General features: G+C 41.1%; 7 protein-coding genes across 17 annotated transcripts in view; 4 read left to right on the top strand and 3 right to left on the bottom strand.

Annotated features, from left to right (window-relative positions):
- Positions 1–3,985: 3,985 nt before the first annotated feature.
- LOC132404079 (E3 ubiquitin-protein ligase DTX1-like) lies at positions 3,986–298,659 on the bottom strand. Of its 2 annotated transcripts, none has more exons than XM_059988088.1 (9): positions 298,197–298,659; positions 163,881–164,565; positions 42,766–42,950; positions 40,481–40,642; positions 33,366–33,427; positions 17,901–18,059; positions 12,889–13,050; positions 11,070–11,159; positions 3,986–9,412 (listed from the first exon to the last, which is right to left on the bottom strand). In XM_059988088.1, the coding sequence occupies exons 1-9, from the start codon at positions 298,453–298,455 to the stop codon at positions 9,188–9,190; spliced, it is 1,989 nt and encodes a 662-aa protein (XP_059844071.1). In that variant the 5' UTR covers positions 298,456–298,659; the 3' UTR covers positions 3,986–9,187. The 2 variants fall into 2 exon arrangements, with proteins under 2 accessions (XP_059844071.1, XP_059844072.1); XM_059988089.1 differs by having other exon boundaries at positions 42,889–42,950.
- An 89,387-nt stretch (positions 298,660–388,046) lies between these two features.
- On the top strand, positions 388,047–540,939 carry LOC132404077 (ABC transporter B family member 1-like). 3 transcript variants are annotated; one of them, XM_059988085.1, is made up of 20 exons: positions 388,047–388,226; positions 389,313–389,460; positions 393,657–393,937; positions 395,895–395,977; positions 400,113–400,218; positions 402,385–402,496; positions 412,075–412,249; positions 422,575–422,635; positions 425,183–425,318; positions 430,034–430,222; positions 437,385–437,419; positions 458,006–458,096; positions 460,233–460,400; positions 460,892–460,953; positions 463,947–464,073; positions 471,851–471,984; positions 487,241–487,294; positions 495,403–495,519; positions 523,536–523,658; positions 536,280–540,939. In XM_059988085.1, the coding sequence occupies exons 2-20, from the start codon at positions 389,349–389,351 to the stop codon at positions 536,508–536,510; spliced, it is 2,397 nt and encodes a 798-aa protein (XP_059844068.1). In that variant the 5' UTR covers positions 388,047–388,226; positions 389,313–389,348; the 3' UTR covers positions 536,511–540,939. The 3 variants fall into 3 exon arrangements, with proteins under 3 accessions (XP_059844068.1, XP_059844069.1, XP_059844070.1); XM_059988086.1 differs by lacking the exon at positions 388,047–388,226 and adding an exon at positions 388,255–388,449; XM_059988087.1 differs by lacking the exon at positions 388,047–388,226 and adding an exon at positions 388,255–388,493.
- Positions 540,940–544,091: 3,152 nt separating this feature from the next.
- Positions 544,092–1,011,074, top strand: emid1 (EMI domain containing 1). Of its 5 annotated transcripts, XR_009515419.1 has the most exons (16): positions 544,096–545,597; positions 559,173–559,289; positions 561,420–561,523; positions 766,902–766,988; positions 838,803–838,864; positions 849,368–849,512; positions 902,662–902,733; positions 921,953–922,117; positions 973,038–973,127; positions 980,750–980,802; positions 981,074–981,136; positions 983,935–983,979; positions 989,979–990,023; positions 997,106–997,190; positions 997,779–997,869; positions 1,008,874–1,009,009. XR_009515419.1 is itself a non-coding variant. In XM_059988082.1 (15 exons), exons 1-15 carry the CDS (start codon positions 545,398–545,400, stop codon positions 1,009,002–1,009,004), a joined length of 1,470 nt encoding a protein of 489 aa, XP_059844065.1. In that variant the 5' UTR covers positions 544,092–545,397; the 3' UTR covers positions 1,009,005–1,011,074. The 5 variants fall into 5 exon arrangements, 4 of the variants coding, with proteins under 4 accessions (XP_059844065.1, XP_059844063.1, XP_059844062.1 ...); XM_059988082.1 differs by lacking the exon at positions 997,106–997,190 and having other exon boundaries at positions 544,092–545,597; positions 1,008,874–1,011,074; XM_059988079.1 differs by lacking the exon at positions 997,779–997,869 and having other exon boundaries at positions 1,008,874–1,011,074.
- Positions 1,011,075–1,011,217: 143 nt separating this feature from the next.
- On the bottom strand, positions 1,011,218–1,044,311 carry rhbdd3 (rhomboid domain containing 3). Its single transcript, XM_059988084.1, has 5 exons — positions 1,043,831–1,044,311; positions 1,028,423–1,028,818; positions 1,025,809–1,025,965; positions 1,016,239–1,016,637; positions 1,011,218–1,014,287 (listed from the first exon to the last, which is right to left on the bottom strand). The coding sequence occupies exons 1-5, from the start codon at positions 1,043,991–1,043,993 to the stop codon at positions 1,014,131–1,014,133; spliced, it is 1,272 nt and encodes a 423-aa protein (XP_059844067.1). The 5' UTR covers positions 1,043,994–1,044,311; the 3' UTR covers positions 1,011,218–1,014,130.
- A 168-nt stretch (positions 1,044,312–1,044,479) lies between these two features.
- On the top strand, positions 1,044,480–1,070,832 carry LOC132404072 (RNA-binding protein EWS-like). The gene is made up of 17 exons (XM_059988071.1): positions 1,044,480–1,044,698; positions 1,047,759–1,047,795; positions 1,052,264–1,052,315; positions 1,052,441–1,052,564; positions 1,053,897–1,054,074; positions 1,054,782–1,054,946; positions 1,055,432–1,055,628; positions 1,061,557–1,061,737; positions 1,066,569–1,066,603; positions 1,067,208–1,067,243; positions 1,067,404–1,067,585; positions 1,067,661–1,067,790; positions 1,067,873–1,068,064; positions 1,068,359–1,068,479; positions 1,068,571–1,068,665; positions 1,068,925–1,069,147; positions 1,069,331–1,070,832. The coding sequence occupies exons 1-17, from the start codon at positions 1,044,686–1,044,688 to the stop codon at positions 1,069,368–1,069,370; spliced, it is 2,001 nt and encodes a 666-aa protein (XP_059844054.1). The 5' UTR covers positions 1,044,480–1,044,685; the 3' UTR covers positions 1,069,371–1,070,832.
- Positions 1,070,833–1,087,842: 17,010 nt separating this feature from the next.
- gas2l1 (growth arrest-specific 2 like 1) overlaps positions 1,087,843–1,153,433 on the top strand; it is a 101,784-nt gene continuing 36,193 nt past the window's right edge. Inside the window, exons 1-4 of the mRNA XM_059988070.1 lie at positions 1,087,843–1,089,039; positions 1,134,476–1,134,583; positions 1,140,609–1,140,705; positions 1,152,908–1,153,298. Of these exons, the coding sequence (XP_059844053.1) occupies positions 1,088,428–1,089,039; positions 1,134,476–1,134,583; positions 1,140,609–1,140,705; positions 1,152,908–1,153,298 (1,208 nt within the window). The 5' untranslated portion in view covers positions 1,087,843–1,088,427. The remainder of the gene's footprint in view (positions 1,089,040–1,134,475; positions 1,134,584–1,140,608; positions 1,140,706–1,152,907; positions 1,153,299–1,153,433) is intronic.
- Positions 1,119,977–1,153,433, bottom strand: part of rasl10a (RAS-like, family 10, member A) — a 99,687-nt gene continuing 66,230 nt past the window's right edge. Inside the window, exon 4 of one of the 4 annotated variants that reach the window (XM_059988077.1) lies at positions 1,119,977–1,120,042. In XM_059988077.1, coding sequence (XP_059844060.1) covers positions 1,120,002–1,120,042 — 41 coding nt within the window. In that variant the 3' untranslated portion in view covers positions 1,119,977–1,120,001. Of the gene's footprint in view, positions 1,120,043–1,146,582; positions 1,146,832–1,148,003; positions 1,148,186–1,153,433 lie in introns of those variants that run through there. The other 3 variants (XM_059988076.1, XM_059988078.1, XM_059988075.1) reach the window with 3 other exon arrangements.

Raw genomic sequence — 1,153,433 nt, 5'->3', positions numbered from 1 at the left:
GCTGGCCAGTGGCATAGTGGTATCAGCACTGGACTTTGAGGCAAATGGTCCCAAGTTCAAATCCAGCGGCTCCTTGCATTCCATCTGTGCTGGATTGAGCATTGAGCTTAGCAATTTGGCCTCGTGGACAAACAGCCAAATGCTATGGATACGGCAAAAAGGCTGCCCAATATGCCACAAGGTGCAAATAAGAACAAAAACATAAGAAACGGGAAATATGAGTATCTTAAGAAGAAAAAGAGGTAGCAAGATGAAGTATTAGATGCTTGCAAAAATTATGTGCATCAATCACCTGAAAGTTTACTTGTTATTTTCAGTAGCAATTTACTTTCACATCATCTTTCTGTATTTTTAAATGTGTCTGTAGATATTTGGCATGGAATTCCAGGTGGCAATGACAGGAAAGCTGAGAATGCTCTCTTCTTTACTACGTAGAACTTCAGTGGAAGTCTGGAAGTGTTCATTGGAGGCTGCATTGTTGCTTATTTTGTAGACATTAAATGATGTATCTTTGACTTAACATGATGCTCATAATCAAATCAGGTTATTTTGCTTTTAAAAATGTTGGAGAAGTCCTCATGAATGAGCACATTGAGTTTTAATGGATTACTAAATTATTATTGCTATTTAACAACTTCTTTGACCCTGAAAAAGTTTTAAATGTGAATTGAGGATGACATCATTTTAGTGAGTTTTGTCTCAGATGTTTCTTTCTGCTGTAGCTAAATATGCCTGCCCTAATTCAAACTGTGTCCAAAATTGGGTAGCTTTTGTGATCAGTGGTGTACCACAGGGCTCAGTGCTAGGATTTTTGCTGTTTGTTCAATAAGTCAATGATCTAGATGTGAATGTGAAAATTGGTGATATTTATTTTGAAGAGCAGAAGGTCCCAATCTTTTTTTATGCCAAGGACCCCAACCATTAATTGAAGAGTCTGGACTCCAGGTTGGGAACCCCTGGAGAACTCTCGGGCTACAGGGTGACATAAGTCAGTTGATAAGTTGTGTAGGGCATGGTAGATCCTGATAAGTGCGAGGTGATTTTTGTTTTTGGGGGAGTGGGTCAAATATGAATAGGGCATTTATCGTGAATCTATCATCAAAAATCCTCACCACCCTGGCCATGCTCTTTTCTTGCTTCTGCCTTCAGGTAGAGATACAAGTACCTCTGGACTTGCACCACCAGGTTCAAGAGCAGTTACTACCCCTCAACCATCAGGCTCCTGAACAAAAGAGGGATAATTATGTTCTTCTATTCAGATGTTCCCACCACCAATGATCTCACTTTAAGGATTCTTTATCTTGTTATTTCATGCATTAGTTATGTATTGCCATTTATTTATAGTTGCATTCCAACAGTTTGTTGTCTTCTATGCTTTTGCTCTCTCATTGATCCTGTTTAGTTACTAGTCTTTAGAGTTGTTGAGTATGCCTGTAGGAAATAGAACCTGAGGGTTGTATGTGGTGACATTTATATACTCTGGTCATAAATTTTACATTGAACTTTGAATGGAGTACTGAAGGAGCAAAAGGCATTAGCAAGTCCATGCCAAAGGATCACTGAAGGTAGTAGCACAGGAAGAAGGCATTCCGAATGCATGACTTCATTTGCCAGGCTACAGACTGTAAGAGCAAGGAATTATTTTACCTTGGAACAGAAATGGTGTGCGTGGGTTGGTGGAGGCAGACAGATGCATAAGATTTGATACCTAAATAGGAAGAAAGCTGCCTCACTGGCAATATGTCAAGAACCAGAGGGCAGTGTTGGAGGCAGGTACACTTCCAGCACTTAAGAAGCATCTGCATGAGATAAGGCATTGTAGGCTGCCTACAAAGTGCTGGTATGAGTATACATAGGTACTAGATGGTGGGCTGAAGGGACTGTTTCTGTGTTGTATGCTTTTATTATTTCAGATGATAGAATGTTACTCAAAATGTTATTCCTATAGTTAAATGTTTTTTGTCCATAAATTTGCTTCAATTGTATTGGCTGCTCCATCATCTTTATGATTGTCCCCCATCACTACAGAACCTTGTTAATGTTAGATGAAAGATCAATAAGAACTAACCCTATTGAAACTCTGTCAATGCCCCTCTTTGAAGTCAGTGGTGAGTCCCTATCCCATTCTGTTCCAAAGTCTTTCAGGTGGACTCCACCAGGCCTGCAGTTGATTGTGAATGTTTAAATGTGCCCATCACTGGAGAAATGTCTAACTCCCTTTTAAAAATTGTTTATTTATTTTTTGAGGTGGACAGATGTTGCCTCACTCATGCAAGCTCAATGGCTTAATGATATTATGTCCTGTTTAGACCTTGAAAAAATTCACTACTCACTTCTTAATTCGGACATAAAGTTTCATAAGGTGTGGGGACCTTTTCCTGAATATTTTTGTAACTCTTCCTTAGACTAAGTGGTTTTTTCAGTCCCTTACTTTCAGCTTTTTTTCTTGGTAGTAGGCATCATTATCTTTTGCTCTTATTTTCATGTACAGTTTTGGGGGTTTGAATGTTCTGATTTGTATTTCCTACATTTTGTTGTGGTTGGTCTGGAGTTTTTTTTCTTGTGGGGGGTGGGAACTTTATATGACTTTAGTTTGGGTGCTTTTTTATCATTATTTTGAACCATATTATCATTGGTTATTTTGCACTGTATTAATCTCTTATTTTGGGTCTTTTTTTGTTGTAGTGTTGTAGAAATGCATAAAAAATTCAATTAAAAAAATAACTCTGGTGGTAGTTCCTGTTGAAGAACAATGCACGTTAATTTGCATCTCATTTACTTTATCAATCCTTTTGAAGGCACTCTTTCTATTAGTCCATCTCTATATGTGTCTGAATTAAAACAATGCACTTTTGATTTCAAATTATCTGGTAGTGTTGAGCAATGTTTTGCTACGTCTTATAACAAACAACAATTAACAGTGGATCAATCATATTTGTCTTTATTTTACTTGCAGCAAGGGAAGATTAGCACCATACAAGAGCCGGTGATAGCTTTAAAAAAACATACAGCATAGTCACACCTTTATACACAAGTATGGCTACCGCACCTCAATTCAAGGACAGGGTGCGTTGTTTTAATCTGCTTAATCAGTGTACTTGACCTTCTTCCAGTATCTCATCTGCTGGCCTGCAGTTTGTCAAGGAGTTGGGTTCCATTGGTATAATGTTGCACGAACACTATTAGCAAAGAACTCTGGTACAACACAGGTTCCATTTTGTTACAGACAAAAGTGCCATTTTGTTACTACAAGTACATTTCCACAGTAGTAATTTGATACTTTTTCCGTAGTTGGAAGATGAACAGGTCCTCCTCAGGTTATGTTTGAGAGACTGCTACGATGGATGTGAGTGGCTTTGCTGGTGGCTGCAGTGTTGCAAGCACCTTCTGCAGGATGGGAATGAGGACCTGGCCTTCTCTCCCCATTGAGTCACACAACTAGGCTGGGTTGAGCAGAGTTAAGGATTGGGGACCAGGGTCATTCATTCACTTGCTCAGTAAGCCAGCTGGTAGCTGCACTTCACATGTCTAATGTTTCTGTGATTGTCCTAACCCTGGGGATTGTCTGTAATGAACAGTCTCCAACCTGGTTATCATTCAGTTTTACATCTGGATACAAATGACATCAATAAAATGTCATACTTGTACCTCTGCATTTTGGTTTCAGTATCTGCCTAAATCAAATTCCAACCCCTTTGAATCAAAAAGTAGCCAGTCATCTTGAAGTGAAATCTGTAGAAACCTTACACAACTAGGTCAGGCAAGTCCTGTAAAACAATTGGCTTTGTACATTACTCCATGGCATCAATATTTTGGCCTTGGGAAATAGAAAATGAATTAAGTTGTTCGACCACTGTTGTGGAATGATTCATCATCCAGGAAATCCTAGCGAACCACTGAGATTAATTATAGAATATAAATTTATACAGTAGTGAAATGTAGGTTGAAGCTTCTGTAAATAAAAGCACTGGCAAAAGTAAAAAGCTATCCTCCAAATAAAGTTTATTCATTATTTAGTACTAACAGTTACAGGCAAATCCAATTGTTTATACATATTACATGAGTTTGTTACATAAATTCAGGATATGCTGGTGAGTAAATAACAACACAAGACCTAGTTATGGATGACTGTTCTTGTGATCACTCTCGCATTCTGCAGTATCAGAATCCACATTGACACTCTCCAGAGAACCAAACCACATGAAATATAACACATCACATTTCCCCCAAGGCAATCTCTCCTTAAAACTGGAAAAGGACACAAGTATTTACAGACCTCATCCTTTTTCAACATGACACAGCTGATATGTTCTGTGGTTCTATGTTAACCAGATTTGGGGTCATAGACCCCTACTGTTAATTGGCCGGGTTTAATGTTAAAAGAGATTTTAAATCCAGTAAAATTATTAAATCATCTCATAAAACAATTCTTGGTGTCCCCATTACTGTGTTTTGAGATATTAGGTGCAAACTTGTTGATTTATACCACTTAATTAATATGGTTTTATTTATGGCAATTCATACTGAATATTACATTTGGAACCCAGAACAAATGGTCAGGCCCAATTGAGTCATTGCTACTTTGGGATATACACAATTCCATAATGGCTTCTTCTAAAGTGCGATAGTTAATTTCATTGTTCACAAAATGGCTAGAAATTGTAATTTTCCAGCAAAAAATTAAGAATATGTTAAAACTTGTGACATTGTTCTATCTAGATCTGTTACAGGGACTGTTGTAGAATTTATGATTCAGTGAATCTGCAGCACACAATTCTGTATGTTTGGGCTGAATGGAGGTGCTTACTTTGTGCATTTCATTTTTTTTATATAGCACATTGCAATACTCACATTCAGTAGCTTTGTTGTGCTGCTAATGGGGGAAAAACTGGCCATGCCACGCAACTAGCTCTGGCAACAACTAGTCTCAAAGCAGGAAGTCTCGTCTACATTTTGTGAAGTGAAGTTCCCTCCTTAGGAGGTTGTGCCAGACTGATTTGAAAGAAATATCTGCTTTGTTATGGGAACGCCCTGGAACTCCCATTGCCATTTACAGTAGTAACACAGAGTAAACATGCGTAAGCAGCTTTATCTAACAATATTGGTGCTTTACTGCAATGGCATCACATCAGGTTGCCTGTTTTTCTTGTTTCCTAGCAAGAAAACGGCAGTGGTGGGAGCTGTACAGTAGGTCTAACATCTGAAGTGATTCTTCAGAGTATAAGTCCCATCTAACAATCTGGAGTTATTACCAACGTGTACTCCAATAGCAAAACTAAGTTTGTATCAATGCACACTTGTCCTTCACTTTAATAAAAGCTACATGAAGCTACTTTGAAACGCACAACTTTTCAATACCATTTTCTGTTGTGGCTTCCTCTAACTTCCAAACTTTTAGAACACTCCTAAAATATGAGGTTAAAATGATTCTGTTATTGAGAAGGTTATCAAAACCATTCTTGACCATCATAGATACTCTCTGAGACCACATGTTGCAGGGAGCAATTGCAATCTTATCTTGGCCAGAGGAAAAACGCAAGTGTCAGGTGGAACTCTTGTTTTATACCCTGCCTGATTTCATTCACTTAAGTAATTAACAGCATGTAAAATCATTGTTGACCCCATCCTTTGAGATGACATGGGTTAATACCACCTCTGTGGGTGTCATTAATCACATTGTCCGTATTTTGAATTGTATTTCAGTATCTCTATTAGCTGCATCCTAACAATGATTTGAAAGATATTTAGCCTTGTTACTTATCGCACCCTTCTGCCTATTTTCAAAGCAGTGCTATCTTTGGCAAATTGTGTCTGAAATATATCTTGGGCAAAAGTCTCAGTCAGTGGACCTGTGGGTTTCTGAGGACATTATGTAATTAGGTAGGCTGTGTAATTAGGAAAGCCAAGCTATGGGGCATTTATTCATAAAATGAGCTTAAATAAGCTTTTTCCCCCCCACTCCTTAATTGCCATTTTAGAACAGCAGACAATACAAACTGCTGTCCTAGGTGGGGGAATTTAATAATTATTCAAGTGCAATATTGAAGTGGGCTGTAATTTGAGCTTTGAATTCTATCTTAGCATATCCTGATGAGAACAAATAAATTTGTATATTACAAAGTATGAATCAAACTATCATCAAAGCTTGTCTTTAATACCCCAACATGTTAATAATCTTGTGTATGTCATACTACTTTCTTAAATACATTTCATTTTTAAATTTTTATTTGCAAAATGGTCAACATTGCAGGATCTCTTTTTCCCTCCCCTGTACATTAGGTGTAGGAATATGGGCTGTAAATTCTATCACTGCTGTTGGTAACTGCAGCTAAGTTATCGTTAATACAAAATGAAATCCAATTAATTGCTTAATACCAATTTTTAATTTGAATCCATTGCTGACTGTAGTGGACCTGTATATTATCAAGAATGGTGATTATTTTGGATTTTTATCCTATGCATTACCATGGCTAATTTCACTAATCTGACCCTTAAAAAGAACACGTTCCTTTTTTTTTAAACAAAATTCTCACCTGCACCTTACAGATATGGAAAGCAGGTTTTAAATCTGTAGCTAGTTCATCAGCTCTGTAGAAGTGATAGTGCCATTTTGGTAATAAGCCCTTTGATGGTTAGAATCAAGTTCAGTTTGTTTTGCAAATACAGTTGTAAAATTAATATTCTGTCACCTGCATTAAAACTTCAGACATAAATTCCTAAAATAGCTATGATTATATTCAGCTTTCCAAATGAGAGTTAATGAAATTACTGCACCTTGCATTTTCCAATAGCATGAGGATCTGCACAATTATACAAATTGTACCTGCCTTGCCCATTATAAGATACCGTTCCCTACACTGTTTGAAACACATCACATCAATACACTATTTACACATGCTTTGTTAATGTTTATTTCTATATAAAAATGGATTTGTTTCAGAATCTTCTACACTATTTTGCCAGTAGCTGTATGGGTGCTGCTGACTCCTATACTGCCAGATCAACATTGGCAAATTTAGAGTAGGCTCTGCAGCTAATGCATTTAAAATTTAACATACATTCTGTAATATCAAACATGGTACATTTGCTGCTCTTCTGGTGCTTTTCTACAGCAGTTCTTAGGTTCACTCATGGATTTTGACTGCAAGAGCCAACAGAACAAATGATCAGGATAGCATTCTCTGTTAGACAAACTGCTGATGTAAGGCAGCTTGTTTTCCATCTTTTTTTGCCTATTCCTGCATTGCCCCTTGTTTACCTATACTTGTATCAGTTTTCCCCAATGATAAAATACATGAACAGCCCTTTATATTTCTTTTTAAAAATTCTTAAAATTTAGTTTTGCATGTTCTGTTGAGATAGGTTTCACATCTGAATCAAGCTTTCCCCAGTTTTGGGTGAATGTTTATTTTAAAACAAAATAACAATTTCAATTTGCTGCTTTTCCCAGTTTGTCCTATAAATCAGGAAAGATTGCCGTCATACCCCATGTCTTTCAAACACTTAGACTACTGAGTACATCTTTGCATCACACCTTTTAACAGCTGCAACAAAACTTAAGGGAACCATCACTATCCTCCTCCTCCTCCTTTTCCCTCAATATTTATTTCCTCTTTGGATTTTTTTGGCAATAAATCTTGTAAGTTGAACATCATACAACTCAGCAACCAGAACATAATTTGCAGAAACAGCATTTGTTGAATATTACTTTTGCCAGTAATGACTATGAACATAATGGATTTGAGAGCAATTGTCAGGATAATGTTGAATATTTCTACAGCTACCAACACTTTGCAAACTGTTCATAGCTTTGCAACATTCCATCCTGTGTAGTTTCCCATTGACAGAACAGTCCAAAGCAAATGTCAGTAGACATTCATTTACTGAGCCGGTGACTGTTTTTGGCAGGATTATAATCCAGTTTCTGTCTCTGGGCTGGAAGTATAATTGCTGTGTCTTTGAAATCCTCTTCTTTACTTAATAAGGTCCTGCAGCCCAGGATTTCCCTTAGTGAAGTAATCCTCTCACTTCATCTGACAGCTAAGTATACTGAGTTTCATTTAGAATGTGGGAGTCATTTTATGAAATTAAAAACAGAAACATCCACTTTGCGGGGGGAAAAAATCAAAAGAGATTTAACTACTTCTTGGCTTCAGATGCATTCACTACCAAACTCATAAACCGATTAGAGAGAGTCTTGAACACAGACATAAATGGTTTGGATAAGACACTGACATATTTCGCTATGAAGTATAGCAACATCTATAGATAGAAAAGTTAACTTTAAATAAAGAGCCTCATCTGAGAATGCATGTATTCATTGTCACTGACATGCAGCATGGGTCACCAGGACACTAATACTCAGCTGGACTAATGGAGTAACGAGACAGACCTTTAACACAGAACAAGCCCTTAGTTATTTCTGAATAAACACTTTAATAAGCAGTGTTTTTAAATTTAAACTACCTTCGTCAAAACTTTTTAAAATGCTCCATGGTGTTGCTGTCCTTGTGATAAAGAAAGTTAATATGGGCACTTTTTTTTTTAAAAGCCAAACAGTTTTCACATGCAAAGCTCCTTTCCTCTTCGTTCTGTCTACTGTACACCATTTACAGTGACACATCCAAGCAAAAAGACTAACATCCCTGAGAGATGTGGACACCTTATTCATGAAGATGCTGCTGCATGTTTTACGGGTTGTGACCTCTAGAAAGCATCTGATGCCAGCGCTCCTACAACTAACCAGGCGTGCTTAGTATTTTTGCCTCTATGTGCACCATTAGCTGCAACACAGCAGGAGGTGCACTGTATATAACTCAACCAAATGGGAAACATCTTCGCTCTTATTTTAAGGAATGACCAGTGCAAGCAACTGTCAACTCGACAGCCCTTTCTCTCTCTCTCTCTCTCATTTTTTTTTCTTCATTTACCTGCCTCTAATTATTTATATTGAGTGGGTCTTTCCATGAGGAATAACAGTTGCAGACTGGCACAGTATGTCACTGTAACTTGCCACCAATAGACTGAATCAGGCCAATGCAGTCTGCTTTTAACTAGCCCGAACTGGAGTTAACAAAGTAGTGGCCAAGGCAGTAAAGCAAAGCATATTTGAACCCTAGTAATGTACTTTACAGGGTGTAGTCTTCATTGTCAACATCCTTATTTGCTGCTTCTTCTCATCTCCTCCTCAGTCCTTTATGCTGTCCTCCATGACCCCTTGGGCAGACAACTCTGCCAGCACGTTTTCCAAATAGTTGGGATCTGGGTAGCCATGTCCGGTTAAATTTGATCCAAACTCTGTTTTGTGATGAATTTCGTTCCACACTACTGTATCTGTCTCGCCAGTGGTATTGGACGTTCCAATGGTGAATATCAGCCTGCGATCCCAAGCCACAATCAAGAGCTTCAGAATCTAGAAAAGGACAATTAAACATTCAACAGTGAAAAGATATTTGGATTGGGACTTTTCAAATTCTTCACAAAAAAAAATTTCAGTCATGAGAAAGACTGGAACAGAGATTCCTAAGTTCTTTTTATAGACCCACTAGATTTATCAGCTACTTATGTACTCTGATCAACACATATCATACATTTAACCCTTTAAATGACAATTATTCTTCCCTGATCCACTACCATGTCTAATCTACTGGCATCCCTGAACTACACAGTGTTTCTTCCCCAATCCATAGTCCCATCTTTCTGCCTTGGTAAATATCCATGGTCTTGTATGCATGACTTTTCTTACTTGACCCCAGGCTATCTGAATACATCTCCCAGGTTGAAAACCTCTGGCCTGATCCAGTTTCACTAGGTTCCTTCCACTGCAGTCTCTTGTGCACCGTGTCTGAAGTGTGAATGGAAACTTGTGAGACTGGGTCCTGAGCCTCCACTGAATGGACGAGCTGCGGGAGTCTTATGCAAATGAGTTTTCATTAGTTACATTAAATATTGCCCTCTTTCCCCCCCTCCATGTCACTGCCACCTCACATGATGTTTAGTTGCTCTTTAAATTTTGCAAAGATGGATGACAAAATACCAAGCTACAGTCAGAAGATGACAAGAGATTTACAAACTCAATTCAGTCCTTGTATAACTTACTGAGCTCAATATACCAAGCTATGACAAGAGAAATCTCATCAACCAGGGTTTCTGATCCAAGTCATAAATGTGTAGCAAAGCATATTCTGGACTTTGGGTGCACAACAAAATATTTAACTTCAGCCACCAATCTTCAGATCTGTATATGGACTGTAGATTAAATTTAAAATGCACTTCTGGACAATGGGTTCCTAAGCTATGAACCAAAATTAATTGGAAGACCAGGCAGTACTAATTTAAATTAATTTGGGTGTCTGAAGTGTGGGTGCGACGGAGGGGTGAAAGTTACATGTAATCCAAAGGGATGCACAGTAGATGCTTTATAAATACAGAATTGTCCTTTGATCTTTAGCACATAAAGTGTCATGTAATGTTGGGATGATCAGGCCTCTTCCTCCAAAAGGGTCTCAAAATGATGCCAGCTGTGTCTCATTTTGTCAATTAAAGAGACTACTTCATATTTACTACCTATGCCTCTCATTGACTTAGTTCACATGATAACAGTGTGAATGATTTATATACCACCTGCTATCAGTGCACTGATTTCTAGAAGCAATCTTTTCTCTTTAAAATTCTTTGACCAGGAAGTTTCAAGAGCGAGTATAGTTTGCCCTATCCACATTGCCTTGATTAACACAACCTTATACAGTCCTAACGTTCCTAAACTCTGCTCCAAAGAGTACTGGCTGTTGGGAGCCTTGGTGTGTACTTGAAAAGCTGTGGGTTCAGTGCTTAAAGGTGGGATTTGGCCAATTAGTTGATTTTTAGAATGGCAGAGATGTGGACCTAATGCCTTTCTGTATTGTGTCCTGTCATACCAAATCTCTCAGAATCCACGGGCAAGCAAGAACTTAGTTCAATCATCTTAATAAATATATAAAGTACTGGTTGTTTCTTGAGCTTTAAAATTTATTGGGACAATTAGAGTTTTTGGTAATGTTGGCACAAAGATGACAAGACGTTCCACTTACCTTGCGGCCTTTCTCGTTGTCAGGCAGGTAGCAATGACGTGGAAAGCCTCTGGCGGTGAATTTCTTTCCTTGATTGGGGTGCTCAACACCCTTTGAATAATGAAAAAGAATGATAAAGAAAACTGGACTGACAAGTGAAATATGATTTCATGCAAATAACAGAGCAACCGAAGTAATTTTACATGCCCACGTTGCCCGCAATGTCTTATCCACTAAAATACAGGAGTGTGCTGCCACAAAATCACTTAAATTGTGGTTTTCTTGTCTCTTTTGTCTGTGGATTCCTTTGTGCTTACCTAGCTTTTGTTGGTCAGTTTCTTCTTCATGTCTATGCATCATTTACTGATATTTTTTTCCCCCTCCTTCTTTTCAAGCCTGCCTAGCGCCCAATTTCTGAACAACCTCATGCCCAAATTCATTTTCTGGGCCACCTGCTTTGGGACTTGAGCCTGCCTTTGATATAAGTGCCATAATTCTCACTTCTAAAACCTTCCTTTATTGACAGATCTTTGCTTTTCTCTGCCATTTCCTTGACCTTGCCTTAATACCATCACTACTTACACTTAGGGTGAAGATATGTCTCTACCAAAGGAGTTGTAAAGCACTCCTTCCCTCTATTAGCCCGCACATCACCCTTGGACAAGGTGTAGCACCTGCTTAGCCCTCCGATCAGGTTTGCATGAAGCCATGGGAACAGGTGGTGGATGACGGTATGAGCAGCTAGTGCATATCACAATTCCTGGTTATGTGACCCACTGACGCCAGCCACACAATCTCTGAAGAGTATTGATAAAGACCGGTGTCACCTGTCTTGTAAAGACACTGCCCACAAGAACGTAATAAAAACCACTTCCGTCGGAAAATTTGCCAAGAACAATCATGTTCCTGGACAATGATCGCCCATGTCATACTACACGACACATAATGATGCTGGCTAGCTCTTAATGTGGCTCAACACAAAATGTCAAGTCTTTCATGTCAAGCCACTTTTTATTGTCATTTCGACCATAACTGCTGATACAGTGCACAGTAAAAGCGAGACAATGTTTTACAGGACCATGGTGCTACATGAAACAGTACAAACACTAGACTGAACTATGTCAACCAACACAAAAACTACACTAGACTACAGACCTACCCAGGACTGCATAAAGTACACAGAACAGTGCAGGCAGTACAATAAATAATAAACAAGACAACAGGCACAGCAGAGGGAAGTAGGTTGGTAGTCCGATGGCTCGGGGGGAAAACCTGTTACATAAATAAACAGCTGAATGGCAGCGTCCGGGATTCCGTCTGTATCTGTACTCCCGCCGAGTATTTCATTGCCACAGATGTACTCCAATTTAATGTCCGTTGGAGAGCAGAATGGATGGGAGAGCCGGCCGGCTCGGGCTTGCTTTTCAGCAACATTTCATTCAATTTGTGGTATTTATGAAAATGAAATGACATAATTAAGGAAAAATTTTGTAAAAGCATGAAGTCTTTTGAACAGATCTAGCTTTACAATCAGCTTCTGTAAAGCTTTTTAATTGAGGTTGTAAGTGGCTTACTTTCTACATTATCACCTACGCTCACTGGATTCCATTATCCTCAGTGGTTCTGAATATGCCGAAGAAGAACCAGAGGCTGATACTCTGCATGGCCTTTTGTATATTCTCTTCCATTTCTGTACTAAATGTGGGGAATGGTATGTACAGCCATTTGTACCATGGAAATATATAGCCTACTTTCTCAATACTATAATCTGTAAATATTTTTCAAAAATTATACCAAAATGAGGAAGTCTATGATATTGAGCATAGTTAAAAGCATTTACCTGTAGTCCTGCTGGGATGTCATAGACAATGCGAATTGTTTTGACTTCGGGATATCCAGGCAGTGAATGTGGGATTACGTGATATTCCATCTTCCCGGGTGGCTGTGTTCCAGTTTTCTCACCGTAGATAGCCTTGCAAGTGGGACACTGCAGGCTGCCATCCTGAACGAGGGAAATTACAAAAATATCAATTTTTTGCACTTGCTAAGTCACTAAATATTCTTCTAAGTAACGTATTTAACATTCTATATTTTACTCCAAGTACCAAATGCTTACAAAGGTCTCTGATTGTAAAATAAGTTCTCTTGGTACTATATTGCAGGCAGGCAAAAACTATTCAATTTTCATTTACCTTCTTAACCTCTCTTCTACTTGATCGATACCACAAACTGTAGCTCTAGCAGCTACGATTCAAAGTGCCTTTTATTATCAAAGAACGTATACAGTCGGCTCTCCTTATCCACGGGTTCCACCCAACCACAGATCGGGAAAACCCGGAAGTTCTCTCTCCAGCACTCACTGTTTGAGCATATACAGATGATTTTTTTTCTTGACATTATTCCCTAAACAATATAGTATAACAACTATTTACATAGCATTTACATTGTATTAGGTATTATAAGTAATCTAAAAATGACTTTAAACTTCAGGCAGTCCCTGGGTTATGAATTGAGTTCCGTTCCTGTGTCCGTCTTTAAGTCGGATTTGAAATCAGAACAGGTACATCTGGTATTATTTAGCGTCAATTAGTCAAACGTTTGTCTTAGTGTATAGTATATATTTTACCTTTCTCTGCATATAAAACACTTAAGAAACATACCTATTTCAATAATTAAACCACTGCATTGCTTAGTAATACTTGTAGCTTTCATCGGGGCAGGGCCTTTCACATGCTCCATTAAAATTGTTCGGATCGTTGACCGACTGTAGCCTAACACTTTTCCAATGACTGTTAGCGTCTCACCTCTTTCTGATTGCTTTATTACTTCCACCTTATTTTCAAGCGTGATCGTGATTATTTTTGTAAACAGAAACATTGCCGATTCAGAGCAACACCAGGTCCTAATGCCCACCGCACTGAGACAGGTTAAATAAACTCTGGGGTTCCGCTGGGTCCTAAAGACCACTGTATTCAGACAGGTTAAATAAGGGACTTGAGCATCCGCGGGGGGGGGGTCCCAGAACCAATCCCCCCCATGGGTAAGGAGGGCCGACTGTAAATTATACAACCTTGAGATTTGTTTGCAGCCACAAAGAAACTCGAAAGAACCCAATTTAAAAAAAAAAGACCAACCCTGAGTGCGCACAGAGAAAGGGGGGGGGGGGGGGAAGAAAAGCAAAACAAATCATGCAGATCATAGAAATGAGTTCTGAACCAAATTGAGTCCTTAGACCCAAATCTCTCGGAGTAGGCCCAAAGCCTTGGTATTCAGTTCTTCACATTAGTGGGGCATATTGCCGCAAAGTTCACAGACACTAAGCACAGCAGAAACCTGGATGAAAACTTCTGATTGAGTCTGGCTTCGACAGAAATTTTGGTGCAAATCAGACAGTACAGGATTGTCCTGTATTATGAGGCAGCACCGTAGCATGATGGTTAGTACAATGCTTTACGGTACCACCTCCAAGAGCACCAAAACCTTGTCATACGGTTTGGAGGCTTGCGTAATACATGTCTATTAACAACACAGAAAACATGTTACACTGAAGATTGTTGCTGCTTTAAGAAGTCTGTACTGCATGGTAATTCCATGTAAATTTGTTCCGTGCTTGTAAGACCATAGAACATCAGTGCAGAATTAGGCTTTTCAGCTCATCAAATCTGCTTCACAATTCCATCATGACTGATCTATTACCCCCTTTTAATCCCATACTCTTTCTCTCCGTAACCTATGATACAACAGCAACACCTGTGGAATTTGCATTCTGTTTACAAGCCTCTCCTTGTTAAATATTTTACTAATACCAGTCTATATTTAGATTTCATCAAAGAGCCTTTGGAGGGTACTTCAAACCTCTACTCATCTTTGCAGGGACATGACTGAAAAATGACATTATGGCAAGCGCAACTGATTAATAATTTCATGATAGCTGAAGGAAGTTGGAACATACAAATTAGGAAAAGTGGCAGGTCTCTCAGCCCCTTGTGTCTGTTCTCCCATTCAACAAGGTCATAGCTAACTGATGGATAACTTAGACTCCACATTCCTGTCTATCCTTGGAACCTGACATCCTATCACTATGTATCTATTTAACTCTACCCTGAAAGTGTTCAAAGATTACTTCCATCTACCCCTGAAGGAGAGAGTGTGAAGACATGCACACTATGAGAGAGAAAAATATCATCTCAGCTCTATATTAAATTTTGTTTGAGATCTTCCCATAAGATGGGACATCCTCTCAACATCCACTGTGTCGATATAAGAACTCGACAGGCAGGTAAATTAATCTAGAGCCTAACTATTGATGAACAGTTAATAACAAGACTACGCAATGGGTTTTAACGTACCATGACTTGTGATTTATTTAAAATCACAGGTGTGAGCAAGTATTAAATCTTCCCATCTGATTTACAGTAAAGAAAGTACTTTTCAAAGTGAGGTCAGTCTCATTATGGGGAAGTGACAGCTAATTTACTTATCAAAATGCTCCACAAATAACAATACAATACTGTTCTATAATTAGTCCAAGTAGTGATTGCTGAGGAGTGATACAGGGGAACTTCCCCCCTCTTCTACAAAGCATATGGAGGTTTCTTGGAGGAGCAGGCGGTTACTTGGTCTAATACGGCCATCTCTGAGTGCTGCATGGATTGAGAGCCTAGATATTTGTTCAAGTCTCTGGAGATGCATGAATACTACTGGCTGAATGGTAATTGACACAAGGTAAAACAATAGTAGGGTAATTGTATAAAGTGCTCTGGTATCTGATCTCCACTAAAAATCTTCAGATCGATAAAAAGAAAGTCACTTGCACTAGACAATAAGACATTATTTACTTACTTATTGAGATACAGCATGGAATACACCCTTCTGACCCTTCAAGCCATGCTACCCAGCAACCCACAATTTAATCCTAGCTTAATCACATGCCAGTTTACAATAACCAATGTATTTGGCCCATTAAGTCTGCTTTGCCATTCCATTATGGTTGATTTATCATCCCTCTCAACCCCATGCTCCTACATTCTCCCCTTAACCGGTGATGCCCTGACTACTCAGGACTGGATTTATCAAATTCTGCTTTAAATATACCCAATGACCTGGCCTCCACAGATTCTCCACCCTCTGACTAAAGAGATTCCTCCTTATCTCATCCTTGTATTTTGAGGCTGTGCCCTCTGGTCCTAGACTCATCCACTACAGGAAACTCTAAGGCCACTCTATCCAAAGCTTCAAATATTTGATAGGTCTCTATGAGATTCCACCCCCCCCCCCATTCTTCATAATTGCACTTATGCGTTGGGCCCAGAACACGTCCTCTGCAACCATTAGGTTCTTGAACCAAAGGGGATAACTTCACTCAACTTGGCCCATCATTGAAATGTTCCCACAACCAATGGACTCACTTTCACGGGCTCTTCATCTCATGTTCTTGATATTTATTGCTTATTTGTTTATTATTATTATATTTTTGCATTTGCACAGTTGTCTTCTGCACTCTGGTTGAATGCCCAAATTGGGTGGTTTTTCACTGATTCTGTTATGGTTATTATTCTATGGATTTATTGATTATGCCTGCAAGAAAATTAATCTCAGGAAATTAAATGAGGTGACATATGTACTTTGATAATACAATTTACTTTGAACTTTTCTTCTTAAGTCCAGTGAGTACAGGCCTAGAACCATCAAGATGCTCCTCATACCTTAAACCTTAAATTCCCAATATCATTCTTGTGAACATTCTCTGAACCCTCTACAATGCCAGCACATCTCTCCTGAGATAAGGGGCCCAAAGGTGCTCACAATACCTCAAGTGTGGCTGACCAATGCCTTATAAAGCCGTGAACAAAACATTTTTGTTTTGTAATACCAGTAAAACTGACTGAATGCCAACCATTATAGCAGAGTTTTCAGGCAAAGTTTGCCAGTCTTCTAGTTTGTTGTCAATGGCCAGCTCAAGCCTTTATTATAAACGCAAGAGATTCTGCAGATGCTGGAAATCCAAAGCAACACACACACACTGCTGGAGGAACTCAGCAGGTCAGGCTGCATCTATTGAAATGAATACAGTCAACATTTCAGGCCAACTGAAAGTTCATCAGCCCTTCTTCAGGACTGCATTTATTGTTCAGCCCAATTGTGTCAATTGCAATTGCAAAGTTCTTAAAAAGTTAAAAAGTAAATTTTATTATTAGAGTACATATATGTCACCACATACAACCCTGAGATTCATTTTCCTGCAGGCATACACGCCAAACCTATAGTATAGTAACTATAACAAGGATCAATGAAAGATCAAGTAGAGTATAGAAGAGAACAAACTGTGCAAATGCAAGTATAAATAAATAGCAATAAATAATGAGAATATGATAATAAGAGCCCTTAAAGTGAGATCATTGGTTGTGGGAACATCTCAATGGATGGGCAAATTATCGGCTTTTGTTCACGAGTCTGATGGTTGAGGGGTAGTAACTGTTCTTGAACCTGGTGTTAACACACGTTTGCTTTCAACTAATGAATTAATATTTTTTCCACACAGTATGCCTTTCATTAACTCTTGGTCAACCAATAAGTGGTCATGATTACAGTATCACTGAATTATCTAAGGAGTGTTATTGATTCTATTAATTAATTCATGTCATATTACACACAATATTATGTGTGCATGCAGGTTAATGGCTTCCTCTTCATTAAACAAATCTTTCTGCCTTTTTTTTGGAACTTGCTGAGTCCGTTTTTTTTCATCCCATGCTAGTTGAGGTTAACTCTAATGCAAAAGAAAACTTTAACTTCAGGTATTAGTCAGTTGTTGCTTCAGGTGTACGGTCTCAGCTGGCTGTCTGATCTTACCTTGTTGCCGTTGTTGTACATGGCTACAAGACACAGGAGATGATACATGTGGCTGCATTTACTGAGTTTCCCCACCAGCTCCGGCTTCACACCTTTCAGATTCAGAACTCCATCGTAGCCTGATGAGCTGACCAGCCTCTCCATACAGATGGTGCAGTCCTGGTGGCAGAGCAAAAGGACAATTAGAGATGGGGGAGAAAAACACAGGAAATGAAAAGCAAGAAACTGCAGATGCAGACAATCCCCAACCTTTTTATGACGTGTGCCAATACCGTTAAGCAAGGAATTGTCCGTAGGAGCCCCTGATCTAAAATATAAACAGGAATTGTTGACAGCATCTCCAAGAAAGAGAAATAGAGTCTATGTTTCAGGTCAAAGAATTCCATCAATTCCTCTGATAACTATCAGGAACTAAATCTGGTGGGAGCAAAGTGTGTTGGGAATGGCGACAGTGGAGCACTGCGAGAAGAGTGCATGATAGGTTGTAGAGGAGGAGTGCCTGAGGTAGGTGGCACGGGTGCAGATGCACCCAGCCCTGAGACACCAGGTAAGCTCATTTGATCATTATAGAATATTCCACTGGTGCTTCCCACTTCCTCCCTCTCCATTCCCCTTTTCCCAATGAAAATTCCCTTCTCCTTGCCCCCTTCCCACTCTCAGTCCACTATAGAGACCCATATCAGAATCAGCTTTTTCATCACTCACATATGTCATGAAATTAGTTTTTCATTGCGGTAACAGTACAGTGCAACAGATAAAATTACTACAGTACTGTGCAAAAGTCTCAGGCATCCTAGCAATATATACGTGCCTAAGACTTTTGCATGGTACTATATATGTACTTTGATAATAAATTTGCTCTAAACTTTGAAGCAGTAACACATTTTAAAACCTTGTTAAAGGCACCAGTGTGAAATAATTATAAATCCAATTAAAGGGAAAATTAGAGAAAAGAAATATTAATGAATTAGGGTCATATTTTTTAATGAAAAGAAAATACTTCAGTGAAAACTATTAAAAGGGATGGATGGCAAACAAAAATGAGGCAAGTTAGGTGGTTTGTGTTAAGAAACATATCAAAATGGATATGGATGTAATAGGTAGAATGTTCTGGTTTTATGCTGTATGACCCCCCCCACTTTATGATTCATTCTGGGGGGGTGGTGGTGGGAAGAGAGGTAAAATCGAACATTAAATCTTCGCAAATTCCATGGGACAGTTTTGACAACTGGTAGATATAAATGACTAACTTTTATAACAAAGCAACACACACAAAATGCTGGAGAAACTCAGCAGGTCAGACAACATCTACGGAGATGGATTGAGAATTAACGTTACAGGTGAGACCCTTCAGGACTGAGAGGGAAAGAGGAAGATGCCAGAATAAAAAGGTGAGGGGAAGGGAAGAGGATAGCTAGATGGTGATGGGTGAAGCCACATGGATGACAAAAGTGAAGGGCTGGAGAACAAGGAATCAGATAGGAGAGGAGTATGGACTGTAGGAGAAAGGGAAGGAGGAGGGGACCCAGGGAGAAGAAGTGGGGAATAAAGGAGGGCGGGACAAGTTTGTTTACTGGAAGGAGAAATTGGTATTCATGCCATCAGGTTTTAGGGTACCCAGACAGAATACATGGTGCTGCTCCTTCACTCTGAGGGTGGCCTCACTTTAGCACAAGAGAAGGTCATGGAGTGCCTGTCAGAATGGTTGTAGATTGGAGCAGTGAAGGGATGTAAAGCTTTTTATCAACCAGTGGGTGTTATGGTCAGAACTAACCATATTAAAAACTCTTATAACACTAAAATATAACCTTCAACTGAGAGCTGGAGAAAGCGATAAGGCTAAATCCATTAGTTGACATTGAGAACATTCCTGAACAGCCACCTCCTGTGCGATGAATTAATGATTTCTTGATAAAAGGCTGGATTAACTAATCATGTTAGGAGATAATGGCCCAGTTTTAATTGCCCTTGCTTTGTTACTACTTTAATTCCTTTTCAGAAACTGCCTGTAGTGAAGAAATAAATGGCTGATAGAACCTAAATTTAGGGGTGGAGTTTCAAGATGGCGACGTAAGCATCTGCCTTTTAGGCGCTCTTTATTTTTTTAACTATAATCACCCTTTAATTAGACCTTTTCGAACTTAATCATATGAGTTGCTACCTTTGATTGACCCTTTTTTCCTAAAATAATAGTTGATCTAATCTTGTCAAACCTAAAATGGCTACAAGTAAGAAATCGGCTAAGGATCCTTTATCCATCGACGCAATTGTTGGTCTTTTGGACACTAAACTGGATGTTAGATTTGCGGCTATGGAAAGTAAATTGGACAATAAACTGGATGCTAAATTTGCGGCTCTGGAAGGCAGACTAGAAGGTAAATTGGACAGTAAACTGTTAAGTTTGGAAAGGAGGATTACTTCGAAAATATCCGATCTTGAAGGAGTTGTTAAATCGCTTGAAACTAAGTTTCAGTCGCAGGCGTTAGAGGTTCAACAGCATGGAAATAAGATCGCGACTCTTGAACAATCAATTTGTGAAAAAGCACGTACAATTGAAGTGTTAGAGAAGAAGATAGAGTCGACTGCTAAAACTTTAGATCAGTACAAGTTTAAAATTACTGATCTTGAAAATCGTTCTCGCAGACAGAATTTGCGCATCATCGGAATTCCCGAAAAAGTTGAGTCCGGTGATTTAACTGAATTTTTCTCTAAATTACTGTGGGAAATTTTCGGTGGTGAAGGTTTGAAAAATGAACCTGTTATTGACCGCGCTCATAGAGTTGCGAGGCTTTCGTCTGTGTCTGATAAACCACGAGCGGTGATTGTTCGCCTTCATTATCCTCGTGAGAAAGAGCTTCTAATTCGATTAGCTCGTAAAAAAGGTATGATCTCCTACAGAAATTATTCATTTCGAATAGTTGAAGACTACTCGTATGAAGTTATGAAAGCCAGGATCGCTTTTAAACCAGTGATGGCAGAGATTCATTCGCTTGGTTTTAAACAAGCTTTAATGTATCCAGCGAAACTTAGAATGGTGCTGCCCGACAACAGTCTACACTTTTTTATCACTCCTGAAGAAGCGAAGAAATTTGTTGAAGAATATCGATCCTCTAGTGCAACTTGAACTATGAGTTACATTGAAGATTTTTTTTTGGAGAGAGGATGTTATTTCATTTTAAGTTTTAACCCTGGAAGTTGGGTTATAACTTCTTATTTTGAACTATGGGTCTGGGTCTTTTTTTTTACTATTATTATCGCTTATAGATGCTGTTTTAATCTTTATAATATCCTTTTTTTATATACGTTTGTATTTTGTAATAATGAATTATTTTTTTCAAAATGTCGTTTCTTCTTCCCATAAGTCTTTACTTTTTATAAGCGTTTATTTGCTTGCCTGTATTTAGAAATGGAACAAAGGTTTTGAATTCTTTTTCTTTAGTTTTTTTTTTAAATATGTTGTAGTGTCTGTTAAATCTTTTTTTTATATAAAAATATTCTATTTTGATAACTTTTTTTACTATATTTTCTCATTAGATTGCTGAATTTATATTCATATTTTGTAATATGGCTTTCTCAAAATGTCGTTTCTTCTTCCCATAAGTCTTGGCTTGTGAAACGTCATCTTTGTATCTGAATATGGAAATTCTTTTTTAAAGGTGTATCACATTTTTAAACTTTAATGTGCATTTTTTTTATTAATGATCTTTCTGGTTTTACTATTTTAGTTTTTTTTTTGATTTGTCTGATATGGGTGTGTATGTGTATGTATATATATATATATATATATATATATATATATGTAGGTATATATATATATATATTTTTTTTTTTGCAACTCTATATTTTAATTGGGGTGTTATATAGTTTTTTCTTAAAAAATTTTCTTATGGAGCTGCCATCTTGAAATGGGGGTAATATTAGTATTAGTTTATGCGCCTGCCGCTTGGCTTTCTTTCAAAGGGTGGGGGGAGGGGGGAGGGATCTTTTTTCATGCTTTTGCTTTTTATTTTTTTGCTTTTAGTTTATGGGCTGACTTTAAATTGTTAATATTGTTGAGGTGTCAGGATCTCCGGTTGCTCCTGAATCAATTTTCCTTCTTCCTAAATTGTGGGTTATGTGTTTTTTTAACCTTTTATGATACACACAATTAATATTGGTATGATGGATAAATCTATTAACTTTATCTCGTGGAATACTAATGGTTTAAATCATCCGATTAAACGTAAAAAAATATTTAAAGTATTCCATAGATTGAACGCTAATATTATTTTTGCACAGGAGACCCACATTAGGAGGGAGGATAATCAACGTTTTTTTAGGTTCTGGAAAGGTCAACAATTTCACTCAAATTGTACCGCTAAAATTAGGGGTGTGTCTATTTTTATAGACGCCTCAATTTCGTTTACACATTATGAAATTATTTCTGATCCACAGGGTAGATTTTTGTTGATAACTGGTTCACTTTTTAATCGGAAAGTTGTTTTAGTTAATATTTATGCTCCAAACTTTGATTGTCCTGAATTTTTTAAACGGTTATTTACTTCTCTTCCTAATTTGAATGAATATATGTTGATTATGGGTGGAGACTTTAATTGTTGTTTGAATCCTTCGATGGATAGATCTAAACCTATTCGAACCCTTCCGAATAGATCAGCTTTACTTATTAATTCTTTTATGGTTGATTCTGGAATTACTGAAATATGGCGGTTTTTGAACCCTAAAGGTAAAGAATTTTCTTTTTTTTCACATGTATATCATAGTTATTCTAGAATTGATTACTTTCTTATTGATCATCGTTTATTAACAGATGTTATTGATTGTAAATACGATTCTATTGCTATTTCGGATCATGCACCTCTGAAGTTATCTATCAAGATTTCGGATTCTTCTATCAATACTAGATCTTGGAGACTTAATGCTACTTTACTTCAAGATCCAGAATTTATTACCTTCATAAAACAACAAATTGACTTATTTTTTTCAACAAACTATAATGAAGAGATTGATAAAGGAATACTTTGGGACTCTTTCAAGGCTTTTATTCGTGGACAAATTATTTCATATTCCGCTGGTAAAAGAAAACAAAGATATTCAGATATAGCTTTATTGGTGGATAAAATTAAAGAAATTGATAAGATTTATTCTGTTACTCCTACCAAAGAACTTTATAAGAAGAGAGTTGAGCTTCAAATGGAACATAGTTTATTATTATCTTCTTCAATTGAGAATCAATTAATTAAGACTAGGGCTCAATTTTATATTCATAGTGATCGAACTGGTAAATTGTTAGCTAATCAATTAAAAGCTATTTCGACTAAGCGACAAATTATTAAAATTCGTAAACAAGACGGTAATTTAACTACTGATTATAAAGAAATCAATAACACTTTTCAAGATTTTTATAAATCTTTATATCAATCAGAATTTGACGGTGACCGGTTTACGATGGATAATTTTTTTAATAATTTGAATATTCCTAAACTGATAGATGAAGATTGTAGCTTGCTTGATGCTCCTATTTCTATGGATGAAATAAGAGAGGCTATCTCATCAATGAATTCAGGGAAAGCTCCTGGTCCTGATGGTTTTATTGTAGAATTTTTTAAAACTTTTTCTTTATTGCTTTCTCCTTGGCTATGTGAAATCTTTAATGATGCGTTTGTTAAGAAGAGATTACCTCAATCGTTTTATGAAGCTACTATCTCTCTAATTCTTAAAAAAGATAAAGATCCTACCTTATGTGCATCTTATCGCCCTATATCATTATTAAATGTAGACTCTAAGATTCTTACAAAAATTTTAGCCATTAGATTAGAAAAGGTATTACCACAGATTATTTCAGAAGATCAAACTGGTTTTATTAGGAATCGATATTCCTTCTTTAATATTAGAAAATTGATTAACATAATTTATACTTCATCACCTACAACCCCAGAATGTGTTATCTCATTAGATGCTGAAAAAGCCTTTGATAGAGTTGAATGGACATATTTATTTAATGCATTGAGAAACTTTAATTTTAGTCCTAATTTTATATCATGGATTAAATTAATATATTATAAACCTGTTGCTTCTGTTCTTACAAATAATTATAGATCCTCTTTTTTTCAATTATCTCGTGGTACGAGACAAGGTTGTCCTTTAAGTCCTTTATTATTTAATATTGCATTAGAACCTTTAGCTATTGCTATTCGTGAGTCTCCTAATATTTTTGGTATTACCCGTAATGAGAAGTTATACAAATTATCGCTTTATGCTGATGATTTGTTGTTATATATTTCTAATCCTAGTAGGTCTATTCCTGCTATTTTATCCTTGTTGGCTCAATTTGGTAGTTTTTCTGGTTATAAGTTAAACTTAGATAAGAGTGAGTTATTCCCTTTAAACGCGCAAACTTTATTGAGTGATAGGATGCCATTTAAAGTTGTTACTGATAACTTTATCTATTTAGGTATAAAAATCACCAAGAAATATAAAGATTTATTTGGACTGAATTTTTTACCTATGCTTCATCAAATTCAGCAACTTACTACTAGATGGTCTCCCTTATTTTTATCATTAGTTGGTCGGATTAATGCTATTAAAATGATGATTTTACCGAAATTTTTATATTTATTCCAAGCTTTACCAATTTTTATTCCTAAATCTTTTTTTGATAATATTGATTCAAAGATTTCCTCATTTGTTTGGCAAAATAAAAATCCTAGGTTAAGCAAAAGGCAATTACAAAAGTCTAAAAAAGATGGTGGTCTAGCTTTACCTAACTTTAGATTTTATTATTGGGCGAATAATATTCGTAACCTAATGTACTGGAAACTAGATTTGGATTCACCTGTGTGCCCACAGTGGGTAAATTTGGAATGTAGTGAGGTTAAGGGATATTCTATATTTTCCGTTCTTGGTTCTTTTCTTCCTATTGATTTAGCCAAATTCAATAAACAGATATCTAACCCTGTTGTTAAACATACACTACGAATTTGGTTTCAATTTCGCAAATTCTTTAATCTGAAAAACTTTGCTTTGGACAGCCCTATTTTATGTAATTTTTTTTTTAAACCTTCATTGACAGATCAAGCTTTTAGTATATGGAAAAGGAAAGGTATAAAATGTTTTCGTGATCTTTTTTTTGAAGGTACTTTGATGTCCTTTGATCAACTATCCAACAAATTTGAATTACCTAAATCTAATTTTTTTAGATACTTACAAATTAGAAATTTCTTACATAAAATTCTTCCATCTTTTCCTAATTCAACTCCATCGGATTTTTCAGATTTGATTTTTACTTTTAATCCTTGTCAGAAGGGATTAGTAGCTTTTATTTATAACATGATTATGAAGACACAGCCAGAAATATCGGATAGAATTAGACAAGAATGGGAAAAAGAACTTCGATGTAATATATCAACAGATAAATGGGAAAAAATTTTACAAATGGTTAATTCCTCCTCTATTTGTGCTAAACATGCTTTAATACAATTTAAAATTGTACATAGAGCTTATATGTCTAAAGATAAACTTGCCCGATTTTATTCGCATATCAATCCTCAATGTGACAGATGTCACTTAGAAGTGGCTTCATTGACTCACATGTTTTGGACATGTCCCACTTTACATAACTATTGGAAGGACATTTTTGATGTCATTTCCTCAGTATGGAATATCGATTTACAACCCCATTTTATTACTGCAATTTTCGGTATACCAAATGAAGATGGCAATCAACTTTCCCCTTCAATCAGACGAATGATTGCCTTTGTAACATTAATTGCCAGAAGGTCTATATTACAAAACTGGAAAGAAGTAAATCCTCCTACTACATTTCAGTGGCTCTCCCAAACTATTTCTTATTTGAGTTTGGAAAAAATCAGAAGCACTATCTTTGATTCTTCAATTAAATTTGAAGAAACCTGGGGACCATTTATTCGACACTTTCATATGAATTAATTTGGCTTATTTCAGATCCTTTTCTCTACTTATACTTGTTCAGGTATGGAGTTCTGGAGTTCTTTTCTTGACACCTTTATATATTTATAAAGTGTTATTATTGCCCATGTTAGTGTTAGTTTAGTATTTTTTTTCATTATATATTTTTTCTCATATATAATTTCAATTTTTTTTTTTTCTCTTTTTTCGACGATTATTTTTGTTTTTCATATATATTTACATAGACTTGATTGATTTATGCACCTTTTGTTGATGGATGTTTTAATAGGATATTATTATCCTATTACTAATGTAATCTCAAGTTTATTGAATCTGTAATCTATTCATTATTTTGTGTTGTTTTTTTTTATATATGAAATTTAATAAAAAGATTGAAAAAGAAAGAAAAGAACCTAAATTTAACTGCATTTGTTCGTATCTATATTAAAGATTCCACAATAAAATCATTCCTGAAAATGGATGACCTCCAAGAGCACCACAGCCTTGTACCCCTCCACGTCCTGGAGAGCTGTGTTGGCTGGAGTCAGGGCTTTACGCTTTGGCTCTTGGTAGGGTCACCCATGCCAAAAAGGTCAAAGAGTAGAGGCCAGACTGAGAGAGGTCCACCAGTCCTCTAGATTTGGGTGTTCAGCTCAGGGCTGACTGGTCAAAAACAAATTGTTATGGAAACGGAAATGAAGAATCCTTCTATATAGACAGAAATGGAGGGCCTATTTTGCTGCCCTAAAAGTCATGAGCAGTAAATAAGTAAAGATTGATGAGTGTTTTAAATATAAAACTATAGGTGGAAGTAGAAGTTTTTTTTAAAAAAAAATCCCTCTGCCTCTGTTGCATTTATTTCCACTCTTTGTTACACTGCCCTATATAACATAGGCTCAACACCTGCATTTCTGTCAACTGCATGGACCTCTGGAACTCTTGGACATCTATGCGTGTGACCAAGTGTGAAGGTCCAAGATGTCCAGAAAGTCTGATGCTGGTCAATTTGGCTTCCCATTCCTTGCATAGCTCACCAATACATTCAGAGACCCTTTGAGGCACAGGCCTCCACACACTTCCATCAGAGTGGATATGAGGAATGGTAACCCCATACACATGTAAATTTAGGTAACTTTAATACATAATCTTAAAGTTTAAAATTTTTGCTGTGCTTAAGTTTGCTTGTTTATGATTATTTAGATTTATTTGCCTTGCTTTCAAATGTGACCAATGATCAGAGTCATTTAAAGTTTACAAGCTTTTTACAGTTGATGAGTAGTCAAGAGACCATGCCAGCGAAGCACATTAACAAAGATCAAAGTAAATTTATTATCCAAGTACATATATGTCACCATATACAACCCTGAGATTCATTTTCCTGTGGGCACACTCAGCAAACCAATGGAATAGTAACTATAACAGGAACAATGAAAGATCAACCAGAGTGCAGAAGACAATAAACTTTGCAAATGCAAATATAAATAAATGGCAATAAAAATGCGAATATCAGATAATGAGATAAAGAGTGCTTAAACTGAGAACATTGGTTGTAGGAACATCTTAATAGATGGGGCAAGTGAGTGTAGTTATCCCCTTTTATTCAAGAGCCTGATGATTGATGGGTAGTAACTGTTCTTGAACCTAGTGGTATGAGTCCTGAAGCTCTTGTACATTCTATCAGATGGCAGCAGTGAGGAGAGAGCAGTGGGTATCTCTGATGACAGTGCCAGAGACTTTAGTCCAATTGGCTTTGCTGACCATGTCAGCTTTTCTGGCTTTCTGGAGAAGCTAAGTGTGGTAGATGGGAATTGTGGGCAGTGGACTGGAAAGGACCTGGCCCATTGAAGATATTGGAAGGCCAACTTAAAATATCATGGAGTCTGATTCAGGAATGTTTCTTTTCATGTTCACACTTATTAGTGCTAAGTTTTGATCCTCACAGTAGGCACTACAACTGCATTTGTGAATCCAAATTGATACACAATATGCTTGCAGCTAATGTCCATTGGAAGAATGTAGAGTGGGATGATCATGATGACCAGGCCAAGAGTCTTGCACAACTCTGACTTCGCTGTTCTTCAGAGTTTAACATCGGAGTTCTCTAAACTTGCTCGGCCAAAGGATCTACCTTGGATTATTTCTTTGCAACAATTCCATCAGAGTGTTGCTTCTTGAGTAAGTATTGCTGAATTCAATAGGATATATGGCATACTAGGCACTAGAGGTCTCTCTGTCCAGACTTAAGGTTTCTGTTCTAACCAGCTGTTCCATAAGTAGGCATTTCCCAATGAGAAGATCATAAGAGAACAAGCAGACTGAAAGGAGAGTAAGACAAATTGCTGTAAACCTTGGAGTGGGGGGAAGTTGTGGTGTATTAGGTCAGTGATTACTTTTCTAGACAATAGGTGCAGAAGTAGACCATTCGGCCCCTTGAGTCTGTAATATTACATGTTTATTTGTAAAACTTGTTGACTGGGCAGTTACAGTTGGAGAGATGGCAAATTTTCTGACTAAAGGGCCATTAGATCATAAACACCAGAAATTCGCTGCAGATACTGGAATTCCAAAGCAAAACACATGAGATGCTGGAGGAGCTCAGCCGTCAGATCAGTTGTAAATGTCAATTACAAGCCTAGTGCCCCCTATCAACACTTGTCCCTGTTTGCCCCTGTTGCCTGGGGCATAAACCTCCTTGAACTCAAACCTCCTCCCCACTCTCTCTCTTTCCACTGCAGGCCAACGTTACCACAACTGACAGGCAGATTCTGGGTCTGGATGGCCGATGTTCCATTACTATTTGTTATATTTTATTTTTTGAGATACAGCGCCACCCAGCAATAACCAATTAATCCCTCAACCAGCAGGTCTCTGGACTGTGGGAGAAGCACCTGGAGGAATCCTATGTGGTTATGGGAAGAACGTACAAACTCCTTACAGGCAGCAGTGGGAATTGAACCTGGGTCACTGGGACTGTAAACTGTTGAGCTAACCACTATGCTATCGCGCCCCCCCCCCCCCGCCCCCAGCTAAAAGCACTTAGCTAATCATATGGTATCTGTGAAAAGCGTATCTTCCCACTGATGCGGCCTGACATGCAGATAGTTTCTGGTGGTTTCTGGTTCTACATCAGATCTCTGCATCTGCATGTTGTTTTGATTTTTATTTTCTATTTACCGATGCTCCACTGCACTTGATAATAAGTTGCCTGACCAGGCTCCCTTTGTTCCCTGTCAGACTTTTCCATTTATTTTTCTAACTGATAAACTTCACAGCCCACAGTACTAATTTTGTGATCAGGCAGTAAACTGGTTCTGGAGGAGAAGCTGCTCAGCTCACTGTAAAGAGTAAATCTGAATTATTAGGTGTCAATTTTAATTCTCCAGCAAAATGGTTGGCTGTATCCCGTCACTACTATATCCACAGGTTAAGTGATTCAGTTATGCTATTTACTGTCAGTTTTAAAAATTGCGGTTTTGCTTTCTTACCGTTCTATTCCAAATCCCACTTAGCAGCAGAAAACCAACTGCGCTGTTAATGACAGAGGATAGAAACAGACTGAAGCAGTTAGATCAGGAAACAGGAATAAGGAAAAAGGTGAGCAATTTTCAGATGAGATGGTAAAAGCTTGATGTTTATCACAGATATGTGAACTTGAAGTACTTAGTACAGCAATTAGTTAGGACAGTACACTACAGGAGATTGAAACCAGTCTGCAATGTCCAAAAGAGCATAAATTTAATTTGAATTATTTTAAGTGAATTGCAACTTGCTGACTGGCTTCAACAAATGTCAGAATTTGAAAGTAATGTACGATGAAACCGCATAAATTATACCAGATACTTCAGCCTCCTTAAGTAAGCTCATCCAAAAGCCCACTTCCATTTTCTCCATACTCAGAGGCTCTCCCAATTCTGCTCCACTTCACTATCATAATTCTATTTTGTTTTACTGATTTTTCAGGGTGTGGTTATTGTCTTTGTCTTACTGAGGTGATATCTTCTGGAACCTCTGCTGTCACTCCAGCTGTTGGGAAAGAAGTTTCAGGACTTTGACTCTGTGATGATGAAGAAAGGTGGTATAGGTTGAGGTCAGTATGGTGCACAATTTGAAGACAAACCAACAAATGTGGTTTTCTGAAGGTTTTTTTTGGTGTAGACTAAATAATTGCAATGCAACCCCATAGCTGGCAGCCACTGGCAAAGCAAATAAATATTTAAGATACGATAGTGAAACCATCCAATAAACTTTGTCCTGGATGATAGTGAGGTTCCTGACTGTTGTAGAGCTGCATATTTCCAGGTAGGTGGAAAGTCTTGGTTCATCTGTTTTGTGCTTTGTATATGGTGGAAAGGCTTTGGGGTGTCAGTACTTGAGTCATTTGCTGCAGGGTATTCTGTCTCTCTCCTGCTCTTGAAACCATAGTTTTTAGATGACTGATCTAGTGAAGGGGTTCGCAACCTGGGGTAAAGGAACCTTTAGTTAATGGTCGGGGTTTATGGCAAAAAAAAGGTTAGGAACCCCTGATCCGAGTGAGTTTCTGATCATTAGTGACCCCAGGAAGTTGATGCTTGAAGTCTTGACAATGGTAATCACATTGAATGTCAATGGAGTTGGTGGTCAAACTTTTTCTTGTTAGAATAGTCATGCAAATGTTATTTGCCATTTCTCAACTCACACCAGTACAGGATAAGCCTTGCTTAATGCAGACGTGGACCGATTCCTTTGTGGGGTAAGCCTTGCTTAATGCAGACACGGACTGATTCCTTTTCACAGAAGTTGGGAATGGAATTGAACACTGAATAATTTGCAATCCAGCCTTGCAATGGATGAAACATTATAGATGAAGCATCCGATAGTGTTTGTGCTTGGCACCTTTCCTACAGAACCCCGCTGTGGGTGGTCCCAAGCCTGGCTGCGAAAGGAGGGTTGGGCATGGGGTTAGCAACCCCATCCTGTAAAAACCCAGAGCTACAGGAATGCTAACAGAAGCTCCAATGGCCTTATCCCTGGGAGAAAAAGTATCTCTGAAGATGTGCTAAACCTTGGGACAACTTGAAAGACTGGCTAAGGACAGAGACTCTGGTAAGCTCCAGTCATTGGCCTATTGCCCAGCAGAGGTGATGGGCTTAAGCACCCTTCCTACAGCAACGTCCCAAGGTGGAATCATTGAATACCAACAACCATAACAATCTTCTTAGTGTGAGGTATGGCTCCAACCATTCTTTCTTGATGATCATTTATTTCACTTGCGCTCACAAGAGCCGCTTGATTCCACACTCAGTTACGTGATGCCTTGATATCAAGGGGTGTCATTCTCACCTCACCTGTGTAATCAGGCTCTTTGGTCTACATTAGGATAAAGGTTGTGATTAGATCTGAAGTAGAGCAGGGGTTCCAACCTTTTTCATGCCCATGAACAAACACCATTAGGCCAGGGTTTTGTAGACCCCAGATTGGGGACTCCTGCAGTAGAGTAACTCACAAACAAACTAGGCTATTGACACTCTTTGCCACTTTGATTATTTGTAGACTTAATGGGTTGGAGGGGTAGGATTTGGTAATAATTCAAATTGAATTTGTCCTGCCTTTTAGTAGATGAGATACCTGGGCAGATTTCCTGTATTGCTAAGCAGTATTGTACCCATATTGTACTGTCTCAGTATTTTATATCTGTGTGCTGTAGCACTTACTTTTTATTTGCAGTTATTTTGTAAATAACACTATTGTTTTGCACTTCTGGTTAGATGCTAATTGCATTTCACTGGCTTTGTATCTGTACTCAGCACAATGACAATAAAGTTGAATCTAATCTAGTTTGAAAGATGCTAGTTTTTAACTAGCAGAGCTTGGTTAGATGTAAAGTTGGTTCTTGAGCAGAGCTCTTCAGTACTTCAGCCATAGTGCAGTCTCAACATGTGGCCTTTGTTGTACCCAGTGTACACAGATGTTTATGTAATATCCTGTAGGGTCAACTGAACTGGCTGAAAAATTGCTCTCTGTTGGTGGGATCTCGGGAGGAAGCAGAGATGGATCATTGGTTTGGCTTTTTGGCTAAAGTGGTTGTGAATTATTCAGACTTAACTGTGGTAATAGGTCTTGAAATCCAATTCAAAAGACATGAAATATTCCTACGAAGCCTCTCAGCCTCACCCTTATCCTTAAAGCTGTTCTCCAAACTCATAACTTTGACCATATTTTTAGTTATGACTCTTAAAATCTCCTGAATGGCTTTAATTCCATTTGTTTGACAATGAAGTACCTTAGTATGTTTCACCAGGTTAGAGATCCCATTATAAATACAAACTTGTAAAAAATAAATAGGAAGTGACTTGGCAATTTTAAGTTATTTGTGATCTAATACTGTAAGATTATTGAAATCTACTTTTTCCGATGGTTCAAATAAGACACAGATATACTATACCCATAGATTGAAAATTAAAATTAATCAATTTCTTGCATTGCCTCAATGTCATTATAAGTCCAACCACGGCTTTGATCCTGATGATTACTGAAAATTTATATCTTAAAAAACTAAAGAGTTAGAAATATCTGCTGTCATTTTTTTTCTCCTTAAATTACAATGATGACTACATTCCCTCAGGTACAGCAACAATGACTATGACAATTGGCTATGCAATGCCTGGAGCATGCTCCAAAAGACACGTACTCACAAACCCCCGTAGGCTATCTCCCTTAGCCGGAACGGTGGCTAATTGTGAGCCGGTTCGGATGTGCCAGGAAATGGGGTCTCCACAACGTTTTAAGATTGAACAAGATCACCATAATCATCAAATTTCGAATTACATTTCAAAAACTAACAAACCACGGGGAGCCGCAGCACAGAGATGAAAGAGCCGCATGTGGCTCCAGAGCCGCAGGTTGCCGACCCCTGGCCTAGAGGTTGTGAAAGCCATTGTTTTAAAAGCAAAATCTATCATTCTTTGGTGAGATCAGCAGCATAGGAACACTAGGAACACTATATCAGTATCTGCCGTTCCTTTGGGTTCATCAGATGTGTGGAGTGGGAGAACTTGCTACATGGGTAACAGCTTGCCCTCCATACGGTGCTGCCCAGGCTTGCTAGGACGCAATATCCATGGTAGACCCTTACTGACGGAGGTCTCACTCCCGCATTCACACTACAGGATGTGGGATAGTTTACAGCAAAGATAATTCAAACAGTGATATTCAAGAGGGCAATATGAGCCAAATGAACGATGAACCAATGACAAGCACACACAAATTAAAGTTTAAATTTGGAAACAGTTACCATTTGTGTGTGCGTGTGGTTTCTATCTTAGTTCAGGCCAGATTTCTACCCTGTGTTGCATTTTCTTTAAAAAAATCTTGTTTCAAGGAAGCAGCACAAAATCACAGTTGAATTTTGTTCAAGTGTGACCATTGTAATGAACATACATTTTCTTCCTTTGTGAAAAGGGGAGTAAAGAAGGGACCCAGTGAACTGATTTGCCCTGGCCACTCATCTCCTCTCAGTATTTCTATAGTACTCTGACCAAGAGATTGTCTGATAGTGACCCTCACCTCATCCGGTGGATTCTTGACCTTCTGCATGTATCTTCGCACCACATCCTCCGGAGATTTTACTGTAAGAGACAAAAAAATATTGTACATCCTTATTAAATGTGCACTGGGAAGAAGGAAAAAAATCCCTCATTCTAAACATTCAGGTGCTGTATGTAGGTCAGCAAACATCATTAGCAGAATTCTGCAAAGGCAGCATCTCGTACTCTGAAACGAAAGGTTCAGGATCCCAAATTAAATTTCCAGAGTCTCCAATGCTTTTTTAACATGGCAAGTGTTCCCTTGTACAGTGTAACCTTATTAGTGGTCTGTATCACTTACAGAATCTAATCCGGCTCCAGAGTCTGACTGTCTTTTCCTTTTGTTGCAAAATCTCCCAACGTTGCTTTTTTTTTTGCTATTCCTCTCCACCATCCTCTGTCCAAGAATACATTGTGAAATACTTTTATGTTTATTCCAGTCATTGGCCAATCCTGAAAGCCCAGTACCAAGATTATTTAAATAGGGAATTGGTAAAAGCAGAACATCAAGTGAAAGGGCAGCTTAAAGGATCAACTGAAATACATATTAATCATGACTACAGTGTTCCAGAAAACGTTCAACAAAGAGTTGCTTCATCTTTATCCCGTGCTTTTTTTTAATTCTCCCACTTTTTTCTGTAAGGGAGCACAGGTCAAGAGAGAAAGGAGCCTTTAAGTAATTGGTAAATGGTATGAGAAGAAACATGAAAAAATATTGCATGCAATAAATTATTAATGATCTAGACTGCCTAAAACAATGGAGGGAGCAAGCTCTTCATTGGAAACAGATTGTTCGTTCATTCGTTCTGTGCCTTATCATAGGATGTGGGCGATCATGGTCTTTCCATGACCATAACTGTTCTTGCAAATTTTTCTACAGAGGTGGTTTGCCGTTGCTTTCTTCTGGGCAGTGTCTTTACAAGATAGATGACCCCAGACATTATCAATACTCTTCAGAGACTGTCTGCTTGGCGTCAATGGTCGCAAAACCAGGACTTGTGATATGCACCAGCTGCTCACCTGCTCCCATGGCTTCATTTCACCTTGACTGCAGGTGGCTAGGAGCTACACCTTGATCGAGGGTGACCTGCAGGGAAGGGGAACTTTACACATTGGGAATAGATATGAGGGGTGGTGGGGGAAATTCACATGGGCAAGAGGAAGGAGCAGGGTTAGGGAGCATATTGCACAGCAACTTTGAAGAGGCAGGGTTTGCAGATGGTCTTTGTGCTCTGTAATGCCATGGCCTGGTGGGGGCAGTGTCATTTAACTTACACTGCCCCTTTGCTCTTTACTACTCCCACAATGATACCAAGAAATTGTGCGCTCTCTCTCCAATGCTATGGCTGAATGTGAACAAGGTGTGACACCAGTGGGTTTCGTGAGTTGGAGACGGTATAAAATAAGGAAGTATATAGCAGTAGCAAATAATGTCAGTAGAATTGTTAGTAGAAGAGCAAAAAAAAAATCCCTTCTAGCCACACAGTGCACACAATGTTAGCAAATTCACACTAAATGCTGGAGGAACTCAACACATCAGACAACATCAATGGAAATGAATAGATAGTCAATATTTTGGGCTGAGACCATTCTTCATGCCAAAACATTGACTGTTTATTCACTTCCATAGATGCTGCCTGACCTGTTGAGTTCCTCCAACATTTTACACGTGTTGCTTTACACTTCCAGCATCTGCGGAATCTCGTGTTTATGCTGACAAATTACTTGTTTAAGGATAGGAGTGGTTGTGAATACTTGGCTCAGATGGTATTGCAAAAGTCCTGAATGTTGGCTTTTTCTTCAGCTTTGCAGACATCCTCCAGCCTATCTCCTTTGGCCACATCTCTTCTCTTTTTTAATCATTACCAAGCTTGAATCCTGCTATTCCCTGCCTAATTAATAGCTTTTGGTGACTATTAGTTGCATAGAGACTTGTAGCTTAGGATGAAGGATATCTGTTGAAATACATGTTGAAACACTTCAACTTGCAACAGAGATTAGTGTTGCACAAATAACAAGTTAGCGTTTGATGAAACACAGACACTGTCATTGGGTAGATTTGCCAGAGTCTGCAAAGGTTTTAAAATTTTGAGTGATGTGCTCTTTTTTTAAAAAAAAATGTAGAGTGATCTGAAGACGAGGGAGACAGTCTCAGGGGAAAGACTTGGTGCGAAGGGCACAAGCATAAATCATTTTCCAATCAATCAGACTGAGTGAAGTAAGTGCAAAGACTGAAGTTCAAGTTGAAATGGGTGACTGCGATATTAAATCAGGTCACGAAAGAAAAACAAGGAACAGCGTTGTATTAACAAGTAAAGAAAAGAGCCAGAGGAATAAATTTGAACTTTGTATTTCAAAATATGTAATGATTAAAACTTGAAAGAATGAGATCCAAGTTTTAAATTTGATTTCAATTCAATAAGTTTGTCCCTATCATGTAACACTTTTGCCAATCAGAGGTCATTATTTTGAAATACATGAAGTGAGATTTCATTTGCTCAGATGCCCAATATTCAGCTTTCACTGGTGTTTGGGTCATGAGGTAAATGTTGCAAGTCTAATTGGGGATTGCACATTTAGAAAAATCCATAATTAATTTTGTTCTTTGAACAAATATACTATTTGCACATTAATAAAAGCAAGTGCCATCAGACTCCATTTTGCGTCAAATTCAGATTCAGCCTCTTATTGGTGACACTGATGTACTGGATAAAAGTCAATTAAATGCAGTAGGATTCTTGAAAAAAATTGTGTGTGTAGGCCTAGTGATGTGGAATTATCATTTGCTAAGTAATCTGCTTATCATGACAGTTAAAAGTAAGTTTGTTATCAAAGTACATTTGTGTCATTGTATTCAACCCAGAGATTCACTTTCTTCTGAGCATTCATAGTAACTCCAAGAGCCGGAACAGAAGCGAGGAAAGAGCACACTTAACAAGTCAGAGAACCAACCAATGTGCAAAATACCACAAAATGTGCAAATACAGAAGAGAGAAAATAATAAATAAACAAACATCGAGAACATGACACGGAGAGTCCCTGAAAGTGAGTCCATAGGTTGTGGGAGCAGTTCAGCGATGGGGGCCAGTTAAGTTATCCCCACAGTTTCAAGAGGGCTAGTAACTGTTCCAGAATCTGGCGGTGTGAGTCTTGAGGCTCCTGTACCACCTTCCTGGTGGCTGCGGTGAGAAGAGAGCATGGCCTGGGTGGTGGGCGATCCCTGATGATAGTAGCTGCTTTCCTATGACAGCGTTCCTTTGAAGATGTGCTCAACAGAAGGGAGGGCTTTACCTGTGATGGACTGGGCCGTATTCACAACTTTCTGTAAGATTTCCATTCAAGAGTTTTGATGTTTCCACACCAGGCTGTGGTGCCACCAGCTGGCATTGATTTAAGGTGAGTGGGATGAGATTTGAAGGGTATATTTTTCCACACGGTAGTCGGTATCTGGAATGAGCTGCCAAAGATGGTGGTGTTCAATGTTCCCACTAAGGTATGCATGTGTTCGTGTGCACACACCATTGGCTACTAGTGCACAAAGGAACTCAAACTATGCACAAAAGGTTGTCACCCTCTACCCTGTTGACAAGTATATGTCACAATTTTACATAATCACATTTCCTTTTCTGGTTTCTGACCTGGATGGCGTTGACAACATGGAGTTCACGATTTGTCTGCAGATTTTAGAACTGCCTTATTTATATTGTTTTTACTGAAGAAGTTATTGATTCACTGTTGAATTCCGAAGAAGCAAAGGGCGTGAAGTGTAAAAACTACTAGTTAATTTAAAGCAGAATGGTTTCATGAGACAGCAGAAACTGCTACACTGAAAGGTCAGAAACGTGCAGCTACGAGAAATATTTCTGTACAATACAGGAACTGGTGTTACCTGCGTGTATTGTCACAATGCCAAAGTTGCTGGAGAATTTGCAAGTGGGAAGAAGTGGAGTGATATTTGGAAACTTGACTTTTTAGAAGTGTCATTTAGCAAGCAAATCACATATGGACGGTGTGCAAAAGCTCTGGCGAGAAAATCCTTCATTACCCACTACAGGCCTGCTATTGTATGTTTTGTGAGAGTGCAGATGAACGACAGCAAAAACCATCAAACCCAGAGGAGATCAAAATCTTATCGATACTGTTTTGCTAGGTGTTAATATGAATACCTCTATATATAAAATTCAGTGTGCATGTGTTATTGTCACTGGGCAAAAAATTGCACGGCACAAGATTTTTGCACACATTGGTCATTACTAATTAGAGGAAACATTGGTGGTGTTGTCAGGAACAGAAACAACATTTACCACCTGGACAGATTATCTGAAAAAGCAAGGCATAGGGGTTTATGAATCTACTGCAGAGGGGTGGGGTTAGGGCAAGATGACTGGCATAGATGCAGCAGGGCTACACAGTTCTAAGTTAATCAAGAAATAATTGTTTCCAACAAAGGTTAGAAAATGGTTTTAAATAAAATGTATATACCTAAAAGCAAGGAAACCAGTACATAAAGTAATTGCACTAATGATACAATCCCCATCTTTCCTATCTCAGACATCCTCTCCCCCAACCTTCCTACAGCTTTCCAAACTTCTCATTTCCTTCCTAAATCCAACAAGAGCTCTTTTTCCTTTGACCTTTTCTCTTCCCTTAGATGCAGACTGACTTGCTGAGCACTTCTAGCTTTTTTTTAAACAATTTGAGTCGGACACAGGTGGACAAGAAAATGAGGTGTGAAAGCAGGTAGTTTAAGGAGGACAGGGCTAGTGGCTGAATGTTTCCTGTTGAGGGGGTTTTCAGACAAGATGGAGATTGGGATTTTAAAAAAGGTGTCATGAAATGGCAATAATTTTTTTAAACTAATAATCAAAAGAATGAATTTGAATTGACTTTATTGCTTACGTCCTTCATATACATAGGAGTAAAATATTTATGTTACGCCTCTATCTAAATGTGCAATTTATAGTAAATAGTATGTACAACAGGACAGTCAATATAACACAGAAATACAATTGTGTCAGCATGAGTTAATCAGTCTGATGGCCTGGTGGAAGAAGCTGTCCCAGAGCCTGTTGGCCCTGGCTTTTATGCTGCGGTACTGTTTCCTGGATGATAGCAGCTAGAACAGTTTGTGGCTGGGGTGACTCGGGTCCCCACTGATCCTTTGGGCTCTTTTTTACACACCTGTCTTTGTAAATTTCCTGAATAGTGGGAAGTTCACATCGACAGATGCACTGGGCTGTCCGCATCACTCTCTCTGCAGAGTCCTGCGATTGAGTGAAGTATAGTTCCCATACCAGGTAGTGTTGCAGCCAGTCAGGATGCTCTCAACTGTGCCCCTATAGAAAGTTATTAGGATTTAGGGGCCCGTACCAAACTTCCTCAACCGGCTGAGGTGAAAGAGGCGTTGTTGTGCCGTTTTTCACCACACAGCTGGTGTGTACAGACCACGTGAGGTGCTCGGTGATGTTTATGCCAAGGAACTTAAAGCAGTTCATCCTCTCAACCCCAGATCCATTGATGTCAATAGGATCTAACCTGTCTCCATTCCTCCTGTAGCCCACAACCAGCTCCTTTGTTTTCAACATTGTGGGAGAGGTTGTAGATAAAAGGTGATAGAATGATTATCAAATTAAGCTTAATTGATTGAAATAAAGATTTTTAAAAACTGCTGAACTGTAGATCCCAAACAGTGAAGAAGATAGAAGAAACTTCTGCTGTCCTGTAAATACAACCAATGAAATGCCTGCTACTTTCTGTACACGGAGACCTCCCAATTTTATTTGCCACATGTACAGCATTTTCTCCCATAGTTATTCCTGTAACAGTCCAGACCAGCTGCTAATCCTCACAATCCCACTGCTCCCTCCTGTATTATTTCCAACTTCTTCTCTTTGCCTGTTGCTTTTTAAAGTTTTTTTCAGAAATTTGGATCTTGGATCATCTTGTGTTTTAGGTCCACTCTGCTGTCTAATCACTCTATCTAATTACCTTGGAGGTCCTATAATTTATGGAACTCAGCCATAAATGTTCTCAACAACTGAATAACCACACCCTTTTGGGAGGGAATTGCAAAAATATATAACCATTAGTGTCAAGATCTTCCTTGTAGGTAGCCAACTCCTCTTTATAAGCTCATATCCTCATCCAAGGATTCCCAATCCGGGGTCCATGGACCCCTTGCTTAATAGTTTTGGTCCATGGCATAATGAAAGGTTGGGAGCTCCTGTCCTAGGTTCTCCAACAGAAGGAAAAGGGTACTCTAGGTTCCCTGTCAGTCCTCCATCAGCATCTTGGATGTCAGGGACTATGGTGAACATGGGTTAATTGTGTTCACGGCCCTTTATAAAGCACCTGCATCCCAGGAGGCACGTAACAAACTCACTCTGTTCTGATGGCAAGGCATACACATTTTAACTTACCACCAGACCAAATGCCCTTTAACTAAAACCCTGTGCAGTCTCTGTAAAACTTGCTCTGTTCAAGAAACATTGTAATAAGGACCGACTGACATCAGTACATAGTGTGGAAGGGACATGAAAGTGTATCAAGAGTAGAACACTTCCTAAAAATACCATTGTCCCATGACTTTTCAGTTTGTGTTGTAGTCAGTCTAGTTTATATGTAAATTGCGCATGTGACCAGCTCCCTTTGGTGACACTAAATGCAGTGATGAGAGATGTGTTGCAGCTTTAAAAATCAAACTTCTTCGTGGTTCTTCGGAAATGGAGGCTTAACCTCTTCTCCACATTCCTGTTAACATTCTTAAACGGACTGCAGTGCTAATCTCATCAGGGGACGGACCAAACTGAGAGAAACTACTAAATATGACCGCATGAAAGGAATGAATAAACGGGAGCAGAGACAGCATGATAAATCAGCCGCACTGGGCGTCCATGTCATTTCTAGCTGTGTCCTTTAATACAGTTTCCTCAGAATGGCTTCACCAGAAATGAAACTGAAATGTTTAAAGCACTGGCACATGGATGGAAAATCTCCTTGCTTTGTTTCTGAAGGACTTACAGTAATGAGTCTCCCTCATTATCCAGTCGTTGGGAAGCAGGCCTACAGACTGAGTAGCACCAACTCCACACATACCTTTTTTCAGATGCTTTTTCTTGGTCTTCCTGCAGATACCAGATATCCCAGGCACTGGCTTTATATCACTCTTATTGACCGGCGGAGGGTGAAGGATGGGTTTGGGAGCCCGAGTCAAGCACACTGGAAGCCCAGCAGCACACATCAGAATCCCAGTCATACCTGCGCAGAATGCCAAGGAAGATAATTTAGCCAGTAAATCGATTTCAATGTAAATCGTAAAAGTCACCATCTTGAAGACAATTTTAGTATAATGTTAGTCGTTCCATGGGTATTATAATCCAAAACTTCCCACCATTCCTTTGCTAACTTGAAGATATTGAATTATTTTTAAATAGCATTTCAGCTAATCAGAGCACTTGCTTGTTCTTGACATCAAATCTCTCAGGTAAAATCCTACTTAATAATGAAGACTACACATGCACTCATTCTTAAGGTTTATCCTTTGTGGATTTGCTTAAGTCAGACTTCCTGAATGAAAACCCACACAGCTATTTAGTAACACTGTACAATCCTATCAGGCAGAAGCATCATTAATAGTTCCGTCACCATGTTCCTGTATTAACTCACAGCTGCCATTTCCCTTTTTGCTCAGTGGCGAGCTAAATGACTCGATACTCAGCTTACAGAAGACGTAACTACTTTCAGCTGTGTACATCGTTCTCTGATCCCAGCCAAAGGCTGCATAATGGTAGGAAAGCTAATACTGCATGCTAAAGTTAGAGAATGGGTGGTGGGGTGGAGATTCACCTCTACCAAAGGAGGTGTAATGCACTCCTTCCCTCCGCTAGCCTGCAGGTCACCCTTGGGCAAAGTGAAGAACCTGCTTAGTCCCAGATCAGAGTCACATGAAGTCATGGGAGCAGGTGGTGGATGGCCATGTGAGCAGATGGTCCATGTCACAAGTCCTGGTTATGCGACCACTGACGCCAGGCAATTGCTGAAGAGTATTGATAATGGCTGGTGTCACTTGTCTTGTAAAGACACTGCCCAGAAAAAGGCCAACCACTTCTGTAGAAAATGTTGCCAAGAACATTCATGGTCATGGCAAAACCATGATTGCCTATGAGATGACATGGCAGATAATGAACAAGTGAACGTTAGAGTCTAAAAAGACTGATCAGACAAGGTTTCTTGACACTCGATGAATTCTTAAAAGCTATGTGCCAATAGCTCGCTCAGCGTATTAAAATAGTCTGCAACGATCACTCTTTTTGCTCAATGTCTATTCATTGGGATTTGCAATTTGCTTGCAGCTGCCAAAATGGAGCTCAACGTACAGTAAGTGTTTAAAGGAGACTGTGATAGCATAGGACACATATACTTCCTCCGGAAATGCTGATGCATTCCTTTTGACTGGGATTAATAACACGTAAGGTACTGCAGGATATTGCACTGTATTTAAATCCTCAGCCTCTTGATCTCAAATAATAACATACTCGTCATTAGCAGCACTATCTAATGTTCGCGCAGAGATGGTGAGGTTACTATATGCCAAGTGAACAATGTCACCAGCTGGGGCTCTCACTTCCCATTCATCCACCCCACCCCTGCCAAACCCCTTTATCACCTCTCACTCTCTCCCCTTAAAAACAACAACACTCTGGTCAAAAGAATGCAAGGTCCAAACATGTCACAGCCCCCTCCAAGTCTCTCAATTAAAGATCCCATACTACATCCGTGAGACTTTATAACAAGAATGAGTGAGAACTTAAGATGTTTTAGTGAACACTGCACCTCAGCCTGGACAATGAACCTGGGGCTAATTGTTTTAGCAACACCAAGGGCTGCAGTAAACATATAGAACCCCAAAAGGCCTCATAGCACACTAGTGATAGCCATTGGTCTCTATTTTCTAACTTCAAAATGACCATATTGATTTAAAATTAGGATGATCAACATCAATAAATGAAACTACTTTCTGATGAGATTACAGTAATCCTGTAGTGGAACATAAACAACGGTCAGTTTCTGTCCCTGACAGACACCCTTGGGTATCAGCCATTAAAGACCGCCCTTAATATCTGCAATCCGTCATGTTAAGGCAAAAGCACAGGCATTCCAACTTGGCCACTGCTCAAGTTAAATTGCGAGCGATTACAGAGTTGCATACATACAAACTTCCATTGACAGGGTAATGTGGAGAGATTAATTTCCATCAGCCCTCTTTTAAAAAAAAATCTGGTGAATATGAAGTAGCACACAAGACACACAGGCTGCTCGGCTAAGGGAAGGGGGTCAGTAGAGAATAATTAAAATGTTTTAGTGGATTGTGCACAAACTACCTATTTCTGGCTTCATCGTTGCTTGGGTGTTAGGATCAGTTGTTGCTGGTACCACACATTGCATTGGGTCTACAGCTTTTTGACTACTCTTCTGCAGAGTGAAGGGAGCAGCTCGCTTCATACCTGCAAGTGCTGGGTGAACGGGGCCAGACCCATTTAAGTTTTTCACTGGAAGGGCAGGTACCCTGTAAGAAAGCAAATAGAGACCATTAGCGTCCTTAACACAGATTTCATTCACTGTCAATACATTTATTACATTTTTTTAAGCCAGTCTACATATCAGAATTGCTGTATACATTATGCATTTGCAATCTCAGAAGAATTTATTCAGGCAGTGCTTGAAGTCCAACATTGTGATTCGTCAAATACTGTAAGTTGAAGCCAGCATTGATCAAGGATCCATCAAAAGATCCTTTCCATGCTTGAGTAAGTGTGAACTAAATGCTCCCGTTAGCTTTTGTGTGCTGATTTTCAGATCTATCATGTTACTTGTAGCCGATAAAGAGGCTCATAAAGTGTCACAAAGGGTTTAAAGAAAGTTGCTGAAGCCATGACTGATTAGCAATAAAAGACTGTACTGTGAAAAGGGAGGAAAGCAGGTCAAAGCAAAGTCACAGCTGCAGTCTTCAGATTCCTCCAATGTTGCTGGGCCTCGACTCCAGGAACTCCTTATCTAACTGGGAGGAGGCTCACACTCTGCATCGACTCAGCAGCTTTGAAGTTGCTGTATGTGGCAGCGGATATCAACAGCACTAAAGCATTCTACACATTCTGCAAACTTTTTCTCCCCAAAATTTGAGGAATTAAATAACTTAGAAAGCTTAGTATTCCAAATGTCAAACTGAACAACCAATCATGGCTTCAAGCTTCAATTTACAGCATAGACCAATCAAAATGGTTCAAACACACAATAAACTTCACAATATTGTCCTGCTTGCTGTTGGATCACAACAGTATGGTCCATTATACTGAATAATTATCAGTGTTACAACTACCTCCTGTCATCCTTGAAATTGCACTAAATGGGCTCCAGGCAATACTGAGGGTATTAAAATTTCCTATAAAAAATTTCGAAGCAGATTTATCAAGAATCAACTTGAGGTGACAAAATTAAACAACTTGATCGCCAAATATGAAACTGAACTACTAATCAACTCCATTAAAAATAAATTATTTCTACCAGAAGATTGAAGGTATTAAAAAAGGGATTTATTTATCGAGATACAGTGCGGAATGGGCCCTTCCAGCCCTTTGAGCCATGCTGCCTAGCAATCCTTCCATTTAATCTAAGCCTAATTTACAATGACCAATTAACCTTCCAACCAGTAGGTCTTTGGACTGCAAAAGGAAACCCATGTGGTCACAGGGAGAATGTACAAACTCCACTCTTTCCAGATAGTAGGTTAAGGTCAGTTACATTAACATTAAAAAAAAGGCACAGCTTTAAAAAGTCTGCAACACAGTACACTTCTTCGTGCTGAAATATTCCTCTAATTAGGATAGAACAGCTTAAAGGCAGAAACTACTAACAGGCAACATGTTTTTGAAACAATAATTTTAAACTAAATAATGTTTCACTGCATTCGTTTACATGTAAAGTCCATTTATCAGCAGTAATCTCAAAGAGTTAATTGAAATGAAGAATTCCTGATTCAGATATTAATATTTACTGGGAAACTGTCCACACAAAAAAAATCACAGCAAGTTCCAAGAATGAAAAGAAAATCAACACTGGAATTCCCCAAATTAAAAAAAAATGTTTGATAAGCACTTCACTCTGACCTGACCCCACAAACTATTCGTAGAAGCAACCCTTTAGGTTGGCAGCCTCTGGCAACCCCTTAAAGGATGCTCACTTGGGTCAGCTGGTATGGTGCCAACCACATTTGAGGTAGTGAAATGTGGCTGGTACTAGCTACAGGAATATACAGGCCATTGGCAGCAGAACATTTTTGTTTCCAGCATGGGGCCTGGATGTGAATGTTTTTGCCTGTGATGAAAGGAAAGTGGAACGTTCACAAACGCAGCACTTTTGACAGTTTCTGGATATCCAAAAGAACTAATCTGATAATGGTATAATTTGCAATGGTATCAGCCTAATCGTGGAGGAACATGTTGTATACACTGAGTCCTCCTCAGACAATCCACTTGCAACTACAAACTCCTCACTGAATTTCTCAACAATGGTGTAAATGGCATAATTCAGACTGCTATTACTATTGAGTCATAGACCTACACAGCATAGCAACAGGCTTCTGGGCCCAACTAATTCATGTCAACTAGGTTGCCTACCTGAGCTAGTCCAATTAGCCTGCATTTGACCCCTATCCCTCTAAACCAAGGTTCCTAATCTTTTTATGCCATGGATCTCTACCATTAACTGAGAGGAACTCCTGCTCTAAACGTGTCCTATCAATGTACTTGTTCAAGTGCCTTCAAATATCATAACTTCACCTGTCTCTACCACTTCCTCTGTCGGCCTGTTCCATATACTCACCACCTTCCATGTGGAAACTTTCTAACTTAATTAATTAAGTGAATGCAGAATGAAAAGCCAGTTCCAGTAATGACAACTACTGATCTCTCATAAAAGCTCATCTGGTTCACTGAGTCCCTTTCAGGGAAGGCTATCTGAATTCTTACCTGACATAGTCCATAATGGAGCAGGATGACTGACTCTCAGCTGCCCCCTGAACTGCCCAACGAAGGCAGTCAGCTTAGAAAAAATTACAGCCTTCCAGTGACATCACATTCCATGAATCAATAATAGCAGTTCTGTTTAAAAGCACAGAACCACTGTATTATGGTCCAAGCCTTTCCAAAACTATTTACAGAATGGGTTCCCATCATTTTTGATGCCATGGACCCTTACCATTAACCAAGGTGTTTGTGACACCCCTGATTTACAGGAACAGTGGGACACAAGGGGCTTTTTCCAAGCAGCTGTACAGATATCCCATGGGGTGGTGGGCTTAGGCGTCATACAGGAAGATAGAAATTCATCCCTGGATTAGTTAAATGTGCCAATCTGCCTGCTGTTCCTCAGTGACTCTCTGCAGGCAGCATCTACCTGTACACCAATTGCACCATCTCCCCCTACCGTACTCCCCATCCCCCCAAACTAGTTTTCACCCTCAACAGCTCTAGCAAAACCTGCCCACAAAGATATTGATTCCCCTCTAGTTCAGGTGTAACCTGTACTTTTTGTCCCGGTCATACCTTCCCCAGAATCCACAAATCCACAGAATCCCAATGATCCACAAATTTGAAACCCTGCCCCCTGCACCAATGGCAAAAAAGAGAAAATCTGCAGCTGCTGGAAATCTGAGCAACAAATGCAAAATGCTGGAGGAACTCAGCAGGTCAGGCAGCATCCGTGGAATGGAGTAAACAGTCGATGTTTCAGGCTGAGACCCTGCACCAATTTCTGAGCCATGCTACATCATTCTATTCTTACCTTCGCTGGCGTGTGGTACAAGCAGCAATACAGAGATCAATTCCCTTGAGCTTTTGTTTATCTTGCTTTTCCAACCTGCCCCCCCTACCCTCTATCTTCAGGACCTCACCCCTTTTCCTACCTGTTTCATTGGTACCAATACGTACCACGACTTCTAGCTGCTGACCCTCCCCCTTCAGAACGCTGTGCAGTCAATCTGAGATGTTCTAGCATTTTCTGTTTTTGTTCAGATTTTGGTGCAAGTTACACCAGCATCTGTTCCAGAGTTTTGGATGACCTCAAGTTTCCAAAGGGTGAAAAAGGAGAAGACAGGTGGGTGTTGATTGGAATAGTCAGAGCCAGAGATAATAGCACAGATGAAGGTTCTAGCAGCAGATAATCTGAGGCAGGGGAACAACCGGGCAATGTTGAAATGGTTCGGATAGGACTGAAATGCATAGAGGTGCTGTCTGTGGGTCACATACCACAGCAGAGTTGAAAGCAGTCTGCTTCAGTGACCTGTGGCTACCAGGGATAAGAGAGGAATAGAATTAGACATGATGAAACAGTTTGTGACTGAGATCAAAGGCAGTACTAGGTTGGAGGATATTACTGATTGTTCCATACTGTTACTGAACAGGCAAGTTTGATGGTTCAGAGACAGCAGAGAATGTCCGTGTTTGCAAGCAATGTTTTGTTAGAAATTAGAGTGGGAGGAGGGAGAAAATCAAGAGGTCAGGCCATGGCTAGATCTCTGAGGGGAAGCAGGGAATAGTGTAGGTGATCTTTTGGGTAGATATGCATGGAACCAGACCAATGCAGACCGATTCAGAAAACTGGCAATCGAGGAAGTTCACTTGTGAGTCTGTTGGGGTCATCTACTGTATTCAGTGATCCCAGTGACGTCTCCAGTATATTGGTGAGTTCCAATTTCAATTCAACTTCCCATTCCCATTCCAACACCCCAGTCCATGGCCTCCTGTTTCCCTCTCTCACCTTATCTCCTTACCTGCCCATCACCTCCCTCTGGTGCTCCTATCCCTTCCCTTTCTTCCATGGCCTTTCATGCTCTCCTATCAGATTCCCCCTTCTCCAGCCCTTTATCTTTCACCAATCAGCTTCCCAGCTCTTTACTTCACCCCGCTCCCTCCCCTGGCTTCACCCATCGCTTACTACCTTTGACTTCTTCTTCCCCTCCCACCACCTTCTTACTCTGACTTCTCATCCTTCTTTCCAGTCCTGATGAAGGGTCTCACCCCAAAACATCGACTGTTCACTCTTTTCCATAGATGCTGCCTGGCCTGCTGAGTTTCTCCAGCATTTTGTATATGTTGCGATAGTGGGAGTTATCATAGTCACGTCAAAATTTGCAGAGAAGTTTAGGAAGAAACAGGATGGATTATCTTTGTCAATGGTCACGTCAAATGCCATTGTGACTTGCATAAGAGCAGGAACAGAAAACTGGCTGGAAATATTTGGAATTTCTAGGGAACACTTTAATGGATTTGGGGTATTTGAGGACTTGGAAATCAACAGGATGTGTGACGATAGAGAAAGCTAGCACTGCTTTTCTGAGGCAAAGAGTGATAGGGGCAGATCTGAAGAGAGGGAGCTACTGGCCAACACTGCATTCATTAAAGAAGGCTGGGTTATCATTCTGTGGGAATAAGATCAAGGAAGTAGAAAGCAAGAGGTAGGCCATGTAGTCAAGGTGGGAGGGAAAGTTGGAGGGTGGGTTGCACATTTTTGAATGGTACAGAAGAGACCGTAGACTAGCTTCAGGCCTGTGGACTGGAAAGAATGAGGCGACAGCTTGATTAGCTGTTCTCAGTCACAAAATTCCACAGACTCCTTGCAATTGGAGCTGAGGGTGGATAAACAAGGGGAAGTCGCTGTTCTCCCTGCATGCATTAAAATTTTTGAATTAGCGATTAATCAGACAAATGACCGACCTTCATGCAAGAAAGCCTCATCCACGCATTATCCTGATTCATGCAGACAATTCCTTGGCATAAGATTTACCAGTGTTTAATCTTTCCACTGAACAAGACTTCAACAACATAATTGTTCTTCCAAGGCAAGGACAGTCCGCTATAAACAAGCTCCTTGGGCTTGACTGTACCTTGGTGGTTTCTGTCATAACAGCCTGACTTTTCTCCACATCTTGGGGTCACCCTAGAGCCCAGAAAGCCTCTCATCAGAATCTGAACACTCACAAACTCTTCCCAAATAATCAATTTCGTGGCTTGAAAGAATGCATTCTGCAAAGGTCCTTTGCAGACAGCTGGGAGTACGACAGTGGTCACCACTGAAAGCACTTACCCCCTTCGCAAAGAAATCTTCATCTTCCTTAAAGCAGCAGTCTGGAATTGTGTACTAATGTTCCCCTTCAGATATGGCACTTTCCTTAAATGGATGCAGGTATAAAAGAAACCACCCTGTGAGTCATTGGCTGTGTCCAGATTAGTTGTATAAAGCAGTTTAATCCCGTCCATCACCGTAACTTCAGTGACATCACAACTAGCCTTGTGCGTAATGTGGCACGTGCAGAGATTAACTTGGGAATCAGCCACGTTTTCAGTCATAAACAAGCCGCTCCTGCAGGCACGTACACACGTATTAAGCCCGGCTTTTCCATTACTACATGTCAGACAGAAACAACTGACCTTCTCCATTCAAAAAAAAATCAAACATAAACAAATACAACCGGATGCTGTCGGCTGGCAGCGAATCTTCCATGATTCAAAATCCACCATTGTTTAATGTCATTCCCAGTACAGGAGTGTAAAGGAGAATGAAATAATTGTTAATCCAGATCCGAAGCAGCACAAAAAAAAACACGATAAAATAAAGAACACAATAATATAAAAAAACACAATAACTATAAATGCATAAGGTAGCTTATATACTTAGACTGATTGTATGTCTGTAAAGTTACGTTGGGCACAGGAATGTCTGTATATAAAGGTGACAAGGAATGATAAAGTAGTGGCGGTTGGGAATGTGGAGAGGTGGGCTAGTGGGTGAAAGTGTTGGTCAGCTTTATTGCTGGGGGAAAGTAACCATTTTTGAGGCTGGTGGTCTTAGTGTGGTTGCTACGTTGCCTCATCCCTGATGGGTATGGGTCAAGCAGTCCAAGAGTAGGGTGGGTGGATCCTTCATGATGTCACTGGCCGCCTTCTCATCTGTCCTTGATGCCAGGTAGGCTGGTGACAATGACGCGCTGTCATTTATTAGCTTATTTAATAATACTCCCTTTCTTCCATCAGCTGGGCACCTCACACACCACTCTTTGAGGAGCTAACAAGTCGCCTGCACTCTCTCCAGTCTGGAACACTAAAATGTCTGCTCACTGTGTGGCCTCCTGGGAAGACTTAACACTGTTTGGTTGATTGATTTTCTGTATTCCTCCTCTATGCTCACAGTGGCCTTTTGCACAAACCAGAAATCCCTATACCTGCGTGACCATACTGCTCTTGGCCGCGTCTAGTGCCTCTAAAAAAACAATAAATCTTTGTTTATTTGCTGTCCGTGACTGGTCAAGTTTCAAAGAATGTTTGAGGGGGCAGGGGAGGATGTTATTATAGAGCAATATGGAGCTATTCCTTACTGAAAATTGCACATCTGGGCTAAACCAGCTTGTGCATAAACATTCGAAGCAAATAAACATATATTTCCAAAGCCACACACACAAAACGCTGGAGGAATTCAACAGGCCAGGCAGCTTCTATGGAAAAGAGTACACAGTCGACATTTTGGGCCGAGACACTTCATCAGGACTGTTAGAAAAAGATTCCCAGAGCTTGCAACATGAATAACTGAGACATCGTCACTCCAATTATAAGTGCACAACAGGCAAGATTTCTCAACCACCGCAGGAAATCTTGTTTAATAAACCGGTCCAACTTTAAAATGAGTTGGTGTCAAATCTGATTATTTATACGCAAATTTGGATTACTGAAGTTTATTTTGGGGTCAAGACTTTGCATGATGGATGGTTTCACTATGATTATTTATTGATATATATACATTATATCATAAATCAACAATTGCTGAGATATCAGAATCAAACAGAGATTATAAGGAAAATATTTTGCTTGTTGTTCCAAAAGGCATTTTACTTGAGGAGGACAATGAGAGCCTACACTAGAACCCCACATTGCATTTGGTTGATTGAATTGCCAGCATTTGTGAAACAAACAGTAAGTCTGGCTCATTGAAAAGGGCCATCCTTGTGTTTTCTCTGCCCTCGAGCAAATAGTTCTGATGACATTTACACATTCTTCATCTATCCTCGCTTCAAATCTGATTCTGAGCACAGTGGTCAGCACAACGGTTTACTGTACCAGCGACTCCGGTTCAGTTCCCGCCGCTGTCTGTAAGGAGTTTGTACGTTCTCCCCGTGACCATGTGGGTTTCCTCTGGGTGCTCAGGTTTCCTCCCACAATCCAAAGACATACAGGTTGGTAGGTTAACTGTTCTTTGTAAATTGTCCCATGATTAGGCTTGGATTAAAATAGGGGAATTGCTGGGCAGTGTGGCTCGGAGGGAGGAAACGCCTATTCAGTGCTGTATCTCAATGAATAAAAAAATATCTAAATCTAAATTCCACTGTCTTGCTGCTCTCTGTGCAAAGATGTTCCTCTGCTCTGAATGTTGGGATCCGGGGTGAGAGATGAATTCACTCTTCCTCTGCAATGGTCACTCCTCTCTCCATGACGCTGGGGCTGTAAAGACTGCACCAGCTGCTGCGCCTCGTGCCCACTAAAATGACTAACTGATAGGTGAGGCTTTAGGCCTACTCTGGGGTTCGGATCTGAGGAATCAATCTGGTTTGGAATGTTGCTCGCTTCAATTGCTTACATGATTTGTGTTTTTTTTTTAAAACTTCCTTGAGCATCGGGTGCTGTCTTTTGTTTTTATTTTTATTCTTTTTCTTTAATTTGGTTCCTTCGGGTTTCTTGCTTTGGGGCTACCTGTGAGCAATCTCAAGGTTGCATAATTTATGCTCCCTTTGATAATAAATGCACTCAAATCATTTCCTGTTCTCAGCCCCACCAGTAACAACAGACTGCTTGAACCCAACCTACCCCATCCTTTCTTGATTTTAAACACTTTCATTATACTGCCCTGTGATCAACGCCATTCTAATTAAAAACAAATCTTCCGTCTTAATATCCTTCTTGGGGACGTCACTTGATGACATAGGATCGAGACGTGGAAATCCAGCTCTCCCGTAAAAAAAACAGTAAAATAATGTTTAAGTGAAGAAAAGTTAGTAAATACTTTTAAAAATTACTCATAAACTACTCAGGATTGTCTTAAGATATGTCTCCTAAACAGAAGCAGAAGAAAACTACTACTTTGAAGACAACACAAGTTGGAAAAGAATCAAGGCCGGTCGCTATGAAAGAGCTTCGGGCTCAAGAGCAATTTACCTCCGGCGATACAGAACAGGAAACTGCGGCAACATCAACCGTTTCCAAAAAAAAGAGCAACAGGAATTGCGCATGCGTGAAGGAAGGGGCATGCACAAACACGAGCAACCCAAACTACAAATCCCAGCTATGAGCGGAACTGAAAGTGAAAGTGAATATGAGGTGGAATCAGATTCTCTGGATAAATCAGTCAAAGATGAAGAGACAAACAAAGAAGAGCAACAGGAAGGTGATATTGGAGACAAAAAAATCTTTGGTGCAAATAATGCATGAATTAAAAGCATTAAAAGTAGTAAAAAGATATTAAAAATATGAAGATTATGTTTGATAAAATGATGAAAAGACAGGACAAAATGGACAAGAAAATTTAAAACTTGGAAGAAACAACAGGAGACACCATTGATAAGAGTGAATAAAATGGAAGATAATATTTCTGCCTGCACATCAGAAAGAAAATGGTTGTTGGAAAAACTGGATGTACTTGAAAATTTTAGCAGACGAAATAATATTAAGATTGTTGGACTTAAAGAAGGCATAGAGGGAGAGGATCAATAAATTTTTTCAAAAATGGATTTCAGAAATTTTGGAAATGGAAGAAGGAACCCAGTAAATTGAAATTGAAAGGGCTCACAGAGCCTTAAGATCAAGACCTCAAGTTGATCAAAACCCACGATCAAGCTTGATAAAATGCTTAAGATATCAAGATAAAGAAAAGATCTTGAAGGCGGCTGCCCAATGTGCCAGAAAGAGAAATGGGCCATTGACAATAGAAGGGAAAACAGTTCTTTTCTATCCTGATATAAGTTATGACCTTTTGAAGAGAAAGAAGGAATTTAACCCAGCGAAAAAGTTTTATGGGAAAAGGGTTATAAATTTATATTGCGCCACTCGGCAACCCTGATAATTTTTTTGGATGACGGAAAAAGAAGATCTTTTACTAATTATCGGGATGTGGAAGAATTTGCACAAGAACTCCCAAATAACCACAGCCAAAGATTTAAAAGTAAAATGGATTAAAGATGAAGACAGGGATAGTGAATGGAGTTGATGGATGTTTAAGGACAGAAGAATATTTAAATATATTCTTAATTATATGATACAGGGGGAGAAAGGTAAAAATTTGAGAAATATTAATTGAGAGTAGTGATATTATTTTTTTTTCTCTTATATATACCTTTTTATGTTACAGGGGAACTTCGGATCGATTGCTACAGGATTCACGTGTGTAATCACGGCGATTGCCATGATCCGTACAACGGAGGGGAGTAATGTGTTTTTTTTATTCACAACATTAGTAGGGGGTATTTTGTTTTTTTTCTTTATAATCTATTTTTCTTTACTCTTTCTTTCTTTGCCTGGACAATCGGGGGTGGGGGGGGGGAGAGACACATAGCAACACGGAGAATTTTAAAAAGATTCCCCAAGGTACTACAAAAGTTGTAAAGTTAGGTATTACTATAGACTGGAGTAACCCTGTTAAAAATAATGACTAATTCACTGAATTTTTAAAGTGTTAATGTTAATGGGCTTAATGGACCGGTGAAAAGAAAAAGAATTTTAACATACATTAAGAAAATGAAAATAGATATAGCTTTTAGCTGCATTCCATTTGAAAAAATTACTTATAATTTAAGAGATAAAAATGAAATATTTCTGAAAATTTGGTGCCCTTATTTACAAAAGATAGGATTAAATACATAGGTGCTCCGAAGATAAAATTATTGGTTATTTGGGGAAAGAAATAAATATATATACTAAAGCTATTATGAACTCCATGGAGCATGTGGGGATCTTCCGATCTCCAGGCATTCTTTCTTTCTTTCTATTTTTTTCTCTTTCTATAGGGATATGTTAGGGGGGAGGGGGGGAAGGGTTGATAATTTTTTTTTCCTTCTGTAACCATTTGAAAATTCAATTAAAAAATTTATTTAAAAAAATATCTTTCTTCATACCAAGCTGCATTTTAGTGAATCTGTGTTGCGTCCTTTCTAAATTCTTTATATCCTTCCTGTGGCTGACAGCCCAATGCAGGCTACCGTAATCTAACTGACAGCTTATTAATTGTATAAATAGAATCTTCTGAGGCTTGCATGCCACTGACCCACTTGACCAATCCAGGATTACAGGGGGAGAAAGCTAACAGACATTCAGATGGAAGACAAATGAGGACTGATAGATCACAGCAAGCAAGAGTATGTAGCAGCACTGGGAGTACAAAGCATTTGAAGGCAACAGAGCAAGCTGAGAAGTGTTTAAAAACAAAAGAGTACAAAATTCTTGACTCCACAGGTTGATACCTGGTGAAGCTGAAAGTTTTAATGAAGCTTTATAAAAGATGGTTGAGGTTCAAGTGCAACACCATCAATTATAGGCTCTATATTCCAGATTTTTTGGGGGTGACTACCAAAGGAGGTGCAAAACACTCCTTCCCTCCACTAGCCTGCAGGTCACCCTTGGGGAAGGTGTAGAGCCTGCTTATCCCCTCCCCCCCACCCAATCAGGGTCAGGTGAAGCCATAGGAGCAGGTGGTGAATGGTCGTATGAGCAGCTGGTTATGCAACCACTGACACCAGGCGGACAACCTCTGAAGCATATTGATAAAGGCTGGTGCCTCCTGTCTCATAAAGACACTGCCCAGAAGAGGGCAATGGCAAATTACTTCTGCAGAAAAATTTGCCAAGGACAATCACGGTGATGGGACCATGATTGCCCACATCATATGACATGGCACATAATGGTGATGTCAAATGACGTGACACATAATAGTGATGACGATATTCCGGGAAATGTATCAAGAGCACTAAGATGTAAAGCCCTGGTATCAGGTGTACAATACTTCAGTTAGATAAAGAGTCTACAGAAGTCAGTGCTTCTGAAGAGCATGATGAAGATTAAAGTTTACCAAATCAGAAGCTTCTGGTTTAAGATGGCGCTACTGAACTTGTGCGACAGTTCACTGGTAATTCAAAAGGCAAGAAATTTGACTAAAAACATGTTTTCTGAAGTAAATTTTGGTAAACTATCACCCCAAACAATGAAGAAGCAAGCAAAGGTGAAGCTAACTTGAAGGATGGGCTGTGCAGGTGCATCACAAAGCTGATGCGCAATGTGTTCACAGGGTCGCAGATGGATTTGGAGAGGAGTCAAAGCGGAAGAGGTTTGATGCTCGTCCACTTAATCGGGGTGAAAGGCTGGAACGCTACAAGTGCTGAGCTGATTTGACAATATCGAGAATGGCTTCAGGCTGTGCGGCCCAAGTGTGTCGCTGTGCCAGGATCTGGGTCCTACAGCGAGGCACTACCCAGTGCTTGGAAAATTTAAACTCTGGTCCAGATAGGCGGGAAAGCCCGAGTGTCGGGACCGGAGGTGAGGGTCGGGCTGGTTTCGCTCTCTCTGCCGTGGTGTTCATTCCTCTCTCTGTGGCGCTGAGACTGTGAAGTGCTCCGACAGCTGTCGTCTCGGCAAGTTTCACCGCGATTTTGTCCCGCTAATACTGTATGATGAACTGAGATCACAGCTCGGGCCTGCTCCGGCTGCAGATCACAGAAATCAGTCTGTTTCAGAATGCTGTCACTTACTCCTATTGTTTGCAGTGTGTGTGTGTGTTTTCCCTCTTTCACTGTGCAGTGGTCATGGTAAACAAATCTCAAGGTGTATAACTTATGCGTTCTTTGATAATAAATATACTTTGAATCTTTGCATCTTTGAAAACTAATGAGAAACTTTCCAATTGGCAGGAGAGGATGATACCTGAGGATATAGCTTTAACGTATTTGATGAAAGCATTTTTGAGCATGTTCTTACAATCAACAATGGCCTTGTCTAACAGGGTGGCAGAAATACTTCCGATTATGTCTTTTAAACAGAGCTGAAGGGAAATGGTATTTCCTGTTATCTTCATTGCCATTAATAATGAAATTCAACAATGTCTAAGCAGACAGAATCTGTGCACCAGCTATACATAGCCCTGGTTTGATCAAACATTCAATAGTTTGTCCAGTTCTGAACAGCATATCTTCTAAAGAGATACACTGGCCTTGTAAGAAATACAATCAATCAATCAATTACTTAAGTGATACAGTGTGAAATAGGCCCTTCCAGACCTTCAAGCTGCTTTGTCACAGCAACCCTCAAGAACCCCGATTTATCCCTAACTTAATCATGGGACAAATTACAATGACCAGTTAACCCACCCAGTATGTCTTTGGGCTCCAGTTTCCTCCCACAGTCCAATTGGTCATTGTAAGTTAATGTACCTGAAGTCATAAGCTGACTATTTCTTGAAGTTTAAAAAGCTACAAACATATGAATTAGAACCAGCACAGGACATATGGTCCATCTGGCATGTTCCACCATTTAATGAGTTCATAGCTTATCTGATAGTAACTTGATCAATGTTCCAGCCTTTCCATGATAACTTTGCCTTCTATCTATCCCTGCCTGAAAAATATTCAAAGATTTTGCAGAAAAGCAGAACTTAAAAGGATCATACCCCTCTAAGAGGATACAAGCTGTTTCATATTTGCTGTAAACAGACTGCATTTTAATTTTAAGACTCCTGGTTATGGATTCATCTATTGTTATCTTCTCTTTCACAATGATGTGTCACCTTATCCAATGCCTTCTGGAAATCCATATTATAGCATTCCCTTTATCCTTAACACATAGAAAACTATATCGTGTGTGTGTGTGTGTGTGTCTTGTATGTATACAAAAGTCTTAAGCACGTACAAAAATAGTATATAGCTAGGGTGCCAAAGACTTTTGCACAGTACTGTATTCATCAACATTGAGCACAGAGCGAGTCTTTAGATTTGCTAGGTGTTGGGAATGATGAGGGTGGAGAACTGCAGGAGGTGTGTGGGACAGGTGGCAGAGGAGTACTGGGGCATGGGGGGGGGGGCGGAAAGAGCAGCATTAGTGCAGACACATCTAGCCCTGAGACAGCAAGCAGAGGGTCTTTCATTTCCAGATAACTGGTCTATTGATCATTACAGAACGTCTCTCTGGTGCTTCCTGCTCCCTCCCCTCTCCTTCCCCTTTTCCCAACCATGATTCCCCTTCTCCCTGCCCCCTTCCCACTCTCAATCCACAATAGAGACCCATATCAGAATCAGGTTTATCATCACTTACATATGTCATGAATTTTTTTTGCAGCAATACAGTGCAATACAAAAAATTACTACAGTACAGTGCAAAATATGTATATATGCCCAAGACTTTTGCACAGCACTCTGTCAATTCCTCAAAGAAATCCAATAAATTGGTCAAACACTAATCTGTCCTGCTGTGATACTGCAGAATTCCATTCACATGGGACCAACCAAAATACTGCCCTCAAATACAGTAAACATGATGACAAGCATGGTGCTGTTGTTGTTTGGTGACATTTACTTGAATGTCAGCTCTCTGACTCCTCTTCAGACTTCCCAGAAAACCATGATCGTCACTAACATCAGTTTTTCAGAACTTCTCTCCATGAACTGCAGCTTCCTAGTCTATCAACCATTGATTTATATATGATTTCTGGTTAGCTTTATCTCATTCTAATTTATCTGCCTTTTTCACCTTTGAGTTATTTGTTACTTGCTGTTATAAATTCTGTCCAATCATCTGACCTAGCACCTAGCATTGTACGATTGCATGCTGGCAAGTTTGTAATTTAGTAGAAATTTTCAAATTAGCAGTTTCACCGATCGAAGACGACGTTGTTTGGGGATTCCAGGACGTGCAGTTAAATTTCGAGCCATGACTTTCAGGAGTTCTTTATTAGTAAGGGTGTCAAAAGTTATGGTCAGAATGCAAGAGAATGGGCTGAGAGAGAGAAAAAAATCAATCAGCCATGATCAAGTGGTGAAGCTGACTTGAAACACCAAATGGCCTCATTCTGCTCCTATCAGAATCAGTATCAGATTTAACACCACAGGCATATGCTGTGAATTTGTTGTCTTAGCAGCAGCAGTACAATGCAAGAAATAATAATAGAAACAATATGAATTGCAGTAAGTATACACACATTAATTAGTTAAATTAAAAAAGTAGTGGAAACCAGAAATAAAAGAAGTTGTGAGGGTTCGATGCCTATACTGTAAGTCTTGGAGTTAACTGACGGTGGGTCAATTCTTAACGTTGAAATTGATTGAGTTTCCTGACTGCACTAACTGATGTGGAAATTAGGTCACGGATCAGTAATAGTTGATCATCAGTTCACATTAATAGCTGAACAGACACAAGGGTTTAAATAGCCTCCACTCCTTCTGTTTTGCCTCATCGTTCCTTTCTTTAATTACAGTATATAGTTGTTAAAAAATAAAGAAATGGCTAAACCCTGATGGTCCCCTGATAATGATTTGCATTTTTAGGTGTCCCAGTTGTTATATTACAAGCAGTATGGGGGTGAAGATGTACATAACCACATCACATGAATGGTTTCACATGACATTACTAAATCTAGGTAATTTTCCATTGTTAGGTAACTGCTCTATTTGCCTGAAATCAAAGCTCTGTACTAGAATTTGGAAGTCCATTTCATAGAAAGGACAGAAACAAGATTTCCCCTCCAATACTTTAAAAATCCCAATTTATCTAGATCTCTTCCTCTGTCTCCTCCCTCGTTCAGGATCCACCACTGGGATGACATCCCTCATGACGAATTTTCCACAGCCTTCACCCATTCTGATCTGTCCTGCTCCGACTCACATGGGACCAACCAAAACTTTGTCATCAAATACGTATGATGACAAGGGTGGTATCGTTGTTGTTTGATGACCTTTACCTGAAAGATGACTCTCTGACACCTCTTCAGACTTCCCACAGAACCACGACCCCACCACTGGTCACAAGATAGTCATTAACATCAGTTTTTCAGGAGAACTTCCCTCCACAAACTGCAGCTTCCTAATCCATTAACCCTGCACAGTCTGCTTCTAACTTGTCTCTATTATCCACCATCAGGACTGTCAAATCAGACTCGTTAATTCAACCTGCCCAATACCATAGAATTTACTCCTTTATACTTTAATTCAATTCTTCTTATCCCTCTCTGTATTTCCCCCAATTACAACCATGTTCTTTGTTCATCGTCTCTTCACTCAATCCTGGAACATCTCGACAACAAGATGCATGTATCAGATTGCTCTTTATTGACTACAGCTTTCATCCCTTCAAAACTAATCAACAAGCATCAAGACTTAGGTCTCATTACCTCCCTGTGCAATTACATCCCTGATTTCCTCACTTGCAGACCCCAGTCAGTTTGGATTGGCCAGAACATCTCCACCAGCACGGGTGCACCACAAGGGGAGCTGTGTACTTAGCCCCTGCTTTACCCACTTGACACTGGTGACTGTGTGGCTAAGCACAATTCCAACGCCATATTCAAGCTTGCTGATGACATCACTGTCGTTGGCCGATTCAGAAGTGGTGACAAATCAACATATAGGAGGGAGATTGAAAAATCTGGCTGAGTGGTGCCACAGCAACAACCTCTCGTTCAATGTCAGCAATACCAAGGAGCTGATTATTGACTTCAGGTGGAGTAAACTAGTGGTCCATCAGCCAGTCCTCATCAGGTGATCAGAAGTGGAAAGGGCCAGTAACTTTAAATTCCTTGGTGTTATCATTTCAGAGGGGCTGTCCTTTGCCCAGCATGCAAGGGCAATTGTGAAGAAATCACAGCAGCACCTTTACTTCCTTAGAAGAGTTGACATGACATCTAATACTTTGACAAACTTCTGTAAATGTGTAACCCTCTCACCGGGGCTTGTACATAAATTGAGCTCGTTGGCTGTCTTTGCTAACAGCCACATGACAGCAGTGAGAAGGTCACCTTTCATAAACAATATATGACTAGGATCAGTATGATCTGGGGTTCAACCAAACAAGAATGTTAGGATATTCCAATTAAGGAACTCAGGTTGCAACAAATGCTGTGTAACTACTGCCCATACAGATATCGGTAACCAAATTTTCAACTTATTGTAAACAGTTACAGAAAAATAAAAGGACCCATTACTGTTAAACCAGTCCAACGTGCACATAAACAATGGAGCTCATTTCTTGAATAGTCAGGGGACTATCACTTTACTCTCGCACTGGATCCAGGGTCTGCATAAAAGCACCTGCACATTCCAAACTTCTTTCAATGGACGAACAGGCTCCCTCAGGAGTACTGGCCCTTCCTGCTTGGAGCCATTCATCTGCACAAAGCACATCTCGCAATGGGGACTCTCCTTCCAGCAGCATCTTCCCTTGTGCCCCACCACCCAGGTCACGCTGCTGTCGTCAGGTCTCACACCGCCAGCTTCAGAAACAGTTATTACCCCTCAACTATCAGTGGGGATAAATTCATTCAACTTCCTTTGCTCCATCATTGAACTGTTCCAATAGCCTAAGACTCAGTTTTAAGGACTCTTCATCTCACTTTCTGGAAAGTTATTGCTTATTTATTATTATTTATATTTTCTATTTGTACAATTTTTTTTCCTTTCATGCATTGGTTGTTTGTTCTTTCTGCTTGGTACGATCTTTCACTGATTCTATTATGGTTCTTGAATTTACTGAGTATGCCCGCAAGAAAATGAACCTCAGGGTTGTATATGGTGACATATGTGTACTTCGATAATAAATTTACTTTGAATCTTGAACCTCTCTCTGCCCACTGCCACTTTGACAGTTTCCAGCTCACTGGTCCGTCCTCCTCCCCTCAGGTGGCCGAATTCATTCGACGCTGAACTCCGCTCAGTCTTTCCATTTCATTAGTGTAGCTATGCAAACCCACCTGATCCCAAGCCAAGCCACTTTGTGGGATACATAGAACAGTCCCTGTTCGAATGCTACTCAGGCTCCCTCTCTTGCCTCTCATTTCAGTAGCTGATAATTACTGCTGTTGCTTTCTGAAAGCTTCCTCACCTTTGTGGATTATCTTCACTCTGCTCTCAGTTTGGTGTTCATTGCGCAACATGGTAGCGTAGCAATTAGCATAACGCCTTTAACGTGCCAGAAACCTGGGTTCAATTCCACCGCTGTCTGTAAAGAGTTTCTCTGTTCTCCCCAAGGCCACACGTTTCCTCAAGGTGTTCCAGTTTCCTCCCACATTCCAAAGACGTACGGGTTCATAAGTTGTGGGCGTACTATGTTGGCAGCGGAAGCACAGTGGGTTGCGGGCTGCCCCGAACACATCTTCAGACTGTGTTGGTCATTGACGCAAACAATGCATTTTAGTGTATGTTTTGATGTTTCAATGCAAATATGACAAATAAAGCTAATCTTTATCTACTCATTATCCATCTCTGATTCTTCCCTTCCCTTTCCCAATTTTTCTTGTCTCCATCAGAGCTGTTAAGTTAGCCATCAATATGCAACCCAGGCCCACAAAAATGCACAGCTATCTTGATGGTATTTAACTTTCTGCATATTATCTATTGCTTTCAAAAGTTACGAATATGGCAGCTATTGCACATCCTAAAGGAGAGACAAATAAACACATCTTGGGAACTAACTAAATCTTGAACAGAATTGACTTTAATTCTTACATCCTTCATAAACACAAGGAGTAAAAATATTTATGTTATGTCGCCATCTAAATATGCAATGTATAGTAATTTATAATAGTATGTACAACAGGACAGTCAATATAACATAGAAATACAGTTGTATCAGCATAAATAAATCAGTCTGATGGCCTGGTGCAAGAAGCTATCCCGGAGCCTGTTGGTCCTGGCTTTTATGCTGTGGTACCATTTCCCAGATGTTAGCAACTGGAACAGTTTGTGGTTGGGGTGACTCGGGTCCCCAATGATCCTTTGGACCCTTTTTATACACCCCTGTCTTTGTAAATGTCCTAAATAGTGGGAAGTTCACATCTACAGATATGCTGGGTTCTCCGGACCACTCTCTGCAGTGTTCTGCGATTGAGGGAGGTACAGTTCCCATACCAGGCAGTGATGCAGCCTGTCAGGATGCTCTCAGTTGTGCCCCTGTAGAAATATGCAATATGATTTCAATCATTAGCCCAATCTGGAGCCAAGAAGAATCACTCACATCATGGACCAAGGAATTTTTCTGATGGTTGACTCTAATGTCATCATTCACTGAGTACCCTAACCCTTGCCTGCCCATAAACAGGTCTGAGATAGGATGTGGCAGGATATGAGAAGGAAGATCTACCTGACCTTGTGTTATTGAGACATCCATGTGTGCTGTACTTGCCAGGCTGGAGTTGACTGCACTGCTACAGCTTTCTGCTAACTACACCAACGAAGAAAGGCTCGGCAGCAACATGCCCATCGCTTATCAAGAGGATTTACTTATAGCTTAAGAATCTGATAAGTCTGGTGACAAATTCAGAAACTAATCTGGATTTTGGAACAGCTGTGAGCCATTGGTGTCATACTAAATTGTTAACTAGAAAAATACAAAGCTGCCTTTGTACTTTTCATGTACTTTTGACCTACTTAAGATTTCAGATACATCTCCTTTTATTAAATTCTCACCTGAACATTAATGACAAAAATGTCACTGTGACTATTAATCTAGGTTCATCAGTTAGTAATTTCTTCAACAAGTCATGATAATGTAAATATGAAATACACTGATAAATATTTAATAACAGAAAGTGATCGATTTGATCCTCAGTGTTGCCAGTTTTCATACTTTTTGCATTATAGCACTCACACCCCCAACAAGTCCATGCTACAGAAATGTTGATGAGTCAGTCCTTTTAGAATAATGATGCTGTTTCATACTGTTCTCATTAACCAGGTTGGAAATTCATCAGACTGTATCTAACTATGACTCAACTAACAGCTGTGCAAGACCATAAGCAAAGAGGAGCAAAATGGGCTCTATGACTTTTGCTGATGCCCAGTCAGATTTGTGTCCCTCTCGCTCTCCTAGGGTGGAGATTAGGGAGAGTTAGTCATGCAGTTTTAAAGCAAAAGTGAGGAGAGTACTTTGCAGATCAAAAGAACAAACCAATCTATTGGACAAGACCAATATGGTCTACAGTTTCCAATGAGGGCACTGCAGCAAATATTATGTTGGCTAAACTGGGAGAAAACTATCCATGAGTAAAACAGCATGACCAACTCTCCCTAGTCTCTACCCATGAAGATCAAGAGGGGCACAAATTCGACTGGGCATCAGTGAGATGCAAACACGCGGCACGCTAGAGAATTCCTAGAAGTGTGGTTTTCCGCGAACAATCCTGGAAACTCGTAGACCTTGATCCTATTTATGAGCTGGTGTGGGCAGAATTCCGGACTACTCTACATGAAGTTTGCCACACAGCCGATCAGTGACAAGATTTCCTCCCCACATCACGACTGAGTTTCAGAAAAGACATCCAGTCAGCTGAGTGAAAAGTATATAAAGGCCAAGCATTCGGAGGACATGCAACAATCAACAGCGCACTGACAATGTCTCCTCACATAGTGACAAAATGTTTGCAAGTAAATTGCCAAGATTGAAATAATGTGGTTGAGATGGATGGAATAAATGATTTCCCTCAGGTATTCTGAGTAAAAAAAAATGACTGAATGATTAGAAAACAAAACACAATTGTTAGGAATAAAAACAGAAATTGCTGGAAACATTCAGCAGGTCAGGCAACCTCTGTGGAAAGAGAAAAACAGTTAACCTTTTGAAGAATGTCTGAGTGAAAGGTTAACCTTATTTCTCTTTCCGATTCATTTAGAAAGTACGTTGGTGAGGTTGAGTAAACACTCAATGACCAAACAGTTTCAACTATCAACACCTATCCAAATTGCAATATCTCCAGCACTAGATAATGAGGATGTATAAAGATATTCCAAGGGATCCCAATCTGGGGTCCACAGACCCTTTGTTTGCTTAATGGTATTGGTCCATGACATAAAAAAGGTTGGGAACAAACCCCAACTCTTTTTTTGGTTTCTACTTAAGACATAGCTTCTAATAATTCAAGGCATTGAGACTAGTCATACTGTATCAGAGAACTTCATAAAAGTCATTGAAAACTTAGCATCTACAAACTTTTCATATAATAAGTCAAGGTCATAGAACACTACAAGCACAGAAACAGGCCCATCTGCTCCATGCCAAACTATTAATTTGCCTACTCCCACTGACCTGAATTCAGACCATAGCCTTCCATACTGCTCCCATCCATGTATCTGTCCAAATTTCTGTTCAATGTTGAAACTGAACCCACATCCACCATTTCTGCTGGCAGCTCATTCTACATGATCACTGCCCTCTGAGTGAAGAAGTTCCCCCATGTTCCCCTTAAACATTTCATCTTTAACCTATGGCCTCTAGTTGTAGTCCCACCCAACCTCAATGGAAAAAGCCTGTTTCCATTTACTCTATCTATACCACTCGTAATTTTGTATACCTCTATCAAATCTCCCCTCAATCTTCTATGCTCTAAGGAATAAAGTTCTAATCTATTCAACCTCTCCCTATAACCCAGGTACTGGCAAAAACCTTGTAATTTTTGTCTCCATCTTTCAATCCTATTGACATCTTTACTGTAGGTGGGTGACCAAAACTGCACACAATACTCCAAATTATGCCTCAACAATGTCTTATACAACTTCAACATAACATCACAGCTCCTGTACTCAAGACTTTAATTTATGAAAGCCAAAGTGCCAAAAGCTTTCTTTGTGACTCTACCTAACTGTGATGCCACTTTCAAAAAATTATGTATCTGTAATCCCAGATCCGTCTGTTCTACTGCACTCCTCGGTGCCCTACCATTCACTGTATAAGTTCCACCCTGGTTCGTCCTTCTAAAGTGCAGCATCTCACACTCGTCTGCATTATGTTCCATCTGCCATTTTTCCAGTTGGTTCAGATCCTGCTGCAAACTTTAAGTCTTCCTCACTGCCCACTAAATCCCCAGTCTTGGTATCATCCACAAATTTACTGATCCATTTTATCATATTATCATCCAGATCATTGATATAGATGACAAACAACAAAGGACCCAACACTGATCCTTGTGGTACACCAGTCACAAAGACAGCCATCTTCCACCACTCTCTAGCTTCTCTTGCAAAGCCAATGTCCAATCCAATTTACTACCTCATCTTCAATGCCAAATGTCTGAACCTTCTTGACTAACCTCCCATGTTAGCTTGTCAAAGTTTATGTAGACAACATGAAAGTTGCCTTCCTCAAAAAACTTTGTAAGACTGATTAGACATGACCAGCCATGCACAAATCCATGTGGATTCAGTCCCCATCTATCCAAATATCCGGTCCCATAGAATACCTTCCAATAACTTTCCCACTACTGTTGTCAGGCTCACTGGCCTATAATTTCCTGGTTTATTCCTGCAGCCTTTCTTAAACAAGTGAATAACATTAGCTATCTTCCAGTTCTCCGGCACCTCACCCATGGCTAAGGACATTTTAAATATCTGTGCTTGGGCTCCTGCAATTTTCACCACTGGCCTCCCACGGGGTCTGAGGGAATACTTTGTTCTGCCCTGGGGATTTATGCACCCTAATTTGCCTCAAGTCAGTGATCACCACCTCCTCAGTAACCTGTGTACTGTCCATGATCTCGCTGTTGCTTGGCCTCACTTCTACAGACTCTGTGTCCATAATGGGACCACCCTCATTTAAAAACATGGAGCAGAAACTCTTTTGATTGAAGTTGTCTACTTTGATACTGGTTAGACTGATAATGAAAAATGACTTGTTCTTCACTAGCATTAGAGTGCTAATGAAAAACAAAGATCTGTGCAGGAGATCTACTTGCAGAAGCCCTGAATCCCTTGATTTTGATCTACCATTCAACCCTGCTTCCCACGTTATTCCCAAAACCTGTCAGCCCCACTCCTCCATATGATGAAAGGTCATTGACATGAAATGTCATTCTTTTTCTTGCTCCATAGCTCTAGATCTCTTTTCCATAGCTCCATACCACATTTAGTATCCTTCAAAAATACAAAAATGAGGAACTGCTATTTAGACAATATTTTGTGACTCATCCTATCTGAAGCCACAGAAACAAACGGACATCCAGGGTATTGGTGCTCAGAGAATTACACGTTTTGTTTCAGGCCAACATTAAGCTTTGAGGTTTGATTTGATTTAGTCTCCAGTTTGGAAGCTTTAATATAATTGAAAGTAGATCAAAAGTAAGCTAAAACATGCTTAGGTTCAACGTTTGAGGGAAAAAATAGACACAGTTTCACTTCAGATCATTTATGGGACTTTTCTGAAACGTGTAGCAAACAGTCACCTCCAAGTCAGAGGACTGTTGTTGGTTCATGTCCCAGATGAATGTATTTCCAACAAAAATTGGGGCTGGTAGTTTAGTGCAGGAAAGATGTCAATAAGATTGAAAAAGTACAAAGAAAATTTGCAAGGCTGTTGCCAGGACTTGAGAACCTGAGTTACAGGGAAAGGTTGAATAGGTTAGTTCAGTTTACTGGTTAGAGAGGTTCCTTTTCCTGATGTGATAGTGAACTTGTCATTCTCCCAGGCGGACGCAAGAGATGCCACGTTGCTAACTATATATAAGCAAGAGATTTATTCATAGTGTCTTGGCCAATATTTATTTCACTATCCACTTCACTAAGACAAATGATTAATTCATCATCACAATGCTCTTTGCAGAAGCTTGATGTACACAAATTCCAGATGTGACTATTGTTAAAAGGTGTTTACTCAGCATCCATCATTAAGGGCCTCCATACAGCTTCTTTTGGGGGGGGATGGTGGGGAGGAATCAGCGACGCTTAGGGTCAAAACATTGCATCAGGCCTGCAATGTATGCACACACACTTGTTACTCCAGGTGGTGGGTTGGAGATACGTCTCTACCAGAGGAGGTGGTAAGGTTCTCCCTCCCTCCACTAGCCTGCAAGTCACCCTTGGGCGAGGTGTAGAACCTGCTCAGCCCCTGATCAAGGTCACATGAAACCATGGGAGCAGAAGGTGGATGGTCGTATGAGCACTGGTGCATATCACCAGTCCTGGTTATGTGACCCCTGATGCCAGGCAGACAATCTCTGAAGAGTATTGATAATGGCTGGGGTCACCCATCTTGTAAAGACACTGCCCAGAAGAAGGTAAAGGCAAACCACTTTTGTAGAAAAGTTTGCCAGGAACAATCATGGTCATGGAAGGACCATGATCACCCATGTTGTACGACATGACACATAATGATAATGATGATACTTTTTACTGCACGGGTTCCCAACCTTTTTAATGCCATGGACCCCAACCATTAACCGAGGGTCTGTGGACCCCAGGTTGGGAACCCCTGTCTTACTATTTAAAGTTTTTTAAAAATTATGTATTGCAATGTACATAACAACATAACATAACAACAAATTTCATGACATATGCCAATCATTAAAACTGATTCTGATTCTGGTCATTGTCAGAACAGTACAATGCAATTTTTTCCTAACCAGTAACCAGAAGGAGTTTGGTGGCTATATCTATGGAATGGCTGTGTTTATAGAGGGACAGCTGCAAAATGCCTGGTCTTCAAAAGGCATCAAAAGTTCTAAAAATTAAACTATGACCTCTTATAAAGTCACAAGTATCAATTACTGCAGCTGAATATGACAAACACATGGCCTTGCTGGTTTTACTGATGTAAAAAAAAACATCCTTGCAGCAGAGATGCAAGACTCCAGATGCTTGATCCCTGCATATATTGCAGGTCTGATGAAACGTTTTGACCCAAAACTTCGCTGATTCCTCCTCACCGTCACCCCGAAAGAAGCTGCATGACCTGATGTGTCCCCAAGTCAGACTGCTTGTTAATTCATACATAAAAACTAACAATGTCTCCACTGAAAAAGACATCTCCAGCTGCACTGTACTCTCTCAACCCTGTACTTAAGTAATAACCAGGATTTTGATGCTCATGTCTCTGGAATAAGATTTAAAGAACCAACTTTCTGCATAAAATAGAAACAGAAAATGCTGGGAATGCTCAGGCAGTCAGCCAGCTTTAGTAGAAAGAGGAATAATTGAGGAGTTGCACCATATGACCATAAGATGTGGGAGCAAGATGAGGCCATTTGGCCCATTGAATCTGCTCCACCATTTCATCATGGCTGATCCACTTTCCCTCTCAGCCATAATCTCCTTCCCTCTCTCTCTATCCTTTCATGCCCTGACTAATCAAGAATCTATCAATCTCAGCCTTAAATATACTCAAAGACTTGGCCTCCACAGCCAAGAATTCCACAGATTCACCATTCTCTGGCTAAATAAATTCCTCATCTCCTTTCTAAAAACACATCCTTCTATTTGTAGGCTGTGTCCTCTGGTCTTAGACTCCCCCACTATTGAAACATCCTCTCCACATCCACTCTATCAAGGCCTTTCAACATCCGATAGGTTTCAATGAGGTTTCTTTTGAATTCCTGTGAGAAGAGGCCCAGAACGATCAAACTCTCCTCATATGAGAAGCCTTTCAATCCTGGAATCATTTTCAGGAACCACCTTTGAACCCTCTCCAATGTCAGCACATCCTTTCTTAGATAAGGGACCCAAAACTGCTCACAATGTTCCAAGTGAGGCCTCACCAGTTGCTTCATAAAGCCTCGACATTACACCCTTGTGTTTGGTCTGGTAGGTTATGTGCAGGAGTATAAGAAGCTGTTGTCGGTAGTGGACTCTGCCCAATACGTGACTGCAAGGCAAAATCCACTGAAGATTCCTACTATTTAGGTCATGCCATCTTTTCACAGCTCCCATCAGATAGGAATCCCACACCACCAGATTCAAACACAGCTACTTCCTGTCAACCATGCAGTCCTTGAACCAACCCTATCACTGGAGCACAACACCAAGGACCCTTTAACTACCTGGCACTAAAATTGGACCATCTTGTTCCAAATGTGTGTGTTCTGCTAAAAATGTTTATATTTTATGCTTAATTTACATTTTTCTTGCGACTGCTGCGTATATGATGGTTGTAATGCTGCTGGAAGTTGTGTTTGTACTTAAGAATTTAAGTTTCAGACTCTTCATCAGAACTTTCCACGCATTCAATAGTCTTGGAATGATCTGCCCAGGGAGCACAGGTTTGGGAAATGCATCAGAATTTTACCGAAAAGATGGAAAACTTCAATAAAATCGATCGTATTCCATCATCAGGAACTTTAAAAAATGCGCAGTTTTCTTATCTGACTGTATTTTTATGGAAATTACAATCTTTAAAATAGTTTTCAACTAGTCACATAAAAGACTTTCTCTCCGCTTGAAGTTGACGAGACTGCAGCTTCCGGTTACTGGGGAAAAAACCCAAGTCATTAACTTTCCATCCTGCCACAAACTCAGACGAACACAGGTGATCTAACCAATCCACTGCAGAGTTCACAAGGCAGCTCGTTTTGCACGCATCACCCGAGGCGACTCGGGTGCAGTTAGCACTAGACGAACCCAAACCTCACCAAGTTTTGATTCCATGATTGATTTGTACCCCCGCCTCCATTTAAAAGAAATTTCTCGTCTTCTAGCGAGCAAGGTCCTGAGTCAGTTATTGAGCTCTACTTACAGGATCTCATCCATCTGTCAGTGAGCGCTGCGCTGTGCTCCCACTGCTAACCAAACCAACTGCACAGTTGCAGAAGCCGAACGAGCTTCCCCAGCAAAGAGAAACTTAACTTCCTCTAACTGACTAAGACGTCAGTTTGTCACGTTCGCGTTTTTCTCCCCCTGACCGAACAGTTATTTTGTATAAAGTAGCATTTATGTAAATACAACTACGTGGCGGTCGTTCTTTGGTATCTCTCAACCTTCCGTTTTGGCAAAGTGCTCTACGTCAGAATCAAGTTTAATATCACCGCCGTATGGGGTGAAATGTGTTAACTTTGCGGCAGCGATACATGATAATATGTAAAAAAAAGTGAATTAAAGTGTGTGTGTGTGTATGTATATACATAGTTAAGTAAATAAATAGTGCAAAAACAGAAATATAAAACTTAGTGAGGTAGTGTTCAATCACAAACGAGAAAATCTGCAGATGCTGGAAATCCAAACACCCCGCCACCCCCGGCCAGGCAGCATCTAAAGGGTACAGTGGACGTTTCGGGCCGTGACCCTTCAGCAGGAGTGGCGTTTTATGTGTTGTTAGTGAAGTAGTGTTCATAGGTTCAAAGTCTATTTAGAAATCGGATGGCAGAGAGGAAGAAGCTATTCCTGAGTCATTGAGTGTGTGCGTTCAGGCTTCTGTATCTCCTCCCTGACGGTAACAATGAGAAGAGGGCATGTCCTGGATGCTGGGGGTCCTTAATGATGGACTCCGTCTTTTTGAGGCACCACAGGTCATTCTCGTTTAATGGTACTTCACGGAGGAATGCAGATACAAAACCAAAGCGACTGGAAATGCTCTGTTAATTTCATTCTTAAAGGTATCTCAATCATCGGTTGCAACCTACAGGCAAACTGGATGGAACTTTTTTTTGTGTGTTTAACCGTAACTTGTGGGAGAGAGCAAGCTCGCTGCAAACTGCCGAAACCCATACTGGTTTGCGAGTTATTTTTCAAACATAAAGCCCCCGGCGATTCGAAGGTGTCGGAATATGTGAGACGGACGGAAGTTGGGTTTGGGGTGTGAATCAGTTTGCGTGGTAGGCGACCGAGAACAATTCACGTTCTGCTTTCTCCGGTGTGGCTGGGAAAACTCGCGCCGCAGCGTCGGTGCGAGCAAAGCGGAGACAGCAGGAGAGCAAAACGCACTGTTCTTGACTCTAACTCATTTCCAAACACGGTGGCTACGGGGTCCATAGCTGTTTCACGTTTCAGATGTTGCTGAGTGATAGGTGGCTGTTCAGTCATTCAGATTGCGCCGACGCTTCAGCGCTTCTCCCAGCCTTCCTCTGGACACCGAGTAAGGATGTATTTTCCCTGAGCCTGCCTCTACCACCAACATGGTCTCCGCCACGATCAGAGCAATTATTACAAATGTACAAACACGAGAAAGTCTACAGATACTGTTAATCCAAAGCAACGCACACAAAATGTTGGAGGAACTGAGCAGGTCTGGCAACATCCATGGAAAAGCGTAAACAGTCAACATTTTGGGCCGAGACCCTTTTCAGTCCTGAAGAAGAGCCTTGGCCCAAAACATCGACTGCTTATTCCTTTCCATAGCTACTACCTGACCTGCAGAGTTCCTCCAGCATTTTGAGTGTGTTATTATAGATGTAGATTTCACAAGATATACCACCACCATCACACAGACCGTGGGCCATTCGCCAGTAGGCTGGCCACATTCTTCACGATAAACTAAAGGACAACACAGACAGGACAAAAAAAAGACAACACATTCTTCAGGATAAGCTAAAGGACCACACAGATCTGTAACAACTGAACGTCCTGCAAACACTCACAGGGATGGGCAGCATAACTCCAGTAAAGAAACATCTTTCTGTTCATCAGACTGGATGATTAACCTTTCTCTTTCCTCCTGCTGAGTATTTCCAGCCCTAAATCAAAAAGACAGCAGATGCCGGAAACCCGAGACCAAGATGGTAAAATGCAGGAAATGCTCTGCAGGGCAGACATCTTTGTTTTTCTTTCCACAGGTGCTGCCTGGTCTGAGGGTTTCCATTTTCTGTTTGTTCCTTAGTGGAAGGGTCGGTTGGGAGTAGGGTGGAAGTGTAGTCCACACTGAGCAAGGCCCACCTACCTTGTGGCTGAGTAAACCTGAGGGTTTATGTCCACTTACTCGATGCTAGGAGTCAGAGAGATCTGTACAGTGGGTGAGGGAAGAACATAGGACATCAAGCGCAGAAGAATACAGGGCAGATACTTCGGCCCACCATATCTTGGCTGCACGGAGGCCGAAGCTGTGGGTCTTCTCCAGCTGCTCTGGGCTTTGTGCGAGCTCCATGACGTCTTGCTCCGTTGTGTGAAGACCTGAGGCTGGGGCCTGCTCTGGCAGCACTGGGCTTCGTGTCTATGGACTTAACTTTCGTTTTGAATGCGTTTGCTTGCTTTTACTGTTTGCTCAACTTACTTTTAAAAAAAATTTCTCTGTGCATTGGGTGTTGGATTTTTTTTAATAGGTTCTTTTGGGTTTCTTGCTTTGTGGCTGCCTGCAAGGAGACGGATCTCAAGGTTGTATAATGTATCCATACTCTGATAATAAGTGTACTCTGAACTTGATCTATGCCAACCATGATACTAATCTAACTAATCCCATCTGTCTTCATTTCATGCCTGTCTGTGGAAATGCCTCTTAACGTTGCTCTTGTATCTACTTCTAACAAACAACCCCCCCCCCCGTGGCAGTGCATTGCAGCCTTAAACACTACCTCAATATTCCTTGTTTTGCATTATTTTGTAATTTTTAGTAACTTTGTCTTTGCACTGTATTGCTGCCACAAAATAAATTTTACATCATCTAAGATAGTGATAATAAACTTGATTCAGATTCTGCCTCACACAGTTCCATTGAACCTTCGCCCTTCCATCTTATGTCTTCCAGTATTAGACATTCCCCCCCCCCCCGGGAAAAAACATCTCCAACTTTCTATCTTAACTGTGCTTCTCTTAGTTTTACATACTTCTATCACATCACCTCTCAGCTCCCAAAGTTCCAGAGAAAACAATCCAAGTTCATGCAACTTCTCCTTACGACGAATACTTTTCAATCCAGGTGACATCCTGGGGAACCTCTCCTTCATCTTCACATCCTTGCTGTAGTGTGGCAACTAGATCTCCACTTGGTAGCCCAAATATGGCCTGCTCTATATAGCTGTAAAATCCTTTGCCAACTTATATACTCAACACCCAACTAGTACAGACAAGCATGCTAACTGGGGGTGGAGTTTCAAGATGGCGACGTAAGCATCTGCCTTTTAGGCGCTCTTTATTTTTTTAACTATAATCACCCTTTAATTAGACCTTTTCGAACTTAATCATATGAGTTGCTACCTTTGATTGACCCTTTTTTCCTAAAATAATAGTTGATCTAATCTTGTCAAACCTAAAATGGCTACAAGTAAGAAATCGGCTAAGGATCCTGTATCCATCGACGCAATTGTTGGTCTTTTGGACACTAAACTGGATGTTAAATTTGCGGCTATGGAAAGTAAATTGGACAATAAACTGGATGCTAAATTTGCGGCTCTGGAAGGCAGACTAGAAGGTAAATTGGACAGTAAACTGTTAAGTTTGGAAAGGAGGATTACTTCGAAAATATCCGATCTTGAAGGAGTTGTTAAATCGCTTGAAACTAAGTTTCAGTCGCAGGCGTTAGAGGTTCAACAGCATGGAAATAAGATCACGACTCTTGAACAATCAATTTGTGAAAAAGCACGTACAATTGAAGTGTTAGAGAAGAAGATAGAGTCGACTGCTAAAACTTTAGATCAGTACAAGTTTAAAATTACTGATCTTGAAAATCGTTCTCGCAGACAGAATTTGCGCATCATCGGAATTCCCGAAAAAGTTGAGTCCGGTGATTTAACTGAATTTTTCTCTAAATTACTGTGGGAAATTTTCGGTGGTGAAGGTTTGAAAAATGAACCTGTTATTGACCGCGCTCATAGAGTTGCGAGGCTTTCGTCTGTGTCTGATAAACCACGAGCCGTGATTGTTCGCCTTCATTATCCTCGTGAGAAAGAGCTTCTAATTCGATTAGCTCGTAAAAAAGGTATGATCTCCTACAGAAATTATTCATTTCGAATAGTTGAAGACTACTCGTATGAAGTAATGAAAGCCAGGATCGCTTTTAAACCAGTGATGGCAGAGATTCATTCGATTGGTTTTAAACAAGCTTTAATGTATCCAGCGAAGCTTAGAATGGTGCTGCCCGACAACAGTCTACACTTTTTTATCACTCCTGAAGAAGCGAAGAAATTTGTTGAAGAATATCGATCCTCTAGTGCAACTTGAACTATGAGTTACATTGAAGATTTTTTTTTGGAGAGAGGATGTTATTTCATTTTAAGTTTTAACCCTGGAAGTTGGGTTATAACTTTTTATTTTGAACTATGGGTCTGGGTCTTTTTTTTTACTACTATTATTATTGCTTATAGATGCTGTTTTAATTTTTATAATATCCTTTTTTTATATACGTTTGTATTTTGTAATAATGAATTATTTTTTTTTTCAAAATGTCGTTTCTTCTTCCCATAAGTCTTTACTTTTTATAAGCGTTTATTTGCTTGCCTGTATTTAGAAATGGAACAAAGGTTTTGAATTCTTTTTCTTTAGTTTTTTTTTTAAATATGTTGTAGTGTCTATTAAATCTTTTTTTTATAAAAATATTCTATTTTGATAACTTTTTTACTATATTTTCTTATTAGATTGCTGAATTTATATTCATATTTTGTAATATGGCTTTCTCAAAATGTCGTTTCTTCTTCCCATAAGTCTTGGCTTGTGAAACGTCATCTTTGTATCTGAATATGGAATTTCTTTTTTAAAGGTGTATCACATTTTTAAACTTTAATGTGCATTTTTTTTTATTAATGATCTTTCTGGTTTTACTATTTTAGTTTTTTTTTGATTTGTCTGATATGGGTGTGTATGTGTATGTGTATATATATATATATATATATATATATGTAGGTATATATATATATATATATATTTTTTTTTTTTGCAACTCTATATTTTAATTGGGGTGTTATATAGTTTTTTCTTAAAAAATTTTCTTATGGAGCTGCCATCTTGAAATGGGGGTAATATTAGTATTAGTTTATGCGCCTGCCGCTTGGCTTTCTTTCAAAGGGTGGGGGGAGGGGGGAGGGATCTTTTTTCATGCTTTTGCTTTTTATTTTTTTGCTTTTAGTTTATGGGCTGACTTTAAATTGTTAATATTGTTGAGGTGTCAGGATCTCCGGTTGCTCCTGAATCAATTTTCCTTCTTCCTAAATTGTGGGTTATGTGTCTTTTTAACCTTTTATGATACACACAATTAATATTGGTATGATGGATAAATCTATTAACTTTATCTCGTGGAATACTAATGGTTTAAATCATCCGATTAAACGTAAAAAAATATTTAAAGTATTCCATAGATTGAACGCTAATATTATTTTTGCACAGGAGACCCACATTAGGAGGGAGGATAATCAACGTTTTTTTAGGTTCTGGAAAGGTCAACAATTTCACTCAAATTGTACCGCTAAAATTAGGGGTGTGTCTATTTTTATAGACGCCTCAATTTCGTTTACACATTATGAAATTATTTCTGATCCACAGGGTAGATTTTTGTTGATAACTGGTTCACTTTTTAATCGGAAAGTTGTTTTAGTTAATATTTATGCTCCAAACTTTGATTGTCCTGAATTTTTTAAACGTTTATTTACTTCTCTTCCTAATTTGAATGAATATATGTTGATTATGGGTGGAGACTTTAATTGTTGTTTGAATCCTTCGATGGATAGATCTAAACCTATTCGAACTCTTCCGAATAGATCAGCTTTACTTATTAATTCTTTTATGGTTGATTCTGGAATTACTGAAATATGGCGGTTTTTGAACCCTAAAGGTAAAGAATTTTCATTTTTTTTCACATGTATATCATAGTTATTCTAGAATTGATTACTTTCTTATTGATCATCGTTTATTAACAGATGTTATTGATTGTAAATACGATTCTATTGCTATTTCGGATCATGCGCCTTTGAAGTTATCTATCAAGATTTCGGATTCTTCTATCAATACTAGATCTTGGAGACTTAATGCTACTTTACTTCAAGATCCAGAATTTATTACCTTCATAAAACAACAAATTGACTTATTTTTTTCAACAAACTATAATGAAGAGATTGATAAAGGAATACTTTGGGACTCTTTCAAGGCTTTTATTCGTGGACAAATTATTTCATATTCCGCTGGTAAAAGAAAACAAAGATATTCAGATATAGCTTTATTGGTGGATAAAATTAAAGAAATTGATAAGATTTATTCCGTTACTCCTACCAAAGAACTTTATAAGAAGAGAGTTGAGCTTCAAATGGAACATAGTTTATTATTATCTTCTTCAATTGAGAATCAATTAATTAAGACTAGGGCTCAATTTTATATTCATAGTGATCGAACTGGTAAATTGTTAGCTAATCAATTAAAAGCTATTTCGACTAAGCGACAAATTATTAAAATTCGTAAACAAGACGGTAATTTAACTACTGATTATAAAGAAATCAATAACACTTTTCAAGATTTTTATAAATCTTTATATCAATCAGAATTTGACGGTGACCGGTTTACGATGGATAATTTTTTTAATAATTTGAATATTTCTAAACTGATAGATGAAGATTGTAGCTTGCTTGATGCTCCTATTTCTATGGATGAAATAAGAGAGGCTATCTCATCAATGAATTCAGGGAAAGCTCCTGGTCCTGATGGTTTTATTGTAGAATTTTTTAAAACTTTTTCTTTATTGCTTTCTCCTTGGCTATGTGAAATCTTTAATGATGCGTTTGTTAAGAAGAGATTACCTCATTCGTTTTATGAAGCTACTATCTCTTTAATTCTTAAAAAAGATAAAGATCCTACCTTATGTGCATCTTATCGCCCTATATCATTATTAAATGTAGACTCTAAGATTCTTACAAAAATTTTAGCCATTAGATTAGAAAAGGTATTACCACAGATTATTTCAGAAGATCAAACTGGTTTTATTAGGAATCGATATTCCTTTTTTAATATTAGAAAATTGATTAACATAATTTATACTTCATCACCTACAACCCCAGAATGTGTTATCTCATTAGATGCTGAAAAAGCCTTTGATAGAGTTGAATGGACATATTTATTTAATGCATTGAGAAACTTTAATTTTAGTCCTAATTTTATATCATGGATTAAATTAATATATTATAAACCTGTTGCTTCTGTTCTTACAAATAATTATAGATCCTCTTTTTTTCAATTATCTCGTGGTATGAGACAAGGTTGTCCTTTAAGTCCTTTATTATTTAATATTGCATTAGAACCTTTAGCTATTGCTATTCGTGAGTCTCCTAATATTTTTGGTATTACCCGTAATGAGAAGTTATACAAATTATCGCTTTATGCTGATGATTTGTTGTTATATATTTCTAATCCTAGTAGGTCTATTCCTGCTATTTTATCCTTGTTGGCTCAATTTGGTAGTTTTTCTGGTTATAAGTTAAACTTAGATAAGAGTGAGTTATTCCCTTTAAACGCGCAAACTTTATTGAGTGATAGGATGCCATTTAAAGTTGTTACTGATAACTTTATCTATTTAGGTATAAAAATCACCAAGAAATATAAAGATTTATTTGGACTGAATTTTTTACCTATGCTTCATCAAATTCAGCAACTTACTACTAGATGGTCTCCCTTATTTTTATCATTAGTTGGTCGGATTAATGCTATTAAAATGATGATTTTACCGAAATTTTTATATTTATTCCAAGCTTTACCAATTTTTATTCCTAAATCTTTTTTTGATAATATTGATTCAAAGATTTCCTCATTTGTTTGGCAAAATAAAAATCCTAGGTTAAGCAAAAGGCAATTACAAAAGTCTAAAAAAGATGGTGGTCTAGCTTTACCTAACTTTAGATTTTATTATTGGGCGAATAATATTCGTAACCTAATGTACTGGAAACTAGATTTGGATTCACCTGTGTGCCCACAGTGGGTAAATTTGGAATGTAGTGAGGTTAAGGGATATTCTATATTTTCCGTTCTTGGTTCTTTTCTTCCTATTGATTTAGCCAAATTCAATAAACAGATATCTAACCCTGTTGTTAAACATACACTACGAATTTGGTTTCAATTTCGCAAATTCTTTAATCTGAAAAACTTTGCTTTGGACAGCCCTATTTTATGTAATTTTTTTTTTAAACCTTCATTGACAGATCAAGCTTTTAGTATATGGAAAAGGAAAGGTATAAAATGTTTTCGTGATCTTTTTTTTGAAGGTACTTTGATGTCTTTTGATCAACTAGCCAACAAATTTGAATTACCTAAATCTAATTTTTTTAGATACTTACAAATTAGAAATTTCTTACATAAAATTCTTCCATCTTTTCCTAATTCAACTCCATCGGATTTTTCAGATTTGATTTTTACTTTTAATCCTTGTCAGAAGGGATTAGTAGCTTTTATTTATAACATGATTATGAAGATACAGCCAGAAATATCGGATAGAATTAGACAAGAATGGGAAAAAGAACTTCGATGTAATATATCAACAGATAAATGGGAAAAAATTTTACAAATGGTTAATTCCTCCTCTATTTGTGCTAAACATGCTTTAATACAATTTAAAATTGTACATAGAGCTTATATGTCTAAAGATAAACTTGCCCGATTTTATTCGCATATTAATCCTCAATGTGACAGATGTCACTTAGAAGTGGCTTCATTGACTCACATGTTTTGGACATGTCCCACTTTACATAACTATTGGAAGGACATTTTTGATGTCATTTCCTCAGTATGGAATATCGATTTACAACCCCATTTTATTACTGCAATTTTCGGTATACCAAATGAAGATGGCAATCAACTTTCCCCTTCAATCAGACGAATGATTGCCTTTGTAACATTAATTGCCAGAAGGTCTATATTACAAAACTGGAAAGAAGTAAATCCTCCTACTACATTTCAGTGGTTCTCCCAAACTACTTCTTATCTGAGTTTGGAAAAAATCAGAAGCACTATCTTTGATTCTTCAATTAAATTTGAAGAAACCTGGGGACCATTTATTCGACACTTTCATATGAATTAATTTGGCTTATTTCAGATCCTTTTCTCTACTTATACTTGTTCAGGTATGGAGTTCTGGAGTTCTTTTCTTGACACCTTTATATATTTATAAAGTGCTATTATTGCCCATGTTAGTGTTAGTTTAGTATTTTTTTTCATTATATATTTTTTCTCATATATAATTTCAATTTTTTTTTTCTTTTTTCGACGATTATTTTTGTTTTTCATATATATTTACATAGACTTGATTGATTTATGTACCTTTTGTTGATGGATGTTTTAATAGGATATTATTATCCTATTACTAATGTAATCTCAAGTTTATTGAATCTGTAATCTATTCATTATTTTGTGTTGTTTTTTTTTTATATATGAAATTTAATAAAAAGATTGGAAAAGAAGAAGCATGCTAACCAGCTTACTTACCACCCTATCTCCTTGTGTTGCCATTTTGAAAAAGCCATGGGCTTGCACTGCAATATCTCTCTGTATGTCAGTTCTCCCTGGGCCCTGCCATTCATTGTATCCTTTCCTCATACATTTGATCTCCTCAAATGCATCGCCCCACAAACAACAGAGGTCCCAGTACTGCTTCTTGCAGAACAGCCCTAGTCACACACTCCCAGTCAGAAAAACACTTCTCCGTCAGTAGCCTCAGTTGTCTTATGACCACGCCAATTTTCTTGAAATTTACAAAATTGTGATCATTGTTCCCAAGATGCCCCCCCACTGAAATTTTAGACACAGGCCCGCAATCATTCCCCACGACAAAGTCTAGTACCCTGATTGGTTAGTTTAAGTTCAACATACATTTATTGTCAAAGTATGTACAGTTGGCCCTCCTTATCCACGGGTTCCGCATGTGTGGATTCAACCAACCGCAGATCGGAAAAACCCGGAAGTTGAGCATTGTTCACCTTGCGTCTCGTTTGTTCATTACTTGTGTGTTGTGAGCGAGAGGAAGGAGTTTAAGGCCAGTAAGGGATGGCTGGCTAGCTATGTAAAGCGCTATAGCCTCAAGAACTTAAAGATCACAGGAGAATCAGCATTGGCTGATACCGAGGTGACATCAGCGTTCCCAGAAGAGCTACGATGGTTGCATCTGTACTGAACATGTACAGACATTTTTTCTTGTCATTATTCCCTAAACAATACAGTATTGACAACTATTTACATAACATTTACATTGTATTAGGTATTATAAGTAATCTAAAGATGATTTAAAACAAAGAAATGCAAAAGGACCCATATAAAAAAATCTGTCAAACACCCAATGTGCAGAGGGAGAGAGAGAAAAAACAAATTGTGCAAACAATAAAAGTATGCAAATAGCATTCAGAACAAATGTGAGTTCAGAGGCACATAGCCTGGCCACAACAGAGCAGAGCAGGCCACAAGCCTAGCTTGACCAACACCAGTAAGCAAGGGGCCTGTGGACCTCTGGTTGGGAAACCCTGCACTGGCAGCAAGCTATTTCCTGTTTTTACATCTTCCATTCTTTTCGATATTTGACAAGCTAATCATTTGGTGCTGTGGTCTGGGTGTAAAGTGCAGCTGGCCCAGAAGATCAAATCGCATAGGATCCACGCTGAATTAGGTCCTGCACAAAACTTGCTTGGTCATAGACATGACCTCCCTAAATATCTGTTCCTATCTCGTCAACTAGCTATTGGGAGACAGATACTCTCACAACACTGAAGAAAGAAAGAGGGAGGAAGAGATTCAGTTTTAGAATGTGGTTTAATATCACCGGCATATGTTGTGAAATTTGTTGTTATGCAGCAGCTGTATTATGTAATAAAAACTATAATTATTGTTGTAAATTACAAGTATATATATGTGAAAAGTTAAATAAGTAGAGCAAAAAGAGAAAAAAAAGTAGGGAAGTAGTGTTCACGGGTTCAATGTCCAATCAGAAATCAGATGGCAGAAGGGAAGAAGCTGTTTCTGAATCATCCCAGGATGTTGGCTGGAATGAAGGAGTTTAGTTATAAGTGAGGTTATATAGGCAGTTTTTTCTTTCTCTCTCACGAGAGAATAAAAGGCGAAAAAAATAGATGGTATAGAGCAAGGAGAAATACTTTCTTCCCCCCCCCCCCCCCCATGGTTTGAAAATGGAACACGGCACCTGAGGAAGTGGTGAAAACAGGTACTTTATAACATTTGCAGAGATACAGAGACAAGAGAGAGATACAGAGACAAGAGGTAGAAATCTTTTTCCTAGGGCAGGAGAGTCTATGAGAGGGGAGCAACTTAAAGCAGATCTGCGTGGAAGATTTTGCACAGAGATGGTGGTGGTTATCTGAAATGAACTGCTCGAGGAAGTGATGGAGGCACATACAATGCTGAAAATATGTTTGACAGGCACTCGGATGGGAAAGGCACAGAGGGCTACATCCTAATGCAAGCAAATAGTACCAGCATAAATTGTCATGGCAGTCAACATGGACAAGGGTGGGCAGCAGAGCCTATTTCTGTGCTGTACATTTCTAAGTATCGACACAAGCAGTTGAATTGCCAAGGCATCAGAAGCTACAGACCACATGTGATAGGTTTTCAGTAGTTAGCTATGGACACGGTGGGTGAAAGGACGTTCTTCTATGCTCTGCAACTCTATGAGATTGTTCAGATGTTAGTGGAGGCTCCATTATGCACCTCCTTACCATCTTTTTCAGCTGGAAGATCCTCAAATATTGGTCCTACACATGCAGAGCAGAAGAAAAGCAGAGTGCAAACAAAATGTATTGGATTTAATCTTCTTTAACATGAGACAGCGTGAGGAGGCTGTTCAAAACGCTGTGAGAAGCAGGAAAGCTCCGTATGAGCTTGAAAATCCTCATGTGCACCTAACAAAGAGATTCATAGATATCCTGATGAAAGGTCTCAGCCCAAGATGTTGACTGTCCATCGCATCTATAGATGCTGCCTGACCTGCTGAGCTCCTCCAGGACAATGTGTACATCACTCTAGATATCCAGCATCTGCAGTACCTCTTGTGTCATAGATGACTGTCTAACCTTCAGTTTTCCATGAAAAGCAATCCCAGCATCACAGCGTCAGTGTGTCAGGAGCTGCAGTAAGGCAAGGGTTAAAGACCAGACAAGGACAGCCTGGGGCCGTTGTAGTCAACCCATAACTTTGAAGTGAGACCACTAGGATCAATCTTGCTTGCTGTAGACAGCTAGGTGGGATTGACTGTGGCAGTGTGTGATCAACGTAGAGAGTGCATTCTCTGAAGACCATTTCTAGAAAGGAATTTGAACATTTCTCCCCATTACACAGTAGGGACTTGGTGACAGATGAGATGGGAATAATGGAACGATGTGAAATATAACCCAAGAAATAAGAGACAATGGTTTTAATAATATCAAAGTACCACAGGCTGTCAGCTTGTAGTTTCTATTGACTTTGTGAATGAGCTGCCTGAGAAGCGACTTGGATCCGCTCCAATGAGCAACAGACCACAGCAGATACTAACTCATTGGCTCTTGACTCACCCCTGGAATATTTGGAGAGCAAAGATGCATACATCAAGATGCTCTTTATCAACAACAACACTGCATTCTAAACCACCATTCCCTCAAAACTAATTAATAAGCTCCAAGACCTTGGCCACAACACCTCCTTGTGCAATTGGATTCTCAATCTTCTCACTTGCGGTCCCCAGTCAGTCCAGATTGGCAACAACATCTCCTTCATGTTCTCCATCAGCATAAGTCCACCACCAAGTGGTGTGTGTAGCCCCCTTCTCTACTCACTTTACACTTACAATTGCGGGGTTAAGCATAGCTCTCGTAGGGCGAATTAAAGGTAGTGACATATCAACATATCAGAGGGAGATTGAAAATCTGGCTGAATGGTGCCCTAACAACAAAATCTTACTCAATATCAGCAAGAACAAGGAGCTGATTATTGATTTCAGGAGGAGGAAACCAGATGTCCATGAGCCAGTTCTGATTGGGAGGAACAGATGTGGAAAGGGTCAGCCACTTTAAGTTCCTTGGTGGTGTTATTTTGGAGAACCTGTCCTGGGCCCTGCATCTATGTGCAATTACAAAGAAAGCACGGCTGTGCCTCTATTTCCTTAGGAATTTGAGTAGATTTGGCACGACACCTAAAGCAAATCTCTATAGATATGTATTGGAGAGTTTATTGACTGGCTGCATCGCAGCCTGTATGGAATCATCAATGACTTTGAATGGAAAATTCTACAAAAAAAGTGAAGGGGATAACTTCACTCAACCTCACTTGCCCCATTACCAACAGACTCGCTTTCAAGGACTCTTCGTGTCATATTCCTGATACTTATTGCTTGTTTATTTACCATTAGTGTTCCTTTCCTTTTGTATTTGCACAGTTTGTTGTCTTTTGCACAACGGTTAAATGCCCAAGTTGGTGTGTTGTTTCACTGATCCTATTATGGTTGTTATTCTATTAGGGATTATTGAGGATGCCCACAAGAAATTATCCTCAGGTTTGTATATCCGTAATTTGATAATAAATTTACTTTGAACTTCGAATGGCACAAAATAATTAAAACATACACAATTTACCAAATGGTCAATATCTGTAACTGATAGCCAATTCTGTATAAAAATAGTATTTTTCTGTCCTGGCTTCAGAACAGTGGGGTGACAGGGCCATGCTGTTCTCCATCTGTACAAGTATGTTTGAGTCATGTGCATGTGTTCTGGGTACAGTTATTTTATTTAATTTTGGATGATGACAAGTATTTCTTAGCTTTTGAAGCAGAAATAGTTGACTCAATTTATGGTCCCACTGTAACAGATGAGAATTACCAAAATTCAATATCACCAGCAATTTGTCCTAGGAATCCATATCTATTGCTTTTGAGGGAAATTTCAGGCTAACAAAAGTAATCAAACTCTTTGCTGGAGAATAGAGCAGGTCCTTCATTGATTCAACATTGGCACTGCATTTTTTACAACTTTAATCACATAGTCTTACGTGAACTGTCTACGCAATTCTCATTGGCTGCATGTTGTTGGCAATGCTTTTCTAAGCAAAGTATGTGTGATCCAGTTGTTTTGCCTAGTGATGTCTCACCGTAAGTGACTAAGATTGAACTGAAGTATGTTGTATGTGTGCCATCAAAATCATGCGGAACAGTAGAGTGTATAAGAAGCTGAGCTGTCCCAGGTTCAATATCAAGAGCCTAAAAGGCGCAGCAAAGGTACAGCATCTCCAGGCTGTCCTTTCTGAAAGACTCCCAGAGCAATATCCAGAGGACACTGAAGCACACTGGACCACACTGAAGATCACCATCCTTGATTCTTGTAAAAACATCATTGGGTACAAGTCCAGGAAAAACAAAGACTGGTTTAATGAAAATGACAACAAAATAGAAGAGCTAATCAACAACGAAAAGAAAGCTTTCTGTGCCTGGCAGAAGGACATCAGCACCAAGACAAAAAGAGAAGCCCACTCCAAAGGTGAATTCGTAGTTCAGCACAGAGTAAGAGAAATAAAGAATTAGCGGTGGGCTGAGAGGGCCCTTGAAATACAGCAGCCTGCTGACTCTGGTGATATCAAGGGTTTCTTTATTGCCACCAAGGCAGTGTATGGCCCAAACCATCATGGCCTAAACCCTGCTGACTCCAAAGATGAACAGAGGCTGCTAAAGGACAACGATGCCATCAATTCTTGATGAAATGAACATTTTCAGAGGCTACTTAACTATAACACCACTGTGGACACAGAAGTCATCAATCAGCGCCCAGAATGACCCATGGAGGAGGACAAGAATAAGCCTCCTAGTATCAAAGAGGTGCAGATGGCTTGCAAGAATCTGGGGAACAACAAGGCCACTGGGCCTATGGAGTTTGCAGCAGAACTTCTCCAGGACGGTGGCACAGAACTTTTAAATACATTCATGATCCGTTTGTCAAGATCTGGGACAGGAGAAGATTCCAGCTGAACTCAGGGATGCACTGATTGTCACTCTCTTCAAAAAGGGTGACAAAGCTGACTGTGGAAATTATAGAGGCATCTCCCTCCTCTCTACTACAGGAAAGGCACTCATCCGAATTTTATGTGACGGGCTTTCACCTCTGGCAGAAAATCTGCCTGAGTCTCTCAGTGTGGCCTCTGTCCAGCCAGAGGAACATCTGACATGATTTTTACAGCAGGAGAAGGCCTGGGAACAAAATCTCCCACTTTATATGGCCTTCAAAGACCTTACAAAAGCATTTGCCTCTGGAAATCATGCTGCCCTTTGGTAGGTACTGTACTATCCAAAATTGAGTACACAGAGAAGTACCTCAAGATCCTGCCGCTCTTACACAACGATATGAGTCCAATCGTCATCAGCAATAGCAGCTCTGAAACAGCACCTTTCAAGGTTGAGACCAGGGTCAAACAGAGGTGCATCGTTGCTCCAATGCTGTTAGCCTTTTTCATTACAACCATTCTTCACTTCACAGGCCATGACTGCCCACAAGGAGTCCAGATTCTCTGCAGAACAGATGGGGTTAGGGGCTGTTTAATCATAACAGGTTCAAGGCAAAGAGCAAGGTATCAACTACTTCCATCATGGAGCTCCAAAATGCAGACAACAACGCCAACTCAGCTTGCTCAGAGGAAGATCTACATTGCACAATGGATGCTTTTGCCAGAGCATGCAAGCTCCTGGGACTTGATCTAAGCACCAAGAACACCCAAGTCCTGAAACAACATGCTCCAGATCAAGCTCTTAAACCTCCAACCATCCAGGTTGGCAACATCCCTCTGGAGAACACTGATCATTTCCCATATCTTGGCAGCCTTATTTCTTCGACAGCCAACACTGACCTTGAAATAAACCACAGACTAGGCTGTGCGAGTGGAGCTTTTGCAAGGCTGGACTAGAGGGTTTTTGAAGATTGGGATATCAAGAGCAACACTAAGTTTCTGTTCTTCAAGTTCTCCTCCCCTTGCTATAAGGAGCAGAATCATGGACAAACATACAGGAGGCACATAAAATCCCTAGAAACTTACCATCAAAGATGCCTCCGAAACATTCTGAGAGTTAGCTGGAAGAACAAATGTACTAACTTCAGCATCCTGGAGGAAGCTAACATTACACTCCATAGATACAATCGTGACTCAACACCAATTGCAATCCGTATGCCTGATTCCTGCCTCCCTAAACAACTCCTGTTTGACCAATTCAAGGATGCAAAGTGCACTCCTGGAGGGCAGAAAAATTGGTTCCAGGACAATATAAAGACCCACCTGAGGAAGGGCCACATCAACCTGAATGGATGGGAGAAATTAGCATAGGTTAGGAAAAACTGGAGAAGGACTGTCTACGAGGGGACTGCACACTTCAAAGAATACTTTTGGCCAGAAGAAACTGCAGTCTGATCAAGGACAGGGGAAGCAAACAAGACAGTTGTCTTTGTTTCCCTGCCATTTTGCGGACTCTGAACAGTTTCTTGCTCTTGGATAATCTATTCAGAGCAACTGAATGTGGACACAGGAAGCTTCAGGTAATGATCTGCTAAACCTGAGACCTTTCTCAAACAGATAGCCATCTGTGATGTAAACTCTGAACTGATCCTTGCTCTGGGACAATCTAATCAGAGCAATATACCCAAAGCCATTCTCAGAGGAGTAGCTACTTGTTTTGTAAAATGCCAGACCTGCAATCGGTAATCTCGTTAGACTCTGTCTGGGTTGCTTCATACCTATCATTACCTATTATGACTGGTTTGGACCAGTCAGAGTGTAAAGACACAAATACACAAAGCTGTGGGCAGAGCCATGGAACAATGTTGATTGTGGCCCATTCAATGACCAGTAAGAAGGTGACCCAGGTAGGTCAGGCGACCTTGAGCCAATGGGATGGAGATCTGATGGTTCAATTGATGAGGAACAGTACAAGACTCAGGAGCTCCAAATACTCAGGGGCGATAACTCTCCAGCAGCCAGAGACCAACCATTGCGGATAAGGAGGACCCCATGGACACGTGGAGATCGGGACCACGAGGGATGCCTGGCCAGCGTAGACTCCTTTCCCGGGTTATATCTTTTTCTCGTCACTGACTGTTCAAGGAGTGTCAGGGGTTCTAGTAGGGAGCACACAGAGTGTGAACCCACATGCTTTTTTAGTTGAAATAATAAAAGTTACCTGTCAGTAAATACAGATTCTCTGTGCCTCACTGATCATTATTACAAGGGGTGATTCTTGTAACAATACCTTCGCTGTGCCACTGAGAATAAGTGGCTTCAACATATGGAGAGACTGAGACAGACCCAACCAGCTACATCCGCCACCATTTCAATGACCTGCACCTGCCAGTACTGCAACAGGACATGTGGATCACAAACCGGCCCCTTCAGTCATCTCAAGGTCCACAAGTGACCGGATCAACCACCAGGAGAAGAATCATACTCAACTACGAGTGATCACAGATGATGGTGGCACCTATCTTCTGCTCCTTCTTCAAAGTTCAAAGAACATTTATTATCAAAGTATGTACACATTATACAACCTTGAGATTTGTCTCCTTACAGGCAGCCACAAAACAAGGAAACACAAAAGAATCCATTAAAAAAAGACTGTCAAACCCCCAATGTACAGAAAGAAAAATAACAAATCATACAAACAATAAAAGCAAGCAAATAGCATTCTGAACTGAAGTCCACAAAAGAGAGACGGTCCACAGACATGAAGCCACAGCCTCGGTTCAGCTCACAGCCCCAACTCCCTGACCTTTTCAACCTGGCCCACGCTTAAATCATCATTCTTGTGTTTGTTTTCATTAAATTACCTTGCTTAGATTGAGAGAAATTGTAGTTTAATTCCATTCTTTAACCTGATTATATTTTGATATCCTACCAAAGGGTTTCAGCCCGAAAACATCAACTGTACTTTTTTTCTTCCATAGATGCTGAGTTCCTCCAGCATTTTGTGTGTGCTGCTTGGATTTCCCAGCATCTGCAGTATTTCTCTTGTTTGTGATACTTTGAGTAAACTGTTAATGTTATCAGTACATGCGAGTATTTACTATGAACTCAGACATACAATCCTTAACTGTGTTGATTGAGATACAGCATGGAATAGGTCCTTCGAGCCTTGCTGCCCAGCAACCCCCGACTGAAGCTTAGCCTAATCAAGGGACAATTACCCCTACCAAGCAGTACGTCTTTTTGGAATGTGGGAGCAAACCAGAGTATGTAGAGGAAACCCACACAGTCACAGGGAGAATGTACAAATGACAAGAGGTTTGTCGATAGAGGATCTGATTTTAATTTAGCACTGTTAATAGTAAAATGTTGTTTAATACAGAACACAAAAGGAAGTAAAACTTTAAAATTATCATGTAAAGTTGGGATTAAAGTTCTTTGTATTTCCCCTGCACCACCATACCCAGTCAATCACACCCTTCAGTAGAACTCCATATAATGAATAGACCCATAGATGAAACAATACAGAATCCAATAAGCTAATTACAGAAAAGAACACAAATATCTGGTTAGAAAATAGACTACTATAATGGAATATAGCTAGGTAAAATCAACTTCTGTATGAGATATTGTTATGTGTGGAATTACATTGGCCACAAAGGACTGCTTCATACAGTATAGACTTTGAAGCTCTTTAACTTTACTTTTGTACACCAAATGTGTTGTTGACAAGCTCCCCTGTTTTATTTCAAAGTAACGTCACTAAATGTCTGCCTGAGGAAGGGGCTTGGCTTAATGTCTCGTCCAGCAATCCACGGTCCTATTTCTACAGCACTGTATGATCAAGTAGGTTTTTACACTCAAGTCTCTAGGGTGGGATTTGAACTGACATATGGATCAGAACTGTAGTGACAGAACCACAGCTGACACATAGCAAATGTAGAGCATATTCAGATATAGAACTGGACTATTTTAAAGTAGTGATGTTGCAGGCATTGATTCTACATCCATTATCTCAACTCACTTGCTGTGATAAGAATGCACCAAATTATTAAAGTCTAATTTCTTGTTGTATTCTGATCAGTTTTGTTTCCTTGGAACTCTTCCATCACACATGTCCTCTAGTTCTTGTCTCACTGAATCTGTCCTTCTCTTAATTTAATATATACCTCAATGAGATCTCTCCCTCCCTCCACCACCCAGTCTCTTATGTTCCAATGAATAAAGTCATAACCTATTCAACTTTTTCCTATAACTCAGGTCCTCAAGACCCAGCAATGTTTTATAAATTTCTTATAATGTTACTAATGGAGCTAATGTTGCTCTTCCCTCTCATTTACATTCCAAGAAGCACACTCCCACTCTTTGTTCCTCTTCCTCGCTGTTCCAGATTTTCCCTCTTCACCAGTTCCTGGCTTTATGAACATCTTGCACAAGAACTAATGTTGCAAAACTGTGTGCTGAAGTATTCAGCAACAGGCCAAGATCAATGTAACACAAATGTATATCACATCAACAACATTGTTTAGTCAGTAACATATGGTCAATATCTATCTTTTTATATAAATCAGTTATGTTTTGTCGCTCCAAGACATAAAAACTAATCGAAAGGAAAACAAGGTTGACAGGGGATAAGTCATGTATGCCATTTTTACTTTAAGTGAGGCATGCATGGATCAAATGGTGGCAAGATGACGTATGCCATTTACGTACTTTTACATATAACTCACAATTTATTACGTAAACAACAAAGAATGCTTACTGAAACAATATATTTAGAATATTACTCAAATACCTCCGAAATATTAAATACACAATACTCCTCCCTGCTTAGCTATAAACTCCAACTTAATATGGAATGCATCTTAACTAAATACATAGACTACTATATCATATAACTCTATATACAGACATCCACAGCATAGTAAATTTTAAATTGTCCCACTTAGACCAAAATATCTCATCGCTGTGGAGGATTTCTTATTCTTGTGGGATAACAGCTTTCCTGACAAGGAGGTTCACTCTGCTTGGCAGGTGGGGCTTGAATTTGCTAATTTCTTAAGAAATTAGGTCTAATTTATCCTCTTCTGTTTCAATAGCACTTATGCCTTCTACCTCTTTCTTTCCTTTTTCATCTTTCTTGATCCTGGGGAGGTGCACTTAGTTCACTGGAGTATTCTCTTATTAATCCTTCTATTGCTCCCTTTATGATCTGATCTCTCCTCTTAGCTTCCTCATCCACATCGTAATCTGCTTTCATATCTCCACTGATTCATCTAGATGGGCTTCGGTTTTTTCTTCTACGTTTACAAGCAGTATTTTGTCTCCCATTAGAAGTTCATGCAATAACCTTAGTGCACGCAGGGAAGATTCTGGTTCTTTATACAGTGCTCACAAAAGCCGAATGCTTGCAACTTCCCTGAAGCTCCTTGAACTCTCTTCCAGCCTAAAACCAGTCCATCCTTTGCAAGTAACTGCCTGGTTAACACATCAGAAGCTTTCTCAAATACGTAGCCTATAAAAACTATTTTAGTCGGACCACTGCTTTTGTTTCCTCTGATTCCTCTGAGCATGGTCCTTCTTTGGTCTAATATGCTTTCCAGCCAGAGGCAGAGGTTGGCGCCAACATCTGTTTGCCCTCTGTTGGGCAACAGTTCATTGTGTACTACATGGAAATAGTGTGGTACCATCTGGTATCTTTCTTAATTCTCTTTCAGTTGATACTGTTACAGGGAATGTGGCATCGTAGATAGGTCTCCAAACAAGCTGTAGTTGTCTCAGCCAATCACTCGTCCACAATGCCGGCCCTCCTGTTTTCACTGCACACAAGCCCAATGTGTCTTGTTGGTTGTTGAACTTCACTGTTACCAAATCATTCCCATAGGAATGATCTTTTTTCCAGTATAAGTTCTTAGTTGGATATCTGGAGGCTTCAGTTCGGTATCCTTGAAATGCCATTCAAATTTGTTTTGTGGAATAACTGAAAAAGCGAGCTGGTGTCTAATTCCATTTTAATTAATTTGCTGTACACTTCTGGTGTAAGCCGTATCGCTCGTCTATTATTAATTTTCAATTCAATTCAAGGTTACTCACTCCTGTCTCACTCTCATCATTATCAGCTTTTCCATCAGCAACGTGCAGTTTAGTGCTCTTTTTGAAACAGCAACTTGACTTTTTATCTTTTTCTCTTCCCCATGCAGTCCATTTCATTTGTCTGCCTGGCACACTCTTTGAATGTGTCCTACTTTGTTGCATTTCCTGCAAGTTTTAGCCTTTAAATCTGCGTTGATCTGGTGTGTATGAGCCCCTGCAACAATGATAATACAGCTTGTTCGGTCAAGCCAGTTTCTGTTTATACATTGCAATTTTGTTCATGCTCTCTTTCATTCCTGACTGCAATTCAATTGTGTGTCTCTCTCTTGTTTTCATTGATACAGCTATTTCAACCGTTCTTTTACATGCCAGTTGGGCTTCAGTTAGGAGCCATTTTTAAATACTTTATTGTGAGATTCCATAAACTAAACTATCTCTCAGTGCACCATTAAGCCCATTACTGAACTGACAATGCTCAGACAGCTTTTTCAATTCAGCCATGTATGCTGAAATGGATTTCCTTTCCTTCTGATTCCACTTATGGAACCTAAAACATTCTGTAATCAACAAAACAAACTGTATACTTTTCCACTCAATGCACTCAACAAAATTGGTACTTGCTATATGGCTGTTCCATTTACTTTAAACTGTTGCTCAATTAGCTCAGTGTACATATTCCAGTTATCTGTTATGTAATCAAACCCATCAATCTTTCTAATGTCATTAGCCATTTTTGCTTTTTTTAATGATTATTATCACCCAATACTCACTGCTTATGAACCCATAAATTCTTCTATTTTCTGCCTTTATTGAAATTGACTGTGTCTGTCCCTTCAATAGAAGCTCATGCTGTGCTTTTTCTTTACTCAACTATTTCTCGCTATGCTTGTTTTTTACTGTAATTCAAATGTCTTGCTACACTTCCACATGTAGGTAGCTGTCTTTACTTTGTTTAAAACTTCCTCATCACCACTGTTTTATTTTGTAACTCCAAAGCATAAAAAAAAAACTAATCAAAAGGAAAACAAGGGAGCCGGAATCATGTGGTGGCACGATGACGTATGCCGTTTACGTACTTTTACATATAACCCACAAAGCATGATGGAGACAATAAAGAATGCCTAAACAAACAACAGATTTACAATATTACTCAAATATTAAATACACAACAAAATCAGGAGAAGGTGAGGAGCAAAGTGGTGCCTGTTGAGAACAGAGTTTACACAACCACACCTTGTGGTGTATACAAGGATCCTCTCTATAGTTAGAGGATAAATATTGACTGGTTATAAGATTATCCATCTTTACAGGGTGGGCAAGGTCAGACACATTTACAGCTTCCAAGTTTACAGCGAAGGCTTTTCCTTACTGATGATTCACACCCAATATGACAGTCATAGAATTACTGAGTTACTGTTGTTGTAGCTGTCTCAAACATTTCCTCCGGCAGCTGATTCAACACAGATACCACCCTTTATGTAGAAAAATAAAACTTGCCCTTCAAGACCTTCCTCAGTCTTTCCTCTCTCACTTTAAACCTACGCTCTCTTGATTCCTCAATTCTTGGAAAAAAGACTGAATGTATTCACCCTATCTACTGTGTCACTTACTGACCATTATGCTGTGGGTGTTTAGCGCAGCAATGGAGATCCTCCATCTCTGTCAGTATAGAAAGATTCTTCATTGCTGTTTTTGTAACGATTTTTTTTTCCAGCAGACCACTCTTAGCCTGGCCTCTACCCTTTGACCTGTTTGGCATGGCTGACCCTACCAAGAGCCAAGGCCCTGACTCCAACCAGCAAAGCTCTCCAGCTCATTGAGGCATGCAAGCCTCCAAACCCTATGACAAGTTTGTGGTCTTCTTGGAGGTATGTACTGTATGTTCTTCATATTTTCATTCACCTCCATATGATCACTGCCTCCAATGCTCTAAGGAATAAAGTAAAAATCTGTCCAAGCTCTCCACTTAACTCAGCCCCTCAAGTCCTAGAAGCATCCTTGTAATTTGTTTTCAGTACTCCTAGTTTAATAACATCTTTCCTACAGCAAGGTGGCTCCAAGTGCAGCTTTACCAGCTCAATGGTCTAACGTATACAGCTCAGTGTGGCAAAACCTTCCTTCACCAGTTGTCCATCAGTAATTCCACATTCAGTGAGCCACATACTTGTACTGCAAGGTCACTCTGATCTACAATACTGCCCAGGTCCATGCCGTTCTCTGTGAAAACGTTGCATGCTTTTATTCAAAGAAAATAGTCAGTGAGTCTGTAGCAATCTTTAAGCAGCAGAATTCCAAGTGCCATCCAGAGTAATATTTTGACCTCATTAAAAGCCTTTTAATAAAGCAAGAACATCGCTTTATCTGGAACAGTGGTTACACAGCTTTATTAAAAATGAAGGTAATTTTCATGAAATTACTCAATCAAAATGAAGCCACTGTTCCAGGAATAGCAGTGTGCTGGCTCAAAGTAGTTCACTTCAATTGATCGACATTGAACAATTGAGGAGCAGAATGCAAATGATGCTGTGCAGCTCCATCAAATTGATCCCTTTCTGCTCTGTTCGTTTGTTATGTGCCGTGTCATATGACGTGGGCGATCATACCATAATCACGATTGCTCTTGGCAAATTTTTCTACAGAAGTGGGTTGCCATTCTTATCTTCTTCTGGGCAGTGTCATTACAAGACTCAATGCCATTATCAATACTCTTCAGAGATTGTCTGCCTGGTGTTAGTGGTTGTATAACCAAGACTTGTGATATGCAGCAGCTGATCATATGGCCACCCACCACTTGCTCCCATGGCTTCCAGTGACCCTCATCAGGGGGATAAGCAGGTGCTACACCTTGCGCAAGGGGGATCTGCAGACTTGTGGAGGGAAGGAGCGCCTTACACCTCCTTATCTCTACCCTGCTGCACCTTCTGCTCTGTAAGGTGATAAATAAGAAAATTGAGGAACATACAACTGTTTTTGATAGTATTCTCTTGTGTCTTGTGCCACTCAGAAACATTTCCGAAAGCAACTGCAGAGTTAAAGAAAAAAACGCTTTTGTGATTTGAATGCAATCAACGTCAACTGAGTTAATCGATTTTACTGCCATTGTACAACACAGTCGGATTGGCCATAAATTTCTAACAGGCCTTATCGCTCAGGTAGCCACCACTTAGTAAAGTAAATTTATTTCACCATAAAATTTGGGCTTGCATTATTGAACAAAGGCATTAAATGGATTTACTGAGGTTTAGGTGCAGTCTCCACAGGGTAGCTGGCAATGACAGACAATAGCGAGTAATATTGACTTCTGACAAGTAGAAAATGAGAGCAGGCAAAAGAGCACTGCAAACAAAGAGTAACAACTGCACACTAGCTTCCTTCTGTGGTGAGAAGTCTGCGATTCTTATCAAGGCATGGAGTATGGGAAGTACATTTTTGTTACAGAAAACCAAGTCTGGAGTTACACACAGTGGCCACTTTATTAGGTACACCTGCACACCTGTTTGTTAATGCAAATATCTAATCAGCCAATCATGTGGCAGCAACTCAATGCATAAAAGCATGCAGACATGGTTAAGTGGTTCAGTTGCTGTTCAGACCAAATGCCAGAATGGTGAAGAGATGTGAGCTAAGTGACTTTGACTATGGAATGATTGTTGGTGCCAGATGGGGTGATCTGAGCATCTCAGAAATTGCTGATCTCCTGGTACTTGCACATACAACCATCTCTAGAGTTTGCAGAGAATGGTATGAAAAACAAAACAAAACAAAACATCCAGTGAGCAGCAGCTCTACGGGCGAAAACAACTTCTTAACACAGGAGGTCAGAGGAGATTAGCCAGACTGGCTCAAGCTGACGGAAAGGGGACAGTAACTCAAATAACCATTACAACAGTAGTGTGCAAACAAAGCACCTCAGAATGCACAACAAGACAAACCTTGAAGTGGATGGGCTACAGCAGCAAAAGAACACAAACATACACTTGGTGGCCACTTTATAGGTACCTGATAAACTGGCCACTGGGGTAATGCAGGAGTTGTCCTCCACTTGGAGACCCAATGGGAATGCAACGGTATAGCAGATGCTTTAAAGATCAGTGCAAAGAGAAGGTTGATTCCATTAGACAGGTGGTCCTTCTGTCAGCACATCTTGATTATTAGTTAATTTTAATGGATGGAAAAATTACAGTTTGCATTCTTATACCATCTGAGATATACTCTTCTTGAATTCATAATATTATATGCAAAATCCTCTCTAGGCACTCCAGTTTTTGACACCCTAACTCTTTAATCTTTCTTCATCTACTTGTGTGCAAACCTCTTTCCGCTCCATCATTGTGTCAACGGCTTAAGACCCTGTTGTGGAATTTCTCTTTTAAAGAGTTCAGCCCTTCCAGGCCATTCTTTCCTTACAGAATCTCATTAAAGCTACCAGTTTGACCATGCTTCTCGTTTCCTCCAAATAATCTATCCTTCTTTGGCTTTGTATGTAATTTCAAGATAAAGTTTATAGTAATTCAACCATTCACATGTATATCACCAAATGAAACAATGTTCCTCCAGACCAAGGTGCACAACACAGTACATATAACTCACACACAACACAAAGTAATATTACCACAAATAAATTAATAAATAATAAAATATATTTCAGAAGATTGACATTTAGCATAAGGTGCAGTAAATAGTCTAACGCTACTGCACTTCATAAGTGATGAGATCTGGGTAGTGGCAGGGAGTTCAGTCGACTTACAGCCTGGGGTAAGATGTTGTTTCCCATCCTAGCAGTCCTTCTCCCAATACTATGGTACTTTCTTGCCTCTACTTTAAACCGATGAACTTTTCTAGATCTGAAAAAAGAATATGCCCACAGAAAAAGAATCTCAGGGTTGTTTGTGGTGGCAAGTGTATACTCTGGTAATAAATTTACTTTGAACGTTGACATGTCAAATTCCTTGAACAGATTACTATACATGAAATAACCAGTCTGCTGAAATCAGACAAGTGTAAGGACTGAGGTTCTCAGACAGGGATATCACAATCTATTTGGATGAATCACAGTTATTTCCTTTTTCTGAAGAAAGTAAAAGCCAAGTCAAGAAAGGGCTGCACAACAGAAATCTATGTGTAAGAAGCAATGAAAATCTATATTAACAACAAAGATGCCTACAAAATGCCACAAGTTGCATCGCAAAGGTGAAAAGAGCAGGGTACACAAACTAAGCTTAAGTTACTCAGGCCTTTGTTCTGATGCACATGTAGTTAAGGAAGTGAATTGCTGCATTTGGTGTGAGTTGCAGAGCAATGACGGAATAAATCATTTTAAAGATATGCAATAAAACCTGGCCGTATTGCAAGATGCTGACTGAATTTTCAAGGCAATGCAGCACTGAATGGATTCTGTAAGTATCAAAGGATCTTTTCAGAAATGCCAAAAATCACCTGTCCAGTACCAATTATATTCTACCTCATACAGGTACCAGAAAAACAGAAACATGTTGTATGCAGTATGTGAGACTTCTGAGCAGCCTGCTGCCACTCGTACACTTTATTTATGACAGTACCAGCAACATTATACTGTTGTATATTTAACTATATAGCATATATGCACTTGATGTCAAATTGTATATCTACAGAATTTTGTAAAAGTTATCTGTTAATATTATACTGGCTGATGGTGTAGTGGCATCTGCACCAGACTTTGATGTGAGTAGTCCCGAGTTTGAATCCGGCTGGCTCCTTGCATGTTTTTTCATCTGTGTTGGGTTGAACATCAAGCCTGAAACTCAGCCTCATATAAAACACACAAAAATGCTAAAGAAACAGCAAGGTTGCCGTCCAATGCACCACAAGACATGGAGAGGAACTAACTGTTAATGTTATTGTTCTAATATTATTTTATGTGCTGAATATGATAGATGTACTGTAGTTTGCACCTTGATCCGAAAGAAATGTTGTTTAGTTTCTTGAATTTCTTGTTCAAAGTTCAGAGTAATTTTAATTATTTGATCTATATGTGTGGGTGTGTGTGTGTGTGTGTGATCACGTACCACCCTGAGATTCATTTTCCTGTGGGTGTATTCAGCAAATCTATAAAATAGTGATTATAACGAGATCAATGAACAATCAGCCAGAGTGTAGAAGACAACAAACTGTGCAAATGCAAATATAAATAAATAGCAACAGATGATAAGAACATGAGATGAACAGTCCTCAAAATTGAGATCATTGGTTGTGGGAACATTTCAATGATGGGGCAAGAGACGTTGAGTGAGGTTATCCCCTTTGGTTCAAGAACCTGATGGTTGAGGAGTAGTAACTATTCTGAATCCAGTGGTGCTAATCCTGAGGCTCTTGTACCTTCTACCTGATGGCAGCAGCGAGAAGAGAGCAAGACCTGAGTGGTGGTGGTTCCTGACAATGGATGCTGTTTTTCCAACAACAGCGCTTCATGTAGATGTGCTCAGTGGCTGCAAGGGTTTTACCTGCGAAGTACTGGGACAAATCCACTACCTTTTGTAGGATTTTCAATTCAAAGGATGAGGATAAGGTTGTAAAAGGTTGATCAGCATGAGCAAGGTAGCAAAAGACCTCTACAGTGAGATGCTTCTGACCACCAATCTGCAGGTTTTCAAATGTCTGCTTTCATCCAAATGGTTGCATTACATGCTCCCTTGCCGATGAAGTTAGCACAAATAGTTTGGCTGCTCCAGTGTCCAGAGAGCCTGTACAGTCTTCTACAAATTCAACAAACTGCCCCAGAGCACCCGAGAACACCAGCAGTACCCTGTCACTCTGGCGATATTGCTATTGAGATGAAAACACGTACAGTACACTGGGAAACACACACTGGCAGTGACATCAGAGGTAACGGCACAATTTATTTATTCTTACTGAGATACGGTGTGGAATAGGCCCTTCCAGCTGTATCACCCAGCAACCCCCGATTTAATCCTAGCTGAATCACTGGACTATTTACATTGACCAATTAACCTACCAACTAGTACGTCTTTGGACTGTGGGAGGAAACCGGAGCACCTGGAGGAAACCCATACGGTCACGGGGAGAACGTACAAACTCCCTACAGGCAGTGGCAGGAATTGAACCCGGATCTCCCGTACTGTACCATGTAGAGCTGAGGGAGCTCTGGCACTCTGTGCTCCCTCAGCCCACACCCAGCGTTTAGTCCAAGTGCACTCAGTTCCTGAATTCAACCATGTTCACACCACAGTCTGGACAAGTCAGCAGCTGATAGGTGTTGAGCTGTGTGTCCAGCAGAAGAACCCCGGGCATTTGCACCCAGAAAAGTCCCAACACAAAGTGAAATGTTTGTACACTGACTCACATGTAGCTTGTTCCAGCGCACAAATGGGAGTTTGCCACACATGGCAGGCTAACACACAGACAGCATGCCCCAACAGCATAGCTATACACATAGATGGAAACATTACCAGTGTTGTGAGACAGCTTTGCCACAGTAACAGATTTACATTAAAATGAGCCTCAAAGGGTAAGATGTCTGATTGGGATTGTGCACGTCTCCAGCGTCATTTCTAAGAAACAGGCTGCAGGAGATTAATATCTATCCCAATGACATATAGCATGGAGAATGCTGGCACATAATAAGCATTGCAACACACACAAATTACTGGAGGAACTCAGCAGACCAGGCAGCATCTATGGAAAAGAGTAAACAGCTGGTGTTTTGGGCCAAGACCTTTCATCAGGTCCTGGCCTGCTGAGTTCCACCAGTATTTTGTGTGTGGGTTGCCTTGGATTTCCAGTATCTGCAGATTTTCTGGTGTTTATGACACAGAAAGCATAGTTCAACAGAGAGTGAAAACACTCCTCATTAAAAACCTAAACGTTAAATAAAGCATAAATAGGAACTGAAATCCAAATGGTATGCTTTGTAATCACAAACCAGCAAGTTTACAAACTACTGTACGAAGATGTGAAAATGCAATGCAAGAACATTTGTATCCAAAATATCTACCATAAAAATTAATAACTCAGTTCTTCTCTGAATTTGGACATGAGCTGGAACAGTTCACTATGTCTCACATGAAACAGAACTAGCCTCTCTCTATTTTCTCTGCTATTCATGTAACTACTTCTTCACAATGTGAGGACTATATCACAGTGCTGGTTTCCTTAATTAAGAATACACTTGTCTTGGAGACAGTGTAAAGAATGCTGACTAGGCTAACTCCTGGGATGAAAGTCTTGCCTTACAAGCACAAATTCTGTAGAAACATAGAAACATAGAAAATAGGTGCAGGAGTAGGCCATTCGGCCCTTCGAGCCTGCGCCACCATTCAGTATGATCATGGCTGATCATCCAACTCAGAACCCTGTACCTGCTTTCTCTCCATACTCCCTGATCCCTTTAGCCACAAGGGCCATATCTAACTTCCTCTTAAATAGAGCCAACGAACCGGCCTCAACTGTTTCCTGTGGCAGAGAATTCCACAGATTCACCACTCTCTGTGTGAAGAAGTTTTTCCTCATCTCGGTCCTAAAAGGCTTCCCCTTTATCCTTAAACTGTGACCCCTCGTTCTGGACTTCCCCAACATTGGAAACAATCTTCCTGCATCTAGCCTGTCCGATTCCTTTAGAATTTTATACGTAGAACAGAGCTTTATTTATTTCCTGCTTTTTTAAACTATTCTCATTATTTCTTCTAGTTGCATTTGCACAGCTTTTGTCTTCTGCACTCTAGCTGAACAGCCTCACTGGGCAGTCCTTCACTGATTCTGTTGTAGTTACTATTCTGTAGATATATTGAGTATGCCCACAGGAAAATGAATCTCAGGGTTGTATGCAGTGACATATGTGGACTTTGATAATAAAATTTACTTTGAACTTACAACTTTATTCTCAGGAACTGAAAAGAATGAGCAGTGATTGGAAAGATGTGGCAAGGAGTTCATAACTAGGAGGCATAACCTTAAGATAATAAAGCAAAAATTAAGTTTTTTTTCCTTTTAAGAGTTGTGGGATTTTGGACTTCCCTTCTCCATTTGGATATTGAGTCATTAAATATGAAAAAAAGGTTGGGATAATTTTTCTTTTACCCTTTGAGTTGCAAAGATCAGATCAACCATCAAATCAGGTGCTCCCAACCTGGGGCCCATGGACCTCTTGCTTAATGGTATTGGTCCATGGCATAACACAGGCTGGGAAACCCCTTCTCCAAGTTAAATGGTTCAGGTTTAAGGAACCATATCATGAACTGTCGCAACTATCCCTTATGTTCTTGTAATTGAGTTTTATGGCTTGTATTAGTATTGCCTTAATCCCATGAACTCAATAAACTTTGCACTGACTTACTTCCTAACAAAAAGCAGGAACATTAATAATTCTCAGAAACCTCTCGTGATACATAATTAAGCAATTATTTAGATGCTTTGATTTTCTTTCTAATTATTACACAAGGGTAAGCCCAAAACAATTTCCTAAACCATGATTCATATTCCCTTCCAATTTAATTGTCGTTTCTTCATAGTTTTCAACTGACTTCATCAGAACTCACAAGTGCATCCTCTTCCCCTTTATCCTCCCTGGTCTCTGCTTCTGACTCGGTACCTTCTCTGAGCTACTACATCTCTTCATCAATTGAATAGCTTTGTCAGCAAACCTAGGGATATTGATGTAGATTTAAGCCTCATATCCATTTCCTTGGTTTAAAAAGTTTTCTATTTATCAATTTGGTGTAAAAATTAAGTCGGCAACTCTCATTTGATCACATTTGGACAGTACACAGATAGAAAACAAGTACAAGGTGATATTTCTTACATGCAATCCTGATGAAGGATCACGGGTCGAAACATCGGCTGTTTATTCCAATCCGTAGATGCTGCCTGACCTGCTGAGCTCTTCCAGCACATTGTGTGTATTGCTCTAGATTTACAGCATCTGTAGTACCTCTTGTGTGCATGATTTACATTTCTTACAGTACAAGATCAGTACAAATGGTCAGTATTTGATACCCATTCATACAAGAGTTCCACTACCTAACAGGACATTCTCTGCTCAGTTTACACATTTTATTTTCTTAAGTTTTTCATGACATCTGCTGTTTCAGAGCCCTTTGACATTTCAGCAAAGTATACTACTTGACAACATGCAAAAAATTCATTTGGGAAAATCATTTGCAGCTTGCTAAAATTGCATTGCCTCATCTAATTTCATGCTGTTTAGGATTATGTCGTTCTTCCAATTTATGTGGGTCTTATTTAATTCTGCTTTGCACATGGTGGAATTTGAAATCTTGCAGGAATTAACAGCTCCATCGCTCTTTCAATTTAATTCAGTGCTGGGATCAGCAGGGACTCATGCCAAATCAAGTACATAGATTCATCCCAGGTCAGGAGTAAACTTTATCTATATTACAAAAGATGTGCCCGCTGGTGGTGTATTGGCATCAGCACTGGACTTTGAGGAGAATGGTCCTGAGTTTCAATCCGGCCAGCTCCTTGCACACTTTCCATCCATGCTGGGTTGAGTGTTGAGCTAGCAACTCAGTCTCGTAAAAGTAAAATGATATGGGAAATGGAAAAAATGCCGCCAAGGCATGAAAAGGCACTAGAATTACAAAAGATAATAGTTCAAAGAGAACTCACTGTGTGTATAGTATTTAGGAATGTCCTGAGAACGTAAATGGTGATGTGCAAATGGAAGATATTTCTTCTTCCTCTCCTTTTTTTTTCTTTTACAGCTGTTTTGGTTTGCTTGGCTAATTTAAAGTGTATTAGAGGTCAGCCATGCCTCTCAGGGCTGGAGTATAAGTGAGGTTGGATAGACATTGCAAGCAAACTTTGAACCAGAAAGCAAGAGGCATTTTTTGCAAGAGCAATTGCAAAAATCGGCCAATAAGCTGAATTTAATTTGATAATTTCATGTGGGAGTATCTGAATCACTCATCTACAGATGTGCCTGTTGGCAGAAGAGACAAACCATTCAATTTAATAGCTTCTGTACACATAGTTTAGTTAAGATCGGTTCTATGTCAATGAAAACATTGCAAGGGTAGCACAGGGTCCATAATATAGACAACAGACAATAGGTGCAGAAGTAGACCATTCGGCCCCTCGAGTCTGCACCGCCATTCTGAGATCATGGCTGATCATTCACTATCAATACCCAGTCCCTGCCTTGTCCCCATATCCCTTGATTCCCCTATCCATCAGATATCTATCCAGCTCCTTCTTGAAAGCATCCAGAGAATTGGCCTCCACCGTCTTCCGAGGCAGTGCATTCCACACCTCCACAACTCTCTGGGAGAAGAAGCTCTTCCTCAACTCTGTTTTAAATAACTGACCTCTTATTCTCAATCCATGCCCTCTGGTACTGGACTCTCCCAACATCTGGAACATATTTCCTGCCTCAATCCTATCAAATCCTTTAATTATCTTAAATGTTTCAATCAGATCCCCTCTCAATCTCCTCAATTCCAGCGTGTACAAGCCCAATCTCTCCAATCTCTCTGCGTAAGACAGCCCTGCCATCCCAGGAATCAACCTAGTGAATCTACGCTGCACTTCCTCAATTGCCAGAATGTCCTTCCTTAAACCTGGAGACCAAAACTGTACACAATATTCCAGGTGTGGTCTCACCAGGGCCCTGTACAAATGCAAAAGAACATCCTTGCTCTTGTATTCAATTCCCCTTGTAACAAAGGCCAACATTCCATTTGCCCTCTTCACTGCCTGTTGCACTTGCTCATTCACCTTCATTGACTGGTGAACTAGGACTCCTAGGTCTCTTTGCATTTCTCCCTTACCTAACTCGACACCGTTCAGACAATACTCTGCCCTCTTGTTCCTGCTTCCAAAGTGGATAACTTCACATTTATTCACATTGAATGACATCTGCCAAGTATCTGCCCACTCACTCAGCCTATCCAAGTCTCCCTGTATTCTCCTAACGTCCTCTTCGCATGTCACACTGCCACCCAGTTTAGTATCGTCAGCAAACTTGCTGATATAGTTTTCAATGCCCTCATCTAAATCATTGACATAAATCATAAAGAGCTGTGGTCCCAATACAGAGCCCTGTGGTACCCTACTAGTCACCTCCAGACAGTCTGAGAAACACCCATTCACTGCTACCCTTTGCTTTCTATCTGCCAACCAGTTTTCTATCCATGTTGAAACCCTGCCCCCAATGCCATGAGCTCTGATTTTACTCACCAATCTCCTATGTGGCACCTTATCGAATGCCTTCTGAAAATCTAGGTACACAACATCTACTGGCTTACCCTCGTCTAACATCCTTGTTACACCCTCAAAAAACTCCAACAGATTAGTCAAGCATGATTTGCCCTTGGTAAATCCATGCTGGCTCGGCCTAATCCTATTTCTGCCATCTAGATGTGCCACTATTTTGTCCTTAATAATGGACTCAAGCATCTTCCCCACGACTGACGTTAGGCTAACAGGGCGATAGTTCTCCGTTTTCTCCTTCCCTCCCTTCTTGAAAAGTGGGACAACATTAGCCACTCTCCAATCTTCAGGAACTGATCCTGAATCTAAGGAACATTGGAAAATGATTACCAATGCATCCGCAATTTCCTGAGCCACCTCTTTTAGAACCCTCGGATGCAGACCATCTGGACCCGGGGATTTATTAGCCTTCAGTCCTACCAGTCTACTCATCACAGTTTCTTTCCTAATGTCAATCTGTCTCAATTCCTCTGATATCTTATGACCCTGGCCCATCCATACATCTGGGAGATTGCTTGTGTCCTCCCTGGTGAAGACAGATCTAAAGTATGCATTAAATTCTGTTGCCATTTCCCTGTTTCCCATAACAATTTCTCCCAATTCATTCTTCAAGGGGCCAACATTGTTCTTAACTATCTTCTTTCTCTTCACATAGCTAAAAAAGCTTTTGCTATCCCCTTTTATATTCCTGGCTAGACTGAGCTCATACCTGATTTTTTCTCTCCGTATTGCTTTTTTAGTTAAGATCTGCTGTTCCTTAAAACTTTCCCAAGCATCTGTATTCCCACTCATCTTAGCCCTGTCATACTTCTTTTTCTTTAATGCTATACAATCTCTGACTTCCTTTGTCAACCACTGTGGCCCCTTCCCCCTCTTTGAATCCTTCCTTCTCATTGGAATGAACTGTATTTGCATCTTTTGTATTATGCCCAAGAACATCTGCCACTGCTGATCCACTGTCTTTCCTACCAGGGCATCCGCCCATTTAACTTTGGCCAGCTCATCCCTCATGGCTCCGTAGTCTCCTTTATTTAATTGCAACACTGACACCTCTGATCTGCCCCTATCCCTCTCAAATTGTAGATAAAAACTTATCATGTTATGATCACTACTTCCTAATGGCTCCTTTACTTCAAGATCACTTATCAATTCCTGTTCATTACACATCACCAAGTCCAAAATAGCCTCATTCCTGGTTGGCTCAAGCACAAGCTGTTCCAAAAATACATCCCTTAGACACTCCACAAACTCCCTATCCTGGGGTCCAGCACCTACCTGATTCTCCCAGTCCACCTGCATGTTGAAATCTCCCATAACGACTGCATTACCTTTAGCACATGCCAATGTTAACTCCCTAATCAACTTGTACCCAATATCCACGCTACTGTTTGGGGGCCTGTACACAACACCCATTAGGGTCTTTTTACCCTTACTGTTCCTCAGCTCAATCCACACAGACTCTACTTCCCCTGTTCCCAAGTCACCTCTTGCTAAGGACTGAATCTCATTCCTCACCAACAGGGCCACCCCACCCCCTCTTCCCATATTTCTGTCTCTACGATAGCACGTATACCCTGGTACACTCAATTCCCAGGCCTGATCCCCTTGCAGCCATGTCTCCGTTATCCCAACAATATCGTAGTTCCCCATTTTCATCTGAGCTTCAAGCTCATCTGTCTTATTTCTGACACTACGCGCATTCAAGTATAGAATTCTTAGCCCATTCCTCCTCTCTTTGCTTAAAACACTGTCTACTGTACCTAACCCAGCTCCTTGAACTTCCATCGGGCAAATAGCACCCTGAATTTTGATGACCTTCTCAAGATCACCCAAACCTTGTACACATTTAACCCCATGCACCTTCTGACCAACCCTCTGGATCTGGATCCCTGCCCCCTGCACATCTAGTTTAAACCCCCCCGAGCAGCACTGGCAAATACTCCTGCAAGAATGTTAGTACCCCTCCGGTTCAGATGTAGACCATCCCTTCGAAACAGATCCCAATGTCCCTGGAACAAAGACCAATTATCCAAAAACCTGAACCCTTCCTTCCTGCACCATGCTCTCAGCCTCGTATTAATGTGCATAATCATTCTATTCTTCGCCTCACTCGCACGTGGCACAGGCAGCAATCCCGAGATTGTCACCCTGGAGGTCCTGCCTTTCAGCTTCACTCCTAACTCCCTGAACTCTCTAAGCAGGACCCCCTCACTCACCTTACCTACATCATTGGTCCCTACATGGACCACTACATCTGGGTTCATGCCCTCACTCTCAAGAATAGCCTGCACCCGATCTGAGATGTCCCAGACCCTGGCACCAGGGAGGCAACATACCATCCGAGACTCCCAATCTGCCCCACAAAATCTCCTATCTGCCCCCCTAACTATAGAGTCCCCTAAAACTATCACTCTCTTCTCTTCCCTCCTCCCCTTTCTAGTTGAGGGTTCAACCTCTGTGCCAGAGGCAGGACCACTACAACTCATTCCTGGTAGGTCATCCCCATCAACAGTATCCAGTACGGTATACTTATTGTTAATGGGAATGGCCGCAGGGGTGCTCTGCTCTCTCTGCCTGCTCCCCCTGCCTCTCTGGACCGTCACCCATCTGCCTACTTCTTGGTTTTTTGGTGTGACTACCTCCTGATAACTCCTATCTATCTCTGCCTCCACCTCCCGAATGATCCGTAGTTCATCCAGCTCCTGCTCCAACTCCCTAACTCGGGCTGATAGGAGCTGCAGCTGGACGCACCTCTTGCAGGTGTGGTCATCAGGGACAACTGTGTTGACCCTGACCTCCCACATACTGCATACGGAGCACACCACTGCTCTGACTGTCTCCCCCATACCTGAACTGGATTAATAGAATGTCTAAAAAGCACCTAGCGACCTTACCTTCTTCCTCTCAGCGAGCAATCACACAAGCTTACCGAAGTCCCCTTACGCCGAAGCCCACTTAGCCAAAGCCCAGGACTCTGCTTCCACGGACTCCAAAGCCCGCTCTGAAAAGAAGTCCTGCCTTTTAAAGTGCGCGCTCGACGCTGACGTCACTCGCGCCTGCGCAGTTCCCCCTCCTCCACAGGTATTGACCAGGTAGGCTTAAATCCTACCTACACGGTCGAATTCTCTGAGCTCCCAGCTGAATCACAAGCTGTATCTTGCTCCCGATTCAAATTGAGGATATACTATAGTACTACCAATACAAAGATGATTTTCTCCCTCACTGGCTCTGAGCTAATTGAACAGCAGCATAAGTACAACCAGTGATGTGAATCAGACTGAGTGACCCCTTCACTAAAATAGATACATCCTCATAGAGGGATCAGAAGTGGAGAGAGTGAGCAGCGTCAAGTTCCTGGGTATCAAGATCTCTGAGGATCTAACCTGGTCCCAACATATCAGTGTAGTTATAAAGAAGGCAAGACAGCGGCTATACTTTATTAGGAGTTAGAAAAGATTTGGCATGTCAACAAATACACTCAAAGACTACAGTTGTACTGTGGAGAGCATTCTAACAGGCTGCATCCTGTGTGGTATGGAGGGGCTACTGCATATGACTGAAAGAAGCTGCAGAAGGTTGTAAATCTAGTCAGCTCCATCTTGAGGATCTTGAGGATGAGGATCTAACCTGGTCCCAACTTATTGATGCATCATAAAGAAGGCAAAAGACAGCGACTATACTTTATTAGGAGTTTGAAGAGATTTGGCATGTCAACAAATACACTCAAAAACATCTATAGTTGCACCGTGGAGAGCATTCTGACAGGCTGCATCACTGTCTGGCATGGAGGGGCTACTGCACAGAACCAAAAGAAGCTGCAGAGTTATAAATCTAGTCACCTCCATCTTGGATACTAGCCTACAAAGTACCCAGGACATCTTCAGGGAGCGGTGTCTCAGAAAGGTAGCGTCCATTATTAAGGACCTCCAGCACCCAGGATATGCCCTTTTCTCACTGTTACCATCAGGTAGGAGGTACAGAAGCCTGAAGGCACACACTCAGCGATTCAGGAACAGCTTCTTCCCCTCTACCATCCAATTCCTAAATGGACATTGAATCTTTGACCACTACCTCACTTTTTTAATACACAGTTTTTCTGTTTTTGCACATTTAAAAAAAAATCTATTCAATATACATAATTGATTTACTTGTTTATTTATTATTATTATTTTTATTTTATTTATTTTTTTCTCTCTCTGCTAGTTTATGTATTGCATTGAACTGCTGCTGCTAAATTAACAAATTTCACATCACATGCTGATGATAATAAACCTGATTCTGATTCGGAATAGTGGACAATCTTAGCAGTGGTGTTATCTAATCCATTTAATGGATTAATCTTGGTGCTAAATGTTATATAAATATTGATCTGCTGACCTCATAGTTAACAATTAGTTCTAAAATCTAGGTTTTTTATTTTGTAAGTTTTAGTAGGAGGAATTGAGAGACTTTTTCCCATAAATTCTCATTTCTGTTAAAAGTTTTCTGTGTAGGCATATAGGACTGTAGTCAACAATGGCCTCAAAATGACTACACTGGCCCAACTGGGAGCATTCTGAAATTGGCTAAAACATTGTACAAATCCAAGTGTTTCTCTTTTATTCAATAATAAGCAAAAAGAAAATTCAATTACAATGTCATACAATGGGCAAAGAAACCTGGATCAATACTAATCAAAACTTGAGGCCCAGAGAACACTCAAAATGCTGGAGGAACTCAGCAGGCCACGCAGCATTACTGGAAACGAGTAAACAGTTGATGTTTCAACCTAAGACCATTCATCAGAACTGGAGAAAAAAGACAAGGTCAGAGTAATAAGGTGGGGGGGGGGGAGAGGAAGAAATACAAAGTAGTAGGTGATAGGTGAAAGAGAGGGAGGGGTAAAGAGCTGCGAAGTCAATTGGTGAAAGAGCCAACTCCAATGGGATCCCATCACCATGCACATCTTTCCCTCCCCCCCACTTTCTGCACGGATCGCTCTCTACTCAACTCCCTTGTCCTTTCGACCCTCCCCACTGAGCTCCCTCCTGGCACTTATCCTTGCAAGTGGAACAAGTGCTACACACAATAACTTAAGAAAATAAGGATAAAATCTACAGATGAATTACACAGAAATAAACAACTAAAGTGCATAAATTAAACATTGTAGGGTACAGAACCGATTAACCGGTGACACTTTGAATGCGATGCGGTGGGAAGTTCAGAAGCCTAACGGCCTGGGGGAAGAAACTGTTTCCCATCCTGACCGTTCTTGTCTTTATGCAGCAGAGTCTCCTGCCTGATGGTAGAAAGTCAAACAGGATGTTGGCTGGCTGGGTGGGATCCTTTTAATATGAAGAGCTCTGTGTATGCAGTGCTCCTGATGGTAGGGAGACCCCTATGATCCTCACGGTCCTTTGTAGGGACTTCCGGTCCATGCTTGGCTACTCCCACACCAGATGGGGCCACAACTTGTTGGGATGTCCTAAATGTGGATTCATGTGGAAACCCACATGGTCAGGGAAGGACCAAGCAAACTGCATGAAGTAGGCAGCCCCCAGGCCAGATTGCCACACCAGCAAGGAAGCAGTTATAACAGTTGAGCTTCTGCTCAAAAAAGTTAGCACATCACCAAACAATCATAGGGGAGCACTTTGAAAACAGGATTATAGATTTTAGAATTGATTTAGAATATTTAAGAGTGTTGTGGGAGAAAAGTTCACCACATCAATCCACTAAATATTCAGTGACACAAATCAAATCACTTAATGTTATTTTGTTATAAAATATCCAGAACCAACTACTAATTATTATAGTGAATAATAAAAATCAAAATGTGATAAATTTGAGAACTTTTAATGCTTGCCTGTTATTTATTGTGCACCCAAAGATTCTAGCTCGATTAGCTTCTTTGATTAGATGAAACTCCTGAAGCCCTGAGAGTATGTCCAGTTTTTCATGAAGGTATGTTATTTATTAATTTATTTACCAATACAGTGTGGAGTAAGCCCTTCTGTCCCTATGAGTCACAGCACACCAACAACCCCTGACAATCCTGAATTAACCCTAACCTAATCACAGGACAATTTACGATGACCAATTCACCTATCTGGTACGTCTTTGGACTGTGAGAGAAAACCCGAGTGCCCAAGGGTGATCCCAGGCATTTCACAGGGAGGACATAAAAACCTTCCTGACAGAGGATGCTAGGACTGAACTCCAAACTCCAGTGCCTCGAACTGTAATAGCATCACGCTAACCACTACGCTACCGTGGCACCCACAGATAGGTTCCATTAATAGGTACTTCAGCCAGGGTAGAATGGTGGGATGCACAGTGAGTGCTGCCACTGCCCCAGGGGCTCGGGCTTGATCTTGACCTCGGCTTTCTGTGCACAACCCGATTTCTTTCCAAATCACAAAGTCATGTCAACTAAACAACATACAATTAAAGACATTAACTGGCTACGGTAAATTACTCTGTGATGTAAGTGAAAAAAAGGCAAGTTGATGGATGTCTGAGAGAGAATTAGTCGCATGGGTACGAGGAAATGAAAGGAGAAATTGAAACTGATAGCAACTGGGGGACTTGAGAGATCCAGTGGCCTCCTGCGTTGTTACATTTGTAAGAAGAATGCAGAAACCTGGTTTGCGTCTAATGTCATTTCCTTATGTTAAATTCTAAGGATTTGTACATCAAGGAACTTTAAATATCTGAACAGAAACATCTCTCCTTGGATTGTGCAGGAGCCAGGTATTTATTTTCTGTCTGCGTTGTACTTTGTGTTGTACGGTTACTTTGGGTAACTTGTCACGTGGGTTGTGGTGTGGTAGAAGTGAAGAGTATAGTTACATATTTATGTTTTGTCTTTAGTCTGGTTAGAGCAGCAGGGATAGAACAGGAAATGATTTTTTTTGTTGACCGTTTAACGCTAATGTTTAAATACGCTAAGACTGCAGACGCTTAAGAATGTTTGAACGCAATTCGACTGCTTATTTCGTTATTTTGCTAGTTTTAGTTTCATTCATTTTTTATCGCTACAAGACAGGTCGTCTTTGCTGGTTTCTTAATAAGGGATCGAACGTAGTTTTTTCGACTTAGAACTTCGTTATTCTTGGAGCGTGTCATAGTCTCAACTCCCTGTGGTTACTCTCCGAATGGTTTTGGTTTGTCTTAAAGTAACCACTACAGGTTGCTTGTTTTCATTCGGTCACAGGATTTGGACATCCCTGAATGCTGACCGTACAGAGGCACACACACTGCCACTGCAGTGGGCATTTACGAGTTCGCCACTTTGGTGGATCTGGAAGTCACATACGGGCCAGGTCAGACAAAGATGACAGATTCCCTTCCTGATGAGTATTGGTGAATCAAATAGGTTTTCTTGAAAATCCAGTACTTCCATTGGTCAATGTTTAAAGTTCCAAGTTTAAAATCACATAATGAGATTTATTTTCAACAAATCTATAGAATAGTTACTATACCAGGATCAAGGAAAGATCAGCTGGAGTGCAGAAGACAACAAACTGTGTAAATGCAAATATAAATAAATAGCAATAAATAATGAGAGTATGAAATAACAAGATAAAGAGTCCTTAAAGTGTGATCAATGGTTGTGGGAACATCTCAGTAGATGGGCAAGTGAGTGTAGTTATCCCCTTTGTTCAAGAGCCCAATGGTTGAGGGGTAGTAACTGTTCTTGAACCTGGTGATGCAAGTCTTGAGGCTCTTGTACCTTCTGCTTGATGGCAGCAGTGAGAAAGAGCATGGCCTGGGTGGTGGGGATCTCTGATGATGGATGCTGCTTTCCTACGACAGCTTTTCATGTAGATGTGCTCAGTGGTTGGGAGGGTTTTACCCATGATGGATTGGGCTAAATCCACTATCTTTTATAGGATTTTCCATCCAAAGGCACTGGTGCTTCAATACCAGACCGTCATGCAGCCAGTCAACACACTTTCCACCACACATCAATGGAAGATTGCCAAGTTTTTGATGTCATGTCTAATCTCCAGACTAATTTACTTTCTTGAATTACAACTCTCCAGCCATTGTGGCTTAAGTTAAAACCTGTGTCTTTAGATCAAAAGTCCATGGCTCTGGGTAACTGAATAAGTCTGACATAATTCATTCCACTGTCTTTAGCAATGACAACATCGGGGTTGCTTCCATGCAATAGTTACTGAAGTCAAACACTGCACCCAAGATTTGATGCAGGTGAGATGGGATGAAGCATCAGAAGAGATTTAATACTGACAAAATCACAGCTAATTTTGGGCTGTTGTTAGAGTAGAATGGAGTCTCGAGGAGATGTAGGTAATCTTTATCGTGCCTCTAAATACTTTACTACAGAGAAGATGATACTTCAATGAAAGTTACTGCTTCTGACTTGAGGACATTCAAAGCAAAGCCCTATGCATATTTAAAAGTAAAATCCTTTTATGTGAAAAATAAAGAGGATGTTTATCATTCAGGCACATGAAAAGGGGATAATTTTGCTTTTGCCTGTAGAGAGAGGGCTGATGTGTAATAAAAAAAACAGTCAGAGATATTAGGCACTAGAAAGGTTTACAAGCATCAAACCATTTAAAAATAAAAAGAGGGTTAGATTAATCTTGCAATATAGAAGCTTAGATAATGAAAATCAATTGTTACCATGGCAACAGAATATAAATTATATATTTAGTAAACTCCCACTGAATAAATCTAATTGCAAGTAGCATTAAAGTTGGGCTGACATGAGAAGATTTGCTCCTCATATATTATTCTGTGCACACGTCAATGAATCCTCAATATCAGAACCGTAAATTACATTTGTTACGGAAAAGTGACAAGTACAATTATTTTTTTGCTTATAATCTCCTGTTTGGATCATGCAAGGGCTCTCACACCAGCAATATTTTATAAATATGAGCCCTATATAGCATCATTTCAATCCATAGCACGTTTCAGTTATTATAAATCAGATCCTACTTTCATTTTCCATAATAGTTTATGCTCTCAGAATCAGTCAATGAAAAATAATAGAGATAACATTTTATTTACAACAAACCAAATTCTTACAAGTTATGGCTGATCACGTTACTCTCACAATATTTTAACTTGCTCCCTGGTTTGAAATTAACTGGGTATCTTAACTTGAAAATAAATTAAGGGGTAAAGGTCAGCAACTACACTTTCAACGAATCATGCCGTTTTAACTCTGCACCATTAAAAGTGCGCTATAAAAGGAATTAAACACATATTGGAGTCCATCAAAAGGACGTTAAGCAAATCTGAGTAAAGGATATCAGGGACAGTTTTTCATTGATTTTACCCTACTCTTCGTTTTACTGTGGATGTCCACAAGAAAGTGAATTTCGAGGTAGTATATGGTAGATGGGCGGAGATATGTCACTGCCAAAGGAGATTTAAGGCACTCCTTCCCTCCGCTAGCCTGAAGGTCACCCCTGGGCACCAGTCAGGGTCACGAGAAGACATAGGAGCAGGCAGTGGATGATCATGCACATCATATGACGTCACACGTAATGGACGAGCGATATAACCATATAGCCATATAACCACATAACAATTACAGCATGGAAACAGGCCATCTCAGCCCTTCTAGTCCGTGCTGAACGCTTACTCTCACCTAGTCCCACCTACCTGCATTCAGCCCATAACTCTCCATTCCTTTCCTGTCCATATACCTATCTGATTTTTTTTAAATGACAAAATCGAACCTGCCTCTGCCATTTCTACTGGAAGCTCGTTCCACACAGCTACCACTCTCTGAGTAAAGAAGTTCCCCCTCATGTTACCCCTAAACTTTTGCCTCTTAACTCTCAACTCACGTCCTCGTTTGAATCTCCCCTACTCTCAATGGAAAAAGCCTATCCACGTCAATTCTATCCCCCTCATAATTTTAAAAACCTCTATCAAGTCCTCACTCAACCTTCTACGCTCTAAAGAATAAAGACCTAACTTATTCAACCTTTCCCTGTAACTTAGGTGCTGAAACCCAGGTAAGATTCTAGTAAATCTTCTCTGTACTCTCTATATTTTGTTGACATCTTTCCTACAATTCAGTGACCAGAACTGTACACAATACTCCAAATAAACTCCTTACAGTGGCGGGAATTGAACCCGGGTTGCCTGTGCTGTAAACCGTTATGCTAACCACCATGCTACCATGCTGCCCAAATGATATGTACTGTCATAATAGATTTACTTGCAGGGAAACAATTATCACACCTGATTATTAGATTTCTGAACAGCCCACACACCTAGGATCACTACCTCACTTTCCTTTTTTAGCACCATTTATTTTTTATACATTTCTTATTAAAATGTAACTTTCAGTAACAGTTTTGTGCATTGCTGCCCCAAAACAACAGATTTCACAACATATGTCAGTGATTAAAAAAAACCTGATTCTGGTCACAAACAAGAGAAAATCTGCAGACGCTGGAAATCCAACCAACACACACAAGATGCTGGAGGAACTCAGCAGGCCAGGAAGCATCTATGGAAAAGAGTACAGTCGACGTTTCGGGCCGAGAGCCTTCGGCAGGCTTGATTCTGATTCCTGGTTGCCACACTACAACCAAACTACAACCCATTGATGAATCCCTGGAATCCTGCTAACAGAGTCATCTGTTAACACTGCGGTGTTGCTGGTACAGAGCAGGTAGTGATGCTACCTTGTAACTCCAGGAACCCATGTTTAATCCTGGCACTGGATATTGTCCATGTGGACATTGTATTTTCTTCCTGGCATCACCTGAGATTCTGCTGGGTGCTCCTGTTTCCTCCCTGAGCCCAACGAAATGCTGGTAGGTTAAATGGTACTGTAAATCACCACTTTAGTGTGGCAGTAATGGCAAAGGAATTAAAGAGGAGATGATGGGCCTTTGAATCAGTGTAATTTGCAGGGGGATAAAGAGGTGGAATAATTGCGTAGGAATTTGCCGTAGATCTGATGGCCCGTGTGGCCTCTGTCTGTACCGATGTGGATGATAGCAGCTCCCGGTTCCGGCAAAACTGGAAGCATTAGGGTTAGGGTTAAATATAACTCAGAACAGTACAGCACAGGAGCAGACCCGTTGGCCCAAACTATCAATAATAGTGCCTGACTAAACTAGTTTCTTCTGCCTATACAACGTCCTTATCCCTCCATTCTCTACACATCGTGTCCTGGGCCCAGAACATTAAGAAGAAAGCACGCCAGGGCCTCTGCTTCCTTAGGAGTTTGTGAAGATTCAGCATGATATCCAAAACTTCGACAAACCTCTATACGTATGTAATAGAGTGTGTAATGATTGGCGTCACAGCCTGGAATGGAAACACCAATGCCCACAAACAGAAAATCCTACAAAAAGCAGTGGATACAGCCCCATCCATCATGGGTAAAGCCCACCCTACCACTGAGCACATCTACATGAAACGCTGTCACAAGAAGGCAGCATCCACCTCCCAGGAAATGCTCTCCTCTCACTGCTGTCATCAAAAAAAGTACAGGAGCCTCAGGACTCACACCACCAGGTTTAGGAACAGTTACCATCCCTCAACCATCAGGCTCTAAAGGGGATAACTTCCCTCAACTTCACTTGCCCCATCATTGAAGTGTTCCCACAACCAATGACTCCCTTTCAAGGACTCTTCATCTCATGTTCTTGAAATTTACTGCTTGTTTACTTATTATTATTTCTTTCTTTATGTATTTGCATAGTTTGTTGTCTTCCGCACTCCGGCTGAACACACAAGTTGGGCGATCTTTCATTGATTCTGTTACGGTTATTATTCTATAGATTTATTGCGTATGCCCACAAGAAATTGAATCTCAGGGTTGTATATAGTGACACATATGTACTTCGATAATAAATTTACTTTGAACTTTGAACATTCACATGGTTCTTTAATTCTCTCTACTAGCCGTAGAGTCACTGGCGTTTAGAGCAGCAAAGAGGATCCTCCATCTTTGACAGTGCTCAGGGCTTCCTTCATCATGTCAGGAGCTCAGTTTTCACTACTGTCAGTCTTGCAAGTTCCGGGTGGAGACTCACAAATACTGTTGCATACAGATGTAGAAGGATTCTCCAGAACTATTTTGTTTGACCAGTCAGGGCTGTTACCCCTGAACCTGGAGGATCAGTGGACCACTTTTGGGCCTACCCTTTGACCTATTTGCCATGGGTGACCCTACCAAGAGCCAAAGCATAAAGTCCCGACTCAGCTAACATAGCTCTCCGGGTCATCGCGGCACACAAGCCCTCAAAACATAACAAGGTTGTGGTCCGCTGGGAAGACTTTTTCAACACATCTATCGTATTTAGCTCCATCATCACAGCAGGAAGCGCATTTCAAGCACCCACCATTCTCTGTGTAAAAATTAAAGTTGCCCCTCAATGTCCTTTGAACTCGCCCTCTCCCACCTTAAAAATATGCTCCCTGGTAATAGACATTTCAACACAGAAAATTAGATTTGTTTTACGTCAAAGAACTATAAATATTAATTTTACTGTCTATCTATAATGAATGAAGGATGGCTGGTGTTCTGCCTGGAACTGTAGCAAGCTATTAACATCCTAATGTTGAGATAAATCATGAGACTTTGCCCCTACAATTTCTGATGCCACTACTGTAACAACACCTCAGGGCCTTAAGTTATTACCTAATTATATTGGCTGTAGAGAAATACAGACCATCAAATAAATCTTTAATTTCAATGATCGTAATTACCATAATTTATGTAATTTGAGGAGCAGAGAGCAAGTTTCTTTCATCTCACTGGGACCCCAGAGCAGCCTCAGACACTAGTCCAAAACAGTTTTTTTATTTTATATCTTTTGTCTGGGCCGGCTCGAAATTTCTATCCCCATGATTCACTAACCATATAAATGTGAACAGATAGTCACTATCATCTGCTGAGGTGGGTCACTGCTCTGGCACCCCAGCTTACCATGTGCAAGATCAGGCTAAACATCGGGTGGCTACTTAGTCACGGTCAGAAGATGTGGCCACAGTGACGGGATGGTTATGTGACGGGACTAGTAATCCTGGGCTAAACAGCCAGGAGAATTGAGTACAAATCCTTTAAGGCACAGGGCAATTTACAAATCAGAAAATTAAATCAATCTGGAAGTGAAAAGCAGTCATACTGAATATAGTAACGATAAAGTTACTGGCATGGTGATAAGTCCCCAGAGGTGGTACGGTAGCATAGTGGTTAGCACGACACATTTAGAATGCAGGCGACCCAGGTTCAATACCCGCCATTGCCTGTAAGGAGTGTGTACGTTCTCCTCGTGACTGCACAGGTTTCCTCTGGGTGCTCCGCATTCCTCTCACATTCCACAGCACAATAACATACTGGATGGTAGGTTAACTGGTCGCTGTAAATTGTCCCATGATTAGGCTATGGTTAGATTGGGGGATTGCAGAGCGGTGTGTCTCGATTAATAACTACCTTTTCCATTTTGAAGCATTCTGGCCTCAGAGATAGTGTAGCACGCCAGGCAAAACAATAAAGAATAAAATCAGACAGAGATCCGTACTTCGATCCAGGTGCCAGATGTGACAGCCCACCTAAGCAGAGAGTGAGAGTCCGCCCTCACCGACACCCGGGGATCGATGGCAAAACCAAACCAGCTACCTCACAGACAAATGATTAAACGCCGGGCCAGATCGAAATGGTCAGGGTGTCGGGGCCAGAGGCAGGGGCGGGACTGTTCAGCTCACTGCTCTGTGAGGTTTACTCATCTCTGCACAGACCTGAGACAGTGGCCTGCAAGCAATGGGCTTCTGAAGCAGCTGCAGTGATGACCGGATTCGTGGCTATGGACTCACTTCCATGAACTTCAGTTCTGAATGTTATTTGCTTAACTGTATTGTTTGCACGACTTTTTTTTGTCCTGGGCACTGGGTGTTTGATGGTCTTTTATAATGTTTTCTACTGGGTTTCTTTGTGTGGCTGCCTGTGAGGGGACGAACCTCAAGGTTGTTTATATACATATTTTGATAATAAATGTAGTTGGAACTTTGAAGCAACAAGATGTTGCTACTCTCTCCAGTATCCTGGGTTAACCATTCATCGCTCTGGGTGTGCCTCACTCCACCAGGAGGAGGGACATTCCACAGATGGTAGGTCTGCTGTAGTTCGGAGGAACGACTCAGACGTAGGCAGGGAAATCATTGGACCGTCACTTTGATCTTGACCTCACCATTAGCCTGCTACAGCAACACCTGTCCACTTGAGTGAAGGTAAGTGTAACTATCCCATTCAAAGTTCAAAGTAAATGTTATCATCAAAGTACATAGATGTCACCATATACAACCCTGAAATTCATTTTCTTGTGGGCCTACTCAACAAATCTATAGAATAGTAACTATAACAGAACCAGCTAGGGTATTCAACCAGAATGCAGAAGACAATAAACTGTGCAAATGCAGAAAAAAAATAGAAATATATAAACAATAAATATTGAGAACAAAATGAAGAGTTCTTGAAAGTGAGTCTATTGCTTGTGGGAGCAAGTGAAGGTGAGTGAAGTTATCCCCGTTGTTCAAGAATCTTGAACAGAGGTCACATCCTCAGTTGGAGGACACCTTCCGTCACTCCATGTGTAATGACTGCAGTGCTAACCGTGATAGATTCAGAACACATGCTGCAGCTCTGAAGGGTGTCCGTGCAAAGCTGGGAACCATAAACAGCAGCAGATTTGTATTTGTGCTTATGGACTGTCATATCTCCTACTGTGCACCATGGTTGGTCCACTGGCTTGATGCTAAGTGGTCTGTAGAACAGATCGCTAGGATAAGCCTACTTAAGAGGTAGAACTACATTTCAACAGAACCTGGTTTTGAAAGATGTTCAATGGCTCTAGAACAGTTTGGGACTTTAGAAAGGAAAGAAATCGTCACTTCTTCTGCCACTGTCACAGAGAGATACATCCCCAAAAGGTTCAGGTTGGTGAGGTCAAGATCCTGTAAATTTATCTGCTCAGGTGATTTCTCCAACAACCTGTCTGAGGTCTTGTCTCACAGCTTTGATCTTCAGGAGTGGGTTAGTCTAGGTGACAGACACTAACTCTTTTTCAGTGCAGACTGTTGACAACATAGACTATGTCTCACCCCATCTTTCTGGAGTCTTTCCTACTACATCTGCTGCTCATGAAGTTGCCTGCTAATCTACAAGACTGATTGGAATCTGCTCATCTACATCACCTCCACTTCAGCTTCAGTCACTGAACTGCAGAACACAGACAACGCTTCTGTTGCCATACATTCAGGCACCAAGCTCCAAATCATCTTTGGCCTTATTCACCCAGAGGATGCTTGAGACAATCTTCAAGTACTCTTACACTTCTGGTGGAGAGACAGTTGCTTTACAGATGCGTGTCTGAAGATGCACCACAATAAATCCCTGGAGCAATTATCAGAGTGAGGCAAAGAACATTGAACAGTACAGTACAGTACAGGCCCTTTGGCCTTTTATTGTTATCCCAAAGAAGGTCCTCGGCCTGAAACATTGACTGTTTACTCTTTTCCACAGATGATGCCTGGCCTGCTGAGCTCCTCCAGCGTCTTGTGTGTATACACTGAGGAGGCAGCTAAGCAAATACATTGGTGAGCAGAACAGAGCTGAAGAAAATTGAAAATTAAGATGGACGCACACTTACTAAGTGCTATTAAAATGGAATAATTCAAAATGAACAGAAGTCCTATTGGATACAGCGTCACAAATAGGCAAGCAATTAAGTTTAGTTATTGATGGACTTACACAGTCAAAGCAGAAAAATTGCACACACAATGTGTGTGTGAATGTGTGTCTTGGGGGGGGGAGGGTGGGGTGGGAATCTGTTCACACTGCTGCTTCTTAAATACTTTGCCTAGTTCTTTGCTCGCCACAGGACTTGAATACTAATAGAAAAATGGTAAGAGCAAGAAGTCTGCTCTCTACCTTTGTCATTTCAGTTGTGAAGAATAATAGCAGAACCATCTGAAATTGCTCCTTCTGGCCGATAAATCTTCATAATGTGGGATAGGCGAATATAGAAAAGTAGTTTCACAACTCAAGTGTGGAAGAGCTTGAGAGGACATGGGCTCGAAGTTAAAAAAAAAGCAGTTCTTAAACATTATTACAAGTTATAAAGACAGGACAACTAATTTATGGAGGAGACCACCAGTGAGAGCTGGGAACAAAAGTTCCAGAATTATTTGCAAATGAAATAGATTTCACGGTAAGGGGCCCCAGACTCTTTCTAGTTGAGTGAATTAAAATGGGATGAATAGACGTCCATGTCTATAGTTGTTTGGTGTTTAAAGACTTTGCCTAAATGTGCGAATTGTTTATCAAAAAATGACATCTCTTAAAAAAAAGTGGGAGAAATTAAAGAATCCTTCCCTTAAACAACTTTTCTACAAGCTTATCAGAACTATTTTCTGTTCAGGCAGTGCAACACGAAGATTTAACAAGAGAGGTAAAAAAAAAGACTTAACGAGATACTCATTATAAATTTGACCTTGGGAACTTGGAAGGTTAAGAGAAATGGCTTGGAAGGGACCCCAGCAATCTGTCCTCCCCAAATAAATATCCCACCAACAAGAGTGGAGCTTGTAATTGTTAATTGTTTAAATTCTGATATACCAGTGGCTGTGAGGGGCTTCCACAGATGGGAGTACTGAGCACAAAGGCATGCCACTGGTGTAACTTATAGAGAATGTTCGCTACTTCAGGCATGAATATGGTGTTCACTCCCTGAATGGTCATGGGAGACTGGGACTTGAAGGAAGGGAAAATGTAACAGAATTTAAGCTTGCTGAAATTTGAAGCCCGATAAATGGAGGAGTTTTATATTGAGAAAAATTTTCAGGTCAGCACAGTTTAATTATGCCAGCCAGTGGTGGAGTGGCACCAGCACTGGATTTTGAGGCGAGAGATCCTGGGTTCGAATCCAGCCGGCTCCTTGCACGCTTTCCACCCGTGCTGGGTTGAGCGTCGAGCTAGCAACTCGGCCTCATGAAAAAAATAGACAAAAATGCTAAAGAAACGGCAAGGTTGCTGCCCAATGCACCACAAGGCGCGGAGAGGAGTAACAACAAGAAGTTAACTAGTAATGCAAATAAGGCCTTAAGGAAGGGTAACATTTGTAAGTTGCTCTACAAAATGGCAAACAATTCCCATGCTATGATGAGGGAAGAATAAATCATAAATTACAGAATATCTAACCCTATTAAATAACAAGATGGAGTGAAATAATTCTCTTGCATCTGTAATATTCACCAGAAATGGTCAGCTTCCTTCAGTGGTGAAAGAATTATTTGAGAGGTTTCTGCAAATTACTTTCATATACTTTATTTTTAATGCATTGGAATATATTAAAGTAAGTGGCAATGTTTCATTAGGAGTTTGAGGAGATTTGATATGTCACCTAAAACACTTGCAAATTTCTACAGATGTACTATGGTGAGTATTTTGACTGGCTGCATCACCATCTGGTATGGGGGGGGGGGGGCTACTGCACAGGATCGAAGTAAACTGCAGTGAGTTGTTAACTTAGTCAGCTCCATCATGAGTACCAGCCTCCATAGTATTCAAGACATCTTCAAGGAGCGGTGCCTCAAAAAGGCAGCGTCCATCATTAAGGACCCCCATCACACAAGACATGTCCTCTTCTCATTGTTACCATCAGGAAGGAGGTACAGAAGCCTGAAGGTACACACTCAATGATTGAGGAACAGTTTCTTCCCCTCTGCTATCCAATTCCTAAATGGTCATTGAACCCATGAAAACTACTTCACTACTTGTTTATTTCTGTTTTTGCACTACTTCTTCAATTTAACTATATATATATTTACTGTAATTCAGTATTTTTCCTCTATATTATGTGTTGCATTGTACCTCTGCTGCTAACTTAACAAATTTTATGACATATGTGGGTGATATTAAACCTGATTCTGATTCTGACTCTGAAGTCAAAAACCGCTGTCAGGAATAACCCTGTTGATTGATGTTCCTGATTGAGTGACGTTCATGAACATTTACAGACTTTTGCTTATATTCCCAGCTGTTTTAAATCCTTCCATTCCTGCTATCTTTGATAACTTCTTTGCACTGAAGGGACATCTGTTTCAATTATTCCTGTGCAGTTTTTGATGTTAATGTCAAATAGCTGTTTGCACCAATAGCACCATTAATTACAACAAACCCTTGGGCAGTTTTTGTTTCGATAGAAAGTATTTTTAATCTGAGTTTAAAGATGAAGTAGTGTAGTGGTTGGAACAACACTTTACTGTATCAGTGACCCAGGTTCAATTCCCACCGCTGTCTGTAAGGCGTTTGTACACTCACCCTGTGACCGTGTGTGTTTCCTCCGGGTGCTCTGGTTTCCTCACAGTCCACAGACTTACTGGTTTGTAGGTTAATTGATCATTGTCAATTGTCACATAATTAAGCTGGGGTTAAATCGATGGCAGTGACTCGAAGGCTAGAAGGGCCTACTCCGCGGCTGTATTTCAATCAATCACTAAACCAGTCAATCAATCAATCAATCAATCAATCAATCCACAGATCAATATATTTTGGGGCTCCCTACATGAGAAGAGGCCATAAGAACATAAGATATTGGAGAAGAAGTAGGCCATTTGGCCCATCAAGTCTGTTCCACCATTTCATCATGGCTGATCCTTTTTCCCTCTCAGACCCAATCTCCTGCCTCCTACCCCTATCCCTTCATGACCAGTCAAGAATCTATCAACCTCTGCCTTAAATCTATGGAAAGACATGGCATCCACAGCTGCCGGTGGCAATGAGTTCCACACATTCACCACTCTCTGGCTAAAGAAATTCCTCCCCATCTCCATTCTAAATCAACGACCCCTCTATTCTGAGGCTGGGTTCTCTGGTCTTAGACTCCCCCACCATAGGAAACATCCTCTCCACATCCACTCTATCAAGGCCTTTCACCATTCGATAGGTTTTAATGTGGTCACTCCCCCCCCCCCCCAACCCCTGGACAAAAGATTTCTGGTCAAGATTGAAACATGCTTAAATTGGAATAAACAGTGGTATCTGTTTGAACCCACAACTCTTCCACAATAAATCCAGGAGCCAGGTCTACAACTGACATACATTGTGCAACATCTTAGCTGCAGGTCATCAAGAACATGAAAGAACAGGATGCAAGGACATAAAGCTAAAGAATATTTTTAGAATGGGAAAATTAGGTTATTAGGAAGTTCGAACTGTTATTTTTGGATTAAGTATGTACAATTTTCTAGTGTACTCGTACAGCTCCTGCTTTTGCTTTATCTTAAACTTCCTCTACCATGGACACGTGATTAGGGTGTGTTGCATCAACTGAGGGGCATTTATGTTGACATTTTCAGAATGGGAATCTAACTTTGCTGTTTCACTTCTGCTTTAGTTAATCACAAGGAAGTTGTTACAACATGGTCCCTGTTTTCACCAGCAAACAACTGTGCCTCTTAAGTACTTCACTATATATCAAGAGCTTGGACGCTTGTTGGCGAAATGACAGTGCACACCATAAAACAAAGTGCATCCTGCTTTATGGTTTATCTTTATCTTTTGGATCACTTCGTTGAGAGTGTTGTATTTGTTATTTAAACTCAAACATGAGGTTTCCTCTGTATACATTTCATATTCTTTTCTCCTTTTCTGGGTTCATCAAAGCAAGGGATGTTAGGTCAAGGTGATGGGATATTTACCCATCCCAGCATCGGCTGTGAACAATTCCAGAAAATGCACTTACACTGTAGTGTACTCGGAGCCAATTCTAGACACAGTAAAAATCTAAAATTCCGGTATCCAATTGTTTAGAAAACTGAGCATCAAGCTTACTCAATGGCATCATTGAAACGGCCCAGAAGATATTGACATCGGAACAGGGTCTCTGCTCCCATTGTTGCAGGAGCAACCTCTTTCTCCTTTGCAGGAGAGAGAGCCTGTCTGAGACACTGAAGTGTTGGTTTGCGGACTGTAGTTTGATGGAATCTAGAACGAGAACTCGTTGGGGCTTCTGTTGTTGCTGGCATGATTTGGAATTGGGATCCAGTACCTCTGCTGTCGTGGTGTCGGGGGGGGGGGGGGGGGCGGGGAGGTCGATTTTTTTACTGGTGCTTGTGCGAAGGCAGAGGGAGGCAGGACTTCTATGTTTTATCCATTTTATGGGGTTACTTGTTTTGTGGATGTCTGTGAAGAGTACGGTTTTCAGATTCTTTATTGTAGACATACTCTGATTTTAAATGAACCTTTGAAATAGTCTATTCTAGTCCAGTGTGCCTTTACTAAATTTGAATAGGTATTAAATTGAAATAAGTAGCTAAATGTGATTTACTTAACATTTTATTCAGCCACTTCCGAATCATAATAGATTCTATTGTCTGTTATATTAGTTTATTGCTTCATTAATGAAAATCTATAACTTTAATGTAGACCACATTAACTAATATTATATACATCTACTTACTCTTATTTCTGAATTAGCAAATATATCACTAGGTGAAGTATATAAGCATGTTGGGGTGGCATAGTAGCATAGTGGTTAGTGCAATGTTTTACAGTGCCAGTGACCCAGGTTCAATTCCCGCCGCTGCTTGTAAGGTGTTTGTACATTCTCGCCGTGACCGCGTGGGTTTCCTCTGAGTGCTCCAGTTTCCTCCCACAGCCCAAAGGTGTACTGGTTGGTGGGTTAATTGGTCATTGTAAACTGTCCCATGATTAGGCTAGGGTTAAATTGGGGGATTGCTGGGTAGCAAAGGGCCGGAAGGGCCTATTCCATGCTGTATCTCAATAAATAAATAAATAAATAGATAGATAAATAGATAAATATTAATGATTAACATCCCCTAATCCAGAAAATATGCCAGTCCAGCATCAAAATCCTGAGTGTGCTGGATCATTGGAGTTCTGTTTTATGAACTACTGCAGAATGAAGCTCCCCCTACTGTGCATTAACATTGTGCTTGAATCCAGGTCAAACCAGCAATGATTTGGTACTCCTCCTCTTCCTCAGCTGTCCTGTCCTTCTAGACCTCAAGAAACTGGTTTCACAAGCCTTGTTAGGAATATTAAGAAAAAGCCTGTTTCTCTTTGCAATAAGTGATCTATCAAATAAATTGCAGGAATCTCATTCGTTAAAAAGAGATTTTTTCACAGCTGATAAGTTCTGACATTTCCAGCACAAACAGAATCTTATTTGCTTTGGAAATTGTTTAATTTTATTATTCACATCAAGTCAAGTCACTTTTTATTGTCATTTCAACCTAAACTGCTGGTATAGTACACAGTAAAAATGTGACAACGTTTTTCAGGACCATGGTGCTACATGAACAATACTAAAACTACACTGAACTATGTAAACCAACACAAAAACTATACTAGACTTCAGACCTACCCAGGACTGCATAAAGTACACAAAACAGTGCAGGCATTACAATAAATAATAATCAAGACAATAGGCACAGCAAAGGGCAGCAGGTTGGTAGTCCGATGGCTTGGGGGAAAAAGGTAAGCATGCAAGACAGCTATCCCAGAAGTACGAATGTCAGTGTCTTCACGAGATTTTCACAACATTCATTTTCTGCTGTGCAAGATGAAAAATAGCAATTGTAAGCACAGTGCACTCCCTGTGGATGTCTATCAGACCATAAAGTATAAGAGAAGAATTAGGCCATTTGGCCCATCAAATCTGCTAAGCCATTTAATCATAGCTGATCCATTTCCCTCTCAGCCCCAAACTCCTGCCTTCTTCCTTTAACACTTCACGCCCTGAATAACCAAGAATCGATCAACCTCTGCCGTAAATATGCCCAACGGGATGTCCCTTATGGGATATGGTCTCTCTTACAGTTTTATTATTATTTGCAGATGCAACTTGGGCAACATTTCCCAAATGTCACTAAAATTATTTTAGCAACTGACATGCCATTTGAATCTTGTTTTTAATTTTTTTGGGTCTCTCACTGAACTTTACCAAATGAACAATTTCATTCACAAACACAGACACCGCAACACAACACAATTTGAGTCCATTTCCAGCATCATTTAAAGGAGGCAACATCAAAGAGCTATTTTTTAAATGTTGTGAAATGCAAACAAAAATGACTGCAGAAAAATTATACGTCCAGTCACATTGGACTACTCTTCATGGGAATGGGGAAGTAGGGGTTTGTTTGCTGTTCAGGTGTAAAGTTATTGGTCTGGATTGGAGATGACTTGGAGAAGAAATGTACTTTGAACTTTGGTGAAGTCATTACAGAAAACACCATAAGTTATGGGGAAACAACTTGAAACATATCTTTACAGAGTCATGGAAAAGTGCAGCTCAGAAACAGGCCCTTCAGTCCCTCTAATCCATGCTGAAACCATTTGAACTGCCTTCTCCTATTGACTTTCACCGCAACTATCCATGTACTGAGCTTAAATGTTCGAATTGAGCTCACATGCACCGCTTGTGCTGGTCTCACGACCCCCCGAGTGAAGAAGTTTCCCCTCATATTCTCATTAAACTTTTCACCTTTCACCTTTAACCATGGACTCTGGATGTAGTCCCACCCACCCTCAGTGGAAAAACCCTGCTTGCATTTATCCTATCTATATACCTCACAATTTTGTATACCTCTATCAAATCCCCTCTCAGTCTTGTACATTCTAAGGAACAAAGTCCCAAACTATTCAGTCTTTCCTTATAACTCAGGTCTTCCAGACCCAGCAATGTCTTTGGAAATTTTCTCTGTACCTTATTTACATCTTTCTTGTAAGTAGGCAAGCAAAACTGTACACAATACTCCAAATTAAGCCTCGCCACCGTCTTACACAACTTCAACATAACATCCCATCTCCTGTACTCAATACTTTCATTGATGAAGACCACTACAGATGATCTGGTGTAAGAGTTTACCAACGTGCCAATTCTGCTCCACAATCAATTTAATTTCCCCTTAACATCAATGAAAAGGATTTGGTTGTTGTGTATTACAGCTGGCAACTGCTTGGTAAAGATCAGTTTCTATCTCTGAAACCTCCTAATGGACAACTTGTTCTGGGTCAATGAGGCCCAAGCTAGCACCTATGGAGGGAAGAGGGCAGTCCAAATGATCTTCTGCCATGGCTCACTCTCTGCCTCCTCCTCTTCAATCATGTCCTCTTCTAGACTGACAACAACAGACTGGCTATCTCCCCTCTGTTATTCAGTCTAGACAAGAGGTTCCCAACCTGGGGTCCATGGACCCCCTGGTTAATAGTAGGGGCCCATAGCATGAAAAAGGTTGGGAATCCCTGGTCTAGATGAAGAGCCACAGCCCAAAATGTGCATTGACCATTTCCCAACACAACTACTGCCTGACCCACGGAGTGCCTCCCGCATCTTGTGTGTGCTCCAGGTTCCAGCTCTAACTCTGAATACCAACACAACAAACATCTGACTAGAAGAGGCAGTAGAGGCAGGGATTCCAACAACATTATGCAATCATCAAGATAAGAGCTTGAGGTCCAGGGCACTTTTTATTTAGAGATTCAGCATGGTAACAAGGCTCAACGAGATCACACTGCCCAACTGCACCCATGTAGCCAATTAGCCTACTGACCTGTACATTTTTGGAATGTGTCAGCCGGAGGAAACACAGGGAAAACATACAAACTCCTTACAGACAGTGGTGGGAAATGAACCTGGGCCACTGGTGTTCTAAGAGTGATATGCTTAGGATGGTGGTGAATATTCGCAGCTTGACTTGAGGCACGGGCAGTTCTCTTCTAATAACTCCATAAATAAACATGTCAAAATAGACGCCATCTATGAACTCCCAAGAGCCAAAGAAGTGCAAGCCAATGGAAGGCAAAGGTCAACAGAAGGGGTAGCCAATCAGGACTGAGGCAAGCGAATAGGGGCCAATATAAATGCGAGCACTCCAAGAGAGAAACATCAACAACTGTGCACTGAGGATGTCACCTCAACAGGTGAAGAAACGTCTATAAGCTAATTACCCAGCTCGGTGAACACTGCAACATCAACTGACTGCTTTGCTAACCGTTACGCTACCACACCACATTGAATGCAACAGACTAGATGCTTATAAATGGGATAAATCTTTGCCCGAACACAGGAGGTTAAATTGATTTTGAAAAGACCAGAAAGCTGAAGAATTAGCCTCATCCCCAAATTTCTCAATATTTTCTCCTCATCGAGAGCTTCACCAATTCCCGCACACACAGGCAGCAGCTCACTAAAACGTTTGCAAAGTCAACAAGTCACTAGACTTGGCCAAAGAATGTCTGTTTATAGAATGTTTCTAGCATGAGGCAGAAACAGAAAAAACTTTGTTGAATTACCGGAAAGGGGCTCTGCAAATGAGCAGATTCTGGGGGGACCAGGCAGGACTTTGGAGCGTATCGCACAAACAAGCAATTCGTAGAACTTTCAGCAATGTTCAAATGCATCATCTGTCTTACTGGAAAGTGTACTTACAAGTAAGACTAACAACATAATTGTACAAAAATGATTAATTCTTTGAGGCCCACTTCCTTTTCTGCTCGCAAACTCTGAAGCATCTTGCGCAACTCAGCAAACAAACAAGCCCCGTAATAGGATCTTGATCATCAAAATATGATCTGGGGGAGAAAAAGTCTTAGCAATACCAGCACCATGAAGAACAGTTCAACGGTCTGCTGATGAGGCATGTCTGAGCACCTTTAACTAACCACCATAACATATCTCTCTGAACTCATTATTTACAGTCCTGTTCCAAGTGCTTTTCTTCAAGTTTGGGCTGGGAGTTTTAGCAACTTTGCCAATGCAATTCAGATATCTTTTCCCCCAGCCTTGTCTCTTTCACTTGCTTTATTATGTGGTTGAAGAAACATATGTAGTCTAGTAAACAAATTCATTTTGTTAGAATGAAAGAATAAAATAAACATTAATGACAACCACTCCTGCCCTCTCATTGTCAGAGGGAAGATGTTTTCTGCCAAGCTCATTTACAAAGTTTTATTTGGATGGGAATATAATCTGTGGAAAAGTTGACCACTCAAAGACACCTTTGCTGCATTTTACTGTCGTATTTACCTCTCATTGTGGGGCTGTATGGCCAACGATATGTTTAAGTTTTGCAAGCATTTTGCATGCCTGGCATGTCTTTTGAGCTCACCAGATTCAGCAGATGCTGGAAATCCTGAGCAACGCACGGCAAATTCCATGAGGAAGCCAACAGGTCAGGCAGCATCCAAGGAGAGAAATGGGTGGTTGATGTTCCGGACCGAGACCCTTCATCGGGACTGGTGGAACAAGCCAGAGGACCAGGATGGCAGGGACTAGATGTGCCAAGGAGCCTGTTTCCGCACTCTCCTGTGTGGCTTTCAGCACAGAGGCAACACTGGAAAAGACTGCACCATCCCTTGTGCCTTAAAGATTCTTATGTTACTAATGCTTAAGTGATAGTGGCACAGCCTGCAGACCCTTCACATTCTGTGGGACTCCATTAGGATACTAAAGTGCCTTCCAAAGAACAAAACCCTGACTTTGACCTACCGCACCCCTCCAAAGCAGCTTTGACACTCCCAATGGGGTTGATGTGAAGAGTGTGTTGTGATGGAGGTGACCCCTTTCCCTAATGGAAGGGGGAGGGAGGGACGTGTCAGCGACACAGTATTGGAAGCCCTGCAGATGGACGCTGCCTTTTAGGGGTATCACTTTTCGAAGGTGAGCGTGATGACAGGGAGCCTGTGCCCGTGATGAGTCTAAAACCCTCTGCAGCTTTTCCCGGTCCAGTGTAGTGGCCCCTCCATATTAGGCAGTGAAGCAACCAGCTAGAGTGCTCTCGACAGCACATTAGATCAGCAAGTCTAAACTTCATGCTTTTTTTTAAATTAAGCACTGAAGAAAATGTCTGGTTATCCTATTCTCTATTAAATACGTATTTTTCCTGTTATTTTCTTCCTATTTACCAGAAATCCATGATTGGGCCTTTGCCACTGTTCCGTTCATTGCTCTCTGATACTTCACCAATGTAGTTTTTCAGCCTAAGTGGTTGGTAGCCGCAGGTTACTTGGCGAGGGGAGGGACGTAATCCAAGTCTGGTCTGACCCATACCTGCTAACCATTGGGAAAGACCTAAAAGTTCATTGAAAACTTCTGACTTAGGAGGAGGCCATTCAGTTCATTGTACATTTTCAAGAAAAAAACAGTGAAACTAAGCCCAATTGCACTTGCAGCACAAGGTCTCCAGCTGTCAAGACCGTGGTACTACAATAAACATCCAGGTACTGCTTAAATGTAATGAGGATTTCTGACTCGATCGCCCTTTCAGGAAAACCATTCTTGATTCTAACATTCTTTTTTTCTTATTTCCTTTCTAATAATAACTTTTAATCCCCTAGTTTTTAAAAATGCTACATGTAGTGAAAATAAGACCTAATCTAGGCCTCTGGAAATTCAGTACTGTTAAGCCTCCATTCTGTTTCCAGGCTCACGGCTGCTCGAGCCTATTTTATTTCCAGCCCTACTGCTCCTCCCCAGCTGAGAACAGCTAGCTCTGCATAAAAACAGCAATCAGACCCCATACTTCCATCAATACTGGAAACAAATGAGGCATTTTCTTACAAAGCTGCAAGGCAAATGAATATTTCAGTTCAAATTGTTTTGGCATATACCTTTGCCACCAACTAAGAGAAAGGAAAAAAGGGACAAAAATGCACAGAAAGTAAGGAGCATTCAAAACTGTTCCCAGCTCCACTGACCCCCTTCCCCTTCACACCGCAATCTCTCCCACCCTCCCACTTCAAGCCACTAGTACACCCCCAAACCAAGCACAACTCTATCAACTATCTGATAATTTGTAAAATGAAAGCCAAATGTGTTGGCAAACATTGATGTGGGCCCTCACTAAAAATAAATAAAATAATGCCACCAGCTTTTGCTGCACCTCCTGCTAGGAATTTTGCTTGATGTGATCTCCTACTAGGTCGTGCTTGGTGCGAAGGAACAGCTTAGGACCCTGACTGTTTGATGTGCGGTATATATTAATGATTTGGATACTAATGCTCAGGAACATCAGAGGATGGAAGAATACATAGGCCACTCGGTCTATAAACCTGTGACGGACCCATGCTGCCTTCAACCCAAAGTTCAAAATTCAAAGTCAAATTTATCATCAGACACATACGTGTCACCTCAAACAACACTGAGATTCTTCTTCTGCAGGCATACTTAGCAAATCTATAGAATAGCAACTGTAAACAGGATCTGTAAACTTTAAACAAACTGTGTAAATGCAGATAATAAATAAATAGCAATAAATAACGAGCATGAAATTACAAGATAAGAGAGTTCTTAAATGAGTGTAGTTCAAGAGCCCGATGGTTGAGGGGTAGTAACTGTTCTTGAACCTGGTGGTGCAAGTTGTGATGCTCCTGTATGTACCTTCTACCTGATGGCAGTAGCAAGGATAGAGCATAGCCTGGGTGGTGAGGATCTTTGACGATAAACGCTGCTTTTCGACGGCAACATTTCAGGTAGGTGTGCTCAATAGCTGGGGGGTGGGCGGGGGGGGGAGAGGTTTACCTGTGATGTACTGGGCCAAATCCACTACCGTTTGTAGGATTTTCTGTTCAAAGGCATTGGTGCTACCATATCAGGCCGTAACGCAGTTGGTCAGCACATTTTCCACCATAATCAATAGAAGTTTGTTGTTTTTTTGATGACATGCCTCTGTCAGTTTGCCAGAAATCTCAATTCCTCAATCTTTCCACTATTTATCTACTTCCACCTTAATTACATCCAGTGATCAGGCCATCACCACCTCAGAGACAAGAATTCCAGAGAGAATAAATTTCTATGCTCCTTGATTTAAAGCACTGGCCCCTATATTGTTGCTATGTCCCCTTTTTCATGACTCTCCCATTAGTGAGAACATCTTAATATCTACCCTAAACACGAGAAGTACTGTAGATGCTGGAAATACAAAGCAGCACACACTAAACTCTGGAGGAACTCAGCAGGTCAAGGAGACTCTATGGAAATGAATAAACAGTCAATGTTTTAGGCCATGACCATTCTTCAGGATAGTCCTTCAAGATCTCAGTTGGACTTCCACCAACGCTACCATATCCTTTTATTAAGCTAAGGGGTCCAAAGCTGTGCACAGTATTCCAAGTGTTGCCGCAACAACAAGCTGTATAACTGTAATAAAACCTCTCTCTTCTTAAGCTCCACCTCCTCAACAATAAAGGCCTTTATAATATTTCAAACATGAGGGAATCTGTAGATGCTGGAAATCCAAGCAACACACACAAAATGCTAGAGGAACTCAGCAGGCCAGGCAGCATCTGTGGAGAAGAGTGAACATTTGGCGTCTGGGTCAAGACCCTTTATCAGGACTGGAAAAAGAATGAGAAGTCAGAGTAAGAAGATGGTGGGGGGGTGAAGAGGGGAAGAAGTGCAAGGTGGTAGGTGATGGGTGAAACTGAGAGAGTGGGGAGGGGTGAAGTAAAGAGCTGGGAAGTTTACTTGTGTAAGAAATAAAGGGCTGGAGAAGAGGAATCCGAAAGGAGAGGGTAGGAGATCATGGAAGAAAGGGAAGGGGGAGGAGCATGAGAGGGAGGTGATGGGCAGGTAAGGATTTAAGGTGAGAGAGGGATACAGGAATGGAAACTGATGAAGGGGGGGGCAATCACCGGAAGTTCAAGAAATTGATGTTCATGCCGTCAGTTTGGAGCTATTCAAAAAGAATATATGGCATTTACCTTCTAAACTACTTATTAGATCCTGCTAACTAGAATACCTAGATCCTTCCAAACATCACATATTTTCAGTCACTCCGAAAATAATCCACATTTTCATCCCTCTTCACATCAAACTGTGTGACCTCACTTTTCATCACATTAAACCCTATTTGCTGAGTTTCTACCTAATCATTCAATGATCTACCTCTCATAACAGAATCAAGATATGGATCTCTGCCTACGTTTTGTTTCCTGTTCCAGGTCATTAATGTAAAAAGGAAATGATTAAGAGTCAAGATCTGATGCATCCCTTCAGCCTTAAGGGATATATTTGTTCCAATTCTGTTTTTGACGTGACAGACCAATTCTAACCCATGTTAACACACGTCCATCAATTCTCAATTTTCTTTTATGCACCAGAATCTTAGATGGCACCTTGTCAAGTGCATTTTGAGAATCTAAATACACTACATCAACAGGCTTCCCTCTATCAGTTCTCACGTCCTCAAAGAAGTTGAACAAGTTTGTTAAACATGATTTATTTTACATAAAATCAGGTTAACATCTGAATATCTTCAACTTAACAGAATGATTAGTTGTTTTACCCTAGGTTATTGATTCAATTATCTTTCCAAGAAACATGTTGAGTTTACTGTCCTATTGTTCCATCTTCCTTCCTTTTTGAGAAAGGGAGTTGCTTTGGCCATTTGTGATTTCCTGTTACCCTCTGGGATTTTTTCAAGGTATGCTACTGAGTATCACACTAGTGATTCATCATGTGCTGCTTTGGCAAATCTCCAAGAGGACAACAACCTTGCCATAGGGTTTGGGGGCTTGCGGGCCTCAATAACCCAGAGAGCTATGTTGGCTGGGGACAGTGCCTGGTGGTTTGGCTCTTGGTAGGGTCACCCGTGCCAAACAGGTGAAAAGGTAGAGGCCAGGCTGAGAGTTGTCCAATGGCCCTCTGGGGTCAGGGGCTCAGCTCAGTGCCAACAACCCTGACTAGTCAAAAAGACAATTGTTACAGAAACAGCAATGAAGAATCCTTCTATATCTGTGTGTAGCTGTGGACCCTGAAGTACACCTGGGGTACAATAGAGAAGATAGCCAAGGACAGAGAGAGATGGAGGATCTTCATTGCTGCCCTAAACTCCAGAGGCGTAACAGGCTATAATTGAATAATAACTGCTTTGGTCAAGTGTGTCACTTGACTGAAATATTTAAGAGTGGGATCGTTTCTCTCTGCAAGTACGTCAGTTTTCGTAGCCACCCCAAATCATTGCATAAAATATAGTCTATGTTGAAAGCAGTTACGGTTGCTTTTCAGGGAAGGTTAACTGTGTCATTGCTATAATTCCATCAATAAATTGGTATTGGTTTATTATTGTCATTTGTCACCAAAAAAAAGTGAAAATCATGTCCTGCAAACTGTTTGCACAGGTCAAGCATTACACAAAGCTTTGAGCTTGAGTCCAGTAAGGGCAGAGGTAGCTTTGCAATGCCAGCAATCAAAAGATGGGGGTTCAATTCCTACCACTGTCTATAAGGAGTTTGTACATTCTCCCCATCATGACGTGGGGTTCCTCAGGGTGCTCTGGTTTCCTCCCACATTCCAAAGACATATGGATTAGGTTAGTAGGTTGTGGGCATGCTAGTTTGGCAATGGAAGCATGGCGATGTGTGTGGGTTGTCCCCAGCAAAATTACTGCATCTCACTGTATGTTTCAATGTACATGTAACAAATCAGTTCTAAGTACACTTACTATTAAAGTCTGTATACATTATATAACCTCAAGGTTCATCTCCTCCAACAGGCAGCCACAAAACATAGAAACCCAAAAAACAAATTTTAAAAATACCATTGAACACCCAATGTACAGATAAAGAAAATAAATCATGTGACATCTGCGGGCTGCCCCCCACCCAAATCCTGTGTTGATCATTGACGCAATTGATGAGTTTCACTGTATGGTTCATGCTTCGATGTGATAAGTGATGAATAATCATGATCTTTATCAACAATAACAATGCAGAGTAAAGTGTGAAGGCTACCAACGGAGTGCAGTACAGCTAAGTGTAAAAGTACAAGATCCTAATGAGGTAGTTTGTGAGTGAGGTACATTCAAACCAACACAATGCTATATGTAATATTGGATATTTAAAAGTTTGATCTAATCTGCATTTGTCTGGACTTTTTGTGGATTCTTTTGGGTGAATGTCCATACAACTGGTATCATTTGCAACTAAGATCTTCCATTTGTTGTTCTATGGCAAAATCAGTTTTGTTCAAAGCAAAATCTCAGGATATAATTATATCAGGAGAAAACAACTGAACAGTGATAATGTGCTCCAAATAATAAAGACAATTAAGATCCTCTGCTACTTCCATATGATGCAGTCGATTAAAATCTGGGCAGCATGGTGGCATAGTGGTTAGCACAACGCTTTATAGTACCAGAGACCCAGGTTCAATTCCTGCTGCTGCCTGTAAGGAGTTTGTTTGTTCTCCCAGTGACCACATGGGTTTCCTCTGGGTGTTCTGGTTTTCTTCTACAGTCCAAAGACATACCGGTTGATAGGTTAATTGGTCGCCATAAATTGTCCTGGGACGAGGCTCGGATTAAATCAACAGATTGCGGGTTGGCGCAGCTCGAAGGAGCCGGAGGGGCCTCTTCTGTTCTGTATCTCAATAAATCAGTAAGAGTCAGCAGAAAACAAAATAAAACATAACGCAGCCATATAGATGTCAAGTTACTGGGTGAAAACCTGGAAGTGTCTTATATACTGTAAGGACCAACTTCTAAGTTGCATCAAAAGATAAGAATTTCGCTTCTGGGTCACAGCAGACATATGAATTAATATGTGAATATATGAATTAATTTTAGCAAGTTATTTCTACAGAACTTTGGATGAAATTTCTTGATGCTCGCACGCTCTCTCTAGGCCTGGAGGAACAATGATACAAGGACTGTGCATTTAACACGGTAACTCCAAGGTACGACATACACAATGTCACACTTGTTGCTCAGAAAAGTATACACAAACGTTTGTAATTCTAACGTCACCGTTCTGAAACTATTTGCGGTCTGGTTCGTAATGAAGTCAGCATGAGGCTCCACGGCATTACTCATTGAAAATTCCACCTGAAAAACATGTGGAGTTGAAGAGACAATCTTCTTGTTACCCTCCAGGAAAGTTAGAAATCCGTTAACTGCTGGCCTTAGCAAGGTTCTGAACCATATCTAGACAATGCACAAGCAGTGGGCTGATTAAAACATATTGCAATATCCATCTCTCCCAGCACTTGGGCTTTGTCATTACCTGGAATCCAAGACACAGTGGTGACTTCCATGAGGTCCACTTCTTCTCTGCCTTTGTTCTGCCTAACTCCACCAAAGGAGAATCCAAACGATAGCCCTGAGAGCCTTTTTAATAACTACTCCTGTGGTTCCCATTCACTGAGTTCGCCTCTAACAGTGGAAGGGCCCTTCGGTTCTAGTCATGGGTCAATGCCACTTTCAGCATGCACATTCATGAAATTGTGCTAGAACTGGGTCAAAGTTCCAAGCCACCTCCACAAGCAAGGTTGGCATCAAGCACTTGTAAAATTAATCAGCTCCGTCATGGATGCTAGCCTCCGGAGTATTCAAGACATTTTCAAGGAGCGGTGCCTCATAAAGGCAGCGTCCATCATTGAGGAACCCTTCTCCCCAGGTTCTCATTGCTACCATCAGGAAGGAGGTACAGAATCCTGAAGGCACACTCTCAGTAATTAAGGAACAGCTTCTTCCCCTCTGCCATCAGATTTCTGAATGGATATTGAACCCATGAAGACTACCTCAATACCTTTTTAAATCTCTGGTTTTGGATGACTTAATTAATTTAACTATTTAATATACATATACTTTAATTCAGTATTTCCCCCTATATTTATCATGTTTTGCATTATACTGCTGCCACCAAGTTAACAAATTTCATGACATCTGCGGGCGATATTAAACTTGATTCTGATTCTGACTACTCATGCCTATAAAACATGCATTTGCATCACACGCACAAAATGCTGGAGGAACTCGGCAGATCAGGCAGAATCTATACAAAAGAGAACAGAAAGAACACTGCAAATGCAGTGGTCAAATCAAGACGTACAAAAAAGCTGGATGAACTCAGCAGGTCGGGCAGCATTCGTTGAAAGCAGCAGACAATGTTTCGGGCCGAGACCCTTCGTCAGGACCGAGTCACCTCTGTGATTTCCGCCTCTCTTCGACAGTCCTGATGAAGGGTCTCGGCCCGAAACGTTGACTGCTCCTTTCAACGGATGCTGCCCGACCTGCTGAGTTCATCCAGCTTTTTTGTACATCTTGAGTTGGAAAACAAAAAATAGTCAATGTTTTGGGCCGAGACCCTTCACCAGGATTGCATTCGTGTCACCTTGTTCCCAGGGAGTAACAGTGAGACTGACTGAAAGCCTGCACAGCCACGAGGTTATGAAGCTAAGCTGGAAGTAATTGCACTGGGGAAAAGCAAGTGAAGATTTGCCAGTGGCCTGGAAATCAGTTTGGGTTTGTTTCCGAGGCTATCTATTTTGCTCAGAACCATGAACGGGAACATTGTTTGAGTGTGTAAAAGTTGGACCACCCTATATACTAGCACTCAGATCAGCTAGGGAAAGATGGAAATAAACCTTGCAACAATCTTGGATGACCTCTGAAATGGTCCAGCAAGGACAACGGGGGGAGAACAATAACTGCCTGACATTATCAGCAGTACTCTGATCCTGAAAAATGAATTAAAATAAACTTGACTTTACAACACAGGCTATTTAAAAATAATAGCCTTGTAGTAACAGTGGTGTAACGCTGAGCTGCGCCTATTGCAGAATGGCAAAACTCCCAATCACTCATGCACTTCAGAGCTGCTGAACAAGCTAAACTAAGTAGTTCCTCGGAGACAGAAGTTGAGAGATCATTTGTCTAAAGTCTATTTTTTAATGTGCACTTAGTCACGAGTGAAAATATATAAATATTCCATGAAGACTGACAGGCACAGCCCTCTGATTGACTTTCAGCTGAATCTGAGAACATCTGGCTACAGGTGACCCGCAGGCTTCTCTCCTGAGGGGTTGCAACAATAAAATCTGCGTAAGACCAGGCGCCAAACACTTCATAAAGATAACATCCAAACTCCAGAGACTAGATTGCAGGACTGAACTAACTTCCTTGTACCTCTTATACAGTTTAAATAAGGTGCAAGGATAGGGTACATTCCCTCTCGAGACTGTTTTGCCTTTTCAATAAGGGCAGTTCCTTGTGTGAGTGCCCCAAAGCAGTTCCCCATTGGAAATTATCATCTCCTCCTACTGCTCTACCAAATTTCCTCTCTGCTTTAAGCAGCACAACGCCAGTTTGTCCACTCTGACATCATACCTGTTTACAATTCTATTGACCTCAAATCCTGAGTACACTCAGTTTTCACACATCATCCTATGCATCGCAGAATTCCAAAGAAGTAACTTAACTTCTGGTTAAGATGGCACTACCAAACGCATGTGACAGCTCACTGGCAGTTAAAAATTAAACTAAAAAAACAACTTTTCAGAGGTAGACTGTGTTAAATTATGGCTGCAAACGGTGAAGGGGCGAGCGATGGCAAGGCCAGCTCGGGGGATGAGCCAGGATGGTGTGTTGCAGAATCGATGTGGATGGAGAGAGCCATTTGGAGTGGAGAGGTCGGGGCAGTGGAGCTCCGATGCCCGTGCAACTAGCCCAGCTGCAAGGTTGGATCGTGCTGGGTGCCTAGAGGAGAGGTTGGGCCAGAGGAGATTTGATGCCCGTACAACTGGCCAAGGAGTGAGGTTGGATTGCTCTGGGCACCGAGCTGATTTGAAGAGCTTGAGAGCGGCTTCGGGCTGGGTGGTGGAATCTGGGCCCAGAGTGAGTTGCTGGGTGATATGGTCTAGGCCCCTAGCCCTTCACAGTAGCCAGGTTCTAGTGCAAGAAATGATCCACTGTTTGGACAATTTAAACAGCAGGCCAGATCGTAGAGGAGAGCTAATTTTGTTTATGTTCACTCCTCTCTCCAAGGTGCTGGAGCCTTTTGCTGCTCTGTTCTTTGGTCAATTTAAACACTAGCCCAGACAGACTGAAAAGATAAGGTGTTGGAACCCAGGTTAAAGTTGTTTCACTCGCTCTCCGCAATGGTCACTCCTCTCTCCATAGCACAGAGGCTCAGAAGATGGTCCTAGCTGCTGTGCTCCGTGCCTGCTAATATGATGAACTAATAGATGAGGCTTTGGGCCTACCTTGAGTGCTTGGGGGCTCGGCTCGGTTTGGTTTAGAATGTTGTTGTTCACTTCAATTGTTTGCAATGATTTGTGTTTTTTTCTTTCTCGTGCATATTGGGTGTTGGTCTTTTACTTTTTTTCTTTAATTGGGTACTTTCAGATTTCTTGCTTTGTGGCTACCAGCAAGCAAATGGATCTCAAGGTTGTATAATTAATATATTTTTTGATAATAAATATACTTTGAATCTTTGAAGACAGACCAAATGAGTGGAGATTCCTCTTCTTCTCTGTTCTAATGGTTGTTGCCTTAATCTGAGGCAGGATGTTTTTGTTCTGAACTGAAACACAAATGGAAATACACCAAAAGCTCCTGGGATTCCTTCATTATTCTGGGATCACCCCTGGGAAGCTACTCCCACATCTCAAACCTACCCAGTACTTACTTTCACAAATTTGGAATCAACATTTGCAATAAGCAAATGCATGGTGGCTTTCAAACTGGGAAAATAAAAAGGAGATGCCAGTGGATTACATTTTCCAGTACTGAGTCCGTAATGTTTTAATAACAGATGTAGTTTCAATAGAATGTTGAAAATAAGTAGAGACAAATAAAAATACTTGGCATTCTGACTCCCCTGGCCTATTAGTTTCCAGGGATCCCTGGGCTTGTCTTGACTCCTTAATGGAGCTCGCCAAGACATCAACAAATGTTCACAAGACTTAGGCCACATCATATCAAATGTGAACTTGTGATGCTTTCACTCGTAGAGCTTCTGACCCAATTTGCAAGTGATGTTAGGTAGCTAGCACCACACAATGTTGCTGAATATTTGCAACCAATGATACACCTCATGAGGGTGTCTTGCTACAGTTTGCTTTTAGAAAGAACTATTCAATTCTCAGTGCATTCTTCTTTTCTCCCCAGCCATGTATTTCTTTATCTCCTGCTGTTTCCCTTGACCTCTAAATAATTCCCCTCAAATGCCCAATCCCTTTGACTTCACCAACTGTCTCCAGCACCTTGTCAATTAGGGAATTCCAAAACCAGCATTGGTCTTTGTATGAAGTATTTTCTTCTTTATACTCCCTTAAACCTTTTGCACAAAACTTTGAATCTGTGCCCTCAGTCGCTAAATATCAGCTGAAGGAACAGCGATCCCATTTAGCTGTTGTTAACTTTTCCCCTCTGGCAATTCTCCTCATAAATAGATGAACTGCCACCATCTCCATTCTAACCTCATAGCTAAAGTAACGAATAGATGAAAAATACTCAAACGCCGAGCATCTCAGACTTGTAGATAAATGGATAACTCTCTCATTATGAAGAGAATGTTAACCCGCTGGCTCTGGTCCCCTTATGATGTTTCTCAGACAATTATTTTTGAATTTTCAATTCCATTTTAGCCATTAATTTTCACAAAACTATTATTTGACATTTTAGGAACAATTTCAGGACAGCCAAAAATGAACTCTGTGTGTCACAAGATGATGCCAGTGGAGGACACAGCCAATGAGACAATTGGAACACTGCACTTTAAGTTCAATTAAATGGGCACCATTAAAAGAATATCAAAATATCATGCAGGTCTTTAACACGTAAGGAGGACAATCAGCTCATTAAGTCAATATCAGCCTGCTGTAACACGAACAAAGTCACCAGAGAGACATAGCTGCTAGATATGAAGTAGTTTCTTTATTCAACAAAATGAGACATAGCAGGCATCCTATTGAGACCCTTTCACAGGAAGAGGCCTGTTCAACCCAATATTACATGGGATTTTATATGCTTAAGATCAAAGGACAATTCTATATTTACAACTTATCTACAATGCTTCCTTTGAATTGCATATAATCTTCACAGCTCCTACATTGCATATACAGTGAAGGTCTCCAAAATTAATGTTATATCAGTACTGTCTGGTTTTCCAATTCACTGCAGTTCTCAGCTGTAGGATCCTATTGTCCAGAGCTGCATTTTAAATTTAATCTACAGTCCATATTCAGATCTGAAGTTTGGTTGCTGAAATTAATATTTTGCTATACACCGCAAGCCTATGCTCTAACACAGCCAAAAATGGACTTTATATTAATCCCATTTTCTGGCGTTTGACTCATAATCATGTGGTTATGGCTTTTCAAGGAATTATCCAGACTCTTTCACAATGTTCATCCAGCTCCTTTAAAATGTGAGCTCCAGGGCTTCACTCCCCCCGCCCCCCATCCCTTCCAGTCTCGATGAAGGATCTCAACCCACAATGTGGGTTGTTTATTCCTTTCTGTAGATGCTGCCTGACCTGCTGAGCTCCCCCAGCATTTTGTATCCATCATTCTGGATTCCCAGCATCTGCAGAATCTCTTGTGGTTTATGAGCTCCATGTCATTGAATGTAAACATTTAACTAAGTTCCCTTCTGATCCTACCTCCAAGTAACTGACAGACTGACTTCTTTTCAAAGAGAAATATGAAGTTATATGAAGATAAAGTTCACTTCCAGTAATGTGACTGCCCCTTTGTTGTTCCCCAATTCAGTCCACATGACATTTCATTCCTTCTCACAGCAGCTAATAGCTTCCATCTCCTATTTAATTTTCCTGACATTAAAAACTTCCACTTCTCTGGCCTGTGAATGCTTCCTGCTTAGACCACAATGACACCAGGAAAACTTTCAAGCCTGGGAGGCGACGTGGAGAAGAGTTGAATCCTTAACACTGGAGTATATTATTGACTGGCTGCATCACAGCCTGGTATGGAAACACCAAAGCCACAGAAGGGAAAATCCTACAAAAAGTAGTAGATACGGCCCAGTCCAGCTCGAGCAAAGCCCTCCCCACCTTTGACAACATGGAGTGCTGTCGCAGGAAAGCAGCATCCACCATTAGCGTCCCTCACCACCCAGGTCATGCTTTCACTGCTGCCGTCAGGATGAAGCTCAGAACCCACACAGCCAGTTTCAGGAACAGTTACTACCCTAACTACCAAACTACCAAAGGGATTAAATTAATTCAATATCACTGAACACTTCCAACAACCTATGGACTTAGTTTCAAGGACTCTTCACCTCATGTTCTCAATATTTATTTCTTACTTATTTACTGGTATTATTATTAATTTTTTTCTTGGTTTTTGTATTTGCATAGCCTTTTGCATACCGATTGTCTGCCCTTTTGGTGCGGTTGTTCATTGATTCCATTATGCCCCCTGGATTTATTGAGTATGCCCGCAGGTTTGTGTGTTCAGGGTGTGTACGGTGACATATACGTACTTTGATAATAAATTTACTTTGAGTAGTAAGGAAAGCAAGATGATGCACTTTTCAAATTGAAGTGAGTTGACTGAGAAGACACCTCTGCTTAACAAGGTAAATCTGAAACATTACTTCACATTGAACTGTGAGCTGAATAAAGGATTACAGGATCAAACTGATATTAATTGTAAGTTAGAATCATAGAGACATAGAGCACTAAATTAGGCCCTTTGGTTTACAAGGTCCAAGCTGACCACCATCCATCCACTTACACTAAACCTGCGTTAATCCAAGCCATGCCTTGTTCTCATTGCTACCATCAGGGAGCAGGTATTGGAGCCTGAAGGCACACACTCAACGATTGAAGACCAGCTTCTTCCCCTCTGCCATTCAATTTCTGAATGGACATTGAACCCATGAACACTAGCTCACTACTTTGTTATTTCTATTTTTGTACCACTTAGTTAATTTAACTAATAAATATGTATATAGATACTTAATATAATTCACATTTTTTCTCTATCTTATGTACAGCATGTACTGCTGCTGTGAAGTCAACCAATTTCATGACATGTGCCGGTGATATTAAACCAGTTCCAGACACAGGTTTCTTGCTCTGCGAGGCATCACCTCTACGACCCACACCACTGTGAGGCTGAGGGCTGCTTCATTGACGAATGCTGGCAAGGAAATGTTCTTCATTCAAAGACTAAGTAGGACTGCACTTGGGTTTCAATTTGAAACATTAAGCATCCACTTCCCTCCGGAGGTGCTGTCTGACCTGGCCAGTTTCTCCAGCGTCTTGCACGTTGCTCCATATTCCAGCAACTGCAGCCTCTCATGTCTCCTGCTCACAATCATTGTTTGCATGAGCACAGACGGTGGCACAGAGTGAGTGGGTCGGGAGAAGGGACCTGTTCTTATTCTCTAACTTCTGTGCACTTGATTTTGTGTAGTTTCCTGACATCCCATTACCTATAAGTGCCAGCTCAACCAAAACCCCAAAGCCCTACGTGAAGGATGTGTGTCCAGAAGTTCAGTCAGACAGTGAACTTTTTCGTAGGACGTTAAAGGACAGGAGATTAGTGAGGAAACTAATGAGGCCCACTAGTGGCTAGAAGCTGGCCAAAGAGAAGGGGGTTGGTTTGGATGAAGCAAAATCCAGATTCTGGAGGAATAGCAAGCTCAGAGAGATTGCTGAACTAGGTGAACTTGTATAAACAGCAGTAGGTAAATTTAGAGGTGACTTACACAAAGGCATGAGTATTTTACATAGCAAACTTGAGAGGCACTAGCCATGAATATTGTTACGGAGAAACTAGGTGATGTGGGATCAAATCACAGTAGCTCTTTAAAGGTCTCAGATAATATTCCCTCTTGCCTTTTTATAAGCAGACTAACTTTGAATACTATACACTTCATGTGTATACTGTTGCTTTGGTTCTTTTCTTAAGCAGAACACTGAGCAGCGCAGGAGAACAAACAGAAACAAGGTTGTGGTATCTTTATATGAAAAGGGAGCAGCTGAGAAGCTTGGCATGGTTTCAAGGAGACTTGGACTCGGTCCCAGGACAGCAAGACCCAGCAGTGCTCAAAAGCCTTTCTTGACAGCGTTGCAAAATATCAGATCACCCGTCCAATTCATTTTTAATAAATCTGTGGGAGAGGTCAGCGTAGGTGCAGAGAGATCATCGAGTTGGAAGGGTGCGACTGTCAACTGAAAAGTGATATTGCACTATCTACAAGTCACAGGAAATGGAGGCATTCTCGTCAGCTGGCGTGCACATCGGCACAGCTCTGTGAAAGACTGCCTCCAATAAAACAAAAGTTTAACATCCAGGACTGGCTGGAATATTCACTTGAAGCTCATCCACATGATTTCAACCGTTTGCTTCTAATCTCCTCTTTAGTCAATTTCTTGCTCAAGAATATTAGAACACATTGCCGTGGTTATACAGTAGTTATATATCATCACACACTCTATAGCTTGGGTGTTGATTGACATTAGTGGAGAGCGTATTGACTGGCTGTATCACAGCCTGGAATGGAAAATCCTACAAAAGGTGGTGGATTTGGCCCAATACATCAGGGGTAAAGCCCGCCCTACCATTGAGCACATGGAATGCTGTTGTAAGAAAGCAGGCTCCATCATCAGAGATCACTACCATGCAGACTAGACTCTCTTCTCGCTGCTGCCATCAGGTAGAAGGTACAAGAGCCACAGGACTCGCACCACCAGGTTCAAGAACAGTGACTACCCCTCAATCATCAGGCTCATGAAAAATGGGGATAATTACACTTGCACGCCCATCTATTGAGGTGCTCCCACAACCAATGATCTCACTTTCAAGAACTCTTTATCTCATGTTCTTGTTATTTATTGCTATTTATTTATACGTACATTTGCACAGTTTGTTGTCTTTTACACTCTATACTCTAGTTACTATTCTATAAATTTGCTGAGTATGCCTGCAGGAAAATGAAATCTCAGGGTTGCATAAGGTAACTTATATGCACTTTGGTAATAAAATTTACTTTGAACTTTAATACAGACAAGGCTTAAGCAAGAGCATCTGTGGGTCCCTGGAGCCAATATTTTGCACTAAGTACTAAGGGATCTCCATTGGTTTTGCTTATGGGCCTTTTGCATTATTTCTTTATGTCCATTAGTAGAACCATTGAATCATGCACCTGAGCCTTTATCATACAATATTATTACACGTGGAATCTGTCTGTATATCACTCAATTTTAAGAAGCTCTAATGAAGTTGTTTCCTCATGCACTCTAAAGCATTTGATGTGTGAGCTAGTGGTAAATTCACCATATGTCACAGGAAATGCTGAGTGGTACACATTGGTTAACTAAAATATTGAATAGATGATAAATATATAAATGGACTGAACCACAACAAATGATACACATCAAAGTACACACACCAACAAGTAACAATGAGGTTAATCATATTCCAAAAAGAAATAATGACAATCAAAACAACTGCTAGTCTTTGATTAATCTGACATCCGTTCAATGTGGACTGTCAACATGACAAGGAAGCATAGAGGAGTGAGGTAGATTGGCTGGTTGAGTGGTGTCGCAACAACAGCTTGCAGTCAATGTCAGTAAGACCACGGAACAGATTGTGGACCTCAGAAAGGAGAAGTCCTGGGATCACACAGCAGTTCTCACACAGAGGTCAAGAGCAGAAAGGACGACAGCTTCAAGGTCTAGGGTGTTAATATTTCTGAAGATCTAACTTGGACCTGACATACTGATTCAGTTATGAAGAAGGCATGCCAGTGGCTGTATTTCATTCGGATTTTGAGGAGATTTGGTATGAGACCAAAGTTTCTAGCAAATTTCTATGGATGTGTCTGAAACACTTCAACTTGTTGTATCACCATCTTGTATGGAGGGCCCACAGCTCCATCAGTGGCACTAAACACCCTATCACCAAGGACATATTCAAAAGGCGGCATCCATCATTAAGGACCCCCAACATCCAGGACACAGCCTCTTCTCATAACTACCATCAGATCAGAGGTACAGGAGCTTGAAGACGCGCACTCAATGTATCAGCAACAGCTTCTTCGGATATCCAAGTGGACAATTAACCCCTGAACCTCACCATTTTTGCTCCCTTTCTGCAATACTTACTTAATTTTATATATACAGTATGCATATCAAGGAGCATAGAATATAAAAGCAAAGAGATAATGCTGAGGCTTTATAAGACACTAGTCAGGCTGCACTTAGAGTACTGTCAACAGTTTTGGGCCCCATATCTCAGAAAGGACACATTGTCATTGGAGAGAGTCCAGACGAGGTTCACAAGGATGATTCTGGGAATAAAGTGGTTAACATATGAGGAAGCTTTGGGACTGTGCTTACTGGAATTTAGAAGAATGCGGGGGGTGGGAGGGTGGTCTCATTGAAACTTACCAAATGTTGACAGGACGAGGTAAGGTGAATGTGGAGAGGGTGTTTCCTGTGGTGGGGGGTATCCAGAACTAGAGAGCAAAGCCTCAAAATTGAGGGGCAACCTTTTAGAACAGAGGTAAGATAGAATTTTTTTAGCCAGAGGGAGATGAATCTGTGGAATGTTCTGCCACAGACTGCGGTTGAGGCCAAGTCCATGGGTATATTTAAAGCTGAAGTTGATAGTTTCCAGATCAGTCAGAGCATCAAATGATATGGCGAGAAGGCAGGTGTATGGGGGTGAGTGGGATCTGGGATCAGCCATGATGGAATGGTGGAGCAGAATAGATGGGCTGAATGGCCTAATCTTCTGCTCCTATGTCTTATGGTCTTAGATACACAGTATTCTATATATAAAATACTATAATATATATAATTTATAAAGTATTTTATATTTCATGACAGATGTCAGTGATAATAAAGTTGATTCTGATTCTGAATTAAATTCAATTAAGGACTTATGGTACCTAGGAAAACACTAAGAAACAAAGGACCTCATTATAAAGACTTTTACTCATCAAACCCACTGCTGCCACATGTCACGTCTTACTCGTATTTTCGTAAGAAGCTATTCTTTTCAAAATGAAACACAGGTTTTGATGTGAAACTTTAAAAAAGCAGAACACATTTAAGATCTTATTGGCCAATTAATCAGGATGCCAGTAGATTCAATTTCCAATTAATTAGACATCAGAAACTGGAAATAGAATTTATTGGGCAATATCTTGAGCACATTATTGTATAACACTTGCACAGGGAGCAGTACACTTAGCTAACAGAAGCCATGTTCACATTAGAAGAATTTGACCTGAGGGAGTTTGAAAGGTTGCTCAAGTACTGGAAGAACATTGCAGAGAATTTTAAATGGCTTTTAAGGCCTCTGGAAAGAAATCAACTCTTTTGGTCAAAAACTTCGCAGAAATTATCTGCAACGAGGTGTTGGTTTAAGGAAAACCCTCCCTGGATCTATCCAAGTCAACATTGTCACTTTTGAAGATTCTCATCCATGCTGACATAAGACAACATTGCTACCATATGATTCTGGGGCAAGTAAAACATGGATCAAGACCATGATTATCTACCAACTCTTCTCCTAACTACCTGGTTGTAGATGACTGATTTACACAAAATTGCACACAATTGTCATGGAAAGAATGGTCTCAAGTAACACTGAGGTGTATCCTTAGCAGCATCTCTTCCATTAACCACAGAGAAATACGAGGAACTTCAAACCAAAGCCAGGAGTCACAGCGCCATACTCTAAAGAGCAGATGCTTACCCTAACTTCTATCACATGAATAAGAGTCCTAACTCTTTATCTAGAATCATAGAGTTATACAGCATGGAAACAAACCCTTCAGCTTAACTTGTCCATGGCCACAGAGTTAATCATCCTAATTGCCCATGATAGAATTACTTCTTTTTAATATGGGGCTTCGTGTCTGCAGGCTCCACAATGATCTACACTGACTTGAGGTTGTGACTGTGGCCTGCTCTGGCTTGGTGTTTGAGGACTCGCTTTCATTCTAAATGCTATTTGCATGATTTGTTTTTTTCTCCTCTCTGCATATTGGGTGTTTGCTGTTCTTTTTTTCATACCAGTTCTTTTGGGTTTCTTTGGAGTCAAAGATGTTGACTTTAGAACAGTGCTTAAGACCCACCATCACTTTGATCAAAGGTAACTTAAGTTGAGAATAAACTGCTTTTTTTCTCCCTTTTTGGGTGTTGTATAGACATTAATGAATGTGATTGTAGCATGGTCACATTATCTTTGAAGTTATGTAAATACCAATTTATAAGGTTAAATGAAACCTTGTTTACTGCTGAGGTGAAGATTTGAGAGTCTTTTTCTAAGGAGACAAATCTCAAGGTCGTTTAATGTATACATCGACAATGAGTGTACTTTGAATGAATTTTAACACCTTTTACTGGAGACTTGGCATAAATTCCCTTAGGTTCAGAGGGTTGTGAGAGCTGACAGCGTAAGTGGTGTAAGTGAACTTGATTTCAGTGTTAAAGAGAAGTTTGGATAGGTACTTGGATGGTAGGGATAAGGACGGCTATGGTCCCGATGCAGGCCAATAGGAGAAGGCAGTTTAAATGGTTTCGGCATGGACTAGATGGGCCAAAGGACCTGTAAAAAGTGTTGTAATTTTCTATGACTCTAGTACCGCAAGTTAATTCTAATTTTACCAGAAATTATCAGAAGACCGGAGGCTTGTGGTGTGCCAACGAGATTGGTGTTGGGTTCGTTTCTGTTTATCATCTACATTAATGATTTAGATGATAATTGGGTTAACTGGACCAGCAAATTTATAGATGACACCAAGATTGGGGGCATAGTGGAGAGCGAGGAAGGCTATCATGGCTTGCAGCATGTTCTGGACCTGCTGGGAAAATGGGCTGAAAAGTGGCAGGTGAAATTTAATGCAGAAAGTGAAGAGGTATGGCAGTTTGGGAGAACAAACCAGGGTAAGATTTGCACAGTGAACAGTAGGGCTCTGAAGTTATGTGGTTGAACAAGGTCACCTGAGAATACAGATGCATAATTCCTTTAAAGCAGCATCACCTAACACTTAACACAAAGGCCTTCATGAATCAGAGCAGTGAGAGCAGGAGTTGGGATCTTATGTTGAAGTTTGTATAAGATGGTGGTGAGGCCAAATTTAGATTATTCTGGTCACCTATCTATAGGAAAGCTGTCAGGAAGTGTGAAAGTGCAGAGAAATTTTGCAAAGATATTGCTGGGACTTGACGACCTGGTTAAGATGGGAAGGTTGAATGGGTTAGGATCTTATTACCTAGAGTTCAGAACGGCAGGAGACCTTATAGAGGCTTAAAAATTTTTGAGGAATATAAAGAGGTTGAATAATTGCAGGCCTTTCCCCCTCAGGGTGGATGAGACTAGAACTAGAGGTCATAGGCTTAGGCTGAAAGGTGAAATATTCACGGGGAACCTGGAGGGGAATTTCGTCTTTCAGAGGGTGCTGCGAGAGTGGAATACGCTGCCAGCAGAAGTGGTAAATGTAGGATCGATTGTAGTGTTTAGAGAAGTTTGGATAGGTAGATGGATGGGGAGGGGGGGGCTCGGAGGAATGTGGTTCAGGTGGAGATAGATGGGACTATGCAGAACATCAGGTCTAGACTGGCTGAGGGGCCTCTTTCTGTGCTCTATGACACAATAATACCTGAATTTACTGACTTCTATGAACAACTGCCTGCAGTACCTCACAATTATATTTTTGAATTTTAAACTATTTTAAGCTGCACTGGATTACATCCTCACAACCTTGCTTAAATAGAAAAAGACGTGTATATGTTCAGGCACAGAGGGCAACCATTGTGCACATATGAGCTCACGGTTGGCACCTACAGACCCAAATGTACCATTTTTTAGTGATGGCAGTGAGAAGTAGCTCTGGATGTCTTCCTTCAAGGTTATACATGAGTAAGCACTACCGTTTTTGGATTTCGGTGCTCTGGTTGTTGTTAGCTGGAGATTCTAGCTTTCACGAAAGATGCTAACCAAAGTTCTTGATTGGCGCCTTGTACTTGTAAATATTACCTTAAGCTTGTTGACAAAATGGAATGAGTGTTCCTCTGTTCCCTGCCAGTTTTTATTCACTGTTTGCCATCCTGCAGAAGTCGTTTATGGGATAGCCAATGAAGAACAAACCCTACCCACCAAGCTTCATCCATAACACAAATCTTAGCTATGGTATTCTGGCTGTCCAATAAGCACATTTTTCTTTGCTGTTGTGACAGGAAAACAAATCTCTCCTTCCTTATCAGCCAGCTGCAGAAACCATCAGGCATGGTCTCCTCTCACTGTCATTATAAGTGCTTGTGTTTATTATATCTGATTAGCATTTAAAACACCAGATATTGCTGGTGTGAAAGGCCAGAAGGGTAACAGATGACATTAGTTGGTGTTTGAACTGCCTTATCAGGCAAATACATTAAAGACTCTCAAATCTTCTACCTCAACGGTAAACAGGGTTTCATTTAACCTTATAAATTGGTATTTACATAACTTCAAAGATAATGTGATCATGCTACAATCACATTCATTAATGTCTATGCAACACCCAAAAGGGGAAAAAAAGCAGTTTATTCTCAACTTAAGTTACCTTTGATCAAAGTGACAGTGGGTCTTAAGCACTGTTCTGAAGTCAACATCTGCTTAAGTGGGACATTAAACCCTCCTCACCCTCTTATCAGGTTGTGCTGAAATTATCTGTAATGGCATTTTTAATAGCATTTTACAGTTCAACAGCACAAGTTAATGTAATGGAACCAGAGGATTTTAAATTCCTATTTCTGATGGGTTCTAAATGCTGTGTTGAATTCTCAAGCCCAAGGGTTAACACTGAGCCAAAGAAAGAAAATGTAAAACATAACACAGGCAAATTATTATATCAATTGAATAAAACAGTTCAACTTGAATAATACACTAATGTAGGCCCAGAATAATGAACATTACTAATTTAATCAGCTCTTGGAATTATAATTATGCCTGTGTAATATGGTTTTGCATTTGTGACTTTGGGGTTATAGACACCATTTTTCTCTAGACTTAACAAAATCAATCTTATATTAAAAGAACTCCTCTGATCTCAGATTCGACTGTAGTTCACATTATGATGTGGTTTTCCGGGCCTCAAATTGGGGCGGCCTGCAGATAATGAACACTGAGCCGAACTGAATATGGACTCTTGATTTTTTCGATTTTGATTTTGTGTTTTTTGTTCGTTCTTTCTTTTTGTCATCTGCGTGAATTGTTTTTGCATGTGGGAAGGAGACTGATGATTTTCTTTGAACAGGTCCCATGGTTTTCTTTGTTTCGTGGTTGTCTCTGGAGAAGACAAATCTCAATGTTGTACACTGCATACTTTGATAATAAACATACTCTGAATCTCCAAATTGTTTCCAAATCAATGAAACTTGTAGCCCAGATAGCAGTTCACCTGAGAAAAGGTTTCCATTTTCAAATGGCTTGCACAACAAGACATTCCAAAGAGCTTTAAGGACGGACAACTAGTTACTTGTCTAACTTTGGATGGACAGTAAGTAATTTGCATCTGGTTAGATCCCACAGAGAGCAATTAAATATTTTTTGTTATTTTTCATACTGGTTGAGAACTATCTAATGGCATTACATCTGGGTGAACTCCTCCGACTCTTCTCTGAATGGCAATGTGCAATTATTTATATCCACATCTGGGGTCAGATAGGACTTCAATTTAAGCAGTTTTAACAGTGTAGCACTCCCTCATCACCGAAGTAAATTTATTATCAAAGTACACATACATCACCATATACAACCCTGAGATTCATTTTCTCAAGGGTATACTCAACATACCCAAAGAATTATAACCATAACAGAACCAATGAAAGACTGCACCAACTTGGTTGTTCAACCAGTGTGCAAAAGACAACAAACTGCATAAATAGAAAAAGAAACAATAATAAATAAATATGCAATAAATAGCAGAACATGACACGAAGAGCCCTTGAAAGTGAGTCCATAGGTTGTAGGAACTTTTCAATGATGGGGCAAGTGAAGTTGAGTGAAGTTTTCCCCATCAGTTCAAGAGCCTGATGGTTGAAGGGTAGTAACCATTCCTGAACCTGCTGGTGTGAACCCTGAGGCTCCTATAACTTCTTTCTAATGGCAGCAGTGAGAACAGAGGTTGTTCTGGGTGTGGGGGTCCCTGATGACGGATACTGCTCCATGTAGACATGCTCAATGGTGGGGATGGCTTTATCCATGATGGATTGGACCATATCCACTACTTTTTGTAGGATTTCACCTCTCAGAAGTGCCAGAGAATAGGTATTAAGTGCACAAAGTCATACTTGATCCCATTGTTTCTCACCTCAGATGCATCCATTGAGTTAAGGCAAGCTCTTTAGATTTACCAATGCACAGAAGTCCACAACTTTGGATGACAGAGTCCTTCGTAAGTTTCATATGATATATTGGGCTATCAAGGGGTTCTGAAACTCCCGTGCTTGCCAACAGGTGAAGCTGCAAGCGTTATTACTTCAGACAGGATTCCATTGCTGAATATTGTTCATTACCTGAAGAGTTCATAAGTCAGCAACTTAGCCAACTAGCAATAGATTTAATGAAAGCTCAGGCCAACCAAGGGAAATGTGTCATTAAAACAGGTTATTCAGATACAGAGGATTCCAGTTAATTGGACCTTCAGTTAATTTAGCTTATTTGGGACAAATCTTTAAAAACTGAAAATTAATTGAGAAAATAGCCAGAATTCCCTTCATTTATTTTGGATACAGTGCCACTTAATTGTGGCAGGAGACTGTTGCAGAACAGTTTCTAACAAGCATCAGGTACTTGCACTTGTGTGGTCTTTAGACATAACACTGTGCTTACAGCAAACAGTCGTGTGCATTTGTGTTAAAAAAGCAGCTATTTTTTCCCACTGATAGTTGACAACAAATACTCAGTACGACAATTGAGATCGGTTTAGCTCACTGCGGCTTCAAGCATTCAGGCTTAGAGATACAGAAACAGCCAGGAGTGAAAAGGAAATGGTTCGACTACTTCAACAAGTTAGGAACTACGAAGAACTTGAAGGTATTGACAATCATATTGAATGTTACAATGAAAATGATGATTTGCAGGATGCAATCGTTGATATCATTGTATGAAGACATTCCATAATCTACACTAGGTATCTGCACTGATTTTGTTCATGTAATCAAAAGAACAAGGCATACACTTGATGAATTCTTCTGTTGATAATTAGGAACAAATACACAGTTTCACAATACCAAAGTAGGATTGATAGTGTTTTAATTTGTTCTGTATTCCATTTAAATATATAATATGTTGCTCAGTTAAATGGTAGTTTGTCTTTTTTTTATATAGCTTTTTAATTATTACCATGAAACTTGGGCCAAAACATTACTGGTTCCGATGTGTCCCAATTAAATGGAATACACTGTATAGTCCAGAACTGAGTGCACCCACAACAGAAGCTGCCTGCAGCCCCATGGCAGCTGGCAAGTCCATCCCACTTGCTTCCCAAACATTGATTCAGCAATAATCTTGGAGAACCTCGATGTCTTCAAGAGGTCCTACAATCACTATCGGCAAATCATAAAATTAGTGGTTAATTAGTTATTAACTTAAAGGCAAAGTGACATGTCAAAAACACTCCCTTAGGCTGTAAATATAGTAAGAGAGCTAACAGTACACCAGAAAACTCATTCTGAAGTTTTATTGCTTTGAAACAAGTGGACTAATGTATAAAGTACAATGATGCCACCCGGTATTTGCAGACCTAAGGTCATGGAGTGCTTTTGAACCTGGGTTGTTCAGAGGTCTAGATTAGGAATAAATCAATTGTAAATTAGTGAGTAACTTCCCGGTGGCCGACCATCTTAACTCCTATTCCTGTTCCGACGTGTTGGTCCATGGCCACCTTCAGGGTGGACAAGCAACACCTTATATTCTATCCGGGTAGCCTCCAACCTGATGGCATGAATATCGATTTCTCCTTCTGGTACAAAAGATCCCTCCCCCCTCTATTCCCCACTCTGGCCTTCTCCCTCTACTCACCTGCCTCTTGCGGTCTGAGCTGGGCTTGGGTATCTGGAACATCAGGAGTGGGTCGTATCTCAAATAATAGGTCAGAGTACAGGAAGGAGATCGAGATCTTAGTGGCAATGATGTCATGACAATGACCTTTGCCTCCATGTCAGGCAGCATCAATGGGCGATGTTTCAGGCTGACGCTCCATTAGGACCATTTGCAAGCTTTCACTGGACCTTGGTATATGTTGCAATAATAAACCAGCATCATCATAGGTAGATTTATGGCCAGAGCCAGATTGGAGTACTTATATGTTTACTAACATGTAAAAATCTGCAAATTTCTTGAAGTTCCAGTAATTGCCCTCCCTCCTCTCCATCACCATTCCCTCTTCTTGCTTCCTTGACATACCTTATCTCCCTACCTGCCCATCTCCTCCCTCTGATTCTCCTCCCCCTTCCCTTTCTTCCATGGTCTTCTGTCCTCTCCTATCAGATTGAGTCCCTACAGAATTGTGTGTCTCTGTGTGTTGCTTATACATTTGCTGTTCATTTCCAATTCATCAAGGTTATTGGAAAATTTATTAAACAACTGTGTAATCCAATTAAAAAAACAAAATAAAGGTGTGTCAAAGTATCAAAGTACATATATATCATAACATACAACCCTGAGATTGATTTCCTGCAGGCATACTCTATAGAACAGTAACTGGAACAGGATCACTGAAAGATCAGCCAGAGTGCAGAAGACAACAAACTGTGCAAATGCAAATAGAAATAAATAGCAACAATGACAGCATGAGATAACGAGATAAAGAGTCTTTAAAGTGAGATCACTGGTTGTACGGGCAAGTGAGTGTGGTTATCACCTTTTGTTCAAGAGCCCGATGGTTGACAGAGATTAACTGTTCGTGAACCTGGTGATGTGAGTCTTGAGGCTCCTGTACCTTCTACGTGATGGCAGCAACGAGAAAAGAGCATGGACTGGGTGGCAGTGGGCTCTGATGATAGATGCTGCTTTCCTACAACAGCTTTTCATGTGGATATTCAAAGTTCAAAGCAAAATTTATTATCAGAGTACATACATGTCACCACATACAACCCAGAGATTCTTTTTCTGCGGGCATACTTAGCAAATCTACAGGACAGTAACTGTAGACACCATGAACTATAAAGTATAAACAAACTGTGCAAATGCAGATATCAATAAATAATGAGCATGGAGTAACAAGATAACAGACACCTTAAGTGAGTCCTTAAGGGAATGTAGCTGTCCCTTTTTTTTTGAAGAACCTGATGGCTGAAGGGGAGCAAGAAAAGAGCATGGGCTGGGTGGTGGTGATCTTTGATCATGGTTGCTGCTTTTCTATGGCAATGTTTCATGTAGATGTGTTCAATGGTTGGGAGGGTTTTACCCGTGTTGTACCACCTTTTGCAGGATTTTCTGCTCAAATGCAGCCAATCAGAGTACTTTCTATTGAAGCTGCCAAAGTTTTTGATGGCATGCCGAAACTCCGCAGACTCCTGAGTAAGCAGGGGTATAGTTATGTTTTTTTTGCAATAATATTTATATAATGGGTCCAGGACAGGTCCTCTGAGATGGTGACACCCAGGAATTTAAAGTTACTGACTCTCACCATCTCTGATCCTCCAATGATTACTGGCTTATGGACCTTTGATTTCCCCCTCTTGAAGTCTACAATCAGTTCCTTGGTCTTACTGACATTGAATGAGATGTTGTTATTACACCACTCAGCCAAGTTTTCAATTTCCCTTCCATATATTAATTCACCACCAACTTTATACAAGTTTGCTGACAACACCAATGTTGTGGGGTATATCAAAGTGTTGGAGCTGAAATTAGCCACATGGTCACATGTGAAAAGTGAGTAGAGCAGGGGGCTAAGTGCGTATCCCTGCAGTGTGCCTGTGCTGATGGAGACTGTGGCAGGGATGCTTTTGTCAATGTGAACTGACTGGGGTCTACAAGTGAGGAAATCCAGGATCTAATTGCACAAGGGGACATTGAGGCCCAGGTCTTTAAGTTTACTGATTAGCTTTGAGGGGATGATGGTGGTAAATGCCGAGCTGTAATCAATAAAGAGCATCCTGATGTTTGCACCTTTGCTGTCTAGATGTTCCAGGATTGTGTGAAGAGCCAATGAGATAGCATCAACTGTAGACCTATTGCTTTAGCAAATTGGAGCAGATCCAAGCTGCCATTCAGACAGGAGCTGATGTGCTTCAATACCAGCCGCTCAACTTCTTCACTGTGGATGTAGGTGCCACTGGGCAATAGTCATTTAGACATGTTACCACACCTTTCTTAGGCACCAGTATGATTGAAACCTGCTTGAAGCAAGTGGGTAGCACACACTGCTGGAGTGAAAGGTTGTGTGAATACACAAGCCGGTTGGTTGGCACGGGTATTTAGTACTCAGCCAAGTACTCTGGCTGGACTGCATGCTTTCCTTGGATTCACTCTCTTGAAGGCAACCCTCATATCATCTTCAGATACTGAGACTAAAGGATTATCTGGAGATTATCACGATGGTTCCTTCCTGTTCTGGTGGTCAAAGAGAGCATAGAAGGTATTGAGATCACCTGGAAGTGAAGCTCTGCTGTCCCCTTTGTCACAAGATTTAACTTTGTAGGAGGTTATGGCATTCAAATCGCACCACAGCTGTTGAGCAGCCCTCATTGATTCCAGTCTAGTCTGGAATCTCCACTTCATCGGAGAGGTGGCTTTCCAGTAGTCAAACCTGAACCTCTTGTAGCATACTTGATCTCCAGACTTGATTGCCTCTGATCTGGCTCTCAGCAGGTTCTGGATTTCATGCTTCATCCAGGGCTTCTGACTGGGGAAAACCCTGAATGATTTTGTGGGGACACACTCATCCACAGCTGTTTTAATAAAGTTTGCAATGACCCCGGTGTAGTCATTCAGGTTCTCAGATGACGGCACAGTCCACTAACTCAAGGCAATCCTGTAACCATTCCTCAGGGCTCCCGCGACCAACTCTTAGTTGTCTTGATCTCCGGATGTGCTCAGTGGTGGGAGGGCCCATGATGCACTTTTCCATTCAAAGGCCACTCTAGAAAATATACTAGTCTAGCAGTATCAAATTCCCAAAGGTGGTGGAGTATCGGAAATTTACATTGTGGTGTCTGAAGGGCAGACTAACACGATGGCATGACTCTTCCCGAGGTAGTGTACAGCTGCTGCTTAAATCAACACGGTCTTATAGGACTCATTAACTATGGCTCATTTACAAAATTAGTTCATGGCAGAATAAGTCACTGTCTTGTTAAGTGTCATTGTCATCACACAAGTGTAGCTTCCAAGAAAGCACATTAATAAAAAGAAAACTTTTTAAAAAATCTTCCAGTGATTCAAAATAACAAGCTGTGACACTGCTCTGATCTCTAAGGATTGAGATTTTACAGAGAATTGATTGACTGCAGTGTTATTTTACAACTTGGAAGTTGAAATGAAAACAAAATGCTACTATTATTCAGCAGGTAAGGCAGCGTCAGTGGAGAGAGAAACTGAGGGATCACAAGCAGAATGAGTGAGCATTTTCAAGTTCTTGGATGTTAATATGTCTGAGGATCTATTCCGTGCCCAACATATCGATACAGTTACAAAAAAGTTACGACTGTGGCTACATTTCATTAGGAGTCTGAGAAGATTTGAGATGTCACCAAAGGCACTCACAAATTTCTACAGATGTACTGTGGCGAGCATTCCAGCCGGCTGCGGGCTGCGTGGGGGGGGGGGGGGGGAGAGCTGCAGAGGGATATTGCAGGGGATCTAAATAAGGTGCAGAAAGTTGTAAACTCAGTCGGCTCCATCATGGGCACCAGTCTCCCCAGCATCCAGGACATCTTCAAGGAGGTGGCATCATAAAGGTGGTATCCATCATTAACGACCCCCCCCCCCCCCATCACCCAGAACATATCTGCCACCGTCAATGAATCTGGCTTTTTTTGTTAACTATATCCAGCATTTATCAGCTTTTTCTATTCAATATAGTTTGGTCTTTCAAAGCCAGGTATACAGGTACAAGGGAGTGGCAGGGAAGTGGAACCACTCACCCAATAACCCCACCCTCTCAGACAGGCTGTACTGTTCAGTGTCTATAAAGGGGACTAGTTTAGATAGCTACAGCCCACTCTCTCAGACGTAAACGTCGCCTCTCCAACTAAAATGTCATCATTTTCTCTCCACCCTCACACCATCTAGCACTGTGTCCTAGGCCACACCCTGCAACGTAATTCCTGACCCCCCCCCCCTTATTTCTGACTGACAGAACTCTCTGCTCTCTGTTTCCTTTATTTCATGGACCCACTGGGGGTGAAGAAAGGGAGGAAAACACACAGCTTCTGGAATCACTGAGAGGAGATGCTTCACATGTGATTGCCGATGGGGTACAGGCACCATCAGCGATATAGGCGTGTGGCCTCCACTGGTTCAACCCTCTCCCAATACTTCAATGTGGACGGCTCTGACTCTGCAGGAGCCATCTGTCCCACTTGATCTTAGTTAGTTAGTTAGAGTCAGTGAGTGAGTGTGCCCACAGTGGAGAGGGCTAGCTAAAACTGAAAAGAGAGCCTGTCTTGAGATGTCAAAGTTAGAGGTTGCTAGTTTGTTGACCGCTAATTACGTTATTAGATCGCCAACTTCCCTAAAAGACCAATTAGACTATTACATCACTAACTAGACGATTACATCACTAATTCAGTTTTGTTAGTATCTTATCACCATAACATCATTTGTCTTTGCTGGTATTGTAATAAAGGAGTGAATGTACCTTTATCGATTTGGAAATTCGTTATTTGGAAGCGTGTCAAACACTTTCAATTATCCTGGCTCAGTCTCTCAGTGGTTTTGGTTTATTTTCAAGTAACTGCTACAGACTACTGTTTATCCTCTCCCTTTCAATGGTTCAATTTAATATCAGAGAATGTATACAGTATACAACCTGAAATCCTGACTCTTCACAGACATCCAATAAAAACAGAAGAAAAACCCTAAAGAATAAATGACAGAAAACATTACAACTCCGAAGCACCTCCCTACACTGAAACACCATCTATAAATTTGCTGACGAATCAACCGTTATTGGTAGAACCTCAGGTGGTAACAAGAGGGTGTGCAGGAGTGAGATATGCCAACTAGTGGAGTGGTGCTCCAGCAACAACCTGGCACTCAATGACAGTAAGACAAAAGAGCTGATTGTGGACTTCAGGAAGGGCAAGATGAAGGAACAAATACCAATTCTCATAGAAGGATCAGAAGTGGAGACAGTGAGAACCTTCAAGTTCCTGGGTGTCAAGATCTCTGAGCCTCTAACCTGGTCCCAACATACCAATGTAGTTATAAAGAAGGCAAGACAACGGCTATACTTGATTAGGAGTTTGAAGAGATTTGGAATGTCAACAAATACACTCAAAAACTTCTATAATTGTAACGGGGAGAGCATTTTGATAGCTGCATCACTGTCTGGTATGCAGGGACTACTGCACAGAACTGAAGGAAGTTGCAGAAGGTTGTAAATCTAGTCAGCTCCATCTTGGGTACTAGCCTACAAAGTACCCAGGACATCTTCAGGGAGTGGTGTCTCAGAAAGGCAGTGTCCATTATTAAAGACCTTCAGCACCCAGGCCGCGCCCTTTTCTTACTGTTACCATCAGGTAGGAGGTACAGAAGCCTGAAGGCACACACTCAGTGATTCAGGAATAGTTTCTTCCCCTCTGCCATCCGATTCCTAAATGGACATTGAATCTTTGGACACTACCTCACTTTTTAAAATATACAGTATTTCTGTTTTTGCATGTTTCTTAAAAAATCTATTCAATATACATAATTGATTTACTTATTTATTTTAGCTTTTCCTCTGCTAGATTATGTATTGCCTTGAACTGCTGCTGCTAAGTTAACAAATTTCACGTCACATGTTGGTGATAATAAACCTGATTCTGATAAGCATCAACCACCACCACCTACTCTGAAAGCAACAGCAAAGCCCACCCTCCACCCCCAGAGACTATCAAAAACTACTGTCCGTCCCAACACTTCGACATCTCAGAGAAATTCTCTCTCATTTCATCTGGTCCCCTCCCCTGTGGGCTTACTCACTCGCTGCTCTAGTAATGCTGGCAACATCCTTGACTCCACACTCTTCCTTCCACCGCCAATCCTGGCTTGAACACAGGTCCACGTTTTCATACAGTCGTACAACCTGGAAACCGGCCTGCCAGCCTAACTTATTGATTATGAACAAGGTACCTGCCTAAACTCATAGAACATCGAGGCCCTCAGCACACAATGCTATGTCAACGAAATTAAATACCTAACTAATCTAGTCCCTTCTGCCCAGACTAGTCTGTGCCCCTCCATTCCCTGCGTATTCATAAACACAGGCAATTCTGCAGATGCTGGAAATCCAAAACAGCACACACAAAATGCCGGAAATACTCAGCAGGTCAGGCAGCATCTCTGGGAATGAATAAACAGCATTTTGGGCTGAGACCCTTCTTCCCCTTGCCTCTTGGTCCTGAAGAAGGGTCTTGGCCTGAAACATCGACTGTTTTTTTTCCATTTTTTTTTCCAGCATCTTGTGTGTGTTGCTCTGCATATTCACCTCCCTTTCTGCTTGTTGTTTGCTTCAATTGTTTGCATGATTTTTTTTATATCTCTTGCACATCGAGTTTTGGTCTTTTATTTGTTCTTTAATTGGGTTCTTTCGGATTTCTTGCTTTGCGGCTACCTGTTATCAAGGAAATCTCAAGGTGGTATTAACTTCTACATTCTTTGATAATAAATGTACTTGAATCTTGAATCTTTCCAACAGCCTCTAAAACTCTTACGTTGCATCTGCCTCCAATACCATCTCTGGCAGAACATTCCAGTCACCCACCATTCTGTGTAAAACAAACTTTCCCTGCATGTCTTCTTTGAACTCTCTCCCCCTCTCACCTTAAATACACGCGCTTGAGTATTAGATGTTGTGCCCATTCATTTGCAATCACCATGTAGGGTTGAGCAATGCCTCCCCAAAACCTTGCAATATTCCTATTGAAGGTATTATTGCCTAAACATCTGAAATTGCAGTGTCCTTGGGCTAAACTACCTGGCTTCATGCTAATTTACATCAACTGCTTTCTTGTTGGGGAAAAATCAGTTTTGGAAACATCTGCACTCAATTTAGCTTGTAATACCCACAGGGAATTCTGCTCAAAATGTAAGCACAAAGGTTATCTAGATCAGAATATTCCTTTGTGTTTTGGTCTGGGACTTTTTGCTGATAAAGCCACTGCAATAATTCCACAAGGAGTAATAGAACAATTTGTGATGTGCATAACACTGGGAAAATCAAATTATTTCAAATCCAATACTTACCATCTAACATTCTGGTTGGTATATTTACTGCCTGCATCACAGACTGAAATGAAAACACCAATGTCCTTGAACATAAGATCCTACAAAAAGTTGTGGATACAGCCCAGTACATCATGAGTAAAGTCCTCCCCACCACTGAGATCATCTACATGGACAGGAAAGCAGCATCTATCATCATGGATCTCCACCACCCAGGTCATGATCTCTTGCTGCTACCATCGGGAAGAAGGTACAAGAGCCTCAAGACTTGCACCACCAGGTTGAAGAACAGTTACTACCCCTCAACCATCAGGCTCTTGAACAAAAGGGGATAACTTCACTCAACTTCACCTGCCCCATCATTGAAATATTCCCACAATCAATGATCTCACTTGAAGGACTCATTATCTCATGTTCCTGTTGTTTATTGGTACTTATTTATAATTGCATTTGCACAGTTTGATGTCATCTGCACTCTGGTTGATCTTTCATTCATCCTTTTATTGTTACTATTCTACAGGTTTTCTCTGCCCACAAAAAATGAAGCTCAGGATTGTAGACAGTGACACCTGACAATAAAAATTTGCTTTGAAATTTCATCTTGGCTATCAACTGTGGATTTCTTGACTGACACCTGATATCTCTTTCACTTACTTACTCAAGGGTGAACTATTTCACAAAGCAGAATAATCACCACAGAAACAGATTCATGCTGGTAGAGAGAAATAGCAAGTGCAGTCATGTTGGAAAGTGGAAAGATAAGTGGATATCTATAGATGGAAAACCTTCTTCAGAATGGAGCTAGAGCCTGCAGCATTACATACACTCACAACAGGCCAATCTCAAACACTCACAGTAGGCTAATCCCAAACACTCACAACAGGCCAAACCCAAACATTCACAGTAGGCCAATCCCAAACATTCACAACAGGCCAATCCCAAACACTCACAACAGGCCAAACCCAAACACTCACTACAGGCCAATCCCAAACACTCACAACAGGCCAATCCCAAACATTCACAGTAGGCCAATCCCAAACACTCACAACAGGCCAAACCCAAACACTCACAGCAGGCCAATCCCAAACATTCACAACAGGCCAATCCCAAACATTCACAGTAGGCCAATCCCAAACACTCACAACAGGCCAAACCCAAACACTCACTACAGGCCAATCCCAAACACTCACAACAGGCCAAACCCAAACACTCACTACAGGCCAATCCCAAACACTCACAACAGGCCAAACCCAAACACTCACTACAGGCCAATCCCAAACATTCACAACAGGCCAATCCCAAACATTCACAGTAGGCCAATCCCAAACACTCACAACAGACCAAACCCAAACACTCACTACAGGCCAAACCCAAACACTCACAACAGGCCAATCCCAAACATTCACAACAGGCCAATCCCAAACATTCACAGTAGGCCAATCCCAAACACTCACTACAGGCCAAACCCAAACACTCACAGTAGGCCAATCCCAAACACTCACAACAGGCCAAACCCAAACACTCACAGCAGGCCAATCCCAAACACTCACTACAGGCCAATCCCAAACACTCACAACAGGCCAAACCCAAACACTCACAACAGGCCAAACCCAAACACTCACTACAGGCCAATCCCAAACACTCACTACAGGCCAATCCCAAACACTCACAACAGGCCAAACCCAAACACTCACAACAGGCCAAACCCAAACACTCACTACAGGCCAATCCCAAACACTCACAACAGGCCAAACCCAAGCACTCACTACAGGCCAATCCCAAACATTCACAACAGGCCAATCCCAAACACTCACAGCAGGCCACAATATCTGAAGCATGAACCCACTTTTTCTTCTGGTACCTGATGACTACGTTACTTTACTTCAGTTCTGCTGGTGACAGATCCACATTGTTGCTATGCTTCTCTTCACAAGCAGTTGTTACAGTGAACTTATAACCAAACTGAAAGGACTAAAAAATGAAGAAGCATTTGGACACGTGGCCCTTTGTTACAGACACAAGAATTCACAAGTCTGATCACTGAGCCCTACCTTTTTGAATCTGGTCAGTTAAACCTCATTAATGTCACCTCCCCCACCCCTCACACCACTGACTCTTCTCATTTAATTTCAATCTATGATTCTCCTCTTAATGTGGCTGGTTCCAGCTGTCCACTTGCCCTGCTAACATTTCCTTACCTGATTTATACCACAACACATAGCAGCAGAATTAGGCCATTCAGCTCATGGAGTCTGCCCCACCACTCGGTCATGGCAGATTTATTTTCCCTCTCAACCCCATTCTCCTGCCTTCTCCACATAATCTTTGGTGCCCTCACTTATGAAGAACCTATCAATCTCTGCTTTAAATATATCAAATCGTTGGGTGTCCACAGCCACCTCTGACAATGAATTCCAAAGATTTGCCATCCTCACCCTGAAGAAATTCCTCCTCATCTCTGTTTTCAAACGATGTCCTTTTATCATGGTGTTGTGCCTCATGGCCCAAGAATCTCCTTCTATTGGAAACATCTCCTCTCCATCAACACTTTCAGTATTCTATACGTTTCAATGAGATCTCCTCATTCTTCTGAGCTCCAGCGAGTACACACGTCTCATACATTAAGCCTTTGTTCCTGTATCATTGTCGCAAACCTCCTGTGGATCCTTGCCAAAGCCAGCGCATTGGAATGTGGAAGACTGAGAGGAGACTTGATAGAGATATACAACATTATGAGGGGTATAGGTATGGTAAACGCAAGCAGGCTTTTTCCACTGAGGTACGGTGGGATTACAACTAGAGGTCATGGTTTAAGGGTGAAAGCTGACAAGTTTAAGGAAAATATGAGGGGGAAACTTGTTCACTCAGAGGGTGGATTGAGCTGCCAGTGCACGTAGTGTATGGTGAACTCAATATCACTGTTTAAGAGAAGTTTGGATAGGTACATGGATGGCTGGGGTATGGAGGGCTATGGTCCCAGTGCAAGTCAATGGGATTAGGCTGTTTAATTTGTTTGGCATGGACTAGATTGGCCGAAGGGCCTGCTTCAGACTCTATGACTCTATCCTTTTCTAAGTATGGAGCCCAAAACTGCAAATATGGTTTGACTGATCATATCTGTACTTTCATCCATTACATACGATTCCAGCTTTCTCTCTATCCCACTTGTTTTTAATTCTAAGAAATTCTAGTTCTGTCTTCACTGATACCAACCATCCAAGGAAATGAATGGCCTGTTATAGGTAATGTTTGAAAACCTAAACCGTCCTGACTTGCCTTTAGCTCCGAGTCCACACTACAGGGCTGGCATTTCCTGGATGAAGATATTAACCCCTCGTCTATGACGTCAGATGGTTTACATGAGGGCAGATACTGATTCCTGGTCTGTGATGTCTGATGGCTTACTGGGAAAGCCACTTTTAAACACTGGAAAGACTAAGTATCACCTTCAGTCCCTCTCTTACACATTAATCTCTCACCACTGAGTCCATGACTCTCACTGCAACTGCACGAATCTAAACTGGAGAGTCTGCAAGCTTTTGGCTCTGAATTCATATTCCTGTCTGATCATGCTCTTGCAAGGAACCCTGGGATGTTGTTGCCGTGGTATCAAAGGCTGTAGATAAATGGAAGTTGTTGCTGGTTTATTGTCCTGTGCTGTTGTTTGCCACAGCTTTGTCTGCTGAAAGGAGCGGATTTCAAAGCCCCAGTTCGAGAGAGAACCCACATCAAAATCTCAACCTTCACAACCGGCTGCACGTGACATGGCTTCTGAAAATGAGAAGGACCTGTCACGGCAGCTGTTTTCAAGGAAGGATAATTGTCAAAACCACTGCAGAGCATTCAGCATCAACATCTGCAATCGAACAGGGCTGGCGGACATCAAACACACAGATCCACAACAAACTACATTCAAATAGCTAAATTTTGATATGTTAAACAGGTGTTAGTCCATTGCATTTCTTGCAGTAGCAATCTGCACCTACAAGGCCAGTGTTTCATTAAATGGTACTAAGCATCTGCAATGTGCTGCAAACACTAAATGCAACTGTATTGTTAAAGTCCCCTACCAAATGCTGAGGCAGGCTGAAAAAAAACTCATACAGATATCTCACTTAAGCAAAGATTCGACTTTTCTCTTTTCCCTTTCAGTTTATAAGCAACATGTCAAGAATCTTTCCCCCCCCCCATTTGAACTTACCCGGGAGGGATGGAAGCCCTTGTGCTGACTACCGCTGATCTCTGGGTTCCAGGCCTGTTCAGGTTGTTCTGGCCTGGGATCGGAGTTGTGGTGGTGCTGGTGGTGCCCTGGCTTTGCGAAATGGGAGAAAGCTGAGTGGCTGTCGGCGAACGGGCCTGCTCGGGCTTCGGAGGGGTGGTCCCGGCTGTGCCCACGGTCGACCACAAGGCCGTACCGTTGTAGGAGTTGCTCTGGCGGACTGTCAGAGTCCCATTGGTGGCGGAATAGATTTTCCGTCGCTGGGATGCCAGGATGGCATTGGAGGCTGCCCTCGTGCTGTTGACCAGGACGCACTGCTGGCAGCTGCACGGTTGCCCCGACTGCGTTCCGATGGGCCAGGACTGAGACTTGGGGATGGAGCCCATGGTTAAAGGATAGGCCAAGTCCATGCGCCTGCGCAAGCGCCGTTTCCGCTGTGTCTGCCTGTTCATCTGGCACATACTATTGAAGTCAATGATATAACAGAACCCTAGGGAAGTCAGGTCCAGCCACGGATGCTGTTTCTCATACGCGTTCTGAATGGTTATGCAAATATCCATGTCGTACGGAGTCCAGGAACAACTGTCATTTTCCCATTCCCAAACTATGCCTTTGCCCGGAGCCGAAGAAGGGTCATAAAAATTTCTTCTAACTGGACGCATGGTTCCTGAAAAAATGAAAGATAACAGTTTACTCAATAGCAGATCAAACAGAATGCAACCCCCACCCCCCAGCAATTTCACGCAACGAATGGAAGCAGCCCGCTGATAGACCCTCCCTCCAGCACACACTGCGCTTCCAGAGCCCTGAATGGTGACATTTCTCTTTTTGTGAAGCTAGGGATCAACACATGCCCGGGTGGGGAACTTCCCACAGTCTATCTGTAACACATCAAAAAACTGCATGATGGAACCATAAACAAGCTGCTGCAATCTCATCAACAGCCCACAGTTCAAAAATTTACCAAAAAAACACATTTTGAAAACCTGACATGATCATCTGTAGATCCTTTATTTAGTTACAGTGGTGTCATGGGGCTAGACATTGTTCCAACTGCTTAGCTGGTAATTTAAACAAACACAGATGTGTGAAATGTCGCGGCTTGGGTTGTGAAGAATTTCTTTGGATCTGACTTGGGTTAAAGGAAAATTTATCAACATGTAAAGTCTGAAAATACCTAAAGCAAAAACCTTTAATCACAGCAGGAACTTTTCATTTAAATGTCGGCACAGACAGAGGAACAACACTGAAATTCTCCTGCCTTAGTGCCAATGAGCCAAGTTATGAACCCATGAATTAAAGTGTGCTTACCTCTGCATAGCATGCCTCATGAGCCAGTGTTTCTTTTGTCAAAAATGTGTGAGTGTGAGTGTGTATATATATAAATAAATAAACATTTCACAAATGCTAATTATTTTTGAACTGTGTCACTTTTATATGCAGTCTATGTTCTGGGACTCCATAAGATAATGAAGAAAAATTACTCAAGAGGCGCTGGGATTTCTGGTTGCAATGATCTTGGAGAAGGCCTTTATTTAAAACATCGACTCGCAGGACATAGCAACAGCAGAATTTATTGCCCGTCTGTAATTAGCTGGCAACCTTCAGCATTTATCGCCCATTCCTAATCACTCCGACATTACTGGGCAGAATTTTTATTTGGAGATTCAGGACGGTAACGGGCCTTTCCGACCCAACGAGCCTTTGCTGCCCAATTGCACCCATGCGACCAATTAACCTACTAACCCACAAGTCTTTTGGTATGTGAGAGGAATATGGAGGAATATGGAATGTGGAGGAAACCTACATGGTCACGGGGAGAACGTACAAACTCTCACAGACAGCGGCGGGAATTGAACCCATGTCAGTGGAGCTTTAATAGTGTAATATACTACTGTGCTGCCTTACTGCCTTCTCTAACTGCCCGGGCATTGTCACTGTCATGTATTGTAGCTTTGAAACATTAACCTAATGCATATATATAAAACACACTCATACACAAGACTACTCAAATATTACTGAAATATTAAATACACAACAGGCACCCAGCATTTAATGCCCATCCTTAGCATTGCCGAATCCCCAGATACCCTCGTCTGGTTTGTTTGCCACTTGAGAAGGAAGTTAAAAGTCAACCACATCACTGAGTGCCAAGAATCACTTCAGGACAGCAGTTCCCTTCTCTCAGGATCTCTGGCATCTGCCGATTCTCCTGTGTTTCTGATTCCCTGCCCTCCGGAGCTTTGGTAAGTGAAAATCAGGCACTTCTGCAGAAATTAGCTTTACATTTCAATAATAGGTCTATCTGCATTTAAATTTCCCAGCAGCAGTGAAAGGAGCAGGTCTTCTTGGGCCATCCACTAGGGAGTTCAAGCACGGGATTCACAGGATCCAGCTGAAACAGTTTTCTTCAAACTCCATACATAAAACAACTCCATTTCACATCCTGCTCCAGATAACAACAAATAACCTGCTGCTGCTTATGTGTGGGCAAGAGGGATTATCTCCCAGTTAGGCTGTGAAAATTTTACGCTGACCAGTGAAGCACTCAGCACCCCAGGATCACCTTCATGTGCTTTTTTCTCTGAATTAGAACAGTTCAAGTTGAACAAGAACTGAAATGAAAGGGTTTTGATGTCACATGTTCAACACTGGGATCTGGAGGAGGAGGAGACTTCCTCAGTCTCTCAAAGAATGACATTCTCCATCGCTTATACTGCTGAGAAAAGTGGCTTATTTGCCCTCCTCAACTATAAATGGAACATTTGGTAATTCTTCCTCCGTATTTGTAAACGATTCCTTCTGAACAGAAATGGGATAATTTTTTTCTCTCTAATTGTATCAGATATAAAGTAACCAAATAATTCATGGCTTTGGTTGCACTGCATATCATCAAGCACATCATTAAGTTCGCAGATGACCCAACAGTGTTGGGGCTCATCACCAGCAACGATGTGATTGGCCTACAGAGAGAGCGTGGAAGAGCTTGAGAGCTGGTGCCAGGCAAGTAACGTCTTCTTTAAAGACAACAAGATTAAGGAGATGGTCATCGACTTCAGGAGAGCTCACACCACTCTCTCTTCCTTTTATATCTCAGCAGTTTCAAACTCCCAGGAGTGAACATCTCACATAACTTGTCTTGGTTGCAGAATACATCCTACACAGTCAAGAAAGCTCATCGATGCCTGTACGTTCTGAGGCTGAAGAGAGCTGGCCTTTGCACGTCCATACTCACATCGTTCTATAGATGCACAGTGGAGAGCGTCCTGCAAGCTGCATTTTGCTGCTTGGTATGGAAACTACACTGTGGCAGACAGGGAGGATCTACAGTGGGTAGGCAAAACTGCCCAACACATCACAGCAACCACCTTCCCATGATCGAGCACATATGTACAGAAAGGTAGCCGAAAAGGGCCAGTAACATCGTGAAGGATGCCATCCCTTCCTGCCCATGAACTGCTTGTCCCATTCCCATCAAGGAGGAGGCTACATGACATCCACGCCAGGACCACCAGACTCAAAAACGGTTACTTTCCCGAAGCAGTAAGGCTGATCAACACCTCCGCCCACAAACTCAACCACTACTTTGGTACAGCCTTGCACATCACTTTATGGACATAAAATTAATCTACTTATATAAGCTATTATTTGTGTTTATATTTATTGTATTTTTTTTACTATTACTGTGTCCTTTATCTTTCGTGTGTGTTTTTTTTGGGGAGCTGCGGATCCAGAGTAACAATTATTTTGTTCTCTTTTATACCAGTGTACAGGAAACGACATGAAGCCATCCAGATTCTTGAAAATCCAGTATGTAAAAGGCCATCTGATCCATTAAGACTACTCTCAAATTTATCTACAAACTCCAGTTCCAAAGTTGTGCCTGTCAAACCCCTCTTTCCCAAGCAAACCTAGTTTGTTCTGTACAGATTTTCTTTAAAATAAAACATGGTGGGGAATTGCAATCAATCTGGTAGCTTGTTGAACAGCGAGGCAGGGGGAACATTGTTGGCTGTGGCCCTGGGTGTATTGCTGAACCTTCTCCTGAATGACGAAGTATTGATTTTAATTGTCACTGTACAGAGACAGAACGGACTGTCAAGGAGTGGTTTGATGAGTCGGGAAGTGGAGAGCTTCCCTGGCAGCTAAACAAGGATAATGAAAGGCCATGTGCCCAGCCCCCAGTGTGCTATCACTAGGAACAAAATGGAGAAATCTTAAAAAACAAATAAAATGTCCTAAATATATAAACGCGAGGAAATCTGCAGATACTGGAAATTCAAGCAACACACACAAAATGCTGGTGGAACGCAGCAGGCCAGGCAGCATCTATAGGGAGAAGACTAGTCCTGACGAAGGGTCTCGGCCCGAAACGTCGACTGTACTTTTTCCTATAGATGCTGCCTGGCCTGCTGCGTTCAACCAGCATTTTGTGTGTTTCCTAAATAAATATCTCTCTCTCTCTCTCTCTCTCTCTCTCTCCGAAGTACCATGGAGAGCATTCTGACTGGCTGCATCACCATCTGGTATGGGGGGGGGGGGGGTAGGTGTGGGGGGATGGCTACTGCACAGGATTGATGCAAGCTGCAGAGAGTTGTAAACTTCCTCCATCATGGCCACTAGCCTCTGTAGGATCTTGGATATCTTCAAGGAGCGATACCACAAAGAGGCAGCATCCATCATTAAGGACCCCCATCATCCAGGACATGCCCTCTTCTCATCGCTACCATCAGGAAGGAGGTACAGAAGTCTGAAGGCACACATTCAGTGATTCAGGAGCAGCTTCTTCCCCTCTGCCATCAGATTTCTGAATGAACATTGAGCCCATGAACACCACCTCACTACTTTTTCTCTTTTGCACTACATATTTAACTAATATTCAACTTTCTACAAATTTGACCAGCCTGCTATGCACCAACCTCTACATCATCCAAATACTACATAATGAAGCATATGTGAAAAAAAGGCTCATAAGCTTGATTAGGGCTTAATTCTAAAGAAGGATATTTTTGATGGATGAGTAACACATGCTTACATGTGTTTTCAATCAAAATAGCGAGTTAGCCAAATACTTTGAGAATTTGGATGACGTTTTTTAGTGTAATCTGGGAATAAAAATGGACAAACACACATCTCACACAGTGTGTGGACATATCATAAGCAGTTTTTTTTTCATATTTGTTTTCTGTGAATCACCAACCCCTTTCTTGGAAGGGCAGACTGATGATCTGATAGCCTGTAGTCTGCCAAACCCTCTGGAATTCATTTCACCTGAAGGCAATGGTTTGATTCAGCTGTGCTGGATTTCAACGAGGACTGCAGAAATGAAAGTTCGTGAGTATGGGATTGCTGATTTCCAGCTTCCCTTTCCACCCTTCCTCTTTGTCATGCTTGTCTTATATCAGTAACCCTTCAGGGTACGGCAACTTTAATGACATTTCAAATGCATTATCCAAAATTCCCTTGCACAAATTCAACTTAATTCACCAGAAATCAGTCACAGGCACATGGTGTACCCCAAGGAGATGGGATTCGGTAGAACATTGACACCACAGAGAGAATCCTCTACCTCTGGTCTTTCTTTGTGGGCACGTGCCGGGGAGGCAGCATTTATTTATTATTTTTACTTTATTTTATCTTGCTGAGATACTGCCCTTCCAACACTTCAAGCCTCACTGCCCAGAAATACCCTGATTGAATCCGAGCCTAATCACAGTTCAATTTACAATGACCAATTAACCTAGCAACCGGCAGGTCTTTGGACTGTAGGAGGAAATCAGAGCACCCGGAGGAAACCCACGCGGTCACAGGAAGAACGTACAAACTCCTCACAGGCAGAGGCGGGATCTCTAAATTCCCTTGAGAAGGTGATGGTGGGGGCACTTTCTTGAGCTGCTGGAGGCTTTAAAGTTCAAAGTTCAAAGTAGATTTATTATCAAAGTACTCTTATGCTGCCATATACGACCCTGAGATCCATTTTCCTGCAGGTATACACAACAAATCTAGAGAATAATAGCTATAACAGCTGCTGCTAACTGAACAAATTTTGCAACACATGCCAGTGATAATAAATCTGATTCTGATAACAGAATCACTGAAAGACTGCTCAACTCGGGCGTTCAACCAGCGTGCAGAAGACAATAAACTATACAAATACAGAAGAAATAATACTAATGCTCCAGATTTGGAAGTCCTGCTTGTACTCTTAGTTAAGTATCTGTTTGTAAATAAACAAGATTATTACTAGTTTATAATCAAACCCGTTTGGTGTCTCACTCATGAACCTGCTTCCAGGTTACAGAGGTTGATATAAAGCAGAATATTTAATTTCCATTCTTGGGCTGAGTGGCACTCCTCCCTGTCCAGTGATGCAGTGAGCCCAGCTCTCTCAGCCTCGCCGTCCTGGAATGATACACAGCAGTGACAGATGTGTCGGCTCTCAGACAAACAAGTTGACTGTCAGGCTGATGTAAAATGTCCCAAGTTGCTATTCAAAAAGCAGGAGGGATCTCCAGCTAGGAGACCCTTCAACCAGCATTTAAAACAACTAAACTGGTCATTCACATTCTTGCTACTCGTGAAAGAATGAAGCATGTAAATTGGCTGTTATGCTTCCAATTATTAAAAAAAAAGATTCCTTTGAACTCAAAGCATTTTAGGAAACCTAGCATATAAGCAATGTTATATAACTGCACGTATTACTTCATTAGCTGGCCAGTGGTGCAGTGACTTTGAAGCGAGTGGTCCTGGGTTCGAATCCGGCCGGCTCCTTGCACACTTTCCATCTGTGCTGGGTTGAGCTTTGAGCTAGCAACCCAGCCTCATTAAAAAACTCAGTAAGTGCTGAAGAAACGGTAAGGTTGTTGCCCAATGCACCACAAGGCATAGGGAAGAACAACACAGTTAGTTCATTACCAATATTATTTACCCTTGGTTATCTGATAGAGCGATCTGACTTTTCAGAACCAAGTAAACAGCACAGTCACATAGACAGTTGTGGGTTTCTTTCATAATCTGCCAGTATTCATATCACTAGATTACCTGGCTGACTAATGCAGTTGCAACCAACAACCTTGCACTCAGTGTCAACAGGAACTGATAGTGGATTTCAGGAATGGGAAGTTGGGAGAACGGACACCAGTCCTCTCTGATGGATTGGCAGTGGAAAAGGTGGAAAGTTCCTGGGGGGGGGGGGTCGAATCGATCCTGATCACAACAAATGGATGCAATCATAAAGGCAGCATGCCAGAGGCTCTACTTTGTTACAACTTCGAAGAGACTTGGTATGTCATCAAAAACTTATATTTTTTTATAAGCTTTGTAAATTTTATGTTGGAAAAGACTTGGTATACCAGCAAAAACATTTACAATTTTTTATAAACTTACAGCGGAGATTGTTCTGACTGGTTGCATCACAAGGCTTCAATGCACAGGATAGCAAGAGGCAGCCCCATCACAGGCAGAATCCACCCCACCGCTGAGGACACCTTCTAGATGACATCTATCAGTAGGGATCCTCACCATCCAAGACATACCCTCTTCTCTTTACTACCATCAGGGAAGAGAGGCAGGAACCTGAAGACCAACACTCATTTAGGAACAGCTTCTTCCCCTCCACCATCAGATTTCTCAATAGTCCTTGTACCTTTGACAAAATTTATTGCTTATATTGCACTATTTAATTTTATAATTTATAAACACTGCTGCTGCAAAGCAAACTTAATGTAATATGTCAGTAGTTATGCACCTGATTCTGAGGTAATCAGACTCTGCACTGCCTGTTCTGTACCCTTATCGTTTACCAACACAACCAATCAAAATCCTTGTTCTTAAAGCTCTTGTTCTTAAATTTGCTGTCTAGGATGTCAGTCATATTTGGTTATCTCTCATTGGTGGGGGCTTCCATGAGGATGACTTTGCATGCAGTAAGATTGGAGCAATCTGATTGTCAAGCAACATAAATCATTGGTGTTACCATAAAGCCCATGTCACATGACACCAGCTGGAGGAGGGCACAGCAACAGAATGATATGGAAGCAATTCTGTACAAATGATGTACAAAGAAAGCAAAATGATTGGGAAGGCATGGCAAATTAACTGCTATTTCAAGGAGACAGTGAAGTTATCATCACAGGTACAATCTTATATTTGGTAGGCCCTGATCGAGATTTCTCAATTAGAATCTATAAATTCTGTCTCTTGTACAGGTGGTAAGCATGAAGTATTCTACAAATCAATTCTAGAAGGTCTGCAGCAAAGACAGAAGTCACTTGCCCCATTATGTATGTTGTGTTTCTCCACGCCAGAGAAACTTATGTTTCAGCCCCTCCCTCCCCACCCTGTTCTTTCTTTGTAGAATTGTAAATGTTTTTCCTCACCATATGGGGGTTTCCTCCGGGCGCTCCTGTTTCACCCGACATTCCAAAGACAAAGGCTTTGGGTTAGTGAGTTGTCGACATTGAATGTTGCACCAGAAGCACAGCAATATTTGGGCTGTCCAGCAACATCCTTGCTGGTTTGATTTGATGCAAACAACGCATTTCACCGAATGTTTCAATGTACAAACGACAAAGATAATCTTTATTTTTTTACCCATAAACACATACTGAGTGGGGGGAAAAATTTTTCCTCAAGCCACTTTTAAATCTCATTCCCCTTATGAAGTATTGTGACCTCTACTCCTTATCCTCTCCACCAAAGGGACAGACTCCCAGCATGCACTCTACACCGAGCCCACATTTCCTTTAAGTGGATAACAGAGTTTTACATTATGAAAACTGGACTTTCAGCCTCCCACTGTGGGCTGTTTGCTTACACTAAGTATATCTTATTTTCACCGCACTTTCCTCAACTCTCCCCACATTCTACCACTCACCTACACCACCTGGAGTAATTTACTGGCAACCAATTTACTTTGGAATGTGAAAGAACGCAAAAGGATTGGAAATGTATGGGAAATTCAAATGCTATTTCTAGGAGATGGAGTTACCATGAAGCCACTCGCACAAAATGCTGGAGGAACTCAGCAGGTCGGGCAGCATCTATGGAAATGAATAGAAAGTTGACGTTTTGGCCTGAGACCCTTGTTTAGGACTGAGAAGGAAGGGGGCAGATGCTAGAATAAAAAGGTGGGGGGAGAAAAGAGACTAGCCGGAAGGCGGAAGGTGAAGCCAGGTGGGTGGGAAAGGTCGAGGGCTGGAGAAGAAAGAATCTGACAGGAGAGGAGGGTGGAACTTAAGAGAAAGGGAAGGAAGAGGTGAACTGGAGTTTGGATTCTTAAAAATGCACCATGGGAATTTTCAGGATTTGTGGATTTTATAGACAAATGTTCTTCCCCTGTCCAAAGTTGAAAATTATAATCCTTAAATTATATCTGTCTGATCTGCCTCTTATCCCTCTCAAAAATAACATTCCATGTCAAAGCAGAGATCTCAACATTAACTATAAAATAACAAACAGTATGGAACCCAGAGCCCCTTTATGGTTTGTATCAACACATCTTTCGCTTCCTCTTCAGCTCAGGAAGCATGAGTAATATTTCCAAAGGAAACAGATTTGAGTTTGGAAGTGAAATTTGGACTGAAGCACCTACAAAGAGCAAGTTGGTGAATTGTTGCTTAGGATACCAGTGAAAACAGAGAGCAAAGAACCCAACAGTTTTTTTTAAACACCAAAATCAGGAACTGAGACATTAAAGAAAGTGAGAAGTAAATTCTGTCTTGGCGGGAGGCACAGTAGCTTACTGGTTAGCACAACGCTTTACTGTGCCTGAGATCCGGGTTCAATTCCCGCTGCTGTCTGTAAGGCGTTTGTCTGCTCTCTCCATGACTGTGTGGGTTTCCTCCTGGTGCTCCGGTTTCCTCCCACAGTCCAAAGATGTACCAGTTAATAGTCAAAACAAGATTATTGTCATTTAGCTACATACATGCATACTGTCAAACAAGACAAAATTTCTCCAGACCAGGGTGTAAGGCGTAGTAGTGCATATAACACACAATAACTTGGGAAAGTGAGAATTAAATCTACAAATGAATTACGCAAAGAGAAACGGAATTTGGTCATGACGAATATTCCTGTGATTAGGCCCAGGTTAAAACAGGGGTTGCTGGGCAGTGCAGCTTGAGGGGCCGGAAGAGTCTGTTTCGTGCTGTATCTCAACAAGTAAAAAAAAACCAAATAAATATGGCTGTAAAATGGCAAATCCATTTTGTATTCAATTTGTCTGGGTAACATTCAACCTGCTGGCATGAACATCAATTTCTATAACTTTGGTAATTCCTTCTCCCTTCTCCTCTCTTTTGCCATTCCAGCTCCCCTCTTAACCCTTCTCTTCTCTTCAGCTGCCTATCTCCTTCCTCTGGTGTCCCTCCTCCTTCCCTTTCTCTCATGGTCCACTCTGCTATCCTATCAGATTCCTTCTACTTCATCCCTTTACCATTTTCCCCTATCACCTGCCAGCTTCTTGCTTCATTCACACCCCCCCCCCCACCTGGTTTCACCTGCCAGCTTGTACTCTTTCCTCTCCCCTCACTTTCTTATTCTGGCTTCTTCCTCCTCCTTTTCCACTCCCTTATGAAAGCCCAAAACATTGGCTCTTTATTCCTTTCCTCAAGGTTGTGTAACTTATACATTCTTTGATAATAAATGTACTTTGAATCTTTCCATGGATGCTGCCTGAGCTGCTGACTTCCTCCAGCATTTTGTGTGCGTTTACAACTTTCATATTTCTCCCAAGCAAATGGGGATCACTGGAGTTACAAAGCAATCTCTTTATTAGCCCACCTTTCACAAACAAAAGTTCCAAAGAACAGTACAGCACAGGAATAGAAGCTTCGGCCCACCATGTCTGAGGCAAACAGGTCTATTCTGGCTGCACATAATCCATAATTTACCAATAAAAGAGCAGGATCTTTTTCAATCAAATGCACTGCTAGATAGGTTCTGCACTGGATATCTTTACTACCATGCATTATAGTTTTCTTTAAATTGAAGCAGAGGAAAGTATGCTTCTTGATTTAGAATACAACTTATATGCTCTGGCCTATGAGTCCTAATTGCTGCCTTCTTGATGTACAGTATTCTCTCTTCTTCCTTCCTTCTGTCAGGCTCTCTCGTTTTCCTGTCTGCTTCATCTCACTGAGGCAACAACCAACAATTACAAGCATACTGCCAAAGATTCACAGCCTGTCTTTGAAGTGTCAAAACACAATCCTTGGGTCTGCTTCGCAGGGATTCTTGAACATGGAAAGACACATCCTGTTGTCTTCAAACTGACATTAGAAGTGTCGCAGGTTACAGCTGTACAGAAGATCCTCCTGCCTGACAGCGGCCAAGAAAAACAGGGTGGGGGGGGGGGGTGACGGTAGAAATGGAAATTGGTCAACTGTGTGCACTGGACTCAGAGACATGAGTTAGTTCCGTGCAGAACCAACCAAAGAAAAATGATTGAGTGCTTGTTATCCACGGCAAGTAGCAGCCAATAAAATCAGCACCTTAAGGATTTTGAGTGTCAAGTGAGGAAGGAATTATTCTCAAGAGGAAGTCTGCAGATGCTGGAAATCCAGAGCAACACACACAAAATGCTGCAGGACTCAGCATCTACGGAAATGAAATAAACTATTGAAGTTTCAGGCCGAGACCCTTCTTTGGCACTGAGAAGGAAGGGGGAAGATGCCAGAATGAAAAGGTGGGGGGGTGGTGAGGGGAAAGAGGCTGGCTGGAAGGTGATGGGTGAAGCCGGCTGGGTGGGAAAGGTGAAGGGCTGGTTAAGGAATCTGATAGGAGTGGAGAGAGGACCATCAGAGAAGGGAAAGGACAAAGTGACCCAGGAGGAAGTGATAGGCAAGAGTGAAGAGGTAAAAAGCCAGGGGAATAGAAGAAGAGGGGAGCAGGAGGGATTTTTTTTTTTAACCAACAGGAGAAATCGATATTCTAGCCAACACGTTGGAAGCTCTACAGACAGAATATAAGGTTTTGCTCCTCCACCCTGAGGATGGCCTCATCTTGGCACAAGAGGAACCCTTGGACCAACATGTTGGAAGGGGAATGGAAATTAGAATTAAGCCTGCTTTTGGCCAGTGGTGTGGAGGTACTCGACAAAGCGGTCCCCCGAACTACGCACCGGAAAGTTCTGCTTTTGGCCTGTCATATTAACCCGATTTATGACAGGTCGTCAATTGAGAGACCTGATTTCACTACCGTCTGACCCAGAACTAAGTGTGCCACCAACTGAGCCATGACTGACACTAATTACAGAGACACGATCGGTTATATCTACTCATTCTTCAAACTGACAGTCAGCTCGTGTGGGCCATCCTTGGCAGGGGATCAAACATTTCCTCAACTTAATCACAGCCTCATGATGGCACAGCATGTTAATTCATTCACTCCCTGTGCCAAAGTCTGGGTTATTTTAACAACTCCACTAAGCATCTAATCACACTCCAACAGCTCTCACTCTCCCTCCATATAAGTTAATAATCAGTTGCATTCCCACCATTTAATCACACCAGGCTGATTTCATTAAGTATTAGTCTTGTGAACACAGCCAGAGTTAGTGGATGGCGATGAAGATAACTTCCACGAGTAGACCAGGGTGAGTGGGGATCAAAGTTCTGAAAGACCTCAAGTGAAAGAGAATGGAAGGCAAGTGCATTACAGTGGAGTAACCAAGTGAAGAATGTTTCTTGTTGAAGATGAACTGAGACATGGTAAAGAGCACAGACTGATAACCCGGTGAAGAGCACAGTGATAGTTGGAAGTTTGCCTGAAGCCCGAGTACTGAGCCAAGCTGGTGAACAGTCAGGTCGAGCTTCAGACAAGAAGTGACATGAGATGTGTGGCAAAGGAATGGAGCTCAGAGTGGATCAAAGTCAAGGGGGGGGGGACTTCTCACTACTATAGTTGGAGGAAATGTGTACTCATCCAGTGCAGGATGTCTGACCATTGAGAAAGCAGAGGGAGATGAAGTGGATGGGCAGCAATACCTGAGTGGAAACTGGCACTGTGTCTTTGGACATGATTGCTGAGAGGTAATGTGCAGGAGGGGCCACAGACTGCAGCATAATGATACAGGAGTGAGGAAAAGGAAATGACAGGAATTTTGATGGTTCAGGCAAGGTAGCTAAGGAGAAAACCTCCTTTCCATATCACGTTCCTTCTATTACCACCAAAAATTTATCATTCTGAGTTTCAAAAGTCCAAATAACATTTATTCTCAGTGGCCACTTGCCACTGACTGTATGTTCAGGGTCTTCTGCTGCTGTAGCCCATCCACTTCAAGGTTTGACATGTTTTGTATTCAGAGACATTCTTCTGCACACCAATGTGTGTTTACTTGAGTTATTGTCACTTTTCTATCAACTAGAACCAATTTGGCCATTCTCCTCTGACCTCTCTCATTAACAAGAAATTTCTGCCCACAGAACCACCACTCACTAGATTTTTTTTCACACCATTCTCTGTAAACTCTACAAACAATTGTGCATGAAGATCTCAGGAGAATCAGTAGTTTCTGAGATACTCAAACCACTCCATCTGGCACCAACAATCATCTGATAGTCAAAGTAATTTGGTCTGAACAACAACTGAACATTTTGACCACGTCTGCATACTTTTATGCATTGAGTTGCTGCCACATGATTGGCCAATTAGATATTTACCTTAACAAGCAGGTATACCTAAAATGTCAATTGAGTGTTTATAACAGTTACTAGTGCATTGCATTTTTATAGGATTGTTTTTATATTTACATTGTGTTCTTTGTGCTTATCTTTTATATATGCTGCATCAGATCCAGAGTCACAATCATTTTGTTCTCCTTTGTACTCAGGCACTGAAGACTGACAATTAACACACTTGAATGTTGAGCTCCCTTTATAAATGCGGGTGTTTACACTGGGCACACACTCCAGGAACATACAGTATGTACAGAGTGGAATTGGCAGTGCTGTGCATCAGCAGTGTTATCAGCCAAAAAGCCTATCAAAACAGACTTCCAGTTGAGCATTTGCTGGAAAACTGTTTAAGACTGTCGCCCTTTTCACCTCCTGGGACCATCTCTGGAACATCGCCTGGCCTGCAGAACGCAGCCTGCTGCCGGTTCATTGCCCTCAGTGAGAGCACAAGTTCATGTGAAGGCTTGGAGATTTCACAACACTTGCAAGTTTTCCAACAACCAATATTAAAGAACAATGAAAAATCATTTCCCCTTCTTTAATTATTGCTTTCTGCATAGAAACAGATTCGATTTTTTTTTGTTTGTTACTTTATATCATGGGAGCCCTGAAAGAATTCCAAAAACTTTTGACATTCGGCTTTTAATAAGGTGTATTGTCACTAAATACTGGAGATTATTGGCAGCTTAAGGTCTTGCAAGTGGTGGTGGATTATGGTCGGAAGCTTACACTAAATCTTCAGTGGTTTTCAATGTAGCTGCCTTAACCACTGTGCACAGAGGTTTTATTTTATTCATTTCTGAGATAGAAACATTCCTGGCTAGCCCAGAAACGCCTCTATTGTTGCTCAGCTGTGCATTCCTCATCTGTAATTCCTCCTTCTGCAACCACAGCCCTCTGCTGACTGCACTTTCTCAAAGCTATATATACTTACTGTAATTCACAGCTTTTTTTTCCTCTCTGTTTTCATGAATTGCATTGTACTGATGCCGCAAAGTTGACAAATTTCATGACATTTGCTGGTGATATTAAATCTGATTCTATTGCTTAAGAGGTGCCAGGACTGAGACCAATCAATAGCAAAGGAATGGTGCTGTATTGCTAAGGTAGATTCCAATGGGAGATCCCATGCACGTGCTGTTTTTATCCTTGGCAGTAAATGGTGTGGGTTTGGGAGATGCTGCCAGTGACTTGCCAAGGCTTTTCCAAGGTGTATTATGTAAATAATAGGGATGAGAGTCAATGTGTGCCTATGGTGGAGGAAATTAAAGTTTTAGGGAGTCAAATAAATGGTTTATTTGACCTGCTTTGCCCTGGATTCTTGAGTGTTGTTGGAACTGCAAATGGAAAATACCATTGAAACTCCAGACTTAGCTTTGTCGGTGAAAATACTTTTTGGGATGTCAAGAGGCAAGTCAATCACCATGAGGTACTCTCTGTCTCACCATGATGATTTATCAGTCTTGGAGGGAGTGCAGTGCAGATTTACGTGAATGGCAGTGGAACCTGGTCATCCTGAACCTGCCCTCTTCTTGTTACTACCATTGGGGAGAAGATACAGGAAGGAGTCATAGAATACTTCAGCTTTCATCAACTTTCCTCGTAACTTCCTGAAAATGTTCTATAAGATTGATTAAACACAACTTACCACACACAAAGCCCTCTTGACTATCCCTGATCAGCCCTTGTCTATCCAAATACTTATATATTCAGTCTCTTAGCCTTCCAATAACTTTCTCACTACCAATGTCAGGCTCACCGGCCTATAATTTCCTGGCTTATTCATAGAGCCCGCCTGAAACAATAGAACAACATTAGCTAACCTCCAATCCTCCAGCCCCTCATCCATGGCTAAGAACATTTTAAACACCTTTGCTGGGGCCCCTGAGTGCGAGGGAACACTCTGTCATTCCCTGGGAACTTATCCACCCTAATTTGCCTCAAAATGGCAAACACCTCCTCCTGTGTAATCTGCTGCATTGCCTCATATCTATAGACTCTGTCCATATTCCGAGTAAATACAGATGCAAATAAAATCCATTTAAGATCTCCCCCATCTCTTTCAGATTCATGCATAGATTACCACTGTGTTCTTCCAGAGGGCTAATTTTGTAATTTTGTCCATTGCTATCCTTTTGCCCTTAAGATTCTCCTTTACTTTGTTTGTGAAGAAAAAGCATTTTCAGGATATATATTGAATGCATTTCTCTGACTTTAAATTGGACCTTTGAACCTTTGCTAGAGCAACCTCATGACTTCTTTTCCCCCTCCCGATTTCCTTCATAAGTGTTCCCTTGCATTTCTTACACTCCGCAAGTACCTGATTTGTTCCTGTCTGCCTACACCTGTTATGCACCTCCTTCTTTTCCTTAACCCAGGCATCAATGTATCTCAAAAACAAAGGTTCCCTAAACCTGTTATCCTTGCCTTTTATTCTGACAGGAACATACAAACTCTGTACTCTCTAAACTTCACTTTTAAAGGCCTGTTGCTTACCAAGTATACCTTTGCCAGATCCTTTCTGATACCATCAAAATTGGCCTTTCTCCAATTTAGAATCTCAACCTTATAAGGAGAGGGGAAGGCCTGCAGCATGGGCAGCTGCCGGTCTCCCAAACAACCCTGCCCAGGTCTGTGCCCTGGAAACCTTCCAAGGCGCAAATCCATGGTCTAATGGATGCCTATCTCTGTCTATCTGATCCATACACTAAGCTCACCCGCCTTTCGTACAATACTCTTTGCATCAAAATTTACACAGATCAGAACACTAGTCCACCATGCTTGACCTTTTGATTCCTGACTTTATGTGTAGGCTTAACAACATCTTTCTCCACAACCACTGCACTAACTGTTCTGGCACTCTGGTTCCCATCTCCCTGCAACAACAGTTTACACATCCCCCCCCCCCCCCACCCACCATGTAGCACTAGCAAAAGTTCCTGCCAGGATATTAGTCCCCTTCCAGGTCAGGTGCAAACCACTCCTGTACAAGTCCCACCTTCCCTGGAAGACAGCCCAATGATCCAAAACCCTGAAGCCCTCCCTCCTGCACCAACTCCTTAGCCATGTGTTAACCAGTATGATCTTCCTATTTTTGGCCTCACTAGCACATGGCATGGGTAGCAATCCTGAGATCACAACCATACAAGTCCAGTCTTTAACTTAGCACCCAACTCCCTGAACTAACTTTGCAGAAATTTGTCACCCATCCTACCTATGTCATTGGTACCTACAGGGACCACAACCTCTGGCTGCTCACCCTCCCGCTGAAGAATGCCATGGACTCGATATAAGATGTCCCTGACCCTGGCACCCAGGAGACAACAATCCATCCCAGAATCTCGTTTTAATTCATAGGACCTCCTTTCTGTTCCCCTAACTAACGAGTTCCCTATCAGTTCAGCTCACCTCTTCTCCCTCCTTCCCTGAGCCACAGATCTAAATTCAGTGCCATAAACCTGACTGACGTGGCTTTCCTCTCTCAGATCATCACCCCCCCACCCAACAGTATCCAAAGCAGTAGACTTGTTGTTGACAGAATGATCACAGAAGTACTCTGCACTGGCTGCCTATCCCCTTTCTCCTCCTGACAGTCACCCAGTTACCCTTTTCCTGCAACTACAATACAACTACCTCCATGTATGTCCTTTCTGTCAACCCCCAGCCTCCTGAATGATCCAGAATTCTTCTAGCTCCAGCTTCAACTCCTGAACACTGTCTGTTGGAAGATGTCGCTGGATGGACTTCTTGCAGGCGTAGTTGCCTGAGACACTGGAGGTCTCCCAGCCTTCCCACATCCTACAAGAGGAGCATCCCAATGTCCTGTCGAGCATCCCCACTGCTCCAAATATGCAATAAGAAAGCAATAAAGAATAAATAACAAAAATAAAATCTACCTATGACTTTTGTCCCTCCTCAGCAGGACAGGCAGCATCCACAGAAATGAATAAACAATCAACATTTTGGGCCAAAATCCTTCTTCAGGATTGGAAAGGAAGGGAGAAGTCACCAGAATAAAAAAAAGTGGGTGAGGGGAAGGAGGATAGCTGGAAGGTGATAAGCGAATCCAAGTGGGAAAGATAAAGGGCTGCAAAGGGAGGAATGTATAAGAGAGGAGAGTGGATCATAGGAGAAAGGGAAGGAGGAGGCGACCCACAGGGAGGTGATAGGCAGGTGAGAAGAGGTAAAAGGCCAGAGTGGGGAATAGAAGAGGTGAGGGGGAGGGAAGAAGTTGATATTCATGCTGTCAGGTTGGAGGCTACTCAGACAGAATACATAATGAGGGTGACCTCAACATGGCACAAGGATCTTCGTTGCACTATCTATTTATTTTCTGATTTACAGTCATTTTTGGTTACTGCAGGTACTGCAGCTGTAAATTTCATATCATCTGAGTCAGAGATATTGAACCTGATTCTGATTAGTGGTGATTGAACTGAACGGAGAAGAAACTCAAACTGCTGAATGGCCTACAGGCCGTCTACTAAGTTCATGGTAAAATAAGCAGTAGATAGTTATGGAAAATACACAACAAGCAGATTAAAGTAGCAGATTCAAAAAGCATTCATTTCACAATTACTATAACTATCTTTCTGTGAATGAAGAACAAACAAATGTATGAGGGTCTTCTGCCCACCCCTCCCTCCCACTCTTCTCCATCCTCCTCCTCTCTCTCTCTCCTCCCTTCCCTCTCTCTCCCCACCCAGTCCCCCTCTCCCCCTTTTCCCCCTCTTGCCCCTCCCTTCCCCTCTCTCCTCCCCCCTCTCTCCTCTCCCTACTCTCTCTTCCTCCCTGCCCCCCACTCTCTCCTCCCTCTCCCCTTCCACTCCCCTCCCTTCCCGTCTCTCCTCCCTTCCACCTTCTCCCCTCCTTACTCTCTCTTCCTCCCTGCTCTTCTGTCTCTCTCCTTCTCTCTCAGTCATCCCACTCCCTCTTCCCTCTCTCTTTCTCTCCCCTCCCTCCCCCACTTCTCTTTCTCCTCTCCCTCCCCCCCTTTTCCCCCCGATGACTGGAATTGAGTAGCATTGTGGTTAGCACAGCGTTTGACATAGCAGGCAACCCAGGTTCAATTCCCACTACTGCCTGTACAGAGTTTGTATGTTCCTCCCATGACCGCACGGGTTTCCTCCAGGTGCTCTGGTTTCTTTCCACAGTCCAAGGACATAATGGTTGGTAGGTTAATTGGTCAATGTAAATTGTCCCTTGATTAGTCTGGAATTAAATCGGGGAGATTGCTGTATACTGCAAATATACTTTGATAATAAATGTATTTTGAATCTTTAAAACCACACATGCACCTAGTGTCACTTTATGTCCATACATAGCATCAGTCTATGCATATTAACTAATCTCATCTACATACAGCCACACACAAACAATTACTTACCTTTGACCTTTCCCACCCATCTGGCTCCTCCTATCACCTTCCCGCTAGCCCAGGCATGGGCAAACTACCTTGATGAAATTATATTAATAAACCTTGTTAATGTTTTTTCCCCGCAATTCTGGCGTTTTCCCAATAGATGACGCACTCTATATACATTGACCTTTGTTGAGGTGCAGCGTATTACTCCACATTTGCGCTTTACTCTTTGTTCGGCTCGACCTATTTGTGTGAACAGGCGTTCAGCGTCATGAACATCAACAAAGCCAGCCACAGATCCAAGTTAACTGACCAACACCTCAGATCCATCCTGAGAATCGCCACAACAAAACTAAATCCAGACTTTGATGCGCTGGCTAAAAAGGGAGACCAACAACACTGTTCCCACTGAAATTAAAAATAAGTTTCTTCATTGTGTTATGTAAAAAATGCATTTGAGAATATTTTTTTCAATAAGCCTTACATGTTACATGTCATTTCTGTTAAGTGATGGACATGAGTAGTGCGCGGGTGCACGTACGTTCTCAAAATAAAAAATGCGCTCCAGATCAAATAACGCGCTCCGCATACTGGCGCGCTGTCACTGTTCTGTCCTTGTGCTGGTTGTTGTTGAGTTTTGGCACAGGGGACAATTGAATAAGAAGGAGCAGGACAAGTAGACCTGCATCTCCTACCGTTTTTGAAATAAAGACAGTCAGGAGGAGAGTGATGATGATAATTCTTGAAGGATAACAGAATTTTCAGTGCTTTAAAATAATAACCGTTACTATTAAAAAAGCTGTATTTTATTCATTTAATTTTCAGTGTTTTAAAAGTCATTTCAATAAATAGCTAAATACCATGGGACTTCAAAGACAGATATTTTGTTGTAATGCATTTGTTCATTTTCAATTGAAATTAAAGCACGTTTTCTACATATCCCATGATATTTTATTTTCTCTTATGAGGTGTATTACCAAAACACTCCATCCATCTGCTCCTGGTCCGGCCCCCCTGTCAAATTTTAGAACCCTTTGTGGCCCACAAGTCAAAAAGTTTGCCCACCCCTGCGCTAGCCTCTTTCCCCTTCAGCCATCTCCCCTCTTCCTTCTCAGTCCTGATGAAGGGTCTCGGCCTGAATCATTAATCTCTTCCGTAGATGCTGCCTGACTTGCTGAGCTCCCCCAGTATTTTGTGTGTGTTACTTGTACATGGTGTATTTTAGGATTACTTTTACACTAATGGATTTTATACTTTTTTAGTTTTTTTATGCAGCATCAGATCCAGAGTAACAATTATTTTGTTCTCCTTTATACTCATTACTGAAGAATGATGAGAAGCCATCTTGAAATTTTGAGCTTTGCTGTATTTCATGAAATCAGAGAATTGTGACTGCACAGAGGCCTTGCGGCTCATCAAGTCTGTGTGTGATAATGTCCAATTTTTTGACAGTTGAATATATCACTGGAATCAGAAATAAATGTACCTTCAAACTTTTGTGATACAGTGCATTAAATTAACCAGCGCTAAGGTGCCTGTCGTTTGATTGTGATGCAGATGAGAAGGATGAAACACCACACTGATAAAAATGCACAGAGCAGGTTTCATGCTGTGTGTGGAGAAGCTTTGTGTGGCCTCAGGCAAGTCATTCAATACCACCTGAAGTGGATCAGGCCAGTCATCTCCCTTCACCCTGGGAGGCAGGGTAGGCTCCTATCATCCCCAGCCAAACTCCATCTGATCTCCACTGGTTGAGAGAGCACTGTTGCAAATGGAACGCCACAGATCTGTTCCGTGATCTTCACGCGGCCTTGGTGACCCAGCCCTGTACTGATTCAGTGTTAGAGCTCTGCTGCTGATTTAACCATCCGGCCGAACTGCGTGGTTATTCAAGGCCTGGCGCCCCATCCCCGGAAAGAAATTATGTATTTTATATCAACCGAGATGGATTGTTTTGCAAATTTGTCAGGGACAATTTAAAGTTCTGTCGCTTTTTCTCGGTCTGTCGAGCGGAGACAGGGTGAGCTCGTGGGAAATTAAAATTATCTGCTGCTCTTAGACTCCTGCTCCCTTCAACACGTGAAAGAAAAGGCTAACCCAGGCATTTTTTATTATGGATTATGTATTCTTTATACTACTGCCGCAAAGACAACTTTCACAACATATGCCACTGATATTGAAATCATAGGGAGAAATTGTTTGGAGGCCAGATTACAAGTACTTTCATTGAAGGAAATACTGAGTTACACTGGAATGTTTGCTGAGATTTTTCTTTGTCCTGTTTGTGCACTTGACAACAAAACACAGACTGCAACTCTAAGGGTCAACAATCAAAGTGTCTCCCACATAATCAAGCCTGTAGTCAGTGACAAACAGGGCTTCATGCATCATTGCGATTTGAGAGGAGGAATACCACAGTACAGATTATGTCAGGGACCTTCTCCAGTCCTATATTACTACACATTTAGAACAACACACACAAAATGCTGGAGTACAAATTCTTCACAGTGTTCACTCTGTTGTGTTTGACCGACGACTTCATTGGGCTGGGGGTGTCTCGACTATTTACACATATATTCTGCATCGTTGTATTTTAGTAATATTCTGTATGTGTTTGTTGTCTTGTACGTGCGACGACTGGGCCTTAAGCCCCTGTGTTGCCAGGGGGTGGGGGCACGGCCTCCAGGCTGAATTCTGAGTCATGCCCCCTCCCAGCGTTCAATGGCATAACTCAGTTATTGCGTGGTTGTTGTACCGTTTGTGCCTGCTATCTCGTGTGTGCTTTGTGCCGTGTTTACTGTTGGTACTGTGTTTTGCACCTTGACGCCGGAGTAACGCGGTCTCGTTTGGCTCTATTCATGTGTACTTGAATAACAATTAAACTTGAATTGAATTGAAATGAATAATCATCTCTCGATTACAGTAACAATACTGTAAAGCACACAACAAACCACAAGAATCCTTCCCTGGTTGTGAGACAGCAAAACGTACAGTCATCCCTGCTTCTTGTTTCCAATATGATGGCTTACTTAGCTTCCCACAATCAGATCCAACCCTCCGCAGCCACTTCATTTCCTCCGCTCACCAGCACTCAATGCTTAAGCAAAGGCAGGGTGTGCACAGGAGTTTAAAATGTGGCCACTTCTGAAGGGTTTCAGTAAATAAACGTTAACAGTCAGCTACACAGCACAGAATGAGGCCTTTCAGCCCTTTGTATTCCTACCAGCCATCAAACAGCCACCTACACTAATCCCATTTACCACCATTTAATTGACAGTCTTACATACCATGTGATTCATCCACTGCCCAAAGCTATTTCCAACAAAGTAAATTAAGAGTAAATTAAATTTTATTATCGCAATCTGAGATACATTTTCTTGTGGACATATTCAGCAAATCTATAGAATAGTAACTATAACAGGATCACTGAAAGATCAGCCAGAGTGCAGAAGACAACAAAATGTGCAAATGCAAATATAAATAAATAGCAATAAGTAACAAGAATGTGAGAAAATGAGACAAAGAGTCGTTAAAGTGAGACCACGTGTTGTGGAAACACATCAACGGATGGGCAAGTGAGTGCAGTTATCCCATTTTGTTCAAGAGCCTGATGGTTGAGGGGTAGTAGCTGTTCCTGAACCTGGCAGTGCGAGTCCTGAGGCTTTTGTACCTTCTTCCTGATGGCAGCAACGAGTAAAGAACATGACCCAGGTGATGAGGATCTCTGATGATGGATGCTGCCCTCCTACCACAGTGCGTCACATAGATGTGCTCAATGGTTGGGAGGACGTCACCCATGATGTACTGGGCTGAATTCACTACATTTTGTCAGATTTTTCATTCTGGTATTTCCATACTCAGGTAGTGCATTCCAGATTCCAACCACCCTCTGTGTGTAAAGATTCTTGCTCCAATTCCTCTAAATCTCTTCCTCTTTTTCCTGAATCTATATCCACTAGTACTTGATGCCTCTGTTCTGGGAAAACGTTCACTCTCTATGTCATCATTATGTGCTATGTCATATGACATGGGCAATCATGGTCTATTGACCATAATTGTTCTTGGCAAACTTTCTACAGAAGTAGTTTGCCATTGTCTTCTTCTGTGCAGTGTCTTTACAAGCTATTATCAATACTTTTCAGAGATTGTCTGCCTGGTGTCAGTGGTCGCATAACCAGGACTTGTTATACGGACCAGTTGCTCATACAACCATCCTCCACCTGCTCCCATGGCTTCATGTGACCCTGCACATTGGGGGGGGGCTAAGCAGGGGCTACACCTTGCCCAAGAGTGACCTGCAGGCCAGCAGAGAGAAGGAGTGCCTTACATTTCCTTTGGTAGAGATGTATCTCCACCCCGCCACCTATTAGCCACACCATTCATAACTTTTTCTACCTCAGTCAGCCTCCTCTATTCCAGCCTGAGGTTTCTCAATAACTCCTCATTTCATCCCAGACAACATCTGACTGCACTCTCTCTAATCATGTCCCTACACTTCAGTAAACAGAATTCCACACAATGCTCCAGCAGTGGCCGAACCTTATATCATAACATACCCTCTCTTACCTAGTTACTGAAAGTTTATGCCCCACACACCTTATCAACTCATTACCTACTTGTGTAGCCTGCCATCTTGCAAGATGTGGACGTGGATATCTAGGTCCCTGCAGTCCTCAATACTGGACTGCCACCATCCATTGGTGCAGGAGCCTCAGGAATCACACAACCAGGTTCAGGAACAGTTATTACCCCTCAACCACCAGGTTCTTGAACCAGAGGGGATAACTTCACTCACCCCAACAGAGAACCATTCTCACAAACAATGGACTCACTTTCAAGAACTCCTCTTCCTCTCATGTTCTCCATACATTATTTTTTTGTATTTGGACAGTTTGCTAAATTTTGCACAAGGGTTGCTTATCCACGTTGTGCATGGTTTTTCATTGATTCCATGGTGTTTCTTTGAATCTACTGGGCACACCTGCAAAAATCTCAGGGTGGTGTATGGTGACATGTACATATGTATTTACTTCAAACTTTGAACTAGAACCCTACCATTCATTGTGCAAGACCTATCCTTATTTGTCCTTGCAAAGTGGATCACTTGGCACTTATCAGGATTAAATTCCATCTGCCATGGCTCTGCCCATCGACATTCATATTCCAGTCTAGTCTTCCATCCTCACTGTCAACATCACAAACAACTTCTGTATCATCTACAAACCTACTGATCGTGGTTCACAAGAGCAACCGTCCAACTATCAACCATCACCAAACCAACTTCGGATCTAACTTGTCGGCTTGTTTACAATCTCATGGGCTCTAATATCTGGGACTAATTTCCCACATGGAGTCTTGTCAATGCCTTACTGGAGTCCAAATAGACTACACAATGATGTTGTCCTCATTTTAGTGCTTTGAAAATTTCCAATTGGTCAGACAGGATATCCTTCTAACAAAATCACGCTGATTACATTGGACAACAAATATTTTGCTTCCTGAATACTTTTGGGTGTATCTTTTGGACTTTGGGTTGCTGATTATAAAATCACCATGAAATTTCCCTATCACACACCATTCTTTTTGACATCACCTATATTTGTTATTTCAATTCAGAATTCAAGTCAACTAAAATGTTGCCCACAATGTAAGCTGAAAAACTTTCTATCTTGTCCAGGCTTGCCTGGGCATGTTTAGGCAGGGTGGATGCTACATGGCAGGACAGGTTTTACAAAGGCTCTCAAGGCATCATGAACACACCGTTCTAAGCATTGCACTTATATCATGTTGATGCATATGCTAGCTCTGATTAATTCATGCCTTTGCAAGTGTTGATTAATTTTTTTCTTCATCACCATTTCCAATAACTCCTCTGAAGATGAAGAAGCATTTCAGGCATGGCATCCTCACTCAGCTGGGGCCTGGCCTCTCTAGTCGGTGTTGATCTCCCATGTTTGAGCAGTGGAAATGCAGGCTGAATTGGGTGTGTCTGCACACTGCCCAGAGATTGTCCCATCGATTGCCAGAAATTGTCGCTCAGGGTCTTGGACTATATATATGTCTTTCTGAGTGAATAAGCTTCTTTACTCACTATTTTGAATGTTTGCTTGCTATTTTGAATGCTTTGCACCTTGGTCCCAGAGGAATACTGTCTCATTTAGCTGTATCTATATATGGGCTTAAATGATAATCAAACTTGATTTGATTTAACCATTTACACCAGGCTCACAGGCTTGTCATTACATGGTCACCCATGCTACCTTATCTGCATTTAAAAATACCAATTTTTTCTATCCTGTCATTTGGCGCCTCCTGTCACGAGTGGGCCAATGAAGATTTAAACGTGTCTTGTCTCCCCAAAAGGCTGGGGTCCATCTCATCAGGTCTTAGGGATTTGTCCACCTATAGCTCTGCTAAGACAATTACTTCCTCATTAATGTTAATTTCATAATCCCCCCCCCCCCCGAATTCTCCAATTACAACACACACAGAATTATTGAAAAGGAATGGAGAGAAATAAACAATCGACATTTCAGCCCAACACCCTTCATCAGGTCTACTTTTGTCCTATGAGATAGAATTCAATCCTAATGAAGGGTCTCAACCTGGAAAGTCGACCGTTTATTCCTGCTGGGTTCCTCCAGCATTATGTGTGTATTGTTCTGGATTTCCAGCACCTACAGAGTCCCTTGTGTCTCCAATTACAGTGACCCATTCCACGGTGAATACACATGAGGATTATTCATTTTAGCACTATGACTTCTGCTTTCACATCCAGTTTGGTCCCTCATGGACCCGTCTCTCCTCCATTTACCTTTTGACCTTTATATACCTGAAAAAAAGACTTGAGATTTTCATTAAAGTTTCTCAGAGATATTTCGTGTTCCCTTTGCCTTCCTGATCTCCTTAAGTATCACCCCCCATGCCTGTACACTTTCTATACTCTTAGTTTCAGTGCTCTGTTTTCCATAAGCTTCTTTATCTAGCGTTCAATATCCATAGTTTCAAGGACATGCTAAATCTGCTTTACAGGACATACATTATCCAAACTTAAGTTCTTTCCACTTGTCAGCAGTAGATCTACTGGCACATAGAACTCTCAGTCTACTTCAACCCAGTCCAGCAAGTTGAATGGTGTTGCATTCAGCATCAGCAAGACCAAGGAATTGATTATGGACTTCAGGAAGGGAAAAACACAGCCATCCTCACTGAGGGGTCAACGATGGAAAGAGTGAGCAGCTCTAAAGTCCTCGCCGTCGACATCTCGGATAATCCAACCTGGGTCTCGAGAGGAGGCAGAGAGTTGAGACACAGCCGGCTCCATCACAGGCACAACACATCCCACTATCAAAGACATCTTCAAGTGGTGACACAAGAAGGCAACATTCATCACCAAGCATCCTCACCATCTAGAACATGCCTCTTCTTGCTGCTACCATTGAGGAGGTGATAAACAAAGCTGAAATCCCACACTCAACGATTCAAGAACAGCTTCTCCCCTTCCACTATCAGATTTCTGAATGGTCCCTGAACCCATAAACACTATCCTATATTTGTTTAATTTTGTAATTTATAGTAACTTTATGTCTTTGCACTGCACTGCTGTCACAATCCTGCAAATTTCACAGCATACAGTCAGTAATTATCTATCTGACTGATTCAGCTCAGTACATCACCTGCAAAGCCCTCCCAACCATTGAGCACATCTACAGGAAACACTGTCGTCGGAAAGCAGCATCCATCAACAGAGATCCCCACCACCCAGGTCATGCTCTCTTCTAACAGCTGTACAGGAGCCTCAGGACTTGCACCAGCAGGTTCAAGAACAGTTACTACCCCTCAACCATCAGGCTCTTGAACAAAATATGATAACTACACTCATTTTATTTCTGGTATTCCCACAACCAATGGTTTCACTTTAAGGACTCTTTATCTTCTTATTTCATGCTCTCATCATTTATTTTCATTTATTTGTGTTTGCATTTGTACAGTTTGTTGTTCATTGATCCTGTTTACAGTTACAGTTCGATAGATTTGCTGAGTATGCCTGCAGGAAAAAGAATCTCAGGGTTGTGTGTGGTGACATGTATGTATTCTGATATTAAGTTTTACTTTGAACATTAGCAAGACCAAGGAGTTGATTATGGACTTCAGGAAGGGAAACACATACCAATCCTCATTGAAGAGTGAGCAATGTAGGAAGTACAAGAGTCTCAGGACTCGCACAACCAGGTTCAAGAACGGTTACAACCCTCAACCATCAGGCTCTTGAATAAGAGGGGATAACTAAATTCACTTGCCCCATCATTGAAATGTTCCCACAAACAATAATCTCACTTTAAGGACTCTTTATCTCATCATCTCAGGTTCTTGTTACTTATTGCTGTTTCTTTATATTTGCATTGCATAGTTTGTTGTCTTCTGCACATTGCCTGATCTTCCATTGATCCTGTTATAGTTACTATTCTATAGATTTGCTGAGTATGCCCACAGGAAGGTAAACCTCAGGGTTGTATATGGTACTTTGATAATAAAATTTACTTTGAATTTTGAACTCCCTCTCAAGAGAAAGCTAATTGCAAAAGAGACTGCCCAAATAGATTGGTGTCTCTGATCCAACCTGTGCAGTGACTCCTTGCTCTCTGTCTCAGTTGGTCTATTATTGAGAAGGAGATTAATGATAGGCCGTCACTATAAAGCCCATGCCTTCACTTCTCAATTTCATGGTTCATATTTAATGTGAACGTTGCCAACTCCATTTCCCAAGTGCTGTAAGTTTAGCCAGCTGTAGTTATCAAATTCTGTAAGGAGAAACACACTTTGCACTGAGGCAAACCTGAGGTTGGTGTCAGGACAATGGATGCTGAAACAAAAAGAAATAACACACAGAAAAATGGGGGCAGATTATTTCTCAATGAGTTTCCAGGATCTTCTCTCCTTGGTCAGGAGCACATTTACAGAAACCCTGTAAAAATACCGATATAAACCACATCTGAAGGTGTGGTTTAGAGAAATCTGAAAGATCTTAGTGCAATTTAGGAGGAATGACTCTCTCTGAGTAATACTCTAATGTCTCTAAAACTGTCTCTAACTTATCTAAAGTTTCAATGTCTCTAATATTGCATTGGATTGCTCATGTATTCAGGAGGAAATAAACAAAAATGTGCATATATTAAACAGTTGAAATGAGTGCAGATATAAAGAGGAAAGATAAAGGGGGTGGTAGTGGGGAAAATGGAGCACCAAAGGTTGAGCTTCTATTGAGGAAGGCTTTTAATGTCGAGGAGAGCTCGAGGAGTTTAAGGAGATGGAAAATGGAGTTTTAGTTGCAAAACCACAGTCGCAAGGTTGGACCGGTGGGTTGCTGTGCAGGATGGCAACAACCAAGAAAACAGAGTTGAATACATAACTGGAGACTGGGGAGGGAGAGGGGAACAATATTATGAAACCAGCAAAGTCAAAGCTTTGACTTTGAGGCATTTTAGCCAGGCAGCTAATGTGAGGACAGCTAGTGGGCTAAGTGGGACAGTCAACAAACGAGTACAGAGCTCTGGACAGTCTATGATTTATGGAAATACTAAGTTAAAGGTTGACTCAGGAAATTTCAGAGCATTAAAGTTTTAATAGGAAATTTATAGGTGAAAGCCTCAGCTGGAGATCGACTAAGAGCTGAATGACGATCACTGGTCTAGCAGAGATCGAAGAAGATGCTGAGGTATATCCTAGGATGTGCTGGGACTCATCGTCAGCCATGTAACCTGGGATCATCTGGTGTTTTTGGTCTTTCAACATCAGACGTTCTTGCCCAGGTGACCCAGCCAGGGTTGATCAGGACCTGGCTTGTGTCCCAGCAGCACTGGTCACACCTCTTGACCCACAGCCACTCAGCAGCCTCTGTGACGGTCCTGATGGCTCTTTTCTTTGCAGCCCCCATGAACTCTCATAGGTTCTGCACAGTAAGCAGCCAGCAAAGCCTCTACACCCCACTTCTGTAGGCTCACAACATGCCCTTCACCCCATCTCTCGAACTGCTCTACCAGCTCCTGGTATTTGGCTTACACTCAAATGCTTCCTCAATCCAGTCTCCCTAAGGACCGTCAGTTCTACCATGACCACCTGCTTCAAGATTTCTGTCAGACCATTCTTGGGAATAGGGAGGATATTGGTGTGGCAATTATTAATGCAGCACGGCAGCCAACAGTCTGACCCAGGCGAGACCAAAGGATAGAGGGACGAGCAATGTGCAGCTCTGGGAAATGGCAAGGACGGTGACAATCAACCTTCCCAATAATTCACTTAATAAGTTCAAGTTCAAGTCACTTTTATAGTTGCTGGGCTTTCTTTGCTATGGAGCTGGTGTTGAGGGAGCAGGTGAGATTCTCCACCAGGTGAACACCAAGAAATTTGGTGCTCTTAACTATCCCTTTGTAGAATTAAAAATACATGCTGCTATAGAAATGAAGAGAACAGCACGTTCATACAAAGATAGAAGTGCTTCATCAATGTTATTCCGAACTAACTCCATGCAAACGGCGTCCTTGCTTTTTTATGACTGATTGTGAAGTGAGGCAGTTTGAAGCAGACAGCGGAGGGATCCTCCTCCCAAACCAGAGTCCACCGCCTCCAATTCCACTCATGGAATTCCAAAGGGAGTAAAACTTTGAGAAATCCCTCATGTCACCACTGGGTATATGCTGAAAAGGGGGGGAAATGCCACAGAATTGACCGGGTGTTTTGACTTTTTTTTAATATCTCGGCTATCAAATCAGCTGACACCACATAGCTGGACGGTGACACAACCTGATATACAAGGTTACAACCCTTCAATAGGTTCAATAGGTACATTTAATGTCAGAGAAATGTATACATTTGTGTGGATTACATTAAATAAACCTAGGGTTTATTACTGTCTCTCATTGTTCAATGCATGTCAAACATCAAATGCTAGAGGGCATGCACTTAAGGTGAGGAACAAGTTCAAAGGTGTGAAGGCAAGATTTTTTTTACACATGCTGACATATGCCTGGAATGCCAGGGATGTTCGTGGGTACACATATGCGGTAGAGACATTTAAAATGCTCTTATATAGCTGTGATGGAGAGCGCTCGGTAAACACACTCCTTGCATGTGTGCATTTACACACACACACACACTGTGCCTCGTCATTCTGCTGTCATTGCGCTGTGTGTGCACTTCAATGTCTCCCCCAGTATATTCAATTAATGGGTCCTAATGATTGGTGTTATGGTGCCTTTCCTACCAGACATTCCTTTAGTCTCAGGATATATAATTGTGTATATGTTGTTTGTATACTCTGTTGAAGATTGATAGTGCTGTACTACATTGTGCAGTGCATCATATTCTAATTCATGTGCTGCCTTAAGTTAATTTTGTGGGTAATTAAAGATGGTATGTCTTGGTGCCAAGTAAAAGGGGCTCATCGCTCTCAGTGAGAGAGAGAGAGAGAGAGAAATCGAGGCTGCCAGAAGTTAACACTGGACAAAGTATGCAGCTATTACTCTGTTTTCTGGTAGATATCTTTTTGTAAATAATGGCAGTTTTCAAATTCACTATTCTCACTAATTTTTGTAAGTTTGATTTTTAACGCACTTAATAAACACCCTTGCATTAAAATGCTTAGCAACTCAGCCACCTTTTCCCTTTGGTTGTAACCCACGTATCTAACAATAACCAAATGAATGTGCAGAGAATTGAAGGATTTTGACATTGTGTAGGGATTAGTTAGATGTTTAATTCATGTTCTTGGTATATTTCAAATTTGTACAACTATCGTTTGCTCATTGGTTGTTAGTCTTTGTTTACATATAGTTTATTATAAACTCTATTGTATTCATTTTTCTCAAAAGGCCTGCAAGAAAATACCAACCTTGACTTTACTTTAACTATTACTTCAACTTTTAATTACTTTGGCAGAACTTTGTGGGCGAACAGCCTGTGCTCCTCCCCTCCTACATTCTTATACAATTGATGTTTTGAGCTAGACAGGGTATCACATGGTCATTCAGATAATTTAATTGTTGAAATAGCACATTTGGATTCTGAACTTTCTGAGGAAATTAAACACATGCATATTTTCATATTGTGATAGATGCCCTGGCTATTTCCCTCTGACTGGATACAAATTGCCAAGAGGGCTTTGTCGAATTTCGAAAATAGTGTATTTCTGAGAAAGCCTGCAGTCTGGTTGATAACATCTACAGTTGCTCTAATATCTGTATAAGGCAAATATTTTCTAAAGGCCGAATTCAGCAAAAGCACTCAGATATTTCAAAACAATTTATTCTTATCACTGTCTGAGGAAATAGAAGGTGAACCATTCAGGCGTACTGCAGAGCAAAGCTGGACTGGTGTCGGGATCTGTATCCCGGGCTCAAGCTGAAACTAATGCAAGGCAATGCAGCAGGACCCACGTTTTTGCTAATTCTAGAGACTCCAATGAAAGCAGTAATTCATCACACTATTATTGCAGACTGTTTGTTTTAAAAATATCAAAAGGAAAAATTTCATTTCAAGCACTTTTATGCCACACAAGGAATTAAAAGTTTCTTTCCTTTCAATAGCAGCTTTGTCTGCAGATATTTCCTTTGCAGCATGTTTTAAAGATAAAGATTAGCTTTGTCTGTCACAAGTACATCAAAAATGTACAATGATATGCGTTGTTTGCATCATATCAAATCAACGAGGATGGTGTTGGGCAGCCCACAAGTGTCACCACACTTCCTGTGCCCACACAGAATGGCCACAACTCCCTGACCTGAAATGTTCATCCCTGGAATGTGGAAGGAAACCTGAGCATCAGCGTAACCTTGGGAAGTGTTAGGATGTATCCTGGACTTCTGGAATTTAGCAAATACTAATTTCTAACAGCTACCAGTCTTTAGATCTGAATGTGGATAGCACACTGAAATTTAAAATGCAGCTCAGAACATTGGTGTTCTTGGAGCTGCAGGCTGGGGTTGATTGCAAACCTGGAAATACCCCATTGACCTGAGATGTCTGCATATGCATGAATGCAATTCAGAGACAGGTGATTAACATTCAGTTTAGGATGTCATTAGTGTTGCTCTGAAAATCTAGGTGTTTGAATCAAAGGAAGCGGTATGAATGCACTGTAACCACAGAATTATCCTGCTGTTACCATTGATCTTTAGCATATAAAAATGTGATGTAATGTTGGGTCAGGGAGCTTCTCTCCAGAGCAACTCCAAATGCTGCCAGCTAGTGTGTGCTGAATAAATAACTTTTCTGTTGCCAGCAGCATGTCTCTCTGTTGGCTTTCATTGCTAGTCACAATGGGGAGAACATAAAAACTCCTTACAGACTGCAGCTAGAACCCAATTTCAATCTTGCAGCTGGCCCAGTTTTGTGCTAACCACTATGCTACTGAGCCATCCAGCTTTATGCTACAGCATTGGTCAAATATTCCCAATTTCGGGAAATGTTTCCAAAGTTCACTCCAAACAGTGTAGTACCAAGGTGGTAATAACCCAAAAACCCTCAGAAATATTAGACAATACTCTCGTCTGGAAGTTAAAAATTATTTTTCTCATCAGCTCTAATTTGATTAATGTGAAAACAGCCTTTGAAGATTCCTGAATGTTCTTCATCATTGAGGATCAAAAGACTTGATTCTGACCAGGAAATTGCTGGATTTGAACCAAAACCTCAATATAAAAGATTCAAAATAAAGTGACATTTAAATAGATCATTTCTAGTGTTTAGAATGAGTAATTATAGTGAGAAAAAAACACCACAGATGTTTTATAAAGCAATTCCCATGGGAAACTTCAGAAGAAAGTCAACTTTTTACAACTGTCAGTGATTTTCACTCAGCTTCAGGCCTGACTAGGACCAACTCGGACAAAGTTGAACAAACATAAATAAGACTTAATTGCATGATTCTTGAAGTGATGGAACAAGCAGTCCAGCTTTCTGACAGATCATGAAATCTTCCATCAAATTTATTTCCTGATTATAAATAAGAAATCTGTAGATGCTGGAAATCCAGAGCAACACACACAAAGTGCTGGAGGAACTCAGCAGGTCAGGCAGCATCTATGGAAAAGAATAAACAGTCGGAGTTTTGGGCTGAGACCCTTCTTCAGGACTGGAAAAGAAGGGAGAAGATGCCAGAGTAAGAAGGTGGAGGGGAGGGGAAGGGGGACTGGCTGTAAGGTGATGGGTGAAGCCAGGTGGGTGGGAAAGGTAAAGAGCTGGAGATGAAAGTATCTGACAGGAGAGGGCAGTGGACAATAGGAGAAAGGGAAGGAGGAGATGACCCAATGGGAAGAGATAGGCAGGTGAAAGGCTAAGTAGGGAATAGAGGAAAAGGGTGATTCTTTCCCCTTCCTTTCCAGTCCTGTAGAAGGGTCTCAGCCCAAACCGTTGACTGTTTACACTTTTCTGTAGATCAGAATCAGAATCGGGATAATTATTATCAGCATGCATTCTGAAACTTGTTAACTTAGCAGCTCAATGCAATATGTAATATAGAAAAAATAAATTAATCAATTTTTATGTATTTTTATATATATTGAATAGATTAAAAATTGTGCAAAAACAGAAATAATGCATATTAAAAAGTCAGGTCATGTTCATGCGTTCAACTTCCATTTAGGAATTGGATGACAGAGGGAAAGAAGCTGTTCCTGAATCACTGAGTACATTCCGTCCCCCCCTACCCAATGGTAGAAGTGAGAAAAGGGCATGCCCCAGGTGCTGGAGGACCTTAATAATGGACACTACCTTTCTGAGACACCGCTCCTTGAAGATGTCCTGGGTACTTTATAGGCTAGTACCCAAGATGGAGCTGACTAAATTTATGACCCTGAGCAGCTTCTTTTGGTCCTGTGCAGTAGTGCCCCCCACCCATACCAGACAATGATGAAGCCTGTCAGAATGCTCTCCATGGTGTATCTGTACAAGTTTTTGAGTGTTTTTTGTTGACATACCAAATCTCTTCAAACTCCTAATCAATATAGTCGCTGCCTTGCCTTCTAGATAGTTGCATCGAACTGTTGGAACCAGATTAGGTCCTCAGAGATCTTGACACCCAGGAACTTGAAATCTCCTAGTCTCCCCCCCCCCACCCCATCTGATCCCTCTATGAGGATGCTACCTGACTTGCTGAATTCCTCCAGTATTTTGTGTGTGTGTGTGTGTGTGTGTGTGTGTGTGTGTGTGTGTGTGTGTGTGTGTGTGTGTGTGTGTTTTGCAACTGATACACTGTAAGCTAATGAATCCAGTTTATAAGAAATACTATAAATCTGCTAACATTGATGGGAATGATGACATTAATAATGTTGATAATCATGCATCAATCTACAGCACGGAGAGTTGGGTTTACACAGGGACATTGAAAATACAGTCTAAGCACTTATTCAGGTTTATTCTGTTAAAACTGATCAATTAGACACTCACATGGCCCATTATAGAAAAAAGAACAAAGGCAGATTACCTTCACTCAGTCCAGAAGTGAGACTAATTTTCAGTCACTTTAATTCTCCACTCCACATGAAGGGGAAACTCCACACAGACAGCAATGAAGTTTAGGATTGAACCTAGGTCATTGAAGCTGTGAGAATAAGGTAGTTAATGTAATACAAGGGTTGCCAGCTTTTTATGCCATGAATCAAGACCATTAAGCAAGGGGTTCTTGGACCCCCAGGTTGTGAAACTGATATAATAGATGCTCTGATGAAGGGTCTCGGCCTGAAACATCGATTGTTTACTCTTTTCCATAGATGCTGCCTGGTTTGCTGAGTTCCTCCAGCATTTTATGTGTTTTACTTGGATGTCAGCACCTGCAGATTCTCTGCTATTTATAACAGATGCTTGTCTACTGGTATCGAATATGGGCCTCTTCAATTGGGTACTTTGAACCAAAGATGCTGGAAATCCAAAGCCACACACACACACACACACCCCTTCCCCCCAAGCGGGTCAGGTTGCATCAATGGAAAAGCGTAAACAGTCAAAGGTTTGGGCCAAAGCGCTTCTTCAGGACCTGAAGAAGGGTCTCAGCCCAAAACATCGACTGTTTACACTTTTCCATGTATGCTCTCCGAGTCATCTTGGTCCTCATTACCACAGGATCGAGATCTTGCTCTATGAAGTCCATGTCATAGTTGATGCACAATGTCTACCTCACATTCAAAGAAACCATGCCTACTCTATAGAATGAAGTTCAGGGCCTTGAATGTCTGTGCCCTTATAGAGAATCCCAACAGGAAAATGGAGTGAAAACAAGTGATCTCAAACATGAGGGATAAATCATTTACACCAGAGTCTGCAGATCCTGGAAATATTGAGCAAAGCACACAAAATGCTGATGAAGCAACTCATCTTGAAACATCGACTATTAATCGACTCTGAGGCTTCCAGCAGCCAAGAACAGTGGAGATTGTCAAATCCACGTTGTGTTAATTGTTGCTTGTTCCTTTCCATGCCCGGTGGTGCATCGGCCGGCAAACTTGCCGTTTCTTTAGCATTTTTGTCTGTTTTTTTATGAAGCTGAGTTGCTAGCTCAACGCTCAACCCAGGATGGATGGAAAAGGTGCAAGGAGCTGGCCTGCTACATTTGAAGCCGGGACCATTTCCCTTGAAGTCCAATGCAGATGCCACTAAGCCACCGGCCTGATATGATGGGAGATAAGAAAAAGGCAATGGGATGACTATGCCTCAACTCCAACCCAAATAAATAAAACTTCTTCAGAATTTCCTTTAAAGGTACCTCAAAACAACTATCTTTTCACCACAGCTTACAAAATAAACAACTCACATGACTGAAAAACTGTTACTTTGAACTTACTGGGCATGGCAGAGGGCCAATCTGCTCCTAGGTGTCAACCAGTGGTGCCTGGTAAATAGGATCGGAACTGAGAGATACTCCTGAGGCTTTTACACTGGTCGATTCAATACTCTCCGCTCATTTGCAGTGAGGAGGCTTTTGCCAAATTGTAGAAGCAATAACTCAGGCAGTGGTTCGCATAAAGTTTTACAGCACGAGCAATCTGCCGCTGTTCTCCCCATGACCATATTGGTTACCTCCAGGCGATCTGTCTTTCTCCCAATTTCCAGAGTTGGAATAATATCACTGACATATGTCATGAAATTTGTTGTTATGTGGCAGCAGTACATTGGTATACATAACTGTAAATTACAATCACACACACACACACACACACACACACACACACACACACATTATATATATATATATAAAAGAGAGTGCATGCCCCTTCAGGCTCCTGTTCCTCCTCCTTGATGGTAGCAATGAGAATAAGGCATGTCCTGGGTGATAGGGGTCCTTAATGGTGCATTCTGCCTTCTTGAGGTATTGCTCCTCAAAGATGTCCTGGATGCTGGCAATGTCTGTGCCCATGATGGAGAGACGTATGGGTTCAGAAGGGCAAGTTGGGGCATGCAACGTTGGTGCGAGATGCGTGACGACACTTGCACATCTTGGACTATGTTTTGATGCATATGTGAGAAATAAAAGTAATCATTAATCTATAAATAATACCACAGATCTGTCAAAGTTACCTTACCCTATTGTATACCATCTTCGTAAAAAACCTTTTCTGGTGTCTGGTGTCCATTGCAATCAGCAGGTCATGTACAACATTCTGCTTTAAAGGGGACCCATTCAATCAGGATGATTAATACAAAAGTACTGCAAATGGTGCATGTACAGAACAGCTCAGGCTGCAGATATGGCAAGGAGAGAAAATCTGAACTATCATTTCAAACTGGTGACCTTTTGACAGAGCTGGTAGAGAAGTAGAAATTGTGAACTGCAGAGAATGGGGGATGGGCAAAAGAACACGTCAACTGGAGAGAGATCAGGGTGATGGAAGAGGGAAGTAAATGCATTTACTGGTCCCTTCCTCTGTCAAATGCTTCAATTTCCCACAGCCTAAGCCTCGATGTCACTGAAAGGGGTACACATGTCTCACAAGATCAATGCAAGACAGTTTTTAGCTGCCAGTGTGAGCCACTCACAGCTCAATCCTCTATGTGTTTCAAAACGTCCATCCAGCTGGCTGCAGAGGGATGGAATGATTGGAGCAGCCTCACTCATCCCACCACATACGATGCGATGCAGTCAGCTGTTACCATGAGGCCCGAATCAATGGCTGCTAAGCAGAATAATCCCCCCAAACCCACAGTCAATGGCTCAAGAAATTAGATGTGATTGTTAAAACAATACAGAATCAGATTTAATATCACCGGGTCCGTTGTGAAATTTGCCTTTGCGACGGCAGTACAATGCAATACATGATAGAAAAAAACCTGTGAACTACAGTAAATACACACACACACACACACACACACACACACACACACACACACACACACACACACACACACACACACACACACACACACACACACACACACACACACACACACACACACACCTGCCCCCAAGGGTATGAAGCTGTTCCTGTATCATTGAGTGTGTGCCTTCAGGCTTCTGTACCCTGATGGCAGCAATGAGAGGAGAACAAGGCATGACTTGGGTGATAGAGGTCCTTAGACACCATTTTTTTGAAGATGTTCTGGATACTACAAAGGCCAGTGCCCATAATGGATCTGATTAAGTTTACAACTGTCTGCAGCTTTATTTTGATCCTGTGCAGTGCCCCCTGCCTTTCCCAGTCCAGACAGTTATGTAGCCAGTTAGAATGTTCTCCATGGTACATCTGTAGAAATTTGCAAATGTTTGGTGACATACCAAATCTCCTCAAACGTCTAATGAAATATAGCTAGTATCATGCATTCTTTGTAGCTACATCAATATGTTCGGCCCAGGTTAGATCCTGGGAGATGTTGGCACCCAGGAACTTGAAATTGCTCACTCTTTCCACTTCTGATCCCTCTATGAGCTGGTGTCTGTTCCCTACACCGAGCGAACTGATGTATCTTGCTCCTGTACGGCCTTTCATCACCATCTGAAATTCTGCCAGCAGCCGCTGTTTCCTCAGCAAACTTATAGATGCCATTTGAGCTGTACCTAAACACACGGTCGTGGGTTGCAAGCCTTTTTAATTTTAAATGGACTTAGAATCACTGTGGGCACAATTAACACATGCAGAATGTCATGTACATATGTAACATACACCAAGCATGGTGCACACATGCAACCAACATACAAACAGTATTTTGCATGAAGATAATCCCATTATACACCGTGCTCTGTGTACACCCATGACTCCATGTCACTTTCTAGGAGTTACTAGGAGTTAGTCCTTTCAGTCTCGCACCAGTTGGGTTAGGCTTGGGTTGAAGTACTGTACACGAGTCAGACCTCCTCTGGAGCTCAGTACCATTACAGCATGGGCAGCTGTGAGGGTTCATATCCCACCTATTAACACGGAGGAGGAAGAATGGGCCTTTTGCTCTGAACACAAATAACCAAAGAAATCTCCAACAGTTCCCTGAAGAAGCTACTTTCTAGAGCAAATGTGATTGACGTAATGGGTTCACAAACCAAGATAATGTTGGGAAACTGGCACATCCTAGTATAGCACAGGCAGCTCAGAGTAGCATTCTTTCAGCATCCAAATGGGGCAAGGCTTGCATCCAAAATTCCTTCTCCTTGACACTTCTGTGTTGTTCTCCTTTACCAATGTCAGATTCCTGCATTCTTTCATGCAGGAGACATGCACAAATCACCGTACTTCAATAGCGTTCAATGCATTGAGAACAGGCCCTGGGAAAGATCTTACATTGTTTGTGAAACCGGTTGGAGTGATTCCACGTAGCTTTATGGAACAGGCTGGATCAGAGGCACGGACGCAGGTACATGGGAGTGAAGCGAAAAAGATAATTCTATTTTTAATGTGGCAAGAATGAAAATAAAAGGCATACAAAAGAGAAAAGGCCCTGTTTCTCTAAAGGGGAAGAGAAGGCAAATGGCTTACATTCAAAGATCTGCTGCCCATAACTCCCACCTCATCACTTTTTTTTCTCTCTTTTTGTATTAATTATTTAATTTATCTTTTATGTGATATATGTGTGTAGATACATACATACTGGACAAGGAAAATAAAAAAGCAATAGTGATAGATGTGGCAATCCCGAATGACGGTAACATCAGGAGGAAAGTATATGAGAAGCTGGAGAAATACCAGGCTTGAAAGAGCTGATAGGAAGGGCGTGGAAGGTTAAAGCCAGAGTAATCCCAGTGGCGACAGGAGCACTTGGAGCTGTGATGCCTGGACTGGAAGAGTGGCTCCACCAAATCCTAGGAAAAATGTCTGAGATCTCGGTCCAGAAGAGCACACTACTAGGAACAGCAAGGAAACTGCACAGAATCCTCAAGCTCCCAGGCCTCTGGGATGATACACATCACCCGTAAAGGGTGAGAAAAAAGAATGTACGTGTGTGTGTGTGTGTGTGTGTGTGTGTGTGTGTGTGTGTGTGTGTGTGTGTATGTGTGTATATGTGTGTATATCTCTCTCTCCACTAACTCTACCAGAGACCTGGGAGCTTGAGGGGTCAGTGCAGCATCTTATTGGAATTTACAGTTTTTATTTCGTATTGCAATGTACTGCTGCCACATAACAACATATTTCACAACATATGCCAGTGATATTAAACCTGATTCTGAGTCGGAGATGTTGATGGCAATCATTTCTATAGCGACCAGAAAACACAGGCTTTCCTCACTGGAAATGGGCATCATGAACAAGGACACACACCAGTGCATCAACTCTTCCACTCTAACGGTGACCACTTGTGGACTTCTGCATCCAGCACAATCTTCCGTCCCCTGCACCCACCGCCCACCATCTTGATCTTGGGGTCATCAACCTGAGACAGGGTAATGAAAAGCAGGAGTATCCACAGGCAACTGTTACATCGTTAGTGGGCAGATGCTGTGCATTGGGAAAGAGATACCACTGTGTCAAAGCTCCAGCCTCTGTAATATTCACTAGGCGAGCTGCAGGATATCAACCAGACTTCCTATTGGAAGGCAAAGGGGCAGTCATTTAAAACTGGCATTTTTTAGGAATTTCTTTTCACACAATCAATGAACTTCTTAGATTTGAGACTCTTAGGTGGGCACATAGATAAAGGAAAAATGAAGGGTTATGTGAGATGGAAGGGTTACATTGATCTTAGAGTAGATTAATAGATCAGCACAACATCATAGGCCAAAGGGCCTATATGGTGCTATAATGTTCTATGTTCTATCTTTCACCAAGTTTAGGTAATCTTTCTTGTTTCAAATGCTTAACTCCAATCGGAAATATTACTGAAGGGATATGGGGCAGTTCATGTAGGATCAGTGTACATACAATGCGACTACAGGAATACTATTCCTTAATTGAAAGCTTTGCTATTTGTTTATAAGTGATGGAACACACACACATGTGCACCAAGTATGAGTAATAACCCCATCACCTTAGCATATTCATAACCATAAACCTTAAAATTTATGCAAGGAGGAGGAAGATTCAAGTGTTGGGCCTGGTTAGTGAAGGCATGGACCAGATCAAAGTGGCAGGCCCATGGGGCACTGAATCTCCATTAATGAGATCAAGAAACACTAGATTCTTAAATAGGCAATGGAATAGCAGAGAATGGAGGAACAGGGACCTCATCCATGCAGAAGGGATTTGTCCAGTTAGGCATTTCATTTTGAGTTTAAATGAGTTGGGTATAACATTGAGGGGCTTGTTCCTGTGCTCTTAGATGTTCTATGTACATCAAATGATTGTTTGAAAATATTATAAAGAGAGTGCAGAGGAGATTTTAAAGCAAGTTGCCTGATTGGTCTGGTGAACTCAGCCTTTTCTTCTTGGAGCGACGGAGAATGAGAGGTGACCTGACAGAGGTGTTTAAGATGATGGGAGGCATTGATCGTATGGATGGCCAGAGGCTTTTACCCAGGGCTGAAATGGCTAACAAGAGGGGGTGCTTGGAAGCAGGTACAAGGGGCATGTCAGAGTTAAGCTTTTCACACAGAGAGTGGTGGGTGCGTGGAATGCACTGCCAGTGAAGGTGATGGAGGTGGATGCAATAGGATCTTTTAAGAGCTTCTTAGATAAGTACATGGAGCTTAGAAAAATAGAGGGCTATGTGATTGGGAAATTCTAGGTAGCTTCTAGAGTAGGTTACATGGCCGACACAACATTGTGGGCCAAAGGGCCTGTAATGTGCCGTAAATTTTCTGTTATGTAGCATGCCTACAACTTACTAAACCTAACCCATATATCTTCATAATGTGATGGGAAACTGGAGCATTCATTCAGAGAAAATCCACGCATTCACTGGAAGAACGTACAAACGCCTTACAGTCTGTGGTGGGCTTTGAACCCTGATCTTACAGTTGACACTGAAAAATGTTACGCTACCGTGTCACCAGTGGATTGGTAAACAAGAGAATGACAACATTCTGTCTCCAAAGGCGTTTCAATGCAGCTTGACAAGTCATTAAAGGTAATTAACAGCTTGAAATGTGTGCTGACCCCACAAGTGTGACCCATACTGTGCACAGGAACTGCTTTTCTGTGACTTACAAATTATACATCTTTGAAGCCTGTGAAAACAAGACGCATCTTCACAATTCTCAAGGAAAGAGGACGCTAGCAGACTTCAACAACACATGCCACAAAGACAGCTCACTAACAGAGATTTCATCAGCCAATTGCTATTCAGCTTTGAGTGTCACTAAAGAGCAGGCAAACTGTTTCCAGAGGCCTCCTGTGGGTCAGGAGCATCTTCCTTTGGAAAATAAGGCCCTGTGGCCTTATGACCCACTTCCTAGCTATAGCCTCATCAGTGGTGAGCGGGATCTTCCACTGAGAAATCAACACACAGTTGGCCAATCCTGTGGATGTTCTTTTATGTGTTAAAAAATAATTACCGGAATTAATGTGCCTATGTCATTGTAGTCTGATTATTTCTGTGAATTGTCTCTTCCCGACATGTTGATTTGTCTGACAGAAACAGTAACAACTGAAGTTTGAGAGATGACACTTGGCATAAATACACCACAGCTCCTTCCTCACTAACCTACCTCCTTCCACAATACAGTCAGTGAAGAGGTGAGTGGGGGACTGTAAGAAATATAACGCCAAGGTTTGCTTCACCTTCCATCAGCTGGGTAACAACATGTTTGCACCAATAATGAAGCGTTGCCACATTACAACAAACAACTTCACACCCAAGAGGTGAGAAAAATTCCTTGATGGAAAGCTGGAGCAGACACTGAAGACATGTCATCTTTCCAATCATGCAAGGCAACCACATACACTTAGCAGCCACTTTATTAGGTGCACCTGCTCGTTAATGCAAATATCTAATCAGCCAATCGTGTGGCAGCAACTCCATGCATTAAACCATGCAGGCATAGTCAGGTTGTTGTTTGGGCCAAACATCAGAAAGGGGAAGAAATGGAATCTAAGTGACTTTGACTGTGGAATGATTGCTGGTGCCAGACGGGGTGGTTTGAGTATCTCAGAAACTGCTGATCTCCTGGGATTTTCAAGAATGGTACGACAAACAAGACAAAAAAAAATCCAGTGAATGGCAGTTCTGAGGGCAAAAATGCCTTGTTAACGAGAGAGGTCAGGAGAAATTGGCTAGGTGCATTCAAGCTAACAGGAAGGCACCAATAACTCGACAGGAGTAGGCAGTTTAAGTTTAAATGGTGTCAGCATGGAGTAGATGGGCCAAAGGGCCTGCTTCTGTGCTGTTCCTCTCTACGACTATGACTCTAACTCAAATAACCACACAATTCAACAGTGGTGCACAGCAGAGCATCTCTGAACGTACAACCCATCAAACCTTGAAGTGGATGTGCTACAGCAGCAAAAGGTCATGAACATAGTCACTGTGGCCTCTAAAAGGTACAGGAGTCACCCACATGGCCACTCAGTGCACTATGCATCCTTTTTTTTTAAGGCCTTCATAGGATGAGGGTGTTTAATCCCCCCTGAGAAGATGGTGAGCTGCCTTCTTCAACCACTGCAGTCCTTTTCATTTTCGTTCTGGATCTGGGCAAGGCCAGCATTCAGCGCTCATCCCCCACTGCCCTTGAGTTGTCTTCTTGAACCACCGCAGAACCTCTGGTAGACAGAGCCAGCCTCAAGATAGTGAAGGGCTGACAACTGATACATCGCTGAGCCAGAGTAGTTCATGGCTTGGAGGAGAAGGGAGACATAATAGCTTCATTTGTCACATGTCACATCAAAACATACGGTGAAATGTGTTCACCAACAAGAGAAAATCTGCAGATGTTGGAAATCCAAAGCAACACACACAAAATGCTGGAGGAACTCAGCGGCATCTATGTTCGACATTTCAGGCCTTTGAAGGGCCCCGGACCGAAATGTCCACTGTACTTTTTTCCAGTGAAATGCCCGTGTAGCACGCCCATAATTCACGAAGCCGAAGCATACATCCTTGGAATGTGGGAGGAAACCAGAGACCTGGAGGAAACCCACATATTCACAGGGAGAACATAAGCACTCCTAACAGACAGCAACAGGAAACAAACTCTAATAAGAATAAAAGATAGAGGAAGAAATTAGGCCTTTCTGCCCATCGAGTCTGCTCTACCTTTGAATGAGTGAAGCAAAGAGTAACTTTATCAAGTAATTATGTTTGGAGAACCAAATCACAATGGATGCCATGTTAAGATCAATGTGCCTTGAGTCAAAAATGTGCTCCACTAGTTGTAATGCTTGTCGCGAATTAATATAATCTCTTTGCATATTTACCAGTTCAGTATCAATATTAAAGAGACAAGAATGTTCCTCCACAACAGACTTCCTCTAATATTATTCCACATGGTAATTCTGGTTGGAATCAGGAAGAGCAATGAGCATGGTCTTTGAAACAATTCTTTACAAAAATCTCTTCTCGCTGCTACCATCAGGCAAGGGAAACCTTAGGTGTCACACCGCCGGGTTCAGGAACCGTTATTACCCTTCAGCTGTCAGTCTCCTGAACCAGCATGGATAACTTCACTCAACCCAACACTGAACTGATTCCACAACCTATGGACTCACTTTTAAGGACTCCACAACGCATGTTTTCAGTTTCATTTATTTACCTGTTTGTTTACTTATTTACTTGTTGTATTTACACAACTCATTGTATTTTGCACATTGGCTGTTTGTCAATCATTCTGTGCTGTTTCACATTGGCTGTTGCATTTATTTGTTCTACTGTGAATGCCCAGAAGCAAATGAATCTCCAATTTCTGTAAGGTGAAATATATGTACTTTGTTAATAACTTGACTTTAAACTTGGAACTTTTGCAAAGAGTACAGAGAAGCATTAGAAAACTAAACAATAAAATTCTGTTTTTGAAGAATTAATGAAAATTAGAAAAACAAACTTCCTGTCACTGGGCAACATTATCTACGAGCATGTGATACACAGTGAGCATTCCCAGTTCTTCCCAGCAAAACTCTCCACCCACCCTCTGGTCAGGCTCTACATGACACCCATAATATGTCTCAGTTTTGTTCAATTAAAAATGAGAATGAGTGGATCAATTTACTCTGAGCCCACCATAAATTGTGTTAATTTTTCATCTCACATCTACCAACCCTGAACAGTTCTGCAAAACCGATATCTACCTCCGTATCTCTCAGTACCAGAGAGGTGATCTATTACCATATGCCTACCTTCAACCTATCTACTGCTGAATTCTTATCCATGTTTCTGTCCTTTCCAGCCTCAACTACTCCCAAATTCTCTTGGACTGGGCTCCCATTCTTGATTCCGCCCTGCACCCTATTCCAAACAGAATTCTGTCCCTGCACCCTCTTCCAAACAGAATCATGCCCCCCACCCTCTTCCAGTGAGAATCCTGCCCCACACCCTCTTCCAAACAGAATCCTGCCCCTCCGCACCCTCTTCCAACCAGAATCCTGCCCCTGGACCCTCTTCCAAACAGAATCCTGCCCCCATCCTCTTCCAAACAGAATCCTGCCCCTGCACCCTTTTCCAGTCAGAATCCTGCCCCCTACCCTCTTCCAGTGAGAATCCTGCCCCCGCACCCTCTTCCAAACAGAATCCTGCCCCTGCACCCTCTTCCAAACAGAATCCTGCCCCCTACCCTCTTCCAGTGAGAATCCTGCCCCCTACCCTCTTCCAGTCAGAATCCTGCCCCCTACCCTTCCAGTCAGAATCCTGCCACCACCCTCTTCCAAACAGAATCCTGCCCCCCCACCCTCTTCTAGTCAGAATCCTGCCCCCACCCTCTTCCAACCAGAATCCTGCCCCCCACCCTCTTCCAGTCAGAATCCTGCCCCCCACCCTCTTCCAGTCAGAATCCTGCCCCCGCACCCTCTTCCAGTCAGAATCCTGCCCCCACCCTCTTCCAAACAGAATCCTGCCCCTGAACCCTCTTCCAGTCAGAATCCTGCCCCCCACCCTCCTCCAGTCAGAATCCTTCCCCCACCCTCTTCCAAACAGAATCCTGCCCCTGCACCCTTTTCCAAACAGAATCCTGCCCCCACACCCTATTCCAGTCAGAATCCTGCCCCCGCACCCTCTTCCAAACAGAATCCTGCCCCCACCCTCTTCCAAACAGAATCCTGCCCCCACACCCTCTTCCAGTCAGAATCCTGCCCCCACACCCTCTTCCAAACAGAATCCTGACCCCGCACCCTCTTCGTCAGAATCCTGCCCCTTCAACCTCTTCCAAACAGAATCCTGCCCCTGCAGCTTCTTCCAAACAGAATCCTGCCCCTGCAGCTTCTTCCAAACAGAATCCTGCCCCCACACCCTCTTCCAGTCAGAATGCTGCTATCCATATCCGGCCCAGCACCCTTTTCCAGTCAGAATGCTGCTATCCATATCCGGCCCAGCACCCTTTTCCAGTCAGAATCCTGCTATCCATATCCGGCCCAGCACCCTTTTCCAGTCAGAATCCTGCTATCCATATCCGGCCCAGCACCCTTTTCCAGTCAGAATCCTGCTATCCATATCCGGCCCAGCACCCTTTTCCAGTCAGAATCCTGCTATGCATATCCGGCCCAGCACCCTTTTCCAGTCAGAATGCTGCTATCCATATCTGGCCCAGCACCCTTTTCCAGTCAGAATCCTGCTATCCATATCCGGCCCAGCACCCTTTTCCAGTCAGAATCCTGCTATCCATATCCGGCCCAGCACCCTTTTCCAGTCAGAATCCTGCTATCCATATCCGGCCCAGCACCCTTTTCCAGTCAGAATCCTGCTATGCATATCCGGCCCAGCACCCTTTTCCAGTCAGAATGCTGCTATCCATATCCGGCCCAGCACCCTTTTCCAGTCAGAATGCTGCTATCCATATCCGGCCCAGCACCCTTTTCCAGTCAGAATGCTGCTATCTATATCCGGCCCAGCACCCTTTTCCAGTCAGAATGCTGCTATCCATATCCGGCCCAGCACCCTCTTGCAGCCTGCTGTATCCTGGCAGTGCGCATGGGCTTATCATCTCGACTGGTCTCATAAAATTCTCATTCTGCATGCTGCCCCATCCTACAACCAGCAACATGCAGTGAAGAGAGGAAAAGAACTTAGGCCACAAGTTCACTTCTTTCTCACCATATGTGAAGCGACGAAAGGTTAAAGTGACACTTGAAGACTTGCATCTGGATTAACCACAACTCTCCCACTATTTCCAAATATTCAACACTCTTTGTGCTGACTGGAATTTTAGCCTTGTGTCGGATAATCCTGCAACTATTTGTAACTTCTTAAAGAATAAGGTACTTGAAAGATTTTCAAAAATGTCCTGAAGGCATGAGCAATGCTTATGAAAGAAGCATGGTATAGACAATATAGTACAGCCGCAATTTTCTCAGAAGTACTTTGAAAAAGTAAAGCATTGCTGGGAGTTCGACAACTAGGCAGACCTCTGACAAATTAACCATTTTGACACAGAAGGTTCAATTCTTTTCTCCCCGACAAAGACCAAAACCAACGATTTGGAGAAATACATATTTTTCTCTGAGAACTGAGAATACCAAGCCTAACTTGCGAACCAAATAAGAACCAACATTTCTGTGGAACTTTTTAGTTTTGTGCTTTCCGAGCCTTAGCGCAACACCTCAGAATCACAACAGTGAAACACCAGTATGTACTCTTAGGGAAAAAAATCACACGTAATTCATGTAGCAGATTTCACATCCGTTCCGGAATATTGCAAATATTTACAGTTATTGAATCACTCTTTATGTGTTGTCTTTGTGACAACGTAGGAATCAATTTACACACAGCAAGCTTGTCATGCTCAGCTATTTGTTTGAGGAGAGTAAATAGTGTTCAGGATGTCGGGGATAACGCCTTTGGCTTTTTTGTTGAAATACCTCCATGGGATCTTTTACATCCATGTGAGAAAGCAGGCAAGTCCTCAGTTTAACTCCTCAGCTGAAAAATAGCAACCCCTACATTGCAGTACTCTCCCCATACTATACTTGGACAGACGGGTGGAAATACGCCTCGACAAAAGGAGGTGTAAGGTGGTCCTTCCCTCCGCTAGTCCGCAGGTCACCCTTGGGTAAGGTGCAGCACCTGCTTAGCCCCCGATCAGGGTCACACGTAGCCAAGGGAGCTGATTGTGGATGGTTGTCTGAGCAGCTGTTGCACCTCACCAGTCCTGGTTATGTGAACACTGACATCAGGCAGACAATCTCTGAAGAGTATTGACAATGGCTGGGGTCACCTGTCTCGTAAAGACACTGCCCAGGAGGAGGCAATGGCAAACCACCTCTGTCGAAAAATTTGGCAAGAACAATCATGGTCATGGGACCATTATTGCTTATTCGACACGACACGTAACAATGATGATGTCTGTACTCCGAGTACAGCTATTCTCCAAGGGTTTCTTCATCTAGCAACAAAGACCAACAGTTCCCTCTCTTTCTCATCAATTATAAACTGAAAATCGGAAGTTTTGAAAATTGTCCCTTGAAGTCAAGTTTTTCCTAAACACGGAGACAATAAATAGATGGAATAAATAATGATTAGCACACCTTATGCAATGCCACTTACTCTGGTCCCAGTCGATGAGAGACTCCAGCACTGCTTTACTTAAACATAGCTCAGATTTGTTTTTAAGGTGAAGTAGCATTTGAGGGTTGACGATGTTTAGGCATTATTGGCAATGACAAATAGAATTACGCGCAGGGCAATAATTCAAAATAAAAAAGCCCCAGTGGATCTCTGAGCAAATGCAGATCTCATTTGCAGCATCATATTGACACTTGTTTGGAAACAGCGTGTGTTGGATAGGTATCAAGTGAACGGCAAAATCAATTCCAGCTAAGTGAAACATGAACGCTCTCATGCTGACTGTATGGATGTTGTAACAGTTTGCAAACAGATGCTTCCTAAAAGCTTGCCATCACCCTTTTCTTCCTTCCACTACGACGAGGAGGATGCTCCACCTGACCTCCAAGCGTTAGAGATCCAAATCCCCATCCTACCTTGGCCAAGTTATTTTTAACCAGCAATTGCTCAGCCGACACATCCCTTACCCTTAATTGCTAAAAGGACAGAGTTCAAGAGTGTTGAAGATTCAAAGTCCATTTATAATCAAAATATGTATGCAGTATACAAACCAGAGGTTCATCTTTTCCGCAGACAACCAGAAAACGAAGAAAAAAATATCACGGGACCCACTGAAAGGGAAATTTCAAACCCTCCAATGTGCAAAAAAAAACAAATCACGCAAATGGCAAAAAAAGCAAGGTAAAAAACACAAAATATAAAACACCAAACCACAGATCATTGAACCAGCCCAGGTAGATTCAGTTCAACTCTTTTCAGTTCAATCTTGTACTGTGTTGTTCATTAACTTCAGGCCTCAGAGCCAGTCTGCCCTGATCAAAATTGGTCAAAACAGCAACCGAAAACAGGAGTGACCAGAAACCAGAAACACAGCATAACACGAGCTACAGAGTGAAATCCACAAACTGTGTCGACGAAACCTTGCCCAAGACCCAGGAGTGTGTCACCACCCTCCAGCAGCAGGGACCCTACTCCGGGAGCAAAAGGCAAGAGGGAGAGAGATGGGCCGTCATAAGCAGACACCTTCCTGCGGCAGCCAGAGGGTGAGAGACTAGTCAATCACAGGTAGACGGCGCTGAATGAATGCTTGCCATCCACCCTCACCCTCCAGGATTTAATCAACGAGATTGGTGAGAAATGGAGTCGATCATGGGCTCACACTCCATCTCTAGGCCACTCACTTCTCTCGGAACTACCCACAAACTTCCCATAGCAACTTGGCTTAAAAGTCAGGCAGTGGTAATAGAATCCCACAGGGGAGAAAAGGCCACTCGGCCCATTATGCCAGTGCTGACTCTTCAAATTAGTTCCATAAGGAGATTGAGCACCTGCAATCTGCCAAATGGACTCCATCTGTACTGTGTCTATGATTTGCTCCCCCTTTTCTCTTTGTCTCTAAATTAGTCTCTTATTGAGTCCAAATACTGATGCTCACAGGGAATTGGTCAGACTGCACTTGGGAGCATTGTGAACAGTTTTGAGTCCCTTATCTAAAAAACAGTGTATGCTGGTGTTGGAGAGGGTCCAGAGGAGGTTCATGAGAACATATTAAGAGCACTTGTTGGCTCTGGGCCTGTACTCGCTGAGGTTTAGAAGAATGAGGGCAGATCTCATTGACAGGTGAAAATTGAAGATTGAAAGGTCTCGATAGTGTGAACGTGAAGATGATGATTATTATTATTGTGGGGGGAATCTAGGATCAGAGAGCACAGCTCCAGAATACAAGTACGTCCCTTTAGAATGGAGATGAGGAGGAATTCCTTAAGCCAGAGCGTGGTGGATCTGTGGAATTCATTGCCACAGACAGCTATGGAGGCCATGTCATTGAGTATATTTAAAGCAAAGGTTTGCGATCAATATGGATGTCAAAGGTTATGGAGAGAAGGCAGAAGAATGGGGTTGAGAGGGCTAATAAATCATTCATGATGGACTGGCAGAGCAGACTCAATGGGCTGAGTGGCCTATTGCTGCTCCTATGTCTTATGCAGTTCCAGATGATCAATAAACTGACAATGGATCACATGTAATATACACTGAGAACCCCACAAAATAAAACAGAGCATAGAACAGTACAGATTGGGAAAAATGGCACATTTATCAAAGAAATACTAACACAAACATTATTTTCCCCATTTATTTTGTTCTCTAGTGAAAATTCTCCTTGTGCTATTCTTCCAAGAAATGTCCAATTGACAAGAAATTGACAATCTGAACAAAAAGTTTCAGCCGTAGATTGGAACTGAATGATGCCATCATGAAAGTTCAGGTATTTTAAATAGCTTGCAAAAATCACAGTTGACAAAGACTGCTTCCAACAGGTGGGTCTTTGTTAAGTTCATTAAATCTTTTCCTAGACTTCCTCCATCTGCCAAGCAGCCACACTTCACAAAAGCTTTATTTCAATGAGGAGAACAGCAAAGTGAAAGCCCCTGCCTAGCTTGCAGAGACTCTGTCTGAGGAAGGTACATCTGTTAGATTTCTGTAACTGTAGTCAAGGCAACAAAAGTGATTAAGTATGCATGAACGCTCACCGTGGGAGACCCTACATAGACGGCACCACAGCCTCCACACAAAATTCTCCGAACGACCCCCTGCGCACACGTTGGCGACTTCTGATCCAAATGCTGGGCTGTGCTGTCCCCTGAAAAATCAAGCGTTTCTAAACAAGCAAACCCAGCCAGGGGCAGAGCCATGTTCCCATTCTGCTGTCTCCACCTCATTTCTGAGAATATCCCCTCCCAATGATCTACTTACATACCAACCGAGTAATCACCAACACAACCAAAGCAAATATAGGAGAAATTATTCCAAAGAGCAGGTTAACAACATTCAAATGCAGTAAAAAAAATACAATGTGCAGTCAACAAAGATTGTGAAAGACAAGGATTGTGCTTGACAAATATTAACATTCAAAATACAGTACTTGGTGACTTCAAGACTTTCAAAACACTTGACAAATTGCCAAGTGCAAAACTCCCACAGAAACAGAACGGGGACCGGCCATTCAGCCCCTCATATTCATTTTGCCATTTAACTGGATTTTATCTCCACCCACTTGCCTTCTGTAACTACTAACACTTTAACTAATAAAGAAGTATCAGTTTTGGCATACAGTTTAACCCTGACCTTTTCTTTAAAGGGGGTGGGGGGGGGATGTCACTACTCCAGATTTTCATTTGAGTCTTCCACAGGCACACCTCATCTGCTGAGTAACGGCAGCATTTTCTGTTCTCACGCACAACCATTTCTCTGCAACCATTCTAGTAAACCAGCCCTGTGTCCTTTCCTATTTCCTCTACTCGAGCACTGTTCCTTCTAAGCAGCAAGGCTGCACAGTAACTCAAACGCTCCCGTGCACATAGCCTTTGTTACCACGCAGCTGGAATTTTCTTCTCTATAACATTAATACAATTTATGAGTTATGTTAATATAATTTTGAAACACGTTAATATAATTGTGAAATACCCTGCAATTAATTATGCGTTCATGAATATAATCCATAAACTTTCTAAATAATAGATGTACCATGCCTTTACTTTGAAACATTTTAGAACTTCAATGTATTTACCTTGACAGTATCTCAAGTTACAACACTGTAACAATGAACACAGAATGGAAGTCGGTAGCTCCTTGTTAATAAACCGCCAGCCCTATGGCTTATTGTTTATAAAGTGCCTTACAGTTTTCAAGCAGTGTAAAAATTTCTTGCTCAGAGCAATGGTTGGTCTGAGCAGGTATAAAAAAACTAGAGAGAATGTTGTTCTTGAGGTGTGGTATTCACAAATAAAATCAATTCTCTTTGCCCTAACTCTACCTGTTAGGATTTTGTGAACTCATTCTATCTATCAATGTCCATTTGGAATTTTCTTTCTCCCATTTACTGTTTGTCCAAACTTAGTGTTATCATAAGGGTGAGGTGCACAGCTGGTAACACAAAAGGTCAGCAGCATTATGTGGAAAGATAAATAAATTGCAGGTCAAGGTGCAAAGATTTTGGCTTCGTGGTCACAGCTCTGGTCAATAGTCAGACAAAAAGCGAAGAACAATTCCATAACATGTCTAGCACAGAGCAGTGTAAGTTTACAGGGGTTATATTTTCAGAAGACAATGGTTAGGCAATACAGGGAGTGGTGTTCTACTTCGATGCAAAGTGTGCAAAAGTGTTCACTGAAGGAGGATTAGGGGAGAGAAATAAAAATGATTCTAAGTAATGATTGGGTGGTGGGGTGGAGATACGTCTCTACTAAAGGAGGTGTAAGGTCTTCCTTCCCTCTGCTAGCCTGCAGGTCACCCTGAGCAAGGTGTAGTACCTGCTTAGCCCCTGATCAGGGTCAGGTGAAGCCATAGGAGCAGATGGTGGATGTTTGTACAAGCTGCTGGTGCGTATCACCAGTCCTGGTTATGTGACCACTGTCGCCAGGCTGACAACCTCTGCAGAGTATTGATAATGGCTGGGGTCACCCATCTGTAGAAGCCAGTGGCAAACTACTTCTGTAGAAAAACTTGCCAAGAACAATCACAGAACACAGAAGAGTACAGCACAGGAACAGGCCAATCAGCCTATAATGATGTGAAAAGCTTAAAAACAAATTAAAATTAAACCCTCCCGCATTCACCATGTCCATATCCCTCCATCTTCCTTCCATCTATGTGCCTATCCCAAGGTGTCCGAAAAGCCTCTAATGTATTTGCCGCTACCACCATACCTAGCAGCACATTCCAGGCATCTACCACTCTCTGAGTAAAAAGACTTACCCACACATCTACTTTCAACCTACCCCTTCTCACTTTCAATGCATGCCCTCTGGTATTATACATTTTCACACTGGGAAACTGATACTCTCAACTATGCCCCTCATAATCTTGAAAGACCATGATCACCCCATCATACAGTACAGCACATAATAAATGAACAAAATAATGAAAGATAGGATAAATGTGCGTATCTGAAACTCCAACACCTTGGCAGATAGCTGCTAAGCAGGTCATGACTGAAACATACAAACTAAGGCACAGATCAGATAGAATCTAAATTTTATTCCAAAGTGACTCTAGATAGCAACACAACTCTAAGACAGTATAGAATAAAATTTAAGGCAAATTCCATTATGTTCGAGCCACTTTGGAATAATATTTAACTTGATATTGTCTTTTTCCATTAGATTGTGTTCAGTCAGGCTAAGATTAGTGTAAAAAGATGATTCAATTCTAATACCAGTATCAAAGGTTCACAGGACATTATCAAAGATGTGTTGACAGTGCTTCTTCCTATAGATGCTGCCTGGCCTGCTGCATTCCACCAGCATTTTGTGTGTGTTATTTATGCAGGATACCACTCTGAGATTCATTAGCCACGAAACAAAGAAAACCATACGTTGGTTCAAAGAAACCCCCCCACCCCACACACATAAAACTTACAAATTGCCCCAAGTTTAAATTGCAATGGCATCAGGAGCATCAACATCCCCCCTCCCCAATCCCACAGATAAACAAATAGGTGAACTGCGATATCTAGCAATGTTAAAACATTTTCTTTAGTGGCAGTTTGACAGAAAGGAGGAAGTTACAAAAGCTAAAAATGTGTCAAAATCAGAGAAAAGAAAAGAAAATGCTAACTATGGCACTAAAAGATAGTTTCCTTTTAAACTCAAGGGTTGATACTCAAATGGATTAATCAAGCAGGGCAAGTTAAAACCATGAGGGATTGTTCTAAAGGGTGGATGCTGAGTTAGAACTGCAGAATTTTAAGGTGCAAGAGTTCAGCTGCAACAGCTGGGTACTATGTTGTAAGAATAAATGACAAGCACAATGTCTGTTTTATATCCTTTGGGGTCTCTCTGTCAATACTGAAAAGGGATATAATATGGCTTTCTAGATAAGAGGAAAATATGTGAATCCAAGTCAAGCAATGTCCTTAGGGTGGGGGAGAGAGAGTTTCATTCCTTATAAGCTAGACTGTAGCCTTGATTTAAAGGGAAGAAAAATCTCCAATTCCTTATGGTATCCTAAGTGTAAATAGGGGGTAGATCAAAGTGGATTTGTTTCCACAACAGGGTCAATGACCATAAATTATGAGTTAACTCTCCCTCCCATGAGGTAATGTAATCCACTTGAAATGTGCACTTGTAGCATCCAATATTATGACATCTATTGCTAACTGCCAAGTTTACCAATTACATTTATTGTTGTTGTTTCTTTCCGTGCCTCGTGGTGTGTTGGGTGTCAACCTTGCCGTTTCTTTGGCAAGTTTCGGAGGCCAAGATGCCAGCTTGACGCTCAACCCAGCACGAACGGAAAGCGTGCAAGGAGCCGGCCGGATTCAAACCTGGGACCACTCACCTCGAAGTTCGGTGCTGATGCCACTACACCACCAGCTGGCCAATTACATTACTAAATACATGGAAGTAAAGGTGAAAATGGGCAAATGTACTACCTTAGAAAACTTGGTTGGCAGGTTTTTAAAAAGGACAATATCACTGTTCAGATATTAAAACCAGATGTTCCTTCATGTAATGGAAACATCCTCCACAAATTTTAGAAATCTACCAAACTCAAAAATCAGTTTCTTCATATTTTGAGTATTTACTGCTTCATGCTTCATCCAGTGTTCCAGTTTGATTTAAGTGAACAATTGAAGCAAAGCCCTGCGACTTCTCTTAGCGTCTATAATTACCCTCCAATCTGGTCATAAACGTCAATGAAATAGACAGAGACAACTTAACACACTCAGCATTTCAGGGACAAACTTTGAAGCTTTCTTTTACTTTAGACATTTCATATTGAACATTTACTTTAGTTTCATGTTAGCAGGGAGTTTTATATATATATATATATATATATATATATATATATATATATAGTTATAGGGACCCCTCCTCTATCTCTATTACTGGGCTTTGGCCCGCTCTTCCCCCGCATTTCTGATGAAGGGTCTCGGCCCGAAACGTTGGCTACTCTTTTCTCACGGATGCTGCCTGACCTGTTGAGTTCTTCCAGTGTTGTGTACGTATTCTTTGATCCACAGCGTCTGCAGTTGTATTTTTGTGAACAAAATTGACCGTTTGACTGCTTTTTTTTAAATGCCTGTCACGCCGCTGGCGTTTAGGGCAGCAATGAAGGTCCTCCATCTCTCTCTGTCAATACTGTCACACACAGATGTAGAAGGATTCTTCATTGCTGTTTCCATAATAATTTTTTTTTGACCAGTCAGGGTTGTCAGTCGAACCTGGAGGACCAGTGGACCACTTTTAGTCTGACCTCTACCCTTTGACCTGTTTGGCATGGGTGACCCTACCAAGAGCCAAAGCACAATGCCCCAACTCCAGCCAACATGCCACTCTGCATCATTGAGGCACACAAGCCTCCATTGGGGAGGGGGTGTGAAGAGGGGGCAAGAGGGAGAGAGAATTTTTTTTATTCTAGTGTTTTATCACACAGTACAAGAGGTTTGTAAGAATTTACTTCCTTTAACTCCAAGCCTAAAGATTTCCATATCTGATTTAATGAAAATGATAATAATGTTTCCAAGCAGAAGTTCATTTTTATGTTTATTAATAAAAATGGTCCACAGCTTTCAGAATAATCTATTACATACAAACCACTATCATACCACTCTGGTATTATAAGTTCAAAACGAATAAGAAATAGCGCTCAAAGACATAGCACTTGTCTGTTATCAAGCCTGTGAGTTCACTTATTTTTCAACCAATTACTTAGAACCTGCTGACAATGGGACATAATGTAACTTGATTGTTATTTGACCTGAATAATTTGACTGTAATCTTTTGAACAAAACAGAGTGAGAAAAAAATTAAACTCTATATCATTTATTCAAATGATCTGCACATCACTCGAGGTACTTTGGATAGAAAGTGAAAGGGAAAAGAACATGCTGAATACATCTCACACCTCGCAGCACGTCCCACCAGAACTTCAGACGCAACACATTACTTTCTAGTGTTGTTAGTATTTACACACAGATCAACAGGACAACCATTTTGCACAGAGCTGAGTTATCCACTTTGGCAGTATGAACTGAGGGAAGTATTGGAACCAAGGTCTTCCAAACTCATCTGAACTAAAACATGGAGGCTGAGTGAGTGAAAAAGAAAAAGACTTTTACAATACAGCAATCCCTCAGTACTTCATGAAATGCTCTGACTACTTAATATTTATTTACTGAGATACAGTGCGGAGTAGGCCCTCCAGTTCCTTAAGCCACACCACCCAGCAATGCCCCAACTTAACCCTCTCCTATTCAAGGGACAATTTGCAATGACCAGTTAACCTAGCAACCAGTACGTCTTTGGAGTGTGGGAGGAAACCACAGCACCCAGAGGAAGCTCACGCGGTCACGGAGGTAATGTACAAACAGCAGCAGTAATTGGACCCCAGCCGCTGGAATTGTAAATCGTTGCGACTGCCGAGCTGCCCCAACTCTGTTTCTGAGATACGTGAAGTACCTGACTATCCATCAAAAGGTGGGTGTGCACACTTTGTTAAATCATTTCACACGTTGTTCTGTTGTCTGTGCAAGCGGACCCATGCTGAAAACATTCCTGCAACACACTGAGCTTCTATTGCTCAAAAAAATTCAGATATGGGAATGCACGGTTCTCCTTTTAGACAGCTTCTTGAAATTATGTACCAAGCAATTAAAAATCCTGGGATTATGCCAACTTCGCCACTTTTTACAACTTATCTCCATTCACCACCCCCCCCCCCCCCACCTTTATGGCACTGAGTCATGTATCTTCCTCTCCTCCTCCTTCATTTCAAAGCTATTGACTATCACAATTTCTTGCTTTGATCAGCATTATCTGAGCAAAATAGTTCTCAGGTCCTGTGTTCTGAGGTGAATCCAATTGCAGATACATTCCTGATGATGCTTTGCTCCGACCTATATTCACTCATAGCTCTTTCATTTTCCAAGTCTGAGTTCTATAGATACTTCTAATGTTACTTGATCTCCAAGCATTCTTCCTTGCTGCCAATATCAGCTGTTGTAATTTTTAGTCCAGGAGTGAAATGCTGTGAGTCTTTGACTATTTTTGTGCTCTGGGCAAGGTCTGGTAAGGAAAGGGGTAACATTGTTTTACATAAGTCAAGATTTCTGATTCACCTTCAAAAAAAGGACAAAGGTCTTTGCTGTTAATAAGAACTTTCATGAGCCTGTGAAAACACAGTTAGCTTATTCCTAGTTGCCTTTGTCCAGGATAAGTTTTTAACAATAAAATATTTAAGTACTTACTTTATCACAAGGTAGTTCGACAACTAAGTCCCGTATTTGCTGAGGTAAATCGAGGTTAACGTCCAAACTTTGTGAACACTAAACAGCGGCTACACATAAATAGTTACTGTATAAACACAAGAAAGTCTGAAGATGCTGGAAATCCAAAACTTCTTGAGCTAATGAAAGATTAACAATGTCTCATTGGAAGAGGGTCTCTTTAAGTAGAATTAGTTTTGCTCTTATTTGTCACCTTTTGTTAATTTCAACTATTGGCCAGTGTGTTCTGTAAGATTATACAGAACCCAGCGATTTCCACCAGGAAAGATGCGAAAGAGAACATAGATTTTAAGGTGCGAGGGGGGGTGTTTAAAGAAGATATGCAAGGCAAGTATTTCTTTTTAACGACAGAGAGTGGTTGGTACTTGGTACACACAGCCAGGAGAGGTGGTAGAAGCAGATACAGTAAAGATGTTTAAAGTTCAAAGTAAATTTATCATCAAAGTCGTTAAATGTCACCTGTACAACCCTGAGATTCATCTTCATGTGGGCATATTCAGTAATATGTAGAATAATAACCATAGAAGAATCAATGAAAGACCGCACAACCAGGGAGTTCAACCAGAGTGAAGTGCAAATACAAAATAAAAGAAAAAATAACAATAATAATAATAATTAATAAGTACTCAATAAGCATCGAGAACATAAGAAGAGTCTTTGAAAGTGAGTCCATTGGTTGTGGTAACATTTCCATAATGTGGCAAATGAAGTTGAGTGAAGTTATCCCCTTTAGTTCAAGAGCCTGATGGTTGAGGGGTAATGACTGTTCCTGAACACATGAACAGGCAGAGAAGGTAAGTATATGGAGCATGTGCAAGAAGATGGGGCTTGTTTATTTCAGCATCATGGTCAGTGCACAGAGTGAGCCAAGGTGCCTTACAGGTTATATCAGACGGCATTAGAAGACTATAGACCGGCTGCAGACCAGGTTTACGGATATGGCCATGATACACATTGAGTGCAAGACAAATGGAAAATTTCATAGACACTAGAGATAAGTTACTTTCCCAAGAAAAGTTTCGACATAGATTAAATCTGTAGCTGTTGAATTTAGGTCAAGTAAAAGCATCAAAATGGTGGCTGATTGACTGAAGTAACGGGATTGAGGCAGAGAGCAAGATCTGAGATTAAGCAAGCAACTGTAACAGAAAAGCAACACAAATTTGAGGAACTGAATGGCCTACATCTGTTCTTCTGTGATATTTTGGGAGTGCTCAGGGTTGTTGGAAAAAAAAGGGTGGTATAAAGATTCAGTTATCTCTTATCCTTACAAATATTACTGTAACACAGTCATTTCTTTCTATTTTTTACTCATGACCGAGACTATATTTTCTCATTAATTCCATAAAAGAATTATCACATCTAAATCTTTATACAGTTTGCACTAAAACTCTCAAGTAATAAACATAAGAATGGTTCCAACTGGAAAAACAATAATTCCAAGTGAATGATTGGGTAATAAGATACTACAGAGAGAAATAAATATTTTAAAATATCTGATAGATTTGGAAATAAGCACAAAAGAGATCCATTGATTAAATTAAAGTACTATTCAGCCTCAGGATCTGGGTAACATTGAGAAGAGGCCATGTCCTGGGTGATGGGGTTCTTAATGATGGAGGCCACCTTTTTGAGGCATTGCTCCTTGAAGATGTCCTGGATACTATGCAGGCTGGTGCCCACGATGGAGCTGAGTAAGTTTACAACGCTCTGCAGCTTATTTCAATCCTGTGTTGTAGCCGCCCCCACCCCCACACCAGACTGTGAACCAACCAGTTAGAATACTCTCCACAGTTTATCTGTAGAAAGTTCTGAGTGTCTTTGGTGACATAGCAAATCCCTTCAAACTCCTAATGATGGAGCTGACTAATTTTACCAGTTTGCTATACTGATAAACTGATGTATGATACACTTAGGATGACTGTTTCAAACGATGTCTATCCTTCTCCCTCAGGATCAAAGATGACTAACTTCTACTCTGGCCTTGTGGGTTCTGTGGTGAGTAATGAGGCCACAGATCCTTCTGAGATCTTTGGTGGTGAGATGGTGGTGAACAAGTAGTACAACTGATGAGAGAATGCCAAAATGTTCTGCTCCTTGCCCTGCTTTTGCAGCTCCCCTCTGTGCTCCTGAATCATGATCTTGAGGGTCTCTATACCACCCTGAATGCTCCTTATCCACTTGAATAGCCAATGCCATCAAGTAGGAGATGAATAACATGCTGTGCTGTGATCAGTTAGTAATGTATTGGCAAAATACTGAGGTCTTTGAAGCTCCATGTAATTCAGCAATTGTATTTCTTAGAGTTACAAGCGTAAGGAAAGCTGGGTCACACCACAAAGCGGTGCCAAACACATGTTACTTGATCTCCCTGTATACAGTTTCCCTGAGGTAACACTTTGTAAAAACTTTAACCAACCTTATTAAATGTCATGTTAATTTTTACTCAGTATCAACTACGTGCCACTTTTGCTTAATTTTTATTGAGCAAAAATTTAATTTCTATTGGGAGAATAGCCATGAACTCATGAATACAATACTTGAAAAATCCAATACGGTGACTGCATTATTTAACATATATTTTTTTGAAGTTGTATTGTGGACACTCTGCAACTCTGCAGAGACACTGACATTCTTCGATTAACAAAAAGACTTAATGAAAGGTCCAATATTTACCCCCCTATTGAGGATAGGCCACCTGACCTATAATTCATTCTTTGCTCCCTTTTTTCTTAACAAGATATTTTCTTTCAAACAGCCAGACTTTTTTTTTAAGATCATAAAGTTTCTAAGATCACAATCTGTGCAGCCAGTTCCGCTAAAATCCAAAGGTGTAGGCTATCAAATGTTTGGGTTTTGTCAGCATTAATCCCACTCATTTCCCCCATACTTCTTACTTACTAGAAACAAGTTAACAATTTACTTTTGTGCTGTGCATGTTAAGTCCCAGAGGACTCAAAGGAAGTCTCAAATAAAATTTGACACAAACCACAAAAGAAGACAGCAGGGCAATTAGCTCAAGAGCCTGACAAAACAGTTGGTTTGGAGGACACTTTAAAGATAAAAGAGCAAACTCAGAAGGTTTGGATCTTTGTAATTACTATTAAGACACTCACTGTCACTACACCCTAGATTCTCACAATTTCCAGTTTGTTCTTTGGATTTTCAATTGGGAAGATACCTATATAATAATTGCTCATTATCTCCACTTTTTCAATTTCCAAGGCGGCCATGATTACTTTTTTCCCTTTTACAGCCTACCTACTCCATAAAACCTGTTGTAATACACCGTGCTATTTTACTGAGACATTTAATTTTCTGCTTCATCATTAAATGCTTTTGCCATCCTTTGCTAAGTCTTAAAACAACTTAATCTTCAAGGGTGCAAATACGAGGGAATCTGCAGATGCTGGAAATTCAAGCAACACACACAAAATGCTGGTGGAATGCAGCAGGCCAGACAGCATCTATAGGGAGAAGCACTGTTGTCGTTTCGGGCCAAAACCCTTCACCTGTACTTCTTCCTATAGATGCTGCCTGTCCTGCTGCATTCCACCAACGTTTTATGTGTGTTGCTTAATCTTCAAGGGTGGCAGGGTGGAGATGCATCTCTACCAAAGGACCATGATCGCCTCAGTCATGACAAGGAACATAACACACCTCACGCTCACTATTTATTGGCGAAGTTTCACAGTCTCCTCTTTTTCATCTGAGCCTTTCCCCAACATCACTGAAAATGCAGCATAGCCAGAGTTTGTACTCATTCGGGAATGAATATTTGCAGTTGTTTAATCTGATTTAACTATCTTCATCCCTGTATTCTTGCCCTTCTTAGATATTCCCTTGGGAACAAGGATGACTTCCTTCTGCCTTGGTTTTGTGGATTTTGGAAAGAGGCCGATGGATGTAACCACCGTCTCTTCCAGAGAAGGGGCAGGAACTCCTGGTGGGTGGGCAGGAGAGCAGTGGTTGTGTTGTGTTCCTGAAACATGGACTTGTAGATCTTAATCCCACCCCAAATACTGCTTTACCACTTTCAGCTGTCATGTGCCAGGAATTCCCAGAATATCAAAGCTCAAAGTTTGAAGTAAATTTATTATCAAAGTACTTATATGTATATAAGTACACATACTTTGATGATAAATGCAATTTGAACTTTAAACTTATAATAGAATAATAACCATAACAGAATCAGTGAAAGACCACACCATCTTGGACAGTCAACCAGTGTGCAAAAGACAGCAAACATGCAAAATACAATAAAAGAAAGAAATAATAATAATTAATAAATAAACAATAAAGATTGAGAAGATAAGATGAAGAGTCCTTGAGAGTGAGTCCATTGGTTGTCAGAACATTTCAATGATGGGGCAAAGAAGCTCAGTGAGGTTATCCCCTTGTTCAAGAGCCTGATGGTTGAGGGCTAATAACTGTATCCTGAACTTGGTGAGGTGGGCCCTGAGGCTCCTGTACCTTCTTCCTGATGATTCTGTGGAGATGAGCATTTTACAAAGGAAATTTTGAATATATACTTGATTATTTTCTTCTGATCAGTAGAAAACTTCTCCCAACCTCAGAGTTTGGAATAGAGCACCTGTTTTGGGAATCTGGTGACAGCTATGTCAATGCCTTCTGAATCTTTGAGCATAATTGGAGTGAAACAGAGACATTCGGCAAAACAGACAGCATCTATGGAAAGAGAAACAGTTAACATTTCAGGTTTGTGACCCTGCTTCAGAAAGTACAATCAGGTGTCAGTGTTGGGGATGTTGGCCCATAGGACAACAATGACAATGATTGCTTATTCCTCCAGTTTTTGAAGCCTATCAAATATTGAACAGCCTATATCAAGTCAAGTCAACTTTTATTGTCATTTCGACCATAACTGCTGGTACAGTGCATAGTAAAAATGAGACGACGTTTTTCAGAACCTGGTTTACATGACACAGTACAAAAACTAGACTGAATTACATAATAAAAAAAAACAGAGAAAGCTATACTAGACTACAGACCTACACTGGACTGCATAAAGTGCACAAAAACAGTACCGGCATTACAATAAATAATAAACAGGACAGTAGGGCAAGGTGTCAGTCCAGGCTTCGGGTATTGAGGAGTCTGATAGCTTGGGGAAAGAAACTGTTATATTGTCTGGTCGTAAGAGCCCGAATGCTTTGGAGCCTTTTCCCAGACGGCAGGAGGGAGAAGAGATTGTATGACGGGTACATGGGGTCCTTCATAATGCTGTTTGCTTTGCTGATGCAGCGTGTAGTGTAAATGTCCGTGATGGCGGGAAGAGAGACCCCGATGATCTTCTCAGCTGACCTCACTATCCGCTGCAGGGTCTTGCGATCTGAGATGGTGCAATTTCTGAACCAGGCAGTGATGCAGTTGCTCAGGACGCTCTCAATGCAACCCCTGTAGAATGTGATGAGGACGGGGGGTGGGAGATGGACTCTCCACAAAAAGTAGAGACGCTGCTGGGCTTTCTTTGTTATGGAGCTGGTGTTCAGGGATCAGGTGAGATTCTCCGTCAGGTGAACACCAGGAAATTTGGTGCTCTTTACGATCTCTACCCAGGAGCCGTCGATGTTCAGTGGGGAGTGGTTGCTCCGTGCCCTCCTGAAGTCAACAACCATCTCTTTTGTTTAGTTCACATCCAGAGACAGGTTGTTGGCTCTGTACCAGTCCATTAGCTGCTGCACCTCCTCTCTGTAAGCTGACTCGTCGTTCTTGCTGATGAGACCCACAACGGTGGTGTCATTGGCGAACTTGATGATATGGTTCGAGCTGTGTGTTGCAGCACAGTCGTGGGTCAGCAGAATGAACAGCAGTGGACTGAGCACGCAACCCTGGGGAGCCCCCGTGCTCAGGGTGATGGTGTTGGAGATGCTGCTCCCGATCCAAACTGACTGAGATCTCCCAGTCAGGAAGTCTAGGATCCAGTTGCAGAGGGAGGTGTTCAGGCCCAATAGGCTCAGCTTTCCAATCAGTTTCTGAGGGATGATTGTGTTGAATGCTGAACTGAAGTCTATGAACAGCATCCGAACATATGTGTCTTTTTTGTCCAGGTGGGTTAGGGCCAGGAGGAGGGCGGTGGCAATGGCGTCATCAGTTGAGCGGTTGGGACGGTTCGCAAGCTGCAAGGAGTCCAGTGAGAGGGGCAGCAGGGTCTTGATATGCCTCATGATGAGCCTCTCGAAACACTTCATGATGATGGATGTGAGTGCAACGGGACGGTAGTCATTGAGGCAGGACACTGAAGACTTCTTCGGCACAGGGACGATGGTGGCAGCCTTGAAGCACGTTGGAATGGTGGCGCTGCTCAGGGAGATGTTGAAGATGTCAGTGAGAACATCTGCTAGCTGGTCTGCACATTCTCTGAACACTCTACCAGGGATGTTGTCTGGTCCAGCAGCCTTCCGTGGGTTGACCCTCCACAGGGTTCTTCTCACGTCGGCCACGGAGAGACACAGCACCTGGCCATTCGCAGGAGGGGTGGACTTCCTCGCTGCCACGTCATTTTCCACCTCAAACCGGGCGTAGAAGTTATTCAGCACATTTGGGAGGGAGGCATCACCTGCACAGTCAGATAGAGTTGATGTGAAGAGAATGGGGTTGAAAGGGATAATGAAATCAGCTATGATGGAACAGCAGAGATGTGATGAGCTAAATAGCCTAATTTGTTCTCTAGTCCAATGGTGAAACCAATGATACATCAATCTATGAACTGATGATATGCCTGCTGCAGTGATTTTTCTGCACTGATTTTCTTTAACATAAAGATTACAGAATATTTTACGAGGCTATTTTGTATACAAGATGGAGATAGAGGGAAGAAACGCCCATTCATGTACTATTCCTTCCTGCCAGAGTGATGTTTACCTTATTCAATTGTGAGCTACTTAATTCTGATGGAATTTCTATTGTTAAAGTAATTAAAACAAATGGCATGCATTGATCGAATAGTCCTGTACATGAAACAGAACAGGAAAGAGAGCCAGGGTTAAGGAGTAGTGCACATTCCAATTTCCTGATGGGTAACTTTCCAACAAGAATTGGGCACAAATAAAATGTGCACAAAGTACCTTTGATGCACAATATATAAAGGTCATCTTCAAACAGGTCTGACTTCTAAGCAATAGTAACTGGTTCATGTTTTTCGCTTTCAAACACTGCAACAAACTCAATACTATTGATAGTGATTAATTGATTGAGATTCAGAGTGAAATAGACCCTTTAAAGTCCCAGTGCCCAGCAACCCCCGATTTAATCATGGCACAATTTACAATGATCAATTAGCCTCCCAACTGGTATATCTTTGGACTGTGGAAGGAAACCAGAACACTCAAGAGAAAACCCACGCAGTTATGGGGAGAACAAACAATCTCCTTACAGGCAGCAGCAGCAGCCGTTGCCTGCATTGTATTGTGCTAACCACTATGCTACTGTGCCACCCCATCAGCAACATACTTACATTTAGTTTGTTAACTACAGTTGGCTCAGTGCCAAATCAAAATGGCTGCTCAGTTGTTAATGTTACAACACACTGTAGTAGAAAGCTATCTTGTACACACCCAATTAATCCACAGGTGTCAGCTTGTCCACATCCTAATCCACAAATTTCTCTACCCCCGAATCCTGTTTGTATTAACTTCTGCACGTAAGCCTTCCACTCTCTTACTGTTACCAAGGGGCAGGTATACTAATGTCGCTGAAAAATCCAATCAGGTCAATCAAGAACCATTCTACTTTCTGCTTAACTCTTATCGATCTGCCTCATCATTGTGTGATCCTCCATCGACCATGGATATCGTGTCCTACTTGATACGCAAGCCAAAGCAGTACAATATGGACAGCAAGCTGTTCCCCATGCAGCAGGCTCCCCCCTCTCCACACAGCTGATGAATTCAAAGGAACGACTGAGACCGATAAAGTTTGGCACCAGCGGCATTGCAGGAATTGACAGTCAGCATTAAACTCAACGTAGGACTGCCTTAGGGACCCCAGTTCCGGATTTTCCCTCCGAGTTTACTCCTGAAGCCTTCAATTTGAGTGGGTAGTGGAGGGTTGAGATCAAAGCCTTCCTTCCACTAGATGAACTGCCAAACATGGCTGACGAACCCCATCTGCCTGAAGCAATTGGTTAAAAGGCACCAGTAACCTGCCTTTGCCCCTCCTCCTGTCAGTAAAAACAGTTCCACTGGGCTTAGTAGCTAAGCCGCACGTGAAAGCCAGGAGCTAGACTTAGCTGTCAGAGGCTATTTGAGATGCACTCCATTGGGAGCATTTAATAGGCAGAGGGAGCTTGTCTCTGCTCTAACAATCTTCAGGGACCACCTCATCATTAAATTCATTATTAATCACTAATGTTACCCCTCTTTCTTCAACATCTTTCCTTAGCTTGTGGACTCCACAACCTGGTATATTTAGTTCCCAATTCTGCCTGTGATGCTTTCACAATGCAATCCCCACACTGCATTTAGGCCTTCCATTCATCCCAGCTGCTTTGAGCATTTGCTGAAAATAGTTTCATCCCATATAAACCTCATATTATGTTCTACTGTGAGGTTCTCAAGTGACAGAAAAGCATTCAACATCTGGCGCTGAGATTCCAAGCTGCCATTTGGATTATGTGTGCGATGCTCCAAAACACTAACAAGACATTTTAGTCTGGGATTAACCTCAATTTGCATTATGTTATTCAACATGTACATCAGCCAAATGGAAGCTTATAACCAACACGAGGATATTTTGCCTGCCCTCTTGCTGTTCACTTTTAGCTTGATCAATCTTCCCAAAACATCTCACACCCTGTCTACCCAAATAACTCCATTTCGCTATTTATAATTTAGTTCGTTGTGATGAATGAGCAAATGCTCTTAACTTCCATTATATCTCTTCTACCAAGCGATTCTTCCAAGAGTTTGGATAAAGTTGGCTAAAACAAAAATTCAATACTGCTGGGTAAAACTGCAACTTTATTGAGTTCCTGCAAAAATTCCTCCCTCCACCTGTCTATGTGGTCTGGTAATATTAGAGAAGTTTCTCCACAACTCATTTTGGTGCCAGATTTTGGAACTACTATCATATATACCTACTTTTTTTAATATCGTAGCAAAGAGCAAGTTGAGGAAATCATGTGCTTTAGACCACCTAGACAACACAAACACCTATGTCAGGATGCTGTTCATCGACTATAGCTCAGCATTTAATACCATCATTCCCACAATCCTGACTGAGAATTTGCAGAACCTGGGCCTCTTTATCCCCCTCTGTAATTGGATCCTCGACTTCCTAACCAGAAGACAACAGTCTGTGTGGATTGGTGATAACATATCCTCTTCGCTGACATTCAACACTGGCGCACCTCAGGGGTGTGTGCTTAGCCCACTGTTATACTCTCTCTATACCTATGACTGTGTGACTAGGCATAGCTCAAATACCATCTATAAATTTGCTGACGATACAACTATTGTTGGCAGAATCTCAGGTGGTGACGAGAGGGCGTACAGGAGTGAGATATGCTAAATAGTGGAATGGTGCCACAGCAACAACCTGGCACTCAATGTCAGTAAGACGAAAGAGCTGATTGTGAACTTCAGGAAGGGTGAGATGAAGGAACACATACCAATCCTCATACAGGGATCAGAAGTGGAGAGAGTGAGAACCTCCAAGTTCCTGGGTGTCAAGATCTCTGAGGATCTAACCTGGTCCCAACTTATTGATGCATCATAAAGAAGGCAAAAGACAGCGACTATACTTTATTAGGAGTTTGAAGAGATTTGGCATGTCAACAAAAACACTCAAAAACATCTATAGTTGCACCGTGGAGAGCATTCTGACAGGCTGCATCACTGTCTGGCATGGAGGGGCTACTGCACAGAACCAAAAGAAGCTGCAGAGTTATAAATCTAGTCACCTCCATCTTGGATACTAGCCAACAAAGTACCCAGAACACCTTCAGGGAGCGGTGTCTCAGAAAGGCAGCGTCCATTATTAAGGACCTCCAGCACCCAGGGCATGCCCTTTTCTCACTGTTACCATCAGGTAGGAGATACAGAAGCCTGAAGGCACACACTCAGCGATTCAGGAACAGATTCTTCCCCTCTGCCATCCGATTCCTAAATGGACATTGAAGCTTTGGACACTACCTCACTTTTTAAAAAATATACAGTATTTCTGTTTTTGCATATTTTTAATAATCTATTCAATATATGCAATTGATTTACTTGTTTATTTATAAGTTTTATTTTATTTATTTTTTTCTCTCTCTGCTAGATTATGTATTGCATTGAACTGCTACTGCTGAATTAACAAATTTCACGTCACATGCCAGTGATAATAAACCTGATTCTGATTTTGTATTTTCTGTTCTCAGCTCAGTTTTGCCCTGTTCTGTTTTCCTCTTGAAAACCCGATGTTCATACGTTATCTAGTCTCCATGGATTTGTGTTCTCTGGTCTCAATGTACTTCAAATTATAACCCTGAAGTAAACCAGGAACTATTTTTAGTGGGTGAGGTTTTCAATGCTTATTTTGCTTCTTATTGAGTTTGTGCCTGGTGCCACAGACTGACCTTCATCATCTCTCCGCTAAAAATGTCTTGAATGGAAAGGACGTAAACATGGATTAAATGTTTTACTGATTTGGATTGTCTGGTGTTTAGCCTCATTCCTTTGGATGGAATATGCGTAATTCTGCTTTGACAGATGGTTCTAAATTAGGACAAGAAAATGGAAAAACTAAGTATGACTCCCTTCTCGGTCATGGAATGTTTCCTGTGGCATCCATGCATGGCTTGGAAAAGTCCAAGTCGCAATTAGCTGAATACTTTGTATCTGCAACACCCATGTATGATTGACAATAGAAACATATGCATGGACTAAATTGTGAACACATGGAATGAATCATTGCTCCCTAACATACTCTGGATAGACGGCAGCATGTGATTTCCTAAGTCACCGATGATTATTATCATCTTTGAACTTCCAGCGTTGAGGCAGACTGCTTGGATCAGGCAAAGCACGAGGAGCATTCAGGTGATCCAAGAAGCTCTGCAAAGCTCACTGCAATTTTCCCACCACAACATACTGCAAAATCAACACCGTGCAAAATTCAAATCACCAGTCACCCCAACACTGCAAGTTGGAGATTCCCTTCCTCTGGTAATGTGAGCTGAGAAGTCACTATTGGACTGAGAAGGGAAAATACTTCCTATCATCAAAAGGGAAAAAGTGCCTAATATATTAACAAAAATGATGTTAGAATTTTGAAAATATAACTCAAGGGATATTGACACAAGTTGAATACCCCTTAGTCGAAAATGATTCCAGGATTGAATGGCTTGTCATATGTTTGATGGCTCTGGAAGTTAATTCGCTGGAATTCAGAAGAATGAGGGGTGACCTCACTGAAACCTATTGAATGGTGAAAGGCCTTGACAGAGTGGACGTGGAGAGAATGTTTCCCTATATTGGGAGACTCTAAGACCAAAGGACATAGCCTCAGAATAGAGGGACATCCTTTGAGAACAGAGATGAAGAGGAATTTCTTTAGCCAGAGAAAGGCAAATCTGTGGAATTCTTTGCCACAAGCAGCTGTGGAGGCCGTCTTTAAATATATTTAAGGCAGAGGCTGATAGATTCAGGGCATGAAGTGATATGGGGAAAAGGAGATAGGGGCTGAGAGGAAAATTGGATCAGCCATGATAAAATGGCAGAGCAGACTCAATGAGCTAAATGGCCTAATTTTGCTCCTATATCTTATGGTCTAATAGACTGGAAGAGTTTTGGCTTTTAGTATATATAATGAGATAGCTTGAAATTGCCATCAATTCCAACACTGAATTTACATGCTACTGGTAAGTAGTCTTTGACTTACATTTATCCATCACACATACAGTACATACTTAACAGTGAAAAATTATTACACTATCTGCTGTTTTGCATGACATCATCATTATGTGCTGTGTTGTATGACGTGAGCAATCGTGGTCTTTGACCATGTTTGTTCTTGGGAATTTTTTCTTCCAGAAGTCTTTTGCCATTGCCTTCTTCTGGGCAGTGTCTTTACAAGACAGGTGACCCCAGTCATTATCAATACTCTTCAGAGATTGTCTGTCTGGCATCAGTAGTCACATAACCAGGTTTTGTGATATGCAAAAGTTACTCATTCAACCATCCACCACCTACTCCCATGGCTCCACGTGACACTGATCGGGGGGCTAAGCAGGTGTTACTCCTTGCCCAAGGGTGACCTGCAGACTAGCAGAGGGACGGAGTGTCTTCCACCTCCTTCGGTAAAAGCATATCTCATCACCCATACTTACCATTAATATAATGAAAATATAATGTATGCATTGTAACAAAGGCAGCACAGAAGCATCAGCTGAATCAGCTGTTGAACAATAACACACAACGGCAGGCTTTCTGTTTCCACCCACGATGCTGTGTTTTGATTAAAAGGTTACAATACACTGTATTTGTATTTTACTTTTTTTTTAGGTTTTATGTAAGTTATAAAAACGATCAGCATTGTAGACTTATTCTAGTGTTATATTTTCATGATCAGCAGATGCTTTAAAAATTTAATGCTGTTCCTTTTCTTAAATTTCTGAAACCAGCCTGCTGAATATTCACAAATACTTGCAATTTTCAGTTCACTGTGATAGATCTTTGCTTGTTTCGTGATCAGCATATCGTTAACTGGCTAATGTTCACATCAACGCTGATGAATCCACTCTTTCAATACATGATCCTGATCGCCATTTCTCGCTTTATGCAGTGTTTTTCGATTGGTTATTAACTTCTGTTCATTGTCCATGTGAGGCCACTTCTCAGAAGTGTCTGTGGTGCACAGAGACATGTGCATTGCCTGGGAACTTTCTCAGTGTCTTGTCAAATTCTCCATTTGTGACGTCATGTCAATGCTCAAAAAAAATTCAGAACTTGGAGATTTTCAGATTTTGGAAGTTCAAATAAGGGGTATTCAACATGTGCTATGTTTTCTTTCCGTTGAAATGATTTTGATGCATTAAAGAACAGTTCATTTCTTCTACTCATGCTCTTTGCCGATGATGTTGCTATAACCTCACTCACCAAACAGCAACTACAAGCTCTCATGGACCGCTTCTCTAAGGCATGCAAGGATTTCGGACTCACCGTCAGCCTAAAGAAAACAAATGTCCTTGCCCAGAACTTAGTGGAGACGCCAGTCATTTCCATCGACAATTATGATCTATAAGTGGTCAACAAGTTCACATACTTGGGTCGACCATTAGCGACACTCTCTCCCTCGATGCTGAAGTCAACAGGTTATTGACAAAGCAACATCGATCCTTGCTTGACTGATCTGGGAGAATCCAAAACTCGCTACAAAGACCAAGACTGCTGTGTACAATGCATGCATTATCAGCACCCTCCTGTATGGTAGTGAGACTTGGACCATCTACTCCAAACAGGAGAGGAAACTCAATAGTTTTCACCTGCGCAGCCTTCGCCACATCTTCGGCATCACCTGGAGAGACAAAGTCCCAAACTCTGAAGTCCTCTCCTGCACTGGACTTCCCACAACGTTCACGCTTTTAAGACAACGCAGACTGCGCTGACTGGGCCACTTCCGTCCTATGAAGGATGGTAGACTGCCAAAGGACATCTTCTACAGAGAACTAGCAACAGGCAAGAGGAATGTTAGTAGACCCCAGCCTCGCTTCAAGGATCTCTGCAAGTGCAACATGAAAGCCTTAAAGATCAACACAGAGTGCTGGGAGAATACAGCAGATGACGGCAACAAATGGCAAGGCACTCTTCAGCAATACCTAGAGCAAGGCGAAAGTGTCATTCTGAGTCAGTTGGAGGAGAAGAGAGCTAAACGGGGAGCACAGCAGACAGCAATTCCATGACGCCCTACACGTGCAGCAATTATGGCAGAGCCTACCATTCCAGATTGGCCTCAATAGACACAGTCAATGCTGCTCGACAAACCAGTGACTACCAGAGGCGCAGTACCCACGGTCAACCACAACCGACGGACGCCACTCACATTTATCCAACTCTAAACAAAACAGCGCAATCTCATCCAGAGAATCAATACTTACACTAGTTGAAATTTCAAAAAAAAAATCATCAGTCTAGTATCCACCACTGACTGGTAATGAAAATTCTCATGCTCCCAGCTATTACACTTCATACACTTGTCATTTTTTCCTTCTTTTTTTGATTTTAAGCTCTTAAGACCTATTTCTTAAAACTCTCATTTAGAATCTAAATAACTTCCCAACTTTTCCCATCAGTCAGTGTCACCAAGTTGTGAGCAATTGATTTCATTCATCTTCTCCATCAACACTGGAAGTTCTTCCTGATTTCCCACAAAAAAAAGACCCACATCTTAACACGAGTGGTTGTTTTGTCATCTAGTGCCTCATCTATATCCCGAGCTCCACAGAGATCTCATTCAGATTGGATAAGGTAATCACAACTCTCTGTGCCATTCTTCGGGGCTTATCCAAACACAAAGACAGCGATCAAACAATAGGGAGTATTATGCTACCTTCTGAACCATGTGCCCATGTTTTCGCTCTGGGTGAAACCGCACAGCAGGCTGTCATAAATGTCTTCTCCATCTGTGTGCAAAAACATTGTTTCAAAAAAACAAATATGTCTGACCTACAGTGTCCAGCACTTGGGTTAGAGATAAATGCCACAGAATAAATCTCTCATGGCCAAATGGGCACTGTCTGCGTTTTCAATTCAGCCAAATTCCAATCTCGCCCAGGGAACAACAGCGCTAACATGACAACATTTCAAACTGCTATTTAGACAGTGCAAAATAAATATCAGTAGAAAAATAACAGCTTGCGTCAGAAAATGTTTGAATGAAACAGGGGGTCAGTACGTTTAGAGAAAAAAGATAGATTAATTTACTAAGCAGAATCTGTCGTTACGTTTTGTAACTTCAATACATTAAATTAATTCAAATGAAGAAGGAAGTATGGGAATACGGTGCAATTTTGAGTTTCCTTTAAGTGAGGTGTGCATGTATCACATGGTAGCATGATGGCATAACCAATTAATGTACTTGTACATGTAACCCATAGTGAATTATTTAAAGAACAAGAATGCTTAATCTAACTATATTTCTATATACACAAGATCACTCAAATACTATTGAAATATCAAATACACAACAGAACCCTTCATATTAGAGGTGTGGGTTAGTAGTAGGTCTGAAGTGGTCCAACACAACCTGCAAGTCTGATGAAACTAACAATTAACTTGTCATTTAATCCAGCAAGTAAAAAGAATGCCAAGGAAGGTTGAAACAATGATTACAAATATATATGCAATCAAACACATTCTCTAATTTGGGTTTAGCTTGAGGATTAGCTTTGTTTTCTTGGAAAATAAATGAAGAAACATCATTCCATTAATAACTCAATAAACAAGACGTTTTCAACTCCATTTTCTGTAGGTAAAATAAACCAAAGTATAATTACTATGTCAAACTGATAAGCCTAATCCTATCAGGTTGCTATCCAATGTTAATAAACGCAAAGGAATGTTTGCATAAAATCACCTGAATTCAGAAAGTGAGCTTTGATCATCACTTCCAGGTCCAGGAAAGTGACTCTATATTAAATGCACAATTCAAGTTCAAAGTTCAAAGTAAATTTTATATCAAAGTACATATATGTCACCACATCCAACTCAGACTCATTTTCCTGCTGGCGTTCTCAGCAAATCTCTAGAATCAGTGAAATATCAACCAGAGTGCAGATGACAACAAACTGTGAAAATGCAAACATAAATAAATTGCAATAAATAACGAGAACATGAGATAATGAGATAAAGGGTCCTTCAAGTGAGATCATTGGTTGTGGGAATACCTCAATGGGTGGGCAACTGAGTGAAGTTATCCCCTTTTGTTCAAGAGCCTGATAGTTGAGGGGTAGTAACTGTTCCTGAACCTGGTGGTGCCAGTCCTGAGGCTCTTGCATGTTCTACCTGATGGCACCTGTGAGAAAGGAGCTTGGCCTGGGTGGTGGCAATTTCTGATGTTGGGTCAAGTTGTTTGTTGTCATTTAACTATATACATGTATATAATGTATATAATTGTATAACGTATAGAGAAATCAGACAACGTTTCTCTGAACTAGGGTGTTAAAACACATATAACATACAATAATTTATGAAGGCAAGGATAAAATCTACAGCTGAATCACACATAAATAATCAACTGAAGAGCATAAGTTGAATTCTGTAAGGTATGGAACAGATTAACCAATGATATTTCAAATATGATGCAACAAGGAGTTCAGAAGCCTAATGGCCTGAGGGAAGAAACTGTTTCCCATCCTGACTATTCCTGTCTTTATGACTCGGAGTCTCCTGACTGATGGTAGGAAGTTTTTCTTTAACAGCCTTTCATGTAGATGTTCTCAGTGGTTGGGAGGGCTTTACCCGTGATGTACTGAGCCAGATCCACTACCATTCAAAGAAGGACTTTCCATTCAAAGGCATTGGCGTTTCCATACCAGGCCGTGGTCCAGCCAGTAAATATTCTCTCCACTGCACACCTATAGAAGTTTGTCAAAGTTTAAGATGTCTTGCCGAATCTCCGCTGACTCCTAAGGAGCCCTTTTTTTTAAAAAAAGAATTAAACTGAATTTAGCACCATTATCTGCAGGGATTGTCTCGAGACATTTCGTGGCAAATTACAGTTACGTAAGCACAACTAAATAACTGAAGCAGCTCAGCATAGCTCGACAAACCACAGCAACTGACAAGCTAACATGTTGTGGCAGTATAGATCAAAAAGCAGCTGCTGATCAGGACACCTTGCCCTCAGCACCAAAACCAACGAATGATTTTAATTCAGAACAAAAAAAAACACAATATGCTGTGAATACTCGGCAGGCCAGGCAGCATTGATGGAGAGAGGAAAGAGTGAACATTTGAGGCTTTTGATCTCATATCATCATACAAGGTATTTCCTTTTCAATAAGTCCCAATAGGCACATTTAATGTCAGAGGAATGTATACAACATACATCCTGAAATTCTTTTTCTTCGCAAACATCCACGAAAACCAAGGAGTGCCCCAAAAATAATGAATGACAGTTAGAACCCAAAGCCCACCCAACTCCCCCCCATGCATAAGCAGCAGTAAAGCAATGACCCCCACTCCCCCACCAGTAAAAAAGCATCAGCCCCCCCCACCGAGCACTCAAGCATGGAGCAAAGCATCAATAAAGACACAGACTTGCAGTACGCTAAAGACTATTCGTTCACCTGGTAATTCGACAAACCACAGGCTCTCTCTCTCTCCCCTAATAAGGGAGAAAGAGCTGTCCCCGTTTCACAGAACAAAACAACTCACTGATTTTCAAAGCAATACTAAAATACAGCTTATCATGAAACAATTATCTGACTGGAAGGAAAGAAAATATAACTGTTTTTCATGGACTACCCTAGTCTATCCTGACGAGAAGCACAGCATTGTTCCAATCACTCAACATTCTTCACAATGCCATTTTAATTTCGGCCAGAGCTTCAGACTGTTTTTTTTTCTCTCAGCAACTGTACGAGTCACAATGTGTGAACAGAACCATAACCACACACTGTTTATAGAAAAGAACATTGTAGACAACAGTACTAACTACCTTTTAGTTGTTTTGAAAGGATGTGGGGAATTTTTTTGCACTACTTATTAATTTTTTTGATACATTTCTTATGATAATTCATGGTAGATTTTATGTATTGCACTGTACTGCTGCTGTAAAATAGCTACTTGTCTGTCGGCAATAAAACCTGTGTCTTACACCACACTCTACAAAAAACCGAGCTCTCACTGATGTGATGAGAGTCGCTCATTTGGATGAGCGAGGGGTAAACACCGGCCAGGACACTGTGAGCTCTCTTCAAAGGAGTGTCATCAAACCTTTTGTGCAATGGTGCAGTAACCCTGTGGAATTTATTTGTGCCAGGGTTTGTCACAGCTGCCCGGCTACAGGCAAGGGTGAGATTTCACCCCTTATGAATGAGAGGTTAATATATCCACAGAAGCACAAGAAATAGAGGCAGGGGTAGGCCATTCAACCTATTGTACATGCTCAATCATTCACTAAGATCTTGGCTGATCTTTTACCTCAGTACCATTTTCTTGCACTAATTCCTTTCTCTTTGATTCCCTTGACAGAGCACAGCCTTTGTTCAATGCCTCAAGAGCTCTCCCATTTCAGCAACCAGTCACTATACCAACAGAATGCCAGTGACGTTTTTTAAAAAACATGTCACATTGAACAGGACTGATGCACCATCAATAACTCACTCTGAGACGTAAAGGCGAGATATCGGCTTTTATTGACTGGAAGAAAGAACAAGCAGTAGTTGACCACCATACTACATCCTGGAGACAGCGAGGCTGGGCTCAGACCTCAATCACCTTTATACAGGGGTCTGTGGGAGGAGCCACAGGAGCAGTCAGCAGGGGGCATGTCCAGACAGGTATATGTAGTTCACCACAAGGGCAAACGGGCAAGACTGCTGAACATTTAACATGAAGGTACACGACCATAAGACATTAGAGCAGAATCGGGTAATTTGGTCTGCTCCACCATTCAATCATGACTAATTTAGTTTCCCTCTCCTGCCTTCTCACCATAAATTTTGACACCCTCACTAATCAAGAACCTATCAACCCCTGCTTTAAATATACCCAATGACTTGGCCTCCACAGCTAACTGTCGCAATTCCACATATTCACCACTGTCTGGCTCAAGAAATTCCTCCTCATCTCTGTTCTGCATGGACTTTCTTCCCAATGGAGACACACACACAATTCTGGGGATAGGGGACAGCCACTAAGCATATTACAACCTGTGTGTGCATAATACCATTTACCATTGAACTGCTTTCGTGTGTTCTCTCTCTCTCTCTCTCTCTCTCTCTCTCTCTCCCCCTCCCGAAGGTGTCAGAGGATGTTGCCAAGGTTCTGCGCTGATGGACTGGACTGTGGACTCTTTCAGTTTTATGGTTTTTATATTCTGTGCTTCCACCTGTTCTTTCCATATGGTGCGCTTTGTTAGTTTTTTTTGTGCAAGGGGAGGGGGTTCAGGATAGTGTTCTTGTTGTGCTTTGTTAACTTTCTTTTTGTGCAGGTAGGCAGGGGTTTGGAGCATCGGGGTGAATGCAGAAGGCAAGCAAGGGTTCAGCGCCGACTGCCTGCCTTTTGAATCTCTGATACCGGAGAAAGAGCCTGTGGATCTTGTCACTCACTGTTGCCACTGCTTCTTGTTGCACTTAGTTCATTTTTTGTACAGGTGGAGTGGTGGTTGGGGGCTGATGTTATGTTCCTTTTTTTGTGTGGGGTGTGGGTTTGATGTTCTTCTTTCTGTGGATTTCTTGGTTTCATGGCTATCTGAAGATGACAAATCTCAGAGTTGTATAATGCATACATGCTTCGATGATAAATTAATCTTTGAACCTTTGGAACAGAATACATTAAACTTAAATTGCTGCATCTGAAAAATAGGCTCAACTGAAGCAGCAGAGTCATAGAAGTTGAAGTTTAATGAAATAGACAAATGGACATTCATAGAACAACTTTGAAATTGGGTGAGGATCGACACTGAGATACACTGGTGATGTTAGAACAAATGAGCTTGATTAAAAGTGAAGGTATAAGCAGAATCTTAAGGGAGGATAGGGAAGTAGGGAGAAAGAAAGGCAGGTAAGTTTAATGTGAGAATTCTTCAGTTCAGAACTCAAGACAGCTGTATGCCTACATGACAGGGAAGAAAGAGCGAACATCTGGCCAAAGGTTTACCACACCAAGCAGATGAATGGGAGTATGCTTGTGTACTGGAGGTTTTTTTTAAAGGGACTAATTGAGTAAGATCTGTAATTGCAAAAACACATTGCAAACATGAAAATGAAACCCAACAAACACCAGTGAAATCTCTGACTGAAACACAAAAAGCAGCAACCCACTCTGGTTTCAGGAAAATCTCCCCATTAAACTGGCCTTTCATTTCCACGAAATTAGCTCACTTCTGCACAGACCGGTCCCCGCACATCTGTGGTTTCCCTTCGCTTCCTGGATGCAGCAGAGATATTTTGGTGGTTGAAAGTATCACTTTACAGTGTGGTGCAGGAAGCTAAAGAGGTTGTTGAGCAAACTGATGTCTGGGTGCCTTTCACTGAAAACATCTGAATGGAGATCATGAGCAGAGGAAAAAGGTGCTGAACTAGAATGCAACACATCCAAGATGTGAATAAATCAACATCTTTCCCTTTATTAACTCCCAGGAATGATTTTGGAGACTTGCTGAAGAACTGCACAGATGAATTGCACCTTCAACAACTACTGAATGTATTGACATAAGTATTTATCCAATTCTAATATCAGCTAAATACAGTGTAGTGGCAAAACCAAAATAATTGCCGCTGCCTGTGACCCTACGGAGTTGTTATTCTTCCATGACATTCCCCCAGCTCCAGTGATTGCTCCAAAAGCCAAATCCTTTATTAGCAATAAGCAAACATATGATCCTGAAGTGACGAAACTTAGCCATACCCAAGTGCAAGCTAAGCATAATTGAGCCTTATTGAGCAATCAGCAGAAGATATGGCATGCACAGGTCCCAAGCTACAAACTACCACAAAATAAGCAAGAATACAGAACTTATTCCCTTCATTTTTACCCACCCACTCATGTGACTAAATCACCTTAATAAACACGCACCACAGAATACAATGCAGTAAGAGAACTGATGCATGGCTCCCACAAAGAGTTTACTTTGCCGTTGCTTCTGACATCGGAATGTGTCCCGCAAGATATTTGTTGGTACACAAACACCCAAACTTCCAACAGGTTTACGATCTCAGGTTCACAACCCGTGCCTCCCCAACACACAGCCATTCTGGCAAACATCTCTTCATTTTAGTGACAGTACCCAGGCCTAGAAGATGTCCTCAATGTAAACTGAGTTTGCAACCCTCTGCCACCCAAGGCAGTGAGTGTTGCAAAACAGTTAGAATGCTCTCCACAGAACATCTGTAGAAATCTGCCAGTCTTTGGTGACATACCAAATCTCCTCAAATTCCTAATAAATATAGCTGCTGACTTTGTAATTGCATCAATATGTTGGGCCAGAATAGATCTTCTGAGATATTGACACCCATGAACTTGTAACTGCTCAGTCTTTCTACGTTGGTGTGTGTGGTGTCTGTACACATTTCCAATGCCTACAATGATGAGGAAACTTTTCATTCTCACTTGACGCCAGGACTTTGTATATACCTCTACTGGCAAAGTGCAACATTTGATTTTAAAATATTTGCCATTGTAGCCTTCTGGTTACAAATCAATAACTCCCAATGAGTGTGCTTTCTATTTTCTGAACTCTTTTCAATTTCTTACTTAATACCCAGCTTTTGCAACCTTTGGGTATCCGAGCCACTCGACTGAACTTTGGTTGCATGTTAACACTGATTAGATCTGTGTTTATGCACAGCATCCATCAAAATGTTCTGTCCTTGTCACAACTAATTTTTCCCTCCCATCTCACCACTCAGAAATTCAAGGTTGCTAATTGTGCAAGTCAGTTTCACAGACCTGGGGCTTTGATTGAGCATGTTTTCCCACCAAACAGCATACAATGCATGCATTATGTGAAGTGGTGATTGGAAAATCCAAACACAGCTTTTATTGCTTTTTTTTTCCTGATTTTAGCTCTTGCCCTCCTGCAGACAGATGAGCTGGGGCTGAACAGACAAGAGTGGAAAAACGGCTAGAAGGGGAGTGAAGGGACAAAGTGGCTCAACCTGCTCTGCCAGTGCAAAAAGCTGCATTTTCCTGCTCTAACATGCAATGCTATATCACTACACCGAGGGACAGAGAGGGAATTGGTTTATACTAAATCTAGCAACAAGCAGGTGACAGTAAGATTAAGGTTCATGTCAGTTCCCACATTTTCACCAAATGTCAGAGCGTGCCTCATTTTCGAGTTGGCTGAACAACTATTTATAAACCACCCTGTTCCTGTTAGTCAGTACTTGGTAGGAGCCTATGACAAATCTATGAACGAGAAAGAACAAGATTGCATCTTCAGGAAAGTCAGAGGCATTTTTAAACAAGGTTACTCCAGATAAGTTTGACAAGTGATACCTTAAGCTCCCCGATGTGGGTGAAGACTGAAAACTCGCCCTAAAGGAATCATTATACTGATAGTTGTTCGTTATGTGCCATGCTGTATGCGATCATGATCTCTCCATGTGGTTTGCCATTGCCTTCTTCTGGGCAGAGTCTGTACAAGACAGGTGACCCCAGCCATTATCAATACTCTTCAGGACAATCAGGACTTGCGATCTGCACCAGCTGCTCGTATGACTATCCACCACCTGCTCCCGTGGTTTCACGTGACCCTGACTCGGTGGGGGGGGGGGGGGGGGGTAAGCAGGTGCAACACCTTTCTCCAAAGGTGATGGCAGGCTAGTGGAGGGAAGGAGCGCCTTACACCTCCTTTTGTTAAAAATATATCTCCACCCCGCCACCTTGTACTGATTGTGGACTACCCAGTCTGGTGTTCGGTCACAAGGTGACCAGAACCCCACCTCACTGATGAAGGTGGTAACTGCACTGCTGGGAGCTCAGAATCTCTCTTAGGAAGTGCCGATGGGCCGCTTGCACTGCTGGCAGAAGTAGTGTGGTGCACTCCGGAAAGGATCAGGGAAGTACAGAAGAGGTGTATGGCACAAAGTAATTGTCCACAGTGAAAACAATTAAAGATTACTCAAAATACAATCCCAGCCTTAGCCACGTTTACAGTCTTATGAGCATGGCGATTTTCCTTCTTATTAAAATGTTTAACTTTACTAAAACTCACTCTGTTAATTCACCTCTCTGATCCTTTATGACACCAACACTTTTAATAAATTAACTTGCTGAACCACTCCGCTTCTTTTAACCGCGGATCATACCTCCCCCTTTCAATTCCAAATGTCAAATTACAGAATCTGTACTTTGCAAAACCAGTATCAGAATCAGAATCAGGTTTAATATTACTGGCAGATGTCACGAAATTTGTTAACTTTACGGCAGCAGTACAATGCAATACATGAAAAATAAATATAGAGAAAAAAACTAAGTTACATTAAGTATATGTATGTCTATTAAATAAAGTTAAAAATAAGTAGTACAAAAAAGTGGTAATATTCACCAAAAATTGACCAAAAATCAGAGCACTATTCAGATAACTATTTAACTTAAACACATTCTAAGGCATAGCTGGCTACCAGCAACATGTGTATTTGCTGGGCTTGATTTATACAATATGATCAATGAGAAATAATGAATGCAAATTTAATGTTTGGATTAGGCCTTACTCTACGGGAGTAGTGAGTGGTTTCTTCTTTAGTGTACTGAAATGTTGTCTTCACAGTTATTCCCTTTCTTTCAAATTTACTTTGATTTGTGGTCAAACTTTTAAAGTCAGAAATTAACCATTGTATACATGTTAATGTATACATCTTTTATGTATAAAATATTTTAATCAATTTTTCCTCAAAAGAACTCCCTCATTGCTGTGTATTTAATATTTCAATAATATCTGAGTAATCTTGAAAACATATTGGTCTGTTTTTTTCCTTAAATGTGTTTCTGCGACCATTAGAGTCTTTACAGTTTGGATATTGTTTGAGTGATCCAGCACTTTGGTGTCTCCCAGAAGATTCTGGAAAGTGAGTGCTTACTCAGACAGCCTCGATGCGAAGTCGGTGTTCATCTCCATTTTGCCAGTTAAAGCGTCCCTTGGTCGACAATTAAAGCATCAAGTAAGACAGAGACATTGCAGAAGGTGAGTGAGAGTTTCAGCACTGACCACCTGACTTTTGATCTGAGGAGGAGGAGGAGTCTGTGAGCGGCCTATCACCGCATCGCTCACTGTGGCAGGCAGGTAGACCTCTCTGCTTCTTGTGGTGTCCTTCTCTTTCACTGAATGTCATGGGATGCTATCATGGTTCTGCATTGATGGCCTGGACTATCGCGTTTATGGATTGTGAACTTTCTTCAGAGTCATGGTTTTTTATACTCCCTGTTATTTTTATTGCCTGTTCCTCTTCTGTTTTGTTGTGCGAGGAGAGAGTGTTTGGGGTTTGATGCTTTGGTAGTGTACTGTTAGTTTTTTGTGCGGGGGAGGGTGTTTTTCGGTGGTGGATGTTCCTGTTCTGCTTTGTGTGTGGGGAGGGGGTTTTGGGGTGGTTGATAATCTTTTTTGTACGGGGGTGTGGGTTTGATGTTTCTGTCTGAAGAACTTTCATGGTCTTTCTTTGTTTCGTGGCTATCTGGAGCAGACAAATTTCAGAGTTGTATATGGATACATCGATAATAAATGAACCTTTTCTGAAGTTTTTATTAAGCATTCATGTTCCTTAAATAATTCATTATGGGCTATATATAAAAATACATGACTGCATACATCAGCACACTATCATGTGATAAGTGCACGCTTCACTTGAAGTAAAAGTCCTGTGTCTTCCTTTGAATCAGTTATATGTTTTGAAGTTACTAAACATAACACTCATGCTGATCTCCTGTTATATTGTTTTGAAGACAGGGTTCCCAAAAGCTGTTTGGTCATTGGAAGACATAACAGACCATCATGATGCTGGCCAGAGTCACCAATGTGGGCATTTTCTAGCAAATAGTTTGAGTTATTATTAAGAATAGAAACTCCAGTTAACTATCTTTGGAAGCTGTACTGAGAACCTGTATCTCAGCTTGTTCCATCATCTGCAATCTGTTGGTCTTTGTCACCAAGTCTCAAAATTTTGGAACTTTTTTGTTAGGAATGCACTTTAAGACAAAAGTTATCATCATGTGGATACAAATGCACTGAGCACTGTGTGGGATTCACGGTTATGCCAACTGCCATTGGCATGGCTATGAAGGATTTATCAATGGATAGGCTGTGACCATAACAATAAGGTGCACAGACAGTAAATGGTACTTCAAAGTAACTAGAACACGACCACTGCAGACTTAATTGAACACAAATACAGTTAACCATCTGCAATGCCAAAGACATACAGAGCTAGGGTGAATGGTATTCTAGAGTGTCGTTAGTAAAGGCAATACAAATGGTTTCCTCAAAGAAAGATTCACCTTTTAAGAAACAAGTTGTCCCAAGTAAATAACTGACAAAGTCCAACTAACAGCCAACTGTCAGATCGCCACATGCCCAGGCAAAGCTTGTCTCTTGGTGCTTGTTGTTCCCTCCCTCTCCCCGGTGCTGTTGGAAAATGGTGCCAGAGGTTTGTGGATTGTGGACTCTAAGTCACATATGATGCGACTGTCATCTTGTGGTCACTCTGACTTCAGTAGCTAGTTTGGCCAATTCTGAATCATGTCCTCCTGCAGGTAACGAACACTGAGCTGAATTGTGATTTTGTGTTTCATATTCTGCATTTTTGCTCATTTTTTTGTTGTTGCTGTTTTGGGCAATTTGTGTTTTTTTTTAAATGCATGGGGAAGGGGTTTGATATTTTTTCTCCCCGAACTGGTTTTATGGTTCTTTGTTTCATGTCTGTCTGTGGAGAAGCTGAAACTCCGAGTTGTACTCTGCATACATACTTTGATAATAAATGTACTTTGCATCTCTGAATCTTGAATCAGAGCCAAACTACTGTTTTAATTAATGTTAATTAGAACTGATTCTGCTAATGAAACATATTAGCACCAATTGCAACGTGAACATCCTGTGGTCTTTAAATCTGCCAAAGTAGCTGGACCGGTACATTTCTGCATCAAGATTCTGTGAACAAGCTGAAAACTTCCAAACAAATTAGAAGAGAATTATTGATTCTTAAGAGGAAAGATCACAACCTACATGATTCTGGATACATTTTACATTTCTTCCTCTCATTCCCTGGTGCATTTCCCAGTGCCTTCCTCTTTCACACTGATTCTACCTCCATGCTGTAGAACACATACAAGATGGTGTCATCAATATGCTCTGCAGGGAGGTGGACAGTGGTCTTCGAACTTAGAACAGTACAGCACAACACAGGCCCTTTGGCCCATGATGTTGTTTCGACCCAACATCAATCTAACCCTTTCCTCCCGCACGGCCCTCCATTTTCCTGCATGTCTAAGAGTCTCTTAAGTGTTTTGAGTGGTTTTGATGTGGTTTTACAAACTCTATGCATACATCTCATGCCAGTAAACAGAGCTTTCACAGCCAGCCTCGGCAATATCAGTACCTGCCCCGGGCCTTTCTCGACATCTGTTTTACAGTGTTCAAACACTCAATAGTTTCTCAGTGCTCAGGTCCTGGTGGCTCAGTCAGTATTGTCCCTCCCCTTCTATTTCGCAAAGGAAGCAATGGGCTTTCTCCGCATCTGGCTGCACTGGTTTGAAACAATTAGCTAGTTGGGAAAATGAGTTACAAAAATAAAAACTGAAATGACTGGAGACAGCCAGAAAGTCAGACGGCACCTGTAGAAAGAGGAGCAGTCAGTGGTTTGAGCTGATGGCCTTTGTTAAGGACTGGGAAAAATTTGGAAACTCTGTTAGACTCAGCAGGGAACAAAGGAAATGACTCTGATAGGTCAGAGAAAATGAGCAACGCAGATCCGCGTGGACCAGAAGGTGCTGAAGGTTTGCCATGGCAACTAATTTGCCTGGAAGAGAAGAAACTAGAGGACAAGCAGAGTTTACAAAAATAAGACAACACTGGAAAAATGAGATACAAAATACCGCAGATTCTGGAAATCCAAAATGGAGATTTAAACCGAGGAAGGCCAACAACCCTTTTACACCTAAATTGGTGAGCTCTGACCCAGACAGGAATGGCTGGTTATCTACAACACTGAATATTGAGGTTGAAGTGTGCCGAGACAGGTGATGAATGCTGCCCGTCAAGCTGAAGCTGGACTTTGCTGGAACAGCATCAGTGGCCTAACACACAAAAAAAAGTCAGCATGTGGATGGACAGGGAAATTAAATAACAGATAACTGGAATGTCAGGATCATCCATGCAGGCTGCAAGGAGGGTTTTGCAAAGTCACCAACCAGTCTACGTTTAGTCAGAGTGAAGGGCAAAAGAAAACAACAGAGAAACATGGCCTTCAACCCATCAAGCCTGTGTCAAACATCAACCACGCACATTACACTGATTCTCCCATTAATCCCTTGTTAAAAAGATTCTTTCCACATTCTCACCGACTTCCCCTGAGATTTTACCATCAGCCCAAGGCCAAAATATACCAGCCAGTTAGCATATCTTTGAGACTCGAAAGGAAACCAGGGCATCTGGAGGAAATCAACACAAGAGAGCCCTAAGTCTGGATTGAACTCATGTCACTAGTACTGTGAGGTAGTTTGTTCATTCATTATGTATATTTGTTCTTTCCATGACCATGATTGTTCTTAGCAAGTTGTTCTACAGAAGTGGTTTGCCATTGCCTTCTTCTGGGCAGTGTCTTTACAAGACGGGTGACCCTAGACGTTATCAATACTCTTCAGAGATTGTCTGCCTGGCGTCTGTGGTCGCATAACCAGGACTTGTGATCTGCACCGGCTGCTCGTATGACCATCTACCACCTGCTCCTGTGACTTTACGTGACCCTGATCCGGGGGTGGGGGCTAAGCAGGTGCTACACCTTGCCCAAGGGTGACCTGCAGGCTAGCGGAGGGCAGGAGTGCCTTACCCTGCCTTGGTAGAGACGTTTCTCCACCCTGCCATCCAACTGTTGGTAGGTCTCCCATCTGTAACACCTTGCCTACTCTTTCGCATTTGGTTTCTCCAACGTAGAAGAGAACACATTATGAGCACAAAAAGTACTACACTACATCAGAAGATATCCAGGTGAATTACTGCTTCATCTGGGGGATCTCTTTAGGTCCTTGGTTGATGGGATGAGACAAAAGGGCAGAAGTTTCAATTCCTTCAGCTGAGAGCCAATTGTGTGGAACTGGAGTTCAGATGACCAGATGAGGGTAGCAGGTGTCTTTCTCATTGTTTCACCTGACACTTTGTCAGAAATACGACAGACACAACTCTTTCATCTCTACTTGTCTGTCAACAGATGCTCCTCGTCACGCTGAGCAGTTCCAGGAATATTTTAGCATGACTCTGATTTTGATCATCTGTGACATTTTGACTGATTCACTTCAGGAATGAAGCCACATGCAAGGGACTGCAGAAGGCCTCCTCAGTGCAGAACATTAACGTGCTTGCAGTTTCACCATCCTCTGCAGTGGCTACACCAGCATCAGGGGAGATTTGCACCACCAGTGAAGCCCACAAAGACAAGCAAGTGGAAACTCCAGTGAGGAGGAGCGCGTCCTTGGTTGTGAGCTGTAAATGAGTGCAAGAATGTCAGCTGTACATACGCCCACACATCCAGTTCCACCGAAATCAAAATAACCCTTGTGCGGGGGAGGAGTACGACAAGCAGCTGATAGTCTTGTAATCACTTACCCTAGCAAACAAAGACACCCTCCAAGCCTTTATCTCTACAGTTCTTTTCAACTCATTTCAAATTCTAACCCATAGGCTTTTGCTTCAATGCCTCGAGACTGCTGGTTCCATGAAATAATCCCCAAATCAATCATGTTCCCTTTGCTTACTGACCCGCCATAGTAAAAAACTGTTTCAACACTAAAATCCTTTAATGTCAGTAAAATAGTTTTCTCCCCAATAAGCAGATGAATTTATTTATTTATTCCGTTATTTACCAACAACAGGCTCTTCTGGCCCAACCTAATAATCCGCCGATTTAACACTAGTCCTGATCATGGGACAATTTGCAATGACCAATTCACCTACTAACTGGCATATCTTTGAACTGTAGGATAAAATGTTACAGCTATTAGTTCTTAGTTTGACCCCTCTTGGAGTACTGTGTTCAGTTCTGGTCACCTCACTACAGCAAGGATGTGGATACTATAGAGAGAGGGAAGAGAGATTTACAAGGATGTTGCCTGGATTGGGGAGCATGTCTTATAAGAATAGGTTGAGTGAACTCGGCCTTTTCTCCTTGCAGTGACAGAGGATGAGAGGTGACCTGATAGAGGTGTTTAAGGTGATGAGAGGCATTGATCGTGTGGATAGTCAGAGGCTTTTTCCCAAGGGCTGAAATGGCTAACACAAGGGGACATAGTTTTCAGGTGCTTGGAAGTAGGTACAAGGGGGATATCAGGGATGTTTTTTTTACACAGAGGGCGGTGGGTGCATGGAATGCACTTCCAGCTACAGTGGTGGAGGCAGATACAATAGGGTTTTTTAAGAGACTTCTGGATAGGTACATGGAGCTTAGAAAAATGGAGTACCATGTGGTAGGGTAACTCCAGGTAGCTTCTAGAGTAGGTAACATGGTCGGCACAACATTGTGGGCTGAAGGGCCTGTGATGTGCTGTAGATTTTTTATGATTCTATGTCTAAACCGGAGCACCTGGAGGAAACTCACATGGTTCATGGGGAGAACATCTAAACTCCTCACAGACAGCGCCGGAACTGAACTCCAAAACACCCTGAGACGTAGTACCGTCACGCTAGCTGCTGCAGCCCAGATGAAGTGTGTTAGTTTAATTACAGTACGCACAATGTTCTCCCTAGTTATAATTCTACCATGCATCAAATAAAAGAGTGATCATGCACGGCAAATTATTCTTCCAGCTATAGAAGACTCAGAAAAGTACAACATAGTAACAGGCCCTTTGGCCCTTCTAGCCTATGCCAAACCATTTAAAGTACCTACTCCAATCTATGTACCTATCCAAACTTCTCTAAAACATTGAAATCGAGCTCGCATGCACCACTTGCACCAGCAGCTCGTTCCACACATTCTCACTACCCTCCGAGTGAAGAAGTCTCCCCTTATGTTCCCCTTAAACGTTTCACCTTTCACCCTTCACACATGACCTCCAGTTGTAGCTCCACCTAACCTCAATGGAAAGCTTTATGGACACATTCAGCAGCAAATATATCTTCTACACTTAATACTTGAAAGGACATGCACAAGGTAATGCAAGACTCAAAGATGAAGAATTGCAACACAGGTATTATCAACGTTTTCCTAATTGCATTTTGCTGAGGTTTCCTCTATGCTCAATAAACAGCAAAGTGCCAGTCCGAAGAGCCAGGTGTCTTAACATAAATCAGATTGAAGATTTGCAGTTCTGTGTTCTGTACTATTTTGCATAAACCAAAAATGGTAGAGGCATTGATTTAGCTTTGAAAAAATTTCACTACTTTGAGCTGAGGATTTGGGATTTGTTGACAAAGGACTTCGTGTTGAATTACTCGATGATGGTAACATGGAGCATATTCTTTATTTCTTGTGCAATCCACGTTCTGCTGCAGCTTTGCCTTTGAACTCCACCATTCTATAGTTTCCTTAACACTGGAGAACCGAAATGCAGATTGAGCGATTCTTCTCGGGGGCATTTTTGATCAGTTCACAGCAGCAACCCTCTCACTCAGATCTGTCACAGTGCATGGGTCTTGAAATGATTCAACAAGGCCCGATGTAAACCTGAGGAACGTCATTTAACTTTTATATAGGCACATTGCAGCCCTTGGGACTAAATATCAAATTCAACAATTAGGGTAACTCACCTTATTTGTTTGTATTCATACTGGCTAGTTCTATTTTAAGGTAATCTATTTGTAATATTACTTCATCATGGTACCATCATGTACTGCCTGATGTGCAGCTTTTCCATATCATTTTTATGTTTCCTCCAAATTGCCTCATTAATTAACTGTGTAAACTGCAGAATTAACCCTTCATAGATATTCTCTTTGTCTAATTGTCCCTTCCTCGCTCTCTCCACAACTTAAAAATAACCTGTTTTTTTGTATCTTTCCGTGCTGAAGCAGGGTCTACAAGAAGTAATGTTTCTCTTTCTGCAGATGCCGCCTGACCTGCCGAGTAATTCAGTTTTTATTACAGATTTCCAGCATCCGCAGACTTTTCTGATTTTCTGTAAAGGAAAAATATTCATCTCTGTACCACCTTTCATGGAGGTGTACACTGTAACTTCAAAAACTAATCCAAAAATAACATAGGAACCGGAAAAACGTGCCTACCTAGCTTTTCTTTAGGTGAGGCACTCACATACAATGACATATGCCATTCACGTACTTTTACATATTGTATAACCCATAATGAATTATGTAAAAAAATGCTTAATCAAACAATATATTTACAACTCAAATATTAAAGGAATATTGTATATACTACGCATAACTCATAGCTCACACTCAATATTGTCACTTTTGCAACCCAAGCAGTCCTCTAAAATGTGAGGCATAGCAAAACAATTGCAGACAGGAGGCTGCAATGAACAGCACTCTGATTCAGTGATATTGGTAGAGGGAGAAATACCAGGTGGAATGCAAGGGCTCCCCAACTGCATTTTTTTAAAAAGTTTTTACTATTCAGCCTTTTGCATTCATCCCACAACACAAATGGAGACTCAGTCTGAAGCTTCATCTAACGGGACAGCGGTAGAAAATCAGTCCAGGCTTTAAGCTCACCCTTCCAGAATGGGACTTAAACCCGGAACCTTCTGATTTTGGAGGTGAAAGTTGGTATGTTTTGTAGCTTTGAAAAGTTCTCATTTGAGTATTTCCTACATCTGCCAAGCTCTGTACCTGTGGCGGATCCACCTAGGCCTGCGCTCACCACAGTGTTCCTCCTACTCGGCTCAGTATAGCTACCAAATGAGTTCTGGCTTAAATAACAAGGCTAAACACAGCCTTTGTCAGGCACAAACAAAATTCTAAGTCTCATGCTAAGTACACTGGAAAAACAATACATCAATAACCACATTTTAACATTTTCTTGACCTTATCTTACACAGCCATCTACCATTTCTATTTCACCCAATGTAGAACAAGTCTATTCATTGAGAAGGGGTTGAGGATGTTGTTCAAAAGATAAAGATTAGCATTATTTGTCAAGTGTATATCAAAAAATACATTGATAAAGCGTCATTTGCGTCAAATCAAATCAGCAAGGATTGTTACACTATTGTACACTATTGTATTGAAGATTCCCAACAACTGCACTTTCAAGCTCACACGTTAGGAACGAGCCTCCTCTTTGCTTTCCACTTCACTCTGCCAGAACCAATTTTAATCAGAATCATGATTCAGAGTGTTTCATTGCATTAGATGGAACTGCGACAGAACCTGAATGTATGGAGCACCCTTCAGCACAACGGATATCCTGAATTACTTTATAGTCAATGAAGGACTTTTGAAGAGTAGTACTAGAGATAAAAGGCTTCTTTCTAAAATTCGAAGCCCTTGTCGCGTTATTTAATGCAGAGACTCTGATGAATAACTTTCACTATTTTCATAACTTCTGAGGTCGAGGCGTGGTCGAGATGGAGTGTGAAGGCAGAGAAAAGTCGGAGCAGAGGAGCTTCTGAGCCCGTCCACCTAAATTAAGAGCAAGGTCTGACCTATCTAAGCACTGGGCTGATTTGGAAAGGTCAGGCATGGGCCAGAATGAGGCAGCAGTGTCCAGACCCAGAGCATATCGAAGTGGCAGACCCGGGTCTTAGTGCGGGGAAGGACAATTTAAGTGCCAAGCCAGTTGGACTGAAAAGGTAGCGTGTCGAGACGGGAGGCGAGGGTCAGGCCAGTTCTGCTCACTGATCTGCGACGTTTACTCCGCTCTCCATGCCACTAAAGCAGAGGCTGTGGCCTGCTCTGGCTGTCTCAGGCTTTGGGTCTGCAAGCTCCGTTTCATTCCACTGTGTGATAAACTGGGGCAGAGGCTGTGGCCTGCTGCAGCTGCCTTGAGCTTTGGGTCTGCAAGCTCCGTTTCATTCCACTGTGTGATAAACTGGGGCAGAGGCTGTGGCCTGCTGCAGCTGCCTTGAGCTTTGGGTCTGCAAGCTCCGTTTCATTCCACTGTGTGATAAACTGGGGCAGAGGCTGTGGCCTGCTCTGGCTGTCTCAGGCTTTGGGTCTGCAAGCTCCGTTTCATTCCACTGTGTGATAAACTGGGGCAGAGGCTGTGGCCTGCTCTGGCTGTCTCAGGCTTTGGGTCTGCAAGCTCCGTTTCATTCCACTGTGTGATAAACTGGGGCAGAGGCTGTGGCCTGCTGCAGCTGCCTTGAGCTTTGGGTCTGCAAGCTCCGTTTCATTCCACTGTGTGATAAACTGGGGCAGAGGCTGTGGTCTGCTCTGGCTGTCTCAGGCTTTGGGTCTGCAAGCTCCGTTTCGTTCCACTGTGTGATGAACAAAGGCTAAGACTGTGGGCCTGTTCTGGCTGATCCAGATTTAATCTCTAAGGACTCACTTTACTTCTGAATACTGTTGCTTGCTTTTGTCGTTTGCACAGTTTGTGTCTTTTTCTCCTCTCTCTGCACACTGGGTGTTTTGCTAAGTCTTTTTTTTTTACTGGGCTCTTTTAGGTTTCTTGCTTTAGAGGCCGCCTGAAAGGTGACAAACCTCAGTACTGGGTCAGGAGGCTTCTTCGTCCAAGAGCGTCTCCAATATGATGCCTCCTTATGGTGCTAAACGAAGTCTTCTTTATCACCAGGGACTTCAATCACAGTCACAACACACACTCCAGACAAGGTGTGTCAGTGGTGGACAAGTGAATGATATTGTTCCTTTTAACAGCGTAAGGCTGAGCTGGAATGACGCCATGATTTAAGCATCGATACAACATTAACCATCCATATTTGCTCAAGAGAGTAGAGATAGATTGGTTTTAGGGCACTTTTGGGGGTAGCACATGCAACAAATAACTTTGGCCACCCATCATCAGATCTGAATATAGACTGTAAATTAAATTTAAAATGCAGCTCTGAACAATGGGATCCCAGAAGCCATGAATCACAGGGAAGACCAGACACTGCTGATAAAAATGCATTCAGATGTCCATGGTGTGGGTACAAAGTGGGAGGTGTGAGGGTTATGCGTCGTTCATTGTGGATGTATTGTAAATATGGAATTGTCCTTTGATCTTTAGCACATAAAATGTCACAAAGTGTTGGATCGAGAAGACCTCTTCTTCCGAAAGGGTCTCCACATGCTGCCTGCTGTGCCTTGTTTTGTCAAATAAAGACATTACTTCATGTTCATCAGCTAAATCTCTCCAGTGACTTTGTTCACACGACAATATTTGGCAGCCATGGAACTTCAGTTCAATATACAGTAACACCTATGGGAGTAGACTGGAAAAAGTTATGTAAACAGTTCCCTAAAGTTACAGAGCACCAAATTATATTGAAATAAATAACCTGCTGTTATTGATTCATTACCCATAGTTGATTTAACTGCATGTTTCATTTGGAGTTTGAGGAGATTTGGTTTGTCAACTAAAACACTCTAAAACTTCTGCATGTGTACTGTGGGGAGAATTCTGACTGGCTGCATCAGCGTCTGTTATGGGGGGAGAGGGCTACTGCACAAGATCAAAGTAAGTGGCACAAGCTTGTAAAATTAGTCAGCTCCATCATGGGTATTAGCTTCTGTAGTACCCAAGACATCCTCAAGGAGTGGAGCCTCAGAAAGGCAGCATCCATCATTAAGAACCCCCATCACCCAGGTCATGCCCTCTTCTCATTGCTACCATCAGGAAGGAGGCACAGGAGCCTGAAAGCACACAGTCAACAATTCAAAAATAGCATCTGCCAGTCTGCCAACTGATTTCTGAATGGACATTGGACCCATGAACTACTTTTTTTATTTGTTTTTTTTTTGCACTACTTATTTTTAACTTAACCACACACACACACTTATAGGCAGTCCCCGGGTTATGAACAAGATCCGTTCCTAAGTCTGTCTTTAAGTCCAATTTGTACATATGTAGGAACAGGTACATACTCTTTTTATTAAGCATCAGTTAGTAAAATGTTTGTCTTAGTATATAGCATATATTTTACCTTTCTATGCATTAGACCCCAGCGCCAATTCCCCGCCACCTGCACCTCTGTGATGTGAATCCCTCTGATCTCAGTACACAAGCCCAGGTTGTGAACCTCCTCCCGGTGTCAGTGAGGTCCCTTTGTGTTCCGGTACATCACACACTCCTCCGACACTCAGACACCGCCATTTTCCAATGCATTGCTTCAACATCCAGAGCGACAGATGGGGAAGAGACTCGGGCAGCACGGCCTACAGGACTGGGGAGAAGGCCGCTGAGCCTCAGGCACAGTCGGGTAGCCGACAGGAACTGTTTCCAGGGTTTTATCTAACTACAGCAGATAGACAACCAGTATCTCCCCGAGATTTATCCTTCCAGATGGAGAGTGGATTTCCCAATCAACAGACACAAAATGCTAGAGGCAGAGAAGGACAAGCTTTATGGCAGTCCGTTCGTAAGTACGAGTTATCTTTAAGTCGGATGTTTGTAACCCAGGGACTGCCTGTACTGCAATTCCGTTTTTTCCCTATACTTATCATGTATTGCATTGCACTATTGCCATAAAGTTAACGAATTTCATATGCCGGTGATATTAAACGTTGTTCTGATTCTGTCATCCATTAACTTGCTGTCACAGCATCACAGAAATTTATATTTACACAACACCAAGTTGAATGCTGTTAAGAATATTTGTCAAGGCTGCAAACAGTGGCGGAACATTTCAACGTTTGTGTGCAAAGGAACATATGTAGGTCGAACAACATCCTCATTACAAAGGCAATCAGTCGAGGACAGAAGTGGGAGGAATGAATGAAACAAGAGCACAACAATCAATCACAAGTTTACTTGGCTCTCTGAAGAATTTGGAGAGATAAATTTACAGAGCAGTGGTGAAGCGGCACATTTTTCTCTGTCAATGGAACAGATTTCAGAATATTTTTTTAAATTAAGAAAATGTTTGTTCGTCAGTTTTACCTGCTCAGAGCTCATGCTGTATACTCAAAGGTTCATTTTATTATTAAAGAATTCAACTCTGAGACTTGTCTTCTCCAGATAGCCATAAAATACAGAAAAAACTATAGAAGTGGCTGAAAGAAAATACATCAATTCCCCCCCCACACACACAAAAAGAGGAAAAAACAAGAATTGGCAAGCCCCAAACCTCCCAACTCCTCCCTCGCACAAAATAAACTAATATATCGCCCCACACAGAAAAACAGCAACAGGAACATCAAACCCCAAACCACCAACCCCCAGCCTACTAATCGACAACAAGAAAGACTGGGTGAGAACATGAGAAAAAAGAACATAACTGAAAGAGGTCAATATGAACTACAGTCCAAGCCATTAACCTCAGGATTTCGATAACATCTCTGAGAGCGTCGGGGAGAGCAACTGCTCGAACCCAGCTGTTTAATTAGTGAGTGGCTCGCTCGCTTTTACAGTGGACAACTGCCAGATTCATATACACACTGAAATGAGTTAAATATAATGTCAAATTTTGCTGGCAGACTACTTAAAAACTAGCATTCAAAAAAAAAGTATATCTGAAGATGCTCCATTGATTTCTTCTCATCAAAAATGCAGGATTCAATGGGGATGGTTCTTCAAACGCCTTGGTTTGCATAATGATGAAGAGACTAAAGCAAAGGTTCCCAACCTATCTTATACCATTAATCAAGGGATCCGTGGATCCCAGGTTGAGAGCCCCTACATTAAAGCCTCAAAGAACAGACCACTATACCCAGGGACGCCTTCTAAACCCATTATCAGACTACTGAGCAGGCCCTGAGTATGATAAAATGGAATCTTTACCCCACAATCAACCCTATGACCCTACACTTTGTTGTCTGTCTGGACTCTCCCACCCACCCCCCACCTCTAAACAACCTCAATGTACTCGTTCAATGAAATGATGATTTATTTACACGGAGTAATTTCTTTGAGCCACACCTCCCAGCAATTCCCCAGTTTCATCTTAGCCTCATCACAGGACAATTTACAATGACCAGTTTTCTCCAAAGACTGTGGGAGAAACTGGGGCACCCAGGGTAAACCAACATGGTCATGGGGAGAGCGTAAAAACTTCTTACAGGCAGCAGTGGGAATTGAACCCGGGTCACTGGTACTGTAAAGCGTTGTGTTAACCACTAAGCCACCATGTCACCCTCTATATGGATAGTACATGAAACACTGCACATGTTCACTGTTCAAATTATATAAATGTCACCATACACAACCCTGAGATTCGTTTTACTGTGTACGCCCTCGAGGAATCGACGAACCATAATAGAACCAACGAAAGACCACACCAACAGGGCAGACATCTGACGAGAATGAACAAGTTTACCAATTAACCTTCTGAACCACTGAAACCCTGACAATGACAAAATTAGAAGGAATGACCAAAATCTAAGTCAAAGGATCTGGACTTCATCTGGCATCGTATTGATGTGAGTGGTAAAGTGTTTGGATTTTTGAAGAACGAAAGATAAGTCCCATTTTGAAGATTATACTGTCAACAAGGTTTTTGGTTTGAGTGTAAAATGCAGGCGGGTAACTCGCACTTTCATTTCTTTGCCCAGTACCTCTTTTCTCATTACAGTTTCATAAGTATTTCATTTGGTGCCTGCATTTCACTGGATGCGACTTCTGTTTGAAAATGTTTTGTGGAGTTCTTTTCTTCTCTCTGGAATTACTAACTGCATACTAACATTCCCAAGCAAAATAATTAATAGCCCCTACTTCATATATATCGTTTTTACAGCTTTAAAATGCATTTTAAAGTAAACCAGATTATACACTCAGTGGCCACTTTATTAGGTACAGCCGCACAACTGCTCTTTAGTGCCAATATCTAATCAGCCAATTATGTGGCAGCAATGCAAGACAGAAAAGCATGCAGACATGGTCAAGATGTTTGGTTGTTATATAGATCTAACATCAGTGTGGAGAGGAAATGTGATCTACGTGACTGACCATGGAATGACTGTTGGGGTGGTTTGAGTATCTCAGAAACTGCTGATCTCCTGGGATTTTCACACACAGCCGTCTCTAGAGTTTACAGAGTGGTGAGAGAAACAGAAGACATCCAGCGAGCAGCAGTTCTGTGGCCAAAAATGCCTTGATAATGAGGGAGAGTTCAGAGGAGAAAGGCCAGACTGGTTCAAGCTGACTGGAAGCTGACAGTAACTAAAATAACCATGTGTTACAGAGGTGTGCAGAAGAGCATTTCTGAATTTCTGAACACGTTGATGGGCTACAGCAGCAGAAGATCAGGAACATACACTCAGTGGCCACTTTAATAAGTACAGGAGGTAGCTAATAATGTGGCCATTAAGTGTACAGTCCTGCTTTATAGTTTGAGCCATTATGTAACTAAGATAATTAGTAATGTTTTTAGTCAGTGAGAAAAACAAAAATTAAATTGTTACAGCCAAGTGCGATGTAAGTCTGAATTAATTATTAAAAATTAACCCATTAGCAGCCCTAATGTCATTTGATTACTAATTAAAATTCATTGCAAAACATGAAATATTTTCACCAACTTTGAAAAGCCAGGATTGCCACAGAAAAATAGAGAATCAATCAGAAGGGATTTGCGGTGATTGCCCTACGTATGGGTCCGAGGAAGACAAAGTCAGATCACATGCAAATTAGGTATTCCTGTTTCACAGTGAGAGGGGAGACAAGACAAACAGCTTGCTGATTTGTGATGTTAAAAGTCTGTTGCACCGCTTTTTCCAAGCTCTGTGCCCAGAGAAACAGCCCTGGAAAGGCTCAGGTCTCTGGACACGCAACCAGCAGCTATCCCGCTGCTCCCAATGTTCCACGTTTTCCCGTGACGCCTCAGTCAGGGGCAGTGGCCCTGAATCAGCCCGTCTCCGGAGCCTCGAAAATCTGGCACCCAGAAGGCGCACTAGTCTTCCAAGCCGTGCCCTTGGGATATCAAAAATCAGCTGGTCGTGAGACCCTGAGAGCAGGTCCCATTCCCACAGAGAACCCAAGTCAGAGTGTTACTCCAGGTCAAATTTGATATTAAGTTTAAGAGAAAGTAAGATATTAGACCAGGCTTTTAATTCTTACAAGGAAATTTCCAGATAATGCAAGATTTGTCCTGATTACAAAATACTACACTTACCATCAATCTACAAAACCCAGTGGGAGGAATTCTCGGGTGTTACCTGGACAATTTAAGACCAGTGGCCATCCCAGGATGGTGAGAACTTAAGGTAAGGTCAACCTGATTAGTTACTTGTTTTAATATGGGCTTCTCGTCACCAAGCGTCTCCTCTGGGCATTTGGCAGGAGCTCAGGATTCCAAAAATTTCCAGAATTCCCTGCTGTGGATACGACTCCCTCTCTCTTTGTTACTTCAGGAGCCATACCAAGAATGGGGGTGGGGGCAACGTGGGTAATGCGCAGGTGTCCACAATTGATCAATAACGGTGATTTCAGGGTTAATTTCAAAAGGATGAAAACCTGGAATGCTTAGCAAAGGCTTCACTATTCATGCAGACAAATCATGAAAGGCCCGTGTGTAGGCATCAAAAGCGATCAGAAAGGCCTTTATTTCAAGGTGACCCTTACTTCAAGGACACTGAAATAGAAAAGGAGAAGAAGACAACTTTCCATCAGTGACCTATCGGGCTCCATCGCTTTCGACATCCAAGGAGAAGCTGGTTTTTTGGGACTGTGGCACAGATACACCAGAATGATGTCAAGGCTAAAAGGATTGGTTTTTGAGGACAGGTTGTGTAACTTGGCTTACAGTCTCCTGAGTGCAGAAGATTGATGAATGTTCAAATGAAGTTGTATTTAAAAACAAGGTAGATATTTTAAAGAAAGCTATGTCTTTGGTCTCCATCACAAACTCCATTCCCTAACCTCTGACTCTATCTGTTCTGGAAAATGTCTGAGTTTCCATTGATACACTGGTATCATGGTTGATCTCAAGGTAAGCCGAAGACCTTGTACTGCAGGGTACAAAAGTCTTAGGCACACATATATATAGGTAGTCTAAGACTCTTGCACAGTGCTGTAGTAATTTTATGCATTGCACTGTACTGCTGCCACAAAAACTAATTTCATGATATATTGAGTGATAATAAACGTGATCCTGATTACAGGTCTGTACAGTAGAATGAGAGTGAGAAGGGAGCAGGGAGAGGGGAATCATGTTTGGGAAAGGGGGAAGGGAATGGGAAGCACCAGAAAGACATTCTCAAGTGACCTTGCCTGGCATCTCAGGGTTGGATGTGTCTGCACCCGCACCAAACCCCACCCTTAGCACTCCTTCTTGGCCACCTGTCCCACGATCCTCCCGCGGTGCTCCACCCTCACCATTTAAAGATCTACCATTTTTAGACACAGATAGTGGTGGGTGCCTGGATGTTCTGGAAGCAGTTACAAGGGAAATGGATATATTGTTTAAATTGGCATTATGATAGGCACAGAATTATAAAGCAATTTAATGAGTATTATTTCAAAAATAAAGTTAATCAAACTTTTAAATACATTTTCACATTAGCGGTGAATTATTACAGCAAAGTTATTTACCAAATACGTCCGTAATGAATTGCTGCTCAATGATTTTATCTCACTTTAAATCAGATTTATTTTACTATTAGTTTATAACAACATCAAAGTGGCGTCATATTTCCCAAGAAACCACTGCAATTCAATGTCATTATCTAACTACTTAACAGAAAGGCAAAACATTTTGCCATGATAGAAATGGGCACAGTTATATTGAGGCGAGGGATACAATAGTTGATAGAGCGGTTTGGGGCGGTGGGGGGGAGGAATTCTGGATAGAGCTTTAAGGAATGATGCTGGCCAGGGAAACGAATATCAGAGGGGGAACAATTTTATGACCATGATCACAATTCAGTCAAACACAGCACATTTAAGGAAACAATTAAAATGCTCTGAATTATAGTCAAAAGTGTCTGGAAACAGCTTCTGTCGGGCAAAGAAGCAACAGGAGGTATTTCGGATGGAGATTTCAGGAGTCTGGGGAAAAGGTGTTCCTCCAATAAAAAGGGAAGGGTCGGCAAATCATTTTACTTCAGAAAATCATTCTTTTCCACACAGGCGTAATGTTACCAGTTTTATCTCCACAGACTTGATCAATGTGTATCAAACTTGATTATAGTTATAGTTTAATTCAGGATGAAATGACACATAAGAGAGCAAGGGGTAGAAGGTAATTTTGTGATAATTAAACTCACAGACAGGCAATTGATTGGCTTGGACTGGCAATTGAGGTATACAAGCTAATAGCACATCATGCAAGCCAAAATATATCAGAGTACGTAGAATGTCACCACATACAACCCTGAGATTCTTTCAGGGCAAGCATACTTTACAAATCTACAGTACAGTAACTGTAAACAGGAGCAATGGACAACAAACTCTGAAAATGCAGATATAAATAAATAGCGAGCATGAAATAACAATATAAAAAAGTCCTTAAATGAATGTAGCTATCCCCTTTTGTTCAACAGCCTGATAGTTGAGGGGTCGAAACTTTCCTCAATCTGGTGATGAGAGTCCCGAGGCTCCTGCACCCTTAACCGGACAGCAGCAGTGAGCAAAGAGCACGTCCTGGGTGGTGAGGATCTTTGATGGTGGATGCTGCTTTTCTATGGCAATCTTTCATGTAGATGTGCTCAAAGGTTAATTAGTCATTGTAAATTGACCCGTGATTAGGCTAGAATTAAATTGGGGGCTTGCTGTGCGGCTCACCTCGGAGGGCCAGAAGGGTCTATTCTGCATTGTAAAGCTCAGTAAATAAATAAATGGAAATTTGTGGTATATTGGACTGAGCCGCTCGTTATCGCTTCAAGATGAAGTCTCATTTTATTTAAGAAACTGCTATGATCCAATACCAAATGAGTGTGCAGTACATTTTTAGACATATCCCAGAACTAAACCCAGGAACTCTTGTGCACTTAAAATGTGAACAAGTCCACCCCCTCGTTAAACATCAGTGGATACACCTGCTCCAGCTCAGGGAATGCACAGAGAATGGCCTGGAGACTTCTTTGTAGAAATTATGAATAAAGTGAGTTAAAACTAACTAGGGCCCAGAATTCATTTATTTTACAAAATGGAATACAATCCATTTGTGCTCCATGTGCTTGGGCTGCATTAAGTTTCCCATGCTAGCCCAAAAGGGCATACACAAGGATGTAAGGGACTTGGCAGAGACAATTTATTTAGAGAAATTAAGGGGTTCATAGCCCTGGTTTGAAATGTCCTGACATCAACTCTCTCATTTGAATCAAGGATATGGAACTGCTGCGAAGGACAGCCCATGCACTTTAGTTATCAGTGAGATTCCCCAGGTAAGCACCTCGAAACTAGTTCACCCCGTCAATTCAAAATATGGACTTCCTCCACTGCTACACTCAGTGCTATTCTTTACTCGACCTAATTAATTGATTCCCCTAGCCCCTCATCACATGATAGCTTTCTGATAGCAGTTTATCTGGAGAAATTACTTGGCTTCAATATACACTTACTAGATTAGTATCTATTTACGCCATGTGCAGCAAAGAAAACACTCTTGAATAAAGGTCAAATTTATATCAGATTTTTCACAAGTAACATCATCACATTTAACTGTTTAGTGAAAGGAGTCCAAGCTGTAAGAAATAACGATTTAACGAAAGCATCAGTTTTAGAAAAGTGTGTCAGGAACATTCACCATCTCCTCCAAATCCACTAGTTCTTTGCTAACTGACTGTGTGCCACTATCACTAAACCTGCCTCATTGGAGCAGCTCCAATCTGCCTTTTAGATCCCAAGTTAGTCATTGACTACTAAAGAGCTTATCATTCATAATGCTTGAGGCTCACAAACATACAGCTGAGGTTTAAGAGATTAACCAGCCAGCATCTCACCACCTCAAATCTGCAACAGCCACATGATGTCAAAACTATCAACTAAATGGTCTGGGCTCTGTAAGAATGCTAATGGCTGTGTTCTACTCAAAGTCCAACCTGGCTGGAAAGAAAAAACAAGTTTAAATTGAAATTCCTCAGAGGAATTAAATATCTTGTCATCTCATATTCTTTGAATCCTTTAATAGAAAGATATTTCAATCTTTCAGTCTTGGGTATACTCAATGACTAAGCCTACACAGCCATCTTGGGCACAGAATGCCAAAGATCTACGAACCTCTGGTGTAGCAATTGTCATTTTCCATTGGAATCCTGAATGGCCTACACCTTATTTTGAAACTATTTCTATATACAGGGGCCCAGGGAAGGAATTGTCTCTATATTCCTGTCAAATCCCATATGAATTTGGAATATCAATGAAATCACTGGTAATTCTAAATTCATTGCAGTATAGCCCAGTCTTCCAATCTCCCCTCATAGAACAATCATTCACATCCCAGAAAGCAAGCTGGTAAATCTCAGTTGCTCTCTACTGCAAGAACAAGTTTTAAATAGAAGGACCAGATATGTATTCAATATTCCTGGTATGGTTTAATTAGTCTTTTGTAACTGCTGTGGGACATGTTTATTCTTGTGTTCAAATTCTTTTGAAATACATAATGTTTGTTTCCCTAATTGTTTGCTGAACCTGTATATTAACTTTGAATGATAGCTTTTTCAACGATATCCAGGTGTCTCCGAAAATAATACCGCAAGTCTGTAGGGTCATCTCTTGTATCCGGTACTCCCGGTGTGGCCTCCGACATAGATTGGGAGACCGCTTCATTGAGCACCTTCGCTCCATCCGCCACAAAAAGCAGAATCTCTCAATGGGAGAGATTAGTTTTACTTCCCATTCCGAGATGTCAGTCCATGGCCTCTACAGCCGCAATAAGACCACACTCAGGTTGGAGGAGCAACACCTTATATTCCATCTGTGTAGCCTCCAACCCGACAGCATGAACATCAATTTCTCAAACTTCCGGTTATTGCCCCCCTTCCTTCACTATTCCCGCTTCCCTCTCACACCTTCTCTTCTTGCTTGCCCATCGCCTCCCCCTTTCCGTTCTTTCATGGCCTTCTGTTCTCTCCTATCAGATTCACCCTTTATTTCTTCCACCAGTCAATTTCCCAGCTCTTCACGTCACCCCTCCCTCTCTCTCCTGTTTCACCTTTCACCTTACACCTCATACTTCTTCCTCTCCTCTCCCCTACTTTCTAACCCTGACATCTTCCCCCTTCCTTTCCAGTCCTAGCTCCTCCAGAACAATGTGTGTATTGCTCTAGATTTCCAGAAAACTGCAGTACCTCTTGTGTCTTAAAAATAATACCTTTTCTTACCTTTTTCCATCATGTTCTCATTCAGTTTTGTAGTCTATCTATATGTCTTTGAAGTCTATTTGCTACTTCTCATAGTATCTCCCAGCTCTGATTCATCAGAAACCTGGTCTTTCATCCAAATAACTGATGTGAACTGAACACTTGAGACCACAGCATCAATCCCTCAATTCACTGAAGCAACCTAGCACAAATTTATGAAAAACATTTAACCACCATGTAAAGCTTGCCAACACGCGAATTTTCGGAAAGTCACACATTAGATTTTAAAACACCTCTTAAGAATGGCCTAGCTGACTTTTACATCATGTGATAAGATTTCAGAAACAGTCCTTTTCCTCACAATGAGCTTTAATCCAGAAACTTCCCCTCACAGAGTTTCTCCCACAGAGTTCCTTACTTAACCTGACCTTTTCAGTTTCTAAGTACATTTGAAATCCCAGTACAGTTCATATGGATTATGTCAGAGCATGTCACACAGAGCTTTCAGAAACACTAGCAGACATCCAAGAACCGAGACTGCGCTCCTGACAGCTGATGCACAAGCTTACTGAAACGAGCACTGCCGCTCTGCATTGCTGTGTTAATCGCTAACGATATTCCAATACCTTACCAAAGAATTTGAAAATAACAGATGATATTAAAATTAGTTTTTAAAAATTGTAATTTATTCTATGTGAGTGCATTAAACTGATACGAAGGAATGCTGTGGTTAATAAGCATTCATTTGCATCAGGATAATATTTGCCGTCAGTGTGCAATTAGAAGACAAAGATTTCAAGCAAATGTTATTGGAGTCTACAATCTTAAATGGGACTGCATTCTGTACTAAAGACCTTCCAGCTGTGCCAAGACATCCCTTACATGTTAAAACGGCCAGCTGTCCAAAAGACACTTTTTAAAAGTGTACCAAAATAGATAATTCCCATCTTACAGCCACTTAGGCTGTTACACAGATTTAAGTGGCTGATTGAGATGGCTAAGTATATTGCTTTGAGAAAGTGCTGTGATCTCGACAAAAGGGACAATTTTAACCTGGCCCATCTGTCTGTAATTTGGTGGAGAATTAAAAGTGCCGAAGGTCCTTCACGATGTGGTCATACAGCTTCCTGTTTTAGCATGAAGACAAGAGCATGCGGTAGACCCGGTGATTTAAAACCTGGGTGAGGCTATGGATAATCAGCATGGATTGTTGTTAAGTATGTGGCCAAATATTCCCTAACAGGTTCCTAGAATGCAAGGAGAACAACAGGATTCCACAAACAGTCATGCCAGTATCACCAGTTAATCTAATCTGCGGCCTGCCACCACCACTCCAACTCCCCAATTCACAGACACACTCTCATATTGTACTGATCACTTTAATTTTTTATTGATCTGCTTCTTTTATTATAATAGTGCCAGGAACATTATACTGTCTTACATAAACGTGCAATTCACACTTTACGTCAACCTGCCAATCTTCAGGCCTTGCCTCTCAAGGGCTTCTGCTAATTTTATTTTGTGGCTTCCCGTGTGGGTAACATGGACTGTGTTTTTACCTTGGCCCCTGAGGAATGATGTTTCATTTAGTTGTGTACATGTATATGGTTGGATGACAATAAGCTTGAACTTGAACCTGATTATTATCTGAGGGTTAAATATCATTTACAAGAGTAGGGAGAATCTCTATCTTCTTCTTTAAAATAAGGCTACTTCATCTTTAATGATCATCTGGGGGAGCCCCATTTTAATCTGAAAGATAACATCTCTGATAATATATCACTACCTCCTGCCTAGACAAGAGTCCACTCAAATGTCTGGAGTGGGACTTCTATCCATGACACTTGACCAAGAGGCAAGACCACATAACAGTTAATACCCAGGGAAGGCAGAACTTCATGAATGACTGCAACTCCTGTAGCTCTACTGCAGTTGACAGACAATAGGGGGCTATAGCAACAATATTCAGGTAAGACATCTTGAGTTCATGGAATTTTTGTGAACTTCATTTTTCTGTTTTAATGAAAATACGTGTTATCGGCTTCTCTTTCCACAGATGCTGCCAGAGCTGCAGAATTTTCCAACCACATTCTGATTGCATCCAGATTACCAGCATCTGATGACTTTTTGATTTCCACAAATTTTATGAACTCTTTGTATCAAGTCAGAATTCTACTTAATCTTGCTATACATCTAAAGGAAAAAGTGTTAATGGAAAGTACACCGTGCCACGGTCCTCAGTGATAAGTGAATAGGAACTTAAGTATCATTGGTTAGATACAGTGAAGCTCAACTCTCTACCTTCCTTTCACAAAAATAAAGGAGCTGGTTGTGGATTACAGGAGGAATGATAACAGACATGAAGTTCCTCAGCATACACATCACCGAGGATCTCTGTACATTCCGGCTTTGTGGTGAAAAAGGCACAACAGCACCTCCTCCAACTCACACACAGTTAAGAAGTTTGGTATGGGCTCCCAAAACCTAATAACTTTCTATAGGGGTATGATTGAAAGCGTCCTGACTGGCTGCATCACTGCCCAGCATGGGAGCTGTACGTCCCTCAATCGCAGGACTCTGCAGAGAGTGGTGGGGACAGCCCAGCACATCTGTAGATGTAAACTTCCCACTATTCAGGACATTTACAAAGACAGGTGTGTAAAAAGAGCCCGAAGGATCATTGGGGTCTCAAGTCACCCCAACTACACACTGTACCAGCTGCTACTAACTGGGAAATAGTACCGCAGCATAAAAGTCAGGACCAACAGGCTCCGGGACAGCTTCTTCCACCAGGCCATCAGACTGATTAATTCATGCTGATACAACTGTACTTCTATGTTATACTGACTGTCCTGTTGTGCATACTATTTATTACAAATTACTATAAATTGCATATTGCACATTTAGACAGAGACGTAACATAAAGATTTTTACTCCTTATGTGCATGAAGGATGTAAGTAATAAAATCAATTCAACACTCAGTGCAGGGAAGAGGGTCAAGTTGCTGGGGACATGTGAGGTTACAGTGAGAAGCAGTGAAAAGAGCTTTCCTCCTCTGACAGCTCCAGGCCATTGAATTATCAGACACAAAGTAGGGGAGAGAACAAGAACGTGAAGAAAGAGTTTCACAATAAACTTGAAAGTTTCTGAAACAAAGACTAAAATTGTTGCAACCTGGCCGTAAAAAGCACTTAATCTACATGCCGTGGTCACTGAGTCCTCTGGTACCAGAGTAGAACCCAGTGCAGTCTTCTGCTGCTGTAGCCCATTCATTTCGTGTGTGAATTTGTTGTGTGCTCATAGATGTTGTTCTACACACCTCTGTTGCAAGGTGTGGTTATTTGAGTTGCTGTCGCCTTCCTGTCAGCTTGAACCAGTCTGGCCGTTCTCCTCTGACCACTCTCATTAACAAGGCCTTTTTGCCCACAGAACTGACACTCACTAGATGTTTTTGTCTTTTGCACCATTCTCTTTAAACCAAAGGTTCCCAAACTTTTTCAGGTTACCGTCCCCTTGGCTCTTCATGATGTTGATGCTTCTCAACGTCAGGCTGTATGCCACTCAAGTCAAGTCAGTTCACTTTTATTGTCATTTTGACCATAACTGCTTGTACAGTGCATAGTAAGAATGAGACAACGTTTTTCAGGACTATGGTGTTACATGACATAGTACAAAAACTAGACTGAACTATGTAAAAAAAAACAGAGAAAGCTACACTAGACTACAGACCTATACAGGTCTGCATAAAGTGCACAAAAACAGTACCGGCATTACAATAAATAATAAACAGGACAATAGGGCAAGGTGTCAGTCCAGGCTTCAGGTATTCTGATAGCTTGGGGGAGGAAACTGTTACATAGTCTGGCTGTGAGACCCCAAATGCTTTGGAGCCTTTTCCCAGACGGCAGGAGGGAGAAGAGATTCAAGCTGACATGAGGGAATCTAAGATCCACATTCAGTCATTTCCAGTCTGTTTCATTGATTTGAAAGAAGTTGGGTGACTGCAGTGAAACTGCGCTCCACCAAATATGATGTTGGAAAGGCAATAAAGAAAATCTAGACATTTTTTCCACAATGCAGGATCACATTCAGAGATTTCCTTTCTGCAACCAAAAGTCTTGAAGTTAGTTTTTGAACCTCAGCTTTAGCTCAAAGTTATTTTGTAGTGAGATCTGTTCTTCCTGCATATTCCACGTTACAAATGTTCAAGAATGGATTTATTACGCGAGCTGGAATTTGGATCAAGAGAAGATCCTGAAGTCTCTCTGACATGTCCTTATGCAACTCAGCTGGGTGGGTGGGCACATTCTCCTTGAAGATTATCATCTGGTATTCTTTCTTCCTCTTCCAACTCAGAGAGGCTCCAACATTGGAAATGGTCAAGGGGGTTAATGTTGCACTTAAATAGGGTTAACTTGGACAGAAATGTGGAAAAGACCTATTTAACTTTGATACGATTCTTATTATTTCCTTGCAATTGATTTAAACCACAAATAATTCTGACAAATAAGCAATGGTATGCCTGATATTCTTGAGTTGATTACTGAATGTGTTTGAGTCTTCAAAGAATTTTACAGTATCACAGTTTTAAAAGGCACATAAAAACATCTCAGGCAGTTTCTTTTTGAGAGCCATCTAACCTCTGCGTGCCAACAGTAGGTGTTCAATCTGTTCATCTTTCTCAATACAAAGCCTTTGAAATAGTTGAGAGAGAGCATGGGACTTGATTTTATTTACTACTGTGATAACAGTATTTAATGTTTTGTGCAGCCGATCACTTAGGCGTTTTGTGACAAGATGTTGTCTGTGAATGGTAAATATGTTAGCTACAGCTTTTTTTTTCAAGAAAGCAATAACCCCACGATGGTGTCCTGTCATTGATGGTGCCCTATCTGTGGTACAAGCAAGAAAGCCAGTGAGCGGAATGTCCTCCCCTCTGAGGAGGACATTGCTCAACAACACAAAATATTGACTCCTCCTTTGTACCCGTTTTGAGTCCCCTTGCAAATAACAACTCTTAAACCACACATTCATCTTTTATGAAGCAAACATAACCAAGAAGCAAAGATTCATTGCTTGGCATAGTTGGCTCAATGAACTGCAGAGCAAATTATGTTGTCCTAAGTATGTTGCACAATGCGGCTTCCACATTCTCAGACATTTCATCTATTCATCTTTGAACAGAGTTATCACTTAGTGGAATAATTTTATTTGGTCTGGTGACTTAAGCAAAACCGTACTCAGAACCTCCCATACTGCTGGCAGAGTCAGTTCTTCTCTAATTGTCTGGTGCTTTCCAGATTTGGCAATGAGCAGCGAAATATATGGAGCATGCAAAGCTTTGTTGAACACAGATCACTGGGAACTGCAGTCTGGCCCAGAACAGACGAGACTTGGCCTTGGATTGAGTTTTGTCAGCTCTGCATTTTCCTGGTCCAGATATTTCCACAGTCTCAGCAACTGTTTAACAGAGAATGAGAAAATCCTTCCACATTCACCCTTCTTGCACCTTCTGGGGGGAACATGGTTGGGCGCTTCTGATAGGTACAACAGTGCTTAATTTCACTGGTGAGAGGTAATGACCCTATTGGAGAATTGCCTTATTCACCAATCAGCACTGACAGATGCTTATAACTTTCCACTACACTGAAATTCGAAAATACTCACCAAAAGAAATCTCTTATTGAAATCTAATATAAAATCAAATCATTGCAGGTCAGTTTGTCGACTCAGTCTCATTATTTGCTCCCATTACTGATGACCGACACATTAACACAAGCATAGTTAACATTAGAGAGGTTCAACTCATAACCAATCAGAACAAAACCAACTCTCATCTTCTGCGCGCTATTGACCATTGTGTAAAGTTTAATTAGGTGCTGGCATAAATCTATATTTCAGATACGTTTGCATTATGGATTAATAGCCACAGACAATCACCTATTGTTTGAGTCCAACCTCAAATGCTATGATTCAGAAAGGGGAAAGTTATGACATCATGACATCTCAGGCAAAACTCTGTGCCTGAGGGTACATGAAGTGGGGCAGTGATGTCTCAGTTGGTCGTGGACTAGAGAAATGTGATCAAGACCGTCCAAAAGGGAAGTTTCTGAACTTTACCCTGTTGAAAGCCATATCCTAGTTCACAGGACTTGTGTCACTGCACAACAGGAGTGTGGGAATTGTACTAGCTAACACTCTACAGTGGCAAACAGCAATAACGCATGGGCCAGCACCAGAAATAACACAATTTCTTCAGTCCAGACCTCATCATATGCCAAAAACAGAAGCGTCAAATGCTCTTCAACAACTATAATGCTTTTCAAGCAAATTCTAAGAGAACAGTGGATTAGCAAGAGAGGAGGCAATTAGGTAATCATTGTAACTACTGAGGACCAACTGCTTATAATAAGTAATTTATTTCTTAAAGTGAGCCTGTAATCCCTCAGCTGCCCCCTTGCTACAAGTACCACCCCCAATGCCCCCTTTATCTCTATGTCCACCTTAGAAACTCCCACTTTCCCTGGGAGGGTAACATTGCCCACTTTGGGAACCACTGCTGTAAACTCTGGAGATTGTTGCGCCTGAAACTCCCAGGAGATCAGCAGTTTCTGATACTCAAACCACCCACATCTGGCACCAACAATCACTCCAAGGTCAAAGCCATGTTAGATCACATTTCTTCCCCAGTCGGATGTTTGGTCTGAACAACAACAGAACCTCTTGACCGTGTCTCCACGCTTTTATGAATTGAGTTGCTGCCACATGATTGGCTGATTAGTTATTTGCATTAGCAAGCAAGTGTACAGGTGTACCTAATACAGTGGCCTCCAAGAGTAAAGGAAAAGGTGAAGAGTCTGCAGGAAGGTGGCATCGGTGAGCTATTGAAGTTATCTCATTGGGTTGCAACAACCATTCCTGTAGCGAAGACAAAGAGCACTTTTTGGATCTGCAGACAATCTATAGCAGAGGTAAACCAATATCTCTTATTTCTGACTGATGACTTGCTTGCTTTACTAGGAACAGGTGGCCGGATACGATAAGGTCTTTTAAGAGACTCCTGGATAGGTACATGGAGCTTAGAAAAATAGAGGGCTATGGGTAACCCTGGGTAATTTCTATAGTAAGTGCATGTTTGGCACAGCTTTGTGGGCCAAAGGGCCTGTCTTGTGCTGCAGATTTTCTATGTTTTTTGTGTTTTTTTTCTAACCCCTGGCCTAGAGTGTTTCAATACAACCTTGACTGCATCATTTCTGACTATCTTCTGGAAATCTGAAGTTCATTCAGAGTTCAAGATTACCAAGGAATATTCTGGAAGGGCAGACTCAGAACACAAGAAAAACCTAGAAGGTATACTTGGACCATTTTGAGGAAAGGAGCAAAGATGAGGAAAGTCAAGGGCAACTCTACTGCCTTGGAGATAGTCCACCTTGGTTGTGAGATAGCTGGTGATGGACTCCACACCACTGGATGCACCAAGTTGACCAAAGTGACAGGGTTGAGGACTACTTAGGATTCCTCAACTTCACTACGCGCTTCCTGCCATTCTTAAGCAAAGTGTAGGAGCTCTAGCTGAACTGCAGAGTTATAACACAGTACGGAAGAGGACCAAGAGTTCCAAGATTTGAAGTGGTTGCTTCACGGGTTCTTGTTCATAATGATCCGAAGCTACAAGGAACCTCATCACTAGCTTTACTCATTGTGGTGGAAAAGGAAGTTCAAGCTATGAGGAATGGAGTGAAAAAGATGATGTGACGAGACAGAGTTCTACTTTTCTTCTTTCGTTATCAGGATACACAAATTGCAAAATAAATATCCCAGATACAATGCTGAGACTGATGATTGAGAAAGAGCTGGAACACTAAAGGCAGAAAATGGAGGAAAACAGATTTCAAAACACAGAGATGAAAAAACAGAATTTTTTAAACAGCCTCATCAAGCCTTGAAGTGTAAATGTTCTGTACTCAAACACCAGGAAAAGCTATACAATTACAACTGGGGTTGGTAAACTAGTTTTAAAACAAGCATTTTATCTCAAAGTACATCCTAAGAAATTCAAATGATTAATTTACAGGGGCAGTATTACAAACAGCTTGTGTGAAGCAGAGAGAAAGAAATTAAAAAGAAATGGAATGTAAAAACCCCATTACTCTGCCTATAATCTGGAGTATGTGGCAGGTTCAGTAGTTAGAATTTAAAGGAGCCCCATGGCCCATCAGAGGTGTGTGGAAGCAGAAGGGAGAGGTATAGTTCTCTAATTCTTTTCCCTTGCATGCACCCATTGGCTTGGTGCAGGTGGGCAAAATGCTCCCAACCAAAGGTGATTACTACTAAAATGGTAATTACAACCATTTTACATTTCCAACATAGAAAAAGGACAAATACATAAGAATTTCATTTGTATCACAGTGAACGTATTAAGTTTGGTTATTGTGAAGTTGTTAAACTGGTAAATTTTAATGTGAACTCTTTGTAGATCTCAGATTTAATACCTATTCAGTAATTTTTCACATAAAAAGGATGACACAGAGGCATAGTGGTTAGCACAACGCTGTACAGTGTCAGTGACCTGGGTTCAATTCCCGCTGCTGACTGTTCTCCCCGTGAGCGCATGGGTTTCCTCCGGGTGCTCCAGTTTCCTCCTACAGTCCAAAGATGTATCCGTTTTATAGGTTAATTGGTGATTGTAAATTGTCCCATGATTAGGCTAGGGATAGGTCAGTTACCGGGCAGCACTGCTCAAAGGGCAGAAGAGCCTATTCTGTGCTGTATCTCAGTAAAGAAAAAAGTAAATAAATGTATTATGTTTCTGTATAGAGACATTATAATAGAGCATTGGCAAAGCTATTCTAAATAACATGCAGTGTAAAGTTAAACAGTTTTACAGTTCAACAAGTTCCTTTCCCCTTCAGTCTTGCAATGGAACTTGTATGTTAAGTAGGTTTATAAAGATATCCATTATTTTGGATCAAACCAGGCTTAACATACTGCACAACAGCAAGTCTCAGGTTAGGCTGAAAGCTGAAGGAATCTGAAGGAATCACTGGACTTCGGTAAAGCATGCAGCTGGAAAAGGAAGAGAGTGATTTCTAGTACTCAAGCAGCAAGCCTATAGGCAAACTGGTAATCAGGTTGGCGCAGTGCAGAAATCAAATCTGCATATTCATGAATTTTTAATCAGGGTGCAAAGAACGTAAATTGATGTAACCCAGTTCTGTATAAAACCTTGTTTTATTTGTCTGTGGGGGTGTTCCTTTCTGTAAGTTGAGGAGGAATCTTTTGTTAAGCCATTATAAATAATTGCCCCTCAGTTAAGCCATCCAAAATTCTCACACACTGGCATAGATCAGCCCAATTACACACTATTGGGTCATCATATTTGAGAATGTAACATTAATACTCAGTACCATTCCTCTTGTGTAAATTTCAGCCCAATTAAAAATAAACCTAAGTGGGTGGTTTCCTGTAACGTGTCTACTTTCAGCTGGGAAGTTTACACAAGTCCCATGTCTTTCTGATCCTATATTCAATGAAGCAAAGAATAGTACTATGGAATGGAATGCTACTAATTTCTCTTGCACTTCTCCAGCCACACACAGTTCAATCTTAAAGTCATCATCATGGAAATGAATGGGCACCAGAAATAACAAATAGAATCAAGGCATCTATTCAATGACATAATTACAACTTGTTTACTTTGGTGTTGTCATTGTTGCTATTTTTTTCTTATTGAAATTATGCACATGTGTAGTTTACTAGAGCTTATAGGATCAAAAACTAGAATTTTCATGTACTGCTGTGAAGTTACATGAATTTCAAACATCCATAGGTAATGTTTCTAAACAATTCTAAGAGTTTTATGATTGAGAAAAGTATCAACTCTATGAATATGGTTATTCCAACTTGCCAGCCTTGTCAGGCCTGTATGGGTAGGCACCTCCCAATTTCCACCCGGCTGACATAACTCACCTGCCAATGTTTCCAACTGATTACCTGCAGCCTATTTAAACCCAGTTCTCATCCACAGTCCTTGTTCACCCAGCGAACCAGCTGGCTTCAACCAGTTGCTCCTAGCCTCCAGTTACCTTGTTGTGTGTTGTGTTTAGAATCTGTTCTCTCTTGTTTTGTGGCCCCCTTGTGCCTTGTTACTTTGTAGTCCATTATTAAAGTTAGTGTTCACTGTTAAGTTGCCTCCGCTGTTCTCCTCTCGGGTCAAGCCTCCTCTATGTTTCCTGATGGGATGAGTAAACCAGCGATCAACCCAGCAGAGTTTGCTCGCCTCAAGGGAGTCATCCAATGACACAAAGACACCATCCAGAAGCAGCAGGAAACCACTGAACATCTGCTTGCCACCCTCGACCATCTCTCTGCCTCACTACGGCAACCATGCACCAATCTAAACCTTCCCTCAGAGTCCCAATGCTCAAAATGCTTCAACAGATCACCAATTCAATGCCAGAACTTCCTATCCCAGTGCCTCTTACCCTCGAGCTCCACCCATCTCTGTATTCTATGGACGGAGCCAGGATTGCCTTTGTCACCTCTCTCTCCTCTGGACAAGCTCTGACCTGGGCTGCCAACAACCAGGACAAAAAAGCCAATAAATAAGAGGCATTCACCGCTGAGGTGTGCTGGGTTTTTGGCCACCCGGGAAGTGGAAGAGAAGCAGAGGAGTAGATACTTTGCCTACATCAAGGCTCACGCTCTGTGCTGGATTACACGGCTGAATTCAGGACCCTCGTGGCGGAGTGTGGCTGGAATGTTAAAGGGTTGCTGGCCCATTACCACCATGGCCTCTCAGCGTGCTCGAAAGGCAAGCTGTCTACCCAGGAAACACGTACAAAATGCTGAAGGAACTCAGTGGGCCAGGCAGTATCTATGGAAAAAAAGTACAGCTGAAACGCTTTGGCAGGACTGGAGAAAACAGGCTGAGGAGTAGATTTGAAAGGTGGGGGTGGGGAGGGAGGGCAGAGTTGTCTGCCTGAGAGATGCCCACTGACCTCAAAACCCTCATCACTTTGGCCCTCTGATATTGTCAAGCATCTTATGGAACAATTCTCTGGATCATCAGTCAGAAGCCCAGTTCATTTCCCAGGACCATTTCAGGCTGCAGAACCCTCATCAGCAGTGCCTCCAGAACCAATGCAGCTGGGGGGAGCTCCCTTAACCCCCAAGAGCCCGAGTGTTGGTGGAGAAAAATCTTGTGCTCTTACTACGGAGCAGCCGATCACTAACACCCCAAATGTATCCAGGTAAGGGCACCATCAGATCAAGACAAGGGGTTGTCTATCCAGTAAGCTCTCCACCAGCTCCTCGTTCCACCACCGTTGCCTGGCTCATTCTTTCTGTCCTTCTCCAGACCCTGACGGCTCTACACGCACAGGAGGTTCTGTTAGATTCTGGACTCCGTTTTGCAATTTGGACTCCCTACCAAGTCTATTTGTCATGCCTTCTGCATCATGGCCGTTGATGGACATCCTTTGGGGTGAGAGTTGGAGGAAGCCCTCGACTTCAATCTCCCACAGGAATACCATGACTCAGTGAAAAGGAAGTCAGCACCCTGCCGCCTCACAGACCACACAAATGCACGATCAACCTCCTCCCAGGGGATCACCCCTCCGAGATCATCAGTTCTCTCTCTCTCTCTCTCTCTCTCTCTGTCCCCTCCTGAGACCCCCGCCATGACCGACCACATCACCAAAGTGTTGAAGCGCTCCTGTCAGGTGTGGGATCTCAGGGTACCTAACGGTCTCCATGATGACTACACCTGCAGGAAGTGCACCCAACTTCAGCTTCGGACCGACAAGGTCAAGAATCTGGAGCTGCAGCTGGATGGCTGAAAACTTCATAGGTGAGACTTCTACCGAGATAGTTACACCCAGTGTGCAGGCCACCAGGAGATGTAAAGGGAGTATGCAGTCAGTGCAGGGGCCCCCTGTGGCCATTCCCTTCAGCATCCAGTATACCCCTTTGGATTCTGCTTGGGGGGGGGGATGAACTTTCAGGGCACAGCAGAAGCAGCCAGACCAGTAGCACTCTGACTGGCTTTGAAGCTCAGAAGGAAAGGGTAAAGTCAGGCAGAGTGATAGGGGATGGACAGAAGATTCTGTGGCCATGAATGAAAAGCCAAGATGGAAAGTTGCCTCCCAGGTGCTAGGGTCCAAGGTGTCTCAGAGCGGCTGCAGAAAATTCTTGAGGTGGAGAGTGACTAGCCAGAGGTCGTGGCGCACATTGGCGCCAATGACAGATGTAGAAAGGGGTAAGAGGTTCTGGGCAGTGAGTATAGGGAGTGAGCAGCAGAACCTCCAAGGTAGTAATCTCTGGATTCCTCCCAGAACCACAGACAGCAATAGGATAATAGTACAGGTGACTATGTGGCTGAGGAACTGGTGTAGGGGGCAGGATTTCAGAATTCTAGATCATTGGGATCTCTTCTGGGGAAAGTATGACTGGGACAAAAAGCCTAATGGCCTAATTCTGCTCCTATATCTTATGGTCTTATGATGTGGGAATCATGGAGTCATAATTGAAAGAAGATCATAGTTGGGAACTCAACATTCAATGATACACAACGTAATGAAAGGACAGGCAGGTAGGCAGAGGGTGAAAGGGTGGCTCTGGTGATGAAAGAAGAAATCAAATCTTTAGAAAGAGGTGACATAGGATCAGAAGATGTAGAATCCTTGTAGAATGTAAGCAATTACAAGGGTAAAAAGACCCTAACGGGAATTACACACAGACCCCCGAACAGTACTCTGGCTGTGGGATATAAATTACAATGGGAAATGGCAAAAGCATGTAAAAAGGGTGATGTTATGATAGTCATGGGAGATTTCAATATGCAGGTAAATTGGAAAAATCAAGATTGCCACCAGAACTCAAAAGAGGGAATTTGTAGAATACCTATGAGGTGTCTTTAGAGCAGCTTGTGGTTAAACCCACTAGGGGAAAAGCAATTTTGGATTAGTATTGTGTAATAAACCTGCAGTTTGAGATGGTGAAGATAAAGTCAGATGTACCCATATTACAGTGGAATAAAGGTACGAGAGAGGAGCTGGCCGAAGTTGATAGGAAGGGATAATGACAGAACAGCAATAACTGGAGTTTCTAGGGGCAATTCAAAAAGCACAGGATAGATACATCCCAGAGACAAAGAAGTATTCTAAGGGGAGGAGAAGGCAACTGTGACTGTCAAGGGAAGCCAAAGACAGCATAAAAACAAAACAGAGGGTATATAATACAGAAAAATCGAGTGGGAAGTTCTAGGAAGTCTTTATAAGCCAACAAAACGCAACTTTAAAAAAACTATAACGAAAGAAAAGATTAAATATGAAGATAATCCAGCCAATAATACCAAAGAGGATACAAAGAACTTTTTCAGATATATAAAGAATAGAAGGGAGATGAAAGTAGATATTGGACACTAGAGAGTAGTAATGAGGGACAAGGAAATGGTGGACAAATATTGTATTTCACTGTGGAAGGCAACAGCAGCATGCAAGAAATTCAAGAGTGTCAGGGGGCAGAAGTGAATGTAGTTGCTATTACTAAGGAGAAGGTGCTTGGGAAACTGAAAGGTCTAAAGGTAGATAAGTCACCTGGACCAGATGAAATACACCACCTACCTCTTTCAGAACCCTGGGAAGAGATTGTGCAGGCATTAGTAATATCTTTCAAAAATCAACAGTTTCTTGTATAGTTATAGAGGATCAAAAATTTGCAAATGACATCTAAGCAGAGAAAATACCTAAAAAATTTCTATTACTCTATTTAAGAGGATACTAAATATCCAAGAAAGTATGGATTGCAATTGTTTTCGATTTTTAGCATTGCAATCAGAAATACACTTATCATCATATCATTATGTCTACCTCACAAAGTATCAATCATTTACATAATTATTGTTTCATATTCTACCTGATTAATACTTAATGCACCACAAGTGTTTGCAATATCATTTCAAAATGAACATTCAAAATACTTTGAGTGCACTTCCAGTAAAGTTTTAACCACAAAGGTGCAATTGCGTTGAAGAAAAACAGAATGAAAATTTCAAAATATTTCTATATATCACAAAAGTCAGTTTAATCATATTTGATTGAAAACCTAAAATGCAGATTCTGTTGTACATTTATTTCATTATGTTCGAGCTGCATAATTTAACCAAATTACACGCTGCATTTTTAAACTGATGATCTAATTCCAGTATGACTTCATCATAAATGCACTTTTTTAATATAAATATTGATCGCTTCATCATCATCCCTGAGGCCTGAGATGGTCACTCTGTCAGAAACCTCAAAGCAGGTGGCTATGGTAGAACTGAGTTCCTTGGAAAGACCGAATTGAGGGGGCAGTTGTGCAAGAAGGCCAAATACCCAGAGCTGGTAGAGCCATGCCCGAGACAGGGGTGGAGGGCACATTGTGAGCTTAGAGAAGTAGAGTGTAGAAGTATTGCTGGCTGCTTGCTGTGCAGAACCTAATCTCTCTTTGGCATTGTGGGGGCTGCAAAGAAAAGAGCCATCAGGACTGTCACAGAGGCTGCTGAGCAAGCCTCCAGATGGTTGTGGGTCAAGAAGTGTCATCCATGGACCAAAGCTACTGAAACACAAACCAGGGCCTGATCAACCCTGTATGGATCACCTAGGTGAGAGCAAAAAAACCTAAACACCTGATGACCCCAGGTAACATCACTGATGATCTGTCCCAGCACATCCCAGGACATAACTCTGTATCACTTGTAGAAGAATGCACAAGTCAATGGAGTATTCATGATATAGTTCACAATATTATCAATATTGTATAAAGAATGCATAGTATGTATCTGTGTTATTCACTTAGCATTCATAAGTGTTATGTTTCTGTATTTTAGATACAACATTGGACTACTCTCAGTTTTGTAAACTTCAGTCGCATCACTGCTTAGTGCTTTTGAATATCTTGTCATGCATAAATATCTTCAAGTCATTTTTATTGAAGGAAGTAAGCACTGTTTTCATTTCCAGAAGATTATTATCTCCACAGTTACTTTGCAAGGAATAATAACCTCAAAGTATTGGCACTTTTGATCTAATTTGTGATTTTCCTAAGATTGAAGGGATTTTTACTTTTAAAATCATCAAAGCCGATGCAGGAATCAATGAATACAAAAATAATTTTTTAAATTATAGTCAATGGAACTATAAATTAATTAATAACATACTTAGCCACCCAAAATTCTCATTTCAACCAGATATATTATCCTTTCAGCTTCTACAATTGGTTCTGACTTCATATACATCAGCTGCAAGCCTTCTGCAGTTACAATTATATGCTTATGTACCAATTCCCATTATGCACAATAAATAATGTTTCACTTTCAGAGAAGTGTAATTACAGGAATTCCTAAATGATACAGTACCTGCGACACTCCTGCAATATTAATATTGCTTTACTGAAAGCTCAAGGCTGGCAAAACTTCATAATACATATATACGCCCACATCTACTGTGACAAAGTGGTTCAACAGATTGGTGATGGCAAGAACTAACTCCAGCCTGAACAAGGACCCGAACTCACGGCAATGTTCCTACTGTCACAACAGGTTTACAGCTGGCACTATCTCATTGGCTCTCCATTCTAGTTTAGAACACCTATAAACAGGAAAGCATGATGCTCCCACAAACACGAGAAAATCTGCAGATGATGAAAATCTAAAGCAATGCGCACAAAATGCTGGAGAAACTCAGCAGGTCAGGCAGTGTTCATGGAAAATAGTAAACAGTCGATGTTTCAGGCTGAAGGAGGGTCTTAACCCAAAACGTGGACTGTTTACTCTTTTCCATAGATGCTGCCTGGCCTGTTGAGATCCTCCAGCATGTTGTGTGTGCTGCTTTGTATGTCAGGCTGCTGTTAATCAATTACAGCTCAGCGTTCAATATCATCATCATCTCAATATTAATCACCCAAGCTTTTAAATCTTGGTCTCTGTACTTTGCTCTCCAAATGTATCCTTGACTTCCTCATCAGGAAACCACACAGTGCAGATCAGTGCTTACATCTCCTCCTCGCTGACAATCAACACTGGCCCATCTCAAGAATGCATGCTTAGCCCACTGCTCTACTCCGTCCACAGTCATGACTGTGCGGCTAGGCACAGCTCAAGCACCACCTACAAATTCGCAGATGACACCACTGTTGGAAAAATATCTTGATGGTGACAAGGAAGTGTACAGGAGTGAGACAAGAGTGGTTGGTTGAGGGGTGTCGCAGCAACTCAAAGTCAGCAACACTAAGGAATTAATTGTGGACTTCAGAAAGGGGAAATCAGGAGAACAGACACATTGGGTAGTCTGCAGTTGAAAGGATGTGCAGCTTTATGTTCTTGGGTGTCAACATCTCAGAGATCTGTCCTCCGATGTACATTACAAAGAAGGCATACCAGTGACACTATTTTGTTAGGAGTTTGAGGAGATCAGGTATTCACTGAGGCATCTAGCAAACTTCTATGGATGGATGCTGGAGGGCATTCTGGCTGTCTGGATCAAGCCTGGTATGGAAGCTCTAATTCAAAGAGGCTGCAGAGGTTTGCAGACTCAGCCAGTTCCACTGTGGGCATAACCTGCTGACCACCTTCAAGAGGCAGTGCCTCACGAAGGAGGCGCTTATAACCAAGCACCTCGCTATCGAGGACATTTCCTTCCGTTACTGCCATTAGACTCCCACATCAGATTTTGTGAATGGCTCATGAACATGTTCATTTTCCTTCGGCACTGTTTATATAATTTATTGTAATTTTGTGTCTTTGCTCTATACTGCTGACACCAAAAAAAAAACTCACATCATTTAAGAGAGTGATAATAAACAATCCTGATTTTGAAACAGGAAGAATCGAGGACATAACCATTAAAGTCATTTGATATTGCTTTGGGAAAACCATGAGTAGCACAAAATTGGAATAAGCTGATTGATATGGGATCACTGGGAACAAATTAACAGGTATGAAATTTGTCAAGCAAGTATTTTCTAAACACAATAGTCAACAGATATATTGAGACACTAATCTACTAATCTCAACATGTAAATGAGAATGAGATAGAGTCGTAAAGACAGCGTTTGGCACATTGGCCTTCATAAATCAAAGTATTGAGTACAAGAGATGGGATGTTATTTTGAAGTTGTATAAGACATTGGTGAAGCCTAATTTGGAGTCTTGTTTGCAGTTTTGGTCACCTACCTACCAGGAAAGTGTAAATACGGTTGAAAGACTACACAGAAAATTTACAAGGATGTTGCGGGGTCTGGAGGACCTGAGTTATAAGGAAAGATTGAATAGGTTAGGATTTTATTCTTTAGAATGTGGAAGACTGAGGGGAGATTTGATAGAATTCTGAGGGGTACAGTAAGGGCAAATGCAAGGAGAGTTTTTCCACTGAGGCTGGGTGAGACTACAACCAGAGGTCATGGGTTGACAGTGAAAGGTGAAAAGTTTAAGGGGAACACAAGAGGAAATTTTTTTCTCTTAGAAGTTCATAAGAATGTGGAACAAGCATCCAGCACAAATGGTGCATGTGAGCTTGATTTCAATGTCTAACTGGTTTAGATAGGTACGTCCATGTACAGCAGGGCTATGGTCCAGGTACAGGTTGATGGGAGTCTGCAACTTAAATTATTTCAGAATGGACTAGATGGGCTGAAGGCCAGTTTTTGTGCTGTACTTTTCTCTGACTTTATGACTCTAGAAAGCAGAAAATAAAAATACTAACAAAACTGAAATGAAACTTTAATGAAACAACAAGATCTAGGAAAGCATGCACTTCCCATCAACCCACCCCATTCTAAATTGTTACATCCACATCTACAATAGAAATTGCTTTTGTAAACTCGTCACAGTAATTGAACCATCCCCTGGTGTATGACCTGCATGGGAATTGAGAGACTGCACTTCCTGGTCCAATTATCCCTCAGCCAATTACATCTGAAGTCTTGACCTTCAATCTGCAGAATGACAAAAGATTTTCCAGAGCTCTCGATGGATGGGACTGTTGACGGAAAAAGGCAATTAAACACCACAGATGTGGAAACCATAGAAAGGGTGCAAAGGAGATTTACAAGGATGTTGCCTGGATTGGGGGAGCATGCCTCATGAGAATAGTTGAGTGAACTCGGCCTTTTCTCCTTGGAGCGACGGAGGATGAGAGGTGACCTGATAGAGGTGCACAAGATAATGAGAGGCATTGATCGTGTGGATAGTCAGAGGCTTTTTCCCAGGGCTGAAATGGCTGACACAAGAGGGCACAGTTTTAAGGTGCTGGGGAGTAGGTACAGAGGAGATGTAAGGGGTAAGTTTTTTACTCAGAGAGTGGAATGGGCTGCCGGCAACGGTGGTGGAGGCGGATACAGTAGGGTCTTTTAAGAGACTTTTGGATAGGTACATGGAGCTTAGAAAAATAGAGGGCCATGGGTAACCCTAGGTAATTTCTAAAGTAATCTCATGCCTGTATTGTGCTGTAGGTTTTCTATGTTTCTATGTACATAGAATTCTGCATCAGTAAACAGGAAAACTTGTACACAACCATTGGCCCTAATTTTAAGTACTGCTTTGCGTTTTTTGTCCTCCATATTACTTCAAAGAAAGGATATTGGTAGATAGAGAGAATAGTGATGTATTACCAGAATGGTGATACTAGATACCAGCAATGAAAAAAACAGGTACGAAAAGAGAGATCAAGGTCATTCACAGGCTTTTAAATTTCAAGATTTTGCAACATTAACATGCCTTCTGATGGCCAAATAGGTGATGAGGAAAAAATAATTTTTTGAACACAAGTTACTTGATCATGAAAATCAGAAAACTGCAGACGATGGAAATCTGAAATAAAAACAGAAAATGCTGGAAAACCTGAAATCATTTGGCAGCCTCTGTGGAAAGGGAAATTGCTAACACTTCTGGCCTGAGATCCTTCATAAGAACTGGAAGAAGGTAAACAAGTCCATCTGAACTTGAGAGAACTTACCTTGAGGAACTCCTCTAACCACAATCTTCTTATTTTGTACGACTCCAACCACTAGAACCTTTCCCATTTATGCCCGTTGATTTAAATTAAGTGTTTGCATTTAGATGCACAACCCCAACCAAGAGATTCAGCAAATGCTGGAAATCTGATGAAGGGACTTAGTCCAAAGCGTTGACTCTTTATTTTTTTCCGTAGACACTGTCTGACCTGCTGAGTTCCTCCAGCATTTTGTGTGAGTTACTTTGCATTTAGATTATAGCTGCACAGATGGATATTGAAGACAGAAAGGATGATTTGTAATTTTAATAACACCTTTCTCAGCCTCAAAGCATTGATTACTGTCCACCTTAGTGATAGATGAGGCCAAGAGGATGCCATAGAAGATGTCATCAAACAGCACTTATTCACCAATAACCTGCTCACTATTGCCCAGTATGGATTTCACCAGGAACACTCGATGACAAATCTCACCAAAGCTTGTAGTCCAAGCACAGACAAAATCACTCGATTTCAGAAGGAAGGTGAGAGTGGTTGCCCTCAACACCAAGGCAGCATTTGATTGAGTATGCCATCATGGATCCGTCAAGTAAATGGGCATGAATGAGCATCACGGGCAGCCAAATTTCATTTAGTGGCTGCTGGATACAATTGAAAAGTGCACTTGGTCTTTATTGAAATTAAAAGATTACATCATGAAAATGCATGTTCAAGATTCTTCTATTAGATTGTTTGTTCTCTAGATTAAATTTATATGGCACAGTCACTGTTAGAAGTGCTCATCTCAGTTACCATGCAGTGATGATAAATGTTCAGATTATTTTATATAGCGACTGCTGTGCCTTGTCAATTAATAAAACTTTATGTCCAAATTATCATCATTAGTAATTCTCTTCATAGTAGATTCTAGTTGGAAAAGTACAGAAGATGTTTATGATCGCCAGATGTTAACATTCCCACCACAGGAGTTCCTCAGCACAGTGTCCAAGGCCAACCCACCTTCAACCGCGTCCAAGGCCAGCCCACCTTCAACCGCGTCCAAGGCCAGCCCACCTTCAACCGCGTCCAAGACCAGCCCACCTTCAACCGCGTCCAAGGCCAGCCCACCTTCAACCGCGTCCAAGGCCAGCCCACCTTCAACCTCGTCCAAGGCCAACCCAACCTTCAACAGTGTCCAAGGCCAACCCAACCTTCAACAGCATCCAAGGCCAACCCAACCTTCAACACGTCCAAGGCCAGCCCACCTTCAATAGCATTCAAGGCCAACCCAACCTTCAACCGTGTCCAAGGCCAGCCCACCTTCAACCTCATCCAAGGCCAGCCCACCTTCAACCTCGTCCAAGGCCAACCCAACCTTCAACAGCGTCCAAGGCCAACCCAACCTTCAACAGCATCTAAGGCCAACTCAACCTTCAACAGCGTCCAAGGCCAATCCAACCTTCAACAGCGTCCAAGGCCAGCCCACCAACACGTCCAAGGCCAGCCCACCTTCAACCTCATCCAAGGCCAGCCCACCTTCAACCTCGTCCAAGGCCAACCCAACCTTCAACAGCGTCCAAGGCCAACCCAACCTTCAACAGCATCTAAGGCCAACTCAACCTTCAACAGCGTCCAAGGCCAATCCAACCTTCAACAGCGTCCAAGGCCAGCCCACCAACACGTCCAAGGCCAGCCCACCTTCAATAGCATTCAAGGCCAACCCAACCTTCAACAGCGTCCAAGGCCAACCCAACCTTCAACAGCGTCCAAGGCCAACCCAACCTTCAACAGCGTCCAAGGCCAGCCCACCTTCAACAGCGTCCAAGGCCAGCCCACCTTCAACAGCGTCCAAGGCCAGCCCACCTTCAACAGCGTCCAAGGCCAGCCCAACCTTCAACAGCGTCCAAGGCCAACCCAACCTTCAACCACATCCAAGGCCAACCCACCTTCAACCGCATCCAAGGCCAGCCCAACCTTCAACTGCATCCAAGGCCAACCCAACCTTCAACAGTGTCCAAGGCCGGCCCACCTTCAAAAACTTTCCTTCCCCCCCCCCCCCCACCCCCAGTGGCAGAACTGCTAATGCGAACTGACCATTACACGAATTTTGATTTCCATTCACAACTCCTCGGCAAATGAAGCAGCCCTTATGTGCATGCTGCAAGACCCAAACATCAAATAGGCTAGAGATGTTAAGTGGCAAGCAACACTGGTACCACAGACGTGCCAGACAATTACCACCCCCAAGAAATGGGAACATAACACCGTAACCATGATATTCAATGATATTATCATTGTGTACTCCCCACCATTGGCATCCTGGCAGTCACCAGTAGTTCAATATAATACTAATGGTTCAGGAGTGGATCAGAGATTTTTTTTTTGCTGGAGGAGCTCATTTCAATTTCTACCTCCTGCAAAGCACAAGTCCGAGAATCATGGAATACTCTTCACTTGCCTGGATGAGAGCTACACCAACAGTGTTCAAGAAACCCAAAAACTGCCCACACAAATGGCACCCAATTAACCACCCAGTGCATTAATTCCCTGTACAAAGTGAAAAGGGTGCAGGGTGTACTATCCAGAAAATGGAGTGCTAAAGAATAGAAACAGGCCATTCAGCCCATCTAGTCCATGCCAATCATTCCGCCTAAACCCACCGGCCCGTACCTGGACTGCAACCCTCCATAGCTCTCCCATCCTTTTACTTATCCAAACTTCTCTTAAATATTGAAAATTAACCCAAGTCCACTAATTCGACTGGCAGCTCAATTCACACTGTCACCACTCTCTAAGTCAGGGGTTCCCAACCTTTTTTAATGCCTCAGACCCCTACCATTAACTGAGAGATCCCCGAACAGCAGGTTGGGAACCCCTGCTCCAAGTGAAGAAATCTCCATTCATGTTCCTCTTAAGCATTTCATCTTTCACCCTTAACCCATGACGTCTAGTTCTAGTCTTACCCAACCTCAGTGGAAAAATCAACACTCAAAGTGCTGGAGGAACTCAACAGGTCAGGCAGCATCCATGGAAATGAATAAACAGTTGACATTTCAGGGCGAGAACCTTCATCAGGACCCTTCTCAGTGGAAAAAGCATGCTTGTATTTATCGTATCTATCTAAAATGCTCTCATGCAAAACCCATGACCACCACTAGGAATGATATGGGTGGCACAATAATCTGCAGGTTCCCCTCCGAGTCATGCAACGTCCAAATTGTAAATGCAACATCTGTCCTTTATCATTACTGGTATTAAGTCCTGAATCTCAGTCGCTGAGAGCACTATGGAAGAACCTCCACTCAAAGGACAGCAGTGGTTCATTACTACCTTCAAAGTCATTTAATCATGGGCAATAAACAGTGTACTTGCTGATGATACTCAGGCCCTGCAAACTGTGCACAAAAAGTACTGTTCAGAATGTGACAGCTTTGTGAGCGACCATGCATTACCCCACGTCATGAAAATCAAACAAATTTAGCACTGCTGGAAATCTGAGATTAATATCAGAAAATGGATAACTTCCTGGTGAATGTTTACAGCATCTTCTATCCTTATTACCTAGCAGGGTAGGGTGTTAGAGGTTTTGCTGGCTGCTCACTGTGCAGATCCTACCCTCTCCTTGGCAAAGAGCTATCAGGACCGTCACAGAGGCTGCTGAGCGAGCCTCCAGATGGCCAAGGATCAAGAGGTGTGGCCCGTGGACCAACACTGCTGGGACACAAGCCTGTTCAACCTTGGCTGGGTCACCTGGGTGAGGGTGACTGACATCTGATGACCGCAGGTTTCATCACTGATGATGTGTCCCAGCGCATCCTAGGATGTACCTCAGCATCACAAGACACCACAACAGATTTGGGGATGATTATAGTCAAACAAATAAAACTTCAAGATTATTGCAGAAATATTGATGACAAATGACTGAGGCAAAGTGAAATCAGTGCCAATTACTGATAAATAATGATAAGAAAACCACAACACAAAAATTATAACCACAAAATGAAACATTACATTGTTTCAATATAATACCAAGCTTAAAAGCCCTCCTACAGGACCACAGCCTTGTCGTAGGGTTTAGAGGTTTGCATGCCTCAATGACCCGGAGAGCTGTGCTGGGTGGAGTCAGGGCTTTATGCTTTGGCTCTTGGTGGGGTCACCCATGCCAAACAAGTCAAAGAGTAGAGGGCAGACTAAGAGTGGCCCACCATTCCTCCAGGTTTAGGGGTTCAGCTCAGGGCTAACAACCCTGACTAATAAAACAGAACTGTTACGGAAACATCAATGAAGTGTGTGACGGTATTCCTGAGTCTCCACCCGGGACTTGCATCACCGACAAGAGCGAAAACCGAGAGAAAGCTACTGACACAATGAAGGAAGCCCTGAACACCGCCAGAGATGGAGGACCTTTATTGCTGCTCTAAATGCCAGTGGCAAAACAGGCATTAAGTAGTAAGCTTGAAAGTAGAGAACATGTCGAACAACCATTAATACACAAGTATCCCAGTGATTTTGAACACATTGTCAGTGACCTATCAATCCATACACTAAAGCTCCAGCATCTGTTAGCCCAATGAGTGCCAACGAGTCAGCATCTGAGTCAACAGTTGCTGTTTCCTGCTCTCACTTTACACTCACAAGGGTCCTGCTTCTCTTTCAGCTCACTGGAGTACTGTTTCCTCTGCTTAATTTACTGATCATCATAAAGTTTCTAATGCTACTGTGTAATAAGTGGATAAAAAAAGTAACCTAAAAATGTGCTGGGGTTATTAATAGGAATAACATCTCCTATGGTCTGGAACAAGGGTTCCCAACCTTCATTACGCCATGGCTGGGCTAGAAAATCTGCCACACCAGCACAAATGTCACATTATTTTCTAAGTAATGTGTGCTTCCAAGCAGATTATGGAAAAGGATTTGGGACTATCTACTAACATAATAAGAAATATAGAACATTGAAACAGGTCACTTGACTCAAATGGAAAATGATTTGCTGTTCCACCAGAGCTCGGCTCCTCAACTAGCCCTGATGGCACGAACACTTTATTTCTTCCCCCACTCCACCCTTGGTTGCTCTTTAATTCCCCATTAATATCATGTGGCAATTATGCAAAGGTTGTTTACAATCTACAAAAAAAAGTGAAAATAGCAACTCGTAATACATCTGCAATTTCTTAGTAACAAAATATGTTAGTCTAATCTTTTAAAAAAGGGAAAATAATCATTTAGTATTCCTGGGCTCTGACCCAGAATAAACAAATTGATGGATTTTCCACCTTATCTTAATGGTTGAGTTGATAAGAAGAAATGACCACAGCAAAAATACCCCAATTTTCATTGAGCAAGAGTTAAATGACAGCCTGGCATTATCAATTCTTTGCATTAAGTTACACATTAACAACCATTAACAACCACAAAAAGTAATTCTGAAAGGTCAAGGAAATAAAAACATATTTATAAAGGAAAATAATTGTAGAAACCATTCTAAACAAATTCAGCCATTCTGAACAAAATGATAGGGTTACTAGAACAGGGTGAACATGCCGAACCAGTCACACATAACCATTTCCTGGGAATTAGCCAGATATGTGCTTTACAGCCTGGTTTGAAGAAACATTGTCTTGCTTCTACATAGATTATATGGTTATATACATGTATTTAGTTAAATAGCAATAAACTTGACTTGATATGCCTGATGTACCTTTTTTTCTGTAATGCCTATGCCCTGAGAAACTTCAGACAAAGATAATAACTTAAAAGACAGTTGTAAACAATAAGCATTGATAGATGTGACGACCCATTTGGTGAACAAATAGAAGATAAAGGGATTGAATTTAACCACAAATAATGATTATCCTGTATCTATATAAACTGAAACAAGGGAATATCAACATTCTTCCAATGTGTCATGAAAGATATCTTGGAAAACTGAACACACATTCCAGATCTAATTTACTGAAGGAGAAAATTATGTTTACTGAACAGGGATATGCTCTCCATACGTTTACAACATGGAATCTTGGCAAAGTATAATAATCCTCATAAATTTATAATTGAGAGTTAAAGAATCCATCATAGAAACAAAGGAAGACTATGTTTTGTTAGCACTTGGAACAATTAAATTTGAGGAAGGATTCCATTCACTTCCAAATCATTTCCTTCAATCTACTTGCACTTGTTTACACAAAAGATTAGTTTCAATTCATTAAATATCCTGTAAATGTCTGGCCTTAGAGTCAAGCAAAACCTTCTATCTACATTACTAATTTCAATTCAGTAAAGCCTCAATTATGGAGCAGAACATTACGCTGCTTGAGCACTTGGGATCTACAATAAAAATGTAAAAATATCTTTGCAAAGTGACACAATTCCAACTGCAAAACAAATAGCTCCAGCTGTGTTCATTATTACAATTCCAAAAGTGCTCACCACCATTTTGGTCAGACTTTGTTTGCTCTGTTTTCATTGGCTGAACAACTCATTACATTTTTAAAAGAACACACAATCCTGAAAAATGTGATTCAATAACAATTACTTTAGATTGGAATTCATCATTTGATACTATAGTTATTAGTTTGCTTGTTCATTTGAATTTGGTTCACAGTATATAAACCTAAAGGCTGGACCAAAGAAAGTTAGTCTTGATGTCGTCAATGTAAGCTGCTTTACTAGCAGGCAGCATTCCTTCTACATTGTCTCCAAGGATCAAAACAAATCAGCATTACCTTTTACACGAGAAAATCTGCACATACTGGAAATCCTGGTGAAGGGTCTTGGCCTGAAACATCGACCATTTACTCTTTTCCATTGATGCTGCCTGACCTGCTGAGCTCCTCCAGCATTTTGCACATGCAGCACCTTCTTTCCCACAAAAGTAATCCTATTTATCTATAGACTAAACCATTGGTGCTCCAAGTACTAATGGTTTTTTAAAAATCCTCAAGAATTTCACAAGCTACCACACAGAAAGCAAATGTCCTTTACTCATGGCCAGAGCATTAAGAATTATTTGCACTTTGAGCCTCTGTTACACAGGCACCCTCAATCACCATCTGCAACATTTCATGGGTTGAGAAAGCAAACAGATTCAAGCAGTGGGGAAACATATCCACAAACTGATCTTTATACTCTTTCTTACAGTGATACATTTGACTGCCTAAACTTATGCCTGAAATCCCTTATTTTCTACAGCTTTTGTTTGAGAAAGGGGTGCAGCTTCAGTTTGGCGTGGCGCTTCATATGACACAGGAGTGAAGTTTTGGGGCACAAGTATTCAAAGTTCAAAGTACACTTATAATCAAAGTTTGTAAATAATTTCACCGCATACTACCCTGAGGTTCATTTTCTTGCAGGGATTCACAGTAGAACATAGAATTTGAGTTGATTCAATGAAAAACTGCATACGATGATTGAAAAGCAATCAATGTCCCAAAGAAGACAAAGACAAACTGTGCAAATACAAAAATAATAATAAATAGATTAAGTAGTTCTTGCCATAGATACTTTAAACAAATGTTGTAATTATAATCTATGTTTCCAGTCTTAATGAAAAATGACTTTAATTCTATGATGGGATTTAGGAAGAGTTAAATACCTGTTTATACATACTTTGATCACCAAAGCAGCGTAATTGCATTGAGCATTAATTCCATGTTATTGAATGTATCAATCATTCCTATGTTATTACTCAACTTACTTTTTAGTAGGTGTTCAAGCACAAAATAGGAAACATAAATATAGAACAGCAATCAGAAATGCATGGTTCAATACACTGGTCACTGAGAGTCCCAGTACCAGACTTGACATTGGGCCACTCTGATACACTCCATTTGCCAAACAGGATGTTGAGTCACACACACACAACATTTTAAGGCAATTTCAGTTGCCGTGTACACTCAGTGGTCATTTTATTAGGTATGCCTTCTCCTTAATGCAAATATCTAATCAGCCAATCATGTGGCAGCAACTCAATGCAATAAAAAAGCATGCAGGCATGGTCAAGACACATTAAGTTGTTGTTGCTGTTCAGACCAAATATCAGAATGGGGAGGAAATGTGATCTGAGGAACCTGGACCATGGAATGATCATTGGTCACAGACGGGCTTGTTTAAGTATCTCAGAAACTGCTGATCTCCTGGATTTTCACACACAACAGTTTCTAGAGCAGGGTTCCCAACCTGGGGTCTGCCGACCCCTCGGTTAGTGGTATCCATGACAAAAAAAAGGATCGAGAACACTTCTCAAGAGTTTACAGAGAAAAACATCCAGTGAACAGCAGTTCTGTGTAAGAAAACACCTTGTTACTGAGAGAGATCAGAGGAGAATGGCCAGACTGGTTCAAGCTGTAACTCAAAAAATCACATGTTACAACACTGGTGTGCAAAAGAGCACTTGTGATCACACAACATGTCCAGCCTTGATGGGGATGGCTACAGCAGCAGAAGACCACACCAGGTTTCACTCCTGTACCTCATAACGTGGCCACTGAGTATAATTTGATCTGGTGAGGAAAGAAGCAAAACTACGAGAACAGCACTCACAAAATGCTGGTGGAACACAGCAGGCCAGGCAACATCTATAGGGAGAAGCGCTGTCCACATTTCGGACCGAGACCCTTCGTCAGGACTAACCAAAAGGAAAGATAGTAAGAGATTTGAAAGTAGTGGGGGGAGGGGGAAATGCAAAATGATAGAAGAAGACCAGAGGGGGTGGGATGAAGCTAAGAGCTGGAAAAGGTGATTGGCGAAAGTGATACCGAGCTGGAGAAGGGAAAGGATCATGGGATGGGAGGCCTCAGGAAAAAGAAAGGGGGGAGAGCACCAGAGGGAGATGGAGAACAGGCAAACAACTAAGTATGTCAGGGATGGGGTAAGAAGGGGAGGAGGGGCATTAACAGAAGTGAGAGAAGTCCTCCACTTCTTACCCCATCCCTGAAACATTGAATTCTCTAACTATAGATGCTGCCTGGCCTGCTGTGTTCCACCAGCATTTTGTGTGTGTTGTTGTTTGAATTTCCAGCATCTGCAGATTTCCTCGTGTTTTCTCTTTAAGAACAGCACTCGATAGTTGTTCCAGTAAAGCCAGAGTCATATTATCCTTTCAAAGTATTTGGAAGCTTATTCAGCAGCCATCAACCACCAATTCTGTCCCATCACCAGGCCCAGTAAAGTCTGCCTGGAGGAGACTTGGCTAAAAAGAGTCCCTTGGTGATAAAGCTTGCTATTACATTTACACAGATGCAAATGCAGAATCAAAGGGCGCACAACATTATGTCCCGGTTTTGTACCGAATTCCGTCCTACTGCATACAATAAATAAACATATCAAGTCAATTGATGGCTGTCACAATAACAACTTGCTGCATTTATCTTGGAATAGTTTTATCTTCAAATGAAGTCTGCTATGACCATTTCTCACTGAAGTAATACTGCACCCTTCAGAACAATTTCCAACCAAAATTAATAATAACAAGCACTCTGGCCTCATAAGCATCGTTCAAGAGTTTAATATTCAATTTTAATATGAAGTTAATATTCGAGCCTCGGTTATACCAGAATATTCTGACTGTAACAACATGCATCAAAATTTGCCTACAGTGCCTTTTCCATGGTATTGTCTGCTTACAGGGCACATAAAACTTTAAAACAAAATGCCAATACTGTCTACAGTGTAACTCAGAAAGTTAGATACATAATATTAAATAGTGCCCATTTTTAAAAGTACTTGTGATTTCCACAATGAATATTAAACTGTTTCGGACTGTTTACATGTAAAACTGGTAGCTAACTTACTGACAGGCATTGTGGAGTGATCATCACTTCTATCATATTCACTGTTTGCCGATCTGAATTCTAAAGAGGTTCTAAGGTGTTTCTTTGTTTTGTGGTTGTCTGCAAGAAGACTAATCTCAAGGTTGTATACTGCATACATATTTTGACAATAAATGTACTTTGAACTCTGAATTTAAGATGAAGAAAGCTACAGTCTGTTTTTTTTAAATTGGAATCAAAGCCCCAAGCCAACCTTGTCTTGAGTTCCAGGTTTCACGTTGAAATGATAGTGGCATAATGTTTGAAAATGGCATCAAAAAAATTTACTTTGAAAATCTTCCAAGTTATTTAAACAAATTGTTACCAATGAGGAATACTTCAATTTCAGCTTTTACAACACTCTTTAGTATCTGTGCGTAGATGGATTAATCCTGTCAAATCAGAATCAGTGGTTAAGAAAAATAAATTCAATGTTTTGGTATGAACCTCAAAATAAAAGTGATGCTCTAATAATTTTTCTTAAAACGCTAGAGTGTATTTGAGTAAACTCCCCCCCCCCCACAAGTATTAAATGCCCAGATTTTCTTTTGAAAGGCAAGTTACTGAATGTTTATCTGCGAATCAGGATCCTTTGACAACAGTAATCCCGTGCTAGTAAAACCCAGCAGAATGAATCTGCAGGGTATGAAGTTAAGGAAAATCTCCGAATAATGTGTCAGCATGTCCCTGAAATGAATTTTCCTTCTGCAACGTGTTGCTAACATTGGTCATTCATATTGCGAGCAACTAATACAATGCAGCCCTTCCTCCCCTCACTACCTTCTCACTGCTTCCTTTAATGCCCTTACTAGTCAAGAACCTATCAACTCCACTTTAAAGATACCCAATGTCCTGGCTTCCACATCCATCTTGGCAATGAATACCATAGCTTCACTAACCTTTGGATAAAGAATTTCCTCATCTCTGTTCTAAAGGGCCATTCTGTTCTGAGCCTGTGCCCTCTGGTCCTTGATTCTTCCACCTCTCCATGTCCTTTCAATATTTGGTAGGTTTCAATGAGATCCTACCTCATTCTTCTAAACTCCAGTTGAGTACACCGAATGCCTCTCATACATTAACCCTTTCAATCCTGAGATAATTCTTGCAAACCTACTCTGGACCCTCTCCAACGCCAGCACATCCTTTCTCATACAAGTGGTCCAAAACTGCTCAAAATACTCCAAATGCAGTCTGACCAATACCTCAGCATTATGTGCTTGCTTTTATATTCTAGCCCTCTCAAAATGAATGCTAACTTTGCAGTTGCCTTCCTTACCACCAACTCAACCAGCAAGTTAACCTTCAGGGAATCCTGCACATGGACTCCCAATTCCCTTTGCACCTCTGATTTTTTTAAAATTTTCTCCTGATTTAGAGAATAGTCTATGCCTTTACTCCTTCTATCAAAGTGCATGACCATACACTTCCCTGCACTATATTCCATTTTTCCCCATTCTCCCAATCAGTCTAAGTCCTTCTGCAGACCCACTGCTTCCTCAACACTACCTGCTCATTCACCCAGATCTGTATTGTCCACAAACCTGGCCACAAAGCCATCATTTCCATCATCCAGATCATTAACATACAGTGTAAAAAATAGAGGCACCAACAACAACCCCTGTAGAACACCAATGGTTACCGGCAGCCAACCAGAAAAGTCCCCCTTTATTTCCACTCTTTGCCTTCTGTCAGTCAGTCCATTTTTAATCTGTACTAATTTATTTCCTGCTACACCATGGGCTCTTATCTTGTTTAAATGACTCATGTGTAGCACCCTTCCCCTTAACATTAGAATGTCCCTTGATTCTTCAATGGGTTTAGTCAAAACATGTCAGAGATTATATATCTGGGCTGAATATCAAAGTAACACCAAAGGAAGAAAGGGAGATAGAGAAGCAGAGAGACCTGTGGAAGGAACATTGGTGACTGAAGACACACAACTGTCGATAGTTAAGCATGACAGATATTTCACTGGGTTAGGAAGCTGGAGAAAATTAAAGGCTTGGGTGGGGTGAAGAAAAGTTCAAAGTAAATTTATTATCAAAGTTCATATATGGTAGCCCAAGATTCATCTTCAGATCCATCACTATCTGAACATATGTTGCATTACCAAACCTCTGGCACCTATATGGTATCTTGCACTCTGCTGTTAACAAAGTGAGGTCATCAGATCAGTTCAGTGATGAAGACACAAGGTTACTTCACCACTGTGACTTCCAATCCAACAGCACTGGAGGGGAGGCATTGTAATGGGAAAAAAAGAAATGATGAAATGAGTGGTTTCTCAGAGCTGGCTCATAGCTGTTACTTATTGCTACTCTGGGCAAAATCTGGAGATAAAATCAAGACTAGACTCATTGTAGCTCTGAGATTCATCCCCCAGTCACTGCATTATCTATTTGACATGATCTGATAATCACCTGCATTTCCTTGAGAAGATAAGCTACTTGCATGCATCAACTGTATCAGAAAGATGACTTGGCATTCGATAGGCTTCACCGTGGCCACCACATCAGTGCAGTCAGTGGCAGCCACATTACTTCAGATTGTTGTGTTATTGGGTTATTTTGTTTTCAGCATCAGGGTAAAACAAAGGCAGCCTCTATCTATTCCTGTAGTAAATCAACTAACCTTGCCAAAAATATTTCATGCGATGTGATGGCATAAATTTGGAAGACTTATTCCTGTCTCTGCACAGTAAACAGGGAGTACAGTGCTGCTGGAATTATCGTCATATAAACAGTTTCAGAATGAACTTCAAATATTTAGAGAGTGTCAACTCTCAGTCCAAAATCCAAAAGAATGCACGGCATTTTATATGTTTAACACTATGCCTAGATTATCCAGAAAGCTGCACATATGTCGCCACTCTATCATGGGAGCAAAGATAGATCAGAAGAATGCGTTTCAATTGTCTCAGGTTCTTTTGACAGCCTATTCACCAACTCTATCGAGGTCAGACACGGGCCATTATCCGTCACTTCAACTGAATTAATCTTCGGATGACTTTACTGAATATTGCGGTGCCGCTGCGCCAGATTTCTCAAGAATGGATCCAGTACCCGTAACGCTAACTGGCGCCCGTCTCTTTCACCCCCGAAGCCCAAGATTACCCGGGTGAGCAACCACAACCGCACATCGCGCAGAACACCATTTTGTTGAGCGGAGTTCTCCAACAAAAAGGGCCTGGGCATGATAATAATATTCGGCACGCAACGCAACCAGAACATTATCTCCTCACTTATCGAGCCTGCAGCTCTTGCACCTCCGAGCAAAACCCAGCGCAACTAAAGTGGAAACACGCTGACATTACTGCAGATGTTGGACGGATGGCCAACTCAATCTGAAACACGACTCGCGGTGTGTGTGTGTGTGTGTGTGTGTGTGTGTGTGTGTGTGTGTGTGTGTGTGTGTGTGTGTGTGTGTGTGTGTGTGTGTGTGTGTGTGTGTGTGTGTGTGTGTGTGTGTGTGAGAGAGAGAGAGATAGAGAGAGAGCAAGCGACAGATAGGGTATGGGAAAGGGGGGGGCTTCATTTTGGGATGGCGGGCGGGCGAGGGGCTGTGGGAGGCTAGAGAACCCTGCAATTGATATTTTGCCGCACTAAGGACATAAATCTCACCCACAGACACATGGAATGTGTCATATGGGAAGCTCCCTTGAAACTCGATACCCCCGGGGAGCCGTGTTTGCCATTGTACGCGGGAGCAGCTCGTATGTTGGGTGTGAAGCCACATTGATCGCACGCCCATTGATCTCCCTCGTATGCACTGCCAATGCTGCGTTGGAACCACTTAAGCACGGTCTCCGATTGACACCGGCAACCACTTGTATTTGGTACCCGTGCATAAAATGAATGATAAAAAATAAAACATTTTCGGGTTTCCAGGGGGAGAGGGATGTCACAGGAAGTGGGTGTGGTTATTTGTGTGTGTTTTTTGAGGGAGTTGTGACAGCAGACGGAAGGTGAAAGTGTCACTAACCTGTGTCCTGCCTGAACTGATGCATGGATTGCAAGTCGATGATATAAGGCGAGAGCTGAGCGTCCGCCTGTCCCAGCACAACGCTCCCCCTGGCATTGCATTTGATGATGTTCTCGATGTGGTGACACACGGTCGCGCCATACGGTCTCCAGCGGCCGTGCTCGTTCAGCCATTCCCACACCACCACCCGAGCGAAATTCTGCGGCGGGAAGCCGAAGCCGTTCGCCGACAGCATCGCCGGGGCGGCGGAGCGAGCCATCCTGCCGCCGCCGCCGCCGCCGCGGTCCCCGGGAGCTGGCAGGCTTTATCCAGGAGCGGAGGGTGTGGGGAGGACGGTGTCTTGCCTCTTGTCTCTCCTCTTGCGCTTTCTCAGGTGTGAATGCTCAGTGCCGAGCACCCCTCCCGGCCGGGTCACAGACGCGTGCACTCAACCCTCAAACAGCACCACCTCTCTCCTTGTCTCTCTGACTGTCTGTTTGACTGGGGAGCCGCATGTGACGCGCCGGGGCGGGACTCCGGTCAAATTGATTGGCAATGTGTGTGTGTGTGTGTGTGTGTGTGTGTGTGTGTGTGTGTGTGTGTGTGTGTTGCCGCCAGCGACAAAGTAAGCATCGGGTCGGATTTTATTTCAAAACGGATTCGCCATGTCAGACATCAGCCCCTGTCCACCCCTCTCCCTCCTTGCCTTTAAAATAAAACAAGGATCACAACCGTCCCTCGTGCGGTCGGAGAGACAATGCGATCGCGAGCCGTGCGGCAGCAAAGCGTGAAGTTGCGCCTCGTTCACCGCGGGCGTGAGCACGGGTGTCAAAGTGGGTCTTGCTTCCAAAGCGGTAGCAACGTCGACCTGATTGTATCCCAGGGACTCGGGAGGTGAGATGGTCGTGAGCGGGAAATCTGGAGGAGATAACAGAGTGGCAGCCCACTAAGCGAACTAGGTACCAATTGAAGCTGGCTCGAGCGGCTTAAGACCATGCCTTCAACTCTTAAAGGGAGGGGGTGCTTTTTCGCTGCCAACGGTAGTTGGGTTTTCTCCACAGCGTTTAGATTTTGCTGGAAGCCACACTCCGAGATCCTAAACTGCACAGAATATTCTCCCATCAACTAAGAAGGTTGTATCACCAATTCACACTTCAGCCACGTGAAACTATCGCTTTTCCGTTTCACCTTGATGTCACACCTACACCCGTGGAGGGAGCTATTCAACGTTGTCTTACTCAAATTCCAAGTTCCAGTTTCTCGGGAAGGGCAAGAGCAGTAATCGTTTTCTCGTTCTCTGTGAACACCTTGTTGCAGCCGGAGCCAGTAACCCTAGTCTGGCTCAGACACAGGGCTCCAGCCGTCTTGCGGCTTCGAGTCTACCTGAACAGTGGTGTGTTCAGGTAGAGCCAACACACCCCGCAGCTTGAGTGGCACCCTTCACTGCCCAATGCCCCCGCTCTCCGAAAGATGCAATCACTTAATCCAAGTTATTTCATCCAATGGAAACCCTGGTAGATGGTTTAGTCATAAAACCAGAGCAAGTGACTGGACCCATCTGTCTTTATAAGCGGTTGTCTCTCTCTCCTGGAATGTCTTTCATGAAGCCCCAAGACCATTTCAGTCTGTCTCAATGAAAAGTGTGTAAGGTCTACAACTTTGTCTACAACTGACTGACTTCCTGCAGTTGGAACATGCATATTGATCACAGAATTCTCAGTTAATCTCCACTTCAAATTTACAATGAACTCCAGTGAACAAACATATTTTCACCTCTTCATTCTGTAATACTGCTCCAAGAGGATCACAGCCTTCGGAGGCTTGCGTGCCTCAATGACCCAGAGCGCTATGTTGGCTGCAGTCTGGGCTTTATTCTTTGGCTCTTGGTAGGGTCACCCATGCCAAACAGGTCGAAGTATAGAGGACAGACTATGAATGGTCTACCAGTCCTCCAGTTTCCAGGGTTCAACTCAAGGCTAACAACGCTGACTGGGAAAACAAAATTGTTACGGAAACAGCAGTGAAGATTCCTTCTACATCTGAGTGCAATGGTATTGCTTAGTCTCCGCCCAGGACTTGCATGATTGACAGCAGTGAAAACCGAGAGGAAGCCACTGACACGATGGAGGAAGCCCTGAACACCACCAGAGACGGAGGACCTTCATTGCTGCCCGAAATGCCAGCAGTGTAATGGGCAGTAAGTAAGTAAGTAAATCCTCGTATTCTAACACAATTTATATCTTTGTCCCCTACCATCCAAGGTAAACAAGCCAACTGCCACTACCAACATTTACCTTCTTGCAATCTCTGTTCTGCACGATTGTAAACACTGGGTCTCCTTAAACTGGCACTCTGAGAACTGGTAGTTCCTACGACTCAGATTTCCTGCCTTCACAGACCCATCACTGGCAGCCCTCCTGCCTCTGACAGGCAGGTGATCTGCAGGATTCTCACTCTTTTGGAGGTATCTACATGGCTCAACCATACAAATGAACAGCATGCCTCTCTGGATGCTTCTGCAGGCTTCTAAGTGACCTGCCCCTCAGAGCTACAATCTAGATGAAGTCGCGCTGAATTTCACCACTACTTCCATAGCACTGTCAATGGGATCCTTTCTCAATGATCAATCATATCCAGGGTGTCAAACAGCATTGTCTGAATTCGCTCATTGTAGCATGCACACTAAATCTTCCACACCAAACAGTGTACATCTGTTAGCCTTTCTCTTTAGCCTGGCAACCATTTCTCCTGGTCTTTGGCTGCACTTGCAAACTTGTAACTTAAAAATTTCCAAAGGCAGTGGGTTAAAATGTTACTACAAGATGATTATAATCACATTCTAAGTGACCTTGTCTGTGGTTTGTGGTACAAGTAGATACCTAAGCATTTCATATATTCTCAATATTTTTTGTGAACATGTAACTCTAAATTCATCTATATACACTCAGTGGGTACACTTTATTAGGTACAGGAGTGGAACCTGGTGTTGTCTTCTGTTGCTGTAGCCCATTCACTTCAAGGTAGAAAATTCTGTGTATTCAGAGATACTCTTCTTCACACTACTGTTGTAACACATGGTTGTTTGAGGTACTCTTCATGTCAGCTTGAACCAGTCTGGTCATTCTCCTCTGACCTCTCTCAAGAAGGTGTTTTCCTACAGAGAACCACTGCTCTCTATAAATTCTAAAGACTGCTGTATGTGAAAACCTCAGATCAACAGTTTTTGCAATATTCCAACCACCCCATCTGACACCAACAATCATTCCACTGTCAAAATCAATTAGATCACATTTCTTTCCCCTTCTGATGTTTTCGATTTTGTGCTTTATATTCTGTCTTTTTCACATTTTTTTTTGCTGCTTGCGTGATTCGCTTTTCTTTTTGAATGTGTGTGTGGGGGGGGGTGTGGTTTGATGTTTTTCTTTGAACGGGTTCCATGGTTTTTCTTTGTTTCGTGGGTTTTAGTGAGAAGGCGAATCTCAGGATTGCATACTGCATACATATTTTAATAATAAATGTACATTGAGTCTTTGAATATTTGTTCTGAACAGCAACCGAACCTCTTGACCATGCCTGCATGCTTTCGAGTTGCTGCCACATGATTAGACATTTACATTAATGAGCAGGTGTACCTAATAGAGTTTGCACTGAGTATAGTTTGCTTTCTGGATCATCGCTCCTTATTTTGTGTTCAGGGCAAATGTCTCAGACTCTCGTGGATCGCAAGCTCCACATATCCGCACATCCATTGCATAGCATGTTCACTGCACTGCATCCAATGTCATCCATTGTCTCACTTTTGTTACTGTTCTGCTATTTCCTCAAGCAACAACACCACAGCCTCATTGCCAATGTAGACTGTAGTCCCTTCACCAGAAAAACCACAAGGTATTAAAGGAACACCCCTTATTAAAAACATTTCAGTTTGGTCAAACCATCTGGTAAACATATTTTTTCAAGATATATTAACACTTATGTAAACTACAGAGGGATACATTTTCAGTATTTTCTGTTGGTGCATGGGTACCGGTCACTTAAGAGGATTGTTCACCAAGAAATCTTTACTGCAATGGTGAGTCTTTCTGCAAGTGTTTAAATTGCTGGTGAATTAAAATGAATGGCTAGTTCAGTCTGCTCTTCTTTTGGTTGGCAAGGACATTTGGAGTACCCACTGTTCTTTTGCAGACACTGTTGAAAATGCCCTCATGGTGACCTGAGGAATTGACGTCAAAATCACACTCCCAACAGTACAGCTAGATCTCATTTCTACCCTAAGTACCAAAAGCAATGGTGCTCTTAAATCCTCGAAGCACATCTGATCTCCAACATTCTGACCGGGGGGTGAGGTAGTTGCCAACCGGTAAACTCAATGAATGCTGGTTGCCCATCATGTCCAGCGATGACAGGAAACCTGTGCAGGAAAATTTTTCAAGAGGAGAAGCTGTTGCACTGGAGCTGTCTCTCGATCTCAGAAGTATTGGTCGAATGCTACGACTAGGTGTCACAAACCAGGGTCTTCCTTGGGTGCAGTTGATGATTATGACACCTTCTGTGCCTTGTCATGCCCCTCGCTCTCCATGGAGCGTGGCAGTACCACCTTCCTGACCGTCGGATCTCACTGTTGATCTCATCCGCCCAGTCCGCCGGAGCAGACTTCGCATGCTAGGACAGGCGTGTCCCTCTCTCACCGGGGTCTGAGGCCCACCAGCTATCCTCACCTGGTTTAGCCCACCTGTCTGTGCACCGGGGTGAGGCCGCTGTCGCATGCAAACAGCTTCTTGGAGCCACAGGTGAGAGCTGAGTGTCCGGTGGGGACCAAAGGTGAGTGAGCTGCCCCAGAATGGGCACAATGAGCCCCTTCACCACAGGTGCTCCCCTCCCTGAACAACCAATACACCTCAGACTCAATGAATAAACATTCCAGTTCATCTTGCTTTGAACTGTTTGAGATTATGTATGAATGGACAAAAATGAAAGCATCAATGGGAACCTAATCACAGAAGTCAGGTGTTCTGTATATATAAGGGAGAGGATCGGAACATTTGCATCCATTTCCCCAATATGGCTTATATCACAAGGGAGCTCTGATAATGGAAAGCTAATTCATTACATTCAGTCTGGAGGCAGTCCCCAGGTTATGTAGGGGTTCCATTGCTGACAACTGTTCGTATGTTGGAACTGAATCAAAGCAGTGTGTGGCAAAGGATTACAGAAACAGAAACAACACACACGAAATGATGGAGGAACTCACCAGGCCAGGCAGAAACTATGGAAAAGAGTACAGTCAACATTTTGGGCTGACACTCTTCGGCAGGACCTTCAGATATGGACTAAGTAAATTTAAGGGCAGGATCAGAAATGGGCCAAGCGAATTCAAGGGTAGGGTAAAATCTCTCGAAGGAACAGTATTGAATATGTAGTGCATTAAATATCCTTAAGGTCTATTTGCTCTATGTGGTGTGACTTTGATATGTTGTTGCACCACAGCAGTCTCCTACCGAAGGGTCCCAGCCTGAAACGTTGATTGTACCCTTTTCCATAGATGCTGCCTGGCCTGCTGAGTTCCTGCACCATTTTATGTCTGTGTTGCTCTGGGTTTACAGCATCTGCAAATTTTCTCTTGTTTGTGACAGAAACAGAAACAATGGGAGAGTGAGCAGGTCCTGGAAGAGTGGCCACCAGTCAGGCCCCACTTACTGCAAATTCTCCCCCACCAATGCCACCAGTCTTCCAAATACTCATTCTTATCTACTGGCTGTCTACAGCAAGTGTTCTCCACCTTGGGAGGACCAGCTCTGTGTTTTATTACACATCTTCTATTACTTATTGTGGAGAGGTGTAACATCTTTCCCAGCTCCATAATTAAATGAGACAGGACAGAAATGTTGAACCCAAGTTATGCAGAAAAGGTGAAAGAGTAACAATGAACATATTTATACCATGTAACTCAGAAATAATTCATTACCTGACATGGGTTAGCAACAAATCCTGCAGTGAGTTAGCGACACGTCCATTCACCTCAGTTTTCCTAAATTCAAGCCCTGCCCTCAGTGTTGGGATAAAAATCCCTTTTTTCTGCTGGTTCATTTGTGACCAAGTTAAAATGAGTTTGATAATCCTAGGTTCCATTTCCTATTGGATATGAAATTTCAGTCCAAACCTGTTAGGATCTCATCACAGTGATAGTCAATGGCCAGCCTCATCCAGAAACCTGGAAACACTTTAACATAGTAAACCCTTTATTGGTTTAAAACATTCATACATAAAAGCAACATTTCACCATGAAGAGCATTATAAATTGAAGTTGATGGGAATCAAGGAGGGAGCTGACAGGCAGCAGGATTTGCACATCACACAAAGTTTATTGGAGGTCAAAGCCGTACTTTATGCTGTGCTAACTTAAACTTAAAATGCCCCACCATGCTTTTTGCTCATCATATCTGAAAAGTTCACTCATACACCTGTCATTTTGAATCCAAAGTTGTAACTGTAATGTGGAGTGTGAATTATCACTGAAGAGTTGTTATAAGCTATATGCCAATGATTGATCTGACTCTGAAAGGCACAAAACTTAAATGGTGTGATATCTTCTCCCCTTGAGCAGAGTGTGCTTGGATTTATCAAGCATAAGCAGGAATTATCAACAGAAAATCTTTTATTGAAGACTATCTCTCAAATAAGCAGCTTTGCCTGAGTCATACCACAGAAAGCAAATAGTCCTTAAGGATATTTAATACACTACCTATTCAATACTGTTCCTTCAAGAGATTTTACCCTACCCTTGATTTTACTTGGTCCATTTGGGACCCTGCCCTTAAATTCACTTGGTCCTTTCCTGACACCTCTCTCCCCTTTCTCGATCTCTCTGTCTCCATCTCTAGAGACAAACTATTGACTGATATCTTTTATAAACCTACCCATTCCCATGGCTACCTTGTCTACACCTATTTTCAACCCGTCTCTTGTAAGCATTCTATTCCCGTTTCTTAGTTCCTTCATTCCTGCTGCACCTGTTCCCAGGATGAGGCTTTCTTTTCCTGGATATCAGCGACGTCCTCCAACTTCTTCAGAAAACAGGGTCTCCCTTCCTCCACCATTGATGCTGCCTCACTCACATCTCCTCCATTTCCCAGACATCTGTGCTCATTCCTTCTTCCTGCTGCCTTAACAGCAATAGAGTTTCTCTAGTCCTCATCTACCACCTCCTTCACCTCCATTCAGGGTCCCAAACAGTTCTTCCAGGTGACACAACATTTCACCTGTGGATCTGTTGGGGTCGTCTATTGTATCCGATGCTCTTGATGCAACCTCCCCTAAATTGGTGAAACCCAACGTAAATTGGGGGATGACTTTATTGAGCACCTCTGCTCCGTCCGTCAAATGCTTCCCCATTCCTGTTTCAAAATGTTGGCCCATGGACTCCTATTTTGCCACGATAAAGCCACTTTCAGGGTGGAGGAGCAAGACCTCATATTCCATCTGGGTAGTCTCCAAGCTGATGGTATGAACACCAATTGCTTCTTACAGTAACTTTTCCCTCCCCTTCCATATTCACCCATTCTTCACACTTGCCCCTTACCTCCCCCATGATGCTCCTCTTCCCTTCCTCACATGCTCCACTTTTCTCTCCTATCAGACCCCTTCCTCTCCAGCCCTTTATCTTTCCCTTCCACCTATCACTTGCTACCTGTCCTCCTTCCCCTCTGCCCCACCTTTTTATTCTGGCATCTTCCCCCTGCATTTCCAGTCCTGATGATGAGTCTCAGCCCAAGAGTTTGATTGCTCATTCATTTCCATAGATGCTGCCTGACCTGCTGAGTTCCTCAGCATTTTGTGTGTGTGTTTCTCTGGATTGCCAGCATCTGTAGAATCTCTTGTGTTTTTATTAAAGCTGTAAAAGATTTTTGCGAAACATGCCTGAGTCTGAAGAAAGGGTCTAAGTCCATTTTACAGGATGTGGCTGCCAAGGACGTGGTAGATGCTCTCAGCCCTGCGAAAGGAGGAGTTTAAAGCCGTCGTTTCTTTTTGGAACTGGTAACACTTTCGCAGAGCTGAGCAAATTGGATGAAGGAAGGGTGAGTCTCCTGGCGAAGGATTCTGGAAGGAAGGATCACCAACATCAAGTGATTGCTGTCTCCTGTCCATTAATGAAGTTCACCAGGATTGGTTTCTACAACTCCCTGCTGAAATCTTGTGTAAGGATATTAACTGGAGATGGTAAAATCAAACATGTATTGAGAGCAGGAGGAGACCAGTTAACTCCTTAAGGTTACACTGCCAGTTAGATCATATCTGATCACCAACATTATGTCTGATCTAACTAATATCTCCACTCCACCTTTGTTTCTTTCCACAGGAACCTTTCATACAAGGGAGACTATTTAGGATGGAGATGAGGATAAATTTCTTTACTTAGAGCGTGGAAAAGATCTGGAATTCTCCAGTCAGGAAGCTGTGGAGTCTCAGTCACTGAGGTTATTAAAAACAGACTTTGATAGATTCAGGTTCAGATTCATTTATCACGTGTACATCAAAGTTTAAAAGTTCAAAGTGCTTTCAATTTCAAAGTATGTATACGTTATACAACCTGGGGATTGATCTCTTTACAGGCAGCCACAAAACAAGACACCCAAAAGAACCCATTATAAAAGGAGACCAACAAACACCCAAGGTGCAGAGAAAGGAAAAAAATTAGATCGTGCCAACAATAAAATTAAGCAAATAGCATTCAGAATGAAAGTGACTCCTCAGATACAAAAGCCCAGAGCAGCTTGAGCAGGCCCACAGCACACAGAGGAGTAAACGTCGCAGACACAGATCCTGGAGCAGGCCACATATCAAAACACACAGTGAAATGAGTCATTGCTGGGGGCAGCCCACAAGTACCACCACATGTCCTGGCACTAACATAGCATGCACACAATGTTCAGTAGAACAGCTCAAGCAGTAACAACAAAACAAAGCAAGACAACAATAGCAAAACAGGTTGTTTTAGGCATTAAAGAATTCAAGAAACATATGGACTTTATTAGAAAATGGTGCTCAGGTAGATCAATTGAATACTCAAAGTACATTTATTGTCTAAGTATGCATGCAGAGTATAACCCTGAGACCTGTCTTCCTGCAGACAGCCACGCAACAAAGAAGCACGACGGAACCCATTCAAAGAAAACATCAAACACCCAATGCACAAGAAAAAAACTTAAGAAACATAAAAAAATAGGAGCAGGAGTGAGCTATCTGGCCTGTTCAGCCAGCTCCACCATTAAATAAAATCTTGGCTGATCTAGTCATGGAATCATCTCCACCTACCTGCCTTTTCCCCAAACCCTTAATTCCCTACTATGCAAAAATCTATCCTACCTTGTCTTAAATATATTTATTGAGGTAGCCTCTACTGCTTCATTTGGTAGAGAATTCCGCAGATTCACCACTCTCTGAGAAAAGCAGTTCCTCCTCATCTCCGTCCTAAATCTACTCCCCTGAATCTTCAGGCTGTGTCCCCTAGTTCTAGCCTCACCTACCAGTGGAAACAACTTTCCTGCCTCTATCTTTTCTACCCCTTTCATAATTTTATATGTTTCAAAAAAATCACACAAACAGCAAAAAGGATCGAATAATACACAAAATATTACATATCAAGCTGCAGAGTCCTTGAAACAGTCTAGGAATATTCAGTTTAGTTCAGATCAATTTAGTGTGTGCAGATCCTGTCCACCCCAATCAGAACTGCACAAAATAGCAATAAAAGGAGTAACCAGGAGCACATATAACATGAATTGCAGAGTCCCCTGACAATGAATCCAATCCACAAACTGCACTGATCAAACCTTGCCCTAGACCCAAGACTCCCGCACCTTCCTCGAGCTGCGGTGAACGAGAGAGAGACTGCTCAAACACAGGCAGATGACACTGAACACAAGTTCATATTCTGCTTTCATCCTTGTGATTTCAATCTTGCTTGACGCTTTAATCAGCAAGTTATCCGAAAACTGGAGCCGATCATGGCTTTGAGCTCCACTATCAGGCTGCACACTCCATTCTCAATCTCGCTCTCAACCACCCCCAATTCTCTTGGAGAAAGCAAAAACCCTAGCTCGCTCAGTCAGCCCAAAAACACAATATTAAGATGTAATTTACAGGCTCTAATCACACATAGACTAGTAGTAGAATTATATTTAAGAGAAGAGGGAGAAGTAGAATACTTTGTACAGGAGAAGTACAGCATACAGGAGGGAGATTGAAAATTTGGCTGAGTGGTGTAATATCAACAACCTCTCACCCAATATCAATAAGACTAAGAATTATAGACTTCAGGTGAGGAAATCTACAGGTCTATAAGCCAGTACGCATCGGCGGATCAGAGGTGGAGAGGGTCAGTAACTTTAAATTCCTGGGTGTCACTATTGCAGACCCAACATATAAATAGAATTGCAAAGAAAGCACAACAATGCCTCTACTTCCTCAGGAGTTTGTGAAGATTCTGCATTTATCAAAATTCTTAGCAAACTTCTATAGATGTGCAGTGGAAACTGTGTTGACTGGCTGCATTACAGCCTGGCATGGGAACATCAATGCCTTTGAGTGGAAACTCCTACAAAAGGTAGTGGATTTGGCCCAGTACATCACAGGTATAGCACTCCCAACCATTGAGCACATCAACGTGAAAGGTTGCCATAGAAAAGCAGCATCCATCATCAAAGATCCTCACCATCCAGCCCATGCTCTTTTCTCGCTGCTGCCATCAGGTAGAAAGTACAAGAGCCTCAGCACCCACACCACCGGGTTCAAGAACAGTTACTACCCCTCAATCATCAGCGTCTTGAACAAAGGAGATAACTACACATTTGATTTCTAGTCTTACCACAAATGATGCTCTCACTTTAAGGGCTCCTTATATTGTTAATTCATACTCTTTTTTTAATGCTATTTATTTATATTTGCATTTCCACAGTTTGTTGTTCATTGATCCTGCTTACAGTTACTGTTCTATAAATTTGCTAAGTATGCCTGCAGGAAAAAGTATCTCAGGGTTGTACGTGGTGATATGTATGTACTCTGATATTAAATTTTACTTTGGACTTTCAACTTTAGAGGTAGTTTTGTGAACTGTCTGCTATTGGTCAATGTTAGTTGCTTACTCATACCATCATGGTTACGATGGACAGCAGAGAAGGCCTAAAGGATGATATGACCTCCTCCTGTTCCTATCCTTAATATTTTTATGTCTCATGCTACCAGACCATGAACTCATCATTTTAATAGGCCAGCTAGACCAGAGCTGCTTAGCCCTTCCACCAGCTGGCCACCAGGGATTTGAAATTCTCTTAAAAGTACAATTCAAACAAGTAAGAGAGCAAGGCACTGTATGTACTGACACTGCAGGCAAAGAACCAAAGTGATCTATTGCTCGGCCTGACCCTTTCTCAACAGAAGGAACAGTTGTGACGACAATGACAAATCAGTGAAGCTATAATCTCATACAGGTCAGATTATGCAGGGCCTTTTCCATTCTTGTCCAATGTTTTCAAATATACTCATTTAATTGAAGCCTTGGACCATCGAGGGAATTGATAGCTAAATTTGCATAAACATCTTGTTATAGTTTCATGCCACAACCTGTGCAACTGAAGTATAATGCAATACCCCAGCAATAATGATAGAACTGCAGAACTAAGCACAGCCTGCACAAAACAAAGCAATTTCAAATAAAAATTAGACACTTTAAATATCTTTCACTCCAACCTTTTGTTTGCCATCATCACTTCTTTAGCTCTGCCACTGTTGTATTTTTGTTCTTCTATAAAATAATCAATATATTCTACGTTAAAAGCACTCCTTTGAAGTCCTTTGCTCACATGGTATCCCTTGAAGTAGGAAATAGCTTCCAAAACAACATTAAGTCTTAAATTTGCTGCCAATTCCATGCCTAAATGTACGCTTGCATTTAAAGTAATCTTGAGATTTAAGTCCATCAGATGGACTGGGTTGATGCCAGTTAACGAGGTTGCTGGAGTTTGAAAATTGCACTGTTTAAATTTTTGAGAATATGGATCCAATAATGAGGTGTTTTTTTTTCTAACCAACCTGGCTGGGGGAGCAAGGCAACTGGGCAATAAAGCCTTGAGTGGGCATTTTCCCCTTTACATTATTCACTACATCCAACACATGGTGTTTGACTTCATATCAGAAATATTTAGGTAGTTGTGGTTGATCACAAACATTCATAAATTGGAGAATAATGGTGCAACTGGAATCAATGCCATTGCTGTGCCCTCTGCAGGAAAACTGAATCCACCAAGATTGGTCCCTCCAACTCCCTGCTGAAGTCTAGTCTAAGGACATGAACTGGAAATAGTGAGATCACTGGCTTCCATTTTAAATGTCTCTGCCTGTCATGAATAGGTTCACAGAAGGAACGGTTGACATGAAGTGAGCCACTTGTCCCTCCTGACCCCAATGCCTTCTTGTCGTGTCCCTATAAATACTCTTAGCAATCCTGTACTGAGAGCAGCAGGAGGCCCCTTAGTTCTTTAAGGTTACACCACCAATTAGAACATGTCTGATCTAACTGATGTCTCAACATCTTCATTTCTCTCCCAAGTAAGCTTTCATACAATCCCCTTATCTGACCTAGCAAGTAAAATTCAGGCAATATCATGAAAATATTCAAACAGCTTGCTTTCAAACGAATTGTGAATATAATACTTTTCTGGCCCATGATGTAGTTCCTGGTATGTCTTGCTTTTGAAGATACAACATTGCTACCATCTCTTTCACTCATATAATGGACAACATTACTTCCATCTCTATTTGTCAACTCATGGACAACATTACTTCAATCTGTAATTGTCATCTAGTGGATAAAATTAGCTCAATCTCTATTTGTCATCTACTGGACAACATTATCTCCATCTCTATTTATCATTTACTGGAAAACACTACCTCCACCTCTCTTTGTCATCTAGTGGTCAACATTACCTCCATCTCTATTTATCAACTAGTGGACAACATTGGCTCGAACTCTGCTTCAGTTATTAAGTGGTCAAAATTTCCTCAATTTCTATTTGTCATCTAGAGGACAACATTACCTCCATCTCTATTTGTCATCTAGTGAACAACATTACCCCCATCTCTATTTGTCATCTAGTGAACAACATTACGTCCATCTCTATTTGTCATCTACTGGACAACATTACATCCATCTCTATTTGTCATCTAGTGAACAACATTACCCCCATCTCTATTTGTCATCTAGTGAACAACATTACCTCCATCTCTATTTGTCAGCTAGTGAACATCATTACCCCCATCTCTATTTGTCATCTAGTGAACAACATTACCTCCATCTCTATTTGTCAGCTAGTGAACAACAATATCCCCACTTCTGTTTGGCTTCTACTGGACAGCATTACTCCCATCTCTATTTTTCATCTACTGGACAACGTTACCTCCATCTCTATTTCAATTATCTAGTTGACAACATTACCTCCATCTCTGTTTATCATTTACTGGAAAACATTACCTCCATCTCTGTTTATCATCTAGTGGACACCATTACCTACATTTCTATTTGTCATCTACTGGACAACATTACCTCCATCTCTATTTATCATTTACTGGAAAACATTACCTCCATCTCTGTTTATCATCTAGTGGACACCATTACCTACATTTCTATTTGTCAGCTACTGGACAACATTAGCTCCATCTCTATTGTCAGCTAGTGGACAACATTGGCTCCAACTCTGCTTCAGTTATCTAGTCGTCAACATTTCCTCAATTTCTATTTGTCAGCAAGTGGACAACATTACCTCCATCTCTATTTGTCATCTAGAGGACAACATTACCTCCATCTCTGTTTGTCATCTAGAGGACAAGAACATTAGCTCCATCTCTGATTCAGTTATCTAATGGTCAACATTACCTTTATCTCTATTTGTCATCTACTGACCAAAATTATCTGCATCTCTATTTGCCATCTAGTGTACAACATTATCTCCATCTCTATTTGCCATCTACTGGACAACATTACTTCCATTTCTATTTGTCATCTAGTGGACAACATTACCTCCATCTCTATTAGACTTCTAATGAACAACATTACCTCCATCTCTATTTGTCATCTAGAGGACAACATTACCTCCATCTCTATTTGTCATCTAGAGGACAACATTACCTCCATCTCTATTTGTCATCTAGAGGACAACATTACCTCCATCTCTATTTGTCATCTACTGGACAACATTACCTCCATCTCTATTTGTCATCTAGAGGACAACATTACCTCCATCTCTATTTGTCATCTAGAGGACAAGAACATTAGCTCCATCTCTGTTTCAGTTATCTAATGGTCAACATTACCTTTATCTCTATTTGTCATCTACTGACCAAAATTATCTGCATCTCTATTTGCCATCTACTGGACAACATTCTTTCCATTTCTATTTGTCACCTAGTGTACAATAATACCTCCATCTCTATTTGTCATCCACTGGACAACATTACCTCCATCTCTATTTGTCATCCAGTGGACAACATTACCTCCATCTCTATTTGTCATCCAGTGGACAACATTACCTCCATCTCTATTTGCCATCTAGTGTACAACATTACCTCCATCTCTATTTGTCATCTAGTGTACAATAATACCTCCATCTCTATTTGTCATCCACTGGACAACATTACCTCCATCTCTATTTGCCATCTAGTGTACAACATTACCTCCATCTCTATTTGTCATCTAGTGAACATCATTTCTTCCATCTCGATTTGTCACCTATTGGACAACATTACCTCCATCTCTATTTGTCATCTTCTCCACAACATTTCTTCCATCTCGATTTGTCATCTGCTGGACAACATTACCTCCATCTCTATTTGCCATCTAGTGTACAACATTACCTCTATCTCTATTTGTCATCTACTGACCAAAATTATCTGCATCTCTATTTGCCATCTAGAGGACAACATTACCTCCATCTCAATTTCAATTATCTAGTTCACAACATTACCACCATTTCTATTTGTCATCCAGTGGACAACATTACCTCCATCTCTATTTGTCAGCTAGTGAACAACAATATCCCCACTTCTATTTGGCATCTACTGGACAGCATTACTCCCATCTCCATTTGTCATCTAATGGACAATGTTACTTCCATCTCTATTTGTCATCTAGAGGACAACATTACCTGCATCTTTATCTATCATCCACTGGACAACTTTACTTCCATTTCAACTTGTCATCTACTGGACAACATTACCTCCATCTCTATTTGTCATCTACTGGACAACATTACCTCCATCTCTATTTGTCATCTAGTGGACAACATTACCTCTATCTCTATTTGACTTCTAGTGAACAACATTACCTTCATCTCTATTTGTCATCTAGTGGACAACTTTACTTCCGTCTCTATTTGTCATCTAGAGGACAACATTACCTCCATCTCTATTTGACATTTACTGGACAACATTACCTCCATCTCTATTTGTCTCCTAGTGGAAATTATCACCTCCTTTTCTATTTCAGTAATTTTGTGGAAATTACAAACTTTTATTTTGATTGTGTAAAGCAAATTTATGAGAGCACATCTGAAGCACTGTGTACGGTATTCTCCTGTTTAAGGAAGCAATTCAGAGATGGACTGCTACACTAATAGGTGGAGTGTGTGTGTTGTCTTCTAAGAAAAGGTGAAATCATCTTCTGAAGCTGAATGAGAGAGATGCAAGATCACTTCAAAGATTTAATTATCTGAGTGGAAGGACTTCTCATAAATGAGCGATCGTTGGAGAATAGATTGTGATCCCTAGGTCTAGATTTCCTTCCACAAAGAAACATTCTCACCAAGCCAACCTTTTTATGGCCCCTCAGTAATTTTTTTCCCTATCTCACCCCATGGAACTCCAACAGTTATAGCCTAATCTGTTTCCTCATAGTACAAAGCACAGAAAAAACAAAGCAACACACACAAAATGCTGATGGAATGCAGCAGGTCAGGCAGCATTTATAGGAAGAAGTAAAGTTGACGTTTTGTGTCAAGACCCTTCGTCAGGACTATAGAAAAAAGAGATAGTATGGGATTTGAAAGGGGGAGGGGGAGACCGGAAATGATAGCTGAAGACAGGAGGAAGGGGGATGAAGCTAAGAGCTGGGAAGTTGTTTGGCAAAAGGGATACAAGGAAAAAATAAATTTCTATTTCTCCAGCAGAATGGATATTCTTATTTCTCACTCTCCAGGTCTGATGACAAGTCCTACAATCTTTCTTTGGGAGAGTAGAGTCCAGAATTACCCTGTCATCCAATGTTATGCTCAGCAGAAAACCAGGGACAGTTCTGTAATTACTGTCTAAACAATTTTTTGTGCATTGTTCCAATGAAAATTCTCAGTGAAAGTGGGCAAGATGTGAATACTAAAGGGTAGGGGTTCCTAACCTTTATTATGCCATGGATCCCTACCAGGAACAGCAGGGTCCGTGGGCCCCAAGTTGAGAACTCCTGCTACAGGGCATAGGTTCAAAGTGAGGGAGAGGAGGGAAAGTTTAAAGGGGATGTGCTAGATGCCTGGAATGTGCTGCCAGGTGTAATGTAGAAGCAGGTATGACAGTGGCATTCAAGAGCTTTTTAGGTAGGCATAGGAATGTGCAGGGAATGGAGGGGGTGGATTATGTGATGGGAGAAGGGATTAAGCATGTCATTTTGCTCTGTATAGACATAATGGGCTGAATGGCCTCCGCCTGTGTTCTCCTCATCTATGTTCTATGTGACATGATAGGCTGGGCACCCAGGCAATTATAGTGCAATAATCCTCATCATCCCAGCCTCGTGCTCACACATCTCAAATTCAACGTACATGTATTATCAAAGTACATTCAATGTGTGTCACCATCTTGTGAGGTATTTTCTCAGGGTGATCTTGTTCACACTGCATGACCACTGCCTTAATTCAAATCAGGACTTAAGTCTAGTTTCCAGTGATTCATGTCATCATCAAGTAAGCATGGGCATCTGCATCTCCCTTACTAAGGCAAAGCAGAGCAAAACCAATGTGTGCCATAATTGTGTGGCAGAAAGGCCAACTAGGAGTGATGAGATTCCACATCTCCAATGGAAGCAACAATGATATTAGCTGCTGGTAACTAGACTTAAGACCTGATTTTAATTAAGGCGAGGAACATAATATGTGAACAAAATGATCCTGAGAAGATAAATCACAAGGTATTACATAGTGTACAGAAGTCCCTCCAAAGGACTGTGACTACAGCCAAGAGGATCATAGAGGACTCTCTGCCATCCATCGGATACATTTATCAGGAGCACTGCATGCACAGGGGCCTGAGTATTATTTAGGATCCCACCCATCCATCCAGCATCCTCTTTGACTTTCTACCATCAAGCAGAAGACCGTGATGCATAAAAACAAGAATGGTCAGGATGGGAAAAATCTTCTTCCCTCAAGCCATTAGGTTTCTGAAGTCCTTGCTGTATGGCATTTGAAGTGTCACCACATAATATGTACATTACCCTACAATATTATGCACCTTACTTTGCATAACTCATTTGTAGATTTAATTCTTACTTTCCAAAGTTGTTGTCTGTTATATGTACTACTGTGCTTTATACCCTGTTCCGGAGAAACATTGTCTTATTTGGCAGTATATACATATATAGTTAAGTGGCAATAAATTTGACATAGCTAGGGCAAATTTTGGACGTTGTGTGTATTGCGAAATATTAACTTTCATAACTAGCTTCAGCAACCAATCTTTAGACCTGAACATGGACTGTAGGTTAAATTTAAAATGCAGCTCTGGACAATAGGTTCCTGGAGCAGTGAAAAACAGTTCATTGAAAAACTAGACAATGTTGATTAACATTGATCTTGGGTATCTGGAGTGTGGGTGGAAAGGAGGAGATGTGGAAGTTATATGTAATTCAAAGGAAGCATTGTAGATATTTTGTAAATATAGAGCTTTCCTTTGATCTTTAGCATGTAAAATGTCATGTAAAATTAGATCAAAGAGGCGTCTTCTTCTGAAAGAGTCTGAGTATGATGGCTAATATTCATTCTGGCTGAGTAAAAGACTACTTTATATCTACCAATTGCATCTGTCCAAGAACTTTGTTCACATTACAATCGACTTGACTGTATTCAACTGAAGTATGTTGTACCTGCATATATTATAAAAGCACAAGATATAAAAGCAGGGCTTGGCTAAACAGCTAATCAATAAGATCATAGTTGATTAAATAGCTCAGTCCATTTGCTATTTAATTTCCCTGGCACCCCAAAAATCTATTGCTCACACTCTGATATATTCAGAGACTGACTAATCCAGAATCCTCTGGAATGCCAAGGATAAAAAGATCTGCAATCTGCTGAGTGAATCAACTACTCCTCACCTCATTACTTAGTGATTGGCTCTGGAGTACAGAAGATTTTAGCAGTGGGCTGGATTGAAAAGCACGGTGTGTCGGGGCTGGAGGCGAGGAATGGGCCAGGTCAGCTTGCTGCTCTGCGATGTTTTCTCTGCTCTGCTCTGAAATGAGGCTGTGGCCTTGAATCTGTGGACGGACTCACTGTCATACATTTCAGTTCTCAATGCTACCTGCTTACTTTCATTGTTTTTTTCCTCTCTCTGCACTTTGGCTGTTCGACCGTCCTTTCTTAATGGTTCTGTTGGGTTTCTCTATTTTGTAAGGATTTGAATCTCAATATTGCATGATGTATACCTTCTTTGATAATAAATGTACTTTGAACTTTGTCCAGGCTGGCGAAACAGTGCCTTGGCATCTGCTCTGTCAATCCCTCCCTCTGAATCTCATAGGTTTTGTTGCCCCCAGTTGTCAGTCTCCTAAACTGCAAGTGCAGTCATTCAGCTTAACTTATTATTCTATCAAAGGAGAATTTCCCTATTCAGGGAATAAAATCTGTAAACTTACAATGATAATTCTAAGGCAGCTGCACTATTCCCTTTGTTTCTCATATGGTTGCTGATACTTGTGGATATCAGATGTCGAATTACTACCTAGCTAAAATCTGATCCCTTCACGATTGAAATGATTGAGCCTGAAATTGAGCCAATCAGATTAGATCAAAGCATGTTACCCTGTACTACCCTGAGATTCATTTTCCTGTGGCCATTCACAGTAAATGCTAAGAAACACAATAAAATCAATGGAAAACTGCACACTAAGACAGATAAACAACTATTGTACAAAAGACAACAAATTGTGAAAATATTAACAAATAATAGTAATTACAAATAATACAAAATACAGGTAATGAGAACATGAGCTGTCGAGTCCTTGAAAGTGAGTCCATAGGTTATGGCAGCACACATAAAATGGTGGAGGAACTCAGCATGCCAGACAGCATCTATGGCAAAGAGTATAGTTGACGTTTTGGGCCAGGACCTTTCATCAGGACTTAGGTTGTGGAATCAGTTCAGTGTTGTGTTCAGTGAAGTTACTCACTCTGGTTCAGGAGCCTGATGGTTGAGGGGTTATAACTGTTCCTGAAACTAATGGTGCAGGTTCTGAGGCTCCTGTACCTCCTTCCTGATGGCAGCACCGAGTATTTTCTGGATGGTGGAGGTCCTTGATGATGAATGCTGCTTTCCTGCAACAACGCTCCTTGTAGAGGTGCTCAGTAGTGGGGAGAGCTTTACCTGTGATGGCCTAGGCTGTATCCACTAATTTTTCCTCATCTTTTCCATTCAAAGGTGTTTCCATACCAGGCTGTGATGCAGCCAGTCAGTATACTCTCCACCATATACTGCACTCTAGAAGTTTGCGTAAGTTTTAGATGACATGCTGAATCTTTGCCAACTTTGAAAAAAGTAGAGATAACTTATCCATTTTAGGTGGATACAGTTAAAATATTATGATGTAGTATTAACCATTCAGATTTACAAATAAGACCTGGAGGAGTAAATCTATCAACAAGAATTAACTATCTTCAAATTCTGTTTTAACACGTTGCTGAAACAGACAATGCAAAATGGGCTTAATCGGTTCCCAGTGGTGATCATCTAAATAGATTATATACTAGCATTTCCTGTTTGCTAATATATGTGTGGGCTCAAATGTGAATGTATATCTTGGTTTGGGTGTGTCACAAAAAGTAAACCAACTTTTCTAAGTTTTTCAATGGTTCAGTTAGAACATTATTATCATCGTGATGAGTTTGCACTTAGCACAGAAAGGCAGTTGAAGAAAACAAGCTTTAGAAAGGGCATTAAAAAGCTTTAGGAAACATTTGATAGAACATGTCTTAACTACTAACCTATCTTATAGTTTTGAACACTCATCTGAGGACAACATATATTCCCATGAGGTCTTCGATCCCAGGCACAGATTTTCATGGCCTGTACAAGATACAAATGAAAGTTATTAGTCCAAATTCCCTCTCCAATTCTGAAGACAGTTTGTTATCAAGCCACAAATCAAGTAGCTGGGGGACAGTGGGAGCTTGGGTGGGATGGGGACAGTATGTGGTCAGTGTTGAAATAGGCATGAGATGCTGGGGGAAGGTCTTTCTCCCTCTCACGTGATGCTGCTGGAGGATTGTGCTGGAGTTCTGGGTCTTGGGCAAGGAATAGTCAACGCAGTTTGTCGATTGGTCTCTGTACTTCACATTATGAAGCGTTTCTGGTCACTCTGCTTTTTGTTGCTACTTTGGATGATTTTGATTGTGGCAGCCCGCAGATGATGGGCAACACAGTACTGGATTGAACTGGGCTGGGCTGAGCTAAATATGCCTGCTCTCTTTTGATTTTATGCTTCATATTCAGTGTTTTACACTTTTTTTTACCGTTTGCAGAATTTGTTTTTTTTGTCTGCGGGTTTGGTGTTTTTCTTTGTTTCAAAGCTGTCTGTGTGAAGACAAATCTGAGGGTTGTATACTTTGATAATAAATGTACTTTGAAACATTAAAACTTTGAGGTTATACAAGGACCAATCTGACAGGCTCAAAAACTTCATCTATCCAAAAAATAATGGCCATTATCTTTGCAGTCACCTATAAAATTCAGCAATTAATTGCCGTATTTCTCCTAAAGGATATCCAAACAAACTTGGGAAGCATTGTCACTTCACTTTGTAAAGGATTAGGTTTAAAGAACATAGGAAAATTATATTTAAAAAAAAGGACTCAATAAATAAATAAACAAAGTTCAAAGCACTAGATGGATATTATCAACTCTCCCCTTCAAGATCTTCTAAATTCACTGGAAATATAGATGTTTGTTTACCTGTTTACTGAGATACAGCACGAAATAGGTCCTACAGCACGATACAGCACGAAATAGGTCCTACAGCCCCTTCGAGCAGCACTGCCCAGCAACACCTGATTTAACCCTAGCCTAATCATGGAGCAATTTACAATGACCAATTAACTTACTAACTGGTATGTCTTTGGACTGTGGGAGGAAACCAGAGTATGTGGTCACAGGGAGAACGTGCAAACTCTTTATAGGCAACAGTGGGAATTGAATCTGTGTCGCCTGGTACTGTGAGGCATTGTGCTAACCACTATGCTATTGTGCCCCCCCCCACACAAATCTACAACAGTGAAGGCAGCTCTGACTACAGTGTTGTCAAACACCAAATTCCCAAGTGCCAGCCGGTGGTGTAGCGGCATCAGCACCAGACTTTGAGATGAACGGTCCTGGGTTCAAATCTGGCTGTCTCCTTGCACGCTTTCCATCCCTGCTAGGTTGAGTGTTGAGCTAGCAATTTGGCCTCGTTAAAAAAAAACTGAAAAACTGCTAAGGAAAGGCAAAAAAACCCCACCCAATACACTACAAGGCATGAAAAGGAACAACAACGTTCCCAAGCAGATCTTCTGGAGCTGCAAAATTAGACAAAGGAAACAATTCAGGAGTTCAGGACAAAAAAAACAATCAAAGCCTTTATTTTATTAAGAGAAAATGGCATAGCAGTGCCTTCTGACTCAACAAACACACACCACACAATTACACCCAGTTACTGGTTACGCAATTACACAATTACTGGTTACGCAATAACCAGTGTATCTTAGGGACTTAGGAGAACCCAGAGCATCCGGAAGAAACCCATGCAGTCACAGGGAGAGTATACAAACTCCTTACAAACCATGGTGGAATTGAACCCAGGCACTGTAATAGATCGGGTGGCAGGCTGGAGATACCAAAGGAGGTGTAAGGTGCTCTGTTGCTTTGTTAGCCTGCAGGTCACCCTTGGGCAAAGTGTAGCACCTGCTTAGCCCCCTGATCAGGGTCACGTGAAGCCATGGGAGAAGGTGGTGGATGGTCATATGAGCAGTCGGTACATGCAACCGCTGATGCCAGGCAGACAATCTCTGAAGAGTATTGATAATGACAATGGTGATAGGTCACCCATCTTGTAAAGACACTGCCCAGAAGAAGGCAATGGCAAACCACTTCTGTAGAATAATTTGCCCAGAACTATTATGGTCAAGGAAAGACCATGTTCGCCCACATCATACAATATGGCACATCATGAACGAACTGTGATATGTATACAGTAACCGCTACGGTACTGTGGGTCATGACCTTCTGAAAGAAGAGCAATATATTTAGAGACGTGTGAGAATCTCTGGCTCATGACCAGTCAAGATGGAGGAGGAGTATTCTGAATGATTTTGAGGTCCGTGACTCTGTTATGTTGGCAGTCACAGAAGCTGAATGCGAAGGGGACAAGAAGTGCACGGCTTCCAAACTCTGCTGCCTGTTGCTCCATGAAGCCCTTCCAGCTCCACAGATGGCAGAATCTATCAGCTCTACATTGACCTTGTCAGGCACCTCAGGCACTGTGGAACCTAGGGGACTGCCAGAGAGGAAGAGTGACACCTGTGACAGGTTTTAACCACGTAAGATGTCACTGTGGTTAGATGTACAAGAAATAAAAAAGATAGTTATGAAACTAAAGCTGGTAAGGAAGACAAAAGAAATGCAAAATCTACTGATTTTACCCTTCTTAAGAGCGACCAAGTTTATACACTTTAATCTTTCTTCTGATTTTCCACATTTCATTTATTTTATATAAGAAGGCCTATGAGGCATTTATCTTTCTAATTTCTCTGTTGCTTTAATGAACTGAGAAAATTTTAGTACAACATCTTGTGCTACAAGAGTAGGTTGTTGGTCTTCCCTTTATCACAATGTTCAAAAAGGAACAAGCATCTCATTAGTCATTCTCAGTAAGTTTTAATAGCTTTAAGCCTGAGCTCCTTTCTGTACTGGTTTGAGTTATAGGCACATAATGACCTAGAGGAGAAATGGGACTATAATGAAGGTAGGAGCTAGATCTTACCGTTTTCTGATACCTTACCAGCAAAATCCTTCCAGTAGCAGTTAAAGTGAAACTCGAAACTTCTTACAGCACTGAACAAAATGGCAATTTTTAAATGTTATATTAACAGAAAGTGACACAATTTTGAAAGCGTTTTGTTTTTAGTAAAACAAACTGCTCAAGAAAAGGGAAGAACAGTGAAGTCATCTGTTGGTTGTGCCATTGTAGTTGAAAGTACACTTACTAACGAAGTATGTATATGCTATCATACTCCACCAAGATTCATTTTCTTGCAGGCATTCACAGTAGAACAAAGAAATACATTATAATCAATGAAAAACTACACAAAACAAAGCCTGACTAACAACCAATGTGCAAAAGAAGGCTATCTATGCGAACACAAAAATATAAATAAATACATAAATAAATAGTTTAGTAATTAATACTGAGAACATCCCTTTTAGTTCTTGGAAGTTTGATCTGAAGGAAATGTTTATTTTTCTAACTATTTATGAAAGTACACAGAAGTATATATTAAGCATTCCTGGTTCCGCAAACTATTCTGTAAACCTATGTGAAAAATTGTTAAACTCAGATTAAAGAGTAAGCTTACTGCATTTTGCTAAGCTTTTTTCAGGGTAAGGGCCAACTTTAATGCAGAAGAAAGACTCTGTATTTACATAGTATCGAATCACACAGCATGAATTGGTCAAAGAGTAGCTTTGAACCTTGATTTGTAATCATTGTTGCAAAGTAGTCAAACATCATGTCACACTTGCATACAACTAGTCAGCAAACAGCAATGTAAGGAATGCCATTTCAATCTCTTTTGGTGATACCGTTTGAAGGAATATTGGCTAGAATACAAGGTAGCTTTCTGATTCTGAGAAATGGGTTCAGCCTAGTTTTCACACGTAAGGAGGCACTTGCAAATATACAGCTCAGTATTGTTACTCTCAGTGCTTTACAGAAGTGTAAGCCTACACTAACCAACTTGGAAAGGGGCTTGAACCCATTAATTAATAATAGGGGATGCTATTTATTTAAGCAGGCATTCAGGGGAAGAATGTGTAGCTCTTTACCAAATAATACATCTTAGGTTTGCTGTTTGGAGATCGGTTGCAAAATATTTTACCACTTCATTGCTCACCTGAAATCACTACCGACTAGCACTGTTAAACTTGTGCTGAAAGTTATCAATAATAGCTTGCTACATTTTTGAGCTCCCAAACTAATTCAAACTAAGCAACCTCCCAAGTCAAATAAAACATGAACTCTTTCACTCATCACCATTGCCATTGTTGGAAAAGAGTGGCTAACGAAAAGAATATTGTCATTTAATATACAAGACTATTAATGTCATATCTTATAATGTATTAACTTAATGAATAATAATGATAATACAGAAAATGGATGCTTGCGGTCACAATCCAATGCAAGATGCTCTTCTTTAAGAATTATTTAGCTGTTTGCATCAATGATGTACTCACTACTAGTAGTATTGTTGTATTTAAAACTACTTGTTAAAAGTCCTGGAATATTTTCAGTACTTTTAGTTCTATTATTCTGTTTATAATTTACAAGTTGGAAAAATAATCTTTGTCCTGTTTTTAGCAGTTTTTAGAGTCAGATGGGTATTAGTAAGATTTCACTTGATGTAATGATAAATCTATCATACCTACATCAGAGGGGACTTCAAAAGTGTTATTTGCTCAATAATGGTCATCATTTAATCTTATTTTCACTCGGAACACACACAAAATGCTGGAGGAGCTCAGCAGGTGAGGCAGCACCAATGGAAAATAGTAAGCACTCGACGTTTTGGGCCGAGACACTTCTTCAAGACTCGGCATCTGCAGTTATTTTTGTTATTTTCACCCGTCGTAACTTACATCACTTTTATAAACATGATAAATCTTAGAAGCTTATTTTCTTTTGCTAAACATTAGCACAAGTTCCTATATTACTGGGTGTATTTAAGGTGGAGGTTGGTAAGTCAGGGCGTGAAAAGTTACGGGAGAAAGCAGAAGAATGGATCAGCCATGATTAAATGGTGGAGTAGATTTGATTGGCCAAATGGCCTAATTCTGCTCTGATGTCTTATATTCTTATTACTAACGTCCTCCAGGGAAGGAATTCTGTTGTCTTTGCCCAATGGGCTTTGCGACTCACAGCATAATTGAATCAATAGCTTTGCTGATTAAGGGATAGATGATAAATGCTAAGGAACATCCACTTTTTGTGAATGGATAGTTAAATTAAAGTTCAACATAATGCAGAAGTCATACATGGGTGGACTCATGAAGGCAAGATGTTGTTGAGCTTTACGTGAAACATAAACTGACTCAGAAATGGTCATTTTGAAAGAACATTGGGGATCTTGAAAAATTCAAGTTCAAATTAAATTTATTATCAAAGTACATATATGTCATTATTTGCAACCCTGAGATTTGTTTTCTTGTACGCATATTCAATAAATTGAATAACCGTGATAGAATCAATGAAAGACCACAACAACAGGGCAGACAACCAGTTTGCAAAAGATAACAAACTGTGCGTACTGTACAAAAGGATGGGAAAAGGAAACAATAATAATAAATAAATAAGCAACAAATATCGAGAATATGAGACGATGAGTTATTGAAAGTGAGTCCATAGATTGTGGGAAAAGTTCGGTGAAAGGGCAAATGAAGTTCAGTGAAGTTATCCCCTCTGTTTCAAGAACCTGATGGTTGAGGGGAAATAACTAGTGGTGTATCCAAAGGCTCCTGTACCTCTTTCCTGATGGCAGCAGTGAGAAGGAAGCATGAAGTTGGTGGTAGGGGTGCCTGATGATGGATACTGCTTTCCTGTGACAATGCTCTGTGTAAATGTGCCCAATGGTGGGGAGGATTTTACCGGTGATGGACTGGGCATCAGCAGTAAGTGTGACTGACTTGTTAGTCTGCTTGAGGACATCAACATGGCCTGACACTGTGAACTAATGCTTGATATTGGGGAAAGGGAAGTCTAGGCCAAGGCTATCACCTGATTTTTTTTGGGCAGTGTACTTCACTTTGCTGTAGACTTCTAGATCCATGGCAAAGTGCTATGACTTTGCTGAACTTCTTGTTTTCAATATGTAGGAAAGATAAAAAGTCAGGTGTTTATGGAGGTGAACTGCTTGACCTTAAGGTTAATGTTTTAATAGGTTTCAATAGGTGCATTTAATGTCAAAGAAATGTATACAATATACATCCTGAAATTCTTTTTCTTTGCAGACATCCATGAAAACAGAGTACCCCAAAGAATGAATGACATTTAAAGCGTTTGAACCCTCCCCCTCCCATGCACAAACAGCAGCAAGGCAACAACCCCCCCACCACCAAAAAGCATCAGCAACCCCCACCGAGTGAGCAGCAAATCATCATTAAAGACACAGACTTGCAGTACCCAAAAACTACACATTCACCCAATGATTCAACATACCACTGGTTCTCTCTCTCCCTCATAAGGGAAAAGGAAATGTCCCTGTTTTATCATGAGAGGGGAGACATAGCAATAACTCACTGATTTGGGATATTAAGAGTCTGTTCTGTCGCTTTTTCCGAGCTCTGAGCCCCTAAAAGGTGCAGCTGTCTGGGCTCACAACCCCCGGCAGCTAACCCGCTGCTCCCGATGTTCCGTGTTCTTCCGTGACGCTTCAGTCGGAGCACCAGAGCGGCGGAATTCTGGAACCCAGAAGGTGCACTCATCTTCTAGGCCGCATCCTTGGGATATCAGAAAGTGGCAGATCGTGAGGCCTTGAGAGCAGGTCCCATTCCCGCCAAGAACCAAGGTCAGAGTCTGTAAAGGAAAAAAAGAGATATCGAAGGTAGAAATAAAGCTGCTTCCAAAGATGCAAGCAAAGGAGTTGCTGTTCAGTGCTGTCTTAACTTTGCCCTGCCTTCAGTAAAACTAATTTTGTGTAGTGTCAACTTCTGTGACACTTCAACATCCATGTTTTAATCATCAGAATGAGAGTGCCAAATTGGTACTTTAGAACATGAGGACATGAGAGACAGAAATAGGAGTAGGCCATCCCAGCCTTCTTGGCTACTCCATCATTTCTCAAGATCGCAGATGATCTTCAACACCAGTTATATTTGCCTGCACCATCTCTATGTGCCTTGATTCCTTTAGTGTCAATATATCCATTAATCTCCACGGACAGAACAGATGAACTTTCATAGCTCCCTGGGCTGAGAATATCAGAAGTTCGCCCCACCCCCGCAACTTTGAATTAAAAAAATAATTCTCCTCATTTCAGTCCCATATGGCCTAGCCAATGGTTCTAATGGTTAAATTTAATATCAGGGAATGTATACAATATACAACCTGAAATTCTTACTCTTCTCAGACATCCACGAAACAGAAGAAAAATCCCTGAGAATGAATGACAGGAAACGACAGACCGAAAAGGCCCCTTCCCCCTCCCTGTCCCACGCACAAGCAGCAGCAGCGCGTTAATTCTCCCCCCACCTCCCTCAGCAAAAGCATCAGCCCCCTCACCACTCACCATGCAAGGAATAGCAAAGTCTCCAAAGAGACCCTGATCTATCAAAAAAACTACATTCCATAACCCAGCACTTTGTTATGCAACAGACTCTCTCTCCCTCCCTCACTCTCTCACACTAAAGAGGGAGCGAGGCGTATCACCCTGCCACAGTGAGAGAGAGATCAATAGCTTGCTGTTTTGATCTTTGGTTCTGCAGTGTCACTTATTTTGATAGCAGCGAAGACTGTTGTCTTGATGTACTGATCTCCCACTAAGCTTCAGCTGGCGTCACCGTTGAGGAATAGGGTCATTCTCAGGGCCACAGTGCCGCACCCTGAAGGTCCATGTCTTCCAGGCCGCTCCTGGAGATATTGGAACTGCTGGGCTGCTCAGCGAACTCCAGGGACGGGAACCCACTGGCATGGAGAACTGTAGCTTAAGTGCAGCTGTAGATCACGGACTCCGGCAGGACTCCAGCCACCTTGAAATGGGAAGAAGAAGCATTAGAGAGAAGAACTTAAGCTGTTTTGCAAATGAACCAGAAGAAGTCACCTGTGACACCATCTTTAGTTCCCTCCCTTATTCTGAAACTGTGCCCCTGGCCCAAGACTCCTCAGACAGGGTAAACCCCTATATCTAGCTTACCTCACCCTTTAAGAGCTCTGCAAGTTTTGCTGACATCACTTCTCTGTCTTCCATACTCTGTAGTATTCAGCCTATCTTCATATGGTAATGATACTATCCTCAGAACCAGTCCAGTGAATCTTCATTCCACTTCCTCAGTGAAACGTAGATGCTTTCCTTTTAATCATCATCATTATGTGCCGTGTCGTATAACACGGGCAATCGTGGTCTTTCTGTGACCATGATTGCTCTTGACACTTTTTTCTACAGAAGTGGTTTGCCAATGCCTTCTTCTGGTCAGTGTCTTTACGGGACAGGTGATCCCAGCCATTATCAATATTCTTCAGAGATTGTCCACCTGGCATCAGTGGTCACATAACCAGGACTTGTGACGTGCAGCAGCTGCTCATACGACCATCCACCACCTGCTCCAGTGGTTTCATGTGTCCCTGACCAGGAACCTAAGGAGGTGCTACACCTCGCCCCAAAGGTAACTTGCAGGCTAGTGAAGGATAGGAATGCCTTACTTCTCCTTTGGTAGAGATTTATCTCTATTTAGCCACCATTTCCTTTCAGTAGTGTAAACAATTCTCTTAATACTGTACACAATACAATATGATCTCATACCAAAACCCTATGCAATTTCAATATGGTGTTCTGCCTTTATTCAAATGCTCTCATTAACAAGTGAGGCTTCTGTTAGTCAGGGTCCACCATGGATGTCGTGTCCTAGCTGTCTAGATACACAAGCCAGGGAGTACGTTACGGAGAGCAAGCTCCCCCTCTCCACACAACTGATGAACCCAAAGGAACGGCAGAGACCAGTACAGTTTTGTACCAGCAGTGTTGCAGGAGTTGCCAAACAACAATAAGCTCAACATTGGACTGCCTGAGGAACTCCAGCTCTGGAATTTTCCCTGGGGGTTTACTCCTGAAGCTTTCTCCGTGAGTAGGTAGAGACACAAGGCAGCGGAAATTTGACATCAGAGTTTTCCTTCTCCTAAATGGGCTACCGACCGCAGCTGATGAGCCCCATCTGCCTAAAGTGACTGGTTTTAAGGTGCCAGTAACCCACCTTGTCCCCTTCTCCTGTCAGTAGAAACAGTTCTGCCACATGTGAAAGGCAGGAGGAGAATTTGGTTGGCAGAGGCTATTTGAGGTGCATACCAATGCGAAGATTAGCACAGAATTCGCCTACCTAGTCACTTGCTGCATGTTAGCTATCAGTGACTTTTGTACAAGCTCTAAGTCCTTTTGAACATCAAACTCAGCATTTAACAAGTACTCTGCTTCTGTTAACTGTGCAAAGGTGGATATCCTTACATTTTTTCCATTTGCCTTGTTCTTGTCCACTCACACAATTTTTTCATATCCCCTCGAAGCCTCTTCACATTCTCGTCTGCACTCACATTGTCAGCAAATGTGGAAGCACAACACTTTTCCCCCAACTAAATCATTGGTATGGACAACAAAAAGTTGGGTACCAAGCACTGATCCTTTTGATATTCTTGAGAAAGATTTATTTCTCCCTGTTAGTTATTTTTTAATCCAATAACCAATTGGACGCATGTCAACATAACTGATCCAAGATGGCAGTGCGATGCAGCTTGCAGCGGCCACTCCGGAGCTGATTATCAGTTATTTGTGAAGTGGGGTGCTGTGCGCAATCATAATCGATTGAAAACAGATGTGGGAGCACGGAGGAACATCTAGAAATCTCCAGGAAGACCTTCTTCATTGCTACTGCTGCTGTGAGGTCCAGGACTCTGCTGGGAAGAACAGGCCGCCAGTCTTCGGGGTTGCATTGCCGATGGCTGTTGGCGGGGGCGTCTTAATACGCTCGGCAGAGGATGGTGCTCGGAGAAGCTGTGCTGGAGGAGATGGTCGGAGGCTCGGAGGTTCGGCGGACCGGAATCTGCTGCGGTCAGGTCGCTTTTATTGTGTGCTACGTCTGCAAGGCTGGGTCGGGCGGTGCCGTGGAAGTCCATAGCAAGGGTGTTCCCTTCTGCTGCTGGCATGGGATGGCGAGTCTGTCGGGACCCTGGGGACTTGTGGAAACTGCGTGGTGATTTCTTTTGAACTTATAGTCCTTTAACATCTTTAGATTATTTTTACTGTGCCCATGGTCTGTTTTTTTTTATCAATTATGCTATTGTTTACACCGTTATAACTATATGCTGTAACTATGTGGTTTTGTGCTGGTCTTGTAGCTTTAGTTTTTGGTCTTGTTTTTGTCTGGTGGATTTGGAGCTGCTTTCCAGGGAACGTGCTAAGATGGTAGCGCGATATTAATACGTAGCAGCCTCTCCGGACTCTGGATTGGGGATTGCCAAACGTTATGTGGATTTTCTGGTGTAGTCTGTTTTGTCATATGCTTTTGTGATATCATTCTGGAGGAACGTTGTCTCATTTTTAACCGTATTGCACTTGTGGTTTCTAAATGACAATAAACTGAATCTGAATCTGAAGCTGAATATTACTCCTTGTGGTGATATCACATGCAATGATGTGCCAGTACATGATTGGACAAAGCACTGAGCATGCACAGAATTGCTAGAATATTCCAACACGTGGCTGGGTTAAGACATGTTTGTTTATTACTGTAAATAAAAGTTCTCTAATTCTTCCAGAAAATGATTGTTTATTGTTAACCCATGGTACATTTAAACAGAAGTAACATAACATGGTGTCAGGAGTGGTTTTGGAAGAATAATACGGGAGAATCAAGAATGGAAGATAATTGAAAAAAAAAGATGTAAGGTTTACAACCCCCATCAAAACTTCAGCTGACTGTCAATGTAGCTGAGAACTGGAGGATATTCAAGCAACAGTTTGAAGTGTACTTATCAGCGATCGATTATGAAGAAAAATTGGAAGAATCCAAAGCTGAGCTTCTGCTCCATGTAATCGGGAATGTCTCAGTAGAGGTATCTAATAATTTTGTCTTTGAAGATGGAGATAATTTCAATTTAAAGTCAATAATGGACAGATTTGAAGTATTTTGTATACCTAAATGTAATTTAATGTATGAGCGATATAAATTCTTCACATGTTCGCAAAGAGCTGCTGAAACAATTGATCAGTATGTTACTGAGTTAAGAAAGTGTAGTAGAACATATGAGTTTGGATTGCTCACGGTCTTTCTCATTAAAGATAGAATTGTTTGTGGCATTCAAAATAATGCTTTGAGAGAAAGGCTATTGAGAGAGCAAGATTTAAATTTTGAAAAAGCTTTGGTGCTTTGAAAAGCTTCTGAGACCTTGATGTTGCAGGTTGAAGAGTTTTTTTGTCAAAAACTGCAATGTAAACATTGTAAAAAATCGCAAATATATCAAGAAATATAATAATACATCAACAAAACTGACAGAGAGTGAGACGGCATTTGAAAGAAAAAAGTCATGTGATTACTGTGCGGGAACATCATCCAAATCAGTGTCCCGCATATGGTAAAATCTGCAATGGCTGAGGTAAGATTAATCATTTTTCACACTGCTGTAAAAGTAGAAACAAAGAAAGTAAATTGAAACAAGTAAATGCTGTGCTTGAAGATGAACGTGAGGAATTTTATATCGATGTGCTTTGTGAAAACAAACAAAGTAAGAATGACTGGACTGTTCCGTTGCAAGTGAATCAAAACAATACTGGAGTTTAGACTTGATACTGGAGCACAAGTAGATGTTCTTGCAGAATCTGAATTTAATGCTGTAAAGCCAAGACTAGAGTTACATCAGACAAATATAAAAGTGACTGGGTATCCAGGTGCAGACATTCCAGTTAAAGGAACATGCGTGGCAAAGATATCACACAAAAATATTGTGCACACGCTTTCATTTGTGGTTGTGCCAAAAAATGTACAGTCAGTTCTGGGTTTATTTGTCTGTGAAAGACATAATTTGGTGAGAAGCGTTTTAGTCTTGGACAGTGACACAGAGCTGAGGTGACAGAATGTTGTTTTACAGTTGGCAGAAGGTGATGTAACTCGACTGCAGGTCCAGCTCATGGAGGCAAATGCTGACATAGAGAATATAAAAGCAGTAGCTGCAGTGTCTGAGATGACCAAACAGGAGGCAATTGATGATATGAAAAAGCAATGGCAGGAGGAGGTTGCTTCCATGCAAGCGATAATGAAAGAGACGCTGAGAGAATATGAGATTCAGTTTCATCACCGTCTAGAGCAAAAACGCTCACTGTAGGCACAGTATAAGGAAGAAGTGAAAGCACAAGTGAAGGAATTGAGAAGTTTTATTGAAATGATGAAGTCTCAGCACAAAAAAGGGATTACACAGTTAATGAATGAATTAGATGAAGGAGATTCGTACTTCATTACAAATGGAAGTGGAACGTGAATTGACAGATCTAAGGAGACATTTGTCTAAAGGACAAGGAGACAAAGTGAGGATACAAGATAAGATGAACACATGGACACAGACCAGATCATACATGGTCCAAACAGAGCAGAGAGCAGTGTTAAGAAGAAATTGCAAAGACCTTAATAAAGAGCCAACTTCAGAGTTTCAGTTATCTGATAGTGATGTGTTTTGATTAACATTGTTAATTGTTTTTTTCTTTTTAAGGAAAGGAAGATGTGGTGATATCACGTGCAATGATGTGTCAGTACATAATTGGACAGAGCACTGAGCATGCACAAAATTGCTAGAATGTTCCAGCACTTGGCTGGGTTAAGACTTGTTAGGTTTATTACTGTAAATAAAAGTTCTCTGATTCTTCCAGAATACGATTCTTCATTGTTAACCCATGGTACGTTTAAACAGAAGTAACATAACACTCCCAATTCCACACACTCTAATTTTTCTGACCAATCATCTTCAAAAATCTAAACATATCTATTAATTTTTAAAGGCATAAAGTAAAATGTGCATTGATACCTGTCACTGCTATCTACACAACAGCTTTCGATCGTCCCTACCCACCTGACTTCAACTATCACTTTCTAACTATCTTCCTTCCCCTCCCTCCACCTTTTTATTCTGGTGTCTTCCCCCTTCCTTTCCAGTTCTGAGGAAGGGTTTCAGCTCAAAACATCAAATTTTTATTCATCTCCATGGATGCTGCCTGACTTGCTGAGTTTCAGAATCAGGTTTATTATCACCGGCATGTGACGTGAAATTTGTTAACTTAGCAGCAGCAGTTCAATGCAATACATAATGTAGCAGAGAGAAACAATAATAACAAATAAAATTAAAATAATATAAATAAATAAGCAAGTAAATTAATTACATATATTGAATAGATTTTTTAAAATGTGCAAAATCATTAAAACTGTATATAAAAAAAAAATGAGGTAGTGTCCAAAGATTCAATGTCCATTTAGAAATCGGATGGCAGAGGGGAAGAAGCTGCTCCTAAATCGCTGAGTGTGTGCCTTCAGACTTCTGTACCTCCTACCTGATGGTAACAGTGAGAAAAAGGCCTTGATAATGGACGCTGCCTTTCTGAGACACCGCTCCCTAAAGATATCCCAGGTACTTTATAGGCTAGTACCCAAAATGGAGCTAACTAAATTTACTACCTCCTGCAGCTTCTTTCAGCCCTGTGCAGTAGCCCCTCCATACCAGACAGTGGTTCAGCCTGTCAGAATGCAGAATTTCTCCAACAATTTGGATGTGTAGCTTTTGACCTCGACTGGGTTAGGATGGAAGTAATTGCAAATGATTTAAATTCATTTGAGATATTACAGCTTGAGTTAGTACAATGTATTTTTTGTTTTCATTCCGTTTCCATGACAACCCTTTCTGTAACATACATGGATAGTGTGCTGTTATATTTCCTGCAAACTGCTCCACCAAGCTTTTGCATTCTCTACTCATAGGGAAATTAATTATTGACTGTAGACACCATAACCTCTGAAATGTTTTGTTCCCATATTTGTGATTGTATATCGACACAGAAATAATGCTTTGGGCAATCATCAAAATAAATCAGTTACGCTTGCGTTACAGTCAACAGGTTTTAATAATTAAGGGCATTTCATCAGTTTGTAGAAAATTACACAGGGGAGTTTCCTACAGGGAAAAATGCCATTAAAGTTGTAGCAAACCTTTTGTACAACATCAGGACTCTCTCTGGGGCAATGGGTTCACAACCCCATTGATAGTGTTGTCAGATATTTTTGGCAGTTTTCTTTTCAATTGAACAACATTGTTTGTAATTGAAAGTCAATAAAACTGAAGCCTATTAATAACTGCAAGACATACTGTACGTGCACAACATTTTACTGTAAGTTATGTTAGCCTCACAAAGCGTGACAATTTCAGAGCTCGGTATTTTTATTGTATCTTTATTCAGCATATATGAGTTAGGGAAATTTTGGCTTGCCAAGCGCACTGGAATGAGGTAAGATGAGCAGGAGGGTGCAGAGGGAGCAGCAATGAAACTCTTGGCAGGGGACATTAATAATGAACATCTTGAGCAGTTATACTATGATGTCCCTTTCATTCCCAATGGAAGCTCTTGAACATAGTTGATTACTTCTCATCATGTGCAATGGTAGTTCTCTTTAAATTCAAACTGTGCCAATGTGGCTACATTGTCCATTAGCAATTTGGCTTCTTGAGTTACTGTTTATGTGGACTGAAGCATCTATTTAGGAAGATCAGTTAGTCTGAAGGCACATTCTACCAACAGCAAAATCAAAAGGATGTCCACTGTGACCTTTCTTTCTTTACCTATCCATCCATCTGTTTATTTATTTATTTATTTATTTATCTATCTATCTATCTATTGATTGGTGGATCACCTTACACTCCATCTGGGAAGCCTCCAACCTGATGGTATGAACATTGATTTCTCAAACTTCTGGTAATTGCCCCCTCCCCCTTCACCATTCCCCATCTCCATTTTCCTCTCTCTCCTTATCTGCCCGTCACCTCCCATTGAAGCTCCTCCCCCTTCCCTTTCTTATGTCCTCTCCTGTCAGACTCCCCCTTCTCCAGCTCTATCTCTTTCATCAATTGACTTCCCAGCTCCTAACTTCAGCTCTCCTCCACCTCCCGGTTTCAACTATCAGCTACTACCTTGTACTTCTTCCTCCACTCCCCCCCACCTTTTTACTCTGACTTCACATCTCTTTTTTCCAGTCCTTATGAAGGGTCTTGATCTAAAATGTTGACTGTTTACTCCTTTCCATAGATACTGCCTGCCCTCCAGCATTTTGTGTGTATTATTATGATCGATTGAGATACAGTGTGGAATAGGCCCTTCGAGCCAGGTTGCCCGGCAAACCCTGATCACGGGACAATTTACAATGACCAATTAACTCATTCAATATAAGTGGAATTGTTTAAATTAATTGACAGTTGTACTATCTGTTTCAGAAATGAGATACCTCACTGAAATATCAAAATGTCCTTACCAATTTTTTCTTCATGACAGCAGTCATGAATTAATAATTGATCACATTTTCCATTGTATTGACTGAACACTTTATCGCTAGTCCTTCACTTTGAACTTAAAATATGCAACGTGATGTCTGTTCCTCTGTTATATTTGTCTTTTGAAGATAGTAGAAGGGTGGCCTCTCCCCAGCAGTTTGCTTCTACCCTGAAGCCCATATCCAGGAGTACAATAACTAAATAAACATTTTAAAGTTCTTGTGTTCTTTAAAAAGATTTTATTATGTGTAAGGATAACCAGAGTAAATGCTCTGAGGTAAAAAAAAAAGTAGAATTTAATGAGAAAGTTTCATTGAAGAACGTTACAAAGTTTCCCTTTTCTTCTGGAAGGAGGATTTCATACTGGGATACAATTTGTCAGGATACTCAGATAGTCAGGATGTACAACCACTCATCCCTCTCCATAACTGCTCCCCCAGGGCTCTGTGCTGATCCCATTGCTGTACACTTGTCTCAAACGGCCAAACACCCGAGTAATCACACTGTCAAGTTTGCCGATGACATGACAGTGGTGGGGCTCATCACCAACAATGATAAGAGGGCCATCGGAGAGGAGGTGGAATTGCACCAGGCCTGGTGTCAGGCAAATAACCTTCCCCTCAGTGTCAGAAAGACAAAGAGTCAGAATCGAGTTTAATATCTCCGGCATATGTCGTGAAGTTTGTTTACTTTGTGACAGCAGTATAATGCAATAGATAAAAGGAAAAAATGAATTACAGTAAGTATAAAACAGCTAAATTATAAGTAGTACAAAAATAAAAATAAAAAAAGTAGTGAGGTAGTGTTCATGGGTTCAATATCCATTCAGAACAGATGTCTGAGGGGAAGAAGCTGTTCTTGAAACATTGTGTGTGAACCTTCAGGCTTCTGTACCTCCTTCCTGATGGTAGCAATGAGAACATGGCCTAGGTATTGGGGTTCTTAATGATGGACACCACCTTTTTTGAGGCATCGCTCCTTGAAGATGTCCTGGATACCACGGAGTCTAGAGCTCATGATGGAGCTGACTAAGTTTACAACTCTCTGTAGCTTATTTGAATCCTGTGCAGTAGCCTCCTCCCCCCCATACCAGACAGTGATGCAACCAGTTAGAATGCTCTCCACGATAGATCTGTAGAAATTCGCAAGTGTGTTTAGTGACATACCTCAGACTCTTAATGAAATATAGCTGCTGTCAAGCCTTCTTTGTAGCTGCATCAATATATTGGGTACAGATTAGATCCTCAGAGAAAATGACACCGAAAAACTTGAAATTGCTCACTCCTTTCACTTCTGATCCCTCAATGAGGACTAGTGTGTATTCCCTTGTCTTACCCTTTCTGATTTCCACAATCAGTTCTTTGGTCTTCCTGATGTTGAGTGCAAGGTTGTTGCTGCAACGACACTCAACAAGCTAATATATCTCGTTCCTGTACCCTCTCGCCACCATCTGAAATTCTGCCAACAGCAGCTGTGTCATCAGCCATCTTCTAGATGGCATTGAGATGGTTCTCGACCGCACACCCCTCTTTACATCAGCAGCAGAACAGTGCAAACCGTGAGCAGTTTCTAATTCCTAGGAGTGCGCATCTCGCATAACATCTCATGGTCCCAGAACACATCCTACACAGTCAAAAGTCCACCAATGCCTCTACTTTCTGAGGAGGCTGAAGAGAGCTGGGCCAGGCACATCTATACTCATGTCATTCTACAGATACACAGTAGAGAGCATTCTTACAAGCTGCATCAGTGTACTGTACAGAAACTACACTTCAGTGCATGGGAAGTCTCTACAATAGGTAATCAAAACTGGCCAACACATCACCAACACCAGCCTATCCACTATCAGGGTCATATATACAGAAAGATGGCAGAAAAGAGCCTGTCACATCATAAAGGATCACAGCCACCCTGCTCATAGATCCAACAGGGAGGCTACGTAACATCCATGGCGGGACCAGCAGACTCAAAAACAGTTACTTTCCCCAAGCAATAAGACTGATCAACACCTCCACCCACTAACCCCAACCACCACTACTTTATCATTTCCTGTCAGTTGCCTTATGTACAGACACTCCTGTGCCTAGCGTCACTTTTTGGACAGACAATCAATCTATGTACATAAGCTATCGCATATATTTATATTTATTGTGTTTTTATTATTATTGTGTTCTTTAGCTTATTGAATTTTCTTTTGTGCTGCATTGGAGCTGGAGTAAAATTGACCTCATTCCTCTTGACACTTGTGCACTGGAAATGACATTAAACAATCTTGAGTCTTGATTTAGACAATTATCAAGAACATCCAGTCTTTATTGGTAGTCCTGGCCATGATGTTCCAAAGGATGTGTGTCCCACCAATGATAATGAAAGCTTTCCATTACACCTCGACATCTTCCCCAACATAACCTTCAATTTCTGGAAGGGATCTGTAGCATTCATCATTATCGTCATCCAGCAGACTGAGACACATTGAGAATCAGAATTTTCACAAGCAGCAAATCTGAAGATAAACAGGAGAGATTTAAGTAAGATTTGCAGTGCATTATATAGAGAAAAATACATATTTATATCAGGGGTTCCCAACCATTTTAATGCCATGGACCAATACCATTAAGCAAAGGTCCATGGATCCCAGTTTGTGAACCTCTAGTATAGATATTCAAAGTACATTTGTTATCAAAGAACATATAAACTTTGCAACCTTGAGACTTGTTTGCTTACAGGCAGTCGCAAAGCAAGGAATGCAAAGAAACCCAATCAAAGAAAAAATAAGACCAACCCTCAATATGCACAGAGAAAGAGATAATAAAACAACTCATGCATACAGTGGAAGCAAGTAACGACAGTATTCTGAACCAAATAGGGCCCTTAGATCCAAATCCTTGGAGCAGCCTGGAGTAGGCCCAAAGCCTTGGTATTCAGTGAAAATGGAGCTTTGCTTGTATCTTTGGAAACAGCTTAATTTCTGTCATTGCTATCTCTTTTTTTCCTTTACAAGGTTCTTTTGAAGACCCTGATCTGGAGTTACACTCTGGCTTTGGTTCTTTGCGGGAATGGGACCCGCTCTCAGGGCTTCACAATCTGCCACTTTTTGATATCCGAAGCAGGTGGACTCGAAGGCGAGCATGCCTCGGCTCTGGGAACATGCTGATTCTAGGCTGATGTTCCTGAAGCATCGTGGGAGAACAGAACATCAGGAGCCTCCGAGAGCTGTGTGCTCGGAGAGCTGCACCTTTTTGGTGCCGACTCTCTGGGTGCAGAGCTCAGAAAAAGCGACACAACAGACTTTTAACATTATAGATCAACAAGTTGTTTGTTCTGTCTCCACCCTCGCTGTGAAATGGGGACACCTCTCTTTCCCTCATTAGGGTGAGGGAGAGCCTGTGATTTGTCGAAAGACCAGGTGAATGAGTTCTGCAAGTCTGTGTCTTTATTGATGCTTTGCTGCACACTTGAGTGCTCGGTGGGGGGGTGCTGATTTTTTTTGCTGGTGAGAGGGTGCAGGGGCCATTGCCTTGCTGCTGCTTGTGCATGGGAGGGGAGCTTGGGGGGGGGCTTTGGGGTTCTAAAGTTTTAGCAGTAATTCATTCTTGGGAGCACTCCTCCATTTTCGTGGATGTTTGCAAAGAAAAAGAATTTCAGGGTGTATATTGTATACATTTCTCTAGCATTAAATGTACCCGTTGAAACCTATTGGTCATATTAGTGGGGCAAATCCACAGACATGAAGCGCAGCTGCTGGGGGTGGGGCAGTCTTACAGCCTTGGTACTGTGGAGAGAGAAGCCCCCGGTTAATCTGGGCCGGCGCTTAAATTGTCCGAACAGCAGTTCACACCTTGCAGTAGGACCCGGGCCCCGCCGCGGCGTATCGCTCCGGACCTAGATTTTGCTGCCAAAGAAGCTGTTCTTGACCTCAGCATCGAGAGTGATCATGCTTATCCAACTCTTGACACCCTGTCTTTCCAATCTATCTGGACCGGCATTTAGATTGTCCAGACACCGGATTGTACCTCACATTAGGACCCGGGCCTCACAGTGGCAAATCGCTAGGCCTAGATTTTGCCATTAAGAAGCCGATCTCAACCTCTCATGGCACTAAGGGCAATCCACACTTGCACCCAGGTCAGCCGGACGGGCATCAGAACTTCACTGTCCCGTCTTCTCCCCTCTGAATCGTCCACTTCAACCAGCACAGCTGCAACTCTAAGTGCGTAAACCTTGCAGCGCACCAGTGTGGCACATCTCGCAAATTTGCTCTGCCTTCACATGTCTCTTTATTGTTTGCCATAACAGTTCACCAGAATTCACCTCAAAAAAGTGTTACTAGTAACGCTTTTAATTGAATTGCCTTGGTTTTGAACTATCAGCAAACTGTCACACACCTTCAGTGGCAGCATCTTAAACCAGATGTTTAAGGTGTATAATTCGAATTAAAATAGGAACTCACAAAAGCATAAGCAAATGGGAGCAAGTGTAGACCACCTAGACCTTCAAGACTGACCAATCACTTGGTATAATCATGTCCAATCTGCCACAGAACCAGAAATATCACCAACAAACTAGCAAAAAACAATGAATTCTGTTATCTTTAAATAAGGGCATTTCATGGTAGGGAAGATGAAGGAATAGACCAGTTGAAGCTCAATTCTCTCAGCAGCAATTACCGGCAAAAGTCACTTCTGTGTTTTTCTTCTTTTCTCCCAAACCTAAAGGCAAAAATGTACCTTGACTCAGGCAACACACTCAAAGTGCCGGAGGAACTCAGCGGGTCAGGCAGCCTCTCTAGAAACGAATAAACGGTTGATGTTTCAGGCCAAGACACTTCTTCAGGACTGAGAAGGAAGGGGGAAGAAGCCAGAATAAAAAGGGTAGGGGTGGTGATGGAGGAGAGCTAGAAGGTGAAAGGTAAAACCAGGAGGGTTGGAACCTTGCACTCCATCTCCATCACAGTTACTTGGGCAGTTTTGTGTTCTTCCTCACTGCTCCCAAACCTAAACACATAACTCCATCTCCATCACAGTTACTTGGGCAGTTTTGTGTTCTTCCTCACTGCTCCCAAACCTAAACACATAACTCCATCTCCATCACAGCAAAATGCAAGGACTGAAACTAAAGTTTTCATTGTAAGCTCGGTAACATAGCATTGAGAACATGCATCTACTGAATTATTGGGAACGATCAGAATTAGTTCTAGCTTGTATTCCTCTCACGGCATCAATACAGTTTGAGAAAATTGGTTTTGTTTGGAATCAAACCAGGATCCTTGATTAGTCACAAGAGTTTCTGCAGATGCTGGAAATCTTGAGCAACATATACAAAGTGCTGGAGGAACTTAGCAGGTCAGGCAGCATCTGATGAGCTGGTGATCAGAAGAGAAGGGGTGAGAGGGGAACCAGAATGAGGAATGGAGAAAGAGTGGAAGGAGGGAGTAGAAATGATTGGAAGTTAGAGAAATCGATGTCCCTTGATTAGCCTTCGGTTTATTGGTCGTCAGGCCATGAATTATGCTTATTACATCAGAGCAATCCACAGTGGACATTGTATTTGATTTCCCATCTGTGCATTGTCCTTATCCTGCCAAATTGACACAACACTACATTCCTTTTCAGCAACACATGGTTGCTAGTGTCCCATTTCAACTACAATAACATTATCGATTCACTGAATGATTTGACACCAATGATGATAATAAAATGTCCTGTAAAATTTGATACCTATTGTCTATTCATTTAAACATGTAGGCAGGGCCTTATTAAGACCCTCACTGTTTCTAGATCAGGCCATTGCTATTAGCTTAATCCTTTCAATTTCTTTTTGCTTGTCAACTGCAAGATTAAAATTTCCATCAGCTCTACCATTTAATCATGATTATAACGGCCTCCATTTCCACGTGTAAATCCATCTAAAGACCAAGCAATATTCTTGAATGATTACATTCTCTTGCAGTGGCTAATATTGCAAACAATCTTCAGACTGAGATTAAATTGCTCTTTCACCTCTTAATGCATTTGACTCATTTGACTGTTTAAGACTTCAATCCCCTTTGGGCGGCATGTTCTTGAATTTTCAAATATATGTGCATTTTTCTAAATACTCAGATAGATGTTTCCTAATTAGCCATATCGATTTTGAAGGGTGTAATTTGTAATTAAACATCTGTCAGGATTTCTGTTTCTACGCTGCAATGAGGCAGCTGTCATGGTATGACTGAACATATTTCTCCAACTCATGGCCCAGTTTGCAATGAAAAAAAGAACACAATATCACGTCTCAAAGTTCCTGCCAACATTACATCAAGACTATTGAAATAGCCTGCACCAACCCCTGCTCCACAACCATTGGATCAGGGTACTTCATACTCAATAGGCTCTTTTCAGACTTCCCACATATAGTAGTAGGCAGGCAACGATCCCAGGGGATCATAGATTTGTGCCTCTGGTGGTCTGTGTCCTCTCCAGGGTGCAAGCCTGGGTGGGAAGATTTGAAGTACCGGCTGTTGCCCATGCAGTGGGATCCCCCTCTCCACATCACCAATGTAGTCCAAGGGAAGGGCAAGTGCCGATACAGCTTGGCACCAGTGTCGTCGCAGAGGTTGCCAGAGTGAAGTTGTAAGCAACAGTGAACTACCTCAGGGATCCCGACTCCGGATTTCTTCCTTGGGGTTTACTCCTGAAGCCTTTCCCGAGGTGGGTATGGCCGCGAGGCAGCAAGAGGTTTAAAATCAGAGTTTTCCTTCTCCTAGGTGAGCTGCCGAGCCCCACCTACACAAATCCCACATATATATATATATGTGTTTATCACCATGGTGTGTGGGTATGCAGCTGCGTAGTAACTGAAATGCTCCTGTGCACATAGCTTTTCTTGCAGTGCTGCTGGAATGTTCTTCTCTCCGTAACGTTAATCTAATTTTGAAATCTATGTTAATATAGTTCTGAAATACCCTATAATTCATTATATGTAATGAACATAACCTGTAAATTTTCTAAATAATAGATGTACCACAACCTTTACTCTAAAACATTTTAGACCTTCAACGATTTACACCGTCAGTGTTCCAGATTACGACACTGTCACAAATTGCAACAATAAACTCAGAATGGTAGTCGGTAGCTCATTGCTAATAAATTGCCAGCCTGCTAAATGCTAACGTCGTCTAGTCAAAACGTTTTACTTTTACCATTGTGCCTGTATGTTGGTCTGACTGTGTGACATTGTTTATTTGTGTTGTGAATTGTTGTTTGTGTTTGTTTGATGAGCATATTACAAAAATAAGTTTGAAATGCCGCGCAGTTTTCAGTCCGTGTAAAAATTTCAGCGCGATGGTTGGTCCAGACAACTATATAAAAAAAATCAGAGGGACCATTGTTGCTTGTCCTAACCGCAAATTATAACACAATTTCCATGCTATGGGATAAAAGGCTGATTTTAAGGACAATCCAGCTGCTGTGTTGTCATTTTTCACTAGGATTCCAGATTATGAATCAAATGTAAACTCCATGGCTCCTCTGTTGGTATTTGAACACATATCCATGGATTGTTCGTCTAGTTGACTGCATTAGTAGTCTAACAGTTGAACTACTGCACCATCACCATATCACTGTCTGAACCTTCAAAGCATTAATCACTGCAATTTATTCAGCCCAGTGAATGGTGCCTTGTTTCAACATTCTGAATGGTAAATGATTAAAGACATATATAATTTTGACATTTATATGCTGCTTGCAGCATATCATTTTCGGAAGAGAAACGAGTATGTTGCTAACCTTTATTATTGTAATAGCAGACAATTGCACATTACCTTCATAATAGTAGAGATCTACAAGAAGCAGGCATTGTGTGTCAAAGCGAGAAGCTCATTGAAATAAACACCCATATTGCAGCAACAGCACAGCTTCAGACAAAAACAAAAATACTTCATATCCGAGCATGGCAAATGTAATTTTTGAGCTATTTTCTAAACTATGATCTGTTAGTATTGACTCAATGAGCTTCCTTAATGAATTAAACATCTAGCTAATAGCTCTGGGCCAGATTAATTTTCTGCCAATGCTTCCCCTGTTGTCAGTGATTGATCTTTCAGCCTCTGGAGGTGAACTAAGAATCTACAGTCAATCTAGATTTGAATGGATCTACACCTCATGTTTGATAAAGTGTGAAAAATAAAAGTTAGCAACATAGTCTCTTCTCTGTGGGGTCACAATAAATATTGCAACATCTAATAATCATTTAAGCGGGCCAATTTCTGAATACAAACAAGCACCATCAGCATTACTGTGGCAATGCACTTCTGACAAGCAAGATATTACATTACTGAAAATTTAACTGACATGTACTGTATGGTTCATGACATGTTAACTTCAAAGATTCAAAGTACATTTATTATTGAAGTATGTATGCAGTATACAACCCTGAGATTCGTCTTCCCATATCAGGCACAAAACCTGGTACCTGTAAGTATTTTTATGAATGCTCTCATCTTGTTCATTAGAAAGCTTCTGCAGTTGATAATGCTGTTCTCACCAATCAATAGGACACTACATGGGTAGTGCTTTCACTGTCTGCAAAGGGGCTCGGGAAAATGTGTGTCTGATATGTTTGCTCCTGAATTTACTTTCACAAGAGTTTACACAATCCTGAACTGGAGCTCCCCCACAACCGCCATTTCTGTTTAAGCCTGCGCCCAGCAAAACACAGTGGTAGTTTTGAGGAGATGGAAGCATGTTGCACTGTTTTGGGATTAGTTATCCAAAAGTCTCGACTAAAGATCTGGAGATAGATATGTATTCAAATTCAGACAATTTTGACAGTTATGTACTTGTTTTGGTTGGCCAATACGTGATTTTAGTCATAGGATCAATGGCAACTATCATACCAAATCTCACATTTATATTAATCCCATTCTCTTCAATTATCTTCAGAATCTATCACTCACCATTATCTTAAATTAGGGGTTCCCAACTTTTTTAATGCTGTTGAGGCTTACTATTAACCGAGGGGTCCGGTGAGCACCCCCCCCCCCACCGAGGTTAGAAACCTCTTCTCTATAGGTAAGTGACAGTGGCAATTTAACTGATCAACCTGCATGTCTATGGGATACAGCAAATATTGGTGGTAACTTTTATTGCACAGATGTAAAAAGTGAGAAAGAACTCAGCTGCCCACGATATAACACCTTCAACCTTCTACTTTCACTTGACTGAACGTAAAGGGAGATATAAAATAGGGTTTGATTCCTCATCGCTCACAATCTAAGATGCTGTTTCATTGCTTGTTTCTTATTGAAAATCAGACTAACAACACCCCTGCCAATATTGAAGATGAAGAGAGAAATGAGCCAAATGTCCAATTCTGGCATTAATCTCCTCACATCTATGAGACAGAGAAAGCTAAAAATTCTAAAGTTCAGTAGGAGTGAAGAAAGCCTGGCAAGCAATTTCTGTAAACAAGATTACCAGGTAGCTGCTCTATATTGGGACTATAGACAGTATCACTTTGAATAATGCTGGACAACAAAGATCTTGTTTCCAAAATACTTTTGGGTGTATCTTATGGATTTTGGCCAGCTGGTCATGAAAAGCATCATGAAATTTCCCTATCACACACCATTTTTAAAAAAAATCATCTAAATTTGTTATTTCAATTCAGAATAACTGATGCCAAGATTAAGGAAGCCAAATCAAACAGGTTATCAATCACAGGCAATTTGAAGAACATCTAGCAGGACCGGAGAAAATCGCATAGAAGGATGCTAAAGATTTTCTAGGCAGCTACCAAGCACCAAACTATGCAGAACTGGTTGACAACATGCTCCAAACATACAAAACCATGAAGTGCAACATGTCACTGAAGATTCATTTTCTGCATTCCCATTTAGACTTCTTCCCTGCAAATCTTGCTGCTGTCAGTGACGAGCACGGTGAAAGGTTTCACCAGGATGTTGCGCACATGGAGAAATGGCAACTGGAATCCATTAGTGCAGGCTGATTATTGTTAGACATTTAAGCAAGAATCTTCAGACGCTGGGTACAAATGAAAATTATCAGCAAAGCAGTTTTAGCTGAACTATTGCAAAGCATCAGCACCATTGTGCAATTAAACGCATTATATTCAATAGAAGTTAATTTCTTGTTTCTCCAAATTTCTACATAATACAAGTAGTCTGAAATTATACTTGTGTTCAGCTTTAAGTAGTCTATCATAAACAAAAAAAATTCTGAAGAAGAAACACCTCTGAAAAAATTTGTTGCCCAGTATTTGTTATTTGTATTATTTCTGTTATTTAAACTTTTCAGACTATACACTCAGTAACCACTTTATTATATACACCCATACATTGGCTTGTTAATCGGCCAATCATGTGGCAGTAAGTCAGTGCATAAAAGCATGCAGACATGGTCAAAAGGTTCAGACCAAACATCAAAATGGGGAACAAATGTGATCCCTGTGACTTTGACTTTGGAATAATTGATATTGCCAGATGGGGTGGTTTGAACATCTCAAGAACTACAGATCTCCTGGGATTTTCATACACAACTGTCGCCGGAGTTTACAGAGAATGGTGCGGAAAAACAAAAAAAAAGTCAGCAGCAGTTCTGTGGGTGAAGATGCCTTGTTAATGAGAGAGGTCAGAGGAGATTGGCCAGACTGGTTCAAGCTGACAGGAAGGCAACAGAAACTTAAATAACCACACGTTACAATGGGAGTGTGCAGAAGAGCATCCATGAATGCGTAACACATTGAACCTTGAAGTGGATGGGCTACAGCAGCAGAAGAGCACGAGTCAGTGGCCACTTTATTAGGTCCTGGAGGTATCTAATAATACTGCCATTGGGTGCAGGTGAAGCTTCGATTCCTGTTGGTTTTTGTTTCTCTATGCCATAATAAAATGTTATCTGTCCGACTCATATGCTTCAAAAAAACTTCTACAATAATCTATGAACTTAATCTAAATCTGGAGACATATAAGGGGGATAAGACCATAAGAGACAGGAGCAGAATTAGGCCACTTGGCCCATTGAGTCTGCTCTGCAATTTCATCATGATCAGCCCCAATCTCCCCCCTGTATCCCTTCATGCCCTGACTAATCAAGAATTCATCAACCTCTGCCTTAAGTATACCCAATGACTTGGCCTCCACAGGCACCTGTGGCAACAAATTCCACAGATTCACCATCCTCTGGCTAAAGAAATTCTTTCTCTTCTCCATTCTAGATGGATGTCACTCTGTTCTGAGGCTGTGTCCTCTGGTCTTAGACTCCCCCACAATAGGAAAAATCTTCTCCACATTCCCTCTATTGAGACCTTTGGACGTTCAATAAATTCTAAATTAAGCATGGTAGAATAAGATTCTCTTGATTTTGATTTATGGATATTATAAAGAAGCATTATGCTTACTAAAACATGCTGATAGTAGTGCAGAATTTGAAAGCAGTTGGCCATTTTAAACTTCTTGACATTTAAAATGAAATGTGACTGATAGTGGTTATTCATCCCTGATTTTACATCATCTGAAATTTAAAGCAGTTCTTAAAGCTTTCAGTTTCAGATTTATGCATAAAGCATCAGAATTGTAATTCAATCCTTGGTGACTATTAATGCATAAATGATTGAAGAATTATTATTCATCCTGTAGCGTTCAAGAACTTTAGAGAGAGTGGGGTTAATTTTGATTGTATGATGCTGGATGACAAACAGATGATAATTTATTACATATTCAATCTTTGGGACTTGTGCATTGTTGGTAATGCTGGCATTTATTAGAGAAGGACCTCTGGGGAAGGCAAACTTAGAATGTTGTTGGGAAGGTAGTTTCAGGGTGTTCACTTACTGCCGTTGGTATTTAGGGCAGCGATGGAGGTGCTCCATCTCCCACCGTGTAGAAGGATTCTTCATTGCTGTTTCCATAACAATTGCTTTTTGACCAGCTGAAACCCTGAACCCAAAGGACTGGTGGACCACTCTTAGTTTAGCCTCTACCCTTTGGCATGGGTGACCCTACCAAAAGCCAAAGCGCAAGGCCCTGACTCCAGTCAACATGGCTCTCTGGGTCACTGAGGCACGCAAGCGTCCAATCCCTCTGACAAGGTCGTGGTCTGTTTGGAGGTTCAGGGCGTTTGCTTGGAGGGTATTCAAAAGGATTCAAAGTACATTTATTATCAAAGAATGTATAAATGATAAACCTTGACACTTGTTTGCTTACAGGCAGCCACAAAGCAAGAAACCTGAAAGAACCCAACTAAAAAAAAAGATCAACACCCAATGTGCAGAGAAAGAGAAAAAAAACACAAATCATGCAAACAATAGAAGCAAGCAACAGCATTCTGAACCAAATTGAAACCATAGACCCAAAGAGCAGCTAAAATAGGCTCATATCCTCGCTCTCAGTTCATCATAGATAGATATGTCATATCCTTCCGTGCCGCTCTGACGTATTGGGAAATTGCATACTAGACAAGTTACAGCAGTGGCTTGCCATTGCCTTCTGCTGGATGGGTTTTTTTTAAGAGATCACAGGAGACGGCTAGATTTGAACTCGGGACCTCTCACCTCGAAGTCCAGCACTGATGCCACTACGCCACCAGTCAGCAACAGTTCATCATATAGATGGCAAATTGGTGCAAAGCTCGCAGACACAAAGCGCGTATTCAAGCAAGGAGGTTTCGAAAACTAGGAAAATCTCTGGTAACTATGTAATTCTGAGCATCAAATTCAGGAAGTATGTCAATTCCAACAAGTTGCCCAAGCAGCTGTAGAATTCACTGCGACGTTTGTGTCTCCAAGCCACGCTCTTATTCTCAATTTTGCAAAGCGTTAATTTCATATTTACATCATGACTTTTATATGTGTTTTATTTTAATTATTGATGAGCTGAAATATTCCTTAGTGAATAAACAACATTAATATTCATTATAATGGTTGGATAATTAATCTCAGGGAACGTGTCTGGACAATCCCTTGTTGCGCTATCACAGTCCATGAATAAATTAAAAATAATGTAATAGTAACTGGACTGAAGTGCCCAATAATAAGACAACAAGTGAGTTTTTTTAAGCAAGCTCATGTTCTTTGTTAAGTGATCTTTTGGGAACACTTTACTTTTGAAAATGCTACTTCAATTACATTCTATTTGGTACAATGGACAAATCATATTAAACACTAAAGCGCCAGATATCAATAATAGTGACTGTCCTGTTAAGTCTTCACAATAATTTGCATTTATATAGGACTTTAACAGTGTAATCAGATAAGAACTGGCATGCAATCAAAGAAGGAAACATTAGTGCTGGTAATCAAAAGCTTTGTCAGAGGAACATCTTTGAGGTGAAAGAGATATGCAAATAGCAATGCTTAGGAAGGGAAACCTTGTAGTTATGGTTCAGACAGTTGAATGCATGATTGCTAACAATGTTCCGCCAAATTTCTTTTATTGTTCTGTGGACCAACCACTGCTCAGAGAAGATTTTTACATGGCCTGAAAACGGCGCAGCACTTAAAATGTGTTTTTTTTTGTAATATGCACATCAAACAAACAGAAACCACAACTCACAACACAAGTAAACAACGTCAGATTGTCAAAACAACTGACAGGCAGAATGGCAAAAGTAAAATGTTTTGACTAGATGGCGTCGGCATTCAGTGGACCAGCAGCTTATTAACAATGAGTTACCAGCTTCCTTACTTACTGCCTGTTACACCGTTGGTGTTTAGGGCAGAAATGAAGGTCTTCCATCTCTGACGGTGTTCAGGGCTTCCTTCATTATGTCAGTAGCTTCCTCTCAGTTTTCACTACTGTCAGTCATGCAAGTCCCGGGTGGAGACTCAGGAATACCGTCACACTCAGATGTAGAAGGAATCTTCATTGCTGTTCTTGTAACAGTTTCGTTATACCAGTCAGGGTTGTTAGCCCTGAGCGAAACCCCTGAATCTAGAAGACCGATGGGTCACTCTTAGTCTGTCTTCTACCCTTTACATGTCTGGCACGGGTGACCTACCAAGAGCTAAAGCATAAAGCTCTCACTCCAGCCAATATAGCTCTCCAGATTATTGAAGCATGGAAGCCATTAAACCACATCAAGGGTTGTGGTCCTCTTGGAGTCACCAAGTTCCATTCTGTATTTATTGTTACAATTTGTAACAGTGTTTTAAGCTGAAACACTGACAATGTAAATATGTTGAAGCTCTAAAATGATTCAAAGTAAAATTGTGCTAAGTTTATTATTTAGAAAATTTACAGATTATATTCATTAATATATTAACATTGCATAAACGAAAATTCCAGTAGCACAGTGACAAATGCTTTACAGTACTGTGCAAAACTCTTAGGCCAGGGGTGGGCAAACTTTTTGACTTGTGGGCCACAAAGGGTTCTAAAATTTGACAAGGGGGCTGGACCAGAAGTAGATGGACAGAGTGTTTTGGTAATACACCTCATAAGAGAAAATAAAATATCATGGGATATGTAGAAAACATGTGCTTTAATTTCAATTGAAAATGAACAAATGCATTACAACAAAATATCTGTCTTTGAAGTCCCATGGTATTTAGCTATTTATTGAAATGACTTTTAAAACACTGAAAATTAAATGAATAAAATACAGCTTTTTTTAATAGTAACGGTTATTATTTTAAAGCACTGAAAATTCTGTTATTCTTCAAGATATTATCATCATCACTCTCCTCCTGACTGTCTTTATTTCAAAAACGGTAGGAGATGCAGGTCTACTTGTCCTGCTCCTTCTTATTCAATTGTCCCCTGTGCCAAAACTCAACAACGACCCTCACAATGACAGAACAGTGACAGCGCGCCAGTATGCGGAGCGTGTTATTTGATCTGGAGCGCATTTTTTATTTTGAGAATGTACATACACCTGCGCACTACTCATGTCCATCACTTAACAGAAATGACATGTAACATGTAAGGCTTATTGAAAAAAATATTTTCAAATGCATTTTTTACATAACACGACAAAGAAACTTATTTTTAATTTCAGCGGGAACAGTGTTGTTGGTCTCCCTTTTTAGCCAGCGCATCAAAGTCTGGATTTAGTTTTGTTGTGGCGATTCTCAGGATGGATCTGAGGTGTTGGTCAGTTAACTTGGATCTGTGGCTGGCTTTGTTGATGTTCATGACGCTGAACGCCTGTTCACACAAATAGGTCGAGCCAAACAAAGAGTAAAGCGCAAATGTGGAGTAATACGCTGCACCTCAACAAAGGTCAATGTGTAGCGGTGTGCTACATGCAGCGCTAAAATTACGACATGGAGTCGGTAACTGCAGTCGAAGAAAAAAACTTTATTCGAAATCCCCAGCCTCACTTTTAAGCCTCCCTCAACCTGCCCCCCCCCCCCCCCGTGGCTCAGAGGCTCCAAAGCTCTGTGCTCGCAAATCCCCGCAGGCTATCTCCCTTAGACGGAACGCTGGCTAATTGTGAGCCGGTTCGGATATGCCAGGAAATGGGTCGCCACAAATGTATATAGAGTGCGTCATCTATTGGGAAAATGCCAGAATTGCAGGGAAAAAACATTAACAAGGTTTATTAATATAATTTCATCAAGTTCTGCGGGCTGGATTAAAAAGCTTAACGGGCCGCATATGGCCCGTGGGCCGTAGTTTGCCCATGCCTGTCTTAGGCACATATATATACCTAGGGACCCTAAGACTTTTGCACAGTACTGTAGTAATTTTATGCATTGTACTGTACTGTTGCTGCTGCATAAAACACATTTCATGACATGTAAGTGATGATAAACCTGATTCTGATATGGGTCTCTATTGTGGACTGAGAGTGGGAAGGGGGCAGGGAGAGGCGAATCATAATTGGGAAAGGGGAGAAGGGAGAGGGAAGGAAGCAGGAAGCAGCAGAGAGACGTTCTGAAATGATCAATGAACTACTTGTTTGGAATGAAATGACCACGCCTGGTGTCTCAGGCTGGGTGTGTCTTCACCTCTGCCACCCCGTGTCCCTGGCACTCCTTCTCTCCTTCCTGTCCCACATTCCCCTTGTGGCACTCCACCCCCTTACCATTCTCAATATCCTTTGCTCCTGCCAGATTTACAGATATGCTCTGCACTCCACACTGTCAATACAACACTGTGCAGAGTCTTGGCGCACCCTAGCTGCAGTATGCATATGTGCCTAAGGCTTTTGCACAGTACTGTAAGTGCAGGAGCATTTCATTGGCTGTGTGACCGTGAACCCGTGCAGCTGAGATGAAACAGTGACTGCCCATGGTGGAGAGAAGGGGTGATCTTCCAACCTAGATGGAGTAGCTCAGGCATAATTGTTTTTATGGTCTTAGGGATGGTTGTGGAATGGTCAGTTTAGGGTTTAGGGTCAGGCATGATGGAGAGTCAGGGTTAGGAGTCACTGTTCAGGAATGTTCCTCAGTCAAGAGTCAGCGATCTGGGAGCTTGGGAGGAGACTGGCGATCCCCAGTTTGGTGAGTCCATGTTCAGCGTTCTGTTCAGGCAGGAGCCATGAGGGTCACTATCACCAGAATTTGAGGCCTCGGGGTCAAACATCAGATCAGCGAGACCTGTAATCAAAGCCTGAAGGTCAAAGTAGCATGATCAGCAAAATCTGGCGTCTATATCTAGAGGTCAGTGAAGTCTGGAGTGCAAAGCCAAAGGTCAAAGTCCGGAAGTCAGCCAGACTGAAGATAAAAGACCAAAGTTGGGAAGTTTGGAGTTAGAAGCCTGAAGGTTGAAGCCCTGGGTCAACTTGTCCAGAGGTCAGACACCAAACATCTGTGAGTCTGAGAGTCTGGGCCAAGGACGAAAGGCCAGAAGTTGTCCAGGGGTTGAGGTGTGTGTGTGTGTGTGTGTGTGTGTGTGTGTGTGTGAGAGAGAGAGAGGGGGGGGGGGAGGTGACTGTTGCAGTTGTTTTTATTGCTCTGCTTTCCAGTATCTGCAGAATTAGGAGTACGTTGTGAACTCACTTATTTCTGCCTCATCTTGAAAGTGGCAATTTGGTCAACAATAATGCTTCAGAGAGAATGATTCACTGATAAATCAGCACTTATGAATTATTTTCCAACTTCTTGCCGATGGCAAAGAAATGAAAGCATACAATGGAAGTGCACAGGCAAATAGCGGTCAATTTTCTGATCAATAATTGAAGCGGACAGAAGGTAGTGAAAAGCTCTCCTGCATTCTCAAGAAGGGAGCAAAAAAACTAAATACCAGATATTGGAAATCTGAAATGAAAACAAGAACTTTTGAATATTTATGATTTTTTTCAATTCAAGATCATCCTTTCATGTCCATTTATGAATAAAAGAATTATTTTGGAGCCCTAAGAGATATGGGTAAACAACAACCACTTGCAACATAGACAAAATGCTGGAGGAACTCAACGGGTCAGGCAGCATCTGTGGAAAAGTGTAAACAGTCAACGTTTTGGGCTGAGACACCTCTTCAAGACTGGAGTCGAAGGGAGAAGATGCAAGAATAAAAAAAGTGAGGGAGGGGTTGGAGGAAAGCTAGAGGATGATAGGTGAAGCCACGTGGGTAGGAAACGTAAAGGGTTGGAGAGGAAGGAATCTGATAGGAGAGGAGAATAGACAATAGCAGAAAGGGAAGTAGAAGGGGATCCAGGGGTGAGTGATAGACGGTTGAGAAGAGGTAAAAGGTCAGAGTGAGGAACAAGGGAGTGGGGCAGGAGAATTTTTTTACTGGAAAGAGAAATTGATAGTTGTGCCATCAGGTTAGAGGCTACCCAGACGGAATATAAGATGTTGTTCATTCACTTTGAGGGTGGCCTCATCTTGGTACAAGAGGAGGCCATGGAACCGGTATTCATGCCATCAGGTTGGAGGTTACCCAGATGGAACAACCACTGCCAAGAAAAACAGGAAAGATTACTCATCTTATTTTGGAATATTTTCTCTGCCAGTCAGGGCACTGGAAGTGCAGGGTCAATGTTCTGCATGGGGCATTACTCCAAAACTAGATGTGCAACTCTTCACACAAGCTTATTGGCAATATTTTTTAAAGTTTTCCTCACGTTAAAGCAAAGGCTGACTTGGACTACTTCTTTAAAATGTACGTCCACTTGAACATCCATTAAAACAAATGCCTCTTCTGATTTGGGTGTCTTTTGACAAAGGACATGATTTGACGTACCTACGGTGGGGTGTATGGGGTGTCCAGAGAGGGGCAGCACCTCTAGGGAATGGGCTTGTCGTGTCCATTCCAGGGCAGCTCACTCACCTTTGGTCCCCACTGGACACTCAGTTTTCACCTGACCTCCAAGAAGCTGTTTACACGTGACAGCGACCGCAACCCGGTACACTGCTTCGACAGGCAGGGTAAACCAGGTGAGTGTAGCCAATGGCCCCATGCCCTGGTGAGATAGGGACACGCCTGTCCTAGCATGCGAAGTCTGCTCCGGCGGACTGGGCGGATGAGATCAACAGTGAGATCCGACGGCCAGGAAGGTGGTACTGCAACGCTCCATGGAGAACGAGGGGCATGACAAGGCACAGAAGATGTCATAGTCATCAACTGCAATGAAAAAAGACCCCAATTTGTGACATCTTTTCGTACCTGGTCTTCTCAGGTCAAATTAGTGGAACTGCCCCAGTGCAATGGCTTTTCCACTTAAATAAAAAGCTCTCCTGTCATCGTTGAAAATGATGGACAACCACCACTTATACAGTCATCAAAACACAACATTAATTACCTAATTTTTCTATCCACAGCTATTCTAGCTGTGCCTGACCACTGATATTCAGCTAAACGGGGTTCCCAATTCTCTTCAGGATTGGTGACATACCTGTTCAGTAATCCCAGTGGAAGATTTTGGCAGATTTGGGAACTGGGATAGGAACATGTTGCCTGGGCCTCCACCTCAGGAGGAAGCAGAGCTCAGGTACTCCTTCTTGATGGCTTACTTAAGTGGTGGATTAATCTACGCACAAGAACTTGGTGGACAAAAACAATGTAATGGCCGATGACAACACCTGTTGCCTGCGAGAACAACACACACAAACACCTATGTCAGGATGCTGATCATTGACTATAGCTCAGCATTTAATACCATCACTCCCACAATCCTGGTTGCAGAACCTGGGCCTCTGTACCTCCTCTGGAATTGGATCCTCGACTTCCTAACTGGAAGACCACAATCTGTGTGGATTAGTGATAGCATATCCTCCTCGCTGACGATCAACACTGCCGCACTTCAGGGGTGTGTGCTTAGCTCACTGCTCTACTCTTTGTACACACACGATGATGTGGCTAGGCATAGCTCAGATACTATCTATAAATTTACTGATGATACAACCATTGTTGGTAGAATCTCAGGTGGCGACGAGAGGGCATACAGGAGTGAGATATGCCAACTAGTGGAATGGTGCAGCAGCAACAACATGGCACTCAACGTCAGTAAGACGAAAGAGCTGATTGGGGACTTCAGGAAGGGTAAGATGAAGGAACACATACCAATCCTCTTTGAGTGGAGAGAGTGAGCAGCTTCAAGTTCCTGGTTCCTGGGTGTCAAGATCGCTGAGATCTAACTTGGTCCTAAGATATCAATATAGTTATAAAGAAGGCAAGACAGCGGCTATACTTCATTAGGAGTTTGAAGAGATTTGGCATGTCAACAAATACACTCAAAAAACTCTATAGTTGCACTGTGGACAGCATTCTGACAGGCTGCATCACTGCCTGTTATCGAGGGGCTCCTGCACAGGACCAAAAGAAGCTGCAGAAGGTTGTAAATCTAGTCAGCTCCGTCTTGGGTACCAGCCTACAAAGTACCCAGGACATCTTCAGGGAGCATATATTATTAAGGAGCTCCAGCACCCAGGGCATGCTCTTTTCTCACTGTTACCATCAGGGAGGAGGTACAGAAACCTGAAGGCACACACTCAATGATTCAGGAACAGCTTCTTCCCCTCTGTCATCCAATTCCTAAATGGACATTGAAGCTTTGGACACTACCTCACTTTTTTTTAATATACAGTACTTCTGTTTTTGCATGCTTTTTAAGTCTATTCAATATACATAATTGATTTACTTGTTTAATTATTATTATTATTATTTTTCTCTGCTAGATTATGTATTGCATTGAATTGCTGCCACTAAAGTTAACAAATTTCACGTCACTTGCCGATGATAATAAACCTGGTTCTGAGTCTGGGGAAACTCTGCAGGTCAGGCAGCATCCATTCAGATGAATAAACAGTTGATGTTTTGGGCCGAGGCCCTTCTTCAGAACTGGAAAGGAAGGGGTGAACACATTAGAATAAAAAGGTGGAGGAGGGAGGAGGAGTGGAAGGAGGCTAGCTGGAAGGTGATTGGTGAAGCCAGAAGGGTGGAAAGGTCAAGGGCTGAAGAAGACGGAATCTGATAGAGGAGAGTGGATTATGGGAAAAAGGGAAGGGGGGCACCGAGAGGCAGGTGAGAAGAGGAGTGTGGAATAGAAAAAAGGGAAGACGGAGGGAAAAAAATTTGCCATAAGGAGAAATCAAAGTTCATGCTATTGGGTTGGAAGTTACCCAGATGGAATATGAGGTGTTTCTCCTCCACCCTGAGGTGGCCATGGACCAACACGTTGGAATGGGAATGGGGGATAGGAATTAAAATGTCTGGCCACCAGGAATTCTGCTTTTTGGAGTTTCTCAACAAAGTGGTCCTCCCAATTTATGTTTGGTCTCACCAAAGTAGAGGAGGCTGCATCGGGAGCACCGGAGACAATAGATGACATGTTGTTCACGATGGCAAGCTCTCAGCACCTTTGAGAAAATGGCCACCATAGTAGTGTCTTTGCTCAGGTTCACAGCCATTTCAAAAGACCAAAGGGTCTTAAAGGAAAGCATTGCCAATTTAAATGGAGCAAGTTCAGCTTCACTGAGGGTGAATAAAACCCTACGATTTCTTCCAAACTGTCTATTACAGGATGCGATTCTGAGGCTTTATAAGGCACTGATCAGGCCACACCTGGGGAATTGTGAGCAGTTTTGGGCCCCTTATCTAAGAAAGGATGTTCACGAGAGTGATCCTGGGAATTAAAGATTTGATGTATGTATGATGATCTTTTGATGGCTCTGGGGGAATCTTATTGAAGCCTATTGATTATTGAAAGCCTAGACAGAACTGGTGTGGAGAAGATGCTTCCAATAGTGGCAGAGTCTTTGACCAGAGGGCACGGCCTCAGAACACAAGGACGCCCCTTTAGAAAAGCGATGAGGAGGAATTTCTTTAGTCAGAGGGCAGTGAGTCTGACTTTTCCGTGGATTGTCACCTTGTCATGGTGGAGAAGCTTGTATGGTCCTGAGATCCCGAGAGCGATGCCGTCTGGAGCTATGCTCCTGGTAGGGTCACCCATGGCGGTAAGGTCGAGGGTGAGGTCCCTGACAAAGAACAATTCAACCAAGACCTCAATGGTGGAACAGGCGGACAAAGTTACTCGAACTCAACGGCTGTGAAGGTGATGAAGGCTGCAACAAATCCATCAGCTCCAGTCGTCGTGGTTTCCATGCCACTGGAATCAGTTGGTTGACTTGTGAAGTATCGTGTGCTTCTTGGAGTACAACATCAAGTGCACATTAAACAAATACACACATAGGCATCTTCGCTCTGTGGAAACGGAACGAAGCACATCATCCTAGACCTCGAGGGATAGCCATGGTGAGTGAGACTGAGGAATGCACTGCCACACAGGCCAAGTCATTGAGTATGTTTAAAGTGGCCATTGATAGGTTCTTGATTAGTAAAGATGTCAAAGGTTACGGGGAGAAGAATAGGTTTGAGTAGGATAATACACCAGATGTAACGGAATAGTGAAGCAGACTTGATGGGCTGAATGGCCTAACTCTGCTCCTGTGTCTTATGATCCCATCTTCATGTTGCTTTCACCAGACTTAATATTGATTTGTAGCCAGTGGAAGAGCTGAGGAACTGCAGTGTAATTATTACTCCACAATTTGTAAAATAGCGGTATTGACTTTGGCCGTGCACAGTTGATTAGGGTTGCATTCCTCCATCCCCCACCAAGAAGTGAAGTAATACGCACTCGCACTGCCCAGCCACTCAGGCGATTTAGTGAAGTGTTGTGATGTTCGAAGCTGCAGTGTCAACAGCTCCAGAAAGGGTGGCACAATACCGGAACAATGGCTATCGAGCCCCATTCAGTCTTGCTTTGCATGGATTTCATTCAGTTCATAATTTTTTTTTCTCTCTTTCAGCATCCTTCCACAAAGCATAGACAAATTAATCAGGGCAGTGAGGTTACTCACTGCTGATGCTGCAGTTGAGACATCCAATGGAGCATCACCGTGCTGGTGCACTGATATTCCATTCCTCCCCGTGGGGAAACACCTGTCCCTGCAATGAGTTGGACACTTCCCCTTGGTAGCACAACTGAGATCAAAACATGTTGTGTGGGAAATGATAAAATCAAAGTGGCATGATAACACAGCACCAGAGAAACAAAGAAAATTCAAGCCGTTGAACTATGATCTGTGCGAGAGTACCGTCCAATGAAAAGTAAATTGCTTTCCATTGTATTAGATAATAGTGTCATATTTTAACAAGCTTCTTTTTATGGAATAATTTGTTTTTTATCCCCCAGATGCATTGAAAAAGGAAGCAACGGCTATTTCTTAGGTCTTTATGTTATTTCCATTTTGGGCCGAGACCCTTCTTCAGGACTGGGAAGGAAGGCAAAGACATCAAAATAAAAAGGTGGAGGGAGGGGAAGGAGGAATGGCTGGAAGGTGATAGGTGAGGCCAGGTGTGAAGGAAAGGTAAAGGCCTGGAAAGGAAGGAATCTGATAGGAGAGGGAGAGGAGCAGAGTGGGCCATCAGAAAAATGGAAGGAGTAGGGAAGCAAGGGGGAGATAAAAGGCAGGAGAGAAGAGGTAAACAGCCAGATGGGGAATAGAAGAGGGGAGGGGGAGGGAAATTATTTTTTACTGGAAGGAGAAATCGATGTTCATGCCGTCAGGTTGAAGGCTACACAGACGGAATATAAGGTGTTGCTCCTCCACCCTGAGGGTGCCTCATCTTGGCACAAGGGGAGGCCATGGCCAACATGTTGGAATGAGAATGGGAATGAAATGTTTAGCCACCAGGAAGGTCCACTTTAGTAACTGTTTGTCTTTATGATTATAATAGTTTTTCCTCAAACTAATACATTTAGGAAATGTGTAATTTATACACTCTTTTAACCCATAATTATTTCAGAATTTTAAAGAATAGGAAATGTCAATAACGTGACCTCTTTTAATATACAAATCTAAAACATTATAGATATAGATTTTCAATTTAGATGGATATTTAATCAAAGAATCTTTAAGGTAAGAATTAAGAAATAAAATTATAATATTTTTCTCTGGACTGAACCCACTAATATGCTGTGTTGATTACAGGAAAGGCTCCGTAATATAATGTTCCTGTCTCGTGAAGTTGGAAATACTGCCTCATTAAATAATTCTAAATCTCTAAGTTAATGATTTGTCTAGATTTAATTAGTTCACTTGGGAACCAGAAAAGGGATTATAAATCATTTTAGATCTAAATATGCTTATACATAATTCTGCCCTCTTAAATATCCCCAATTTATATTGCCTCATCATCTGTACTCATGCCTTTTTCTGCCCAAACCCCCAGACTCTCTAAACTTCTCGAGCTCTTCTGCCTCATTAATATATTCCTTGAAGCTCAATTTTTTTGACCGTTTTGGCCATCCATCCTTATATCTGATGATATGTCAAATTGTTTTTGATGATGCTCCCACAGAGTACTTTTATCATTTTAATGCATTAAATTTACAAGAAATACCATTTGTTATATAGCTCCTTATATAGTTGCCTTAAGGTCAGAACATCTGAAAGTTCTCCTTTTGATTCTATTGAGAGAGATTTCTATTTATATAGCACCAACCATTGAGCACATCTACATGAAAAGCTGTCGTAGGAAAGCAGCATCCATCATCAGATATCCTAATCACGCAGGCCATGCTGTCTTCTCACTGCTGCCACTAGGTAGGATGTGCAAAAGCCTCAGGATTTGCAACACCAGGTTCAAGAATAGTTACTACCCCTCAACCATCAGGCTCATGAGTAAAAGGGGATAACTACATTCGCCCATCCTTTGAGGTGTTCCCACAACCAATGGTTTCACTTCAAGGACTCTTGATCTTGTTATTTCACGTTCTTTTGATTTATTATGTATTTCAGGGGTGTATATGGCAACATATATGTTTTTTTGATCATAACATTTACTTTAAACTTTGATTTACAACCTCTGGTCAAACCAAAGATCAAATCCCTAGAATGGGTTTTAATCCCCTATCATTTGTCTCAGAGAATTGAATTTTACCATTAATGACACCATGGTAAGTATAGATGATTCATCATTGTCATTATGTACCATGTTATATGACGCAGGGGATCATGGTCTCATGACCGTGATTGGTCTTGGCAAATTTTTCTACAGGAGGGCTTCTCACCTTAAACCTGAGTCCCCTTATTCTTCATATCCCCACCCGGAGAAATCATCATCATTAAGTGCCATGTGATATAACCTGGGCAATCATGCTCTTTCCATGACCATGATTGTTCTTGGAAAATTCTACATGTAAGGTGCTGTAATGTTCACTGCTGAACTAATGGTTTCTCTGTAGCAGCAATGTTTGGGTTATGTCCAGAGATAACCAGACTGTTGATGCATGTTAGCCAATCAGGATTTTGTTGTTCTGACTCGTGATCCTGGAAGCAGTTGTTTTTTGCGGGCTTTTGGAGCGGGAGAGAGAGAGATGAAGAGAGAAGACGCGAATGGAGAAATTTGGTAGACCGCCGGACTCGGAACAGGGGTCTGAAGGTCAGCGACACTCGGAGGAGATCAATGGTGGAAGAAGAACTACTGAAATGTGTAAGCTCCAACTTTGTGTGCACAGACTGTTTAATAAGATTTGGGCAACGTGTACAACACGCTGGAGGAACTCAGCAGGTTGGGCAGCATCTGTGGAAACTAGCAGTCAACCTTTTGGGCCGAGACTCTTCATCAGGACTGAAGAGGGCCTGGGCCCCTATAAAAAAGGTGGGGGGAGGGTGGGAAGGAGAAGGCTGGTGGGTGTCAGGTTAAAAACCCAGCAGAGGAAGGATCAAAGGGTGGGGGAGGGGAAGCAGGGAGGGGATAGGCAGGAAAGGTGAAGAAGGAGTGTAAGGGGAAAGCACTGTGTAGTAGAAGAAGGCAGAATCATGAGAGAGGTGATAGGCAGCTGGAGGAGGAGGCAGAGTGAAATTGGGAAGGGTGAAGGGAGAGGGAGGAAATTACCGGAAGTTGGAGAGTTCAATGTTCATGCCAAGGGGCTGGAGACTACCCAGACGGTAGATGAGGTGTTGCTCCTCCAACCTGAGTTTAGCCTCATGTTGCTTTGACCACAGCATCTGCAGTGTACTTTGTGTTTATAATAAGATTTGGGCCCATTTTGTTTTATATTTTGTTTATCTACTAACCATATCATCAAAGTAAGAGTTACAAAGCTCAATCGTCTAATCGCATGCTGTGTACTGTTTGTTATTTGGGGTACCGATTTGTAACAGGGGACACATCGCGCAGCAACTACCCAAATGAGATTTCTTAAGTTTGGCCTGGCAGAGGGTTATCACCCCCTCTATTAAGCCGCTAAGCAAAGCGTGTGTTACATACAGAAGTTCATTGCCATTGCCTTCTTCTTAGCTCCCTCTTTACAAGACGGGTGACCCCAACCATTGTCGATACTCCTCAGAGATATTGTCTGCGCCAGTGATCGCAAAACCAGGACTTGTAATATGCACCAGCTGCTCATACGACCATCAATCACCTGCTATCACCATGGCCCTATGTGACCCTGATCAGGGGGCTAAGCAGGTGCTGCCCCTCACTCAAGGGTGACAGGTAGGCTAGCAGAGGGAAGGAGTGTCTCATACTTCCCTTGGTGGAGATGTATCTCCACATCACCACACATTTATGATTAGGATTCTCTAAAAACAGCGCAGTGGTTAGCACAACACTTCACTGTACCAGCGATTTGGGCTAATTTCCCGCCACTGCCTGGAAGGAGTGTGTATGTTCTCCCCGTGGCTGCGTGGGTTTCTTCCCACATTCCAAAGATGTACCGGTTAGTCGGTTAATTGGTCGTTGTAAATTGTCCTGTGACTAGGCTACGTTTTAATCAGGGGTTGCTGGGCAGCATGGCTCAAAATACCGGAAAGGCCTGTTGCTTGTGATATCTCAATAAATAACTAAACAAATTCAGACTTGAACGTGAACAGACAGAAATTGATTCATGCAAGTGGTGCTTGAAGAATTTCAGGCAAACTGGAATAACAGTGATTTGCATTCAGACCCATCTTTAACAGACTAAGATACTCCAAGAAATATCACAGGAAGAGCCCAATCAAGAGACAGAATGATGCACCATCAATAACTCTTGGAGACATGAGGCAAGAGATAGGCTTTTATTAGCTGGAAGAGAGCAGTCAGCAGCAAGAGACCATCACACAACATCCTGGAGACTGAGGGAGGAGCAGTGCCTCCAATCACCTTTATACAGGGGTCTGTGGGAGGAACCACAGGAGCAGTCAGCAGAGGGGCGTGTCCAGACAGGTATACACATAGTTTACCACATTCACCCCCCCCCCCTTTGTTTTAAAAGAGAGTCCCCATGGGGCGAAGTTTCTTACAAGTACATTTACAGGTTAAGTCTATTGGGTGGTCGAATCTGTCGCTGCGATCTATGTAGCACCGGAGACAGTGGTTGTGCTGGTTCCGGCCTGACTTGAGGTGTCAGCCCATTAGGCGTCAGTGATCCCTCATGCGTGTGCGAGGCGCCCGGTATGGGAGTGTCGTGAGGAGTCTGTGTAGGGCTTGGTGTGCGCGGTGTCAAGGGGGTATACACCTCGGTGGGTACAGGGTTCATAGTTACCGTGGAGTGTTCGGGGTAGTGGTCTGCTGCTCCCGCGGGCGCCAGGTCGCGGACGGAGACCGTGTCCTCCCGCCCATCAGGTAAGACCACATAGGCATACTGGGGGTTCGCATGAAGTAGGTGAACCCTCTCGACCAGTGGGGAGTATTTATTGCTCCTCGCATGTTTCCGGAGCAGCACTGGCCCTGGGGATGTCAGCCAAGCCGGTAGGGTGGTCCCAGTGGCAGACTTCCTGGGAAAAGAAAAGAGGTGCTCATGAGGGGTGGCATTGGTGGACGTGCATAACAGGGAGCGGATGGAGTGGAGTGCCTCGGGGAGGACCTCCTGCCAGCGAGAGACCGGCAACCCCTTTGACTTGAGGGCGAAAAGTGTGGCCTTCCACACAGTGGCATTCTCCCTCTCCACCTGTCCATTCCCCCGGGGATTATAGGGTGAGGGCTGAGTACAAGAGGGCAGAAGATTGAGATCAGAGGTGAGAGATTTAAATGGGACATCAGAGCAGCTTCTCACAAAAAAAGATGTGTATTGGGACTGAGCTTCCAGTAATGGCTGAGCACATTGAAGTCCAAAGTCAAAGTACATTTACTATCAAAGTATGTACTATAAACATACTTGGGATCCGTCTCCTTACAGGCAGCCACTAAACAAAGAAACCCAATAAAACCCATGAAAGAAATAAGACCATCAAACACCCAATGTGCAGGAGAAAACAACCAATTGTGCAAACAATAAAAGTAAGTAAATTATTTTCAGAATTGAAGTTCATGAAAGAGAGTCCATAGACAAAAGGCCGGTCATCACTGCAGCCGATCCAGGAGCCGGTTCGTTGCAGGCCACTTCCGCAGTTCAGTGCAGAGACGAGTAAACCTTGCGGAACAGCCAGATGAATGCCGGCCCGTCTCTCGCCTCCAGACCCGACACCCTGCACTTTTCGCTCTGGCCCAGCGCTTAAATTGCCCAAACCTCGGGTCATTCCTCACTCGCAGACCTGGGCTCTGCCTTGCCTCTCCTCACCTCACCCCGGTTTGGCCACATCGGATCACCTCCGAGTCTGTTCCAGCAGTGGCTCATTGGCTTATTCCCCACCTTCAGGCCCGGGCACTGTCGCCTCGATTCGGCCCATACAAGTCACACCGCTCGTGTCCCGCTCCTTCGAGATTTCAGTTCTCACGGCAAAAGTGCCAGGTCGTACTGGTGGTTTAAAAACTCAACTCTGAAAGTGCAGTTGTAGCCTATTGACTGCAGTGATCGTATCTGAGAAAAAGAGTGACTAATACAGTAATTCATAGTTTTGCTTATTTTGATTGCTACCAGCAAGTTGTCGCTGTGCTTCACCAGAGCCATCAAAAGCTGGAAGTTTAGCAAAATTCAGAACCCACCTACCTAAGTACATCAGTTTAGAATCAGATTAGGAGAGTTTAGAATGCTACAGGTATTCAGATGGGATTAGTCCGCTGGGCAACACAATCAGCATGGATAACTTAGGCCAAAGAGTTTGTTTTCATCTGGAGGAACTCCACAGGCCAGACAGCATCCATGGAAAAGAATAAATAGTTGACGTTTCTGGCCGAGAGCCTTCTTCTGGACTGAGAAGGAGAAGGTAAATGCCAGAATAAAAAGATGGGGAGGGGAAAGAAGCTAGCTGGAGGTTGTGTGGAAAGGGTCAAAGGCTGGAGAATAGACAATCTGATAGGAGAGGAGAGTGGATCATCGGTGAAAGGGAAGGAGGAGGTGATCCGGAGGGGAAGTAACAGGCAGGTGAGAAGTAGAAGTTCAGAAAGTGGAATAGAGGAAGGGGTGGGGGTAGTTTTTCTACTGGAAGGAGAAACAATATTCATGGCATCAGGTTGGGGGCTACTCAGACGGAACGTAAGATATTGTTTCTCCACCCTAAGGTCAGCTTCATCTTGTCACAAGAGGAGATTTGTAAGTTCCAGCTTCAATCTGGACTTCCGATCAACTTGCAGGCTTTGATCTGCAGGATCGGCTGAGTGGTAAACAACAGTAAACATCTTAGAAAGGACTGAGGTAACCCAGTAGATGCTGCTTAAGCTCTCAGAGTGAATGCGCACAGGTAGATGGGACTTGCATTCTGTCAACACAAGCCTGTCACCCACAGTTCTGCCTATTCTGCTGTTCCACTGGCAATACAGCAGTAGGGCACATTGAAAGCTAGTGCAACAAGTACATGTAAAATTCCCAGGTGCTGGCATTTAGAGGAGTTTCAAATGTTCAAAGATTCAAAGTACATTTATTTAATTGTACAAAGTACAAAAGTACAAGGTACAATTATACAATCTTGAGGTTTGTCTACTTACAGGCAGCCACAAAACAAAAAACCTGAAAGAACCCAATTAATAAAAACATAAGACCAACATTCAATGCGCAGCAAAAGAGGAAAAAAAGCACACGAATCACGCAAACAATAGAAGCAAGCATTCCGAACTCAATTGACTCCATAGATCCGAATCCCCGGAGCATCCGGAATCGGCCCTGTTACATACCCCGTAACTGGGTGTCTTACCAGCAAAGATAGAAGTGTCCGTTGGAGTCTGGTGATACTATTTTCAACAGTATTTATTAGTAAAAATATACAAAATAATATCAATGCTAATATACAGATAATATACGTCAGCAATACTAAACCTAAAAGTGCAGGTATAATAATAATCAATAAGAAACAAGCTCTATCGTTGTCTAGGGGATAATGAATTGTCAGATGGAAATATAAAGTTCAGTTTAGTTCATGCAGGCTGCGGTAGTTGTTGGTCATTGTGTTGCAATTGTTGGAGAGAGAGAGAGAGAGAGAGAGAGAGAGAGAGAGAGAAAACAGTAACAGCTATTATCTTGCCAACCTTCCTTTATGATTTTGATCCGTCGATGGATTGTTGTTGGTGGCCATTCACGTATGACCCCTCCGTCCTTCAGCTAGACCGTTCTTCTGTGGTGGACTCATCACCCAGGCAAGGGTGGACACACACACAAGCCCCCACCGGTCTCCCTATAAACACTGTGAGTTAAAATTTACCAACCCTTCATTCGGTCTCTGATGTCCCGCACTGTCTCGTGGGTTTCTGCTGCTCACTAGTGTATCTCCTGGTGCGTCTCAGGGGTGTTACCCCAGACCTCACTTTTATCCCCACTCACGGGGTCTCAGGTGTCAATCAGGTTGGGATGATGTAACCCATCAAACCAGCCCACTCTGGTTGCCCCCTGAGGGGTTTCAATGAATAGAACAGTACCAAGTAAACAATCCTTCTCCAAAAGACAATAGCAGTAATCAATGGTTCCGCTCCTCTTTTGTTAGTAGGAGCCATTCACCCTGGGTAACTCTTAGCTTTGTCTCTCTCTCTCATTAACTTTCATGAGCTGTTATCAATAACAACTGCCCTGGCAGATTTCCTTTGTCTCTCTTACTTCCTTGATAACAGCATCGAACTAGTAGTGATTTGTGATTCTCCAAAAGGGGGGGGGGCATGGGCCACTCTGCACCCTTCTGCCCATCAGAGTTGTTCATCCTTTGTAACACCCCCATCCTTCTAAGAATTTTCACCAAAGTGGAAAATTAACTAATACAGAGTCTTACAGATTTACAGAATCCAACAAAATACAGAAGAGTTTTTTTAACTACAGAGCAATACAGATATACATTCAACTTAGCATCTAGATAAGCAGTCAGCGAGTGCATTATCACTTCCTTTAATATGTTGTATCTTAATAAATTTCTGTAGCATCAGACTCCAATTTAATAACCACCTATTTTTATTCCTTTTCTTCAGCTAAACAAAACTAAAGAGTTGTGATCTTAGCTTAAGTGTATATTACAAAATGTGAACCAATACATGTGTGATTATTCTGCAAATACTAATTTTTATTTTACTTTTAAACTCAACAGTTAATCTTCTGTGGTGTTGTCTTTATTATTTACATGCTTTGTCGAAATCCCTCAAAACCAAATCCTGTTATTTAAAGTGGCATTTTGTCAACCTTTGCCTCTTTTCCATTTAACTCTCACGTGGTTAGCTTGCTCACCAGTGTGGAATAGGCTTTCACATGCTCCTTTCATAGGAGTTATTTTATCAACAATGTTTTCCAAACTTAGCCCATCTTCTGAACTTCCACACAATTCTTTATTTTTAAGCAAGTCATTAGTTTTATCTTCAGTACCCTTCATTCTATTAGTTTTCAATTTAACATCTGCAAGTTGTTTACCTTTAAATTCCAAAACAAACTGTAATTGATTCACAGGCACCTTGTTACCAAGCCATTGTTCCTTCAGCCTGGTTACTGCTTCTGAAACCAATCCAGACTTTAAATTTTCTTTATTCAATTTAGGAACTACACTTTCCCCTTCACCTTCAATAATAATATTCACATCACCAGCTCCCATCTCCTCACTAACTTTTAACACACTTTCTAACACAAACAACTGAGAATTCTCACTTCCCACTGGTACCAAGGTTAACCCTTTCTTCACTGAACCAAGTCCATCTGATCCAAAAGGACTGCATTCCTTTTCAACTAAATCAGATACCTCAGACTTTTCCTGAGTTTCATTACTAGGTTCAGTACCATGTGCATCCACATCTTGAACACACTCAAACAGGACATCTTCCTCTTCCAGGCTTTCCATACCAGTCGCTTTTTCAAATTCTAAGTTCCCCTGATCCTCCCAGTTACTCTCTGGGCAACTCCCATCCGGAGTAAACTCAACCCTGCGGGTTAAAACAATTTCATCTGCTAACCCAGCAGACGCCTTCAAGGTAACGGCATCCTTTTCATCTAGGACTGCCCTTATATCATTATTGGGAACACATTTCAATTTTTCAACTTCTTCAAACAGTTCCATCAAGCCAGACAGATCATCCATGTCCAACCCTGGACCTTCTAACTGCCTTATCTGTTTCTCATCTTTACTCTGTGCCTCTATAAATTCCCTCTTGGCTTAGGTCTACCTCCTCTCCTTTACTCTCTTTCACCTCCCTATTCTCCGTTTTACCATCCCCTAACCCCTCTTGGTACAGGGTTGGTAAAAACGTCTCAGCCAAATCGACACTGGACTGTTTTAAACTGGTCTCTTTCTCAGCTGCCTTTCTCGACGTGCTACGAGTGATCACGCATGCGGGATAGATCTTGGAATCTAGGGGTGGGTCCTCAACACTTACAGGCTTGCTCGTCAGCTGCACGGCTGAACACACCTCACCCCCGCTAAATCATTACCAAGAAGGACGTCCACGGCGCCTATCGGTAACTCTGACCGTACCCCTATTTCAACTGGTCCAGATACCAGGTCACAATTTATAATGATCCCTTGCAAAGGTATAGCTTCTGTCCCTTTTCCTATGCCTCTCAAAACTACCTCTCCAGTCTCAGGACCAAAATGTGGTACCTTACTGAGAATCAATGACTGATCAGCTCCAGTATCTCTCCAGATCCTCACTGGAACTGGTGTTTCTCCCTCTTTCACAGATACGGTCCCTTCTGAAATAAATTTCTCACGGCCCTCTCGTATTTTATCTACCTGGGCATTTCTCGTTGATTTGCTGATCGACACAATACACCCTGTAGGGACTGCTGCGTTTCCTTTTCCTGTCTCCTTCTTCGGAGCAAAGCACCTAGATGCAATATGACCCATCTTTCCACAATTAAAACAGGTCAAGCCAGGAACCCTCCTGCCAGCTTGTCTTTCTTCCTCCTTATTTTTACCACTAGCTCCCGGCTGAATCTCTGCCTCAGCCGGCGGGCTTTCTGTACCGTTCCTACGGTCTTTCTGGTAACTCCTATTCAAGGAAAACTTTGTCTTGTGGGTTAGGGCATATTCATCTGCAAACCTGGCAAATTCTGATATAGACTTATTCGGCTTCTCGTTCAAATACGTCTGGATATCATCTGAAACACAACCTTTAAATTCCTCAATCAGAATTAACTCTCTGAAATGCCAGAAATCTTCCTCCACCTTTTCTGCTGCACACCAACGATCCAAGAGCACAAAACTCTGCATACGTCTGATTCCACACTTTCTTTAAATCTCTGAACTTTTGTCTATATGCTTCAGGGATTAACTCATAGGTCCGAAGGATGGCCCGTTTTATTTCCTCATAATCCACAGACACGTCCACGGACAATGCCGCATATGCCCGTTGAGCCTTCCCTTTTAACACACTTTGTAACAACACCACCCACTGATCTCTGGGCCACTTCTGATTCACTGCCACCTTTTCAAAATGCAAGAAATAACTATCAACATCTGTCTCCTTGAACGGAGGTACTAACCTGAACTCCCTACTAACATTAAACTTCTCCTCTCGGTCTGCCCCTGGGACTCTTCCCTCTTGCTTTAACTTCTCCATTTCCAGCTCATGCTGCCTCTGTTTCTCCTTCTCCTCATACTTCTTCTGTTTTTCAGCTCTTTCCTTCTCCCTTTCTTCTGCTTCCAGCTGTTTTAAACTAAATTCATGCTCCCTCTGTTTCTCTTTCTCCTGTACCTGGAGCTCATACTTCCTTTTCTTCTGTTCCAACCTTAATTTTTCCAACTCTAACTGAGCCGTCCCAATTGCTGGTACCTTTTCAGGGATATGTTCCAATACCTCAGCCAAAAACACATCCTTCTCAATATAATACTGAGCTATGGCCCTCTGCATCTCCCACTTTTTCATCGACGACTTCACCTCTGTGAGATTTAATCCTTTCGCAATATTTACCAAGTCCGTCTTTGTAGCATCCTCTAGCGCCTTCAAAGTTGGGTTTTGTGGAAATTCATCTATGCCCATCTTTGCTGGTTTCCCGTCTGGTTACCCATGCAACCAGATCAAAGTCTGGACTTATAGCCCGATTCACTGGCCCTCCAATTTGTTACATACCCCGTAACTGGGTGTCTTACCAGCAAAGATAGAAGTGTCCGTTGGAGTCTGGTGATACTATTTTCAACAGTATTTATTAGTAAAAATATACAAAAATAATATCAATGCTAATATACAGATAATATACGTCAGCAATACTAAACCTAAAAGTGCGGGTATAATAATAATCAATAAGAAACAAGCTCTATCGTTGTCTAGGGGATAATGAATTGTCAGATGGAAATATAAAGTTCAGTTTAGTTCATGCAGGCTGCGGTAGTTGTTGGTCGTTGTGTTGCAATTGTTGGAGAGAGAGAGAGAGAGAGAGAGAGAGAGAAAACGTGTGAACAGTAACAGCAATTATCTTGCCAACCTTCCTTTATGATTTTGATCCGTCGATGGGTTGTTGTTGGTGGCCATTCACGTATGACCCCTCCGTCCTTCAGCTAGACCGTTCTTCTATGGTGGACTCATCACCCAGGCAAGGGTGGACACACACACAAGCCCCCACCGGTCTCGCTATAAACACTGTGAGTTAAAATTTACCAACCCTTCATTCGGTCTCTGATGTCCCGCACTGTCTCGTGTGTTTCTGCTGCTCACTAGTGTATCTCCTGGTGCGTCTCAGGGGTGTTACCCCAGACCTCACTTTTATCCCCACTCACGGGGTCTCAGGTGTCAATCAGGTTGGGATGATGTAACCCATCAAACCAGCCCACTCTGGTTGCCCCCTGAGGGGTTTCAATGAATAGAACAGTACCAAGTAAACAATCCTTCTCCAAAAGACAATAGCAGTAATCAATGGTTCCGCTCCTCTTTTGTTAGTAGGAGCCATTCACCCTGGGTAACTCTTAGCTTTGTCTCTCTCTCTCATTAACTTTCATGAGCTGTTATCAATAACAACTGCCCTGGCAGATTTCCTTTGTCTCTCTTACTTCCTTGATAACAGCATCGAACTAGTAGCGATTTGTGATTCTCCAAAAGGGGGGGCATGGGCCACTCTGCACCCTTCTGCCCATCAGAGTTGTTCATCCTTTGTAACAGCCCAAAGCCTTGGTCTCAAGTTTATCATACAGCGGGGCAAGCCTTTGCAAAGCTAGCAGACACGAAGCGCGTAGCAACGGGAGCAGACTCACAGCGCTGCACCACAGAGAGAGGAGAGAACATCGCGGGAGAGAAGAGAGCACATCGCGGGAGAGCGAGCAAAGGTTTTCCCACCCTGTACTTCCCGACACAATCTGGCCCATTAACCTACCAAGAAACCACTGTCCAGTGAACTTATTTAGGAAACTGTTTATTCTGAGAAAAGAAGATTACAGTACCCAGAATTCTGTCCTGATATGATGCTCTCTAAGCTAGCTATTTTATATCAATTCTGCTGTTTTAAAAGGTGCTCTTTATCTGATTGAAACATTATCAATACTGAACAGTTATCGGAGAAACCAATTTAATTACAAAAATTTATTAAATCTTATAATGATGAATATTTTGAAACTAAAGAAACATCTTTTTAGTTACTTGAGTAAATAATCTTAAGTCTTTCATCTTTATCATTAAAGCACCATGCATATTGCTTGATGTTCCAAAATTTTGATTAGAGCGCCATCTTGTGATTCTAGTGAGGTGACAAAACTACTGATAGGGAATTAGTCCAACTCAGACCATATTGCTTTACTAAGGAATTATAAAGGAAATTTCAACTGTCTGATAATCCTGGAAAACTGATGCTAACTGCATTATGGCTCCCTGCCCATTGTAACAATAAGGAACACAGATGAGAAATCCCTGCAGTCAATTCCTGGTCTGGGTTGAGTTAGTTGGTCTCAACTGGGGTTGCAGTTAGTGTTTCATAAATTGCCGTTGGGCCTCCCAAGTTAGAGAAAGGAGCATTCATCCAGGATTCTTCATCATAGCAGCTATCCTTCAATTCTTAACATGTGTGCATATTGGTTCAGAATTGAATTGGGAATGACTGAACAGCTTCCTGAAACTGACTCATCCACAATGATCGTTTCTGTTCATGTGAACTACCAGACAACTGCCCAGGACACAGAGCCTCGCTAAAGTGAGACTTAGATATTTGCTGAAGTGATATTAAGGAAAGGAGAGAATACTGGGCAGCGTGGTAGCGTAGTGGTTAGCACAGTGCTTTACAGTTACCCAGGTTCAATTCTCACTGTTACCTGTAAGGAGTTTGTACTTTTTCCCTATGACTGCCTGGGTTTTCTCTGGGTGCTCTGGTTTTCTTCCACAGTGCAAAGGAGTAGTGCTTGGTAGTTATTGTAAATTGTCCCATGGTTAGGCTAGGATTAAATCGGGGTTAGTGGCCTGTGCGGCTCAAAGGGCCAGAAGGGCTTACTCCAATAAATAAATCGTATCCAAGACATCTTCAAGGAACGGTGCCCCAGAAAGGTGGCATCCATCATTAAGGACCCTCACCACCCAGGACATGCCCTCTTCTCATTGTTACCATCAGGAAGGAGGTTCGAAAGCCTGAAGGCACAAACTCAATAACTTCACCATCTGATTTCTAGATGGACATTGAACCCATGAAAACTCCCTCACTACTTTTTAAAAGAATTTCTGTTTTGGCACTACTTCTTTTAATTTAACTATTTAATATATAAATACTTACTGTAATTCAGTTTTTTTCTATATTTATCATGTATTGTATTATACTGCTGCTAGAAAGTTACAGATGTCATTATATATGCCAACCTGATTCTGTTTCTCAAATAAATAAATAAAATTGTTCCCGGATGCATTGCTTGTACCTATATAGAATATTGAACATATTGGTAAAGGTTATTGATATTCATTTATAAATATTTACTTCTCCTCCCCGACTAGCAACATTGAATAATTTGCCAGTTTTGCTGTCCTTAATTACCAGAATTTTTAATGCTTATCATCCCATGAATCATTAAATGCAAACTAGCAAATTAAATAATCTCAGAACCCAAAATGAGATTGTAAAATACGCGTTGGTAATCTAAAGCTAAATTAGCATTCCTGACAAGGTCTAGGGGGCATGACAGAGATCATTATCTTTCAGTGCAAGGAGTAGAATGAGGGAAGATCCATATCACATCTCTAATCATCATGCAAACCTATAATCAGATGTTCCAAAAATAACCATAACGTTAATGCAACATTAAGCTTGCTTCAAGAAACAAAGCATTTGCTATTTCAAATATTGGAAAACCGATTAAACAATGCAATTTCCCTAATGAATGAGGATTCCTCTACAAAAAGAATCAAGATAAAATCAAGCCATGTGAGACGGGGCAGTTATTTACCTTACTACATAATTCTACTTCGAGTTTCATTATATTTTATTTATCTTTTACAGCAGCTATCAGCAATGTATTGATTTCACCATAGGAATATAGTAATTAATTTTTCCTCATAATTCAGACCATGAACAAGTTGCCTTAAATGAACTGAGCTGTAGTTGTAGAGAAAGAATCTACCTCAGTACTAAAAGAACAAAAGAATGCTTACCTCTGTGAACCTTTGTTGTATCTACTTACTATAAACATGAGAAAGTCTACAGATCCTGGAAATCCAAAGCAACACACACAAAATGCTGGAGGAACTCAGCAGGTCAGGCAGCATCTATGGCAATGAATGAACGGTTGATGTTTTGGGCCGAGACCTTTTTTCAGGACTGTGAAGGAAAGGGGAAGATGCCAGAATTAAAAAGGTGAGGGAACATTTTAATTCTCATTCCCATTCCTATTCCGATGTAATATTGCAGGGCATCCTCTTGTGCCAAGATGAGGCCACTCTCAGGGTGGAGGAGCATCGTCTTATATTCTGTCTGGGTAGCCTCCAACCTGATAGCATGAATATTCCTTTCTGCTTCTGGTGAAAAGATTCCTCCACTCTTTCTCTATTCCCCACACTGACCTTTCACCTCTTCTCACCTACCTTTTACTTCCCCAAGGTCTCTCCTTCCCTTTCTCCTATCCACTCTCCTCTCTTTTCAGATTCCTTCTTCTCCAGCCCTTGACCTTTCCCACCCACCTGGCTTTGCCTATCATTTTCTAGCCAGCCTCCTTCCCCTCCCCCCACCTTTTATTTCTGGCGTCTTCCCCCTTTCTTCTCAGTCCTGAAGAAGTGTCTTGGCCCAAAATGTCGACTGTTGATTCATTTCCATAGATGCTGCCTGACCTGCTGAATTTCTCCAGCATTTTGTGTGTGTTGCTTTACATTCCAGCATTTAGCATTTAGAGCAGATATGAAGGTCCTCCATCTCTGTCCTCGGCCATCTTCTCTATTGCGACCCCACATGTGGTTCAAGGTCCTCATTCACCCCCCCCCACCTCCCCACGCTACACTGCAAAGTTGTCTTTAGCCTCCTGCGTTTCCTCTGCCCTTACATCAGTTTGTAATCTTTTGCTAAGGCTTAGAGAATCAACAAACACCGGAGGTCTATGAAAGTGGCCAATGACTTCAAACAGTATTCTTCGTTGGTTATGTGATGTCTCATTCACAGGGCTTTGTTCCTCAATTGCACTTTGACTCAAATCTGTAGCTTAAACTACAAGATGTGCTATCAGAAGTACATAGTTCACCAGTTAGTAATGTATTATAATAAGCCCAAGTAATACACATGTGCCTGTAACAATATTTATCCTGATTCATTCTTGTGTTCGTTGTCTGTTGTCCCCGAGAAAGTATTTCCGACGGAGAAAAGTTCCAACCCAACCGTACCAATTTTGGAAAAGAATTACTTGACCGTCAAATATTATAATATGTTTATAATATTTCCTGTCACCTTATTCTAAATATTTATGAATTTTTGTGTTGCTAAGAAGACACCTAGGGAACTTTCACTGTCAGATTTGGTTTCCACTGAGCCAATCAAATTCCAGCTGTGTAATGAGAGCAGTTGATTGGGGAAATGCTGACACAATTTACCATGACAGATGTTAATAGAAAACTATGATCAAGAAATAATTGTTATGGTCAATTAGGATAATGTAAATAATTACATGCAAATATTTATGATAGATTCATGATTTCAAACATACAGATGTTTGGATTTTTCCTGGGATGTGAAAATAAGGAAATTTCGTTACAAGTGCACGAGTGTCAATTGTAAACTGACCGGCAAAAACCTGCGACGCACCGCTGGTGCAGAAGCCTGGCGCCTCAGGATCAAACAAGTATCAAACGTGTATTGAACAGCTATGGAACGACTGCAGAACAGAAGTCCTTCTTTCCTAGTTTGACTCATTGAACAGTATTTTAAAATTGAAAACAGATTAGTGTGAAAGAAGATAACATTCACCAAAAGATGTGCAGGAAATAATAAAATTGCTAAAAATAATTGCTAAGTTTTAGATTTATTCTCAGTAAAGCCTATATCTGGCTCTAAGCTACTTGCATTCCTGTTAGGTTTTTTTCTCTACAGATCCGTTTTTGGTTAATATGTTTTGCATGAGTAGGCTTACTTTTTTATTATTATCACTGGGGTGCAATGCGCCATAGGTTGGCCACCCCTGGTCTAGATGTTGATAGTGATGAGTCTACCAGGACACCAAAATCCTTCTCCTACAGTGCACTTCCTAACTCAAGACCCCCCATTGTACAAACGTATATTTATATCTAATATTTCTACTTCCTATATGTAATATTTTACACTTACATTAAATTTCATCTGCCATTTATCTGCCCACATCTGCATTTAGTTTAGATCTAACTGTACTGATTCTGCTGCCTGAATGTTACCAGCATGTCCCCCTAATTTTGTGTCATCTGCAAACTTTACTAGTTTATTTGTTATGTGCTTATTCAAATATTAATGTAAATTAAAAACAGCAGCTGCCCCAAAACTGATCCCTGTGGAACTCCAATTTAAGATCTTTTAACATTGCAATATAATGGTGAATCTGTGGAATTCATTGCCACAGGCGGCTGTGGAGGGTAATTCACTGGGTATATTTAAGGTAGAGGTTGATAGGTTCTTGATTAGTCAGGGCATGAAGGGTTGCGGGGAGATGAAGGGAGAATGGGGCTGAGAGGGAAAATGGATTAGCCATGATGAAATGTCAGAGAAGACTCAATGGGCCAAATGGTCTAATTCTGCTCCTATATCTTATGGTCTTACAAGAACTAGCAGTGAGATTCAATCATTTGTCCACTCAAGCCTATATTATAATTCAATAAGATTGAAAGATTTGATCTTGGACTCAAGTTCTACCTTCCTAGCTCTCCTAAGATCAAAAATCTATCTGTCTCATACTTTGAATGACTTAGAACTTCCAGAACTTGGTAAAGAATTCCAAAGATTCACAACCCACTGATGCACCATCAATAACTCTCAGAGACATGAGTCAAGGTAGGCTTTTATTGGCTGGAAGAAAGCACCATCAGCAGCAAGAGACCATCACACAACATCCTGGAGACTGAGGGAGGAGCAGTGCCTCCAATCACCTTTATACAGGGGTCTGTGGGAGGAGCCACAGGAACAGTCAGCAGGGGGACGTGTCCAGACAGGTATATGTAGTTCACCACACCCACTGAGAGACAAAGTGCCTCGTCATCTTCTCAAATGGACAACATCTTGTTGTGTATTTAATATTTCTGTAATATTTGAGTAATATTCTAAGTATTTTGTTTGATTAAACATTCTTTGTAGTTTAAATAATTCATTACAGGTTATGTGTAAAAGTTTGTGGATGGTATACAGTACTGTGCAGAAGTCTGAGGCACATGTATAGAGCGAAGGTGCCTGAGACTTGCGCAGCACTGTAGCAACTTTATGCACCGCGTTGTACTGCTGCCACAAAAAAACCCACAAATGTCATCACATTTGTGAGTGATGATAAACCTGATTCTAATATGGGTCTCTACTATGGACTGAGAGTGGGAATGGGGCAGAAAGCGGGGAATCACAGCTGAGAAAAGGGGAAGGGAGAGGGGAGAGAGTGGGAAGCACCAGAGAGGTATCCTGTAATGATCAACTATTTGGAATCAAACGACCTTGCCTGCTGTCTCAGGGCTGTGTGTGTCTGCACCAACACCACCCCTGACCCCCCTTCTCTGCCATCCATGGAGTTGCACCCTCAGCATTCCCCACATCCTTTGCTCCTATCAGATTCACAGACTGGCTTTCCACCCTGTGTTGATGAATACAGTACCGTACAAAAGTCTTAGGCACCGAGTTATATATATGCACCTAAGACTTTTGCACAGTACGTTATTACGCCACCACATCATACGTGTTTTTACTTTGACTGATTTTTTTTTTGGAATTACAAAACATAACTGCGGAAACGAGGAAGTTTTTGGATGAACCCAAGCTGACTACTTACCTGTTGAAATGCAGCGAGATGTTTAAGTTTAAAAGAAACGTGCAGAAGGAAAAGGTTGATCAAAAACCACTGCATGTGCTTCTTCAGGAAAGGACAGAGACGTCCGAGTTAAAAATAAAGGCAGAAAATGGACAAGTTCAGAGGTTCATAAACAGTGAGTACTGGGTGATAATAATCATAAATTAAAAAATAGAGCACCTCTTATTCCGCAACTGTGTCTCCAAGTTGTACTTTCTCCATGAGGGGAAACCTCTCAACATCTGCTCTGTCAAGCCCTCTCTAATGCTTCAAAAAAATCTTTCATTCTGCTAAACTCCAATGAATATGAGGTCATCCTTGCCAACTTTCCACATTAGACAGCTGTAACATCTTACCACTCAACTTAATGAACCTCCTGCGCACAGCCCCCAATAAAAGCACACACCTCTTTAAATAGAGAGACAAGAAAACTATACAGGGTATTCCCGGAGTGATCTTGGGCAAGTCATCTTAATCTCTATATCCACAAGGCCAACAATCAATTTGCCTTTCTAATTATTTGCATTAAATGCACGTGAACTTTCTGTGCTTCGAGCAAAAGGAGACGCAGATCTCTGTCCAGCAGAGGGCTTTTTCAGTGATATTTCTGACAAGTTGATAATGGGCATAAAAGCTAGGGATATAAATGAAACACTGAGGTTTTATGAGCAACCCAGCCACTAATGAATTTAGACCAGATGTAGACTGAAAAGTGAACCACATCTGTTTAACAGATCAAATGTAATAGTATAAACAATGGTATCAGTGTTCAAAACTGCAGACTAGAATAATTGGTTTCTTCAGGGTCACACTCTTCTCCAATCTGCTTAGCCAGGCCGTACTGGTGTTTAGTGCAGAAGTTAGATTCGATCAGTCCACTACCTCGTCTAATATTAATCAACAAAGACAACTACTGCAGTGAATTTATAAATAGAAACAAAAGTGGGATTATAAATGGAAAAATAATACTTAGGATTTCCAGTAGTAACTTAAAATAGGTTATACCATCAGTGTTAGGTTACAAAGAATATATAAAATATTTCTATTTATGTGTGAAATATTGAGTTGGGAAAATTGAACAAAAATGCTAGAGGAGCAGTATTATGAAAAACTAGTGCCTCAGGAAAAGAAAACTGCGTCCAGTTAATTGATTGAGATGGTATGTGCAACATGATAAATTTTAACAATTCAAATTCAATTTCCTTTTCAGGACAAGTAATAGGATGATATGGTTGGTAATAAGATCTGTAAAGATGGCTGATTGTAGCAGTCTTATAAATTAATAGATTTCAAAGAAAACTGTTAAAGCAGGAAATAGAATCAAAAACAGAGAGTGCTAGAACACTCAGCAGACCAAGTAACACCAGAGGGAAGAGAAACAAAACTGATTCTTGGGGGTCAAGGAGGCTCCATAAGAAGTAGGGAAGTCAAAAAGTTACAAAGATTGAGAGGGGTTGAGAGAACAAAGGAAATGTTTGTGAGGGACTGCAGGCCAAAGTTGCCAAGGCAACAATTGCTTTAAAAGGGGGGGAGGGGGGAGAGAGAAGAGAGAGAGAAGAGAGAGAGAAGAGAGAGAGAAGAGAGAGAGAGAGAGAGAGAGAGAGAGAGAGAGAGAGGGAGAGAGAGAGAGAGAGAGAGAGAGGGGGAGAGAGAGAGAGAGAGAGAGAGAGAGAGGGGAGAGAGAGAGAGAGAGAGAGAGAGAGAGAGAGAGAGAGAGAGAGAGAGAGAGAGAGAGAGAGAGAAGAAACAAATCGGAAAAGGAAAGTGCAGACATTTTTGTGTAAAGAAAAAGAAATCAGGCAAATTAAATGTTGAGCTGGTGGCAAGGGAAATTGGGTGTAAAATACAGAAATCTTGCAATTCCTATACAGCTCACTGGTAGGATCAATACTAGAGTACTGCGTCCTCTTCTGGGTCTCCTTATTTTATGATGACTACTTGAGATTTAAATATTAAATTGTTATTCAGCATTAACTCTTGAATGTTGCAACAACCCAAGAGAGAAGATGTTACTTTGAGCTTCCGTTGAGCATTGTTGGAAAAATGTGGGAGTTGAAGATAGAAAGAATAAAATGGGGAGAATTAAAGAGACAGGAAACTGGATGCTCCAGATCTCTCTTGTAGACCAGATGGAGGTTTTCTGCAAAGTGGTTGCCCAGTCTGAGCTTGCTTTCTGCAAATTAGGGATGACCATATCATAAGCACCAAGATAAATTATAGTCAAAGTAACTATTCATTCTCAAGGTCAAATGTTACAAATTAATTTCACAAAATCATCAATTGTTCTTACAAGATCAAATAAGGCAACGATTCTAACTCTGTTAAGAAAGAATAAAAGGTTAACAAAATTTAGTAACCAATACCAAAGGATTACAAAGTCAGATTATCTGTCAAAATGAGAAATGTATTCTAGCAACACTGGTTTGAAAAGAAATGGATTCAAACCAATAAGTGGATTATTAATCATTGGTGTCTAATTGATTACATAATACTTGGTGGTGATTTGTACAAAGTATATTTTTAAAATTTTTTAATTTTTTTTAAAAAGTATATTTTCTGAAAGAGGCATTTGACTGCAAGATTTTACAAACGATTCCTAGTTCTCCAGAGAGGATCATTGGGGTCTCTCTTCTACCCGAGATATTTATCAGCAACACTGTGTATGCAGGACCCTTATCATTGTCAAGGATCTCTCCAATCCATTCCAAAATCTCTTTGACCCCCTACCATAAGGCAGGTGATACCGTAGCATTAGGACAAGGACTGATACGGTGGGGTACAGTTTTCTTCCCCCAGGCCATGAGACTAATGAATTCCCTGCCACCACTGAGGTCTCATCATGTACGAAAGACCAGTAGCATTATACTGTTTATCTTTTCACTTGTATTGTAAATGCACCTTATGCTAAATGTCAATCTGCTGTAAATATTATAATTCATTTGTCCTCCAAGAGGACCGCAGCCTCATTCTGGTTGGAGGCTTGAGTGCCCTCAATGACCCGGAGAGCTGTGTTGGCTGGGTCAGTGCTTTGGGCTTTAGGCTTTGGCTCTTGGTAGGGCCACCCATGCCAAACAGGTCAAAAGGTAGAGGCCAAACTAAGAGTGGACTACTCCTCCTCCAGCTTCAGGGGTTCAATTCAAGGCTAAAAACCTTGACTGATAAAAAAAAATTGCTACGGAAACAACATTGAAGAATCCTTCTACATTTATGTGTGACAGTATTCCTGAGTCTCTAGCCAGAACTTGAAAGACTTACAGTAGTGAAAACCGAGCCACCCACACGATGAAGGAAGCCCTAAACACCCCCAGAGATGGAGAACATTCATATCTGCCCTAAATGCCAGCGGCCTAACAGGTAGCAAGTAATTTGTTTGTGGTATTATTACCTTATGTGTTGCATGTGAGTAATATGTACTGTGTTGTGCATCTTGGGCTAGAGAAATGGCATTTTGTTTGGCTGTATCTAGGTGTACAGCTGCATAGCAATAAACTTGAACTTGAGTATTAACTCATTACAGCCTTAATTCAAAAGGCTGGAGATAACGCAATACAGACTGGGAACAATCCTCAGCTCGAAACATTGACATTTTATTCCTCTCCACAGATGCTGCCTGACCTGCCGAGTACCTCCAGCATTTAGTATGTATTGATCTGGATTTCCAGCATCTGCAGAATCCCTTGTGTTTAAACTTTTGCTTCAACTCTTCCTTTACTTGAAACAGTAGTTGATTGAAATTTGAATTGTGTTTCCTCAGAAGGATGTTAGATGTAAGGTGGGGACTAAAAGCCAAATACTAACAGATGATCTCCATGCACAGAATTTGTCCAGCAAGACTGTGCTTATAGGCTTGGCAACTGCATCACATATCTAAAAATTTACATCTTGTAAGGTAATAAAGTGGATTTCAGTGCAAATACACAGAAGTGACGGGTTACACTAGGCAACAATTTTTTTTTGAAAGTGCTGCGTCACAGTGTTTTTTTTTGCTTATGTTAGACCACTTGAAACTGAACATAAATATAATTTCAGTCTACTTGAATCACATAGGAATCTGGAGAAGCAAGAAATTAACTTTTATTGAATATAACACATTTAATTGCATAATGGTGCTGACACTTTGCAATAGAGCTAAAATGGTTTGTTGATGATTTTCATTTGTACTCAGTGTCTGAGGCTTCTCTCTTAAGTGTCCAACAATAATCAGCCAGCACTGATGGATTCCAGTTGCCCTGATACCGTTTCTCCATGACTACAATGTCCTGGTGAAACCGTGCTTGTCACTGCCAGCACCAGAATTGGCAGGGAAGAAGTCTAAATGGGAATGCAGAAAATGAATCTTTAGTGACATGTTGCACTTCAGGGTTTTGTATGTTTGTAGCATGTTGTCAACCAGCTGCATGTAGTTTGTTACTCTGTAGTAGTCAAGAAAATTTTCAACAACATCCTCGAATGCCTTCCATGTGATTTTCTCCAGTCCCACTGGAAGTTCTTCAAATTGCCTGTCATTGATGACCTGTTTGATTTGTGGACCAACAAAAATGCTTTCCTTAATCTTGGTATCAGTCACCGTTAGGAAATACTTGTGTCAAATATCGAAATCCTTCACAGAAATTTATAGCCTTACCAAAACCTGTCCTAACATGCAGCATCTGCCCTCCCAAGCATGCCCGGACAAGACAGAAAACCTTTCAGCTTGCATTGTGGGCAACATTTTAATTGATTTGAATTATGAATTGAAATAACAAGTACACAATTTCAACAAAAATGGTGCATTATAGGGAAACTTCATGGTGATTTTTATTATCAGCAGCCCAAAATCCATAAGTAGCACCCAAAAGTATTCAGGAGGAAAAATTGTTGGTGTCCAGTGTTATCAATAAAAGATATGAATAATGAAATGGCTGCTGGCATTGTAAGGGAAGTGATGTAGTAAGTCAGCTTTGTTGTATAGCTGTGGGGAGGTCCTATTTTGCATCTAGTATTCTTCTTGAGAGCAAAATCTTGGAAAACCATCGTTTTTTGGAAGGCAATAACAATAAGCCAAATGGATTCGCTTTGGGATAATGCATTTGAGGATTCTGCTCCCCTGCATTATCATCACGTTCTATTGGATCACCGTCGAGAGTGTCCTGACCAGCTGCATCACTGTCTGGTATAGGGACTGCAATGCATCAGAGCACATGACCCTGCAAAGGATAGTGAGGACTGCTGTAAAGATTATCAGGGATTCTCTTCCCCCTAGTTAGGACATATATCAGGAGCACTGCACACGCAATACCTCCAGCAGTGTCAAAGTAACCTCCCGTACTTGTCAAAGTCTCTTTGAGCTACTGTCGCCAGGCATTATGGTATGGCAGCATAAGAACCAGAACTGTCAGGCTGGGTAACAGCTTCTTCCCCACCCCCTCCGGCTGTTAGTCTTCTTAACACCCTGTTGCCACCCAGCACACATGTACACCCTGTCTTAATGCCCTGCCGCCCCCTAGCCCCCACCCCCAAACTCACTCCACAGGGTCATCTTGCTCTGGTCACTACAAAATCTACAAAAGGAATCATGAGGGAGCTATCCCTACGGAAAGCGGAGAGTGGGGGTGAGGGGAAGTAAAGATGTGGTTGGTAGTAGAATCCCGTTCCCGTTGGCGATGGTGGAAATTGTGGAGAATGATGTGTTGGATACGGAGGCTTATGGGCTGGTAGGTGAGGACAAGAGGAACTTTATCCCTGTTAAGGCAGTGGGAAAATGGGGTGAGTGCAGATGTCCAGGAAATGGCGGAGATGCAGGTGAGGGCAGCATCAATGGTGGAGGAAACCCCATTTTTTAAAGAGGGAGAACATTTCTGATGTTCTGGGAAGGAAAGCCTCATCTTGGGAACAGACGTGGCAGAGATGAAGGAACTGAGAAAAGGAATTATAATTTTTACAGGAGACAGCAAGGGAACAGGTATAGTCAACGTAGCCATGAGAATCGCTAGGTTTATAAAAGATCTCAGTAGACAGTTTGTTTCCAGTTCTGGAGACAGAGAAATCAAGAAAGGGGAAGCAGGTGTCAGAAATGCACCAAGTGAATATAATAGCAGCGTGGAAGTTGGAGGCAAAGTTGATGATGTTGACGAGCTCAGCTTGAGTGCATGAAGCGGCACCAATGCAGTCATCAACGTAGCGCAGGAAGAGTTGGGGAACATTACAACTGAAGGCTTGGAACATGGTCTGTTCTTTGTAGCCAGACATAGTTGGGGCCGATGCGGGTGTTCATGGTCAGCCCTGAGTTTGGAGAAAGTGGGAGGAGCAAAAGGAGAAACTGTTAAAGGTGAGGACAAGTTCTGGTAAATGGAGAAGAGTGAGGGTGCAAAGGAAATCATTGGATCTTTTGTTGAGAAACAAGCTGAGAGCTTTAAGACCTTCTTGATGGGGGATAGAAATGTATAAGGACTGGACATCCATGGTGAAAATGTAGCTGTCAAGGCTAGAGAATTGCAAGTTTTTGAGGAGATGGAGAGTACATCGCTGATGTAGGTGTGAAGGAACTGAACTAAGGGGAGTAGAATGAAAAGATGGTATGTGAACATGGAACCAAAATTCTATGCCATGAATCCAAATAGTTTGTGCACAAACATTCAACTTCTTCCCATGCATATGGTTGCATTAACTTTTGCAATAGAATGATCAATCAATTAATCAAATTACATTTATTATCAAAGAATGTATAAATTATACACTTGGGATGTGTCTGCTTACAGGCAGCCACAAAGCAAGAGACCCGAATAACCCAACTTAAAAAAAAGGCCATAACCACTGTGAGTAGAAAGAGGGAAAACACACACACACTCACACACACACACACTCTCACACACACACACACACACACTCACACACACAGGCACACACACTCACTCTCTCTCACACACACACACTCACACACACTCTCACACTTACACTCTCTCTCGCACTCACACACTCTCAAAATCACACACACACTCACTGTCACACACACACACACAGGCACACACACTCACTCTCTCTCTCACACACACACACACACACTCTCACATGCTCTCTCACACACACTCACTCACTCTCACACTCTCTCACACACACACAGACACACACACACACTCTCACACGCTCTCTCACACACACTCACTCACTCTCACTCTCTCACACACACACAGACACACACACACACACACACACACACACACACACACACACTCATACACACAGACACACACACTCACTCTCACACACACAGACACACACAGACACACACACACACACACACACACTCATACACACAGACACACACACTCACTCTCACACACACAGACAGACACACACACACACACACACACACACACACACACACACACACACAATGACAGCATTCCAAACCAGACTGAGTCCTTAGATCTCAGATGGTGTGGTTGGCCCAAGCCTCGATCTTGTTCATCATATTAGCGAGGCAAAAATGCTGCAGAACTTGCAGAGACGACAGCCACCAGAGGGAGGAATGAACATCACGGAGAGCGAGCCCAGCCCTCGACTCCGGTCTATCTGGACTGGCATTTAAATTGTCCAAGCACCGAGCAGTCCCTCACTCTAGGACCCGGATCCCAGTGCAGCGACACACCCTGACCGCACAGCACGCAGCCATTCTCCATCTCACTAAATTGGTTCAGCACTTGGGGCCACCCAACCTCACACTCGGAGTTGGTGGAGGGGCATCAAAAACCTTCTGCATCAACTCGTCCTCAAACTCCTCACTTCAACAGCGACAGCGATACTAACTCTATCTGTGGCTACGTCCTGAACGCGTTTGCAATACACAAGTACCTCTCATCCTTGGAATCAGCTTCATCTCCACTTGCTTCCTCATCGCTAGCATTGATAGCTGACCACAATGTACTTCAGAAGATGTATTGTTAATAATGTTTCGGTCATATTTTTTGCCTTCTGATCTACAGTCAGCTGTTGCATGACTTCAGTAGTGCTATCTTAAACCTGAGAAGACTGAGGTCCTTGGGAGTATGCAGGCCTCTCCTTCACATGTTCTACCAGTCTGTTGTCACCAGTACAACCTTCTATGTGGTGGTGTGCTGGGGCAATGGCATTAACATGGGTGATGTCAACAGTCTCAATAAACTGATTAGAAAGGCTGGCTCTGTTATAGGAGTCAAAATGGACACACTGGAGGCTGTGGTAGAACAAAGGACCCTGCGGAAAATCCTGGCAATTCTGGGCAATGTTTCTCACCCTCTGCATGCCACCTTGGCTGGACAGAGGAGTGCTTTCAGTAAAAGAATAAGACAACTGCACTGCTCCATAGATGAGGTCATTCTTAACCTCGGCCATTACGCTCTATAATGATTCAACCGATAGCCAGGGAAGTGATGACCCCCTCCTGTTAGGCTGTTTAAGATAACTTATTTTCTATTCTTTCTTTCTTCTCTTCTAATATTTGTATATCTGTGCACTTGTAATGCTACTGTGTCACTGTAATTTCCCTTGGGATCAATAAATTATGTAGCTTTCTACAGTATAAGCTACCAGCTGAGAACTTATCCAAGAGCAAAAACTGCTTACATCTCCAAATTGCATATCAGTTATGAAATCAAGACAAGGTGTGTGTCACGGTCCCTTCTTGCAATCGCCCACCTGGCTATTTTCCTCAGGAATTGGGCCTCAATCACCTTGTTTAGTTTCCAATCATTCTCATGTTCCACTAACTATAAGCACGTGCTTTCCATCAGCAAATGCAGTATAAAGACCCCGTGACCACAACAATGAGCTGCCAGTTTTTTGGTTGACTTGTGTCCGAGTAACCTTGTTCCGTGGTTCTTAGGACTAGCAGTTCTAAGTCTAGCATTGTTCCTGAATTCTCTACTAAAACCAAGACTCTGGGTAAAGACTCCCCTGGCACCAATTCCACGCTCGCTGTAATGCCTCCTGACTCGGCCTCCATGCCCGTGCTCAGCACTTGGGTTCGTTCCACCGCCATGTCCTTGCAACTGAGTAATATTGGGTAGGTTAGCGTGGCTGTAGAAGAGGGAGATGATGGTAGGAGAAAGGAGGAAATACATTCAGTGGCCACGTTATTTGCAACCCTCTGCACCTAATAAAGTGACCACTAAGTGTACGTTCGTGCTCTTCTGCTGCTGTAACCCATCCACTTCAAGGCTCGAGATGTTGTGCGTTCAGAGATGCCCTCCTGCACACTGCTGTTGGAATGCATGGTTGTTTGCGTTACTGTTACCTTCCTGTCAGCTTGAACGAGTCTGGCCATTGTCCTCTGACCTCTCTCATTAACAAGCCATTTTCACCCCCAGAACTGCTGCTCATTGGATGCTTTGCTTTTGTTTCTCGCACCATTCTCTATAAACTCTCGAAACTGCTGTGTGGGAAAATCCAAGGAGATCAACAGATTCTGAGGTACTCAAACTACCCCATCTGGCACCAACAATCATTCCACGTCACAGTCACCTCGGTCGCATTTCTTTCCCATTCTGCCGTTTGGTCCAAACAACATCTGAAACTCTTGACCACGCCTGCATGTTTTTTTTTGCTTTGAGTTGCTGCTACATTATTTGCTGTTTAGGTATTTGCATTAATGAACAGGTGTACAGTGTAGCTAATAAAGCAGCTTCTGAGTATACACGGGAAATATGCGGAATATAGATGGTAAAGATAAATAGAGATAAGAGAAAGGAGTAAAAGGATTGGGAAAGATAATGGTGAGAACGAAATAAGAAAGGGAAAAAGAGGAGCAAATTAAGGACAGAGAAAAGAAGCAAAAGCAAAGTGAATGGATTTAGTGGATTATGGGATTGGCACTTCTTTCCTCCTTTCAGTATGGAATTTTATCTTACTTGGTGGAATTCTTTCTGTGTCATCTCTAAGAATGTTTCCTTCCCAGATGGGGACTGTCAGCACATTTCTTCAGAGCTAAATTTCCCTTTTAGCAATAGAGGTCTGAGTCTTTACAACCTCCTCCTGCCAGTGCTGCAGACAGAGTTTTTTAATCCTTGCTACTTATTTTGTGACCAGAAGTGTTGGAAGGTCTTCTCTCAGCGGGCTGGTAGGTGAGGTTCTGTCAGCAGAGTGGGAACAGAAGACTGGCACGTGGACCATCATCCAGAAATGGCCACCTCAGAAATCCAATAACCTTCACCTCAAAATGTTGAAAGAGCTGAAAATGTCCATGTCAGCTGTGACCATCCAAAATCCGAATGTAGTTCTGGTAAATTGGAAAGTAGTACATGTAATAACAATATTTAAGAATTAAAGAGATGAAAATAAACTACAAACCACTGAGTCTGGCAACATGGTGTTGGTGGAGATGCTAGCATCTGTAACTGGTTGAGCTCAGAGCCTCTCCTCTGCTCCAGGCACCAGCCTGAGTTCCATCGGTACTTTTCGTAAATCTGGAGCTTCACCCTCTGCACCTGATGCAAGCCTGGAACTCCACCTCCGGAAGGACCTGGGGTGCCATTCTCTCCCACATCTGAGCTCACAATCTTCTAATCTTTTCAACAGTATCTTTGGATTTTAGAGATGCCTCTCATCATCCTTTCTGGTAATGATGAAGTCATCCAGTTAACACCAAGTGCTTGGACGGCCTTGCGGCACCTGTCCCATAGCTTTCTACCAGAGTCCAGGCGTATATGCCACTCCAAGAAACAAGCCTTATAGCAGTAAAGCCCTTTGTGAGTGTTTATGGTGAGAAACACTTCGGACTCTTCTTCCACCTTCATCTGCTGACAGGCGACAGCTAAGTCCACTTTGCTGAAATGATTCCCTCCAGAAAGGTTTGCAAAGGTATCCTCTATCTTGGGCAGAGGGTATTGATCTACTTTTAGAACTGGGTTGATGGTGACCTTAAAATTACCAGAGATCCTGACAGACCCATTCTTCTTAGTTAGTGTGACCACTGGCATTGCCCGTGGGCTCCACTCAACCTTGGAAAGAACTCCTTCAGTTCACTAGCTACTTTATCATGGATGGTGTAAGGAATCGAATGGGCTTTGTAAAACTTGGGTGTGGCATTTTCATTTAACACTACCCCTGATATGTTTTGAGTTTTCCAGTGCCATCCCAGAACACTGCTGTGGTGTCACCCAGTACCTTTCTTACTATGCTTTCAGTTGGCTATTACAAGGGATGTGGCATGCAAATGGTGGATGGGTACCCAATCAAGTTGTAGTTGTCTCAGCCAATCACATCCTCACAATGTTGGGCCTCCTGTTTTTACCGAAAACAAGCCCATCGTGGCTTGTAAGTTGTTGTATTTCACTGTTACAAATGTCATTCCCTCTACGGTTATCTTTTCTCCATTATAAGTTCTTAACAGGCTATCTGCAGACTCCAGTTCAGCATCTTTGAAATGCTATTCAAAAATTATTTTGTGTAATGACTGAAACAGTCAATCCAGTGTCCAATACCTTTTTAATTAATTTGCCGTTCACTTCTGGTGTCAGCCATATTTCTGGTCTCTTGTTAGTTTTCACATTGTAAATCTCAAGGCTACCCAGACCAGTGTCACTCTCATCATTATCAGCTTTTTCATCAACAGCTTAGTGGTCTTTTTTTGAATCTGCAACTTGACTTTTTATCTTTATCTCTTCCCTGCGCATTCCATTTATCTTTGTCTGCCTGATATGCTCTTTGTATGTGTCCTACCGTGTTACATTTTCTGCAAGTTTTGCCTTTAAACCTGCATTAGTCTGGTATATGTGAGCCCCTGCCACAAAAGTAAAACAATTTGTTTGGCCAGCCATGTTTCTGCTTAGACATTGCAATTCTGTTCATGCTCACTTTCATTCCTGACTGCAACTCAGTCTCTGTGTGCTGTTTCCATTCACACAGTTATTGTGACTGCTCTTTTAAATGGAAGTTGTGCACCAGTTAGGAGCTGTAGTGGAATGCTTTCTTGTAAGATTCCACAAAATAAATAATCTCTTAGTCCATCACTAATCCCATCGTGGAAATGACAATGCACCAACCAACTTCTTTAATTCAGCCATACACACTGAAATGGACTCCCCTTCCTTTAAATTCTGCTTATGAAACCTAAATCATTCTGCAATTAACAATGTTTTTGGTTCTAAATGTTCCTGCATTACTTTCATAATATCAGTAAAACTCATTTTGGCTGGTATGGTTGGAGCAGTCAAGTTTCTAAGCAAACTCTATGCCTTTATACCCAATGCACGTAGCAAATTTTTCACTCACTTTTCTTTGGCTATTTCATTTCGTTCAAAATACTGCTCAATTTGCTCAGTATACAATATCCAGTTATTTTTTGTGTAATCAAATGCATCTATCTTTCTGATGTAATCAGCCATTTCTGGTCTTTTTTTACTTATGATTATTATCACCCAGTACTCACTGTTTATGAACCCATGAATTCATCTGTTTTCTGGCTTTTTAAAAAAAAACTTGTACATGTTTCATTCACCTCGTGAAGAAAAAAAGTGCTGTGATTTTTAAAAACTCGAATGTCTCACTGTACTTCAACAGGTAATTAGTCATCTTGGCTTCATTTTAAATTTACTTGTTTAAGCGAGGAGTGTGCATGTGACGTGGCGGCATGATGATATATGCCATTCATGTACTTTTTATATAACCAGTAATGAATTATTTACATAAAGGATGCTTAATCAAACAATACATTTGCAATATTACTAAAATATTAAATACACAACAGCTGCACATAACTCCGCCCCTGCACCTGACAGGAGCCTGTATCTCTGCCCCTGCACCTGGAACGTGCATAGAACTCTGCCCCTGTACCTGCACTTGACATGAACCTGGAACTCCTCCCCCTACACCTGGAGCATGCTTAGAGCTCCGCCTCTTGCACCTGACACAAGACTGAAACTCCGCCTCCTGCATCTGAAGCGCCTCCTGTACCTGGCGCGGGCGTGGAGCTCCGCCTCCTGTACCCGGGACGAGCGTGGAGCTCCGTCTCCTGTACCCGGGACGAGCGTGGAGCTCCGCCTCCTGTACCGGGCGAGCGTGGAGCTCCGCCTCCTGTACCTGGCGCGAGCGCGGTGGAGGTTTCCGGTTCATCTCCATGGGCTGCCGGAAAGGCTCGGAGTGGAGCCGAGCAGCGTCGGAAGCTGGTGAGTGAGTGTGTGGGTGCGGTGAGGGCGGTAGCTGCCGTCCCTGGTCCCTTCCATGCGGCCGTCCCCTGCTGATTGTGGGAGTGCAGCGGCGGATGCCGAGCGCCTGAGACCTGCAATATCGCCTCGGCGTTCGGTGCCATCAGGGCCGGCGCTTGAGGACGGGTGAAGGACAGCGCCGTTATCTGGATTGGGTCTTGTAGGGGTTGCACGATAATCTACGGTACCGCAAATCGCAGTATTTTGTAGCGACCTTCCCGATCGAGGGTACGGTTTGTTCGGCCGTAGCATGCAGATTCTGCCAGCATCACTGGTACTGTCACTGGGGGATGGATGGGTTTCCAGGCTGACGCGATGTAGCCGTCTGAAGGGCTGCATCCGAAAATCAAATTAATTTGCTGAATTTATTGCTTGACAACTATTCAAGCAGTATATTTTGAATGTAAAGTGTCTTAAAGTTATCGCAGTCGCTAAATTATTGAGTGTTTTCCTTTTTCCTATCTACAGTTTGGGAACAGTTTCATAATTAATAGGTGTTTGTATAACTGCCTCTCAATGGGAATTTCGTTTTTGCACATGCTTTTTGAACTGCCATTTTTTATGTCTTTTGCCGTGGTATCTTCTGATCTTGTCTTACTGACAAAGCTGTCCAATCTCTTGTATAAAATCCTCTGTGCTTTTTGTAGAATGCAGTCAAATGGTTTTATTTCCTTTCCAAATAGATTTACAATGGCTTCTCTGTATCTTCAGTGAGAATATGGTGATGAAATCTCTTGGACTTTAAATATGGATTATTTCTGGAACCTCCGACAATTGATTAAACAAGTGAATCCTAAACTAAAATGATAATATTTCAGTAGAATGTGCATTGTAATGCTGAAATTTTGCAACAGAAATAGACCATGCAGTAAGGAACTATGTTGCATGTGACTTACAGATTTGCTTAAAACAAAACTATGGAAGCTGAGAAGAATTACAAAGTAATTTTCCTTATGATGACTTTCAGCCCCCAAAACATGTTTGTGTGTGTCTGCAGACCGTTGTTTAAATCATGTGATGTTGACTATTGTTTTAATTTTGTTTCAGGTTGGTGTAAAAAGAATAGGAGAGGCTGCAAGAAAAATGGCGCAAGATAGTATATACTATTACAGATTGCCTGCTGTTAGATTCATCCCTCTTATTAATATAATTCTATTTGTGGATGGAATATCTACCATCATGCTCTGGATTTTAGGTAATGTATTTTTATCATTGTTGTTGGCAAGAGCTAATTGATTTCAAGAAGTTTTTTATTCCCACATAAAGTGGGAAATTAAAAACATTTCATTTGCATAAATAGAATGATAGCTTTTGATAACATGACTATATGATACTATACTACATAGACTCTATATGAATATAGACTGACTCTTCAAAGGTTCAACGGTCCAATTTAATGTTAAAGAAATGTATACAGTATACATCCTGAAATGCTTTTTCTTCGCAACATCCGTGAAAACAGAGAAGTGCCCTAACGAATAAATGACAAAGTAAGAACCCCAAAGTCCACCCCAGCTCCCCTTCCTCCCGCGATAAGCGGCAGCGAGCAACAATCCCCCCCCCCCCACCAGCAAAAAAAAGCATTGGCATCGATACTGCCATCGAACACCCAAGCGTGAGCAAAGCAATAGCAGTACCCCGAAGACTTCACGTTTCACCTGGCATTCAACATACTGCAGATTCTCTCTCTCCCTAATAAGGGAGAGGGAGGTGCCTCCATTTTCCCAGTGAGCGGGGAGACATAACAAACAACTGTTTTATGATGTTAAAAGTCTGTTATGTCGCTTTTTTTGAACTCTGTGCCTGAAGATCGCAAAGATCCGGGGTCTTTGGGCCCACAGCAGATATCCCGACTCCCCCGACAACACACGGACCTCCTGCCGTGACACCGACCCTTGAACTCCCGTCTCCAGGGCCCCAAGATCTTGGGCTTCCGAATTCAAGCCGGACTCTCAACGGCCAGTCCTGAAACCCTGAGGAAAGGTCCCATTCCCACAAGGAACCGTAGTCAGCATGTAAATCCAGGTCAGGGTCTTCAAAAGAGCTCTGAAAGGGGAAAATAAAGATATTAAAGATGGAAATAGAGTTGTTTCCGAAGATGCAAGCAAACGAGTCACCGTTTAGTGCCATGTTAACCTCACTCCACCTCCCGAAGACTCTTTGATGACACTTTAAGAATTTCTTATTAAGACTGAAAAATAGCTTCTTCTCTAGCGCTGTTGTGTAGCTAAATAATGCTACACCCCAGCTTGCCAATAGCCTTTGAGTGTTATGGACTATCAAGGTCACATATTGCATGTAAATATGGGATTATTTTTTGAATTGAGCGGCACCACTCACATTGTGAATGTCTGTTTTGCATGGACTGGAGTAGCACTGCAATCTCGTTGTCTTGAGCAAAGACAAAGTTCTGTTCGAAAGAATCATACAACATGGAAACAGGTCCTTTAGCACAACTGACCAAGAGGCCATCCAGGCTTGTCTTATTTGCTTGGGTTTTGGCCCATACCCTTCTAAACTGCTCCAATCCATATACCTGTCCAACTGTCTTTTGAAAGGCATTATTTTACCTGCTTCAAGTAGCTTGTTTACACTCTGTTGCCCCTCAAGTTCTTAGTAAATCTTTCCCCACTCAACTTAAACCCTTGCCTTCTCATTCTTATTTCCCCCAAATCCACAAATGATACTAAATGCCCTCTGTATCTATGTCCCTTACCTCTGTATGCCTCTATAAGATCATTGCTGGCTTCTGTACTCTGTACTTGGGAGATGTGCAGTGGATGTTGCTAGCAAGGTTGGTATATGTTGCTCATTTTTCATCTTCGACCATGATTGCCCACGTTATATGACATGGCACTTAATGATGGTCATTACTAGATGTCTGCTGCAGAGGAAAATTTCCTGTTCCAAAGGTGCTTGCCACCTTGAACATTTTGGAGTACAGAAGCTACCAGTCACAGTGAGGTATATTCTGGAGAGGTTTGACAAGTTTTGACAATGCATTGTATGAGTGCTGCCCATTGTGGCCACACTGGGTTGTGGTGGAAGGAATCGATGTTTAGGGTTGTAAATTGAGCATCATTCTACTGATGCTGTTTATGTCCCATCATTATTTTCGTAAGCTGGTTATTGGTTGCTTAATAGCACAGCTGATGAGATCGTCCTTCCATTCCTTCACTAATGATTGCAGGTAATGAAGAGGTATTAATGGCCAAGATTAGAATTGTTCTACATTTTATGATAGTGCCATTCCTGGGTAATTTTCTACATTGTCATGTTGATCAGTGTTGTACCTGTACTAGAGACGGGGTTAGTCTTCAAATACAATTGAACTATATTGTGGTGAAGATTGACAGCTAGCTTTGCATCCACTATATCAAGCCTTTCTTTTGCATTAAGTTGGTTTAAGAGGTTCAGAAAGGTTCAAAGGTTCACTTATTATCAATACATGTCTCCGTATACAACTCTGAGATTCATCTTCTCCAGTTAGCCATGAAACAAAGAAAAACCATGGAAGTTCTGCTGGTAGGTTTATAGAAAAAGACAGATTGATCAGTTACCTTGCTCTTCGAGATGTAAGTGATTGCAAATGTCTCAACTGTGACTTTTTAGACTTGTATTTTGGCTTTGTTTGATGGAGACATTTACGGGCCTATTCTTCTTTTAACAACACACACAAAATGCTGGTGGAAGATGCCAGGCAGCATCTATAGGGAGAAGCGCTGTCAATGTTTCGGGCTGAGACCCTTTGTCAGGACTCATTCTTCTCTTGTTTATTTATCACTGGCTACTTGTGATTGGATGTGGTGGGACAGAAGAGTTTCAATTTGATTGTTGTAACGTTATCATCTTAAACATTCTTTCAGTAAACTTTTGATCCTATTCAGTGTTGACAAGTTAAATAAACTTTCAAAGCAAATGCAGATTTCCGGAGTTAATGTGTTATTCCTTATCACGATGAGGTAAACACAAAAAATGCTGGAAGCATCTGTTGTAAGGCAGAGTTAATGTTCTCAGATCAGTGACCTTTCATCAGAACTACAAAACTAGACTTAAGTGAATGAAAATCTTAATTAATGAGAGCACATGGATGCAAAAAAAACAATACCTGTCAAAGTCTTTAGTAGACCTAATTAAATAGAAACTTGCTTTGTTTCTTGTTCTTGATAATGCTGCCAGTTTCTGGGTCAGATATGGGTAATTGCTAAGTTTGGAATTAATGGTTGACAGTTACTTTTTAATCATGCCCTAGATCAAAATTTTGAACTTTTTCAGATGAGTGTTACAGCAAAGCTGCATGGTGGTGAAATGATTAAAATTTTTGAGCTCCATAAGTTAACAATTTGATTATTCAATACATCTGTGCAGACGGGTTGTTTTTTTAAATAACATTTTATCTTTGTGTCCTGGGCACCAAGAGGAAAAATCTCATCCTTCTGCTTGTGTTTCGATGAGTAGTGTCACTGGCCATCTAATAGAACGTTAAAGGTAGTAAATGAGTAGAATAGGGGTGCACTTGGAATTGGGGGAACAAATTTTGAGCAGTTGTCTTGACATACTGTATTTTCAATAAAGTAATATCTGGGGAGTGAGGTTCTGGTAGTTTACCTTGAATATGTAGTGCAGGAGCTATGTATCTATTTTCTATCTGTATTGTATTTTGTTGTGTGTTTATTATGCATAGTTAGTCATGTGGGTTGGGGCATGGTAGAAGTGGAGAGTTCAGTTACATATTCATGCTTTGTCTTTGGGCCAGTGGGTGGAGCTTGAGGGTGGGCTAGGGCTGGTATCATCTTTGACCATTTAATTCACTCAAATATGCTTGAATATTTTTGAATACATTTAAGAATGCTTGATTGAGGTATGTTTAATACACTAAGTCTGTTTATTTCATTATATCACTAGTTTTAGTTTAATTCATCGTTATCTTTTTTTCAGATTGTTCATTTTGTTGATTTCTTAATAAAAGTTCGAATGCAGTTTGAAACTACTGAATGGATAGTGAGCGTATCATAGAGTATTCCCCCCCGCCACCCCCCCAGTGCTTAGTTCAAGTGGTTTTGATTTGTTCAAAAGTAACTGCTACATGTAGAATTATCGAACAGGAGAAGAAAATTTCAAGTTAGATGTTCCATAAAGTATTTTAGATACTTAAGAATATTTAATTCTTTTTCATGTTTTAAAGTGGTAAAAGCTTTTAGGTATCAATAAGAAATGAGAATATTTAATTTCAGTTATGTTGAAATGTAGAAGTATGTACGTAGGAAATTTTCAAAGCTTAGAATTGACTTTAAAAAATACATACATTTCATACTTAATTCTGTTTTGTGGCGTTGCCTTCCATTCATTTTGACTGACCTTTTATTTCACCTGTTTACTTTTTTTTCCAAGGTGGTCGCTCTCACTATTTGGAAAACGATGTACTTAAGTGGTGCTTCTGGAAGTCAACTTTTGATCTTGCAGCATTTTGCACAATGAAAACGTGTATTCTTATAGTAATTTACTTGACAATGGAATCTATTGCCCTGAAACAGATTGATGATCTTAACAATTGCAATCTTAAAAGGAAAAGGGAATTCCTGCACCTGATTAGTTTCACCATCTCAGGTCTCTGGGTTGCATATACAATTGCCAAAGGAATTACAGTTCTTGTCACGCAGAGTTATAAAGAGGTAAATGCTGCTTTTGATCAGTGTAATTTTTTAAATTTGTATTAAACATTGCTTTAATAATTGTAAGGGATATATGATTATATATTTTGGACAAGTGGGAGCAAAAGTGTATTGAATCTTCCTTGCTTTGGAACCACCACAGTTGGACCATAACCTTAGGAGTAAATATTGGCTAAATACTGTATGTTTGAGACTGGCGGGTTAAATGTGATAATGCCTATTTTGTAAATTACTTCATATGTCCTTCTAACATAGAAGGCGGCTGCTTGACCCATTGCGCTTATGCTGGTACTTGGAACAATCTCTTCCTGGAAAGCTATTTTCTTTTACGTGCCTATGACATCCACGTTGATTCTCATACCACCTATTACAGCAGGGTAATTGGCTATTTTAAGTTTCCCATCAACCAGCCTGTCCTTATGATATAGGAGGAAACTGAAGCATGTAGAAGAAATCCATAAGGTCACAGAAGGAACATGCAAACTCCACATGGAAAGCACTGAAGCTTAGAATTGTACCTGAATTATTAGAGGTGTGAGGCATTAGCATTACTATCTATTATGCTCTGCGGATGGAATCCGTGTGGAGTATATTGGCAGAGCTTGGCCTAGGTGGGATATTGATGAATTATCTTACCAATCCCACAGTGGGTTAAATTGGCCAACTATTGAAGATCCCACGTGCTACATTGGTAATTCTTGTCCAGTGGATTAGAAAAGGTATATTATTTATATTTTTCCCTTTAAAGCACTTGCTGATCAGTAAAGATAATGTGATTTAGATTAACTCTATTCTTTTAGACATTTAGTTTTAAATTATTTACATCAGTTTTAAATGTTTTTAAATTCCCTGAATATTGGCTCTATTTAAAAGTTATTAAATCTGCTTCACAGCATTAACAAAAGTTATGGATGTCTGGCTCAAAGTTGTGTGAACTAAAGAAAATACAGGACACCCCTAATTTATGGCCATTTGGTAACAGCATTTCACCCTTAGGGAATTCACAAAGCACAACATAAAGGTTTAAGATAAGGAATAAAATGTAATCTTACAGAATATGTGTATGGTGGGAATAAAAGTAAATAAAGCACAGTTTTAAAAAAAATCATGTTTTTTCGTGACTTTGCTTTATAAAAAGTTGTGATAAGATTTGTATGAACACAGCGTACTCCTGGAATGCAGAACTCTGTAGAAATTACTTTTTTCTTATTTTTTTGATTGAGGCATCAGTTCTGTTATTGTTCTAGGCTGAATCAGGTCCACATCCCACTATCCTTTGTCACATATCAATTTTAATCAGAGACTGGCTGTTGGTTTATTTTTTAAAACCTACTGTATGAAATAAAGTAACTTCACATCCCCAAACAAGATAGTTATACAGGTATTTTCTGTTCATCTTAATCTAACAAATAATCTTTACAATGTTTGCAAATACCCTGCAAACTGAGGAACAAGACTTAAAATGGCTTTGATTTTAGTTATTTAGGTCTGTTTATAGGTAATAAGCTTCACATTTTCTGTCAAAAGAACTTCCTCTTCTATAGAAATAGTTTAAAATCTTACTTTGCATATAGTATAATGATCAACTTTATGGGTTCTATTGAGAAATGATCTGTAACTAGGAGCCATCAGAGTTGGACTGTTTGATCTCTTCTTTCATCAGTGTTCTTGGAAAAAGGAATCTTGTCATTTCAGATTCCGTGGTTTCTTTTAATATTCTTCTTCTAGAATAGGATCCACTGTACATTTTCTATATTTAAAAGTGCATGATTTGTAATCTAGATAACCTACATGATATCCAGATCTGTGTTTACAGTCGTGTAATAGTTACTGTGCAATGTTATCCCATATAAAATAGATTATATATCATACTGTTTTTGTGCATGAAGATTAAAAACTTATAAGATTATGTTAACTGAATTGTTTTTAATAAGACCTTTTCTCCCCCCATTGACAGATGCATCTAACTTTCAAGATTGTTTGTATTTCTACCGTGGTATTCAGCCTGGTTGAGTTCCCCTTTTGTGTTTTTTGTAACAGGTAAAGGACACTGAAATTGTTGAATAACTCTAAATGCATCTTACTAAGCAGTTATACTTTGTTCTGTTGCAGTTTAATTGCTTCTGAAAGTTTTTATGTTCTGGATGTAACTTTAGCAAGTAATACCTGACAAGGTGATCAGATAAAACTGAGAAAACATGAATGTGATGAAGGTTAAGGTTAAAGCTTTGGTTCATCTGTGAAACATCCAGGGCTGACTTAAGTATGAACTTGACTCTATTATTACTGGACTGAATACTAGTCTAGAATGTGCTGAAACTGTGTGATATTGTTACCTGTAGCTAGATGTCGGGATCTGTGGCAATTTCCAGGAAAAGCTGCGGAATTTCTTGGTGCTTCTGCCAGCAATCTTTCCTCACTGACACCACCAAAATACAGTGGCATGCAAAAGTTTGGGCACCCCTGGTGAAAATTTCTGTTACTGTGAATAGTTAAGTGAGTAGAAGATGAATTGATCTCAAAAAGTCGTAAAGTTAAAGATGAAACATTCTTTTCAACATTTTAAGCAAGATTAGTGTATTATTTTTGTCTTGTACAATTTTAGAGTGGGGGAAAAAAGGGAAGGAGCACCATGCAAAAGTTTGGGCACCCCAAGAGATTTGAGCTTTCAGATCTCTTTTACCAAGGTCTCAGACCTTCATTAGCTTGTTATGGCTATGGCTTGTTCACAGTCATTGTTAGAAAAGGCCAGGTGATGCAATTTCAAAGCTTTATAAACACCCTGACTCCCCAAGCCTTGTGCCAACAACCAGCAGCCATAGGTTCATTGAAGCAGTTGCCTAGCACTCTGAAAATTAAAATAAATGATGCCCACAAAGCAGGAGAAGGCTTTTCAGGTAGCTGTTACCTGAGTTCATAATGTAATTAAGAAATGGCATTTAGCAGGAACGGTGGAGGTCAAGTTGAGATCTGGAAGACCAAGAAAACTTTCCGAGAGAACTGCTCGTAGGATTGCTAGAGAGGCAAATCAAAACCCCCGTTTGAATGCAAAAGACCTTCAGGAAGATTTAGCAGACTCTGGAGTGGTGGTGTACTGTTATGCTATGCAGTGACACCTGCACAAATATGACCTTCATCTAAGAGTCATCAGAAGAAAACCTTTCCTGCATCCTCACCATAAAATTCAGCTTCAGAAGTTTGCAAAGGAACATCTAAACAGGCCTGATGCATTTTGGAAACAAGTCCTGTGGACCGATGAAGTTAAAATAAAACTTTTTGGCCGCAATGAGCAAAGGTACGTTTGGAGAAAAAAGGGTGCAGAATTTCATGAAAAGAACACCTCTCCAACTGTTAAGCACGGGGGTGGATCAATCATGCTTTGGGCTTGTGTTGCAGCCAGTGACACGGGGAACATTTCACTGGTAGAGGGAAGAATTAATTCAATTAAATACCAGCAAATTCTGGAAACAAACATCACACTGTCTGTAAAGAAAAAAAAAGCTGGAGATAAAAAGAGGATGGCTTCTACACAATAGGATAATGATCCTAAACCCACCTCAAAATCCACAATGGACTACCTCCAGAGGTGCAAGTTGAAGGTTTTGCCATGGTCCTCACAGTCCCCTGACCTAAACATCATCGAAAATCTGTGGATAGACCTCAAAAGAGCAGTGCATGCAAGACGGCCCAAGAGTCTCACAAAACTAGAAGCCTTTTGCAAGGAAGAATGGGGGAAAATCCCCCAAACAAGAATTGAAAGACTCTTAGCTGATTACAGAAAGCGTTTTGCAGGCTGTGATACATGCCAAAGGGGGTGTTACTAAGTAGTGACCATGCAAGATGCCCAAATTTTTGCTTCGGGTCCTTTTTCTGTTTTGTTATTTTGGAACTGTAAAAGATGAAAATAAAAAAGTAATCTTGCTTAAAATATTAAAGAAATGTGTCATCTTTAACTTTATGCCTTTTGTAAATCAGGACATCTTTTACTCGCTTAGCTATTCACAGTAACAGAAATTTTGACCAGGGGTGCTCAAACTTTTGCATGCCACTGTATATATCAGTTGGGCACTTTTCCTTGAAGCATTGTTGTGGTTAAAACAGTTGTTGTGCCAATGAAGTAGAGGACTGTGATTATACGTTGACATTAGTTGTTTAGAATGGTGGAGCAGACTCAATGGGACAAATGGCCTAATTCTCCTCCCATATCTTATGCTCTAGTGTTTGTTAGTGAATAGATTTGGAACAATTTAAGAGAGATGCAAAAATAATAGATGACTGCTTTTTCCAGTTGTATCAAAATTAGGATAATTTTAATATTTATCATCAGGTTTGAGTAGTATGACAGACTTACCGTTAGACAAGGCAGATCATTTCCATAGTGCACATATCAAAATAACTCTGGTAAGCTACAGTTCAGATAACTGCAAAGGATTATTATATTGTCACAGCATAATTCCTACCTCAGGATAGGATTAATTGCTAAATTTTCAGTGATTCAAGTAAGGAAGAAGACATGTAATATTACTGATTAAAGGAATAGTGCTCACTTGGGAAGAGACATTTTATTAAGCTAGAGTTAAGAAGTAATAGACGTACCATTATCCTTTTGGGTATACAGTATTCAATAGACTGTTGGCCTGTGGGAAAGATAGAGAGCTATCGAAAAGGAGCAAATTCAAAGGTGCAAGAGTTTTAACTTAAGAGTACAGCTTACTTAGGACTGTGCGAAAGACTTAGGCTCGTATGTACATGTGCTTAAAACTTTTGCACAGTACTATAGTAATTTTATGTATTGTACTGTACTACTGCAAAAAAATCCAAATTTTGTGACATGTGAGTGCTGATAAACCTGATTCTGACGTGGGTCTCTATTGTGGACTGAGAGTAGGAAGGGGCAGGGAGAGGGGAATCATAGTGAGAAAAGGCGGGGGGGGGTGTTGAGAAAGAAGCACCAGAGAGACATTCTGTAATGATCAATTGTTTGGAATCAAATGACCTTGCCTGGTGTCTCAGAGCTGGGTGTGTCTGCATCCATGCCACCGCCTTCCCCTGGCACTTAGTCTTTGCCACCTGTCCCACACCAGTCCCATGATGCTCCATACTCGAAATTCCTAACATCCTTTGCTCGCATCAGATTTACAAAGTCTTAACACACTAGCCATATATATATATGTGTGTGTGTGCCTAAGACTTCTGCACAGTACTGTAGATAGCACAGTGATGTCTCACAGTTCCAAAGAACCAGGTGTAATCCTGACCTTGGATTCAATATGTGTGTGGAATTGCATATTGTTCCTGTGATTGGGTTTCCTTAGGTGCTCCATTTTTCACCCACGCATCTCAAAGACATAGGTGTTGGTAGGTAAATTTACCACTGTACCCAGGAAATAAAAGATGGCCACTGTTTAATATGCATTGTATGTTAATAAGCTGGGTTCTGTTTCAGAATTTTCTGAACTTGTATGGTAAATGGTGAGGTAAACAGTGAGAAGCATGGTGGTAGACTTCAAGGATATAAATAGGCTGGGTGAGATTGGGGGATGAATGACAGAAGAAATGTAATTGAAGCATTTAGGTAAGAAGAATGATATATAGACTAAATACAAGGAACTTATGTTGGTTCAGCTGCCACTAGGAATATTGTATCCATTTCTGTTCACCATGTGATTGGAAGGACTTTTAGAAGTTACAAGAAGATTTATCAGAAAGATCTTGGGAAAGATGGATTTAAGTTACTAGGATATGAGATGTTTGTGTTATTCTTCTGGGAGCAGGAAATATTGAGAAATGATTTAAGAGGTGTTCAAAGCATGAGGCATCTAGACATTGTGGAAAAAGAAGGAACTGTTTCTAATGGTGGAAGAACTTAAAAGCTTAAAATATAATATAAGAAACAATGGAAGTGCAGTGAGTAGTCATAAACTGGAATCCGCTATATGAAAAGTTGTTGGGAAAGGATTCAATTATTGGATAAGTATGCAAAGGAGAAAAATGGAGGTGGGGAGTGGAAATAATGATCTTGCAGAAAGATTGTCAAATGGTCTTGCATTCTGTAATGAGTTTTTGGGATTGTATCTGCTCTATGTATTCGGTACACAGGGAATGTAGGATGATCTGTTAAAGTTTCTAGTTGAAATAATTGGATGTTATTGTCTTTAATCACTTTCTGTCTCAGGTTCCTGAGAAGGTTGCAGATATTCCGTATTGTGCAAAGCATTGAAGAAGAAAGGGACCAAAAAAGTAAAGCTGATCTTAAGCGTCTCTTCTGTTTGGCCAAAGATGTGAGTGCTGTTTATCATCTTCTCAATGAGTATTTTCACATTAAAAGTAAGAATTTTGTATTTGACATGTAATCCTATTTTGCATGCTTGGAGTTGTTTATAAGTAATATTGTTCGATTAATCAGGAGTTTTAAGAACTTTTGCTTGATTGTTTAAATAAATTATATGTATTTTAATTAAGTAAGTGATAGGTAAAATATTGTGTTTATATACTGAATTACAGAACTGCGGCCTTCAAAGTGAGATCTTCCTTGGGCACTGTAACTTTGTAAAAGAGGTGGTTTTTTTTAAATAGTGGATTGTTTGCCTTAACTATTATATTAATCTTTGTTCAGGTAAATAGTGGATTGTTTGCCTTAACTATTATATTAATCTTTGTTCAGGTAAAGTTGTCTGGTGCTTCTCCTACTACAATTGGTAGTGTTACAGATTCAAGCAACAATAAATATATGAGTGAGGCAGGGGTTTTTATAACAAATAACACGTTTGTTAAACACTGAAAACAAACCCCCCAAAAGTAAACAAATCACTAACATAACCGGAAATCAGCTGCTGTGCGGCAGCTTAAAAAGTTCTTAAAGCAAGGAAGCTTAAACAGTTCTTAAAGCGATGTTGCAAAAACAGTTCTTCAAAGTAGTATTGCAAAAGTTCAAAATGCTTACAGTCCATTTGAGGGAGAGACTTTTTAAGACGATTTAAATTCTCTTTCACGTTGTGTTGCCATGGTTCCAAATCGAACTTTTCCCATGAAGAATTTTACGAAGATGAAATGTAAAGGCTTAAAGGCACTGACCTTTCCTTTACAAAACTGTTCCCAATCCTTTCTGCTATTCACAGGGATTAACATGGGCACAGTCAGCGAATTCCTTCTGAATGAGGATCAAACAAGGTCGAACCTGTTTCACCATCGAAATCGAATTCCCTCGATCTTTTAACTCTCGAACTCTGATCTTCACTCTCCACTGATTCTCAACTAGCAGTGTTATACAGAAACTGCTGGCAATGACCTTTTAAACTTTAGGCATTAAGTAAAACTTCACCTTTCAACTAAACTGCATCGTAACATTAAATCACGCAGTGGAATGAAGTCAACATGGCAAATCCAGCCACGAACGGCCCCTCCTCACAGGGAGGGGTCCTCCTTTTATACCCTGTAAAAAAAAACCTGTCACATGACCTCTACTGGCGGGAAAATGACGTCACTGCACCATCACAAGACCATTAAATCAAGTCCAGTACAGCTTCAACACCAGTCATGTGACAAGTACACCACTGTCACGTGTACGTAACAGTAGAAGCCTCATTAAAAATTCACAAACAATTTAAGCCTGTTTTCAGATATTCTACAGATATTACATGATTGAAGATGTGAGAAAACAACTGTGGCAAATTGCCCCATGGATGTTTACAAGCCACCAAATTCTTTAGTTCTGTTGCTAAATGTTTGACTCTTTTGAGTGTCAATTCTTCTTCATCTCAATTAAATTGAAAATGCTCATTATTGGAAGAGGTGAACTTGGTGTTAGTTAATCTAGAAAGTAAGTTATAACTGTTAGTTAAGTATAACTGATAGAAAAGATTGAGCATTGAGACTCTTGAGCTTAATCATTGATTGTATTACTGAGTTAGTTACTGCCTGTTGCACACTGCCATTTGGGGCAGCAATGAAGGTTTTCAACATTGCTGTTTCCATAACAATTTTTTTTGACTAGCCGGGGCTGAACTGAATACCCAAACCTGGAGGATTGATGGACAACTCTCAGTCTGGCCTCAACTCTCTAATCTGTTTAGCATGGGTGACCCTGCCAAGAGTACAAGCACCTGACTCCAGCCAACATAGCTCTCTAGGTCATTGAGGCATGCAAGTCTCCAAACTCTGTGACAAGCTTATGGTCCTCTTGGAGGATATTACTGAGGTTTCAATTTTAATATCAGAAAGATTGGAGTAGTATTATGATGTTAAATATATTTTGCACCATTTCCACATTGCTATAACTGAAGCATTTAAAGAACCAAATAAACTCCAACCAATCTCTGCTTTTTTTCTGTTTCTTAGTTATTAATTTATGTAAATTAAATATTTCCTCACAGTAAAATTACTTGTTGGAAATTACCACATGTATATCGTACTTACGAGTAACCAGGAAGTATTTTCTTTTACCACAGGAAGTTTTGATTTGTCTTGGTGGGATGCTGGCACTTGTTGTCTCCTGTCTTTCACAGATAGTGGCTCCATTTTTCTTTGGCAAGGTCATTGATTCAGCAATGGAATCAATGGGTATGTGAATTATTTTCTTTTGTAGCAGTGAAATGCATGATGATGTAGAAATGGTAGTGTCATAAATGAATGAATTTGAGCAAATTGGTAAAAATTGTGATTTGAAGGCTAATTTATGATAAAGTATCATCTACTGTATATAAAACTTTTCATACTTGAGATAATGTCAATAGACCACATCTTGTTGGGTCATGCTGGCAGTTGCAAACAGAACAGCCTGTGTTTAGTCCTTTTAAAAGGCAGTCAGATCAAAACTTTGATGCATATATTATCACATGTTGAACACATAGAGCCCAGCAGCAGAGTTTTACCTTGCTGTGGTCCCTAATGTTATGCTGGGAAATTGCTTCTTGGATTTTGTGCCAGGTTTAATCTGGTGCAGGATCCGACTCCCAAAGATTTTAGTGGAGCTTTTCGGTTGTTGATCAGAAGGCAAATGATGAGATGAGATTTAAAAAAGATAATTATTTTGAATAATTTAGTTATTTAGTTTTGTATGTATTTTGGTGAACTATTTTTGATAAATGTTCCTATTTATTTACCTTTTAGCTATAAGATATTTTTAAAATGCTAATTAAAAAGTCACATGCAGATTTTACAATTGGGAAAGCTGTGCAGGTTTTGTCAGCTGTTAAAGCTTTGAGTGGAGCTTTGGATTTCCTTCATTACAACACAAAATGCACTACTGCTTTTGAGACCACACCACCGAAGTCAAGGATGGCAGACTTTATGCATCTGAACAAGTAAATGCAAGTGTGGGTATACTTTGTGTTAATTTTGTATGTCGTGATTGGGTGCAGGCAGTATGACCTCAGTGTAAACTTCTGTTTCCAAACTGAAGTGTGAGAGTCAAAGCTATCCACCAGAGGGTGCATTGATGCTGTTTTCACAAGAAAGTAAGCCGCTAAATTCTTTCTAATATGTCCAGAATGTGACAGATGTATTTCATGGTTAACCTTTGGCCTTGATCTAAGACGAAGGCCTTTATGTGTTAATGGTTTAAATGTATATGAAAGTTACATATTAATCACTGACCTTAGACATGAACTGTTGCAGTAATCCTACTGAAAACTGAGTTTTCTGCTTTGAGGTTCAGTAAAACTTCATTACTTAAGTGACTAGGCATAAATTGGTTCTTCATTTTTAGTTTTCATTTCTTTAACAGTAAATTAATTTAACTTAATTTTAATACTATTTTCCCATTGACTATAACAAAATTCCATCTGTTACTATCGTATCTCACCTGCCTTTCCACAGTTCATTTGATGGTATTACACATAAGAGGCTCCCTCATCTATTTTCTTTGTCCTTGGTTTCAAACTGAGGGTGGAAAGACGTGAGCCAAAATTTTCAGTAGAATGAAACATTTTAAAAAATCTTTTTCTGGATCTGGGAATCAGAAATTAGCATTTGCTTCCCATGCCTAATTGCCCTTGAGTGGTGATGTGATGTCTGCCTGAATCACTGTAGTTGCTGTCCTTTTGGTAAACATACTCCCATGTTAGTGTTAAGGGGAAAATTCCAGGAATTAAATCTAATGACTGAAGGATTGTTTATGTACATGCAAATGAGGGCACAGTGCAGAACTGGGAGAAAAATGTAGAACTATGTGCCTGTCCTTCTCTTCACTATACCAACCCCTCCGCCAAATAATTTAAAACACTGATGTGCACATTTGCTGTGTTCCCAAACATTACAAATCTCATATTAAGCATTATTTGCTTTATTCAGTGATTTGCAAATAAGCAACTAATGTTCTATGTTAAACTATTAAAGGCTGTCTCCTCCAACTGTCAGTGAGCAAAACCATGGAAACTTTTTTTGGCTCGAGAATAGAAAGCATAAGGACTTGGAAATTGGAAATAATTTCAGAAAGTGCTCAGAAGTATTCAGTGAATCAGACACCACCTTTTGTGTCTCGTCTGTTGAGCTCTGGGTTCATGAACGATCAAAGACCTGAAAGGTTAGCTGCCTTTCCACAGATGCAGCGTGATCCATTGACGCTTTCAGTGTTCCCTAATATTATTGCAACTTTTCAGTACTTTTTTTGTTCATCAGTGTGGTATCTATTCCCTCTACTCTATCTGAGATGAGATAATTTCAATAAAGGAAGAGCCACATGCTGTTCACTTAACCTTCAGGAGGGCACAGAGCAACCACTCTCCGCTGAACATCGACAGCTCATCGGTAGAGATCGTAAAGAGCACCAAATTTCTTGGTGTTCACCTGACGGAGAATCTCACCTGGTCCCTTAACACCTGCTCCATAGCACTGTTTTTGTGCACTTTATGCAGTCCTGTGTAGGTCTGTAGTAGACAATAGACAATAGGTGCAGAAGTAGACCATTCGGCCCCTCGAGTCTGCACCGCCATTCTGAGATCAAGCCTGATCGTTCACTATCAATACCCAGTCCCTGCCTTGTCCCCATATCTCTTGATTCCCTTATCCATCAGATATCTATCTAGGTCCTTCTTGAAAGCATCCAGAGAATTGCCCTCCACCATATTTCGAGGCAGTGCATTCCACACCTCCACAACTCTCTGGGAGAAGAAGCTCTTCCTCAACTCTGTTTTAAATAACTGACCTCTTATTCTCAATCCATGCCCTCTGGTACTGGACTCTCCCAACATCTGGAACATATTTCCTGCCTCAATCCTATCAAATCCTTTAATTATCTTAAACGTTTCAATCAGATCCCCTCTCAATCTCCTCAATTCCAGCGTGTACAAGCCCAATCTCTCCAATCTCTGTGCGTAAGACAGCCCTGCCATCCCAGGAATCAACCTAGTGAATCTACGCTGCACTTCCTCAATTGCCAGAATGTCCTTCCTTAAACCTGGAGACCAAAACTGTACACAATATTCCAGGTGTGGTCTCACCAGGGCCCTGTACAAATGCAAAAGGACATCCTCGCTCTTGTACTCAATTCCCCTTGTAATAAAGGCCAACATTCCATTTGCCCTCTTCACTGCCTGTTGCATTTGCTCATTTACCTTCATAGACTGATGAACTAGGACTCCTAGGTCTCTTTGTATTTCTCCCTTACCTAACTCTACACCGTTCAGACAATACTCTGCCCTCTTGTTCCTGCTTCCAAAGTGGATAACTTCACATTTATTCACATTGAATGACATCTGCCAAGTATCTGCCCACTCACCCAGCCTATCCAAGTCTCCCTGTATTCTCCTAACGTCCTCTTCGCATGTCACACTGCCACCCAGTTTAGTATCGTCAGCAAACTTGCTGATATAGTTTTCAATGCCCTCATCTAAATCGTTGACATAAATTGTAAAGAGCTGTGGTCCCAATACCGAGCCCTGTGGTACCCCACTAGTCACCTCCAGCCAGTCCGAGAAACACCCATTCACTGCTACCCTTTGCTTTCTATCTGCCAACCAGTTTTCTATCCATGTTGAAACCCTGCCCCCAATGCCATGAGCTCTGATTTTACTCACCAATCTCCTATGTGGCACCTTATTGAATGCCTTCTGAAAATCTAGGTACACAACATCCACTGGCTTACCCTCGTCTAACATCCTTGTTACACCCTCAAAAAACTCCAACAGATTAGTCAAGCATGATTTGCCCTTGTCTAGTGTAGCTTTCTCTGTGTTGTTTTTTTACGTAGTTCAGTCTAGTTTTTGTACTGTGTCATGTAACACCATGGTCCTGAAAAACGTTGTCTCATTTTTACTATGTACTGTACCAGCAGTTATGGTCGAGATGACAATAAAAGTGACTTGACTTGACTAGCCAGCATCTATACACCTCTAGTAATCATGCCAAGGATTTTAACAATCGAAGCTTCTGATCAATAGTGAATGGCAGGCTAAATAGTGTGGCTTTGCATATAAAGAAAATTACTTAGCTCCTTTTCATTCTGAAGTGGAACACTGCCTGGTGTATATGTGGCATGAAGCTAGCTGCCATTCGCTGATGCCTACATGAGATCCAGGCCCCTTTATATGGGCCTTCACTTTAACCAGAGAAGGTGCAAATGAAGGGAACAATGAAAAGGTTGTAAAAAGGAAGATTAAGATCAACATGTGGCCTTATAACTGATGCAGAGGGCAATAATTCTTTCTTTTCCTCCACGTCAAATTGAACAGCTTCAAATGAAAACATCAATAACCTCACCAAGCAGATGAACTAAATGTTAAGATAATTAGCGAGATGAATTAGTAAGATAATTAGAGTAATGATTTGAGAATGATGAATAAAAATAGGAAATGGAAGATGAAGTCTTAATTGAAAGAGTAAAGAAAATATGACTTGGATATACTCGAGTATTAAGATTTAATATTTTCAGAATACTTTCCCAAAAGAAAAAGAGAAAGGATTAGACATTCAATAAAAGATCAGGATTCTGTGGCAAACAAGCAAACATGAAACACATTTAAAGCATAATTGTTGATTTAGAGATGAGCAGTGATACAATTTAATGTTGTACAGTACCAAAAATTGAATATTTTGGTTATAAACCCAAAAGGGATTATTACAGTGAGCTGACAGCATTGGTAATTCAGTTCTTACAAGGCATGGTGGTCTCATCTGAACTCAGTATTACTTAAAGGAAAAAGAGAACACCATAATTATGTTTTTGCACTTTTATTTCAGATACTTATCTTTGATATCCTTGATATCTTCTTTGTGTGAATAACAAACAGATTCAGGGGAGAAAAATCATTTTACACATGGACTTTTGTACCATTACAAGATTATCACTGGAGTCCATTGAATAAAATATTATTTTACAATTTAAAGGAGTAACAAGTTGAATAGAAAAATGCTTTAAAATGAGAAAATAAAAGTAAAGGTTTTGTCTGAGCTTTGAGAAATACAAATACCAAAAAACACATGAAGTTGAATAGTTTCTATAAGATCAAAAGAGATTGTTACCTTGTAGAGATAGACAAGGGGCAGAGAATATAAAAAGACTTTTCAATGTTTCAAAGCTTAAACAAATGAGCATGCCATGGCTTTGAAAGGGTGTAAAAGAAACTCTTGCTTTATCAAGGCTATGGGAAGAGACATGTCAACATTAATATAGATTAAAGGAACAGAAGAAAGAAAGAAAAATAAATGGAATTCAAACACCAGTTTATGTGGAGGAACACAACAATGAGACCAATTGCTACAACACATTTTGAAGAAATGGTCAGACTTTTAAAATTCAGAGAGTGCCTTTTTTGTGCTGCAAAATTATTTATTAAGATACAGCAAGGAAGAGGCTCTTCTGGTCCTTTGAGCCGTGCTACCCAGAAATCCCCCAATTTAACCCTAGCCTATTCATGGGACAATTTACAATAACCAACCAGTACTGTGGAAGGAAACTGAAGCATCCAGAAGAAACCCACATGCTCACGATGAGAATGTACAAACTCTTACAGGTAGTGGTGAGAATTGAACCCAGGTCACTGGTACTGTAGAGCACTACACTATCATGCTGCCCCAAATGAAGATCACACATCAATAAAGTTGGGAGAGAGAGGGACTCACCTCTATCATCATCCTGTATCCTGTGATCTGTCACTACCTACTAAGCCCTCACCGCATGCTCCCTCCACCTCCTTGCAAGCCCCAAATTGTGTTTGTTATATCAAAATTTCAGCCTAAACAAGCTGTGAATGAAAGTTATTGTTGGAAAGAACTTATCCGCAGGATCCATCTGGCTAAGTTCAGATTACTCACTCCAAGTATGGTGTTGCAAGATGTCACCTACTCACACTAGCTGAAAATATTTCAATTTACATCAACAAATTTATGACTGTAATTAACATTTCTAGCTACCTCATTGGTACTGCTATTGGTGATTAAAGACAAAACTAACAAGCTCAAACTTTTGAGAAAGGTAAATGCTTCCAACCAAAATAAAACTGCTCAGAGCTTTAAAATCTAAATTGCTGCCAGATTCAAACTGACTTTTAATAGGAAGTTTATTACTTTTATGATACTGGAATTATCATTTTGATTTGGGCCAGCAAGCAAAATGGAAAAACAACATTGCATAGAAGTATGGAAGAAAATGATGAGCAAATAGTAATGAACAACTGTATAAATCAATACATAGAACTGAAGTTTAACAATCAAGCATAAAGATGAATTTTAAACAAGAAATGCAGATTAAAGAGAAAATGCCAACAGTGACTGACTTTTAAGGTCAAATGATCAAATGAGCATCAGTGGTGTCAGCTTTGCCCCTTTAGACCATGTCAAGTCAAGTCACTTTTATTGACATTTCGACCATAACTGCTATGTACAGTACACAGTAAAAATGAGACAACGTTTTTCAGGACCATGGTGTTACATGACACAGTATAAAAACTAGACTGAACTACGGAAAAAACAACACAGAGAACAAGAAACAACTACACTAGACTACAGACCTACCCAGGACTGCATAAAGAGCACAAAACAGTGCAGGCATTACAATAAATAATAAACAGGACAATAGGGCAGTAAGGTGTCAGTCCAGGTTCTGGGTATTGAGGAGGCTAATAGCTTGGGAAAAGAAACTGTTACATAGTCTGGTTGTGAGAGCCCGAATGCTTCAGTGCCTTTTCCCAGATGGCAGGAGGGAGAAGAGTTTGTATGAGGGGTGCGTGGGGCCCTTCATAATGCTGTTTGCTTTGCTGATGCAGCGTGTAGTGTAAATGTCCATAATGGCGGGAAGAGAGACCCCGATGATCTTCTCAGCTGACCTCACTATCCGCTGCAGGGTCTTGCGATCCGAGATGGTGCAATTTCCGAACCAGGCAGTGATACAGCTGCTCAGGGTGCTCTCAATACAACCCCTGTAGAATGTGATGAGGATGGGGGGTGGGAGATGGACTTTCTTCAGCCTTCACAGAAAGTAGAGACGCTGCTGGGCTTTCTTTTCTATGGAGCTGGTGTTGAGGGACCAGGTGAGATTCTCCTCCAGGTGAACACTAAGAAATTTGGTGCTCTTTACAATCTGTACCTAGGAGCCGTCGATGTTCAGCGGGGAGTGGTCGCTCCGTGCTCTCCTGAAGGTTAAGAGACAGGTTATTGGCTCTGCACCAGTCCGTTAGCCGCTGCACCTCCTCTCTGTAAGCTGACTCGTCGTTCTTGCTGATGAGACCCACCACGGTCGTGTCATTGGCGAACTTGATGATATGGTTCGAGCTGTGTGTTGCAGCACAGTCGTGGGCAGCAGAGTGAACAGCAGTGGACTGAGCAAGCAGCCCTGGGGGGCCCCCGTGTTCAGTGTGGTGGTGTTGGAGATGCTGCTCCCGATCCGGACTGACTGAGGTCTCCCAGTCAGGAAGTTGCAGAGGGAGGTGTTCAGGCCCAATAGCTTCAGCTATCCAATCAGTTTCCGAGGGATGATTGTGTTGACTGCTGAACTGAAGTCTATGAACAGCATCCGAACGTATGTGTCTTTTTTGTCCAGGTGGGTTAGGGCCAGGTGGAGGGTGGTGGCAATGGTGTTATCAGTTGAGTGGTTGGGACAGTACGCAAACTGCAGAGGGTCCAGTGAGGGGGGCAGCAGGGTCTTGATATGCCTCATGATGAGCCTCTCGAAACACTTCATGGTGATGGATGCAAGTGCAACGGGACAGTAGTCATTTAGGCAGGACACTGAAGACTTCTTCGGCATGGGGACGGTGGTGGCGGTCTTGAAGCACGTTGGAATGGTGGCACTGCTCAGGGAGATGTTGAAGATGTCAGTGAGAACATCTGCTAGCTGGTCTGCACATCCTCTGAGCACTCTACCAGGGATGTTGTCTGGTCCAGCAGCTTTCCATAGTTTGACCCTGCAAAGGGTTCTTCTCACGTCGGCCATGGTAAGACACAGCACCTGGTCATTTGTAGGAGGGGTGGACTTCTTTGCCGCCATGTCATTCTCCGCCTCAAACCGGGCGTAGAAGTTATTCAGTGCATCTGGAAGGGAGGCATCACCTGCACAGTCACGTGATGTTGTCCTGTAATTGGTGATGTCCTGGATGCCCTTCCACATGTGTTGTGTGTTGCTGCTGTCCTGGAAGTGGCTGTGGATTAGCTGGGCGTGTGCACCCTTTGCCCCTCTGATGGCTCGGGACAGTTTGGCCCTTGCTGTTGTTAGAGCTGTCTTGTCGCCTGCTCTGAAGGCCGAGTTGTGGGACCTCAACACCGCACGCACCTCTGTGGTTATCCATGGCTTCTGGTTAGCGTGTGTAGTGATGTTCTTGGACAGAATAATATCATCAATGCACTTGCTGACGTAGCTGTGTACAATGAGCACTTAGCTCCTGATCCCTTATAGTTTATCTTGCCATCAACAGATCTTGTGTTCGGAGTGTCTTGCAATAGTTAGGATTCTTTTTGATGGATACATCTGTGATGGTCAAGATGGTCTCTTTTTAAACCAGTGCATTATACTGTATGTGATTGTTAGTGAACCACTAACTTTAGTAATTGTCTTTTTCACTGCTGGAGGACTACTGGTGAGTAGCTTGCCAGAACAATTGCACAAGCACTTTGTAACTCATCAAAAAGGCTGCCACATGCAAAAGAAATCAGGAAATTTTTAGCAGTAAGGCAGCAACAGTGGGGAGAGAAATAGTTAATATTTCAGTTTGATGGCTTTTAATTAGAGCTAGGGAAAAAAAAGGTGGAAGAGGAGTGTGGCAGGTTCAGAAAACAGGAGGTGGCGATCAGGAGGGTTTCAGTGACTCAAGTGATGGTACTAATTTGAAGGTGATTTAAAAACTTGTGAATAATGAAAGGTGAGTCCAGAGGTGGTGTAAATAAAGAGGCAGTGTACAAAATCTGACATCTCTCCAAGATGAGGGAGTCGGAAAAAATGACTGGGCTGTTAGTTAAGCTTAGTGTGGAAATTTGCGATTGTTTGCTGATAGTGTAATGACATTTTTAATAAGGTTTATAATCCCTCAAAAACTGTCTGATAGAAGAATTGAAATTTACTGAATAATCGAGTCTTAATTTGCATATGCTAAATTATTTCATATATTAAAAATACGTTTTGATTTTTCTTACCCCTTCCACAATCTTAAGTTTCCTTTCCTCATTTTATTTCTCTTTTTGTGACTGATTTGACCTTGTGAATTTATTAGTTCACAATTTTAACCATTTACACCCAAATTATAAAGGTGAAAGGAATTTTGCAATGAAGCAGGAGGTGAGGTGCTGCAATTTGGAAATATAAGGGTATTTTTGGTTTCTAGATCTGATTAAAATTCATTCCATGAAATATTTTATTGCAAGGAATGAACAGAAGAAAACATGAACAATGAGATGTAAATTAGAAGTATGTTGCAAAGGATCTTTCTTGACTTGATTTCAGTCAGCTCTGTCATGGATACACGTAGTGTTTGGAATAATATAGTAAAGCTTTATCATAGTTGATGAATGGCAAATGCATCTGGTTATTCTACATGATTAGACAAATATTATCCCCTTTCCATTTTCTATGCAGTAAATGAGAGCCAAAAACATGGAGGAAAAGAAGCATTAGAAGTCTTATTATAACTCTTCAATAGGTAGTACTTTGAAGTCTATCTAATCTTCAATTTAAGAATATCAGATTGTATGATTGCTTTTCGTTTCCCTTTCAGCGGAACTTGACAGAATGATTCTTATTCTCTTCGGCATATATGTTGGTGGTGCTGTTTGTTCATTTGTCCGTGCCTACTTTTTTGTTCTGGCGGGTCATAGGCTGGTGGCCAGACTGCGGAAAAGACTTTTTGGGAGCATTATAAAGCAAGAAATTGCATTTTTCGATGAAAACAGGTGGGTGCCATGGATTTGGAAAATGAGCTTTTTAATTGTAATAAATCAAAGGTTTTAAATGCAGAGGCTTGTCAAGATTAGCTCTTTGGAATTTAGGTGGTACACAATAAACTCTGATATCATATTTTTATGATATTTATTTTTCCTTTCGTTCCTTTAAGTTGCTGCTCAGCTTAAACTGGTTCCTGGGTATAATTTGTGAATTCAGTACTGTCTTGAATGAAAATGCAAACGTGAAAATCATTTAATTGGATACTTGGATACATTTCTTCCTTCAGTGAATCTTAACAGGATGAAAAATGTAATGGACATGGCTCAAGACTTCTTCTCAACTGTCGTTCATATTGTAAAAGGAGATGGACACACCTTACAGAATCCCTCCCAATGGTTAAAGATCAATCATACCGTAGATTTCAATGTCTAATGTGCTATCTCTCCTAATGATGAAAAGTACCTACATGATTTAAACATTCTGAGTTTAGTGGTAATTTGTGATATGGCTGTGAAACAAATGTTGTATGGTTACTGAAGAAAGCATTCTTAACTATTATTAATTCAGTGTGCATCAGACAAGGAACACTAGCTTTAGTGCATCAGAATTTCAGATAATGCACATAATAATTGGAAAACTATTAAATCCAAATCTAAAGAAAATTTGGTGTTTCAGAAATGTGTCCTTATACAATCGGAACAACTTAAATAGTGATATTGACCATGTAGATAATGGACTGATGATTTTGAAGTTTTTCTGTTTATGATGAGAGAATTATACTCAATTTTCTTGTATTTAGTGTGAGAAGCTATGAAGTTACCATCTTGCATACTGAATGATTACAAGTATAAAACTCATTTCATACTGAGGAGTTGCAAATTGAGTGAGAAATATTGAAGACTGGTGTGATGCCAAGCCTTTACAAGTGCCTAGGGATATGCAAGCATTGGTTACTATCATTTAACATCTGGACCACTTGACATAATGGTTGTGGACTTAAAATGATGAATGTTAGTTGTAAGATACCTATGGACTCACCATGGGAGATCATCTTAAAATTTTATTCTATATTTCTAAATTTATCTAATCCCTCGAATTGTGATACATCAGATTGTGAATCTCTACTGGTTCCTTATTCAATAATTGGAAGGATGATGTCCTTAAGTAAAATATTTTGGCAGGTTTGTTTCAGTTGATTAGGTAGAACAAGCAAACACTTGCATATTTACAGAGTGGTTATAATTTCAGGAAGAGATTCATCATTTGAACAATTTTCTTGTTTTTGCAAAATTATAAGATGAAACTTTAGATGCACTGAGCATTTTAAAACAGAACAGTAGGACTTGTTGCACTAGTTAGGATGAGGAATATATTTCTATAATAAACGCTGTCTAAACTTATTTTAAAATAATTTAATTTTCAGACTTATGGCATCTTTCTGACTTGTGCCGTGATGGGCATCTCCATGCTAAACAGCTGCTGCAATTGAAGGAAGTGGAGCAGGTTTTTTGTTTTGAGTCCTAGTCCTCTTTTCAACTAGTTGAGCTTTCTGTTTCTCCTTTTCTTTTATTTTCTCTGGCACAGTAAGCCTCTGGAAGTTCTGACCACCAGCGGCTATTTTTGGGTCTATTTGTGTAAGTGCTCTCCATCTTATCTCACTGACAGTTTTATTTGTAGCGGAGATAGAACTGCAGCAGATTGTGACTCAATCCCAGTTCAGTGATAGAATGTCTATGTGAATATGGTAGTCTTGCATCTGATGAATATGGCCAATCCATTCCACGTGCTGTTGGCTAAATAGCACATATGCTGGTGATGGTAGTGCACTCCAGCACTCCTAAATTGGTGACCCTGTCTCAAAAGATGAGTAGGATATGTGTGTGAGATCTAATTAACGAGTCAGCTAAGCTTTTTCCCTTTGTCTTACGTATCTATATACTACTAAAACTCTCATGCTCTGTTTGTGACCTCCAATTAGCGCAAACGGTGTATTGCAGCGGCACTATTTTTGGCTAAATCAACTTAACATGCGCTAACTTACAGAATGCAGGCAAAGCTCAACGATATATATTAATATAAAATTGCTCATTCACCAAAATCAACAGCCCTGTTTTCACCCGAGCACTGATGTCAGCCATGATGGAAACAGTGACGCAACACCATGACGCATGTGCACGGCCAGCCGCAGAAGCAACTCATGATGCTCACAGCAGCGACACCAAACTGAGCAAAAGGGCAGGGTAGCTCTATTTTGAGCGGTCACATTCTGCTAATCAGCATCAGAATGTGCAGGATTGGGACAGATCTAACTGCCACCCATCAATAACAGATTATTAAATCTTATTGTAATGATGTACTTCGAGACACCCATCAAACCCTTTACTACAGTCAAAGGACAGCGGTGACTATATCACGTCCATTTAGGAGAGCGTAAACCACATCATCAAGAATAATCAGCATCCTGGAGGCTTTGGTGTTACTGCTTCTCATCTTCTATCCAGCATTGGGGTAAAAAAAAATATGGTCAGCCTAATTATGCCGCATGGAAAGAGAAGGGGGACATTATGGTCAAGAAATGACGCCACACGTCGTCGGGAAACAGCAAGGAGAGGGAGAGAACAAGAATCGGATGAAGCCAGGGCTGCACAACGCTAGGATCAAAGAGTCAGGACAAAAATGATGAGAGAAGAAGAGACAGAGGAGGAGAGGCATGTACCTCTCCAAAATGACAACAGCTGGCATAGAAGGAGGAGAAAGGATGAGAAAAAGGAGCTGAGAAATGCACATCTCCAGGATCAGAGACAAACAACAAACAGCAGAAGAGATGAAGAGATGGGGTGAAAGGGCTGCACGTCTCCAGAATAACAAAAACAGGCACAGGAAGAGGAGAGAGAAGGAGACAGGAGAAGAGAAATGCAAGTCTCCCAGATCGGAGACAAAGAATAAACAGCAGAAGAGATGAAGACTCAGCGGATGAAAGGACTGCACGTCTCCAGAATGACAACGAGAGTCACATGGGTGGCAGATCAACCACAAATAATGCCATCAAAAGTGTCCTTCATTAAACGAGGAGGAGCTATATTTGCCCTGTGTTATGAATGTACCACAGCTCTGAGGGGCGGAAGGGTGCGGGGTAGCCCCCTCCTTTTTGAGAATCACAGGATCGCTATTGATTTGGGTCAGGAGACCCAGGAAATGAGAGAGAGACGTGCGGAATGTCTTGGCGCCCCCCCCCCCCCCCCCGGCGATATAAAAGCTGCGGGAAATGGCCATTGTCTCTTGGAGACAACTTGTGTATTACAATACTGTGCTATGTGGAAGCCCTCAGGCAAAGTGGGCTGGTTGAGGGAGGGATTGCATCACCCCCAACCTGATTGACATCTGAGACCCTGTGAGTCAGGATAAAAGAGGGTCGGTGGGAACAGTCCCTCAGACGCACCAGAAGAAACGCTAGCGATCCCGTAATAGCGGAAGCCGGTGGGAGGAGGCCACGTGCGTTCGGTTCCATTTGCCCCGGAACCGGTGGCTTTTACCACGGGAGAATGGCTTTTAGCTAACAATGGGGAAAACCAACTCCTAACGACTCTCGAAGGATTGACATCATAAAAGGACCAGGCAAGTTTTAACCCGTCTTTCTCTCAAACCAAAACGCTGCAGCTTGAACGAACTAACAGTGACTTTTATATTTCCATCGGACAATACATTATCCCCTAGACAACGATAGAGCTATTTCTTATTGATTATTATTATACCCGCACTTTTAGATTTAGTATTGATGACGTATATTATCTGTATGTTTGCATTGATATTCTTTTGTGTATTTTTATCAATAAATACTGTTAAAATAGTACCATCAGACTTCAACGGACCTCTCTATCTTTGCTGGTAAGTGACCCAGTTACGGGGTACGTAACACCTGCTATGTGTCGTTCTTTAATAAACTGAGGTTTTCTTCTTCAGTTTCCAAAGCAAAGCAATACCAATAGCATTCAGGAAAATTTAATGTTCATTCTGATCACACTACCCTTCTTGCAAAGGATGCCCCAACAGGTCACCCTGTTGTCTAGTGCAATTTAGTCCTCACTATGGTCGAGGAATGTGCATGAGGCACATTGGGAAATTGCTTATTTTGTGTTTTGTTTTGGTCCACACTCCTTTCCTGAGCTTGAACATAACAAATCCAGTTGCTGTAATATTCATTCATTTGTTCATTTCCACATTGAGTTGATGACAGTTATGGACTCTAGATATTTGATACCGTCACTAATCTCTAGGAATACAGTGCTGCATCCTGTCATCCTTCTTTCTATGCTGATGATCTGAGTGCTTTATAGCCACTGGATAAGTCCCTTGCAAGGGATACCAACATGGCATTGTTAAAGAGAAGCAACTTTCTGATGTACTTGGTTCTCAGATGGACAAAGCTAACAGGCATTTTAGTACCTGATAGTTTGTTGGATTTTATTTTCAAGCAGCTCTTCTCATTTGGGTCTCTCTTTTCATTAGTAAGGACAAATTGTTCAGCTTCAGTAACAGGTTTCAAAACAGAAGGTTCCCATTCCAGTTTCTCATCCAGTGTTGAAAATAGTGATTTGACATATATTTCAACTCCATTTGGAAATGTGAGAAACATAGAATAGTATTTGTTCTGTGGAATTGAAAATCTTATTTCAAAAGACAAGTAGACTTGATAATTTTGCAGGAATTGCCTTTGTGCTTTGAATAGAAAAAACTTGAGGAGTTGTCTCCTTACCTTGGAACACAACAGAGGGTAGTTCAAATCACTGTCTATACTTTTGTAGCTGAATGCATTATATATCTTGTCAAGAGACTTGCCTGTAGTACTGATCAGATAATTGCTTAGATCCAGCTGATGTCAATGATGTGACTTTGGATGACACCAGGGCACCATATGACATGGGGACATATGAAAGAATATTATTTACACAAACCTCATAACAGCAACATACAGTGTCTATAAAAGTATTCACCCCCCAGGAAGTTTTCATGTTTTATTGTTCTATAACATTGAATAACAGTGCATTTATTTAGGCTTTTTTGACACTGAATATCAGAAATGACTCTTTCATGTTCAAGTGAAAACAAATTTCTACAAATTGGTCTAAATTTATTACAATTATTAAACAAAATTGATTGCGTAATTACTCACCCCCTTTAAGTAATTTTGGCAGCAATTACAGCCTTGAGTGTGTGTGCATAGGTCTCTATCAGATTTGCACATCTGGACTCTGCAATTTTTCCCCATTCTTTACAAAACTGCTCAAGCTCTGACAGATTACATGGGGATCGTGAGGGAACAGCTCTTTTCAAGTCCAACCACAAATTCTCAATTGGATTGAAGTCTGGACTGTGACTTGGCCACTCCAGGATATTAACTTTGTTGTTCTTAAGCCATTCCTGTGTAGCTTTGGCTTTATGCTTGGGGTCATTTACTTGCTGGAAAATGTCTTCTCCCAAGCTGCAGTCTTCTTGCAGACTGCATCAGGTTTTCCTGCAGGATTTCCTTGTATTTTGCTGCATTCATTTACCCTCTCCCTTCTTAAGTCTTCCAGGGCCTGCTGCAGTGAAGCATCCGCACAGCATGATGCAGCCATCACAATGCTTCATGGTAGGGATGATGAGTTTCAGATGATGTGTGGTGTTTGATTTACACCAAACTTGGCATTTAGTCTGATGGCCAAAAAGCTCAGTTTTGGTTTCATTAGACCATAGAACCTTCTAGCTGACTTAAGAGTCTTCCCCATGCCTTCCAGCAATCTCTAGCCAAGATTTCATGAATCTATTTCCAATGGTGGCTTTCTCTTTGCCACTCTTCCATAAAACTGTGACTGGTGAAACACCTGGGTAAGAGTTGTTTTATGCACAGTCTCTCCCGTCTCAGCTATTGAAGCTGGTAACTCTTTCAGAGTTGTCATAGGTCTCTTGGTGGCCTCACTCACTAGTCCACTTCTTGCAGTCACTCAGTTTTTTAAGAATGGCCTGCTCTAGGCAGATTTACATTTGTGCCATATTCTTTCCATTTCTTGATGATTAACTTAACTGTACTCTAAGGAATATTCAGTGACTTGGAAATTTTCTTGTATCCATGTCCTGACTTGTGCTTTTCAATAACCTTTACGTGGCATTGCTTGGAGTGTTCTTTTGTCTTCATGGTGTAGTTTTTGCCAGGATACTGACTCAGCAGCAGATAGACATTCCAGATACAGGTGTATTTTTACTATAATCAATTGAAACACCTAGACTGCACGCTGAACTCCATTTAACTAATTGTGTGACTTCTAAAACTAATTGGCTGCACCAGAGATGATTTGGTGTGTCGTATTAGAAGGGTGGGGGGTTAATACTTAAGCAATCAATTATTTTGTGTTTTTTATTTGTAATTAATTTAGATCACTTTGTAGAGATCTGTTTTCACTTTGACACAAAAGAATCTTTTTCTGTTGATCAGTGTCAAAAAAATGTCAAACTAAATCCACCATGATTGTAAAACAATAAAACACGAAAACTTCCAAGGGGGGGGGGGGGCTGAATTATGGGTATTCTAGCTCCATTTTCTTTATATTCCATGGTCTATGGTGCTTAATGAAAATGGTCCACAGCTCACAATCTGCCTGCACACTTGCATTGAAGTCCAGAAGCAAGAGATTTGGGTGATTAAGCTCCTTGTAGAGGTTTTTATTTAACTTATTTTACACTTTCAGGTATCTCTTATAGTAAAGTGTGCAAAGCAATAGTATTTTAACTAAAAATGTTCAGCTACATTTGCCTTCTAATTGCAGATTATCTGATTACTCGGAGAAGTATGTAGGCAATATTTAAAATGATGGATGGGAAACAAGGGAATTAAGTTACAGTAAATGAAGAAAGTTGCATCCATTATATTAACCAAGCTAATTATATTTTGGAATGAAACATAACAAAGTTTCTAAGATTTCCCTCAATGTGCAAGTTTCAGAGTTCATTGCTACTATGAAAATGTTTGCTGCTTTACAAAGATGTTTTACTGTTTTTAATAAAATGGACAATGTGTATGACTGCACTTATTTGTCACATCAACATTAGGATGAAACAAAAAAAGTTATCTTCTGAGTAAGCTAATCTTTGTTGCACTTGATTTAAAAAATGATCTAATATACATTCTGGGAATTGTGTGTTTCAAATGAACTGTTCTTAACCCTCAAACTTCTTCAAGAATTCTGAGTTAATGGGTATTGTGGTAATTTAATTTACCCCCCCCCCCCAAACTTGGTTTCTTGCTCTGTCTTAACTTTTATCAAGAAGTTGATATGTGGTGAAATATTTTGTGCATATTTCAACAGCTGAAAATATTTTGAGATCGAAGTGTTGATCTACGAATTATACCTCCTGATGAAAGAAGGATTGTTTACTTGTTATTGTACATGTCTAGTCAGGAAATGGAACCTTCCAAATAGTGTTTGAAAGAACAATGAATAATGGGGATTATGATTTCATAAAAAGTTACTACACCACAAAAATAATTCAGTGTGTCCTTGCTGCTGGGGTTCATTTCAATGCATTTTGGGGTTCCTGGTCTTTGGGATGGAAAGTAATTGAGGAAACTTAATAAATGGTTTATTATTGCAATTTAAATAATGACTTATTATCTTCCATGTACTTTGTTATTATGAAATATGATAATTCAAAGTTCCTGACTAAACATGAAGATCAGGAATAAAACTTGTGCTAATGATTTGTAAAGTATCTGGTCAATTTAAACCAAAGATGGGTAGCAATTCTTTGAACAACAGGGATGCTTACCCTAGTGCTTGCAATAAACTTGTAAATTAAGAGTGAATACTTCTGAAAATGTTTCAAACCAGTAAACCTTTTCAGTGTAAAACTTAAAGGAAAATCATGATATCTCATACCTTCATAATGGTAGTACTAAGAATTTCTGAAATACTGCTAGTAAAAACTGAAAAACATCTATTTGCTTAGTTTTGGATCAGGAGAACATAGAAGGAAAGATCTTAAATATGAATCTTTTAAATCATCAAGCTGTTAATTTCAATATGGCTTTACTAGAGGAGAAACGTGCTATATTTGACAATAACTAAGAGCCACTAGATACTTCTCCAGTAAAGATTTATTCCAGATGTCTTTATTTTAGAACAAATCTTTCAATACTTTGATTTTGTCATTCATGACTATGTATGTAAAATGTAGTGACAATTCACCTTTGTTAAGCCTTGTTAGACTTTATCTTGAATCTTCTCACACAATGGTATCTGATACAGTAGCACGTATTGGAAAGAGAATTGTAGAAAATGACAGTAAAGAAATTCAAAGGCAGTTGGCACAGAAGTGGGATTGATAAGAAAATGAATGGAGACACAAGCAACTGAATAATGAATGGTAGCCTTAATAGGAAGGAAACCACATGCACGTCATGTCAAATTGCAAAATTGTGATAATATTTGCTTTTCCATCTTAAGTACTATATTTAGACTGACTCTTTTGTGTATCATGTAAAGCATCATATATACCATCTTTCAGATAAGGTATTCACCAAGGGTCCATCTGATCCATCAAATGGGCATTAATAAAAAGCCATGCCTCCAATTCAAAGAAAAGTAGAGATTTTGAATTCAGGTCATTATGTCCCTTGCTTAATGTTGGAAATGGACATACCTGTGTACTTTTAACCATTTTTGGGTGTTCATATTATATAAGTTTATTTGTTACACTTTATGCAGTATCAGTGCAAAATAGTAAAAATATTTTTGAGCAAACACGAGGAAATCTGCAGATGCTGGAAATTCAAACAACAACACACAAAATGCTGGTAGAACACAGCAGGCTAGGCAGCATCTATAGGGAGAAGCGATGTCGACGTTTCGGGCCGAGATCCTTCGTTTGAGGCGTTTTGGGTCTCCTGAAAGATATGTGAAAGGTACTATCGAAATGGAAGGCCAGCTTTTTAACTTTCTTATTTAAATTCAAGCAGATTGTTTTAAAAAGACAGTGAAATTGAAGTTGAGAAAAGCTGTAGATAGGTGACTACTGCTTCTATTACTGTTGTTCTGTAGTCAATTTGAAACTTCCTATTTATGCATTTTTTGGGTCAGAGAAATTGGAGAAACAGTTGTCTAATGTGCACAATTGTGAAGCTATAACTTTGACATAATAATGAATATTGATTGCCATAAAGTAATAGAAAATTACTGTGGTTAAAGTTGTTCTTGTTTAAGTTTAGATGAACATTAATAGTACTAAATTTATTTTCTGATTTAGTACACAGATGACACTTAAATAACTGTGGTATGTTTTAATGGAAAAAGTCCCAACCCTAAAACCATCAATAAACCCTTACTTGCATTTAGGCAATATATGAAATGTGTATTTGTTTTATAAATCTGATCTATAGTTTTCCTTCCTGACTTTGTTGGATGCAGTGTTTTTTTTTAATTGACTGCTACTGCACTGGCAATAACATTACGTAGTGACAACAAAGAATTTCCTATTTCTTTTCATTTTTCTCCATTACTTTTGTTTCCTTTCTTTTAATTCTGGCCTTGCATATGGACCATGCAATTAGTGGCCCAGTCTAGTCGCATGATTAAATTGCTAAGCTTATTAGGAATTCACTTTTTGTCCCATTGATCACTTAATTTATTGTTCATTTTAGGCAATTATAGTGTTAGTACGGTTAGGGTAAGATATTTACAACAATTTTATAATCAACTGGAGAGGCATTTAGTTCTAATATTCTTGATTTAGTATTTAAAAACTGAAAATTATTTCCTTGCAGAAGAGTAATTGAACTTTTGCAGGCTTTCAGAAACAAGATATGCCACCTCTAGTTAGAATATAATTTTAATTTACACCCAAAATTATGAATATTATGTACAGTTGCAATGTAATCTGCTCTATGTAACTGTCAAGGTACCAAAGACTCAAATGAGGAAATGTACTGTATATTGCTGAGTTATAATATCTTTTCTTCAGTTAATTTCTTTAACTGCCAGTTTTGTTCCCAGTGAAAACAGCAAGTACATTTTGAAATTGGCAGTTCAAAGCTCCAACTTTTTTATTTATATGATAAAAATATTTTTTAAAGAACAGAAGTCCTTTCTGCAGTGAACGGCAAGAGTATGGAAATTTTATTAACTGAACATTATCTTTTAGTTATTTTTATTTGTGATCTGTAATTGATGTTCACAATTCATGCAAAGATTTACTGAGTCAATTTGATTAACATACTGTAAATATGTAATTAAACTTTAGCATATTTTCAAATAGTTTATGGAAGTTCAGCCAAATTTTAATTAAAAAATTTCTCTTCCAACAGAACTGGTGAATTAACTAATCGCTTGTCATCTGATACTCAGATCATTCAGAATACCTTAACAGTAAGTACAAGAGCAAACAAAAGCATGTTGTATCTTCGCAATAAAAATATCATGTAATGTTAACAAAGCATGGAAATAAAAATTTGAATTTTTTCCTCTGTGATGTACATATAGATGTACACTACTGAAGTGCTTAGATGCCTGATTAAAGGAATTCAAATTATCTTTCCACTACCGACTTGCTGGTGTTTATGTATGCATTGGTTGAAATATAAGAGGAATGAATGTCTGTGTTAATGATACATATAAACTAATTATTTGATAGGCAATTACTACAATATCACCAAAACTTCTTGTTCTAAAGATTTCTTAAAGGTAAAAATGGAGAAGATGCAATTTTTATTGTTGATGAAGCTTCTGTATAATGAAGGATGTTTTATCATCCAGAGAACCATAGAAAATTACAGCACAGAAACAGGCCTTTTGGCCCTTCTTGGCTGTGCCGAACCATTTTTCTGCCTAGTCCCACTGACCTGCACCTGGACCATATCCCTCCATACACCTCTCATCCATGTACCTGTCCAAGTTTTTCTTAAATGTTAAAAGTGAACCTGCATTTACCACTTCATCTGGCAGCTCATTCCACACTCCCACCACTCTCTGTGTGAAGAAACTCCCCCCTAATGTTCCCTTAAACTTTTCCCCCTTCACCCTTAACCCATGTCCTCTGGTTTTTTCTCCCCTAGCCTCAGTGGAAAAAGCCTGCTTGCATTCACTCTATCTATACCCATCATCATTTTATGTACCTCTATCAAATCTCCCCTCATTCTTCTACGCTTCAGGGAATAAAGTCCTAACCTATTCAACCTTTCTCTGTAACTCAGTTTCTCAAGTCCGGGCAACATCCTTGTAAACCTCTGCTTTCTTTCAACCTTATTAATATCCTTCCTGTAATTCGGTGACCAAAACTTCACACAATACTCCAAATTTGGCCTCACCAACGCCTTATACAACCTCACCATAACATTCCAACTCTTATACTCAATGCTTTGATTTATAAAGGCCAATGCACCAAAAGCTGTCTTTACTACCCTATCTACCTGTGGTGTCACTTCTAAGGAATTTGGTATCTGTATTCCTAGATCCCTCTGTTCTACTGCACTCCTCGGTACTCTACCATTTACCTTGTATGTTCTACCTTGGTTTTTCCTTCCAAAGTGCAATACCTCACACTTGCCATTTTTCAGCCCATTTTTCCAGCTGGTCCAAATCCCTCTGTAAGCTTTGAAAACCTTCCTCACTGTCCACTGCACCTCCAATCTTTGTATCATCAGCAAATTTGCTGATCCAATTTACCACATTATCATCCAGATCATTGATATAGATAACAAATAACAATGGACCCAGCACTGATCACTGTGGCACACCACTAGTCACAGGTCTCCACTCAGAGAAGCAATCCTCCACTACCACTCTCTGACTTCGCCCATTGAGCCAATGTGTAATCCAATTTACTACCTCACCATGTATACCTAGCGACTGAATCTTCCTAGCTAACCTCCCATGCGGGACCTTGTCAAAAGCCTTACTGAAGTCCATGTAGACAACATCCACTGCCTTCCCTTCATCCACTTTCCTTGTATCCTCTTCAGAAAACTTGATTGATTTGTTAAATATGACCTACTATGCACAAAGCCGTGTTGACTCTCACTAATAAGTCCCTGTCTATCTAAATACTTGTAGGTCCTATCTCTTAGTACTCCTTCCAATAATTTACCTACTACTGACGTCAAATTTACCGGCCTATAAGTTCCTGGATTACTTTTAGAGCCTTTTTTAAACAACGGAACAACATGATCTATCCTCTAATCCTCCAGCATCTCACTTGTAGATACCTACATTTTAAATATATCTACCTCTGCAATTTCAACACTAGTCTCCTTCAAGGTCTGAGGGAATACCCTGTCAAGTCCTGGGGATTTATCTATTTTGATTTGCTTCAAGATAGCAATCACCTCCTCCTCTTCAATCTGTATAGGTTCCATGACCTCACTACTAGTTTGCCTTATTTCCATAGACCCCATGCCAGTTTCCTTAGTAAACACAGATGCAGAAATCCCATTTAAGATCTCCCCCATTTCTTTTGGTTCCATACGTAGCCGACCACTCTGATCTTCAAGAGGACCAATTTTATCCCATACTATCCTTTTGCTCTTAATATACCTGTAGAAGCTCTTTGGATTATCCTTCACCTTGACTGCCAAAACTACCTCATGTCTTCTTTTAGACCTCCTGATTTCTTTCTTAAGTACTTTTTTGCACTTTTTATACACCTTAAGTACCTTATTTGCTCCCTGTTTCTTATACATGTCATACATCTTTCTCCTCTTCTTTATCAGAGTTCCAATATCCCTAGAGAACCAAGGTTCCTTATTCTTATTCACTTCGCCTTTAATCCTGTCAGGAACATGCAAACTCTGCACTCTCTAAATTTCATAATATGACTGTAACTGGGAAAAATATGGAAAGTGTTCTATGAAAATTGTATGACAATGGAAGTAGAGCTTTTACATGTTTAGTCACAATTTGGAATTCTTTTTACTGCAGGTAAACCTATCCATGTTACTGCGATACACTTTGCAAATAATTGGATCTATTGTTCTCATGTTTGTTGTAAGTCCAGCTTTGACTGGAGTACTCCTCGCTTCCATTCCAGTTGTAGCAATTGGGGGAGTGCTTTATGGTGAGTTCAAATTTCGTATCAATTTGCAGGTTGAATTTTTGGAGAGAGAAAACATTTTATTAACTCATGCTCGCTTATGAAAGCTGCAGCAGCAATTGTTTCACTTCTATAAAATAAGTTGGTACTTTTTCTCTTCCTATATTTTTGTCTATTTTAATGCATTTTCCATGTGTTTAAATATTCTCCCAATCCACCATACCCATTTCACAGACTTCTATGTTGGCCAGTGCTTTCGCTCCCTCCAATTGCTATAGGAGTAAGATCAGCAGTTGGCTGAAACCTTAGCCAATATTACTCCTAATCCTTTGTTCTATTAGGCCTAAAAAGTTTTCACAGCACTTGTTACATACACCTGTTAGGGTGAATTCTCCAGATACCTTATGAGGTAACCGTAGCCTTCAGCCAGGAGCAGATATCATCAGGTGGTTCCCAACCCTAACAGAGTGTTTCAACCCTTAACCACGACACACTCCAGCTGGTGGGCCGGCAGTGGTGACTAAATCACTGCCCATCTGCTCCTGGCTTCCAGCTTCCCTCCTCTCGCTTACTCCAAATCCAACAAGAGGTTTGTTCTGCCTCTTCCCCCATCCTGCAAGCTGCTTGTTTTTTGCTCTTTTCGTCCCGGCCAAGAGCTGACAACAACCGCCATGCTGATTTGGCTGGGAAACCTCTGCAGCCGACCTCCACAGGGAACATCCATGCCTGCCATCCCTTGTCTTTGCACTCCTGCACTAAGGGCTGATGCTTCAAGGCCTTCCTCTCATGAGCCTCTTCCCATCCCTCCTCACACGGCACCATCAGCTCAACCAGAATTATTTTCTGGTCTTCAGTTGACCACAATACAATGTCTGGGTGGAAGGTGTGTGTACCATCTCCGGGAACTGCAGCCTTCTTCCCACATCAACCCTCATCTCCCAGGACCTTGCTGTTAGCAACAGATTTGGCTTTGGTTGTTTGGTTACGAAAGGCCTGGCTCCCTCTTTGATGAAGGTGATGGCCTTCCTCAAATCTGTGCCAGCTGTCCTCTTCTTGCATCTCTCTCGCTCTAGTGTGTCAGCAAGAGCCAGCAGCACCTTATCATGGCGCCGCCTGTACTGTTCTTGAATTAGAGCTGTTTTACACCCGGACAGTATATGAGCCAGTGTCCACCTTTGACCACAGAGCATACAGTTCAGGTCCTCTCTCATCCCTCATGTGTACGGATGTAATGGCGAAGGAGTCATACATGGACCGCAAGAGGATGGAAATACGGAAGGGCTCCAGTCTCCATAACTCTGCCCATGAGATCTTGCGCTTGGGCAGATCCCATTTTGTCCAGGCACCCTGGGACACTTGTTCCACTGCCTTTGACATCCACTTCTCTTCCTCACGGATCCGTACTCCTGCCTGTACCATATCTCGCCTGTTCCTTATGCCTGCGTTTCCCCACTGCTGGAAGTGAACTGAACCGAGGCCTTGCCGCCCGACGCAGGGGTTGCCGATGATATCCCGCAGCTTCAGAAAACACACTGCCTGCTTTACTGTTGCATTGGCTGCCCACTTGTGCCCAGATCTGGTTGTAACACCTGCTTGCTTTACCAGGTTGTCATTGGAATCTCTGCAGCTTGATAAGGCTCTGCATTTAGCCACCTTGAATTCTTCCACAACAGATGACAGGGGAAGCTGCAGTTGCCAGGATCGAATATAGAGGCCCACTGAAGAGGAGCTTGGGGGAACTCCTAACCATCTCTGCAGGTGCTTGTTGGTTTACCTCTCGATGCCCTCTACGGCAGTCATGGGGAACTTGTAAAGTGTGAAGAGCCAGAGAAGCCTGGGCAGAAGGCTATATTGGTACAGCCTGGCCTTGAACTTACTGGGAAGTCCAAATTTGTCAATCTTCTTCAGCCATTCGTCTGTCTGCTTCACGGTGTTGGTGACATTGGCCCCATCTGTCAGTGACGCATTAAACCACTTCCCCAAGCACTTTATTGAGTTATCTTCGATGGAAGGGATAACCTCACCCTGAACTTGGAGGCTAAACTTTCTAGTTACTTTGCCCTTTCTGATCACTAAACAGCCTTGAAGGAGATCCCTGCCCAAGTGGCTACATTGTCCAGTGTTTCCAATACCCATCTTGCTTGGACATGTGACACAGTTGTTATAGTGATGTCGTCCATGAACTCTTGTAGAGCTGGCTGGGCAATGCCGGACTCCAGTGTCGGGCCATGAGTTACGTCTTCTGCTGCTGATATTAGGATGCTCACTCCCATAATAATAGGGTGGAGGAGATGGTGCACCCTGTTGGAATCCCCTTCTGGAGGTCCTGCCAACTAGTTATGAAATGAGCTGATGTAAATCTGAGTCTGAATCCTCCTAGGTAGCTGGTGATCATGTCTCGAATAGCCACTGGGATGTAGTAGTGGTCAAGTCCTTCTAGGATGAGGTCACGTGGAATAGACCCGTAGGCGTTCGCGAGTTGCCTTTTTTCTGCTTGGCATCATGGATCAAATGGCTAATCATTGAGATGTGTTCCAGACACCCTGAAAAGCCTGGAATGCCGCCTTTCTGGATGGATGTGTTGATATAGTGGTTCTGCGTCATGTAAGAAGTCAGTCTTCTTACAGTACAGAAAAGAAAATCTTACAATCCACATCCAGGAGAGAAATTGTCCTAAACTGGGCAATTGTGGAAGAATCCTCTTCCTTTGGAATAAAGCTTCCCACTGCCAATTTCCAACTTGATGGAATAGTACCTTTGGCCTAGATCTTTCTCATGACCTTCCAAGCCTCCAAAGAAGTTTTGGACATTTCTTATACACCTTATAAGGTATGCTGCTTGGGCCTAGGGCATCTGATGCTTTAGCTTTCTGGATGATGTCCTGGATTTCCTGCCGTGTAGGCTCCTTCACATTCAGCTCAATTGATTGTTTTTCCGGTCTACGTGCAGCCCGATCGGCTCCTAGTCCCTGACCCCTCTGTGGGTCGATGTGTGCCTCCCGCAGGAACTCCTCTACCTCTGGCTTCAAGCTGGATAGTATACCAGATTTTTGTTGGCCGAGAAGAGCCCTGGTGAAGCTGAATGGATCTCTCACAAACTGTACTCACCTTTTCTCTTTCTTCCTTCTTTGCTGTTGAAGATGTTCTGCCCTCCGGAGTTTACACAGCTGTTCCCACAGCATCCTGGTTAATTTCCTGATACCTTCTTATTTGGCTGGTGAGCTGGTTTTAAACCTCTTGTTGAGCATCTTTAATTCGCTTCTCAAGCGACGAACCTCCCTTTCCCTCCTATTTGGTTGCCGCGGTAACTTGGGCTGACTTCTCCGCTCCATTGGACCAAATTGTTCCTTAGTTAGATTGCACGCTCTGGCTGTGAGTGAGTCAATCTTTCTGTGTACTGGACCTGCTAAGGCAACTTCCAGGATGCCGTCTAGATCATCATCGAACTGTATCCAGGCAACATTGTCTGACGATCTATGCCATTTGATCCTGTCTTTCCTTGACAAATGGATTGGGGTCATTGGACACAGCAGATCTATTTGCCAACAGTATAAAGATCATTGTCCCCACTTTTCTCCATCTAATCCAATAAAAAATTCCTTCTAGCTTTTTCATAAATGCGAAATTCTGCAGATATGGGAAATCCAGAGTAATACACTCACAAAATCATAGAGGAACTCAACCGGTCAGGTAGAATCTACGGAGGGGAATAAATGGTTGACATCTTGGGCCTGATGAAGAGTTGTGGCCTGAAACGTTTATGCCCCTTCATAGATGCTGCCTGACCTGCTGAGTTCCCTTTGCTCTTTCTCCCTCTATATTTCTTAGTTTAATGCTAAAAGCATTCATATTTTGAATTGTCTTGTGTTAATGTGTTACACATTCTAACTACTTTATGGATTAATGAGTCTCTTGAATTCAGACTTTTGCACTTATTAGTGACTGAAGGTTAAGCCGTAAATAGAACATACTCTCTCCTCTCTGTTACCATCAAATCTGCACTTGCTGAAAATCCTGAAATAACAAAAAAGGGAAAAAAGAAACCCAGATGGTGTCTGTTGAAAGAAACAATTAACATTCCAGTCCTGTAAGACCACCACCACCAAAACCCCATGTTTCAAAGGAACACCCTCAACTTATCAAGAAATGAACCCAGCATTCAGTTCTATGTTAGATGAGATCAGTTTTATTGTTAATGATAAAGGTTTCCAATGTGAAGCATGTTGAGGTGTTCTGTTACTCTGTTTAAAATCCAGAGTTCAGCTGCAAAATATCAGTTACCTCTGATCAGTCTCGCTGATTATCTGTACTGGCCGAACCAAATTGTTACTTTAATCATGTCTTTGCATGAGTGTATTTTCACTACTATACTAAGACTTTTATGTACCCACAGACAACCCTGATGTTCTTTGCACTGTAAGAAATAATATGTTATTGTAAAACATTGCACAAGTTTATACTTTCAACATGAATTGGGAACTTGTTTTTGGAGACTCTTCGATTCTATTATGGATTTGAAAATCTAGTTTTCTAGTAATGCATAACTAGTCCTTGTATTTCAATCAGTATTTCTCAGTGGTAAATTGAAATCAACAGAAGGCTGTGAAATTTGATTACATATTTCAATATTTTTCAAAATATAGCTTTTAATAATTGGCCATGTAGCACTTCGCATTTGCTCAGTAAATGCTCGTTCTTCAAGATGGTGGTAACATTGTTTGGTTTATGCTACTTACCCAGGAGAATTTGTGAAGAGACTACGAAAACAATTCCAGGATGAGTTGGCAGCCGTTGGCTCAACAGCGGAAGAGACTATTTCTAACATACGTACAGTGAGAACTTTCTGTAGCGAAAAGAAATCTGAAGAACTGTATGGCAAGGGAATAGATAAGAGCTATCAGATTGGGAAAAAGCTAGCTCTGGCCGAAGGTATAATTCCCTGTTTAATGCATTTTAAATAACTTGGGTTGTAGTAAATAACCCAACTAAAAAACTAAATAGTTTTTATTCCAACTATGGATTAAGATTTCATGTTTTACTCCATTTTTGTGTACCCATCTACCTTTGAATTCATTTTTCCCATGGGGTGGTAGGGAAAAAATTAAGAGCACCAATTGCTACTGCAGTGTATTAAGACATCTTACTTTGTTTAGCCAATAGGCCCTTCCAGCCCTTCGATCCGTACTTCCCAACAACTGCTGATTTAGCCCTAGCAATGATTAATTAACCTACTAAACAGTAGATCATTGGCATGTGGGAGAAACACATGCGGTCACAAGGAGAATGTATAAACTTACAAACTGTGGCGGGAAATGAACCTGGGTCATAGGTGCTGGAAAGCGTTGTGCTAACCAGTAGGCTACCATGACTGCTGAAATCAAGAATAAAATTTTGATAATATTTTTTCAAAAAATTTGATAAAATAATTAAAGGTTAGACCTCTTGAAAGTTGGGCTCAGGTCTCCATGGAATACATGAATTAAGAAATCTGGTCTTGTCATTTTCTCATGAACTAGTTTTATGCAAATAGATAGAATTCATGTATTCAGAAGTGTGTTGATTTATGACATGAAAAGCACTATATAAATGTAACTATTCATGTTTTTCTCTTCTTTGATTATTGGTTTTACTTTTGCATTTTATCACTGATGAAAATGCCCTGTATTATTATTAACTCTTCATTTAAAAGAAATAGCACTGCATAGGGAAAGATCTGTTTGGATCCACCCAGATTTGCTGCCAGATGAGGCTAACTGTGCTATTCCAGAGTAGAGACAGAGTAGTGGCCTGGGCACATCTTAATGCTGCCAGCTTCTGTAGATTTCCCAGCTCCAAGGCTGGCAAACTGCCTGCCCTTTGGATCTGGTGCAATAACAAAGGGATCATGAAAATAATGGAGAAAACTTAACTACTGGGAGAATGATGGATATAGCCGCCTTTTGATTTTTTTTAAATAACGTAATATTTTTCTTACATGAATGCTTTGTTCAGTAGTTCTTTTAAAATGTAATGCTTTCATTCAAGTAGAGTAATTATAAATGTTATAATGTGATGAAGTATTCTATAATTTTGACAGCTGGTGAATCTGAGGGAAAGCCTCATCAGCTGTCTTAGCAATTCAGTCAGCCAGCTGTTCAGTTACACTGGCTTAGGCCCTGTGCTGCACTATGTTAGGATGGGAGACATGGATGTGCTGAGAGCCCGATTTCTTAGTAGCCAACCACGTCCATGACTACTCTGGAAGAAGAGCGTAGTCTAGGGGCTGGTGGATATCATGTTTTTCCTCCTTTTCTCCAAGCTAATTTGCTACAGTAATTACCATAATGCCAATCAGAAATATGACCCATCTGTGGGAGAGGTAGGCTTTCTTTGAAGTATTTATGGGTTGTGTCTTTTGTGCCTATATTTATAAAATTGCAGTTTGCTGTGTTTAATTAAACTTGAAGCTACTGGTGCGTAGGACCCATTGACAGTCTGGGAATAAGCCCATTTTGCTGATGATTCAACTAGATTGAGTACACAGTTCATTTGATACAAGGAAAGACTCTTGGTCAAATAAATTACAGCTTGACAAGTTAATGATTTGTTAATTCAGTGAAATAGCTAATTAATTCTAGAAATTGTCATCCTTGTTTTAACTACATGGCCCAACCTCTTTGGTAACCTCCCCTAGTTCTGAAAATATCTGAAATCGCTGTTTCCTCAAAGCTGCCACCTTACTGATCAGAGATTTCCACTTCATTCAATTGCTTGGACATTCAGTTGTGGAATCCCCTCTCTTAATTTCTCCGCTCCTCCATTTAGGATGCTCTTTAGAGCCAATTTCTTTGACTACGGTTGATATTTATGTGAGTGACAGTCAAACTTTGCTTGGCATTGTACTGTATAAGGTCGATTGTGAGAATGTGGCAGGTGAGCACGCGGCTGTTTGCTAGCACGGTGAGTCGACTGAGACTCCTATATGTGGAGGGTTCTCTTATGGGCGCAATTGCGCATGTTTTCATCATCGGAAGCCTGGTTCATCGCTCCCACACAGTAGGATGGCCAGGGTGTACAGTTACCCACATGAGTCAGTAATAATCATACTACTCTGTTACCATTCTTGCTCTGTGTGTAGTAACATTTAAATGACTGCATGAGCACCTGGCACATTCCTGCAATTGATCTTGCATGGTACAGGCATGTTTCTTATTGTTGCAAAGATCCATGAAGTAGTTAACCATATTATTGAACCTGTATAAATGAAGTAATATTTGTAGTGCTAAAAAACAGTAATTCATCATGGGCTTAAAGGTCATTAGGCAGTAAACTTATATTAACAAAATTAATCAAATACATTTAACATTAGACATTCTGCAACATGTGAGAAATTACATCAAATGATCTGGACATGCATGTATCCTTTCCTGTTCAACCACTGACTGCAGAAAAGGCCGTTCTATGTGTATTTTGTTCTGGTTAGCATTTGTTTTAATAATTTATTTAATGCTCTGAGAAAACACAGTTTTACAAATTTTGTGTGTGATGTTTTCTAGCTTTTAAAACTTGCATTCTGTGGCACAAAGCCCAAGTTGGGTGCTACAGTAACATAGCGGTTAGCGCGACACTTACAGCTCAGTGTCAAATTTCACTTCCTTTTTTCTTTTTCAATCTTTTTATTGAATTTCATATATATAAAAAAAACATAACATAATAATGATAGGTTATAAATGCATAAGACTTGAAATTGAATTAATAATAGGATAACAATATCCTATTAAAATATCAACAGAAAAACATAGTACATTATCAATCAAGCCTATAATAATTATATGAAAAAAATAAGAATAATCGTCAAAAGAAAAAGAAAAAATTGTAAAAATACAAGCAAAAAATATATATTGAGAAAAAAAAATACTAAACTAAACTAACATGGGCAATAATAACAGTTTATTTGTATATGATAGTGCCAAAAACTCCGGAACTCCATACCAGAACAAGAATAGACAGAGAGAAGGTCTGGGAGAGGTCAAATTAATTCATATGAAAATGTCGAATGAACGGTCCCCAAGTTTCTTCAAATTTAACTGATGAGTCAAAAATAGTGCTTCTAATTTTCTCCAAGCTCAGATAAGAAATAGTTTGAGAGAGCCACTGAAATGTGGTAGGAGGATTTACTTCTTTCCAATTTTGCACTATAGACCTTCTGGCCATTAATGTTACAAAAGCAATCATTCGTCTAATTGAAGGGGAAAACTGACTACCATCCTCATTTGGTATACCAAAAATTGCAGTAATAAAATGAGGTTGTAAATCGATATTCCAAATTGAGGAAATGGTAGCAAATATGTCCTTCCAATAATTATATAAGGTGGGACATGACCAAAACATATGGGTCAATGAAGCCACATCTGAATGACATCTGTCACATTGAGGGTTAATATGAGAGTAGAATCGAGCAAGTTTATCTTTAGACCTATGAGCTCTATGTACAATTTTAAATTGTATTAAAGCATGTTTAGCACATATAGAAGAAGAATTAACCATTTGTAAAATGTTTTCCCATTTTTCTATTGATATATTATATTGAAGTTCTTTTTCCCATTCTTGTTTAATTCTACCTGATATTTCTGGTTGTATCTTCATAATCATATTATAACTAAAAGCCACTAATCCCTTCTGATAGGGATTTAAGGTAAAAATCATACCTAAAAAGTCCATTGAAGTTGAATTGGGGAAGGATGGTAGAATTTTATGTAAAAAATTTCTGATTTGTAGATTTCTAAAAAAGTTAGATTTAGGTAACTCAAATTTGTTGGAAAGTTGGTCGAAAGACATCAAACTACCTTCAAAGAAGAGATCACGAAAGCATTTTATACCTTTCCTTTTCCATATGCTAAAAGCTTGATCTGTCAAAGAAGGTTTGAAAAAAAAATTAAGTAAAATAGGGCTATCAAGAACAAAGTTTTTCAGAGTAAAAAATTTACGAAATTGAAACTAAATTCGTAATTTATGTTTGACAACAGGATTGGATATCTGTTTATTGAATTTAACTAAATCGGCAGAAAGAGAAGAACCCAGAACGGAGAATAGAGAATATCTCTGTGCCTCACTGCATTCTAAATTTACCCACTGTGGGCACAATGGTGAATCCAAATCTGATTTCCAATAAATTAAGTTACGAATATTATTCGCCCAATAGTAAAATCTAAAGTTAGGTAGAGCTAAACCACCATCTTTTTTAGATTTTTGTAATTGCCTTTTACTTAATCTAGGATTTTTATTTTGCCACACAAATGAAGAAATTTTTGAGTCAATGTTATCAAAAAAAGATTTAGTAATAAAAATTGGTAAAGCTTGAAATAAATATAAAAATTTCGGTAGAATCATCATTTTAATAGCATTAATCCGACCAACTAATGATAAGGATAAGGGAGACCATCTTGTAGTAAGTTGTTGAATTTGATGAAGCATAGGTAAAAAATTCAATGTAAATAAATCTTTATATTTCTTGGTAATTTTTATACCTAAATAGATAAAGTTATCATCAACAACTTTAAATGGTATCCTTTCATTCAATAAAAGTTTGCGCATTTAAAGGGAATAAATCACTCTTATCCAAGTTTAGTTTATAACCAGAAAAACTACCAAATTGAGCCAACAAGGATAAAATAATGGGAATAGACCTGTCAGGATCAGAAATATATAATAACAAGTCATCAGCATAAAGTGATAACTTGTATAATTTCTCATTGCGGGTAATACCAAAAATATTAGGAGATTCACGAACAGCAATGGCTAAAGGTTCTAATGCAATATTAAACAATAAAGGACTTAAGGGACAACCTTGTCTCATACCACGAGATAATTGAAAAAAAGATCTGTAATTATTTGTAAGAACAGAATCAACAGGTTTATGATATATTAGTTTGATCCATGATATAAAATTAGGACTAAAATTAAAATATCTCAAAGTGTTAAATAAGTATACCCATTCAACTCTATCAAAAGCTTTTTCAGCATCTAGTGAAATAACACATTCTGGAATTGTGGGTGATGAAGTATAAATTATATTAATCAATTTTCTAATATTAAAAAAGGAATGCCGATTCCTAATAAAACCAGTTTGGTCTTCTGAAATAATCTGTGATAGTACCTTTTCTAACCTAATAGCTAAAATTTTTGTAAGAATCTTAGAGTCTACATTTAATAGTGATATAGGGCGATAAGATGCACATAAAGTGGGATCCTTATCTTTTTTAAGAATTAGAGAGATAGTAGCTTCATAAAAAGACTGAGGTAATCTCTTCTTAACAAATGCATCATTAAAAATTTCACATAACCAAGGGGAAAGCAAAGAAGAAAAAGTTTTAAAAAATTCTATAATATAACCATCAGGACCAGGAGCTTTCCCTGAATTCATTGATGAAATGGCCTCTCCTATTTCGGCCAAAGAGATAGGAGCATCAAACAAGCTACGATCTTCATCTGTCAGTTTGGGAATATTCAAATTGTTAAAAAAGTTATCCATCATGGACAGATCGCCATCAAATTCTGATTGATATAAAGATTTATAAAAATCTTGAAAAGTGTTATTGATTTCTTTATGATCAGTAGTCAGATTGCCGTCTTGTTTACGAATTTTAATAATTTGTCGCTTAGTCGAGATAGCTTTTAATTGGTTAGCTAACAATTTGCCAGTTCGATCACTATGGATATAAAATTGAGCCCTGGTCCTAATTAATTGATTCTTAATTGAGAGTCAATTGAGAATCAAATTTCAGTTCCGGCGCTGCCTGTAAGGAGTTTGTACATTTTCCCTGTGACCATATAGGTTTCCTCCAGGTGCTACAGTTTCCATCCACAGCCTGCCGGTTAGTAGGTTAATTGGTCATGGTAAATTATCTTGTGATTAGGCTCAAGTTAAATAGGTGGGTTGCTGAGCTGGAAGGGCCTGTTTTCACAGTGTATCTTTGAATTAAAAAAAATCACATGTTGAAAGTTTCACATGTATGGTGAGATAAGCAACAAGATTTGTAACTGCACTATCTTCACAAAAATAGAGTTTAACACCATTCTTGATGGGAGAAATGGCAGACAAAATACGTTCAAAGGCAAGGTGACAACATGGATAACGTTCTGACTTCATGCTTCAGTGGAACCTCCAACCAGAAACATATAAATTTGAAGGGTCCTAATGAAGGGTGTTGGCCCGAAACAGTAACTGTTTATTCACACCTATAGATTCTGCCTGACCTGCTGAGCTCCTTCAGCACATTGTATTGCTAGTGATGTTTGTCCGCCTTTGCAACAATTAAGTTAAATAGTTATAAAATTTATGTCAATGTTGTAATTTTAAAACCAAGGTTCCCTAGCTTTTTTATGCCATGGACCAATACCATTAAGCAAGGGGTCCTTGGACCGCAGGTTGGGAACCCCTGTTTTACATGGCTTCTGGGAACAAATTACACATGGCCTCCCTTGCCTTATTTAAAACCCCGGTCATATTGTAAACAGAAAAAACACTTCAGTGTTTTTAGAAACTTGCAACTGCAAAAGTACTGAGTCATGTGTCCTAAATCTTGACATAAAACTGAGTTTCTATGAGTTTTAATGTATTAAAGATTTGATGTTACACATCAGCAACTTTGCAGACAAGAGTAAAACTGAGTTTTATAGGCTTTGATTCTAAAAGACCAAGATTTAAATTTCAAAGCAACAAAGTGAGAAGTTAATTGGAATAAAACATTTTGCTGTGTATATAGTATATTCATTGACTGAAGCCACTCACTGCAAGATACAAAGGCATTTTTAAAGTACTGATGCTATTTCTTTTGTAATGTAGTCAAAGCCATCTACCTGGATTACAGGATAAAGTTTTTGTCAGATAATTCAACCTTTCTTGTCCTTGTCCTTGAAAGTTATAGTTAGTACTTTTATTGTTTTACTGAAGCACTTTATTGATTCATGCAATTTTTGGAGTTACTTCATAGTTAATTTTTAGGAGTAAATTTCCATATTACTTATTTATGTTTGATGAAAATGAGTGGGTAATAGTTTCTTTAAACTGAGATATAATTTTATATATTTTTTTTACTTTTTACGTTTTTAGGATCCTTCAGTGGGCTGGTGCTAACTATCTCACAGGTAAGAGATGACTTGCTCCGAGAAAATGGAGTGAGAATTTGTTCCTCAAAATTCATTTCCAAAAGATTGTACGTGACTGTAAAATTTTATGTTTCTGCTTTTCACCCAGTCACAATATGTGTCTACCAAATGCAGCAGAAATTCATTTGATTTACAAGGTCACCTTGGAGTAATAGTGTATATCACTCTGTTGATGGAGGAGAACAGGAACAAATACAACCTAATGTGAGACACATTTTTCAAAAGCAAGTCTGACGTTGCCACTAGTCCAGACCTTCAAATGATAAATTATGCTTAACTGATTTATCAACCAGTCAAAAAGACCGCAAGTTAAACCACAATCCTTATTGGTGTTGAATAGCTTGTATCCAGGTTCCCATAATGGCGTGTCTGTTGTGTAAGGGTTCCAATTAATGAAGGCTTACTAACAGAATGAAATAGAGTGATTCATAATGCAGTATGAGAATTTCTCAGACTTTGGACTGAAGCCACAAGATAACTGCCCTGTGGGGATATTGGTCTTAAAAACACTTGAGCTGCCTATAGAATGTATTGCAGCAGGAATTACTCAGTTGCTATTGTCTGCAGAGTTATTGTGATTTATGAACCCATTCAAGGTTTTTCCTAGATTTGTGAATGTACTAAGATTTGAATTTTGGATTTGTTGACTGATTAACCCTTGAATGTGAATCTTAAGCTTGATGACGAAATCCATCCTCTTGTGCTTTTTTAATAGCCTTTAAAGAATACACAGTTTCAAACGTTCTGGCTTGCATTGGGGCATTCTGTTTCCTATATCCATATAAGTATATTCAGTATCCATATAGGTATGTTCAGTGGAATGTACATGTAAATACAAGGGGAAAACAAAACTCTAAAACTGGACAAATCTAAAATCTTAATAGTTTTCTTTTTAACTGCAAATATAATGGGAGTCACGGGTGCAGCACAGTGTAGAAAGAGGAAGGTGACTACCCTGTAAGCAAGGACAATCAAAAATATAAATGGTTTAAGAAACTTTCTGAAGGTAATCATCAGTAGTGCATCCTCATTTTCTTTAAGGTATTGTAATGCATATTACTTCTCCTTATCTAAGTATTTTCTTCTGCTCCTGGCCACATTTTTTTCTGAGCTGTGACAGGCTGGCTTGAATTGATTAATTCCATATGTTGCATCTGTTTTTAGACTAAAGAACCATAGCTAGTTGTCAGTATCTCAATCAACACTCTCCATTGTATGTGAGTGGATGCTCATGCACAGATGTGCTGTCTTCACTGCAGCTTTATTTTCTGTGTTAGATGCCACTGTTGTAACCCTTTAAGTATGTACTCGAAGTAAATGAGAATTCCGGGTTGTTTTGAATGGATTATACCTGAAAAGTCTATCAAGGATTCGTCTGCCTTTTTTGATATAATTGTCTTTTACAATAATCAATTTTACTCATGTATGAAATGGATTATGTTTAATACGTTCATATTTCATCTATTTTCCCATGGTTTGTGAAAAAAAGCTCTTCAAATCATTCTACAACTGTTGTCGGTCTTTGGTTTTTAACTTGGTTGAATTTTAAAAATTTTGCCGTAGAATTTTAACTCCGTGCCTTGTACAGATTTGGCTTTAATTATATCAACACTGCCTAAAAAAAAACTGTTATTCTTACCTTGAGTACATAAAATACACCCTAATTTTAAGGCAGAATATGAGCTACAAAAGTTGATCCAAGCTGGATTGCTGCGAATTTCTGTCAGCCTTAGCATCACCGAGTTCCTGCTTCCAGCATCTCTTGCTGGAAGTTTGTATTGGCATGATTGGACTTAATTGTGATGCTTTTCAGGCTTCCCTTTTTTGCCAACACCTTGAGGTGGAGAATGAGTACTGCTTAAAGCTTTTTGAGTTCTGAGCATACTTTTGAGGTTGGGGTACCTGGTCTCTGACTTGGAAGAAATAGAGATACTTGGTGTTCATATTTTATTTGTTTCCCCATTTGGTTTGCTACCCTGGTGAAGGATCTTGGCCCAAAACGTTGACTGTTTACTCTTTTCCATAGATGCTGCCTGGCCTGAGTTCCTCCAGCATTTTGTGTGTGTTGCTAAGAGATACCCCTTAGGTTAGAAGGAGAAATGATATGGGAGGTCGTTTCTCCTTCCACCATTTTCAATTCTGCAAAAATTGGGGGCTTTTCCACTGCCAACTTGAATGCACTGCATCAGCGGTAAAAATAGTTGATGGCTGAGCAGACTTAAGGGGACCTCCTGTTCTTAAATTTCTTTATTGTGTTAACTGATCTAGTGGTTTGAGGTTCCTTCTGTGGGTAGTCATTGTCTCAAAACAACACAGAAGAGCAGCAACAACTACTGCCAAGTAGACCATGATCATTGTGCCACATTCCAGGTTTTGAATTTCCCTTGCCAGCTAGAGGTTTTTCTGGCACATCAAAATTGATAAATTTCTTTGATATTTGCCATGATTCACAAATCTTGTTATGGCCTTTATTGTCAGAGAGTTACCTAATCAACAAAGCCTGATTTCAATAAGATCTTACTGAAAAATATAAATTAATAAAAGGGCATGACAGACCACTGTTTCCCATTCACATTCTCATTCTGATATGTCAATCTATGGCCTCCTCTACTGTCAAGATGAAGCCATGCTCAGGTTGGAGGAACAACACCTTATTTTCCGTCTGGGTAGCCTCCAACTGGATGGCATCAACATTGATTTCTCTAACTTCCGTTAATGCCCCTTCTCCCCTTCTTATCCCATCTCTGATTTATTTATTTCCCCCTCTCTTTTTTCTCTCTCTCTGCCCATCACTCTTTGCCTGTTCTCCATCTCCCTCTGGTGCTCCCCTCCCCCTTTCTTTCTCCCATGATCCTTTCCCTTCTCCAGCTCTGTACCCCTTTTGCCAATCACGTTTCCGGCTCTTAGCTTCACCCCACCCCCTCCTACATATCATTTTGGATTTCCTCCTCCCCCCTACGTTCAAATCTCTTACTATCTTTTCTTTCAGTTAGTCCTGATGAAGGGTCTCGGCCCGAAACATCAAACAGTGCTTCTTCCTATAGATGCTGCTTGGCCTGCTGTGTTCCACCAGCATTTTGTGTGTGTTGCTTGAATTTCCAGCATCTGCAGATTTCCTCGTGTTTGCGTTTTTAAATATGATCCTCTTGCATCCTCTTTCAATTCTGAGCATTGGAGCCACCATACCAGGTTGTGATACAACCAGTCAGAACGCCCTCCACCATATATCTGTAGCAATTTGCAATAGTCTTTGGTGACACATCAAATCTCCTCAAACTCCTAATGTAGTGTCAAGAAAAATAAAAGCAAATGGGTAATGTGGAAACAAGAATGTACAGATTTTTATGCAATTATCAGACAAAATATCCTAAAATGCAGATGTAAAATGGTTTATTTTGTGTTTGACGATAGTAATGTGAAAATAGGTGTAATTTATAATGATTTATTATGATTTATAATTTAAATTTTTATTATATTTACTTTGATTTGTACTTCAGGGAGCGCGAAGCACAGAATCCAATATCGCGGTGATGATTGTACACTCTAGTATCAATTGTTTGGTGATAATAAAGTAAAGTAAATTTGGGGATTTGCATGCATGTTAAATTTAAAACAAATTCCAAAGTTGCTGCCAGTGATTCAACACCTGCACCCTCAACTAGCTACATTGTTTTGCAAACTTTACTAGAATCTAGGGGTGATTTGATGGAACTTCGGTTTTTTTGATTTGGTCTCATTGCAAAATGTCATAAAAATACAATTTTTGTTATACAGGGTCACAAATGAATTTTTGATTAAATAGTTATAATTTCTAGGCTCCTCTCTAAGCCTAAGAATATTATTTTTGTCAGTGAATTGTAATTCTCTCTCAAATATTGCAAAGTATATTGGATTTAAACATTTTTATAATATTAGTGTGAACCCAAGTTTTGTTTTATCTTTAGGTTCCAATCTTTATTTGGTGTCTGTAAAATGTTTTCCCTTAAATAAAAGGAATGACAATTTCCCCTTACCCTACCCCCACACCATTCCGTGTCTTCTCCCAGTTGGATTTCTTAATCTGATACACAGGCAGCATGGATAACATCACTCCTGGTCCACTGTGGGGATTTCCTTGTACTGATGCCTGGCAGCAGCTAATGTCACAAAAGACAAAGTCCATTCAACAGGCACTAGATCTTTTTGGACAACCTTTTTCGAGGTCAGTAGCAAGTGCTGTTGCTTCACTGCTGTCAGGAAGGTTCTGGCCATAAATTGCTCTACTAGTATTCATTGGTACATTCAAAAAAATTAGGGCTAATATAATATTTTGGAGTTTTGACAAAGTCAATGCGGTTTTGTTTCCTCACCCTGCACATTGTCACACAGAGCATCACACAGAGGTCCTTTAAACCCAGTATTAATCATAGAATCATAAAATTCAAGCTTTTAAATCTATTGCATCCAAGTATATTATCTCTGTGCTCCTGCAGAAGTGTCTGGTATGTCAGGAAATTGTTTTTTTAAGTTTACTTCTAGTGATGATTTTTTTCAATTCACCGTCTTAAGCTGACAACTCATCAGCCATCAGATATACTTCAGCTTTAACAGAATAATTTGTACTACCTCTCCATGATTTAATGCTCTACAAATCAATGAAACTTTGGTTAATTCTTAAAATTCGTCTGCTCATTGTAGTTTTCCATGTGTTACTGTTCTAATGCTCGGTGGAATCAGGCACCCAAAATTGAATGCATCATTTCAACTTAGGTGTAACTAGTCACCTGTTTTTCATAGGCTATCCTCAGTGTGTGGGTGTTGTTGACAAGGCTGATATTTATTAGGTTGTTGCTATTTTTAGAGTTGTATACAATCCCTCAGGTGTGGTCTCACTCAGGTCATTTCTAGTTGTGGTAAGACTTATTTAGTCTGGTACTATGTTGACTACATTTACATTAAACCACTTCTGTGCTAAATATTTAGGGTTAATGCAATTTTGAGTGTTAATTTGCAAAAAGGATTACAGAGTAAAATAAGGATTTCTATTTTGTTCAAGCTCTATACAGGTTGAAATATGCATAGATTATGTAATTTTAAAGCACCTCAATTTACCTTAGTTTCTTGCAAGCATTTGTTGGAGAAAAAATAGAAAGAAAAATCTCAGAAGCAAGGGAATATTTATTGTGATGCAAACAGTTCTGTTTTATTAATGGCTATTAATAGAAATTGAATTTTAGACTATATCTTAGGTATGAGATAAATATTCAACCATAGTTAGAATTCAAATAGGGGAAAACCCAAGCACAACTGGTACTGAAGATGTTAACCATCTCTTTGCCTCCAGAGATGCTAATTAACCCACTGTTTTTTTGAGGAGTAAAGCCAATTGTAGTAATTCACATTGTAGGTCCAGCTGGGACCAGCCAACGTTGTGTAGCTCTTATTAGTGCTAACCAATAATGATTTAATGCCCTAGGCTATCGGGAAAACTATTAGTTTTCCTTTTTAAAATGGAGTGAGCAGTAAGTTTATGTAAGCAAAATTCTACTTCTAAGATGCTTTGTTAGCAATTGTTCTGTTTCATTTTGTAAACTTTAAAAAAATAGTTTATCATATATTTGTGTAAAATTATTTCAATATGGTGACCATAAAATGTTAAGTAACATTTTAGTTTAAGATTAATTAGTTCAGACTGAGAATATTTAGCAGGAAATATTCTTACACTGTTGCCTTGCGCTGTTTAATTCAAATTCACTAATTCCAGTTTATTTTGCACAAAAGCAAAATCTTAATTATCAAGAATTCTATGATTTTGTAAAAATAATTTTGCATTGTTTTTACAAAATCATGGAACTCTTAATGATAATTCAGAGTTTGCTTTTGTTCAAAATAAACTGGATTATTGAATTTGAATTAAATTGTATAATTAAACAGTTCGACTAAGTTTGGCCGAGGGAATCCTCTCAAGCAGCTTTGTATTGTTTTTACAAATTCTTGGAAATCTGTTCAGTTTTTCTCCCCATAATATGTTTGCTGTATTTATATTTTGCCTGAGATAATTTTCTGATATGGCATTGTGGCAGCATTTGCAGTGTGGTAGTAAGGATGAGTGGAGCTATGTTGGAATCCATATGGGAATAATTGGAACTGGATTCTAATGCAGCTTGACTTGCTGAATATTTTCTGTTTTTATAGCTGTGCAGCCTTCTCAATATTTGCACCGAAAACTGGCCAGAGAAATCCTTGCAATTTTCTTGAAGCAACTTTGGCTTTGTTTTAGAGAGTAAACAATTTGATTCAAAGCAGGGCATTTGACACTTGTAATACGAGGAAATGCTGCAGAAAATCCATATGCAACACTGCAGGTAAGAAGATGTATTTTGGAGTTATTGCGTTCTAGCGTAGAATGCCCATCCCCAAAAAAAGGCTGGTCAGCGTTTGCTTGAATGTTTTTAGCATCAGTGACATCCTGTGTCTTCATAAGAAATCCCCATTGTTACTCTTCATTTTCACTGCATTTGCCATTTGCACTTTGATCTAAACCTGTATCCCAATCATTCTGTGATGATCTGCATCTGCTGCAAACTGATCACTGAGTCATTTATTGTTAATGCCAATTCTGAGAATCATGAGGGGCATGGACAGGGTAGATTGTGAAACGTTTTTCCTCATATCACATGGAAGGAGGAGCTACCTCACACACTCTGACAGCTGCCTTCTGACTCATCATTGGAGGAGATTGTGCTGATGTGAATCACATCAGAACCCACTGAACCAGAGCGGCAGTAAGCCATCATCTACAGAATAAAAACAAGAGACTGCCTGACAAGAGAAAGTTAAAATCCATTACATTTAAAAATATTTCTGTGAGGTTTAAAATTCATCTTAGTGTCATCTTTTACTTAGAACCGGAGAGTTTACACCATTATGAACTCTTTCAGACCTTGTAACTTCTTTGTACTGCTTTCCAGACTCCTCCTCACTTCTATCTGCCCTTTTCTCTGTAGGCAGCCCAGGACAAAAATTCTTTCATACTACCATTTGCCAGTTTTAGCCCTCCATTTGACAGGGTACTACTGCAATCATTGATCTATTAAATCATTCACTCACCTTCCTCCCCAATGCATTTATCCCAGCAGAGTTATTTGTTATTTTGAACATAGAACTAGAACAATAAAGCTCTGGAACATGACCTGGAGCACATAATGCCAAATTGAAATAAATCTCTTCTGCCTTCATCCCTCCATTCCCTGCATATCGTGTGCCTACATATATGCTTCTTAAATTCCACCAGCATTTCTGGTTCCATCATTCAGTATTTCAGCTTTTCCAGTTAAACTGTTATTGACCATTCAAATTCAAATAGATTAGTCTGGTGTATAGCCGATGTAAGGTAGCTTAGGCATTCAACTCTGGATCTGGCTGGACCTTATCCAGTATTACAGGGTCTCTGACATTGTAGACGTCACTTAGTTGGAGACTTGACAAATCCATTCAGCAACAAGTAGAGAACAGGTAGTTTCAAGAGACTGAAGAATCAAAGTCCTTGTTTACCTTTCTCTCCAAATTGACTTAGAGCTTCATCAAAGATAATGTTCCGCAGGCAGTGGGTAATTACATTTAGTTAATTGTACAAGATCCTTCAAAATGGCTGTTAAATGGGTCATTCTATATAGCTTTGTCTCTCTATTGGATCAACATAAATTAGGGTCACAGCTAAGGTTCTCCTTCAAAAAGTTGCCACAGAGTTGCACATCTTATTGGAAAAGTTGGGAAGCTTAATGAGCTTTATTTTAAGTGAAGATTGTTTTTAATATTAAAGTCTCAAAGCTGTGCTAAGTTCTGAAAAAAAAATGGCATTTTGAAAACTACTACTAAGTGACCTATAGAAAATGAAACCCTATAGTGGAGAGGACTATATTTTGATTTTTATAATAAATCCCTTGAAAAGCATTTTAAATGATTGCCTCATTGCAACCGTAAGTGATGAAAAAACAAAATATACTGTGGTTGATAAAATAAACATGTTTGGGACTGCATGGTAGCATAGTAATGCTATTCCAGCACTAGCAACCCAGGTTCAATTTCTGTTGTTATCCGTAAAGGGTTTGTACGTTCTCCCTGTGATCACATGTGTTTCCTCTGGCTGCACTGGTTTCCTCCCACATTCCAAAGATGTGTGGATTTGTAGATTAATTGGTCACATTGGTAATTGGGCAGTGTGGGTTCTTTGCACAGGAAGGGTGGTTACTGTGCTGAATAAAATAATATTAAATACTCAGCAGGGTAGGCAGCACCTGTGGACTTCTTTTCCGCCTTGCAGCCTTAAAATCTTTTAAGATCATGAGCTTCACTATTATAAGCTCAATCTAAGCTACTGCAGGTTTCACAATCTGAATCCAGACCCTAAATGCTAAGGGAGTCTAGCAATTTTTTTGGCCAGGCAGAGTTGAGCAGTGGAACAGCTTCAATAGCAGGAGCCAAGAATTCTGCCTGTGTGCTGAAGCCTTGAACCTACTACAATATAAAGTGATAAATGCTGTGAGTTTCATGATAAACAGCGTATTCACATCCTATCTTCACTTTATCAAAGTTTAAATTACTATAATCCCATCAACTGCTGTTGTAACGGACTAAAATTGAGCCATATAGTTGGGAAATATAAAAGTCTTCATTCATACGGCAAGCCTGCAGGAGAATCCAAAAGAATCTCACTCTCCTGACACAACGGTAACAATAAACAATTAACTACACTTTCAATTGCCATGATCATCTACTTCAACATTTGGAATTTAAGGTAATTTTACAGATTACATATTTAGAATGGGTGTTCATCACAACTATCAGAACCCCTTTGAATATTCAATACAGGTGTCTGTTGCAGAAGCCTCAGTACAAACTTTTCACACCCAAAATATAAGGATAGTTCCATGAATATACATCTAACTAGCATGATAAATGACAAAGCAAATCTGCCCTGAACTGTGCCTTAAGTGGCAGGTTATACACCTGTGTTAATAACAGGAACATTCATCTATTGTCTCCCTGATGTAGTTTCAATTGGGCAGAGAATGTCGCACACTTAATGATTGGTTTTACTAGCCATGAGGTATCAATTGTCAAATTCTGTGCAGGCTCTTATTTCCTGAAGACTGGATCTCACTTTAGTTAATCCATATTATGCTGTCCGTAATTTCATAACTCTAGAATGATCCCTAACACCTGAGTGCTGAAGCCTTGAACCTACAACCATGTGAAGGGATAACATGTGATGTACAACATCCTCAAACATGTCCTTGTTTGATCATACTAAATACCTGTCAACTGGCTTAAATAATACTTAATGTTGGTGTTGTCCAACAGTGCAGGTAGAATTATAAATATTCTTATGCATTGCTAAAACTTCCCAAGCATGCTACTTGCCATCATAGTACCAGAGAAAGTTAGGAACTAGAATAACACTAGAGAACTCCAGCTAAACAATGTGAACCCAATGCAGTATTACCTCAGGTGCAGCTCTTGCCTATTCGAGAAAATTCCTCCTTTTTTCAGCATTCAAATAAAGTTACAGGTAGCTTTTTAACTTGTCTCCGTTTGATCGTTATTAGTTTCTAAACCGCTTATTTCAGATGTATCATTCTGTGATGTTGTATTTTCTTCATATTGCCTCTCTACATAACTACTCATGGAAATACAAGTTAATTTTACATCCTTAGTCAGGCTAAACTGTTCTTTAATTGGAAAAAGAAGGACACCCAGCAACCCATCTTGTCCAAATATTTAGGTCAAGCTGATCAAGTACATACCATAACCTAATCCTATCAAAGTAGAATAATTACAGTAGTAGTGTTATTTTCTATTTGGTTTCTAATTAAAGTAATATAAAGTTTACTGATGAAGAATTAGGAAGAAAATTTGCATTTGTATGCTACCTGTCCTGAATTTTATTGAATCGATGTCACTTTGAATATACACTGACAAAATGCTGGAAGAACTCAGCAGGCCAGGCAACATCTATGGAAAAGAGTAAATGTCAATGTTTCAAGCTGAGACCCTTCAACAGGACTGGAAAGGAAGAGGAGGTGGGGGGTGGATTAGGTGGGGAAGGAAGAAGGGCAAGGTGGTAGGTGATGGGTGAAACTGGGAGGGGGAGAGGGGTAAATTGAAGAGCTGGAAAGTTGATTGGTGAAAGAGATTTGTATACAGATATGTTGGCCAAAATAAACAGCAAGATAGACAAATGGCTAGTTACTCTGTACTGCAAAGCTTTCTGATTGCCATAATGAAGTATGAGCCTTGAATACAGTTGGAATCCAGAACACGTAGACTCCATGCTGCCATGAGGAGACCTTTATTAAATCCTTTGGAAAGCAAGCAGTGCTGCATTGGAATAGTGAACATGAAATCTTCCATGAAAAGCCATTCCATTCCAAGAATTTTTTCCTGGCACTCTATTGAGCTACAGGTGGCTGAAAAATGACTGCATACAGCATTTTCTACAGGGATATAATTAGGTGGGTCTTTACACATTTATGTAAAGTTCATATTCTCAATGACACAAACTAGCTACATTTTAATTTTTTCCAGATGTGTAGGTGCCAACTTGGGTAATATAGAACAAGAATATCAGTGATGGCTTGTTTTTGGCTGTTGATGTGCAGCAGGGATTCAATACTTGGCTGTGAAAAGTCTGTGACATATCCATTCCTCATGCATGCAGATTTAATTTATTGAGAATATTGTACTGAACTACATTTCGAGTCAATTTGTTTAAAAAGCATTCTGTTGAATCAGTAGCATAGATAGAAATTATATTGTATTTTCAATCACAGCCAAAGGAAATTCGTAATATAGTGATTTTGCCTGCTGAAAGAGATTGTTTTCAACTGAACTTGACATTGCAATTTATCTGAAGATGTCAAGCCAACTTTGTGATGTCTTCAGAATGGTTATCTTAAATACTCTATAATGAAATACTTTTTTAAAGCAATTATTTATTATACTTAATTCCATTCAAGACCAGTAAAAGGCTGTGGGCATGCAGATGGAGAATAAAACTAGAAAATGTTGGAAATACTCAGCAGGTCACTTATGTATTGTAACTCCAAAACATAACACTAATTGAAAGCAAAACATGGAGCTGGGAGATGTGTGTCTTAGTTTCATTTTTTATTTTAGCAAGACATGTGCTTATGGTGTGTTGGAGTGATGGCACATGCCATTCATGTACTTTTACATATAAACCATAATAAAATATGAATACAATATTACTCAAATATTACATATACTACAGTCTTCCCTGCTTAGCTAAGCAACACACACACACAAAATGCTGGAGGAACTCAGCAGGCCAGGCAGTGTCTATGGGAAAAAGTACAGTTTTGACCTGAAACGTCAACTATACTTTTTCCATAGATGCTGCCTGGCCTGCTGAGTTCCTCAAGCATTTTGTGTTTGTTGCTTGAATTTCCAACATCTGCAGGTTTTCTCTTGTTTTACCCTGTTTAGCTGTCTGGTTCAATGGTTCAATTTAATATCTGAGAATTTATATAGTATGCAACTTGATATCCTTAATTTTCACAGACATCCACAAAACAGGAAAAAACCCCAAAGAATGAATGACAGAAAATGTTAGAACCACGAAGTACCTCCCCCACCCATGCAGAAGCAGCATCAAAAGCATTGATCTTCCCCCTGCTCCCTCCCCCCACTTGCTCCAGGAAAATCATTAGTCCCACCACCCACCATGCAAGCAATAGCAAAGAGACTATGATCTATAGTCCATAAAAAGTTACTGTCCGATCCAACACTTTGACCTCTCAAACAGGCTTGCTCTCTCACTTGCAAGGAAGAGAAAGAGAAAGGTATTGCTCCAGCAAGAAATGAAAGGGAGAACAACAACTCACTGTTTTGATGTTACAATCTGCAGCATTGCTTATTTGTGTTCCCATGACTCGAGGGCCGCCTTTTGACCATAGCATGCTCTGCTGTCTCAATGTTATAATTTCCTGTGACACTTCAGTCAGCAACATTGGTGAGGAATCGGGTCATCTACAAGGTAGTACCCTGAAGGTATATATCTTCCAAGCCACACCTGGAGAGCCTGAAATGCAGGCCACTTGCGAGTTCAAAGATCAGGAACCCACCGCCGTGAACAACAGTTTGAATATAGCTGCAGATCACAGATTCTGGGATCCATCCACCTTGAAAAGGGAAAAAGAGACATTAAAAGAGAATACATTAAGCTGTTTCATGACCAAACTGGAAGAAGTCACCCAGGTCTGCAAACTCAACTCAATATAGAATGCATCTCAGCTTACATACTGTTTATGTACGTAGTACTGTGTGAAAGTCTTAAGCAGCCTGGATATTTCATTTGGTTTCTGAGGGTATGGCCTTCATAGAGCCTTGATCTCGGCATCATTGAGGCTGTTAAGGATTACTGCGACCATTGGCATTGCCCATGGGTTCCATTCAACCTTGGAAAAAATCCCTTCAGCCTCCATGCAATCTGGCTCACTGACTACTTTATCATGGAATTGAATGGGCTTTGTAAAACTTGGGTGTGGCATTTTCATTTAGCATTATTTTACCATTGACCATCACCCAGTACCTTTCAATTCATTCTATTTTAGGGTATGTGGCATGCAAATTGTTGATGGATCGCCAATCAAGTTGTTGTTTTAGCCACTCAGGATCCCACAATGCTGGGCTTTCTGTTTTTTTTACCACATACAAACCCAAAGTGGCTTATTACTTGTTGTTTCAGTGTTTCAAATGTCATTCCCACAGGAATTACCTTTTCTCCAATACAAGTTCTTATTTCAATATCTGCAGGTTTCAGTTTACTATCTTTGAAATGACATTGAAACTCATTTTGTGGAATGACTGAAACAGCTGAGCTAGTGTCCAATTCCCTGTTAATTATTTTGCCATTCAGTACTGATGTAAGCCAGATTGCTTGTATATTAGTTTTCACATTGTAAATCTCAAAGCTACCCAGTCCCTTATCACTCTCATCATTATCAGATTTTCGTTAGCAACATGCATAATAGTGCTCTTTTTGAAACTGTAACTTGACTTCTTAGCTTTTTCTCTTCCCTGTACAATCCATTTATTTTATCTGCTGGGCATGCTCTTTGTATTTGTCCTAATTTGCTGTATTTTCTGCAAGTTTTGCTTTTAAATCTGCATGGTCTAGTGTATGTGGGCCCCTGCCACAATGGTATCAGAATTTGTTTGGCCAGGTGGGTTTCTGTTCAGACAATGCAATTTTCACTTTCATTCCTGACCGCAACTCAATTGCGTCTGTCTGCTGTTTCCATTGATACAGCAATTTCACCTTCTCTTTTAAATGTGAGTTGTGCTTCAGTTAGGATCTGTTTTTGAATGCTTTGTTGTAAGATTCCACAAATTAAACTTATTTCTCAGTACATCATTAAACCTGTCACTGAATTGGCAATGCTCAGACAATGTCTTCAGTTCAATCACGTACACTGAAATGGACTCAACTTTCTTTTGATTCTGCTTATGAAACCTGAATCATTCTGCGATCACTATTGTTTAGGTTCTAAGTGTTCCTGCAATACTTTGACAATATAGGCAAAACTCATTTCAGCTGGTTTGGTTGCAATAGTCAAACTTTCTAAGTGAACTGTATACCTTTCTAACTATTATGCTCAGTAAAACTGGCACTCGCTATTTTGTTGGTTTAAAATACTGTTCAATTTGCTCAGTACACAATATCCAGTTATCAAATGCATCTATCTTTCAAATGTATCCAGCCATTTCTGCTTTTTTATATTATTATCATTATCATCATCTAGTACTCACAGTATATTAACCCATGAATTTTGGCTGGTTCTGCTGCTTTTAAAACTCTACTGTCTCTATACCCCTTCCAAGTGCTACACTGATTTTTTTAAACTCTTAACATCTCACTGCACTTCAGTAGGTTCATCTCAGTGTTGTTTAACACTTCCTTGTTGCCACTCCAAAACATAAAACTAATTGGAGGAAAAATAGCGCACAGCCAGGCGGTATAGGTTTTAGTTTTGTTATTTACACCAGCAAGATGCACGCTTATGATGTAGTAGTGTGATGGCGTATGCTATTCATGTACTTTTACATATAACCCAAAATGAACAATGTAAACAACAAAGAATGCTCAATCAAACAATATTTATAATATTACTCAAATATTACTGAACTATTAAATACACAAGTCCGATTCAAACAGCAAAAGAATTCAAACCTCTCACGTTGAAGGTATATGTGGAGTTTAGTTATGGTGTTGGCAGTTTCAATCAGCAGTATAAATTGACAGCTGTTGACTGTTTTCTCTAATGAATAGAATGTTATAAAAGAGTATTTCGTGAGCTGTGAATGAATTATATGGTTCTGAGAATTACTGAGATATGGTATAGCAAAGAAATTGATTCTTATAAGTTATGTCACTTTGCTTCATTATTTTAGAATAACATGTTCAATGAAATTTTTACTTAACTAGAGGAAAGTTAAAAGAAAGAGTTAAATTGCTCCAAAATAAAAATGAAAATGAGAAAAAAAATCTGCTGATCATTTAATACATTTAATTCTTGTTTCACTTCTTACCCTTTGTGCAATAGAGAGCTTGGTATTTATGATTTGACAATGTCCAGAAGAACCAAACTGTCATAATAGTAAATTTAAAATTGCTTTGTTATTCACCAAATGGCTGGTTGAGTAGATGTACTGTGTGCTACTGAGCTATTGCAGACCAGGAAGAGCACAACTTCGATCATTGCTGAATTAGCTGATTTGTGCTATACACTTGTTCCAGGTTTTGAATGGCAAGGGAAATATCATTTGGTATCCCTGCTGAATTTATCAAAATTCATCATTCTTTGGAGAGTTGGAGAAAAATTGAGGTTACATCAAATTATAAGCAAATATATAAGTTTATACTTTATTTTCTGAATGAGTCACTTAGTGAAGTTGTGTGTGTGTGTATAAAATTTCCATCCAGATCAAAATAGAATGGAATAAAAAATATTCATTTTTATTATGTTTCTAAATATCAGTTTCTTGTAGATAAATTTCACTTATTTTATAGCCTTTTATTTCATACCTCATCCCCATCCTTTAACTACTACATTTTATACTATCTATACTGTCCTTCTTTGAATCTCTACTCCCGTTTGTATTTTTTTCCAGGAATAGTCAAATTCTCAAGATTATGATCTTTATGATTAACTTAATTTTGTATGTTCCAGGATGCTTTGAATTGGAAGCACAGCATAATATGTAACAATATGCAGAAGCCAAGGAGGCTTGGTTCAGGAAAGATTTATACCTGAGTTCTTATGACTACTTTCAAATTAGACAGCAACTGTAGTACTCATTGAACTTAAATTTGAGTGCTACTGTTTGCTTAAGTGTACTCCTAGAAGCAGCAGCATTCCACATGGCATGCACTTGAATAGACTGTAAAAGCAGTAAAGGCAAGAATTAGAGGTACTGTGTGGAAGCTATTCCTAAAGTTACAAATGCTTGGAGAATTAGGATATTCAATGGGCTGAATGGCCTAATTTTGCTCCTATGTCTTATGTCCTATGATGGCAGGAGAATGCAGTTGAGAGGGATAATAAATCAGTCAAGATGGAATGGTGGAGCAGACTCAGTGGGCCGAATAGCTTGTCTTGTGGTTTTATGGAGTGTTCCTGGAATATTAAGGAACAGTCAGGCGAAGTAATGATTCTAAAAATTGAACATGTGTGGAATGACATTTGAAAACTGGTTGTAATCATTTTCAAACATTTGTGTCCGAAGTGCCACATGTTTAACATAAATTTTTGTTAAGCTGCTGATTTGGTGCCTTCGGGGCTTAAAGAACCACTGACAAAGTAAGAAGCTGGTTGTAAGATTGCAATGTAAACTAACACAAGACGTTAGGTATTACTCTAATTAAATATTAGATGTATTATGAATAAAATTGATACACAGACAAAAATATGATTGATTTTAGTGCTTGTTAGCTACTATACAATTTGAATTTTAAATTGGAACACACTTTTCTCTTGACTAAGTAAAAGGAGAATTACTGTAAGTACAGGTCACTAGGGAATGATCAGCATAAATTTGTGATCGTGAAATGGCAAGGAGTTTGAATTACTATTTTACTGTGGATTTCTCTGGCAAGACTAGCAGTGAAAATTGTAGTTGTGTGAGTCGTCATCTAAATGTATTGCATCCCCAGGGTCAACTAATTTATGGAGAATATAGCCGAGAGTACAGTGTCCATTTACAAAAGTTCAAAGAGAAAGGAAGAAAACCAGAGGATTCATGAATCTTTAATGCCATTCCTGTTTGTAGGAAGAGAAATTAACCTGTTTCATGTAAATATAAGCCAGATAGCCTGACAATGGTTGTGGGCAAGAACATTCTCTAAAATGTTAAATTATCTCGATGGGGGGAGGGGGTGGTAGGGGAAGAGATGCCTTTTTAAAACAACTTGTTTAATAAATCTTGAATGGACTTAAATTAGAATTGACAAGATATGGTGGAAAGCCTTTGCTTGCATGCCAGCCAGACAGATCCTTCTGTTTCATCGAAGGATGACTGCATATGATTATTAGCAGTATGTGGGAAATGAAGTTCTGAAGACTAGTGCTTTGATCAAGGTAAACTGTAGAATTGGAAGTACAGTGTCTAAATTAATGGATTTGATTGGTAGACAGACGGTGTATTTTGATAACAAAATTACATTAAGAAGTAAGCAGGCTTGTCGGATGGGCATATAACCGGCAAATAAATTAGTAATGGCAGAGTTGGATATTTCAACTTGACAGATTGCATGTTCCTTAGAATATTGGAAATCAAATAGGGTTGAGGAGCAATCGAAACTAATGACTGACAGTTCCTTAATTTGTGCTGTGACTTTTAGGGCTGTACATACTGTATAAACCAAGTATTGATATTTATTTCTAGATGAAAAGCAAACAAGATAATGTTTAAGATGGTGCTGGTGAAGCACAGTGATAACTTGTTGTAAACAGAACAAGAATTACTGTATTAATCACACTTTAACTTGAATATGATCACTGCAATCAATAACCTGTAGCTTTGCTTTTGGAGTTGAGTTGTTGAATCGCCCGTATAATCTGGCATTTTTATGGAGTGAACTGAAGACCCTAAGGTGCAGCATGATTGTGCAGGCGATACTATCAAAGTTACAGGCTTTGGTTGCATTGATTTGAGGTAGCGGAATCCAGGCCTGAGAGTGGGGTATCAACCAATGTTTGGCCAATGCTGGAGTGGACTTGGAGGCGATTCGATGTGGCAGAATGGAGGCGATGCACAGGGGAGCAGTGGAGCCCAGGCCCAAGCTCGAACTTTGAAAGATCCGAGGTTTGATCAGTTCAAGTGTTGGGTGGAATTGGAAAGGTCGGTTATGGGCCGAATTGAGATGGCGGCACCTGGGCCCAAGAGTATATCAAAGTGACAGGGCCCGGGTCTGAGAGCAAGGAATGACCTGAGGTTTGGATGATTTAAGAGCTGGGCCAAATTGTAAAGGTCATGGTGTCGGGGTTGGAGTTGAAGGACAGGCTGGTTCAGCTCAGTGCTCCGTGAGATTCAGTCATCTCTGTGCTGAACTATGGCCTGCAACTAATGGGCTCCTGAATCAGCTGCAGTGGTGACTGACTTTGTGGCTGTGGACTCACTTTCATGGACTTCAGTTCAGAGTATTATTTGCTTACTTTTATTGTTTACAGAGGTGTATACTTTTTCTGCACATTGGGTGTTTAACTATCTTTTTTTTAATGGATTCTATTTGGTTTCTTTTGTTTTGTGGCTGCCCATAAGGAGATGAATCTCAAGGTTATACATAGTATAACAAACACAAGAAAATCTGCAGATCTCTTGAAATCCAAAGCAATACATACAAAGTGCTGGAGGAACTCAGCAGGCCAGGCAGCATCTGTGGAAAAGAATAAACAGCTGAGGTTTCAGGCCAAAACCCTTTATCGGGACAGGTGAAGCATCTTGGCCCAAAATGGCAACTCTTTTCCATAGATGCTGCCTCACCTGCTGAGGTTCTACGGTATTATGCGTGTTGCTTTGTATATAATGTATATATTTTGATAAATATACTTTGAAATTTGGAAGTAGTTCAAAAGAGATTTACTAATTTCTGGGATAAGAGAGTTATCCTGTCAAGAGCCTAAGCAAATTGAGCCTACACTCTGTGGAGTTTAGAACAATGAAGAATGATTTCGTTGGGATGTACAAGATCCTGAGTGACCATGAGAGGGTAGCTATTGACCTGTTCTCACTCAATGAAGATTCTTATAAAAGCAAACATGACTACAAGATGAGGGACTGATCGTTTAATGTTGAAGTGCATATCTATGTATTTTCACATAGGGAGCAAGGTTTTAGAATTCTATGCTCCAGATGGCTGTGCAGGCTATTAGAAAAATTTAAGGTGGAGGTAAATCAATTTATGAAAAATCGGAGAATTTAAGGGCTTTTAGGGACTGGCACAGAAGAATTGTAGAGGTCAGAGTAGATTAGCCTGATTGAAAGGTTGGGTAGTTTTGAGATACCAGATGGCCCATTCTTTCTTCTATTTTCCAGTATGTTGTGTTGAGTCTGTTGATTAGTGCACCAGAGGAAGGAATGAAGATTCAGGATGGTGTACCACACAATGAGGCTGCTTTATCAAGCTGCTTGAATGTTGTTGGAATTGTACTTGCCTTGACAAAGAAGGTATTACAGTTTTACATTTGCCTAGAAATATTCTGGGAATTGAGCTGTGCCTATCACTAATGAATATCTAGCCCATGACTTCTGTAATATTTATGTGAATAGTCCAGTTGATTTTCTGTCACAAGTGACTTCCAAGAATTATGCAAAGGAATTTGCTCACTGACCATCAAGATGAATGATTAGACTTTTGTTGGTGGTGGTCATTGTCTGGCATTTGAATAATTTGCTTCTCTCACTCCTACCTAAGTGTTATGTTGGTCATTATTTGTGAGATGGTCTACAATAAATGGGCATAGTTATTAGGTAGTTTAAAAAAAAATGAAGAGAAGGAGGGGGATATATCGGGGAAGAGAGAAGAAGCAGTGAGAAGGAAATAGACATAATACAAAGTGGTAAGAGCGGATGGGAGAATGATTGTATTGAGCAAAAACTGGCATAGAGCCATTAGGGGTGAGCGTCTCCCTGCGTGAAGTGACTTTGTGGATCACAGCTTTAGTCAGAGAACGTGGAGTAAGCAAAATTAACTGCAGAAATTTATAAGAGGATTCTTTGGAATGATCAGCACTATTGTGTGTGGAAATCCTGTAAACAGAATTGTTAAAGTGGAAATGAATGTTGAATTGGAAATATGGGGCAATTGCAGGCCCAGCTTGGGATAAGCTTGGTTGAAATGGCTGAGTTAGGCAGAGGGATCGGTTTCCATTTCATATTGCTCACAATAGGATGTAGTCAAAAACAGCATTATTTTCCTGAGGGATAATGCTTCAAACATAAAATCTAAAATGTTGATGCATTATTTACTATTTTCATGAGAAAAATTGCAAACTCTCCTTTAAGAATCTTGACATTAAAGTAAGTTCCAATGTATAACAGCTTAGGTGTGAGCACAGGTGCATCTTAAGTAACTCAATTCCATTCAGGGTGTCACAGTAGCATAGCGATCAGCAAGATGCTCTTACGGCTCGGAGCATTGAAGTTCAGTTCCAGCATCTCCAGTAAGGAAATCTGTATGCTCCTTCCTGTCTGTGCATGTGTTTTCTCCCACAGTCTAAAGACTTACCAGTTTAGTAGGTTAATTGGTCATTTTAAATTGTCCTGTGATTAGCAAGGGTTGCTGGGCGGCACAGTTTGGTGAGACAGAAGGGCCTCTTCCACGTTGTATCTCCAAATGAATAATTCTCTGTTAAACTATAACATTGCTCTTACACACTAGCACAGACTTCAGTCTTCCCTCATGGTATCTGCAAAGCAAGTATAGCTTCGTAAAATATAGTTTAAAAATCAAATATTTTTCTACCTTCTCAACAGATAATATAAGTGGTATTATTTTTAGGGCTGATCAATCAGTTACCACCACCCTCACCAGAAAATAAAGCAAGTCATAGTGGAAAGCACTGTTTGTATCAAATGCAAATCTTTGGGGACAGACTGACTCCATGCTGCTCCCAATGCTAGTTCAAGTTTTCCAGTTTGATGTTTTATGCTTCATTGTTCCTTTACTGTAAGTTCTTTAATTTTTTTTAAACAGATCACTTTTTTCAATTCTGCTATTAAGTAGTAAATTTGTGTATTTTTTATTTTTAACATTTCTAATTTTTCATTTAACAGCAACAAAAATTTGCACAATTAACTGTACTTTGAAATGATATTTGGAATTTTAAAGGAAAATGTCACTTGAAATAACTAATATTTTATTGACTGCATAGATTTTTTAACCATTTAATATTAAGATAAGGAATTTTAAAAAATTGGATTTATAATAAGTTGTTCCTAGTATGTAGTTCTCAAATCTCAAAACATAGGTAAACAATAAGATCAATTATTTTAATATTGCAGGGTGCTATTGTGCTGGTGTTATGGTATGGTGCAAAGCTCGTGTATGATGGAAGACATGGGAAATCTGGAATTTCTTTTGGGACTTTAGCATGTAAGTGACAGAAGGTGAACTCTTCACAATGAATTCATGCATGTAGATTACCTGAAATAGTTGTACTGTTGTAATTGGCTCCAGAATAAATCAATCAACACATTGCAGTGCTCCTGAACAGAAGGAAGTGTTGTTGATGAGTGAAATGCTTTATCCTAACATATTGTTCCATTAACAGATGAGGGGAGCTCTTTAGTTTACAATAAATTATTTCTAATTGAGATTTTGTTTTCTCTGTTTAATAATTCACATACCTATTAAATGAAATATATACTTAAATTATATTAATGAGTAGGTTTTCTTATTGCTTATTTGCCTCAGTTAACAGTTATTGTGGAAAATATAGTCTAAGTTCGGACTTGTTTGACTTCATAACTTTGTGGCTTTTGCTTTAATGATGATTTATCATGATTAAATGTAAAGAGGATGTTTGGCTCAGCTATTTAGTTGATTTTTATCTGAATTATTGAAGAGGTCATTAATAAAATAGCTTAAGATGTTTGTGTCGATCACTGAAGGGCCCCAGGCTGACATCATTAACCTCTGGCAATCACAACTATTCCTTTTATGTATGATTTCAACCTGTGGAGATTCTCAATGACTTCACTATCAATCCTTGATGACAAACTTAATCATTGTTGCCTTGAGCATCATTCTCTCTCGTGCAATTTAACTCATTGATGCATGCTCTTTGGAGGTATAAACAATGTCTCCTTCAGTAACTGTATGAGAGCTATTTGCAACAACTATCAGAAATGTTTGTTTTCTTTTACATACTCTGCCACTCAGCAAAGTATTTCCATTCAGAGAATTTGCAATAAACATCTTTTTTTCTTCTCTTAGCCTTATGCACTTTGTTGATGTAGCTGTAAAAAATGCTTCTGAAGCATTTGGATCCCTATGATGCAATTTTTTTAAAATCATAAATCTAGTCTTCAGATCACATTGACATACAAATCCCTTGAAATACTAACCCAGCGTCTTTATGGTCATGCAAATCATTCCCTTTAATTAAGCTGATGTGAATCTTCCCATTTTAAAAAAGTAATTGTTTTGTAAAGTTGAGTATGGTGTAACCAGAAATGCTGCCATTATGGGAAATGCTGAGACTTAATGGATCAGCATTTCTAACTTTTATTACTAATCCATTACTTTGCCTATTACTCACCTCCCTCAATTTTTCCCTTGCTCATGTGAGCAAGGTTATCTGACACTAGAACAATTGATCTGTGAACAGACCTGGATTCTGTTATAACCTACCCAGCATTAAAGCTGATCTGGAATTAAGGTACCAATCAAATATGATCCCCACCTAGACCATAGTGCAAAAACTTGCAGGCAATTTTCACTAAAATGCGTCTCAACTGTTACTAGATCCGTAATCTTTGCAAGTTTATCTGTTCAAAATGATCCTGTGTTCCTGTATTGAATTAAGTGTTGAAGTCCATTCTGGTCACTAGCACACAAGTTAATGTAACTAGTCAGGGTAAATTTAGATATATGATGTGGCAGTTCCATGGCACAACTTAATTAAAAATAAATAGCTTTTCATTTGCTGACATTGTTGGAATAGTACAAGCAAATGAAGAAGTAGGTGGTAGCAGCTGACTCCTGCTAGACCCCCTCCCATTCAGTAAAAACTCCTCCAATGGAACCTGCAGGGAGCAAGCACTGCTAAGAGCTTCAGTTTCCATTGTAATCATTATCTTGCACATTTTTTTAGAGTTTAACTTTAATTCAGAATATGATAGCAACATTACTTCTTGCTGAGGATGTTGTGCAAGATTTCTTGGTGTTGACAGATTTGAAACAGATTTGGGAAAACCTTCAAGTCATTTATTGTTTTGGTCCTTCTCCAGTTTTAATGGGAAAAACTTTTATCCCAGTTTCAGAATATTTGAAAGCTTGTAGCGTACTTTTTAGTAATGACTTCATTTCCTTTTCCTAATACTGAATTGTGTGCTCCAATTCTTACCTTTTTCAAAATAAGAAATAGTTCTGTCAGTATGTAATGTCTAATAGTACCCTACAAATGTGGCAAGATGATAGTGAACTAAAAAGAATGATTTTGTTTACAAAAGATAACTTTAAGGATCCTCTTTTAATTTTGCATACTTTATGACTTTTCTGAATTAGCTTTTATGGTCTACTCGATGAATGTTGCTATGGCATTTGGAATGCTGGCATCTCTTTATGGTGATTTCATGCAAGCTGTTGGAGCCTCTATTCGTATCTTTGAGCTGCTGGACCGTAAGCCAAAAATCCCCTGTGTGGGTGGAAGTCGCCTTGATTCTCTGGAAGGCAGTAAGCAGATCTTTAATTCTCTAAGTCAGTTCTTTGATTGCTTTGATAAGGATCTTTTTCATTTACAAATTAGGGTTTTGACCAATTAAAATAAAATCTGTGAGCAAAGTGGAAATTAACCATAGATTGAAATTGTTCCTGTACCTTGACATTCTACTGCATTGTCCAATTTCAAGCCTCAATAACCAGAATTAGAAATAAAAATAATTTGTAGATAATGGACATCCAAAGTAGTGAAATATTCTGGTGCCATTTGTAAGATGAATATAACTTATTTACTTGCAGGAATTTGGTGCCCCTGCTCATTTTGTTAAATGAGGGAAGAAATAATTTGTTGCATTTGAGAACGATGTTTATACAGACTCATTTTTCTGGACTTCACAATTCTTAACACCTAAAAAAATGATCAGTGGTGAAATATTGAAAACTTGAATTTGTGCAAATGTCTAAGATTAATTTTAAAAATAACTATTTTTGTTTCCAAAAAACAGGACTCGAGTTCCAGAAGGTCAGTTTCACATATCCTACCAGACAAGCTTTTCAGGTTTTAAAGGTCAGTATTTTGTTTTGTAATAACTTCTCAAACTTACAGCTTCCTACTTTTAATGGAGTCTATTCAGAATTGCAATCAGATGATCACTTGTGCCTTGTAAGGAGGCTGTGCATTTTATTTAAACTGCTGGATGTGCTTAGGGGAATGAGGCTGAATGAAGAAAGCATCAAGAGGAATACATTTAAGGTCCAACAATCATAGTATTGTGAAGTTTCGGGTAACTGTGCGGAAGGCTTTGGACCACTCCAAGGTAAAAATACAAGTGCAATTTCAGTGGGTGACATCATTTCTGGACAAGGCAAATTGAAATCAAAGATTGGCAGGGAAAACTCTAATTGAATGGTGGGAGGTCTTTAATGTGGAAAGAGTTCATCTACAGTCATGGTACATTACCCCGAGGGAGAATGATAGGAAATTAAAGTTGATTGGGGAAAGTTCAGGGGAGGGGGTGAAATAGGAAGTAAGAGAGGTAAATTTGATAAATTGGTTTATTATTGCCACATGTGCTGAGGTACAGTAGAAAAACTTGCTTTGCAAGATCATCATGCATTGTTGTAATGAATTGATCTGCATTGAGATGGTGGATGGTAGAACAGCAACAGAATATAAAGTAAAGTGTTACAGTAATGAGAAAATGCAGTGCAGCTAGAAGTAAGGTGCTTGGTCACAATGAATTAGATAGTGAGGCTGAATACATCTTGCCATACTAGGGAAAACTTACAGTAGTCCTATAACAGTGGGATAGAAGCTATCCTTAATCCTGGTAGCACATGGTTTCAGGCACCAGGATTGATGGGGGCTGGGGGGGGGGGGGTGGCGGGTGCGGTGTGAGAAGAGAGAACGCTTGGGTGTGTGGCATTTTGGATTATGCTGGCTGCTTTACTCAAACAGTAGGAAGTGTAGACGGAGTTTGTGGCGTGTTGGCTAGTTTCTGAGCTGTGTCCACAGCTCTCTGTAGTTTCTTGGGGTCGTGGGCCAAGCATATACCTTGCTGTACCAAGCTGTGGTGCATCCAGATAGGATGCTTTCTATGGTGCAACAGTAAAAATTGGTGAGAGTCAGAGGGGGTGATGCTAAATTTATTTTCTTGCCTGAGAAAATAGAGACACTGATGAGCATTAGTGGCTGTAGCTTCAATGTGGTTAGGCCAGGACAAGCTTGAGATGTTCTCTCCTGGGAGCCTGAAACTTAACATTCTTGACTGTATGAGAAATGACTGATAGCAAACATCAAAGTGAATATTGAAATATTGTATAAGTTCACAAAAATCGAAAGGTTGGAAGATGAGAGAAGGGACTGACTAGAACTAACGAAACAAATCTACTCAAGGAAGCAGAGGTACTGAATAGACGTCACATAGTTAAAATGTGGATGCTGGAAGTCTGATGTAGTGGTCCAAGAGGATGTATCCTTGGTTGCTGAGGGAAAAAGTGGCCATAATCCTGAGAATTGTGAAATTGCTGATTTTAATCCCTGTTCAAAAAAGAATGAAGACTTTTAACCCATCAATATTGATGGCGAAAATCTTAGAAATAATGATTAAGGACAGAACTGGCAAGCATGTGGATTAATCAGTAAAACATGGCTAAAGGGGTGGATTATAGGATTGTCGTCAAGACTGAAGTCGGTGGGATAAAAGGAACAGCATCTGCTTGGATCCAATAATCTTAGTGATAGGAAACAGTGATAGTCAAAGGTTGCTTCTGAACTGAAGGAAAATGTACATGACTTGAACTTGACCATTCAGAGCAGAACTCCCAGGTTTTTAAAAACACAAAATATCACAAAATAAAATACAAGAAAAAACCTTGAGGAGGATAATGGAGATGAAGGCAGACTGATGGGTTTTCACCTGGCAGATGAGTGCCAGGAAAATACAAAATGTTACCTTTTGGCAGGAGGAATTAGGAAAAATGTTATAAAGTACAATGTATAGTTTTAAATCTCTCCAAGATTGGATAGGACTGAGGATGTGTAATCCCCTCTCCCTTAATTGTTCCCATTATCACATTTAACAAGACTTTAAGGCATTCATCAGGCCACATTTGGAGTAATTGTGAGCAGTTCAGGGCCCCTTACCTCAGAAAGGATGTGCTGCATTGGAGTGTGTCCAGAGGATGTTCACAAGAATGACCCTGGGAATGAAAGGGGTTACTAGAAAGTGAAAAATAGAAATAGAAATAGGGGTTACTAGAAGTGAATAGAAAGTGGGGAAAGCCAGGTTAGCTGGATTGCCTTGATGTGACAGACAAAATGTTGTCTTTATTTGCTATAACCGTTGTGATTTCTACTGAATTAAAATATTGGGGCTATTCTGTTTCTTCTGTTTAGGGACATTTGCACATTGGTATAGGCATATAATATAAACACATACTATGTTAAGAGTTTTTGTTATCATCAAAAGCAATGAAATCCAGATTTATTTATTCTTTGGTCTAGATTTAACTGAGAGATGCAAAATCTCTGAATATGGATTTGTGTTTATTGCACTTATGCCACTATCATTGGTATTAGTGTTAGACAGTCTACACTGGTACACCACTCTGAGTTCATTAATATAGCAGTTGAGTTTTTGCAGCAGTCCAGCAGTTTTCGTCATAACCATCTTAGGGTAGTCTACATTCTATTGAATTATTTGATCATTTCAACTCAGGCCCGAAAGTTCTGTTGTTAGAAAACTGCTGTCTGACTGCTCTGGTGCAAGGCAGAGGTGCTGCATAAGTAAAAGAAACAATTACCATTTCTATTACTACACTTCTCTCCACCCCATCCAATAACACAGCATTTACACATAACTTGTTTAAGGATGTTCTAATGGAGAGTGGTTAAATAATTGTATCTTATAATTTGCCACAATACATATGAGTTATATGTGTGGTTCTGCTGAATCGGAAAGCTTTGCAGTGTTAGTATCTGACTAATATAACTAAATCTTTTTGTCACCAATGTTATTCTTAATGTCTCTGTGATGAATGGAAACATCCTCTTTGTAGGAAATGACATTTGAAATTGAACCGGGTAACATGGTTGCACTGGTTGGTCCATCGGGTGGAGGAAAATCAACAATAGTCAACCTGATTGAGCGATTCTATGACCCAGACTCTGGAAGAATATTACTTGGTATGATATTTATGTACTTTTTCTTGGCAGAAGACCAGATTACTCAATTGTATGCATCTTTTTGCCACAAATGTTTAAATTGACAAGCTGAATCTAATTAACATTTTATGGCAAACCAATGAAAGGAACTAAATATTCTCCATGATTGAATATTTTTGCAAAAGATCTGCTAATAATGGAGGATTAATCACTGGTTATACTGAAAGCCAAGTTCTACAGAGCTAATGTTTCTCTGCCAATGGTACCTGTTTACCTGAGAATTTCCAACATTTTTGTTTTCTAAAATATAGTTATACTGTTTGTTGTACTATGCTGATTTTTCTTTCAAGTATGGAGAAAGCTGTATTAGACAACAGAAAATGTAAAGATCATGGTCCTAGAGGATCTTCAACAATAGACGTTCAAAGTTAGAGAATTCTGCCAAAACTTGATTTATCAGAAAATATTGCAATAATCAAAGTCTGGACGACCAATGTTTGCTTTTATGGTGAAATATAGACCAGCATTCCCTACCACATGCAGTTTGCCGTTAGAGGTCCACTGTATTTTGGAGCTGGTTTTCAATAATTTTAAATGTGAGGTCATGAACTTTTGATCTACAAAGGAAAGAACAAAGTATTTTCAAAATTGAAAAGCTGGAAGCAGTGGAGTGTCTTGAGAACCCATAAGCAGAGAATACTAAAATATCTGGAACATCAGTTTTTTGAACAAAAGTAGAAAGGATTCTGGCATTTACATCTTGAGGGTTGGAATTTAGTGTTTTGATATTGTGCTCCAAATATTAAAAAAAAGGGAGGTTCTGACCATTACATGTAAGCAAAGAGATGCTAACTTTGGAAGAATTGGATTCAGATTTGCCAGAAAGACGCCTGGATTCTGAGACCTAAATTATGTGAAGATGGGGACAGAAGTAAGAATTTTCTACCCTGGAACTGAAAAGGTTGATGGGTGGTGTGATTGAAATTCCCAGTTGCTCCGATTGTGAGAAACCACTTTAACTCAAAAGGAAATCTTGGGTTCTGCAGAGGGTCGCAGAAATCTCAAATCCTGTTCTGCAAATGTTAGCAGATGCTAGGTTAAATGTTAACTTTGAACCTGATTTTTATGAACCAAATGTAATTAGGAATTTAGGGTAAAAGCAATATGTATATGGAGTTAGATCAAAATAAAGACATTAGCTCAATGAATGCTGGGGGCATATTGGAGTGGCTGAAATGTCAGCTACTGCCCTGATGCATTGTGCACTGAATTAATCCTCATGATATGGGTGCACTATTTAATATTGTAGCTCCAAGAAGTTTAGTTCAATGAAATTTATAATGAGACACTCATTTTAGCTTAAGCTAGAAGAGGCTTTGTTATTTAAGATGTCTTTCTTCCAACAATTTGTTTTTGTATTGTATTACATTCTTTACAAAAGAGTCTTATTCATTTGTCTTGTGATGAGTATCCTCTTTCAAAACTAATGTTCATTTACTCTAAATACAGTGTGGTGTGTCACTAAACCAGCTAAGTGAATTCAGTGTGATAATTGGGAGACTTTCGTACCAGCATTTGACTGAGAGACCTGGAAAATAAATCCAAGCCATTTTGCTTATAAGTTTGCATTGTGCAAATCTGGAGAGTACATTCACTGGTTTCTCTCTTCCATCCACTCACACATGATCTCACTTAAAATTAAGGAACTAAGAGTTGAGAATACAAATCTAACATAACAATGACTACATTGAAAACTTGAAGTTTGTGCCTCCTTGATGTACTGTGCTCCAGAGCCACTTTTGACCTTGCAAATGTAACCTTACTTTTCCTTAGTCTAACAACCCAACCTTCAGAGTTACTGTGCTGTTTATTCAATGTTTATCAATATCTTGTGTCGCCATGGTAGCTTTGTTACAAGCTGGAAAACGTAGGCTTTTTCACATTCTGGAATGACTATTAAAACAATCTGCAGTCTCTACTTTCCCCAGTCTCCTTTAATGACATTTCTATTTTTTTAAAGAAAGCATTTTCACACTTTGTGTGAGAACATTTGTCTACATGCCACTAGTAGATTTTAACACATCTGCATTCTTGTTCAAATTCCAAATTAAGAATGTGCTCTTTACAAGTGACTTTCAAGTGTAGGGAGAAGAAAGGTAGAAGGATGACAGTTTTCTACAATTTAGTTGCTTCACTTAATCGTATCTTGTATCTCTTCCAGTCACCACAGGATAAGATGTTTGGAGTGTGTAATTATGCAATAATAACATATGGCATTTGAGAGAATATGTAAACTATTGGCTTTGGGATAAAATTTAAGTCACTTATTCTTTTATTATTCCTGCTTTCCTAACTTTGCAGATATTTTCTGTCATTCAACTATTAAAATTTTTTTAGAATAAATATTAAAGCAACACACTCAAAATGACACTCAGCAGGTCAGGAAACATCTGTGGAAATGAACAAACAGTCTATTTTTAGGGCTGACACCTTTGTTCAGGACCATGGATGCTGCCTGGCTTACTGAGCTGAGTTCCTCCAGCATTTTGTGTATGTTGCTTTGGATTTCCAGCATCTGCAGAAAATTTTAAGAGTACAGCACCTCTTTTTATTTTAAAGACTTTTATTTCTACTCGCAGTTATCTGCAAATTAAATAAAATCTTTGGAATTTAACTTTGCATCAGATCATATCACAGTAAGAATAGAAACAAGGTTATTATCACTAGCGTATGTCATGAAATTTGTAGTTTTGCAGCAGCAGTACGGTGCAATATATACAACGTTACTATAAATTATGAATAAGAAATATATAAAAATAAATAGTGAAAAAAGAGCAAATTAGTGAGGTAGTGTTCATAATTTCATGTCCAGAAATCTGATGGCAGAGGGAAAGAATCTGGACCATAAGACATAAGAGCAAATTAGGTCATTCGGCCCATTGAGTCAGTTCTGCTGTTTGATAATGGCTAATTTATTTCCACTTTTAAATCCATTCTCCTACCTTCTCCCCAGAGCCTTTCATGCCCTTGCCCTTCAAGGCACCCTGCTTTAAATATCTCCAGTGACTTGTCTCCATAGCAATCTGTGGCAGTGAATTCCAGATTCACCACCCTTTAGCTGAAGAAATTCTTCCTCATCTCTGTTGTAAAGGGACGTCCTTCTGTTCTGAGGTTGTGCCTTCTGGCCCTAGATGCTATGTTTTGTAACTTTAGAAACTAATAGAAGGAAAAACACGGGAGCCAGGACTCGTTTTCTCTTCTTCATTTTACTTCAGTGAGTATTACACGTATGACATGGTAGTGTAATAACATATGTCATTCAGGTACTTGCACATACAGCCCGTAATGAATTATGTAAACAATAAAGAATACTTAATCAAAGAAAATATTTGCAATGTTATTCAAACATTACTGAAATATTAGTGCAGTACACTCCTTTTCCTGCTTAGTTGTAAACTCCAGCTCAATATAGAATGCACGGCTTATATGCATATGTAGTGTACACACAGTATACTATATAACTATTATATAGATATCCACAGTATAATATATTTTAAATTGTCCCAAATACATTGCTGTGAAGGACTTTTTGCTCTTGTGGGATAATGTCTTTACTGACAGAGATTTGGGGTGGGACACTGCTTGGCAGGAGAATCGAGGCTGTGAAGCAGTCTCAGGTTCTGGGGTCTCTTGACATTAGGATTCTGACAGCTCTGCCCACCTTTCTTCATCAACAATTGACTCCTCTTTCCTCAGCTTCTTAATGAAATATAGCTGCTGGCAGGCCTTCTTCAATCTGTTGGACTTAAGATAGATCCTCTGAGATGTTGATGCCCCCCTTTCCACTGCTGACCCTTTGATGGGGACTTGTGTATGTTCTCCCAACTTACCTTTCCAATGCCTTACCAATGTGGAGTGCAAGATTATTGCTGTGACACCACTCAACCAACCAATCTATCTCCTTCCTCTATGCCTCCTCATCACCATTTGAGATTCTGCCAACAAATCTTGTCATCAGTGAATCTATAAATGATGTTTGAGCTGCGCTTAGCTGCAGAGTTATAAGTGTAGAGAGAGTAGGGCAGTGGGCTAAACACGCAGCCTTGAGCTGTGCCTATGTTGATTGTCAATAACTGTAGTCTCCCGATGAGGAAGTCAAGGATCAGGTTGCAGAGGGGCTTACAAAAGCTCAAGTTTTGAAGTTTGTTGATTAGTGCTGAGGGAATGATGGTATAGAACACTGATATCATATGAATCATATCATAGGCTAATATTAATGAAGGTCTCGTGTGTATTTTGGCTTAAGCTAGATTCAAACCACAATATAAATAAACAAAATAGTTTGTATGCATTGATTGTATGTCCTTAAAGTGATATTAGCATGTACATAAGATGACTGACAGGAAATAATCAAGTACTGGTGGAGTTAGTGGGTGGAGGTGTTGATGAGCTTTACTGCATAAAGAGTTTTTCAATTTTAATATGTGTCTTTCAACAACTAGTCTATTTTCAATTGGATCTTAAGTACTAAGTGAAATATTATCCTCCGGTTTCAGTTACTTTAGTGGGCTTCCCACTAAAGCCAGTTAATCACCGCTGTACTGTAGATATAATTAGGATATATTTCTGTTTGATTCTGTTGTACCAGTTCTTCATAATGTGTCCCCAGAGTCGATGTAATCTGCTGAGAAAGGTCACAACATTTTGAGCAGAAATTCTTTTCAGCCTAGCTAGTGTTTCTGTAATCATTTGCACTAATTTAATTGGCTTAATGCTAAAAGTTGGGTCTTGCCACAGGATCTGTTCGTTACCAATGGGAGTTAAAGCTGATTGCACTCGTCTTCTTGTCAGTTGCTTTTGAACATTTGAGCTGATTGTCTTGGAGCCAACACTTCAAGAGCATTTGAAAGTTTTCCAGTTTATTAAATGAGTTCTGTACCCCAAAATACCTGTCTGTATTTTTAAAATCAAGTCATCCGGGCATAGTGGATTGACATTGATTAAAAGTGTTTATTCTGTGTGGCAACCATATGTATTCAATCTGTTTCAAGATATCACTTAAGTATTTTGAGGAATATTTGTAAAGCTAACTTTTAAAATTGCTCTGCACAATTGTACTGGTTTGTCTGCTGCTGTGCTGATGAGTTTCATCAAGAACCTGAGAAGAAATGCTTTTGAACAAGCATAATTTTGGATACAATTTACTTCAGTCAAAGCAATTGGATAAAGTATTTAGTAGATTAACAGCAGCTAATGGAAAAAGCAAACAGGGTGAATGTCCGATCAGAAACAAGAGAAAAACTGCAGATGTTGGAAGTCCAAGCACAAAATTCTGGAGGAACTCAGCAGGCCAGGCAGCATCTATGGAAAAGAGTACAGTCGACATTTCGGGCTGAAACCCTCCAGCTGGACTGGAGAAAAACTGCTGAGGAGTAGATTTTAAAAGTGGGGGAGGGGCGAGAGAAACACAAAGTGATAGGTGGAACTTCGAGGGGGAGGGATGAAGTAAAGAGCTAGGAAGTTGATTGGTAAAAAAAGACAGAAGGCTATGGAAGAAAGAAAAAGGAGGTGGGGGGGAAGCACCACAGGGTGGGGATGGGTGGGCAAGGAAATAAGGTAAGAGGGGGAAAAGGAGTTGGGAAATGGTGAAGGAGATGGGGTGGGGGGGACATTACCGGAAGCTTGAGAAATCGATGTTCATGCCATCAGGTTGGAGGCTACCCAAACGGAATATAACGTCTTGTTCCTCCAACCTAAGTGTGGCCAATTATGACAGTGGAGGAGGCCATTGATGGGCATGTCAGAATGGGAAGTGGAATTAAAATGGGTGGCCACTGGGAGATTCCACTTTTTCTGCTGGGTGGAGCATTGGTGCTCAGCGAGGCGGTCTCCCAATCTATGTCAGGTCTCACCGATATACAGGAGGCCATAATGGGAGCACCAAACACAGTATATAACCCTAACAGACTTTCTGGAGAAGTGTCGCCTCACCTGGAAGGTCTGTTTAAGGCCTTAAATAGTAGTGATGGAGGAGGTGTACCACTTGTTCCACTTGCAAGGATAAGTGCCAGTAGGGAGATCAGTGGTGAAGGACAAATGGACAAGGGAGCTGTGTAGAGAGCAGTCCCTGCGGAAAGCAGAAAGTGGTCCCATACTGTTACTTGTTTTAAAAAAAACACCATCTCTTTTTCTCAATTCCTCCACTCTGCCGCATCTGCTTTCAGGGTGAGGCTTTATATTCTAGAACAAAGGAGATGTCCTCCTTTTTCAAAGAAAGGGGCTTCCCTTCTTCCATCATCAACGCTTCCCTCGACCGCATCTCTTTTCATGCATGTCTGCTCTTACCCCATCCTCCCACCACCCTACCAGTGATAGGGTTCCTCTTGTTCTCACCTACCACTACACCAGCCTCAGTGTCCAGCACATAATTCTGACACTTCTGCCACCTCTAACTGGATTCCACCACCAAGCACATATTTCCCTCCCCTACCCTCCCCCCAGCTTTCTGCTTTCCGCGGGGATTGCTCCCTATGTTCATTGATCCCTCCCCACTGATCTCCCTCCTGACATGCACCCTCACAAGCAGATCAAGTGCTACACCTGCCTCTGTACATCCTCTGTCGCTATCATTCAGGGCCCTGAACAGTCCTTCCAGGTAAGGCTACACTTCGCCTGTGAGTCTGTTGAGGTTATGTACTGTGTTCAGTGCTCCCGGTATGACCTCTTATATATCGTTGAGACCCGATGTAGATTGGGAGACTGCTTCGCCAAGCTCTTACACTCATCTGCCAGAAAAGGCTGGATCTCCCAGTGGTCACCCATTTTAATTCCACTCCCCATTCCCATTCCGATATGTTCATCCATGGCCTCCTCCACTGTCATGATGAGGGCCACACAACACCTTATATTACATTTCGGTAGCCTCCAAACTGATGGCATAAACTTGATTTGTCAGACTTACAGTTGTGCCCCCCCCCCCCACCATCCTCCCGTCACCATTTCCCATCTGCTTTTCCCTTTCTTATCTCCTTGCCTGCCCATCGCTTCCCTCTGGTGCTCCTCCTTTTTCTTTCTTCCATGGTCTCTGTCTCTTTCACCAATCAGCTTCCCAGCTCTTTACTTTATCCCTCCCCCTTCAGGTTTCACCTAACACCTTGTGTTTCTTTCTCCTCTAAATCTTTTAAATCTAATCCTCAGCTTTTTTCTCTCCAGTCCTGCTGAAGAGTTTCGGCCTGAAATGTCGACTGCACTGTTTTCCATATATTCTGCCTGGCCTGCTGAGTTCCTCCCAGCATTTTGTGTATGCTTCAGGGTGAATGTCCTAAGTTCATGATCTTTTGTTGGAACTGGAGTATTTCTACATCAATAAAATTGATGATGTTGGCAAGAAGTGCTCACCTCCACTTCAATTTTGTGATGAATTAGTGGAGCTCAATTTGGCTCGCAGCCAGAGTGCTACAGTTGGCTTCTGCTGTAAAAGGGAATATAATAGCCAAATTTACTTCACTTCTCGTTTGTGGCTTGTGCGCTAGTTTTGCTTTAAGCAGGTATCTGGAGATATGAACACTGTCATTCTCAAATGAGGTTGAGTCATAAAAAATTGAACATCATGATCATGGTAATAGAAGGAAATCATTATGAATCATCATTTTTGGGTATAAATATGGGGATTAAGAAAAAAGCCACTGCTTTCTATGTGCATTTGTTATTTTGGAATGCTTGCGGTAATTTTGTTGATTTGGAGCTTTACTACATAGAATAATAAACTTGTGTATAATTTTATGCATTCTTTGATTAGGAAAATATGATCTGCAAAATTTGGATCCTCAGTGGTTTCGGCAGAAGATTTCAGTTGTTAGTCAGGAGCCTACATTGTTTGCAACGTCTATTAAGAAAAACATCACATATGGAAGAGAGGCGAATATGGAAGAGGTACGATATTACAAATGGTGTTGTGGTTCAATTATGATGTAGTAACCTACAGAGTTTGGGGAAACATAGAAATGATCTGAAACATTATGAAATCTACAATTATAAAGTTTGTGGTAACTCCAGCTGATTCCTATGAGTTTTGATTTTCCAAGATGGAAAGCATTACAATAGAGAGCAGAACTATCTCTTCTTGTTTTAACATTTTTTTCTGACAAGTTTTTTCAAGGCAGATAGAACCTTTGGATACGGATAGTCCTTAAAATGTGAAATAAAATAAAATCCACTGATTTCATTATCTGATTTACAGCTAAGTGAAATTTTTAGTTTTGATCATTGCTGTAACTGAGAAGTTTAAGGCTATAATTCTTCATTTAAGCTTTTTTTTTTCAGCTTAAGCAGGTTTAAAAAGGTTTGTTCAAATTCTGTAACTCCTGACATTGATATATTAATTCCTCTTTTGGCTTGACCAGCCTTGAGCTGTGAATTCTCTTTGCCATAAGCTGTTCCACTCCATTAGCAAGTTTGCAAGGGAGTAGAAAGGAAACAATAAAAATGAAATATGGATTTTAATGAAATGTTGATTAATACAAATGTTTTAAAATAGCCAGCAATATTGCATCTAAGGGCTGTGGGAAGTTGAGTTTGTTTAGACTGGAGATGATAGAGAGCCTTGCTGAGCTATTAAAGATCTTGAGACCATCAGCACTTTATGTACTTACAATAAATCCAGGAAAGATGACAAAGATAGCATGCAGTGAAGTTCAGAAGAAATGGGTGAATGAACAGAACAAATTACCTTCAATAGTACAAAGCTGATATTTGAAATGGACTAGGAAAGGCCTCATTGGAGATAACATCAGGAACAGCAATTTTAAGGACAAGTGGTTGATGATATCAATTTAAAGTAGCTAAAACTAGCGAAAACTGATTTGACATAATAAGAGTCCTTTATTGGTTTTTCACATATTTGTTTCCATCCTCATTTTGGAAATGCTTGTAATAAAGAAAAGGATCATCCACCAGAAAAACAGCAATAGATTTGTTAGATTACTTCTAAAGTGATGTTTGTGTTCTGGGCTCACCATATAATTTTACACAATTTGTGTACTGAAGATGATATCTACAGAGGCTGTATAGTTGAAACAGCTGTTAGTTATGAAAGAAGAATTACAAACTCAGGTATGTTTGAGCTTGTTTTGCCATTAGGGGCTTGTGTTTATTGGAGATTTTCACACATATGTAACATTGTGAATGAGGAAAATCATTCACTGATCTATCCAGCTTGTCCCATATGACTGCAGTGCCTTCTCCATCCTAATCAATATATTACCACTCCAGCCAAAAACCCAAGAGCAGGGGAAACAAGTCATATAAAGCCCAGACCAGTTGAGGAAGGATGGGAAATTAATTTGGAAAATTCCAACTCTCCTCCCTCAAGCCATCAAAACTAGCCCAGGCGATGACTCTGACCTTTACTAATGGAATCCAGTAACTTACCACTGTGTGAGAAAGTATCTTATTCAGCCAGAAACAAGTCAGTTTTTTTGTCTGAAAGAATTCAGTGACTCAGCATTCATCAGAAAGGCCAAAAGTTGTAGTGTACTTTTCTCTACAAAAAGAACCAGTGCCCACCTTTAAAATTAGCCTACCTATCTGGATAAATCTTTCATTTGTCTCACTTTTGATTTTTATCATAGAAAATTGGGCCAAGGAATATTTTTCCATATCTCTAAAAATTTAAGTCAAATTTATTATTTAAGTCAGCGTTAAGGTTATTATAGCTAAGGGATGTAGTGGGGACAAGGTCCCACTGTGTATTAAATACTTCCAATGGTGTGTGTCTCAAATAGCCTCTGACAACCATCTCCTGGCCTTCATGTGTGACTTAAGCCACAGAGCCTGACAGAACAGTTTCTACTGACAGGAGAATGGGCAAAGGTGGATAACTGATACCTTAAAACCAGTTGTTCCTGGCAGATGAGGCTCATCAGCTGTGGCTGGCAGCTCATGTAGGAGAAGGAAAACTCTGATCTCAAACTCCTGCTGCCTTGTAGTTATACTTACTCATGGGGATGGCCTCGGGAGTAAACCCTGAGGGGGAAAATATCAGGATCTGGAGTCCCTAAGGCAGTTCTACCTGGAGTTCAATGCTGACTGGCAACTCTTGTGATGCCAATGGTGCCAAACTGAACCGGTCTCTGCAATTCCTTTGGATTCATCAGCTGCATGGAGGGAGAGCCTGCTGCATGGGCAACAGCTTGTTGTACTGTCCATATTGTACTGTCCTGGCAAATACCGACTTGCATATCACGTAGACAACTAGAATACAAAATCCATGGACAACACTGAGCAATGTGTGTGTGTGGGGGGGGGGGGGGGTCCTCATATCTAGGTCAGGTCATTAGTAAGCAAAGTGTGGATATCAGTTCGTTTGCCAGATTTGTTTCAAAATAAGATTGCATGACTAATTCTTTGTTTTGAGATACTTTAAAGGAAAATAAAATTCAAAAGTTGCTCCGTAATAATAGAAAAATCTCACGTGGGCCTTAGATGATCAAAGGCCAACTTTAACAAGTGGCTCATTTCCTAAAATGTAACTCAAATGCATGTCTCTTTTTTTAAAAAAAATTAGGTGTTGGAATATTTAGCACAATAGAATGCTATAATGTTACTATGAGGTGATAATATTTGCCATTAATTATAAAACAATATTACCTTTGCCCAAAGAGGGAAGTTGTTGGCTCATCAGCACTGCTTTTTGTGGAGAATTGACTAAAGAATGAAATCTTAAATTAACTGTAACCTTCCTTTTTAATTCTTTCTTGAAAATTTAGAGAGATTCTATTATAATGTGAGAGATGATTTGAAATCAATACTGCAAGACGATTGCCATTTCAAGAAACTATTGAAACCAGATGAATATCATTGGTTAGTTCGATGATAGCTTGAATTAACATTTTTAACCAAACTATTTAGTTGGTTTAACTTTTTTGATAATGGATCTTGACTCAGAACAATGTCTAACTCTGTGCCTCCATAGATGCTGCTTGACCTTTGAGTTCTTGCAGCATTTTGTTTTTTTTCCTCCAATTTCCATCTGTAGCCTATTGTGTTGCCATTTCAACTTGACTAGCTGTCTGAATGATACATTTATTTTGGAATTGTCATTTCCCACTGCAGGTAGAGAATTCTTTATTTTTAATGGTAAATAGCTTGCCAGTATTTATTTTTAAACACAGTCCCATGTCTTCTGTCTGTCAGTGAATTTGAAATATTGTTATTAGTATTTCTTGTAATGTTAGTGATGACTTTCTGAGCTCTCAAAGTTCATTATTGATGGGAAGACTTCATGATTCAGTGTAGAATTAATAGTGGTAATGAATGAGTTTGAATATGTCCAGAGCCAGGAAGAGTTACTACCCCTCAACCATTGGGCTCTTGAACCAAAGGGGGTAACTTCACTTGCCCCATCACTGAACTGTTCCCACAATCTATGGACACTCTTTCAAGGATTCTTCATCTCATGTTCTAAATATTTATTCTTCCTTTTTTTTGTATTTGTGCAGTTTGTCTTTTGCACTGTGGTTGTCTTTCATTGATCTTATTATGGTTATTGGACTTTTTGAGTCTGCGTATAAGAAAATGAACCTTCAGGTTTATATATGGTGACATGTGTACTGTGATAATAAATTTACCTGAATTTTATAAATGTCTCCCAGGAGCAATATATAGGGCTATTGATAGGGCTTTAGATACAATTCTGGGAACAGGATTTTGAGAGGAAAGCTTAAAAAACTGGCGAAAGGACATGCAATGTAGCAAAATATTGCTAGTCAGAGTCCTAGAAGGGACAAAGCATGTATGAAAATAGCACTGTAAATAGTGGGGAATTAAAAGGTGGTGACTTTCAAAATGACCTTGGTGTTCTTGTAAAGGAATCATAGAAGTTAATATTTAGCTGCAGCAATTATTCAGGAAGCCAAATGGTATGTTGGCCATTTTTGGAATAAGATTTGAGTTGAGTGTAAAGATACCCTGGTGAAATTTCATATAGCTCTTGTGAAACAGCGCTTGGAATTGTGCATACAGGATATTTAAGACAAATGTATAGATTTTGGCTATTGAAGGAATGATGAGACTTGGGAATGGTGCAGGACGGAGTGCAAAAATAGTAGGTTGGCCATAATATTAAATAGTAGAGTAGGCTCAAGAGGCTGAATAGCCATCTCTTGTTTAAACTTGTGTTAACTTGATTATGTAACCTTTGCTAATGTGCCCCTTTGGAATCAGTTGCTAATTGTCATTGCTGCTAAGATAAATGCTGCTATTTATAAAATGATCGTGTTTACTAATTCCTATGTCCTTATACAATTATTTCCAGATGCTTAGTTTTTAAAGTAAAGTGATTAGGATCTGCAGATTTTGAAATGTACTGAAAATTTTTTACATGTGTTTGATGCTAAATGTCAATTTGACATCTGGAAGGAATGGTAGCACTGGCTGTTAAGCATGAACTTGTAATATGGGCATAATGTATAATGAAAACAGATATATTTTCTCAAGTTGAGATTATTTCTGTCTCATGAACCTGGAACTCTTGTATTGTTCTATCTCTGATGTACTTGGGTGCCACAGTAGCGAAGCAGTTAGAGCTCAGGGCATCGGAGTTTAGAGTTCAATCTGGCATCCTCTGTAAGGAGTCTGTATGTGCTCTCCGTGGAATGCATTGGTTTTCCCTGTGCATTCCCATTTCCTCCATCGTCCAAAGGTGAACCAGAATAGGTTAATTTGTCATAGTCTAAAGTTTACAATTTTGAATGCATCCATATTCATATTGACTGCAGTAACAAAACTTTCATTCAATTCTTATATCTTTTTCCTCCATATCAATTTATTTTACATTTTTAAAGGTGCTTTTTGGGTCACCTCTGCATTTTCTGTGATGAAGATGCTCTTAGGCAGGGAGCTGTGTTCATATTGTCAGCTTCCAGTTTTGGTTAGGCCAGCTGCTGGCCATAGGTTAATCTGTCATGTGCAGAAGAGAGGTTCATGGCTGAGTATCCAGCTGTTGGTAGAACAATATTGAATGAATTCCCACAGTATCATTTTCCTAACATCTTAACTGGAGGAAGTCATGGTGATGGGTAGAATCTCTCGCCTTGAAATCAGAGTGATGTAGAAATAGTATTACTGTTTTATTGTGCTGCTTTCTATTTCTGTGGCATTAACTAGTGTTTTCAGTGAGGCATGACCTTCTCCATTAACGCCTTTTTGCAGTTGGATATTCTTGTGAGAATTACTCATGTTTTCAATTATGTTTGTCAGGGGTATACTCCAGAGAGAACTAGGTGTTAAGTATGCTGTGGTGCAGAAATGAAGATGTATTTACAGAGCAACTTGAAAGAAAGGATGTAAACCTTAGTATATTTGCATTAACTAGTCATTAATAAATTAATGACAAAGTTGTAACTGTTAAATGATAATGGAATAGGATACAGTTTGCAAAACCAATCTTGTTAATAAATATGCAGGCACATTTTCAATTACATGTTTAATTGGAATCAGCTGCATGAATTCAAGTAGTGACTGCTTTAAATGAACAAAAAGAGCCCAGAAGCAAAAACCTAATTAAATTTCTTTCTTTAGTAGATAACACAAATGTAGATCATAGATTGCATAGAGCCTTCAGCTAAATTATAAAAAAAACACCTTTATTTTAAATATAGGCTGAGTACAAAATAATTGTGCACAGTAAGTAGATTTAGGTACCTCACTAAACACCACGTTTATTAATGTTTTCATGTATAAACCAGTTACTAGGATAATATATAATCCTCATCTTTTATGGTCACTCACTTGGAGTCTTTTTTTTATTATCTCACTAGTTAATTCTTACTGTGGATATGTTAAAATTATAGTACTCTGGTAGAGTACAAAGAAAATCAAATCTTGCATTTATAATGAGGCCTCCAATTGAGTTGAATGTTTTTATTTGAAAACACTCTTTGAATTCATATTGATTATTTATCTTTGCATTTGCTATTGTATACAAGACTTCCAATTTATGCCATTGTAAATCTATTGGTGGGGAGAGTAAAATAACAAAAGCTCTTTGCTAAAAAGAGGCAAGAGGTTGCAGATAAGTAATCTGGAGAAAAAAATCAACTGCTGGGGGAACTTGGTTAGTCAGGCAGCATCTGTGTAGGTCGAGAGGTGATTCATGTTTCAAGTTGAGACCCTGCATCATGACTGAGAGTGTGGGGGGCTGGTTTCCATTTCTACAATTTCAGTCATGTTGCACCAAAGTTTTACTGGCAAAATGCTGCTTAGGCACGAGTACTCACATAGTTGATCTGTAGATTAAATGTTCGCCATGCAAGTTGCTTTATTGTTTTTGTTTTCACTCCTTTTGGCACATTGATGTATATGCCATTTCTATAGCATTTGACTTTTTTTTATGAGGCCAAGTTGCTGACTCCAACAGCAACCCAGCATGGATGGAAAGTGTGCAAAGAGCCGGCTGGGTTTGAACTCAGGACCATTCACCTTGAAGTCTGGTGCTGATGCCACTTCACAACTGGCTGGCTATGCAAGTTGTTTTATTGGGTGATAATTTATATTTTTGATGATGAAAGTATTGCAACATGGAATGGTTGCTCAGCTCTCAGCATTGTAATCAAATGACGCATTTGAGAAAAGGAGTCAAATCTTGAGACTGAGTAGGAACAATTGATGAATCTGATTAGGGGAACAATATCTGAGAAATATTTGAAAATTGTAGAACAGTGACTTTGTGGAGACCATACTTGCAAGTTTACTGAGTCTGGGACTAAATTACTACCCCCACTTTTCTAATAATAATGATTTAGTGTCAAGCCATCACACTGTTCCTTTATTGTTGTCTTACAATTCTATTGTATGGTTCCGAATTTCATTTGCTTATAGATGCTATTTGACAACTGAGGAACTGTCAACAGCTGTGTAATTGGTTCAGATTCTGTGACCAAACAGTTTCCAGCACAGCTGTAGTTTTGTGAGACAATGTTTCTTGTGTTTTGTAGGATCAGTTTTATATTGGGTAAGGGCCTTATCGTAGAGCTTTCCTCTTGATGTTGCTGTGTTACTTCTGCAAAACTGAAATATCATTACCTGCCAACAAACAGATGGCCAGCAAAAAGCACATTGGTTGTTCATATCTCAAAATTATAAATTGTCTTAGTGTTATTTCTTTACTCATGGAAAATTGTATGATTTACACATATTTGTGATGCATTTAATTACAGCTCATGAATCATTTACTTAGTTAGATTACTTGTGTAGATTTCTCGTTATGCTCTCAGTAGAAATTTCTGTCAATTATGCATGATTAATAGCAGAACAGTTGCTGATCAATTACTTGCTGTTAGGTGCATACAATAAACTGAGTAGGAAACTTTCATTTTAATTGTATTTGTACAGTAGCAGGGAACAAGGTTAATGTTCAGTTTTTACCACCAAGTCATCAATGCTTCATAATTCATAAAGCAGATTTATATAAATGTCTAATTAGTCAAATGCAAATTCACGTTAATAAAAGAATTTGAAACACTAAAACAGAGTAAAAACATAGAACGTCATGGCAAGCTTCTTACTCTAGTGGTCATTCTTGTTAAATTTAATTATAGAAGAACGATTAGGCGAGAAAACAATCTGAATTATTTCAGTGGAAAAAGCTGAAGCAGATGTGTTGAGCGAAGATTAGAATGTATAGCAACATACAAACTGCTGGAGGAACTCAGCAGATCAGGCAGCATCAATGGAAAAGAGAAAACAGTTGACTTTTTGGGCTGAGACCCTTCTTCAGGATTGAGAAGGAAGGGGTGAGATGCCTGAATTTAAAAAGCTGGTGGGGATTGGGGGCAGAGGCTAGCTAGAAGGTGATAGGTCAAGGGCTGGACAGGAAATGATCTGATGGGAGAGGAGAGTGGACAATAGGGGAAAGGGAAGGAGGAGGGGATCTGGAGAAGTAATAGGCAGGTAAGAAGTGAAAGGTCAGAATAGGGAAAAGAAAGGAAGTGGAGTGGGCGGAATTTGTTCACCGGAAGGAGAAATCAATACACGTCTTATCAGGTTGGACGGTATCCTGTTTTCTCATATAGTTTATGGCTAATGATTGTGTAAGTACAAATTGAGTTCAAAGTTATAATCAACATGTACAAAAGCTGGATGAACTCAGCAGGTCGGGCAGCATCCGTTGAAATGAGCAGTCAACGTTTCGGGCCAAGACCCTTCGTCAGGACTGAAGGAGGAGGAGGCAGGGGCCCTATAAAGAAGGTGGGGGGAGGGTGGAAGGTGCCAGGTGAAAAACCAAGGTCAAGGAAAGATCAAGGTGTGGGGGAGGGAAGCAAGGAAGGAATAGGCAGGAGAAGTGAAGAAGAAATGTAAGGGGAAAGCAGTATGGGTAGTAGAAGAAGACAGAATCATGAGAGAGGCTATAGGCAGCTGGAAGAGGAGGCAGAGTGAAAGTGGGATGGTGGAAGGGAGAGGGAGGAAATTACCGGAAGTTGGAGAATTCGATGTTCATGCCAAGGGGCTGGAGACTACCCAGACGGTATATGTGGTGTTGCTTCTCCAGCCTGCGTTGGGCCTCATCATGGCAGTAAAGGAGGCCATGTATGGACATATCCGAATGGGAATGTGAAGCAGAGTTGAAGTGGGTGACAACCGGGAGATCCTGTCTGTTGTGGTGGATGGAACGGAGGTGCACGACGAAGCGGTCCCCCAATCTACGCTGGGTCTCGCCGATGTAGAGGAGGCCGCATCGGATGCAATAGATGACCCCAACAGACTCACAAGTGAAGTGTTGCTTCACCTGGAAGGACTGTTTGGAGCCCAGAATGGTGGTAAGAGAGGAGGTGTAGAGACGCTTGCAGGGATAAGTATCAGGTGGGAGATCTGTGGGGAGGGACGTGTGGACCAGGCAGTTGCGGAGGAAATGATCTCTGTGAAAAGCAGAGAGGGGTAGAGAGGGAAAGATGTGCTTAGTGGTGGGGTCCTGTTGAAGTTGGCGGAAGTTGCATCTACAGTGTACTTTGTGTTCAAAGTTATAATGTACCCAATGTGAAGAAAACTGCAAGTGCATCATCAGAACAGAGCTTATTTAAAATCAGAATCACCTTTACTGATGTAAATCAAAAAGCCCATGATAAAGTGAGGTTTGTGAATTAGGCATTGATATTTAGGAGAAAAAAAATAGCTCCAGAAGAATAAAAAAAATGAAATTTTAGTTACAATTGTAATTCTACAGTGTCTATAAAAAGTATTCATCCCTTTAGAAGATTTCATTTTTTTTGACACTGATCAACAGAAAAAAAACTCTTTTGTGTCAAAGTGAAACCAGATTAATTACAAATTGCTTTAAGTGTTCATCCCTTTTAATATGACACACCAAATCATCACTGGTGCAGCCAATTGGTTTTTGAAGTCACATAATTAGTTAAATTTGCAGTTGAGGTGTTTTGTGGTAAAAATATATCTGCATCTGGAAGGTCCAACTGCTAGTGAATCAGTATCCTGGCAAAAACTACACCATAAAGACAGAAGAACTCTTCAAGCAACTCCACAAAAAGGTTATTGAAAATCACAAGTCAGGAGATGGGTACAAGAAAATTTCCAAGTCACTGAATATCCCTTAGTATACTGATAAGTCAATCATCAAGAAATGGAAAGAACATGGCACACCTGTAATTCTGCCTAGAGCAGGCAGTCCTCAAAAACTGAGTGACTGTGCAAGAAAGGGACTAGTGAAGGAGGCCAGTATGACAACTCTGGCAGAGTTCCAAGCTTCAGTGGCTGTAATAGAAGGGACTGCACATATAACATATGTTGCCCGGGTGCTTCACCTGTCGCAGCTTTATAGGAGAGTGACAAAGAGAAAGCCACTGTTGGGGGAAAAAAACTCACATGAAATCTCAGCTATTGCTAGAAGGCATGTGGGAGACTCTAAAATCAGCTGGAAGAAGGTTCTATGGTCTGATAAAACCAAAATTGAGCACTTTCACCATCAGGCTAAACACTGTGTTTGGCGTCTGTCAAACACCGCATTTCATCATCAAAAACACACCATACAAACCATGAAGCATGATAGTAGCTGCATCGTGCTGTGGGGATGTTTCATTGCAGCAGGCCCTGGAAGGCTTATGAAGGTATAGGGTAAAATGATTGCAGCAAAATACAACAAAATCCTATTGGAAAACCTGAAGCAGGCTGCAAGAGATTTGTGACTTGGGAGAAGATCTGTTTTCCAGCAAAAAAATGACCCCAAGCATAAAGCCTAGGCTACACAGGAAAGGGTTAAAAACAACAAAGTTAATGCCCTGGAGTGGTCAAGTCAGAGTCCAGACCACAATCCAATTGAGAATTTGTTGCTGGACTTGAAAATGGCTGTTCACTCATGATCCCCAAGCAATCTGACAGAGCTTGAGCAGTTCTGTAAAGAAGAATGGTGAAAAATTTCAGTGTCCAGATCTGCAAAGCTGTTAGAGACCTATACACACAGACTTCAAGCCCGTAATTTCTGTCAAAGGTACATCTACTAAATACTGACTTGAATGGGGTGAATAATTATGCAATCAATTATTTAAATTTAGAGCAATTTGTAGAAATTTGTTTTCACTTTGATACAAAAGAGACACTGTGATTCAATGTGGTAAAACAATAAAACATGAAAACTTCCTGGGGGAGGGGGAAGGTGAATGCCTGTTATAGGCACTGTATATAGCCTTGGTACTTGTTTTAGAAAGCTGTTTTTTTTTAAATAAGATTACAGTATCGCTTGGAAAACTCTTGCTTCACAATAGATGTCAAATATGTACTGCCTGCAGCACAAGTGTCAGAGTTTGTTTAAAAAGCACTAACACAAAAATGTTGTGTACCTGGACAAGTACTAAAGACCTGTGCTGAGCAACTGGCTGGACTGTTCCTTGATATCTTTAACCTCTTGCCTTGGCAATCTGAGGTACCCCCTGCTTCAAGAATAATGTGGTAACCTGACTTAATGACTATTGTCCATTTACCACAGACATCAGCTGTAATGAGGTATTTTGAGAGGTTGATGATGAAACTTATCAACTCCTGCCTGAAAAGCGGCTTGGATTTGCATCCATCATCAAGGACCCCTACCACCCAGATCATGCTTTTTTTGTTTTTGCCTTTCGGAAGAAGGTACAAGAGCCTCGGGATCTGCACTATCAGGTTCAGGAACAGTTATTATCCCTCAGCCATCAGGCTCCTGAACCAGCATGGATAACTTCTCCCAGCTTCACTCGCTGCATCACTGAACTGTTCCCACAACCTACAGACTCCCATGCAGGGACTCTTTATTTCATGTTATTGGTATTTATTGCTTGCTTGCTTATTTATTTATCTGTTTGTTTATTTGTTTGTTTATTTTTCTCTTTCATATTTGCAGAATTTGTTGCCCTTTGCACATTAGTTGTTTGTCTGTCCTGTTGGATGTGGTCTTACATTGATTCTATTATGTTTCTTGGATTTACTGTGTATGCTCATAAGAAAACAAATCTCAGGGTTGTAGCTGGTGACACATATACTTTGATAATAAATTTACTTTGAACTTTGAACCTTTGGATCGATTTAAGTATTGCAGTTTTGGGGTCTATTTCCTTGAAAATGTAACTTGAATGAATGCCTTCCTAAACCAGACAGGATGACTGGTTTTGTTGTTAAAGAGAGCTTATCCCTCTTCCTGCCTATGTTAAGGCTCATTCTCTTCTTTCCTTCCTATCCACAATCTTTGCTAATATCTTGAAAATAAATCAGTCACAATTTATATGTAGACTGGAGAATGTTGGTCTGGGAGCTGGTGGTAAGAAAGCAGAAAATGTTTAAGCGTCTGCAGTTTAGACAATAGTGTAAATGTTTCTACAAGAATTTCAACATAATATAAACTGTCACTTGTTTCTTGTTTAAGTATTGCTTTGAGAACTTCATAGTCACATGCAAATGTTCTGCCACAACCATGCATCATTTGATCAGCTGGCACATTTAGGTGCAGAATGCTTAGCAGTTTTTATTTCATTTTTAAAGCTGATCTCATGGTTTCTGGAATTATACTGGTATTTATTATAGAATGGGATGTTTTGGCTATGAGATTGTGGGAACAGCAAGACATTGATACCTTGCTGCTGATTTCATGCCTGACTCTCTGGTGGTTGCATTAACCATTGCTTTGTACCATGTTTTTTCAAGGATCATTGTTGCACTATGCTTCAAAAAAGGCGATTTAAAGATATTCTGTAATCTTACTGGAGACCATTTTAACTCCATGGCTTGCCTTGCTTTTGCAGCCAGGCATTTTGTCTGAGTATGCAGCCAATATGCTTCATGCAATGTGATTACAGGCGGATAAAATAAAATACTGCTCCCATATTCTACTACTGATAAAATTCGCATTATGATCTGAGATAACAAATACATAAGCAAGACATTAAAATATATAAGCTGTTATCAGTCTTTAATAATACATGAACCATGTAAAATTAGATGACACTTTATTCTTATTTCTATGAAAAAAATGGAGAAAACTGAAAATAATATGAACAATTTTTATATATAAAAAATTACAAGAAACTTTGCTCAACTGTATCATGATGGGAGTACCAGGTAATAACTTAATCTTGCATTCTAACAATAATGACAGAAATTATGTATACTATTACTCTGCAAACTGACCATCCTACTGGGAACATGGTAAATTTATAGGAATGAGTTATAAAAATGAGTCATTTTTATTCATTATTCATATTTAAATTGGAGAATGTTGGTGTAAGGTAAGAGAAATAGTTAACAACTTTGGTTTAGATAATGGTATAAAAGTTTCTACACAAATATCAAATAATACAAACAAAATTTAAAGGATCTAACTGGACCATGGCATATCTGGGTGTTGAGATTCATTTTGAAATTTTTTGAGGTGTATCTTTAAGGTGTGCTGATAGGGTGAGAAAGCCTGGGTTAATGGTGGAGGCAACATTATTGATCAACAATGATGAAGGTTTAAGAAAGACAAGAATGCAGTGACATAGCACAAAAAATCAACTGAGAGATGAATGTAAAATAAGTTTGAACAATTAATATCCTTAAAAATAACTATTAACTGCATTGAAATTTGGATTTTTTTTTTGCATCCTTTTTAGGATGGAGAGGTTAATTGATTTTTTTACTGATAGTAATCACTCTTTTAAGTACCAATCATAAATTTCAGCAGCATATTTAATGGCAAATTTAGTAAATCAGATCTCGGCATTGAAGGCAACAATGCAGTTTGTTGAAAGCATTTGGCAAAGTGGATTCAGTAAGCTGGTGAGCTCTAGAGATTTGAATTCACGCAAATTTCCTAATCCATGAATTTGTTTCTTGATGCACTGTTTTGTCACAAAATGTGGCTCAATGGAGGTTGTCTTGGTTGTCTTGTTGGAGTTTCAAAGGCTAGTTCCTTAAAATTGTAATCACTCAGGTTAGAGGAATGACACCTGTGTAGCATCCAACCTGATGGCATGAACTTCAATTTCTTAAATTTCTGGTAATGGCACCCCTCTCCCCTTCACCATTCCCCATCCCCTTTTCCCTCTCTCACCTTATCCCCTTACCTCCCTCTGGTGCTCTTTACCCCCCTCCCACCTTTTCTTTCTTCCATGACCTTCTGTCCTCTCCTATTAGATTCCCCCTTCTCCAGCCCTTGTATCTCTTTCACCAATCAACCTCCCAGCTCTTTATTTTACCCCTCCCCCTCCCAGTTTCAACTATCACCTTGTGTTTCTCCCTCCCCTCTTCCCCCCCCCCCCTTAACTCGACTCATCTTTTTTTTCTTCCAGACCTGCTGAAGGGTCTCAGTCAGAATCATCAACTGTACTCTTTCCATAGATGCTGCCCGGTCTGTTGAGTTCCTCCAGCATTTTCTGTGTTATCTTAATCACCAAATGTTTTCCATGTTGCTTACAGAGTGCTTTGCTGAAAAGAGGAAGATTCAATGGAGAGAATTAATTCAAACTATTTTAATTGTAAATGAATTACTGATGGTTAAATGGATCTAGATAGGATAATTGAGCTCCCCGTTAATGCATAATGCTGGCACAGTCTTAATTTTCCCTTCTGGGATTTCCAAAATTTGTGCTTTGATTTTCAGGGGTATGGTTTTGGACTTTTGTTTTCATTTGTAAACTTTAATCCATTTTCCACAGAATTTGAGTTGATTTTAAGTTGATACCAGTTTTGTTGAGTGCAGTTCAACCAAGAAATTGGTTTATGGGCAAACTGTGGAAAAATATTGCACCATTTTAATTTAGCTTTAGATCAAATTACACCATTTCCTGGATATGACTAATAAGCTTGTATCATTGATATGAACAAAATGGTTAGTGCATTTGTGGATATTAATATTTAGCACGTGCATTCGAAAGGTGAAACGCATAGGATGCATTTCACTGCATTAGTCCCATTGGTATTCTCAGTGTTGGTTACAGACATCTTAGTATCTGGGAATATATTATTTCAAAGGTAGCTAGTGAATGCTTAGTGAACCAGAAAGTAATGTTAGAAACCAGATATTTGCTTCTCAATTTCTGTCACCTAATCAGACAATTGACCTTGTTTCTGTGTTTGCCTCTTCTGTAGGATTAAATGTTCCAATTTAAGAAACCTTTGTATTGACCAGACTGTCTGAATTTATTACTCAAAAAAACAAATTTTAGTATTAATGCATGTTATATAGAAGTGTGGTGAGCTTTCTTTTTTCATTCTGTATTGGATCCGAGGAAATCAAGTAATACTTCATTGTAGTATTGGATAAATTGTCCTAATTTGCCCAGTGCTTCGAAATACCATGTGAAGAAAGGGCACCACTGATCTAGAAAAATTAAGTATACTTTCTTATTTTGACAGGACATTGCCTTTCAGAGGGAGTGCTTATCTTCTTGTATAATTGCATTCTTGCTTTAAGTTCAAAAGTCATCTTTTCTATTTAGCTAATGCTTAATATCTTGCTGATATCTGAGCACTCTTATGTTCTGCTGTTGTTATTGCTTAATTACCTTTGCCTATTATAAGGACTTACCAAGTTAGCTTCCTTTAAAAATCTTAATTCTTGACTACATTTTATTCTCCTTTCTAAAATACTCTTAACAAAAATAAGTGCAAAGCCTTAATAAAGCCTGGTCAAATTTTAGCTAAATGTGATTTTTTTTTCTTTCCTTTTAAACAGGTGATTGATGCAGCCAAAAAAGCAAATGCTCATGATTTCATTATGTCATTTGAGGTGAGGATATGGATGCATGAAATAATATCAATTACTGATTCAATATCCAGTTTTGAATGTAAACACTAAGTGCTTTGTGAAGCATGATTCTATTCCTAGTTTCTCCTGAGAAAAAGGATGATTTAAAAAAAAGACAATGATCTGATGGTTTTTATTTGCAATAAAGCAGTAATGTTGAGCATGTGTATATTAGCGTGTTAAGATTTTACAAAGATCAAAAAACAGTTAAATTAACTACTGCCAGAATAAAGATGCATATTTGATTTGCCATGAATATTGCAGGCTCAAAATAAGAGAAGCAAAAAGCTGCTTTTCCTTGTGTGCTAAATTAAGAATGCTAATAGAAAACCTTCCCAGGAAGTCTTGGGACAACCTGGATCTTTAGTTACTTAAAGGAAAAGGATTGTTTGGTGTATAAAGGAAATGTTGCTTTGAATGAAGAAGCCATGGTTAAGGATTAATTTTATTTGTCACATATACATCAAAGCATCCAGTGAAATGTGTCGCTTATATAACAATCGACACAGATCGAGGATGTGCTCGGCAGGCTCCGTGGTCATGGGGAGGGCATACAAATTCCTTATAGATGGCGGCAGGAATTGATCCCGCATTGCTGGTGCGGTAATAATTCAGATTAACCAGTACACTATAGTGTTGCCCGGCTATGATTTCATGGAGCTATTGACTTCAAGAATGATTGTAGAAGGGTTAATAGGTTTAAGTTGTTACCTGCTGGTTAGATTTGAAAAACATAAAAGAGTCTGCCTTTATGGTTGAGGACAAATTTTGAATAAGCTGCAACTGGCGTAAATAGAATATTAATCATAAGTTGAAATTTTGAGAGTTTGATTTTTAAAAGGAAATTTCAGCAACACATGGAGAATATTGCCAAGTCACCTATTGCTCAAAGAACAGTAATACTTTTCACGTAAATTAAGGTACTACCTTTCTGGAAAAACTACATCCCTCCCTTTTTCAAGGTGGTGGGAAATACTCATCAAGATTTGAATGCAAAAATAGTTTTTAAAGTAAACTCAGTTGTAAAAATGGTTAAAGGGATTGGTGTCTAGGATTTATTAAAAACAATCCATTTGGAGGATTTTTGCATTGTGTAAGTAACTTTGCAAGTTTGATAAGGAAATAAAAAAATTATTTATTTCCTACATTGCCTTTCCATTACCATTACCTGTGACACTGATCGTGGATAAAGTTTTGCTGAGCAATGTAACAATTCAGTAAAACAGACAGAATGGTAATCATAACTCTTTGGAGTAGCCCTCCAAAAGGAAGTGCATGAGAAACATAATGTGATGGTTGCAAGGAATTCAATAATTAAGAGACAGAAATAATAATATGTAATCCAATAGATACATGGCCTGCTGCCATATTAAGAAACTTCTTGAAACAGATTGAAGGGATCTAGAGAAGAGAAAGCAGGATGATCCATTTCTTGTTCAGTGTTGGGACAGCAAATTGGGGAAAATGTGGACTAGATGTCATTTCAGGGGAGTAGCAGTTGATGGGAGCTAAATCAGAATCAGATTTATTATCACGACTTGTGTCATGAAATCTGCAGTTTGCAGTACAGTGTAATGATTAAATTACAAAAGAAAATATTTTTTAAATGTGAAAAAGGAGCAAAATAGAGAGGCCATGCTTATGGATTATTCAAGAATCTGATGGCGGAGGGGAAGAAGCTGTTTCTAAAATACTGAGTGTGTGTCTTCAGGCTCCTGTATCTCATTGATGATAATTATGAAAAGAGGGCATGTCCTAGATGGTGAGGGTCAGTCTCAATGGATGCTGCCTTTTTGAGACATCACCTTTTGAAGATGTCCTAATGGTGGGAAGCTAGCAAGCTAGTGATGAAAGTTGGCTGAGTTTACAACTCTCTGTAGTTTTTATTTACGATCGTGTGCGTTGACGCCTCCGTACCAAACGATGATTCAGCAAGTCAGAATGCTCTCCATGGTGCATTTGACGAAATTTGTTAGAGTCGGTGACATACAAAATCTCCTCAATCTCCTAATGGAATTTAGCAACAGGCATGCTTTCTTTGTAATTGCATCAATATGTAGGGCCAAAGATAGATCTTCAGAGCTGTTGATATCCAGGAACTTGAAGCCATTAAATTAAAGAATAGGTTCTTGAGCATTAGAATTTCTGGATTATTATTCAAGTTAAGCATAAATTGATGTAGAGAAACTGATGAGAGAAGTTAACACATAGATGAGTGGGAAAGACTGGATCCATTTCTAGGGACACTAGAAACATTTATTGAACATGAAGGAATTGTATAAATGAAACTTGAACTCCAAGAGTTAAATATAAGAGGGGATTAGACAAACTGAGACTGACTTGGTTTTCAAGATATTAAAGGGAGCTGACAGAGTTGAAAGATGCTATTTATTTTATTTTTGATGATTGAGAAGTCTAGAATGTTTGACCTTACTTTGCTATAGACTAAAAATTAGAGCCAGAGTTTTGAGGAATGAAATGAGGAAATATATACAAAGAGCAAAAAAGTCTGGAATTTTGTTCATCTTGGTAATAAATACCAGGTCAACTGTTCATTTTAAATCTGATACTTCCAGAGTTGTTAACCACCGATATCCAGGAATAAAGGACAAAGGTGGTCACGTGCACTTTAGTTTGAGATCAGGCATAATTACACTGAATTGAAGAATAGGATTGAGAGCATGTGTACCCTTCTGTGTTTCACCATTAAGAATTTGAAATGGGCAAGCTGTTCATCACATAAGTTCACTAATGTCTTACTTAGTTTTTGTTTTGTCTCCCAAGTACTTTGCATTTAATCTTGTATCTGTATTCCATTGTGTTAGACTTCCAAACACAAGAAATGGCCTGATTTTGTCTCCTTTTGTTTACATTATTTTACACACACATTAACAAAAACTTGTTTATTAACTAAACAAACCAACTATTCATGAGAAAAATCTATTAGCTACCTTGATGTACTTCGAAGCAACACAACATTAATCTTTTGTAATTATAGTGCTTTTAGCTTGCAAAGTAAGGTCAAAAATCAATTTTTTTCATCATAATGCCATGTACAGCATTTTCTTTATCCTTCATGTGATCATCTATTTTTTTTCCTTAAAATTCCAGACAAACTGAATAGTAAATGGAAACCATGTGTTGTTTTTAAGTACCTACTAGTTAAAAGCAAAACATGTCCATTGTTATTAAATGAATACCAGACAGGCTGAATCAAACCATATTGAGCATTCAAAATGCTGATCAGGCTAAATCTAACAAAGAAAATTAAATATGGCTTTTAAGCTTTACTAGTTTCTTTATTGCCAAATCCACAATGTGGCAAAATTACCCTGACTTGTCATTTTTCTGTTTACTGCAATAGAAAGTGATGGTACATCAGTGCTTTCACACATGATATGCTCATTGCATCAATGTAGTTTGCAATATCTTTAACATGTGCTATTCTCATCTACTCTGCAGTAAAGTAAAATCTCTATTACTGACTTCAAATGGCACTTCATATTGCAATTTGATCATGAGACACTAGTATTTGCTTTTGTTATTTTTTTCAAATGCCAATGGCTAACAAGTTGAGAATCCAATAAAACAGTCTCAACAAACTCAGTTACATTATCCAGAATAACAAGGCTGAAATTTATTTCAAGGTTCCAAGCAACTTGGATACTAATTGGATCCTTGTTCTTCCTGATTGGTGTGGATCTCTATAGCTGGTCAGGTCAATGAAATGCTTCAAAATTTGTGACAACTTTGTCAGTAGTGGTCACAAACATCACTAAGTATCCATTTCTCAAGGTTTTTAGCAAGGGCAATTAGAACAATATTTTATCATTTATTACCAATTGAGGTGTTAATTGTAATCATAATGGAATATCTGATTTTCAAGGGAATTCATTAGGCAGAAGTGTTCTCTAATTGAATTCAGAATGAGGTAAAGGTTTCACTGCAGACTCAAACTCCCTGCGATGAATGTAAGCAGTGATAAGAGGTTTTGGTTATTCTGTTGCTCTGGCTTGTTTTCTTTTTGAATCACCCACACTGTAGGTGCTGTTAGTGATGGTTACAAAGTGAGTACATACTTCATTATAAAGGCTTACATTTTTGTAATATTGAAACCTTCTGTGTGTTCTAATTACCATAATTTATCCACTTAATCAATGCTCTACCTTATTTAAAAAAGAAAACGTAGAAAAGTGAGGCCCAAGTAACTTTGAGATTGGAATTCTGAAGGAATAAAGTACCCTAACTGCATTAATGAGTCTACCAGTGTTTCAAATTGCATTGTTCTGGCAGAGCCAGTGGCAAATTGGATGCTACTTCAGATTCCTGATTGAAATAGTTCAACATCAGCCTTGCAGTAAGAGCATGACTTTAGTACATCTGTAGAGATGAGATGGATCCGTCTAGTCTCAGAAACTTGTGCTGAAACATTCACAGTCTAAGAGTCATTGATTTCATGCTGACCTGATGTTGGCTGACTCACCAAAAGGAAAACCGAAAGGCTGATTGGGCTAAGAATATTGAACTTAAAACTCTTGCTGCTTGACAGCTCTAAGAACTTAAAAGGGATTGATAACTCTTTGATTCCCCAGTGTAGTCAGGGTTTCCTCATCCTCATGGACGTTCAGAAAATTAGCCTGTCAGTTCCAAAATAGCTTCCAGGTTTGTTCATGTTGCAGTCAATGGGGGTGGATGTCAAGGAAGATCTCCAAGAAGTAAAGTGCTAGCAAGCCCCACTCTTTGAAGGCAAAAGAGACTGCAGATGCTCAAACCTAGAATGAAAACAAAGCTGGGTCAAGCAGCACCTTTAGAGGTGAATTTTATAAGACATTTTGAAGTGAGATTCTGCATCAGGACTCATGGGGTGGGATAGAGGCTAGTTGGTGTTGGAGGAACCAGATGGGGAGGAGATTATAGGTGGATGGAACAGATGAGGCAGGGGTGGATCGGTCAAAGGCTGATAGGTGGACTAAATGGTGAGGGTATGGTAGGTAGCTAGAACAAGGTAGGGAGAGGTAATAGGAGGGATGACATAACAAAGGAAAAAAATGTAGACAGATGAGTGTTTATGGAAAGAGAGCACTGGGATTGCGCATTACCTGAAATTCAAATAATCAGTAGTCATACCATTGGATTATATGTTGCTTAAGTGTATTATGAGATGTTGTTCTTCCAATGTATATTTGACCTCTCTTTAATAATGGAGGAGACTGAGGACAGACAGGTTGTTGTGGTAATGGAAAGTTACTGTGATGGTTACAACTGGAAGCTTAAAATCGCCATTGCAGACAAAACACAAATGTTCCTCAAAATGGTTGTCTGGTCTGCACTTGCTTCCACTTGTGTAGAGGACAACACGTACCATGAATTGAAAGCAGTAGACTAGGTTGGGAGGGGTGTTGGTGAATCTCTGGAGAGCTGTTTGGGGGAGCAGGGAATGAAGGGGCAGAAGCTAAGTTCTACTTGGCTTTGTGGGACTGAATTGCTCCAGAACTGCTGGAGGTGCACAGCATAATATTTCTAACTGTTCAGAATCCTTGAATCATTACCATCAGAATGGGGAGTTGGAAAGAGAAACAACATTGGCAATGCATCTGGCAGTTTAATGTGGATTACAATTGACAAATGTTATCAAAAATTAGGTCGCCAACTCTGGGGATGGTGGTTCACCTGAAGTAGACTTGTGCTACGTTAATAAGGAATATGATTCCCAATATGTTGGGCAATGAAGATGTGCTTTATCAGTATGAACCAGGAGAAGATTTTTTTGGAAAGTTCCCTATACAAGCCTAACTGCCATAGCAGCTCATACTCAAAACTCTGCAGCCTAACCTCTCCCAACCAAATATACATCCACCAGCCCTACACTCAAACCTAATCTTAAGGTCCAAAAGGGGCACACACCCCTACAAACCCTAGGCACTTCCCGATTAGCCCTGGCTTCAGCCCCACAAACCCTAAGCACACCCCGATTAACCCTTCCTAAACCCCCACAAACCGGCTATATACATCCACCAGCCCAACACTCAAACCTAATCCTGAAGTCCAAAAGGGGCACACACCCCCACAAACCCTAGGCACTTCCCGATTAGCCCCGGCTTCAGCCCCACAAACCCTAAGCACACCCTGATTAACCCTTGCTAAACCCCCACAAACCGGATATCCTATGTCAAGAGGGGCAAGATTCAACAAAGGCAAGTGTTGGACCTGGTTAATGAAGGCGTGGGCCAGTTCAAAGTGGCAGGGTCGCGTGAAACTGAATCTCAAGTGACGAGATCAAAAAGCACAAGAGGGCTGATTCGCCCACTGCCCGCATGATAAGTGTGTGTGTGTGTGTGTGTGTGTGTCATGGCAAGCTTTTTGCACCGATCTTTTTGGTGATTGCTCATCATATGGTGTATCATGGGCATCTGTTGTTTTTTTTTATGAGGTTGAGTTGCGTTGAGTTGCTCGCTCAACACTCAACCCAGGCACAGATGGAGAGTTGGAGAGTGTACAAGGGAGCCAGCTGGATTCGAACTCGGGACTTCTTGTGCTGATGCCACTATGCCACCAGCTGGCACTGCAGTTGGATAGGAGTTCTTAAATCAGGCGTAAGTTGCACTATCCAGTGATGAAAGATTATCACTTCAGCAATATTTGCTGATTCACTTTCAAATTCACGAGTCTCCCATTTGATGGCTGGTACTGTCTAAGACACAGGACTTGTGTGCCAAGAGATACACTAAGAGCTGCCTAAGAGTGCCAAGAGCTGCTTTACTGAATGAGCAATGTAGAATTCTCCCAGAGCTGCATATTGAGAGAATGGAGCCATGGGTTTATTCTTTCTAAAAGCCCGTCAGAGTTGACTCTAATGGAATGTGTGTGAAATAAAAGTGGACCGCATGCTGACATGATATAAATATTTTATGGCATTGGTGTGATACGCTTCATACTGTGAAGTGACACAAGACTATCTTGTATTATCTAGTTTTAAATTTTATGAAGAAAATGAAGTTAGTTACCCTGTAAGAAAAGCACTAGAGCTGTCTAGTAAATCCACTAAAGCAGATTCTCTTCCCAAAACCCTTTTCCTACCTTGGCCTTCTCCCCATGTCACACATCCCATCCTCTTAGCTTCTGAGTGTATTGTTTAGTTAAGAAAGGATGTGCTTTCACTGGAGAGGGTTCAAAGGAGGTTCAGAAAATAATTCTGGGATAAAAAGGCTTGTCCAATGAAGAGTGTTTGATGGCTATGGACTTGTACTCATTGAAATTCAGTAGAATGAGCAGTGACGCCATTAAAACCTGTCAAATGTTGAAAGCCCTCAATAGAGTGGATGTGGAGAAGATGTTTCCTTTGGTGGGGGAGTCCAAGATCAGAGGACACAGCTTCAGAATAGAGGAGCGTCCATTTAGAATGAAAATGAGGAGGAATTTCTGTAGCCAGAGAGTGATGAATCTGTGGTATTCGTTGCAACAGGTGGCTTTGAAGGCCAAGTTATTGGATATACTTGAGTTGATAAATTCTTGATTAGTCAGGGCATAAAAGGATACAGGAAGAAGGCGGGAGAATGGGGCTGAGAGGAAAAATGGATCAGCCACGATGAAATGGCAAAACAGATTCGATGGGCCAAATGGCCTAATTCTGCTCCTATATCTTCTGGTCTTATGTGTTGACATTGTAGCTCGAGTATTGGACTCAGTCATCTCCAAATACCTGTTTGTGAAGTATCTTTTCATCACGCAGAATCTCCATCACACCCAGAACTGATAGTGGGTAGGACAGTAAGCCACAGCTAAATTCTTGACGATGCACTGATAGTGTTGCACTTAAGAATTTTGTTTATGGATCACTGAACAGGAACTCACCTGAAACTTTTATGGATCTGGAATTTCAAACAAATATTTTGATTAAATATGAGGAATTATTAACCATGAAAAGTGCACTAGGCTCAACCCAAGTTTATATTGGTTTAGCAGCACAGGTGTTGAGAATTGATATTTGCTGCTACTAGCAGAAACCTTTGTGCGTGCTATTTTTTTCTGTTCTGGTACTTGATCATAAATTGCAATGTGTAACAACAACCAATTTTGATTTGTGCTTTTAGAATGGTTATGAGACGATGGTGGGAGAGCATGGAATCAGACTCTCAGGAGGCCAGAAACAGAGGATCGCTATCGCCAGGGCGCTTATTATGGATCCCGTGTTGCTGCTACTGGATGAGGTTAGTACAAAGCAAAGAAAAATTTTAATCTTAGTGCAGATTAATTGCTGATGGTTTTAACTTCATAGTAGAAACCTACTCTAAGATGTCTGTGGTATTCCAGTACAGATCATCCCCATCTTACAAGCGTCCAACTTGTGCACAGCCCATAGATACAAACAGGTATTTGGGAGATTGTTGGGATCAATATTCCCTCTAAGGAACATTTTTGCTGCTTGCACACAAAGGAATTTAAATTGTGCACAAGAGGTTGACACCCTCTACCACGGTGGCATGTTAAATATATTTCATGATCGTATGACATAACATTTCCTTTTCCAGTTTCTGATGTGGATGGTGTTGACAGTGAGGAATTTGCGATGATTTGTCTGCAGATTTTAGAACTGGCTTATTTATATTCCTTTTATTGAAGAAATTATTCACTGCGCACATGTTGTCACTGGGCAAAAAACTACACAGCACAAGATTTTTGCGCACATTGGTCATTACAAATTATAGGGAGCATTGGTAGGGAGGGATTTGCTTTATGCTGCCATATTGAAATCTGGTTCACTGTGAATTATCTGTGCTGTGAGCAATTCACAGAAACAGAAAATTATCTTAACCTATGGAGGATCTGTATTGTAAATTATCTACAGTTGCAATATTCTTACATCCATCATGTTTTGGTTTGGAGATGTATGAAATATCACTGAGCAACTTACATCATGCCTGTTCTGAAATTTTAGGTTTTGACATTAGTTCTATATACACACTTAGACAAACTTAGTTTCTACTCAAATGCTGTGGGGCAGTGATCCATTGCATTAATTAAATACTGCTTTTTATTTTGGTACCAAATCAGAATTTTAATTTTGAATGTCTTGAATGTTTATGTCATTTGAATTTGGAATGGAATCGTTCTGATCTTTCAGAATTAATGGTCAGATCTAATTAATGCAGAAACATTGGTGCTGCCATCACAAGACACATTTTTTCCTCTTGCCTCAACAGACGATTCATTTTTGGTGATCTGCAAAAACAAATGCAGGTTATATCAAGGACTTTTGACAGGTGCTGTGAAGGGATGCAAGTAAATCAAGTTACTGACAAATCAAGCATAATCTGGGAAAATGCAGAATTGTTCATTTTGACAGGAAAAAGATATGAAAAGATTATGAAGAATCTGAGTATCTAGATACATAATTGATAAAGGGCTAGTCGCTTTGGGCCAATATGGCAGCATAGTGGGTTAGTGTAACATTATTACAATGCTAGTAACCCAGGTTCAATTCCACTGTAATCTATAGGAAGTTTTTATGTTATTCCCATGACTGCATGGATTTCTTCCAGATACTCTGGTTTCCTACCACATTCCAAAGATATGGGGTTAGTAGATTAATTGGTCACAAAGATGTAATTGGGTGGCATGAGCTCATTGGGCCAGAAGGGTCTGTAACTATGCTTTCTTTCTTTCTTTTTCAATCTTTTTATTGAGTTTCATATAAATATAAAAAAAACATAACATAATAATGAATAGGTTATGAATACAATAGACTTGAAATTACATTAATAAGATAATAATATCCTATTAAACATCAACAAAAAAAAGTACATTAATCAATTGAGTCTATAATTATATATGAAAAAAAATAATCGTCAAAAGAAAAAGAAAAAAAAATTTGAAAATATATAAAAGAGAATATATATGAAAAAAACCACTAAACTAAACTAACATGGGCAATAATAACAGTTTATAAGTATATGATAGTGTCAAAGAACTCCGGAACTCCATACCTGAACAAGAATAAGCAGAGAGAAGGTCTGGAAAAGGCCAAATTAATTCATATGAAAATGTCGAATGAACGGTCCCCAAGTTTCTTCAAATTTAATTGATGAGTCAAAAATAGTGCTTCTAATTTTTTCCAAACTCAGATAAGAAATAGTTTGAAAAAGCCACTGAGACGTGGTAGGAGGATTTACTTCTTTCCAATTTTGTAATATAGACCTTCTGGCCATTAATGTTACAAAAGCAATCATTCGTCTGATTGAAGGAGAAAACTGATTACCATCCTCATTTGGTATACCAAAAATTGCAGTAATAAAATTAGGTTGTAAGTCGATGTTCCAAATTGAGGAAATGGTAACAAATATGTCCTTCCAATAGTTAAGTAAAGTGGGACATGACCAAAACATGTGAGTCAATGAAGCCACTTCTGAATGACATCTGTCACATTGAGGGTTAATATGAGAATAGAATCGAGCAAGTTTATCTTTAGACATATAAGCTCTATGTACAATTTTAAATTGTATTAAAGCATGTTTAGCACATATAGAAGAAAAATTAACCATTTGTAAAATTTTTTCCCCATTTATCTGTTGATATATTGTATCGAAGTTCTTTTTCCCATTGTTGTTTAATTCTATCAGATATCTCTGGTTGTATCTTCATAATCATATTATAAATAAAAGCTACTAATCCCTTCTGACAAGGATTTAAGGTAAAAATCAAATCTGAGAAATCCGTTGAAGTTGAATTGGGAAAAGATGGTAAAACTTTATGAAAAAAATTTCTGATTTGTAAATATCTGAAAAAATTAGATTTAGGTAATTTAAATTTATTGGAAAGTTGGTCAAAAGACATCAAAGTACCTTCAAAAAAAAAGATCACGAAAACATTTTATACCTTTCCTTTTCCATATGCTAAAAGCTTGATCTGTCAAGGAAGGTTTGAAAAAAAAAATTAAATAAAATAGGGCTATCAAGAACAAAGTTTTTCAGAGTAAAAAATTTACGAAATTGAAACCAAATTCGTAATGTATGTTTGATAACAGGATTAGATATCTGTTTATTGAATTTAACTAAATCAGCAGGAAGAAAAGAACCAAGAACAGAGAATAGAGAATATCCCTTTACCTCATTGCATTCCAAATTTACCCACTGTGGACACAATGATGAGTCCAAATCTAATTTCCAATACGTTAGGTTACGAATATTATTCGCCCAATAGTAAAATCTAAAGTTAAGTAAAGCTAAACCACTATCTTTTTTAGATTTTTGTAATTGCCTTTTACTTAACCTGGGGTTTTTATTTTGCCACACAAATGATGAAATTTTTGAATCAATGTTGTCAAAAAAAGATTTAGGAATAAAAATTGGTAAGGCTTGAAATAAATATAAAAATTTCAGTAAAATCATCATTTTAATAGCATTAATCCAACCAACTAATGATAGGAATAAGGGAGACCATCTTGTAGTAAGGTGTTGAATTTGATGAAGCATAGGTAAAAAAGTCAGTCTAAATAAATCTTTATATTTCTTGGTAATTTTTATACCTAAATAGATAAAATTATCAGTAACAACTTTAAATGGAATCCTGTCATTCAATAAAGTTTGCGTGTTTAGGGGGAATAATTCACTCTTATCTAAGTTTAATTTATAACCAGAAAAACTACCAAATTGAGCCAACAAGGATAAAATAGCGGGAATAGACCTATCAGGATCAGAAATATATAACAGCAAGTCATCAGCATAAAGTGATCATTTGTATAACTTCTCATTACGGGTAATACTAAAAATATTAGGAGATTCACGAATAGCAATGGCTAAAGGTTCTAATGCAATATTAAATAATAAATGACTTAAAGGACAACCTTGTCTCGTACCACGAGATAATTGAAAAAAAGAGGATCTATAATTATTTGTAAGAACAGAAGCAACAGGTTTATAATATATTAATTTAATCCATGATATAAAATTAGAACTAAAATTAAAATTTTTCAAGGCATTAAATAAGTATGTCCATTCAACTCTATCAAAGGCTTTTTCAACATCTAATGAGATAACACATTCTGGGACTGTGGGTGATGAAGTATAAATTATATTAATCAATTTTCTAACATTAAAAAAAGAATACCGATTCTTAATGAAACCAGTTTGATCTTCTGAAATAATCTGTGATAGTACCTTTTCTAATCTAATGGCTAAAATTTTTGTTAGAATCTACATTTAATAGTGATATAGGGCGATAAGATGTACATAAAGTAGGATCTTTATCTTTTTTAAGAATTAGAGAGATAGTAGCTTCATAAAAAGATTGAGGTAATCTCTTCTTAGCAAACGCATAATTAAAGATTTCACATAACCAAGGGGAAAGCAAAGAAGAAAAAGTTTTGAAAAATTCTACAATATAACCATCAGGGCCAGGAGCTTTCCCTGAAATCGTTGATGAGATAGCCTCACCTATTTCGGCCATAGAGATAGGAGCATCAAACAAGCTATGATCTTCACCTATCAGTTTAGGAATATTCAAATTGTTAAAAAAAATTATCCATCATGGACAGGTCACCATCAAATTCTGATTGATATAAAGATTTATAAAAATCTTGAAAAGTGTTATTGATTTCTTTATGATCAGTAGTTAAATTACTGTCTTGTTTATGAATTTTAATAATTTGTCGCTTAGTCGAAATAGCTTTTAATTGATTAGCTAACAGTTTACCAGTTCGATCACTGTGAATATAGAATTGAGCCCTGGTCCTAATTAATTGATTTTCAATTGAAGAAGATGATAATAAGCTATGTTCCATTTGAAGCTGAACTCTCTTCTTATAAAGTTCTATGGTAAGAGTCACGGAATAAATCTTATCAATTTCCTTAATTTTATCCACTAATAAAGCAATATCTAAATATCTTTGTATCCTTTTACCAGCGGAATACGAGATAATTTGTCCACGGATAAAAGCCTTGAAAGAGTCCCAAAGTATTCCTCTGTCAATTTCTTCAGTATAGTTTGTTGAGAAAAAGAAGTCAATTTGCTGTTTTATGTAGGTGACAAATTCTGGGTCTTGAAGCAGAGTAGCATTAAGTCTCCAAGATCTAGTATTATTGGAAAAGTCCGAAATCTTAATAGATAACTTCAAAGGTGCATGATCCGAAATAGTAATAGAATCATATTTACAATCAATAACATCCGTTAATAACCGATGATCAATAAGGAAATAATCAATTCTAGAATAACTATGATATACATGTGAAAAAAATGAAAATTCTTTATCCTTAGGGTTCAAAAACCGCCATATTTCTTTAATTCCCGAATCAACCATAAAAGAATTAATAAGTAAGGCTGATCTATTCGGAAGAGTTCGAATAGGTTTAGATCTATCCATCGAAGGATTCAAACAACAATTAAAATCTCCACCCATTATCAACATATATTCATTTAGATTAGGAAGGGAAGTAAATAAACGTTTAAAAAATTCAGGGCAGTCAAAGTTTGGAGCATAAATATTAACTAGAACCGATTAAAAAGTGAACCAGTTATCAACAAAAATCTGCCCTGTGGATCAGAAATAATTTCATGATGTGTAAACAAAATTGAGGGGTCTATAAAAATAGACACACCCCTAATTTTGGCGGTACAATTCGAGTGAAATTGTTGACCCTTCCAGAACCTAAAAAAACGTTGGTTATCCTCCCTCCTAATATGGGTCTCCTGTGCAAAAATAATATTAGCGTTCAATCTATGGAATACTTTAAATATTTTTTTACGTTTAATCGGATGATTTAAACCATTAGTATTCCAAGAGATAAAGTTAATAGATTTATCCATCATGCCAATATTAGTTGTGTGTATCATAATAGGTAAAAAAGACACATAACCCATAATTCAGGAAGAAGGAAAATAGATTCAGGAGCAACCGGAGAACATGACACCTCAACAATATTAATAATTTAAAGTCGGCCCATAAACTAAAAGCAAAAAAATAAAATGCAAAAGCGTGAAAGAAGATCCCTACCCCCTCCCCCAACCCTTCGAAGGAAAGCCAAGTGGCAGGCGCATAATCTAACACTAACCTTACCTCCATTTCAAGATGGCAGCTCCATAAAAAGATTTAAAAAAACTATATAACACACAGATTTAAATATAGGGTTGCAAAAAGAAAATATATATCAATCAGAATGAAAAAACTAATATAATAAAACAATCATTAATAAAAAAAGTATAAACATTAAAATTTAAAAGTGTAATATACCTTTAAAAAAAATTCCATATTCAAATACAAGAAAGATGACGTTTCAGAAGCAAAGACTTATGGGAAGAAGAAACGACATTTTGAAAAAGCCATCTTACAAAATATAACTGTAAATTCAGCAATCTGTTAAAAAAAGTTTAATAAAAAAAGTTATCAAAATAGGATTAAAAAAAAGATTTAATAGACACTACAATATATAAAAAAAAGACTAAAAAATTCAAAACATTCATCCCATTTCTAAGTACAGGCAAACAAATAAATGCTTATAGAAAGCAAAGTCTTATGGGAAGAAGAAATGACATCTTGAAAAAAAATAAATCATTATTACAAAATATAAATGTGTATATCTGAAACAGAAAAAAGAATTAAAAAAAATTATAAAAATTAAAAGAGCATCTATAGAACAATGATGATAGTAAAAAAAAAGAACCAGACCCGTAGATCAGGATAAGAAGTTATAACCCAGCTTCATAGGTTAATTAAAATGAGATGGCATCCTCTCTCCGAAAAATCTTCAACATGACACATAGTTCAAGTTGCACTAGAAGATCTATATTCTTCAACAAATTTCTTCGCTTCTTCCGGAGTGTTGAAAAATTGCTGACTGTTGTCGTTCAGCGTAATTCTAAGCTTCGCTGGATACATTAAAACTTGTTTAAGTCCAATCGAGTGAATCTCTGCCATCACTGGTTTAAAAGCGATTCTCGCTCTCATTACATTGTATGAATAATCTTCAACAATTCGAAATGTGTTAGTGTTGTAAGAAATCATACCTTTTTTACGAGCTAATCAAATCAAAAGCTCTTTCTCCCGAGGATAATGAAGGCGAACAATCACTGCTCGTGGTTTACCAGACAGAGCTGAAAATCTCGCAACTCTGTGAGCGCAGTCGATAACAGGTTTAGATTGCAAACCTTCAGCACTGAAAGTTTCCCATAGTAATTTAGAGAAAAATTCAGTTAAATCACCGGACTCAACTTTTTCGGGAAACCCGATGATACGCAAATTCTGTCTGCGAGATCGATTTTCGAGATCAGTAATTTTAAACTTATACTGATCCATAGTTTTAGCATTCGACTCTACCTTCTTCTCCAGCGCTTCAATTGTACGTACTTTTTCACAAATTGATTTTTCAAGAGTCGCGATCTTATCTTCATGCCGCTGAATGTCTGATGCCTGCGATTGAAGCTTAGTTTCAAGCGATCTATCAACTTCTTCAATTTCAGATATTTTCCTGGTAAGCTTATTTTCCAAACTTGTCAGTCTACTTCCCAATTTACCATCTAATCTGCCTTCCAGACCCGCAAGTTTAGCATCCAGTTTAACGTCCAAAAGACTAGAAATTGCGTCGATGGATAAAGGATCCTTAGACGATTTCTTGCTTGTAGCCATTTTAAGTTTGACAAGATTAGATCAAATATTGTTTTAGGAAGAAAAAAAAGTTAATCGGAAGTATCAACCCATGTGATTAAATTCGAAAAGATTTGATTAAAGGGTGATTATAGTTGAAAAAATGAAGAGCGCCTAAAAGGCAGATGTTTACGTCGCCATCTTGAAACTCCACCCCCGTAACTATGCTGTATCTCTTAAGTATATAAAGATAAGTATATAAATAACTTGGAAAGCTAACAATGTTATTATTTACTACCAGGGAAAATTAATCAGTAAGAACAAATTTGGAATGTTGTATATAGCATTGATTTTTTTTTAAATGCTGTGGATGCTTTGGAAGTACTTTGGCAAAGGCTATTCAGACTGGTGTGCGGAAGGGACTGGTTACCTTTTTAGAAAAGGTTGGATGTGCTCGGTTTATATCTGATACAGTTTGGAAGAGTGAGAGGGGAGTTAACGGGAGAATCTTGACCAGGTGGATATAGAGGTTATTTTCATTTTTGGGAGACCCTCAAACTAAAGATCCGCGTTTAAAAATAAGTGGTTGCTTATTTATGTCGGGATAAAGCAAAACTTTTCCACAAAGATTTGTGGGAATTTGGAACTCTTCTTTTAACACTGAAGAAGAGAATATTTGAATGCTCTTAAGCACAAGGATGAAGTATTTCTGGGGATGAAGCAATGTCAGGTAATAGGAAGAAGCCATTCAACCTCTTCTACCTGTTCAATATTCAATAAGATTATGACTGATCTATACAATTGGATCAGTCATAATCTTATTGAATGTTGAGCAAGCACAAGAGGTTGAATGGCTTATTCCTATTACCTTGTATCTTCATCAAATCTAAAACTTGGATTCCAGAAACGCATTTTTTGGAATGGGCAAACTTTCAAATGAAAGTCCAGGGTAAAATTGGGAATTGCCTTGAATGTGGATTGATTGGTGAGGCCAGCAAATCATGTTTAACTAACCTGACGTATATTTTGATGTGGTAAACTGGAATGATTGAGGGAAGTCCACATGGACTTTCAAAAAGTGTTTTAGAAAGTATGGCTTAACAGGCATCGTCAGGGCTGAAGCCCGTGAAATTATAGGGGCAGTATCCAGATGCTGGGAAATGGGGAGTAGACATGAACTAATGCTTCTCAGACCAGTGGGAAATGTACAATGGTTTTTCCCAGAGGGCATTTCTAGGACTGGTGCTTTTAATATACATAAATTACTTCACAATTTCCACCTGTGCATCAGGCTCAAAAGTTGGAAATTAATGAACTGTGAGAGTTAGTACAGGGCTTCAAGAAGATGTAGACAGGTTGGTGAATTGAATGGACATGTAGCATATAAAATTTAATGCAGAAGGTGAAAATTTAGTTTCCTTAAGAAGGGTGAAGTGAACTGGAAGGCGCAATGTTAAAGTAATACGAACACAGATGTGGAGATATGTGTATATAAATCATTAAAAGTGGCATGATGGTTTGAGAGAGCAGTGATGGAAGCATAGGATCATGGGACTGACAGGTAGCATGGGCACCACAGTAACATGGTGGTTAGCATGACGCTGCTACAGTTTGGGGTGTCAATTCCGACATCCTCTGTAAGGAGTCTTTGTACATCCTCCCTGTGGAATGCATGCGTTTTCTCTGGGTCCTCCAGTTTCTTCCCACAGTCCAAAGACGTACCAGGTAGGTTAACTGATCATTGTAAATTGCCCTGTGGTTCAGGTAAGGTTAAATTGGGGTAATCAGGGAATGCTGGGCAATGTGGCTTGAATGGCTGGAAGGGTCTATTCCATGTTGTATCCCTAAATAAATAATAAAGGCATTAAGCACAAGAGTGAGAAGGTAGAATGAATCTATGAAACACTGATTAACCCATGAGTTTTATGTCGAATTCTGGGTGCTGTGCATGATGAAAAATACGGTAGACTTTGGAGAAGATACAGAAGACTTTTACTAGAATGTTTCAAAGATGAGGGACATTGGCAAAGCAGATGCACTGGACAATCTATAGCTACTATCCTTTGAAGAGAGAACTGGATCTGATAAAGGATTTTAAGTTATAATGATGAGTCCAACTAGATGGAAAGGTCAAGAACCAGATGCCACAAAATGGAAGTAATTGGTAAAAGTTGCATTAGGAAAAATGTTTTAAACACAGTGATTGTTGTGTCTGAAAAATACTGACTCAGATGTTTAGTGGCAGGTTGAATTATGCTGTTCCAAAATGAACTGGATAAGCACTTGAAAGGGGGAAAGAAAAGTGCACAGAGCTGTCATGGACTTGCTGACAAAATGTCTGCTTCCTATTCTATAACCTGTTCAGTAGTGTAGAATAGAGCTGCTGAAGATGAAGTTGTGTAGTGAGAGGGGTTAACAAAAGATGAAGAGCCTGAGGAGCAGAAGATCAGAGAAATGACAGTTGCATTATTTACAAAAAGCTGGGCAAAGTTCAAAAGCTGCATATGTATTGACGATGCATTTAACAATGTACAATCCAGGTTTAACAAAATAATTTGTCAAGGTAGATGTGTTACTTATTTATCCCAAGTAAAATAGTTGTAATTAGTTTTTCCACATTATGAAATTAAAACTAAAATCTGAGAATGTTTTAAAGAAAATTCCATGAAGTATCCCTGGCAAAGTAATAGTTTATGGGATCTAAAAGGATGAATTCCCCTTGACTTGTATCTCCTTCTGTTTTCAGTGACAAAATAATATGACAATTGCCAAGCTTTAAGGCTGACCAAGTGATGAAAGAATTAAGTACTCTTCTGTCACCATTTGCCAAAGCTGGTCACAACATGTTATTAACTAAGCTTATCCTGATCACTACTAATGCATCTGATGCATAGAGGAAACTTACTCTATTATGGCAATGCATCTACCACCACAGCTCCCATGAGCACACGAAAAAGTTGTCTTTCAGAAATATTCACAAATATTTTGAGCAAGACTTCTATTCATGATCTCCCTTGCTTTAGGTGTTACTACGATGTGGCCTGTCAGATGCAATAGCTGTTACATGATGTAATTACTTAATTTTGAATTGTCTTTTATACGGATGTAAATGATGTAGGTAGTCGTGTGGGGATTCTGAGGACCCTCAGTTAGATAGGAGTGCACTCTCTAATGGTTCTATGAATCTGGGTTGTTTTTTTAATGTTTTATTAAACAAATGCTGATCATAATCCACTATGATTCTGGGAAGGATTTAACCAAACTCATATATTTTCAGATTTCATCTGGTCACATATAAAATCATAAGAATATATGAATCTGTTTGTATCTGTTCATTCAGCGCTGACAACCTTTGCTAATATTAAATTAATATTAAATCTTCTTTAACCCTTCAATAAACCCCCCCCCCCCCACCACCACCACCACTCCACCACCTTTTTAACACAATCTGTGGCAGGGAGAACTGCTTTTATAGTTTTGGAAATCTTCAAGGCGGGATTGGCTTCTCCACCTGCTCCAACTACACAGCCTTTTAATATCCTACAGGGTAAATTGCACAAATGAGAAATAAGCTGGGGTGGAGTTTCAAGATGGCGACGTAAACATCTGCCTTTTAGGCGCTCTTCACTTTTCTAACTATAATCACCCTTTAATCAAATCTTTTCGAATTTAATCAAATGAGTTGATATTTTCGATTGACTTTTTTTTCCCTAAAACTATATTTGATCTAACTTTGCCGAACTTAAAATGGCTACAAGTAAGAAATCGTCTAAGGAGCCTTTATCTATCGATGCAATTTCTAATCTTCTGGACGCTAAACTTGCAAGTTTGGAAAGCAAGCTGGAAAGTAAAATGGCAAGTTTGGAAGATAACCTGGAAAGTAAAATGGCAAGTTTTGAAAACAAGCTTACCATGAAAATGTCTGAACTTGAAGGAGCTGTTAAATCGCTTGATACTAAGTTTCAGTCGCAGGCAACGGATATTCAGCGGCATGAAGATAAGTTGGAGACTCTTGAAAAATTAATTGTTGAAAAAGCACGTACACTTGAGGAGTTGGATAAGAAGGTACAATCGACTCTTAAAGCTGTAAATCAGCATAAGTTTAAAATTACTGATCTCGAAAATCGATCTCGCAGACAGAATTTGCGAATTAGCGGGTTTTCCGAAAAAGTTGAGTCCGGTGATTTAACTGAATTTTTCTCTAAATTACTGTGGGAAATTTTCGGTGATGAAGGTTTGCAAACTAAACCTGTTATTGACCGTGCTCACAGAGTTGCGAGGTTTTCGTCTATGTCTGATAAACCACGAGCGGTGATTGTTCGCCTTCATTATCCTCGTGAGAAAGAGCTTTTAATTCAATTAGCTCGTAAAAAAGGTATGATTTCTTACAATAACTTCAAATTTCGAATTGTTGAGGATTATTCTTATGAGGTTATGAGAGCCAGAATCGCTTTTAAACCAGTGATGGCAGAGATTTATTCGATTGGACTTAAACAAGTTTTAATGTATCCAGCGAAGCTTAGAATTACGCTGAGCGACAATAGTCAGCAAATTTTTAACACTCCGGAAGAAGCGAAGAAATTTGTTGAAGAATTTCGATCTTCTACTGCAACTTGAACTATGTGTTATGTGGAAGATTTTTCGGAGAGAGGATATCTTTCTATTTTAAGTTTTAACCTATGAAGCTGGGTTATAACCTTATTTTGATCTATGGGTCTGGTTTTTTTTACTATCATCATTGTTTATAGATGTTCTTTTTAATTTTTATAATATCTTTTTTTTTCTTTCTGTTTTGGTTATATACATTTATATTTTGCAATAATGATTTACTTTTTTTTAAGATGTCGTTTCTTTTTCCCGTAAGATTCTGTTTTTTGTAAGCATTTATTTGTTTGCCTGTACTCAGAAATGGGACGAATGTTTTGGATTTTTGGTCTTTTTTTATATATATTGTACTGTTTATTATATCCCTTTTTTTTTAATCTTATTTTGTCTTTTAACAGATTGCTGAACTCACATTTGTATTTAGTAATATGGCTTTTTCAAAATGGCGTTTCTTCTTCCCATAAGTCTTTGTTTTTGAAACGTCATCTTGTATTTGTACACGGGATTTTTTTTTAAAGGTATATTACACTTTTAAATTTTGATGTTTATACTTTTTTTTATTAATGATTGTTTTATTATATTAGTTTTCTTTTATTCTGATATATATTTTTTTTGCAACTCTATATCTTAATTTGGGTGTTATATAGTTTTCTTTTAATCTTTTTATAGAGCTGCCATCTTAAAATGGGGGTAATATTAGTATTAGATTATGCGCCTGCCGCTTGGCTTTTTTTCGAAGGGTGGGGGGAGGGGGTAGGGATCTTTTTTCACGCTTTTGCTCTTTATTTTTTTGCTTTTAGTTTATGGGCCGACTTTAAATTATTAATATTGTTGAGGTGTCATGTTCTCCGGTTGCTCCTGAATCAATTTTCCTCCTTCCTGAATTGTGGGTTATGTGTCTTTTTAACCTTTTATGATACACACAACTAATATTAGTATGATGGATAAATCTGTTAACTTTATCTCCTGGAATACTAATGGTTTAAATCATCCGATTAAACGTAAAAAAATATTTAAAGTATTCCATAGACTGAATGCTAATATTATCTTTGCACAGGAGACCCATATCAGGAGGGAGGATAATCAATGTTTTTTTAGGTTCTGGAAGGGTCAACAATTTCACTCAAATTGTACCGCTAAAATTAGGGGTGTGTCTATTTTTATAGACCCCTCAATATCGTTTACACATCATGAAATTATTTCTGACCCACAGGGTAGATTTTTGTTGATAACTGGCTTACTTTTTCATCGGAAAGTTGTTCTAGTTAATATTTATGCTCCAAACTTTGACTGCCCTGAATTTTTTAAACGTTTATTTACTTCCCTTCCTAATCTAAATGAATATATGTTGATAATGGGTGGAGATTTTAATTGTTGTTTGAATCCTTCGATGGATAGATCTAAACCTATTCGTACTCTTCCGAACAGATCAGTCCTACTTATTAATTCGTTTATGGTTGATTCGGGAATTACAGAAATATGGCGGTTTTTGAACCCTAAAGATAAAGAATTTTCATTTTTTTCACATGTATATCATAGCTATTCTAGAATTGACTATTTTCTTATTGATCATCGGTTATTAACGGATGTTATTGATTGTAAATATGATTCTATTACTATTTCGGATCATGCACCTTTGAAGTTATCTATTAAGATTTCGGACTATTCCAATAATATCAGATCTTGGAGGCTTAACGCTACTTTGCTTCAAGACCCAGAATTTATCACCTATATAAAACAGCAAATTGACTTGTTCTTCTCAACAAACTGTACTGAAGAAATTGACAGAGGAATACTTTGGGACTCTTTTAAGGCTTTTATTCGTGGACAAATTATCTCATATTCTGCTGGTAAAAGAAAACAAAGATATTTAGATATTGCTTTATTAGTGGATAAAATCAAGGAAATTGATAAGATTTATTCCGTGACTCCTACCAAAGAACTTTATAAGAAGAGAGTTGAGCTTCAAATGGAACATAGTTTACTATTATCTTCTTCAATTGAAAATCAATTAATTAGGACCAGGGCTCAATTCTATATTCACAGTGATCGTACTGGTAAACTGTTAGCTAATCAATTAAAAGCTATCTCGACTAAGCGACAAATTATTAAAATTCGCAAACAAGACGGTAATTTAACTACTGATCATAAAGAAATTAATAATACCTTTCAAGATTTTTATAAATCTCTATATCAATCAGAATTTGATGGTGACCAGTCCATGATAGATAATTTTTTTAACAATTTGAATATTCCTAAACTGATAGATGAAGACCATAGCCTGTTAGATGCTCCTATCTCTATGGTGGAAATAGGAGAGGCTATCTCATCAATGAATTCAGGGAAAGCTCCTGGTCCTGATCGTTATATAGTAGAATTTTTTAAAACTTTTTCTTCTTTGCTCTCTCCTTGGTTATGTGAAATTTTTAATGATGCGTTTGTTAAGAAGAGATTACCTCAATCTTTTTATGAAGCTAATATCTCTCTAATTCTTAAAAAAGATAAAGATCCTACTTTATGTACATCTTATCGCCCTATATCACTATTAAATGTAGATTCTAAGATTCTTACAAAAATTTTAGCTATTAGATTAGAAAAAGTACTATCACAGATTATTTCAGAAGATCAAACTGGTTTTATGAGGAATCGGTATTCCTTTTTTAATGTTAGAAAATTGATTAATATAATTCATACTTCACCACCCACAATCCCAGAATGTGTTATTTCATTAGATGCTGAAAAAGCTTTTGATAGAGTTGAATGGATATATTTATTTAATACATTGAGAAATTTTAATTTTAGTCCTAACTTTATATCATGGATTAAATTAATATATCATAAACCCGTTGCTTCTGTTCTTACAAATAACTATAGATCCTCTTTTTTTCAATTATCTCGTGGTACGAGACAAGGCTGTCCCTTAAGTCCTTTATTATTTAATATTGCATTAGAACCTTTAGCTATTGCTATTCGTGAATCTCCTAATATTTTTGGTATTACCCGTAATGAGAAGTTATACAAATTATCACTTTATGCTGATGATTTGCTGTTATATATTTCTGACCCTGATAGGTCTATTCCCGCTATTTTATTCTTGTTGGTTCAATTTGGTACTTTTTCTGGTTATAAACTAAATTTAGATAAGAGTGAATTATTTCCTTTAAATGCACAAACTTTATTGAGTGATAGGATACCATTTAAAGTTGTTACTGATAACTTTACCTATTTAGGTATAAAAATTACCAAGAAATATAAAGATTTATTTAGACTGAATTTTTTACCTATGCTTCATCAAATTCATCAACTTACTACAAGATGGTCTCCTTTGTTTTTATCATTAATTGGTCGGATTAATGCTATTAAAATGATGATTTTACCGAAATTTTTATACTTATTTCAAGCCTTACCAGTTTTTATTTCTAAATCTTTTTTTGATAACATTGATTCAAAAATTTCCTCATTTGTGTGGCAAAATAAAAACCCTAGGTTAAGTAAAAAGCAATTACAAAAATCTAAAAAAGATGGTGGTTTAGCTTTACCTAATTTTAGATTTTATTATTGGGCAAATAATATTCGTAATTTAATGTATTGGAAACTAGATTTGGATTCTCCACTGTGCCCACAGTGGGTAAATTTGGAATGTAATGAGGTAAAGGGATATTCTCTATTCTCTGTTCTTGGTTCTTGTCTTCCTGCTGATTTAGTTAAATTTAATAAACAAATATCTAATCCTGTTATTAAACATACATTACGAATTTGGTTTCAATTTTGTAAGTTTTTTACCTTGAAAAACTTTGTTCTTGATAGCCCTATCTTACTTAATTTCTTTTTCAAACCCTCTTGGACAGATCAAGCTTTTAACATATGGAAAAGGAAAGGTATAAAATGTTTTCGTGATCTCTTTTTTGAAGATACTTTGATGTCATTTGACCAACTTTCCAACAAATTTGAATTACCTAAATCTAATTTTTTCAGATATTTACAAATTAGAAATTTCTTACATAAAGTTTTACCATCTTTTCCTAATTCAACTTTGGTGGACTTTACAGATTTGATTTTTACCTTAAATCCTTGTCAGAAGGGATTAGTAGCTTTTATTTATAATATGATTATGAAGATACAACCAGAAATATCAGTTAGAATTAAACAAGAATGGGAAAAAGAACTTCGATATAATATATCAACAGATAAATGGGAAAAAATTTTGCAAATGGTTAATTCTTCTTCTATATGTGCTAAACATGCTTTAATACAATTTAAAATTGTACATAGAGCTCATATGTCTAAAGATAAACTTGCTCGATTCTATTCTGATATTAACCCTCAATGTGACAGATGTCATTCAGAAGTGGCCTCATTGACCCATATGTTTTGGTCATGTCCCACTTTACATAATTACTGGAAGGACATATTTACTACTATTTCCTCAATTTGTAATATAGATTTACAACCTCATTTTATTACTGCAATTTTTGGCATACCAAATGAAGATGGTAATCAGTTTTCCCCTTCAATCAGACGAATGATTGCTTTTGTAACATTAATGGCCAGAAGGTCTATATTACAAAATTGGAAAGAAGTAAATCCTCCTACCACGTTTCAATGGCTTTCTCAAACTATTTCTTATCTGAGCCTGGAAAAAATTAGAAGCACTATTTTTGACTCATCAATTAAATTTGAAGAAACTTGGAGACCGTTTATTCGACATTTTCATATGAATTAATTTGGCCTTTTCCAGACCTTCTTTCTGCTTATTCATGTTCAGGTATGGAGTTCTGGAGTTTGTTGACACTATCATATACTTGTAAACTATTATTATTGCCCATGTTAGTTTAGTTTAGTGTTTTATTTTTCTTAATATATACTTTTTTTCACATATTTTCAATTTTTTTTTCTCTCTTTTAATGGTTATTTTTGTTTTTTTTTCATATATAATCATATGGACTTGATTGATTAAGGTATTTTTTTTCTGCTGATGTTTAATAGGGTATTGTTATCTTATTATTAATGTGATTTCAAGTCTATTGTATTCATAATTTACTCATTATTATGTTATGTTTTTTTTATGTGTGTATATGAAAATCAATAAAAAGATTGAAAAAGAAAGAAAGAGAAATAAGCTAAACTGTTGGTTAAGATGCTACTGGTGCTGCCCATACTCCATGGTAAACGTTTTCAATCAGAATCTCCCTCTATAGCTCTTAAATCTGCCAATGGTTTCATGTTGATTCTCAGAAATGCTTAGTGAATGCTCACCATTTGTGGAAATAACCTCTGTAAGGTAGGTTCCAAACTTCTTAGCAGGAATTTAAAAAGAACTTCACAAAATAATGGCTGTCATTAAATTAATTACAAACCATAATGCAATTTTAGGGTTTTGTGATTGCAGTAGAACTTAGTCAGTCTGTTAATCATCTGAGATTGGATATCTACACTAAAATTCTGTATGTTTTTGTATCAGTTATAGTAGATTTCAGATGCAAACTTTTTTTGCCATTGTTAATAGTTTAAAATACCTGTTTTAAATGACATGTATTTAAAAGTTGGATGTGGAATCTGATCACACACTTGTTCAAACAGCAGAATTTGCATCATTACTTCTGCCCATTACATTACATTACAGGGAAACTCTCAATACTGCATGTTTGAAGGATAATGGATAATTAAATCCCAATTTATTACTCATTAATTTACTAATTACTACGGTAATTACATTTCTCAAGCACTAAAAACAATTGTGAAGAATTTCAATTCTGCTACTTTTATTTAATTTCAGATGCATTTAGACTCAGAGTTGTACAGCAGAGAAACAGACTTTTGGGCCCACTGCATTTCTGCTGACCATTGTGCTATCTATGCTGATCCCGTTTGCCTGCATGAATTCTGTATCCCTCTGTGCCAGGGGTCCCTATGCCATGGACTCATCCCAGGTTGGGAACCCCTGCTCTATGCCCTGTTCATTCAAGTACTTACCCAGTTGTATCTTAAATATTGTTACTGTTCCTGCCACCTTCACCATGTATGGAGGCTCATTCCAGATATCAACTACTCTTTGTGTGAAAAATCTATCCCTTCTCTCGCATTAAACTTGTGCACTCTGTAGAGTTGCTAGCTACTCTATTTATGCTTAACATAATTTTATATTCCCCTAATATATAACTTCTCGACCATCTTCTCTTCTGGGAAATCAAACTCAGCCTATCCAATAATTCAAGCCGGCCAAACCAGGCAACGTGGTTTTGAATCTTTTCTGCCTCCTGTATATGATAATTACATCTTTTTAGAACTGCTTCTTCTTAAAACTACTCTTAAGTGCAACCTAACCAATATTTTTGTACAATTGTAACATGATATCCCTATCTTCCACTCAGTGCCTCAGTCAAGAAAGGCGAGCATGCCATACCCCTTCACTGCTAAACCTGTGTTTGCCATTTTCAATGAACTATGTACTTTTAACCCGAGGGTCCTCTATTCAGCAATGTTCTCCAGGGTCCTATCCTGGTTTAACTTCTTACTTTGCCCTTATCTAAGTTAAACAGTTGCAGCCCATTTTCCCAGTTGACTGAAACCCTGTTGTAACTTAGAAAACCTTCTTCACTGTCCAAAGTACAAGCATTTTTGATGTCATTTGCAAACCTTGGCACCTACTTTCTCATTCAAATAGCTAATATACATTTTGGCCCAATTAAGCGGTTGCCCCCAATGACTTAAGTTTCATAGAAATAGTTAAGAAGATACATATTGTTAAAAAAAGACAAGCTACTGTTTAACTGAGTGAACAATTATGTATTTAAGTGAAATACAGAACAAATTAGAACAGTGGCCCAATAGTAATATCGTACAATAAAACTAATAGTTCCAAACAATTATTCAGGGGGGAATTAATCCAGTCTTCGCTGGATTTGATTGAGTGTAAATGAACAAAATCACCACGGAGGTGTGGAACCGAACAGCCACACAAATACAAACAACTGATGCTAGTTAGAAACTGTTCGGCAGCACTCTCCTGTCCCATTTCAGTGACATAGAGTCCCAAATAAATTAAGAGAATCCCAGCTGGTTTCTTGATTAGTTTTTGTTCTTTGAGTTGTCCCAAGTAAGCGGCTGTCCAATTTAACTGATGCTCCAATTAACTGGAATCTATTGTATATTATGAACAGCAGAGAATCCAGTACTAATTGCTGTGGTATATCACTGATCATGAGCCTCCAATCTAAAAAGCAACCCTTCACCATTACCCTCTCCATCATGTCACCAAGCCTTTTTTGTATCTAATTGTCTGACTTACCTTGGGTCCGATGTGTTCCATCAGTCTACTGGATTGGACTATTTTCTAATGGATCGGTCTACTGTGCAGGAAAAGTTCAGGTAAACAACTTCTGCCACCTTGCCCTCATCACTCCTCTTGGCACCTCTTCAAAAAAAACGTAATCAAAATTGTAGAAGAGATTTTCTATGCACACATGCAAATAAATCCAATCTCTCCAAATGCAAATAAATCCAATCTCTGAAAACCACTTCCAATAATTTTCCCTTCACTAATGTAGGGCTCACTGCCCTATCCTTATTGTCCTTAAATAAAGATACAACATTAGCTATTCTCCAGTCTTCTGGCACCTCGCCTGTGACTAACAAAATTTTTTTAAAAATCTCTGCTGAAGTGCCAACACTCTCCTCCCTTACTTTCCATAAAAGCTTTCGAATACACCTGGTCAAACCTTGTGGATTTATCCACTTTTACGTTGCAGAACCTTCAGAACTTCTCTTTACTTAATGGTTGTCTACGCAACCTACGGCATGTGTGCCTAAGTGCAGAAATTTTGTTGGAACACAATATGCAGTGCTGCCCTTGATTCTTTAAATAGTAAAAAAAGAACCATGATGATTACCTTTACTGCCGAATAAAGCAATGAATGATTTTTTTCTTTACAACTTGAGACTTTACAACAGTGAGATTTTTCACAAGGAACTTCTCACCCAGGCTTGGTGCCAGCTATGCAGATACGAGAACACACATTGTTGGATGATACATTTTGAAGCCTGGTGTGCACATCAGTATTTGCATAGTAAATGTTTGGGCCAATTGACCTTGGCTTTGCTATGTTTATATCTGTTTAACTGGGAAACATCAGGACCAGTACATTTTGGCCCAGTTAAGCAGCTGTCCCAATTAGGCAAAGTTTCATAGAAATAATAAAGGTATTTAAAAAAAGCCAAACTACTGTTAACTGAATAACCAATTATGTATTTGTGAAGTACAGAACAAATTAAAATGCTACTAATGCCTCTACAGTACTTTAAAACTGTATTTGTTCCTAATAGTTATTGATGGAATACTTCATCTGCTGTGTTCTTCTGATTGACTGTACATGAACAAAAGCAGCGCCTACCACAAAAAATGGACTGCCTCCATACAATGCTTTAGACGATTGCATCCTCCAAATCTTCATTTTCATTGTAATATTCAATACGATTGTCCATACCTTGAAATTCTTTGTAATTCCTAACTTGTTGAAGTAGTGAATCGTTACATTTTCATTCCCAGCTGTTTGGCATTTCCAAGCTTGAACGTTTGAAACCACTGTGAGCAAAGCAGTTCCAAATTGTCTAACTGTTTGCCAGCTATCAGTGACAAAAATCACTGCTTTTTGAACACATGCACACGCAACTAACGCAATTTTGAAACTGATTGCTCTAAACAGGCTGTAGTATCTAACGGCCCCTCATGTGTTCAGCTAATGCTATTTAGAAGCTGTTTGGCACCAGTCTTCTGCCCCAATTAAGTGGCACAGTGTCCCAGATAAACAAAGGGAATTCTGGCTATTTTTAGTTTTTGCTCATTAGGAGTTGTTCAAAATAAACTGCCACCCCCATAAACCCATTGCCCAGTTAACTGGAATCTGCTGTATTTTCTTCCATTGTTTGTGAGTAAACACTGGATATTCAGTGATAATGGTAAATACTGGTTAGTGTCTACATCAATATTCACACGAGTTATTGTTTTCTGTGATGAACTTAGTCAAGTCTAAATATGGAACTAGACTTACTGATGATAAGTGAATAATGCTTGTCTCTGTCTGAGGTATAATATTTTAATATAATAAAGCTTAGTGCTGAATGATGGTGGGTATAAACATTAAATCTCAAATTATGCTGCTAATAGTTGTATCTTTCTGTGCTTCAGAAGTTTTAAATAATGCAACCTACTGTAATTTTTTTGCCATGCATAATTAAAATTGGGGGGAAGGCTCCAAAACTTTTGGAAAGATGTATAGTAGCTGTACACTGAATGTTTCCCACATATAGAAGAAAAACAGTTGCCTTGAATCAGAAATATCAAAAAGACATCAGTTACAAGAAGGTAGAGCTAGTGTTTCTTAAAAATATCAGCTACCTTTCTGAATGCATCTTGAAAGTTGTCAGCATTCCTGCTTGTTCATTAATTTCTTTAATAGATTACTTATGGGCATTTTTGATGAATAATCAATAAATATTGACAGGCTTGAGTGGCCTTTCAAAGATAACTTGCAAATTGGCTCAACAGTTAGAGGTCATACAGATTCTGAAAACTTGATTTTGCATTTTCTGTAAAATAAGAATTTTGATGGTTGGAAGTAATCGTTGTATTCTGTTTTAGTAAATACAGTCTAAGATTAATAGGGTGAACTCTTGAGCACCACAATAACAGTAAGGTTGATATGGAAGTTCTCCAATTACAAAACATTTGATGTCAATTCAAATTTCATGGAGTTTCTATTTAAATAGGTTTATGGGATACTATGATTTTCTTTCTCTATAGTTGTTGAGCAGATCTTTAAGTAAAAGTTTAGTCTTTGTAACCAAAAGAATCATCACATTACAGGTGCGTCTTTTAGTTTTAAAGAAAATCCTAAAAGTATTTTACCACATTAATTTGATAACAGATGTTAAAAATGAAAATTAATAAAGGGGCTATTTAAAGCTTTGTTCAGATTAAATGCAAGTCAGATTTCTGTGCAAGGCATTATCAACAATAGTCTTTGACTTTGACATAAAAATCCATTTTTAGAATTCTGTGTTCAGACCTTCACCTGAAGTGGATTCAAAGTGGTTTTTGTATCGACTAAAAGGGAAATTATTGCATAACACAGTTGTTGATAGCTAGTCAATAATCTGCTCATGTTGGAAAATTCAATATGTTGACATGTTCTTGTTTCATGGATGCTGTGCAGTCTGAATGGCACTATTGGTATTTATGTCTTTTCTTTCACTGCCCCCATCAACACCCAGCCACCACTCCACTCTCTGTATAAAAACCTTGTGTGTCAGGTACACCCTGTATGACATTCTGACACTTGGTAAGGTTATTACTATTATTGATCATTAATGAAAAACTTTACCAGCTCGAACAGTTGTTTTTTTACCAGGCATAGCACATACTATTTTTAATATAAATTGGATTGATTTTGAAATGCCATAAATTTGTATATAAGATGTATGGAAGGTGAGTCTTACATTTGCATGGCAAACAGTCTGGCACAAACTTACTAAACTTCAAACTTCCAACAGAAAATATTGATTCATTGTGCAGCTGAAGGTGTGTTGGCTTTGATTTCTATTTGTTTGATCCAACTAATACATTGTAAAATTCATATTTTGGATCAGCAAACGTTTCCAAAATTAAATCAAATTTAATTGTGAGAAGAGATGAAAGTCTAGTTCAAATATTAGTAGCACTAATGAGAAGGATGTTTGGACAGGAGCGATCAACTTCACATAAGCTTGCTCATTGTTGATGGAATATTAAAACATTCCAATGGAGTTGTTTTTTAACTAATTTTTAAAACCTGTAAGTAAATACAACTTGTAGAGCAAGTTGTCTGGAATTTTTGAATTTGACCTGATGTCAGATAAGACAGCATCATATAATGCTGCATTAAGTATATCAGACAGCGAGGTGGTTTGCTTTCCTTAATTTGTTTTCCTCTCCCCAGTGGAAAGTTCAATTATATCTTATTTATTCAAGAACAGATGAACTTCTGTCTGTACTGTCACATTCCAGTTTAAGATGGCACTGGTGAGGCCCAGCAACTACTTACTGTTGGCAAAAAACAAAACAAAACTGCTAAATAGTTTATTAATAACACTTTTTTAAAAACGATCAACGCTAACATTGGAGAGGCGAATTGTGTCAGAGGCGCAGGGAGAAATGGTTGACGAAAGTGGAGACCAGTGGTGGATGGTCAAGGTAAGCAAAGGCGGAGATAGGGTCAAGTCCAGAGAAAAGGCAGAGTTGTAGTATTCTCAAGAGTGAGTGAAGTCCCAGAGTCTGATTAATTTAAGTGCTGGGCAGAATTGTAAAGGTCAGGTACAGGCCAAATCGTGATGGGGTTCAGGCTCCAGAACAGTCCAAGAGCAATGAATGACCCGATGTTTGGACAATTTAAGCATTGGGCCAGATGGAAAAGGTCAGGGTTTTGGGACTGGAGGTGAGGCAAGGCAAGGTCCTGTTTACCCATTTCTGCTCTCCACTCCACAAAGTTTACTCACTCTGCACTGAACTGAGGCTGTGGACTGCTCAGCTGCAGTGGTGCCCTATTTTGTGTCTTTCATAAAACTTCAGTTCTGAAGCTACTTGCTTACTTTTATTGTTTGCACAATTTCTTCTTTTCTCTCTCCATGCGTAATCTTTTTTTTAAACGGGTTCTTTTGAGGTTTCTTTGTTTTGTGGCTGCCTGTATGGAGATGAATCTCAAAATTGTATAATGTGTACATACTTCAATACTGTACTTTGAACATTAATTTTGTAGGCATGATTACTTGGTTAACCAGAGTTGGGTTCAGTAAAGATACCTTGCATCTATTTGCGTAATTATTGAAAAAGAAATGATACACTACTTTCAATACTACTTAACTGTACTGCTGATTTGATGGATAATGCTCTGAATGATGTGATACTCAGCATAAATTTGTAAAGTCCAGTGATGTCAGCCTGGATTTCCATAAAGTAAAACTGATCTGAATCCTTGAGCAGAATACAGGTGAACACAAATATAATTTTAAATCTCTGTTCAATGATTTGTTGCTTAACTATCTGCCATTCCATTATTTCATCAGTAATGTTTCCTTTGCTAAATGCTTTCAGTGTCGTGTTAGTCAATGTAGTGAGTTTCTGAAATTAAATTCTTGTAGAATCTTTGTATCAGCACACAGATTTGAGTTCATGTACTAGAAGTTTAAAAAAACCTACAGTCTAGCCCACTTCATCCTGCAGTTACCCAATTAAATAAATTGTAAAAGTTTTTTAAAAATCTGTCTGTTTCTCAGCTTGTAAGTGACTTATGTGAAAGATTTCCCGGAATATCAAATCGCTGTCTCAAACAGAAAGGCGATATCCTTTCACAGGATTAAGAGCTATTCCATTTAGAAAGCCTTCTCTCCCCTGCATCACAAGATAAACAGTGACCACCAAGAGTGTTTAAATTGGTTCACAAGATAGATATGGAGCACAATTTAATCTTCTGCTTAAGGTTTTAATCATGAATTACAAGCTGTGGCTTTGATCTTCATGGCTGCTAGAGGGAAAGGATAATGGCTTAGAGCTCTGCTTGGTTTGGCCCTGATGTTGTTGTTTAATTTTCTCAAACAGCTAAATCAATGCAAAAAATGTTGAAATTTCCTTGACCTTTTACAGTCGTAGTTTTCAAGCAGTTCTTTATGAGAATAACTAACCTCAAAACTCCCAAATTGCGTTAATGATTTTCTGTTCATTGAACCTATTTTCAGACCTTCATCGAGGCTCTTAAAATTATGTTTTGAACAAAGCTGGCAATGCACACATATTAAACTTTTTTACTGTCAAAATAAATTCCCATACTGACAACGTATGCTGACAAATGTAGTATGTATATCACGTTTAAAAGTAATTTTCTTTTATTTAAAAACATGATAATGAAATAGAAATTGACTAAATATTTTTGATAAATTTAATGTTAGCTGTATTAATAAGTCTACAGTAAACCTATTAGACTTATTCTTAAACATGCAATGGAATATTCTCTATTACAGTTAATGTTCTAAAACAATTTGCTGATTTGGGGAAGATTTTGCATTCAATAATTTGCAATTCACTGGTAAAAAATCTCAAGAAATTGGCAAAATTTTGTATGGAATTTACTCTTAAGATTGCATCCCAAATAGAAACTTAACTCGTGCAGCCTTACTCCCTAACCAACCACCACCACCCCAACTCAATTCAATCCGGATTTCATTGTTGCTGGTTCAGAATTAATTTGAACTTCCTAATATAGTTTCTAGCTGAGATAATATTTCCAATAATTTACATTACTCTCTCTAGCTTTGTTGCAGACTACTTTCCAACTTGCAGTTCCTTGAGTGTGACTCCTTGCATAGGATTTCTAGATTTCGTCTTTTTTTTTGTAATCTAATCAAACCCAAGTTCTTATTAATCCAAAAACTATTTGGGATTTATTATCATTACAGGTGATGTGATTGATAGTGAGGGTAAAGCCTTCGACTTCAAAAAGATATGCATTGAAAGGTTGGATGGGAAGAGCAACAACTAGAATTCAATCTAACCAAATGACAGTGCATTTGGGGAAGGCAAAGTACACATTAAATGATGGAATACTGGGAAGTGTAAGGAAACTTTGGAACACAGCACTGAATCCTGGAGGAGCTGGATAACATGGGTTAAAAAAAATGCATGAGATAATTTTCTGAAATAACTAATGCATAGAATATAAAAACAAGGATATCAAGTTCAAGTCTATTGTCATCTGACTGTATATATATACAACCATATGAAACAGTGTTCCTCCAGACAACGTGCACCCACACAACATGTATAACCCACAGCACATAAACCAGAATATTATTATATAAAAATTTAACAAAATATAATTCAAAATACATGTAGTAAGGTGCAGCATAGGCAAACACTAAACAGCTCGCTGTCCTAGTAATGAGTCCTCGTTGGTTACAAGGTATTCATTACTTTCATAGTCTGAGATAGCAAGCTGTTGCCCAGTCTGGCAGTCATAGTCCTGATGCTTTTGTACCTCCTTCTTGATGGTAGTGGGTCAAAGAAATTATGGGATGGGTGGTAGGGATCCTCAACAATGCTTTTGACCTTTTGTCTGCAATGCTCCTGGTAAATGACATAAATAGCGGGGGGGGGGGGAGATCCTGATGATTCTCTGTAGCGTATTGCGGTCTGATGCCTTGTAGCTTCTGTACCACACGATGCGGCTGGACGGGACACTCCCGATGGTGCTCCTGTAGAAAGTTGTTAGAATTGGGGGGGGGGGGGGGAGGGTGCAGGGAGCCTTGCATGCCTCAGTCTCCTCAAAGTGTAGATGCTGCTGTCCCTACTTGACTAGTGAAGTGGTGTTCCAGGTTAGATCATCCATTATGTGCACACCAAGGAATTTTGTGCTCTTCGCTCGCTCTTTGGCAGAGCCATTGATATGCAATGGAGAGTGGTTGACCTGTGCCTTCCTGAATTCCACCATCAATTCTTTTGTCTTGTCCATGTTAGAACTCCAGTTTTTGTTCTCACACCATTTGACAAGCCTCCCTACCTCCTCTCTGTATGCCGACTCATCATTGTAGCTGATGAGGTCAAACACTGGCATTGTCAGCAAGCTTGTTGATGCAGTTTCAGCTGAAACTGGCAATGCAGTCCTGAGTTAGCACCGTGAACAGCAGCAGACTGAGCACCCAACCTTGGGGAGGGGGCACCAGTGCTGAGCATGATGGAGCTTGAGATGTTGCTGCCAACTTGGATTGACTGGGGTCTTTCTGTCAAGAAGTCCAATTGCAAAAGGGGGTACTGAGTCCCAACAAGGACTGTTCACTCACCAACAACATCTTGGTATACAAGACATCACTTTCCAGGTGGGACAAGATGAAGTGGAGAAACAGGGCTATGGTTTGAATAGTAAGAGAAGTGGAAAAGGTCCAGTGTAGCTGGAAGTTGGATTTTATATGATCCACTACTAGCCAAGATCCAGCTATACCTGTGGAAATTGTTAGTTAGGCAATAACTAATGTACTATATTTGGTTCCAATCACACTATATTAAATGCTGTTATAGCAATTGAGTAATTATAGGATTTTTGTGTAGAACATCAGAACTGAAAATTGTTAGTTGCAATATTTTAGGTGAGATTTTCTTTAGAATAAGGATGAGAAAAAATGTGATAATGCAAAGTCTATTCCTTTAGCAGCGATGTCGGTAAGGGGGTAAGTTTAATTTAAGGTGATTTATAGAATGATTACAGGGGTATTGAATGAAGTAATCTTCACCTATATGAGTGGTGGTGTTCTGGAGTACCCTAGCTAATAGGGTAATAGAAGCAGAATCTATAATGAATTTGTACTTGGATGAGGGCTTGGGATACTGTAACCTATGAGTCTCAGTGTTGAAAAATGAGATGTCTGTAAAGGGCCTCAGTGGCTGGCATGAATGCACTGGGTCAAGTAGTTATCTTCAAAACCATTAATTTCAAGGATTCTCTGACTTTGGTCCTGGGATAATTGAACTTAATACCCTCCCTGCCAAATTGTTCTTTCCTTTCCATAACCAAAAGATGATCTTTGATTCAGAATATTTTTTACTTTATTAGATTAAGTAAAGAATTATGTTCCATTACAAACTTGGAATAATCAGCAATAGTTAAATGTTGTAAGAGTAATTTGGTAGAACTGAATGAATTTCTTTCATCATATCCAATGGCTTACTAAATACATTTAATTGCATGTTGAAGGTGACATGACATTTGGTGACACAAACAATTATGTGGGTTCCAGTTGAGAACACAATTGCATTGGCAAAATTTTATGGAGTATTGGTGAAGTTTTGTTTATCATCCTAAGTAAAATAGTTTTCTTATGCCATTGTTAAAGGATATAAAGCAAATCTGACTAAATGGTCCATTTAACTCTGTTTTATATTAACCCTGTGGAGGCTATTGAAATAACTTAATGTTGAGAGCTTTACTGAAACATAACCAGGTTCTCTTGTGTATTTTCATGGATTAACAGGCTACCAGCGCTCTGGATGCAGAGAGTGAACACTTAGTACAAGAGGCCATTGATCGGGTTATGCAGGAGCGAACAGTTTTGGTAATTGCACACAGGCTTTCAACTGTAAGAAATGCCTCCAAGGTAAGCTCAGGGAGAATTTTGGTTTGAGGAAGAATAGTGTGTCAAATGCCTGCTTTAAAAAAAATTAAAAGTCATGTCAAGTTGCTATTAACTATCAGTTTCTCACAGCTGTGAATTGAGGCCACACATAAGAAAGTAAATTGGCCCACATTATGTGTGAAGGCAACGTATGAGAAACTGAAATAGTAAATGATCAAAGGTTTTGGTGAGTTCCAACATTTATTCAATGATTTTGATTTCAAAATTGTTGAAGTACAGGAAACGTTTTAGCTCATTGAACCTTTTTCATCTTTTTGAACAATCACTGTCACCTTCCATTTCCCTAACCTATTAACCTTTCCCTTTAATATTTATGCACTTGCTCTTTTCCTTAAACAAAAGGCTTCCTCTTTCATCATTATTTGCGTTTAGTGAACTGCTCTTTATCCCTAAGAACTCACTGTATTTATAAATTTTGAAAACTAATCACTGGGTAGAAAAGAAACCTTACACAGTCAGTTAACAATCAGGAACATGCTGCTGAAAAGGCAGTAGAAGTAACTTCCATGAGGGAAATTTGGTTTTGATATTTCTGAAAAGGGAATTTACAGGACCATGGAGAAAGCAGAGGAATTGTCCTAATAAGATAAACTTCCAGTGAGTTCACATCAACAATAATTGTAATCTTTGACCTTCAGTGATTTTAAATTTATCCCTAGGTGCAGACATGCTAATAATTTTGAACACTTTTATTTCCTAGTAATCCTTGTTCCTTTTCCCCTCCCCATTTGCTCTTATTTGCTGTGATATAACTGAAGAGTTTTGTCCATAGCTGATAGTGTTGAACTTGTGTTGGTTTTTAAAAAAACATGCATCTTTGAAGGTTTTGATTTCAAGGTATAGATATATTTGCTTCTGACTTCCTCCATTGCCTTTTTTTTTTTGCACAGTTTTCCCATCTGTAGCATTCCCCTCTCAAATTGAATCACTTCATGTGGAACTTCATCTACAATCTATCCTGGTATAATGTATAATTGAATATTATGTGAAGCACAGAGTTCAGGTTGAACAGACACTATGACACTGAGAATTTCTCAGTATTTTGGCAAACTGGAAAAGATCATTAGTGTAAACCAACAGAAGAATCATTTTGGATTTAATCCTGGTGCAGCAGTTTTTTTTTTGCTACCTATAGTATCTATATAATGTATTTTATATATTGCTTTTGCTAGAATGCAATATCAATTTGACAAAGATGGTTCTTTTTTAATAAGCAAAATAGATCTCGAAACAGACTAAACAAGCTGGCGCTAGTGATAGAAAGCATATGCACTCCACAGGGATTCTCTTGGTTTAATTCACTAGGACATGGTTGCTTTACTTTATAACCATGTTAAATGTGTGCATGCACAATTCTGTTATGGGGAGCTGCAATATTTTATGCATTCTTTTGTAATGGTGTAGATTCTTTTTTAACTCTGAAGAAGAAAACATGGATAGCAGTTTATGAACTTTGTTAACAATGTATTTTCCAAAACTAGTTCCTAGTTTTTTCGTACAACATGATCCTTTAAATTAATGCATTCTTGTGGATGTTAAATATTCAGTCGCTATGGGGGAAAAAGCAGCCATTTTTTTCCTATATATTGAATTCAAGTATTCATCTATGTCAATGCCATGTCATGAGATTTTCTGTCAGAGACAGTTAAATACCAGCTCTCTGAGAGAAAATAGCTGATATTTGGATAAAAGGATTGTGAATGTCTTGCCTTTCACCATGTTGATTGTACTTTCAGTTATACTGAAGGGAATACCTACATTGTGCATGATATTAAAAGAAGGAGAACATTACTTGAATTTCTGTGCTATTTGTGGGGCAAAGGTATAAGTACAAGTTTTTTTTTTATATACTGGAAACTTTCGTTCTAAAGAGGACAGGGGGAAACAAATCAGCCAAAGGCACTTGAACAACTTCCAAAAATTCTTGTTGGTTCTTGCAGATTTTCTCTTGTCATCTTATTGGATTTTGAATGATGTACTGTTGATGAATAATAGAATATTGTGGATTTACTTATTCAACTGTATTAAAAACTACATTATTATAGTAGGGGAAGTAAATTTACAATCCAAACCAATATAGATTTGCCTTCTGCGCTAAGGCATTGAATTCTTTGGTGTATAATCCCATCGTGTTGTACAACTTTTTTTTATACTCTCAGTAGCCATCCTTTTATTTGCTTTGTCCACACTTCCCATTCCCTGAAGTTTTTGATTGTTTACTGAGATAGTTCTTCTGGTCAACTTGTTCAACATGTAACATTTTAGCTGGTCCCAGTTCTGTTCTTCAATGTGCACTTCCAACAAACTTCACCAAATGCATTTTCTCCCTCCTAGTTCCAGGCTGGTGATAACTTCCCCAACTCACAAATTCAGCTGCCATCACTAAAACATCTTGTTTCACCCCAGCAACATCAACCATCTCCGTTCCTGCTCTAACGTTTCTACCACTGAAATCCTCATCTACAGTTCTCCTGAATGTCTACATGAGTTTTCCAGCACTCTCCTGGAAAGCCTCCCATATTTTCCAACTTGGTAAACATTAAATTATCCAAAGTTCTGTTTCTAATTTCCATTAAGTCTTGTTTACCATCACTCCTATGTTTGTTTACAATGCAATTTTTAAAAGATTTTGTTTCCAGTTTTTAGCTTCTCTACTTGTATAACCACTTCTAATCTAAAAATTATTCACCTACTCTGCACTCTCTTATTCAAGCCTCCTGCATGTCCCAGTATTTTTTCTTGCAGCACTATCTGTAACCGTCTTTTCTGGTCCCACATAGGATTCCCCCCCCCCCCAATCTTTCTGCCTTTTAACTGTTTGGTTCTCCAGTGATGTACTCCTTAAATGTCTTTTGATCAAGCTTTTGATCATCTCTGATATCATCACCTATGCCACCACCTGGGTTAGGTTTTATTTGATAACATTATTATGCCCCAACCATAGGAATTTCTTCCTTGGATTTTTCAACTTTGCCGCCACTGCATCTGGAACCACCTCTGACCAGCTTTTGGTTACCAATGTTAGTGACATATGTTGTAAAATTCCACTTGGTAGCTCCCGTGTCTTGAGTGCTTTATTTCTTGAAAGGCGTCATACTGTATAAGTTGAAGTGGTTAAATGATGTATGGGGCTGCCAGACCTTAAATTTCCCATCAAGTGTTGAACAGATTTCTCTCATAAATGTATCGTGTTTCTTCTTTGGCTCAAAACACTCAGATCCGATATTATCATGGGCATATCTTAGCAGTGATAACATCAGTTCAATAAATTGGCTCAACTTTACATATGTGCAAATATAGATATCAAAAAATGCTGGCCTTGCTACTGATGCCTGAAAATGAAATTATAACAAAAAATGCGAAGCTGATATTGGGAAACATTACCAACAACTGGAACATGGCCAAAAACAGGGTTGAAACCAACTCGTACGGCTATTTTTTTTCTTTGTGAACATTGCCAGGTGCTTTAGTGGGAAAATAGTAAGAGATGTTACACAAAAAGGATGAGGTCAAATAGATTGAAGTGATTTCTTCATTCTGGACCCTGTTTTAAGAGAGGAGGCAGCTGTACTTTTAAGGATAAACTTGTAGAAATTTAGAAACAAAGTAAGTGAAGCAGGACAGACAAAAAATGGTCTCTGCAAAATAGCTTTTCAGTGGAATTGCTGTGATGTAACCCTCCCCCCCACCCCCTCCCCACCATTCAGACTTGCCTCCCCCTATGGCCAGGGGATTTGAGTTGCTAATAATTTCCAACAAAGATGATCCTTGCACTGCTGATAAAAAGCCTCCTCTGTCCCTCAGGACATGCAGACAGCTACTTGTGGATAAAAGACTTAAAAGAGCCTTTTAACAATTTTGTAAAAGTATAATTCCTTAAATCAGAGCTAAGTTAAGCTGGCTGAAGGTTAAGATGAAAATCATTTTAATGAGCTCCCAATGTTTCACCAAGCGCAAAAGACAAACTGGAAACCCCAAAGTAGGGAGTAACATGGAATGTAGAAAACAGTTAAGTGTAGTATTTAGATCAAACCTCGTGGCCAATTGAGGACTGGACCAGCACATTTGTAGTTTAAGGCAAACATTTACATTTACTACCAGTTCAAAGATACTCTCGTTTCTTGAGCAAGCACATTAAGTTTAAAGTTGTGGGTTTGCAGAAATTGTTGTTTAAAAGCACATCTGTATTTTTGGATAAAGGTACCTGTCATAGAGAAAAAAAATAATTTGCTCTTTTTTTTCCAGCCAAAAATTCCAAATAGTTGAATGTTTTCAGTTTTTGATGTTTAGTACAGACATTGGAGCTCATGTTTTGAAAAATTAAGTGAAATTATGAAGTAAGTTGTGATGCTCTTTAACACAAGAGAATGTGCAGATGCTGGAAATCTGGAGTGACCCATAATACTGGAGGAACTCAGCAGATCAGGCAGCATCTACGGAAATAAATATAGAATCAACATTTCAGGCTGAGAACCTTCATCAGCCTGACCTGATGAAGAGAGAAGAAACCTGAAAGAATGGTGGGTCAAGGGGACGGAGTACAAGTTAGAAAGTAATAGGTAATGGGCACGAAGTGAGAAGCCTGGGAGGTGATAAGTAGAAAAGCTAAAGGGCAGGGGAAGGAGGAATCTGGTAGGAGAGGAGAATTGAGGCAGCAGGGGTGTGATAGGCAGGTGAGAAGAAAGGAGGTAAGAGGGGTAGCCAGAGTGGGGAATTGAAGAGGAGGAAAAATGAAGAAAATTAACAGGTCAGAGAAATCAATGTTCATGCATCAGGTTGGAGACCGAGTTCCTGTAGCAGTTTGAGTCTGTTGCTTGTGATGTTCTTTGCTTGTCTGATTTATAATCCAGTGGGAATCAAAGCTGTTACATTAAATTTTTAGTTAATGTGACCCAAGTAAGAATGAGAACTGCCAAATATACTGGAAATACTGAGGGCGATGCTGGAAATGATTATTGTTTTACTGTACTTTCAGAACAGCACCACTGAATTCCTAATTAAACTTGCCCTGAAGAAAGCTGCCCAGAAATTATGCCAAGCTACTCATGCTGATAAACATAATTTGCCCTCTTAATAAGGTGTTAGTCCTGCCAGTAAGGTGTGAGTAAGGATTTGTAGGCAGGCAAACAATTTTAACTTTTCTTTATCCAAATTCCAGAATAAATAAGAATTATAAAATTATTTCAACATAAATACCTCAGCAGATTTAAGCATCACTGAATAGATGTTCTTTTTAGTCACATTATTCCTTTAGAAAATGAGTAAGTTCTGAATTCTGAGTATTATGAAAGCATCACATCTGTTGTTAGAAGAAGACATCAAAAGGAGGGAGGGCTTGCTTGATGTCCTGGCAAACAATTATTGCATAAACATCATTTCTACAAGCATTCATTTGATTGTAAGATCTCAGCAAAAGCAACATATGTATTGGCTGCCACCTTCAACTCCAACACTTAATAAATTCTTCATTGACTTTAAAGGGCTTTAGTATGCTCATGGGTAATAAAAATGCGGTTCCTTCTTTGTATGCCTGCCATAATTAAACTGTTTAGATTTTTGACAAATAGTGTATGATTTACCTATCCTTTATTACTTCCCAAACTCATATATTGAAACCATGTGTATCAAGAATAGTGTCTTTTAAAAAAAATTGAACTGTTGCCAACCAAGTTATTTTTATGAAATGTATCGAACTTTCTGCTGATTACTTGTTTAGTTACTAATTTATGAAGTAAAATGTAATCAAGGAAATTACAAAAACCCCCAAGACCTTAAGAGCAAAATAAAATTCTGGCCATTGATTTTGTTCAAAATATTGGGTTCTCATAATAGTGGATTTGTTGTAGTTCTAGCCAACATTGATAAATTTAAAACTATAAACCTAAACTTAATTATTCTTGAGTATCTCATCCAAATTTTTGTTCCCAATGAACGCCTTAACTGTTTTGTATTAAGTAATTGTGGGTCCATATATAAGTTTTCTTGAGTGCCTTCAAGTTCTAAATTGATTGATGGAAGACTGAAGAACTTCAGATAATGCAAAACTAAATGCTTGCTGGAGAAAGTTAAAGCAAGACACACAAAATGTTGGAGGAACTTAGCGGGTCTGGCAGCATCTATGGAATTGAATAAACAATCGACATTTTGGGCTGAGACCCTTCGTCAGGACTGGAAAAGTAGGGGGAAGACGACAGACTATAAAGGTGGGCGGAATGGGAAAGAGAATGGTTAGAAGGTGATGGGTGAAGCCAGGTGAATAGGGAAAGTAAAGGACTGGAGAGGATAGAATCTGATAGGAGAGGAGACTGGACCATAGGAGAAAGGGAAGAAGGAGGGGACCCGGGAGCGTGGCAGGCAAGTGAGAAGTAAGGGGCTAGAGTGAGGAATAGAAGAAGAGTTGGGGAGAGGGGAAGAGTTTCTTTTTATCGGAAGGAGAAATCTTCCTGTTAAGGCGGCAGAAAGGTCGAGTGAGCACGGATGTTCAGTACATGGATGAGATGCAGCTGAAGGCAGCATCAATGGTGGAGGAAGGGAAACACCATTTTTTGAAGAAGGAGGACATCTCTGATATTAAAAGATAACATTCTTTTGTAGATGTGTGTAACTGCTGCTACAAATGGTAAACAAGATGGCTGGTATTGTGTATGTTCAACTGTGCTGTGGCAAACTGGAAGATGTAAAGGTTAAATTTTTACTGTTAACTCAGAAAATATGCTTAATTGAAGCAGGTGCTGGTGGCCAACATGAGTTGCCAAGCTAACGGTATGTTATATAAATTCATGCAACTAATGGGCCTTTGTTCTTAACTAACAACAGAGTCTCTAGTAAATGAGATAGCATTTTGAGACTATTTTTGTCATAGCAACAAAAACTTCCAACTGCCCTAAAACATTTTGTAACAAGTTATTTGTTACAGAAAGCTTTCCTGAAATTGACTGCAGTTAATATAGGGATGTTCTGGAGGGTGTTGGTCCAGCACCCCATATCCTGGTCAATATCAGAATCTGAATCATGTTTAATATCACTAGCATATGTCATGAAATTTGTTTTGTGGCAGCAATATAATACAATACATAAATGAAAAAAAATCTACAAATTACAGTAAGATATTGAGTGCAAGGTTAAGACACCACTAAACCAGCTGATCAGTCTTACTCCTGTACTTCTTGTCTTCACACTCTGAAATCCTGCCAACAATAGTTGCTCATTGATAAATTTATAAGTGGCCTTTGAGCTGTGCCTTCACACACAGAGAGAGTAGAGCAGTGGGCTGACCATGTATCCTTAAGATCTATTAGTGTTGCATGACAGTGAGGAAGAGATGTTATTTCTGATCTACACTGACTGGTCTCACAATGAGGTTGGCGAGAATCCAGTTGCAGAGGAAGGGACAAGCGCTCAGGTTTTGGAGTTTGTTGATTAGTACTGAGGGTAGGATTGTGTTGAATGCTGAGCTGTGATCAATAAACAGCAGCTTGACATAGGCATTGATATTGTCCAGGTGATCCATAGTGAGTGAAGAGCCAGAGAGCTTGCATCTGCTGTAGACCTATTGTGGTGATGGACAAGTTGCAGTGAGTCCAGGTCTTTGCTTGGACAGGAATTAACTCTAGCCATGACAAACCTCTCAAAGCACTTCATCACCATAGATGTGAATGCCACTGGGTGATGGTCATTGACGCAGCTTACTCTGCTTTTCTTGGACGTTGAGATGATTGTCATTGTTTTGAAGCAGGTGAGAACCTCCAACTCCAGCAGTGAGAAATTGAAGATGCCCTTGGAATACTCCTGTCAGTTGATTGGCACAGGTTTTCAGTACCCTACCAGGTGCACCATCAGGGCCAATTGCCTTGTGAGGGTTCACCCTCTTGTAAGATGTTCTGATGTCAGCCTCCAAGACAGAGATCACAGGGTCGCTAGATGCTGCAGTAATTTGCACAGGTATAGTTTTATTCTCCCTTTTATAGCATGCATAAAAGTTGTTCAGCTCATCTGGGAGTTAAGCATCTCAGCTATTCATGATGTTAGCTTTCGCCTTGTAGGAATTAATGGCCTGCATAAGCTGTCAGAGCTGATTTGCATCCAATTCTGTCTCTAATTTCATTTACAATTGTTTTTTCATTCTTAATGTAACCTTCTGTAGGTTGTACCTGGACTACTTATATAGTTCAGAATTACCAGTCTTTAATGCCATAGATACAGCCATCAACAGATTCCAGAAATCCTGGTTCATCCACATCTGTGGTTTGGGTATGTCTGATGTGTTCTTGAAGGCATACACTCATCCACACAAATCTTGATGAAGTTAGTGACAACTGTGGCATATTTATTCAAATTTGAAAATTAATCCCTGTATATTGTCCAATCCACTGATTCAAAACAGTCCTGTAAGTGCTCTTCCACCACCCTTAACAATGCCGCCTTGGTCCTCACCACTGGCCTTTCATCTCTACCTTTATGCCTGGAGTAGATGTACAGCCAGGTAAGGAGACTTTCCCAGGTGCATGTGTGAGAGGGCATTGTAAGCGTTCTTGGTGATATAACAGTGGTCAATTGAGTTAGCTCCTTTGGTTCTGCAGGTGTGTTTCAATACCTCCTTGTGCTCTTTATCGACTACAGCTCAATATTCGATGCCATTAAAAGTATCAAAACTAACGAATAAACTCAGAAGACCTTGGCCTCAATACCTCCCTGTGCAATTGGATCCTCAATTTCCTCACTTGCAGACCCCAGTAAGTTTGGATTGGCAACAACATCTCGTCCACGATCTCCATTAGCATAGGTGCACCACAACACTGTATGCTTAACCCCATGCTCTACTCACTTTACACTAATGACTGTGTGTCTAAGCACAGCTCCAATGCCATATTCAAGCTTGCTGATAACACCAGTGTTGTAGGCCGAATCCAAGATGGTGATGAATCAGCATTAAAACGGAGATTGCAGATCTGGCTGAGTGGTGCCATAACAACCTCTTACTCGATGTCAGCAAGACCAAGAAGCTGATTATTGACTTCAGGAGAAAGAAACCAGAGGTCCATGAGGCAGTCCTCATTGGAAGATCACAGGTAGAGAGGATCTGCTATTTTAAATTCTAAAGTATTATTATTATTTCAGAGGACCTGTCCTGGGCCCAACATGTAAGTGCAATTTCAAAAAAAATGCACAGCAGTGCCTCTACTTCCTTAGGAGTTTACGGAGATTTGGCTTGACATCTAAAATTTTAACAAACTTACATAGCTGCGTAGCGGAGAGTATATTGACTGGCTGCATCATAGCCTGGAATGGAAATACCAATACCCTTGAACAGAAAATCTTATGAAAGGTAATTGATACATTCCAGTCAATCACAGATAAAGCCCTTCCCACCACTGAGCACATCTACATGAAGCACTGTTGCAGGAAAGCAGCATCCGTCGTAAGGGACCTCACCACTCAGAACATTCTCTCTTTTCACTGTTGCCATCAGGAAGGTACTGGAGCCTCAGAACTCACACCACCAGACTTGGGAACAGTTACTACTCGTCAGTCGTCAGGCTGTTCAATCAAAAGGGTTAACTTCACTTGCCCCATCATTGAAATGTTTCTACAACCAATGGACTCATTTTCAAGGACTCTTCATCACATATTCTCTATTTTTTGCTTATTTAATTATTTATTATTATTTCTTTATTTTTCTGTTTGCTCAATTTGTTGCCTTTTGACTCTGGTTGAACTCCTGAGTTGGGCAGTCTTTCATTGATTCTGTTATGGTTATTATTCTGTAGATTTATTGAGTATGCTCACAAGAAAATGAATCTCAGGGTTGTATATGGTCACATATGTACTTAGATAATAAATTTACTTTGTACTTTAGAACATTGATATACTGGTGGCAGTTAATCAAAGACTTCTTCAAGCAAGCCTGGATGAAATCCTCCGTAATGATAGGGAAGCCATTAGGGTGCACTGTTTTGTGACTTTTGATCAGTGCTCAGTTCCTCCAGTACTTGCCTGAAGTTGGCCAGAGGTGGAATGTACACCTCAACCAGAGTGATGGTGCAAAACTCCCTTGGCAGATAAAATGGTTGGCTCTTGACCACTAGGTGTTCCAGATCAGGTGAGCATAACTGAGAATGGCCATGTCCATAAAGCATACTCTGTCTCTTCTCCCTTTAAAAGACTGAGCTGTCCTGTCTTTGTGGTGAAAGGTGAAGCCATCAAGCTGTAGCGCTGCATCTGAAATGGCGGGGGATAGCCATGTTTCCATGATGCAATGTACACGGCAGTTGCTGCTTTAGGTACACCTTCTTGCAGACATGATCGAGGTCTAATTGTTATACCAAACATCAGAATGCAGAAGAAATGTGATCCAAGTGACTTCAACCATGGAATGATTGTTGGTTCCAGATGGTGTGGTTTGAGTATCTCAGAGACTGCTGATTTCCTGGGATTTTCCTGCACAACAGTCCCTAGAGTATATGGTGAAGGTGCGAAAAACAAAAAACATCCAGTGAGCAACTGTTCTGTGGGCGAAAACGCTGTTTTAGTGAGAGGTGCCAGAGACGATTGACCAAACTAGTTCAAGCAGACAATAACTCAAGTTCAAGTGACAATAACTCAACCACTTACTGGTGTGCAGGAGAGCATCTCTGAATGCACAATGTGCCAAACCTTGAAATGGATGGGCTACAGCAGCAGAAGACCACACCTGGCTCCACACCTGTACCTATAAAAGGTCTCCATTCTGCATGTTGTTTTCCTCCTCATTGATCTCTGTGTACGCAGTAATTGACTTTGTTTTCTAAATTCTTGAGTTTCTTTCCTTCAAGCAATTGAACTTCTCGTATAGCTCCTCATATATTTTACAGAGGTTATTGTGGTGAGAAACAAAATTTCTTCTGTCTCTTTGGAGGCAGCTTAAATTGAGTACATGAATTAGCTTTTTCAAACTTAAGTGAAGATCAAATTGACATAAGCTTCATGCTTCTGGATAGAGAATGATCCTGCTGCTAATTCCAAGGTCCAGAAAGAAATATAGGTTAAGAAAGCAAGAAATGAAAGCTCAGGGCACTGCACTACTGATAAGCTAGGCATACAACAAGTTTTGTGGCACAATAGCTGTAACAAACTGAGAACACTTCTCAGTATCAATTATTTTGTTGTATATTGATGGAATTTAGAGAGGTGTTGCCAAATTGTCCATTTCGATTTGTCTATACCAAGAGGATTCATTCTTCTCCATTTGGTCAAAACTTGAAATTTTTAATTGCAGGTCAGTAATTAATTTTAAATCTGATACATTTTAACAGAAACCTATCCAACATATTAAGATCCAGACAAGAGAAAATCTGCAGATCCTGAAAATCCAAGCAACACACACAAAATGCTGGATATTTAAGGGACTAGATAGATAATTGCTAATTCAATGTTCCTGATGTACCTATGATCTGACAAATATTTTACCAAATTTATATGTCCATAAGACACAGGAGCAGAATGGGGCCATTTGGCCCATCAAGTCTGCTCCACCATTTTATCATGGCTAATACATTTACCTCTGAACCCCATTCTCCTGCCTTTTCCCCATAACCTTTCATGTCCTGACTAAATGAGAATTTAACAGCTTCTGCTTTAAATGCAGTTAGTGACCTGGCCTCCACAGTCCCAATTGCAACGAATTCCACAAATCTGCCACCTTCTAGCTAAAGAAATTCCTCCTCATCTCTGTTCTAAGTGGATGTCCCTCTATTTTGAGGCTGATCCCATTGGTCCTAGACTCCTTCACCTAGATACATCCAATATATCTAGGCCTTTCAATATTTGAAATGTTTCAATGTGATTTCCCCCTTATTTTTCTAAATTCAGTGAGTACAGGCTCAGAGCCTTCAATTGTTGCTCATATAGAATCTTACAACATGTCCCATGGATTCCACAGAAACCATCATGCACCCTTTTACATTAATCCCATTTCTTCTGATATTTCTATCAATTCCTCCTAGATGTCACCATTTGCTTACACTGTAGGACAGCTCACAAATAACCTACCAACCCATGTGTCTTTGTGGTGTGGGAGGAAACTAAAACACTATGGGAGTCCCATGTGATCTTAGACAACATGATCGGCACCAAAGGTCAAGATTAAACCCGGAGCCATCGACTCTACTTGCTGCACCACTGTAACTGAGGAAAACCAGTAAAATATCATCATTATGTGCTGCGTCAAATGACGTGGGTGATCATGGTCATATCCATGATTGTTCTTGGCAAATTTTTCTACAGAAGTGGTTTGCCATTGCCTTCATCTGGGCAGTGTCTTTACAAGAAGGGTGACCCCAGCCATTATCAATACTCTTCAGAGATTGCCTGGTGATAATTGTTGCATAACCAGGACATGATGGAACCACATGACCCTGACAGTATGGGGTGTGGGGAAAACTAAGCAGTTGCTACACCTTACCCAAGAGTGACCTGCAAGATGACGGAGGGAAGGAGTGCCTTACACTTCCTTTGGTAGAGACTTGTCACCCCCCCCCCCCCACCCACGTATCACCCTAGTAAAATACATCTTATTGTAACTTGCAATGACTTATTTCATTTCAGGTAATTGTTATTGATAAAGGAAGAATAGTGGAATGTGGCACTCATAGAAATCTGCTGGAGAAAGGAAGAATCTACAAGAAATTAGTTTTGCACCAACTGACTGCAGGTGCTGTACGGTTTGGACGTGGTGGTTTCCAGGAAGATGATGCACAGGGGGAAGAAGCCGCAAATCCCGAGAGAGAACGTTGGAACAATGCGGATATTGACGTGAGAGAACAACAATGTGGCTAGTCTATAATGGAGAAGTTTGTTTCACATTATTTGTTCATAAGCAAATTAAGTTAATATGATCACCATTTTGATGTGTAAAATGCCTTTCAACATTTGCAACTCATTTTATAGTGAAGGTGCAAGTTTACAGTTATTTATTACAGATGTTTACCATGTTGGATATCCAACCAAAGTGAATTGCAAATCGCAGTCCTATTGAGCTGATGCTCTTTCAGTCCCTGGGCTTAGGTCCAACTCCTACTCTGCAGCAGAAAAGTACAGAACAGGAAACTTGTGGAATTCAGATTCACATCAACTTGTCTAATGTCAGACGCTCAGTCTTGTTTTTTTGTGCGTTATGTATCAGCGAAAGTTTGAAGTGTTAGCAATGAGAAAATAACCTAAACCAGGATCACAGCATTTGTTACCATTAGTTTTATGATTCATGGTATATATAGTCAGAGTACAGCACATAGCAGTTTGCTGCTGCTGCATGGGTTCCACAGAATTTGTAAGCACTTATAATAAATGGCTAATAATTGCATCTTGTAAAAGGAGACTAACATTTTGTATATTTCAAGACTATGAATATTGCACTTGAAACCTACTTTATTTTTATGCCCTCTTCCACTATTTCTCCAACCTCCTCCTCTGATCCCCAACTAGGGCACCAATTCTCTCATACTAAACTAACAATACAGAAAATATTATGTCTAATGTTATCAACCTAACTGTAGACAAGGGTATCATAAGTAATTATTCACATTTCCTGTAGAGCCCACTGAATTGTGAGGACAGAACTGCTTCCCCAGTCCCTGTCCATCACCAATTTTCTTCAAATTTGGGATGAATTGTAGCAATCAATGCAGAGCACCCAAGTCACCAAAAAAACACGACGTAATCTATAATCAAACTGGTCATCACAAAAGCCACTTGGCTGATTTTCGGTAAAGTTTAGTTGTGCTTTTCTGTTAACTTTCTACTTTTGATTATTTGTAAAGAACTGGGTTGATTATTATTTAGAAAATTATATAAAAACATAAGCAGCAACAGCTATTTTTATTTTATTAGTCCCTTTTAAGCCTGTAGTAGAAAGAAACAGCAGAAATAATTTGTAATTAACAATTTAATGAGCATTTATATTTATTTTCATCATTCCTTGGTAATTTTGGCTCCATGGCCACATTGCACTCCTTTTTATTGAATTTTCCACTCACTGATTATATGCTGGGTTTATAACTTACTTTCCTCAATAAGAATTATACAATGAAATTAAATTTCTCATCATGACAACTAACTTATTTTGTCTTTCTTTATATTTAAATCAAGAGAATTTTAAGGTTATGTGGTGACTTGTGTAAGATTATTTGATGTGCTCTTTGTAATATAAACTAACAGAAAATTATTCTTGCCATTAACTGAGTTGGTCAGGTGCAAGTTTTACAGTTTAATATTTCAAATTGATAAACTATTGACCTTTAGTGATGAAAAACAATATTTGTTCAACATCTAATTTTTTGTAAAGTGGCTGCAGAGTTCCTTGAATTTATTGCAAGTTTTTTAATTTAATGTGAAAGAATTTGAATGTAGTTTATCTCTAAATATTGTTGAACATCATACATTAACAATTTTATGTATATTTAAGGGAAATCATTTGAACTTGTAATAGGATTTTTAAGAAACTGTGGTAATGAAATTGTATCTATTTTGAAGAAAGCTGTCTATAATTGTGTAAATATACCAGAGGCATGTATTTATTGTTAACTTGCATTTATTCTTGACACGTAAGATGCAAACTATGTAACTTCTCCTCACAAAGCTTCTTTTAGAATTGTCTTGCCTTCCTTCTGGTCCTTTTATCTTTGATATTAACACAGTACATCAAGCTCCGAAATACTTCGTAGTCTCTGTCACTTTGCAGCTCTTAAAAGCTCCATCTTAACTACTCTCATAAAACTGACCATCTTTTGTAAAATGAAGGGAGATATGAAGAAGAAACATCATTTGTGCTGGGAATTACAGATGTTACTGTTTAGTAACAAATTACAAGACCACCAAATTTATCCTGTCTTAACTATTACAATTTATAGAGTATTAAACTAGCAGGATACATCTGGAGAGAAGTTGCTTAACCTTTTGCAGTTTCTTCATTGTTTTTCTCCCCATTCTCCCTTCTTAGACAGTAGGTGTGAGACACATTTAGTGTTCAGGAGGTTTGAAATTTTGTTCATTGATATAAAATTCTAGTCCCCAACTAAGTAAATTCCCACTATATATTTATCTGAGCCAACAGAACAAAGTAAGTAAATTTATAGAATTTTCTTACCCACTAAGAAAAAACGTTCATTTTTGCTGGCAAACAAATCCAGTCTTGTGCAGGTCACAATAAATCTTTCTTTTGATTGAGGAGTGATACACTACTGAACTTATTTTGTAGGCAAGAATAATCTTTCACACTGGCAAACTAAACCCAGTATTTGTTAATATCTATGTTCTGAAAATTACATCTGTGAACATTTTTCTATGTTGCGTTGTGCAGACTAGAAATTGATATGCCCTTCCTTTGTGAAACATTATTAATTATTTGAGGGTATATAACATGAGGCACAATTTGTTGGACTGCTGAAAACATTTCAACTACATGAAAGAAATCCACTTTGTGTAACTTCTGCAACATAGTTGGTTGAATAATTATAAAGCTGTGGAAATTATTTTAAAACTTGGTGATTGTATGGGTTCTTCTGTACTAATTAAAGCCACGTCAACTGTGCAACTTTGTGCCATCCCTGTCAACTGTTCTTTGAAGTATTTATATTCAGAAACATGTAATATTTAATTTATGTAATGTTCTCTGGGCCATATTTCTTACTACTAAGATCCATATATATCAAAGTTTATTTTTCAGATTTAATATACTGTGACAGTACTATTATTCATGTAAGTGTATTGAATAAACTTAACTATTCTGTTACAAAATAAATATCACAGAATATGTTAAAATGTGCCAACTATAATGAATATGTGCAATAACTCAGTAGATAATTGTGAAGGAATAAAGCGGTTTACCATATCTTAGTATATAGGGGTGCTACAGTAGCGTGGCAATTAGTGTGATGCTAATACAGCTTGGGGTGTTGAAGTTCAATTCCATCGCTGCCTGTAAGGTGTTTGCATATTCTCCCATGAACGCATGGGTTTCTTTTGGGTGCTCTAGTTTCCTCCCACAGTCCAAAGACCTACTGGTTAGTAAGGTCATTGTAAATTGTCCTGTGATTAGGCTAGTGTTGAATAGGTGGATTGCTGGGTGTTGCAGAAGGACCTGTTCCACACTGAATCTCTAAATAAGTAATCTATGCAGAAGCATTGTATATTCTTGCAACCACTGCCTATATCTGTCAAATAGTGCCAGCTATTTCCTGTTACCAGAGGTGTCAACTACAAAGACACCTTTTAATTAATTAAGCAGCAATGGAACACTTGGAGAATCAGGGAAAATAGAAATTAAAGTTCCCTGTGTTCTCTCAGAGCAGCCAGATGTGCTGGGACTGTCATAAATAATTTTGAAACCCTTGCTACTAACTTAGTCTGAAGTCTTCCATGTGTCTTTATGGCAAAGTATGAAGAGGAGCTTTCAGATTTTATCAGATTAATCAGCCTTTTGCAAAGCCATAGTTTCCTTGAAACTGTCTCTGAAATAGTTGATTTCCTTTTGCTGCAGCTCAACAGAGCACTTAATGTGGAAAGTTTTAGATAAATTGCTAGTTGTGATTATCTCTTTCACTTTGGTCATTTTATAATTATTAATATTGTTGATAAAAATTCCCTTTATTTAGTTTAAAAAGTGATTGTAGCATAAGTAGTATTTTAAGCCAGTTTCAGTAATAGCATAGTGGTTGGAGACGAGAAGAATGTATATTAATTATCCTTTGAAGTCGGAGTGCTTAATCCAGGTTTACATTTGAGTGCTGTACTATGCGACAAGGGATCCTCTGTTTCACGTTCCATCTTGTGCTAAAGCCCTACCTTCACAGGTGGACATCAAAAATCCCTGGTGCTATTTGAAAGAATAGACTGTGCATGTTTTGTCCAGCTCTCAGTCAATGACCAACATCATTTAAAGAAATGGTAATTTAACTCATCCCTATTGTGAGATCTTGTTTTAAGCAAATTGGGCTTGCCATATTTATCCCCACTGTGAACCTTTAACACTCTTGTGTTTTCAATTGTGGAATACAAGAAAAAATAATTTCCTCAACTCTGCAGTCCCAATGTTTGAATACTGTCATATATTCACTTGTAATCTCTCTTTAACTTTTAGTAATGAAATTTCACACCCTGTTTAAGCATGAAATTGATATCTATGGTATGTAAACATAACATCTATAATGTTTAAATTCATCAAGACTGCATAGAAACGGAAAATGATGAAATGTTGCCAATAAAGCTCAATTTCCATGACTATACCTCTGTGAAAAGCATTTTATGTATCCTAAAATGTTTATGAGTAGATAGCAAATGTCATAAAGATGGCCCAGTGTTTTTCATCAATGTTGGTATAAGGAAGGGGCGCTCAACCTTTTTTATGCCACGGACCAATACAAGGGGTCCATGGACTCCAGGTTGGGAACCCCTGGAAAGAAAAGTGGATTGGGAAAGCAAATTTTTAGGGCATTGGAAAGACCATATGTGGGGTATTTTGGACAGAACCTGTCTCTTTATTAAAAGAAGAATATTAATGTATTAGAAGCCATCATAGAAGATTACTAAACCAATGCCTGGAATGGGTGGTTTGCATTATGAGGGAACGTGCTAGGCTTGCCTCTGTTGGAATTCAGAAAAGCAAGGGGGACCTGATTGAAGATCTTGAGGGGTGTTGACATAATGGGTGTGGAGGAGATGTTTGTTGTTATAGGGGAATCTAGAACTGAGGGCTGCAATGCGCCAAGTTAGAGGATGAGATGCTGCTTACGGGCTTTGTTGAAGTAGTGTAATAGGTCAAGGCAGAGGTCAGAGAAGCATTCCTTACTCACAGTGTGATCTCCTCAACACTGACAAAACTAAAACAAAATACTGGGTGAGAGCTTTACAAAACATCTCTGCATGGGTTACTCTGAGCTTTCCACTTGCCTGTCATTTTAATTCTCTAATCCACTCTAACTCTCTTTGGCATCATATGTGGGCTGGATTGGAAAATTAAATAGTAAACAATAAAGCCTCAGAATTCCAAGCAGATGACAGTGGTCTTTTGTAGTCTAATGCAAAAGGTGACCATTTGGCCCATTGGGTGAATACTGGCTCCTATTTCCCACTCTTTACCATCACTGAGAATCAGTTACACAATATGGAAACAGGCTGTTCAGCCTAACTTTTCCATGCCAATAAAGGGGTCTTCCTAAGGTAGTCCATTTACCTCCATCTCTCTGAACATTTCCTCTCCATGTACCGGTCCATCTATCTTCTAAACATAATCATTGTACCTGTCTGTATTGCTTCCTGTGGCAGCTTCTTCCATATACCCACTAGCCTCTCAAACTGTGAAAATCCATCTTGTATACAGTACTGCACTAAATTCTTAGGCACATAATAAAAAAAATCTGTAAAGTGACGATGCTTTACAAAAATAAGGAAATGAACAAGTTTCTAAATGTCAAAAAGTTTACTATAAAAAGCAGTAAACAGTAAAACACTAAATCTAATCAACCTTTGGTGTGACCACCCTTTTCCTTTTAAACTGCATCAATTCTCTTAGGTACACAGTTGTGTTTTATAAAAATTGACCAGAAGATTGTTCCAAGCATCTTGCAGAACTTGTCATGGTTCTGCCAGGTTTTGCTGTCTTCCTTGCTTCTGTCCAGGTAATCTCAGACAGCCTGAATGAGATCAAGGCTCTCTGAAGACCATACCATTTGTTGCAGAACTCCTTGTTCTTTTCATTGAAGATAGTTCTTTGTGGCCTTGGCCATGTGTCTGGGGTCATTGTCATGCTGCAGAATGAAGTTAAGGCCAATCGAACGCCTCCTTGATGGCATTGAGTGATGGATGAGAACCAGCTTTTACTTTTCAGAATTGAGGATTCCATTAATTCCGACCACCAACCCTATTTGCAGTAATGCAGTTCCAAACCTGCAGAAAACCTCAGCCATGCTTCACTGTTGGCTGCAGACACTCATCCATGTAGCCTCCTGCTTGACACATCAGTCTGGAGGACTTACTGCCACTGTTCAGTGCCCCAGTCCATGTGTTTTTGGGGATAGGTGAGTCTCTTGGCTTTGTTTCCACTTTGGAGAAATGGCTTTTTTTGGCAGCAATTCTTCCATGAAGATCACCTCTGACAAGACTTCTCCAGACTGTAGAAGGGTGTACTGTGTGCCCCTCACAATGTTATAAACCTCTAAGGTTACCTTTCAGCCTCCTTTGCACCACGAAAAACAAGCCTGCCTGTCCAGTCCCTCCTCAGTATTCAAGCCTTGGTGACATCTTTGTGACATCTTCTCTGTTAATGATATCCTTCCTATGGTAAGGCAACTGGAACTGCACACAATTCCAGCTGTAGTCTTGTGTGTGTCTTAAATAGCTGTCGCATGATATCCCAACTCTTGTATTCAGTGTTCCATCCTATGAAGCCAAGTGTGACTTGCTCCACGTTGTCTACCTCTACTTGGGAGACCATGTACATGTATTCCCAGTTGTCCCTGTTCTGTAACACTCCCTGTCATTCACTATGTATGCCCTGCAGTAATTCGGTTTTCCAAAATGCATCTCTTCACACTTAACTAAGTTAAATTCTGTTTGCCATTCCTCTGTAACTTTAGACAACCTTTGCTGTCCACCACACCATCAATTGTGCTGTTATCTGCAAACCTAACTAGTCATGCCACATAATTTTTCATCCGCTCAATTTATTTTCTTTCCAATGTGCCTTTATTTACCAAGTCCTCCACAGACCCTATGTACTTAACAGCATACCTTTGGCAGGTAGGAGAAAGCCAGTGCAAATCCACATAGATGGCAACGGGGGTCAGGAGCTGTGAGGTGGCAAGGATGACCACCCCACCACTCCGGTAACAAAGGTTTTGCTTCCTGAAAACTTTCCGGTGCATTTTATGGAGTTTGGGTCATGAAAATCGCCAAGAAATTTTCCTGTCATGCATCTTTCATTTGAAATCGCCTGTCTCTGTTATTTCAATTCAGTATTGAAGTCAGAATTAACTGATACCAAGATTAAGGAAGGCATTTTTGTTGGCCCACAAATGAAGCAGGTCATTAGTGACAGGCAAGCTACATGCCTCAAGTATACAAGGCCATGAAGTGTAATATGCCCCTTAAGATTCTTTATCAGCCATTCCCATTTAAATTACTCTGCAAATTTTGGTGCTGGAAGGTTTCACCAGGACATTGTAGTCATGAAGAAACGGTATCAGGGCAACTGGAATCCATCAATGCTGGCTGATTATTGTTGTCATTTAGACGAGAAGCTCAGACACTGAGTATAAATGAAAATCAACAAGACATTTTTATCTTTTTAGCAAAGCGTCTGCATCATTATGGAATTAAACACATTATATTCAATAACATTTATTGTTTCTCCAAGTCCCTAAGTGATACAAGTAGTCCGAAATTTGTATTCAGCTTCAAGCGGTCAATTATAAACAAAAATAAACCTGAAGAAGCAACACTTCCAAAAAAAAGTTATCGTCCAGTGTAATTGGACCAGCGATTAAACCGTGGGCAACCGTGCTGTGGCCACTTTGATAACCAATTTACTGGCCCAGTGGTCACCCTGTCACCCGGATAACGATTTACTAAGCAGTCCAAACCACCAAAATGTTTGGCGGCACTGCCGTTGTAGCACGAAGCCCTTTATAATTTAAAACTTTAATTCGTCACAATAGTGTTCCCTGGAACACATATTTGCTTGACAAAACTTTTTTTTTAGCATAAACCTCCCTTTAAATTTGACGATGTAGTTTCATAAATGCAAATCACCCTGCCTTTGCTTGTTACCAGGGAACGTTTGAAGTAAATGTTCCCACAATCTGGCAGCGGGTTTAATTAGATTCTTACAACGGCTCCGGTAGCAGCCAGAAGTTGAGAAGAATCCTTCAGCTGTGGCCCTATGATTCTGCCGTCACTGAGGTAACTGGTCTAGTTATCTCACCCTGTCACGCAGGAAATGGGCCCGGTGATCACCTCGGCATCTGGCTAACTGGACCAGTGATCACTTGTCACCCGGATAACTCACGCCCGGGTAACTGGTCCAGCGGTCAACCCTCGGACAGGCGTCCTTCCCTGACTAAACACTGCCCCCTGCCGCTCCTGCAGTAAATGCCCCCTGTTGCCAAAACCGGAGCCGCTAAAGTTTTTAGCAAGGTCCACCTAAACTTTCAGCTCCTTCAGTCAGTTGTCGGGACCACCGGTTCCGTGCGAGCTGCCTCGGCACGGAGCCTCCGCCTTTTTGTACAGGGTTGAGCATTTCCAGCCGACCTGACCCTGCGTGCACAGGAGGGCGGGATTTGCCGGGGTGTGCAGGACCTGATTGCGCCGCCTCATTAATCCAGTGGGTGTGGGATAGAAGGGAGAACAGCCCCCCTCCACCTCCCCAGCCTTGCGCGTCCGACTCCTCGCTGCCAGCAATCCATCAACGAGACGTCAATGACATTCCTCCGGGGAAGCGACGAACGCGCGCTGCCCTGACCAAGAAAGAGCGAAGGCACCAGGGGCGCAACATCAGTTGCGTCTTTCTCATCGCAGCGGTAACTCCTCGCCCCAAACCTTCATCCGGCACCGAATCTCTCGGATATTTGCAGCACCGGCGCTGATCCGTTCTGAAGCGGCGGCAGCGAAGTTTGCCACCGGTGTGGGTGCGCGGTGAAGGGAATTCAGCATCACCCGTTCAAGTGTGCAGGGAATGGCCGGGAGCGGGCACGTCAGCTCTTTCAGGGATCTGCAAAGGTGGAAAGCCTTCCAAGTAACTTTCTTCCTGGTGTCTTTAATGCCTCTGGTGTGCACTTCATGGGGGACCGGATTTCACTACAAGTTCCCAGCTGCTCTGCAAAACAACAAGGATCATCAGCACGGAGTTGTGAGCAATGGGTTTCTCAGTCGAAGGTAACGGGGTGGCTCCGCTTCACTCGTTTTTAACAATAGGAAACGGGTATCTTTTCTAAGATAGCGCACAGAAGGCTGTTTGTGATTTGCCGCAAGTGGTGCGTGCCGTTGGTCAGTGTGTATGCTTTGGTTTGAACGGATGTGAGGAAAGTTTATCGGAGTGAATCGGCTTGGCCGCCGGGAAGGTGAATGAGCACGTCTTAGTGTGCCTTATTTTGAAAGGTTGTTTGGACCGGAGATTCGCGATTTACCGAGCGGTCCATCAACCCCAGTGTTTGGCGGCACTGCCGTTGTAGCGTTAAAGGAACACGAGGCAATTAAAAAAAATAATTCCCCACAATAATTTTACCTGGAACACGTGTTCGAGAGACAAAACTTTTCCCTTTAAATATGTCAATGTAATTTCGTAAATACAAATCAACCTGGCTTTGCTTGTGACGAGGGAGGGTTTGAATTGAGTGTTCACACAGTCTGTCAACGGGGTTAGTGAGATTCTTACAGCGGCGCGGGAGCGACCAGAATTCAGGCAAGCATCTTCCTCCGGTGTTACAAATGAGTGCCCAAAGTCTTTCCTGCTCTAGAAACTCATTGCTTCGGCTATTGCTGTAAATCAATTGCAGAGCCGGTGCAAACTAGATCCTCATACCGTGGATTCGGTCGTCTTATTCATTCAGTGGATCGTTAAGATACTATATTAACATGTCCAATTTCCCCTTCCTAAAGCGGCTTATTGCTTCGTCCGCCTGTCTGCATTTTTCAGGGCAAGACCTTTGTGTTGGGGCAGATGAATACAGGAAGGTTTGTCTCAGTGCAAAAGAAGCATCTACTGTTCCCAACTTTATTGCCGGAGCAGCGAAAAATCGCACCACGGTGTAAAAAGAACCTGACGCACGGGGTCGTGTTAATCTCTCAAACAACTGAGCGGCTTTCCCACTGAAGATTCGAGACCCCGTTGCCTCTGTTCGAACAAATCTCCAGAACAAATGGTTCTCTCGATCCCAAATCGACCCGTGTCCTGCCTCATTCATTTTGCGTTTCTGAACTCTTGGGAGTATGTGGGTGTCTGCGGTGGAGGTGCCTTACCAAAGAAAGCTAATAGTAAACCAGCCCTATTCGTCTGACAAGCTAGCGCTGCACCAGAGACCGCTGAAATCCGACTTTACCTTAAAATGGCGTTTCTTTGATGTAACAATACACGCGTTCGATTAATTGGAAATTACCGGTTAGCAATTTGTGGCTGTTTTGAATAATCTTATCATCCCCTTTCTCTAAAATGGGATTAACCAAAACGTGACTCTGTAAGGAGTCTGCGAAAAATACAGGATTTCCAACAGTTTCACTCGCTTTTGAAGTGCCCAGTATGATCAGACTCCTTCACAAAACGAGGGCGGAGTCTTTAGTGAGAAGGGTTGAGAAGTCAGTCTGGTTGGTACATCACTGGACACAGGCTCGGCAGTACCCGAGTTGCGCGGTGGTCGGATAGTGTTCCCGGGGGTCAGGCTAGTCAGCAAGCACGCCATTGTTATCTTTTTCAAGGAGGAAAAACTCAGTGTTAGTTTTGCAATAGACTCCCGTCAGGCCTGACAGGGAGCTTCGTACCTCTTCCCTCCTAAAGGTGTGTACATCCAGGGGACAGCGGCTGAGCGCTCTCACCGTGCCGCGGATGGTCCAAGTCCCGCGGCTCTTGGTGGAATCTAAACATGAACGACCACTTCTATAATTTTTCTAACTTTCAAAGGATCGTTCACTGTCGGAAATGAATAAACTGGAAGAGCCGGGGGCTGTCCCGTCACACCTCCGGTAACGGGTGTAAACCGATGGCTTACCGACCTTTGTAAGCAGGACCACCATGCACGCTGCTTTCAGCGGACTAAGAAGTTCAAAAGTACAAAGTACATATCTGTCGCCAAATACACCCCTGAGAGTCATTTTTCTTGCGGGCATACTCAATAAATCTATAGAGTAATAACCATAACAGAATCAATGAATTCCGCTTTGGCGCAAATCCCATCTCTATCAGTGACTGTGGTTTGAAACTCTAGTCCCGATTTTTCAATAATCAAACACCAGGTGTCTCGGTCAAGGAGACTCCAGTTGGAGGCTCTATTTGATTAAATTAACTACGGATGCCATAGTTAAACTAACCCCATTAACGCAGGCGCGCTTTGGGAAACTTTGCGATTGAGTCCCGTAACAACTCCGGGCTTCAAAATCAAAGTCCATTCGACTGAACGGCGATCACTAGGTACAAATCCACATAGTACACTAGTTAGGACATTGGATATCCGCCCCCCACCCACACATTTACTCGGGGGGGGGGGGGGGTTGAATGGAAGGGCCGGCATGGAAGTTTGTTTTCAAAGGCTTGATTGTGTGGCACATGGTTCCTGTAGTATCTGCGGATTGGAAAGCAAGCGTGAAGACTTGACGGAGCACTGTGTATCGATCTCTAGCGGGTCTTACCTTGGTTTAGAAAAACTTTAAACTGACCCTGATACTTTACGCTTTTCTTCTGAGATGATAGTGAGACAATGCAGTGATTTTTAAAATAGAAAAACACGGCAAAACGCACGGCAGGTCCCGAGGGGGTGAGTTATGTCAGTCCGAAGACGGGTGTTCATTTCCTGATTAGCAGAAACCACAATAGCTTCGCGCGCTAGATAATTGACATGATTAGTCTTGGTATTTGTTTAAATCTTTGGGATCTCGATGAAAACTATTTTTTAAAAAAACGGTTAACTACTTTAAGGTGCTGGTTTTAACGCTGTTCTTGGTAAGGTAGTTGTGAACTGTCCAATTATCTGACACTGGAATCTACCGGGAAGGAGTTGCTGCGGGAGCCCAGGGCAGAAGGACATTTGAAGATTAACTGTTTTCCAATGTGGAAATAAGACTAAACTGCATAAAATGGAAATTTTAAGTTAAAACAGAAAGTACTGGAAATAGTCAGCAGGTTAGGCAGCATCTGTGGGACGAGAAACAGGGTCAAGGTTTCAGGCTGAAGGCACATGGTTTCATTGGTGGTGTTATTCCTGACAGCCTTAATGGCTTCGTTTGGAAAACATGTTCTGGAGTCAAAGCAGGAGATTTATCAGAATCTTCAAGGACCTTTTCCAGGTCCATGCTGAGTTAACTGATTTCAGCAGTAACTGAGAATTTCAAAGGTTTTAGCTCAGCATGCAGCTGAGTGTATCAGTCTTGCCTTTACTTAGCAAGCCCTAAAGAACAGGGTTTGGATAGTCTTGAGTTATGATACTGCGCATTGTCAAGAAGCTGTCTGGATTGCCTCATTTTGCACATCGAAACGGCCTAATGGAGTGGGCTGACAGGAACAATCTCCTTGGCTATTGGCAGAGCAGGAGCACGAAGATGGGGGTTAAGTGGTAGACAGGGCAGCGTTGTCTTGGGAAGAGAATTACCTACACACATGCTTGCATTCACATCTGCATTTTGGAAGAGATTTGAACACGTATTGTTAGTATCAAACCCACCTCCATCCTGTAAACACAAATTTAATGTCACAGCTCCATGATGGCATGGTTCCTGATACCTTTCTTTTTTTTTAAAAAAAAAAGAGCATTAACGACCTCCTATTGGATCGGAGGGCAGCCTCAGAATAGAAGGATGCCTCTTCAGAACAGAACGCAGGGGTGCCTTTAGTTGGACAGTGGCGAATCTGGAATTCACTGCCGCAGACGGCTGTGGAGGCCAAGTCATCGGGTATATTGAAAGTGGAGGTTGATAGGTTCTTGATTTGTATAGGTGTCAAAGGTTACGGGAAGAAGGCACGGGGAGTGGGGCTGGCTGGGAGGGAAAATAAGTCAGTCATGATCGAATGGCGGAACAGACTTGATGGGCCAAATGGCCTACTTCTGTGTTTTATGGCATTCCGATGATGGAAGTTCCTTGGGAGCAGGAATCGGGCTTCATCCATGCTGAGTCAGACCTGGTATCCATAGGGGAGGGTCACCTCTTAGGCGATAAAAGCAGATGAGCTTAGAGTGTGGATCAGTACTTGGAGCTATGATGTTGTGGCCATTACAGAGACTTGGATGGCTCTGGGGCAGGAATGGCTACTTATAGAGTACCAGGCTTCAGATGTTTCAGAAAGGACAGAGAGGGAGGCAAAAGAGGTGGGGGTGTGGCATTCCTGATCAGAGATAGTGTCATGGCTGTAGAAAAGGAGAAAGTCATGGAGGGATTGTCTGCTGAGTCTCTGTGGGTGGAAGTTAGAGACACGAAGGGGTCAATAACTCTATTGGGTGTTTTTTTATTGACCACAGGGGCATTGAGGAGCAGATAGGGAGACAGATTCTGGAACAGTGCAGTCCTAACAGGGTTGTTGTGATGGGAGATTTTAACTTTGCCACTATTGATTGGCATGTCCCGAGAGCGAGGGGTTTAGATGGGGTGGAATTTGTTAGGTGTGTTCAGGAAGGTTTCTTGACACAATATGTAGATAAGCCTACAAGAGGAGAGGCTGTACTTGAACTGGTATTGGGAAATGAACCTGGTCAGGTGTCGGGTCTCTCAGTAGGAGAGCATTTTGGAGATAGTGATCACAATTCTATCTCCTTTACCATAGCGTTGGAGAGGGATAGGAGCAGACAAATAGGAAAATGTTTAATTGGAGTAAGGGAAAATATGAAGCTATGAGGCAGAAACTTGGAAGTATAAATTGGGAGCAGATGTTCTCAGGGAAATGTACAGCAGAAATGTGGCAAATGTTTAGGAGATACTTGTGTGGCATTCTGCATAGGTACGTTCCAATGAGACAGGGAAAGGATGGTAGGGTAGAGGAACCGTGGTGTTCAAAGGCTTTTGAAAATCTAGTCAAGAAGAAAAGCTTACGAAAGGTTCAAAAAACTAGGTACTGATAGAAATCTAGAAGATTATAAGGCTAGCAGGAAAGAGCTTAAGAAAGAAATTAGGAGAGCCGGAAGGGGCCATGAGAAGGCCTTGGCAGACAGGATTAAGGAAAATCCCAAGGCATTCTACAAGTATGTGAAGAGCAAGAGGATAAGACATGAGAGAATAGGACCAATCAAGTGTGACAGTGGAAAAGTGTGAATGGAACCGGAGGAGATAGCAGAGGTGCTTAATGAATACTTCAGTATTCACCACAGAAAAGGATCTTGGTGACTATAGTGATGACTTACAACAGACTGAAAAGCTTGAACATGTAGATATTAAGAAAGAGGATATGCTGGAGCTTTTGGAAAGCACCAAGTTGGATAAGTCACTAGGACCGGACGAGATGTACACCAGGCTTCTGTGGGAGGCGAGGGAGGAGATTGCTGAGCCTCTGGCTCAGGTAATTTCTAAAGTAAGTACGTGTTTGGTGCAGCATTGTGGGCCAAAGGGCCTGTATTGTGTTGTAGGTTTTCTATGTTTCTATAACACAATAAGACACCTTGGCTCATTAATAACTACTAGGTCAGAAAGTTGTGCTTTTGGGATTTCAGCAAATTTTGAGGATGTGCAGAACACCTTTGGGTGTCTAAAATGCTAACAAGTCTAACTTGGACACCACCAACCAAAAGCAGACCAATTATTTGTGGGATTCTGCTGTGTTTAACACTTACAGTGGGTCTCTGAAGATCCTTAAAAACTGTGATTCTAGCCTATAATTTGTTTTTTTTTTACTGCCATCTTCAGTATCATAGAGTTGTAGAAAAATACAGCACAGAAACAGGCCCTTCAGCCCATTTAGTCCATGCTGTACCATTTAATCTGCCTGCTCCCACCGACCTGCACTGGGACCGTAGCCCTCCACACCCCTAATGTCCCTGTACCCATCCAGGCTTCTCTTAAATGATGAAATCGGGTTCGCATGCACCACTTGTGCTGGTGGCTCTTACCACACTCTTACCACCCTCTGGGTGAAGAAGGCTCCCCTCATGTTCCCCTTAAACTGTTCACCATTAACCCATGACTTCTGGTTGTATTCCCACCCACCCTCAGTGGAAAAAGCCTGCTTGCATTTATCCAATCTGTATCCTCTCACGATTTTGTATACCTCTATCAAATCTCCTTTCAGTCATCTACGTTCCAAATAATAAAGTCCTAATCTATTTAATTTTTCCTTATTTAAAAGCCACTTGGTGCAAAATTTGGATCAATGATATAAGAATCCAAGGATATCAAACCTTCTTAAAAAGAGCACCTCGAAACACTGGAAACTCTCAAATGAAGCAGACATTCTGGGAATCACTGTTCATCCCTCTATTGATAAAGTCTGTAGGAGTGTCCGCATCGGACAAATCCAATCAGTAGTTGCTTCGAGACTTGAAGTACCATGTATAGTTTTGAGGTCCCTTTCATAGTTTGGGTTCAACTCATATGTGACAATACAGCAGCAAAGGAAAGTTGGCATCAGTATTGGCACAGAGTTGTGGGCCGAATGGCCTGTCCAGTGCTCCAGAGAGGTTGCATCTCAGAGGACCGGGGAGATACCCTTGACACTGTCTCCTGCAACTTCACTGGAACTTCCATGTTAGTTCAGGTAACAGACCTACACAATTCTGCTGGAAGCTTTTTTTTCCCCTTCCTAGGAAGTCCCTCAGGATGGAGGGTGACTCTTGTGTGGTCAGAGGTAGAGTGACTGATGAGACCTGTGTTAGAGCAACAAACTCTTCCACAAATGAGCCAGGGGGTGACTGACAGAGTTGCAAACGGGTACTTGGTGCCCTCCTTCCATCACTTGAGTCTTCACGCTCTCCAAGTGACCTCAAGGTTGTCAGTATCATCCTGAATCTTCTTTCTCCATTTCTGAGTGGTCTTGGACCAGAGATTTCTGGGAGGATTTGAAGGTCTTGTTACGTCTGCTGCGTAATCCTCTCCAATGACTGAAATTGGAATAGCATTTGTTTCAGGAGTTGGACGTCGGGAATGGGAGTGATGTGACCAGTCCAATGACCATGTTGACCATGATCAACTAGGCTACGTTGACCAGCACTGAGAATGATGACATTGGTTCAATATTCTTTCCAGTGAGGTTGCAGGAGGCAGTGTCGGGGGTATCTTTCCAGTCTCCTGAGGTGCTGCTTGTGTGCATTTCGGATCTCAGAAGCATGTAGGAGGGAGGGATCACTACTGCCTGATAAAATTATAGTGCCTACCCACCAGAGTCAAGGCTACTCCCACCTCAGTCAGTGTACTGCTGTATGAAGACAGTATTTCAAAGTTCAAAGTAAATTTTGCTGTCAAAGTACATATATGTCACTGTCACGCCAATGAGGAGTGTGTAACCAGTTGAGAAAAAAATGGATGATAAGCTGCAACAGCACATTAGTGCAAAAGTTTTATTTAGTGTCAGGAGTAAAATTGCAAAAGCTGCCCAAAAGTTGTGAAGAAAAATGTATTTACAAGTAGATAAATGAAAAACAAGCATGCATGTACAAAAATGTACAAACATACAGAGAGAGGCCTTCTCCACGACACACTTTGTCTTTAACTTTCCAATATAACTGTCACCAACTGTCAACTCCAACCTCTAGCAAAGTCAGACTGAGGGTGTAAATCTGCCTCCACCTGGCCTAGAAGGACCGGGAAATTCTGCTGTTGATCTGGGGGAGTCGGGGGAGATAATCACATGACCAGACCGTAATAGTTATTTCAGGTGCAGAACTGGAGCATTTTAAAGAGGGATTCTAACTTCCTAGTTTTATTCCACAACAAATGCCTTAGTTAAACCCATAGATCAGTGTCCACATGCTCAGATGAATATAAAAGACTAATGCCTCCCCACCAGTGGTGTTGCCTGCATAGGGTGTAGTGCACCTGCTCCCACTAACCCAGGTATTAGTTTAAGATGCCCACAAACTGTCCCTTGGGTCATTTGGGGCCATTCTGCTGTCTACAAAACGATGTAATGTTGAGAGTAAAAATAAATTAAACCGATTGAATACCTGTGTCTAGAATCCTTATGTTTTTGAGTTATAAACCAGTAGAGCATGTTAACTGAAGGGATTGATTTGATTAGCCAAGCTAACGATTGTTTCACTGTTGGGTGTGTGCATGGTGAATCCCCAAGAACTGCAGAACGGGAGGGCAAAGTGTGTGAACTGCTGGGGAAGCTAGATCAGGGACAGAACGAGGAGGAGTGACTAACCAAGCAAAGGGGCAAGGTTAGCCCAAAAATGAGCGTTGCCAACCAGTTCTGTCACGTTACCATAAGCCAGCCTGAGATTCATTTTCCTGTGGGCACACTCAGCAAATCTATAGAATAGTAACTATAACAGGATCAATGAAAGCTCAGCCAGAGTGCAGAAAACAAAAGACTGTGCAAATGCAAATATAAATAAATAGTAATAAATAACAAGAACATGAGATAAAGAGTCCTCAAAGTGAGATCATTGGTTGTAGGAGCAGTTATCCCCTTCTATTCAAGAACCTGATGGTTGAGGGATAGTAACTGATCCTGAACCTGGTGATGTGAGTTCTGAGGCACTTGATGACAGCAGTGAGAAGAGAGTGTGACCTGGTTGGTGGGTGTCCCTGATGATGGGTGCCATTTTCCTACCACAATGTTTCATGTAGATACGCTCAATGCTTGCGTTGGGTTTTATCCATGATGTACTGGGCCAAAATTTGTGCATGCCAGAGTTAGAGCTCCAAGACAGTGTTGAATTTTTCAACAAGGTCTATGAAGGGATTAGGGTTTCAAAGTCTTCTGTCAGCCCGACCCCACTGTGCCACAATATCCTGACAATAACAGTTCACAAGAATGGCAATGTGGATCAGTTCCCATATCTCAGGAGCCATCTCTTGGTGAAGACAGATATATAAAAGAATGAAATTCTGCACTGATATCAATGCACAATCTCCAGGAATAATTTGAAGAAAAGGGTAGCTGAAGATCAAGACCTCAGAGCTGACACATAACTCGTGGTTTACCAGGCCTTGGTGAGCTCTTTCTTCCAGTATGCTGGTAGTGCATAAACAGGTATTGGTTAACAACTTGTTTCTGTTCAGTAATGGTCTGGCTGAGATTATTGTCCAAACTCACGTGTAAAGAAGATTATTGAGCTCAACCAATGGTTGGTGATTTTATTTGCCAACTACCTTGGCACAAAAAAAATCAGTGCCATTAACCTGGAGGAAAAAAGCAACACTCTTTGAAAGGGGCTTTGCTGGATGTGCTGGGGTCTGTGAATACCTTGCTTTCTTAGAGGGAAATTAGCTTGCCAGGAAGTGTGGGTTTGTTCAGCTACCTCTCCACCAGATCTTCTCTCCTGGGCACCTCATGGTCTCCTTCACTCTCCTCTTGGTTTGTAGGCAACAGCCAACCTTCCATACTCTGCGGCTCTTCTTAAAGGGTCTTGGCCTGAAGCACTGACTGTTCATTCTCTCCACAGATGTTGCCTGACCTGCGGAGTTTGTCCGGCACTTTGTTTTCCAATAGACAGCTTTATGGTCATCAGCTGACAGGCAGGAAATGGAGAGAATAATTCAAAGCAGTTCCTGTGTTTGGATTCAGAATCTGATTTATTTAATATCTGTACATTGAAAGATACAGTGAAATGTGTTGTTTGTGTCAGCAACCAACACAACCTGAAGACGTGCGGGGCCAGCGGGCAAGTGTCGGAACACATTCTGGCACCGGCACAACATGCCCACCGGGTTCAGCAGAACAGCACAAGTAACAAACAGCAAAACAAACCCCTTCCCACCCGCTCACTGGGCCTCCACCTCCCGTTCTTGGACACAGACTCCCAGATGTATGCAGTGTGTGTGTGTGTGTGTGTGTGTGTGTGTGTGTGTGTGTGTGTGTGTGTGTGTGTGTGTCTAACCTCCAGTTCCTGGCCTGGAGTCATAGACTCACCAGGGGACCAGGGGATTTGAATTTAGGGCAGTGACGTTTGGATTAGCCTACTTTGGTCTACAACCTTTGAGCTTCAACCTCTGAACTCGTTGATCCCTTGATTTCAGTCCCTGACTTCGATCTCAGGACTATGGTGCTTTGACCTCCAACCTGACCTGGGGGTCACTGGCCTTTGTGCCCCCTGCCCACATGGAGTTCTGACCCCAGGACTCAGAATTCACCAATGTTTGGGGAGGGGAGTGATCACCAGTTGTCATCCTCAGCACCCATGGTCCTTGACCACAGGGATCACTTTCCTCATCCTCAGCATCTGATGACCCCACCAGAAGTTGCTGGCCTTTGACCTCACAGTACTCCAGTCTGGACTCTGACCTGTCTCTATCCCTTCATTTAGTGCTGTTGACTTGTCCCTAAACACTAACCTGACCTCTAACTCACTAAAATCCTCCATACAAACCTAAAAAAGCAATGATGTCTGAGCCAAGACCTCGACGGACATCGCAGCCCAGTGCCATTTTGTCCAGGAGTGTAAGTGTTCAATGAACTCTAGTGCTGCACTCTTCTCCTGAGAACGGTGCTGTCTTTACACCTCTGCCTAGACATTCTGATTACAAGGGTGAAAAAACTGTCACCAGACCCGACCACAATCTCTTTCAGCATCCAAGATCCAAGCTCTTCGGCTGAAGACACTGGATAGAAATCAGTGCTGGTTGGAGTTCCGCTTCCCAGTCCAAAAACTGCTCTTTGCTGTCTGCTACAGACCAGATATACTGATGAAAGTGATTCTGTCCAACGTGAATCGTTAATGGAGTCAAATATACTGTTCTGATTTACCTGTTTGCCCGAATTTAGGCCATGTTGTAGTTTTCTAAAGTTCCACTTTCGAGAAGGGTCCTTGGAGAGAGGGTGCGATTGTCCCTCTGCTACTCCATCCCCAGTGATTATTTCAGTGGAGTTAATATGTAATTTGTTCATCTCTTGTGTGCTGACTTACATACTCACTTAACGCCCATTACACCACTGGTGCTTAGGGCGGCAATGGAAGTCCTCCATCTCTCTTTGTCTTTGGTATGCTGTCGCACACAGCTTTAGAAGCTGTTTCCATAATAATTGTTTTCTGACCAGTCAGGGTCGTTAGCCCTGAGATGAACCCCCGAACCTGGGGGACTCTTAGTCTGGCCTCTGCCCTTTGACCTGTTTGGCACGGGTGAACCTACCAAGAGTCAAAGTATGAAGCTCCTGACTCCAGCCAATAGAGCTTGCTGGGTCATTGAGGCACGCAAGCCTCCAAACCCTACGGCAAGGTTGAGGTCCTCTTGGAGGTATTCTGCTGACAGTGACGCCAAAATGCACTTAACCCTATATAGGAAATGTTAACAGTCATGCTAAGAGCTGGAAATAGGATGCTATCAGCAATTTACCACCTCAGCTATTTTTCAGAACGTTTGCTTGATATTTTTATATTCATTCACAGGTGTACTGCATCTGCTCATCTATATACTTTGAAGAGAATGGCAGTAATCTGCCTTAACTGTTATGGATTTCATCAAAAATATACAGATTAGAGGAAGTTAGTTCCAAAATCTTCACTCATTTGAAAAGATTTTACCTCCAGGTCATGTTGGGCTATGATTCGGAGTGGCACAGATAGCTGGTAAGTCTCCACAATCCTGGATTCCCTGGGCAGTAAAGGTTTCAGGTCTGGGGAGTGCTGGTGGAGAAACCTGGATGAGTTGCGGCAGTGCGCCTTTGAAATGATTCTCATTGGAGCCAATCGTGGTCAGAGAGTGAATGTTCAGGGCATTGGAAGGAGTGCAGACCAAGTGGGCTGGATTGTCTTGAATGATGTCGGGCTTCTTATTTGTTGTCAGGGTAACACTTAACTTAACAAGGGAGTATTCCACCACACACCTGCCTTGTTCAAAGTACATTTATTATCTAAGTGTGTATGTTATATCCAACCTTGAAACCCTCCTCCCTACAGGCAGCCGCAAAACAAAGAAACCCAGTAGAATCCATGAAACACAAAGGCGGTCAAACACCCAATTTGTAGAAAAACAAAAACCAATCATGCACGCAACAAAAGAAAGCAAACAACTGAGAGTTCACGAAAGTGAGTCCATAGCCTTGAAGTCATTCCACACAGCAGCCAATCTGGTAGCCTGTTAGTTGCAGGCCACAGCCTCAGTTCAGTGTAGAGATGAACAAAACTCGAACTGAACTGGCCCAACCCTTGCGCTCAGCTCCGGCACCCTGATGTTTTCATTCTAGCCTGGTGCTTAAGTTGTCCAAACTGTGGGTCATTTTTGGTCTTGGACCTGGCCCTACCACTTACATACACTCTTGGGCCTGGGCTTGGCCTGTACTCGACTTTTCCAATTCAGCCCAGTGCTTAAATCAATCAATGGCTTGTAGTTACTCTATAGGTTTAGGAAAGGAGTGGCCAGTTGTTCACTACAGGATATCCAGCATCTGATTGGCTCTTGTGGCAAAAAGTATTTTGTGTGGTTAGTAGCCTTTCTGGCCAACAGTAGCCCACCTTCCCCTGTCCCTAGGATGGTGATGGTGAGGCTATGGAAGGTCAAGAGAGGGAGTGTAGACTCTCTTGTTCAGGATGAGAATTGCTTGGTAATTATTTGGTACAGATATGACTTGTTACATATTAGCTCAAGCTTGAATGATGTCCAGCTCTTCGGATTCCACAAATAATTTTTCCGATGCCACACAGTCATATGAAAGCTTTGATGTCAAGGATTGTCACTTTCCTGTCTTCTGAAATTCTGTTGTTTCATTTGAGACTGAACAAAAGCTGTGATGGTATCTCTTGCTGGGCATTCCTGCTAGAATCCAGCTGAGCATTAACGAGCAGATTTCTGGTGAATAAGTGAGGCCTTGGGAAGACTGGATTGAGGATGCATTTGAGTATGAAAAAGCCAAATACCAGGAGCTGGTAGAGCAGTGCCAGAGATGGGGGGGGGGGGGGGGGGGTGATGTGAGCCTATACAAGTGATGTGTAGGGCTATTGCTGGCTGCTTGCTGTGTAGAACCTACTCTCTCCTTGGCATTATGCAGATGGCAAAGGGCCATCAGGGCCAACACAGAGGCTGTTCAGTGAGCCTCTAGATGGCTATGGATCAAGAGTTGTGGCCCATGGACTAGTGCTGCTGGGACACAAACCAGGGCCTACTCAACCCTGGCTGGGTCACCTGGGCAACAGTATCTGATGTTGAAAGACCCAAAACACGCGATGACCCCAGGTTACATCGGTGATGATGTGTTCCAGCGCATCCTAGGATGCATCTCGGCAGCTTTCAGCCCTCCAGGATGCCTTCCATTGTTCTGCTGACCTCTGAGATCTGGCTGAAGGAGCTTGGTTGCTCTGTACCTGGGCAATTCTCCACATTCTCAGTCCGATGCCAGCGCTACGGCAGTACTGAGACGATTTGGCTAGAAACACAGCTGAATCCAGAGGGAATCTCCGAAGCACCAGAACCAGGATATCGCCCAGCCCTAAAACTTTGCTGAGCCTCAGTGATCTCAGCTTCATTTATGAGGACGAGTTTAATCGACTGAACCCCATCTTCTACCGCAGTTGGGAAACTGATTGGAGATCAATCCTGGGGTTGCAAATGCTTTTCATTGTTTGACAAGATACAATTTGTGAATAGCGCTGATTTATTATTTTAGTAATATTGTTCTTCTTATTTATTGCAGTGATTGTTACCTTATTTTCTTTGCTTTATTGAAAGGAACTGGTGTCCTTACACACTGACGAAGACGGTGTCCTGCCAAGTGCAGAATGGGACCTACGTGCAGAGGGTTTATCAGGGTTGCAGATGGCCACTGGGGTGTCCCGGTGGGATAAGGTAAGGCATCAGTGCTTTGATTGGTCCACTGATATGTCACCTTACTGACCCTTGCATTGGTCTCCCTAAAGACTGCCTTCAAACTAACAGTTACCTTTGGTTTTGCTCATTTGAGTGCTGCTGTTGCCACATATGCCTGACTTGCTGCTGTGTTTGGCATGGTGCTTTGGGCCTTCTGGAAGTGCGCCTCGATCTGCTGGTATCCAGCCCCTGATCTGCCGCCTTCTTTGCACCATTTCCGTGGCTGATCCATGGAGTTCCTGAGTTCCAGATGATGGAGGTTCAGGGATGATCAGACTGATTGATAAATATTGTGAACCGGTAAATTGAAGATGGAACTTGAATTTATAAAGCAACCCCTCAATAATTATATTTATTTTACTTTAGAGATACCAGCATGCAAGCACACTCTTCCAGCCCAATGAGACCAAAAGTTCAAAGTAAATGTATTATCAGAGTACATATATGTCACCATAATAGTAATAGACTAAGACAACTGCGTTACTCCAAAGAGCACTATATGAGGTTGTTCTTACCCTTGTCCATTAGGCTCTATAATGAGCCAACCCATAGCTGGGGAAGTGAGTTCCCCCCCCCCACCTCCTGTTAAACTGTTTGAGGCAACTTATCTTTTATTCTTTCTTTGATCTCTTCTAATATTTGTATATCTCTGCTCTGGTAATGCTAGTGTGACACTGTAATTTCCTTTGGGATTAATAAAGCATCTATCTACCTATATACAACTCTGAGATTCAATTTCTTGTGGACATGTTCAATAAATCTATAGAATTATAACAATAATGGAACCAACGAAAGACTGCCCAACTAGAGAGTTCAATCACAGTGCAGAAGTCAACGAACTGTGCAGATGAAAAAAGAAGAAACAGCAATAATAAATAAATAAGCAATAAATATTGAGAACCTGAAATAAAGAGCCCTTGAAACTGAATTCATTTCAGTGATTGGGCAAGTGAGTGAAGTTACCCCTCTGGTTCAAGAGCCTGACGGTTGAGGGGTAGTAACCATTCCTGAACCTGGTGAAGTGAGTCCTGAGGCTCCTGTACCTTCTTCCTGATGGCAGCAGCGAAGAGAGAGCACGTCCTAGGTGGCTGGGGTTCCTGCTGGTGGATGCTGCGTTCCTGAGACAACGTTTCATGCAGATGTGCTCAATGATTGGGAAGGCAGTTGCATCCATGTGACCAATTAAACTACTAACCTGTACGTCTTTGGAATATGGGAGGAAACCGGAGCATGTGGAGGAAACCCATGTGGTTATGGAGAAATCGGACAAACTCCTAACAGACAGCAGCAGGAAACGAGCCCAGGTGGCTGGCGCTGTAATCACATGCTACCACGATGCCCAGAATTTCCCTCCTGAACCCCATTCCTTCTCTTCCCAGTTTAAAAAAGCTCATAAAGTCTTCCTCACTTGCCTTGCTGTGACTTCTGATTATGTTTTGCTGAATCGGTGTGAAACATTTTAACGCCCTAGAGCTGAATTAAACTCGAGGTGCAGCATTCACCTGGGTTCTGTTGAGACACTGCTGCTTAGTACAGAAGAGGGAGGGAGAGAGAGAGAGAAAGAAAAAAAAGGAAGAAAAGAATAGGAGTAAATGTGCAGGTTGAGTTCTCCACTCCAGAGAAGCATTCTTTCTTTCATGCCTCTGGACCTGTACTCATTGGTATTTAGAAAAATGACGGGGTATCTCACTGAAATCTCTTCAATATTGAAAAGCCTAGATAGGATGGACATGAGGAGGGTGTTTCTTATAGTGGAGGACCTGAGGGCATATTCTCAGAATAAAGTACGCCCCTTTAGAACAGAGATTGGGGTAAATACTTTAGCCAGATGGTGGGGCATCTGTGCAGTTCATGGCCACAGATGGTTTTGTTGGCCAAAACCTTGGGTATATTTAAAGTGGAGGATGATGGGGTTTTGATCAGCAAGGGTGTTAAAGGTTAACACCTATTCAAAAGGGAATAGGCAGGAGAATGGGGTTGAAGAGGATAATATATCAGCCACTATGGAATGGCACAGCAGAATCGATGGGCTGAATGGCCTAATTCTGTTCCTATGTCTTATGGCCTTTACTTACCCGTCTTTTTCTCCCCTTTTTAAACACTTCCCAGTTACAGGGCCGTGATTCGACCGACGTACAGACTGACTTACAAAACGGTGACGGCCATCGAATGGAAGTGCTGTGCTGGATTCCGAGGGAGCAGCTGTGAGGAAGGTGAGACAGGGAGGCTCTTGTCAGGAGATGAATGCCTAGATTGAGATTGCCTTCATGTGCTGCCCAGTGAGAGAGCCTCCCAGTACAACACATGCCGTCTCCACTGAGGCAGCGATTAAATGCCAGATCAGATTTTGGAGCAGAGAAAATTGATTCTGAAACAAAACCATCAGAAGTGTTTTCAAAAGGCCGGGCCTACTGAGATTGAGGTTTTCATGTTTCCTCCTTCTAAAGGTTCAAGTATATTTTTGGGTGCTGGCTAAATTCAGACCAGAATGGCTCAGATCTGATGCAAATCCACCTAGACGGGAAGTGTACTAGCCGTAAGCAAATCCTTTTGTGCAGTTCATTAACATAATCATTCACAGTCCTGTCTGCAACATTAGCCTGGTACATGAATACGATTTAAGAGATATTGTGAATTAGGTAGAATTTAAAGATACATTAATACCCAGAAGACTTCTTGTCTCTCAGCACTGGTGGCTTCTTTATTTACTTATATTCTTTTGAAGGATTGAAAATACTTTCTAATTTGTTATACTTACTGCCTGTTAAGCTGCTGGTGTTTAAGACAGCGATGAAGGTCCTCCGTCTCTGGTGGTGTTCAGGGCTTCCTTCATCGTGTCAGTGGTTCCTCTTGATTTTCACTGCTGTCAATCATGCAGGTCCCAGGTGGAGACTCGGGAATACAGTCACACTCAGATGTAGAAGGATTCTTCATTGCTATTTCAGTAACAATTTTTAAATTTTCAGTTAGGGTTGTTAACCAGGGTTGGACCACTTTTAATCTGGCCTCTAACCTTTGACCTGTTTGGCATAGATGACCCTAGCAAGAGCCTAAAAAGCCCTGACTCCAGCTATCATAGCTCTCCGAGTCATTGAGGCACGCAAGCCTCCAAACCCTACGACAATGTTGCAATCCTCTTGGAGGTAATTTGTTATAGTTGTATCAAAACTCAGGGGATTCCTCAGTGTTGACAATCTCTATGTGTGGACACAAAAGGAACGCTGGACAACTGGCAGACTTGGGCAGCCACCATACTCTGATAGTTGGATCTGAGGAAGGTGATCCACTGAGGCACTCCTGGAGATATAGGATAAGGTAAAAGATGGCAAACAGCAATGTCTTAGCAGCCCACAGGTCTCTGTTGAACGTCATCCATGCACAGCCGTTATAAATGCTGACAAAGCAAGCACTTCAGCTGCTCCCTACTGACCTGGAACTATTTGAGGAAGTTGGGATGTTGGCCTCCTTCATTAGTTGGGCTGGAGGCCAAGGACTGGAGGTCTGGCAAGTGTGGGCGACTGAGCGTAGGTATGTTTAATGAGAGGCAGAGCCGAACTTTCCCAGATTCTAAATGTCTTTTTATTCACTTTGAAATCAGGAAATAAGTGTTCCGTTGAAAATAGACAATCATTTGTTTAATTTGTTTGACTACCAATGCTGTTTATTTGATGATAAACAGTTAAGAAAAATGTTCCACTCTGCATAACAAGGTTCATTATTTTAAAAGACTGCTGCTTTTGAAATTGATGTGGTGCAATTTCAGTGCGCAGGCACAAGTGAAAGTACGTTGCATCAGAAAATATCCCTCCCCCGATCTGTGCACTTTGAAGAAGTTGTAGTTTGTACCTTGTAGCCAATTATTTTGACTTTCTGTAATTTTCTGTAATACAACAAGATCTGAACAACAGATTGTAATGTGTATCAATAGGGAAGCCCTTCGCCTGAGGCTTCTTACTCTAATCTTGACTTCTTTTAATTTGATTCTGAGAATTTGTTCCAGCCTTTGTTTCATGTTTTAAGAAAAATGGTGCTGCTTAGTGTCATAGAGTCACAGAACAGAAACAGGCCCTTTGGCCCATCTGGTCTATGCCAAACCTTAAGCTGCCTTGTCACATCGACCTGCATCAGAACAAAGTCCTCCATAACCCTCCCATCCATGTACCTAACCAAATTTCTCTTGTGTTGAAATCAACTCCACATCCTGCATTTGTGCTGGTAGCTCGTTCCACACTCACACCACCCTCTTAGTGCAGAAGTTCCCCATCATGACCCACTTAAACATTTCACCTTTCACCCTTACTCTATAACCTCTAGTTGTAGACTGAAAGTCAAAGTAAATTTTGTACATACGTCACCACCTACAACCCAGAGATCTATTTTCCTGCAGGCATACTCAGCCAAAATATAGAAAGCGACTATAACAAGATCAATGAGAGATTAACCACAACAAACTGTGCAACCTCAGTTCCACCTAACCTTAGTGGAAAAATCCAACTTGCACATACCCTATCAATACCCCTCATAGATGCAGAGCAGACTCAATGGGCCAAATGACCTAATTCTGCTCCTATAGCTTATAACTTTGTATACCTCTATCAAATCTCTTCTCATTCTTCTACGCTCTAGGGAATAAAGTCCTAACCTATTCAACCTTTTCCTATGACTCAGGTCCTCAAGTCCTATCAATATCCTTGTAAACTTTCTCTGCACTCTTTCAATCTTATTTACATCTTTTCTGTGGGTAGGTGACCAAAACTGCAGATAATACTCCAAATTATGCCACACCAATACAGCTTCAACATAATGTTCCAATTTATTGTACTCAGTACATAGATTTATGAAGACCAATGTGCCCAATGTACCTGTGAGTCACTTTCAAGGAATTGTGGATCTGTATTCCCAGATCCCTCTGTTCTGCCACCCTCCTTAGAGCCCTACCATTCACCGTGTAAGACCTACCTTGGCTGGTGTTCCCAAACTGCAGCGCTTCACACTTGTCTGCATTAAATTCCATTTGCCATTTATCATCCCGTTTTTCCAGCTGGTCCACATCCCGCTGCGAGCTTTGATAGTCTTCCTTGCTGTCCACTACAACCCCAATCTTGGTGTCATCCAGGTCATTGATATAGATGACAAACAACAATGGACCCAACACCAATTCCTGCGGCACACCACTAGTCACAGGCCTCCAGTCAGAGAGGCAACCATCTACTACCACTGTCTGGCTTCTCCCACAAAACCAATGTCTAATCCAATTTACTACCTCATCTTGAATGCCTAGTGATTGAACCTTCTTGACTGAGCTCCCATGTGGAACCTTGTCAAAGGCCTTGCTAAAGTCCATATAGACAGCATCCACTGCTTTGCCTTCATTGACGTTCCTGGTAACGTCAAAAAACGTGGTCCTGACAAAGGGTCTCGGCACAAAACATTGACTATAGTCTTTTCCATAAATGCTGCTGGCCTACTGAGTACGTCCAGTGTTTTGTATGTGTTCATAACATTGGTTAGACATGACTTACAATGCACAAAGCCATGTTGACAATCCCTAATCAGTCCCTGCCTATCTGAATATTTATATATCCATTCCCTTAGAATACTTTCCGATAACTTTCCCACGACTGATACCAGTCCCACCAGTCTATTATTTCTTGGCTTATCCTTGGAGCCTTTCTTAATTGATGGAAGAAAATTAGCTATTCTCCAATCCTCTGACATCTCACCCATGGCTAAGGATGTTTTAAATATCTCTGCTAGGATCTCTCCAATTTCTGCACTAGCCTCTCACTGGGCTTGAGGGAACACATTGAACTGAAGACCCCCTCCAGTTCAGGTGCAAACCGTCCCTTCTGTACAGGTCCCACCTTCCCTGGAAAAGAGCCTAATGATCAATGAGTTGTGATTATCTGCCAGTTTTCAAATTTAATGAGAATTAATTAGATTATATATATGAGACAAACTTACATTTCTGTAAGTAAGGTCTTTGAGTAGTTGTGTTTATATAAACATTACCTGTGCACATTTACAAATTAAATGCTTTGCTGTTATACTGATCATCTCTTTAAGAGATTCCACCATGCAAGCATCTTCAATTATACTTATATTTAGATATGAAACTCTCCATTTTTATGATCTAGTTTATGTGTGTTGTTTATTTGTTTTGTAACATTTACCCAACTGAAAAATGTGTTTCATCATATATTATGCCAGTTTCCTCTGTTGAATATAATTGTTCCCTCAGAGGCTACTTGTAATTACTCAGCTGTTTCATTCACCTCTTGTTATAGGTACTAGATTATTTATTTGCCCTACCTTGCTCCACTTTAACTAAGTCCAGATAGTTGCGTTACTGCATTTTTGGGCAATTGTCCCATTCTGACATCATCTAATAACTCCACAGTACCGTGGAAATCATTGTATTTCAGTGGCCTCTACTTCTGTTTCTTCTTGCTTGATGAACACACAACAAATGCTTTGCTTTAGTGATGGGGGGTTTCTATATTCATAGCTAAAATTTAAGTCTGCATTGTGATTAAAAACATATAAAGGAACCACAGAATCGCCACTGGAAATTATTTGATACAAATCTGTTTTGTTAAGTCAAGAATTTGGTTGTTGGCCCATCTGTGGTAAATCTTTGTTTTCATAACAATTGTGTTCCCTTTATCTGCACAATTTGTTTCATTTGAGTTTGGAAAGGTATTAAGATAGACAGCAAAATAGATATTATTATGGGTGAATTTGATGCATCTCTATGATCTGGACACAATTGACTTTTTCTCTCAGATTAAGTCATCACACAAAATAATGGCATTTTCATAAATTTCAATCCTGCTTTGCAGTAAAGAGTACGAAACTCCACATTGTTGCTTTCCATGCCTTATGGCACGTTGGGCGGCAACCTTGCCATTTCTTTCACATTTGTCTGACTTTTTTATGAGGCTGAGTTGCCAGCTGTGGAAAGCATGCAAGGAGCCGGCTGGTTTCGAACTTGGGACCACTCGACTCAAAGTCCAGTGCAGATACCACTAGACCACAAGCCAACGTAGTGACCCAGTCTTGTTTTGATTTGTATTTGCCTGAGCTTATTTATACTCCCAGGGGCTACTTCATTAGGTACACTTGTACACCTGCTTGTTAATGCAAGTATCTAATCAGCCAATCATGTGGCAGTGACTCAGTGTGTTAAAGTATGCAGACATGGTCTAGAGGTTCATTTGTTGTTTGGACCAAACACCAGAACCAGGAAGAAATGTGATCTAAGTGACTTTGACCATGGAATGATTGTTGGTGCCAGATGGGGTGGTTTGAGTATTTTAGAAACTGCTGATCTCGGATACTTATGCACAACAGTGTCTAGAGTTATAGAGAATAGAGCGAAAACTAAAAAATAACATCCAGTGAGCAGCAGTTCTGTGGGTTATAATGCCTTGTTAATGAAAGAGGCCAGAGGAGAATGGTCAGACAGCTTCAAGCTGACAGGAAGGTGACAATAACTCATATAGCCACATGTTATAACAGTAGTGAGTAGAAGAGCATTTCTGAATATACTGTTACGTCTGTAGCCCCTCCCTTGTGAGAAGCACAAGATCACTGTCTGGTTGGGTCAAGGGGCCCAGGAAATGGGAAAAGAGATGTGCAAAATGCCTCGTTTTCCCGGCGATGTAAAGCTACCAGACATGGCCATTGTCTCCGGAAGACCAATTTGTGTATTGAGTACTATACTATTCATTGAAGCCCCTCAGGGGATGACCAGAGTGGGCTGGTTGAGGGATTGCATCATCCCAACCTGATTGACATCTGAGACCCCGTGAGTAAGGATAAAAGAGGGTCTGGGGAACAACCCTTTCAGACGCACCAAAAGAAACGTTAAGCGACCACGTAACAGCAGGAAGTCATCTGAAGGAGGCCACGTGCGTTCAATTCCGTGGCTGGAATTGGTGGTTGGAACCACGGAAAACAGCTTTTAGCTAACAACGGGGGAATCCGCTCCCCTGACCCAACGGATTGGCATCATAAAAGACCTGGGCAAGTTTAAACGGCATCGCTCTTAAACCCAACAACGCTGCAGCTTGAACGAATTGATAGTGACTGTTATCTTTCTGTCGGACAATACATTATCCCCTAGACAATGATAGAGCTATTTCTTATTGGTTATTATACCCGCGCTTTAGATTTAGTATTGACGACGTATATTATCTGTATGTTTGCATTAATCTTATTTTTGTGCCCTTTATTAATAAATACTTTTAAAAATAGTACCATCAGACCTCAACGGACCTCTCTATCTTTGCTGGTAAGTGATCCAGTTACGGGATTTCGTATCAATACAACATGTTGAAACTTGAAATGGATGGGCTACAGTAACAGAAGACCACGAGCATAAGCTTAGTGGCCACTTTACTATCTATATTAGGTACCCAATAAAGTGGCCACTGAGTGTATACAGAATCATAACAGCTCAACCGATAATTCAGCTACTTCAGAATAACTTCTTTGTCACTTGTAGATAGAAACATGCAGCAAAAAGTGTCATTTATTTCAAATCGAAGCAGCAACGATTGTGCTGGGCTGCCCACAAGTGTCACCACACTTCCAGCACTATCATAGCCCACCCACTGACTAACCCTAACCATACGTCTTTGGAATGTGGGAGTAAATCAAAGTAACCAGGGGAAACGCACGCAGTCATGGGGAGAACGTACAAACTCCCTACCGACAGCCGCTGGAATTGAACCCAGATCATGCAGCTGGACCTGTAATAGCTCTGCATTAGCCACTACGCTATTGTGCTGTCCCCAGTATCTTACAGCACTAGTTAGCAGAATCATACAAATCGGTCTTCACTTTGGATGAAATTCTCTGCAGTAAGGGTGGTATAATTGGAATGAGGATCCCAGGCTGAGGAGATTAAAAATTGGTTATGTTTTATCCCCCTGATCACTCTGCATTGTAGCTCATATACAATGGAAACTGGGCAATGAAAGGATTGCTTTAGAAATGGAGCTTCTGCAACCCATGTTAAATTGTGCACAGTATTTAAACAAGCGGGTGCACAGTCAAATCTTTGATAGCTAAGATGACTAATTCTTCAGGGGTAGGAGATTGACAGCAGTTGTGGGAAAAGAGCAATCAAATAGACTAACGCAGAATCGGAGGAATAAGGTTTTGTTATGTGTTAAACTGCTGTGCTTTCTCATATTTACACTTACTGAAAAAATAATTTGTATTGTGCAATAAATAAGTATAATACAGTACTGTTTTAAAATCCATTAACTTATTTGCATATTTTATTTTTGCATTATGTATGTTTGGACATTCTGAATTTTGATCGTGTTATCTGATGTTAGTGTGTATAGTTCTTGTAATGTTGGATTGATACCACTTTAAGAATTGTACCCTGTAACCAATAATTTGGGTGTTTGATATGTGCACTATCGTATGATGTAGGCGATCGTGGTCTTTCCATGACCATGAGTATTCTTGGGAAATTTTTCTACAGAAATTTTTTGCCATTGTCTTCTTCAGGGCAGTGTCTTCACAAGATGGGTGACCCCAGCCATTATCAATACTCTTCAGAGACTGTCTCTCTGGTGTTAGGGTCGCGTAACCTGGATTTGTGATATGCACCAGCTGCTCATACGACCATCCACCACTTGGTCCCATGGCTTCACATGACCCTGTCTGGGGGGCACTAAGAGGTGCTACTCCTTGCCCAAGGATGATTTGCCGGCTAGTGGAGGGAAGGAATGCCTTGCATCTCCTTTGATAGAGATGTACTGCCATGCTGTCACCACAGTGGAAACTGCAGTAGCATCTCTCAGGGATACAGGCTTTGGGCTGCTCCATTTCCTCAAGCACTTAGAAGCTGGGGAAACAAAAGAATTGAAGTTTAAGCCTCCCACAGATGTCATGGAGCCTACTCCACTACGAATCAGCAGGTGGTAGAGATGTGCCTTCACCCTGCCACCCTGTTAACAATAATGACTCTATAATCATAGCAACAATATTCTGTGTAGAATATTCCCAGAGACTCTGTTTTTAACTTTTGTTTACCAGAGCTCTGTTTACCACACCCCGTTATCGCGGACATCCTGTGCAACACTACCTTCACTTCTAATCTGGGCAGTGTGAGTGTATAATACTTTGTTAATTCTTGCACTACCATCTTGTCAGCGCGAACTTGGAAATCTTGTAATCCTTGACTTATAATCTTGTACATTTTATTTTTAAGGTTCTTATTTTTTTTAATATTCCTTCTTACATTTAATTATAACTTCTCTTCTAATTTATTCCTTCTTATCTCTCTTCTGCTTATTCACATAATTACCTATATTCCAGCATGTTAGTGTGAAGGAGTGAAAGGTTCTGAGACAATCCAAGTGATGGCATATTCTTGCTGATCCAGTACTGGAAAAGGTAGAGGCTCTTGTCATTTTGCCCAAGAAACAGTAATTTTGAGTACATTGTGATACACTGCTCACTCTTTGTATGTGAATTTTCCCATTTCCCACTTCCCACGTAATTCATTGTTCTGACACTCCTGACTGAAAGTGCCAATTTTTTTTTTGCTGAATTGTGGGCAATTCAGTGGTTTGCTCCCCTGCTGGCTGGGGTTTCTGCAATACTTTAATTGCAGGAGTCCTCAAGTCAGCAGAGGGGAAGGCTATCACGTCATTAGTCTGGACTGGACTCAATCACAAGCCCCAGAGCGAAAAAGGAGATACTTGTCAACACCCACTGCTTTTAAACAAAAGCATTACTGTGGTTCAGGGGCAGAGAGATTGGTATCTGGACTCTGAAAATCTGGAGTTTTCAGAAAGAATTTTATAGTTTTAGATAACACTCATGACTAGAAACTGCATGTTCACTTGGACTGGAAAAAAAAAATCAGTAATACCTCATGATTAGCATCCTGTTCCTTATGAATTCCCCTATCAAGATATTGCCAGCGTTTTATTAACATCCCAAAAGCATTCAAATATTCAGTATAGATGAAATCACCAATAGTTAAAGTTAATGAAGTGTGTGGAAAATATTCTGTTGGATTAGAGTACATGTCATTAGTGTCAACATGGTGGCAAAGCATAATATAGTATCCAATGCTCCCCCTAACTTTTACAGCTGTGTGGATCAATCATTTCTCTGAGTCAGGAAATTTTTCCATGGCCTGAAAACTCTGCAGCTCTTTAAATGTTTTTTTTTGCAATACACATGTGAAACAAACACAAACCACAACTCATAATGCGACTAAACAATGTCAGGCAGTCTAAACAACTGACAGACACAGTGGCAAAAAAAAAATGTTTTGACTAGATGGCGTAGGAATTCTGTGGGCTGGCGGTTTATTAACAATGAGCCACCGACTTCCGTTCTGTGTTTATTGTTACAATTTGTAACAGTGTTGTAACTTGAAACACGGAAAATGTAAATGCTTTGAAGCTCTAAAATGCTTCAAAGTAAAGGTTGCGGTGCATATATTATTTAGAACATCTGTGGATTATATACAGTAACACATAATTACAGGGTATTTCACAATAGTATTAAAGATTTCAAAAGTATATTTGCTTAAATCCAAAATCATATGAACATAATTTCAAAATTTTGTTAACATTATATAAAAGAAAATTCCAGCTGCGTGGCAACAAAGGTAATGTGCACGGGAATATTTCAGTTACTGCGCGGCTGTGCCCGTGCTGAACAGCTGTAGTATCAGTACCACCTCATGATTGAGGGAGATTCCTTGTCTTTCTCCTGTCTTTCTAATTATCCCTCCTGTTATTGCAACTTCGACATTGCATGGCAGAACAATCCAAGGGAACCATGGCCAGTAAAGTACAGGCATAATTCTGACTCAAAGTGGCAGTGGCTTCGAGCTGATAATGAATTGCCTGAATTTCCATTTGCAACTGGAGTGCCTAGAAACCAGACAAAATAAAATCTGTGGAAGAATAATGAAAAGAGGAAGCAGGTAACATTACGTATCCATCAACTGCTTAGCCATGGATTTGGATCTGTTTACGTTGAAGGAGAAAATACAGTTTAGGAGCAGGAGTAGGTCACTTGGGCTGCATTACTACTCAATAAGATCATGTCTGATATGATGGTAATTGAAACTCTGCATTCCACTGACCTCTAGAAACTTTGCACCCCAGTTTAATAGAATCCATCTCCCCATGTCTTAAAAACGACACCAAGGTTCTTCCTCCACCATTCTTTGCAGAAGAGAGTTCTAAAGGTTCATAACCCTCAGAGCGAAAGTAATTGCCTTATATCTGTCAAATACTTCCTTTTCTCACTATCCCACCTGTTCCACACTTCCTATTTTTGCTTAGTTTCTTGTTTTTAAAATGGTAACCACCAAGTTCTAGAAGAAGCATCCCCTTTAGATCTGTCAATGACAAAATCTCTCAGGATCAAGACTCCTTTCACTTTTCAAACTCCAGCACTTAGTACATTCGATATTTCTTCATAAGACAACCCACCCATTCCAGGTATTAATCTGGTAAACATTCTCTGAGCTGCTTTCAATGCTTTAATATCCTTCTGTAAATAAGGAGACCAAAGCTGTGTGCAATACTCCAGATGTGGTCTCACCACTTCTCTGTGTAACTGAAACATAACCTCCCTACATTTGTATTCAATTCCAAAAGCAATAAATGAAATATGTGTGGCATTGACAAAGAGAAAATATTAATTTAAATTTACCGGCAAAGTAAAAAGAAATGTTTGGTGCATAACGATCCTCTCAGAATTCCTTTAAGTGTTTCTTTAGGAATTTAGTTACTACTGTAGGCGGAGGATGTTGGCATTTTTGGGAAGGCTAGGAAACTACCAGTATTTTGCAGTCTGGATTTTGATTTAAGTAGATTAAACCACAGAATATTGCTTTTATTAAACTAATGTGGATGACTTGCAAAATACTTGCAACTTAAGTTATAATATTACGCACTTTTATGAAACCTAACAGTTGAAAGCCTACAGTTTTGATTGTAAATATGTTTACACATAAAGGGATATGGAATATATTCTGGAAAACAATTATGACTAACAGGCTGAATATTAACTTCTCCTCAAATGTACTACATTTTGTCAGCCAGCGCCAGCCTTTGCTGTGGATCTGTCACAAGTCCTAAACAATTTCCTTTTTGAGCAATCTACACTACACATAAGTTCTATTTTGACTTTGTTCCATGCTTCTTTAATTCTGAAAGTGGGTGGTAAGAAAATAATTCAAGTGTTGTCCTTGGTGAAATTTTGTCTGTGGGAAGCAGGGAAACATTTCTGCCTTGAGCTGAAACCAAAGAGGTGCTGTTGGTGTTGTTTCATTCTGGGTCAAGAGGGATAACAGAAATTACTGGAGAAACCACATACAAATCCATAAATATTGCTCGAGAAATATATATGATTGTCATAAACCTTTGGTTACTCTGAGAAGTCAATACAGGACCAAAAACAGAAATGTGAACCAAGGTGGTATTAGAATTTATTACCATTATTTTAGGACGATTTGCAGTTTTGTTTTGTTCTACTAGTGCAAGCTTTGCTGTTTTTTTTTGTCTTCTTACCAGTTAAAGAGTTCACGCAATGTGTTGCTATTTCTTATTTTTTCCGTAGTATAATTTTGGAGTAGACTTCAAGTTTTAACTAAATTTTAAGGCAGCATTCAAGTGTTAAATAAACTGGAAAGCCGTTTAGAAAAAAAAAGTCAAATACAAGTTCCCATAATGTAATCGCTTCTCAGTACTTATAGGGGTAGTTCCTGTATGCAGTGCTTAACCCAAGAGAGCAGCACTTGTTGTCTCTTCCTGTAGTAACACCCTCTGTCTCTACTTCTGCCAGACTGCTTTGTTACTACAGCAGCGTTACTGGAAATCTTCCTGTTTGAAGATACATGGGTGTTGCCAACTCAAGTTCCACTTACTTAGTGCCCACCCTGCCTCTGGCACTCAGGGCACCAATAAACGTTCTGTTTCCAGAAACAAATTTTGGTCCCAGTCTTTGTGGTGTTCAGGGCTTCTTTTATTGTGCCAGTTGTTTCCTTTGATTTTGAGCCATGCAAATCCCGGGTGGAGACTCAAGAATACCGCTGTACAGAGGTGTAAAAGCTTTCTTCATTGCTGTTTCCTTAACAATGATGTTTGCCCAGGTAGAGTTGTTAGTCCTGAGCTGAACCCCCAAACCCGCAGGCCTGGTGGACTACTCTTAGTCTGGCCTGCGCCCTTTGACCTGCTGGCATGGGTAAACTTATGAAGAGCCAAAGTAGGAGGTCCTGACCAATAGCTCTCCGGGACATTGAGGCACGAAAGCTTCCAAAGCACGACAAGGTTGTGGTTTTCTTGGAGTGAGGCTCAATGCATAGAAAACTCACCTCCGAGGCAAAGGCTGTGAATTTATTGCTCTGTGTAGCACTGTATTAATAGAGAGGCAGTCAGCAAGAGTTTTGTTGGCATAAAAGCACATTGGGACAATGTGAGGTTGCAAAGGAAGCTAAACCTAGGGTGGGGGTTCCCAACCTTTTTTATGCCATGGACTTACCATTAAGCACCAGGTCTATGGGCCCTGGGTTGGGAGCCCCTACTCCAGAAATAGTTCCTTCCTTTGTACCTTCCCAAATTTCTAAGGGAGAATAAATCTCTTAAATCTGTAAAAAGCTGCAGGTACTAAATATATAGGAATGCAAAATTTAATAATGCAATTTCATAGTTGAATGCTTAGCCCCTTAGCTGGGATTCAGGGATTTTGAGCTTTTAATGACTCTCAGGGTCATCCATTCTATGTGGAAATATTGGGCAGAAGCTGTCCAGTATCAATGTGATGGCTATGGAGCTTGTCGTAGGGGCCAGAGGCTCAGCTGTCTTGTGTTAGCTGGTGTGCCTGTAAGTGCTGCTACTGGTCTCCTTAATTAGTTTGGCATTTCTTTACTTCCTTGAGTGAAACCTATAGTCCAGATGTTCTCTGCTGAGGGAGAACAACTTGTTAAACTGCCAACTGCAGGCCAACGTTGGTTCTGCGTGAGAGGCTGCTGCTGCCGTGTTCCCTTCTGCAGTGGATGCAATAAAAGACACCCTGCCTGTCTAGCGTGCGCGAAGGTCTCCCACTCACTTTAGAGAAAAGATACCAGGGAAGCCTGGAGGAAAGAATGTGGCTGACTCGGCGCTTGGGGGTGATTTGAGGCAGGATCTCGAGGGCTGCGTGGGAGTTGTGGTCGGGCCCTGAAGATGGTGACCAGGATATATATATTACACACACACACACACACACACACACACACACACACACACACACACACACACACACACACACACACACACACACACACACACACACACACACACACACACACACACACACCACCTTTCATCAGGACTTCTGGCTTATGCTCTGGTAGTTGGTCTGACGGAGACCAGAAAGAGATGTAACTGGTTAAACTAAAGGGCACCCACTTTCTTGTAGATCTGAGGTCGACTCCACAACGATAGACCTTAATAAGCAGGTCAATATCCACGAGTCTCGCTGTGGCTCTCACCTCCTGTTGGCCAAGCACACACGAGTGACTTTCCCAGAAGTTGGATTTAGACCTGTAGTGTGGACTGCTGGATGCCATTGCTTATGTCTGGGCATCTCCCTGTGTTGGCTCGTGTCCAGCCAGGATCTGGGAACAACTGTGAACTTCACAAATATCAAAGTCAGGACTAGGATCTGTTTCCTGCTAAGCACTTGGCTGTAAAAGATGGTAACAGCACAAGATAGGATTCCACTAATTGGATGCATCTGCTGGAATCCTTCACAACACTCATGTTTGAACAAGGGAAGCTGGACCAGCTGTATATTCAAGTGAAGGCCACAGGCACATCCTGTCAGGTTCTTGTGCTGTTCAGTGGCATTGTGCATAACATTCAGGAAAGGGGAGGCAGCTGTTGTTTCTCTGTCTAACCAGCTAACTGCAGACTAGGGTAAAACTTGCCACTCCGAGGGTCAACCACATATTAGCCTACCCCTGTAGGCACTTTATGATTTTCATGGGGACTTCAGAGATGGTTTAACACCAGTAGTTTCCTTTAGACCAGTGTTTACCCCAAACTTTTTTGGGTTACTGCCCCCTTTTCTCTCAGGATACATCCCCAGTGTCCCCTCTCCCTTTCTGGCCATTACATAAAAACTATAAAGAATTTTGATTTACAGTGCACAGTGAATGAAAATAGAAACTGCAATTTCAAGACAGACAAATAATTGCAAAAATAATCATACCTATTTAAAGCTACAAAAAAATATTTATTTTATTTTATTTATTTTTAGCCAGAGGGTGGTGATTCTATGGAATTTGTTGCCACGGGCAGCAGTGCGGGCTAAGTCATTGGGTGTATTTAAGGCAGAGATTGATAGGTATCTGAGTAGTCAGGGCATCAAAGGTTATGGTGAGAAGGCGGGGGAGTGGGACTAAAGGGGAGATTGGATCAGCTCATGATGAAATGGTGGAGCAGACTCAATGGGCTGAATGGCTGATTTCTGCTCCTTTCTTATGGTCTAAAAGCTATTTTCATAACATTTTTAATGTGTACATTAGTAGTCCAAGTTTTCACTACTTGGTTGCTTTTTTTCCTTTCAATGAGATGGATGGGCCTGGTGCAGTGATATCAGCTTTTCAACACCATCCTGAACATCACTCAGAAGGAGGTTCAGATCCCCATATTCAGTACTTTGCAGACTTTTTCGTTGCTTTGAAAGAAATTGGGCAATTGCACTGAAACAACAGGCAAGAAGTCACATCGAGACCTTTTTACCCAGTAAAGGGTAGCATTCAGAGGTTTACTTCTCCAACCAAAAGTCTTGCATAATCTTTTGAACATTGGCTTTAGCTCAAGGTCATTTTTGTGGTGAGATCAGTTCTTCCCACATCTTTCCTGTTAATTCCTCATTACAAGAGTTCAGGAATAGATTTATTGCCCAATCTGGAACTTGGATCGAGAGAAGAAACTGAAATCTCTCTGACATGCAAGTGGGCACAGTATACTTGAAGGTCATCATCTGGAATTCTTCCTTTCTCAGCTCAGAAAGACACAGAAATCTGAAAAGATTGTGATGGCTGATGTTGAGCTAACTTGGGCAGAAATGACTTTGATAAGATTCACATCATTTCCTTGCAATTGAAGATTGATTTCATTAAACTTTGCAAATAATTCTGACAAATAATCAATGCCACATCTAATATCATGTCAACCCCAAATATTGACTCTCCCTTTGTATCTGTTTTTAGTCCCCTTGCAAAGAACAACTCTTGGACTATGCCTTCATCTTTTATGAAGAAAACATAACCAATAGGCAAAGATTATTTGCTTGGTAAAGTTGACTTATCCAACTACAAACTTTTCATCTATTCATCTTTGAGCAGAGTTGTCACTGAGCTGAATCACTTTAATTATTTGGTCTGGTGACTTGTACAAAACCGTACTCAGAACCTCATTTTCTGCTGGCAGAATCAATTCTTCTTCAATTATATGGGGCTTTCCAAATTTAACAATGAATGTTGTATGAAGCACACAAACCATCACTGTTTTGTTGTGAAGTGCTGGCAAACAGTTTTTGAAATGTTTTCCATTCCTGAAAGTTTTCAGGACAAGACCAAAAATGAGCCAAGTTCTTGTTTGCTTTACAGAGAGAATTCTCTTCAAATGTTTCAGGAGACTGGATAGTTCAGTTGCTTTATTTAAAAGATCTTTTTCATACAACAGATACTTTGGCTGCTATTGGTTGTTTGGTGCTGGTTGGTATAAATCCATATTTCAGATACTCTGCAGCAAACTGTCTAAATCTCTTTTCCATTTGGTCTGTTTCTGCCACTCTCGTTATGGATTAATGACCACAGTCCATCGCCTATTGTTGAACTCCAACCTTAAGTGCTACAATCAATAAAGTGGCAAGTTATATCACCATCGTGGCTCAGGCAAAACAGGACTCTCTGCCGGAAGGAACATAAAGTGGGACTGTGCTATCAGTTGGGCCATGGGCTAGAGATGTGCAGTGAAGACCATTCTAAAGGGCAGTATCTGAACTTTACCCCATTGAAAGCCATACTCTGTTCACAGGAATTGTGTCACTGTGTGATTAGAGTATGGGAACTACACTAGCTAACACTGTACTACAGTAGTGAACAGGGTATGAAGTGGATGAAGAGAAGGCAGTGGATGTTGTATACATGGACTTTAGTAAGGCCTTTGACAAAGTCCTACATGGGAGGTTAGTTAGGAAGATTCAGTCACTAGGTATACATGGTGAGGTAGTAAATTGGATTAGACATTGGCTCAATGGAAGAAGCCAGAGAGTGGTAGTGAAGGATTGCTACTCTGAGTGGAGACCTGTGACTAGTGGTGTGCCACAGGGATCAGTGCTGGGTCCATTGTTATTTGTGATCTATATAAATGATCTGGATGATAATGTGGCAAATTGGATCAGCAAGTTTGCTGATGAGACAAAGATTGGAGGTGTAGTGGACAGTGAGGAAGGTTTTCAAAGCTTGCAGAGGGATTTGGACCAGTTGGAGGAATGGGCTGAAAAATGACAGATGGAGTTTAATGCGGACAAGTGTGAGGTATTGCACTTCGGAAGGTCTAACCAAGGTAGAACATACAAAGTAAATGGTAGGACACTGAGGAGTGCAGTAGAACAGAGGGATCTGGGAGTACAGATACATAATTCCCTAAAAGTGGTGTCACAGGTGGATTGGGTCATAAAGACCTTGGTACATTGGTAATTGGTACATTGGCCTTTATAAATCAAAGTATTGAGTATAAGAGTTGGAATGTAATGGTGAGGTTGTATAAGATATTGGTGAGACCGAATTTGGAGCATTGTGTGCAGTTTTGGTCACTGAATTACAGGAAGGATATTAATAAGGTTGAAAGAGTGCAGAAAAGGTTTACAAGGATGTTGTTGGGACTTGAGAACCTGAGTTACAGAGAAAGGTTGAATAGGTTAGGACTTTATTCCCTGGAGCGGAGGAAAATGAGGGGTGATTTGATAGAGGTGTATAAAATTATGATGGGTATAGATAGAGTGAATGCAAACAGGCTTTTTCCACTGAGGCCAGGGGAGAAAAAAAACAGAGGTCATGGGTTAAGGGTGAAGGGGGAAAAGTTTAAAGGGAACATTAGGGGGCTTCCTCACACAGAGTGGTGGGAGTGTGGAATGAGCTGCCAGATGAAGTGGTAAATGCGGGCTCACTTTTGATATTTAAGAAAAACTTGGACAGGTACATGGATGAGAGGTGTATGGAGGGATATGGGCCAGGTGCAGGTCAGTGGGATTAGGCAGAAAATAGTTCAGCACAGGCAAGAAGGGCCAAAAGGCCTGTTTCTGTGCTGTAATGTTCTGTGGTTCTATGGTTCTAACAGCAACAGTGTGCGGGCCAAGCCTGAAAATACTATTTGTTCAGTCCATATTTCTCATGATATGCCAAATACAGAAGTGTCATATTGCTTCTCAACAACTATAATGAGGTTGGAGCAAAGTCTAAGAGAGCAGAGGCTTAGCAAAAGATGAGGTGATTATGTGATCATTGTAATCAATTATGATGTTCAAATGCTTATAATAAGTAATTAATTTTTCAAATTAAGCCTGGAATCCCTCAGCTGTCCCCTTGCTATTGAGTGCTGCCCCCTTAGAAACTCCTACCACCCACAGGGGAGCGATACCACCTGCATTGGAAACCACTGCTTTAGACATTCAGATGTTGAACAGCAACACACACAAAATGATGGAGGATCTCAGCAGGCCAGGCAGCAGCATGGAAAAAAATAAAGTCGATGTTTCAGGTCAAAACCCTTTGGCAGGACGGGCGGTATTGGATCAATTGTGAGATTGTGACAAGTGCTCATGCGGGCCAATTGATCTTGCGGTGGATCGACTGAGCTTCCTACATGCGGGGGTGGGGGGGCACTCTTTTTTTTGCACGGGTTAAAGTGCGCAGATTATTTGTTTTGGCGGGCCTGGTTTGACGCTCCCACGCTGTAAGTTACCCAGCGTGCACCGATACTAACATGACTCAGTGAAAGTGTTTATTCCCACTGCTTCGATGTCATTCCAGCCTCATGCATAGGTAACAGTTGTTACAGGGTAAAACATTCAAACTAGTGAAATATATCTTATAACTTTTGCCAAGAACAAACATGGTCATGGAAAGACCATGTTCGCCCACGTCATACGATACAGCACCTAAAGCATGAATGATTCTTATAACTGTACGCACTGATGCCAGTACAGTACTGCATAAAGCACGTTCTCATTGAAATAAATACCCACTACTAGTGAGCAGCCCAAATCACAGTCGTTTAGGAAGTATGATGCTCAGACCAGCTTTCCGTGGTAGTCAAAGAAAACATAATTAATTTCTTCCTGATATAATTCTCAGCAATCCAACCCCTTTTCCCTTCCAGGAGGATTGTTAAGGTCTGGTATTACAGCTCAAAATGCATTAAGCTTAAATATGTGGTTAAGACTAAGTGAAGTTGAAAACTCCAGCAGCCAAAATTTATTAAGAGCATTCTTTCATGGGTGTGTGGTTCTCTTCCCGTATAGGAAACAGAGTCATGCTGCTTGTAGGCAATTTCACTCCTGCCTGATTGATGGCACATACAGCAGTTAGTAGGATTGGAGGAGAAACCATAAATAAAACATGATGAATTTAAGATGCAATGGGGAGAAAACAATTACAAATCAGGTAAGCCTGTAACAACGAGAAAGAGAAGTGAAGGGGTTCTCACAAGAGAGCAAGAACCGTGACAATTATAAAATGTCTGTAAATGTGTAAGTCATTTTGGATTTTATGCTCTTCACAGAATGAGTGACATGGTAACATAATGGTTAGATCAATGAATTACAGTACCAGCAACATGGGTTCAATTCCCACTGCTGTCCGTAAAGAGTTTGTACATTCTCCCCGTGACCACGTGGGTTTCCTCTGGGTGTTCTGCTTGCCTCCCATAGTTGATAGTTGACAGGTTTATAGGTTAATTGGACATTGAAAGTTGTCCCATGATTGGGCTAGCATTAAATTGGGGGATACTAGGCATCGTGGCTCGAAGGGCTGGAAGTCTTAGTCCCCTGACCCAAACAAGTGTTTGCTTTTGACTTGTGTCTTCTTGAGGGAGCAAAATCACAACTTAAAAAATAGAAATCATCTCAATAGAATCTCATGACCTAAAGTGCGGTTTTAAAAATAAACAGCTTGCCATATAAAACTGATCTTTGCAGATTATAGTTGTCTAACATTAGTGCAAGGTATAGCCCAGTCAGAAAGTTAGGAGAAGTTTTGGTGGATGGAGTTTGGGTAGAATTTGGATAGATAGAATTTAGTCACAGTAAATACAAGATGAAGTCAAATAGAGGTAGGACAGCAAATGCCAGTGCTTAAAGGAATGTTGATGAACAGAGGAATTTTGTGGCTAAAGTCCTTGGATGGTGAAGAAGTATTTGGCAAGGAAAATAGGCATCAGTTAGTCTCAAGAGACCATGGATTTACGCCTTGAAAGTTTCCAGAGTTTGTATGGGAGATGCTGCAAGTCTCCCCTTTCCATGCCACTGATGTTGTCCAAGGGAAGTGCAAGGGCCAATACAGCTTGGCATCGGTGTCGTCGCAGAGCAATGTGTGGTTAAGTGCCTTAGCTGAGGCTCGAACTAGCGACTTTCAGATCACTGGACTGACGCCTTAACTACTTGGCCACGCGCCAACACATTGGCAAGGATCTGGCATAGAATGTAACAGTTGGGACCTCACATTGCAACTTTACAGAACACTGGTTAGGCTGCACTTGTTGTATTGAGTATCGTGTGTCATCATGTTGTGATTGCTCTGGAGAGGGTGCAGATGAGATTCACCAGGAATGTTGCTTAGACCGGAGATCTTTACTTGTGGAGAGACACTAAATAGGCTGGAATTGTTTTCCTGAAGCAAAGGGGGCTGGGAAGTAACCTGATAGACATATATAAGATTAAAAGGAGCATTAATAGGGTAGATAATCAAAATCTTTTTCACCTGGTTCGGTGTCAGGGTGGAGATAGATCCCTACCAAAGGAGGTGTAAGGTGTTCCTTCCCTCCCCTAGCCTGCAAGTCACCCTTGGGCAAGGTGTAGCACCTGTTTACTCCCTGATCAGGGTCACATGAAGCCATGGGAGCAGATGGTAGGTGGTCATATGAGCAGCTGGTGTATATCACGTCCTGGTTATACGGCCACTGATGCCAGGCCAACAATCTAAAGAGTATGGTTAATGGCTGGGGTCACCCATCTTGTAAAGACACAGGCCAGAAGAAGGCAATGTAGAATTTTCCAAGAGCAATCGTGGTCATGGACCATGGTCACCCATGTCATATGACATGGCACATAATGATGATGATTTCATCTGGGGGGGGGATATCAAAAAGAAGAGGGCTTAGGTTGAAGCTGAACACAAATATAATGTCAGACTGCTTGTATCAAATAGGAATTTGGAGAAACAAAAAATTAGCTTTCATTGAATATAATGTGTTTAATTGCATAACACTGCAGGCACCTTGCAATAGCTCAGCCAAGTTAAAAATATTCTGTTGATGATTTTCATTTGTGCTCAAAGTCTGAGGTTTCTCACTTAAGTGTTTGAGAATAATCAGCCGGCATTGATGGATTCCAGTTGCCCTGATACCGTTTCTCCATGACTGCAATGTTCTGGTGAAGCCTTTCAGCACGTTCGTCACTGACAGCGCCACAATTGGCAGGGAAGAAGTCTAAATGGAAACGCAGAAAATCAATCCTTCATGGCAGGTTGCACTTCATGGTTTTGCATGCTTGAAGCATGTGGTCAACCAGCTGTACATAGCTTGGTGCTCTGAAGTTCCCAAGAACATTTTCAACAACATTCTGTAATGCCTTCCATGTGATTTTCTCCTGTCCCACTATAAGTTCATTGAATTGCCTGTCATTGATGACCTTTTTTGATTTGTGGACCAACAAAAATGCCTTCCTTAATCTTGGCATCAGTTATTCTGACTTGAATTATGAATTGAAACAACAAATATAGGCAATTTCAGAAAAATACCGTGAGGTAGGGAAATTTCATGGTGATTTTCATGATCAGCAGCCAAAAATCCATCAGATGCACCCAGAAGTGAATTCAAGAAACAATATCTTATTGTCCAGTGTTAATGCTTGTAGATTTTAAGATTAGCTTTAAATATTGCTTGAATACATTAGAAATCTAGTACTATAGCTCTGGTAGTCCAGGGGGATTTGTCTTTACCTAATAAAGTAACTACATCATTTCATTACTCTAATCTTGTGCAAAGGAACTAATTAATGTTCTCGGTACCAGAAAATGCTTCAAATCATCTTCTTCCTGGTCTGCCGGATCCTTTTCTTGGTTTATTTGTGTCTGTTGTTAGGGCCTTATCATGAAAGTTCTGCTGTTTGCACTTGATGTCTTGATAAGTCTGGAAAGTAGTGAGCTGACTTGCAGTCTCTCAAAATCAACTATTAGAAGTCAGAATGCAACATTGTTGAAAGGGCATTTCTTTTTGCTGCCCCAGGGTCCAATTATTGTTTAATCTTTTATAAAGTTCTGTTTCAGGCGCATTATGTCTCGGTAGCTACTCCAGAGGAGCCTGCATTTTGCATCTTGTTTCTTGGCCAACTTTGATCCTGTTACATTGATTATTATCAGTAACAAAATTAAACAATTGGCTTTATCTCTGAAATTCATCTCCTGGACTCCAGAATGTGATTAATTCGAAATACTTCTGCCATTCAGACTAAATCCTCTCACTGTTTCTTCTCTTGTCCCGCTTCCTCTTTGATTGTTTTTGTCTAATTCTATGAAATTTGTCTCTTGTCATTAAAGTCATCAACTTGTTGCTCCTAGCAACACACACAAAATGCTGGAGGAACTCAGCAGGCCAGGCAGCATCTATGGAAAGAAGTACGGACTCCTGCCAAAAGGTCTCAGCCCAAAACAGGAATTGTCCCACACCCCTCTTGCGGTGCTCCACGCTTGCCATTTCAAACATCCTTTCCTCCCACCAGATTTATAAACTCACTTTCCACTCCACGTTGACAAATATAGGGCTCTGCAAACTTCTTCAGCATCCAAGGTGCCTAAGACTTTTGCACAGTACTGTATGTTTCAAGTGCATTCGCTGTCACCCAGTACATCTCTAAGGGGTTTGGCATCTTGCTTATTTTCTCTATATCTTTAGTTATTTTGGAGATTCCTTGACTATTTTCTTGCTCCAGCTCTGATTTTGTCTCATATTGATGAATTTCTCCATTCTTCATCTAACCATTTCTTCTTGCTGATAATCCCACTGAAGATTTTTTTGAGATCCTTTACACTGTGCACTCTTAGAGTACCTGAACTTCTCTTCTTCTGCAGTAGTCACATGTTGCATTGTGATGCTACTTTATGCTGGTTGTTTCAGCCACATTTTCCCCAAATAGGCATTTTTATTGTATTTTGAAAATTCATTTGACAGTAGTAAACTTGAAGAATAAATTCTCTTTGTTAGCATTTCCAGTACCTTCAAGTAAAAATGTCAAAAAAATAACTCTAGAAAAAAAAGCTGGAATGTTCAGTCGGCATCCACGAGAAGGATTCAGTGCTGTCTCTGCAGAGTTTGCATGCTCTCAAAGCTCAGAAGTTCAAAGTAAATTAAAAGTAAGTTCATTATCAAAGTTCATATGTGTCACCATACACAACCCGGAGATTAATTTTCCTGCAGGCATACTCAGTAAATCCATTGAGTAATGACCATAACCGAATCAATGAAAGACCTCACCAGTGCAGGCGTTCAACCAGTGTGAAAATGTTAACAAATTATGCAAATACAATAAAAGAAAGAAATAATAATAATAACAATTAATAAATAAGCAATAAATATCAAGAACATGAGATGAAGAGTCCTTGAACGTGAGTCTATAGGTTGTGGAACTTTTCAATGATGGGGCAAGTGTTGCTGAGTGAAGTTGCCCCTTTGGTTCAAGGGCTTGATGGTTGAGGGTTAGTAACTGTTCCTGAAGCTGGTGGTGAGAGTCTTGAGGCACCTGTACCTTCTTGTTGATGGCAGTAGTGGGAAGAGAGCACGTTCTGGATAGTGGGGGTCCCTGGTGATGAATGCTGCTTTCCTGCGACAACGCTTAGTGTGGATGTGCTCGATGGTGGGGAGGACTTTACCCGTGATGGATTGGGCTGCATCCACTACTTTTTGTAGGCTTTTCCCTTCAAGGGCATTAGTGTTTCCATTCCAGGCCATAATGCAACCAGTCAATAAAACTCCTCACGACACATCTCTAGAAATTTGTCATAGTTTTAGATGTCAGAATCTCTGCAGTCTCCTCAGGAAGTCGAGGTGCTGCCACGTTTTGTTTGTAATTGCACTTTTGTGACCATGCAGTTTTCTTTGAAGCATTTCAGTTTCCACCCACGTTTCAAAGGGTTAAAATATCAAGTAGTGGGTCAAAAGGCCTGTTTCTGTTCTCTGTTTCTCTCTGATTCCATTGAATGTTTCCAGTATTTATGATTTTCATGTCAGTTTCTGACTAAAACTAAGCATTGTGAGATTCCTATCAAATACGTGCAGAAGCCAATCAGAAACAAAAGCAAATGTGCAGATGCTGGAAATCCGAAGCAACACACACACAAAGTGCTGGAGGAACTCAGCAGGTCAGGCAGCATCTATGGAAAAGAGTACAGTTGACATTTTGGGCTGAGTCCCTTTGACAGGACTGGAGAAAAAATGATGAGGAGTCAGAGTTAGAAGGTGGGGGAGGGGAGGAAGAAACATAAGGTAATAAGTGAAACTGGGATTGGAGCGGAGGGGTGAAGTGACGAGCTGGGAAGTTGTTTGGCGAAAGAGAATCAGGGCTGGAGAAGGAGGAATCTGATAGGAGAGGAGAGAAGGCCATGGAAGAAAGAAGAAGGGGGAAGAGCACTTGAGGGAGGTGATGTACAGGTAAGAAGGTGAGAGAGGGAAATGAGAAAGGGGAATTGTGAAGGGGAGTGCAGCATTACTGGAAGTTTGAGAGATTGGCATTCATGTCATCAGGTTGGAAGCTACCCAGATGGAATAAAGAGTGTTGCTCCTCCAACCTGAGTGTGGCCTCATCACAACAGTCAGACTGATATGTCGGAATGAGAATTGGAAGTGGAGTTAAAATGAGTGACCACTGGGATCCCACTCTCTCTGACAGATGGAGAGTAGGTGCTCAGCAAAGCAGTCCCCCAATCTCTGTCGGGTCTCACTGATAGAATGGTGGCCACACCAGGAGCACCGGATACAGTAGATGACCCCAACCGACTCACGGGTGAAGTGTCGCCTCACCTGGAAGGACTCTTTAGGGCCCTGAATGATAATGAGGGAGGAAGTGTAGGGGTAGGTGTACCACTTGTTCTGCTCAGCAGCCTCTTTGTTTGGTACACACGTATGTACACCTGCTTGTTGATGCAAATGTGTGATCAGCCGATCGATGCATAAAAGTGTGCAGACATTATCCAAAGGTTCAATTATTGTTTAATCCAAACATCAGAATGGGGAAGACATGTGATCTAAGTCACTTCGACCATGAAATGATTGCTGGTGCCAGATGGGGTGGTATGAGTATCTCGGATACTGCTGATCTCCTGGGATTTTCACGCACAATAGTTTCTAGAGTTTACAGAGAATGGTGTGAAAGGCAAAAAGAAATCCAGTGAGCCTTGTTGAGAGAGGTCAGAGGAAGTTAGCCAGACTGGTTCAAGTTAAGAGGGAGGAGACGGTAACTCAGATAGCCATGTGTTACAACAAAGGTATGTAGAAGAGAATATCTAAACACAAAACACGTTTGAGCCTTGAAGTGGATGGGCTATAGCAGCAGAAGACCATGAATGTAAACTTTGTGGCCACTTTATTAGTTAAAGGAGGTACCTAATAAAGTGGCCGTTGAATGTTTATTCTCTTATCCCTGCTGTCTTTTGTCCTCACTTCCCCTTGACCAACATCAACAGTCTTCTGACGTATCTTTCTCCTTCTCTTGCAATGGTCCACTGTCTTGTTTCTCTACTAATTATCTTCCGTATTCTTTCTGACATGGAATTAGTCCAGTTTTTGTATTGCTCATTTTTCCTGTTTTTCTCCTGTGTTGATTGAGGAAATATCGGGCTTGGCAGTGAATATAAATATTTACATTCAGGAACAAAATGTTCTTGAGAAAGGAAGATATAAAACATTCTGGTTTCTGCTCCAGTTCCAAAGATGTGCTGGTACATTAATTCATCATCATAAGACTTTAAGGCATAGGGGCAGAATTAAACCATTTGCCCATTGAGTCTGCTCCGCCATTCCATCATGTCTGATCCTTTTTGTTCCCTCCTCAACCCCACTCCCCACCTTACTCCCTGTAACCTATGATGCCATGTCTGATCAAGAACCTATCAAGCTCTGCCTTAAATACACACAATGGCCTGGCCTCCACAGCTGCCTGTGGTAATAAATTCCACAAATTCACTACCCTTCGGCTAAAGAATGGTCTTATTATCTGTGACCATGATTGTTCTTGGCAATTTTTTTTACAGAAATGGTTTGCAATTGTCTTCTTCTGGGCAGTGTTGAACCTGATTGGGGGGGGGTGCTAAACATTGTTTAGGGTGACTTGCAGACTTCTGGAGGGAAGGAGCACCTTACACCTCCTTTGGTAGAGACGTATCTCCACCCCACCACCCACGTACATTAATTGGCTAATGTAAATAACTATGAAATAAAAAGGTGACAAAGGAATCAAAAAGGAATTTAGTCGGACTGTGAGTAAGAAAAAGGTGCAGTGCGTACAGAGAAATAAGGAGAGAGGGGTCAGTGCTGGGATATTTATAGGCAAATGGATGTGAAGGTAGCAACTGTGTTTAGTAAGTCTATGGACACAGAAGTTGGTGGTGTGAATAATGAGGAAGATTGCCTAATGCTACAGCAGGATAGGGGCCAGATTAAAGTCAGATGGAGCATTGGCAGATGGAATTTAATCATGATAAGTGTGAGGTAATGTATTCTGTGAAGTTAAATTGGGGTGGGATGTTTATGGTAAAAGGAAATTTGTTCAATGATTGGACTTTGGGAGCTCAAGTCTATAGTCAAGTCAAGTCACTTTTATTGCCATTTCAACCATAACTACTGGTAAAGTACATAGTAAAAATGAGACAATGTTTTTCAGGACCGTGGTGTTACATGACGCAGTACAAAAACTAGACTGAACTACGTAAAAACAAACAACAGAGAGAAAGCTACACTGGACTGCATAAAGTGCACAAAAACAGTGCAGATATTACAATAAATAATAAACAGGACAGTAGGGCAAGGTGTCAGTCCAGGCTTCGGGTATTGAGGAGTCTGATAGCTTGGGGAAAGAAACTGTTACATTGTCTGGTCGTGAGAGCCCGAATGCTTTGGAGCCTTTTCCCAGACGGCAGGAGGGAGAAGAGATTGTATGAGGGGTGCATGGGATCCTTCATAATGCTGTTTCCTTTGCAGATAGAGTGTGTAGTGTAAATGTCTGTAATGGGGGGAAGAGAGACCCCGACAATCTTCTCAGCTGACCTCACTATCCGCTGCAGGGTCTTGCGATCGGAGATGGTGCAATTTCCGAACCAGGCAGTGATGCAGCTGCTCAGGGTGCTCTCAATACAACCCCTGTAGAATATGATGAGGATGGGGGGTGGGAGATGGACTTTCCTCAGCCTTCGCAGAAAGTAGAGACGCTGCTGGGCTTTCTTTGCTATGGAGCAGGAGTTGAGGGACCAGGTGAGATTCTCCGTCAGGTGAACACCAAGAAATTTGGTGCTCTTTACGATCTCTACCAAGGAGCCGTCGATGTTCAGTGGGGAGTGGTCGCTCCGTGCCCTCCTGAAGTCAACAGCCATTTCTTTGGTTTTGTTCACATTAAGAGACACATTGTTGGCTCTGCACCAGTCCATTAGCCGCTGCACCTCCTCTCTGTAAGCTGACTCGTCGTTCTTGCTGATGAGACCAACCACGGTCGTGTCATTGGCGAACTTGATGATGTGGTTCGAGCTGTGTGATGCAGCACAGTCATGGGTCAGCAGAGTGAACAGCAGTGGACTGAGCACGCAGCCCTGGGGATCCCCCGTGCTCAGTGTGATGGTGTTGGAGATGCTGCTCCTGATCCAAACTGACTGAGATCTCCCAGTCAGGAAGTCTAGGATCCAGTTGCAGAGGGAGGTGTTCAGGCCCAATAGGCTCAGCTTTCCAATTAGTTTCTGAGGGATGATTGTGTTGAACGCTGAACTAAAGTCTATGAACAGCATCGGAATGTATGTGTCCCTTTTGTCCAGGTGGGTTAGGGCCAGGTGGAGGGTGGTGGCAATGGCATCATCTGTTGAGCGGTTGGGACGGTTCGCAAACTGCAGGGGGTCCAGTGAGGGGGGCAGCAGGGTCTTGATATGCCTCATGACGATCCTCTCGAAACACTTCATGATGATGGATGTGAGTGCAACGGGACGGTAGTCATTTAGGCAGGACACTGAAGACTTCTTTGGCACAGTGGTGGCCTTGAAGCACGTTGGAACGGTGGCACTGCTCAGGGAGATGTTGAAGATGTCAGTGAGAACATCTGCTAGCTGGTCTGCACATCCTCTGAGCACTCTACCAGGGATGTTGTCTGGTCCAGCAGCCTTCCGTGGGTTGACCCTGCACAGGGTTCTTCTCACACCGGCCACAGAGAGACACAGCACCTGGTCATTCGCAGGAGGGGTGGACTTCCTCGCTGCCACGTCATTTTCCGCCTCAAAACGGGCGTAGAAGTTATTCAGCACATCTGGGAGAGAGGCATCACCTGCACAGTCAAGTGATGTTGTCTTTTAATTGGTGATGTCCTGGATGCCTTTCCACATGCACCACGTGCCGCCGCTGTCCTGGAAGTAACTGTGGATTTGCTGGGTGTGTGCACGCTTTGCCCCTCTGATGGCTCAGGACAGTTTGACCCTCGCTGTTGTTAAAGCTGCCTTGTCGCCTGCTCTGAAGGCGGAGTCGCGGGACCTCAGCAGCGCACGCACCTCTGCAGTCATCCATGGCTTCTGGTTGGCACGTACAGTGATGGTCTTGGACAGAGTAACATCATCGATACACTTGCTGATGTAGCTGGTCACTGATGCTGTGTACTCCTCTAAGTTGGTAGAGTCACCATCGGTTGCAGCCTCCCTGAACGCGTGCCAGTCAGTGAGCTCAAAGCAGTCTTGAAGAGCAGAGATGGCTCCTGCTGGCCTGGTTTTCACCTGCTTCTGAACTGGTCTGGAGCGCCTGGCGAGCGGTCTGTATGCTGGGATTAGCGTAACAGAGATGTGGTCTGAGTATCCGAGGTGGGGGCGGGGCTCTGCCCGGTACGCGTCGGGAATGTTTGTGTAAATCAGGTCCAATGCATTCTCCCCCCTTGTTGCAAAGTCCACATACTGATGGAAATTGGGGAGCACTGACTTAAGGTTTGCGTGGTTAAAATCACCGGCGACAATAAACAGGCCATCAGGGTGTGCGTTCTGCAGTTCGCTAATAGCCCCGTACAGTTCACAGAGCGCCTCCTTAGCATTAGCGCTGGGGGGAATGTAGACACCGAGTATAAGGACAGAGGTGAATTCCTGTGGCAAATAAAATGGTCTGCATCTAACAGCCACAAACTCCACTAACGATGAGCAGTGTCTGGAAACCATCACAGAGTTCTTACACCATTCCGTGTTGATGTAAATACTCACACCACCACCGTGAGTCTTACCGGAGAGAGCTGCACCCCTGTGTGCACAAAACAAGGCGAGCCCATCCAGCTGAATGGCAGCATCCGAAATCCCATCAGTGAGCCATGTCTCTGTGAAGACATACGCAGAGCAAACTCCCGCCGAGTATTACGTTGGAGTCGGATGTAGTCCATTTTATTGTCCAGGGAGCGGACATTGGAGAGCAGAATGGACGGGAGAGCCGGCCGGCTAGGGTTTGCTTTTAGCCTGGCACGAACCCCTGCCCATTTGCCTCGCTTCTGCTTCCTCGCACATCGCTTTCGACGTCTCCATCTCCGGCTACCAGCATCAGGCGAGTCTGAGTAATATAGGCCCGTTCCCCTCAGCAAGCCGAGCTTGCGTAATTCAGCCAGCAGATCTTTGTGAAGGCAACACGAGTGAATCTGCAGATGCTGGAAATAAATAAAAACACAAAATGCTGGCAGAACTCAGCAGGCCAGACAGCATCTATGGGAGGAGGTAGTGACAATGTTTCGGGCCGAAACCCTTCATCAGGAGGGTTGAAGGGTTTCATCCTGATGAAGGGTTTCGGCCCAAAATGTCGTCACTACCTCCTCCCATAGATGTTGTCTGGCCTGCTGAGTTCTGCCAGCATTTTGTGTTTTTATAGATCTTGTGAAGGTTTGTTTTTGGGCGATCTCTGTATTGTAGTAGTATCTGGCGATGGTAGATAGCTGCTCTGTTATCCATGTGCCCTAATCAAAAATTGTGTATCAAACTTAAAATAGAAAATTAAATTACAGTAACACCAGGTCTGAAAGGCCGCTGCTGTCGTGCCATGCCGCCACATGGGACATTGAACATTGATAGCTCCCTATCAATAGCAATGCAGGTAGTTAGGATGTTAAAGAGTGCACAAGGCATACTTACCTCCAGAAATCAGGGCATAGATTTACAGGGGTTCTAAACCTGGGTCCACTGGACACCTTGTTTAATGGTATTGGTCCATCGCTAAAAAAAGGCTGGGAATCCCTGTTACATTGCAACTTTACAAAACACTGGTGAGGCCACAGTTGTGTGCCTGTCTGGTCAGCAGACTATTGGAAGGATGTGCTTACATTGGAGAGCATGCAGACAACATATTGCTTGATCAGTTATAGGGAAAGATTGGTTAGATTGGGCTTGTTTTTCCTGGAGTGAAGAAAGCTGAATGGTGTCCTGATAGAAATAGAGAAAATTATAAGAGGCATAGAGAGGGTAGATAGAATATATTTCTCCTGGCAGAAATATAAAAAGGGCACAAGTTTATGATGAGAAGAAGAAGTTTTGAAGGGAGTTTGAGGGGAAGTTTTTTTTTACACAGAGAGTGGTTGATGTCTGGCACTTGCAGTCAGTCGAGATGGGTAATTAGGCTCTCCGTACTTTACGGCCTGTAACACCACTGCTGTTTAGGGCAGCAATGAAGGTCCTCGATCTCTGGTGGTGTTCAGGGCTTCCTTCATCATGCCTGTAGCTTCCTCTTGGTTTTCGCACTGTCAGCCATGCAAGTCCTGGGTGGAGACTCAGCAATACCATTACGCACAGACATAGAAGGATTCTCCATTGCTGTTTCCATAACAGTTTTGCTTTACTAGTCTGGGCTGTTAACCCTGAGATGAACCTCCAAACCTGGAGGAGTGGTGGTCTGTCCTCTTCCCTCTGACCTGTTTGGTATGGGTTGCCCAACCAAGAGCCAAAGTGTAAAGCCCTGACTCCAGCCAACATAGCTCTCCAAGTCACTGAGGCATGCAAACCTCCAAACCCTATGACCAGGGGTCATCCTCCTGGAGGGAATCAGTCATAATCAGTCTGTTTAAGCACTGATACGTATACATACATTTGAGTAGGCATGAAATGATACAGACCTAATGCTGGCAAGTGGGACTAATGTCAATGGCGTGGACTTGGTGAGGCAAATAAACTGTTTTACTGCTGTACGATACTGTAACTCTCTGACTCTATTAGCCTGTTACATTTCAGTCCTTAGTAAGTGTAAGTATAATCACACATGCTGCTAGAATTTCCTCCAGATATGCTCATCTGCTCTTGCACTCAACACTAATAAGACTGCTTGTGGACTTCAAAAAGGATAAGCCGACGGGACACACACCCTCATAGAGGGATCAGAAGTTGAGAGCGTCAGCAATGTCAAGTTCTTGGATGTCAATATTTGAGGACCTAACCTAGACCCAACATATTGATGTAGCTATGAAGCAGGCATGATGGTGGCTATATTTCATTAGGAGTTTGAGGAGATTTGGTATGACATCTAAAGCACTCGCAAATTTCTACAATTGTACAGTGGAGAGCATTCTAACTGGCTGCATCACTGTCTGGTACGGTGGGCTACTGCACAGGATCGAAGTAAGCTGTAGTGAGTTGTAAACTCCATCGTGGGCACTGGCCTCCATAGTATCCAGGATAACTTCATTGAGCGATGCCTCGAATGGGCAGCATCCATCATTAAGCCCTGGTTCTCATTGTTACCATCAGGAAGGAGGTACAGTGGCATGAAGGCACACACTCAACGATTCAGAAGCAGCCTCTTCTCTTTCATTGAATTTTTGAATGAACATTGAACTCATAAACACTATCTCACTTTTTTAAATTTCCGTTTTTACGTGACTTATTTAACTACTTAATATATATATACTTACTGTAATTAGCAGTCTTTTCCTGTTATTATATATTGCATTGAACTGCTGTTGCAAAGTCAACAAATTTCACATATGCCAGTGGTATTAAACCTGATTCTGATTCTGTCTTCTGCACTGATGGTGAAGAGGAATGTTTTGCTAACCACTAAGTAGACCTGCATAACCTGCCTTTAGGCTTCACAGTAGATAGCGATAAAGTATGTTTCCTGTAATTAGGGGCTATCTTGCGCTGTTATTTGAACTGCTAAAAAGTAAAAATGTCACAATAAAGCAGGGAATTACTAAAACACCTCTTCAAAATTGTATACTATTTAGCAAATCTTGAACAGCTGTGATATTCCATTGCAAATTTAATGGCAGAGAAAGCCAGGTATCTAGTCCAGAGATCTTGGCCTTTTAAGACATTTGGAAACACTGCCTCACTGTCTACATCCATCAGTCTTCTACCATCTGTGCTGCGGTGCCGACTGCAATCCCTATCTGTTTCCAACTTGGATAATTACAGGCACTGTAAAATTATTGGTGTTATCCATAACCATGCTGGCAAAAAGTCTGCGCACACATTGAAACCATTTGATTACTTGAATCCTTCTCCCAAGTCAACTGACTATAATCATCAGATCAAAATAAATTGAAGACAGAACCAGATTTTTAGAGTGCAAACATCTTCTGACCCTTTGCTTGTTAAGCAGCTCCAAAAATATTAAAGGATCTTTTATTCATTTCCCAAAGCCTTCACTCATTTCCACTTAAAAGGTAATGTGTTTTAATTTAACATTGCATTAATCTACAAAGTGTAGTGCATCCATATTGTGTTGTAAAGACTTTTTTCCAATATTTTGTTTTATTTATAATATCTTAGCAATCTAATATAACTGAATTGGAAACCATTATAAGACCCTGGTGTGAAGGTGTATGTCGAGCTGGAGTTCCCAACTTTTTTTATACCATGGACCCCCTACCATTAATCAAGGGGTCTGTGGACCCGGGTTGGGAACCCTTGATATAGAGGGTCTAAACTTAAATCATCAGCAGAAAACGCTGTTCAGCTAGAAATCGTTGTTTTTGTTCCTGACTATCAATCTTGGTGATTCAGCTTGTAAAGGCCACGTCAGTCTCTTGTCCCACGTGAAGCAACCCTTTGCTTATCTTGGCTCTGGTTGAATATTTTTCTTGGACAATCCCTCACTGACTTTATAATAGAAACCTTATTTGGGGCACAACAGTTTTAAATGGTGATCTGAGAAGAGAAGCCAGAAGATAGCAGGAAGAGGGGTCATACTCAGAACAGGCCCAAGGATTCGATTTTGGACTCCTTTTTCATTTTTGTTAATGTACACCACCTCTCTTTCTCCTGGACCACAGCAGGCTACTTTTAAATCCTTGTTTTAACCTGCTTTATGAGAACTCTCCTGTCAGTCTTTTCCAATGACTTTTGCTGCCTGATGACATTTTGTGCCTGGTGACTTACTAGAGACATACGGGTGAGGCTGAGGAGCTAAACTTCCCTAGGCCACAAAATGCCAAAGTCAGGCAGGTAAGTCTCCTCATCCATCCAGTTCCCAAGGTCCAAAATCAGCAGCATCTTTCCATTTTCTATGTTTCATTATTGCACTGATGGTCCAAATTCAGTGGTCATTGGTCAAGGAATTTTGTTTGTGGTTAGCCTTTCCGAACACAAACCTGAAGCAAAGGTTTAGGATTAAGCCCATGGAGTCCCTCAGCTCTGACTTGACTTTGAAGTTGGTACCATTTTTGACATTTGCAGCAAAAGAGTTGTTCTCCAAAGTCAGCAAAGAATGAAATATAAAAAGCATGCATTTTAATATACATTTCATTAATTTTATGGATAAGTGCTGATGAAACTCTTTGGCCCATGATGCTAAGTCATTTCTTTATTCATGGATGCTATTTGAAAGGTTGTTATTTCAGCAATTTTCTTTTTATTGGAGATTTCAGCCTTTGTAATTTTAATTATTTTTCCTATCAGACTTCCAAATAGGTTTTTATGAATTTAGAGTTTTAAAAAATGCACATTTTATTCTGTGAGACTGAGTTCTGCACTAGTTAAATTCTTTTTTTATCATGGACATTTTTATCAGTAACTTTAACTATTTGAGAAACAAATCGGTACTTTAAATTGAAAAGAAGTTGAATTTTTTTGCCATTTTTATAGAGTATCAATTATGCATCAGGAGTTTGTGTTCATGTCAAATCACTGATCCAATGTTTATTGCGTTTGTGACAGCACACCCTGTAACAAAGTTTGGTACCTCTAACTCTACATTTTGGATATGGTGCATCCACAGATCCCAGATGTGGCTATCCATTTTATTAATTGCATTAACAGTCAGATGTGGTATCCTTCCAGCTGTAAGCCCCTAGCCAAAAAAAGCCTTACTAAATAGTTTAACATCAATGAATTTACCGTCATGGAAACAATGTTCTTGCATCCTGTCTTATAAGAAAGTTGATATCTTATTTCCTTATTAATTAACTCTGAAAACCTTTGGGGTAGAAATTCATCCAGCTGTATGTGCAAAGCATACTGTGAGTGTATGAACTCTGGCATTGACAATGGAGGATGGATCACTACTTATTCAAATTTCTCAATGCCACCAGTATAACCTTGAGGTCATGATCAAGGCAAAAATTGAAAGGTCAGCTCTGATGGTAATCACAGCTAATAGAGAGGAGTGAAAAAAAGAGAATTAAATTGAACTATATCCATAATCCCAAATATCTATCTTTCCATGTGTACAGCTGCCGGAAACAATTATGAGAACTGCTAATTTTATCTTTAAATAACTTGTGCAGCTGTGTCCAACTGTAGGTGGATGCACAATTATCACACAGAAAATTATTTTTAACTGTTAAGATTTTATTAGTTGAACTTGCTGTTTGTTTCATTATCAAGAAAGCAATTTTAAATCTTTAGCAATTATCTTGTCTACAAGCAATACCAGGATCTATTCCATTAACATTTTAAATTAATAGTCAAAAGTTAATTGCAGTCGATTTTAAATATTAACGTATTTGTTTGACAATCGCTTGATGAAGTTAATCTTGGAAGATAGCATAGTGTTCAGCATGAACATAACATTGGATGGTAATTGATCCAAGTCATGGTAGTGTAGTGGTTAGTGCTTTACCAGCGACCAGGGTTCAATTCCTGTCACTGCCTGTAAGGAGTTTGTATGTTCTCGACATGACCGCGTGGGTTTCCTCCCACAGTCCAAATACGTGCTGGTTGGTAGGTTGATTGGTCAGAGTAAATTGTCCAGTTAGGCTAGAGTTAAATCAGGGGATTGCTGGGTAGTGTGCCTCGGCGGGCCGGAGAGGCCTATTCTGCACAGTCTCTCAATAAACATATAAATAAATAAATTGCCTTGTGTATGTAGAAATCTCTGATTACATCCGCACTGGTGATGGTTTACTTGAGATGTCATGGTAAGCTGGAAGCTAGTAGATATTTAAATTGCTTGGTTGGCTGAACACATTAAAAATAGAGAAAGCTGAAGAGCATTTACCGAATGCTGAGCCACGTTTACCTGCTTGGAAGCACATCTCCACATGCAGCTTATTAGATAAATCAATGAAAAGAAATGGTATTTGGAGGAGGAATTATTACTGTGAAAATAAGCAGTACTGTTCCCTCAAAGTTGTGTGGGTGTGTGGCCACGCGGCAACGGAAATGGTCCCGTGCACGTAGCCTTTGTTGCCGTGGAGCTGGAATTGTCTTAACATTTTAACTCTTAAAGAGCTATGCTGTTTACAGGCCATGTAAAATTTCCTGCTCAGAGCAATGGTTGGCCTGTGCAGCTATAGAAAAAAATCCTGTCAAAAAGAATCAAGTGATATTCTATCAAGGAAAATTAACTTCTATGAAACTAAGGATCGGGTACCTCTATAAGGTACCCTATCCAAGCACAGCTCAGGCATGTTCACAGATGTGGTGAGAGTTTACCAGAGCTGGAAAAGTTGATATCAATTCTTTCACTCAAATACTCTCAAAAACTTCTATAGATGTGCTGTGGAGAGCATTCTGACAGGCTGCATCACTGTCTGGTATGGAGGGGCCACTGCACAGGACCGAAAGAAGCTGCAGAAGATTGTAAATCTAGTCAGCTACATTTTGGGTACTAGCCTACAAAGTACCCAGGACATCTTTAGGGAGTGGTGTCTCAGAAAGGCAGCGTCCATAATTAACAACCCCCAGCACCCAGGGTATGCCCTTTTCTCACTGTTACCAACAGGGAGGAGGTACAGAAGTCTGAAGGCACACACTCAGTGATTCAGGAACAGCTTCTTCCCCTCTGCCATCAGATTCCTGAATGGACATTGAAGCTTTGGACACTACCTCAGTTTTATTTTAAATATACAGTATTTCTGTGTTTGCACATTTTTTAATCTATTCAATATACTTAATTGATTTTCTTGTTTATTTATTATTATTTTTTCTCTGCTAGATTATATATTGCATTGAGCCACTGCTGCTAGTTAACAAATTTGACGTCACATGCTGGTGATAATAAACCTGATTCTGATTCTGTTTGTACATGACCTTAGACAACCTTTTAATGACGCATGAGGTTATTGATTATGGAGTTTTGTATAGCGCTGATTTAATAAACAATTCTAACGTGCTTCAGTTGTTGAGAGGGCATGTAAATGACATCAGTGCAATATTTGCTGGACTCATTCTTTAATATTTAATTTCTATGGTACATGATATTAACTACGAATTTGGTAACTAGCCAGCAGTATGCCGTACAATCTGGGAACAAGGAATTAGAAATTTGTAGCATAGACACCCAGGGCTTTAAAGAAAGCTGGACAACTTCCAAATATTGTTTTTGGTTGTCTGCCAATTTCAGCGAGCTCGATTTTACTCCAACACATTTCAGTTTATAGTTTTTACTTTATTTGTCAAGGTGCAAAACCAGAACGTCTGCAGTGAAGATTTTTCATTTATTAATATCAAATTTATTCTTCTTGTTTAAAGCAGTGTCCTTTAATTGCACTCTCTTTAAGAATGCTCTTCTATGGTGACAGACATGCTAAATTCATAGGCATATAATTTTTGGGTAGGTGTTACGGCATGTTTTGATGGGGAAGTCCGAAGTGGAGATTGCAATAGAGTAACTTCAAAGAGCATGCTTTTCAACTGTCAGTACATAACTGATTTCTTGCCGTTAGGAGTTGTTAAGCCAACAGTCATCACTGTCTTGAACAAACTATACTTGCGTTGAACTTTTGCAGCATATTTGCAAAGATTTATTGCTAAATGATGATCAGGAATTGAGTACAAAATCGTTAATATCTCTTCTCTTTGTGCCTGTTATGCTGCTGGTGTTTGGGACAGCAATGAAGGTCCTCCATCTCTGACATTGCTCATCATATCAGTAGCTTCCTCTCGGTTTTCATCACTGTCAGTCATGCAAGTCCCGGATGGAAATTCAGGAATACTGCCCCACTCAGATGTTGAAGGATTCTTTACTGCTGTTTCTGTAACAATTTTGCTTTACCAGTAGGGACCGTTAGCCCTGAGCTGAACCACCAAACCTGGAGAACTGGTTGACTGCTCTTAGTCTGCCCTCTACCCTTTGACCTGTTTGGGTGACCCTACCAAGAGCCAAAGCATAAAGCCTTGACTCCAGCCAGCATAGCTCTCTGGGTCATTCATTGAGCCATGCAAGCCTTAAAACCCTACGACAAGGCTGTAGTCCTCTTGGAGGAAACAACTTTCATTACTGCTCCTAAATATCAGCATGTAGTAAATTAAGGATTCCTGTTCTATTTTTCCAATTGAAGCAGTAGAAGTTTACTTAGAGATTCAAAGCCATCCTTGCAAGAGGAAAAAAAATGGCTTAAAATTCAAAGTAAGGATTCAGAGTACACCGTGAAAATGGCCTAGATTTAAAGATGTTTTAATATAACTTAAAATTTCTGGTAATTGTTAGTTTAACAGTCAAAAGAATGTGACACTATACACTGGACGAGTTCCTGTTGATAACGATTAGGGACTAATACACAGTTTTATAGGACTGTAGTAGTCTTTGAATTTATTCTGTATTTCATTTAAATATGTAATTTATTATCCAGTTAACCAGTAGTTTGTCTGTTTTCATACCTTTTTAACTATTTCCATGAAACTTTGGCTAATTGGGGCAGCCACTTAAGAGGTGGTTGGCACATGGGGAATACGGGTTGTCAGGCAGGAGGTATGCCTCACCTGCAGTGGCGTCACGCGTTCTCTGCCAATGGACGCTCAACGATTCAAACACTGCAGATGCCGGGAGACCTGAAGTAAAATGTAACTTGCTGCTGCCCTGTAGATAGGCAGGCAGCATGGGTGGGGGGGTGGGGGGGGGGGGAGGGGGGGTGCTGGTTGGATCATAATAAACATGGACTAGCTAACAGCAGTCCCTGCTTCAATAACTCCACACTTCTGTTTTGACTAGCTGTGTTTTGTGTGGATAGATACCCGAGCCAATACTTTTCCTTGTATATTTTTGTAGGGATCTGCGGCTAGATAACTGACAGCTCTGGGAAAAGTATTGGGTTTCCCACTCTCAAAGCATTCCACGTCCCTGTGCAGGAGGTGCCCCAGAATGAGAGTAATTCTCCTGGCGATAATGACATAAAATTGGCCAGACTTTTTACATTGTGTTGGCATCATGTGGCTTTTACTGAGCATTTATCAGGTTGATGTGGCAGTGACTTGTTTGGTGACCAGGTGTATTGTATTCAGCTTCAACAGATATGGTTCTGAAGGATCACCTGACAAACGTTAATCTGTCTTTCTCAGCTTACCTGCATAAAATTTTACAAACACTCTCTGCAATCTGTGTCCCCCCCAACCACCCTATAATGTTTAGAAAAGTAATGTAAGAATGAACAAATCTTGTTCAATTGTGTTGCCGTCTGTAAGGAGTTTGTATGTTTTCTCCATGACCGCGTGATTTTCTTTTGGATGCTCTGGTTCCCCCCCAACTTCCAAAGACATTTTGTGTAATGTTGTGTAATTGGCCACTGCAGGCTCATTGGGCCAGAAGGCCTTGTTACCATGCTGTATTTCTAAAACGCTGCCAGCCGGTGGTGGTGTCGCGTCTGCGCCGGACTTTGAGAGGAGTGGTCCCAGGTTCGAATCCGACCGGCTCCTCGCCCACTTTCTGTCTGTGATGGGTTGAGGTCTGAGCTAGCAACTCAGCCTCGTAAAAATACAAGACACAAGTGCTAAAGAAACGGCAGGGTTGCTGCCCGATGCGTCACAAGGTGAGTAGGGAAACAACAACAGCAATCTCTAAAACAGGGGCTCCCAACCTTTTTTATGCCATGGACCCTTACCATTAACCGAGAGGTCCACGAACCCCAGGAATGTAACTATTCGCATAACTGTTTTCTGAATCATTTGATCTAAGTCGGAGTTAACATCTCCTTGATTGTTCATGAAGGAAAAGAGAGTCACTTTAACTGTATATGGGTAAGAAGGATCCAATGGAGGGATAGCTCCTATTACAGGTTTTCAACTGTGCTGTTGTACTCATGGTACCTTACACTGGAACCATTAAGAAAATTGATCTTGTGGGGCAGGCATTAATTATCTTTAAAAATGAAACATCCGCATATTTCAAATGGAGCAGATATTTTTATAAGTAAGATGAAAATGTAAAAATGCCTTACACATTTGACCTATTTGTTGAATGTAGACGTGTTAGGAGTAAGAAAATATGAGCTATTAAATTATCACCTTCAAAAAGAAAATTTCTTTTGATCTATATGCATTAATGCTTTGTTATTCTTCTATGAAGTAATAGGATTGAATTGAGTTAGCACAAAAAATGGTTTAAATTATCACCTTTTAAAAGAAGTTTTCTTTTGATCTATAATATGCATTAATAGTTTACATTTCTTCTACAAAGTGATAGGGTTGAATTAAGTTAGCACAGAAAATGGCAAAGTCCCATTTCAGTATTAGGTTTAGTTTCCCAATCCCATGTCAGAGAAGCCCAAGGGCATGAATTCCATGTACTTGCATGCTTTTATTAAATGTGCGGGCTCCAGTGTTGGTTTCTTTCATACAGACAAAAGTGAACAGTGCCGCTTTTGTCTGAGTATTCACTAAACCTTTCACATTCTCCATTTGTTATTCTTTATAACAATAAGTAAAGCAGGACGTCTCTTGCCTGTTTAAAATGTATCTTTCCATACTACAAAAGTTTTATTCCATTGTACCAAAACATTTTTCTCTCACATGGTATTCTTCTTCATTGTTTTTCCCCATGGCTGTCATCAGTAGTATTAGCAAGAATCCTTAGGGAGAAAGCATTTGTCTTTCTACATAAAAGTTTTACCTGGATTAATGAGGACTTGAGGTTCATGCCTAATGCCCGGTATTTGATATTTTATCTACTCTTCAGTTCATTCTATGGGAGTTATGGTAGCTACCTCCTTGTTAGAGGAGATGGTTACACTGGATAACAATTTTTTTCGAAAGTTCCTTCTTGAGAATTTTTTTTGCTTATGATAGACCACTTCAAGCTGAACACAAATTAATTAATGCCTTCTTGTATCATCTGGGAATTTGGAGAACCAAGAAATTAACTTTTATTGAATCTAATGCATTTAATTGCATAATGGTGACCATGCTTTGCAATAGTTTGACTAAGCTAAAAATGTTTTGTCCGTGATTTTCATTTGTTCTCAGTGTCTGAGACTTCTCGCTTAAGTGTCCAACAATAATCAGCCAGCACTGATGGATTCCAGTTGCCCTGATACCGTTTCTCCATGACCGCAATGTCCTGGTGAAACCTTTCACTGTGCTCATCACTGACAGTACCAAGATTTGCAGGGAAGAAGTCTAAATGGGAATGCAGAAAATGAATCTTTAGTGACATATTGCAGTTCATGGTTTTGTATGCTTGAAGCATGCTTTCAAACCAGCAGAACGTAGCAGAATGTAGTTGCCGAAAAAAAAGTTTCAACAACGTGATTTTCTCCAGTCCCACTAGAAGTTCTTCAAATTGCCTGTCATTGATGACCTGTTTGATTTGAGGACCAACAAAAATGCCTTCATTAATCTTGGCATCAAGAAGGGGAATTCCAAGCAGGGTAAAGTACAAGGGACAATTCTGTAATTTTAAACCTCTCCTTGTAGGCATAATATACAATACTTAATTAGGTGATTAATGCTGCAGGGACACCAATTTAAGATGTTTACTGGGAAGTTATGAAGGTAGAATTATTTCTAAATCTTGAAGTCATACACTGTCATCTGAACTTATTTCAGAGTTAATATATGAATCATGTTCTTAACCTAAAGGATGGCAGAAACTCTAGAAGGGCTGATACTGCCAAAACAGAGAGGATATGCCACAGGTGTTGGACTTGATGAATTTGAAAAAGGAAAATAGCTGATCTTTGTGCCAGAAATTGAGGTACAAATTTAAGATAATTGGCAAAAAAATCAGCTTTTTATGAAGTGGAATGCATTGCCTGAAGTGAATCAGTTATGGCCAACCTAAAAAACATGAATGGGATATGAATCTAAAGGGTTAGGTGTGCAGAGTTACAGAGAAAAAGCAGATTTCAGACACAGAGTGGTAAGTGGTTTCCTTCAGTGTGTCTTCCTTTAAAGATGCATAAAATACTAAACCAAATTTTTCGCGTTTTAGTAAATTTCTATATGTTAAAAACAAAAATGGAAAAAAAAGTCCATGAGTAAGATTCCTTTACACTGGACATGTTTGAAATAGAATCCCAGGAAGTTTAGGACATAGAATGAGATCATTACAAGGATGAAAACAAAACATGATTTCCAGCCTAATCCCACTTTTCCACACAGGATCTGCAGCTCTCTACATCAAGTGCACATTAAAATGTGAGGTGTGTTTCTGCCTCTACCATTTTTTAAATGAATTTGAGATCACTTCCACCCTTCTCTTTTCTTAATTCTGCCACTAAATTCTTGCTGCCCAGTTTTTGAATCTTCAGCTCAGAGAAATAGGGGGCCTTCCTGTATAGGAAACTCAAAATTTTGCACATCCTAACCAAATCTCCCTTTCTTTTTTTTCCCATTCCAGGGAAAACAATCCTAGATATTCTGATCTTTTTTTCAGTCTCTGTTTTCCAGTTCTTCTAATGTCTCTGTGAATCTTCATTTTGTCATCTCTGGGACCATGATGTTTTCCAAAAATATGTGACAAGGTGTTCAGTACTCAATCTCGGGCAGAATAGAAATTGGATAAAATTACTCTGCTCTTAAATTCCATGCCTCAGTTAATAAAGAGAAAACATCCCGTATGCCTTTCTAACCACCTATTCTATCTTCTGCTACCTTTAAGGATCCATGGACATACACTGCAAGGTTATTAAGCTTTTCCATTCATCTCAACATTTTCCCATTTACTGTTCTTACCCTCACCTTGTTGCTTCCCCCTAAATTTATTACCTCATACTAATCTGGATTAAATTGAGTTTACTGCTTTTCCAGACCATCTGTATTCTCCTGAAATCAGATGTTTTACCTCCTTGTACAAAGTTCAAAGTAAATGTTATTATCAAAGTACATATATGTCACCATATACAACCCACCATATACAAGGAATATTCATTTTCCTCTGGGCCTACTCATCACATCTATAGAGTAGTAACTAACAGGATCAATGAAAGATCAACCAGAGATCAGAAGACAACAAATTGTGCAAATGCAAATATAAATCAATAACAATATGCAAATATAAATCAATAGCAGTAAGTAATGAAAATATGAGATAATGCGATAAAGAGTCGTTAAAGTGAGGCTATTGGTCTTGTCTTGTCCATATTGCACCAACTGCCACCACTGGACTATAAACCTGTGTGATTAAGTGCCTTGCTCAATGACACACACGCTGCCTTGGCTGAGGCTCGAACTAACGACCTTCAGATCACTAGCCCAAAGCCTTAACCACTTGGCCACGCGCCAACACATTTCAGTGGGAACATTCCAGTGATGGAGCAAGTGAGTGTAGCTATCACCTTTCATTCAAGAGCCTGCTAGTTGTGGAGCTGTAACTGTTCTTGAACCTGCTGGTGCAAGTCCTGAGGCCCTTGTACTTTCTACCAATAGCAGCAGTGAGAAGAGAGCATGAGCTGGGTGGTGGGGATCTCTGATGATGGATGCTGCTTTCCGATGACAGCATTTCATGTAGATGGGCTCGGTGGTTGGGAGGGCTTTAGCCATGATGTACTGGGCCAAATCCACTACCTTTGCAGGGTTTTCCATTTGAAGGCGTTGGTGTTTCTCTACCAGACTGTGATGAAGCCAGTCAATACACTCTCCTACACACCTATAGAAGCTTGTCAAGGTTTTAGATTTGCATTTGTCAAAATTCATGAATGAACCTGTGCGGATTATACAGAACGATGTCATTTTTATTTGGAGATAAAGAAGTAGTCTCAGAGCTGCAGATGTTTTCTGGAGTCATGCTTAGTTACCTTAACATCCTAACTTGCTTTTCTCATTTCCTCTGTAGTTTAGTATTTAATAGATGCAATGTTCCCATTTCTTGGACAAAACTTGAGGGGAAAAAGGACAGCATTTTCTTCTGGATTGTGAAGGTATCTGTTGACTGGAAAGCAAACCTGACTGAAAAACAAGGTTATAATGTTGTATTACATGGTAATTTCCTGTCGCCGACCTACAGGAAAGGTATAAATAAGGTTGAAAAAGTACAGGGAAAATTGACAAGGATGTTGTCAGGTCTGGAGGACCTGGGTTATGAGGGAAGGTTGAATAGGTTAGGATTTATTCCCTGGTATGTAGAAGACTGAAAGAAGACTTGATAGATGTATACAATATTATGAGGTGTATACTTAGGGTAAACGCAAGCAGGCATTTTCCACTGAGGTTGGTTGGGACTACAACCAGAGGTCATGGGTTAAGGGTGAAAGGTGAAAAGTATGAGGGGAACATGAGGGGAAACTTCTTCATGCAGAGGGTCGTGAGAGTGTGGAGTGAGCTGCCAGTGCAAGTGAGCCTGACTTCAATGATAAGAGAGAAGTTTGGATGGGTACAGGGATGGTCGGGGTGTGGAAGCCTACGGTCCGGGTGCAGGTCGGTGGCAGTAGGCAGTTTAAATGGTTAAACATGGACTAGATGGGCCGAAGGCCGGAGTACTCTAAGGCTATTGTTTGCTGACAAATGGCAGCTTGAGGGGTATAAATCTCTGCATCTGTTTACAATACGCACTTAAGTATTTTCCTGCCTCTGTAGAAAGGTATTTCAGGATGAAGAAGACTGTTATTTATGTCAGATTAATTAAGGGTGCATCGACTCCCCTCCCGTTAAAATTAGCCACAAGGATTTTTAAAATCGTAATTTATGTTTTCTTTTTGATGATGCAGCAAGGGTTGATGAAGGAATTGATTGGGAATGGGGAATGTTACTGAGTCTGAGCAGTGTGAAAGCTGAATTATTAGAAGATTCATGGATCAGCTGTCAAAACATTTTAGCTCTGTTTATTAATTCACCTCTTTTGCAATTGTCTCGTTCATTAACTCTTTCAAGTAAGCCCTCTGGGTTTACACCAATCTGGCACACTACACAAACAAATATAAATCAAAGTGTCAGATTAAATAAGAGGATGTTCCAGCTAATCATATTTCTATTAGTGTTCTTAAATTAATACTTGCGGACTCCTTTAATCTTGTAATCAACATCTGGTTCTTTTTGAACAAGGAAAAAGCTTTAAAGTGTATTTTTTGTTCTGTCTTTTCTTTTATTGCTTGTTAAAATGACCTCCCATGTCATGCCATGAGGGCAGAGAATCACCCAGCCCTGAATTGGTTAACAATGACGGTGCAAGAATTACTCAGGCTGACCTATGTCACACATCGTCCCTCTGTACATGGAAGCACAAGACCCAAACTGTCTGCCTGTCATTAATTACCCAGCAGAAGCTTGAGAAACGGAATGTTTTCTCTGGACTGTATGTTCCTGCTGAAACTGCTTATTGATCTGGTGGATGAACTTAATATACCCCACTAACACAAGATATCAGTTTCTCATTAGCCCCCAAAAGCATAATTTTTCTTTGATAATTTCTTTAAAAATTGATGGTGGCTTAATCTCAACCTCTGCTGATTTAAATAGAGTGGATTCCAGTTCATTGGGCCACCGGTTAATCAGGGCAGCTGCTTATTTGGGGCAATTTTTAAAGAACAAAAACTAATGGAGAAAATTCTCTTTGTTTATGTGGGACAATAGGCTGCTTAATTGGGACAGGAGACTGTTGGCGTACCTTTTCTAACTAGCGTCAGTTATGTACACTTCCGTGACCTTTAGACACTACACTGTGCTTTACCGAACAGTTTTTAAATAGTGTCAGTTGTGCGAGTGTTCAGAAAGCAGTGATTTTTGTCACTAATAGTTGTCAAGCAATAAACAGTAAGACAATTCAGAACTGCTTTGCTCACTGTGATTTCAAGTATTCAGGCTTGCGGATGGCAGAAATGAGCCGGAGTGAAGATGAAATGATTTCATGACTTCAACAAGTTGGAAACTAGGAAGAATTTGAAGATTGATAATCATCTTGAATGTTACAATGAAAACGAAGATTTGGAGCATGCAGTCATCGAATATATTGTATGAAGGTAGTCCATTTTCTACACTAGGTGTCTGTGTTGATGTTGTTTATTGACATTCAAAAGAAAGCGACAACATACAATGGATGAACTCTGTTGATAAGTATAAGGAACTATAACACACTTTTACAGTACTGTAATAGTATTGGTAGTGTTGTGTCTGTGCACAACTACATATCAATTGAGTAAAGCACACACACAGAAGGTGGCTTTAACTGGCATATTCACATTGCAGTGAGAGAGAGAGAAAACAATGTGTGTGTGTAGACAACAATGCATGCACAGACAGCAGATTAATATGTAATGCTAAGGGGGGGTTATTGCTCTAAAGGGAAAAGATCATACATTACTCTTCCTCCCCCTGTAGATTAATGCAACAGGAAACTGTATATGTACAAAACATTCAATTCCCTGTCATAAACCCAGATCCAAAATAAACGTGCTTTCACAATAACAGTCTGTCACTAACTTCACAGTTCTAAAGGTTCAGTCTTTGGGGTGGCACTCCGTTTCTTACAGGATAGTGCCCCTGAACCTGTGGAGTGGCATCGGTTTGGCAGGCGTCTTATCAATGATAACATTCTCATCATGCCTCTGAACCTGTGGAGTGGCTTCAGGTTTGGTAGGTGCCTTCTCTAAGGTAATATTCTTGATTTCTGGTGTCATGTAGTGGCATCATCACTGAGAGGCAAGTCTGTCTTGTTCGATGCTGACAAGGTCCCACACAGGAGATTAGTGTGCAAACTTAAAGCACACGGTATTAGGAGTATGGTATTGATGTGGATAGAGAATTGGTTGGCAGACAGGAAGCAAAGAGTGGGAGTAAACGGGACCTTTTCAGAATGGCAGGCAATGACTAGTGGGGTACCACAAGGCTCAGTGCTGGGAACCCAGTTGTTTACAATATATATTAATGATTTAGACGAGGGAATTAAATGCAGCTTCTCCAAATTTGCGAATGACACAAAGCTGAGCAGCAGTGTTAGCTGCGAGGAGGATGCTAAGAGGATGCAGGGTGACTTGGATAGGTTAGGTGAGTGGGCAAATTCATGGCAGATGCAATTTAATGTGGATAAATGTCAGGTTATCCACTTTGGTGGCAAGAACAGGAAAACAGATTATTATCTGAATGGTGGCCGATTAGGAAAAGGGGAGGTGCATTGAGACCTGGGTGTCATTGTACACCAGTCATTGAAGGTGGGCGTGCAGGTACAACAGGTGGTGAAAAAGGCGAATAGTATGTTGGTATTCATAGCAAGAGGATTCGAGTACAGGAGCAGGGAGGTTCTACTGCAGTTGTACAAGGATTTGGTGAGACCACACCTGGAGTATTGTGTGCAGTTTTGGTCCCCTAATCTGAGAAAAGACATTCTTGCCATAGAGGGAGTACAAAGAAGGTTCACCAGATTGATTCCTGGGATGGCAGGTCTTTCATATGAAGAAAGTCTGGATCGACTAGGCTTATACTCGCTGGAAATTAGAAGATTGGAGGGGGATCTTATTGAAATGTATAAAATTCTAAAGGAATTGGACAGGCTAGATGCAGGAAGATTGTTCCCGATGTTGGGGAAGTCCAGAACGAGGGGTCACAGTTTAAGGATAAAGGGGAAGCCTTTTAGGACCAAGATGAGGAAAAACCTCTTCACACAGAGAGTGGTGAATCTGTGGAATTCTCTGCCACAGGAAACAGTTGAGGCCAGTTCATTGGCTATATTTAAGAGGAAGTTAGATATGGCCCTTGTGGCTAAAGGGATCGGGGGTATGGAGAGAAAGCAGGTACAGGGTTCTGAGTTGGATGATCAGCCATGATCATACTGAATGGCGGTGCAGGCTCAAAGGGCCGAATGGCCTACTCCTGCACCTATTTTCTATGTGACTATGATGCAGTCGACTCAGGTTTGTTCTTTGGTTGAGCATCCAGTATCTGGTCCACATGAAGTCTCCATGTCTGATCTCCCACATCTATTGTGTACATCAATGGTCCAGTTATTGTATCTATACTACTGGGTATCCACTTGTCTTCTTGATAATTATGCGCTAGGACTTCCTGTACAATCTTGAACCTTTTTGCAGCTTCACTTGGCAGCTGACTGAACTGTTTATTCTGCACTTCCCTCTGGAAGTCTGGTTTCAGAATGTCTATGCAAGATCTCAGATTCTTGTAGATGTTTGATTTGTTGGTGCATGAATGGGGTTTTGACACACAAAAAGGAAATTGTACACATTATGCTGTAGAGAAGTGTTCTCCTTGTCCATTGCTTTGATGGACTTCTTGAAGGTTTGGATAAATCTTTCAGCCAACCCATTCATGGAAACATAGAAAATAGGTGCAGGAGTAGGCCATTCGGCCCTTCGAGCCTGCACCGCTATTCAGTATGATCATGGCTGATCATCCAACTCAGAATCCTGTACCTGCTTTCTCTCCATACCCCCTGATCCCTTTAGCCACAAGGGCCATATCTAACTTCCTCTTAAATATAGCCAGTGAACCGGCCTCAACTGTTTCCTGTGGCAGAGAATTCCACAGATTCACCATTCTCTGTGTGAAGAAGTTTTTCCTCATCTCAGTCCTAAAAGGCTTTCCCTTTATCCTTAAACTGTGACCCCTCATTCTGGACATCCCCAACATCGGAAACAATCTTCCTGCATCTAGCCTGTCCAATCCCTTTAGAATTTTATACGTTTCAATAAGATCCCCCCTCAATCTTCTAAATTCCAGTGAGTATAAGCCTAGTCGATCCAGTCTTTCTTCATATGAAAGTCCTGCCATCCCAGGAATCAATCTGGTGAACCCTCTCTGTCCTCCCTCTATGGCAAGAATGTCTTTCCTCAGATCAGGGGACCAAAACTGCACACAATACTCTAGGTGCGGTCTCACCAAGGCCTTGTAGAACTGCAGTAGAACCTCCCTGCTCCTGTACTCAAATCCTTTTGCTATGAATGCCAACATACTATTCGCCTTTTTCACCACCTGCTGTACCTGCATGCCCACCTTCAATGACTGGTATACAATGACACCCAGGTCTCGTTGCACCTCCCCTTTTCCTAATCGGCCACCGTTCAGATAATAATCTGTTTTCCTGTTCTTGCAACCAAAGTGGATAACCTGACATTTATCCACATTAACTTGCATCTGCCATGAACTTGCCCACTCACCTAACCTATTCAAGTCACCCTGCATCCTCTTAGCATCCTCCTCACAGCTAACACCGCCGCCCAGCTTCGTGTCATCCGCAAACTTTGAGATGCTGCATTTAATTCCCTCGTCTAAATCATTAATATATATTGTAAACAACTGGGTTCCCAGCACTGAGCCTTGCAGTACCCCACTAGTCACTGCTGGGTGGTGAGGAGCTGACTTGAAATGTCTGATGCCATTTTGCTTCATGAACAGTCGGAATACTTTTGATATGTATTGTGGTCCGTTGTCACTCACTTTTGTTCTGGTAAGCTGTTTCTGGCTCAGATAGTCCTCAGGGTGGAGACAGCCTTTGCTGAGGTGGTTGACTTCATTGGTATGACCTGTGGCCACGTTGAAGGAGCATCCACAGCCATCAGAAACCTGGAGTCCATGAATGTCCCAGCAAAGTCAATATGTGCTCTTTGCCATGGTGAAACTAGCCATTCCCATGAGTTGTAACAGGGCCTATGGGGTGCATTTTGAACTTCTTGGCATCCTGAACAGCTTTTAGCAAAGTCTTCAGTCTGGTTATCTGTTTCCTTCTCATTAGCATGTGACAGTCTCTGGTTAGTGCTACCATTTGGACAGTAGTTACCTGTTGATGCCATGCTGACAGCTTTGATTGAGAGCCATTCACATCCGAAACGTCCCTCCACTTTTCACACATAAAGCTCTAACGATTGAGTTTGGTCTCCATATGTCACATTTACCTTCAGTTTGTCTTTGGGAGACACTTGTTTACCTGTGCAGTTTTTTAGCATCACTGAGGTCTTCTATAATGGTATCTTAGAAAACAGGCTGTTGTAGTCAGCCTCTGGAATTATAGACAAAGCTGACCCTGTATCCACTCCAGTTTCAGTTTTACACCAGACACATCTATTTTGTGATCTGATTCAGTTAAACTATGCAGATCTAGGCATGACATTTCACCTTTGTCAGTTTCTGCGTTGTCCAATTCTGTTTTACATTCAGTAACTTTATGCATTTGCTTAGATTTGTGTGTGAAACTCTTTACTTGATGTGGTTGTGCTTTGTCTGCCTTGCACACTCTCTCCATGTGACCTTGTCTCTGACACTGTCTGCAGATTTTTTCTTTGAACCATCAGTCATTTGCATCATGGAAGGACTTGCCACATTATTAATTTCTTTGGCATTTTACACTATTCAAGGACATTTTGTGCATTTCACATTCTAACCTCTCTATCTGTAGTTCTGCTGCATCCTTTGCTGCAGTCTCTCACAATACTGAATTGGTCAATGCCCATTCTAAGGTTAGGCCTCTTCTGGGTAATAGCCTCTTTTGAGAGTTTTGACTATGCAAGCCAAATACAAGCCTGTCCCTTAATGCATCAGAAACTCCATTTCTAAATCACAGTACTGGGGAAGCTTGCGCTGTTTTGCAGTGTATTCAGAAATGCTTTCATACTTTGACTGGTTCCTCTTGTAAAATCTAAATCTCTCAGCTATTGCCAGCAGTTTAGGGCTCAAGTGATTTTGTAAAATTGTAACAATTTTGTCGAATGTCTTGTCTGCTGGCTTTTCAGGGGTTACTAGGTTGCATAAATGACTGTACGTTCTTGCACCCATTAAGCTAAGATGTGCAGGGGCTTTCTTTTGCCCCTCCACGTTGTTCGTGCTACAATACAGTACAGACCTCTCAATACATGACATTAGTACTATCAAATTTGACAACTTTCCCAATTAAAGCCATTGCCATGTTATTTTCACTCTAAATTCAGTGCATTTTTCACTATTACTCAGGCATCCTTTGGCTTTCTCATGCTGCTTCCCTCTCTCTGTTTCATCCCGTAACTGTCTGTGCAGTGCATGATATTCTCTGACGTTCAGATTCCATCCTCGTCGCCAATTTGATGTGTCTGTGAGCAAGTACATATCAATTAAGTAAAGCACGCATGCAGAAGATGGCTTTAACTGGTGTATTTACATTGCAATGAAAGAGGAAGCGAGAGAATAATGCATATGTTTAGACAATAGCGCAAGCGTAGATGACAGATCAATATGTATTGCTGGGGGTGGGGGCATCATTGCTCTCAAAGTAATAACTCCATACATTACAGGCAGTGTTCAAATATATTCTGTATTTCACTTAAGTACATAATTTCTTACTAGGTTATAAAGTAGTCTGTATTTTATTATACCTTTTTAACTATTTCCATGAAATTTCAGCTAATTGGGGCAGCCACTTAATTAGGCCAAAGTGTTTTGGTCCTGTTGTGTCCCAATTAACTGGAATCACTTTTAAAATCAGTAGGCTCTGGAGTTTTATTTTTACTGAGGGGCAAGGCGAAGCAATTGGAGTGGGAATTATTTAGGATTCCCCAGGTTTGAAACAAACCTGTTGATTGAATTTCCAGCATCTGCAGATTTCCTCGTGTTTGAAACAAAAATTGCCTTCCGCAGCACTAAGGAGGCAAAATGTCTGTTGGTCCTTGTTAGATCACATGTGTTTCCAGGCAGTTATATCTTCTGCCTGACAGAAGAGTGCAGAAGAGATAATGCCTGGGACGGGTGGGGTCTTTGGTTATGCTTTATTGAGGCAGCGAGAAGTGTAAACTCAGTCTATGGAGGGGTGGCTAGTTCCATGATGAGCTGAGCTGTGTCCACAACCAGTGTAATTCCTCATAGTCACACGAAGTATGGATAAAGATCAATGGAACTAGCTAGGTGCAGAATAGTAAGGACCCTTCCATTTTTCCTAACATAGAACAACTGATGAAAGAGATGAGGCAAGAAATATTCATTATGGGAATTAATGAATGGCATAGATTATAAAAGAGCACCATTCATAATGCAATCTATTTAAAGAAATGAGGAAGATGAGGTTTTAAGTAAACTACACATGTGGAGTAGGAATTTTATTCACTCTGCTTCAGTACTCAGTAGAAGGAACTGCAATTCTGAAGGCACACATCTGGAAGTTGAGGGAAATGGAAGTTCTGACCACAATCTTTCAACTGTCTTCACACATGGGGGCTGTGCCAAAAGACTTGAGGGTTGTTGATGCACTGCCGCAGATTAATGGGTAAATGCTCTAAGCCTTCAAGAGTTGAGCTGCCTAAGATTTCAAAGCCAACAATTCTGAGTATAATTAATGTTCCGTCAGGAATACCTGCAATTACTGAGAATATGTGATTAAAGAAAACAATTATACAGCAAGAGGAATAGAGAGTTTCATTTAATGATATAAATTAAGCTACAATTAAAAAAAGGTTTGTGAAAATAAGAACCTTTTTGTTAAGATAGAGAAGGAAGATCTATTTCCACTACCTGGTGAGCCAGAATACAAAGGCAATAAACATAATTACAAAAAGAAGGGAGATGTGCTTTTCACATCAAAACAAAGCTTTAAATTCTCCCAGGTTATGAATTGTTATGGCTGGCAAGGCTGGCCTTCAATCCAGAAGTTTTGGAGAACGATTAGCGTGGAGAGTTGGCCTCACTCCAGAAAATCTGGTGCTATTTAGCTTCCTATCAGAAGCTGTGGACAATCTTTTTAGCTATTAAAATAGGAAATAAATAATTAAGAAAAATAAACTAAAAAATAGGAGAAAAGACAACGAAGAAAGTTCATTTAAAACAGATACATAATAGATTGAGTTACAGAACTTCGTTATTTTTTTCAACTGCAGAGAACATTAAAACTTTTTTTTAGCTGTTTATTTGTTCTCTTGACAACCATGACCAGACAAGTGGCTCAGCCTTCCTCCATATAGATCACAGAATCCAGGCTCCAAACTGACCTTTGTTCCAATTTTCTCCAACAATGTGTTCCCGGTAAGAATAAAGTGAATGTGCGAGTCCTCATTTTCACTTCAATGAACTAAAACAAGGGGCTGTTATCACCTGGGGAGTGAAGTAAGAATTGCCTAACCATTAATATTCTGCTAATGGTCTGATTTGTAGCAAGTCCCAAGCAACACAAGGTTCCAGAGACAAGGCTGAAGTAATTCAATCCCTCCTGAGTTACAACTCCCAATAAACAACCGGCTTCACATCAACTATTTTTGTTTTAATAATGGGTCTGGCACGTCTCTCACTGCTCCCCATCTAGAATTTCTTCAGCCCCTTCAACTTTTCAACCACCATTTTGAACCAGATCTGTTACTACAGCTCCTGTCTTCTCCTATCATTTAAGATCTCCCCCTCCCCTCCCACTTTCTAATCTCTTACTATCTCTTCTTTCAGTTAGTCCTGACGGAGGGTCTCGGTCCGAAACGTCGACTGTACTTCTTCCCATAAACGCTGCCTGGCCTGCTGCATTCCACCAGCATTTTGTGTGGGGTGCAGCTATTTTTGTTGTCTGTTTATGGGTAAGGCTAAATACACAATATGCAGGATGGTGGGGTGGAGATAGGTCTCTACCAAAGGCATTGCTTCCCTCCGCTAGCCTGCAGGTCGCCCTTGGGCAAGGTACAGCACCTGCTTAGCCCCCTGATCAGTGGAGCCATGGGAGCAGGTGGTGGATGGTCGTATGAGCAGCTGGTGCATATCACAAGTCCTGGTCATGCAACCACTAATGCCAGACAGAAGAGTTTTGACAACGGCTGGGGTCACCAGTCTTGTAAAGACACTACCCAGAAGAAGGCAAGGTCAAACCACTTCTGTGGAAAAATTTGCCAAGAACAATCATGGTCATGGAAAGTCCCTGATCGCCCACGTCATATGACACGGCACATAACGAATGAGCAAAATACACCTAGAAGCTGCAGGTGGAATGGTCAAACTTACCACAGCTGGCCACAGAACTCTCAATGAAATTCCAGGGGGGAAAAATGACCATTTCAATAAGATTGCTAAACTATTGTCACTAAATGTCACAAATATATGTCTTCAGTTGAAGTATGCCAAAGCAACACTCTTGACTCATTTAACTGCACAAAGAACCTCTCAGATTATGATGGAGTATTTATTCAGGGAAGAGACAACACTGAACTATTGATTCCCCAGTGAGTTGTTAATTATATACTAAGTCTATAAAAGCACACAGGAACTTTTGATTAACATTGGTCTACTTTGGCAACTCTATATCCTTTCAGAATTTAAAGAGAGTTAAGAGGCTGGCTTTAACAGAATTCTCTGATCCTGAAATGCAAAGAACCAAGAAAAAGCTGTACTATCAGATCATTGTTTCAAAACTTCTGAAGGCAGCCTGTTGGTGACAAGAGTTTAGTATATTAGAGATTACACTAAATCCAACAGAGTTCCACTGGATTATCAGTTTAAGTACAGTGTTTTGAAACTAAAGATTGGAATTGCCTGAGCAATTCTATTTGCTCAGTTACAGCAAGAAATAGTTATTGGCAATTACTTATGCCTCTGGAGTTTAGGGCAGCAATGAAGGTCCTCCATCTCTCTCTGTCCTTGGACATCTAAATGTAGAAGGATTATTCATAGCTGTTTCCCTAACTGGTTTGTGTGACCAGTCAGGATTGTTAGCCCTGAGCTGAACCCCCAAACCTGGAGGACCAGTTGGCCACTCTTAGTCTGGTCTCCACCCTTTGACTTGTTTGGCATGGGTGACCCTGCCAAGAGCCGAAGCATAAAGCCCTGACTCCAGCCAGCGTAGCTATTCAGGTCATTGAGGAACGCAAGCCTCCAAACCAAGGCAAGGTTGTGGTCCTCTTAGAGGTATTGACAATTTGCGTAGAAGTATATATGTTAAAGATATATCTTCCTTTCCTCACCATGAAAAATTTTAAGCACACAAACAGATATTAGGAGTTCCTTCCTTTAGTTATACTACTTGGCCCAATATTTAACTCAGAACTTGTAGGAATGCACACAAAAATCACACCCAACACTCAACACACAAATATACATGCATGCTCCTTCAAAATCCTATGTTACTACCACTCAAACACTAGCTTTACCCCAACCCATCCAACAACTCGCCACTCATCCACCTTCTTCAGCTACGTTCCTCTGCTCTTAATGTGTTGCTTCTGCCCATCAGAACCTTGCACACTGCACTTGGTTAACTTGTTTCTCAATGCTCAAAGCAAATCTTATTGTCAAAGTACATTCTTTTCTCACTGCCGCCATCAGGTGGAAGGTACGAGAGCCTCAGGACCCACACCGCCAGGCTTAAGAATGATTGCCATCCCTCAACTATCAGGCTCTCAAAAAAAAGAGGATAGTTATTAAGATGTTCTCAGCAACCAATGATCTCACTTTCAGGACTCTCTACAAACACGAAAAGATCTGCAGCTACTAGAAACCCACGCAAAGTGCTGGAGAAACTCAGCATCTATGGAAAAGTATAAACAGACAATGATTTGGGCTGTGACCCTTTATCAGGACTGGAAAGACAGAGGAGGGGTCACAGTCCATTAGGGACTGTCTCTTTATCTCATATTCTCATTATTTATCGCTATTTATTTATATTTGCATTTGCATAGTTTGTTGTCTTCTGCACTCTGGTTGGTCTTTCATTGATCCTGTTATAGTTACTATTCTATAGATCTGCTGAGTATAAATGCAGGAAAATGAATCTCAGCGTTTATTAGGTGACATTTATGCACTCATAATAAATTTTACTTTGAACTTTTGAACATATATGTCACCTTCTTGCGGCTATCTTGTGGGATTCATCTTCTTGCAGGCATACTCAGCAAACTATAGTAACTAGAACAGGATCAATGAAAGATCAACCAGATTGCAGAAGCCCTTCCAACCATTGAGCACATCTACATGAAATGCTGTTGTAGGAAATCAGGGATCCACATCACCCAGGCCATGTTCTTTTCTCGCTGCTGCCATCAGGTAGAAGGACATGAGCCTCAGGACCCACACCACCAGGTTTCAGGACAGTTACTACCCCTCAACCATCAGGCTCTTGAACAAAAGAGGGTAACAACATTCATTCTATTTGTAGTGTTCTCATTTGCACGGTTTGTTGTCTTTCGCTGAACCTGTTTACAGTTATTATTCTATAGATTTGCTGAGTATGTCCGCAGGAAAAAGAATCTCAGGGTTGTATGTGGTGACATGTATGTACGCTGATAATAAGATTTACTTTGAGCTTTGAACCAACTGTGTAAATGCAAATATAAATAAATAGCAGTAAATAATGAGAACAAGAGATAAGAGATGAGATGCTATTGTGAAGGATAATTCCAAGCTTCTGTAAAACTGAGAACTCAAAACTTACAATTGGTGCATTTTTGTTGTGAATTTGCGAACATCCACACTTACTCTGTTTTGTCTAAACTCATTGAATACTTACAGCAGATAGGATCAATTTCATTATCTTGGTCTGGAATGCAAGCCACTTAGTTCCCTGGTATACATATTTCAATCAACTGCCCAGAGACCTACAGGGCACATAGTTTTCTATTTCTCTGTCTGCCTCTCTCTCTCCCTGTCTCGGTCTGTTTGTTCCTCACTCCATTTTTCACTGCTTATCTCTTCCTCCCTCTCTCTCTCCCACTCTCTCATTCAGTCACTCAATATCTCTTTCCCTTCCTTTCCCTCTGTCTCTCTCTTTCTCTGTCTGTCTTTTTCTTGCTCCTTCTTTCCATGTCTCTCTCTGTCTCTTTTTCACTCACTGTTTCTTTCTCTCCCTCTTTCTATCTTTCTCTATCTGCCTGTCTTTCTCTCTCTCACCCTTTTTCTATGCCTCTCTCTCTCTGACTCTCTTTCTCTCGCTATCTCTCTCTCCCTTTCCCTGTCTATGTCTCTCTCTGACTGTTTCTGTTGCTGTCTCTCTTTCTGTCTCTGTCTCCTTTTCTCTTTCTATGTCTGTCTCTCTGTCAATTTCTCTCTTTCCCTGCGTACATCATAGGTTGAAGATGTTCTGCATTAATTACATTGTTACTTTTATTGCAATGAAACTATCATTTATTTTAATACATATGTAAATTATTGCAATTTTCAGAGAAATTGACATGAATTTGATGGGTGAATGGCCTCTGACTGTGCCATAACCTTTGAGGTCTGTAGAGAGTTTGTCATTGAAATGTCAGAAGCCTGAGACGAGTTTAATTGTTCAATAATGTTTACGTAGGACCCTCCAGGTTGAAGGAGGATTTAATAGTTTACAATAATAATTTTGAAGATTTTTGTGGATTTATCCAAATTACGGTATTCCTGTTATATAGTTCATTAAGATGTGCGTTTGTGCTTTATACGCAGGGTCTTGCTGGTCATTGCCACTGTTCCTACTCATGCCTGCCGATGTTCAGCTATTTAAACTGGACCATGTCACACAGAGGTCAATGATATACACACATATAAATGTGTGATTTAGGTGCAGGTGTGGATCTTCAGCTCCTTAAGCTTGCTCCACCATTTAATAAGACCTTGGCTGATCTGACTGTAACTTGTACTCTACGTTCTCTTCTATTCACCCCACTCCCTCCTCTGTTAACCTTTCTGCTCCTTAATGATCAAAAAACGATATACACCTGCCTTTAAAATTCATCAAAACTCGTTTAGCACATACTTCCTTAGAGTCATAACTCAGTGAGGGAGAAATTAAATCACCTCGTTTTTGTCTCAGATAGGTAACCCTTATTTTAAATGGTGACCCGCTGATTCTAGATTCTTACATATCTTCTCCACCTCCATTCTATAAGCATGGCCTGGGATCCTCCATGTTTCCGTTAAGCCATCTCACCCATTCAACTAAACTGAAGCAGATACAAACCAACAAATCCAACCTTTCCTCATAAGACAACCCATCCTTTCCAGGTATTAATCTGGTAAACATTGTCTGAACTATTATCGATGCATTAACATCCCTTCCTTAAGTTATGCGTTTGAGGAGTTTTGGTTTGTCACCTTAAACACACGAAAACTTCTACAGATGTATCATGGAGAGCATTCTGACAGACTGCATTACTGTCAGGTACGTGGGGAGGTGACTGAAAGAAGCTACAGAAAGTTGTAAAATTAGTCAGCCTATGTTGGGTACTAGCCTCCATAATATCTGAGCTATCTTCAAGGAGCAGTGCCTTGGAAAGGTGGCATCCATCTTTAAAGATCCCCATCACCCAGGACATGCCCTCTTCTCATTGTTACCATCAGGAAGGAGGTACAGAAGCCTGAAGGCACACACTCAATGATTCAGGAACAGCTTCTTCCCCTCTGCCTTCCAATTTCTAAAAAGACATTGAACCCATGAACTCACTACTTTTTTATTTCTGTTTTTGCATTGCTTATTTAATTGAACTATTTTATATATATATATAAAAATGTAATTCAGGGTTTCTCTATATTATCATGTATTGCAAAGTTAACAAACTTCATGACATATGCCAGTGATATTGAACTTGATTCTGATGAAAAGTTGGAGAAACTGTTCTTTACAACTTCATAAGTAGATAATTTTAGAACATCCATCAAGAGATACAGTATAGGGAAAACTAGTATGAAAGAGATGAACCTGAGAGTATGTTAGCCTGAATTGCGAGACAGGCACAATGTTTAATCTGCGAAAATAAGTTAAAGAAATAAGAATACAACTTGGGAAAACTTATGCATATTAATGCAAGCATAATTTTGTACAGGGATGATTAGTGCTCTGAAAAGGCTTCTACAGAAAACACTGGAGGCAAAACTCAATGGTTATCCAGGGACAAGTAATAAGAGAGAGACAGTAACTTCTTTACAGATAGGTGAGCCAAGGGAAGCCACATAGCAGCCTTCAACCCATGAAATCCAAAGAGGAGCAGTGCTTTGAATCCTCCTCATTTGCAAGTTTACCTGTGAATAGGTTTCGCCTTCAGATTTATGAGTTAAGTTTAAAATCTTGGTTTGTTTGTTGATTGATTGAGAATAGTCCTTTCCAGGTCTTCAAGCCATGCTGCCCAGCAAGCCTCTGATTTAATCCTAGCCTAATCACAGGGCCATTTACAATGACCAATTAACCTGCCACAATAGCCCTTTGGAATGGGGAGAACATACAAGCTGCTTAAAGGCAATGGCATGAATTGAACCTGGATTTCCTGTACTGCAAAGCGTTGTGCTAACCACTACGCTACCGTGCTGACAGATCTTCACTCTCCAGTTGCCCATAAAGTAAATAGGGATTACAATGTTCCTGTTACTAGTCAACTAGACTGTTAACTAGTTCTGGTTTATTCCTTGTGGCCAAGGAAAACAGATTTTGGTTAAGTTTGCATATGAGAAAGGGCAGGAATCAATTTTAGGAGCTGCTGAGTGCAAAAATGCTCTAATAAAAATCTGGAGTTGTAAAGAGATCATATTTTCAAAGTTTAACTTGTCTCCAAAGACTTTTTTTAATATATTTTAAAAGCCCCAGAATAAATCCCAACAGTAGCCATGCTTTTTGTTACTTAAAGAAAAAAGTTGGAGCTGAAATTAATTGGAGAAAGGCATTTCCAAATGTTTTTACACCAGCCCATTTCTGCTGAATTTCATCCCCCACCTCCCCCAAAAAATCCACAGAATTCAATAACGGCCACAATAGACTCAGGATAACTTTGGGAGAATATTCTTGAGAATTTGATGTTCCGTTGTCAATTTCTTGCACCACAGTAGTGTAGTGGTTAGCACAATGCTTTACAGTGCAGGCAACGCAAGTTCATCGTCGCACTGCTGCCTGCAAGGAGTTTGTACGTTCTCCCGGTGACCACATGGATGTCCTCACACAGTCCAAAGTAGCACCAGTTGGTAGGTGAATAGGTCATTGTAAATTGTCCCATGAATAGGCTAGGGTTAAATAGGGGAATTGCTGGGCTCTGTAGCTTGAGGGGCTGGAAGGCTTATTCTGCACTGACATATAGGGCACTACATGTATTTGGCATCAGGCCCTGTGCCTAGACTTTCAGTTGAAGCACTATATATTTTCACGATGTTAGTCTTTGTAGAACGCTGCTTATTTTTCCCAATTTATGAGAAATGATTTTCCACTATTTTATGGGATACGTTTGGATTATGTTTTAACTTTAAAAAAAAATTTGTGTGTAGATATAATTCCAGCGATAAAAAGTCATAGTTGCCATTGCGCCAGTTAGCTGAAGAGCAATTGAAAATGTAAATGTTGGATTTTGCCCCCCCCCCCTGCCCATCAGCTCCATTACATGCAGGATTGCAGTGGGGATTAAAGGATGCAAACTTGTCACCCCATTAGTCAGTACTTCACTGCATGACCTTCTTCATCGGTAGATCTGAGCTACACTGAACAGAACAATGCATAGAAGTGTTTTAGCATTTCCTGAATTTCAAATTCCATGCCTCGTTGGATGCAATGCAAAAATGTTACAACGGAACTGCTTGTTGCACATGATAAACAAAACTGTCAGAACTTGATCACGCTCCAGCAGAACCATGTATCCATTATTAAACAGTGATTTAGCTCTATATCAAGGTCCTTTAAATGATGAATTAGTCTTCATTACTGCCCTGCATAAGGCTCTTATTCATAGTCAACGGAGACAGCTGAAAGGCAAACCCTTCTCTCAAAATTATGGCATTGTCAATTTGAACCAAGCAGCTGACCCTGATCTGGGTGGGCTGGATCTAAATAGTTCTGCTAAATTCTCCAGATAACGAGCCACGTCAATATTTTTGGGTAGGGGCAGCTCAAAGAATGGACATCCCTTATACCAGGGATTCCCAACCTGGGAACAACAGACCCCCTGCTTAATGGTATTAGTCCATGACATTAAAAAAGGTTCTGAACCCGCCTTATCTCCTTCCTATCTGTAGGTGGATTGTTGCAAATTTTTTTTTTTTGTTTAAATTTTAGAATCAGGGAACTTTCACAGATTATACAAGCTCTTAGTGTGAGAGTCATGTCTGAAAATGTAGGCTTGAATTATCCTGGGCAATCCAGTATGCTAGTGTGCCAGAGGTTATTTAAAGACATTATTTCTGATTCCTCAACTGAATTAGTGAATTAGTGGGATTGAAGTACCTGTTTATGTCAGGACGCAGGAGCAGGGATCCAGTCGCAGACCCAGTACTATGCACACAGTGATATTAATTGAGTAACAAATCCCAGAGTTGACATCAAAGTTCAGGCAGAGATCAAAGCATCCAGAGAAATCCAAAAACCAGAATCGGGAAACAGGCAGAGTTGACTGACTGCAGATACAAATGCTGAGCAGGCTCAGGAAAACTCATTGGCACAATCTGGCAACAAATAGGTGAAAACACAGGACTGAAATACACTGAGCAATGAACAGGGAGGCAGATGATAGGTGGAGCACAATGAGACACGGGTGGCAGCAACACAGGTAATAATGAGAAACAGATGAGAGACGGAGTACTCAGTGATACAGGGGCCGGAGTAGAGCAGGAGTGGGGACAGGAGGATGTGGCAATACAAAACCACAGACTGACGGCTAGGGGGAAAACACAGAAAAAGACAGAGTTCAACTGGAGGTACTTTGGAGTGGTAAAGGTCAGGCAGGGCACTTCTGATCACTTTCCTGTGAGGTCTACAGGAGAATGTCCATGAATGTGTACTGGATGAGGGTGGGATTGCATTCTTCTCCACTTGGTCAAGTATTCTTTTCATTCATTCATTTGTAGGATGAGAACGTTGCAGACAAACTCAACAATTACTGTCCATTCTGATTACCAACTTCCTTTCTAAACCCATATCCTTTTAGAACTCCAAACAGGTTCTCCAAAGTTCTGAAGGGATCACTCACCAGATGACAAGGTATCCATCTCCCAAATATACAAAGCGAGGAAGCACCTGCTATTGCCACCTTAAATACCAATTCATTCCATATTCATCATCATCATTATATGCCGTGGGTAATCAGAGTCTTCCATCTGCCCTTCGTCTGATTATTACCTGTGGGGAAGACCCCTTCACACTGTTGTTCTTATTCCTTTCTCTGCCCATGACCATGATTGTTCTTGGCAAATTTTTCTACAGAAGTGGTTTGCCATTGCCTTCTTCTGGGCAGTGTCTTTACAAGATGGGTGACCCCAGCCATTATCAATACTCTTCTGAGATTGCCTGGTGTCAGTGGTCATATAATGAAGACTTGTCATATACACCAGCTGCTCATACAGCCATCCAGCACCTCCCATGACTTCACTTGACCCTGATTGGGGGCTAAGCAGATGCTGCAACTTGTGCCTAGTAGAGGCTAGTGGAGGGAAGGAGTGCCTTACCTCTCCTTTGGTAGAAACATATCTTCACCCCGCCACCTATCATATCATATTGTAGCATCTTATTCAGACACACTTCAAAGATACATTTAATGCCACAATACACATCCTGAAATGCTTTTTCACTTCACCCATGTCTCTGAAACTGCTTGAGCAAATGACATCTTGATCACAGTATTTTTCTCTTCATTGTGACATCCACATGTCGCCTTTTCCCATTGTTGTTAATTAAACTACACATTTCATCTCAAGTTCAAGTTTACTGTCATTACATGTATACCACAAAATGAAACAGTGTTTCTCTGGACCAAAGGGCACAACGCGGTACATATAACTCACACACACAACACATGAAGTAATATTACCACAAATAAATTAGCAAATGACACAATATATTCCAGAAGATTGTAATTTAGCAAACAGTGCATTTATGACACAAGTTGAAAAGTAAACAGTATAACATTACTGGGGCTTCATTCGTGATGAAACTTGGAGCAGTGGCAGGGAGTTCAGTTGTCTCATGGTCTGGGGGAAGAAACTATTTCTTAACCTAACTCTCCTTGTCCTAATGCTATGGTATCTCCTGTCTGATGGTGGGGGTTAAGGAGATTGTGGGTTGGATGTAGACCATGAACACAGTGCTGAATTCTGATGGAAGGTTTACATTTGAAATGTTTGCCCAGGCAGTCATTCTGTGTATTTCTATTATATCGGGTTTCTCAGCAGTTGTAGATTTTGATTATGCTTTGACCAACATCATCCTGTTCTCTCGCCATCTTCCCTGCTGTGTTTCAAGCTCTTCCATTTCTCTTCCATACTTCCTCAGAGCCCGAAACTGGAAAGCAAAATAAATTACTGGCGGGAGCTTTATTGCTACATGCCATTCCATTTATAGAAAATGAAAAGAAAATATTTGTGGTTGGCCCAGGAAGGGGGAGATGAAACTCAGTATTGAGGACGAGCAGGCTTCACCAGAGTTTGATGTCTTACAGAGTTGAGAGTAGGTCATGGCAATTTTTCATGGATTGACTGTGTGTGGAAGTGTGTCGTGAAGAGAGAAAGAGAAATTAAAAAAATAGAAATTGGAGTTTTAATCTTGACCTAGTGATTCTATTGTGATGGCCTAAAAGCTAATCTTGTGTTCCCTTCCACACACCAACCAACATTTTGCTCATCGTTCTTAGGATGTTATCATGAATAGTCAAGTTGTTGATTAACTAACTCCCTGCTGAAGTATGTTAGAACAGCTAGTCCAAGAAAAGTAATGGACTTGGGAGGTAGAATGGGGCATATGGGATTGATCTTTAGGGAACTGATGTAGACCCAATGGACCAAACAACTTCCTTCTGTGTCATAGTAACAAGGAAGCAAGACATTATCTGAATCCAGACATGATTGGTGAATGTGATGAATCTGTGGAATACTTTGCCACAGGCAACTGTGGAGGATAAACCTTTATGTATATTTAAGGCAGAAGTTGATAGATTCTTGATTGGTCAGAGCATGAAGGGGTATGGGGGGAGGAAGGCAGGAGATTGGAGCTGAGAGGAAAATTGGATCAGCCTTGATGAAATGGCGGAGCAGACTCAATGGGGCCAAATGGCTCAATTCTGCTCCTATATCTTATGGTCTTATGATTGGTTTATGTTCTACTCTGAGTGAGTGAATTGTAGCTGATATTTTTATTTATTTTTACCTCTGCTAAGTATTGATACCTAGATAAATTTCTCCAGTCTCTCTCGCTCAGCTGATATTAATAATCGCAGTACAAATGCATTTTTTTGGTGTTGAACACTGAACCTGGAACTTAGTTGCTGTTACTGGGTCTTATATGGTGCATGCATCCTCAGAGGGATCAAGGGTATCTCTAAAAGCAAACTCCATAGTTTGAATGAATAGTAGCTTATAAAATCTCTCAACAGTAGAGTTAGAATTCTGAACTTGATTTAGAGGTGTTACAAGATGTAGTTTACTTGATTGAATTGCTTTGTTAATTAAATAAGCATACACTTGGAAAGGTCACAAATTTTCCCAAGTAATTTTTTTAAAAAGTTGATAAAACAGTTACAATTTTGTGTGTCAAATACATTACTTTAAGGAACCTTAAATAATCACTAAGTATTAGAAGCAATTAGAAGCAATTTTTAACAGAACTAACATGATTTTTATGTGAGTCTGACTTTGCTTAAAGATATTACCCTGATCCTGTATGGGCTGTGACTTTTAGTGATACAAAATTACACAAACTGTCAGCTTATTCCACATGGTCGGCCTCATTTCCTTAAGCTGACATAGGAATATTTAACCAATACTCCTGTCAACTTTAATCAAGCCTCAGGTAGTGTTTAGGCTGAAGATCTTGTGACCATTACATTAAAAGCATTCTTTCGTCAATTAAACTGATCCTTCGGGCATGTAATATAAACTTGGTATCATCCAGGCAAACTTCACTTCTATTTGGACTTGCACTGATAAGTGATAAGACATTTCTTTCATTTGAAATGGCATTGTCTCAAACCACTGCATCAACCAGACATATAAGTGAGCTCCAGGCATTAAATGAAGATTTTCCAGTTAAATGTAACAAGACTGGATGTCATCTGTTCCAGCTTTTAATATCTATCCAAAGTTATCCTTGACTTTGTTTCATTCCAATTATATTGAATTTCAGTGTACAGCTTTACTGAATGTAAAATTAATTGGATGCAGACAGGACTATTCATCTCGACAAAGGTCATACATAATTATAACAGTCTCTGGGTCTACTTAAATTGTTAAATTGACTGTTTCATTTTCTTGTGCATTTTACGTGATTTTCTCAACAGCTATTTCACTATCAACTAGACCTTAAATTACACCGCAAAGGTGTTTCTAGAAAGAGCAACACACAGAAAATGAAGTAGGAACTCAGCAGGTCAGGCAGCATCTACTGGGAATGAACAAACAGGCGACGCTTCAGGCCGAGACCCTTCTTTAGGACTGACAAGGAAGGGGGAAGATGCCAAAATGAAAATGTGGGGGGAGGGGAAAGAAGATAGCTGGAAGGTATCGGTAGAGTCAGGTGGGTGGAGAGGAAGGAATCGGGTAGGAGAGGAGAGTGGAGGAGGCGCACCGGGGGGGGGATGATAGGCAAGAGAGGAGAAGAGGTAATTGGCCAGAGTGGGGAATAGAAGAAGAGAGAAGGGGGAGGGGAAAACTTCTAGAAGGGGAAATCAGTGTTCTCAGGAAAGATATGTGGCTGAAGTCGCAAGGTTGGGTGAGTTTTTAATATATTTTACTTAGAATGATGAAGATCCTGCAATTTGTATTTAATTAGTGACACTGAGTTGGTACTGCCTCTGCGATCAAACATCATGTACACAAGTTCCATTCTGTACGTATGGCATGCAGTAAAGATACCCGTACCAAACGTTCAGCCTAAGGGCTTCAGTCTGAAGACCCAACTGTACTCTCTTCCATAGATGCTGCCTGGCCTGCTAAGGTCCTCCAGCCTTTTGTGTGTGTTGCTCGGATTTCCAGCATCTGCAGATTTTCTCTTGTTTGTCATCCCAAATGTTAGCAGGTTGAAGGCCATCGTATACATCTGAAAGAGGTATGTAATGAAGGAAAGCTTTGAGAAGTTTCGATCTTGGCCATCTTCTATCTGTAGGAGCCGCTGATGTTTAGGGCAGCAATGAAGGTCCTCATTTTGGGCTTCCTTCACTGTCCAAATGCTTCCTCTCGGTTTTCACTACTGTCAGTCATGCAAGTTCCGGGTAGAGACTCAGGGACACCGTCACACTCATATGTAGAAGGATTGTTCATTGCTGGTTCTGTAACAGTTTTGCTTTTCCAGTCAGGGTTGTTGGCCCTGAGCTGAACCCCAAACTTGTATGACCAGCTGACTGCTCTTAGTCTGGCCTCTACCCTTTGACCAGCTTGGCATGGGTGACCCTACCAAAAGCCAAAGCATAAAGCCCACATATCTGTTTGGGTCATTGAGCCACACAAGCTTCCAAACCCCAAACAAGGTTGTGGTCCTCTTGGAGGATTTTGCTAAGGAAATTTTCATTGCTGGAGATTCCATCTTATGGATTAAACATCAAACCAGGTTGGGTCTGGGAGATTTATTTGAAGTCATATAGTCATAGAAAAGTACAGCACAGAAACAGGTTCTTTGGCCCATCTATGCAGCTGCTCATCTTCCCCATTTGCCTCGATGTATCAATCTCCATCAGTCACCATCTAAGGATTAACACCTATTTTCAGCACAAGCCCTCAGGAACTCTGAAGTATATTTTACATTGGCACTTGTGCAGCTGAAGTAGTTAATTTAAATTAGACTTTGGATAGATCATTATACTAGTCCTCTAATTTTTCATGCCTCACTGTATTATATTGCTACCACTGACCTTCACAATAAGGTCTTTAAATCTGTTGCCATGGTGACATCATATTCATAAAAGTCAATAATATTTTCCCCTGATCTTTTTGGACTTTTCAGTGTGCTTTACGCTTGGCTTTAGTTTGTCAAGCCTAAATATACTTCTCTTAGGGGGACCATTTACAGACAATTTGCATTTCAGAAGTAAGTTACTCTGACCTGCTAGCACTTCCCTGGGGGCTTCAGGAATGAATAGTTCATGCACGTTTATTCATGTCTTACGTTCACATGCTAACTACCATTTCCGCACTGTTTTGTTTTTAATGAAGCAGTTCCAGAACTCATACAGCTCCGTGTCTGCAGAAAATCAAAGTGACATGGATGGACATTATTTATAGGAAAGAATGCATTTCTGAGGGAACTGGAACTAAACAGAAATAGATATCTTAATGTCATCCAAGGGCTCTGTGAGGATATCTAGCGAGCCACTGAACCCCAAACTTGATTTTGGGGACGTGGCGTCAGCCGATATTCACTGAGGCAGAGCTTGTGGCTCTGTAACTGGCCTCAGTGGCGCCCTGGAAAGAGAAAAGAAAATCGGCTGGTACCCCACTATTGGTAATTGCCTTCCTGGTAATATGTGCAGTACCTGCGAACGTTGTCATGAGGGAGATCTCGTTTTCAACTGAATCACTCAGTTTACACACTGTTTGATTAGAGAGATTAGATTCGATTAGTTTTAACATCGAAACGCAGGGAAATGTGTTGTTCACATCAAATCAACTGTGCAAAGATTGTACTGCACAGTGTGGAGCAACATGATATGTGTAGATTGCATCAAATCAACTCCATGGTGATTGCACTGGGCAAACCCCAAGTGTTGAAATGCTCCTGATCCCAACATACCCACAGCTCGGTAAATGGGAAGCCGTGACTTCTCCCTCTTGTACAGTAGGTGAAGCAACAGTGTTTGATAGCTGCACGTGTCTGGTTAATCAGTGGCAAGGAGAACTGGCTGTCTGATATGCCCTAGTTCTCCACAAGCTTTGCTTCACCGGGACCTTGCTGGAAGATTTAATATTAAAGCACACAAACCAGTAGCGTACCGGTTAACGCGACGCTATCACACCTCAGGGAATTCCGGGGTTCAAAGTTCAACTCTGGTGCCGTCTGTAAGGAGTTCGTACGATCTCCTCGTGAACGTGTGGGTTTCCTCCGGGTGCTCCGGTTTCCTCCCACATTCCAAAGATGTGCCGGTTAGTAGGTTAATTGATCACTGTAAATTCAGCTAGGGTTAAATAGGTGGGTTGCTGGGAGGCATGGCTCAAAGGGCTGGGAGGGTCTGTTCCATGTTGCATCTCTAAATAAATAATATTAGTAATAATCTTTCTGAGAAAAGACAAACTTTTAACCACATTATAAGTCTTCGTTACAACCTCCCTGGTGGTAAAGATTGATTGATTGAGATGCAGTGCAGAAAAGGCCCTTCCGACCCTTCGAGTCGTGCCACCCAGCAATCCCCCAATTTAACCCTAGCCTAGTCACGGGACAATTTACAATGAACAATTAGCCTGCAAATCTTCGGACTGTGAGAGAAAACCAGAGCACCCCGAAGAAACCCACACAGTCACGGGGAAAACATACAAACTCCTTACGGATAGCAGCAGGAATTGAACCTGGATCATTGGTACTACAAAGCTATTACATTACCATATACAAGATGTGAACCTCTAATTCATTCCAATTTTAGCTAATGTTAGAGATGTTCCTTAAATATTTCTTTGCTTCTTTTGTCCCATCTTTTAATCTTTTCCATTCATTTACTTTCTGCAGGTGATTCTTACATTAAGCTAAGTACTTTACAACTCAGTGTAGTTCTCCATTTTGATTTTTCCTGGTTCTCTGATCACTTGCGTAGGGCTCTGAACTGTCTTCAGTACCCAGTGACTAGCATTTGGACATAATCGACATTATGCCTGGTCTTGAGATGCACACAATGAAGATGTCTGGAGAATTTGCATTCTGATTGGTTGACAATCTGGCACAATGATGACATCTGGAGAATTTGAATTGTGATGGGTTCTATGGCAAAAGCTTCAGCCATTTGTCACATTTGTGCTGCTTCATCTAAAGTTCTGATTCAATTGTTCAGGTCTGGGTCAGAAAGACCTGGAATTTTCTTTGAATAGCAGTGCAATAAGAGTCAGTAATAAATCTGTCTCGTCTACATATGGACTATTTTCCACGATTGAGAACAGCAGGCAGATGGACTGTTGAATTAGCTTGAGGCAGTAAGGAGAAGGCAATCAGTTAAGCAGTGGCCCTCAGAACTTTCTTGGGCTTATGCCCGTTATAAAAATTCTCCAAGTCTTGCACATCCCATTATTTCTGGCTGTAAATAATTTCAGCACTAAAATTTAAAATTGCCACGATTATGGACTTGCCCTTTGTCTGAGTATCAGAAACAGCAACACTTCTACTAGTAACAGCAGCTTAATAATTTTCAACAGTCAATTAATTGTGGTCATTTTACAGTCTAGTTGCACTGATCATTACTCAAAGCAAGCGTGCATCTCAAGAGCACCTTCCACATTCTCAAAACTAAGTGCTTCACAGCTAATAAAGTAATACTTTGAAGTAAAGTCTCCAAGCAGACAAGAAACAGACTGCTGGCCTAGAGGAACCTTTCCGCAGATACTGCAGACCTGCTGAGTCATTTTCTGTTGTTATTGCAATGTTCATCCAAGCATCATCATGGCTTTCCGCGCCGCAGGGCCCAAACAGATCCTGCGACCACAACATTCCTTAAGTTAATTTAAATCTGGTTGCTGCCTTGTTTTAACAAATAATTTGGTAAAAGTGCCAGTTTGAAGCATGCATACATCTCAACTGTGATACTGAAGAAGAGTTGTTTGAGTGATGTCCGTATTGATTGTAATACCACTGAATTCTGAGCCTTGTGTACACTAGGTGGCCAAACTGATCAGTAGTACAGGATTGCCTGAGCCAAGTTCTACTCCTGTCATGTCTGCTTTAAGTGCTGACTAACTTACAGAATTTGCCTAAAGTCTTGCTTATAAAACCATAGATGTAGGAGCAGAATTAGGCCCATTTGGGTCTTCAAGCATGCTACACCATTTTATCATGGCAGATCCATTTTCCCTCTCAGCTCTAAACTCCTGCCTTCTCCCCTTATCCCTTCATGCCCTGACTATTCAACGATCTATCAACCTCTGCCTTAATGACCTGGCCTCTGCAGCTGCCGGTGGCAACAGGTTCCATAGATTCACCACTCTCTGGCTAAAGAAATTCTTCCACATCTTCACTCTAAAAGGACACCCCTCTGTTCGGAGGCTGTGTCCTCTGGTCTTAGACACCCCCACCATAGGAAATATCCTTTCCACATCCACTCTATCAAGGCCTTTCACCATTCAATAGGTTTCAATGAGGTTACCCCTCATTCTTCTGAATTTCAGTGAGCACAGGCCCAGAGCCATCAAATGCACCTCATATGACAAGCCTTTCAATCCTGTAATTGTTTTCATAAAACTCCTTTGAACCCCTTCGGATGTCAGCATATCCTTCCTTAGATAATTGGCATAAAACTGCTAACAATACTCCAAGTGAGGCCTCAGCAGTGTGTTGTAAAGCCTCAACGTTACTAAGCAATTAAACTGTTGTAGGGGGAAACATGGCTTTCTTTCTGCATGATGCTAGTTCCAGGTCATTAGCGTTTCTATAAGTCTTGTTCAAGGTTGATATGAAAATTTCTGCTAGCTACTTCCTATTTCCTTCAAAATGCTTATGTTTTCTGCTTCACTTATTCTGGTAAAATGTAACACCAAGCCATCAGTGAACTGTACGGTGAAGTAAAATTGGCTTTCAACACTGAGATAATGTTGCACTTTATTTTTCCATCTTTGGGGTTTAAACATCTGGAAACATCAAAGTCTCTTCTAGAAGTTGTGGCATTTGGGAAAGCAAAGTGATTTGAGAAAATTCACATTTTTTCCCCCAGAAGTTGGGTTTACCATTGCTGTTCTATGATTTTAACCATGTTCCATGACTTTTTTTCTGTTATTTATTGGCTCTTGGGCTTGTCTGAGTGGATAATGGTGCTGTTTATGGCAAAGGCCTTCCATGAGATCTTCCTCCAGGATTCGGTCAGACTCTCTCTGTCACTAAGAGACACTTGAAAATGTTAACAATCTGTCAAGAGTTAATTTAGCTCAAGCTATTATTTTTCTAATTAAATTTGAAGCAAATATATGTGCATAAAACCTTTTTAATTCTATTTTTCAGTTTTATAATGGTAGTCTATCTGAATGCAACTGGAGTGTACACACGAGGAACCAGAACTGAATGGGTTGACATGGAAGTGCAACAGTTAGTGCCACTGGCTCACATTTGGTTTTGATCCAGGTTCTGCTCTCTCTGACCTTCAAAGTCACCTGTGGTCCATGGACCCCTTGTGTAATGGAATTGGTCAATGGCATAAAAGTGGTTGGGAACCCCTGATCTAGGTTATCATTCTGTGCCCTGCTTTCCTCTCCAATCTCACGGAAGTGCTGATAAATTAACTGTATAAAATAAATTACTCCACAATATTGTCGTAACCAGGGGTCGTTCTTAAGAAGAGTTATTTTTTCATCAGTTAGTACGTAGGGACTGTATTTTCTCTTTTTCTTGGTATCACCTTGTGCATATGCATTGTCTTTGGACTGTTTACCTTTTTATGCCTAATTGTTTGTCTTTGGACTAGCTCTGCTTTTTTTTCGCTTTGTTTTACAGGTGTCTCAGATGGGATCATGGGGATTGTTAAGCTCTCTTTGTATTCATCACTTTATTTAATTTGGGATATTTTAATCAGCATGGAATTTTCAATGTCCAGAATTCCTATGTGCTCCAGGGTGTTTCTCAGGGGGGGGCATGCCAACCCCTCTTTGTTGGGTTGTTGTGGTTCCTTGTTGGGTGAAACTCAGACCAAGTTCTTCTGTGTATCTTAATTAATTTCAGTTCATCAAGATTTTGTACCTTATTAGATTTTCTAGTTAGTTTTTGCAAAGTCTTCAATTTTCTTTGAATCACCGAAGTGTCTGTGATTCCTGCACTTGGGTTTGCTAGTGCTCCTCACAAATATAGATTGATGGCAAAAGAGCAAAAGGAAAATTGATCTGCAAGTGACAGGAAGAAAATTGCAGGAGTTCATGGAAGTAAGAAGAGGGGTCAAAGCTAGGATATTTCTTGATTGTGATATATATCAATGACTTGGGTATGAATATAGGATGTGATTGATAAGTTTGTGATTGACTTGGAAGCTGCTGGTGTAATGGACAGTGAAGAGGGTTGTCTAAGGATATATATATATAATGGAAAGTTAGGCCAAGCTTTGGCAAATGGAATTTAATCCCAAAAAGTACAAGATGATGCATTTTGGGAAGTTAGATAACGACGGGAATTTAGAGTAAATGGGAGGATGCTGATGAACAGAGAAATAATGGAATTCAAGTCCATTGTTCCTTAAAAGTGGCAACAATAGATAAGGTAGTGAAGAAGATGCATGGATTGCTTCCCTTCATAGGTTTGGGCATAGAATATAAAAGTTGGAACATTATGTTGCAACTTTGAAAGTACTGCTGAGTGGAATGTGGGGTATTCCATGCAGTTCTGGTTATGTCTCTATTGGAAGCCCGTGTTTGCACTGGAAAGAGTGTAAAGGAGATTCAACAGGATGTTCTCTGGATTGTTAGATATGATCACCACATGTAAGAGATGTTTGCGCAGGCATTTGAATTAGTAAAGCAGAGTTTGATATGGACTTTATGCGGGCAAATGTAACTAGTATAGATGGGCAAGAAAGATTGGTGTGGGCGTAGTGGAACCACAGAGCCCATTTCTGTGCAGTACAACACTGCAACTCTTGGGAACAGGACATCGTGGATGGAATGGGCTTCCCTTTGTGTCACAAAAAGCCAACAACTGGATGTTGTTGGATAAGTTAGAATTTTCTGGCTAATGAGAGAAGGAGGCTCTGTGAACATCCCCAATCTCAATGGTTCTGGTGTCTGGCATGTGAGTGCTAAAGGCAAGGCTGGATCAATCACAAACAGACTCCACCAGAAGTCTGCAATTGATCATCCAATTTGACTTATTCCTGAGATTGAAATCTATCACAGAAGCCAGAGTAATGCTAATTAATTTCATTCCACATAATTCCACGTAAGAAGACACAATCCTCTATCACTCTTCTCAGTACATGAAGACCAAAGAGGACACAAGTTCACCTGGGAAATCACAAAACAAAAAATCAAGAGAATTCTTGGAAGCTTGGTTCTCAATGGAAGACTCAAATGAACTGGACACAATTGGCGAACGTATGCGTCTGTGGGATCGTGGCCAAGGGGTGAACTGCAGATACCCAAGGAACCAACGCTCACCACAACTGATAACCAGGGGACACAGTGGAGATTATCGGCCAACGTGACTGCCAACCAATCAGAACGACGAGTCAGACCAATATAAACGCAAACACTTGACAGAAACAACACTCAATTGTGCACTGATGATGTCACCTTGACTGGTGATGAAAGGTCTGTGACCCAATAAATATTACTAGAGAGTAGAAAATTATTTAATTCAAAAAATCTACGAAACTGAAACCAGAATTTTAAAGTATGTTTAGCAATAGGGTCGAGAGCTTGTCTACCTATTCTGGAGAGCGAAAAAGGAAGGGGAGCTCCTAATAAAGAAGCTAAAGAAAACCCCATTACCGAATTTTCCTCCAAATGTAGCCATGGAGGGTGATCCTGGTTGTCTATGTCATAAATCCAAAAAGTAATATAACGAATATTAATTGCCCAATAATAAAATCTAAAATTTGGTAAGACCAGTCCTCCATCTTTTTTTGATTTTTGCAATAAAAGTTTATTCACTCTAGAGGTTTTGTTATTCCAAATGCAAGACGAAATCATAGAATCTATTTTATCACAAAATGTTTTTGGAACAAAAGAAGGAACTGCTTTAAATATATATAAAAATCTCAGTAAAATAACCATTTTTATAGCATTTAGTCGACCTATCAATAATATCGACATAGGCGACCATTTAGAAAACGCTTGTTGAGTATATTCAATTAGAGGGGAGAAATTATACTTATATAGGTCTTCAAAAATTTTAGTAATTTTGATACCAAGGTAAATGAAATGGTTTTTAGCAATATTAAAAGGTATTTGATCATAATAATCAGAATAATTATTAATAGGAAATAATTCACTTTTATGTAAATTAAGTTTATATCCAGAGAAAATACTAAGTTCTGTAAATATAGATAGCATAAAAGGAATAGATTTCCTAGGGTCTGAAGCCAGCTCCTGATCAGTTGTCAGAGATTAGCTTTATTTGTCACATGCACTGTACATCAAAATGCATCAATTTGCGTCAACGCTCAAAATAGTCCAGGAATTGTGCTGCAGGGTTCTCCGCGCTTCCAGCGCCAAAATAACATGCCCGCAACTCACTGACCCAAACCCTACCCATGCGTCTTTGGAATGTGGGAGAAAACCCGAACACCCAGAGGAAGCCCACGCGGTCACAAGGAGAAGCTACAAACTCCTTCTGCGCAACGGCAGGATTTGAATCTCGATAAGGTGCTTGTGCTATTCACTCCACCACCGCCCCACCCCAGTGGTGTCACGATCACCAGTGGTGTGTAACTCACCTGTTTCTCTGTCATCCTAGAAGATACAAAACTGAGAGCATTGTGTTCTTTGACATATTGAAAGAGTGAGCACTATTTCCCCTTGTACAGCAGGCCACAGTTCTCAAGCTACGATTCAGCACACCAGCTGACCCATGGTGGAATAGGCTCCATGATGTCTATGAGTGGCTTCTTTGTCTCTTTTGTAAATGGATGATGAAATGGAGAGTCCAGAAACTGTAGCCCCGAGAGAAGCTATTGCAGTGGCATAGATTGTTCAGCTATGGTGGTAGAGTGGAGATACATCTCTACCAAGAGATGCTCCTTCCCTCTGCTAAACTGAAGTTCACCCTTGGGCAAGGTGTAGCACCTGCCATTCAGGGTCATGAGAAGCCGTGGTGGATGGTCGTATGAGCAGCTGATGCATAGCACAAGCCCTGGTTGTGCAACCACCGACGCCAGGCAGACAGTCTCTGGAGTGTTGATAATGGCTGGGGTCACCTGTCTTGTAAGGACACTGCCCAGAAGAAGGCAATGGCAGAGTAGAAAAATTTACCAAGAATATTCATGGTCATAGAAAAACCATGATCACTCGCATTATATGACATGGCACATAATGAATGAATTCTGCCTCATAGGAGATCACCTTTACCTGAGAATGAGGATATATTAAATTGGACAGAAATAATGGTTGTGTGCCAAGGAAGATTGAAGAACTGATTTACCCTTTGACAATAAAAAATCAGCCAGAACAATTATGCTCAAAGACCATGATTGCTTAAGTCATGCGACATGGACATGATGATGATGATGATAGATTGTGGGTGACCCAAGGTGCAAAGTCCATTGAGATGAACGGCACTATTCATGTTCAACTGCAGACTACTAATGTCATGCATCAGGACATTATATGAATTATACGCATATTGTAGAGGATAATCTGATCTACTCATGAGTTGCTGTGTTTATTTTTCTCTTAAAGCTTTGGTTTCTATGTACGTTCCTGAACTCTTCATTGGTAAGGGAACATAGGTTTCTCTTCAGTGTTTTTTTAAATTTAGAGATACAACACAGTAACAGGTCATTCCAGTCTAATAACCCCCCACAGTGTACAACTGTACCCATCTGACCAATTAACCTACTAGCCCATCCGTGTCACGATCTGTGCTCACAGAACTGGACTCAAGCTCACTGGACTATTTTTGTTTTCACCCCATTCCCTGTTAGCTCTAGAGACTGCTGTGCACAAAATCCCAGGAGATCAGCAGCTTCTGGGATAGTTAAACCAACTCTTCTGACTCCAACACTCATTGCACAAAGTCACTTGGGTTACGTTTCTTACCCACTCTGATGTTTGGTTTGAACAGCAACTGAACCACTTGACCACGTCTGTATGCTTTTATGCACTAAGTTGCTGCCACATCATTGGCTGATTAGATATTTGCATTAACGAGCAAGTGTACCTAATAAAGTGGCCACCTATTATGCAGTGCATGGTGTTGTATGTGTTAACAGCCAACACACCCAAGAATGAGTTGGGGGCAGCCCACAAATGTTGCTGCACAATCCAGTGATAAATCTTTCTCTCTGTTCCTCTGTCCACTCTTTTGGCTTAGAATGATAGGCTTCAACCTGTGTCTCATTTTCAGTATTAAGCTGGAGTTTAGAAGAATGAGGGGTGGTCTCTTGGAAACCTATTGAATATTGAAAGGCCTTGATAGAGTGGACGTGGAGAGGATGTTTCCAATAGTGAGTGAGTCTAGGACCAGAGGACACAGAATAGAAGGATGTCCATTTAGAACAGAGATGAGGAGGAATTTCTTTAGCTAGAGAGTGGTGAATCTGTGTGATTCATTGCCACAGATGGCTGTAGAGGCCAAGTCATTGGGTATATTTAAAGGAGAGGTTGATAGGTCAGGGCGTCAAAGGTTACTGGAAAAAGGCAGGAGAATGGGGTTGAGAGAGATATTAAATCAGCCATGATGAAATGGCAGAACAGTCTCAATGGGCTAAATGGCCTAATTCTGCTCTGATATTTTATGAAGATGAAAGTGTGGAGGAATGGCAGATTCATTCTGTCATGGTGGCCTCTGGCTATGATTCAACGCAGGTATGGAGGACGACAGACTCTGTCATGGTAAGCACTGGCAACAGCCTGACCCCAGGAGCAGAGGAACAGTAGACTCCCCATCAGGAGGTGGAACCAGGAGGCGAGACGCTGGTGTACCAGCAGAGCATGGGAGGCATGACAGAGCAACCCCGCGAAACAAATCATTCTCCCTGATAAACAGTCAGACTCCGCTTACAGAGCACAACGAGAGTCCCCTTTGATTAATCATAGCATGCAGGGCAACACGTGCCGAATACAATTAACTTGACGAGATCAAACAGAAAGGCTTAGCAGTCTTAACAATTGGTAAATACAGGTGTTCGAGAAACCCAACATTCTACAGCAGCCACAAAGGCCTGCAGGGCTTGTGACAATATGGCTTTGGATATTTTTGCTACAAATTCCAGCGTCTGGAGCCTCCTGAGTCTCGTCTTGAGGCAAGTTTTGTCTCATCTGAGCTAGGTCTGATAAGGAATAGGCAAGTGTAGGAATTTGGGAAGAAAACCTCGGCTCTGTTTAAGTTGCCATTAGATGTATTTGTGATTTGGGTGATTTTTTATTTTCAAGGTCAAAGTAGATTTATTATCAAAGTGTGTATATTTTATATAACCTTGAAATTCATCATCTTTCAGCCAGCTACAAAACAAAGAAACCCATTAGAACCCATTAAAACAAAAAAGGAAGGCTGTCAATCACCCAAGGTGCAGAGAAAAAGTAATATGTAAACAATAAAGGTAGGCAAATAGCATTCAGAACTGAAAGCTCACAAAAGTGAGTTCATGCTTTGATAGTTGCAGGTCACACTCACAGTTTGGTGTAGAGACAAGTAGAATTGGAATTAGAAATTTATTTCTTGCATCCGCCTCACAACACGAGGGAGTAAAATTCTTCATGTTGCGTCTCCGCCACTATGTAAGCAATACAGAAGGGAGATGTGGGAGGATATTGCCCAAACAGTAAGGTTGTATACGTAATTGTTCTTGGTACGTATATGTTCAGCCCGATACAATGTACAGTCAGATATGCAATCAGATCAAATCAGCAATCAGTAAACCTCGTGGAGCAGCGAGACAGAAGTTCAGTGCGGAGTGGAGTAAAAGTCACATAACAGTGATTTGAACTGTCCCATCCTCCTTTGGCCCCAACACCCTGTCCTTTTCAATCTGGCTCAGAGCTTTAATCGTCCAGATCTTGTGGAATAAACCCTCTGTCTGATAGGATCTGTGCGTTTTAACTGAGATAAAGTGTGTGAACTCGATTCACCAAGGTGGCGACAACAATTATTGCCTAACAATGTGTAACGTAACTGACAGTTCATAAAACGTGAATCGCCAATGGCTTTATACTGATCCTTTTAAAATGCTCCCATTTCAACTGACTGCAAAATGATTAAACATATGTTTCTTTTTCTTTCATTTTGAGCCTTGTGACATTTAATAATATACTATTTAAGTTGTGTTGTCAGTAAGACACCCCAGTAGCAAAAAAAACTGAAACCAATGAAGTAACTTTAGTCTCCTTATAGAAGGAATGGTAGCCAATTCCTATTCCCTTAAGTTTACAATGCTTGAATGAACATGTCATGGATACTTAGAACCTTGTGCACCCTTTTAATTGGCTCTAGATTAGTTTTCAAAGGTGTTGTTAGAATATCCTGTTTCAATTGTCATCAATCCACAATGAATGGCCCTCTGCTGAACCCAAGCAAATTTGTTTCTTAACTCCTGGACAGTGGAAATCTAATTCTTTGAAAGAATACTAATCTACTTACTGGTGTAATTAAACAAAATACATCTGGTCTAACATCAGTATACACTGAATATATGATAAATGAGAAAGAGATGTGAATTCTGAATGCTTTGGTGGAATTCCAATTCAACTGAATATCAAGTTTGGAATTTATCTTGCAATAAATCCCAAGGATTTACAATAGCACTGTTTGATTTCAAGACCAGAGTATCAATACACTCAAGGTTTAAGGTAAGAGAAGAAACATTCAAAGAGAATCTAAAAGGGGAGGTTTCTTGCAATGGCAAATGGTGGGTAGATGGAGCTGCAGGTTATTGCAAATAAAATAGTGTGAGGCATTTTATTTTTAAGAAAAACCATAACAACACATTTACTGTACTTAAATACTAAACACCAAGTGCAGTAAAATTACTTCATCACGTCATCACTTTAGGCCAGTGAACCCCAACTCAATGTTGATGATTGTGAATTACGTACATTTCCACATTACATTACCCTGCGTAGTGTCCTGCCAGAGGTGCTGGTAGAAGCAGGTACAATTACAACATTCACCAGTGAGGACCAATTTAAAGTATTGGATGCAGCTTTGGTCACCTACTGACAGGAAAGATGTAAATAAGGTTGAAAAAGTACAGAAATATTTACAAGCATGTTGCCGGGTCTGTAGGACCTGAGCTATAAGGAAAGACTGAGTAGATTAGGAACTTTATTCATTGGAAGGTAGAAGATTGAGGGGAGATTTGATAGAGGTATACAAAATTACGATAGAGGCATAGATCGGGTAAATGCAAGCCGGCTTTTTCCACTGAGGTCAGATGGGACTACAACCAGAGGCCATGGGTTAAGGGTGAAAAGTTTAAGGGGAACGAGAGGGGAAACAACTTCACTCAGAGAGTTGTGTGAGTGTGGAGTGAGCTGTCGCACAAGTGAGGCATGCGAGCTCCATTTCAATGTTTAAGACAGGTTTTTGTATAGGTACCTGTATGGCAGGGGTATGGAGGGCTGTGGTCCCGGTGCAGATCAATGAGATAAGGCAGTTTAAGTGGGTCAGTATGGACGGGATAGACCGAAGAGCCTGTTTCTGTGCTGTACTTTTCCATGACTCTATGAAGAAGGTTCTCAGCCCGAAACACCAATGTTTGTTCATTTCCATAGATGCTGAGCTCCTCCAGTATTTTAAGTGCACACCATTCTACAAGGCCTTATTGGCTAAATACTGGTGAATAGGATTGGCATTGATAGACATCTTGTCAGCATGGATGATGTGGGCCAGTGAAACAAGTTTCTCTTAATGTATGTTGTTGAGTTAACCTTTTGAACCCGTGTAAGGTTAGAAATGTGGAACATTTTAATTAGGAATGCAGGTAAGAACAGTTCAGCTTTGAAGTTTGGTAGCTGATGTGACTTTAAAACGTTATTAAAGAAGGAATAAAATTTCCCTGGCTACCCTTCCTCACATTATAGTTCCAAACAAACTGGGGATTATCAGAAGTTTGGGTATGTGATTTCTGCTGAACCAGTTTAAAGATTTTAACCATGCCCAGCATATACTCTAATTTTCTAATCCGAACTTCAAACAGTTGAGATTTGTTGAAAATTTAACGAATGGGGCGCAAAATCCCCTTTATCTCTGGTGTCTTACACCACCTATACTCGGCACACTCCTCTTTTTCAGCTACACACTGCCCCATCATCTCCTACAGCCAAGCCACACCAGGAGAAAATCTGCAGATGCTGGAAATCTGAGTAACACACATAAAATGTTGGAGGAACTCAGCAGGCCAGGCAGCACCTATGGAAAAGAGTAAACAGTTGACGTTTCAGGCCGAGACCCTTCATCAAAAGACTGAAAGAAAATAGATGAGAAGTCAGAGTAAGAAGGTGTGCAGAAAGAAGCACAAGGTGGTAGGTGATAGGTGAAGCCGGGAGGGGTAAAGTAAAGACCTGGCAAGCTGGTTGGAAAAAGAGATAAAGGGTTGGAGGACGAGGAATCTGATAGAAAAGGGCAGAACACCACAGAAGAAGGGGAAGGGGGAGGAGTACCAGAGGGAGGTGATGGGCAGGTAAGGAGATAAGGTGAGAGAGGGAAATGGGAATGGGGAATGTTGAGGGGGGGCCATTACAAGAGGTTCAAGAAATCGATGTTCATGCCATCAGGTTGGAGGCTACCCATACGGAACATAAGGTGTTGCTCCTCCAGCCTGAGCGTGGCCTCATTGGGGCTGTAGAGGGAGTAGGTGAAGTACGGTAGATGACCCCAACTTCCATCCCTCACTGATGTCCCTCCTGGTAATTACCCTTGCAAGTGCCACACCTGCCCCTACACCTCCTCCCTCACTACCATTCAGGACCCCAGACAGTCCTTCCAGGAGAGGCGACACTTCACCTGGGAGTCTGCTGGGGTCATCTACTGTATCTGGTGCTCCCGGGGTGGCCTCCTGCATGTTGGTGAGATCCAATGTAGATGGAGAGACCGCTTTGCCACGCTCCATCACCAGCAAAAATGGGATCTCCCAGTGGCCTTCCATTTCAATTCTACCTCCACTTCCCATCCCAACATGTCAGTCCATGACCTCCTCTACTGCCACGTTGAGGCCACACTTAGTTTGGAGGAGCAACACCTTCTATTCCATCTGTGTGGCCTCTAACCTGATGCCATGAATACCTGTTGAACTTCCAGTAATTGACCCCCTTCCTGCACCACTCCCCATTCCTGCTTCCCTCTCCTTATCTCCTTACCTGCCCATCACTCTCTCTAGTTTTCCTCCCCCTTCCCTTTCTTCATGGTCTTCTACCCTCTCCTATCGGATTCCTCTTCTCCAGCCCTTTATCTCTTTCACCGACCAATTTCCCAGCTACTTGCTTCACCCCTGCCCCTCGCCCAGTTCCACCTTGTACTTCTTCCTTCACTCCCCCCAGGTTCTTTCTCTGACCTTTCATCCTTCTCTCTAGTCCCGATGAAGGGCCTCAGCCCAAAACGTTAAATCTTTTCCAAAGACGCTGCCTGGCCTGTTGCGTTTCTACAGCCACTTATATCTCATTTACCTGTGTGATCCCTAAGACATCATACCAAGTGATTGATACTCAATACCAGGAGAAATTTCCATCCACTATCCAAGAGACGACATGAACATCAGCTTGCTGTAAGAAGACATGATCCTCTGTCACTTGTCTCAGTACATGAAGACCAAGTTTATTCATAAGTTTGTCTGGCAAACTACAAAACTCCTGGCTGATGCGCAAAGCAAGAAATCAAAATAATTTTTAAAAGCTTGGTTCTCAACGGAGGACTCTAATGAAGTGAACGCAATTTACGAACCTATGCAACTGTGGGATCGGGGCCAAGGGGTGAGCTCTGGATCTCTGAGGAACCAATGGACGCTAACCAGGGAGATACAGGCCAGCATAGATCACTCAGCTATCTGGCTGGTCAGGACTCGGCCAGCGACAAAACATTTGTGACCTCACCTCCAGGCTCAGCGAACAACCCGAAAGAAAAGAAAAACTTCCATTCACTAAATTTTAGGAGCCTGAGTTCAGTGTATTCTATCAGAAAGTCAGTTCCCTAACCACCGACTCTGTCCCTCCCCTTGGCAGCTGTCTGGAACAGGACCAGACTGCCCGTAACCTTGTTGTCATATTTGATTCTAAAGCATGGACCCTACGTGACGAGAGACCTGAATGAGAATAGCTAGGGCCCAAGTGTTGGAGTATCTGAGACCAGAATCGAGACACAATATGAGACTGAAGTGATGACACGGTTCTAAACTAGACGCTGGACAAGAATCCAAAGTTGAGTTGACAATGGAGCCCCAAACCTCAATTCAGGTAATGTTAAAATCCTGGTGCCCAAACATGGCTGCCAAATAGCCAGGTGGTCCTGAACCTTGAAAAGGGCCTTACCATCTGTCCATATCCTGGAGAGTTAGAGTCTAAGCTCCAGAGGCTGTCGTGGTCAGGTGCATGTCAAAACTCCCTATCTCAGTTCCGCTGTCAGGTTTTGCTGTTCCATCACACTCCTGTCTGTTGTTTCTGATTCTCTCTCACAGTTGTGAAGCACCTCTAAATATTGAAAGGCATTTCTCTTTCATTTCTTGATTCCTAAATTTTAACAACAGCTCCCATAAGATACAAATTGTACAGGATTGTGCCTTTGAATTGTTCCAGGCAAACAAAGTGAAGCGTTTGTATAATAACAGTTTCTCTGAGTTAGAAAGGCATAAAACTTTTGTCCACAGGGGTGTATTAAACACTGTAAGCCAAGAAACCTGTACAGTTTATATCTATTCAAAGGAACTTTTATGTGGTTTTACTCTACCTGAGGGAATATTTAAAATGGAAAGACTATACGCTTGTGAGTTGAGAGGATTAGGAATTGAGACCCATCTCCTACCTATTCTCATATCCTGTCTCTATCTCAAAGAAAGTAACAGACACAATCACACACCCATTATTTCTGTCAGAGTACAGCCTCAGGGCATTGATCATGACTAGAGCTCAGGTGTTGGTATTACTTCACCTGTTGCTTAGGAGTACCGCTCTCTTTGCCAAATTAGTACTGGAAATTAACAATGATGAATTTCTGTGATAACAATGGCTAACTGCAGATTCCGGCTTCTATCAGGTAGCAATAACTTCAGCTACTTGGCTGCCTTTAGTTTCAAAAGTTTGTGTATTTTGTCCTCAGACATCGGAGCTGCAGAGAGACCCGTGGAGGACTCCCTGTGGTGGCATCCGTCGGTCTCGAGAGACGATGGATCCGCGCCTGGAGTTTCCAGGGCGTGGGCCTGGGCAGGGTTGTATGGGAGACCGGCTGTTGCCCAAGCTGCAGGCCTTCCCCTCTCCACGCCACCGATGTTGTCCAAGGGAAGGGCACTAGGACCCATGCAGCTTGGCACCGGTGTCGTCGCAGAGCAATGTGTTGTTAAGTGCCTTGCTCAAGGACACAAACACGTCGCCTCAGCTGAGGCTCGAACCAGTGACCTTCAGGTTACTAGTCTGATGCCTTGCCCACTAGGCCACGCGCCAACAAGACTCCCAGAAGGCTAGTTTACAGGTTGAGTCTGTGGTAAAGAAGGCAAATGCAATGTTGGCATTTATTTCAAGGGAGAATAGAATATAAAAGCAAGGAGGTAATGCTGAGCCTTTATAAGACACTAGTCAGGCTGCACTTAAAGTATTGCCATCAGTTTTGGGCCCCATATCTCAGAAAAGATGTGTTGTCATTGGAAAGAGTCCAGAGGATGATTCTGGGAATGAAGGGGTTAACATGTGAGGAATTTTTGACAGCTTTGGGACTGCACTCACTGGAATTTAGAAGAATGAAGGGGGTAGCTCATTGAAACTTACCGAGTGTTGAAAGGACTAGATAGGGTGGATGTGGAGAGGATGTTTTCTGTGGTGGGGGTATCCAGAGCTAGAGGGCACAGCCTCAAAAATGAGCAGTGACCCTTTAGAACAGAGGTAAGGAGGAATTTTTTTAGCCAGAGTAGTAAATCTGTGGAATGTTATGCCACGGACTATAGTGGAGGCCAAGTCAGTGGGTCTATTTAAGGAGGAAGTTGATTGTTTCCTGATCGGTCGGGGCATCAAAGGATATGGCAAGAAGGCAGATGTATGGGGTTGAGTGGGGATCAGCCATGATGGAATGGCAGAGCAGACTTGATGGGCTGAATAGCCTAATTCAGCTCCTGTGTCTTATGGTCCTTATTTCAGGACCTAAGATGAACCTCTAGGCTAGGCAATGAATGCATTTACCATGGAATTGGGAGACGTGCTTATCAGGTGAAATGTCAGACAGATGTTCATACTACAACACAGGCACAAAACACTGGGCAAACTCAGAAAGTCAGGCAACATCTATGGAGGGGAATAAGTGTTCATGTTAAAGGCTGATACAGCATATAAAGCAGTGATGGATGTTACAAGAGAACAACCCTGCGCGAGGTTCAAATTGTCTCCAGTGGGGTAGACTGCGTGATCCACTCGGACGGCTGACTATGAAAGGTGTAAAAATGAACAATGCAGGCAAAATGCTGTTGGAAATCCATGGGGTGGTGGATAGAATAAACGGTCAACGTTTCAGGCCCAAACCTCTTCTTCAGGACTGGAAGGATGATGGTTGAAACCAGAATAAGAAGGAAGAAGGGAAAAGGGTACAAGCTGGAAAGTGATAGGTGAGACCAGGTGAGGTGGGGAGGCTGGTGGGTGGGAGAGGGGGATGAAATAAGAAGCTGGGAGGTGACTAGAAGAGATAAAGGGCTGAAAAAGAAGGAATCTGATAGGGGAGGTCAGTGGACCCATGAGATAAAGAGAAGGAGGAAGAAAACCAAAAGCAGATGATGGGCAACTGAGGAGAAGACAAGATGTGAGAGGGTAACCAGAATGGGGAATGGAAAAGAAGAGAAATGGGGAGGAGGGAGAAATCAGAGAAATCGATGGGCATGCCATCAGATTGGAGGCTAAGCAGACTGAATAAAGCAAAGCACCTTCAGCTGGTCATACCAGCTATTGGTTCAGAAGGCACTCACTTAAGTCCCATCACAATATTCAAAATAAAAAATATATATTCCTTTCACCACCACTATGAAGTCCCAGTGACCATCAATGAAGCTGAAAAAAGGTCTTTTCCAAATTATCATGAGATGCATTTTGCTGAGTTTCTTTTCAAGACACGTGATGTTCTCAATATCCAGAGGTGCCTTACGATCGCACAAAAGATGGAATGGATGAACAATTAAACCTCTGTTTGGAACCAGAGAGGCCGCTGTGACCGAGCGCAGTGCCATTTAATCAGAAGACTAAAGGAAAGTTAATCGGAATTAGAGCCAGGCTATTGTCCCAAGAGCAACAGGATCAGACTCCAGGCTGACTGTCTATTCTGATGGAATAGTTAGGCTCAATTCTTCCATGTCAGGACGATTTTCTGCAGTCATGTGTCAACTGTCGAGCGGCATTTAGGGCTTCATCCTCAATCACATCAAAAGATTGCTTTATTTATAGCAAGTAATGACTCCCATTTTCACCACATTGGAATTAGACCTCACCTGGTCCAATGTGATTTCAGACGGTGTCCTTACTACTGGTTCGTCCACGTACCACACATGCCCAGTACACGTTTGTCGCACCTGATAGGCACAGATGAAGCACACCTGGTATTATGTAATGCCTGAAATCACAGTAGTTCAATAAACTGCTACTTAATCCAAAAACAAAATACCAAAGCCTTAGAAATTGATTTTGTATTAGTGCAATGAGGAATAGTGGGGTCTGGAATGTGCTGCCTAAAAGGACGGTGCAGACAGTAGCCCTTTTCAACTTCAAAACCCCAACCATTTAAGGAGTTCTAACAGACCAGGCCATGAATGAAGAATGGGGAATGAGATTAACCTAGAGTCCATGTTTTTCAGGATAGTTGATTAAGCAGCTTCCATTGATGCCTTAGATTTCTAATACTGTATGCTTTTAGAAGAAACTCGGCAGAATGGAGGGCAGGTTTTGGAGTCGAGGAAATGTTAACCTTTTGGCATGGATTCTTGAACTGAAAACTAGGAGCCCAATAAGTGTAAACACGAGGAAATCTGCAGATGCTGGAAATTCAAACAACAACACACACAAAATGCTGGTGGAACACAGCAGGCCAGGCAGCATCTATAGGGAGAAGCGCTGTCGACGTTTCGGGCCGAGACCCTTCGTCAGCCCAATAAGTGTATTCATTTTCAGAGAATATTGTCTTCTGTGTTATGTATCATTAAGCATGGAACTTACTCTTGTCACTGGGTTTGTGTGTGTGGTGGTGGTGGGGGGAGGGTGTACGTGTATGACTGTGCGGTTGAATTATCCCCTAGGACTTCAGAGTCATAGAAAAGTACAGTACAGAGACAGGCTCTTTGGCCCATCTAGTCCATGTCAAACCATTTAAACTGCCTATTCCCATCAGCCTGCACTGTGGCCAAAGCACTCCATGCTTCTACCATCCATGTACCTATCCAAACTTGGCTGAAATGTTGAAATTGAGCTCGCATGCACCACTTGTGTTGGCAGCTCGTTCTCCACTCTCCTGACCCTCTGTGAAGAAGTTTCCCCTCATGTTCCCCTTAAATTTCTCACCTTTCACCCTTAACCCATGACCTCTGGCTGTATCCCTCCCAACCTCAATGGGAAAAGACTGCTTGCATTTACCCTATCAATACCCCTCATAAATATGTATACCTCTATCAAATCTCCCCTCAATCTTCTAAAATGTCATATAGCTCCTTCTTAGGTGGTCTCGATAATTAGATTTTCAGTGAGTTATAAGGTCATGACATGGAAATGGTAATAACAGTCTTTTTTGTCTTGTAAGTAAGACATCATTTCTATTTTGAACTTCTATACCATGTCTCAATGCATGCTGAACACATTGCACATTGGAGACAAGGACCAATATATCATGTGCACATCCCTTCCCAATATCATTTGTATCCACAGGAGGCACTGCCTCAAGAAGGCCACATCTATCTTCAAAGATCCCTACCATCTGGGCCATCCCACCTTCTCACAGCCACCACCAGGAGGGACAGAAGTCTCCAAATCCAACTCCAAGATGGATTTTGCTTATTGTATTTTGTGTTGCTCTGCCGAGGATTGTGGGATGCTATATTGGTGTCAGAATGTGTGGTGACACTTGTGGGCTGTCCCCAGCACATCATTAGGCCTGTTGTGTGTTAACGCAAATGATGCGTTTCACTGTATGTTAAATATAAATCTGAATCTGATTCTAAAGTGCCAAACCACAAGATTCAAGATCAGCTATTTTCCTTCAACCATTCGGCCTTGAACCAACAGGCTTAACTCTCAATCCCCAGAGTTCAGCAACACTATAACCACCTTGATAAGTTTGCACTAAAATAGACATTTTTTGTTCTAATTTTGTTATTGTAAAAACTATGTTCAGTTTATGTTTTTCTTGTGAATGCTGCTGTGTGATGTCAAGTGCCTGTGATGCTGCTGCAGGTAAGTTTTTCTTTGCACCTGTACAGACCATGGGCCATAAGACATAGGGGCAGAATTGGTCCATTTGGCCCATCGAGTCTGCCCCACCATTTCATCATGGCTGATCCATTCCCCTGCTTTCTCCCCATAACCCAGGCATTCCCAACCTGGGGTTCAAAGACCCCTCAGTTACAGGAAGGGGTCCATGCATACAAAAGCTGGAATCTTCTGCCATAACAGTTCACACCCTGACTAACCAACAACCTATCAAGCTCCATCTTAAATACACTCAATAACCTGGCCTGCACAGCCGCTTGTGACAACGAATTCCACAGAGTCGCCACCCACTGGCTGAAGAAACACCTCCTTATCTTCATTCTGAATGGACATCCCTCTATTTTATCCCTCTGCTCTCTCTGGTCCTGGACATCCTCTCCACATGCACTATCTCAGCCTTTCAACTTTCGACAGGTTTCAATGAGATACCTCCTCATTCTTCTAAATTCCAGCGAGTACAGATTCAGAGCCATCAAACGCTCCTTATACATAGTGTTGCAAATGACAGTAAACTCAACTGTGACTTTAACCTTGAAGGACATTAATGACTCTCGCATGCAAGGTTTACATGAGTTTGAAGCACAAATGCTGACTTTTCACGGTACTTTCCTAAGACCATTCACATGGACTCTTGTTAGTTGAAGACCCGCTAGTGTATCGTGTAAAGTATAGAACGTAGTGCCAATGGATAGGAGTGTTGGCATTTGTGGTCAAGCTCAGTGTTAGTTATGTCACTTCTGATAGGGATTGGACACCATTGCTCAACAGGAATGCACAGTTTGAGAAAATGAATGGATATGTCATTTAGAGCAAACCATCAGCTTGAGATTGAGAAACGCAATGATGAGATATCCAAGCTCTTTAAAAATCCTTAAGTGTTTTTATAGCTGGGGATGGTAGTGGACATAAGCTCCCCCTACCTATTTAATGCTCCCAATGGCATGCATCTCAAAGAACAAACAACAATCAAGTCCAGTTCCTGGCCTTCATGTGTGGCTTTGCTACAAAGCCTGGCAGAGCCACTTCTACCGACAGGAGAAGGGGAAAGGCGGGTTACCGACACCTTAAAACCAGTTGTTTCAGGCAGATGGGGCTTGTCAGCCATGTTTGGCAGCTCATCTAGGAGAAGGAAAACTCCGATCTCAAACCTCTACTGCCGGGCGATCAGCAGTTTCTTCGATACTCAAACCTCCCCATCGGGTATCAACAATCAGTCTAGTCAAAGTCACTTGGATTACATTTGTTCTCCATTCTGAACCTCTCGACCATGCTTTTTAGCACTGAACTACTGCCACATGATTGGCTGATTAGATATTTTCATTAACGAGCAGTACAGATGTACCTAATAAAGTCGACATTGAGTGTAAGTTGGACATCTATAAACTGGGTTGATTTCATTCAATGAACAAGGAATTGGAATTGCACAGGATCAATATGTTATGTAGTAACGATTAGTTAAAAAAAAGCAGACTTCCTGGTAAATGCTGGTCCCAGTTTCAGCTTGCACTGATTGTAAGTAAGTTTAAGCACTTATGCAAACAGTATGGTTGTATGTCTATGATGGAAAGCACCATCAAACTGAGCACCAGCTCTGCTGAGTTTTGAAGGCATTGGAGCTAATAGAGTATATTGTGCATCACAATGGACAGCTACAATCATCGTAGCAGACTATGCAAGTAAGGTAATTTTAATGGGAGCAACAGGTTGAAAAAACTCAGGCTCGATTAGAAAGTTGTTTCCTGAATTGAATTGACTTTATTTCTTATATCCTTCATATACATGAGGAGTAAAAAATTTTACGCTACGTCTGTCTAAATGTGCAGTGTGCAATTTATATTTATTTATAATGAATAGTATGTACAACAGGACAGTCAATATAACATAGAAGTACAATTGTATCAGCATGAACCGATGCTTCAAAGTCATTGGTACGTACAAAGACAGTTCTACTGGTGTAACGTGGTGCATTAGACAATATGCAGAAGCAGTCCATTGAAAACCATGCAGGTTTCCTCTAAGGAGTAAGGTTGGAAAGAAACTGGAAAGGCTAGAACAAAGTGCACAGAGTGAGTGGTCAATACTGATAATAGTAATATTTAAGGCAAAACAAATGGGGTGCTGAATGAAGACCGTACTACAAAGTCTCATTAAATCAAGCTGTGGACGATGAATAACTCCTGCTATAACTTCATAATACTGCATGTAGAGAAAAATTGCTGGTGCTACTCAACAGGCCGGGGGCATCAAATAAGTTAATGGTCCTGGCCAATGACATTTCATCAAAATAAACACAGAGATGAGCAATCTTTCTATCAAATAGTCATGAGCACTTGTCTTCCCAGTTGTTACAAATACTCTACTGTGCTGCTTTGATGTTGGTTTAAAAATATAGGATGTGCATTTTCAGTGTATCAGTGAGGATTTTCTAGTATATGTATCCAAAATCATAGACTAGACCCAGGTGCGGTAAATGTTAATGAAAATATGTTAAATTTTGTTGTTCCTTTTAAAGAGTGCTCAAACTAAGACTATTATCATTGTCAGAGTGTACTTTGGGGTTATGGAATATAGTAAATTTTAATTTCAACAGCAACCAGTCTTCAGATCTGAATATGGATTGTAGATTGAATTTAAAATGCAGCTCAGGACAAGTGTGGTAATACCCTGTACTGTGAGGGAAAACCTTCTGGTTGAATTTCATGCTGAACACATCAGAACATCAGGAATACAAGCAATCATAAGAAGTTTTGTATTTACTGATCTCCTTTTGACAGTGACCTTAAATTGTTAATAAGCAAATGTAGTATTTGTCATGTTTGTTTAATTGTTCTGTTGCCCACTTTCAATTCACATTTCTGTTCTTCTTCTTTGTGACAATCATATGTTCAGTCTTATTGCAGTTATGGTCAATCCTCTCTTTACGCTTTCTTCAATGACCTTTTCTAGTGTTTCTTAGAACTTCTCCTTTGAAGTAGCTATCGGCACTGTGTAATCTGCGCATCGTAGCTGTTTCAAATTGTATCCACCAATTATCATGCCTGGAATACTGCTAATTTCTCTCAGAGTCTTCTCGCTATAAAGCTTGAATATTATAACATCTGATGGTAGGGCTGATGTTTAAATTAGAAGAAGGATTGGGATTGCTGAATGCACGTTCAAGAGTTTGAGGAAGATACTAAAGAATAACATAATTTCTATAGGTATGAAAATCGTGTCACATGCCGGTGATAATAAACCTGGTTCTGATTCTGAGTGTTGTGCTACGTTCATTCCACACTAACAGACAGAAGCGAATGTTGGACAATATCAAAGCAAGATGAGGGAAGACTCGAAGCTGCAGAGATGATGTTTTTGAGAAGAATGATGACAACATCGTGGAAGGACAGAGTAACAAGTGAGGAAGCGTTATGAAAAGCTGGAATAAGAAGAGAGTTGATATCATCAATCAGGAAATGGCCGCTGGAATTTCTGGCACATGTACTGAGGAAAGAGGAGCTCGGACATTTGCAGTGACGGGAAAGATTGATGGAAGAAAAAGTCACAGTCAGTAGCACGTGACATTCATGAGTTACATCACAAGATGGACAGACAAAAGTTTTGAATAGCTTATTAGAACTTCACCAATTAAAGACAGATGGATGACCACGACTGCCCACACCATACAGCACAGCACATAATGACATAATTAGATTAGATTCAACTTTATTGTCATTGTGCCAAGTACAGATACAAAGCCAATGAAATGCAGTTAGCATCTAACCAGAAATGAAAAGAATAGTGTTATTTACAAAATAACTGTGAATAAAAAGTAAGTGCTACAGCACACAAATATAAAAGTACTGAGACTGTACAATACGGGTGCAATACTGCTTAGCGCTGTGACGTGAGGTTCAGCAGGGAAGAAGCTCTTCCTGAGTCTGCTGGTGCGGGAGCAGAGGCTCCTGTAGTGCCCACTGGATGGGAGGAGAGTGAAAAGTCCATGGTTAGGGTGAGATGCATCCTTGATAATGCTTTTTGCCCTGCCCAGGCAGCGTTTATGGTAGATGTTCTCAATGGTGGGCAATTGGGTGCCAATAATCTGCTGGGCAGTTTTCACCACCCGCTGGAGTGCTTTGCGGTCCAATACGGGACAATTGCCATACCACAGTGAGATGCGGTTAGAGAGTATGCTCTCAATGGTACAGCGGGTAAAAGTCCGTCAGTATCCTGGGACAGAGGTGAGCTTTCTTGATGCTCTGCAGGAAATAAAGGCGCTGTTGTGCCTTTTTGATCAGGCTGGAGGAGATCCTCGGAAACGTGACCAGCAAGGAATCTGAAGCTTGATACACACTCCACTACAGCTCCATTGATGATGAGAGTCATAACTTGTTGGAACAAGCCATCGAGCCCTGCTGCTGTCACAGTCACGGGTTTGCAAAACTTTTTCAGGTGATACATTGTAGACGTTTGAATTGAATTGATTTATTGTCACATGTACCAAGACAGAGTGAAAAGCTTTAGCTTGCCTGTCATCTGGACAGATGTTGCCATACCTAAGTACATTAAGGTTGGAAAATGAAAAAGAGAATGCAAATATTTGTGAAATGGGGATTGAAAATTTCCTGGTCCTGCTCAATAGTCACTCAAAGTGTATTGAACTGAAACAAATTGATTCCTGTACACGCATGAATTAAGTCAGTGTTAGCTGAGAGCTATATATGCAAATAATAATTTACACAAAGAGCTTCCCATGGATGCTCCGATTCCTTCCTCCAACTCGAAGGCATAGGCATAAATTGCCCCTCATCTGTGGATGAGTGGTAGACACAGTGTCTGTGCTGACCATATGCCAGTTTAAACTGCACAATCGCCTGCTCGGTTTCTTGCCTGCCCACGTGTCTATCAAAATGCCTCTGAGACCCATTTTAAAAATTGTTTTAAGACCACTTTCTGTGATGTTTTGACACATTGTAGCATGTTCCTAAATAACAAATTCTCTAATTATTTAAAAAATTCCTTTCAATGAAGTTGAACAGATGTTTATCTAAATCTTGACAGCTGTTTCGGGATGAAGCGTTGATGTGTCAAGGGTCATTGTAAAAACATTTACATTCCAAAAGATTCAAAATCAAATGGAAAACCGACAACAATTGAAATTATTCAGCTGAGTGATTCCAGTCATCTGATAGGGAAGCAGACTTTTAGCAGATTATCAGTCTTTTGCAGAATCCTGGACTGTGAGTATTTTGGGGCCTCTGTTGGTCAGGGTCGACCATGGATGTTGTCTCCTAGCGGTCTAGATATGCAAGCCCAGGTAATGCAATATGGAGAACAAGCTGTCTTCCTTGTAGCAAGCTCCCCTTCTCCACGCATCTGATGAACCCGAAGGAACGGCAGAGAGCGATATATAGCACCAGAGGAGTTGTCCATCAGCGCTGACTTCTGTTCATTTAGACAATGTAAGTATTCAGTATGCGCGTGCATCTTCCCTGTTACGCTGTGCGCATGGGAAGTGGAGGGGCAATTGTGGGATGTAAAGGTGGCAACCTTCAGGTATTGAATGGATACGTTGAAAGTAAAGTTGTTTAAACAAAAGAAAAACGTTGTCTGGCCGTTCACTGTCAGCATTGAACTCCGCGTACTACTGCCTTAGGGACACCAGCTCTGGATTTTTCCCTCAGCGTTTACTCCCGAAGCCTTCCCCGTAAGTAGGTATAGCCACAAAGCAGCCACAGGTTTGAGATCAGAGTTTTCCTTCTCCTAGACGAGTTGTCAACCTCGGCTGCTGAGCCCCAACTGTCAGCAGCGATGGGTTTTAAGGTGCCGGTAACCCACCTTTGCGCCTTCTCCTGTCACTAGAAATGATTCTGCCAGGCTTAGTGGTGTGACCCTGAGGTTCGGCCGATGTACATTTGTCCGGGGTAAGATAGCCTCTGGCCCAGCCAAACTGAGAAATCTCGATCGTGTGGACGCTGCGTGATGTGTTGTCCAGTTACAAATCCGAACCGTAAGATATCAGACAGTACACCATATGCAATTAAACGACTGAACTTTATAAATCTTAATCTGACTATAGGATTAGTAAAGAAAATAAAAAGGAAAAGGGCCCATTTTATTGAAACAGTCTGAAGTGCATGTTGGAGCTCCCAGATTCGTCCTCCTCCGAGCGTCGCTGACCGTTGAACTCTTGCTCTGAGTCCACTCTGTCCGGCGGTCTACTAACTCTTTCCACTCGCGTCTTCTCTCTTCATCTTTCACTGACAGAAGACCGCGAAATCCCTGCTCCCAGACCCACAAGAAAGAACAACGTGCCTCTCATTGGATGGCACACATTCCAAAGCCCCCATTATCTCTAGTCATAACCCAAACATTGCTGCTATGGAGAAACTTAGCACTGAAACATTCCATAGAGGCCATTACATAGAGTGGCTAAGCCACATGTGAGGGCCAGGTGCTGGACTTGATTGTCAGAAGCTATTCACGGTGCACACCATTGGGAGCATTTAATAGGTAGTGAGAGCTTCCCCATTACTGCCCCCAGCCACGATGACCGTAAGGAACCGTGAACCATCAATAAATATGGTAATATGCTGATTACATGGTTTTTATTTCCCCTAGCCATGTTGTATGAATTTACTTACGATAGGAAAAGGAAAGTCAGTTGAACCTCCTTTCCTTATTGACAGCTGAGAACGGAAAGCTGCCTTTTTAAACCATTGGTACCTACACCGTCCTCTTTCGAGAGAGTGGCAATAGTAGTAAGCACCTTAAAACACAAAAGGGTCAATAATGTATTTCAGAGCAGTGTCTATGCAGGAAATAGCACAAGTTGTAAACTAAACAGACATTCACCACAACACTGGCTCCCTTTATTTATCCATTAGCCTTAAGGTTTTAAGATATTTAAAGATTGTTGTCCTGCTTCTATGTCTCATGATCTTATGGTCTTACACCGGGCGTACAACAATCAGGCTCCTGAACCAATATGGGTAAATTCAGTCAAGCTGATTCTATGACACACGACTCACATTCAAGGACTCTTTACAGCTCGTGTTCTGACTGTCATTTTTACTGATACGGTTTGACTTCTACTTCTCATTGGTTCTTTTCGCTCTTTGTCTCTTCAGTTCAAAGTTCAAAATAATTTTATTATCAGTGTCACCCAGGCAACGCTCTATTCTTGCTGCTGCCATCAGGAAGAAGGTACAGGAGCCTCAGGACTCACGCCAACAGGTTCAGGAACAATTACTACCCCTCAACAATCAGATTCTTGAACCAGAGGGGATAACCTCACTCAACTTCACTTGCCCCATCACTGAGCTGTCTCCACAACCAATGGACTCATTTTCAAAGACTCTTCATCTCATGTTCTCGATATTTATTGCAGATTTATTTATTATTATTATTATTACTTCTCCTTTTGTAATCGCACAGTTTGCTGTCTTCTGCAGTCTGGTTGAATGCCCTAGTTGGGCAGTCTTACATTGATTCTGTTACAGTTATTATTTTATAGATTTATTGAGTATGCACACAGGAAAATGATTCTCAGGGTTGTATAAGGTGACATAGCTTTCACTTTGAACTTTGACTATATATGTCACAGTATACTCCCCTGAGATTCATTTTCATGTGGGCATTCATATTAAATACTAAGAAACACAACAGAGTGGATGAAGAAGTACAGACAAAGCCAGCCAAACAACCAATGAGCAAATGACTACAAATTGTGCAAATACAAAAAGAAACACAAAACAATAATAACAAAGTAATAAGTAATAAATAGTATAGAGAGCACAACTTGTAAATTGTTTGAAAATGAGTTCATAGGTTGTGGAATCAGCTCAGTGTTGGGGTGAGTGAAGTTATCCACTCTGGTTCAGGAGCCTGATGGTTGAGAGGTTATAACTGTTCTTGAACCTGGTAGTGTGGGTCCCTGAGGCTTCTTTCCTGATGGCAGCAGTGAGAAGAGAGCATGGCCTGGATGGTGTTTCTAAATAATGGATGCTGCTTTCCTGCAACTATGGTCCTTGTAAATGTGCTCAATGGTGGGGAGGACTTCACCTGTGATGGACTGGGCTATATCCACTAGATTTAAAATGTTTGTAAATCCGACTGTGTTGCTTTTTTTCTCGTAAATGCCTGCAAGACAATGAATCTCAAGATAGTATACGATGACATATATATTGTTAATTTATTTATTTTGGAGATATTTCCTTTTGTACTCAATAGTATACGCTAGTGACTCAGTAAAAGTAGTGACCAACAAAGGGTGGAAGAGATGTAATTGTAATATTTATCAGTTAGTAGTTTTGCAAAGACTTTGTAAGCGGGATCCTCATTCAGCAGTAAAACACATAGGAATCTAGAAAGGCAGAAGTCAGCGGGACTGTCTTCAGTTTGTCAACCTTGAAAATGTTTGTTCAGCTGAAGAGATATACACAGGGTCATTGTGTACCACTGTTTCAGCCAGAGATGCACTTTGGACAAGTCTAGTAAACAACGTTTAATTGTAAAGTTATGTCAAGTATTTAAAATATTTATTTAACTTTTTTGAAAGCCTTGCTAGTTACTAAATTTAAAATCAAAGTTAAAAATGCTAATTAATACATTTATTTATTTCCTTTTAGCTTTCCTCCTTTATTGTTTAAATCCTTCCTCATTATCTTCAACTGTGAAAGGAAATGAACTCCAGGCCCTGGCACAGCACTTGACACTAATGCAGACTTATCTGTGGCCGGTGAGATAAAGACGAAGAGGCAGCTGGAGTTTGTAGGGGGATGGGGATGGAGAATTGATTTAGTGACTGATAACAGTGAAGCAGATAGACTAGTAGGCCGGGGTAAAGCCATTAAGCACATCTACAAGGAGTGCTTTTGCTGGAAAGCAGCATCGGGGGCACCCACCACCCCCCAGGCAATGCTCTCTTCCCGCTGCTGCCAACAGGAAGGAGATACTTGACCCTCAGTGCCCTCACTTCCAGGTTCAGGAACAGTTATTACCCCTCAACCATCAGGCTCTTGAACCAGAGGGGATAAATTCACTTACCTCATCACTGAACTGTTCCCACAACCAATCGACTCACTTTCAGGGACTCTTCATCTTACGTTCTCAAAATGTATTGTTTATTTATTAATTATCTTTTGTTTTAATATTTTCTTTCTCAGCTTAGGCTGGTAAAACCTGAGGTACAATTATAGCCGAGCACACTCATTTCTCAACTGCTGGGAAATTTCGGACTATTCCAGTGGTGTTGAGTATTGCGGTTTTCTGGAGATTTATATAGATATTGCTCTGTAGTTACCGTTCAATGCTATTGCGTTGTGACTTTGGGATGATACCAGTTGTAGACATTACTCCTGGGACAATGTATACCATGTTCATGTTCCATAGTCTTTCAATTTCCTTTTCATGTTCCATTGTCTTTATTATTTCTCTTTCTTTTTGTATTTGTGATTTGTTGCTTTTATTCACATTGTTTGTTGTCTGCCCTGTTGGGTGGAACCTTTCATTGGTTCTATTGTGTTTCTTCGTATTTGCTGTGATTGCCTGAAAGAAAATGAATCTTGGTAGTGGATGGTAACATATATGTACCGATTAAAAATTTACTTTGAACTTTGAAGCTCATCTTCAGTGTAAGATTAGGAGAGATAGTGTAGTGCTGTTGTTTAAACATGTATGATTGCAACAGTCCAGTAAGCCCCATTAGTGCATTCCTTCAGGATTCAATCCAGTAGTTCTCACAGGAAACACTTCACAATATTAAAATTATTCCTCCCTGTGCCTCTGTACAATGCTTCTCTTTGTTTCTCTACCTTAGCAATGATATACAAACACAACCAATACTCTCTTGAACACCTTCCCACTGGGCACCGTCATTAATGTGAGTTCAAGCAAAGTTCTGCATCTCATGCTGAACTTGCACCCGGATTTGTTCACCTTTCAACCTTCACCCCTGTGCTTCGTGACCTACAGTGGTTCCAGGCCTGACAAATCATTGCTTTTTCAAAATTCTCAGCATGGTTTAAGATCCCCCAAAGGTGAAACCCTTCTCTCTCTCAGCAACCTCCCCTAAATCTACAACCAACACCACACACACACACACTCTCTCTCCCTCTCCCTCTCCCTCTCCCTCTCCCTCTCTCTCTCCCTCTCCCTCTCCCTCTCTCTCCCTCTCCCTCTCCCTCTCCCTCTCCCTCTCCCTCTCCCGCCTTTGAACCGGTTCCCTTCTCTGTCTCTCACCCATTAAGGCACTTCTTGGAAATTAACATTTTAATCAAACAGATTATTTGGTCATCAGAATCAGATTTACCAATCACTGACGTACAGTACTGTGCAAAAGTCATGTGTATACTGTATATATTAGACCATTTGATTCTAAACAATTGGTTTGTTGATCATTACAGAATGCCCCTCTGGTGCTTCCCATTCCCTACCCTCTTCCTCCCAGTTTCCCAACCATGATTACCCTCTCCATGCCCCCTTCCCACTCTCAGCCCACAATAGAGGCCTTTATCAGCACTAGGCTTATTGTCACTCACATATGTCAGGAAATGTGGGTTTTTTTGCAGCGGCACAGTGCAATATAAATTTACTACAGTACCATGCAAAAGTCTTAGGCATGCTGGGGTTTGTGTGTGTGTGTGTGTGTGTGCCCACACCAAAGCCTTTTGCACAGTATGTATGCCATGAAGTTTGTTGTTTTGTAGCAGCAGTACAGTGCACAACATCAGAGTTACTATAAGTCACAAACAAAGCAGCGGAACAGTGCGGTAGTGTGCGTGGGTTCACGGAGCACTCAGAAATCTGATGGTGGACAAGAAAGATAAGGCTGTTTCTAGAACATCGAGTGTGGGCTTACGGGCTCCGAGAGGGATGTGTGTCTCAGGTGGTAATGATAGATGCCACAGGTGTCTCATTGTTGGGGGTGGGGGTTGTGACTATGATGGAGCTGGCTAATTCTACAACTCTCTGCAGCCTCCAAATTAGGCAGTGATGTGACCAATCAGAAGGCTCTCCACTGTACAAATGTAGGTATTTTTTGAAGAAATACCAAATCTCCTCAAACTCATAATGAAGAATAATGTGCTTTCTTTGTGATTGCATCATCGTGTTGGGCCCCGGGTAGACCATTGAGATGTTGACACTCAGGAACTTGAAGTGGCTCTTCCTTTCCACTGCTGACCCCTTAATGAGGACTGGGGTGCGTTCTCCTGACTTCCTCTTCCCAAAGTCCCCAATCAGTTCCTTGGTCATACTGATTTTGAATGCTAGGGTGTGATTTTTACACCATTCAATCAACCTGACCCTGATATCTCATTTCTGAACATCTCCTCGTCACCGTCGAAGATTCTGCCAGCAATGGTGGTGTCATTGGCGAATTTATAGATGGTGTTTGTGGGAGCTTTCTGAACGCCAATTAGCAGCTGTATTTCTTGTAATGCAGTGTGACCTTGTTGGCAGTAAATCAGCTCGAGGTTGTGAACTTGAATGCATGCATTTGACTTCTGTCATTGAAAGCTAAGATAATGACCGCTGCGTTTTTCTTTAAAACAGAGTGGATGGTTGTTTTAAACCAAGGAAAATATTGAACAAAGCAGCACACACAAAATACTGGAGGAGCTCAGTAGATCGGGCAGCATCTATGGAAATGAACTTGGGCTGACGATTTGCGCCGAGACCCTTCTTCAGAACTGAGAAGGAAGGGCGAAGACACCCAAATAAAAGGGCGGAGGAGGGGATGGAAGATAGCTGGAAGGTGATTGGTGAAGCTAGGTGGGAGGGAAAGGTCAAGGGCTGGAGAAGAAGGAATCCGATTGGAGAGGAGAGTGGACCATAGGAGAAAGTGAAGGAGGAGGCGATGGGCAGGAGAGAAGAGGTAAGAGTGGGGAATAGAGGAAGGAGCAGGGAAAAATATTTGACTCCTGATTGGGTACAGGGCAGTCAATTAGTTCTGGCTCTCTTTATGAAAGACTTACTTCATGCAAGAGAATGAAAGACTTTTCCATTCACAAATGCATCTACTTATCTGCACTTTAATTTGGCTAGTGACAGAAAGTTGCAGCTCCCTGCGTGTGCAAAGCTGCAGTTTGCTGTGTAAATGTTTCTCATAATTGTGGTGCAGTAACACAGAGGCAAAATAAATAATTCCTTTGTTTGGACTGTTGCTCAAGGTGGAGATCTTATCTGGGCAGGAAATCAGATCTGATCAGTTTGGAAGTGGCAGCTGAGCATTTTTGGACCTCAGCTGTACTTTTACGATTACCATCCCCTTTATCCCTTCAGGTATCTCTGATTAAAGAACAGACTTTGGCCAGGCAAATGCAGGTCATGGCCCAATTCGTAATGGACACTGTTACCCACAATTTTCCAGTTGCTTGCAGTGATCTCATCAGCTTGACATATTCGAAACGGGAGGGCAGGGGAAAGTGGAGCAGGCCGGAGAGTTGTCATTAATTACCATTGGTGCGCAGACTAGACAAACAGATGAGTCAAAATTTGTACTTTTAACCCTACACCATATTGATGATGCCAAAGTAGGAAAATGATAGTGCCCTAGAGCATTAAACCTTTGCATTTGTCTTGCTGTATAATTGAATGCAGGGTATTTGCTCATGAATAACAAGCAAATGAAAGAAAGGCAAGGGAATACGTTAAGAGGATGACATAACAAATTGACTTAAAGGCTTTCATGGTTTAATTTATCTTCTATGGTTCGAAATATAACAAAGGTGGAACTGTTAATCTAGAACCTTGCATGTTCCAATCCTAAATCCAAATTAATTCCAAATCCATTGATCATTTCAAGAGGGCTAAAATGTATAAGTAAGGGTATAATGCCAATGTTTTATAAAGCACTGGGGACTCCTCACTTGGAGTATTATGAGCATTTTTGGACCAACTAATCAAAGAAGGGACGTGCTGACACTGGAGAGGGTTCAGTGGGGGTTCATGAGAATGATTCTAGGATTGAAGAGTATTTGATGGCTGTGGGCCTGTATTCACTAGAATTTAGAAGAATGAGGGGTAACCTAATTGAAACCTATCAAATATGGAAAGGCCTCGATAGAGTGGATGTGGAGAGGATGTTTCCCATGTTTGGAAAGGATGTTTCCTGTCTAGAACCAGTGGATATGGAGGGGTGTCCTTTTTATAACGGAGATGAGAAGGAATTTCTTTAGCCAGGGTGTGGTGAATCTGTAGAATTTGTTGCCGCAGGTGGCCGTGGAGGTCAAGTATTTATGTATACTTAAGGCAGATTTAAGTGTGATAGATTCTTGATTGATCAGGGCGTGAAGGGATAAGGGAAGAAGGCAGGAGATTGGGGATCAGCATGATGAAATAGCGCGGCAGACTTGATGGACCAAATAAATAAATTTTGCTCCTATATCTTATGTTCCTATGATTTTACAGCTATAACGGCAAAACTAAACCAAAACAAAACAATTACCGCTATCCTGTGACTGCTATGCAGTTGTTATACTTGCACGACTTGCCCCCAAGCTCCAGTGATTGTTTCAAAAGTCAAATTCTTGATTCAGTCCTTTATTAGCAATTAGCAAACATGTAATCTTGAAGCGACGAAAACTTAAATGTACCCAAGTGTAACCTAAATAATACTGGGCATTATTCAGCAATATCTCAGATATGACCTCCGTCAGTCTGAAGCTACGAACTGTCCCAAAGTATGCAAGAATAGGTAGCTTATTCCTGTTGCTCTTACCACCCTCCCCCACTCATGGGACTAGTTACCATAATAAATGCGCCACACAAAGATCATTGAAGATAGTAAACAAATACATGGGTCAAACAAAACCCTTGTGGTAGCAAATGGTAGCAAAAACCAAGGTATGCACTTATGGCGGCTGAAAGAAAAATGCAACAGCCAGCATCTTCAGTGCATTGAAACATCAGAAAGTGTTTCTTAGAAATTGCATTGAAACAAAATTTAACACAAAAATGCAGGACATTCCCGCAGTTGGCAGGCACTTCTGCCCAAAATATACAGCGTCATTAAGTCATTCCAAAGGAGTCTGCTGTAAGACTGGGATGGGAGTCTCATAGGAGTTGAGGGAAGGGAACAGTGTGGTTAGAGTTCTACAAGGAAATCTAGCAGAAGAAAGCACCACCCTTCATCAAATGCCTACCCACCCCAACCACCACCACCCAGGCTATGCTCTCTTCTTGCTGCTGCCATTGGGACAGAGGTACAGGAGCTTTAGGTCTCACACCTCCAGACTAAGAAATAGCTGTTACCCCTCAGCCATTAGGCTCCTGGCCCAGAGTGGATAAATTTACTCATTACAACAATGATCTGATTCCATCACCTATGGAATCACTTTCAAGGACTCCACAACTTAAATTCTATCCATCCATCTACCTATTCATCTAATTATTTTATTTGCACAGGTTGTCTTTGGCACAATGGCTGGTTGGTTATCTTTGTGTGTAGTTTTTCCATAAATTCTATTGTATTTCTTGTTCGATTGTGAATGCCTGTAAGAAAATGAATCTCAGAGTAGTATATGGTGACATGTACATGCCTTGAACATAAATTAACTTTGACTCTGGATAAATTTTCTTTGAGAGTTGAGATATGGTAAAGGGCTAACAGTGCCAGTGTGGAGATGTAGAGGGAAATCAAATGTAATGTGAGAGATCTGAAATAAGGTATTTTGGCAAAATGAAGAGGAATTACATTTCTAAAATATGTGCAGAAATGAAGCAAAATCCTTGTGTATATAAATCTTTGAAAATGGCTACAAATCATGAAACAATAGATTGTATTGGGCTTTGTTGACAGAATAAAAAGCATGAAGGTAATGTTGAATCTTTTAAATTGCTGGTTACACCACAGTGGGACTATTGTGTCCATTTCTGACCACCATATTTCAGGAAGAATGATTCTGCATTCTCTTCAGGGCTTTTACAATTTATTGAAATGATCTCACTGATGACATATTTTGGCTACAGTGTTAGAGTGGAGAATTAGAGTTGTTTCTTAGAGATAGTACACAGCTAAGATGTTAAAATAGGCTTTTTTGATGAGTTAACAAAAAGGATTGCATGACGGCCTGGGGACATAATTGGTGAATAAAAGGTACAAGTAATGTGTGGAAAATACTTGCTCCACAAAGATATGTTCTGTATATGTCTATCTCCTCCCTGAAAACCAAGTCAGTGGAGACTTCAAAAAAAGAGAAATAATTTTCAGAGCTATGGGAAGTGGGAGGCAGGAAGGGGATCAATTAGATTTGTCTACAAGCAGCTGTCATAATATCAGATTATACAAGTTATCAAGTCAGCAGTACCATTCACAATTAAAGCTAATCTTTAAAAATATTTATCTTTACTTCCACGTGGGGAGTTCTACCTTCTGTCTTAGGTTTCCATCATTCTCTTTGTCAGACTACCATTGTACAGCAAAGTGAAGAAAAGAGCATTAATTCAATTCTCTCATTGTGCTGGTTTGCTAATCTCAGCATGATAGCATTGTGGTTAGCACAGCACTTTACACTTCCCGGGTTCAATTCCTGCCACTGCCTGTAAGGAGTTTATATGTTCTCCTTGTGACGATGTAGGTTTCCTCCGGGTGTTCCGGTTTCCGCCCACAGTCCAAAGACCTACTGGTTCATAGGTTACGTATACAACGCTGGAAGAACTCAGCATGTCAGGCAGCATCCATGAGAAAAGAGTAGCCAAAGTTTCAGGCTGAGACCCTTCCTGTTGAAGGGTCTCAGCCGGAAACATTGGCATTCCTGATGAAGGGTCTCGGCCCGAAACGTTGGCATTCCTGATGAAGGGTCTTGGCCCGAAATGTTGGCTACTCCTTTCTCACGGATGCTGCCTGACCTACTGAGTTCTTCCAGCATTGTGTACGTATTCTTTGATCCACAGCATCTGCAGTTGTATTTTTGTGTTTTGGTTCATAGGTAAATGGGTCATTGTAAAATTGTCTTGTGATTAGGCTAGGATTAAATCAGGAGATATAAGGGCTGGGAAGGCCAATTTCATACTGTATCTCAATAAAACAGATATTCCTATGAAGGTCAGATCTTTCCATCCTCCTCCTGGCCCACCAGCTCTGAAAGAAGGGTCAGTTGCGGGTGGTATATCTGGAGCAGCTTTTGCTGGCAATTTACTTCTCTGACTCGTAATATGATCAAAAGAATATCAGGATTTCTACATTCCAATTCAAGAAGCATTGTGCATTTCTGTTCTCACACTAGATTCTGCCTAATTAACAAATTGCTCATTAAGTAAATCAATGTGGAACTTTAACTTTCTGGATTCTGAAGGCTAATTATTTTAAGCTATAGCAATTACTAATGATGTTGTGAATAACCTGCTGTAAAGTCAGCTTCACTGGGATACTTTGTAATCTGAGTTACGGAATGAATGACCAGCCTCTGATCCATTAATAATTTATTGCAAGTGACTATCATTACTGAATACCCTCAGGGATTGAAATACTTAGCAAGGACATGTTTCTCCAAGGGTTTTACCAGCTCCATTGTGCAAAGTGCTTTAAAACTTTCCCACGTCATTTATTCCTTGTTTGCTCACTTCATAAGTAATGTACAAAAATGTTAAATTGCTTGTGACAAACTGCTATTGAAAATCTTTGAGAACCATGGAACACACACAAACTACTGGTGGAACACAGCAGGCCAGGCTGCATCTACAGGGAGAAGCGCTGTCGACGTTTCGGGCCGAGACCCTTTGTTAGGACTAACTGAAAGAGAAACATGGGATGGTTTACATAAGAAGGAAGGAAGAAGCACCAAGAATAGGTCATTTGGCCTCCCTGCTCTGTCATTCAAGAAGATCAAACCTCATCTGATTCTTGGTCTCCCCACTAGTTTCCTTTATGAACCCCAGAAGTCTCTTTCTCCTCTATAGATCAAACATAGATCAGCTTCAAGTAAACATAATGGTTCAGCAAAAAGTTTTGAGAGGAGATTCAAAGATTCACAAGCTCAAGGGAAGAAATTCCTCCACATCTCCTCGTGATACTAATGTCTATTTATCCAAGACCCCCTTTATCCCCCAAGTTCCCAACTGGCAATTCAGGGAAAATGTCCCAAGAGCTCTCTCCGAATATCATTTTCCATAGTATCATCTCCTTGGAGAGTATATGCTGAATTTATTCAATTTTTCCTCTAAAATCCAACCTCTTCATCCCAGGAATCTTTTCTGCACTGCCTGCAAGACATGTATATACACCCCTAAATAAACAGACCTAGATGTTACAGTCCCACCAAGCACAACATTCGTGATGGTCAGGCAGCATCTGCGGAAAGTGAAAGAGTTGATGTCTGAAGGGTCTGACTAGAATCTTTAGCTTCAAGTACCATTTTGATTGCAACAAGACTACTCCTCTGTACGGAGAAAAAATAGGCCATTTAATCCCAGCTTGTCCAAGCCAATATTAATGCTCTTTGCAATATTCCCCTTACTTTGTTTCATTGAGGTTCATCAGCCTCGCCTTCTGTTAATTTTTCAGTGTAATTATTCAATTTTCCCTTCATGTATGTCAGTAATTGTGAAACATCTAATACCCAGTTTATTTAAAAGGGCAACGTTCCTTACTGACATGCAGACTCGTAGAGTTGTTGCGGAACAACTGGAAAACATACAATTCAGCATCATCATCGTCACGATATTTTGCAAAGCTAATCAAAGCCTAACAAATCTGGAATCCATGTAGATGCCCACAAGTAGAGATTGAACATTTATAATAATCCGGGGCTTTAATCAAGCATGTGCAAAGCTTGTGTGCTTGATTTAAGAGTATTTTCTAGGGGGGAATCAGGAGGTGTGGCTTAGCTAACTGCAGAAGGTTCTTTTTTAAAATCACCTTCATTGTGGTTTTAATTAACCCTTATTAATTTTTCTTCTGTGGGTTATAGCTGTGTCTGACTTCAGCTTATTCAGTTTTGAGGGTAGTTTAGACATTGCACCATGGAAGAAAGGGAAGGAGGAGGGGAGCCAGAGGTACATGGCAGCAGGTGGGGAGAAGAGAAGCAATGAGAAGGTAGCCAGAATGGCCAATGGGAAAAGAGAGAAGGGAAGAGGAAGAAACTGCCCAAAGTTGGAGAAATCTATGTTCAACAGCAATAGTGTTCCCTTGGTCACCCAATCAATGCATTGATTGTCTCCATCTGCCCATCATACCTTCCCAATCTGGTTCCACCCACAATCACCCACCAGCCTTGATCCTGCCTCCATCATCCCTCCCCCAGTGGTGGTGGTGGCATCTGTTAGACTCACTAGACCATGGATCTGCACCTGGAAGGTTTCCAGGGCACAGGCCTGGGCAAGGTTGTATGGAAGACTGGCACTTGCCCAAGCACCAAGTCTCCCCTCTCCACACCACCGATGTTGTCCAAGGGAAGGGAAAGGGCTGATACAACTTGGCACCAGTGATGTCGCAGGAGTTAACAGAGCGAGGTTGAAGGCAACGTCGGACTGACTTAGGGACTCCAGCTCCGGATTTGTCCTCAGGGTTTACTCCCGAAGCCTTTCCCATGAGTGGGTATGGCCGCAAGGCAGCGGAGGTTTGAAATCAGAGTTTTCCCTCTCTTAGATAGACTGCCTTCCCAGGCTGACGAGCGCCATTTCCTCCCCCTACATGTACTGTTATATACTGCCAAGCTTTCCTGTCCCATATCAGTCATAAAGCTGGGTTTTGACCCAAAACAACGACTTGCACCTTTTGCCTCCATATATGCTGCTTGACTCACTGAGTCCTCTAGCATTCTGTTTAATTCTGGGTTGTAGCAGCTGCAGGATCTTTTGTCTTGACAGAGCCGTGGACTTGTCCAGCAGAAAAATGGGCTTTGTCTACACTGACCTTCTGGCTCATCTGTGCTAATGGTGGGAGTCAAACTTCTTTTATTACTGTCATGTGCAGATTTTGAGGGACACCATTATGTTGGGATTTTATTTCAGTTATTAAAGAGCTTTAATGATTATTGCTTCTTTAGGATCCTATGGTTCAGCAACACTAGGAATTTTGATAGAGTTTGCATCTCTTGAGTCTGGAATCTGAAGTTGAATTCTGAACTGAATCTATTGAAACCTTATATCTGTCCCACAACGTGAGGGAGTAAAACTCTTTGTGTTATGACTCTATCGCAATATACAGACACGTGAATGTATAAGTCTAATGGCTCATAGAAAGAAGCTGTCCCGGAGCCTGCTGGTCCTGGTTTTAATGCTGCGGTACTGTTTGTCAGACGGAAGCAGCTGAAACAGTTTATGGTTGGGGTGACTGGTGTCCCTGATGATCTTCCAGGCCTTCTTTCCACACCTGCTCAATGTCTTCAGTGGAGGGAAGTTCACATCCACAGATGTGCACTCTCTGCAGTGCCTAGTGATCAGGCACAGGTCCCACACCAGGCAGTGATACAGCCAGTCAGGATGCTCTCAGTGGTGCCTCTGTAGAAAGTCTTGACAGGGACTCATACTGAACTTCTTCAGTCACCTGAGGTTGGAGAGACGCTGTTGTGCTTTTAATGCCACTTAGCCGGTGCGTACAGTCCAGGCAAGATCTTTAGTGATGTGTATACCGAGGAACTTGAAGCTACTCAGCCTCTCAGCTGTGGTCCCATTGATGATGATCAGGGTGAGCCTGTCTCCGTTCCTCCTGTAATCCATGATCGCTAACGCTATGTCTGCAGTTACATAGTTTTTATCCTCAATGAGAATTTCCTAAATGTTATATGTACTACTGTGCTTCACACCCTGGTATGGAGAAACACTTTCTTGTTTGGTTGTATACATGTATATAGTTAAATAACAGTAAACTTGACTTGACTTGAAGATGGCTCCAATCTCAGGGCTCTCAATGTGTTGGGCAGTAGGGGGTTGGTTACAGTAAAGTTCCTCCCACAAAATGGTGATAATGTGCTGGTTGTTAACTAAGCTACACTGCCTGGTTGAGCCGTATGGTAAAGCTTTCACCACAAGAAATCATTAAGTTTACCATCAGAAAAGGTGGGTGTTGGACAGCCTTATCACAATGAAGAACAGAAGGAAAAATGTTTGGTCACCATATCCCAGGGTGCAGTTGGGGCAAAGAGAGATTAATAACCAGGTTACAGTCCCTGAGAATGTCTTCTTAACTCTGTCTACATTGTGGAAGTGTGATTGTTAAAAATCTGGTGTGAAGTTAAAATAGAACAGGACTCTGCTCAGGGATATGATGCCATGCTCAAAGGATTTGAAGAGGAAATGGAATTGGAGAAAAAAATAGTGGTGTACAGGAACTTGGAGGTTAAAGTTCATTTTGATTTGCAGAGTGGAAATGAAAATGGATCGAAAGTGGGAGAGCAGTGGCAAAGGAAAATAAAATTAAAATTGTCTCTGTGCCAGGATGCTAAATTGAATGACCAGTCATTTAGTGGGATGGACGGAGCAGTGGATGGGCCTATTGGGCAAGGTGAGCTGGGAGAGACTACGAGGAAAAATGAAGGGAGCATGGGGCGTTCATTATTGCTTATGGCAGAGGGACGATTTTGTTCGTCAAGAGCAAGCAGCTAAATACTGCTTGTTTTAATGGCAAAGAACTCCATGTATAAATATGGGAACAAGAGGCATACAAAAAGAGTTATAGGAGGCAAGTGGGAGAGAAGAAAGTGAGACTGCACTTTGGATTTTTTTCCCATTATAGTAGACACCACATTCAAATTATCTCGGGAATGAATGTATATGGTGTCTACTTTTGCAATCTGAGGTAAGTTTAGTCTGGTTATAGTTCTGGTATGATTTTAGTTGATTGCAATAAACTTTCCTCGACACACAGATAGACTCTTACAGACTTTTTATTAGCTTATGTTTCTGACCATGCTAATCTTGGCTCGGTGACAGAATTTTTACCTGAATCAGGAGACTAGGTTCAGGACCCACTTCGGGCTCGTCAGTGAAAAATGTATGTCTGTGTGGGTGGAGAATTGGTTAAAGAACAGAAAGCAGCAAGAATTAATGGATCATTATCAGGTTTATATGCTGTTGTTCATGGGGGAGTGACAAGAATTAGAAATGTAGCCCAGCTACAAATACTCTCTATATTAAATGCTTAGAGGAAGAGCCAATTCAAACTTCCTTCCAGTGCAAAGCATGTGCAAAAGTGAACTCTGCAAGGTATAGTGTTTCGCTGCACACTTACTGAGATATAAAACTTTTGTTTGTGTGTAATTCAGGCACCTCATGCAACACGTAATTACATCAATGTAGTAAACAGAAAACAATGCAAAATATACAACTACAGAAAAGGTGCATTGCAGATAAACACATAAACAACATAGGTATTGGCACTGTTGATTGGGAGATCAAAAGTTCACCTTTGGCACATGAGATTTTGACCACAATATATGTGCAGTGGAGAACATGCTGACTGGCTGCACCGATACCCTTAAACGGATAATCCTACAGTAGTGGACGTGGCCCAGTCCATCACAGGTAAAACGCTCTGAACCATTGAACACATCTACATGAGATTCTGTCGCAGGAAAGCAGTATCCATCGTTAGGGACAGCCATTACCCAGCCCATGCTCTCTTCTCACTGCTGCCATCAGGAAGAAGGTACAGGAGCCTCAGGACTCTCACCACCAGATTCAGGAATAGTTACTATCCCTCAACCGTCAGGCTCTCGAACCAAAGGGGGTAACTTCACTCAACTTCGCTTGTCCCTCACTGAAATGTTCCCAGAACTAACGGACTCACTTTCACAGACTCTTCATCTCATGTTCTCGTTATCTATTGCTATTTATTTATATTCTCTTTTCTTTTTTTTTGCATTTGTAGAGTTTGTTGTCTTCTGCACTCTAGTTGTGTGGTCTTTCATTGATTTAATTATAGTTATTAGTTGATAGATTTGTTGATTATAGCCGCAAGAAAATTAATCTCAGGGTTGTATATGGTACATATATGTACTTTGATAATAAAATTGAGTTTGAACTTTGAGATGTCTGTTGAAGAGTCTGACAGGAGCTTTTTGAGTCTGGTAGTTTGTGCTTACATGGTTTTTTATTTCTGCCTGGGTGGAGGGGGGAGTAGAGAGAATGACTGGGCTGGGTGGGGACTTTGATTATATTGGCCGCTTTCCTGAGGCAGTCAGAAATGTAATCAGTGGAGTGGGTGGCTGGTCTGCATCATGCACTGGGCTGTGTCCACAGCTCTGCAGTCTCTTATGGTTTTAAGAGGAAATTGAGTCTGCAAGGAGTAAAGTCAGATTAAGTATTTTTCCCCAGAATGTGAGCATCACTTGTAAACATCGGTATACAGTATATGCTAATGGTTAGCTTTACTCAAGAGAGTGGAGCTGAGCTGCTACCTTGAAGCATGGTGATGTGTAGGATGAAGATTCTTCCATGGGCTGTTTGCTGGGGAGGGCCAGTACTTAGACCCAGCAACATCAAAGGAACGGTGATATAATTCAGTCAGAAGAAAATATCTTGGAGGGGCTCATTTTTGTTCTGAATGCTATTTGCTTTTATTGTTTGCACGTTGTGTTTTTTTCTCTCTCTGCATATTGGTGTTTGAATGCCTTCTTTTTATGATGGGTTCTTTTGAGTTTTCTCATTTTGTGGCTGCCTGTAAGGAGACAAATCTCAAGGTTGTATAATGTGTACATACTTTGATAATAAATGTACATTGAACTTTGTGGATTGTAACATTCGTACCTGCCTACAGCTTTTAGTCTCCTGTGTGCTAAAGGTTGTGAGTTTATCAAGCGCTGCTTGAAAAGGCCATGCTGAGCTGCCCCAATGTATTTTGCAGGGATTTCATACCGCAGCCAAAAAGACCATGTTGAGGGAAATAATGTTTATGATGGTGATGACTTGGAAAGTTTTGATCACCCTTGGCATTAACAGAGAAGTACCATTCTGAGCATGTATCAACTCTTCCATTGTGAATGGTGGACAATATTTTGGGAGCTGGGAAATGATCGTTCTTGGCAAATTTTACAGAAGTGGTTTGCCATTGCCTTCTCCTGGGCAGTGTCTTTACAAGACGGGTGACCCCAGCCATTATCAATACTCTTCAGAGATTGTCTGCCTGGTATCAGCGATCACAATATCAGGACTTGTGATGTGTACCAACTGCTCATACGACCGGCTACCACCTGCTCCCGTAGCTTCATGTGGTCCTGATCAGTGGGGTGGGGCATTAAACAGGAGCTACACCCTGCCGAAGGGTGACCTGCAGGCTAGCAGAAGGAAGGAGTGTATTACACCTATTTTAGTGGAGATACATCTCCACCCTGCCACCCTAATCGGACATGTGTAAATAAATCTGATTCTGAATCTGAGAAGGCTGGCCTATCATCAGCATTTGTGTAGATTGAACTTTGAATTCTGAGAAATGCTTTTCTTAAAGCGTGTTCTGAAATTGTGCTCCTGTAATGGTCAGGTCTTTAGACAAAGGAAATCTTCTCTCAAGATCAATCCTGTCAAAGAATTTTGTATACGACTTCAACAAAAAATTTTCATTTTGAAGAATTGCGCATCTCTCAGGATTTTTTGTCATACAATATTTTAAAGAAACAGATTTATTGTTGCACTTTCCATGGGTGTGACTGTAGGTTGGAAGGAGGCGAGAATGGAGTTGTTGAAAGGACAATGATATTTGGATGAATACCAAAATATCCCCAGATGACTCTCTGGCCTGTTTCTGATCATCTGAGGCAGGGATCTTGATCCTGATTGATAGCACTGAACTGCATGAGATGTCAACCACTGTTTGTTTCAATAAATATGACAACTGCTTTAGTTCTACTTGAAGAAGGGCCAGAGATTTCACTCACTATCTTGGCTAACAACAAAGATTTTGTTTCTTGAATACTTTTGGGGTATCTTATGGATTATGGGCTGCTGAACATGAAAATCACCATGACATTTTCCTGTCACATGCCATTTTTTTGGAAGTCAGCTGTATTTGTTATCTCAAATCATAATTCAAGTCAAACTAACAGACACCAAGATGAAGGAAGGCATTATTTGTTGGTCCACAAACCAAACAGGTCATCAATGACAGGAAAATCTTTACAGAGTTGGGAAATGAGGCACTCAACACTAGATATACACCATTTATGGGCAAGCATGTCGCTTTCAGGTCTGGGCTATTTCTTTATCAGATGTGTTGCAGTGGTGAAGAAGGTGGCAGTTTGTTACACTATGGGAAAATATGAAATTATTTAAAAGAAAAGATAAGATGAGGGAACACACACCAGGTCTCATAGAGGAAGCAGAAGTGGAAAGTGTGAGCAGTTTCAGGTTCCTGGGTGTTAACATCTCTGAGGACCTAACCTGGACCCAACACGTCAATGCAGCTACAAAGGCAGTGGCTATATTTCATTTGGACTTTGAGGAGGCTTGGTATGTCACCTAAAACACTCACAGATTTCTACAGATGTACCATGGAGAGCATTCTAACCGGCTACATCACCGTCTGCTATATGGGGGCTACTGTACAGGATCGAAGTAAGCAGCAAGAATTGTAAACTTAAGACTGATTTATACATGTGCATTACATTGAGGCCATAGGTACCATGTACCCTACGCGGTAGGGTGACATGCACCTCCCCAGAAAAGTAACTCGCGCATCGTGGCGATGCAGACCGCAACAAATGTGATTGGTCCGCTTGGTAACATCACATTTCATCCTATGCATTTCCAGTTGCTTCTTCTCCGCCATGTCTGAACACCGATGAGAAGTAGATGAACCAAATCATCAAATCTCCCTGCCGACATACGAAAATGTTTGAAGTGCATTTCCTCGTACATGTCTCTCAGGAAGAAACTCAACACAGTGGCATAGAAACCCCACTGCCGACTGGCGTTTTGGCGCACACCAACGCATACTCGCTACGGCGTAGAGCAATGGAGAAGTGAAAATCAGGGCTACGGTGTAGCCCGTACGAACAAGTATAAATCAGCCTTTCGTCAGCTCCATCATAGGCACTAGCCTCCATAGTATCAAGGAGGGATGCCTCAAAAAGATGATGTCCTTCATTAAGGACACCCATCATGCAGAACATGCCATCTTCTTTAATATTCAAATTTGGAGAACTTCTAGTGGGACCGGAGAAAATCACATGGAAGGCAGTCAAGTACTATATGTTGTTGAAAAATTTCTTGACAACTACAGAGCACCAAACTATGTACAGCTGGTTGACAACATGCTTCAAGCATACAAAGCCATGAGGTGCAATATGTCACTGAAGATCCACTTTCTGCATTCCCATTTAGACTTCTTCCCTGCAAATTCTAGCACTGTCAGTGATGAGCACGGTGAAAGGTTTCATCAGGACACCGCAGTCATGGAGAAACGGTATCAGGACAACTGGAATCCATCGATGCTGGCTGATTATTGTTGGACACTTAAGCAAGAAGCCATAGCACTGAATACAAACAAAAGTCGTCACCAAAATATTTTTACCACAATTGAACTATTTCAAAATGTCAGCACCATTATGCAATTAAACGCATTATATAATTCAATAAAAGTTAATTTTTTGTTTCTCCAAATTCTTACATGATACAAGTAGTCTGAAATTATATCTGTGCTCAGCTTTAAGTGGTCTATCATAAACAAAGAAAAACATTTCTGAGGAAGCAGCACTTCTGAAAAAACTTGTTGTCCAGTGTCATCTCAAAATTTGCCCAATTGCTGGAACTTGCTGTGTGCAAATTGACGGTTGTGATTGCTGGTAAGTTAATGATGGTAGTTCATCCGCTGTGACATGCATTAGAATATCTTGGAGCTGTGAAGGATGAAATGGTTTATATATTCGTATGTACTGCTGTGTGAGAAGGCTGGCTGTGAGATATGCCTGAGAACCAAAAGACTTCAGAAATTGGGAGTTCTCCATTTCATCACTTTAATGATGTATTTCACTCTACATCAACATACCCTAACACCAAAGATCCAACTGAAGTTGACGATCTGTACACAACAAAGATCCTTCAGAATGAACCATTATAATGCTTTTTTGTCATTAAAGCTCATTTCCATTTTCAGGTGTCTCTCTCCTTTCATTTGAGATCAGAATGTCCCGTGATAGCTGATCAACTTCCATGTCCCCACGTGGAGAGCAGATGCGATTGATGATCCAAATTCTTCAGCAGGTGCTTGGCTCTCTCCACCAGATTTGCCCCCACATTACTCTCAGGGGTCGAAGGGAAACATTGTTCCCTTGGATGCAAGGAGGCAAGAGGTGCGACAGTGCTGTAGCGGTTAGCACAACGCTATTACAGTTTGAGACGTCAGAGCTCGGAGTTCAATCCCGGCATCCCGCATAAAGAGTATCCACCCCGTGGGATGCGTGAATTTTCTCCAGACACTCCAGTTTCCTCCCACAGTCGTTATATGTTGTCCCGTGATGAAGGTGAGCGTTAAATTGGGGTTGTTGGGGGAATGGAGAGAGACATTTGAGAACGGAAATGGAAACACGGCTCAAAGGGCTGTCCTGCGCAGTGTCTCAAAGACACAGTGTCTCAAAAAATAAATAAATAAATAAGAATAAAAAGATTACTCCTCTTATGAAAATGTTCTGACTGAAGAAAATTTTGAGTGAAGCAGCCACTTCTCTTAAGCAGATGATTCTTGGGACCACATCACAGCTCCCATGGCCGGAAAGTGGAATAACCATTGGAAGGCTCACCAGTAACTTTCACGTTGCCCATTCTACGTTGAAATCATAAATGCACTCTTTAGCAATAGGCTTGCAGTCCCTCTGCACGCTGCACAGAGGAGACCACGCTGTGCGTCTCGATGATTGAAGTTCACTGACTGAAAGGCCAAATGCAGCAGGTGCCGAGAGTTTTGAAACAGACCCAGAAATGGAGTGCAGGGCACAGCAGGTTACGCTAGCAACAGTGGAGAAAAGAAAGGTCGCCACACAAAACATTGATTGCCGATTCTCTTCCGGAGCTGAGTGGCCATTATGTTGTCAGCATCTTCTCCAATTAGTTTTTACTCAGTCAGATTTGAAGTTCTGTCCTACAGCATAAAGGAAAAGACCTTCAAGACCACCAGTGTTCCCCTGCTATAATTCCCCCTCCCGCCCCTAGCAACAATGATGCCTCCTTTCAGCATCAGTTCTCGTTGATTCCTGAACTCTTGTCTATTGTCCAAAGTTGCCATGCTGTGAGCTTTTTCTTCTGATCCTCTGCAGGCCAACAACTTACAAGTCAGTCTCACTCTGAAAGGTTATTAAATGCACAGTATTATCGTTAATTAGAAACTGGGAAAAGTAAAACATCTACTTGCAGTCGGTAAGACCTATATGGAAGCAGTGGGATGCGGGTGAAGGAGGGAACAGAGCAGGACTTTGGGTATTTCATGTGTTTCACATACTTGAAGCTGGCAAGAGTGGCATCACATCGGTATGTGGGAACAGGCTTTTCAACAGGAACTGGGCGCTCAGAGGAATGACTTCCAGCTCAAGGACCAAGCTGACAGTAGGAGCGGAGGTGCTGCGGAAACAGGACTCCTGTGGATGCCAGAATCCCGAAAGTGTTGGAGATACTTGGCAGGTCAGGCAGCATCCGTTACTAGCATAACAGGGAGCTTGTCCGGTCAAAGACCTTTCAGATCACAAAAGGCTGCAGAAATTGTAGACCCACAGTCCTCCCCATCATCGAGATGTCTTCAGGAGGCAGTGTCTTAATAAGGTGGGATCCATCACCATGTAGGATATACCCACTTCGTATTACCATCAGGGAGGGGTTACAGGAACCTCAGATTTTGGGATGCTCCATGCACACTACCTCATTATTCCTTTTTCGCTTTTGACTGTTTATTTATTTTGTAACTTATAGTAATTTTATGTCCTTGCTGCTGTAGCAAAACAACAAATTTCATGTCATATAAGATGATGATGGTAAATCTGACTCTTACAAGCTGTAGGGAAGTGGAGGGGTGGAAATCCTAATAGGGAGGAGACTGAGGTTCTTCAAGTAACACGTGCTATGATCCTGTTTAGAAGATTACGGTTACTGTTTTTAATCGTAGTTGTTCAGTTTGGAAGAGGATGACAGAGGATTTGAATGATGGCAGTATGGAGAGGAAAAATCAATGCTGGTACTGATGGCAGCCACAGGTGGAAAATGAAATCAAAGAGAATGGTTCCATCCAGAAAATCAAGTGATTTTTATTTCTCTGCAGGGAGAGAAAAACTTTCTGGCATCTTCCACCTTCCTTTCCAGTCCTGAAAAGGGGTCTCAGCCCAAACCATCAACTGTTTATTCATTCCCATAGATACTGCCTGACTTGCCGAGTTCCTCCAACATTTGTGTGTGTGTGTTGTGAGAGAAAGACTGAGTTACAACTGCACATGGATGAACGTAACAGAACTGGCCAAGCAAGGTTAATTTTCTGAAATTATTGAATTTATTGGAACCGTGTATGGGACTGAAGACTTTTGGTGGCAGTCGGATAGAAAAGTGCTTTGTAAGACGGTTGTCATGCTAGTTGTGTGAAGGATAGAGATGGGAACACTGATGAGCCTAGATGCTTCTTCTTGCTCCTAGGAAAGCCTTGCAGATTGAAACCTAACACTCACATTGCCTTCTTCTGGCTATTCTGCCGCTAAATGGGAGGACGAGGGAACAGGATCAGTCGGGATACTAACCTCCATCTCCACACCGGTCTCTAGAATTTGAGTTGGAGTGTGCCAGGGTTCCCTGCAGTTTGAAAGTCGATGGAAGGGATTTTGGTTTTATTGAGATACGGTATGGAATAGGCCTTCCCAGCCCTTTGAGCTACACTGCCCAGCAATCCCCCGATTTAACCCTGCCTAATGATGGGACGACTTACAATGACCAATTAACCTACCGACCTCTATGTCTTTGGACCGTGGGAGGAAACCGGAACACCCGGAGGAAACACATGCTGTCACGGGGAGAACATACAAACTCCTTACAGGCAGCAGCAGGAAATGAACCCAGGTCACCCACACTGTAAAGCTTTCTGCTAACCGCTACGATACTGCCCGCATGATGCAGCGCTTGTTCTGAGGGTCAACTTGCCTATTCCTTAGACTCTTCCTGTATGGTCATCCTCCTCCAATATGATGGCATTAAAGTCGGCCAACATCAATATAGATTCCCCTATACTGTCACTTCATATATAACAGATTTTCCTGCCTTGTATTGTTCATTGTATCTTGTCCCATGCAACTGAGAAAGAAGCATATTTAGAATTACCTTAAATCATTTTATTTTCACAGAGACCATTAGTTTTCATGAGTGTATACTGGCAATGACACCATAATATAATCTGGATATTGTTTCCTGCTGGTTGCAAGAAATTGGAATAAATATTTAACGTGCCAGAGGCCTCCAAACTTCTCCATCTTCATACACAAAGAGTGAACCAAGTTTCATTGTGCTTGTCTGATCACTATAGGACCATTTACTAAAACTGCTAAGCTGGAGCAAGTCCTGTTGTCTTTCAGTATCACACAACTCTTCCAGTGGGATTGAAAAGGAACTTCAATCCCTGCCATCCAGTGCTTTGGTTCCTAAGACCATTAATTGTTAAGCAAGCACTTGAGCTTAGTGATATGTAAACCATGCAATCTGTGTGTTCAGTTTCGACTGGGGCAGCTAGGCACTGACCTGGAACACCAAGGACACCCATTCTTGCTGAACTGCCTTAACCTATGACTTAATTTTACTTTTTGCTGCCTAGGTTCTTTTATTACCAGTGTTTACAATGATTAGCACGTGGTGCTACAAAGAACTGAAGGGGTTTTGAGTTGATGTTTGGTATTGGACTTGTGGTGACGTAAAGAAGGCCTGCATCAAACTGATGAGGGAAGGCTCACGGAGGGTTTGATGTTCTTGTTGCCATTTGTTTCTTGTTTGCGTGTGGGGGTACTGATTTTCATATTGCCATTGGCACGATTTGTTGTCTTTGTGTGGGGGGGGGTTGAGATGATGTTTTTCTTTGAACGGCCTCCGCGGTTTTCTTTGTTTGGTGGCTGTCTGGAGAAGACAATTCTCAGAGTTTATGCCGCGCACATACTTTGCTAATAAATGTACCTTGAACTTTGAACCAATTAGAATTGACAATCTACCTTTCCCCAGACCCTCAGGGAAGGAGAACACCTGTGAAATAATTTACCTTAGCTTTCTTCAATTTGCCTCTGAACTTTGTTGAAGCGCACAGCTGAACTCAGTATTCATTAAGGGATATTAAAAAGTGTGATCTGTTCAAAATGTTAACCACAGCTGTTTGAATTCTATCCCACCACAGCTGTTCTGCCTGTTTTTACTTGTCCAAAAATAAACAAATGCTTTTACTGTTTCCACAGAGTTAAAACACACTGCAATCAATCATTTACTTCCCCTGATGCCTTGGTGGTTTTAGTTAGAGAGTATCTGGGTTATTCTGATCCTTAAAGCCATAGATTAATTTCCGTCTGGTCTCGTCAGTTGGAGCAGTGATAGGGCAAATCTAATGAGCCTCCAAATACTGGTCTAAGATGGGAAAAAATTATCCAGGGATATTACCCTTTGTCACTCCCTCAGTAATTTCCCTGGAGCTGGGTAAGCGAGCAGCAGCTGAAATGGGTATGTCAACCTAATAAATTTTCATGAATAAAGTTTGGGTAAAGAGGTTTGAATGCACCCTGTCCCAGAAGGAATGTTAGAGCAGGAGGGAAGAAGTAGGAGAAAGATGACGAGCTGAGAATGTAAAAACTCATTCTCATTTGTTATAAAAACAAATGTGAGAATTTGGAGGAAGCAGATATCTAGTATCCCTTAGTTGGCATTAAATTAATGTTCTTTTTAATGGAGCAATTTGGCAGATATCACATTGTTCCAAAATTATTCGCACACCAATCGCAGTTTATGTCATCCTTAGGCTGGCTAATTGTCCTGCAGTTTGCTTCACATCTTTCGTATAGTTCAGAGCAATTGAGTCCTAAATAAAACATTTCCTGTTTCTGATCCTTGTTCCCACTATCTTGGGTTCCCATAGTTCCAAGTGATGGCAAGTTGTGGTCTTCTGTTATGCTTGGAACACCAATTATTATTCTTTGAGTGCAAACCAGGCCAAAAAGACTATTTTACCTGGCTTTAGAGTGGAAGGAATAAGTCAAGGTTAAAACAGACCATCGATATACATTTTCTTCTGAGAAGTGTTGCTGCATCACAGTCAAGGTTGTCAAGTTTGGTCTTCGTGCCAAGTGAGTTATTTTCATAAGCAGATAAATGAAATTAAATAGCTTATCATTTTAAATTTTTTTAACAAAACAAGGCACTTTAGACAATGCAAAAATATACTCTCTGTCATCTGGTTTGGGTTGCAATGGCTTGTTTTCAAGTCATGGAGTTATAAAGCACTACAGCACAAAACAGGCCCTTTGGCCCATCTAATCTCTTCCAGACTTGCTTATTTTTTCATGGGATGCATTTACTTATTTACTATCCATTACACCACTGGCAGCAACGGAAAACCCTCCATCTCTAGTGGTTTTCAGGGCTTCCTTCGTCATGTCAGGGGCTCGGTTCTCATTACCGTCAGTCAGGCAGGCTCTGGGTGGTGAATATCTTTGTACTCAGTGGGAGAAGGATTCGCCATAGCTGTTTGCATAACACTTTTGTTTCACGCCAGTCAGGTTGGTAGGCTTGAGCTGAACCACAGAACCTGGAGGACTGGTAGACCCCTCATAATTTGACCTCTACCCCCCGACCTGTTTAGCATGGGTGACCCTACCAAGAGCCAAAGTATAAAGCCCTGACTCCAGCCAGCATAGCTCTCCGGGTCATTAAGGTGCACAAACTTCCAAACCGTGACGAGACTGTGGTCCTCTTGGAGGAGTCACGGGATGGGGCATTCTTTTAATTGTTCCTGAACTCGGGAGGCAACTTTGGTGAATCAGAAAATCACTAACAGACAGGCGGATTTCTCCCCTGAAAGAATATTAATGAACCAGACGAGTTTTTACAAGAATTCAGATGTTTCGTGATTGCCATTAATGATAGTAACTTTAATTCATTCGAACTCATGACTTTGGGTCAGTGATCCACGTCACTAACTGCTGGACCAGTAGCCCAACCCCAAGTAATGGTTAGGGAGTTAGGGAATTACACATTCTGATTTAATTTGGATGCAGAAAATGTGTAAAATTGAATTTTCACATTTTATTTTAAGCTTCTTCTCCCTTACCTAAAAATACAGGCTTGATTCCATGATGGAATTTTGCCCTTTTCATTAAAATCCCCTTCTGCCAACATAAAATGTTCAACAGCTTCGGGAAACCTGATAATGCCTTCAAAATATTGACAATTTAAGAGTGATCCAGTGCTAAGATCTGTGAAGTGTGAAAATGGATAGGTTACACTTGCTCTGTCAATTTAAGATGTGGAGATATCCAACATTCCTTCAGCTGTATTGGAGAGAAAACACACACGAGAAAAGGAACTGGCAAACGTTGAAGGAGAAAAGTAGAAACTTCTCAGCATGAATGTGTCTTGCTTCTAAAACCATACACATTAATTCATCATAATACTTCTACTTCACAGTTAATAGAAATAGTTAAACTTTAAAAAAAAATGTGACATCTGGATTCAAAGCATCTGAACCTTATGCATCCTCAGAATTCTCCTCTCTCTCATGCACTCCATCCTCCAATTAAAAGAGGCATTTGAGTCCTCGCAGAACAGGCCCTTGAAGCCCCTAGACTTCAAACCACTCTTCATTAAGCCATTCTCATCCAGTTGAAAGTGATATTTTTCTTCCCTTTCATAATCCAGGTCACTTAGAAAAATTGACTTCTTTTGTCACTGTTCTCGTTAATTCAGCACATATCAGCGATCAAATTGACCACAACCAGGTTCACCATAGCTCAACTGCTCTCTCACTCGACCAGATTATGACTGAGGGATTCAGGTCAATCTGATGTTTGCCAAGGTTGGCAAAGAGCTCATAGATGTTTCGTTACCGGTCAAGTTGACATCCTCCGTGTGCAGTTGTTGGTGCTTCTCTCTGGGAGTACTCCAGTTTTTATAGCCCCCACCCCGTTCACTCCCCTCAGTCCCGATTGGCTCCACCTTCAGTTGACCTTTGAATTCTACTGGCTCACCATCTACGAATGCCAAAGAGCCTAAGACTTTTAAGTCAATAGAATTAAAAGGTCAACTGAAAGGGTAGCCAATCAGGATTGAGGCAAGCCAACGGCAGGGGGGGGGGGGGTGCTATATGAACATGAGCACTGCCAGAGAGAAACACCAACCAATGTGCACTGAGGATGTCACCTTGACCGGTGATGAAACTTCTGCAAGCTAATTGCCAAGCTCGTCGAACACCACATTATCAGGCGCCTCGACCTGAACTACCAGTATTCATAACCATTCAGTTAAATATTTTTATTTGATACCTTGTATCTAAAACATTGGGAAAATACATACTTGCTTTAGAAGAAATTTATACTTGCTTTTAATGTTCTATTCCTATCAGTCAGTGTTGAACATTAAAATAGTTTGAAAATGTATACCATTTGCTAAGCAGTTTTCTAATCATAGTTGATGCAAGTGTCAAACATTTTACCTGCATTGCATCATGGGTGTTAGATATGATTCAGAGATTACGCCTTTTTTTTGTTTTTCATTTCATTACAATCCTGTTATAATTTTTTTCTGTTGGTGGACCCATCTTGAGTACACTAGTCTTCAGAATTTTGAGCTAAACTGGAAAGGAATGTGAGAATACTGGGAAAAATTTGAACTTGGATTAAAGGAAGACGGGTTTTAAAGGAAGGTATCACGACAGACCATCTGTCAGTCCTAGTTAAGACTCAAAAGCATGAACTGGACCCCATTACAAAAACATGCAACGCTTTACTAAACATGAGACTGCAGGAGGAACAAAGTATTTCTCTCACAGTTGCAAATACATTCCTGTCTTTAGTTGGAATATTTTAAGACAGACTGTCCTTAAGGAATAGTGTTAGGAAGGGTTTGTTGCATGCATTATCTCCCTCTTCCTGCCCACAATAGAGTGTTAGGAAAACTCTCTCCCTCTGTCCAGTGACTTTCCCTGGTGCCTCTATTTGTCTGATGAACTCAGCTGACACAGATTTCTCAGCCCATGTTTATCAAGCTCAGCATCCCATTCAACACACAGTAACCATTCTTGAGGCATGTCCGAATTCCCCAACTAGAAATCATAGAGCACTACAGTACAGAAGTATGCCCTTCAGCCCATCTAGTCCTTGCTGAACTGCTAATACCAACAAATTTCACCTTGACCATAAACCTTCACACCACTTGGATACATGTACTTAAATATTGCAAACAGACCCACATCCACCACTTCCACTGGCAGCTGATTCCATATTTGCACCACCCTCTGAGTGAAGTAGTTACCTCTCAAGTTCTCAAATACCTCACTTTTCAACCTAAACCTCTGAGCTCTAGTTCTAGTCTCGCCCAACTTCAGTGGGAAAAGCCTACGTGTGTTTACCCTATCTAGATACGTACTTCATCATGTTGTGCGCCCCTGGCAAAGCTCCCCTCATTCTCCTATGCTCCAAAGAAGAAAGTTCTAGCCTATTCAATCTTTCCCAGAGCTCAAGTCCTCCAGTCCCAGCAACATCCTCGTAAGTTTTCTCCATACTCCTTCAACCTTGTTGATATCTTTCCTGGAGGTAGGTTACCAGAGCTATACATGGTACTCCAAATTTGGCCTCACCAATGTCTATACAACTTCATCATAACATCCCAATGCTTGTACTCTCTATTCTCAATGTGCCAAAAGCTCTCTTTATGACTATCTATTTGTGACTTTGCTTTCAAGGAACTATGGATCTGGATTCCCAGATCCCTCTGTTCTGTAACGTTGCTCTATCAACCACAGTGTAGGTCCTACCCTGGTACGTCTTCCTAAAGTGCAACACCTCACACTTGTCTGCATTAAATTCCACCTGCCCAATTTTCCAGCTGGTCCAGATCCCACTGCAAGCTTTGATAGCCTTCCCTGCTGTCCACTACACCCCTAGTCTTGGTGTCATTGCAAATTTGCTGATCCAGTTTATCACATTATCATTCTAATACTGGCAAACAATAATGGACCCAGCACACCCTCAGGCTTCCAATCAGAGAGGGAACCTTCCCACTAAGCCAATATTGAATCCAATTTACTACTTCATCCTGAATGCCAGGTGATTGAACCTTCTGGAGCAGCCTCCCATGTGGGCCTTGGTCAAAGACCATGCTGAGATCCACTTAGACAACATCCACTGCCTGTCCTTCTTTAACTTTCCTGGTAACCCTCTCGAAAAGCTATAAGATTGCATAGGCACCACCTGCTGTACAGAAATTCATGCTGACTTTTCCTACTTAGACCCTGTCTTTTGGAATACTTGAATATTGTGTCCCTTAGACTACCTTTCTATAATTTATCCACTACTGATGACAGGCTCACCAGCTAATAATTTCCTGACTTCTTCTTAGAGCCTTTATTGAACAACAGAATAACATCAGCTCTCCTCCAGTCCACTGGCACCTCACCTAAGGATAAGGACCTCCAGCTCCTCACCCTTGGCTTAAGTATCCTTTCTATTTTGGATTTCTCACGAGCAAAATTTCAAGTAGACAGACAGCAGAACTTCTCATTGTGTTCGATTTGGTTGAAATTGAACACCGGGAACTGAGATGGAAAGCTGTTGTGTTTACCCGTTGAGTGCACATCCCCTTTAAGTCAGAACTTGGCAGTGTATCAGGGTGAACAAAATAGTCTCTCATTATTGTGTGCAGGATAATTATCCACATCTGCTGCTTATTGGAAGTGGCAGGAGCTCAATAGGACTGTTTGACTGCTGCCTGGCATAGCCCACAACCTCTGAATTTCAGATACAGCAGGGACCTACGACCCTTCAGTGCAGTTGCATTGCTGCTGTTGGTTTTGTCTTTGAAAAAATTATCTGATATTCTAAAGAGCAACTCTTGACTGTTGTACAACAAGTTATACGTGATCCTCTGTAATTCATTCTGACATTTAAAATACTTACGCTTTTGTTAAGGTGATACAGTAATTACTGCCCTTTCAGGGAACGTAAAAGTTCCCCATCTTACTCTTTCAGCTTCTACATTTGAATAAAAATACCCAGGAACTCTACCCCTGTCTTAACCAACATCATACCTCTACTGACACACCTGAAGAAAAGGTGGAATTTCCCATCACTTTGCCCATTCCTTTTAATGGGTATCTAGTTTTAAGCTGCTTGGTTGGTTTCTAATCCAGTGTTATAACACCATTCATTGGTGTACTGGTGTATGTAGGGAAGCATGGAAATCTGGAAAGATTTTCTGTTCTGTTTATTGATACTTGCATTTCTTCCCCTCTTGTCTCCACATGAAATATGACCTTAACACCATAAGATCTTGGAGCAGAATTAGGCCAGTTGGCCTGTCATGCCTGCTTCGCCATTTCATCATGGCTGATCCAAATTTCCTCTCAGCCCCAGCCTCCTGCCTTCTCCCTGTATCCCATCATGCCCTGACCAATCAAGAATCTATCAGCCTCTGCCTTAAATATACATTAAGACTTGGCCCCCATAGTTGCCTGTGGCAAAGAATTCCAGATTCACCACTCTCTGACGAAAGAAATTCCTCATCATCTCCGTTCTGAAAGGACACACCCTCTATTCTGAGGCTGTGTCCTCTGGTCTTGGACTCTCCCACCATAGAAACCCTCTCCATATCCACTCCATATCCTTTCATCATTCAATGAGGTCCACCCTTATTCTTCTGAATTCTAGTGAATACAGGTCCAGAGCTATCAAATAGTCTTCATATGATAAACCAATCAATCCTGAAATAATTTTCATGAACCTCCTCTGAACCCTCTCCTGCTACAGCTTATAAAGACCAGACTCCATACTACACAGTATCATCCTGCCTACTCCCAGTGTCAAATCAGGAGCTCTCCCAGGACCTCTCCTGTTTACCATCAGCCATTTCAGTTCCCTTTCCAGAGACTTAAGAAGACTTTATTTACAAGTAGCTGTTGTGTATTTAACACTTGGGTAATCTTTTATATATAGGTTGTTTAAGCATTTTCTGTTTGTTTTATTAATTCATTAAAGGTTATACAAATAATAACATGAATTCCAGATGCCATCATACCACCAAGAGACACATGCACATGCTTAAACACAAACTAAGACATGCATCTCTCAGCTCTTTTGTTTTCCTTTCAATTAGTTTAGTATTTTGAAGATACAATACATACAGTAGTCCCTTAAACAGATCCCACTCCTTGTCCCATTTTCCATATTAACTTGTAAAAGCATCCCCTGAAATACAGCTCCCCGTTGACTTTGATGGATAGATTGTTCAATATGGTGCTCAGAGCCTGATTTGCCCAGGTCAGTATATATTACTGACTCTGTTGAAACAGTGGTTATATATTCCACTTCAATTACAAACGTGACAAGGTGGATATTTACACTGCTGCGTTAACATTGAGTTGATAATAGGTTAGGGCACAGGTAAGCTTGGCAGAGGAATTATCTAATCAGTTCCTTCCACCTGAGACCTAAAGCTATCACTCTTGCAAGGAAGGATATTTAAAGGCAGTTAATTGCAGAAAAGGTCTCTAGGAACAGAATACCTGCAGGCACTTAATGACCTTCCGCACAGAAAGCTAGGATTTGATCACCAAATGCAATATCAATAAACTAGAGTGATCAGAAGAGGAAGGAGTGAGCAGTTACAAATTCCTGGGTGTCAATATCACTGACGATCTAAGCTGGACCCAACATATCAATGCAGCTATCAAGAAGGCACGACAATGGCTATATTTCATTCACAGAGTTTGAGGAAATTTGGTATGTCACACATGTACAATGGAGAGCATTGTAAATAGTTGCATCACCGTGTGGGATGGTGGGGGGGGGGGGCGTTGCTACTACACAGGATTGACATACACTGCAGAGAGTTGTAAACTCAGTCAGCTCCATCATGAGCACTAGCCTCCGTAGTAACGAGGACATCTGGCAGCATCCATCATTAAACATCTGCACCACCCAGGTCGGACCTTGTTCTCATTGTTACCTTCAGGAAGGAGGTACAGGAGCCTGAAGGCACACACTCAACAATTCAAGAACAGCATCTTCCCCTCTGCCATCTGATTTCTGAATGGACATTGAACCCATGAACACTACCTCACCACTTCTCCAATTTCTATATTTCTATAAAATTATATATATATATATATATATTTCTAGATTCATATATATATTTACTATAATTCAGAGTTCTTTTTTAATTATCATGCATTGCAATATACTGTTGCCACAAAGTTAACAAATTTCATGGCTTATGCTGGTGATATTAAACCTGATTCTGATTCACCTGCTGAAATTTACACTGTGGAACATAAAGGATCTACTTGGAGACTGAGCAGTTAAGACGGTGTAAAGTCTCGTAGCTAATCTTCTGAAATGTCATGGGTAATAAATCTGAAAATGCATTGTTTTTACAAAAGTAGGAAGATGTGGGAAACATGGTTCAGAAGAAATATAGGTGCCTGTTTTCTCAAGGCTATGGTCTAATTGCTATTTAGTAAGCTGTAAGTTTATATGTAGGTCAATTAGGATATTGCCAATATTACATAAACACTGGGCAAGTTCATACCAGATGCCAATTAAGATTCTGGAGACATTCTGGCACCAGTATTGTGTGAGCCTGCAGAGTTCCCTGTTTCTTTAACATTTTCTTTGAAGTTTAGCGTTGACACTGGAAATGTGACAAGTCTGGCAGACAGGAAATGTATATTGGCTTAGGATCCTGGCTAATATTCATCCCTCAAACTAGCATCACTAAAAACAGATTATCTGCCATTGTCTAATTGCTATTTATCTGACCCTGCCGTGGTTGCTGTGTGGTTGTGACTACAATTCAGACATAAAACTGTCTGTAACATTGGGAAATTCTGAAGCAATGGAAGGCCTTATTTAACTGTTAGTGGAAGCCGATCATTTGTAGGTAGAAGATGTTTTCTTGTTTTCTGGTACAGAAAAAAATGGAATGCATGTGGGAAAGATGTCCAGAGTGGGGAAGAGGAGTCCCACCATTAACAAGTAGTAGGGAGTGTTAGAGTTTAAGTTGAAAATGCTATTCTCAAGTTCCTCAGTATACACATCACTGAAGACCTCACCCGGACTGTACATACCGGCTGTGTGGCAGAGAAAACATAACAGCATCTCTCCCACCTCAGGCGACTGAAGAAGTTCAACACGAGTCCCCAGATCCTGAAGACCTTCAACAGGGGCACCGTTTAGAGCATCCTGACTGGCTGTATCACCGCCTGGTATGGGAACTGCAGCAGCTTTGATCGCTGGGCACTGCAGAGAGTGGTACAGGCAGCCCAGTGCATCTGTGGACGCGAGCATTCCTCTATTGAGGATATTTGCAGCAGAATGCAGAATGAAAGCCCAGAAGATCATCGGGGACTCCATTCAACCCAACAGTAAACTGTTTCAGCTGCTTCCGTCTGGCAAATACTACCGCAGCTTTAAAGCCAGGACCAACAGGCTACAGGACAGCTTCTTCCTACAAGCCATCAAACTTATAAATTCACATGTCTGTACGCTGTGCCAGAGTCATAACGCAGATTTTTACTCCCTCATGTAGTGGATCGAAGTAAGGTTTAAATAAATTCAATTCAATTCAATTCTAATAAGCTATCAGAAAGAAGAACCTACCAATAAAAAAGTAGTTCTATAAAAGAGGAGCATTAATAGAATTTCCCAACACTATACCTCCCACCTTTTCCAAGTAAGCTGCAGAGAGTTATAAACTTAGTCTGCTCCATTGTGAGCACTAGCCTCTGTAGTCTCCTGATAAGGAGCGATGCCTTATCATTAAGGACCCCATCACCCAAGACATTCCCTGTTCTCATTGCTACCATCAGGACAGAGGTCTCCTTCTTCTTCATGTGCCTTGCGCATTACACGCTTGGGCAATCATGGCTTTCTACATGGAACGATCCCTCACAGCATCAGTGATACCTCGCTCATTTAGATCTGTTAGTTCTTTCACAGTGTCCATATATTTTCTTCTTTGCCTTCCACTTCCACGTTTCCCAGGCATACGGCCTTGTAATGTAAGGCATTCTATTTCACCCTTTCTGATGACGTGGCCCAGAAAATTAAGTTTCCTCTCATTTAATGTTCTCATTAAAGATCTTGTATGGGGACATTGGAGTACTGTCTCATTAGTTACCCTATCTCTATATGATATTGTCAGCATTCTTCTAATAAACCACATTTCTGTTGCTTCTAAGTTTCTTTGGAGTTCTGGTGTTATAGTCCATGTTTTGGAAGCAAACAGCAAGATTGACCAGATGTAACGTTTTAGCAGCCTAAGCCTTGTTGTCATAGAAATGTGTCTGTTGGTAAAAATGGGTTTCATTTTTTGGAACCACGAAGGGTCTCGGCCCGAAACGTCGACAGTGCTTCTCCCTATAGATGCTGCCTGGCCTGCTGTGTTCTACCAATGTTTTGTGTGTGTTGCTTCTTTTTTTGGAAGTTGGTTTTGGCAATGGCAATTCTTCCTTTTATTTCTACTTTACTTCTGGCATCTTGTGATATAAAGCTACCAGGGTGATTAAAGCTGGGGAGAGGTACAGAAGTGTGAAGACACACTCTCAATTCAGGATTCTTCCCCTCCGCCATCTGATTTCTGAATGAACATTGAACCCATGAATGCTGCCTCACTACTTTTTTTATTTCCATTTTTGCATTGCAAACTTAATTGAACTAGTTAATATAGATGTAATTACTGTAATTCACAGTTTTTTTCTATTATTATGTATTGCTGCCACAAAGTCAAATTTCACAACGTATGCCGGTGATGTTAAACCTGATTCTGATTTCTGTCTGTGATCAGAGGGGTTTAATCCACTCTCATCCTGCTCCAGAGCATAATATTTCTAAACTCTACATCTCACAGTTCTAGCCTTGTTTCTCCCCTTCTCCCCTCCACCTCCACCTCCCCCTGCCCCCTCTCTCTCTTCCTCTTCTCATTCTCTCTCTCTCACCCCTCTCTCTCTCTCTCTCCTCTCCCCCTCCCCTCCTTCTCTCTCTCTCCCCTTCCCCTCTCTCATTCTGCTGCCATTCATTGTTGTCTATTTACACCTTCCTCCTGCCATCTCAGTTATGGTTTACAAGTACTTGCCTGGATGTTCTTTGTCTCCATTATATCATGGATTTTTCTTCTGTCCAATCCTCCTCTCTGCAATTTGTATTCAAGTTTGAGCTGAACTGTTGACTCTCTTTCCACAGATGCTGCCTTACTTGCTGAAAGTTTCCACCATTTCTGTTTTTATTTTGGATTTCCAGCATCTGTAATCTCTGCTGTAGCACCAGTGATGTTAGACTTCAGAAAACAGGTTGTTATATGAGAATGCGGGCAAATACAGTGGCTTGCTAATCTCAACCATAGGGTTTAGTAATTAGTGCAACGCTTTACAGTACCAGTGACCTGGGTTCAATTCCCACCTTTGCCTGTAAGGAGTTTGTATGTTCTCCCCGTGCCCACATGGGTTTCCCACGAGTGCTCTAGTTTCCTCCCAAACTCCAAAGACCTACCAATTGGTAGGTTAACCAGTCATTGCAAATTGTCACATGATTAGGCTGGGATTAAATTGAGGGATTGCTGGGCGGTCCAGCTCAGAGGCTGGAAGAGCTTATTTTGCGCTGTATCTCCACAAATAAATTAAACAAATTGTGTATTAAAGTTAGGACAAATTAGAACACTACCAGTACTACTGGTGGTTGTCTGCCGTATCCAATGATGACAGGAAACTTGTGTGGGATAGTTTTTAAAATGGAAAAGGGAAACTGGGGCTGTTCCAGCCTCGACCTCAGAAGTCCGGGTCTGGTGGTACGATACTCACCACAACTGGGGAATTGCTTGGTTGCAATGGATAGCTGTGACTTCTTCTGTGCCTCGCCATGCCCGTCGCTCTCCTCAGAGCGTGGCAGAGCCGCCTTCCTGGTTGTTGGATCTCCCTGTAGATCTCATCTGCTCAGTCTGCTGGAGCTGACTTTGCACGTGAGGACAGGCAGGCGTGTCCCTGTCTCACCGGGGTGTGGCCCCTGTCGCCTGCAAACAGGTACTTGGAGCCAGAGGTGAGAGCTGAGTGTCCGGTGAGGTAACATTCAAGATGATTGCCGATACCTTCAAATTCTTTGTAGTTCCCAACTTGCTGAAATAGTGAAACCCTTTCATTCTCCCTCCCGGCCGTTTCTTGCATCTCCAAGCCTGAATGCTTGATGAGCAAAAAAGCTCTGAATTGCCTTACTGATTATTTCTCACCAACTATCAGTGATAAAAAATCACTGCTCTTTGAACATCAACACATGCAACTAACGCTATTTAAAAACTGTTCGCTTTGAGCACAGTGTAGTGTCTACCAGCCACAGAAGCATACGAGACTGATGCAGGTTCAAAACTGTTTGGCTGCAGTCTCCTGTCCCAATTAAGTGGCACAGCGACCCAAATAAATGAAGGGAATCCTGGCTATTTTCTCGATTCCTTTTTGTTCTTTAAGAGTTGTCCCAAATAAGGAAGCAGCCATGCCAATTAACCGCTAGCTTAATTAACAGGAATCCACTGTATAACATACCACTTTGAATCTCAGAAAGATAAATAGTTTTCCTAAATTATTTGAGGTATCAGAAACTGAGCAGAAATCTGAGTTCACAATCAATTAAGGCTAATTGATGGATAGAAAAGCCATTTTAAAAAAATTAAGTGGTGGTCATTAGCTCAAAAATGCCCGATTATAAAGAGGAGGAATTTATTTGTAGAATCTAGTTCGCAGCCCCCTAATGAGGCCAGTTTTCAGATATCAGGAAGGAAATACTGGTCCTGGAGGAGATTAAACTCAGACTGAGAAATATACCAATGTATTTAATGTGACATTATCTAAATCGAGTTGTATTCCACTGGGACGTGGATTTTGAAGGCTGGCTTGATGGAAGTATTGGCAGAGCCAGTAAGGAGATTTAATTTGCTTTGTAGGAATTAACAGTGGGGAAATATTATAAGAAAACTGGAGCTTGGCCAATTAGGAGTATAATCAAGAAGTTCTTTTTCATTCAAAGTCAAAGAATCATTCAGCCATTGAGTACAGAAACAGGCCCTTCAGCCCACTGACTCCATTCTAGACATCAATCACCCCTTTATACAAATCTGATATTAATACAAGTTGTTTAAATTCTCAGCAACTCTCCCCAGTTTCTACCACTTGCCTACAGACTAAAGAAAATTTATAGTTGTCAACTACCGTACCGTCCTGCAGTATGTAGGAGGAAACTGGAACTGTGAGGTTTCAAGTGCAGGAATCACAGAGGCTTCAGCAGTTCAAACAAACCTGAAGATTTATTACAGAAATTAACTAGAAAAAACTAACAAGAGCTCAGGCAAACTACGAAATTTTGACAAACTGAAATCACTGACAATACACAGAAAGACTCAATCGGAGTTTCACCTGACAAGGAACTACAATGACCGATCAAAGAGGGTTTGGAATGCATCCCTGAAATACACCCTGGAGTGTGTAGGAATTCCAGAGAAATCAGATGTCCAGGTGAAGCAATGATCCCCAAGGACAACTACAATACAGGATAGCGAAAATACCGGGCTAATTAACTTGTCCCAAATTGAATAATAGTAATAAATACAAAGAGAGCTTAGCAATCCCCATGATCCCAAGTGCTACACTTGCAATGAAAAACCCAGAGTTAGTCCAAAGAAAAACAATTAGATGTAAAGAGTAAGAACACTGCATACCCATGATATGACTTTGAGAAAATACAGTCCACATACTGACAAAAAAATGTATATTTTTAAAAAACAACCCCTGGTTGTGACACGAGCATTCAGGGGAAAAGACGTGCAGCCACAGAAAGAACATGCAAACTCCACCCAGGCAGCACTACATCTTTGGAGTTAGGTGGTTGCTCTGCTAGCTCTGCCATTGTGCTGAGTTTTATAAAACTGATTTTCTTTGACATTTTGGTTGTTGGCTGGATCCTGCTTGGGGTCTCTCTTCTTTATTTTAGAATTAACATTTTTTCACAAATATAAAACCAAAAGAAGCATATCCTGAGTCCTCTGAAATTTAGGATTCATCTCTATGAGCAAAGCATCAAAGGCTACAGATCTTGTACTGATGGGTGTTTGATAGACAACGTAGGCACAATGTGCCTTGGAGCCTCTTTCTGTTACCCGTGGACTGCTCCACAAAACTCCATGACTGATTAAATTTACTTTTTAAATGTGTTCTTCAGCTTAAGTTTGTAGTCCAGTGTTCACTGGTGGCAGAGACCTTGAGCAGTCCCTTTCCAGGGATACCTGGGAGTTTACAGAAAGCTTATCGAATGTTATCATTTATTGTGAGGGGAAATTCAACCCTGAAGTAGTGAGATCATATCTCAGGGCATTATTGAGATCACAGTTTATGTACAGTTTTGGTCTTCTTACTTAAAAAAGGATATTCATGTGCTGGAAGTAATCCAGAAACAATTTACTAGAACAGGTATGGTGATGAGGAAAGACCATACATATGGGCTTGTATTCTCTGGAAATTAGAAGAATGAGAGGAGAACTAGACTTAAACAAAAGGTCCTTAGGGGTCGTGGTAGAGTGAATGTGAAGAGGGTTTTTTTTTGTTGGCAGATGCAAGATTCAAGATTGTTTAATGTTATTTCTAGTACACTGTGTAAGGAGAATGAAATAATTATTATCTGGATCCAATGCTGCACACAAAAAAACACAATAAGGGAAAGAACACCTAATAACATAATAAACCAGTTGTTACTGTTTGAAAATAATGGGTCGCCTATTTAAGCTGGAGTTAAGACAATATATTTCTCCCTTTTGAGAGCCCTTGGAACTTTTACCATGAAAGATAGTGGAGACAGAGTCTAAGTGTTTTTAAGACAGATGTACTCAGGTAATAACGAAAGGTGTTCAAAGGTTACTATGGCTAGACCAGGCATGGGCAAACTACGGCCCGCGGGCCATATGCGGCCCGTTAAGCTTTTTAATCCGGCCCGCAGAACTTGATGAAATTATATTAATAAACCTTGTTAACGTTTTTTCCTCGCAATTCTGGCGCACTCTATATACTTTGACCTTTGTTGAGGTGCAGCGTATTACTCCACATTTGCACTTTACTTTGTGACCTTGTGGCGACCCATTTCCTGGCACATCCGAACCGGCTCACAATTAGCCAGCGTTCCGGCTAAGGGAGATAGCCTGTGGGGATTTGCGAGCACAGAGCTCCGCATACTGGCACGCTCTCACTGTTCTGTCATTGTGCGGGTCGTTGTTGAGTTTTGGCACAGGGGACAATTGAATAAGAAGGAGCAGGACAAGTAGACCTGCATCTCCTACCGTTTTTGAAATAAAGACAGTTAGGAGGAGAGTGATGATGATAATATCTTGAAGGATAACAGAATTTTCAGTGCTTTGAAATAATAACTGTTACTATTAAAAAAAATGTATTTTATTCATTTAATTTTCAGTGTTTTAAAAGTCATTTCAATAAATAGCTAAATACCATGGGACTTCAAAGACATATTTTGTTGTAATGCATTTGTTCATTTTCAATTGAAATTAAAGCACATGTTTTCTACATATCCCATGATATTTTATTTTCTCTTATGAGGTGTATTACCAAAACACTCCATCCATCTGCTCCTGGTCCGGCCCCCCTGTCAAATTTTAGAACCCTTTGTGGCCCTCAAGTCAAAAAGTTTGCCCACCCCTGGGCTAGACAGAAGTGCAGAGTTGGAGTTCAAATCAGATTAACCCTAATTTTATTGCCAAGAGTCTAGTAGCCCCTTCCATAATTCAAGTTACATTTATTCTCAAAGTACGTATACAGTATACAACCCTGAGATTCATCTTCCCCACAGACAACCTCAAAACCACGCTTGTGGTATCACATCAGATCAGAGGAGCAGGCAGTATGGATGGATAAGCCATACCACAAATGCAAAGGGCTCCACTATCTTAACCTGTGAAAGCCTACCTTGGGCAGACCCAGGAAGATTCTGACTAGGAGGAACTGTGACTGTCCCACCCTTCTCTGCACCAGGTACATGGGACTGATGTGCTTCTAAAATATGAAGGGCTGTTCTCTGGGAAAAATGAACTCCTCCAGGCTGTAGAAACTTTACCCAGCTTGTGAATCTGCAATCTTAGTTAAACACTTCTGATTTGCCACTTTAGAATGTAACTCCCAGAATCACATAGAAAAGTATTTACTAGTATTTTACCTATTGATGTTGGAGAGATATCTCAGAAAGGCAGCGTCCATTATTAAGGACCTCCAGCACCCAGGGCATGCCCTTTTCTCACTGTTACCATCGGGTAGGAGGTACAGAAGCCTGAAGGCACACACTCAGCGATTCAGGAACAGCTTCTTCCCCTCTGCCATCCGATTCCTGAATGGACATTGAACCCTTGGACACTACCTCACTTTTTTTTAATATACAGTATTTCTATTTTGTGCATGCTTTTTCATCTATTCAATATGAGTATACTGTAATTCATTTACTTAGTTATTATTCTTTTTATTTTATTTATTTTGTTTTCTCTTCTAGATGATGTATTGCATTGAACTGCTGCTGCTAACAATTTCATGCCACATGCCGGTGATAATAAACTTGATTCTGATTATTATTCCCTCTAGGATATACACGGATTTACTGTAACTGAAATCTTCCTCAAAGTTCAATGTAAATTTTATTATCCAAGTACATATGTGTCGCCACATACAACCAATGTTCCCTCCAATTTGTAATGACCAAAGTGTGCAAAAATCTAGTGCTGTGCAATTTTTTTGCCTAGTGACAACATGTGTGTACTAAATCTTTAAGTGGAAGTAAACCTGAAGCTATTCCAAGGATAATAAACTAGTCCAGTTTGCTGATCACTGTTTTAAACAAAAAAAATACTTTGATCTCCTTTAGGTTTGATAATTTTCACTCTCATTCATCTGTACTTTCAGAATACGTAACAGGCTTGTAGCAGGTAATTAAGGATTTCCTCACTGGAGCTTTTGTACACTGTCCATATGTGATTTGCTTGCGAACTGATGCTTTAAAAGGTCAACTTTCGTAATATCACTCCACTTCTTCCCACTTGCAAATTCTCTAGCAACTTTTGTGTCACGACAGTTTCCATATAGTACATAAATATTTCTCATAGCAGTTTCTACTGTTTCATTAAGTTATCCTGCTTTAAATAAACTAGCAGTTCTTTTGCACTTCACACCTTTTGCTTCTTTGGAATTCAACAGCGAATCAATAATTTCTTCAATAAATAAGCAAGTTCTAAAACCTGCAGACAAACCATCACAAACTCCACGCTGTCAGCTCTGTCTGCATCAGAAACTGGAAAAGGGAATGTGACCGTGTTCAATTGCAAAATATACTTAATATGCCAGCGAGGGAAAGGATGGCAACCTTTTGTGTGCAGTTTAAATTCCTAGTAACAAAACATCTAGTAACAAAAGATGTGTGCATCACACACCTTACAGGGAACAACCTGAGATTCATTTTCCTGCTGGCATTCTCAACAAATCTATAGAATAGTAACTGTAACAGGACCAATAAAAGATCAACTAGAGTGCTGAAGACAACAAACTCTGCAAATGCAGATGTAAATGAATAGCAATAAGTAATGACATCTTGAGATAACAAGATAGAGTCAATAAAGTGAGATCGTTGGAAACATCTCCATGGATGGGCAAATGAGTGTAGCTATCCCCTTTTGTTTAAGAGCTTGATGGTTCAGGGATAGTAACTGTTCTTGAACTTTGTGGTGACTGTCCTGAGCCTCTTGTACCTTCTACCTGATGGCAGCTGCGAGAGAAGAGCATGGCCTGGGTTGTAGGGATCTCGATACATATATCGTTCATTGCCATGGACCTAGAGTTTCCTTTTCTATAATGTTAATATGATTTTGAATTATATAATGCTAATATAATTTGTAATCTATGCTAATATAATTGTAAAATATCCTGTAATTATTTTTGAATGAATATAATCTGTTAGTTTTCTAAATAATAAACATACAACAAACTTTACTTTGAAATATTTTAGAGCTTCAACGTGTTTACATTATCAGTATTTCAAATTACAGCACTGTTACAAATTGTAACAGTAAACACAGAATGGAACTCTGTAGCCCAATGTTAATAAACCACCGGCCTGCTAAGTTTAAAAGTTTGCAAAACATGAAGGCTTTTCTTTGTAATACTGTATTTTGTTATACCGTTCAAATAATAAGTAAAATTAGAATTATGTGATTCTTCAATTTTCATTCTAAATATTCATAGTACCACATATTACAGATAAAACATTTGAATTTTTTCAGGTTGTGTAAAGATTTCCTGCTCAGAGCGATGGTTGGCTTGTGCAGCTGTTAAAAAAAAATTGAGGGAACGTTGTTTGTCAGGAAAATGTGACAGAAACTATGCATAAAACTGCCTGAGGTTCTTTGAATCTCTGTTGATGCATACTTACTGCAGGGAACATTTCGTTGCTCAGATCTCTACTTGATGAACGTGCATACTTTCTCCATCAAAGCACTAAAGGGCACTCAAACATCCCTGTAATCATTTACAGTGCACAGCAAATAAACACAATATATTTTGTTGGAGGTTTGGAAGGATAATTTGTTCATTTAAATCAGGAGTCGGCAACCTTTTTGCCTCTGTGGGCCGGATCGCGTATTAATGAGTGGACGGTGGGCCAGATAAATGCCATAAAAATCTTGAAATATGGGAATTGTCCATTTAAGTACATTTAGTTATGTTTTGCCTCAAATTAATGAATATTGCATGCTAGAAACTCATTTGTGCTTAACCAAGGATGCCAATTAGTAATCAAAGAACTCAGTTTAGTTCCAATTTATTTCAATCAAGGCATCTTTTGAATCTATTAAAAGGACACAAAGAATCCTTAAACATAAAATGTATGAACAGGATGCATTGAATGGTGGTAAATTAAGTATAATAAAAAAGAAAATTTTAATGCAAACAGTCAATAAATCAATGTGAAACTTGATGCTGTTTGTTGCTTGAAAGCTTCTCAATATTGGGTGTCAGACTTGTTGATGCCAAGAACAAGACATTTTCCAGATGGGCATCAGTCAATCTTGATCTCAAATGGTTCTTGGTGTGCTTCATTTTTGAAAATAATTGCTCACACAGATAAGTGCTGCCAAACAATGATGCCATATTTTTTGCATGGTCCACTAAGTTAGGATACTTCCCACTGCTGGTGCCCCATCAGTTGTGATGCCAATTAGCTTCGACACATTAAGTTTCATTTCTGACATCATTTTCAACAAAGCTTCAAAAAAATGTCTGCTCCAGTAACCGCATCCTTCATAGGAATTAATTGAATAAACTCTCCAAAAATTTGAAAAGTTGGGGTCACTCCTCGCATAAACGCTGCAAGTTGAGCAGTGACTCTCAAGTCTGTGCTCTCATCAAGCGCAATTGAAAAAAAATTGCAATTCATTGCAGGCATCCCTTAAACAACTTTTAACATTGGCTGACATTTCTTCAATTTGCCATGTGATCGTTCTTGCTGACAGGCTGATAGATACAAATGAAGATTTCTTTTCAGGACAAGCAATGCCCATCACTGCCAGTAAACATTCTGTGACAAACTCTTCATCTTTTCTGCAATAGGTTTTGAGACTTTGTAGCTGGCACGGGTATTTCCTTCATTTTCACTGCTTTTCTTGGCAAAAAATGATGTTTGTTTTCCGAAACTAGCCTTCATTCTCAACTTCATCTTCCCTCGCTTGCCTAGTAAACTTATTAAAATTTCCACTATGGCGGGTCTCGTAATGTCGCCTGATATTTGCCACCTTCTTCACAGTAACATTTTCTAGGCAAATGAGACAAACTGGTTTCCCAGCTTGCTCAATGAAGAAGTAATCTAGTGTCCAAGTGTCTTGGAAATTTCAGCACTCGGTGTCTACCTTCCTGCGTTTTCCATTCATTGTTGTTGGAATGTTTTTCTTTGATTTTATTTCAAAACGCGAGTTATTCAACAAGTATCGTAGCTCGTGTAAATATCTGAATATTGAGCATGGATTTCTTGTTAAAACACAGTGACGCTGTTTCTGTTTACAAATTTGAACGATCCTGTCTGAAAACCTGCGCGTGCATGGAGAGTATCTAATACATATTACTAAGGTAGTCTGCCTTCCCTTCATTCTTATATACATACCAGTGTTTGATTTGGAACAAAACGGAACCTGAGGCCTGTGTAACAAGACATCATGCATGTCCATCAGTGTGGTTGCGTGAAACACTCAGAATAAGGAAAAATTGCTCACAGGTCGGATAAACGTGGTATCCCAATATTTGCTCGTGGGCCGGATCTGGCCCACAGGCCATAGGTTGCCTATCCTTGATTTAAATCAATTGAACGAACAAGATGGGTTTCAAAGATTTCTTTCCCAGCTGTGCACTTGTCCTTTCTGTACTATATGTATAGATATATTTTGTTCATCTGAAAAAGAGAGGCTTTCACGCAGGCAACACATACAAAATGTTGGAGGAACTCAGGGTAGAGTAAATAGTGAAGAGGTGACATTTCGGGCTGAGACCCTTCATCGGCTTTCATGCAGGCTGTGCTACTGTTCCTCGGTCAAAAAAAAGAAAAACTACAGAATTTGTCCTTTTTCAGATTTGCGATCCTTTTAATAATGAGCCGATGAACACGTTTCTGATCGATGGGCAACACACACAAAATGCTGGAGGAACGGAACAAGTCCTTGGAAATAAATAAACAGTCGATGCTTCAGCCCTTCATTAAGACCAGAAAGCAAGGGGGCAGAAAACCAGGATAAGAAGGTGTGGGGGTGGGAGGGGGAGGAGTGCGCTCAAGATTTACAACATTTGCAGAATCTCCTGTGTTACTGGTAGATCAGTGTAAGGTTCTTTAAATATAATTACCACTGTAAATACAGGGATTAGTGAATGAAGGAAATATTAGAACAAAGAACAGCACAGCACAGGAACAATTCCTTCAGCTCATTATGTCTGTGCCAAGCATGATGTCAAATTATACTAATCCCTTCTGTCTGCACATGGTCCATATCCTTCCATTCCCAGCATTTCCATGTACTTGCCTCACGAACACCACTATTGTATTGATTAATATATATTTAACATGTTTAATACTTCAAACTTATGGCACTGAAAGGAACTCATGGACAGTCCCTCATTTGATCATCAACCAGACTAACAGGGATCAATTCATTTTTCAGAATCAGGTTGAATATCATCAGCACATGTCATGAAAATGTGAATTACAGTAAGCATATGTATGTATATCAAATAGTAAATAAAAAGTGCAAAAACAGAAATAAAAAAGTAGTTTTACATAAATAAGAAATGGCTTCAGTGTCCATTTAGAAATCGGATGGCAGAGGGGAAGAAGCTGTTCCTGAATTGCTGAGTGTGTGCCTTCTGGCTTCTGTACCTCTTTCCTGATGGAAACAATGAGAAGAGGGCATGTCCTGGGTGGTGGGGATCCTTAATGATGGATGCCAACTTTCTGAGGCACAGCTCTTTGAAGATGTCTTGGGTACTGCGGAGGCTCCTACGCATGAGGAGCTGACTTATTTTACAACTCTGCAGCTTACCCTGATCCTCCCATAGCCAGATTGTGATGCAGAGAATAGTTGTAAAAAAATATATATATATATTCACTAATTGCCAACTGTTAGCGAAAATCATTTCCTCTGACTACTATGGTTGGGTATTGCTGCAGAGTTCAGCAACTGTCTCTTAGTCATATTAGGATGACGAAAACTAATATAGGTTCCCAGTACTCATGGGTAACCAGTTACCCTGCCATGTTCTACAGAAAGCACAGAATAGGGTTGGATCTGATACCTAATAGGGAACTCTGAACATGAGGATGGTCACTTAGGGGGGATTGACACTCAATTGCCATTTTCTATCTGGCTCCATGGTGCACTCTCTCCACAAGTGAAGATTCCCACAGAGCTTGAACTGCATGATGAACCTACTTGCTTATTCTTGATATGTCAACAGTTCTGTCAGTGTTTGCTGCAGGCCACTGTGAGTTATCACTGACAGAGGAACACCTGCACCTCTGCAATTGGAAGTGCATTTATGTCAAAGTATGTACAGTGTACGTCAAACAGCCTTGAGATTCACCTCCTTACAGGCAACCGGAAAACAAAGGGACCTGTAAAACCCATTAAAACTGTCAAATGCCCAATGTGCCAAAAAAAGAAAAAAATCATGCAAATAACGTTTAGAACTGAAGTTCACAAAAGTGAGTGCACAGCCAGTTCACCGCTGCAGCCGGTCCAGGAGCCTGTTCGTTGCGGACCACAGCCTCAGTTCAGCGCAGAAACGAATAACCTTGCCAAGCAGTGAGCTGAACACCTCTGGGCCCACCACCCTGACCGTCGCAATCTGGCCTGGCGCTCTCTGGTCCAGGCTTTTGTCAATCAAAGTTATTGTTGCTACTTTACCCACAACAGGGCTCTGCTCTGGCTCACGATAAACCAGTTCTACAGAGCAATCCCAGTCCATGTTGCTGAAAAAAAGTGAGCCTAGTTTGAGTGTTCAGCATTGAGTGAACAGAAATTTTTGCCCAATAACCTTGGAAAGGTTTCTTTGGATCATTAACCTGTAAACTGCAGGGGTGCATGTTGGCACTCTAACCCTTTTCTCTTTCGGTACTCAGATTTCTGTTTAATCAAGCATACTGATTAAGTAGTAATCTGGATTTAAAAACAGCTTTTAATCAGTTCCAAGACAAGGTTCAAAGTTTCAGGTACATTTATTATCAAAGTATGCATACAGTGTAGAACCATGAGATTCCACAAGACCATAAGATATAGGAGCAGAACTAGGCCATTCGGCCCATCGAGTCTGCTCCACCATTTCATCATGGCTGATCCATTTCCCTCTCCGCCCCAATCTCCTGCCTTCTCCCCTTATCCCTTCATGCTCTCCCTAACCAAGAATCTAGCAACCTCTGCCTTAAATTTATCCAATGACTTGGCCTCCACAGCTGCCTGTGACAACAAATTTCTTTGACGAAGGGTATCGGCCTGAAACTATTTGCTCTTTTATATAGATGCTGCCTGGCCTGCTGAGTCCCTCCAGCATTTTATGTGTGTTGCTTAGGAAAGGTTAAAGAGGAAAGAAGAGGAAAGAGGAAAGAATCTGATAGGCGAAGAGAGTGGACCATGGGAGAAAAGGGTGTTGGCTTAAGTTGGCAGGGAATAAAGCAGCCTCCTAATGCTATTATGATGAGATGGAAATGCGTAGACCACCCCTGCTGTGTAGTTTTAGTGTGTCAGCTTTTTACTTAAGCAGGGCGAGTGGGTTTGTCAGCATGGGAAGAGTAATGTCTTTGCTGCATTGCTACGTGAGACTGAATTCATACTGTTGCTGCAGATGTGACACTAAAACTTTTTTTGGCGTCCCATGCAAGTTTCTAGGCAAATCTTTGAAAACTGTTGTAGCACTTGCTTACCTGAAAACAAACCAAAACCCCTGAGAGACTAAGCCAAGGTAATCAACATTGTATGACACTGCTTCCAAATAATGGCTTTCCAAATCGAAAAAAATACGTTGGATCCTTTATTATGAAGCCAGCAAAGAGGAACGATCTTGTGGCGATAAAAAAAAATGAATAGAACTAAGTTAGCGATATATCAATCTCAGCTTTCAAATTGACAATCAAAGAGGAAAGGTGGCAATTGAATGGTGTTCCAATAACGTCCCAATTAGCGGTCAACAAAAAAAATCATTCTGCGCGGCTTACTCTCCACTAGACTAAACAACAAATGAACAAGAATGCGCACTGATTCTCATCTGCTTCCACCACCCTCGTGACAGGTTACTATAATAAAAAAAGCGGCCACTGAGTGAGTGGGCCAGTGAAGGAGTGGAGATTTGAGGCTTTGACTCGAGAGATTCTGGCAGTTTTGGCAGTTGGACTGTGCAATCAAGCCAATCAAGATTTGAATAGCTCAACAGAAAGCCGTTGGTTAGACAAACAAGATTTGAACAGCTCAGACTCAGCAGAAAGCAGCTGATTGGACAATCGAGGTCAGATGACCAAGCAGTTTAAAAAGCTCAAACAAATAAATAGAGGGTTACCTCAAGCGGAGCAGCCTGTGGGAAGCGGCCATTGAGTGAGTGGGCCAGTGAAGGAGTGGAGATTTGAATGCTAAACCTGATTCTGAATCTTTCCCCCAACTTGAAAAGCTTTGGCAAATTGCCACAAGATGCCCATGTCCAACCCCACGTATGAATGCTGACTAAAGGCTGAATTCATACCATGGCACCATATCAGTGCCCTTTTCAATTTTGGGAGCAACCTTTCAAAAGCAGTAGAGGTTTCAGGCTGCTGCTCATTAAAAGCCACTGTTGATTATCTCCTTCAGGAACTTGCATGCTTCTTTCCAACACTTCATGGTTCCCATAGTGCCTTCATAGAAGCCGTACAGTACCTTCTCAAAGGGCTGTTTTTAGGGAATTCTATGATGGGAGGGGAAGCATTTGGCACCAGAAGTACAGTTGGCTCTCTACTTGCTCCCCAGTAATGGATAACGAATGGACATGAACAACACTTCAGTCAACTGCTAGTTGCTGTTTAGAATTACAAATTTAAAACAAACTGCATGGTTTGCAAAGAATTAAGTAAGGAAAAGAGCAAACTTCTTGTCTATATTACAATTTCAACTTACCAAGTATCTATTTATCCTTAAAACCTTTTGATTCACCCTTAGGCCATTTGCCATTGTGAAATCATTGAGGTTAAAAAAATACTCTTGTTTGCCAAATCTGATATCAAGCAGCCAATGACAACTTGCATGTGTATTAAGCATATTTTTCATTTCACTTATTGAAGCGGGCAGTAAAAATTACTTAATTCCTGTGACAGCGAAAAAAAATCTTATCATGGGATAAGAGTTATTGTGGCATTCGGCTGTAGGAGAAGGTAATCTCCTGACTTCCTGTAATGCTGACACAAATCAGAATCAGAATCAGGTTTATTAGCGGTGGCAGTACAATGCAATACATGATAATATGGAAAGAAAATTATACATAAGCGAATCAATTATAGTAACTATATGTGTGTGTGTTAAACAGATTAAAAACAGTGTAAAACAGAAATAATATATATATATTAAAAAAAGTGAGGATGTGTTCATGGCTTCAATGTCCATTCAGAAATCTTATGGCAGAGGAGAAGAAACTGTTCCTGAATTGCTGAGCGTCTGTCTTCAGGCTTCTTCCTGACAGTAACAACGAGAAGAGGGCATGTCCTGTGTGGTGAGGGTTCTTAATGATGGACGCCGCTTTTCTGAGGCACTGCTCCCTAAAGATGTCTGGGATACTATGGAGGCTAGTATCCAAGATGGAGCTGACTAACTTTACAACTTACCGCAGCTTCTTTCAGTCCTGTGCAGTAACCCCCAAGCCCCACCACCCACACCATACCAGACAGTGATGCAGCCTGTCAGATTCTCCTAATGGAATATAGCCGCTGCCATTGCCTTCTTTATAGCTGCATTGATAAGTTGGGACCAGGTTAGATCCTCAGAGATCTTGACACCCAGGATCTTGAAATTGCTCACTCTCTCCACTTCTGATTGCTCTATGAGAACTGGTTTGTGTTCCCTCATCTTACCCTTTCTAAAGTTCACAATCAGATCTTTTGTCTTACTGACATTGAGTGCAAGGTTATTGCTGTGTTGGGTGAATTGTTATTCCCCCAACTAGCCGATATACCTCTCTCCTGTACGCCATCTGAGATTTGACCAACAATGGTTATATCATCAGCAATTTCATAGATGGTATTTGAGCTATGCCTAGTCACAAAGAAACGGGTATAGAGGGAGTAGAGCAGTGGTCTTAAGCACACATCCGTGAGCTGCACCCAGTGTTGATCGTCAGTGAAGAGGAGATATTATCTCCAATTGCGCAAATTGTGGTCTTCTGTCAAGGATCCAATTGCAGAGGGAGGTACAGAGGCCCGGTTTCTGTACCTTATTGACCAGGACTGTGGGAATAATGATGTTAAACGCTGAGCTGTAGTCAACGAACTGCATCCTGACATAGATGCTTGTATCATCTAGGTGATCAAGGGTTGCACGGAGAGCCATTGAGATAGCATCTGCCATAGACCTATTGTGGCTATAATCAAATTGCAGTTGGTCCAGATCTTTGCTGAGGCTGGAGTTCATTCTAGCCATGGCTGACCTCTCAAAGCATTTCATCACTATCGATGCGAGTGCTACTGGATGAAAGTTATTAAGGCAGCTCATACTACTCTTCTTAGGCACTGGATATTATGACCAATATAAATTTTCTATTTTTCATTATCTATATTTTTCATAAAGGACATCGGGCAATAACGGATTTTCCTTTCTCTGGGGATAATTAAGTGTGATTCTATTATATATTTTAAAATATGTTAACCCTTACTTCATCCAGAGCCTTATAAGATTCATACGTGAATCAGACGGCCAGCTCTTTGCAGTATTGATTTGGCAGAATGGGTCCCTAACCATTTTACCCCTCATTTTCAAAGCAAACTGGTAGGATGTCAAATATCTGCACGTAAAGGACCTGACAAGTTTTAAGTGATTCCCATGAATGCCTTGTCCAGTTCCATGAAGTCCTGTGAATCTGATGAAATCTGCAGAATAAACGAAAGTGATCAAAGCAACTGTTGGTTTGCTTCTTTGTTCAATACCCAGGATAGCTGGTTTTACAGAGAAAAGATCAATCCAGGGTAGGATTTCTAACGCTGACATCAAAAGCATCGGAAAATGTAAAATGTCATATTAAATTTAGGGCGGCACAGTAGTGTGGTGCTTAGCACAGTGTTTTACAGTGCAGCCAAGCTGGGTTCAATTCCCGCCACTGCCAGTAAGGAGTTTGTACATTCTCCACGTGACCATGTTGGTTTCTTCCAGGAGCTGTGGTTTCCTCCCACAGTCCAAAGATGGACCAGTTAATTGGTCCTTGTAAATTTCCCCTAGGATTAAATCAGGGGATGCTTGGCAAGGCAGCTCGAAGGGCCAGTAGAGCAAACTGTACACTGTGTATCAATAAATAAATCAATAAATTTGAAACTATCTCTGCCACTACCTTCACTAAAGCAGTGATCTGGTGGCCGTGCTTAGCAATCATTTGTGTTCACAGTTACCGTGCCCAGCCAACAGCTCCTAAAGTAAGAGATAGCCAGAGGCATACTGTACCAAATAGAAGCAACTAAGCAACTTTTATAAATCTGAATCATATTTAGCCATCAGCCCATATTTGTGCAACAGGTAACCCACAACATCATTCATTTCTGTTCAATAATTTGAAGGAGAATATCTGTCAATTTAGAATAGTATTTTATCAGGTAAGAATGAATTTCTGCCAGCACTATAACATAAATTACCCTTTGGATAAAGTGCATTCACAACATGGGTGCCCATATTGGCTTGATCAGTTCTCCTAAAAATACCCAAAGTGTATGGCCAACAGGAGTGAGCCTTCAATGCCTGGCAATGGGACAAGGCCTGATCTATGTTGTCTGGCCAACAAGCGAACAAGCCAATTTTCTCATTATGGAACAGAGTAAACCATATGCCCTGTGTAATTTCTCTGAGCTGTCTTGATAGAGCTAGACTTCCAACGTAATTTCTACTGGAAAATTAGACCATCTGCATGTAAACATGTTTAACAGTTATTACATCTCAAAGCTGATTGTAAATCTCTTGAAAATGTTCCACATATGAAGGCAACTTTATACGTCCACGTTCCTTCATTTCTTCTGTCTTCCTCATTTTCTCTCCATTTCCTTCCCACTTCTTTGCCTTTTATCTTTTCCTGCCCTTGCTGTTTTGTCGCTCTCATTCCTGTTGTTCTCTTTTCTTGGTTTGTTCTTTCTCTCTTACTCAGTCTGTGCTTCATTTTCTTCACTCTAATTTGCATTTCTCTCTCTCTGACTCTATCCCTCTCCCTCTATTGCCCTCTTTCTGCTGTTGCCTCCTCTCTCCCATCCTGAATGCCACTGTCATGCTTGCTGTCTTCTGCTCTCTCCATCATGCTTGTTTTCATTCCTCTTCCTTCCCTCTCTTTTTTTTCTCTCCTGTTCAATCTCTCTCCCTTATTCCCTTGTTTGCTCTCACCTTCTTTCCGTATTTTTTTCCCTCTCCCGCCCTTTCTCACTGTCAGCTCTCCTTTCTCTTTGCATGTCCATCACGTGCAAGTGAGGAACTTTCTTTCTGCTCCCAGAGTTACATTTTCAGTCAAGCTGACTCCGCAATGGATTGATTATTGCATTGCCCTCCTTCACAAGAGGATTCTTGGCAGGCGTCCCATGCTGGGCACAAATGAATAACCCATTCCAAAGATGGAATGTGTGCATGTTAACTGGAATCTCTGAAGTAACTCTATAAAGCTCTCTGGTTCAGCTGCTTCCTCTACATTTACATTTACTAGTTTCACTTTGCTGTCAAAGTAAACCCCCTTAGAATTAAGATTATCTTAATTATAGCACAAATGTAAATCTACCCTAGAGCCTCCTCTGGCAAAGTTGACAGAAATCCAAAAAAGTGCCTCCAATCATTTATGTAATATTCTATGTAGCTTGGCTCAGCTGTAGAATTGGAAATTATTAGACAATGCGTCTTTTCTTTGAGAAACTATTCAGATGCTTCCAGTGGAGAAATTGTCAAAATACTTAATTTGATGGTATTTGATAACCATTTGTCTTAGGTTGGCAACTGCTTGTAAATATTTCGGTTCCCACATACATCGGAATAATAAGACAGAAGAAGGAAAGCTCCACCGGACTATCTAAAATGTTCAGGACATTTTTCCCACAACACCTTTATTGATAGCTACAGTTCTGAGGAAAAGCCTTTGGCACATATTTGTAGCCAAAGACGTTTGCCTAAGATGTTTGCCCAATACTGTATTTGTCAATGTAGAGCGGAGAACGTGTTTGTAAATCTGGCGGGAGCAAAGGACATTGGGAATGGTGAGGGAAGGTGGAGTGCCGCAGTAGGGGTGGGGATTGATGTGGATGCAGACACACCCAGCTGCAAGACACCAGGCAAGGTCATTTGATTCCAAACAATTGGTATATTGATCGTTACAGAATGTCTCTAGTGCTTACCACTCCCTCCCCTCTCCCTACCCCTTCCCCCAACCATGATTGCCCTCTCCCTGCCCCCTTCCCATTCTCTGTCCACAATAGAGACCCATATCAGAATCAGGTTTATCATCACTCGCTTATGTCATGAAAGTTTTTTTTGTGTGTGGCAGCAGTACAGTGCAATACTTATTACGGTACTATGCAAAAGTCTTCAGCACCCTACCTATAATACATATGTGCCTAAAACTTTTATACAGTACTATATGTTACAAAACTGTTGTCTTATTTTAAGTTGTAGTTACATTAAAAAATCTACTTTCACTAATGAAATCTGATGGGACACTTTTTACTTGGTCACAAAAAACGGGCGTATCGGTGGAGGAGGTGTATTGATCTTCCTGCACATTCAGAAGAGGACAAAACCAGAATCACAGGTGCAAATACAATATTAACTACAGAGGGCATCTTCATTGGAGGAAGAGGAGACCACAGCTGCATCCTCTCACTCCAACTGATGAAGAAGCTGGTACCTCAGTGTTCGCAAGAAAGACTGCAGACTGAAAATCTAGAGCAACAGAAGGAAAATGCTGGAGGAACTCAGCAAGCCAGGCAGCATTTATGGAGGGAATAGAACAGTCAATGTTTCAGGCCTTCATCGTGAAAGAAAACAGGCAGGAACTGGAACTCCTGCTGCTCCCTAGAAATAGCATTCTCCCAGACAATAAGGTCATGCAACAAGTAGCCACGTTATTCCCCTTTGTAGGTGCCATTCGGGGCCTTGCCCAACAACCATAAAGGCAAAGGCATGGAGGAGGGAAACAGGCCTCCCTATTAACTAGGACCACTTTGTTCAAGAGGCTTTGTCTCCTGATCTTCTGCTGAGTTAAGGTAAATTCCAAGCCTTTGATCTCATTCTAACATAAATAGCTCACGAGAAAACTTGTTGGAGACAATCTATAGCAGCTTTAAAATAAACATAAATATCTTAAAAGATTGATCTATTTATTTAACTTTAGTTTTCTTTTAGTGACAGTTTATAATATATATACATTTTATATAGATAGATATAGATATAGATAGATACAGTACATATTATATATAATATTAGCGTGCACAAAATGAAGATAAATCTCAGGGTTGTATACTGCATGCATACTTTGATAATAAATGTATTTTGAGTCTTTGAATGTAAGTATGAGTACACTTCCTTGATTAATGGATCAGATTTAAAGAAACCTAGATGTCATTTGTTCTGTCTTTTGACACGTAGCTGCATCAAATGTCTTCGTGGAAGATCTTACAGTGAGTCAGGGTTATGCAGTATATCTTCTTCAGATTAATGATATCTTTACCCATGCATGAGGATGTTATGTGCTATTGGTAGAAAGTGTTCATAGTTAATTATTTTATCACCACTCCTCTGATTATTTCATTCATTCAAAATTATTCATTTAACCTAATTTGCTTAAAATACATGCTTTTTCTTATTTTCAAAAGTTTATTGGGTTATGGAGATGGAGCATCTTTTAAAGGGAGAAAGATTAAACGGGAAGAGTGATAGAAAGGGAACTGAGGTGGGTGGTGGGGGCGAGGGTGGTATGAGGAGGAGAGGGAATGACTGCAAAGATTTTTCAGGCAAATGATTAGGGGGAAACAAGAGATCATCAGCAGCAAGGGGAATTTGAGGAGGGTGTGCAGGGAAGGGAAAAGTTAACGGGATACCTAACTTGACACATCAGTCTCTCTAGCAGTCACCTAGGTAACCTGGGCCTTTCTATACGAAAACGGTTAAAGATCTACTTCAGTATTTGAATGCAGGTGACAGAGTGAAATCACTGCACATGAGCAACCACCTCACTCTGTAGCATCTCATGGGAAACAACAATAGCCTTCCGCTATGATTTTCCAAGCACACCTCCCCTCTATACAGTTGGACATGAGTGTTGCTCTTGGACCATAAGACATAGGAGCAGAACTAAACCATTCAGCCATGAATGATTTATTGTCCCATTCAGACCCGTTCTTCGACCTTTTTCCCAGAACCTAGCTAATCAAGAACCTATCAACATTCTAGCCCTAGACTCTCCCACTGTGGCCAGCATCCTCTCCACATCCTCTCCTTCTAGGCCCTTCCATATTCAGTAGGATTCAATGACATGCCTCTCATTCTAATAAACTCCAGCAAAAACAGGCCCAGTGCCATTAAATGCTCTTGATGGGACTGTCTATAATTACTGCTAGGCTTTGTGGTTGATATTGTTTTGAAGTCATATGAATATATCGTCAGAGCTGTTGGCAAGGCAGGTTTGTATTAACGAGGCCTTGAAGCTGGTGGCAAGATGGTTTAAACACGCAAAGAAAGTGTCTGTGCTACAATTCAAGTATCTTGGTGGTCTCTTTTATCTTGTGTTCCATTATAGTTATTACCATCATCATGAGCTTAATGGCCTGGTGATATGAAAGTGCCATTTCTAAAAGTGATTGTTAGAAGTTGGCAGGCAATCTTGTGGCTTCTGGCCCATAATCCTAGATCAAATGGGCAAATGTCAATTCAGTTTCTCTGATCTTCGGTTTTAAAGAGTGGAAGATTTAGTCCCTATGGGATAAAGGGATGTGGGCAGTTTATACATGTCTATAAACAGTGAAATGTTTTAGGAACTTTTTCTTTTTCAATCTTTTTATTAATATCAACATGACAAAATTAATACATAGTTATTGGGATTACAAAATTAAAATGAACGTAAAAGAATACACAAGCAATAAGTACAATATAGTTAGGTCTTCCCAAATCATGAATAATACAACTATCATATGAACGAAACAACAAAAAAAAACTAGGTATATCATGTTGAAAAAAACAGAAAAGAGAAAAAGAGAAAAAAAAATATTATTGCCCTAAGAAAAACTAATCTAACAAACTAACCACTAACTAATAAAGAGAAAAAAAAGGAAAAAAAGGAAGGGAAAAAAATGGGCTGGTTATAGTATCTATAAAAAGACAAAGAATCATCAGTGTCCCCAACTCCAATCCTCTTAACATACATATAATCAAAACCGGAAAAACAAATAGGATTGGAACAGGGTCGAGTTATATCATGTGAAAATATTGAATAAATGGCCTCCAAGTCTTTTCAAATTTAATAGAAGGGTCATATGTGACACTTCTAATTTTTTCCAAATTTAGACATAACATAGTTTGAGAAAACCAATGAAATACGCTAGGGGGTTTAATTTCTTTCCAATTCAACAAAATAGATGTTCTTGCCATTAATGTAAGGAATGCAATTATCCGACCAGCAGAAGAAGATAAATGAATTGACTCTATCATTGGTAAACGAAGGATTGCAGTAATGGGCTGAGGTTGTAAATTAATGTTCAATACCGTGGAAATAATATTGAAAATGTTTTTCCAATATTTTTTCAAAAGTGGACATGACCAAAACATATGAGTTAAAGAAGCTATCTCAGAATGACATCTGTCACATATAGGATTTATATGGGAATAAAAATTTATCCCTGGACATATGAGCCCTGTGCACTACCTTAAACTGTATCAATGACTGTTTAGCTCATATAGAGGATAAATTAACTAACTGCAGAATTTTATCCCAATTCTCAATAAGGTTAAGTTTCTTTCCCAATCATATTTAGTCTTATAAAAGGCCTCTGAACGTATTTTCATAATCATATTGTAAACATTTGATATTACACCTTTCTGAAAAGGATTTAGTTCTAACAATTTCTCCAAAATACCTGAAGAAATAAGATTTGGAAAGGTAGGAAGTACAGTGTTTAAAAAAATTCCTAATCTGTAAATATCTAAAAAAAATGAGATCTAGGCAAATTATATTTATTAGATAATTGTTCAAAAGACATAAAACAATTGTCCAAAAATAAATCAGAAAATCGTAGTATACCTTTAGTCTTCCAAGCTGAATAAGCTTGGTCCATAATAGAAGGATGCAAAAAATATTGGATACAATAGGAATTGCTAAAACAAACTGATTCAACCCAAAAAATTTCTGAAATTGAAACTATATACGTAAAGTGTGTTTAACTATCGGATTGTCAATTCATTTATGCAATTTAGAAAGAGCAAAGGGAAGAGAAGTCCCTAAAATAGAACCCAACGAAAATCCTTGTACAGATTTAGTTTCCAGATTTACCCAATGAGGGCTAGGAGATAAATCTAAATCCCTTAACCAACAATTCAAATATCGAATATTAATTGCCCAATAATAAAATCTAAACTTAGGCAATGCCAATCCACCTTCCTTCTTTGACTTCTGTAAATATCTTTTACCTAATCTAGGATTTTTATTCTGCCATATATATGAGGAAATTTTTGAATCAACATTGTCAAAAAAGGATATTGGAATAAAAATTGGTACTGCTTGAAATATATATAAGAACTTGGGTAAAATAATCATCTTAATAGCATTAATCCAACCTATCAGAGATAAAGACAATGGTGACCATTTAGTAAACAAACATTTAATCTGATCAATTAAGGGTAAAAAATTAACCTTGAATAACTCCTTATGATATTTTGTAATTTTAATCTCTGTATTTAAAAAAGTCATTAACTAATTTAAAAGTAAATTTCCATAAAATGGAACCTGTCTATTTAAGGGGAACAATTCACTCTTATTAAGATTCAATTTATACCCAGAAAAATGACTAAACTGAGCCAATATTGATATTGCAGGAATGGATTTCTCAGGATCAGAAATGTATAATAACAAGTCATCTGCGTATAATGATAACTTATGTATATCTATCCCGCGAGTAATGCCAAAAATGTTAGGTCATTCTCTAATAGCAATTGCCAAAGGTTCCAGAGCAATATCAAATAATAATAGACTAAGAGGACAGCCTTGCCTGGTACCCTGAAATAAACGGAAAAAGGGAGATCTTTGATTATTAGTAAAAATCGAGGCTACTGGAGTATGATATATCAATTTAATCCAGAATATAAAGGTCGGACTAAAATTAAACTTCTCAAGCACAGTAAATAAATATGGCCATTCAACTCTATCAAATGCTTTCTCCGCATCTAATGAAATGACACATTCTGAGGTACTGCGTGAAGGAGTATAAACAATATTCAATAGTCTCCTAATATTGAAAAAAGAATAGTAATTTTTAATAAAACCAGTTTGATCCTCCGAGATAATTTGAGGTAATACCTTCTCCAACCTGGTTGCCAATAACTTGGAAAAGGTCTTGGAATCTACATTCAATAGAGATATTGGTCTATAAGATGCAAAGTCAGTAGAGTCTTTATCTTTTTTCAATATTAAAGAAATGGGAGCTCTATAAAAAGATTGTGGTAATTTACCTAGTCTAATTGCTTCTTCAAAAACCCTGCATAACCAAGGAGAAAGAGCAGAGGAAAAAAACTTTAAAAATTCTACTGTATACCCATCTGGACCTGGTGCTTTCCCAGAATTCATAGAGGAAATAACACCTTTAATTTCTGCATCCATAATAGGAGTTTCTAATATTAAAAGTTCTTCAGATGATAATTTTGGAAAATACGATTTCCCTAAAAAATCATACATGGTATTATGATCATGAGGAAATTCAGAATGATACAGGGAGGTATAAAAACCTTGAAAAGATTTGTTTATCTCATCATGATTAACGGTCAGTTCACCATTCTGTTGGCGAATCTTAATAATTTGACGTTTAACCGAAGCATTCTTCAATTGGTTAGCTAACAGTTTACCCGATTTATCACTATGTATATAAAAATCACTTCTGGTTTTCATTAATTGACAAGAAATATTCGATTGCTCCTAGTAAGGAGCTTTATAAACAAAGGGTTGAGCTTCAAATGGAACACAGTTTATTACTTGCATCTTCGATTGAAAATCAATTAATAAGGAACTTTTCCAAAGATATTTTTTAAAATAATGAAATGTAACCCTGTTCTGAAGTAATTCTATTTAGTTTATCTCTGCCTCATAAAACATAGATCATAACACATAAGGCAGAATTAGGCTATTCGGCCCATTGAGTCTGCTCATCATGGCTCATTGGATGAAGGGTCTCAACCCGATCTGCCAGCTCTTTATTTCTCTTCATAGATGCTGCCTGACCTGTTGAGTTCCTCCAGCATTTTGTATGTGCTACTCTGGCTCATGGGGTGCTGGAGTGGAGATACGCCTCCCGCTCCTTCCCTCTGCTGGCCTGCTGGTCACCCTTGGGCAAGGTGTAGCACCTGCTTAGTATTGATAATGGTAGGTTCACCCCTCTTGTAAAGACACTGCCTAGAAGAAGGCAATGGCAAACCATTTCTGCAGAAAAATTTGCCACAATCATTGTCTTGGAAAGACCACGCCATATGACACAGCACATAATGGCTCATAGGAGGCACTTTTACCTGAGAATGAGGATATATTAAATTGGACAGTAGTAATGGTTGTGAGCCAAATATATTACTATTTGGCAATAATCACAAATACAGGAAAGCATCTTTCAACTTTATAGAATTTATTTCCTCGGGAGGCATTTTGAATGTCTTGATATCTACTGAGAGATGTTTAGATAACTTTACACAGTTTAAAGGAATTGTTTAGCTTTCTGGTTGGAAGAGGTTGGGAATGCCAGGAACAGCAGTGGAGCTCCGTGCAAAATTGTCGCAACTGACCTTATGTCAATTTGGAGAAGTTAGTTGATTGGTACTTCATTTCTGAAGGCCATAGGTCTGAATTCCTCATCTCTAGAATGTTTGTGCTTGAGCCACCATGTGATATCCACTCTCTGGTTCCCATTGCGGGACAGGGATCATGAAATGCCTTGCAAAGGCAGAAATACGTTGCCTCCAGCCAAACGTCTGACATAAAGCAAGGGTTAAATTCAGAGCTTGTACTCTCTTCCTCTCTGTGAACTATCAGCTCATTTTGAAGACTTACTTGAGGCAGAGATGAACATAGAAGTGAAAGTGAAAAGCAAACCTGAAGTAGGTCTGACGGCACTTGTTAAACAAAGGGATTAATCTATGGTTATTGTTTGGAACATTTTTACATTTGTCTGTTATTTGGTGAAGGAGTCGAAGCTGAAACAGCACAACCCAATTTCCCACCCTACCAATAGAGCGGCACTGTAGCATAATGGTTAGCACAATGCTTTACAGTACTTGGTGACCCAGGTTCAATTTCAGCTGCTGGCTGTAAGGAGTTTATACCTTCTCTCCGTGACCCCATGGGTTTCCTCCCACGGACTGGTTGGCTGGTTAATTGGTCATTATAAATTGTCCCGTGATTTAGTGTTTAATCGGGGATTGTTGGGTTGTGCGGCTCAAAGGGCCGGAACTGTATCTCAATCAACAAATAAAAATAACAATTGACATCATGTGTTATTATTTACAGTAATCTCAATTTCCTACTTTTTACATCTTTTTCTTTGGGGTGTTTTACTTTGCAGATAATTTCATCACAACACAATGTAGAAAACATTCTTCTGTGTAATGCAACCTATATTCTCTACAAAAAAACAAAAAGTAATCCCTTTGTTTTCCATGTGCTGTAAGACTTCCTGTGTATTTAGGTTATCTTTTCACTTTCTATTCAATATTAATCTCCGCACTGGATAAAATCTTCTAAGTGAGATGATAATTTACATTGAAGAAAGTAATTCAAGTTCTCAACTTTTGCAAAAGTATTAATCTTGGAACCTCGTTTGTGCTTTGGTTTGTACAATGACTTTATAACCACATTCTATGTACAGAGAAGACTGTTGACAATTCCACCATCCTTGCTGCATATTGTATACTGAATTCATCAAGACAGATGGGGATAAATTGCATCCAAGAACATCAATCTGAAAATATCTGTGGTCCCTTCTCACTTAACCAGCCCGGTTAAAAACAGCTCCTGGCCTTTTCACGTCACTGGCGTCCTCCATAGATGCCATGTCTACTTATTCCTTACTGCCCTTTATACCACTGGTATACCATGCCCTTTATACCATCTTCGAGCAGCAGTGAAGGTCCTCCATCTTCATTGCTATTTCTGTAATAATCTTTTTTTGTCAGGGTTGTTGGCCCTGAGCTGAACCGCTGAACCTGGAGGTCTGGTGGACCACTCTTAATCTGGCCTTTACCCTTTGACCTGTTCGGCATGGATGACCCTACCACGAGCCAAGGACCTGACCCCAGTCAACGTACCGCTCTGGCCATTGAGGTACGCAAGCCTCCTAACCCTACGACAAGGTTCTGGTCCTCTTGGAAGAGATGCCATTTCTGGTTGAAGTAATTTAATTTTCCTCTTCTTATTTAAGCTAAGTTCTCATTGACTCAATGCCAAGGTTTAACTTAACTTAGTGTTTCAGATATACCTTTTTAGGTACTTTTATCTTTATATTTCTGATTATCTCTTTCTGCCTGTTATGTCAGAAAATTCCAGTTTTCTCATAACTTTCCTTGTGATTCTGTTCTCCGATGCTACTAATCAGCCTTGTGGTTCTTTTCAGAACTATTTCCAGCAATAGGTTGCTTCTCTTTTGTATCAGATCTTAACCTCATACTTGAGATGTGGTAGTATTCAAATTAAGCATGACTTCATCCATAAAAAGGTTTTTCCTCTCTTCGCTTCTGTTATCTTTTGCTTTTTCTACTAACTCTTGTGCCTCTAAGACCTTGAATGGATTACCTCTTGCTTTTTAACTCATCTAAAGAGCCCCAGGACTCACACCACCAGGTTCAGGAACAGTTACTACCCCTCAGCCATCAGGCTCTTGAGCAAGACAGGATAACTACACTCAACTTCACTTGCCCCATCATTGAAATGTTTCCACAACCATTCATGTTCTCGTTATCTAGTGCTACTTATTTATATTTGCACTTGCAGTTTGTTGTCTTCTGCACTCTGGTTGGACGCCCCAGTTGGGTGGGTCTTTCATCGATCCTGTTATAGTTACTGTTCTATAGATTTATTGATTCAGAATCAGATTTAATATCACCAGCATATTGACTTTATGTCTTATATCCTTCACAATACATGAGTAAAAATCTTTATGTTACTTCTCCATCTAAATGTGCCATGTGCAATCATAGTAATTTATAATAATTAATAAATAGAGCAGTCAATGTAATATGAGTATACTCAAATCAGTGTGAGTTCATCTGTCTGATGGTAGCAGCTGGAATTGATTGTGGTTGGGATGACTTGGGTCCCCAATGATCCTACGGGTCCTTTTTACACACCTGTCCTTGAAAATGTCCTGAAGTGGCAAGTTCACAACCACAGTTGCGCTGGGCTATCTGCACCACTCTCTGCAGAGTCCTGTGATTGAGGGAGGTACAGTTCCCATATCAGGCAGTGATGCAGCCAGTCAGGATGCTCTCAATTGTGCTTCTGTCGAAAGTTCTTAAGATTTGGGGGCCCATACCAAACTTCCTCAACCGGCTGAGGTGAAGGAGGCGCTCTTTTTTTTTTTTAAATAATTTTTTATTGCATTTTTAAATGATTACAAAGTATGAAAAAACAATGTATATAACCCATACCCCCTCCCCTTAACCCCTCCCCCCTAACTGCCCTATAGAAAAAAAAAGAAAGAAAGAAAGAAAGAAAGAATGCCTGGTGGTTGGAAGATCTCCACATGCTCCATGGAATTCGTAATAATTTTAATATGTATATTTATTTCTTTCCCCTAATAACCAATTGTTTCATCTTCAAAGCATCTATATATTTAATCCTGTCTTTTGTAAATAAGGGCTCCAAATTTTCAAAAATGTTTCATATTTATCTCTTAAATTATAAGTAATTTTTTCTAATGGAATGGAGGCGCTCTTGTGTCGTTTTTCACCACACAGCTGGTGTGTACAGACCATGTGAGGTAATCGGTGATGTGGATGCCAAGGAACTTGAAGCTGTTTATCCTCTCAACCCCAGATCCATTGATGTCAATAGGGGTTATCCTGTCTCCATTCCTCCTGTAATCCACAACCAGATCTTTTGTTTCTGCAACATTGAGGGAGTTGTTTTCTTGACACCACTCTGGTAAAGATATGATTTCTTCCCTGTAGACCACCTCATTATTGTTTGAGATAAGGTCAATCAATGTAGTGTTGTCGACAAACTTAATTAGCAGATTGGAGCTGTGGGAGGTGATACAGTCATGGGTATACAGGGAGTAAAGGAGGGGCCTCAGGACACAGCCCAGAGGGGCTCCTGTATTGAGAGTCATAGGGTTGGAGGTGAGGGAGCCCATTCTTATCACTTGCTGGCGATCTGACAGGAAGTCCAGGATTCAGCTACACAAGGCAGGGTCAAGGCCAAAGTCTCTGAGCTTCTTGTCGAGCCTGGATGGAATTATGGTGTTGAATGCTGAACTGTAGTCCAAGAACACCACCCTCACATAAACAACCTTCTTCTCCAGATGTGAGAGTACAGTATGTAGAGCAGTGGCTATGTCGTCATCTTCGATCGGTTGTGTCAGTCGGTGAATCGTAGGGGGTCCAGTTTGGGTGGTAGCAAGCTGCAGATGTAGTCCTTAACCAGCCTGTCAAAATATTTGCTTATTATTGAGGTGAGTGCAGCAGGATGCCAGTCGTTCAGGCGTGTTACTTTGGTCTTTTTTGGTACAGGGAAAATGCTGGATAATTTTAAGCAGGATGAAGTATATGTTGTGAAATCTATTAACTTTGTGGCTGCAGTACAATGCAAGGCATAGTTAAAAAGAGGAAAAATTGAATTACTCTTATATATATATAGTTAAATAAGTAGTGCAAAAAATAGGAAATAAAAAGCAGTGAAGTACTGTTCACGGGTTCAATGTTTATTTATTGGCTGAGTATGCTTACAGGAAAATGAATCTCTGGGTTATATATGGTGACATGTATGTACTCCAATAACAAAATTTACTTTGAAGTTTAAACTTGTCATGGTCTTGTACAAATCTCCTCTCAATCTTCCTTGCGTCAGACATGAAAGGTCACAGAGAAAGCACGTTCCCATTGTTGTTTGCTTTGCAATTCTCATTCTCATCACAACTTTCAATCAGGCTAATCAAAGTCACTTTGGTTGGTTGTTTCATATTCCATTGCACTTTGATTCATATCTCCCCTTTGTGTTTCTTATCTAATTTGACCAGCTCATACCCCCTCTCAGCTGGCTGATTTGTAAATAAGTCTTTATCTCCACTGTTACTCATGCTTCTAAGATTTCATTCTATGGCTATATGCAGAGAACAAACTGAATCCTTCATGTTAAAGCTTTGATGGGTTTATTACCAGATGTTTGCAGATGGAACTTTTCACACAGAGGTTTTAATTTGACTGCCAAGCAATCTCTTAAAAATGTTTTAAATAGTTGCAACATTGAATAGTTTGCAGCTGAAATGCATAAAAGTTTTGCAGTGCAAACAGGTTTTAAAAATAGTCTGCAATCATTATGTTTATTTGTAGCTAATTATCATCTGCAGCAAGCTCGTTTGTACCCTTTCCTGTTAACTTGACAAAGTTAATTCATATGGCCATTGTATAAGGAAGTTTATTTTCTCAAAGTGTTTTCAGAGTTAATGATTGTAGAAGTCTCCCCTATAAAGTTGAACAGAGTCCTGACTTTTAGAGGGGATGAAGGCCATTGTGGCTCTTTATGTTCCTGGCTTTTATTGTTTAATAGCTGGTACTGTTTGGAAATTTTCTGTTCCTACCAAAAAGGGGTAGTTAATGTTGCATTGTGGCCATAACAAAATCATCATCAAGTGTGGAAAGAAAATACTTCATGCTTATTAATGTGAAAATAAAACCACCTTGAACATTTGTTAAGTGCTTCAGAGAAATTCCTTGTCAAAAGGTCATAGAAAAGTACAGGTCAGAAATAGGCCTTTTGGCCCTTCTAGTTCATGCTGAAACCATTTAAACTGCCCACTCCCATTGGCCTGCACCGGGACTGTAGCCCTCCATATCCCTACCATCCATGTACCTATCCAAACTTTGTTGAAATTGAGTTCGCTTGCACCACTTATGGTAGAAGCTCGCTCCACACTCTCACTACTCTCTGAGTGAAGAAGTTTCCCCTCATGTTCCCCTTAAGCTTCTCACCTTTCATCTTTAACCCATGACCTCCCAACCCCAGTGAGGAAAGCCTGCTTGCATTTACCCTGTCTATACCCTCACAATATTGTATACCTCTATCAGATCTTCTCTGAATCTTCTAAATTTGGAAGAATCTAACCCATTCAATCTTTCCTTGTGACTCAGGTCCTCCTTTGGCTTTACTTGAGCGGTGTCCATGGGGGTTACTCTGATTTCTCCAGTTGACTGATGCTCTAAAAGACGTTTAGTCTTCTGCACAGTGACTTCTTTCCTCTGGACATGGTCGGCTGATTGCAGGTGCCAGGGAATAACCGGGTAAGGGATGTACAGCTCCTGACACAGGTGTGGATTTCCCCCAAAGGAATGAGCCACAATCATGATTCATACAGAGTAGTCATGGATCGGAGTCCAGCAACATCCCCAGAAATTTAATGTGAGTTCCATCAAATGTATTCCATCCCACTCAGAGACAACATGTGAGTGGTCATGGTCCATTGGTTGGGGAAAGAACTAAAATACCAGATACTGTCTGAAACATGTTTTCAAACACAACATAGACAACAAGAGTAGACCATGGAATGATTTTATTGGCTTTGTAATTTGATAATTTTTTTTCTCATGGTGCACTCCTAATCGTTGATGAGGAAGTCAATAATTAATCAATTTCAAGTTCAAATTTATTGTCATCTGACTGTGCGTATATAAAAACAAATGAAACAATGTTCCAACAGAATGCGGTACGCTCACAAGACATATATCACACACAGTACGTAAACAAAATATTATACTATCAATGTTAATAAAATATAATTTAAATGCGTGTAGTAAAGTGCAGCACAGATAAACTGCTTGCTGTCCTCGTGATGAGACCTCGGTGGTCTCACAGCCTGAGGGAAGAAGCTGTTACCCAGTCCGGCAGTCTTAGTCCTGATGCTCCTGTACCTTGTTTCTGATGGTAGTGGGTCAAGGAGATTGTGGGATGGGTGGTAGGGATTCTCAACAATGCCCTCAGCCTTTCGTATATAGCAGTCCTGGTAAATGTCACGAAAAGGGGAGAGAAATCCTCTTGGCGATTTTTACTGAAGGGTCTTGTGGCCCAAAGCCTTGGAGTTTCTGAACCGCACAATGATGCAGCCAGACCGAACACTCTGGTGGTGCTCCTAGAGAATGGAGTTGTTAGAATGAGGGTGAGGAACTTTGCACGCCTTAACCTCCTCCAAAAGTGTAGACACTGCTGTGCCTGTTTGACTAGTGAGGTGTGGCTCCAGGTTAGATTGTTTGATGTGCACACCAAAGAACTTTGTGCTCTTCACTCTGTCCACAGCAGAGCCATTGATGTGCAATGGAGCGCGGTCAACCTGGGCCTTCCTGAAGTTCATGGTCATCTCTTTTGTCTTATCCATGTTGAGACTCAGATTGTTGTTCTCACACCATTTGAGCAGCCTCTCCACCTCCTGTCAGTATGCCCATTTATCATTGTTGATCATGAGGCCAACTGCTGTAGTATCTTCAGTGAATGTAGTGAATGTAGTTTGAACTGGATCTGACGGTGCAATCGTGAATCAGCAGCAGACTGAACACACAACCCTGTGGGGCACCAGTGCTCAGTGTGATGGAGCCGGAGATGTTGCTGCCAACTCGGACTGACTGGGGTCTTTCTGTCAACAAGTTCGAGATCCAGATATAGAGAGGGGTGTTGAGTCTCAACAAGGACAGTTTATGCACCAGCCTCTGGGAGGCAATCACGTTAAACGCTGAGCTGAAGTTGATGAACCCTGATGTACGAGTCGTTGTTTTCTAGGTGGGACAGGACAGAACCTCCCTCATTTTTGCTCATAGAACTGCCACTCACTGGATATTTTCTGTTTCTCACACCATTCCCTGTAAACTCTAGCAACTGTTGTGCATGAAAATCCCAGAATGACCCTGTCTGGTACCAACTATCATTCCATGGTCAAAGTCACTTAAGTCACATTTCTTCCCCATTCTGATGTTTGGCCTGAACAACAACTGAAACTTTTGACCATGCCTACATGCTTTTATTCATTGATTTTCTGCCTCAGGATTGTCTGATTAGATATTTGCATTATTAGCATTATTAGGGACCTGTTCGAGCGAGAGGTGGAAGGGAAAGGCTCCATTGTAGCTGGGAGTTTATTCAATCTATAACCAGTGCTCAAAGCACTTTGAGATTGCTGAGGCCAGTGCCAGTTCTGATCTCTCTCTTGGACACCGGGATGATGGTGGCTGCCTTGAAGCCTGCAGGAACAGTGGACTATTCTGGAGTAATATTAAAGATGGAATTGGAATTGGTGTGACAAGTGAATCCTTACAAAATCTGTAAATACACACAATGTCCACTTTATTAGGTACAGGAGTGGAATGCGTGCGATCTTCTGCTGCTGTAGTCTATACACTTCGAAGTTCAACATGTTGTCCGTCCACAGATGCCCTCCTGCACACCACTGTTGTAATGCATGTTTATTTGAATTACTGTCCCTTTCCTGTCAGCTTGAACCAGTCTGTCCCGACCTCCCTCATTTTTGCTCATAGAACTGCCACTCACTGGATATTTTCTGTTTCTCACACCATTCCCTGTAAACTCTAGCAACTGTTGTGCATGAAAATCCCAGAATGACCCTGTCTGGTACCAACTATCATTCCATGGTCAAAGTCACTTAAGTCACATTTCTTCCCCATTCTGATGTTTGGCCTGAACAACAACTGAAACTTTTGACCATGCCTACATGCTTTTATTCATTGATTTTCTGCCTCAGGATTGTCTGATTAGATATTTGCATTATCGCACAGGTGTACCTAATAATTTGACCACTGGGTGTATATGAACAATATTCTAAGTAAAATAATAACCATGATATTACCTCAATCTTACGTTGAAACGCTCCAAAGTATAGTCACAAATGCACCTGTTTGCTTTGTAAGTTGAACTAAATACCTTTGGGAGCACAAAATGGTACAAGTCCAATGTTTTTTTCATGTTAAGGCTGCAATTAAAACACACGCTAACACATTAGTGTTCCTGTGAGAGGGTGTTGAAATTCTACAAAAGAAAAACCCTGGAAAGGTAGGTCATAATATTTGGTCTTGATGTTGTATCAAACAAGGGTGGAATTATTACTCCTAAAACTAAATTGCACTCTTTAAAGAGTCCTGTGGGAAGTCATCAAAGGCATCAATAGTACTTGTATCTTGTGTAAAATTAGTTTAATTGATTTTCCCAGTACAGGATTTGCACAATGGGCTTTTGCATACCTTAATTAACTACAATATGTTTTCAAGATAATTTCTACCATATGTATCATCTGGGGAGAAAAGATTATTATTTGTTCAGTTTAATATTAGCTGAAACATAGTTGTCCTTTAACCCTTTAGGTATCAAATGTGAAGATCGGCACGCGTCTGTGCTTCAGAGAGGGCAGTAGCCATTTGGCCCCTCAATTGTTTAAAAAGATCACAGCTGATCTGTGTGTAACCACAGCTCTGCATTCAGATCTACCTGTGGTAACTTCTTACTGGATTGTTTATCAACTTTCTGCCTCCCTCTGCCTTCTGCATATTCCAAGCTCTGCTTCCACCATCCTTTGAAGAAGACTCACAATCCTGTTCAGAGAAAAGAAATGCCTCATTTCTATATTAAATGAGTGACCATTTTCTTTTAAACATGGGCTATCTAACTCCAGATTCTCCTACAAGAGAAGACACCCTCTTCACGTCAAACCTGTCAAAACAGCTCAGGATCTTGTGCTTCAAACAGGTTGTCATAGAGTACTACAGCACAGAAGCAGCTTCTTCAGCCCATCTAGTCTGGGCTGAGATGTTATTTTGCCTAGTTCCATCACCCTGCATCTTGGCCATAGACCCTCCATGCTACCCCTATCCATGTACTTCCCCAAACTTCTCTCAAGTGTTGAAATTAAACCCCCTTCCACCACTTCTGTCGGCAGCTCGTTCCACACTCACACCACCCTCTGTCTGAAGAAGTTTCCCCTCATGCTCCCATAAGCATTCCACCTGCAATCCATGATTTCTAGCTCTGGTCTCTCTCAACCTTGGTGGAAAAGGCCTGCTTGCATTTAGCCTCTCCATAATTTTATATACCTCAATCAGTCTTCCTACACTCCTGGGAGGAAAGTCCTAACCTTTTTACCCTTTCTCTATAAATCGGGTCTTCAAGGCCCACCAAGGTCCCTCTTCAGTTTTCCCGACACTCTTTCAATCTTAATGATTTTTTTTTTCTGTAGGTCGGTGACCAGAACTGCACTGAGTTCTCTCGCCTGGTTTTAAACTCCAGCAGACACAAGTCTACGCAGTTCAATGCTTCTTCATAATACATCCCGGGCGTTCATGGTACCTTTCTGAACTGTTCCTGATGCATTAAGTTCTTAAGTAAGGAAACCAATATTATACCCAGCATTCTAAATGTAATCTCATCATGACAGTATGAAAATTGAGTACAAAATAAAGTTAGAATCAGCTGTGTACTGATTCTGACCTCAATCTCCAAACTGAATCTTCTACCATTCAAGTACACGAGAGGTAATTTGCAGTCAGTTACTAACCTAAATCCTAGCATGACTTTTAGGATGTGGGAGGAAACAGGAATAAGCAGGGGGAATTCACACAGGCCATTGGGCAAACCCTGTACTTGCACCTTCAAGTTTAGGAACTGTTATTACCCCTCAGCTGTCTGGCATCTGATGTTGTCTATGTGTAATCTCAGCACAGACCACATCAGAGCTCAGGACTCAACCCAGGTAGCTGTAGTACTGAAGAACCATCGTATTTGTTGCACCACTGTGTTGTCCAATTCAAAGTTGAATGTAAATGTTATTATCCAAGTACATCTATGTCACCATATACAACCCTGAGATTCTCTTTCTTGAGGGCATACTCAACAAATCTATAGAATAGCAACTATAACAGGATCAACCGGAGCACAGAAGACATCAAACTGTGCAAATGCAAGTAAAAATAAATAGTGATAAATAACGAGAACTTGATAAAGAGTCCTTAGAGTGATATCATTGGTTGTGGGACATTTCAGTGATGGGGAAAGTGAGTGTAGAGTGTATGGTTGCGGGGTAGCAATTGTTCTTGAACCTGGTGATGCGCGCCCTGAGAATCTTGTACCTTCTGCCTGATGGCAGCAGTGAGAGGAGAGCATGAACTCGGTGGTGGGGATCTCTGATTATGGATGCTGTTTTCCTACGACAGGGTTTCATGTAGATGTGCCCGATGGTTGGGACGGCTTTACCCGTGAGGTACTGGGCCGAATCCACTATGCTTTGTAGGGTTTCCAGTTCAAGGGCACAGGTGTTCCCATACCAGGCCGTAATGTGAATATACTCTCCACTACACATCTAGAGAAGTTTGACAAAGTTTTGTTGGTCATGCCAAGTCTCAGCAGACTCCTAAGGAGGTAAAGGCACTGCCGTGCTTTCTTTACACTTGCACTTACGTGCTGAGGGCACAACAGGTCCTCTGAAATAGAAACACCCAGGAATTTAAATTTCCCCTGTCAATGAATAAGATGGGTCTTTTAGTTTTCCTAATTCGCCTTTTTCACCAGCAGGCAAGCCTTTTGCATTTTTTATTTCCTTTCTTAACAGAGATATTTATTCACCTGACTTTGGGTAAAATGTTCAGTCTGAGTTTGGTTCAGTTGGTTCGGTTGGGAAATTTTGTTCCATGAACTTCCATTTGCTATCAATAATAATGCAAAGCTTACATTTTTTTAAAAAACTGGAAGAATTGAACTGTTTCAACGTTGCTCCAAGGTCATTTCATCAAAATTAAGCTCTCAGTTATTTGAACTCTGGTCTCCAACATTTGGATAAGAACTGCTGTTTTGTTGATTGTGTTTTATTTCAGTATAATTTTCTGTGTTTTTTAAGACTGAAGATTGGCTTTTATTCAGATTCGTCCATGGTTGTAATCATTCTCTCAACATTATCCATGTACTTTTCAGATTTGATTTGGAATTGCACAGGGTTTGGGGTGGGAGGCTTCTAATTCTTGTGCATTGACACCTGTGATTGGGATTTGCCTCATCAATCCTGGAGACCCTTGCAGTAGCTAGGCTGTCTAAGTAATGAAAGAATTCTACCTTTTAGCATGTCATATATAGAGTGCTACAATACAGAGGCTGTCTGGCCCTTTATTGCGCGTCTGGGGGAGGTTGATGTTCTTGGTGCCATTGGCACAATTTGCTTTTTTTTGCATGTGGAGGGTTGATATTTTCCTTTGAACAGCCTCCATGTTTGTTTTGTATCGTGGCTGTCTGGAGAAGACTAATTTCAATGAGTTGTATGCTGTTTATATTCTTTGATAATAAATGTACCTTGAACCTTTGTGCTTAAGCCTGCTTTTTGAAAGAGCTGTTATACTAGTTCCTTGTCCATGCATTTTCCCCCTTTTTCAAGTATATATCTTACTCCCTTTTTGTGTATTACCATTGAATATGCTTGCACCACCTTTTCAGACTGCATTTCATATTCCAGTTCACCTCAGAAACAAAAGATTTTCTCTCATTCTTTTTTCATCATTTTCTCTGTGTCCTTGCAATTATTTTTATGACATCTATTAACTTCACAGTAACAGCAGTGAGACAAATGATTGAGAATTATCAGGAACATGTGAGACATTTCTTAATGTCTAAGTGTGATGGCAACTTGAGTAGCCACCTGTGTCACTGACATATTTAGGTGAGTTTTAAGATCCCATCCAGAGGAGAGGCAGTGGTGCAGACTATTGATCTGCTGGTCACCACTGCAGCAACCTTGGGTGCTGTCTTTGCATATGCTTCGCCTGGGTGATGTTTCCTCCCACATCCCACACGTGTGCCCGTTGCTAGCTTAATTGTCCTCCGTAAATTGACACTAGCATGTAGCTGGGTGGTAAAATCTGGGGAATTTGAGGGCAACGTTGCTTATGCACAGAGCAAAAACCACAACAGAGGAGGAGGATTAAAGGTTTTTATTAAGTCATGTTAGCTGCTGGGCAGGAGCTGCGAACCAGGGCCGCTGTGATGTAAAACGTACGCATTTGCCAAAATGGATGCTTTCCCCTGCCCTTTCAGGAGTGGCGTGCCTCTGGCACGTGCAAAAATTTTGCTGGCACACAGCATACAATGCTGCCCCTTGATTCTTTAAACCCTATCCATAATTTAAAAAAGATACATAATGATCTTTACTGCCAGATAAAGCAGAAGAATTATTTTTTTACAACCCACGACATTTTGCATGAAGCATCTCAACCTGGCTTGATGCCGGCTGGATGGATGCAAGAACACTTGACACGTTTTGAGCTCCTCACAGGTGTGTTGTACCTATCAGTATTTGGATAATAAGCAGTTACAATAATGATGCTATTTGGAACTGATGTTATTTTTTAAATTGACATTTTAAAAGTTTAATATTATTAATTTTTGAACAAGTTTTCCAAAACGTTTCATTTGTCCAATCTCTCATTATATTTATTAATAGTAAAACATAAATAAGCAAGGGGGCTCATCCTTTTTCTTTAAAGTCTATGATTATTGTTAATAATTCATTAATCAATGATCATCTTAAAATTACGATGGCACATGGGGGAATTTTTTAGATTATCACCAATTTGGGCGCATGCTCTCAAAAATGTTTGTCGCTCCAATTTTGTCAAAGGACAAAAGATGATAAAATAGCATAGGCAACAAGTTAACTCTTATATTTTAATATTATCTATAGTTATTAAATCCATTCTTCTGTTTGCATTTTCATGCTTAAAATCCCTTTGTTTAGTAGAACAACTAGCAAGTTCAGTTCAATAGAATTATATTTTATAAAATTGTTGTTACATGCAATGATCTTGTTTTCAGTCTGATCAGTACAAATAGATTTTAGTCTAAATGGGAATTATGCATGTATGAGGGAGAAATACAATGGCCTTTAATGAAATAATACTTAATTTTCATCATCTGTATGTTCTATTAAGGCAGGGGTTCCTAACCTTTTTTATGACATGGACCCCTACCATTAACCAAAGGGGTCAGTGGTCCCTAAGTTAGGAACCCCTGCTTTAAGTTATCAATATATAATACAGAAGTATTCTGAGTATGCTTTAAAATTAGATTTGAAAAGATAACTTTATACATGGGATACAGGAGAAATTGAAGGTTGTGTTAAAACTAAAGAAAAGGGTTTATAAACTTATCAAAAACAAAGTGGCTTAAGAGTTCAGTGAAGGATGACCAATAAATTGATGAAGAAGGGAGAAGAGAATAAGAAAATGAACCATCAAGCAACATCAAAAACAGACCTTAAAAGATTCTAGAGGCGTGGTAGCATAGTGGTTAGTACCAGTGGCATGGGTTCAATTCCCACCGCTGTACACAAGGAGTCTGTCCATTCTCCCTATGATCGTGTGGGTTTCCTCTGGGTGCTCTGGTTTCCTCCCACAGTCCAAAGATGTACCAGTTGGTCAGTTAATTGTCAGGGGGTTGCTGAGCGTCAAGGCTCAAAGGGTCTTATTTCACAATGCATCTCAATAAATAGATAATGATAGGAAAAGACTAGTGAGGACAAATGTGGGTTCCTTGTTGGCAGACTGGAGGGGAGATTATAACAAGAAATATGGAAGCGACAGAGGTGTTAAACAAATATAGTGGATTTTGGTTAATTGGTACATATTGGGAGCAGTACATTTTGGCTCAACTAAGTGGCTGCCCTAATTAGCTGAAGTTTCATAGAAATAGTTTAAAACAGGAAATCTACTGTTTAACTGAATAACAAATTATGTATTTAAATGAAATACAGATCAAATTAGAATGCTACTAATATTACTACAATGCTATAATACTGTGTATTGGACCCTAATAGTTATTGAAGGAGGAATTCATCCAGTGTATTGTACACTGCTGTGTTCCATTGATTGACTGTAAATGAACAAAATTACCGCGGACACCTAATGCAGATAATGGACTGCCTTTTCATTGCTTTCCTATATGAAGGATCATTGCTTTTTAATTTGGCATCGGTCGGCCCAGATGAGTAACATAATACAAGCATATGCAACCGATGCTGTTTAAAAACTGTTCACTCTAGGCACAGTGTACTTTCTAATGCCACATAAGTCCATGTGACTGACACTAATTAGAGACTGTTGCATCTTCCTAATCTTTATTTTCATTTACAGGTTGAGCACGCTTTATCTGAAATGATTGGGGCCAGAAGTATTTAAGATTTTGGAATATTTGCATCTATATAATGAGATAGCTTGGGGGAAGAAACCCAGGTCTAAATACGAGAACCATCTACATTCCATAGACAGCTTGTACATACACCCTGAAGGTAGTTTTATATAATATTTCAATAATTTTGTGCATGAAACAAGAACGTGTACATTGAACACTTAAGGTCATAGATGATGGTCTCTCCAACACCATATTCCTCTCTCAGACGCTTCACACTTACATCAGTCAAGTTTTTCCAAGTACTTGTCTTTCTGTGTTATAGATAAACTTAGATGCTTCCTCTTTTTCTTTTCACTATTACCCACAGGCCTTTTTGATATGTTCAACAATATCTTGAAACCACAGAGCAGAAAATAAGCACAAAACACATGGTAGTCTCTGGCATTGATGCAGAAAGATCTGGCTATGATGACTGCTGAAAACTAATTGGCGCTAGCAGGACCCCTCTTAGGGTGTGTGAGGTCACTTCTCAGAACTCTCCGTGATGCACAGAGACCTGCCCATTGCCTGGAACCTTTCCATTGCCTTGTGGAATTTTCCATTTATTGCCTCATGTCAGCACTGAAAAACATTTTGAATTTTGAAGATTTGGGGATTTTGAATTTTCAGATAAGGGGTGCTCCACGTGTAACATTCAAAATGATTGTCGATACCTTCAAATTCTTTATAGTTCCTAACTTGACAAAGTGGTGAAATTGTTTCATTTTCACTCCTGGCCATTTCTAGCATTTCTGAATGCTTGAAGCTGCAGTGAACAAAGCGGTTCTGAATTGTCTTACTGCTTATTTCAATCAGTGACAAAAATCACTGGTCTTTGAACAGAAACGTACACCACTATTTTAAAGCTGTTTGCTCTAAGCATGGTGTAGTGTCTAACACTACGTAAGTGCAACTGACTGACACTAGTTGGAAACTGTTTTGCAGGTCTCCTGTCCCAATTAAGGGGCATAGTGTCCCAAATGAATGAAGGAAATCCCAGCTATTTTCTCAATTAATTTTTGTTCTTTAAGTTATCCCAAATAAGTGCCTGGCCCAATTAACCAGAATCCAGCCATCTTGATGGAAGAAAATACAAAATTCCCCATTTCCCAGAATTTTTCCAGAAATTTCATTTCCCAGAAATGAAGAGAGCAATCAAGGAAAGAAGAGAAATTAGTATCAAGAGTGGTTTATTTATTTACTTAGAGATGCAGTGCAGAATGGGCCCCTTGGCCCTTCAAGCTGCACTGCCAGCAACCACTGATTTAACCCTAGCCTAATTATGGGACAACTTACTATGACCAATTAGCCTACTAACTGGTAGGTCTTTGGACTGTGGGAGAAAACTGGAGCACCCGGAGGAAACCCATGCATTTCATAGGGAGGATGGACAAACTCCTTACAGAAGATGCTGGGTTTGAACTCTGAACTCCGATACCCTGGGCTGTAATAACGTTGTGCTAGCCACTACACTACCATAGTGCGTATGCGCCCTTAACTCCTGGTGGAGTCATCGGGGCACCGCCATGTCAAGCTTTTTTGCACCGATCTTTTTGGTGATTGCTCATCGATGGCATGTATGTATCTTGGGCATCTGAAACCTCTCCAGGAGCCAGCTAGATTCGAACTCAGGAGCCTTGGCTCCAAAGTCACTAGGCCACCAGCCGGTCCATAGTGCCCAATGTTAATGAACATAGTACATCTTTAAGATGTTTTCTCCTCCCTCACTCTCATGAACGGCTGTTACCTCAACTCTGTTATCCACCTCGTTCCTTTACTCCTCCGTCCTCTCCTCTCAGATGCTGTTTTCTTCAGCCTTTACCTATTACACCAATCACCTTCCAGATTCTCACTTCCTCTCCCACCCCATCCACTCACCCACCTATCTTTCTTCACAGCTGGTCTCACCTATCTCCTGCCAGGTTGTAATCCTCCCCCTCCCTTCACTTCTGGCACTTGCCCCCTTCCTTTCCAGTCCTGATGAAGGGTCTCAGCCCAAAACGCCAACTGTTTATTGCACTCCACATATGCTGTCTGATTTGCTGAGATCCTCCAGACTTTTCTGTGTGTTTTACATCTGTATGACTGGATACTCCACGTCCCAGAGTTCTGAGAGGGTGGCTGTGGAGATGCTGAAAACTCAAGATACAATATTGGAAACCATTTGGAGCCTGAAAAAGCTCCTGCAGATTGGAGAATGACAAAGATGATCTTGCTGTTTAGAATCAGCTTTACTATTACTGGCATAAATTGTGGAATTTTTTTAACTTTGCGGCAGCATTACAATGAAATATATGATAAATATAGAAAAAAAAATCCTGAATTACACTAACTTAAATAGTTGAATTAAATAAGTAGTGCAAAAATAGAAATAAAAAGTAGTGAGGTTGTGTTCTTGGGTTCAATGTCCTATTAGAAATCGGGTGCCAGAGGGGAAGAAGCTGTTCCTGACTCTCTGAGTGTGTGCCTTCAGGCTTCCATACCTCCTTCCGGACAGTAACATTGAGAAGAGGGTGTGTCCTGGTTAAGAATGGAGTGAAGCAGAGAACAGAAAGTGACCAACTTGTTAACCTGACCTCTGTATAAGGAGGGATTTCCTAGGCTAGACTTCTATTCTTTAGAGTGTAGAAGAATGAGGGTTGACCTCATTGAAACATGCAGAATTCTTTGGAAGCTCAGATGGGTATTGGGTAAGTAAAAGGAGGAGGCTCCATCTTGAACAGGGGTCGCAGTTACAAGGTTAGGGATTTAAATCTTCACTCAAGTGAATCCTCTTCTCCAGAGGATTGTGGGGATCCATTCATTGACACTATTCAAACACAAGATTAATAGATTTATAGATCTTAAAGGAATTTAATCCTTAGAATGTAGAAGATTGAGAGATTTGATAGAGGTATACAAAATTACGAGGGGTATAGATGGGTTAATGCTAGCAGGCATTTTCCACTGGGGTTGGATGGGACGACAACCAAAGGTCATGGGTTAAGGGTGAAAGGTGAAAAGTTTAAGGGGAACACAAGGGGAAACTTCTTCACTCGTATGGTCTTGAGAGTGTGGAATGAGCTTCATTACAAGCAGTGTATGCAAGCTTAATGTCAATGTTTAAGGGAAGTTTGAATAGGTACGTGGACAGTAGGGCTATGGTCCTGGTGCACGTCGATGGGTGGAGGCAGTTTAAATGGTTTTGGCATGGACTAGATGCGCTGAAGGGCCTGTTCCTATGCTGCATTTGTCTATGACCTTCTATTCAGGGAATGTAGGAATAAGCAGTTTTGAGGTAGAAGGTCAGCCATGATCTCACTGAACAGCAGAGATGAATGGTCCTTACTTGCTCCTGTTTCTTATGTAAGGGGGCAATGAGGCCAGGGTGATGTTGGGGTATAACGGATGGAATATTTCCATGGCACTCTGTCAATTTACCAGAAAAATGAAGAGAACCCTTTGAATATTTTCTGTAAGTTTATGAAAATCTATTCCTCTATTTGTATTTTCATGCTTACGACCTATGCTGTTTTTCCAGAGGTGCTAAACTACTTTAGAGATCCTAGAACCAGTCAAAGCCTCCTGTGGGTTGATAGCTTGGCACATCTTTCCCAATAAAATTCTATGAGATGTAAGCTGAGATTTACCTTTGGTGATTTCTACATTAATCATTGCCACAAACGTATGCCCTTAGGATCTTTTCACCACAGCAGACATGATCGAATATTGGGCATAACCACAGCTTAGGCTATGAATGTGCACGTGCCTCTGCATTGCCTCATTTTACTCTGGATTGTTTTTCAGCCGTTGGCTCCTGCTCCTGCTCTCGTTTAGCTCGCGTTCACAACCTAGGTCCCAGTGGGCGGGCGCCATCTTGACTTTCAGTGGCTGGAGAGCTGTTTTCGCTCAATTGCAGCTGTCCATCCACTGGCCCCTTAAACGGCACCAATGCCAGGTTAATTGGTGCAGACACAGGCCACATCCTCTCCATCTGCAGCAAATACTCAAAGGCAGGAAGAATCCATCCCACTTTGTACAATGACAATATAAAATTCACTGCCGCTGCTTTTTGTTCCAAATTAGGGAAGGTGAAATGATGGTTTTGTTTTGTTCCTGTGCCAGAATCAGAATCAGGTTCAATATCACCGGCATATGTTGTGAAATTTGTTGTCTTTGCAGCAGCAGTACAGTGCAATACATAATAATAGAGGAAAAAGCATGAATTACAGTAAATATATATATATATGTGTGTGTGTGTGTGTGTGTGTGTGTGTGTGTGTGTGGTAGCTACAGCATAACCTCTCTTTAGTGAGGGCACCACTATCGGATAGAGCTTAAGGTCTTCACTTGCGTTTAGAAAGCTGTGGTCAGTAAACCCAATGCCATCTCAATGCAACTAAGAGAGAAAATATATGAATGGATTGAATTCTAATCTGAAAGGAACAAAGGTAGGTGTGGTTCGAGGGAAAAAGAGGGAATATCAAGGATTTATTTGAAATAAGGATTGAAAAAGGACAATGACACATCCTGAAGAAAGGTCTCAGCCCGAAACTTTCGACTGTTTATTCATTTCCATAGATGCTGCCTGGCCTACAGGGGTGTGTGTGTGTGTGTGTGTGTGTGTGTGTGTGTGTGTGTGTGTGTGTGTGTGTGTGTGTGTGTGTGTGTGTGTGTGTGTGTGTGTGTCTTACATCCAATTTCGAATTCACCAACTTGAATGTATAGGGTGATGTAAAATGTGACATAATTAATGAGCTTTTCTATTTCAATTACAAGAGTGTCAGTGAAAAATCTAGTATCAGGGAGCGATCCCTGCGGAAGGCAGAAAGTTGGGGTGGAGGGAGGGAAAGATGTGTTTGGTGGTGGGATGCAGTTGGAGGTTGCGGAAGTTTCGGAGAATTATGTGCTGGACACGGAGGCTGGTGAGGTGGTAGGTGAGAACAAGAGGAACCCTATCCCTGGTAGGGTGGCGAGAGGATGGGGTAAGAGCAGATGTGTGTGAAATGGAAGAGATGCTGTTGAGGGCAGCATTGGTGATGGAGGAAGGGAAGCCTCTTTCTTTGAAAAAGGAGAACATCTCCTTTGTTCTAGAATGAAAAGCCTTGTCCTGAGAGCAGAAGCAGGGTGGGATCTCCTGTATATTGGTGAGACCTGATGTAGATTGGGAGACCGCTTTGCTGAGCATTTACCAGAACAAGCAGGATCTCCCAGTGGTCACCCATTTTAATTGCACTTCCCACTCCCGTTCCAATATGTCCATCCATGGCCTCCTCTACTGTCACGATAACGTCACACTTACATTGGAGGAACAACATCTTATATTCCATTAGGGTAGCCTCCAACCTGATGGCATGACCATTAATTTCTCAAACTTCCTGTAATGCCTCCACAACTCCCCTTCACCATTTCCCATCCTCCTTTCCCTCTCTCATGTCAACTCCTTGCCCACCCATCGCCTTTCTCTGGTGCTCCTTCTTTTCTTCCCTTTCTTCTTTTCTCCCCTCTATGGGCTTCTGTCTCTTTCACCAATCAACCTCCAAGCTTTTTGCTTCATCCCTCCCCCTCCAAGTTTCACCTATCACCTGGTGTTTCTCTCTCCCCTCACCCTACCTTTCAAATCTACTCCTCAGATTTCATCAGCAGTCCTGCTGAAGGGTTTCAGCCTGAAATGTCGACTGTGCTTTTTCCCCTAGATGCTGCCTGGCCTGCTGAGTTCCTCTAGCATTTTGTATGCGTTGCTTGGATTTCCAGCATCCGCAGATTTTCTCTTGTTTGTTGTTTAACTTACTGCACCATTTTGATCAGTTTATTTCAGCAACATCTTAGCTTGGATGGTTAACCCTGTCCTGTCTGAGAGCACTGCAGTTTATTTTTAAGGGATCTCTATTGTAGGGCATGTCTTCAGTGTCCTGGCTGAAAGTCTAACCTCAACAAATATTTCAAATGTAAATGGATCAATAGATCTGATGTCTGAGCTAGCTGATTGGCAAGTCTGTCCAATGAGGAGCAAAATAATCCAAAGAAATAACTAATGGGATCTAAGTTCCCTTGGGGAAAGGTTAGCTTTATGTTTCACGTATGCAGTGAAATGCATTGCTTGCATCAAATCATATCAGCAAGGATTTTGCTGGGCAGCCTGCAAGTATGGACAGGCATCCAGTGCCAACATAGCATGCCCACTACTCACTAGCCCTAACCGTACATCTTTGGATGGTGGGAGAAAACTGGAGCACCAGGAGAAAACCCAGCTGCTCCCAGGGAGAATGTACAGCCTCCTTATAGACAGTGGTGAGAATCGAACCCCAATCTTACAATTGCTGCTGTTAAGATGCACTAAATGCTACACTACTGTGTTGCCTCATTCCCAGTGTGCAATGTTGTAGATGAGTGCATATATTTAAATAGCTTAATGCCTGTCACGGAACAGCACCTCAAGCAATTTCATTAAAAGGTTGTCAGCTTTAACATTTTCTGCAGTTTTGGTTCTTTCCCCCCACACCCCCGCCTTGTTCTTTGGGTACAAATTTGATGTATTGCAGTGAAGGCATATAGTGGATCAAATTGCCATGTGCAGCTGTTTCTCGAATGAGTTATTGGGTTTAATGTTGCTCAGATATTTTCCAGCTCTGCCATCAATCCTCCAGGTATTTGAGAACTGAAGCAAAGTCTGCTGAAAAACACAGCTTGGTCTTTATTTTTAATTTGATTCATCTTTAATCGATATAACTCAATATTCCAATGTTATTAACATAGTTGTATAGTTAACTATACTAAGTGGTAAATCACTAGGCTGCTGAAGGTTTTTGGACTCAAAGGACGTTGGTGACCTTCCACTATGCTTAACGGTGCTCTCGAAATAGAATTTGGCATTACCAGTGAGAGGAAAACTGACGAAACTGGTGAGGTAAATAAAGCAAAGCTCAACTTAGTGACTTAGGGTGATAAATCTGCCCAGATAAATCGGTCCAACGTACTTTATTCATTTCATGATCTGTATGAAGCCTTCTCTAAACCTATTATTACTAGGTTGATTTGATAGAAAGGCTACACTGGACAACAAGTTTTTTTGGAAGTGTTGCTACCTCAGAACTTTGTTTTGTTTATGATAGACCACTTAAAGCTGAACACATATAATTTCAGACTACTTGTATCACACAGGAATTTAGGTAATCAAGAAATTAATTCCTTTTGAATCTATTGCATTTAACAGTGCTGATGCTTTGCAATAGTACAACTAAACTAAAAATGTTTTGTTGATGATTTTCATTTGTACTCACTGTCTGAGGCTTGTTGCTTAAGTGTCCAACAATAATCAGCCAGTATTGATGGATTCCAGTTGCCCTGAAATTGTTTCTCCATGACCGCAATGTCCTGGTGAAACCTTTTCAGCATGCTTGTTACTGGTAGGCAGTGCCAACATTTGCAGGGAAGAAGTCTAAATGGGAATACAGAAAATGTATCTTTAGTGACATGTTGCACTTCATGGTTTTGTATGCTTGAAGCATGTTGCCAACCAGCTGCACATAGTTTGGTGCACGGTAGCTGCCAAGAAAATTTTTAATGACATCCTGAATCCTTCCATGCAATTTTCTCCAGTCCCACTAGAAGTTCTTCAAATTGCTTGTCTTTGCTGATCTAATTGAATTGTGGACTAACAAAAATGCCTTTGTTAATCCTTGCATCAGTTATTCTGACTTGAATTATGAATTGAAATAACAAATCTAGGCAATTTCAAAAGAATGGTGTGTGATAGGGACATTTTCTGGTGATTTTCGTGATCAGTGGCCCAAAATCCATAAGATATGTCCAGAAGTGTTCAGGAAACCAAACTTTTGTTGTCCAGTGTTATCAGGTGATTTGAAGTTGAAAGTAAATGTAATATCAAAGTACATGTATGTCATCATATACTACCCTGAGATTCATTTTGTTGCAGGCATTCATAGCAGATACAAAAAAATACAAAAACTGCACACCGGCAAAGACGGACAAACAACTAATGTGCAAAAGATGACAAATCATGCAAATTCAAAAATAAAACCAAAATAATTAGAAGAAATTAGCAAGCAATAGTTGCCGAGTCGTTGAAAGTGAGTTGATAGGTTGTGGAATCAGTTCAGTGTTGGGGTGAGTGAAGTTATCCACACTGGTTCAGGAGCCTGATGACTGAGGGAGCTGTTCCTGACCTGATCTTGTGAGGTGTAAGACTCCTGTACCTCCTTCCTGATGGCTGCTGTGAGAAGAGCTGTGGTGGGGTCGCTGAGGATGGATGCTGCTTTTCCTGTGGCAGCACTCTCTGCAGATGTGGTCAATGGTGCTTTACTGTGTAGTAAAGACATTTAGTTTTACTCGTGGTGGAAATCAGTCAATGAAGTGAATGTGAAAGATTCTAAGAACTGTTGAGTGGATCCTGTTGCAAAAGCATTGCAGTAATGCTACCGTTTTGGGGCACTGAGAGAGATGTTTCGTTTTCCAGTCAGGAGGTGTATGGTGTTAAAAAGGGCATCATGTGAAGGCTACAGGAAATAAACTTTCGTATGTGGTATATCGGTAATTGGTCCATTGTATCCAGTATTTTACCACCAGCCTTTGTAGATAATTCTAATAAATAACGTTTAAATGGATTTCAATTGAAATTACTTCTTTGTTAGTTAAAAGAACAGATACAATTTTAAGCTGCTGACATATTGTTCCATACCCTATACTTCTATTTGTAAACAGTACCGTAATGGAAGTAGTTGTGATATTTCAGAGTGACTAGTATCACCTACTAGAGAATGACTTTTTTTAAAATTCTGGTTCCGAGACAGATAGTGTTACATAACACAGTTATCTGTAACACAAAGAGATTCTGCAGATGCTAGAAATTCAGAGTAACACACACAAAATGCTGGAGGAACTCAGCAGGTTAGGCCTGGCATCTGTGGAGAGGAATAAAGAGTGGACGTTTTGGGCCAAGCCCCTTAACAGGACTCGGTGAAGAGTGTCGGGTTGGCCCAAGACATTGACCCTTTATTCCTTTCCGTAGATGCTACCCGACCTGCTGAGGTCCTTTAGCAATTATCTGCATTCTCTAAGGGGGACAATTCTATCACTGTCACGGCTGTAATGGGCTGGATTGGTTGCTTCCTGTGCTGTTAGACTGTTTGACAATGGCTACCTTTGTAATGACACAATTAGTCCAAAACAAGTTCTCTAATTTGTGTGGCTGAATGACAGGTATCCAGATTTCTCATCTTTGAGTGACATGCTTAACGTTTGCTTAGAAAACCTAAGCAAAAGACACTTGGACAGATTCATGGACAGAAAAGGTTTAGGACAGGGATTCCCAACCCTTTTAAGACCATAAGATATAGGAGCACAAGTAGTCCGTTCGACCCTTACGTACCATGGACCCTTACTGTTGTATATTTAATATTTCAATAATACTTGAGTAATCTTATATATATATATATATTGGTTTATTAAGCATTCTTCTTCATTTAAATAATTCATGACGGGTTATATGTGTAAATGCGTTAATTGTGTACATCATCATGTTACCACAAGATACATTTGCGCCTCGGTTAAAGACAAAGATAGACCTGCATTTCAGTGTTCTGATCAATACTTTGCAGGTTCTCACAGTTATTAGCGTCTTGCACCAGGGTTGCAATCTTTAAGCTCTAAATGGGACATGCCAGGATATGAACAGCACTATTCTAGCTACAAGGGTTTGTTGCTACTAAAGGAATAGATGCTGTGATGGTGTGCGGATGGGAAAGGGGTGAGAGTTTGTTCCCCATGCCAACAGATGGTATGCACTTTGTGCAAGGTGACACAAAGTTCATCGAAGGACACAGCCGGACACTGCTGAGAAGAATTTGCCAGGAATTCATCTCTGCTGCAAAACAGTTACCTCTCAGCTCCAATAATGCAGACTCAATCCCTGGTGCTTTCTTTAAGGAGTTTGAATGTTTTCCCACACAGACTTCTCCTGGAAGTTACTGTGTCTTCACCATTCCAGTGATCAGCAGATCATACTAAACGTTACCTGGCGTGCAGATATGGAAACAACAATGCCCAAGAAAGGAAAAGACTACAAATAGTGATATATAAATCCCAGTCCGTCACTGGAGAAACCTTCCCACTATTGAGCACATCTACAAGAGGCACTGCCACAGGAAAGCAGCATACATCATCAAGGAACCCTACAGACAGACAGACAGACAGACATACTTTATTGATCCTGAGGGAAATTGGGTTTCGTTACAGTACCACCAGCCAAGAATAGTGTAGAACCACTCACCCAGGCCGTGCTGTCTTCTCGCTGTTGCCATCAGGAAGGAGGTACAGGGGCCTGAGGCTCCACACCACCAGGTTCAGGAACAGTTATTACCCTTCAGCCATCAGGCTCCTGAACCAACATGGATAACTTCACTCACCACAACATTGAACTGATTACTGAACACAATTTATAGACTCACTTTCTCAGTCTACAACTCATGTTCTCAATATTATTTATTTATTATAATTAGTTGATTCTTTTTGCATATGCAATTTATCTTCTGCACGTTAGTTGCTCGTCAGTATTTATGTGTAGTTTCTCACTGATTCAATTGTATTTCTTTGTTCTACAATGAATGCCTGCAAGGAAATGAATATCAGGGTAGTATATGGTAATGTGTGTACTTGATAAGATATTGACTTTGAACTTGGAGCAGTAGACTTTAGAGAGAGAGTAGATGGGGTTAGTGTAGGATAAGTGTAAATGGGTGCCTGACATCAGTGCCGATTGGACGGGCTGAGGAGCTTCTCTCTGTGCCTCCATAAGACTTTGTAAAGGTATGAATTCTTCACGTTGCGGAACTGTGTGGTACAGCAAAGTTCCCATGTCAACTCCACCTACTCCAGGGGACTGAAGGAGAGCGTTCTGTCAGGCTGCATCACTGTCTGGTATGGGGGGGGAGGCTACTGCACAGGATTGAAAGAAGCTGCAGAGGGCTATAAATTTAGTCAGCTCTGTCCTGGGTACTAGCCTACCAAATACCCAGGACATCTTCAAGGAGTGGTGTCTCAGTAAAGGCTGATTTATACTTCTGCGTCAAATGAACGCTGTAGCTACGGCATAGCCACGTACCCTACACTGTACCCTACGCCCTACCCTATGCCATAGCCTGACACGCACTTCTCCAGAAATGTAACTGCACGTCGCGATGACGCGGACTGCAACAACTGTGATTGGTCCTCTTGGTAGCATCGCATTTCCTCCTGTCTATAGGCATACTGTACGTACACTGATGCAAAATAAATGGTTGGAGATGATGAACAAATCGTCAAATCTACCTGCCAACATCTGAAAATATTTGAAATGCATTTCCTCGTCCATGTTTCTCAGTGGCCGGACAAGCACAGAAAATTCACCCTCCTTCTGCCTCAATCTGTGCAACGGTCGTACATACCATCTCTTCCGACGTCTCCTCTCTTTTCTGCGTTGCAGTAATTTCAATAAAAGTAACCCTTATTCAACATTTATTAGCTCCAACTCCAACATGATACGCTCAGTCGTCATTAGAAACCCCACCGCCAACTAATGTTTTGGCGGTGAATTGCAGAGCAACGCAGACACACCAACGCACAGGTATAAATGCTCACAAAGGCATTCGTGTAGGCTACTATGCAGAGGTATAAATCAGCCTTAAGGCAGCGTCCATTATTAAGGACCTCCAGCACCCAGGGCATGCACTTTTCTCACTGTTACCATCAGGGAGGAGGTACAGAAGCCTAAAGGCACACACTCAGCGATTCAGGAACAGCTTCTTCCCCTCTGCTATCCGATTCTTAAATGGACATTGAACCCATGAACACTACCTCATTCTTTTAATATATATTTCTGTTTTTGCATGATTTTAATTTATTCAATATACCTGTACTGTAATTGATTTACTTATTTATTTTTATCTTTTTTCTTCTATATTATGTTTACATTGAACTGCTGCTGCTAAGTTGACAAATTTCACGACACCTGCCAGTGATAATAAACCTGATTTTGAATCTGAAGCAAAGTCTCCTGACCTGTGTGGTGAGGATGAACTCCCTCTCGCAGCACTGAGCAAGCAGCAGGCTTTGAGAAGTGGCGGAGTTCAGTAGCAGCATTCTGGAACAATCCCTAGGTCAGGAAGCTGAGCGTGACTATGACCCTTACAGGCCGAGCAGTCAAGGCAAACGTCCAAAGCCATGAGGTCAGAGATCAAAGGTTACAGTTCAATAGCGTGGGCCCAAGGAAAATGTGGTCAAGCTACTTGAGAGCTGTTATATTTCAGACCAGTGAGTATGAAAAAAGAGTGGAAAGAAAGTGCAGAAAGAAAGAGGGTCCTGTCTGTCATAATTCTCTGAACTGTTGCAAGGCCTACATTGCCAGCTGTGTCTTCATACTGTTCGATGACTGACTTTTGTTACATTGACCTCCTTCAAAGGCTACGTTCCCATGCGATGTTTGAACTCTTAATGTAGAGTGACAAGCAGAACTGATGGAGCTCATTCCAGCTAAACTTCTGAAGAAAGATTTTTGACTGCCTGTCAAAGGTACATGAGAACCTTGCAAAATATAATAAGAACTAGAAATAGCAGTAATATGTGTATATATTAAAAGTTAAATAAATAGTGCAAACAAGAGAAAAAAAGTAGTAAGGTGGTGTTCATGGATTCAATGTCCATTCAGAAACCTGATGTCAGAAGGGAAGAAGCTATTCCTGAATCATTGAGTGTGTGCCTTCAGGTTCCCGTACCTCCTCCCTAATGGTGTCAATGAGAAGAGGGCACGACCTGGGCAATGGGGGTCCTTAATGATTGGTGCCTCCTTTTTGAGGCATCGCTCCTTGAAGATGTCCAAGATACGGCGATGTTTGTGCCCGTGATGGAGCTTACATTGATCCTTTGCAGTAGCCACACCCCCTCCCAGTTAGATGCAGCCAGTTGGAATGCTTTCCATGGTACATCTGTAGAAATTTGCAAGTGTCTTGGCTCACAATGATTAGCCATTGTTATAATTTAGTTTTCATAATATGATATCAGGCGGATATTTACTAACACTTGAATTCTGGGATAATCATTATCTATGAAGAGTCTGTGCTGCAATTGGACAATAGGATTTTTAAAGTCTCAGAACTGTAGCATTTTCCCAAAATATCCCATTCCATACCTTTAAATATTTGTCAAGAAGAAGTAAGGACAGTAAGCAGCCTTCTAATTAAAGACACTAAAGTTCTTATGACAAGCTCATGAAACATCATTAGAATTTGCTTTCAAGTTCCAAATAAAGAGAATGAAGCAAAAGATTGTCCTGAAGTCTTCTCAGGCATTGAATTGTATGGAAGTGGCAAAGTAGGTGTTATGTTCATTAATAGCTGTTAATCTGTATATTGCAAGCTCCCATAAAAGATGATAATCTGTTTTAGGGGCATTGAATAAGAGATTAATGTTGAACAGGATTCTGGAATAACTCTCTGGCTTTTCTTTAAGAAGAGTGCTTTTTCATCCACCTGAAAGTCCAGGCAATGCCTTGGAAGTGAGGTGTTATCCAAGAGACTATTTTTAACAGAGTGGCGCTTTTTCAATGTTATATCAGAGAAATAGTCTAATTTTTTGTGTTTGTATCTAAGTGGTGGAACTTGAGTGCAAATTCTGCCTGTATCTGCCTCAGAAACACGTGGCACCAACTACGCCACGGCTGACAATAGCATCTTGCTAATCAAGCCATCTGTTCCCCTTTTTGAATGAAGGACAGCAATGTTGACCTGAAGGGAGAAGGGATTTTGATCTTGAAAAAGCTCTCGTTCTTAATGATTGTAGCAAGTAGCAATCAGCTTAAAGTTGAAATCCATTGCATAGCTTGCTGCCAATACCATGAAAATGGCACAGAATTAGCGCTAGGAAAATGACAAAATCAATACGGGAGCGAGACTGGATGTAACTTTTTGGAAGGGTTTCAATCGCTGGCCAGTGTGGCGTAAAGGGCCAGAAAGTCCTCCTCTGCACTGTATCCAAATTAATAAACAAATTAACCGGGATTTCCAAATATCGCTGGCTCTTGCTTGGATCCCAGATGCAGGGAATACTTGAAGAACCATGAATGTGGCTTCCTATGTCCCAGGACTTAGTGAGATCAAGGAGTTTATGTGGATGAAGCAGTCCGTTTGCAGAGTTGCACGGTGCTGTAGATCAGATGTACCCTCCCTCGGAATTCTCTTGCATTCTGTTCATGACTATAAAAATGCATAATCGTGCCAAACCATTTTAGTTGTGGTAATTATATGGTTCTTTTTCTGTTGTAGCTTTATGAACCTGGCTGAATTCAGTCTGTTTCTCTATTACTTCCTGTGCCATTCTTCACTCAGCAGATGTTTGATTAAAACTTCAATGGGTTATTGCTTGATAAAAATGAAAGTCATGTAGGGTGGAGGGTAAGTTCTGCCTACTGAAGAAAGAGGGTGGTTGGCATGGATTTGTTTAGAATTCAGCAAAGAGCTTGTTTCAATGCCAGCAGGGAGAAACCACGCACAAACTCCTTCATTCCTTTGTACAGCCTCCACGCCTTTTGTCTCACAGTGCATACACCACACTACTCAAAGAGTTAGAAATAATTTGGAAGATGTGTAGTTCGGCTGGTTGATAGCTGGGTTGAGTTCTCCAATCTTGGCAATTTACATGCAAGCGTTTCCTCGCCATACGAGGAGGCATCGTCAGTGCGCTGTTAATTCTGGTGAGTCCTCCGAATGCTCTGAACAGCGCACTGATGATCTCTCCTCGTTCGGTGAGGGAACGTTTGCAAGTAAATCTCCAAGATCGGAGGACAGCTCAGCCCAACCACTGTACAGAATTGCTGAGTCAAAAACAGGGAGAAACATAAAAGCAAGGATGCAATGTTGAAACTTTATAAAGCACTGGTGAGGCCTCACTTGGACTATTGTGAGCAGGTTTGGACCCCTATCTTAGAAAGGATGTGCTGAAACTGGAGAGGGTTCAAAGGAGGTTCACGAAAATGACTCCAGGTTTCAATGTCTTGTCATGTGAAGAGTGTCTGGTGGCTGTGGGCCTGTATTCACTAGGGTTCAGAAAAATGAGAGGTGACCTCATTGAAACCTATTGAGTGGTGAAAAGCTTCAACTGAGTGGATGTAGAGATGTTTCCTAAGGTGGGAGAGAGTAAGAACAGATTTTTCGCCACACAATTTTCACCACTTTTCAGTCCCTAGGAAGTCCTATTCATATATTTCACTTATTTACGGTAAAAATGAATGTTTCAAACTGCTTTTCTCATGTATATTGGAAATGGCATCAGTAGAATTGTTTGCAAACTTTTCAGCATGCCACAAATAAAAATCAAAACATGCCTTAACTGCAGTAAAGACAGGAGCCCAAAGTGGGATTTTATCTCTTTTGCATGTCCTAAGTCTTTCTGGTCTTTGGTCAAATCTGCTCCATAATCTTATGAAATTTTCCAAAGAGACATTTGAGTTGGTGCTAGGATGGTTTGTGTGTGCTGAGGCACTTCTTGATGGAACGAATTGATGCAGTTATACAGAAGGCGTGCCTCCTCTGTATAAGAGATTTGCTATGTAACCAAAGACACTCACAAATTTCTACAGATGTACCATGGAGAGCATTCTAACTGGCTGCATCACCGTCTGCTATTGGGGGACCGGGGGTGTGGGGGGGGGGCGCCACTCAGTAAGCTGTAGAAAGTTGTAAACTCAGTCAGCTCCATCATGGGCACCGTCCTCCCCAGCGTTCAGGACATCCTCAAGGAGCGATAATTTCAAACGACATCATTAAGGACCCCCATCACCCAGGACATACACTCATCTCAATGCTGCCATCAGGAAGGAACTACAGAAGCCTGAAGACACACAGTCAGTGATTCAGAAACATTCAATTTCCGAATGGACATTGAACCCATAAATGCCACCTCAATACTTCTTTTTCCTCTCTCTTTTTGCACCATTATTTAATATAACTTTTTAAATCTATACATACTTGTTACTGTAAGTTAGTTTTTTTATTATTATGTACTGCAATGTATGGCTGCTGCATAACAATGAATTTCACAACATATTCCAGCGATATTAAACATGATTCTGAACCACACACAGTCAGATTCAGCTCTGACAGTTGGCTGCATGCCAATAAGGATGGCAACCGGTAAAGATGCACTCCCGTTGCAGCCAGGAACGACACTAGCTGCAGTGGAAGAAAGGGAGGCTTCAGGCAGAGAGCCTCTAGATTTAACAAGTGAGGTCTGGGCATGTTCATTCGTGCAATAGTGCCAGCAGGGAGATCTGGTGTGTTAAGTGATCTTGGACATCTTGAAAGGCCAATTTACCAAGAGCCTGGCTGGAGTCGTCTCCTCCAGGCGTGAGAATGCCCACTAACTGAGCAATGCATAATGTATTTCATGTCCTTGTAAAAATATTTCAGGTGGCCTGCAGGTGAGTACAGTGTGACAAGCTACCTGAGTACTTGGATCGGAGATTCATTCATTAATGTCTTCTAATCAGTGCAGATGCACCCACTTGTGAATGATTTTTAACTATCTGTTACGACAGGCACCCAACCATGCCAGCTTCCAGGGTTTAGACATTTTAACTCTCCAGAATGTGGATAGTTAGTGCAACCCCCTTAAAGACTCAGGCCCGCCCTGCTACTTGGCAGCCATGTTTTGGTGCCAGGATTTTAATATTTAAAGAGACCTGAACTTGAATGGAGGTTCAGTGCTCAATTGTCAGCTCTAGTTTGGAAACTCGTCTAGCATCCAGTTTAGAACCCTGTCCTCGTCTCAGTTTGGTATGGGTGTCTCGATTCTAATCTCAGGTACTCCAGCACTTGGTCCTTACCATCCTCTCCTAGGTTCCTCGTCACATGGTTATGGGGGTACTATGTTGTTGGTATAATTAGAATGTGGAAAAGGTCACACTTCTCCCACTAGGGACAATGATTTTGCCAACTCATTATAAAAGCTGTCCATCAAAGAGTCCCTTTATCCCTCACAGCTAATACCTCCCCACTGCCCAATTGGAGGAAGAATTTGTGATTGGTCAGGGCATGAAGGGACACAGGGAGAAGGCAGGGAAGGCAGAAGGCAGCGCTGAGAGGGAAAATGGATCAGCCATGATGAAATGGCAGAGCAGTCTGGATGGGCCAAATGGCCTCATTCTGCTCCTGTATCTAATGGTCTTAAGAACATGAGAGTGCTAAATGGAGACATCCTGCTGGGCTCTGTCTTCTATCTCTTGTTCACTTGGTGCCTTGAGGGTCTCTCTGTTAATGTAATTCCTCTCCGCGCCTTGGGGTGCATAGGGCAGCAACCTTGCACTCTGTCTGATTTTTATTTGAAAGAGGCTGAGTTGCTAGCTTGATGCTCAACCCAGCATGGGTGGAAAGCACGCAGGGAGCCGGTCAGATTTGAACCCTGGATCACTTACCTCGAAGTCTGGTGCTGATGCCACTACGCCACCGGCTGGTACAATTTGAGTCTCTTTGTTGTCTCCAGTTCGCTAGGGTTGTACAGTATACTTGGCTGGCACTGCGAGGGATTCCCAAACTGATGCAGCCAATGGAACTTCATTATCTGCAGGCTTGTGACACTTTCCATTGTTATCCTTGTCACCTGATGGCATTCAATGTGTCCTAGCACGTCTGCACTCATGTGATGAGCTAGGGAAGTAGAAGGTTGCTCTTTCTTCCAGAATCCAACCTGCAGAAGTAATGCCATCTGCTAAGTTTGTCTGGCAGTGCAGATTCCATCATGACGAAGAAATGGGCAGTCATCACCTGGGAATTCCTCGGATACTCCACAACAACTTGGACAGTGAAAGAATGGGAATCTTTCTGTTGCCTGAAAGTGTCCAGGCTTATGAGAAAGTGTGGTCAGTTACGGCCTCCATTGATGGGAAGTCAACAATGCTGATGAATCCAACAGCTCAAAGTGCATCTCCGTCCTCCTAAGAAGCAAAGAAGAAAATCATTCCCTCATGAATGCAGTGCCTCGCTGACCCCTCCAAAGCAACAGGCAGGAAGCTGTCAGGAAAACGTGGTAGATGCCGGCTGCAGTCATTTGGGAAATTCCAGTCACAAGGAATGTAAGGGTCCATGTGACCTTGATCTCCATGGAAAAAGCAGCCGTGTGATGAGAGCCAAAAGTCTTCCCTCTGAAGATCACATATCTCAGTAGTGATGGCTTGAGCCTTTTATCACGGAGTTGTAGGTAAGATGCGGTGTCCTTGAAGAGTCTGGAGAGTTTGTTCTTCACTGTGGGGCTTGTCTTCATCTCCTACCCCACAAACTCTGAGCCAATCGTTGCCAAGACACCTCCGTGACTTGAAAGTTGCTAGCAGGTCGCAAAATGAGGTCTTCATTCAATGCAATCTCCAGCAGCTGAAAAACTTCCTGCTACACTCTAAGACTGTCAACTATAAATTTTTTAAAAAATATTAAGTATTGAAAGCAATCAGCAGGTAAGGCAGAAACCATGGAAAGCAAATGGTTAAAGTTTCAAGTTCAAAGTAAATTTTTTTATCAAAGTACAGAACTGTCACTATATACAACCCTGAGGTTCATTTTCCAGCGAGCGAACTCAGCAAATCTATCGAATAGTAACCCTAACCCTACCAGTGAAAGATCGGCTAGAGTGCAGAAGACAACAAACTGTGCAAATACAAATATAAATAGATAGTAATAAATAACAAGAACATAAGATGAAGAGTCCTTAAAGTGAGAGAATTGATTGTGGGATCATCTCCCTGAATTGGCAAGCGAGTGTGGTTATCTCTTTTGTTTAAGAGCCTGATGCTTGAGGGGTAGTAACTGTTCTTGAACCTGGTGATGTGAGTCCTGAGGCTCCTGTACCTTCTACCTGATGACAGCAGTGAGAAAAGAACATGTCCTGGGTGGTGGGGGGTTCCCTGATGATGGATACTGCTTTCTTATGACAGCATTTCATATGAATGAGCTGAATGATTGGGAGGGGTTTACCCATGATGTACTGGGCCGAATCCACTACCTTTTGTAGAATTTTCCATTCAAAGTCATTGGTGTTCCCATACCAGGCCGTGACGAAACCAGTCAATACACTCTCCACTACACATCTATGGAAGTTTGTCAAAGTTTTAGATGTCATGCCGAATCTGCACAGACTCCTAAGGAGTAAAGCTTAGGGGCACGACAATTACACTTCTGTGCTGTGTCTAGGACAGGTGCTCTGAAATAGTAACACAGAGGAATTTAAAGTTACAGACCCACTCCACCTCTCATCCTCCGAGAGGGACCAGCTCATGGACCTCTGGTTTCCCTCTCCTGAAGTCTACAATCAGTTCCTTGGTCTTGCTGACATTGAGTGAAAGTTGAACCCCCTTCAACACTGACTATTTTTCTCACTACAGATGCTGTCTGACTAGCTGAGTAATCCAGCTAGTCTACTTTAATTTCAGAATTCCAGCATCAGCAGAATTTTATTTAAATTTTATCCTCTCATACTTTAAGAGTGACTCTTCCATTGAAACAGATTAGCCAGTAATTAGATCCAAACACTTGAAATATTTATTTCTAAAGTCGAAGATTATAATTTGGCATGACAGCCGCTGAGAGTTTTTAATTTTGCTTTGCACATGCTCTAAGCCCAGGGTAAGTTCTTATAATAATACAGCAATCAAATACAAATTGTATCCTGAGGGAATATTGAGTATGGATGCTGTGCAGAATCATCCCCAGCTGAATTCTCATTTCCCTGCACGTGGCTCCATCTGGTGAAAGAAATTGAGCAAAAGATTCCTGCTTCATCTGGGTGTGCATTTGCTGTGGGAGGGGAGTGATAGGCACCTCCTTCTTGCACAGCTTGTTTCTGATCACTTTCTCAGGTTTGCTCCCTGCGCGCCCCCCCCCCCCCCCCCCCCCGCCAGCTGCCCATGACAAGATCTGATGTACAGTGCTCCAACTGTTTCCAGCCAGGCACTATAGAGGGGAAAACACAGACGTTGTGCAGAACACAAATTTGTACTCACAGAAGAACCTTGGAATGACTTTTAAAAATCGCCTGGTTTTGTTGTTTAAGGCTGATTTCTGCATCAGATGTGTTGCAATGAAGAAAAAAATTAAACCTGAGTTTCAGCCCCTTTTCCAATATGAGATGCCGCAGTGCTTTTGAATTAATTTGGTACTAAATTCTTTTAAGAATCAGGTTTACAGGTAGTCCCCGAGTTATGAATGTCCGACTTATGAACAAATCGTACTTACGAACGAAGGAAGGAGACCGTCGTCCGCCATTTTAAGTTGGATCGCGACGCTGTCTGCCATTTTAAGTCATTGCTGTTGACAGTGTGTTGATTGTGTAACTTTGCATTTGGCTTAAATTTTTCTTAGCAAGAGTCACCCTGACCCCACCCGCCCCCTTTCCCGGTCGGTTGGTGGTGCAGTGAGATCAGTGCCGGGCTCGGGAACGGAAGTTCCTGAGTTCGATCCAGTGACAGACCACTTCCGAGCACGCTCTCCATCTGTGCCGAGTTGACGTCGAGCTCGCAACTCGACCTCGTTAAAAAAAAAACTGCCACCTCTAGTTTAAATTCCCATGCAGAATATTGTGGAGGTTCAAATACCCAAACCCAGCCCAGCCCCCACTTGTCCCATTTAACCTGTCTCAATGCGGTGGACTTTAGGACCCGGGGAATTCAGTGCGGTGGTCCTTAGGACCAGGCAGAGCCTGCAGTCTTTCTGTTCCGTTGACGGGAAGCGATCGCGATTGAAAATAAAGTGGAAATAATAAAGCATTTGGAAAGAGGTGAAATGTCATCGGTCGTTGGAAAAGCATTAGGCTACAGTCGGTTAATGATCGGAACAATTTGAAAGGATAAAGGATAAAGTGAGAATAATGGAGCATGTGAAAGTCCCTGCCCCGATGAAAGCTACAGTTATTACTAAGCAACGCAGTGGTTTAATTATTGGAACATATATGTTTCTTAAGTGTTTTATATGCATAGAATGGTAAAATATATACTACATACTAAGACAAATGTTTGACTAACTGACACTAAATAATACCAAATGTACTTTTTCCGACTTATGTACAAATCCGACTTAAAGACAGAATCAGGAACGGAACTTGTTCATAACCTGGGGACTGCCTATAAAATTTGTTCACTTTGTGGCAGCAGTACATGTAATACATGATAATAGGGAGAAAAAACTGTGAATTACAGTAAATACACACACACACACAAAGTAGTTAAATTAGACAAGTAGTGCAAGAAATAGAAATAAAAAATTAGTGAGGTAGTGTCCGTGGGTTCAATGTTCATTCAGAAATTGGATGGTAGATGGGAAGAAGCTGTTCCTGAGTTGTTGAGTGTGTGCCTTCAGGCTTCTGTACCTCCTTCTTGAAGGTAGCAATGAGAGCAAGACATGTCCTGGTTGATGGGGGTCCATATTAATGATGGATGCTGCCTTTTTGAGGCATCACTAGTTGAAGATGTCCTGGATGCTCCCATGATGGAGCTGATTAACTCTGCAGCTTATTTCAGTCCTGTGCAGTAAATCCCCCATCCCAGAGAGTGATGCAGCTAGTTGGAATGCTCTCTACATGACATCTGCAGAAATTGTGAGTGCTTTTGATGACATACCAAATCTCAAATTCCTAACGAAATATAGCCGCTTCATGCCTTCTTTGTAGCTGCATCGATATGTTGGGTTCAGGTTAGATCCTCAGAGATATTAACACCCAGGAACTTGAAATTGCTCATTCTTTCCACTTCTAATTCTTTGATGAGTATTGGTGGGTGTTCCCTCGTCTTAACCTTTCAGAAGTCCGCCATCGTTTCTTTGGTCTTTGATGTTTGTAAAATCTGGTGGTTGTCCATTGTGTCCAACGATGATAGGAAACCTGTGTGGTAAAGCTGTTGCTCTGGGACATTTCCACTCTTTCGACCTCAGAAGTCCTGATCTAGTGGTACGAACAAACCTCACAAACTGGGATCTTCCTTGGTTGTACTTGATGACCATGATGCCTTCTGTGCCCTGTTATGCCCTTCGCTCTCAGTGCAGTGTTGCAGTACCGCCCTCCTGGCCATTGGATCTCGCTGTAGATCCCATCCGCCCAGTCCACCAGAGCTGACAGGCGTGCCCACATCTCACCAGGGTATGAAGCTGCTTGGTTTAGACCGTCTGTCAAAGTGGTATATGAGGGTGTGGCTATTGTCTCATGCAAACAGCTACTTGGAGCCACAGGTGAGAGCTGAGTGTCTGGTGGGGACTAAAGGTGAGTGTTGTATCCCAGAATGGACACAACAAGCCCCCTCACCAGAGGTGCTACCAGTCCCTGGGACACCCCACGCACCCCTATAATCTATGAAAATCATACACCCTTATAAAATCTAAACTGCCTTGAAATCTATAAGTCTTGAGTATGGAAATTGTGTGCTGAGACAGCACATTCAAAGTCTTGTAATCATTTGGAAACTCTGAAAGGGGTTGATTTGAAATGAAAGAGCAAAATTTGCAGATTGGCAACTGAAAGCTTCGTGCTTCGCAGTGCTTACCAGCATTGAGCTGTTAACACCAAGCTTCTGCAAGTTAATGTAGTTCTGATGTTGTCAGAGACCCTTGTTATATAGAACTGCCTCCTGCTATTTCAGATGGTTCCGTTTATTATCAGAGAACGTATCCAGTATACGACCTTAAATACTTGTCTTCGGAGGCATTCACGAAAAACAGAGCCCCAAAAGAAAGATAGAAGAGCATTAGAACCCCCAATCCCCCTCTCCTCCTCCCACATACAAACAGCAGCAAGCATCAAAGCATCATCCTCCCTCCTCCCCCCGCCCGTTTCAGCAAAAAGTGTCAGCGCCCACCATCCACCAAACAACAGCAAAAGCCCCCAAAATGAGACCACGATCAGCAGTCGACAAAAACTACCGTTTACCCGACAGTTCGACAGGACACAGGCTGTCCAGGGACAGAGCGATGTCACCCGTTTTCACGGTGTAAGGGGAGACTGGCAGTCGTGGTTACAGTATTACAGTCTGCCACTTCGCTTTTTATTCTGGGATTCCTGACTCGAAAATCGACAGCCAACTCTCCACCCATAAAGAGAGAGAGAGAGAGAGAGAGAGAGAGAGTGCGACCGCTCGACTACTGAGATCTCCGTCTGTATATCCGCCGCAGCGCAATCCTGATACTCCATCTCCTGCGACGCCTCAGTCAGCAACGCTGGACTGGAATCAGTCGTCCATGGGGCCACACCCCGGAGGTGCCAACTTCCAAGTCGTGCCTGGAGAATGTCAGAAAATGGTCGGCCGCCAAGCTCCAGGAACAGCACCTTAATGCATAAAAGTGTGCAGACATGAGCAGGAAGTTCAGTTGTTGTTCAACCCAAAGATCTCAGAATGGGGAAGAGATATGATCAAAGTGACTTTGACCATGGCATGACTGGTGCTAGATGGGGTGGTTTGAGGATCTCAGAAACTGCTGATCTCCTGGAATTTTCACACATGGCAGTCTCTAAGAGTTTACAGAGAATGGTGTGAGAAACAAAACACATTCAGTGAGAGGCAGTTCTGTGGACGGAAACTTTGTTAATGAGGGAGGTCAGAGGAGAATGACCAGACTGGTTCAAGCTGACAGGAAGTCAACCATGGATTACAACAGTGGGGGGCAGGACATTTTTTTAATGCATAGCATGTCGAACCTTGATGGGCTGTAGCAGCAGATGACCACACCAGATTCCATTCCTATGCTGAATAAAAGTGGCCAATAAGTGTATGTAGAATGTACTTGGAATTATTTCAGTTCATACCATTGATATAGTAGAACTCTCGGCAATTCAAAGAACTTTTTTCCCCCCAAAGGCCATTTGGGATCTGGAGTACACTGCCTGATTGAGGCAGAGACTCACAGAAGAGTCCAGACAAGCACCTGAATTGCCAATGCATAGGAGGTACAATAGTACTACAGTGCCGATGTAGACTTGGTGAACTAAAAGGCCTTTTTCTCTTCTCTGTGACTCTGAGACCTCTAGTGCTTTTAAACCCCTCCTGAGACAACCCTCCCTCCCCATGAATCAATCTAGTGAATGTACCAAGAAGGTTACTTAATTTGGGATTTGTCTTACTGCACCCAAAGTGGACTTGCCTCCAAGGGGACCACAAATCTGTTGTAGGGTTTGGAGGCTTGCGTCCCTCAAGGACCCAGAGTGCCGTGTTAGCTCGAGTCAGGGCTTTCTGCTTTGGCTCTTCATGGGGTCACCCATGCCAAACAGGTCAAAGGGTAGAGGTGAGACTAAGAGTGGTCCGTTGCTCCTCCAGTTTGGGGGGTTCAGCTCAGGGCTGACAACCCTGACTGTTCAGGAAACCACAGTGAGGAATCCTTCTACATCCAAAGTGTGACGGTATTCCTTAGTGTCTATCTGGGACTTGCATAACTGACGGTAATGTAAACTGAGAAGAAGCTACTGACACAATGAAGGAATCCCTGAACATCACCAGAGATGGAAGGTCTTCACTGCTACCCTAAACGCCAGTCACACAACAGTCTGGAGTAGTAGTAGTAGTGAAGACTACTAGGTTCAGAAGGATAATTAATGTTATTCATCATATCTCTTTGTGAAATCTGAGCAGTCATTGTAAATCTCAAATCTTAAAAACATACAGTAAGATGCAAAAGTCTTGGGCACATACATAGCTAGGGTGCTTCAGACCTTTGCACAGTACCGTGTTAGTCAACGTGAACCACAGAGCGAATTTGTTAATATGGGGCTGCAGAGGATGTTGGGAATGGTGAGTGTGGAATGCTGCAGGAGAGGTGTGGGACAGGTGGGTAGAGAAGGAGTACCAGGGTTAGGGGGTGGCATGGGTGCAGACACACCCAGCCCTGAGACACCAGGCAAGGTCACTTGTTTCCAAACAATTGGTTTATTGGTCATTACAGAATGTCTCTCTGGTGCTTTCCACTCCCTCCCCTTTTCAAAACTATGATTCCCGTCTCCCTGTCCCCTTCCCACTCTCAGTCCACAATAGAGACCCATATCAGAATCACGTTTATCACTCACATATGTTTTGAAATTTGTTGTGGCAGCAGAATAGTGCAATGCATAAAATTACTACAGGACTGTGCGGTAGTATTAAGCTGAGTATTGTACACTGCTATTTCCATATTCTGTTTTTGCTTAAAAATACTGTTTTATCATTTACTTTTTAAACAGACTTAGTGGGTGTGACTGTGGACATGACCATCCTCAGTTTAAATACTAAATTTGTTGTACGGCCATAAAAGTTACTTAAATCTTACATCATCTGCCCATCCCTTTAATTGCCCCCAAATACTTCAAAGAAGAGAGAGTAAAAGAAAATTATGAGGAAAATTATTCAAACAACTGGTCAAAGTGATGGATTGCACTTAAGATTGTAAAAACAGGGAGGCAGAAGGGGGTTGAAACAGAATTTTAAATCAGTTGAACTGAGATTGGGAGAAGGAGATGGTTGTAGGTGTGAAAGGTTAAAGGAACGGAGAGTTCAGGTAGTGTCAAGCTACATGAATGAGCATGGCTGAGAAAATTAAAATTCTTCAGGTACGTAAATTCTGAAGAGGCTTTTATATTTTATATTCGTTTTCTATTTCATTGTTACATATGTAACAAAATCCTTCAAAGTTAATCTGCTTTGAGTTTGTCTTCCGTGATTTAATCAACACTATAATGGTGAAAGTAGATTTCCATTCAGTCAAAATCCTTCATGCAACTTATTAAAAAAAAAGCCACAAAATCCTTTATAGAAAACCTCAAAAGACTCTTGAAAGAATATTGTATGCCCACTGGAAGTTTCTTTTATGAGGAGGGAAAAAAAAGTTACTTTGAACAACATGCCAATTTGTTTCATATATCAAATGTCTGCTCTCCCTGGACTGTTTCACCAGGAAAATGATGGAAAAAAAATGCATCTATTCCTGGTGGGATGCCAACAACAATGGACATTGGGACTAGGTCCTTCTCTCTTCTGAATCTGAAGTTTTAGGAACCCTCTTTTGACTTTATGTTCAGATTTTGTGATCTATCTTTCAAATCTTAGAGTATTTACAGGAGTTTCCAAACTGGGGTGTACGGACCCCTCAGTTACTGGTAGGGGTCCATGGCATGAAAAAGTGTGGGAAGCCCTGAAGACAGTTCCTTTTCATTGAAGATCATCGGGGTCTCTCTACCCGCCATTACAGACATTTACACTACACGCTGTATCCGCAAAGCAAACAGCATTATGAAGGACCCCACTCACCCCTCAACCAAATTCTTCTTCCTCCTGCCGTCTAGGAAAAAGCACCGAAGCATTCGGGCTCTCACGACCAGACAATGTAACAGTTTCTTCCCCCAAGCTATCAGACTCCTCAATACCCAGTCTGAACTGACACAAACTTATTGCCTTGTTTATTATTTATTGTAATTCCTGCGCTGTTTTGTGCACTTTATGCAGTCCTGGGTAGGTCTGTAGTCTGGTGTAGTTTTTTCTGTGTTGTTTTTACTTAGTTCAGTGTAGATTTTGTATTGTTTTACGTAGCACCACGGTCCTGAAAAATGTTGTCTCATTTTTACTATGCATTGTATCGGCAGTTATGGTCAAACTGACAATAAATAGTGACTTGACTTAAAATATGACGGAATACCCAAGATACTGTCACAATTTGCAGGAATAAAAGTTCCTCTCACTGAGTATCCTCCTCTTCTGCCTCGTACTGAAATATGAATGTGCAGATTGTGACTGCTATCCTTCATAACAACTTGCTCTATCATGTCACCTCTAAGCTAGAAAAGCAACTTCACGGTGGTCATCACAAAAATGAGTTAAGCCTGACCCAAAACGAAAGAGGTGAACTTTAAGGAAGGCGTCCAGACGAACGATTAGAAAGGTTAATGGATGGGGTTAGCAAGGCAAGAAAATGTTATCTGGTGGGTTCAACAGAGTGACAACCAAAGTAATCGTTGTTATCAGAGTACGTGGAGTATATGTCACCACAGACAACCCTGAGATTCATTTTCCTGCGGGCACACTCAGCAAATCTACAGCATGGTAACTGTAACAGGATCAATGGCAAAAGTAGAGTGTAGAAGGCAGCAAACTGTGCAAATGCAAACATAAATAAATAACAAGGACATGAGATAAGAAGATAAAGTGAGATCATTGGTTGTAGGAACATTCCAATGATGGGGCGAGTGAGTGAAGTTATCCTCTTTCATTCAAGAACCTGATGGTTGAGGGGTAGTAACTGTTCTTGAACCTGGTGGTGTGAGTCTCAGGAACTGGAGATATGGAGTTGGCAATGCATTAATGCAATGTAAAACCAGTGTTGTGAGAATCAGCTTAACTCAGGATAGAACAAATGTACCCATGTCCATCAGAAAATCCATCTTCCCATTGTTTCTGGAGGGAATTTCATTCATCCTAAAACATTTTTCCCAATATAAAACTAGACCAAATGATTTGAATAGTAATTTTTTTAAGAATGGAAACAGGTTTACCAACACCAGCTTATGTCATGAAATTTGTTGCTTTTTGGCATCAGTACAATGCAAAACATAATAATAAAAGTAGTTAATTACAGTATATATAAATCAGAAAATAGTATATTTAAAGTGTAGTGCAAAAAAGGAGTGAGGTAATGTTCATGAGTTCAAGTTTCAATCAGAGATCTGATGGCAGGGGGGCAGAAGCTATTCCTGAATTGTTGATTTTCAAACTTGCTGAACTGAAGAAAGCAGTTATTTTTCTCCATAAGATCATCAGATTTTGTTAACCCACCTGTATCTGTTGGCTACAAGGTTTACAGGACCAGCATGTAAAATGTACTCCTCATCTTTGCTGATGTCTATAATGTCCTGATTCACAACGTAATCTCACGTATATGCTTGACTGCTTTCGCTAAGGGGATGATGGTTACTCACAGCTTCTAGGCTGCTAATGCTGATTTCTGCTAGCTGTCAAATTTTTGCTGCATCCCCAAAGCTAAGGTCTCTCAGATTCTGTACACTAAGAGAGGAGGCTTCATCTACTCCTCCTTCATTCTGGATCTGCTCGCACAGTGGCCATAGGAATTTGAAAGTACTGCGAGTGTTTAGAGATCAAACTTATATGCTCATAATATCTTCCATAGCAAACTCCTGTCAGGATTCCTGATTGAAGCATTGTGACATGAACAAAGTCTTTGAAAAGATACTGAAGCTAGTGGATCTGGAAATATTTTATTCAACAAAAACGAGCTGCAACCATCTTAATGAGACACTCTGAGAGGAAGAGGCCTCCTGACCCAATATTACATGACATTTTTATATGCTAAAGATCAAAGGTAACAGTGGGACAATTCTATAGTTACAATGTATCTGCAAGACTTCCTTTAAGTTACATATAGTTTTCACATACCTCCTTCATTGTAACCACACTCCAGCCACCCAAAATGAACGTTAATCAGCATTGTCTGGTTTGCAATCAACTCCAGTCCACAGCCCTATACTATACAATACTATTGTTCAGGAATGCATTCAACCTACAATCCATGTTCATGTTGGAAGATTGGTTGCTGCTGAAATTAATATTTGTAATATACCCTAACACCAGAGTGTTCCCTAACATGGTTGAGGGATCAGCGAGCTATGGGATGGAGAAGGTGTTTCCACAGCCCTTTCCTACTGTCAGCAGCTTATCAAGTCCTCCTGATCTCTTGTGACTGCCCTCCCATCCCATCATTGCAACGTGCATCCATTCAGTAGCAGTGCACTCCTCTAGCCAAGAGAGTTCATTCTATTGTACTACGTCCTTTAAGAACTGGTAAAGATCAAAAATGTTGATTTTCAAACTTGCTGGACTGAGGAAGTATGTTCTGACAACTCAAAACTTGCAGTATAACAATAGTTAACGCCACAATGTTCAATTCAGCAGAGTGTCCAATGATGTCTTGTGAATGTCACGGTCGAAGTTCTTGCTTTTTATAGTCTGTCCTACAGAAAGGTAGGAGGGTGGGAGGGTGAGTGGAGATACATTTCTGCCAGAAGAGGTGTAAGGGTCACCTTCCCTCTGCTAGCCTGCAGGTCACCCTTGGACAAGGTGTAGCACCTGCTTATACCCCCCACCACCCCGATCAGGGTCATATGAAGCCATGGGAGCAGGAGGTGGATAGTCATATGAGCACCTGGTGCAGATCACAAGTCCTGGTTATGCGACCACTGAGGCCAGGCTGACAATCTCTGAAGAGTATTGATAATGGCTGGGGTCACCCGTCTCTTAAAGACACAGCCCAGAAGAAGGCAGTGGCAAACCACTTCTGTAGGAAAATTTGCCAGGAACAATCATGGTCACAAGTCCATGATTACCTACATTATACACAGCATGGTGATGTAAACGTGGAATAATACAGTGCATGAAGAGGCTTATGCATTCCCATTTCACTTCATCGGTTCTTTAATAGGATTATCCCATTAGATCAACTTGCCTGCTCCCCCCGAGCCCTGTAAAACTATTTCCCTTCAGCAATTAAAGAAACTATTTTCAAAGTTATTATTGAATTAGTGTTTACCACCCTTCTGGGCATCGCAATCCGGAGCGCAGCAGCCTACTGAAGGAAATGTTTTATCTAATTCTATTGCTAATCACTTTCAGTTTTTCTTCCTTCTGCTTTCCCCATTAAGAACAATTCCTCCTTTTTCAGTCTTTCTGAACAACTCGATGTCTTACCATTGAGGCTGAGAGTGAGGACCCTGAACCACACCTGGGGCACAATGGAGAAGACTGCCAAGGACAGACAGAGTTGGAGAAACTTCATTGCTACCCAAAGCACCGGTGGCATAACAGGCAGTAAAATATAATTCTGAACCATTTATAATCTCCTCTAATTATTCCTTTAATCCTTTATGCTTCAGGGAGGACAATCTTAATTCCTCCAAATTCTTTGTTAAGACAAACCCCTTGCCCTGGCATCATTTCCTGTAAATCTATGTTGTGTTCTTTCCAGGGCCTTAATGCTGTCACATATAGCTAATCCTAACCAAGATTTGGTTCTTTTGGTTGATTTCAAGTTCACACAAACCAGGGAATAGCACAAACACATTTATGGTCAGGCAGCACATACAAAATGCTGGAAGAACTCAGCAGGTCAGGCAGCATCTATGGAAAAGAGTACTGTTGACAATTCGGTTCGAAACCCTTTGGCAGAACTGAATGGTGTATATATTTATGAATACACTTACGGTGTTTGTTTTAAATTTTACAGATAAAAATTTAATCTTATTACCTGTTATTGTAAATGGAAAAACTGCAAACTTCAGCATAGTTTTGGCCAAAATGGGCTGAAATTGAGTGATTTGCACTTTTAATTTATATTTAGTTCAAACATCTAATGGAGAGATCTGAATGAACAAAACCTGTATGAAGGTTTTTGTCCTTACTTTAATACACTGTCACTCAGGAGAGTGGAAAAAAGATTCAAGATCTTTTAATTGCATGGTCGATGATGAATCTGATATTGCCTGTGTAATGAGAATTACTTAAAGCCCAAGTCCTGTTGGTCCTAATTCAAGAATGTTGAGAAATATCACACTGTTTTACTGGCATGCCATTTGTCTCTGGAGATTGAATTATCAGTGCAGAAACTTCAATCCACCAAAAGTGAATCATTATTTTTTGGCACCATGCACGATGAGTGGCATTGCAGGCATTCACAGAAGCTGGTGCTGAATACCAATGAGCGAGCTTCAGCAAACCGCGAACAGTCCAGCACAGGCCTTGAGCCCACAATATTGTGCTGGACCTGCTGAAATGCAGATCAAAAACTAATCTCTCCTATCTACACCATGTCCATATCCCACCATCTTCCTTACATCCATGTGTCTGTCTAAATGTCTCTTAGAACCCTCTAATGTATTTGCCTCTCCCACCATACCGGGCGGTGAATTCCAGCCATCTCTCAGAGTAAAAAACTTACCCCTCACATCCCTTTTGAACCTACCCCCTCTCACCTCCAATGTATTCTGTATGATATTTCAACCCTTGGAAATTTATACTCCCTGTCTATGCATTTCATAATCATATAAACCCCTCTCAGATCCCCCCTCAGCCTCTGCCGCTCCAGAGAAAACAACCCAAGTTTATCCAACCTCTCATGATACCACGTGCCCCCAAAACCGGGCAGCATCCTGGTAAACCTCTTCTGCCCCCTCTCCAAAGCCTCAAGAGCCTTCCCATAGTGGGGCGACCAGACTGAATAGTTTTTTTAAATTTAGCAGTATATATGTTCACTGAGTTATAGCACTAAAATTGCCCGATTTTGAGCCATTTTACCAGCAGAAGAGACAAACTGACCGCATCAGTGCAAGTACATCATCCCACCAACTAAAGCTGATTTATTTTGCCAAAACTCCCTTGAGCCTTGGGGGGGAAATAATGTATCACTGGAGAACAGGAGGACTGGATTATTCCTGTCTGCTGTGGGCCTGCCTCCACAAAGATCACGTTGAGCATGTGTCTGCAGTGCAAGTCTGGTGTCGTCAGCAACTTGCTTGATGGCTGGAGCTTTTCCTTTTCACTAACATTACTGCAATGCAGAGGTTTCCAACCTGGGTTCCAGGACCCCCCCCCCCAGTTAGTTGTAGGGGGCCGTGGCACAAAAAAGGGTTGAGATCCCCTGCTGTAATGAATGAGCACTCGCCTGGTTCCCAAAATGTAATCAGCACTAATGAATTCCAAGCAATTGTACAGGATGAGCACTGCGGAGCTGGTATTGTGCACTGTTCTTTTAACTGTGTCATCATGCTGAGCCTGATCCCGCCGTTCGATAACTTACCATGTACGTACTTTAATGCCTGTTACACCGCAGGCATTTAGGGCAGCAATGAAGGTCCTCCATCTCTGGCAATGTTCAGGGCTTCCTTCATCATGTCAGTAGCTTTCTCTCGGTTTTCACTACTGTCAGTCATGCAAATCCCAGGTGGAGACTCAGGAACACCGTCACACTCAGATGTAGAAGATTCTTTATTACTGTTTCTGTAATAATTTTGTTTTACCAGTCAGGGTTGTTAGCCCTAAGCTGAACTCCCAAACCTGGAGGACTTCTGGACCACTCTTAGTCTGTCCTCTACCCTTTGACCTGTCTGGCATGGGTGACCCTACCAAGAGCCAAAGCACAAGGCCCTGACTCCAGCCAACGTAACTCTCCAGTCATTGAGGCACGCAAGCCTCCATACCATGACAACAAGGTTGTGATCCTCTTGGAGGAACTTACTATGTATTCAATCCTTATCTTAAATTAACACATTCCAGCACAATCATAAAAACTAGAAAGTCTGCAGGTGCTGGAAGTCCAAAGCAATAGAGACACAATGCTGGAGGAACTCAGCAGGTCAGGCAGTATCTATGGAAATGAATAAACAGTCAGCATTTCAGGCCAAGTCCCTTCATCAGGACTCATACAGCACAGAGTTGCTTCAATGAATTTAATTATTATTGATTGTTGCCTTGGTTGATTTAAAGCATTGTCAGGTGTGTATAATTGATGCAAATATTGAGGCATAAAATAATTAATTGCATTGGTTGTCAGGTGTAACCATTGGGTGATGAAGCCTGGAGCAGTAATGACTTATCTGCACAGGATCACAATTAGGATGTAGTTCAAATTGCACAGAGGTTTTCTTTGGTTAGTTAGCCGTGAACTCAGCAATCGCTGAGTTTACAATCGCTCCATTTGGTTTCGATCATGGTTCCACGCAGAAATGGTACCTGAAGGTTCACAGACATTTAACACACAGCTGGGTGCCTCGTTTAGACTAAATATAAACTGCAGATGTGCTCCTGTCGCTGTGGTTATTTAAGTTTGGCTTATAAGGCTTTTAGGTTCAAACACCTAACTTGCAAGAGTTGCTTTTTACTTTGTCTTTTAGAAAAATTCTGAATTGATTTTTTTTTTTGGCAAGTTCCCGTTTAATTTAGTTTTGCCTCATGGCAGCCTTCAAATATAACTTCTGCTGCATCTCCCCCTAATGAATATTTTTAATTTAGTTTTCAATCCCTGACTCCCATTTCTTGGCTCTGAAGACTGCTGGGGAAGTCTGGCTGTGTAACAAGCAATTAGAAGGTGAATATTGATGAGAAAGAGTGACTGGTCCCCTGCTCAGTGAATCAGTGGCCCTCTACACAGGGAAGTGCAGATCCAAACGCAGCTCATTGAGGCAGGACAAATATACTGTTGTTCAGTGCTTTCCCTTCCAAGCTTCCAATTTTGATCCTTTACCCAAGTCTTCTAAGTAACTTTATCTGGCTTTCTTTGCTCAAAGATCAGTTCAACACTCCCCTTTTGCTCGGATACAATGTATGTAATGGAAGCAAGATGCTAGCTGATTTGATTTCTTTCTTCTATTTTTAACCATATAACCATATAACAATTACAGCACGGAAACTGGCCATCTCGGCCCTCCTAGTCCGTGCCAACGCTTACACTCACCTAGTCCCACTGGCCCGCACTCAGCCCATAACCCTCCATTCCTTTCCTATCCATATACCTGTCCAATTTTACTTTAAATGACAATACTGAACCTGCCTCTACCACTTCTACTGGAAGCTCATTCCACACAGCTACCACTCTCTGAGTAAAGAAATTTCCCCTCATGTTACCCTTAAACTTTTGCCCCCTAACTCTCAAATCATGTCCTCTTGTTTGAATCTCCCCTACTCTCAATGGAAAAAGCCTATCCACATCAACTCGATCTATCCCCCTCATTATTTTAAATACCTCTATCAAGTCCCCCCTCAACCTTCTACACTCCAAAGAATAAAGACCTAACTTGTTCAGCCTTTCCCTGTAACTTAGGTGCTGAAACCCAGGTAACATTCTAGTAAATCTTCTCTGTACTCTCTCTATTTTGTTGATATCTTTCCCATAATTCGGTGACCAGAACTGTACACAATACTCCAAATTCAGCCTTACCAATTCTTCCTTTGTCTTTTTCTATTTTTCTTTCTCCCATATTCTCCTTATTCTTTACTCCAGTTTTCCCCCTCTCATTTTTTCACTTCTTCTTGTACTTTCTTTTCACTTTTTCTTTATTCGCCCATCTCCCTCTCCTCTCCCCATTCCTTCATTCTTTATACCTCCCCCTGCCACTACCACCTTGTGCTGGGGAGCGCTTGGTAAACACACTCCCTACACACGCATTCACTCACGCACAAACATTGCCTGGTCATTCTGATGTCGTTTCACTGAGAATGTGCACTCCAATGTCTTCCCCTGGTATATTCTCATAATGGGCCCTAAACTGAGCTTGTTTTGGCTTTATGGTGCCTTTCCTGCTGTACACAGCAGAATATTCCATTTCTTTAGTGTGGGGATGTGTATATATTTGTATACTGTAATTAATGTAGATACTTTTGTTTATTTTGTAATATGATTGTAACCACATGTGGGGTGCATAATATTCTAATTCGTGTGTCGTCTTAAGTGAACTTTATGATGGGATGTCCTGGTGCCTAATAAATGGGGCTCATTGCTCTCAGTGGAAGAGAGAGACCAGGGATGCCAGGAGTTAATACTGGACCAGAATGAGGCTACTATTGTGATTTCTGGTAGATTTTTTTTGTAAATACTGGTAGTTTTCTTTTCACTATTTTTACTAATTTTTATATGTTTGAATTTTTGACACAACTAATAAACATCTTTGCAGTGAAGTGCTAAGTGCCACCAGCCATTTTTCCTTTGGTTTTAACCCACGTATCTAACACACCTCCTCAAGGTCTTTTCATTGCTGCCCGCCAGTCCTAAACACTCAGGTGTCCATGCTACCACTTCACCCAACTTAACCATCCTACACATTTACCTCTGAATTTCAGGACAGCCTCAAAATAATTGTGGAGAAATACAACATCAACGTCAACTCAGAGAGTAGTATCACTCAGAACCACCTGAGTGTTTGAGTTGGATGACAAAATCCAAGATGGCAGCGCGACGCAGCTTGCAGCAGCCACTCCAGAGCTGATTATCAGTTATTTGTGAAGCGGGGTGCCATGCGCAATCATAATCGATTGAAAACGGACGTGGGAGCATGGAGGAACATCAGGAAATCTCCAGGAAGACCTTCTTCATTGCTGCTGCTGCTGTGAGGTCCGGGACTCTGCTGGGAAGAACAGGCCCCCAGTCCTCGGGGTCGCGTTGCCGATGGCCGTTGGCGGGGCCATCTTAATACGCTTGGCAGAGGATGGTGCTCGGAGAAGCTGTGCCAGAGGGGATGGTCGGAGGCTCGGAGGTTCGACGGACTTGGAGCCCGCTGCAGTCGGGTCGCTTTCGGTGTGTGATGCGTCTGCGAGGCTTGGGTTCGACGGAGCTTTCATTGTGTGCTGAGTCTGTGAGGCTGAGTCGGGCGGTGCTGTGGAAGTCCATAGCGGGGATATTCCCTTCTCGCGCCAGCGTGGGATGGCGAGTCTGTTGGGACCCTGAGGACTTGTGGAAACTGTGTGGTGATTTCTTTTGAACTTATAGTCCTTTAACATCTTTGGACTATTTTTACCGTGCCCATGGTCTGTTTTTTTTATCAATTATGCTATTGTACGCACTGTTGTAACTATGTGGTTTTGTGCAGGTCTTGTAGCTTTAGTTTTTGGTCTTGTTTGTCTGGTGGATTTGGAGCTCCTTTCCAGGAAACGCGCTAAGACGGTAGCATGATATTAATACGCAGCAGCCTCTCCGGAACCTGGATTGGGGATTGCCAAATGTTTCTGGTGTAGTCTGTTTTGTCATATGCTTTTGTGATATCATTCTGGAGGAACGTTGTCTCATTTTTTAACTGCATTGCATTTGTGGTTTCTAAATGACAATAAACTAAATCTGAAATAGAATCTGAAAAGGAAGTGGATAATCAGGAATGGATGAAACAAGTGGTGGACTAAACTGGCAATCAATGACCAACCATCCCAGTTGGAAATACATCTCTACACAGTGGACTAGCCTGACAATCAATGGCCAGTGGTGGTCTAGACTGACAATCAATGACTAAGTGGTGGACTAGACTGACAATCAATGGCAAAGTGGTGGACTAGACTGACAATCAATGGCCAATCGTGGTCTAGTTTGACAATGAATGGCCAGTGGTGGACTGGACTGACAATCAATGACCAACCACCCCAGTTGTAATGAATCTCTAAGATGAACTATGTATGCAAATCCCCAGCTGATGCATTTTCAGAGCCCTGTATAAGGTATACATTGGGAGACAGCCATTCCTGATGAGCGAAGGATTGCAATTGAAGAAATCTATTCATCATTTGTTGGATCAAATCTGTGCACTTTTTCCTCTCTGCCTGAGCCCATGTTTTTTCTATTTTAACTCTTCTGATGGCCTTGAACAGATTATCGATTGATTCAGAAGAATTGCATGTTTTAACCTCTTTTGAGATTAAGTACACAAACAAATAGTCTCATCACAATTATATCATTTTCTACATGGCAGTTACACAGATAATCCTAACTGGTAAATGAAATAATGTTCAGGTCTCCTGAGTTATCAGCAACCATCAATGAACATGCATGTTGACAGTGCACTGTTCTCAAGATTGGGGAACTTGTATAACAAAGTCAATGATGGAGAGCTTAATAATGCATTTAATAATAATATATAATTCATTCTGTGCACTGGTCTTAAGATGCTATAAAGTGCCCCTGGTGTATCTGTCAAAAGTCCTGGATGAGTGCATATCCCATTACCTACACTTTCAACGTACAGCTCTTGATTGACTTCCAAGCCCTGTAGCAGATGCTCCCTGCTGCTTCAACTGCTGATGATGGTGTTTCTCTTGTGTTGTGAAGGACAAATTTAGGCAAAATGTAAGGGTGATGCCTGCTGATAGCCATGACAAGTTCCTGTGCATTTTTATAGGTGACAGATGTTTTACGATACGCAACTGGTGTTCTCTTGAAAGCTGATTTGCTGAGGGCACTTCTGGCTCCTGACGAAGCCTAGAGCTTAGAAGGGGAAATTCTTAGAAACTACCTCTTCAACTTTATCCAAAAAAAAATCCTAATAGTATCAGGTTTTACTTATTTGTGAGTCAGATGAAAGGTATTTATGTCTGGTATTTCAATCTTGACATGTTTATGTCTCACTTTTGAGAAGAAAATCTATTTTAGCAGTCTGCAATGTCACATAGATGCAATTATTACTCTGACAACAATTGCGATGATTTCAGAATGAAGCAAGAATTATTTTATCTGCCTGTGGGATCATTTTAACATAGCTCTCTCATCAAGCAACTGACAAAGTTGGTTAGGTGCAGAGCTGGTTTTATACTCTGCATGGTTTTACTCTCCATTGTAACTAGTATTTAACAAAGTTTGTAACTTCAGCATTTCGCCTGCAACCATCAACTTTAAAAATAATGAAGTTAGGACTTATTTATGTCCAATATTTTAAACATGAAACACAACTTGTGTACTTTATCATCCTTGTCTACATTAGCAAAGAAACAATTTTTCTGGTTAAAGATGCTCTGTCCTGACAAAGGGTCTGGGCCTGAAACGTCAACAGTGCTTCTCCCTATAGATGCTGCCTGGCCTGCTGTGTTCCACCAGCATTTTGTGTATGTTGCTTTAATTTCCAGCATCTGCAGATTTCCTTGTGTCCCTGTTAACCTCTCTGTGATCTTGGCTTCCTCTCCTGCCTGTTACACACACATGCAGACATTAGTCTGGGGCCTGCTTTGAAATAGGATCTCAAAGCTGATTTTGAAAGAGAGCTGTGGACACTATTCTGAGATCCCAATATTCTTCACCACATGAGGCACTGGGAAAATGAACCATCTTGGGCAACAAGGCCAGCCTGGTGTTGCTATGGATGAAAGAGGGCAGCAAAAGGAGCAGATAATGAGTTTAAGGCAAACCTTTAGCACCATTATGAGGTTCATCCTGGGTCCATTGTAGTGTGCATATAAAAGTAATTACCTATCATTTTGCAGTTTACAGTGGTCAAATTAAGGACCACTCATTGAGTGCAGCCTTCAAGAGGACCTCAACCTTGTCGTAGGGGCTAGTGACTTGCATGCCTCAATGACCTGGACAGCTATGTTGGCTGGAGTCGGGGCCTTGTGCTTTGACCCTTGGTCAAATAGGTCAAAGGGTAGAGGCCAGGCTAAGAGTGGTCCACTAGTCCTGCAGGTTTGAGGGTTCAGCTCAGGGCTAACAACCCTGACTGGTCAAACAAAATCATTACAGGAACAGCATAAACAGCTGCCCTAAGCGCCAGCGGCATAACAGGAAGCAACTCTGAGTATAAGCTGAAAGTCGTAATTTTTGCTGGATTTGCAGTGGCGTCCATAAGTAAGTGTTAGGTCCTGATTAAGGTTTTCAAGCTTCAGAATGCCCTGTTTGAGATGGGCACACTGTGCACTGTCTGGTCAATGGCATTGATTTTCTGTGGACAATACACCCGGAATATCATCCCTTCACTAAATACATCATTGCGACTCAAGCCAACTTGCCTCCGAAGGACTTTTTCTCTTTCTCTTCATTCACCACAAGGCAGGAGCAATTAGTTACAGAATTAAAATGGTTTGCAACAAAGTCAATGAATTTATCACAAATTGACTGGATGACACTAACATCGAGCTTCTCTGAAAATTGTTACCTCCTTAATATTTGCAGTGACATCTCATGTTTTGTAAAACTTTAGCTGGAACTCCATGAAAGCAGCACTTTTGCAAAAAACCGTATTTTTCATGACCAAGCATTATCTAGAACTCCATGGAAGCAGCAGTTCTGAGAAAGATTGTATTTTTCATTACCAAAACTTCGACCGTCGCTTTTTGTTACAGAAACTGGAAACTACCTGGAAGCCATGGATGGCGGACGTCAGATATCTCACATTCGCCGATTACAAGCAAAATCAGGAGACCTTTCAAGTAAGGATTTCACTGATATTCTAATGGAATTAAATAGCCAGGACTAGTCATTTGTGGCGGCATCGTGTGGTTTAAAGTCTAGAAGGAGTAGAAAGTTTCCTAGTGGATAACACTGCATAGAATGCCATGTCATTGACCAACTATCTGTATGTATTTTGCTGAGAATATAGACACATTATAAAAGACTCCTTTCAGCAGAATTCAAATATTATTCATTGTAATATTTTTAGGCGATTTATTTTAAGCATTTATTTTTAGGCAATTATTTCAATTTTAATTTTGCAGAAAATTAGGTGTTTTGGGGGCCACAGAATTTTATCAAAGCTTAACATTAGCCTCCAACTAGATTGCATGAATATCGATTTCTCATTCCAATAAAATTTTTCCCCTCTCCTTTCCTTCATCTTCAGTTTCCCACTTCGGCCTTTTACCTCTTCTCACCTGCCTATCACTTCTCCCTGGGTCTCCTCCTCCTACGCTCCACTCTCGTCTCCTATCAGGTTCTTTCTTCTCCAGCCTTTGACCTTTCCCACCCAGTTAGCATCACCAATTGAGTTCTAGCTACCCTTCTTCCCCTCCCCCTCGCCTTTTTATCCTGGTGTCTTCCCCCTTCCTTTCCAGTCCAGGAGGAGGGTATCAGCCAGAAAACATCCACTGCTTCATCATTTCCATAGATGCTGCCTGACCTGCTGAGTTCCTCCATCATTTTATGTGTGTTGCTTTGGATTTTCAGCATCTGCAGACTTTCTGGTGTTAACAATAAAAGTATAGGCTTTGACAGATGATAATAGAAAATAAATATGCATAAGTTGATAACATATCTTTGTGTGTATTTATTTATTTTGCATTTGTAAGGGCAAAAGTTGAAAAATGTAAAGTCCTGCTTCCTTGGAATGTTGGCTGCACTTTTAAAAACCTGCCTGGTTACTGATTTTTGACTGAATTCTAACTAGTGATGACGAGGATTTGTTTTTTTATTTGTGTCTGACTGCAAGGTAAAATTAACTTTTTTTTTCCAGCATTTACAAATCAGAAATTGTATCCTGCCAAGCCTATACTAGGTCAATTATAGAGTGCAAAGGTCAGAATGGAAGTACAGGCACTTCAAGCAAAACATTGTTGAATGTGTACGTCCAATTGCTTGGGGAAGTAAAATAATCCAAAGAATTTGGGGATAAGGATATGGCAGAACCAATGCCGCATGGGTTGGAGAATTTAGATAAGGTCAGGATACAGCTCCAGGAGAGAAGATGTTGGTTCTTTTCCATTTGACCTTTGCTTGCATATTGCTTTAATGTACCAAGAATTATTTCAGATCTACAATGTAGTTTGTGGATAATCTGCATATCTTTCAGTTCCATCGATGGAGTGTTATAAAACACTGTGATGGCTTTTAAAACCTATACATTTTGTGAATATTTTGAGGGAAAATGAGTGATTTTCAATCCAGACACTCAGACCAATGAAAGGGTAAATTTTTTTATGAAGCTGATGCCCACTACTATCATTTACAGGTTGACTTTCACGGTTCAGAAACTTGGTCAGATACTTTGTATTGTGCATTTTTTACATAGCTACTATGGGCAGTGGGGTGGAGATATGTCTCCACCAAAAGAGGTGTAAGGCGCTCCTACCCTCTGCTAACCTGTGGATCACCCTTGGGCAAGGTGTGGCACCTGCTTAGGCCCCACCCCCACCCCCACCCCAATCAGGGTCATGTAAAGCCATGGGAGCAGATGGTCATATGAGCAACTGGTGCATATCACAAGCCCTGGTTATGCGACCAGGCAGACAATCTCTGAAAAGCGGTGATCATTGCTGGGGTCACCCGTCCTGTAAGGAAACTGCTCAGAAGGCAGCAATGGCAAGCCACTTCCGCAGAAAAACTTGCCAAGAAAATTTGCCATGGTCATGGGACCATGTGGCGAACTACATCTGGACACGCCCCCCGCTGACTGCTCCTGTGGTTCCTCCCACTGACCCCGGTATAAAGGCGATTGAGGCCTGAGCCCGGCCTCTCAGTCTCCAGGATGTAGTATGGTGGTCAACCACTGCTTGTTCCTTCTTCCAGTAAATAAAAGCGAATATCTCGCCTTTACGTCTCAGAGAGAGTTATTGATGGTGCATCAGACCATGATCACCCTTGTGACATGGCACATAATGATTATGTCATATGATGTGGCGCATGATGATGATACAATATGGAGGGCTATGGTTGCAGTGCAGGTCGATGGGAGTATGTAATTTAAATGGTTCAGCATGGACAAGATGGGCTTCTGTTCTTTACTATGACTCATTACTCTATTTGATATCAACCCCTGAGTGATGCACCTCTGAAGCCGGGGCTATTCACTTGGAATATTCTGAAATATAGAGAAAGGTTTTAATAATGCAGCTGTCTCTGCAGTTGCCTGAGTTAAAGAGAATCTCTGTAAGGAAATCCCGGTCTGTTGCTTGGAAATAGTCCACCCCAAATGAAATGTGGTTCATATATTTATATGCTCACATGTACCACATATGCCCGCTAATGCGTGATCCAAAATTCAAAATGCAGTGACACAGCTCGTAACATGATTGCATTACAGCTCAGTGACCCCCATCGCTGCTCTTATTTCTCATGCTGTTTGAATGGAGTCTTCTCATTGTCCTTGTAATTGCCTGGGATTCCTTCAGGTACTCTGGTTTGCCAAAGGCATGCAGATCAGTTGCTTAATTGGCTATTGTAAATGCCCCTACCCTATATGTAGGTGAATGCTAGAATCTGGATAGTGTTAGCAGGAATGAAGAGAGGAATTAAAGAATTTTTTAGGGTAAGATTAGTGCAAGCTCAGAAATTTCTCTAAACAGAATTTCTATTGGTCATCAGCAAAAAATTTCTTATTTAATTCTGCGGTGGAGTAGTTGACTTTTAGCCCAGTTTTATGTCCTGTAACAAAAGCACTGTAAGGGCTTTCTGTTAGTCACACACATTTATCTGCAGCAATAAATCCGACAGTGTAATCCTGTTAAAGCAAAGTTCAAACTTCAAAGTCAAATTATTATCCAAATTTATATATGTCACCATACGCAACCCTAAGATTCATTTTCTTGTGGGCATAAACAGTAAGTCCAAGCCACGCAATAGAGTCAATGAAAGGCCACATCCAACAGGATGGACAAATGGCTAATGTGTAAAAGACAACAAACTATGCAAATAAAAAAGTAAAAAAAAATAATATTAAGTAAGTAAGCAATAAATATCCAGAACATTAGAGGAGGTGTCTTTGAAAATGAGTCCATTGGTTGTGAGAACGGTTCCGTGATGGGGCATGTTACTGCTTTGACTCTTTTATATGGTTCAGAAACTCATATCCAAGGCATTCATTCACCGTCTGAATAACCCTCTCCTGCTTTCAGACTGATACATTAGATCAGAAATGTGCAGGTATATTCCATAATTCCTAGTGGTTTATCACTCTGGCAATTTGGTGATATAAATTTCATGAATGCTGGCAGAGTGGCTTTTAAATCTAACCGAGTGACCTCCAGCAATCAACTGCCCCCAACTATGCTGGAAGATCCTAATTCCTTGGAAGCCAGGTTAAACACAAAAGCTGTGACCTTTCTGTGAAAATTAGCAGTAAAGATCATTCTTGTCATTAAAACAACAGCTTTTTGAGAAACCTGGTGTAACATGTGGTGGGGTGGAAGCAGGTCTCCACCAAAGGAGGTGTAAGGTGCTCCTTCCCTCCACTGGCCTGCAGGTCACATTTGGGCAAGCTGTAGCCCCTGCTTAGCCACCCCCCCCCACCTCAGTCAGGATCATGTGAAACCACGGAAGCAGATGGTGGATGGTCGTACGAGCAGCTGGTGCACATCACAAGTCCTCGTTAGACAGACAGACAGACATACTTTATTGATCCCGAGGGAAATTGGGTTTTGTTACAGCCGCACCAACCAAGAATAGTGAAGACATGTAGCAATATAAAACCATAAATAATTAAATAATAGTAAGTTAATCATACCAAGTGGAAATAAGGTCCAGGACCAGCCGATTGGCTCAGGGTGTCTGACACTCCGAGGGAGGAGTTGTGAAGTTTGATGACCACAGGCAGGAATGACTTCCTATGATGCTCAGTGTTGCATCTCGGTGGAATGAGCCTCTGGCTGAATGTACTCCTGTACCTAACCAGTACATTATGGAGTGGATGGGAGTCATTGTCCAAGATGGCATGCAACTTGGACAGCATTCTCTTTTCAAACACCGCCGTCAGAGAGTCCAGTTCCACCCCCACAGCATCACTGGCCTTACGAATGAGTTTGTTGATTCTGTTGGTGTCTGCTACCCTCAGCCTGCTTCCCCAGCACACAACAGCAAACATGATTGCACTGGCCACCACAGACTTGTAGAACATCCTCAGCATCGTCCGGCAGATGTTAAAGGACCTCAGTCCCCTCAGGAAATAGAGAGGGCTCTGACCCTTCTTGTAGACAGCCTCAGTGTTCTTTGACCAGTCCAGTTTATTGTCAATTTGTATTCCCAGGTATTTGTAATCCTCCACTGTGTCCACACTGACCCCTTGGATGGAAACAGGGGTCACCGGTGCCTGAGCCCTGCTCAGGTCCACCACCACCAGCTCCTTATGACCACTGAGGCCAGGCTGACAATCTCTGAAGAGTATTGATAATGGCTGGGGTCTCCCATCTTGTAAAGACACTGCCCAGGAGAAGACAATGGCAAACCATTGTGGAAAATTTTGCCAAGAATAATCATTATCATGGATAGGATATGGCTGTCTATGTCATACTACACAGCACATAATGAATGCACCAGTAATTGTAACTACTGGAGTTTATGTGAAATGTGTAAAATAACACAGGAACTGTGAGACTGTTTGTTCGTGGAGATAAATAGCTGATGTGGCTTTACTGTTAAAAACAATTTGAGGAAATCATGGGCTGAATTTTTTTGTCTGGGCATATACTTATTCACAATTTTAATCACATGTTTGAAATAATATAGTCATTCAAATAAGAAAGAAAAATAATTTACAGTACTATGCAAGAGAGAGAGAGAGACTTTTGCGTAATACTTGGTAATTTTATGTATTGCACTGTACTCTGCTGCCACATAAAAAACAAATTTCATTACATATGTGAGTGGTGATAAACCTGATTCTGACATGGGTCTCTGTTGTGGACTGAAAGTGGGAAGGAGGCAGGGATATGGGATTCATGGTTGAGAAAAGGGAAGGCAGTGGGAAACACCAAAGAGACATTCTGTAATAATTAATAAACCAATTGTTTGGAGTAAAATTACCTGGCCTGGGGTCTTAGCGCTGGGTGTGTCTGCACCCGTGCTACCCCCCTCGCCCTTAGCATTCCTTCACTGCCACCTGTCCCACACCCCTCCCATGGCACTCCATGTGCCACTTGGGTGAATTGATGGCATGAATAACGATTTCTTCTTACAGTTAAAATAAATCCCTCCCTCCTCCCCACTTCTTCTGTTCTCCTTTCTGGCTTCCTACCTCTTCTCGCCCATCTATTATTTCCTCCTGGGTCTCCTCCTCCTTCCCATTCTCCTATGGTTCACTCTCCTCTCCTATTATATTCCTTCCTCTCTGGCCCTTTACCTTTCCCACCCACCTGGCATCAATTATCACCTTCCAGCTGGCCTCCATCCCCTCCCTCACCTTTTTTATTCAGGTGTCCTTCCCCTTCCCTTTCAGCCCTGAAGAAGGGTCTCGGTCTGAAACATCGACTGCTCATTCATTTCCCTTTTCCCTAAGTGTGCTTGATCTGTTGAGTTCCTCCAGCATTTTGTGTGTGTGTGTGTGTGTGTGTGTGTGTGTGTGTGTGTGTGTGTGTGTGTGTGTGTGTGTGTGTGTGTGTGTGTGTGTGTATGCGTTTGAGAGAGAGTTGCTTTGGATTTCCAGCATCTGCAGTCTTTCTCATGTTTGAGATAAGAAAATGCGCCAATTTAGTTTTAAAAAAATTGAAGTAGTATCAGGACCTGCCTTTGTAGTAGTAGTGGAAGTAATCAGCTTTGATCAATTAATTGATTCATTGTCCCTTTTCTGAGGTGATTAGTTCTAAGGCCAAGGCAAACAACTCTTGGAAAGTGCAGGACAGCTGTGGAAATCTTGCTTTTCTCTCATGCTTTCCTTTATAATTTAGTGTCATTCTTTATTCTAAATAAGGATGAGGTAAGTACTAAAATCATCAGTGTACATCACATGGCTCCTGGAAGTCTAGTTTCGTCAGAGATCCTATATATCTTCCTTGGCTCCTGATTAATTGCCTATGGGCCATCTCCCAAATGTTAAGCATACAAAATCCTTCCTACTTCAAATATTAGGAGAAAAAATTGTACTGTGGCTTTGAACTAGGCATAAATTTATGACTTTGTATAAACCCTCTTTTGAGTGTGTTGTAGAGGATTTTATTTAGCCCTGAATTTACTCATTCAAATTGGGTTATTTAGGATGGAAACCACCATGTGTACAAGTTTAAAACAAATAGTTTATATGACTTGAAGTTCTGTTTAGATCCTTGTAGCAATTTATTGCTGACCTCCGAGCTGAGAGCATCAGGCAGCAGAGAGGGAAGGGTGCCTCTTTTGATGGCATTATTGCAACTCCTCTTTCGGTTTTTGTCAGTTCCTGCCCTGCCCACTGATTCACAATACCAATGATTGATTGCTTTTCCATTGTAAACAAAGAGGTCAAGTCGCTGTGTGTGTATGTTGGGGGGGGGGGGGGGTGTTGCAGAGATCTTTCACCTCCAGGACTGTTCTTAAAAGCAGTTTCTAAGCACTGTGAATTAGATTTAATTTGCCAGTTAATAAAATTATGTAGTATGATTTACTTCTAACCCAGCACTCATTTGAAGACACTCATCAGGCAGAGATTATTTTGTAAACTGTGTTTGCAGTGGGAAGTAAACTTTGCTAGCAAAATGTAGACAAGTTACAACGGAGACTCAACGGGGCTTCAAACTATATACCGTCATTTGAATCCTGTTGACTTTAAGCAGCCAACCATCTTGCCTCATTTTTCCAAATGTGCCTTTCCTTCCTGTTGGTTTCCTCAGCTCCGCTCGTTCACAAGAATAGCAAATGCTTCCACCACTGAGCTCATCACCCACCAATCAAATCCTGCCTCCTGATTCGTAGGCTGCCCTTGCCTTTGACAGTCAATCAGTTGTGTCGGGGTCTAACCTTAGTCAGCAAGGAATCAAGATGTTCCTGCTGTGCACAACGTCCTTTCCTTTGTTCTGTAGTTTTTTTCTGAAACCTGTTCATGCTGGGTTTTGACGCAAGATTGAATTATTTTTCCCCGCCGTAGACCTGAACTCTGGTATCGATTTTTGAGGAGCAGGACTGATGGGAAGATCAGCTCCTATGGACAAATTCAAGATTCAAAGTACATTTATTATAAAAGTGTGCAACCCTGAGATTCGCCTTCCCCACGGACAGCCACGAAACAACGAGCCAACCCCTTCAAAGAAAACCACCGAGCATCAAAACCCCCTCCCCCACCCGCAAAAAATCATGCAAGTGGCAACAAAAAAAACAAGAAAATGCAGAGTACAAAATGTAAAATCAGAAGGGCTATTTCAGTTCATTCAGCTCAGTGTTCATGGTCTGTCAGCTGCCCCGATTCATAAATCGCCCAAAAATAGTAACAAAATCTTGCAGCCAGATCTAGAAACACATCATAGACCTGAATTAGAGTCCAAATCTACAATTTTACACTTTTAAAGTGCAATTGAAACAATGATTTTGCTCAATGTTCTGGGAGTTATCTAAATATAAAGACAACCCACTGAATTGTGGAATGTACTGTTTATGTTGATGTGAGGAATACCATGAGTTAATCTGATTGCATGACTATTTAATTGTTGGTATAATTTGATATGTGTGATATGATTTTAATTCCACTGCTTTGTTGCGTGAAGTTCTCTCCGAAGTTGTCTGATAATGAAACAGCAACTTTAGAAGGAGACATGCTGGTTCCTTTCCACATTCCTGCAGCAGTAAAGAATAATTTTTTCTGTAACTGCTAAAAGATCAGAAAGTGCTTGAAATACTCAGCAGGGCAGGCAGCACCTATGGAGAGAGAAACAATAGATCTAATGAGAAAACTTAGACATCAATGTGTTTGACTTTGCAGAGAAAGGGAGTAATAGGTAGAGGCCAAGAGAGACAGAGTGACACAACCATTGGTGGTACTAGCAGAGGGTGGACAATAAATAATAAGAAAAAGTGCCAGAAATATCAGAATGGGATTTAATTTAACGTGAGTATCTCATTAAATTTGTCTTTTTGCAGCTGCAGTGCATTGCAATACGTAATTTAAAAAACTATGAATTAAAATAGAAAATATATTTTTTAATTAAATTAAATAAGGGTGGCATGGTCGTGTAATAGTTAGCATAATGCTTTACAGTACAGGCTACCCAGGTTCAATTCCCGCCACTGCCTGTAAGGAGTTTGTATGTCCTCCCATAACCGCGTGAGTTTCCTCAGGTTGCTCCAGTTTCCTCCTACAGTGCAAACACTTACCCGTAGATTAATTGGCCATTGTAAAGTATCCTGTGATTAAGCTAGGATTAAATCGGGGGATTGCCGGGCGAGAAGGGTCTACTCCACACTGTATCTGTAATTTAATAAGCACTTCAGAAAGAGAGGAAAAATAATTGAGGAAGTGTTTGCAGGTTCATTGTCCATTCAGAAATCTGTTGGAGGAGGGGAAGAAACTGTTCCTAAAATGTTGGATGTGTGTCTTCAGGCTCTTGTACATCCTCCCTGATGGTAGCAATGAGAAAAGGGCACGTTCTGGGTGATACTCAACAGGCCATGCAGCATCTGTGGAAAGAGTTAATATTCCAAGTCAATGATCTCCCACCCGAGAGTGTAGCAAGACAAATGAACCCAGATGCAGAGTAAAATTGAGACTCAAAGGTAGGAAGTAACGATGAGGATTTAATTGAAGAACATAACAAAGGATTACAAATAACTCTGAGCAAACTTACTCAAGAGGGCTGGAGTACACAGGACGTTAGTTCACTCGGAACCCAAGTTCGTGACTCAGCGATGAATGCTAGTCGTGACGAACTTAGAGTGCAAGTAGCACAGGAACCCATGCAAATCAAAATCAAAACTCAATAAACTAAAAACAGGATGCGCGAGGAACCCGTATTCAAAAAAAAAACAAGTGGCGCAAGCAAAGTTTAATGACTAAACCAGTCACATAACGAGTTGCGGTTAAACCAAATCAATGATGTTCAGGTGTGTTGGATTTCCAAGGCCCGATGCTGTGCTATGCCCCACGCTGGTCTGAAGGGTTCATGGCAGAGGGTAATGAAATCTTGTTGATCAGAAGCTATACATCTGAGGGAACACGTGAATATAAGTAAACAGATGCCAATAGGAGAAGGGAAGAGTAAAGCAGAAGGACTAGAGGAATTGCTAAAAGCTACAAAATACATACTGGAGGTACAAAATACTGCAGATGCGAGCAACCTGAAAGTAAAATGGAGAATTTTGGAAGTCTTGGGAAGTTTGGGGTCCTCCTGTGAAGAAACAGTCAAATCTAACAATCTTTCAACAGAATTGATCAGCTCCTCTATAGACTGGAAAGGCTGGTTATCTGAAATTATTCACTTCAGTCCTGGGGTTGTAATGTGCCGTGTTGTAAGATGTGCTCCTGTTAAGATGCCCCTTCTTTCCCCTAAGTGCTGTTTATGGGACATCACTGCATGTAAACTGGACAATATGTTTAACTGCATTGCATGTGACTAATAGATTCAATCGGTACATTTAATGTCAGAGAAACGTATGCAATATACATTCTGAAATTCTTTTTCTTCACAAACGCCCGCAAAACAGAGGAGTGCCCCAAAGAACGAATGACAGTTAATTCTTTGCTCCCCCAACTCCCCCCTCCCATGCACAAGCAGAAACAAGGCAATAAACTCCCAACAGCAAAAAAGCATCAGCCCCCCACCCTCCGCCGCCAAGCACTCAGGTATGCAGCAAAGCATCAATAAAGGCACAGACTTGCAGAACTCCAAAGACTACCCATTCACCTGGTATTCAACATTCCACAGGCTCTCTCTTCTCCCTAATAAGGGAAAAAGAGGTGTCCCCATTGCACAGTGAGAGGGGAGGCATATACAAAGCAGCTTGCTGATTTATGGTGCATCACTTTTCCAGAGCTCTGTGCCCAAGGAGCTCGGGTCTCTGGGCACACAGCCAGCTCGCCGCTTCCGATCTTCCGTCTCCCAGGCGGAGGCGCCGGCTTTGAATCCGCCCACCTCCAGAGCCACGGAAGTCTAGCACCCTGAAGGCATGCTTCTCTTCCAGGCATATCGAAAAGCGACCCTGAGAGTGGGTCTCATTTCCGCAAAGAACAGAAGTCAGCACGTAACTGCAGGTCAGGGTCTTCAGAAGAACCCTGAAAGGGGGAAAAAAAGAGATATCAAAAATAGAACTAGAGCTGTTTCCGAAGATGCAAGCAAAGGAGTCGCCGTTAGGCGCCATCGTCCTCCTAAGCTTTAAGGGAAGCCTGCAATTAAGAGTGAAGGGTGAAAATATGTATTTTTTAAATGGCCGTTTTTCACATCTTACACATTTAAACAATTCCATCTTGAATAATCGCCTTGTGTTTAGTCCATCACACTAATCTCTCCTTTCAAAGATGATAAATGTCTTCCAATTTTTTTCTCTCCAAGTTGGAGCCTGATAACCCAACCTGAGCCTGACAGGATCTGATGATGTATTTGGGTTTGGGCCAGGTAAAATATCACGCAAAAATAGTCACACCTGGCATCTAGGTAGGCTATGCTCAGAATAGGATTTTAATTTTATGCCCAGTCAGATCTCGACGGAAGTGGTAGAGTAATGTGGTATGCAGTCTCTTGTCTCTGAGGAACGTTAACAGTGGCCCTCTCTGAAATGTTTCCACTGCTTGAATTTATGCCTCAGAGAGCCTTTTCCAGTTGGCAGCTGGTAGTATGAAAAAATTATATCATGATGTGTATGGAATTACAACCTGTGATTCCAACCGTTCACATATGAAAGTTGTAAAATATCAAGTTACATGATCTGCACCTTCCCTCCCTTATTCTCTGTATCACAAGAGGAAGCCATTTTGCCCACCAGGTGCATGCTAACTCCCATCAGGCCCATACCGATGAAGGGTCTCGGCCCAAAACATCGACTGTTTATTCGTTTCCGTAGATGCTGCCTGAGCTGCTGAGTTCCTCCAACATTTTGTGTGTTTTGCTCCTGCATGCCTGTCAACGTCCCTTTTAATTTCATTTATTTATTGAAATACAACACAGAATAGGGCCTTCCATCCCTTTGACCCACGCCGCCCAGCAATCCCGTGATTTAATCCTTCCCTGATTGCAGGACAATTTACAGTGACCTACAGACCAGTATGTCTTTGGACTATGGAACGAAACTGGAAACAAGTGCGATCGCAGGGAGAACACACAAACTCCTTACAGGCAGCGGTGGGAATTGAACCCATGCCACTAGTGTTGTAAAGTTTTGTGCTGACCACTGCGCTACTGTGCCACCACAAGTGATTTTAAGCACGAGATTTGGCAGATGCTGGTCATTCAGAGTAACACATAAAATGCTGAAGGAACGCAGCAGGTCAGGTAGTATTCATGGAGAGGAATAGAGAACCCTAATGAAGGTTTTGGCCTGAAACATCGACTCTTCGTTCGTCTCCATAGATGCTACCTGACCTGCTGAGCTCCTCCAGCATCTTCTGTTGTGTTGATTTTCTTGTTAACCACATGAGAGGTGATTCACTCACAAATAGCAACCTACATATCTGTGGGGTGTGGGAGGAAACCAGACCCTCCTAACTGTGACCCAGGTGGTAACAGAGACCATGCAAACAGACATTATTGCAGGTCAGAACTGAACCCAAGTCCCAGGTGTGTGAGGCAGTGTCAGTATTGATGTACCACCTCCCCACCATTAATGTGAATTTTCCAAATCAGTTTTTAAAAGCTTCCCAATCTCAGCCTTGTTGGCTAAACTGTTGTACTCTCGATGTTTTAGTGAGTTTTAGTGTCCATTGTAGGGTTCCCAAACCGGGGTCAGAATCAGGTTTAATATCACCAGCGTATGTGGTGACATTTGTTAACTTTACAGCACAGTACAATTAAATAAGTAAATATAGAGAAGAGAACTGAATTACAGTTAGTATATGCATGACTATTAAATAGTTAAGTTAAAATAAATAGTGCAAAATAACAGAAATAAAAAAGTAGTCAGTTAGTGTTTATGGATTCAATGTCCATTTAGAAATCGCATGGCAGAAGGGAAGAAATTGTCTCTGGATCACTGAGTGTGTGCTTTCGGGCTCCTGTACCTCCTTCCCAATGGTAACAATATGAAGGGGGCATGTCCTGGGCGGTGGGGATCCTTAATGATGGACGCTGCCTTCCTAAGGCACCGCTCCTTGGATATTACGGAGGCGGGTACCCATGATGAATCTGTTTAATTTTAAAAGCTTCTGCAACTTATTTTGATCTTGCACCATAGACCCACCTCCCATGCCAGAAGCTGATGCAGCCTGTCAGAATGCTCTCCACAGTACATTTGTAGAAGTTTTACAAATGTTTTAGTTGACGAACCAAATCTCGAACTCCTAATGATATATAGCTGCTGTCTTGCCTTCTTCATAGCTGCATCAATGTTACATCCAGGTTAGGTCCTCAGAGATATTAATAGCCAGGAACATGGAATTTCTCACTTTCTTCAGCTCTAATCTCTCTATGATGATTTGTTCATGTTCCTTTGTCTTACCCTTCCTGAAGTCCACAATCAGCTCTCTGGTTTTGCTGATGTTGAGTGTGAGGTTGTTGCTGTGACACCACTCAGGTAACTCACTCCTGTACTCCCCCCACCCCCCCTTTCATCACCATCTGAAATTCTGCCAACAATGGTTGTATCATCAGCAAAAAAGGGTGGTGAATTTGTGGAATTTGTTACACATGCAGCTGTGGAGACCAGGTCATTAAGGCAGAGGTTGGTAGGGTCTTGATTGGACATGGCATCAGATGTTACGGGGAGAAGGCCAGGAACTGGGTTTGAGGAGGAGATAGGGATCAGCCGTGATTGAATGGCAGAGCAGACTTGAAGGGCCAGGTGGCCTAATTCTGCTCCTATGCCTTATGATTTTACAGTCTTTATGGATGCTGCTTGAGCTATACCTAGCCACAGAGTCATGGGTGTAGAGAGCGTAGAGCACACATCCCCTGAGGAGCACCAGCGTTAATTGTCAGTGAGGTGGAGACTTTATTAACAATCCACACAGATTGTGGTCTTCCGGTCAAAGTTCTAAGTATATTTATTACCAAAATATGTATACATTATACAGCCTTTTGAGTCATCTCCTGGCAGGCAGCTTCGAGAAAAAGAACCTATCAAAAAAAAAGTCTAACGCCCCAATGTTCAGAGAAAAGAAAAAGCAGAGCAGATCATGCAAACAAATAGTGTTGTGCACTGAACTCCACAAAGAGAGTCGGAGGCCCATAGTTCAATCAGAGCCAAGTGAATGTCGTGGACACCTTGCTTAATGGTATTGGTCCATGGCTCAAAAAAGGTTGGGAACCCCTGCTCGATTGATATTCTATCATTATATCCAATATTATATATACAACAGTGGAGGCATCCGTTGGTCTCGAGAGACCATGGATCTGTGCCTGGAGTTTCCAGGGCGCAGGCCTGGGCAGGGTTGTATGGGAGACCAGCAGTTGCCTAAGCTGCAGGCCTTCCCCTCTCCACGCCACTGATGTTGTCCAAGGGAAGGGCACTAGGACCCATGCAGCTTGGCACTGGTGACGTCGCAGAGCAATGTGTTAAGTGCCTTGCTCAAGGACACAAACACGTTGCCTCAGCTGAGGCTCAAACCAGTGACCATCAGGTTACTAGTCTGATGCCTTGCCCACTAGGCCATGAGCCAATGATATACAATATTCATATTGCATATAGTGTATAGCATTATATACAATATTCTATGGTATATTTTTGCCTTTAATCTCATTTCACCACCTTGTTGAAAGCAACTTAAAAGGGACTACTTCAAGAATCATCAGGGCTATTATATTTCGAGGAGTAAGGGACAGAGAAATTGCAGACAAATTTTATGTTCTTCAGTCTGGCCAGCTTTGCGGAGCTGGCAAAGAGTTAAAGAGGCTTTGTCCCCTCTGGTTTTCTGCACAGGAAGCAGTAACCAGGCCAGTAAACTGGGAAGACGGAGCACACTGTCAATGCTTTGTTGTTTCTGTAATGAAACAATATTGTTCCTTTATAGGCGGTGAAGTAATTCTGTTCCCAACTTGGTGATAACTAGAAGAGCATCCAAAATACTTGGGGAGTTCTGCAGGGTAACTGGCCGGCAGTGTAGTGGCATCCACACTGGAGTGGTCACGGGTTCGAATCCGGCTGACCCCTTGCATGCTTTCCATCTGCGCTGAGTTGAATGTTGAGCTGGCAATTCAGCCTTGTAATAACAGACAGAAAATGCTTTCTGCACCACAGAGAGCAACAGCAGCAATTTGCAGGGCAGATTGGGTAATGTCATAATAACTGGAGAAACATGCAAAATACTTGGGGAGTTCAGCAGGGCAGATTGGGTGACTTCCTCACCATCATGGTTACGAGGGAACAGAACCACAAATCCGGGAGGCCTTCAGCGAAGTAGGCATCGGTGGAAAGAAAAACAACTCTAATATTTCAGCTTGGAAAGATATTGCCAGAGGTTAGGAAAGGTTTCAGAGAAGGTAGAACAACATCCAATAAATAAAGTTGGTTTGTTTTCTCTCTTTCCCAGGAAATGAGTTCAATTGTACTTGTTCACAGAACTGCAGATTCAAGGTTCATGATTGGTTAATGTCATTTCCAGTACACAAGTGTGAATGAGAACAAAATAATTGTTACTCTGGATCCGACGCAACACAAAAAAACACAATAAGATAAAGAACACAATAATAAGATAAATGGGTAAGATAGTTTATATAAATACATTGATTGTATTGTCCATAAAGTTACGCTAGGCTCAGGAGTGTCTGTACATAAGGTGGCTCTGACAGGAAATGGTGAAGTAGTGGTGGATGGGGCTGTGGAGGGGTGAGGTAGTGGGTGGAGGTATTGATCATCCTCACTGCTCGGGGAAAGTAACTGTTTTTCAGTCTGCTGGTCCTGATGTGGATGCTACGTAGCCTGCTCCCTGGTGGGAGTGGGACAAGCAGTCCATGAGCAGGGTGGGTGGGATTCTTCTTGATGTTACTGGCTCTTTTCCGGCACCGCTCTGTACATATGTCCTTGATAGCGGGTAGGCTGGTGCCGGTGATGTGTTGGGTAGTTTCGATTACCCATTGTAGAGACTTCCTGTTCACTGAAGTGCAGTTTCCATACCATGCAGTGATGCAGCTTGTTAAGGATGTCTTCTGCTGGGCATCTGTCAGATGACATGAATGTGGATGTACAAAGTCCAGCTCTCCTCAGCCTCCTCTGTAGGTAGTCAATGGTGAGCTTTCCTGATTGTATAGAATGTGTTCTGGGACCATGAGAGATTGGGTGAGATGTGCACTGCCAGGAGTTTGAAACTGCTGAGAGTTTCTGCTGCTGTGCTGCCGATGTAAAGACAGGAGTGAGTGGAGAAAGTTCTCCTCAAGTTGATAACCATCTCCTTTGTCTTGTGGATGTTTAGCTAATTGCCTGGCACCAGGCCTCGAGATCTTCCACCTCTGTGGGCTGTCTCATCGTTGTTGGTGGTGAGACCCACCACTGTTGAACTTGACGATGAGCTTGCTCGGGTGTTTGGCTGTGAGGTCATGTGTGAGCGGAGTGTACACCAATGGCATCAGCACACAGCCCTGGGGGGCACCTGAGTTGTGGATGATGAGGAGGGATGACATAATAATAGAAAACATATGTCATTATTTATGTCTTGGTATCGCTGTGGAAAACAACAAATCCGTGTCCAATAAGATGCTCATAATAAATCTGATTCTGGAATGATGATCATACCACTGGACAGTGTTCAATGGACAGTTTAACACACTGATGTTAAACACATTGATTAGGAATATTAATCAGTGGGCTCAAAGTATTTTATTCTTTGAGCAACAGTTGATCTGTATGGGCCTGAACTCATTGGAGTTTAGGAGAAAGTGTGTGGGGGTGGGGGTTGAAATATACAGGATTCTGAAATGTAAGGGATTGACAAAGCAGGTGATAATATGTAGTTCTTGAGGATGGAGAAGCTAGAATTAGGAGACTTGGTATAAAAAATTGATTGTGTAGAACTGAGAGGATGATTAATTCAGCGTGTGCGTTTTTGGCGTTCTTTAGAGTACTGTAGCTCCTCAGCTATTGAGTGTATTCTAGATCAATTACTATGTGCTGAGCAAAGGGTGGGGAGCATGAACATCAGGTTGAAGTAACCGATCCAGTATATCACTGAAAAGCAGAGTGGGATCAAGAGCAGATGCTCCACCAGCCATTTCTAATGATATTAGTATCCCTGGCTGCGAAGGAGCTTCGAACCCACAAGGTACGAGACATTCGGGTTTCCACATCTCCGAAGCCTACGCACAGATCTTCAAAGGCACTCTCTCTCTATCTCTCTTTATCCCTCTCTCTCTCTCTCTCTCTCCCTCCCTCTCTCTTTCCCTCTGTCTATCTCGTTCCCCCTCTTTCTTCCTCTACCAGATGGATTTCAGAAGAGTAACTTGCAAATACATGGTGATTTTAACTGGAGAGAAATTAGAGAAAAAGCAATATCTGCTCAGCCAAAGAAAGGGAGGGGAAGAGAGACATCAGAAGGTTGGTCAAACTGTTGGATTTTAAGGAGCCTTAAAGAAGCAGAGATGGAGAGATTTAGCAGGGAAAACTCAGACTGAAATGAAGATGACTGAAGAATGGCCACTGCTGCTGGAATATAGGTAGCAGGAAACACATCCCAGATCCATTGTGCTAAATGTGCTCTTTTGTAACTTCAAATTACCCTCGGCTTCTGAGTTGTGTGGACAAAAAACTTACATTACACAGAGAGTGGTTGTGATTGAAATTCACTGTCTGTAACGGTAGCAAACACAGGATTGATCAGTGCCTTTGATAGGGAAAGGGATAGGCACTTTACTAGAGAATAGTTTGCTCATTAATGGGCAAAAGGACAAATGAGGTGGCACACAGCAGGCTAGGCAGCATCTATAGGGAGAAGCGATGTCGACGTTTCGGGCCGAGACCCTTCTTTTCCGGAGGGTGGAACAGTCTCTTGTGACCTGGCAATTCTGCGAATCACTGCTGCTAACATGCAAGAAGTAAATGTTAAGCCAATGTAATGCACTAGAGTCAGCAAGCCAGCATTGGACGGATCCAATTAGGATATCGAGCTGGAGGGGGTTAGCAGTGGCAAGCTCATGAAAGCATTGAAACATGAGGATAAGTGTTTAAATTTTAGGCACTGAGAGAGCGGGATCCAATGTCAACAAGAGAGAAGTGATTGATGAGTGAGACTTGCAGTGGGCAGCAGGCTGAAGTTTGAGAAGTTGGAAGTTAGCCAAGGCAGCAATGATGGAATAAAATCTGGAGATGGTAAAGGCAAAGCTGAGGATTTCACCATGCAGAGGAGGTGAAAACCTTTGTGGTAGAGGGGATGGGAATTTTGATTCGGCCAGTGGTGGGAAAGAACACCAAGACCTCAAACGGTCTGGTTCGTCCTGGACAACAACTGGGCTTTGGGCCGGGATCTCTGGTGAGATTACGCACTCTGTGCCAGAATCACATAATGAGCCATTTATAGGAACTCAGCAAGGTTTTTGCTTTGCACACATTGCCAGCTAAAATTTTAAACATCTGCATTTTGATATGGGCCATTTTACTTCTCGGGCTGCTTTGCTTTCATGCATAATTTTACATGCTCTGCTTGAATGATAACTTAAATGTCCAAAAAGTAACCGCAGAGTTTATATCCAATTAGAATCATGTTGAAGACACAATGTAATGTCATCTCTCTCTCCTGCTCTGTCTATCTCTATCTCTCACCCCTCTCTCTCTATCTGTCCATATCTCTCTATCTCTCCATCTCCCCCTCTCTCTATCTTTCTCTCTCTATATATATATATCTATCATTCTCGATCTCTCTCCCTCTCTTCTTGATCTTAGGACAGCTGAAAAAGTGGTTAACAGTAGTTGGACTGTATCCTGGATATATTTTCATCTCTTTTGGTTCACTGACAGAGGAAACTACACAGACTGAATTTGTCTGCGAGCCCTTGACCTGGGCAAGACCTTGGCAGCAAGAGGGAAGTTTAGACCAATCAGGAGAAAGTACTTCCCTAAACACTTCAGCCTGATACACTCCGGTAAAAATGTATGTTAACAAACCCCTACATCAGAGAAAACAAGAGTCACAGATGCAACTGAACTTTCTAGCTCTTTCATTATCCTTCAGTTTCTTTTTCAATTTGATTCTTTTAAATGTCCCCGTGACCCTTCGAAGTTCTCGGTTAACTAACAGCTACTGGGTTCCAGATTCTGTCTGTACACTGCCAGTATGTTGAAGATTTGCTGCAGACACCCCATAACCACAAGAGAACTCTCCATGCGTCTGTGTGTACGTGTGTGAGTGTGTGCCTGTTTTAAATATATCCCCTAGGCTCTCTTCCCCTTGGGTGGTTTCTGTTCAATGCATGACAAGTTAGCCAGCTGCTAGGCACTGTCTTAGCATTTTTAATAACGATTGCAGTGTAAATGTAGAGAGTATAATGCACTGATGTGACTGTTTCTGTACAAATCGCATTTTACTGGGCTGACTATCAGCTATGTTATGACTGTGTGATAATACACATTTGCAACCACATCTTAGTGATGTAAGGAACTTGTAATCACTGGGATGTGGTTTCGCTGCAGATTCAAATTGTGGTATCAGGCAAGAGTCAGTTAAAGCTGGGAGTGTTTAGTTAGCAGACCCTGGCTGGTTCAGGAAGCACTGTCTGGAATATAGGGCCTGGCTTTTCACTGGGGAAAGTAAACCAGGACTGCCCAGTGCAGGATACTGGGGAGAAAATGGCCAAAAGAAGGTATCGTCAGTCATGTGGCAACTTCAGCATGAAAATTAAGATACTTTCCATCCCTGGATATTTGAAAGCATTTGGACACCAGAACCACTAGACTCAAAAAGTCACTTTTCCTGAGCTGACAGACTGATCAAAACCTCCACTCATTAACCCACCCCACTGCCACTACATACACATTACCTAATGTCACTTTATGTACATGCAATCAGTCTATGCATATAACAGTTACTTGTACATTGTGTTTTATAGGACGCTTTTATACTTACAGTCGTTGTTTTTAGGATTTTTTATTGCGTTCTTTTCGCTTAGTATGTTTTTTTTACACTGCATCTGATCCAGAGTGATAATCATTTTGTTCTCTTTTACATCCGTATGCTGACGAATGATGATGAACAATCTAAACAATCTTGAATCTCGAAACTTGACATGCAAGCGTGTGGGCGAAATTCAGAACTCTTCCACAAATATTTTTTGATCTGCAGTTGACAGTCAATTTTTAATTTTGGATTGAGGTAGATAGATGCTTTATTGATCCCAAAGGAAATTACAGTGTCACAGTAGCATTATAAATATTAGAAGAGAAGCAAGAAAGAAAAAAAATAAATTCCCTCCAACAGTCTAACAGGAGGGAGTCATCACTTCCCCGGCTATAGGTTGACTCATTATGGAGCAGAGGGTAAGAATGACCTCATATTGCGCTCTTTGGAGCAGCGTGGTTGTCTTAGTCTATTACTAAACGTGCTCCTCTGTCCAGCCAAGGTGGCATGCAGAGGGTGAGAAACAGTGTCCAGAATTGCCAGGATTTTCCATAGGGTCCTTTGTTCTACCACAACCTCCAGTGTGTTCAGTTTGCCTCCTATAACAGAGCCAGCCTTTCGATCGGATAGTTCATTGACTTGTGTGGATGATGGGGAAAACGTGTTTGTGGTTAACAAACCATGCATGGTCTTATTGAATGGAAAAAGAGATGCACTCAAATCATTTTCAACAACCAGCGTTCTGATTCTCTGCCACGTGGACATCAGGGTGCCAGGATGTGCACTAAACAAACAACATTAAAAGTTGCTCTGCCAAATGATTGCAGTGAAAAGTGATCCTAAAATCAACCAAACCTTTGGTTAGTTCCAGAAAATAATCCGGAAGCCAAGTGAGAGGTTATCCTTTGTGAGTGGAGTCCTAGAATATAAATGAGTTTTGTTTTAGCTGCATCTGAAATACTCTGTATAATTATGAGCTTCAGTGTTTATGCCACAATGGCCTTGGATAGAGTGCAGCCTACATTTATCAAATGCCAAAAAATAATGTTAGAGATTATACAAACTCAAAGCATAGAAATATTAGAAAATTAAAGGGTGTCTGTTGTTTTTTTAGGATTAGAAGGAACGGTTAGAGCAGGGCCTGCATTGTGCTGTAGGTTTTCTATGAGTATGAGTAAGGCAGAGAGAAACTTGTAGATAGTTCAGAAAAAACGAGCTAAAAACTTAACATTAAAATCAGAGTGTGAACAAATGAGAGAAGCTGAGAATTATATCTTCGAGCAAGAAGTGTTAGAAAGGTAGACTCTCTGTCATGAAACCAAGATGCTGTGGGGATGAGAAACAACCTACATTTCAAGTCAAGTCAAGTTTATTGTCGCTGAACTACATACACATAGCCCATCAAACGAGGCAACGTTTGTGTAAAGCACACTAGTATACACAACACACGATAACTTAGAAAAGTAAGAAATAAAATCTACAAATGAATTGCACATAAATAAACAAAATAAAGTGCATAAATTAAATATTGTAAGGTTTGGAACTGATTAACCGGTGATACTTTGAAAGTAACGCGGCAGGGAGTTCAGAAGCCTACTGGTCTGGGGGAAGAAACTGTTTCCCATCCTGACCGTCTTGTCTTTATGCAACAGAGTCTCTTGCCTGATAGTGTAAACTCAACAAGGATGCTGAATGGATGGTTGGCATCCTTAATAATCCCAAGGGCTCTGCTTACACAGCGCACCTGATAAATAAATCTGATATATCGGAGTAAAATATTTACAACTTGTTTGGATATCTTGAGGCTGTGGACCACAGTGACAGAGCTGTACACAAACTAAACTCTGGCAAATAAGTGATAATGTTTGTGTAAGTTTTCCTTACAAGTGTTCCGGTCACCAGCAGATTTCACTCAGAAACTTCGAGACCCAGGTTAGGTTGGAGGCAGAAGGTGGGTCCTTGTATGTGATTCCAGCCTCCTAATTTTCTTTAAAATCCTACTTGCTGGTAATTATTTCCATACCTTTGATTGACGCGGGTATGTCATTGCAGAAGGCAGCATGATTGATGCAATGTCGGCAGAAACTGAGTGTTTTTTTTATCTTTTAGGCGGTCTATTGAAGATTACAGAGGAGACAAAGGAAAGCTCCTGAGCATAACCAGAGCTGTTTAACAACTGAAGTCTGCTTTCATTCTAGTTTCAAATAGCCGCATAAGTGTTTGCCCCAGAGTGCCGTTACTGCCACATATTGCTAGTATATAGTTACACGTCCATCTCAATGATAACACTGGAGCAGTTCTGTATACACTGTTGAGAGCTGAGCTGACAGTCTGCAGTTCAAATTTTACACACCTACAAAATCTGTCAAACTAGATCTGGTCTATTGATTTATGTACTTGTTTTGCAAAGTTGCCATAATGCTACATGGGATCATGTGACCTTCTGCATAAGTAATGTGCTTTCATTTAGGACGTGTAGTGTGGGATGTCTTTCCAGAATGCTTTCTGACACCAAATCAGACGTAGCTGGTTTATTGTCATAGGTAAACACACCCAGGGTGAAAATGCCATGAAAATTGGGGGTTTTTTGCCACGGTTGCGCAGTACGTTACAAGATCAATGTCAAGTCAAAGGAGGATACACAGATGGAGGAGAAAAACCTTATATTCCATCTGGGTAGCTTCCAAACTGATGGCATGAATATCAACTTTCTCCTTCTAGTGAATAAATTTCTCTCCCTCCCCCCATTTTCCTCGATTCCCCTATCTGACCTTTTACCTCTCCTCACCTGCTTATTACTTCCCCCGGGTCACCCCCCCCTTCCCTTTCTCCTATGGTCCACTCTTCTCTCCTATCAGACTCCTTCTCCTCCAGCTCCTGACCTTTCCCACCCACCTGGCTTCACCTATCATCTTCCAGCTCTCAGCTGTTCACCTTCCCCTCCTGCCACCGTTTACATCAGGGTGGATTCAAAGGTTTCAAAGGTACATTTAATGCCAGAGAAGTGTGTACAACGTACATCCTGAAATGCTTTTTCTTCACAACCATCCATGAAAACAGAGGACTGCCCCAAAGAATGAATGACAGTTAAATGTTAGAACCCCAAATTCTCCCCCCCCCAGCTCCTCCCTCCCACGCGTAAGTGGCAGCAAGCAACGATCCCCTCTCCCCCCACTGGCAAGAAAAAGCACCGGCACCCACCACTGAGCACTCAGGAGGCAGCAACGCAACAGCAAAGACACAGACTTGTAGTACTGCAAAGACGACTCATTCACCCAGTATTCAACATACCACAGGCTCTCTCTCCCTAATAAGGGAGCAAGAGATGTCTCCGTTTCACATTGACAGGGGAGACGTAGCGAGCAACTCGCTGGTTTACCATGTTAAAAGTCCACTGCGTCGCTTTTTCCGAGCTCTGTGCCCGAAGGTCGCAGGTGTCTGGGAACACAGCCAAAGATCTTCCAGCTCCCACGACACATCGGTCTGGGACACCGACCTTCGATCCAGAGCCCCGAGATCCTAGGCCTCCAAAGGTGAGCCGAGCTCTTAGGCCACACCCTTGGCGTGTCGGATAACGGCCGGTCGTGACACCCTGAGAGCGGGTCCCATTCCGCAAATAACCAAAGTCAGCGTGTAACTCCAGGTCAGGGTCTTCAAAAGAACCCTGAAAAGGAAAAATAGAGATACTAAAGATGGAAATAGAGCTGTTTCTGAAGGAGTCTCCATTTAGCGCCATCTTGACTAAGCTCCGCCCTCCACATGGGGGTGGGGGGGGGGGAAAGAAAATTTGCTGGCTTCCACCTCCAGTTGAAACAGAAAGTTTTCATCATTAATGATGCATTTACTCTCTCGTTTCTGTAGTTTTTCCTGCTGCCTTAGCCTGCTCATAACATAACCACCTACAGTTAGGCCACTCTACCTGTTACCAGTCGTTCAGTGCTGTTGAGACTCTCACCCATGCCAATGTAGTCTAATCTAATCCAGTGATGACTTGGTCTAGTATACTGTGATGATAGTTGATATGGTCTGCTCCATCATGAGCACTAGCCTCTGTAGTATCCAGGACATCTTCAAGAGGCAATGCCTCAAAAAGGCTGCATCCATCATTAAGGGACCTCATCACCCGAGTCATGCCTTGTTCTCATTGCTACCATTGGGAAGGAGGTACAGAAGCCTGAAGGTACACACTTAGCAATTCAGGAACAGCTTCTTCCCCTCTGCCATCCGATTTCTGAATGGACATTGAACCCGTGAACGCTACCACATTACTTTTTATTTTTATTTTTGCACATTTAATTATCTTAACTATTTAATATATATACTTACTTAATTCATGTTTTTTCCCTATTACCATGTATCACATTGTATTGCTTCAGCAAAGCCAACGCATTTCATGACATATGTCGACGTTATTAAACCTCTGGAGTTTATAACCAAGCAGGGATGAGTATTGTGCATTTAATATTTCAGTAGTATTTGAGTAATATCATATATATCTTATTTGTTTAAACATTCTTGTTCATTTAAATAACAATGTTGTATGTATAAGCACGTGAATTGCAGGCGTCATCGCACTACCATGTAATACGTGTGCGCCTTACTTAAAGTAAACACGAAGTTAGACTCACATTTCATACTCCGTGTCCTCCTTTGAGTTAGTTTAATACTTTGAAGTTACAAAACATAACACTTGGCTTATCCCCTATATTGTCCATTTATAAGGTTCAGCACATCAAAACGCAACTGCAAATATCCCATCCTGAACAAACCCTTGCTCACTCATTACCTCTATTGCCACTGATCTGTGTTGTTGGTATGAGAAACACAGATTAGCAAAGTAGTGCTCTAGATTTCAGTGCAAGAAGACTCACCAATTAAACACAGTTTCAGTCTGACTTGCCTGTTCCTCCCGCAGACCAGGAAAGATCTGCCTAATCGTTGTTATTTTATTTCCTGAGGGGGAGACTCTCAATAGCTTCCATTTGAGTTAAATTCTATAACATCCATCAGAATCAGCTGCAGACAGCACATGCCAACCTTAAGAGGACATGTTTACAACTCCAGGATTCCCAAGGAGATCACTTTCCTGCCAAGATTATTCTGCCAATTCCTTTCTTGGCTTTACCTTGTCAAAACACCAAAGTTAATTTTGTTGTTGATCTTTTCAGTACATTAAACTAAACTGAGACAAAATCCTTTACAAATGCTTGCAAGAAAAGCAGCGTAGGCCATTGGCAATGCTTTCTAAACCAATAGGATGTGATTTAGTGTAAAAAATAACTGCCATAAGAAAATAATAGATTATTATGAAAACCATGTGCCCGATCCCATGATTCTCACAATGTGTTGTGTTCATTTTAGCAGGCCGTTTGAAAATCCCAAACTGTGTTTCATCATTTTCATCTGAATGACGACCATTATTCTGAATGTCAGTCCACGGTATCCATAGTATCCTCTGTTGCCCCATTGAGGCCACTCTCAGGTTGGAGGAGCAACACCTTATATTCCACCTGGGTAGCCTCCAACCTGATGGCATGAGTATCAATTTCTCTAACTTCTGGTAATTGCCCAGCCCCACTTCACCATTCCCCATTGCTGTTTCCTGCTCTCACCTTATCTCCTTATCTGCCAATCACCCACCCCCCAGATTTCCTCCCCCTTCCCTTTCTTCCATGCTCTTCTACCCTCTCTTATCAGATCTCCCCTCTTCCAGCCCTTTATTTCTTTCACCAACCAACTTGCCAGATCTTTATTCTCCCCCTCCCCCTCTCCCGGCTTCACCTATCACCTGCCATCATGTATTTCTTCCTCTCCTCCTCCAGGTTCTTACCCTGACTTCTCAACTTTTTCCCCAGTCCCGATGAAGGGTCTCAGCCCAAAACATCGACTGTTTATTCCTTTCCGTCGATGCTGCCCGGCCAGCTGAGTTCCTCCAGCATTTTTTGTGTGTCGCCTTGGACTTACAGCATCAGCAGATTTTCACGTGATTATTTTGAATTTGTATAAGTTTGTCTGCTGAAATGGCTGATGGTGTTTAACCCACATAAAAGTGAGGTGTTGCACCTTGGTAAGGCAAATGCAAGGAGATAGTACACTGTTAAAGGCAAGACCCTTAGCTGAGCAGAGAGATCTTGGGATGGAAGTTCATAGCTCCTTGAAAGTCACTACATGGGTCGATATGCTGGTTAAGAAGGCTTATGGAATACTTGCTTTTATTAGTCGAGGCACTGAGTTCAAAAGTAAAGAGGTTATGTCGCAACTTTATTAAACTTTGGTGAGGCCACATTTGAAGCATCTACAGTTCTGGTTACCCCACTATCGGAAGGACGTTGAGTCTTTGGAGAGGGGGCAGAAGAGGTTTACCAGGATGCTGCCCGGTTTAGAGGGCACGTGCTACCATGAGAGGCTGGAAAACTTGTGTTGATTCCTTTGGAGTGGAGGAGGCTGGGGGTGGGGTAGATCTGACAGAGGTTTATAAGAATATGAGAGGCATAGATTGGAGTAGACAGAGTCTCTTTATCCCAGGGTAGAATTTTCTGATACAAGAGGTCATGCACTGAAGGTGAGGGGGGTAGGTTCAAAGGGGATAAGAGTTAAGAGAATGGTGGATAACTGGAATGCCCTGCCTGGTATGGTGGCAGGGGCAAACACATTGGAGGCTTTTAAGAGGTGTTTAGATAGGCTCATGGATTTGAGGAAAATGGAGGGATATGAACATCGTGTAGGTAGGAGGGATTAGTATTTGGATTTTTAAAATATACTTGGCTGGTTTGGCACAAGGTGATGGGCTGAAGGGCCTGTTCCTGTGCTATACTGTTCTATGTTCTATGTAACGCCCTTTCCTCAGTGTACATTAGTAAATGAAAATCACAAAATGGCAAATGGTGAAGTCAGAAATAAAAACAGAAGTCATTGAGAGTTAACGTTGTCAGAAGCATTTTCAAAAATAAGTGTTAACAATATTTGTTTCCACAGATGCTGCCTGTTCTGTCGAGTGTCCCAGCATTTTCTATTTTAGTATCTATCAGGATTGGCAGGGAAGCATTGCTGATTGAGGAGCAGTTTAGGCCAGAAGTATAGGGAGAAGGTTTACGGAGAGGGATGGTCAGAGAGTGGAGAGAATGGCTAATGGAGAGGAGGGAGCAGGATAGCCGTGGGCATGCTACGTGGAGACCGATAACCTGAGACTGGAGAGCAGGGAGTGAGTGAGAGTGCTCAGTGGAGGGTGAAACAGGATGGAAGTGGGAAGAGAATACAGAGAGAGAGAGAGAGAGAGAGAGAGATTCATGGAGGAGGTGGCCAGGCAGGATTGGGAAGGGGATATAGGGAGCAGTAAAAGGAAGCCAGGCACAGGTGTTTAATGACAGGCGCAGAGGCATCAGAATGAGTGAGGCTGCAAATGAACGGATGGAGCAGAGGGAGAGAACGTAATTCAGGGTCTACTGGGAAGAATGGAAATAGGAAACAGGAAAAGATTCAAAGGATTGAAAGTACATTTATTATCAAAGTGTGCATGCAGTATTCCTCTTCCCTTGAGATTCATCTTCCCACAGACAGCCAGGAAACGAATAAAACCATGGAACCCGTTCAAAGAAAAGACATCAACCTCCCCCACACACAGACAGCAACAAGAACATCAACCTCCCCCACGCCCAAACAGCAACAAGAACATCAACCTCCCCCACACACAGACAGCAACATGAACATCAACCTCCCCCACGCCCAAACAGCAACAAGAACATCAACCTCCCCCACACACAGACAGCAACAAGAACATCAACCTCCCCCACACACAGACAGCAACAAGAAAGAATGAGTGAAAGCACAGAATGTAATACATAAAATCTGTTGTGGGTTTCCTCTGGGTGTTCCAGTTACCTCCCACAGCCCAAAGACCTACTGACTGGTAGATTCATTGTGAATTATCCCGTGATTAGGCTAGGATGAAATGGGTAGGTTGCTGGAAGGGCTTATTCAATAAATAAATAAATAAATTGAAAGCTAAACAAGAATATTAATTGGATTATTTTCATTAATCAGTTGACAGTATTGCCAAGGATTTTTGACAAATCCAATAAAGCAAACTTATTGCTATAAGGAAAAAGGAGACTATATCACATATCACCATTTATGATGTCTGAGGTAACATTAGCTCCATAAAATACAGTAGATAAATACATAGTATAGAATGACATCTTTAAGCAACTATGAAGTGAGTTGAAAGTTTAACTGGGTTTAGTGGAGCTCCTAGGCCCATAGCTCTGCTTTCTGAAAGGGATTATTGAACAGAAAATGTCCACTGCTCCCCTGTCAGCTTCTACCAGACCAAAGAAAATATGTTTCCCAGTCGATACCTAATAGTATGTTGTCCAATAATATTGAAGTTTGCATATTTTCAAAAATATTTTTGCTGCTGCTTTCACTGTGAATTTGTGTTGATTTGCAATTCAAACATTATTTTTCACTTCAAGAGATAGGTAAGATCAGGCACTGCCAGGTAAAGGATGGTATTATTAGGGCAGGATTTCCGCTCCTGGTGAACATAGGCCCCTCGGTTAATGGTAAGGCTCCATGGCATAAAAAAGGTTGGGAACCCCTGTCTAGGGTAACCACTGGATGAACTAAATGCAAGTAAGATCCACATTAAGTACTTCTTCTATTTAATCCAGGAAACTTTTAACACAGAATACTTTGACTTCAGAGTCAAAGAGTTTAATTTTGCGAATATTTGACGCAACTGGAGTGTTCGCAGCCTTTGTCTTTTAATATTTGCTCTTGTTTTTGAGAAGCTAATTTCATACTGCAGCCTTCAGTTGTGAGCATTTCCAATTAAGTACAGCTTGTTTAGTTCTACAAGAGGAAAGCCAGCAACTAGATTGAATCTCCTTGCCAGAAAACTGATCAGGCAGCTATCCAACTTACACCCTGCTGTATTCACAATTCATCTCAATTTAAGTTAATACTAGGCCTAATACTTCCCCTCAGCTGCTACCAGATCCTAAAATGTATGATCCAATAGATCCTTTATCCTTCTACATGTAATCATTTAAAACTTAGGAACCTTCTACTTATGGAGTCAAGTCAGGTTTATTGTTATTTAACTACAGTGGCATGCAAAAGTTTGGGCACCCCTGAATAAAATTTCTGTTACTGTGAAAATGACCTGATTTCCAAAAGGCATAAAGTTAAAGATGTCACATTTCTTTAATATTTTAAGCAAGATTACTTTTTTATTTCCATCTTTTATAGTTTCATAATAACAAAAAAGGAAAAGGGCCCGAAGTAAATGTTTGGGCACCCTGCATGGTCAGTACTTGGTAACACCATTTGGCAAGTATCACAGCTTGTAAATGCTTTCTCAAGAAGTCAAATCAAGTCACTTTTTATTGTCATTTCGACCGTAACTGCTTGTACAGTACACAGTAAAAACGAGACAATGTTTTTCAAGACTATGGTGCTACATGAAACAATACAAATACTATACTGAACTACGTAAAAACAACATAGGAAAAAACTACACTAGACTACAGACCTACCCAGGACTGCATAAAGTGCACAAAACAGTGCAAGCATTAAAATAAATAATAAACAAGACAATAGGGCAGTAAGGTGTCAGTCCAGGCTCTGGGGATTGAGGAGTCTGATAGCTTGGGAGAAGAAACTGTTACATAGTCTGGCCGTGAGAGCCATCGATGTTCAGCAGAGAGTGATCATTCCATGTCCTCCTGAAGTCAACAACTGTCTCTTTTGTTCACATTCAGAGACAGGTTATTGGCTCTGCACCAGTCCGCTAGCTGCTGCACCTCCTCTCTGTAAGCTGACTCGTCGTTCTTGCTGATGGTCGTGTCATCAGCGACCTTGATGATGTGTTTCAAGTTGTGTGTAGCCAGCTAAACTAGGAGTCTTTCAATTCTTATTTGGGGGATTTTCACCCATTCTTCCTTGTAAGGGGCTTCTAGTTCTGTGAGATTCTTGGGCCGTCTTGCGTGCACTGCTCTTTTGAGGTCTATCCACAAATTTTCGATGATTTAGGTCGGGGGACTGTGAGGGCCATGGCAAAACCTTCAGCTTGTGTCTCTTGAGGTAGTCCATTGTGGATTTTGAGGTGTGTTTAGGATCATTATCCTGTTATAGAGATCATCCTCTTTTCATCTTCAGCTTTTTTACAGACGGTGTGATGTTTGCTTCCAGAATTTGCTGGTATTTAATTGAAATCTTTCTTCCCTCTCCCAGTGAAATGTTCCCTGTGCCACTGGCTGCAACACAAGCACAAAGCATGATCGATCCACCTCCGTGCTTAAAAGTTAGAGAGGTGTTCTTTTCATGAAATTCTGCATCCTTTTTTCTCCAAACATACCTTTACTCATAATGCATCAGTCTTGTTTAGATGTTCCTTTGCAAACTTCTGACACTGAATTTTGTGGTGAGGATGCAGGAAAGGTTTTCTTCTGATGACTCTTCCATGAAGGTCATATTTGTGCAGGTGTCGCTGCACAGTAGAACAGTGCACCACCACTCCAGAGTCTGCTAAACCTTCCTGAAGGTCTTTTGCAGTCAAACAGGGGTTTTGATTTGCCTTTCTAGCAATCCTACGAGCAGCTCTCTCAAAGTTTTCTTGGGCTTCCAGACCTCAACTTGACCTCCACCATTCCTGTTAGCTACCATTTCTTAGTTATATTACGAACTGAGGAAATGGCTACCTGAAAACACTTTGCTATCTTCCTATAGCCTTTGTGGGCATTATTTATTTTAATTTTCAGAGTGCTAGGAGCTGCTTAGAGGCTGCTGATTGTTGGGACAAGGTCTGAGGAGTCAGGGTATTTATAAAGCTTTGAAATTCGCATCACCTGGCCTTTCCTAACGATGATTGTGAACAAGCCATAGTCCTAACAAGCTAATTAAGGTCTGAGACCTTGGTAAAAGTTATCTGAGAGCTCAAATCTCTTGGGGTGCCCAAACTTATGCATGGTGCTCCTTCCCTTTTTTTCCCACTCTAAAATTGTACAAAACAAAAATAATACACTAATCTTGCTTAAAATGTGGAAAATAATGTTTCATCTTTCACTTCATGACTTTTGGAAATCAGTTCATCTTCTAACTCACTTAACTATTCACAGTAACAGAAATTTTGATCAGGGTGCTCAAACTTTTGCATGCCACTGTATATACATGAATACTGTCAAATGAGACACCATTTCTTCAGACCAGGCTGTACAGCACAGCAGTACATATAACACACAATAACTTAGGAAAGTAAGAACTAAATCTGCAAATGAATTACACATAAGTAAACAAAGAGCATAGAATAAATATTGTAGGATACTGGATATGTTAACTGGTGACACTTTGGATATGATGCGGCGGGGAGTTCAGAAGCCTGGGGGAAGAAGCTGTTTCCCATCCTGACCATTCTTGCCTTTATGCATCGGAGTCTCCTGCCTGATGGTAAAATGTCAAAGAGGATGCTGGGTTTGGCCCATCTAGTCCATGCCGAACCTTTTAAACTGCCTAGTCCTATTGACCTGCACCGGGACCATAGCCCTCCATTCCCCCGCCATCATTGTGCCTGTCCAAACTTCTCTTAAACATTGAAATTGAGCTCACATGCACCACTTGCGCTGGCAGCTCATTCCAGCACAAGGGTCAAAGTGAACACAGAAGCTGATCTGAGTGCGGATTGTTGTCGTTTATGTGGCTTGGCTTCACTTTGGAGCAGGTGAAGGCGTTCAGGCCCGGCCGCAGCTGGTCTGGCATTGCCCCTTTGCATGTGAGATGGCTTTCCAAGGACCCTCCCCGGGCCGTTTGTATTTTACTTAGCTGCCAGACCTGAACGCCACTGGTCAGGCAGGTGACGGATCTCATTGTCCATCCAGGTTTTCCAATTGGGGAAGACACTGAATGATTTTGTGGGGAGACCCTCATCTACGACTCTCTTCACGAAGACCATGCTGACCATGGTGTATTCATTCAGATCCTCTGATGTCCTTGAATATGGCCCAATCTACTGACTCGAAGAATCCCCTAGCCGCCTCCCTGCCTCTAGCAACCATCTCTTTGTTGTCCTTAGTTCTAGAGCTTTGCTCTTTAGCCTACCTACTCCTGCAGGTAGGAGGGCAGCCAAGTGATCAGATTGAGGGCAGGGTCATTTGGTTGCAGGTGAACACAGTGACATGAAGTAGGCCCTTTGCAACACTCTCCCGACCTAAATAAACTCTCTATACTGTTCTTTCACCCTGTAGGACACAAACTCCCTTCTTTCACAGCCTTTTGCAGACTTCATGAGTGTAGCCATTTTACAAAAGGTAGCCCACCTTCCCTGCCGTTAGGGTTCTTGTTTTGCTAAGCAGTCTCAGCTGGGCACAGGTTGCCTTGGGATCAAGAATGACTCGTTCCCAGTCCGGTTCTGTAGATTCCAAGGTGAGCGTGATCTGCGGATTCTGCCACAGATCGAGAAGGAGGCAGGGTGTGTGTGCGCGTTGGAATGAGGGTGTAGCTTGGGAGGTTCTTTTTTGGCATAGACACTTTGCTCCTGTTGTAGAAGGAGAGGATGTTGATTTTGCTGCTAGTGAATTTGAAGTCATTTGCAGAGGCAGTGTGACTTCTGTGGTGTTTTGAGGTAGTCGTTGGTGGGTTTCAGAATTAGGTTTTTATTACTACTGGCCTACAGTGCTTACTTAATGCCCATTACAACGCTGGTGTTTAGGGCAGCGAAATAGATCCTCCATCTCTGTCCATATAGAAGGATTCTTCACTGCTGTTTCTGTAACCATTTTGTTTTATCAGTCAGGGTTGTTGTCAGCCCTGAGTTGAACCCCTGAACCTGGAGGACAGGTGGACCACTCTTAGTCTGACCTCTACCCTTTGACCTGTTTGGCATGGGTGACCCTACCAACAGTCAAAAGTATGAAGCCCTGAATCCAGCCAACAGAGCTCTCCAGGTCATTGAGGCACGCTAGCCTCCAAACCCTACAACAAGGTCGTGATCCTCTTTCGAGGTCTGTTTTGGAAATGTTATTTTACAATGTTATTTGTTGCAACACATAAACTATATTATAAATTATAGTACGAAATATATACTTTAAAGTAATTAAATAGTGTACAAAAGAGATCATTGCCTGTCTTAGCTGAGGGACCTTCTCTCATAGACACTTTATAAATTAAAGAGGCCGACAGTTGGATTTATTTTGATCCTGCTATTGCCCTCCGCAGGAGGGTGTACTGCATGGGCCATCCACAACTGCTTCTCAACCCGGAGGTAAGTTCTCAGAGATAGAATCCAGTATGTTTGCACTCTGTCTTTTTCATCTCCACGGGGAAAATCAGGTCCAGTTAATGTCCCGGTTAGTCTGCTGGCTGTGGTTTCCTGAGTGCCCCATGTAAAACTCTGTTGTGCAATTATTGTGGAAGTACTTGAAGAGAGGTGCAGAGAACGAGTGTGTCAACTGGAAACTGCAGTTGCCATTTGCTTCAAGGTGGTTTCAAAATTAAAACTTGTGAATGGTCCTTTCCATCCCTGCAGATTCCTGCTCTATTAAAATTTTATTAATTGGGTCAAATCTTTTTGTGAATTTGCAACAAAACTTGAAATAAATAATTTAAATATCTTAATCAGCTGAGGAACAGTTGCGACCCCTCAACCATCAGGCTCTTGAACCAAAGGGATAACTTCACTCAATTTCACTCATTGCATCATTGAAATGTTCCCACAACCAATGGGCTCACTTTCAAGAACACTTCATCTCATGTTCTCAATAGTTATTGCTTTTTATTTATACGTATTATTGTTTCTTCTTTCTGAATTTGCACAGTTTGGAGTCTTCTGCATTCTGGTTGAATGCCCCATTTGGGTGGTCCTTCACTGAAGGAGGATGAGAGGTGACCTGATAGAGGTGTATAAGATGATGCGAGGCATTGATCGTGTGGATAGTCAGAGGATTTTTCCCAGGGCTGAAATGGTTGCCACAAGAGGGCACAGATTTAAGGTGCTGGGGAGTAGGTACAGAGGAGACGTCAGGGGTGAGTTTTTTACACAGAGAATGATGAGTGCGTGGAATGGGCTGCTGGCAACGGTGGTGGAGGTGGATACGATAGGGTCTTTTAAGAGACTTTTAGATAGGTACATGGAGCTTAATAAAATAGAGGGCTATAGGTAAGCCTAGTAATTTCTAAGGTAGGGACATGTTCGGCACAACTATGTGGGCTGAAGGACCTGTATTGTGCAGTAGGTTTTCTTTGTTTCTATGAGTTTGGTATGTTTTATTTAGATTTATTGTGTATGTCCACAATAGAATGAATTTCAGGGTTGTATATGGTGACATATATGTACTTTGATAATAAATTTCAACTTGAACTTTGAACTTCGTAATTACTGGTGGAAGATCTACATTAACCTATGTCCACTGAGTGTGTTTATGCAATTGCAATAGGAATTGAGTCACCTGTCTTTCAATATAAGCTTGCTTACACTGAGAACTGTAGCCAGGAAATTAGTTGGAGCAAAAGTAACTGTTGTTATATATTAGCAAAATATATTTCCTGGTCAATAAATTGGCAATTCTAAAAATTTTAGGACAATTGCATGCTTCAGTCCAAAATCAAAATTCTGTAAAATTAGATTTACAAAAATAAATATATATTTACTCTATTTTGGTTGAATGCTTCACTTCATACAAATTAGGAATTATTAGTTTCCATCAGCTTGTTTTTTTAACTGTCCAATAAACTTGTGAGCAGTTTGTAAACTGTAACTCATAATATTTACAATTTTACGTGAAGATTAACCATCTTTACTGTAAACATTGGACATGCTTAAACACAAGAGATTCTGCAGATGCTGGAAATCCAAAGCAACACACACAAGATGTTGATGGAACTCAGCAGGTCAGATCGCATCTGTGGAAATGAATAAACAGTCGATGTTTCGGACCACGGCCCTTCTTCAGGACACACATTCTATTCAAAACATACACAAAGTGCTGCTGGAGGTAATCATCAGGTCAGGGCAGGGTCTATGGAGAGGAATAAAAAGTCATCATTTGGAGCCAAAACACTCCCTGATGAAGGTTCTCGGTCTATAGGTTGACTTTTTATTCGAACTTCTCGTAATTGACCGTCCTCCACACCACTTCACCATTCTTCATGTCGCAAAAACAAAGGAGCTAGTTGTGGAATGGAGACAGGCTAGCCCTGATTGACATCAATGGATCTGGGGTTGAGAGGGTGATCTGCTTTAAGTTCCTTGGCATAAACATCACTGAGAATCTCACATGGTCTGGACACACCAGCTGTGTGATGAAAAAGGCACAAGAGCGCCTCCTTCACCTCAGATGGTTGAAGAATTTTGGTATGGCCCCCCCAAATCCTAAGAACTTTCTGCAGGGGCACAATTGAGAGCACCCTGACAGGCTGCATCACTGCCTGGTATGGGAACTGTACTTCTTTCAATCGCAGGACTCTGCAGAGAGTGGTGCAGACAGCCCAGCGCATCTGTAGATGTGAACTTCCCACTATTCAGGACATTTACAAAGAAGGGTGTATAAAAAGGGCCAAAAGGATCATTGGGGACCCGAGTCACCCCAACCACAAACTGTTCCATCTGCTACCATATGGGAAAAGGTACCGCAGCATAAAAGCCAGGACCAACAGGCTCTAGAACAGCTTCTTCCACCAGGCCATCAGAGTGATTAATTCATGCTGACACAACTGTATTTCTATGTTATTTTTGTACATACTATTTATTATAAATTGCTATAATTGCACATTGCACATTTATAGGGAGGTGTAACGTAAAGACTTTTACTCCTCATGTATATGAAGGATGTAAGTAATAAATCCTCCCCCTTCCCTTTCTTCCATGGTCTTCTGTCCTCTCCTATCAGATTCCCCTCTTCTCCAGCCCTTTATCTCTTTCTCCAATCAACTTCCTAGGTGTTTACTTCACCCCTCTCCCATCTCCCGGTTTCACCCATCCCTTACCACCTTGTACGTCTTCTGCTCCCCCCAACCTTCTCATGCTGACTTTTCCTCTTTCTTTCCAGTCCTGAAGATGTCGACTGTTCACTCTTTTCTGTAGATGCTACCTGGCCTGCTGAGTTCCTCCAGCATTTTTTTGTGCGTTACTCTGGATTTCCAGTGTCTCCAGAACTGATTTGTGTTTCTGATTTGCTATCCAAATTAGGTAGTGTAACTTTGAACCAACTTAACTTTTTTTTCCACTTAAGCTCTGCGATCCTTTTCATGACCACTCCCCATTCATCAGAACAAGATTTAAGACAGGAGGAGACATTGCACACTTGGCTTTTCATGGTGGGGAGAAAACTGGGAGAAGCTACACTCCAAAGGTTTAACTTTACAAAAGACATTTGGCTGCTCTGAACCAAGGAGACTAAATATTCACCCGGGGTCTCTAGCCCTGATTGCTGCCCAATAATCCCCACCAGACAGTGTGCATATCTAGATGTCAGGAGTGTACAGAAGTTCGGTTGTTTGTAGTACCCCAAAGACCTATTAACTTGCCAACAGTCTGTCTAGATTTCCACATGAATAATGGCCACATGGACACCTGGGTTCCTTGAGACTTTTACATATGTTTTACCCAACTTTCTTAGTAAGAGGGTTAAGTAAGCAATAAGAACACATAAAAGGCTAGTGCTTGCTTATTATTTTACATGAATTTAAATACCAATGAGTATATGACTAGAGGCGAGAAGATGTCACACATTAGGAAAGTAGAGTTTCAGGCTTCTAGAATTTAAAGTTAGGAACAATTGAAAAGCTTTTTTTAAAAGGCTGAAACATGCAAATAACTAAGTTACACTTAAGGAAACTAGAGAAGAATGTGGGTCTCGGCCTGAAATGTTGATTGTGCTTTTTTCCATTGAACCTGCCCGGCCTGCTGAGTTCCTCCAACATTTTGTGTGTGTTGCTCAGATTTGCAGCATCTGGTGATTTTCTCTTGTTTGTATTTATTACCCTTTTTTTTTTAATTTGGGTCAAGCTTGGGATGAAATATGTCTGCTGTCTGGACTACTTTCCCTCTACAAATATTTTGGACGAACAATGCAAGGAAGTAAATATAAAGCAAAATCCATAGCCTTGGTCAATGTTAGATTGATCAAGACATTTAAAATGGCATTTATAGTCATCAGAAGGTGTTTGGGTCTGACTAGTTTCCTTTACAAGGAGCCGATAGAGATATAAGGGGCTGTACAGTTATAACAAATCGGTGATTCTGTGGAAAGCCCTGTTTCCTATCAAACTTACAAGGGGTTCAACAGGTTGAATGCAATGAAGGTATTTTCCTGTGGGGTAGGAATCACACTGCCTTGGGATATGGGGTGAGATGTTTAGGACCAAGAAGAGGAGAAACCAATGGACTCAATTTCAAGGATTCTTCATCTCATGTTCTTGATGGTCAGTGTCAGAGGTTGTGGAGACCAATTCTTTGAAGATATTTAAGAAGGTAATAGATTTTGTAACTAAAAAGTACTGAAGGTTGTGCTGAGAGAACAGGAACGTGACATTGATTATAGAGCAGGGTTTCCCAACCCAGGGTCTACAGTCCCCTTGCTTAATAGTTTTGGTCCATGGGATAAAAAAGGTGGGAACCACTGATACGGAGGATCAGTTATGATTGTATTGGATGGTAGAACAGGTCCGAAGAGGCCAATGATGCTTATTTTCAATGTTTCTATCTTATTTTCTGTATGATGTATATACATCAAATGTATCCATTTCATTAAAACAATATCAATTTATGGCTCATTCCCAAAAAAAAAGATGCAAATTTATCCTTTAAAGCAGCTTCCTCGTTATCAATAGAAAGAAATGACAAGTAGTCAATGGATCATAATGAGTGAAAACTTGTCAGGACTAGAAGGGAATGGGGCAGAGGAAACCGGATTCTGATGAAGACTCTTGACCTGAAACAGTGGCTGTTTATTTCTCGCCATAGATGCTGCTGAGCAGCTCTAGCATTCTGTGTGCGTTGCTCCAATAACATGAACGCTGTTTCTGTGACAATGGATTCAGCCCCTGAAGGGAAGGCCTTTGATCATCTACGGTTAATTCCAAAATTCATGGCGCCCTGGACCTCCACTCGTTACTGAATTCTGAGCCGGTGCTCATTTTACGATGCGACACCCCATGGATGCACCTGTACGGGCGCCCTTAAGTTTTTAAAATGCGGTGTTTTATTCCCCCCCCCCCCAAAGCTACTGTGTTCTAATGCCAGCAAAAAATTGTTTGTGTTGGATAATATATGTCTGCATGAATTACTGCTGTAGTTTTGTTCAGTGAGAGGAGGGAATTCAGGATGAAGTGAATTTCCTCTACCCCAGCTTTTAGCAGTTATTGGCCCTGGAATTTAAATAAAATTGGGGAGTGCTTAACGCAAGCTAATGCTAGGATTAGGGTTGATTTCTACCAAAGAATCAGCCTGAAAGAGCAGTGCTTATTTTGGTCAGGTCCTGCTGATATACTGTAGCTGGTGTAAAGGTTGATGTCATGACAGAAAGCTCAACCCAGTGAAAGTGTTACAACTGAATGAGGGCACTACAGCCTGGGCCTTGTTAGTTACTGAAAGCCCCATTAGAGCATTGAAAAAAAGCAATTTTGCTGCATGTGCACTTCATATTGCATCTGTGTAGCCTCCAACCAAATGGCATCAGCTTTGATTTCTATGACTTCCACTAATTCTCTCCCTTCTTCCATTCCCCACTCTGGCTCCCCCCTTACATCTTCTATTCTCCTCACCCACTTACCAGCTCCCCCTCCTTCACTTTCTCCCATTGCCACTCTCCTCTCCTAATAGATTCTTCTTTCTTTATCCCTTTATCTTTCCCACCTATCATCTCCGAGCTTTTCACTTCATCCCCCGCTCCCCCGTCCACCTCCCTTCCTCCTCAACAAGTACAAACAAGCTGGAGGAACTCAGCAGGTCGGGCAGCATCCGTGGAAATGAGCTGTCAATGTTTCAGGCCGAGACCCTTCGTCAGGACGAGCAGTCGACGTTTCAGGCCGAGACTCTTTGTCAGGACTGAAGAGGGTCTCGGCTCGAAACGTTGACTGCTCATTTCCACGGATGCTGCCCGACCTGCTGAGTTCCTCCAGCTTGTTCGTACGTGTTGATTTGACCACAACATCTGCAGTGTACTTTGTGTCCCTTCCTCCTCACCTGGCTTCACCTATCACCTGCAGACTTGTACCCCTTCCTCTTTCCCAACCTACTTAATCTGGCATCTCCCCCCCACCCCACTTGCTGTCCAGTCCTGATGAAGGGTCTGGCCCTGAAACATCGACTGTTTAATCCTTTCTGTTGATGCTGCCCAATCTGCAGAGTTCTTCCAGCATTTTGTACGTGTTATTCTGGATTTCCAGCAGAACCGCTTGTGTCTATAAGTGATTGTGCTATTGCCATCAGCTAACCCTTTTGCTTTTACTTTGAAAGCTGAGTGGCTGGGTTACAGGAGAGGTATTAGAGTGGTCCTTTCTTGTTAAAAGACAGAGCTGCTCAGCATCTCACACAGGACCCCTCGGTTAATGGTAGGGGTCCATCGGTGAAGAAGTGTGGGAACCCCTGATCGAGCATGTTGAGTTGATGTAACAGCTGTTTAAGGTATATAAGATGATGAGAAGCATTAATCATGGGGATAGCCAGAGGCTTTGTCCCAGGGCTAATACGGCGAACACGAGGGGCATAGTGTGAAGGTGTTTGGAAGTAGGGGGGATGTCAGAGGTAAGTTTTTCACACAGAGAGTGGCGGGTATGTGGAATGCACTGCCAGCGATGGTGGTAGAGAGTCTTTTAAGAGACTCTTAGATAGGTACACAGACCTTAGAAAAATAGAGTGCTATGCAGTAGGGTAATTCTAGGCAGCTTCTTAAGTAGGTTAGCTGGTCAGCACAGTGTTGTGGGCCGAAGGGCCTGTAATATGCTGTAGGTTTCTATGTTTCTATAACAGTGAGGCTGATTTAGCAGAATCACCGTCTGCAATAGGTTTGGACTCAGGTGAACAGCGCTGGTCATATAATTTCATAACTCTGTCAATACACGAGGCGAAGACTTGCCTTCCTTTATCCTGAACCTGCTGCCACAGAGAGCCATGCTGACAGGAGGTCAGCAACATATGCCCTTAAATCTATTTCCTTCTCCACAGATGCTGCCTGACCCTTTGGGTGTTCTCAGCAATTTCTGTTTTTAACTGAGAATAGATGTTGTGACTGGGAAAGAAGAAAAATAGACAGACATCCTCAGTAAAATTTATTATTGCTTTTAAAATCTACAGCTGTTATGATCTAGAACCTACATCTGCAAGCTGTAGACATGCACAAGACATTTGATTTTTCAGTAAATTGGCACAAATATCATCTTAACTACCTTGATATAATCCCAGATGATATCTTCATCAATTTGAGCCAATAATAGTGATCATGTTTGAGCTGAGAAATAAATGTGTTCTTTTGCAGTAACTAGGGCACTGCAAAATCCTGTTATCAAAAATAAATATTGTTGATCGATGCAGCCTATTGCAGCAGCTTGTACTTGCATTATGCGCTGTGTTGTATGACATGGGCGATCGTGGTCTTTCTGTGACCATGATTGTTCTTGGCAAATTTTTCTACAGAAGTGGTTTGCCATTGCCTTCTTCTGGTCAGTGTGTTTGCAAGATGGGTGACCTCAGCCATTGTCAATGCTCTTCAGAGATTGTCTGCCTGGTGTCAGTGGTCACATGACCAGAACTTGTGATCTGCACCGGCTGCTCATACGACCATCCACCACCTGCTCCCATGGCTTCACGTGACCCTGATCAGGGGGCTAAGCCAGTGCTACACCTTGTCCAAGGGTGAGCTGCAGGCTAGTGGAGGGAAGGAGCACTTTCATCGTCTTTGGTAGAGACATTTCTCCACCCAGTCATCCACTAAAACTGTAGTAATTTCATATGAGATGTATTTTTTTTACAGGTGACTGCTATCTTGCATTAAGTTAAACCTCTGCTATTCTGGTAAAATACTTTCTCTTGCCTAATGAACAAATGCAATCCACTTTCAATATTGAGACTCAGTCCAAATGGTATTGGTTTATTACTGTCACGTGCACCAAGACAGAGTGGAAAAACTTGGCATGCATCTTTAGACAGATCAAATCATTATAGAGCTAGAATAAGGTAAAACAATAACAACGCAGAATTAAGTGTCAAAACTTCCAGAAAAAGTGCAGTGCAGGTAACCGATAAAGTGCAAGATCATAACAAAAAAGAATCTATCTTATTGTTCAAGACATCTGTTCAAGTGTGTGAGAACAGTGGGATGGAATAATTCAAATGCCATAGCATTCGATTAACTTGTCACTTAATGCAAGCTGGGATGTAACACCTTGGTTTTAGTCCATGAGCAAACTTTGGATTAATAGCAGAAATATTTTTGTGGCCAACATTAAGATGATCATAGTTTTGCCTCTGTTGAAGTAAATGCTTTGCCGTGGACCTTGAATAAATTTAATGTTGTATTTTGCCAAAATCTTGCATTCATAAATTTATCTGTGAAAGTTAAGATTTTATTTATTTATTGAGCTACAGCGTGGAATAGTCCGTTTTGGACCTTTGAGCCTTGCCACCTAGCATTTGACCAATTAACCTCCCAATTGGTACGCCTTTGGACCTGGAGGAAACCCATGTGGTCAGAGGGAGAACGTACAAACTCCTTACAGGCAGCGGCGGGAATTGAACCAGGGTCATCTATACCATAAAGCATTGGGCTAACCACTATTCTACCATGTCACCTGTACATTGAAAAGCAAGTTTCGAACTTGCACAGCTTAGATGAGAACGCTGTTAAAAAAAGACTTGATCTTCTGCATTTGATGAATGCTTTGTTGGCTAAATTCTCTTAAAATATGATGAAAAACAAAACCAACCAACTACTTTGATTAGTGTGCATCAGGTACTTCCTGGGCTTGGTAACATAGTGGTAAGTTATTGGGCTGCTATTGGAGACGTGGACTATTAATCCAGCAAAATGAGTTTAAACCCCACTGTGGAAGTCCAAAGTTAATTTTATTATCAAAGTACATATATGTTGCCACATACAACCTCACTAGGGAAGTACAAAGATCAAAATAAATTTTATAATCAAAGTGCATGTATGTCACCACATAAAGCCCTGAAATTCAATTTCCTGCGGGCATACTCAGTTTATATATAGAATAGTTACTATAACGAGATCAATGAAAGATCAACCAGAGTGCAGAAGACAACAAACTGTGCAATTACAAATATAATTAAATAGCAATAAATAATGAGAGCATGAAATAACAAGATAAAGAGTCCTTAAAGTGAGATCGTTGGTTGTGGGAACATCTCTATGGATAGGCAAGTGAGTGTAGTTATCCCCTTTTGTTCAAGAGCTGGTGGTTGAGGGGTAGTAATTGCTCTTGAAAATGGTGGTGCTAGACTTTGAGGAAGTTGGAGAATTCAGCTTAAACCTAAGTTCATTACTTTAGTTCATTCAGAATGGAAGCTGGTATCAGTACTGGCAATCACAATATTATTAAAATAGTGTTAAAACATTTCTGGCTTAATAATATTTTTCAAGGATGAAAATCTGCCATCCTTACCGAGTTTGACCCAGAATGTCCCTGTTGACTCAACAGTATGATTGATTTTAACTGTCTCCAACAAGTTTGAGCAACTTAGTCTCCAACTAAGTTCAGAAAAATAACCAGAGATAATAAATGCCCCTTCCACTTCCCTTTGACAAATAAAAGTTAACTTGTCCATGGTCTTTCAATTAAATGTAGTTATGGGACTTCTGTTTCCTTTGAGTGCCAGTGTTTGGAATTTAGTTTACAGCAGTGAAGACTTGCCAGGATTGATGACACTGTTCAAGTGAACCTGTATGGTATCTCTGCTTGACTCTGATTTAATTGCTTGTCAGTGGTTAACACTGACTGGTTTTCAGAAGGATACGCAATGGATGTGGAAGCAGGCACTTATATAATTGTGATGACACATCAAAGGACATGTTTGCTGATGTAATATTTATTTTTGAAGGGAAAGCTTCCCCAGGTTGCCCGAACCCTGTAATCCATCTGTCATATTTTAGTTTTAGCAGCACCATATTACGAGAATGAGGAATGTTTACTTTTGCAGATTCTTATATGAATGCCTGTCAAAGACTGGCATTTTGTTGAAGTTGGATATGCTGTTGGAAGTTGAGTGGTACTGTTGCTTTATGTCACATCTGTACTGAAAATAAGTTCCACTGAGTTATCCCAACTTAGAGAGCGCCTCTGGTGTTACTGTTGCTTATTCTTCATTACTTTCATCCACGCTCCCTCAAATCTGTGCCAGCGACAGCAATTTGAGAAAGATCAGCTGTTTGCTCATGGTTAAGCAGCAGTGGGTGGGTTAGTAAGTTTGCAGATTGGTGGAGTGGTGGAAGGCTGGCAAAGGTACAGCACAATATAGATCAGCTGCAGGTATGCACTGGGAAATGGCAGATGGAGTTTAATCCAGATAAATATGAGGCATTGCACGTCAGTAGGGCAAATGCAAGGAGACTGCACTTTGTTAAGGGCAAGGTATTTGACAGTGTTGCTGAGTAGAGAGATCTTGGGATCAGGTTCACAGCTCCTTGAAAGTGGCTACCCAGGTCGATAAGGGAGTTAAGAAGGTCTATGGAATGTTTGCTTTTATTAGTTGAGGCATTAAGTTCAAAACTCTGAGGTTATGTTGCAACTTTATAGGACTTGGAAGGATGGTCAGGCTTTGGAGAGGGGGCAGAAGAGGTTTACCAGGATGCTGCCCGGTTTAGAGGGCACGTGCTATCACGAGAAGCTGGATAAACTTGGGTTGTTTTCTCTGGAGCGGCAGAGGTCTGATAGAGGTTTATAAGATTATGAGAGGCACAGATAGAGTGGACAGAGAGTATCTGTTTCCCAGGGTTGATATGTCTAATACCAGAGGGCATGCATTGAAGATGAGAGGGGGTAAATTCAAGGGGGATGTGAGGGGTAAGATTTTACTCAGAGGGTGGTGGATGCCTGGAATACACTGCCTGGTGTGGTGGTAGAGGCAAACACATCGGAGGCTTTTTTTTTTCTTTTTCAATCTTTTTATTAAATTTCATATATAAAGAAAAACATAACATAATATTAAATAGGTTATAAATGCACTAGACTTGAAGTTAAATTAGTAATAAGATAACAATATCTTATTAAATATCAGTCAAAAAAAACACAATAAACAATCAAATCTATATTGATTGAACATGAAAAAGAATAAGAATAGTCACCAAAAGAAAAAAAATGTAAAAATGCACGAAAAAATGTATATTAAAAAAAAATAAACCTAAACTAACATGGACAATAATACCAGTTTATATGAATATGATAGTGTCAAAAACTCCGGAACTCCATACCAGAACAAGAATAAAAAGAGAAAAGGTCTGGAAGAGGCCAAATTAATTCATATGAAAGTGTCGAATGAACGGTCCCCAAGTTTCTTCAAATTTAATTGATGAATCGAAAATAGTGCTTCTAATTTTTTCTAAACTCAGACACGCGATAGTTTGAGAAAACCACTGAAACGTGGTAGGAGGATTTACTTCTTTCCAATTTTGTAATATAGACCTTCTGGCCATTAATGTTACAAAGGCAATCATTCGTCTAATTGAAGGGGAAAGTCGACTACCATCCTCATTTGGTATACCAAAAATTGCAGTAATAAAATGAGGTTGTAAATCAATATTCCAAATTGAGGAAATGGTAGCAAATATGTCCTTCCAATAGTTATGTAAAGTGGGACATGACCAAAACATGTGGGTCAATGAGGCCACATCTGAATGGCATCTGTCACATTGAGGGTTAATATGAGAGTAGAATCGAGCAAGCTTATCTTTAGACATATGAGCTCTATGTACAACCTTAAATTGTATTAAAGCATGTTTAGCACATATAGAAGAAGAATTAACCATTTGTAAAATTTTTTCCCATTTTTCTGTTGATATATTATATTGAAGTTCTTTTTCCCACTCTTGTTTAATTCTACCTGATATTTCTGGTTGTATCTTCATAATCCTGTTATAAATAAGAGCCACTAATCCTTTCTGACAAGGATTCAAGGTAAAAATCATATCTGAAAAGTCTATCAAAGTTGAATTGGGAAAGGATGGTAAAACTTTATATAAAAAATTTCTATTTTGTAAATATCTAAAAAAATTAGATTTAGGTAATTTATATTTGTTGGAAAGTTGGTCAAAAGACATCAAACTACCTTTAGAAAAGAGATCACGAAAACATATTATACCTTTCCTTTTCCATATGCTAAAAGCTTGATCTGTTAAAGAAGGTTTTAAAAAGAAGTTAAGTAAGATAGGGCTATCAAGAACAAAGTTTTTCAGAGTAAAAAACTTACGAAATTGAAACCAAATTCATAATGTGTGTTTGACAATAGGATTGGATATCTGTTTATTGAGTTTAACTAAATCAGCAGGAAGAGAAGAACCAAGAACGGAGAATAAAGAATATCCTTGTGCATCATTACATTCTAAATTTACCCACTGTGGGCACAATGGTGAGTCCAAATCTAGTTTCCAATATATTAAGTTTCGAATATTATTCGCCCAATAGTAAAATCTAAAGTTAGGTAAAGCTAAACCACCATCTTTTTTAGATTTCTGTAACTGTCTTTTACTTAACCTGGGGTTTTTATTTTGCCACACAAATGAGGAAATTTTTGAATCAATGTTATCAAAGAAAGATTTAGGAATAAAAATTGGTAAGGCTTGAAATAAATATAAAAATTTCGGTAAAATCATCATTTTAATAGCATTAATCTGACCAACTAATGATAAGGATAAAGGAGACCATCTAGTAGTAAGTTGTTGAATTTGATGAAGCATGGGTAAAAAATTCAATCTGAATAAATCTTTATATTTCTTAGTAATTTTTATAAATAAATAAAGTTATCAGTAACAACTTTAAATGGTGTCCTGTCATTCAATAAAGTTTGCGCATTTAAAGGGAATATTTCACTCTTATCCAAATATTAGTTTATAACCAGAAAAACTACCAAATTGAACCAACAAGGATAGAATAGCGGGAATAGACCTATCAGGATCAGAAATATATAACAACAAGTCATCAGCATAAAGTGATTACAAGTAATCACTCATTACAAGTAATACCAAAAATATTAGGAGATTCACGAATAGCAATGGCTAAAGGTTCTAATGCGATATTAAATAATAAAGGACTTAAGGGACAACCTTGTCTCATACCACGAGATAATTGAAAAAAAGAGGATCTATAATTATTTGTAAGAACAGAAGAAACAGGTTTATAATATATTAATTTAATCCATGATATAAAACTAGAACTAAAATTAAAATTTTTCAAGGCATTAAATAAGTATGTCCATTCAACTCTATCAAAAGCTTTTTCAGCATCTAATGAAATAACACATTCTGAGGTTGTGGGTGAAGAAGTATAAATTATATTAATCAATTTTCTAACATTAAAAAAGGAATGCCGATTCCTAATAAAACCAGTTTGGTCTTCTGAAATAATCTGTGATAATATTTTTTCTAACCTAATAGCTAAAATTTTTGTAAGAATCTTAGAGTCTACATTTAATAGCGATATAGGGCGATAAGATGCACATAAAGTAGGATCCTTATCTTTTTTAAGAATTAGAGAGATAGTAGCTTCATAAAAAGACTGGGGTAATCTCTTCTTAGTAAATGCATCGTTAAAGATTTCACATAACCAAGGGGAAAGCAAAAAAGAAAAAGTTTTTAAAAATTCTATAATATAACCATCAGGACCAGGAGCTTTCCCTGAGTTCATTGATGAGATAGCCTCTCCTACTTCGGCCATAGAAATAGGAGCATCAAACACACTTCGATCTTCATCTGTCAGTTTGGGAATATTCAAATTGTTAAAAAAAATTATCCATCATGGACAGATCACCATCAAATTCTGATTGATATAAAGATTTATAAAAATCTTGGAAAGTATTATTAATTTCTTTATGATCAGTAGTCAGATTACCGTCTTGTTTATGAATTTTAATAATTTGTCACCTAGTCGAAATAGCTTTTAATTGGTTAGCTAACAATTTACCAGTGCGATCACTATGAATATAAAATTGAGCCCTGGTCTTAATTAATTGATTCTCAATTGAAGAAGATAATAATAAGCTATGTTCCATTTGAAGCTCAACTTTCTTCTTATAAAGTTCTTTGGTAGGAGTAACAGAGTAAATCTTATCAATTTCTTTAATTTTATCCACCAATAAAGCTATATCTAAATATCTTTGTTTTCTTTTACCAACGGAATATGAGATAATTTGTCCATGGATAAAAGCCTTGAAAGAGTCCCAAAGTATTCCTCTGTCAATCTCTTCAGTATAGTTTGTTGAAAAAAATAAGTCAATTTGCTGTTTTATGAAGGTGATAAATTCTGGATCTTGAAGCAAAGTAGCATTGAGTCTCCAAGATCTAGTATTAATGGAAGAGTCTGAAATCTTGATAGATAACTTCAAAGGTGCATGATCCGAAATGGCAATAGAATCATATTTACAATCAGTAACATCTGTTAATAAACGATGGTCAATAAGGAAATAATCAATTCTAGAATAATTATGATATACATGTGAAAAAAATGAAAATTCTTTATCTTTAGGATTCAAAAACCGCCATATTTCAGTAATTCCCGAATCAACCATAAAGGAATTAATAAGTAAGGCTGATCTATTTGGAAGAGTTCGAATAGGTTTAGATCTATCCATCAAAGGATTCAAACAACAATTAAAATCTCCACCCATTATCAACATATATTCATTTAGATTAGGAAGGGAAGTAAATAAATGCTTAAAAAATTCAGGGCAGTCAAAGTTTGGAGCATAAATATTAACTAGAGCCACTTTTTCATTAAAAAGTGAACCAGTTATCAACAAAAATCTGCCCTGTGGGTCAGAAATAATTTCATGATGTGTAAACGAAATTGAGGGGTCTATAAAAATAGACACACCCCTAATTTTGGCGGTACAATTTGAGTGAAATTGTTGACCCTCCAGAACCTAAAAAAGCGTTGATTACCCTCCCTCCTAATATGGGTCTCCTGTGCAAAGATAATATTAGCATTCAGTCTATGGAATAATTTAAATATTTTTTTACACTTAATCGGATGATTTAACCATTAGTATTCCAAGAGATAAAATTAATAGACTTATCCATCATGCCAATATTGATTGTGTATATCATAAAAGGTTAAAAAGACACGTAACCCATAATTCAGGAAGAAGAAAAAATGATTCAGGAGCAACCAGAGAAAATGACACCTCAACAATATTAATAATTTAAAGTCAGCCCAAAAACTAAAACCAAAAAAATAAAAAGCAAAAGCGTGAAAAAAGATCCCTACCCCCTCCCCCAACCCCTCGAATAAAAGCCAAGCGGCAGACGCACGAACTAATACTAATATTACCCCCATTTCAAGATGGCAACTCCATGAAAAGATAAAAAGAGATTATAAAACACCCAGATTTAAATACAGGGTTGCAAAAAAAAAAGAATATATATCAATCAAAATGAAAAAAAAGTAATATAATAAAGTAAAAGATCATTAATAAAAAAGGATAAACATTAAAGTTTGAAACAGTGTAATATGCCTTTAAAAAAAAGGTTCCATATTCAAATACAAAAAAATGATGTTTCAAAAGCAAAGACTTATGGGAAGAAGAAACGACATTTTGAAAAAGCCATATTACAAAATATAAATATAAATTCACCAATCTATTAAAAAAAAGGTTTAAAAAAAGGTTATCAAAATAGGATTAAAAAAGGATTCAATAATCACTACAATATAAAAAAGGTCCAAAAATCCAAAACGTTCGTCCCATTCTCAAATACAAGCAAACAAATAAATGCTTACAGAAAGCAAAGTCTTATGGGAAGAAGAAACGACATCTTAAAAAATAAATCATTATTACAAAATATAAACATGTATATCCAATTCAGAGAAAAAAAATTAAGAAAAAAGACATTATAGTAAAATCAAAAGAGCATCTATAGACCATGATAGTAAAAAATAACCGGGTCTACAGACCAAAGTAAAAAGCTATACCGCAGCTTCATAGGTTAAAGCCCAAAACGAAATGGCATCTTCTCTCCAAAAATTCTTCAACATAACACATAGTTCAGCTTATGCTGGAAGATTGATGTTCTTCAACGAATTTCTTCGCATCTTCCGGAGTATTAAAGAAGCACTGACTGTCGTCACTCAACGTAACTCTGAGATTCGCTGGGTATCTTAAAGCTTGTTTAAGTCCAATCGAATGAATCTCTGCCATCACTGGTTTAAAAGCGATTCTCGCCTTCATCACTTCAAATGAATAATCTTCAACAATCCGAAACTTGTTGTTTCTGTAAGAAATCATACCTTTCTGACGAGCTAATCGGACTAAAAGCTCTTTCTCCCGAGGATAATGGAAGCGAACAATCACAGCTCGTGGCTTGTCTCTCGAGATCGAAAATCTCGAAACTCTGTGGGCACGATCAATAGTAGGTTTAGCTTTCAAAGCATCAGCGCCAAAAACTTCCCATAAAAAGTTAGAGAAAAATTCAGTTAAGTCACCAGACTCAACATTTTCGGGAAGCCCGATGATTCGCAAATTCTGTCTGCGAGATCGGTTTTCAAGATCGGTGATTTTAAACTTATAATGCTCTACTTTTTTAGCAGTCGACAGTACCTTCTTCTCCAGTGTTTCGATTGTACGTATTTTTTCACAAATTAACTTATCAAGAGCCGCGAACTTTTCTTCATGTCGTTCAATATCTGCTGCCTGCGATTGTAACTTGGTATCAAACGATCTAACGGCTTCTTTGAGCCCAGACATTTTCTCAGTAAGCTTATTTTCCAGACTTATCATTTTACTTTCCAAACTTGCAAGTTTAGTATCCAGGAGATTAGAAAGTGCCTCAAGAGATAGAGGCTCTTTAGACGATTTCTTAGGTGCAGACATTTTAAGTTTGAAAAGATTAAATCAAGTATTATTTTAGAAAAGAAATAAATCGTAAGTATCAACCCATGTAATTAAGATGAAAAGATTTGATTAAAGGGTGATTATAGTTTAAAAAATGAAGAGCACCTAAAAGGCAGATGTCTACGTCGCCATCTTGAAACTCCGCCCCCATGTCCATCGGAGGCTTTTAAGAACATTTAGATAGGCTCATGGATGTGAGGAAGATGGAGGGATATGGACAGGGTGTAGATAGGAGGGATTAAGGTTTGGGTGTTTTTGATTTGCTTTTTAGTTGGTTCAGCACAACATTGTGGGCTCAAGGGCCTGTTCTTGTGCTCTGCTGTTCTATGTCCAATGCCCTAAGCTGATGAATAACTTAAAATGCAGAGCATCCAGATTTGTCCCACTCTGACACCTTCCCCAGGTGAGGCAGCTGTAAGCTGAACTGCTTAAGGATCTATCATTTAGCTGATTGTCTTTGAATATAGTCTCAGTTCCACACTGACCATGACCGAACATTATTTACATGCTACAATTCACCGCACCCCACCACCCCCATTGACCTTTTGTCTTCCAATCAAATTAGAATCAAAGGAAGGCATTTAATTGCTATTCAACTTGGACAACTTGGTGAAGGAATCAATTTCCACAGTTACTTCAGTTATATGAGGCATGGGAGACTTATTTTTTTGTAATTGTGGGTATGATTAGGGGTGTTAAACAGGTCATTGGCTCCTTTGCTAAGAAGTTCTGAGGCCACCAGGTGAAATTCTTAGTAAGATTGGAGGACAATTGGCAACGCCCGTAAATATGGCCAAATCAATATGGATAGGACACTAGAATCGTCCCTATCATTCCATACCATATCTTCACAGTTAATTCTTCAGTCGCTAAGACGAAGAATAGCTGCAATGTTTGCTGCTTCTTCAGAAAGTAAAGTGCTTGAGAAGACTAGTGGCTGGTGAATGATACTCATTAAAATAATTTTGTTCACTCTGTATGAAAAAGCTTTTGTTGAAATTGTACGAAACACCCTGGGTTCCTTGGCTGCGTGAGTCTGCCCGCCAGACTCATGAGATTGAGGTGCGCTCGATCCCACCCCAAAACTCCCTGTTTGTGTGGATGCTGTGTAATTTGCTACCCTGTTACAAATTATTTCATTTTTCAATCTTTTTTATTGATTTTCAAATAAAGAATACACAAATACAAATCGAAAGAGGAGTTTAACTAGTAGATAATATAAAAGACATAAACAGCAATATTAAAGACAAAAAGCATATAATATCAAACTCAAATAGGTAATATATTATGCTGTTATATATACAATGGTCAGAGAGAAATTACAACTCCTCATAGCAATCGTAAAAAAAGATTGGAAATTTTATTGATAGAGAAAGAAAAACCCCACTAGCTGAACTAAAACAAAAAAGAGAGAAAGAAAAAAAAGAAAGAAAAAGAAAGATTGGGCAGTCCAAATGAGGATAAACTTAAAAAAGAGAGAGAAGAAAAAACACATCCTTCCAATCATCGCCGAAACTTCATGGACAAGGATATTCTCCAAAGAGAATAAAGAGAAATAAATAAAGATAAATTAAATCATGTGAAAATATTGAATAAAAGGTCACCAGACTTGTTCAAAATCAAAAGATGTATCAAATGTCCGGCTTCTAATTTTCTCCAAGCTTAAATATGACATGATGGAGGAAAGTCAATAGAAAACAGTGGGTGAGTTAGATTTTTTCCAGGGTAGCAAAATAGCTCTCCTAGCCAGTAAAGTTGAAAAAGCTGTCACATGTTGGGCGGAAGCAGACACTTTGTTTGCTTCCTCTGGGAAAATCCCAAAAATTGCTGTAAGTGGATTAGGTTGAACATCCGTATCTATAACTTTAGATAATATTCTAAACACATCCCTCCAAAAATTACTTAAAATTACACATGACCAAAACATATGGGTTAGAGTAGCCACTTCTGCATTACATCTATCACAAATAGAGCATACATTAGGAAAAATGTGCACCGATTTATCTTTGGACATATGGGCCCTGTGTACTATCTTAAACTGAATTAAAATATGGTGTGTGCAGAGAGATGAATTATTAACTAAATAATAAATTTTACTCCATTGGTTATCTGAGAGTGAATGTTGAAGTTCTACTTCCCAGGAGCGTTGAACCCTATCATTAGGCAATGTGCGAGCATTCGTTAACTGTTTATAAATGATAGCTATTAATCATTTTTGAAAAGGTTTAAACTGAAAAATAACATAAGCCAAATTTGAAGAGCAGATCAAGGGGTAATTTGGTAAAAAATCACGTAAGAAATTCCTAACCTGTAAATACCTGAAAAAATGTGTATTGGAGATATCATATTTATCCATTAACTGTGAAAAAGACATTAAACAGTCTTGTAAAAACAAATCTAAAAAAGTATTTATTCCCTTAATTTTCCATGTTAGAAAAGCCTTATCCAAAGTTGATGGTTTAAAAAAGAAATTAGAATAAATATTACTAGAAAGTAAAAAATCATTTAATTCAAAAAATCTACGAAACTGAAAACAAATTTTTAAAGTATGTTTAACAATAGGTTTAAGAGCTTGTTTATCTATTCTGAAGAATGAAAAGGGAAGAGGAGCTCCTAATAAAGAAGCTAATGAAAACCCCGCTACTGAATTTTCCTCCAGCTGTAACCATGACTATATCATAAATCCAAAAAGTAATATAGCAAATATTAATTGCCCAATAATAAAATCTAAAGTTTGGTAAAGCCAGTCCTCCATCTTTTTTTGATTTTTGCAATAAAATTTTATTCACTCCAGAGCTTTTATTATTCCAAACATAAGACAAAATCAGAGAGTCTATTTTATCAAAAAATGTTTTTGGAACAAAAGAGGGAACTGCTTGAAATATATATAAAAATTTCGGTAGAATAACCATTTTTATAGCATTTATTCGACCTATCAATGACATCGACATAGGTGACCATTTGGAAAACGCTTGTTGAGTATATTCAACTAAAGGGAAGAAATTATATCTCTATAAGTCTTTAAAATTTTTTGTAGTTTTTATACCAAGGTAAGTAAAATGGATTTTGGCAATATTGAAAGGTATTTGATCATAATAATCAAAATAATGATTAACAGGAAAAATTCACTTTTATGTAAATTAAGTTTATATCCAGAAAAAGTACCAAGTTCCATAAATATAGATAATATAGAAGGAATAGATTTCTTAGGATTTGAAATGTAAACTAATAAGTCATCCGCGTATAACGAAACTTTATGTAATTTATCCCCTCTCCTAACACCCTGCACAGAATTAGAATCCCTAAGAACAATAGATATGTTAGATGCACCTATTAAACAAGAGGAGATAGCCAAGGCTATATCCTCTATGCAATTAGGTAAAGCTCCGGGACCTGATGGTTATACGGTAGAGTTTTATAAGACCTTCAACAAAACGCTTATACCACATCTTCATCAAATGTTCACTGACTCTACATCTTCTGGGAACCTTCCTAAAACTTTTTATGAAGCACTAATTTCATTGATTCCAAAAAAAGGGAAAAACCCACTGGAATGTGTATCCTATAGACCTATTTCTTTACTGAATGTAGATTTTAAAATCCTCTCTAAGATTCTAGCAAATAGGCTTGAGAGTATCTTGCCTAATATTATCTCAAACGATCAAACAACAGGATTTATTAAAAATAGGTACTCACATTTTAATATTTGAAGATTATTAAATATCATTTATTCCCCCTCAACCAAAGAATCTGAATGTATTGTATCTTTGGATGCAGAGAAAGCCTTTGATAGGGTGGAGTGGCCTTATCTATTTCAGGTTTTGAAGAAGTTCAATTTTGGTCCAGGATTTATCTCCTGGATTAAATTGATTTATCATGGCCCGGTAGCTGCGGTTCTCACTAATAACCAAAAGTCTTCTTACTTTAGATTATATAGAGGTACCCATCAGGGCTGTCCCCTTAGCCCTTTATTATTTAATTTGGCTTTAGAACCACTTGCTATTGCTCTTAGGGACCCTGTTACAAATTACTGCCACGAAATAACAGACAGTACATTGCATATGTCTAAAGGAATTATATTTATGAATCTCAATAAAGGATTAGTAAAGAATAACAATAAGAAATGGGCCCATTCTAGTTAAACAGTCAAATGTGCACAAGTTGGAGCTCATCTTGAACTTCTCCGTCAACGTGAAAGCTCACACCACCTTCCGAACGTTGCTCGCAATCCATCTCGAACAAACGGGGTCTCCTACTGGATCATATGCTACGACCGGTTCTCCCCAGCATCTTCTCTCTTCACCTTCTCTGAAACAAAAACCCCCAACCCTAAACTTAGTGTTCCACACCAGAGAAACCTCCCCTTAATCCGACCATCGTAATTGGATGGCACACATTCCTCATCATCTCTTATCTTCAACAGTAACCCAAACAAGCATTAAAGCAGAACAGACTGCTCGTACAGAACTGCCAAAATGAAATACATACAGCATAACAGTAAAAATATGAACCAGGGCACTATATATAATTTATTTATTTATTGAGATGCAGAATGGAATAGACCCTTCTGACTCTTCGAGCTGTGCCTCCCAGCAGTCCCCTGATTTAATCCTAGTGTAATCACGGGACAATTTACAATACCCAATCATCCTACCAACTGGTACATCTTTGGACTTTGGGAGGAAACTGGAGAACCCAGAGGAAACCTCACGGTCACAGGGCGAATGTGCAAGCTCCTTACAGGCAGCAGCGGGAATTGAACCAAGGTCACCTGAACAGTAAAGTGTTGTGCTAACCATTACACTACCATTGGATTTGTTGAACTGAATGTACCTGGACTCTTCTAATGTCTTTGTGCTTTGGCGTTTTGTATTCTATGTTTTTCGCTCAATTTTTTTTGCCGTTTGTGGGATTTGTTCTTTTCTTTCCACGCACTGCGATTTGATGCTTTCCTTTAAATGTGTTCTATGTTTTTTTTTTGTTTCATGGCTGTCTATGGGAAGACAAATCTCAGGGTAATATACTGCATATATGCTTTGATGATAAATGTACTTTGAATTTTCAAATCTTTGAATACCCTCCTGTTCCATTTTTCAAAAAGTTCTCCAGCAATCCATTGACATTCTAGGAGGGGAATCATAGGAGGCACATGACTCATGAATAACAAAAGTGGAAGGAGAAACATTCATATCATATTCATACAAAGGTCAAGAAGGAAATTCTTATTATCCGGTCAACAGAATTCCTTCATCTTGTTCTCTTCCTTTTGTTAGGAAGATGGATTACTTTGTTTTCCTGCTGGCTTTAGTACCTTGGATTCTTCATGTCCTAATGGGCATATTGCCTATTCCAAAGTCCTGCATCTCTTCCTCCACCTCCCCAAACCTAGAAATGAGGACTGGTTCATTGTCAGCCTGCTCATCGTGCTCATTGTTTGATGGTTCTAAGTGAAACCAGACTGTCTGAGCCCTCCAGCCATGTAATGAGTCTCTGGCGGTCTACAGATCTCCGTATTGGCAACGAGAGCACAGCAGCGTCTCTTCCACCTCAGGCGACTGAAGAAGTTTGGCACGGGCCCCCAGATCCTCAAGAGCTTCTACAGGAGCACCATTGAGAGCACCCTGACTGGCTGTATCACCGTGTGGTGCGGGAACTGCACCAACCTTGATCGCTGGGCACTGCAGAGAGTGGTATGGACAGCCCAGCGCATCTGTGGATGTGAACTTCCCTCCGACATTTACAGCAGCAGGTACATAAAGAAGGCCTGGAAGATCATCAGGGACACCAGTCACCCCAACCATAAACTGTTTCAGCCGCTTCCGTCTGGCAAACAGTACCGCAGCATAAAAACCAGGTCCAACAGGCTCCGGGACAGCTTCTTTCTACGAGCCATTAGATTTCTAAATTCACATGTCTGTACATTTCAACAGAGTCATGACACAAAGATTTTTACTTCCTCATGTTGCAGGATGGATGTAAGATTTAAATAAACGAACAAACAAACAAATAAATAAATACCTTTTCAATTGTGAAGGATGATTTAGCTTAAGAGTATTGCAAAGAAATTAATATAACAAATCTCAATATAATGAATGCTTACCCTTAGAATGCCAGCAGTAATGAATGCTTGCCACACTTGGGGTCAACAGACACATTTATTTTATAAGAGTTCTAGTGTCAAATCTCCTTGAGCCACATTACCGTCAGCTTTGTAAACATAATGTCAATTCACATTTCCCAGAGATTGACTTCATTTAAATTCCAAAATACTAGCTTAAACTACAATATAATCATATTTGGGATGTGGTTCAAGAATAAAAATGAATTTTTTTTCTGTGGAAAACTGTTCTATAATTGCCTTTCTGAACTCACCTCTGCCATCAAAGAGACGTTCTCAATTATGCTCATTACATCCAGAGCATACGTTGGTCTGAAGAGACGAAAAATGAGTTGAGCTGTTTCTTGCAATCTCACTTGTCAGGTGATAAAAATGGAAACACATGAAAAAAAAAGCAAGTATCATCCGCGACATTAAATGTGGTCTCAGTTACATTGCTGAACATGTTGCTTGGTATCTTTGCAAATTGGTTAACATCTCAACACCTACAAAGATTTAAAGTTATATCGCTTTATGTGATTTATGAGTAAAATCTAAAAATTATTTCCTGTGCCTGAATATTATTGAATCAATGAAATTATAATTACAGGGGGGCACAGTAAAGTAGGGGTTAGCACAACACCTTATAGTACAGGCCTGTAAGGAGTTTGTACGTTCTCCCTGTGACTATGTGGGTTTCCTCTGTGTGCTTCGGTTTTTCCCGCAGCCCAAGGATGTATTGGTTGGTAGGTTAATTGGTTGTTATAAATTGTCCCATGACTAGGCAAGGATTAAATCGGGGGATTGCTGGGTGGCACAGCTTGAAGGGAAACCCTATTCCACACTCTATCTCAATAAATAAATAAGTAAAATGTCCTGTGATCTTACGTGATGAAATGGTATACAGTCTGCTACATTTGCAGGAAATGTCAATGGTGAGAAAATCGTTCCTAATTTGAACTTTTTTACTCTCTACCCTACGCAATTTGAAGGAAAAATCATTACAGGTCCTTAAGCGCCTACATCTCATAGGAGGAAATCTGAGATGGCTCTTCATGTTGACAGCCTGCTGGGCTTGCGCCATGTCAGATCAGAAAGCTGCAGCAGAGCTTCCCAGATGACATTGCCGCACAAATTGACACACATAAAACATGCTCACAAATGGCTTGCTTTCATATTTTATACAAAAATGAATACTACTGAAATTCCACTGGAGCTGAGAATGGCTTCCAGCTGATCTGAACCCCATAATCTGGAAACATTCTGTCTTCATTTTTTTCTTCATCAAAATCTTTGAAAGCTGTAGTTTGCAACTTCCTTTTCAAATGCTGAGGAATGATTACAGATTTTATATAAATTCAGATACAGAACTACTCCATTCTCCTTAATTTCATTGTTTGGAAATTAGAGATTCCACTCCTCTCAGGCAGCCACAAAACAAGGAAACCCAAAAGAACCCATTAAAAAAAGACCGACAGATGCCCAGTGCACAGAGAGAGAATAAAATAATCATACAAACAATAAAAGTAAGCAAAAAGTAAGGAATCAGAAGTTTGACGAAAGGCAGGAGGCCAGGCGTCACTACAAAATCAGAATCAGAATCAGGTTTATTATCACCAGCATATGTTGTGAAATTTGTTAACTTAGCCCCAGCAGTTCAATGCAATGCATAATCTAGAAGAAAAAAATAATAAATAAATAAGTTAATCAATTACTGTATATGTATATTGAATAGATTAAAAATTGTACAAAAGACAGAAATACTATATATTGAATAAGTGAGGTAGAGTTCAAGGGTTTTCCATCCATTTAGGAATTGGATGGCAGAGGGGAAGAAGCTGTTCCTGAATCACTGAGAGTGTGCCTTAGGGCCTGATGGTAACAGGGAAAAAAGGCATGCCCTGGATGCTGGAGGTCCTTAATAATGGACGCTGCCTTTCTGAGACACCACTCCTTGAAGATGTCTTGGGTATTTAGTAGACTAGTTCCCAAGATGGAGCTGACTAAATTTACAACCTTCTGCAGCTTCTTTCTGTCCTGTGCAGTAGCCCCCTTCCCCCCCCCCCCATAGTGATGCAGCCTGTCAGAATGCTCACCACGGTACATTTATAGAAGTTTTTGTGTACATTTGTTGACATACCAAAACTCTTCAAACTCCTAATGAAGTATAGCCGCTGTCTTGCCTTCTCTATGACTACTTTGATATGTTGGGACCAGGTTAGGTCCTCAGAGATCTCGACACCCAGGAACTTGAAACTGCTCACTCTCTCCACAGCTGGAGGAGGCCAGACATGCTTCATTGCAGAGCGACGTAAATGCCGCAGGACTACAGATGTGAAGCCAGGCAGCATTGTAGCCAGGGCAGGTCACAGCCTCAGTTCAGCGCGGAGCTGAGCAAACCGAGAAAATCTCCCACTCACTATATATCAGCCCTGCTAAGCTATCACCTGTTAAAATCTGTGCTTACTGTCAGAATATCTGGTGATTATCTAACTGCACTCAACAAATATGTTTGTAATAATTGCTGTACAAATGAGAAGGTAGCACTGTAGAGGCAACTTATTGTTGAAGGGATGTGCCAGTTTGGCAGTCCTTAAAATGTGTGGATTATTTGCATAGAGGACAAGGTGACATCTAAAGACCTAGTTTTAGTTTTTAAACAAAATCTCATAGACACAATTAAGTCTGTAAATGCTGGAAATGTAAAGAAACACACACAAAATGCTGGAGAAACTCAGCAGGTCAGGTAGCATCTATGGAGGTGAATAAATGGTTGATGTTTCATGGTGCCCGAGACCCTTCTTCACGATTGAGAAGGAAGGGGGAAGATGCCAGAATAAAAAGATGAGGGAGAAGGGAAAGAGGATAGCTGGAAGGTGATAGGTGAAGCCAGGTGGGTGGGAAAGGTCACCGGTTGGAGAAGAAGGGATCTGATAGGAGAGGAGAGTGGACAATAGGAGAAAGGGAAGGTGGAGGGGACCAGGGGTGGGTGGGGGAGGTGTAGTAGTCAGCTGAGAAGAGGTAAAAGATCAGTGGATAATGGAGGAAGGGGGGAGTGGGAATTGTTTACCAGAAGGAAAAAAATCGATATTCACGCCATCAGGTTGGAGGATACCCAGACAGAATATAAGATGTTTCTCTTTCACCCTGAGGGTGGCCTCATCTTGGCACACGAGGAAGCTGTGGACCAGCATAGGAATTGGAATCTCAGGAGTTCTCTGTTTCATATTTGCTTTAACTGATTACGGCCTGTAGCTAAAGCAAAGATCCTAAATTGAGGGCCATGTCAAAACTGAGTTGGAAGATGATCAAGTATCCGTCATCTTTCACATCTAGCCAAACAGATGAAAAGTGAATGTGAGGCTTCAATTTAATGTAAGGTTGCTGGTGTAATCCATAGCAGTTCTGAGGCAATGGAAAACTACCACTGAGAATTTCCCTGAGCCTACGTCTGCTCCACTGGCTGGAATCCCGCAGAAACCCTGCTTCTGTAGCATGGTTTCTGATGAAGTCAAAGTCACGGGACAGAAGAAGATGCTCCAATCACTGATAGGATTTGGAAGCTTGGAAGTGGCCACTCTACTGTCATATTATACAATAATATTAATATTGATGAGCCAAATAATCTATTGGAGTTGCATCTATCTAAAGGAGCCATCAGGAATGCTGGTTAGGAATCAATTCCAAAGTCATCTGAACTGATTTGGATGACTGTAATATGTTTACTTTTCCAATGAATGAAATTATGTTTCTGATAAATTCAATTCCAGATGTTTGAACAAAAAGATTTGCACTGGAAGTCATGGAGTAAACTCTCCCAAGTCAAGATCAGGTTTAATACCTAGCATATGTCGCGAAATTTGCTGAATTTGCAGCAGCAGTACAATGCAATACTTAATAATGTAGGGGGGAAATTGTGAATTACCTTAAGGATGTATATAGTAGTTAAATTAAGTAAGTAGTGCAAAATTTTAATAAAGATTTTAAAAAGTTGTGAGTTCGTGTTCATGGGTTCAATGTCTATTCAGAAATTGGATGGCAGAGGAGAAGAAGCTGTTTCTAAAGCATTGAGTGTGTGCCTTCAGGTTTCTGGACCTCCTTCCCGACGGCTGCAAGAAGAACAAGGCATGTCCTGGGTGGTGGAGGTCCTTTGGAAGCATCGCTTCTTGAGCGCGTCCTGGATGTTGACGGGGCTAATGCCCCTAATGGAGATGGCTGAGTTTACAACTCTCTGCAATTTAATTTGATGGTGTGCAGTCACCCCAGACCCCATACCAGATGGTGACACAGCCAGTTAGAATGTAGAGCTTGCGAACAGATTTTAAATGAAAAATTAAGACAGGTTTAGTTTTGATGTTCAGGTCCATGTTTCCAGAGAGGTGTGTCACATGATGCCTCTATTCAAATAGAGGTCAACAGGTCAACATTGCCAGTGTTGAGATCCTTGTCACTCTTGCCTAGCTACGTCGGACAGGCCATATCATTTTGCATGCACAAAGCAGAAATTTTATTCCGAACTCCCTTATGGGAGAAGAGCATGAGGCAGTCAGGAAACCTGTCCATTTGTGGGAACTTCTAGCCCATTTTAGAAGGAGCATTTGGGAGAGCCTCAAGCTCAGGGGTCAGGAGCCGCCAGAAGGCCCGTGTAAACAGTGGAAAGAGCACACCACCTCGCAAGCTGTCCGTCAGCATCAATGGAAGAGTCTGCACTTTTCACACTGGCCATCTCTTAAACCAAGAGTAGTAGCATGTGTCCCTCAATCTAGAGTGGCTACCTATGAATAAGAGTTTTAGACCCCGAGAATAACATGTATAGAATGTAACACAGGGCGGAAGTGTGTGGTTAGCCAGGCTCATCAGCAATGGAACTTTGTATGTGCATACTTGTATGTATTTTCAGAACTCTGCTGAATGTCTAATTAAGGTTGATGAAATTGAATGCTAGGAGCTAGTCCCTGATGCATAGTTTAACAAACGTTTCTTCCCAAAGGTTATGATAAAGCCAGAAATCAGAGTAACTGAAAGCCCATTTGGCAGTGTCTTTACTTAACATTGAAAGACATACATAACTTCCTAATGGATCACCTGGTTTAGGCAGTGAATTCATGCACGATATTGTTTATCATTCATTTCTGCCAAGACGGGGAAAGGGTGCTGCAGTTTGGCTTGGGTTTCGGGGGAGAGTCACGAGGAAGCTGGATTTCCTCCCGATCAAGAATTGCCTGTTGTTAAAGTGCATGTATCCCATAAAGGCTCCTTATCAGGATTGGATCTCACTCCTCCGTTTCTGAATGTTCTGTTGGGCAAGCACAACAGTGATTGCTTTCTGGGGAAGAGCAGAAAGGAAAGCTGGTAAAGGCAAGTTAATTTGTAATGAAGAACTCTTTATAATTCATCAGTTGTGAAGTTTAAGTGGTATAACATTTCCTTCTGGCACATGATCTGATCATTAACTAGTAGAAAATTCATGATAACAGTATTCCATTAGCTGCTGTCCCACTCAAGCCTTCTCCCAATTTCTTCACCTAACTCCATCAGTAGAAATGTTCTGCCCTTGTAAGCTTTCTTTAAAAGTCCTGTTCTGAAAGTCTCAACTGTCCCAAAGCCTAGGTTCCAACTGCTGTCCATTTGGGTAAAGATGTCTCATCCTCATTCTGTAGATACTTCTTTAATGATCTTACAGACTGATGGAAAATGGCTTTTGTTTATCCAATTCACGAGAAACAATCTGTGCCTTCTCTTATCAAACCTTTCGTAATTTTAAAGCCCTCTGTTAAGTCAACTTCTGGTCTCCAAGCAAGGAGCTCTAGCTTGTTCGCCCCTTTCCAGAAGGCTCAACAGAGGTCTAGGATAAACCTCCCCATAGAAATAACGCCCAATGCCTGGATTGTTTTCGTTATAGCCTTGTCAAAACTTGAGTGATTTATCACTTCTCGTCCTGAATCCCTTTGCTGCTAGAAAGCAAGGATTTACTAATTGCTAATGTAAATTCTTTTGGGCATGGGTCTATCTTCCCATCCCATAAAATCCCAGTGCTACAGAAGCTGCAAAGATCTCACCCCTGGGAGAGGGAGAATACACCAAGAAGGTGGACTAAACCTGGAGACAAATCAAAAGAATGGCCTAGGACACAGGACTCTGACAAGCTGCCGTTGGAGGCCCGTGCCCCAGGAGGGCTGATGGTCTGAAGAAGAAGAAGAAGAAGAAGAATTCATATATTCTAAATGCTGCATTTTTGTATAAGCAGCATTTTTCCCTAATGGAATTATGATCTACTCATTCTTCATGTTGATTAATGTCGTATAATTTGCTGCCGTCATAGCAACAGACAATTTGCTGTGAGATGTTTTTGCCTTTGGATGCACATTGAAAACAACACAAATTCTTGTAAGACCTGGCTTTCTCCCTTCTGCACTCTGACTAATTGCTATTTTTCCCTCTTCTCTGCTTTTTGTTGTGCAGCCAACTCATTATCCAGTATGTAGCTCTTCCCGAACTCGACGTGACCACATTCATAAATCCTATTATATGGCACCTTCTTGAAAATTATTTGGAAATCAGCAGCAACCTTGTTTTTTCTCCTTGTAATCTCTTTAGTTAACTTAGTCAAGCATGATATCCTCCTTTTAAAATTACTGTTCCTCATTTTAGTTTCTAAATTTACTTTCTATTTGGTGCTTCATTACTTCCTATGAGCATGCTTCAATGACCTAGCCATGGTCAATCTCCCCTCTTAGGACAGCTCTCAAAAAATTATGCTTATTATTTGGATATTAAAGAAAGCTAATAACACAGCATTGTTAGATAATGCAGGTAAAGTTGAAACCCTGTTTTCAATATTTTATTAGTAGATCATAGATGAGATGTTGAAGCCCAAATATTACAAATCAGAATCCGAGTCAAGTTTAATATCATTGTTAAATGTCATGAAATCTGTTGCTACGCACAGCAGTACATTGCAATATGTAATAAAAACTGTAATTTACAGTAAGAATATAGATTTTTTAAAAGTTAAATTGAATAAATAATTGCAAAAAGAGAGAGAAAAAAGGTATTCATGATTTCAATATCTATTCAGAAATCAGATGGCAGAGGGGAAGAAGCTGTTCCTGAATCGTTGAGAGCGTGCCTTCAGGTTTCTGTACCTGATGGTAGCAATGAGAACTAGGCACAAACTGGGTAATGGGGGTCCTTAATGATGGATGCTGCTCCTTGAAGGTATCCTGGTTGCTGGGGAGGCTAGTGCCCATGATGGAACTGAATGAGTTCTCAACTTTCTGTAGCTTATTACAATCCTGTGCAGTAGCCCCACCCCCCCAAACCAGATGGTGATACAGTCAGTTAGAATGCTGTCCGTAGTACATCTGTAGAAATTTGCAAGTGTCTTTAGTGACCTACCGAATCTCCTCAAGCTCCTAATGAAGCATGACCACTGGCTTGCCTTCTTTGTAATTGCACTGATATGTTTGGGTCGGGATAGATCCTCAGAGATGTTGACACCCAGGAACTTGAAGCTGCTCACCCTTTCCACCTGAACCCTCGATGAGGACAGGTTTGTGTGCCCTTGTCTTACCCTTTCTGAAGTCCACAATCAAGTATTTGGTCTTACTATGTTGAGTGCAAGGTTGTTGCTGTGACACCACTCAACCAGCTGATCTGTCTCACTCCTGTATGTCCTTTTTGTCACCATCTGAAATTCTCTCAACAGTAAATGTGTCATGAGCAAATAGATGGCATTTGGACTGCGCCTAGCCACACAGTCTTGGGCATAGCGAGAGTAGCACAGTGGGCTAAGCACACATTCTTGAGGTGCACCAGTGTTGATTATCAAGGAGGTGAAGATATTGTTTCCTATCTGCACAGCAAGTGGTCTTCCGATGAGGAGGTCGAGAATCCAGTAGCAGGGGGAGGTACAGAGGCCCAGGATTTGGAGCTTTTAGATCAAAACTGTAGGAATTATTGTGTTGAATACTGATCTGCAGTCAATTAACAGAAGCCTGACATATGTATTAGTATTGTTCAAGTGATCCAAGGCTGCATGAAGAGCTAATGAGGTCGCATCTGCTGTAGACCTATTGTAGCAATAGGCAAATTGGAGTGGATCCACATCCTTGCTTAGGCAGGAGTTGATTCTAGCCATATGGAAACTCTCAAAGCACTTCATCACTTAGATGTGAGCGTTACTGGATGATAGTCATTAAGACAGTGTTAGTATGTTCAGAAATGGCCCAAGTGCTGAGAGAGAGAAAGAAAGAGAGAGAGAGAGAGAGAGAGAGAGAGAGAGACTGAAACAGTTTTTAATGCAAACAGAGTTAGAGGGAAAGGAAAACAATAAACATTAGGCTAAACCAAGCGGTTAATTATTCCCCTCAAGTGGAAAGCGAAGGCAACGCCGTGGCTGAAAGGAATAATTAAATATAAAATGAATACTATTAGTTTTCAGAGCCAGTTGACTTGACAGTCCAATTTCTCAGGCAAGCTGAATGTAAGCAGACAGTGAAGTGTTGCTGTGCTTTGCTCAAGTCTCGACAAGCGCTACGATGAAAAGAATGGAGTCAAATACCATCACAATGAAATAATAGTTAGCTGAAACCTGCATATTCACAAACACAATTGCTGTATCTGCTGCACTGCCGAATCCGTGGTTGTGATAGGCAGCCCTCCTGCTCGTTTTGGGCACTTCTAAAGCAGGTGGGAACTTCTGACTGTAGCACTGAGAGATTGAAAATGTCTTTGAATGTGTCCACCAGTTGGTGGGCACGGGTTCTCAGAGCCCTTCCAGATACACCATATGGGTCTGTTGTTTTGCGAGGGTTCACCCTCTTGAAGGACATTCTGATGTCAGCCTCTGAGACAGAGATCAGAGGGTCAGTAGATGCTGCAAGGATCCTTGTAGTTGTAGTTTTATTCTCCCTATCAAGACATGCTTGAAAAGCATTTTGCTCATCTGGGAGTGAAGCACCACTCCCATTCATGATGTTAGGTTTCACCTTGCAGGAAGTAATGGCTGCAAACCCTGCCAGACTTGAAACGCATCCGCCTCCGCCTCCAACCACAATCGTAGTTGGTCTTTTGCTCCTGAGATAGCCTGCCATAAGTCGTACCTGGCCTCCTTCTGTAGTCCTGGATCACCATATTTGAATGCCACAGATCTAGTCCTCAGCAGTCTGAGAATCTCCCGGTTCATCCACAGCTTTTTATTCAGATATGCACAACATGTTCTCATAGGCACACACTCGTCTGCACAGGTTTTGATGAAGTCAGTGACAACCGTGGCATATGAATTCGGACTCCAGTACTGTCCAGACCACCAACTCAAAGCAGTTGCGTAAGTGCTCCTCTGCCTCCCTTGTCCATACCTTCTTGATCCTCCCTAGTAGCCACATGGGCTTCATTCTCTGCCTATACTCAGTGACTTTCCACAGTGAGGGCATGGGATGACAAGGTAAGCCTTCTTGATAGTGATGTAACCATGATCCACTGTGTTGGCTCCTCTGATTCCAGAAGTGATATGCTGGTGATCATTACTCAGGAACTTTTTCAAGCTGGCCTGCTTAGAATCCCCCAGAATGATGGACAAGACACCAGGGTGTGTTGTTTCATCCCTGCTGATTGCAATGATCTGTTAGAGCCTGTTCGACACAGGCCTGAGGTGGAACATACACCGCTACCAAGGTGATGGCTAGAAACCCCCACGGCAGATAAAAATGGATGTTCCAGGTCGGGTGAGCAGGACTGGGACAGAGCCGCCACATTTGTGCACCACAACGAGTTAATTGTAGAGTATACTCCACCTCCTCTGCCCTTGAAAGACTCAGCAGTCCTATCTCAGTGGTAAATCGTGTACTACCAAGAGTGACATAAATATGTTGTCCGGCTAGGATAGCCCATTCCTGAGTCAACCTATCCTAGCTGGACAATATATTTATGTCACTCTTGACCTCCGTGGACTCAGGCCAGCTATAAAGAAAACACTTGCTGATAGTTTCAGTTCCCAAATTTCCAGTGACATCTCCAGTGAGAGTGAAAAGAAATTGGGAACAGCTGTGAATGCCGGTCGCTGAATATTCTGCTGACAATCGCTATGGAGACTGAAGAGTATGGATTGTCTGAGTAATTGATAATGAAGAGAAAAGCTTTTAACACCAAAAGGATATAAATGATCTTGTCTCTTGGCTGAAAAAGTGGCAAATGGAGTTTCATTTGTTAAGTGTGAGATAATGCATTTCAACAAGACTATTGGGAAGCTTGGAGGAACAGATGCGGTGGAATGTACGTCCGCAAGTCCTTAACAGTAACAGGGTTATAAAAGCTTACAAGCTGCTATTTGATGAGGCATAGAATATGAGCAGGGAAGATATGTTTAAAACCCATGTACCACATTGGTTAGGCCACAGTATGGGCCAACTGCTTTGCAGAAAAGATTGCATTAAAGATCATATAATGTGACTACTGTTGTGAAGGTGTTGCTAGGCCTGGAAACTAGTAGCTAAGGGAGAAGTTTGGATAAGCCAGTGGTATTTTTTCCAAAACTGGAGTAGCCAAGTGAAGGTTTAATTGAGATATGAGATTATGTAGAGCCTCGAAAAAATATTAGGATTAACCTATTTCTCTTAGAAGAGGTCAAAAGCCAGAGGCATAGATTCTGATGCATCAATCCTGATGAAGGGTCTCAGCCCAAAACGTCAGCTCTTCCATGGACGCTGCCTGGCCTGCTGAGTTCCTCCAACATTTTGTCTGTGTTGCTGAGATTTAAAATCATTGGTAGAAGGATTTTAGGGGAGATGAACATTTTCAGCCAACTAGACCTGAAATGGTTGTGGAGGTAGAAAGCTTTGTTACATTTAAGCAACTCTTGAATGCACTGCTGAGGAGATGTGATCTGCACAGATACAGACAGGAGAGTGGGATTAGTTAGCGTTGCTCTTTTTCAACCAGTACAGAAGTAACGGGAGAAAGGATTTTTTTTTAATGTGAGCTGTTGCAAGAAAGCAATGCAAGGATTTAGCTTTGATGCTTAAAACTCATTTAAGATTTATCAAGCAAGATATCAAGATATCCCTTTCTCGTTGCCACTTTGTGATGTCTTTTTTTGCTGGACAGAGCACCAAGGTCATATAAATGGTGAGTCTTCAACCTTTTGCAGGATTCCACTGGTTGGTACTTTTTTTTAACAAAACACTCACGGCACATCAATGTCTAACAGGATCTCACACACACAAACACACGCACACACACACACACACACACACACACACACACACACACACACACACACACACACACACACACAAACACACGCACACACACACACACACACACACACACACACACACACACACACACACACACACACACACACACACAAACACACGCGCGCACACACACACACACACACACACACACACACACACACACACACACACACACACACACACACACACACACACACACACACACACACACACAGTGCAAACACTCCACATTTCTATCTTTGCTTTCTTATCTGTGTAAAGCACTGCCGTCCTTACAGTAAAATATCCACTTTATCCGGGCACTGCTTTTACCTACTCCAGAAAGCCTGCAGATGCTGGAAATCCAAAGCAACACACACAAAAATTGCTGGAGGAACTCAGCAGGTCAGGCAGCACCTATGGAAAGGAGTAAACATTGACATTTCCGGCCGAGACCCTTCTTCAGGACTGAGAAGGAAGGGGGATGAAGCCAGAATAAAAAGGGGCTGGATAGCTAGAAGGTGTTGGGAGATAGTTAAAAGGGCTGAAGAGGAAGGAATATGATAGGAGAGGAGAGTGGACCACAGGAGAAGGGAAAGAAGGAGAGGACCCAGGGGGAAGTGATAGGCAGGTGAGAAAAGGTAAAAGGCCAGAGCGGGGAATAGAAGAAGACAGGTGGGGAAGGGGAAAAAAAATATTGGAAAGAGAAATCAATATTCAGGTTGGAGGCAACCCAGACGGAATGTAAGGGGTTTCTCCGCCACCATGAAGGCGGCCTTTTTTGTATGACCCTTTTTATCTGTTTTCCAGTCTTTGTGTGCTCTGCCTTCAAAATTCTGTCACTGACCTTTTGCCTTCCGATTCCAGCTATGCTTTCGACTCTATGCCAAGCTCCGCATCTGTCCACCAAGCAGGGTATAAAGGCCCGCCCGGAAGCTCCTGAGAATCAGTTCTATACCTCCCACAACTTATTCCATGTATCTACATTCATCCCTCCCCTTCATCGCTTCTGCACCCACACTTTCATGTGTCCTGTCTTGCTACTCCAGTCTTCAGTGGTGCGGGGTACCTGAGCGTTATACCTCCTTTGAGATCCTGCTCCTTCCTGATTACTCAGAATCATTGTGCAGGGCCTCAGCCCTCTGTCTATCAGTGCCATAAACAGTGCCGTGAACCACCATGTCAGACAGCAGTACTCTTCCCCTTACAGAGTTGTACAGTACTGAAATGAGACCTTTGTCCCACCACATCCCCAGAATCATCTGCAGCTGCTCCGAAGCTTGTGGCCCTCACGCCAGCATATGACCATCATATCCTGGAATTGCGCTGATGGCTGCAGGCTATTCCAGCCATAGAATCCACATTACTATTACTCCCTTGATCATTCCCCTTCCTTCGGTGTACACCTGTGCCACCTGGTCCCACCATCCTGGCATTGGTTGCATTTCCTAGGGGAACCCTCTCGCAGTCCCAGTGTTCGGTGCTTGAAGCTGGTTGCAGCCTGAGATTTCTCCTTCCGGGTTTAAAAAAAAATCCCTCTTCCTCTATTCCCCACTCAGGCCTCTTACCTCTTCTCACCTGCTTATCACCTCCCTCCTCCTTCCCTCTCTCCTATGTTCCACTCTCCTCTCCAATCAGCTTAACTTCTTCTCCAGCCCTTTATCTTTCCAACCCACCTGGCTTCATCTATTACCTTCTAGCTATCCCCCCTCCCCTCCCCCCTGCCTTTTTACTCTGGCATCTTCCCCCTTCCTCGATTTCCACCAATAGTAAGTCCATCTCTGCTCTGCTCTTGGGCTACCAGGCCCTGGGTTCCAATCTGAAGGGATTTTAAGCCTGGCCTGACACCATACTGGGCAGAGGTCTCTGGGTCCCAATCCCCCAATGTACTGCTAGGCTGCTGGAGCCCTGGCCTTTCACTGGTCCATGGTCTTCCAGTGACTTGGCCCCTTCTGCTACTGCCTTGGGCCTCACAGTCTTCTCTGTGGTCCTCGGTTTTGGGGCCCAAGACCACTGCCACCCTGCTTCTGGGAATGGAGATTAGCACAGAAACAAAAGGCGATTCAGAGCCAGGGACATGGTCCACCAGTGATTATATCTTGAGAAAAGCTATTAAAATTTCCATTCAAGATTATTTAGTATTTCTCGGCGGATTTCTGAACGAGATCTTATTGCAGTATGATGTTATTGTCATTTCAAATAATTGATTCTGCATTGAATGATCTGCAAGCTAAGCGCCCCATGGAGGAGCAGGAAACTGCTGTCAGCAACTTTTGGATTTTCATGTTTAACTGAGCAAATGCAATGCCAAAAGTTGCTGGAATGTTATAGCAACAGGGACGGCCGCTGACAGCTTCATTGTCATCCCGGCTGAAAATGTGAGGGTATTTATTTGGCTGCTCAGAGCTTGTGTGCATGGCGTGAGCAATGCCTGTCCGTTGATCGAGAGACCCTGTCCCCGGGATGTTCTGCACTGGGGCACTCCCATCCTCTTCCTCACCCACTCTGAAAAATAGAATCAAGCAGTGTCCTGTTGGGCTTTTCAATGTGCAGAGCTCCTTGTTTTACTTTCTGTCATCTGGCAGGGTACCAAGAACATCCCTCTTGGCTACTCTACACTAACAACCCATTATATGTGTTGTAATGTTAGAGATTATTAAAATATTCAATGGATCTGGCAGTCAACTGAAGACTTGCTTAATATTTTCATTGTTTTAAGTGTGGATATGGTAAAATGACTGACAGATTAAACTAAATAATTTAATTAGACCCAATAACAAAAGTTAAGTATATAAAGAGATACCATCTGCAATACTAGCAGCAGCCAATCCTTCAGAGCACCTTACTGATACTTCCAGTGCAGGGAGTTCATGAATCCATTGCTTTCCCCAATTCATTGAAACTCAGTATGAGGCCCGTTGTCTGCTGTCCCTTGCATCTCTCCTTTCAGATACAGATGTTTATTTCTGAGCTCTTCCTTCTCTCCTCTGCATGCTGAAAAATAAATACAGTCGGGCCTCCTTATCCGCAAGAGATTGGTTCTAGGACCCCTCGCAGATACCAAAATCCACAGATGCTCAAGTCCCTTATTCAACCTGCCTCAATGCAGTGGACCTTAGGACCCAGAGGAACCCGAGACCTTATTTAACCTGTCTCAGTGTGGTGGACCTTAGGACCCAGCGGAACCCCAGACCTTATTTAACCTGTCTCAGTGTGGTGGACCTTAGGACCCAGCGGATCCCCAGACCTTATTTAACCTGTCTCAGTGTGGTGGACCTTAGGACCCAGCGGAACCCCAGACCTTATTTAACCTGTCTCAGTGTGGTGGACCTTAGGACCCAGCGGAACCCCAGACCTTTTTGTCTAAGTGCGGTGGGCATTAGGACCCGGTGGTCGAGCTCTGAATCCGCAGTGTTTCTGTTCACGAAAATAATCACGATCAGGATTGAAAACAAAGTGGAAATAATAAAGTGATCAGAAAGAGTTGAAACGCCATCAGTTATTGGAAAAGCGTTAGGCTACGTCGGCCAACGATCAGAACAATTTTAAAGGATAAAGTGAGAAAGGCTCTGCCCCGATGAAAGCTACAATTATTACTAAGCAACACAGTGGTTTAGATATTGGGTTTTGAGGTTTTGGGTTTTTGATCCTCCACATCAACCCGGCATGGTGGAGAGTGCACTCAGAAGCAATCTGTCACTAGATCGAACTTGGAAATTTCCGTTCCCGAGTCCGGTGCTAAAACATACATTCTTATGTGTTTTATATGCATAGAAATGTGAAATATATACTATATACTAAGACAAACGTTTGACTAACTGATGCTAAATAATACCGATGTATCTGTTCCGACTTCTGATTTTTTTCTATCCCGATCCACGATAACCCACGCACATCCTCCTGTATACTTTAAATCATCTCTAGATTACTTATAATACCTAATGCGATGTAAATGCTATGTAAAATAGTTGTTATACTCTATTGTTTAGAGAATAATAACAAGAACAAAAAGTCTGCACGTGCTCGAACAACAAGAGCTGGAAGAGCACTTCCGGGTTTTCACAATTCGCAGTTGGTTGAATTTGCGCATGCGGAATTCGCGGATAAGGAGGGCCAACTGTATAACCTAATTTATAGGACTACACATATGCAAACTATTTCAGTGGCTGAAGTTCAGGGGAAAAAATAACTTGTCCATTGCTGCAGGTTAAGGCTTGCAATAACTGAAAAAACACCCCAGGACCCTGTTTGATATGGTTAGTTGATGCTGTGGTAGAGAGTTACTCTCACTACAATGTCTGGGGTTATGGAGGAGAAAGCCATTCAGGGCTTCTCTATTGGAAATCCATCTGAAAACATGTTTAGCTGGATAAAATGTACCAAGTTATTGTAATTTAAATATATGCATGAATACCATCAAGTGAGACTATGTTTCTTCAGACCAGGGTGTAAAGCACAGTAATACACATAACACACAATAACTTAGGAAAGTAATAATTAAATCTACAAGTGAATTATTTTGAAATAAACAAAGTAAAGTGCATAAATTAAATATTGTAAGGTACAGAACAGATTAACCAGTGACACTTTGAATGTGATGCAGCGGGGAGTTCAGAAGCCTAATGGTCTGAGGGAAGAAGTTGTTTCCCATCCTGACTGTTCTTGTCTTTCTGCATCGGAGTCTCCTGCCTGATGGCAGAAAGTCAAAGAGGATGTTGGATGGATGGGTAGGATCCTTAATAGTACTAAGATAGTACTATATCTGAATTAAACAGAATTCTCCATCGGCTCAATTGGTATGTATGTGGAATTGAACTTTTACAGATGAGGCATCAAATGGGTTGGGGCCTGCCTGTGTTGGGTTAGTAAAAAGTTGTAATGTGCGTGCTTTGTTTTCCCAAGAAACACAACTGTGATTTTATTTTGACATGGATTTTGAAATGAAGTTTAACAAGAGGGAAAAGATAAGATGTTTAATATTATGCAACAACTCGTAACATACATCTTAGCATAACTCTTTTTGTTTAATCGTTCAATATTTTTAAAAAACTTGAAATTCTAACTAAAATTGCTACTCTTTTACAGATTGTTTGAACTGCAGTAAAATTTCCCAGCTGACAAGTCGTTTGAGTACACTGGAAGCAAAGGTACATTGAGTTGAATTGTAAATGCTTAATTTTACTCAAAATGGATAGCACAGAAAATGCCATTCATTCCATCCTCATCAATCTAGCCTTTCAGCATATTCCCCTATTCCCTTTTCTCCCCTTTAAACATCTAGCATCTAAGCTTATTTACATCAATTGTGGCAGTGCCTTCTTTTACATCAGATGCTTCTGCTACTGGTAGAGCCTGTTTGCATGTTGTTTTTGCGTGTAGGAGAAGGGGGGGGGGTTGATGTTTGATAATTGTTTCTTTAAACATCTTGGTCCTATGGTTCTTTGTTTCATGACTGTCTGTGAGGGAAGACGAATTTTAGGGCTGTATACTGCATATGTACTTTGATAATAAATGCACTTTGCTTTTCTTTTTCAATCTTTTTATTAAATTTCATATATATATAAGAAAAAACATAGCATGATAATGAATAGATTATAAATTCAATAGACTTGAAATTACATTAGTAATAGGATAATAATATCCTATTAAACATCAACAAACAAAAGGTACATTAATCAATCAAGTCTATATAAATATATATGAAAAAAAACAAAAATAATCATCAAAAGAGAAAAAAAAATTGAAAATATATAGAAGAAAATATATATTGAAAAAAATACTAAACTAAACTAACATGGGCAATAATAACAGTTTGTAAGTATGTGATAGTGTCAAAAAAACTCCGGAACTCCATACCTGAACAAGAATAAGCAGAGAAAGGATCTGAAAAAGGCCAAATTAATTCATATGAAAATGTCGAATGAACGGTCCCCAGGTTTCTTCAAATTTAATTGATGAGTCAAAAATAGTGCTTCTAATTTTTTCCAAACTCAGATAAGAAATAGTTTGAGAAAACCACTGAGATGTGGTAGAAGGATTTACTTCTTTCCAGTTTTGTAATATAGACCTTCTGGCAATTAATGTTCCAAAAGCAATCATTCGTCTGATTGAAGGGGAAAACTGATTACCATCTTCATTTGGCATACCGAAAATTGCAGTAATAAAATAAGGTTGTAAATCGATATTCCATACTGAGGAAATAACATCAAAAATGTCCTTCCAATGGTTACGTAAAGTGGGACATGACCAAAACATGTGGGTCAATGAAGCCACTTCTAAGTGACATCTGTCACATTGAGGATTGATATGAGAGTAGAATCGAGCAAGCTTATCTTTAGACATATAAGCTCTATGTACAATTTTAAATTGTATTAAAGCATGTTTAGCACATATAGAAGAGGAATTAACCATTTGCAAAATTTTTTCCCATTTATCTGTTGATATATTATATCGAAGTTCTTTTTCCCATTCTTGTTTAATTCTATCTGATATTTCTGGTTGTATCTTCATAATCATGTTATAAATAAAAGCTACTAATCCCTTCTGGCAGGGATTAAAGGTGAAAATCAAATCTGAAAAATCCAATGGAGTTGAATTGGGAAAAGATGGAAGAATTTTGTGTAAGAAATTTCTAATTTGTAAGTATCTAAAAAAATTAGATTTAGGTAATTTAAATTTGTTAGAAAGTTGATTAAAAGACATCAAAGTACCTTCAAAAAAAAGATCACGAAAACATTTTATACCTTTCCTTTTCCATATGCTAAAAGCTTGATCTGTCAATGAAGGTTTGAAAAAAAAATTAAATAAAACAGGGCTGTCAAGAACAAAGTTTTTCAGATTAAAAAATTTACGAAATTGAAACCAAATTCGTAGTGTATGTTTGACAACAGGATTAGATATCTGTTTATTAAATTTAACTAAATCAACAGGAAGAAAAGAACCAAGAACGGAGAATATAGAATATCCCTTTACCTCACTACATTCCAAATTTACCCACTGTGGACACAACGGTGAGTCCAAATCTAGTTTCCAATACGTTAGGTTACGAATATTATTCACCCAATAATAAAATCTAAAGTTAGGTAAAGCTAGACCACCATCTTTTTTAGATTTTTGTAATTGCCTTTTGCTTAACCTGGGGTTTTTATTTTGCCACACAAATGAGGAAATTTTTGAATCAATGTTGTCAAAAAAAGATTTAGGAATAAAAATTGGTAAGGCTTGAAATAAATATAAAAATTTCGGTAAAATCATCATTTTAATAGCATTAATCCGACCAACTAATGATAAAAATAAGGGAGACCATCTTGTAGTAAGTTGTTGAATTTGATGAAGCATAGGTAAAAAATTCAGTTCAAATAAATCTTTATATTTCTTGGTGATTTTTATACCTAAATAAATAAAGTTATCAGTAACAACTTTAAATGGCATCCTGTCATTCAATAAGGTTTGCGCGTTTAAGGGGAATAATTCACTCTTATCTAAGTTTAATTTATAACCAGAAAAACTACCAAATTGAGCCAACAAGGATAAAATAGCGGGAATAGACCTATTAGGATCAGAAATATATAACAGCAAGTCATCAGCATAAAGTGATAATTTGTATAACTTCTCATTACGGATGATACCAAAAATATTAGGAGATTCACGAATAGCAATGGCTAAAGGTTCTAATGCAATATTAAATAATAAAGGACTTAAAGGACAACCTTGTCTCGTACCACGAGATAATTGAAAAAAAGAGGATCTATAATTATTTGTAAGAACAGAAGCAACAGGTTTATAATATATTAATTTAATCCATGATATAAAATTAGGACTAAAATTAAGGTTTCTCAATGCATTAAATAAGTATGTCCATTCAACTCTATCAAAAGCTTTTTCAGCATCTAATGAGATAACACATTCTGGGGTTGTAGGTGATGAAGTATAAATTATGTTAATTAATTTTCTAATATTAAAAAAGGAATACCGATTCCTAATAAAACCAGTTTGATCTTCTGAAATAATCTGTGATAGTACCTTTTCTAATCTATTAGCTAAAATTTTTGTAAGAATCTTAGAGTCTACATTTAATAATGATATAGGGCGATAAGATGCACATAAAGTAGGATCTTTATCTTTTTTAAGAATTAGAGAAATAGTAGCTTCATAAAAAGATTGAGGTAATCTCTTCTTAACAAACGCATCATTAAAGATTTCACATAGCCAAGGAGAAAGCAATAAAGAAAAAGTTTTAAAAAATTCTACAATAAAACCATCAGGACCAGGAGCTTTCCCTGAATTCATTGATGAGATAGCCTCTCTTATTTCGGCCATAGAGATAGGAGCATCAAGCAAGCTACAATCTTCATCTATCAGTTTAGGAATATTCAAGTTGTTAAAAAAGTTATCCATCATGGACAGGTCACCATCAAATTCTGATTGATATAAAGATTTATAAAAATCTTGAAAAGTGTTATTGATTTCTTTATGATCAGTAGTTAAATTACCGTCTTGTTTACGAATTTTAATAATTTGTCGCTTAGTCGAAATAGCTTTTAATTGATTAGCTAACAATTTACCAGTTCGATCACTATGAATATAAAATTGAGCCCTGGTCTTAATTAATTGATTCTCAATTGAAGAAGATAATAATAAACTATGTTCCATTTGAAGCTCAACTCTCTTCTTATAAAGTTCTTTGGTAGGAGTAACAGAGTAAATCTTATCAATTTCTTTAATTTTATCCACCAATAAAGCTATATCTAAATATCTTTGTTTTCTTTTACCAACGGAATATGAGATAATTTGTCCACGGATAAAAGCCTTGAAAGAGTCCCAAAGTATTCCTCTGTCAATCTCTTCGGTATAGTTTGTTGAAAAAAATAAGTCAATTTGTTGTTTTATGAAGGTAATAAATTCTGGATCTTGAAGAAAAGTAGCGTTAAGTCTCCAAGATCTAGTATTAATAGAAGAGTCCGAGATCTTGATAGATAACTTCAAAGGTGCATGATCCGAAATAGCAATAGAGTCATATTTACAATCAGTAACATCTGTTAATAAACGATGATCAATAAGGAAATAATCAACTCTAGAATAACTATGATATACATGTGAAAAAAATGAAAATTCTTTATCTTTAGGGTTCAGAAACCGCCATATTTCAGTAATTCCCGAATCAACCATAAAAGAATTAATAAGTAAAGCTGATCTATTCGGAAGAGTTCGAATAGGTTTAGATCTATCCATCGAAGGATTCAAACAACAATTAAAGTCTCCACCCATTATCAACATATATTCATTCAAATTAGGAAGGGAAGTAAATAAACGTTTAAAAAATTCAGGGCAGTCAAAGTTTGGAGCATAAATATTAACTAGAACGACTTTTCGATTAAAAAGTGAACCAGTTATCAACAAAAATCTGCCCTGTGGATCAGAAATAACTTCATGATGTGTAAACGAAATTGAGGGGTCTATAAAAATAGACACACCCCTAATTTTAGCGGTACAGTTTGAGTGAAATTGTTGACCCTTCCAGAACCTAAAAAAATGTTGATTATCCTCCCTCCTAATATGGGTCTCCTGTGCAAAAATAATATTAGCGTTCAATCTATGGAATACTTTAAATATTTTTTTACGTTTAATCGGATGATTTAAACCATTAGTATTCCACGAGATAAAGTTAATAGATTTATCCATCATACCAATATTAATTGTGTGTATCATAAAAGGTTAAAAAGACACATAACCCACAATTTAGGAAGAAGGAAAATTGATTCAGGAGCAACCGGAGATCATGACACCTCAACAATATTAATAATTTAAAGTCGGCCCATAAACTAAAAGCAAAAAAATAAAAAGCAAAAGCGTGAAAAAAGATCCCTACCCCCTCCCCCCATGCTTTGAAAGAAAGCCAAGCGGCAGGCGCATAAACTAATACTAATATTACCCCCATTTCAAGATGGCAGCTCCATAAGAAGATTTAAAAAAAACTATATAACACCCAGATTAAGATATAGGGTTGCAAAATATATATATATATCAGTCAGATTAAGAAAAACTAAAATAGTAAAACAAAAAATCATTAATAAAAAAACTGAACATTAAAATTTAAAAGTGTAATATACCTTTAAAAAAAATTCCATATTCAAATACAAGAAAGATGACGTTTCAAAAGCAAAGACTTATGGGAAGAAGAAACGACATTTTGAAAAAGCCATATTACAAAATATAAATATAAGTTCAGCAATCTAATAAGAAAATATAGTAAAAAAGAGTTATCAAAATAGAATTTAAAAAAAAGATTTAATAGACACTACAGCATATATAAAAAAAGACTAAAAAAAAATTCAAAACATTTGTTCCATTTCTAAATACAGGCAAACAAATAAACGCTTACAAAAAGTAAAGACTTATGGGAAGAAGAAACGACATTTTTAAAAAAAAATTCATTATTACAAAATACAAACGTGTATAAAAAAGGATATTATAAAAATTAAAACAGCATCTATAAGCAATGATAATAGTAGTAGAAAAAAAACCAGATCCGTAGATCAGGATAAAAAGTTATAACCCAGCTTCATGGGTTAAAACTTAAAATGAGATGGCATCCTCTCTCCAAAAAATCTTCAATGTAACTCATAGTTCAAATTGCACTAGAAGATCGATATTCTTCAACAAATTTCTTCGCTTCTTCCGGAGTGTTGAAAAATCGTTGACTGTTGTCGTTCAGCACAATTCTAAGCTTCACTGGATACATTAAAGCTTGTTTAAGTCCAATCGAGTGAATCTCTGCCATCACTGGTTTAAAAGTGATTCTGGCTCTCATTACATCGTATGAGTAATCCTCAACAATTCGAAATGAATTGGTATTGTAAGAGATCATACCTTTTTTATGAGCTAATCGAATTAGAAGCTCTTTCTCACGAGGATAATGAAGGTGAACAATCACCGCTCGTGGTTTATCAGTCGTAGACGAAAACCTCACAACTCTATGAGCGCGATCGATAACAGGTTTAGTTTGCAAACCTTCATCACCGAAAATTTCCCACAGTAATTTAGAGAAAAATTCAGTTAAATCACCAGACTCAACTTTTTCGGGAAATCCGATGATGCGCAAATTCTGTCTGCGAGATCGGTTTTCAAGATCAGTAATTTTAAACTTATACTGATCCATAGTTTTAGCAGTCGACTCTATCTTCTTCTCCAACGCTTCAATTGTACGTGCTTTTTCACAAATTGATTGTTCAAGAGTCGTAATCTTATTTTCATGCCGCTGAATATCTGATGCCTGCGATTGAAACTTAATTTCAAGCGATCTAACAACTCCTTCAAGATCAGATATTTTCGTGGTAAGCCTTTTTTCCAAACTTGACAGTTTACTATCCAATTTACCTTCTAGTCTGCCTTCCAAACCCGCAAGTTTAGAATCCAGAAGGTTAGCAACTGTGTCAATAGATAAAGGATCCTTAGACGATTTCTTACTTGTAGCCATTTTAAGTTTGACAAGATTAGATCAAATATTATTTTAGGAAAAAAGAGTTAATCAGAAGTAGCAACTCATATGATTAAGTTCGGAAAGATTTGATTAAAGGGTGATTATAGTTGAAAAAATAAAGAGCGCCTAAAAGGCAGATGCTTACGTCGCCATCTTGAAACTCCACCTCATAATAAATGCACTTTGAATCATTGAATCCCTTTAAGTGGAAAAAAACTCTCACTTTTCTTACTTAGTTTTGGTATCTATCAAGTCTTTGTAGTCCTAAAAGCGGAATCTCCCTGTTGCCACCCATTTCAGTTCCGCTTTCCATTTCCAACATGTCAGTCCATGGCCTCCTCTACTGTTGTGATGGAGGAGCATTCAGGCTGGAGGAGTAACGCCTTGTATTCTGTCTGAGTAGTCTCCAACCTGTGCAAGAACATCAATTCCTTGCAGTTGCTGTAATTGCCACCATTCCCTGTTCCTCTTTCCCTCTCTCACCATATCTCCTTACCTGCCCATCACCTCCCTCTGGTGCTCCTCCCCCTTCCCTTTTTCCCATGGTTTTCTATCCTCTTCTATCAGATTCCCCCCTTAACTCTTTCACCAAACAACATCGTAGCTCGTTACATCACACCTCCCCCTTTTCCGGTTTCACCAATCACCTGCCACCTTGTACTTCTTACTCCCCTCCTCCACCTTCTTACTCTGACTTCTCCCCTTCCTTTCCTGTTCTGAAGAAGGGTCTCGGCCCAAAACGTCAACTGTTTACTCTTTTCCATAGATGCTGCCTGGCCTGCTGTGTCCTCCAGCATTTTATGTGTGTTGCTATGTCTTTGTAGTCCCAGGCTTTGATGATGGAACTATTTTTTATTGGTCTCTGTTGTCCAGTCTGGTCATTATTTTAAAGATCTCCATTACATCCTGCCTAGGACAGCTACTTTTCCATGGATGTTATCTTGACCTTTTCAGTCCTTCTTTGACAGCTGTAACATCTGAGTTCTGGTCCCACCTTTGTTCTTAACTCTCTTGATCTGTGCTTCATTGTAGAATGGAATCCAAAATTGTCCTTATGTCCAAAATTAGTACAGTCTGCCTTTACTACTTTTAATATCTATATACTTGGTGCTTTTTTTGCTTTCCTGACCCATGATAATATTTATAATAATTATATTTTGATCTGATCAAAGTCAAATTCTACAGAAGAAGACAAATACCTGAAATATGTGATGCAAATTATGAGTGATATTCATTGACACATCGTTGGGAACTTCCTAAAAGAATCTTTGAAGTATTTTGACATTATGAAATGGTAACATCCTTGTGGAAATCTACTCAAAGGGAAGGCGATTAAACAATTTGGATGCCACGGTACCAGAGATCCAGGTTCAATTCCCACTGCTGCCCATAAGAAGTTTGTAAGTTCTCCCTATGACCGTGTGGGTTTAGGTAATTTTTCACATTAATTACTTCATCTTTATTTAACTGCAAAGAATCCAGGCAAAATCTACCCTACTCGTTGCTGCAAGCAAGAGATGAAAGATACAATTAATAACCAAAGGGCCCTCAAGGAAGCTCACAACTTTTGCATTTTATCTTCATTTGAAAACCTAATGCTAACGTTCAAACAATTAGCACGAGATTTTCTTTCATTTTCACAACTTCCCTTTCTCCGTTTAGTACACTGGTCTGCCATTTTCTTACCCAACATCCCCTCCCACCTCTGTGCACTTGATAGGAAAAGTGAACATCCCAATGAAAGGCTTACATAGCCCAAGTGGACAGAACTCAACAATCTCCCATCCCTTTCATGTATATATGTAAATTAAATGTCCATTTGGTGTAGAATTACTAATTCTAATTGTAAGCTGTGATTGGTGATGTAATTATGTCCCTCACTTTGTTATTGATTAATTCTTGCATGTGATAATATAATTTGGTTCGGTTTAGACTAGAACCTCATTGCTTTGTAGATTCAACAGGATGAGATCAACATAATCTTGATAATTGTTTTACAGATTCTCCCTAATATTTTAAACATCAAGTTATCAAACAATTTGTGGCTGAGCAAATGATTCAATTTGCTTTTCTCCTCCGTACGTTGGGTGCCACCGTAGTGTAGCAGTTAGCGTGATGCTATTATAGGTCGAGGGCATCAGAGTTCGGAGTTCAATTCCAGCGTCCTCTGTAAGGAGTTTGTATGTCCTCCCCATGGAATGAGTGGGTCTTCCCCAGGTCTTCGTGTTTCCTCCCACAGTCCATACTGGGTAGGTAAATAGGGCTTCACGTCAGATCACCATGCTTGGTTGGTGGAGTGAAAGAGTCAGATTTTATTCTGAGTAAGTGTGGCAGCTGATCAGTGCATGGAGCCAGGTGGGAAATAAGGAAGGGCATTTCATATTCCACCATCGGCCACCAATAACACACAGACAGCATCACTCTTGAGGCATGATTGCTTAGACTAAATACTGCTATAGGAGCAGAATTAGGCCATTCAGCCCATCGAGTCTGCTCTGCCATTTCATCATGGCTGATCCACTTCCCTCTCAGCCCCAATTTCCTGCCTTCTCCCCGCATCACTTCATGCCCTGACTAATCAAGAATCTAGCAATCTCTGCCTTAAGTATGTCCAATAACTTGGTCTCCACAGCTGCCTGTGGCAACAAATTGCACAGATTCACCATTCTCTGGCAAAGGAAATTCCTCCTCATCTCCGTTCCGAAAGGACTCCCCTCCATTCTAATGCTGTGCCCTCTGGCCTTAGACTCCCCTACCATAGGAAATACCCTCTCAACATGCACTCTATCAAGGCCTTTCAACATTTGATGAGATTCTGTGAGATTCCCCCACCTCATTCTTCTGAATTCCAATGAGTTCAGGCCCAGAGCAATGAAACACACCTCATATGATAAGCCTTTCAATCCCAGAATCATTTTTGTGGACCTCCTTTGAATCCTCTCCAACGTAAGCATATCCTTTCTTCAATAAGGGGGACAAAACTGCACGCATGAACACTACCTCACTACATTTTTATTTCTGTTGTTTTGTACTACATATTTTAACTTAACTGTTTAATAGACATACATATACTTAATGTTACAAAGTTTTTTCTCTACATTTATTTATCATCTGTTTCATTGTATTGCTGCCATAAAGTAAACAAACTTCACAAGATATGCCGGTGATATTAAATCTGATTCTGACACTACGCCAAGTAGGCCTCACTCTTGCCGTATTGAGCCTTAACATTACATCCTTGCTTATATATGCTAATTCTCTCAAAATGAATGCTAACATCACATCTGCCTTCCTCATCACCGACTCAACCTGCAAATTAACCTTTAGGAAATCCTGTATGAGGATTCCCAACTCTCTTAAAGCAACTAAGTCAAGAAGCCCCATTCAACAATGCAATAAATACACTTTACACGAGGCATTTAGACAAAAGGTGCAACTGCTCTGAATAATTTATGAAGCAGTGTCCATAAATTTTGTTGAACAAGATTTAAACTTAATGAAAACAGATGAATTTTAAGAAACATGCAGAAAGATAAGATCTGAATGAAAACTCAGTTGGAGGTTAGCACCAGCACCAACATGTTGGTTCACCCTGGGTTAATCATTCATTCTCCTATCATCAAGATCAGCCTTAGCTGCCAGATCAGAGGATTTATGTTGTAATCATGACTAAATTACAAGCCTGGGATTTGGTCTGATCTTGGTTCCATTTCCATTGTAAGCTTCACATTTTAAACGCATTTTACAGTAAGATGCAGTCCTCTGCAAAAGTCTTAGGCAGGCTAATTTTTAAAATATGGCTTCTGATCTCAACAGCATCGAGGCTGTCTGGGATTACCCGGAGAGCCAGAAGCAAGTCAGACAGCCAAAGTCTGCAGGAGAACTGCAGCAAGATCTCCAAGATGTGTGGAACAACTTACCAGCTGATTTTCTGATGCAATTGAAGGCAAAGGGTGGTCACACCAAATATTGTCTTGATTTAGTTGTTTACTGCTCTTTATAGTAACTTTTTGATACTTAGAAACTTTGCTTTTGAAAGCATCTTCACCTTACAGATTTTTTATTACATGTGCCTAAGATTTTTTGCACAGCTGCGTACATGTAATCAGCCTTCCTTGGGCTTCCAAATAACAGCTAAAAATGTTCATTTAACTTTTTCCTCGCATTCCAGGTTGCCTTACTAGCAGCTGCAGAGCCAGTGAGCCCTCAGTTCACAAGCCACGGGCACCTCACAGTTAAAGGAGCCCCTGAAGATGCTTTTAAGCTGCGAGGAGCTCCAGCAGCTCGAGGGGTACTTGGAACTAGGGGGCCAAAAGGTCAGTAATAACAAACCATGTCATGTTTTCTTTCGAAAAAAAGAGATGAAATCTATTCTGTGTTCAGGTGAGCTGATTACAGGATGTGGGTGCCACAGTAGCGTAGTGATTAGAACGATACTATTACCATGTAAGCAGTCTGTACGATCCTCCCCGTGGAATTCATGGGTTTTCTTCACATGCTCCGGTTTCCTCCCAGAAGGGCGTGTTCCATGCTGTATCTCAATAAATAATTAAATAATCCATTGCACAAAATTAGTATCATCGTAGTTGGCACATCTCTGATTGCATGGGAGAAGCTTGTCTATGAGAATAGCATATGGTTCGTGAAGGAACACGCACAAAATGCTGGAGGAACTCAGCTGGTCAGGCAGCATCTGTGGAGGAGAATAAACAGTCGGTGTTTCAGGCTGAGGCCCTTCATTCGGGAGGGAGGTCTTGGCCTGAAGCATAGACTGTTTATTCCTCTGCAAGGATGCTAACTAACCTGGTAAGTTCCTCCAGTACATTGTATGTATCCTTCAAGATTTACAGCATCTGCAGAATCTCTAGTGCATATGGTTCTTTATTGGGTTTTTTTTGCTTTTAACTATAGATTACATAGTATTAAAATGTTGGAGCTGCAACTGTTGACCTGTTTATTTTAAACCATTCCATTTTTGGACATTCTATTCCATCTCGCACTGCCCCTCAGCTCAGACAGTTCCATGGAAGTCTTTTAAATGCGGAGGAACTCCGGCAGGTCGAGGGGTGCCTGGTGCGTTTTCACAGAAGGGCCAAGTTCAGAATAAGTCTCTATGGAATGGAGCTATTAGAAGAAATGTTTACCAAAGACAACATGGTGTGTTTATTAGGAAAGAAGGGTTTTCGTAACACCAGAAAAGATTGAAATAGTATTTGAGAGAAGACATTCAATTGATTTTACATGTGATGAAGTATGTGAATTAATATATACTGTACACCTCTCTGCTTCTACAGTGCGTTTAGCATAACTGATCAAAGGTAAAGTGTTACTTAAGCACACAGTGCAGGCAGGTAACCTCAAAATAAATGGATAAGTATCTGAAATCAGCAAAGCACAGTGGGCTACCGATCAAGCACTGATAAATGGGATTTGTATCGATTGATGTGTGCTGGTTATTTTGGATCAGATTGTGCATCGTTATGATTTTATGGAACGTTCAGCAGGAACATTTTGGTAAGGTATAGAGTAAAACAAGTTCCAAAGTAGTTTAAAGATTCAAAGTACATTTATTATCACAGCATGTCAGCATCATTCAAACCCTGAGATTCATCTTCTCTACAGACAGCCATGAAATAGAGAAAACCAAAGACAACCTGTTCAAAGAAAAAGATCAACTCCCCCCATGCAAAAAAAAATCACACAAGTTACTAGAAGGAGGGCAGAAGAGGAGGACTTGTAACTCTCTTTAATCAGATTCAGATTCAGTTTATTGTCATTTAGAAACCACAAATGCAATGCAGTTAAAAAATGAGACAATATTCCTCCAGAATGATATCACAAAAGCACATGAGAAAACAGACTACTCCAGAAAATCCACATTACGTTTGGCAATCCCCAATTCAGAGTCCGAAGAGGCTGCTGCGTATTAATATCGCGCTACCGTCTAGTGCGTTCCCCGGAAAGGAGCTCCAAATCCTCCAGACAAAACAAGACCAAAAACTAAAGCTACAAGACCTGCACAAAACCACATAGTTACAAAAGTGTAAACAATAGCATAATTGATAAAAAAAAAAACAGACCATCGGCACAGTAAAGATAGTTCAAAGATGTTAAAAGACTATAAGTTCAAAAGAAATCACCACGCAGTTTCCACAAGTCCCCAGTTTCCCGACAGACTCACCATCCCACGCCGGTGGCAGAAGGGAATACCCATGTTATGGACTTCCACGGCACCGCCTGACTCAGTCTCGCAGATGCAGCACACACTGAAAGCGACCTGACTGTAGCGGACTCCAAGTCTGTTGAACCTCCGAGCCGATGACCATCCCCTCCGGCACAGCTTCTCCGAGCACCATCCTCTGCCGAGCATATTAAGACGGCCCCGCCAACAGTCATCTGCAACGTGACCCCAAGGACTGGGGGCCTGTTCTTCCCAGCAGAGTCCCGGACCTCACAGCAGCAGCAGCAATGAAGAAGGTCTTCCTGGAGAATTCCCGATGTTCCTTCGTGCTCCCACGTCCGTTTTAAATCGATTATGGTTGCGCACGGCACCCAACTTCACAAGTAACAGAAAATCAGCTCTGGAGTCCAGTCCATTCTTGGAACAAGAGATCTGTACTCGAAAAGCACTTCTGCAATTTAACCTTGTGAAGCAGAGGAGGATTGATGAGGTTACATTACGAGTTGTGTCATGTTATATATCTTGAATTTTTGGGTCAAGTGACTTGTCTGCATTTGCAACCACAATGTTGAAAAATTCAGGTGTGCTGTCTTTTGCTCTTGCAGGCACAAGTCCAGTGGATTTGTATTTGTATTGTGACAAAAAATGTTATTTGATATGCACAATCCCAACGCTTGTTTTGATTAGTATTGCAGAGCAAATCCTGTTGGCAAAATTATGGAAAATATCCTGTATGAGATTTTATTGAAATAATCCATGGATCATAAAACTTTCTGAAGGAACATCATAAATCTTACAGGTAAACCAACATTTTGCTGGATGAACAGCAAATAGTAAGGGAGCGTGAGATACAGAATTTCAGGTGGTAATGAAGAGGCATACAAGAGCAAGTTAGATCAACTGGTTGAGTGGTGTCACAGCAACAACCTTGCACGCGGAGTCTATAAGACCAAAGAATTCATTGAGGTATTCAGGAAGGGGCAATTGAGGGAACACATACCAGTCCCCACTACGGGATCAGCAGTGGAAAATGCTACATTCTATAACTTTAAAACTTTAACTTATTTCAAAGAAAACATGGAAGTCCAGAGAGTGCGGTTTTAACTTCATCTTTACTTTTTAGCAAGGTGTGCATGCACCACGTGGTAGTGTAATGATGTACGCAATTATGTATTTTTATACATAACCTGTAATGAATTATTTAAATGAACAGGAACACTTAATCAAACAATATATATGCAAGATTACTGAAATGTTATTGAAATATTAAATACACAACAGAAAGAGTGAGCTGTTTCAAGTTCCTGGATGTCAACATCTTTATAGATCTATCCTGGGTCCAGCATATTGATGCAATTCAAGTCAAGTGTCTTTTTATTGTCATTTCGACCATAACTGCTGGTATAGTACACAGTAAAAATGAGACAATGTTTTTCAGGACCATGGTGCTACATGAAACAATACAAAAACTACACTGAACTACATAAAACAACACAAAAAACTACACTAGACAACAGAGCTACCCAGGACTGCAAAAAGTGCACAGAACAGTGCAGGCAATTACAATAAATAATAAACAAGACAATAGGCACAGTAGAGGGCAGTAAGTTGATATCAGTCCAGACTCTGGGTATTGAAGAGTTTGATGGTTTGGGGGAAGAATCTGTTGCACAGTCTGGTTGCGAGAGCCCAAATGCTTCGGTGCCTTTTCCCAGATGGCAGGAGGGCAAAGAATTACAACAATGGCACAACAGTGGCTATATTTCATTAGAAGTTTGAGGAGTCCTGGTATGTCACCAAAGACACTCACAAGTTTCAGCAGTAATACTATGTATATTAACTGGTTGCATCACGATCTGGTATGGCGGAGCCAATGCATAGTATCGCAAAAAGCTGCAGAAAGTTGTAAACTCAGCCAGCTCCATCGTGGGTACAAGCCTCCCCAGCATCTCAGACACCTGCAAAAGATGATTCCTCAAAAAAAACGACATTCATCATTAAGGACCCCATTACGCAGGACATGCCCTCTTCTTATTGCTACAATCAGGAAGGAGGTACCAGAGCCTGATGACACACATCTTGCTTCAAGAAGTTTCTTTTGTGATACAGTGTGGAGTAGGCTCGTATGGCCCTTTGGGAGATTTCTGCCAACTGTGATGGATATTCACTTCTTGGTCTCTTTCTCATTCTTGGTTGTTTGCCAATGTTGCTTTCTAAACATAGCGTCTTCTGTAAGATCACAAACAGATGTAAGTAAACATCCAACTAACAGTTGTTTGACTTCTGGTCATAAAGGGAAGTTGATCTTATGTTCTTGAAATGTAAATGACAAGCACTGATCACCTTGAGGCTAAAACAAGTATTGTCTAAAGAACAGCTTTGCAATCAATTTTTGTGGATATTAGACTTTCTGTCTGCAAGAAGTAAGATTTAGCTCACTACACCTGCTTTATGACAGCTCAAGAAGCAGTATAAGATAATGGGTCATTTAATTCAGTTTTCTCAAACAGAGAAGCTGACTCTTAAGTTACTTGATTCAAGGAAACTTGTAGACAAGATGGATAATATTATTTAGCATATTAATAACAATGTTGTGTTTATAGTTAGAAGGTTTAATGTGCTCAGGAAGTGAGCTTCACAGCTTTAAACTATTAATGGAAGGTAGCTGAAGAACTATGTCTCCGAAATGCTTTTATACCATTTATGTTGGCATCTGAAGAAATATCATTTGTGTCTGAAATCACCCAATTGTATGGAGAGCAATTCAGGTTTATTAGGAGTTATTGAACAACATCAAGAAGAATGATAGGAAGATGGGGTGAAAAGAATCCATTCCCGTGGCTTCAGTTTCTGTGATGAATGCCTTGCTCATACACATCATGGTGTGTCTTTTCAGCTTATAGGAATGGTACCTGTGCTTTGGAAATCCATTGGGTTTGAGAAATGCTTTGTGTTTTAGAAACGGTTTGTAATTGAGAAATAAGGGTTTGAAATAGAAATCCTCTGTGAGTTTTAAATGTATTTTAAGAATGTATGGATTCAAACCTGTATTACTGTAAATAAATGAACTCTGTTTTAAGCTACATTGTTAATTGGAAATATCTTCTCCTGGTCGGGAGATGAAGACCCACCACTGAAATAGTGGCCATTGGCAGCTAAATCTTGCTACAGAGAATATATAAGGAAGAAAACGAGTCTTTGAAGATTGAGTAGTTACAGTAGAATCTCCTTTTAGTGTAAGGGTCTCCAACCTGCGGTCCATGGACCCTCAGTTAATTGTAATGGTTCATGACAAAAACGTTCGGAACCCATGCCTTAGCGAGAGTAGTTGTGGCTAGTTATATCCAATAGGACTTAAGACCTTTGTTTGAGATGACAACCTTTGCAGTCTAATACCATCACAGAACCCAGTACTGCATGCTGGATAATTCAGGGGCAATGAAGTGTGTCAGAAGAGGTGCTGGTGCAATATTATCAACTCATACTGTCAAAAACCAGAAGTGAGCCAGGTAGAGACCACGGAAAGATACTCTGCAAACACTAAGGGTAATAGCAAATTTTATTTCAAGCATGAAAACTGAAATAATAAATAATGTGTGTGTTCAATATCAAATTGTGCTCATAGAAGATCCTGTGGCAAGCTATTCCACATCTTTAATCACTTGCATCATATCTGTTACAAAAAAATCATGGGTTGGTTTTGATTTGTGAACCTACTTAATACACAAACAGAGAGGTTTTTATAGTTAATTCATGTTTTGATTTGGATTAATGGATACATTTGAATGGATTTTTACTATGTATTGCTTGGTTTACTTTTTGCCAGGAATACCTGAAATTAAATGCACCAGATAACAAAAGTTAGTCATGCTTTTCAAATCAAAGTCCAACATCTGAATTATCTTGCATATGTGAGGACTAGGCCTCGAGCCATGGTGGCACCTGTTTACAGCCACGGAGAGAGAGGTGTTGGAGCTGGTTCACTCCACCAGGGGCAGTGTGGTGTGGCATCCAGACCAGAGACAGTGTCACTCAGCAGAAGACAGGCCCTATGGTGGTCGACTGCAGATGGAGGGCTGGAGCTTGAACTTCCTTATTGCGTGGCTGTAATACCAGCATATGCTTGCTATCTTGTATGTGTTGCGTGTGCTTCGTGCTGTGTGTGACTATTGGTACTGTGTTTTACATCTTGACCCCAGAGTAACATTGTCTCATTTGGATCTACTCATGAGTGTTCATGTATGGTTGAATGACCATTGAGTGAACTTTGTGTACCTTAAAGATGCTCTTCAAAGGACAATGGTATTAAGGAGCACTGACAATAAATAAAATGATCTCTAATATTTTCCAGACATTGTATTATCAGGCAATTATTCAGATAATTAGAACTGAACACTTCAAGGGCTAGATGATTTTGAAATTTTTCTTTAGGAGGAAGTTGCAACTGAGTTAGTTCCATGTCATCGAGAAGATAGATCCAGAAATTCTATTGCATTTCTTTTTTTCTGTAAATGAATGCAATAAGATGAATCTCAAGGCATGATACAGTATAGTAATACACACAAAATGCTTCAGGAACTCAAAAACGTCGAGCAGCCACTATGGAGAGGATTAAAGAACCAACATTTCGGGCCAAGATCCTTCACGAGAAACATCGGCTGTTTATTCCTCTCCATTGATGCTGCCTGACCTGCTGACTTCCTCCAGCACTTTGTGTGTGTTAATCCGGATTTTCAACATCAGCATAGTATCTTCTGTTTAGTATATGGTTAACATGTGCGTACTTTTGATAATGATTTTATTTTGAACTTTGAAAATGCTGTGATTTACAAGGGATGTAAGTGCGGTTGGCAATGTCCTGCTGGAAGGGAGAATAGTCTTTGAGAGTCCACTTGATCTTGTAATGTGGCCATACCATCTCTGTTCCCTCTTCTTTACTGTGGACAGTAGATCTTCGGAGTGTCTCACGTGCTGGGTGATGGCTCTTTGTACTTCGTCGTTTGAGCCATGGTCTGTAAAGGAGATGCTGAAGAGCGTTCCGAAGCATCTTATTTCTACTGCCTGGATCTTCTTTTGCAGTTCCTCTGTCAAAGTCCATCATTTACATGACAAAAAGATGGAGGGCGTAAGTGCATGCAGAAGTTTCAACCTGGACCTGAGAGCGATGTTATGGTCTCTCCAGACTGGTTTTCGTTCAGCCAGCATTGCTGTTGTTTGGGCTGTGCTTGCAAGAGCTTTGATCTTTCTTGGTTGATGATGACGCCAAGATAGCTGAACCCTTTGACAGTCTCCAGTTCTTGTCCACGGACAATATTTTGTTGTGATTGGCTCCTCTGTGTTGTATCTCTTCTTTGTGGCCCAGAGTACATCATGCCATGCTCTATCGAGTGCCTTCTTGAAGTCTATGAACACACGGATGACGTCCAGTTGACGTTGGTTATATTTCTCGCACAGCACTCAGAGGCTGAATATCTGTTCTGCTGTACTTCTTCCACTTCTGAATCCAGCCTGCTGTCCAGTGATTTCAGTCACCTGTGGTTTCAGTCCGTTCCAAACACAGACTGAAGGTGTTAAATGTGAATCCTTATTAAGGAGTGAACATAGGCCATGTGCTTGTCCTTTAGTCATCTTTCGAAGTTACGGTTCATGGAAAAGTCTTGCACATAATTTTAAACCAGTATCAATTTCCGTCCTCCATTGATAGAGGTTGACCATGGATGTTGCTTCCCAGCCCTCCATGTGATAAGCAAGCCAAGGCAGTACGATATGGAGAGCAAGCTGTTGCCCATGTGGCAGGTTCACCCTCTCCACACAGCTGATGAATCTAAAGGAACGGCAGCAACTGATGCAGTTTGGTACCAGCGGCATCGCTGGAGTTGCCAGTCAGCCATGAACTCAATGTAGGGACTCCAGCTCTGGATTTTCCCTCAGGGTTTACTCACAAAGCCTTCCCCATAATGGGTATAACTGAAAGACAGTGGAGGCCTGATATTAGAGTTTTCCTTCCCCTAGGTGACCTGCCAACCTGCCAACCAGCTGCCGAGCCCCACCTGCCCAAATTTCTGTGGTGCTCTAATGGAAACTGGAATACCAGGGATAATGTGGCTTCCTTTTACTTGTTTTGGAAAGCTCAATTCACAATCTGTCAATCCAGCCGATGTTACCCTGGCATGCCAAGCAGAGAAATGAAGTGGCAGCACACAAAAGATCAGGATGACATTTTGGAGTGACATGTTCCATTGTTTCAGGCCCCACAACTGGACGTGAGCGCCGTCCACTTTGTGGAGCAGGTGGCCTCGTTGTCCACACTTGAATGGATCCTGTTGCGGCTTCCGTGCAACCAGAAGGTGATCGGCCACGCAGTTTGCCTGTGACAAGAGAGAAACAAAACTACTTTCATTTGCTTGGAAGGGCAAGAATATAAAAAAAATATTACAAATGCTTCTCTTTACTTTTATCTTGAAAGAATTAGCAGGCCAGAAGTTACTACAACAGCAGGCCCACCTGTGCTTAGCATTGTGCCTTGTAACTGCAAGCTTCTCTTTCATCAGTATCTCTTTGTTATTTTGCGGATTGAACCCTGGCCAGCTGCTAATGAGCAGATCGTGCAAAGAGTTGGTGCGGTGCTGCCATATGGGTGGGGGAAGAACTGCTGGGGAAAAAAAATTGACAGATAGTTAATCCACTTCCCTGACTAGCTATTCATCAAACCTGACAAAAGTTTAAAAATTATAAACTTATGTCTGAACTCAGTTATTTAAAAATATTTCAATTGCATGATGCTTATGTACTCACTTGCAGACTTTTCTCGTCACCTGGCAGTTAGCACGTTATATTGCCGAGTATTTGTGCTGGAGAACTGCAGTAAGTGCCTTCTATACTCCATGTGGATCTCACAATCAAGATGCAGTCAGGCATCAGTGGTGTTACAGGGGTGTGATGCTGAGGCTTTGAAAAGCACTGGTGAGGCCTTGCCTTGAGTATTGTCAACAGTTTTGGGCTCCTCATCAAAGAAAGGATGTGCTGCCACTGGAGAGGGTTCAGAGGCGGTTCACAAGAATGATTCCGGGAATGAAAGGGGTATCATATGAGGAACGTTTGACAGCTCTGTGTCTGTACTCACTGGAATTTAGAAGGATGAGGGGGGATATCATTGAAACCTTTCGAATTTTGAAAGGCCTAGATAGAGTAGATGTGGAAAGGATGTTTCCTATGGTGAGGGAGTCTAGGACAAGAGGGCACAGCCTCAGGATAGAGGGGTGTCCATTTAAACCAGAGATGCAGAGAAATTTCTTAAGCCAGAAGGTTCTGAATTTGTGGAATTTGTTAACACAGGCAGCTGTGGAGGCCAGGTTGTTGGGTGTCTTTAAGGCAGAGCTTGATACTTCCTTGATTGGACACGGCATCAAAGATTACAGCAAGAAGACCGGAGAGCGGGGCTGAGGAGGGGTAAAAAGGATCAGCCCATGATTGAATGGTGGAGCAGACTCAATGGGACAAATGGCCTAATTCTGCTCCTAAGTCTTATGGTCTTACACAGGGGTTCCCAAATTTTTTTATGCCATGAACTCATACCATTAAAAGAGGGGACTATGGACCCCAGGTTGGGAGCCCCTGCCTTTGGTAGCGTAATGGTTAGCACAACATTGAACCTAGATTCAATTCCCGGCACTGCCTGTAAGGAGTTTGTATGCTCTCCCCGAGACTGCGTGGGTTTCCTCCAGATGCTCCAGTTTCCTCCCACAGTCCAAAAACCTACTGGTTGGTTGGTGAACTGGTCATTGTAAATTGTCAGATTAAAGCGGGGGGATTGCTGGCCGACATGGCTCGAAGGGCCCATTGCATACTGTGACCAAGAAGAAGAAAATATATCAACACAATTGGCATGAAATATTATCTTGTATTGTGGCTGAGCTTAGGCAACATTTCAGAAATGTTTCAACTATCAATAAAAATGGAAACATGTCAGAGTGATGAATGAGATTAGGTCACTGATGTATGTTGGGAGCAGTGAACATGGTGGACATGGAAGAACTAGCTGGAATCCCAACTGAAATGGGCTGAGAACAGGTGAAGAACCAGGTGCTTTTCAGTGGAGGTGAGGGAAGACAGGTGGTGGGAAGAGGAACAATCTTTGAATATATGGAATGATTCTTCATTGTTCTATATAACTCAGATCTTGACTATCAGTTTTAAAGCTGCAAGTGACTTAAAGCTGTTGGAGGATGGTGCGGAGTCCTGGGTCTTGTGCAAGGTTTAGTCAATGTGGTTTGTGGATTGGACTCTGTAGTTCACGTTACGATGTGTTCCTGGTCGCTCCTTTTTATTGTTTTGTGTGATTTTGATTGGGGCGGAGTGGCTCTGTGGCCTGCGGCCAATGAAAGACACAGCGCTAATGAACAGAACTGAACTGAACTTTCCTAGATTGTTTCAAAGACTCTGTGGTTTGATGTTTTATATTCTGTGTTATTCTCACTCGTTTTTTGTCATTTGCACAATTTGTTCTCTTTTGTTAGTGTGTTGAGTACTTGACGCTTTCTTTGAAGGGTGTTTCTTTGTTTCATTGCTGTCTATGGGGAGATGAATCTCAGGGTTGTATAATGTATACATACTTTAATAATAAATATACTTTGAATCTTTCATTGTGCTGTTCGTCTTTCTGTCCATAAGATCTGTTCCTCCAGTAAAGACTGACCTACAGCACGTCAAGAACATCAGATATAAAAAAAAATTATCGGATCATTCCTGTTGTTAGACAAACAATATTAGTAAGTCACTGAAGGTAAAGAGGAACTTGTCCTACAAGGGAGCAACTTGAAGACTTTGCTCTTGTGATTTTGTTTTATTGAAGCATGCTTGGTGATTCTTAATGCATTCATTCCATCAAATAAAATGTCATAGCTTTGTAGGCAAAGGATTTGAACTGGGCAGTCTATGAAGTGGAATTGCATTCTGAGTGCAGTCTAGCATGTCATTACAGAGTGCTCCCATGCTCTTGGTCTAATTTTCTTCTTCAAAGTTCAAAGCAAATTTATTATCGAAGTGTGTATACATTATACAGCCTTGAGATTTGTCTCCTTACAGGCAGCCACAAAACAAAGAAACCCAAAAGCACCATAGAAAAAGACTGCCAAACACCCAAAGAGCGGAGAGAGAAAAACCTGAACAAATTGTGCAAACAATAAGAGCAAGCAACAGCCTTCGGAACAAAAGTGAGTCCATAGACGGTGCCCAGAGCGAGCGGAGCAAGCCGCAGGCTCAGCCTCAGTGCAGTGCAGAGCTAAATAAATGTCGCGAAGCAGCGAGCTGAACTGACCTGATCCTCGCCAGTGCTCCCGACACCCTGCCTTTTCAATCCATCTGGTCTGGCTGTCTCTTTCCAGTATAAGCACAAACTATAATTTCGCTGCTGACCAACGTTATCTCACAGGTTTTTTGTTCAATAAAATAGGCCATATGTGTTTGAATAGGAGATATTAATGAACCTAAAAATATCAAATAGATCCTTTACGCACAGGAGTTTATCAGTCTTTGTCATTTATCAGTCAGTCCAGTCATCAAGATCGGGAAATTGTCTCAATGCCATCCCCTAGTCAGGAGATTCACTTTAAATACTGTACATGAGAAATTATAATTTGATGAGTAGAGAAAGAAGTACAAAAAAATCATTTTTTTAATTTAACCAACTTGTCTAGTTTACTGGGACAAATATAAGATAACTTTGTCACAATTGTTTGCCGTTTCATCAGTTTTGAAAACACTGAAGCTGACATTTTTTCCTGTAATTTTTGAAGTCAAGCACAGAACATAGAACAAGACAACACTGTACAGGTCCCTCGTCCCACCATGTTGTGCCAACCTTTTCACCCACTCTTCACTCCTACATAGCCCTCTCATCTATCGGAGTCTGCAGTAATTATAAGCAGAGTTGAAGGATATTGGCCAGTTGGAAGAAGCTTCCTGATCTAAACTCTGTGCATGAAACAACCCAAGGATAAATGACACACACAAAATGCTGGTGGAACACAGCAGGCCAGGCAGCATCTCTAAGAAGCACTGTCGACGTTTCGGGCCGAGACCCTTCGTCAGGACTAACTGAAAGGAAAGATATTCAGAGATTTGAAAGTAGTGGGGGGAGGGGGGAATGCGAAATGATAGGAGATTTGCATTTCCTCCTCCCCCCACTACTTTCAAATCTCTTAGTATCTCTCCTTTCAGTTAGTCCTGACGAAGGGTCTCGGCCCGAAACGTCGACAGTGCTTCTCCCTTTAGATGCTGCCTGGCCTGCTGTGTTCCACCAGCATTTTGTGTGTGTTGTTGTTTGAATTTCCAGCATCTGCAGATTTCCTCGTGTTTGCCAGGGATAAATGAGTTGGTGCTTGATCTATTCCATCAGGGGAAAGTCCATTGCGTTGTTTAAATTCTCTATTTTTGAGATTCTTGTGAAAGGGGTGACACCTGCTGAGGTTCTCTTTGCATCAATCCGACGTTGACCACATACTATAGGTGACTGACTAACTTTTGAGTGATAACTCGGGGAATATCCAATTTCCAATAAAAGACACGGGCAAATCCCATTTGAATTCCTCCTTGGTCATGGTGAAAGCATGAGAGACTAAAAATATTAAAACCATTCAGAAGATAGCTGTGAAAATTTGACTTCTAGGAATATGGTTTTTAATCATCTGAATGGCAGTTTGCCATCCTTGACTTTGCTATTGTCCTTGAGTACTTAAATACCCTCTTGCCCTCATCCCCGTAGTTTCGCAACAACCCAGCATTGTTTCTAAGTGCTTCTGGCCCACATGTTTGTACATTCCTTGCACAGAGTTCAAGGATTTGCTCATGTGAGGACGGCATTAGGAGTGTACGATTACAGCCTCTTACAAAGACGTGACAAATGAGTTGACATTAAGTTGCACCATCTAATCATCAGTGTGTTTTTAGCACAAAAAGCATTGCCCCAGCAATAATGCAGCAATATTTCAAGAAGCGACTGTATGGGGTGCGGGGTGAAGATATGTCTCTAGCAAAGGAGGTGCAAGTCGCTACTTCCCTCTGCTAGCCTGCAGGTCACCTTTGGGCCAAGTGTAGCACCTGCTTAGCCCCCCGATCAGGGTCACGCAAAGCCATGGGATGGTCGTATGAGCAGCTGGTGCATGTCACAAGTCCTAGTTATGTGATCACTGACGTCCAGCAGACAATCTCTGAAGAGTATTGATAATGGCTGGGGTCACCCATCTAGTAAAGACACTGCCCAGAGAAGGCAATGGCAAACCACTTCTGGTCATGGTTTGCCCGCATCATAAAACATGGCGCATAATGATGATGATGATGATGATGTATGAAGATAAAGCATTGTACAGTATAATTTAAAGGCACATGTGGTACCAAATAGCATTGGTGGCAGAAGGCAGGAATAAGTCCATTTGCTCTTGCATTCTCCCAACCAATCATCTGGCAGTATATATACATAAAGGGAACATCTTTCCATCCCAAAGATCAGCATTAATTGCTAAACTATTAGAACGTAGAACATTATAGCATATTATAGAACATTATATCTTTCAATCCTTAATGTTGTGCCAACCTTTAAACCTACTCTAAGACCATTCCAACCCCTCTCTCCTACATAATCTTCCAGTTTTCTATCATCTATTTGCCTATCCAAGAATTTCTTCGATGCCCCTAATGTTCCTGCCTCTACTGCCACCTCTGGCAGGATGTTCTATGCATCCACCACTCTTAATGTAAAGAATTTGCCTCTGACATTCCCCCCACCCCATACTTTTCTCCTGTCGCCCTAAAATTATGCCCCTCCCCACTTTGTATTCGCCATTTCAGTCCTGGGAAAAAGTCTGTGAATCTCCATCGTATCCACTCACCTCTCATCCTCTTTCGCTTCAAAGAAAAAAGCCCTAGCTCACTCAAACTGTCTTCATCAGACACGCCTTTTAGTCCAGACAGCATCCTGGTAAATCTCTTCTGCACCCTCTCTAAAGCTTCCACATCCTTCCTATAATGAGGTGATCAGAATTGAACACAAGTGTGGTCTAGCCATGGTTTTATAGAGATGCAACATTACCTCACAGCACTTGAACTAAATCCCCTGACTAATGAAAGCCTAGCGTACCATATTCCTTCTTAACAACACTATCAGCTTGTGAGGCAACTTTGAGGGATTAATGGACGCAAAAACCCAAATTCCTCTGTTCCTTCACACTGCCAAGAATCCTGCCATTAACCCTATATTCTGCCTTCAGATTTGACGTTCCAAAATGAATCACTTACACTAATTAACTGAATTTTTAAAGGCATGGCTTCAATGACTAAATTTTAGTTCACAACTTGTACTTTTATCTCCATCAGTCTCGGAAAGTTAACTTGATGCACCTGGAAGGAAGCTGCTGAGATCACTTGGCTTGTCTGCACATTTTGCAATCCTCCGTGCTAGGTCTGCAAGATTGCGTTTGTAGATAAAAATAATTTCCTGAAGTTCATTCAACATGTCACCAGAAAATAAAATTGTTGTTGAACTATTGTTTGAGAAGGGAAGTACACCTTAAAATAATTATTCACCCTTCACCCTTTTCTGGTTTATGTCTTCCCCTACATGTCTCTGCAAACATCAAAACTTCAAACGAAAATGAGAAGGGAGCAGTGATTTGGCACTGAACGGGCTAGACCATGCAGACGGAAGCAGGTTCTCATTCTCTGTGTTGGAGTGTTGCGATGATTCCACTGGCTGTAACTTGATCCTTACACTGAAGTGCATTTACTCTCAGTACTTTTTGGGCAGAAATCCACTTCTTTCCACCTTCTGCTCCTTCACGTGCCATTTTCGCATTGGACGTCCACAGCAGAAATGGGCCTAAAATTGTATTTCCTCCATATTGTTGTGGCTATCTCTCCAGAAAAGTATGTGCCCGCAGTTGCATTGTTTCATTCTGATATGTTTTCACACAAAATGCACAAATAGTTTGCTTAATAAATCTACTATGCAAGTACTTGGCTTTTCTTCAATCATATTGGGAACAAATAAGCCTGTGTGCTCCATGGGCTCCTGGCACACATCAAGGCTTACAGAAGGAAAGAATGAAGTGTGGTTCTCTGATCCTGCCTCCTCTGCAAGGAGCCTTGCTCAATAGGAGTGCAACTGTAGGGTAGGGGATTCCATGTCATATTCCTGTTTCTGTTCTTCATTCTCTGTAAGCATACTTGTGAGCAACTCGTGTAGACCCCTATTGTGCTCTCTAGTTTTCTAATTTGACACCCTTCCTCTGAACTTGGAGAAAAAGACTCTTTCTTTCTGTTTAGCCCAATTTCTGTTAACTGATCAACAGCGTTAAGTGATTGAGCGTAATTTTAAAAAGAGGCAAATTAAGCAATCGCAAAAAGCGGAAATTAATTCCATTTACTTTCAAAAGGATGGAGTGGATTTACTCTTAGACTGTATCCTTAGCAACCAATCAGAGACATGCACAGGCTGGCTGGAGATCCGGGCCCACTTTGAAGTCCAGGCCTCCTTTTCCTGGGCTGGTGAATCCTGGTCAAAGTGTGAGGGAAAAACCTTGTAGTTCTGGGCTAAAGTTTCAAGTGGCTGCTCAATCTCAAGATGTTTAGTGTGGAGGTGTGGAGCTGAGAGGATAGGGGTGCATGTGGTGGTGGAGCAGAGAGTCAGAACTCTCCTAACTCTGTGCGCCCTATTTAAAAGATAGGTAGGTGCCTTTTGGTTCACTGGCTTAGAAACCATGTAGTCCTTCTTGGACTGTGAATTGTTGATGCTCTGCTGAGGTGTGCTCCATCATTGAAACCCATTTGCCATTTCAGCATGCTCTGTAGTTGAGAGCTCTTCCAGTCAGTTAGCAGTCCTGCCATTTAAAAAGTTCAAAGTTCAAAGTCAAGTTAATATTAAAGTACATATATGTTACCAGATACCATACTGTGCAAAGGTCTGAGGTACATACAGGGCTTATAAAAAGTATTCACCCCCCCCCCCCCCCTTGGAGGTGTTCATGGACAAAGACGTTGGACAGGTTACTTCTGGCCATCTAAACAGCAAGTTTCCCTGGGAAGTGGAGATCCAGAGCCTTTCATTACCTTGGGATTTTCTAAAACATTTAACAGCCAAGGAATCGCGTCTGACCTCTGGCCGCTGCTTTAGTGTCAGATGCACAGAAGATAGATGGTGTCCAGGAAGCCGCCATCTATGCAATAGCTAATAGATATTTTGTTTACATTGATGTGGGCACACCAGAAGACAATCCAATGTCACTATCAGAATTAATGCCACAGGACCTTTTGCGTTCCCCTGGAGAAGCACAGAGGGTCTCAGTGTAATCTCCCATTTGAAGTATCTGCATCCAGTAACTGTTAAAGCCTCAAGGGCAGTAAACACTGGATTTGCCTGGCAGGCCTTGATCCTGAATTTAAAATTGAGCCCCCTCAGTGCTGCACACGGCAAACGTGGAGTTCCATATCTGAGGAAGCTACTTTTCCCCATGTTGCTCTCCCAGGTGTTAACATCACTTTGAAAGGGATAAATGACTGAGACTGATCATTTCTTAAGTTCGAAGTAAAATGTGTTATGTATGTCGCCTGAGGTTCACTTTCTTGCAGGCAATTACAGAAAAATAAAGAAATACAATGGAATTTATGAAAAAAGCTACACATAGACAAAGACTGACAATGTGCAAAAGTAAACAAGTTGTGCAAACAAAAAATAAATAATGCTGAGAACATGATTTGTAGAGTCATTGAAAGTGAGACCCCGTCTCACTTCACCTGCAGTGAAGATCTCATTACTAAATGCCTTTAAGTCAACAGTTTTCTGATTGTACACCAACTTTAAACTTTACAAATACTGTGCCTTGAAAAGGTATTTGACCCCCAACCCTTTGTTCACATTAATGAATTTCGAAAGTACTTACCGCCCCCCCCACTTTTGCTCAGTATTTAGTTGAACCATCTCACAGCTATTACAGCCTTTTTAGATAAGTCTCAACTATCTTTGCACAACATGATGGAGCAAGATTTCCCACTTCCTCCTTGCTAAATTGCTCCAATTGTGCCTCTTTAGTTGGGGAGTGGCAATGGACAGCAATCTGGAGGTTTTGCTAAAGGTGTTTGATCGGGTTAAGGGCAGGACTCTGACTGGGCCATTCAAGGACATTTGGATTGGTCTGTTGAAAATCTACCAGACTGTTGGACCTTTCAGAGAGAGAGAGGGTATTTATTCCCCCACATTGACTGCTCCTCCAATTTTCTACATCAACAAACTGAGTGTTGGACCTGATGGAAGTTAGCATAAGTATTACAAAGGAGTTGAATACATTTTTGTTTAGTTTTTAATTTTTAGCAAATTGTTGACAGGCTTTGGAATTTTACCTTTGCTTTGACATAATGATCAATGTTTTGTAGATTAGCTCAAAAAGTCCCACTTCAATATATTTTATGTTCAGAAAATGAGACAGTAAGATATGAAAATGGTTGTGGGAGCTGAATACTTTTTCAAGGGAATGCATTGAACCATTCAGATAAACAGCTTTGAGGAATGGAAAAGCAGGACCCTATTTAATTAAACTCTGCAGTTGCTATGACACCATGCTTTGAAAATTTTTCATTGGCTACAGCACTCTTTGGGAGGTCCAGAGTTAGGAAAAGTACTATATAAAAGCAAGACTGTCTGTTCTTACGTTTTCAATTGTTCATTTTCAAGTTTGCAACTTTAAATAGCATTTTGTCCTCGAAACTGAGCTACAATCAATCCATGGATGGCTTTGCACTTACAAAGTGCTCTGCAGGAAATAATGCAATTTCTAACCCTGTTCCCCACCCCCCACCCCCACCACACTCCACCTCACCTGCATATTTTGGTGCCTGTTGTGCGTCCTTTATTGACAAGCTTGTCAGGTTGGGAAACTTTGTTACAGGAGGATATACCTCTGTTCAATAAAGTGGAGTTGTAATAAATTGATGTACAAGCCCAATATTTATCTTTATCCATGTATTCAGCGTGAAATATTGTTTTCCTTTTGATTAAGTATGGTCCTTCCAAGTCTTAATGGCCTCCAAGAGGGCCATGAACTTGTCATAGGATTTGGAAGCTCGTGTGCTAAGTTAGCTGGAATCAACACCTTGTGCTTTGGCTCTTGGTAGGGCCACCCATGCCAAACAGGTCAAAGGGTAGAGGCCGGACTAAGAGTGGACTACCGGGCCTCCAGGTTCAGAAGTGAAGAATCCTTCCATATCTGAGTGTGACAGTATCCCTGAGTATCCAGCTGGGAGCTGCAAGACTGACAGTGGTGAAAACCGAAAGGAAGATACTGATATGATGAAGGAAGCCCTGAACACTGCCAGAGATGGAGGACCTTCATTGCTGCCCAGCACTGTAATAGGCAGTTAAGTAAGTAATTTTGACTATAATGTAGGATCAATCAAACTCTTGCTAACTTAGCTGTCTGGGTTAGTGAGGCACACAAGCTTCCAAATCCTATGACAAGTTCATGGCCCTCTTGGAGGCCATTAAGACCTGGAAGGACCAAACTTAATCAAAAGGAAAACAATATTTCACGCTGAATACATGGATAAAGATAAATATTGGGCTTGTACATCAATTTATTACAACTCCACTTTATTGAACAGAGGTATATCCTCCTGAAACAAAGTTTCCCAACCTGACAAGCTTGTCAATAAAGTACGCACAACAGGCATCAAAATATGCAGGTGAGGTGGAGTGTGGTGGGGGTGGGGGGTGGGGAACAGGGTTAGAAATTGCATTATTTCCTGCAGAGCACTTTGTAAGTGCAAAGCCATCCATGGATTGATTGTAGCTCAGTTTGATCCAGTTTGATTTAGTTTTGACTTTAGAGGCCCAAATAATATGGAAGCTAAATCATACTGAAGTAATTGTGAAGTGAGAAATGCATTGTATTCTTTGATCTATATTTAAAACCATTTGATGAACTTACCTATCAGAAACAACCATGTGTCTAACAGTGGTTTGTATCATAAACAACTTCCCTGTGTCTTAGAAGAAGAACCTTGAAGCTTTATAACAAGTGTCATTGACAATGCAGCTGTGGAGGAAATATTAGTGCAGCTGACAAGAAGTGCTCTTTCCAATATTTTTTTATTAGTTTCTACATAGAAGAATACAGAGTACAAGGAAATGTATATAAGAGGTCAAAAAAGATAAAACAAAACTACCAATTACATAATATCTGTTCATAATAACAATCCCATATTCATATAAGTTAACCAATAGTTATATTGAACTATACTAATTTATTACAAAATAAAGAATCTAACCCCTACCAAGACCAAAGCTGTTCATTAAGGAGAAAAGAAGGTAAAATGCCTTCTCATATAATAAAAATTAATAATAGCCAACATCTGATGTAACGTTCTCCTTCGGGTGTAACTAATAACGCCGAATTCAACGTCGAGATAAACCACAGTCAATGAAACCAGATCGCAGTAAGATTAACCATTTACTGTTCACTCTTCACATTAACATATGGTGAAAACTGTTGATAAAACAATACAAGATTGATACAGTATTTGTTCCTTTCTTAATATCACATTTCAATTGTAAATACTTGTAAAGGTGACTATAACTACATTACACTAAGGTGCAGTATACAGGCAGAGTTTACCTGCGCCAATGACTACTTTAAATACACTTCAATGCAAACTATCCGCAACTCTTTAACTAACGAAAACATAAACACTATCGACCGTCGTTACTTTTAACAGGATCGGCGTTAACATCTTAGTTCAATATATCGATTATCTATTAACTTACAGCGTTGCTCTCACTGTGATTTCTAATGCTTGCAAAACAACTTCTGCTCAGGTGTGCCTCGTGGTGAGCCCCCACCCTCGCGTTAATTTCAAACCGGTATTTTCCCACAAGACGCGGCGAAACCGGATGTGATGTCATCGCATGCCGATATATTTTACATGCAATGAATATACTTTAAACACTTCGAATTCTAACTAGAAAATACTAACAAATGAATTACTAAGCAAAAATATTATAAACTAAATAACTGTCGTAAAGACAACACACTCCCCGCCTGACCTTCGTAAGGTCACAATGAACAGAGTACAAAACTTAGTCTCTAAATCAGTCATTAGGTAGAAGTAGAATGACTTCTGTAACTGGCCTTTGGTAAATTTTCACATCGCCTTGGTCGGTAGTCTTCAATTCGATCTTCCTGACATGTCCATCCCCGCTAGGGAATGTAGCAGTGATTCTGGCCATTGGCCTGCTGTTGCGGGCGATTTGCTTGTCCCTGAGCAGGACTAAGTCTCCAACTTGAAGATTCCTGCGGGGTTCTGTCCACTTTTGTCTCTGTTGCAACAAAGGTAGATATTCCTGTCTCCAGCGAGACCAGAACTGATTTGCCAGAGCTTAGACTTGTCTCCATTGCTTTGTGTACAAATCCTTGTCTGAGAAGTCTCCTGGTGGAGGAGGTGCTCCTGCCTTCTGTGTAAGGAGCATTGATGGCGAAAGTATGAAGGGGTTTTCTGGGTCAGAGGACACAGGTAGGAGTGGTCGTGCGTTTATAATGGCTGTGACCTCTGCCATTAGGGTGCACAGTACCTCGTGGGTCAATCGGGTGCGTTGCTGCATCTCAGGTTTCCTTTTCCGGGTTTTTCGTAAGGACAGGAACCGCTTGACTGCCTGCTCTTTGTTATTTGGTGAGCGCTGGCGTGGTTCTCTGAAAGGTAATGGGGCGACCCCATTATTTGCTTTATCTCTGAAGACCTTGGTGTCCTTTGTTTTTAAAGAAATGGCATCTTGAGCTGATTGTGCAAGTTTATTACCATGCTCGGTTTGAACGAAAACTGACTGACCTAGCGTCTCATCAGTTATTTTACGCTTGTTAATGTCTTGTTGTGCTTCCTTAATGCACGGGACACTCGGGCAGGGTTGAAAAATTGAATGGCGGCCACTCTCTAGCACATTGGTCTTGAGTGTGTTAACCATCGGTTTGTGTACGTCTCCGGGGCACACCCCTCCTATCACCACCCAGCCTAGATCCAGGCGTTGCGCAAAGGGGGCGTCGTGTGGTCCATTGACCTGCTGCCTAACCTTGTGCACCCGGAGAACGTCTCTCCCTAATAGCAGGAGTATTTCTGCTTTTGGATCCAGTTCTGGGATGTGTTTGATGATGTGGTGGAGATGTGGCTGGTGTAGCACCGCACTTGGTGTCGGGATCTCAGTGCGGTTATTCATGATTCCATCGCACTCTAAGAGCGGAGGGAGACAGATGACGACTTTACCATCCAGGGACTCGATCTGGATGCCTTCTGCCTTCCTTCCTTGGGTTTCCATGTTGCCTGAGCAAGTTCTGAGGTAGTATGGGAACTGCTCACTCTCAATGTTGAACAATTTAAAGAACTCTGGACTGACTAGTGAGCGATTGCTCTGATCATCCAGAATCACATAGGCTTTGATGGCCTTGTCTTTGGCTCCTTTAGGGTACACCTTAGTGAGGCAGATCTTGGAACAAGAATGGCTTGACTGAGCTTGACCGCAAACTTCTGTACAGTTCGTGCTGACAACTGTTGACCTAGAGTGAGCCTCTCCCTCCCCGCCGTCCTGTTGTGGGGGTGAAGGAGCGTTGTTGGTGTGCGGTGACAGGCCGGGATGCATGGCCCCAACGTGATCTGGGCTATCACATTCCGGACACTTCACGGCGATCATACACTCTCTGGCGAGGTAAGAGGTTGAGGAACAGCATCTAAAACATATTCTTTTCTCCTTAAGAAGGGCCGTCCTCTGTGCAAGGGGTTTTTCCCTAAACATTCTGCATCCTTTGAGGGGGTGAGGTTTGTTATGCAATGGACAATACTTGCCAGGGTCGTTGTTAGTTGTAAGGGCTTCAGTCTTGAGCACTGACACGGGTTTATCAATGTTGAAAACATTCGAAGAGGATCTACCTGGCTTGGTGTAAATCGTACTGCTTCCTGGACCCGCGAGGCTAGGGTCGTTTCGCTTCTTCGCCTCCCTGCACACAAACCTAGTGAGGAGCTCAAAGGGAGGAAATCGACCATCGTGGTCTTCCTTGTAATCTAAAGCAACAGACAGCCACCTGTCCTGCAACCCGAATGGAAGTTTGTCCACGACTTGTCTAATCCCGGATGGAGTTTCTAGGTATACTAGACCAGCTGAGTAGTCATCTTCTTTGGCGCCTTGGATCTCCATGAGTAAATCTCCAAATTCTCTTAACTTAACGTGATCTTTGGCTGACACCTTAGGAAAGTTTTCCAGACGTCGATATAGCGCCGCTTCAATAATTTCGGGGGCCCCAGAGCCCTCCCGAAGTCTCTCCCACGCTTTGCTTAAAGCTAGCTCGGGTTTGTTGATGTACACTGAACGTATGCGTCTCACCTGGTCGCGTGATTCTTTCCCCAGCCATTTCGCCATAAGGTCCAACCTTTGGGTTGCACTGAGCTGGACTCCGTCGATCGCATTGGTGAATGTGGAGTACCATGCACGGTAATTTTCAGGTTTATCGTCAAACTGGTACAGTCCCGAAGTGACGAGATCCCGTCGTGCTAAATACTGCATCGTGGGATCAGCTGTAAGCGGCATGCGGGCTGGAGAAGTACGTTGGCGCCTATATGACTGAGAGCGTACGTTTCTTATGGAATTTGCCATCCTGGATTCGACCTCTGCATCTCTTCGCACCAAACCTTGTAAGTTTGGTGTCGAGAAGTATTGGTTGTCAGCTCTTTCGTTCTTGACTTCATCGCGGAGTCGCGAGGGTAAATTGTCTTCTTTGTATCTTGGGAAGTTATCGAATACATATGGAGAGGAAGTACGAGCCTGCCTGTCTATTTGAGATCGGACATAGTCACTTGTGCGTTCCAATCTGGCCCATTCTGAAGTAGATCTTACTTCGGTCAGATCATGCGTCCCTTCAGCTTCTTCTACGTACTCTGCTTCCACCTTGGAAGCTTCTTCTTCTCTTTCTAGCTGCAGCACTTGCAACCTTGTCGATATCTTTGCCATTTCCAACTGGATTTCGGCTTCTCTGGCGGCCGCTTCCATTTCTCTGGCAGCCCTTTCTTTCTGGATTTCGGCTTCTCTGGTGGCCTGTTCCACTTTCAAATCTGCTTCTTGTCTGGCGTAGTGCAGTCGCACCTTGGCGGCTTCTGCCTTGGCTCTTGCCTGGGTGGACTTACTTAATGTTGCTCTACTGCCCTTGTCGCTGGGCGCCATCGACTTGATGCTGGATCGAGCTGACATTGCAGCACTTGGAACACCTGATAACGCCTGGGTGGGCTTACTTGATGTCGGTTTACCGCCCTTGTCGCTGGGCGGCGTCGACTTGATGCTGGATTGAGCTGACATTGCAGCACTTGAAACACCTGATAATGCCACTTTTTCACTGTAACGTTCTTCTTCAGGTGTAACTAATAACGCCGAATTCAACGTCGAGATAAACCACAGTCAATGAAACCAGATCGCAGTAAGATTAACCATTTACTGTTCACTCTTCATATTAACATATGGTAAAAACTGTTGATAAAACAATACAAGATTGATACAGTATTTGTTCCTTTCTTAATATCACATTTCAATTGTAAATACTTGTAAAGGTGACTATAACTACATTACACTAAGGTGCAGTATACAGGCAGAGTTTACCTGCGCCATTGACTACTTTAAATACACTTCAATGCAAACTATCCGCAACTCTTTAACTAACGAAAACATAAACACTATCGACCGTCGTTACTTTTAACAAGATCGGCTTTAACATCTTAGTTCAATATATCGATTATCTATTAACTTACAGCGTTGCTCTCACTGTGATTTCTAATGCTTGCAAAACAACTTCTGCTCAGGTGTGCCTCGTGGTGAGCCCCCACCCTCGCGTTAATTTCAAACCGGTATTTTCCCACAAGACGCGGCGAAACCGGATGTGATGTCATCGCATGCCGATATATTTTACATGCAATGAATATACTTTAAACACTTCTAATTCTAACTAGAAAATACTAACAAATGAATTACTAAGCAAAAATATTATAAACTAAATAACTGTCGTAAAGACAACACATCTGAGTTTAAACAACGAATTGACGGTTTTGAAAATAATTTAGAAAGGGTCCTCACAGTGTTTGAAAGTCTTGACGAGATTCAGAAATTGAACAATGAATCTTCTCTAACTTCAAACATGATTTAACGTTGCATAACTATTGAGCATGAGTAGGAGGAAAAACATCTTTCCATTTAAACAAAAGCATCCTCCCAGCTATAAGAGAGCTAAGGGCCAAAATATGTAAATCAGATGCCTTCAGCTTAATATCTTGTCCTGCAACAATACCAAATAGGGCCATCAGAGGGTTAGACTTAAAATTGACTTTAAAAAGTAAGGAAGAAGTTTGAAAAACGTCCTTCCAATATTTTTCAAGATTCGGACAAGTCCAAAATATATGAATTAATGAAGCTTCTCCATGATTACATCTGTCACAGTAGGGAGATATATCCGAATAAAAACGAGATAGCTTGTCCTTAGTCATATGAGCTTTATGTACCACCTTAAATTGTATGAGGGAATGGCGAGCACATAGCGATGAAGTATTAACCAGTTTAAAAATTTCATTCCAAGTTTTCTCAGAATTTGATGTCTGTAAATCTTGTTCCCAGAGATTCTTAATTTTGTCTGAAGAAACATTCCTAGTCTCCAGTAACATGCCATAAATATTAGATATTGAACCATTATGAAAAGGTGTAAAACTAAAAATTACATCTAGTAAGTTCTTATCTGAGCTTATAGGGAATATACATTATTGAGATCTTAAAAAGTCTCTGATATGTAAACATCTAAAAAAGTGAGTTTTAGGTAAGCTATGTTTAGCCAACAATTGCTCAAATGAACAAAGATTTCCTCCAACAAACAGATCCCAAAAACATTTAATACCCAACCTGTCCCATTTTTTAAAAACTAAATCAGTCATGGAGGGATTAAAATAAATTAGAATAAATGGGCCTTGAAAGGGAAAATCTCAATAAACCAAAGTGTTTTCTAAATTGTATCCAGATGCTCAGAGTATGTTTAACTATTAAATTATCATTTAGTTTACTTACAGATAAAGGAAGTGAGGATCCAAGAAGAGAAGTAATAGAAAATTTATTAACAGAGTTAGCTTCTAAAGAGACCAATACCGGACAGTCTACATGATTAATATACTATAGCCAAAACATAAGATATCGTATATTAACTGCCCAGAAATAAAACCTAAAATTATGTAAGGCTAAACCTCCAGACTTTTTAGATTTTTGAAGTTGAACTTTATTTAAACGAGGACATTTATTTTTCTGTCTATAAGAGGATAAAATAGAATCAAGAGAGTCAAAAAAGGGTTTAGTCAATGATATTGAAAGAGGTGACCAATTTAATGATATCCTTTTTACATGATTCAATAAAGTAAGAAAGTTTTCTTTAAACAGGTGTTTGTAATTCTTAGTGACTGTTACATCCAAATGAGTAAATTGATTCCTTACAACTTTAAAAGGGAGATTAGAATTAATTGATACCAAATTATTTAAAGGAAATAATTCACTTTTACGTAGATTCAATTTATATCCTGAAAACTGGCTAAAACGGGAGAGTAAGAAAGTACGCAAGGTAACGAGGTCTCAACTTTAGAGATAAACAGCAACATCAGCGTAAAGCAAAATTTTGTGAGTAATACCTCTCCTTAAAATACCATAGATATCATTAGATTCTTGAAAAGCAATGGCAAGAGGTTCTAAAGCTAGATCAAAGAGCAAAGGGCTCAACTGACTGCCTTCTCTAGTTCTGTGATGAAGTTTAAATGGTTTGGAATTTTGAAAATTAGTAATAACCCGAGCAGAAGGAGATAGATAAATTAATTTAATCCATTGAATAAAATCTGGTCCAAAATTATCTGCAGAAAGTGCTATGATATTTAATTGATGTAGAAAATTATTCATTACAGTATTATCTTTAGGGGAATCAGAACTATAAAGTTTAGAATAGAATTCTCTAAAGGTATCATTTATTTCAAAGTTGTCCTATCACAATTAGTTCTGCAAATTTCTTTAATTTGTCATTTAACTACAGAAGTTTTTAATTGGTTGGTCAATACTTTGCCTGATTTATCTCTGTAAATGTAAAATTGAGTTTTATCTTTAAGAAGCTGAGTTTCAATTGGATATGTTAACAGAAGATCTTATTTAGTTTGAACTTCAACACGTCTTTTATATAAAACAGGATCTGGAGCTATAGCATATTTTTCATCTAATTGTTTCAATTGATTGGCTAATTCAATTCTTTCTTTATTAGCAATTCTTTCTTAACACTCGCAGTATAAGAAATAACTTGTCCTCTAATATAGGCCATGAAATTATCCCATTCAATAAGATCAGAAGTCTCTTCCTTTTTATTCTCTTCAAAAAACAAAATAATATGCCTCTCTATAAATTTTTAAAATTCCTTATCAGATAACAAACTTGTATTAAAAATACCAAATTCTGTTTGTTTGAGGAAGACCAGGGAGATTTAAAGATAGAAATACAGGAGCATGATCTGAAGCAGCAATCTCTTTATATTCACAGGAACAAACTAATGAAATCATTTGACTACCAATAAAAAAATAATCAATCCTGGAATACATATGTTGATCCTGGGGGAAAAACGAGTACCCCCTATCTAAAGGATGTAAGAAATGCCAAATATCAACAGTACCACATTTCAATTAAAAATTGAATAAATAAAGTTGGTTTATTAAGAGACGCTGGTTTAGAAGATGATCGGTTTAAAATTGGGTCTAGCCAGCAGTTAACATCTCCTCCCATCACCAAAGAATAAAGACTCAGATCTAGTAAAAACAAAAAAAAAATGCTCAAAGAATCATGGGTCATCTACATGTGGGGTATACACATTGGCAAATACTATTAATTTATTACCTAGTTTTCCTGAAACTATAACAAAGCATCCATTAGTATCAGACACTACTTTATGTTGGACAAAGGAAAATGTTTTATTTATAAGAATCAAAACTTCTCTGGATTTGGCCTGAAAAGATGAATGAAAACCAAATCCATTTGAACAGCAAAAAAGCATGGATTATCATATTTACGTATGTGAGTATCTTGTAAAAAATAATAGGGACCTTAAATTTCCTAATATAAGCAAAAATCTTATTACGTTTCACATTAAAACTGAGTAGATTAATAGTTTTGTCCATTTTTATTATGTAAGTTAAAACCAATCCATAAACCTTGAGAAATGGTAACCAAGCAACAAGTTGGCTAAAATAATTCGAAAACCGTTTCTGAGAAAAAAAAACCATACCCCTGCCCCCCTCCCAAAGAAAGAAAACCGACCAATAGAAAGCCGGCAACTACAACTACGGACAACCCCCCTCCCCAAAAAAAAAAACCTGGTGATCGCTCCAATTAGTTTCAAAGTTGTTTATATTCCAACCTAGACAAAACAATATCCAAACAAGAAATTCAATTCTCGTATATCAAAAATATAGTATTTTAAAAAACAAAGGAAATTAGTTACAAAGGTTTACCAAAAGTAAAAGATACCATTATTCATACAGAAAGACATTAAACATTTAATCTTACATCTTTGTGAAAAAACAGGCTAAGCAGATAGCATTCAAATTTTTAAAAGTCTTTATGCTTCAGCATTCAAACAAAACCATTCAAAGGGTCCAACTTTAATGAGATTCTCAGTCAAACTGGGTATCCAAGGGACGGGTTAAAAACCTTGTTTAAAAAATTCCAACAAAGCTTGTTTAAGCTTAGGACATTCCTGTATAACCTCTAGCGAATAGTCTTCGAGAATCTTAATACACGTGTTCCCCGTTTTTCGAATGTTCGCTTTACGACACCTCGCTGTTTCGAAAGACCTACATTAGTTGCCTGTTTTCGCTAATAGAAGGTGTTTCCACTGTTACGAAAAAAGGCAGCGAACGCCCTGAACAGCTGAGCTCCTCCCCCGGAACTGCATTCTAGCCGCCATTGCTGAAACATGCCTGTGAGCATCTATGCTTTATGTCAATTTATTTCATGCATCCGTTAGCAAGATGAGTTCTAAGGTATCAGGAAAGTCTAAAAGAGCGTGTAAGGGTGTTACACAGTGTAAAACTAGACATAATTAAGAGTTTCGATCGTGGTGAATGAAGAAAGGACATAGTGAGTTTGGCTAAGGAGGCTGGGTTTGTGGAAGTTGACGAAGATGATGTTGAAGAGGTTTTGGCATCCCATGACCAGAACTGACAGATGAAGAACTGATGAAGAGGAAAGGATAACAATTGAAACCAAACGCAGTAACGAACGGCCCGAAAGTGAAGTCGTCCAGGAACTGAACGTGAAGCAATTGCATGAGATTTTCACTGCGATTGACAATGCTGTGATGATTGCAGAAAAGTATGACTTTAATTTTGAAAGGGTACGTAGATTTAGAGTATTTTTGCAGGATGGTTTGAGTGCTTACAAAGAACTCTATGATAGAAAAATGCGCAAGGCTTGTGGTAAACCATGTATATAGGTTGTAACTGGGTTATCTGTCTGGACATGCCTGGACACGCCCCTCTGCTGACTGCTCCTGTGGCTCCTCCCACAGACCCCTGTATAAAGGTGATTGTGTCACTGCTCCTCCCACAGTCCAGGACAGACATACAGCATGGACGTGGATCCATTTTACTGTTAATAAAAGCCTTTCAGTATTTACTCTACTTCCAGTCTTTTGGAGTAATTGACAGTGCATCAAGGCTGAGCAATCAAGCATACTTCCATTTTTCAAGCCTTCCACTTCAGCCACAGCAGGTGACGAACCTCGACCTTCAACATAGAGGCAGGCAGACCTAGAAGGTGACCTTCTGCCCTGAAGGAAACAGACAACGACGAGATGACACCCCAGTCTCCCACCATCCCAACTCAGCGTAACACCCCATCATCAGTGTGCTCACTGTCTTCCCAATTCCAGTAAGTGAAACTACTTTATATAGGCTGAGTATTTTTATGTGTTTGGTATGATTTGGCAGCTTCTTAGCTTAAAGGTTACTGGAAAGAGTGCTTCTGCCGAGTGCGCTTGCGTCGTGTGTTTATGCTGCGAGTGCTGCCAAAAGCGCTTCCGCTGAATCTTCCTGCCGTCTGCACTTGCGCGAGATTTTTGCTGCGGTGGACAGTGCTGCAATGATTGCAGAAAAGTATTCCTACTTTATATAGGCTGTGTATTTATCAGATCATTCCTGCTTTTACTATATATTACTATTATTTTAGGTTTTATGTGTTATTTGGCATGATTTGGTAGGTTGTTTTTTGGGTCTGTGAACGCTCACAGATTTTTCCCATATAAATAAATGGTAGTTGCTTCTTCACTCTACAACATTCCAGCTTACAAACCATTTCATTGGAATGCTCTACCTTCGAATAGTGGGGGAAACCTGCATTCCACCCTATAACAAATCATGCCCCTTCGACGGGAGTTGCGAATTAAAAGTTTCTCAATTTAATCTTGTGTCTTCATGTAAGGACAAACTAAACAGCTAGCCTTTGGATTTTAAAAACCTTTGTGCTTCAGCAGTCGAACAAAACCATTCGAAAGAACCATTTTTAAGTGTGATTCTGAGATGAGCTGGTTAGCGAAGGGAGGGTTTAAAACCCTTGTTAAAAAACTCGGACATAACTTCTTTGAACTTAGCATGTTCCTGCACAACCTCAGGCGAGTAATCTTCAACAATTCTAATCTTGCCACCACGATAATCATTCATGCCTCTTCGATGAGATTCGGATATTAACAGTTCCTTTGTTTTAAATTCGTGAGAACAAATGATTACTGATCTTGGTGTATCTCTGTTAGAGGGTCTAAACACAGGAGACCTGTGAACTCGATCAATCATAGATAAAGACGCCAAAATTTCTGGAAATAATTCTTGCAGAAAGTTTGCAAAGAATTCCATAGGATGATTACCTTTGATTAATTCTTTGAGACCCAGAACCCATAGGTTGTTCCTTCTAATTCGATTTTCTATGTTGATAATCTTCTGTCTTAACTTTTTGTTGGACTGCGATTGCTTTTCACAAAGCTTTTGCAGTTCATCCACTTCCGCTTCCAGAGAAGGCAACATTGCTTCATTAATTTTTTATACGTTTATCATGTTCATTAAGTGTTTGCTGAATAGAATCCAGTTTACCATCTGTTTGTTTAAATTCAGAGCTGAATTGTTGAAATTTCTCAGAGGCTTCTCAAGTATGACTTCGCAGCAAATCCTTAATAGAATCCAGAGAAGCAGGGGGATCATCCTTTTTAGTACCTCTGGCACATTTAAAATATCACACTTGAAAAGGAAGTTTAAAGACAGGTTGGAAATAGTATTAGAGTTGGAGCAATGGGAGGTTGCTGCTACACCATCAGCCACCACCAGGAAATCTCGACAAGAAGTGTTACGAAGGAGACAGATGTGGAGACATAGGGATTCCAGAGCCTTTACCCTGAAAGGCTGAAGACCGAACTTCCAATATGACCTGAAGCAAAGGAGAGATCGGCCTGTCATGGATAATTGCAGAGAGGAGGACGTTGTAGGATTGACAGTGGCTGGAGTGAGGGAGGGAAGCTTTCAACATGTGAAAAGTCAGTAGCCTTTATGCGGGTTTTCCATAATGTTAGATTATTGGTACATTTGGAAGATGTCCTTCGTTTAGTTTGGATATTAGGTTTCCATTCTGCCCAGAGTTATAAGAGATTTCAAAGGAATGAACTTTTGATTTCTCACATCAGAGTTAGAATCAGATTTATTATCTCATATTGTGTTGTAAAATTTATTATTAATAATGAGAATTATTACAATTTACAAAAAATAAATAAATAATGCTAAAGAGGAATGGGGGGTAATGTTCATGCATTCATGGACCATTCAGAAACCTGATGGTGGAGACGAAAACGCTCCTAAAACATCGAGTGTGGGTTATCAGGCTCCTGTACGTCCTCCCTGGTGGTAGTAGGACAAAGAGGACATGTATCAGGTGGTGAGGGTCCTTAATGATGGGTGCTGCTTTGTTGAGTACCAGCTCTTGAAGATACCCTCGGTGACAGGGAAGATTGTTCCCATGATAAAACTGGTTGAGTCTACAGCCCTCTGCAGCCTTTTGTGGTCCTGTGTATTGGAGACTGTGATGCAACTAGTCAGGCTGATCTCCTCTGTAGCAGAGCCGCTGGTGTGCCCTCTTTGTGATTGGGTCATTGTGCCAGGCCCAGGAGAGATCATCTGAGATGTTGATGCCCAAGAACCTGAAGCTGCTCACTTTTACCACTGCTGCCCCCTCGAAGAGGACAATGAGACATGAAACAAATGACCCTTGAACTGTCCGGGCGTCTCTATCAAGCTTTTGGCTTCCATTTCCAAATCCGCTGGCAATGAAGCTTTGGGCTGCCTCCATTCAAGCACTGTGTACTTCTTCCAGTTTTGCTTTGTTGTTTTGTGGCTCCGTGCAAATTGAGCAAAGTCACAGCATGAAGTGAATTTAACTGAAGTTATCACCCTGAATCATTTCAATCGCGTTGCCGATCTTGTCCATTACAAAATCTCCACCGCTCATGAAGCTGGCAATGAAGTGTTATTATAAGGGAGTTATTGTTAACTTCACTAGCAGCCTGAAATAAGGGCACGGTGCTGATAAGGTTGTTCAATATGTTGCCTAGACTTGACAAAGGAGCTTGCTAAATCTTGTCAACTCTAGGTACATTGGGTAATGTACCACATTTCTGTGTAATGATGAGCCTAACCACAAAGAATGATTTTCATGGTATCACTTTAATTGTTACCTCACTGGCAGAACCAATAAAGTAAGTTCTATAGTGACATGGGTGGTGTAATAGATACTTGCCTTTGTTGGTCAGATGACTGAGTGCAGGAATTGGAACGTCATGGTATACCTGTGCAAGATGTTGGTAAAGCCACATCTGGAGTACTGTGTAGAGCTCTGCTAGAGGAAGGATGGCATTTAAATAAGGAGGGTGTCTAGGTACCATATCCAATGCAGACGTTGGTGACTGTGGTTTTCCATACAGATCTATCCCTTGTTTTGGATTACTTCCATTTCCTCGATGTGTAGTCACCTGGCTAGGCTTTTGATGTACATCAGCCGAGGTCTTCCTCTAGGTTTGCTCCCCTCGATCTTTCCAGAGAGTATGAGTGTTTCTAGTTCATCTTTCCACATGATGTGTCCTAGGGATCTGAGTTGTCTTTCTCTTAATGTTGGTATGAGTGATCTAACTGCTTGGGCTCTTCTGAGAACTTCTTCATTTGATATATGTGTGGTCCATGGTACTTTTAACATTCTCCTGTAGAACCATAATTCAGCTGCTTCTAGTCTCTTTTCCATTGCTGGGGAAATGGTCCAGCATTCGCTTCCGTAAATCAGGATAGATTAAATGTTGCACTGCAGTATTCTGTTTTTAGTGTAACTGCTCATCTTTCTGTCTGTTAATATGGTCTTCATTTTCTGGAAAGCTTCTTTTGCCATTGCTATTCTGCATTTGATATCTGTGACGCACCTGCCATCACTTGTTATTTGGCTGCCAAGATATCTGAATTTGTTGACTTGTTTGATGTTTGTATTTCCGATCTTGATCACACATTGTGGGATGTTTGTCTTTCTGGAGATGACCATGTTTCCTGTCTTCTTGATGTTGATTGAGGGGCCTCTGCTGTCACTATAGTGAGTAGTTCTTGAAGGGTGTAAAAAAGAATTTTGAGGATGCTATGGGGACTAGAGGGCTCTGATTATAAGGAGAGGCTGGGTAGGTGAGAGCATTTACTGCTGGAGCATAAGAGGCTGAGGGCTACCCTTATGAAGGGTTTATAAAATCATGAGGGACATAGTTATGTTCAGTTTGCACAGAAAAACTCAGGGTAGGGGAGTCCAAAACAAGAGGGCATGGGTTTAAGGTGATGGGGAAAAATTTTAAAGTGATCTGCAGGGCAGATTTTTCAGACAGAAGGTGGGGATATGGAATGAGCAGCCAGAGGAAAGATAAAGGTAAAAGATTTGCTTTATCACATGAAGGTGGAAACATACAGTGAAATGCATCGTTTGTGTCAGCATCAAGTGCAGTCTGAGGATGTGCTGGCGCTAGCCTGCAAGTGTCACCTTGCTTCCAGGCCTAATGCATATTCCCACAACTTACTAACCCTAAGCTGCAGGTCTTTGGCATGTAGCAGGAAGCTGGAGCTCCCGGAGGAAACCCACGCGGTCATGGGGAGACCGTATACAAACTCCTTACAGACAGCCGAGGCAGTTCAACCTCATTCACTGGTTCTATAATATATTACACTAGCCACTGCACTACTGTACCGCCCATAGTGAGACGGGCACAGTTAAAATATTTTAAAGACGATTGAACAGTTACATTGGATAGAGCAGGCATTCCCAAACTGGGGTGAACAGACCCCTTACTTAATGCTTTTGGTCCATGGCATAAAGAGGTTGGGAACCCCTGAGTTAGGGGGATATGGTCCAACACAGGCAAATGGGACCACTTCAGTTAGGCAACTTCATCAGTACGGACAAGACAGACTAATTCAATGCTGTCGAGCTCTGGGATTTGAGAAGTTAAAGTTAATTGATTAACTTCATAAGACTATGACTGTAATGATTGCAAGTAACTCTCACAAGTCTTAGCAATATGAGTGAGGTTATTGCATTTTTTCCAGAGCTGGCATCAGATCATTGGAGTTAATTATCTCTCAGACCACTTCATCTTGCTGGTGGTTCAGATCAGCCCTTACCTTCTCCAGTGGGATTCTTGGGTGCCACTGGAGGAAAGATATCTGTGACACACCTGCCATCACTTGTTATTTGGCTGCCAAGATATCTGAATTTGTTGACTTGTTTGATGTTTGTATTTCTGATCTTGATCACACATTCCTGCTATCGTGCTCCCATTCTCCACGGTGACTGTGTTCATTGCTTATGAATTACCATATGTTCTTTTTTGAGTTCCTAAAATTACTCAAAATTAGCACGTTAGGAAAAATAAATACTTTGATGACCCCTCTGCATGCAAGTCACACAAACAAGGAGATGTACAACTTTGGACAAGGAAGAGAGCACCCAATCCCTTTCATGAATTACTTCAATACAAATTGGTATTAGTCTTCCATATCAGAATCAGGATTAACATCACTGGCTTATGTCGTGACGTTTGTTGTTATGTAGAGCAGTATATTGCAGTACATAATAATAAGAAAACTGTAAATTGCAATGAGTATTTTTTTAAATATTAAAGTAAATAAGAAATGGAAAAAGAAAAATGAACAGTAGTGAGGTAGTGTTCATGGGTTCAATGTCCATTCAGAAAGATGATGACAGAGGGGAAGAAACTATTCCTGAATCGTTGAGTGTGTGCCTTCAGGCTCCTGTACCTCCCTGATGAGAGCAATGAGAGGAGTGCATGTCCTGGGTGATGGGAGTTCTTAATGTCGTCTCTTTGAGGCATCGTTCCCTGAAGATGTCCTGGATGCTGGGGAGGCGAGTGTCCATGAAGGATAACATCACCTATCACTTGTAACCAACAGAGGAATGAATGCCCAGGCCAGTATCTTTTACCTCTCAAGTGCAAGTGTTCTTTCTAATTGCTAGCTTTGATTTTGTTTCGAAGATGTTGAATGTTCATTTCCGAACAGTGCCTTTCTCTAATAACAGGAATTAAAACACTTTAACAGCAATACAATGTGGTATGATTAACTGTGAATTAATTTAGTGACAAAGGTTATGAGCTAGAGTTACATACAGCATGTGCATGTAATAAATGTGAGTGGGTGGCGCACTTCCTTATAAAAATAAGTTGGCTCAGTTGGGATTAGAATTGCATTCTTTGGCAGGCTCTGGCCTCTTGAATGCTTCCAAGCAGATTAACTTTTTCTCTCTCTCTTGTGGCTTCTTGGCGAGCACTGTGACTTGTGACTTTTGTTTCCAATAAAAATGTTCTTCAAAGCTGCTCTGGATTTTATTAGTCCTTTGTTTGTTTTTTTTTTATACATTTAACAGCAGCAGTAGTGAAATGCGGTGCTAAAAGATAACTCCAGCTGAACGATTGGATTTAATCATTTATGGAAATATGGCCATACTATTTCGGCTGCTGTGTTGTGGGCAAATATCCAACTGCACTTGTATTTGTTGAAGGAACAAGTTTTTACCTTGGACATTTGGGAGGAATGTTCATAGATTGAGTTCATTGGTGGTAGAAACGCCAAGTATCTTTGTGTCACATGAGCCTGGAAGATTTATTCACAGACGCTTCTGCTTGTCATGAACACAGCAGTTGGCTTCAGATTTCTGCAGATAAAGCAAACTCTAAATGGAAGTGCTTTTAAATGATGGAGGTGAAGCAACTCATTGAACTGAAGATGAACCTCCTAATTTGATATGCCTTGCTGAAGAGAGCTGGTATTTGCACATCCATGCTCACATTATTCTATAGATGAGCAATAGGGAGCATCCTAACAAGCTGTCTCACCCCTTGGTTTAGAAACTGCACTGCAGCAGACAGGTAGTCAAAACTGCCCAACGCATCGCTGGCACCAGCCTACCCACCATCAAAGGTCATATATACAGCCAGGTGCCAGTTACATCATGAAGAGTCCCACACACACTGCTCATGGACTGTTTGTCCCACTCCCTTCAGGATGGAGACGACGTAGCGTCCACACCAGAACCACCAGACTCAAAAACAGTTACTTTCCCCATGCAGTAATGCTGAAAAACACCTCCACCCACTAACTCTGCTACTATTATTTACCATCAGTCATCTAATCTACAGCTTAGTGGCATTTTATGGATATACAATCAATCTATGCATAGAAGTTATATGAATATTTATGTTTTTTGTGTTTTATCATTATAGTTGTGTTCTTTATCTTTTGTGCATTTTTTTCTGCATCAGATCCGGAATAACAATTATTTTGTTCTTCTTATCCTTGTGGGCAGGAAATGACATTAAACGATCTCAATGTCAAAACCAGGGTTTGTTTTTAAAAAAAAAACAAGGAGGGTTTTTTTTAGTATGTGGACAGTATTTTCTTGGTGTCACCTTGTAGGTATGCGGTGTTTTTTTAAAATTGTTTACTTTTGGGCTAACTCTGGGTTTTCCACTTTGTTTTGCAGGTGGCTCAGTTGGGATCATGGGGATTGTTAAACTCTCTTTGTAGTCATCACTTTTATTTAACTTTGGCACAATTTAATCAGCATGGTATTTTCAATGCTTGCGTTCCTACATGCTCCAGGGCGTATTTCAGGCGGGCTATATGCTGACTCCTCTTTGTTGGGTCATTGTGGCTCCTGGTCTGGTGAAAATCAGACCGAGTTCAGCATATCATCTCTGATTTCAGTTGTTCAAGGTTGTGTAGAGTTTGCCCAAGTTCTTGTTAGTTTTGCTGGTTAATTTCTGTAATAAATCATCATTTTTTTGTTTGAGTTGCCCAAGTCTCTGTGATCCCTGCACTTGAGTTTGCTAGTGACCCTTACACTCAAACTGGGATACCTCCAGCAATTTCTTTTAGATCTTATGAAGTGTTGGAGACACTCAGCAGTTCAAGCATCATTCATAGAGTTAAAGGTTAAAGACCTTTCAAATGAGTAAGGGAAGTGAGGAAACAAGTTAGTTTTATGATATCAGAGCTACTCTCTTGGTCCTATCCATCACTGTCCCACTTCCTCTGCAACTTAAATCTAACCTGCTTTTTTCCTTTCCCATTCCTGACAAAAGGTCTTTGACCTGAAACATTAACTCTCTTTTTCCACCAGACTATTTGAATGTTTCAAGCATTTTCTGTTTTTATTTCTGATATGTTCCATCTGTCGAGACTTTTTGAGTTTTTTTGCAAATTAATATCTATATACTGTGGATAATTTGCTCCTGGGTTAAACAGATTGCTTAGTGGGTTCTTGTCAATGAAGTTTGATGCCTCAGTCAAACAGTTCCAATGAAAGGTGGAAGACAAAGTTATGGGAAATGAGTTTTCATCTTCATGGATTCTATATCACTGTTAATCAGAATTAGAAACAGAATTACAAATAATTTCATCAACGTCATGTTATGAAAGTTATTGTCTTTGAAGCAGCAGTACGATGCAATACTTATTAATAGAGAAAGAAACTGTGAATTACCATAGGTATATACAAATTAAATAAGTAGTGCAAGAATAGAAACGAAAAAGTCATGAGGTACTGAGTCCAATGTCCATTCAGAAATCTTATCACAGAGGGGAAGAAGCTGTTCCTGAACCCCTGAGTGTGTGTCTTCAGGTTCCTGTATGTCCTCGCTCATGGCGGCAATGAGAAGAGGGCATGGCCTGTGCGATGGGAATCCTAAATGAAGGACACTACCTTTCTGAGGCATTTTTCCTTGAAGACGTCCTGGATACTACAGAGGTTAAAAAAGCTGCAGGAGACTTGCACTAATTCTTTAGCGGAGGATTCATAGATGACCATGAATAAAGAGGAAATTTTTAACACAAAATTTTAAGCTGTGACAGGAACTGCTGGTGATTTTTTTAGATCTTCAATAGTTGCGATGAACTATGAGCTACCTGTCACAAAGTACTCAGACTTATTATCATAGTTGGGTTGTTGATATGGTTAATTCAGCTTTGGCTCCATGGGGTCTTCCTGTACCCCTCTGGTTGTGGACGGTGAGTAACTTGACAATGAAATGACATTAAACATACTGGAATATACGTTAGCTCCCACAGAGCAGCATGGTAGCACAGCGGCTAGTGTAACGCTTTATAGAACCAGTGATCAGTGGTGTGGGTTTGATTTCCATTGTTGTCTACAAGGACTTTTCACCTTGACTGCGTGCATTTCCTCCCACATTCCAAAGAAGTACAGGTTAGGATTAGTAAATTGTGGGCATGCTATATTGGTGCCAGAAGTGTGGTGACACTTGCAGGTTGTCCCCAGAACATTTGTAATGCAAGCAATGCATTTCATGTATGTTTCAATAAATATGAGATTAATAAACCTTATCTAACCTAATGTAGGCTATTTGGCCAATCAATTCTGCTCCACTATTTCATCACGGCTGATCCATTTCCCTCTCAACCCCATGCTCCTGCCTTCTCCCCATAATCTCTTATGCCCTGACTAGTCAAGAATATCCACAGCCACCTCTGGCTGAAGAAATTCCTCCTCATCTCCGTTATAAATGAACATCCCTCTATTTTTAGGATGTGGCCTTTAGACCCAGACTACCCCACCAAAGGAAGCATCCTCTTCATGTCCACTCTACATAGGCTTTTCAACATTTGATAGGTTTCAATGTGATTCCCCCCCCCCCCCTCATTCCTCTAAATTCCAGAGAGTACAGGCCCAGAGCCCTCAATCACTGCTTGAATGATAACCCTTTCATTCCTGGAATCATTCTCATGAACCTCCTCTGAACGGTCTCCAACGTCAGCACATCCTTTCTTAAATAAGGGGCCCAAAACTGCTCACAATACTCCAAGCTTTTATATTCTGGTCCTTTTGAAATGAATACTACCTTTACATTCACCTTCCCCACCACAGACCCAACCTACAAATTAACCTTTAGGAAATCCTGCATGAGGACTCCCATTTGATGTGATTCAAACTGTATGTCAGTTCTCCTGTTACTGACATAGGATGCTTAAACAGCAAATGGAATAAAAGCCCTAAGACTGCAGGTTCAGCACCCCTCACTGAAATTCCAAAATCCAAAAAACTTCAAAATCCAAAATGTTTTTGACCACTGACATGACTTCACAAATAGAAATTTCCACAAGGCGCTGGGAAAGTTGATGCACAGTCGCTGCACACCACAGACCGTTCTGAGAAGACACTTCACATACGTAATGAGCAGAAATAGAAAGTGACTACATAGAGTGGAAAATGAAGATCTCGATCGTGTTTTGAAAGAGTGGATTCATCAACGTCATTGGAGTGGACTTATGCTGCTAAATGTATGCTGATCATGACAAACTGAAAATGGAGGATAATTGTATCATGCACAAAATTATTGAAAATATTATATAAAACTGTCGTCCTCCCATTGTAGTTGTTGTGGAACAGGAGGCGGTTTGAATTTGATGGCAGATAGTGAAGCTAGTTGCAGCACTGGAGCCCGGCAATAGACGCAGGCGGGGGAGTCATTCAACTCCAGCAGTCTGTGGAGGACCCAGCTCCATCATGACGGACTGTGCTTTGATCGTTAGCTCTGTGAGATGTATTTAAGCTGTATATGTAACGTAAATGGGTTTCATGGGACTCCTTCCATCCTGCGCACGGACTGTTTGAACTGCTTCCGTCTGGTAGGCGCTTCATATCCCTCCAGACTAAGACTAATAGGCACTGGAGAAGTTTTTTCCCTACTGCGGTCACTTTGCTGAACAGTTAACTGTCGGCTAACTATTACTTGGATTGCACTACCTGTATGTATAATCTATATTTTCATTTATATTTATCATTATTATTGTTATGAGCAGAGAGACAACATCTGCCGGAAGTAAATTCCTTGTATGTGTACAGGTACTTGGTGATTGAAGTCTGATTTTGATGTTTAAACCTGAGTCCCGTCCCCAAGGTATCTCATTATATAAATGCAGATATACCTAAATCCAAAATCCAAAACACTGCATTTTGGATAAGGGATTCTCAACCTGTACCAGCAAGCTCCCTTCTGAAAGAGGAAAGTGGAAGGGTGGAGACTGCGTCCTGGAAAAGCTCCTGCAGTGATGTCCTTCAGTTGTGATTGATTATCCTCCAACAATTACATTCTTCTTTCTGTGTCCAGTGTGACTCCAGCCTCTGGAGAGTCTATTTTTGCTGAAACTCCATAGTACCAAATTCAGTCCTCTGCTACCTTCATGATAATTATAGTCATTCAAATCAATAAATCAAATCAAATCAAATTCAAGTTTAATTATCATTCAAACATACATGAATACAGCTAAATGGAATAGTGTTACTTTGGGGCCAAGTTGCAAAACATACACAGCACATTCAAAATAGCAAGCAAAAAAACATAGTCATGCAAAAAAAAACCACATGTATAGTCCAAGACCCTGAGTAACATGTTCTGTAAATTGATTGTACAGATTCCCAGCAGTGCACAGCCACTGCAATCCAGCCTGTCATTCCACCGATCACACACTAGAGGGCAGCACGAATAGGAGAGGCCAGCCCCCAACTGAGCATGGACGCCATGCCGTGCCTCTCTCCTGGACCGCAGCAGCAGCAGGCAAGCCCACATCTTGAGAACAAGTCCCGTGCCACTTGTCGTCCCAGGGAAGGGGACAGGCCTGCAGCATCTTACATTGTCAATGTCCAACAGGGTCTTGCAGCTGCAAGAAAAACACCCAAGAAAATCACCCGCGGTTATGCTGCTCAGCAGCTTCACACAGCAACTTCAATGCCTTTGAGTAGCAGGCAGCACCCAGGCCCTTATTTATACATACGTATTTATACATATAACCCGCAACGAACGAGAATGCTTAAGCAACCAATACAAATACAGGATTGTTTTCAAGTATTACTTAAATATTAAATACACAACAAGAATAATATGTTCAAACTATCCTGATCAAATATTCTCCCCCTTTTGCACTCAAGGCATGGCGCTATTCAGTTGCATTATATATTTTCACCTTGCAATAGCGCCATTGGGGACGTTACGTCATTTACTCCGGTGCATCTATTGTGCAACTGACCGAGGTTCGATCACAACCTCTTCTTTCTGTCAGTGTGGAGTTTGCACGTTCTCCAAGTAGTCTGGTTTCCTTACATCACCCAACAGTGTGCAAAAGTGGTCAGCTAGCAGGTGACTATAAGTTGCCTTAGTGTGTAGGTGAGAGGTAGGATCTGGGGGGATGCTGATGGGATATAAAACGGGCTCCCATAGCTGTATTGTAAAATGAGTATTCAATATGGACTCAGTGGGCCGAAAGGCCTGTTTCTGTACAGTATCTCTCTGTGGTTGGGTTAAGTTGTTCTCCGATCTTGCCAATTTGCTTGCCAACGTTTCGTCACCATATGAGGAGATATGTGCATGTTAATTGTGGTGTGTCTTCCAAGTGCTTGGCCGTTATATACTTATCAGTGAGCTGATTGGTTGTCATTTCGAAAACTCAGTTGTGATGTGGGAGGAAACGGCGTTGCTGGTTGGTTGTGTGGCAAACTTCGTGTGCTTTGGTCTGGAATTTTTCCCACATAGGCTCATAAATAGGATGCAGGTCTGTGTGTTTGTTTACCGAACTACTCACAGAAAGCAATGCTTCTGGGAATTCTCCAGCATGCTGAGTGTTTAACGGTGCTATGACTTTCACTAATGTCCAGTTGACTTTGTGCACCCCTCCATCTTCACAAGTAGAGACTAGGGAGAGGTAGACCTGCCATTTGACAGCCAGCCAGATCATGAATCTTTGTGGATAGTCTTCACAAAATTTGGCCAAAGTAATAATTGCTGAAGTCCCCATTTTGTATCTAATAGACCATAGTGGTTTGTCCAATAGCTTAGTTCGTTCTTCTGGTCTACAAAGTATTCTCCTCAACATTGCCGTTGGCTTGTGTGCAGCTGAAATTCTAGGTTCTTGGAGCAGTCTCTGTAGTTCTTTGTACATTTGAAAAATCTAAGTGGAGGGGTGTAAGTGTTAATTTAAAAAGTCCATTAATGTTCAGGCAGAATTAACTCAGACAGACAGCGTAACTCTGCATCTGGGACAAGTATTATTAATTTATTTTGTTATACAGTAATTTTGCTTTTCCAGGTCCAGCTCACAATTTTATTTCATTTTTCTACCTTTGCCCCGTTAGGAGAGAGTATGTAGCTGTTTTGAAGCTATTCAGATCTCGCAACTAAACTGATATGTAAAGCCATTCTATTGAAAGAGAAAAATGGGCCAACTCCAGATCCCAACTGCAAATCCAATTCTGACTTGTTAATTATTTCGTGTTTCTGTCTCGTCTGAATAGAAAATTAAATACTCGAGCAATATATTTCTCAATATCACTAGGTCCCAGCTGACAACTAGTTACAAATTAATTCACAAATTCGATAAGTGGGGTATATTCTGCAAGTTCTAAGTGTTTGGACAGAGATTGTATCTCCTCAGGGAGTAGGTCACCAGTACATTTACTCGATGGATTTAAATTGTCAATGCTCAGGAATCGTTCTGTCACTTTGGCTGGCTGGGGCAAGGGAAGTTAGAATCAATTGGTGAACCACTTTGCAAGCACCTCCACACCATCACCATGAGCGGGACTTCATGGCGGCCAACCATTTTAATTCCCATTCTGAAACGTTGGCTCAGGGTCGAGGAGCAACACCTTATATTCCATCTGGGTAGCCTCCAACCTGATAGCATGAATATCAATTTCTCCTTCCCCTTCTCCCTTTCTTTCTTCGCCCCTTTGACCCTTTACTTCTCACCTGCCTATAACTTCTCCCAGGTCTCCTCCTCCTTCCCTTTCTCTGATGATCCACTCTCCTCTCCTATCAGATGCCTTCTTCTCCAGCCCTTTACCTTTCCCGCCCACATGGTTTCACCCATCACCTTCCAGCCAGTCTCTTCCCCTAACCCCCACCTTTATATTATGGCATCTTTCCCCTTCCTTCTCAGTCCTGAAGAAGGATCTCGGCTCAAGATGTTGACTATCTATTCATTTCTATAGGTGCTGCCCGACCTGCTGAATTCCTCCAGCATTTTGTGTTTGTTGCTGAGAACCAGCTGATTAAAGGGTAATTACGAATCTGCCACTGATTCAGTCTTTGAAGTAGTCTGCCATTCACTCTGCCCAGTGTTATCGCTCATCAAGGCTACTCAGTGCGTGATACGTTAGCGCTGTACTCAGATTATCCTTCCTGCGTGAACTGAGCTTGTCCTCTCAGTCAGGCCTGAGGCTCACATACCAAAGAACGTTTCCTTTGATGAAGTAACAAGGAACACTAATTTTGAAGGGTGATGATTGACAGAACGCAGGGGGAGGCTTGGATGGTTCCTGTGCATCAATTTAGAGAGAAGCTGGATTACAGGAATTCCTGTACCAGTGCAGGAGCCATGGTATGCAGCTAATGAAACTCAAGGGTTTACAGAGCTTTAGGAAGCTATTGAGAAGCAAATGCTTTGATCTCATATTAATCAATAAACTCTGTTTGAAACAACAATTGAAGGAAGGGTCAGGATACAAAGAACATGTACTTTACAGTATGCGTGTATGCACGGAAAAACATATCTCACTTCCCCCCTCCCCCGTCCCTCTTCTCTCTTTTTCTCCGCCTCCCTCACAATCTCTGTCCCCCTCTTCCTCACTACCCCCTCCCTCTCCCCCAATCCCTATCCCCCTCTCCCTCTCTCCCTCTCCCCCTCTGACCCTCCACATACCATCACCATGGCCATGACTTTGATTAGTTTCACGCTAATTTCAATTATGCTTTTCTTTCCCAAGAATTAGTGAGAGAAAATGTTCAGTCTTAAACGCTATATGGGAAAATAAATTCATGAAAAATAGCGACCCAACCATTTCATCTATTTTCAAAGCTGCCCTTGAAATTTATCAACGTTGCCTCATTTAGAGAGATTTATCAGGTACACCAGAACAATTGATATGCCGGTGCTGAAAGAGTCAGCAATGCTTTCAAAGTTTATATCAAGTTTGCTGTGTTTGCCTGAGTGATTTTTTTAAAAGTATTAAAATTGAGTTCAAAAACAGGTCCTCCTGGTGAAAGAGGATCTCCTGGCCAGGATGGTACATAAATACATACATACTCGGGAGGAAAAGAATACAAATATTAAAATTCCCAGTCTCAGGACATAAGAACAACAAGCAGTTGCTAATCTTGTTTCACTATTCACTTATCTCATATGTTCCATTCAAATTCCCACAAATCCCCCCGACGTGAAAACCACATTGGCCACCGGAGTGTACTAGGCATTGCCTCATTTCAATATTTCCCCTTTAGTTAGAAATTTGTTTGACGTTTTCCTGCAAACTTTAGCACATTTTAATAACTTTTTGGAAGCTGATCTATAATTGCTGCACAGCCAGTATACCTTTTGGCAAAACCCCGCCAAATGGAGCAACGCGGATGGATCTTAGAACCATGGCTTCTTCCTAGCATACTGCACCCTGAGTCACAGCATCTGAACTGCAGTTTTTGTAAACTTTGCTTTGACCTTTTGCGTCAGCCATGCTTTAAACTGTTTATGAGATGTCTAGAAGGATTATCTCCCGTGGTGGCCCTATGAGTTGCTATGAATGTGAGCTTGAGAAAGAAACAAACATTAGGCAAGGCTCCTACTTGCTCTTCATGGAGCCCTGCTGGAACGTCTTTGGTGAGCTGCTTCAGGACTGGATCTCACCACCTTTGTTGTCACAGACAGTGAGAATTAGCTTCACGCATGCAGGATTTTGGTTTTGGTGAAGCAGCAGAGAAAGAGGAAAAGAGCTGAGAGGTGGGAAAAGACCATACTTGGAGTTTGCTTGGGAGCATTGGGAGAGGTTCACATATTATTTTACATTGTATGATTAAATTTGATGTAATTAAGTTTAATGCAGTGTAGAGTTCTGTGGGCTGAGAGGCCTGTTCTTGCACTGTACTGTTCCCTGTCCTAAATTTGCAAAACTTAAACAGCATGTTACATTGTGCGGGTGAAAAATAAGTCAAATGCATGGACTCCGATTTGTACTGTTTGTGTACTTTATCCTATAGTATTTCGATGTCTAAATCAAGGAACTATTTTCCTCTAAGCATTGCCACCTTTGTTATCGAGTATATAAAATAGTATTCTATTTTATACCAAATGAAACATTTCATTGGTAATTAATTACCTTCATCTTACTTTAGTCATTGTTAATTTTGGTGGAAAAAAATATGGGTAGCAAGTATCAAAATGTGATCATCAGCATCATTATATGTGACGACCATGACTGTTCTTAGCAATTATTTTTACAGAAGTGGTTTGCCATTGTCTTCTTCAGGGCAGTGTCTTTACAGGTGAAATGACCCCAGCCATTATCAATACTCTTTAGAGATTATCTGCCTGGCTTGTGATACGCACCAACTGCTGGTACAACCATCCACCAGCTGCTCCCATGCTTTCATGTGACCCTGATCGGCGCTGAGCAGGTGCCACACTTTGCCCAAGGGGGACCTGCAGCCTAGTGCAGTGGTACAGCGCCGTTCGCCCCCTTTGGTAGAGACATATCTCCAATCCGCCACCCAACTTTCAGCAAGAAGAACTACTGAGATAACCAAAAAAGTTTGCACCGCATGGAATTATCTGCTCACTTTTCAATTGGTATTTGACTGCCTATTTTGTGCGCTGCTTCCCAATAAGGAGAGTGAAAGCAACATAACTTCAACATCAGTCACTGCAAAGGGCATTCCTCCTCCAACCATTCTCCCTTTGCTGTGCAGGCCACCTAACTATTCACAGTACAGCCAAGAGACCATAAGGAAGATATTGGTCTTTGGTTAGGGGGCTAAATGCGCGGTATCATAGCTGCTGTCCATTTTAGTCAGCTTCCAACATCTGGTTTCATTGACTTCAATGTTTGACTGATACTATGTTGTACATTCAGCATTGCCAACAAAGGATGAATTTCTAGTGAGCTGTGTGCAACACAAGCCAACATCTTGATGTTCTGCAGTAGTTTGTGCTTCGTCTTCGTTATAGTTCTTCACCCCTGACATCAATAATCCCTTCTCCAAATAATTTATAAATTTTGGTCCTTATTTTATTCATTTTATTGTCTCCTAATAGCCTGAGCAAATTGTTTAGTCATTCTTAAGTGTATTGGCAGAGTTTGAAAGCAACTTGGCTACATTCGCATAAAACAGAGAAACAAGAGATATGCTCAAGTTTTCCACAAGGGCAGTTACAGCATATATAATTTCAAAAATCAGATCAAATGTAAAATTTGAATAATAATTTAAATTGCTGGATTTAATATCATATTTGGAGGGGGACAAAACTGCAGACACTAGAAATCTGAAACAGTAACAGAAAATGCTGTTAACACAAGAGATTCTGCAGATGCTGGAAATCCAAAGCAACACACACACAAAATGATGGAGGAATTCAACGGGTCGGGCAGCATCTATGGAAATGAATAGATGGTTGACGTTTTGAGCTGAGACCCTTCTTCGGGACTGGATAGGAAGGGGGAAGATGCCAGAATAAAAAGGTGGGACGATCCCAATTCTGCCCCCAGACCTGGAGTATCTCACAGTTAAGTGCCACCCATTTTTCCTGCCACAGGAGATTTCTGCGGTCATTTTAATAGTGGGGTACATTCCACCTCGGACCAATATCAGGCAGGCTCTAGATGATTTGAGCAATGGGATCAACATGCATGGAACAGCACAACATCCTGGCCCGGCTCCATCATTTTTGGGGATTTTAACCAGGCCAGCTGAAAAAGTCAGTGAAACGGATCACTTGCAATACCAGAGGAAACAACACACTGGACCATTGCTACACCACCATCAAGTATGCCTATCATGCTATTCCACAGCCTCACTTTGGAAAGTCTGATCACCTGGCTGTACTTCTTCTCCCTGAGTATAAGCAGAGACTGAAGACTGCAGCACCAGCGTGAGGACCAAGAAGATATGGACGAGGGAAGCACAGGAGCACCTACAGGACTGCTTTGAATTGGCAGACTGGACTGTATTCAGAACTTTATCCTCGAACCTGGATGAGTATGCCGCAATTGTTACCAACTTCATTAAAACCTGTGTGGATGAGTGTGTGCCTACAAAGACTCACCGTACATTCCCAAACCAAAAGACAAGGATGAACGAGGAGGTACATCATCTGCTGAAGGCTAGATCTGTGGCATTTAAGTCTGGTGATCCAGGTCTGTACAAAAAAAAGACAGGTATGATTTGCATTTGGCTATTTAATGAGTGAAGAGACGATTCCGAACAAGGTTGGAGGTGACACCGGATGCACGTGAACTCTGGCAGGGTTTGCAGGACATTACTTCCTACAAAGCAAAACCCAATAGCATGAATGGCAGAGATGCTTCACCACCAGATGAGCTCAATGCCTCCTTTGCCCATTTTGAAAGGGAGTTTATAACTACAGCTGTGAAGAGGCCTGCTAAACCCTGTGATCTCTGTCTCGGAGGCTGATGTCAGGCTGTCTTTCAGGAGGGTGACCCCTTGTAAGGCGGAAGGCCCTGATGGAGTTTCTAGTAAGACTCTGAAAACTTGTGCCAACCAATTGGTGGGAGTATTCAAGGACATTTTCATCCTCTCACTGCCATGGGCGGAAGTTCCCACTTGCTTCAAAAAGGCAACAATTATAACAGTGCCTACAAAGAATAATGTGAGCTGCCTTAATGACTATCTCCCAGTAGCACTCACATCGACAGTGATGAAATGTTTTGAGAAGTTGGGCATGACTAGAATTAACTCCAGCCTCAGCAAGGACCAGCAAGGACCCACTGCAATTTGCCTTTCGCCACAATAGGTCTACGGCTGATGTAATCTCAATGGTTCTTCACATGGCCTAGGTCACCTGGGCAATACAGACACCCATGTCAGGGTGCTGTTCGTTGACTATAGCTCAGCATTTAACACCATCCTTCCCACAGTCCTGATCGATTAGCTACAGAATCTGGGCCTCTGTACCTCCCTCTGCAATTGGATCCTCAACTTTCTAATTGGAAAACCACAATCTGTGCAGATTGGTGATAATATCTCCTCCTCACTGACGTTCAATACTGGCAAACCTCAGGGGTGTGTGCTTAGCCCACTGCTCTACTTTCTATAAACACATAACAGTGCAGCTTGGCATAGCTCAAATATCATCTATAAACATTGATAATACATTCATTGTTGGTATGATCTCAGATGGAGATGAGAGGGTGTACAAGAGTGAGATACACCAACTAGTTGAGTGGTGTCGCAGCAACAACCTTGCACTCAACATCAGTAAGACGAAAGAGCTGATTGTGGGCAACAGTGATTGCGATGACTGTCTGGTATGGGGGGGGTGGGGGCTACTTCACAGGGTCGAAAGAAGCTACAGATAATTGTAAAATTAGTCAGCTCCATCTTGCGTACCAGCCTCTGTAGTACCCAAGACATCTTCAAGGAGCGTTGCCTCAGGAAGGCGACATGCACTATTAAGGACCCTCCACCCAGGACATGCCCTCTTCTCATTGCTACCATCAGGAAGGAAATACAGAAGCCTGAAGGCACACACTCAGTGATTCACAAACAGCTTCTTCCCCTCTGCCATCTGATTCCTAAATGGAGATTAAACCTATGAACATCACCTCACTTTCTTTTTTTTTGATACAGTGTTTCTGTTTTGCACTATTTTTAATCTATTTAATATACATAAGTATATATACATACTGAAATTGATTGGCTCGTTGATTAATTAATTGATTTCTATATTATGTATTGCATTGAACTGCTGCTGCTAAGTTAACAAATTTCATGACACATGCCGGTGATAATAAACCTGATTCTGATTCTGTAAGGTGCTTGGTGAATCTAGGTGGGTGGGAAAGATCAAGGACTGGAGAAGAAAGAATCTGATAAGAGAGGAGAATTGACAATAGGAGAAAGGAAAGGAGGAAGGGACCCGGGGGAAGTAATAGGCTGATGAGAAAAAGTGAAAGGTCAGAGTAGGAAATAGAGGGGGGGGGGGAATTGTTTACCGAAAGAGAAAATACTGTAAATATCTATTTATTGATTGATTGATTTTTATTGTAAATGTTTATTTATCTATCTATCAATCACGATTTGGTGCAGATAGGCCTTTCTGACCCTTTCATCTCTGCAGTCCCCTAACTTAACCCTAGCCTAATCATAGTACAACTTACAATGACCAATTAACCTACCAATCACTACGTCTTTGGACGGTGGGAGGAAACTGGAGCACCCAGAGGAAACCCACGTGGTCACGGGGTGGACGTAGAATTCCTTACAGGCAGCGGCGGGTTGTTGGTACTATAAAGTATTGTGCTAACCACTACGTTACCACACCGCCCCGATATTCAGCAGGTCAGGCAGCCTCAGTGAGAGAGAGAAAGACAGAGATGATGTTTCCAGTTGGCTGGTGATCTTTCATTAGAATTGGCCGACTATTGGGATTGCAGTAATTTGTCAACGTATACCATGCTAGCAAAACAGTTTAGTTAGATTGCAGTGATATTGCAGAGACTAAAGGTATTACAAATGGCCACAACTGCATTCAAGAAAAAATTTTTAGTTACCAGTATCTTAATTTCCACGGGAATGGTTGTGAATTATGTTGTGCAAGCATTCGGGGTTAAACAGTATATTATCTTTGTACTTTAATGAATATACTTCTTCCACTTATCACCTAAATATCTAGATTATATGTAGATAATTTAGCATGGAGTGAAGAATGCCTGTGCTGGTTGTCCATCCTGTCTGAGGATGACCAGAGACCTGTTCGGGAGAGTTTTTAAAGTGGGAAAGCCATTGAACTGGGGCACTCCCACTGGCCCTTGGAACTCCGGGTCCAGTGGTGCAAACCAGTCACAGACTGAGCCCTTGCTTGGTTGCGGTGGCTGACTGTGGCATCTTCTGTGCCCTGTCACGCCCTTCGCTCACCACGGATCATTGCAGTTCCTCCTTCATAGCCATGGGATCTCATCTGCCCAGTCCGCCGGAGCTGACAGGAGTAATAGACAATTCTCTGTAAAGTATAAGCCGAAGGAATCTTGCCTATCCACATACAAAAGGTTCACCTTGTATATTGATTAAAGCACTCAACTTCTGCTGAAAGCTGAGGATGGAGTAAAACCAGCTGTGAAAACTATAAGTCATCTTGATTAGCTTTAATTGTCTCTTCCACTAAATGTCTAAAAAGCACATTGAAATAAATAATCTTTCAAAATAAATGCAAATAAAAATATAAGTAATTAAAATCATTAAAAGAAGCAACATAGCTCCCAAGCCTTGTAGCCTTTCTGTCCCCATTCCAACTTGTGGAACTTCAGGTCCCACAGGAATGACCTGGCTCAGGATCCCAATGTAAAACAGGGAAATCACAGCAAGGCTGTGCTGGTATGGAACCTGGCACTGGCAGGCTTGGCCTTCCGAGCCTGTCAATAAATCCCGGGTGTTTGCATTTGACAGGATGTGCTTACAAGTCCAATGTTCAGTGCCTGAAGAGACAACAACCAGTAATATCTATCTGCAAATGCTGATGTTCAAAGTTCAAAGTACATTGATTATCAAAGTATGTATAGTATGTACAACCTTGAGATTCGTCTCCTTACAGTCAGCCACAGAGCAAAGAAACCCGATAGAACCCATTAAAAAATGACCGTCTAACCCCCAATGTGCCAGAAAAAATCGTGGAACCAATGAAAGGAAGCAAATAACATTCAGAACTGAAGTTCACAGAAGTGAGTCCACAGCCGCAAGGCCAGTCAGAGCCAATCCAGGTTTGTTGCAAGCCATAGCCTCAGTTCAGCACAGATGTTAATAGTGGACTCAGCAATTCCTGCACAATGCCCACTCACGGTAAAGAATGGTACCGTTACTGAATCATTCAGCAATGTTCCAGAATGCCAGATTAACTCTTGTTAAAGAGTCAGCATTGCCATGGTTCTTGTTAAAGAGTCAGCATTGCCATGGTTCTTGTTAAAGAGTCAGCATTGCCATGGTTCTTGTTAAAGAGACAGCATTGCCATGGTTCTTGTTAAAGAGTCAGCATTGCCATGGTTCTTGTTAAAGAGTCAGCATTGCCATGGTGCTCAGGGTCAGATGCCTTATACATCCTCACCATAACATTCCAACTATTATACTCAATACTTTGATTTATAAACGCCAATGTACTAAAAGCTCTCATTACTACCCTACCTACCTGTGACGCCACTTTGGAACTATGTGCTCATTGGAACAAAATACTACCTTTTAAGGCCAGGTGTTTGTTTGTTTGTTTATTTATTTACAAGGCACAATTAATCTACCAGCTGAAGAGTCCTTTTTATTGTACTAGGGAACTGTTGACAACAACAGGATAAGAGATGTCCTTGAGCTTGGTGCTAGTGGACAGTGAGGAAGGTTTTCAAAGCTTGCAGACGGATTTGGACCAGCTGGAAAAATGGGCTGAAAAATGGCAGATGGAGCTTAATGCAGACAAGTGTGAGATATTGCACTTTGGTAGAACATTACAAGGTAAATGGTAGGGCACTGAGGAGTGCAGTAGAACAGAGGGATCTAGGAATATAGATACAAAATTCCCTAAAAGTGGCGTCACAGGTAGATAGGGTAGTAATGAGAGCTTTTAGTACATTGGCCTTTATAAATCAAAGTATTGAGTATAATAGTTGGAATGTTATGGTGAGATTGTATAAGGCATTAGTGAGGCCGAATTTGGAGTATTGTGTGCAGTTTTGGTCTGAATTACAGGAAGGATATTAATAAGGTTGAAAGAGTGCAGAGAAGGTTTACAAGGATGTTGCTGGGACTTGAGAACCTGAGTTACAGAGAAAGGTTGAATAGGTTAGGACTTTATTCCCTGGAGCGTAGAAGAATGAGGGGAGATTTGATAGAGATATATAAAATGATGATGGGTATAGATAGAGTGAATGCAAGCAGGCTTTTGCCACTGAGGCTAGAGGAGAAAATAAACCAGAGGACATGGGTTAAGGGTGAAGGGGGAAAAGTTTAAAGGGAACATGGTGGGGGGGGGGCTTCTTCACACAGAGAGTGGTGGGAGTGTGGAATAAGCTGCCAGATGAAGTTGTAAATGCTGGCTCACCTTTAACATTTAAGAAAAACTTGGACAGGTACATGGATGAGAGGGGTATGGAGGGATATGCCCCAGGTGCAGGTCAGTGGGACTAGGCAGAAAAATGGTTCGCCATAGCCAAGAAGGACCAAAAGGCCTGTTTCTGTGCTGTAATGTTCTATGGTTCTATGTGCTTTCAAGCTTCCCTGATCTTCTGCCTGGTGGTGGGGTGTGGTGGGCTCGGGTTATCTATTTATTGAGATACAGTGCGGATTAGGCCCAATTTCAAGCCACATTGCCCAGCGCTCCCCAATTTAAACCTAGCCTAATCGTAAGACAATTTACAATGTAGAACCTACCAACTGGTACTAGGGCTGTGGTAGGAAACCGGAGCACCCGGAGGAAACCCACACGGTCACAGGAAGAATGTCCAAACTCCTCACAGGCAGCCGGTAATATCTTATGTGATGAAGAACAGACGAAAGCGTGAATATGTAGATGATGTCATTGTGGAGCTCAGAAGCTCACACAACCGCTCAGATCAGCATACATCTCAGTCTGTTTTGACGCCACAATGAGAGGTATTTTCATGTTTGGATCCAGTGACACCTTCTGCTTCAAAGTCTGAAAGGAACTGTGTGACGAGTCAAGCCTTGGGGATTGTCACGGAGATATCGGATCCTTCTTGTGCCGCCACTGGAGTTAGAAACTTCCAGTTTCTGGGCCTCACCGTCCACGTGACTGTGGCATGTAGTCTGTGAATGCTGGCAACAGTGTTAACAATTAGCTGCTCGGAGCTGCTGTCTGTCTTGGCTGGAGTACAAATGCTGTGGTTCACCTGTCCACAAGGCTGTTGGAGATGGTACGTGCCCAGGCATGTGAAAAGTTACAAGGGAAATATCACCCATTTAGCAGTCCACTCATTGATATGTATTGGAGAGCCTTTCTCTGAGATACATTCAATCATTTATTCAATGAATCATCCCATCACTTCCATTGTTTTAACATGTAACAACAGGGAATGAGGCCCCCGGGGTTGACCACGGATATTGTGTCCAGCTTGCTTCCTTGATCCGCATGTCAGGGCAGGATGACGTGGAAAGTAAGCTCCCCTCTCCACACAGCTGGTGAATCCAAAGCAACGGCAGAGACCGACACAGTTTGACACCAGCGGCGTCGCAGGAGTTGCCAGTCAGCGTTGAACTCAAAGTAGGGCTGCCTGAGGGAATAGCTCTGGGTTTTTCCCTCAGGGTTACTCCCGAAGCCTGCACTATGAGTGGATATAGTCGCAAGGCAACAGAGATTTGAGATCAGAGTTTTCCTTCTGGTAGAAGAGCTACCAACCACAGCTATCGAGCCACATCTGCCCGGACAACAAGGAATATGTTAAGATTATCTATACCATTGTCTATTTAATGCCATGATGGGATATATCATACCTCTCTAATTCCCACAGATATTTACATGCTTTGTTGTCTGAGGATTGCCTTTAATTTTTTTTTCTCTGTCCTTATTAATAATTCCAGGTCTAAGGGGTGAACCAGGTATTCGTGGTCCATCTGGGGTTCCAGGAGCACAAGGACCTGTCGGGCCACCAGGTTAGTGGTTTCCATGAAAGCAAAATACTGCAGAGGCTGCTACTCTGAGATAAAAACAAGAAACTGCTGGAAATGCTTGGCAGGTTAGGCAGTATCTATGGAGAGATAAGCAGAATGAACATTTCAGGACAATCATCAATGGTTTAATCACAGTGTCCAAAGCTGAGCAGCCAATTTGTAATGTTTATTTGATGCCTTCATATAAGAAAGTAGTGATGCTTAAGCAAGTGAATAATTAAAACACATTTTCAATGAATTATAAATTGCTGTGGAAAGATAAAAAGAACTCTTCAACTTCCACTTATGTTCTCGATATTTATTGTTTATTTATTATTATCATTAATTTCTTTTTGTACTTGCACAATTTCTTGTCTTTTGCACACTGGTTGAATGCCCAAGTTGGTGCGGTCTTTCATTGATTCTGTTATGCCCGTGGCCCCCTCCTTTTTGAGAATCACAAGTTCACTATTAAGTCAGGTCAGGAGACCCAGAAAATGAGAGAAAGACATGCAGAATCCACAAAGAGTTGGAATGTGTCCTGGCCTCCGAAAAGCGGAACCATTGATAACGGCTATTGTCTCTTGGAGACAGAATTGTGTATTGAATACTGTACGATTCAGCAAAACCCCCAGGCAATGAACCGAGGGGGGTTGGTGGAGGGATTGCATCATCACAACCTGACTGACATCTGAGAACCTGTGAGTCAGGATAAAAGAGGGTCTGGGGAACAGCCCCTCAGACGCACCAGAAGAAATGCTAGAACTCCTGTAACAGCGTAATAACCATATAACCATATAACAATCACAGCACGGAAACAGGCCATCTCGGCCCTCCTAGTCCGTGCCGAACTCTTAATCTCGCCTAGTCCCACCTACCCGCACTCAGCCCATAATCCTCCACTCCTTTCCTGTCCATATACCTATCCAATTTTACCTTAAATGACACAACTGAACTGGCCTCTACTACTTCTACAGGAAGCTCATTCCACACAGCTATCACTCTCTGAGTAAAGAAATACCCCCTCGTGTTTCCCTTAAACTTTTGCCCCCTAACTCTCAAGTCATGTCCTCTCGTTCGAATCTCCCCTACTCGCAATGGAAACAGCCTATTCACGTCAACTCTATCTATCCCTCTCAAAATTTGAAATACCTCGATCAAATCCCCCCTCAACCTTCTACGCTCCAATGAATAGAGACCTAACTTGTTCAACCTTTCTCTGTAACTTAAGTGCTGAAACCCAGGTAACATCCTAGTAAATCGTCTCTGCACTCTCTCTAATTTATTGATGTCTTTCCTATAATTCGGTGACCAGAACAGTACACAATATTCCAAATTTGGCCTTACCAATGCCTTGTACAATTTTAACATTACATCCCAACTTCTGTACTCAATGCTCTGATTTATAAAGGCCAGCATTCCAAAAGCCTTCTTCACCACCCTATCTACATGAGACTCCACCTTCAGGGAACTGTGCACTGTTATTCCTAGATCTCTCTGTTCCACTGCATTCCTCAATGCCCTACCATTTACCCTGTATGTTCTATTTGGATTATTCCTGCCAAAATGTAGAACCTCACACTTCTCAGCATTAAACTCCATCTGCCAACGTTCAGCCCATTCTTCTAACCGGCATAAATCTCCCTGAAAGCTTTGAAAACCCACCTCATTATCCACAAGACCTCCTACCTTAGTATCATCGGCATACTTACTAATCCAATTTACCACCCCATCATCCAGATCATTTATGTATATTACAAACAACATTGGGCCCAAAACAGATCCCTGAGGCACCCCGCTAGTCACCGGCCTCCATCCCGATAAACAATTATCCACCACTACTCTCTGGCATCTCCCATCCAGCCACTGTTGAATCCATTTTATTACTCCAGCATTAATACCTAACGACTGAACCTTCTTAACTAACCTTCTATGTGGAACTTTGTCAAAGGCCTTGCTGAAGTCCATATAGACTACATCCACTGCCTTACCCTCGTCAACATTCCTCGTAACTTCTTCAAAAAATTCAATAAGGTTTGTCAAACATGACCTTCCACACACAAATCTATGCTGGCTACTCCTAATCAGATCCTGTCTATCCAGATAATTATAAATACTATCTCTAAGAATACTTTCCATTAATTTACCCACCACTGATGTCAAACTGACAGGTCTATAATTGCTAGGCTTACTTTTAGAACCCTTCTTAAACAATGGAACCACATGAGCTATACGCCAATCCTCCGGCACAATCCCCATTTCTAATGACATCTGAAAGATCTCCGTCAGAGCTCCTGCTATCTCTACACAAACTTCCCTCAAGGTCCTGGGGAATATCCTGTCAGGACCCAGAGATTTATCCACTTTTAAATTTCTTTAAAGCGCCAGTACTTCCACCTCTTTAATTGTCATAGGTTCCATAACTTCCTTACTTGTTTCCCACACCTTACACAATTCAATATTCTTCTCCTTAGTGAATACCGAAGAGAAGAAATTGTTCAAAATCTCTCCCATCTCCCTCGGCTCCACACATAGCTGACCACCCTGATTCTCTAAGGGACCAATTTTATCCCTCACTATCCTCTTGCTTTTAATATAACTGTTGAAACCTTTCGGATTTACTTTCACCTTATTTGCCAAACCAACCTCGTATCTTCTTTTAGCTTTTCTAATCTCTTTCTTAAGATTCCTTTTACATTCTTTATATTCCTCGACCAATTCCTTTACTCCATGCTGCCTATATATATTGTAGACATCCCTCTTTTTCCGAACCAAGTTTCTAATATCGCTTGAAAACCATGGTGCTTTCAAACCTTTAATCTTTCCTTTCAACCTAACAGGAACATGAAGATTCTGTACCCTCATAATTTCACCCTTAAATGACCTCCATTTCTCTATTACCTCCTTCCCATAAAACAACTTGACCCAATCCACTCTCTCTAAATCCCTTTGCATCTCCTCAAAGTTAGCCTTTCTCCAATCAAAAATCTCAACTCTAGGTCCAGTCCCGTCCTTCTCCATAATTATATTGAAGCTAATGCTATTGTGATCACTGGACCCGAAGTGCTCCCCAACACCTACATCTGTCAGCTGACCTATCGCATTCCCTAACAGGAGATCCAACACTGCCCCATCTCTAGTTCTATGTATTGTTGCAAAAAACTATCCTGCACACATTTCACAAACTCTAAACCATCCAGCCCTTTTACAGAATGAGCTTCCCAGTCTATGTGTGGAAAATTAAAATCTCCCACAATCACCACCTTGTGTTCACTACAAATATCTGCTATCTCCTTACACATTTGCTCTTCCAACTCACGCTCCCCATTAGGTGGCCTATAATACACTCCTATCAGTGTTACTACACCTTTCCCATTCCTCAATTCCACCCAAATAGCCTCCCTAGAGGAGCTCTCTAATCTATCCTTCCAAAGCACCGCCATAAGATTTTCTCGGACAAGCAATGCAACACCTCCTCCTCTGGCCCCTCCTACTCTATCACACCTGAAGCAACTAAATCCAGGAATATTTAGTTGCCAATCACACCCTTCCTGCAACCATGTTTCACTAATAGCTACAACATCATAATTCCAGGTATCAATCCACGCTTTAAGCTCATCCACCTTTCTTACAATGCTCCTAGCATTAAAATAGATACATTTAAGATACTCTCCATCTCCTCCTCTCTTTTCATCCCTAACAATGCATTCAAATTTATTATCCTTTTCTTTCTTCTCCCCTACATCTTCAGGCTGAGTGCATCCCTTCTCCATCACCTGCCTTTCCTCCCTCACACACTGTCTATTTACTTGCTCTACTGGTGAACTAACCTCCTCTCCCATAGTTTCATCAAATTGATTCCCACCCCCCCATCTTACTAGTTTAAAGTCTGCCCTGTAGCCCTAGCAAACCTCCCCGCTAGGATATTGGTCCCCCCAGGATTCAAGTGTAACCTGTCCTTCTTGAACAGGTCACGCCTGCCCCAAAAGAGGTCCCAATGATCCAGAAACTTGAATCCCTGCCCCCTGCTCCAATCCCTCAGCCACGCATTCATCCTCCACCTAATTCCATCCCTACTCTCACTGTCGCGTGGCACAGGCAGTAATCCCGAGATTACTACCTTTGCGGTCCTTCTTCTTAACTGCCTTCCTAACTCCCTATACTCTCGTTTCAGGACCTCTTCCCCTTTCCTACCTATGTCATTGGTACCTACATGTACCACGACATCTGGCTCCTCACCCTCCCACTTCAGGATATCTTGGACGCAATCAGAAACGTCCCAAACCCTGGCACCAGGGAGGCAAACCACCATCCGGGACTCCCGATCACCTCCACAGATTCGCCTGTCTGAACCCCTGACTATCGAGTCCCCTATTACTATGGACCTCTTTCTTCTATTCCTACCCTTCTGAGCTACAGGGCCGTCCTCTGTGCCGGAGGCCCAGCCACTGTCACTTCCTCCAGGTAGGCTGTCCCCCCCAACAGTACTCAAACATGAGTACTTATTGTCAAGGGGTACAGCCACTGGGGTACTCTCTAGTACCTGCCTCTTCCCTTTCCTGACCGTGACCCACCTATCTGCCTCCCGTGGCCCCGGAGTGACCACCTGCCTGCAACTCCTCTCAATCACCTCCTCACTCTCCCTGACCAGGCGAAGGTCATCGAGCTGCAGCTCCAGTTCCCTAACTCGGTCCCTCAGGAGCTGCAGTTCGATGCACCTGGCGCAGATGTGGACGTCCGGGAGGCTCAGAGACTCCAGGATCTCCCACATCCAACACTGAGAACAACAAGCTGCCCTCACACTCATACTTCCTGAATAACTGAAAATAACAAGGAGAACTAAAAGATAAGCCTACTGTGCCCTCTTCCGCCTAAGCCCTCTGAGCCCAAGCCCTACACTCTGCGTCCAGCTCACTCCGCTGCCTGCAAAGCTGAAATAGCGAAAGCCGGTGGAAAAGCCCATGTGCGTCCTTTTCCATTTGCCTTGGAATTGGTGGGCCTTTACCACGGAAGCACAGCTTTAGCTAACCACAAAGGGGAAATCAGCTCCCAACGACTCTCGAAGGATTGACATCATAAAAGGAATGGGCAAGTTAAACCTCCATCTTTCTCTCCAACCAAAAAGCTGCAGCTTGAATGAACTTGAGTGACTTATATATTTCCATCGGACAATACTTTATCCCCTAGACAATGATAGAGCCATTCCTTATTGATTATTATTATACACGTGCTTTTAGATTTAGTATTGACGACGTATATTATCTGTATGTTTGCATTGGTATTATTTTTGTTTATTTTTAACAATAAATACTGTTAAAAATAGTACCATCAGACTTCAACGGACCTCTCTGTCTTTGCTGGTAAGTGACCCAGTTACAGGGTACGTAACAATTCTATTATGGTAATTATTCTATCATGGATTTATTGAGTATGCCTGCAAGAAAATGAATCGCAATGTCCAAAAGTAAATTTATTATCCAAGTACATATATGTTACCATATACAACCCTGAGATTTATTTCCTTGTGGGCATACTCAATAAATCCATAATAGGATAATAACCATAACAGAGTTAATGATAGACCACAAAAGAGGTTAATACTGGTAGGAAGCTGATAGAATATGGTGACGTATATGTACTTTTATAATAAACTTACTTTGAACTTTAAAATGAAAGACAAATCTGCTTTGTGTTCATTGCACTGAGTTAGAAGGAGTTGGTCCTTGCATCTATCAATAAGTCCTTCTGAGTAAATCAGGTCTTTCTCATTTGATGAGAAAATCTGCAGATGCTGGAAATCCAAGCTTCACACACAAAATGCTGGAGGAACTCAGCAGGCTTAGCAGCATCTATGGAAAAGAGTAAGCAGACGATATTTCGGCCAAGATCCTTCATTAGCCCCTTTTCCATATGATACTGAGTGACCATGAAGGCAGCTCTGGAGGCATCGTCATTGGAAATGCTGGTTAGAATCATCATATGTTCATTCGTAATGTGCAATTCCATATGATGTGGGTGATCATGGTCTTTCCATGACCACGATTGTTTTTTTCCAAATTTTTCTACAGAAGTCACTTGCCATTGGCTTCTTCTGGGCAGTGTCTTTACAAGACAAGTGGCCCCAGCCATCATCAATGCTCTTCAGAGATTGTCTGCCTGGTGTCAGTGGTCACGTAACCAGGACTTGTGATATGCACCAGCTGCCCTTACGACCATCCACCGCATGCTCCCATGGTTTCACATGATCCTGATCAGGGGGCCAAGTAGGTGCTACCTTGCCCAAGGGTGACCTGCAAACTAGCAGAGGGAAGGTGTGCCTTACACCTCCTTTAATAGAGACGTATCTCCACCCCAGCACCCCGTCAGTTTCCTAGTGTATTGGGCCATCTGGTCTGCAGGAACTGCTGCAGACTTTAAACAGAAAGGCGACTGCTTCAATCGTAGTAGCAGAAGAACATCTCTCTTTTCCAGGTAGGTAAGTAACTATTGGATACCAACAACAGTCTCTTCCTCCCAGCTAGACAACTCTTCCCAGTCACCAATGTTGGCTTCTCAGTCTAGACCCCGGGCCACTGCTCCTCCAATTGCAGGCTATCCTCCTCTCTGTCAAGAAATTGCCCTCATAGAGTGTGACAGTGCAGAAACAGGCTCTTTGGTCCATCTAATCCATGCCAAACTATTATTCTGCCTAGATTCGTCAACCTGCACCTGGACCACAGCCCTCGTAACCCTCCCATCTTAACCAAATTCCTCTTAGTCTGGGCCACTACCCATCCTAACAATTTCCAACCACTGTTTGCCTTCCTTTGGATCATTCAACTTCCCAGATCTTCTTCAAGGTTTTTCTGACGGCCAAAAGTGGAAGCAGAGCAGTTAGTCATAAAATTGTCTTCTCCTTCTGAGTCTCCTGAGATCACCCATGAGGTGTCAGCAGCTGACATGCCGGCTGGTGGCTGGGTTGAAAGCTGGACAGAATGGATGCTTTGGGCCTCTTGTTGTGCACTGACTGCATTTCAAAGCTTTATATTGTCTGTAGAGCGCCCGTAGTGACTGAAGTTCAAAGTAAATTTATTATGGAAGTACATATATGTCACCATATACAACCCTAAGATCCATTTTGCTGTGGGCATACCCAGCCAATCTATAGGATAGTAACTCTAACAGGATCAATGAAAGATCAACCAGAGTGGAGAAGACAACGAACTGTGAAAAAAGGCAAATATAAAGAAGTGGTATTAAATATCGAGAACATGAGATAATGAGATGAAGACTCCTTGAAGTGAGATCATTGGTTGCAGGAACATCTCAATGGATGGGCAAGTGTGTGTGCTGAACCCCTTTGTTCAAGACCCTGATGGTTGAGGGGTAGTAACTGTTCTTGAATCTGGTGGTGCAAGTCCTGAGGCTCTTGTATCTTCTACCTGATGGCAGCTGTGAGAAAAGGGCATGGCCTGGGTGGTGGGGATCTCTGATGATGGACACTGCCCTTCTACAACAGCTCAATGGTTGGGACAGCTTTACCACTGATGTACTGGGCCAAAATCACTTGAAGACTAACTAAAAGTCACTGAGAGGCTAAGTGAGGGAGTATCGATTGAATTCCAAGTTGAAAAGTTGGCTTAATCCTGTATTGCAAACCAATAATAAAATCATTCAACTCTTCAACAATTCATGTAAAACAAAAAGGAGTGAAATTAGTGTAATTGGATCAAATTCAAACAATGACAAGCAGCCAAACACAAGTGTAATTGGATTAAATTCAAAGACAACCAGAAAATTTAAAATACACGCTCCCTTGGCTCCCCCGCCCCCAACTTCACATGCTGCCAAGCAGGTGAACAGGTGACTATTCATTTCTTTTCCCCACCACCCAAACCCATGTGACAAATTACCTTAACCCAGAGTAAGGATACACAACACAAATGCAACACGGACAGACAATAAATAACATCACACGCAAAACGCTGGAGGAACTCAGCAGGCCAGGCAGCATCTATGGGAAAGGGTAAACAGTCGATGTTTCGGGTCGAGGCCCTTCACCAGGACTGGAAAAAAAGATGAGGAGTCAGAGTATGAAGGTGGGGTGAAAAGGAGGAAGAAACACAAGGTAGTAAGTGAGAGGTGAAACCAGCAGGGAGAAGGGGGGAAGTAAGGAGCTGGGAAGTTGATTGGTGAAAGGGGTACAGGGCTGGAGAAGGGGAAATCTGATGGGAGAGGACAGAAGGCCATGGAAGAAAGGGAAGGGGCAGGAGCATCAGAGGGAAGTGATGGGCAGGTAAGGAGATAAGGTGAGAGAGGGAAATGGGAATGGAGGTGGGGTGTTCTACTCGGAAGTTTGAGAAATCAATGTTCATGCCATCAGGTTGGAGTCTACCCAGCTGGAATATAAGGTGTTGCTCCTCCAACCTGAGTGTGGTCTCATCACAGCAGTAGAGGAGGCCATGGACTGACATGTTGGAATGGAAATGGGTAGTGGAAGTAAAGTGAGTGGCTACTGAGAGGAATGTAGGTGCTCGGTGAAGCAGTCTCCCAATCTGCATCGGGTTTCATCGATATATAGGAGGCCACACCAGGGGCACCAGATACAGTAGGTGACGCTTACAGACTCACAGGTAAAGTGTCACCTCACCTGGAAGGACTCTTTGGGGCCCTTAATGGCAGTGAGGGAGGAGGTGTAAAGGCAGGTGTAGCACTTGTTCCACTTGCAAGGGTAAGTACCAGGATGGAGATCAGTGGAGCAGGACGAATGGACAAGGGAGTTGCATAGGGAGCGATCCCTGCAGAAAGTGGGGGAGAGGGAAAGATGTGCTTCCTTTTAATGGAGAAGGCCTCCCCCATTCACTATTCTCATTCTCATTTCCCTCTCTCAGCTCATCTCCTTACCTGCCCATCACCTCCCTCTGGTGCTCCTCCCCCTTCCCTCTCTTCCGTGGTCTTCTGTCCTCTCCTAACAGATTCCCCATTCTCCAGCCCTTTATCTCTTCACCAATCATCTTCCCAGCTCTTTATCTTTATCTCAATCTTTCCCCACTCTCGATTTCACATATCACCTGCCACCTTGCACTTCCTTCTCCCCTCCCGCACCTTCTTGTTTCAACTCCTCGCCTTCCTTTCCCGTTCTGAAGAAGGGTCTCGGCCCGAAACGTCGACTGTTCACTCTTTTCCACCTATGCTGCCTGACCTGCTGAGTTCCTCCAGCGTTTTGTGCGTGTTGCTTTGGATTTCCAGCATCTGTAGACGTTTCCTTTTTTGTGATTAGACAATAAATAGAAACATGCCTCTTACAGTGCCTTTTTCATGAAATGTGATATACAGAGGGAAAGTTTCTTCAAATTTTCTTTGAAAGGTACAACTTAAAACATGGATGTTTTTTTGATGCATCAATAACATAAAATGCAACTAAATGCTCAGGGAGAATTGTATCAGACCCAAAAAGGGATATGGGGAGGGGGCGGATTAGAAAACAATTCTTAACCAGGGCATGGTTGAAATTTTGAGCTCTCGGCTACAAGCCGTTGCTGAAGCAAGGCACATAATTCTTCCAAAAAGGGAATTCAGCGGTCGCCAGAAAAGCAGTGTAACTAACAGACTGCTGTCACATTCTGTGATCCTTTCCTCTTATTAGCCATGGTTCTTGTGCTTTGGGAACAAATGGCCACTCGGGAACATAATGTTTTTAATTTTTGCAGGAAGGTTTGAGTCCATTCCAACATTGTGCAACTCTTCAACAGATCCCTGCTGCCAGAAGGTTAATAGGTTCCTTGTCGAGATACTATGCTCTCCATTACTGGACAGTATCAGATTTTGCTTATGTATTCATTCCTGGGATGTAGTCATTGCTGGAGAAGCTGATATTTATTGCCTATCCCTAATTGTCTTTCAGCCAAGGGTAATTAAGAGCTAACCACTTTGCTTTGCGTCCAAGTGCCAACTGGGTAAGAAGGCTAGATTCCCTTTCTTAAACCTTATTACTGAACCGCACAGGTTCTCAAAACAATCTAGTGTTTCAAAGTCCAAAGCACTTTTATTATCAAAGTATGTACACATTATACAATCTTGACATTCACCTCCTCACAGGCAGCCACAAAACAAAGAAACCCCAAAAGAACCCATTTAAAAAAGACCATGAATCACCCAAGTGCACACAGGGAGAAAAAAAAAACTCTGCAAACAGTAAAGTTAAGCAAATATCATTCAGAACTGAAGTTTTATGAAAGACTCGAGGCCAGGCATCACTGTAGCTGGGGGCAGGCCACAGCCTCAGTTCATTACAGAGATGAGTAAATATCGTGAGACCTTAGGTGCAAAGCCAGGCAACGCTGCCATCTTTAGTGACAGTGACTTTACATTTCTTTAATAAATTAAATTTAAATTCACCAGACATCTGTTTATTCATGTATTGACCATGTCTACATTAATTTGCCCTGAGGAGCTGTCATCCTGAACCACTGCAGTCCTTTCAAGGAAGCCCCTCACACAGCACTGATGGGGAGGACATTTTAAGATTTAGGCCCAAGGACAATGAAGTTCAATATCAGAACTCTGTGTGAATTGGAAAGGAACCAGAAGGTGATATTCCTCCAAGAGGACCACAGCCTTGCTATAGGGTTTAGAGGCTTGCTTGCCTCAATGACCCAGAGAGCTATGTTGGCTGATGCTTGTGCTTTGTGCTTTGTGCTTTGGGCCTTGTGCTTTGACTCTTGGTAGGGTCACTCTTGTCAAACAAGTCAAAGGGTAGATGCCAGTCTAAGAGTGATCCACCAGACCTCCAGGTTCAGGGGTGCAGCTCAGGGCCAACAACCCTGACTGGTCAACAAACAATGTTATGGAAACAGCAATGAAGAATCCTCCTGTACAGACACAGATGGAAGACCTTCATTGCTGGTTTAAATGCCAGCAGGCAGTAAGGAAGAAGGTGCAATTACCTCAACATGTCTCTTGATCTAGGAGGTTATGGGTTTGGGAGGTGTTGCTGGAGTAGCCTGGCAGAGGACAGTTTGGAGATGGCAGACAGGTAGTGGCAGAGGGAATGGATGTGTGGAGAAGTGCTTGGGGTCCCTATCTGGTCAGCTGCTTTGACCTGGATTGTGTTGAGCTGTTGAGAGTTGTTGGAGCTGACTAGTGGATATGCCATAACACTGCTGAACCTGTGCACAGGAGAGAGTCTTTCCAGCACACCGTGCCGCTGACCTGCCCCTGTAATAACGGTATTTATGCTATTGTGTCTCTCAAGTTTCTGGTCAACAGTGATCACCAGGAGGGGTGACTCAGTAACTGTTACGTTTTGTAACTAAAAAACATTAAACTAATTCAAAGGAAGACACAGGAGTCTGAAACTTGGGTTGAACTTTAAGTTTTCTTTAAGCAAGGCGCGCAAGTATCAAGTGATAATGTGATGATCTATGTAATTCACATATTTTTACATATAACCTGTAATTAATTATTTAAACAAACAACAATAAACTTAATCAAACAATATACAAGATTACCCAAATGTTACTGAAGCACACAACCGTAATACTACTGAATGTAATGGATAGGTGTTTGGATTCTCTCTAGCTCTGTTTATTAGTGCCTGGCATTTTTGTGGAGCGGCATTAATCCAGATTATTAACAACATTTAAATTCTTGTCGTGGTGGGAATTGAATTTCTAGATCACCAGCCTAGTAAGTTAAGCACCGTGCCACCATCAGCGAGGGTCTTGTCACGATGGTCGCTGACAGGACTGGATGCAGGTGCGGAGGAACGGTCAGGGTGAGCGCCGGCAATGGCTCGACCCCGCTGTGGAGGAACGGCAGACTGCCCCTGCAGAGGAGGAGACAAGAGGTTAGACTGCAGAATACTAGCAGAGCATCGGAAGCAAGATCGAGTGACACCGCGAGACAAATCATTCTTCGCAGATGCAAGGACTCCGCTCCAGGACTAAATGAGAGTCCCCTTTAAATAATTGTAGAATGAGGGAAACCCATGCCAGTCCCCCGCAGCATTCTTCTAAATCCCAGTTTGTACGGGCCCAAAGCTGCCAAACACTTCTTGTATGTTAACCCCTTCAATCCCAGAATCATCCTCGTGAACCTCCTCTGGACTCTCTCCAATGACAACACATCCTTTCTGAGATATGGGGCCCAAAACTGTTAACAGAAGTACAGCCTGACTAGTGTCTTATAAAGGCTTAGCATTGTTTTTATATTCTATTCCCCTTGGAATAAATGCCAACATAGAATGTTACTAATAGAATGTTGCTCCTCTCCTCCACCCCACATCCAGAGGAAACCCCACAGATTGAGTATTTACACTTCATTGCAAAGTTTGGATTCAATTTCTTCAAAAATTTTGAAGGCCATCCCAGCATTATTTAACAATAGTCCAGGCTTTCATAAATTCCAATGTTGTGTTTATTTCTTATCAAATTTTTAGCATGTCAGCCAAAACAATCACATTGCAAGTATTCTTGTAATAGAGTCCCAGTTAATAGGAACACTGTGCACAGCATTGTGCTTTGGTTTACTTTGGAATGCTCTGTCATGGAGAGAATGCTGATGATTTTAGAAACATAGAAACCCTACTGCACATTACAGGCCCTTCGGCCCACAAAGTTGTGCCAAACATGTCCCTACCTTAGAAATTACTAGGCTTACCTATAGCCCTCTATTTTACTAAGCTCAATGTACCTATCCAAAAGTCTCTTAAAAGACCCTATTGTATCTGCCTCCACTACAGTTGCCGGCAGCGCATTCCACGCACTCACTACTCTCTGAGTAAAAAACTTACCCCTGACATCTCCTCTGTACCTACTCCCCAGCACCTTAAACCTGTGTCCTCTTGTGGCAACCATTTCAGCCCTGGGAAAAAGCCTCTGACTATCCACACGATCAATGCCTCTCATCATCTTGTACACCTCTATCAGGTCACCTCCCATCCTCCTTCAACGAAGGACTACCCAACTGGCCAAGTTCACTCAACCTATTCTCATAAGGCATGCTCCCCAATCCAGGCAACATCCTTGTAAGTCTCCTCTGCACCCTTTCTATGGCTTCCACAACCTTCCTGTAGTGAGGCGACCAGAATTGAGCACAGTACTCCAAGTGGGGTCTGACCAGGGTCCTATATAGCTGCAACATTATCTCTCGGCTTCTAAATTCAATTCCACGGTTGACAAAGGCCAATACACCATACGCCTTCTTAACCATAGAGTCAACCTGCACAGTTGCTTTGAGTGTCCTATGGACTCGGACCCCAAGATCCCTCTGATCCTCTACACTATCAAGAGTCTTACCATTAGGCCATATTTGGCCTACCAAAATGAACCCCTTCACACTTATCTGGGTTGAACTCCATTGCCATTTCTCGTTCTAAGGAACTTTGTATGTGAATAAAAATACTGCTTCTTTGAAACTGCAGCTCTCACCTTTAAGTTGCAACCGATGTTTAAAGGAAGTTTCATAATTTAACCATATATTAAATCAAAATAAAGAAGCCATTAAGTTCATAACTTTTCCTCTGTAGAGGTGTTTATGAAGGGGTTAATTTTACACCCAAAACTTTGAAGTATCTCATTCATATTTTCAAGTGCCTTCAGTGAAAATGTATTTAATCCAGATATTGATTTCTTTGGTGAGGTTCAAAGTGCAAAATTAATACTGAAGGAAGACATAGAAATTTAATCACAGACAAGATCTGCAGATTTTGGAAATCCAAACAACACATACAGAATGCTCGAGGAACCCAGCAGTCCTACTGAAGGTTTCGGCCCAAAACATCGACAGTCCTGCTAAAGGGTTTCAGCCCGAAATGTCGAAAATACTCTTTTCCATAGATGCTGCTTGGCCTGCTGAGTTCCTCCAGCATTTTGTGTGTGTTGTAGAAATTTAACGTACTTTGAGGTAATTATTTCAGTGAAAGTGTCTTACTTTTGAAAGTAAAAATTGAAATTAAATTTGCCTGAACCCTTAGATGCCTTTCTACTGCTTGTTGGACTTCTACTCATAAATAAATGAAGTAACAGTTTAACCTATGTGTAGAAAACTGCCCTATCCTAAAGCCACATAATTGATTAAACTAGAAATGGATTGCAATATCTTGAGGCTCTCTTTTCATCGATCACTTATCATAGAGTTTTTGACCATTGGAAGAATATGGAGGCATTGGTGATTCTCATTCAGGAATCACTAGATTTTGAACCAGTTCTGGAGGAATGGAAATTTGCAAATGTTACTCTACTCTTTAAAAAGTGAGGGAGAGAGGAGAAAGGAAATTACAGGCCAGTTCAGCTGACTTCAGTGGTTGGGAAAATGGTGGAGTCCATTATTAAGGATGACGTTTTGGGGTACTTGCAGGAACATGATAAAACAGGCCAAAGCCAGCATGGTTTGGTTGAGGGGAAATCTTGTCTGACAGATCTGTTGGAATTCTTTGAGGAAATAACAGGCAAAATAGAGAAAGGAGAGTCAGTGGATGTTGTTTACTTGGATTTTCAGAAGGCCTTTGACAAGCTGTCACACTTGAGGCCTCTTAACAAGGTAAGAGCCCGTGGTAATACCAGAAAGATACTAGCATGGATAGAAGATTGGCCTACTAGCAGGAGGCAAAGAGTAGGAATAAAAGTGGCCAATTCTAGTTGGCTGCCGGTGACTAGTGATGCTCCACAGGGTTAGTGTTGGGACCGCTTCTTTTTACATTATCTGTCAATGATTTGGATGACAGAATTGATGGCTTTATGCCCAAGTTTGCAGATGATATGAAGATAGGTGGAGGGCTCGGTAGTGGTGAGGGAGTCTGCAGAACAACATAGCAGATTGGGAGAGTGGGCAAAGAAGTGGCAGATGGAATAGAGTGTAGGGAAGTGTATGGTCAGGCATTTTAGTGGAAGGAATAAAGGCATAGATTATTTTTTTAAATGCGGAGAAAGTCCAAATATCAGAGGTGCAAAGGGACTCAGGAATCCTCGTACAGGATTCCCTAAAAGGTTAACTTGCAGGTTGAGACTGTGGTGAGGAAGGCAAATGCAATGTTAGCATTCATTTCGAAAGGACCAGAATATAAAAGCAAGGATGTAATGCTGAGGCTTTACAAGGCATTGGTCGGACCACACTTGGAGTATTGTGAGCAGTTTTGGGCCCTTATCTAAGAAACAATGTACTGGCATCGGAAAGGGTCCAGAGGAGGTTCACGAGAATTATTCCGGGAATGAAAGGGTTAATGCATGAGGAGCTGTTTTAATGGTTCTGGGCCTTTACTCACTGTAGTTTAGAAGAATAAGGCCGTAGCTCATTGAAGCCTATTAAATATTGAAAGGCTTAGATAGAGTGGATGTGGAGAGGATGTTTCCTATAGTCAGGATGTCCAGGTCCACATGGCAAAGCCTTAGAATAGAGGGGCGTCCATTTAGCACAGAGATGAGGAGGAATTGCCTTAGCCAGAGGGTGGTGAATCTGTGGAATCCATTGCTGCAGGAGGCTGTGGAGGCCAAGTCATTGGGTACATTTAAAGTGGAGATTTATATTTTCTTGATCAATAAGGATGTCAAATATTATGGGGAGAAGGCAGGAGAATAGGGTTGAGAGGGATAGCAAATCAGCTGTGTTGGAACGCTGGAGCAGACTTGATAGCCGAAATGCCTAATTCTTCTCCTGTGTCCTGTGGTCTTGACCAGAGTGGATCCAGTGGCATTTTCCGAAAAGCCACTTGAAGTGGACTTCCTTCTACTACATTGTGGAGAAGTAAAACCTTTCCTATATGTGCTACATTTTGCTTTCTTTGTTAACGGCATTACGTACTTTGACTGAGAGAGTTATTTCACTGACACCACTGTGTTTCTGTGGGACAGATGGAACTTTCCAGATGTTCCAATTAAAAGCAACACAAGACCCTCTCTGTTTAATTATGATGCATGTATATTTTAAATTGCCCATTTGCCACAAAGTTATATTGACATAGTGACTGACCTTCAGAGCTGTGTGGGTCAGTTTTGGGTAGAGGGTTTGAGATTTGGGTTAGATGTTGTGACACAGCTGTAGTAACAGGAAATTAAAGCGGTTTCTCAACAGTCTTTGCTCCCTCAGCCAGCTGACTCTGAAGAAAAGGTCCATCTGCTGGTCCTTGGTGTTTTGAGACATTGAATGGCGTTACAGACTTTGTATGATTTCCACTGCTCACTTAAGTTGCAAATGGGTTCAAATGGATCACTTGGCCCGATCACTGGCAGGAAAATGGTACCTGGTTAAATATTTTGTTTAAACAGGTGTGGCATGCGTTGGTGAAATAAAACAGGTCAAAGAAGATTAATGTTCCTTTCATTTTTTTTTATTTCTCTTGTAGCAATTTGTGCCGCTCTGACCTTTTAATAAATCACTGTAACTTTCCTGCTGATACAATTATCTTCTGCTGCCTGTGATATTCTGGGGGCAGTAGGGTGGACTGAATTAGATAAGTGTGTCCAACCATAGAGAAGTTGTTTGCTTGCTTTGGTAACAAGAGAATCTTGCTTCGCATTGATTCTTCTTTCTTGCAATAGACCATAAGGCATTGGAGCAGAATTAGGCCATTCAGTGCATCGAGTCTGCTGCACCATTTGATCATGGCTGATCTATTTCCCTCTCAGCACCATTCTCCTGCCTTCACCCCATAACCTTTCACACCTGAATTTATCAAAAATCTATCATCCTCTGCTTTAAATCCGTTCAATATCCTGGCCTCCACAACTGCCTGGATGATGAATTCCACAGATTCACCACCCTCTGGCTAAGCAGTAGCCGGCCGGTGGTGTAGTGACATCTGCACCGGACTTCGAGGCGAGTGGTCCTGGGTTCGAATCCGGTCGACCCCTTGCACGCTTTCCATCTGTGCTGGGTTGAATATCGAGCCAGCAACTCGGCCTCATAGAAAACAGACAAATGCCGATTTCCAGCCAATACGGCACAAGGCGCAGAGAGGAACAATGAGTCCCGGCTAAATAGTGAATGTATCTGTAAAACGAACTTACTTGAGTGAGGTACAGAGACGCGGTGTGTACAAATACAACGGGCAGTGAGTTCCACCAGCATTTTGTGTGAGTTTTCCCATTGAGGTGATACAACCCTCCTGAACTGATTTTGCCACTAGATATGGAAAATGTTGGATCCCCGACCAATTAGGAATCAGAAAGCTTTACGTCCACGTATAAAGAGGAGTTTGTGATTCAGAAATACTGACTCTGTGAGAGCTGCCAGCATGAAGTTGTAATCGCACACTGCTGAGCTCTCGCGGAGAACCTCAGAAGAGAATAAATTTAAAACATTTTTGTATCAGAAATACTTTATGGCAAAATGACTCTTGAATGACTGGCAGTTAATTCACTCCGAAAGCCAAGTATTTAAGTACTGAGCAAAAGAGTTAATAACATATATAGTGTTTAGCTAGGGCTCCGAAGGCTTCTGCACAGAACTGTAGTGATTTCATGTATTGCACCATACTGCTGCTGCTGTAAAAACACAAATTTCATCACATATGTGAGTGATCATAAATCTGATTCATATATGGGTCTCTGTTGTGGATTGAGAGTCGGAAAGGGGCAGGGAGAGGGGTATCACGGTTGGGAAAGGGGGAAACGAGAGGGGAGGGTGCGGGAAGCACCAGAGAAACATTCTGTAATGATCAGTAAACCAATTGTTTGGAATCAAATGACCTTGCCTGGTTGTCAGGGCTCGGCCACCACAACACTCCCACCCCTGACACTCCTACTCTGCTACCTGTCCCACAACGGTGCTCTACCCTCGCCATTTCCAACATCCTTTGCGCCCGCCAGATTTACAAACTTGGTCTCCGTTCCATGTTGACAAATACACAGTACTGAGCAAAAGTCTTAGGCACCCTAGTTACATTTGTGTGCCTAAGACTTTTGCACAGTATATGAAACGCCTTTTGGCAAAGTGAGAAACAAAAACACCCAAACATCTTGCAATTAATTCACTCAAAAACCCAAGTATACACTAGGCATGAATTGTTCAAAATTTAGCAAGAGAATGGCAGAACCCCAGGAGAGAGTTGGTCGTCTGCACCATTCCACTGGGAGTTGTTGATATTGCCATTTGAAGTTGTGGCAGGCAATTAGGAGAACAACATCGGGAGTTCAGAGTCGCTGTGTTTTGAAATCACCTTGAGTTATTCGTCACATAGCTGACCTTTCCCTCATTATACTGCAGAAGAAAAACCATGTGCCTTCATATAATTCCTTGTGGTGTTTCAGCACATCCTGAAGCACTCAACAAATTTACTGACTGTTGTCATGTGATCAAGCCTAGCAACCACCTTCTGCACGACGGAGTCTCATAGGCAACACATGTATGAATAAATTGGTTCCTTGTAGTGACAGGATACAACAGATTTCAGTTCCTACAGGACTTAATGAGAAAATATAGTAAATACAATCCCATGTTTTCCTGGATTTTGGAGCCCTGCAAAAAAAGAACACAATTTGCATTTAAGAGTATTATTAATTTTTGTAACAAGTCCTACAACTGATTTTTTTCCTTCACTGATCCAACAATCAGAAACATTAATAGTTGTTCTTTGACCTCTAAACTTCGTGAAGTCAGCTACATAATTTGTCTTTGTTGTCAGACGTGAGGAAATAAAACACAGGTGACCCCTGTGTTACAACAATTTACCCTTATAGTTCTTGAACCAAAAGGGATAACTTCGATGAACTTCACTTGGCCCATCATTGAAATGTTCCCTCAACCTATGGACTCTCTCTTAAGGACACTTCACCTCATGTTCCCGATATTTATTGCTTATTTATTTATTATTATTGTTTCTTCTTTTTGTATTTGCACAGTTAGTTGTCTTCTGCACTCTGGTTGAACGCCCTAGTTGGACGGCCTTTCATTGATTCTGTTAAAGTTCTATAGATTTATTGAATATGCCCACGACAAACTGAATCTCAGAGTTGTATATAGTGACATATGCAATAAAGTTTACTTTGAACTTCTGAACTTTCAATTCATAAATCACTTGCACAAATTTGAGGTACAAATAAAATTTGCTCTCATGGAATTTATTTGGGGTGGGTGAGAATCAAGAAAGTAAATATATATTTTTTTTAAATTTAACTCCCATTTCTTGATGAAGCTTCCTATTACAGAAAACTGATAAAGGACCGTTTTTGTATCATGGGGTTCTCCTTCATTGAGCTGGTCCTTTTGACCCAAAGCCTCATGGGGATTTATTTCATTCATTTGCCAGGTCCGCCAGGGCGTCAAGGTCCGACTGGTGCAGCAGGAATTCCAGGTGCCAGAGGCCTACCGGGACCCCCAGGTCCTCCGGGACCCCCAGGGCCCACAGGACCATCACGTGGTGACATTCCTTATCTAGGATCAACTGACCTTGGATACACATCGACCAACAATGGCAAGTACATGATTGCTTTCCTCACAGCGGCCGAGCACTGTAGCCCTACATCTCGGCTTGCAGAATATGCTTCTTTCATTTAATTTGATTTATTCCATTGTTAAAAGAACACGTAGACAGCTGTGATTCATGACTTCATTACTTGGACTATGAAGGCACCTGCTGTGCGCAGTCAACTGCCTGCCAGCGCTTCCATCAGATTCTTGCAAATTTGTCTTCTCCACTCTCTGCAGGATACGAATTTGCAGCTCCATTCCTGGTGGACTTCAATCCCCAGGACAAAACTACAAAAGCTCGGCAAGTGGCCCTGCGAAAATTGCCAGCCGTTCAAAAGTGCTGATGGAGGAGAAAGTATGAAAATATATATTGGTATTGGATTGGAAGGCTCCTGGGAATGGTAGTGTTGGAAGCATTAAGGAATATTGTTAACTAAATGTGGTTGTATTCCATCCTACTTGGAGCTCTTGATGACGATAATGAGTGTCAAACGTAACCGATATTCTTCAAGTATAGCGTAAATCCAATGAGATTTAAATCCTAAATTTTGAGTTGGCTGGTGCATGAATATGAAAATACTCCTGGCATCTTTAGAGAATGAGAGGCTCGGTTGCAGTGAGGACCACTATTAAGTATGATTTAAGTGCTACTAGTCACCATTGCTGAGTTATTGCATGGACAGGGTAGGTTCAAAGAGGGTGTGAGGGGTAAGTTTTTACTCAGAGAGTGGTGGTGTCCTGTACGGTGGTAGAGGCAAACACATCAGAGGCTTTTAAGACAGACACATGGTTGAGATGAATATGAGGGAGATGGAGGGATATGGACATTTCCTAGGTAGGAGGATTAGTTCTTTTTAACATTTTCTTTTTATCTGGTTCAACACAACTTTGTGGGCTGAATGGCCTTTTCCTGTGCTGTACCGTTCTGTGTAACACAGTACAGGCCATTCAGCTCATAGTGTTGTACAATCTTGATGCCAGTTTATACTAAATATCCTCCTATGTATCACCCATATCCCTTTGATATTACTTCATATGCACATCAATTATTGTATCTCGCCGAGGAGCAGTGGCACAGAATTATTAACACATCCAAATAAGGCTGAGGTGGAGTAACAATTAACAAATTTCCAACCCTGGTGTTTTCTACCCTGCAGCTACTTTCCTGGCTGAAATATCTGTATGGCTGTTGGTTGGTTTAGAATGGATTTCCTGGATACTTATTGCATCCTGGCCAGTACTTTGTACGCCTTCTGGGGCCCATGTAATTCCAGTTTTTTTTTAGATAAATATATAGCAAAGCAATAGAATTCACTCCATATGGTTTCAAGAAATGGCTGAGAATGCCCAGCCTTAGGACATCACTGAGGGGGTCTAACAACAGTCAAGGACCAAGTGTAAACCAGCACACTTGATTCAAGTCCAATTCACCGTCAGTGCACATGGCTTCGATGTGTACCTTCTACAAACGTATTGTAGGCAATCATCAACTGTACTCTTGACAATACCTCCCAAACCAGCAACCTCTACCTACTTGGTCAAGAGCTGTCGGTACAATGGTGTCTGTTTTGTGGGTAGGAACCCTCCCCAGAGGGTTTGCAGTGATTCGGTGTGGCAATTCATCAGCATTTCTTGAAGGCCAACAACAGATGGGCAAAAAAATTGCTGGTCTTGCTGCTACCTAAGCCCTTAAATGAACTGTTAAAAAGTTGGACTGTCTTGCTATGACGTTATTGTTTCTAGGTTCAGTCCTCACCACCGGAGGGTTAGCGCAGCTCAAGATGTACCACCTCATCTTCTCAATAACTATTAGGAGTGTGCAATAAAACTAGAAAATGCCTGAGATACTCAGCTGCTCAGGCAGCATCTGTAGGTAGGGGAACATCTCGAGCCAGTGAACCTGCATCGAAACCAACCCTGTAGTGCCCATATCTTAAAAACTGAACTTAAAAGATACACAACACACCCTACTAATCTGGAGAAGACACTTTCCCCAGTTCAAGATGTAAGAGGAATGAGATAATAGCTTGGAATTTGTCATCTTAGGAACAGAGAATGTTTTCTGCTGCTACCCGCTGTGGCAGTCCGGATGAGGAGGAGGCACTGAAGGCGGTGTAGCTCGGGTGGGGGGGGGCGGGGGTAGCTTCTCCTGTCAGTGCTGCCCTCCAGTGTTCAATCGGTGGAATTGCAGGCTGGACTGCTGGGAACCATCAATTTACAGGACTTTTCACTCAGGGTCTTGAACTAAAAATGTGCTTTCTTGTGTGGCTATGTACTTTTATCCTCTCTCTCAATATTTTGAATGTGCGTGTATGTTTTTGCACCTTGGCACTTGAGGATCAAGGTGTTGTTCCGTTGTATCCAAGTATGGTATGAATGGCAATTAAACTTGATTTGATTTTACAGTATATTTGCCCATTTTAAACTGTTGCTGTGTACATTACTTACTCGATTCACAAACTTAAGTTTCTCAAGTTGTTACAATAGCTGAACTCACAATTAAATGACACTCTCACCTTTCTTTATTGAGGTTCTTATGTTAGGTAACTTTGTAGGTGCTGCACTCAGCTTAGCGTAGGACTATGTTGACCAAACAAAAAATCTGACCCAGTTCCAACCCTCTGCCAAATTAACTGCTAACACCGAGATTGATGACAATAACATTTGTTGCCTTCAGCTCTTTTTCCAGTTTGCTGTCAATTAACCTGCACAATGATCTCAATATTTTGGCATTAAAGTAACTACCACAATGCAGAGAAGGATAAATTTCACCAGGTATACAGTATATTGCAGATTTTGTCCTAATGACATGTATCCAAAGAACCTACAGACTAAAGTCATATGATACAGTTTGAACATCCCTTATCCAAGAATCCAAAATCCGAAAACCTTCTAAATCCCCAAGATTTTTGGATGCTTTTTTTGAAAATTCCACAAGGCACTGGGAAGATCCGCAAGTGATGGACAGGTCCCAGCGCACAACAGACGGTTCCAGGTAGTGACCTCACACGCAGTTGACACAGTTAGGTTTCAGCAGTCATCATTGTCAGACCTCTGTGCATCATTGACAGAGATTATCATGTGTTTTGTGCTTATTCTCTGCTCTGTGTTGTGAAGACATTGTTGAAAAATATTATATTAAACAGCCTTCAGAGTATATGTACAAGCTGTGTATGAAATTTTAATGGATTTCGTGTTTAGAATTGGGTCCCATCCCCAAGCTGTCTCATTATATAAACGCAAATGTTCCAAAATCCAAAATCCAAAACACTACCGACACCAAGCATTTCAGGTAAGTGGTGGTCAGCCTACATTGGGAAATTTTGTCATTTCTTAAATAGAAAAATACATAATCTGCTTTTATAAAAATGGGGATTGCTGTTGTAGGTGAGCGGTGGAAACGTACGTAATTCACTACCACCGACATTGTTTTATACCGCGCTTTATACTCTTGTGTTTGGAGAACAATGAATGAGTTGCTACAGTTTTCCTTAAGCTTAAAATGCCTCTGCCATTTTACTTCTGAAATCCTGCATTGGTGACCCCGATGGTCCAGTATGATTCCTGAATACTCAACATGTCGGCCAAAGCAGTTGCTTTGAAGCTGCCGGAGTCTTGGGAGCAAAATGCCGCCATTTGGTTTGCACAAGCTGAGGCCCAATTTGCTCTGCAAGAAGTCTACATGGATGACACTGGATATTACTATGTTGTAGCCTCGCTCAGTAATTCCACTGCATCGAAAATGGTGAGCTTGCTGGAACGCCTGCCTGAAAATGATCAATATCAATCGCCGACAACTCACCATTTACTGACTTCTGGACTGTTGGAGTCTGAGCGCGCCAAACAGTCGCCCCGCCTGGGTGATGCTAGACCTTCAGAGCTATTGGACCACATGCCACCTCTCCTAGGAAATCATCATCCTTGTTTGACTTTTAAAGAACTCTTCATGCAACAAATCCATGATCCAATTTGTATAGGGAGCTTGCTAAAATGGCTGATAGTCAACATTCAGCCAGGCAGAGATGCATCATTCCTCCTCTTTTCTCTGCCTCAATAAGCCCAGTCAACATGCCCATGGCTGTGAAACAGGCAACAGTGCTTTAACCTGTCTTGCTTTGGTATGAACGTGAGGAATGCCAACTGCCTTACAACTTCAACCGTGCCAGTGCTCCAGGACATCAGAGGTCTGTGAACACCGTGGGTTCCAGCTGCCAGGGTCGTCTACTGCTTCCTGTGTGATACGGGTGCACGAGAGAGCGTGCTGCCAGCATCGCCTTTTGATGTAGGATCCAGACTTACAGGACACAACGGGTGACACTCTCTTCAGTGGGCAACATTACACATGGGACCTCCTGGCTAAAGTGGCTAGATCTCTGCTCGGTTCAGATTTCCTGTGCGCCTCCCACTGTTAGTCGACCTTAAGAACTGCCGGCTTGTGGATGTTAAGGACTTTGGGTCCTAGAGAGCTGGTGCAGTGACAACTTGATGCTTAATGTCACCAAAACCAAGGAGATGATCGTCGATTTCAGACGGTCTCAGCCTGAGCACACACCCCCTCAGCATCAGCGGCTCCACAGTGGAGAGAGTGGAAAACATTAAGTTCCTTGGGGTGCAGATCTCGGGCAATCTCACCTGGTCCAGGAACACCACTGGGATTGTGAAATGAGCCCAGCAGAGTTTGCACTTTTTGAGGAAGCTTAAACAAGCATCGCTCCCCACTGACATCTTAACTACATTCCACAGAGGCGTGGATGAGAGTGTGCTGACCTGTTGCATCACAACCTGGTATTCCAGCTGCAGTGCTGCCGACAAAAAAGCCTTGCAGAGGGTGGTTAGGGGAGCAGAGAAGGTTACTGGGGTCTCCCTACCTTCTGTCCAAGACCTCTTTCAGAGTCGATGCCTCCAGAAGGCACGGTACATCATTAAAGACCCCTCATACCCTCTCCATGAACTGTTTGGTCTTCTGCCATCAGGTAACCGTTACAGGAGCATCAAAACTAAAACCACAAAGCTACTAAACAGCTTCCTCCCACAGGCAGTCAAACTGCTAAATAGCTGCTCTACCCGACTCTGCTTTGGACACTTTTAACTTGCATTGGACACTTATAACTTGTTTTTAACTGACATGTGGCTGTTGTGTTTTACTATTTATTGTTATGTTTATTATTTAGTGTTGTGTTTGTTATGTTTATGATTGCACTGCTCCTGGGAAATGCTGTCTCATTCTGCCCTGCTGAGCTGATGTACGGTTAGAATGACAATAAAGTTTTTGAATCTTGAATCTACCCTGCTCCCCCAGTACGTTCCCCACAACAACTCTGTCAAGCACATGCACCACCGCATGTGAGTTTACTCAACTGCTGGGTGAATTCCCAAACCTCACTAAGCCCACGTTCTCCGCTACAGTCACAAAACATGGAGTCTTGCACTCCACTTCAGGTCCATGTGCGTAGACTGGACCCAGAAAAGCTGGCAATCGCAAAGGCTGAGTTTGCCAACGTGAAAAGACTTGGCACTGTACGCCAGTCGAATAGCCCCTGGGCTTCACCCCTCGATGTGGTCGCTAAATCAGATGGTTGTTACTGCCCGTGTGGTGATTCCAATGCCTTAACGAGGTCACCACCCCCGATCGTTACCCTGTCCCACACATCCAAGACTTTTCAGCTCGTTCAGCCAAAAGTTAATTTTTTTCTGAAGTCCACTGAGGGGCTATCATCCTGTGTGCTCGGAGAACATTCCCAAAGCAGCTGTGATAACGCCATTTGGCCTCTTTGAGTTTCTGCGCAGAAAATTGCAGCACAGACTTTCCAGCAGCTGATGAATTCTGTATTAAAAAATTTAGATTTTCCGTTTGTTTACCTTGCTGACATACCTGTCACCAGTCCAAAGCTGAACATGTATCTCATGTCCACACACTTTTCAGGCACTTAATCCAACAGGAGTTAATCGTTAACCCCGCTAAGTGTCAATCCGGGTTATCCATTGACTTTCTTGGCCATCGCATCTCCGCAGAATGTGCAAAACTCCTCCCGTAAAAAGTAGCCACTATTACGGATTTCCCACCGTGCCACACCACTAAAAGACTGCAAGGGTTTTTAGGCATTCTGAATTTCTATCACCGCTTCATTCCACAAGCTGCTGAGCTTACGCTCCCTGGGTGTAGTGCCCTTAAAGGCAACGGCCCTAGGCACATGTTGGACTGGTCAGCAGACATGGGTTGATGATAGCAAACGAGCTCTTTCCAACACGACCCTACTGGTGCACCCACTCTCCAATGCACTATAACCATTCCTAGACTTTGCCGTGGGTCCAGTACGTGACCAGTTGGTGAAGACGTTTTGGCAGCCGCTCGCCTGTTTCAACCAGCCAATCTGTCCCCACAAAAAGGGAAGTACAGTAGGTTCGACAGTGAGCTTCTCAGTCTGGCTGTCCGCCACTTTTGTTTTCTTCTAGAGGGTCGCCATTTCACCACCAAGCTATGGACTCCGAGGTCCAGGCTTACTGAACAGTCTTGGGCCTGTGGCGGTGGGTGTGGGGGAAGGCGGTCAGTCATTACAGTTTAATCATGACAAGTATTTTAAATAGAAAGGCATTTTGTTTTGCTCAGATCTGATGTAAACTGTGATCTTTCTTCACTCACCACCAATAAAATATTTACTTAATAGAGGAAATCTGGAATAAAAACAGGAAATTCAACAAATGCTCAGAAGGTCAGACAAAGAGTTGAGACAAAGAGGTAATGATTCTGCTGGAAGGATGCCGTCAAAATAATTACACTCTGGGCATAAAGGAGAGAAATTGGATGTTGCTTACCTAGTTTTTAAGGTCTTTAACAAATTGCCACTCATGAATCTGTTTAACAAAATAAGCACGCTTTGTATCATAGGAAAGATACTAACATAGATAGAAGATTGGCTGATTGTCGAGAGGAAAAGAGTTGGAATAAAATGGAATCTATTCTCGTGGCTGAATGGTCATGCACTTCGGTAGAAGGAATAAAGGCGTAGACTGTTTTCTAAACAGGGAGAAAATTCAGAAGTCCGACCTGCAAAGATACTTGGGAGCCCTGGTGCAGGATCCCTTAAAGGTTTAACGGGACCCCACCACCGAGCACATCTTTCCCTCCCTGCCCCTCTCTGCTTTTTGCAGGGATTGTTCCCTCCACAACTACCTGGTCCACGCGTCCCTCCCGACAGAACTCCCACCTGTACTTATCCCTGCAAGCGCAAATGCTACACCTGTCCCCACACCTCCCCCCTGACCACCATTCCGGGCCCCAGACAGTCCTTCCAGGTGAGGCAACACTTCACCTGCTAGTCTGCTGGAGTCGTCTATTGCATCCGGTGCTCCCGGTGCAGCCTCCTCTACATCGGCAAGACCTGACGCAGATCGGGGGACCGCTTCATCGAGCACCTATGCTCCGTCCATCACAACAGACAGGATCTCCCGGTTGTCACCCACTTCAACTCTGCCTCACATTCCCATTCAGATATGTCCATACATGGCCTCCTCTACTGCCATGATGAGGCCAAACTCAGGTTGGAGGAGCAACACCTCATCTACCGTCTGGGTAGCCTCCAGCCTGGTGGTATGAACACTGAATTCTCCAATTTCCGGTAATTTCCTCCCCCTCCCCCTTCCCCTATACCAGGTCTCTCTCTGCCTCTTTCCCATTTCAACTTTCTGCTTCTTTATCTCTACAGTTCTTTCATGCTTATCCCCTCCCCCTCCCCCCTTTATCTTTCCTCTGATTGGTTTTCCACCTGCCGCCTGTAGGCCCTACCCCCTCCCCTATCTCTATTACTGGGCTTCGGTCCTCTCTTCCCCTGCATTCCTGATGAAGGGTCTCGGCCCGAAACGTTGGCTACTCTTTTCTCACGGATGCTGCCTGACCTGCTGAGTTCTTCCAGCGTTGTGTTCGTATTCTTCGATCCACAGCATCTGCAGTTGTATTTTTGAATTTTTATGTCCCCTAAAGGTTAACTTGCAGGTTGAGACAGTGGTGAGGAAGGCAAATGATAGCATTCGTTTCAAGAAGACTAGAATGGAAGAGTCCACTCTAATGAGGCCTTTCAATATTGTTAGGTTTCAATAAGGTCACTCCTCATTCTTCTGAATTCCAGTGAGTTCTGATCCAAAGCCAACAAACTCTCCTTATATTCTGGAGTCATTTTCATGAATCTCCTTTAGGAATCTCTTTGTGTTTAAAACAAGTCTGCTTCACTTGTCTATTATTCAACTCTTCACTCCAACCCTCTACTGCTCTTTAATTCTTACGTCCTCCTTATTTCCCATGGACTCATTCCTCAACCTCTTCATTCTACCCCCTCTTCAGCTCCTCACATCCTCCTCCTTGTCCACCTCTTCATTCCTCAACCTCTTTATATCTCCTCATCCTTCCTGGTGAATCTGTGGAATTCATTGCCACAGGCAGCTGTGGAGGCCAAAGCCAGGTCACCAGGTGCATTTAAGGCAGAGGTTGGTCAGCCATGATAAAATTGAGGAGCAAATTCAATGGGCCAAAAGGCCTAATTCTACCCCTAGATATAGCTTATAGTATTCTGTTTAAAAATCCATCAGCTTGATGTGATTTTGGTGCTAAGTTTTGCTGAAGCTTAAACCCATTCCGATTAACTATAGAAGCTTCCATGTCTTATGGTCATATGTTCATATTTCATCATGATAATTTCTTCACCAAGCATTTGTTCTTTCCGAGTTGGCTTCAGAGTATAAATAACAGAAATGACAGTACTGTGCAAATGTCCTCGGCACGTATATAGAGCTAGGGTGCCTAAGTACTTCATATCTATTGCTATCAAAGCCAAATTTGAGTTTTATCGTCATATCTACCAATATATGTATGCACAGGTGCAGTGAAAAATATGCATCATTTGCACATAACAACATATAATCAGCATTCACAAGAAAAACATAAATTAAACATAATTTCTACACAATTTGACCAAAAATAAAGCAAAATCCATTTTAATGCAAGTTGGTCAAAGTGGTCATAGTATTGCTGGGTGCCTCTGTCGGAGGTAATGTGGGCCAGTACCCCGAAGCGTGCTACCCAGGTTGCGATCAGTGCTCGGGCGCAGGAATCGGCAGATGTGTCGGTGAGTGGGACCAACTCTGGCCACCTCGTGAACCCATTTACCATAGTTAGGAGGTACCGTTCTCCTCGGGGGCCCACGATATCCACATGAATGTGGTCGAACCTCCAGTGGGTGGGTTCGAACTGCTGTGGCGGGGCTTTAGTGTGCCGCTGCACCTTGGCTGTTTGGCACTGCGCGCACGTTCTGGCCCATTCACTGACCTGCTTGCGAAGTCCGTGCCACGTGAACTTGCTGGAGACCAGCTGGACGGTTGTCCTGATAGATGGGTGCACCAAACCATGTATGGAGTCGAAAACCCACCACCTCCAGGCTGCCGGGACGATGGGGCGAGGTTGGCTGGTAGCCACGTCGCACAGGAGGGTCCTCTCACCTGGCCTATGAGAAAGTCCTGCAGCTGCAAACCCAAGACTGCAGTCCTGTAGCTGGGCATCTCGTCGTCTGCCTGCTGCGCCTCTACCAGTGCTGTACAGTCCACCCCCAAGGGACAGGGCATGGACAGCTGGTCTGGAGAGTGTGTCCGCCACGACATTGTCCTTTCCTGAGACATGCTGGATGTCCGTCGTTTACTCGGAGATGTAGGGCAGATGACACTGCTGGCGAGCCGACCAGGGATCGGACACCTTTGTGAACGCGAAGGTCAACGGTTTGTGGTCCATGAACGCGGTGAACGGCCTGCCTTCTAAGAAGTACCTGGAATGCTGGATTGCCAGGTACAGTGCCAACAGCTCCCAGTCGAAAGCACTGTACTTGAGTTCGGGTGGTCGTTGGTGCTTGCTGAAGAACACCAAGGGTTGCCAGCGCCCCTCGATGAGCTGCTCCAGCACCCCACCGACTGCTGTGTCAGATGCGTCCACCGTGAGGGCGGTCCGAACGTCTGTTCTGGGGCGCACCAGCATTGCGGCATCTGCCAAGGCTTCCTTGGCTTTAACGAAAGCGGCCGCAGCCTCCTTGTCCCAAGTAATGTCCTTGCCTTTACCCGACATCAGGGTGTACAAAGGGCGCATGATACGGGCTGCTGAGGGGAGGAAATGGCGGTAGAAGTTCACCATACCAACAAGCTCCTGCAGGCCTTTGACCGTGATGGGCCAGGCAAAGTGGTGGATCGCGTCTACCTTGGCAGGCAGAGGTGTTGCCCTGTCTTTGGTAATCCTGTGGCCCAGGAAGTCGATGGTATTGAGACCGAACTGGCATTTGGCCGGGTTGATCGTGAGGCCGAAATCACTCGGGCGGGAGTAGAGCTGGCGGAGCTGGGACAGATGCTCCTGACGACAACTGCTGGCTATAAGGATGTCGTCCAAATAGATGAACACAAAGTCCAGGTCGCGTCCCACCGCGTCCATTAGTCGCTGGAACGTCTGTGCGGCATTCTTCAGGCCGAACGGCATTCGGAGGAACTCGAACAGGCCGAACGGAGTGATGAGTGCTGTTTTGGGGATGTCTTCAGGGTGCACTCGGATTTGATGGTATCCCTGGACGAGGCCTACTTTGGAAAAGATTCTTGCCCCATGCAGGTTTGCTGCAAAGTCCTGTATGTGCGGCACGGGGTAGTGGTCTGGAGTTGTAGCCTCGTTCAGTCTGCGGTAGTCGCCACACGGTCTCCAACCCCCAGCTGCTTTGGGCACCGTGTGCAGGGGGAGGCCCATGGGCTGTCGGACCTCCGTACGATCCCCAATTCCTCCATCCTCTTGAACTCCTCCTTCGCCAGGCGGAGCTTTTCCAGGGGGAGCCTTCGTGCGCGGGCATGGAGGGGTGGTCCCTGGGTCGGGATGTGGTGCTGTACCCCGTGCCTGGGCATGGCTGCCGTGAACTGCAGTACCAGAATCGATGGAAAGTCCGCCAGGATTCTGGTGAATGTGTTGTCCGACAGCGTGATGGAGTCCAGGTGTGGGGCCGGCAACTTGGCTTCAACCAGGGAGGATGTCTGGAAAGTTTCAGCATGTACCAGTCTTTTCCCTTGCAAGTCAACCAGCAAGCTGTGAGCTCGCAAGAAGTCCACCCCCAGGAGTGGTTGGGCCTCTGCGGCCAGTGTGAAGTCCCACGTGAACCGGCTGGCGCCGAACTGCAGCTGCACTATGCGGGTGCTGTAGGTCCGTATCGTACTGCCGTTTGCGGCCCTCAAGGTGGATCCTGGCTTCCTGTTGCGGGTGTCATACCCCATCGGGGGCAAGACGCTGATCTCCGCTCCGGTATCACCAAGAAGCGGCGTCCCGACTGTTTGTCCCAGACATACAAGAGGCTGTCCTGGTGGCCAGCCGCCATAGTCATTAGCGGCAGCTGGCCCTTGCAGGGCGGGCGACAACGGCGGGCTTTTGTGCCCCACCACTGGTGGTAGAAACACCACTATTCACTGTCCTCACTCCTGCCTCAGTGCTGTGTGTGCCCGCCTGCCGGGCCTGGTCTGGTCCGCTGTTGGGCGAGTGGCCTGGTAATCTGATCGGCGGACGCCACACTCTCCCTCTTGGCTTTCCACAGCACGTCTGCCCGGGCCGCCACCTTCCGGGGGTCGCTGAAATCTGCATCAGCCAGCAGCAGATGTATGTCCTCGGGCAGTTGCTCTAGGAACACTTGCTCGAACATGAGGCAGGGCTTGTGTCTGTCAGCCAGGGCCAGCATCTCGTTCATCAATGCTGGCACAGTCTGCCTCCCAAACTGTCCAGGTGAAGCAGGCGGGCGCCCCGCTCACGCCGTGAGAGGCCAAAGGTCCCAATGAGCAGCGCCTTGAATGCTTCATATTTGCCTTCTTCCGGGGGTGACTGTATGAAATCCGCAACCTGGGCGGCCGTCTCCTGGTCAAGGGCGCTCACCACGTGGTAGTAACGCGTGGAATCAGAGGATATCTGCCGAATCTGGAACTGGGCTTCTGCTTGGCTAAACCACACGTGAGGTCGCAGCGTCCAGAAAGTCGGCAGTTTTAGCGAAATTTCGTGAACAGATGAAGAGTCGGTCATCTTTGGTCCAAATCCCATTTAGACCGTCGGGGACACCAATGTAGCAATGTGCTACACACAGCACTGAAATAATGACTTGCAGTCGGTAAGTCGTTTTGAGACTAGTTTATTCAAACTTGGCGGCGCTGGCATTTAATCCCTAGTGCCCGCCCTCTCCGGGCTGAAACGACGTCGGAGGTGCATTACCGAAGTCTCCTCCCGCGCGCTGGCTATTTGTGAGCCGGTTCGCCTGCGCAGAAAGTGGGTCGCCACAGTTCCAGCCTTTTTTATGCCGTCGACCAATACCATTAAGCAAGGAGTTTGTGGACGCCGGGTTGGGAACTCCCACTGTACACCATTGCCGAAGATGGTTCGTGATACCTTGATGACAGGGTCTGTAGGCATGGTGAGTGGCTGTATAAGCCTAAAACGTCAAAAGAAACATATTGTTACAGTAGACACGAGGAAATCTGCAGGTGCTGGAAATTCAAGCAACACACACAAAATACTGGTGGAACGCAGCAGGCCAGGCAGCATCTACAGGGAGAAACACTGTCAAACGTTTCGGGCCGAGACCCTTCGTCAGGACTAACAGAAAGGAAAGGTAGTAAGAGATTTGAAAGTAGGACCTTTTAACTTGGGTGGGAAGGGGTTTGTAGTTCAGTTGCTTAGGCAGTCGTCCTGCTGTTCACTTGAAGTTCCCAACCTTTTTTATGCCATGGACCGATACCATTAAACAAGGGGACCATGGACTCCAGGTTGGAAATCCCTGCCTCAAATTAACTTGCCTGTTTCCATCCCTCAATTTCTTTTGCAGTTTGGTAGTATTAACCACATCCATCTACTGCTATCAAACGACTCCAGCTTTCTTACCACAACACTCTTCCTCTGGCACTTTCCGCACCAAACAACCCCACTCCCCCACCCCACCCCCCACATTTTTGACCTCAATCTCAACCTCAAACTGGAGCATAATAATTGTGTGAGCCAGGTAGCTTTCTTTCCATTTCCCCATGTAGACACGTTCAAAGTTCAAAGTAAATTTTTTAACCAAAGGGTGTATATGTCACCTGAGATTCGTTTTCATGCGGGCGTACTCAGTAAAACCAAGAGCCTTAATGAAATCTATGAAAGACTGCACCTGCTGGACATTCTTAAGATAATTTGTTTCATGGTGTAAAGAAAAAGTAAAATGTGATTTCCCCTTTGTATATGCTAAAATAAAACAGAAGTCTGTAAGACAAAATGGTGTTAGCTTGGAGTGAGATTGTTTTGAGAAAGTCCACAGCAATGTTTTCAGAAAGTTAAGTGAGTAAAGTTTACAGCCATAACAGTAGAAAATTAACAAACCGAACTTAGTTCAATTTGCATAATATGCCTTAGCATTGCAAAGTAGCCTACACTACTTCAGACTTCGGTTAATAAAAGAAAACCGATCTTCTTACACTCAGAGTCTGGTTTAAAATTTGATCTTGCAATATTCTGTCTTTGTTTTATTCCATCCCGGGGCTGCGGTACATTGTACCATACTCAGCGGCTGGTGCCAGGGCGAGGGCAAACAAAGGGGTGAAGTGGTTAGCAGTTATTGAAGTATTGATTGTAACTCATGATAAACCTGAGGCTTCCGTTGGTCAGGGTCAACCGAGGATGTTGTGTCCGAGCTGTCTAGGTACGCAAGCCTGGGCAGTACGATATGGAGAGCGAGCTGGTGCCCATGTAGCAAGCTCCCCATCTTCATGCACCCAATGAAGCCAAAGGAATGGTGTAAACCAGTACCGTTTGGCATCAGCAGCATCACAGGAGTTGCCAGTTAGTGTTGAACTCAATGTAGGACTGACTTAGGGACTCCAGCTCCAGACACCTCCCTCAGCATCGACTCCTGAAGCCTTCCCCATGAGTGGGTATAGCTGCAAGGCTGTAGAGATTTGAATCAGAGTTTTCCTTCTGCTAGATGAGCTGCCAACCCTGGCTGACGAGCCCCATCTGCCCGAAACTACTGGTTTTAAGGCACCAGTAGCGCACTTTGTCCCTTCTCCTGTCAGTAGAAATAGTTCCACAGGGATTAGTAGCTCAGCCACACATGAAGACCAGGAGCTGGACTTCGATGTCAGAGGGATTGATGAGGGATGAGGGATTGGGAGCATTCAATAGATAGTGGGAGCTTGTCCCCATTACCACGCCCGCCCCACCCACCAGCTATAACAAGCTTAAAGAACCAGCCTGTTAAATACTTTTAACTTTGATAAATGATTCTTTTAATGCTGACCTAAGCCCATCTATTCACATACACACAGTTCTTGGCAATAAACTGTACTGATTGTGGATAATCTAGAAATAAACTGTATGTGGATAAGACCGCAGCAGAGTTAAAATGGAATGAGTGTATATTGAATGTAAAGATGAGTTAGCTTGGTGAATTTTGCTTAACCACCTATTAAGAGCTTCTTACTTTACCCCACCCACCCACTTTCACCTCACCTGGTTTCACTTATCACCTGCCAGCTTTAACTTCTTCCCCTCCCTCCACTCTCTCGTTCTGGCTTCTGCACCCTTCCTTTCCAATCCTGATAAGGAGCCTTGGCCTGAAATATCAACTGTTTATCCCCCACCACAGATGTTGAGTTTCTCTAGCATTTTGTGTGTATTGCTCTGAAATTACAAGCATCTGCAGAATCTCTTGTGTTCACTTCCCGGATAGTAAGTTAAAGTGCCTGCTTCATAGAGCGAGCGAGACAACTATACGTGGCCGGAGGCGTGCTTGTATCGAGCTGTGTACGCTTGTTAGACATCTCATTGTCCCAGTGCTAGAGAAAGGAAAATCTTTGACCTTCAAAGATTGGAACTAAGATGAGGGAGGATAATGGCAGAACGTTTCCCCCTCCCCCAAATACTTTACAAACAAGATTTAATACAGATTGAATGTTATATCGGAATGGAATAAAAGCAAAATTGCAGGCTGTAAGATTGTAACAGTGACTGTTTGTGGTCATCCCTCTCACTATGGATGGATGGGGCGGTCACCTCTCTGTGCCCTGTTGGTGAAGGAGAGCCTGTGGCCCATCGAATTGCCGGGTGAACAATAGTTTTTGTTGGACTGCAGATCATGATCTGTTTTTAGGGGCTTTGCTGTTGCTTACTTGGTGAGTGGTGGGTGGTGGGTGCTGGCACAAGTGGGGGGAGAGGTTAATGCTTTACTGCTGTTTGTGCATGGGGGGATGGGTTCTAACATTTTACTGTCATTCATTCTTTGGGGCTCTCTTCTGTTTTGTAGCTGTCTGTGAAGAGTTAGAATTTCAGGTTGTATACTGTATACATTCTCTGACATTAAATAGAACGATTGAACCATATTCCACTCCAGGGAACTGCTCACAGCTTAATCCTCGAGTCAGCCCTGTTTTGACTTCAGGCTTGTATGTACGTGGAAGGTCATGTTTGAGTGTGTGGAAGGTCATGTTTGACAAATATTATTGAATTTTTTGAAGGGGTTATGAGGAAAGTTGACAAGGGTAAAACAGTGGATGTTGTCTATATGGACTTCAGTAAGGCCTTTGACAAGGTTCCGCACGGAAGGTTAGTTAGGAAGGTTCAATCGTTAGGTATTAATATTGAAGTAGTAAAATGGATTCAACAGTGGCTAAATGGGACATGCCAGAGAGTAGTGGTGGATAACTGTTTGTCAGGTTGGAGGCCGGTGACTTGGGGTGTTAAATTGGATTAGTAAGTATGCAGATGATACTAAGGTAGGTGGCATTGTGGATAATGAAGTAGGTTTTCAAAGCTTGCAGAGAGATTTAGGCCAGTTAGAAGAGTGGGTTGAACGATGGCAGATGGAGTTTAATGCTGATAAGTGTGAGGTGCTATATTTTGGTAGGAGTAATCCGAATAGGACATACATGGTAAATGGTAGGGCATTGAAGAATGCAGTAGAACAGAGTGATCTAGGAATAATGGTGCATAGTTCCCTGAAGGTGGAATCTCATGTGGATAGGGTGGTGAAGAAAGCTTTTGGTATGCTGGCCTTTAGAAATCAGAGCATTGATTATAGGAGTTGGGATGTAATGTTAAAATTGTACGAGGCTGAATTTGGAATATTGTGTACAGTTCTGGTCACTGATTTATAGGAAAGATAGCAACAAAATAGAGAGTACAGAGAAGATTTACTAGAATGTTACCTGGGTTTCAGCACCTAAGTTACAGGGAAAGGCTGAACAAGTTAGGTCTTTATTCTTTGGAGCGTAGAAAGTTGAGGGGGGACTTGATAGAGGTATTTAAAATAATGAGGAGAGTAGATCGAGTTGACGTGGATAGGCTTTTTCCATCGAGAGTAGGGGAGATTCAAACAAGAGGACATGTTTTTAGAGTTAGAGGGCAAAAGTTTAAGGGTAAGACGAGGGGGAATTTACTCAGAGAGTGGTAGCTGTGTGGAACGAGCTTCCAGTAGAAGTGGTAGAGCCAGGTTCGGAATTGTCAGTTAAAGTAAAATTGGATAGGGGTATATGGACAGGAAAGGAATGGAGGGTTATGGGCTGAGGCAGGTTGGTGGGACTAGGTGAGTGTAAGCGTCAGCATGGACTAGAAGGGCCGAGATGGCCTGTTTCCGTGCTGTAATTGTTATATGGTTATACGGTTACGTGCATTGCAATCTAATACTGTCATCACGTTATGATGCTAAGACCATTTGCTATTCAGTCTTGGAGATAAGTTCATATTCCTGGGCTAACAATCCCTACACTGTAGTGAATTATGTAAGGTTTTTTAAAAAATCATATCAGTAAAGGATTTGGCCCAAAACCTGGATTGAAACATCATCTGTTTATTCCTCTCCATAGATGCTGCCTGACCTGCTGAATTCCGCCAGCATTGTGTGTGTGTGTGTGTGTGTTGCTTTGGATTTCCAGCATCTACTGAATCTCTTGTGCTTATGATTTGCACTCTTCAACCTGCCTTACACCCAGGATGGTACCCTATCTCTGAGATTGAACCTATTGATATTCCCCTGATCTATACGTGAGTGCACAAATTAAGAAAGATGACCGTATATTACACCTTACAGACTACTCGTGAGGCACATTGCTTCAGAACTTACAACAGCTATCTTACAACTCCAGAGCCCTGGCTTTGATCCTGACCTCAGCTGTGGTCTGTGAGCAGTTTGCATGTTCTCTCTGTGACCACATGGATATCCTGAGGGTATTTCGGTTTCCTCTCACAACCCAAAAGGTGTGCTCGTATGTTTTAACTGGCCCCTTTGGGTGGTGGGGTGGATATACGTCTCTACCAAAGGAGGTGTAAGGTGCTCCTTCCCTCCACTAGCCTGCAGGTCACCCTTGGGCAAGGTGTAGTCTCCGATCAGGGTGATGTGAAACCACGGGAGCAGGTGGTGGATGGTCGTATGAGCAGCTGTTGCACCTCACCAGTCCTGCTTAGTGACCACTGACGCCAGGCAGACAATCTCTGAAGAGTATTGATAACGGCTGGGGTCACCCGTCTTGTAAAGACACTGCCCGGAAGGAGGCAATGGCAAGACACTTCTGTCAAAAAATTTGCCAAGAACAATCATGGTCATGGGACCAGGACTGCCCACATCTTACGACACAGTACATGATGATGAAGATGATGATTGTATCTACCTCAACCACTTCCACCGGCAGCTCATTCCACGTTGATACCACCCTTCATGTAAAAAATGCTGCCTCTCATGTTTCTATTAACCTAAACTTGTGCCCTCTGGCTCTTGCTTCCCCAACCCCGGGAAAAAGACTGGAAAGCATTCACTCTGTCTCTTAACGTACTGTCTCTTTCAAAGTATCCTCCTTCTGCCACAGAAGTCTGAGTTAGTTGACCACCCACCTTACCCCACCCAACCTTGAGAACATTGCAACCCCAACTTGTCCCCAGTCTACCCTCCCATGCTCTTGATAATGGTGGAGCTGGCAGGGGAAAAGTACTTGGGCCCATGATATGCAAGGCGGTTGCTATTGGACTACATGTCTTGAGTCCTGCGTTTTTGCCAGGTCAGTATATGCTTTTAAGCTGGATGTATTTTCCTTTCCAACATTCAGCATTTACTAAGCTTCTCCTGCCCTCTAGTGGTCAAAGTATAAACTGGAATACCTAGTAACAGCAGATTTCACCTACCATCCCACCAGCCTCCAGGTCCAACGTATAATTCTCCGTAACTTCCGTCACCTCCAACAGGATCCCACTATCAAGCACATCTTTCCCTCCCCCACTCTTTCTGCTTTCCGCAGGGATCGTTCCCTACGTGACTCCCTTGTCCACTTGTCCCCCCCATCCCTTCCCACCGATCTCCCTCCTGGCACTTATCCTTGTAAGCAGAACAAGTGCTACACCTGCCCTTACACTTCCTCCCTCACCACCATTCAGGACCCAGACAGTCCTTCCAGGTGAGGCGACACTTCACCTGTGAGTCGGCTGGTGTGGTATACTGCGTCCGGTGCTCCCGGTGTGGCCTTTTATATATTGGTGAGACCTGACACAGCCTGGGAGACCGTTTTGCTGAACACCTACGCTCGGTCCGCCAGAGAAAGCAGGATCTCCCAGTGGCCACTCATTTTAATTCCACGTCCCATTCCCATTCTGATATGTCTATCCATGGCCTCCTCTACTGTCAAGATGAAGCCACACTCAGGTTGGAGGAACAACACCTTATATACCGGCTGGGTAGCCTCCATCCTGATAGCATGAACATTGACTTCTCCAACTTCCATTAATGCCCCTCCTCCCCTTCTTACCCCATCCCTGATATATTTAGTTTTTTTTCCACCCTCCTTTTTCTCTCTTTCTGCTAATCACTCTGCCTGTTCTCCATCTCCCTCTGGTGCTCCCCTTCCCCTTTCTTTCTCCCTAGGCCTCCCGTCCCACAATCTTTTCCCTTCTCCAGCTCTGAATCCCTTTTGCCAATCACTTTACCTGCTCGCAGCTTCACCCCACCCCCTCCGGTCTTCTTCTATCATTTCATATTTTCCCCTCCCCCTCCTACTTTCAAATCTCTTACTACCTTTCCTTTCGGTTAGTCCTGGTGAAGGGTCTCGGCCCGAAACGTCGACAGCGCTTCTCCCTATAGATGCTGCCTGGCCTGCTGCGTTCCACCAGCATTTTCTTGTGAAATCTGTTGCTTTCTGGCAGCCTACAGTTCATTCGGTCGTTATGTGCCAAGTCACGTGACGTGGGCGATCGTGGTCTTTCCATGACCGGGATTGTTCTTGGCAAATTTTTCTACAGAAATAGCTTGCCATTGCCTTCTTCTGGGCAGAGTCTTTACAAGACGGGAGACCCCAGCCATTGTCAACTCTCTTCAGAGATTGTCTTAGCACCTTGCTGAAGGGTGACCTGCTGGCTAGCAGAGGGAAGGAGCGCCTTACCCCTCCTTTATTAGAGACATACCACACACAGTAGTACAGGGCAAGATATTTTTTAAAAACTATAGGCCACAATAAATAACTAAACAGTGTGAAAGTGGTATAGTGAGGTAAGGTTCATGGGTTCACGGACCATTCAAAAATCTGATGGCAGAGGGGAAGAAGTGATTCTTAAAACGTTGAGTGTGAGTCTTCAGAAATGCATCAGATGGTGTTGCAGTGTTTTAGTATATCTGACCCCACAGTGCATAGGACTAACTACAAAAGTAAAATGGCTTCTGGGTGATGGCAAAGTATGTTTACAATAAATAGTTTACCGTGCATTTAGCAATAGAGCTTTGAAACACAAGTCTTTGTGTGACTGATTAAGTTCAAGAACAGAGGAATATGGGATAGGAAGCTATCTGTATCAACTTTCATAATTCAACTTCTTTGAAAAGGACAAGAGACGAGAAGTTTAGAAACTTACTCTTCGTGTCCTACCCCCTCATTTTGGAAGGTCAAATGGTAGGTCTTGAGAAAGTACTGATGAACAGATAGACCCTGAGATACAAGTCTGTAGATGTAAATACAGATGGAGAGCAAACCTTGCCTTCATCAGATTGGCATCAAATATAAGAGCAGGGATGTCATGTTACATAAATTTTATAAATCACTTCTTAAGCCACAGTCAGAGTATTGTGTGTAGGTCTGGTTGTCACACCATAGGAAGGATACAGTGATGCTGAGGATGAGCCTCACCAGGAATTCACCTAGATAGGAGAAGTTCGATTGTAAGGAGAAATTGGATAGGCTGCTGTTGTTTTCCCTGTAGCAGAACAGACTGAGAATAATCTGATAAGAGTTTTAGAAGATTTTGAAAATTAACCGATAGCAAATTTTTGTTTGACCAGTCAGGCCCTGAGCTGAACCCCTGAACCTGGAAGACCAGTTGCCGGTCATAGTCTGGCCTCTAACCTATGATCTTTTTGGCATAGGTGACCCTACCAAGGGCGAAAGCATAAAGCCCTGACTTCAGCAAACGTAGCCCTCCGGGTCAATGAGGCACACAAGGCTCCAAACCACAACAAGGTTGTGGTCCTCCTGGAGGTGCTAGCAATTAGCATATGTGTTCAATGGTAAGAGGAGGCATCTTCAGCACCTCAGCAGGAACAACTTGAAGCACATAATTTACATAAACAGATATAATGAGCCCTTGCCTTTTGTTACACTGCTTGGTTTCTCTAATTGATAGAGCACAGAGTCAGAATCTTTCCCCCATTGTGGAGATGTCCAAAACAACATCTGTACAAGGTGGGAGAAAGGAGACTGAAAGGGGATTTGAGGAGGAACTTTTATACATGCGGAGTGACTGAAATCTGACTGATCTGCCCCCCACTCAAGAGTTTTCCCCACTTTCTTAAGCTAGACTGACAGGTAAACTCCAATCCCAGCACAGTTGTGCTTGAAGGCAGGTTTTTTGTTCACCAACACTTTACAGTACGCAAGGAGCTGAGTAAAAAGATAGTGCTGCTAGGCATTCTCATGAAAGATGGATTCAAATATTGATCAAAATGCCTTTGACTCATAACAACATGCTTTTGACTAATGCAACACACAGGCAGCATCTATGGGAAAAAGTAAACAGTCGATGTTTCAGGCCGAGACCCTTTATCAGGACTGGTGAAGGTCTTGGCCTGAAATGTCAACTGTTTACTCATTCCCACAGATGCTGCCAGGCCTGCTGAGTTCCTCCAGCACTTTGTATATGTTGCGTTGGATTTCCAGCATCTGCGGATTATTAGTGTTTGTGCTCCTAATAGTGTCTAAATGTACAAACAATATAAAAATGGCCAACCTGATGTCAAAGGTCAATTGCTTAGCTGCACAGTAATAAATAATGAACAACAGCTGTAAACTTACAAGTAAGCAGTGAGATCAAGTCGCTAGAAATAAAATAACAAACTAAATCATAAAGGACATAACACTGACACTTGTATGTGGAGGCAGATGCTCTGACAACATTTGAGTTGTCAAGGCATTAGAAGGCCATGGGTCCAAATGTAGGTAAGAAGGACTGATACAAATAAATCCAATGGTCAGTCGAAAACCTGCTTGATGAGTGTCTACCTTGGTGCTATGTACCCCCATCCTGAAAAGAAGGAATTTATAAATATAGAAATTCACCTTCAGTTCACTTATACTGGGTGTAAAACTGTGGTTTCTGGAATTCAATTTCATTGGCATCTGTGGAACCAAATTTCAGAAGTGAAATATAGCAAACAATCCAGGCCCAGTCACCATCATCGTCGTCATAATGTGCTGTGTCTTATGATGTAGACAATCATGGTCTTTCCATGACCATGATTGTTCTTGGCAAATTTTTCTACAGAAGTGGTTTGCCATTGCCTTCTTCTAAGCAGTGTCTTTACAGGACGGGTGACCCCAACCATTATCAATACTCTTCAGAGATTGCCTGCCTGGTATCAGTGGTCGTATAACCAAGACTTGTGATGTCCAGCAGCTGCTCGTACGACCAGCCACCGGCTGCTCCCATGGTTTCATGTGACCCTGATTGGGGCAAAGCAGGTGCTACACCTTGCCCCAGGGTAATCTGCAAGCCTAGTGCAGTGATACAGGGCATTACACCTCCTTTGGTAGGACATATCTCCAATCCACCACCGAATTGTCAGCAAGAAAAACTACTGAGATAACCAAAAAAGTTTGCACTGCATGGAACTAACTGCTCACTTTTCACTTGGTATTTGACTGCCTATTTTGTGCGCTGCTTCCCAATAAGGAGAGTGAAAGCAACATAACTTCAACATCAGTCACTGCAAACAAGTGCTGGATGGTAAAATTGTACTTTGTAGTTTTAGTAACTTAGTCCACACGCTGACCTGAGTCTGATGTCCTTTGGATGCAAGAAGTCACAAACATTGTGCATTTTGCAAAATAAACAGAAACCTCCTGAGGCTGATCCGTGCAGTGTCCGGGTGGATCAGATCCTGATGCTCAGCGTGGCTCTATCAGAAGTATGCTGGAGTTCAGAAAGCTGTCTCGTTCACACGTCCAGCTCACACCGAGTCCAACAAGAAGTCCTGAGCTTTCGTACTTGTTCAGGGGATGTGAATCTCCAGTGACCCATGTTGGTGAGCTGGGGATTACTCAAGATGGGGATTACAGATTTCCTTCCTGACAGGGAACGGGGATCTATCAGATTGCTGATGACCTTTACTGAATGTTAAGTTGCATAGTCATTGTATCATGGTGTGATTCAAATTCTGGGTGACAATTCAGTACTTTTAATATTCTTTGTGCAGAGGAGAGGGGGTCGATTATCCTTGGCATTTGGTCCCTCACTTTAAACACAAAGCACACTGCAGATGCTGTGGTCAAATCAACATGTACAAACAAGCTGGATGAACTCAGCAGATCGGGCAGCATCCATTGACTGCTCATTTCAACGGACGCTGCCCGACCTGCTGAGTTCATCCAGCTTGTTTGTACGTGTTGATGGTTCTTCACTTTTACAGCAGCCAGGGCTGGCAAACAAACTGCAACATAAACAGAAAATGCAGGAAATCTCAGCAAGCAAGGCAGCATCTTTGGAAGGAAAAACAGTTAAAATCTCAGGTTGAATTCCCTTCCTCAAGCATAAGCTGCAAAGCCATTCACATGAATGAGCTTGTGATCTTCATTTAAGGGTAAGAGCTATTACGTGTCCTCTTTAGTTTTAATGATTTTCCTTTGGATTTATGGTTCTAATTCATTTACAGGAGTCGAATACATTTATACAATTCGAATAACAATGTTCTATTTTTAACTTTATTCACATTTATAAAGTCAGAAAGAGGCCCATCAGCCCATCTAGCTGATACTGAATTATTTAAACTACGTACTCCCATCGACCTGCGCCAGGACCAGAGCTCTCCATACCCCTACCATTCACGTACCTATCCAAACTTCTCTTAAATGTTGAAATCAAGCTCACATGCACCTCTTGCACTGGCAGCTCATTCCGCACTCCCCTCATGTTCTCCTTACACGTTTCACACTTCCTTTTGCTTCTCTTAATTATTTAAAGGAAATGAGGAGTCAAAGGTCATCAAGACCAGACTAGACCAGGAGCTACTCATAGCCTGGTGCCCACTCCACCTACCACAGGGTTGAGGTAGCCAGAACTCCAAGACAATGCCTGTCTCAGCCGCTTAACAGCGGAGTAAGGGCAAGGGCCAAATGCAGATGATAGGTCAGATTAAACACAATCTGTCCCATTGAGGCTGAGTGAGTATTACACATTGAAACCCGAAGGTACTCTGCCATGTTTATGCTCAGTGTCATTTCTCTATCAGCAAAACCAGATTGTGTAAAGAATCTTACACCACAAGTGGGACTGCAAAGCTCTAGACCTGATTTCAGAACTGTAATAATAATAAGATCATGCCAGTTCTTTTTAAAATGAGATTGGTACTACAGGGAGTGTTCAGAAGCTGGAGTTGAAGTAAGAAAATAAAGATTTCTGTATAATGCACCATGAGAATTAATGGAACTGACTTACAGTCGTTTACAGGCGGATCTCGGCTCCATCTGCGGGTGGTATAACATTCATGGCAAACAGTTCAGCTCAGCCGACACTCAGCTGTTCAAGAAGGTTTCTGGCTATTGTCTCGTAGTCAGTAAGTTTAATTACATCGTAAAGCTAATTCAGCTAAACAGGAAGGAAATTGTTTTCCTCGCCCTTCTCATTTACCAACAAAAAGTTAGCTGAAAATGCAGCAAGTGAAGATCAGCCTGATTTGGCTTGTGAAGAGATTAGCTTTGCCAAAATGCTTCAGAACCAAAAATATTACTCCACAGTACTGAAAATATGACTTTTTCCCAGTTTGAATCATTTACATTTGTTGACAAATATTGGGAGAAAAATTGGGAAAGAAGCAACTTCAAGTGACTTTGGAATTACTGTAATCTAAAATGAAATTCATAGCTAGTGGCTGTATTATTTAGGATATAACAGCACAGTTTCTGCATCTTAAATTGCTTTGAGATAAGAGCATAAAATATAGGAACAAAATTAGGCCAATTGGCCTATCGAGTCTCCTCCACCATTTTGTCATGGCTAATCCATTTTTCCTCGCAATCCCAATCTCATGCCTCCTCCCCGTGTCCCTTCATGCCCTGACCAATCTAGAATCAATGAACCTCTGCCTTAAATACATGTAAAGACTTGCCCCCACAGCCACCTGTGGCAATGAATTCCACAGATTTGCAACTTTCTGGCTAAAGAAATTCCTCCTCATTTCCATTCTAAATGGACACCCCTCTATTCAGAGGCTGTGTCCTCTGGACCTCGATTCTCCCACCAGAGGAAACATCCTCTCCACATCCACTCTATCAAGGCCTTTCAACATTTGATGGGTTTCAATGAGGTCACCCTTCAATTTTCTGGATTTTTGTGAATACAGGCCCAGAGCCGTCAATCGCTCTTCATATGACAAGTCATTCAATCCTGGAATAATTTTCCTGAACCCCCCTCCCCTTTGAACCCTCTCCAGTGTCAGTGCATCCTTTCTAAGATAAGGGGCCCAAAACTGCTCACAATACTCCAGTGCTTTATAAAGCATCAACATTATATCCTTGCTTTTATATTCTAGTCCTCTTGAAATGAATGCTAACATCACATCTGCCTTCCTCACCACAGACTCAACCTGCAAATTAACCTTTAGGGAATCCTGCAGGAGGACTCCCCAAATCCCTTTGCACCTCACAATTTTGAATTCTGTCTCCATTTAGAAAATAGACTTCTCTTTTATTTCTTCTATCAAAGTTCATGATAAATCAATTCCCGACACTGTATTTCGTCAGCCACATTTTGCCCATTTTTCCAATATGTCTAAGTCCATCTGTAGTTCTCTAATTCCTCAAAACTATCTGCTCCTCTACCTTTCTTTGTATCATCCACAAACTTGGCAACAGAGCCATCAATTCTGTCATCCAAGTCATTGACGTATAACTTAAAAAGAAGCAGTCCCACTAGTCACCAGCAGGCAACCAGAAAAGGCTCCCTTTATTCCCACTCTTTGCCTCCTGCCACTCAGCCACTGCTTTATCCATTCTAGCATCTTTCCTGGAATACAAGGGGTCTTAACTTGTTAAGCAGCCTCATGTGTGGCACTTTGTCAAATGTCTTCTGAAAATCCAAGTGCACAACTTCTATCTATTCTCCTTTGTCGATCCTGCTTGTTATTTCTTCAAAGAATTTCAACAGATTTGTTAGGCAAACTTTTCCCTTAAGGAAACTATTCTGACTTTGGCTTATTTTATCACGTGCCTCCAAGTACCCCGAAACCATATTCTTAGCAGTCGACTCCAACATCTTCCCAAATTCTGAGGTCAGACTAACTGGCCTATAGTTTCCTTTCTTCTGCTTCTCCCCCTTCTAGAAAAGTGAAGTGACATTTGCAATTTTCTAGTGTTCGGGAACCATTCTGGAATCTAGTGATTCATGAAAGATCAATACTAATACCTCCACAATCTCTTCAGCCACCACTTTCAGAACCCTGAGGTGTACACCATTTGGTCCAGGTGATTTAATTACCTTCAGACCTTTCAGTTTCACTAGACCCTTCTCCCTGGTATTGGCAACTTCACAAAGTTCTGCCCCCTGGAATTTCTAGCATACTGCTAGTGCCTTCCACAGTGAAGACTGATGCAAAATACATATTCAGTTCTATCACCACCTCATTGCTCCCTTTACTACATCTCCTGCATCATTTTCCAGTGGTCCAATATCCACTCTCACCTCTCTCCTACACCTTTACATTTTGGTGTCCTCTTTAATATTACTGGCTAGCTTACTTTCATATTCTATCTTTTCCTTCTTAATGACTTTATTTAGTTGCCTTCTGTTGGTTTTTGACAGCTTCCCAAGCCTAAAACTTCCCACTATTTCTCTCTCTCTCTCTCTCTCTCGCTCTCTCTCTCTCGCTCTCTCTCTCTCTCGCTCTCTCTCTCTCTCGCTCTCTCTCTCTCTCTCTCTCTCTCTCTCTCTCTCTCTCTCTCTCTCTCTCTCTCTCTCTCTCTCTCTCTCTCTCTCTCTCTCTCTCATTGGCTTTGCCAACTTGTTAGTCAGTTATGTCATCTTTCCTTTAGAATACTTCTTCCTCTTTGGGACGTACATATCCTGCACCTTCCAAGTTGTTTCCAGAAATTACAGCCATTGCTAATTTTCCAATATCCCTGCCAGTGTTCTTTTCCAATCAATTTTGGCCCACTTATCTCTCATGCCTCTGTAAATCCTTTTACTCCACTGTAATACTGATACATCTGACTTTAGCTCTGTCATTGTATGATCACTTTCCCCTAAGGGCTCTTTTACCTTAAACTCTCTAATCAATTCCGATTTATTGCACAACACCCAATCCAGGATAGCGTTCAGTTTATTACACATCCCAAAGAGGGCTCAACTACGAACTGCTCTAGAAAAGCATCTTAGAAGCATTCTCAAAACCTTCCCTCCTGGAATCCCACACCAACCTGGTTTTCCCAATCTGCCGGCATATGAATGACTATTGTAACATTGCCCTTTTAGAAAGCATTTTCTATCTTCCTTGTAACTTGCAGACAATGTACTTACTACTGTTTGGAGGACTGTATGCAACTCCCATCAGGGCCTTTTTACCCTAGCTTTACCTGTAGAGTAACGTAATTGGGGGAAATGTGTATAATTCACAACTGCCGACCTTGATTTGGGGTTTCACTTTAAGAGGCTGGAACGACATGATCATGTAAAGGGTTTATAGTGCACTTTGGGTTCAGTTTTTTGGTGCTCAGTGAATGGTTTCATTGGTGAAATATGAATTGAGCCTCCGCTTGTACGAACCAAGCGATGGCATTTTGCTCCCAAAACTCCCCCAGTTTCAAAGCGACAACATTGGCCGACTTGTTCAATGACTTTGGAACCATGCTAGAACATCAGGGTCATCAGCCAAAACAATTGCTTTGAAATTGGGGGGCGAGGGAGGGTTGGAGCAAAATTCCGTCGCTTTGTTCATAGAAGCGGATGCTCAATTTGCGCTTCAAGAAATCTCCGCCAACAACACCGAATATTTCTATGTAGTATCGTCACTCACCGACTCCACGGCTCCAAAAGTGATAAGTTTACTGGAACACCCACTCGAGCACGATAAATACTGATTGCTGAAAATTCACCTTTTACAGACTTCTGGACTGATGGAGTCTAAGTGCACCAAACAGTTGCTCACCTGGCCCACCCTCGGTGATGATAAGGCCTCAGAGCTAATGGACCACATGCTGTCTCTCCCTGCACGCCAATCGAATAGCCTCTGTGTGATGAACTACATATACCTGTCTGGACACGCCCCCTGCTGACTGCTCTTGTGTCTCCTCCTACAGACCCCTGTATAAAGGTGATTGAGGCCTGAGCCCGGCCTCTCAGTCTCCAGGATGTAGTATGGTGGTCACTCACTGCTTGTTCCTTTTTCCAGTCAATAAAAGCCGATATCTCGCCTTTACGTCTCAGAGTGAGTTATTGATGGTGCATCACTCTGGGCTTCGGCCCTCCGTATGGTCCCTACGTCTGATGGTTGCTGCCGCCCGCTTGGTGATTGCCGACGCCTTAATGAAGTCACGACATCTGATCGTTATCCGGTGCCACACATTAGTTTACCTGCATGACATACCTGCCAACTTTGCATTCAAATCTGAGCTCGTGTCCCATCTCCGCATGTTTTCAAGTGCTTAAGCCAACCTGGGTTGATTATTAACCCTGCTAAATGCCACCTTGGGTTGTCAGCCCTTGACTTTTCTTGCTATCGCATCTCCGCAGAAGGGGCAGAACCCCTCCCATCAAAAGTAGCCGCTATTATTGATTTCTCACTGCCCTGCACTACAATGAAGCTACAGGAGTTTTGGGGCATGGTGAATTCTATCACCGCTTCATTCCGCGAGCTGCTGAATTTATGCTTGCCGTCCAACTCTGTCACCTCTTTCTAATGATTTGATCTCATTTTTACCAAAAGAGCCATGCCACGCTGTCTGCCTTCCTGCCTGTCCTTTAGATACAATGTGTATCCTTAGACATTAAGTTCCTAGCTATATTCTTTCAGCCTCAATCCAGTGATGCCAACATCATACGTGCCAATCTGTAACTGTGGTACAGGTACATCTACCTCATTCTGAATTCTGCATGCATTCGAATATAACATCTTCAGTCCTGTATTCACCCTTTTCAATTCTGTCTGCCTTTTACATTGCATTTCATCCTGTTGACCGTAATTTTGCCCTATCATCAACCTCTCCTTGCTAGGAGTCTCACTACTATATTGCCTTCGCTGTAACCCAGCTACCTCATCTTCAGCACTCTCACTCGTTTTCCCATCATCCTGCCAAATTAATTTAAACCCTCCTAAACAACCCTAGCAAGCCTGCCCACAAGGATATAGGTCCCCCTCGGGTTCAGATGTAACCTGTCCCTTTTGTATAGGTCGTACTTTCCCCAGAAGAGATCCCAATGATCCATAAATCTGAACTCCTGCCCCTTGCTCCAGTTCCTCAGCCACACACTCACCTGCCAAGTCATCCTATTCTGACCCTCACTGGTACATGGCGAAGGCAGCAATCTAGAGATTACAACCCTGAGGGTCCTCTTTCTTCGTTTTTCTACCTAGCTATCTAAGATCTCTCTTCAGGACCTCTTCATCTTGTTTACCTATGTCATTGGTACCAATATGCACAAAGACTTCGGGCTGCTGACCCCTCCTCTTGAGAATGCCATGGACCTGATCTGAGACATCCCTGACCCTGGTACCTGGGAGGCAACATACCATCCGGATGTCTGTATCGCAGCCACAGAACCTCACCTCTCTGTTCCTCTGACTATGGAATCGCCTATCACCACTGCAGTCCTCTTCGCCTCGCTGCTCTTCTGAGCCACTCTATGCCAGTGACCCGTCCAGCGTGGCTCTCTCCTAGTAGGCCGTCCCCCTCAACCGTATCAAAATCATTGAGGGAACGACCATGGGTGCATTCCCCTTCTTTCTCCTGACAGTCACACAGTTGCCTATCTCTTGCAACCCAGAGGTGAGTAACTCCCCGTAGCTCCTGTCTATCACCTCCTCGTTCTCCCGTAAGAGCCACAGGTCATCAAGCCGCAGCTCCAGTCCCTGGATACGCTCTTGTAGGAACTGCAGCTCGGTGCTGCTGGTACAATGTTTTTTTCCAAGAGGCCGGAGGTCTCCCATACACAGTACAAAACACAGACCCTGGAGCCATTTTCACTGCACCAACTCTGCCCTAACAGGAGAAGAATGAACAAGTAAGAACAAAAAGAGAAATGTACCGGATACTTTATCCCGCCCAAGCCTGATGAGCCAAAGCCACTCTAGACACTGGCACGCTCAAAAGAACGGCCACTCAGCTTGCATTTGTGTTATTTTTACGTTGCCCTTTCTAATGAATCCTATTTTGCGATTGGTTGCAGTACAACTCCGAGAAACTGCTGCGAAACTCTGCCTTTTAAATCTTGATTGCGGGTCTGATTGAAAAGGTATCTCTCTTTACCTCTTCCTGCTTGGCAATTGGTTACAGTGCAACCTGATGTAGGGATTTTTGTTTGTTAGTGGAGTGCAGTGCATTTCCTGGCTGAAGATGCTCCCCAATCCACACAGCACCTATGGAGAGAGGAAGACAGACTTAACAGTGATGGATTGAAAAAAGCTGGAGTCTGAGTAAGTTTTGATTTTGAGAGAAATTGGCATGAGACAGAGAGAGAATTACAGAATTACAGAAAGTATTCAAAGTACATTTATTGTCAAAGTATGCATATATTACACAATCTTGTCTCCGTACAGTCAGCCACAAACCCAAAAGAACCTATTTTTTTAAAAAAACAGCCAATATGCAGAGAGAAAAGAAACACATCATGCAAACAATAAATTTAAGCCAATAGCAATCAGAACAATAAAGCCCAAAGCCAAGGAGAAGTGAATGGAAGTGTGAAAGTAAAAATTGTGTCATTGCCAAGGGACCCTGAAAATGATCCAAAGATACAATCTCCGTTGTAGGTCCAGAACTCTGAAGCATCATCTGCTGCCCTGCCCTTCCAGTGAAGCAGCTGGAATCCATGTGGGTAAGCCTCTGATCATTTCCCTAGGTTGCTTAAAACACAATTCATCAGGAACAGGAGAATTCTGCCCCCGGACTGATGGCTCACTGCCCAGGACTGTGCTACAGTTTAGCTGACTGTTTCACAAGAAATTATTGGCTAACACCATCGCGTGAGTCAGTGCATTCTTGATGTCCCTGCCTGCACGGAGTCCAGGAATTGAGGAATAGACTGGATGGCAGATGCTAGTGTATCTGATCGATGTCCTGCTCAGGGCAGTTTTACCATGCTCTTTCTAAAATGCATTTCACATTTGGCCCCTAAAAATGTATACTCTTGGAAATGAATGAGGCTATTAATCTGGATGGAAGAGTTGAATGACTTGTGTTTGCTTTATTTTAATTAATATTAATGTTTTGAGTACGGAATCTCGATTTTTTTACATAAAACTTTTATGATGTTTCAAATAATTTTCAATTCTTTAGACAATGTGCTTTTCATCAATGACATTTAGTAGCAATTAAAATGGTCTTTGACAGTGTCAGCTCTTCACAGATAGTTCAGAGTCAGATCCTTATCCACTGTTTGAGGCCTAAATAATGTCTACAGTACGTTGCACAGCCACGGCAAAGGGGCCTTGCAACCCGTTTTGTCCCCTTGGCCAGTTCATTCAACATTAACTTGTTGCTTGGTTTTCTCAGGCAGCTCTACTGTGTGAACCTGTGAGGGGGATTTTATCGGGTTTTTACAGTTTACAGTTTCTCTGTTTACAACAGTTCTGTTGTAAGCAGAGAAAGTAAAACTCAGTTTATCCAAAGAGGAGTTGCTCTTGACATAAAATGGTAGGCCTGCTTGTCAGTCAAGCCAAAAGTTTTCTGGGTATTAGTTATCAGCCAAGGATTTCCTGTTAGTTATCTTTCCCAGCCATTCTTCTCTGAAGTGAGTTTCTGTTCTCCAGTGTAGTTGACACGGGAGTTGCTCCAATTGCATTCTGTTAATAGACTCCTTGAGTTGCCAGTACACAAACAGGAAAAGGCTGGCAAAATGTCAACAGGCCCACTTGCCTTTTGTGATCACGCATGTGTGTGTGCAAAATCCCACTCATACATTTCCATTTAAGTTCATGATGCCTCAGCAAGATCATGTACATATTGAAACAGTGCACAGTATATGTTGACTTTGAGAGTGTTTGCTGAGGAATAGTAACTATGATAACTTGAAAGAGAGGGAGGACATGAATGACGTTGTTCATTTATCTTATAGACAATAGACAATAGGTGCAGAAGTAGACCATTCGGCCCTTCGAGCCTGCACCGCCATTTTGAGATCATGGCTGATCAACTACTATCAATACCCGGTTCCTGCCTCGTCCCCATATCCCTTGATTCCCCTATCCATAAGATACCTATCTGGCTCCTTCTTGAAAGCATCCAGAGAATTGGCCTCCACTACCTTCCGAGGCAGTGCATTCCAGACCCCCACAACTCTCTGGGAGAAGAGGTTTTTCCTTAAATCTGTCCTAAATGACCTACCCCTTATTCTCAAACCATGCCCTCTGGTACTGGACTCTCCCAGCATCTGGAGCATATTTCCTGCCTCTATCTTGTCCAATCCCTTACTAATCTTATATGTTTCAATCAGATCCCCTCTCAATCTCCTTAATTCCAGCCTGTACAAGCCCAGTCTCTCTAACCTCTCTGCGTAAGACAGTCCAGACATCCCAGGAATTAACCTTGTGAATCTACGCTACACTTCCTCTACAGCCAGGATGTCCTTCCTTAACCCTGGAGACCAAAACTGTACACAATACTCCAGGTGTGGTCTCACCAGGGCTCTGTACAAATGCAAGAGGATTTCCTTGCTCTTGTACTCAATTCCCTTTGTAATAAAGGCCAACATTCCATTAGCCTTCTTCACTGCCTGCTGCACTTGCTCATTCATCTTCAGTGACTGATGAACAAGGACTCCTAGATCTCTTTGTATTTCTCCCTTACTTAACTCTACACCATTCAGATAATAATCTGTCTTCCTGTTCTTACTCCCAAAGTGGATAACCTCACACTTATTCACATTAAACGCCATCTGCCAAGTATCTGCCTACTCACCCAGCCTATCCAAGTCACCCTGAATTCTCCTAACATCCTCATCACATGTCACCCTGCCACCCAGCTTAGTATCATCAGCAAATTTGCTGATGTTATTTTCAATGCCTTCATCCAAATCGTTGACGTAAATTGTAAACAGCTGTGGTCCCAATATCGAGCCCTGTGGCACCCCACTAGTCACCACCTGCCATTCCAAGAAACACCCATTCACCGCTACCCTTTGCTTTCTATCTGCCAACCAGTTTTCTATCCATGTCAATGTCTTCCCCCCGATACCCTGAGCTTTGATTTTACCCACCAATCTCCTATGTGGGACCTTATCAAATGCCTTCTGAAAACTGAGGTACACTACATCCACTGGATTTCCCCCGTCTAACTTCCTGGTTACATCCTCGAAAAACTCCAACAGATTAGTCAAGCATGATTTACCCTTGGTAAATCCATGCTGGCTGGGCCCAATCCTATCACTGCTATCTAGATATGCCACTACTTCATCCTTAATAATGGACTCTAGTATCTTCCCCACCACCGATGTCAGGCTGACAGGTCGATAGTTTGTTTTCTCCCTCCCTCCTTTCTTAAAAAGTGGGATAATATTAGCCATTCTCCAATCCTCAGGAACTGATCCTAAGTCTAAGGAATATTGGAAAATGATTACCAATGCATCCGCAATTTCCAGGGCCACCTCCTTTAGTACCCTAGGATGCAGACCATCCAGACCTGGGGATTTGTCAGCCTTCAGTCCCATCAGTCTTCTCATCACCGTTTCCTTCCTAATGTCAATCGGTTTCATTTCCTCTGTTACCCTATGTCCTTGGCCCATCTATACATCTGGGAGATTGCTTGTGTCTTCATTAGTGAAAACAGATCTAAAGTACTCCTTAAATTCTTCTGCCATTTCTCTGTTTCCCATTACAATTTCACCCAATTCATTCTTCAAGGGCCCAACATTGTTCCTAACTATCTTCTTTCTCTTCACATACCTAAAAAAGCTTTTGCTATCTTCCTTTATATTCCTGGCTAGCTTGCATTCATACCTCATTTTTTTCCCCGTATTGTCTTTTTAGTTAAGTCCTGTTGTTCCTTAAAAACTTCCCAATCATCCGTCCTCCCACTCACCTTAGCTCTGTCATACTTCCTTTTTTTTAATGCTATGCAATCTCTGACTTCCTTTGTCAACCACTGTGGCCCCTTTCCCCCCCTTTGAATCCTTCCTTCTCTGGGGGATGAACTGATTTTGTACCTTGTGCATTATTCCCAAGAATACCCGCCATTGTTGTTCCACTGTCTTTTCTGCTAGGCTAACCGTCCAGTTAACTTTGGCCTGCTCCTCCCTCATGGCTCCATAGTTTCCCCTGTTCAACTGCAACACTGACACCTCCGAGCTGCCCTTATCCTTCTCAAATTGCAGATAAAAACTTATCATATTATGGTCACTACCCCCTAATGGCTCCTTTACTTCAAGATCGTTTATCAAATCCTGTTCATTACATAACACTAAATCCAGAATAACCTTGTCCCTGGTCGGCTCTCGTACAAGCTGTTCCAAGAATGCATCCCGTAGGCACTCTACAAACTCCCTATCCTGTGGTCCAGCACCAACCTGATTCTCCCAGATCACCTGCATGTTGAAATCCCCCATAACTACTGCGACATTACCTTTGCCACATGCCAATGTTAACTCCCTATTCAACTGGCACCCAATATCCATGCTACTGTTTGGTGGCTTGTAGACAACACCCATTTGGGTCCTTTTGCCCTTACTGTTCCTCAGTTCTATCCACACAGACTCTACTTCTCCTGACCCTATGTCCCCCCTTGCAAAGGACTGAATCTCATTCCTCACCAACAGGGCCACCCCACCCCCTCTGCCCACAATTCTGTCCCTACGATAGCACGTATACCCTTGTACATTCATTTCCCAGGTCTGATCTCCCTGCAGCCATGTCTCCGTTATCCCAACAACATCATAGTTACCCGTTCGCACCTGGGCTTCAAGCTCATCCGCCTTATTTCTGACACATTGTGCATTCAGATCTAGAATTTTTAGCCCATTTCTCCTCTCTCTGTTTGAATCGTTGCCTATTGTGCTTAACCCAGCTCCCCGAACTCCCATTGGGCTATATGCCCCTAGAATTTTGTTGTCCTTCTTAAATTTACTTATTCTTTCAACACATTAACTCCATGTTCCATCAGACCATCCCTCTGTACATGTGTCCTCCTTATCACTTGTTCCGCCTCACCTTTCTCTATTAACACTTAATATTCCGGAACCGTGTAGCCCCACCTGTCCCTTATTCTTCCTCTCGCTATCCTCCCTCACATTCTGGATCCCTGCCCCCTGCAAATTTAGTTTAAACCACCCCCCCCCCAAGAAGCACTAGCAAACTTCCCTGCAATAATGTTAGTACCGCTCCAGTTCAGGTGTAAACCGTCCCTTCGGAACAGATCCCACCTTCCCTGGAACAAAGCCCAATTATCTACAAACCTGAAGCCCTCCCTCCTGCACCATCCTCTCCTCAGCCAAGTATTAATCTTTATAATCTTTCTGTTTCTTGCCTCACTCGCATGTGGCACAGGTAGCAATCCTGAGATTGTTACCCTGGAGGTCCTGCTCTTCAGCTTCGCACCTAACTCCCTGAACTCCCTACGCAGGACCCCCTCACTCATCCTACCCACGTCATTGGTCCCTACACGGACCACAACATCTGGAGTCTTGCCCTCCCTCTTGAGAATAACCTGCACCCGATCTGAGATGTCTTCTGATGAGAATCAAGATCCCTGAGTCAACTTTCGTTAAAGACAAAAAGTGTAATAGAACAAGAAAGGGTGCAGATGCTAGAAATCCAAAACAATACACACAGAGCTGTGAAGGAACTTAGCAGGTCAGGCAGATGTTTCAGGCTGAAACCCTTCTTCAGGACTGAGAAGGAAGGGGGAAGATGCCAGAATAAAAAAGTGGAGGGAGAGGGGAAGGAGGCTAGCTGGAAGGTGATAGGTGAAGCCAGCTGGGTGGGGAAGGTCAAGGCTGGAGAAGAAGGAACCTGATAGGAGAAGAGAGTGGACAATGGGAGAAAGGGAAGGGGGATAAGAGCTGGGTGATAGGCAGGTAAGAAGTAGTGAAAAGTTAGGATGGGGAATAGAGGACGTGTGGGAGGAGGTATGGGGGTGGGTGGAGTTTGTTCTCTGGAAGGAGAAATGAAACCGGAAAGTGTGATAGAAGATTGATGTCTGATCATCTAATGTCCCTTCACCCATGAGTCATGTAGGAGTCACTTATCTGCTTATTATCAGTTTGTGTTGTGTATCCTCACTCTGGGTTAAACTAATTTGTCACGTGGGTTTAGGTGGTGATAGAAATAAATGAATATAGTCACCTGTTCACCTGCATGACGGCATAGAGCCCACCGCTGCCTGTAAGGAGTTTGTACGTTCTCCCCATGACCCCATGGGTTTCCTCTGGGTGCTCAGGTTTCCTCCCACAGTCCAAAGACGTACTGGTTGGTAGGTTAATTGGTCATTGTAAATTGTCCTGTGATTAGGCTCAGATTAAATCGACAGTTTGCTGGGTGCCCAGATGGGCCTATTCCTCGCTGTATCTAAACAAATAAAAATATAGAGGGGGGTGAGTAGGGGTACATATCTTTTGTTGACTGCTTGTCTTTATTTAAATTTGATCCAATTACACTCGTCGCGCTTGTTTTTGTTTTACATGAATCACGGAAGAGTCGAATGATTTTATTGTTGGTTTGAAGAAAGAATTAGATGTGCTTTTCGACTTGAAATTCAGATAGCTGGAAGCACATCATACAGCGCAATACTCCCTCACCTAGCCTCTCAGCAACTTTGAGTTTGTTTTTAAGTAGTCGCTACAGGTGGTTGAGATCTGAACTTACCACCTGAAAGGGTGGTAGAAGCAGGACCCTCATCACATTGAAGTTACACATGTGTAGACTTGAAGAGCCGTGAACTGCAAGGCCAAGGGCCCTTAAAAGTAGTATGTTGCTGGAGGTTTCTCTTCTTGGTCTAGCAAGATTTTAATGGGTTGAATAGCCTCCACTTGTACTAAGAATTTTCTGTGATTCACCATGTAAGATAATCCTATGCTCTATCAGTGTCATCTGCACTCTTGGCTGTCTGTTCCTCACCTCTAGGATTTCTTCCATGGATTTCTCTATCTCATTTTTCCTTTAACTCACTCACCACATCTTACTATTATATTTGGCTCCATGTCAAATTTTGCTTTATGACAGAGATGTGAAGAACTTGGCACGTCTTACTGTTCTAGTTATGTAAATTTTTCATGCTGTAACTTGGGTGGCGGAGTGGAGATATGTCTCCACCTGCCAGTCACGCCTTGGAAAGGTGTGGCACCTGCTCAGCCCCACAATCAGGGTCGTGTGAAACCATGGAAACAGGTGGTGGATGGTCGTACGAGCAGCTGGTGCAGATCACAAGTCCTGGTTATACGACCACTGACACCAGGCAGACAATCTCTGAAGAGTATTGATAATGTCTCGGGTCACCTGTATTACAAGCAAGGCAATGGTGACCACTTCTGCAGAAAAATTGCTAAGATTAATCATGATCATGAGACCATGATCACCCATATCATACAATATGGCACATAATGATGATGTCATATGACATGGCCCATAATTATGATGAATTCCAGTCATTTATATGACGCCACTTCTGCATAATCGTTTGACCTGAAACTTACCTTCTCCTTAACTTGGAAACAGTTTTTGGAAGGAAGGTTTTAAGCATAGTATAATGTATATCCAGAATTATTAAGGTAATTTCACCAACAGGCAAAAGTTACAAGTAGCGAGCAAGTCATTCCAAGTAGCTTGGTTTGTCCCTTAACTGGTTAAATGGTTCACCCTTCACGTTTAACATGGTAAAGGTATCCCCATCACGATTAATAGTCAAAGCCATAGTAGAAATTTGGGAGTATTCCATATGATATTTGGAACATCCATTCTACACAATTCTCATCCCACTATGCCACACAAATTAGATTGTTCTTCACCATGTACCATTTAAAGATCAGATAATGTCAAAGTTCAGTGTTCAAAGTTTACTATCATATACAACACTAAGATTCATTTTATTGTGGGCATACTGAATAAATCAATAGAATATTAACAATAACAGAATGAATGAAAGGCCGCCCGTCTACAGCGTCCAAGCAGAGTGCAGAAGACAATAAACTGTGCGAATGCAAAAATAAATGAATAATAAATATGGCAATAAGTATCAAGTGTTACGTCTGTAGCCCCCTCCTCTGTGAGAATCACAAGATCACTCTTGGGTTGGGTCAAGGGGCCCAGGAAATGGGAAAAGAGACGAGCAGGCTGGCTCGTTTCCCCAGCAATGTAAAGCTACGGGACATGGCCATTGTCTCTTGGAGACCAATTTGTGGATTGAGCTACTATACTACGTGAACGCCCTCAGGCAAAGTGGAGGTTGAGGGAGAGAGTGCACACCCCCAACCTGATTGACATCTACGACCCTGCGAGTCAGGATAAAAGAGGGTCTGTAGGAACAGTCCCTCAGACGCACCAGAAGAAACGTTCAGCGACCACGTAACAGCAGGAAGTCATCTGAAGGAGGCCACGTGCGTTCAATTCCGTGGCTGGAACCACAGGAAACAGCTTTTAGCTAACAACGGGGTAATCCGCTCCCCTGACCCAACGGATTGGCATCATAACAGACCTGGGCAAGTTTAAACGGCATCGCTCTTAAACCCAACAACGCTGCAGCTTGAACGAACTGATAGTGACTGTTATCTTTCCATCAGACAATACATTATCCCCTAGACAACAATAGTTATTTCTTATTGGTTATTATTATACCCGCGCTTTAGATTTAGTATTGACGATGTATATTATCTGTATGTTTGCATTAATCTTATTTTTGTGCCCTTTATCAATGAATACTTTAAAAAATAGTACCATCAGACTTCAACGGACCTCTCTATCTTTGCTGGTAAGTGACCCAGTTACTGGATTTCGTAACAAAGTTGGGGTTCTTGTCTCGAGATTTGGCACCAAATTGGGAGGCCAGTGAATCGGGATTGTAAGTCCAAACTTGGATCTGGTTATGCGGGTAGCCAGACGGGAAACCAGCAAAGATGGACGTGGGTGAATTTATAGAAAACCCGACTCTGGAGGCGCTGGAGGTGGCCTCCAAATTGGACTTGATAAAATTGGCGAAGGAGTTAAACCTTGCAGGGGTGAGGTTGTCAGTGAAAAAGCGGGAGGTGCGAAGGGCAATAACTCAGTATTATATTGGGAAGAATGTGTTTACAGCTGAGGTATTGGAAAATATCCCTGAAAAGGTACCAGCTAGTGGGACGGCTCAGTTAGAGTTGGAGAAATTAAAGTTGGAACATGCAATTAAGTTAAAGCAGCTGGAGGCAGCTGTGAGAGAGAGAGAGAGAGAGAGCAAGAGAGGGAAAGGGCCGAGAGAGAGAAAGAGAGGGAGCATGCGCTTCAGCTGAAGGAGTTAGAGGTGAAACGAGAGCATGAAATGCGGTTAAAACAGCTGGAGGCAGCTGAGAAAGAGAAACAGAGGAAACATGACTTGGAGATGGAGAAGTTACGGCAGGAGCCACGAGTTCCGGGGTCAGACCGAGAGGAGTGGTTCAATGTTAGTCGAGAGTTGAGGTTAGTACTTCCGTTCGAAGAGACAGATGTTGATAGTTATTTCTTGCTTTTTGAAAAGGTGGCAGCGAATCAGAAGTGGCCCAGAGATCAGTGGGTGGCGTTGTTACAAAGTGTGTTAAAGGGGAAGGCACAGCGGGCGTATACGGCGTTGGCCATGGTGGAGGAGAGTTATGACAATGTAAAGGCGGCCATTCTCTAGAGTTATGAGCTAGTACCTGAGGCGTATAGACTAAAGTTCAGAAATTTAAGGAAAGGGTGGAATCAGACATATACGGAATTCGCCTATGAGAAGGGTGTGCTCTTGGACCGGTGGTACACCGCAGAGAGAGTGGGAGAGGATTATGGGCGTCTCAGGGAGTTAAATCTGATTGAGGAATTTAAAGGTTGTGTTTCAGAGGATATCCGGATGTATTTGAATGAGAAACCGCATAAGTCCATCTCGGAATTTGCTAGGTTCACAGATGAATATGCCCTAACCCACAAGACAAAGTTTTCCTCGAATAAAAGTTCCCAGAGAGACCATGGGAACGATCGAGAAAGTCCGCTGGCTGAGGCAGAGGTCCCACCGGAAGCTAGTGGTAAGGTTGAGGGGGAAAGGCCAGACGACCAGAGATTTCCAGGCTTGACCTATTTAAATTGTGGAAAGGGGGGGACATATTGCATCTTGGTGTTTTGCTCCGAGGAAAGAGACAGGAAAAGGGAAAGCAGCAGTCCCTATCAGATGTGCTGTGGTAATCAGTAAATCGACAAGAGAGCCCTGGGTAGAAAGAGTACGAGAAGGGTCTGAGACTTGTCTGTCACACGGAACCATGTCTGTGAGGGAGGGAGACACACCCGTTCCTGTACGGATCTGGAGAGACACGGGGGCTGAGCTGTCGTTGAAAAGGAGTAAGGTACTAGAGTTTGGTCCCCAGACAGGAGAGGTAGCCCTGAGAGGCATAGGCAAATGGACCGAAGTGGTGCCCTTGCATAGGGTCATTCTGAATTGTGAGCTGGTGTCTGGACCAGTGGAATTGGAGGTACTGCCGGAGATGCCGGGGGAAGGCATGGTCGTCCTTCTGGGTAACGACTTAGCGGGTGGAAAGATGGGTGCAGCCGTGAAGCTGACAACCAAGTCTGTGAGGTTTGAGGTCCCGCCCCTAGATTCCAAGATCTATCCCACATGCGCGGTCACTGGCAGCCTGCCAAGAGAGGCAGCTGAGAACGAGAGCAGTTTAAATCTGGCCAGTTTTGATTTGGCCGAGACGTTTCTACCGACCCTGTACCACGAGGGTTTAGAGGGTGGTAAAACGAAGAGTAGTAAAGTGAAAGAGGGTAAGGGAGCAGAGGTAGATCTTCCCTTAGCGAGGAGAAAGGTCCTAGAGGCAGAAAATAAAGATGAGGAACCGATGGAGAGGGTAAGAGGTCCAGAGTTGGACAGGAATGATCTGTCTGGTTTGGCAGAACTGTTTGAAGAAGTTGAAAATTCTAAAGGTGTTCCCCATAATGAAATGAGGGCAATCCTAGATGTAAAGGGTACCCTTGCCTCGAAGAAGTCTGCTGGGTTGGCAGATGAGGTTGTTTCAGCCCACGGGGTTGAGTTTACTCCAGAAGGGAGTTGCCCAGAGAGTACCTGGGAGGATCAGGGAAACGGAGAATTTGAAAAGGGTACGGGTATTGAAAGCCTGGAAGAGGCCAATATTCCGTTTGAGTGTGTCCAAGATGGGGATGCATGTGGTACTGAACCTAGTAACAGAGCTCAGATAAAGTCTGAGGTATTTGATTCAGTGGAACAAGACGGCCGTCCTTGTGGGTCAGATAGACTTGGTTCAGTGAAGAAAGGGTTAACCTTGTTAATAGTGGGATGTGAGAGTTCCCAGGTGTTTGTGCTAGAAGGTGTTTTGAAAGTTAATGTGGAGTTCAAAGATGGGGAGATAAATATTATCATTGAAGGAAACAGGAAATCTGTAGTTCCCAAATCGAATGAAGACATTTTAAACCCTGCCGATCGCTTACTGATTCAGCCGGAAGGTGACGGGGCCCCCCACGCTATTGTTATTCCAGAGTGTGGTGTGAAAAGGCAGAATTTGAAATGCTGCTTGAGCAAAGCGGTCGAACTGAAAACACACAGCCTGAAGGGTCCTGACGAGAGGGCTCGCCACCTGTGTAAAATTAAAGAGTTGGGTGGAAATTCAGAAGATGGTCTAAGTTTGGGACACGGTGTTGATAAAATAATTCCTATATCTCACCACATTACCCAAGCTCCCCACGTGGGACCTCACCGGAAAAGAGGCGACGGTTAATGGGGATGCTGTGGCGACCCATTTCCTGGCACATCCTAACCGGCTCACTATTAGATAGCCTACGGGGGTTTGCGTGCACAGAGCTTTGGAGCCTCTGTGCCACGGGGGGCAGGTTGAGGGAGGCTTAAAAGTGAGGCTGAGGATTTCGAATAAAGTTTTTTCCTTCGACTGCAGTTACCGACTCCGTGTCATAATTTTAGCGCTGCATGTAACACACCGCTACAACTGGTGACCCCGACGGTCCAAACGATTTTTGGACCAGAAATGACCGACGGCGCCTCTGTTCATGCGGTTTCGTTGAAACTGCCGGGTTTCTGGACACAGCGACCGAACCTATGGTTCCAGCAACCTGAAGCCCAATTCCACGTTCGCCAGATCACCTCAGAAGACACCCGCTACTACTACGTGGTGAGCTCCCTCGACCAGGACACAGCGGCCCAGGTCGCGGAGTTCGTACAGTCGCCCCCGGCAGACGGCAAGTACATGGAATTCAAAGCCCTGCTCCTCAGGACTTTCGGACTCTCACGGCTCAAGCGGGCTGCCCGTTTACTGCACCTGGATGGCTTGGGAGACAGACCTCCATCGGCTTTAATGAATGAGATGCTGTCCCTGGCCGGAGGTCACAAGCCCTGCCTCATGTTTCAGCAGGCATTCCTGGAGCAGCTGCCCGAGGACATACGCCTGCTGTTGTCCGACGCGGATTTCAGTGACCCCCGGAAGGTGGCAGCCCGGGTGGACTTTCTATGGAACGCCAAAAAGGTGAGCGGGGCGTCCATCGCACGGATCTCCCAGCAGCAAACCAGTCCAGGCCCGGCCGCAGAGCCCGCCAACCCCCGGCCCAATGAACACTGGTGCTTCTACCACCACCGGTGGGGAGCAGAAGCCCGCAGTTGTCGCCCGCCCTGCAAGTTCCCGGGAAACGTCAGGGCCAGCCGCCGCTGATGGCTACGGCGGCTGGCCATCGGGATAGCCTCCTGTATGTGTGGGATAGAAGGTCGGGACGCCGGTTTTTGGTCGATACTGGTGCCGAGATCAGCGTTTTACCTCCGACGAGTTACGACACCCGCAGCAGGGCACCGGGTCCCCCCCTGAGGGCCGTGAACGGCAGCACAGTAAGGACCTATGGCACCCGTCAGGTGCAGCTACAGTTCGGCTCCAGCCAGTTCACGTGGGACTTTACACTGGCCGCCGTAGCCCAACCGCTTCTGGGTGCGGATTTTTTGCGGGCTCACAGCCTGCTGGTCGACCTGCCCAGGAAGAGACGTTTCAGGCGTTCTCCCTGGGTGCAGCCCAGTTGCCAGCCCCTCACCTCGGCTCCATCACGCTGTCTGACAACGACTTCACCAGGGTCCTGGAGGATTTCCCATCTGTTCTGGCACCGCAGTTCACAGCGGCCATGCCCCGACACGGCGTACAGCACCACATCCCGACCCAGGGACCACCCCTCCACGCCCGCGCTCAGTGGCTTCCCCCGGACAAGCTCCAACTGGCGAAGGAGGAGTTCCAGAGGATGGAGGAATTGGGGATCATCCGGCGGTCCGACAGCCCATGGGCCATGGTGCCCAAAGCGACGGGAGGCTGGAGACCGTGCGGCGACTACCGCAGGCTGAACGAGGCTACTACACCGGACTGCTACCCTGTGCCGCACATTCAGGACTTTGCAGCAAACCTGCACGGTGCACAGATCTTCTCCAAGGTAGACCTCGTCCGAGGGTACCATCAAATCCCGATGCATCCTGATGACGTCCCCAAAACAGCTCTCATCACCCCGTTTGGCCTTTTCGAGTTCCTCCGCATGCCGTTCGGCCTAAAGAATGCCGCACAGACGTTCCAGCGGCTAATGGACTTCGCGTTCATCTATTTGGACGACATCCTCATAGCCAGCAGCAGTCGTCAGGAGCATCTGTCCCACCTCCGTCAACTCTGCGCCCGACTGAGTGAGTACGGTCTTACAATCAACCCCACCAAATGCCAGTTCGGACTCGATGCCATTGACTTCCTGGGCCACAGGATTACTAAAGACGGAGCAACCCCTCTGCCCACTAAGGTAGATGCGATCCGCCACTTCCCCCGACCCACCACGATCAAAGGCCTTCAGGAATTCGTAGGTATGGTCAATTTCTACCACCGCTTCCGCCCTTCAGCTGCCCAGATCATGCGCCCCCTGTTCGCCCTGATGTCGGGTCCGAGCAAGGACATTACCTGGGATGAGGAGTCCGCCGCCACTTTCGTTCAAATGAAGGAAGCTTTGGCGAACGCCGCAATGCTAGTACATCCCAGAATGGACGCCCCTACCACCCTCACAGTGGACGCATCTAACATGGCAGTCGGTGGGGTGCTGGAGCAACTCATCGCAGGTCGCTGGCAACCCCTGGCGTTTTTCAGCAAACACCTGCGGCCACCCGAGCTCAAGTACAGTGCTTTCGACCGGGAACTGTTGGCGCTCTACCTGGCAATCCGGCATTTCAGGTACTTCCTAGAAGGTCGGCACTTCACCGCGTTCACGGACCACAAACCGCTTACCTTTGCGTTTACAAAAGCGTCCGACCCCTGGTCGTCCCGCCAGCAACGCCACCTGTCCTACATCTCTGAATACTCGACGGATGTCCGGCACGTCTCGGGTAAGGACAATGTCGTGGCTGATGCGCTCTCTCGCCCTACCGTTCATGCCCTTTCCCAAGGCACTGGCAGAGGCACAGCAAGCAGATGAGGAGATTCCGAGTTACAGAACCGCAGTCTCCGGTTTGCAGCTCCAGGACCTCCCCGTGGGCCCAGGTGAGAGGACCCTACTCTGTGACGTCACCACCGACCAGCCCCGTCCCATTGTCCCGGCAAACTGGCGGCGCCATGTTTTCGACTCCATTCATAACTTAGCACATCCCTCCAGCAGGTTCGTTTGGCACGGACTCCGCAAACAGGTCAGTGAATGGGCCAAAACGTGCATGCACTGCCAGACGGCCAAGGTGCAGCGGCACACCAAAGCCCCACCGCAGCAGTTCCATCCCACCCACCGGCGTTTCGACCACATTCATGTGGATATCGTGGGCCCCCTGCCAGTGTCGCGCAGAGCGCAGCACCTCCTGACTATCATGGACCAGTTCACAAGATGGCCAGAGGCGGTCCCGCTCACTGACACCACCTCCGAATCTTGCGCCCGAGCCCTGATCACCACCTGGATATCTCGCTTTGGTGTACTGGCCCACATTACCTCCGACAGAGGCGCCCAGTTCACCTCCAGCCTGTGGTCAGCTATGGCCAGCCTTTTGGGGACTCAGCTGCACCACACAACTGCCTACCACCCACAGTCGAACGGGCTAGTGGAGCGTTTCCACCATCACCTGAAGTCGGCCCTCATGGCCCGCCTGCGAGGAGCCAACTGGGCGGACGAGCTTCCCTGGGTCCTACTCGGCATCCGCACAGTGCCCAAGGACGACTTTGGTGTTGTGTTAGATTCTAACACCCTGTAAGGCTCTGTATTAATTCATTTTTTTCCGATGGTAAAAGACGCACTGAAGAAAGTGGGTGTTACGTCTGTAGCCCCCTCCTTTGTGAGAATCGCAAGATCACTCTTGGGTTGGGTCAAGGGGCCCAGGAAATGGGAAAAGAGACGAGCAGGCTGGCTCGTTTCCCTGGCGATGTAAAGCTACGGGACATGGCCATTGTCTCTTGGAGACCAATTTGTGGATTGAGCTACTATACTACGTGAACGCCCTCAGGCAAAGTGGAGGTTGAGGGAGAGAGTGCACACCCCCAACCTGATTGACATCTACAACCCTGCGAGTCAGGATAAAAGAGGGTCTGTAAGAACAGTCCCTCAGACTCACCAGAAGAAACGTTCAGCGACCATGTAACAGCAGGAAGTCATCTGAAGGAGGCCACGTGCGTTCAATTCCGTGGCTGGAACCACGGAAAACAGCTTTTAGCTAACAACGGGGGAATCCGCTCCCCTGACCCAACGGATTGGCATCATAAAAGACCTGGGCAAGTTTAAACGGCATCGCTCTTAAACCCAACAACGCTGCAGCTTGAACGAACTGATAGTGACTGTTATCTTTCCATCGGACAATACATTATCCCCTAGATAATGATAGAGCTATTTCTTATTGGTTATTATTATACCCGCGCTTTAGATTTAGTATTGACGACGTATATTATCTGTATGTTTGCATTAATCTTATTTTTGTGCCCATTTATCAATAAATACTTTTAAAAATAGTACCATCAGACTTCAACGGACCTCTCTATCTTTGCTGGTAAGTGATCCAGTTACGGGATTTCGTAACACAAGAGTCCTCGAAAGTGAGTCCATTGGTTGCGGGAGCATTTCAGTGATGTTGGGTGTAGTTTCAGTGAAGTTGGGTGTAGTTTGGTTCAAGAGCCGGGTGCTGTTGAGTAAGCAGATGATGCTTCCATGGGATGCAAGGAAGCAAAATAGTGTAGCATTGTGATATCAGCTATCTTCATAAGATTTGAGTAACTACACGAGTTTGCTCTTCCTGGCAAACCCTGAGTGGCACGACTCTGCGGTTTCAGCAAAGTTCAAGCCTGACTGCTCTAATGGTAGAAATGCTCTTAGCAATGAGACCAATGCTTAGCCCTTGAGACCATTTGACTTGGTCTTGTCTAGAGGCAAACTCTGTGACCAGCGCACAAAGGAGCATATGAAGGGGGGTTACTGACTGAAGGGGTTTAGGGTGGGCAGTCCTTTGTTCAGAGGTTCCATTCTGATGTTCTTTTCCCCTAGCAGCCCTGCAAAGCTCCACCGCCTGTAAGTGAATCAGTGAATCGCTGCCTCACCTGGGAAAACCATTCGTGTCCCTGGAGAGAGGAAGGGAGGAGTTACAGGGTCAGCTCCTGTAATTCCTGCAGTGGAAGTTGTGAAAAGGGGTAGGCTGGGGGACGTAGGAAACTGGATCGTGGAGTCCAAAAGGGAATGGTCACTTCAGCATGTTGAAAGGGAGGGATGAAATGTGCCTGGTGATGAAATCTCATTGAAAATGATAATAGTCATAAAGGATGATATGCAAAGCCTGGGGCTGAAGAAATGGAGAGGAATCAGGCCCCTTGCAGTATCCAGGAAGAGAAGGGTTGAGGGGAGAACATAGATGAGTTGTGTTCAAGGTCTCTGTAGGTTATGGCAGAAGGGTTCAAGAAGAAGGAAAATATCCTGTGTGGAAATTTCCCTGACTTCATACCCTGAGACCTGAGATGGTCATTCTGTCAGAAACCTCGAAGCAGGGTCATGGTAGAACTGACAGTGCCTTGGGAAGACCAGATTGAGGAGGCGTCTGAGTGTAAGAAAGCCAAAATACCTGGAGCTGGTCGAGCAGTGCCAGAGACATGATTGGAGGGCACGATGTGAACCTATAGAAAGAGTGGTGTAGAGGTTTTGCTGGCTGTTCACTCTGAAGAACCTTCTCTGTCCTAGGCATTATGAGGGCCGCAAAGAGAAGACCTATCAGGACCGTCACAGAGGCTGCTGAACAAGCCGCCAGGTGTCTATGGATCGAGAGGTGTGAACTGTTGACCAGTCCTGCTGGGACACAAGCCTGATCAACCCTGGCTGGGTTGCCAGGGCGAGGGTGGCTGATACTGGAAAACCTGAAACACCCAATGACCTCAGGTTACATCACTGATGATGTTTCCCCAGGATATATCTCAGCATCAACATTTATTTAGCAGTTTTATTATTCCTTTGTATCTTCTCTGGCTACCTACCCTTAAATGTGGTAGAACAAAGGACCCTATGGAAAATCCTGGCAATTCTGGACAATGTTTCTCACCCTCTGCATGCTACCTTGGCTGAACAGAGGAGCACGTTTAGTAATAGATTAAGACAACTACACTACTCCAAAGAGCACAATATGAGGTCATTTTTACCCTTGGCCATTAGGCTCTATAATGAGTCAACCTATAGCCGGGAAAATGATGACTCCTTCCTGTTATACTGCTTGAGGTAATTTGTTTTTTATTCTTTCTAATTTCTAATATTTGGATATCTGGACACTCGTAATGCTACTGTAACACTGTAATTTCCTTTGGGATCAATAAAGTATAGCAGATAGCTTTCATATCTCTTTTCCTGTCACTCACTATATCTGTCTCTCTCTCTTTCTTTCTCTCACTCCCACTGTCCATCTCTCTCTCTTCCTCCCTCCCTCCCTTAGACAGTAATATATTTCTCTTTACCCCAATGCTATCAAACCTGTTGAGTGTTTCCTGCATGTTCAGTTTTTAATTGATATTATCATTGTAGGTATGGTAATTTTTCATTCATTGCTGCCTTTACATACACTAACTAGTGTGAGTATATGGAAGGAGAGAATTCTCATTTCAAGTCATTTGAGGTCCCTAACTCCAATGGTCCTGCCTTCAATCGTGCTGGTTACCTTCTGGGTTCCCCAAATATTATTTGCAATAGAGCAGTGGTTCACCCCCAGTTTCTTGTCCCCTGGTGGGGGTCTGTTCTCACTTCACAAAGGAAAAAGAAAGAAAAGCAAGTGATTTTATAAGTTGAATGGATGGACGGGAACCTTTACTAATGATTCCTGTGAGAGAGGCACGGTGTTGCATTAAGATGAGATTGAATGATGGAGGTGTCTGAACAGAAGAGAATGTGAAAAAGTTTAAAGAAAAACAACATGCTGGCGCCTAGCATAATGCTATCATGGTGCCAGTGACGTGGGCTCTATTCAGCCTCTGCCTGTGAGGAGTTTGTACGTTCGCCCCGTGGCTGTGTGGGTTTCCTCCCACATCCTGAAGACCTGGAATTGAGTAGGTCAGATGGGTGTAATTGGGCTTGTTGGGTTGGAAGAGCTGTATACCTACAAATCTTTAAAAAATTAAAAGTTAAAAACTTACCTGCAAGTTTCCTTTCTATCTGACTTTCAAGCAAATTTACAGTCAAGTCACAAGACTCCGTTAAAAAATATTCATCAGCGAAGTAAATTGATATTGAAGTGGGAAACCAATTTTTTTGAAAGGTGCAGGTGTCATAGATTGTTTCAGCAGGACATTTTAAAGGAGATTTAGTCAGCTGAATGAACAAAATGAATATTAAAGAGAGTGAAGAATGAGCGGAAAATGGCTAGGGCGGAGAAAATGACTGCAGCTGGAAGAACTGGGTGGCCACATTCATGATTTTTTTGCTTCACTATTTTGTGCTTTGCTTCGATGGTGAGAGCCCCTCAGTCCTTGAGTAGGGGAACTCAAAGCGATGCAGAAGATTGTAACATCGAAACAACGAGCTGCTGGTGTCCCAGTCTCCTTCTGTTGCAGGAGCAACCTCTCTCTCAGAGAGACTGTCTGTGATACCGGCGTTGCTGGGTTAGGGACTAGCTTTCTGATGGACTCTAGATCATGGTCTTTTCTAGGGGTGTTTTGCTATTGCTTGCATGGTGGATGGGGGGGTACACTTGCTGGAGCAAGAAGGGGGGTGGATGTTGATGCACTTGCTGCTGCTTGTGGATGGGAGGGGAGGGCACTTAGCGGTTCTGACATTTCTGTCATTCATAGGGTTTTCTCTGTTTCATCGATGTCTGTGAAGAGTAAGAATTTCAGGTTGCATAACTGATATTCCCTGATATTAAATTGAACCACTGAACCACTGTTTTAGCAGTGAATGTTCCTTACGAATTAATTTGTATTTAAAATATGTTGTCGGGCTGTGGATAATCATTTCCCACATGGTGTAACAAGTGAAAACTTTCCCATATAAATATTGTATTGAAGAAGCATATTGCCAGCTGGGGGCAAGCCAAGCTCTACTGTAGTTATGTCAGTTATCGAAGGGATAATAAATCTGACAAAAGAAGTGATGTATTGCAAATGTTGGAGATCTGAAATAAAATGGTGGAAAAACTCAGGAGGTCTTTGTGATTCTGTTAATATTTTAATCCAATGCCTTTTCATTAGAACTGGTGAAAGCTCTGATGATATATTACTTTCTGCTTTTATTAAAAATACTGAATGCCTTGACTGGTTCATGTTTTCTGAAATATGCATAGTTGCTTTATCTTCCGTTGGTGCTGTCTAGTGGAAGAAGTTCTCTTGCTTTACCTCCAGGACTGGTTTTCTATAGGAGAAACAAAGTTCAAAGTAAATTTATTATCAAAGTACATATATGCCCAACAACCCCCCAGTTTAATCTTAGCCTGATCACAGAACAGTTTACAATGACCAATTAACCTACCAACCGGTACGTCTTTGGACTGTGGGAGGAAACCAGAGCACCCGGAGGAAACCCACGTGGTCACGGGGAGAATGTACAAACTCCTTACAGGCAGCAGCGGGAACTGAACCCAAGTCACTAGTACTGTAAAGTGTTGTGCTAACAACTACTGTGCTGCCCCATATTATTATTAATAATAAGAAAATAAATAAACAGACTGAGAACATGAGTTGTACAGCCCTTGAAAGTGAGTCCAAGGTTGTGGAATCAGTTCAGTGTTGAGGTGAGTGAAGGTATCCACACTGGTTCAGGAGCCTGATGGTTGAAGGATAATTAACAATGTATGAACTTACTCTGTACAGGCAGGGGTACCTCAATCACCAGAGCCATATCACTAGAGCATGGGTGGCATATTCTGTGTCTTTATAACACTGGACAACAAACTTTTTCGAAAGTGTTGCTTCCTCAGAATTTTTTTTGTTTATGATAGACTGCTTGAAGCTGAACATAAGTATAATCTCAGACTACTTGTACCATGTAGGAATTCGGAGAAACAAGAAATTAACTTTTATTGAATATAATGCATTTAATTGCATAACACTTTGCAATAGTTCATTTAAGCTAGAAGTGTTTTGTTGATAATTTTTATTTGTACTCAGTATCCAACAATAATCAGCCAACATTGATGGATTCCAGTTGCCCTGATATCGTTTGTCCATGACCGCAATGTCCTGGCGAAACCTTTCACCGTGCTCGTCACTGACAGTGCCAGAATTTGCAGTGAAAAAGTCTAAGTGGGAATGCAGAAAATGTATCTTTAGTGACATGTTGCACTTCATGGTTTCATATGCTTGAAGCTGCACATAGTTTGGTGCTTTCCTGGTTGATTTGCAGAGTATCCTTTTAGTCAGTGAACAGAGTTAAGACAGGCTCCATTTGGCTCTAATGGTTGACAGAGGGAATAACTCATGCCGTCCAGACCTGTCGTGAAGAATCCCTCCTCAGGCAAGGAATTTTTAATGAGGAGGGATAAAGAGGAAGGTACACGTTTGCATCAACAAACGTCTAGGTTGAGACACAAAAGGTTTTAGTGAAGTTTTGTGTGAAAGGAAATTCTCCAAGCTGCAATGTGGATTATAGTGACAGAATTATTCTTTGCCGCAGGTGATTCCGTCTTGTCAAATACCTTCACGGACACAGTTGTAACTGGTGTTCGAGGGCCACCAGGACCACCTGGGCCTATGGGACCTATGGGTGAGTTTTGCACCATAATCACACGTTATCTTCCATTTCCCTATTGAATTACTCGGTGCTCCAATAAAATTCCATCCTTTGGGCCGGCCTTAAAATAATATTGTGGGGATAGAATTTCGTGAGTGCACTGATAATTAAATAATGAAATCTGAAGTAGCATTGGTTAATTTTTGTATCTGCCATCTCATTATATAGCAAGTCCATGCTGCTATTTGTGTTATGCAGTTGTTTGTCACTCCCCATAGGCTAGGAGCATGATCAATGTGAGTGTTGCTAGTACGTTTTTAGCACCAAGGCTGGTGACAGGCTTCTGTGGAAGCTTACTAAAGGGGTAGTGAAAAAGAAAACTGTAATGAAGAAGATGTATTCTTGAAAAGTTATATTTTGAGAAATGTATAATGTTTATTCATGGATATAAAAGTGAATTGCATATCAGAAAAGAAAACCTGAATTTATATGCATGCTAAAACTTCACTTACCATGATGTGAAAAAAGCAATAGATTTGGACCAGATGGCTTTATATATTTATGCTTTATCAACTTTAGCCTGGATCTCTGGGGGAAAAAGCATTGGGAAAGAGGAAACACATTAATTAAGCCTAACTATTCAATAACTAAGTTAGCTTGCAATTTATCATTATAGTATAATTGTCTTACACTGTTAGCAGTTGTCAACTGTAACTGTAACATATTTGTCATAAGCAAGAGAAATTCTGCAGATGCTGGAAATCTAAGCAACACACACAAATTGCTGGAGGAACTCAGCAGGTCAGGCAGCATCTATGGAAAAGAGTAAACAGTCGACATTTCAGGCCAAGATCCTTCATCAGTCCGGTTTACCTCAACTGTTTACTCTTTTCCATAGATGCTGCCTGGCCTGCTGAGTTCCTCCAGCATTTTGTGTCTGTTGCATATTTGTCATATGTAGTTCTCTGTAGGTTCTTTCATTAATAGTGATCGTTTGTTGATTATGTGCCATGTTGTAACACGTGGGTGATCATGGTCTGTGATCGTGATTGTTCTTGTAAGGTTTTTCTACAGAAGTGGCTTGCCATTACCTTCTTCTGGGCAGTGTCTTTATAAGATGGGTGACCCCAGCCGTTATCAATACTCTTAAAAGATCAGTGGTCACATAAACAGGACGTGATACGCACCAGCTGCTCATCCGACCATCCACCAGCTGCTCCCATGGCTTCATATGACCCTGATCGGTGGTGGGGGGGCTACACCTACACCCAAGGGTGACCTGCAGGCTAGAGGAAGGAAGCAGCATCTTACACCTCCCTTGGTAAAGACGTATCTCCACCCCACCATCAAATTATTATTTCTGGTTTCCCAAAAAAGCTACTAAAGCATGGTGCTGGACTTGCCATTTCACAGAAAAATCTAATTCAAACGCAAGCCTGAAATGGAATACTAAACCAGGGATGATCCTTTCCATTGGGGAGAACACAAGGATCCAGGTATGAGATCACAAGCTCTGTGATTCAATTGGGACAATGCAGAATACAGCAAATATCCACAGCCAAGGCACTAAATTTTCATGCAAGTAACTTGCCTGAAGAATTGAAAGAATGGAAAGAATGGCAGGGGGACCTGAAACAGCATATTGAATTAGATGTGGAAGTTCAACCAGAGGTAATTAGAGGTATTATGCATCTCGTTGGCCACAAGAGCAGAGGATTGTACCATAAAGCCCTGGAGAATGATTCTGATGCATTACACGCATTTTACAAATTGTCTATAAGTGAATTAGTTGACCTTTACTGGTTACTCAAATGCAACCAGGAGCAAGAGGAATCCATTGATACTATTAACAGATCTATGGTTGTCAGCGCACAGCTGCTTTTTCACAGGTTTAAAGGTCTTGCTCTAGACCCAATACATCACCAGCTGAGGTTTTTAACAGACCTTGTGTGCCTTGTAGCACACAACATCTCTGCTGAAATTTCTCTGCTGCACTGCTCATTCCAAAATTGCAAATGGTTTATCAAAACAGGGCTGAGAAATGGCAGATGGAGTTTAACCCAGATAAATATGAGGTATTGCACCCTGGTGGGGCAGGATCCTTAACAGTGCTACTGAACAGAGGGACGTTGGGATCCAAGTTCATATCTCCTTGTAGACACAGGTCTGTAATGTGGTTAAGAAGGCTTATGGAATACTTGCTTTCATTAGTCAAGACATTGACTTCAAAAATCAGGAGGTTATGCAGCAACTTTATAAAATACTGGTTAGGCCATATCTGGAGTATTGCGTACATTTCTGGTCACCCCACTGTAGGAAGGATGGTCAGGCTTTGGAGAGGGGGCAGAAGAGGTTTACCAGGATGCTGCCTGGTTTAGAGGGCACGTGCTATCACGTGAGGCTGGATAAATTTGGGCTGTTTTCTCTGGAGCGCCAGAGACTGAGGGGAGATCTGATGGAGGTTTATAAGAATATGAGCGGCTTAGATAGAGTGGACAGAGAGTATCTGTTTCCCAGGGTAGAAATGCCTAATACCAGAGGATATGCAATGAAGGTGAGAGGGGGTAGGTTCAAGGGGACGTGAGGGGTAAGTTTTTCAGTCAGAAAGTGGTGGATGCCTGGAATGGTGGTAGAGGCAAACACATTAGAGACTTTTAAGAGACGTTTGGTTCGGCAGGTGGATGTGAGGAATATTGGGGGGGATAGGGTCATGGTGTAGGTGGGAAGGTTAAGTGTTTGGGTGGTTTTGATTTGCTTTTTAGCTGGTTCAGTACAATATTGTGGGCCAAATGGCCTGTCCTGTGCTGTACTGTTCTAGGTTGATTATGTTCCTAATTTTACCTCTGGGGTGTAGCAAACATTTTCTTGCTTTGAAGGATTTGATAGAGTCTATGTAGCAGGAACTGCCATAAGAAAGACTTGATTCTGGTAAAGAGTAAGAAAGCCACAGAGTCGTCTAAAGCTAAGCTGGAAACGGTGGATGACAGGACAAGCATAAGTAGAAAAAAGAAGCTATTGCCAGAGTTATTTAGATTGTTACAAATACTGAATAATGAACAGCAACAACAGTGTCTGAAATAGAATCGTCCAATATGCAAATATGCACGATGTGGACTTGGAAATGATTTACTTTAACAAGTAAAGATGAGAAAGGAATTGAAAGTTTGTGGAGTGGTTAAAATGACGTGTGTGAAAGGAGGCATGGCTAGATTTTTAAAAAAAATTTTTTTATTAGTTTTTCAAAACATTTTACAAATTAAAAACCCCAAATCCCAATGAGGAACATTAAAACAGTGCAAAATTAAGCATACAATAACAATGCGTTACAAAGGATGAGAATTTAGCAAAAAAAAAGCACCTACATTAAAGACAAGTAAGCTTAGTGTCCTCCCCAAGCCCCACAACACAAGAAAAAACAACAGCAACTCCAGACCAACCACAACACAATATAGAGAGTATAAGTCAGGACAGCCAAACTCCCAGACTGTGAATACACTCAGCAACAGAGGATAGTAATGCCTTCTACCAGAAAAAAAAGGAGTTGAAAGCAAGGGACCGAAGAGGGAAAAAAAAACCCTAGTCAAGAGGAAGGTTATGAAAGTGATGCACCATCAATAACTCACACTGAGACGTAAGGCGAGATATCGGCTTTTATTGACTGGAAGAAGGAACCAGGAGTGAGTGTCCATCATACTATGTCCTGGAGACTGAGGCCGAGCGTCAGGCCTCAGATCGCCTTTATACAGGGGCCTGTGGGAGGAGCCACAGGAGCAGTCAGCAGGGGGCGTGTCCAGACAGGCACATAGTTCACCACAGAAAGTACTCGATAAAAGGTCCCCAGACCTTATGGAACTTTAGATCCGAATTGAGAACTGAATAATGAATTTTTTCGAGGTCCAAACAGGCCATGATGTCGTTAAGCCATTGAGCATGAGTGGGCGGGGCAGCATCTCTCCATCTGAGGAGGATCAAGCGTCTAGCTAGGAGAGAGGCAAAGGATAATATTCAGCATTTGGTCGGACCCAGGCATAAATCTGTCTCGCCCCAAAAACCGAACAGAGCAATTAAGGGGTTTGGTTCTAGGTGCTGATTCAGAATACACGATAACGTAGTGAAGACATCTTTCCAGAATTTCTCCAAACTAGGACAGAACCAGTACATATGGATAAGAGAGGCCATGCCCTACTTGCATTTATCACAGAGCGGACTAACGCTAGGGTAGAATCGAGATAGTTTAGATTTAGACATATGGGCTCTATGAACAATCTTAAACTGTAAAAGGCAGTGGCGAGCACAAAGAGAGGTTGAGTTAACCGATTTGAGAACTGAATCCCAGCTCTCCTCAGATAAGGAGATATTTAAATCCTGCTCCCAGGCCATTTTGATTTTATCCATGGGGGCCGCTAGTTTATCTCGGATGATTGATATTAAGCCTTTACCTAGTGGATTCGTGGAAAGAAATAGGTCCATAGCATTTTTCGCAGGCATTTCAGGGAAGTTAGGAATTAAAGGAGCAATAAAGTGTCGGATTTGGAGATATCTGAAAAAATGAGCATTGGGCAGATTGAACTTAACAGAGAGCTGCTGAAAAGAAGCGAAGCGATTATCAATGAAAAGATCTTCAAAATGTCTAATGCCCTTCCTATACCAAACCTGGAATGCTGAATTGAATGTAGTAGGTAAAAAAAGGGGATTATGAGCAATAGGGCTGGAAACGGAAAACCCCTGGAAACCATAGCATTTCCTGATCTGAGCCCATATACGCAAAGTGTGTCTAACAAGAGGATTAGCTATTGAGGCATGGCTAGATTTAGAATACTATTTGACAGCAATGTAACTGGCGCCAAAAATGTCAATGCAGAGAAAGGAACAGCCACTAGCTACGTCAATGCCAAGAGGTTGGTACAAGGACAGTCAATGAGATTTTAACTGGACGCTGTAACAATGTGTAATGCTCACCAAAAACAAACCATCAACTCTGAGACAGGACAGCTGAAATTGAGAGCTTTCAATGTACAACTTGATCACACTAAATCCAGCTGAGGTTTGGTCTCTGAAGGTCTTAAACCCAAAAAGCTCAAGCGAGTGACAATGTGGATTTGACTATCGGAGGGCAGGAAAGTATCAGACCCGTACCTGGACAAAGCGGCTGAGGCTGAGGAAGATTCAACGTGGCAGGATCAGTAAGGTTATTAATCACTTTAGCTGCACAGCTGACAGATGATGGGCAGCACAGTAGTGTAGTGGTTAGCACAGTGCTTTACAGTACAGGCAGCCTGGGTTCAATTCCCACCACTGCTGTCTGGAAGGAATTTGCACGTTCTTCCCATGACCGTGTAGGTCACCCCTGGGTGCCCCGGTTTCCCCCCACAGTCCAAAGGCACACCAGTGGGTAGATTAATTGGTCACTGGAAATTGTTCTGTGATAAGGCGCGGATTAAATCGGGGGATTGCAGGGCATCGTGAGCCAAAGGGACAGAAGGGCCTATCCCATGCTGTATCTCAATCAATCATAGAATAGGGTATATGGAAAGTGAAAACTTCTTCGTGTCTTAGGAGCTAAAGAGGTTGTTAAGGGCTGTTTCTGAGGCTTAAGTCTAAGTTGGAGAGTCCTATGGTGAGGAGACAGGACACCCCTACTCATTGATTATTCAGTCTTGTGTATATTCGGAGGTCAAACTTCCAACTTACCTAGAATAATGAGACCTTGCTGGAGTCTGAAAAGGGCCACTGCTCTATAAAAGGAAAAGAAGATGTTCTGGCAGACGAGAGCAGTACTGGAAGGAAGGAATGGATCTTGACATGAAATGCTTGATGTGAAAAGCTCGTATTTAACCCGTTTCAATACATCATTTTGCAATTCTGGAATCAACAGTGCAACAGAATGAAAATCAGCAGAGATGATGTGCTTCAAGGTCTCAGTCTGGTAAAAATCTCAGCGGGTGGCGCATTGGCCTCTGGAGAATGAGAAACAGTGGAAGAGGTTGAATTGCACGAACACCAGAAGCTGAGAGCCCTGATGACCAAGTGCAAGTTACGGAGGTTGGATAAGCTAAAACTGAAAGTCAAAAGCAGGAAGCCTCCTTCACGATGATTTGTTCTGCAGAGATGGCCTGAAGCCAGCTCCAGCAAAATTCAGCCGAGTGTAGAACATTACAAGGGGAAAATGTTGCCTGTGTTTCAAATCATCTCCAATGGGACGGACTGTGTGAGCCATTCAGAGAACTGACCAAGGAGGCTGTTGAAAGTGATGTTGATTGGACACACACAAACTATTGATCAAGTGAATAAAGAGCCTGTGTTGTGATACTTTCATGTTCAGTATTGAGCATGGCTTACTGTAAACAATGCTGTGAATAGCAAATGGCAGCTTGATCCTTGGATGACGTTACCTCACTTTCCACAGTGCACTGGAATGGAGGAGAATACTGTACTTTAGAGTGCTTTCAAAGCTGAGTCCTAACTTGTGCAGTACAACAATATGAGAAACGAAGAGCAGTGTAGGACAGCTAAACACGGCCAAAAGAAGACAAACACACTGCTGCTGTAAAGGTGTCAAGCACCTGCCATTGCTAAGAGAAATGGACCCAGCAAAGTTGAAGTCCATGTCACACCTACATCGGATGTGGTAGCTAGGCACACACCCCACTACGGGTTATGGCACTGGAGGGAATCCCATATCAAAGTATTAGGACCATCCTTCAAGGACCACACGAGACAGTTGTTTGACTAATGAAAATATGGCAGAATGCACCACTAATCACACAGAGCAAGATGTTACGATATTTCAAAGACTTTATGCCAAAGTAGAAGATATAGGTAATGGAGAGCTATCTGGAAGTTTTATTTTCTTCCATTTTTCGATATAGAAGGAAGCACTAAACTTAAAGGACATAAGTAATGTATGTCCATGGACAATAATTCCTTTAATGGTGTAATCTCTTTAAAGAAGCTAGTATTGGAACAGGGTTTGGTAAGAAACCGGGTCAAGGATGTTTAGAAAAGAAAACAACTATAAGAAGGATGCTGACTGCTTCTGTACACTGTTTCATGGACTAAGTACCTTTGTTAATAATTTAATGTTATTATCTATGTCTTAGTGACTAAGATTAATGCTGAAATAATAGCTGTACAATTATGCGAGATGAGGCTTATTGTCCTCTGGCTGCCAATGGGTCAGTTTTCAGTAGATATGAGAGTAGGGGGTGGCTCTGGTGTTCCCACCGTCTGCCTAATATCACGGAACTGCTGTCAGCTTCTGTCATCAGACCACAGTACCATTCTGTGACTGTGCCTTTCACTCATTTCAAATAACTCACCCAACAAAGAAGTTCTGATATACAACAAAGAAGAGTCATTATTGTATAGAGCAGGGGGTTCCCAACCTTCTTTATGCCATGGAACAATGCTATTAAGCAAGGAATCCATGCACCCTAGGTCAAGAACATCTGGTATAGAGGTTAAAGGCATGAAGGAGATCACTGGGTATGAACTGTGTGTTCAGTATTGTTTCAGTAAATTTAAATGAAATCTATAAAAACCATTATATATGATCCTTTTCACACATTTACATTTGTTACTTTTAATATTTAATGTTTGGGCAGGTTTTGTATATCTATCAGATTTAAGGATTGTTTTTTTTTGAATACATTTAGGTTCACCCGGACCACAAGGACCAATAGGACCACCTGGGCCTCCCGGAAAAGATGTAAGTCATCACTGGGTAGTTTTGCCGAAATTTTTCCAATTTCACAGCATATCCACTCCTTGTCACATAGTGACTCATGTCCTTTCTCTAAAACATATAATTGAAACACAATATAGCACAAAATGAGTAGTGAGGCCTGTTTTCTCATTAAATGATTTGGCCATGATAAATCAATGACATAATCATTTCCTAGAGAAAGAAAACTAGGTAACTGAATTAGGTCAATGAATGAGTACCATATCTTTTTTCTAAAATACCTTTTTGTGCACAGGGGGTGCCTGGACGAGCGGGTTTACCAGGTCTAGAAGGACCTAAAGGTGAAAAAGGAGACCGAGTAAGTAGCGTTTATGTCCCTATAGTTGGAGCACAACATGAGCAATGTACCAAAAGTGCAATTTGGGAGTGGAACAGTAATTGCTGTTCTAGCTGATTCAATGAGAGAAGAAATAAGACCTCGAGCATGCACCTTCATGCAGAAATGCCAGGTGAATGATACTTGTCCTCTACCTCCCCACCATTACCTATGCCAGCTAATTTGACTCACTGTCCATGGTATGTGATCTAGGTATCACAGAAGCCGTGGGTCCTGAAAACACCTCTGCTGTGGTATTGAAGACTTGTGATCTGTGCTAACTGTGCTGCAAGACTGAGCTATTCCAATACAAATAGAGAACTTATACGTACCTGACCATGTAAAAATTGCCCAGGTTATGTCTTGATCATAAAAAGTAAGACTTGGTCATCATCACGGTGACAAACCTCTCAATATTAGATGATACTTTGGTGCAATAATTAATAGTGAGCTGCCATAATTACTTGTCAATATCAGTACCTTACTTTCCTGTGATCTCTGCCTTCTATTGAAACAGTACAATCACCATCAAATTCTCCTCCAAGTCATGTAATGACCATCGACTTCCATCCTTTGTTGTGTCTGGGTCTTTGAACTGACCATTGACATTATAACATGGATGTTGACCCATTGTCAGGGTCTTTGAATTGACCATTGACATTACAACATGGATGCCCATCCATTATTGTATCTAGGTCTTTGAACTAACCATTGACATTATAACATGGATGTTGACCCATTGTCAGGGTCTTTGAACTGACCATTGACATTACAACATGGATGCCCATCCATTATTGTGTCTAGGTCTTTGAACTAACCATTGACATTATAACATGGATGTCCACCCATTGTCAGGGTCTTTGAATTGACCACCTTACATTATAACACTGAGGTTGTCTTCTTCATAAAGATTCATCCTTTTTAAAGAGATTAGCTTTATTTGTCACATGTATATTGAAACACACAGTGAAATGCGTCATCCACATCCTTTCAAATCAGTGAGAATGGTGCAGGAGGCAGCCTGCAATTATTGCCACACTTTCAATGCTGACATAACATGCCCACAGTTCACTAATCCTAAACATATTGTATGTCGCTGGAATGTGGGGAGAAACCAGGGGACTCAGAAGGAACCCACACCATCACAGGGAGAATGTACAAACCCCTTACAGACAGCATAGAATTGAACCTCGATTGGTAATCACTGGGGCTGTAAAGTGATGCGCTAAATACCAGGCTACTGGGCCGCCCCTTGAGAAGTTTTGTTTAGAAGATAGCTTACCAAATATCAAGACAGACCAGAATTGTCTGCCTTGAGAGTGACGCTACCATCTATTTTTTTTTTTAATAGTGTATTTTTTTTATTATATGTACTGATACAAGGCTGATGATGAAAGATTGTACAAAGACTCAAAAGCCAGCAGGTTTGACCTAAGCTGAAAAGGCAAATATTAAGAAGTGACTGCAGTCCTTGTAGTCTGGACTGGTTCTGGCACTCCCTACAGCTCTATGATAGACCACGTTGACAGTGTGAGTAAGCCAGTACAGAAGCATACGTTTATGTTGATTCACTTCTGATTGGATCTTGGGTCAGCGACTAATGGTACTTGACTGTTGCTGGAAAGTACAACGTGAATCATTTTGGTGAGTGCAGACAATCGCTGCTCGATCTTAGTCCGTGCCACTATCCCTCCTTTTCTGTGGTCCGCTGTGGTGTGCTGGGATCGGAAGACTTTGATATCATGATCCAGTTCCATCAGGTTGGCGCTTCAAACATTTGTGGCATTGAAAATCTTTAATTTCTAACCCCAAATCACACACCAATCTTCATAGAGGGATCAATTTCAAGTTCCTGGGTGTCAATGTCTCTGAGGACCTAACCTGGACCCAGCAAATTGATGCAGCCATAAAGAAAGCAAGACTGCAGCTATATTTCATTAGGAGTTTAAGGAGATTTGGTATGTCACCAAAAACACTCGCGAATTTCTGCAGATGTACCGTGGAGAGCATTATAACTGGCTTCATCACTGTCTGGTTTGGGGGGTGGGGGCTGCTACTGCACAGGATCAAACTAAGCTGCATAGAGTTGTAAGATTAGTCAGCTCCATCATGGGCACTAGTCTCCGTTGTATCCAAGACATCAAGGAGCAGTGCCTCAAAAAGCTGGCATCCATCATTTAGGACCCCCATCACCCAGGGCATGCCCTCTTCTCATTGTTACTGTCTGGCAGGACATACAGGAGCCTGAAGACACACACTCAACAATTCAAGAACAGCTTCTTCCCCTCTGCCATCAGGTTTCTGAATGCACATTGAACTCGTGAACAGTAAAACACACCATATTTCACGGTTTTTTCTCCCTCTCTATTATTGTATATTCCATTGTACTGCTGCCGCAAAGTTATCAAATTTCATGACAAATGCTGGTGATATTAAACCTGATTCTGATGTGACTGCTTTCAAAGAGAATACTTTCAATGAGAGATTTCCAAGCATGAAGGCTAACTTTGTTTTACCCTTTCTCATCAGCCAGCTCTGTCCAAATCTAGTTTCTGCTCTTTGCTGCTGCCAACCCTGTATTTTAAATAATGATGTAGCTTTGTGACTCACCATTTGTGGGATTTTTTTTTATTAATCCGTAACCGCATGCATTGTAAATATCACAGACTTGAGTAGCACCGCAATCTCGTTGTCTTGAGCAATGACAGGAAAGTTCTGTTCTGTTCTATTCCATCTAGTGGCTGCATCATGAGTGAAATTTGTGTTTCTATCTCCATCAGGGCCCTTCTGGATATCCTGGAGAAAGAGGTTACAAAGGAGAAACAGTAAGTTAGATCCTACCAGATTTTCAGGACTGTGTTTCCATTCTTTTAATTCAGTTTGATTTGTGCATGCTGGACATCTTGACTTGAAACAAGATGGTGGCAGATGGTCGAGGTGGTCCAGACCACTAAGATGTAATCAGGTAGGAGGAGGCAGTACTGGCCAGAAGTGTACATCAAGGGAAGAAGTTGGGCTTGATGGGGGGATCTCACTAGGGGTATAACAGTAACTTTATAGCTTGGTGATTCAATATTGTACCCTCACTCCCTCCCCACCTCTGACCACAACTAATAATCTTAAATCCATGTCTTTTCGATGAATGATATGTCTTGATGGCAACACAGTGGTTCTAAATACCCTAACACCAGTCCTTGCTGAATGAAAGCAAGTTTACACAAGGAATGGAAAACCCTCCAAAAAGTAGTGAATGCAGCCCAGTTTATCATGGGTAAAGTCCTCCCCAACCATTGAGCACATCTACATGGAACATTGTCACAGGAAAGCAGCATCCATCATCTGGGACCCTCCACCCCACCACCACCACTACTCTCTTCTCTCTTCTCACTGCTGCCATCAGGAAAAAGGTACAGGAGCCTAAGGACTCACAGCACCAAGTTCAGGAACAGTTTTTACCCCTCAACCTTCAGGCTCTTGAACCAAATGGGATAACTTCACTCAACTTCATTTGCACCATCACTGAAATGTTCCCAAAGCCTATGGACTCACTTACAAGGTCTCTTCATGTCATGGTCTCAATATTTATTGCTTATTTATTTATTACTATTATTTATGTACTTTTGTATTTGCACAGATTGGTGTCTTTTACATGGTGGATGAATGCCCAAATTGGTGTAGTCTTTCATTGATTCTGTTATGGTTATTATTCTATTATGGACTTATTGAGTATGCCTGCAAGAAAGTAAATCTCAGGGTGGTATATGGTGACAGAAAACTACTTTGATAATAAATTTACTTTGAACTTTGAATGGGTTTCAAGTAGATAAATGTTCAATTCAGTGCGCCTATTTTTATGGAAAATTTTAACAGTAGAGAGAAACCAAAACACAGAGAATCCTTTACCCCATATATATAGACATCTTGAGCTATCAGAATAACAAAATTCTTAACTCAATGGAGATAGCTGAATCAAAGCCCGATTTTACCACGAGAAACAAGTCATGTCTTTTACCTCAGAACAGACAACATTGTGATGTGGTTATAACTTGCCAGAAGTTGCTGACAACCAGTGAGTGCGTTATCTAAGAATTACCAGCCTTAGTTCTGATGTATTCAAAGAGATATTGCACATACATGGAGACAGTTTCTGTGAAACATTGCATATTTATGATAACTCCATGATCAAAGGTGCCTCAGTGTGTAAGTTTGAATTTCATTACATCTGTATGACAAACGTCTACAAATAAAGTCAGCAATACTCCTGAAAGGATGCCTCGTTTGTTACGATTAATGGTCATAGATTAAGTGGGATGAAAGTAGTCCAAGAGGAATCGGTGACTGAATCTCTAAGTAACTGTACATAGGCAGTGGAAGTAAAAATATATTCAAACTGTACCTTGTCTATTTCACATTTGTTTCTTTAACTTCTCCTTTTCCACGAGGTGAGTTGGATTACAGTGCAGTATTTCTTTTGTAGATTGTCTATTCCATAAACTTAATCTTTTTATTCCATTCCTTCACTTGGACCTTTTATCCTTCCTATGTTACCTAGAAGTATTTTGTTTTGAGATATATCAGGAAGGTTAAGAGGTGACTTAATACCGAAGGTACCATAGAAACCTCTTCCACTGGTTTGGGGAGTCTAACAGTTGGAGAAAAGGTAAAGATTACACCTGGTGCTTTGTGATAGATATTGGGAAGCATTTCAAAGTTTAATGCTCAGAGTAAATTTATTATCAAAGTACATATATGTCAGCATATACAAACTGGAGATTCATTTTCTTGTGGGCATTCACAGTAAATACAAAGAAGCACAGTAGAATCAATGAAAGACCACACCCAATAGGATGGGTAAACAACCAGTGTGCAAAAGACAATACACTGTGCAAATACAAAAAGCAAAGTAATAATAATAAAATAAGCAATAAATATTAAGACCGTGAGATGAAGAGTCCTAGAAAGTGAGTCCATAGGTTGTGGGGTGAGTGGATGAAGTTGAGTGAAGTTAAACAGAGTGGTAGAAATTTTTTAAGCTATTCCATAAATTGATGTCAATAGTAAAAAGCAACTTGAGTTAGTTCAATAGTTAATAAGAAATCTGGGACTCACTGATATCCTTACTAACCAGAAGTATGAAGATCTATAGCAATAAGGCAAGTAAATGAAGCTTGGTTACAAATTAGACAAGAAAATCTAAATAATCCATTTGGTAAGGGTTTTGGCCCAAAACATCAACTGTATATTCCTCTCCATGGATGCTGCCTGACCTGCCAAGTTCCTCCATCATTCTGTGTGTCTTGCTCTGGATTTCCAGCATCTGCAGAACCTCTTGCGTTCCAGTTGCACTGTTATTTTTATTATTTCAACTTGTGCTCAAACTGTTTGAGAGCAGAGTGCGTTTTCCGCTCTTTGCAGGATCGGAACAGGGTAGAAGTACAATACTTCCTTCTCTGCACTAACTCCTTGCTCTTAAGCCAAAAGCCCAACCTGAGAAACGTGCACTGCTGTTAATGAGTGTTTCAATCTCTCCTGAAGGATCCAGCGACTGACTGTAGCGCTCTTCACACATAAAACATAGGAGCAAAATTAGGCTATTCAGCCCTTCGAGCCTGCTCCATCATTCTATCATGGGTGATTTAAATCTCAAACCCATTGTCCTACCTTTTCCCTGTAAAATTTGACACCCTGACTAATCAAGAACCTCCACTTTACAAACACGCAATGCCTTGGCCTCCACAGCCGTATGTGGTAATGAATTCCACAGATTCACTACCCTCTGCCTGAAGAAATTCCTCTTCATCTTTATTCTAATTGGATGTCCCTCTATTCTGACCCCCATTCTCCTCATCTGTCTAACTCCTCCTGCTTCGTCAGCACTGTCTGGCCCTCTACCTATCTTTGTATTGTCTGCAAAACTGGCCACAAAGCCATCAATTCCATCATCCAAATCTGTAGTACATAATGTGAAAAGAAGCAGTCTTCCAACACCAACCACTGCAGAACACCACTAGTCACCGACAGCCGAAAAGTCTCCCTTTGTTCCCACTCTTTGCCTCCTGCCAATCAGCCAATCTTCTTTCCATGCTAGTATCTATTCTGTACCACCATCAGATCTTGTTAAGCAGCCTCATATGCAGCATATTGCCAACAACCTTCTGAAAATCCAAGTACACAACATCTACTTACTCTCCTTTGTCCACCTTGTTTGTTATTACCACAAATAATTCCAACAGATTAGTTAGGCAAAATTTCCCCTTAAGAAAACCATGCTGACTTTGGCCTACTTTATCACGTAACTCCACATACCCCAAATCCTCATCCATAATATTGAACTCCAACGTCTTCCCAACTACTGATGTCAGGCTAACTGGCCTATAATTTCCTTTTTTCTGCCTCCTGTTGTGTTCACTCACCTATACAACTGATGAGACCTGAAGCCAGGGGACAGAACAAAGCTGGAACTCAGAATACCCCTTTATTCTGTAAAATCACACAACTACTAAAATCTCAAAACTCAACAGTACACCCCAAAGCTGAGACTTTATAAGGCAGTGCTCAGACCACATAGAGTAGTGTGAGCAGTTTTGGTGTCCTTATCTAAGAAAAGATATGTCGGCATTGGAGAGGGTCCAGAGGTTTATGAGAGTTATTCCGGGAATTAATGTATGACTGATGGCTCTGAGCCTGTACTCACTGGAGTTTAGAAGAATGAAGAGGGATTTTCATTGAAACTTACCAAATATTGAAAGGCCTACATAGAGTGGATGTGGAGAGCATGTTTCATATACTGGGTAAGTCTAGGACCAGAGGGCACAGCCTCAGAATAGAGTGGCGTCCATTTAGAACAGAGATGTGAATGAATTTCTTTCACCAGAGGATGGTGAATCCATGGAATTCATTGCCATGATCGGCTATGGAGATCAAGTCATTGAATAAATTTTTGAATTGAATGATCTTTATTGTCATTACACATACGTAGTTACAATGAAACTCCGTTTGGCTTCCTCTCAGGCAATCAAACAAAGCGGTAGATAAAAACAAGACAGTAATAGAAAAACTGTTGAATAGATAAGTAGCAGAAAATAAGTTGCAGCAGCACCAGAATATCACAGTAATGCACAAAGTGCCGTTAGTGCAAGTATTTGAGTCCTTGTGTGTGCTCACAGTTTCAGTCATTGTTCTGTGGGATTGGTGTGATGGAGGCCACAGCTCTGGGGTAGAAGCTGTTCCTCAGTCTATTTGTTCTGGCTTTTAGTGTCCTGAACCTTTTGCAGGATGGAGGTTGATAGGTTCTTGTTTAGTCAAAGTGTCAAAGTTTCCAGGGAGAAGGCAAGAGAACTGGGTTGAGAGAGATAATAAATCAGCCATGATGAATTTGTAGAGGATACCTGACAGGCTGAGTGGCCTTCTCCTGTGTCTTACAGTCTCCCTACTGTAACACTCACCCACTCACGTAAAGGCCACTCCCACAATGCTCACTCCATTTAAACTCAACAACTTTATTTTTATTGGCCCTTGCCAAATACCTAATTATGCACAATCCAATGACTCCTCGGAAACTGTGACGTGCAGAATGCCCCGACGGTCTCCGCTCACTTCTTTTGATCTCTGTCTCTCTCTCCAATTCAGTCTCTTCGCAACTGTGGTGCACAGAATGACCCTGTTTAATCATTATGATTATTACTGTAAATCTAATCACATCGTTACATAGCAAACAGATTATATTCTTAACCGCAGCCTGATTGGTTGATTTCTCTAATGCCAGAGATCTGTGGAGGCAACTTTAGCACTTTGCCCCAAAGTCAAATACACATGGAGACCTAATTACTGCTTTCACTGTAACACAAGCAGAAACTGACATCTCAACATAACCCAGGCAATTAACCTGAAAGGCTCTGGTTTGCATGTTTAGCTCATTAGGTGTGACATTGACCAACCTCACAATTAGGCCAGGAGCAAGAAGGTCTCTTCAATATACAAAACCTTAGCACAAATTCAGACTTTTGTAAATAAAAATGGATTCGTTTCTTCTTGCATCCACACTTGCTGGGTGTGCAGGTACTTTCATTACACCATAAAAGATTGATAATTTAAATATTCAATCATTAAGGACCTCCACCACCCGGGACATGCCCTTTTCTAATTGCTACCATCAGGAAGGAGGTACAGAAGCCTGAAGACACACACTCAATGATTCAGGAACAACTTCTTCCCCTCTGCCATCACTACCTCACTACTTTGTTTAGTTTCTGTGTTTGCACTACTTATTTATTGAGATACAGTGCAGAGTAGGCTCGTCCAGGGTTTGTAATATACATCCTGAAATTCTTTTTCTTCACAAACATCCACAAAAACAGAGGAGTGCCCAAAAGAATGAATGACAGTTAGATGTTAGAACTTCAAAGCCCCCCCCCCAGCTCCCTCTCACACACAAGCAGCAGAAGGGCAACAAACCCCCAACCCCAGCAGCCGAAAAGCATCCACTGAGCACTTAAGCATGCAGCAAGCATCAGTAAAGACACAGACTTGCAGTACCCCAATGACTACCCGTTCACCCGGTAATTCAACATACCACAGGCTCTCTCTCTCTCTCTCTCTCCCTAATGAGTGTAAAAGAGGTGTCTACATTTCACAACGAGAGCGGAGACATAACACACTGACCTAAGAAGTTGAAAGTCTGTTGCATGGCTTTTCAGAGCTCTGCACCCAGCAGCTAACCTGCTGCTCCCAGTGTTCCGTGTCTGCTGCCACACAACGTATTTCACAACCTCTGCCAGTGATGTTAAACCTGGTTCTGATATTGATTATTTGTTATATCATATAGGGGGAGCCTGGAACAAAAGGAGAACCCGGAGATAAAGGACCACCGGTAAGACACTAATCCATATTGATTAAACTTCCTTATAACTGGAAAAAGAAATAATTAATAACCATGCTCCATTTAATTTGAATCTTAAAAATACACTATAATATCATTGTCAAAAGTACAAACTGCAGAAAATTTGATAGTAAGCATTTAGAATTCTGTAGGTTTGTTGAGTTTTAATTCAACATCATTTCATTACTGCATTCAATAAGAGTGTTTTGATTGTTTTGCTTTTGAAGATCATTTACAAAAGGTAAACTCTGCTGTTACTGATATAGGATGCATGAGTATTGGAGCCAATTGATACTTGTGTGAGTGCACCAAATTTACTAACATCCACATATCTACGAGTCTTGATCTTTGTTGTTCTGGCAAGCTGGCAAATGTAAAAAAAAATCATTACCCTATGTTGTATAATTGGGAATGTAAGTTGTTCCAGTTTTCACATAAAATCATTAATATCTTTGTAGATACACAATTATAAATTTGCAGTAGTATGAGCAGTTTTGGGCCCCTTATCCAAGAAAGGATGTGCTGACATTGGAGAAGGATCAAAGGAGGTTCACGAAAATGATTCCATGAATCAAAAGGCTTACCCTTATGAGGAGTGTTTGACGGCTCTGGGCCTGTACTCACTAAAATTCAGAAGAATAAGGTGGTGGTTGGGAATGCGAGATCTTGTTGAAACCTATTGAATGTTAAAAGGCCTTGGAAGAGTAGATGTGGAGAGGGAGTTTTCTATGGCAGGGGAGTCTAAGACCAGAGGATACAACCTCAGAATAGAGGCACATCTATTTAGAATGGAGATGAGGAGGAATTTCTTTAGCTGTGAATCTGTGGAATTCGTTGTCACAGTTGGCTGTGGAGGCCAAGTCATTGGGTATATTTAAGGCAGAGGTTGATCGATTCTTGAATAGTCAGGGTATTAGGGATACGGGGAAAGGGCAGAAGATTGGGGCTAAGAGGAAAGGTGGATCAGCCATGATGAGCAGACTCAATGGGCCTAATTCTGCTCTTGTATACTGTATATTTTATGGTATTGATGCACCATCAATAACTCTTGGAGACGTGAGGTGAGATATAGGCTTTTATTGGCTGGAAGAAAGAACAAGCAGCAATTCACCACCACACTGCATCCTGGAGACTGAGGCCGGGGTGATGTCTCCAATCGCCTTGGTCCATGGGAGGAGCCAGTGGGGGGGCAGGGAGGCGTGTCCAGACAGGTATATGTAGTTCACCACAGGTATCCTGTTTAAAAATCCGTCAGCTTGCTGTGATTATGGTGCAGCAAGTTTCCCTGGCATTTAAAGCAATTCCCCATAACCAGGTTAACTTTTGACTTTCCCACAATCTACCACGAAACATCTCTCAAAAGCCAAAAGATGCCCGAAAGCAAAGTCCTGCAGACATTGGAAGTGTTTTGAAGAAGCATAAACTTCTGGAATTTGTCACCAAGACAGGCAGCATCTGTTGGGAGCAAGTAGAGATAAACTTGATAACTATTCATCAGAATGTAGAAATTTGGTGTTGCTCCTTTGCCGATAGGAAGTATGTAACGATATGATGACTTGGCTGGCCCTCCAGTTCCTCTGAGTTTTCTCCTGAACCCCTCTACAAGTGAAAACTTGTATAAGAGGAATAGACTTAGAGATCCACGCCACTTCATTTAGGAGCTTCTCTGACCCCTAACTCAGACCATCTCCAGGTTAGTATAATATCTCAGCATATTGATTATCACTTACTTTTAGGTGGTTGGCAAAGTAAACTGAGTAAGGCTTCTGTGACACAAACTGGGCAAATGCTGCCTTCCGAGAGCAATCAAACATCAGAATTTCTGAGAATTAATCCATTGCAATTTCATGTCTGGTTGCAGAGAATATGCAGCACAGAAACAGATCCTGTGCTAGCCTGGTCTTCTGCCTCATCCCATCTACCTGCACCCATACATAACATATCAAAACATCTCTTAAATGACAATGATGGTGAAATAATCCCTTTGGTATCTAGTGAATGATCATAAAGTGTCAAGTTTAGGCTAGACCAGGGAGTTCCCAACCTTTTTTTGTGCCCTACCATTAACCGAGGGGTCTAGTGACCTCAAACTGGGAAACACTGGACTAAAACTTAGAATATAGACTGAAGAATGACCATGTCCTTTGACCCACAATGTCAACCTAACGAAATCCATCTGGTTGCATCCCTACCTGTTTTTCGTTCAAGATTCAAATTTATTTATCACGTGTACGCCAAAAACATGCAGTGAAATGCGTCATTCACATTAACAGCCAACCCACTCAAGGGTGTGCTGGGGGGCGGCCCACAAGTGTTTGCCACACACTCTGGCACCAACGTGGGAGGCCCATGATGCTCGGCAGAGCGAAACAGAATGCAACGATCAACGAGACAACACCCTCAAAACAAGCCCCCGTCCCTTCCTCTCACTCACTCACATACACAGTCTTCTAAATCCAGGACAGGCTGTCTTTATCGGCTTCCAACCTCCAATGGATCTAAATGCCTCCCACATATTGCTATTGTGTCTGTTTGTACCTTCTCCCCAGCAGTGCATTCCTGGCGTCTCTCACTATGGGGAAAAAGAATTGCCATGTACATCTCCTTTAAATCCTCCCCCCTCTCCCCCTTAAACCTAAACCTTCTAGAATTTGGCATTTCCACTCTGAAAAAAGATTCTATCCATCCATGCCTCTGATAACTTTATATATTTCCATCAGGTTGCCCTTCAGCCTCAAACACTCCAAAGAAAATAATCCAAGTTTGTCCGATCTCTGTTACAGCTAATATTCTCTAACCCAGGCACCCATCCTTCTGAACATCCTCTGCACCTTCTCCAAAACTTTCACCTGCTTCTTGATGTGTAGGAACCAGATCTGCACACAATGCTCTAAAGGTGACTTGACCAGAGAAAATTTACACGGATGTTGCTGAGTCTGTAGGATCTGAGTTATAAAGAAAGATTGAATAGGTTAGGACTTTATTCTTTGGAACGTAGAAGACTGAGGAGAGATTTGATAGAGGTATACAATATTATGAGGGGTAAAGGTAGGGAAAATGCAAGCAGGCTTTTTCCACTGAGGTTGGGTGCGATTGCAACCATAGGTCATGGGTTAAGGGTGAAAGGTGAAAACTTCAAGGGGAGCATGAAGGGAACTTCTTCACGCAGAGTGTGCTGAGAGTGTGAATCGAGCTGCCAGCGCAAGTGGTGCATTCATACTCGATTTCAATGTGTAAAAGAGGTTTGGATAGGTACATGGATGGTAGGGATATGGAGGGCTATAGGCCCAGATCAGGTCAATGGGAGTAGGCAGTTTAAATAGTTCCGCATAGATTAGATGGACCAAAGGCCCTGTTTTTGTGCTATATCTTTCTATGTCTCTGAAGTTTTATATAGCTGCAACATGTCTTCCCAACGCTAAAACTCAATACTCTGATTGATGGCATACACCTGATTTACCACTCTATCCACTGGTGTTACCACTTAAAAGGATTGAAAGGCTTATCATATGAGGAGTGTTTGATGGCTCTGGGCCTGTACTCACTGGAATTTAGAAGAATGAGTAGGGATCTCATTTAATGTTGAAAGGCCTCGGTAGAGTGGATGTGGAGAGGATGCTTCCTGTGGTGGGGAAGTCTAGGACCAAAGGGTACAACCTCAGAACAGAGGGACAGCCATTTAGAATGGAGTTGAGAAGCAATTTCTTTAGCCTGAGGGTGGTGAATCTGTGGAATTTGTTGCCACAGGCAGCTGAGGAGGTCAGGTCATTGACTGTATTTAAGGGTGATCTGGCCTCCACAGAGGGTGATAGTTTCTTAATAAGTCAGGGCGTGAGAAGTTATGTGGAGAAAGCAGGAGAATGGGGTTGAGAGGGAAATGGATCAGCCATGGCCTAATTCTGCGCCAATGTCTTATGGTCTTAAAGGCAGCTATGGGCTTGCACCCTATGATCCTTCTCTACCTCAATGCCCCTATGGGTCGTGCCATTTATTGTGTACTTTTCTCTTGCATTTGACCTCCCAGGACATATCACTTCACACTTGTCCAGCTGCCATTTCTCTGCCCAAATTTCCAGCTGCTCTATTTGCTGCTGTCCTAGGATGCTTTGTCAGCCTTCCTCACCATCCACAACTCTGCCAGTTGTGCAATCTGCAAAGGTGGAATTATTTTTAACGCCTCTGTACAAACCTCATTTCAGTAGCTTTCACTGGCCTGACCTTCTTCTCCCTTGCTGTTTGCTCATACGTAGATTAGCTTGATGAATGTGTGTGACATTGTCACCTAAGGGTTATTCTGTGACCTTCATGTTGAGGTATTGCTGCAAAGGCAACGTTAATGTTGTGGATACAGGCGAGAGAGGCCATTTGATTACCTCAGAGGATTATAACACCTTCCTGTTAGACCAATGTTCATCTGTTTCTTAGAAAAAGATCTTTCCCCTCCAATAATGCTGCTAAAAGCCCACACCAGATATTAGCTAAAGGAATGCATTTAAGGTGAGAAGGGATAGATTCAAAGGGGATGAGGGGAGCAAGTGTTTTACTCAGAGAGTGGTCATTGCCTGGAGTGCACTGCCTGGTATGGCGATAGAGGCAAATTTATTTGAGGCTTTTAAGAGATGCTTGGATAGGCATGTGGATGGAGGGATATGGACATGGTGTAGGCAGGAGGGATTAGTGTTTGGGTGTTTTTGATTTGCTTTTTAGCTGGTTCAGCCAGATCTCCCACTCCTGTGCTGTACTGTTCTATGTTTTACGAATGCTTTCCCCAAATTAGTGTTAAACTTTCCATTTGCCATTGTGTGTTTGCACTATTGTGTTTGATAGTTCTGTTGAAATAGTATCTTGCTTTATCTGTGAGAAAATGACTCTCTTTCACTCCCTCCCAAAATTTGCCATACTATCTCGGCAACAGGAGACGCACCTTATGTGTCTGCAGTTCTGATAGGAAATATGCTCAATAACAGCATACAGCAGAATAAAATTTGGGGAACTTTCAGCGTGAATTTCTGATAAACTGAGCTTCAGGTTCATGCTCTTAATAACCTTTGAGTAGCTAATTGTCCTTAGAAATTTGATCTCACAGTGTTTGGAGTGGGTGCCCAGTGTGGCTGCTCCTGACCCAGGCAGAACATGTGGAAGAGAGTCAGAGAGAAACCAGGGTTGAAAAATATGAAACAGAAAATGATGGAAAGACTCTTACACTGATAATGCAGATACAGTTCTGCTCTTCTAAGGAAACCTTTTGAGTACTTGTCTATTTCAAGAAGCTGGTAATAACAGCATAACTGCTTGGTCCTGTTGGGGGGAGGGTGGATTTCTTAAAACCACCAACAACACAAACTGAAACTTGCTCCTCATCAATTCCTCCTGCTTCACAAGGTCAGGGATTATGGACCTAGAATTTCTATTCCAGTAACTGCCCTTTTGTTGTGAGCAACCTTATTTTGAGATTCTAGCCAAAACCCCTCAGAAATTAGGCTTAGGTTGGCAACTGCTGACAGCCTCAACATGTATTCCTAAAATTGGCCTCCCTGCCACTTCACACACTTTAAAATTTCCAGTGAATGTGGCTTTAACATATCCTGGCGAAATACCTCACTTCACACTTTTCCATGTTGAAATGCATCTGCCACTTATTAGCCCAAGTTGTCCAGAGGTTTTTTTTATATAGTCCTCCTTATGGTTTGGCAAATCCCCCTGCTTTTGTGTCACTTGAGACCAAGTATCTTCATCCGAAGGTAAGGGAAGGAAAGCTATGCTGACTATCCACTTCCACCACACAGCATTGTGGTGTAAGTCTGACAGCAAGTTGTCAATATACATTTTCTATCATGGATGATGGGTAACCATGGATTAACACGACTGTTTTCATTAACTTTAGAGTTTGGTTTTGTTGAGCTAATGACTTACTCGGTAAATAATCCTATATCTTAGCAAATACAACAGAATCATTGTAAGTGCAATAGGGTTTAATGAATTTCCCAGTTTTATAAATTCTTGATCTGCGTTAGTGTTTTCTTTTGGGATTGAATGCTGAGATTTTAATACTGTGTTGTCCCTTCACTGAACTCACTTCTTTTTAACAAAATTCTGTAAAACTTTCTTCAGAAGTCAAAACTTGAATTTTGCTTTCTTTTGAGAAAGCATCTTTGATGATTATGTTCTTGATATTACTGAAGTGAAGCTGTTGCAATCTATTCTCAAACTCAAAATATATTTCCTAATTATGGATACAGAAGTGGTTCCTAGGCTCATTGTTTAGCGTTGATGATTTTGTTCTAAATATTTTATGTTCATTCAAAGTCTATACTTAGTTGATTCCTAAAAATACCACATGAATGAAAGAAAGAATGATTATGAAAATTGCTTTGGGGTGTTTCAGTCTCTGAAACTGAGTGCAGATAACTTTAATTAAACTTGGCAAATTATGACAGAGATATTATAAATGTGGCAAGTGCTTCCATCATTTACCTGTTCCTCATGCAACAGGAAGAGGATACAGCTGTGGAAATGTCATTAAAACTGTCCTCCATTCATGTTGTCTTGTTGCATGACTTACCATATTGTGTATGTTGCCTGAATCTAATAATTTGCATCTGGCTGCTTCATTAAACAGAGAAATATTAGCATGCTGATGTGTTGTCACTTCACGTTTGCCTTGTGAAACATTCCAAGTAATAATAATATGTAATAAGATATAGGTTGCATCATTACTAAACAGAATATCACCATAGCTTGAGGAAAAGTGGAAAGTTTGAACATAACGTTTTGCATTTTCCTGAGTGAATAATTTGATTGATTTGATAAGAAAAGTGTACTGAGCTAGCTTGTTTGGTAGTCTTCTCGAAATGTCCAAGCTCTTGACGAATGCATTGTTATGACTACTTAAAAGCACTATCTAGTGTTTGTGATTTAGAGACTGAGATGGAACGTGCATGCTGCTGTCTCTGTTGTTTGGTCATTTATATGGAATGCTGATATTGAGGCCAATCCCTACCAAACAAAAAGGAGGATATGACAGCAAGCCAGTTGCTGGCATTTCCCTTGATGGCTGTATCTGTCTTCCACAGGGGGAAGGTATACACCAAATCCGGGAAGCTTTGAAGATTTTAGCAGAGAGGGTATTAATCTTGGAGACTATGATTGGTATTCATGGTGAGTAAAGGGAATAGATCAACATTTGCACTGAGTTTTGTGGCCAAGCACAACAGAATACACAACGGAAGGTTAAAGGTGAACTGTTTCGCTTATTTGGAACATTATTACCAGACTGAATTGTCTCAATCACATTAGATATAAGGAAGGAATTAAAATTAAAAGGATGTTACCACAGTATCAACAAAAGAAATCTTCCTTGTTGTGTGTCTGAGTGTGATGTTCAGTTCTCAGTACAAATCAATGCTGTAATGCTGCAATGTATGTATGTGTGTGTGTGTGTGTGTGTGTGTGTGTGGGAGTAATCAAATACCCAGACACTGAAACAGTGGGAACCAAGAAGGCCTGTGACTTATTCCAAAATAATCTCTTATACTGTGACAAAAAAATTATAACAAAAGCCTGCAAATAGCGTTGAAAATTTGCCATATCTACCAGCTAATCATTTGTAAAAAAAAATTTAAATAATAATTACTAAAATATTGAAAATGGTTAGAACATGGCTGACCTGGTTCCCGAGTCCTGCTCAAAACTAGTTTTTAACTGGGGAACAAAACATTTTCTGTTGCTGTTTTCGATCTCCACCAGGCTGTTAGTTGGCAGATGTTCCAAGATCTTCAAGCTGAATTAGAAGTTCTGGCTAGAAGGGTAACCTTACTGGAAGCCATCGTGTGGCCAGGTAACCAAGTGGTCAAACATTAAAAGTTGCAGAATTCATGCTTATGAATGACTTCTATTTTTAAACTGGCTAACAATCCTCCACAGCTTTGGATGGGAGTGATGCAGAGAAGGATTTAATTATCCTTCTTTTGCTAAGTATGGAATTTTAAATAATTTCAATCTTCAAGTAAGCAATGAAAACAAGCCATTGCACACACTCAAGAAAATCTGCAGATGCTGGAAATCCAAAGCAACACACACAAAACGCTGGAAGAACTCAGTAGGTCAGGCAACATCTATGGAAAAGAGTAGACAGTCAACATTTCAGGCTGCAGCCCTTCCTCAGGATTTCAGAAGAAGTGCCTCGGCCCAAAATATCAACTGTCTACTCTTTTCCATAGGTGGTGCCTGACCTGCAGAGTTCCTCCAGTGTTTTGTGTGTGTTGCTAATATACATGCTTGCTCTTTGAATTCTGTGTAATGCTGACAAATGATATGAAAATTAAAGCCATTGACTTAAGGCACTGGGAAGCATATCCTCTGTATTGATTATGATATAGGTACATTTTCATGATCTTGTACAAAGTTGAAAATATTAACAATTTATAAATACAAGAGATTACTTAGATGCTGGAAACTCAAGAGTAACACACACAAGATGCTGGAGGAACTCAGCAGGTCAGGCAGCATCTATAGAGAGGAATAAAGGGCCGACATTCTGGGCCAAGACTTTGCTGCCAATCTTCTTCCTGCTCTCACTTTCACCTGATCCATTTCTGACTCCTTGACTGACACAACAGTATCCATCTCATTCCATACCTCTTTCTGTTCGTAAGCCCCACCTATCCCAGCCAAAGCAAGGATAAGGTTCTCTTTGCTGTTATTTTCCACCCCTCAAGACTTCATATTGCATAGATCATCATCCATAATTTCTGCCAGTGTCTTTATAGGCATTTTGCACTCCCCTTTTCACCATTTCCTCTATGATTCTCTGGCTCACTCATTCATCTCCTCTAATGCCCACTCACCTTCTCACGGCACCCTCCTATGTTACCACAAGTGACGCCTTTTCTCCTCTTGCCACCATCCACAGAACCAAACAAGTCTTTCTAATTACTTTATTCTAATTTGATCTGGTGCCATGGTAGCATAGCGGTTAGCGCAACGCTGTTAGAGCTCGGGGCGTCAGAGTTCAGAGTTCAAACCCAGCATTCTCTGTATGGAATGCGTGGGTTTCCTCCGGGTGCTCTGGTTTTCTCCCACAGTCCGAAGGCATACTGGTTTGTAGGTTAATTGGTCGTTAAAAGTTGTCCCACGATTAGGCTAGGGTTGAATCAGTGGGTTGCTGGCAGCACAGCTCAAGGGGCCTATTCCGTGCTGTATCTCAATAAATAAACAAACAAACAAATAAATAAAGTTGATGCTCACAATATGGCCTCCATTACAATAGGGAAACCATTCACAGGTTGGATATCACTTTGCAAAGCAGCTCTGTTTACTCTGCGAGGGTGAGAGTGTGCAACCCACACCACACTTTGACCTCTCCCACCACTCCAGCAAAATCCAACGTGAAGTATGTCACTGTGCAGCTTTCGGGATGCAACAATAAATTCCGCTGATTTTGTGTAGCCAGCCTCCTGACTACAGGTCACCACGCTGTAGAAATAACCATGACTTCCTCTCCCGGACTTCCTTTTTCACAGCTGCTGTCTGACTTGCTTGGTTTTTCCAGCATTCTTCTTTATTTCACATTACTGGTAACCCTGTTCAAAGTAATTGAGTGATTTCTTTCCCCCTTATGAGCATTAAAATGTAACCCTCCGCCCCTTGCCTTTCACGGATGGCAGCCGCTTGCTGGGGGTGCACCTCCCACCTCATTTGCCTACTGACTGAGGAAAGTGAGTCAGTGCTTTTAAAGACATCTCTCCGACTGCCTCAGAAAGGAGTAGGAAAATGGAATGGGAAGGAAGCAGGAAAACGGAAAGCAAGAAGGAGAAAAACAAGTTGAGTGAGTGGGACAGATTGTGATTTTGCTGCGGAGATTACCCTGACTATGATTAGCATTGTGTTACCATGAGAGGTTGCAAGTGCCCGCCGTCTGATCCATAGATCGAGGGTCATACATAGAACACAGAAATCTACAACACATTACAGGCCCTTTGGCCCACAATGTTGTGCCAACCATGAAACTTACTCTAGAAACTGCCTAGAATTTCCCTAGTGCATAGCCCTCTATTTTTCTAAGCTCCATGTACCTATCTAAGAGGCTCTTAAAAGGCCTTATTGTATCCACTTCCACCACCGCCGTCGACAGTGCATTCCACGCACCCACCACTTTCCGTTTGAAAAACCTACCCCGACATTCCCTCGGTACTTATTTTCAAACACCTTAAAATTACGCCCCCTCTTGTTAGCCGTTTCAGCCCTGGGAAAAGGCCTCTGGCTATCCACACGATCAATGCCCCACATCATCTTATACACCTCTATCAGGTCACCTCTCATCCTCCATCGCTCCGAGGAGAAAAGGCCAAGTTCACTCACCCAATTCTCATAAGGTTTGCCCTCCAATCCAGGCAATGTCCTTGTAAATCGCCTCTACACCTTCTCTATAGTATCCACATCCTTCCTGTAGTGAGGTGACCAGAACTGAACACAGTGCTCCAAGTGGGGTCTGACCAAGGTCTTACGTAGCTGTAACATTACCTCACAGCTCTTGAACTCAGTCCCACAGTTGATGAAGGCCAACACACCACACACCTTCTTAATAACACTGTCAAACTGCACGGCAGCTTTGAGTGTCACAGACCCCAAGATCTCTCAGATCCTCCACACTGCCAAGAGTCTTACCGTTAATACTATATTCCGTCTTCAAATTTGACCTACCAAAATGAACCATTTCACACTTATCTGGGTTGGAGTCCATCTGCCACTTTTCAGACCAGTTCAGCGTCCTCTTGATGTCGCACTGTAACCTCTGACAACCCTCTAGACTATCCACAACACCCCCATAATGAAGTAGAGTTACAAGTTCACAAACCCCTTGACTTTTACAGAGGGCTGCTGCTCAATTTTTAATTAAAAATATACTTTGGAATAATGTCCAGGTACAAACTCATTTCATTGAGAGCATTTGGCACTCAATGAGAGCGTTGAGTTTCAAAGTTGGGTGTTAATGTTGTAGTTGTATGAGGCATTGGGAATACAGGTTGAGTATTCCTTATCCGAAATGCTTGGGGCTGGAATGCTTCGGATTTTGGATTTTTTCGGATATCAACATAATGAGATAGCTTGGGTTTGCCATTTCTGACTCTGAATTTACGTGCTACCGATAAGCAGTCTTTGTCTTCCACCTATTCATCACACAATAAAAAATTTTACACACCATTAATATATTGAAAATATAATGTGTGCATTGTAACAAAAGCAGCAACAACAGCATCGGGAGAGAATACCTGAATAAGCTGTTAATCAACAACTAAAAACGGCAGGCTTTCCCTTATGACACTCTATTTGTATTTCACTTTTTTTTAGGTTTTATATAAGACATAAAGTCAATCAGCACTGTGGACCTGTTCTGTTTTTAGATTTTCATCAGCAATGATCTTCGCTAACTCGGTAATGAATGCCTCTGCTGCTTCGTAAGCAGTAGACACTTCATGTTTTAAATCTTTAAAAATTTAATGTTCTGCCTTTTCTTAAATTTCTGCAACCAGAATATGCTGAATATTCACGGTTACTTTCAATTTTCAGTTCATCGTGATAGATCTTGCTTGTTTCATGACCGGCATGCCGTTAAAAGACATATGTCTGTTGCATCTGTGCACAGCTACATATCATCTCAAGAGAGCACGGACACAGGAGATGGCTTTAACAGGTGTATATACATTGCAGCAAAAGAGAAAGAGGAAGAACAACATGCATGCATAGACAACAGTATATGTGCAGACAACAGATCAATGTGTACATTACACTTCCTTCCCCTTTGATGCACCATCAATAACTCACACTGAGACGTAGGCGAGATATCGGCTTTTATTGACTGGAAGAAGGAACCAGGAGTGAGTGTCTATCATACAAGGTCCTGGAGACTGAGGCCGATCTTCAGGCCGCAGGTCTCCTTTATACAGGGGCCTGTGGGAGGAGCCACAGGAGCAGTCAGCAGGGGCGTGTCCCGACAGGCACATAGTTCACCACACCCTTTAGATTAATCCAACATAAAACTCTATTATGTACAAAACATTCAATTTCCTTTTAATAAACATGCTTTCAGAATAGCAGTGCAAAACTAACTTCACAGTTTTAAAGGTTCAGTCTTTTGGGTGGCATTTTGTTTCTTTCAGGATAGAGCCTCTGGACGTCTGGAGTGGCATCTGGTTTGGTAGGTCTCTTCTCTAAGACAATGTTCTCAGTTTCCGGTGTCACGTTGCTGTCAGTGACTTCATCGCTGAGAGATAAGTTCGGTGGCTGTAAGGTGTCCGCCTTAATGGATGCATTCGACTCAGGTGTCCTTTTCAGTTGGAACATCCGGTATCTGGTCCACATGACATCTCCTTGTCTGATCTCCAACATCCTCTGTGTACATCAGTGGTCCAGTTCTTGTAGCTATCCTACCAGGTGTCCAGTTGTCTTCTCGGTAATCACACGCTAAGACTTCCTGTCCAATTTCAAAGCTCCTTGCTGCTTCACTTGGCAACTGGCTGAACTGTTTATTCTGTACTTCCCTCTGTAGATCTGGTTTCAGGAGGTCTATGCGAGATCTCAGATTCCTGCTCATAGGTGTTTGTTGTCACATGAACAGAATTCCAACACACAAAAAGAAAGTTGTCCACCTTGTGCCGTAGAGAAATGTCGTCCTTGTCCAACGCTTTAATGGACTTCTTGAAGCTAACCCATTCGTTGCTGGGTGGTGATGATGAGCTGACTTAAAATATCTGATGCCATTTTTCTTCATGAAGTCAGAATACTTCTGACATGTATTGTGGTCAGTTGCCACTCACAATTTGTCCTGATAAGCCATTTCTGGTGAAGATGGTCCTCAGGGTAGAAACATTCTTTGCTGAGGTGGTTGACTTCATTGGTATAACCTCCAGCCAATTTGAATGAGCATCCACAGCAGTAAGGAATGTCCCAGCAAAGTCCATATGTACTCTGTGCCATGGTGAAGACAGCCACTCCCACAGTTTATAATAGTGCCTGTGGGTGTGCATTTTAAACTTCTTGGCATCTTGAACAGCTTTTGGCCAAGATTTTGATCTGTTTACTTATTCCCCTCTCAAACCTTCTGATTAGCATTAAGTAGTTGTGACAGCCTCTGGTTAGTGCTACCATTTGGGCTGCAGTTGCCTCTTGATGCCACACTGAAAGCTTTGATTGTGTGACAGTCTAGTTGGATTTTTTTCAACCATTTACGTCTTAAAAGTGCTGTCCCTCCACTTTTCACACATAAAGCTCTAACTGTTGTGTTGGCCGATGTCACATTTACTTTGTTTACCTTTGGGACGTACTTCTTCGCCTGTGTAAGTCTTTAGTATCTCTGAAGTCTTCTCTTATGGTAGCTTAGAAAACAGTCTGTTGTAGTCAGCCTCTGGAATTATGGACAAAGCAGACCCTGTATCCAGCTCCATTTACAGTTTTACACCAGACACATCTATTCTGACCCAGATTATTTTGTGATCTGTTTCAGTTACATTATACAGTTCTAGGCACGACAGCTCACCTTTGTCAGACTCCGTGTTGTCTGATTCTGTTTTACATTCAGTAATTTTGTACATTTGCTTAGTTTTGTGTTTGAGACTTTTCACTCAGTTGTGCTTTCAGTCTGCCTTGCACACTCTCTCTATGTGACCTTGTCTGTGACATTTGCTGCAAACTTTTTCTTTGAACCAACAGTCATTTGCATCATGCCACATCGATAACATTTTTGGCTTTTTACATCATTCAGGGACATTTTATGCACTTCACCTTCTAGTCTCCTTTTCTGTAGTTCTGCTGCAACCTTTGCTGCAGTCTCTAACGATATTGCAATGGTGAATGGCTGTTCTAAGGTAAGGTCTCTTTTCAACAATAGCCTCTTTTGAGTGCTTTGACTATGCATGCCACATTCAAACCTGTCCCTTAATGCATCAGAAAGTTTATCTCTAAAGTCACAGTACTGGGAAAGTTTACACAGTTCTGCAATGTATTCAGAAATGCTTTCATATTTTTTCGGGTTCCTCTTGTAACATTTAAATCTCTCAGCTATTACCAATGGTTTAGGGCTCACGTAATTTTGTAAAATTGTAACAATTTTGTCGAACATCTTGCTTGCTGGCTTTGCAAGGGAACTGTATGTTCTTGGGCCCGTTAAGCTAAGAAGTGTAGGGCTTTCTTTTGCTCCCCAACATTGTTCACGTTATAATGCAGTTCAACCCTCTCGATATACGACTCCCAGTTTTCATTAGTGCTATCAAATTTGTCAACTTTCCCGTCTGAAGCCATCACTATATTATTTTTCACTTTAGGTTTACTGCATCTTTCATCATTACTCACAAGTCCTTCGGCTTTCTTGTGTCTTTAACACTCACTGTTTCGTCCCATAATCATGTCATAACTGTCAGTGCAGTTCGTGACACTTTCTGACATTCAGGTTCATACTCATCGCCAATTTGTTATCCCTGTGCACAACTACATATCAATTAAATAAAACCATGGATGCAGGAGATCAATACGTAGTGCTAAGGGGGAGTATTGCTCTAATAGAAATAGATCCATACATTACAATCTTTACTCTTATATTGACAAATCTACTCTTTCAATATGCAATCAAGATCTTCATTTTTCATTTTATGCAGTGTTATTATACTTTTCTTTAACTTCTGCTTATTATATATGTGAGGTCACTTCTCAGAACTGTTTGTGACGTGTAGAGTCCTGCATATCACCTAGGAACCTTCCCAGCGCCTTATGGAAATTTCCATTTCTGATGTTATCTCAAAAAAAATTTATTTCAGAGGTTTCTGGATTTTTGAATACCTGGAGTGTTGTGTTCAGTTTTGGGCACCGTACTAAAGGAAAAATGTTATTGAACTAAAAAGAGGACAGAAAAGATTTACAAGAATATTGCCAGGACTTGAGTTACAGGGGAGAGTTTGGTCAGGCTAGAATTTTTTTCCTTAGAATGTAGGAGACCTAAAGTTAAACTTTTGAGGTATATAAAATCATGAGAAACATAAACAGGGTGAAGGCAGTCAGTCCCAGGTTAGGGGAATCAAGAACCAGAGGTCTAAGGTGAGAGAGGAAAGATTCAGGAAGAACTTGAGAAACCACTTTTCACATAGAACTATGAGCTGCCAGAGTAAGTGGTTGAGGCAGGTACAATAATAACTTTTAAAAGACAGCACATGGATAGGAAAGATTTTGAAAGATGAGACCAGCTTCGATGAGCTTCTTGGCAACATGGACCAGTTGGGCCTCCTTCTCCAATGTATGACTCTACAACTTCAGTTAAAAACATTGTATTTCATGACCTTTTATTACAGTTTCTATTGGATTAAAGGTGCTCCATTTTCTTCGCAGCCATTCAGAATCAAACATATCTTGCAACAGATTACACTGTAATGTACATTTTAAGAGTATCTCTTCACGTTTGTTAACCCACTTCATTGGGTTATCTTCGCTTGCTTATTCTCATTCCGTAGACCTAAATTGACAAATCAAAATGGATTTTAAAAGCCTCTACATCAGCATCTGCAAATTTTCTCATTTATGATTTTTAAAATATAATTTTTAGTTTTTTTAAGATAGGAAGGTCACATGCTACTATATCCTACCCTAGTCAGCAGGATTAATGGACATTCATTGTATACCACACTGTTGAATGGACTTCTAAACATGATGCCTAATTCTAACAAACAAAACACCTTATATAAAAATCAAAGGGCAATTGACATAACATTAATACTTAAATGAAAAATTCATGTATATTTAAAATGAAACAATAAGTTGAATAAACAATAACATATGCTTGTCACCATGTTAAAATTTTTAAATGATTTTTTGATTATGTCTTTGGTGATAACTATTTAAAGTGTGGCAGGGTAAAGATGCATCTCTACCAAAAGGGGAGTAAGGCACTCCTTCCCTCCGCTAGCCCGCAGGTCACCCTTGGGCAAGGTGTAACACCAGCTTAGCCCCCTGATCAGGGTCATCTTAAACTATGGTGCAGATGGTCAGTGGTCGTATAAGCAGCTGCTGTATATCGCAAGTCCTGGTTATGCAACCACTGACGTCCAGCAGACAAGCTCTGAAGAGTATTGATAATGGCTGTGGTCACCTGTCTTGTAAAGACACTGCCCAGGAGAAGGCAATGGCAAACCACTTCTGTAGAAAAATTTGTCATGGTCATGGAAAGACCATGATCGCCCATGTCACGACATGGCACATAACATAATCTTTGAAATGGAATACCTTTCTCTTTAAGCTTGGTCAAAGAATATATTAATAGCAAAGAAAATTGATGTTTTAATAATAGGAATATCATAATTATATTCCCCAAAATAATTTATAATGTTTTTATTGCAATAATAGTGCTAATACTACAATCCAGATTTTATTGAGTCAAAAGTGTGTTTGCGTGATTCAAACTCTGTACAAGGGGATGATAATGGAAACTGCAACTTTTAATATAACACACATAAACAAAATATATGTACAATCATTTGCACTAACTTGCAAAGAAAATGTTACCATGTTGTGTTGTTTAATTGGCTAAGTTCAAAGTTTAATGCATTAGTTATGTAGCATAAGTTTACATTGGTGTTTAATGTCTGCGGTTATTAGAATTTAATGATTTTCTTCATGTGACATGGATTTAGCATCAAGTGAATTCAACATTAGGAAAAAAATACAACTTTGAGTAACCAAAGCACATTCTGAATCATTGCATATGTGATGAAATGATTTCATGTTAAGCATATAAATAATTTTACTATTAACAAAAATGAGAAAGCCAAATGGCCTTTTAAAGTACCAATACAAAATTTGCTTAAAGTAGTGTGTTCGCAGTGGGTTCCTTTTTAACACTACCACTTTTTTTATAATCCTGCACTCAAGGGTGATGCAAAATCCTTGCTTAATTATCATAGCACTTAGCAAATTGAATTGTGAAACTCAAACTTTACATCATAATGCTTTTTATTCCGTGTTCTCATCCTTGCGTCTTTCTTTGCCTGGCATAGTGAATTGAATATATTGTGATAAAAGCATTATATTGAAATGACAGATTCTGTGATGCACAACCTATTAAAATAAAATGGTTGGCTTGACAGAAGCTTTCCAACTTATCACAGGTCCCAGCCTTTCAACAGAACACGTTTATCAAAGTATCAGTCTAGTTCCATAATCAACTGACAATTGTCTTAAATAACTGACTGATTTTCCTTTCTGCTTTTGTTGTTTTCCTGAGAAGAATATGACTTCCTTTTTATGTTCCCCTGGCTCCCAGTGTAAATGGGTTTCTGTCTGTTTGTCATTTTCCTTGTTGAATGTTAATTTTATTTGTAATCTGTTCACAATGTTGTTTGTGATTGTCTTTGTATGATAAATTCTCAGTTTCCTAGAACACATCTGACAGGGGCTGGTTAAACAAATGTACCGGTTAATAACATGTCAGGTTATCCCTCAGCACTGCCCTCTGTTGGTTTCATTGTTCCCTCAGACGAGCTGGTTACTGGAGTATGCCAGCTCATGAGATGATAGATGACCTAGCTTTTCTACTATGTTTTAAACAAAAATATACCTAAATTTACTCTGTTGAACTAAAGTGACGTGAATTAAAAATCTGAAATTTATGTTGAAAATTCTAGAAAGCCTTTCATAATCTGAAAAATACATCAAGCTATGTTCTTAGAAAACCTCTGTAGGGCCAATTTTCCCCAATGCAAAGCCACCTCATTTGCACATGCATTTAGAATTAAAATTATGATCATTTATTTACTTTTAGTCACATACATTTTATGAAGAAAATTTTATTTTTTTATCTCAGATTTTTGTTAATGATTTGTGAATTCCATAAGGACAGATTTCTTTTTCTGAGCTGCTATATCATTTTGGTTGCCTATACCAATCGTTATATCGGCATAAGACTTATCTAATGTACCCTCACAAAGAGGGTGTTTTCTGTCTTAATTGCTATAATTTAATAGAGTATTGGTCTAGTTCAGGGGTTCCCAACCTGGGATACACAGACCCCTTGCTTAATAGCATTGGTCCATGGCATAAAATGGTTGAGTTCCTGGTTTAGTTCAATAATCAACTAGAGAATAGTTAAAGAAAGTAATTTATTTTTGTTTTGTCCTCATTGGAAATATTAACCATTAAATGGGTATTCTGGGTATTCCCAGATTTACTGTTTTTATTGCAAATTTTAGAGAAGTACATTTGTTTGATTTGCCTAATAAACATCAAAGTATATCTTTAGGAAACAACGTTTATTGAAGACATAATGCAAAATAAAAACTAAAGCTCTATAAAGATGGCCATTAAATTATGTGGAGAGAAATAACTCAACATTATCTTGTAGGATATAATAATTTTCATATCATTAACTAGTCATAGTCCGTATAGATCTCTATCGACAAATTTTGTTTTTTCTCCATCCTATCACATCACTTATATTGAAAATTAAGAAACAGTAAAGTGATAAAGTTTTATTTTAGTACCAGTGCATATGTGCAGTCAAATGAGTATTTCTAAATTACATACTTCAATTTTCAAGCTTTGGCAACCCTGAAGAAAACACAATGCGCCCAAACAGACTGAAAACTCAATTTTCCAAATTACTGCGTTGTCCATAAATTACTTGAGGTGGTGCTGTTAGTGAACTGAAAATACGCAGCTGTGTTTTCAAATAATCAATATATAATAGTGACTGCATTTATTAATACCTATTTCACACCCAGCTTTTTTGCAGTCACTATTTGATAGTGTGTGTTGTTGACGAAGCCACCTTTTACCCACTGAACTTACTGCATTGTCTTTGTCACAGAACCTGATCATGGCTCTGGGGTAGATCCTTACGCTACCATACCTCCCAATTTCTTCAGAGGCAAGCGAGGCAGCTTTGCCGCCTACAAGATTATCTCGCACAGGCTTGCACACAAAACTGAAGAAAAGTGACGAAGGACAAATGTAAATGTCAGCCAGTGTAAGCAATGTGGTGCCGCCCTGCAACAGCAGGTGGCAAACTGGGTAAGCAGATTACCAAGCCGCTGGAACTGTTATGTTTGTCCTGTGTGTAATACAGCAACGGACTAACTTGATTTGCCCTGTTAACTGTGGCGTTTTCCTCTATGCGTACTGAAAACGATTTAAATTCTAGGCTGCTTTCCTAATAGGAATCTCAGAGATATGGTATAGATTATCACACATTGGTTCACCACGGTTGGCTATTCTGTGTGTGTGTGTGTGTGTGTTTTTCTTAATGTACACAACCTCTGGTGAATATTACATACAGCAGCCTTTGATGTTTCCTCTCGTTTGAAAATGTTTACTTTGCCTTTTACTTTGTATCACAAGTAGATTAATGATTCCAAATTTCTGTATAATCATTCTATTGCCATCACCTGACATTATGTACTTCAATCATAGTTTAATTACATGGAAAAGATAGTTATTTTTTAATGAGACACTGTCCCTTGGCCACCTTCCATCTTGTTTCACAAGATTGTTTAAGATCATTTCCTGTACACAAGTGTAAGGAGCATGAAGTAATTGTTACTCCAATGCAGCACAAAAAAAAACAGAGAAGATAAAGAACACAATAGTAATAATAGTTTTGAAAAACATAATAAATATGAATACTACACAAGATAGCTTCTATACATTGATCAATTGTACATCCATAAAGTGACATTAGGTTGTACGTAAGGTGACTGACTGGAAATAATAAAGTAGTGGTGGAGTTAGTGGGTGGAGGTGTTGGTCAGCCTTACTGCTTGGGGAGAGTAACTGTCTTTGTGTCTGGTGGTCCTGGTATGGATGGGAGTGGGACAAACAGTCTGTAAGTAAGCGGGGTATCTCTAAAAATGCATAACTGCTGACTGAAGGTAGAATTGTTCAATCTTGTTTATATTCAGATTGAGATAGATTTGCCCACTGACCTCCTCGTACTCAGGGTATTCACACTTTTATTTTTGAAAATGGATCTGCCAGCAATGATTAGGATGTAAACTATTTTAGATCAAATGAAACTATTTTAGAACAAGAACAGAGATTCACATTACTTTTCCTCTCTTTGAAGTGTTTTCATAAGAGCAAAGCACATAAATTTGACACTTTGCTGATAGTGTAAGACTTGGTTTCGGGGTCCACCTCCTCCCAGTCCTTCAACCCTTCATTATTTGTGAGTGAAAATTAGAATCACAATGCATTCAAATAATTTTTTTACAACTGGAATGAATCTTTGGGAGATACTTAAAAAATAGGATGTGTTTCTTAGGTTATATTAAAACTGTTTTGTTGATATCCTGTTACATTAAGAAACTAAGGGATGGTAAAGGATTTTTCTAAAGAGCTGTTGCATTTGTTTTCCCGTGACAAAAATAAATACAATTTAGAAATTTCATGCACAACACTAAACTATGGATGCCTTATCGACACATTAAAGACTGTCTTTTCCTATCCTATCTGAACATTAGATTTCTGCAATTTTTATCTTATTAGTTGTGTATTTCTAGTTCTAACAGTTAAATATTAAAATAGCCAATCAGCAAAACATATGGCTAACTTTTACATCCATTCAATACACACCAGGGAAATGAGGATTACATCAAAATAAAAAGGACATCTCACCATATAGGCATGAAGACGTACTACAAGTAGTTATCTCCAGATATCTCTGAATTTGTACTTGAAGGTAGCATTTCAATTATGCTCATTTAAATGTGTCTTACTGGTGCTAAGTGTGCAGTGTTTAATTTTGTAATTAAAGCAACTTGCGACTCTGATTTGGTTTGTATTTGTTTATCTGCGGAATTTTGTATCTTGACTATGTGCTTTTAATGCAGGTTGCTCGCGAAAGTATTCACTTACTCACTATATGTACAATGTGCAACTTATGGTGCCACTGTGTTTTCACGATGCAGTTTTTAAGGCGTACAGTACTTACTTCCATGTACAGAGCAATGTTTTATACCACCTATGACATGTGTGTCAAAAATATTCATTAAAAGGTAAATTAATTCTTTCGAGCTTTTCATTATGTTGTGCTTTTTGCATTATGTTTGAAGTCATTAAGCAATATTAATGAGTCACGTATCGCTGCAGTGGGGCTTGGGCCCTAATGCAAGGCACGATCCTGTGCTTGGACAACTTGAACACCGGCCAAATGGACTGGAAAGGTAGGGTGTAAGGACAAATTCATTTGCTCTCCCACGATGATCAATTCTCTCTCCACAGCGATGAGGCCGTGAGACTGCTTTGGCTGCTGTGCTTTGTATCTGTGAGCTTCGCAGAAATTTGCCCCACTAATGTGATGAACTGAGACCAAGGCTTTGGGCCTACTCCGAGGATTCGGAACTATGGACTCAGTTTGGTCCGAGATGCTTTTTCTTGCTTCTATGGCTTGCGCAGTCTGTGTTCTTTCTCTTTCTCTGCACATTGGGTGTTAATCTTTTTTTTAATTGGATTCTTTTGGGTTTCTTGCTTTGTGGCTGCCTGCAAGCAGACAAATATCAATACGTACCTTGATAATAAATGTACTTTGAACCCATGATTATATATTCAAAAGATTATAAGATAACAAGTATAATTAGAGTGTTTGGCCCATTGAATCTGTTCCAACATTTCATAATGGCTGATCCATTCTTCCTCTCAGCCCCTATTTCTTGCCTTGTCCCCATGTCCCTTCATGCCCTGGCTAATCAAGAACCTAACAACCTCTGCCTTAAACATACCCTTTGACTTGCCTTCCACAGCTGTCCATGGCAACAAATTCCTGGTTCACCACTGTGTGGCTAGAATAAATTCTTCCTCACCTGCGTTCTAAAAGGACGTCTTTCTATTCTGAGGTTGTGACCTCCGGTCTTAGACTCCCCCACCATAGGAAATGTCCTCTCCACATCCACTCCATCAGGGTACTTCAAGAACACTTACTAATCACTGTCTCTTGCACTGAACTGTTAGCCCCCAACAGCATACCTGTCCACTATGTTCTGCCTGGTGCAGGTCTGACATCGGGACTCATACACGAGATTCTTCAGCCAAGCAAAGAGAAACAGAGTAAGTTTCCAATTGTGTTCCTCAATTTTGTCCTGACGCCTGTAAACTCCAGGTGGAATACAAAACATATTGAACAGTCCAACTAATCCTTTATCATGGTTGGAAAGGCCTGACTAAACCACCCCTTGAACTTGAATCCTGTATTTAGAGCTGTTACTCCATTCGCTGCTTACTGAATGGGACTGGAGCCAGCGAAGAATTGCCCACTACCATTTTCTCAGGTTTGATTCATTGTCATCACCTTCTGACTCGCATGTGACTAAGCCCATTCAGTTATCAGCACCAGATGTCTGAAATTGAGTTCAAATACCCAAGTAGCCTGTGTTACAAAGAAGTTGTTGTAACAAAGGTTCTTAACCCTTTTTATGCCAAGGACCCCTTTGGCAGTCCGGTGAAGCCTATGGACCCCTTCTCAGAATGATATATTTAAATATATAAAATTAAATACATAGGATTACAGAATAAACCAATTATAATTGAAATACAGTTAGAAAAATATTTTAAAGCACAGATTTGTGATATAGTAATATATATGCTTTTTTATTAACACATTAAATAACAGCACTGTATATTTAAAATATAGGTAAGTTAAATTTAAATCTTATTTTTAAAGCCATATCGGTGTGAAGGCTGTATAAGTCCATTAAACTGTAGGGTGGACATTGACAAAGCAACACATGCCATGTTGGATATCCATTCAAAAATATCTGTGATTTGTATTGGTGGCAAAGTCACGAGCACTACTAATACTATGGTTTGTTCCCTACATTCGTAATCAAAGGAAATGCTAAATTTCAGTTAGGGGTCAGTGCAAATAAAGATCTAATTTTTTTTCCCATCCAAGTTCACAAACCCCCTGGAATCTATCCATGGACCACCAAGGGGTCTGTGGATCCCAGGTTAAGAACCGTAGCATTATAATGTGTAATAACATTCCTTTTTGTATGATTACTTAATAGATACAATTTCTGATAGATTTTATTTCCTCAAAATACTTTGCTGCATGGATTATCAAATTCCGCTTTTGGAATAACAACATTTTAACAAGATGAAGGCAAAAATAAGCAAAAATAACATAGATAATAAATTTACTTTGAACTAAGTTTGTATATGTTGCCAGATACAACCTTGACATTCAGTTTCTTGCAGACATTCACAGGAAAAAAGAAATACATACAATTATTACAAAATCTATTCAAGAACGACTGAGAAACAATGAATTGGCAAGAGGAAAAGCTGTGCAAATAAAAATAACATAAAGAATATGAGTTGTAGAGTCCTTGAAAATGAGACTGTAGGTCAAAGAATCTGGTAATAGGCAGTATCTGTAAAAGCAAAGGGATAATCAAAAATTTCAGGTTGAAACCCTGCATCAGTTGACGATCCCTTTCCCTTCACAGATGCTGCCTGACCCACTGAAATTCTCCAACAGTTCGATTTTTGCTACAGATCTCAGCACCTGTGATCTCTTGTGTCTGACATTTAATGTCCAATTGGCTCCAAGATGGCATGGTATGTAAACATTTTGTGGAAAGCTGTGGGATTTATGGGTCAACCAGTGGCACAGCTAGTAAAATCATCATCTTACGGTGCTGGATGCCCTGGTTCTATCCTAACCTTGGGTGATGTCTGTGTGGAGTTTGCACGTTCTCCCTGTGACCATGTGTGTTCCCTCTGACCACATCAAGCTTCTGACCACATCACAAAGAAGTGTGGGTTAATAGGAATTTGGCCACTATAAACTGCCCTGAGTATGGAAGTGGTGGAATCTGGGGCGAGTTGATTGGAATGTGGGGAGCAGAAAAAGTGTAAATTGATTGATGTAAGTTTTAGCAGAGCATTGAAAAATATATAAGTTGCTGAATGTAAATGGGTAGTTGATGGTCAACATGGTTTCTGAGCTGAAAGGCCTACTTCTGTGTTAAAAAGATCTGATTTGTGACCTGCACAAACTAACATAAAATGTCTATATTTAGCACTTCTTTCATTAATTTGTGCACACTTCTCCATCATTTAGCAGATATTCAACTGGATAGCACTTTATCCTTTGTTGTCACAATGGCATCTTCTCCAACTTGATCTTCTACCAGGAGATTGATGGCACCCTCCACCTTCCCTGAAGCAGCCAGAGCTAAAACAGCCTTTTCTGTTGAAAACCCCATCTGCTGTAATTGCTGTAGTCTGAGAGAAGGACAATGAAAGCATAGATTGAAGAAGCTGTATTTTACATATAGTACTGTGTGCAGTAGTCATCAAACCAATGGGCTGAATCTTGCCAACTTTTGTTAAAGGGTTCAACCATAACTGAAATTAAGTTGCAGATTTCTGTGTAAAGCAGTGAAATTATAGGAGATTGGCAGATCCAGAATGCTGAACTCCATGTGGATGAGATTCCTCATATAAGCAAGAAATCTGCAGCTGAATCCCAGAATTACCCCTTAATTTGTAGAACAAGGAATTAAGAGACAACATTCCTATCATTATCTTTCTGTAACATTTTAATGAATTAAATGTTAGTTTTATTAGAAATTATTTTTTAAAATAAACAAAATTTACTTCAATTTGAATAGATTTTAAATATCTCTGAATATCAGAAAATTAACCCTTTAAAAAAATTTAGTGGATGAACTCTGAGAGCGACTTCTAATTTCCAAATATGTATCAGTCTGAGGAAACCTAGTATTTATAAGTTTCAAAAACTCCTCCACTTGAAATTAAATGTTGTTCTAAATAAAACATTTGTATAATTTTATATATAATTAAGGAAATGTGCTGAACAGCAAACTGAAGTTAAATAGGCAATGAATCTTTAGAGTGCACCCCTTCCTCCACACAGAGATTAAAGTTCTGAACATTACTCCAATGACTAACTAAATAGATTAGTTCTTTTGCGGTCTATTGTACTGTCACTCTGGTTATACCAGGTACCCAACTTTAATACTTTTTAGCATAGAAAATGACAAAGTAGTGGCTTGTGGAGTTTGGGACTTACAAACCAAACATCAATTTTGTGAAACCCGCAAATAAGCAGACCCAGAGTTAACTAATGAAAACTAATTTTTTTTTTAAATCAGCAGATTTTGGAAAACTAAAACAAAAACAGAAAATGCTGGAAATACTCAGCAGGTCAGGCCACATCTGGAGGAAAAGAAAAAGAGTCAACGTTTCAGCTCATAGATCCTTGTGAACTGATCACTTGTATCCAAAAGCATTTTAAGTATAATCTAACGATTTCTGAAATTTTGCTTTTGGAAGCATTCCTCTAGACATGTGATTCCTGGACTTGATAAGAGTAAAAACTAGGAACCAAAGCTTTGCCAGAGCGATGCCCAGTTCAAGTTAGAGGACCGTTATCTCATATGCAATCTGGGTCATCTACAATAGTATGAAGAATAAATTTTCTAATTTCTTATCTCCTGTGTTCACCACTCTTTCTCTCTTTCTGATTCATCTCCAGTCCCGGCATCTTCGTCCCCTTTCCCTTACACTCTTTTAGGGCCCCATTGTCCATTTTCACCCTCTTCCTCTTGGTTCCACACACCTATGACCCATACATTTCACCCAGCAGATCCCCTCCCCATCTGGTTCTCTCTGCCATCACCTCTCCGCTAAAAAGTCATCGATACATCAGATCCCAGCACTGCTGGCGTTTACATTCCTGTTGATCACCCTCCAGCAGCTGTCCTCACCTTCACCCTCCTCTCATGTCACGTGGGGGGTGGGGGGGGAGATTTGGCTTATTTGTCAGTCCAAATCTGCTTCTGCAGTGTTGGTCATCAATTGGCCCATTTAAAAGTTGCATCAGCTCTTTCCCTTTGGTTGCCTCGTGTGCCATGGCACCAGAGTCCGGTTTCAAGCACCTCACGGGTATAAAAATAATGCGTATGGGAGGCTTGCCCTTTCACTTAACAGCTTCTCACCCCTCACCTCTTCAAACTGTATCTCCCATCTCTACTCTCAGCCCTCACTCCCTTACCCCTCACATATGGTGCTCGACTCGCTGAGTTCCTCTATCAGTTTGGTTTTCTGAACCAGATTTAGCTGTAACTCTGTTTGAAATTAAGAATTCTATGAAATAAAACAAGACATTCCAAACTATTTTGTTGCCTTTCATTTGTTGAGAGTGACTCACCGTAGAGAGGACACTGACGATTTAGGTACTTCCAGTTTCCTGCTCTGATCTGATTCTTTTAAGGAGGCAGCAATACTAGCATGTAAAAGATCCTCATCTGTGAGAAGGCCACATCTAGCAGCAATATAAATTTCATCTGGATTCATATGATAAAATTCAGGGAGACAATGGCTAGGATCCAGCCGGTCAGAATATGCAGAACTACAGGGATTATCAGAGTATGCTTGGAAATTACTGGCTCCAATTGATCCAACATGCGGTTGTGAAGAAGGCAATATTATCTGGTTGGGGATCTCAGTCCACTGAGAATCTATTTCAATGTTGCAGCTATTACTGTCTTTTGTAAAATGATCAATCACTTGAGATGATGTGTGAGTTTTGGCCTCAGTAACAGGGTACCTGCAAATATGAAGGTACATAGAGCATTGTATCAGCTTTTTGAAGTTAGTCATAATAGAACCAAAGCTGAAGTTATAAACAGATCAATACAGAATAATTCACATTATTCAGATGTAAACAAATACTGCTTAACATAATACACAATACTTACTCATTAACAACAATTAGAGTACTATAAATAATTACAAGACTCCTATTGGTTAGCTGAAGCCCTTATAATTAAATGGAAAATGCCACTAGGGTTTCAAAATTAGATGAGAGATAAGAAAAGCTTTTTGTTAGAATCAAAATCTGGTTTAATATCACTGGCATATGTCATGAAATTTTTTAACTTTGTAGCAGCAGTACAATAATACATGATAAATACAGGGGGAAAGGGGGAAACTGTATATATACATATATGTACATACACACATATATATAATAGCTAAATTAGTGAAGTAGTGTAAAAACAGAAATTTTAAAATAAGTAGTGAGATAGTTTTCATTGGTTCAGTGTCCATTTAGGAATTGTATATCAGAGAGGAAGAAGCTGTTCCTGAATCACTTCAGTGTGTGCCTTCAGGCTTCTGTACCTTCTTCCTGATGGTAACAATGAGAAGAGGGCATGTCCTGGGTGGTGGTCCTTCATGATTGAAGCCTCTTTTCTGAGACACCGTTTCTTGAAGATGTTTTGGATACTGTGGAGTCCCCATGATGGAGCTGACTAAATTTTACGTCTATATTGACTAAACAAACAAGTTTTCACCAACTGGAAAGAGGTGTACAGAAATGAAATTCAGGATCTGATATTAAGAATACTACTCTTTCAGATACTTATCAATTGATATACAAGACATATTTTCAATCTGCACACATGATATGGAAGTTGGAAGCAATGATGAATTTGCAGAAGTCTTCAGAAGAAAATAGACTGGTCCACAACAAGAGGTGACTGAACCAACACAAAACATAAACCTACTTGATCTTCTCACCAATAGACAAATAGCTGCTGCATTTCTGTAATAGGGATGACAAAGTCCAAGGACATCTTCTATCAGGTTGTAAAGTACCACTTCCAAACTTGAGATTCAGAATAGATATGCATTAAACACTAGATGATTGGTTTGAATTGCACCAAAACTACTCAGTGTAGTCCAAACTTTGAATTTGAAGACTTTGTTCAAAAAGAAACTCTAAGACATGCGATGACATGAAAGAAAAATTTAATTGAAGTAATTGTAAATTGAAATCAAGAGACCTTCTCCTGGATGGAGACAATTCCAGCACAAAGGGGAATGTTGGTTATTGTCAGAAGAGTTCATTTGAGAAAGATCAAGGACTCAACCATCTTCAGCTACTATTATCAGTTAATTTCCCCTCGCCATCAGAAGTATTTGCTTAACAATGTGACCCATTAACAATTCTTCAGTCAGTGCCTGCAGGAAACAAGACTTGGAAAACATCCAGGTCTGATCCAATTAGTGGTATGACACAGTGCCATGTAAATAGCAGTCAATGACCATCACAAATAAGAGTGGTAAACTGTGTCTCTTTATATTTCAAAGCTTAACAATCAGCATACTCTCTCAGCCATGACAGATGATCACCACTGTCAATTAGTAAATTGTGTCAGAAATGTGTTCCCCGCTTACCTGCATGTGTGTAGCTTCAGTTACTTTCAAGTTCAATATCATCCAGGAAAAAGGACCTGGCTTGTAGCCCAGCCTATTCAAAACTGCTGCATAATAGACAACACCCTGTTGAACCTCCTTTGCATTCTCTACAATACAACAATGTCCTTACTATCAGAATGTTGCAACAGTACCAAAACATTCCTGCTCTTATATTCTATGGCCAAGCTAAAAGGTATTCTGCACATCTTCTTATTCACCCTGTTAAACAATGGTGTCACCTTCATGGATTCTTGTACATTAAGATCTCTGTGTTGCTCAATGCTCCATAGGGTCCTATTATTCATTATGTCCTACCCTTATTGTTGTTCAGTCATTAAGTCAAGTCCAACTCTTCATGTCCTCATGGACCATAGGGTTTTCATGGCAAGATTACGGAAGTAGATTGCCAGGCCTTTCTTCCATGCAGATACTGCTGCTGCCCAGGTTGGGACCCAGCTGGGTTGGAACTCGGGACCATCTGTGTTCAAATCCAGTGCTGATGCCACCACACCATCAGCCTTATTCCATATTCCCAAACGCACCCTCACACTTATCAGTAGCAAATTTGTTCTACCATTGCTCAACCCATCTTATCAACTCATCAATGTTGGCTTATACACTAAGACTACCCTCTTCGATAGCAATAACACCATTAATCATCATGCTTTCTGAAAATTTACTAACCTTACTGCCTATATGCACGCCCATATTATTAGTGTATATAGCAAACAGAAAGAGACACAGCATCAGCCCCTGTGGTACACTACTGGTAAGAATTTACAACCACAGAAACAACATTCCACGATCACTGCAACCTACTGCCAAGACAATTTTGGATTCAATTGGCTAACTTGTCCTGATCCTATGGTAACTAACATTTTGGACCAGTCTCCCATATGCAACCTTGTCAAAGGCCTCAATTAAGTTCACAGAGATTTTCTTTGAAAGATTCAAGCAGAAAAGTGTGTGTCAAAAGATCTCCTTCTAAGAAAGCAACACTGAATATTTTGATTAATTCCAAGTGTACTTTAATCCTGTCCTTCAGAGGTCCTTCCAATAGCTTCCCTTCTATGGAGGCCTCTTACCATCCTTGAGTAAACATACAGCATTTGCTTCCCTCCATCAGCTGGCTCCTCTCCTGTGGAAAGTGAACATCTGAAAGCTTCTATCAGTGTTGTCTCTCATACACCTGGTGCCATTAGTTTTTCTTTCTGATAAGTTTTGGAGAAGGCATTATCAGTTCATAAATAAAGAAATTAAAACACATTCTCACCAATCCTTTAGATTGCAGATGCATCCATCTATGAAAGTATTAGAAGGGAGCACAGCACAGTCTCTGTGAAGACCTTCCTTACACCAGGAAGATCTTTCATCATGTTGCATGGTTCTACTAGCATGTAAATACCATAGATTGGTAACTGATCTGGTATTTTAAGCCTGGGGTCCATGAGTTGCTGTTGGCCACTAGCGGCAGCAGAATGGCAGGCCACCACAATATTTATCAGCATTGCCCAACATCTCCCTAACCCAATTATTTTCAGCCTAAAAAATTGAAGAAGGTAGGAGGGCAAGTGTCTAAAATAAGGTATTAACCTGACAAGCGGCAGCACAAGATTATACTGCACCGCAACAGCAGGATCAGATCAAACGTGTGCAGTGCTGTTACACCCAGCTATGAACAAGTAATGGGAGAAGATTGTTCTGAGTGTCCCTGTCCTCGAGGGACGCTAAGTTCAAACAGTGAGCATCCAAGACTAGTTAGAAATGTCCAGTGAACAATGCATCTCAGCTTCTTCCTGAGGTTCTGCCTTCTATCTTCCACCGATTTATTTATTTATTGGGATACTGCACGGAGTAGGCCCTTCCAGCTCTTCGAGCTGTGCCACCCAGCAATCCGATTTAATCTGAGCCTAATTACAGGACAATCCACAATGATCAATTAACCCTCTAACTGATACGCCTTTGGACTGTGGGAGGAAATGGGGACACCCAGAAGAAACTCACGGTGGTCACGGGGAGAAAGTAGAAACCCCTTACAGGCTGCAGCGGGTGCATATGCCAAGTGGATATAGCAAGAGCCAATTGTAGATGCCTACCTTGTTACTCTAAATTCGTCCATACTTCTCCATGTCTGTAGAGTTATTGTTGGCCTGCTCTGTATCCTTTCTGATTGCATGGTAATTAAGCTCTACTTCGATTCCCACAACAAACTGTGCCTTTCATGCACATTATTCCAACACGGATAAAACACTGCTACCCACCCTATTATATGGGATTAACAAGGTACTGCCCCTCAAAAAAAGCAAGATATACATATGTAATCCAACTAACTTCTGCCTTTACGTGATGGAATCATTGGGAATTCTATCAAATGGCACTAAGTCCTAAGTTTGAGCAAGAAAGAAGATAGTTAAGAACAATGTTGGCCCCTTGAAGAATGAATTGGGAGAAATTGTTATGGGAAACAGGAAAATGGCAACAGAATTTAATGCATACTTTAGATCTGTCTTCACCAGGGAGGACACAAGCAATCTCCCAGATGTATGGATGGGCCAGGGTCATAAGATATCAGAGGAATTGAGACAGATTGACATTAGGAAAGAAACTGTGATGAGTAGACTGGTAGGACTGAAGGCTAATAAATCCCCGGGTCCAGATGGTCTGCATCCGAGGGTTCTAAAAGAGGTGGCTCAGGAAATTGCGGATGCATTGGTAATCATTTTCCAATGTTCCTTAGATTCAGGATCAGTTCCTGAAGATTGGAGAGTGGCTAATGTTGTCCCACTTTTCAAGAAGGGAGGGAAGGAGAAAACGGAGAACTATCGCCCTGTTAGCCTAACGTCAGTCGTGGGGAAGATGCTTGAGTCCATTATTAAGGATGAAATAGTGGCACATCTAGATGGCAGAAATAGGATTAGGCCAAGCCAGCATGGATTTACCAAGGGCAAATCATGCTTGACTAATCTGTTGGAGTTTTCTGAGGGTGTAACAAGGATGTTAGATGAGGGTAAGCCAGTAGATGTTGTGTACCTAGATTTTCAGAAGGCATTCGATAAGGTGCCACATAGGAGACTGGTGAGTAAAATCAGAGCTCATGGCATTGGGGGCAGGGTTTCAACATGGATAGAAAACTGGTTGGCAGATAAAAAGCAAAGGGTAGCAGTGAATGGGTGTTTCTCAGACTGGCTGGAGGTGACTAGTGGGGTACCACAGGGCTCTGTATTGGGACCACAGCTCTTTACGATTTATGTCAATGATTTAGATGAGGGCATTGAAAACTATATCAGCAAGTTTGCTGACGATACTAAACTGGGTGGCAGTGTGACATGCGAAGAGGACGTTAGGAGAATACAGGGAGACTTGGATAGGCTGAGTGAGTGGGCAGATATTTGGCAGATGTCATTCAATGTGAATAAATGTGAAGTTATCCACTTTGGAAGCAGGAACAAGAGGGCAGAGTATTGTCTGAACGGTGTCGAGTTAGGTAAGGGAGAAATGCAAAGAGACCTAGGAGTCCTAGTTCACCAGTCAATGAAGGTGAATGAGCAAGTGCAACAGGCAGTGAAGAGGGCAAATGGAATGTTGGCCTTTGTTACAAGGGGAATTGAATACAAGAGCAAGGATGTCCTTTTGCATTTGTACAGGGCCCTGGTGAGACCACACCTGGAATATTGTGTACAGTTTTGGTCTCCAGGTTTAAGGAAGGACATTCTGGCAATTGAGGAAGTGCAGCGTAGATTCACTAGGTTGATTCTGGGATGGCAGGGCTGTCTTACGCAGAGAGATTGGAGAGATTGGGCTTGTACACGCTGGAATTGAGGAGATTGAGAGGGGATCTGATTGAAACGTTTAAGATAATTAAAGGATTTGATAGGATTGAGGCAGGTAATATGTTCCAGATGTTGGGAGAGTCCAGTACCAGAGGGCATGGATTGAGAATAAGAGGTCAGTTATTTAAAACAGAGTTGAGGAAGAGCTTCTTCTCCCAGAGAGTTGTGGAGGTGTGGAATGCACTGCCTCGGAAGACGGTGGAGGCCAATTCTCTGGATGCTTTCAAGAAGGAGCTGGATAGATATCTGATGGATAGGGGAATCAAGGGATATGGGGACAAGGCAGGGACTGGGTATTGATAGTGAATGATCAGCCATGATCTCAGAATGGCGGTGCAGACTCGAGGGGCCGAATGGTCTACTTCTGCACCTATTGTCTATTGTCAAATAGACTTTGACCCTGTGTTAAAATTTAGCAGACGGACTGTTTACATTTTCAGTTTGTTACCAAGAGTGCAGCTTGCATATCATTGTGTTACTAAATGTATTTCATTCTGAAACCACGCTAGCTAGCAAAATTCTGTCCCATCATTGTCTCGTGGTTTTGCCCTTTACAATGAGTTCAGCTTTGGGATCAGTGATGCTGTGGTATCATTGTATGGAACAATGTGTCCTGCAAACAAGTTCCACTATGTAAAGTAATTGAACAATGCATTGGTGTTACCTTACTCCGTATTTCAACAACAGTTACAAATCAGGAAATACTTTTCTGGCTGCAGTCCAAGAACAAGTATTACAACAAAATGCCAATGCACAAACATGAGAGCATCTGTAGAGGCTGGAAAGCCAAAGCAACATGTGCACAAAATGTTGCAGGAACTTAGCAGATCAGGCAGCATTCACGTGTAATGCCTTGGTTACGATTTCTACTGCTACACTATGAGGTATTTTATTGTAGCAGTTTTCTGTAAAAACAGTGTGTCCCGCTGGAAAGTGTGTTTTGGCTTCTGCTGAAGATAAGGAGTCGTGTTGTCCAACATAGGAATGCTGCACCAGTTGATCGGGATTATGGGATGTGAGGGAAGGTTCTAGAGAGCCGAGGGGAAGAGTTTTCTGAAGGGCAGTAGTCTGGTTTGAGGAGTTTTGGTGGGAACTGCAGAGTGGGGCACAAGGGATGATGCCGCAGAATGCCGCTGGAAAGAGTGCAGATGAATGGCTCCAAGGAGGAAGGGCCAAAACTCCTGAGAGAGAGCCAGTTCATTTGAGATAGTCTTCGAGGGAAGTTCTGAATGTTCACTCAGACCATGGGTCCAGTGGGCAAGTAAAGAGATACAGCTCGACTACCCCAGAATGAGCCCCAATGTTTAAGTGCACTTTGGACTGGTTTAATTGTAATGGACCCCTTTGTTTTTCTTTTCTTTTTCTGTAACTGTTTATTAAAGTTGAAAATTTGTTAAATATATTTTCTTTATAATTTTATGCTGGTGTACGATCTGTCATTTCTGGGCTACCAATAACTGTGTATGGGCAGTATTTACACAGCATTCACTACAACCTACGTTTCTTAATTGGAATTTCCTATCTTTCCTATTTGGTTGAACCCCAAATCATACCTAAACATATATTGTTTATGAAAGGTGGCTTTCTCACTGCTGAGTCATGTGGCTGTAAGCAATGTTGTCCAAGTTTGTATACGAGCTCCAATGAGAGGGTTGCATATGGAAAGGAATAAATAGTCAACGTTTCAGGCCAAAACCCTTCATCAGGACTCGGACATTATACTTCCAAAAATACACAAACACTGTATTTCCAAAAATAATCATGCAGAGGTTTCACCAATAGTTCTGTGAGTAACACCGAGTCCTTAATAAAGTAGATGATTTTAGTTGAAAAATACCCCAAAATATTCCCAACAGTTTTTGACAGCTGATCACTGTCAGAGATTAGACATTTAAATAAGAATTTAAAATTACCTAAAACTTCTAAGAGAATAAATACAATTTTAAAAGAATGGGCAGTATTAACAAGTAAGGAAGAACATTAAAATTAAGTGAGGAAATTCAGTCACTTACCTGCATTTATATTTGGTTTTAGGCTTGGAAATGCCATAAATTAATCATATGCTCAGCAGCCATTGACCAGAATGCTTAGGAGTAGAATTAGGCTATTCAGCCCATCATGTCTATACCATCCATTGAGATAAATCTAAAGCATATCCAGCCATTCATTAGAGTACTTTGCTGCTATGATAAACAACAAACTCAGCAGTTGCACAACATACCTTGTCATTCAACCTCCAGTTTAGATTGGACCTTCATATTTGGGTATATGGCTGTAGGCCTCTGAGAAATACTGAATCCATGTGGACTGAAAGTGTCACTTAAATTTTGCCAGGCTGGAATGCTGTACCTGGCTTCTCCTGGTAGTCAAAATGTCAGAGGGGTGGACAAAATTGGAATTGAATTGCATCTCATATTTATAGTCAAGATTCATAGATATGGTATTAGGGAACACCTACAGTGGTATACTGCATGCTGAAGTGAAGTCCTACAGGTGAGACATAAGTAACCTTGGTGTAGCACTGGGGTTCTTAATCTTTTTTATGCACGGACCCCTTTGGCAGTCTGGTGAAGCCTATGGTCCGCTTCTCGGAAAGTGTATTTAAATATATAAAATAAAATGCATAAGATTAAAAAATAAATCAATTATATTGAAATACACTTATCAAAATACTACTGTGGTTTGTTGCCTACATTCATAATAGAAGGGACTGCTGGATTAGTGAAAATAACTTTTTTCCCATCCAAGTTCATGGAAACCAGGTTAAGAGCCACTGGAGTAGGAAGAAAACTGTAGTAGGCTCAGACTTGTTCTTCTAAACAATAATATATCTTTCAAAGAAGTAACCATTAAAATCTCTGAACAGCTCCAAAAGACCAACCTCCGACCTGTTCAATTTAGGATCATCCATTTTAGGCCCAGTCAGAGCCCATGGTCCACTTCAATTCCCAAGGTAGTTGTGAAAGAGAGACATTGAGGATGGTTAGCACATTCAGCTGCAAAAAATGTGATTGTGAGAAGATCACAGAGAAAGTGGGGGCTGCACCGAGCACAAAGGAATCAAAAAGGAATATTGCTTCTCTGCGATGGTGGTGTCCTTATAGTACCAGGCAGAATGGAAACAGCACTTTCCTCAATCACAGCACTCTGCAGAGGGTTGTGCGGACAGCCCAGCACATCTGTAGATGTGAACTTCCCACTATTCAGGACATTTACAAGGACAGGTGTGTAAAAAGGTCCCGAAGGATCAATGGGGACCCAAGTCACCCCAACAACAAACTGTTCCAGCGGCTACATCCGGGAAGCGGTACTGCAGCATAAAAGCCAGGACCAACAGGCTCTGGGACAGCTTCTTCCACCAGGCCATCAGGCTGATTAATTCACGCTGATACAATTGTATTTCTATGCTATATTGACTGTCCTGTTGTACATATTATTTATTACAAATTACTATAAATTGCACATTACACATTTAGACAGAGACATAACAAAGATTTTTACTCCTGTATATGAATAATGTAAGTAATAAAGTCAATTCAATTCAATTCAATTCAGAGCCAATCCAATGCCAACCATTAAGTGAAGATTAGAGAGAAACATATACATACAAAGTACCTCTGCTACATTTTTAATCAATATTGTAAACAGACAAAGTGTTAAATAACTAAGTTAAATATTGTGCTTACCTCTCAGTATTACTTGTGACAGTAAGATGATATTGGGCTGGAGAGAAGATAAATGGAATCCAGGAATTATGTTGCAAAAGTCTACAGATAGCCAGTCTTTCAACATATTCTACTACAAAGTCTGGCAACTCCAACCAAAATAAAAACCTATAACTATCTGAACAAATAATGTCAAGGTCATTCAAGTAATAAAACACTGTGTAGCCAAAGTGTAGTGACTAGTGGTCAGGACGTTAGAGTACAGAGTTCATTTCTGGCTTCATCTGTAAAGAGTTTATCTGTTCTCCCCGTAACCACGTGAGATTCCTCCGGATGCTCCAATTTCCTCCCACAGTCCAAAGATAGTAGGTTAATTGGTCACTGTAAATTGCCCAATCATTTATAATCATTGTAAAATGATTAGACTGGGTGGGTTGTTGGCAGCGCGGCTTGAAGAGACAAAAAGGCCTATTCCACATTGAAACTCCAAATAAAAATCAATAAAGCTGACTTGTACCCTTCAAATTTGCACCTCTTAATTACATTAAGGTAGTTTTGACTTCAAGTGCTTTTAGAAGGGTAAGTTGTAGAAGATAAAAAAGGTTTTCTTGCTCTGATCACATGATCGATTCTGGCCGGTTGAGAATTCTTGTCAAAGTAAGGGAGCACACTTTATAACTTGGAGCAAATTACCAGCATCAGAAATATATTGGAGCAAGTGATGCTGTGGAAATAGTATCAAAAGGGAATATTGCTTCTTTGCAATGGTGGTGTCCTTATAGTGCATTGTGGTTACTTTAAAATTCAATATACTATATAAATTTTGAAGAGTTATGGGGATCTTGAACAACTTTTGTTTTTCTTCCCAAGTAAACAAACTAAGTGACCCTCTACTTTCTGCCGCAGAATAGGAAGCCCGAGTCTGAATATGGAGCAGACTAAGGAAATGATTGTAGACTTTAGGAAGGTGTATACACATATTTGGCTCCTCCATAGAGAGAGTGAAGTGCACGGAGTTCCTGGGAGTTCACATCTTGGATGACCTCACCTGGTCCCTTCATATCACCTCCCTGAATAAGGCAGCACAGCAGCACCGCCACTTCCTAGGGAGATAGTGGCAAGCGGGGCTCCCCCCATCCCTCAACCTAATGGAATTTTACAGAAGCACCATTGAGAGCATCACCATTGACAAGCTGCATCTCTGTCTGGTATGGGAGCAGCCGAGCATCGGATCAGAAGTCCTGTGAGAACTGCCAAGAGGAATAGGGGTCACCCTACCATCCATCGGGGACATTTATCAGGAGCGCCGCATACGCAAGGCCCTTAGTATCATCCCAGGATGCCATCCATCCATCCAGCATCCTCTTTGACATTATATCATCAGGCAGGAGATTCCAATGTAAAAAGAATGGTCAGGTTGGGAAACAGCTCCTTCCCACAGGGCATCAGGCTTCTGACCTCCCTGTCGCATCACATTTGAAGTGTCACCGGTTAATATGTATAGTGCCTGACAATATTTAATTTATGCACAATTCATTTGTAAATTTTATTCTTGCTTTCCTAAGTTGTTGTGTGTTTGATGTACTACTGTGCTGAAGAAACATAGTCCTGTTTGGTGGTATACATGCATATAGTTTAATAAACTTTACTTGACTTTCTCCATTACAGAGACATCTAAAACCAGGGGAATAAAGTTTAAGGTGTTGAGTGCGAAGGTTGGAGAGGATCTGAGGAATATTTTTCTTCATCCAGAGGGTCACAGCAACCTGGAAAACACTGCCTGGACAAGACATTGAGAGCAATGGACCCAGTGCTTGTAAATGGGATTAATGTAGATGGGTATCGGTGGGCTGAAGGGCTTTTTCTGTGCTGTATGACTCAATGACTATTAGTAATGTGTCCCTCAAAATATTTGAAAGACATATCTCCAATCTTCTTACAAGCAGCCCCTGCAGCACTTTCAGGAGTGGTGGGAAAAACACCTGGAACAAATCTAATGTGCTGCCTAGCCCAGATCATAAATCACATTTTGATATTTTCACTGTTTTTAATAATAAGATTTTAAAATACTTGACAGTTGAATAGAAGCAAACGCCCACATCTCCGACGTAATTTACTTTGAAAGCTCTAAATGAAGTTTCAAACCTGGAACCCTTTGGAAATACATGATCAGCTTTCAGTGTTTAGCTGTGACTCAGGGGGTACCATTCCCACCACTAAATTAGAAGGGTCCAGCTTCAAGCCAAACTCCAGAGATTTGATGTCACAATCCTGAAGCAAAGCTCTGGGGAAATATTGAAAGAAGTGCTATTTGGTTGACAGTACCATCTTTCAGATGAAATGTTAGACTAAGGTGTCCTCTACCCCTCCAGATGAATGCAACTAATTCCATGGAAACAGATCAAGGGATCTTTGGTATCAAGGTCATGTTACTAAGAAGTACAAAGGACCTCCTGTCTATGAATTGGTTGATAGATTTCCTTCGATACAACAGTGACTACAGTTACGAAGTACTTAATTAGCTATGGAACTCATAATGGTATCTATTAAGAGGCCTAAAAGGCATTATATAAATTATTTTAACAAAAACTGAATACAATGTAGAGCTGAATTACTGTACATTCAGAAAGGATACAGAGCAGACCAATAATAACTCCACAGATATGGAGCAATATGGAAGAACCTGGAATAACAAGGTAGGCGACTGTGAGGAGTATCCAAGGCACTGCTGCTGGACTGATTCCTGCTACAGTGAAGGTCCGTTTCATTTCTGAGCTACAGCAGCTTAGTGTCACCATAGCGAAATGAACACTTGTGAAACCACACACTGCTGTTTCTTCCAAGCTTAATAGTTTGCCCGAAAGCAGATAAAAAATTGCAGAAAAGACAGCAAAAATGATGGTGAGGTAAATGTATCGGATGGTACCCAACTGTTCCTCCAGATGGCTGCTCAGAAAAATTAGGAACACTACGTTGACAAGTAAAGTAAATATATTGTCATGACAGAAGCAGTAGCTCAGTAAACGGTGCACTGCAGGAACAAAACAGAATATGTTAACTTAATTCTACTAATGAGGCATGCTTTTGTTAAACATTATTAGATACTTGTGCTATATGCTACCATACATCTTTTCTAACAAATTCATGAAATCTGACATTTACAGTGCACTTCTTGTAACGTGAACAAAGCCTCTGGAGAGGTACCGAAGCTAGTGGATCTAGATGTGTTTTATTCAACAAAAAACAGCAGCAGGCACAACATTGAGACCCTCTTGGAGGAAGAAGTACCCTGACCCCATAACGACATGACATTGTTATATGCTAAAGATCAAAGGCATCAGTTGGACAATTTTATAGTTACACCGTATCTGCAATGCTTCCTTTGAATTACACATTGTTTCCACACATCTCCTTCTTCGCACCCACACTCCAGACACCCAAAATGAATATTAATCAGTATTGTCTGGTTTGCAATCAGCACAAGAACTATTGTTCAGGGCTGCATTTTAAATTCAATCTACAATCCATGTTCATGTCTGGAGATTGGTTGCTGGGGAAATTAATATTTGCTATATACCTTGACTCCAGAAAATGCCCTAACACTTCTTTTTAAGTTCAGATCCCATCATAGATCAAACGAGGTGAACCTCAAAGACTTTCCCTTGTTGAAATTCAAGGTCTTTCCCTGGTTGAACCTGAATGTTTAGTTAATGGTAAGACCAAATGGCATTGAGATTCCTGATCAAAATGCTGCTTGCAGTGAGGGCAAGATTAGGATGATTTGGCAAATGAAAGTGTAGTTGAGAAACTGGTGCTGAGGGCAGGGTTTCAGATCTTTGGATCTTTGGGATCTCTTCTGGGGAAGATATGACCTGTACAGAATGGCCAGGTTATGCCTGTACCGGGGCAGGGGGAGCTGATATCCTTGTGGTTAGGTTTCCAAGAGCTGTTGGGGTGAGGTTTAAACAAATTTGGCAGGGAAAAGGGAGCCAGGAAGGACAGGCAGATGATAGGGGACAATAGTAGTCAGTGGGATGGGGGATGAGTTGGAGTGTAGAAAGGGGAGCATTATCAAAAAGTGTGACAGATACAGGACTGCCACAAGGAAATCTGCAGATGCTGGAAATTCAAGCAACACACACAAAATGCTGGTGGAACGCAACAGGCCAGGCAGCATCTATTGGGAGAAGCACTTTTGACGTTTCTGGCTGAGACCCTTTGTCAGGACTAACTGAAAGGAAAGATAGTAAGAGATTTGAAAGTAGGAGGGAGAGGGTAAAATGCAAAATGATAGGAGAAGACCAGAGGGGGTGGGGTGAAGCTGAGAGCCAGAAAGGTGATTGGCAAAAGGGATACAGAGCTGGAGAAAGGAAAGGATCATGGGACGGGAGGCCTAGGGAGAAAGAAAGGGGGAGGGGAGCACCAGAGAGAGATGGAGAACAGGCAGAGAGAGAAAGAAAGAAAAGGGAGGGGGGGGGGAAGAAACGAAAAATAACTTTAAAAAAACTAAGAAGGGGAGGAGAGGCATTAACGGAAGTTAGAGAAGTCAATGTTCATGCCATCAGGTTAGAGGCTATCCAGCTGGTATATAAGGTGTTGTTCCTCCAACCTGAATGTGGCTTCATCTTGACAGTAGAGGAGGCCATGGATAGACATATCAGAATGGGAATGGGACGTGGAATTAAAATGTGTGGCCACTAGGAGATCCTGCTTTCTCTGGCGGGCAGAGCGTAGGTGTTCAGTGAAACGGTCTCCCAGTCTGCGTCGGGTCTCACCAGTATATAAAAGGCCACACCGGGAGCTCTCAGCTTCACCCCACCCCTCCGGTCTTCTCCTATCATTTTGCATTTTCCCCTCCCCCTCCTACTTTCAAATCTCTTACAATCTTTCCCTGCAGTTAGTCCTGACGAAGGGTCTCGGCCCAAAACGTTGACATTGCTTCTCCCTATAGATGCTGCCTGGCCTGCTGCGTTCCACCAGCATTTTGTGTGTGATACAGGACTGAAGGTGTTGTATTTGAATGCACGCAGTTCACAGAATAAGGTAGATGAACTTGCAGAGCAGCTAGAAATTGGCAGGTCTGACACTTTGGGCATCACCAAGTCGTGGCTGAAACAAGATTTTAGTTGGGAGCTTACCATCCAAGGATACATCTTGAATCAAAAGTAGTTTGTTGGGTAGAGGGGGTGGCATGGCACCATTGATTAAAAAAAATGAAATTAAGTCCTTAGGAAGAGGTGACATAAGTTTGGAAGATGTAGAATCCCGTTGGGTAGAGTAAGGAACTGCAAGAGTAAAAGAACCTTGATGGGAGTTACTGAATATACAGGCCTCCAAACAGTTGCCAGGAAATGGGCTACAAATTACAATGGGAAGCAGAAAAGGCATGTCAACAGGGCAATGTTACAATAGTCATGAGGGATTTCAATATGCAGGAAGACGGGCTAAATCAGGCTGGTGCTGTATCCCAAAAGAGTGAGCTTGTAGAAGGCCTACAAGACAGCTTGTGGTTGAGCCTACTAGGGAAACAGCTATTCTGTATTGCATGTTGTGTAATGAGCCAGACTTGATTAGTGAGCTTAATGTAAAAGAACCCTTAGGAGTCAGTGATCATGATATGATAGAATTCATCTTGCAATTTGAGAGAGAGAGAGAGAGAGAGAGAGGAGCTAAAGTCAGTTGTATCAGTATTACAGTGGAGTAAAAAAACTTAGAGAGCAATCAGAGAGGTACTGGCCGAAGTTGATTGGAAGGGAACACTAGCAGGGATGACAGTAGTGCAGCAATGGCTGAAGCTTCTGGGAGCAATACAGAAGGCACAGGACACATATGTCCTAAAGAAGAATAAGTATTCTAAAGGCAAGATGATGCAAGCATGGCTGACAAGGGAAGTCAAAGCCAACATAAAAGCCAGGGAGGGCACATAATAGAGCAAAAAATAATGGGAAGATAATTGGAAAGCATTTAAAAACCAACAAAAAGCAACTAAAAAAGCTACAGGGGGGGGGAAGAAATATAAAGATAAGCTAGCCAACAATATCACAGAGGATACCAACCATTTTTTCAGATATATAAAGAGTAAAACAGAAGCAAAATTAGATATTGGACTGCTGTAAAATGACATTGGAGAGGTAGTAATGGGGGACAAAGAAATGGCAGACAAGCAGAATAAGTATTCTGCATCAGCCTGTACTACAGAACAAACTGGCAGTATGCTAGAAGTTCAAAAGTGTCGGGGCAGAAATGAGTGTAGTTGCTATTACTATGGAGAAGGTGCTTGGGAAGCTGAAAGGTATGAAGGTAGATAAGTCATCTGGATCAGATGAGCTATACTCCAGGGTTCTGAAGAAGATAACTAAAGAGATTGTGGAGGCATTAGTAATGATCTTTAAAGAATCACTAATTTTTGCAATGGTTCCAGAGGACTGGAAAATTGCAAATGTCACTCCACTCTTCAAGAAGAGAGGAAGATAGAAGAGAAGAAATTATAGGCCAGTTGGCCTGACTTCAGTGGTTGGGAAGGTGTTGGAGTCGAGTGTTAAGGATGCAGTTTTGCAGTACTTGGAGGCACATGATAAAATAGGCCAAAATCAGTATGATTTCCTTAAGGTAAAATCTTGCCCAACTAATCTCTTGGAATTCTTTGAGGGTAGACAAAGGAGAATTGGCGGATGTTGTGTACTTCGATTTTCAAGAGGTCTTTGACAAGTGCCACACATTAGGCTGCTTAACAAGTTAAGAGCCAATGGTACTGCAGGAAAGATACCAGCATAGATAGAACATTTGGTGTGATTGGCAGAAAGCAAAGAGTGGGAATAAAGGGAGCTTTTTCTGATTCACTGCCAATGACTAGTGGTGTTCTGCAGGGGTCAGTGTTGGGACCGATTCTTTTTATGTTGCATCTCAAAGATTTGGATGATGGAATTGATGGCTTTGCGACCAAGTTTGTGTACAATACGAAGGTAGGTGGAGAGGCAGGTAGTGTTGAAGAGGCAGAGAGGCTGCCAAAAGACAGACAGAAGAGGAGAATGGGCAAAAAAATGGCAGATGGAATACAGCATCATGAAGTGTATGGCCATGCACTTTGGTAGAATGAATTAAAGCATAGAACATTTTCTAAATGGGGAGAAATTTTTAAAAATCCAAGGTGCAGTGACTTGGGAGTCCGCATGTAGGATTCCCTAAAGGTTAATTTACAATTTGAGTTGGTGGTGAGGACAGCAAATGCAATGTTAACATTCATTTCAAAGAGGACTAGAGTATAAAAGCAAGGATGTAATGCTGAGCTTTATAAGACACTGGTGAGGCCTCTCTTGAAGTATTGTGAGTAGTTTCAGGCCCCTTATTTTAGAAAGGATGTGCTGGCTTTAGAGAGGATTCAGAGAAGGTTCATGAGAATAATTCCAGGAATGAAAGATTTATCGTATGAGGAGCAATTGATGGATCTGGGCCTGTACTCACTGGAATTTAGAAGAATGGAGGGATCTCATTGAATGATGAAAAGCCTAGAGAGAGTGGATGTGACGGAGCAATCTCAGACCAGAGGGCCCAGCCTCAGAATATAGGGATGTCCATTTTGAACAAAGATGAGGAGGAATGTCTTTAGCCAGAAGGTGGTGGACCTGTGGAATTTGTGGCCACAGGCAGCTGTGGAGGCCAAATCATTGGGTGTATTTAAAGTGGATGTTGACAGTTTGTTGATTAGTCAGAGCATGAATGGTTACAAGGAGAAGGCAGGAGAATGGGGTTGAGAGAGAGATGTGTCCGCCATAATGAAATGGTGGATCACTCAATGGGCTGAATGGCCTAATTCTACTACTATGCCTTATGGTCTTATTAGCAAAAACATCATGTTTAAACTGAAGAGCAGCTACTGCAGATGGCTTCCACAGAACAAAAACACAGGCGCTAACAGAAACTTTTTCTATAGGACATCCAGAATTTTTTTTCCTTAAATACCCAACCAGTATTCCTTTTTAGTTGCAATTCAGGGATCCTGAATATTCTACCCAAATCTCCTTTATTTTCCTCTTCTTCAAAAAGTCCATAATATCATACGACATAGAAGCATAATTAGGCCATTCGGCCCATTGGGCTGCTGCACCATACCAACATGATGAATTTTATTAACCCTCTCAACCACATTCTCCTGCCTTCTCTCCTCAACCTCTGATGCTGTTAGTAATCAAGAACCTATCAACCTCCACTTTAAACATACCCAATGTCTTGGCCTGCACAGTTGTCTGGGGCAAAAAGTCCAGAAATTCACCACCTCTGGCTAAAGAACATCCTTCTATTATGAGACTATGCGGCTATGCCCTCTGGTCGTAAATTCCGCCACTGCAGGAAACATCCTCTCCACATCCCCACTATCTAGGCTTTTAAATATTCAATAGGTTTCAAGGAGATCGCCCTTCATTCTTCTAAGCTCCAGTGCGTACAGGCCCAGAGCCATCAATTGCTCCTCATACATTAATCCTTTCATTCTCATGAACTTACTCTATAGACAGTTTGCTGAGAACAGTGACTTCCATATTCCCAACAAGGGGTGAAAAGGCAGGCTCAGTCAAGAAACTAATCCACTTACCTAGCCTATCCACTGAACATTCACACACCCAGTAAATATTGTTGGACAGCAATCATGACCAACTCTGTGTACCACCCAAGGTCATCTAGGACCATCAGTCCAAGGTCAACTAGGTCAAAAGACTGAATCTGCAGCCTCCCTCCTGAGAAAAAATTTGTGCATGCTTCATATCTAATGGAGCTGCACTTCATTCTTTATTGAAATTTTAAATTTTTTGCTTGCTATTTTCTTGTTCTGAAAACTGCCTACTGGCAATTCACTAAATAATCTGCGAATTTTATGAAATTTCAGTATAAGACTTCAGGGTATGTTTGCTGCATGACTGTTTTGAAAATGAAACAATACATCATAATGATCTATTTAAGTGCACAAAAGACTTTGCCTCGCTTTCCCATAGACTTAACAGTGCATCTATTGGATTTCCATATCATTAGCACAACCCAAGCACATACGTTAGGATAATTGTTTTTAACTTTGAAAATCTAATGGAAGTTCATCAAAATGCTCCACCCAAAAGTACATACAGCATATATTACTGATCAATCATGGACACACCTATCACAGTACTTTTTCGTTCCCTACTTCTGGCATTGTTGTTCCAATAAATAATACCACATATAACCACTACTGACAAGTGAATCTTGCTTCTAACATTTATTGAGATGCAGTGCAGATTAGACCCATCCAGCCACACCACTCAGCAATCCTTCAATTTAACTCTAGCCTAAACACGGGGCAATTTATAATGACCAATTAACCTACTAACCAGTACGTCTTTAGACTGTGGTAGGAAACCTATGCAGTCCTGGGGAGAACATACAAACTCCTTACAGGCAGCAGAGAGGATTGAACCCAGGTTGTCTATACTGCAAAGTACTGTGCTACCCATTACGTACCTTTTGAGCAGTGGAGCAGAGAAATGTCGCTACCAAAGCAGGTGTAAAGTACTCCTCATTTCTGCCAGCCTGCAGGTCACCCTTGGGCAAGGTGTGCCACTTATTGAGCCCCACTGATCAGGTTCATGTGAAGCCATGGGAACAGGTGGTGGATGGTCATATGAGCATTTCGCTGAGGCCAGACAGGTAACCTCTGAAGTGTATTGATAATGGCTGTGGTCTCCTGTCTTGGTTAATTTGAAGGTTGAGTCTGTGATGAGGAAGGCAAATATGATGTTGCCATTTATTTCAAGAGGACTAGAATATAAAAGCAAGGATGTAATGCTGAGACTTTATAAAGCACTGGTGATGCCTCACATGGAGTATTGCAAGCAGTTTTGGGCCTCTATCTTAGAAAGGTTGATCTGAAACTGGGGAACATTCATGTACATGATTCAGGATTGAATGGCTTGGCATATGAAGAGCATTTGATGGCTCTGGTCCCATATTCACTGGAATGAGGGCTGACCTCATTGAAACCTTTCGAATGGTGATATAATGGAGAGGCTGTTTCCTATGGTGGGAGTGTCTAGAACCAGAGGACACAGCCTCAGAAAAGAGGTACATCCTTTTAGAATGATGAGGAGGAAGTTCTTCAGCCAGACAGTGGTGAATCTGTGGAGTTCTTTGCCACAGGCAGCTGTGGAGGCCAAGCCTTTACGTGTAATGAAGGCAGAGGATGATAGATTCTTGATTAGTCAGGGTACGAAGGGAAATGGTGGGAAGCCACGATGACATGGTCAAACAGACTTGATGGGCCAAATCGTCTAATTCTGCTCCTATATCTTATGGTCTTAAAAAGAAACTGCACGTAAGAAGGCATTGGCAAAACAGTTTTGTAGAAAATTGGCAAAACAGTTTTGTTGAATAATGGTGCATAGTTCCCCGAAGGTGGAATCTCAAGTGGATAGGGTGGTGAAGAAAGCTTTTGGTATGCTGGCCTTTATAAATCAGAGCATTGAGTATAGGAGTTGGGATGTAATGTTAAAATTGTACAAGGCTGAATTTGGAGTATTGTGTACAGTTCTGGTCACCAAATTATAGGAAAGATGTCAACAAAATAGAGAGAGTACAGAGAAGATTTACTAGAATGTTACCTGGGTTTCAGCACCTAAGTTACAGGGAAAGGTTGAACAGGTTAGGTCTTTATTCTTTGGAGCGTAGAAGGTTGGGGGGGGACTTGATAGAGGTATTTAAAATAATGAGGGGGATAGATCAAGTTGACGTGAATAGGCTTTTTCCATTGAGAGTAGGGGAGATTCAAACAAGAGGACATGATTTGAGAGTTAGGGGGCAAAAGTTTAAGGGTAACACGAGGGGGAATTTCTTTACTCAGAGAGTGGTAGCTGTGTAGAATGAGCTTCCAGTATAAGTGGTAGAGGCAGGTTCAGTATTGTCATTTAAAGTAAAATTGGATAGGTATATGGATAGGAAAGGAATGGAGGGTTATGGACTGAGTGCGGGCCAGTGGGACTAGGTGAGTGTAAGCGTCAGCACGGACTAGAAGGGCCGAGATGGCCAGTTTCCGTGCTGTAATTGTTATATGGTTATATGGTTAAAAATATGCCAAGAAGAATCATTTTCATGAAAAAAACCATGATCGCCTATGTCAAACATCATGGCACATAACAAAGTCCATTCAGCCCCTTGTATCCACTCTGGCACTCAATTAAAAAACTGACCATTTTGTACTCCTATTTATCTAATCTGATTGTTCCACATATCTTTCACCTAATAATATTTGTCCTTGAAAATCAATAAAACTAAAAGATGCTGGAATTTGATTAAAGGACAGAAAATGCAAGAAAATCTCAGCAATTTAGGCAGCATCAGTGAAAAGAAAAATAGTCATTTTTTTAGGGTTTTTGCAGCCTCTTGTCAGAAATGGATAGGAAGATTTAGGAAAAGGTGCAAACAGTTTTTCAGTAGGAGTGAAGATATGTAGACACTTATATGTATATAAAGAGGGATATGTAGACACTTAATGGGGACACTTAATAGCACTTAAACTACTAGGCCTGTGTAACGAGTTGTTAATGGTAGGAGGTCCATCTGATTTGACAGATAGCAGAATAAAAACAACAATGCATCATACATACACAGATATTCAACGGCAGCAAGAGAAGTTAATAAAGTGATTTAAACATGTAAAAAAAACTTTTTATTGACTAAGACAGAGAGTGTCAAAGCCAGATTATTGTTAGATCAGTTGAACTATATGAGCAACTAGACAACGGCACCCTTTGAGAGAAAGGTAATGCAGTCTGATGTGACCAGAATGAACATTAAATTGAATACTGCATACTGTTCTAAACTTCGTTTCAGAAAGCTGGAAAAAGTAGAGAAGAAATTTTTGAAAAAATTGCCAGAGATTTGTAGCTATGAAAAGATTGGATGACCGAGGTACCAGTGGGGAGTTACTACAGGAGTATAAAATTGAAAATAGTACATATAAAAGATATGTTTCCCAAGCAGAGGGATCAGAACTAGAGGATATGAACTTAAAATATTTAACTGAGAAGAATAAAGGTTTTTTTTCACTCGGGGAGTTTAGAGGTCTGGGACTCACTGCTTGAAAGGAGGTAAAAACAAATAACATCATCCCATTTAAAATGTACTTTGGATATTAACCTTTGGAGCCATGGCCTGTAAGGATGATACAGTACTGATGTGATTAGGTTGGGCAGCTCTTTTCCAACTGCTTAGGCACAGTGGTTGAATGTCCTTTGTATTATAATTTTCAAAGAATCTATTGTTAAAAATACTACAGCTTTTTTTGTCAAAATCCATTCCTAGCAAATAGGATTGCAAACTTTTGTGGGATATATTCTTAAAGATTTATCACATGACTTCCCAGTTCCAACCGTTGTGCCCAGTTAAACATCTCTTCTTTGGTTTGAATGTTTATTCCTTTCCATAGATGCTGCCTAACTTGCTGATTACCTCCAGCACACTGTATGTGTTGGTCAAGAGTTCAAGCATCTGCTGAATCTGTTGTGTTACAATTTTGTTTTTCAGCCATTTCCTTTCAATTGAAAAGCAACACACTTGTACCTCTTTAAATTTAGAAAGTGCTCTCCCTGTGATTTTCTTGCCACTGGGGACATTATGCACATTGGCCAGTTGCTTTGATGAACACCATTCAATGAATAGCATTGCCCTGAGCAGATGATTCTTTGTCACTTTAATTCTGCATTTTACTGTAACCACTATGAACTCAGTCACCAGAAACCTAATGGAAAGGACATCAGTTACTCAGATAGCAGTGCTATTACCTCACAGTTTGAAATCCAGGTTTGATCTGATCTTAGGCACTACATTCACCAAGTAATTTTCCTCTGGGTGCTCCTGCTTCTGCCCACACTCCAAAGGTGTGCCCTTTGATAGTTTAACTGGTTATTGTAAACTGCCCCTAGTGTAAGCCCAAAGGCATGTTGTGCTGGTGGAAACAGAGGAAGTTAATAGAATAGGATCCACGAATGCCTCCTCCCGCACATTGTGTGTGTTGCTCTGGACTTGCAGCATCTGCAGTACCTCTTGTGAGCATGATTGTGCCCTTTTTTCTTTCACTTTTGGCAATGGACGGAATTGTCTTGGCTTACGATCAGTGAGATGGTCTTCCACTCTAAGGTGAGGCATCTTTGCCTTGCCAGATTCCCCATGCTTTCCTCCATATCTTACTGCATTGCTGTTAACTTTTAAACTTCATTTGGAGTTAGGAGTGATAAAAAAGGAAAGGGGATGATGGTGCAAGGAGGAAGGCAATGGTAAAGGTATGGAAGTTGAGCTCATGATAAAAGGTCTCAGCCTGAAGTCTTGATTGTTCCCATCCATGGATGCTGCCAAAACCTCTGGGCACAATCATACTTTTGTTTTCAAGACTGATAACAAATCATTAAAGTGTTAAGTGCAGCAACTTATTCCTAAATCTAGTCTAACTCTAAAATGAATGGTAATCTTTCCATTTTTGTAATTGGTGGACAATAGAAGAACTGGAACATACATCTTGCCATTAATGATTTTTGTGCTCCTCCGACAGAAGAGGAACTGGTTAATTTGGATTGGTTGGTGGGATTGTTTCCGAGGTCACCAATGGTGTGACATGCCAATACTCCAGTTAACTATCTAGATGGTTAATGACCCATTTTAGCTAACTTGCCCCAAAATTTATTAGCCATTTTCATTTCCAAAGATCATAATATAAAGCATCTTGATGTATAACAACTTACTTCAATGCACCTAAACTGTGCGGGGCTATGCTATCCATCCAAAATTCCGCGATTGTATCCTGCTCTGCCTAGCCAAACCTAAAGATCTTTGTTTTCTACTTGACAGCAACAGCAGTGTTCCGATGAAACTATTGAACTGGTAATCCAGAGGTCTAAGACAGGAACCCCACTAACTAGTGAATTTAAATTCAGGAGACTTTAAATATGTGCAGAATAATCCAAAATGAAATAAATCTGAATGACGTAATCAAAAATTGAGGTTGAAGATATTAGAAACTGCAGATCTGACGCAAAAGAAAATCAATAGTCAATGTTCCAAGTCAAACTCTTCATTTGGACATTCCATCAAGTAGATCAGGTTGTATAAAACATAGAAAACCTACAGTACAATACAGGCCCTTTGGCCCACAATGCTGTGTTGAACATGTACTTACTTTAGAAGTTACCTAGGGTTACCTATAGCCCTTTATTTTTCTAAGGTCCATGTACTTATCCAAGAGTCTCTTCAAAGACCCTATTGTATACACCTCCACCACCGTCACCAGCAGCCCATTCCACACACTGACCACTCTCTTGTCTTATTTGCTGTTTTTCCATGTGCATTTTTATTATTTTATTGAGCTATTTAATGCCCTCATTCATGTGGTCTTTTACTCTCACATTAAAGCTTGGTGCATCACTTGACAGCTTTAGCCACGAATGTAAAAAAAACTATTCTTTTCTTTAATAGATTGTAAATCTATCAAAGCCTCTGTGTAATGGCTGTTACGCCTCTTAACTTTCTGGTCATCACACTCATGTTTTGTTCATTCCTCTTAATGTGGAGGAATTAGCATCGTGGCAAGTATAGGTCTGAAAAGATGGTAGGCAAGTCTGTTATGAGGGTATACGGTGAATGCAAGCAGGGTTTTTCTATTGAGTTTGGGTCAAACTACAACTTGAAGTCATTGGTTAAGGGTGACGGGTGAAAAGTTCAAGGGGAACATGAGGGGAAGCTTCTTCACTCAGAGGGTCATGAGAGTGTGGAACAATCTGCCCGCGCAAGTGGTGCATGTGAGCTTGATTGCAACACTTAAGAGAAGTTTGGTTAGGTACACAGATGGTTGTCGGTAGCTTAAATGGTTCAGCATAGACTAGATGGGCTGAAAGCCTGCTTCAGTGCTGTATTTTTCTATGAATCTATAATCAAAGTCTTCAACGCCTACACTATCAAAGTACCTGGGATATAAACTAAACATAAAAGACCCCGCAAAAGCTCCAATTCTTGTGCAAGGGGATGGACATTTATTTCTCTAACTTCCTCCAATCCCTTTTCAATTTCCCACTCGGGGTTATCCTCTCAAACCTTCTCTGCTCGTCACCCAGCCATCACCTCCCTTTGCTGCCCCTCTTCTTTCCCTTTCTTCCATGCTCCACTTCCCTCTCCCATTCTTCAGCCCTTTACCTCTTTTTATCCATCTTCCCCCTCACCTAGCTTCACCTATCACATGCTAGCTTGCACTCCTTCCCCTCCCCCATTCTTATTCTGGCTTCTGCCCCCCTTCATTTTCATTCCTGATGAAGCGTCTGGGCTGAAACATCGGCCGTTTACTCCCCTCCATAGATGCTGCCTGATTTGCTGAGTTCCTCCAGCATTTTGTGTGTGGCATATGGAATAGTGTCCTTACATACTGAAGACTTATGGCCTTTTTAACTGAGACAGTAATTCTAAAGCTGGTGATAAAACTACAAAAGATCCAGAGCTAAAAGATCATACATGGGCCACAATGCAAGGAGTTGCCTTTGAATGTCTGTATTCTCACATAATGGAATCATTACAGTTGTCCATAGTTAAAATCAAAGCTTCACAATTGTTACCCTGGCAACCCATTGTTTAAAAAACTGCAGTAAAATGTTATCAATTGATCCATCAGTAAAGATACAAATAATTCTAATGGCATTTGCAATATGCACTTGGTAAATGTTAAGAGAATCATTCTTCTTGTGGAAATAAATATTCAGGTTTATAATTCTCTTCCTTCACAACCTTGACTGTACTAATCCTCTAATCATCTCTGTCACAGCATTGGCCATCTCGACACTTATTAATGGAATTGCTTCATTTAAGCTCATAATCTTGCTGGTTCTTGCTCTACAGTTTAAAACCTATTTATATAATGATCCATGTGTCTCTTTCTCTCCTAATCCTGCCATAAGGAATATCAAGGCACCCTGGTTGAGAACACCGTGGGTTCCAACTCCCTCAGTGAATACACTCACTACTCATGTGAATGCACAATTTACAATTACTTGCTCATTGGTTTATTGGAGACGTTTGGGATAATGATCTGGCAAAGCCCCATCTAAAAAATTTCACTTCACATATGTTATCAGCTGGATAAACATCCCTCCCTTCTTCATGGTTTCACCCTGCAGTAGCTTACTCCAATGATCATCCTTGTTTGACACCCTGTCTTTCCCAAGTGTCAGGTGTAAGGTCCAGAATTCCCTCTCTAAATCCTTCCATTTCCCTTTCCTCTAACTTCTGGTATCAAATCCTGCCCAATAACACTTCTACAAAGCATAGAGTTGGTGTAGGGATGAGGAGACTTTATACAAACTTCTTTATTTTCTTATATGATTTATGTTTTTTGTTGCATATCATATGTGCTTGGAATACTACTGCAAGTAATTTTTTTCATTGCATCGGTGCACATGACAATAAACTGAACCCATTCATGTAAAAGCCACTATGTCAATTGTTTTCTACGGCAAAACACCTTTCTAAACGTGTGAGCAAAACAGAATCAAACTAGCAAGAGAATTATGAAAGAGAGGGCCTGTATCTTATATTTTTCTCTGGAAAGTACAAAATAGCAAAGAGAAGTTATTTTTTAAAGAGAGCTAGGGCAGGTGAGCAGAAACCTTTGTCATTAATGATAGTTCAAGGTGTGCAGGTGTCCTGTTTTAACAGGACATGATTCCTCTGTACAGAGTGATTAATACAGGGTGTATAGGTTTTAGATTCATTGCCCCTTCAAATTCAAAATAATAGGATGCTCAGATACACATCTGAATATAGCAAGGTTGAAAATTCACTATTGTACTGAGGAAGTCCTCCACTGTTTGGTGTTAACTTGACTTTAACGAAAGTGGCTTATTGCATGAACAAGGAAATTTGTCCAGCCAAAGCTATTTCAAAAACACCTCTGATAGGCATTGAAAATTAAAGGTAGGCTGGATATTTAAAATAAAAGCAGAACTCAGCAGGTTGGGTAGCACCTTTGAATAGAGAAAATTATTTAATATCTTCGGTCAATCATGGCCTCCATCAGAATAATGACCTGAACTACTGCCCTCTCACTTCATAGATGCCGCCTGATTTGTTGAGTATTTTGTATTTATTTTTAAAATACAGGTTATGTGGTTATTTAACTTAATACCTGTTGGACTTCTTTATGCCTAAATGTATTGCTAATTGTCAAGATAATGAAAGAACTAGAGTTAACTGCCCTGATCTTCAGTTTTTCACATTGTAGTGAAAATGGGCAAACTTATTGGTTAAAAACACAAAATGCTGGCAGAACTCAGCAGGCCAGACAACATCTATGGGAGGAGGTAGAGAAGAAGTTTCAGGCCGAAACCCTTCATCTGGAGTGGTTATTGGCTACACATTTCCTGAATATTTTGTTATGGCTAAGGAATAAACCTTTTCAGCTATACTTTGGAAAAAATCTCACTTTTCTACACAATATATTCCATCCACAGATATAGACCTCCTACAATGTAGTAACCACTCAGTTTAGCACATAGCCAGTTTTCAGTGGACTACAAGCACATACTGTGTACAAGCTGCCACTCAAATTACTACTTAATTTGACGATAAAAAAAAGTCAGTGCAAAGTTCTTCAGGTCACTTCATGAGTTATGGGACGCAAGATTCAACTGGGATTTTTGTTTACTTTGGAGAAAGCCAGCCTCTTCTACTGTTAAAAACTAACTGTCTGCCTTAAACAACAACGCACATTAGAAAATTAAAAGGCTAAAGATAAAAAGGCCTCGGCAGGTGTTGTGGTGTTACATTTCCAGACATCGGACCCATTAGAAATATATTCATTAGACTTCGTAATTTGTTTTAAAAAATCTTGTCCCACTTTTTAATACAGTTGGGAGGAGTACCGAATGAGTTGAATGTTTGCAAGGTAAAAGGCATCCAAGATGCAGCCCCTTTCGCTCTCCTGCGAATCTGAACTTGAACTCGGGGAGAAATATCCCCGTTTTAACTCTCGAGTGGCTGAGGCCTAGCTACTTACCTTGGCACCGGCTGAGCACCGGGCCGGCACTCAAAGAAAAGGCCTTCTCGGCCCCGGTGAGCCAAAACGACACGATGAGGGAGATAAAGGTCGCGTTTGCGACCAGCAGCCTGGCCGCTCCATACCTCAGCCGCCAGCGGCCTCCCTGTCCCAACAGCGGCATCTCCAAATTGAGGCCCAGCGTCCGTTTTACCCAGAGCGTAGAGCGCTGTCTCGACAGCCACCCAAGAGCAGGCGGCTTTTGCGGGAAAGCATCAGTCTCCCGCCCGGTGATGGCGGACCGTTTAAAAACACATGGTTGCTAATACCACTCGCTTGGGGAGGTGTGTGGGGTGGGAGAATGTGAGAAAGGGGCCTTTTATTTTAGGTTTATTTCAAGACAGCGCCCAGAGGAGGAAATGTCCGCGCCGAGCGCCGACTCTCAGAGGACGAAATGGCCGCGCGTTACTATCGCTAGCCGGAACCATAAACACGGCCCCGGCTTCCCTCCATTGTTCCCTCCGAACGTGTTACTACGTGACGCAAGACGCTCAGCCGACGTTGCCGTCTGACGTCATCCTTAAATAGCGACGTGGAGCTTAACGTGACCATTCTCGTAAACCTCGTCCGCGAATCGGCAGGGCGGGGGGGGGGGGGTTCAACGGTTGTTCCTATATATTGTGGTTTTACGTACTGGAGTATTTTTCACGTTAGAGGCACTCGGGACCCTGGTGACCTGAGGAGAAGGATTTTTTAGGGTGTGTGTGACTATTATCGTTGGGCCATTCCGGATCGAGTTGCGCAAGGCGCCAAATCGGTGGTCGAGTCCGTCGAGTGTCCGCGCAGGCGCGTTGCGGCAGTCAGAGGTCGGAGAAGATGGCGTCGACGGGTAAGAGCGAGTCTCCCAACTGTTGGGCTCGGATTCAAACGCGCGGCCGCCATCCGCAGTCCCGGTCGGCGGCAGTCGGTCCCTCGAGTCGCCCCCGCGCTTGCCTACTGGTTTTTTTGCCGAGCTTTGAATCGGATTTACCGGCGACTGTGGAGGTTTTATTGTATGTGTGTGTCAAGGGCCGCGGTTTTATGCTGGGGCCAGGCCCCATCGCGTGTTGCTGGAGGAGGAGGAGAAACGGGCGGGCGGCCGTTGGGACTCCCCTCCCCCCCCCCCCACCCCGCCGTCGTCAAGGCACAACCACAAACTCTCCCTCCACTGGCCCGCCCGTCAGTGCAAACTGCGCCATAAAGCCTTCGGGCCCGGCTGGCTCCCCTCGCACACACGAGCCGCCATCTCACTTCCCCAGCGGCCGGCTCCTTGCCCTTGGGCTGCGCCGTCGCCGAGTTTCCAGACGAAGGGGAAGTGTTTTTTTAAATGTTACCTATCGGCTTTGAGGCCTGGTGGGGGGAGGGGGTAGAGGAATCAGATTGGCCAACGACCTGATTTCAATTATTAAAAGATATCAGTTTGTAACTACGGTCAAAATAGTTTCCTTGGAAATATTTTAAGGTTGAAACAGTGTCCTATATATTCTCATTTTAAATTATGTTGGTGTAGATTTTCAACTTTTTAAAGTACCCCATTTTGAAAATACACACACAGTTTAAGAAGTTGTGTTTTATTTCGGCCTTTATTTCAAAGATAGTAGTGGTTCCGTATGCGACAGCGGTTTGCCAAACTGGAGTCGTTAATTGGTCAAAAATTAATTTTTCTTCGTAGGAAGGCGAGATATAACAAAAGTTTGAAAGGCAGCTAGGTTACTGAAATGCTAACCTTTTGCAATGTTAGTTTTTTTTTTCGTTTTTGGTGTGGTGTTTTAGACGTCCCAAATTTGTTAAATTATTGAGGATCATGTTCTTAAATGAGCAAGGGTGTTTTCGTTCTTCCGTTGAAGTCACTGAACTCCGGTGAAAATTTAGCACTGGGTTCCTAACATCTCGTGATAAGCTAATAATTTCTAAGATAATATTAACTGTGCTTTTACAAAATAATTAAATTTTATTTTCCTTAAAAAATCCACACAATTCCTGTAGTCTGAAACTTGAGTTTTCCCTTTGTGCAGTTTCTCCATCGTTGTGGAACCTTATTTTTAAAAATCTCAGAGCCTATCACATATGATCAGTATAAAATTTGTCAATCTAATATTGCCTGAAATGTGTGAAAAGTGTAGCATGCCTTATTTCTTTGGGCTGGCACTTCAAGGGTTCTCCACCACTGGAGCCTTTTCATTTTTTTTAATCTCAGAGTCCAGTGGAGCTGATCAGTATAAATTTGATCAATATCGTGTCTCAAATGTTATTGTGTGAAAAGTATAAACAAAAGTTTTTACTGTGAGAAAGATTAATTTTATACTATGCTAGTAACAGGGTGGTATGGAGAACCGTCGGTAGCTGTCACTTCGCTAAAATTCTTTGACCTAATGTAGCTTGAACTCTTGTCATATGCCTCTATTTTTATTATAGAGTGTTTTTACATTTTCACACACCTCTCCTTATGGTGTTAATAATGATTGGCAATTCAAATTTCAGTATTGGCACTTGGAATGGCTTTTTGTTAATATAAATGATGTGAAAGGTGACACCAAACAGGAGTCTCCTACTTGACTGAAATTGAATGACAGATTAGTCAGAAGGAGGTAACCACTATATTTAAAAGTAATTGCTTGCCCTAGATGTGGGCATTTTGAGAATATTTGATATAGTTAGTAAACCAGTTGACCTTACTGTCTTGGTCTAGTGAGAAATTTGTGTTTTATGGATAGAAATAGCAAAATTTGGAAAGACTTGGCATTGTCTTTAGAAAGAGAAACGTTCAAATTTTGGGGGCTTTATTATTCATTAGATCCCACAAACCTGCTGGATTAAAGTTTTTATTTCCCCAGCAAAGTAAAAAAAATAAAAACTGAATGGAGAAGATACTGATTTATGCAAGTTTGTTTACTTTTGTATGTCTTAACCTTTTCCTTCAGTGTGGGAGGAAGAGCTAAGAATTGCAGACATAGCATTTACAATACATTTATTTCTGAAACAATTGATTTAGGGCTTCAGTTATCACATACATTGCAACATTGATGATGTACTTTTGCTGACCTTTTTCTCTTGCAACATTCAAATGCCTACAATTGTGAGCACTGAGAGATGCTAAAACTGATAAAGTGAAACCATTTTCTTAAATATGAACAATTCTAAAATACTCATTTGTTTGAAGATGGAAGTGTTCCATCTTTTTTGCCACATTTTTAAATAAGGAATTAAGCTTGATTGAATTGCATGTTTGCTTTCATTGATATTCACCATAGCTACAGAAAATTACTAAGTAATTTTGGGAATAAACTGATAACCGAGCTTCCAGATGCAGGCCTTGATTATGGGTTGTGATGCTGTCCCTTTGTCCACAGTAGTGAATTTTTTATAGGAAAACTAGCTTTTTCAATTGCCATGTTTCTGTTGCGCAAGGTTGTGGGGGAGGAATTGCACATGCTACAAACTTTTTCCACAAATACTGCCTGACTTGCATTCTTAACATTTTCTTAACATTTTAACCTGATCTTTAGTAGTATTTGCATTTGATGAATCTCAGTCCCTTGTATTAGAATGATGCAAGAGTAATCGCTGTCCAGAAACCAACCCCCAGACTTTTCCAAAATAGTTGTTTCACTTATTATTATGTTTGGGGATCTTTAACCTCTATGAAAATAAACTATTTGCAAAATGCTTGTTCTTTTTTGCATTTCAGACCATATTGTGTCACATTTTGTACATGGCACCTCATCCCCTGGGTAAGGGTACTTGTGTATTTCAGTATTGCTGCACCATCCAGGGGTTGACTAAGAATGCTCAGCTGTATCACAAAGATTTAAATTATATTACCTAGACTACAAGCATGTTAGCAGATTCATCATCTATTATTAAATTGTTTTTTTTTGTAAAATCTATTTTACTTTGTTTTTCCTTTTAGATTATAGTACCTATACTCAAGCTGCTGCACAGCAAGGGTAAGTGCATCTGATGGACTTAAAAAAATTTTATATTTCATATCAGAAATTTAATTGGTTGTCATGTCTTTGAAAATCAGTCTGGTTTCAAGTACTCAAGTAATGACTTGTATTTTCTAATTTAAAAATTGAAATAGATACAGATTGCTTTGTAATTATTAGGACAAACTGAAGTTCTTAATATTTCAGATACAAGCTCTCGTCTGGATAGTAATGGGTGGGTGGCAATGAAATTTCTCAGTTTTCCAGATGTCAGAATTCATTGTCTGTTTTCTTTCATATATTCCGAATTATTTTCTTGTAGTTTTGGAGTTGAGTACTTTGTCTAATTCACACCATTACTCGTATTGATACTCCATACTGTTCCATTTTCGAACACTGTTAAGCCTCTCTAAATGTTTTGTGTATCCCCTCTAAACGAAGTCAAAATCCATTGTAAATATTATTGTAAATTGTATCATTTGAATTCAGTTTCACTTTTACATGTGACTGAGGTTTGAAAAAACAAGTAAACTGCTTGTAGTGCCATTAATTACTTTCAGCATTCCCTTAAAGAATAGGTGGGGGTGCATTTTTTAAAAACTAATGATGGAGTGTAGATCTGGGTAAAGCAGCTAATCTCTAATATTTTGGTAGCTTGGGGAATCGGGTGCTTGTATTCCATGTGCTTCATGACTGATGATGTTCTTGTCATGGACATTGCTTGTCCCCAATTTTTCGGAAGAGTACAAAATAATTGCTGATACCAGCTAACTTGTGAGCACCGTTTGGTTTGTATGGCTTTATCTGGTTAGATGGACTCTTAATATTTCATCTAGCTTTAACTAGGCCATTGCAACACTAGAGGATTTAACCTACGTAAGTGAGGCTATGCGATAAGAAGCTATATTTCTATATATCATTTATCTAATCTATCAATAGGGCCTCCTTGGACCTTTTCACCAAGACAGTTGATCTCTTGTTAAAATGTGGATAAAGTCAGCCATTCGTGTATACTAAATGTAAAAGGTATGCTGTTGTTTTGAATAACTATAACTTTTACATGCAGTGTACATTTTTGAAGTGACATCCTTCAGTGATGATCAGATCTGGGATGGATGAATTTCCATTTGGTACATGCATACAAATTCTGTATAGCAATTCTTATTGCAGTGCCAACTTGATTGTTGTTGTGGTCATCTGCTTGAAATATGCAAAAATTCCTCCTCTACTTCCAGATCAAAAGTTGAATTTATGTAAGAAACTGTATTTGGGTGCAAGTTAATTGGGAGCAGACCCTAGGTGCTGAATGCCTCATAAATTGTTGAGGGTTTTTAGTTTTTGCCTTGTTTTTAAACACATCTTCCCAGTTTCTTAGGTTCAGCTAGATTATCTTTTTGCAGAATAGTTTATGTATTAATTAAATTGTGTAGGTCTGCTTGTAGTTCGTTTAATCAGTGTATCAGAAGTAGTCATTTTGGACAAGTTGTTAAATTGGCACTTTCTGATACACTTAGGAAAGAGGTGGTTTAATGTTGAGTTGCAGAGAATGTTACAGTGTGAATGGGATGAATGGAATCTGTAGGTGAGACCAGTACTGCTGTGTGGATAAGTCAGCTGGTGGGTAAATTTAAGCTTTTCAGTAGGAATGGAACAAAGCCATGAGAAGAGCACATTTGAAGAGAGAATAGACAAAGAAACAAAAGTAGATGAGCAGTGCAAGGATGTGGAAAGAACTTTTACTTGCCTCACTTTCTCTCCATTAATTGATTGGGGATGTTGTGCATTTTGTATCTTTTGGTTAATTTGGTTTAATTTTCAGTGTACAGTTTAGGTAATGGAAATTTGCCTTTGCAGAATTCATAAATCACTAAATGTTAACTTTGTGAGGATAAGAATAACTAAATTAACAAAATGTGGCGGGGGGGGGAATTGTCCCATTAGGTATACTTCTCTGTTCAGTCATTGCTAATTTATTTTCCTATTTCTACATGTAACATTTGACACCCTTACTAATCAAGAACCTCCCTACTTCTACTTTAAACATACCCAGTGACTTGGTGTCCACATTATGCGGAAAGAAAATCTGTGGATTCACCACCCTTTGGATAAAGAAATTCTTTCTCATCTCCGTTTGAAAAGGATGTTATTTTATTCTGAGCCTGTTCCCTCCGGTCCGCGCGCACTCTATCCAAGCCCAACAGTACTCACTAGGTTTCAATGAAATCCAGTGTCCTAAATTTCAGCAAGTACAGGGCCCAGAACTAATGAACGGCTCCTCAAACATTAATCCTATCATTCTTGCAAACCACCTCTGGAACCTCACCAACACCAGTATATCCTTCCTTAGATATGGGACCCAAAACTGCTTGCAGTGTTCCAAATATGGTCTGACCAGCAACTTGTGTAACCTCAGTGTTACACCTTGTTTCTATAATCAAGTCATCTGAAATGAATGCTGACTTTTTTTCTTCCTTGCTACCAACTTGACCTAAAGGTTACTCTTTAGGGAATTCTGAACTAGAACTCCTGAAGTCCCTCTGCACTTCCATTTTCTGAATTATCTTCCCATTAGTCAATTAGAATATCTATTCCTTCTACCAACGTGCGTGACCATACACTTCCCTACACTATGTTCCATCTGCCACTTCTTTGCCCATTTTCCCAACTTGCCCAAGTGCTTCTGCAGATTTGTTTCCTCAGCGCTAACTGCCCTTCCATCTGTATCAACTGGAAACTTGGCCATCAGTCCTGTCATCAGATCATTAGCATATAACACACAAAGTAGCAGACCAAGCTGAACTGCAAAAAGTCAGAAAGGGCCCCCTTTAACTTCTATCCATGCTAGTATCTTTGCTTTCATACCTTGGACTTCTGTTTTCAAGCCTTGTGTGGCACCTTGTTAAGGCCTTCTAAAAATCCAAGTATATAACCTTTACTGACTCAACATCTCTCTTGTCTTGAACTTGACACATTTGTCAGACAAGATCTCTCTTTACAGATATTATGCTGACTTCTATCAATTTTATCATGTAATCCAAGTGTCCTGAAGTCTCATCCTTAATAATACTGACCACTGAAGTCATTTTTACTGGTCTATAATTTCCTGTCTTTTGCCTCCATCCCTTAAAGGGTGGAGTGACATTTGCTGTTTTCCAGTCTTGTGGTGCCATTCCTGACTAGTGATTATTGAAAGGTTACTCTACCTCCCCAATATCATCTACCTCTTTCAGAACCCTGTGGTCCAGGTGACTTCATCCTATCGACCTTTCAGCTTCCCAAGCACCTTCCAGTAATGGTGGCTACACTCACTTGTGCTCCCAGCTTGAATTTTTGATATGTTGCTAGTGGCTTCCACTGTGAAATCTACAAAATACTCTTTCAGTTCTTTGGCCATTCATTTGTTCCCCATTGCAATGCCCAATTTAACTCTTGTACCTGAAAAATATTTGTATACTCTGTTATTGGCTTTCTTACCTTCATATTTTATCTTCCTTCACCTGTTGCTTTTTAAAAGTTTTCCAATCCTCTGATTCCTTACAATTTTGCAAAAAAGAAAGCCCTCTATTGCTTTTATGCTGTTTGACTTCCCTTGTCAGCCACTGTTGCCTCATCCTCTCTACAATGCTGCTGCTTCTTTGGGATCATGCCACTGCTGTTCTACCATGTCCCCTGATTAGGGTCCCTTCCAATCAACTTTGGCCAGTCCCTTTTGTGTCTCTATTAATGCCGACGTGTCTGATTTTTTTTTGCTTCTCCCTCAAACTGAAGGATGAATTCTATCATATAATCACTGCCTTGAAGGGTTCCTTTACTTCTCTTATCAATTCTGGTTCATTGCACAAACTTTCTCTAGTGGGCTCAACCATATGCTGTTTTACAAAGTAATCTAGTAGATATTCCTTCTCTTAGGGATCCAGTGCCAACATGGATTTCCAGTCTGCGTGCACATTGAAGTCCTCCATGACCACTGTAACATTACCTTTTCTGACCCCTGTTCTAATTTGTACCCTACATTGTGACAACTATTCAGAGGCTTGTATAAGATCCATCAAGGTCATCTTATCCTTGCAGTTTAACTCCACTCATAAGGACCCTCTGTTTCTGATCTTGAATCACTTCTTGCTAAGGGTTTTATTTCATTTTTAACACCCTCTGCCTATTTGCTTTTCTTTCAACCTGCAACTCTGCCCAATGCTACACCTGCCAATTTTTAACTGCGCAGTAAGCTCATCTGCCTTGTTTCAAATACTGAATGCTAGCAGCTTTCTAGGAATTCAACTGCTGTGTAGCCTGGGGATGTCACTTCAACTTGTTCTCGTCTGGTGACTACAAACCTGGTTGCATGTAAGCAAGTCTCTTTACCTATCAATCCCTTCCCTGTCTTCAATTCAGAGCAACTTGTTTCCTCTGTTTGCCAACTTTGACAAAAGGGGTCTGAGACTCTTGTATCTTTTAAGCAATGTGAACACACTGTAATTCTTTGCAGGTATGGAACCTATGCAGCTCAGCCTACTCAAGCATATGGACAGACAACCCAAGTAAGATTTTGGCTTTTTTTGTGATATTGTATGTTAATTTTGAAGTTTTAAGAATATTGATAATTCGTTGAATTTCATTGAACTTTAGCTTTTTGTGTATTCTTTTATAACTTGAATTCAAATAGGCATATGCACAGCAGAGTTATGGAGCCTATACTCAGCCTACTGATACAACATATACTCAAGCACAAACAACTGCAGCATATGGGCAGACAGCATATGCCACTGCATATGGGCAACCCCAGACTGGTAAGGGTTAAATTCTGTTAATTTTTTTTTAAATTTTCATCTAAATTCTATGATTAATTCTTAACTTCTTTTTGTTTTGCTGTCTGTTGTGCTTTCTTGGGTAGAAGGGACAAGTGCAGGTTAGAATGCCTGGTTGTTGCATGGTTCATATTTTGTTGGCGTTTTACATCAAACATTTGAAACTTCAATGTAAAGTTAACTGATTTGTCATGCATGCTCAATATTGTGAATAGGCTGTCCTTTATGCAACAGGGAAATAATTTGCCCTTGAAATTTTAATTTTTAGATTGGCTGGCATTCAGCCAATCATGAAATTTATACTGTCCTTTGCTATATATATGTACAGGTCCAAGACCCGCACAAGTGACAGCTGTTTGGAAAGGCACAGTTTACCACCTGGGTATTTCTCAGTGTCAGAAAGTACAACTAGTAAATCTTCATTTCGCCCATTATACAAATCGTATTCTAGTGGTGACTGATTAAAGTTTAGGAGTGACCAGAATTTATCCTTTTGAGGTGTTATCATGAAAGGTTATGTTTCTAAACATTGCCTGAATTAAAATGCATTAATTAAAAGGTTAATTGCATCGACTACATTACACTGAGGTAGAAAGGTGTGGCAATGTGTTTTGAATTTGAAAAAATTGGTTCACTTAACGTCGATGGGAAGTTCTTTTGGCCTCCTTGCTATTGCAAAATTGACTTTAATTAGAAGTGTACTGACGGCTGAAAAAATCTCCATTAAATATGTTCATTTCCTGCTTGTTATCAGAAAATGAAGTAGGCATGAGAGTAAAATGCATTTGAGCTCTCTTTTCTGAGACTATTATGTTGCAAAGTGGGCCATGTGCTGAAGTTCCAATTTCAGAGCATCTCCGACTCATGCATGCAAAGATATTGGGGTAACAACTTTGCTATCAGATCAATTGTAAGCTCTCTGTGGGGGGAAGTGACATATTAAAATTTCAGCTGCATTGGGCATTTTTGTAATGGCTTTGAAATACTGGGAGATACAAGTAGAATACCAAATTGAAAATGCTGTTTCTTCCTGCTTCCAAGCTTGTATATCATCTCATCGATTTCAGTAGTGTGAGTCTGGTATTACAGCATTTAATTCCTAAGCCTCTCCATTTTTAAGATTATTGGTAAAACATTTCCTAATTTATCCTTAATTTTGGGCCAGTGAAGCACTAAGGCATTTTTTTTAATCAAAAGACACTAGTTGATGGGTCTGGTGCTCATTCTAGTGAGCATGAGCAATTAGCAATATTTTGAATTATGTCTGCATATAAAACTATTGTAGAACTGTTGGTACATTTTTCTTTTCAATAGGTTATAGCGCACCAATTGCACCTCAGGCTTATAGCCAGCCTGTGCAGGCTTACAGTACAACTGGATATGACAGCACTGGTACTCCCCAAGCTACGTACGGTCAACAGCCAACCTATGGTCAGCAACCCACTTATGCTGCATATGGGCAACACACAGCAACAACGGTTGCCCCAACTAGGTATAAGTCAATTATTTTATAGGTTGCAGGGAAGGGGTGAGAAAGGTTTTTATATTTTAAAAAAACCTGGAGTTATTCACCAAGGGAGTCTGTACATACTGTGCCAGCAAATTATGCATGACTCATTTTCGCTGGAATTGCTTAAAACCATATTCTTATTTTAATTTGGGGTGAATAAGTATTGAATTATTTAAATGAATCATGGTCTGGATAACTTATTTCGGCTATATTTAATTTTGGGTGGGGGAATAGAGCAATGTAGACTTTTCCTAGCGCACATTGATTTCAGTTACTTTGGATAAGATATTATTGTTACTTATTCAGTATCCAAATTTGTCCTAGAAAAGGTAATGTTGAGAAATTTGCATTTATGTGCTCCTTATGATTTGAACAGCTTCATTACTGCTAAGGAAAACTACCCAAGTGTTTGCCCACAAGCAGGAATCATAGTTAATAATTTTTAGAAAATTTGACAAGTTGGAGGCCAGGACAATTGAGTAAATTTATTGTAAGTCCAGTTTTGTTAGATATTGCAAATCCAGTTAGATTTTAAAAATGTTCTATCAAAATACAAACTTCTGTATATTTTCTCTCTTTAATTTCCTCTAACATATACCATTTTTGCTCTTTATCTCTAAACACCACTCTTGTCTGCCCTGAGTCAATAGTAACTTTGTATGTAATTTATAATTGCTGACTCATTTCAGAGCACAAGATACAACCAAGCAAGATGATTACAGCCAACCAAGTACTGGTTATGCTCAATCTAATGTAGGATACAGCCAGACGAATTATGGATACCCTCAAATGAGTGTTCATGGAACTTATCCTCTTCAACCTCCCAGTGCTCCCCCATCTTTTCCTCCTACAAGGTAATTGTTTCATTTCTGATGTGATGTGAGGAATTGGATTTTCCAACATCATCATAGAGAAAGGATTTGGGGAAATGTTTTGAAGGTTGACATCAGATGCCGAACTGTCATATTTAAGAAGGGAGAGGATGTCACATTGTTGGAAAAAAATGTATAATAAATGGTTTAGTGCCTTAAAACAGGAATTTTTTTCTCTCCCAATATGTTTTTTTAACTGCATTTGGGCAGTAACTTAAGTCATTGAGAGGGAAAATTTTGCATTCTTCAGAGGATATATTTCAGGGCATTATTTTGTATGTTTTAAATCTTTCTGTCATATGAAATTGTTTCTTAAAATCCTTCAAATACATTTTTCTATTATTTCAATGATAATGTTTTTAAGTTGTCTTCCATATTTTAACCCCTTGAAAACAAATTGTGTTAACTTTATTTTCAATCTGTGACCTTCGACTATCAAACCACCTGCCATCATGTTTTTTTAATAGTTACAGTAGCACCACTCAGCCAACTGCCTATGATCAGAGCTCTTACAGCCAGCAGGCAAGTTATGGACAACAGGGGAGTAGCTATGCACCACCACCACCCCCAACTGGAGGATACAGCCAACAGCAACCACCTACAGGGTTTGGTCAGCAGTCTAGCTATGGACAGCAAACAGACTATAGCCAACAAAGCCAGTACAGTAAGTTTGACTTTTGTATGTTTTGGTAAAATAGGGTAGTCACTTTGAAATTAAACAGTAACAGGCAACAAAGGAGCTAATAATAGAATAATTTTTTTTTGAAAACATTTTTTATTGCATTTTTAAGTAATTACAAAATGAAGTATGAAAAAAAAATGTATATAACCCTTCCCCCCTCCCCCCTAACTGCCCTATAGAAAAAAAAAGAGAAAGAGAAAAAAAAAGAAAGAAAGAAAGATTGGTTGTTGGAAGATCTCCACATGCTCCATGGAATTCGTAAAAACTTTAATATGTATATTTATTTCTTTCCCCAAATGACCAATTGTTTCATCTTCAGAGCATCTATAGATTTAATCCTGTCTTTTGTAAATAAGGGCTCCAAATTTTCAGAAATATTTCATATTTATCTCTTAAATTATAAGTAATTTTTTCTAATGGAATACAACCATAGATTTCTTTCTTCCAAGAGTCTATACTTAAATATGTATCCGATTTCCAAGTAACTGCAATAGCTTTTTTGGCTACTGCCAGTGCAATTTTTATAAATTCTTTCTGGTATTTATTTAGTTTGAGTTTTGGTTTTATCCCTTCAATATCACCTAATAAGAGTAATATTGGATTATGTGGAAATTGTGTTCCTGTAATTTGTTCCAGTAAAAGTCTTAAATTTGTCCAAAAAGGTTGAATTTTAGAACAAGACCATGTAGAATGTAAAAAGGTACCAGTTTCCTGGTTACATCGGAAACACTGATCCGATAAGTTTGGATTTAGTTTATTTTTTGTGGTGTAATATATAATTGATGTAGAAAATTATACTGCACTAATCTTAACCGAACATTTATTGTATTTGTCATACTATCAAGACATAGTCTTGACCAATTTGTTTCTTCAATTTTAATATTCAAATCACTTTCCCATTTTTGTCTTGACTTATGGATTCCTTGTTTAATTGCCTGTTTTTGAATCAAATTATACATACAAGATATAAATTTTTTAATATTTCCTTTTTGAATTAAAATTTCTATTTCATTAGGTTTCGGCAATAACATTGTTTGACCTAATTTTTCTCTTAAATAAGCCCTTAATTGAAAGTAACGAAATAAAGTGTTATTTGATATTTTATATTTATTCTTTAATTGATCAAATGACATTAATATACCTCCTTCAAAACAATTCCCTATATATCTAATCCCTTTTTGAATCCAATTATATAAAAGTTGATTGTCCATTGTGAAAGGAATAAGTCTATTTTGAATTAAAGATCTCTTTGCTAATAAAGATTTTTTTGTCTCATCATCAACATTTATCTTATTCCATAAATCAATCAAATGTTTTAATATAGGAGATTCTTTCTTTTCCCGTATCCATTTAGATTCCCATTTATATATAAAATCTTCTGGTACGTTTTCTCCTATTTTATCTAGTTCTATTCTAACCCATGCCGGTTTATCTTTCTCGAAAAAAGATGCAATAAATCTAAGTTGATTTGCTTTATAATAATTCTTAAAATTTGGAAGTTGTAATCCTCCTAGATCAAATTTCCATGTCAATTTTTCCAACGATATTCTTGACATCTTACCTTTCCAGAGAAATTTCCTCACATATTTGTTTAACTCTTGAAAAAACTTCTGGGGTAATTGTATTGGTAATGATTGAAATAAATATTGTAGTCTAGGGAATGTATTCATTTTTATAGTATTTATTCTACCTACTAATGTTACTGTTAATGCCATCCATTTATCAAGATCTTCCTGAATTTTTTTCAAAAGTGGTAAATAATTTAATTTGTATAAGTTTTTTATGTCATTATCAACTCTTATACCTAAATATTTTATACCATTTGCTGGCCATCTAAATTGAGTTATTAATCGACATTGATTATAATCTCCTTTAGTAAGAGGTAAAATTTCACTTTTATCCCAATTTATTTTATAACCCGATATTTTCCCATATTCTTCTAATCTATAAAATAATTTGCGTAGTGAATGTAATGGATCTGTTAAATAAAGTAGAACATCATCAGCAAATAAGTTAATTTTGTATTCTTCCTGATTAACTCTGAAACCCTTAATATCTGGGTCCATTCTAATTAATTCAGCTAGTGGTTCTATTGCCAACACAAACAAAGCAGGTGATAATGGGCAACCTTGCCTAGTTGATCTTGTTAACTGAAATGATGTTGAAATTTGACCATTTGTCACTACTTTAGCTTTGGGATTAGTATTTAAGGTTTTAATCCATTTTATAAATGATGTTCCTAATCCATATTTTTCCAATACCTTAAATAAAAAATCCCATTCCAATCTATCAAATGCTTTTTCTGCATCTAAAGCAACTGCCACACTCATTTCCTCCCTCTTTTGCGCTAAATGGATTATACTAAATAACCGGGTTACATTATCTGCCGATTGTCTATTTTTGATAAATCCTGTTTGATCCATATGCACTAATTTTGGTAAGCATTTAGATAATCTATTAGAGAAGATTTTTGCTATTATTTTATAATCGGTGTTTAATAAAGAAATAGTTCTATATGATGGTTTTAAAAGGTCTCTATCTTTTTTTGGCAATACTATTAAAATAGCTGTTGAAAAAGATTCTGGAAGTTTATGCGTTCTTTCCGCTTGATATATTAACTCCATAAAAGGAGGAATTAATAAATCTTTAAACTTTTTATAAAATTCAGGTAGAAAACCATCTTCTCCTGGAGATTTATTACTTTGAAGTGATCCCAAAGCTTCTTCAACTTCCTTCAATGTAAAAGGCGTATCTAATCCCTTCTGTTCTTTATTTAATTTTGTAAGAGTAATTTGTGATAAAAATTCTATCTTAACATCATCATTCTTTGATTCTGACTTATACAACTCAGAATAAAAATTCTTAAAAGCCTCTAATTTCTAGAGACTTATAATTAATTTCATTCACTTTTTTTCGAATTGCATTTATTGTTTTGGAAATCTGATCTGTTTTTAACTGCCATGCAAGAACTTTATGTGATCTTTCACCTAGTTCATAATATCTCTGTTTAGTTCCCATAATTGCTTTTTCTGTTCGATATGTCTGGAGTGTATTATATTTTAACTTCTTATTAATAAGTTGTCTTAGTTTTTCTTCTGTCATATTTCTTTGAGATTCTTTTTCTAATTTTATAATCTCTTTTCTATTTCTATCATATATTCCTTCTTAATTTTAGAAGTATAACTTATTATCTGGCCTCTCAAATATGCTTTCATTGCTTCCCACGATATAAATTTATCATCATCAATTTGTATCTAAAAAGAACTGAATCTGTTTTTTCATAAAATCACAAAAATCTTGATGTTTTAGTAGAATTAAATTAAATCTCCATCTATAAATTGATTCCTCTATCTATCATTATCATTGTCATTATTAAAGGAGAGTGATCAGGCAATATTCTTGCTTTATATGCCACATTTTTCACTCTATCTTGAGTATTTGTTGATAATAGGAAAAAATCTATCCTTGAGTATGTTTTATGTCTATTTGAATAGAATGAATAATCCCTTTCTTTGGATTGATTCTTCTCCATATATCAATCAAATTTAAATCTTTCATCAATGATAGAGTTAATTTTGCTACTTTTGATTTTGTAATAGCCTTTGTTGATCTATCTAAAACTGGATCTAAACAAAAATTAAAATCTCCACCTATTAATATTTTATCATGTGCATTAGCCAAATTCAAAAAGACCTCCTGTATAAATTTTACATCATTTTCATTTGGTGCATAAATATAAGAGTCCATAGTTCTGAAAAAATTTGACAATGTATAATTAAATATCTTCCTGCCGAATCAGTTAATACATTTTGTATTTTAATTGGTAAATTTTTATTAACCAAAATTGCAACTCCTCTCGCCTTTGAGTTAAATGAAGCTGCAATAACATTTCCAACCCAGTCTCTTTTTAATTTCTGATGTTCTATATCCGTTAAATGAGTTTCTTGTAAGAAAGCTATATCTATTTTCATTTTTTTTAATATATGTTAAAATTCTTTTTCTTTTTATTGGTCCATTAAGCCCATTAACATTAAAACTTAAAAAATTCAATAGATTAGTCATTATTTTTAATTATGTTACTCCAATCTATAATAATACCTAATCTTTCAACTTTCATTGCATCCTGGGAAATCTTTTTAGAAGTCTCCATGTTGCTATGTGTGTCCCCACCAATCATCTAGACAAAAGAATAGAAGAAAAATTGAAAATAAAGAAAAAAACAAAATACCCCCCTACTAATGTTGTGAAAGAAAAAAAACACATTACCCCCCTCTATTGTACAGGTCATGGCAGTCGCCATGATTACACACGTGAATCCCGTAGTAACCGATTCAAAGCTCCCCAGCCCCCCCGCAACATAAAAAGTATATATATAAAAACACATACTATTCTCAGTTATTATTTCTAAAATTTTACTTTTCTCCCTTATATCATCCTTAAATGTCCATCAGTTCCATTCGCTATCTCTGTCTTCATCTTTAACCATTACATTTAGAAGTCTCTACGTTTAATTAGCGAAGAGATGGGAGTTTTTGTGCGAACACCTCCGCTTCTCGATAATCAGAAAAAAATCTTTTTCTCTCCTCCAAAAAAATTATCAGTGTTGCTGGGTGACGCATTAAAAACTTAAATCCTTTTTTCCATAAAACATTTTTAGCTGGATTGAATTCTTTCTTTCTCTTCAAAAGGTTATAACTTATATCAGGATAAAAAAGAACTGGTTTCTCTGCTATCATCAATGGACCTTTTCTTCTTTTAGCACCTTGGGCAGCCGCCTTCAAAATCTTTTCTTTATCCTGGTATCTTAAACATCTTATCAAAATTGATCGCGGATTTTGATCATCTTGAGATCTTGGTCTTAAGGCTCTGTGCACCCTTTCAATCTCAATTGAAGTTTCTTCTCCCATTTCCAATTTTTCAGGAATCCATTTTTGAAAAAAATTTATTGGGTCTTCTCCTTCGGTACCTTCTTTAAGTCCAACAATTTTAATATTGTTGCATCTACTAAAATTTTCGAGCTTATCAGTTTTTCCCACGAGTTGTTTTCTTTCTGATGTCCAGGCATCATTATCATCTTCCATCTTCTTCATTCTTCCATCCATTTCTTCCACTTTGACTTCCAAATCTGTAATTTTCTTTTCCATTTTTTCCTGTTTGTCATTTTATCAAACATAGCCTCCATTTTTTCTTTAATTACTTTTAATGCATTTAATTTTTCTAATTTATGCATTATTTGCTTCAAAGTCTTTTTTGTATTTTCAGAGGAACTTTCATCTCCATCTTCGTCTGATTTTTCCAGAGAGTCCGACTCTCTCTCAGACTCACTTTCACTGTCGGTTTCATTCGTTGCTGGGTTTTGTAGTTCTGGTTGCACTTGTTTGAGCATGCTCGTTCCTTTGCGCATGCGCAGTTCTCGTTGATCCTTTCCTTTAGAAATGGCCGATGCTGCCGCGGTCTCCTGTTCTGTTTCACCGGTGGTGTGTTGTACCTGAGTCCGCGGTTCTTCGGTAGAAGTAGGCCTTGATTCTGTTCCAACTTGAGCGGTCTTCGCGGAAGTAGTTTTCTTCATCTTCTGTTTATGAGGCATAGCTTAAAACAATCCAGAGTAGTTTATGAGTAACCTTAAAAAAGTATTGATTGACTTTTCTTCACTTAAACATTAATTTATTAACTTTTTTACGGGAGGGCTGAGTTCCAGCGTCTCGATCCTACGTCATCACGTGACGTCCCCCCAATAAATTTATTTTTGAAACTTTTTTAATTATTTGGGTTAAAATCCAGGCCAGTTGTAATGGAGTTGGCCATGCCCATGTTGTGCCTTGTGAACTTGATGCTCATTCCTAAATTTCCTAATTATTGTCCTGAAATGTGATTAATACTAGTAAATTAACCAACAAAATGCTTATCTAGGTTCCTATAGGCAGGAGCAACCATCTACTAATAGCATGAGTGGGTATGGACAAGACCAGAGTAGCTACGGAACCTCAAACAGTAGCTCTGAAAACCGTAGCAGAAGTCGTGGAAGCTATGATCAAGGAAGCAGAGGAAGTAGTTACAGTAGAGGTGGTCGGAGTGGACGAGGTGGCATGGGGTAAGATGACCTCTTCCTTTTGGAGAGATTAATACAAGAAATCACCCCAGAGTAACAGTTAACAATACAGGGCTGAAAGCATTTAGCTGATTTGAAAGTACTGTAACAAAAATAACCTCTGGGTTTAACTGGCCATTTTCCCAAATAACTCTATTGGAGTTATCAGGAACCAGATGTCCCCAAAAGAAGTTTGCTTTTAAACTTTATATCTAAATTAATATATTTTAATTTTTTAAATCCATGGCCCATTAAAATATTTGTCTGGGAATTTGGGATGTTAAGTGATTACAGTTTTCAGCCCTGCTAATTTTCCAAAGGCAATGTCTCGCTTCTGTGGAATAGTTTGCTTACCTTAATTTCCACTTGTATAATGTATAGTTTATCTAAATTTATTTTGCATGTAATTTTGATGTGCTTTGAGATGATGCTTTCTGTTCATCTGGCACATGAAATTTGGGATTTTTAAAACCTTTGAATCTAATTTGAATTGGTTGTGCTACACTACGTAAATTTGAGGGAGGTTAACTTAAAACATAGTATTTACTCCACATAATATGACATTGCCTTCCTGGTGAAACCTTTAATCCTGAGATAAGTTGTGTTAAATTGTCCTTCGCTTTCTCTTTACATATTGCTACCACATAGGTGAGAATATTAATGTGTTTTGTTACAGTGTTTATATTTTGGAGTATCTCTCAAACATCACTACATCAATCTCATTAGTATTTTGGAAAGGGCATTATAGTCCCTTCGTCTACTTCCAGAATTAAAATATTTTGCAGTGGCAAAATTATGGGGTGTGAAGTGGAACATCTTATAAATTTGTAATTATTTGGAGCCTGGATTCATTTTTAATAATCGTGCATTTATTTTATGTTGGTGTGGGCTTTGCTTTATGCATATGCCTTACTTCATTTGAAAATCGATGTAGCAATTTTTGAAAGTTAGACTCCTTGTGGCCAGTTTTATTTTTGTTGCTAACACTCCAAATGCAGAAATACAATTGTTGCACTATAACTTAGGAGAATATGATAAAGGTTTCACTTCAACATCTGGAAGTTAACTTGACTATTTTAAGTTGATGGGGTTTCCATTTGCCTGGTACTTACAATATTTATTTCTGAAAAAAATATGAATAACGTGATCCATTAATTTACTTGAATTTAAGTAATTCCTGTACAATTACCAAAAAAAAATAGAGGCAATGGAAACCCTATAGTCATTGCGTTTAAAGACTCCATTGTACTTGTTTACTAATCAACAAGGGAGCTGAAAGCATTATCGGGTTATGCCTTGTAATAGGCAGGGTCAGTGGAAAATAGGAGTTATTTTTCTAGTGTTCAATTTGAACTTGCCAGTAAGGGTTTTAAACAAATATCACTTTAAATGGCGCCTTGTTCAAAAATGACTAATTTGAGTATAATCATTGTGCAACTTCAAATGAGCATTTTTTTTAAAGTCCCGAAACAATTGTAGTGGTTTACCAATGCCAAATTTGTTGAAAGCTATTATCACCATGTGTGCGTAAGGGCTATTTTAAATTGCTTGTGGGTTGAGTGTTTGTACCCTGTGTGTGCTGCCATGCCATTACAAACTCTAGTCCTTGTAAATGACCAATTTCAATCAAAGGAACAGTTGGCCTTAATTTACTTGGGGTAGACGGGGAATGTTGGGCTAGTGTTTATTTTACTGTGTCCCTACTGTGACTAGGGGTTGTAAATATCTGGGACCAATCAGACTGCTTGAATACCTGTTAAACATTGCTGTTGAACTTTGTGTGAAGAATGACCACTTGGATGCTGCATCAGAAAACTACTGATATTAATGGACTCTTGTCCCACAATAGATAATTGATCTCCCTTTCTGAAACAATCTTGTGCTATTCCTATCATTAGAAAAACTAGTGTTTTTTTTTCTTGAGAGCACTTACTGAGAATTGAAGTTCCATATTTACATTTGATGGGTACAGATACTCTGATTCCACTGACCCTGGCAACTTAATGCTACCTGGTGGTCATTAGTATGTTTATCATCTAAGAGGTATGCTAGTGACTCTTAGCCTCCTCATTAAATGCAGTTTTGGCACTTGAGTGGATTGGGTAAATATTTCAAATCTATGCTACATCCCACCACACACATTTTTGTGTTTTACTGTAACTGCTAAAGTGCTATGAAATTGTAATAATTGGGAATCCACAAGTTGCCAATACAGCATTCAAAGCAAAGGTAAGTATCCTATTTTCTATGTACAAAGGTACAAAAACTTGAAGTAGATCTAAACTTGGATCTGAACGTGCCTGTAATTCCTCATTTCTATTCATTTTAATGAAGACACGATTGGATATGTCTTGGTATCCTTCCAAGTAAGGGAAGCTTGGTGTAATAAATTAATAATCACTGTTTAATTGCAACACCTTTTTTTAAAAAATCCATCTGATGGGCATGTGGCAAAACAGCTTAGCTTGTCATTAATGACAGTACTGACAATGCTGTATTTAAAACAGACCAGTTTGAAGTGTTGGTAACATGATATTTAAATATAACCTACTGGGCTGTTTTTAAAAGAACATTCATGGGAAAAATGGATGGATGGTGTGTGGCTGAGCTGCAAGCAGCTAAAAATCTCTGGGCTAAGCAGAATTAGCCTGCACCAGAGAGGGGTAGGAGGAATCAGCCGGAGATTTCACTCTGTATCACATTGGGAACATGTTAATGTTACTTATGGAGCAAAAGAGGTTCTGCTCTGTTAGTCTTTCATGGTTAAGCAGTTTTCCCTGCCATAGGTAGTTACTTCAGTGAAGTCCACAGCACTTGTGGTCTGTACCCAATAAGACTTGAAATAGGGTGAAACTGTTCACATTTTTCTCCCTTCATAAATTATCCATTTGATTAGTTTTTGAGTTCAGAGCAAGTTTATTATTATTATTGGGCACCACGGTGGCATAGCTGTTAGCGCGAAGCTGTTACAGCTCAAGGTGTTTGGTGGTTCAGAGCTCAATTCTGGTGCTGTTCTGTAAGGAGTCTCTATATTCTCTCTGGCCTGTGTGGGTGTTCCTTGTGTGTTCCAGTTTTCTCAGATAGTCCAAAGACATACTGGGTAGGTTAATTAATCATTGTAAATTTTCCAGTTATTAGGTTAGGGTTATTATGGGGTTCCTGAGATGGCATGGCTCAAAGGGCTAGAAGGGCCTACCATGCGCAGTATCACTAAATAAATAAAAATAATTAAACAAATAAAATGCTCTCATTCGTACAGCTAAGATACAAAATTATGCTTTTACTAAATATCCACAAATAGTTGATCAGCACTATTTCAAAACCATCTTCTATTGGTATCATTAATCTGACCTATACAGTCCTACCCAGGATTTAAATCTTTGAATGCTTGATAGTTCAATTGATGTACAGTTACCTGTTCCTACAGCTTTTTAAATGCAACTTGGGTTCGGGGTCTGAAACCCTCGATGTATTTTCTTAAGATCATGTAGTGGGTGGAAAAATGTACTAATTAATGGTAACTTGATTGTAAGGAGTTTGTTGAGGTGCACAGGTTGACAATCATTGACAATATAAAATGAAGTACTACAATTAGGCTCTGCCTTTTTTTGCAATGGAATTTTGAAGTTCATACTGCTGGGCCAGCATTAAGTTAGAATTTAGTTTTGTGATAAATTTATTGACCATTTAGCTGTGTATTTTAGGTACTTTACAAGGTATTAACAAAAAGCATGCAATTGATCATGCTATTTTCCCTTTTGGAATAAGGTTTTTCGTCGTCCTGTTGACGGGATCATTTCCTCACCATTGACCCTATTTTAAATTTTCAGTTTAGGTATAGGTTTAAACGTTTCTTTTTTAAAAACTTTTAATTATGGGTAGAACTATGACTAATGTTTAAGCAGGACAGATGAGTGCAGATCTGTCTGACTTTATTTAAATTGGTAGGAGAAATTTAAATCGGTAGGAGAAAACTATGGTTGGGTGTTGAGGGGTTAGCTTTTTATTGGGTTGAAATTTGTACATGTTTCATTTAAAGGTTGGGTGGGTATTTCCTGTTGGATTTGGAAATGGTCACAGTTATAAGTGTTTAGTCAGGAAGTGAGGAGTTTACCATTTTAAACGTGTTCTTTGGAAGAATTTAACTGTACAGAGCCTAAGCAGTACGATACTGCTTTCACTCCCTTGTTTGCAGGTAAGTATTAGAATGTAGTTTTTAATAATGCCAATACAGTATTTATTTTTAAATGCTTGAATATGGAAACTATGTTAACATGCTTTGTCGCATTTATATGCTACAGGTTACAAAGTGAGAGCCTTGTTTACACTTCAATACTTTAAACTATTTTGACTGAGCCGGCAGCATATTGAAAAGTGGGACTAGACACGTTTTCTACATATGTATGGACAAAAAAATGTGTATGGTGTATGCAAGTGGAGTAATACATAAAAGCATGGTATTGTACACTTGTAATGTAAACATGGTATTTATTATTTACAGTAATATGTAATTTATTTGGAAGTTTAAAAAATAATGTAAAACTAGTATAATGGTTGCTTAACAGTTCTGTTAAAAAAAACTGCATGCACCAACTTTAGTTGTTGAGACCCTGTTACTGGCAAGTCAAACAGTGAAGGTGTAAATGGTTTTTGAGGGTGTACGAAAGATTTAGGAGAACTACTATGAAGAAAGGCAAACTCGCAGATGAAAACTGGTGAAACTTCAGAGGCCTTAGCCAGTGCTTTTAAAGAGGCACGAGTTTCATCCTTGAGCCTTAGGCTCGTCTGGTACTGGCATAAGGGATGCTTCATTTCTTCATATTTGTCCCTGCAGCGGTGTCGACCGGGGTGGCTTCAGTAAGCCTGGTGGTAAGTTTTTAGTATTAAAATGGTTAGTCAAATACATTGTGTTTGCAGTCTGTGATTTGGGGAAGACTTTTTGCATAGTAAAAAAAAAATAACCTCTACAAAATTCAACACTTGTGTCAACTGCCGGCATTAACGTGGGTTTGCTTTAAAATGGGTCTCAAATTATGTGATACAGTGATGAATATGGATGTATCATTTGAGTGATGGGTTTTCCAATAAAAATGGGTTTCAAATTACCTGAGGCTGGTGATGACTAGAAAACATAGAAGTGAGTAACCACTTAAGAGAGGGGTTTACGTTAAAATGGGTTTCAAATTCATGATGACAATGATGTATATGGAAAGTGAAAAACCACTCAAATGAGGTGGTATAAAATACAGAATGGTTCACTTATTAGAAAATTAAGTGGGGGAATTTTTAAAAGTAAAACTAGTTTTAAATTTTTACTGAATATTTTCATATGGTATGGTCTTGCATTTGCAGTGCATCTCAGTTGAATGAGTAACCAAAAAGAAAGGTGCCGGAATTATAGATCTAGATGTGTAAAGGTAGTGGTTTGGTGGAATGCAAAGTAATGTCATTGTTGCTTTTTCTCTCCATCCAGTACCAGCTGTAGAAGAAACTCCAGAGCCTGAACCAGGTAATGATTTTTATTGATAGCATACAGTTATGCTCGGTCATTTTTTTAAGATATATTTGTAATGCTCAATTCTTAAGGTAAAAGATTGTCCATAATCCTGACTCATGAAACAGGATCAATGATGATTTTTCTGTTAACTGGAGGTTAATGTTTTCCACAGTTACAGCAGCTGAACCTCCACCACCACCACCAGCTCCGGCTCCAGTTCCAACCCCAACCTCGACTGCGACTTCAGCCCCACAGGACAGTGTGGAGAATGATACTATTTATGTGCAAGGTTTGGGGGAAAATATAACTCCAGAAAGACTTTTGGATTTCTTCAAGCAAACCGGTGCTATAAAGGTTTGTGTTGATGTGTTTTGTTGAGAGATTGTTTTTAATGGGTTTTCCAGTTTGATAACTTTTGCACTCTTGCAGAACAACAAACGAACTGGACAGCCTATGATCAACATATTCATTGACAAAGAGACTGGAAAACCCAAAGGTGAAGCTACTGTGTCATACGATGACCCTCCTGCTGCAAAGGCTGCTGTGGAATGGTTTGATGGTAGGTCCTTATCAGTTTTTCTATGATAAAGTATGACTTCATTTGCACGGCTGCAATAATTTCCATTCCCTTCCAATTTTAGGCAAAGAATTTGACGCAAACCCAATCAAGGTTACTATGGCCAAAAAGAAGCCCCCGCCACAGCCCTTACCTCAGCTGCAGCAGCCGCCACCACCTCTCTCTTTTAACAATATGCGAGGTAATGTTCCCCTCCGTGATGGTAGAGGTGGTGGGCTTCCTAGAGGAGGAGGTGAGAATCTACATTACAGACCAGGTAATGCTATTTTTGCTTTTCTATTTTAGACAAATGGTGTGAATTTACTTCATTGACATTTATGCTAACCCTTTTGGTTCTGTGTCCCTTTTTTTAGAACTGATTTGCTGTATTAGGGGGCAGGAGTGTTAGTCTGGATTATATTAGGGTATATCATACCCTATATCATTTGTGACATGATTCATAATGCTGGTCTTTTGTCTCCATCAAGTTAGTTATGGAGAAAACATGAAAATTATATTGTGAATTTTTCCTGCTACCTGAAGTATGTATGTTCCCTGTCTTTAATTTCAGGACCTATGGGCCGTGGCGGAGGCGGAGGAGGATTTGGTGGCCGAGGTGGCCCACGTGGCCGTGGTGGGCCTTCTGGGGGAAATACACAGCAAAGAGCTGGTGACTGGCGATGTCCTAACCCGTATGTCAAGCTTGGTTTGAGCATTTTATTTGTCTTTTTCGATGATTCTGGTAGCAAAAGTAGATAGACAATGCATGTTTTTATTTTGTAGAACTTGTGGAAATTCTAACTTTGCTTGGCGGACTGAATGTAACCAGTGTAAGGCTCCAAAGCCAGATGGCCCTCTCCCACCACCATTCCCTCCAGGTGAGTTAATCTGTCAGTCATAAATTATTTTCATTCCATATTGCAATTAATGGCAATTTCTGGTCCTCTTTTTGCTGTAACAGTTGATTCTGGGCAATTTTTTAAATATGCTTTTGAAATACTTAAAAATCATAACTTGAATTCTATTGATTTCATCTACTTTGTATAGATTGTGTGAAAGGCATATTGCTCCTAGAATTGAACATGTAAACTTCCAAATTCTTCTAAGGTATGTCTTGGACTGATTTGAATTCCATAGGTGATCGTGGTCGAGGTGGCCCCATGATGCGTGGTGGCCGTGGTATGGACCGTGGGGGTTTTAGGGGAGGACGAGGTGGAGACCACCGTGGGGGCTTCCGAGGAGGCCGTGGTGCTGATCGAGGTGGCTTTAGAGGTGGAAGAGGAATGCTTGGAGGACCCCCAATGGGAGAATTAATGGGTTTCAGAGGTGGACGCGGTGGACCAGGAAAATTGGATAGGAAGTAAGTGAATTGGTATTTAACATTGTTGTTAGAATATTTTCTGCATAGATGTGCAATTAATTTGACATGCAACCAGTTTCCTTTCAAAACTGCCCTCTAGTAGAAGGACACCTTTAATTTCCTGTAAGTCCATCTTGTCTTAAGACATTTTTATCAATTGCTCATGGACTTTCTTCTTCTTAGGGGTGATCGTCGCCAGGACCGTCGGGAGAGACCATATTGAAGTAGATGACCCATCTGGTTTTCTGTTTACTACAACAAATATTTTTTAAAAATGTTTTAAATTTGTAATTCCGTATTTATAATGTTGTTTGCAACAACATTACGGCAATATTTCGGTATTGTATTAGTTTTTCAGTGGATATAGCCAAGTCAGGAAGTAAATTTCATGTTAGGGTGACTTTTTGCTTAATTTTTACTTTTGTCAAGGTGAATGTAATGATGTGAACGAGATCCTGAAGAGCATGCAAAACAAAAATGTACAGTGCATAGCTTTTGTTCTGTTTATACTATGGTGATACTGCAATAAAAAGCTGAGTCGCTCTGTTTAGTGTGGCTTCCTGAAATTTTGCTGAAAGTAGCTTGAAATAGCATTCCACAGTGTTGAGAGTAAATACACAAATTGCAAAGTTTGACACTGAAATGAGCTTCTGCAGCTTCATTAAAAAGTTCAACAGCTGTTTAAAAAAAATGTTGCACGAGTCTCTTTGCAAATTCCAAATGCAGTTATTGCTATAGAAAATACAAAAGTACACTGGATATTTCTTTACTTCCCCGGCCCCTCAAAATGAGTTTTTTTATTTTAATGGACTTTAGCAGCAAATGAAATGCTTATGGAAAATAGATAATGTGAAAACACTTCCTATTTGAGTTGTGGAGTGCCCACATCTTTAGGTCACCTGAGTAAACAGTCACTTTTTTCAGTGATTAACACGTTTTAGCCATGTTAATTGTACACACATTGCTGCTTTTCAGTGGTCAGTCTGGCTGACAATAGGTATTTGTACATTTGACCTATTAAATCTAGTAATGAGATTGAGCATTCAGGTTTACTTTGACTTGAGTATTGATGTGGACATATTCTGACTGATTTGACAAATTGTTCTCTATCTTTTAAATCTAGCTACACCAATTTTTAGTTACCTTATCTCAAATATTAACTTGTCAGTGGTAGATATGGACTGGTAACTTGTCATTTCAATGAATATTTGACATTCCAGTGCTTGATAACTGTTGCAAACTTAACTGTGGGTTAACTCTGGTCAGAAATGGTGCACATCAGTCATTGGTATAAGTCACTATTTGAAGATCTGGCTGCTGTAATGGGGATTGTATATTTAAAATTACATCTGAAAAAAAATTTGTTATGGTAAACAGCCAATTGGAACATTGAGATTTGTAAGATTGAGCTGCATAGGCATACTGTTTAAATACTCCTTTCACAACAATTTATTGACTATTGCTTAAAAATCCTATGAAATTTACAGTTACACTTGCAGAATGTTGTATAATAAAGGTGATGTGCATTATGATTGTGAATAATGCTTGCCACACGTAGTCTAGGCACAACATATAAAGTTGATTGTCTGGATCCATTTCAAACCCCCACACACCATTAGAGTTCTGTATTGCTGTTATTTTTCTAAGTGATTAAACTTGATTAATAAAGCTTTTCTTTTGGCTGAGGTGTGATTGGTTCGGTAATGTGTGTTATTGCTTCTGAATGCAGCCTTAGCCTGTATTCTGGTTAGCTTTGCAGGATTTCCAAATTCCTTGAAGGTTGAGTAGCCAGTCCACCTTTAATACACAGATATCCCATTTGAAATCATATCTGATTTATTTTAGTGCTGATTGTGTTGTGGCCTATCTTATTCCCTACAGATCCCATGGCCACCAGCTCTCACAATCGGTAATTTGTTAAGTTTTGAGAATTTTGCTCAACTATAAATTGTTGCTTGGAAACGAAAAATAGTTCTTCAACACCAAATATCCTGGCCAATGAGTGCTTTATTTTTGTTGAGATTTACTTATTTTTCTTGATAACTTCTAACTTCAAATGTTGTTTGGAAGGTATCAGTAAAATTGCTAAGGGGAAAGTCCCTTCTGGGATGCATATATGCTTACCCTCTTCATTTCTTACCTGGATGATGTATATGAGACTGCCTTATTATCATAAACTAAATGGCTGTCATAATATTCAATAAAGTTTGGATTAAGCCACATGGGGTAGGATTGTAATATTGCCAATGAATCGTTATAGCATTCTTTTTGGACACTTGATCTTCAAACTCAGATTCTGGTAACCAATAAAATTATTACAGTTACTCCCCGAGTTACGAATGAACTACCATAAAGCCTATTAAAAAATCCATTGGCCTGAAGGAGAGCGCCATCCACCATTTTAAGTCAGATCACGTTGCAGTTAACACTGTTGCGTGTGTCCCATAACCTGTCTCAGTTTGCTGAACTTTAGGACCCAGGTGGTGGGGGGAGAGCTCAGGACCCGCTGCCCGCGGCTGCTGCTGAATCCGCAGTTTTTCTGTTCCGTTGATGGACGCAGTAAACAAGTTAAAATTATGGATCAATAATTCCCATCGTGTTTATTTGTTGCGAGTGGGGGTTGGTTCAATCATTTCAAAAAGTGAGGGCAAATTCACATAACAAAGTGCAAGGTGAAGCAGTGAGTGCCGATGTAAGAGCTGCAAGTGATTTTGTAATGTTGGGGGAAAAAATTGAGGGATGTTATTTGCTAGACCAAATATTTAATGTAAACGAGACTGGCTTATGCCTGAAAGGATATACATTTCGAAAGAGGGAAAAAGTGCACCAGGACGTAAGGCGTCAAAAGATAGGCAAACCTGTTCCAACTTGCGTACAAATCAGACTTGGGAACGGAACTCGTTCATAACCCGGGGACTACCTGTACTTTGAAATTTCAGGTAATCTTTGTCCACAACATATCAACCCTGTAAAGTTGTGAATTTGTCATAAAAGTTGGTTTCTAACAGGTTTGTCATTTGTATTAATGTTTCTGTTAACTTATTAGTGGGAGGATCATTTAAGTTTTCTCCTTGTGTTTCCCCTTTGCTTTCATCTCAATAACTAGCACTTCTGTATAATTTAGAAAAGGTCAAGCAACATTACTAGAGCACACCAGAAATTAGCCCAAGATCCCATAACATGACGGTCTAGCAGGCAAAGAGTGTAATGACAATGATTTTTCAAAAGAAATGATGTAAACTTTGTAATACTACAGCTCAAACATCTGCAGCTATGAAAGAAAGCTGCAGATCAAACTAACAACAATTGAAGGTGTAAGAAGCACTTCATACATCAGTTAATGGTAAATAGCTGACCACTTTTGGTTGAGGAAAATGTAAATAATTAATAGGACCAGGAGACACTTTCTATCTGCCTGCAGCACTTTCAGAGGTCAACCAAATATTGGTGACATTTCTTGGAACTAATGCTGTATTGAATGTAACTGAGATTGTGTGTGGCCTTGTGCAAGGTGATGCTGGCTGACTTAACAGATGTAAAATAATCTGGCATTCAAAGCAAAGGTTTGCTGAGAAACCCAAGCATTAAAGACAATATGCCATCTTGGGGAAAACTAGTCAGTAAATACCTTAATGTCTTGGTACAGTATTTAGTAGTGTGGATTTGTTAGGATTTAGGAGGCAGCAGTAATTTATGTTCAGGCCAAATTACAAACTAGACTTTGATCTTACTAAAATTGCAGTTAATTAAAACTGCAGAATTATCAAATTACTAATGGTGGCCGTCTTTGTTTTAAGTGCAATGCTAAGTTATATCGTGTTACAGCAGAGTTTCCTTTGTTGTTGGTCACTATAAGCGTCTAATAGGAAACTAGATGAAAAACTGATTCAGTGTTAGATGGATAAAGGCAGCTTTTGAAGTGTTGCTGATTGATGCATGCACAATTCCTCAGATATGCCATTATTCACACTTATGTACAATGTTCCACTCATGGACTTTCTCATGTGAACCATACATATTGTAGCATGTAATACAACCATTCAGCAGTAAACACCAGGCTTTCTGGAGAGAAAGCTAACACTGGTTACTTATAAATAAAGGACAGCTTTTAGTTTTTTTCAGGGGAAAATGGCTTGCATGAAAGGCTTCACAAATGTTTTGTAAATTTACTAATGAGGAAAAACCAGATAGGATCACTTAAGTCAATATTAAATAGGTTTCCAAGATCAGAAATAATTGCTTTTTGTGGTAATACAATACAAACAAAAATTGGAACTATTGAGTCACTGGCCTAGAAGCTTCTATTTTTTCTCTCCACAGATGTTAGGACTCTAGTATGTTGTTTATCTTCATATTTTTAGCATCTGTGGTATTGAAGCAAATGTCTTTGTTTTATTGGTGACTTCTATGGGATCATTTGCATAGAAAAATCAATAAATTTAACTATGCTGGATTTTTTTTCACCTTCACCTGCAGTTTTTCACTTGGAGTAACTCAGCTGATCTAACAAACATTTTGCAAAACGAGCAATTGTGAGGTAATTTCAGGAGTCCTCTTGGGTCAACTTCCCATAAATGTACATTAATTAATACCCAGTGAATAGAGCTCTGACCCTGTCTAATATTATTTTCTGAGATAGAGTGCAGAGTAGACCATTCTGGCCCTTCAAGTCTCACTGCCCAGCAGCCCCCCAAATGTAACCATAACCAAATCATAGTCAATTTACAATGATCAATTTATCTACCAACTGTGGGAGGAAACTGGAGCACCCAGGGGGAACCCACAAGTTCACAGGAGAACATACAAGCTCCCTACAGAGAGCAGTGGGAATCGAACTTGGGTTGCTGGTATTGAAAACTGCTAAATCTAGGGTACTCTATTTTCTTCAGTTGTGCTACAGTACCAAATGCCAGTATTATAATATGGATTTGTGCACCTACCTATATATTCCCCCCAAACTAACATCTCCAGAATGATCTTTTATCAACTTACTATATTTGTCTCTGATTTTATTTTACATGCCAGAGCTACATGGAAAATGGGCAAAAATAAATTAAAACAATGCTGGAAGAACTCAGCAGGCTAGGCAGCATCTATAGGAAAGAAGGTTCAGTCAAAGTTTGGCTTGAGTATTGGTGTGGACATTTCAAAAGTACCTATTCCTGTACTTTTTGCCATTGATGCTGCCTGGCCTGCTGAGTTAATTCGGCATTTTGTGTGTCTGCTTGAATTTCCAGCATCTGCAGATTTTCTCGTTAATGAATTAAAGTAACTTGCTTTTGATACAAGTTACTTTTCTTTTATACCAAGAATTTATTTCTTCCTCATTGTCCATGTTTATAACTTAAGTGAGATTATAATATGCATAAGATCATTTGCTTATTCAAAAATACTGTACTGCATGGGGAATTTATTTTAAATTTGATAAGATTAAGAAGTTGCATTTTCATACATTCCAGTATTTTCTGTGGAAGTTACTACTTTGCACTAGACTAGAGCTGGATAATCTCAGCATGTAATTTTGAAAAATCAACATAATTGTTTGTCCCAATTTATTGTAATACAGTTACACAAACATGTTCTGAGTCTTGAGACTTTTGTCCCAAAATGCTGTAAATACTAACCTTTAATTCTTTTTGTCTCCACACTCTTCCCAGCCAGTCCAGTAAGTATAATAGATCTTTTATCAGTGACATCACCAGCCCTTGTCACTTAGCAATAACTGTTCTTGAATTGGGTGCTTTATCAGGCAGAGGATAATTAGAGGTCAACCTAATTTTATGAGACTGGAGTAGAAATCTGGTTCAAAGATTGTAGTGAGCAAGTTAGGTTTCAAAATACTAGTTACTGAATGTATTAGTTGAATTTTTAAAAATTAAAGGAAATTAAGTGTAAGATAGTAATTCAGGTATTTTACTTTGCACTTAATGCAAGTTACAATAGACCAACTGTATAAAACCAGCTTTAATTTATTAACGTGTTCAAGGAACATTGGTTTAAGTTAATAACAATGACAATGTCTAAAATTTGTCATTAGTATTTTCTAAAGAAACTGGAATATTGTTTTGAGGTAAGTTGACTTTATAGAATTGGCAACTTAAAAAAAATACAGCTTCTCAAGATAGTTTCACATTTTAGAGCTGGAGTTTTCATAAAATTCTATTTGACTTTTGAAATTGACTTATCTTTGAATTTCTAAGAACATCAAATTCCCCATAACAATACCCATTTGAATTACATAAATAAATTAATGGAAACAATGAGATGCTTATTTAGCAAAGTAATAGTTTTACAAATTTTCTTCATAAAGCTAAGAATTGGATTTCTTTTTTGCTGAATGCATTTGTTAAATGTTAAGAGGATATATCAGCAGTCTTTAAGAGCTCCATTCAGCTAACTCCTGTGATGAGAGAGTTGTCCTATAAAGAATATTTAAAAATTAGACTTAAGCTCTTTGGAGTTTAGACGATGATGGGGTGATCTTACTACTAGAGAATATAATTCCCTTTGATAGTGTGACAGTTTAATTGTTGACATGCTTCCACTGGTGGCACAAGGGGCATCATAAGGGAGTAATCTATGAAACAGGTACATCAGTGTGGTGATGAATTTTCTCGAGTAATCTGGAAGCTAGATAAAAGGAGGTATTTAAAAGAGAGGAGCAGATAAATTTATAAAAAGATTGAGGTATTGAAGCCTATGTTGAACTTGCATAGAAGATGAATGTTTGCAGCCGTTACATTCAATGGAAGGCTGCTGATCATATTAAGTTCTCTGCAGGATAAGCTGCTAAACCCTAAGTACATCCAAACACCAAATGGAAAATGTTAACACAACTTCAGAGGAGGTGCATAGTTCAAATGTGCCTTTCAAAAGTGTTCTATGAATAGCTAGTGTTGGCAACTACATAGTTCATCTAGAAAACAAAAGGTTTGCAATGATAGGAAAAGAGGAGGTGTCTGGACTAACCTGAAATATTTAGTTATTAATTTAAAACTCACCCAGATGCCTGCTCAGAACTAGAAGTATCAGTTATTCTGAACACCTTATTTTTATAGGGAGAAAACAAACTGTTCATTTTCTACCAACATTACATGTGTTTTGTGCCACATACTAGTTGTTGGCATCTTTACACTGAGAAGTGATCAGCCAAGCATGTTTGGTGAGACTGAATACAGTTTTCCTGTTATTTGGGGAAAGGAGAAGTATGAGTGTGAGGGCAGCTTGTTGTTCTCTGTCAGATGTGGGAGGTCCAGGACGTCCACATCTGCGCCAGGTGTGCCGAGCTGCAGTTCCTAAGGGACCATGTTAGGGAACTGGAGCTGCAGCTAGATTACCTTCGTCTGGTCAGGGAGAGAAGAGTTACAGGCAGGTGGTCACACCGGGGCCACGGGAAGCAGACAGGTGGGACACGGTTAGGAGGGGGAAGGGGAAGAGTCAGGTACTAGAGAGTATCCCTCGACAATAAGTACTCCTGTTTGAGTACTATTGGGAACAGCCTACCTGGGGGAAGCAACAGTGACCGTGCCTCTGGCACAGAGCCCAGCCCTGTAACTCAGAAGGGTAGGGAAAGGAAGAGGAAGGCAGTAGTAATGGACTCGATAGGGGGTCAGATAGGCGATTCTGTGGACACAGTCAGGAGACCCGGATGGCAGTTTGCCTCCCTGGTGACAGGGTCCGGGATGTTTCTGAATCACGTTCAAGATGTCCTGAAATGGGAGGGTGAGGAGCCAGAGGTCATGGTACATATAGGACCAATGACATAGGTAGGAAAAGGAAAGAGGTCTTGAAAGGAGAATATAGGGAGTTAGGAAGGCAGTTGAGTAGAAGGATGGCAAAGGTGGTAATCTCAGGATTACTGCCTGTGCCACGCGACAGTGAGAGTAGGAATGGAATGAGGTGGAGGATAAATGAGTGGCTGAGGGATTGGAGCAGGGGGCAGGGATTCAAGTTTCTGGATTATTGGGACCTCTTGGGGCAGGTGTGACCTGTACATGAAAGGACGGGTTACACTTAAATCCTAGGCCGACCAGTATCCTGGTTGGAGGGTTTAATAGAGCTGTTAGGGAGGGTTTAAACTAATTTGGCAGGGGGATGGGAACCGAAATGGAGCGGAGGAGAGGGAAAACAGAAATAGATCTAAGGTAGTGAGCAGTAAGGATGTCAAGGACAGGCAGGTGATGGGGCAAATTTGCAGCTATTGGGATAAGTTGCAGTGCAATTAATGCAAAAAGTACCAAATACTGGACTTAAGGTGTTATACTTAAATACATGCAGCATAAGGAATAAGGTGGATGATCTTCTTGTACAGTTAGATTGGTAGGTATGATATTGTGGCAATCACTGAGATGTGGCTAAAGGATACGTGTCTCTGGGAGCTGAACATCCAAGGATGCGCAGTATATCGGAAGGATAGGCAGGTATGTAGACGGGGTGGCGTGCCTTTAATGGTAAGAAATTATATTAAATCATTAGAAAGAATTGACACAGAATCTTTATGGGTTGAGCTAAGAAATCGCAGGGGTAAAAGGACCCTGATGGCAGTTATCTACAGGCCTCCAAACAGCTGCAGTGATGTGGACTACAAATTACAAAAGGAAATAGAAAAGGCTTGCCAAAAGGGCAGTGTTATGATAATTGTAGGGGATTTTAACATGCGAGTGGATTGGGAAAATCAGGTTGGCACTGGACCTCGAGAGAGAATTTGTAGAATGTCTACGAGTTGGCTTTTTAGAACAGCTTGTTGTTGAGCCCACTAGGGGATCAGCTGTACTGGATTGGGTATTGTGAGGTGATTAGATGGAAGTGAAGGAACCCTTTGGAGGCAGTGATCATAACATGATTGAGTTTACTATGAAATTTGAGAAAGAGAAGCCGAAATCCAATGTGTCGATATTTCAATGGAGTAAAGGAAATTGCAGTGGCATGAGAGAGGAACTGGCCATGGTTGACTGGAAAGGGACACTAGCGGGAAGGACGGCAGAGCAGCAGTGGCTGGAGTTTATGTGAGAAGTGAGGAAGGTGCAAGACAGATGTGTTCCAAAGAAGAAGAAATTTTCAAATTGAAAAAGGATGCAACTGTGGCTGGCGAGAAGTCAAAGCCAAAGTAAAAGCAAAGCAGAGGGCATACAAGGAAGCAAAAATTAGTGGGAAGACAGAGCATTTGGAAGTTTTTAAAAACCTACAAAAGGAAACTAAGAAGGTCATTAAGAGGGAAAAGATGAACTATGAAAGGAAGCTAGCAAATAGTATCAAAGAGGATACTAAAAGCTTTTTCAAAGATATAAAGAGTAAAAGACAGGTGAGAGTAGATATAGGACCGATAGAAAATGATGCTGGAGAAACTAATGGGAGATGAGATGGCGGAGGAACTTTTGCATCAGTCTTCACTGAGGAAGACATCAGCAATATACCGGACATTCAAGGGTGTCAGGGAAGAGAAATATGCACAGTCACAATCATGACAGAGAAAGTACTCAGGAAGCTGAATAGTCTAAGGGTAGATAAATCTGGACCAGGTTGAATGCACCCTCGTGTTCTGAAGGAAGTAGCAGTGGAGACTGGAGGCATCAGCAATGATGTTTCAAAAGTCGATAGATTCTGGCCTGGTTCCAGAGGACTGGAAGATTGCAAATGTCACTCTGCTATTTAAGAAGGGGGCAAGGAAGCAAAAAGGAAATTATAGACCTGTTAGCTTGACATCAGTGGTTGGGAAGTTGTTGGGAGTCGATGGTCATGGATGAGGTTACGGAGTACCTGGAGGCATATGACAAGATAGGCAGAACTCAGCATGGTTTCCTTAAAGGAAAATCCTGTCTGACAAACCTAGTGCAATTTTTTGAAGAAATTACAAGTAGGCTAGATGAGGGAGATGCAGTGGATGTTGTGTATTTGGATTTTCAGAAGGCCTTTGACAAGGTGCCACACGTGAGGCTGCTAAACAAGATAAGAGCCCATGGAATTATGGGATAGTTACATACGTGGATAGAGGGTTGGTTGATTGGCAGGAAACAGAGTGGGAATAAAGGGATCCCATTTTGGTTGGCTGCCGGTTACCAGTGGTGTTCCACAGGGGTCCATGTTGGAGCCACTTTTTACGTTGTATATCAACGATTTGGATAATGGAATAGATGGCTTTGTGGCTAAGTTTGCTGATGATACAAAGATAGGTGGAGGGGCCAGTAGTGCTGAGGAAACAGTCTGCAGAGAGACTTGGATAGATTGGGGGAATGGGCAAAGAAGTGGCAAATGAATTACAATGCCGGAAAGTGTACGGTCATGCACTTTGGTAGAAGAAATAAACGGGCAGACTATTATTTAAATAAGGAGAAAAATTCAAAGTTCTGAGATGCAACGGGACTTGGGAGTCCTCCTGCAGGATACCCTTAAGATTAACCTCCAGGTTGAGTCGGTGGTGAAGAAGGCGAATGCAATGTTGGCATTCATTTCTAGAGGAATAGAGTATAGGAGCAGGGATGTGATGTCGAGGCTCTATAAGGCACTGGTAAGACCTCACTTGGAATACTGTGTGCAGTTTTGGGCTCCTTATTTAAGAAAGGATGTGCTGACATTGGAGAGGGTTCAGAGAAGATTCACTAGAATGATTCTGGGAATGAGAGGGTTAACATATGAGGAACGTTTGCCCGCTCTTGGATTGTACTCCTTGGAGTTTAGAAGAATGAGGGGGAAACCTCACAGAAACATTTTGAATGTTGAAAGGCATGAACAGAGTGGATGTGGCAAAGTTGTTTCCCATAGAGGGGGAGTCTAATACAAGAGGACATGACTTGAGGATTGCAGGGCACCCATTCAGAACAGAGATGCGAAAAAAAAATTTAGCCAGAGGGTGGTGAATCTCTGGAATTTGTTGCCACGGGCGGCAGTGGAGGCCAAGTCATTGGGTGTATTTAAGGCAGAGATTGATAGGTATCTGAGTAGTCAGGGCATCAAAGGTTATGGTGAGAAGGCGGGGGAATGGGACTAAAGGGGAGATTGGATCAGCTCATGATGGAATAGCGAAGCAGACTCAATGGGCCGAATGGCTGACTTCTGCTCCTTTGTCTTATGGTCTTATGATATAAATTGTTATGCCAGACTTGCATCACTGTATTGTCTTAAAACAATTTCCCCCTATACTCCAATCCACTTTTAACTGTTTGACTGTTATGACAATCACCTTTAAAACATACAGTCCTTTTGCTGCTGATATACTTAATTTCTTCCTGTCAAAGCTAGAAACTGAAGCCCTTGCAGGCTTCCTGCCAAGAGCCTAAGCTGAGTTAGCAAATCATTTCTTATATTCAGTTAATGATCAACAAGTGGCATCAATAGCAACTTAACCTATCATCTCACATTATCTACAATTTTAAAAAAACTTTCAATAGATCAAATGGATAGAAGAAACGATTTAATGAACCCCTTCTCCCTGCCTATATGGGTTACCATCTTAACACCGAAGTATTGTACGTCCGTATTTAATTATCTTGACCATTGCTAATATTTTTGTCAGCTATTTATTGCAAACCTGTCTCTCTGTGTGTCTGCCCCTATAATGAAACCAATTACACTGTACTTCTAATGTAATTGTTCAAGTGCTTGTTTCTTGGTTGGTGCCTTCTCCACTTTAAAGGGTAAAGATTGCTGTGGAATACAGCACACACTGACTGAAATTCTACAAGGCAATCTCTCAAGTCTTTGAGCCCTTCAAGCTTGCTCTACCATTTAATATGAGCATGGCTGAAACCCCATTACAATACCCCTGTTCTGACCCCACTTCCATGCTACCTAATGCCCTTTGTGTTGAGAAATGTATCTGTCATATGCCTCTGTAATGGAGAATCCCATTGATTCACCAATTGGGAAAGGAATTTCTCAGTCCTAAATATATTATCACATAGGTTGATTCTGAGACCGAGTTCTGGATACCACAACTGCCCACAAGCCCAGCTGTCAGAAACATGTTATTGTCGATCTCTGTCAACAAGATCTCTTGTTCTTCCAAAACTCCAATAAATAGAAACCTATTTGATCCAAGCTCTTTTTATAGGACAGTTTTGCTGTTCCAGGAATCAGGCTGGCACACCTTCATTGCTCTCCCTTATGGAAAATGTATCCTATGTTCGATAGGAGATAAGGGAGCAATATAGTGGTGCAGCAACCAGAGCTTCATGCCTTACATCTCCAGTGAATTTCAGCCTGATCTCTGGTGTACACATCTGCCGTGGGTTTCCTCCACATGAGATTTCTTAGTGCTTTATTTTCTCTCACATCCCAAGTCGGTAGGTTAATTAGCCTCTGTAAGTCCCTCCCAATGTGTAGGTGAATGGGGTTTTCTGGAAGATTTAATGCAAACATCAGAATAGAATGTAACTAGGCTAAATAGGTGCTTGATGCTTGGCATGGATTTGGTGGGCTGAGAGCTCTGTTTCCATGCTATATAACTCAAGGAGCAACAATGCTTCAGATATGGTCGCACCAAGGCCTTAATAATTATAATGACATTTTTGCCCCAATATTCAATCCAAATCGCAATAAAAGCCATGCTATCATGTGCCGCCTTAACTGTTTGCTATATCTGCATGTTTGCTTTCTTGGACAGGAATACAAAGATGGCCCCAGACCCACTGCACATCAACATTTCCCAAGCTATACACACAAAATGCTGGAGGAACTCAGCAGGCCAGACAGCATCAACGGAAAAAAAAGTACAGTCAACGTTTCAGGCTGACTTCAGCAGGACTGGAGAAAGAAAAATGAGTAGATTTAAAGGGTGGGGGAGGGGGAAAGACACACACACACACACACACAAGGTGATAGGTGAAACCGGGAGGGGAGGGCTAAAGTAAAGAGCTGGAAAGTTGATTGGTGAATTTTTTCTTCCAGTCCTGCCGAAGGGCCTCAGCCTGAAACATCGACTGTACTTTTTTTCCATGGATGCTGCCTGGCTTGCTGAGTTCCTCCAGCACTTTGTGTTTGTTGCTTGGGTTTCTAGTGTCTGCAGATTTTCTCTTGTTTCCCAAGCTATCACCATTTAAATAATACATTGCCTTTCTGTTTATTGCTTGCTGAAGTGGAAAGCTTCACATTTATTCACATTATACTGTATCTGCCATGAGTCAGTAAGGATGTTACATTTTCTTACTCACAACATCTCTAAATTACCACTCAGTGTCTTTGCACCCTCCTCATGACTCAATCCCATATGGTTCTGTTTTGACAAATCTGATTTACCTTCAGTACCCTCACATATATCTTTCATGTACTATATATTGTCAGATCTGGGGTGATCAAAGAGTCCCAAGAAGGATCTATAGATTCTGCAACAGGTTGAGCAGGCGACCTTGAGCTAAGTTGTTAGGACTTCATTTGCACACGACTTCCACATGCTCTTGTTGTTAAAACCTGAGGTGCTCAGAGCCGTCTCAGATGCTCCTTCCCTCATATAAGTGATCACAGAACAGGGATTCCTGTAATGAAGTGAGGACGTTTCATTTTGCAAGGAGGTGGTTCTGCCTGATTACTATGTAGCATATATATCATCCCATGTAGAACGTCACCTAGGTCTTGCCACTTGTAAACATGTTCAATCACAACATTTAGAGGATTGCAAATGAAACCAAACACTGTAATCACCAACATTGCCACATCTGATCTTATAATAGAGTGAAATTTATCCTGTTTCTAAATACTCCATCTACAATACCCCCCTCAATAATAATTCTTTATAACATTACCTAGGTCCTCTGAACTGGTGTACAGATTGTCACTCATCCCTAGCTACACTCAAGTCCTGATTGTTCATAAAAATGCAATGGATTTTCCCTCACCTTTCCTAACAATGCCATTTTGTGTCCCCATAATTACCCTATTACTTAAATAAATGTTAAATATACCTCCCTATACTTTCTTATGGTGGTGGGACCTCGTATATTTTCAGTCCTATAAACCTGATTTCCAGCCCCCCCACCAAAGCTTCTGATTTGTCACTCAGAGGAGAAGCAGTGAGTCACTGATCAAGGTGATCCCAAACCTCTGTTCTTTTAAGCACAATATTGATGTGGTTGGTCCAGATGAGTCTCTGCAATCACCAAGATGAGGACTCGGGGCGGGGGGTTCTCCATTCTTTGATGGGAGATTGTTTCCACAAGAAGTTTGCTGTGAGCACTTCTATGTCAGATGCATTGGCTTAGGGAGGATAAGGTCAAGTAGATTTACCCTTCATATTGGTCATTTGCACAGATCCAGCGTGGCAGATTTTTCATTCAAGTCTCAGCAAGGTCGGTGATGGCACTACCAAGCCATTTTATGCACTTGGTACTTTCAGTAATTCTGCTTTTTTTTATATAGATGAGAACTAATTCATCAGCAGAGGGAGGACTATAGCTTGCAACCAAGGTTAAGTTTCCTTGCCAAAGTTCAACCTGATGCCACAAGACCTATAATATTGAGAAACCCAAGGACAAGTATCTCTTGTCTATAAGCCACTACACCACCAACTCTAATGCGTCTATCCTGCCAATGATGGAAGACATACACAGGCAATGTAATGAAGCTGTCTGGTATGTTGACTGCAAGGTATAATCTTGTGAATACCACTGTGTCAGAACCGTGCATGCTTAGTCACAGTCATAGGGAACTCCAGCATAGAAACAAGCCCTTTAGCCTATCCAGTCTACACAGACCATTTACACAAATCTATCTTTTAATCTCTCAACAATCTTAGCAATTCTACATTGAAATTACCGTACCAGCTGTGGGATCACTCTCCCAATTTAGATAGCAATCCCCAGATATTTGCAAAGGAGGGCTTTGCAGGGTTGGCTCAGCTGAGAGTGACTTTACCTCAGCCATATTCGATGGCCAGCTGGACAATGGGTGCTCTGTCCAGTTGTGTTCTATCTCTGATAAGCATTTTGATGTAGTGTATCTGCAACAGATACAAGATGCTGGGCCGCCTCAAAAGGCTTCTTAAAGTCAACCACTACAAGTCACATGCTATGCCAGGTAAGGATGGATGACTTCTTCCTTTCAAGGACATTGGTGAACCAACTGGGATTTCATTACAATTGAGGTACTTTCACGTGGGCTGGTTGACATTTCCCCCAGAATTAAAGAATATTAACTGGCTTTTAATTCCACACTGGTAATTGGGATTTGAACTCACCCCAATTATTATTTGTCCAAATTTCCAGATTACTAATCTGGTAATTTAACCTCCACCCTACCATCATTACCTTATAAATATTGTTGTTTCATCAATAAATGGCTATTAATGAATAACTGTCTGCCTGCTATGTCTCTACAATGCAGCCAACATCATAAGTGATCCTGAAAGTAAGAAATACTGTTTTAAATTAATTAAAAATATTTACTGTGGTCATTCTTCAGTATCGTGTTACAAAAGGAAACGCCAAAATGAGTGTGTTAAGAAAAAAAAATCGAAGATCTGAATAGAAGAACATCGATCAGTCTTTAGCTGCCGAAATACATAGAAAAGAAAATGCTTTTACATCCTACAACTTCTCTGTGCATAACACCAAATGAACACCAGATGGCACTGTTGGTCGCAGCTCATGCCCTTTTGCAGTGAAAACTTACTCGATGCAAACTGAATACTAGCTGCTGTACAAGATTCCAAGACAGTTTAATGTACACAAGTGTAAAGGAGAAGGAAATAATTGTTACTCCGGATCCAATGCAGCATGTAAAAACACGGAAAGATAAGGAACACAGTGATTAAAAAAAAACAATATATATAAATACATAAATTATATGTACATAAAGTGACACTAGATACAAGAGTGAAATTAGAGTTAGAATTAGAATTTTATTTTTACATCCATTTTGAAACATAAAAAATCTTTATATTGCGTCTCCGTTGCATTACAAGCAATAAGGAAGGAAAAAGTGGGAGGATATTGCCCACACACTAAGATTGTATACATAATTGTTAAATGTACATGAATGTACAGTCAGTTATGCAATCAGATCAGTGCGTATTGATAAATCTGATGGCCTGGTGAAAGAAGCTCTCCCAGCGCCTGTTGGTTCTGGCCTTAATGCTGTGGTACTGTTTGCCAGACGGTAGCAGCTGAAAACAGTTTGTGGCCAGGGTGGCTGGAGTCCCTGATGCTCCTCCAGGCCCTTTTTGCGCACCTGCTGCTGTAAATGTCCTGAAGAGTGGGAAATTCCAATCCACGGATTCGCTCTGCTGTCTGCACCACTCTCTGCAGTGCCCTGAGATTGAGGGCAGTACAGCCAATCAGGATGCTCTTGATGGTGCCCCTGTAGAAAGTCCTGGGGATTTGGGGACTCATGCCGAAGTTCTTTGACCGTCTGAGGTGAAAGGAGCGCTGCTGTGCTTTTTTTCCCCCACCACACAGCCGGTATGTACAGTCCAGGTGAGATCCTCGGTGATTTGTACATCGAGGAACTTGACGCTGCTCACCCTCTCAACTACAGTCCCATTGATGTCAATAGGGGCTAGCCTGTCTCCATTCCTCCCGTAATCCGCCTTCTACTCCATTTGTTTTACATTGAGGTGGGCGTTGCTTTCCTGGCACTCTGTAGAATGGTGTTGACTTCTCTGCAGGCTGTCTCATATCATTGTTGAAAATAAGGCCTATCAATGTTGTATCTGTACATGAGGGTGACTCTGGCAGGGAATTATACCGTAGCGGTGGCGGCGAGTGTGGGGGAGGTATTGATCACCCTTACTGCTTGGGGAAAGTAACTTTTTGAGCCTGGTGGTCCTGGCGTGGATGCTACGCGTGGCCTCTTCTCTGACAGAGTGGGACCAGCAACCATGAGCAGAGCGGGTGGGATCCTTCATGATGTTACTGACCTTTCTACCACACCTGTGGAACTTACAGCTGCTGTAACAGTATCCTGTACTGACTTAGACTAAGTTAATTAATATATGATGTGCTACTTGTTTTTAAGGAGAGACAATCACTTGGCTCTCCAAATAATCAAGGATACTCTTCAAGAAATTTAACAACCCCAGCCCTGGGCCATTACCATTCAAAGGTGGGAAGGAGCATTGAGAATGGACAGTCCATGCACCTGGCCGCACACAAAGCCCCTGATCGGACCATCCCGCCGGCCCGTCGGGTACTTCCTGTCCCCTTTCTGAGGGAGCGTGTGCTGTTCCCACGGCGATTTCCAATTGCTGCCTCAGAACCCACGGAATTGCAATGATCCCAAGTCGGCGCTCTTCCTAAAAAGGAGCCAGTAGGCATCGCACACCCAAAGCCCTGCTTAAACCCGTTCCTTATTTCTGTGCAGTTTTGTTATTGAAAGTCTCAATTCAGTGCGCCCTTTACGAACATTAAATGACACTGGATTAAATCACTTTAACAGTTGCCGTGACCTGCCTCTATGCGATTAAAATGGTTTCAGACCGCAATCTTTCTCCTATCTAATGCACAATGTATTCCTCCCATAAAATCTTAAATCCCTTCCGGTGGTGGAGTTAAGCAAACATCCTGCAGAATACGTAGGGCCCTGTAGCCATATCACTCTAAACGGCGCCCTACCGTCCTGAAGTTTGCTAACTCGACACAATCTGCGGACCTCCCAGTCCTGCGTGCTTCCGCAATGAACTAGCGCTAATCCAGACATTGCGTTTACGATGCATACTTCGCCTCAATCGGCACAGCTCCGGAATTGTAAACTATGCCCCCACTCCCACCCCTCCTTGCAAATGAGTGAATCTGAAAACCCACCTAACCCATCCCGACAAAAGAATGAAGTTTTGCTGAGAAGTCCTTGAAAGCAAATTAATAATTCATTAACTCTCTTTCATACACAGATTTCAATACTGACATGGTGTCGCGGGTAATCAATACCGCTTCGATTTAGAAGTACAATCGGGACGAAGTGGGACGCCCACCTAGATCTAAATTTAACACTTGTCTAGTGATGTAGCGATAATCAGGTATTTATGTCAAGTATGTGTGTTGTATATTTACGATAGTTTCCTTTATATCGTAATTTGCATTAGTTCAGACAGGATAATCTCGTGACAATTGTCCCATGTTCTCGGTCATTTTAAAGACCATCTCTGCATTCCCAGACTCTAGCCTCTGCTTAATACTCCATCTGTTATTAGCCATCTGTGCACTGTGGACACCGTCTTCCCAGTACGATCTAGTTATATTGCATTATTTAGTGTCATAATGTTGTATAATTGCCTGCAGGCGAGTATCTAACCCCGTCTGTCTTTCTCCTTCCAATACTGTTGTTCTCCCCCCCCCCCAATTCTCCCTTGAGCTAAAGTCTGTATTTTCCATCTTCATAAAGTGAATGTCTGCCGTTTGTGTTATACCTTATGACATACAGCCAGTCCTCACGGTACCAAATTAAGGCAACTCCCTTAAAAATATTGGCAGGCGTTGCAGTGGCGTTACTCTTCCCAGCAGTTCAGTGAGGTAATGGGACTTTTGCAAATGATTTGCGAACCAATCTAGATCCCTGACACAGGATCAGCAAATTACATCATTGCAGATTTCAGGGCCAAAATATCTACGTGTAACTAACAAGCGCATTCACATAATTTAACTGTTTCTAACGGGAGGCTCGATTTCTTTTACCTCGTCTTTGACAGATTGGTCGGTATTTGTTAACTTTGCACACACTCTCTCAGCTGGGCGTACAAGAGCTCTGCGAATCTGGGCGGAGGTCGGGGAGGGGGGGGGGGAAGTGGTCGGTTTCCATGGAGTTAAAAGTAGTCAGGATATAAACAGAGGCCGAGCTGGAAGAGAAAGCTTGCCGAAAATAATGGAGCAACCGGAAACGTATCGCTTCCACCCGAAGCGCAAGGCTTGGGCTGCAAACGAGCGCAGCGGAGAAGGCGCCGGGCTGCCGACCCGATGAGATGAGCAGCCGGCAAAGAGTTTTTGCGCTCGCCAGGTGGGTCGCTGTCTGATTTACTGGGAGGCTCTTCCGATGCGGAGGGAGGAGGGAGTCATCTGAGAAGAAACTAGTCATCCCTGGTCAGGGCGGCATCTGAAACCGCCCGGCGCGGCAGTCGGAAGAGTGGTCGCTGCGCTTCAGCGGAGACGACCGGCGCGCAATGGCAACAGACCAAGAACGATAGTCAACGGGCAGAGAGAGACGCAGGGATTCATCTGGGCGCCCAATCTGGAACTAACCCTCATTGTGCATGGGCGGGGGATATTAACCAGAGCGAATCACCTGGAGCCCGGGTTGACACAGCAATTTCAAGCGAGGAGAGCGGAGGAGTTAAAAGGGGAGGGGCCGGCGGCTAGTTGAGGAATATGGCGGAACAGAAGAACATCCAGTCGGCGGCCAGTAAGAGTATCCGCCCGTTCAGATCCAGCGAGGAGTATCTGTACGCTATGAAGGAGGACTTGGCCGAGTGGCTCAACGCCCTGTACGATCTGGACGTACATGTGGACTCTTTCATGGAAACACTGGAGACGGGATGTGCCCTGTGCCAACACTCCAACAACGTCAACCAGACTGCCCTGGAGTTTGAGCACAAGTGCCCGGAGGTGGCCAAGAGGATGAAGGTTCCCCGCAACGGAGTGACTTTCGCCTCCAAGAACGTGCAGCCCGGCTCCTTCATCGCCAGGGACAACGTGTCCAACTTCATTGACTGGTGCCGTCATGACCTGGGCATCCAGGACGCGCTGATGTTCGAGACCAACGACCTGGTCCTCCGCAAGAACGAGAAAAACTTCGTGCTATGCCTGCTGGAGGTGGCCAGGCGGGGGTCCAAGTTCGGCATGTTGGCCCCGATGCTGATCCAGATGGAGGAGGAGATCGACGAGGAGATCCGCGACGCGTTGGAAGAGCCGCTCGACGAGGAGACGTTCCGTCCCCGAGCCCAGAGGAGGCTGTGTGACTTTAAAAATCTGGACGCCATGGTAAGATTGCCCGTTTCAAGGCAGACCTACAGGCAACTCAGCTGCCCGGGGCACTGCCGTACAATAATTCCCAGTTCACCTCGTGGCTCCCTGTTTACAATTACACGTTGTCACATCACTGCGGGGCCAGCCTCTTTTAACAGCGCGCTGAAAGTGCTTCAGTTTTAGTTCATATCAACCCAATACTGATCAATCTGTGGGAGCTCTGCTGACATTGGGTAGCAGTGTACAGTGTCAGTAGTGGAAATAGCATTACCAATAAGGTCACTTTGAGTAAAGTTTGGTAAGTGATGTGCAGGTTCCATTCCGTACTGGTATATAGTTTTGCTCAGAGTGGAACCTGCATTTAGCTTCTGTGATTTTGATGATAATGTCTTCATTTTGAAAATCAATAGCCTAGCAGTGTCTAAAGAGATTCCTGACAAATGTTCAGGCTCCTCCACTGCCCCTGTTGTGGCTGCTCTCAGGTTGGGGGAGCAAATCTCATTCTGCCTGGGTAGCCTCCAACCCAAAGGCATGAACATTGATTTCACTAACTTCTGGTAATTTCAACCCCCCCCCCCCCGCTTCTCTTCTCTTTTTCATTACTATTCTGGCACCCCTTCTACCCCTTCTCACCTGCCCATCACCTCTCTGGGTCCCCTCCTCATCATCTTTCTCCTATGGTCCAGGCTTCTCTCCTGCCAGGTTCTTCCTTCGGCCGTTTACCTCTCTCACCTATCACCCCCCAGCTTCATCCCTCCTACCCACCTTCTCCCACATCTAGTTCCATAGATCAGTTGCTAGTTTGTCCTTCCCCTCCTACCCACCTTCTTATTCTGGTTTCTTTTTCCTTCACTTCCGATCTTGCTGATGCATCCGGGCCTGAAACGTCAACTGTTCATTCCTTTTCATAGATGTTACCTGATCTGTTGAGTTCCTTCAGCATTTTGTGTTTGTTCTTCTGACTTATTGTGATCTGAAACATCAACTCTCATTTCTCTACTCTGAATAGTTCCAGCACTTTTTAAAAATCATTGTATGAGGATCCCCAAGTCCCTCTACGTTCCAGTCAGGATGTGTGATTGGAGCTGTGCATACCCAGTAGCTTTTTTTCAAACAGTCATTGAACCTTAAAGCACAGGAATGGCCTCCCCCTCGCTTGCCATTAACAACCCATCTATGCCAGCCCCTTTCCTCAGTTCCAGAGTACTGGAAAGAGAAGAACCCTGGTCAGACCCTGCTTGGAGTACTGTGCTCAGTTCTGGCCGCCTCACTGCAGAAAGAATGTGGAAACCATAGAAAGGGTGCAGAGGAGATTTACAACGATGTTGCCTGGATTGGGGAGCATGCTTTATGAGAGTAGGTTGAGTGAACTCGGCCTTTTCTCCTTGGAGCGATGGGAGTGAGAGGTGACCTGATAGAGGTGTATAAGATGATGAGAGGCGTTGATTGTGTGGCTAGTCAGAGGCTTTTCCCCAGGGCTGAAGTGGCTAACATGAGAGGGCACAGTTTTAAGATGCTTGGAAGTAGGTACGGAGGAGATGTCAGGGTTAAGTTTTTTTTACACAGAGTGGTGGGTGTGAGGAATGGGCTGCCAGCACCCGTGGTGGAGGCAGATTCAATCGGGTCTTTTAAGAGGCCCCTGGACAGGTACGTGGAGCTTAGAAATATAGAGGGCTATGGGTAACCCGAGGTAATTTCTAAAGTGAATACAGGTTCAGCACAGCATTATGGGCTGAAGGGCCTGTACTGTCCTGTAGGTTGTCTATGTTTACTTGGCTCATAGCCTTCCAAGCCATTGCATTTCATGCTCCGAGATGGTCACTGCCTCCAAGACCACTTCGTGCAATGCATTCCAGGTTCCAGACACCCTTAGGGTGGAAAGCAAATTCTCAAATCCCTTGCCGTAAGCCGATACGTTCTTGTCATAGACACTTCTGCCAAAATTTTTCACCATTGTCCTATCTACAGCCAGTGGCCACTTTATTAGGTACACCTGCTGGTTATTGCAAGTGTCTAATCAGCCAGTCATGAGGCAGCAACTCGATGCATAAAAGCACGCAGACATGGTCAAGAGCTTTGGTTGTTCAGACCAAACATCTGAATGGGAAAGAAATGTGACCCAGGTGTCTTTGATGGTGGAATGATTGTTGGTGCCAGACGGAGTAGCTTGAGTATCTCAGAAACTGCTGATCTCCTGGGATTCTCACGCACAAGAGCCTCTAGAGTTTGCAGAGATTGGTGCAAAATAACAAAAATAAAGTTCAGTGAGTGACAGTCCTGCGGGTGAAAATGCCTGGTTAATGAGCAAGGTCAGAGGAGAATGTCCAGGGAGCTTCAAGCTGACAGGAAGGTGACATTAACTCAAATAACCACTCGTTATAGCAGTGGTGTGCAGGAGGGCATGTCGGAATGCACAACACATTGAACCTTGAAGCAAATGGGCTACAGCAACAGAGGACCCCAAACATACACTCAGTCACCACTTTACTGCGAGTTAGAATGAGATGAAGAGGAATTTAATTAGGCCAGAGAGTGGTGAATGTGTGGAGGCCAAGTCATTGAGTAGGAGCTGTCTACTCAGGTGGCCACTAAGTGTGGATCCCCTTAGCTTGTACAGCTGAATATGACTTGGGAGCATAATAATTGCCTTATAAGAGCAAACCTCTTCGTAGGAGTTAGCTAGATTTTCCATTATTGACTTTAAAGTGTAAAGGGGAATAATAAAAGCATTCTTCTGAGTTATCGTGGTTTCAGGACAATACTCTAGTAGTTTTGTAATTTCCTGCCTCAACTGCTTTATTCCAGGGTACTGGTAATGATTGACCAGTAAGAATGGCTGGTTCAGGGAATCTGGACACTGATCTCGCCAGGATAGTTGATTAGCCATTGCCTGGGTTGGAGCAGTCTGTTCCAAACACCTATATTGTTTCATTGATTGAAGCCAGTGTAACACCCTGATGAAAATTATGGAAAAATATTGAAAGCATAAGTCACAAATTAAAGATTTTTTAATTAAAACAGTTGCGAAGCATGAAGCCCTGCTCAAGTTTTGAATGCACATGTTGCTTTCTGTTGAACCTGCGGGTGTTTCTATTTTATTGTGTGTGAGTGAATTCAGTAAAAATTATCTCCTTGAACTTGGGTTTTTGGGGTGTTGTATTCTGAATGAGTGGGAGATCACGCATGCCTTCCAGTGATAACATTTTACATATGCAAGTTACAGTTGCTGTTCTATAGGTTTGCTTAGTTGACCTTTAAACACAAGAATGAGAGGTGGCCTCATTAAAACTTATCGAGTTTTGAAAGGCCCCCATAGAGTGGATGTGGAGAGGATGTTTCCTATGGTGGGAGAGACCAAGATCAGAGGATATGGCCTCAGAGTAGAGGGGTGTCCTTTTAGAATGGAGATGAGGAGGAATTTCTTCAGCCAGAGAGTGGTGATTCTTTTGAATTTGTTGCCACAGTCTGCAGTGGAGGCCAAGTCATTGGGCATATTCAAGGCAGAGGTTGATTCTTTATTAGTTAGGGCACGATGATTCCTGGAATGCAGGGACTAACATATGAGGAGCGTTTGTCGGCTCTTGGATTGTATTCATTAGAGTATAGAAGAATGAGAGGGGATCTCATAGAAACATTTCGAATGTTGAAAGGGTTAGACAGAGTAGATGTGGAAAGGCTGTTTCCCTTGGTGGGTGAGTCCAAGGACAACAGGTCACAGTCTTAGAATTAGAGGGTACCCATTTAAAACAGAGATGAGGAAAAAATTTTTAGCCAGAGAGTCATGGATTTATGGAATTCGTTGCCACATACAGCTGTGGAGGCCCAATCATTGAGGGTGCTTGAGGAGGAGATTGATAGGTATCTAATTAGTCAGGGTATCAAGGGATATGGGGAAAAAGCCAGAAATTGGAACTAGATGGGAGAATAGTTTAGCTCATGGTGGAGTGGCAGAGCAGACTCAATGGGCTGAATGGCCTACTTCTGCTCCTTTGTCTTGTGATCTTGTGAAAGGACATGGGGAGAAGGCAGGAGATTGGGGCTGAGGGGGAAAATGGATCAGCCATGAGTAACTGGTGGAGTAGACTCGACAGGCCAAATGGCCTAATTCTGCTTCTAAGGTCTTACAATGACTCATCTCTGCATGTGGCAAAGAGTAGGAATTGCCCATTGAAATCTTTCAGGCCTGCTTCTCCATTCAATACAATCAAAGCCTATCCTCTATTTCAATTAAATAATTCTGCCTTCCTTGATGCCTTTTGTGTCTGGATATTCATCTCACTCTTAAATATATTTACTAACTTGAGGTCCACTGCAAATATGGTAGAGAATTCCACAGGCTCATCAGTAACTGAGTGAAGACATTTGTCCTCGTGTCAACCTTATACTGTGATATTGAAACTTGACTCTAAATTCCCCAAGATATTGGTAATCATCCTCTCTACATTCAGCCTGTTGAGCCATGTATGAATTTTTTTGTTTCAATATGGTTTCCTCTCACTTTTTTTAAATTCTAGTGAATGCAGGTCTAGGGAACCTAATCACTCCTCCTATATCAGTCCTCCTATTCAAGGGTTAAGTCTAGTGATCTTCCATCTTAACTATACCTGTATGTTCACTTTCCTTGACTAGCGTACAAGGATCCCCAAGTCCTTTAGTTCTTCAACATTTCCCAATCTGTCTTCACTCAAGCCGGGGGTTCCCAACCTTTTATATGCCATGGACCCCTACCATTAACTGAGGGGGTCTGTGGATCTCAGTCGGGAACCCCTGAAATTTATTTATTTATTGAGATACAGTGTGGGATAGGCTCTTCCACCTCTTCAAGTCACACCACCCAGCAACCCCCCTGATTTAATTCCCCTTGCCTAATCACAGGATATCTTACAATGACCGATTAGCCTCCCATCTGGAACATCTTTGGACTGTGGGAGGAAGCCAGAGCATCCGGAGGAAACACGCAGGTACAAACTCCTTACAGACAGCATTGGGAATTGAACTGGAGTCACCTGTACTCCAAAGCGTTTTGCTAATTACTATGCTACTCTGCCGCCAGTATGAACCAATGACTTTCTGTTTTCCCTATCAAAGTGAATAACATTGCATTTACCCAAAGTCGCATGACCTCATGTGTCTTGTATTTTCCCGCTCAACTTGCCTAAAGATTTCATTTTGAAGTCTCTTTGCATTGTCTTCATGACCGTACCCAGTTTCATGTCGTCAGTGAATTTGGAAATTCATTTGATTTCCTCATTGGGAAAAATAAATGGATGAGACCCAAACACCAATCATGGTATCATAGTCAGGCAACAACGAAATGGGCCTTATTGGTCTGCATCAAAGCAGACTGAGATCTCTAGCTACACTAATCTCATTTGCATCCATTAGGCCTGTATCTCCTCTGCCTTTCCTATCTTAGTTCCTATCAAAATACATTTTAAAGGCTGTAATTGTATCTACAGCATCACCTCTGACAGTTCATTCAAGACGATTGCCTCTTTTGTGTGCCCCTTTAAAGTTGCCTCACTTTAAACTGTGCTCTCTAATCCCAGATTCCCCTTCCTGGGGGAGAAAAAAATTCTATTTCCCCCTGTCTTTGCCCCTCATAATTTTATAATCCAAAGTTCAAAGTAAAATTTATTGGAGTTCATGTATGTCACCACATACAACCCAGGTATTCTTTTTCTGCGGGCATACTTAGCAAATCTATAGAACAGTAACTGTAAACAGGGTCTATAAATTTCAGGAACTGTGCAAATGCAGATAAATAAATAACGAGTTTGAAATGTCAGGTAAGAGTCCTTAAATGAGTGTAGTTCAAGAGCCTGATGGTTGATGGCTGTAGTTAGCCACACATTCATAGTATAAAGGTGTAGAGCAGGGGATTAAGTACACATCACTGTGGCACTCCTGTGCTAATAATGAAGGTTGTAGAGGAGGTGTTGTTTGCCAATCTGAACTGACTGGGGTCTAGAAGGCCAATCTCTTTACCCCATTGCCTCCTGCATGGAGTCTGCTGGCATATTTTCTCAAATCCCAAGTGTTTTAATTTGCACACTAACCTCTTAATGAAACTTTACCAAAGACTTCCATATCTCTTCTCCCAGTTAAATCCTCGAAGAAACTCTGCCAGTTTTTTTTACATACGTTAAACCATTCATCATCCTTTTTGGTTTTGTTTAACCCACTTGATACTTTCTGTTATCACATTTTTATGATAGACTAACAAGGAAATAAATGCTTCAATTTCCTGTGTAACATTTTAAATGTGATTACCTTTGCAGGGACTATTCTCCATGCAAATTATATCCCTGTTTGTGCATCCTTGACTTGCTAATGATTACAGAAGTGTTGAGTTAATACACAATCAAGTGGATTTATAGACTAAAATGGTGCCAAATCAATTGCAAATTTTCCAGCAGTGATATGATTGTGAAGAACTACTTGTTTTAAATCCCTAAGAAACCAGTTGAAGTGCAATTTACATTTATATAGGCACAAATTTGGAGGTCATTTGTTCATTGTATTTGCACCTTTGTTGATGGGCGGCATATCTATTTGAATGTGTATCTGCAGCCACTGGCATTCCAAGATAACAATCTTTTAGTTTGCCTGTTTATCCTGTGGTTTATGGATCACAGAGCAGAACTGGTTGTTGCTAAACTGGGAAGTCAGCCTGCAAGTGTTGAATGCTGAGCAGTAAGAACTCTTGGCATTGACAGTGGTTTTGTGCCTTTCTTGACAAAATGCAAGTTGTACAATAACTGGTGGAAAGTATAAAGTTGTTCTTGTCCTTTTTGGGGCACAGTACTGCCCAAATTGTGAAGAAAATGCATTATCAGAATCGGGTTTATTAACACCGGCATGTGTCATGAAATTTGTTAATTTAGCAGCAGCAGTTCAATGCAATACATAATATAGAAGAGGGAAAAAAAAGTAATAAATAAGTCAATTACAGTTATACACATATTGAATAGCTTAAAAATCATGCAAAAACATAAATAATATATTAAAAAAGTGAGTTAGTGTTCACTGGTTCAATGTCCATTTAGGGATCATATGGCAGAGGGAAAGAAGCTGTTCCTTCAGGCTTCTGTATCTCCTACCTGATGTAACAGTGAGAAAAGGGCATGCCCTGGGTGCTGGAGGTCCTTAATAATGGATGCTGTCTTTCTGAGACACTGCTCCCAAAAGATGCCCTGGGTACTTTGTAGGCTAATACTCTATAGAAGTTTCTGAGTGTATTTGTTGACATGCCAAATCTCTTCAAACTCCTGATGAAGTATAGGTGCACGGTTGTTGCTGTGACACAGTTTCACTAGTTGGCATATGCATATTGCATTAGGAAATTTACTGGAATGATCAGAATCAGGTTTCATAACACCAGCATACATTGTAAAATTTGTAGTCTTTGTAGCAGCAGTATAATGCAATAAATAATAATAGAAAAAATGAATTACAAGAGATAGTGTTAGATTAAATGAGGTAGTGTTCAAAAGTTCAATGTCCATTCAGAAATCAGATGGCAGAGGGGAAGAAGCTGTTCCTGAATCGATTAATGTATGCCTTCAGGCTTCTGTACCTGCTTCTTGAAGATAGCAATGTGAACAACCTGGGTGATAGGAGTCGGTAATGATGGATGCTGTCCTTTTGAGGCATTGCTCCTTGAAGATGCCCTGGATACTACAGAGGCTAGTGCCCATGATGGAACTGATTAAGTTTCCAACTCTCTGCAGCTTATTTCAATTCCAGATGGAGATGCAGCCAGTTAGAATGATTTTGAGGATAATCAGCTTCTGTGTTAAGGCTGGAATAACTGTAGTCAAGAAGATGACTATTTTGAAGAGTCCAGTAATTCTTTTAAAGAATTTTGAATGAAGGGAAACTGGTTGCACTGATGTGAGTTGATAGCCAAAGGAAATTTATTTAGTGTCTGATTAGAGTAAATGGTGAGATGAGAACTTTTTACCCTATGCAGTAAATTTTTAAATGATTTTTCTTGAAAGAATAGAAGAAACATGATTGTACGTTTTAAAAGAATTGACCTTGTTTTCAAGAGGAAAACCATTGTAGTACTTTGGAGCGCAGTGTCAGACTGGGATCAATTAGTTAAAGCAATGACGCAAAAAATACTGGATTTTGAAGTTGAATATGGGAAACTTGAAATAATAGCAGAAAATGTTTGGAAATTCTACTCAGGTCAGAAAGTGCCTGGAGGGGGCAAAAATGTTTTAACAGGTTCAGGTAAATGGCCATCCATTCATGATGGACTGACTTGTCTTCCTGTGTACCGTAATGACTAGGTGAATCTCTCCAGGTTAGCCTGCAGGGTGAGCTGACTGAAGAAGAATCGGGATCAGATTTACTACCACTGACAAATGTCATGAAATGTGTTGATTTGCAGCAGCAGTACAATGCAAAGTAAAAAAAAAATTATATAAATTACAAAAACTGTGAAAAAAGACGAGTAGAGAGGTGGTGTTTATGATCTGTTCAGAACTTTGGCAGAGGGGAAGAAGCTGTTCTCCAAATGTTGTCTGTGGGTCTTCAGGTTCCTGAACCTCCTCTCTGGGTAGTTATATGATGAGGGCATGTACTGGATGGTGAGGGTCTTTAATGATGGGTGCCACTTTCCTGAAGGTGGCCTTGTTACTGAGGAGGTTTGTGCCCATGATGGAACTAGCTGAGGCTCCAACTGTCTGAAGGCTCTGGTGATCCTGTGCATTTGGAGGCTCTGTACCAGGCTGTGAGCCAACCAATCAAAATGCTGTTCACTGTAGGTCCATAGAAATTTGAGCGAGTCTTTGGTGACATGCCAAATCTACTCAAACTCCTCATGAAGTAGAGCCAGTAGTATGCTTTCTTAGTGATAGCATCAGTATGTCGGGCCCAGGATAGATCGTCTGAGATGTCCATGCCCAGGAACTTGAAGCTGCTCACTCTGTTGCTCTGAGCTTTTTAAACATCTCAATTTCTCATCAATACCCTGGGTAAGGTCCATCTGGGTTTGTGCCGGTGCTAGGTGAGATCAGTCAAGGATGTGATAGACCCGACTGCAATGTCGCACATCTGTCAAGACTAAAGAATTATTGAGGAATGAGAAGTCAGGCCAGAGTCCACGTCATCTATCACTAAGGATGAGAGGGCAAATACCCTGCATCAGGACTGTGGTGTCCATGTAGGTTGTAGAGCTCAAACTGAAATATTGACTATTCCTTCACGTCCACTGATGCTGCCTGACCTGAATCTCTCCAGCGGTTTGCTTTTTAAACTATTTTAGCTCTGTTGGTTTAGAATGCAAGTCTTTCGCTGGTTAACTTTGATTTACCCAGTTGGTCGATAACCTATGGAGGTTTCTTCGCATTTGTGGTGCTGTGGTGTCTTTCGATAGATACAGGAGGGTGATTTTTGGTTATGAGTATCCTTGCTTAGCTCTGTCTGGGGTATCCTTAAAATGGTAGGTAGATTTAGATTGAGGATTGTTTACAAACCTTGTTTCATCAAAGGTGATTTCCAACTATTTGGGAGGAGGAGGAGGAGGGGAAATATTGGCACTTACTTTCAGACTTCTAAACAAAAACTGAAACTGTTGAGGGAGCAGCAAGAAAACCAATGGTTTCAGGAGAGCAGAGCGCTGCTTGTAGTTACTGGAAAGTTTTAAAATTTCCTTAACTTGACTATCTATGTTATTTAACCTTGAATTTTCATTAGAAGGATAATAATGATATCAAATTACCCAAATAAAATATGTTCAATTAAATATATCCAATCATTTATTTACTGTGATAGAGCACTGCCCAGCAACCCCCCCCCCCCCCCCCACAGTTTAATCCCAGTCACAGGATAATTTACAATGACCAATTAACCCACCAACCTGTAGGCCTTTGATCCGTGGGAGGGAACTGAAGCAGAGAGAGGAAACCCACCCAGTCAGAGGGAGAGACTCCTTACAGGCAGTGGCAGGAATTGGACCTGGATCGCTGGTACTGTACAGCATTGTGTTAACCACTGCGCTGCCCCGCCACCCTTGTAATTCTGCCCATGTCTACACAAACTGAAGGCCATTGAGCCTGTTGGACACCTCAAGTTATAGCATCACTTGGTTCAAGGAAAGAAAATGAACAAAGTCAGAATTTGTGCCTTGGTATGCTTTCTGTTTGGCTAGCAATCGTTTCGAATGGTTAGCACAGAGTATGGTTGCCTCTCAGATTGACTTCAAAGCATTTACATTCTTACAAACATTTCCATAATTTCCACAGGATTTGCATTCCTCACTCAAGAGCTGGGCCTAGATAAAGTAATGTTTTTGATCAATTCAGATGAAGACGTTGGTCAGACAAATCGCAGTAGAATTTAAAATTCCAGCCTATGTGTACGGCACCAAAACCCACTCCAGAACCAACATTAGGTTGTATTAACCACCAAAACAACTGATCATTATTCAAAGTATGACCAGAATGGTGAAACGAACCCCTGGCTTTTTTAAACTTTGTCATGCCTATTTAAGTCAGTGCATTGAGTTTGTTTTATTTCATGGTGTCGTGATTCCTTGTCTGTTCAGCTCCTCCACTTTTTTTTCCCCATTTCTTTCTCTTGCTTCTCTCCAAATGCTCATTCTGTATTCTATCCTACCTCCTGACCCGTTTCCATCTTGTCCCCGAGGTGCACCTGTTTGATCATCTCTTCTGAGCCTTGGGTGTAAGTTTCACTCTCTCTGCCTGACTTTAGGTCACAAGGCCTGTAGACTGTTGCCTGACAGTGCCAGTGACCTTGTTCATTCGTGGCTTCCTGTCTGTGTTGAGTTTGCACCTGCTCTGTGACCATGAGGCTTTCTTCCCATATCCCAAAAACATGTGGTTTGATGATTTAATTGGCCACTGATCGCTACATGTGTTAGAATCTGAGGATGTTGAAACTAAAGCTAAAGAAGGTAAAATAAGATTAGTGTAAATTGTGCTTGAAGCTTGCTGAAAAGTGTTTCCAAGCAGTAGGACTTCATTTTCAAATCTGATGTTGACTCTCGCCTCAAAAAAAAATCTAGTCCATAGATCTCTCTGCACTTGAATCCTTTTTGGCTGGTTTTCCACCCTTCTGCACTGACAGAGCCCTTGTCAAGGTCACATCTGTGACCTTAACAGAAGTAGCCATCTTTGTTCCAATTATCCTTCTCTAGCACTGTTCTTTCACTGTTCTATTGGAACAATCAGCTGCAGCCCCACTACAGAGTTGACGCTCTTCCTGCTTCCAGGCTTGCCTCTGGAGATTCTGGAGATGGTGCCTGTTCACTCCAACTGGCTGCAGTACTCTCTGGTAAGGGGTGAGAGCTACTGCTCAGGATCGAAGTCAGCTGCAGAAAGTTGTGAACTCAGTCGGCTCCATCGTGGGCAACAGCCTCCGGAGCACCCAAGACATCTTCAAGGAGCGGCGCCTCAAAAAGGCGGCGTCCATCATTAAGGACCCTGATCACCCAGGACAAATGGGTTGTCCCTCTTCTCGTTCCTACCATCAGAGGAGGTACAGGAGCCTGAAGGTACACACTTAAATGATTCAGAAACAGCTTCTTCCCCTCCACCATCAGATTTCTGAATGGACATCGAGCCCATGAACACTACCTCACTACATTTTTTAATCTCCTGTTTAATTTAACTACATTATAATATTTACTAGAATCCAGTTTATCTCTATTATTATGTACTGCTGCCACAAAGGCAATAAATTTCATTACATATGCTGATGATATTAAACCTGATTCTGATTTTTCTCATCTGCATGTTCATCTGTGACACACCAGGCTCCATGTGTTCACTGAGGAATCTGCTCTGTCAAACTTTTTTCCCCCACTTTGACTTTAATGGGTTGTTATCACCTCCTTGAGTGTCCTGTTGTTATCCGTACTATGCTTGTTTTTCTTGGACCAAAACAAAATGAATTAAAAATTTCTTAAACCTTGTTTAAATGCTAACAGCGCTACGCAATGAGTTTATGTGAGCATGATTCTCTGTTCTAATGGAAGTTTGGTATGTGTCCATATTCATTTGTTATGGAAACTGATGAGCAAGAAGAGAGTTGATCTCTTCCCCCCCCCCCCCCCAAATGCTTTGAGTTTGCTCTTCCTTGGGCTAAATCTGAAATGGTGAGAAAAATGTTTTTCTTCATCCCTAAGATCAAGTGCGTGTTCAGAGATTTACGATATAGTTATCAGTTGCTTCGTTTTACAGTTCCCTTGTCCGTACATTGAATGAGGAGGTGGGAGTGGGTGGAGATCTCAATGAAACCTATCGGATGTTGAGATGTGGAGAGGATGTTTCCGAGGGTGGAGGTGTCTAGGACCAGAGGGCACAGCCTTGGGATGTCTATTTAGAACAGAGATGAGCAGGAATTTCTTCAGCCAGAGAGTAGTGAATCTGTGGAAATTGTTGCCACAGGCAGCTTTGGAGGCCAAGCCACTGGGTATAATTTAAGGTAGAGGTTGGTAGATTCTTTATTATTCGGGGCATTGAGGGGTACGGGAAGAAGGCAGGAAACTGGGGCTGAGAGAGAAATGGATCAGCCATGATGAAATGGCGGAGCAGACTCGGTGGGCCAAATGGCTTAATTCTGCTCCCATATCTTATGGTCTTGCAGCTCAAAAGAATACACATGTTAAAAGAGTATGATTCTAGTGACTTCTACACGAAGAGTAGAAGAACGTAAAGTTCAACTAACTTGCAACCCAGTGGTAGGCGTCCACAATATGCGTTTTTAAAAATATCTCTGTTCACATTGAAACGGAGATTTTGGTGCATTTCTTCCTACTGCGCATGCGCAGGACACATCTACTGAAAACAAGCAACATATTTGGTGTCGAATCTCGCTGTGAAAGTGCGCGTTTGTGTAGTTACAGACAAGAAAAACTTAAAACGACGGACAGCTGTTGGCTCTCGCGCAGGAGAACTTAAAAATAAAAAAAAACAATACTGGAACGTATGGAGGCAACCGACAGGGAGTTCACGGACAGCTTGACCCGGCTGATGACGAACATTGAAAAACTGACTAACTCTGTTGCATTAACAAAACCCCTTGTTAAATGTGTAAAACATGTCTGCATCAGTGTTATCTTGTATTTCCATACAATATTACATTAGGTTGTTACACATCTATTGTCAGAGAAGTATTTGCATAAATATGTAAACCACCTTCATACGAGCAAGGACAGAAAACAGGGCAAAGTGAGTATACTTATTTATTCAGTAAGTTATAGGTCAAAGTATTTGGTGAGTACACTTCTAACTCTTCTGGCATCAGTCTCGTTGCCGTCTGTTCTGAAATTGTTAGGCTGCGTTCAGGAAAACAATGAAATGGCGCGCTGCCGTCTGACAGCATTTTCAGATTTCTCCGGTAACCCCGTCCACACTGATCCGGCCAATCCGGCGTTTTCAAAATTACACACTTTGAAGAGTGTTTCTGAAAAGCTCTGGTTTCGGGGGGCGAAAATGCCATTTTAGTGTGGACAGCGGGTAAAAACGAAGAGGAAAAAGCTTCGGTTACAGATTTTTCCAGTGCAGTGTGGATGTAGCCTTAGTCACTCCTCCATCCCTTTGTTTCTTTGAGTAGAGACCTTGCTCCAGATTCACATGGCTTCCATACATATTTTTGTTTTGGTTTAATTTACTTTAGATGAACTTCATTCTTATGTTCAGACTACTTTTTTTTATTATCAATACAATTCATTACAGAATGAAGTCAAATGTTATCAAACACCTGGCAAGTTTAAAGCTGTGAGTAATATTCAATATGCACCTTTCTAATTGATTACTGAAGAGCAGTTGATGTCTTCGTTCCCATCTATCCTCTTGACAGTCTCTTTTCCTGAGACATTCTGTGCTCTGCCCACCTTGTAGTATCTTCTGAACTGTAGTGGCTGTGGGGAATATGGTAAACAATTTGCACGCCGTAGGACACAATAAGACAGCAGGGTGATAATGATCATCTTGTGAAGTTGACCTAGGGACAAGTATTGGCCACACGAGAGAGAGTGGAAATCTGGCGCAACACACAAAGTGCCGGAGGAGCTCAGCAAGTCAGGCAGCATCTGTGGAGGGAAATGATGGACTGGAAAGGAAGGGGGCAGAGCCAGTATAAAAGGGTAGGGGAGTGGGAAGCATGAGTTCGCGGGTGCTAGAGTTTTTCCTTTTTTTTGGAATTGTTTCCATCTACTGAAGGAATGGGGAGGGGGTGTTAGTTTACTCTTCCAAGGGTCACCCCCTTCCTGCATTGCAGCATTACCTCAATGTTGACCAGATACTTGTCTTGAAAATCTCTGTGGCGGGACTTGAATCCATGGCCTCTTTCCTCTGAGAGTGCATGATGAAGTTTGAATAATTTCACCAACACAGTCTTTTTTTTAATAGAGAGATGGAAATGAATAAAAGGCAATAAAAAAAACTATTGTCTTTTCTGTTCTATATAGAATTCTTAATCTGTCAATATACCCTCTAAAATCAATATGTAGTAAAACTGATGTTCCAAATGTGCATTGTGAAATATAGTTTATTAAACACAAACATGACATTTTTTGCTTTTGGACTATTATTGGAGTGGGTGGTGGGGTGGAGATGAGTCTCTACCAAAGGAGGTGTAAGGTGCTCCTTCCCTCCGCTAGCCTGCAGGTCCCCTTTGGGTAAGGTGTAGCACCTGCTTAGCCCCCCTGGCCAGGATCATGTGAAGTCGTGGGAGCTGGTGGTGGATGGTCGTACGAGCAGCTGGTGCACATCACCAGTCCTGGTTACGCGACCACTGACTCCAGGCAGACAATCTCCGAAGAATATTGGTAATGGCTGGAGTCACCCGTCTTGTAAAGACACTGCCCAGAAGAAGGCAATGGCAAGCCAATTTTGTGGGGAAAAAATTGCCAAGAACAGTCACGGTCCTGGAACCATAATTGACTGCGTCACATGACATGGCACATAATGATGCTTATTGAAGTAATTTTGAGGTGTAACCTATGGTATGCCTAAGACCTTTCAGACCGGAAGTTGACGTTTTCCACTGCTGGGCCCATTTTGTCTCTGAGCCTGTGAGAGACTCCTTGATTTTCCGTGACTGGCCAGCCATGCCACTTGTTGCTATTCAAAGTGGAACTGTTAAATGGGTTCATTAGGTGATTCAAGATTACATTTGTTATCAGGGTTGTATATAGCACACATAGTTTGATATTTTTCTTCCCCATGGACAGCCACAAAACAAAGAAAGCCATGGAACCTGGGTGGGTGGGGGGAGAGAGAAAGACCATTCACCCGCTCTCGTCCTCATTGATTTCGCTCTTCCCCGATGTAAACGGAGTCGATCGCAAGCTCGCACCTCATCTCCAGACTGCGCGCCACGCTTGAAACCTTGCCGAGCTCCCCTCGGAGAGGGCAAAGCACTCACTTGGCCCGAAAGCACACCACCAAAATGTAGATCGCAGGCTCCAAATGCAGCAGAACCACATTTGAAAGAAACAAATGAAGTAAACAAAGTGAAAGAAGTTGTTTCGTGAACCATCTTGGTCGCATTGTTTTCAGGTGCCATCTTCTTCAGTGGTTGTTATTAGATTAGACCATTTGTGGTTATACTGGGTGTGTGCTCATTCCAGGAATTGATTCCTGAAGGGTGTTGCTTGATGATGTCATGAAGGAGACAGCTAAGCTGGTTACTCAGGCTTAGTCTTCACTCTGCACTTGTTTTGTCTTGGCAAATGTCAGCGCTAATCGGCTAAAGTCGCTCTGCACAGATCAATTTAATGTTGGAGGAAACCCAAATGATGTCCTTGATGGCTTCTCGAGTGACATATGTGTGTGGGGGGCCAAGCTGTAAACAGGAAGCAAAGCTGGTTTTGGCAGCTGAGGGAGAGGAAAGTTTGCAGGAATATGGGGAGAGGGTGGTAAGTGAAATCTGCTGGATTACCCTTGCATGGAGTTAGAATGGGTACAATGGGCTGAATGGCCTACTGTGCTATAACCATTCTGAGAATCCACTGGCATTTGGTCTGTGTATATCTAGAAAAGGGAAAAAAAAATCTGCAGATGCCAGAAATCCAGAGCAACATACACAGAATACTGGAGGGGATCGGCATATGAGGCAGCATCCATGGAAATAAATAAACAGTTGATGTTTCTGCTGAAACACTTCAAGAAGGGGGAAGATGCCGGAATAAAAAAAAGCTGGGGTGAGGGGAAGAAGGCTAGCTCGAATGTGATTGGTGAAGCCAGCTGGGTTGGAAAGATAAAGGGGTGGAGAGGAAGGAATCGAACAGGAGAGGGGAGTGGACCATAGGAGAAAGGGAAGGAGAAGGGGACCCAAGAGGAGGTGATAGGCAGGTGAGAACAGGTAAGACAGCAGAGTGGAAAATAAAGGAAGAAGAATAACTTATTATCCATTTGTTTGTGTGGTGAGATCAAGCGGGGATGTGGCGAGACAATGATTTAGAGTAAAAATAAACATATTTATGTTGAATATTTGGGTCTCAGAAGTAAAAAAAAACCACTTGGTCCAATATTACATCACATCATGTTGTGCTGCTCCCTAAAGAAGCTTGTAAAAACAACTGAGAAGTAGAAAGAAATGTAAGGAAATTTTAAATAAAATTCCAGTAATCTTTCTTCTGTGCAAATTTGCATTTTAAAGATTCAAAGTACATATGCAGTATATAGCCCTGAGATTTATCTTCCCACAGACAGCCACGAAACAAAAAAAACATCAAGCCCGCAATACGCAAAAAAAAGAACAAACCATGCAAACGGCAAGCGACAAACACAGAATATAAAACTCCAAACCACAAATCACTCAACCAGTCCAGGCATATTCAGTTCAGTTCAATCTCACTCTGTGTTCACAAACTTCTGGTGGCAGAGTCTCTCTGCCCTGATAAAAATTGCAGGAAATAGCAAAAAGGAGTGACCATAAACACATAACGTGAGCTACACAATCCTCAAACCACATTGATTAAACCTTGCCCAAGACCCAGGACGCTGGCACCATCCTCCAGAGGCATTGAGCAAGAGGGGGGAGAGGCCCTTTGAATTACATGAGGAGATAATAAGCATTTATGGGAATGAATTCCAACAGCCAGAATTACTGAGAAAATTATTTCGTTGGTTAGTTTGATATCTCTGAGGATTAATTATAATCCTGTTGGCACATGGCCAAGTGGTTAAGGCTTTGGTCTAGTGATCTGAAGGTCACTAGTTCGAGCCTCAGCTGAGACAGTGTGTTATGTCCTTGAGCACGGCACTTTAACCACATGTTGCTCTGTGACGACACCGGTGCCAAGCTGTATGGGTCCTAATACCCTTCCCTTGGATAACATCGGTGGTGTGGAGAGGGGAGACTTGCAGCTTGGGCAACTGCCGGTCTCCCATGCAACCCTGCCCAGGCCTCAGTCAACATCGAAATCGATGGACAGCCGAAGAAGAAAGAATTATAATCCTATGTGCAGGAAATAAATTGGAGTTTTGAAGCAGGTTGTAATGATGAAGAATGCAATTCCAAAATTTACTTTTGTTGTTGGAAGGTGTAATGTAGAACAGTGCCACAGGCTCTTTGACCTCATTGTTGTGCTAACCTTTCAACTATTCTGAGAACAGTCAACCCTTCCCTCCTACATGGCCCTCTGCTTTTCTATCTAAGGGTTTCTGAAATGCCCCTTGGATAGAAAAACTGGCTCTGTGGTGAAAGAAAGTTAGATTTTTCAGTCTGTAAAAATAAATAAATAGATTTTAAAACATTATGCAACACACACGCACAAAATGCTGGTGGAAAGCAGCAGGCCAGGCAGCATCTAGAGGAAGAAGCACTGTCGACGTTTCGAGCCAAGACCCTTCGTCAGGCCAGGACATTTTGCTTGGATTTCCAGCATCTGCTGATTTCCTCGTGTTTGCTTTTTAAAATTTATGATAGTGCTGCAGGTATATATGAGGTTGGCATCATAGTTGACATGGAAGAGTATGAATCCAAGGGTTCCCAACCTGGGGTCTACAGACCCATCCAGTTAGCAGTAGGAGTCCAAGGTATGAAAATGGTTGGGAACCCCTGAGCTAGACCGTGAAGGCTTGTTTCTGCGCTGTATGTTCCTGATTCCACAAAATAATTTTATAAACAGCCCGCGTCAATAACTAAAGAAGCTTAATGCAAGGATGCAGCTTAATTACTTCCAATCCATTATGATGATGCATCACAACGTGGTTCAGTGGATTGCCGGTTTCTGCTGGTTAATGGGCTGGAACTGAGGATGGCTGATCAGCTGGTATTGCAAATCCCTGACCTGATACCTGCAGTGGGAGGATTCCGTATGGTGATGATTAAATTTCATCTTTCCCTTTGAAAAATCCAGGAATAAAGAGGCTATTCATCCCATTGTGTCTGTGCTAGCTCATTTGATACACCAATCCAATACATCCCTTGATTTTGCTCTTTTGCCACATGCCTGAAAACTATTCTCTTTTACTAATTCAAAGTGTCCCACAAGAACTGCATGCTACTGTACAGTACCCGTGATCAGGGCTCATTTCCCACTGCTGTCTGTAAGGTTCTCCCTGTGACCACGTGAGTTTCCTCTGGGTGCCCCAACGTTCCAAAGACGTGTGTGTTAGGGTCAGTAAATGGCAGGGCATGCTATAGAACATAGTAGAGAACAGTCCTCAATGTTATGCCAAGCCAGCTAAAAGTCAAATCAACAACACCCAAACTTGAATTTCCTCCTCCTGCCCTACTTACACAATGTCCATGTTCCTCCATCTTCCTCACATCCATGTGCCTATCCAAGCACCTCTTAAAAGCCGTTAATTTACTTGCCTCTACCACCAAATTGGCACCGGGCGCGGCATATCTTCAGACTGGTTGTTGATGCATTTCACTGTACATTTTGATGTACATGCGTGGCCAAGTGGTTAAGGCGTTGGATTGGCGATCTGAAGTTCATGAGTTCGAGCCCCAGCTGAGGCGGCACTTAACCACACGTTGCTCCAGTCCACCCAGTTGAAAATGTGTACTGGCAAAATGCCGGGGGTTAACCTTGAGATAGACTGGTGTCCTACCCGGTGGGGGGGGGTCTCGTACTCTCAGCCGCTTTATGCCACAGAAACCAGCATAAGGCTCGGGGAGACTTTAACTTAACTTTTGATGTACATGTGACAATTAAAGCTAATCTTTATAAATGTGAAAAGATGTTATGATGTTTTGTTTAACTAAACTTGTCAGCAAATATCTTTCCTAATCCTCCTAGTCTGATTTTTTTGGACTGCCTGTGGGAACTGACTTAGGATGCTTTCATCTGTGATTGGAGGTTGTGCAGCTGAAGTGTGGTTTAAATGTATTAACTAGTTTTGAGAACTTTTGATGCAAAATACACCACTCTTTCAGCACACGATTTATTTAAGATAATCTGCAATAAAGTGAATGGGTATATGGCATGCATGAACCTGAAAGGAAATACAATATTTTACCTTTGTTGAAAATCGGGTGTATCCAACCCCGTAATGATAGTGGTCCATGGTTGGTTGAAAGTAACCCCCATGAAGTTTCTTGCTCACTTCTGGCATAAAGTTCAGAGTACATCTGTTATCAAAGTGTGTATTCAGTATACAACCCTGAGATTCGTCTTAAAGAAACAAGTCAGAAAAAAACATCAAACCTGCAGTGCTCAAAAATAAGAACAAATCGTGCAAACAGTAAAAAAAACGAGTGAAAACCACTTAATATTAGGCATTAAACTACAGTCATTGAAACGGTCTAGGAATATTCAGTTCAGTTCAATATAGTTTTCAATTTATCATCTGTACTGAGCATTTTTTTTCTTTAACCTTGACCCTTTCACTCCTGGGCACGTTGACTCATTGCGATTTACTTTCACATTAGCCAGTACTGCCCTTGAGGCACTAATTCTCAATAAAACTTGAACTTGTGCAAAACCTGGAAGCTGTGTCAGTAGAATGAGTGAATAGTGCATTATACTCTAAGCTCTGAAGCAGATCTCTCCTCTGCAGTGCCAGCTGTAGCGAGCATCACATCTTCAGACAAAAGAACTTGCTTCAGTTCAAGTCAAAACTTAAATAGATTTATTGGCTCCTAGGATTTGAGGACAGCCAACTACAAAATAGAATTAAAAGGCTTGTAAACTCACTATTCTGAGAGGGGAAAAATGCGGTGATTCATCCAGGCTGCGGGTGTGCTGGATATTACACAGCATCGTTATTGTCCTCTTTGAAACGGAATAAAATACATCTGATTTTTTCAGAATAGTTGGAAGCATCAAAATGCTGAACTGGGGTGCAGAGCGTTCACTGTGTGTGATAAAATTTCCAAACAAGAATGATTCATCATTAGTACAACCCAGACTTGGGTTGACTTAAACTACTGGATATTGAGGAAGTCTCTGTGTTGAATCTTGATTCTGTTTACTTTTCTCGCCTGCATTACTCACGCTGTTAAGATTATCAGGAATAGGAAAGGGACTTGCTGTTGCACACTTTCGTCCTCCTGTTAAGTGCTGATTTATTTTAGTTCACAATAAATTTTGGTCATGCGCGTTCTTCATTTTGAATGTGTTTCTAAATCTCTGCAGCAGTGACTAAAGAATCTAGGATTATACCATAAGCACAGAACTACAGTTGCAGCGTACTCCAACCATTCATTGGCAGTGTACGCTAATCAATTCCACACCCATTCAATGCAGTGGTCATACAGTACTGATACAGAGATGATCAGAATCAGTGCTACATTGCATTACTAATTTTTATCCCACAAGAGATTTCTGGTTCAGTCCTACATAACACTTTGCTACTTATTATTACGTTCGAATATGCCTTTGTTATGTGACCATCAAATCCATTTCAAAAAATAAATTTATACAGAACACTAATTCAATGGCAAATTCAAGCAAGAGTTCTGTAGCACATAATTCTTTTGTGATTATCATGACTTTATGTCCACTTGCAAGGACAGGAATAAACTATCATGATTTACCCCGCCACAGCTCTTCCTACAAAAGCCCTGACTTTGCTAAAAACCCAGGAACGTTTCTACTTTCTATTTCTCTTAATTTTCTTTCTATTATTGTATCTGAAGCTGTATGCATTAAAGCAGTCATCTTGTACAAGTTCGGCCCCTTCTCCTTCTCTCCTTGGCTTTAGGTGTGAAATCAATGATACATTTTGCTTGTCTGCAGTGTGTCACCACTTACTGATTTTTGCATCTACAGGCTCACTATGTTTATTTAGAATGGTATAACTTTTAAGTTATCTTTCCTCCTTGTTGGATGTCATTCAGTGATGACTGGCTTTGTGGCTGTGGACTTGTTTCATGGTCTCCAGTTGTCAGCTTGCCCTTGTTGTTTTCTCTCTGCACATTAAGTGTTTGACAGTCTTTTTTTTAATGGGTTCTGTTGGGTTTCTTTTGTGACTGTCTGAAAGGAGATGAATCTCGATGTTGTATATAGTATACATACTTTGGTAATAACTGTACTTTGATTTAATTCTTTGCTTTAGACCAGGGGTTCCCAACCCTTTTTATGCCATGGACAATACCCTAAAGCCAGGGGTCCGTGGACCCCAGGTTGGGAAGCCCTGCTGAAGACTTGGATTGTATATGTCATCCATCTGCTCATTTTAACAAACCACCTGTGTCCTTCTCTCTTTCAGAATCACTATTCAAAATTTACACTGCCTGTAATCTGTCTCCAAATTTTAAATATTCTACTCGCCTCCTGAATCTAGGTCATTTAATATTGAAGCCAATTGGCTGTAAATGTGCTTCGCTGCAGTCATTTGCCTCACTGCTTCTCCTTGTTCTATCCTGTTGCTGTTTTCTTGACTAACTGCCTTTCTATCTGTCTTGTACGTTCTCCTTTATTCTTTCCAATACAGTCTTTATTACATATTTCTGTGTGCCAAGTCACCAAACACTAATGGAAAACCCGTATAAACAACCCAGACACCTTGGGTTTGGTGCTTTGGTCCACCTTGATTTGTTATTCCCATTTGGGTCATAGCCCTCCATTCCCCTCCCGTCCCATGTACTTCTCTGAATGTTGCAATCAAGCCCATGTCCACCACTTCCGCTGGCAGCTTGTTCCTCACTTGCACCACACACTGAGTGAAGAAGTTCCCCATCAGGTGCCCCTTAAATATTTCACTTTTCACCCTTAGCCCATGACCTTACCCATCCTCAGTGGAAAAAGCCTGCTTACATTAACCCCACCGATATAGTCGTCATCATTATGTGCTGCGTCATAAAACGTGGGCGATCATGGTCTCATTGACCATAAATTGTTCTTGGCAAATTTTTCAACCGATGTGGTTTGCCATTGCTACCTTTTGGACAGTGTTCTTAGAAGATGGGTGACCCCAGCCATTGTCAATACTCTTCAAGGATTGTCTGCCTGGTGTCAGTGATTGCATAACCAGAAGTTGTGATAAGCACTGGCTGCTCATAAGACCATTCACCACCTGCTCCTGTGGCTTCACATGACCCTGATCGTGGGGGCTAAGCAGGTGCTACACCTTGCCCAAGGGTGACCTGCAGGTGATGTGGAGGAAGGGAGCACCTAGCACCTCCTTTGAGAGAGATGTATCTCCAACCCGCACCCAATCTTTACAGTGCCTCTCACAATTTTTCATAACTTGTTCAAATCTTCTCGTTCTCAAGCACCATGCTTGGCTTTGTCATGTATTTAAAGAAGGGTTTCCCAACCTGGGGTCCACAGACCCCCTTGGTTAAGGGTAGGGGTCGATGGCATAAAAAAACATGGGCACCTCTGCTTTAGAGGATTCCATTAAGATAGTCAAGGTAGCCTACCATATGAAAGCACAAGACTAGAATCTGGGGTGGGTGGGGGAGAGAGAGAGAGAGAGAGGGAGAGAGAGAGAGAGGAGAGAAAGACAACTGCAGGAGAAAACTTGATCAGCATCTTTGGGCCGAGTGGAACTGAGCTTTTGGGGTGAGACCCGGCAGCAGGCCTGGGGATGGAGATAGAGTACAGCAAGTCTATAGAAGATGTAGAGGGGCCGATGAGATTGGCCAGAAGATAATGGGTGGATCTAGGACAGAAGAAGGCTGATGAAGGGAGAAGGGTGGAGCTGGGAGACGAGATGCAGGTGAGCGAAGCAGATAAAGAGAAGGGAAAAAATCAGCTGGGGAGAGGATTGGATGAAAGTGGAGACAGCTGCTGGACAACAATTAGCGGGGACGCAAAAGCCAGCAATGACGGATTATGCTAAATAAGGGAGCTGATAATGGGAACTATTAGGGGAGAAAAAGAACAGATGGGAGAAGGGAACTGATGAGTGAAGTGGATGGAACCAGGAAGGGCGCCAGCGAGATGAAAATGGCTGGTGGAGCATGTGAGGGGAAAATGGGTGGACCAAAGTTCAATTAGAAGGGAACACAGGACACAAGGGTTACCTGAAACTGCAGGAGATGGGATGGCAAACACTAGAATCTGGAGCAAAATAATTGCTTGAGAGGAACTCGGGTAGATTGAGCAGCATCTGTGGGATGAGGAAGGAGTCCATTCCAGATATTCATACTTTCCTATCCAATTAACCTATCTCACAGTATGTCAAATTAGCCTGATTATCTCCTTTGACAGTTTACTATTAAGAGCTAAGGTTGTAGAGTTTACGATAATCTGCCGACAACAGAAACTAATCTAACCTACCTCTGATTTCCTGGTTTGGAAAGTCACGTCTCCTGTTTAGTCTTTTACACTTTATTTATTGAGATACAGTGCAGAATAGGCCTTTCCGGCCTTTCAAGCCATGTCATCCATCGATCCCCTGATTTAACCCTAGCCTAATCATGGGACAGTTTATAATAACCAATTAACCTACCGACCAGTACGTTTTGGACCTTGGGAGGAAACTGGAGCACCCGGAGGAAACCCATGCAGTCACAGGGAGAAAGTACAAACACCTTACCGGCAGCAGTGGGACTTGAACCTGGGTCACTGGTACTGCAAAGCGTTGTGCTAACCACTCTGTGCCATGCCACCCCCAGTTTGAAAAATAGCGTCAAGACAGAAAGCATTAAGATAGTGATTTGCCAAACCGAGGCTTTATAAATCGTTTTAAGACCATCGCCCCTTCAATGATTCCACAATATGCACCTTCTCTGGAAAAGGCAGGGAGCACATTTAATACTCTCTCGTATATAACTCTTCATTGTTTAATCTACACTCAGTCTTCATCTGCCCTGCCTCTCCTGTGATTGTACTCCTGAACCACTAACCCAGTTTACTAACCCTTTGGTTTTCCTCTTATTTTCCTGTGAGTTTTTTTTAAAAGCCTTTCAACCTAGTCTTCATGCAGACCTCTTAAGGATTCGTTATTTTTAAAATAAACTGCCCTACATGCACTAAATATTACTTTCCTTTCGGCAACCTAATCTATCTTTCCATTTATGGGAGAAGAGCCTTGAGATTAATCTCTTTTATAAATTGGAGCATGATTGACTGGCTGCCCTTCCCCCAGCCGCTCAAAGTTCCCAGTTGCTAACGCTGCACTCAATTTCCATTTATATTTTTTCCACTTTCTATATCTTGTGGGCAAAATTTACTTTCATTTTACTGAAGCCTGCTTTTCCCAGTTAAATCATCTCAAGTGTTTACCTCACTCGGTTTGCTTTTAACTGCAAGATAGGTAATAGAGTGAGCAGCAACAGTAATAAAGGGGGCGACGCAGTAGCATAGCGGTTAGCACAACGCTTTACAGTTCAGGCGACGCGGGTTCAATTCCCGTCGCTGCCTGTAAGGAGTTTGTCCATCCTCCCCATGTGCATTTCCTCCAGGTGCTCCAGTTTCCTCCTGCAGTCGAAAGGCGTACCGGTTGGTAGGCTAACTGGTCATTGAGAATTGTCCCGTAATTAGCAGCATGGCTCGAAGGACTTGGAAGGGCCTACTCCACACTATACCTCAATAAAAGTGGCAAAGGGTTTCCTTGCCTGCAATGGAGTAGAAGAGAGGCCCAGAGGGCCACAGTCGGCATATGTGTTAATACCAGAGTGGATACTTCCCATCACAACAGTGGAGAGAGGAATCAATTTAATGCTTCAGATCAAGGGTCTGATGAAAGGATATCATCATGAAATGTTAACTTTTTCTCCCCATTTGGTGGGTGGTATAATGGCCCCGACAGAAGATTTATCTGGGGGTTGGGAACATGGGAAGACACCATGCTGTGAGGGCACTGCTTCCCATGCCCTCCTTTCCCACCTCTAGTGTTCCCTCTAACCATTTTTTTTAAAGAGCTGCGCAGGCCAGCCATTGCTCTGAGCAGGAAATAGTTACGTGAGCTTCAATAAAACATTAAATAAAAGAAAATTCCAGCTGTGCGGCAACAAGGGCTACGTGCGCGGGTGCGTTTCTGTTACCACGTGGCCGTGCTCCCGCACAGCTTGGAGGAACAGTGCCCACCACCCCCCGTCCCACAGCGTTCCTCATCCCATCTGGAACAGGGAGGAGCCACACTCTGAAAGTTATCCCATTCCTTTGTACGTGAAAGTTCAAAGTAAATTTATTATCGAAGTACAGGTATGTCACCATATGCAACCCTGAGATTAATTTTCTTGTGTGCATACTCAATGAATCCATAAATATAGTAATAACCATAATAGAATCAATGAAAAGCTGCACCAACTTGTGTGTTCAACCAGTGTGCAGAAAGCTACAAACCGTGCAAATACAAAGAAGGGTATAATAATAAATAAATAACTAAATAAACTGGAATGATAGAATAGGGTTTAATATCACTGGCATATGTCTGCAATTTGTTACGTATCGCAATACATAGTAATAAAAGCTACAAATTACAAAAGAAGTATATATTTAAAAAGAAAACTATATTAAGTAAAGATGATGATGATTGAGAATCTTGCCTGCGTGCAATGATAATTTTACCACACTATTAGAACTTGCAATTATTTTGAGGTTCACTACACTGATCAAAATTGGCATCCCTTTACATTAAACATTTTGTGGTGATTTTGTAACATTTTTAGTAATTGAAACTTTATTTTCTAGTTTTTATTCCTCCCCCCCCACCCCCGTGTTGTGAAGAAATGTAGGGGAAATACTGCAGATGGAGTAGTATTTGAATGGGATGAAGCTCAGCAGAAGTCAGAGTTTAATAAATCCTCTCTGCTACTCTTTCCCCCCCTACCCCCATGTACACTGATGAGAGTGAATCATGACAATTCCACAACACGAGAGCTAATTTAAGTGGAACACGAGGGGAAATTTCTTCACTCAGAGGGCCGTGAGGATATAGACTGAGCTGGCGGCGGGAGTGGTGCACACAAGCTTGACTTCGATGTTGAAGAGAAGTTCGGAGAGGTGCATAGAGGACTGTGGTCGATGGGAGTAAACAGTTTGAAATGGTTCAGCATGGACTATATGGGCCAAAGGGCCTGTTTCTGTGCTGTACTTTTCTATGAATCCGTGACTCTATGGTGAATATCCTCTCTGAACTGTGCCACTTTGGATCTGGTACAGCAAGTTCATTCACTTGAGTAGAATTGACTGGTTGTGAGCAAACTACTGAGTGACTTAAAAAAAGACAGACTCACCTGCTGTTCCTAAAATACAAAAGTAGATCCCGACTGACAAATTTTCATGTGCAGAGCACATGTTTGGGTTCAGTTGTGATCCTTCCATATATTCCAGCCTTTGCCCCCATTGAAATATTGGTACTTGGGCAATGCCTTGCTTTAACAAGTTCCATGCCATGCTGAAGGTCAGAATAGGAGATGAGGCAGGTGGACAATACCACAGCAGTACTTACTAAATATCTGGGTGATCCTTGCAGCTAATTTTAAATTTCATTACATGAAGAGGATTAGGGAATTTATATTTTCTGAGTTAATTGCATTTAGCAAAAAATGAAGGGTTTTTGAGTGTTCTGGTTTCTTTTAAAAATATTGTTAGTCCAGTTTTTCAAAGTTCTGAATCCCCACCCATTCCAGCTGGTGGCATTTTCTCATGTAAGATCATTATGATCAGAGGCAGAAGGGACTCTCCAGATGCTGGAAATCTTGAGCAAGACATGCAAAATGCTGGGAGGAACTCGTCGGGTCAGGCAGCATCTGTTTTGTATGTCTAAAAAAAACACTAATTGAAAGGAAAACATAGGGAGTCCATAATGCATGTGAACTTCATTTTTACTTTAAGCAAATGATGTGCTAGGGTGCTGATGATGCCCGCTATTCATGTACTTTGTACGTATAACCGCAATGAATTATTTAAACAGCAAAGAATACTTAAACAATATCTTTACAATATTACTTAAATACTCATCATGGTTAGGAGCCATGTCATATGAAGTGGGCACTCATGGTCTATGACAGGAGTTGCCAACCTTATTTATGCCATGGACCAATACCGTTAAGCAAGGGGTCCATGGACCCCAGGTTGGGAACTCCTGGTCTATGGCCATTATGGTTCTTGGCAAAGTTTTCTACCATTAAGCAAGTGGTTTGCCATTGCCTTCTTCTGGGCAGTGTCTTTACAAGATGGGTGACCCCAGCCATCATCAATACTCTTCAGAGATTGTCTAACTGGTGTCAATGGTCACATGACCAGGACTTGTGATCTGCACCAGCTGCTCATACGACCATCCACCACCTGCTCCCATGGCTTCACATAATCCAGATCAGGGCCTAAACAGGTCCCGCACCTTTCCCAAGGCTGACTTGCAGGCTAGCTGAAGGAAGGAGTATCTTATACCTTCTTAGCTAGTGACATATCTCCGCCCCACCTAACTCAAATATTGCTGACATATTAAATACACAACAGAGGGAAATAGGCAATCTGTGTTTCAAGCTGAGACCCTTTATCTGTACTTATGATCAGACTATCCTGAGAGAGAAATTTGACAATGGCAGATGAATAAAAAGCAATGAATGTGGCACCATGAGCTGATGGCGGGAAATTATCCCATTTGGTCACTTTCCTCCTCAGGTTGCAACCACTCTCTGTGAGGCAGCATTTACCCCCTGGCAGGTGTGCCTGAATTAATTGTGACATAGTGTACATCTAAGCTTTAAAGAAAGTTAAACAAACACTGAGCTGTGCTCCGTGGAGTTTTAAAGCAAATTCCCCTGGAGCAAGCCAAACAAGATTATGGAGAATTATTTACAATCAAGTAAATATCTTAAGCAAATTGTGAGGCCTAGGAGCTTCAGATCTCATAGTAGAAACAGAAACAGACCAGGGTTAATATCACCCCCGTGTATTGTGAAGTTATTTATGTGATTGCAGTGCAGTGCTATATGTGAATGGTGTATTTAGAAGTGAAGGTAGTGAGGTAGTGTTCACGGGTTCAGTGTCCATTCAGAAATCGGATGCCAGGGGGAATGAGCTGAGTGGGGCTGAGGAGGGGAGAGAAGAATCAGCCATGATTGAATGGTAGAGCAGACTCGATGGGCCAAATGGCCTAATTTTGCTCCTATGTCTTAAGGTTTTTTAAGCTGTTCCTGAATCACTAAGTATGTACCTTCAGGCTCCTGTACCTCCTTCCTGATGGGAACAATGAGAAGAGGGTATGGGGGTCCTTACTGATGAACGATGCGTTTCTGAGGCACTGCTCCTTGGAGATGTCTTGGATACTACAGAGGTTAGTGTCCATGATGGAGGAGGCATTTTTACAACTTTCTGCAGCTTGCTTTGATCCTCTGCAGTAGTCCCCCCCCCACCCCCATATCAGACTGTGATGCAGCTAGTTTGAATACTCTCCGTGGTAGATCTGTAGAAATAGTTAAATTAGTGCAAAAAAAAAGGAAATAAGAAAAGTAGTGAGGTAATGTTCATGGGGTCAATGTCCATTTAGAAATCAGATGGCAGAGGAGAAGGTCATTGAGTGTGTGCCTTCTGGCTTCTGTACCTCCTTCCTGATGGTAGCAATGAGAACAAGGCATGACCTTGGTGATGGGGGTCTTAATGATGGACACCACCCTCCTTGAACATGTCCTGGAATATATGGCTTTATTGTCCACAAATTGATGCAAGATTCATGTTTTTTCTAATGTTTCAATTCCAGAAGGGTTGTTATAGATGCCATCTGTAGTGGATTTCACAGGTAAAATAAAAATAATTTGGAAAAATTTGTGCCTTGCCTGCTTCCTTTAAAAGAAAACCAGTATTGGAGGTGGGAATCCATTTCATATAATGAATTGTGTCCCATTTCTTATTGGACCCTACAATAATTACCATTCCCAACCAATGTTCTGCAAGGGTGATTACCCTGGCTGTGTATTTCACATCAGTGATCTTTATACAGTTTGCTTGCCATAGTACTGAGAGAAGAGATATCAACATCATGTGTATCTGAAGGGAGAACCAATTGGCAAAAGGGAATGTCCCAGTGACTGCTCTGCCAATCATCATTATATTGCTTTAATTCTAAATGATGCAATATTTAGCTGCAAGGATCCCCAGAACAAATATAATTTGTTGCTCTTCTTCTTTCTTCCACTTGCATCTGTCTTTTCCTTTGATCTTCAGAGAGACTGAGTCCTTGTTACTCAAGGCCCTGGCCAAGTAGGAATATCTGAATGAAGGAGGCAGCTTGGTCATAGTGCTTTGTGACTGAGCCCAAAATCCGACTTGCTCAGTGTCTGCAGATGTAAATTTGTCAGCAGGGGTCTAAAATTAGAAACAGCAGATGAGTTTTTGTTTTATTTTTATCTCTCTCCTTAGTTTTTGCTCTTGGGTCAATTACATTGCTGGTATTTTTGTTGTAGACTATAATCATCTAGCTCTGAACAACAACAGGATCTTAGTTTGAATCATTAGCACTTTACTAAACCATCAGACTTTGGATTTTTTTTCAGAGATCATTTCCCAAATTGTTCCTTCCTTTTTCAGCTGACCCTGAGTGTCCTTGAATTCCTGCATTGGAAGTTTTCTCGGAATTGGGTGAGATCAGATAGTGAAAAAATGAGTCCAGAACTGCTCAGCTTGTGTAGAGTTTTCTGTTCTCAGGTAAATGAAGTTGTAATGATAATGAGTGTTGACAGAATAAAGCGAATGAAGACCTAACCTACAAATGCCAGCACGACAATGATTAGCAGCTTACAAGTGAGCAGCGTCTTCATGCTAATGTAACACTGCATTTTAACATGCAAATATTTTACCACGCATTATACAAATTAGTTTCATGTTTCTGAATCCTAAATTTTTAATGTTCTAGTTGTTCAGAGTTCAGTGATCTCACATTGGTGACTCTCCTTGTAAAATGTGCTGCAATGTAGGAGCCATGTATCTGTTTTCTATCTGCGTTGTATTCTGTGTATTGTGGTAACTGGTCATGTGAGTAGGGGGGTGTGGCAAAAGCGGAATGAGTTACATTCATGCTTTGTTCTGGGCAGTTTAGAGCCAGGAACAGAGGGATGTCGTATCTTTTGTTGACTGCTTGTTTATGCTTAACTTCACTTAGTTACACTTAATTGCAACACTTCACAGTTGTATGTATTGCTGGTGGCTAATAAAGGATCAAATACTTCTCCGCAACTTTTGAACATCATTACTGGAGTGATTGGAGGGCATGTCGTACAAAGGTCACAATCCGTGGGGGTTGCCAGCAGTGGCAATTGATTTGTTACACTGCAAACAGTGATATGGTATACTTGACCTGTCACGCAGTCAATTAAAGATTTTGAGCAATTAATTTTGCAACTAAAGCGACACTGCAGACTACAACTTCCAAACAGTGAGCTGTTGGCCTCCCTCTTGCTTGTGGAAGGAGCAGTACCTCTCTCACCCTCTTTAGTGACAGAGGGTCTGTGGGATGTCGAAGTGTTGGGGTGAACCATGGTTCTTGATGGACTCCAGATCGTGGTCTCGGGGGGGGGGGGGCTTTGCTATTGCTGGCATGGTGGGTGGTGGGGGAGCCAATGCTTTCTGCTGCAACAAGTGGGGGGAGGGGTGATGCTTTTCTGCTACTTGTGCGTGGGGTTTGGTTTCTAACACTTCCTTGTCATTCATCCTTTGGGGATTTTTCTTCTGTTTCGTGATTGTCTGCAAAGAGTAAGACTTTCAGGTTGTAAACTGTACATTTTCCCTGATATTAAATGGAACCATTGACCCACTGAATTTCAGTACATATGGACTAAAGAATGTGTTCCCAGCTTCTCAACAGATTTAAGGTATTAAACCTCAAACCTAAAATGTAACAGTTTGCAAGTAGGAAAATGACATGCTAGCACTTAATAATTTGTTGCAGAACAGTTTGCACTGGCAATGAATTCCATAGCCACTTGCTCAAAGGAATCCTCTCCATGGATAAAGAAAACAAATCCTTAAGTACCCAAGTCATCCTGCAATTCTTTTTACTTTTACCAAGCTTGGAGGCTATTACTTGCTATCCTTTGCAGAAAGAACCATCTGACATTGGAGCAGAGACAACCCAAACATCATTTAAAGTTCCAGCCAGCCAGGAAGCCATGTAAGTGCATCTAATGAGTATCTGATCCATGAAATTTGTGTTTCCAGGTAGGTCAGTGATCAGGGCTTTCTGCTCATCATTGAAAATGGAGTGAGGACCTCAGATGCTGGGAATGCTTGACTGGTTAGGTCAGGGGTCGGCAACGTTTACCACTGAAAGAGCCATATGGACCCATTTCCCACAGAAAAGAAAAAAACTGGGAGCCACAAAACCCGTTTGATATTTAAAATGAAATAACACTGCATACAACGGTTTTTTTTGCCTTTATGCTATGTATAAACAAACTATAATGTGTTGCATTTATGAAATTGATGAACTCCTGCAGAGAAAACGAAATTACATTTCTGCATGCAGCAAAAACATTTTGAACTCCGAAAAAAAGACGTTGGGTTGAAGGTTACTCCATAGTTAGCCTACCTTGGATCGAAGAATTAAAAGAAAGCGCGCACTGGCGGGTGTCAGGCATTGGCAGTGGTGATGTATATTAATAGCGATTAAAAAAACACGTTGTAGCGGTGTGCTACACGCAGCGCTAAAATAACGACTGCAGTCAAAGGTAACTTTATTCGAACTAAACAGCCTTGCTTTAAAGCCTCCCTCAACCTGCCCCCCGTGGGCGCAGATGCTCCAAAATACACGTACTCACAAACCCCCGTAGGCTATCTCCCTTAGCCGGAACGGTGGCTAATTGTGAGCCGGTTCGGATGTGCCAGGAAATGGGGTCTCCACAACGTTTTTAGATTGTACAAGATCACCATAATCTTCAAATTTCGAATTACATTTCAAAAACTAACAAACCACGGGGAGCCGCAGCACAGGGATGAAAGAGTCGCATGCGGCTCCGGAGCCACGGGTTGCCGACCCCTGGGTTAGGTGATATGCATGAAGAAGGATCCAGTTCATGTTTCATGTCAATGACCTGTCTTCAGAATGAGGTAGAGCAAGTTTTAAGAGGGAAAGCATCAAATGCTGGAGGAGCTCAGCAGGTCAGGCAGCATCTATGGAAATGAATGGACAGTTGACATTTTGGGTCGAGACCCTTTGGGCCTGAAGCTGTGTGTGTGTGTGTGTGTGTGTTGCTTTGGATTTCCAGTATCTGCAGACTTTCTTGTGCTTAAGAGAGAAAGCTTGTGATCAATGAGGTCTGACATGGTCACGTCATTCTGTCAGAAACCTCGAAGCTGGTGGTTGTTGTCGAACTGGCAGTGCCTTGGGAAGAATGGACTGAGGAGGTATTTGAGCTTTGCTGCCTGCTTGCTGTGCAGAACTTGCTTTCCTTGGCATTATGGTGGGGCTGCAAAGAAAGGGGCCATCAAGACCATCACAGAGCAGTTGGCTGTGGATCAAGAGGTGTGATCCATGGACCAATGCTGCTGGGGCACAAGCCAGGTCCTGATCAACCCTGGCTGGGTCACCTGGCGAGAGTGTCCGATGTCGAAAGACTCAAAGCACCGAATGACCAGGTTACATGCACTGTGTTCCAGCGCATCCTAGGATGTATCTCTGCATCATGATGGATTGTCTGGCAGGAGGTAGATGGGGATAATGATGAAAAATGATGCTGAATGAGTAAAGGACCATCAGTCTATCTGGAGTATATGAATATCTGAAAATATCAGAATTCAAGTGAGTTCCTGGGTGTCAATATCTCTGAAGAGCTAAGCTGGACTCAAACAGCGATGCACCTGCAAAGAAGGCAAGACAGCAGCTATACTTCATTAAGAGTTTGAGGAGATTTGGTATTTCTCCAAAAACACTCGCAAATTTCTACAGGTGTACCTTGGAGAGCATTCTTACCAGCTGCATCATTGTCTGTTATGGGGGGTGGGGGAGGTGGTACTGCACAGGATTGAAGTAAGCTGCAGAGAGTTGTAAAATCAGTCAGCTCCATCATGGGCACTAGCCTCCTTAGTATCCAGGAGATCTTCAAGGAGCGATACCTCAAAAGGCAGCATATATCAGTAAGGACCCTTATCACCTCGAACAATGACCTCTTCTCATTGCTACCATCAGGAAGGAGGTACAGGAGCCTGAAGGCACACACTCAGTGATTCAGGAACAGCTTCTTCCCCTCTGCTATCTGACTTCTGAATGGAAATCAAACCCATGAACACTACCTCACTACTTTTTTATTTCTATTTTTTGCTACTTATTTAACTATATAAAGTGTATATTTACTGTACTTCAATTTTTTCTCTATTATTACCACTGTATATGTATGCATTGTGCTGCTGCCGCAGAGTTAACAAGTTTCACAACACATGCCAGTGATATTAAATCCAGTCTGATTCATTACCAGAATTTGCTAAACCAATGCTGATATGCACGTCTTTGAAGACGAGGTGGTTTTCAAGTTTACACTGTAGAGCTGTGTAGGAGGCGAAGAATGGGGAGTTGATGTGACTAACTACGTTTTTACGTTTACCTTGCCGTCGTTTGCGTTCACTAGCAACTGCTAAAAAACACTTTTTCTCTGCGTCACTAGAAGAAATAAGTTGTTTTTCTGCCATTGCCTGGCATGTTATTACACAATTATGTTACACGTGAAGGTGTTGATTAATGTATCTCATTAAGAGTCCTAGCGGCATAAAAATAATGAATGATACAGTCAGCCCCGGGTTGATTCAGTTCGTAGCTCATTCCCTAAATGTGCCTTTCCTTTTTAGCATGCTCTACCTGGTGCTTTTTTTAAAACAAATTCTAACGACAGTTTGAAAAATATGTTTAAAAAATGTATTTTTAAAGCTTCAGTAGCAGAACATTAATTTGGTAACCAGGGTCCTTCGGGCCGTGTTTAGTTTAGCTTTGTAGTACTTAATCATTTTCCAAGGTACGAGTCACAGTGGTCCATATGTAAATTCAAGGACTAGAGATGTATTTGCATTTTTTTTAGATTTCTCTGATCAGTCACCCTATTGTAGGCAACCTTGTTACTCAAGAGCAACTTCTTCAAAACTTCCAAGCATGGATTTGGATGTTGTCACAGCTGAGGAGCACCTATTCAGACCAATCGTATGCTAATCCCATTTTTGGGTGGCAGTGTCGAGATATTGCTCTATCAAAGGAGGTATTAGGGGCTCCATTCCTCCACTATCCTGCAGGTCACCCTTGGGCAAGATGTAGTGCCTGCTTAGTGACCACTGACACCAGGCAGACAATCTCTGAAGAGTATTGATAACGGCTGGGGTCACCCATCTTGTAAAGACACTGCCCAGAAGAAGGCAATGGCAAACCACTTCTGTAGAAAAAATTACCAAGAACAATCATGGAAAGATCATGATCGCGCACGTTGTAAGTCACGGCGCATAATGAATGAGTGAGTCCCATTTTTATGTCGCACATTTCCATCAACCAGCTCCTGGATTCTATCACTAAGTCACATCCTGAGCTAATTAACCTACTGGCCAATTAACCTACCAACGTGCGTGCCTTCAGGATGTGGGAGGAAACTGGAGGGCATGGAGGAAATAGTCATGATCACAGAGAGAGCGGGGAAACTTCCCTGCAGATCCCACTAGCCGTCAGAGTCGAACCTGAGTCACTGGAGCTGGTTGAGTGGTGTCACAACAACAACCTCTCACTTGATATCAGCCAAGACCAAAGAGCAGATTATCAATTACAGTAGGAAGAAACAGGATGTCCATGATCCAGTCCTCATTAGGGGATTGGAGGTGTGGAGAAGGTCAGCAGCTTCAAATTCCTGCACGTTAACACATCAGAGGATCTACTGTGGGACCAGAACACAAGTATCAGCACAAAATAGGCCCTTTGAGCTATGCCGCCCAGCAGTCCCTGATTGAACCCTCACCTAGTCACGGGGCAGTTTACAATGACCAATTAACCTACCCAACCAGCGGAAGCCCTTGCAGTCACGGGGAGAGTGTACAACCTCCTAACTGGCAGTGGCAGGTTCTCAATTCTACTTTTACCACAGTCCGTGTAGGCATTTCCAGCCATTGATGGACTCAGGAAGGAGGTGTTATAACAACTCTTCCACTTCTCTGACCCAGATCTGAAGAAACAATGGTGCTGCCACAATGTCCACCTGCTCAGTCATCTTGCCCCAAGGAGAACATTCCAATGTATGCAGTTCATTACTGCACCAACAATCTATTTATGATTAGTCTGTGATGTGGGGAGGGTGGGGGCTTCAGGACAATCAGTCATTCTTCAAATTCCTTGCTGTCCAGTCGAGAGTGAATAGGCTGCAGGAATCCAAGAAACAAGTTACCGGAGTGAATGACGTGATGCAAAGCCCATTTGATAACTCTGCTACAATACTCTCCGCTTTGCAAAGCCCCTTCTGCTGCAAAAGTGCTTAGTTCATATTCAAACAACAGAATCTGGTTCATCACACGGGAACCACTCCCACTTCGTTTGCACAGAATCCCCTGACTGCTTGAGGTGTTTTGCAGCCAATATGCCAAGTGAACAAAACCCTCAATTTCAGGCACGTTTTTGAAGCTTTTAACTTTTCTCTTCTTGCTTAATGATAACAATACTGCAAAGATGTTACTCCTGAAATATTCAAGTTGCTCCATGAGCTTGTCCCCGTCTGTCCACTGCCCCCCCAACTCTGCCAAATATTTATTGCTCCAATTCTGGGCCTTTGTCTGATTACAGCAGGAGCTGCTCCCCCACTATTTGTTCCTTCTGCTGCCTGAATATCCATTCAGATCTCTCCTGCTGTCTCAGTGCCAAATTTTGATTTGATGCCCTTGTGATACACCTTGGCATGCTGTACCTCCTCATGGTGATGGAACAGTGGTGCAGCCAGCAGAGCTCCTTACTCTCAAAGTCAAGTTATGATTAAGTGCGTATATGGTATCTCAAGATGCGTTTTCTTGCAGGCATTTACAGGAAAAAATACGGTGGAATTTACGAAAAACTATAAGCCAACAAAGACTGGCAAAGAAGCGATGCGCGAAAGAGGACAAACTATGCAAGTGACAAGTAATACCAAGAACACGAGTTGTAGAGAGTACTGGAAAGTGAGACTCTAGGTTGTGGAGTATGTTCAGAGTAGTGGTGATTGAAGATATCCACACCGGTTCAAGAGACTGACGGTTGTAAGGTAATAACTGTTCCTGAACCTGATGGTATGAGACCTAAGGCCTCTGTGTGTCCTGCCCAGTGACAGTGAGAAGAGGGCATGGTCTAGATGGTTGGGGGGTGGGTGGTTCTTTAATGATGGATGCTGTTTTCTTGTTGGAGCAACTCCATGTAAATATGCTCATTGCTGGGGAGGTCTTTACCTGTGATGGATTACCATGTCCACCACTCTCTGTATGCTTTGATCCCACTACACTGAGGAAATTGAAGGCCAAAAGGCTATAAACCAATAATAGACAGTGTTTTGAGTTTAAATTTAGGGGGTGATAGATATATGCAGTTGGTGCTTCCCTGACCCAGTATTAAAGTGGGCAATTGTAGTGAGGCCTCTCATAAGTTACTTTGAGAACAACTGAAGTTCTGAAGGTTTGTGCTGTTTGTACAGTAATCACTTGTACCTTCACTGTGACTTCTCAACCAGTCAGTAAAACTTGTGCAAGTGATCTGAATTGTTTCTGTAACAGAATAAAATATCTTGATTGTTCTTTTCAAAAGTGCACTAAATGTGTATGCAGATGAAGAGCTAAATATTGTGTTAATTCTACCAAATATTGTGGTGGTGTTCGGGCTATGAAGCTCTTCAGCTGTTACCCAAACATGATTGCTTGGCAACAGCAGGACCATTAATTTGACACTTAACTCAATTTTCAATGTCAATGGTCTTCTTGTGAGCCAATTACTGGAACCAAAACATAATGGTGCTTGTCTATTGTGGGACCTATATGACTGTATAGATAAGGTGACTGAACTTTATGGATTTACTGCATTAAACTTGGTTTGCTGATCTCAGAAATCCTTAGCAAAAACTTACAAAGGGCATTAGAGAAAGATACTAGGTTAGGGAGGAGCTTGCTGAGCCTTCCACAAAATCCTACACTTCAAAGGTCACTCTTTCATCCTGTGCAATATTTCTTGGTTCCTTTGTCAGCCAAAACCTGTTGCCATAAGGACAGTGACAACTTCAGCCCCCACAGTACCCTAGAACGGAGAATCCCGGAGGTTTGTGATTCTCTGAGGAAAGAACTCAGATTAAAGTTCAAAATAAGTGTATTACCATCGTACATATTTGTCACCATATACAACCCTGAGATTCATTTTCCTGCAGGCATACACAATAAATCCAATAACTGTAATAGAATCAAATAAAAACTGCACAGTGTGCAAAGGACAGCAAACTGTATGAAAAGAAAAAGAATAAAAAGAAATGTAATAAAAAATATCAAGAAGATGAGATGAAAAGTCCTTGAAAGTGAGCTGGAACAGCTCAGTGATGGAGGTAAGTAATGTTGAGTGATTATCTCCTCTGGTTCAGGGGCCTAGTGGTTTAGGGGTAATAACTATTTCATTTTCTACTTGACTCAGGCCTGAGACTTCTGGTTTTTCTTTTTTTAAAAGAAGTGGAAGACCTCAGTGGGTCAAGCAGAATCTGTGGAGGCAAAAGTTTAAGTCAGTGCTTTGAGAGCAGACCCCAGACCAGCATTTCAGCATTTGCAGTCTTATCCCCGAGACCACACTCCCATGGTCTAAACACTCAGGAAGGTTCATCCACAAAGAAGGAATTCCCTTCAGCCCAAAAATAATCCAGTGAATCTGCTCTTTGTCACTCTCGTCTTTGGAATTCTCCAACAAGAAGAAATCTGCAGATGTTGGAAGTCGCTTTGGCCTAGCGGCTTAATGTAGGGGGTGATAGCGCCGGCTCGGCCAAACTTAAAAAATCTCGTTTGGCTGGATGCTGCGCGATGTGTCCCCTGTTACAAATCAGTACCCGAAATAACAAACCGTACACAATATGTGATTTCAACGATTGACCTTTATCATTCTTACTTTGACTATACAGTCAGTAAACACAAAAAAAAGGGCCCATTCTTATGTAACAGTCTATTGTGCAATGTTGGACCTCACTGATAAGCCGGTCGTCCACTATCAACCTTCTCCGATCGTCGCTGACCTTCGGACCCTCAATCCAAGTCCACTCCCTCCGGTGGTCTACCAACTCTCTCCATTTGCATCTTCTCTCCTCATCTCTCCCCAGCAAAAGACCACGAAAATCCCCCTTCCAGTCTCGCATGAAAGAACAACATTTCTCTCACTGGATAGCCCCCACATTCCAAACCCCGTTATCTCGAGTCATAACCCAAACAGTGCTGCTACAGAGAAAGCATTACCTTAGCAGTGAAACCTTACAGCATGTTACAAAAGTAACACACACAAACTCGGCCAGCCAGGCAGCTCCTATGAAAAAGTGTAAGCCGTCGATGTTTCAGGCCAAGACCCTTTATCAGGACTGGAAAAAAAGATCCTAAGTTGGAGTAAGAAGGTGGGAGGAGGGGAGGAAGAAGTACAAGGTACGAGGTGAAAGGTGTGAGGGGGAGGTTGAAGTAGTGAGCTGGGAAGTTAATTGGTGGAAGAGATGGAGCTGGAGAAGGGGGAATCTGATAGGAGAGGACAGAAGGCCAAGGGAGAATGGGAGGGGGAGGAGTACCTGAGGGAGGTGATGAGCAGGTAAGGAGATAAGGTGAGAGAGGGATAAAGGGATGGAGAACTGGGATGGAGAAGTGTGGGGACAATTACCAGAAGTTTGAGAAAACGATGTTCATGCCATCAGGTTGGAGGCCTCCCAGACAGAATATAAGGTGTTGCTCCTCCATCCTGAGTGTGGCCCCATCGCGGCAGTAGAGGAGGCCATGGATTGGTGTGTGGGAATGGGAAGTAGAATTGAAGTGGGTGGCCACTGTGAGATCACACTTTTTCTGACGGATGGAGAGTAAGTGCTCGGTGAAGCAGTCTCTCTGTCTACGTCAGGTCTCACTGATATAAAAGAGGTCACACTGGGAGCAGTGGACAGAGTAGGTGCTCCAAAAGATGCCCAGTTGAAGTGTCGCCTCACCTGGAAGGACTGTTCGGGGCCCTGAATGGTAGTGAGTGAGGAGGTGTAGGGGCTGGTGTGGCGCTTGTTCCACTTGTAAGGGTAAGTGTCAGGAGGGAGATCGGTGGGGAGGGACAAATGGATAAGGGAGCGATCCCTGCAGAAAGAGGAAAGTTGGGGGTGGGTAGGGAAGGAAAGATATGCATGGGATCTTGAACCCTATGTGGGCTTAAATTGTCATTATGCTCAAGGCAAAGGTCAAGCTCAATGAGCTGAATGGCCTAATTCTGCTGCTGTATTTTATGGTTTCTGCGGTGCTTCCCAAGGCCAAGATACTTCATTAGGTGTGAAGACCAAAACTGACCCAAGCACGGTGATGTGTGCTTTTGCCAGAACACTGTACTTTTGCTGCAGATGAAGTTAAGATTGATGTTTTTCCCTCACTTAGTTATATAAAAATGTCAACTTGTATTTTGTACTCAACCCCGCATCGCTCTTCACAAAAAAATATCTAGCAGAGTCAGTTCACAGTTGGTTGCTGCCCAAGGCTTTATGCAAGTGTGATTACATTATGGTTCAGCAATTTAACCCAACAGTCATTTCAAATCGACCTACCAGAAAATTTGACATTCACAGCACAGTGTCGGTTGTGATGTTATCACTATATCACCAGAAACAATTTTGATGCACAGATTTGAAGTTTTTTCTTCTCTTCTGTGGAGACCTGTTGGAGATGTCACTGCAGATGTACAAATTTTATACATCTTATGGTGGAGAGCATTCTGACTGGGTGTATCAGTCTGGTGTGCAACCTCCCATGCACAGGACTGTTAGAAGCTCAGCCTCAAGAAGGTGGTAACCAAATTTGAAGGACTCGACACTCAGGACATGCTCTTTTCTCATTACTACCGCCAGGCAGCAATGTCGGGGCCAGAGGACCCTACTCAACCACTTAGCAACAGCTTGGTCCCCTCCACCCTCAGATCATTGAATGGTATTCAGCACTATTGTGCCACTTATTTTGTAATTTATAGATTTTTGTCTTTGCAATTGCTGCCACAGAACTACAAATTTCATGTCAGTGGTAATAAATCTGCTGCAAGGTTACATCTCTGTTCTGCTCTGTCTAGTACTGAAATTCAATCAAGTCAAGTCAACTTTTATTGTCATTTCCACCATAACTGCTGATACAGTACATAGTAAAAATGAGACAACGTTTTTCAGGACCATGGTTTACATGACGCAGTACAAAAACTAGACTGAACTACGTAATAAAAAAAACACAGAAAGCTATACTAGTCTACAGACCTACACTGGACTGCATAAAGTGCACAAAAACAGTACCGGCATTACAATAAATAATAAACAGGACAGTAGGGCAAGGTATGAGTCCAGGCTTCGGGTACTGAGGAGTCTGATAGCTTCGGGGAAGAAACTGTTATGTAGTCTGGTCATAAGAGCCTAAATGCTTCGGAGTCTTTTCCCAGACGGCAGGAGGGAGAAGAGATTGTATGGCAGGTGCATGGCGTCCTTCATAATGCTGTTTCCTTTGCGGATGCAGCATTTAGTGTAAATGTCCGTGATGGCTGGAAGAGAGACCCCGATGATCGTCTCAGCTGACCTCACTATCCGCTGCAGGGTCTTGCGATCCGAGATGGTGCAATTTCCGAACCAGGCAGTGATGCAGCTGCTCAGGGTGCTCTCGATACAACCCCTGTAGAATGTGATGAGGATGGGGGGTAGGAGATGGACTTTCCTCAGCCTTTGCAAAAAGTAGAGATGCTGCTGGGCTTTCTTTGCTATGGAGCTGGTGTTGAGGGACCAGGTGAGATTCTCCGTCAGGTGAACACCAAGAAATTTGGTGCTGTTTACGATCTCTACCGAGGAGCCGTCGATGTTCAGCGGGGAATGGTCGCTCCGTTCCCTCCTGAAGTCAACAACCATCTCTTTTGTTTTGTTCACATTAAGAGACAGATTGTTGGCTCTGCACCAGTCCATTAGCTGCTGCACCTCCTCTCTGTAAGCTGACTAGTTGTTCTTGCTGATGAGACCCACCATGGTCGTGTCATTGGCGAACTTGATGATATGGTTCGATATGTGTGTTGCAGCACAGTCGTGGGTCAGCAGAGTGAACAGCAGTGGACTGAGCATGCAATCCTGGGGAGCCCCTGTGTTCAGTGTGATGGTGTTGGAGATGCTGCTCCCGATCCAGACTGACTGAGATCTCCCAGTCAGGAAGTCTAGGATCCAGTTGCAGAGGGAGGTGTTCAGGCCCAATAGGCTCAGCTTTCCAATCAGTTTCTGAGGGATGATTGTGTTGAATGCTGAACTAAAGTCTATGAACAGCATCGGAATGTATGTGTCCCTTTTGTCCAGGTGGGTTAGGGCCAGGTGGAGGGTGGTGGCAATGGCGTCATCTGTTGAACAGTTGTGACGGTACGCAAACTGCAGGGGGTCCAGTGAGGGGGGGCAGCAGGGTCTTGATATGCCTCATGACGATCCTCTCGAAACACTTCATGATGATGGGTGTAAGTGCAACGGGACAGTAGTCATTGAGGCAGGACACTGAAGACTTCTTTGGCACAGTGGTGGCCTTGAAGCACGTTGGAACGGTGGCACTGCTCAGGGAGATATTGAAGATGTCAGTGAGAACATCTGCTAGCTGGTCTGCACATCTCTGAGCACTCTACCAGGGATGTTGTCTGGTCCAGCAGCCTCCCGTGGGTTGACCCTGCACAGGGTACTTCTCACGTCGGCCACGGAGAGACACAGCATCTGGTCATTCGCAGGAGGGGTGGACTTCCTCGCCACCACATCATTTTCCACCTCAAACCGGGCGTAGAAGTTATTCAGCGCATCTGGGAGGGAGGCATCACCTGCACAGTCAGGTGATGTTGTCTTGTAATTGGTGATGTCCTGGATGCCTTTCCACATGCACCGCGTGTCGCCGCTGTCCTGGAAGTAACTGTGGATTTGCTGGGTGTGTGCACCCTTTGCCCCTCTGATGGCTCGGGAGAGTTTGGCCCTCGCTGTTGTTAGAGCTGCCTTGTCGCCTGCTCTGAAGTCGGAGTCGCGGGTCCTCCGCAGTGCACGCACCTCTGCGGTCATCCATGGCTTCTGGTTGGCACGTACAGTGATGGTCTTGGACAGAGTAACCTCATCAATGTACTTGCTGATGTAGCTGGTCACTGATGCTGTGTACTCCTCTAAGTTGGTAGAGTCGCCATCAGTTGCAGCCTCCCTGAACGCGTGCCAGTCAGTGAGCTCAAAGCAGTCTTGAAGAGCAGAGATGGCTCCTGCTGGCCAGGTTTTCACCTGCTTCTGAACTGGTCTGGAGTGCCTGGCCAGCGGTCTGTATGCTGGGATTAGCATAACAGAGATGTGGTCTGAGTATCCGAGGTGGGGGCGGGGCTCTGCCCGGTACGCGTCGGGAATGTTTGTGTAAATCAGGTCCAATGCATTCTCCCCCCTTGTTGCAAAGTCCACATACTGATGGAATTTGGGGAGCACTGACTGACGGTTTGAGTGGTTAAAATCACCGGCGACAATAAACAGACCATCAGGGTGTGCGTTCTGCAGTTCGCTAATAGCCCCGTACAGTTCACAGAGCACCTCCTTAGCATTAGCGCTGGGGGGAATGTATTCACCGAGTATAAATTGCAGCATCCTCTGCTTCTGTGGGGCAGCATGGTGACGTAGTGGCTAGCACAACGCTTTACAGTATCAGCGACCCAGGTTCAATTCTCACTGCTCCCTGTGAGATTCCTCCGGGTGCTCCGGTTTCCTCCCACCGACAGGCTAATTGGTCATTGTAAATTGTCTGGGGATTAGGCTCGCGTGAAATTGGTGAGTTGATCTGCAGCGTTGGAAAAAAATAAACAAAGTGCATTCCCAAGCTTTCTATGTGCAGGATTGAAATGTGAACGTGTGGCTCTGGGCACAAGATTTGTTCTTGTTTTATACACAAATTGCTTTCATACCCTTGTAATAAAACACAGAGATTTTCTAGCTTGTTGATAAAATGCTGTCTGAAGCAACATTTGAGCAGTGGGGTAGCTCGAGTCTTTTTTAGTTGTTTTGTCATGAAGCACTTTTTCTGTTTTGACTGGTGTGACTGCCCCTCAGCCCAGCTACACAGCTCACTGCTTCATTTGTCCAGCATCTGGCACTTTCTCAGCTGGCACTGCTGTTTTTCATTCCAGTCACTTTAGACTAAATGATGAGAAAATGTCACAAACTTGCACCAACAAAAGCTTTTCAGTTCATAAACGCGTTATTGACAAAGCAAGCTCTATGTATCAGTGCACAATGTGAAGGAGCCCTCTTTCCTTGCTGGTTGTGAGTATTTAACCTTGTTCTGTTCTTTCACACACAGCCCTCTCATAAACATTAAAATGTCTTGGATGAGACACAGAATGCCTTCATTGGCACTGAAACCAAACACAGCAGAGCTCTTAAAGCTGTAATCCTTTGAAATGGAAGGCTGAGGAGGTGGGGATGGAAAGACCAACCCTGGTGTCATCAAGGTGCAGTCTTGTACAGATTATCTAATGGATTTTCCACACACATGTACCAATGTCCCAATCTGTTCCAGGCAATGCCCTTGTTTCCAATGTGTTCTGTCCTCATCATCCTTATGTGTCATGTCGTATGACAGGGGCAATCATGGTCATGACCACGACTGTTCTTGGCAAATTGTTCTGCAGAAGTTGCTTGCTTTGCCGGCTTCTGGGCAGTGTCTTTACAAGATGGCTGACCCCAGCCATTATCAATACTCTGTCAGAGATTGTCATGCCCGGCGTCGGAGATCACATTGTCAGGACTTGTGATATGCACCAGCTGCTTCGTGGCTTCATGTGACCCTGATCGTGGGGCTAAGCAGGTGCTGCACTTTGCCCAAGGGTGACCTGCAGGCTAGCGGAGGGAAGAAGCGTCTTACTCCTCCTTCAGTAGAGACGTATCTCCACTCTGACACCCATCATTGATAAAACAACTGAAAATGTATTCTTTTGCCTGTAGCCCGTGTGAGTAGTCTGGTACAAAAACTGTTTGTATTCTCTCTCTAAATTCACATCTCTGAATTGGCAAATTTTGTTGTTAGGTAGGGGTGCCACATTTTCATCTATCTTCTGTGATGCTTTGAATTAGCCTTTACAGTTTAGAAAGGTTTTAATCCAATAATTTTCTTTTGGAGGGAGGCAGTGTTTCCTTAAAGAATTAAGTTTAAAAATTCCACTGCAGTAAACTCTCAGCTTCTCTGTCATAGATATAGAGTACTGTGTAAGAGTCTTGAACTAGGGAGTGCCTAAGACTTTTGCAAGGTACTGTATTTGTCAACTTGGAGCAGAGAACGGGTTTGTAAATCTGGTAGGAGCAAAGGATGTTGGGAATGGCAAGGGTAGAGTGCCATGGGTGGGGTTTTGGGACAAGTGGCAGAGAAGGAGTGCCGGGGCGGGGCAGGGTGGGGGTGACATGGCTGCAGACACACCCCTCCTTGAGACACCAGGCAAGGTAACTTGATTCCAAACAATTAGTTTATTGATCAATACAGAATGTCTCTCTAACGCTTCCCACTCCCTTCCCGTTTTCCCAATCGTGATTCCCCTCTCCCTGCCGCCCATCCTATGCTCAGCCCACAAGGGAAACCCATATCAGAATCAGGTTTATCATCACTCACACGTATCATGAAATTTGTTTTCATTTGTGGTAGCAGTACAGCGCAATACATAAAATTATATATATGTGCTTAAGACTTTCTTGCATGATACTGTAGATAGGAGCTATGTAACACTGTTTTCATTCCAAGTTTTCTGTTAACTTGCTTGCTATTAAAAGATAGAGTTTCTTCTGGAGAAAATAATCCCATAATTTGTACTATTATGTTGTCATTGAAGAACCATTACAATTTCAAAGTTTTAGTGTAATTATATTTTGAAGAAAAATTATCTCACAGAGGAAAGACTATTAAAGATACAGACATTGACTGTAAACCAATAATCTACTTAACCCTGTGTTCTCTCTCCCCCAGGTGCGTGAGATTCTTGGCTACTGCTCTTGTCCTTCCCAGTTCCCTATGACTAAAGTATCCGAGGGCAAATATAAAGTTGGTGAGACCAGCACGTTGATCTTCATCAGAGTAAGAGCCGCACGCCCTAACCATTTTTAATTCTTCTTACTTAGTAGCTGTAATGTATAGCTACAAATAATAATAATATACAAAGGAGCTTCATGTAGTAATGCTGAGACATGCCCCAGTAAAATGAAATGGCAGGTTTAGCTCCTGCTCTGCTATGTGGTATATTTGACCCATAGAATTTAAATTATATCTATGGTTCGTTTTGTTATGCACTGTGTCGTATGATGTGGGCAATAATGGTCTTTCCATGACCATGATTATTCTTGGCAAATTTTTCTACTGAAATGGTCTTCTGGACAGTGTGTCGGCAAGATGGTTGACCCTAGCCATTATCAATACCCTTCAGAGATTGTCCGCCCGGCGTCAATGGTCACATGACCAGGGCTTGTGCTATGCACCGGCTGATCATCCACCACCTGCTCCCGTGACTTCTCGTGACCCAGATCGGGGGGGCTAAGCTGGTGCTACACCTTGTTCAAGGGTGACCTGCAGGCTAGAGGAGGGAAGGAGTGTCTTGTACCTCCCTTGGTAGAGACTTATCTCCACCCCACCCTCTCAAAATTATACCTGTAACCCCTGTAATAAATGCAGCAGAAATCATGAACATATTGTTGCAATTTGAAATTCCACTGAGAGGTCGAGCCCATTGTTTGAATGTCACACGTCGTTTCGATTAGATGAAGATATATTTCTGCCCTCAAAGTGCAGGATGATTAAATTACCAAATATAAAGGGGCTGCCAAGAAAGCAAAGCAGGGCATGCTTAAGGAGGGAATATTACATGCATGGAATTATCATTATCAGTGTACTTTGCCCACACTTGTTTTGCAAAGGAAACAGTCAAAGGTTGGTTCTGTTAGTCTTCCAGGAGTAGCTCAGACGTGACGCCCAGCAGGCAAAGTTCACTCATTTTTAGAGTGCTTGCTTGTGGAGGAGTTTGTATTTCCTAACAAACACGTTGCTTTCTCCTGCAAATCCCACTCCAAGGATCTTACTTTTGACTCCTCAAGGTACAGCTGATATGAGGGAGCGACCCCTCACTCCAATCACAGACTCAAAGTTATTTCCAGTGGATGTGACGTATGTTGGGGTGGTCAGAATAGAAATCCTTTTGTAAATAAGAAAATACAAAAAAAATCTGAGTTCTGCACAAATTCATTATTGTTATAATAAAGTGGTGCAGTACAGGAGCAGGCCATTTGGCCCATCAGGTTCATGTTCAGCTTTTTACCCAGTTATCCTGGTCCCATTTAGTCATTACTACTGATAGGGAATCAAATACATGCTTTGTGCTTCAAGTCAGTGCTATTTCAATATAATTATGCATGTATTCATTTATAAAGTTACTTTGATCTGGAATGCACGCTTTAAAAGTGTGATTTTAATATCTTTCTAAAGAGAAGTGGATCAGTAATAGTAGATATAAAATTGCAGGATCATGGGGAAAGGAGTAAGGGAATAGGATTCCTCATTTGAGGAGCTGGCACAGATGTGATGGACTGAGTGGCTTCTGGTTTGGTCCCATAAAGGCAAGAATGTTTGAAATTAAATGAGGCAACAATCTAGCTTATTATGTGGGTGCCCTCTTTTAATTGCTAGCTCTGTTCACTCCAAGGTGGTATTGTTTCAATTTCTAATGTTCACTCGATTCTGTTAATGAATTTATTAATTAGGAGAGCTTATTTATTTATTTATTCCGATACAGTGCACACTTCCAGCCCTTCAAGCCAAGCTGCCCAGCAATCCCCCAATTTAATCCTGGACTAATCTCGGGACAATTTATAATGACCAATTAACCTAGTTTTGGACTGTGAGAGGAAACCCACACGGTCATGGGGAGAATGCAGCGGCAGGAGTTGAACCCAGGTTGCCTGTACTGTAAAGCTTTGTGCTAACCATGACACTATCGTGAGAATGAAGGAAGAATAAAAGAAGGGACTAATGTAGGATTAACGTAAAAGGGTGGTTAACAGCAGATCTCATGAACTGAAGATCCTGTCTCTGTGAAGTTTCATTCTATGACTCCACCTTTTGTGGGTCCCCTGTCGCACAGGATTGATCGTTATTTGCCCAGATGTTTTTAGTGCTGCGATGACTGTGTATTTGTTACTTTAAAAAGATGCTTTGGGTGAATACAACATCGTCATGAATTCACCGTCATCATTATGTGCCGTGTCATATGATGTGGGCGATCGTGGTCTTTCTGTGACCTCGATTGTTCTTGTCTGATTTTCCTACAGAAGTGGTGTGCCATTGCCACCTTCTGGGCAGTGACTTTACAAGATGGGTGACCCCATCAGAGCTCTTCAGAGTAGGGGCTCCCCAACATTTTTCATGCCATGGACCACTATCATTAACTGAGGGACCTATTGACCATAATTGGGAACCCCTGCTCGAGAGATTGTCCGCTTGGCATCAGTGGTCACATAACCAGGACTTGTGATATGCTCCAGCTGCTCATATGACCACCCACCACCTGCTCCCATGGTTTCACATCAGAATCAGAATCAGAATTGGACTTTAATCGCCAAGTACCTGTGCACATACAAGGAATTTACTTCCGGCAGATGTTGTCTCTCTGCTCATAACAATAATAATGATAAATATAAATGAAAATATAGATTATACATACAGGTAGTGCAATCCAAGTAGTTAGCCGACAGTTAACTGGCAGTTAACTGTTCAGCAAAGTGACCGCAGTAGGGAAAAAACTTCTCCAGTGCCTATTAGTCTTAGTCTGGAGGGATCTGAAGCGCCTACCAGACGGAAGCAGTTCAAACAGTTCGTGCGCAGGATGGGAGGAGTCCTTTATGATGTTCCCCGCCCTCTTCTTCAACCTGGAAGAGTACAGGTCCACAATAGAGGGCAGGGAGGCTCCAATGATGCGCTCGGCAGTCCTCACTGTGCGCTGTAGTCTGGTTCTATCCTGCTTGGTGGCGGCTCCAAACCACACAGTGATGGAGGTGCACAGGACAGACTCAATGACTGCAGTGTAGAACTGCAGCAGCAATTCCTGAGGCAGACCATATTTCCTCAAGAGCCGCAGGAAGTACATGCACTGCTGGGCCTTCTTCAGGATGACCCTAATCGGGGTGGGGGGGGGGGGGGATCTAAGCAGGTACTACGCCTTGCCCAAGGGTGACCTGCAGGCTAGCAGAGGGAAGGAGGGCCTTACAACTCCTTTGGTAGAGACGCATCTCTGGCCCACAATTACATGTCTTAAAAATTGGGGAAAAAAGGTAAACACAGTTAACTTAAACTGGCAATATTAAAGGAGAACTAGATAAGGTTCAGGTTGGCAGAGTGAGGCTACATCCACAGTAGACCGGATAATTTTGAAAACGCTGGTTTCGGGTAAAAACGATAGGCTTCCACATTATGCGTTTTTGAAAATATCTCTATCCACACTGAAATGGAGATTTCGGTGAATCTCCTCCCCCTGCGCATGTGCAGGACACATCTACCGAAAACAAGCGACATGTTTGGTGTCGAATCTCACAGTAAAAGTGCACGTTTGTGTAGGTACAGACTAGAAAAACTTAAAACGACGGACGGCTGTTGGCTCCCATGCAGGAGAACTTAAAACTAAAAAAAAACAAATACTGGAGCATACGGCGGCAACTGACAGGGAGTTCACAGACAGATTGACCCGGCTGACAACAAACATTGAAAAACTGACTAACTCTGTTGCATTAACAAAGCCCCTTGTTAAATGTATAAAACATGTCTGCATCAGTGTTATCTTGTATTTCCGTACAATGTTACATTAGGCTGTTACACATCTATTGTCAGAGAAGTATTTGCATAAATAGGTAAACCACCTTCATACGAGCAAGGACAGAAAACAGCAAAGTGAGTACAGTATACTTATTTATTCAGTAAGTTATGGGTCAAAGTATTTGGTGAGTACATTTCTAACTCTTCTGGCTTCAGTCTCTTTACCGTCTGTTCTGAAATTGTAGGGTTGCGTTCAAGAAAACAATGAAATAGCGCGGTGCCGTCTGACAGCGTTTTCAAAAGTCTCCGGTTACTCCGTCCACACTGATCTGCCGAAGCAGCATTTTCAAAAATACCCAGGCTGGAAAGCGTTTCTGAAAAGCTCCGGTTTCGGGGGACGAAAACGCCGTTTCAGTGTGGACAGAGAGTAAATACAAAGAGGAAAAACCTTTGGTTACAGATTTATGCGGCGTAGTGTGGATGTAGCCTGAGTTGCTGCTTTTACATTAAGTTGTGCATATCCTAAATTCTGCATTAAATGAAGTCTGCTGCAAGGCTTTTTCTGTGCTTTTGAAGTTTTGCCCATTACCAGACTAGTCATCAATAAGCAATGTGTCATTGGTTATTACTCAACAGCAGAGTGAAAATTACATTGAATGTGAGGTCCAGAGAGGGGGTGAGTCACTGAGGTGGAAAGATCATCAAAGGGGACAATCAGTAGAGTAAACATCAGATATAAAGCCTGGGGGTTCAGCCATCTGAGGAACGGGAAAATCAAGTAAGCCGCAGAGGAAAGAAACAGACAATTGGTTTAGGACATTTCAGAGCCTTTCTGCCTGAGTAATAGGATAAGGTTCTGATAACCTGTTTGGTTAGTCACCCAACAACTCAGTCAGACAACCACCTGACCTCTGGGTGTTCTTTTCTTATAGTTCTACACCTCTGCACTCAAATTGATTTTAAACTTGCCCTTAGAAAAGTGAGCTTGTTCTAAAGTCTAAAGAGAAATGAGTGTAAGAAGTAACTATATATTAAAAAAAATATGATGGAACGTTTTGTCCTCTATCCGATCAAGTCAAGTTTATTGTCATTTTACTATATACATGTATGCTGTCAAATGAGGCGTGTCTCCAGACCAGGGTGTAAAGCACAATAGTGCATATAACACTCAATGACTTAGGAAAGTAGAATTAGGTCAACAAATGAACTGTGCATAGATAGACAAAGCGAAGTGCATAAATTAAATATTGAAGGGTACAGCACAGATTATCTCAATGACACCTCGACTGTGATGCAGCAGGAAGTTCAGAAAGCTAACGGCCTGAGGAAAGAAACTGTGTTGCCCATCCTCAGCAGTGTTGTCTTGATGCATCGGCGTCTGCTGCTGGATGGCAGAAAGTCAAAGAGCATGCTGGATGGATGTCTGGGTTCCTTGATAATACTAAGGGCCCTGCATACGCAGTGCTCCTGTTAAGCGCCTCTGATGGATGTCTGGCCTATTACCAGGGATTGTTTAAAGATTCACAAGTCACTTCCTCCCTGCCAACTGTGGCAAGATCAGTTCCTACCTTCATGAGCAAGGGGAGCTTGCTTGTGCTCCATCTCTGTGTGCTCTGAGGTGCCTGATAAGGCCACCAAGACTGCCCCCCCCCCACCATGGTGACCATACTAAGTTGCCAAGCCCCTTCTCTGGAATTTTGTGGGCCTAGTTAGTAGAACCACTGCCTCACAATCCCACTGACCTGGTTCTGTTCTGACCTTGGATGCTAACTGTGTGGAGTTTGTACGTTCTCCTAGTAACTCTGTGAGATTCAGTTTCTTCCCCGTCCCCATGACATGTGGGTTGGTAGATTAGTAGATCACTTTAAGTTGCCCCTAATACTGGGATTCCCAACATTTTTAAGCCATGGACCCTTACCATTAACCAAGGGGTCCATGGAGCCCAGATTGGGAACCCCTGCCCTAGTAGGATCTGTGGGTGCCGGTGGGGAGAACTTTTGACAGGGATATAGGGCAAAAAACCATGAGTGATATAAATAAATGTTGTTAGCATAAAGTGTTTTGGAGAATTACTACATTATTTTAAAAATCCATAAATAAAGTTCTTGAACTTGTCATTGTGAACTGTGACCCGATACTCTGTGATGTGAAATGGCTTCTGTTTCCTTTTCAGGTAACCTTTTGATCCCCTGTATGAACCCTCACATCTGAATTAACTAAAGAATAATACAAATGTATTGATTGCTTTTTTAAAGCATTTATTTATGTACTTTGGAGATCAGCAGTTTACTTTCTGTTCTTCCGGCAGGTTCTGAGGAATCACGTGATGGTACGTGTTGGAGGAGGCTGGGATACCCTTGAGCACTATCTCAACAAGCATGATCCCTGTAGGTGTGCATCGTCAAGTAAGTACCTTCGTGAAGAGGGATTCCAGTTCTTGCCATTTCCTCTCTTTCACTTTCACTGTTCCCTCTAAACTGCGTGAGTACGCGGCCACACGGTCACTGAAATGCTCCCGTGCACATACTCCTCATTGCCACACAGCTGGAATGTTCTTTTATCTAATGTTAGTATAGTTTTGAAATTATGCAAATACAATTCTGACATCTGTTAATACAGTTGTGACATATCCTATAATTAATTGTGCATTAATGAATAGAATCCATAAATTTTGCAAATAATAAATATACCACAACCTTTGAAAAGTTTTACAGCTTCAATGTATTCACGTTGTCATTGTTTCAAGTTACAACACTGTTACAAATTGTAACAATAAACACAGAATGGAAGTCGGTAGCTCATTGTTAATAAGCTGCCAGCCCGCTGAATGCCAACACTGTCTAACTTTAAAAGTTTACTGAAAGTGAAAGATTTTCTTTGTTTCATTATACCCTCCAATTAATTAAAAAATCAAAGTATGTGATTTTTTCATTTTTTGTTCTAAATATTCATATTATGCATGTGACAAGAGAAATCATTTAAAGTGCCGTGAATTTCTCAGTCTGTGTGGGGGTGGGGGGGTTAGATTTCTTGCTCAGAGCAGTAATTGGCCCACACGTCTATAAAATAATTGGAGGGAATGTTGTTTACCTTGTGGATTCTTATAACAAGCTGTGATCACCAGTGTGATTTCAGTTCATGTTTAATGTCATCTTGGACTTGCAATAAGCTAAATGCAGCTTGTCAACGTGAAAGTAGCAGATAAATTGATAAATAAGTTTAACTGAATTATCATTTGGAATGCATCCAGCTTATTCCTCAGACATTAACAGAGCATGGGCATCTGTAATCATAACACATTTACTGCTCCAGGCTATGCCAACAGCACCTCTCATCTGTGGCCTTTGTCATGGGGGAGGATGAGCAACACCACCATCTGCAGGGTTCTTGTTGGCTCTTTACTCAACCCTGGAGCATCTGGACAGCAAAGAGGTATGCATCAGGATGCTCTTTATTGACTACGGCTCGGCATTCAATAACATCAGCCGTTCAAAACTAATCAAGGCCTCGATTGGATCCTCAATTTCCTCACTTTCAAATGCCAGTCAGTCTGGATTGGCAACAACATCTCCTCCATAATCTTCTCCAGCTCAGGGGCACCACAAACTGTGTGCTTAGCCCCCTGCTCTGCTCACTTTACCCTAATGACTGTGTGTCCAAGTACAGCTCCAATGCCATATTCAAGCTTGCAGACGGCACCACTGTCCTAGGCTGAATCAAAGGTGGTGATCTGTTGGTATGCAGTACGGAGACTGAAAATCTGGCTGAGTGGTGCCATGACAACAACCTCTTACTCAATGTCAGCAAGACCAAGGAGTCAAATTATTGACTTCAGGAGGAGGAAACTAGAGGGGCATCGGACGATCAGAGGGGAAGAGGGTCAGCAACTTCAAATTCCTTCATGTTACCACTTTGGAGGACCTGCCCTGGGCCCAGCAGTTAGTAAGAAAGCATGGCTGAATCTTTGACAAACATCTACAGATGTGTGGTGAAGAGTATACTGACTGTCTGCATCACACCCTGTTATGAAACACCAATGCCCTTGAATGGAGAAGCCAGCAAGAAGTGTTGGATAAAGCCCACGGGTAAAACTCTCCCCACTATTGAGCACATCTACATGGAGCATTGTTGCAGGAAAGTAGCATCCATAATCAGGGACACCCCCCCATCCAGACCATGCTGTCTTCTTGCTGCTGCCATCAGGAAGAAGGTACTGGAGTCCTAGGACTCTCACCACCAGGTTCGGGAACAGTTACTTACCCCTCAACCATCAGGCTCTTGAAGCAGAGGGCACAACTTAGCTCAACTTCACTTGCCCCATCGCTGAAATGTCCTGACAATCTTGTAAGACCATAAGACATAGGAGCAGAATTAAGCCTTTCTGCCCGACGAGTCCGCTCTGCCGTTCCCTCCTGGCTTATCCCAGATCCCACTCAACCCCATACACCTGGCTTCTCGCCATATCCTTTGATGCCCTGACCAATCAGGAAAATATCAGCTTCTGGTTTAAATATACCCACAGACATGGTCTCCACCACAATCTGTGGTAAAGTGTTCCACAGATCCACTACTCTTTGGCTAAAAAAAAATCCTCCTTGCCTGTGTTCTAAAAAAAGTCACCCCTCAATCTTGAGGCTGTGCCCTCTAGTTCTGGATACCCCCACCACAGGGACCATCCTCTCCACATCCACTCCACGTCCTTTCAACATTTGGTAAGTTTGAATGAGATCATTCCCCCACCCCCCGCATTCTTCTAAATTCCAGTGAGTACAAGCCCAAAGCTGCCAAACTCACCTCAAATGTTAACCCCTTCATTCCTGGAATCATCCTCATGAACCTACTCTGGACTCTCTCCAATGACAACACATCCTTTCTGAGATACGGAGCCCAAATCTTGATGATAATAGATAATAGACAATAGGTGCAGAAGTAGACCATTCGGCCCCTCGAGTCTGCACCGCCATTCTGAGATCATGGCTGATCATTCACTATCAATACCCAGTCCCTGCCTTGTCCCCATATCCCTTGATTCCCCTATCCATCAGATATCTATCTCGCTCCTTCTTGAAAGCATCCAGAGAATTGGCCTCCACCGTCTTCCGAGGCAGTGCATTCCACACCTGCACAACTCTCTGGGAGAAGAAGCTCTTCCTCAAGTCTGTTTTAAATAACTGACCTTTTATTCTCAATCCATGCCCTCTGGTACTGGACTCTCCCAACATCTAGAACATATTTCCTGCCTCAATCCTATCAAATCCGTTAATTATCTTAAACGTTTCAATCAGATCCCCTCTCAATCTCCTCAATTCCACCATGTACAAGCCCAATCTCTCCAATCTCTCTGCGTAAGACAGCCCTGCCATCCCAGGAATCAACCTAGTGAATCTACGCTGCACTTCCTCAACTGCCAGAATGTCCTTCCTTAAACCTGGAGACCAAAACTGTATACAATATTCCAGGTGTGGTCTCACCAGGGCCCTGTACAAATGCAAAAGGACATCCTTGCTCTTGTATTCAATTCCCCTTGTAACAAAGGCCAACATTCCATTTGCCCTCTTCACTGCCTGTTGCACTTGCTCATTCACCTTCATTGACTGGTGAACTAGGACTCCTAGGTCTCTTTGCATTTCTCCCTTACCTAACTCGACACCGTTCAGACAATACTCTGCCCTCTTGTTCCTGCTTCCAAAGTGGATAACTTCACATTTATTCACATTGAATGACATCTGCCAAGTATCTGCCCACTCACCCAGCCTATCCAAGTCTCCCTGTATTCTCCTAACCTCCTCTTCGCATGTCACACTGCCACCCAGTTTAGTATCGTCAGCAAACTTGCTGATATAGTTTTCAATGCCCTCATCTAAATCATTGACATAAATCGTAAAGAGCTCTTAAGTGCGGCCTGACTAGTTTCTTATAAAGGCTTAGCATTATCTCTTTGCTTTAGTATTCTATTCCCCTTGAAATAAATGCCAACATTGCATTTTCCCTCTTTACCACAGACTCAACCTATAAATTAACCTTCTGAGAGTCTTGCACAAGGACTTCTAAGTCCCTTTGCACCTCTGATGTTTGCATTTTCTCCCCATTTAGATAATAGTCTGCACTACTGTTACTTTTACCAAAATGCATCATCATACATTTCCCAACACAGTATTCCCTCTGCCACCTTTTTACCCATTCTTCCAATTTGTCTAAGTCCTGCTGCAATCACATTGCTTCCTCAGCACTACCTACCCCTCCACCTATCTTTGTATCATCTGCAAGTATTGCCACAAAGCCATCAATTGCGTTACCTAAATCATTGACAATGCGAGAAGTAGCAGACCCGATACTGACCCCTGTGGAACACCACTCGTCACTAGCCCCCAACCAGAAAAGGCCCCTTTTGTTCCCACTCGCTGCCTCCTGCTTGTCAGCATTTCCTCTAGCCATGTCAGTATCTTTCCTATGACGCCATAGGATTTTGTCTTGTTAACCAACCTCATGTGGCACCTTATCAAATACCTTCTGAAAATCCTAGTAGATGACATTCACTGCCTCTCCTTTGCCCACTGTACTTGTTACTTCCTTGTAGACGTCTTTACAGATTTCCCTTTATAGAAACCATGCTGACTTTGACTTATTTTATCATTAGTCTCCAAGTAGCCCAAAACCCCATCCTTAGTAATAGATTCCAACACTTTCCCAACCAACTGGCCTATAATTTCCTTTCTTTTGCCTTCTCCCTTCTTAAAGAGTGGAGTGATATTTTCAATTTTCCAGCCCTCCAGGACCCTGCCAGAATAAAGTGACTCTTGAAAGATCATGACCAATGCATCTGTTATCTCTGCAACAACCTCTCTCAGGAGTTTGCCTAGAACTTTTTCCTTCATAATAGCAATGGCACTCACTCTTGCTCCTTGACACTAACAGACCTCTGAAACCCTGCTAGTGTCTTCCGCAGTGAATACTGTTCCTAAGTATTCATCAAGTTCATCTGCCATTTCGTTGTCCCACCAGCATCATTTTCCAGTGGTCCCATGTCAAGTCTCACCTCCCTTTTACTCTTTATATAACTGAAAAAACTTTTAGTATCCTGTTTTATATTATTGGCTAATTTACCCTCATGTTTAATCTTTTCCCTTTTTATAGCCTTTTTAGTTGCCTTTTGTTGGATTTTAAAAGCTTCCCAATCATCTAACTTCCCACTCATTAAGTTCACTTTTGCCCACTCACTTTTGCTACCTTGTGTGCTGTTTACTTGGCTTTTATGCAGTCCTTAACTTCCCTTGTCCACCACAGTTGCCTACCCCTGCCATTTGAGAACTGCTTCGTCTGTGGGACATACCTACCTTGCGCCTCGTGAACTACACTCAGAAATTTCAGCCACCCCTGCTTGCCATCCTTCCCGCCAGTATCCTCCTCCAATCCACCTGGGCAAGCTCCTCTCTCGTGATTCTGTAATTCCCTTTATTCCACTGATACATGTGACTTGTGTTTCTCCCTCTCAAGTTGCAGTATGAATTCAATCATATTATGGACTCACTTACAAGGACTCTCCATCTCATGTTCTCGATTTTTATTCATTCATTCATTCATTCATTTATTATTTATTTCTTTTTTCCTATCTTTATTATTTGCACAGTTTGTTGTTTTTTGCAAGCTGGTTGAACATCCAAGCTTTTATTGTAGTTATTATTTTATTTTGGACTTATCGAATATGTCCACAAATAAATGAACCCAAGGGTGGTATACAATGACATATCTGTACTTTGATAATAAATTCACTTTGAAATTTGGGGTTGTATGCCACTGTGCTGTGGATGTTCATCAGTTTCTTCACTGTCACTCCAGAAATCTCCAATCCAACGTTGTGGCAGTGTCTTCTTGTGGTACGGAAAGGCAAGCCTGTGCCTTTAGGCTGAAGGGAAATGGGGGCTGAGCAGCAGAAACTCGCAATGAACAGAAAGTAAAGTGACTGTTGGGTGTGAGCAGGGTTGGGCCTGAGTGTGGGGCCCCAAGTCTCACAGATCACCAAAATAAATTAAACTCGATCACCCATCACGTTTCAAAATCATTTCCTGTTGTCAGGCTGCAGCTTGTCCCTGTAGCCTGGGTGTGTAGCATAGGCGTTTAACTTAGCCTGCTTGTTATGAAGCTCTCGAGGTAGAATCAGCTGAACTGGCCCAGCTGCATAATTACTGCTTTTTGGAACCTAGGCCTACCATGAGCTCTCACAAACAATAAAAAAAAACTTCAGCTCGTTAATGGTTGCAATCGTTAAATCTTTATGACAAGTAAAAATTTCCATTGCTTCACCTTTTTCTGCTTAGAGGTGTTGGCCTCAATATCTGCTTCATTTCCATGGTTCCTGTCAAAACACCAATTGGTCAGTTGGTCACAATGCCTTTTCTTGTAAGGCTGGAACGGATCGTGTCAGAGCCCTTCAGCTAACTAGAATAAGAGTAATCAGCCAGACTTGGTCCTGTCCTCTCGTAGTGATTTGGCTGGAGATCAGAAGGAAGCACTTATCTGCAGATGCTGGGAATCTAAAACAAGAATGGAAAAGGATGGCAATATTTGGCAGGTTAGGCTGCATGTGCAGGAAGAAAGAGCATAGCACAGTACAGGCCCTTCAGCCAATGATGTTGTGCCAACCCTCTAACTTGCTCCAAGATCAATCTAACTCTTCTTTCACATATAACCCTCAATTTTTCTTTCATCCTTGTGCCTCTCTAATGGTCTTTTAAATGTCCCTGATATATCTGCCTCTATCAGGGTATTCCACACACATTTCTCTCTATTTAAACAAAAACCTGGCTCCGACATTCACCATTCTTTCCTCCCAACACCTTAAAGTTATTTACTCTTAAAGTTATTGTTGTGATTGTAGTTGGCCACGCACAGTCGTTCCCAACCTGGGGTCTGCAGACCCCGTGCTTGATGGTATTGATCCATGGCATTAAAAAATTGCTGAGGACCCCTAGGTTTAACACTTGTAGGTCCATGTTTTCGCTCTCTGAATAGTGGGGTTGCATTTGCTTCCTTCCAATCCTTTGTTACCAATTTGGAATGTAGGATGATAACCAAAGCATCCACTGACCATAGTTATGTTTTATAAAACTCTGGGAAGTACATTGGTTGGCCTTTCTGTTCCTTAGGGCTTTATCCTGCCAACCTTTCCCATCCTTTTTTTTAATCTGCTAATTCTAATTTCCTTCAGTTCTTCAACCTTTCGATTTTTGGCAGATTTTTTTTGTTCCATGAATACAGTCACAATGTATTTAACTCCTTTGCCGTTTCTTTATTTCACATTAGAAATCTGCCCAGAGCCCACATTTGCCCTGGCTAATACTTTTCGTGCATCTGTAGAAGATCTTGCAATTTGTCATTAAGTTTCTTGACAGTTTACATATCAATTATCCTCTTTCAAGTTTTGCTGCTCCCCTGCTGCATTCTAAAGTGCTCCTAATCCACAGGCTTACTATTATTTCCGTCAACGTTATAAGCCTCTTTTTTTAGATTTAGTGCTATCAGTAATTTCTCCTGTCAGCTATAGACAGACCACTTTTCCTGTTGGGTTTTGGTGTTTTTCGGGAATGCATCCGCTTTGCAAATTGTAGATTATTCATTTATATAAATTTCCTTTGTTCACTTTGTTTCAGATTCAATAACAAGCTTTCAAACATAAAATAAAATATGCCATACATCCAAGTTACCAATGAACTCTTTTTCATTCTGCAATGTGAAAGTCGTCTTTTCCTCTGGTTCCTGAACGTGCGGATCTATAAAACCATCTGAGCTGGACTCTCTTCTCATCGTTCACTGATTTTCTCTACATAGATCTGCATACTCGTGATGTCTGCCCCAGGGCACGCAGGTTCCAAGGATCGGTCATCTGCCCTATGATTAAAATTTAGTTTGTCCAGTCTGCATAGATTAAACTTCTCCACAACTATAGTGTTGTATCAGATCTTATGATCAAGATACAAAGTACATTTATTATCAAAGTATGTATGCAGTATACAACCCTGAGATTCATCTTCCCACAGACAGCCACGAAACAAGCCACGGAACCCCCAACGTGCAAGAAAAGAAATCACGCAAATAGAAAAGCAAGGAGTGAAAAGCACAAAATACAAAACTTCAAACCACAAGGTCATTAAAGCAGTGTAAGAGTGCTCAGTTCAGTTCAGTGCTGGGTCGCCCGCTGACCGTAGGCCACGGAGCCAGTCCTCCCCAAGCAAAATCGCACAAAATAGCAACGAAAGAGGAGCAACTAGAAACACATCATGACATGGACCAGAGTGCATTCCACCAACCACATTGATTGAAACCTTGCACCATCCTCCTGCAGCGTCGAGCGAGAGGGGTAGGAAGATAACGCTGAACTTCCGCTCTCATTCTTCCCGATTTCAATCTTCCTCGGCCCTTTAATTGGGGAGATCGGTGAGAAATGGAGTCGATCATGGTCTCGCGCCCATCTCCAAGTTTCATTGCCTCCAGGCTGCACACTTTGCTCAGAAACCCACCAAACTCCTTCAGAGACAGCAAAGCGCCAGATCACCCAACCGGTCCAAAGACACTCCACCAACATGTAGACGACAGGCTCCAACAGTAGCAGAACCATATTTGAAAGAAATATAGAAACCTAGAAAAGCTACAGTACAATACAGGCCCTTCAGCCCACAAAGCTGTGCCAAACATGACCTTACCTTAGAAATTACCTAGGGTTACCTCTATTTTTCTAAGCTCCGTGTACCTGTCCAGGAGTCTCTTAAAAGAAGAAGCAGCAGAAGAAGTAAGAGTCGTCGCTTCTGTCTGAAGAATGTCGTCTTGTTCACTAGCATCATCTTCATGATGTTCTAACCCATTTCCAATAATTACAATTATCATTTGGTGTATATTCCCACTTTTGGATGGGAATTTTGTTCATACCAGCAGAAATTTGGCAGACATACACAGGTCAGAACATGCACCATCAGGAGTTTGCATTTCATTTCCTTTGACTCATCCGATCTAATCTAGAGTATCTAATCTAGTTTATTTAGTGAGTCTTGAAATTCACTTAATCTAGTATAACTACGGCATGAACCCATGATAAATTGTTCACTGTGATCTGACCATCCATGTTTTAATAATAAACTAAATGTGCTATTCATTGCTAATTTGAAAGAATAATTGGATTATTTGTTATTTAATGAACAGTGTTAAGTTTTTGTTCTAGTCTCTGACCTGTCAACTAACCTACCATTTCTCTTGCAGGACTGCTGCATAAGATCATTACGTAAATATCTTCGAGTTATTTTTACTAAATGAAGGATAACACTCCAGATGAAGGGCACAAATGCACACCATGCCACAGCTAGTTGAGCTGCTGCCTCAAAGTTCCAATAATGCAGGTTGAATCCTGACCTAGACTGCTGTCCATGTGGAGTCTGCCTGTTGCCCTACTGGTTTCCTTTCACATCCCAAAGGTGTGCAGGTTGCCAAGTTGATTGGTCCCTGGGAATTGCCGCAAATGTGCAGACGTGTGGTAGAATCTGGGTGCAGTTGATGAGGATGGAACTTAAATTTCAAAGTACATTTATTAACCGAGTATGTATGCAGTATACAACCCTGACATTTGTCTTCTCAAAGACAGTCATATTCAAAGAAAAGCATCAACCTCCCATGCGCAAAGAAAACAAATTGCGCAAATGGCACAAGAGCATCAGCCCTCCTCGCACGAAAAACCCCCCAAAATGCAGAAGCAGCAACAAGAAAGAACAAGCAAACACACAGTATAAAAGCACAAAATCGAAAGAGTCCAATCCACAAACCGCAGGCCCAGAACTTCTTTCAGCAAGAAATGGAGTCGACCTTGAACCCCGTCTCTAAACTTCTTGGCCTCCAGACCACTCACTGCCCAGAATCTCCTCAGAGACAGCAAGGCGCCATATTGCTCAATCACTCCGAAAACACTCCATCAAACTGTAGATCACAGGCTCCAAACAGTACCAGAACCACTTTTGAAAGAAAAAGGAACATTCCAGCACAGTATAGACCAAGTGGCCCACTTTAACCTATTCTCAGATCAATTTAACCCTTTCCCCTACATAGCCCTCTTTTTCTATCATCCATGTGCCAGTTTAAGTTTCTTAAATGCCCCTAATGCAGGGGTTTCTACCTTTATTTAATGCCATGGACCCCTCCCATTATCTGAGGTGTCCATAGACCACAGGTTGGGAACCCCTGCCCTAATGTATCTGCGTTTACCACCACCCCTGACAGACCATTCCATGCATTCACCAGTCTTTGTGTAAAACTTTGCCTCTGACATTCTAGTAGAGTAGAACTTTTCAAAACATTTCTTTAAAACCTTTCTTTTATTTGGCCTACTAATCGGATTACTTAACGCCTGTTGATATTGATTACGTTTATATAGTTTGGTATATTCGATTACATTTTATTCAATATAATATTTCTTTTTACTTATTATTTTCAGTTGTCTCATTTTATGCATATGTTGATTTATCCTTATAATCTATGTAAAATAATTTGAGCTTCAATCTTAATGTATGAAGGGTGCGATATAAATGTAGTTATTATTATTGTAGTTCCCTCTTTAGTTTCTTCCAATCACCCTTGTTTCCTTGCTGTTTGACTCCCTTGCCCTGTCTACAACGGCCCTACCAGGGAGACGGTGTATTAGCATAATAAGCGCATAAGTCATAGGAGCAGAATTGGATCCTTCAGCCCATCGAGTCTGCTTCCCCATTCCATCATGGCTGAACCCAGATCCCACTCAACTCCAAACACCTGCCTTCTTGCCATATCCTTTGATGCTCTGACCGATAAAGAAACCATCAACTTCTGCCTTAAATATACCCATGTACTCGGTCTCAACCCCAGCCTGTGACAGAGCATTCCACAGATTTACTACTCTCTGTCTTAAAAAAAATTCCTTCTTGCCTCTGTTCTAGAGGGTCACCTCTCAATTTTGAGGCTGTGCCCTCTAGTTCTGGACACCCCCACCATAGGGAACATCCTCTCCACATCCACCCTATCTAGTCCTTTCAACATTGGGTAGGTTTCAGTGAGGTACTTCTAAATTCCAGTGAGCACAGGCCCAAAGCTGCCAAACGCTCCTCGTGTTAACCCCCTCATTCCCAGAATCATCCTCGTGTTGCATTCTTTCAACCTGCCACTTCAGTTCCACACACCAGTGTAAAGCCTACACGGTGCTGAGGCTGATGTAGGCTGGCCTGAGATTCAGTTCTGGTAAAACTTTGGCTGTCTGTTGCATACCCTGCTTGATCTTCCTTTTCCACTGAAGAATTCCTATTTTGCTTATCACCTGCATAACCTTCTCCCAGAATCTCCCTCCACCCCTACCTCACACACTGAAGTTGAATTTCACTTCAAAAAAAAATCTTCCACATGGCTTAATAATGGCAGAAAATATCATAGGCTCACACTTTTTTAGATGGCATTGTTAAACTTTGTGGAGGTTGAAAGAAACTGGCAGGGATACTGTAAATACAGATCAAATCTTTACACAGTGCACTGGGCTAGAATAAGCTAAAACAATAACCATGATGAATAAAGCATAAAAGCTACTGTAAAAGTGCAGTGCTGGTAAACAATAAAGTGCAAGATTATTACTGGATAGATTATAAGAACAGGAGTGTGATAACAGCGGGATAGAAGCTGTCCTTGAGCCTGGTGGTATGTACTTTCAAGCCTTTGTATCGTCTGCCCAATGTGAGTGGGGAGAAGAGAGGATGTCCACACTGGGTGAGGTATTTGAATATGTGGGTTACTTTTTTTTTTGAGGAAGTGAGAAGTACAGACTGAATCCATAGCGAGGAGGCTGGTTCCTGTGCTGTGTCTACACCTGCTTGTGGTCACATGCAGAGCAGTTGCCGTACCAATCTACTGTGCATCCATTTAGAATGCTTCCTAGAGCGCCTCGATTTTTATATATATATATATATGTATATATTCTTTTTTAATTGGTAAGAGTTGATGGGGTCACGCCAAAGAGAGAGTAAATATCATGGCCAAGAAATGGGCCCCTTGAAACCATGAGCTGAGGTGACCGACGATGTCCAGGAAGTTAAAGGAGGGAAAAGCTTAGCAACAAAATCCAATCTGGGAAAAGGCAAGTGAAATAGGGAGGCTTAGTGGTTTTTATTTTACTTGGTCAAGGTTTTATAAACGACCATTGTCTTTATTACTGAATCACAGTATAAAATTTTAGTAATAGCATCTAAGCAGTGTTTTCAGGAATATCTACTTACAACTTTTGGATTATGATCAATTTGACTCAATTTGGTTCGGAATGCTGTTGTTGTCACTCATTCCATTGTTTGCATGATTTGTTTTTTCTCTCTTTCTCTGTGGGCAGTGGGGGTTGGTCTTTTTATTAATTGGGTTTCTTTGGGTTTCTTGCTTTGCGACTGCTCATTAAGCAAACAAGTCTCAAGGTTGTGTCATTTATACATTTGTTGATAATAAATGCACTTTGAATCTTTGAACTTTATGTCAGTGGTTCATGGAACTGCTCCGGATCAAGGTCCTAGTATTGTGTGTGTTGTACATGACTGTATCATTCAGACACATACTTTTTAACTTTGACAGCACATCGCTATCAACCAGTGAAACCTCAGTCCAAGACTTCCCTGAGCAACAGCCCTCTCGCCTCCAGAGCCCCAAGTCCCGGACCGCATCGCTTTTCCGAAGGCCCGAATATCTCAAGGCTACCTGATAATGCCAGGCATGTGGACAAGCGGACAACCTCTGCGGCGGAGTTGTCAGCCGTGAAACAAAATGGATTATCTGCCGCAACACGGGACAGACCATTCAGCCCAACTAACAGTGGAAACAAAAGTGAGACACCAAGGTTTCAGAATACATCTGGCAATCCAGCTGAGTTGGCAAATAAACGCTTCCAGCAAACACCAGACCCAGGAAGGACTATCTCATCTCGGTCATACGACTGGTCAGAACCAAGGATTTCTGGTCCTGGGAGGTAACTTGCGTTCTTTTAATAATTTCAGGAAGTATGGCTTTTAATTCAGCATGATGAGCTTCAGATTTACTGCCTTTTTGATTTTGATAACTTCGTTCTTGGACCCACTCTTCAGTTTGCCCCCTTGTGGAAACT

This window comes from Hypanus sabinus, chromosome 13 (genome assembly GCF_030144855.1).
Source record: "Hypanus sabinus isolate sHypSab1 chromosome 13, sHypSab1.hap1, whole genome shotgun sequence".
NCBI classification, from domain to species: Eukaryota; Metazoa; Chordata; class Chondrichthyes; order Myliobatiformes; family Dasyatidae; genus Hypanus; species Hypanus sabinus.
The sequence above is the reverse complement of the archived record's forward strand: the minus strand, read 5'-3'. Positions and strand labels throughout refer to the sequence as shown.

Coding starts and splice junctions, on each gene's coding strand:
- rhbdd3 (XM_059988084.1), bottom strand. CDS start 1,043,993: ATGCCGCTGTTGGGACAGGGAGGCCGCTGGCGGCTGAGGTATGGAGCG. Junction 1,028,819..1,043,830: donor GGTGCTCAGCCGGTGCCAAG/GTAAGTAGCTAG, acceptor TTGTTCCTGCAG/TGCACCGTTTACTGAGCTAC. Junction 1,016,638..1,025,808: donor GTCACAAGTAATACTGAGAG/GTAAGCACAATA, acceptor TCATATTTGCAG/GTACCCTGTTACTGAGGCCA.
- LOC132404072 (XM_059988071.1), top strand. Junction 1,047,796..1,052,263: donor CAAGCTGCTGCACAGCAAGG/GTAAGTGCATCT, acceptor AATTCTTTGCAG/GTATGGAACCTATGCAGCTC. Junction 1,055,629..1,061,556: donor TAGCCAACAAAGCCAGTACA/GTAAGTTTGACT, acceptor ATGCTTATCTAG/GTTCCTATAGGCAGGAGCAA.
- emid1 (XM_059988082.1), top strand. CDS start 545,398: ATGGCCGGGAGCGGGCACGTCAGCTCTTTCAGGGATCTGCAAAGGTGG. Junction 980,803..981,073: donor CTGGGCCTCCCGGAAAAGAT/GTAAGTCATCAC, acceptor TTTTGTGCACAG/GGGGTGCCTGGACGAGCGGG. Junction 981,137..983,934: donor AAGGTGAAAAAGGAGACCGA/GTAAGTAGCGTT, acceptor TATCTCCATCAG/GGCCCTTCTGGATATCCTGG.
- LOC132404079 (XM_059988088.1), bottom strand. CDS start 298,455: ATGGCTCGCTCCGCCGCCCCGGCGATGCTGTCGGCGAACGGCTTCGGC. Junction 40,643..42,765: donor AACGATGAAGCCAGAAATAG/GTAGTTTGTGCA, acceptor CATTCTGCGCAG/GTATGACTGGGATTCTGATG. Junction 33,428..40,480: donor GAAAAAGCATCTGAAAAAAG/GTATGTGTGGAG, acceptor TGTCTCTTACAG/TAAAATCTCCGGAGGATGTG.
- LOC132404077 (XM_059988085.1), top strand. CDS start 389,349: ATGGCGCAAGATAGTATATACTATTACAGATTGCCTGCTGTTAGATTC. Junction 425,319..430,033: donor AATTGGGGGAGTGCTTTATG/GTGAGTTCAAAT, acceptor CTACTTACCCAG/GAGAATTTGTGAAGAGACTA. Junction 523,659..536,279: donor CTGTAAGAAATGCCTCCAAG/GTAAGCTCAGGG, acceptor ATTTCATTTCAG/GTAATTGTTATTGATAAAGG.